Source organism: Pleurodeles waltl, chromosome 1_2, assembly GCF_031143425.1.
Source record: "Pleurodeles waltl isolate 20211129_DDA chromosome 1_2, aPleWal1.hap1.20221129, whole genome shotgun sequence".
In the NCBI taxonomy this organism is placed as follows: Eukaryota; Metazoa; Chordata; class Amphibia; order Caudata; family Salamandridae; genus Pleurodeles; species Pleurodeles waltl.
The window spans coordinates 118,473,083-119,626,515 of record NC_090437.1 but is presented as its reverse complement, the minus strand read 5'-3'; the positions used below and the strand labels follow the sequence as shown (position 1 = coordinate 119,626,515).

Sequence of the window (1,153,433 nt, the reverse complement as noted above, 5' to 3'; positions counted from 1 at the left end):
TGAATCCAGCAACTCTGTCCAAGTGACTCCCACAGTCCAGTGACTCTTCAGTCCAAGTTTGGTGCAGGTAAGCCCTTCCCTCCCCACGCCAGACTGCATTGCTGGGAACCGCGACTTTTGCAGCTACTCCGGCCTCTGTGCACTTCCGGCGGAAATCCTTTGTGCACAGCCAAGCCTGGGTCCACGGCACTCTAACCTGCATTGCACGACTTTCTAAGTTGTCCTCCGGCGGCGTGGGACTCCTTTGTGCAACTTCGGGTGAGCACCGTTTCACTCCTCTTCGTAGTGCCTGTTCCGGCACTTCTGCGGGTGCTGCCTGCTTCTGAGAGGGCTCCTTGTCTTGCTCGACGCCCCCTCTGTCCCCAGACGCAATTGGCTACATCCTGGTCCCTCCTGGGCCACAGCAGCATCCAAAAACCCTAACCGAACGATTTGCAGCTAGCAAGGCTTGTTGGCAGTCTTTCGGCGGGAAAACACTTCTGCACAACTCTCCACGGCGTGGGGGATCCATCCTCCAAAGGGGAAGTCTCTAGACCTTGTCGTTCCTACAGAATCCTCAGCTTCTACTGTCCAGTAGCAGCTTCTTTGCACCCACAGCTGGCATTTCCTGGGCATCTGCCCATCTCCGACTTGCTTGTGACTTTTGGACTGGGTCCCCTTGTTCCACAGGTACCCTCGACTGGAAATCCATCGTTGTTGCATTCCTGGTTTGTGTCTTTCCTGCAGAATTCCCCTATCACGACTTCTATGTCCTTTGGGGAACTTTAGAGCACTTTGCACACACTTTTCAGGGTCTTGGGGTGGGCTATTTTTCTAACCCTTACTATTTTCTAATAGTCCAAGCGACCCTCTACAAGGTCACATAGGTTTGGGGTCCATTCGTGGTTCGCATTCCACTTTTGGAGTATATGGTTTGCGTTGCCCCTATCCCTATGTGTCCCCATTGCATCCTATTGTAACTATACATTGTTTGCACTGTTTTCTAAGACTATACTGCATATTTTTGGTATTGTGTACATATATCTTGTGTATATTTGCTATCCTCATACTGAGGGTACACTCTGAGATACTTTGGCATATTGTCATAAAAATAAAGTACCTTTATTTTTAGTATATCTGTGTATTGTGTTTTCTTATGATATTGTTACATGTCTAAGATCATGGAATTGTCACCCCAATACCATTTGGGTATTGGGGGGACAATTCCATGATCCCCCAGGTCTCTAGCACTGAACCCGGGTACTGCCAAACTGCCTTTCTTGGGTTTCCACTGCAGCTGCTGCTGTTGCCAACCCCTCAGACAGGTTTCTGCCCTCCTGGGGTCCCGGCAGCCCTGACCCAGAAAGGCAGAACAAAGGATTTCCTCTGAGAGAGGGTGTTACACCCTCTCCCTTTGGAAATAGGTGTGAAGGGCTGGGGAGGAGTAGCCTCCCCCAGCCTCTGGAAATGCTTTGATGGACACAGATGGTGCCCATCTCTGCACAAGCCAGTCTACACCGGTTCAGGGATCCCCCAGCCCTGCTCTGGCGTGAAGCTGGACAAAGGAAAGTTGAGTGACCACTCCCCTGACTAGTACCTCCCAGGGTAGGTTCCCAGAGCTCCTCCAGTGTGTCCCAGACCTCTGCCATCTTGGAAACAGAGTTGTTGGGGGCATACTAGACTGCTCTGAGTGGCCAGTGCCAGCAGGTGACGTCAGAGGCTCCTACTGATAGGCTCTTACCTCTCTTGATAGCCAATCCTCCTATCTTGGTAGCCAAACCTCCTTTTCTGGCAATTTAGGGTCTCTGCTTTGGGGAATTCTTCAGATAACGAATGCAAGAGCTCACCAGAGTTCCTCTGTGTAGGAAAGTACCATCTTGCCTGGCATGTTACCCCCATTGTTCACTGTATATATGTTGTTTTAGTTGTATGTGTCACTGGGACCCTGCCAGCCAGGGCCCCAGTGCTCATAAGTGTGCCTGACTGTGTTACCTGTGTTATGATTAACTGTCTCACTGAGGCTCTGCTATCCAGAACCTCAGTGGTTATGCTCTCTCATTTCTTTCAAATTGTCACTAACAGGCTAGTGACCAATTTTACCAATTTACATTGGCTTACTGGAACACCCTTATAATTCCCTAGTATATGGTACTGAGGTACCCAGGGTATTGGGGTTCCAGGAGATCCCTATGGGCTGCAGCATTGTTTTTGCCACCCATAGGGAGCTCTGACAATTCTTACACAGGCCTGCCACTGCAGCCTGAGTGAAATAACGTCCACGTTATTTCACAGCCATTTACCACTGCACTTAAGTAACTTATAAGTCACCTATATGTCTAACCTTTACCTGGTAAAGGTTAGGTGCAAAGTTACTTAGTGTGAGGGCACCCTGGCACTAGCCAAGGTGCCCCCACATTGTTTAGGGCAAATTCCCCAGACTTTGTGAGTGCGGGACACCATTACACGCGTGCACTACATATAGGTCACTACCTATATGTAGCTTCACAATGGTAACTCCGAATATGGCCATGTAACATGTCTATGATCATGGAATTGCCCCCTCTATACCATCCTCGCATAGTTGGCACAATCCCATGATCCCAGTGGTCTGTAGCACAGACCCTGGTACTGCCAAACTGCCTTTTCAGGGGTTTCACTGCAGCTGCTGCTGCTGCCAACCCCTCAGACAGGTTTCTGCCCTCCTGGGGTCAAGCCAGGCTTGTCCCAGGATGGCAGAACAAAGGACTTCCTCTGAGAGAGGGTGTTACACCCTCTCCCTTTGGAAAATGGTGTGAAGGCAGGGGAGGAGTAGCCTCCCCCAGCCTCTGGAAATACTTTCATGGGCACAGATGGTGTCCATTTCTGCATAAGCCAGTCTACACTGGTTCAGGGACCCCTCAGCCCTGCTCTGGCGTGAAACTGGACAAAGGAAAGGGGAGTGACCACTCCCCTGACCTGCACCTCCCCTGGGAGGTGCCCAGAGCTCCTCCAGTGTGCTCCAGACCTCTGCCATCTTGAAAACAGAGGTGCTGCTGGCACACTGGACTGCTCTGAGTGGCCATGGCCAGCAGGTGACGTCAGAGACTCCTTCTGATAGGCTCCTTCAGGTGTTGCTAGCCTATCCTCTCTCCTAAGTAGCCAAACCCTCTTTTCTGGCTATTTAGGGTCTCTGCTTTGGGGAATTCCTTAGATAACGAATGCAAGAGCTCATGAGAGTTCCTCTGCATCTCTCTCTTCACCTTCTGCCAAGGAATCGACTGCTGACTGCGCTGGAAGCCTGCAAAACTGCAACAAAGTAGCTAAGACGACTACTGCATCTCTGTAACGCTGATCCTGCCGCCTTCTCGGCTGTTTTCCTGGTGGTGCATGCTGTGGGGGTAGTCTGCCACCTCTCTGCACTAGAAGCTCCGAAGAAATCTCCTGTGGGTCGACGGAATCTTCTCCCTGCTACCGCAGGCACCAAAGAACTGCATCATCGGTCCCCTGGGTCTCCTCTCAGCACGACGAGCGAGGTCCCTTGAATCCAGCAACTATGTCCAAGTGACTCCCACAGTGCAGTGACTCTTCAGTCCAAGTTTGGTGGAGGTAAGTCCTTGCCTCCCCACGCCAGACAGCATTGCTGGGAACCGCGACTTTTGCAGCTACTCCGGCCTCTGTGCACTTCCGGCGGAAATCCTTTGTGCACAGCCAAGCCTGTGTCCACGGCACTCTAACCTGCATTGCACGACTTTCTAAGTGGCCCTCCGGCGACGTGTGACTCCTTTGTGCAACTTCGGGTGAGCACCGTTTCACTCCTCTTCGTAGTGCCTGTTCCGGCACTTCTGCGGGTGCTGCCTGCTTCTGAGAGGGCTCCTTGTCTTGCTCGATGCCCCCTCTGTCTGCAGACACAATTGGCAATATCCTGGTCCCTCCTGGGCCACAGCAGCATCCAAAAACCCTAACCGCATGATTTGCAGCTAGCAAGGCTTGTTGGCGGTCTTTCGGCAGGAAAACACTTCTGCACGACTCTCCACGGCGTGGGGGATCCATCCTCCGAAGGGGAAGTCTCTAGCCCTTGTCGTTCCTGCAGAATCCTCAGCTTCTACTGTCCAGTAGCAGCTTCTTTGCAGCCACAGCTGGCATTTCCTGGGCATCTGCCCATCTCCGACTTGCTTGTGACTTTTGGACTTGGTCCCCTTGTTCCACAGGTACCCTCGACTGGAAATCCATTGTTGTTGCATTGCTGGTTTGTGTCTTTCCTGCAGAATTCCCCTATCACGACTTTTATGTCCCTTGGGGAACTTTAGTGCACTTTGCACTCACTTTTCAGGGTCTTGGGGTGGGCTATTTTTCTAACCCTTACTATTTTCTAATAGTCCCAGCGACCCTCTACAAGGTCACATAGGTTTGGGGTCCATTCGTAGTTCGCATTCCAGTTTTGGAGTATATGGTTTGTGTTGCCCCTATCCCTATGTGTCCCCATTGCATCCTATTGTAACCATACATTGTTTGCACTGTTTTCTAAGACTATACTGCATATTTTTGGTATTGTGTACATATACCTTGTGTATATTTGCTATCCTCATACTGAGGGTACACTCTGAGATACTTTGGCATATTGACATAAAAATTAAGTACCTTTATTTTTAGTATATCTGTGTATTCTGTTTTCTTATGATATTGTGCAAGTGACACTAGTGGTACTTTAGGAGCTTCACTCGTCTCCTAGTTCAGCCTAAGCTGCTCTGCTAAGCTACCATTATCTATCAGCCTATGCTGCTAGACACCCTATACACTAATAAGGGATACCTGGGCCTGGTGCAAGGTGTAAGTACCCCTTGGTACTCACTACAAGCCAGGCCAGCCTCCTACATTGGTTGTGCAGCAGTGGGATAAGTGCTTTGAGACTACTTACCACTTTTGTCATTGTACTTTTCATAAGAGAAAAATATACAAAACAAAGTCAGTGTATGTACACCTAACCAAAAAGTTTTGCATTTCCTCTTTTCACTCTTTTCTAAGTGCTGAAAAGTACCTCTAAACTTTCTAAAAGTTCTTAAAAAGTTTTAAAAGTTTTTTTCTGTCTTTCTAAAAGTTCTGAAAAACTTTTGTTTCTTCACTTTTTCTATTACTTAAACTCTTTCTAAAATGTCTGGCACAGGCCAAACTGTTGATCTGTCCAAACTTGCATATGATCACCTTAGCTGGAAAGGAGCAAGGAGTCTCTGCATAGAGAGAGCTTTGAGTGTAGGGAAGAATCCTTCTTTGGAATTATTGCTTAACATGCTTAAAGAACAAGATAAGGCCAGAAGGGCCCCATCTGTTGAAAAAGTAGCTAATGGTTCCCAATCTGATCCAGGGACTCCCCTAGGAAAAGATTCAGGAAAGAAACTTCCTAGCCTGCCCGTTACTAGACAGCCTAGCATAGTTGGTACTGATGTAGAGTCACACCATACAGATAGTGTTGTCTCACATCATAGCAAGAGTATTTCTTCTCACCACAGTAGAAGTAATGTTTCTGTTAACCAAGCTGTTAGGGTGCCTTCTGTAAGGGATAGGTCTCCTTCTGTCCATTCTCACCCTACTTCTGTTTCAAGGCATGTCCCACCCACCCACCCTGATGACAGATTGTTAGAAAGGGAGCTCAATAGATTGAGAGTGGAACAAACCAGACTGAAGCTCAAGAAGCAACAGCTGGATTTGGATAGACAGACCTTAGAAGTAGAGAAGGAGAGACAGAAATTGTGTTTAGAAACCCATGGTGGCAGCAGCAGTATTCCCCATAGTCATCCTGCAAAAGAGCATGATTCCAGGAATCTGCACAAGATAGTTCCCCCTTATAAGGAGGGGGATGACATTAACAAGTGGTTTGCTGCACTTAAGAGGGCCTGTGCTGTACAGGATGTCCCTCAAAGGCAGTGGGCTGCTATCCTATGGCTATCATTTAGTGGAAAGGGTAGGGATAGGCTCCTTACTGTGAAAGAAAGTGAAGCCACTGATTACAAAGCTCTTAAGAATGCACTCCTGGATGGTTATGGCTTAACTACTGAACAGTACAGGATAAAGTTCAGAGAGACCAAAAAGGAGTCTTCACAAGACTGGGTTGATTTCATTGACCATTCAGTGAAGGCCTTGGAGGGGTGGTTACATGGCAGTAAAGTTACTGATTATGAAAGCCTGTATAACTTGATCCTGAGAGAGCATATTCTTAATAATTGTGTGTCTGATTTGTTGCACCAGTACTTGGTGGACTCTGATCTGACCTCTCCCCAAGAATTGGGAAAGAAGGCAGACAAATGGGTCAGAACAAGGGTGAACAGAAAGGTTCATACAGGGGGTGACAAAGATGGCAACAAGAAGAAGGATGGTAAGTCTTCTGACAAGGGTGGGGACAAATCTAAAAATGAGTCTTCATCAGGCCCACAAAAACACTCTGGTGGGGGTGGTGGGCCCAAATCCTCTTCTAATCAAAACAAAGAAAAGAAACCATGGTGCTATTTATGTAAAATAAAAGGCCATTGGACAACAGATCCCAGTTGTCCAAAGAAAAGCACCAAGCCTCCTACCACTACAACCCCTACTGCTACACCTAGTGTCCCTACTAATAGCAGTGGTGGTGGGAGCAAACCTACTAATAGCCAATCTAAGGGAGTAGCTGTGCTCACCTTTGGTAACTTAGTTGGGGTTGGTCTGATTATGGAGACCACAGAGGCTGTGTTAGTCTCTGAGGGGGCTCTTGATTTAGCCACCTTGGTTGCTTGTCCCCTTAACATGGATAAGTACAAGCAACTACCCCTAATAAATGGTGTTGAGGTTCAGGCCTACAGGGACACAGGTGTCAGTGTCACAATGGTGATAGAAAAACTGGTCCACCCTGAACAACATCTACTTGGTCACCAGTACCAAGTAACCGATGCTCACAACAACACACTTAGCCACCCCATGGCTATTGTAAATCTCAACTGGGGGAGGGTTACTGGCCCAAAGAAAGTTGTGGTAGCCTCAGATTTACCTGTAGACTGTCTACTAGGAAATTATTTGGAGACATCAGCTTGGTCAGATGTGGAGTTGGAGGCCCATGCAGCAATGTTGGGCATCCCAGGGCATATTTTTGCTTTAACCAGGGCTCAGGCCAAAAAGCAAAAAGGACAGGGAAACTTGGATCCTGGAACAATGGACCGAGTGCTTCCTAAAGCTAGGGCTAGTAGAAGTAAGGCACTACCTACTATCCCTCCATCTACAGTGGATTCTTGTTCTGAGGAAGAAGAATTTCAACCCTGTGCAGAACCTACACCAGAGGAGCTGGAAGCAGACACTGCTGAGCTTTTGGGTGAAGGGGGGCCTGCCAGGGAGGAGCTGAGTGTGGCACAGCAGACCTGTCCCACACTAGAGGGTCTAAGACAGCAAGCTGTCAAACAAGCAAATGGGGATGTCAGTGACTCTCACAGAGTTTACTGGGAGGACAACCTCTTGTACACTGAAGCAAGGGATCCAAAACCTGGAGCTGCCAGGAGATTGGTGATTCCTCAGGAGTACAGAAAGTTCCTCCTAACTCTTGCTCACGACATTCCTCTTGCTGGACATTTGGGGCAAATGAAAACTTGGGACAGGCTTGTTCCCTTGTTTCATTGGCCTAGAATGTCTGAGGACACAAAAGATTTTTGTAAGTCCTGTGAAACCTGTCAAGCCAGTGGCAAGACAGGTGGCACTCCAAAGGCACCCCTTATTCCACTACCTGTGGTTGGGGTTCCCTTTGAAAGGGTAGGGGTTGACATAGTTGGCCCCCTTGACCCTCCTACTGCTTCAGGCAATAGGTTTATCTTGGTGGTAGTGGACCATGCCACAAGATATCCTGAAGCAATTCCTCAAAGGACCACTACAGCACCTGCAGTGGCAAAGGCCCTCCTGGGAATATTTTCCAGGGTGGGCTTCCCAAAAGAGGTGGTATCAGACAGGGGAAGCCATTTCATGTCTGCTTACTTAAAGGCCATGTGGAAGGAGTGTGGTGTGACTTACAAGTTCACTACACCCTATCATCCACAAACAAATGGACTGGTGGAGAGATTTAACAAAACTCTCAAAGGCATGATTATGGGACTCCCTGAAAAACTCCGCAGGAGATGGGATATCCTTTTACCATGCCTCCTTTTTGCCTAGAGGGAGGTACCCCAGAAAGGAGTGGGCTTCAGCCCCTTTGAACTCCTCTTTGGACACCCTGTGAGGGGTCCACTAACACTTGTCAAGGAGGGTTGGGAACAACCTTTAAAAGCTCCAAAGCAAGATATAGTGGATTATGTACTTGGCCTAAGATCAAGAATGGCTGAGTACATGAAAAAGGCCAGTAAAAACCTTCAGGCCAGCCAAGAGCTCCAAAAGCAGTGGCATGACCAGAAGGCTGTTTTGGTTCAGTACCAACCAGGGCAGAAAGTGTGGGTCTTGGAGCCTGTGGCCCCAAGAGCACTCCAAGATAAATGGAGTGGTCCCCACACAATTGTTGAAAAGAAGGGTGATGTCACCTATTTAGTTGACTTAGGCACTGCCAGGAGTCCCCTTAGGGTGCTCCATGTCAACCGCCTGAAACCCTACTATGACAGGGCTGATCTCACCCTGCTCATGGCAACTGATGAAGGACAGGAAGAAGACAGTGATCCTCTACCTGATCTCTTCTCTTCCACAGAACAAGATGCTCTAGTGGAAGGTGTAGTTTTGGCTGATTGTCTTACTGCTGAGCAGAAAGACCATTGCATAAATCTCCTGGGTCAGTTTTCTGAACTCTTCTCTACTGTGCCAGGTACCACTTCTTGGTGTGAGCACACTATAGATACTGGAGACAGCTTGCCTGTCAAAAGTAAGATCTATAGGCAGCCTGACCATGTCAGGGACTGCATAAAGCAAGAGGTGCAGAAAATGTTAGAACTGGGAGTGGTTGAGCACTCTGAAAGTCCATGGGCCTCTCCTGTGGTACTTGTACCAAAACCTCATTCCAAGGATGGAAAAAAGGAAATGCGGTTTTGTGTAGACTACAGAGGTCTCAACCAGGTAACCAAAACTGATGCTCACCCTATACCCAGGGCAGATGAGCTCATAGATACACTGGCATCTGCCAAGTATCTAAGCACTTTTGATTTGACTGCAGGGTATTGGCAGATCAGATTATCAGAATATGCTAAACCTAAAACTGCATTTTCAACCATTGGAGGCCATTACCAATTCACAGTAATGCCTTTTGGATTGAAAAATGCACCTGCCACTTTTCAGAGGTTGGTGAACACAGTCCTGCAAGGGCTGGAAGCTTTTAGTGCAGCATATTTGGACGATATAGCTGTCTTTAGCTCCAGCTGGGATGATCACCTGGTCCACCTATGGAAAGTTTTGGAGGCCCTGCAAAAGGCAGGCCTCACTATCAAGGCTTCAAAGTGCCAGATAGGGCAGGGAAAGGTGGTTTATCTGGGACACCTTGTTGGTGGGGAACAGATTGCACCACTTCAGGGGAAAATCCAAACTATTATTGATTGGGTTCCCTCTACTACTCAGACTCAGGTGAGAGCCTTCCTAGGCCTCACTGGGTATTACAGGAGGTTCATTAAGAACTATGGCTCCATAGCAGCCCCTCTTAATGACCTCACATCCAAGAAAATGCCTAAAAAGGTATTATGGACAGCAAACTGTCAGAAAGCTTTTGAGGAGCTGAAGCAGGCCATGTGCTCTGCACCTGTCCTGAAAAGCCCTTGTTACTCTAAAAAAATCTATGTCCAAACTGATGCATCTGAATTAGGAGTAGGGGCAGTCCTATCACAACTTAATTCTGAGGGCCAGGATCAACCTGTTGCTTTTATTAGTAGGAGGTTGACCCCTAGAGAAAAGCGTTGGTCTGCCATTGAAAGGGAGGCCTTTGCTGTGGTCTGGGCACTGAAGAAGTTGAGGCCATACCTGTTTGGCACTCACTTCATTGTTCAGACAGACCACAAACCTCTACTTTGGCTAAAACAAATGAAAGGTGAAAATCCTAAATTGTTGAGGTGGTCCATATCCCTACAGGGAATGGACTATACAGTGGAACATAGACCTGGGAGTAGCCACTCCAATGCAGATGGACTCTCCAGATATTTCCACTTAGACAATGAAGACCCATCAGGGAATGACTAGTCTTATTGTCCTTCGTTTGGGGGGGGGGGTTGTGTAGGAAAGTACCATCTTGCCTGGCATGTTACCCCCATTTTTCACTGTATATATGTTGTTTTAGTTGTATGTGTCACTGGGACCCTGCCAGCCAGGGCCCCAGTGCTCATAAATGTGCCTGACTGTGTTACCTGTGTTATGACTAACTGTCTCACTGAGGCTCTGCTATCCAGAACCTCAGTGGTTATGATCTCTCATTTCTTTCAAATTGTCACTAATAGGCTAGTGACCAATTTTACCAATTTACATTGGCTTACTGGAACACCCTTATAATTCCCTAGTATATGATACTGAGGTACCTAGGGTATTAGGGTTCCAGGAGATCCCTATGGGCTGCAGCATTTCTTTTGCCACCCATAGGGAGCTCTGACAATTCTTACACAGGCCTGCCACTGCAGCCTGAGTGAAATAACGTCCGCGTTATTTCACAGCCATTTACCACTGCACTCAAGTAACTTATAAGTCACCTATATGTCTAACCTTTACCTGGTAAAGGTTAGGTGCAAAGTTACTTAGTGTGAGGGCACCCTGGCACTAGCCAAGGTGCCCCCACATTGTTCAGGGCAAATTCCCCGGACTTTGTGAGTGCGGGGACACCATTACACGCGTGCACTACATAAAGGTCACTACCTATATGTAGCTTCACAATGGTAACTCCGAATATGGCCATGTAACATGTCTATGATCATGGAATGGCCCCCTCTATACCATCCTGGCATAGTTGGCACAATCCCATGATCCCAGTGGTCTGTAGCACAGACCCTGGTACTGCCAAACTGCCTTTTCAGGGGTTTCACTGCAGCTGCTGCTGCTGCCAACCCCTCAGACAGGTTTCTGCCCTCCTGGGGTCCAGCCAGGCTTGTCCCAGGATGGCAGAACAAAGGACTTCCTCTGAGAGAGGGTGTTACACCCTCTCCCTTTGGAAAATGGTGTGAAGGCAGGGGAGGAGTAGCCTTCCCCAGCCTCTGGAAATGCTTTCATGGGCAAAGATGGTGCCCATTTCTGCATAAGCCAGTCTACACCGGTTCAGGGACCCCTCAGCCCTGCTCTGGCGCGAAACTGGACAAAGGAAAGGGGAATGACCACTCCCCTGACCTGCACCTCCCCTGGGAGGTGCCCAGAGCTCCTCCAGTGTGCTCCAGACCTCTGCCATCTTGGAAACAGAGGTGCTGCTGGCACACTGGACTGCTCTGAGTGGCCAGGGCCAGCAGGTGACGTCAGAGACTCATTCTGATAGGCTCCTTCAGGTGTTGCTAGCCTATCCTCTCTCCTAAGTAGCCAAACCCTCTTTTCTGGCTATTTAGGGTCTCTGCTTTGGGGAATTCCTTAGATAACGAATGCAAGAGCTCATCTGCATCTCTCTCTTCACCTTCTGCCAAGGAATTGACTGCTGACCGCGCTGGAAGCCTGCAAAACTGCAACAAAGTAGCTAAGACGACTACTGCAACTCTGTAACGCTGATCCTGCCGCCTTCTCGACTGTTTTCCTGGTGGTGCATGCTGTGGGGGTAGTCTGCCTCCTCTCTGCACTAGAAGCTCCGAAGAAATCTCCTGTGGGTCGACGGAATCTTCCCCCTGCTACCGCAGGCACCAAAGAACAGCATCACCGGTCCCCTGGGTCTCCTCTCAGCACGACAAGCGAGGTCCCTTGAATCCAGCAACTGTGTCCAAGTGACTCCCACAGTCCAGTGACTCTTCAGTCCAAGTTTGGTGGAGGTAAGTCCTTGCCTCCCCATGCCAGACTGCATTGGTGGGAACCGCGTCTTTTGCAGCTACTCCGGCCTCTGTGCACTTCCGGCGGAAATCCTTTGTGCACAGCCAAGCCTGGGTCCACAGCACTCTAACCTGCATTGCACGACTTTCTAAGTGGCCCTCCGGCGACGTGGGACTCCTTTGTGCAACTTCGGGTGAGCACCGTTTCACTCCTCTTTGTAGTGCCTGTTCCGGCACTTCTGCGGGTGCTGGCTGCTTCTGAGAGGGCTCCTTGTCTTGATCGACGCCCCCTCTGTCCCCAGACGCAATTGGCAACATCCTGGTCCCTCCTGGGCCACAGCAGCATCCAAAAACCCTAACCACACGATTTGCAGCTAGCAAGGCTTGTTGGCAGTCTTTCGGCGAGAAAACACTTCTGCACAACTATCCACAGCGTGGGGGATCCATCCTCCAAAGGGGAAGTCTCTAGCTTTTGTCGTTCCTGCAGAATCCTCAGCTTCTACTGTCCAGTAGCAGCTTCTTTGCACCCACAGCTGGCATTTCCTGGGCATCTGCCCATCTCCGACTTGCTTGTGACTTTTGGACTTGGTCCCCTTGTTCCACAGGTACCCTCGACTGGAAATCCATCGTTGTTGCATTGCTGGTTTGTGTCTTTCCTGCAAAATTCCCCTATCACGACTTCTATGTCCTTTGGGGAACTTTAGTGCACTTTGCACTCACTTTTCAGGGTCTTGGGGTGGGCTATTTTTCTAACCCTTACTATTTTATAATAGTCCCAGCGACCCTCTACAAGGTCACATAGGTTTCGGATCCATTCGTGGTTCGCATTCCACTTTTGGAGTATATAGTTTGTGTTGCCCCTATCCCTATGTGTCCCCATTGCATCCTATTGTAACTATACATTGTTTGCACTGTTTTCTAAGACTATACTGCATATTTTTGGTATTGTGTACATATAACTTGTGTATATTTGCTATCCTCATACTGAGGGTACACTCTGAGATACTTTGGCATATTGTCATAAAAATAAAGTACCTTTATTTTTAGTATATCTGTGTATTGTGTTTTCTTATGATATTGTGCAAGTGACACTAGTGGTACTGTAGGAGCTTCACTCGTCTCCTAGTTCAGCCTAAGCTGCTAGACACCCTATACACTAATAAGGGATACCTGGGCCTGGTGCAAGGTGTAAGTACCCGTTGGTACTCACTACAAGACAGTCCAGCCTCCTACACTCTGCATCTCCCTCTTCGCCTTCTACCAAGGATCGACTGCTGACTGCTCCAGGACGCCTGCAAACCCGAAACAAAGTAGCAAGACGACTACCAGCAACATTGTAGCGCCTAATCCTGCCAGTTTTCTCAACTGTTTTCAGGTGGTGCATGCTCTTGGGGTAGCCTGCCTTCACCCTGCACCAGAAGCTCAGAAGAAATCTCCCGTGGGTCGTCGGAATCTTCCCCCTGCTAACGCAGGAACCAAAAGACTGCATCACCGGTCCTCTGGTTCCCCTCTGATCCTGACGAGCGTGGTCCCTGGAACACAGCAACTCTGTCCAAGTGACTCCTACAGTCCAGTGACTGTTCAGTCCAAGTTTGGTGGAGGTAAGTCCTTGCCTCCCCACTCCAGACTGCAAAGCTGTGTACTGCGTGATTTGCAGCTGCTCCGGCTCCTGTGCACTCTTCCAGGATTTACTTCGTGCACAGCCTAGCCTGGGTCCCCAGCACTCCGTCCTGTAGTGCACAACCCTCTGAGTTGGCCTCCGACATCGTGGGACCCCCCTTTTGTAACTTCATGTGGACTCCGGTTCACTTTTATTCTAAGTGCCTGTTGGGGTACTTCTGCAGGTGCTGCCTGCTTCTGTGAGGCTCTCTGAGTTGCTGAGCGCCCCCTCTGTCTCCTCCTCCAAAAGGCAACATCCTGGTCCTTCCAGGTCCTCAGCAGCACCCAAAAACTCTACCACGACCCTTGCAGCTAGCAAGGCTTGTTTGCGGTATTTCTGAGTGGGAACACCTCTGCAAGCTTCATCGTGACGTGGGACAGCTTCCATCCAAAGGAGATATTCCTAGTCCTCGTCTTTCTTGTAGAACTCCAAGCTTCTTCCATCCGGAGACAGCTTCCTTGCTCCTTCATCCGGGGTTTTCTGGGCTCCTGCTCCCCCGGACACTGTCGCGACTATTGGACTTGGTCCTCTTGCCTTGCAGGTCCTCAGGTCTGGAAATCCGTTGTCAGTGCATGGCTGGTGTTTGTTGTCCTTGCAGAAACCCCCTATCACGACTATTGTGCTCTTTTGGGGTAGTAGGTGTACTTTTCTCCTACTTTTCAGGGTCTTGGGGTGGGGTATCTTGGACACCCTGACTGTTTTCTTACAGTCCCAGCAACCCTCTACAAGCTCACATAGGTCTGGGGTCCATTCGTGATTCGCATTCCACTTTTGTAGTATATGGTTTGTGTTGCCCCTAGACCTATGTTTGCCTATTGCAACCTATTGTAGATCTACACTGTTTGCATTACTTTTCTTGCTCTTACTGACCTGATTTTGGTTTGTGTACATATAACTTGTGTATATTACTTACCTTCTTACTGAGGGTACTCACTGAGATACTTGTGGCATATTGTCATAAAAATAAAGTACCTGTATTTTTAGTAATTCTGTGTATTGTGTTTTCTTATGATATTGTGCAAATGATATAAGTGGTATAGTAGGAGCTTTGCATGTCTCCTAGTTCAGCCTAAGCTGCTTTGCCATAGGTACCTTCTATCAGTCTAAGCTGCTAGAAACACCTCTATTCTACTAATAAGGGATAACTGGACCTGGCACAAGGTGTAAGTACCTTTGGTACCCACTACAACACAGGCCAGCCTCCTACAGCATGGAGTTAGTTATTGAGTGTGTGCCTCCTGGACTGTGTGTGTACAACAAATGCTTAACACTACTCTCTGATATACCTAATTGCTCGACCACACTGGCACCAAAGAAAGCATTAGTATAATCTACTTTAGCCTCTGTAAAGCCTCTGGGGAACCCCTGGACTCTGTGGACACTATACTTCACTTTGGTATAGTATATTCAGAGCCAACTTCATGCAAGTCTTTTCTGTCTGCAAAGGCTACATCTTTGTTTTCGTTTTTGTTTGCAATAAGGTCATTCAAGAAATCTTTTAATAAGAGACCACTTTTAGAGCTGAACCATGAGTCATGGATTTATGTGTTAAGAAAAAAGTTATTTTTTAAAAATGTTGTGAGCAATGAAGTCATCCAGTACAGGTTTTGGGCCAAACAAACCCCAAAAGGTCTCCTCTCTTGTAGTTTTAAAAATAACCATGGACTTAGTTATAATCCTTGCTGTTTAAAAAAGGCCTAATTCACTGTATGTTAAAACTTGTTACATTCTTTTACATTTCTTGCACAATTTTAAAAATAGCCCTGAGTTAATTTCAATTTCTCACACACTTTAAAAAAGTGTTACACTTTTCTGCTTGTTGCACTGTTACAGAAAACATCATGGTTAGTATTTTTTTTCAAGGCACTATAAAAGAGCCTGTTGATATACGTAATGCTACCCAGACAGATGGCGACAGACACGTACTATATGCAAATTCAAATAAACTAACATACATAAGCCCTGGCTCAGGCGTGCGCACACACACACACACACACACACACACATTCCTTCATATTCGCATTTCTCTTTCCTTTGGAAAATACCAATGAACTCTCATGGTTACCAGCTATGTGATTTCTGGTGCATTGCTTTGTGGAATACGTTTTGAGCAATGTCACTTCGAGGGTGTGGGTTCCTGGGCGCTTCAAGGGTTAGGGTGCACAGGTGACATCTCTATCTGGTCCCATGAGCCAGAAGTGACGTCTTTCTGACTTAATTTCCGGTGGAGGGACTTCCGGGTTATGGGTCACAAGTGTCAGCCCCACCTGGTCACATGAGCCGCAAGTGATATTTCAATTACTTCATTTCTGGAGGAGGGACTTCCGCATTAAGGGTCACAGCTGACATCCCTACTTGGTCACAAGAACCGGAAGTGACGTCACCTCCAGTTTAGGGGTCACCGGCGACATCACCACCTGGTCATATGGGACTGAAGTGATGACACTTTTGGTTATGGGTTCACTGGTGACATCATTGCTGGGTCACATGAGCCGGAAGTGATGTCACTTTCGGTGAGGGACTTCTGGGGCGTAACCACTCATCACATATTCAAACCACTCCTTTTGAGTTCGATTAAAGGTATCCCATTTACTACTGATACTTTCAAATATGCATTTGTAATGTGTAAATTGCTTCTTATCCCAAAAAAGGAATATTGGTGTTTACTTTTCTTTCTTGAGTGCAAACTGAGAGGAGTTTTTATACTAAACTATGTGACAGTCATGCTAGGGTACAAGAAGCATGAAAGGAAAGTGTTGGTTGACAGTTTTTTCTAACACAACAAAATTTAAATAACTGTAAATTAACAGTACATATTCAAAATACTTCAGCTGCAAGGAAAGCATAACTGAGGTGCATTGTTAATTCTGAAGTGTGATGGAAACAAATATTTTAATAAGATTCAAACAAATCAAGACACTACTTGGTGGTGAGCAAATTACAAATATTATCTGAAACCTGTTTTCTACACATCACTTGTGAGCTACATAGTCTGTGTCTGTGCAAACGTAGTGAAAATGGTGCTGTCTTAAACAACATTGCCCTACTGCACATAATGCTTTAGTGATATGTTTGTGAGTGTGCACACAAAATGTATCACTGGTCACATATCACACTCTTACCACTCTTCTGCTGAATAGGCATTGTTCGTTTGCTACTCTTGTTGCTTTAGTGGCACTTGAACTTTTCACAGACCTGTGACTTCTGTATTGTAACATTGATGGCAGCAGTCCCTCTCTTAGAAATGTTTCAGCATCACTGACGAGGGGGGGCCCATCGTCTTGGAAAATATGCTCCAAACTATTGACCAACTGCATGGGTTCTGGTTGATGCAATAGGATGTTGGCAGCATACCAAGAACATGTTATACCCTGTATGGGAATCCCAGCCTTTTAGCAAGGAAATCCGACCCGACCAACCAAGCCAGCAGCTAAAATGACAAGGCAAACAGAAGGGGGTGGGGAGATCCCCTGCTGAGTTTCTCATTTTAATTTAAGAGTGGAAGACAATACCTGACAGACGTCTACGATTAAGATATGATGATTACAGCAATACCTCTGTTTCTTATTTTCAGTTGATCCCACTGCTGCAAAGGTAGGGGGATCGAGGTCACTTAAGTTCTGTGCTATTGGATTAATATGAAGTTGCTTTGATTCCTCGGATTCAAGAATAAAGTTGATCAGAAAGGCTTTTGGACATTCGAGTATTCTGCTAAGTTGTACAATCATCTCTTGACCTCGAATTTTTGTCTCAGAGATAATAGGTTCATTATACTGTTTTTCACATAATTGTGGACTGCAGAGGTAATGAAAGTCAGCCATCTTGCTACAAATCCTGATTTACTGCTTCCCTCTCGCATTTAGGAGTGCTTTACTGCTTGACACTTGCGTACTAGAAGAACATATTCCTTATGACAGATGCACTTGAATCAACAAGGCAAAGACTGAAAGATTCAACTACCTAATTACAAGCGCTGTAGGATTTTTTGCTAGAGCTCCAATGACTACATTTTATTGCTGCACCATTAAATTGCTCAAACCTTCCCTCCTATATTTCTTCAATCATTATTTTGACAAAAAGGTGCATCCCTCTAGAATGATGGGGTTCTCATTGGAGTAATACTCGATAAATTTGGGGAAGGGTTCAGATAAAGCATTGTGAGAAAGTAGCCTCTTTCTAGCCTTGTTACCCCCACTTTAGGCCTGTTTGTGAGTGTATGTCAGGGTGTTTTCACTGTCTCACTGGGATCCTGCCTGCCAGGGCCCAGTGCTCATAGTGAAAACCCTATGTTTTCAGTATGTTTGTTATGTGTCACTGGGACCCTGCTAGTCAGGACCCCAGTGCTCATAAGTTTGTGGCCTATATGTATGTGTTCCCTGTGTGGTGCCTAACTGTCTCACTGAGGCTCTGCTAACCAGAACCTCAGTGGTTATGCTCTCTCATTTATTTCAAATTGTCACTAACAGGCTAGTGACCAATTTTACCAATTTACATTGGCTTACTGGAACACCCTTATAAATCACTAGTATATGGTACTAAGGTACCCAGGGTATTGGGGTTCCAGGAGATCCATATGGGCTGCAGCATTTCTTTTGCCACCCATAGGGAGCTCTGACAATTCTTACACAGGCCTGCCACTGCAGCCTGAGTGAAATAACGTCCACGTTATTTCACAGCCATTTTACACTGCACTTAAGTAACTTATAAGTCACCTATATGTCTAACCTTTACCTGGTAAAGGTTAGGTGCAAAGTTACTTAGTGTGAGGGCACCCTGGCACTAGCCAAGGTGCCCCCACATTGTTCAGGGCCAATTTCCCTGACTTTGTGAGTGCGGGGACACCATTACACATGTGCACTACATATAGGTCACTACCTATATGTAGCTTCACAATGGTAACTCCGAATATGGCCATGTAACATGTCTATGATCATGGAATTGCCCCCTCTATGCCATCCTGGCATAGTTGGCACAATCCCATGATCCCAGTGGTCTGTAGCACAGACCCTGGTACTGCCAAACTGCCTTTCCTGGGGTTTCACTGCAGCTGCTGCTGCTGCCAACCCCTCAGACAGGTTTCTGCCCCCCTGGGGTCAAGCCAGGCTTGTCCCAGGATGGCAGAACAAAGGACTTCCTCTGAGAGAGGGTGTTACACCCTCTCCCTTTGGAAAATGGTGTGAAGGCAGGGGAGGAGTAGCCTCCCCCAGCCTCTGGAAATGCTTTCTTGGGCACAGATGTGCCCAATTCTGCATAAGCCAGTCTACACCGGTTCAGGGGACCCCTTAGCCCTGCTCTGGCGCGAAACTGGACAAAGGAAAGGGGAGTGACCACTCCCCTGACCTGCACCTCCCCTGGGAGGTGTCCAGAGCTCCTCCAGTGTGCTCCAGACCTCTGCCATCTTGGAAACAGAGGTGCTGCTGGCACACTGGACTGCTCTGAGTGGCCAGTGCCACCAGGTGACGTCAGAGACTCCTTGTGATAGGCTCCTTCAGGTGTTGCTAGCCTATCCTCTCTCCTAAGTAGCCAAACCCTCTTTTCTGGCTATTTAGGGTCTCTGTCTCTGGGGAAACTTTAGATAACGAATGCAAGAGCTCATCCGAGTTCCTCTGCATCTCTCTCTTCACCTTCTGCCAAGGAATCGACTGCTGACCGCGCTGGAAGCCTGCAAACCTGCAACATAGTAGCAAAGACGACTACTGCAGCTCTGTAACGCTGATCCTGCCGCCTTCTCGACTGTTTTCCTGGTGGTGCATGTTGTGGGGGTAGTCTGCCTCCTCTCTGCACTAGAAGCTCCGAAGAAATCTCCCGTGGGTCGACGGAATCTTCCCCCTGCAACCGCAGACACCAAAAAGCTGCATTACTGGTCCCTTGGGTCTCCTCTCAGCACGACGAGCGAGGTCCCTCGAATCCAGCAACTCTGTCCAAGTGACTCCCACAGTCCAGTGACTCTTCAGTCCAAGTTTAGTGGAGGTAAGTCCTTGCCTCACCTCGCTAGACTGCATTGCTGGGAACCGCGACTTTTGCAGCTACTCCGGCCCCTGTGCACTTCCGGCGGAAATCCTTTGTGCACAGCCAAGCCTGGGTCCACGGCACTCTAACCTGCATTGCACGACTTTCTAAGTTGGTCTCCGGCGACGTGGGACTCCTTTGTGTAACTTCGGGTGAGCACCGTTTCACGCATCCTCGTAGTGCCTGTTTCTGGCACTTCTCCGGGTGCTACCTGCTGCTGAGAGGACTCCTTGTCTTGCTCGACGTCCCCTCTCTCTCCTGGTCCAATTTGCGACCTCCTGGTCCCTCCAGGGCCACAGCAGCGTCCAAAAACGCTAACCGCATGATTCGCAGCTAGCAAGGCTTGTTGGCGTTCTTTCGGCGGGAAAACACTTCTGCACGACTCTCCACGGCGAGTGGGATCCGTCCACCAAAGGGGAAGTCTCTAGCACTTTTCGTTCCTGCAGAAACCTCAGCTTCTTCTGTCCAGTAGAAGCTTCTTTGCATCCACAGCTGGCATTTCCTGGGCATATGCCCATCTCCGACTTGCTTGTGACTTTTGGACTTGGTCCCTTTGTTCCACAGGTACCCTAGATTGGAAATCCATCGTTGTTGCATTGTTGGTTTGTGTCTTTCCTGCATTATTCCTCTAACACGACTTCTTTGTCCTTATGGGAACTTTAGTGCAATTTGCACTCACTTTTCAGGGTCTTGGGGAGGGCTATTTTTCTAACTCTCACTATTTTCTAATAGTCCCAGCGACCCTCTACAAGGTCACATAGGTTTGGGGTCCATTCGTGGTTCGCATTCCACTTTTGGAGTATATGGTTTGTGTTGCCCCTATCCCTATGTGTCCCCATTGCATCCTATTGTAACTATACATTGTTTGCACTGTTTTCTAAGACTATACTGCATATTTTTGCTATTGTGTATATATATCTTGTGTATATTTCCTATCCTCTCACTGAGGGTACACTCTAAGATACTTTGGCATATTGTCATAAAAATAAAGTACCTTTATTTTTAGTATAACTGTGTATTGTGTTTTCTTATGATATTGTGCAAGTGACACTTGTGGTACTGTAGTAGCTTCACACGTCTCCTAGTTCAGCCTAAGCTGCTCTGCTAAGCTACCATTATCTATCAGCCTAAGCTGCTAGACACCCTATACACTAATAAGGGATAACTGGGCCTGGTGCAAGGTGCAAGTACCCCTAGGTACTCACTACAAGCCAGTCCAGCCTCCTACAAGCATGTCAGACCCTTAGAGCTATGGTGCTTTCTAAAACATAGAGGATGTGCAAGTCTGGCATAGCCATGTTAGCACTCATCATTTCAGTGTAAAAAAGAGTGGTTTGTCAGGACCTATAATTGTTGTCAGGGGTACATGGAGTGCTTAATTTGTAAATAAAAACGTGCTGGTGTCCAAAGCTCTCCTCTGAAACACGCAGCTGCTGCAATTAAATGTGCGAGCACGGAATACTGAGTCAGCGTAATCCTGAAGCCATCTCGGGGCTCTTTAATCCGTTTACAGTAACTCCCTGCCCCTTCAGGTCACTCCTGCAGCTTTCTGCTTTTTCGCTTTGTGATACTTTTTCGTTGTTCTCTTCCTCCGTCTTTTCCATGTGTGTCTTTTGCTCGCAGTAAATGCCTGATACAGAAAAATAAGTGCCAGCCCTCAAAAGTAAGTTCTGGTGCCCCGCACCGGAAACCATCAGCTCAGATTCAGCACTGGGGACATGCAAGTGTAAGTATGACACTTTTTCTGAGTTTGTCTAGAGGATGTCCTTGCCTGTATAGTTTTACAAAACGCATATTTCCCTTGAAAATTATGAAAATAGATCAGCAGCTTTGTAAAAATCTAACCTTTGTCCACTTGCTTTCTTTTTGGCTCATTTATAATCCACTTTTGACATGCTGCACCTTCCTTTATTTCTCTTGCTCAGGAAGACACGTGTTGAAAAACTGCACAGTAGTGAAAAGGATTGGGAAGGGGAATGATGCCACAATTATTTATGAAAAAATCACAAAATGTGCAGCAGGGCTGGCTGACAAGACTCTGAACAAGTGCTTGTGCAACGTTCCAGATAAACAGGAAAACCAAGACTCGACACGTGTGAGCACAAAGTTCGTTGGCACAGAGAAAAAGCAAAGATCACAAAGGACTTCAAAAACGGCCTTAATCAATGCGATTGGTGATTCCTGTGTCTCATATGAACCTTCTTTTCATGACATTATGCACAGAAGAGATACGTTTTCATCTAAAGAAAGTGTCCACCTGAATACTTTGGGATGTGTTACAGGGAACGAAAGCAGCCAATTAACAAACCAGACCCCATTAAATCCGCATTCGATAGTCAGCAATGGCCTCCAGTCAACTCTGATCGCCTCAAAACTACTCAGTGATCCACGCCTTTTGAAAAGGAGTTTGGCTACTTTTAATGAGAAGATTGAGATGTCTTTAGTAGGGAGTCTGCCATCTGAGCACATCCCAAAAGTTAAAAACGTGGCGAAACAAAACCTCCCAGACACATGGAATGTTTTTTCTGAAAATGTAAATGCACATAATGAAGCAAAGAAGGATGCAAATAAGACAGATCAGACGACAAACACACTAGCCCAAGGGCTACTCCTGCATGAAGCAGAAGAAGAGGTTAGCACGTATGTAGGCTGTTCTGCTGGTGGCACATTAGAAGGTGGAAGAGTCCAAAATGATCTAAAAAATGGCATGCTTCTTTGTACCAAAATGAAAGGTACCAATCAACCAGAGGTACATTTTCCGGATAACCAGTTGTCACCATATGTCAAAAAAGGATTGTTTTCGGAAGAACTAAAAATACACGAGAGTCCGTTGAAGCTGAAACTAATGAAACATTCATCACTTTCAAATGTATCCCATCAGTGCAGGAAGGCAAAACATGATTCTATGAACACTCCGTCCAAAAAAGAAAAGAAACAACTTTTCCAAAGGATTAAACGTTATGAAAGATATTTGAAAATACATAAAAAAGATATAGGAATGTGTGATGGTAAAACGAGATCACAGTCATGTAAAAGTTTGAGGGGAAAAAATAGTAGGTCTTCTAAATGTGTAGATAATATGCCAAAGGCAACGAAAATATCTGTTAACACCATGTCTCACTATAGTTCTGCCTGCCAAGCCAGCACTGGATCTGTGTCAGATGGATCTTCTGCAAGGAGTAAATATTTATGTTCTCAGTTCAGAACATCTTCAGTTTCTCTAGTGAAATGCTCTCATGACGACACGTTTTCACCAATCGCCAAAACTGCAAAAACACACAGAACATCAGCCAATATCCCTTCAGGAGAACAAAGGGAAGAAGAAACCATAATAGACACAGGTTGTGGTAATACAAGTTTAGTGAACTGGTACAGAGACATGAGGAGTAAAAATCGTAAACGCTCTACTCCGAAGAGCTTGTGCATGCGGTTGCCTGGGGAAGACAATGGGGTGCAGACAGCAGCCCCAGGAGAATTAGTTTGTCCTGACAATGGGTTAGGACAGTCAGCATGTAAAAAATACACTGGGTCTGTTTTAAAAGGACATCCTGAAATAGTTCTGAAAAAAAATAAAAGATGCTTCGAAGAACTCAAATGTATACCAAAAAATAATAAAGTTCCCTTACATTCCACAATGGAAAGAAATACGACTGAAAAAAATAGCAGCCCTGTAAAAGAGGATTGTAGCATCTTTGATAGTGTCATCAGTTAATCAGATTTTATTTTAGCATTGCAGAGTGAAGAAAATAAAGGTAACATGATAAACTCTGCTGAAAATACCATCACTCCATCAGGAGTTACTGTCTTTCTTAAAAAAAAACGTATTTATACTTTTTTTGCGCCGCATTTGCGTCGTTTTTTGACGCAAAAACGGCGCAAACTTGCAAAATACCATTGTGGCCCATATTTACAGTTTAGCGTCAAAAAATTTTGCGCCGTCTAACGCCATTCTGAAGCGCCATGCGGGCGCCGTATTTATGGAATGGCGTTAGACGGCGCAATCAGACCGGCGCTGCCTGGTTTGCGTGGGAAAAAACCACGTAGACCAGACAGCGCCGGCGTAGGGGGAAAATGGCGTATGGGCGTCTTAAAATGGGGCAAGTCAGGTTACGTCGAAAAAATCGTCGTAACCCGACTTGCGCCATTTTTTTTCGACGCCCATCCCCCATCAACATGACTCCTATCATTGTAAAGATAGGAGTCATGCCCCCTTGCCCAATGGCCATGCCCAGGGGACTTCTGTCCCCTGGGCATGGTCATTGGGCATAGTGGCATGTAGGGGGGCACAAATCAGGCCCCCCTATGCCACAAAAAATAAAAAATAAAATACTTACCTGAACTTACCTTAATGTCCATGGGATGGGTCCCTCCGTCCTTGGGTGTCCTCCTGGGGTGGGCAAGGGTGGCAGGGGGGGTCCCTGGGGGCAGGGGAGGGCACTCTGGGCTCATTTTGAGCCCACTTGTCCCTTAACGCCATGCCTGACCCAGGCGTTAAAAAGCGGCGCAAATGCAGCGTTTTTAGCCACGCCCACTCCCGGGCGTCTCTTTTGCCCGGGAGTATAAATACCACGTAAAGGCCTGGGAGTCATTTTTTAAGACGGGAACGCCTCCCTTGCATATCATTAACGCAAGGAAGGGGTTCACGCTAAAAAATGACGCACATTCCGGGAACTTTGGCGCTAGACGCCTCTAACGCCATAGTATAAATATGGCGTTAGTTGGCGTTAGTTTAGCGTCGAATTTGCGTCGAAAAAAACGACGCAAATTCGGCGCAAACGGAGTATAAATACGGGCCTGTATTTTGTAGGTTTGCGCCGTTTTGCGTCAAAAAGCGGCGCAAATGCGGCGCTAAAAAAAGTATAAATACGGCCCTTATTAAATTCTCCTTTAAAGACAGTGGTGAAGAAGGCTTCATAAAATCCAGAAAACCCTATTTCTATGGAAGACGTTTCTTTTAGGATGAACCATACTACTCTTAAAACTGGGAACAAGGCTGAGGGGGACCAAAAAAATCTCGCAGGCTTTCTGAGTTGTGCTGAAGTTGTAAAAAATAATGATTATGCAAAAGCCCAGATAACTAGCCAAGATAAATGAAAAGAGGCCTTTCACATTCCCCAAGTTCAAGAAAGAAATGAAGATATGGTATTTTTGGCTACTGACTTAAGCAATAAAAATAAGCTTTTACTGGTCAAAAAGGAAAATATTGACACAACCTTGAAAAAAAAACATCGGCCAGATGGCCCACCTGTTTCATTTTCCGTGGGTGCATTAGAAGGTGGAGGGGAAAAATTTACCAAGGTCATGCACGATAATCACAACATATTACAGCGCTCAACTGTGGCAGACAAAACGAATATGTTGATGAATAATGAATTGAATTCAAAGGAAATACACATTTATTGTAAAGAAGAGTTCAGCTGGTTAGCTGGTATCTGGAAGTGTACAAACAAAAATGCAGACATTCCAGCAGTACCATCAACCGAAAAATCCATAGTTTACAAGGACACAAAGAACAATAAAACTAATCTTAATCTGGAAAAGTCATTAAAGTCAAAAGAATCTAGTAGCCCCATGACACTTTCAGAAAATGATACAAGTGGAGTTGAAAACAGTTGCAACATATTTTCTAATATACCTTCTTTTACTGGCGACACTAACTGTAAGGAGATTCAGGCTGTTGAACTCACAAAAACAAATATCATTGGTTTAATTCTAGAAAACATACAAAAGAATCAGAAAAAATGTTGTGTTTAAAAGAAGGATTTTGCAGACGATTGTTTCTTCAGAATTTGGATGTGGAAGCTATTATTGAAATCTCATCAGTAAGTTGGAAGGACATCCAGCAGCCATGCCAGAGTACAGAGTACCAATCATTAAAAATGTTAACAAATCGTATAAATTGGAAGAGTCTGTTTGGAAGTACAGAAGAATATTTATTTACAAATGCCACCAATTTGTACAAAATAATACAACAAAATTATGTGAAACCCACTGGTATGAGAGTTTTCCCCGATATGCAAGTTTTATTGAGAAATTAAGAGGAATCTTCTTTATTTCCCACACAACAAACCATGCTTTATTTAAGAGATGAATTTACCTGCCCAGGTACACACAAAGTGTTTAACACAAAGCAGATAGGTGAGAGGTATGCAGATGTGTCTTTGACGTATGATACACGAAACTTTAAAAAAATGCAGTAACCACCTGGGAAAGCAATAGATCCAAATAGCAAGGTTTGATGAGCATGCAGCAGAAAAAGCATGCCAAAAGATGATCATCAAAGAAAATATGGAGAAAATCGGTGGTGGTGCAAATTCTCAAATAATCAATTACCCTGTTGCCGGCACCCACATTTTGGGATTGGATTTGATTTGTGTGCCTGAAAAAAATACTCACACTTGTGGTGCTGGGATACATTTTTTGATGAAGCACATTAGAAAGTAACTTTTCTAATGAAGGAACAACGGATCTCACCCAAGGCCCACACTGCCCTATAACAAAATCTTTAAAAAGAAAGCCCTCATCAATTGTCGTTTCTCACAGTAACACACACCCCAAAACACAAGAACAAGACAACTTGCCCGAGGACACTCAGAACACTGCAAGATATCAAAAAGACCATATAACCCACCAACTAAAATGGTTGGATTTTTTTCTGCAGTGACAATGAAAACATTTTCAGTGTCTGAAAAACACATTACAATGTTCTTGATACTGTTTGTGATGAAATGTCTTTGTGTAAAAGTGAGGGTTTTTCAAAGAAAATGGACAGAATTATAATTCAGCTTAGAAAAACTCGAAAGAGGGTTAAGCAATCTTTACAGCTAGTAGCAAAAATGGCCATGCTTCGAAGAGACCAATTGACAAGATCTTACAAAGTAGCATTTATAAATGTATTGGAATCATATGACCTTGAAAACAAAATACAGAATCTAGGATAATTTGCTTGGTTGTGAAAAACAGTTTATATTCTTCATTTAAATGTGAAACACTTTCCAAAATAAAGGATAAAGTGAAAAGCATAATATATCAAACCACACTCCCCACACAACAGCCCCCCGTTTGCTAACTGGCATTCCAGGTTCTGTTGCTAAGTAGAAATCTAGGATAATTGAACCAATGCCTTCCGTTTTTCCAGTGGTGCAAAACAAGATGTTTATCTCTAGTGGAAAGGATGGTGACATTTGTAGTAGAGCTCAGCCAGTATACCAAAATACTTTTCTTCTGTCCCTGAAATCCCGGTCTTTGCAAGCCCTACTCATTTAGATGACTTAGATTTGCCTGATAAGGAAATATACAGCTTTGAATGTTATTCACTAGAAAGCAGTTATGAAAAACAGAGTGGAAATGACACAAATATAGCAAACAATGAAAGGGTAAATACAGAACATGTTTCCTGTCTTGGTTTTTCAGACAGAATGACTCCATTAGACAAAAAAGATGCATGTGCCAACGAAAATACCAAATTGCTGATTTCTGTGTCTAAGAGGAAAGAATGCAATGAAAACCACCCTTCCTTGCTAAGTGGTCTTACCCCTTTCTCCTTTGGTGTCAGTGACAGTGGACCAATAACATATTCAGAAATAAGAAGAACCTCAAAAAGAGTAACTCAACAAGAAATTCTGAGCAAACTTCATTTTCTGTTCAAGTCAACAGTGAACCACTGAGCAAATCTGCTTATCTTATTAGTGAGATATCACATATTTTGCAAAAGGCAGATTAATCTGCATTCTTGGCAGCTTTGCGGGAACAAATTATAACTTGTGAATCCATTCTCCACCATTTTATCAAGACTTTTAAGGAAACACAAGCGTGCCCATGCAAAGATGTCTTGCTATATCGCAAGTTTTTGAATAGAGTTAATTTAAGGCCTAGTTTTAAGACAAAGCTGAAACCTAAAGCTGTAGGCTCATTTGTAGATCTCAAAGTGATAATGGAAACAATTCCGTTTATTGAGAATAGAATCTCCTATTTAGTAGGGGATCCAACTTTCCACAGCATGCTGTGGCATGATGGCTCTCTTTACTCTCAATTACTTAGAGGGCAAACAGGCTACCAGTAGCAGTCTAATTTCTATTCTACTTTCCAGGAATGGTTAAAGTACCATGCAGTAACAGAATAACAGAAACACTATAGTCAGCTGTATGAGTTCTTAGATGGAATAAATGAGAGGCATAGTTCTTACTATGAGCTTTTGAAATACAGGCGAGAGGCCAAAGAGTGTAAAGCAGTACTTAATGATCGTGACAATTGATTGGATGTTCGTCTTTCAGTGCCATTTACTTGTGGTGTAAACTTTTGAGATAGTTTAGAATCTTTAGAAAAAGTACGTAGTAGTGGAGTGGAGCTGACAAAAACTTACATTGGCCTTCCGAGAGTTAAATGTGATCGTGGAAAGCATGTATGGATTCTCTTGGAGCATATATCTGCAAAAATAGACAGCATAAAAATGTGAATCTGTAAATAACTTATTACTTTGCGGTCTTGAGCATCTATTCTTTGATGCTGCTAAGGAGCTTGTGTGGCAAGATAGTAAACAGTCTTTAAGGAAAAAACACACAAGATTCTAGAAAACAGTTACTCTGTAAACTAAATCATTGTGCACTATTGAAAACTGATGAAGTGTTTGGGTGTCTGGACAATGGCAGCAAAGAAGCTAACTTTAAAAATGCTGTTGAACCAAATTATCTATTAAAGAATTGCAACGGTGTGTTTAATCCCTATACCAAAATGTTAAATATTGGCGAGATTTTAGATGCAGCACCATTTGCAGATCTGGAGACATTACAGCTGTTCATGTTAAGATGTAAAAAACATCTGGAAACCCTTGAAACCCTTAAAATTTCGGATACGGCAGGAGATTGATGTTGACCTCATTCTAATCACACATGAGAATGTGATACAGTGTGGTGAAGGCAATGGTGAAGCTGCATGTATTCTTTTAAAGCCTGAGACCTACATATAGATAGGAACAATTTATAAAACAATCTACTTTTTTTTAAATTCCAAACTGGTTCGCTGACAAGAAAAATATGTTTTTTATTTTGTGAACAATAATCCAGAGTGTAGTACATTCAAAACAATTGATACAGCTCTTGCAGCGCTCAAAGTTGAATTGGAGATTATTTCAGAATATAGCGAAGCAGTAAATTGCCCATATTCCTTCCTGTTCCTTCCTTCCTGAGTATTTCCTTGTTCCTAACGCTACAAATAATGGAAAATGAGACCAAAAGCAGACACACTTCACACAATTTCCTAACCCAGATATCCAAAATTGGAGATCGTGTCATAAAACAAGCCTTTTAAATAGAGATTTTGAAACTTCAGAAAATACATTGGAAGGACTGGAGCCTTCCAGCTTCTCAGAAGAAAGTGTGCTTATGATTCTGGGGGTGGTTCCATTGGAGGATGGCCTCGCTACCAGTTATTGTAGTGGCACAGAAAACTAGGTAAAACATGTTTATATTAACGTGCACTAAATAAATACATCAGAATACATATATTTGGAATGACCCCTTCTTAGCAAATGTATTATATCATGGTTACGGACCTTTAAAAATTACTTCATCTATTAAAGAATTCCAGACAGAGCTTACTGCTAACATAATGTGTATTTGTAAAGCACACATTCATCCATGTATATCTTGGCACTGAAAAAATATGTTTATTGTTACACAACTCTGTGGTACTTACTGTATCATAATATACCTGAAATAAGGTCATATAAATGATTGATTTAGTTAAATAGAAATCATTTGTGTAAACTTGTTGTAGTATGTAGCATGCTTGCAATGTTGTGAATGTTGTGCTTCACCCTTCCCGCCCCTCCCCTGACCGATTATGAAAGTGCACTTGGTAAGTATGTTGTTTTCAATGATGAGAGGGTTTGGCTAAGATTTACATCAAAACATAACAGTAAATTGATAGTACAGGCCGTACAGATAGTTTTGTAAACCCAGACACCAAGTAACATCTTGCACAGAATATTACATATTCTACATATCTTGATAGCGCGCAAAATGTTGTGATACAATTTACCCATGTTTAATATTCGCACACCCTTTATAGGGCAGTTCCCACAGTTGAGGAATATTTGCATACGAGATAATCAAGCAAACTGCAAACTGCTTGGAGGCCGTGCAGACCACTACATAAGAGAAGATCACAACTAACACCCACCATGAAGCTGATTACTATAATCTTCTTTAACACATGATTCAATCCAGGTTAAGAGGAAATCAATTTTATGATGATTACATATGAAAGAAGTAGATATTGAACTCCTTCAGAATGCACATTTGTTGACTACGGACTCATGACATCTACGTTCATCTTGCTTTCCTGTACCATTTCACACCACACGAAATAAGACAAAAGGAGTGGCAATCATAATTTGACCTAAGCTACTATTCCAGTTAGAAGAAGACAACACAGATAAAGAAGGCCATTACATCGCAATCAGATGCATACTGGTAGTGTAGGAGACTGGCCTGGCTTATAGTGGGTACCTTGTGGTACTTACACCCTGTGCCAGGTCCAGTTATGCCTTATTAGTAGAATAGAGGTGTTTCTAGCAGCTTAGGCTGATAGAAGGTAGCTATGGCAAAGAAGCTTAGACTGAACTAGGAGACATGCAAAGCTCCTACTATACCACTTATATCATATAGCACAATATCTCAAGAAAACAAAATACTCAGGGGTACATTATTTTAGTGACAATATGCCAAAAGTATCTCAGAGGATACCCTCACTTAGGAGGTAAGTAATATACACAAATTATACGTACACATACCCAAAACAGGTAAGTAACAGTAAGAAAAGTAGTGCAAACAATGTAGAATCACAATAGAATGCAATAGGTAGACATAGGTCTAGGGGCAAGACAGACCATATACTCCAAAAGTGGAGTGCGAATCACGAATGGACCGTAAGAAACCAGTAAGGGTGTCCTAGATACCCCACCCCAAGACCCTGAAAAGTAGGAGTAAAGTGACCCTACTACCCCAGAAAGACAGAATAGTCGTGATAGGGGATTCTGCAAGAATCACAAGCACCAGCAAAACACTGAAGACGGATTCCTGGACCTGAGGACCTGTAAAGGAAGGGGACCAAGTCCAAGAGTCACAAAAGTGTCCAGGGGGGGCAGGAGCCCACAAAACCCCGGATGAAGCTGCAAAAGTGCTGCCGTTGGGTGGAAGAAGCCGAAGATTCTGCAACAACGAAAAGGCCTAGGAACTTCTCCTTTGGGTGGAAGATGTCCCACGGCGTGCTGGAGGTTGCAGAAGTGTTTCCAGGCAGAAATACCACAAACATGCCTTGCTAGCTGCAAGAGTCATGGTTGAGGATTTGGGGTGCTGCTGGGGCCCAGGAAGGACCAGGATGTCACCCCTTGGAGGAGGAGACAGAGGGGGCGCTCAGCAACTCAGAGACCCTCGTAGAAGCAGGCAGCACCCGCAGAAGTACCGGAGCAGGCACTTGGAAAATCTGAGGACAGCAGTCGACTCAGAGTCACAAAGGAGGGTCCGACGACGGCGGAGTCCAACTCAGCGAGTTGGGCAATCCAGGACGGAGTGCTGGAGACCCAGGCTAGGCTGTGCACAAAGGAAGTCCTGGAAAAGTGCACAGAAGCCAGAGCAGCTGCAAATCATGCAGTACACAGGTTTGCTGTCTGGCGTGGGGAGGCAAGGACTTACTGTAGGAGGCTGGACTGGCTTGTAGTGAGTCCCCAAGGGGTACTTGCACCTTGCACCAGGCCCAGTTATCCCTTATTAGTGTATAGGGTGTCTAGCAGCTTAGGCTGATAGATAATGGTAGCTTAGCAGAGCAGCTTAGGCTGAACTAGGAGACATGTGAAGCTACTACAGTACCACTTAGTGTCATATGCACAATATCATAAGAAAACACAATACACAGTTATACTAAAAATAAAGGTACTTTATTTTTATGACAATATGCCAAAGTATCTTAGAGTGTACCCTCAGTGAGAGGATAGGAAATATACACAAGATATATATACACAATAGCAAAAATATGCAGTATAGTCTTAGAAAACAGTGCAAACAATGTATAGTTACAATAGGATGCAATGGGGAAACATAGGGATAGGGGCAACACAAACCATATACTCCAAAAGTGGAATGCGAACCACAAATGGACCCCAACCCTATGTGACCTTGTAGAGGGTCGCTGGGACTATTAGAAAATAGTGAGAGTTAGCAAAATAACCCTCCCCAAGACCCTGAAAAGTGAGTGCAAAGTGCACTAAAGTTCCCCTAAGGACAAAGAAGTCGTGTTAGAGGAATAATGCAGGAAAGACACAAACCAGCAATGCAACAACTGTGGATTTCCAATCTAGGGTACCTGTGGAACAAGGGGACCAAGTCCAAAAGTCACAAGCAAGTCGGAGATGGGCAGATGCCCAGGAAATGCCAGCTGCGGGTGCAAAGAAGCTTCTACTGGACAGAAGAAGCTGAGGTTTCTGCAGGAACGAAAAGGGCTAGAGACTTCCCCTTTGGTGGACGGATCCCTCTCGCCGTGGAGAGTCGTGCAGAAGTGTTTTCCCGCCGAAAGAACGCCAACAAGCCTTGCTAGCCGCAAATCGTGCGTTTGGCGTTTTTGGACGCTGCTGGGGCCCAGGAGGGACCAGGAGGTCGCAAATTGGACCTGAAGATAGAGGGGACGTCGAGCAAGACAAAGAGCCCTCACTGAAGCAGGTAGCACCCGGAGAAGTGCCAGAAACAGGCACTACGAGGATGCGTGAAACGGTGCTCGCCGAAGTTGCACAAAGGAGTCCCACGTCGCCGGAGACCAACTTAGAAAGTCGTGCAATGCACGTTAGAGTGCCGTGGTCCCAGGCTTGGGTGTGCACAAAGGATTTCCGCCGGAAGTGCACAGGGGCCGGAGTAGCTGCAAAGTCGCGGTTCCCAGCAATGCAGCCCAGCGAGGTGAGGCAAGGACTTACCTCCACCAAACTTGGGCTGAAGAGTCACTGGACTGTGGGGGTCACTTGGACAGAGTCGCTGGATTCGAGGGACCTCGCTCGTCGTGCTGAGAGGAGACCCAAGGGACCGGTAATGCAGCTTTTTGGTGCCTGCGGTTGCAGGGGGAAGATTCCGTCGACCCACGGGAGATTTCTTCGGAGCTTCTGGTGCAGAGAGGAGGCAGACTACCCCCACAGCATGCACAAGCAGGAAAACAGTCGAGAAGGCGGCAGGATCAGCGTTACAGAGTTGCAGTAGTCGTCTTTGCTACTATGTTGCAGGTTTGCAGGCTTCCAGCGCGGTCAGCAGTCGGTTCCTTATCAGAAGGTGAAGAGAGAGATGCAGAGGAACCCGGAGGAGCTCTTGCATTCGTTATCTAAAGTTTCCCCAGAGACAGAGACCCTAAATAGCCAGAGAAGAGGGTTTGGCTACCTAGGAGAGAGGATAGGCTAGCAACACCTGAAGGAGCCTATCACAAGGAGTCTCTGACGTCACCTGGTGGCACTGGCCACTCAGAGCAGTCCAGTGTGCCAGCAGCACCTCTGTTTCCAAGATGGCAGAGGTCTGGAGCACACTGGAGGAGCTCTGGACACCTCCCAGGGGAGGTGCAGGTCAGGGGAGTGGTCACTCCCCTTTCCTTTGTCCAGTTTCGCGCCAGAGCAGGGGCTAAGGGGTCCCTGAACCGGTGTAGACTGGCTTATGCAGAATTGGGCACATCTGTGCCCAACAAAGCATTTCCAGAGGCTGGGGGAGGCTACTCCTCCCCTGCCTTCACACCATTTTCCAAAGTGAGAGGGTGTCACACCCTCTCTCAGAGGAAGTTCTTTGTTCTGCCATCCTGGGCCAGGCCTGGCTGGACCCCAGGAGGGCAGCTGCCGGTCTGAGGGGTTGGCAGCAGCAGCAGCTGCAGTGAAACCCCAGGAAGGGCAGTTTGGCAGTACCAGGGTCTGTGCTACAGACCACTGGGATCATGGGATTGTGTCAACTATGCCAGGATGGCATAGAGGGGGCAATTCCATGATCATAGACATGTTACATGGCCATATTCGGAGTTACCATTGTGAAGCTACATATAGGTAGTGACCTATATGTAGTGCACGCGTGTAATGGTGTCCCCGCACTCACAAAGTTCAGGGAATTGGCTCTGAACAATGTGGGGGCACCTTGGCTAGTGCCAGGGTGCCCTCACACTAAGTAACTTTGCACCTAACCTTTACCAGGTAAAGGTTAGACATATAGGTGACTTATAAGTTACTTAAGTGCAGTGTAAAATGGCTGTGAAATAACGTGGACGTTATTTCACTCAGGCTGCAGTGGCAGGCCTGTGTAAGAATTGTCAGAGCTCCCTATGGGTGGCAAAAGAAATGCTGCAGCCCATAGGGATCTCCTGGAACCCCAATACCCTGGGTACCTTAGTACCATATACTAGGGAATTATAAGGGTGTTCCAGTAAGCCAATGTAAATTGGTAAAAATGGTCACTAGCCTGTCAGTGACAATTTGGAAAGAAATGAGAGAGCATAACCACTGAGGTTCTGATTAGCAGAGCCTCAGTGAGACAGTTAGTCACTACACAGGTAACACATTCAGGCACACTTATGAGCACTGGGGCCCTGGGTTACCAGGGTCCCAGTGTCACATACAACTAAAACAACATATATACAGTGAAAAATGGGGGTAACATGCCAGGCAAGATGGTACTTTCCTGCACAACCCCCCCCCAAACGAAGGACAATAAGACTAGCCATGACCTGATGAGTCTTCATTGTCTAAGTGGAAATATCTGGAGAGTCCATCTGCATTGGAGTGGCTACTCCCAGGTCTATGTTCCACTGTATAGTCCATTCCCTGTAGGGATATGGACCACCTCAACAATTTTGGATTTTCACCTTTCATTTGATTTAGCCAAAGTAGAGGTTTGTGGTCTGTCTGAACAATGAAGTGAGTGCCAAACAGGTATGGCCTCAACTTCTTCAGAGCCCAGACCACAGCAAAGGCCTCCCTCTCAATGGCAGACCAACGCTTTTCTCTAGGGGTCAACCTCCTACTAATAAAAGCAACAGGTTGATCCTGGCCCTCAGAATTAAGTTGTGATAGGACTGCCCCTACTCCTAATTCAGATGCATCAGTTTGGACATAGAATTTTTTAGAGTAACAAGGGCTTTTCAGGACAGGTGCAGAGCACATGGCCTGCTTCAGCTCCTCAAAAGCTTTCTGACAGTTTGCTGTCCATAATACCTTTTTAGGCATTTTCTTGGATGTGAGGTCATTAAGAGGGGCTGCAATGGAGCCATAGTTCTTAATGAACCTCCTGTAATACCCAGTGAGGCCTAGGAAGGCTCTCACCTGAGTCTGAGTGGTAGGGGGAACCCAATCAATAATAGTTTGGATTTTCCCCTGAAGTGGTGCAATCTGTTCCCCACCAACAAGGTGTCCCAGATAAACCACCTTACCCTGCCCTAGCTGGCACTTTGAAGCCTTGATAGTGAGGCCTGCCTTTTGCAGAGCCTCCAAAACTTTCCATAGGTGGACCAGGTGATCATCCCAGCTGGAGCTAAAGACAGCTATATCGTCCAAATATGCTGCACTGAAAGCTTCCAGACCTTGCAGGACTGTGTTCACCAACCTCTGAAAAGTGGCAGGTGCATTTTTCAAACCAAAAGGCATTACAGTAAACTGGTAATGTCCTCCAATGGTAGAAAATGCAGTCTTAGGTTTAGCATCTTCTGACAATTTGATCTGCCAATACCCTGGCAGATGCCAGTGTATCTATGAGCTCATCTGCCCTGGGTATAGGGTGAGCATCAGTTTTGGTTACCAAGTTGGGACCTCTATAGTCTACACAAAACCGCATTTCCTTCTTTCCATCTTTAGAATTGGGTTTTGGTACCAGTACCACAGGAGAAGCCCATGGACTGTCAGAGTGCTCAACCACTCCTAGTTCCAACATTTTCTGAACTTCTTGCTTTATGCAGTCCCTGACATGGTCAGGCTGCCTATAGATCTTACTTTTGACAGGTAAACTGTCTCCAGTATCTATAGTGTGCTCACACCAAGAAGTGGTGCCTGGCACAGTAGAGAAGAGTTCTGAAAATTGTCCTAGGAGATTTATGCAATTATCTTTCTGCTCAGCAGTAAGACAATCAGCCAAAACTACACCTTCCACAAGAGCATCTTGTTCTGTGGAAAAGAAGAGATCAGGTAGAGGATCACTGTCTTCTTCCTGTCCCTCATCAGTTGCCATGAGCAGGGTGAGATCAGCCCTGTCATAGTAGGGTTTCAGGCGGTTGACATGGAGCACCCTAAGGGGACTCCTGGCAGTGCCTAAGTCAACCAAGTAGGTGACTTCACCCTTCTTTTCAACAATTGTGTGGGGTCCACTCCATTTATCTTGGAGTGCTCTTGGGGCCACAGGCTCCAAGACCCACACTTTCTGCCCTGGTTGGTACTGAACCAAAACAGCCTTCTGATCATGCCATTGCTTCTGGAGCTCTTGGCTGGCCTGAAGGTTTTTACTGGCCTTTTTCATGTACTCAGCCATCCTTGATCTGAGGCCAAGTACACAATCCACAATATCCTGCTTAGGAGCTTTTAAAGGTTGTTCCCAACCCTCCTTTACAAGTGTGAGTGGACCCCTAACAGGGTGTCCAAAAAGAAGTTCAAAGGGGCTGAAGCCCACTCCTTTCTGGGGTACCTCCCTGTAGGCAAAAAGGAGGCATGGTAGAAGGATATCCCATCTCCTGCGGAGTTTTTCAGGGAGACCCATAATCATGCCTTTGAGAGTTTTATTAAATCTCTCCACCAGTCCATTTGTTTGTGGATGATAGGGTGTTGTGAACTTGTACGTTACACCACACTCCTTCCACATGGCCTTTAAGTATGCAGACATGAAATTGCTTCCCCTGTCTGATACCACTTCCTTTGGGAAGCCCACCCTGGAAAATATTCCCAGGAGGGCCTTTGCCACTGCAGGTGCTGTAGTGGTCCTTAAAGGAATAGCTTCAGGATATCTTGTGGCATGGTCCACTACCACCAAGATAAACCTATTGCCTGAAGCAGTAGGAGGGTCAAGGGGGCCAACTATGTCAACCCCTACCCTCTCAAAGGGAACCCCAACCACAGGCAGTGGGATAAGGGGTGCCTTTGGGGTGCCACCTGTCTTGCCACTGGCTTGACAGGTTTCACAGGACTTGCAAAATTCTTTTGTGTCCTCAGACATCCTAGGCCAATGAAACAGGGGAACAAGCCTGTCCCAAGTTTTCATTTGTCCTAGATGCCCAGCTAAGGGAATGTCATGTGCCAGTGTTAGGAGGAACTTTCTGTACTCCTGAGGAATCACTAATCTCCTGGCAGCTCCAGGTTTAGGATCCCTATGCTCAGTGTACAAGAGGTTGTCCTCCCAGTAAACTCTGTGAGAGTCACTGACATCCCCATTAGCCTGTTTGACAGCTTGCTGTCTGAGACCCTCTAATGTGGGACAGGTTTGCTGTGCCACACTCAGCTCCTCTCTGGCAGGCCCCCCTTCACCCAAAAGCTCAGCAGTGTCTGCTTCCAGCTCCTCTGGTGTAGGTTCTGCACAGGGAGGGAATTCTTCTTCCTCAGAAGTTGAATCCACTGTAGAGGGAGGGATAGTAGGAAGTGGTTTGCTTCTACTAGCCCTAGCTTTAAGGAGCACTTGGTCCATTGTTCCAGGATCCAAGCTTCCCTGTCCTTTTTGCTTTTTGGCCTGAGCCCTTGTCAAAGCAAAAATATGCCCTGGGATGCCCAGCATTGCTGCATGGGCCTCCAACTCCACATCTGACCAAGCTGATGTCTCCAAATCATTCCCTAATAGACAGTCTACAGGTAAATCTGAAGCTACCACAACTTTCTTTGGACCAGTTACCCCCCCCCAGTTGAGATTTACAACAGCCATGGGGTGGCTTTGTGTTATGTTGTGAGCATCGGTTACTTGGTACTGGTGTCCAAGTATGTGTTGTTCAGGGTGCACCAGTTTCTCAATCACCATTGTGACACTGGCACCTGTGTCCCTGTAGGCCTGGACCTCAACACCATTTATTAGGGTTAGTTGCTTGTACTTCTCCAAGTTATGGGGGCAAGCAACCAAAAGTGGCTAAATCAATAGCCCCTTCAGAGACTAAAGTAGCCTCTGTGGTCTCCCTAATCAGACCAACCCCAACTAAATTACCAAAAGTGAGCCCAGCTACTCCCTTGGATTGGCTATTAGTAGGTTTGCTCCCACCACCACTGCTATTAGTAGGGACACGAGGTGTAGCAGTAGGGGTTGTAGTGGTAGGAGCTGTGGTGCCTTTCTTTGGACAACTGGGATCTGTTGTCCAATGGCCTTTTATTTTACATAAATAGCACCATGGTTTCTTTTCCTTGTTCTGATTAAAGGAGGATTTGGACCCACCACCCCCACCAGAGTGTTTTTGTGGGCCTGATGAAGACTCATTTTTAGATTTGTCCCCACCCTTGTCAGAAGACTTACCATCCTTCTTTTTGTTGCCATCTTTGTCACCCCCTGTATGAACTTTTCTGTTCACTCTTGTTCTGACCCATTTGTCTGCCTTCTTTCCCAATTCTTGGGGAGAGGTCAGATCAGAGTCCACCAAGTATTGGTGCAACAAATCAGACACACAATTATTAAGAATATGCTCTCTCAGGATCAAGTTATACAGGCTGTCATAATCAGTAACTTTACTGCCATGTAACCACCCCTCCAAGGCCTTCACTGAATGGTCAATAAAATCAACCCAGTCTTGTGAAGACTCCTTTTTGGTCTCTCTGAACTTTATCCTGTACTGTTCAGTGGTTAAGCCATAACCATCCAGGAGTGCATTCTTAAGAACTTGGAAATTATTAGCATCATTTTCTTTCACAGTAAGGAGCCTATCCCTACCTTTTCCACTAAATGATAGCCATAGGATAGCAGCCCACTGCCTTTGAGGGACATCCTGTACAACACAGGCCCTCTCAAGTGCAGCAAACCACTTGTTAATGTCATCCCCCTCCTTATAAGGGGGGACTATCTTGTGCAGATTCCTGGAATCATGCTCTTTTGCAGGATGACTATGGGGAATACTGCTGCTGCCACCATGGGTATCTAAACCCAACTTCTGTCTTTCCTTCTCTAAATCAAAAGACTGTCTATCCAAATCCAGCTGTTGCTTTTTAAGCTTCAGTCTGGTTTGTTCCACCCTCAACTTATTGAGTTCCCTCTCTAACATTCTGTCATCAGGGTTGGTGGGAGGGACATTTCTAGAAACAGAGCTATGATGGGAATGAACAGAAGGAGACCTGTCCCTTACAGAAGGCACCCTAACAGCTTGGTTTACAGAAACATTACTACCAGTATGGTGAGAATAAATGCTTTTGCTATGATGTGAGACAACACTATTTATTTGGTGTGGCTCATCATCATTACCATCTATGCTAGATTGTCTAGTAATGGGCAGGCTAGGAAGTTTCTTTCCTGAATCTTTTCCTGGGGGAGTCCCTGAATCAGATTGGGAACTATTAGGTACTTTTTCAACAGATGGGGCACCTATGGCCTTATCCTGTTCTCTAAGCATGTTAAGTAACAGTTCCAAGGAAGGATTCTTCCCTACACTCAAACCTCTCTCTATACAGAGACTCCTTGCTCTTTTCCAGCTAAGTTTGTCATATGCAAGTTTGGACAGATCAACACTTTGGCCTGTGTCAGACATTTTTTAGAGAGAGTTAAAGTGATAGACAAAGAAAAAAAGTTTTCAGAACTTTTTGGAAAGACAGAAAAAAACTTTTTAAACTTTTAAGAACTTTTTGAAAGTTTAGGAGTACTTTTCAGCACTTAGAAAAGAGTGAAAAGAGGAAATGCAAAACTTTTTGGCTATGTGTATATACACTGACCTTGTTTTGTATATTTTTCTCTTATGAAAAGTACAATGACAAGAGTGGTAAGTAGTCTCAAGCACTTATCCCACCACTGCACAACCAATGCAGGAGGCTGGACTGGCTTGTAGTGAGTACCAAGGGGTACTTGCACCTTGCACCAGGCCCAGTTATCCCTTATTAGTGTATAGGGTGTCTAGCAGCTTAGGCTGATAGATAATGGTAGCTTAGCAGAGCAGCTTAGGCTGAACTAGGAGACGTGTGAAGCTACTACAGTACCACTTAGTGTCATATGCACAATATCATAAGAAAACACAATACACAGTTATACTAAAAATAAAGGTACTTTATTTTTATGACAATATGCCAAAGTATCTTAGAGTGTACCCTCAGTGAGAGGATAGGAAATATACACAAGATATATATACACAATAGCAAAAATATGCAGTATAGTCTTAGAAAACAGTGCAAACAATGTATAGTTACAATAGGATGCAATGGGGAAACATAGGGATAGGGGCAACACAAACCATATACTCCAAAAGTGGAATGCGAACCACGAATGGACCCCAACCCTATGTGACCTTGTAGAGGGTCGCTGGGACTATTAGAAAATAGTGAGAGTTAGCAAAATAACCCTCCCCAAGACCCTGAAAAGTGAGTGCAAAGTGCACTAAAGTTCCCCTAAGGACAAAGAAGTCGTGTTAGAGGAATAATGCAGGAAAGACACAAACCAGCAATGCAACAATGTGGATTTCCAATCTAGGGTACCTGTGGAACAAGGGGACCAAGTCCAAAAGTCACAAGCAAGTCGGAGATGGGCAGATGCCCAGGAAATGCCAGCTGCGGGTGCAAAGAAGCTTCTACTGGACAGAAGAAGCTGAGGTTTCTGCAGGAACGAAAAGGGCTAGAGACTTCCCCTTTGGTGGACGGATCCCTCTCGCCGTGGAGAGTCGTGCAGAAGTGTTTTCCCGCCGAAAGAACGCCAACAAGCCTTGCTAGCCGCAAATCGTGCGTTTGGCGTTTTTGGACGCTGCTTGGACCTGAAGAGAGAGGGGACGTCGTGCAAGACAAAGAGCCCTCACTGAAGCAGGTAGCACCCGGAGAAGTGCCAGAAACAGGCACTACGAGGATGCGTGAAACGGTGCTCGCCGAAGTTGCACAAAGGAGTCCCACGTCGCCGGAGACCAACTTAGAAAGTCGTGCAATGCAGGTTAGAGTGCTGTGGACCCAGGCTTGGCTGTGCACAAAGGATTTCCGCCGGAAGTGCACAGGGGCCGGAGTAGCTGCAAAGTCGCGGTTCCCAGCAATGCAGCCCAGCGAGGTGAGGCAAGGACTTACCTCCACCAAACTTGGGCTGAAGAGTCACTGGACTGTGGGGGTCACTTGGACAGAGTCGCTGGATTCGAGGGACCTCGCTCGTCGTGCTGAGAGGAGACCCAAGGGACCGGTAATGCAGCTTTTTGGTGCCTGCGGTTGCAGGGGGAAGATTCCGTCGACCCACGGGAGATTTCTTCGGAGCTTCTGGTGCAGAGAGGAGGCAGACTACCCCCACAGCATGCACAAGCAGGAAAACAGTCGAGAAGGCGGCAGGATCAGCGTTACAGAGTTGCAGTAGTCGTCTTTGCTACTATGTTGCAGGTTTGCAGGCTTCCAGCGCGGTCAGCAGTCGGTTCCTTATCAGAAGGTGAAGAGAGAGATGCAGAGGAACCCGGATGAGCTCTTGCATTCGTTATCTAAAGTTTCCCCAGAGACAGAGACCCTAAATAGCCAGAAAAGAGGGTTTGGCTACCTAGGAGAGAGGATAGGCTAGCAACACCTGAAGGAGCCTATCACAAGGAGTCTCTGACGTCACCTGGTGGCACTGGCCACTCAGAGCAGTCCAGTGTGCCAGCAGCACCTCTGTTTCCAAGATGGCAGAGGTCTGGAGCACACCGGAGGAGCTCTGGACACCTCCCAGGGGAGGTGCAGGTCAGGGGAGTGGTCACTCCCCTTTCCTTTGTCCAGTTTCGCGCCAGAGCAGGGGCTAAGGGGTCCCTGAACCGGTGTAGACTGGCTTATGCAGAATTGGTCACATCTGTGCCCAACAAAGCATTTCCAGAGGCTGGGGGAGGCTACTCCTCCCCTGCCTTCACACCATTTTCCAAAGGGAGAGGGTGTCACACCCTCTCTCAGAGGAAGTTCTTTGTTCTGCCATCCTGGGCCAGGCCTGGCTGGACCCCAGGAGGGCAGCTGCCTGTCTGAGGGGTTGGCAGCAGCAGCAGCTGCAGTGAAACCCCAGGAAGGGCAGTTTGGCAGTACCAGGGTCTGTGCTACAGACCACTGGGATCATGGGATTGTGTCAACTATGCCAGGATGGCATAGAGGGGGCAATTCCATGATCATAGACATGTTACATGGCCATATTCGGAGTTACCATTGTGAAGCTACATATAGGTAGTGACCTATATGTAGTGCACGCGTGTAATGGTGTCCCCGCACTCACAAAGTTCAGGGAATTGGCTCTGAACAATGTGGGGGCACCTTGGCTAGTGCCAGGGTGCCCTCACACTAAGTAACTTTGCACCTAACCTTTACCAGGTAAAGGTTAGACATATAGGTGACTTATAAGTTACTTAAGTGCAGTGTAAAATGGCTGTGAAATAACGTGGACGTTATTTCACTCAGGCTGCAGTGGCAGGCCTGTGTAAGAATTGTCAGAGCTCCCTATGGGTGGCAAAAGAAATGCTGCAGCCCATAGGGATCTCCTGGAACCCCAATACCCTGGGTACCTTAGTACCATATACTAGGGAATTATAAGGGTGTTCCAGTAAGCCAATGTAAATTGGTAAAAATGGTCACTAGCCTGTCAGTGACAATTTGGAAAGAAATGAGAGAGCATAACCACTGAGGTTCTGATTAGCAGAGCCTCAGTGAGACAGTTAGTCACTACACAGGTAACACATTCAGGCACACTTATGAGCACTGGGGCCCTGGGTTACCAGGGTCCCAGTGACACATACAACTAAAACAACATATATACAGTGAAAAATGGGGGTAACATGCCAGGCAAGATGGTACTTTCCTACACTTACCTCCACCAAATTTGGACAGAAGGGACACTGGACTGTCGGAGACACTTGGACCCAGCTCCTGTGTTCCAGGGACCACATTCATCAGGATGAGAGGGGACCCAGAGGACCGAAGATGCAGTTATTTGGTGCCTGTGTTAGCAGGGGGAAGATTCAGTCGACCCATGGGAGATTTCTTCTTGGCTTCCTGTGCAGGGTGAAGGCAGACAGCCCTCAGAGCATGCATCCACCAGGAAACAATCGAGAAAGCTGTCAGGATGAGGCGCTACAATGTTGCTTGTAGTCGTCTTGCTACTTTGTTGCGGTTTTGCAGGCGTCCTGGAGCAGTCAGCAGTCGATCTTTGGCAGAAGTCGAAGAGGGAAGTGCAGAGGAACTCTGGTGAGCTCTTACATTCGTTATCTGAGGAATAGCCAAGATGAGAGACCCTAAATAGCCAGAAAAGGAGGTTTGGCTACTAAGAAAGGAGGCTTGGCTACTGAAAGAGGTAAGCACCTATCAGGAGGGGTCTCTGACGTCACCTGCTGGCACTGGCCACTCAGAGCAGTCCAGTGTGCCCCCAACACCTCTGAATCCAAGATGGCAGAGGTCTGGGATATACTGGAGGAGCTCCGGGCACCTCCCCTGGGAGGTGCAGGACAGGGGAGTGGTCACTCCCCTTTCCTTTGTCCAGTTTCACACCAGAGCAGGGCTGGGGGATCCCTGAACCGGTGTAGACTGGCTTATGCAGAGACGGGCAGCATCTGTGCCCATCAAAACATTTCCATAGGCTGGGGGAGGCTACTTCTTCCCAGCCCTTCACACCTATTTCCAAAGGGAGAGGGTGTTACTCCCTCTCTCAGAAGAAATCCTTTGTTCTGCCTTCCTGGGACTGGGCTGCCTAGACCCCAGGAGAGAAGAATCCTGTCTGAGGGGTTGGCAGCAGCAGCAGCTGCAGTGGAAACCCCGGAAAGGCAGTTTGGCAGTACCCGGGTTCTGTTCTAGAGACCCGGAGGATCATGGAATTGTCTCCCCAATATCAGAATGGTATTGGGGTGACAATTTAATGATCTTAGACATGTTACATGGCCATGTTCGGAGTTACCAATGTCGAGCGTGGGCAGATGCCCAGGAAATGCCAGCTGAGGGTGCAAAGAAGCTGCCACCGGATGGAAGAAGCTTTGGTTTCTGCAAGAACGAAGAGGACTAGGAACTTCTCCTTTGGAGGATGGATGTCCCACGTCACGGTGAAGCTCGCAGAGGTATTCCCACGCAGCAAGACCGCAAACAAGCCTTGCTAGCTTGAAGAGTCGCGGTTAGGGTTTTTGGATGCTGCTGTGGCCCAGGAGGGACCAGGAAGTCGCCACTTGGATGAGAAGACAGAGGGGGCGCCCAGCAAGTCAAGGAGCCCTCACAGAAGCAGGCAGCACCCACAGAAGTACCGTAACAGGCACTTAGAAGAGGAGTGAACCGGAGTCCACCCGAAGTTAGAAAAGGGAGTCCCACGACGCCGGAGAACAACTCAGAAGGTTGTGTACTGCAGGTTAGAGTGTCGGGGACCCAGGCTTGGCTGTGCACGAAGGAAATCTTGGAAGAGTGCACAGGAGCCGGAGCAGCTGCAAATCACGCGGTACCCAGCAATGCAGTCTAGCATAGGGAGGCAAGGACTTACCTCCACCAAACTTGGACTGAAGAGTCACTGGACTGTGGGAGTCACTTGGACAGAGCTGCTGAGTTCCAGGGACCACGCTCGTCGTGCTGAGAGGGTACCCAGAGGACTGGTGATGCAGTCTTTTGTTGCCTGGGGTTGCATGGGGAAGATTTTGTCGACCCACAGGAGATTTCTTCAGAGCTCCTGGAGCAAGAAGAAGGCAGGCTACCCCCAGAGCATGCACTACCAGGAAACAGGCGAGAAAGCCAGCAGGATGAAGCGATACAAGGTTGCAGTAGTCGTCTTTGCTACTTTGTTGCGGTTTTTCAGGCGTCATGAGCAGTCAGCGGTCGATCCTTTGGTAGAAGGTGAAGAGAGAGATGCAGAGGAACTCTGATGAGTACTTGCATTCGTTATCTGAAGAATTCCCCAAAGCAGAGACCCTAAATAGCCAGAACAGGAGGTTTGGCTACTTAGGAGAGAGGATATGCTAGCAACACCTGAAGGAGCCTATCAGAAGGAGTCTCTGTCGTCACCTGCTGGCACTGGCCACTCAGAGCAGTTCAGTGTGCCCCCAACACCTCTGTTTCCAAGATGGCAGAGGTCTGGGACACAATGAGGAGCTCTGCGCACCTCCCCTGGGAGGTGCAGGTCAGAGGAGTGATTACTCCCCTTTCCTTTGTCCAGTCTCGCGCCAGAGCAGGGCTGGGGGATCCAGGAACCAGTGTAGACCGGCTTATGGAGAGATGGGCACCATCTGTGCTCATCAAAGCATTTCCAGACGCTGGGGAAGGCTACTCCTCCCCAGCCCTCACACCTATTTCCAAAGGGAGAGGGTTTTACACCCTCTCTCAGAGGAAGTCCTTTGTTCTGCCTTCCTGGGCCAGGGCTGCCTGGACCCCAGGAGGGCAGAAACCTGGCTGAGGGGTTGGCAGCAGCTGCAGTGGAGACCCCGGAAAGGCAGTTTGGCAGTACCCGGGTACTATGCTAGAGACCCGGGGGATCATGGAATTGTCCCCCCAATGCCAGAATGGCATTGGGGGGACAATTCCATGATCTTAGACATGTTACATGGCCATGTTCGGAGTTATCATTATGACGCTGTACATAGGTAATGACCTATGTACAGTGCACACGTGTAATGGTGTCCCCGCACTCACAAAGTCCGGGGAATTTGCCCTGAACGATGTGGGGGCACCTTGGCTAGTGCCAGGGTGCCCACACACTAAGTAACTTTGCACCCAACCTTCACCAGGTGAAGGTTAGACATATAGGTGACTTAAAAGTTACTTATGTGCAGTGGTAAATGGCTGTGAAATAACGTGGACGTTATTTCACGCAGGCTGCAGTGAAAGGCCTGTGTAAGAATTGTCAAAGCTCCCTATGGGTGGCAAAATAAATGCTGCAGCCCATAGGGATCTCCTGGAACCCCAATACCCTGGGTACCTCAGTACCATATACTAGGGAATTATATGGGTGTACCAGTATGCCAATGTGAATTGGTAAATTTAGTCACTAGCCTGTTAGTGACAAATTTGGAAAGCAGAGAAAGCATAACCACTGAGGTTCTGGTTAGCAGAGCCCCAGTGAGACAGCTAGGCATCACACAGGGAACACATACAAGGCACATACTTATGAGCACAGGGGTCCTGCCTGGCAAGGTCCCAGTGACACATAGACTAAATCAACATATATACAGTGAAATATGGGGGTAACATGCCAGGCAAGATGGTACTTTCCTACACAAGGGCTCAGACCAAGAAGCGAAAAGGACAGGGAAACTTGGACCCTGAACAATGGACCAAGTGCTCCCAAAAGCTAGGGGTAGAAAGGGTAAATCCCTGCCCACTATCCCTCCCTCTACAGAAGATCCCCCTGTTGAGAAAGAGGAATCCTCTCCCTGTGCAGAATCTTCACCGGAGGAGCTGGCAGCAGACACTGCTGAGCTTTTGGGTGCAGGGGGCCTGCCAGGGAAGAGCTGAGTGTGGCACAGCAAACCTGTCCCACATTAGAGGGTTTAAGACAGCAAGCTGTCAAACAGCAGAATGGGGATGTGAGTGATAGCCATAGGGTGTACTGGGAAGATAACCTCTTGTACACAGAATCAAGGGACCCAAAACCTGGAGCTGCCAGGAGCTTGGTCATTCCCCTGCAGAACAGAGAGTTTCTTCTCACCCTAGCCATGACATTCCTTTGGCTGGGCATTTGGGCCAGATGAGAACTTGGGAAAGACTTGTCCCCTTGTTTCACTGGCTTCATATGTCAGAGGACACAAAAGACTTTTGTAAATCTTGTGTGACCTGCCAAGCCAGTGGCAAGACTGGTGGCACTCCAAAGGCCCCTCTAATTCCGCTTCCAGTGGTTGGGGTGCCCTTTGAAAGGGTAGGGGTTGACATATTTGGCTCCCTTGACCCTCCAACAGCTTCAGGCAATAGATTATCTTAGTGGTAGTGGACCATGCCACAAGATATCATGAAGCCATACCCTTAAGGACCACTACAGCTCCTGCAGTGGCAGAGGCCCTCCTGGGAATCTTTTCCAGGGTGGGGTTTCCTAAGGGAGTGGTGTCAGACAGAGGTAGCAACTTCATGTGTGCATACCTAAAAGCAATATGGAAGGAGTGTGGTGAAACCTACAAGTTCACCACCCCTTACCATCCACAAACAAATGGTCTGGTTGAGAGGTTTAATAAAACTCTCAAAGGTATGATAATGGGACTCCCTGAAAAACTAAGAAGGAGATGGGATGTCCTGTTACCTTGCCTCCTTTTTGCTTACAGGGACGCACCTCAAAAAGGAGTGGGCATCAGCCCCTTTGAACTCCTCTTTGGGCACCCCCCTGTAAGAGGTCCACTTGCTCTTGTGAAGGAGGGTTGGGAACAACCTTTAAAAGCTCCTAAACAGGACGTAGTAGACTATGTATTTGGCCTTAGATCCAGAATGGCTGAGTATATGAAAAAGGCCAGTAAACACCTTTAGGCCAGCCAGGAGCTGCAAAAGCAATGGCACGACCAGAAGGCTGTCCTGACTCAGTACCACCCAGGACAGAAGGTGTGGGTATTGGAGCCTGTGGCACCAACAGCACTCCAGGACAAATGGAGTGGACCCCATCTTATTGTTGAAAAGAAGGGTGAGGTGACCTACTTGGTAGACCTGGGCACTGCCAGGAGTCCCCTTAGGGTGATTCATGTCAACCGCCTAAAACCCTACTATGACAGGGCTGATCTCACCCTACTCATGGCTACAGATGAGGGACAGGAAGAAAAGAGTGGCCCTCTCCCTGATCTCTTTTCCAGCACTGAAGCTGATGGCTTAGTGGAAGGAGTAGTCTTAGCAGACTGTCTGACTGCAGAAGAGAAAGACAACTGCATCAATCTCTTAAGCCAGTTTTCAGATCTCTTTTCACTTATACCAGGTACAACATCCTGGTGTGAACATACAATTGATACTGGAGACAGCCTGCCTGTCAAAAGTTACATTTATAGGCAGCCTGACCATGTCAGGAACTGCATTAAACAGGAGGTGCAGAAAATGTTGGATTTAGGGGCGACTGAACCTTCTGAAAGCCCATGGGCTAGCCCAGTTGTGCTTGAACCAAAACCTCACACCAAAGATAGAAAAAGCAAGATGAAGTTTTGTGTAGCTTACAGAGGGCTCACTCAGGTAACCAAAACCCTATACCCAGGGTAGATGAGCTCATTGATACACTGGCTTCTGCCAAGTATCTTAGCACTTTTGATCTAACTGCAGGGTATTGGCAGATTAGATTATCAGAAGATGCTAAACCCAAGACTGCATTTTCTACCATTGGAGGGCACTACCAATTCACAGTACTGCCCTTTGGTTTGAAAAATGCACCTGCCACTTTTCAGAGGTTGGTGAACACAGTCCTGCAAGGGTTGGAAGCTTTCAGTGCAGCATATCTAGATGATATTTCTGTCTTTAGCTCAACCTGGGATGATCACCTGGTCCACCTATGGAAAGTTTTAGAGGCCCTGCAAAAGGCAGGCCTCACTGTCAAGGCCTCAAAGTGCCAGATAGGGCAGGGGAAAGTCGTTTATCTGGGCCATCTGGTTGGTGGAGAACAGATTGCACCACTACAGAGGAAAATCCAAAGTATCATGGATTGGGTTCCCCCTACAACTCAAACCCAGGTGAGAGCCTTTTTAGGCCTCACAGGGTACTATAGGAGATTCATAAAGAATTATGGCTCCATAGCAGCCCCTCTTAATGATCTCACTAGCAAGAAAATGCCTAAGAAGGTATTATGGACAGCCAGCTGTCAGAAAGCTTTTGAGGAGCTCAAACAGGCCATGTGCTCTCCACCTGTCCTAAAAAGCCCTTGTTACTCCAAGAAATTCATTGTTCAAATGGATGCATCTGAATTAGGGGTAGGGGCAGTCTTATCACAACTGAATTTTGAGGGCCAGGATCAACCAGTTGCTTTTATCAGCAGAAGGTTGACCCCTAGAGAAAAGCGTTGGTCTGCCATAGAGAGGGAGGCCTTTGCTGTGGTCTGGGCACTGAAAATGTTGAGACCATACCTGTTTGGTACTCACTTTATTGTTCAAACAGACCACAAACCCTAAATTGTTGAGTTGGTCCATATCCCTACAGGGAATGGACTATACAGTGGAACATAGACCTGGGAGTACCCACTCCAATGCAGATGGACTCTCCAGATATTTCCACTTAGACAATGAAGACTCATCTGGGCAAGGTTAGCCTTATTGTCCTTCGTTTGTGGGGGAGGGGGTTGTGTAGGAAAGTATCATCTTGCCTGGCATGTTACCCCCAATTTCACTGTATGTATGTTTGTTTTTGCCCATGTGTCACTGGGATCCTGCTATGCAGGAGCCCAGTGCTCATAATGTATACCCTGCATGTGTTCCCTGTGTGGTACCTAACTGTATCACTGAGGCTCTGCTAACCAGAACCTCAGTGTTTATGCTATCTCTGCTTTCTAAAATTGTCACTGCAGGCTAGTGACTAATTTTTACCAATTCTCATTGGCACACTGAAACACCCATATAATTCCCTTGTATATGGTACCTAGGTACCCAGGGTATTGGGGTTCCAGGAGATCCCTATGGGCTGCAGCATTTCTTTTGCCACCCATAGGGAGCTCAGACAATTCTTACACAGGCCTGCCACTGCAGACTAAGTGAAATAACGTCTACGTTATTTCACAGCCATTTACCACTGCACATAAGTAACATATTTAAGTCACCTATATGTCTAACCCTCACTTGGTGAAGGTTAAGTTCCATGCTACTTAGTGTGTGGACATCCTGGCACTAGCCAAGGTACCCCCACATTGTTCAGGGCAAATTCCCCGAACTTTGTGAGTGCAGGGAAACCATTACATGCGTGCACTGCACATAGGTCACTACCTATGTGTAGCGTCACAATGGTAACTCCGAATATGGCCATGTAACATGTCTAAGATCATGGAATTGCCCCCTCTATGCCATCCTGGCATTGTTGGCACAATCCCATGATCCCACGGGTCTCTAGCACAGACACGGGTACTGCCAAACTGCCTTTTCAGGGGTTTCACTGCAGCTGCTGCCAACCCCTCAGACAGGTTTCTGCCCTCCTGGGGTCCAGCCAGGCTTGGCCCAGGAAGGCAGAACAAAGGACTTCCTCAGAGAGAGGGTATTACACCCTCTCCCTTTGGAAAAAAGGTGTTAAGGCAGGGGAGGAGTAGCCTCCCCCAGCCTCTGGAAATGCTTTCATGGGCACAGATGTGCCCATTTCTGCATAAGCCAGTCTACACCGGTTCAGGGACCCCTCATCCCTGCTCTGGCGCGAAACTGGACAAAGGAAAGGGGAGTGACCACTCCCCTGACCTGCACCTCCCCTGGGAGGTGCCCAGAGCTCCTCCAGTGTGCTCCAGACCTCTGCAATCTTGGAAACAGAGGTGCTGCTGGCACACTGGACTGCTCTAAGTGGCCAGGGCCAGCAGGTGACGTCAGAGACTCCTTCTGATAGGCTCCTTCAGGTGTTGCTAGCCTATCCTCTCTCCTAAGTAGCCAAACCCTCTTTTCTGTCTATTTAGGGTCTCTGCTTTGGGGAATTCCTTAGATAACGAATGCAAGAGCTCATCAGAGTTCCTCTGCATCTCTCTCTTCACCTTCTGCCAAGGAATCGACAGCTGACCGCGCTGGAAGCCTGCAAAACTGCAACAAAGTAGCGAAGACAACTACTGCAACACTGTAACGCTGATCCTGCCGCCTTCTCGACTGTTTTCCTGGTGGTGCATGCTGTAGGGGTAGTCTGCCTCCTCTTTGCACTAGAAGCTCTGAAGAAATCTTCAGTGGGTCGATGGAATCGTCCCCCTGCAACTGAAGGCACCAAAGAACTGGATCACCAGTTCCCTGGGTCTCCTCTCAGCACGACGAGCGAGGTCCCTTGAATCCAGCAACTCTGTCCAAGTGACTCCCACAGCCCAGTGACTCTTCAGTCCAAGTTTGGTGGAGGTAAGTCCTTGCCTCCCACGCCAGACTGCATTGCTGGGAACCACGTCTTTTGCAGCTACTCCGGCTCCTGTGCACTTTTCCAGGATTTCCTTTGTGCACAGCCAAACCTGGGTCCACAGCACTCTAACCTGCATTGCACGACCTCCTGAGTTGTCCTCCGGCGGCGTGGGACTCTCTTGTGCAACTTCGGGTGAGCACCGTTTCACTCCACTTCGTAGTGCCTGTTTCGGCACTTCTCCGGGTGCTGTTTGCTTCTGACAGGGCTCCTTCTCTTACTGGACGCCCCCTCTGTCGCCTCACGCAATTGGTGACATCCTGGTCCCTCCTGGGCCACAGCAGCATCCAAAAACCCTAACCGCACGATTTGAAGCTAGCAAGGCTTGTTGGCGGTCTTTTGGCAGGAAAACACTTCTGCACGACTCTTCACGACGTGGGACAACCATCCTCCAAAGGGGAAGTTTCTAGCCGTTGTCGTTCCTGCAGAATCCTCAGCTTCTACTGCCTAGTAGCAGCTTCTTTGCACCCACAGCTGGCATTTCCTGGGCATCTGCCCACTCTTGACTTGATCGTGACTTTTGGACTTGGTCCCCTTGTTCCACAGGTACTCTAGTCTGGAAATTCATTGTTGTTGCATTGCTGGTGTTGGTCTTTCCTGCAGAATTCCCCTATCACGACTTCTGTGCTCTTTGGGGAACTTTAGTGCACTTTGCACTCACTTTTCAGGGTCTTGGGGTGGGCTATTTTTCTAACCCTCACTGTTTTCTTACAGTCCCAGCGATCCTCTACAAGGTCACATAGGTTTGGGGTCCATTCGTGGTTTGCATTCCACTTTTGGAGTATATGGTTTGTGTTGCCCCTATCCCTATATGCTCCCATTGCATCCTATTGTAACTATACATTGTTTGCACTGTTTGTCGCCAAATGTCGCCAATTGTGTCAGGGGACAGAGGGGGCGCCCAGCAAGACAAGGAGCTCTCTCAGAAGTAGGCAGCACCCGCAGAAGTGCCGGAACAGGCACTACGAAGAGGAGTGAAACGGTGCTCACCCGAAGTTGCACAAAGGAGTCCCACGCCACCGGAGGACAACTTAGAAAGTCGTGCAATGCAGGTTAGAGTGCCGTGGACCCAGGCTTGGCTGTGCACAAAGGATTTCCGCCGGAAGTGCACAGAGGCCGGAGTAGGTGCAAAAGACACGGTTCCCAGCAATGCAGTCTGGCGTGGGGAGGCAAGGACTTACCTCCACCAAACTTGGACTGAAGAGTCACTGGACTGTGGGAGTCACTTGGACAGAGTTGCTGGATTCAAGGGACCTCGCTCGTCGTGCTGAAAGGAGACCAGGGGACCGGTGATGCAGTTCTTTGGTGCCTGCGGTTGCAGGGGGACGATTCCGTCGACCCACGACAGATTTCTTCGGAGCTTCTAGGGCAGAGAGGAGGCAGACTACCCCCACAGCATGAACCACCAGGAAAACAGTCGAGAAGGCGGCAGGATCAGCGTTACAGAGTTGCAGTAGTCGTCTTTGCTACTTTGTTGCAGTTTTGCAGGCTTCCAGCGCGGTCAGCAGTCGATTCCTTGGCAGAAGGTGAAGAGAGAGATGCAGAGTACCTCTGATGAGCTCTTGCATTCTTTATCTAAGGAATTCCCCAAAGCAGAGACCCTAAATAGCCAGAAAAGAGGGTTTGGCTACTTAGGAGACAGGATAGGCTAGCAACACCTGAAGGAGCCTATCAGAAGGAGTCTCTGACGTCACCTGCTGGCCCTGGCTACTCAGAGCAGTCCAGTGTGCCAGCAGCACCTCTGTTTCCAAGATGGCAGAGGTCTGGAGCACACTGGAGGAGCTCTGGACACCTCCCAGGGGAGGTGCAGGTTAGGGGAGTGGTCACTCCCCTTTCCTTTGTCCAGTTTCGCACCAGAGCAGGGCTTAGGGGTCCCTGAACCGGTGTAGACTGGCTTATGCAGAAATGGGCACCATCTGTGCCCATGAAAGCATTTCCAGAGGCTGGGGGAGGCTACTCCTTCCCTGCCTTCACACCATTTTCCAAAGGGAGAGGGTGTAACACCCTTTCTCAGAGGAAGTCCTTTGTTCTGCCATCCTGGGCCAGGCCTGGCTGGACCCCAGGAGGGCAGAAATCTGTCTGAGGGGTTAGCAGCAGCAGCAGCTGCAGTGAAACCCCTGAAAAGGCAGTTTGGCAGTACCAGGGTCTGTGCTACAGACCACTGGGATCATGGGATTTTGCCAACTATTCCAGGATGGCATAGAGGAGGCAATTCCATGATCATAGACATGTTACATGGCCATATTCGGAGTTACCATTGTGAAGCTACACATAGGAAGTGACCTATGTGTAGTGCACGCATGTAATGGTGTCCCCGCACTCACAAAGTCCGGGGAATTTGCCCTGAACTATGTGGGGGCACCTTGGCTAGTGCCAGGGTGCCCACACACTAAGTAACTTTGCACCTAACCTTTACCAGGTAAAGGTTAGACATATAGGTGGCTTATAAGTTACTTAAGTGCAGTGGTAAATGGCTGTGAAATAACGTGGACGTTATTTCACTCAGGCTGCAGTGGCAGGCCTGTGTAAGAATTGTCAGAGCTCCCCTATGGGTGGCAAAAGAAATGCTGCAGCCCATAGGGATCTCCTGGAACCCCAATACCCTGGGTACCTCAGTACCATATACTAGGGAATTATAAGGGTGTTCCAGTGAGCCAATGTAAATTGGTAAAATTGGTCACTAGCCTGTTAGTGACAATTTGAAAGAAATGAGAGAGCATAACCACTGAGGTTCTGGATAGCAGAGCCTCAGTGAGACAGTTAGTCATAACACAGGTAACACAGTCAGGCACACTTATGAGCACTGGGGCCCTGGCTGGCAGGGTCCCAGTGACACATACAACTAAAACAACATATATACAGTGAAAAATGGGGGTAACATGCCAGGCAAGATGGTACTTTCCTACACAACCCCCCCCAAACGAAGGACAATAAGACTAGTCATTCCCTGATGGGTCTTCATTGTCTAAGTGGAAATATCTGGAGAGTCCATCTGCATTGGAGTGGGTACTCCCAGGTCTATGTTCCACTGTATAGTCCATTCCCTGTAGGGATATGGACCACCTCAACAATTTAGGATTTTCACCTTTCATTTGTTTTAGCCAAAGTAGAGGTTTGTGGTCTGTCTGAACAATGAAGTGAGTGCCAAACAGGTATGGCCTCAACTTCTTCAGTGCCCAGACCACAGCAAAGGCCTCCCTCTCAATGGCAGACCAACGCTTTTCTCTAGGGGTCAACCTCCTACTAATAAAAGCAACAGGTTGATCCTGGCCCTCAGAATTAAGTTGTGATAGGACTGCCCCTACTCCTAATTCAGATGCATCAGTTTGGACATAGAATTTTTTAGAGTAACAAGGGCTTTTCAGGACAGGTGCAGAGCACATGGCCTGCTTGAGCTCCTCAAAAGCTTTCTGACAGTTTGCTGTCCATAATACCTTTTTAGGCATTTTCTTGGATGTGAGGTCATTAAGAGGGGCTGCAATGGAGCCATAGTTCTTAATGAACCTCCTGTAGTACCCAGTGAGGCCTAAGAAGGCTCTCACTTGAGTCTGGGTAGTAGGGGGAACCCAATCAATAATTGTTTGGATTTTCCCCTGAAGTGGTGCAATCTGTTCCCCACCAACCAGGTGTCCCAGATAAACCACCTTCCCCTGCCCTATCTGGCACTTTGAAGCCTTGATAGTGAGGCCTGCCTTTTGCAGGGCCTCTAAAACTTTCCATAGGTGGACCAGGTGATCATCCCAGCTGGAGCTAAAGACAGCTATATCGTCCAAATATGCTGCACTAAAAGCTTCCAGCCCTTGCAGGACTGTGTTCACCAGCCTCTGAAAAGTGGCAGGTGCATTTTTCAACCCAAAAGGCATTACTGTGAATTGGTAATGTCCTCCAATGGTTGAAAATGCAGTTTTAGGTTTAGCATCTTCTGATAATTTGATCTGCCAATACCCTGCAGTCAAATCAAAAGTGCTTAGATACTTGGCAGATGCCAGTGTATCTATGAGCTCATCTGCCCTGGGTATAGGGTGAGCATCAGTTTTGGTTACCTGGTTGAGACCTCTGTAGTCTACACAAAACTGCAATTCTTTCTTTCCATCTTTGGAATGAGGTTTTGGTACAAGTACCACAGGAGAAGCCCATGGACTTTCAGAGTGTTCAACCACTCCCAGTTCTAACATTTTCTGCACCTCTTGCTTTATGTAGTCTCTGACATGGTCAGGCTGCCTATAGATCTTACTTTTGACACGCAAGCTGTCTCCAGTATCTATAGTGTGCTCACACCAAGAAGTGGTACCTGGCACAGTAGAGAAGAGTTCAGAAAACTGACCCAGGAGATTTATGCAATGGTCTTTCTGCTCAGCAGTAAGACAGTCAGCCAAAACTACCCCCTCCACCAGAGCATCTTGTTCTGTGGAAGAGAAGAGATCAGGAAGAGGATCACTGTCTTCTTCGTGTCCCTCATCAGTTGCCATGAGCAGGGTGAGATCAGCCCTGTCATAGTAGGGTTTCAGGCGATTGACATGGAGCACCCTAAGGGGACTCCTGGCAGTGCCTAAGACAACTAAGTAGGTGACTTCCCCCTTTTTCTCAACAATTGTGTGGGGTCCACTCCATTTATCTTGGAGTGCTCTTGGGGCCACAGGCTCCAAGACCCACACTTTCTGCCCTGGTTGGTACTGAACCAAAACAGCCTTCTTGTCATGCCATTGCTTCTGGAGCTCTTGGCTGGCCTGAAGGTTTTTACTGGCCTTTTTCATGTACTCAGCCATCCTTGATCTGAGGCCAAGTATATAATCCACAATATCTTGTTTTGGAGCTTTTAAAGGTTGTTCCCAACCCTCCTTGACAAGTGTTAGTGGACCCCTAACAGGGTGTCCAAAGAGGAGTTCAAATGGGCTGAAGCCCACTCCTTTCTGGGGTACCTCCCTGTAGGCAAAAAGGAGGCATGGTAACAGGATATCCCATCTCCTGCGGAGTTTTTCAGGGAGACCCATAATCATGCCTTTGAGAGTTTTGTTAAATCCCTCCACCAGTCAATTTGTTTGTGGATGATAGGGTGTGGTGAACTTGTATGTCACCCCACACTCCTTCCACATGGACTTTAAGTAAGCAGACATGAAATTGCTTCCTCTGTCTGAAACTACCTCTTTTGGGAAGCCCACCCTGGAAAAGATTCCCAGGAGGGCCTTTGCCACTGCAGGACCTGTAGTGGTCCTCAGAGGAATTGCTTCAGGATATCTGGTGGCATGGTCCACTACCACCAAGATAAACCTATTGCCTGAAGCAGTAGGAGGGTCAAGGGGGCCAACTATGTCAACCCCTACCCTTTCAAAGGGAACCCCAACCACAGGCAGTGGAATGAGGGGTGCCTTTGGGGTGCCACCTGTCTTGCCACTGGCTTGACAGGTTTCACAGGACTTACAAAAATATTTTGTGTCCTCAGACATTCTAGGCCAATGAAACAAGGGAACAAGCCTGTCCCAAGTTTTCATTTGCCCCAAATGTCCAGCTAGGGGAATGTCGTGAGCAAGAGTTAGGAGGAACTTTCTGTACTCCTGAGGAATCACTAATCTCCTGGCAGCTCCAGGTTTAGGATCCCTTGCCTCAGTGTACAAGAGGTTGTCCTCCCAGTAAACTCTGTGAGAGTCACTGACATCCCCATTAGCTTGTTTGACAGCTTGCTGTCTTAGACCCTCTAGTGTGGGACAGGTCTGCTGTGCCACACTCAGCTCCTCCCTGGCAGGCCCCCCTTCACCCAAAAGCTCAGCAGTGTCTGCTTCCAGCTCCTCTGGTGTAGGTTCTGCACAGGGTGGAAATTCTTCTTTCTCAGAAGTAGAATCCACTGTAGAGGGAGGGATAGTAGGTAGTGCTTTACTTCTACTAGCCCTAGCTTTAGGGAGCACTTGGTCCATTGTTCCAGGATCCAAGTTTCCCTGTCCTTTTTGCTTTTTGGCCTGAGCCCTGGTTAAAGCAAAAATATGCCCTGGGATGCCCAGCATTGCTGCATGAGCCTCCAACTCCACTTCTGACCAAGCTGATGTCTCCAAATCATTTCCTAGTAGACAGTCTACAGGTAAATCTGAGGCTACCACAACTTTCTTTGGACCAGTAACCCCCCCCAGTTGAGATTTACAACAGCCATTGGGTGGCTAAGTGTGTTGTTGTGAGCATCGGTTACTTGGTACTGGTGACCAAGTAGGTGTTGTTCAGGGTGGACCAGTTTCTCTATCACCATTGTGACACTGGCACCTGTGTCCCTGTAGGCCTGAACCTCAACACCATTTATTAGGGGTAGTTGCTTGTACTTATCCATGTTAAGGGGACAAGCAACCAAGGTGGCTAAATCAATAGCCCCCTCAGAGACTAACACAGCCTCTGTGGTCTCCCTAATCAGACCAACCCCAACTAAGTTACCAAAGGTGAGCCCAGTTACTCCCTTGGATTGGCTATTAGTAGGTTTGCTCCCACCACCACTGCTATTAGTAGGGACACTAGGTGTAGCAGTAGGGGTTGTAGTGGTAGGAGGCTTGGTGCTTTTCTTTGGACAACTGGGATCTGTTGTCCAATGGCCTTTTATTTTACATAAATAGCACCATGGTTTCTTTTTCTTGTTCTGATTAGAAGAGGATTTGGGCCCACCACCCCCACCAGAGTGTTTTTGTGGGCCTGATGAAGACTCATTTTTAGATTTGTCCCCACCCTTGTTAGAAGACTTACCATCCTTCTTCTTATTGCCATCTTTGTCACCCCCTGTATTAACTTTTCTGTTCACCCTTGTTCTGACCCATTTGTCTGCCTTCTTTCCCAATTCTTGGGGAGAGGTCAGATCAGAGTCCACCAAGTACTGGTGCAACAAGTCAGACACACAATTTTTAAGAATATGCTCTCTCAGGATCAAGTTATACAGGCTTTCATAATCAGTAACTTTACTGCCATGTAACCACCCCTCCAAGGCCTTCACTGAATGGTCAATGAAATCAACCCAGTCTTGTGAAGACTCCTTTTTGGTCTCTCTGAACTTTATCCTGTATTGTTCAGTGGTTAAGCCATAACCATCCAGGAGTGCATTCTTAAGAACTTTGTAATCATTGGCTTCATTTTCTTTTACAGTAAGGAGCCTATCCCTACCTTTTCCACTAAATGATAGCCATAGGATAGCAGCCCACTGCCTTTGAGGGACATCCTGTACAGCACAGGCCCTCTCAAGTGCAGCAAACCACTTGTTAATGTCATCCCCCTCCTTATAAGGGGGAACTATCTTGTGCAGATTCCTGGAATCATGCTCTTTTGCAGGATGACTATGGGGAATACTGCTGCTGCCACCATGGGTTTCTAAACCCAATTTCTGTCTCTCCTTCTCTACTTCTAAGGTCTGTCTATCCAAATCCAGCTGTTGCTTCTTGCGCTTCAGTCTGGTTTGTTCCACTCTCAATCTATTGAGCTCCCTTTCTAACATTCTGTCATCAGGGTGGGTGAGAGGGACATGCCTTGAAACAGAAGTATGGTGAGAATGGACAGAAGGAGACCTGTCCCTTACAGAAGGCACCCTAACAGCTTGGTTAACAGAAACATCACTTCTACTGTGGTGAGAAGGAATACTCTTGCTATGATGTGAGACAACACTATCTGTATGGTGTGACTCTACATCAGTACCAACTATGCTAGGCTGTCTAGTAATGGGCAGGCTAGGAAGTTTCTTTCCTGAATCTTTTCCTAGGGGAGTCCCTGGATCAGATTGGGAACCATTAGCTACTTTTTCAACAGATGGGGCCCTTCTGGCCTTATCTTGTTCTTTAAGCATGTTAAGCAATAATTCCAAAGAAGGATTCTTCCCTACACTCAAACCTCTTTCTATGCAGAGACTCCTTGCTCCTTTCCAGCAAAGGTGATCATATGCAAGTTTGGACAGATCCACAGTTTGGCCTGTGCCAGACATTTTAGAAAGAGTTTAACTGACAGAAAAAGTGAGAAAAAGTTTTTCAGAACTTTTAGAAAGACAGAAAAACAACTTTTTAAACTTTTTAAGAACTTTTAGAAAGTTTAGAGGTACTTTTCAGCACTTAGAAAAGAGTGAAAAGAGGAAATGCAAAACTTTTTAGTTATGTGTACACACACTGAACTTGTTTTGTATATTTTTCTCTTATGAAAAGTACAATGACAAGAGTGGTAAGTAGTCTCAAAGCACTTATCCCACCGCTGCACAACCAATGCAGGAGGCTGGACTGGCTTGTAGTGAGTACCAAGGGGTACTTACACCTTGCACCAGGCCCAGTTATCCCTTATTAGTGTATAGGGTGTCTAGCAGCTTAGGCTGATAGATAATGGTAGCTTAGCAGAGCAGCTTAGGCTGAACTAGGAGACGAGTGAAGCTCCTACAGTACCACTAGTGTCACTTGCACAATATCATAAGAAAACACAATACACAGATATACTAAAAATAAAGGTACTTTATTTTTATGACAATATGCCAAAGTATCTCAGAGTGTACCCTCAGTATGAGGATAGCAAATATACACAAGATATATGTACACAATACCAAAAATATGCAGTATAGTCTTAGAAAACAGTGCAAACAATGTATAGTTACAATAGGATGCAATGGGGACACATAGGGATAGGGGCAACACAAACCATATACTCCAAAAGTGGAATGCGAACCACGAATGGGCCCCAAACCTATGTGACCTTGTAGAGGGTCGCTGGGACTATTAGAAAATAGTGAGGGTTAGAAAAATAGCCCACCCCAAGACCCTGAAAAGTGAGTGCAAAGTGCACTAAAGTTCCCCAAAGGACATAGAAGTCGTGATAGGGGAATTCTGCAGGAAAGACACAAACCAGCAATGCAACAACAATGGATTTCCAGTCGAGCGTACCTGTGGAACAAGGGGATCAAGTCCAAAAGTCACAAGCAAGTCGGAGAAGGGCAGATGCCCAGGAAATGCCAGCTGTGGGTGCAAAGAAGCTGCTACTGGACAGTAGAAGCTGAGGATTCTGCAGGAACGACAAGGGCTAGAGACTTCCCCTTTGGAGGATGGATCCCCCACGCCGTGGTACCCCTTGGTACTCACTACAAGCCAGTCCAGCCTCCTACATTGGTTGTGCAGCTGTGGGATAAGTGCTTTGAGACTACTTACGACTCTTGTCATTGTACTTTTCATAAGAGAAAAATATACAAAACAAGTTCAGTGTGTGTACACATAACTAAAAAGTTTTGCATTTCCTCTTTTCACTCTTTTCTAAGTGCTGAAAAGTACTTCTAAACTTGCTAAAAAGTTCTAAAAAGTTTAAAAAGTTTTGTCTGTCTTTCTACAAGTTCTGAAAACTTTTTTCTCTTTTTCTATCACTTTAACTCTCTCTAAAAATGTCTGGCACAGGCCAAAATGTTGATCTGTCCAAAATTGCATATGATCACCTTAGCTGGAAAGGAGCAAGGAGTCTCTGCATAGAGAGAGGTTTGAGTGTAGAGAAGAATCCTTCCTTGGAATTGTTACTTAACATGCTTAGAGAACAAGATAAGGCCAAAAGGGCCCCATCTGTTGAAAAAGTAGCTAATGGTTCCCAATCTGATCCAGGGACTCCCCTAGGAAAAGATTCAGGAAATAAACTTCATAGCCTGCCCATTACTAGACAGTCTAGCATAGTTGGTACTGAGGTTGAGTCACACCATACAGATAGTGTTGTCTCACATCATAGCAAGAGCATTCATTCTCACCACAGTAGAAGTGATGTTTCTGTTAACCAAGCTTTTAGGGTGCCTTCTGTAAGGGATAGGTCTCCTTCTGTCCATTCTCACCATACTTCTGTTTCAAGGCATGTCCCTCCCACCCACCCAGATGACAGATTGTTAGAAAGGGAGCTCAATAGATTGAGAGTGGAACAAACCAGACTGAAGCTCAAGAAGCAACAGCTGGATTTGGATAGACAGACCTTAGAAGTATAGAAGGAGAGACAGAAACTGGGTTTAGAAACCCATGGTGGCAGCAGCAGTATTCCCCATAGTCATCCTGCAAAAGAGCATGATTCCAGGAATCTGCACAAGATAGTTCCCCCTTATAAGGAGGGGGATGACATTAACAAGTGGTTTGCTGCACTTGAGAGGGCCTGTGCTGTACAGGATGTCCCTCAAAGGCAGTGGGCTGCTATCCTATGGCTATCATTTAGTGGAAAAGGTAGGGATAGGCTCCTTACTGTGAAAGAAAGTGAAGCCAATGATTACAAAGTTCTTAAGAATGCACTCCTGGATGGTTATGGCTTAACCACTGAACAATGCAGGATAGAGTTCAGAGAAACCAAAAAGGAGTCTTCACAAGACTGGGTTGATTTCATTGACCATTCAGTGAAGGCCTTGAAGGGGTGGTTACATGGCAGTAAAGTTACTGATTATGACAGCCTGTATAACTTGATCCTGAGAGAGCATATTCTTAATAATTGTGTGTCTGATTTGTTGAACCAGTACTTGGTGGACTCTGATCTGACCTCTCCCCAAGAATTGGGAAAGAAGGCAGACAAATGGGTCAGAACAAGGGTGAACAGAAAAGTTCATACAGGGGGTGACAAAGATGGCAACAAGAAGAAGGATGGTAAGTCTTCTGACAAGGGTGGGGACAAATCTAAAAATGAGTCTTCATCAGGCCCACAAAAACACTCTGGTGGGGGTGGTGGGCCCAAATCCTCTTCTAATCAGAACAAGGAAAAGAAACCATGGTGCTATTTATGTAAAATAAAAGGCCATTGGACAACAGATCCCAGTTGTCCAAAGAAAAGCACCAAGCCTCCTACCACTACAACCCCTACTGCTACACCTAGTGTCCCTACTAATAGCAGTGGGGGTGGGAGCAAACCTACTAATAGCCAATCCAAGGGAGTAGCTGGGCTCACTTTTGGTAACTTAGTTGGGGTTGGTCTTGTTAGGGAGACCACAGAGGCTGTGTTAGTCTCTGAGGGGGCTATTGATTTAGCCACCTTAGTTGCTTGTCCCCTAAATATGGATAAGTACAAGCAGCTACCCCTAATAAATGGTGTTGAGGTTCAGGCCTACAGGGACACTGGTGCCAGTGTGACTATGGTCATAGAGAAACTGGTCCACCCTGAAGAACACCTACATGGTCACCAGTACCAAGTAACCGATGCTCACAACAACACACTTAGCCACCCCATGGCTGTTGTAAATCTCAACTGGGGGGGGTTACTGGTCCAAAGAAAGTTGTGGTAGCCACAGATTTACCTGTAGACTGTCTACTAGGAAATGATTTGGAGACATCAGCTTGGTCAGATGTGGAGTTGGAGGCCCATGCAGCAATGCTGGGCATCCCAGGGCATATTTTTGCTTTAACCAGGGCTCAGGCCAAAAAGCAAAAAGGACAGGGAAACTTGGATCCTGGAACAATGGACCAAGTGCTCCCTAAAGCTAGGGCTAGTAGAAGTAAAGCACTTCCTACTATCCCTCCCTCTACAGTGGAATCTACTTCTGAGGAAGAAGAATTTCCACCCTGTGCAGAACCTTCACCAGAGGAGCTGGAAGCAGACACTGCTGAGCTTTTGGGTGAAGGGGGGCCTGCCAGGGAGGAGCTGAGTGTGGCACAGCAAACCAGTCCCACACTAGAGGGTCTAAGACAGCAAGCTGTCAAACAGGCTAATGGGGATGTCAGTGACTCTCACAGAGTTTCCTGGGAGGACAACCTCTTGTACACTGAAGCAAGGGATCCTAAACCTGGAACTGCCAGGAGGTTAGTGATTCCTCAGGAGTACAGAAAGTTCCTCCTAACTCTAGCCCACGACATTCCACTAGCTGGACATCTGGGACAAATGAAAACATGGGACAGACTTGTTCCCTTGTTTCATTGGCCTAGGATGTCTGAGGACACAAAAGAATTTTGTAAGTCCTGTGAAACCTGTCAAGCCAGTGGCAAGACAGGTGGCACCCCAAAGGCACCCCTTATTCCACTGCCTGTGGTTGGGGTTCCCTTTGAAAGGGTAGGGGTTTACCTAGTTGGCCCCCTTGACCCTCCTACTGCTTCAGGCAATAGGTTTATCTTGGTGGTAGTGGACCATGCCACAAGATATCCTGAAGCTATTCCTTTAAGGACCACTACAGCACCTGCAGTGGCAAAGGCCCTCCTGGGAATATTTTCCAGGGTGGGCTTCCCAAAGGAAGTAGTATCAGACAGGGGAAGCAATTTCATGTCTGCATACTTAAAGGCCATGTGGAAGGAGTGTGGTGTGACTTACAAGTTCACTACACCCTATCATCCACAAACAAATGGACTGGTGGAGAGATTTAACAAAACTCTCAAAGGCATGATTATGGGTCTCCCTGAAAAACTCCGCAGGAGATGGGATATCCTGTTACCATGCCTCCTTTTTGCCTACAGGGAGGTACCCCAGAAAGGAGTGGGCTTCAGCCCCTTTGAACTCCTCTTTGGACACCCTGTTAGGGGTCCACTAACACTTGTCAAGGAGGGTTGGGAACAACCTTTAAAAGCTCCAAAGCAAGATATTGTGGATTATGTACTTGGCCTCAGATCAAGGATGGCTGAGTATATGAAAAAGGCCAGTAAAAACCTTCAGGCCAGCCAAGAGCTCCAGAAGCAATGGCATGACCAGAAGGCTGTTTTGGTTCAGTACCAACCAGGGCAGAAAGTGTGGGTATTGAAGCCTGTGACCCCAAGAGCACTCCAAGATAAATGGAGTGGACCCCACACAATTGTTGAGAAAAAGGGTGAAGTCACCTACTTAGTTGACTTAGGCACTGCCAGGAGTCCCCTTAGGGTGCTCCATGTCAATCCCCTGAAACCCTACTATGACAGGGCTGATCTCACCCTGCTCATGGCAACTGATGAGGGACAGGAAGAAGACAGTGATCCTCTACCTGATCTCTTCTCTTCCACAGAACAAGATGCTGTAGTGGAAGGTGTAGTTTCGGCAGATTGTCTTACTGCTGAGCAGAAAGACCATTGCATAAATCTCCTGGGTCCGTTTTCTGAACTCTTCTCTACTGTGCCAGGTACCACTTCTTGGTGTGAGCACACTATAGATACTGGAGACAGCTTGCCTGTCAAAAGTAAGATCTATAGGCAGCCTGACCATGTCAGAGACTGCATAAAGCAAGAGGTGCAGAAAATGTTAGAACTGGGAGTGGTTGAGCACTCTGAAAGTCCATGGGCTTCTCCTGTGGTACTTGTACCAAAACCCCATTCCAAAGATGGAAAGAAGGAAATGCGGTTTTGTGTAGACTACAGAGGTCTCAACCAGGTAACCAAAACTGATGCTCACCCTATACCCAGGGCAGATGAGCTCATAGATACACTGGCATCTGCCAAGTATCTAAGCACTTTTGATTTGACTGCAGGGTATTGGCAGATCAAATTATCAGAAGATGCTAAACCTAAAACTGCATTTTCAACCATTGGAGGACATTACCAATTCACAGTAATGCCTTTTGGATTGAAAAATGCACCTGCCACTTTTCAGAGGTTGGTGAACACAGTCCTGCAAGGGCTGGAAGCTTTCAGTGCAGCATATCTGGACGATATAGCTGTCTTTAGCTCCAGCTGGGATGATCACCTGGTCCACCTATGGAAAGTTTTGGAGGCCCTGCAAAATGCAGGCCTCACTATCAAGGCTTCAAAGTGCCAGATAGGGCAGGGTAAGGTGGTTTATCTGGGACACCTTGTTGGTGGGGAACCGATTGCACCACTACAGGGGAAAATCCAAACAATTATTGATTGGGTTCCCCCTACTACTCAGAGTCAGGTGAGAGCCTTCCTAGGCCTCACTGGGTATTACAGGAGGTTCATTAAGAACTATGGCTCCATTGCAGCCCCTCTTAATGACCTCACATCCAAGAAAATGCCTAAAAAGGTATTATGGACAGCAAACTGTCAGAAAGCTTTTGAGGAGCTGAAGCAGGCCATGTGCTCTGCACCTGTCCTGAAAAGCCCTTGTTACTCTAAAAAATTCTATGTCCAAGCTGATGCATCTGAATTAGGAGTAGGGGCTGTCCTATCACAACTTAATTCTGAGGGCCAGGATCAACCTGTTGCTTTTATTAGTAGGAGGTTGACCCCTAGAGAAAAGCGTTGGTCTGCCATAGAGAGGGAGGCCTTTGCTGTGGTCTGGGCACTGAAGAAGTTGAGGCCATACCTGTTTGGCACTCACTTCATTGTTCAGACAGACCACAAACCTCTACTTTGGCTAAAACAAATGAAAGGTGAAAATCCTAAATTGTAGAGGTGGTCCATATCCCTACAGGGAATGGACTATACAGTGGAACATAGACCTGGGAGTAGCCACTCCAATGCAGATGGACTCTCCAGATATTTCCACTTAGACAATGAAGACTCATCAGGTCATGGCTAGTCTTATTGTCCTTCGTTTGGGGGGGGGGTTGTGTAGGAAAGTACCACCTTGCCTGGCATGTTACCCGCATTTTTCACTGTATATATGTTGTTTTAGTTGTATGTGTCACTGGGACCCTGTCAGCCAGGGCCCCAGTGCTCATAAGTGTGCCTGAATGTGTTACCTGTGTAGTGACTAACTGTCTCACTGAGGCTCTGCTAATCAGAACCTCAGTGGTTATGCTCTCTCATTTCTTTCAAATTGTCACTAACAGGCTAGTGACCAATTTTACCAATTTACATTGGCTTACTGGAACACCCTTATAATTCCCTAGTATATGGTACTGAGGTACCCAGGGTATTGGGGTTCCAGGAGATCCCTATGGGCTGCAGCATTTCTTTTGCCACCCATAGGGAGCTCTGACAATTCTTACACAGGCCTGCCACTGCAGCCTGAGTGAAATAACGTCCACGTTATTTCACAGCCATTTACCACTGCACTTAAGTAACTTATAAGTCACCTATATGTCTAACCTTTACCTGGTAAAGGTTAGGTGCAAAGTTACTTAGTGTGAGGGCACCCTGGCACTAGCCAAGGTGCCCCCACATTGTTCAGGGCCGATTCCCCGGACTTTGTGAGTGCGGGGACACCATTACACGCATGCACTACATATAGGTCACTACCTATAAGTAGCTTCACAATGGTAACTCCGAATATGGCCATGTAACATGTCTATGATCATGGAATTGCCCCCTCTATGCCATCCTGGCATAGTTGGCACAATCCCATGATCCCAGTGGTCTGTAGCACAGACCCTGGTACTGCCAAACTGCCTTTTCAGGGGTTTCACTGCAGCTGCTGCCAACCCCTCAGACAGGTTTCTGCCCTCCTGGGATCCAGCCAGGCTTGTCCCAGGATGGCAGAACAAAGGACTTCCTCTGAGAGAGGGTGTTACACCCTCTCCCTTTGGAAAATGGTGTGAAGGCAGGGGAGGAGTAGCCTCCCCCAGCCTCTGGAAATGCTTTCATGGGCACATTTGGTGCCCATTTCTGCATAAGCCAGTCTACACCGGTTCAGGGACCCCTTAGCCCTGCTCTGGCGCGAAACTGGACAAAGGAAAGGGGAGTGACCACTCCCCTGACCTGCACCTCCCCTGGGAGGTGTCCAGAGCTCCTCCAGTGTGCTCCAGACCTCTGCCATCTTGGAAACAGAGGTGCTGCTGGCACACTGGACTGCTCTGAGTGGCCAGTGCCACCAGGTGACATCAGAGACTCCTTCTGATAGGCTCCTTCAGGTGTTGCTAGCCTATCCTCTCTCCTAGGTAGCCAAACCCTCTTTTCTGGCTATTTAGGGTCTCTGTCTCTGGGGATTCTTTAGATAACGAATGCAAGAGCTCATCCGAGTTCCTCTGCATCTCTCTCTTCACCTTCTGCCGAGGAATCGACTGCTGACCGCGCTGGACGCCTGCAAAACTGCAACATAGTAGCAAAGACGACTACTGCAACTCTGTAACGCTGATCCTGCCGCCTTCTCGACTGTTTTCCTGGTGGTGCATGCTGTGGGGGTAGTCTGCCTCCTCTCTGCACTAGAAGCTCCAAAGAAATCTCCCATGGGTCGACGGAATCTTCCCCCTGCAACCGCAGGCACCAAAGAACTGCATTACCGGTCCCTTGGGTCTCCTCTCAGCACGACGAGCGAGGTCCCTTGAATCCAGCAACTGTGTCCAAGTGACTCCAACTGTCCAGTGACTCTTCAGTCCAAGTTTGGTGGAGGTTAGTCCTTGCCTCTCCACGCCAGACTGCATTGCTGGGAACCGCAACTTTTGCAGCTACTCCGGTCTCCGTGCACTTCCGGCAGAAATCCTTTGTGCACAGCCAAGCCTGGGTCCATGGCACTCTAACCTGCATTGCATGACTTTCTAAGTTGGTCTCCGGCGACGTGGGACTCCTTTGTGCGACTTCGGGTAAGCACTGTTTCACGCATCCTCGTAGTGTCTGTTTCTGGCACTTCTCCGGGTGCTGCCTGCTGCTGAGAGGGCTCCTTGTCTTGCTCGACGACCCCTCTGTCCCCTGACGCAATTGGCGACATGCTGGTCCCTCCTCGGCCACAGCAGCATTTAAAAACACTAACCGCACGATTTGCAGCTAGCAAGGCTTGTTGGCGGTCTTTCGGCGGGAACACACTTCTGCACGACTCTCCACGGCGTAAGGGATCCGTCCTCCAAAGGGGAAGTCTCTAGCCCTTGTCGTTCCTGCAGAAACCTAAGCTTCTGCTGTCCAGTAGCAGCTTCTTTGCACCCACAGCTGGCATTTCCTGGGCATCTGCCCATCTCCGACTTGCTTGTGACTTTTGGACTTGGTCCTCTTGTCCCACAGGTACCCTCAACTGGAAATCCATCATTGTTGCATTGCTGGTTTGTGTCTTTCCTGCAGAATTCCCCTATCACGACTTCTATGTCCTTTGGGGAACTTTAGTGCACTTTGCACTCACTTTTCAGGGTCTTGGGGTGGGCTATTTTTCTAACCTTCACTATTTTCTAATAGTCCCAGCGACCCTCTACAAGGTCACATAGGTTTGGGGTCCATTCGTGGTTCGCATTCCACTTTTGGAGTATATGGTTTGTGTTGCCCCTATCCCTATGTGTCCCCATTGCATCCTATTGTAACTATACATTGTTTGCACTGTTTTCTAAGACTATACTGCATATTTTTGGTATTGTGTACATATATCTTGTGTATATTTGCTATCCTCATACTGAGGGTACACTCTGAGATACTTTGGCATATTGTCATAAAAATAAAGTACCTTTATTTTTAGTATATCTGTGTATTGTGTTTTCTTATGATATTGTGCAAGTGACACTAGTGGTACTGTAGGAGCTTCACTCGTCTCCTAGTTAAGCCTAAACTGCTCTGCTAAGCTACCATTATCTATCAGCCTATGCCTAACGTGGACAGTATTTCACTCAGGCTGCAGTGGCAGGCCTGTGTAAGAATTGTCAGAGCTCCCTATGGGTGGCAAAAGAAATGCTGCAGCCCTTAGGGATCTCCTGGAACCCCAATACCCTGGGTACCTCAGTACCATATACTAGGGAATTATAAGGGTGTTCCAGTGAGCCAATGTAAATTGGTAAGATTGGTCACTAGCCTGTTAGTGACAATTTGAAAGAAATGAGAGAGCATAACCACTGAGGTTCTGGATAGCAGAGCCTCAGTGAGACAGTTAGTCATTGTAGGAGGCTGGACTGGCTTGTAGTGAGTACCTAGGGGTACTTGCACCTTGCACCAGGCCCAGTTATCCCTTATTAGTGTATAGGGTGTCTAGCAGCTTAGGCTGATAGATAATGGTAGCTTAGCAGAGCAGCTTAGGCTGAACTAGGAGACGTGTGAAGCTACTACAGTACCACAAGTGTCACTTGCACAATAGCATAAGAAAACACAATACACAGTTATACTAAAAATAAAGGTACTTTATTTTTATGACAATATGCCAACGTATCTTAGAGTGTACCTTCAGTGAGAGGATAGGAAATATACACAAGATATATATACACAATAGCAAAAATATGCAGTATAGTCTTAGAAAACAGTGCAAACAATGTATAGTTACAATAGGATGCAATGGGGACACATAGGGATAGGGGCAACACAAACCATATACTCCAAAAGTGGAATGTAACCACGAATGGACCCCAAACCTATGTGACCTTGTAGAGGGTCGCTGGGACTATTAGAAAATAGTGAGAGTTAGAAAAATAACCCTCCCCAAGACCCTGAAAAGTGAGTGCAAAGTGCACTAAAGTTCCCCTAAGGACAAAGAAGTCGTGTTAGAGGAATAATGCAGGAAAGACACAAACCAACAATGCAACAACGATGGATTTCCAATCTAGAGTACCTGTGGAACAAGGGGACCAAGTCCAAAAGTCACAAGCAAGTCGGAGATGGGCATATGCCCAGGAAATGCCAGCTGTGGGTGCAAAGAAGCTTCTACTGGACAGAAGAAGCTGAGGTTTCTGCAGGAACGAAAAGGGCTAGAGACTTCCCCATTGGTGGACGAATCCCTCTCGACGTGGAGAGTCGTGCAGAAGTGTTTTCCCGCCGAAAGAATGCCAACAAGCCTTGCTAGCTGCAAATCGTGCGGTTAGCATTTTTGGACGCTGCTGTGGCCCAGGAGGGACCAGGAGGTCGCAAATTGGACCAGGAGGTAGAGGGGACGTCGAGCAAGACAAGGAGCCCTCTCACCAGCAGGTAGCACCCGGAGAAGTGCCAGAAACAGGCACTACGAGGATGCGTGAAACGGTGCTCATCCAAAGTTACACAAAGGAGTCCCACGTCGCCGGAGACCAACTTAGAAAGTCGTGCAATGCAGGTTAGAGTGCCGTGGATCCAGGCTTGGCTGTGCACAAAGGATTTCCGCCGGAAGTGCACAGGGGCCGGAGTAGCTGCAAAAGTCGCTGTTCCCAGCAATGCAGTCTAGCGAGGTGAGGCAAGGACTTACCTCCACCAAACTTCGACTGAAGAGTCACTGGACTGTGGGAGTCACTTGGACAGAGTTGCTGGATTCGAGGGACCTCGCTCGTCGTGCTGAGAGGAGACCCAAGGGACCGGTAATGCAGCTTTTTGGTGCCTGCGGTTGCAGGGGGAAGATTCCGTCGACCCACAGGAGATTTCTTCGGAGCTTCTAGTGCAGAGAGGAGGCAGACTACCCCCACAGCATGCACCACCAGGAAAACAGTCGAGAAGGCGGCAGGATCAGCGTTACAGAGTTGCAGTAGTCGTCTTTGCTACTATGTTGCAGGTTTGCAGGCTTCCAGCGCGGTCAGCAGTCGATTCCTTGGCAGAAGGTGAAGAGAGAGATGCAGAGGAACTCGGATGAGCTCTTGCATTCGTTATCTAAAGTTTCCCCAGAGACAGAGACCCTAAATAGCCAGAAAAGAGGGTTTGGCTACCTAGGAGAGAGGATAGGCTAGCAACACCTGAAGGAGCCTATCAGAAGGAGTCTCTGACGTCACCTTGTGGCACTGGCCACTCAGAGCAGTCCAGTGTGCCAGCAGCACCTCTGTTTCCAAGATGGCAGAGGTCTGGAGCACACAGGAGGAGCTCTGGACACCTCTCAGGGGAGGTGCAGGTCAGGGGAGTGGTCACTCCCCTTTCCTTTGTCCAGTTTCGCGCCAGAGCCGGGCTAAGGGGTCCCCTGAACCGGTGTAGACTGGCTTATGCAGAATTGGGCACATCTGTGCCCAAGAAAGCATTTCCAGAGGCTGGGGGAGGCTACTCCTCCCCTGCCTTCACACCATTTTCCAAAGGGAGAGGGTGTAACACCCTCTCTCAGAGGAAGTCCTTTGTTCTGCCATCCTGGGACAAGCCTGGCTTGACCCCAGGGGGGCAGAAACCTGTCTGAGGGGTTGGCAGCAGCTGCAGTGAAACCCCAGGAAAGGCAGTTTGGCAGTACCAGGGTCTGTGCTACAGACACTGGGATCATGGGATTGTGCCAACTATGCCAGGATGGCATAGAGGGGGCAATTCCATGATCATAGACATGTTACATGGCCATATTCGGAGTTACCATTGTGAAGCTACATATAGGTAGTGACCTATATGTAGTGTAGCGTGTAATGGTGTCCCCGCACTCACAAAGTCCGGGGAATTGGCCCTGGACAATGTGGGGGCACCTTGGCTAGTGCCAGGGTGCCCTCACACTAAGTAACTTTGCACCTAACCTTTACCAGGTAAAGGTTAGACATATAGGTGACTTATAAGTTACTTAAGTGCAGTGTAAAATGGCTGTGAAATAACGTGGACGTTATTTCACTCAGGCTGCAGTGGCAGGCCTGTGTAAGAATTGTCAGAGCTCCCTATGGGTGGCAAAAGAAATGCTGCAGCCCATAGGGATCTCCTGGAACCCCAATACCCTGGGTACCTCAGTACCATATACTAGGGAATTATAACGGTGTTCCAGTAAGCCAATGTAAATTGGTAAAATTGGTCACTAGCCTGTTAGTGACAATTTGGAAAGAAATGAGAGAGCATTACCACTGAGGTTCTGGTTAGCAGAGCCTCAGTGAGACAGTTATGCACCACACAGGGAACACATACATATAGGCCACAAACTTATGAGCACTGGGGTCCTGACTAGCAGGGTCCCAGTGACACATAACAAACATACTGAAAACATAGGGTTTTCACTATGAGCACTGGGCCCTGGCTAGCATGATCCCAGTGAGACAGTGAAAACACCCTGACATACACTCACAAACAGGCCAAAAGTGGGGGTAGCAAGGCTAGAAAGAGGCTACTTTCTCACAGTCATAACACAGGTAACACAGTCAGGCACACTTATGAGCACTGGGGCCCTGGCTGGCAGGGTCCCAGTGACACATACAACTAAAACAACATATATACAGTGAAAAATGGGGGTAACATGCCAGGCAAGATGGTACTTTCCTACACAACCCCCACCCCAAACGAAGGACAATAAGACTAGTCATTCCCTGATGGGTCTTCATTGTCTAAGTGGAAATATCTGGAGAGTCCATCTGCATTGGAGTGGGTACTCCCAGGTCTATGTTCCACTGTATAGTCCATTCCCTGTAGGGATATGGACCACCTCAACAATTTAGGATTTTCACCTTTCATTTGTTTTAGCCAAAGTAGAGGTTTGTTGTCTGTCTGAACAATGAAGTGAGTGCCAAACAGGTATGGCCTCAACTTCTTCAGTGCCCAGACCACAGCAAAGGCTTCCCTGTCAATGGCAGATCAACGCTTTTCTCTAGGGGTCAACCTCCTGCTAATAAAAGCAACAGGTTGATCCTGGCCCTCAGAATTAAGTTGTGATAGGAGTACCCCTACTCCTAATTCAGATGCATCAGTCTGGACATAGAATTTTTTAGAGTAACAAGGGCTTTTCAGGACAGGTGCAGAGCACATGGCCTGCTTGAGCTCCTCAAAAGCTTTCTGACAGTTTGCTGTCCATAATACCTTTTTAGGCATTTTCTTGGATGTGAGGTCATTAAGAGGGGCTGCAATGGAGCCATAGTTCTTAATGAACCTCCTGTAGTACCCAGTGAGGCCTAAGAAGGCTCTCACTTGAGTCTGGGTAGTAGGGGGAACCCAATCAATAATTGTTTGGATTTTCCCCTGAAGTGGTGCAATCTGTTCCCCACCAACCAGGTGTCCCAGATAAACCACCTTCCCCTGCCCTATCTGGCACTTTGAAGCCTTGATAGTGAGGCCTGCCTTTTGCAGGGCCTCCAAAACTTTCCATAGGTGGACCAGGTGATCATCCCAGCTGGAGCTAAAGACAGATATATCGTCCAAATATGCTGCACTAAAAGCTTCCAGCCCTTGCAGGACTGTGTTCACCAACCTCTGAAAAGTGGCAGGTGCATTTTTCAATCCAAAAGGCATTACTGTGAATTGGTAATGTCCTCCAATGGTTGAAAATGCAGTTTTAGGTTTAGCATCTTCTGATAATTTGATCTGCCAATACCCTGCAGTCAAATCAAAAGTGCTTAGATACTTGGCAGATGCCAGTGTATCTATGAGCTCATCCGCCCTGGGTATAGGGTGAGCATCAGTTTTGGTTACCTGGTTGAGACCTCTGTAGTCTACACAAAACCACATTTCTTTCTTTCCATCTTTGGAATGAGGTTTTGGTACAAGTACCATAGGAGAAGCCCATGGACTTTCAGAGTGCTCAACCACTCCCAGTTCTAACATTTTCTGCACCTCTTGCTTTATGCAGTCTCTGACATGGTCAGGCTGCCTATAGATCTTACTTTTGACAGGCAAGCTGTCTCCAGTATCTATAGTGTGCTCACACCAAGAAGTGGTACCTGGCACAGTAGAGAAGAGTTCAGAAAACTGACCCAGGAGATTTATCCAATGGTCTTTCTGCTCAGCAGTAAGACAATCAGCCAAAACTACCCCTCCACAAGAGCATCTTGTTCTGTGGAAGAGAAGAGATCAGGAAGAGGATCACTGTCTTCTTCCTGTCCCTCATCAGTTGCCATGAGCAGGGTGAGATCAGCCCTGTCATAGTAGGGTTTCAGGCGATTGACATGGAGCACCCTAAGGGGACTCCTGGCAGTGCCTAAGTCAACTAAGTAGGTGACTTCACCCTTTTTCTCAACAATTGTGTGGGGTCCACTCCATTTATCTTGGAGTGCTCTTGGGGCCACAGGCTCCAAGACCCACACTTTCTGCCCTGGTTGGTACTGAACCAAAACAGCCTTCTGGTCATGCCATTGCTTCTGGAGCTCTTGGCTGGCCTGAAGGTTTTTACTGGCCTTTTTCATGTACTCAGCCATCCTTGATCTGAGGCCAAGTACATATTCCACAATATCTTGTTTTGGAGCTTTTAAAGGTTGTTCCCAACCCTCCTTGACAAGTGTTAGTGGACCCCTAACAGGGTGTCCAAAGAGGAGTTTAAATGGGCTGAAGCCCACTCCTTTCTGGGGTACCTCCCTGTAGGCAAAAAGGAGGCATGGTAACAGGATATCCCATCTCCTGCAGAGTTTTTCAGGGAGACCCATAATCATGCCTTTGAGAGTTTTGTTAAATCTCTCCACCAGTCCATTTGTTTGTGGATGATAGGGTGTGGTGAACTTGTATGTCACCCCACACTCCTTCCACATGGCCTTTAAGTAAGCAGACATGAAATTGCTTCCTCTGTCTGAAACTACCTCTTTTGGGAAGCCCACCCTGGAAAAGATTCCCAGGAGGGCCTTTGCCACTGCAGGAGCTGTAGTGGTCCTTAGAGGAATTGCTTCAGGATATCTGGTGGCATGGTCCACTACCACCAAGATAAACCTATTGCCTGAAGCAGTAGGAGGGTCAAGGGGGCCAACTATGTCAACCCCTACCCTTTCAAAGGGAACCCCAACGACAGGCAGTGGAATAAGGGGTGCGTTTGGGGTGCCACCTGTCTTGCCACTGGCTTGACAGGTTTCACAGGACTTACAAAAATCTTTTGTGTCCTCAGACATTCTAGGCCACTGAAACAGGGGAACAAGCCTGTCCCAAGTTTTCATTTGCCCCAAATGTCCAGCTAGGGGAATGTCGTGAGCAAGAGTTAGGAGGACTTTCTGTACTCCTGAGGAATCACTAATCTCCTGGCAGCTCCAGGTTTAGGATCCCTTGCCTCAGTGTACAAGAGGTTGTCTTCCCAGTAAACTCTGTGAGAGTCACTGACATCCCCATTAGCTTGTTTGACAGCTTGCTGTCTTAGACCCTCTAGTGTGGGACAGGTCTGCTGTGCCACACTCAGCTCCTCCCTGGCAGGCCCCCCATCACCCAAAAGCTCAGCAGTGTCTGCTTCCAGCTCCTCTGGTGTAGGTTCTGCACAGGGTGGAAATTCTTCTTCCTCAGAAGTAGAATCCACTGTAGAGGGAGGGATAGTAGGTAGTGCTTTACCTCTACTAGCCCTAGCTTTAGGGAGCACTTGGTCCACTGTTCCAGGATCCAAGTTTCCCTTTCCTTTTTGCTTTTTGGCCTGAGCCCTGGTTAAAGCAAAAATATGCCCTGGGATGCCCAGCATTGCTGCATGAGGCTCCAACTCCACTTCTGACCAAGCTGATGTCTCCAAATAATTTCCTAGTAGACAGTCTACAGGTAAATCTGAGGCTACCACAACTTTCTTTGGACCAGTAACCCCCCCCCAGTTGAGATTTACAACAGCCATGGGGTGGCTAAGTGTGTTGTTGTGAGCATCGGTTACTTGGTACTGGTGACCAAGTAGGTGTTGTTCAGGGTGGACCAGTTTCTCTATCACCATTGTGACACTGGCACCTGTGTCCATGTAGGCCTGAACCTCAACACCATTTATTAGGGGTAGTTGCTTGTACTTATCCATGTTAAGGGGACAAGCAACCAAGGTGGCTAAATCAATAGCCCCCTCAGAGACTAACACAGCCTCTGTGGTCTCCCTAATCAGACCAACCCCAACTAAGTTACCAAAGGTGAGCCCAGCTACTCCCTTAGATTGGCTATTAGTAGGTTTGCTCCCACCACCACTGCTATTAGTAGGGACACTAGGTGTAGCAGTAGGGGTTGTAGTGGTAGGAGGCTTGGTGCTTTTCTTTGGACAACTGGGATCTGTTGTCCAATGGCCTTTTATTTTACATAAATAGCACCATGGTTTCTTTTCTTTGTTTTGATTTGAAGAGGATTTTGGCCCACCACCCCCACCAGAGTGTTTTTGTGGGCCTGATGAAGACTCATTTTTAGATTTGTCCCCACCCTTGTCAGAAGACTTACCATCCTTCTTCTTATTGCCATCTTTGTCACCCCCTGTATGAACTTTTCTGTTCACCCTTGTTCTGACCCATTTGTCTGCCTTCTTTCCCAATTCTTGGGGAGAGGTCAGATCAGAGTCCACCAAGTACTGGTGCAACAAATCAGACACACAATTATTAAGAATATGCTCTCTCAGGATCAAGTTATACAGGCTTTCATAATCAGTAACTTTACTGCCATGTAACCACCCCTCCAAGGCCTTCACTGAATGGTCAATGAAATCAACCCAGTCTTGTGAAGACTCCTTTTTGGTCTCTCTGAACTTTATCCTGTATTGTTCAGTGGTTAAGCCATAACCATCCAGAAGTGCATTCTTAAGAACTTTGTAATCATTGGCTTCATTTTCTTTTACAGGAAGGAGCCTATCCCTACCTTTTCCACTAAATGATAGCCATAGGATAGCAGCCCACTGCCTTTGAGGGACATCCTGTACAGCACAGGCCCTCTCAAGTGCAGCAAACCACTTGTTAATGTCATCCCCCTCCTTATAAAGGGGAACTATCTTGTGCAGATTCCTGGAATCATGCTCTTTTGCAGGATGACTATGGGGAATACTGCTGCTGCCACCATGGGTTTCTAAACCCAATTTCTGTCTCTCCTTCTCTACTTCTAAGGTCTGTCTATCCAAATCCAGCTGTTGCTTCTTGAGCTTCAGTCTGGTTTGTTCCACTCTCAATCTATTGAGCTCCCTTTCTAACATTCTGTCATCAGGGTGGGTGGGAGGGACATGCCTTGAAACAGACGTATGGTGAGAATGGACAGAAGGAGACCTCTCCCTTACAGAAGGCACCCTAACAGCTTGGTTAACAGAAACATCACTTCTACTGTGGTGAGAAGGAATACTCTTGCTATGATGTAAGACAACACCACCTGTATGGTGTGACTCTACATCAGTACCAACTATGCTAGACTGTCTAGTAATGGGCAGGCTAGGAAGTTTCTTTCCTGAATCTTTTCCTAGGGGAGTCCCTGGATCAGATTGGGAACCATTAGCTACTTTTTCAACAGATGGGGCCCTTTTGGCCTTATCTTGTTCTCTAAGCATGTTAAGCAACAATTCCAAGGAATGATTCTTCCCTACACTCAAACCTCTTTCTATGCAGAGACTCCTTGCTCCTTTCCAGCTAAGGTGATCATATGCACATTTGGACAGATCAACAGTTTGGCCTGTGCCAGACATTTTAGAAAGAGTTTAAGTGATAGAAAAAGTGAAGAAAAAGTTTTTCAGAACTTTTAGAAAGAAAAAAAATAACTTTTTAAACATTTTGAAAGTTTTTGAAGTACTTTTCAGCACTTTAGGAAAGAAGTGAGAAAAGAAATGCAAAACTTTTTGGTTAGGTGTACATACACTGAACTTGTTTTGTATATTTTTCTCTTATGAAAAGTACAATGACAAGAGTGGTAAATAGTCTCAAAGCACATATCCCACCGCTGCACAACCAATGTAGGAGGCTGGACTGGCTTGTAGTGAGTACCAAGGGGGCACTTGCACCTTGCACCAGGCCCAGTTATCCCTTATTAGTGTATAGGGTGTCTAGCAGCATAGGCTGATAGATAATGGTAGCTTAGCAGAGCAACTTAGGCTGAACTAGGAGACGAGTGAAGCTCCTACAGTACCACTAGTGTCACTTGCACAATATCATAAGAAAACACAATACACAGATATACTAAAAATAAAGGTACTTTATTTTTATGACAATATGCCAAAGTATCTCAGAGTGTACCCTCAGTATGAGGATAGCAAATATACACAAGATATATGTACACAATACCAAAAATATGCAGTATAGTCTTAGAAAACAGTGCAAACAATGTATAGTTACAATAGGATGCAATGGGGACACATAGGGATAGGGGCAACACAAACCATATACTCCAAAAGTGGAATGCGAACCACGAATGGGCCCCAAACATATGTGACCTTGTAGAGGGTCGCTGGGACTATTAGAAAATAGTGAGGATTAGAAAAATAGCCCACCCCAAGACCCTGAAAAGTGAGTGCAAAGTGCACTAAAGTTCCCCAAAGGACATAGAAGTCGTGATAGGGGAATTCTGCAGGAAAGACACAAACCAGCAATGCAACAACAATGGATTTCCAGTCGAGGGTACCTGTGGAACAAGGGGACCAAGTCCAAAAGTCACAAGCAAGTCGGAGATGGGCAGATGCCCAGGAAATGCCACCTGTGGGTGCAAAGAAGCTACTACTGGACAGTAGAAGCTGAGGATTCTGCAGGAACGACAAGGGCTAGAGACTTCCCCTTTGGAGGATGGATCCCCCACACCGTGGAGAGTCGTGCAGAAGTTCCCGCCGAAAGACCGCCAACAAGCCTTGCTAGCTGCAAATCGTGCGGTTAGGGTTTTTGGATGCTGCTGTGGCCCAGGAGGGACCAGGATGTCCGTGCTTCCCATGCCACTGGATTCAAGCTAGCCTGGCTGATGAGGGGTGAAACCCCGAAACCGGTTCCAGGATGCTTGTTTCCAGTCCAGGAAAGACCTGGCCAAGCAGTTCGGGCTGGACTGTTCCCATGGGGAACAGGGTCAAGACTGATTTGCATATGGCTGGGTCCAAACTGGAATGGCATGGGCAGCAAAAAAACGATGGATTAAACCCAGATCTGTGACTGGGGGTGAATGTTTGACAATGTTCAGCATTCCGTCCATCACTTGTTGTTTTTGCATTTGTCGCCCTAAGTGGGAAGGGTATGCCCAGACGTGGGTCCCGTGCTTCCCATGCCACTGGATTCAAGCTAGCCTGGCTGATGAGGGGTGAAACCCCGAAACCGGTCCCAGGATGCTTGTTTCCAGTCCAGGAAAGACCTGGCCAAGCAGTTCGGGCTGGACTGTTCCCATGGGGAACAGGGTCAAGACTGATTTGCATATGGCTGGGTCCAAACTGGAATGGCATGGGCAGCAAAAAAACGATGGATTAAACCCAGATCTGTGACTGGGGGTGAATGTTTGACAATGTTCAGCATTCCGTCCATCACTTGTTGTTTTTGCATTTGTCGCCCTAAGTGGGAAGGGTATGCCCAGACGTGGGTCCCGTGCTTCCCATGCCACTGGATTCAAGCTAGCCTGGCTGATGAGGGGTGAAACCCCGAAACCGGTCCCAGGATGCTTGTTTCCAGTCCAGGAAAGACCTGGCCAAGCAGTTCGGGCTGGACTGTTCCCATGGGGAACAGGGTCAAGACTGATTTGCATATGGCTGGGTCCAAACTGGAATGGCATGGGCAGCAAAAAAACGATGGATTAAACCCAGATCTGTGACTGGGGGTGAATGTTTGACAATGTTCAGCATTCCGTCCATCACTTGTTGTTTTTGCATTTGTCGCCCTAAGTGGGAAGGGTATGCCCAGACGTGGGTCCCGTGCTTCCCATGTCACTGGATTCAAGCTAGCCTGGCTGATGAGGGGTGAAACCCCGAAACCGGTCCCAGGATGCTTGTTTCCAGTCCAGGAAAGACCTGGCCAAGCAGTTCGGGCTGGACTGTTCCCATGGGGAACAGGGTCAAGACTGATTTGCATATGGCTGGGTCCAAACTGGAATGGCATGGGCAGCAAAAAAACGATGGATTAAACCCAGATCTGTGACTGGGGGTGAATGTTTGACAATGTTCAGCATTCCGTCCATCACTTGTTGTTTTTGCAACGGGACCAGGATGTCGCCAATTGCGTCTGGGGACAGAGGGGGCGTCGAGCAAGACGAGGAGTCCTCTCAGAAGCAGGCAGCACCCGCAGAAGTGCCGGAACAGGCACTACGAAGAAGAGTGAAACGGTGCTCACCCGAAGCTGCACAAAGGAGTCCCACGTCACCGGAGACCAACTTAGAAAGTCGTGCAATGCATGTTAGAGTTCCGTGGAACCAGGCTTGGCTGTGCATGAAGGATTTCCACTGGAAGTGCACAGAGGCCGGAGTAGCTGCAAAGGTTGCAGTTCCCAGCAATGCAGTCTGGCGTGGGGAGGCAAGGACTTACCTCCACCAAACTTGGACTGAAGAGTCACTGGACTGTGGGAGTCACTTGGACACAGTTGCTGGATTCAAGGGACCTCGCTCGTTGTGCTGAGAGGAGACCCAGGGTACCGGTAATGCAGTTCCTTGGTGCCTGCGGTTGCAGGGGGACGATTCCGTCGGCCCACAGGAGATTTCTTCGGAGCTTCTAGTGCAGAGAGGAGGCAGACTACCCCCACAGCATGCACCACCAGGAAAACAGTCAAGAAGGCGGCAGGATCAGCGTTACAGAGTTGCAGTAGTCGTCTTAGCTACTTTGTTGCAGTTTTGCAGGCTTCCAGCGCGGTCAGCAGTCGATTCCTTGGCAGAAGGTGAAGAGAGAGATGTAGAGGAACTCTGATGAGCTCTTGCATTCGTTATCTAAGGAATTCCCCAAAGCAGAGACCCTAAATAGCCAGAAAAGAGGGTTTGGCTACTTAGGAGAGAGGATAGGCTAGCAACACCTGAAGGAGCCTATCAGAAGGAGTCTCTGACGTCACCTGCTGGCCCTGGCCACTCAGAGCAGTCCAGTGTGCCAGCAGCACCTCTGTTTCCAAGATGGCAGAGGTCTGGAGCACACTGGAGGAGCTCTGGACACCTCCCAGGGGAGGTGCAGGTCAGGGGAGTGGTTACTCCCCTTTCCTTTGTCCAGTTTCGCGCCAGAGCAGGGCTAAGGGGTCCCTGAACCGGTGTAGACTGGCTTATGCAGAAATGGGCACCATCTGTGCCCATGAAAGCATTTCCAGAGGCTGGGAGAGGCTGGGGGAGGCTACTCCTCCCCTGCCTTCACACCATTTTCCAAAGGGAGAGGGTGTAACACCCTTTCTCAGAGGAAGTCCTTTGTTATGCCATCCTGGGCCAGGCCTGGCTGGACCCCAGGAGGGCAGAAATCTGTCTGAGGGGTTGGCAGCAGCTGCAGTGAAACCCCTGAAAAGGCAGTTTGGCAGTACCAGGGTCTGTGCTACAGACCATTGGGATCATGGGATTGTGCCAACTATGCCAGGATGGCATAGAGGGGGCAATTCCATGATCATAGACATGTTACATGGCCATATTCGGAGTTACCATTGTGAAGCTACACCTATGTGTAGTGCACGCGTGTAATGGTTTCCCTGCACTCACTAAGTCCGGGAAATTTGCCCTGAACAATGTGGGGGCACCTTGGCTAGTGCCAGGGTGCCCACACACTAAGTAACTTTGCACCTAACCTTTACCAGGTAAAGGTTAGACATATAGGTGACTTATAAGTTACTTAAGTGCAGTGGTAAATGGCTGTGAAATAACGTGGACATTATTTCACTCAGGCTGCAGTCGCAGGCCTGTGTAAGAATTGTCAGAGCTCCCTAAGGGTGGCAAAAGAAATGCTGCAGCCCATAGGGATCTCCTGGAACCCCAATACCCTGGGTACCTCAGTACCATATACTTGGGAATTATAAGGGTGTTCCAGTGAGCCAATGTAAATTGGTAAAATTGGTCACTAGCCTGTTAGTGACAATTTGAAAGAAATGAGAGAGCATAACCACTGAGGTTCTGGATAGCAGAGCCTCAGTGAGACAGTTAGTCATAACACAGGTAACACAGTCAGGCACACTTATGAGCACTGGGGGCCTGGCTGGCAGGGTCCCAGTGACACATACAACTAAAACAACATATATACAGTGAAAAATGGGGGTAACATGCCAGGCAAGATGGTACTTTCCTACAGATAAGCAATACAAGGTTGCAGTAGTCGTCTTTGCTACTTTGTTGCGGTTTTGCAGGTGTCCTGAGCAGTCAGCGGTCGATCCTTTGGCAGAAGGTGAAGAGAGAGATGCAGAGGAACTCTGGTGAGCTCTTGCATTTGGTATCTGAAGAATTCCCCAAAGCAGGGACCCTAAATAGCCAGAAAAGGAGGTTTGGCTACGTAGGAAGGAGGATAGGCTAGTAAGAAAGGTAAGAGCCTATCAGAAGGAGTCTCTGACACCACCTGTTGGCACTGGCCACTCAGAGCAGTCCAGTGTGCCAGCAGCACATCTGTTTCCAAGATGGCAGAGGTCTGGAGCACACTGGAGGAGCTCTGGGCACCTCCCAGGGAAGGTGCAGGTCAGGGGAATGGTCACTCCCCTTTCCTTTGTCCAGTTTCGTGCCAGAGCAGGGCTGGGGGATCCCTGAACCGGTGTAGACTGGCTTATGCAGAGATGGGCACCATCTGTGCCCATGAAAGCATTTCCAGAGGCTGGGGGAGGCTACTCCTCCCCAGCCCTGACACCTTTTTCCAAAGGGAGAGGGTGTAACACCCTCCCTCTGAGGAAGTCATTTGTTCTGCCTTCCTGGGCCAAGCCTGGCTGGACCCCAGGAGGGCAGAAACCTGTCTGAGGGGTTGGCAGCAGCAGCAGCTGCAGTGAAACCCCGGGAAAGGTAGTTTGGCAGTACCCGGGTCTGTGCTAGAGACTCGGGGGATCATGGAATTGTCTCCCCAATGCCACAGGGGTGACAATTCCATGATCTTAGACATGTTACATGGCCATGTTCGGAGTTACCATTGTGACGCTATACATAGGTAGTGACCTATGTATAGTGCACGCGTGTAATGGTGTCCGGGGAATTTGCCCTGAACGATGTGGGGGCACCTTGGCTAGTGCCAGGGTGCCCACACACTAAGGGGGTCATTCCAACCCTGGCGGTCGGTGTTAAAGCGGCGGCCAACCCGCCAACAGGCAGGCGGTAAAAAAAATGGAATTCTGACCCTGGCGGGAACCGCCAGCACCTCCACTTTAAAACTCCGACCGCCACGGCGGGACAAACAAACAGCGCAGCGTTCACCGCCAACAGGCAGGCGGCAGACATTGTACCGCCCACCCTATCACAACTCACCAATCCGCCACCTTTTCCGGGGCGGGAGCCCCGCCGATAAAAACACGGCAGAAACAGACATTTCAAACGGAAAACGCTCATCTCTACACACTCCACGAGGAATCTGGACAGCATGGAACCCGAATTAAACATCCTACCAGCTATTGTCTACCTGCTCCTCTACCAGGAGCACGAACGCCGGCGCAGAAGACAACGGTGAGTACTGCACCTACGACACATGGGAGGGGGGAGGAGAAAAGGTTACGGGCACACACATACGCGACACACCCACCCCTGCACCCCCCCCCCAACTACCTACACACCAATGCAGAGCAACAAGTCAGAGTGACACCCCCCAAACCCCACGGAAGAATGCAAAGACAAAATAAAATGATCATTAAAATTGAAGTATATTATAGCATATTTGAAGTTAAGTGAAATATGAAATACATAAATAAAATATATTACAACATGAACAATATATACATAGCTCTAAAGTCCGGCCCATATTGGCTATCATCCATTGTTCGTGGGCCAATGGGCCTAAACACATGGGCAAAGCCCACACACGAGACCCGATTCCATTGGAGAGAACACTGCAGGGGCATCAGATAGTAAAACTACAGGCACCTCAGGGGGAAGGGACGGGGGGACACCTCAGCCACATGAGTCCACGATGCCAGATCCACGAGGGGCCTCCATGGCCACTGTTACATCCTGGGGAGTGCAAAGCCACAGTCTCACAAGTCTCTACAGTGGGTGGCTTGCCCACTGTACCATCCTGGGGAGTGCAAAGCCACAGTCTCTCAAGTCTCTACAGTGGGTGGGTTGCCCACTGTTACATCCTGGGGAGTGCAAAGCCACAGTCTCACAAGTTTCTACAGTGGGTGGCTTGCCCACTGTACCATCCTGGGGAGTGCAAAGCCACAGTCTCTCAAGTCTCTACAGTGGGTGGGTTGCCCACTGTACCATCCTGGGGAGTGCAAAGCCACAGTCTCACAAGTCTCTACAGTGGGTGGATTGCCCACTGTACCATCCTGCGGAGTGCAAAGCCACAGTCTCTCAAGTCTATACAGTGGGTGGATTGCCCACTGATCCGTCCTGGGGAGTGCAAAGCCACAGTCCATCAAGTGGATTACAGACTCCACTGGTTCTGGAGGAGGCATGGTGCCCAGAGTGCTTTGTGAAGCCCTGGCCGACACAGATCCGGCCCTGCCAATGGCCCAGCGGTGCTTGAGATGAAGGGCCAAGCGGAGCGGTGCTTGAGAGGAAGGGCCCAGCGGAGCGGTGCTTGACAGGAAGGGCCCAGCGGAGCAGGTCAGAGAGGGCGGTGCCCAGCGGAGCGGTGCTTGACAGGAAGGGCCCAGCAGAGCAGTTCAGAGACGGCGATGCCCAGCGGAGCGGTGCTTGACAGGAAGGGTCCAGCGGAGCAGTTCAGAGACGGCGGTGCCCATCGGAGCGGTGCTTGACAGGAAGGGCCCAGCGGAGCAGTTCAGAGACGGCAGTGCCCAGCGGAGCGGTGCTTGACAGGAAGGGCCCAGCGGAGCGGTGCTTGAGATGAAGGGCCCAGCGGAGCGGTGCTTGACAGGAAAGGCCCAGCGGAGCGGTGCTTGAGATGAAGGGCCCAGCGGAGCGGTGCTTGACAGGAAGGGCCCAGCGGAGCAGTTCAGAGACGGCGGTGCCCAGCGGAGCGGTGCTTGACAGGAAGGGCCCAGCGGAGCAGTTCAGAGACGGCGGTGCCCAGCGGAGCGGTGCTTGACAGGAAGGGCCCAGCGGAGCAGTTCAGAGACGGCGGTGCCCAGCGGAGCGGTGCTTGAGATGAAGGGCCCAGCGGAGCGGTGCTTGAGAGGAAGGGCCCAGCGGAGCGGTGCTTGACAGGAAGGGCCCAGTGGAGCAGTTCAGAGAGGGCGGTGCCCAGCGAACCGGTGCTTGAGATGAAGGGCCCAGCGGAGCGGTGCTTGAGAGGAAGGGCCCAGCGGAGCGGTGCTTGAGATGAAGGGCCCAGCAGAGCGGTGCTTGACAGGAAGGGCCCAGCGGAGCAGTTCAGAGACGGCAGTGCCCAGCAGAGCGGTGCTTGACAGGAAGGGCCCAGCGGAGCAGTTCAGAGACGGCGGTGCCCAGTGGAGCCGTGCTTGACAGGAAGGGCCCAGCGGAGCAGTTCTGAGACGGCGGTGCCCAGCGGAGCGGTGCTTGAGATGAAGGGCCCAGCGGAGCGGTGCTTGAGAGGAAGGGCCCAGCGGAGCGGTGCTTGACAGGAAGGGCCCAGCGGAGCAGTTTAGAGACGGCGGTGCCCAGCGGAGCGGTGCTTGACAGGAAGGGCCCAGCAGAGCAGTTCAGAGACGGCGGTGCCCATCGGAGCGGTGCTTGACAGGAAGGGCCCAGCGGAGCGGTGCTTGAGATGAAGGGCCCAGCGGAGCGGTGCTTGACAGGAAGGGCCCAGCGGAGCAGTTCAGAGACGGCGGTGCCCAGCGGAGCGGTGCTTGAGATGAAGGGCCCAGCGGAGCGGTGCTTGAGAGGAAGGGCCCAGCGGAGCGGTGCTTGACAGGAAGGGCCCAGTGGAGCAGTTCAGAGAGGGCGGTGCCCAGCGAACCGGTGCTTGAGATGAAGGGCCCAGCGGAGCGGTGCTTGAGAGGAAGGGCCCAGCGGAGCGGTGCTTGAGATGAAGGGCCCAGCAGAGCGGTGCTTGACAGGAAGGGCCCAGCGGAGCAGTTCAGAGACGGCAGTGCCCAGCAGAGCGGTGCTTGACAGGAAGGGCCCAGCGGAGCAGTTCAGAGACGGCGGTGCCCAGTGGAGCCGTGCTTGACAGGAAGGGCCCAGCGGAGCAGTTCTGAGACGGCGGTGCCCAGCGGAGCGGTGCTTGAGATGAAGGGCCCAGCGGAGCGGTGCTTGAGAGGAAGGGCCCAGCGGAGCGGTGCTTGACAGGAAGGGCCCAGCGGAGCAGTTTAGAGACGGCGGTGCCCAGCGGAGCGGTGCTTGAGATGAAGGGCCCAGTAGAGCGGTGCTTGAGAGGAAGAGCCCAGCGGAGTGGTGTTTGAGATGAAGGGCCCAGTGGAGCGGTGCTTGAGAGGAAGGGCCCAGCGGAGCGGTGTTTGACAGGAAGGGCCCAGCGGAGCGGTGCTTGAGAGGAAGGGCCCTGTTCAGCGGTGCTTGTCATGGCGTTGCCCTGTTCAGCGGTGCTTGTCTTGAAGGGCCCAGTTCAGCGGTGCTTGTCACGGCGGTGCCCTGTTCAGCGGTGCTTGTCTTGAAGGGCCCAGTTCAGCGGTGCTTGTCACGGCGGTGCCCTGTTCAACTGTGCTTGTCTTGAAGGGCCCAGTTCAGCGGTGCTTGTCACGGCGGGGCCCTGTTCCGCGGTGCTTGTCTTGAAGGGCCCAGTTCAGCGGTGCTTGTCACCGCGGGGCCCTGTTCAGCGGTGCTTGTCTTGAAGGGCCCAGTTCAGCGGTGCTTGTCACGGCGGGGCCCTGTTCAGCGGTGCTTGTCACGGTGGTGCCCTGTTCAGCGGTGCTTGTCTTGAAGGGCCCAGTTCAGCGGTGCTTGTCACGGCGGGGCCCTGTTCAGCGGTGCTTGTCACGGCGGTGCCCTGTTCAGCAGTGCTTGTCTTGAAGGGCCCAGTTCAGCGGTGATTGTCACGGCGGTGCCCTGTTCAGCGGTGCTTGTCTTGAAGAGCCCAGTTCAGCGGTGCTTGTCACGGCGGTGCCCTGTTCAGCGGTGCTTGACATGTGGTCCCAGGGAACCAGATCGGGCCAATATTTCCCGCTCAGTCACCATCCGACCTTTCACTTGCGGGGCCCTCCTGTGCTGGAGTCCTTCACACCCGAAATGGGGCTGGTGGGGCCCTCCTGGGCAGCTCGCCTGCTGCCGGACTTGTCCGCCCTGCTGCCCTTGCCCTCCTTCGCCGATTCTCTGGGGCCCTTGCCTCCCTTTGTGGATGTGCCAGGTGACAGTGCCAGGGTAGTGTCTTTGGGGGCTGCCGTCTCAGGCCTCTCGCGCCGGCCCTTCCCTTTTTTAGTTCTTTTCCCAGGGGGTGGGCTGGCTGTCCCCTTGCTGCTGGCCGATGTTGCTGCCCTAGGAGCTGGTGGACTCCAATAGCCCTGGACTATGGTCCTTGTAGGTGCAGGGCTTGTGGTGGCTGAGCTGCTGTTTGGACTCTTACGAGATGGAGGGGGTGGGTCAGGTGATGCAAAGAGGTTAATTTTGGAGAGGAAAAACTTTTTAGGAGCAGTGGGAAGGGTAGGTGCAGTGGGTATGGGAGTGGAGGAAGAGGATGTGGTTGTAGGAGAGTCAAGTGTGCTGTCTTTGGGTGCAGGTGCTTGTGACGGAGGCTGTCGTGAGGTGGATGGCTGTTGGGTGGGTGGCTGCCTGCGTTTGTGTGGTTTGGAAGAGGGGGTGACAGACACAGTGGGATAGGACACAGGGGACGTGTAAATGGCCGTGGGGGTGGTGACTGCATGTGTGCGGAGTGTTCTGGTGGGTGTGCTGGTGATGGACGTACTAGCTGATGGTGGTGTGCATGCAGGTGTGAGTGGAGACGTCACAGGGAGGGAGGAGGGAGACGAGGAGGAGGGGGACACAGAGGAGGCAGTGGCTGTTGGCATGTCTGCATGTGGATGTTGCTTGTGTGAATGCTTGTGGGATGTGTGGTGCTTATATCTGGATGAGCTGCCCTTGGGTGTTGATGTGTGTGCAGGCTGGTCTGTAGGTGTGGCTGGGATAGGCAGAGGAACAGGGGAGTGGGACTGGGATGAGGAAATTGGAGGGGGGAGGCAGGAGACAGGGACAATGGCTGCTGTCAGTGCTGAGGCCAGAGCGTTGAACGATCGCTGATGGGCAGCCTGACCCGAATGAATGCCCTCCAGGTATGCATTGCTCCGATGCACCTCCCTTTCTACCCCCTGGATGGTATTCAAAAGGGTAGACTGCCCAACAATGAGCGTCTGGAGGTGGTCAATGATCTCCGCACTGAGGGCAGCAGGGGTAACTGGGGCAGGGCCTGAGGTGCCTGGGGTGAAGGAGATGCCCGCCTTCCTGGCCGAGCGGGCACGGGGCGAACGCTGAGGGGCTGCTTGGAGGGCGGAGCTGGTGCGCTGGGTGGCGGCTGTACCTGTTGTAGCGGTGGGCACGGATGTTGCCGCCACCACAAGGGAGCTCCCTTCCGAGGACGTGTCTGTGTCGCTGACGTCTCCACGGGTCCCCGTTGTGGAGCTCCCCTCGTCCTCCGTCTCACTGGTGGACTCGGAGTCGGTTGCATGGCCCTCCGGGGCCATGTGAGATGCAGCTCCCTCGTGCTCCGATGCCACTTCTCCTCCGCCTGATGATGCTAATGCACACATGAACAGGAAGACCACAACAAAAGGGGGGGGGGGGAGAAAGAAAGACATGTTGAGTGCATGCATTGGCGACACCGTTGGCGGAGAGGACAGACACAGAAGCCCCCTGCACTACGCCGCGCGCTCGGTGTGCACTACTCAATTATTGTGACTTGGCCTACAAGCCTATGGACGACAAATGCACACATAGGTGACCCAGGGCCATGGATAGCTGTACTTAGCACCCTACAGAAGGGGGGGGCGGGGCACAGGGCCATGCCGTATGGAGGGGCCTAGCCTACAGAAATCGCCCTGGCCTAGAGATAGCCACAGCCCTCCTCCCCCACCCAGACACATCCACTGTGCGCTAATATAGCAGAATTTGCTGATACTCACCCCCTTGTGTCTGCTGTGATGTCCTCACGCGCCCATCCAAATCGGGGTAGGCCACCGCCAGGATCCAGGACATCAGGGGGGTCAATTGCCGTGTGGCACCCCTCCTAGGTTGGGAGGCCATCCCCAGCAGAGCCTCTGCGGTCTTTCTGCTCCCGCGGCAGATGTCCTCCCACCTCTTTCGGCAGTGGGTGCCCCGTCTGTTGTGGACCCCCAGGGCCCGGACGTCCTTGGCGATGGCACGCCAAATGTCGATCTTCTGATGGGCGCTGACCTATGTGACATGTACAGGGTGGGAAAAGAAATATCATCACTTTTCTGCATGGTCGATGTGAGTGGCCCCCCCTCCCCAACCTTGTCATATGGCACATGCTCTCATCTGTCGTGCGATGCATGCCTCATTCGCTCCCCTCCCCACCATCTTTCATTCACCCCACTCAACCCAGGTATTGGCCACAAAACATGGTCCCAGTGTACTTACCTGTTGGTCTGGAGGACCGTAGAGTAGCGCATACTGGGGGAGGACCCCATCCACGAGTGTCTCCAACTCTTCTGAAGTGAAGGCAGGGGCCCTTTCCCCAGTCGCAGCAGCCATTGTCTCTTCCAGACCGAGGTCACAGCAGCACTTGCAGTATAGGTCCTCTCCTGTGGATGATCAAGTCTCGAGTGATTAAGCAGATAGAAAATGGCGGTCACGGCCACGGCGGTGCGTACCGCGGCGGTGCGTACCGCGACCGCCGGCGCACTTCCTCATTGGCTCCTGAAACCCATAGGGTTCAATGTTAACCAATGCGGCTTAGCACCGCGGTCTTCGACCGCCTACCGCCACGGTGTGCCACGCCAGCGCATTGACCTCACATCCCATTGTCACACTTCACAGGTCAGGCAGCCGCCATTTCAAGGGCCCACATGGCTTAATTTCTACTGCGTCACATAGGCCTAGGCCTTGCATTGCCACTCATACTAGCCATTTAATGCATAGATAATCGTGTACTGTGCAAGCTGTGTGAACGTACCTGTGGGTTGATTGACTCTGTGCTCCATATTGTCCTTCCTAGGCACCGTCCGCTGGGACTTGCGAGGAGATGGAGGACTGTTCCCGTGTACAGACCGCTGGTGGACCTGTCGACAATGGAAGAACGACATGTCATACTCACATACAGACTTGACAGAGCCACCATTAATGAACTGTGTGCCCAGCTGGAGCCAGACCTGATATCACCCATCCGCCAACCCACAGGGATTCCCCCTCTAGTGCAGGTTCTGTCAGTACTCCATTTTTTGGCAAGTGGATCATTCCAAACAACAGTGGCCATTTAATCTGGGATGTCTCAGCCTATGTTTTCTAAGGTTTTGTCCAGAGTGTTGTCTGCCCTGATGAAATACATGCGGAGCTACATTGTTTTCCCTGAGGTGGGCAATTTGGCTACAGTGAAGGGTGATTTCTATGCCCTTGGACATATTCCCAACATCATTGGTGCCATTGATGGGACCCATGTGGCTTTGGTACCCCCAGAGAAAGTGAACAGGTGTACAGGAACCGAAAAGGTTATCATTCGATGAATGTCCAGGTGGTCTGTTTGGCAGACCAGTACATCTCCCATGTAAATGCCAAGTTCCCTGGGTCAGTGCATGATGCGTACATCATGCGAAATAGCAGCATCCCTTATGTGATGGAACAGCTACAGAGACACTGTGTGTGGCTAATTGGTGACTCTGGTTACCCCAACCTGTCCTGGCTACTGACCCCAGTAAGGAATCCCAGGACAAGGGCAGAGGAACGGTACAATGAGGCCCATGGGCGTACTAGGAGGGTGATCGAGCGGACCTTCGGCCTCCTGAAGGCCAGGTTTAGGTGCCTGCATATGACAGGTGGATCCCTAATGTACTCACCAAAGAAGGTGTGTCATATCATCGTGGCCTGCTGTATGCTTCACAACCTGGCTTTGCGACGCCAGGTGCCTTTCCTACAGGAGGATGGTCCAGATGGTGGTGTTGTGGCAGCGGTGGAACCTGTGGAGAGTGAAGAGGAGGAAGACGACGGGGACGACACAGACAACAGGGACAGAGTGATAACTACAGTATTTTCAATAACACACAGGTAAAATTCAACACCGGCATTTTACAATTACTTACAGTCTCCTGCCTCTGTACTGTCTGTCCTATTCCCCCAGTGTATGTTAACTGAGTTGTGACTTTCCCATCAAATTTCAGAGATGTGGCCCCCACTGCGTGACCTCTGCTTTGTTTACCCATGGACTACAGCTGTGTGACAGTGGTATGTTCTCATCACTGTGTAACTGGACATTTTGGCAGCGTTATGCTTAATACATTTGTTCACAATACAGGCAGACTCCAGATTGTTTTTGTGCAATAAGTGTTTTTATTAAAGTGCTGAATTTAGGGACATGGATGGAAAATCGGTGATGGGTGATGGTGGAGGAATGTCCATGGCAGAGTCCAGCTTTTCAGTCTCACAGGTGCATTGTCCATATGCCTGTGGAAGGTGGAGCTGGGGCAGTTTCAGGTTGGACAGGGTGACAATGTGGGACAGTGGGATGACATCAGGGGGTATCCTTTGCTGGCAGGGGTCTTGACATCCTACTCTGTCTTCTTACGAGATCTCAGGCCCCGCTTGCGGGGTGGTTCTTCTTCTGCAGGAGGTGGGGTTCTGGTGGCCTGTTGTTGTGTGGGGGCCTCCTGTCCACTAGCGCCAGCGGAGGTGGTTGCCTGTTCTTGGTCCATGCTACTGACAGGGGCCCTTTGTGGTGCCACATGGTCCCGCAATGTGGTGACAATCTGGTTGAGTGCCCCTACGATGGTGCCCATTGCGGAACTGATGCTTCGAAGTTCTTCCCTGAACCCCATGTACTGTTGCTCCTGCATGACCTGGATCTCCTGGAACCTGGCCAGTACCGTCGCCATCGTCTCCTGGGAGTGGTGGTATGCTCCCATGATGGAGGAGAGGGCCTCGTGGAGAGTGGGTTCCCTGGGCCTGTCCCCCCCCTGTCGCACAGCAGCCCTCCCAGTTCCCCTGTTTCCCTGGGCCTCTGTCCCCTGGACCGTGTGCCCACTACCACTGCCCCCAGGTCCCTGTTGTTGTTGGGGTGGTGGGTTAACCTGGGTGCCCTGTAGTGGTGGACACACCGCTGATTGACGTGTCCTGGAGACAGAGGCATGGGCCCGCTGGGTGGGAGCTGTGCTGGTGTTCCCAGAGGGGGTTGGGTCTGCTGTGGCCAGTGGCTGTGTGAGGGGAACCGACTGTCCCGAGGTCCCCGATGGTCCGGGCTGGTCATCTGGGTCCAAAGAGACAGAGCTGCTGTCATCACTGGTGGCCTCTTCTGGGAGTGGGATGGACATTTCTGGACCCTCCTGGGCGGTGTGGTGGCGTTCGGGTCCTGCAGGGGTATAGAGGTATGGTTATTGCTTCAGTGTGTGCCATATCTGTCAATGGGTGGGTGCCCGTGTACCCCAGGGCTGGCATTCCTGTGTGGGGGCTTTTGTGAGGGTGGCTTGTGGGGGAGATTTGTATGTGCAGTAGGCATGCTTTGGTGATGGGTGTCCATGCTTTGTGGACGCATGCAGGGCTAGGTGTTGGGATGGGTGGGTTGTGATGGTGAGACATTTGCAGGGAGTAGGTGTGATGGGGGTGGGGGTGAGGGTGGGGGTATGATTTGGAATGCAGGTGGGGTGGGGGTGGGAAGAAGTAGTTAAGATTTGACTTACCAGAGTCCATTCCTCCAGATACTCCTGCGAGGCCTTCAGGATGCAGGATGTGCAAGACTTCCTCCTCCCATGCTGTAAATTCTGGGGGAGTAGGTGGGGGTCCGCCGCTGTCTTCTGCACCGCGATGTTGTGCCTTGATACCATGGAACGCACCTTCCCCCGAAGGTCGTTCCACCGCTTCCTGATGTCATCCCGATTTCGTGGATGCTGTCCCACAGCGTTGACCCTGTCGACTATCCTTTGCCATAGCTCCATCTTCCTGGCAATGGTGGTGTGCTGCACCTGTGTCCCGAAGAGCTGGGGCTCTACCCGAACTATTTCCTCCACCATGACCCGGAGTTCGGTGTCTGAGAACCGGGGGTGTCTTTGGGGTGCCATAGGGTGGTGTGGATGAGGTGTGGGGTGGTGTATGTGTTGTAGAGTGTGGTGAGTGTGGTGATGTGTGGTGTTTTGTGCATGGATATTGTGTGGTTTGCCTCTGTGTGATGGTGTTATCTAAGCAGTGCTGTCTGTCTCTGGCTTTCTGTCAGTTTTTTTGGTCGTAGGGGTTTGTGGGTGATGTGGGTGTGTGTTTTATATTGTATTGGGTGTGTGGGAGTGTTGTTTGTATGTGTATCAGGTGTGTGTATTTCGAATTGTCCAATGTGGTTGTGTTTTGTACGTGTGTATTTCGACCGCGGCGGTGTGTACCGCCAATGGAATACCGCGGTTGAAAGACCGCTGCGTGGATTCGTGGGTCGGAATGGCATGGGTGTATTTCTGTTGGCGTGACGGTGGAGGTTTGGTCATCGCCAGTTTCCCGCTGGCCGTTGGTGTGGCGGACTTTTGTTGATGTCGGATTTTTGGCGGTTTGCCAGTTGTGGGTCAGAATGACCGTGGCGGTTTACCGCGGCCGCGGCGGTGTTATGGCGGTCTTCTGACCAGCGGTAAGCGCCTTTTACCGCCGAGGTCAGAATGACCACCTAACTAACTTAGCACCCAACCTTTACCAGGTAAAGGTTAGACATATAGGTGACTTATAAGTTACTTAAGTGCAGTGGTAAATGGCTGTGAAATAACGTGGACGTTATTTCACTCAGGCTGCAGTGGCAGGCCTGTGTAAGAATTGTCAGAGCTCCCTATGGGTGGCAAAAGAAATGCTGCAGCCCATAGGGATCTCCTGGAACCCCAATATCCTGGGTACCTCAGTACCATATCCTAGGGAATTATAAGGGTGTTCCAGTATGCCAATGTGAATTGGTGAAATTGGTCACTAGCCTGTTAGTGACAATTTGGAAAGAAATGAGAGAGCATAACCACTGAGGTTCTGGTTAGCAGAGCCTCAGTGAGACAGTTAGTCATCACACAGGGAACACATACAGGGCACACTTATGAGCACTGATGCCCTGGCTGGCAGGGTCCCAGTGACACATACAACTAAAACAACATATATACAGTGAAATATGGGGGTAACATGCCAGGGAAGATGGTACTTTCCTACACAACCCCCCCCCCCAAATGAAGGACAATAAGACTAGCCATGACCTGATGAGTCTTCATTGTATAAGTGGAAATATCTGGAGCGTCCATCTGCATTGGAGTGGGTACTCCCAGGTCTATGTTCCACTGTATAGTCCATTCCCTGTAGAGATATGGACCACCTCAACAATTTAGGGTTTTCACCTTTCATTTGTTCTAGCCAAAGTAGAGGTTTGTGGTCTGTCTGAACAGTGAAGTGAGTGCCAAACAGGTATGGCCTCAACTTCTTCAGTGCCCAGACCACAGCAAAGGCCTCCCTCTCTATGGCAGACCAATGCTTTTCTCTAGGAGTCAACCTCCTGCTGATAAAAGCAACAGGTTGATCCTGGCCCTCAGAATTAAGTTGTGATAAGACTGCCCCTACCCCTAATTCAGATGCATCAGTTTGGACAATGATTTTTTTGGAGTAACAGGGGCTTTTCAGGACAGGTGCAGAGCACGTGGCCTGCTCCAGCTCCTCAAAAGCTTTCTGACAGTTAGCTGTCCATAATACCTTTTTAGGCACTTTCTTTGAAGTGAGGTCATTAAGAGGGGCTGCTGCTATGGAGCCATAGTTCTTTATGAACCTCCTGTAGTACCCAGTGAGGCCTAAGAAGGCTCTCACTTGAGTCTGAGGTGTAGGTGGAACCCAATCTATAATAGTTTGGATTTCCCCCTGAAGTGGTGCAATCTGTTCTCCACCTACCAGGTGTCCCAGATAAACCACTTTCCCCTGCCCTATTTGGCACTTTGAAGCCTTGATAGTGAGGCCTGCCTTTTGCAGGGCCTCAAAAACTTTCCACAGGTGGACAAGGTGATCATCCCAGCTGGAGCTAAAGACAGCTATATCATCTAGATATGCTGCACTAAAAGCCTCTAACCCTTGCAGGACTGTATTCACCAACCTCTGAAAAGTGGCAGGTGCATTTTTCAAACCAAAGGGCATTATTGTGAATTGGTAGTGCCCTCCAATGGTGGAAAATGCAGTTTTTGCTTTAGCATCCTCTGATAACTTGATCTGCCAATACCCTGCAGTCAAATCAAAGGTGCTTAGATACATGGCAGATGCCAGTGTATCTATTAGCTCATCTGCCCTGGGTATAGGGTGAGCATCAGTTTTAGTTACCTGGTTGAGACCTCTGTAGTCTACACAAAATCTCATTTCCCTTTTCCCATCTTTGGAATGAGGCTTTGGAACAAGTACCACAGGAGAGGCCCATGGACTTTCAGAGTGCTCAACCACTACCAGTTCAAGCATTTTCTGAACCTCTTGTTTTATGCAGTCTCTGACATGGTCAGGCTGCCTATAGATTTTACTTTTGACAGGCAAACTGTCTCCAGTATCTATAGTGTGCTCACACCAAGAAGTGGTGCCTGGCACAGTAGAAAAGAGTTCAGAAAACTGACCCAGGATATTTATGCAGTGATCTTTCTGCTCAGCAGTAAGACAATCTGCTAGAACTACACCTTCCACTAGAGCATCTTGTTCTGTGGAAGAGGAGAGATCAGGGAGAGGGTCCCTCTCTTCTTCCTGTCCTTCATCTGTTGCCATGAGCAGGGTGATATCAGCCCTGTCATAGTAGGGTTTCAGGCGATTGACATGGAGCACCCCAAGGGGACTCCTGGCAGTGCCTAAGTCAACCAAGTAGGCGACTTCTCCCTTTTTCTCAACAATAATGTGGGGACCACTCCATTTGTCTTGGAGTACTCTTGGGGCCACAGGCTCCAAGACCCACACTTTCTGCCTTGGTTGGTACTGAATCAGAACAGCCTTCTGGTCATGCCATTGCTTCTGGAGCTCTTGGCTGGCCTGAAGGTTTTTACTGGCCTTTTTCATGTACTAAGCCATTCTGGATCTTAGGCCAAGTACATAGTCCACTATGTCTTGCTTAGGAGCTTTTAAAGGTTGTTCCCAACCCTCCTTCACAATTGTTAGGGGACCTCTTACAGGGTGTCCAAATAGGAGTTCAAAGGGGCTGAAGCCCACTCCTTTTGGGGGTACCTCCCTGTAAGCAAAAAGGAGGCTAGGTAACAGGACATCCCATCTCCTCCGGAGTTTCTCAGGGAGTCCCATTATCATTCCTTTGAGAGTTTTATTAAACCTCTCAACCAGTCCATTTGTTTGTGGATGATAGGGTGTGGTGAACTTGTATGTCACACCACATTCCTTCCACATGGCCTTTAACTAAGCAGACATGAAGTTGCTACCCTTGTCTGATACCACCTCTTTTGGGAAGCCCACCCTGGAAAAGATTCCCAGGAGGGCCTTTGCCACTGCAGGAGCTGTAGTGGTCCTTAGAGGAATTGCTTCAGGATATCTGGTGGCATGGTCCACTACCACCAAGATAAACCTATTGCCTGAAGCAGTAGGACGGTCAAGGGGGCCAACTATGTCAACCCCTACCCTTTCAAAGGGAACCGCAACCACAGGCAGTGGAATAAGGGGTGCCTTTGGGGTGCCACCTGTTTTGCCACTGGCTTGACAGGTGACACAGGACTTACAAAATTCCTTTGTGTCCTCTGACATTCTAGGCCAATGAAACAAGGGAACAAGCCTGTCCAAAGTTTTAATTTGTCCCAAATGTCCAGCCAAGGGAATGTCGTCGGCTAGAGTTAGGAGGAACTCTCTGCATTGCAAGGGAATGACCAATCTCCTGGCTGCTCCAGGATTAGGGTCCCTTGCCTCAGTATACAAGAGGTTGTCCTCCCAGTAAACTCTGTGAGAGTCACTGACATTCCCATTTTGCTGTTTGACAGCTTGCTGTCTTAGACCCTCTAGAGTGGGACAGATCTGCCGTGCCACACTCAGCTCCTCCCTGGCAGGCCCCCCTCCACCCAAAAGCTCAGCAGTGTCTGCTTCCAGCTCCTCTGGTGTAGGTTCTGCACAGGGTGGAAATTCTTCTTCCTCAGAAGTTGAATCCACTGTAGAGGGAGGGATAGTAGGTAGTGTTTTACCTTTACTAACCCTAGCTTTAGGGAGCACTTGGTCCATTGTTCCAGGATCCAAGTCACCCTGTCCTTTTTGCTTTTTGGCCTGAGCCCTTGTCAAAGCAAAAATATACCCAGGAATGCCCAGCATTGCTGCATAAGCCTCCACTCCACTTCTGCCCAAGCTGATGTCTCTAAATCGTTCCCTAGTAGACAGTCTACAGGTAAATCTGAGGCAACCACAACTTTCTTTGGACCAGTAACCCACCCCCCAGTTGAGATTCACAACAGCCATGGGGTGGCTAAGAGTGTTGTTATGAGCATCAGTCACTTGATACTGGTGACCAAGTAGGTGTTGTTCAGGGTGGACCAGTTTCTCTATTACCATGGTAACACTGGCACCCGTGTCCCTGTAGGCCTGAACCTCAACACCATTTATTGGGGGAAGTTGCTTGTACTTATCCATATTAAGGGGACAATCAACCAAGGTGGCCAAATCAATGGCACCTTCAGAGACTAACACAGCCTTTGTGGTCTCCCTAGCAAGACCAACCCCAACTAAATTACCAAAAGTGAGCCCACCTACTTCCTTGGTTTGGCTATTAGTAGGTTTGCTCCCACCACCACTGCTATTACTAGGGGCACTAGGTGTAGCAGTAGGGGTTGTGGTAGTGGGAGGCTTGGTGCTTTTCTTTGGACAACTGGGATCAGTTGTCCAATGGCCTTTTACTTTACATAAATAGCACCATGGTTTCTTTACTTGATTTGAAGAGGATTTGGGCCCACCACCCCCACCAGAGTGTTTTTGTGGGCCTGATTGTAGGAGGCTGGACTGGCTTGTAGTGAGTACCAAGGGGTACTTGCACCTTGCACCAGGCCCAGTTATCCCTTATTAGTGTATAGGGTGTCTAGCAGCATAGGCTGATAGATAATGGTAGCTTAGCAGAGCAGCTTAGGCTGAACTAGGAGACGAGTGAAGCTCCTACAGTACCACTAGTGTCACTTGCACAATATCATAAGAAAACACAATACACAGATATACTAAAAATAAAGGTACTTTATTTTTATGACAATATACCAAAGTATCTCAGAGTGTACCCTCAGTATGAGGATAGCAAATATACACAAGATATATGTACACAATACCAAAAATATGCAGTATAGTCTTAGAAAACAGTGCAAACAATGTATAGTTACAATAGGATGCAATGGGGACACATAGGGATAGGGGCAACACAAACCATATACTCCAAAAGTGGAATGCGAACCACGAATGGACCCCAAACCTATGTGACCTTGTAGAGGGTCGCTGGCACTATTAGAAAATAGTAAGGGTTAGAAAAATAGCCCACCCCAAGACCCTGAAAAGTGAATGCAAAGTGCACTAAAGTTCCCCAAAGGACATAGAAGTCGTGATAGGGGAATTCTGCAGGAAAGACACAAACCAGCAATGCAACAACGATGGATTTCTAGTCGAGGGTACCTGTGGGACAAGGGGACCAAGTCCAAAAGTCACAAGCAAGTCGGAGATGGGAAGATGCCCAGGAAATGCCAGCTGTGGGTGCAAAGAAGCTGCTACTGGACAGCAGAAGCTTAGGTTTCTGCAGCAACGACAAGGGCTAGAGACTTCCCCTTTGGCGGACGGATCCCTCACGCCGTGGAGAGTCGTGCAGAAGTGTTTTCCCGCCGAAAGACCGCCAACAAGCCTTGCTAGCTGCAAATTGTGTGGTTAGTGTTTTTGGATGCTGCTGTGGCCCAGGAGGGACCAGGATGTCGCCAATTGCGTCAGGGGACAGAGGGGGCGTCGAGCAAGACAAGGAGCCCTCTCAGCAGCAGGCAGCACCCGGAGAAGTGCCAGAAACAGGCACTACGAGGATGCAGGAAACGTTGCTCACCCGAAGTCGCACAAAGGAGTCCCACGTCGCCGGAGACCAACTTAGAAAATCGTGCAATGCAGGTTAGAGTGCCGTGGACCCAGGCTTGGCTGTGCACGAAGGATTTCCACCGGAAGTGCACAGAGGCCGGAGTAGCGGCAACAGTCGCGGTTCCCAGCAATGCATTCTGGCGTGGGGAGGCAAGGACTTACCTCCACCAAACTTGGACTGAAGAGTCACTGGACTGTGGGAGTCACTTGGACACAGTTGCTGGATTCAAGGGACCTCGCTCGTCATGCTGAGAGAAGACCCGGGGACAGGTGATGCAGTTCTTTGGTGCCTGCGGTAGCAGGGGGACGATTCCGTCGACCCACGGGAGATTTCTTCGGAGCTTCTAGTGCAGAGAGGAGGCAGACTACCCCCACAGCATGCACCACCAGGAAAACAGTCGAGAAGGCGGCAGGATCAGCGTTACAGAGTTGCAGTAGTCGTCTTTGCTACTTTGTTGCAGTTTTGCAGGCTTCCAGCGCGGTCAGCAGTCGATTCCTTGGCAGAAGGTGAAGAGAGAGATGCAGAGGAACTCTGATGAGCTCTTGCATTTGTTATCTAAGGAAATCCCCAAAGCAGAGACCCTAAATAGCCAGAAAAGAGGGGCAATTCCATGATCATAGACATGTTACATGGCCATATTCGGAGTTACCATTGTGAAGCTACATATAGGTAGTGACCTATATGTAGTGCACGCGTGTAATGGTGTCCCCGCACTCACAAAGCCCGGGGAATTTGCCCTGAACAATGTGGGGGCACCTTGGCTAGTGCCAGGGTGCCCTCACACTAAGTAACTTTGCACCTAACCTTTACCAGGTAAAGGTTAGACATATAGGTGACTTATAAGTTACTTAAGTGCAGTGGTAAATGGCTGTGAAATAACGTGGACGTTATTTCACTCAGGCTGCAGTGGCAGGCCTGTGTAAGAATTGTCAGAGCTCCCTATGGGTGGCAAAAGAAATGCTGCAGCCCATAGGGATCTCCTGGAACCCCAATACCCTGGGTACCTCAGTACCATATACTAGGGAATTATAAGGGTGGTCCAGTAAGCCAATGTAAATTGGTAATATTGGTCACTAGCCTGTTAGTGACAATTTGAAAGAAATGAGAGATCATAACCACTGAGGTTCTGGATAGCAGAGCCTCAGTGAGACAGTTAGTCATAACACAGGTAACACAGTCAGGCACACTTATGAGCACTGGGGCCCTGGCTGGCAGGGTCCCAGTGACACATACAACTAAAACAACATATATACAGTGAAAAAATGGGGGTAACATGCCAGGCAAGATGGTACTTTCCTACAAGTAAGAGGAGAAAAGCAAAACTTTTTGGTTAGGTGTACATACACTGAACTTGTTTTATATATTTTTCTCTTATGAAAAGTACAAAATGACAAAGTGGTAAGTAGTAGCAAGTACTTATCCCACCGCTTCACAACCAATGTAGGAGGCTGGCCTGGTTTGTAGTGGTACCAAGGGGTACTTACACTCTGCACCAGGTCCAGTTATCCCTTATTAGTGTAGAAGAGGTGTCTAGCAGCTTAGGCTGATAGAAAAGGGTAGCTTAGCAGAGCAGCTTAGGCTGAACTAGGAGACATGCAAAGCTCCCACTATACCACTGGTGTCATATGCACAATATCATAAGAAAACACAATACACAGATATACTAAAAATAAAGGTACTTTATTTTTATGACAATATGCCAAAAGTATCTCAGTGAGTACCCTCAGTATGAGGATAGCAAATATACACAAGATATATGTACACAATACCAAAAATATGCAGTAATAGCAATAGAAAGCAATGCAAGCAATGTACAGTCACAATAGATTGCAATGAGAGCACATAGGTATCGGGGCAACACAAACCATATACTCTTGGAGTGGAATGCGAACCACGAATGGACCCCAAACCTATGTGAGCTTGTAGAGGGTCGCTGGGACTGTAAGAAAACAGTGAGGGTTAGAAAAATAGCCCACCCCAAGACCCTGAAATGTGGGTGCAAAGTGCACCTAAGTTCCCCAGAGAGCACAGAAGTCGGGATAGGGGAATTCTGCAAGGAAGACCAACACCAGCAATGCAACAATGATGGATTTCTGGACGAGAGTACCTGTGGAACAAGGGGACCAAGTCCAAGAGTCACACTCAAGTCGGGAGTGGGCAGATGCCCAAGTAATGCCAGCTCTAGGTGCAAAGAAGCTGCCACCGGATGGTAGAAGCTGTGGATTCTGCAAGAATGAAGCAGACTAGGAACTTCCCCTTTGGAGGATGGATGTCCCACGTTGTGAAGAACCTTGCAGAGGTGTTTCCGTGCAGAAAGACCGCAAACAAGCCTTGCTAGCTGCAAGGGTTGCGGTTAGGGTTTTTGGATGCTGCTGTGGCCCAGGAGGGACCAGGATGTCGCCAACTGCGTGAGGAGACAGAGGGGGCTTCCAGCAAGACAAGGAGCCAACTCAGAAGCAAACAGCACCCGCAGAAGTGCCGGAACAGGCACTACTAAGAAGAGTGAACCGGAGCTCACCCGAAGTCACAAAGGAAGGTCCCACGACGCCGGAGGACAACTCAGGAGGGCGTGCACTGCAGGTTAGAGTGTCAGGGACCCAGGATTGGCTGTGCACAAAGGAAATCCTGGAAGAGTGCACAGGAGTCGGAGCAGTTGCAAATCACGCGGTACCCAGCAATGCAGTCTAGCGTGGGGAGGCAAGGACTTACCTCCACCAAACTTGGACTGAAGAGTCACTGGACTGTGGGAGTCACTTGGACAGAGTTGCTGAGTTCCAGGGACCACGCTCGTCGTGCTGGGAGGGGAACTAGAGGACCGGTGATGCAGTCTTTTGTTGCCTGCGGTTGCAGGGGGAAGATTCCGTTGACCCACGGGAGATTTCTTCAGAGCTCCTGGTGCAAGAAGGAGGCAAGCTACCCCCAGAGCATTCACCACCAGGAAACAGGTGAGAAAGCCGGCAGGATGAAGCGATACAAGGTTGCAGTAGTCGTCTTTGCTACTTTGTTGCGGTTTTGGAGGTGTCCTGAGCAGTCAGCGGTCGATCCCTTGGTAGAAGGTGAAGAGGGAGATGCAGAGGAACTCTGATGAGCTCTTGCATTTGGTATCTGAAGAATTCCCCAAAGTAGAGACCCTAAATAGCCAGAAAAGGAGGTTTGGCTACGTTGGAAGGAGGATAGGCTAGTAAGAAAGGTAAGAGCCTATCAGAAGGAGTCTCTGACGTCACCTGCTGGCCCTGGCCACTCAGAGCAGTCCAGTGTGCCAGCAGCACCTCTGTTTCCAAGATGGCAGAGGTCTGGAGCACACTGGAGGAGCTCTGGGTACCTCCCAGGGGAGGTGCAGGTCAGGGGAGTGGTCACTCCCCTTTCCTTTGTCCAGTTTCGCGCCAGAGCAGGGCTGAGGGGTCCCTAAACCGGTGTAGACTGGCTTATGCAGAAATGGGCACCATCTGTGCCCATGAAAGCATTTCCAGAGGCTGGGGGAGGCTACTCCTCCCCTGCCTTAACACCTTTTTCCAAAGGGAGAGGGTGTAACACCCTCTCTCTGAGGAAGTCCTTTGTTCTGCCTTCCTGGGCCAAGCCTGGCTGGACCCCAGGAGGGCAGAAACCTGTCTGAGGGGTTGGCAGCAGCAGCAGCTGCAGTGAAACCCCTAAAAAGGCAGTTTGGCAGTACCCGGGTCTGTGCTAGAGACCCGTGGGATAATGGGATTGTGCCAACAATGCCAGGATGGCATAGAGGGGGCAATTCCATGATCTTAGACATGTTACATGGCCATATTCGGAGTTACCATTGTGAAGCTACACATAGGTAGTGACCTATGTGTAGTGCACGCGTGTAATGGTGTCCCTGCACTCACAAAGTCCGGGGAATTTGCCCTGAACCATGTGGGGGCAACTTGGCTAGTGCCAGGGTGCCCACACACTAAGTAACAGCACCCAACCTTTACTAGGTAAAGGTTAGACATTTAGGTGACTTATAAGTTACTTAAGTGCAGTGAAAAATGGCTGTGAAATAATGTGTGCATTATTTCACTCAGGCTGCAGTGGCAGGCCTGTGTAAGAATTGTCGGAGCTCCCTATGGGTGGCAAAAGAAATGCTGCAGCCCATAGGGATCTCCTGGAACCCCAATACCCTGGGTACCTCAGTACCATATACTAGGGGATTATAAGGGTGTTCCAGTGTGCCAATGTAAATTGGTGAAATTGGTCACCAGCCTGTTAGTGACAATTTGGAAAGAAATGAGAGAACATAACCACTGAGGTTCTGGATAGCAGAGCCTCAGTGAGACAGTTAGTCATAACACAGGTAACACATACAGGGCACACTTATGAGCACTGGGGCCCTGGCTGGCAGGGTCCCAGTGACACATACAACTAAAACAACATATATACAGTGAAAAATGGGGGTAACATGCCAGGCAAGATGGTACTTTCCTACACAACCCCCCCCCCCAAACGAAGGACAATAAGACTAGCCGTGACCTGATGAGTCTTCATTGTCTAAGTGGAAATATCTGGAGAGTCCATCTGCATTGGAGTGGGTAATCCCAGGTCTATGTTCCACTGTATAGTCCATTCCCTGTAGGGATATGGACCACCTCAACAATTTAGGATTTTCACCTTTCATTTGTTTTAGCCAAAGTAGAGGTTTGTGGTCTGTCTGAACAATGAAGTGAGTGCCAAACAGGTATGGCCTGAACTTCTTCAGTGCCCAGACCACAGCAAAGGCCTCCCTCTCTATGGCAGACCAACGCTTTTCTCTAGGGGTCACCCTCCTGCTGATAAAAGCAACAGGTTGATCCTGGCCCTCAGAATTAAGTTGTGATAAGACTGCCCCTACCCCTAATTCAGATGCATCAGTTTGGACAATGAATTTCTTGGAGTAACAGGGGCTTTTCAGGACAGGTGCAGAGCACATGGCCTGCTTCAGCTCCTCAAAAGCTTTCTGACAGTTTGCTGTCCATAATACCTTCTTAGGCATTTTCTTAGATGTGAGGTCATTAAGAGGGGCTGCAATGGAGCCATAGTTCTTTATGAACCTCCTATAGTACCCAGTGAGGCCTAAAAAGGCTCTCACTTGAGTTTGAGTAGTAGGGGGAACCCAATCTATAATAGTTTGGATTTTCCCATGAAGTGGTGCAATCTGTTCTCCACCTACCAGGTGTCCCAGATAAACCACCTTCCCCTGCCCTATCTGGCACTTTGAAGCCTTGATAGTGAGGCTTGCCTTTTGCAGGGCCTCCAAAACTTTCCATAGGTGGACCAGGTGATCATCTCAGCTGGAGCTAAAGACAGCTATATCATCTAGATATGCTGCACTAAAAGCCTCCAGCCCTTGCAGGACTGTATTCACCAACCTCTGAAAAGTGGCAGGTGCATTTTTCAATCCAAAAGGCATTACTGTGAATTGGTAATGGCCTCCAATGGTTGAAAATGCAGTTTTTGCTTTTGCATCTTCTGATCATTTGATCTGCCAATACCCTGCAGTCAAATCAAAAGTGCTTAGATACTTGGCAGATGCCAGTGTATCTATTAGCTCATCTGCCCTGGGTATAGGGTGAGCATCAGTGTTGGTTACCTGGTTGAGACCTCTGTAGTCAACACAAAACCGCATATCCTTCTTTCCATCTTTGGAATGAGGTTTTGGTACAAGTACCACAGGAGAGGCCCATGGACTTTCAGAGTTCTCAACCACTCCCAGTTCAAGCATTTTCTGCACTTCTTGCTTTATGCAGTCTCTGACATGGTCAGGCTGCCTATAGGTCTTACTTTTGACAGGCAAGCTGTCTCCAGTATCTATAGTGTGCTCACACCAAGAAGTGGTACCTGGCACAATAGAGAAGAGTTCAGAAAACTGACCCAGGTGATTTATGCAGTGGTCTTTCTGCTCAGCAGTAAGACAATCTGCCAAAACTACACCTTCCACTAGAGCATCTTGTTCTGTGGAAGAGAAGAGATCAGGGAGAGGGTCACTCTCTTCTTCCTGTCCCTCATCAGTTGCCATGAGCAGGGTGAGATCAGCCCTGTCATAGTAGGGTTTCAGGCCAGAGCTTACCTAGCAATGTGAGAAACTGGAACAAAAAAGGTTTGACTGCATTTCAGGACATGCGTGACAATCTCAGCTATTGCGGTAATGCGGAGAAATGACTGGAAATTAGTTATACGAACATGAGATACGTGGTACTTGGCAAGGCTGAATTTGGGGTAGTTCAAGCTTAGGTACCCATAACTTTTTGTCCACATAAGCTATCCACACCAAATTTGTGTCCTTTTTTTCAACATTTTGGGGAATTCTAATGGTATCCAGGGTTTGTGGATTCCCCTTAAAAGGACCCAGAAATTTGCCTATGTACAGTTACATTTTGTATTTTTTGGGGACAAACTGCGAAAAATGCTGCAGAAGAAAGCATCTGTTTCCCCCCTCAAATAACATTAACAAAGGTGAAGGAGATCAATTATTTTTTACTATAGCAATGACATAGACGTCAGCATATAGTGACTTAGTATCTACATTTAAAAAGCCTAACAGAGATCAATTAACTTGAGATGTAAAAATGTGCACATTGGAAATATGGCAGACATTGTGCTCTCCTTTGTTTGGGCATCACATTTTTACCATGGCAGACGTTATGCATTTGTATTTAGTAAAACATTAAACTAATTTGCTAATAAAAAAGAATATTTTAGAAATTAAAAGTATATTATGAATAGTAGTGTCGTAGTTTGGACTCTTGCTCTAGGTAAGACTGCTGGTTTAAGGATGACAGTGCTTATGTTTGTAGGCGACTATGCCTATCCTACAACAAGTCGCAGCTGTCGTCCCAACCCTTCCAGCTCACTAGCAGCACCTCACCAGAAATCCAAATAGTAAAAGGTGATTTGTGGCAGCCTTTATGCATGGACTCAAGAGTATGACATCTCAGGGAGTGTTGTGGTTAAACGGAGATTACCCCTTTCTCACAGATACATCATGTCTCAACCAAACACAGGCAATAATGAAGATGCAGTAGTTTCAATAGTTTTTATTTAACACAACTGCAATCTGCGATTAGTTGCATGGGCTGCAATGATTAGGATAATGAACAGTGCAAAAAACAGAATTGTAAAGACAAGAGTCATTATTACAAAGACCCCCATCATCTTACAATAATACGAAAAGACATAAGGTGTGTAGTATGTCCTAATACACTATCATGATAGGCCTAACCTCCTACCTAAAGGAGAACTGGGTTTGTTAAACCTAATCTGCCATTGCCACGTCCATGAGAGGAGCCCCCAACCCTCGTTACCTTGGAATGAGGTCTCTGTCTCAGACTCCGCTGGGACACGAAGACTCGGTCAGCGTCAAGACGATGTGCAGCATCGATATCAGCGATGGTGGTGATGTCCTCTGGTCGGAATCCCTCTGATTATCTGTCTAAAGTGTGATGTATCTATGCAGATCTACTTGGACCCCTGACGTAGGTGTGTTCCCAAACAATAGATAACAGGCATGCTCGGGGCGGCAATTAATATAAACAATTCCCTCGAAAGCATAGCAAGGGAAAGTCCCTAAGAGTGAACACCTACTGTTTGTTTGTCTTTGTCACTTGATCTTGACACCTTAATGCGGTGGCACTGATAATGCAAAGCATAACAAGTGGCCTAACTATAAACAAGACAGCCATCTTAAAGAAATTATATAATTAAATGGACTAAGACAGAGCAAGCGAAGTAGGTTAAAAGTCACTAGGTGACGGGGGCACGAGACTGCAAGCCGAAGGCTAAGCTAACTCCTGTTATCCCATTAAAACAAACTAGGATTCACTACAGTAGATGAATATGATTTAAAGGTATCTATGTTGATTTATATGTTTTATTAAAGTGGAAATATATTTGTGCAGAAAAATAAATGCACATCCTAGTCATATCTAATGTGATGCATTAATAATGATTGCTATTAAATGATTTTGCTTTGCATATGTGATTTAAATTGTAAGGTCTGCAACAGAATGTATGTTTATTAATTCTTATTAATAATGTTTAGGGTTCTTTAGCCACACTAAGCCTGAAATTCATTTTGCAGCAACAGACGAGAAGTGCTGCCTCATCTTGTCCCCATTGACCTGAATTCTTTCCTAGATTTCTTATGTGTTAAAGAATGTCCTATTGTATTAGAGACAGAGACAGTGGTCCTATTGACCTTGAACGCTACCAAATTTATTCCAGCTACCAGATTAACCACAAGCATTATTAATTCACATGATAACTGTTGGAATCATCCTGTGTGTGACCCATGGAAAGAAACCACAATGTTTCAAATGTTGTATAAATTGTCATTTTTCAACAGAACTGAATGATTTAATCACAATGACTTTGCACCTTCCCTGAGAAAATCCGAATAGTTGCTGATGGGAGTCTATAATTTCTATTGGATACTGATCAACTTGCATCTGGTGGGCCCACTCTGTGGACCAATCAGCAAGCTAAGAGCATTTCTAGTTAGAGAAAGGCTTTTGAAACTTTTAGTTAGCCTTCTTCTGGCCTTTAACCCTGCGAGTCTCCTCTTGACCATCATCCTATGGGTTTCCCTCAAGCCTTTCACGCCATAAGTTCATGTTTAGCTCTATTTGCCCCATTTATCTTTTCTGTTCGGTATTAATATGCCCACATTATTCTGAACTGCTCTCTTGCCCAATGTGCAGCCCGTTACTTGTAGGAAAGTACCATCTTGCCTGGCATGTTACTCCCATATTTCACTGTATATATGTTGTTTTAGTCCTTGTGTCACTGAGACCCTGCCAGGAAGGGCCCCAGTGCTCATAGTATGTGTCCTGTATGTGTTCCTTGTGTGGTGCCTAACTGTATCACTGAGGCTCTGCTAACCAGAACCTCAGTGTTTATGCTCTCTCTGCTTTCCAAATTTGTCACTAACAGGCTAGTGACTAAAGTTACCAATTCACATTGGCATACTGGTACACCCATATAATTCCAGTGTATATGGTACTGAGGTACCCAGGGTATTGGGTTCCAGGAGATCCCTATGGGCTGCAGCATCTTTTATGCCACCCATAGGTAGCTCTGACAATTCTTGCACAGGCCTGCCACTGCAGCCTGAGTGAAATAACGTTCACAGCCATTTACCATTGCACATAAGTAATTTATAAGTCACCTATATGTCTAACCTTCACTTAGTGAAGGTTGGGTGCCACGTTACTTTGTGTGGGCACCCTGGCACTAGCCAAGGTGCCCCCACATCGTCCAGGGCAAATTCCCCGGACTTTGTGAGTGTGGGGACACCATTACACGCGTGCACTATACATAGGTCACTACCTATGTATAGCGTCACAATGGTAACTCCGAACATGGCCATATAACATGTGTAAGATCATGGAATTGTCCCCCCAATACCATTCTGGTAGTGGGGGGACAATTCCATGATCCCCCGGGTCTCTAACACAGACCCCGGGTACTGCCAAACTGCCTTTCCAGGGTTTCCACTGCAGCTGCTGTGGCTGCCAACCCCTCGGACAGGTTTCCGCCCTCCTGTGGTCCACGCAGCTCTGATCCAGGAAGGCAGAACAAAGGATTTCCTCTGATAGAGGGTGTTACACCCTCTCCCTTTGGAAATAGGTGTGAAGGGAAAGGGAGGAGAAGCCTCCCCCAGCCTCTGGAAATGCTTTGATTGGCACAGATGGTGCCCATCTCTGTATAAGCCAGTCTACACCAGTTCAGGGATCCCCCAGCCCTGCTCTGGTGCGAAACTGGACAAAGGAAAGGGGAGTGACCACTCCCCTGACCAGTACTGTAGGAAAGTACCATCTTGCCTGGCATGTTACCCCCATTTTTCACTGTATATATGTTGTTTTAGTTGTATGTGTCACTGGGACCCTGGTAACCCAGGGCCCCAGTGCTCATAAGTGTGCCTGAATGTGTTACCTGTGTAGTGACTAACTGTCTCACTGAGGCTCTGCTAATCAGAACCTCAGTGGTTATGCTCTCTAATTTCTTTCCAAATTGTCACTAACAGGCTAGTGACCATTTTTACCAATTTACATTAGCTTACTGGAACACCCTTATAATTCCCTAGTATATGGTACTGAGGTACCCAGGGTATTGGGGTTCCAGGAGATCCCTATAGGCTACAGCATTTCTTTTGCCACCCATAGGGAGCTCTGACAATTCTTACACAGGCCTGCCACTGCAGCCTGAGTGAAATAACGTCCACGTTATTTCACAGCCATTTTACACTGCACTTAAGTAACTTATAAGTCCCCTATATGTCTAACCTTTACCTGGTAAAGGTTAGGTGCAAAGTTACTTAGTGTGAGGGCACCCTGGCACTAGCCAAGGTGCCCCCACATTGTTCAGAGCCAATTCCCTGAACTTTGTGAGTGCGGGGACACCATTACACGCGTGCACTACATATAGGTCACTACCTATATGTAGCTTCACAATGGTAACTCCGAATATGGCCATGTAACATGTCTATGATCATGGAATTGCCCCCTCTATGCCATCCTGGCATAGTTGGCACAGTCCCATAATCCCAGTGGTCTGTAGCACAGACCCTGGTACTGCCAAACTGCCCTTCCTGGGGTTTCACTGCAGCTACTGCTGCTGCCAACCCCTCAGACAGGCATCTGCCCTCCTGGGGTCCAGCCAGGCCTGGCCCAGGATGGCAGAACAAAGAACTTCCTCTGAGAGAGGGTGTGACACCCTCTCCCTTTGGAAAATGGTGTGAAGGCAGGGGAGGAGTAGCCTCCCCCAGCCTCTGGAAATGCTTTCTTGGGCACAGAGGTGCCCAATTCTGCATAAGCCAGTCTACACCGGTTCAGGGACCCCTTAGCCCTGCTCTGGCGCGAAACTGGACAAAGGAAAGGGGAGTGACCACTCCCCTGACCTGCACCTCCCCTGGGAGGTGTCCAGAGCTCCTCCAGTGTGCTCCAGACCTCTGCCATCTTGGAAACAGAGGTGCTGCTGGCACACTGGACTGCTCTGAGTGGCCAGTGCCACCAGGTGACGTCAGAGACTCCTTGTGATAGGCTCCTTCAGGTGTTGCTAGCCTATCCTCTCTCCTAGGTAGCCAAACCCTCTTTTCTGGCTATTTAGGGTCTCTGTCTCTGGGGAAACTTTAGATAACGAATGCAAGAGCTCATCCGAGTTCCTCTGCATCTCTCTCTTCACCTTCTGATAAGGAATCGACTGCTGACCGCGCTGGAAGCCTGCAAACCTGCAACATAGTAGCAAAGACGACTACTGCAACTCTGTAACGCTGATCCTGCCGCCTTCTCGACTGTTTTCCTGCTTGTGCATGCTGTGGGGGTAGCCTGCCTCCTCTCTGCACCAGAAGCTCCGAAGAAATCTCCTGTGGGTCGACGGAATCTTCCCCCTGCAACCGCAGGCACCAAAAAGCTGCATTACCGGTCCCTTGGGTCTCCTCTCAGCACGACGAGCGAGGTCCCTCGAATCCAGCAACTCTGTCCAAGTGACCCCCACAGTCCAGTGACTCTTCAGTCCAAGTTTGGTGGAGGTAAGTCCTTGCCTCACCTCGCTGGGCTGCATTGCTGGGAACCGCGAATTTGCAGCTACTCCGGCCCCTGTGCACTTCCGGCGGAAATCCTTCGTGCACAGCCAAGCCTGGCTCCACGGCACTCTAACCTGCATTGCACGACTTTCTAAGTTGGTCTCCGGCGACGTGGGACTCCTTTGTGCAACTTCGGCGAGCACCGTTTCACGCATCCTCGTAGTGCCTGTTTCTGGCACTTCTCTGGGTGCTACCTGCTTCAGTGAGGGCTCCTTGTCTTGCTCGACGTCCCCTCTCTCTTCAGGTCCAATTTGCGACCTCCTGGTCCCTCCTGGGCCCCGGCAGCGTCCAAAAACGCCAAACGCACGATTTGCGACTAGCAAGGCTTGTTGGCGTCCTTCCGGCGGGAAAACACATCTGCACGACTCTCCAAGGCGAGAGAGATCCGTCCACCAAAGGGGAAGTCTCTAGCCCTTTTCGTTCCTGCAGAAACCTCAGCTTCTTCTGTCCAGTAGAAGCTTCTTTGCACCCGCAGCTGGCATTTCCTGGGCATCTGCCCATCTCCGACTTGCTTGTGACTTTTGGATTTGGTCCCCTTGTTCCACAGGTACCCGAGATTGGAAATCCACAGTTGTTGCATTGCTGGTTTGTGTCTTTCCTGCATTATTCCTCTTACACGACTTATTTGTCTTTAGGGGAACTTTAGTGCAATTTGCACTCACTTTTCAGGGTCTTGGGGAGGGTTATTTTGCTAACTCTCACTATTTTCTAATAGTCCCAGCGACCCTCTACAAGGTCACATAGGTTTGGGGTCCATTCGTGGTTCGCATTCCACTTTGGGAGTATATGGTTTGTGTTACCCCTATCCCTATGTTTCCCCATTGCATCCTATTGTAACTATACATTGTTTGCACTGTTTTCTAAGACTATACTGCATATTTTTGCTATTGTGTATATATATCTTGTGTATATTTCCTATCCTCTCACTGAGGGTACACTCTAAGATACTTTGGCATATTGTCATAAAAATAAAGTCCCTTTATTTTTAGTATAATTGTGTATTGTGTTTTCTTATGATATTGTGCATATGACACTAAGTGGTACTGTGGTAGCTTCACACGTCTCCTAGTTCAGCCTAAGCTGCTCTGCTAAGCTACCATTATCTATCAGCCTAAGCTGCTAGACACCCTATACACTAATAAGGGATAACTGGGCCTGGTGCAAGGTGCAAGTACCCCTTGGTACTCACTACAAGCCAGTCCAGCCTCCTACATTGGTTGTGCAGTGGTGGGATAAGTGCTTGAGACTACTGACCACTCTTGTCATTGTACTTTTCATAAGAGAAAAATATACAAAACAAGGTCAGTGTATATACACATAGCCAAAAAGTTTTGCATTTCCTCTTTTCACTCTTTTCTAAGTGCTGAAAAGTACTTCTAAACTTTCAAAAAGTTCTTAAAAGTTTAAAAAGTTTTTTTCTGTCTTTCCAAAAAGTTCTGAAAACTTTTTTCTCTTTTTCTATCACTTTAACTCTCTCTAAAAATGTCTGGCACAGGCCAAAATGTTGATCTGTCCAAACTTGCATATGACAACCTTAGCTGGAAAAGAGCAAGGAGTCTCTGTGTAGAGAGAGGTTTGAGTGTAGGGAAGAATCCTTCCTTGGAACTGTTACTTAATATGCTTAGAGAACAGGATAAGGCCATAGGTGCCTCATCTGTTGAAAAAGTACCTAATAGTTCTCAATCTGATTCAGGGACTCCCCCAGGAAAAGATTCAGGAAAGAAACTTCCTAGCCTGCCCATTACTAGACAGTCTAGCATAGTTGGTAATGATGATGAGCCACACCATATAAATAGTGTTGTCTCACATCATAGCAAAAGCATTTATTCTCACCATACTGGTAGTAATGTTTCTGTTAACCAAGCTGTTAGGGTGGCTTCTGTAAGGGACAGGTCTCCTTCTGTTCATTCCCATCATAGCTCTGTTTCTAGGAATGTCCCTCCCACCAACCCTGATGACAGAATGTTAGAGAGGGAACTCAATAAGTTGAGGGTGGAACAAACCAGACTGAAGCTTAAAAAGCAACAGCTGGATTTGGATAGACAGTCTTTTGAATTAGAGAAGGAAAGACAGAAGTTGGGTTTAGATACCCATGGTGGCAGCAGCAGTATTCCCCATAGTCATCCTGCAAAAGAGCATGATTCCAGGAATCTGCACAAGATAGTTCCCCCTTATAAGGAGGGGGATGACATTAACAAGTGATTTGCTGCACTTGAGAGGGCCTGTGTTGTACAGGATGTCCCTCAAAGGCAGTGGGCTGCTATCCTATGGCTATCATTTAGTGGAAAAGGTAGGGATAGGCTCCTTACTGTGAAAGAAAATGATGCTAATAATTTCCAAGTTCTTAAGAATGCACTCCTGGATGGTTATGGCTTAACCACTGAACAGTACAGGATAAAGTTCAGAGAGACCAAAAAGGAGTCTTCACAAGACTGGGTTGATTTCATTGACCATTCAGTGAAGGCCTTGGAGGGGTGGTTAAATGGCAGTAAAGTTACTGATTATGACAGCCTGTATAACTTGATCCTGAGAGAGCATATTCTTAATAATTGTGTGTCTGATTTGTTGCACCAGTGCTTGGTGGACTCTGATCTGACCTCTCCCCAAGAATTGGGAAAGAAGGCAGACAAATGGGTCAGAACAAGGGTGAACAGAAAAGTTCATACAGGGGGTGACAAAGATGGCAACAAAAAGAAGGATGGTAAGTCTTCTGACAAGGGTGGGGACAAATCTAAAAATGAGTCTTCATCAGGCCCACAAAAACACTCTGCTGGGGGTGGTGGGCCCAAATCCTCTTTTAATCAGAACAAGGAAAAGAAACCATGGTGCTATTTATGTAAAATAAAAGGCCATTGGACAACAGATCCCAGTTGTCCAAAGAAAGGCACCACTGCTCCTACCACTACAACCCCTACTGCTACACCTAGTGTCCCTACTAATAGCAGTGGTGGTGGGAGCAAACCTACTAATAGCCAATCCAAGGGAGTAGCTGGGCTCACTTTTGGTAATTTAGTTGGGGTTGGCCTTGTTAGGGAGGTCACAGAGGCTGTGTTAGTCTCTGAGGGGGCTATTGATCTAGCCACCTTAGTTGCTTGTCCCCTTAATATGGATAAGTACAAGCAGCTACCCCTAATAAATGGTGTTGAGGTTCAGGCCTACAGGGACACAGGTGCAAGTGTCACAATGGTGATTGAGAAACTGGTGCACCCTGAACAACACATACTTGGACACCAGTACCAAGTAACCGATGCTCACAACATAACACAAAGCCACCCCATGGCTGTTGTAAATCTCAACTGGGGGGGGGTAACTGGTCCAAAGAAAGTTGTGGTAGCCACAGATTTACCTGTAGACTGTCTACTAGGGAATGATTTGGAGACATCAGCTTGGTCAGATGTGGAGTTGGAGGCCCATGCAGCAATGCTGGGCATCCCAGGGCATATTTTTGCTTTGACAAGGGCTCAGGCCAAAAAGCAAAAAGGACAGGGAAGCTTGGATCCTGGAACAATGGACCAAGTGCTCCCTAAAGCTAGGGCTGGTAGAAGCAAACCACTTCCTACTATCCCTCCCTCTACAGTGGATTCTACTTCTGAGGAAGAAGAATTCCCTCCCTGTGCAGAACCTACACCAGAGGAGCTGGAAGCAGACACTGCTGAGCTTTTGGGTGAAGGGGGGCCTGCCAGAGAGGAGCTGAGTGTGGCACAGCAAACCTGTCCCACATTAGAGGGTCTCAGACAGCAAGCTGTCAAACAGGCTAATGGGGATGTCAGTGACTCTCACAGAGTTTACTGGGAGGACAACCTCTTGTACACTGAGCATAGGGATCCTAAACCTGGAGCTGCCAGGAGATTAGTGATTCCTCAGGAGTACAGAAAGTTCCTCCTAACACTGGCACATGACATTCCCCTAGCTGGGCTCCTGGGTCAAATGAAAACTTGGGACAGATTGGTTCCATTGTTTCATTGGCCTAGGATGTCTGAGGACACAAAGGAATTTTGTAAGTCCTGTGAAACCTGTCAAGCCAGTGGCAAGACAGGTGGCACTCCAAAGGCACCCCTTATCCCACTGCCTGTGGTTGGGGTTCCCTTTGAAAGGGTAGGGGTTGACATAGTTGGCCCCCTTGACCCTCCTACTGCTTCAGACAATAGGTTTATCTTGGTGGTAGTGGACCATGCCACAAGATATCCTGAAGCTATTCCTTTAAGGACCACTACAGCTCCTGCAGTGGCAAAGGCCCTCCTGGGAATATTTTCCAGGGTGGGCTTCCCAAAGGAAGTAGTATCAGACAGGGGAAGCAATTTCATGTCTGCATACTTAAAGGCCATGTTAAAGGAGTGTGGTGTAACGTACAAGTTCACAACACCCTATCATCCACAAACAAATGGACTGGTGGAGAGATTTAATAAAACTCTCAAAGGCATGATTATGGGTCTCCCTGAAAAACTCCGCAGGAGATGGGATATCCTTCTACCATGCCTCCTTTTTGCCTACAGGGAGGTACCCCAGAAAGGAGTGGGCTTCAGCCCCTTTGAACTTCTTTTTGGACACCCTGTTAGGGGTCCACTCACACTTGTAAAGGAGGGTTGGGAACAACCTTTAAAAGCTCCTAAGCAGGATATTGTGGATTATGTACTTGGCCTCAGATCAAGGATGGCTGAGTACATGAAAAAGGCCAGTAAAAACCTTCAGGCCAGCCAAGAGCTCCAGAAGCAATGGCATGATCAGAAGGCTGTTTTGGTTCAGTACCAACCAGGGCAGAAAGTGTGGGTCTTGGAGCCTGTGGCCCCAAGAGCACTCCAAGATAAATGGAGTGGACCCCACACAATTGTTGAAAAGAAGGGTGAAGTCACCTACTTGGTTGACTTAGGCACTGCCAGGAGTCCCCTTAGGGTGCTCCATGTCAACCGCCTGAAACCCTACTATGACAGGGCTGATCTCACCCTGCTCATGGCAACTGATGAGGGACAGGAAGAAGACAGTGATCCTCTACCTGATCTCTTCTCTTCCACAGAACAAGATGCTCTTGTGGAAGGTGTAGTTTTGGCAGATTGTCTTACTGCTGAGCAGAAAGACCATTGCATAAATCTCCTAGGACAATTTTCAGAACTCTTCTCTACTGTGCCAGGCACCACTTCTTGGTGTGAGCACACTATAGATACTGGAGACAGTTTACCTGTCAAAAGTAAGATCTATAGGCAGCCTGACCATGTCAGGGACTGCATAAAGCAAGAAGTTCAGAAAATGTTGGAACTAGGAGTGGTTGAGCACTCTGACAGTCCATGGGCTTCTCCTGTTGTACTGGTACCAAAACCCAATTCTAAAGATGGAAAGAAGGAAATGCGGTTTTGTGTAGACTATAGAGGTCTCAACTTGGTAACCAAAACTGATGCTCATCCTATACCCAGGGCAGATGAGCTCATAGATACACTGGCATCTGCCAAGTATCTAAGCACTTTTGATTTGACTGCAGGGTATTGGCAGATCAAATTATCAGAAGATGCTAAACCTAAGACTGCATTTTCTACCATTGGAGGACATTACCAGTTTACTGTAATGCCTTTTGGTTTGTAAAATGCACCTGCCCCTTTTCAGAGGTTGGTGAACACAGTCCTACAAGGGCTGGAAGCTTTCAGTGCAGCATATTTGGACGATATAGCTGTCTTTAGCTCCAGCTGGGATGATCACCTGGTCCACCTATGGAAAGTTTTGGAGGCCCTGCAAAAGGCAGGCCTCACTATCAAGGCTTCAAAGTGCCAGATAGGGCAGGGTAAGGTGGTTTTTCTGGGACACCTTGTTGGTGGGGAACAGATTGCACCACTGCAGGGGAAAATCCAAACAATTATTGATTGGGTTCCCCCTACCACTCAGACTCAGGTGAGAGCCTTCCTAGGCCTCACTGGGTATTACAGGAGGTTCATTAAGAACTATGGCTCCATTGCAGCCCCTCTTAATGACCTCACATCCAAGAAAATGCCTAAAAAGGTATTATGGACAGCAAACTGTCAGAAAGCTTTTGAGGAGCTGAAGCAGGCCATGTGCTCTGCACCTGTCCTGAAAAGCCCTTGTTACTCTAAAAAATTCTATGTCCAGACTGATGCATCTGAATTAGGAGTAGGGGCAGTCCTATCACAACTTAATTCTGAGGGCCAGGATCAACCTGTTGCTTTTATTAGTAGGAGGTTGACCCCTAGAGAAAAGCGTTGGTCTGCCATTGAGAGGGAGGCCTTTGCTGTGGTCTGGGCTCTGAAGAAGTTGAGGCCATACCTGTTTGGCACTCACTTCATTGTTCAGACAGACCACAAACCTCTACTTTGGCTAAAACAAATGAAAGGTGAAAATCCTAAATTGTTGAGGTGGTCCATATCCCTACAGGGAATGGACTATACAGTGGAACATAGACCTGGGAGTAGCCACTCCAATGCAGATGGACTCTCCAGATATTTCCACTTAGACAATGAAGACTCATCAGGTCATGGCTAGTCTTATTGTCCTTCGTTTGGGGGGGGGTTGTGTAGGAAAGTACCATCTTGCCTGGCATGTTACCCCCATTTTTCACTGTATATATGTTGTTTTAGTTGTATGTGTCACTGGGACCCTGGTAACCCAGGGCCCCAGTGCTCATAAGTGTGCCTGAATGTGTTACCTGTGTAGTGACTAACTGTCTCACTGAGGCTCTGCTAATCAGAACCTCAGTGGTTATGCTCTCTCATTTCTTTCCAAATTGTCACTAACAGGCTAGTGACCATTTTTACCAATTTACATTGGCTTACTGGAACACCCTTATAATTCCCTAGTATATGGTACTGAGGTACCCAGGGTATTGGGGTTCCAGGAGATCCCTATGGGCTGCAGCATTTCTTTTGCCACCCATAGGGAGCTCTGACAATTCTTACACAGGCCTGCCACTGCAGCCTGAGTGAAATAACGTCCACGTTATTTCACAGCCATTTTACACTGCACTTAAGTAACTTATAAGTCACCTACATGTCTAACCTTTACCTGGTAAAGGTTAGGTGCAAAGTTACTTAGTGTGAGGGCACCCTGGCACTAGCCAAGGTGCCCCCACATTGTTCAGAGCCAATTCCCTGAACTTTGTGAGTGCGGGGACACCATTACACGCGTGCACTACATATAGGTCACTACCTATATGTAGCTTCACAATGGTAACTCCGAATATGGCCATGTAACATGTCTATGATCATGGAATTGCCCCCTCTATGCCATCCTGGCATAGTTGGCACAGTCCCATGATCCCAGTGGTCTGTAGCACAGACCCTGGTACTGCCAAACTGCCCTTCCTGGGGTTTCACTGCAGCTACTGCTGCTGCCAACCCCTCAGACAGGCATCTGCCCTCCTGGGGTCCAGCCAGGCCTGGCCCAGGATGGCAGAACAAAGAACTTCCTCTGAGAGAGGGTGTGACACCCTCTCCCTTTGGAAAATGGTGTGAAGGCAGGGGAGGAGTAGCCTCCCCCAGCCTCTGGAAATGCTTTCTTGGGCACAGAGGTGCCCAATTCTGCATAAGCCAGTCTACACCGGTTCAGGGACCCCTTAGCCCTGCTCTGGCGCGAAACTGGACAAAGGAAAGGGGAGTGACCACTCCCCTGACCTGCACCTCCCCTGGGAGGTGTCCAGAGCTCCTCCAGTGTGCTCCAGACCTCTGCCATCTTGGAAACAGAGGTGCTGCTGGCACACTGGACTGCTCTGAGTGGCCAGTGCCACCAGGTGACGTCAGAGACTCCTTGTGATAGGCTCCTTCAGGTGTTGCTAGCCTATCCTCTCTCCTAGGTAGCCAAACCCTCTTTTCTGGCTATTTAGGGTCTCTGTCTCTGGGGAAACTTTAGATAACGAATGCAAGAGCTCATCCGAGTTCCTCTGCATCTCTCTCTTCACCTTCTGATAAGGAATCGACTGCTGACCGCGCTGGAAGCCTGCAAACCTGCAACATAGTAGCAAAGACGACTACTGCAACTCTGTAACGCTGATCCTGCCGCCTTCTCGACTGTTTTCCTGCTTGTGCATGCTGTGGGGGTAGCCTGCCTCCTCTCTGCACCAGAAGCTCCAAAGAAATCTCCCGTGGGTCGACGGAATCTTCCCCCTGCAACCGCAGGCACCAAAAAGCTGCATTACCGGTCCCTTGGGTCTCCTCTCAGCACGACGAGCGAGGTCCCTCGAATCCAGCAACTCTGTCCAAGTGACCCCCACAGTCCAGTGACTCTTCAGTCCAAGTTTGGTGGAGGTAAGTCCTTGCCTCACCTCGCTGGGCTGCATTGCTGGGAACCGCGTCTTTGCAGCTACTCCGGCCCCTGTGCACTTCCGGCAGAAATCCTTCGTGCACAGCCAAGCCTGGGTCCACGGCACTCTAACCTGCATTGCACGACTTTCTAAGTTGGTCTCCGGCGACGTGGGACTCCTTTGTGCAACTTCAGCGAGCACCGTTTCACGCATCCTCGTAGTGCCTGTTTCTGGCACTTCTCTGGGTGCTACCTGCTTCAGTGAGGGCTCCGTGTCTTGCTCGACATCCCCTCTCTCTTCAGGTCCAATTTGCGACCTCCTGGTCCCTCCTGGGCCCCGGCAGCGTCCAAAAACGCCAAACGTACGATTTGCGACTAGCAAGGCTTGTTGGCGTCCTTCTGGCGGGAAAACACTTCTGCACGACTCTCCAAGGCTAGTGGGATCCGTCCACCAAAGGGGAAGTCTCTAGCCCTTTTCGTTCCTGCAGAAACCTCAGCTTCTTCTGTCCAGTAGAAGCTTCTTTGCACCCGCAGCTGGCATTTCCTGGGCATCTGCCCATCTCCGACTTGCTTGTGACTTTTGGACTTGGTCCCCTTGTTCCACAGGTACCCGAGATTGGAAATCCACAGTTGTTGCATTGCTGGTTTGTGTCTTTCCTGCATTATTCCTCTAACACGACTTCTTTGTCTTTAGGGGAACTTTAGTGCACTTTGCACTCACTTTTCACGGTCTTGGGGAGGGTTATTTTGCTAACTCTCACTATTTTCTAATAGTCCCAGCGACCCTCTACAAGGTCACATAGGTTTGGGGTCCATTCGTGGTTCGCATTCCACTTTGGGAGTATATGGTTTGTGTTACCCCTATCCCTATGTTTCCCCATTGCATCCTATTGTAACTATACATTGTTTGCACTGTTTTCTAAGACTATACTGCATATTTTTGCTATTGTGTATATATATCTTGTGTATATTTCCTATCCTCTCACTGAGGGTACACTCTAAGATACTTTGGCATATTGTCATAAAAATAAAGTCCCTTTATTTTTAGTATAACTGTGTATTGTGTTTTCTTATGATATTGTGCATATGACACTAAGTGGTACTGTGGTAGCTTCACACGTCTCCTAGTTCAGCCTAAGCTGCTCTGCTAAGCTACCATTATCTATCAGCCTAAGCTGCTAGACACCCTATACACTAATAATGACCACTCCCCTGACCAGTACCTCCCAGGGGAGGTGCCCAGAGCTCCTCCAGTGTGTCCCAGACCTCTGCCATCTTGGAAACAGAGGTGTTGGGTGCACACTGAACTGCTCTGAGTGGCCAGTGCCAGCAGGTGACGTCAGAGACCCCCTCTGATAGGCTCTTACCTCTCTTGGTAGCCAATCCTCCTTTCTTGGTAGCCAAACCTCCTTTTCTGGCTATTTAGGGTCTCTGCTTTGGGGAATTCTTCAGATAACCAGAGTTCCTCTGCATCTCCCTTTTCGACTTCTACCAAAGATTGACCGCTGACTGCTCCAGGACGCCTGCAAAACCACAACAAAGTAGCAAGACGACTATCAGCAACATTGTAGCACCTCATCCTGCCGGCTTTCTCGACTGTTTCCTGGTGGTGCATGCTCTGAGGGTCACCTGCCTTCAACCTGCACCAGAAGCTCCGAAGAAATCTCCTGTGGGTCTACAGAATCTTCCCCCTGCTAACGCAGGCACCAAAAGACTGCATCACTGGTCTTCTGGGTCCCCTCTCATCCGGACGAGTGTGGTCCATGTAACACAGGAACCCTATCCAAGGGACTCCCACAGTCCAGTGACTCTTCAGTCCAAGTTTGGGGGAGGTAAATCCTTGCCTCCCCACGCTAGACTGCAAACCTGTGTACTGCGTGATTTGCAGCTGCTCCAGCTTCTGTGCACTCTTCCAGGGTTTCCTTCGTGCCCAGCCTAGCCTGGGTCCCCAGCACTGCGTCCTGCAGTGCACAACCCGCTGAGTTGGCCTCCGACATCGTGGGACCCTCCTTTGTAACTTCGCATGGACTCTGGTTCACAAATCTTCTAAGTGCCTGTTGGGGTACTTTTGCAGGTGCTGCCTGCTTCTGTGAGGGCTCTCAGAGTTGCTGAGTGCCCCCTCTGTCTCCTCCTCCAAGAGGCGACATACTGGTCCTTCCTAGTCCTCAGCAGCACCCAAAAACCTCTACTGCGACCCTTGCAGCTAGCAAGGCTTGTTTGCGGTATTTCTGCGTGGGAACACCTCTGCAAGCTTCATCACGACGTGGTACATCTTCCATCCGAAGGAGAAGTTCCTAGTCCTCTTCTTTCTTGCAGAACTCCAAGCTTCTTCCATCTGGTGGCAGCTTCCTTGCACCTTCATCCGGGGTTTTCTGGGCTCCTGCCCTCCCTGCACACTGTCGTGACTATTGGACTTGGTCCCCTTGCTTTGCAGGTCCTCAGGTCCAGGAATCCGTTTTCAGTGCACTGTTGGTGTTTGTTGTTCTTGCAGAATCCCCCTATCACGACTATTGTGCTCTTTTGGGATAGTAGGTATACTTTACTCCTACTTTTCAGGGTCTTGGGGAGGGGTATCTTGGACACCCTGACTGTTTCCTTACAGTCCCAGAGACCCTCTACAAGCACCCATAGGTCTGGGGTCCATTAGTGATTCACATTCCACTTTTGGAGTATATGGTTTGTGTTGCCCCAAGACCAATGTTTGCCTATTGCAACCTATTATAATTCTACACTGTTTGCATTACTTTTCTTACTCTTACTTACCTGTTTTGGGTTTGTGTACATATATCTTGTGTATATTACTTACCTTCTTACTGGTACTCACTGAGACACTTGTGGCATATTGTCATAAAAATAAAAGTAACTTTATTTTTAGTAACTCTGAGTATTGTGTTTTCTTATGATATTGTGCATGTGATATAAGTGGTATAGTAGGAGCTTTGCATGTCTCCTAGTTCAGCCTAAGCTGCTTTGCCATAGCTACCTTCTATCAGCCTAAGCTGCTAGAAACACCTCTTCTACACTAATAAGGGACAACTGGACCTCGTACAGAGTGTAAGTACCCCTTGGTACCCACTACAAGCCAGGCCAGCCTCCTACATGACTGCACTGGCCTGATGATGACTCCTGTTGATGCTGTGAAAGCTGCTTGTGCTCTGGACTGACAAATCCATCCTGTCTGCTGTCTCATTAGAAGTATAAATGATCTGCAATGTAATATTTCTTGTTTTCCTTTTCAGCTTAGATGAGTGACACCAGTGTTATTTTATAGTCCGCTTTACTAGTTAGGTGATTTTCTAAATTATTTTTGTCTTTTGCTTTTGCCCACCTCTTAGAGATATCAAAAAGTATTAATATATTAGTAGAATAAAAGTTAGCATATGGTGACAAATTAACCTACACTTAAAAGCCTAACAGAGGAAATAACATGAGTTGTAAAATGTGCACGTTTTAATTATGGTGGACCATGTGGCCGCCATTAGTATTAAAGCACTATGGGGGTCATTATGACCCTGGCGGTATTATGACCGCCAGGGCCAAAACGACAGGACCACAACAGGCTGGCGGTGCCTCCCTGTGTATTTGGACCGCGGCGGTAGAGCCGCGGTCGCACCGCCGGAGCCGGCGGTATACCGCCATTTTAGCCCCGGCGGTGCTAATCCGCCAGGGCAGCGCAGCAAGCAGCGCTGCCCTGGGGATTATGACTCCCCTACCGCCAGCCTGTTTCTGGCGGTTTGGACTGCCAGGAAGAGGCTGGCGGTAAGGGGACTCATGGGGCCCCTGCACTTGGCATGGGCAGTGCAGGGGCCCCCAGGCAGAGCCCCGTCGCGCATTTCATTGCCCGAATTTCGGGCAGTGAAATGACTGACGGGTGCTACTGCACCCGCTGCACATCAGCATTGCCGCCGGGCCAGTGGACGGTGTAGGAAAGTACCATCTTGCCTGGCATGTTACCCCCATATTTCACTGTATATATGTTGTTTTAGTTGTATGTGTCACTGGGACCCTGCCAGCCAGGGCCCCAGTGCTCATAAGTGTGCCCTGTATGTGATACCTGTGGTATGACTAACTGTCTCACTGAGGCTCTGCTATCCAGAACCTCAGTGGTTATGCTCTCTCATTTCTTTCCAAATTGTCACTAACAGGCTAGTGACCAATTTCACCAATTACATTGGCATACTGGAACACCCTTATAATTCCCTAGTATATGGTACTGAGGTACCCAGGGTATTGGGGTTCCAGGAGATCCCTATGGGCTGCAGCATTTCTTGTGCCACCCATAGGGAGATCTGACAATTCTTACACAGGCCTGCCAGTGCAGCCTGAGTGAAATAACGTCCACGTTATTTCACAGCCATTTACCACTGCACTTAAGTAACTTATAAGTCACCTATATGTCTAACCTTTACCTGGTAAAGGTTGGGTGCTAAGTTACTTAGTGTGTGGGAACCCTGGCACTAGCCAAGGTGCTCCCACATTGTTCAGGGCAAATTCCCCGGACTTTGTGAGTGCGGGGACACCATTACACGTGTGCACTATACATATGTCACGACATATGTATAGTGTCACAATGGTAACTCCGAACATGGCCATGTAACATGTCTAAGATCATGGAATTGTCACCCCGATGCCGTTCTGGCATTGGGGAGACAATTCCATGATCCCCCGAGTCTCTAGCTCAGACCTGGGTACTGCCAAACTACCTTTCCCGGGGTTTCACTGCAGCTGCTGCTGCTGCCAACCCCTCAGACAGGTTTCTGCCCTCCTGGGGTCCAGCCAGGCTTGGCCCAGGAAGGCAGAACAAAGGACTTCCTCAGAGAGAGGGTGTTACACCCTCTCCCTTTGGAAAAAGGTGTCAGGGCTGGGGAGGAGTAGCCTCCCCCAGCCTCTGGAAATGCTTTGATGGGCACAAATGGTGCCCATCTCTGCATAAGCCAGTCTGCACCGATTCAGGGATCCCTCAGCCCTGCTCTGGCGCGAAACTGGACAAAGGAAAGGGGAGTGACCATTCCCCTGACCTGCACCTCCCCTGGGAGGTGCCCAGAGCTCCTCCAGTGTGCTCCAGACCTCTGCCATCTTGGAAACAGAGGTGCTGCTGGCACACTGGACTGCTCAGAATTGCCAATGCCAGCAGGTGACGTCAGAGACTCCTTCTGATAGGCTCCTTCAGGTGTTGCTAGCCTATCCACTCTCCTAAGTAGCCAAACCTCCTTTACTGGCTATTTAGGGTCTCTGCTTTGGGGAATTCCTTAGATAACGAATGCAAGAGCTCATCAGAGTTCCTCTGCATCTCTCTCTTCACCTTCTGCCAAGGAATCGACTGCTGACCGCGCTGGAAGCCTGCAAAACTATAACAAAGTAGCAAAGACGACTACTGCGACCTTGTAACGCTGATCCTGCCGCCTTCTCGACTGTTTTCCTGGTGGTGCATGCTGGGGGGGTAGTCTGCCTCCTCTCTGCACTAAAAGCTCCGAAGAAATCTCCAGTGGGTCGACGGAATCTTCCCCCTGCAACCGCAGGCACCCAAGAACTGTATCACCGGTCCTCTGGGTCTCCTCTCAGCACAACGAGCGAGGTCCCTTGAACTCAGCAACGCTGTCCAAGTGACTCCCACAGTCCAGTGACTCTTCAGTCCAAGTTTGGTGGAGGTAAGTCCTTGCCTCCCCACGCTAGACTGCATTGCTGGGAACCGCGTGTTTTGCAGCTACTCCGGCTCCTGTGCACTCTCCGAAGATTTCCTTTGTGCACAGCCAAACCTGGGTCCCCGGCACTCTAACCTGCATTGCACAACCTCCTGAGTTGTCCTCCGGCGTGGTGGGTCTCTCTTGTGCAACTTCGGGTGTGCACAGATTCACTCCACTTCGTAGTGCCTGTTCCAGCACTTCTGCGGGTGCTGCTTGCTTCTGAGTGGGCTCTTTGTCTTGCTGGACGCCCCCTCTGTCTCCTCACGCAGTTGGCGACATCCTGGTCCCTCCTGGGCCACACCAGCATCCAAAAACCCTAACCGCGACCCTTGCAGCTAGCAAGGCTTGTTTGCGGTCTTTCTGCGGGGAAAACACTTCTGCACGACTCTTCACGACGTGGGACATCCATCCTCCAAAGAGGAAGTTTCTAGCCCTTGTCGTTCTTGCAAAATCCAGAGCTTCTACCATCCAGTGGCAGCTTCTTTGTACCCACAGCTGGCATTTCCTGGGCATCTGCCCACTCCCGACTTGATCGTGATTTTTGGACTTGGTCCCCTTGTTCCACAGGTACTCTCGTCTGGAAATCCATTGTTGTTGCATTGCTGGTGTTGGTCTTTCCTGCAGAATTCCCCTATCACGACTTCTGTGCTCTTTGGGGAACTTAGGTGCAGTTTGCACCCACTTTTCAGGGTCTTGGGGTGGGCTATTTTTCTAACCCTCACTGTTTCCTTACAGTCCCAGCGACCCTCTACAAGGTCACATAGGTTTGGGGTCCATTTGTGGTTCGCATTCCACTTCTAGAGTATATGGTTTGTGTTGCCCCTATCCCTATGTGCCCCCATTGCATTCTATTGTGACTATACATTGTTTGCACTGTTTTCTATTGCTATTACTGCATATTTTGGTATTGTGTACATATATCTTGTGTATATTTGCTATCCTCATACTGAGGGTACTCACTGAGATACTTTGGCATATTGTCATAAAAATAAAGTACTTTATTTTTAGTATATCTGTGTATTGTGTTTTCTTATGATATTGTGCAAGTGACACTAGTGGTACTGTAGGAGCTTCACTCGTCTCCTAGTTCAGCCTAAGCTGCTCTGCTAAACTACCTTTTCTATCAGCCTAAGCTGCTAGACACCCCTCTACACTAATAAGGGATACCTGGGCCTGGTGCAAGGTGTAAGTACCCCTTGGTACTCACTACAAGCCAGTCCAGCCTCCTACATTGGTTGTGCAGCGGTGGGATAAGTACTTTGCAACTACTTACCACTTTTGTCATATTGTACTTTTCATAAGAGAAAAATATAGAAAACAAGTTCAGTGTATGTACACATAACCAAAACGTTTTGCTTTTCTTCTCTCACTTCTTTGCTAAAGTGCTGAAAAGTACCTCTAAACTTTGAAAAAGTTCTTAAAAAGTTTAAAAAGTTTTTTTTCTGTCCTTTAAAAACTTCTGAAAACTTTTTTCTCACTTTTTCTGTCCCTTAAACACTTTCTATCATGTCTGGTACAGGCCAAACTCTTGATCTGTCCAACATAGCTTATGACAACCTTAGCTGGAAGGAAGCAAGGAGTCTCTGCATAGATAGAGGTTTAGGGGTAGGGAAGAATCCCTCAAGACAACTGTTAGTTAATATGCTCATTGAACAAGATAAGACCTTAGGTGGCACTTCTGGTGAGAAATTAGCTGATGGTTCCCAATCTGATCCTAGGGCACCCCTAGCAAAAGATTTGGGAGGGAGTCTTTCCAACCTGTCCCTTAGCAAGCCACCTAGCATAGCTAGTACTGATCTGAATTCACATCACATTAATAGTGTTGTTTCTCATCACAGTAGAAGTGTTACTTCTGTAGGCCAGAATGTTAGAGCGCCATCTGTTAGGGCCAGGTCTCCTTCTGTTCATTCTCACCATACTTCTGTTTCAAGACATGCCTCACCCACCCACCCTGATGACAGAGTGTTAGAAAGGGAGCGCAATAGATTGAGAGTGGAACAATCCAGGCTGAAGATCAAGAAGCAACAGCTGGATTTAGATAGGCAGTCCTTGGAGATAGAAAGAGAAAGACAGAAATTGGGGGTAGAACCCCATGGTGGCAGCAGCAGTATTCCAAATAGTCATCCTGCAAAAGAGCATGATTCTAGGAATCTGCACAAGATAGTTCCCCCTTACAAGTAGGGGGAAGACATTAACAAGTGGTTTGCTGCACTTAAGAGGGCCTGTGTTGTACAGGAGGTCCCTCAACGACAGTGGGCTGCTATCCTATGGCTATCTTTCAGTGGAAAGGGTAGGGATAGGCTCCTTACTGTGAAGGAAAGTGATGCCAATAATTTTACAGTTCTTAAGAATGCACTCCTAGATGGTTATGGCTTAACCACTGAACAGTACAGGATGAAGTTCAGAGAAACCAAAAAGGAGTCTTCACAAGACTGGGTAGACTTTGTTGACCATTCAGTGAAGGCCTTGGAGGGGTGGTTACATGGCAGTAAAGGTTCTGGCTATGAAAGCCTGTATAACTTAATCCTGAGAGAGCATATTCTTAATAATTGTGTGTCTGATTTGTTACACCAGTACCTGGTAGACTCTGATCTGACCTCTCCCCAAGAATTGGGAAAGAAGGCAGACAAATGGGTCAGAACAAGGGTGAACAGAAAAGTTCATACAGGGGGTGACAAAGATGGCAAGAAGAAGGATGGTAAGTCTTCTGACAAGGGTGGGGACAAATCTAAAAATGAGTCTTCATCAGGCCCACAAAAACACTCTGGTGGGGGTGGTGGGCTCAAATCCTCTTCAAATCAAAACAAAGAAAAGAAACCATGGTGCTATATATGTCAAATAAAAGGCCATTGGACAACTGATCCCAGTTGCCCAAAGAAAAGCACCAAGCCTCCTACCACTACAACCCCTGCTGCTACACCTAGTGCCCCTAGTAATAGCAGTGGTGGTGGGAGCAAACCTACTAATAGCCAATCCAAGGGAGTAGCTGGGCTCACTTTTGGTAACTTAGTTGGGGTTTGTCTTGTTAGGGAGACCACAGAGGCTGTGTTAGTCTCTGAGGGGGTGTAGCGGGCTGGACTGGCTTGTAGTGAGTACCTAGGGGTACTTACACCTTGCACCAGGCCCAGTTATCCCTTATTAGTGTATAGGGTGTCTAGCAGCATAGGCTGATAGATAATGGTAGCTTAGCAGAGCAGCTTAGGCTGAACTAGGAGACGAGTGAAGCTCCTACAGTACCACTAGTGTCACTTGCACAATATCATAAGAAAACACAATACACAGATATACTAAAAATAAAGGTACTTTATTTTTATGACAATATGCCAAAGTATCTCAGAGTGTACCCTCAGTATGAGGATAGCAAATATACACAAGATATATGTACACAATACCAAAAATATGCAGTATAGTCTTAGAAAACAGTGCAAACAATGTATAGTTACAATAGGATGCAATGGGGACACATAGGGATAGGGGCAACACAAACCATATACTCCAAAAGTGGAATGCGAACCACGAATGGACCCCAAACCTATGTGACCTTGTAGAGGGTCGCTGGGACTATTAGAAAATAGTAAGGGTTAGAAAAATAGCCCACCCCAAGACCCTGAAAAGTGAGTGCAAAGTGCACTAAAGTTCCCCAAAGGACATAGAAGTTGTGATAGGGGAATTCTGCAGGAAAGACACAAACCAGCAATGCAACAACAATGGATTTCCAGTCGAGGGTACCTGTGGAACAAGGGGACAAAGTCCAAAAGTCACAAGCAAGTCGGAGATGGGCAGATGCCCAGGAAATGCCAGCTGTGGGTGCAAAGAAGCTGCTACTGGACAGTAGAAGCTGAGGATTCTGCAGGAACGACAAGGGCTAGAGACTTCCCCTTTGGAGGATGGATCCCCCACGCCGTGGAGAGTCGTGCAGAAGTGTTTTCCTGCCGAAAGACCGCAAACAAGCCTTGCTAGCTGCAAATCGTGCGGTTAGGGTTTTTGGACGCTGCTGTGGCCCAGGAGGGATCAGGATGTCGCCAATTGCGTCTGGGGACAGAGGGGGCGTCGAGCAAGAGAAGGAGCCCTCTCAGAAGCAGGCAGCACCCGCAGAAGTGCCGGAACAGGCACTACAAAGAAGAGTGAAACGGTGCTCACCCGAAGTTGCACAAAGGAGTCCCACGCCGCCGGAGGACAACTTAGAAAGTCGTGCGATGCAGGTTAGAGTGCCGTGGACCCAGGCTTGGCTGTGCACAAAGGATTTCCGCCGGAAGTGCACAGAGGCCGGAGTAGCTGCAAAAGTCGCGGTTCTTAGCAATGCAGTCTGGCGTGGGGAGGCAAGGGCTTACCTCCATCAAACTTGGACTGAAGAGTCACTAGACTGTGGGAGTCACTTGGACACAGTTGCTGCATTCAAGGGACCTTGCTCGTCGTGCTGAGAGGAGACCCAGGGTGCCAGTAATGCAGTTCTTTGGTGCCTGCGGTTGCAGGGGGACGATTCCGTCGGCCCACGGGAGATTTCTTCGGAGCTTCTAGTGCAGAGAGGAGGCAGACTACCCCCACAGCATGCACCACCAGGAAAACAGTCGAGAAGGCGGCAGGATCAGCGTTACAGAGTTGCAGTAGTCGTCTTCGCTACTTTGTTGCAGTTTTGCAGGCTTCCAGCGCGGTCAGCAGTCGATTCCTTGGCAGAAGGTGAAGAGAGAGATGCAGAGGAACTCTGATGAGCTCTTGCATTCGTTATCTAAGGAATTCCCCAAAGCAGAGACCCTAAATAGCCAGAAAAGAGGGTTTGGCTACTTAGGAGAGAGGATAGGCTAGCAACACCTGAAGGAGCCTATCAGAAGGAGTCTTTGACGTCACCTGCTGGCCCTGGCCACTCAGAGCAGTCCAGTGTGCCAGCAGCACCTCTGTTTCCAAGATGGCAGAGGTCTGGAGCACACTGGAGGAGCTCTGGGCACCTCCCAGGGGAGGTGCAGGTCATGGGAGTGGTCACTCCCCTTTCCTTTGTCCAGTTTCGCACCAGAGCAGGGCTGAGGGGTCCCTGAACTGGTGTAGACTGGCTTATGCTGAAATGGGCACCATCTGTGCCCATGAAAGCATTTCCAGAGGCTGGGGGAGGCTACTCCTCCCTTGCCTTAACACCTTTTTCCAAAGGGAGAGGGTGTAACACCCTCTCTCTGAGGAAGTCCTTTGTTCTGCCATACTGGGCCAAGCCTGGCTGGACCCCAGGAGGGCAGAAACCTGTCTGAGGGGTTGGCAGCAGCAGCAGCTGCAGTGAAACCCCTGAAAAGGTAGTTTGGCAGTACCAGGGTCTGTGCTACAGACCACTGGGATCATGGGATTGTGCCAACTATGCCAGGATGGCATAGAGGGGGCAATTCCATGATCATAGACATGTTACATGGCCATATTCGGAGTTACTATTGTGAAGCTACACATAGGTAGTGACCTATGTGTAGTGCACGCGTGTAATGGTGTCCCCGCACTCACAAAGTCCGGGGAATTTGCCCTGAACAATGTGGGGGCACCTTGGCTAGTGCCAGGGTGCCCTCACACTAAGTAACTTTGCACCTAACCTTTACCAGGTAAAGGTTAGACATATAGGTGACTTATAAGTTACTTAAGTGCAGTGGTAAATGGCTGTGAAATAACGTGGACGTTATTTCACTCAGGCTGCAGTGGCAGGCCTGTGTAAGAATTGTCAGAGCTCCCTATGGGTGGCAAAAGAAATGCTGCAGCCCATAGGGATCTCCTGGAACCCCAATACCCTGGTACCTCAGTACCATTTAATAGGGAATTATAAGGGTGTTCCAGTAAGCCAATGTGAATTGGTAAAATTGGTCACTAGCCTGTTAGTGACAATTTGAAAGAAATGAGAGCGCATAACCACTGAGGTTCTGGATAGCAGAGCCTCAGTGAGACAGTTAGTCATAACACAGGTAACACATTCAGGCACACTTATGAGCACTGGGGCCCTGGCTGGCAGGGTCCCAGTGTCACATATAACTAAAACAACATATATACAGTGAAAATGGGGGTACCATGCCAGGCAAGATGGTACTTTCCTACACAACCCCCCCCCCCAAACGAAGGACAATAAGACTAGTCATTCCCTGATGGGTCTTCATTGTCTAAGTGGAAATATCTGTAGAGTCCATCTGCATTGGAGTGGCTACTCCCAGGTCTATGTTCCACTGTATAGTCCATTCCCTGTAGGGATATGGACCACCTCAACAATTTAGGATTTTCACCTTTCATTTGTTTTAGCCAAAGTAGAGGTTTGTGGTCTGTCTGAACAATGAAGTGAGTGCCAAACAGGTATGGTCTCAACTTCTTCAGTGCCCAGACCACAGCAAAGGCCTCCCTCTCTATGGCAGACCAACGCTTTTCTCTAGGGGTCAACCTCCTACTAATAAAAGCAACAGGTTGATCCTGGCCCTCAGAATTAAGTTTTGATAGGACTGCTCCTACTCCTAATGCAGATGCATCAGTTTGGACATAGAATTTTTTAGAGTAACAAGGGCTTTTCAGGACAGGTGCAGAGCACATGGCCTGCTTCAGCTCCTCAAAAGCTTTCTGACAGTTTGCTGTCCATAATCCCTTCTTAGGCATTTTCTTTGAAGTGAGGTCATTAAGAGGGGCTGCAATGGAGCCATAGTTCTTTATGAACCTCCTATAGTACCCAGTGAGGCCTAAAAAGGCTCTCACCTGAGTCTGAGTAGTAGGGGGAACCCAATCTATGATAGTTTGGATTTTCCCCTGAAGTGGTGCAATCTGTTCCCCACCAACCAGGTGTCCCAGATAAACCACCTCTCCCTGCCCTATCTGGCACTTTGAAGCCTTGATAGTGAGGCCTGCCTTTTGCAGGGCTTCCAAAACTTTCCATAGGTGGACCAGGTGATCATCCCAGCTGGAGCTGAGGACAGCTATATCGTCCAAATATGCTGCACTGAAAGCTTCCAGCCCTTGCAGGACTGTGTTCACCAACCTCTGAAAAGTGGCAGGTGCATTTTTCAATCCGAAAGGCATTACTGTGAACTGGTAATGGACTCCAATGGTTGAAAATGCAGTTTTAGCTTTAGCATCTTCTGATAATTTGATCTGCCAATACCCTGCAGTCAAATCAAAAGTGCTTAGATACTTGGCAGATGCCAGTGTATCTATGAGCTCATCTGCCCTGGGTATAGGGTGAGCATCAGTTTTGGTTACCTGGTTGAGACCTCTGTAGTCTACACAAAACCGCATTTCCTTCTTTCCATCTTTGGAATGAGGTTTTGGTACAAGTACCACAGGAGAGGCCCATGGACTTTCAGAGTGCTCAACCACTCCCAGTTCTAACATTTTCTGCACCTCTTGCTTTATGCAGTCTCTGACATGGTCAGGCTGCCTATAGATCTTACTTTTGACAGGCAAGCTGTCTCCAGTATCTATAGTGTGCTCACACCAAGAAGTGGTACCTGGCACAGTAGACAAGAGTTCAGAAAACTGACCCAGGAGATTTATGCAATGGTCTTTCTGCTCAGCAGTAAGACAATCAGCCAAAACTACACCTTCCACTAGAGCTTCTTGTTCTGTGGAAGAGAAGAGATCACGGAGAGGATCACTGTCTTCTTCCTGTCCCTCATCAGTTGCCATGAGCAGGGTGAGATCAGCCCTGTCAGAGTAGGGTTTCAGGCGATTGACATGGAGCACCCTAAGGGGACTACTGGCAGTGCCTAAGTCAACTAAGTAGGTGACTTCACCCTTTTTCTCAACAATTGTGTGGGGTCCACTCCATTTATCTTGGAGTGCTCTTGGGGCCGCAGGAAAACTGACCCAGCCATCCTTGATCTGAGGCCAAGTACATAATCCACAATATCTTGTTTTGGAGCTTTTAAAGGTTGTTCCCAACCCTCCTTGACAAGTGTTAGTGGACCCCTAACAGGGTGTCCAAAGAGGAGTTCAAAGGGGCTGAAGCCCACTCCTTTCTGGGGTACCTCCCTGCAGGCAAAAAGGAGGCATGGTAAAAGGATATCCCATCTCCTGCAGAGTTTTTCAGGGAGTCCCATAATCATGCCTTTGAGAGTTTTGTTAAATCTCTCCACCAGTCCATTTGTTTGTGGATGATAGGGTGTGGTGAACTTGTATGTCACCCCACACTCCTTCCACATGGCCTTTAAGTAAGCAGACATGAAATTGCTTCCCCAGTCTGATACCACCTCTTTTGGGAAGCCCACCCTGGAAAAGATTCCTAGGAGGGCCTTTGCCACTGCAGGAGCTGTAGTGGTCCTTAGAGGAATTGCTTTAGGATATCTGGTGGCATGGTCCACTACCACCAAGATAAACCTATTGCCTGAAGCAGTAGGAGGGTCAAGGGGGCCAACTATGTCAACCCCTACCCTTTCAAAGGGAACCCCAACCACAGGTAGTGGAATAAGGGGTGCCTTTGGCGTGCCACTTGTCTTGCCACTGGCTTGACAGGTTTCACAGGACTTACAAAAATCTTTTGTGTCCTCAGACATTCTAGGCCAATGAAACAAGGGAACAAGCCTGTCCCAAGTTTTCATTTGCCCCAAATGTCCAGCAAGGGGAATGTCGTGAGCAAGAGTTAGGAGGAACTTTCTGTACTCCTGAGGAATCGCCAATCTCCTGGCAGCTCCAGGTTTTGGATCCCTTGCTTCAGTGTACAAGAGGTTGTCCTCCCAGTAAACTCTGTGAGAGTCACTGACATCCCCATTTGCTTGTTTGACAGCTTGCTGTCTTAGACCCTCTAGTGTGGGACAGGTCTGCTGTGCCACACTCAGCTCCTCTCTGGCAGGCCCCCCTTCACACAAAAGCTCAGCAGTGTCTGCTTCCAGCTCCTCTGGTGTAGGTTCTGCACAGGGTGGAAATTCTTCTTCCTCAGAAGTTGAATCCACTGTAGAGGGAGGGATAGTAGGTAGTGCTTTACCTTTACTAACCCTAGCTTTAGGGAGCACTTGGTCCATTCTTCCAGGATCCAAGTCACCCTGTCCTTTTTGCTTTTTGGCCTGAGCCCTTGTCAAAGCAAAAATATGCCCTGGAAGGCCCAGCATTGCTGCATGAGCCTCCAACTCCACTTCTGCCCAAGCTGATGTCTCTAAATCGTTCCCTAGTAGACAGTATACAGGTAAATCTGAGGCAACCACAACTTTCTTTGGATCAGTAACTCCCCCCCCCCCCCCCACCACCCCAGTTGAGATTCACAACAGCCATGGGGTGGCTAAGAGTGTTGTTATGATCATCGGTTACTTGGTACTGGTGACCAAGTAGGTGTTGTTCAGGGTGGACCAGTTTCTCTATTACCATTGTAACACTGGCACCTGTGTCCCTGTAGGCCTGAACCTCAACACCATTTATTAGGAGCAGTTGCTTGTACTTATCCATATTAAGGGGACAAGCAACCAAGGTGGCTAAATCAATAGCCCCCTCAGACACTAACACAGCCTCTGTGGTCTCCCTAACAAGACCAACCCCAACTAAATTACCAAAAGTGAGCCCAGCTACTCCCTTGGATTGGCTATTAGTAGGTTTGCTCCCACCACCACTGCTATTACTAGGGGCACTAGGTGTAGCAGCAGGGGTTGTAGTGGTAGGAGGCTTGGTGCTTTTCTTTGGACAACTGGGATCTGTTGTCCAATGGCCTTTTATTTTACATAAATAACACCATGGTTTCTTTTCTTTGTTTTGATTTGAAGAGGATTTGGGCCCACCACCCCCACCAGAGTATTTTTGTGGGCCTGATGAAGACTCAATTTTAGATTTGTCCCCACCCTTGTCAGAAGACTTACCATCCTTCTTCTTGCCATCCTTGTCACCCCCTGTATGAACTTTTCTGTTCACCCTTGTTCTGACCCATTTGTCTGCCTTCTTTCCCAATTCTTGGGGAGAGCTCAGATCAGAGTCTACCAGGTATTGGTGTAAAAAATCAGACACACTATTATTAAGAATATGCTCTCTCAGGATTAAGTTATACAGGCTTTCATAGTCCGAAACTTTACTGCCATGTAACCACCCCTCCAAGGCCTTCACTGAATGGTCAACAAAGTCTACCCAATCTTGTGAAGACTCCTTTTTGTTTTCTCTGAACTTCATCCTGTACTGTTCAGTGGTTAAGCCATAACCATCTAGGAGTGTATTCTTAAGAACTGTAAAATTATTGGCATCACTTTCTTTAACAGTAAGGCGCCTATCCCTACCCTTTCCACTGAAAGATAGCCATAGGATAGCAGCCCACTGCCTTTGAGGGACCTCCTGTACAACATAGGCCCTCTCAAGTGCAGCAAACCACTTGTTAATGTCTTTCCCCTCCTTGTAAGGGGGAACTATCTTGTGCAGATTCCTAGAATCATGCTCTTTTGCAGGATGACTTTTTGGAATACTGCTGCTGCCACCAATGTAGGAGGCTGGACTGGCTTGTAGTGAGTACCAAGGGGTACTTACACCTTGCACCAGGCCCAGGTATCCCTTATTAGTGTAGAGGGGTGTCTAGCAGCTTAGGCTGATAGAAAAGGTAGCTTAGCAGAGCAGCTTAGGCTTAACTAGGAGACGAGTGAAGCTCCTACAGTACCACTAGTGTCACTTGCACAATATCATAAGAAAACACAATACACAGATATACTAAAAATAAAGGTACTTTATTTTTATGACAATATGCCAAAGTATCTCAGTGAGTACCCTCAGTATGAGGATAGCAAATATACACAAGATATATGTACACAATACGAAAATATGCAGTAATAGCAATAGAAAACAGTGCAAACAATGTGTAGTCACAATAGAATGCAATGGGGGCACATAGGGATAGGGGCAACACAAACCATATACTCTAGAAGTGGAATGCGAACCACGAATGGACCCCAAACCTATGTGACCTTATAGAGGGTCGCTGGGACTGTAAGAAAACAGTGAGGGTTAGGAAAATAGCCCACCCCAAGACCCTGAAAAGTGGGTGTAAAGTGCACCTAAGCTCCCCAGAGAGCACAGAAGTCGTGATAGGGGAATTCTGCAAGGAAGACCAACACCAGCAATGCAACAACAATGGATTTCCTGACAAGAGTACCTGTGGAACAAGGGGACCAAGTCCAAAAGTCACGATCAAGTCGGGAAGTGGGCAGATGCCCAGCAAATGCCAGCTGTGGGTGCAAAGAAGCTGCCACCGGATGGTAGAAGCTGTGGATTCTGCAAGAACGACAAGGTCTAGAAACTTTTCCTTTGGAGGATGGATGTCCCACGTCGTGAAGAGTCGTGCAGAGGTCTTTCCGTGCAGAAAGACCGCAAACAAGCCTTGCTAGCTGCAATGGTCGGGGTTAGGGTTTTTGGATGCTGCTGTGGCCCAGGAGGGACCAGGATGTCGCCAATTGCGTGAGGAGACAGAGAGGGCGTCCAGCAAGACAAAGAGCCCACTCAGAAGCAAGCAGCACCCGCAGAAGTGCCGGAACAGGCACTACGAAGTGGAGTGAACCGGAGCTCACCCGAAGTTGCACAAGAGGGTCCCACGAAGCCAGAGGACAACTCAGGAGGTCGTGCAATGTAGGTTAGACTGCCGGGGACAAAGGCTTGGCTGTGCACAAAGGAAATCCTGGAAGAGCGCACAGGAGCCGGAGTAGCTGCAAAACTCGCGGTTCCCAGCAATGCAGTCTAGCGTGGGGAGGCAAGGACTTACCTCCACCAAACTTGGACTGAAGAGTCACTGGACTGTGGGAGTCACTTGGACAGAGTTGCTGGATTCAAGGGACCTCGCTCGTCGTGCTGAGAGGAGACCCAGGGTACCGGTAATGCAGTTCTTTGGTGCCTGCGGTTGCAGGGGGACGATTCCGTCGGCCGACGGGACATTTCTTCGGAGCTTCTAGTGCAGAGAGGAGGCAGACTACCCCCACAGCATGCACCACCAGGAAAACAGTCGAGAAGGCGGCAGGATCAGCGTTACAGAGTTGCAGTAGTCGTCTTCGCTACTTTGTTGCAGTTTTGCAGGCTTCCAGCGCGGTCAGCAGTCTATCCCTTGGCAGAAGGTGAATAGAGAGATGCAGAGGAACTCTGATGAGCTCTTGCATTCGTTATCTAAGGAATTCCCCAAAGCAGAGACCCTAAATAGCCAGAAAAGAGGGTTTGGCTACCTAGGAGAGAGGATAGGCTAGCAACACCTGAAGGAGCCTATCAGAAGGAGTCTCTGACGTCACCTGCTGGCCCTGGCCACTCAGAGCAGTCCAGTGTGCCAGCAGCACCTCTGTTTCCAAGATGGCAGAGGTCTGGAGCACACTGGAGGAGCTCTGGGCACCTCCCAGGGGAGGTGCAGGTCAGGGGAGTGGTCACTCCCCTTTCCTTTGTCCAGTTTTGCGCCAGAGCAGGGCTGAGGGGTCCCTGAACCGGTGTAGTCTGGCTTATGCAGAAATGGGCACCATCTGTGCCCATGAAAGCATTTCCAGAGGCTGGGGGAGGCTACTCCTTCCCTGCCTTCACACCATTTTCCAAAGGGAGAGGGTGTAACACCCTTTCTCAGAGGAAGTCCTTTGTTCTGCCATCCTGGGCCAAGCCTGGCTGGACCCCAGGAGGGCAGAAACCTGTCTGAGGGGTTGGCAGCAGCAGCAGCTGCAGTGAAACCCCTGAAAAGGCAGTTTGGCAGTACCAGGGTCTGTGCTACAGACCACTTAGATCATGGGATTGTGCCAACTATGCCAGGATGGCATAGAGGGGGCAATTCCATGATCATAGACATGTTACATGGCCATATTCGGAGTTACCATTGTGAAGCTACACATAGGTAGTGGCCTATGTGTAGTGCACGCGTGTAATGGTGTCCCCGCACTCACAAAGTCCGGGGAATTTGCCCTGAACAATGTGGGGGCACCTTGGCTAGTACCAGGGTGCCCTCACACTAAGTAACTTTGCACCTAACCTTTACCAGGTAAAGGTTAGACATATAGGTGACTTATAAGTTACTTAAGTGCAGTGGTAAATGGCTATGAAATAACGTGGACGTTATTTCACTCAGGCTGCAGTGGCAGGCCTGTGTAAGAATTGTCAGAGCTCCCTATGGGTGGCAAAAGAAATGCTGCAGCCCATAGGAATCTCCTGGAACCCCAATACCCTGGGTACCTCAGTACCATATACTAGGGAATTATAAGGGTGTTCCAGTAAGCCAATGTAAATTGGTAAAATTGGTCACTTGCCTGTTAGTGACAATTTGAAAGAAATGAGAGAGCATAACCACTGAGGTTCTAGATAGCAGAGCCTCAGTGAGACAGTTAGTCATAACACAGGTAACACAGTCAGGCACACTTATGAGCACTGGGGCTCTGGCTGGCAGGGTCCCAGTGACACATACAACTAAAACAACATATATACAGTGAAAAATGGGAGTAACATGCCAGGCAAGATGGTACTTTTCTACACAACCCCCCCCTCCCCCCCCAAACGAAGGACAATAAGACTAGTCATTCCCTGATGGGTCTTCATTGTCTAAGTGGAAATATCTGGAGAGTCCATCTGCATTGGAGTGGGTACTCCCAGGTCTATGTTCCACTGTATAGTCCATTCCCTGTAGGGATATGGACCACCTCAACAATTTAGGATTTTCACCTTTCATTTGTTTTAGCCAAAGTAGAGGTTTGTGGTCTGTCTGAACAATGAAGTGAGTGCCAAACAGGTATGGCCTCAACTTCTTCAGTGCCCAGACCACAGCAAAGGCCTCCCTCTCAATTGCAGACCAACGCTTTTCTCTAGGGGTCAACCTTCTATTTAATAAAAGCAACAGGTTGATCCTGGCCCTCGGAATTAAGTTGTGATAGGACTGCCCCTACTCCTAATTCAGATGCATCAGTTTGGAGATAGAATTTTTTAGAGTAACAAGGGCTTTTCAGGACAGGTGCAGAGCACATGGCCTGCTTCAGCTCCTCAAAAGCTTTCTGACAGTTTGCTGTCCATAATAACTTCTTAGGCATTTTCTTGGATGTGAGGTCATTAAGAGGGGCTGCAATGGAGCCATAGTTCTTTATGAACCTCCTATAGTACCCAGTGAGGCCTAAAAAGGCTCTCACCTGAGTTTGAGTAGTAGGGGGAACCCAATCAATAATTGTTTGGATTTTCCCCTGAAGTGGTGCAATCTGTTCCCCACCAACATGGTGTCCCAGATAAACCACCTTTCCCTTCCCTATCTGGCACTTTGAAGCCTTGATAGTGAGGCATGCCTTTTGCAGGGCCTCTAAAACTTTCCATAGGTGGACCAGGTGATCATCCCAGCTGGAGCTAAAGACAGCTATATCGTCCAGATATGCTGCACTAAAAGCTTCCAGCCCTTGCAGGACTGTGTTCACCAACCTCTGAAAAGTGGCAGGTGCATTTTTCAATCCAAAAGGCATTACTGTGAATTGGTAATGGCCTCCAATGGTTGAAAATGCAGTTTTAGCTTTAGCATCTTCTGATAATTTGACTACCCTGCAGTCAAATCAAAAGTGCTTAGATACTTGGCAGATGCCAGTGTATCTATGAGCTCATCTGCCCTGGGTATAGGGTGAGCATCAGTTTTGGTTACCTGGTTGAGACCTCTGTAGTCTACACAAAACCGCATTTCCTTCTTTCCATCCTTGGAATGAGGTTTTGGTACAAGTACCACAGGAGAGGCCCATGGACTTTCAGAGTGCTCAAACACTCCTAGTTCAAGCATTTTCTGCACCTCTTGCTTTATGCAGTCTCTGACATGGTCAGGCTGCCTATAGATCTTACTTTTGACAGGCAAGCTGTCTCTAGTATCTATAGGGTGCTCAAACCAAGAAGTGGTACCTGGCACAGTAGACAAGAGTTCAGAAAACTGACCCAGGAGATTTATGCAATGGTCTTTCTGCTCAGCAGTAAGACAATCAGCCAAAACTACACCTTCCACTAGAGCTTCTTGTTCTGTGGAAGAGAAGAGATCACGGAGAGGATCACTGTCTTCTTCCTGTCCCTCATCAGTTGCCATGAGCAGGGTGAGATCAGCCCTGTCAGAGTAGGGTTTCAGGCGATTGACATGGAGCACCCTAAGGGGACTACTGGCAGTGCCTAAGTCAACTAAGTAGGTGACTTCACCCTTTTTCTCAACAATTGTGTGGGGTCCACTCCATTTATCTTGGAGTGCTCTTGGGGCCACAGGCTTCAAGACCCACACTTTCTGCCCTGGTTGGTACTGAACCAAAACAGCCTTCTGGTCATGCCATTGCTTCTGGAGCTCTTGGCTGGCCTGAAGGTTTTTACTGGCCTTTTTCATGTACTCAGCCATCCTTGATCTGAGGCCAAGTACATAATCCACAATATCTTGCTTTGGAGCTTTTAAAGGTTGTTCCCAACCCTCCTTGACAAGTGTTAGTGGACCCCTAACAGGGTGTCCAAAGAGGAGTTCAAAGGGGCTGAAGCCCACTCCTTTCTGGGGTACCTCCCTGTAGGCAAAAAGGAGGCATGGTAACAGGATAACCCATCTCCTGCGGAGTTTTTCAGGGAGACACATAATCATGCCTTTGAGAGTTTTGTTAAATCTCTCCACCAGTCCATTTGTTTGTGGATGATAGGGTGTGGTGAACTTGTATGTCACCCCACACTCCTTCCACATGGCCTTTAAGTAAGCAGACATGAAATTGCTTCCCCTGTGTGATACCACCTCTTTTGGGAAGCTGTACTGCCATTTGATGAATTTTGTTTTGACCAATGACTTTGTGTTTCACCACTGCGCATATTAGTTGCTCAATGTTCACCAGTAGCACATTGTATGTTTTGTTCAGTTTAGCCGCCTATTGGCTTTGACATGGCATTAGCCATTACTTTCTGTATCCAGTTTCGCCGCCTATTGGCTTTGACATTGAATTACCATTCCATTCTGTATTCTGCCTATTGACTTTGACATGCTATTAGATATTCTGCCTATTGGCTTTGACATGATATCATATATTACATTTTGTATTCAGCTTAGCTGCCTATTGGCTTTGACATGATATTATACATTGCATTTTATATTCAGCTCCGCTGCCTATTGGCTTTGACATGATATTAGACATTGCATTTTATATTCAGCTCAGCTGCCTATTGGCTTTGACATGATATTAGACATTGCATTTTGTATTCAGTTCAGATGCCTAATGGCTTTGACATGACAGTAGACATTGCATTTGATATCTAGGTTAGCTGCCTATTGCCTTTAACGTGGAGTTAGATCTTGCACTTGAGAATCCAAGCTGTATTTTTCCAAGCTGTGTTTTTGCACAAGATGAACCAAGATGTTTTTTCTCACAGTAGACTAGACATGATAAGAGAGGGTACACTGGTTGTTTTTCTCTCCGCTTGAGCTTGGGAAGAGGAGCAGTCTCGGAGACCTGGCCAGTCTCCAAAGGCTTGCGTAGTTTTCCCGAATCTGAGAGGAGGGGGCACACCTTTGTAACGAATGTCACAGGCTGCAGAGATTCAGATTCGAATCTGCCTGACCTCGTGCTGGAACGAGGCGCCCGTTGCCAGTATCCCGTGTGGGTAGATGAATCTCTTTCTCGCGGCTGACAGGGGGTCATCAGCTTGCAGACCTTAGAAAGATGAAGCTGTAAATAGTTTCCCACACGGTGAAGTATTTGTTTTGCTTTGCATTCAATATCTTATAAATATAACCTGCTGTGTATATTGCAAACTGATATATTTTGTTTGATTAACGCGGGCTTGAAAGCTACTAATTCGTCATTCATAAAAAGTGTGGTTGGGGAAGAATTAACAACAATAAAAGTCTTCTTTGAACTCAGAAGTGCATTTCTGGTGTGTTATGTTAGTGCTTAGAAACTAGATAAGAGGCAAGCACTACATTTGGGACCAGAAGTGGGGTCGATCATTAAGAGTTGATTAAGGGGTTTGACGAATTAGTAGATTTCTAAGTGCACACTTTAAAAGTGTAATTGTTTTTGTTGTTTGGAGAATTACAGGAATTGTTTTTTGTTGTTTGGAGAATCACAGAAGCACGCAGACCATGTCTGAGAATGCATGTGTTGTTAAACTGCCCGATGGTGCTATGAAAAACTGTGAATTGTTTTCTCTTTGGGGAATTACAGAAGCACGGCAGACCATGTTTGAAAATGCATGTGTAGCTAAACTGCCTGATAGTGCTTTGAGAAATAATTTCTGTTGTACATATGTAGAAAATGTGTCTTTTGGAAGTAATGATGACAGAAAGGTCTGGATACCTTTATCTGCTTATAGAGAAATGCAGGAGAAATGTAGGCAGTTGGAGCATGAAAATAGGAATTTACGTGAGCAAATTAGCCAGATTGAAAGTTATAAAAATGTTGTTTTAGAAGAATCTTTCTTTTCCCATTCCAGTAATGAGGGGTTTAAGACAGCTCCGAGCTGCTTTGAGCCGTGTGAGCCAGGGTTTTTGGCAGCCAAAATGCATTCCTTAACTGATAACACGGAGAGAGCCCAGAATGTGATTTACGAGTTACCGTTGCAAAATGCACAAGTAAAGAGAAAGATTTTAGAGTTGTTTACACCGAGTTTCATTAGCTTGTTTGATTTTTGGAAACAGAATAGCCCTCATTTGAGTGAAATCCTAACACTTTTGTATATGGTCACTGTGAAAAATAATATGCAGTTGCGCGCTTGTGATTTGGCAAATGAAATATTTCAGACTTTAGGTTTTTGCGCAGTGCAAGAGGTAAAAACTGATGTACATGTAATTCAAGAACAAGGAAAGAAAATAGTGCCCCTAGCTAGAATCATACAATGGATCTGGTACTTGCAAGACAGGGCTAGAGTACCACAGATAAAAGAGTCACCAGTGAAATGGAGTGCACCATTTGAATTCGTGTCCACTGAAGATAAAAAGCATGTTTGTTTTACTAATGATTCATTGACTGAAATGTTGTTTTCTGGCACAGTAGAAGGAACAGCGCTGTATAATCTGTGCCAGATTTTAAAGCAAGAGCTACATGAGATGTGTCATTTTTACGCTGATTTTTGGTTCTTTGCTAATGTTTTAGCTGTTTGTTTTTCCATATGGCTTGTACCTAACTGGTTCAATTACCTTGCAGATGTTAATGAGAAAAATTCAGAGAGAGAAGTGTACACCCAGAATTCTGCCTTAGTGGGGATGGCTAAGTGGGTGCCCCAGAAATGTGAACAGCTGAGAGAAAAAGCCACTTACAGGCGGGCAGAGATGAGAGGGATGCACATTCCCCTAGATTTGATAAAAACTGTGCAGCACGCACAAAAGCAATCTGTCATGCAAGCAGTCACAGAGCAGTTGGGGAGAGGAAAGTTACCAGGACAGAAATGGCAAATTGATCAGGTTTTAGGGAGAGTGATTGCTGCAAATTACCAAGGAAAAATCGAAATTATGCTGATAACTAGAAAAGCATCTGATTCATTCATACAAATTGGAGACAGAATGGCCCAAATTGACAAAAGTGCAGTGAATGGAGGTTTGGTAAAGAATGAGTCTGCCCTAGCCCTTCTGACAGTGAAAGAAAAGGGAAGCTGTGGCGCAGCAGATAAAAACCTCAGTGCCGATGTGTGGGCTGAAGCCCCAAGTGACCCTCCAGAATCTGCAGAAATCATAACAAAGGGCCCCAAAAACGTCCTGCTGATTATAAAACAGGGAAAGAAAGAGAATGGGTGCAGTTTAAATGAAAAATGTTATTTGCAAGAAAAGTCATACTTGTTTCTTTTGCAGATCCTACCACGTTTTGCCACTGTCCCTGAGTGTGCTGTGTGGTCCCCCTTCCGGTGTGTGCGTGTGGGGTCGGGGAAGGGTCCGAACCCCCAACCTGAACCTGGCTGAGTAAAGTGCCAGCACCATGGATCCATTTTGCGCAAACTGCGCCTTCAGTTCAAGTTCAACTTGTTTGATTGCATTCTTCCACTGGAACTAAGCTGTGGTTTTTTTTTTTCCCCTTCTCGTATGGAACTCTGACTTTTGCTTATCTTCCAGCAAACCTTTCAGGTGGACCGTGCATCTTTACTTGAGTAGAACTCATGCCACATCAAATTGCTAACACTGTTGAATTAGAGACTCATTCAGAGTACAAATTGCTCAGTCTTTTCTATGTAGATGTATCTGATGTGAAAGGTTATGATATCTTTATGTTAATTAACTTCTATTGCTTTACAGGGATTGCTTTGATCATTCAAATCTGATTTGCTGATAATGTTTTTTTTTGTGCTGATGTTTTTTTGGTTTTTGTTTGAAACAAGAGATATGTGAAACAAAAATTCATTGGTCAAAGGGCGGAATGTATTGCCATTTGATGAATTTTGTTTTGACCAATGACTTTGTGTTTCACCACTGCGCATATTAGTTGCTCAATGTTCACCAGTAGCACATTGTATGTTTTGTTCAGTTTAGCCGCCTATTGGCTTTGACATGGCATTAGCCATTACTTTCTGTATCCAGTTTCGCCGCCTATTGGCTTTGACATTGCATTAGCCATTCCATTCTGTATTCTGCCTATTGACTTTGACATGCTATTAGATATTCTGCCTATTGGCTTTGACATGATATCATATATTACATTTTGTATTCAGCTTAGCTGCCTATTGGCTTTGACATGATATTATACATTGCATTTTATATTCAACTCCGCTGCCTATTGGCTTTGACATGATATTAGACATTGCATTTTATATTCAGCCCGGCTGCCTATTGGCTTTGACATGATATTAGACATTGCATTTTGTATTCAGTTCAGATGCCTATTGGCTTTGACATGACACTAGACATTGCATTTGATATCTAGGTTAGCTGCCTATTGCCTTTAACGTGGAGTTAGATCTTGCAGTTGAGAATCCAAGCTGTATTTTTCCAAGCTGTGTTTTTGCACAAGATGAACCAAGATGTTTTTCTCACAGTAGACTAGACATGATAAGAGAGGGTACACTGGTTGTTTTTCTCTCCGCTTGAGCTTGGGAAGAGGAGCAGTCTCGGAGACCTGGCCAGTCTCCAAAGGCTTGCGTAGTTTTCCCGAGTCTGAGAGGAGGGGGCACACCTTTGTAACGAATGTCACAGGCTGCAGAGATTCAGATTCGAATCTGCCTGACCTCGTGCTGGAACGAGGTGCCCGTTGCCAGTATCCCGTGTGGGTAAATGAATCTCTTTCTCGCGGCTGACAGGGGGTCATCAGCTTGCAGACCTTAGAAAGATGAAGCTGTAAATAGTTTCCCACACGGTGAAGTATTTGTTTTGCTTTGCATTCAATATCTTATAAATATAACCTGCTGTGTATATTGCAAACTGATATATTTTGTTTGATTAACGCAGGCTTGAAAGCTACTAATTGGTCATTCATAAAAAGTGTGGTTGGGGAAGAATTAACAACAATAAAAGCCTTCTTTGAACTCAGAAGTGCATTTCTGGTGTGTTATGTTAGTGCTTAGAAACTAGATAAGAGGAAAGCACTACAGAAGCCCACCCTGGAAAAGATTCCTAGGAGGGCCTTTGCCACTGCAGGAGCTGTAGTGGTCCTTAGAGGAATTGCTTCAGGATATCTGGTGGCATGGTCCACTACCACCAAGATAAACCTATTGCCTGAAGCAGTAGGAGGGTCAAGGGGGCCAACTATGTCAACCCCTACCCTTTCAAAGGGAACCCCAACCACAGGTAGTGGAATAAGGGGTGCCTTTGGCGTGCCACCTGTCTTGCCACTGGCTTGACAGGTTTCACAGGACTTACAAAAATCTTTTGTGTCCTCAGACATTCTAGGCCTATGAAACAAGGGAACAAGCCTGTCCCAAGTTTTCATTTGCCCCAAATGTCCAGCAAGGGGAATGTTGTGAGCAAGAGTTAGGAGGAACTTTCTGTACTCCTGAGGAATCACCAATCTCCTGGCAGCTCCAGGTTTTGGATCCCTTGCTTCAGTGTACAAGAGGTTGTCCTGCCAGTAAACTCTGTGAGAGTCACTGACATCCCCCATTTGCTTGTTTGACAGCTTGCTGTCTTAGACCCTCTAGTGTGGGACAGGTCTGCTGTGCCACACTCAGCTCCGCCCTGGCAGGCCCCCCTTCACACAAAAGCTCAGCAGTGTCTGCTTCCAGCTCCTCTGGTGTAGGTTCTGCACAGGGTGGAAATTCTTCTTCCTCAGAAGTTGAATCCACTGTAGAGGGAGGGATAGTAGGTAGTGCTTTACTTCTACTAGCCCTAGCTTTAACACTTCTGCACGACTCTCCACGGCGTGGGGGATCCATCCTCCAAAGGGGAAGTCTCTAGCCCTTGTCGTTCCTGCAGAATCCTCAGCTTCTACTGTCCAGTAGCAGCTTCTTTGCACCCACAGCTGGCATTTCCTGGGCATCTGCCCATCTCCGACTTGCTTGTGACTTTTGGACTTGGTCCCCTTGTTCCACAGGTACCCTCGACTGGAAATCCATCGTTGTTGCATTGCTGGTTTGTGTCTTTCCTGCAGAATTCCCCTATCACGACTTCTTTGTCCTTTGGGGAACTTTAGTGCACTTTGCACTCACTTTTCAGGGTTTTGGGGTGGGCTATTTTTCTAACCCTTACTATTTTCTAATAGTCCCAGCGACCCTCTACAAGGTCACATAGGTTTGGGGTCCATTCGTGGTTCGTATTCCACTTTTGGAGTATATGGTTTGTGTTGCCTCTATCCCTATGTGTCCCCATTGCATCCTATTGTAACTATACATTGTTTGCACTGTTTTCTAAGACTATACTGCATATTTTTGGCATTGTGTACATATATCTTGTGTATATTTGCTATCCTCATACTGAGGGTACACTCTGAGATACTTTGGCATATTGTCATAAAAATAAAGTACCCTTATTTTTAGTATATCTGTGTATTGTGTTTTCTTATGATATTGTGCAAGTGACACTAGTGGTACTGTAGGAGCTTCACTCGTCTCCTAGTTCAGCCTAAGCTGCTCTGCTAAGCTACCATTATCTATCAGCCTATGCTGCTAGACACCCTATACACTAATAAGGGATAACTGGGCCTGAGGTTTAAGTGTAAGGAAGAATCCTTCTAGAGAACTGTTAGTGAATATGCTTATTGAACAGGATGAGGCCACAGCTGGCACTCCTGTTGAAAAGTTAGCTGATGGTTCCCACTCTGATTCTGGGGCACCCCTAGCAAAAGAGGTGGGAGGGAAACTTCCAAACCTGCCCCCTAGCAGACAACCTAGCATAGTTGGAACTGATGTTGAGTCACATCATACAGATAGTGTGGTCTCACATCTCAGTAAGAGTATTCCTTCTCACCATAGTAGAAGTGCTGTTTCTGTAAGCCAAGCTGTTAGGGTGCCTTCTGTTAGGGACCTTCTGGTCTCCTTCTGTCCTTTCACATCATACTTCTGTTTCTAGACATGTCCCTCCCACCCACCCTGATGACAGATTGTTAGAAAGGGAGCTCAATAAATTGAGAGTGGAACAAACCAGACTGAAGCTCAAGAAGCAACAGCTGGATTTGGATAGGCAGTCCTTAGAACTAGAGAAAGAAAGACAGAAGTTGGGTTTAGAAACCCATGGTGGCAGCAGCAGTATTCCCCATAGTCATCCTGCAAAAGAGCATGATTCCAGGAATCTGCACAAGATAGTTCCCCCTTATAAGGAGGGGGGTGACATTAACAAGTGGTTTGCTGCACTTGAGTTGGCCTGTGTTGTACAGGATGTCCCTCAAAGGCAGTGGGCTGCTATCCTATGGCTATCATTTAGTGGAAAAGGTAGGGATAGGCTCCTTACTGTGAAAGAAAGTGATGCCAATAATTTTACAGTTCTTAAGAATGCACTCCTGGATGGTTATGGCTTAACCACTGAACAGTACAGGATGAAGTTCAGAGAGACCAAAAAGGAGTCTTCCCAAGACTGGGTTGATTTCATTGACCATTCAGTGAAGGCCTTGGATGGGTGGTTACATGGCAGTCAAGTTACTGATTATGAAAGCCTGTATAACTTGATCCTGAGAGAGCATATTCTTAATAATTGTGTGTCTGATGTGTTGCACCAGTACTTGGTGGACTCTGATCTGACCTCTCCCCAAGAATTCGGAAAGAAGGCAGACAAATGGGTCAGAACAAGGGTGAACAGAAAAGTTCATACAGGGGGTGACAAAGATGGCAATAAGAAGAAGGATGGTAAGTCTTCTGACAAGGGTGGGGACAAATCTAAAAATGAGTCTTCATCAGGCCCACAAAAACACTCTGGTGTGGGTGGTGGGTCCAAATCCTCTTCAAATCAAAACAAAGAAAAGAAACCATGGTGCTATTTATGTAAAATAAAAGGCCATTGGACAACAGATCCCAGTTGTCCAAAGAAAAGCACCAAGCCTCCTACCACTACAACCCCTACTGCTACACCTAGTGTCCCTACTAATAGCAGTGGTGGTGGGAGCAAACCTACTAATAGCCAATCTAAGGGAGTAGCTGGGCTCACCTTTGGTAACTTAGTTGGGGTTGGTCTGATTAGGGAGACCACAGAGGCTGTGTTAGTCTCTGAGGGGGCTATTGATTTAGCCACCTTGGTTGCTTGTCCCCTTAACATGGATAAGTACAAGCAACTACCCCTAATAAATGGTGTTGAGGTTCAGGCCTACAGGGACACAGGTGCCAGTGTCACAATGGTGATAGAGAAACTGGTCCACCCTGAACAACACCTACTTGGTCACCAGTACCAAGTAACCGATGCTCACAACACCCTTAGCCACCCCATGGCTGTTGTAAATCTCAACTGGGGGGGGGGTTACTGGCCCAAAGAAAGTTGTGGTTGCCTCAGATTTACCTGTAGACTGTGTATTAGGGAATGATTTAGAGACATCAGCTTGGGCAGAAGTGGAGTTGGAGGCTCATGCAGCAATGCTGGGCATTCCAGGGCATATTTTTGCTTTGACAAGGGCTCAGGCCAAAAGGCAAAAAGGACAGGGTGACTTGGATCCTGGAAGAATGGACCACGTGCTCCCTAAAGCTAGGGTCAGTAAAGGTAAAACACTACCTACTATCCCTCCCTCTACAGTGGATTCAACTTCTGAGGAAGAAGAATTTCCACCCTGTGAAGAACCTACACCAGAGGAGCTGGAAGCAAACACAGCTGAGCTTTTGGGTGAAGGGGGGCCTGCCAGGGAGGAGCTGAGTGTGGCACAGCATACCTGTCTCACACTAGAGGGTCTAAGGCAGCAAGCTGTCAAACAAGCAAATGGGGATGTCAGTGACTCTCACAGAGTTTACTGGGAGGACAACCTCTTGTACACTGAAGCAAGGGATCCAAAACCAGGAGCTGACAGGAGATTGGTGATTCCTCAGGAGTACAGAAAGATCCTCCTAACTCTAGCCCACGACATTCCCTTAGCTGGACATTTGGGGCAAATGAAAACTTGGGACAGGCTTCTTCCCTTGTTTCATTGGCCTAGAATGTCAGAGGACACAAAGGAATTTTGTAAGTCCTGTGAAACCTGTCAAGCCAGTGGCAAGGCAGGTGGCACTCCAAAGGCACCCCTTATTCCACTGCCTGTGGTTGGGGTTTCCATTGAAAGGGTAGGGGTTGACATAGTTGCCCCCCTTGACCTTCCTACTGCTTCAGGCAATAGGCGTATCTTGGTGGTAGTGGACCATGCCACCACATATCCTGAAGCAATTCCTCTAAGGACCACTACAGCTCCTGCAGTGGCAAAGGCCCTCCTGGGAATCTTTTCCAGGGTGGGCTTCCCAAAAGAGGTGGTATCAGACAATGGAAGCAATTTCATGTCTGCTTACTTAAAGGCCACGTGGAAGGAATGTGGTGTGACATACAAGTTCACCACACCCTATCATCCACAAACAAATGGACTGGTGGAGAGATTTAATAAAACTCTCAAAGGTATGATAATGGGAATCCCTGAAAAACTCTTCAGGAGATGGGATATCCTGTTACCTTGCCTCCTTTTTGCTTACAGGGAGGAACCCAAAAAGGAGTGGGCTTCAGCCCCTTTGAACTGCTATTTGGACACCCTGTAAGAGGTCCTCTAACACTTGTTAAGGATGGTTGGGAACAACCTTTAAAAGCTCCAAAACAAGACATAGTGGACTATGTACTTGGCCTAAGTTCTAGGATGGCTGAGTACATGAAAAAGGCCAGTAAAAACCTTCAGGCCAGCCAAGAGCTCCAAAAGCAATGGCATGACCAGAAGGCTGTTTTGGTTCAGTACCAACCAGGGCAGAAAGTGTGGGTCTTGGAGCCTGTGGCCCCAAGAGCACTCCAAGATAAATGGAGTGGACCCCACATAATTGTTGAAAAGAAGGGAGAAATCACCTACTTGGTTGACTTAGGCACTGCCAGGAGTCCCCTTAGGTTGCTCCATGTCAATCGCCTGAAACCCTACTATGACAGGGCTGATCTCACCTTGCTCATGGCAACAGATGAGGGACAGGAAGAAGAGAGTGACCCTGTCTCTGATCTCTTCTCTTCCACAGAACAAGATGCTCTAGTGGAAGGTGTAGTACTGGCAGAATGTCTTACTGCTGAGCAGAAAGACCACTGCATAAATCTCCTGGGTCAGTTTTCTGAACTCTTCTCTACTGTGCCAGGCACCACTTCTTGGTGTGAGCACACTATAGATACTGGAGACAGCTTGCCTGTCAAAAGTAAGATCTATAGGCAGCCTGACCATGTCAGAGACTGCATAATGCAAGAGGTGCAGAAAATGCTTGAACTGGGAGTGGTTGAGCACTCTGAAAGTCCATGGGCCTCTCCTGTGGTACTTGTACCAAAACCTCATTCCAAAGATGGTAAAAGGGAAATGAGATTTTGTGTTGACTACAGAGGTCTCAACCAGGTAACCAAAACTGATGCTCACCCTATACCCAGGGCAGATGAGCTAATAGATACACTGGCATCTGCCAAGTTACACATTAAAGTGACTGCACCAAAAGTACCAAAGCACAAACTACTTTAAGATAGAAATACTAACTAAGCAGTGGTATGGAATAATAACAGATGAGCTACAGAGAAACAAAGACCTCGTGCTCATCTAATGGTGCCTAAACATAGACTGCTTTGGGATAGAATTACTGACTAAGCAGTGATGCAGATCAGTTAAGAATATGCAGCTGTCACAAATACTACATGCTCACCATTAGAAATGGGGTCTCTAGTTGGCAGTCGGTTTGCACCCTGTCCAAGTAGGGACCCTCACTCTAGTCAGGATAAGGGAGATACCCAGCTCAGATAACCCTGCTCACCCCCTTAGTAGCTTGGCACGAGCAGTCAGGCTTATCTCAGAAGCAATGTGTAAAGCATTTGCACAAAGCACACAGTTATACAGTGAATACACTACAAAAGGACATCATACCAGTTTTAGAAAATGTGCCAATATTTATCTGTGTAAAACGTGACCAAAACTAGAAAAATCCAACATACAGTAATAAAGATATGCATTTTGCAAGAATTAACTTAAAAAGACAGTTCCTTGAAGTCAATAGCTCCACCTGGGGCTATCACGGCATCGTGATCAACAAAACCAACAATTCAGGCCAGCTGCAGCATTGCAGGCCAGCTATGGTGTCGGGAAAACCTACAAACAGTACCTTTGGAATTACAGGGCATCGTGATCCTCGCAATGAGATGCGGAGAGCGGCGTCACGGTGTTGGTTCCAGAGGTCAGTGAGGGGTCGTCAGGCCCTTGAAGTAACTCGTGGTGCAACTCCGGGCTGATGAAATTAGGAGCGCCAGCGTGGATGGCAGTGGGGCTGCGGTGCGAAGCGGGATGATGCAATATGCAGTGCCTACAGGTCACTATGCAGGCAGCGGCTTGATGATGGCATCCAGGGGCGTTGGTGAGACCAGGGCTGCGGTGTGAAGAAGGCCGGTGCGACGTGCAGTGTCACCTGGTCACAGAGCAGTTAGCGGCGTCGTTGTTGCTGAAGCACTGTTGTCGGTAGGCCCAATTTTGCAGTGCAGTGCAGGACAGGCTCCCTGCGGCATCCACTGGTTGCGGTAATGACAGGGACGCCTGGTGATGACACTGGAGTCAATGGTGCTGGCATCGGTGGACCGGGGCTGCCGTGCTTGACGGGGCAGTGCTTCATGTACCTTACAAGCAGTGTCCACAGGCCACGGTGCAGGTAGCGGCGTGGGTGTCAACAGGAACATCATCATCGGGGATGCCCAGGCTGCGGTGGGAGCAAGGCGATGCTGGAGTGCAGGGCCCATAGGTCACGGTGAAGGAGTGGCTCGTGCCGGCGTCAGATGGCGGCAGTGGTGATACCAGGGTTGCGGAGTGAAGCAGTGCGGTGCGGCTCTGTGCTTCGTTGGCAGGTCACGGTGCAGGCCAATGGCGTCTTTGGCAGCATCACATTGGTTTTCTTCCTGAACAACACAAAACACACAATTCCTGGCAGCTCCAGGTTTTGGATCCCTTGCTTCAGTATACAAAAGGTTATTCTCCGAGTAAACTCTGTGAGACTCACTGACATCCCCATTTGCTTGTTTGACAGCTTGCGGCCTTAGACCCTCTAGTGTGGGACAGGTATGCTGTGCCACACTCAGCTCCTCCCTGGCAGGCCCCCCTTCACCCAAAAGCTCAGCAGTGTCTGCTTCCAGCTCTTCTGGTGTAGGTTCTGCACCAGGTGGAAATTCTTCTTCCTCAGAAGTTGAATCCACTGTAGAGGGAGGGATAGTGGGTAGTGTTTTACCTTTACTAACCCTAGCTTTAGGGAGCACTTGGTCCATTCTTCCAGGATCCAAGTCACCCTGTCCTTTTTGCTTTTTGGCCTGAGCCCTTGTCAAAGCAAAAATATGCCCTGGAATGCCCAGCATGGCTGCATGAGCCTCCAACTCCACTTCTGCCCAAGCTGATGTCTCTAAATCGTTCCCTGGTAGACAGTATACAGGTAAATCTGAGGCAACCACAACTTTCTTTGGACCAGTAAAGGTTGAGATTCACAACAGCCATGGGGTGGCTAAGAGTGTTGTTATGAGCATCGGTTACTTGGTACTGGTGACCAAGTAGGTGTTGATCAGGGTGGACCAGTTTCTCTATTACCATTGTAACACTGGCATCTGTGTCCCTGTAGGCCTGAACCTCAACACCATTTATTAGGAGCAGTTGCTTGTACTTATCCATATTAAGGGGACAAGCAACCAAGGTGGCTAAATCAATAGCCCCCTCAGAGACTAACACAGCCTCTGTGGTCTCCGTAACAAGACCAACCCCAACTAAATTACCAAAAGTGAGCCCAGCTACTCCCTTGGATTGGCTATTAGTAGGTTTGCTCCCACCACCACTGCTATTACTAGGGGCACTAGGTGTAGCAGCAGGGGTTGTAGTGGTAGGAGGCTTGGTGCTTTTCTTTGGACAACTGGGATCTGTTGTCCAATGGCCTTTTATTTTACATAAATAGCACCATGGTTTATTTTCTTTGTTTTGATTTGAAGAGGAGTTTGGCCCACCACCCCCACCAGAGTATTTTTGTGGGCCTGATGAAGACTCAATTTTAGATTTGTCCCCACCCTTGTCAGAAGACTTACCATCCTTCTTCTTGCCATCCTTGTCACCCCCTGTATGAACTGTTCTGTTCACCCTTGTTCTGACCCATTTGTCTGCCTTCTTTCCCAATTCTTGGGGAGAGCTCAGATCAGAGTCTACCAGGTACTGGTGTAACAAATCAGACACACTATTATTAAGAATATGCTCTCTCAGGATTAATTTATACAGGCTTTCATAGTCCGAAACTTTACTGCCATGTAACCACCCCTCCAAGGCCTTCACTGAATGGTCAACAAAGTCTACCCAGTCTTGTGAAGACTCCTTTTTGGTTTCTCTGAACTTCATCCTGTACAGTTCAGTGGTTAAGCCATAACCATCTAGGAGTGTATTCTTAAGAACTGTAAAATTATTGGCATCACTTTCTTTAACAGTAAGGAGCCTATCCCTACCCTTTCCACTGAAAGATAGCCATAGGATAGCAGCCCACTGCCTTTGAGGGACCTCCTGTACAACACAGGCCCTCTCAAGTGCAGCAAACCACTTGTTAAGGTCATCCCCCCTCCTTGTAAGGGGGAACTATCTTGTGCAGATTCCTAGAATCATGCTCTTTTGCAGGATGACTATTTGGAATACTGCTGCTGCCACCAATGTAGGAGGCTGGACTGGCTTGTAGTGAGTACCAAGGGGTACTTACACCTTGCACCAGGCCCAGGTATCCCTTATTAGTGTAGAGGGGTGTCTAGCAGCTTAGGCTGATAGAAAAGGTAGCTTAGCAGAGCAGCTTAGGCTTAACTAGGAGACGAGTGAAGCTCCTACAGTACCACTAGTGTCACTTGCACAATATCATAAGAAAACACAATACACAGATATACTAAAAATAAAGGTACTTTATTTTTATGACAATATGCCAAAGTATCTCAGTGAGTACCCTCAGTATGAGGATAGCAAATATACACAAGATATATGTACACAATACCAAAATATGCAGTAATAGCAATAGAAAACAGTGCAAACAATGTATAGTCACAATAGAATGCAATGGGGGCACATAGGGATAGGGGCAACACAAACCATATACTCTAGAAGTGCAATGCAAACCACGAATGGACCCCAAACCTATGTGACCTTGTAGAGGGTCGCTGGGACTGTAAGAAAACAGTGAGGGTTAGGAAAATAGCCCACCCCAAGACCCTGAAAATTGGGTGCAAAGTGCACATTAGTTACCCAAAGAGCACAGAAGTCGTGATAGGGGAATTATGCAAGGAAGACCAACACCAGCAATGCAACAACAATGGATTTCCTGACAAGAGTACCTGTGGAACAAGGGGACCAAGTCCAAAAGTCACGATCAAGTCGGGAAGTGGGCAGATGCCCAGCAAATGCCAGCTGTGGGTGCAAAGAAGCTGCCACCGGATGGTAGAAGCTGTGGATTCTGCAAGAACGACAAGGGCTAGAAACTTCTCCTTTGGAGGATGGATGTCCCACGTCGAGAAGAGTCGTGCAGAGGTGTTTCCGTGCAGAAAGACCGCAAACAAGCCTTGCTAGCTGCAAGGGTTGGGGTTAGGGTTTTTGGATGCTGCTGTGGCCCAGGAGGGACCAGGATGTCGCCAATTGCGTGAGGAGACAGAGGGGGTGTCCAGCAACACAAAGAGCGCACTCAGAAGCAAGCAGCACCCGCAGACGTGCTGGAACAGGCACTACGAAGTGGAGTGAACCAGAGCTCACCCGAAGTTGCACAAGAGGGTCCCTCAAAGCCAGAGGACAACTCAGGAGGTCGTGCAATGCAGGTTAGACTGCCGGGGACCCAGGCTTGGCTGTGCACAAAGGAAATCCTGGAAGAGCGCACAGGAGCCGGAGTAGCTGCAAAACACGCGATTCCCAGCAATGCAGTCTAGCGTGGGGAGGCAAGGACTTACCTCCACCAAACTTGGACTGAAGAGTCACTGGACTGTGGGAGTCACTTGGACAGAGTTGCTGGATTCAAGGGACCTCGCTCGTCGTACTGAGAGGAGACCCAGGGTACCGGTAATGCAGTTCTTTGGTGCCTGCGGTTGCAGGGGGACGATTCCGTCGGCCCACGGGAGATTTCTTCGGAGCTTCTAGTGCAGAGAGGAGGCAGACTACCCCCACAGCATGCACCACCAGGAAAACAGTTGAGAAGGCGGCAGGATCAGCATTACAGAGTTGCAGTAGTCGTCTTCGCTACTTTGTTGCAGTTTTGCAGGCTTCCAGCGCGGTCAGCAGTCGATCCCTTGGCAGAAGGTGAAGAGAGAGATGCAGAGGAACTCTGATGAGCTCTTGCATTCGTTATCTAAGGAATTCCCCAAAGCAGAGACCCTAAATAGCCAGAAAAGAGGGTTTGGCTACCTAGGAGAGAGGATAGGCTAGCAACACCTGAAGGAACCTATCAGAAGGAGTCTTTGACGTCACCTGCTGGCCCTGGCCACTCAGAGCAGTCCAGTGTGCCAGCAGCACCTCTGTTTCCAAGATGGCAGAGGTCTGGAGCACACTGGAGGAGCTCTGGGCACCTCCCAGGGGAGGTGCAGGTCAGGGGAGTGGTCACTCCCCTTTCCTTTGTCCAGTTTCGCGCCAGAGCAGGGCTGAGGGGTCCCTGAACCGGTGTAGTCTGGCTTATGCAGAAATGGGCACCATCTGTGCCCAAGAAAGCATTTCCAGAGGCTGGGGGAGGCTACTCCTCCCCTGCCTTCACACCATTTTCCAAAGGGAGAGGGTGTAACACCCTCTCTCAGAGGAAGTCCTTTGTTCTGCCATCCTGGGCCAAGCCTGGCTGGACCCCAGGAGGGCAGAAACCTGTCTGAGGTGTTGGCGGCAGCAGCAGCTGCAGTGAAACCCCTGAAAAGGCAGTTTGGCAGTACCAGGGTCTGTGCTACAGACCACTGGGATCATGGGATTGTGCCAACTATGCCAGGATGGCATAGAGGGGGCAATTCCATGATCATAGACATGTTACATGGCCATATTCGGAGTTACCATTGTGAAGCTACACATAAGTAGTGACCTATGTGTAGTGCACGCGTGTAATGGTGTCCCCGCACTCACAAAGTCTGGGGAATTTGCCCTGAACAATGTGGGGGCACCATGGCTAGTGCCAGGGTGCTCTCACACTAAGTAACTTTGCACCTAACCTTTACCAGGTAAAGGTTAGACATATAGGTGACTTATAAGTTACTTAAGTGCAGTGGTAAATGGCTGTGAAATAACGTGGACGTTATTTCACTCAGGCTGCAGTGGCAGGCCTGTGTAAGAATTGTCAGAGCTCCCTATGGGTGGCAAAAGAAATGCTGCAGCCCATAGGAATCTCCTGGAACCCCAATACCCTGGGTACCTCAGTACCATATACTAGGGAATTATAAGGGTGTTCCAGTAAGCCAATGTAAATTGGTAAAATTGGTCACTAGCCTGTTAGTGACAATTTGAAAGAAATGAGAGAGCATAACCACTGAGGTTCTGGATAGTGGAGCCTCAGTGAGACAGTTAGTCATAACACAGGTAACACATTCAGGCACACTTATGAGCACTGGGGTCCTGGCTGGCAGGGTCCCAGTGACACATACAACTAAAACAATATATATACAGTGAAAAATGGGGGTAACATGCCAGGCAAGATGGTACTTTCCTACACAACCCCCCCCCCTCCCCAAACGAAGGACAATAAGACTAGTCATTCCCTGATGGGACTTCATTGTCTAAGTGGAAATATCTGGAGAGTCCATCTGCATTGGAGTGGGTACTCCCAGGTCTATGTTCCACTGTATAGTCCATTCCCTGTAGGGATATGGACCACCTCAACAATTTAGGATTTTCACCTTTCATTTGTTTTAGCCAAAGTAGAGGTTTGTGGTCTGCCTGAACAATGAAGTGAGTGCCAAACAGGTATGGCCTCAACTTCTTCAGTGCCCAAACCACAGCAAAGGCCTCCCTCTCAATGGCAGACCAACGCTTTTCTCTAGGGGTCAACATTCTATTTAATAAAAGCAACAGGTTGATCCTGGCCCTCAGAATTAAGTTGTGATAGGACTGCCCCTACTCCTAATTCAGATGCATCAGTTTGGACATAGCATTTTTTAGAGTAACAAGGGCTTTTCAGGACAGGTGCAGAGCACATGGCCTGCTTCAGCTCCTCAAAAGCTTTCTAACAGTTTGCTGTCCATAATACCTTCTTAGGCATTTTCTTGGATGTGAGGTCATTAAGAGGGGCTGCAATGGAGCCATAGTTCTTTATGAACCTCCTATAGTACCCAGTGAGGCCTAAAAAGGCTCTCACCTGAATTTGAGTAGTAGGGGGAACCCAATCAATAATTGTTTGGATTTTCCCCTGAAGTGGTGCAATCTGTTCCCCACCAACAAGGTGTCCCAGATAAACCACCTTTCCCTGCCCTATCTGGCACTTTGAAGCCTTGATAGTGAGGCCTGCCTTTTGCAGGGCCTCTAAAACTTTCCATAGGTGGACCAGGTGATCATCCCAGCTGGAGCTAAAGACAGCTATATCGTCCAGATATGCTGCACTAAAAGCTTCCAGCCCTTGCAGGACTGTGTTCACCAACCTCTGAAAAGTGGCAGGTGCATTTTTCAATCCAAAAGGCATTACTGTGAATTGGTAATGGCCTCCAATGGTTGAAAATGCAGTTTTAGCTTTAGCATCTTCTGATAATTTGCTCTGCCAATACCCTGCAGTCAAATCAAAAGTGCTTAGATACTTGGCAGATGCCAGTGTATCTATGAGCTCATCTGCCCTGGGTATAGGGTGAGCATCAGTTTTGGTTACCTGGTTGAGACCTCTGTAGTCTACACAAAACCGCATTTCCTTCTTTCCATCCTTGGAATGAGGTTTTGGTACAAGTACCACAGGAGAGGCCCATGGACTTTCAGAGTGCTCAACCACTCCCAGTTCTAATATTTTCTGCACCTCTTGCTTTATGCAGTCTCTGACATATTCAGGCTGCCTATAGATCTTACTTTTGACAGGCAAGCTGTCTCTAGTATCTATAGTTTGCTCACACCAATAAGTGGTACCTGGCACAGTAGACAAGAGTTCAGAAAACTGACCCAGGAGATTTATGCAATGGTCTTTCTGCTCAGCAGTAAGACATTCAGCCAAAACTACACCTTCCACTAGAGTATCTTGTTCTGTGGAAGAGAAGAGATCAGGGAGAGGATCACTGTCTTCTTCCTGTCCCTCATCAGTTGCCATGAGCAGGGTGAGATCAGCCCTGTCATAGTAGGGTTTCAGGCGATTGACATGGAGCACCCTAAGGGGACTCCTGGCAGTGCCTAAGTCAACTAAGTAGGTGACTTCACCCTTTTTCTCAACAATTGTGTGGGGGCGACTCCATTTATCTTGGAGTGTTCTTGGGGCCACAGGCTCCAAGACCCACACTTTCTGCCCTGGTTGGTACTGAACCAAAACAGCCTTCTGGTCATGCCATTGCTTCTGGAGCTCTTGGCTGGCCTGAAGGTTTTTACTGGCCTTTTTTATGTACTCAGCCATCCTTGATCTGAGGCCAAGTACATAATCCACAATATCTTGCTTTGGAGCTTTTAAAGGTTGTTCCCAACCCTCCTTGACAAGTGTTAGTGGACCCCTAACAGGGTGTCCAAAGAGGAGTTCAAAGGGGCTGAAGCCCACTCCTTTCTGGGGTACCTCCCTGTAGGCAAAAAGGAGGCATGGTAACAGGATATCCCATCGCCTGCGGAGTTTTTCAGGCAGACCCATAATCATGCCTTTGAGAGTTTTGTTAAATCTCTCCACCAGTCCATTTGTTTGTGGATGATAGGGTGTGGTGAACTTGTATGTCACCCCACACTCCTTCCACATGGCCTTTAAGTAAGCAGACATGAAATTGCTTCCCCTTTCTGATACCACCTCTTTTGGGAAGCCCACCCTGGAAAAGATTCCCAGGAGGGCCTTTGCCACTGCAGGAGCTGTAGTGGTCCTTAGAGGAATTGCTTCAGGATATCTTGTGGCATGGTCCACTACCACCAAGATAAACCTATTGCCTGAAGCAGTAGGAGGGTCAAGGGGGCCAACTATGTCAACCCCTACCCTTTCAAAGGGAACCCCAACCACAGGTAGTGGAATAAGGGGTGCCTTTGGGGTGCCACCTGTCTTGCCACTGGCTTGACAGGTTTCACAGGACTTACAAAAATCTTTTGTGTCCTCAGACATTCTAGGCCAATGAAACAAGGGAACAAGCCTGTCCCAAGTTTTCATTTGCCCTAAATGTCCAGCAAGGGGAATGTCGTGAGCAAGAGTTAGGAGGAACTTTCTGTACTCCTGAGGAATCACCAATCTCCTGGCAGCTCCAGGTTTTGGATCCCTTGCTTCAGTGTACAAGAGGTTGTCCTCCCAGTAAACTCTGTGAGAGTCACTGACATCCCCATTTGCTTGTTTGACAGCTTGCTGCCTTAGACCCTCTAGTGTGGGACAGGTCTGCTGTGCCACACTCAGCTCCTCCCTGGCAGGCCCCCCTTCACCCAAAAGCTCAGCAGTGTCTGCTTCCAGCTCCTCTGGTGTAGGTTCTGCACAGGGTGGAAATTCTTCTTCCTCAGAACAAGAATCCACTGTAGAGGGAGGGATAGTAGGTAGTGCTTTACTTCTACTAGCCCTAGCTTTAGGGAGTACTTGTGCCCTTGTTCCAGGATCCAAGTTTCCCTGTCCTTTTTGCTTTTTGGCCTGAGCCCTGGTTAAAGCAAAAATATGCCCTGGAATGCCCAGCATTGCTGCATGAGCCTCCAACTCCACTTCTGCCCAAGCTGATGTCTCTAAATCATTCCCTAATAGACAGTCTACAGGTAAATCTGAGGCAACCACAACTTTCTTTGGGCCAGTAAACCCCCCCCCCCCAGTTGAGATTTACAACAGCCCTGGGGTGGCTAAGGGTGTTGTTGTGAGCATTGGTTACTTGGTACTGGTGACCAAGTAGGTGTTGTTCAGGGTGGACCAGTTTCTCTATCACCATTGTGACACTGGCACCTGTGTCCCTGTAGGCCTGAACCTCAACACCAGTTATTAGGGGTAGTTGCTTATACATATCCATGTTAAGGGGACAAGCAACCAAGGTGGCTAAATCAATAGCCCCCTCAGAGACTAACACAGCCTCTGTGGTCTCCCTAATTAGACCAACACCAACTAAATTACCAAAGGTGAGCCCAGCTACTCCCTTAGATTGGCTATTAGTAGGTTTGCTCCCACCACCACTGCTATTAGTAGGGACACTAGGTGTAGCAGTAGGGGTTGTAGTGGTAGGAGGCTTGGTGCTTTTCTTTGGACAACTGGGATCTGTTGTCCAATGGCCTTTTATTTTACATAAATAGCACCATGGTTTCTTTTCTTTGTTTTGATCGGAAGAGGATTTGGACCCACCACCCCCAACAGAGTGTTTTTGTGGGACTGATGAAGACTCATTTTCAGATTTGTCCCCACCCTTGTCAGAAGACTTACCATCCTTCTTCTTATTACCATCTTTGTCACCCCCTGTATGAACTTTCCTGTTCACCCTTGTTCTGACCCATTTGTCTGCCTTCTTTCCCAATTCTTGGGGAGAGGTCAGATCAGAGTCCACCAAGTACTGGTGCAACAAATCAGACACACAATTATTAAGAATATGCTCTCTCAGGATCAAGTTATACAGGCTTTCATAATCAGTAACTTTACTGCCATGTAACCACCCCTCCAAGGCCTTCACTGAATGGTCAACAAAAGTAACCCAGTCTTGTGAAGACTCCTTTTTGGTCTCTCTGAACTTTATCCTGTACTGTTCAGTGATTACGCCATAACCATCCAGGAGTGCATTCTTAAGAACTGTAAAATTATTGGCATCACTTTCTTTCACAGTAAGGAGCCTATCCCTACCCTTTCCACTAAATGATAGCCATAGGATAGCAGCCCACTGCCTTTGAGGGACATCCTGTACAACACAGCCCCTCTCAAGTGCAGCAAACCACTTGTTAATGTCATCCCCCTCCTTATAAGGGGGAACTATCTTATGCAGATTCCTGGAATCATGCTCTTTTGCAGGATGACTATGGGGAATACTGCTGCTGCCACCATGGGTTTCTAAACCCAACTTCTGTCTTTCCTTCTCTAGTTCTAAAGACTGTCTATCCAAATCCAGCTGTTGCTTTTTAAGCTTCAGTCTGGTTTGTTCCACTCTCAACTTATTGAGTTCCCTTTCTAACAATCTGTCATCAGGGTGGGTGGGAGGGACATGCCTTGAAACAGAGGTATGGTGAGAATTAACAGAAGGAGACCTATCCCTAAACCCAACTTCTGTCTTTCTTTCTATAGTTCTAAGGACTGTCTATCCAAATCCAGCTGTTGCTTCTTAAGCTTCAGTCTGGTTTGTTCCACTCTCAATTTATTGAGCTCCCTTTCTAACAATCTGTCATCAGGGTGGGTGGGAGGGACATGCCTTGAAACAGAGGTATGGTGAGAATTAACAGAAGGAGACCTATCCCTTACAGAAGGCATCCTAACAGCTTGGTTAGCAGAAACATCACTTCTACTGTGGTGAGAAGGAATACTCTTGCTATGATGTGAGACAACACTATCTGTATGGTGTGACTCTACATCAGTACCAACTATGCTAGGCTGTCTAGTAATGTGCAGGCTAGGAAGTTTCTTTCCTGAATCTTTTTCTAGGGGGGTCCCTGGATCAGATTGGGAACCATTAGCTACTTTTTCAACAGATGGGGCCCTTCTGGCCTTATCTTGTTTTTTAAGCATGTTAACCAATAATTCCAAAGAAGGATTCTTCCCTACACTCAAACCTCTCTCTATGCAGAGACTCCTTGCTCCTTTCCAGGTAAGGTGATCATATGCAAGTTTGGACAGATCAACAGTTTGGCCTGTGCCAGACATTTTAAAAAGAGTTTAAGTGACAGAAAAAGAGAGAAAAAGTTTTTCAGAACTTTTAGAAAGACAGAAAAAAACTTTTTTAACTTTTTAAGAACTTTTAGAAAGTTTAGAAGTACTTTTCAGCACTTAGAAAAGAGTGAAAAGAGGAAATGCAAAACTTTTTGGTTAGGTGTACATACACTGAACTTGTTTTGTATATTTTTCTCTTATGAAAAGTACAATGACAAAAGTGGTAAGTAGTTACAAAGCACTTATCCCACCACTGCACAACCAATGTAGGAGGCTGGACTGGCTTGTAGTGAGTACCAAGGGGTACTTACACCTTGCACCAGGCCCAGTTATCCCTTATTAGTGTATAGGGTGTCTAGCAGCATAGGCTGATAGATAATGGTAGCTTAGCAGAGCAGCTTAGGCTGAACTAGGAGACGAGTGAAGCTCCTACAGTACCACTAGTGTCACTTGCACAATATCATAAGAAAACACAATACACAGATATACTAAAAATAAAGGTAACTTCATTTTTATGACTGTGAGAAAGTAGCCTCTTTCTAGCCTTGTTACCCCCACTTTGGGCCTGTTTGTGAGTGTATGTCAGGGTGTTTTCACTGTCTCACTGGTATCCTGCTTGCCAGGGCCCAGTGCTCATAGTGAAAACCCTATGTTTTCAGTATGTTTGTTATGTGTCACTGGGTCCCTGCTAGTCAGGACCCCAGTGCTCATAAGTTTGTGGCCTATATGTATGTGTTCCCTGTGTGGTGCCTAACTGTCTCACTGAGGCTCTGCTAACCAGAACCTCAGTGGTTATGCTCTCTCATTTCTTTCCAAATTGTCACTAACAGACTAGTGACCATTTTTACCAATTTACATTGGCTTACTGGAACACCCTTATAATTCCCTAGTATATGGTACTGAGGTACCCAGGGTATTGGGGTTCCAGGAGATCCCTATGGGCTGCAGCATTTCTTTTGCCACCCATAGGGAGCTCTGACAATTCTTACACAGGCCTGCCACTGCAGCCTGAGTGAAATAACGTCCACGTTATTTCACAGCCATTTTACACTGCACTTAAGTAACTTATAAGTCACCTTTATGTCTAACCTTTACCTGGTAAAGGTTAGGTGCAAAGTTACTTAGTGTGAGGGCACCCTGGCACTAGCCAAGGTGCCCCCACATTGTTCAGAGCCAATTCCCTGAACTTTGTGAGTGCGGGGACACCATTACACGCGTGCACTACATATAGGTCACTACCTATATGTGGCTTCACAATGGTAACTCCGAATATGGCCATGTAACATGTCTATGATCATGGAATTGCCCCCTCTATGCCATCCTGGCATAGTTGGCACAATCCCATGATCCCAGTGGTCTGTAGCACAGACCCTGATACTGCCAAACTGCCCTTCCTGGGGTTTCACTGCAGCTGCTGCTGCTGCCAACCCCTCAGACAGGCATCTGCCCTCCTGGGGTCCAGCCAGGCCTGGCCCAGGATGGCAGAACAAAGAACTTCCTCTGAGAGAGGGTGTGACACCCTCTCCCTTTGGAAAATGGTGTGAAGGCAGGGGAGGAGTAGCCTCCCCCAGCCTCTGGAAATGCTTTGTTGGGCACAGAGGTGCCCAATTCTGCATAAGCCAGTCTACACCGGTTCAGGGGACCCCTTTGCCCTGCTCTGGCGCGAAACTGGACAAAGGAAAGGGGAGTGACCACTCCCCTGACCTGCACCTCCCCTGGGAGGTGTCCAGAGCTCCTCCAGTGTGCTCCAGACCTCTGCCATCTTGGAAACAGAGGTGCTGCTGGCACACTGGACTGCTCTGAGTGGCCAGTGCCACCAGGTGACGTCACAGACTCCTTCTGATAGGCTCCTTCAGGTGTTGCTAGCCTATCCTCTCTCCTAGGTAGCCAAACCCTCTTTTCTGGCTATTTAGGGTCTCTGTCTCTGGGGAAACTTTAGATAACAAATGCAAGAGCTCATCCGAGTTCCTCTGCATCTCTCTCTTCACCTTCTGATAAGGAATCGACTGCTGACCGCGCTGGAAGCCTGCAAAACTGCAACAAAGCAGCTAAGATGACTACTGCAACTCTGTAACGCTGATCCTGCCGCCTTCTCGACTGTTTTCCTGTTTGTGCATGCTGTGGGGGTAGTCTGCCTCCTCTCTGCACCAGAAGCTCCGAAGAAATCTCCCGTGGGTCGACGGAATCTTCCCCCTGCAACCGCAGGCACCAAAAAGCTGCATTACCGGTCCCTTGGGTCTCCTCTCAGCACGACGAGCGAGGTCCCTCGAATACAGCAACTCTGTCCAAGTGGCCCCCACAGTCCAGTGACTCTTCAGTCCAAGTTTGGTGGAGGTAAGTCCTTGCCTCACCTCGCTAGACTGCATTGCTGGGAACCGCGACTTTTGCAGCTACTCCGGCCTCCGTGCACTTCCGGCGGAAATCCTTTGTGCACAGTCCAGCCTGGGTCCACGGCACTCTAACCTGCATTGCACGACCTCCTAAGTTGTTCTCCGGCGACGTGGGACTTCTTTGTGCGACTTCGGGTGAGCACCGTTTCACGCATCCTCGTAGTGCCTGTTTCTGGCACTTCTCCGGGTGCTACCTGCTGCTGAGAGGGCTCCTTGTCTTGCTCGACGTCCCCTCTCTCTCCTGGTCCAATTTGCGACCTCCTGGTCCCTCCAGGGACACAGCAGCGTCCAAAAACGTTAACCGCACGATTTGCAGCTAGCAAGGCTTGTTGGCGTTCTTTCGGAGGGAAAACACTTCTGCACGACTCTCCACGGCGAGAGAGATCCGTCCACCAAAGGGGAAGTCTCTAGCCCTTTTCGTTCCTGCAGAAACCTCAGCTTCTTCTGTCCAGTAGAAGCTTCTTTGCACCCGCAGCTGGCATTTCCTGGGCATTTGCCCATCTCCGACTTGCTTGTGACTTTTGGACTTGGTCCCCTTGTTCCACAGGTACCCTAGATTGGAAATCCACAGTTGTTGCATTGTTGGTTTGTGTCTTTCCTGCATTATTCCTCTAACACGACTTCTTTGTCCTTAGGGGAACTTTAGTGCACTTTGCACTCACTTTTCAGGGTCTTGGGGAGGGTTATTTTTCTAACTCTCACTATTTTCTAATAGTCCCAGCGACCCTCTACAAGGTCACATAGGTTTGGGGTCCATTCGTGGTTCGCATTCCACTTTTGGAGTATATGGTTTGTGTTGCCCCTATCCCTATGTTTCCCCATTGCATCCTATTGTAACTATACATTGTTTGCACTGTTTTCTAAGACTATACTGCATATTTTTGCTATTGTGTATATATATCTTGTGTATATTTCCTATCCTCTCACTGAGGGTACACTCTAAAATATTTTGGCATATTGTCATAAAAATAAAGTACCTTTATTTTTAGTATAACTGTGTATTGTGTTTTCTTATGATATTGTGCATATGACACTAAGTGGTACTGTAGTAGCTTCACACGTCTCCTAGTTCAGCCTAAGCTGCTCTGCTAAGCTACCATTATCTATCAGCCTAAGCTGCTAGACACCCTATACACTAATAAGGGATAACTGGGCCTGGTGCAAGGTGCAAGTACCCCTTGGTACTCACTACAAGCCAGTCCAGCCTCCTACAATGACAATATGCCAAAGTATCTCAGTGAGTACCCTCCGTATGAGGATAGCAAATATACACAAGATATATGTACACAATACCAAAAAATATGCAGTATAGTCTTAGAAAACAGTGCAAACAATGTATAGTTACAATAGGATGCAATGGGGACACATAGGGATAGGGGCAACACAAACCATATACTCCAAAAGTGGAATGCGAACCACGAATAGACTCCAAACCTATGTGACCTTGTAGAGGGTCGCTGGGACTATTAGAAAATAGTAAGGGTTAGAAAAATAGCCCACCCCAAGACCCTGAAAAGTGAGTGCAAAGTGCACTAAAGTTCCCCAAAGGACAAAGAAGTCGTGATAGGGGAATTCTGCAGGAAAGACACAAACCAGCAATGCAACAACGATGGATTTCCAGTCGAGGGTACCTGTGGAACAAGGGGACCAAGTCCAAAAGTCACAAGCAAGTCGGAGATGGGCAGATGCCCAGGAAATGGCAGCTGTGGGTGCAAAGAAGCTGCTACTGGACATTAGAAGCTGAGGATTCAGCAGGAACGACAAGGGCTAGATACTTCCCCTTTGGAGGATGGATCCCCCACACCGTGGAGAGTCGTGCAGAAGTGTTTTCCCGCCGAAAGACCGCCAACAAGCCTTGCTAGCTGCAAATCGTGCTGTTAGGGTTTTTGGATGCTGCCGTGGCCCAGGAGGGACCTGGATGTCGCCAATTGCATCTGGGGCAGAGGGGGCATCGAGCAAGACAAGGAGCCCTCTCAGAAGCAGGCAGCACCCGCAGAAGTGCTGGAACAGGCACTACGAAGAAGAGTGAAATGGTGCTCACCCGAAGTTGCACAAAGGAGTCCCACGCTGCCGGAGGACAACTTAGAAAGTCGTGCAATGCAGGTTAGAGTGCCGTGGACCCAGGCTTGGCTGTGCACAAAGGAATTCCGCCGGAAGTGTACAGAGGCCGGAGTAGCTGCAAAAGTTGTGGTTCCCAGCAATGCAGTCTGGCGTGGGGAGGCAAGGACTTACCTCCACCAAACTTGGACTGAAGAGTCACTGGACTGTGGGAGTCACTTGGACAGAGTTGCTGGATTCAAGGGACCTCGCTCGTCGTGCTGAGAGGAGACCCAGGGTACCGGTAATGCACTTCTTTGGTGCCTGCGGTTGCAGGGGGACGATTCCGTCGGCCCACGGGAGATTTCTTCGGAGCTTCTAGTGCAGAGAGGAGGCAGACTACCCCCACAGCATGCACCACCAGGAAAACAGTCGAGAAGGCGGCAGGATCAGCGTTACAGAGTTGCAGTAGTCGTCTTTGCTACTTTGTTGCAGTTTTGCAGGCTTCCAGCGCGGTCAGCAGTCGAATCCTTGGCAGAAGGTGAAGAGAGAGATGCAGAGGAACTCTGATGAGCTCTTGCATTCGTTATCTAAGGAATTCCCCAAAGCAGAGACCCTAAATAGCCAGAAAAGAGGGTTTGGCTACCTAGGAGAGAGGATAGGCTAGCAACACCTGAAGGAGCCTATCAGAAGGAGTCTCTGACGTCACCTGCTGGCCCTGGCCACTCAGAGCAGTCCAGTGTGCCAGCAGCACCTCTGTTTCCAAGATGGCAGAGGTCTGGAGCACACTGGAGGAGCTCTGGGCACCTCCCAGGGGAGGTGCAGGTCAGGGGAGTGGTCACTCCCCTTTCCTTTGTCCAGTTTCGTGCCAGAGTAGGGCTGAGGGGTCCCTGAACCGGTGTAGACTGGCTTATGCAGAAATGGGCACCATCTGTGCCCATGAAAGCATTTCCAGAGGCTGGGGGAGGCTACTCCTCCCCTGCCTTCACACCATTTTCCAAAGGGAGAGGGTGTATCACCCTCTCTCAGAGGAAGTCCTTTGTTCTGCCATCCTGGGCCAAGCCTGGCTGGACCCCAGGAGGGCAGAAACCTGTCTGAGGGGTTGGCAGCAACAGCAGCTGCAGTGAAACCCCTGAAAAGGTAGTTTGGCAGTACCAGGGTCTGTGCTACAGACCACTGGGATCATGGGATTGTGCCAACTATGCCAGGATGGCATAGAAGGGGCAATTCCATGATCATAGACATGTTACATGGCCATATTCGGAGTTACCATTGTGAAGCTACACATAGGTAGTGACCTATGTGTAGTGCACGCGTGTAATGGTGTCCCCGCACTCACAAAGTCCGGGGAATTTGCCCTGAACAATGTGGGGGCACCTTGGCTAGTGCCACGGTGCCCTCACACTAAGTAACTTTGCACCTAACCTTTACCAGGTAAAGGTTAGACATATAGGTGACTTATAAGTTACTTAAGTGCAGTGGTAAATGGCTGTGAAATAACGTGGACATTATTTCACTCAGGCTGCAGTGGCAGGCCTGTGTAAGAATTGTCAGAGCTCCCTATGGGTGGCAAAAGAAATGCTGCAGCCCATAGGGATCTCCTGGAACCCCTATACCCTGGGTACCTCAGTACCATATACTAGGGAATTATAAGGGTGTTCCAGTAAGCCAATGTAAATTTGTAAAATTGGTCACTAGCCTGTTAGTGACAATTTGAAAGAAATGAGAGAGCATAACCACTGAGGTTCTGGATAGCAGAGCCTCAGTGAGACAGTTAGTCATAACACAGGTAACACATTCAGGCACACTTGTGAGCACTGGTGCCCTGGCTGGCAGGGTCCCAGTGACACATACAACTAAAACAACATATATACAGTGAAAAATGGGGGTAACATGCCAGGCCAGATGGTACTTTCCTACAGGTATCTTGGACACCCTGACAGTTTTCTTACAGTCCCAGCGACCCTCTTCAATCTCCCATAGGTCTGGGGTCCATTCGAGATTCGCATTCCACTTTTGGAGTATATGGTTTGTGTTGCCCCTAGACCTATGTTTACCTATTGCATCCTATTGTGATTCTACATTGTTTTCACTACCTTTCCTACCTGTTTTGGGTTTGTGTACATATAATTTGTGTCTATTACTTACCTCCTAAGTGAGGGTATCCTCTGAGATACTTTTGGCATATTGTCACTAAAATAAAGTACCTTTATTTTTAGTAACTCTGAGTATTGTGTTTTCTTATGATATTGTGTTATATGATATAAGTGGTATAGTAGGAACTTTGCATGTCTCCTAGTTCAACATAAACTGCTTTGCCATAGCTGGCTCTATCAGCCTAAGCTGCTAGAAACACCTATATTCTACTAATAAGGGATAACTGGACCTGGCACAAGATGTAAGTACCACGAGGTACCCACTATAAGGCAGGCAAGCCTCCTACACCCACTTCAATCAAAAATAGTCTGCCGCACTCCAATCTGCCCTGCTCCAATCCAAAATAATCTGCCCCACTCCAATCCACCTCACCACAATCCAATCCACCCCATACCAATTCACCACAGTCCCATCCAATCAACTCCACACCAACCCAATCCACCCCACTCTAATCCACCCTAATACAATCTGCCCCACTCAATCCAAAACAATCTGCCCACTCCAATTCAGCCCTTTCCAATCTGCCCCGTTCCAATCCATATTAATCTGTCCGACTACAATCTGCCTCACTCTAATCGAAAACAATCTACCCAACTCCAATCCAAAATAATCTGTCCTATTTCATTCTGCTCCCCTTCAATTCAAAACACCCTGTTCCACTCCAATCCATTTAAACCTGCCTCATTCCAATCTGGCCCATTCCAATCTGTCCCCCTTTAATCCAAAACAACCTTCCCCACTACAATGCCAAACAACCCATTCCAATCCAAAAAATCTGCCCTACTCCAGTCCGTTCCACCTCACCCCAATCCAACCCACTCCATCCCAATTCACCCCACTCCAATCTACCCCACCGCTACCCAGTCCACCCCACACCAATCCAATACACCCCAGTCCAATCTACCCACTCCAATCCAATACATCTCACCCCAATCCACCACACCCCAGTCCACCCCACTCCAGTCTATTCCACCCTACTGCAGTCTAATCCACCCCACTCCAATCCATTCCACCCTAGTCCAAGCCGACCCACCTGTCTCAAATCCAAACCACCCCACTCAAGTCAACTGCTACCCAATCCACCTCACTCCAATACAGTCCATCCTACTCTAATACAATCTACTTTAATCCACCACACTCAGTCCAATCTAGTCCACATTAATCCATCCTACTCCAGTTGAAGCCACCCCACTCCAAACCACCTTAATCTTTCCCATTTCAATCCAGTACACCACTCTCCAATCCACCACACTCCGATTCAATCCACCCCAGTGCAATCCACCCTACCCAATCCAATATACCCCACCCCAATCCAGTATACTCCACCCCTATCCATTCATGCCCAGTCCAATCCACCACACTCAATCCAATCCACCCCATCATAGCCTAATCCACCCACTCAGTCCAATCCGCCTCATCCCACTCCAGTCCACCCCACCCCATGTCAATTCAATCTGCCTTATCTCAGTCCAATCCATTCCAGTCCACCCGTCCCCAATCCAATCCGCCTCCTCCAGTCCATCCCAATGAACTCCACTCCAATACACCTCACTCCACCACAATATAGCCCACCCCATCCCAGTTCAGTCCACCGCACTTCAATCCAATCCGTCCAGCCTACCCCACTCCAGCCCACCCCGGTCCAACACAATCCACTCCAATACACCCCACTACAATACACCCCAGCCCAATCCCAGTTCAATCCAATCCATCTACCCCAATACATTCCAATTCACCCTACCTACATGCAATACACCCCAGCCCAATCCCAGTTAAATCCAATCCATCTACCCCAATGCATTCCAATTCACCCTACCTACATGCAATACACCCCAGTCCAATCCACCATAACCCAATCTAACACACCCCACCACAATACAATCTACCCTGCCCCAATCTAATCCACCCAGTCCCAATCCCGTCCACCCCATTCCAGTCCTATCACTCCAATCTAAACCACCCACCCAATCCAGTCTAATCCACGCCACTCTAATCCACGTCACCCATTTCGATCCACCCCACCACACTCCAATCCACCCCACTCAAGCCACCCCAATCCAATCTACACCACTACCTCAATCCACTCTAACCCACTCCAACCTAGTCCACACCACTCCACTCTAAAACACTTTCTGCCACTAAATCCTGCTTCCCTCTTCTCAGGTCTACCACACTCCAATCCTTTTACTCCACTGTACAACTTTCAGACAAATCCACTCTACTCCCCAACTCCACGCCACTAACCTGTAGCCTTGCTGAACAGGAGCCGCACTGGTGTCCAACATGGCAGAACAAAGCCAATAGATCTTGTATAGGCGAGACCTATTTGCTTTGCTAATGCTTGTTAACTTAAAGCACTGTCCCAGAATCACAGAATGTTAAGCCTCCGGCGAGATACAAGCCTGGTTCTCCAGCAATGAAGTCGGCAGCTCTGGTTGTTACCAATTCCTCCATTTACTACACAAGCAACTAGTGTTTTAAAATGAAACTCCATTCTAAGATGGACACCCCCCTTAGCAACTGCCGCTTGTAGGAGGCTGGACTGGCTTGTAGTGAGTACCTAGGGGTACTTGCACCTTGCACCAGGCCCAGTTATCCCTTATTAGTGTATAGGGTGTCTAGCAGCATAGGCTGATAGATAATGGTAGCTTAGCAGAGCAGCTTAGGCTGAACTAGGAGACGAGTGAAGCTCCTACAGTACCACAAGTGTCACTTGCACAATATCATAAGAAAACACAATACACAGTTATACTAAAAATAAAGGTACTTTATTTTTATGACAATATGCCAAAGTATCTCAGAGTGTACCCTCAGTGAGAGGATAGGAAATATACACAAGATATATGTACACAATACCAAAAATATGCAGTATAGTCTTAGAAAACAGTGCAAACAATGTATAGTTACAATAGGATGCAATGGGGACACATAGGGATAGGGGCAACACAAACCATATACTCCAAAAGTGGAATGCGAACCACGAATGGACCCCAAACCTATGTGACCTTGTAGAGGGTCGCTGGGGCTATTAGAAAATAGTGAGAGTTAGAAAAATAACCCTCCCCAAGACCCTGAAAAGTGAGTGCAAAGTGCACTAAAGTTCCCCCAAGGACATAGAAGTCGTGATAGAGGAATAATGCAGGAAAGACACAAACCAACAATGCAACAACGATGGATTTCCAATCTAGGGTACCTGTGGAGCAAGGGGACCAAGTCCAAAAGTCACAAGCAAGTCGGAGATGGGCAGATGCCCAGGAAATGCCAGCTGTGGGTGCAAAGAAGCTTCTACTGGACAGAAGAAGCTGAGGTTTCTGCAGGAACGAAAAGGGCTAGAGACTTCCCCTTTGGTGGACGGATCCCTCTCGCCGTGGAGAGTCGTGCAGAAGTGTTTTCCCGCCGAAAGAACGCCAACAAGCCTTGCTAGCTGCAAATCGTGCGGTTAGCGTTTTTGGATGCTGCTGTGGCCCAGGAGGGACCAGGAGGTCGCAAATTGGACCAGGAGGTAGAGGGGACGTCGAGCAAGACAAGGAGCCCTCTTAGCAGCAGGTAGCACCCGGAGAAGTGCCAGAAACAGGCACTACGAGGATGCGTGAAACGGTGCTCACCCGAAGTTGCACAAAGGAGTCCCACGTCGCCGGAGACCAACTTAGAAAGTCGTGCAATGCAGGTTAGAGTGCCGTGGACCCAGGCTTGGCTGTGCACAAAGGATTTCCGCCGGAAGTGCACAGGGGCCGGAGTAGCTGCAAAAGTCGCGGCTACCAGCAATGCAGTCTGGCGTGGGGAGGCAAGGACTTACCTCCACCAAACTTGGACTGAAGAGTCACTGGACTGTGGGAGTCACTTGGACAGAGTTGCTGGATTCAAGGGACCTCGCTCGTCGTGCTGAGAGGAGACCCAAGGGACCGGCAATGCAGCTTTTTGGTGCCTGCGGTTGCAGGGGGAAGATTCCGTCGACCCACGGGAGATTTCTTCGGAGCTTCTAGTGCAGAGAGGAGGCAGACTACCCCCACAGCATGCACCACCAGGAAAACAGTCAAGAAGGCGGCAGGATCAGCGTTACAGAGTTGCAGTAGTCGTCTTTGCTACTATGTTGCAGTTTTGCAGGCTTCCAGCGCGGTCAGCAGTCGATTCCTTGGCAGAAGGTGAAGAGAGAGATGCAGAGGAACTCTGATGAACTCTTGCATTCGTTATCTAAAGTTTCCCCAGAGACAGAGACCCTAAATAGCCAGAAAAGAGGGTATGGCTACCTAGGAGAGAGGATAGGCTAGCAACACCTGAAGGAGCCTATCAGAAGGAGTCTCTGACGTCACCTGGTGGCACTGGCCACTCAGAGAAGTCCAGTGTGCCAGCAGCACCTCTGTTTCCAAGATGGCAGAGGTCTGGAGCACACTGGAGGAGCTCTGGACACCTCCCAGGGGAGGTGCAGGTCAGGGGAGTGGTCACTCCCCTTTCCTTTGTCCAGTTTCACGACAGAGCAGGGCTAAGGGGTCCCTGAACCGGTGTAGACTGGCTTATGCAGAATTGGGCACATCTGTGCCCAAGAAAGCATTTCCAGAGGCTGGGGGAGGCTACTCCTCCCCTGCCTTCACACCATTTTCCAAAGGGAGAGGGTGTAACACCCTCTCTCAGAGGAAGTCCTTTGTTCTGCCATCCTGGGACAAGCCTGGCTTGACCCCAGGGGGGCAGAAACCTGTCTGAGGGGTTGGCAGCAGCAGCAGCTGCAGTGAAACCCCAGGAAAGGCAGTTTGGCAGTACCAGGGTCTGTGCTACAGACCACTGGGATCATGGGATTGTGCCAACTATGCAAGGATGGCATAGAGGGGGCAATTCCATGATCATAGACATGTTACATGGCCATATTCGGAGTTACCATTGTGAAGCTACATATAGGTAGTGACCTATATGTATTGCACGCGTGTAATGGTGTCCCCGCACTCACAAAGTCCGGGGAATTGGCCCTGAACAATGTGGGGGCACCTTGGCTAGTGCCAGGGTGCCCTCACACTAAGTAACTTTGCACCTTAACCTTTACCAGGTAAAGGTTAGACATATAGGTGACTTATAAGTTACTTAAGTGCAGTGTAAAATGGCTGTGAAATAACGTGGACGTTATTTCACTCAGGCTGCAGTGGCAGGCCTGTGTAAGAATTGTCAGAGCTCCCTATGGGTGGCAAAAGAAATGCTGCAGCCCATAGGGATCTCCTGGAACCCCAATACCCTGGGTACCTCAGTACCATATACTAGGGAATTATAAGGGTGTTCCAGTAAGCCAATGTTAATTGGTAAAATTGGTCACTAGCCTGTTAGTGACAATTTGAAAGAGATGAGAGAGCATAACCACTGAGGTTCTGATTAGCAGAGCCTCAGTGAGACAGTTAGGCACCACACAGGGAACACATACATATAGGCCACAAACTTATGAGCACTGGGGTCCTGACTAGCAGGGTCCCAGTGACACATAACAAACATACTGAAAACATAGGGTTTTCACTATGAGCACTGGGCCCTGGCTAGCAGGATCCCAGTGAGACAGTGAAAACACCCTGACATACACTCACAAACAGGCCACAAGTGGGGGTAACAAGGCTAGAAAGAGGCTACTTTCTCACACAACCCCCCCACCCCCCAAAACGAAGGACAATAAGGCTAACCTTGGCCAGTTGACACTTTATTGTCTAAGTGGTGATAAGTAGAGAGTAGCTCTGCAATAGACTGGTTACTCCCTTTATCATCCACTATATGGTTACTTCCCTGTGGGGATGTAAACCACCCTGTTTGAAGTTTTTTAGCTAGGCAACAATGTGAAGATGTATTTTCAGAGTTTCTATCAGTAAGTTTTAGTTTAGAGCAGTGGGAATTGTCCACTGAACCTATTTGTAGTGATGGAAATGCCAGACAGGGATGCTGTCTCAGAAAAGCCATAGCTGGGCAAAAACTTTGTCCATATGGCTGGAAGAGAGAACAGGGATGCTGTTTCTCTTGAGTTGGAGCAGGACCGGGATGCTGTCCTATAAGCTCCACACTAGGGCAGGGATGCTGTCTTAAGTGTTGTGAGGCAGTGCAGGGTTTCTGCACTAAAGTTTCTCTGGGAGGGTTGGAGGGATGCTCCATGTTCACTAAAATGGGGCTCTTTTTGTCACCAATGTTAGTTATCCCACAGAGAGGTACTTCTACCTCAGGGAGTCCAGCTTTGCCAGCTGATAATTCCCTTGGAACAGGTGCCACCCCAGGAGAGGTTTCTCCCACCACAGGAATGGTATCCTGAATGGTACGGTGGTTAGGGGATACTGTGATACCCTTTTTACCTGTTGATGGAGAGGGATCCTGAGTTTTCAGGCCTTCTCTCCTTTGCTTTTTCATTTCAGTAGAAATTAGAGGGAACAATTCCTCAGGGATGCCCACCATGGCTGCATGGGCATAAAACTCTACATCAGCCCAACCTGAGGCCTCTAGGTCATTACCTAAGAGACAGTCTACAGGTAAGCTAGGTGATACCACCACCTGCTTAGGGCCAGTAACTCCACCCCAACTAAACTGAATTATAGCTAAGGGAAGAAACTTAGTGGAGTTATGGACATCAATAATTTTATACTGTTGTCCAATGATGTGTTGTTCAGGAGCCACTAGGTTTTCAGTCACGAAAGTGATACTGGCACCTGTGTCCCTGTAGGCCAAGGCCTCAACACCATTTATTGAAACTGTCTGCCTGTACTTATCCATTGTAAGGGGACAAGCAGCCAGTGTGGCAAGGCCAATGCCACTAGGGGTGACAGAAACTGTCTTGGGACTGACTACCCCAGTTTCTACTATGGACCCATAAGTGAACCCAACTACACCCTTAACTTGACTGTTGCCAGCAGTCCCACCACTAGTACCACTACTGCTAGGGGCACTAGAGCTTGATGTATTAGTGGTGGTAGGCTCAGGGGGTTTACCTGGACAGGACTTATCCCCTGGCCTATGGCCTCTATTTTTACACACAAAGCACCAAGGCTTTTTAAATTGTGTAGGTTGAGAAGAAGAGGAAGAATTTGTTTTATCCCCACCCCTGAAGAGTGTTTAAGATTTGAAGTGGGATCTTTGGTTTTACCCTTATCCCCATGCTTATCTTGAGATTTTTCACCATCTTTCTTCTTATTGTTCTCTTTGTCACCACCTGTATGAACCTTTCTGTTCACCCTTGTTCTGACCCATTTGTCTGCCTTCTTTCCCAATTATTGGGGAGAGGTCAGATCAGAGTCCACCAAGTACTGCTGTAACAAATCAGACACACAATTATTAAGAATATGCTCTCTCAGGATCAAGTTATACCGGCTGTCATAATCAGTAACTTTACTGCCACGTAACCACCCCTCCAAGGCCTTCACTGAATGGTCAATGAAATCAACCCAGTCTTGTGAAGACTCCTTTTTGGTCTCTCTGAACTTTATCCTGTATTGTTCAGTGGTTAAGCCATAACCATCCAGGAGTGCATTCTTAAGAACTGTAAAATTATTGGCATCACTTTCTTTCACAGTAAGGAGCCTATCCCTACCTTTTCCACTAAATGATAGCCATAGGATAGCAGCCCACTGCCTTTGAGGGACATCCTGTACAACACAGGCTCTCTCAAGTGCAGCAAACCACTTGTTAATGTCATCCCCCTCCTTATAAGGGGGAACTATCTTATGCAGATTCCTGGAATCGTGCTCTTTTGCAGGATGACTATGGGGAATACTGCTGCTGCCACCATGGGTTTTTAAACCCAACTTCTGTCTTTCCTTCTCTAGTTCTAAAGACTGTCTATCCAAATCCAGCTGTTGCTTTTTAAGCTTCAGTCTGGTTTGTTCCACCCTCAACTTATTGAGTTCCCTTTCTAACAATCTGTCATCAGGGTTAGTGGGAGGGACATTCCTAGATACAGAGGTATGATGGGAATGAACAGAAGGAGACCTGTCCCTTACAGAGGGCACCCTAACAGCTTGTCTGACAGTGTAATGTGAGAGCACATCATCTGGATGATGTGACTCCACCTCAGTACCAACTATGCTAGACTGTCTAGTAATGGGCAGGCTAAGAAGTTTCTTTCCTGAACCTTTTCCTGGGGGAGTCCCTGGATCAGATTGGGAACCATTAGCTACTTTTTCAACAGATGGGGCACTTTTAGCCTTATCTTGTTCTCTCAGCATGTTAAGCAATAATTCCAAGGAAGGATTCTTCCCTACACTCAAACCTCTCTCTATGCAGAGACTCCTTGCTCCTTTCCAGCTAAGGTGATCATATGCAATTTTGGACAGATCAACATTTTGGCCTGTGCCAGACATTTGTAGAGAGAGTTAAAGTGATAGAAAAAGAGAAAAAAGTTTGTCAGAACTTTTTATAAAGACAGAAAAAAACTTTTTAAACTTTTAAGAACTTTTAGAAAGTTTATAAGTACTTTTCAGCACTTTAGAAAAGAGTGAAAAGAGGAAATGCAAAACTTTTTAGCTATGTGTACACACACTGAACTTGTTTTGTATATTTTTCTCTTATGAAAAGTACAATGACAAGAGTGGTAAGTAGTCTCAAAGCACTTATCCCACCGCTGCACAACCAATGTAGGAGGCTGGACTGGCTTGTAGTGAGTACCAAGGGGTACTTGCACCTTGCACCAGGCCCAGTTATCCCTTATTAGTGTATAGGGTGTCTAGCAGCATAGGCTGATAGATAATGGTAGCTTAGCAGAGCAGCTTAGGCTGAACTAGGAGACGAGTGAAGCTCCTACAGTACCACAAGTGTCACTTGCACAATATCATAAGAAAACACAATACACAGTTATACTAAAAATAAAGGTACTTTATTTTTATGACAATATGCCAAAGTATCTCAGAGTGTACCCTCAGTGAGAGGATAGGAAATATACACAAGATATATGTACACAATACCAAAAATATGCAGTATAGTCTTAGAAAACAGTGCAAACAATGTATAGTTACAATAGGATGCAATGGGGACACATAGGGATAGGGGCAACACAAACCATATACTCCAAAAGTGGAATGCGAACCACGAATGGACCCCAAACCTATGTGACCTTGTAGAGGGTCGCTGGGGCTATTAGAAAATAGTGAGAGTTAGAAAAATAACCCTCCCCAAGACCCTGAAAAGTGAGTGCAAAGTGCACTAAAGTTCCCCCAAGGACATAGAAGTCGTGATAGAGGAATAATGCAGGAAAGACACAAACCAACAATGCAACAACGATGGATTTCCAATCTACGGTACCTGTGGAACAAGGGGACCAAGTCCAAAAGTCACAAGCAAGTCGGAGATGGGCAGATGCCCAGGAAATGCCAGCTGTGGGTGCAAAGAAGCTTCTACTGGACAGAAGAAGCTGAGGTTTCTGCAGGAACGAAAAGGGCTAGAGACTTCCCCTTTGGTGGACAGATCCCTCTCGCCTTGGAGAGTCGTGCAGAAGTGTTTTCCCGCCGAAAGAACGCCAACAAGCCTTGCTAGCTGCAAATCGTGCGGTTAGCGTTTTTGGATGCTGCTGTGGCCCAGGAGGGACCAGGAGGTCGCAAATTGGACCAGGAGGTAGAGGGGACGTCGAGCAAGACAAGGAGCCCTCTTAGCAGCAGGTAGCACCCGGAGAAGTGCCAGAAACAGGCACTACGAGGATGCGTGAAACGGTGCTCACCCGAAGTTGCACAAAGGAGTCCCACGTCGCCGGAGACCAACTTAGAAAGTCGTGCAATGCAGGTTAGAGTGCCGTGGACCCAGGCTTGGCTGTGCACAAAGGATTTCCGCCGGAAGTGCACAGGGGCCGGAGTAGCTGCAAAAGTCGCGGTTACCAGCAATGCAGTCTGGCGTGGGGAGGCAAGGACTTACCTCCACCAAACTTGGACTGAAGAGTCACTGGACTGGGGGAGTCACTTGGACAGAGTTGCTGGATTCAAGGGACCTCGCTCGTCGTGCTGAGAGGAGACCCAAGGGACCGGCAATGCAGCTTTTTGGTGCCTGCGGTTGCAGGGGGAAGATTCCGTCGACCCACGGGAGATTTCTTCGGAGCTTCTAGTGCAGAGAGGAGGCAGACTACCCCCACAGCATGCACCACCAGGAAAACAGTTGAGAAGGCGGCAGGATCAGCGTTACAGAGTTGCAGTAGTCGTCTTTGCTACTATGTTGCAGGTTTGCAGGCTTCCAGCGCGGTCAGCAGTCGATTCCTTGGCAGAAGGTGAAGAGAGAGATGCAGAGGAACTCTGATGAGCTCTTGCATTCGTTATCTAAAGTTTCCCCAGAGACAGAGACCCTAAATAGCCAGAAAAGAGGGTTTGGCTACTTAGGAGAGAGGATAGGCTAGCAACACCTGAAGGAGCCTATCACAAGGAGTCTCTGACGTCACCTGGTGGCACTGGCCACTCAGAGCAGTCCAGTGTGCCAGCAGCACCTCTGTTTCCAAGATGGCAGAGGTCTGGAGCACACTGGAGGAGCTCTGGACACCTCCCAGGGGAGGTGCAGGTCAGGGGAGTGGTCACTCCCCTTTCCTTTGTCCAGTTTCGCGCCAGAGCAGGGGCTAAGGGGTCCCTGAACCGGTGTAGACTGGCTTATGCAGAATTGGGCACATCTGTGCCCAACAAAGCATTTCCAGAGGCTGGGGGAGGCTACTCCTCCCCTGCCTTCACACCATTTTCCAAAGGGAGAGGGTGTCACACCCTCTCTCAGAGGAAGTTCTTTGTTCTGCCATCCTGGGCCAGGCCTGGCTGGACCCCAGGAGGGCAGATGCCTGTCTGAGGGGTTGGCAGCAGCAGCAGCTGCAGTGAAACCCCAGGAAGGGCAGTTTGGCAGTACCAGGGTCTGTGCTGCAGACCACTGGGATCATGGAATTGTACCAACAATGCCAGGATGGCATAGAGGGGGCAATTCCGCTTATTCACACATGCTATTGTTTTGTCTATGCTTTTTGTGCTTGATACACAGCAAGTATATCTGATGGCTTGACGTTTTGTGCGTTTTTATTATTTTTTATTTGTTTTTTGCATGTTTGTTGCTGCTTTTGATACTATTACAAGCTCCCCTGTGTTGTGAGGGGATGGTCATGATGATGTCCATCGCTACGCAACAGTTGGTTGAACTTGTTCTGGTTACTAAATTCCACAGATAATGATATTTCATGCTGTGAACATAAAAGACAACACTTCACCAGTGAATGTCTATTTGGCTATAATGGTATTGAAGGAAAATAAAAAGAGATATACAGGATCAAAGTGTGTCACCTGCAGTTAGTCACGTTACTGCCCCTTCCCTTAAAGGAACAGGCAGCCCTACATTTATGTATCCTTGATTGGACCTAAGGATGAAATTATAGATCTGTGACTCAAGGTGGCCTAATTTCTATATTACATTAGTTAACGATGTTGTGTTTCCTAAGTAGCATATGGCTTTCGTTCCTTAAAAGAAAACCAGGTTTTAATTTTTTCCTGAAGAAGGAACTGAAACATTAGCTAGGAGTACCGTATATGTTGTAGTCGCCAACGGTAGAGTTAAAATTTGTGTAACTTTGGCCTTTGTGTATCACCCGTACTCTCGGTGTTGTGTCACATGCCTGACTATCACCCAAATAATTTTTTTTTGTTCTTCCTATAGATTTTTTCTTTTGTTACTTCCCCTGACCAATGTCGCATCATGCTTAGTTATTGAGATTTTAGCTATGTCCTAGTCCCATTTCTCTTTTTCGAATTCCTTTCACCAGTCAGCCCTTTTATTATTATTGATGTATTGTTCAGGTTCACATTTCCAGACTGCAGTGATATACCAGGGACCCCCATGTTATGTATAATTCCCTTTGGTATGACCAGACTGGTTTTCAAGAATTTGCCTTAGGCCTGCTTCAATGTTTTCCAGCCTGACTGTCAGGGTAGCAATAGACTGGTTAACTGACTCAATATTATAGTAAGTCAAGTTTTCCATCTCAATAGGAGATATCTTATGTTTACCTTTTTGAACATGACGAATTTTCAATGTCTATTTTAATTTGGTTTTCGGTTCCCTTCTGTTCCTGCTACTTTAATTTTTGGTGGGATCAGATGTGTCCTAATCATGCAAATATCAGGACCCTCTAGTTCTTGTCTTTTTGTTTGCACATTTGACTATTAGCCTGTGTATTGCATAGTGCACCTGATGCACAGTTTTTAAAGGAAGGTTTCTACATGTCCCTGATAATCGGTATCATGTGATTTCTCTATTGAGATGTTCTAAGGTAAGGAGGAACACCTAGACTTAATCATTGAGGCAAATATGTGTTTACCCCATTAGACAATGCCACTGTGTGAGGAAATCCATTCAGATAAAATTCTCATGTAGCTATAGATGGCAGAGAATAATGGAGAGAACCCAATTAAAGATGCTAGAGACCCTGTTTTGCCCTTCTGCCTTTGTATTTTATGCCCATGGTGTATGGCTACTCCTTTGAAGATTGCAGACCACCTGCTTGCAGTCCCCTTGTTAAAAACCATGAACTGTTTTTGTACTAAATTGAAGGAAACTAACAGCTGTGGCACACTTCCTACGTCACTAGATTCTGCAGGTATCAAGTCATAATAACCTGCAGGACATTGATTTAAGCCTAATTCCCATCAGTGACAGCTACAGATGAAAGACGGACGTCTTGGCCCTACAGTCTCAGCACCCAGAAAGTAGCAAAGCTGGACAGCGATCGCCAGCGCATGGTATCGTACTTGCTCCATCAGACGGCGTTGGACATCACAAAACCAAAGTTTCAGTGTAAAAGAGCTAAAGAGAAGGATTCCTGTTGTTGATGGCAGAGCTGTTTTGAGGTTTCATTTCTCTACCTGTCATGTGCTGGTAACCTCTGACAGTGTGCAATCCCTTGAGCCCCTTGGCCTGAGTTTTGGCCACACACCCCCTTTTCTTTGCTCCAACGGAAGAAGGGCAGTGCACCGGAGATTTCAAGTTTGGAAAAAGGCACTATATTTTGGTGCCCATGAAAGAGCAGCTTGAGCGTCCTCTGACACTAAATAATGAGTGTTGGAGTCTGAAAGTGCTGCTGAGCTTGAGCTATTTCCCAATTAATGGTGCTTGGGTCTGCACGAGATGATTTGTGCCCTTGATCAATGAAGAGCACATTGTTTGTAGTATCTGCCACAGAGGAGAGACACTGGTGCATTGCTTTAAGACATTGAGACTTTCGAGTGAGCTGAGGGTGTTTGCCAGGAGGGCACTCCAACTAAGCAGTACTTTTCTCACGAAGAGGCCTGAATTGAGAGGCCCATGCGAAAGAAAACAACAAAAGAGAATTTGATGGACAATAGAAGCCTGCCAGAGAGGCTTTTTGAACGGACTCTGGGCATAGTTGGTTTCACAAGAGGTTTCCGTGTGATTGTATAGACTAGGTGTTAGGAGACTGATTGTTTTGCTGGCATTGTTTTAAAGTACTATTCTGTTTAGTAAAAGCAGAATAAAGTCCATTTTCTGTGGAAAGAGTACCCCCTTTTCACCTTAGAGCATTGATGAGAGTCACCACTGTTCCACCTGAACATACAAAAATTACTGAAATGCAGAGGAGCCCTAAAAATGTTACTAGATAATTTTAGGATTTGCTTTTTGGTTAGGGTTGTGAAAAATTATTATTTCATAGTGGTCACTACTTTCTCCCGTTGTCTATATGTTCTTAATAACGTGTTTTCTAGTGTCTTTTAAACATGACGTTGTCATTTATGGGTAGGATTGTTTTTCTCTACTCAATTGACTTCTGCACCCACTTCCCAACCTATGTCTTTTCCTACTATTGTTTCTTTGCACTCTTTTCACCCTTTTCCTGAACATGAGCAGGTTAGAAGATCAGAATTCGTAAGCAATTCTTTTGTACAGCTTCTGCATCAACACTAGTTAGTAGTGAACATCACTAATTGTTGGCTGTGTGATCTTATGCCACCTACTGCAGATAGAGGTATTCCTTATTTTGTCCTGCCATATGTGGCCTTTTGTGCTACTTCATGTTCAAGGAGACCTGTCCAGAGAGAGTTACCAAGTACTAGAATTTTGCTCCAGCAACATCTCCATGGCCTTATAAACATAGACCTGGACTCAGATTAGCATGAGAATAGGTTTATTGCCTATGTAAGGGCAAAAGGAGGGTTTGTGGTTCTAAAAATTCTGGACCCATGTAATTTACTTTGCCACAGCAGTACGATTTTAGTATCAAAAGACCGATAATGACTAGTACACTAAGCATGAGCATTTTCGCTCAATTCCAGCAGCGTTTTCACCTCGAAATCGCCATTTTCGCCCTGCACTCGTGGCTCCCATTTTATACACGGCAGCCATTTTTAAAAGTTGCCCTCACATAGGCTTATAATACAGTCAGATTTGATTCCAAGGACACGTACACCTTGATTGACTTTTCTCTGACCTGGGCAAGCTGGAACCATTGCCTCAGGCCAAACCTGTTTGGTCAGTCCCTCTCCCAGTGGCCGAATCAGATAGCATCAAGGCACACCAGGCCATAAAACCCTTATTATCGCTCACACACCCTGCCTAACTTGCTCACACATGCACCTGCTCTTTTCTTCTTCTTACTTTACGAGGGGGAGGTGCCCGTTTTTATTGGGGGTCCACACTTATCTGATGTGAAATTCTAGGCCTTGCCGGGTAATTTATTATGGGCTGGATGACATGAAATATGAGGTTTCATCATGACACTGGTTTTTCCTTTGTAGTGAAAACATGTGAATGACCAACCAAAATGTCAAGAATGTTTGCCTGAAGCTTAAAAAACTGTATATAAGGAAACCTGATTTTGCATTGACACACAGTCTCCTGAGAACATACAAATCGTGCTGTTGTACTTCTAGGACACTTGTCAATTGGTTGCAGCCAATAAATTCGATCTTTGACTTCACCTAGAAGACTCTGAGTTTCTGTAGTCTGAATCAGGAAAGTACCCGAAGTCTTTGGGTGTACCCTGGCACCGCTGGGTTACCGGATCAGTACCGGTTCTGAAAAACCCAGTACCTCATTCCATGATCATAGACATGTTACATGGCCATATTCGGAGTTACCATTGTGAAGCTACATATAGGTAGTGACCTATATGTAGTGCACGCGTGTAATGGTGTCCCCGCACTCACAAAGTTCAGGGAATTGGCTCTGAACAATGTGGGGGCACCTTGGCTAGTGCCAGGGTGCCCTCACACTAAGTAACTTTGCACCTAACCTTTACCAGGTAAAGGTTAGACATATAGGTGACTTATAAGTTACTTAAGTGCAGTGTAAAATGGCTGTGAAATAACGTGGACGTTATTTCACTCAGGCTGCAGTGGCAGGCCTGTGTAAGAATTGTCAGAGCTCCCTATGGGTGGCAAAAGAAATGCTGCAGCCCATAGGGATCTCCTGGAACCCCAATACCCTGGGTACCTCAGTACCATATACTAGGGAATTATAAGGGTGTTCCAGTAAGCCAATGTAAATTGGTAAAAATGGTCACTAGCCTGTTAGTGACAATTTGGAAAGAAATGAGAGAGCATAACCAGAGGTTCTGATTAGCAGAGCCTCAGTGAGACAGTTAGTCACTACACAGGTAACACATTCAGGTACACTTATGAGCACTGGGGCCCTGGGTTACCAGGGTCCCAGTGACACATACAACTAAAACAACATATATACAGTGAAAAATGGGGGTAACATGCCAGGCAAGATGGTACTTTCCTACATGGGGCTAAAAGGAACCATTGTCCTGCTGTAGATTTGCTGTTGCCAAGAGGTTGCAGTCAGCCACTACACAATTTACGTGAATCTTTGAATTGAAAAATCGGAGAGGACAGAAGTTTCCTGTTCTTGGCTAAGGAGGAAGAAACTTTGACTGGGAAAAACAAATGCTTGAAACAACTGGTCCACGGTATTATACACAGGTATTTCTACATAAATTGCAAAGATTAAATTATTTGTAGTTATTCGGTAAATTCCCTGGGTTTTTTGTTTGTCGTTGGTTGTGTTTTAAATAGACATGTTACGGCAAAGTCGGGAGTAAGCGGAGTTGAATGGCTTTAATTTCCGCTTGAAACTAGCAGCAAACCGGTTCACCTTCCCGCCGCCGCCCAGGTTCCTCACAAACATGTCCGGATGTACTGGTGATATAGAGAGTTAGTCCTTCCGCTTCCTTTGTACATCTTCTTGTGGTTTTTTTAAACATTTTTTTGTTGTGCGTTACGCTGGGGCGTTACGTCCCTCAACGTGGTCTCCTTTTTCGCTGTTGCCTTTTGCACTGCCCTTTTTCCGGCTGGGTTCATTTTCACTGAGTGACACACGCCTGGGTTCCGGTCGCTCCGAGGATTTGCCAATATGGCGACTCTCATCCGAAATGTAAGAGGTGAGTGTCAACTCTGGCCGTTCAGCATTTTTTTTTTATTACAGACCTAATGTTACGGGTGAGTATATATACGAGGGTGCTCGAGAAACGTGTCCTAGCTGAGAACAATGTGAAAGGGACTTTCAATTAGAGGAAGGCTCCAGAGTGCAGGCAAGCATTGGCAAAGCCCATAGGTTTTACTTTAGAGACAATTTTTCTTTTCCAATATCCTTTCTGAAGTAGATACTGTATAGCATGGGCAGTGTGTGTGTGTCAGTGGCGGCAGGCAGCTTTAGGAAGGCGGGGGAGGGCGGGAAGCACGCACACACACGCTCACTAACTCATTCTTTCACACACAGACACGCACGCACATCCATTAACAACATTCATAACATTCAAACGTGCATGCACCAAACATTCATTTTAAAACATCACACACACACTCATTCTTTCACACACACACGCACGCACATCCATTAACACTCATAACATTCAAACATGCACGTACGCACCAAACATTCATTTAAAAAAATCATACACACACACACACACGTACCTTCAGCCTCCAGGTCCCAGGAGGGTTGGGACTGCTGCCCTCCCTCACTGGCTGACCTTACGGGCAGCAGTCCCAGCCTCCTCACAGAGTGGGATGGGGTCAGTGAGACTGCTGACCCCACCCCACTCTGTGACAACGTGTCACTGATTGACACTCACCCTGGGCGCTTCAGGGCTTCAACCTGAAGTGCCCAGGTCGAAGTCAATGGGTGACGCTTTCCTCGTCACCCAGGAGAGGGCCTCGAGGCACCTTTGCTGAGCCAAGGAGGTCACGCCCATAGGAGCTGTGACCTCCTCAGCCCAGCAAAGTTCAACTCAGGCAGCCAGGAGTCTGCGCAAATCGCGCATGTCTCACTCCTGGCTGTCTGAGCTGAAAATGAAGAGTGCCTGTCAGGCTAACCTTTGTTCAGCCTGACAGACACTCTTCATGAGTGGCAAAAGGTGGGGGAGCGTGGCGCCTCCGCCCTAAAGGACTGGCTGCGCCTGATGTGCGTGTGTGTGTATATATATATATAGAGAGAGAGAGGTGTGTGCATGTTGCTTTACACGCACGCACCTACAAAATGGTGCACCCTCTTCAGTGGTGTTTTAATTATTTTTATACTGTTAATAGAGAAGCAGGGTCTGGCAAGGGGAAACAGTGGGGAGGAGGGGTGTGGGTGACAGAAGCACAGGGTGCAGACTGAGGGGAGTGTGAGTTAGAGGCACATGAAAGACTGAAAGTTAAGAGCATGTGGAGAGTGCAGAAGCTCGTGGGCAATCGAGTGCAATATGAGCATTAGTGGAGGGTAGAACTAAGAGTCAGAAGGATGTGGTGGCACAGAAGCTCACAGGCTAGAGAGGGCAACACAAGTGCAGCTGAGAGGGAGTGAGGCAAGGATTGCTTGAGGAAAGAGGCACATGAGCGGCACAGGCACTCCCATAGAATGCTTAAAAAATAGCTCCCAAACGTGAGCAGTGGAAAGATATAAGTACTTTGGACATACTCCGAGAAAGGGGCACACACAAGAAAAGTACTGGCAAATCCAGTAGGTTGCGCCTGCCCAAGAGCTATTGGCTTTACCAATATGTTTTAGCCATGTTGGTCATCAGCATGGCTAAAAGTTAGTGGCGTACAGGAGAGTGGTGCAAAGTGTTATGGATTGGCGTGGAATGGCATAGAGTGGCGTGGAGTGTACAGAGTGTTGCAAAGAGTAGAGTGGAGTAGATTGTCATAGAGTAGTCACGTGGAATGGCAGACGTGTGTAGTTCTTCTAGTCAGGTTTCTGTTTTGTATCACTTTATAAAAATAAAACTACAAGTCCCAGAATGCAAAGCTGAAACATAAACTAAATGAGCGAATCGTGCATCGAACTTGGGACCTAGACAACTCTACGAATACTACTCCAAGGGCTGGTTTCCAGCTTGTATCGCATTATAAAAATAAAACTACAAGTCCCAGGATGAATATGTGTGCTGCAAAGAACGTGTACTAAGCAGATCAGAGTGCATATAATGTAAAAATATAATAATAGCTCTGGCGATTAATGTTCTTTTTGGAGAGAGAACGTACTTTTGTCTAGTGGAAGTTTAGACTCATTATAAGGTAGCGTAGAGGGTTAATGTTCTTTCTGGAGAGAGAATATACTCTTGTCTAATGGAAGCTTGGACTCATTATAAAGTGGCACAGAGGGTTAATGTACCTGCTGCAATGAACGTGTGCTAGGCAAAACACAAAGTGCATAGAATATAAAAATGTCAAAATAACTTTGGTGATATTTGTTCGTACTTTTGTTTAGTGGAAGCTTGGAGTACTCAAAAAGAAGCGCAAAGGGTTAGTATGCCTTCTGCAAAGAACGTGTACTAAGCAGATCAGAGTGTATATAATGTAAAAAGGATACCGCTAATCGAGTTCGTGCTCTGAGCGCCATGGTTGCCAAAAAACATACTTTTGTCTAGTAGAAGCTTGGAGTCATCATAAGGTAGCACACAGGGTTAATATGCCCGCTGCAAAGAACGTGTACTAGGCAAATCAAAAAGTGCATGTAATGTAAAAATGTTAAAAATAACTCTGAATTAAGTTCTTTCTGGAGAGAGAACGTATTTTTGTCTAGTGGAAGCTTTGAGTCACCGTAAGGTAGTGCTCAGGGTTAATATGCCTGCTGCAGATCGTGTTCTAAGCAGATCAGAGTGCATATAATGTAAAAACGATACAGCCGATTGAGTTTGCGCTCTGTGCAACATGGCAGCCACGGAGCGCAAAGAAAAGAAAGAAGTAGTTCTCCTACACTGAAGTATATCGGCAATCATGCAATTATCCCTGTAACAGGGTCGGTGTCCAAGGCGGTAACCATTCGCCTGAAGGCGGGACAAACGTGTAAAGCATTTACCAATGACATCAAGAGATTTTTGAAAGGCAAGCCCATGAATGAATGAAAGTGATGCCCGTGAGGTGGGTGTGGTTAAAAGCCCACAATACTTAGAACAGGTCAGAGTGCTTGCACGAGCAATCCAAAAAGTATGTGAACTTTGATGATCTAGGCAGAGGAGATGGGGTGAGTGAGCGTAGGGATGGGGCCAAAGTTGTGGCTAAAAAAATTAAATAAGCCACAGCTTAAATGGAAAATAAATGCAACTTAATATAGAAGCTTCTGACTGTAACCAGAGAGCCATATAATTGAATACTGGTTTATGCAGTGGAGAATACTGCCTTCTGTATGTTTAGTGCGACACCGTCCTGTTCTGTGACAGAAAGGGCTGTGAATATGTAAGTCTTTTTTTTTAACTTGCACTACACACAGTATAAGACAGGCTGCTACAGAGTGCGCTAAAAGGTTTAAGATAAAAAAAAGTGCTTCAGAATATCGATTTTTTTTTTTTTTTTAAGTAATACCCAGATGGTACATAGTGCAGTTATGTTTAGAACCGTCCTTTAAAGTCTCACACTTCACATCTCAGCTGTAACTCCCTTGCAGTACCACTCAAAAAGAATAAGCATCAAGCATAATATAAGCATATTATATTTAGCTGATTACTGCACTGGGATGTCCATTCTAGATGTTTTTTGTTTAAAGTTTATAGTTCTGAGCAGGCATATGTACGGGGAAACATGCGAGATCTGTAGGGATGGACTTTGGTTATATCATCCCTTATTTTATTGTCATTGTTAGATGTAAACAAACAGTTATACAGGCCTCAAAATCATAAAGATATTACTAGACCGATAGGTCTAGTGACTTAAATAATCTACTCAGCCTAAAAGTAATACGCTTGACCCATAAACTCGTCCAAATTGTACGATCATAGGTAAAAAATTTATTTAATCGAGTCAGTCAGTCAAAGTTCTTTATTCGGAGATATGCCATAAAAGTACAGATACATTTATATCTAAAAATTTTAAATAATTAAAACGCAATGCAAATAGATTAAAACAATAATATCGAAAAAAATTCACAAACAGGATTACAGAACTATTTACAGTACCTTTTATCAATATTTCCATCAGCCCAAATATGTGAAATGCAGTAATTTACATATCATAAATATCTCAGTATCAAGATAAAATTGTATACTTCCAGGTTGTATTAATATACAGCTACTTCCACCAGTTTGTATCAATTCCTAATGGCAATAGCAGATCTAATAAAATTTAGAACACAATGACACATTTGTATTGATTAAAGTCTTTGGACGCTTATCAGTGCTTCCTTGTGAGAAGTGGTTTGCAATTTGTGCAAGACTGGCAGTATAAAAACATGTCTGGGAGCAGAGTAAAGTGAACAGAATAAGAGAAAGTGACCTGTGCTTTGCTTGGAAAAATTGTCACAAGGACAGTGCAAGAGCGTTTTCTGCCAGGTACATTTCTTTGGGAAAGCCACTCTAAAATGTATCAGATTTAATCTGAATAAGGCAAGAAGGGAATATGATGAAGCACTCGGGAACCAGGTTAGATATAGTTCAGTTGAAATTGGAACATAAGAATTGAATGTTTTCAGTTTTACTGCCCCCGATATCTAAGTTCCGAGGTCTGCTCCATATATCGAGTTTTAACCAATTCCTTAGTATTAGTAGGCAGGGACCCCGGGTTGGTGAATATATTCTCCAGCCCTAAGTTCCAAAAGGAATTTTGCAAACATATAAGCCATGGAATTCTATTAAAATTAGCTTATTGAATACAGTTGGTCAAGCAGTCTTGTACCAAACTAGCCGCAGGATTTGACCAGACTTTTAGCCACAACAAAAGTGGGGCGACACCAATCAAGTCCTTAATGTGCCGTACTCCCAATTCCTCATGTCAGATAATGTTTGCTACATTCTTGGGTACCAGTAATAACCTATGCAGAAATATATTCAAAGCAAATTGTAGGAGAATGGATTTGGTATAGCCCCACAAGCCAGCCCCGTAGGTGGCTGCTGTTACACATTTAGACTTATTAAGCGTGATGATCTGATGGACTGGTCTATGTCCCAATTTACAGGCGAAACGAAAAATCACTTCCAGGTTTCTCACCATTTGTTGAGTCTTAAAGCTGAGATGGGAGTTCCATGACAAGGAAGAGCTTAAATGCAAACCTAAATAGCAGAAATCTTTCACTTTGTTTAAGATATTTCCGCCCATAGTGAGATGTTTAGTTCGTGTATTTCGGGGGCCACAAGTCATAACATACGTCTTTGTAAAATTAACTTTCAAGTCTAGTTCCTGCATAAAAGGTAAAAAAAAAAAAAAGAAAAGATCCAGTAAGTTTTGAAGGCCACTAGCTGTACGAGCGATCAAAACCGCATCATCGGCATACAGGAGAACTCGAAGCTGTCTTAATCCCATCCTGGGGAAATCGTTACCATTTTTTACTAAAAATCCATAAAGGCCATTGATATATAGCAAAAATAAAAATGGTGCTAGGATACAACCCTGTCTATTTCCTCACATAAATGGAAAGGGAGAGGACCTCTCACCATACTGGCCATACTGAACTGAAATCGTAAAATCTGTATACAAACGTTGAATTAAATCAAGCAGGTTCTGATCAACCCTCAATGATTCCATAATTCACCAGAGCTTCTCTCTATTCACCAAGTCAAAAGCACTAGATAAATCGATAAAAGCTAGGTGAATAGATTCTCTCCTGGCGGTAACATATTTACTAAGGATGAGGTGCAAGTTTAAAGCTTGGTCCACTGTACCTAAGCCAGGTCTAAAACCATATTGGATTGGGGAAAGAATTTTGGTCTTTCCCACCCAGTCCGCAAGCCGTGTCAAAATTTCACTCCCCAGGATCTTAGCCGTAGAGTCTATGAGGGAAATTGGCCTATAGTAGGTTGGATCATGCCTGTTACCCTTTTTAAAAATAGGAACAATTATTTCTGTTTTCCTTGAAGAAGGAATATTACTTTTTACTACGCTTCTCAATACATTTGTAACTAATGGGCCCCAGAGGTCCGGCATAGATTTGAAAAGATCAACCGGGACCCCATCGGGGACAAGTGCTTTCCCTGATCTCAGTTGTTTAATATCTGTAATTACCTCATGTATCTCAAAGGATAAGTCAAGCATATTCAGATTAGGCGCTACAGAATTCAAATTACTGCTGTCCCCCCTTTGTAAATGTAAATTAGCACTTGTATAGCGCACTACTCACCCGTTAGGGTCTCAAGGCGCTGTACTCATACCGCTATGGAACCCCTCCTGGCTTTTCCCTGTGAGGCGCCCACTCCGGAGCACCCCCAGGGTGAAGCCAGGCATCCAAGCGCTGTTGGGGCCGTTGTGGAGATTAAGCAAGCTATTGCCCAGAGTTGCAGAGTGGGACACATGAATTAGATTAGGCACCGAGGCGAGAATTATCTGGTCAAGGGGAATTGAGCCCAAGACCTGCCGAAGCGGGACTTGAACCCTGGTCTTGAGCCAGATCTCTGCTTCAGGGTCTGCCGCTCTAACCATTGAGCCACACTTCTCCACTTCAGGTTGGGGATCATTTCCAGGCTGGAAAACCATTGTAAAATGTTTCACCCAAACCACTTCAGGTATCAGACAGTCATCCTCTTTATTGACAAGTTCCAAAAAATAGGGGTGGTTTACTACTTTCCAGAATTGTGTAGAGCCCTTCAGCTCAGTAGCTGCCAGAAGTTCTTCCCGTGCTCTAGTTCTAATCTCAGTTCTTCTTCCCGCCAGAGCTGCCTTCTATTGACCCTATTGCCAGTCTGACTGATTCCCGACGAAACGGGGTGGCTAATTTTAAATCTTTGTGGGCTGCTGTACAAGTAGAATTGAACCCTCGATGGGGCTTAGGTCCCTGAATAGACCTGCTACTCACCAATGCCTCAGAAATAGCATGACTTAAATGTTCAAATTCATATACAAGATGAGCATAAGTTGGCTGTGGCGACAAACATGATGATCCAATCAAATTTTGTTCAATAATTTCCTTATGAAAAGTTTTTGAATCTACCCTTTCCCATTTTAATGCAGAGGCCAAAATTCTTATTGAAAACAGATTTAACCCTACATTCTCTGCTAGTTGGAACCGAGCTATTGTTAAAAGCTAAATTAATACATAAGGGGTTATGATCACTAGCACAAGGTGGTATTATCTTAAAATCCGAAATTAAGTAGAAATCTGAAAAACGAATGTAGATAAAATCAATAATGCTTCCTTTGGAGTTCCCCGTATAGGTAGGTATCTTTTGAATATATGTGGCAGCCCTCTCCCTTGCATACACAAGATCAAATTTGTAAATAAGAGTATTTAAAGCTTCGCCTTGGTTTGTATGAATAAAATAAGTAGACATCACCCTCTATAAAAACACCACACACATGTGAATCTTCCTGGTTGCATAATGACACATTAAAGTCTCCTACCCAAATCATGGCTAACTCACTGTCCTGGAGCTTTTCAAGAGAATAAAGGAAATCTGTTAACTCCTCAAGACTTCCCTTCAAGAGATCACATGGAGTATTATTGTAAAAATGTATTAGCAAGAGAGCCTTGTTCCCCTCAGACCATTAAATATGCAGAAGACCAGATCAAGGACGCCTCCACTTTAGGAAGTTGCAGTGAGACGAGAACCATAAGTCCCCCGCTTGACCTAACCGCTAAAGAGGGGGTTGCTTGTTGGAATGCGGAGTAATACCCATCCAGATGGAATGAGTCCTTAGATCAGGTTTCCTGTAAACAAATAACATCATAGGTGGATATAAATTCCAACCATTTTGTATTTTTAGCCTTTGACCGAAGCCCCGCGATGTTCCAGCTGATCAGTGTTAAAGGTTTGTAATATGACCCTACCACTGTCTCCATATCAGTAACAGCGTCTTCCAAGACATGGGGAGGGGTGTCTATCTCATCAGGCCCTTTCTGTAATAGAAGGGTCTCATGCCCATCACCCTCCACTGCTCCAATTGGGACTCCTCTTGTAAACCTATCCTTGTCCGCCTGTCAATCATTCTCGTCTAAAGGGGTCGGGTCCTGACAGCAGTTTGAGGTAAGGGTATGTACTTGAACATGTGTTATAGGCAGCCCTGCATTAAAATTACAATGTGTCACTGTGGGACGGGCAGATAAAACTGTTAAGTCATAAAAAAAAACGTAATGGGTGAATTTTAATCCCTTCTTCTTTACTGACACAACATAACGAATCAGCCTACAAGCATTTAACCAAGCAAGGATTAGCAAAGTTGATCACAACACAATCACCATCATATGCTTTCTTTGGGGAGCCTACCCAATTCACTCTAAGTGCCATAATTATCTTATTATTTAAACCATCTTGATAGCTGAGCTTAAACCTCAGCCAATCAGCACATTTCCTCATTAATGCCTGGATGTCTTCCGTATGGCAAGGATCAAGGGGGGGGCACATATGCGAAGACCAAAACATATGGCATACAGTCAGGTGGAAGTTGCAAATGTCTTTTTTCGAGAAATAATGGAGTTAGTCTGAGGAGCAGGTAGACATCCTAAAGGGGCTCCCATTCTATTTCCCAAGGGGGGGAGGGTTAGACTCCATAGATAAAGTTTCATGTCTAGTTTCATGATCCAGAGGTGGACCATTGTCGGTTGGTGGATGGGTTTGCGGTGCTTCTTTAATTGCAGGCACTGCCTCCTGCATATAAAAATTACCCATTTTTGGTGAGCTGGAGAATGTTTGAGTAATCAACTTAATCGTGTTAGTATGAAATTGTTCAAGTTTTATGGTTATCAGTGTGATGTCCCACGTCGTGAAGACTCTTGCAGAGGTGTTTCCATGCAGAAAGACTGCAAACAAGCCTTGGTAGCTGCAAGGGTCGCGGTTAGGGTTCTTGGATGCTGCTGTGGTCCAGGAGGGATCAGGATGTCGCCAATTACGTGAGGAGATAGAGGGGGCGTCCAGCAAGACAAAGAGCCCACTCAGAAGCAAGCAGCACCCGCAGAAGTGCCGGAACAGGCACTACGAAGTGGAGTGAACCGGAGCTCACCTGAAGTCACAAAGGAGGGTCCCACGAAGCCGGAGGACAACTCAGGAGGTCGTGCACTGCAGGTTAGAGTGCCGGGGACCCAGGCTTGGCTGTGCACAAAGGAAATCCTGGAAGGGTGCACAGGAGCCAGAGTAGCTGCAAAACACGCGGTTCCCAGCAATGCAGTCTAGCGTGGGGAGGCAAGGACTTAACTCCACCAAACTTGGACCGAAGAGTCACTGGACTGTGGGAGTGACTTGGACAGAGTTGCTGAGTTCAAGGGACCTCGCTCGTCGTGCTGAGAGGAGACCCAGAGGACCGGTGATGCAGTTCTTTGGTGCCTGCGGTTGCAGGGGGAAGATTCCGTCGGCCCACGGGAGGTTTCTTCGGAGCTTCTAGTGCAGGGAGGAGGCAGACTACCCCCACAGCATGCACCACCAGGAAAACAGTCGAGAAGGCGGCAGGATCAGCGTTACAAGGTCGCAGTAGTTGTCTTTGCTACTTTGTTGCAGTTTTTCAGGCTTCCAGCGCGGTCAGCAGTCGATTCCTTGGCAGAAGGTGAAGAGAGAGATGCAGAGGAACTCCTGATGAGCTCTTGCATTTGTTATCTAAGGAATTCCCCAAAGCAGAGACCCTAAATAGCCAGAAAAGGAGGTTTGGCTAATTAGGAGAGAGGATAGGCTAGCAACACCTGAAGGAGCCTATCAGAAGGAGTCTCTGACGTCACCTGGTGGCACTGGCCACTCAGAGCAGTCCAGTGTGCCAGCAGCACCTCTGTTTCCAAGATGGCAGAGGTCCGGAGCACACTGGAGGAGCTCTGGGCACCTCCCAGGGGAGGTGCAGGTCAGGGGAGTGGTCACTCCCCTTTCCTTTGTCCAGTTTCGTGCCAGAGCAGGGCTGGGGGATCCCTGAACCGGTGTAGACTGGCTTATGCAGAAATGGGCACTATCTCTGCCCATGAAAGCATTTCCAGAGGCTGGGGGAGGCTACTCCTCCCCAGCCCTAACACCTTTTTCCAAAGGGAGAGGGTGTAACACCCTCTCTCTGAGGAAGTCCTTTGTTCTGCCTTCCTGGGCCAAGCCTGGCTGGACCCCAGGAGGGTAGAAACCTGTCTGAGGGGTTGGCAGCAGCAGCTGCAGTGAAACCCCTGCAAAGGTAGTTTGGCAGTACCCGGGTCTGGGCTAGAGACTCAGGGGATCATGGAATTGTCTCCCCAATACCAGAATGGCATTGGGGTGACAATTCCATGATCTTAGACGTGTTACATGGCCATGTTCGGAGTTACCATTGTGACGCCATACATATGTCGTGACATATGTATAGTGTACGCATGTAATGGTATCCCCGCACTCACAAAGTCCGGGTAATTTGCCCTGAACAATGTGGGAGCACCTTGGCTAGTGCCAAGGTGCCCACACACTAAGTAACTTAGCACCCAACCTTTAACAGGTAAAGGTTAGACATATAGGTGACTTATAAGTTACTTAAGTGCAGTGGTAAATGGCTGTGAAATAACGTGGATGTTATTTCACTCAGGCTACAAAGGCAGGCCTGTGTAAGAATTGTCAGATCTCCCTATGGGTGGCGCAAGAAATGCTGCAGCCCATAGGGATCTCCTGGAACCCCAATACCCTGGGTACCTCTGTACCATATACTAGGGAATTATAAGGGTGTTCCATTATGCCAATGTAAATTGGTGAAATTGGTCACTAGCCTGTTAGTGACAATTTGGAAAGAAATGAGAGAGCATAACTACTGAGGTTCTGGATAGCAGAGCCTCAGTGAGACAGTTAGTCATAACACAGGTAACACATACAGGGCACACTTATGAGCACTGGGGCCCTGGCTGGCAGGGTCCCAGTGACACATACAACTAAAACAACATATATACAGTGAAATATGGGGGTAACATTCCAGGCAAGATGGTACTTTCCTACAGCATGGCTGTAATATTTTTTCCCACACGCATTTTGTCAGAAACGCCACTCTAAAATGGATCAAGTTAAATCTAAAAAGTGCAAGTAAAGAATTTAAAGAAGGGATCGGGAACCAAACAAAGTAAGGTTCTAATGAATCTGAAAATGAAATTTGTACATATGAATTAAAAGAACTCAATTTCTCTGTCACTTGATATCTAAGGTTCATAACGTGCTCTTTGTATCGAAGTTTAACAATTTATTTCGCATTGGCGGGCAAGAGCTCTGGTTTAAAATACATAAACTCCAAATCCAAGTTTCGAAAGCTATTGTGAACAGAATTTAACCATGGAATTTTGTTAGTTTGCTAACGAAATACAGTCTTTTATACAATCATGTGTTAGAATAGTCGCCGGATTTAACCATACATTTATCCATAACAGAAGTGGGGCAATATCTATCAAGTCTGTAATGTAACAGATTCCCAACTCCTCATGGCATATAATATTTGCTACGTTCTTGGGCACCATGAGTAGCCGATGGAGAAATTTATTCTCTGCCAGTTGTAGTACACTTGAACTGGTATATCCCCAGAGGCCACTCTCATAAGTCGCCGCTGAAACACATTTGGATTTATAGAGCATGATGATCTGATGAACCGGTCCATGCCCTAATCTACGGGCAAAGCAGAAGATTGCTTCAACATTTCTTTCCAGTTGTTGGAGCTTAAAATTCTAATGAAATTTCCATGACAGAGTGGTACTTAAGTACAGACCTAGATAACAAAAATCTTTTACCTTTTGTTAAAACGTTTCCCCCCATTATAAAACATTTAGTATGTTTGTTTTTAGGGCCGCAAACCATAACATGTGACTTTTTAAAATTAACTTTCAAATCAAGCTCTTGTGTATGCGTTAGAAAAAGATCCAAAAGAGTCTGTAGGCCATTGGCCGTGCGAGCAATTAAAACGGCGTCATCCGGATATATTAAAATCGGCAATTGTCTAAAACTCATCCTTGGGAAATCCTTACCATTTTGGGCTAAATAACTATATAAGCCATTTATGTACAACAGAAATAAAAAAAGGTGCCAAAGTGCAGCCCTGTCTAACACCCCGATTGGATGCAAGGGGATGGGATCTTTCGCCATGTTGTCCAAACTGAATTATAATAGTAAGGTCAGAGTATAAACGTTTAATCAAATCCAACAGATCTTGCTCGACCCCCATTGTGTCCATTATTTCCCACAATTTTGCTCTGTTCACCATATCAAATGCACTGGACAGATCTATAAAGGCTAAGTGGATAGATTCCCTTTTTGCAATAACATATTTGCTAAGAATAAGATGTAAATTTATCCCTGTATCCCTGTATAGGTGGGTATTTCCCTTGTCCGACTGTATGTCATATCCCTTGCAAAAGTGAGATCAAATTTATAAATAAGGGTATTCAAGGCATTACCTGAATTAGAGTGGATAAAATGAGTGAGTGACTCTCTGCCTTCTGAGGAGACACCACACAGATGGGGTAATTCATGATTGCACAATTGAACATTAAAATCTTCAACCCAAATCATATCAAATTCCCTGTCCTGGAGTTTCCCAGCAGAGTCTAACAAATCTGTAAGCTCTTCGAGGCTTCCTGGTAGGGCGGTACTAAAAATATTATTATAAAAATGTAAGAGTAAGATGTCTTTCCGACCGGTCATTGATAATAAAACCACCAAGAAAAAAGCAGAGGACCAGATCAAGGAAACCTCGATTTTTGGAAGTAATAATGACACAAGAACCAGGAGCCTGCAACTTGCTCTGCCCGCTGTAGATGGAAGAGCTAGCTGGGACATAGTAGCCATCTAAATAAAAGGGTGCCATATGCCAAGTTTCTTGAAGACAAATGATCTCAAATGTGGATACAAACTCCAACTATTCTAAGTTTTCAGCTTTAGAACGTAGCCCAGCAATGTTCCAACTAATTAAGGATAAAAGTTCATTACTTTGCTGGGACATTATCCCAGGGCCCTTAATTATGGCCGTATCTGTTATATTCTGTAATAAGCTAACTGGCTCATCAGACCCTGTAGGCAATTCCAAAAGTGTATGCCCTTCAACCAACTCGTTTTCCTGTATAGTATCATTTAGAAACCCCAACCCCTCCATTTGTCAATCAATTGCGTCAAGGGAGGACTGATTTTGGTTGCCCTCCGGATCGACGGTGGGGTTCCATGAAGGTACCTTTGGCAGAACTATATTTTGGCCATGGTAAACCTTCATAAAAGGAAGTGATAGAGTGGTCGGCCCATAAAAAAAGTTTAATGAATACATTTTGATCCCACCATCCCCTTTCGCGCACAATGGTAGAGTCGCCAGCAAAATTGATCACTATACAATAACCTTCATGTACTTTTTTTAGACAAACCTACCCACTTCACCCTTCTTGCCATAATTATTCTATTATTTAGATCATCTTGATATCTAAGTTTTCGGCTCATCCGGTGTGCACACTTCCTTATTAGAGCGTGAGTATCTTCCTTCTGGGTACGATCAAGAGGGGGCACGTTAGCTAGAACTAAAACATAAGGCAAGCTATCCGGTGGAAGCTGTAAAACCTCCTTTGTGCTGGAAAAAGATCTAGGCTTGAAAAACTGTATCAGGCTTCAATAAGGCAGTCACACCACTAGTCAAAGTGGGCAAGGGATCGATTAATGGATCATCATGAGAGCCACAAGTGGATATGCAGTAAGACGAGAATTGATTACGATTCGTTGAGCAATTAGCCTGCTGTGAGGGTTTGGGATCCGACGCCAATTTCCGAGTAGAAGAAGTGGAATTTGTACCAGTTTTTATAGTAGACTGCTGAGACAAAAATTTGGAAACAGATTCTTGTAGCTGCTCAAATTTAGAATTGATTAGTAATGTTAATTTCTCCTCTAAAGCCACAAAAAGGGGTTTGAGGATTGAGTCCAAATTAGTTAAATGGTTATCTCTTAAATTCCTACAATCTGAGCCAAATTCACCAAATGATAGATTTGTCTTAGAAAGAAGTTCAGCCGGAGCGACCAATGATGGAGAAATAAGTCCCTTAGCCTTCGATGATTGTTTTAGCAACTTAGTACATTTGCGGTGTCCCACAGCTTTCCTTTTTTTGGGGGAAGGGGGAATGTCAGCTAAATGATCAGTGTTAACTACATTAGAGGACTGTAAGGAGTGCAAGACATTAACATTGTCTTCAGACAGAAGCGAATCAGAATTATGGGGGGTAATTAAAGAGTTTACAGACTGTGTATGAGTCGTAGGTTCTAAAAAGGCTCTTTAAGTCAAATTATTAGCCACCCCAATCCTTTCTTCTACTTGAACAATTTCAGTTTCAATGGCCCCAATAACGGAGGATAAATAGCTAGTTAGTGATGATTGAACGGGTGCAGCATGTGTTCCTTCAGCCTCAAGTGTGGTGTTCTTCCTTTTACCCATCGCCTTTCGAATAATAGTGGGCAAAGCGACAACATTTGGCCCAATCCAATCCAATGAGAGTAGTGCACAAACAGAGTATGGCAGTATAAGCTATATAAATAAAAAAAACTGCTCGATTAGCAAGTCTTACTTGGGTGCCGGTTACTCGGGGACCTCCTGAACCGTGGAACTCAGAGGGGGGGCGGCGGCGAGCGGGAGTGCGAAAGTCTCCTGTGGCAGCCCCTCCTCCTGCTGCCCGGCTCCGGTCACGGCTGCCCCACAGTATCTTCAGGCAACCAGACGCCTATGGGTTGCCTAATCCAAAGTCTATAGAGGGATATCGGGGGGGGGGGCCCTGCCCTGCCTCTTCCTGGCAAGGACGGGCCCGCCCTTGGCCTGGGCTTCGCCCGCGTGCGGGAGCGCAGTTGTAAAATTTAAAGGGCTCCCAGCCCTGGGTCAGCCCCTCCTCCTCTCCAGCAACGGCAGCAGCGTCGTGCACGTCCCGCGAGCGCAGTTGTAAAATTTAAAGGGCTCCCGGCCCTGGGTCAGCCCCTCCTCCTCTCCAGCAACGGCAGCAGCGTTGTGCGCGTCCCGCGAGCGGGAGCGCAGTTGTAAAATTTAAAGGGCTCCCGGCCCTGGGTCAGCCCCTCCTCCTCTCCAGCAACGGCAGCAGCGTCATGTTAGATCAATAAAAGCCATATGGATGGACTCTTTTTTAAAAATTTTTTTCATTTTTATTTTTTTTTCACTGTCACGTATTTACTAAGTATCAGATGTAGATTTAAAACTTGCTCAACTGTATCTACACCGGGTCTAAAACCAAATTGAATAGGGGATGAAATCTGTGCCTCGGTCACCCAATCTTGTAACCGGGATAAAATCACACTTCCTTAAATCTTTGCCGTCAAATCGATAAGAGAAATTGGTCTGTAACAGGAAGGATCTTGTCTGTTTCCTTTTTTGAAGATGGGAACAATAATAGGCGATTTCCATGAAATGGGTACGTTACTATTTACCGCGCTATTCAACACATTTGTAACTAACGGACCCCAAAGGTCGATTTCAGATTTGAAAAGATCAGCGGGAACCCCGTCAGGGCCAGGAGCCTTTCCCTGCCTTGATCTATTGATGGCACTTAGGACCTCATGGAGATCAAAGGTAATATCTAAGGCCTTAACATTAGGGTCTAAAGTAGAATATGCAGTAGGATTATCTTCTATATGCAGGTTCTCGTTGTTTCCTGGACAAAAAACTTTCCTAAAATGAGTTACCCAGACGTCATCTGCAATAAGTCAGTCATTGGCCTTAGTATTATTATCTGAGAAGTAAGAGTGATTTATCACCTTCCAAAAATTTAGAAGTATCCTTCAGCTCCGAGGCAGCCAAAAGTTCGTCCCAGGCCTTAGACCTAATTTCTGATTTCCTTTTTTTAAGGGCGGCCTTGTAATCGGCTCTAGCTAGTTTAACTAGTTGGCGGGAGAGGGGAACTGCTTTAAGAGCAACTTTAACTTTTTTTTATGGGCAGATGAGCACACAGAGTCAAACCATCTGTGGGCCACTGGCCCTTTCAAGGGCCTGTCCACCACCAAGGCTCGCGAGATATCAGTACTTAAAGATTCAAATTCACGAACTATGCATTCAGGATCTAGCTGCTGGGACAAACACATATGAATAGAGTCAGACCTACTTCTTACAATTTCGTGGTTAAAAATTTTAGGATTTATTTTGTCCCATTTGAAGCGTAAACCACAATTTGAATTATAGTCTCAGACTTTTATTCTTAGGAGCCTGGTTAATTTTTAAATCCAAATTAATGCTAAGGGGATTATGGTCACTAGCACAGTGAGGCGTGATCTTAAATTCTTGAATTAAATGATAATCAGAGGAGCCAATAAGTATGTAATCAATAATGCTCCCCTTCAGATTCCCTGTGAAGGTTTGTATATTACACGCGTCAGCAGCCAATTTCTCTGTAACGTGTACCAGATCAAACTTACAAATAAAAAAGTTTAGGGCATCTCCTTCAGTAGTTTGATTGAAATGGATTAATGACTCTCTGCCCTCAGCAGGGAAGGCACACAGTTCCATGTGTTCCTTGCTACACAGAGGAGTGTTGAAATCGCCCACCCATAGGGTAATTAGGTCACTTATCTGCAAGACATTTGATGAGTCTATGAGGTCTGTTACCTCCTCCAAGTGACCCATAAGGAGGCCCGAGGGATATTTTTATAACATTTTTAAATCAAGATATCTTTTTGTCCGCTAATAGAAACTAAAACAACCATAAAATAAGGGGAAGACCAGATTAATTATCCCTGGAGTGGTAAACAGGACAAGGAGCTGCCCAGGTACCAGACCTAATGTTAATCGCACATTGTGCTGCCTTTGATGTGAGGCTAGCTGAATATAACCATAAGGCTGGATCCAGGCAAAGCAGTTTACCTCTCTTCTCCCCAAAATGCAGTAGTCAGGGGGAGGGCCCAGTCTGGCCTCTTCCGGTCGCTGACGGGCGAAGGACGGGCCCGCCCTGCGGCGCGGGGTCCCAACAGCTCCTTAGAGCGTGCAGGGGATGTCTGGCCTCGTTCCCTGGCCTCCTCGTGAGTTTTCTGGGGCCTGGAGTCCCCGGCAGTAGAGTCCTGTGCGTCCCACGGCGCAGGTTTCCAACAGCGCTTTAGAGCGCGCAGGGGAATGCCTGGCCCCGCCCCCGGCCTCTTCAGTAGTTTTCTGGGACCTGGAGTCCCCAGCAGCAGCGTCCCGTGCATCCCGCGGCCTGGGCTTCCAGTAGTGCTTTAGAGCGCGCAGGGGAATGCTTGGCCCCGCCCCCTGGCCTCCTCGTGAGTTTTCAGGGACCTGGAGTCCCCGGCAGCAGCATCCTGTGGGTCACTTTTTCTGCATTATTAAATATGAGAGCACCTTCAAAAATGTGAGTTCAGCATAGCTGCTGTAAAAAGAAACAAAAAACTCTTATTTTTGCATTGGTAGGCTAAACATTTGCACCATGTATAATAGAAATCTATCCCACAATAGTTACACTTTACCCCTCACTTGCCTCTTGGTTAATCAACAGTATTGTCATCAGGACGGGGGCAGGAATGTTAAAGTTCATCTTTTAAAATACTCACTTTTAGTAGATACATTACAATAGAACAGTGGTCTCCAAACTTTTTTATGCTGCAGCCCCCCCCCCCCCCCCCCCCATTGGGCCACCCTCTCAGAATTTTTCACAATTATTTTATAAAGATAGTAATGTTTAAATATGTCTAGAGCTATTTAAACTTTGCAGTTAAGTACTGTTACATTTCGAAAAATGCAATAACATGATTCTGCTTAAAACAAAGGCTTGTTATCTGTATAATGCTTCTCTTGGCCTGAGCCTGGTACCCCCCCATGATCACTTGAGGCTCCCTTAGAACGTACTTTTGTCTAGTGGAAGCTTAGAGTACTCAAAAAGAAGCGCAGAGGGTTAGCATGCCTTCTGCAAGGAACGTGTACTAAGCAGATCAGAGTGTATATAATGTAAAAAGGATACCGCTGATCGAGTTTGTGCTCTGAGCGCCATGGCTGCCAAAAGAACCTCTGCTAAAGAATGATGTGACTGCACTGTCATTTACAGAAGGCACAGGTCCATTGAAATGCCCACACACCTTCCCACTTTACTACTAAAACTGCAAAGTGTACAAACAATAATAAGGAAATTGCGTTTCAGCAAATGTTTATCATTTGCATATCACCAAGTAAAGTTTGCTGATCTGTTTTGATCCTATTAAAATATTTGTTTTCATCACGCATTAGAATTAAAAAGTATTTTCGCAACTACTGAGATATATTTTGAAACATTCGTACACTTCATTTGCAATGTATTTAAATGTTTTTCAGAAACAAAAGTGACGTCCTAAAGCCTTTCATGGTACATAGAATGATTGTCAGGCTGTTAACTTTACTTTTACTTCTCTGACTTCAAAGTTAGAGGATTTTGTAAACACGATCTACAGGATAAAATAAGGAAAGTCTGTAAGAAGACATAAGCTGACATCTGACCTCCGCCTTTGAAAACGCAACAAATGTAACAATATTTAAAGGCATTTTTATTGTTTTTTCACATTACTAATTATAAGAACTCTGTTCTTTGTCAGTTAGAGACTTGCCAGCCTATTAACATCTGATTCGCTATGGCAAGTGGGCGAGTACGTTTCTCTAGGTCTGTCATAGTATGCAACTTTTTGGAAGCAGCAATGGCAGACTAAATAAAAGCCCGTTGTTGGCTAGCATATGACTGAGCTAGTCAATTATTCCTTGGCTTTTCGGGTGGTGATGGGTTGTTTATTGCATTGGACTTGTACAGAACAGGATGCTGGACATAACCTGTAGCAGCTTGTCTTACATGAGTGTCAAGCTGTATAAGGAAACCATTAGGCAGTCTACAATTGACTGCCCGACTGCAGAGTGTTACGCAATTAGTATTGGTGTGGGCCTGGAGTATTCTATATTGTAATATAGTTGCATTTATATGGTGGTTACTACCCCAATGAGGCATTGAAGCATTTTAAGCTGGGCAGCATGCTGCTCCGGAACCAAAGGTTAGTGTTTTTTTCAGTGGTTATTGGTGTTGTGTTCTTTAGGAAACCATTCCATGGATGTACTCCAGTTTCTCTTGGGTAAATTACATAAATGGGAGTTTGGTGTAATCTTTCGTCAGAGATGCGGGGGATATACAAAATCATGCAAATTGTTAGAGATATTAAAAGGTGGGTTGCAGAAAGTTAAGTATTGTTTGGGGGGGGCTATGCATTTTAAAGGAGAGGCTGTGATCTTTGAGATGAGGTGTGGGCAACTTCAAGAAATACAATAATAGGGATTGACTCGAACATGCGACTTATAGTGGGCTGTGCTCAAAAGAGGCATGCAGGCGATTAAATGTAAGAGTAGGGTCATTTAAAAGCAAAAGGAGAGTTGACATTCATAAGTTTCAGGGTATTTAGGAATATAATGGATGCTTTTTAGGATGGCATGCAAAACTGTAGAGGGAAACTACATTATTTGCATGCACAATAGTGCTACTTGAGGTACTTTATAGGCACTAATATATGGTGAACAGACTTTCCACTGCTGGGTTACCGCTGTGAACTTGACCAAGGACAGCTGATCTGCTTTGAGGTTGGAAGTGTGAGGTAATAGCTGAATGTATGTGTATATATGTGTGTGTGTGTGTGTGTGTGTGTGTGTGTGTATGTATATATGTATATATGTATATATATATATATATATATATATATACACACAATTCAAGATCTTTAGTCTGCGTTCAAGGGAGCAGTAACTTTATAATTGTATCAGCATGCGATTATATACAGGTTAATTAAAACAACTTAAAAATGATATTATGCACATGTTAGAGTGAATGAATATTTTGTGATGTTTATCCTTGAAGTTTGGGTCCCAGTATTAATTAGAAAACAGATTGGGGTTTATTATGGATGTGCCTGCTTCAGCATGGCAGAGGACGGATGTGACGACAGCCTCCCCAGACAGAAGTGTATTGTCTGCATTCCTGTGGCTTGTGGATGGAGATCAGACACTGAAGTGAGAAAGGATGGAAGTTGGAGATCCCCTTTATAAATCTGATAACAGTCTTGTTAGGAAGCAACTACTGGTTCTTTGTTTTTCCTGGACACTGCAGGTTTGGTGCATGGTAAGTGTGAGAGGTGGGAATGCAGTTTCTCTGGTCCAGGTGAGGACGTTTCTGTGCAGGGTTTTTACTTTGGTATCTCTGATTACTGCTACAGGAAGGCTGAATGATATCCAGGTGCATGACCTCACACTTCATTGTCCCTATGTTGTGGGTGTTCCAGATTGAAGACAGCCTCCGTGCCACCCACCCTGGGAATCATTAATTTATTATTTATTTATTTTTATTATTGGACATTTGGACATATTCTGTGACGTCGACAAATATTACCCTCCTTAGCCCTGTGGTAGTAATATTTTTATGTTCATGAACAGTGGAAAAATGTGGAGGTGCAGACCTTGGTTCAGTGGGTTTAACTTTCCCTTCGTAATAGCTTTTCTCCCATATTCATGACATTCCTCATTATAGTACTTACTCTGCATTTGACAAACACCTATGTACCTCAGATTTCGTTTACAGTGCCTCCTGAGGGCATTATTTGTACTGGGCCTGACCTTATGTAAGGACCTAAATGTATTACATTACCATAAAATACTGCCCCACGCATTGTGCTAGGATGCAGAATCGTCAGCATTCTGGTGATTTTGCTTCCTTCCTTCCAGTTTTCTGATTGGAAGAGGGCACTTGGTGTGAGTAATTTGCACTGTAAATAATTGGATGAAGGGGATCAGCCCGGACAGGTCCAAGATAGCCACAAGCATGGACAGCTCCTAATTGAGCCTCCATTTGGCTACCCACTTGTTCATTCCTCATGGCTAGAATTCCTCCCTCAATGAATAACTAATAAAAGGCCAGGTGCCCAGATGGGCAATGTGAGTGAGTTGCTGTGCCTCAGATTGACCCTCTGACCGATCAACATGCATAATGCCTGCTCAGGTGTTGGCAACTCCATGTTGAAAGTTAACTTTGTGTGGACAATCATATCTTAGGCCAGAGCAAGGCAGTCGGGAGGGATTTGCCCCTGTGTTACTGTGGCTTAACTAGATCAGCACCTTGACCGCATTGGTCCTGGGGATGGTGGGATAGATGGTGAGCATGCCGGAGAGACAACTGAGTCCTTGGGATGGTGAGTCAGAGCTCCAATACTATTGGAGTGCCAGGTTGTATGTAGCAACTAGGGAGCAAGCCCTAACAGAGTTTACTTTCTCATGATACTGAAATCCCCTCCCTAGTGCAGTCTTTGTCAGCAGAGCTGGTGCGGTGATCCCACATAGAAATGTGGGAACATTTTTATTTTTTATTTTTGTAGCTAAATTTGAGGTTTGCTGAAGATTCTGGGTAAGAAAACACTGGGAGATCCACACAGGTCACACCTCCCTGAGTTTTCAGAAATGGTTAGGTTTGGTAGGTTTCCCTAGGTGGCTGCTGAGCCCACGACCAAAAACGCAGGTGCCCCCGTAAAAACAGGTAGTTTTGTATTTGAAAATTCTGATGTGTCCACATGGTGTTTTGGGGCATTTCCTGTCGCTGGTACTAGGCCTACCCACACAAGTGAGGTACCATTTCTATCAGGAGATCTGGGGGAACGCTGGGTAGAAGGAGGTTTGTGGCTCCCCTCAGATTCAAGAACTTTGCAGCACCAAAATGTGAGGAAAAGGTTTTTTTTTTTTTTTGTCCAATTTTGAGGTTTCCAAAGGATTCTGGGTAACAGAACCTGTTGAGAGAGCCACAAGTTGGCCCATCCTGGGTTCCCCTAGGTGTCTAGTTTTCAGAAATGTCCAGGTTTGCTAGGTTTTCCGAGGTACCGGATGAGCTAGAGGCCAAAATCCACAGTTAGGCACTTTGCAAAAAACAGGTCAGTTTTCTTTGGGAAAATTTGATGTGTCCACATTGTGTTTTGGGGCATGCCCTGTCATGGGCACCAGGCCTACCCACACAAGTGAGGTACCATTTTTATTGTGAGACTTGGGGGGGAATGCAGGATGGAAGGTAATTTGTGGCTCCTCTCAGATTCCAGAACTTTCTTTCACCGAAATGTGAGAAAAAAGTGTGTTTTATGGCCAAATTTTGAGATTTGCAAAGGATTCTGGGTAAGAGGAACCTGGGGAGAGCCCCACAAGTCACCCCATTCTGGATTTCCCAAGGTGCCTAGTTTTAAAAAAATGCACAGGTTTGGTAGGTTTCCCTAGGTGCTGGCTGAGCTAGAGGCCAAAATACACAGCTAGGCACTTTGCAAAAAAACACGTCAGATTTCTATGTAAAAATGTGATGTGACCATGTTGCATTTCCTGTCACGGGCACTATGTCTACTCACACAAGTGAGGTACCATTTTTACTGGGAGACTTAGGGGAACACAGAATAGCAGAACAAGTGTTATTGCCCCTTGTCTTTCTCTACATGTTTTCCTTCCAAATGTAAGACGGTGTGTAAAAAAGACGTCTATTTGAGAAATGCCCTGTAATGCTAGTATGGGCACCCCAGAATTCAGAGATGTGCAAATAACCTCTGAGTCCCAACACCTTATCTTGTGCCCATTTTGGAAATACAAAGGTTTCCTTGATCCCAATTTTTCTCTCTATATTTCACCAAATGAATTGCTGTATACCTGGTATACAATATGAACCCATTGCAAGGTGCAGCTCCTTTATTGGCTCTGGGTACCTAGGGTTCTTGATGAACCTACAAGCCCTATATATCCCCTCAACCAGAAGAGTCCAGCAGACGTAACAGTATATTGCTTTAGAAATTCTGACTTTGCAAGAAAAAGTAACAGAGGAAAACGTTTAGAAAAATGGCTGTTTTTTTCACCTCATTTTCAATATTTTTTATTTCAGCTGTTATTTTCTGTAGGAAAACCTTGTAGGGTCAACACAAATGACCCCTTGCTGAATTCAGAATTTTGTCTACAGAAATGTTTAGCTGTCCGGAATCCAGCATTGGTTTCACACCCATTTTTGTCACTAACTGGAAGGAGGCTAAAAGCACAAAAAATAGTAAAAATGGGGTATGTCCCAGTAAAATGCCAAAATTGTGATGGAAAATGTGGTTTCTAATTCAAGTCTGCCTGTTCCTGAAAGCTGGGAAGATGAAGATTTTAGCACCACAAACCCTTGGTTGATGCCATTTTCAGGTAAAAAAAAAACAAGCTTTCTTCTGCAGCCCTTTTGTCCCATTTTCTTTTTTTTTTTAAACAAAATTTGTGCTGTATTTTGGCTAATGTCTTGGTCTCCTCCAGGTGAACCCACCAACTCTGGGTACCTCTAGAATCCTTAGGATGTTGGGGGGTGGGGGAAAAGGGCGCACATTTGGCATGGATAGCTTATGTGGACAAAACATTATGAGGGCCTAAGCGTAAACTGCCCCAAATAACCAAAAAAAGGCCTGGGAGCGAAGGGTTTAATGACCAGGGAGAGACATACCCCCTCACCCTCCTCCCCTCCCTTCTTTTAAGCCAACAAGCAGGAGGTTGAGCAGTCCACTTTAGATAACTGTGCTAATACCAAGGCATCAAGTAATACCCCTTCCACTGAGCATTATAGTCTGTCAAAATCATTATTAATGTATGTCAACTACATTCTGATATTTCTATTTACCATCCACATTCTCGAGGATGAAGGAAAGACATTGTCAACACAACTCTATGATGTACTGTCTTTTTAATGCATGTTGTGTTACATTGTAAAGAATGTGAGAATCGTATACTCTGCATTCTGAAATTATGTACATATATTTTAATGCAATGTAAATAGTGATAACTATGCCTTCATTGTACTTAAATGGTTGCACATGACCTGTAAAATTTTTGGGATACATGTATATAACGTGATGCTTGACTCGGCAGCAATACAACTACCTTGTATATCTGCCATTGCCTCGTATATCTACACTCAAACAAGTAGAATCAGGCACAGCCAACAGTAGTTAGGCGGCTGCATTGATGGCATGCACCACAAGTCCCACAAATTGTTTGAGAGCCATCACTGCCTGTTACTGCACAGATTATGCATCGTGCTTCCATGCTGCAGTTTGTGGAACCAGCTTCCCTTGAACCACATGTTAAACGATTCTCTGATGGAGCAGCAACTGCCTTTAACAGCGCTTGTGCACCACGGCAATCAGGCTACACACAGGATTGCTGTAAGACATGGAATTGGTGAACGTTAACTAAACTAAGGTGACCCCCGTCGAAACCCGGATTTTGATTCTATATTCATGAAACTGCAGTTAAGTATCTCCTGGTTGTCTGCCACACAGTTTCGGGAGCTGCAGCACACGCTATCTCTGGAGGTGTGCTTAAAATGTTATGACCCTTGATGCGGTACATTAGTGCTTTTTTTTTTTTTTTTGGTGTCTCATTTGCTGGTGATAGCGTCTGAGTGCAGCCTTGTAGGTAGTTCTGTTAGTTTTGTCGGTACTGTTGTGGCTGGCTCTATATTTCTATTTTAGCTGTTTAAGGCGTTGTCTGTCGTCTCAGATACGTTCTGTGAACCAGCTGGCCTGCTTGTGCCTGCTTGTATGTTCTGCGATGTTTGATGGGTTTGAGGGAGTCCCCGCAATTCTTCATTCAGTTGTTGAAGTTGTTGATGTCCTTGAGGTTGTCTCTGGGGCTAGGTTGATCTGTGCTTAGGGCGCTGAGCCAGTCTGTGATTTTGTCCCAGCTGAACTTGGAAGGGGAGTTGGCTTGAGATGTGTTGATTTGGAAGTGGATGATGGAGTGGTCAGTCCATATGAGTGGTGTGGTGAAGTTGTATTTGATGCTGTTGCTTGTGTTAAAAATATGGTCTAGTGTGTGTCCTGCAGAGTGTGTTGGTTTTGGAATGAGCAGGGTGAGTCCAAGATTGCATAAGTTTTCGAGGAAAGCTGTGGAGCAGCAGTTGTTTTGGTCTTCCAGGTGAAAGTTGAGGTAACCAAGGAGAATGTAGATTCTGAAGTCGATGGTGAGCAGAGCAACAAAGTTGGTGATGAGATTGGTAAAGGTGGCTCAGGGTCGGTAGGCAAGAGTCCATTTCAGGGTGAAGTTTTCTGAAATTTGCAGCTTTAAGTGCAGGGGTTCCATGAATGGGGTAACGTTCTCTAAGGATGCTGCCCATTTGAAGGATTTCTTGTAGATGATAGCAAGTCCCCCTCCCATCTTGTGACTGTGGTCCTGTCAAGCAGTTTTGTAGCCCATTGGGATTGCCGTGGTGATGTCGGGAGCCGATGAGGGGCTGAACCAGGATCTCTGTGATAAAGGGAATGTCAGGCATTTCGCTACTCATCAGGTCTCATATTTCCGTTGTGTGTTTGCTGAGCGATTGTGTGTTCATGCATGCATGGGTGTTGATCTGCAGGTTTGCTCTGGTGTAGGGTAGAGGTGAGGGCGCTGGTCCTTGTGTGGCGTGTTTGTTGGGAAGTGAGTTGTTAGTATTTGCGTGGGGGTGTGCTTATGTGGCTGATGGAGAACCAGCAGTGGGTGGAGGTGAAAGCTCCTACCATGGTGTGAGGTACAGCACAGCAGCAGTTGGGGGAACGCCATCTGGGGTCTAGCGACCTAAGGAATGCTGCAGAGTATTGTAGGGTTCCTGCCCTGGTCGCAGTCCAGGCGCAGATGGGCTTGCCTTTGGCAGGCCAGCGGCGTGCCTGCTGCGTGCGTCCACTGTGCGTCTGTGTTGCTGCTGCCATTTAGTAGGTCCTGGAGTGCGGAGGACAGGATGGAGTGATGTAATTTCCTAGCTGATGAGTGATGGGAAATGAAATCCTCTTGCTTGACTTATTATTTTTAGTCACTTCCTGTCGAGGTGTATGATGGGAAAATCAGTGATGTCTCTTCCTGTGTAGGTGGATGATGGGAGATCCAGTGATAGCATTTCCAATCAGCACAGGAACTGATATCACCTGCCTTCACGTGTCATAAAAAAATGAATAAATATCCCCTCAATTACTCTTTGTGCTCCTCAACATCTTTTCTTCTAGTTCAACCTTTCTGTAGAAAATGTTGTTAAGGTGGGAAACCTTTCTCTTTTAGGCCCCTCCACTGAAACTCACTTCCTGGATATTTGAAATGCATTTCTTGGCCCAGTATTTCCTGGATAACAAAACTTAAAACTTTCCTCTTCTCTTCATTTCTTTGTATCACTGTTCAAAATTTCAGTTTATTGTCAAGAGAACATATGGTGTACCTGCACTTTACAATGCACATTAAAATAACATACCATAACAAGCACATTAATCTCCCATCCTAAAGGTAGTGCAACTACCCAGCCCTCAAAATCTTTAAACAGTTTCTTGACCGCTGTCTCACTTCTTTCTCCTTAGTAATACTAATGACTCTAGAATTTTATGTATTGTGATATTTCTGAAACCCGTCAAAGGACCCTCAGCAATCCCTCAATAGTCTGGAACATTTTACTTTTCAACCATGTGATCTCCAACATTACAGCTCCCTGTGTAGTGACTGCAGATTAACAAAACACACTTTCATCCTATTGCTTTGCCCTTGAGAAGGAATGTATTTTTGATGATGCGTGTGTGTTTTTTTTTTTTTTTGGCCTGTAACTTTGGTGCCGCTTGACGAATCTTCAAGAAACTTTCAAAAGTAATACAACAAACGGTAGGTTCAGGTTTTGTGTTGTACGTTTTTGGGTAATCAGTCAAGCGAGAGCCGAGTAAAAGGAAGGGGGGGAGGTTTGTCCTAAAATGCGTTTTCTCCATGCATTCTCCTGTAGGGACTTTGGACACGCCTACAGCCCAAACCGCTGAACGGAATTACACTACATTTGACAGGAAGCTAGATCTTGGTGCCCAGATTGTGCCTTTGTGATGTGGTGTAAATCCATTAATTAGTTCTTGAGATAGTAAAGGTTAAATAATATAGATATATAGCGATACAGAGGTTCCAGGTTTCCTACTGTCCCCGGGCTGATCTTTGATTGGCTGCCAACATTTTAACCAGGAAGTGTTGGCAACCATTTTGGGACTCTGCTTCAGCCGAGTCCCCCGCCCCCCCCCCCCCAAAAAAAAGCCTAAAAAAAGAAAAGGGGCCAGGGTAGAAATAGCCTGAGCCCCTCGCTTTGGTCCAAGGGCCCTCCTGGGGCCCTGCCAGGGCTAAAAAGTCTCTATTTAAAATTTTGGTGAAAAAAAATTGCAGATGGATCTGCAGATCTTTTTTTTTTTTTTAATTAAAAAATGCAGTCTCCTGCGTTTTTAATTAATTTTGCCCTCTGGTGTGCAAGGTCCCAGGGCTTGCAGAAAGTTGGAATGGAGGAGGGGGGCTCATGGCACCCCCACAGGACGTTTGGAAGCCCCGGAGACCACCGCATTCACAGGACTATAATGAATTAATAAACAGGTGGGCTGGCCGGATCCCCGCCCCGGGAACCGCCACTTCCCTGGGACTGTTTGGGATGTGGGGCGCGTACCCTAGGAGACCATTGGATTAACGTGTAGTAATTAAATTACTTTATGTAAAAAAATTAAAAAATAAAATAATTTAAAAAAAATAATCTGAAAACACCAATGGTTACAGGGACATTATAGTTGGGAAATAGAATTTTAAAAAACCATAGAAATTTACTTAAAAAACCAAAGGTTACAGGTACAATATAGTTAGGGTCTGAATTTACTTGCACAAAACCATAGAAATACAGCAGTTATAGTTATGGTTATCTCACGTAAATATAATTTGTGCCCTAAGGTAACTATGACTCGCTCCCTCACCCTGCACTGCTAATTACCCCACATATAACAACACCCATGGCATCTTTGACAACATCGGTGATAATATCAATGTAATATTTGCAGTAAAATTTATTGAGAATAAAACTGTGAACATTCCAATGGTGCTGGCCAGGGGGGCCCCTGTACTGCCTATGCCAAGTGCATGGGCAGTGCAAGGGCCCCCCTGGGGCTCCCTGCACCCGTTCCCCGTCAGCCTTTTCATGGTGGTGCTACTGCCATGAAATTGCTGGCAGAAAATGATGTCATAATCCCTAGGGTAGCGCTGCCCTTGTGGATTAGGACCGCTGCAATCGCCAGACTGTCAGAATCTCTGATCCTGGCGGTCCTGTTGGTTCCAATGCAGTCCGTCTGCCACAGCTAAAATACGGCGATGGTCCTAGTGCCTTCCACGAACCTGGAGGTCATGAGACCACTAGGTTTGTAAACACACACCCTTGATGTTAGAGTCAACAAATGAGCACTTCACAAATAAATCAATAAAAGATTTCTAAATTTTTTAAACAAATGTTAACTTTTCAGATTGTGTAAAAGTGACAAAAATGTGATGTTGATTTCAGGTGTTTTCTGTCTTTTTTTAATTTTTATTTTTTATTTTTGTCATGCAGTTCTGTCACAATGTCAGACAGCGGTTTTCCCAAGGATGAACTCGAATTTGCAAGTCCTCAGCAGACATTATGTTTCTTGTGCTGCAAAGTAAGTGCTTTTTTAAGCTAGTTTTGGAAAACATATTTTTGCTGTTAAATAATTAACCTACATCCTGGTATAGGGTTCTGCCTTAAAAGTTCTGCAGTAGTCCGCATCACTAGCAGGAGATATATTTGTGCTAGTCTGCTTCAGACTGATTGGCACAGAACGAATAAAAAAAAAAAAAAAAGAAAAGCATTCTGATTATTATTTACAGCTGGAGATATGCTGCAAGCAGGTGACTTCAATGCTAATGCCCCCGATGCAGTATTTACTACTGTGCTATATAACTGCAACCCCATCAAAACTCCGTGAACTGTTGGATTTTCCTTTTACATTTTGTAAACACTATACGGAAATCTTTTTGAGGTGTCAGAGAATGTGCCTGTCTCTTACTGAAAGGCTAACTAGCAACAGGCTAGGGAGTGACCCATGAGTCCTGCGTTTGGCAAAGCTGATACAGGGGTAGAAAAGGATAATATGAAACTGATCCTAGTGAATGTGGTTACATTTCTTTGATTCCCCAGTGCAAGGACACAACCTTTGTAAATGTAGGTCAGCAGTTGATGTAGGTACTCTGACGGTGCAGTGTCTAAAACTTTGTCTGCATTGTGTACCACTACTTTTTTGTTGATAGTATGTCAGGATACATAAAGGTAATGTCTCCAAAGTATTGGTATGCGATTTATCTAGTGCTTTGGGGGAGTGCTGTCTGCAGCCTAAGACAATTAAGCATGCAGCTCACCCAATCATACCCTTTTGAATTGGTGGCACAGATCACTTTGGTCCACACAGACTGCTCCCTCCCTCAGAACACAAGTCACCTAAAATACAACGTTAAACAGGTGCTTGAAAATTGGGGCGAGTACCCAGCCCATTCTTCCTCTTTTTTTTTTTTTTTAATAAAGATATTTTTTATTGTTTTCCAAAAAGAGATTTACATGAACATTTCCAAGCCAAGTGATACACGTTATTGCATAGCGCCCTACTGTGCGCATAAAACTTACTTCGGATATGAAAGGATCACTTGAGATGGGTACAACAATACAGAAGAAACAAACCCAAAAGAAAAGGGTGAGAGTTGAATAAAGGGAAAAGGGTGGAGAGGGTGTCTCCTGTCCACGGGTGATTCGTGATGTGGGTTGTAAACTTTGGAGGCATTTTTGGTGCCTTACGGCCCGCTTCGATCGTGAGTTTATCCTCCGTTAATCAAATCCACTAAGTTATGTGGTGTAGGGTTTCCCTGGCTCCAGAACGAGATTGAACAGGAGGTCCAGGTCTGCAAGTATTTGGACCTGTCAAAGGATTTGGTTTTTCAAATTTAAATGTGAGTTGGGGTCCTGTGTAACTTAGTCATCTCCTAAGGCCTCCCAACCCCCCAAATCTTATCGTATTTGCCCGGACATCCCCTGGCCTCGTACACCACTTTTTCTTGCTGAGCACACTAGTCCATCCCCCGTTTACATTTATTTAGAGATGGGGCTCCCTCTGTCATCCATTTGGTCATGATATCCCTTTTGGCAACCAGACATGCTATTCCCACAAAGGATCTCTTCATTCTTCCCAAATCTGTGTCTCCCGCTACCCCCAGTAGGAACAGGAGTGGTTCGGGGGATAGGTCTGTTTGCAGGGCCTCAGAGATTTGCGCTTCAATCTCTTTCCAGTATTCCTCTATGATCGGGCATAACCATATCATGTGGTAGAAATCCGCTCCCGGCTGGGAGCATCTAGGGCAGGCAGCCGTGGAGCGGAGGCCTGCCTCGCATAGTCTCTTGGGTGTCATGTATACGGCATGTAGAAAATAGGATTGTATCAGTCGGAGCCTGGAGGATATCGTTAGGGTTTCAAAGGGCTGCCAAGGCATCCTTCCAGTCCCCTTCCTCCATTTTTTCCCACCCACCCCTCACACTTGTTGCGGAGTCTGGTCATTGGACTAAGGGTGTTGGAGATCAGTGAGCGGTATATTTGTGAGATTCCTCCCTTGCCCAAGTTGCCCATTAGTACTTTTGCCTCCATTGGTGAGTGGTCTGGTGTGGGCGTGTCAGTACGCATGTGTGTCATCAGAGCATGACGGATCTGAAGGTATCTATAGAACTGCGACCTGTTCATGGAGAAGGTGCTCTGGAGGCCCTCAAAAGATTTCATGTGTGAACCCTCCCAGACATCTCCGAGTGTGGAGATTCCGATTTCGTCCCATTTCTGGAATCCCTGCAGTTTCTTGACCTCTGTCAGGAGATTACCTTTCCATAACGGGGTTTGGCCGGTGAAACGTTTCCACCAACCGGTCATCCTCTAGGCCTCTCTCCATCCCAGGAGCGTCACCCTAGTTACCTCCGGGGTGGAGTTGGGAATTGGACATCCATAAAGGACGTCGAATACTCCTGCGTATTTCAGCTTTCCAAGCTCAATTCTATAGGCCGGATCTGACCAACCTCCACCAATCCAGGCGTTCACCACAATAAGTTGCGTCGCAAGGTGGTAGTAGTATAAGTTTGACATCGCGAGACCCCTCTTGCACAGGCCCCGTTGGCATGTTGCGAGTGCCAGCTGCGGGCGGGCATTTTTCCATGGAAATTGGCAGATCATTGAATCCAGGTTTTTAAACCATTTCTTAGGGATTCGGAATGGGAAATTCTGCAGCAGATAGAGAAATTTGGGGAGGACCATCATTTTGAAGAGAGCGACTCGCCCAAGTAGGTTAATGGGCAGGGTTTGCCAACGCAGAAGGTCTGTCTTAGCTTTAGCTACGAGGGGTGCCACATTGAGCTCCTACGCCAACTCTGGTACGAGGGAGACTGAGATCCCCAGGTACTTAAAACTATTTCGTCGAGTGGGGATGGTTTGCTGCCAATCAATGCAATCCCTTGCCGGGTGTAACAGAATAAGTAGGGACTTACGGTGGTTCAAAGTGAGGCCTGATGCCTCCATAAAAAGATCAAGTATCTGCAGGATACGCGGACCGCTCGTGGCTGGGTTTGTGATGTATACGAGAGGGTCCACTCTGAGCAGTTTGGCAAGAGGTTCTATCACTAGCGCGAAAAGGAGTGGGGATAGGGGGCAACCCTGGCGCGTGCCTCTTCCTATGTAAAAACGGTCCGACACCTGCACTCTGGCCGTCGGTTGTGAGTACAAGAGTTTCACGAGTCCCCTAAATCTGGGGCCAATCCCGTTGCCCTTCAGGACCTGATGCAGGTATGACCAATCCACTGTGTCAAACGCCTTCTCGAAATCGAGGAGGAGAAGCGCTTTCGATGAGTCGGCTAGGGTATCACGATGCGCCAGGGCCAGGTGCAGGTGTCTAATGCAGTGCCTGGTGCTCCTGGTTGGCATGAAGCCACATTGGTCCGGGTGGATCAGCGCTGAGAGGGCAGGTTTTAGCTTTGCTGCGAGGATCGAAGAGAGTATCTTAACTTCAACGTTTAAATGGGAGATAGGGCGATAGTCCGCACAGTTCCGCGAGGGTGGCTGGGTTTTAGGAATCACAGTAATTGTGGCTTGGTCAATACTTAGTGGAAAATGGCCCTTGCTCTCAGCCTCCTCATACATTTTTATATAGCTCTACTGGTAAGCCGTCTGGGCCGGGGGTCTTACCCGAAGCTAGTGCGATTATTGCGGTTGTCACTTCCTTCAGGGTTAGTGGCTCTTCAAGCGCATCCTTGACTGTGGGTGACACCTTGGGAAGGGTAATTTTGTCGAGAAGGGGAGAGTCCCTCTCTGTTTGTGACCGTGGGTGCTCTTTGTACAAGTGGGCGTAGTAAACTGCGAAGCTCTGTGCAATGTCCCTGGGGGCTCTGGAGAGCCCTCCGGACCTGTCCGATATCTCGGGTATAATTGTATTGGCCAGCGGACGTGTGGCCAGCCAGTGTAGGAGTTTACCACTTTTGTCCCCCCACCCATATACTCGGGCGGTGGAGGCCCTCCACATGAGCTTGGCTGATTCTAGGGTGAGGACCTTGACCTCTTCGCGCATTTTCAGGAGCTGGTGAAGGCCCTGGGCCGAGGGAGAGGCCAGATGCCTGCGTTCGTGGTGCATTGTCTGTGATTCTAGCTCGGCTATTTGGGAGATACGAGCTCGTTCCCTCACTCGGATAAGGTGTTTGGCGTGGCCTCTAATTGTTGCCTTGCAAGCTGCCCAGACCGTGCCCGGCGACTGCACTGAGCCCACATTATCTTCAAAATACTGTACTAATTCGGTTCTCACTGCCTCTTTATAATCCTCCTCCTGTAGGTACCAATCATTCAGTCTCCAAGTGGGACTGTTTGCCGGGTCGGCACTGCCTAAGCGCACCTGCACAGGTGCGTGGTCGGAGACCCCGTGTGGAAGGATCTCTGCTCCCGTGACGTTAACTATATCTAGTGCTGGGGCGAATAGAAGGTCTATTCTGGCATGTGACCCATGTGCAGCTGACGTGTGTGTGTATTGCCTAGTTTTGGGGTGCCAGGTTCGCCATATGTCACACAGGCCTAGACTATCCGCCCAATCCCTGAGCGTCGACGCTCTAGAAGAGCGGCCGGCTGTTTTGTTTCCTGATACATCCAGCTCAGGGTGTAATACTGCATTGAAGTCCCCTCCTATTAATGTGGTACCCTGGGGGAGGTCGGCTATAATCTGTTTGAGGGAGGCCAGGAAGGTCTCTAGTCCCACCGAAGGGTCGTATACACTCACTAGGTTTATGGGTCTCCCATGTATCAGCCCCACCATCATTATGTATCTATCTTGTGTGTCGGTAGGCGTGGCTGTTATTGTGATTGGAAGAGAGCGGTGAAGCAGAATAGCCACACCCCTGGAGCCTCTAGAGAAGCCCGCATGATGGACCCTGTCATATCCCCCTCTGGCAAGTATGGGGCATTTGGTCCCGAGGAGATGCGTCTCTTGTAGCATAATCGCCGCGGGGCATGCCTGCACAGGGTACTATATACCGCTGATCTCTTAATTTTGTCCAGGAGGCCATTTACATTCCAGGACAGAATTTTAATCATTGGATGTGGCATATGAGTGGGGCTGGGCCGTGCCAAAGGGGTGCCTCTCCATGTGTTATGCGACGTGGGACAGGAAAGAAGGGGAAAGAAAGGAAAAGGGAAAAAAGGGAACTCTCACGGGTCAAGAAACCGAAGTGTACATTAAATTGTAACTGTGGTGTGAACATAACTCCTCCCAACTCCCCCCCCACCCCATACTTCCACCTCAGTAGCATCTGTCGCCCTAACACCCATTCTAACCAAGTTTATCTACTAAACCTGGCTTTGGTGTGGAGTGATGGACCCCTCCTGAAACACGGATCTCTTGCAATGTTTGTTTAGAAGGTTAGCCAAAGTGCCCCATTCGGGCATCAGAGCTTAGTCTCGTAGCAAATATTCAGTTTGGTGGGCCCCCGTCGAGTGCCCCTCCAGCAGGGCCCCGCAGATCGACCTTAACCAAACAGGCTCCTCAGCCCAGTGCCTAGGACAGGCCTGGGTCGTCGCCGCCATGCCCCTGGCTGGTGTCTCTCTTTTCCGATGAGATTTCCGTTGCTGCCTCTGCATTAGATTCTGGTGTGACCTCCCGATCTTCACTCGTCCGGGTCGCAGTTTCTGTTCCGCCTCGGCCTCCACGACTTCGGCTTCTCTTCCTCTCCCTTCGGGGGAGCGAAGGGTCCCTGGCCGAAGCTTCTGCCTTCTCCCTAGGCTCCTTGCTCGGCCTCGGAGCCTCTTCCGTCAGCCATGTCCATGCCTCCTCAGGTGAGTCGAAGAAGTGAGCTTTTCCGTTTAGGATGACCTTCAAGCGTGCGGGGAACAACAGCATATAAGAAAGCTGCATGGCTCTTAGTTTCTGCTTGACCCGCTCGTAGGACCGGCGTCTGTTCTGTATCTCGCAGATGTAGTCCAGGAATACCAGGATTTTGTGATTGTCCCATAGGAGATCAGTCACTTGTCTGGCTTCTACGAGAACTCTGTTGCGGTCTCTAAAGTTAATAAAGCGTGCTATCATCGGCCGACGCGGGCCCCCGGGGGGGCTGCCGGGGGGCCAGCGACCTGTGTGCCCTTTCAATCGAGAACCACGGCGACAGCGACCGGTCCGGCATCCAGGATTTGATCCAGCTCTCCAAGAACTCGACTGCTTTGTTCTCTTCCACTCCCTCCGGAAATCCCAGAAAATGCAGGTTGTTCCTCCTAGATCGATTTTCATCGTCCTCAGCCCTTCGATGGAGTTCGCCAGTGCGGGATTGCAGTTGGTCCACTTTAATTTTAAGTTCAGCAAGGTCGTCCTCTGTCTGTGAGACCCTAGTTTCAACCTCTGTTATGCGGCCCACAGCATTCCTGAGGTCTTGCCTAATGAGGCCCATGTCCACACGGACCTCTCCTATCTTGGACTCTACTGCCAGTTGTGAGGACTGAATAGCCATTAGGATTGCATTTACTCCGTCTGGTGTGGGGGTTCCTGATAACGTCGTGGTCTCCCCATGGGGGGGTGCCGGGATGGTATATTGCTCAATTTTCTGTTGTGAGGCCGGGGGCTGCCTGGTAGGCCTGTCCTTTCCCATTTTGTCTCTAGCTCTCTCCCGGTCTGGGGGCAGGCCACTCTGGGGGTATCGGAGGTCTCGCCGCAAGGGGAGGACGGAGAGATGGTCCCCACCTCAGCCCGCCTCCAGCACGCACTGCCCCCTCACCGAGTCCGCGGCCCACCTCACCTCAGCACTGGCAGGGTCGCCATGTCGGGGTCCCGCTCAGTGCCCCCTTCGCGGCTGTAACAGGATTCTCACTAGAGTCAGTAGGATCCCGGCTCCAACCCGGGTTCATCAGGTACCCGTTCCCTACCAGATAGGGAGTTCATTTCTCAGGTCCCGGACCTCTCTCTCTTATGACCCTTGTGGGTGGGCCTCACTTCTCCAGGCGTCTCCCCCGCTGGACCGGGCTCTCTTTAATGTCCCCACGGGGACCGGTTGCTCACCTTCCTCAGGGGCAAAGGACCCATCCGCAGCCCATGACATGTGTGGTACTCGTGGCAGGTCTACTCACCAACCTCTCCAATACAGGGGGGCCCAGGATCCTCTCTCTTCCGTGGCCCCAGGCCCGGGCCCGGCCCCGCAGAGTCCTCCACGCCGTCCTGGGGGCGGCCTGAGCCCACGCCAGGGGCCCTCCCCAGCCGCAGGGCCCAGTCGCCCACGCGGCCCACCAGCGGCCGGGAGCGCCCAACTCCTCTCCTCCGGTCCCTCGCTCAGGTGCGGCGCGGTGTCCCTCTGCGCGGGGCGTGCAGCACCTCCCTCGGCCCCAGCAGCCCCAGGCCCGGCCGCCGCCTGGCCCCATGGGGCCGCCTCGAGCCGCGCTGACTCCGCTCCTCTCCCGCCTCCGGGCCCGACCCTCTCCAGGGCACTTTCCAGTGTCGGATTTCTTCCGATTTTTCAGCCTCAGGTCCTGCGGCACCCAGGGACCCACCAGGGGTCTCTCCGGTTTTCGCTACTAGTGCGGCATGGCTTGGTCTTCCGGGCGGATGACGGAGGGGTCAAAGCACTCTTAGAGTGCGACCGCCATCTTGACGCCCTTGGACACCCCATTCTTCCTCTTAAAAGTAAAATCTGGCAAGACAATATATGAAATTCTCCAGGAAACTTTTCGCCTGTCATGAGCCCTGTTTGTCTCAATCATTCAACAGTCATTAAACTCTAAAAGTGGTGTGGTCTTATGTTTTTTTTGTTTTTTTTTTGTGTTTTTTTTTTTTAAGTATGACTTTAATAAACCCAGATCAGCTAGCTGGTAAGTTCTGGGATTGAAATAAGATGTGATAAGCAAAAGATAAAAGTAACCCAAGTGCATGAGACATCATTCAGTTAACTGGATTATTAACTTTGGGGAAGCCAGGACTGTATATTTGACAACTGTTCGTGAGATCCAAGGTATAAGAGTTTTTAAAGACATTATATTAGGATAAGTTAAGCAATACCATGCTTAACTAGTGTTTAGTTCTGGGTAGCAATAGCTTTAGTTTTGCAAAGGTCATGTGAACACCAGAAAAAGCTTTAAAGAGAAGTATTGAGAGAGGGGCTTTACTCTACCCGTATGTGGATCTTCTGGATAAGCATTTGAATGTTCAGTTGTTTAATTCCACCTATGAAGTAATTTGAAGACTGACATACATTGCTAACACAACCCATTTCCCTAATATAATCGGGAGGTACTTTGCAGGGTGTAACATATACTGTTGAAAGGGATTTTGGTCTGTAAATGTTATGACAAACACCATAGCAAGAGGTTGGTATCGCAGATCAGGATTCGGAATGTGGGATTCGTCCATGGTCTTATTGTCTACTCAAGATACAGAGTATTTTTTTAAAAATGAAGGCATAGCCCACAGAGTGAGATTGCTTAGAAGAGGACTAGGATTACAGTTGAGTATCTGTTCCTTCTCTTTCACGGGAGCCTCATCACTAGTCATAAGCATTCAACAGAATAGCAAGCCCATCCCATATATAAACATACAAGAAGTAGAGAACAGTGCCAGCAATAACCCACAAATGTTTCTTAAAGAAGCCTGCTGTACTTTACTTTCTGCCCTAGAGGCTGAATCTAGACAATATTGTCTAGTGAAAGTATGAACCGATGCCCAAGTAACAGCTTCAAAGGTTTCTGAAATGGGAATATTTCTCAAAAGGGCTATAGTAGCAGCCTTTCCCAGTGTGTAATGTGCTTTAGGCCTACCATGTAGGGGCTTCCTAACCAGCTGGTATGAAAGTAGTATACCTGAAACTATCCATGTAGAAATTGACTGCTTTGAAGGTAAGCCTGTTCTCCCTGGACCATGATCTCTGAAAATTCAATTCAGGGGACTCCAACCTTTTCTGTAGTAAAAGCTACTTATGTTTACTGAAAATAGATACTAATATTATTAGAATTGTATGTACTGACCACATCAGACAACTTTACGTGTTTGTTTTAGATATACGTTTTCAGTTTTTATAGGCTGGGCTGCACACAGGAGAGGTATTTATGGGTAGCTCAAGAGCTACTAGTAGCTCACGAGCTACTTATTGGAGACACCTTAAATCTTTAGTTTTGTCTAGAAAAAATTTCAGAACTCTTTTTACATCCAGAGAATTCAAAGAGCGCTCTGCTGGAGTTGACAGATTAGGAAAAAATGTAGGCAAAGAGATGGTTTGGTTAAGGGGAAAATCTAAAACCACTTTACGAATAAAAATGATCTCATTAGCGCTCTGTTACTATGGAATACTGTGTACGGTTGAGAAATGCCTAAAGCATGAATGTCATTGACTTTACGTGCAGAGGTAACAGCAACTAAGAAAGCTGCTTTTCAGGTAAGATGTTCTAAAGTGGCTTTGTGGATGGTTTTAAGGGTGGAGTACCATTAGTTTAGATATAACAATGTTGAGCTCCGACTGAGGAGAAGGAGATGTACCTGGAGGAAGTACCTTTCTAATACCCTCTTAAGAAATCTTTATAGCTTTTCTTAAAAAAAAAAAAAAAAAAAAAGAGGAGGCTTGTGATGGTGAATTCCTGTTGGCTATTATTGCTGTGAGGTATACTTTACTAAAAGATATTTGTAAACCAGGCGTTGCCAGATGAAGTATTTAAGGTAGTACCACATCTTCTTGACACTAGGATCAATTGTGAATGTTCTGAATACACCAAAATGCAAAACCTCTTCCACTTAAAGGCATACATGTTTCTAGCAGAAGGCCATTTAGCTTCTTCTAGAATGTTCATACAGTCTTGTAAAAGACCTAGATAACCATATTGCAATAATTCAGGAGCCAGGCCACTAAGATCAGTGATGGAAGTTTGGATTGTAGGAACTGGCCTCCAAACATGTACTTGAGATCCTATCTGCACGGCAGTCTCTTGTGTGGTCTCTGAAAGGTGAAGGAGTTCAGTGAACTTACATTGGCAGGCCATTCAATTACTGCCATTATCATTCTGGTCTTGGATTAGTTGAACCTAATCAGAACTCTGTATGAGTGGGGATGGAGGAAATGTGTAAAGAAATGTATTTGACCAATCCATCAAAAGGGCATTCCCCTTCAACTCTGATTAGTAGAACATTGATGCTTCGTCTTGGCATTTTCTGTTTCTTGGGTCGGCAAACACATCTGTTTGTGAATAACACCAGTCTTGACATTTTGTTTGCAAGACCTTCTCCTTTAGAACTCAGTCATCGTTTTCGTGAAATACTCTGCTTAGTGAGTCTACTTGTATGTTCTGAACACCTGGAAAATTCCTCCCTGTTAACCATTTCCATTTCTTTAGGTTCGAGGGATAGTGGCCACGATTGAGTTCCTCCCTGTGTGTTCAGATATTATACATTGCTGTTGTATAGTCTATATGAACAAGAAGGGATTTGTTGTTATTGATGGTAGAAAACACTTAAAAACCCAAGGATTATAATTTCACAAGGAAAGGACCAACCATATCAGCCTACTTGAATTTACAGCTGTTTATCTGGCTTTTAAGTGTCCCTTGTGAACTCCTTATTCTTGGTGAGATGTGTCTGCGACTAGAGTTGTTTGAAATGGATCATCCTTCGGGAACGATACCCCTTACAGTAAATTTCCACCATGGTCTGAGAACTGGTTCTTCTGGTCCTCTTGGCATTGTTGTAAAGGCCTCATGTGAAGTGTAGCATGCAGAAGCAGAAAAATGCAAGAGACTATAGATTCCAAGTAGGAATGATATATGTTGTGCTGTTGGATAGAGAATTTGAAAGAGATTGTGACACTTTACATGGATTTGTGATCATCTTTTCTCTAAAGGAAATACTTTTGTGGACTGGGTATCTCCAAATTATTGTATTTGTTGCTCTGGGTCTGTTGTAGATTTCCAGAGGCTCACCTGAAGACCCAAGGTTTTAAGGCATATTTGGAAATGTTTATTTTATTAGCCTTTCTAAGTAAGGAGAAAAGAAGATCCTTTGTTTCCCTTAGAAGATCTGTGATGACTGCCACACATTTTGCAAATGTTTGAGGAGCTAATTTTAGTCAGAAAGGTAGGACTTTGTGCTGAAAATGTTTAGGGCCTACTATAAATCGAAGAAATATTTGATGCTTTATTATGAGAATGTTGAAGTAAGCATCTTGAAGATCAGTTGCACACACCCAGTCTCCTTTATGCTGCTGAGGATAGATTTGGTGTAATGTCAAAATCTTGATTTTTTACACTTGAAGACTGAGAGTGGTTTCAAGTTCTTCTTTTGGTCCTTTTTTCTTTTTTCAAGCACAAAGTATCAGGGACAAATTCCCAATCGCCTTTGATGGTGTGGAACCTCATCCACCTCATTTTCCTGCAGTAAACTTTTTGACTCCTTCTGCAGCACATCTTCTCATAAACCATTCTGAACAATGTTTGACCCATCAGTCTGCTGTTAAGAAACACCACTCTTCCAGAAGCTTGACAGTACTTCCCCCCCTAACCCCCCCACCACTAGAGTGACTGACAACTGAGAAGGGGGATGAAGTGAATCGTTGTTTGGCAGGAGGCTTTCCTGCAGTCGCAGACTGTTGTTGTTGCTGCCTTCCTCTACCTCTGGAGGATTTACAGGGGAGAAAAGGCTGTCTTGGTTGTTGTTCATGATGAGAGATTTGAGGGGGGGTGGGGGGGAGGAGTTTAACCCTCTGAGAAAAACATCTCCTATCAAAAGGCTTGTACCTCCTATAGTATTCTTTTCTCTAGACCAACAGCTTTTAAAGGGTCCATTTCAGTTTACATGCAAGACATTCAGTTGTCCGTAGGAGATCCAAGGAGAATGTTCCTGAAAATGTCAAATTCAGAAGTTAATGTTGTGCTTCTGGATGGAGCACAGTCAGTCTGAACCAATAATTTCTCCTTGCACATATTCCACAACAATAGACATGAGAAGGTAGGTTTGATGTGTCAGCTCCTGCACTTATTATTTGATTTGATACCAGGCCGCCCTCATGAACAATTTCTTTGACATCTTATTTGTCCTTTTTTGCGAGTTTTTCAGTAAATCTTTTTAAAGAATCCCAAAGCGAGGTGTCATATCTCCCCAAAAAGGTGACCGCACTGACAGCTTTTTGTTAAAGATGCCAATGTTCCACACATCTTTTTCCCCAGAGAATCTATCTGGTTACTCTCTTTATCTGGTGGCACGGAAGAGTAAGGAGGGATAGTATGTGACTTCCTTCACCAAATCTGGAGGAGGGTCTTTTCTAAGAAACAGAGGGATCTAGTCAATTGGATAATATTTTTTGAGAAGTCTAGATGGAGCAGACCTTACTGATGCAGAAGTGAGCAATATCTTAATCGCAGGCTCTAGTAGACAAGGGACAAGAGGAAGTAAATATCTTGCTGGTGCTCTGTGATGTAGGATTAAAAAAAACAAAGGTTGATTTAGTAGTTGCTCCTCTTACCAACACATAATTAAAGGTGAGTAGATCCTCTGCTGGTGAGACTCTTGTTGGAGGTTTATCTTTCAGAGTAGGAGAATAATTTTTGACCGTTTAGCTAGTAGAGGAAGGCCAGGTTGGAGATTGCCTTCTGTGTCCAGATTGTGATCTCCTACTTGATCTTATGGATGACTGGATGATTACCTGTTTTTGGAAGTTTTCCTAGCTCTAGTTCTAGGTCTTTATGATGGCACCTTATCGGACTTCTAGATCTTTGAGGAGATCCAGGTGGAGAACTAGTCGGTTGTGTGCTGCTCGGGGTCTTGTAGAAACAGTAGGAGTTTGTGGTGTTGTATTATTTGGTGTGACTGGAGAGAAATGAGTAGATGTTGATCTCTTAGGTGAAGGTGTGCTTGAAATCTGGATCTCTGGTGTGACCTGCAGTGGAGAATAGGTGTGGTAATAATGTGAATCTGATGTGTGTGGCAAACCTTTTTGTTGCAAACTTTGAAGCCATTGTGGTGAAATGTTCAAGGTAGATTGTGATCTAACTCTTGATTATGAGTGAGGTTTAGAATCTGTGTTTGAAAGAGTCTTTAATGATAATGTCAACGTTGAACTATGCTTTGATATTGAGATGTGCTTTGACAGTGAACGCAGGGTCTTTCGACATCAGTGTGGTATTTTATGTTGATGTGCTTTAAACAGACTTTCGAATGTGACTTTGACCTTGATGGGTGGTATGGTGAGGAATGTTGAAAATGCCTCGCCGTCAAGTGGTGTCTCAGCGGTGTACCGGTCGACGGTGAACACATGAGTAGCTTTTCCTTTCTCAATTCCATGATTCTCAAAATTGAACGGGAGAGACACATCTTCCTCTGATGGGGTTTCTCCCTGGATCTCCCTCTATGGGAGTCCTTGGAGTGGAAGGAGGACTCTAAGGACGAAGGATTAAGGTCTCTTGTTGACCCAGCTGCTGTTTCTTGCCTTCGTTCCTGGAGCCCATGCAGCCTAATCTTTGGGGTCCATCTGGAGAGTTTTTGACAGTGTCTACAGGTCTCTAGATGATGGTCATCTGGAAGGCAAACAATGCGGAAAGAGTGTGGATCTGTCTGGGCCATTATTTTCCCACAGCCCGGGCACTTTACAAAAATTGAAGGCATTTTGACAAGAAAATATTTTATTCTCTGTCAAAAAATGTGTAACTATACTCTTGGTATTGAAGGATGTCAAGTGAATACGAAAAAGAACGCTTTGGGAGACATTTTACCAACACTTTGAGCCACAAAGGCAGACCTCGGTGCCCTAGGGTCTTGTTTCCATGAATCAGAAAAATGAACTGACCTGCCACCTGTGGGTAATGAATGGATGTACAGTAGATTGTGAGGTTCTTAAAGGCACAGTGCCTGTTTTTCTCACCTGTGGTCTGCAGTGCAGCTTTTTGGCTAACAATGCCACTCATGTGATTTCTTTTTCCTTTTGAAAATGATTTGTGAAAAAGTTTCTAGGGTCACTTTTCTGTCGGTGACTAATTTTTATGTGGTTGCCATCTTTTAAAAAAAATGAAAGTTTAATGAAATTTGGTCATTTTTAGACTTTTCTTTAGGCTGCAAACTTATGTGTAGTGTAGTGTTATACCACTTTATATATACATATATATAGAATTTTAGAAGTCCTCCTGAATCCCAAACAACCCCCCCACCCCAGTGTGGACAGCAATATTCGGTGTTTATGACTTTTAATGAGGATCCTCTAGAAACACATTAAAGCATCACAACCCAAGAGTCCAACATAAACCTGATTTAACGAGATGGAGCATCTGAAACGGGAAAGATTCAAGCTTTTTGGTTTTGATTTTTTTTCAGTAGATCTGACAGATCCTGATACATCTGAAAAATTAGGAATAAACGTCATATATTAAAGCATGGCCTCTCCTCGCCTTTTTTTTGTAATGGGTTGGTGAATGTTTACAGAGCCTGCACCTTCTCAATTTTTCCATGTTGAATGATTTGGTCATCTAGGTATGCTGCAGCAGTTTTTGGTGTGGCTTCAAAATGGAGTACATTAAACTTTGAAATACATGTCACGGCCTGTATAGGCCAAAAGAAATGAATGTTATTTGGTACAAGCCAGAATAGATTGTGAATGTTATTTTTTCTTTGCTTGCTAGTGCAAAAATGAACTGCTAGTAATGCCCTTTCCTAAAGTCTATGGTAGACAGATATTTGGTGTGCTTCAACCAGTCTATGACCCCTTCTAGCCTTGGCATGAACTGTGATAAATTGTGCTACAACTTTGACCCATCGGAAGTCAGTGCAAATCCTGGATACGTAGACTGGAGCGTGCCAAGTGCTTCTGGAAGGTTAGATTATGTGATCTTGCAACCAATGTTCCACCTATTTTTCTATAGCTCGACACCTAATGTTTGGGTTTTGTTACGGTCTCTTTTGGACTGTTGAGGGGGTGGCGTGCATAAGGATATTACTCAATATCAAACCTAATAATCTCTCTAAGTCCTCTTTTTCTCATATTCTCCTATTGGGATTGCTGCTGACTTAATGGAGCTGGAAGGGGTAAGCTCTATAACCAGAAGAGAGGAATTGGTAACTAAATAGGAAGTTAAGAATCGGTTAGTATGCCAAAGAAGGTCTTCTCATGTGTTTAGAAGATTTACATAGTAGATCTTTCATGTTCATGAGTATGCAGCAGAATATTTTGTATGTCGGAGAGCGTGATTTGTTGTATGACTCTCAAAGGACCTTATTATATGGCCAAGAGCTATATGGCCCATGATAAAACAATCAAACCTTTGGGCCAGATGTACTGAACCGTTTAAGCAGCTCAGTTTCCTTATATGAGTGAGGCTGCTGACGTTTTTATTTTTTTTATTTTTTTATTTGTAAAGCACCAGTGATATTTGGTAGTGGTGTACTTGATCACTGTCCAATGCCACCAATACTTTTGACACTGATTCTCAAAGAGGAATAGGTTCAAAAAGGGCACCTCCCTTTTTGTGAATAGGTTACGGACTCAGCTTTAAAGTCGGGAACCTTCCAGTTGTTTGTGTTTCAAATTCAGGGGCATGGGTGTGGCGGTTTAAGGCATCAAATATTAATTTTCAGTACTTTTTCCAATTTAGAAGAAGTGGATTCCGGTACAGGGATGTATGGGTTTCGCATCATATGTATTGAGACAGTAGTGCGCTCCTCTTCACCCATTACTTAACTGGCTATCATAAAGGTCTTCCATGGCAAACCTAAATGGTCATTTGTAGAGATTGGATGTAAAGGTAAAAAAATGGGATTCCATTATCAAAGTGTGTCAACTCAGGGGTGTGGTATTCATATAGCCTGATGCCCAGGACATATTGTATGGGGTCAAGGACAACAAGGTTTATTTTGTCCTTGGGATAAGAAGGCAGAACCCCTTGCAGCACAAGCCTTTTGGCTGCCAGTTTGCAGGGAAGGTAACTGTCTGCAATTGAGGTAATATTTGTGTCCATCTGTTAATGCTGTTCAAACCTGTATTTATGGTTCATTATTTCAAAGCCTTTATTATTCGGCTGAGCAATCTAAATAAGTGTTGTAAGGTCACAATGCACTACTGACAGTGGTTCCAGTAAAAAAAAAACTGTGTGTACACGTTTGAACGGTTTCATAATATGAGGCTATGTAGAATGTTCACAGAATGCTCTCCGACTAGAGGCAAATGTTTGCAGAAGCTTGAAAGCAAGATTGTTGATTCTTTGCTTTCAAAATAAAATGTTCAGAAAAAAATGCTAGTAGGAAAAACAAAAGAAATGACTGTGAAATTTTAGGTATCATTTCATTGAAGCATCATTTAGTAAATAGTGTTGATGCATTGTAGTATTTCCAGAAAACATAATGAAAAATCAGTGTAACCATTTTCTATTTTTTTTTTTTTTCTTTTTTCTTTTTTTTAAATGTATTTTAGTTTTCTGAAACCAACACACCAAGGCAATACCGTCACTCTCTGTATGCATCATTATCAATCTGTAGTTTGTATTAAAGCTCCGTATTCCAATGGATTGATTATGATATTCCATAAAACATACAGGAGTGGCACATAGTGAAAATGTTGTCACATGAGTAGTAATAATGAGGACCAACTTTGTGGGGACTACTTCCTACTGTGGGGTCCGATTCAATGTCATATTTGTGTCTCCCTCCATGGACTCCATCCCATAGTAAGTTCTCCACCACCCCCAAATATTATAGAACTTACAAGGGCAACCTTTAATACTATATGTCACTTTCCCCAATGCCATGTAGAGGTCCATTCCAGCATGAAGGGCCCTATCAACTCTCCTCAGTATCGGACTACATCTTTCCTGGCCACTTTCAAGGCTATGGAACAAAAGAGTAGCTTGAACCGCTGTATATCCACGTCGTTTGGCATTCCCAACAAGACAAACTGTGGTTCAAGTGGTAGGGGAACCTCCAGAATGGCTGAAAGTTCCCAAAGGATTGTGGTGCAGTATTTACTATGATTGCAATAAGCTACACACAATGGGGAGGGCAGCTAATTCAAACTCCCTACGCCGCGGAGATGCAGTAGGGACCTTGAGCCACACGATCTGGGACTGCCCATATATTAAAACATATATGGGCAGTCCCAGATCGTGTGGCTCAAGGTCCCTACTGCATCTCCGCGGCGTAGGGAGTTTGAATTAGCTGCCCTCCCCATTGTGTGTAGCTTATTGCAATCATAGTAAATCATGTGTAGGATTTTAAACTGTATTAGGTGGAGATGTGATTTGATTTCCACTTAACGAGGATGCATCAATGCTACCTCCCAGTCTGTCCTCAGATTCTCCCACATCTCTTTGCCACCTTTGCCTAGTGTATTTGGCATATTGTTAATTGTTCTCTATGTGGCGGATATTGTCCTCTTGCCTAATTCATCCAGTAGTATCTGTAGGAGGCTGGCCTGGCTTATAGTGGGTACCTTGTGGTACTTACACTTTGTGTCAGGTCCAGTTATCCCTTATTAGTAGAATAGAGGTGTTTCTAGCAGCTTAGACTGATAGAAGGCAGCTATGGCAAAGCAGCTTAGGCTGAACTAGGAGACATGCAAAGCTCCTACTATACCACTTATATCATATGCACGATATCATAAGAAAACACAATACTCAGAGTTACTAAAAAATAAAGGTACTTTATTTTTATGACAATATGCCACAAGTATCTCAGAGAATACCCTCACTTAGTAGGTAAGTAACATACACAAGTTATATGTACACAAACCCAAAACAGGTAAGTAACAGTAAGAAAAGTAGTGCAAACAAATTAGAATCACAATAGGATGCAATAGGTAAACATAGGTCTGGGGCAACACAAACCATATACTCCAAAAGTGGAATGTGAATCACGAATGGACCCCAGACCCATGGGAGATTGTAGAGGGTCGCTGGGACTGTAAGAAAACAGTCAGGGTGTCCAAAATACCCCACCCCAAGACCCTAGAAAGTTGGAGTAAAGTTACCCTACTACCGCAGAAAGACACAATAGTCGTGATAGGGGGATTCTGCAAGAACAACAAACACCAGCAGTGCACTGAAAACGGATTCCTGGACCTGAGGACCTGCAAAGCAAGAGGACCAAGTCCAATAGTCGTGACCGTGTCCGGGGGGGGGGGGGCAGGAGCCCAGAAAACCCCTGATGAAGGTGCAAGGAAGCTGCCTCCGGATGGAAGAAGCTTGGAGTTCTGCAAGAAAGAAGAGGACTAGGAACTTCTCTTTTGGATGGAAGATGTCCCACGTCGCGATGAAGCTTGTAGAGGTGTTCCCACGCAGAAATACCGCAAGCAAGCCTTGCTAGCTGCAAGGGTCGTGGTAGAGGTTTTTGGGTGCTGCTGGGGACCAGGAAGGACCAGGATGTCGACTCTTGGAGGAGGAGACAGAGGGGGCGCTCAGCAACTCAGAGACACCTCACAGAAGCAGGCAGCACCCGCAGAAGTACCCCAACAGGCACTTAGAAGATTAGTGAACCGGAGTCCACACGAAATTACAAAGGAGGGTTCCACGACGTCGGAGGCCAACTCAGAAGGTTGAGCACTGCAGGAAGGAGTGCATGGGTTCCAGGCTAGGCTGTGTACGAAGGAAATCCTGGAAGAGTGCACAGGAGCCGGAGCAGCTGCAAATCACGCACTACACAGGTTTGCAGTCTAGCGTGGGGAGGCAAGGACTTACCTCCACCAAACTTGGACTGAAGAATCACTGGACTGTGGGAGCCACTTGGATAGAATTCCTGTGTTCCAGGGACCACGCTCGACCGGATGAGAGGGGACCCAGAGGACCAGTGATGCAGTCTTTTGGTGCCTGCGTTAGCAGGGGGAAGATTCCGTCGACCCACAGGAGATTTCTTCTGTGCTTCTGGTGCAGGGTGAAGGCAGGCGACCCCCAGAGCATGCACTACCAGGAAACAGTTGAGAAAGCCGACAGGATTAGGTGCTACAATGTTGCTGGTAGTCGTCTTGCTACTTTTGTTGCGGTTTTGAAGGCGTCCTGGAGCAGTCAGCAGACGATCCTTGGTAAAAGTTGAAGAGGGAGATGCAGAGGAACTCTGGTGAGCTCTTGCATTCGTTATCAGAAGAATTCCCCAAAGCAGAGACCCTAAATAGTCAGAAAAGGAGGTTTGGCTACCGAGAAAGGAGGATTGCCTACCAAGAAAGGTAAGAGCCTATCAGAGGGGGGTCTCTGACGTCACCTGCTGGCACTGGCTCCTCAGAGCAGTCCAGTGTGCCCCCAACACCTCTGTTTCCAAGATGGCAGAGGTCTGTGACACACTGGAAGAGCTCTGGGCACCTCCCCTGGGAGGTACTGGTCAGGAGAGTGGTCAATCCCCTTTCCTTTGTCCTGTTTCGTGCCAGAGCAGGGCTGGGGGATCCCTGAACCGGTGTAGACTGGCTTATGCAGAGATGGCCACCATCTGTGCCCATCAAAACATTTGCAGAGGTTGGGGGAGGCTACTCCTCCCCAGCCCTTCACACCTATTTCCAATGGGAGAGGGTGTAACACCCTCTCTCAGAGGAAATCCTTTGTTCTGCCTTCCTGGGCCAGGGCTGCCTGGACCCCAGGAGGGCAGAATCCTGTCTGAGGGGTTGGCAGCAGCTGCGGTGGAAACCCCAGAAAGGCAGTTTGGCAGTACCCGGGTTCTGTGCTAGAGACCCGGGGGATCATGGAATTGTCCCCCCAATACCATAATGGTATTGGGATGACAATTCTATGATCTTAGACATGTTACATGGCCATGTTCGGAGTTACAATTGTGACGCTATTCATAGGTAGTGACCTATGTACAGTGCACGCGTGTAATGGTGTCCCCGCACTCACAAGTCCGGGGAATTTGCCCTGAACGATGTGGGGGCACCTTGGCTAGTGCCAGGGTGCCCACACACTCAGTAACTTGGCACCCAAACTTCACTAAGTGAAGGTTAGACGTATAGGTTACTTATAAGTTACTTATTTCACAGACATTTACCACTGCACATAACGTGGACGTTATTTCACTCAGGCTGCAGTGGCAGGTCTGTGGAAGAATTGTCAGAGCTCCCTATGGGTGGCAAAAGAAATGCTGCAGCCCATAGGGATCTCCTGGAACCCCAATACCCTGGGTACCTCAGTACCATATACAAGGGAATTGTATGGGTGTACCAGTATGCCAATGTGAATTGGTAAATTTAGTCACTAGCCTGTTAGTGACAAATTTGGAAAGCAGAGAGCGCCTAAACACTGAGGTTCTGGTTAGCAGAGCCTCACTGATACAGTTAGGCACCACACAGGGAACACATGCTGTTTCTTACTTTGAGGTGGTGCATACAGAGCCAACTTCCTACAATTGGGTACAAATGTACCTGTGATTTTATGTTGAATATCTGTTGTCCTGTCTTCTTTGTTGATGGCGAGCAGGTTGGTGCTGAAGCCTGAAAGTTGACCAGAAAGACCAGACCAGAAAGTTAACGGCAATGTTTTTTCCTCCTCCTCCCTCTATGGCAGTCTTCATTACAAGAGGGTCTGGTTTCAAGTTCACTTCTGAGGCAAATGGCATCACAGTTCTTAACTGTGTGACAGATTTCTAATTGTATATATATCTTACTACCCCTGATGAGCCATTGAAGCAATTTGTGGCGAGTGGCACACTACTGCAGAACCCAAGAGGAATTAGTGGTGGATTAGTATAGGGAAATGTGAGTACAGTAATATTATGAGTAAATTTGAGCAGAGGATATGTGAGTTTGTTTGTTGGATTGGCTAGAGTAATTGAGGGATAGAGGAGGGAAGAATCCAGAAGTGTTAATTGGGAGTTTATAGTAATAGGATGAGGCTTAGGAAGAGTAAAGGGGAGATAGAGAAAACAAGAATCCAGCCTTATAATGAAATTTGACACTGTTGAAATAAATGAGATCTCATAAATTCTGAATATCCCATAATTTCCCAACAAATATGACCAGATATACTTTGCATCTTTAGTGGCTACTCTGGTTATGCCAGGGCTACTACTAGGGCTTGAATAATTGCAATTTCAATCCCTACTATAGCAATTTCAGTATTTTGCCACCTTTCCACAGAGCTACGTGCTGGGGCTGGAGGAAGCAGTGGGCAGTGGTTCGAGGGCGGGAATGCCATTTGGTCTGCAAGCCTAGCTTGCATGTTTTGTGGATTTTCGCCATCTCTTCACCAGTCTTTTTTTCCATACCCTGGAAGAACTTCAACTGTTGCTAGGAGTAGATTTCCAACCTTTCTAATTATGGGAGAGGAGTTTGAGGGGAGAGTGAACTTGTGGACGCTCAGTGGATTTTCACATGGGCGGGTCTACACATGCATATTTGCTCATGCTGGGATGCGGTTTACGGATATTTTGTAGGAGTATGATTGCCTGATGTTCTTGCGAACTCATGAAAGTCACAAATTTGAATTCAAAGACCTATACCATGAGTGCACGTTTGTGAATTTAAGAATTGGGCCCCTAATTAGGTCTGACATTTTATTTTTATTAAACTTCTGTTTCGCTCTCTATCTGTTGGCTGACTTTACTGTGAGTGATCGAATTTTGCTCTTTGGCAAGGAGCATATTGGCACACAAGGTAGGTTTGTTCAGTGCCAGGAACTACTGTGACAATCAGTGGCCTAACGAAACAGGAGGTCCTGCAAAGAACCCTGGAGGCTCCCACCTCCAGTCTTCCTCAGCGCATGTGCTGTGCTGAGTGGGCCCCCTGGAGGGGAGCTGTGGGAACTTTGTTATGGCACTGGCAATGTGTGCTTTTTGAGACCCAACATTTTCTTTTTTGCTTTTTGCCCATGTTTGTTACGGTGGTGGGGGCCTGGAGGCTCCCACAATAATGGGTTACAGGAGACATGTCAAAACAAGACACGCATTGACGAAACCAAGAGACTCACAAAAAATGTTGGATTGGTTGGCTTTGTCAGTAGTGCAGTGTGCCCATAAAATGTTTATTTTTAGCGCTCGTCCTAATAATTAAGGTTTTTCATTAATGAACCATAAATACAAGTTTGAACAGCATTAACATATGGACAAACATTACCTCAACTGCAGACAGTTCCCTTCTTTGTAAACTGGCAGCCAGGGGGGTTGTGCTGGGGGGGTTGGGCCTACTTGTCCTGGGGACAGGATAGACATGGGGGCCTGTTGCCCTTGACCCCAAGCAATATGTTCTGGGCGTCGGGTGATAGGAATTCCACATCTCTGCCACAAACAGATGCTTACTGTGTAAGTAAATTTTTCTTTCACAGCCTCTTGTGGATGCACTTCATCGGTCCCCTTCTCCCGAGGAGACCCCAGAAGCACAGTGTGTTGAAACACATCAACACACACGAAAAGCGGGGACTCCAACCAGTGTTCTGTGGGAGACTCATTCAACTAAGAATTAAGAATGTTTCTCCTCTGGCTGAGGGTTTGCATTGCTCTTTCTTTTATATTATTTTTCGGATTAAGAGTGTACCTTTTTGGAAGGGATGGTACACTAGATTTGTGTTTATATATAAAGAAAGCTTAACTGGTGTGTGTGTATATGTATAAAATATATATCTCACACACACACATGTACGTACAGTTACCACAATTTATTTTTATTATAAAACTGTTGTAGTAGGTGAATGCCCAACAGGAGATATCACACCACCAGCAAAAAAAGATCACCAGTTCACCGAGGACACGAAATGCTCATTTAAAGGCTGCCAGCAACATTACTGTTCGAGCTGGATTTGTTTATTTTTACCCATGTGCTAGCCAAACATGCTGCATTTCTGGCATGACTACCAAGCCCCAGGGCAATTATTCCCGATTCTGCGAACAATAATAACTTCTCCCATTCAGTCAACTCATTTTCTTTGCTTTTCTCTTTTGTTTGAGCACCTTCAAGCTGATAGTGTGCTTCTTCCCATTTCAGTGTTGAGATGAATGCATTTATAAACACAGTGAGTCAAAACAGGGCACTCCCTGAACATCAGTGAAACACGCAGGCCACGTCTGAGGACAGAGATCTCAAGTGGTGTCCTGTCAAGTTTGGATTAGTTTCCCCCAGGACTGTTTCCTTTTACATTCGGGCACATGTGGTTGTGTATATACACCATAGAGAAATGCATTCTTTCGAACTTGATGACAGCATCAACTTCAAGAAGAGGGGCTCCCTTGTCTGGGGCTTCCAGCCTGACTCCAGCATCACCATTTCTCAGAAACAGCTAACGGAAGATGAGAGAAACACTCTTAGAGTAAGTATGTGTGTCTTACTGCAGCTTAGCGCAGTGATCACTCTCAGTCCCTAATAGGCTGCCTGGTACCACCTGGATATGCCACTACCCCAAAGGATAGACAACATCAATGTGGTAGGTGTCACTATCATCTACACAGTCAGTTGCTCCCATGCCTTTTCCTTACCCAAATTCCTCAACAAAGCCATATCTGCTTCTCCATCACAAACTCACTGTATACATATCATCTACCCCCAGTCAACCTAAAGGCCCCATTAGACTTGGGGTCTCCAGTTGGCAGTGGTTTGCACTCTGTCAAAGTAGGGACCCTCACTCTAGTTCGGATAAAGGAGACAAACAGCTAAGATAACCACTGCTTACCCCCATGTTAGCCTGGCACAATCAGTCAGGCTTATCTCAGTGACAGTGTGAAACGTATTTGTACACACACACACAGCAAAAACAATGCAAAAGTACTCCCCAGGAGTTTAGAAAAAAAATAAATATTTGATTAGAACAAGACCAAAACAACAAACTCCAACATACACAAGCAAAGATATGAATTTTCAAAGATTAAATCTTAGTAAAGTGCTTAGAAACACAGTAGCTCCAACTGTGGCTATCACAAAGTCTTGACGGAGTAGTCTCCAACAGTACAACGCCACTTGCGAGGTAGTGCTGGCCAATCACGGAGTCACACGGACCTCAGGTATAGTACTTTTGAAAACAATAAGGAAACAAAGAAGCTGCACAGAGTGGGGAAGGTGAGGCGTTGCTGGAGCAGGTGCAGCATCAATTCCTTGCTCAACCGGGGAGGTGAGACGTCTGTTCTTTCTAGCTATAGGGGAGGAGATGAGGAGTTGGTGGCCAGGCATCCGTTCCTTATAACAAAGCGGGGTCGATGAATCCAGCAGCTCAAGACATGATATGTCGACTTTGTGGTTTCGCAGTCACACCGCAGAGCCACGGATGTCAGTGACACCGTACTCTGGACTCATGCTCTGGTGGGAATTTGGAGGTGCTGTGGTGGCATTGAGCCTGCGCTGTAGGTCGCAGTCGTTGCACTCAGCGGGGACCACGGCTGCAGTACAGGCAGCGGCGTGGGGTCAGAGAGTGGCGCCGTTTCTGAAGTCATTCTGGAAGTCAATGCACTGGTTTCTTCCTTGTTGCACCAGAACAAACTCACAAGGACCCTGCCTTTCTCTGCCCTGGCTTCAGTCACACACCAGAGGGTTGGAGACTGCTTTGTGTGAGGACAGCGCAGCCCTATTCAAGTGCAAGTGTCATCTCCTCCCACCACTCTAGCTCAGGAAGACCCATTAGCTGGGCCATCAGGATATGAAGGGCGCACCTCAGCTCCCTTTGTGTGACTGTCTAGAGTATATACTCAAACAGACCAACTGTTATTCTTACCCAGGTGTATATTCAGCAGACAGGCAGAGGCATAGACTGGTTCAGCAAGAAAATGCCCACTTTCTAAAAGTGGCATTTTCAAACTTACAATTAAAAAAACAACTTCACTAAAAGATGTAATTTTAAATTGTGAGTTCAGAGACCGCAAACTCCATATTTCCATTTGCTCCCAATGGGGAAATTACACTTAAAAGCTATTTCAAGGCAATCCCCCATTGTAGGAGGCTGGACTGGCTTGTAGTGAGTACCAAGGGGTACTTGCACCTTGCACCAGGCCCAGTTATCCCTTATTAGTGTATAGGGTGTCTAGCAGCTTAGGCTGATAGATAATGGTAGCTTAGCAGAGCAGCTTAGGCTGAACTAGGAGACGTGTGAAGCTACCACAGTACCACAAGTGTCACTTGCACAATATCATAAGAAAACACAATACACAGTTATACTAAAAATAAAGGTACTTTATTTTTATGACAATATGCCAAAGTATCTTAGAGTGTACCCTCAGTGAGAGGATAGGAAATATACACAAGTTATATATACACAATAGCAAAAATATGCAGTATAGTCTTAGAAAACAGTGCAAACAATGTATAGTTACAATAGGATGCAATGGGGACACATAGGGATAGGGGCAACACAAACCATATACTCCAAAAGTGGAATGCGAACCACGAATGGACCCCAAACCTATGTGACCTTGTAGAGGGTCGCTGGGACTATTAGAAAATAGTGAGAGTTAGAAAAATAACCCTCCCCAAGACCCTGAAAAGTGAGTGCAAAGTGCACTAAAGTTCCCCTAAGGACAAAGAAGTCGTGTTAGAGGAATAATGCAGGAAAGACACAAACCAACAATGCAACAACAATGGATTTCCAATCTAGGGTACCTGTGGAACAAGGGGACCAAGTCCAAAAGTCACAAGCAAGTCGGAGATGGGCATATGCCCAGGAAATGCCAGCTGTGAGTGCAAAGAAGCTTCTACTGGACAGAAGAAGCTGAGGTTTCTGCAGGAACGAAAAGGGCTAGAGACTTCCCCTTTGGTGGATGGATCCCTCTCGCCGTGGAGAGTCGTGCAGAAGTGTTTTCCCGCCGAAAGAACGCCAACAAGCCTTGCTAGCTGCAAATCTTGCGGTTAGTGTTTTTGGACGCTGCTGTGGCCCTGGAGGGACCAGGAGGTCGCAAATTGGACCAGGAGAGAGAGGGGACGTCGAGCAAGACAAGGAGCCCTCTCAGCAGCAGGTAGCACCCGGAGAAGTGCCAGGAACAGGCACTACGAGGATGCGTGAAACGGTGCTCACCCGAAGTTACACAAAGGAGTCCCACGTCGCCGGAGACCAACTTAGAAAGTCGTGCAATGCAGGTTAGAGTGCTGTGGACCCAGGCTTGGCTGTGCACAAAGGATTTCCGCCGGAAGTGCACAGGGGCCGGAGTAGCTGCAAAAGTCGCGGTTCCCAGCAATGCAGTCTAGCGAGGTGAGGCAAGGACTTACCTCCACCAAACTTGGACTGAAGAGTCACTGGACTGTGGGGGTCACTTGGACAGAGTTGCTGGATTCGAGGGACCTCGCTCGTCGTGCTGAGAGGAGACCCAAGGGACCGGTAATGCAGCTTTTTGGTGCCTGCGGTTGCAGGGGGAAGATTCCGTCGACCCACGGGAGATATCTTCGTAGCTTCTAGTGCAGAGAGGAGGCAGACTACCCCCACAGCATGCACCACCAGGAAAACAGTCGAGAAGGCGGCAGGATCAGCGTTACAGAGTTGCAGTAGTCGTCTTAGCTACTTTGTTGCAGGTTTGCAGGCTTCCAGCGCGGTCAGCAGTCGATTCCTTGGCAGAAGGTGAAGAGAGAGATGCAGAGGAACCCGGATGAGCTCTTGCATTCGTTATCTAAAGTTTCCCCAGAGACAGAGACCCTAAATAGCCAGAAAAGAGGGTTTGGCTACTTAGGAGAGAGGATAGGCTACTAACACCTGAAGGAGCCTATCAGAAGGAGTCTCTGACGTCACCTGGTGGCACTGGCCACTCAGAGCAGTCCAGTGTGCCAGCAGCACCTCTGTTTCCAAGATGGCAGAGGTCTGGAGCACACTGGAGGAGCTCTGGACACCTCCCAGGGGAGGTGCAGGTCAGGGTAGTGGTCACTCCCCTTTCCTTTGTCCAGTTTCGCGCCAGAGCAGGGCTAAGGGGTCCCCTGAACCGGTGTAGACTGGCTTATGCAGAATTGGGCACATCTGTGCCCAAGAAAGCATTTCCAGAGGCTGGGGGAGGCTACTCCTCCCCTGCCTTCATACCATTTTCCAAAGGGAGAGGGTGTAACACCCTCTCTCAGAGGAAGTCCTTTGTTCTGCCATCCTGGGACAAGCCTGGCTTGGCCCCAGGAGGGCAGAAACCTGTCTGAGGGGTTGGCAGCAGCAGCAGCTGCAGTGAAACCCCAGGAAAGGCAGTTTGGCAGTACCAGGGTCTGTGCTACAGACCACTGGGATCATGGGATTGTGCCAACTATGGCAGGATGGCATAGAGGGGGCAATTCCATGATCGTAGACATGTTACATGGCCATATTCGGAGTTACCATTGTGAAGCTACATATAGGTAGTGACCTATATGTAGTGCACGCGTGTAATGGTGTCCCCGCACTCACAAAGTTCAGGGAATTGGATCTGAACAATGTGGGGGCACCTTGGCTAGTGCCAGGGTGCCCTCACACGAAGTAACTTTGCACCTAACCTTTACCAGGTAAAGGTTAGACATATAGGTGACTTATAAGTTACTTAAGTGCAGTGTAAAATGGCTGTGAAATAACGTGGACGTTATTTCACTCAGGCTGCAGTGGCAGGCCTGTGTAAGAATTGTCAGAGCTCCCTATGGGTGGCAAAAGAAATGCTGCAGCCCATAGGGATCTCCTGGAACCCCAATACCATGGGCACCTCAGTACCATATACTAGGGAATTATAAGGGTGTTCCAGTAAGCCAATGTAAATTGGTAAAATTGGTCACTAGCCTGTTAGTGACAATTTGAAAGAAATGAGAGAGCATAACCACTGAGGTTCTGGTTAGCAGAGCCTCAGTGAGACAGTTAGGCACCACACAGGGAACACATACATATAGGCCACAAACTTATGAGCACTGGGGTCCTGACTAGCAGGGTCCCAGTGACACATAACAAACATACTGAAAACATAGGGCTTTCACTATGAGCACTGGGCCCTGGCTAGCAGGATCCCAGTGAGACAGCGAAAACACCCTGACATACACTCACAAACAGGCCAAAAGTGGGGGTAACAAGGCTAGAAAGAGGCTACTTTCTCACACCCATGTTACCCTATGGGAGAGATAAGCCTTGCAATAGTGAAAGCCGAATTTAGCAGTATTTCACTATCAGGACATGTAAAACAGACCAGTAGATGTCCTACCTTTAAATACGCTGCACCCTGCCCATGGGGCTGCCTTAGGCTTACCTTAGGGGTGACCTACATGTAGTAAAAGGAAAGGTTTGGGCCGAGTAAGTGCGTGCACTTGCCTCATCGAAATGGCAGTTTAAAACTGCACACACAGATCTTGCAGTGACAGGTCTGTGACACATTTACAGGACTACTCATGTGGATGGCGCAATTAGTGATGCAAGCCCACTAGTAGAGTTTGAATTACAGTCCCTGGGCGCACACACTGCACTTTTCTAGGAACCTACTAGTAAATCATATATGCCAAACATGGCAAAACAAATCACCAATACATTTTAGACAGAGAATAAATGCAGTTTAGCACTGGTTAGCAGTGGCAGAGTCCTTAAGCCAACAAAAACAGGTCAGTAAAAATAGGAGGAAGAAGGCAAAACGTTTGGGGATAACCTTGCAAAAAAGGGCCAGGTCTAACAGATCGAATTTTAATCTCAATTCGCCGAATACCTGTCCTCCACCCTCCTGCTATCCCAGAGTAAACTTAACTCGCCACAGACTTTTTCAGTTCCCTGAACACTCTTACTTGAGCTTCCCCAGCATTCCTTATGCTAAACTCACACAGAGGGACACATACTGTTTGACTAAGTATATTTTACCCATGGTTCTAATTATGTATTGTATGTGCATATGTGTGTGTATTTATGTGTATCTATGTGTGTGTATATATATATATGTGTGTTGTTTCTGTGCTTGGCATGTTCGTGGGTCATTGCATGGCTCCTGGGTGGGTTGTTATACTAGATATCTATGAATTCCTACTATCATCTTATCACACTTATCTACCCATCATCATATGTCATGTCTCTATCAAACTATCCTCCATTCTCACTCTGACTCATCCCAAATCCTTTCTATTACTTTCTTCTCCGAAATAACTCTGCCTAAGCTCTTCCCTCCGCTTCCACATCTTACTCACCAAACCTCTCTACTACTGTGACCTCCCACACAACCCTACTAAATTCTCCCGCATTTATCTCACCCTGCTACTATGCTCTCCCTAACCCTTCCACATACTCTTTCCTCCTCCGTCCCCCTTTACTCATCCCAAGCCTTTGGGTTGAGTAAATTAAGGATATACTCCCAATTAACACTTCTGGATTTCTTTCCTCCTCCACCCCTCCATTACTCCAGTCAATCTAACTAACAAACTCTCATATCCGCGGCTCAAATTAACTTCTAATAATACTAAAACTGTACTCATTATTTCCCGATACTAATCCATCACTAATTCTTGTTGGGTTCCAGAGTAGCGTGCTACTCACCGAAAATCGCTTTGACGCCTCGTCAGGGCTAGTAAGCGCTATATAAATACGATTACAATACAATACAATACAATACAATACAATACATACAGGGCACATACTATGAGCACTGGGGCCCTGCCTGGCAGGGTCCCAGTGACAACAAGGACTAAAACAACATATATATAGAGTGAAATATGGGGGTAACATGCCAGGCAAGATGGTACTTTCCTAGAGCCACCACACAGGGAACACATACAGGGCATACATTATGAGCACTGGGGTCCTGCCTAGCAGGATTCCAGTGACACAAGGGCAAAAACAAACATACACACAGTGAAAATGGGGGTAACATGCTAGGCAAGATGGTACTTTCCTACAGTATCTGCCCCTCTAGCAGGGCATAGTTGGCCATTTCTATTCCTATTATCCCTTCAGCTTGCCAGGCATGTCTTAGTTGTGTATATTTTAGAAACTGGGTCGGGTGCATCTTTTTTGCATTGTGGAAAAGGGCATAATATCCCCTTGTTCCAGGATGTCCCCTATCTTGGAGATACCAATGGTATCCCATAATAATTTAAATCCTCTCAATTTTGCAAACTTTCGGAGCCAGGTCCCTTTCTAAAGGGGTGATTCTCTAGTGATTTTGTGATCCCAGCCTAGCATTTGTGGCTTTTCTCCATGCGCCTAATGCTATTCGTGTCATCGGAGGCAATGTCTGGGTGCCCTTTCCTCCGTACAAGGAATGCAGGTGTATTTTGCGTTCCAGCAGGGCACGTTTGAGTCGAAACATTGGGTGGTCTTGCAGGGCGTAAACCTAACTGTTGATATTAATCAGGTGGGCCTCCTAGTAGCAGCCTTCAATGTCTGGGAGACCGAGCCACCCCCCCATAATATGGATTATTCTTGCAGTGTTTTAGTGAGATCCTCGGGTGGCCTCCATCCCATAGCAGATTCCTCAATTCTCCGTTTATTTTGGTGAATAGTGTCTGGGACACCAGATAGTAGGTGTTCTGTAGCACGTAGAGAAATTTGGGGAGTGTGATCATTTTATATAGGGCTGCCCTCCCCATCTAGGTGAGCGGCAGCCACTTCCACTGCGTTGCATTGGCTTGAAAATCAGAAAGAATCTTCTCTACATTGTTTTGCGCACAGTTCTTTACGTCATGTGATGAACATCCCCAAAGATTGAAAACCATCTTCGCCCACCCGAAGCCCATGTGGTAGCAACAGTTGGGCCCAAAGTCCGTTCAGTACCTACAGCACCGAATTATCCTACTTGATCCTATAGCCAGAATGGGCTCCATATTCGCTTAATAGTTGGAAGAGCGTTCGGCTGGTGAGCTCAGGGTTAGTGACATACAAGGGGACATCAGCAGCGTATAGCAAGATTTTGTCCTCTGTTTATTCAGTAGTGCCACCCTGTTAGAAATGGGGTCTCTAGTTGGCACAGTCCTTTCAGGTGTGAACGACCACTCCACCTTCCTCTCTAGCTCAGATGGTTCATCAGGATATGCAGGCTACACCCCTGCCCCCCTTTGTGTGACTGTCTACTATCTAGAGAGGTGCAAAACAGTCCAACTGTCAAACTGACTGTAGGAAAGTACCATCTTGCCTGGCATGTTACCCCCATTTTTCACTGTATATATGTTGTTTTAGTTGAGTTGTATGTGTCACTGGGACCCTGCCAGCCAGGGCCCCAGTGCTCATAAGTGTGCCCTGTATGCGTTACCTGTGTTATGACTAACAGTCTCACTGAGGCTCTGCTATCCAGAACCTCAGTGGTTATGCTCTCTCATTTCTTTCCAAATTGTCACTAACAGGCTAGTGACCAATTTCACCAATTCACATTGGCATACTGGAACACCCTTATAATTCCCTAGTATATGGTACTGAGGTACCCAGGGTATTGGGGTTCCAGGAGATCCCTATGGGCTGCAGCATTTCTTTTGCCACCCATAGGGAGCTCTGACAATTCTTACACAGGCCTGCCACTGCAGCCTGAGTGAAATAACGTCCACGTTATTTCACAGCCATTTACCACTGCACTTAAGTAACTTATAAGTCATCTATATGTCTAACCTTTACCTGGTAAAGGTTGGGTGCTAAGTTACTTAGTGTGTGGGCACCCTGGCACTAGCCAAGGTGCCCCCACATTGTTCAGGGCAAATTCCCCGGACTTTGTGAGTGCGGGATTCCATTACACGCGTGCACTATACATAGGTCACTACCTATGTATAGCTTCACAATGGTAACTCCGAATATGGCCATGTAACATGTCTATGATCATGGAATTGCCCAGTCAATGCCATCCTGGCATTGTTGGCACAATCCCATGATCCCACGGGTCTCTAGCACAGACCCGGGTACTGCCAAACTGCCTTTTCAGGGGTTTCACTGCAGCTGCTGCCAACCCCTCAGACAGGTTTCTGCCCTCCTGGGGTCCAGCCAGGCTTGGCCCAGGAAGGCAGAACAAAGGACTTCCTCAGAGAGAGGGTGTTACACCCTCTCCCTTTGGAAAAAGGTGTTAAGGCAGGGGAGGAGTAGCCTCCCCCAGCCGCTGGAAATGCTTTCATGGGCACAGATGGTGCCCATTTCTGCATAAGCCAGTCTACACCGGTTCAGGGACCCCTCAGCCCTGCTCTGGCGCAAAACTGGACAAAGGAAAGGGGAGAGACCACTCCCCTGACCTGCACCTCCCCTGGGAGGTGCCCAGAGCTCCTCCAGTGTGCTCCAGACCTCTGCCATCTTGGAAACAGAGGTGCTGCTGGCACACTGGACTGCTCTGAGTGGCCAGGGCCAGCAGGTGACGTCAGAGACACCTTCTGATAGGCTCCTTCAGGGGTTGCTAGCCTATCCTCTCTCCTAAGTAGCCAAACTCTCTTTTCTGGCTATTTAGGGTCTCTGCTTTGGGGAATTCCTTAGATAACGAATGCAAGAGCTCATCAGAGTTCCTCTGCATCTCTCTCTTCACCTTCTGCCAAGGAATCGACTGCTGACCGCGCTGGAAGCCTGCAAAACTGCAACAAAGTAGCAAAGACGACTACTGCGACCTTGTAACGCTGATCCTGCCGCCTTCTTGACTGTTTTCCTGGTGGTGCATGCTGTGGGGGTAGTCTGCCTCCTGTCTGCACTAGAAGCTCCGAAGAAATCTCCCGTGGGTCGACGGAATCTTCCCCCTGCAACCGCAGGCACCAAAGAACTGCTTCACCGGTCCTCTGGGTCTCCTCTCAGCACGACGAGCGAGGTCCCTTGAACTCAGCAACTCTGTCCAAGTGACTCCCACAGTCCAGTGACTCTTCAGTCCACGTTTGGTGGAGGTAAGTTCTTGCCTCCCCACGCTAGACTGCATTGCTGGGAACCGCGTGTTTTGCAGCTACTCCGGCTCCTGTGCACTTTTCCAGGATTTCCTTTGTGCACGGCACTCTAACCTGCATTGCATGACCTCCTGAGTTGTCCTCCGGCAGCGTGGGACTCTCTTGTGCAACTTCGGGTGAGCACCGTTTCACTCCACTTTGTAGTGCCTGTTCCGGCACTTCTCTGGGTGCTGCTTGCTTCTGAGAGGGCTCCTAGTCTTGCTGGACGCCCCCTCTGTCGACTCACGCAATTGGTGACATCCTGGTCCCTCCTGGGCCACAGCAGCATCCAAAAACCCTAACCGCGAGTTTTGCAGCTAGCAAGGCTTGTTTGCGGTCTTTCTGCGGGAAAACACTCCTGCACGACTCTTCACGACGTGGGACATCCATCCTCCAAAGGGGAAGTTTCTAGCCCTTGTCGTTCTTGCACAATCCTCAGCTTCTACCATCCGGTGGCAGCTTCTTTGCACCCACAGCTGGCATTTCCTGGGCATCTGCCCACTCTCGACTTGATTGTGACTTTTGGACTTGGTCCCCTTGTTCCACAGGTACTCTCGTCTGGAAATCCATTGTTGTTGCATTGCTGGTGTTGGTCTTTCCTGCAGAATTCCCCTATCACGACTTCTGTGCTCTTTGGGGAACTTCAGTGCACTTTGCACTCACTTTTCAGGGTCTTGGGGTGGGCTATTTTTCTAACCCTCACTGTTTTCTTACATTCGTGGTTTGCATTCCACTTCTAGTGTATATGGTTTGTGTTGCCCCTATCCCTATGTGTCCCCATTGCATTCTATTGTGACTATACATTGTTTGCACTGTTTTCTATTGCTATTACTGCATATTTTGGTATTGTGTACATATATCTTGTGTATATTTGCTATCCTCATACTGAGGGTACTCACTGAGATACTTTGGCATATTGTCATAAAAATAAAGTATCTTTATTTTTAGTATATCTGTGTATTGTGTTTTCTTATGATATTGTGCAAGTGACACTAGTGGTACTGTAGGAGCTTCACTCGTCTCCTAGTTCAGCCTAAGCTGCTCTGCTAAGCTACCATTATCTATCAGCCTAAGCTGCTAGACACCCTATACACTAATAAGGGATACCTGGGCCTGGTGCAAGGTGTAAGTACCCCTTGGTACTCACTACAAGCCAGTCCAGCCTCCTACATTGGTTGTGCAGCGGTGGGATAAGTACTTTGCAACTACTTACCACTTTTGTCATTGTACTTTTCATAAGAGAAAAATATACAAAACAAGTTCAGTGTATGTACACCTAACCAAAAAGTTTTGCTTTTCTTCTCTCACTTCTTTGCTAAGTGCTGAAAAGTACCTCTAAACTCTCTAAAAAGTTCTGAAAAAGTTTTTTTTTTTCTGTCCTTTTAAAAGTTCTGAAAACTTTTTTCTCACTTTTTCTATCCCTTAAACACTTTCTAAAATGTCTGGCACAGGCCAAACTGTTGATCTGTCCAAACTTGCTTATGATCACCTTAGCTGGGAAGGAGCAAGGAGTCTCTGCACTGAAAGAGGTTTAGGGATTGGGAAGAATCCCTCTAGAGAACTGTTGGTTAATATGCTCATTGAACAAGATAAGACCAGAGTTGGCACTTCTGTTGAGAAATTAGCTGATGGTTCCCAATCTGACCCTGGGGCACCCCTAGCAAAAGATTTAGAAGGGAAACTTCCTAGCCTGCCCATTAGCAGACCACCTAGCATAGCTGGTACTGATGTGGAGTCACACCACAGTAATAGTGTGGCCTCACATCACAGTAAGAGTGTTCCTTCTCATCATAGTAGAAGTGCTATTTCTGTTAGCCAGGTTGTTAGAGTGCCATCTGTTAGGGACAGGTCTCCTTCTGTTCATTCTTACCATACTTCTATTTCAAGGCATGCCCCATCCACCCACCCTGATGACAGTGTTAGAAAGGGAGTTCAATAGATTGAGAGTGGAAGAATCCAGACTGAAGCTCAAGAAGCAACAGCTGGATTTAGATAGGCAGTCCTTAGAGATAGAAAGAGAAAGACAGAAAATTGGGTTAGAAACTCATGGTGGCAGCAGCAGTATTCCCCATAGTCATCCTGCAAGAGAGCATGATTCTAGGAATCTGCACAAGATAGTTCCCCCTTATAAGGAGGGGGATGACATTAACAAGTGGTTTGCTGCACTTGAGAGGGCCTGTGTTGTACAGGATGTCCCTCAAAGGCAGTGGGCTGCTATCCTATGGGTATCATTTAGTGGAAAGGGTAGGGATAGGCTCCTTACTGTGAAAGAAAGTGATGCCAATAATTTTGCAGTTCTTAAGAATGCACTCCTAGATGGTTATGGCTTAACCACTGAACAGTACAGGATGAAGTTCAGAGAAACCAAAAAGGAGTCTTCACAAGACTGGGTAGACTTTGTTGACCATTCAGTGAAGGCCTTGGAGGGGTGGTTACATGGCAGTAAAGTTACTGATTATGAAAGCCTGTATAACTTAATCCTGAGAGAGCATATTCTTAATAATTGTGTGTCTGATTTGTTGCACCAGTACCAGGTGGACTCTGATCTGACCTCTCCCCAAGAATTGGGAAAGAAGGCAGACAAATGGGTCAGAACAAGGGTGAACAGAAAAGTTCATACAGGGGGTGACAAAGATGGCAACAAGAAGAAGGATGGTAAGTCTTCTGACAAGGGTGGGGACAAATCTAAAAATGAGTCTTCATCAGGCCCACAAAAACACTCTGGTGGGGGTGGTGGGCCCAAATCCTCTTCAAATCAAAACAAAGAAAAGAAACTATGGTGCTATTTATGTAAAATAAAAGGCCATTGGACAACAGATCCCAGTTGTCCAAAGAAAAGCACCAAGCCTCCTACCACTACAACCCCTGCTGCTACACCTAGTGCCCCTAGTAATAGCAGTGGTGGTGGGAGCAAACCTACTAATAGCCAATCCAAGGGAGTAGCTGGGCTCACTTTTGGGAATTTAGTTTGGGTTGGTCTGATTAGGGAGACCACAGAGGCTGTGTTAGTCTCTGAGGGGGCTATTGATTTAGCCACCTTGGTTGCTTGTCCCCTTAACATGGATAAGTACACGCAACTACCCCTAATAAATGGTGTTGAGGTTCAGGCCTACAGGGACACAGGTGCCAGTGTTACAATGGTAATAGAGAAACTGGTCCACCCTGAACAACACCTACTTGGTCACCAGTACCAAGTAACCGATGCTCATAACACCCTTAGCCACCCTATGGCTGTTGTGAATCTCAACTGGGGGTGGGTTACTGGCCCAAAGAAAGTTGTGGTTGCCTCAGATTTACCTGTAGACTGTCTATTAGGGAATGATTTAGAGACATCAGCTTGGGCAGAAGTGGAGTTGGAGGCTCATGCAGCAATGCTGGGCATTCCAGGGCATATTTTTGCTTTGACCAGGGCTCAGGCCAAAAAGCAAAAAGGACAGGGTGACTTGGATCCTGGAAGAATGGACCAAGTGCTTCCTAAAGCTAGGGTTAGTAAAGGAAAAACACTACCTACTATCCCTCCCTCTACAGTGGATTATAATTCTGAGGAAGAAGAATTTCCACCCTGTGCAGAACCTACACCAGAGGAGCTGGAAGCAGACACTGCTGAGCCTTTGGGTGAAGGGGGGCCTGCCAGGGAGCATACCTGTCCCACACTAGAGGGTCTAAGGCAGCAAGCTGTCAACCAAGAAAATGGGGATGTCAGTGACTCTCACAGAGTTTACTGGGAGGACAACCTCTTGTACACTGAAGCAAGGGATCCAAAACCTGGAGCTGCCAGGAGATTGGTGATTCCTCAGGAGTACAGAAAGTTCCTCCTAACTCTAGCCCACGACATTCCCTTAGCTGGACATTTGGGGCAAATGAAAAATTGGGACAGGCTTGTTCCCTTGTTTCATTGGCCTAGAATGTCTGAGGACACAAAGGAATTTTCTAAGTCCTGTGAAACCTGTCAAGCCAGTGGCAAGACAGGTGGCACTCCAAAGGCACCCCTTATTCCACTGCCTGTGGTCCCCTTTGAAAGGGTAGGTGTGGACATAGTTGGCCCCCTCAACCCTCCTACTGCTTCAGGCAATAGGTTTATCTTGGTGGTAGTGGACCATGCCAACAGATATCCTGAAGCAATTCCTCTAAGGACCACTACAGCTCCTGCAGTGGCTAAGGCCCTCCTGGGAATATTTTCCAGGGTGGGTTTCCCAAAAGAGGTGGTATCAGACAGGGGAAGCAATTTCATGTCTGCTTACTTTTAAAGGCCATGTGGAAGGAATGTGGTGTGACATACAAGTTCGTTACACCCTATCATCCACAAACAAATGGACTGGTGGAGAGATTTAACAAAACTCCCAAAGATATGATAATGGGACTCCCTGAAAAACTCTGCAGGAGATGGGATATCCTGTTACCTTGCCTCCTTTTTGCTTACAGGGAGGTACCCCAAAAAGGAGTGGGCTTCAGCCCCTTTGAACTCCTATTTGGTCACCCTGTGAGAGGTCCTCTAACACTTGTTAAGGAGGGTTGGGAACAACCTTTAAAAGCTCCAAAGCAAGACATAGTGGACTATGTACTTGGCCTAAGATCTAGGATAGCTGAGTACATAAAAAAGGCCAGGAAAAACCTTCAGGCCAGCCAAGAGCTCCAAAAGCAATGGCATGACCAGAAGGCTGTTTTGGTTCAGTACCAACCAGGGCAGAAAGTGTGGGTCTTGGAGCCTGTGGCCCTAAGAGCACTCCAAGATAAATGGAGTGGACCCCACATAATTGTTGAAAAGAAGGGTGAAGTCACCTACTTAGTTGACTTGGGCACTGCCAGGAGTCCCCTTAGGGTGCTCCATGTCAATCGCCTGAAACCCTACTATGACAGGGCTGATCTCACCCTGCTCATGGCAACTGATGAGGGACAGGAAGAAGAGAGTGACCCTCTCCCTGATCTCTTCTCTTCCACAGAACAAGATGCTCTAGTGGAAGGTGTAGTACTGACAGATTGTCTTACTGCTGAGCAGAAAGACCATTGCATACATCTCCTGGGTCAGTTTTCTGAACTCTTCTCTACTGTGCCAGGCACCACTTCTTGGTGTGAGCACACTATAGATACTGGAGACAGCTTGCCTGTCAAAAGTAAGATCTATAGGCAGCCTGACCATGTCAGAGACTGCATAAAGCAAGAGGTACAGAAAATGCTTGAACTGGGAGTGGTTGAGCACTCTGAAAGTCCATGGGCCTCTCCTGTTGTACTTGTACCAAAACCTCATTCCAAGGATGGAAAGAAGGAAATGCGGTTTTGTGTAGACTACAGAGGTCTTAACCAGGTAACCAAAACTGATGCTCATCCTATACCCAGGGCAGATGAGCTAATAGATACCCTGGCATCTGCCAAGTATCTAAGCACTTTTGATTTGACTGCAGGGTATTGGCAGATCAAATTATCAGAAGATGCAAAAGCAAAAACTGCATTTTCAACCATTGGAGGCCATTACCAATTCACAGTAATGCCTTTTGGATTGAAAAATGCACTTGCCACTTTTCAAAGGTTGGTGAATACAGTCCTGCAAGGGCTGGAAGCCTTTAGTGCAGCATATCATCTAGATATGCTGCACTAAAGGCTTCCAGCCCTTGCAGGACTGTATTCACCAACCTTTGAAAAGGTCTGTCTTTTTAGCTTCACCTGGGATGATCACCTGGTCCACCTATGGAAAGTTTTGGAGGCCTTGCAGAAGGCAGGCCTCACTATCAAGGCTTCAAAGTGCCAGATAGGGCAGGGAAAGGTGGTTTATCTGGGACACCTGGTAGGTGGAGAACAGATTGCACCACTTCAGGGGAAAATCCAAACTATTATAGATTGGGTTCCCCCTACTACTCAGACTCAGGTGAGAGCCTTTTTAGGCCTCACTGGGTACTATAGGAGGTTCATAAAGAACTATGGCTCCATTGCAGCCCCTCTTAATGACCTCACATCTAAGAGAATGCCTAAGAAGGTATTATGGACAGCAAGCTGTCAGAAAGCTTTTGAGGAGCTAAAGCAGGCCATGTGCTCTGCACCTGTCCTGAAAAGCCCCTGTTACTCCAAAAAATTCATTGTCTAAACTGATGCATCTGAATTAGGGGTAGGGGCAGTCTTATCACAACTTAATTCTGAGGGCCAGGATCAACCTGTTGCTTTTATCAGCAGGAGGTTGACCCCTAGAGAAAAGCGTTGGTCTGCCATAGAGAGGGAGGCCTTTGCTGTGGTCTGGGCACTGAAGAAGTTGAGGCCATACCTGTTTGGCACTCACTTCATGGTTCAGACAGACTACAAACCTCTACTTTGGCTAAAACAAATGAAAGGTGAAAATCCTAAATTGTTGAGGTGGTCCATATCCCTACAGGGAATGGACTATACAGTGGAACATAGACCTGGGAGTACCCACTCCAATGCAGATGGACTCTCCAGATATTTCCACTTAGACAATGAAGACTCATCAGGTCATGGCTAGTCTTATTGTCGTTCGTTTGGTGGGGTTGTGTAGGAAAGTACCATCTTGCCTGGCATGTTACCCCCATTTCTCACTGTATATATGTTGTTTTAGTTGTATGTGTCACTGGGACCCTGCCAGCCAGGGCCCCAGTGCTCATAAGTGTGCCCTGTATGTGTTACCTGTGTTATGACTAACTGTCTCACTGAGGCTCTGCTATCCAGAACCTCAGTGGTTATGCTCTCTCATTTCTTTCCAAATTGTCACTAACAGGCTAGTGACCAATTTCACCAATTCACATTGGCATACTGGAACATCCTTATAATTCCCTAGTATATGGTACTGAGGTACCCAGGGAATTGGGGTTCCAGGAGATCCCTATGGGCTGCAGCATTTCTTTTTCCACCCATAGGGAGCTCTGACAATTCTTACACAGGCCTGCCACTGCAGCCTGATTGAAATAACGTCCACGTTATTTCACAGCCATTTACTACTGCACTTAAGTAACTTATAAGTCACCTATATGTCTAACCTTTACCTGGTAAAGGTTGGGTGCTAAGTTACTTAGTGTGTGGGCACCCTGGCACTAGCCAAGGTGCCCCCACATTGTTCAGGGCACATTCCCCGGAGTTTGTGAGTGCGGGGACACCATTACACGTGTGCACTATACATAGGTCACTACCTTTGTATAGCTTCACAATGATAACTCCGAATATGGCCATGTAACATGTCTATGATCATGGAATTGCCCCCTCAATGCCATCCTGGCATTGTTGGCACAATCCCATGATCCCACGGGTCTCTAGCACAGACCCGGGTACTGCCAAACTGCCTTTTCAGGGGTTTCACTGCAGCTGCTGCTGTTGCCAACCCCTTAGACAGGTTTCTGCCCTCCTGGGGTCCAGCCAGGCTTGGCCCAGGAAGGCAGAACAAAGGACTTCCTCAGAGAGAGGGTGTTACACCCTCTCCCTTTGGAAAACAGTGTAAAAGGCAGGGGAGGAGTAGCCTCCCCCAGCCTCTGGAAATGCTTTCATGGGCACAGATGGTGCCCATTTCTGCATAAGCCAGTCTACACTGGTTCAGGGACCCCTCAGCCCTGCTCTGGCGCGAAACTGGACAAAGGAAAGGGGAGTGACCACTCCCCTGACCTGCACCTCCCCTGGGAGGTGCCCGAGCTCCTCCAGTGTGCTCCAGACCTCTGCCATCTTGGAAACAGAGGTGCTGCTGGCACACTGGACTGCTCTGAGTGGCCAGGGCCAGCAGGTGACGTCAGAGACTCCTTCTGATAGGCTCCTTCAGGTGTTGCTAGCCTATCCTCTCTCCTAAGTAGCCAAACCCTCTTTTCTGGCTATTTAGGGTCTCTGCTTTGGGGAATTCCTTAGATAACGAATGCAAGAGCTCATCAGAGTTCCTCTGCATCTCTCTCTTCACCTTCTGCCTAGGAATCGACTGCTGACCGCGCTGGAAGCCTGCAAAACTGCAACAAAGTAGCAAAGACGTCTGCTGCGACCTTGTAACGCTGATCCTGCCGCCTTCTCGACTGTTTTCCTGGTGGTGCATGCTGTGGGGGTAGTCTGCCTCCTCTCTGCATTAGAAGCTCCGAAGAAATCTCCCGTAGGTCGACGGAATCTTCCCCCTGCAACCGCAGGCACCAAAGAACTGCTTCGCCGGTCCTCTGGGTCTCCTCTCAGCACGACGAGCGAGGTCCCTTGAACTCAGCAACTCTGTCCAAGTGACTCCCACAGTCCAGTGACTCTTCAGTCCAAGTTTGGTGGAGGTAAGTCCTTACCTCCCCACGCTAGACTGCATTGCTTGGAACCCCGTGTTTTGCAGCTACTCTGGCTCCTGTGCACTTTTGCAGGATTTCCTTTGTGACCAGCCAAGCCTGGGTCCACAGCACTCTAACCTGCATTGCACGACCTCCTGAGTTGTCCTCCGGCGGCGTGGGACTCTCTTGTGCAACTTCGGGTGAGCACCGTTTCACTCCACTTCGTAGTGCCTGTTCCGGCACTTCTCTGGGTGCTGCTTGCTTCTGAGAGGGCTCCTTGTCTTGCTGGACGTCCCCTCTGTCCCCTCACGCAATTGGTGACATCCTGGTCCCTCCTGGGCCACAGCAGCATCCAAAAACCCTAACCGCGAATTTGCGGTCTTTCTGCGGGAAAACACTTCTGCACGACCCTTCACGACGTGGGACATCCATCCTCCAAAGGGGAAGTTTCTAGCCTTTGTGGTTCTTGCAGAATCCTCAGTGGCAGCTTCTTTGCACCCACAGCTGGCATTTCCTGGGCATCTGCCCACTCTCGACTTGATTGTGACTTTTGGACTTGGTCCCCTTGTTCCACAGGTACTCTCGTCTGGAAATCCATTGTTGTTGCATTGCTGGTTTGTGTCTTTCCTGCAGAATTCCCCTATCACGACTTCTGTGCTCTTTGGGGAACTTCAGTGCACTTTGCACTCACTTTTCAGGGTCTTGGGGTGGGCTATTTTTCTAACCCTCACTGTTTTCTTACAGTCCCAGTGACCCTCTACAAGGTCACATAGGTTTGGGGTCCATTCGTGGTTCGCATTCCACTTCTAGAGTATATGGTTTGTGTTGCCCCTATCCCTATGTGTCCCCATTGCATTCTATTGTGACTATACATTGTTTGCACTGTTTTCTATTGCTATTACTGCATATTTTGGTATTGTGTACATATATCTTGTGTATATTTGCTATCCTCATACTGAGGGTACTCACTGAGATACTTTGGCATATTGTCATAAAAATAAAGTACCTTTATTTTTAGTATATCTGTGTATTGTGTTTTCTTATGATATTGTGCAAGTGACACTAGTGGTACTGTAGGAGCTTCACTCGTCTCCTAGTTCAGCCTAAACTGCTCTGCTAAGCTACCATTATCTATCAGCCTAAGCTGCTAGACACCCTATACACTAATAAGGGATACCTGGGCCTGGTGCAAGGTGTAAGTACCCCTTGGTACTCACTACAAGCCAGTCCAGCCTCCTACACTGACCCAGACAGACAATCCACAAACAGGCAGAGTCACAGAATGGTATAAGCAAGAAAATGTCTGCTTTCTAAAAGTGTCATTTCCAAAGAGACATTTTAAAAACCAACTTCACTAAAAGATGTATTTTTAAATTGTGAGTTCGGAGACCCTAAACTCCACATTTGTATCTGCTGTCAAAGGAAATTTGTGCTTTAAGGATATTTAAAGGCAGCCCCCATGTTAACCTATGAGAGAGATGTTAACCTATGAGAGAGATAGGCCTTGCACGGTGAAAACCGAATTTGGCAGTATTTCACAGTTAGGACAAATAAAACACACTAGTATATGTCCTACCTTAAACATACACTGCACCCTGCCCCTGGGGCTACCTAGAGCCTACCTTAGGGAAGCCTGATACGTAGTAGAAGGGAATGTTTTTGCCAAGTTGAATTGACAGTTTAAAACTGCACACACAGACACTGCAGTGGCAGGGCTGAGCCGTGTTTACAGGGTACTAATGTGGCTGGCACAACCAGTGCTGCAGGCCCACTAGTAGCATTTGATTTACAGTCCCTGGGCTCCTCTAGTGCACTTTACTAGGGACTCACCAGTAAATGAAATATGCCAATCATAGATAAACCAATCAACAGTACACTTTACACAGAGAGCATATGCACTTTAGCACTGGTTAGCAGTGGTAAAGTGTCCAGAGTCCTAAAGCCAACAAAAACGGGTCAGAAAAAATAGGAGGAATGAGGCAAAAAGACTGGGGATGACCCTGCGAAAAGGGCCATTTCCAACACACCCATTGCTAGAATTGAGGACAAAATCTAAATTCCAGTAGCATTTGCTCCAAGAAGGGCCAGTGGATCGCAGCAAACGCTTTTTCAGCTTCCAGGGATAGGAAGACATGTGTGGTTGAACGTGACTGGACTGTAGTTAGCCAATTGTGTGCATGTTGCAGATTGTGGCGGGTGGATCTATTGGGTATAAATACGGATTGGTCCCGGTGTACCAGGGAGGTGATTACTTTTAACAATCGTGTAGCGAGGACTGTGGCCATCAGTTTAGCCTCGAAAAAGCTACTCGCCCACTTGCTATGGTGAGACAGACTTTACCTGGGTGAGCTCTTTTTATGGCCTACTGGCCTGTTCTGTCGCGAGAACTTGACCTGGCAAAGAACAGGTGTTGTATTCATTCACAGAGTGTATGACCAATAAAGTTGCCTTTAAATCTTGTTTTATCTTGTCACATATATCTTCAGAGACAGAGATTATATGTCCGCTTATGTCTTCTTACAAATTGCAGGTAATTTTTTCATTGAGATTGGTGTTTACTTTCCAAGAGATTGGTGTTTATTTATTTACATTTAAATAGATCTCTCTTGTGAAACTGCTCTCTGTCCTGCACTGCCATGGTGGGACTCGCTATCCCCGGGCCCTTTGTGTGGGGTGCATCCAGGCCAAGAGCGTGCCCGTTTGTGTCTGTCAGAGCCCAGCCCCCCCCAGTGGTTTTGCGTTCCAGTGCCTGCTTGAACTTTCCTAGCGACTTTTGGAGGGTTTTTACTGCAGCATCCTAGCCTGGGGACCGACAACCAGATGGGTAAGAGGAAGGCAGTTTCTTTGGACACTATCAGTTTGTGTGCCAAGGGGATGCACTAAGGGATGTTGCTAGGATTGGAATTTCTAGATCTTCTATTCTTCTTTCTTACTTAACCGCAGTGGTTGGGGCGATTAATGATGAAATCACCACTTGTGAGGAGAAGTTGGGTATCCATTTCACTTCTACCTCCCCTGGTGACATTGTGGGTTCTACTGTGTCAGTTTTGGATGCTGTCCTTTTGTTGAGCCCCAGCAGTGAGAAGGCTAGAGGGGGCCCGGTCGTAACTGCCACAAGTTCAACCTTTACGACCACCGTTGATGTGCATCAATCCTTCACACATGAGGGGGTCTGGGGTTCACCTACCGTTTGTGTCTCACTTGCCTCTAAGCGAAAGAAAGGCAGTGAACCGGATCTACGATCCTCCTGTCCCGGGACCAGAAATAAGGGGAAGTCAGACCTTTTTGTGTCAATGATGCCTGCAAAGACCAATACCGATAATTATAAATTGCCTTGACAGATGTTTCCACTAATGACCTTGTTTCTATTGTCAACAAATGTATAGCAAAATGTATGGCTAAATTGTCGGCTATTGAGGACAGTTTAAACAACTTACTACCCTTTTGTAAAGTTAATGCGACTGTTAACGCGTCCCTTTATGTCAATTTTATACACATTAGGACTCGTTTTAGGCCGATCAATCTTTTGACCCAGTGGAGAGACACCGTAGAACGAGATAACTGATCAATTTGTCAAGCAATATGTCAATGACGTTGTCAACATATATCACCACAATATACCTTACTTTGGATAAAGACATTTATTAACTGTTCAGCGCAACCATGACCTTTCAGCCATGAATAACCACACCTTTATTGGAGTTTTGTGAATTTTATTCCCTATTGATTACAATCTAATAATAATAGTGTCAATTCAAACCAAGAAGCATGTGAGCAAAGTCACATCACGACAGTTATGATAAGGCTTCAATAATACAAAGATCACAGACATAAGAGAACCAAGTTAAGATATACATAGATCAGAGTGCATAGAATGTCATATACATCTCAGTTCAGCAGAGCACAATGTCAGTCAGGTCTATTTGTGTCAGTCAGAGTGATCACCTAGCCTAACCACTAATTAGCATCAGCATGTTGGACTTCATGCAAAATAATTTTGAACATGAATTTGGAAAACATCTGACTAAGGACTCTATCCAAAAATACAGCATTTGGTACCTAGAAAGCAAAAGCAAACAGACAAATTACAATAGCATTGTCATAATTACCCTCCTCGGAATAAGTCAGCATACAGGATCAGTCTTCGTCTTCAGGACATCAGTTAGATCGCCAACAGTTTATTTCATCTAAGGGACAGGGGACACTTCCCTCATAAGGAGGAGAAGTGTAAAGGGGCAGTCTATGGATGATGACGGTTTTGTCTAAGTCTCAAATCACCAAACAGAGTGACAGAGTTTCTGGATGCAATCAATATAATTCCCTACCTAATTCTCCCGACTGTTCTGTGTCATGAGTTTTTATCCCTTTTTCACAATACATTCCCCCAAAATTCTATTGGATAATCGCTATACCCCACTATCTTTAGCCTATCAAATTATACATTAGGTAATCCAAATTGTCACCCCACGATAATTTATAACGTTTTGATTGGTCTTCATAATTGACGTCTTTGTAGGTGGCACATCCGGAGGATGCCATCTCCTGGCACGTTCTTCAGGTCAAAAGTTCTCTTTTCCATGGTCGAATGTCCATGAATGTTTCTTCATTTGTTGCAAAACGTATAAAAACTTATACTAAGGCAGCTAGCATGCGGATGGGAACAGGGCATAGCTTGCAACATAAAACAAAGGAAAAGAACACATGCTGGGTCATGGCCTTTTACGAGTCAGCACACTGGAAAACAGAAAAATATGCTTTAATATGAGAGCTACACGGCTAAACTTCAACTCACGCTAATTTAAGGCCTATGGGTTCTAATGCAATTCTTCGTAGATGTTAACATATTCAATTAATCATAATGCAAGCAATTATTTCTTACAGTCGACATTAGTTTATGTGCACAGTAGTAACTTCACACTTATAATCATGTTAAGAATACATTTAAGCAAATAATATTTTATGATCGTTTCTATATGCAGCATTGTTAGATAGTTATATGAGCATTTCACATCTAATATATGTAATATTTAAACTACGCTCTCTCAGTCCCTCCTCTGATGACGCTCGTCATCACACAAATCTTTCCCTTTGACCTTTCACTTTTAATTTTTCACCTTGCGCATGATACGCATTTCAACATCTTGCCCTTTAGGTGAACTCTCCCAAATTTCATTGAACATTTTCTCTCTTTCACTTTCTTCGTTTCTCTTTGTTCTTTTAGTCCAATTTCTCTTTATTTTGTCATTGATTTTGCATGCCCCCCATAATCCTAATAGACAGACCAGAACAATCAATAGACCCATTAATATTTTTGCAAGTACCCCATTCCAAATGTTGGTAAACCAGCTCCCAACTCTGGCAATTCCCTTTCCAAATTTTTCCCAAACACTGAGTTCTTTCAAATCCTTCAAATCTGTACTATCTCTAGTAAGGTTAGTAAGCATACTTCTGATCTTCTTATTGTTATCTGGTATGAATGAACAACAATGACGCTCATTGAGCATCTTGCAGACCCCTCCACTCTTAGCTAAAAGAATGTCTAAAGCAAGCCGATTTTGAAGAGTCATAGCTCTTTCTGCAGCGAGGTCAGTATCCATCAGGAGTATAGCCCCTGTAAAATTTGTCAGCATGTTATCCACTATAGTAGACAACTTTTGAATCTTCATAGAATTCAAGATAACCCCTACTGATGGGATTATAGCTCCAAATATATCACCAATGACAGCTGCCACTGATTCTCGTTTCTGTCTGGGATGTTGTAATTCAGACGTCTTAGGTATTTGCTTTAGGTCATCAATTTGGTAAATCTTTGGGAATACTATCCCCAAATAACATGTCCCATACCATCCCTTAGGGAGACGGTAATAAGCATTTAGCCCACAGATGGAATAGATTTCAGGAATTGCTGGATCTTGTCCATTTAGCATAAAGGTCCATTTTCTCTGAAACAAAAACACATGCCTACATTCACTCGTTCCCACAAACAAATTATCCTGTTCAGATTTTGGCCTATATGTACAAAGCCTACCTACATGTAATGCATCTATAGCTAATTTGCCTTGTGTCTTAATTGCAGTGTAAGCATAATCATTTGCATATGTGCGTTTCTCTAATCCTTTTTCTAATCTTTCTTTTTTTATGCTTTGCGTCTATCATCTGTGTGTTCTAAGAAGCTTTTCTCTACAGGCGATAATAAGCAAGTCAAATTATTGCAGTGTGCATAGGCAGTTCCAAATGTAAGCGTTGGCTCAAAGAATCCCCTAACTATTTTTATATCATGTTCCTTAGCTAATTTATTCAAAAATTCAATCACAGGCACAAAAGAAAACACAACATCCAAATTTGAATAAAAATATTGCACATGCTCTTGATTATAGAATCTTGTTAATAGCAAGCTACAACTAATCCCATAGGTTAAAGGGAGGCTATGATAAGTAACTCCCTCCTGCACAGATGAAGGAATTTTTGTACATACATAACAATCTTTCGCATCCATAGTTTCCACATACTCGTTTAGTAAGCGATAGAAGAAATTAGTAGAAAGTTCCCCTTTTGCATTAGTTCCCTCATGCATGTGTCTTGCATCTTGCTCAAATCTCTCCCACGGTGTTAGTGTGGTAGTTTCAGGTTTTGAAGTAGCGTTAATAGTTTCTTTCTCTATCCGGGGCATTCCTACAATCACTCCCACAATTATTACTGCACACACAACACCTATTATAAGACCTAACCAACCACACACCTTACTTCCCTTGCTACTATTTCTATTGTAAGCCATGTTTGTATAGAATCAGAATAGCAGATCAACAATCAACTTGAGGATAAAAACTCTCTCTTTTTTTCTGCGTATATTTACAGCTTCTTCACTCACTCCAGGACCTCTTTTGTCAAATCAGGTTAGCAGCTTGTTGTAATCAGGTTTATAGTCAATCCAGTTTTAGTGTCACTTCCGGTAGTTTATAATGTCTCTTTTCAGTTTCAAAAATTTCCAGAATTTTAACCAAGCTTCTCTCTGATTCATTCAGGTACCATAGTATTGGCCTGGTACTTCTCGATCAAAGCAGAATGCTAGAAATTCTTGTTGCCATTCAGAAGTTGTAGCATATGCCCATTCAGGACCTGTATATCTTCTATTTGCGATTCTTTTTCTCTTTAACCTTCGCTCACCCTGTTGTTCTCCTTCACTTAGATCATCCACTCTAGATGTATTGTTCTCTTCAGCTATTGTGTCATTTGATACATCTCTTATCTTGAAGAGTAGCTTATCTGATCAATTGTCGCCTCTCTGGGTCTTTTCTCGATGTTTCCTTTCAGGACGTTGGACAGTACCCTCCTCTTGTGATATGGTGTTTTCTCTTGATGGACCTGCAACTGGTTCAGGAGGTTCTGATTCGTTCTGATTCCTTTCTGCAATTTCTCCTTCTTCTTCTTCTTCTTCTGGTTCTGTGCCAGGTTCGAACTCTAACCCGTATCTGTCTGCTTCTGGGAGAACCTCTCCTTGACTTAGTTCTCCTGTTGCTTCTTCTGAGATAGGCACTCTGTCACCTCTCTCGAACTCATTAACTGTTTGAGGGACAAGGCTGTTCTCAGTGGGCTCTCCGGAAGTCTCAGTTTCTTCTTGACTGTTCTCTGTCTCTGAGACTTCTCTTTCTATAGTTGTTGTGCCGGAAACTTCAAGTTCCTCTTCAACAGGACACGTTACCCTTTTTGTATGACTGGCATGTATCCAGTTGGGAACCCCAGCACACTTTATGGCAGTAGTAGTCGTCAATATTACTTGATACGGCCCTTTCCCGCGTGCTTCTTGACAACCACCCAGTCACCGGCTTGAAGAGAGTGGCCTGGATCTCCGATCGGTGGCAAAGTGTTAGCTTCCACCTGGTGAGAGAAAGAGCGAATCACATCAGCCAAACCTTTGCAGTAATCCAACACCATATCACCTGTAATATTCACTAGTGCATTTGCAGGTACTGCTGGTAATCTCATAGCTCTGCCCATGAGGATTTCATGGGGGGGATAGTCCTGTTTTCTTGTCTGGGGTATTTCTCATTGACATCAGCACTAGAGGTAAGGCCTCTGGCCATTTCATATTAGTTGCTGCACACATTTTTGCCATTCTCGATTTCAAAGTACCGTTCATTTGCTCTACAAGTCCTGATGCTTCGGGGCGATAGCTACAATGCAGCTTTTGTTCAATGTTGAGTGCGGCACACAGAAGTTTAATCACCTCATTGTTGAAGTGTCTACCCCTATCTGATTCTATAGAAAACGGAATCCCGAACCTTGGTAACTGTTCCCTAAGTAGTAGTTTGGCTACTGTAAGGCTGTCATTTCTACGTTTGGGATATGCCTCAATCCAATGACTGAAAACACATACAATCACCAACACATACTTCAGTCCTCCACAAACAGGCATTTCAATGAAATCCATTTGCATTTTGTTAAATGGACCTCCAGCTCTTCCAATATGGCTCAAAGTTACCATGGTTCCTTTTCCTGTATTCATCTGTTGACAGATGATGCATCTGTGACAAGTAATTTCTGCGGCATGTCTGAATTTTGGTTTAAACTAATCAATTTTAAATTACCTGATCATGGCGTCTCTTCCAAGGTGTGCTTGCCCATGGTAGAGCCTGGCAAACTGGGATAGAAGACTGTTTGGCAAAACTAATTTTCCTTCCTCTGAAACCCATAAATCATCAGCTCTCTGTACACATTGCATTCTTTGCCAAGAGCGTTTTTCTTCCTTACTTGCACAGCTTTGTAGTGTTTTTAGTTTATCTAGGGTGTCAACCACTCGCAATGCTAGGTTTAAACATGTGTCATTCTCAGTTTGTGGTAACAATTCCCATTGCTCCTTGAACGATATACAGTTCAATGCGCAGAATCTTGCGACTTGATCTGCATAGCCGTTTCCCATGGACACAAAGTCTTGTGATCTAATATGAGCACTGCATTTCACCACGACAATTTCAAGAGGTAACTGAATCGCATGCAACAAATCCTTTATTTGTTCACCATTTTTCACAAGAGAACCAAATGAGGTCATAAACCCCTCTGCAACCAAAGTTGGCCAAAATCATGTACGATTCCGAATCCGTATCTGCTGTCAGTATAGATAGTGACTTTCAAATTTACAGCTGCGTGGCATGCCTTAGTAAGGGTGATTAGTTCTGCCATTTGTGCGGAAAACACTCTCTCGAGCCAGGAGGCTTCGACGATGCCAGTTATAGTACATACCGCATAACCAGCTCTCAGTGTTCCGGCAGAGTCTCTAAGACAGGACCCATCAACAAACATGATGCAGTCATTTTCTTTCAATTGAGTGTCCTGAATATCTGGACGAGGTTTGGTGCACAGTTCAGTCACCTCGAGACAATCATGTTCAAATTCTTCCCCATCTTTGATTTCAGTGTTTTCATTTGGAAGTAAAGTTGCCGGGTTCAGTACAGTGCATCTCCTAAGCGTGACATTCGGTGACCCCAGTATGATCGTCTCATATCTAGTAAGACGTGCATTTGCCATGTGCTGAGTCTTAGTTCGAGTTAACAGAATTTTGACTGAATGTGGAACCATTACTGTTACAGGGTATCCCATGACTATGCCTTCGCATTGTAAAAGGCTCTGGCCAACTGCTGCAACTGCACGCAAACAACCCGGTAAGGCTGCTGCAACAGGGTCCAAGGTAGCTGAAAAATATGCTACAGGGCGATTTGCATCTCCGTGGACCTGTGTTAAGACAGACAAAAAGAACAAGCATTACGTTCATGACAAAACAACAGAAATGGTTTCTCGTAGTCTGGCATTCCCAATGCTGGTGCCCTGCACATGCATTCTCTCAATTCCATAAATGATTCGAGCTCTTCTTTCGACAACGTTATAGTATAGGGTGCATCCTTGATTTCCTTTCCTGTCAGTTTTATTAATGGCTTTGAAATGATTGAGTAGTTGGGTATCCACTGACAACAGTAGCCCACCATTCCCAAAAACATCCTGACATCTCTTTTTGTTGTTGGGGGGTTCATTTGCAAGACAGCTGTGATTCTTTCTTTTGATATTCTCCTGGAACCCTTCTCAATCAAATGTGCCAAATATTTCACCTCCTTCTGACAGTATTGTAGTTTTCTGGGTGACACCTTATGTCCATTCTTCCCCAGATGATTCAGTAATGCAATGGTATCATACTTGCAACTGTCCCTTGTTTTGGACGCGATTAGCAAATCATCAATGTACTGCACAAGAGTTGAATTAAAAGTAGCACCAGTGGCTCCAAATCCTTCTTCACTATCTGATTGAAGATGGATGGTGACTCAGAAAACCCTTGAGGAATTCTGCACCAACTGTACACCTTATCCAGGAATTTGAAACTGAACAAAAATTGACTGTCCTCATGAAGAGGTATTGAAAAGAAAGCTTGTGACAGGTCTACTACGGTAAACCATTCAGCATCACAGGGGACCTAAAACATGATTACTGCTGGGTTGGGCACCACAGGGCAACACTTGATCACAATTTCATTTATTTTTCTCAGATCCTGCACAATTCAAACTTTTCCACAAGGCTTCTTTAACCCCATTATGGGAGAGTTACATGGACTGCTCAAAACCTCTTTCAAAACTCCCTGTCTGAGAAAATCTGCAATTATTTGTGACACTTCAATGAGAACATCTTGGGTCATGTGATATTGTGGTACTTGTGGGAACTCTGCATTTGGTTTTATCTGAACTTTAACTGGTTCTGCTCCTTTTATCAATCCTACTTCTTTCCCAGTTAAGTCCCACACCTTTTCTGTTACTGTTCCTTGTAGTTCGACAGGTAAGTCGATTAAGGTATGCATTGGGTATAAAGTAATCAGAGGATAGTCCTCATTTGTTCCTGCTTCTTCCTCAAAAATTTGACTTTCATCTCCTTCATCGTCCCTATTTGTCTGTACCTCAATTCCATCATTGGAACTGGTAATTGAGCATTTTGTCTTGCACAGTAAGTCTCTTCCCAGTAGGGATACCGGACTTGAATCACATACTACAAACCTTTGTAGTCCCTGGAAGTTGCCAATCTCAACCTGCACTGGATCTGTAATCGGATTGGTCAGATACTGATTTGCTACTCCAACCACTCGTATGGTACGCCCTGACAGTGGCAATCTTGGAACTTCTGCACTTCTGACTGTACAGCGTGTGACTCCTGTGTCAACCAGTAATGAAACCTTATACCCCATCACCTTTCCCTCGACGTATGGGCCTCTCTGATCTACCGCTAAGGATGCTGCAAGGCTGCACTCTTCACTGTCTGAGCTGTCATCTGACCAATCTTCATTCATGCCATTTTCACCTCGTAATGGGAACTGTTGTACAGTATTGTTTTGATTTGTTACCTGGCCTGTGACCTGCTGAGGAAGCATCACCTGTTGCTGTCCCATCGGAGCCATTGGTACTTGCATTTGCTGTCTAGGCACTATAAGAATCTGCTGCTGCACTGGTTGCATTTGTATTGACTGAAAACGCTGCATTTGCATCTGTTGCATGGGCTGTACTCCTTGCATTTGTACCAAATTGTTTTGAAAATTTGGGTTCTGATGTCTTATTTTTGGGCCTCGTGAATTTTGTAATGCACCAACATTAGTGCTCATCTGAACTGCACCATCCTGTACCATATTCGGGCACTCCCGTTTCCAGTGCCCCACGCCCCCGCACGCGTGACATGGTGACATCTTTTTCGCCCCTTGAACATCATTTTGAATAACAACCGTATTCAAATCTGAACCGCGGTTTACGAACCCCCGACCTCGACCCCTCGGTTGAGTCTGAAACACACCATTCATTTGCGGTTGCTGCTGTATCATCTGTTGAACTCCATTTCCCTGTATTCCTGCCTGTGCAGCACTTATCTGCATCGCCATCACCTTTTCCTTCAGTTTTTTCTGCTTTAACTCAATCTCATCACTACAGTACTTTGCATACTGCAACACTTCATCAATCGGTTTAGCTTGCCAACAAATCAAATGATTTTTAATCATTTGGCTAACTTCTGGCCTCAATCCTTCGACGAATCTGAACACAAGGTGGTTCATGTCCTTTGGTTCAATAGTCTCAGTACCACTGTAGTGCTTAAACGCCTTTAACAATCTCTCCTAATAAGCATGTATTGACTCTTTAACCTCTTGAGAGGTCCCTGTTGATTTTCTGCCAGTCAGTCACTTTCGGCGAAACCTTTTGTTTCAAAAACTCAATCACTTTATGATAATACTTCATCACCTCTTCAGAAGGTGCTCCAGTCACCTTATCCCTTGCTGGTTCTTTTGTCGGCCAATCAACGCCTCTCTTGCACTCGAGCCACAAATCAGGTGGAACAATGATCTCAAACAAGGTATTCAAGTCTTCCCAGAGACACTTTGCAAGTTTAACAAACCTATCTGTTTGTTGATACCACTCGATCAGCTTCTCTCTCAATCTGGGATAATCGTTAGTAAAGGATAGAATATCTCCTCTAGTCCAAGGCACATTAACTAAAACACCACCAGCTGTTTCTCTCTTAGGTAATATTTTTACTGATTACAAATCAGGTGAGGTCTTGGCTTGATTAGACCCTGGACTGTCGCCTTTTCCCTTATCTCTTTTCTTTGCCTATCTGCCTTCCCATTTTTACAGTGCACCCCAAATTTGTGCGCTTTGCAACAGTTCTCTCAAATGTGCCTTCATTCCTGCAGACCTCATAATCTCAAAGTCTTTTGAATCAAAATCTAATCTGTAACTTCTTTTCAAAAGCTTAGTGTTCCCGATATCGATATTGTATTTGTCTGCTAAATTCGCTAATCTCTAATGTACTTTGCCTACCTCCTTGGTAATCTTGGGGCATAAGTATCTCAATTCTGCCTCTGTGTAGGACTCCAATCTATTTACTCCCATTGTCCCTTCTACCAACTCGGCAGCTTCCACCCCTAATTGTACAAAGTTCAAGTATTCATCTTGTTTTTCTTTCTCTGGTTCAACTGTAACCACTGCGGTTTTCTGTGAAGTATACGTTTTTTCTAACCATTCATTTAACTGTTGAACTGTAAAACCTTGCAGTGAGATGTTCCCTACATGCATCATTGGGGAGTGTGAGGTATTTGTACTCATGGTTTGTGGAGTTAGAACTCCCAAACCCGCTTGACGCATTGCTTCGAGAGGTGCTCCTACTGGACTAAGGTCCATTCAGGGCCTAGGCTGTTCAATTACTTGTTCCCCAGGGACCATTATCTGTGGAGTTCCTATGGACCCTCCTCTTATCGCCTCTTGAGTCATTACTCCCTGATCACACGCGCCCGTTTTACCCTGTGCATATAATGGCACAGGAGGACCGACAGTAATGGGTAATGATATAGCGGCAGGTGTCTGACCCGGACCCAGACTTCTTGGAGCAGCAACTCCATAGGTCTGTTCCAAAGTACCCGGAACCGGCACTAATGGTGGACCTGCTACAGGATTGTACCCTGGTATCAGCTGTGGTTGTGGTTGAGATATTAATTTCGGAGTTGATTCAATCTGTGTTAGCTTTGGCTTCGTATATATCGGGTCTGGCGGCACTATCAAATTCGTAGTTGTCTCAAGCACTGGGACATCAGGATAGATTCTCTGTATCTGCGTTGGAGGCTGCAACTGTATCGGTATGTCTGGTGCAGTTGGTACACTGACACCATTCTGTATCAAAGCTGTATCGCTAGTCTGTGCCGTATCAGCAACTCCCTTTTCCTGCATCTGGTTCACAGGATCCAAGCTGGTACTTGGAGCATTGTCGCTCACCGCATATGGTGGCAGACGATCATGTAACAATCTGTCCATAAATTCCTCATCATCTGAATCGTCTTCCTCTTCCCAAGATCTTTTATTCTCTTTAGATTTCCCTGAATCTTTGTCGGTTTTACAGGAGGCTTTCTTTCCCTGCGTCTCTTCTCCCTGTGTTATTGCTGGGAATGATTTCAATCCGTCTACAATTCCCCGTCTCCACATTTTGTTCTCATTATCCCACCTAGCCTCTGCATAAGATTTCTCTGCCCTTCTCAGACTTCTCTGAAACCTTTCTTGTCTGTTTAAGAGCTATCAAGTCCCAAATTGCCAAAGCCTCATACTGAGCTGGTCTCGGAGGTGGTTTCTGCGTACTTAACATCCACCTCAAATTTTCTAGTACCTTTGGATTAAACGTCCCATGTTCTGGAAACGCTAAACATCCCTTGTAGGAAGTTGGCTCTGTATGTGCTATTTCAAAGTAAGGAATAGGATGCACAGAGTCCAAGGGTTCCCCTTAGAGGTAAAATAGTGGTAAAAAGAGATAATACTAATGCTCTATTTTGTGGTAGTGTGGTCGAGCAGTAGGCTTATCCAAGGAGTAGTGTTAAGCATTTGTTGTACATACACATAGACAATAAATGAGGTACACACACTCAGAGACAAATCCAGCCAATAGGTTTTTGTATAGAAAAATATCTTTTCTTAGTTTATTTTAAGAACCACAGGTTCAAATTCTACATGTAATATCTCATTCGAAAGGTATTGCAGGTAAGTACTTTAGGAACTTTAAAGCATAAAAATTGCATGTATACTTTACAAGTTATTGACAAATAGCTGTTTTAAAAGTGGACACTTAGTGCAATTTTCACAGTTCCTAGGGGAGGTAAGTATTTGTTAGGTTAACCAGGTAAGTAAGACACTTACAGGGCTTAGTTCTTGGTCCACGGTAGCCCACCGTTGGGGGTTCAGAGCAACCCCAAAGTCACCACACCAGCAGCTCAGGGCCGGTCAGGTGCAGAGTTCAAAGTGGTGCCCAAAACACATAGGCTAGAATGGAGAGAAGGGGGTGCCCCGGTTCCGGTCTGCTTGCAGGTAAGTACCCGCGTCTTCGGAGGGCAGACCAGGGGGGTTTTGTAGGGCACCGGGGGGGACACAAGCCCACACAGAAATTTCACCCTCAGCAGCGCGGGGGCGGCCGGGTGCAGTGTAGAAACAGGCGTCGGGTTCGCAATGTTAGTCTATGAGAGATCTCGGGATCTCTTCAGCGCTGCAGGCAGGCAAGGGGGGGGTTCCTCGGGGAAACCTCCACTTGGACAAGGGAGAGGGACTCCTGGGGGTCACTTCTCCAGTGAAAGTCCGGTCCTTCAGGTCCTGGGGGCTGCGGGTGCAGGGTCTCTCCCAGGCGTCGGGACTTTAGGTTCAAAGAGTCGCGGTCAGGGGAAGCCTCGGGATTCCCTCTGCAGGCGGCGCTGTGGGGGCTCAGGGGGGACAGGTTTTGGTACTCACAGTATCAGAGTAGTCCTGGGGTCCCTCCTGAGGTGTCGGATCTCCACCAGCCGAGTCGGGGTCGCCGGGTGCAGTGTTGCAAGTCTCACGCTTCTTGCGGGGAGCTTGCAGGGATCTTTAAAGCTGCTGGAAACAAAGTTGCAGCTTTTCTTGGAGCAGGTCCGCTGTCCTCGGGAGTTTCTTGTCTTTTCGAAGCAGGGGCAGTCCTCAGAGGATGTCGAGGTCGCTGGTCCCTTTGGAAGGCGTCGCTGGAGCAGGATCTTTGGAAGGCAGGAGACAGGCCGGTGAGTTTCTGGAGCCAAGGCAGTTGTCGTCTTCTGGTCTTCCGCTGCAGGGGTTTTCAGCTAGGCAGTCCTTCTTCTTGTAGTTGCAGGAATCTAATTTTCTAGGGTTCAGGGTAGCCCTTAAATACTAAATTTAAGGGCGTGTTTAGGTCTGGGGGGTTAGTAGCCAATGGCTACTAGCCCTGAGGGTGGGTACACCCTCTTTGTGCCTCCTCCCAAGGGGAGGGGGTCACAATCCTAACCCTATTGGGGGAATCCTCCATCTGCAAGATGGAGGATTTCTAAAAGTTAGAGTCACTTCAGCTCAGGACACCTTAGGGCTGTCCTGACTGGCCAGTGACTCCTCCTTGTTGCTTTCTTTGTTCCCTCCAGCCTTGCCGCCAAAAGTGGGGGCCGTGGCCGGAGGGGGCGGGCAACTCCACTAAGCTGGAGTGCCCTGCTGGGCTGTGACAAAGGGGTGAGCCTTTGAGGCTCACCGCCAGGTGTGTCAGCTCCTGCCTGGGGGAGGTGTTAGCATCTCCACCCAGTGCAGGCTTTGTTACTGGCCTCAGAGTGACAAAGGCACTCTCCCCATGGGGCCAGCAACATGTCTCTAGTGTGGCAGGCTGCTGGAACCAGTCAGCCTACACAGATAGTTGGTTAAGTTTCAGGGGGCACCTCTAAGGTGCCCTCTGTGGTGTATTTTACAATAAAATGTACACTGGCATCAGTGTGCATTTATTGTGCTGAGAAGTTTGATACCAAACTTCCCAGTTTTCAATGTAGCCATTATGGTGCTGTGGAGTTCGTGTAAAACAGACTCCCAGACCATATACTCTTATGGCTACCCTGCACTTACAATGTCTAAGGTTTTGCTTAGACACTGTAGGGGCACAGTGCTCAAGCACTGGTACCCTCACCTATGGTATAGTGCACCCTGCCTTAGGGCTGTAAGGCCTGCTAGAGGGGTGTCTTACCTATACTGCATAGGCAGTGAGAGGCTGGCATGGCACCCTGAGGGGAGTGCCATGTCGACTTACTCGTTTTGTCCTCACTAGCACACACAAGCTGGCAAGCAGTGTGTCTGTGCTGAGTGAGAGGTCTCCAGGGTGGCATAAGACATGCTGCAGCCCTTAGAGACCTTCCTTGGCATCAGGGCCCTTGGTACTAGAAGTACCAGTTACAAGGGACTTATCTGGATGCCAGGGTCTGCCAATTGTGGATACAAAAGTACATTTTAGGTGAAGGAACACTGGTGCTGGGGCCTGGTTAGCAGGGTCCCAGCACTCTTCTCAGTCAAGTCAGCATCAGTATCAGGCAAAAAGTGGGGGGGGACTGCAACAGGGAGCCATTTCTTTACACAAGCCCCCCCCAGCCCACAGGCCAGGAGACTCAGCCCAAGCTGGGAGAGTCTTCCTAGTCTGTCAGGCGAGGAAGAGTAGGAGAAATAGGCTGGTTAGTTGCAGGGCCTACTCTGCCTTACATCCTTCTGTTCAGGTCATTCCCTTTGGGGAACTGACCTACTTCCACAGTGATAGGACCTAGTCTGAATTGCCTCTTGTCTGCCTCTTCAATGTCTCCACCCATTCTTTCTATTTTGGTCTTAGAGGTATCCACCTCTGCTAACTTTATCTTGGCCAGGGTTACCCCTAGCTTACCCAGAGAGGTTACCCAGAGCTGGAGTAACCCCACCATGACCAATAGGGTCAGGGGGCCTAACTTGCTATTTGGCATGGGGTCAGACCACCATGCTAAGGATAGTGCAGCCATAAAGGCTAACACCCAGCAGAGGCCACTGACAGCTGTCAGTGCCCAGAACCACACCTTTAGCTCTTCACCTAAAGGGGAAGGGGCTAAGTTACAGGCCTCTTTGGGTTCAGGTTGCCTGTCTGCTGTATTAGAGTGGGGGGTTACCACATCTTGTAGTAAACACCCTTCTTCCACTCTTTCTTCTGTTAGCTGAGGAGCCACCCACTCAGGTTTAACAGTTGCCTGACTAGCCAGGACTTCTTGTGGGTCAGGTTGGACTTTATCAGGGCCATTTTTGGAGTTCTCCCCTACTGGAGCAGACTCTCCTTGGCTTGCTGTAACCTTGGCTAAAGGTTGTCCACCCTTCCTACTCTGTTTTCTTTTCTTCTTCTTCTGGGGCCTGCTTGCATTTACTGCAGAGGCAGGACTTCCAGAATCCTTGGGAGAGGACTGGCACTGGACCAGTTCCTCTCTTGGGCTCTGACTAACCTCTGGGTAGTCATTTCCAAGGAGACAATCAAGGGGGAGGTCTGTACTGACTACTACCCTTCTCCAGCTAAAAGTGCCACCCACTTCTATGGGCACTAAAGCCACAGGCCTCTTAGTGACCCTGTCTAGGCTAACTCTTACCCTGGCAGTCTCACCTGGGATGTACTGGTTTGAGAGCACCAGCCTGTCATGCACAATAGTGTGACTGGCACAAGTGTCTCTCAGGGCAGTGGTTGGGATTCCATTCACCAGTAGGTGGTGGAAGTGTCTACTTCCCTCCGGAATCTCCAACTCACCTGTTGGGCCCTGTTTCCAGTTGAAGGCTATGAAGACCTCCTCATCTGAGGAGTCATCTCCCATGGCTACACTGGTTACCCCTGGAATTTTGTTCTGGGGTTTGTTTTTGGGACAAGAAGTGTCCTTGGTGTGGTGCCCAGACTGTTTACAGTTGTGGCACCATGCCTTAGTGGCATCCCAGTTCTTACCCTGGTACCCACCTTTGTTTTGGGTTGTGTCTTGGGGCCCACCCACCTGTTCTGGTTTTTGGGGGCCTACAGAGGACTCTTTTTCTTTGTTTCTAGTGTCACCCACTTTCTCCTGGGGAGTTTTTGTAACCCCTTTCTTTTGGTCACCCCCAGTGGAAGTTTTGGTTACCCTAGTCTTGACCCAGTGGTCTGCCTTCTTTCCCAATTCTTGGGGAGAAATTGGACCTAGGTCTACCAGATACTGATGCAACTTTTCATTGAAGCAGTTACTTAAAATGTGTTCTTTCATAAACAAATTATAAAGCCCAACATAGTCACACACTTCATTTCCAGTTAACCAACCATCTAGTGTTTTTACTGAGTAGTCTACAAAATCAACCCAGGTCTGGCTCGAGGATTTTTGAGCCCCCCTGAATCTAATTCTATACTCCTCAGTGGAGAATCCAAAGCTCTCAATCAGGGTACCCTTCATGAGGTCATAAGATTCTGCATCTTTTCCAGAGAGTGTGAGGAGTCTATCCCTACACTTTCCAGTGAACATTTCCCAAAGGAGAGCACCCCAGTGAGATCTGTTTATTTTTCTGGTTACACAAGCCCTCTCAAAAGCTGTGAACCATTTGGTGATGTCATCAGCATCTTCATATTTTGTTACAATCCCTTTGGGGATTTTTAGGATTTCAGGAGAATCTCTGACCCTATTTAAGTTGCTGCCACCATTGATGGGACTTAGGCCCATCTCTTTTCTTTCCCTTTCTATGGCTAGGAGCTGCTTTTCCAAAGCCAATCTTTTGACCATCCTGGCTAACAGGGGGTCATCTTCACTGGAGTTATCCTCAGTGATTTCAGAGGTGTTGGTCTCTCCTGTGAGGGAACCAGCATCTCTGACTATTATTTTTGGAGTCAGGGTTTGAGGGACCCTGTTCTCCCTAGATAGGACTGGTAGGGGGGAATTTTCCTCCAAGTCACTATCCTCTTACTCTGAGTTGCCACCCTCAGAGGGGTTGGCCTTTTCAAACTCTGCCAAAAGCTCCTGGAGCTGTATTTTGGTAGGTTTGGGGCCCATTGTTATTTTCTTTATTTTACAGAGTGACCTTAGCTCCCTCATCTTAAGATGGAGGTAAGGTGTGGTGTCGAGTTCCACCACAGTCACATCTGTGCTAGACATTTTGCTTCTAAAAGTTGGAATACTTTTTAAGAATCTACAACTGGTTCTAGAATCTAATTCAAACTTTTACAAACTTTTAAACTCTAAAAGAAATGCTAAACAGGATCTAACACAAGGCCCTAGCAGGTCTTTTAAGAATTTAGAAAACTTTTCAAATTGCAAAAATCAATTTCTAATGACAATTTTGGAATTTGTCGTGTGATCAGGTATTGGCTGAGTAGTCCAGCAAATGCAAAGTCTTGTACCCCACCGCTGATCCACCAATGTAGGAAGTTGGCTCTGTATGTGCTATTTCAAAGTAAGGAATAGCATGCACAGAGTCCAAGGGTTCCCCTTAGAGGTAAAATAGTGGTGAAAAGAGATAATACTAATGCTCTATTTTGTGGTAGTGTGGTCGAGCAGTAGGCTTATCCAAGGAGTAGTGTTAAGCATTTGTTGTACATACACATAGACAATAAATGAGGTACACACACTCAGAGACAAATCCAGCCAATAGGTTTTTGTATAGAAAAATATCTTTTCTTAGTTTATTTTAAGAACCACAGGTTCAAATTCTACATGTAATATCTCATTCGAAAGGTATTGCAGGTAAGTACTTTAGGAACTTTAAAGCATAAAAATTGCATGTATACTTTACAAGTTATTGACAAATAGCTGTTTTAAAAGTGGACACTTAGTGCAATTTTCACAGTTCCTAGGGGAGGTAAGTATTTGTTAGGTTAACCAGGTAAGTAAGACACTTACAGGGCTTAGTTCTTGGTCCACGGTAGCCCACCGTTGGGGGTTCAGAGCAACCCCAAAGTCACCACACCAGCAGCCAGGGCCGGTCAGGTGCAGAGTTCAAAGTGGTGCCCAAAACACATAGGCTAGAATGGAGAGAAGGGGGTGCCCCGGTTCCGGTCTGCTTGCAGGTAAGTACCCGCGTCTTCGGAGGGCAGACCAGGGGGGTTTTGTAGGGCACCGGGGGGGACACAAGCCCACACAGAAATTTCACCCTCAGCAGCGCGGGGGCGGCCGGGTGCAGTGTAGAAACAGGCGTCGGGTTCGCAATGTTAGTCTATGAGAGATCTCGGGATCTCTTCAGCGCTGCAGGCAGGCAAGGGGGGGGTTCCTCGGGGAAACCTCCACTTGGACAAGGGAGAGGGACTCCTGGGGGTCACTTCTCCAGTGAAAGTCCGGTCCTTCAGGTCCTGGGGGCTGCGGGTGCAGGGTCTCTCCCAGGCGTCGGGACTTTAGGTTCAAAGAGTCGCGGTCAGGGGAAGCCTCGGGATTCCCTCTGCAGGCGGCGCTGTGGGGGCTCAGGGGGGACAGGTTTTGGTACTCACAGTATCAGAGTAGTCCTGGGGTCCCTCCTGAGGTGTCGGATCTCCACCAGCCGAGTCGGGGTCGCCGGGTGCAGTGTTGCAAGTCTCACGCTTCTTGCGGGGAGCTTGCAGGGATCTTTAAAGCTGCTGGAAACAAAGTTGCAGCTTTTCTTGGAGCAGGTCCGCTGTCCTCGGGAGTTTCTTGTCTTTTCGAAGCAGGGGCAGTCCTCAGAGGATGTCGAGGTCGCTGGTCCCTTTGGAAGGCGTCGCTGGAGCAGGATCTTTGGAAGGCAGGAGACAGGCCGGTGAGTTTCTGGAGCCAAGGCAGTTGTCGTCTTCTGGTCTTCCGCTGCAGGGGTTTTCAGCTAGGCAGTCCTTCTTCTTGTAGTTGCAGGAATCTAATTTTCTAGGGTTCAGGGTAGCCCTTAAATACTAAATTTAAGGGCGTGTTTAGGTCTGGGGGGTTAGTAGCCAATGGCTACTAGCCCTGAGGGTGGGTACACCCTCTTTGTGCCTCCTCCCAAGGGGAGGGGGTCACAATCCTAACCCTATTGGGGGAATCCTCCATCTGCAAGATGGAGGATTTCTAAAAGTTAGAGTCACTTCAGCTCAGGACACCTTAGGGCTGTCCTGACTGGCCAGTGACTCCTCCTTGTTGCTTTCTTTGTTCCCTCCAGCCTTGCCGGCAAAAGTGGGGGCCGTGGCCGGAGGGGGCGGGCAACTCCACTAAGCTGGAGTGCCCTGCTGGGCTGTGACAAAGGGGTGAGCCTTTGAGGCTCACCGCCAGGTGTCACAGCTCCTGCCTGGGGGAGGTGTTAGCATCTCCACCCAGTGCAGGCTTTGTTACTGGCCTCAGAGTGACAAAGGCACTCTCCCCATGGGGCCAGCAACATGTCTCTAGTGTGGCAGGCTGCTGGAACCAGTCAGCCTACACAGATAGTTGGTTAAGTTTCAGGGGGCACCTCTAAGGTGCCCTCTGTGGTGTATTTTACAATAAAATGTACACTGGCATCAGTGTGCATTTATTGTGCTGAGAAGTTTGATACCAAACTTCCCAGTTTTCAGTGTAGCCATTATGGTGCTGTGGAGTTCGTGTAAAACAGACTCCCAGACCATATACTCCTGCACTTACAATGTCTAAGGTTTTGCTTAGACACTGTAGGGGCACAGTGCTCAAGCACTGGTACCCTCACCTATGGTATAGTGCACCCTGCCTTAGGGCTGTAAGGCCTGCTAGAGGGGTGTCTTACCTATACTGCATAGGCAGTGAGAGGCTGGCATGGCACCCTGAGGGGAGTGCCATGTCGACTTACTCGTTTTGTCCTCACTAGCACACACAAGCTGGCAAGCAGTGTGTCTATGCTGAGTGAGAGGTCTCCAGGGTGGCATAAGACATGCTGCAGCCCTTAGAGACCTTCCTTGGCATCAGGGCCCTTGGTACTAGAAGTACCAGTTACAAGGGACTTATCTGGATGCCAGGGTCTGCCAATTGTGGATACAAAAGTACATTTTAGGTGAAGGAACACTGGTGCTGGGGCCTGGTTAGCAGGGTCCCAGCACTCTTCTCAGTCAAGTCAGCATCAGTATCAGGCAAAAAGTGTGGGGGGACTGCAACAGGGAGCCATTTCTTTACATCCCTCCATCTCTGTTATGGGTCACTACCTATGGTAACTCCGAACATGGCCATGTAACATGTCTAAGATCATGGAATTGTCACTCCAATGCCATTCTGGCATTGGGGAGACAATTCCATGATCCCCTGAGTCTCTAGCACAGACCCAGGTACTGCCAAACTACCTTTCCCGGGGTTTCACTGCCGCTGCTGCTGCTGCCAACCCCTCAGACAGGTTTCTGCCCTCCTGGGGTCCAGCCAGGCCTGGCCCAGGAAGGCAGAACAAAGGACTTCCTCAGAGAGAGGGTGTTACACCCTCTCCCTTTGGAAAAAGGTGTCAGGGCTGGGGAGGAGTAGCCTCCCCCAGTCTCTGGAAATTCTGTGATGGGCACAGATGGAGCCCATCTCTGCAAAAGCCAGTCTACACCGTTTCTGGGATCCCCCAGCACTGCTCTGGCGCAAAACTGGACAAAGGAAAGGGGAGTGACCACTCCCCTGACCTGCACCTCCCAGGGGAGGTGCCCAGAGCTCCTCCAGCGTGCCCCAGACCTCTGCCATCTTGGATTTAGAGGTGTACTGGCACACTGGACTGCTTTGAGTGGCCAGGGCCAGCAGGTGACGTCAGAGACTCCTTCTGATAGGCTCTTACCTTTCTTACTAGCCTACCCTCCTTCCTAGGTAGCCTACCCTCCTTCCTAGGTAGCCAAACCTCCTTTTCTGGCTATTTAGGGTCTCTGCTTTGGGGAATTCTTCAGATACCGAATGCAAGAGCTCACCAAAGTTCCTCTGCATTTCCCGCTTCACCTTCTGCCAAAGGATCGACCGCTGACTGTTCAGGACGCCTGCAAAACCGCAACAAAGTAGCAAAGACGACTACTGCAAACTTGTATCGCTTCATCCTGCCGGCTTTCTCGTCTGTTTCATGGTGGTGCATGCTCTGGGGGTCGCCTGCCTCCTTCTTGCACCAGGAGCTCTGAAGAAATCTCCTGTGGGTCGACGGAATCTTCCCCCTGCAACCGCAGGCAACAAAAGACTGCATCACCGGTCCTCTGGGTCCCCTCTCAGCACGAGCGTGGTCCCTGGAGCTCAGCAACTCTGTCCAAGTGACTCCCACAGTCCAGTGACTCTTCAGTCCAAGTTTGGTGGAGGTAAGTCCTTGCCTCCCCACGCTAGACTGCATTGCTGGGTACCGCATGATTTGCAGCTGCTACGGCTTCTGTGCACTCTTCCAGGATTTCCTTTGTGCACAGCCAAGCCTGGGTCCCGACACTCTAACCTGCAGTGCACAACCTTCTGAGTTGTCCTCCGGTGTCGTGGGACTCCCTTTTCTGACTTCAGGTGGACTCCGGTTCACTCCTCTTCTAAGTGCCTGTTCCGGTACTTCTGCGGGTGCTGCCTGCTTCTGTGAGGGCTCCCTGACTTGCTGGGTGCCCCCTCTGTCTCTTCATCCAAGTGGCGACATCCTGGTCCCTCCTGGGCCACAGCAGCATCCAAAAAACCTAACTGCGACCCTTGCAGCTAGCAAGGCTTGTTTGCGGTCTTTCTGCGTGGGAACACCTCTGCAAACTTCTTCTCGACGTGGGACATCCATCCTCCACAGGGTAAGTTCCTAGTCCTCTTCGTTCTTGCAGAACACAAAGCTTCTTCCATCCGGTGGCAGCTTCCTTGCACCCTCAGCTGGCATTTCTTGGGCATCTGCCCACTCTTGACACTGTTGCGACTCTTGGACTTGGTCCCCTTGTCTTACAGGTACTCAGGTCCGGAGAGATACACTGTTGTTGCATTGCTTGTGTTGGTCTTCCTTGCAGAATCCCCCTATCATGACTTCTGTGCTCTCTGGGGTTTGTAGGTGCACTTTACACCTACCTTACAGGGTCTTGGGGTGGGCTATTTTTCTAACCCTCACTGTTTTCTTACAGTCCCAGCGACCCTCTACAAGCTCACATAGGTTTGGGGTCCATTTGTGGTTTGCATTCCACTTTTGGAGTATATGGTTTGTGTTGCCCCTGTACCTTTGTGCTCCTATTGCAATCTACTGTAACTTTACATTGCTTGCATTATTTCCTTTTGCTATTACTGCATATTTTTGGTATTGTGTACACATATCTTGTGTATATTTGGCATCCTCGTACTGAGGGTACTCACTGAGATACTTTTGGCATATTGTCATAAAAATAAAGTACCTTTATTTTTAGTATATCTGTGTATTGTGTTTTCTTATGATATTGTGCATATGACACCAGTGGTATAGTAGGAGCTTTGCATGTCTCCTAGTTCAGCCTAAACTGCTCTGCTATAGCTACCTTCTATCAGCCTAAGCTGCTAGAAACACCTCTTCTACACTAATAAGGGATAACTGGACCTGGTACAGAGTGTAAGTACCCCTTGGTACCCACTACAAGCCAGGCCAGCCTCCTACATTGGTTGTGCAGCGGTGGGATAAGTACTTGCAAATACTTACCACTTTGTCATTGTGTACTTTTCATAAGAGAATAATATACAAAACAAGTTCAGTGTATGTACACCTAACCAAAACGTTTTGCTTCTCTTCTCTTACACTATCTGCTAAGTGCTGAAAAGTACCTCTAAACTTTCTAAAAGTTTCTAAAAGTTTCAAAAAGTTTTTTTCTGTTCTTTAAAAGGTCCTGAAACTTTTTCTCTCTTCTGTCTGTCCCTAAACCTTCTTCTATCATGTCTGATGTAGGAACTTCTCTTAAAATGGTCAATACAACATTTGACAATCTTAACTTTAAGAGCCTAAGGAGTCTCTGCATTGATAGAGGTTTAGTGATAGGAAAGAACCCTACTAGAGAATTTCTGTCTAATATGGTTGTTGAGAATGATAAGGCCCAGGGTGGCACCTCATCTGAAAGGTTAGTAGACAGCTCACACTCTGACTTAGGGGAGCCCCTTGAGGGAGTGGTACAGGGTTCTCTTCCTAATCTGCCCCTTAGCAGACCACCTAGCATTACTGGTAGTAATAGAAGCTCCCATCACAGTAGGGATGTTTTTGTTTCTGAAGGCCAGGTTGCTAGAGTGCAAGCTGTTAGAGGCAGGTCTCCCTCTGTTGAATCCAATATTTCTTCTGTGTCCAAGCATTCCCAACCTACCCAGCCTCAAGACAAATTGTTAGAAAGGGAACTCAATAAGTTGAGAGTGGAAGAGACCAGGCTGAAGCTTAAACAGCAACAGCTGGCTCTAGACAGGGAATCCCTATAGTTAGAGAAGGAGAGACAAAGGTTGGGGTTTGGACCCCATGGTGGCAGCAGCAGTATTCCTGATAGTAATCCTGTGAGAGAGCATGATTCCAGGAATCTGCACAAGATAGTTCCCCCTTACAAGGAGGGGGATGACATTAACTAGTGGTCTGTTGCACTTGAGAGGGCCTGTATGGTACAGGGGGTCCCTGAAAGGCAGTGGGCTGCTGTCCTATGGCTATCTTTCAATGGAAAGGCAAGGGATTGGCTCCTTACTGTTAGAGAAAGTGATGCCAATAATTTTGCAGTTTTGAAGGATGCACTCTTGGATGGATTTGGCTTAACCACTGAACAATACAGGATGAAGTTCAGAGAAACCAGAAAAGAGTCCTCACAAGACTGGGTAGATTATGTTGACTATTCAGTGAAGGCCTTGGAGGGGTGGTTACATGGCAGTAAAGTTTCTGACTATGAAAGCCTGTACAATCTAATCCTGAGAGAGCATATTCTGAATAACTGTGTGTCTGATTTGTTAAACCAATATCTAGTGGACTCAGATCTGACCTCTCCCCAAGAATTGGGAAAGAAGGCAGACAAATGGGTCAGAACAAGAGTGAACAGAAAAGTTCATACGGGGGTGACAAGGATGGGAAGAAGAAGGACAGTAAGTCTTCAGACAAGGGTGGGGACAAATCTACAAATGAGTCTTCATCAGGCCCACATAAACACTCTAGTGGGGGTGGTGGGTCCAAATCCTCTTCTAATCAAGTAAAAAAGCCTTGGTGCTATTTATGTAAAGTAAACGGCCATTGGACAACTGATGCCAGTTGTCCAAAGAAAAGCACTAAACCTCCCACTACCACAACCTCTAGTGCCCCTAGTAATAGCAGTGGTGGTGGGAGCAAACCTACTAATAGCCAATCCAAGGGAGTAGCTGGGCTCACTTTTGGTAATTTAGTTGGGGTTGGTCTTGTTAGGGAGACCACAGAGGCTGTGCTAGTCTCTGAAGGTGCCATTGATTTGGGCACCTTGGTTGCTTGTCCCCTTAATATGGATAAGTACAAGCAACTTCCCCTAATCAATGGTGTTGAGGTTCAGGCCTACAGGGACACAGGTGCCAGTGTTATCATGGTAATAGAGAAACTGGTACACCCTGAACAACACCTACTTGGTCACCAGTACCAAATGACAGACGCTCATAACAACACTCTTAGCCACCCCATGGCTGTTGTGAATCTCAACTGGGGGGGGTTACTGGTCCAAAGAAAGTTGTGGTTGCCTCAGATTTACCTGTAGACTGTCTACTAGGGAATGATTTAGAGACATCTGCTTGGGCAGAAGTGGAGTTGGAGGCTCATGCAGCAATGCTGGGCATTCCTGGGCATATTTTTGCTTTGACAAGGGCTCAGGTCAAAAAGCAAAAAAGACAGGGTGACTTGGATCCTGGAACAATGGACCAAGTGCTCCCTAAAGCTAGGGTTAGTATGGGTAAATCCCTACCCCCTATCCCTCCCTCTACAGATGATTCAACTTCTGAGGAAGAAGAATTTCCCCCCTGTGCAGAACCTTCACCAGAGGAGCTGGCAGCAGACACTGCTGAGCTTTTGAGTGGAGGGGGGCCTGCCAGGGAGGAGCTGAGTGTGGCACAGCAATCCTGTCCCACATTAGAGGGTCTCAGACAGCAAGCTGTCAAACAGCAAAATGGGGATGTCAGTGACTCACATAGAGTTTACTGGGAGGACAACCTCTTGTACACAGAGGCAAGGGACCCAAAACCTGGAGCAGCCAGGAGATTGGTCATTCCCCTGCAATACAGAGAGTTCCTCCTATCTCTGGCACACAACATTCCCTTGGCTGGACATTTGGGCCAGATTAAAACATGGGAAAGGCTTGTCCCCCTGTTTCACTGGCCTAGGATGTCAGAGGACACAAAAGATTTTTGTAAGTCTTGCGTGACCTGCCAAGCCAGTGGCAAGACTGGTGGCACTCCAAAGGCTCCCCTTATTCCACTGCCTGTGGTTGGGGTTCCCTTTGAAAGGGTAGGGGTTGACATAGTTGGCCCCCTTGACCCTCCTACTGCTTCAGGCAATAGGTTTATCTTGGTGGTAGTGGACCATGCCACAAGATATCCTGAAGCTATTCCTCTAAGGACCACTACAGCACCTGCAGTGGCAAAAGCCCTCCTGGGAATCTTTTCCAGGGTGGGTTTCCCAAAAGAGGTCGTATCAGACAGGGGTAGCAACTTTATGTCTGCATGCTTGAAGGCCATGTGGAAGGAATGTGGTGTAACATACAAATTCACCACACCTTATCCTCAAACAAATGGACTGGTAGAGAGGTTTAATAAAACTCTCAAAGGAATGATGGGACTCCCTGAAAAACCCAGGGGGAGATGGGATGTCCTGTTACCTTGCCTCCTTTTTGCTTACAGGGAGGTACCCCAGAAAGGAGTGGGCTTCAGCCCCTTTGAACTCCTCTTTGGGCACCCTGTAGGAGGTCCTCTAACACTTGTGAAGTAGGGTTGGGAACAACGTTTAAAATCTCCTAAGCAAGGTATAGTGGACTATGTACTTGGCCTAAGATCCAGAATGGCGGAGTACATGAAAAAGGTCAGTAAAAACCTTCAGGCCAGCCAAGAGCTCCAAAAGCAATGGCATGACCAGAAGGCTGTTCTGATTCAGTACCAACCAGGACAGAAGGTGTGGTTATTGGAGCCTGTGGCCCCAAGAGCACTCCTAGACAAATGGAGTGGATCCCATCTCATTGTTGAAAAGAAGGGAGAGGTCACCTATTTGGTTGACCTGGTGTAGGAAAGTACCATCTTGCCTTTCATGTTACCCCTATTTTTCACTGTATATCTGTTGTTTTAGTTGTATGTGTCACTGGGACCCTGCCAGCCAGGGCCCCAGTGCTCATAAGTGTGCCTCAATGTGTTACCTGTGTTATGACTGTCTCACTGAGGCTCTGCTATCCAGAACCTCAGTGGTAATGCTCTCTCATTTCTTTCCAAATTGTCACTAACAGTCTAGTGACCAATTTCACCAATTCACATTGGCATACTGGAACACCCTTATAATTCCCTAGTATATGGTACTAAGGTACCCAGGGTATTGGGGTTCCAGGAGATCCCTATGGGCTGCAGCATTTCTTTTGCCACCCATAGGGAGCTCTGACAATTCTTACACAGGCCTGCCACTGCAGCCTGAGTGAAATAACGTCCACATTATTTCACAGCCATTTACCACTGCACTTAAGTAACTTATAAGTCACCTATATGTCTAACCTTTACCTGGTAAAGGTTCGGTGCAAACTTACTTAGTGTGTGGGCACTCTGGCACTAGCCAAGGTGCTCCCACATTGTTCAGGGCAAATTCCCCGGACTTTGTGAGTGCGGGGACACCATTACACGTGTGCACTACACATAGGTCACTACCTATGTATTGCGTCACAATGGTAACTCCGAACATGGCCATTTAACATGTCTAAGATCATGGAATTGTCACCCCAATGCCATGATCCCCCAAGTCTCTAGCACAGACCCGGGTACTGCCAAACTACCTTTCCCGGGGTTTCACTGCAGCTGCTGCCAACCCCTCAGACAGGTTTCTGCCCTCCTGGGGTCCAGCCAGGCTTGGCCCAGGAAGACAGAACAAAGGACTTCCTCGGAGAGAGGGTGTTACACCCTCTCCCTTTGGAAAAAGGTGTCAGGGCTGGGGAGGAGTAGCCTCCCCCAGCCTCTGGAAATGCTTTAATGGGCACAGATGGTGCCCATCTCTGCATAAGCTAGTCTACACCGGTTCAGGGATCCCCCAGCCCTGCTCTGGCGCGAAACTGGACAAAGGAAAGGGGAGTGACCACTCCCCTGACCTGCACCTCCCAGGGGAGGTGCCCAGAGCTCCTCCAGCGTGCTCCAGACCTCGGCCATCTTGGATTCAGAGGTGTGCTGGCACACTGGACTGCTCTGAGTGGCCAGGGCCAGCAGGTGACGTCAGAGACTCCTTCTGATTTGCTCTTACCTGTGTTACTAGCCTATCCTCCTTCCTAGGTAGCCAAACCTCCTTTTCTGGCTATTTAGGGGCTCTGCTTTGGGACGCCTGCAAAACCGCAACAAAGTAGCAAAGACGACTACTGCAACCTTGTATCGCTTCATCCTGCTGGCTTTCTCGCCTGTTTCCTGGTGGTGCATGCTCTGGGGGTAGCCTGCCTCCTTCTTGCACCAGGAGCTCTGAAGAAATCTCCCGTGGGTCGACGGAATCTTTCCCCTACAACCGCAGGCAACAAAAGACTGCATCACCAGTCCTCTGGGTCCCCTCTCAGCACGACGAGCGTGGTCCCTGGATCTCCGCAACCCTTTCCAAGTTACTCCCACAGTCCAGTGACTCTTCAGTCCAAGTTTGGTGGAGGTAAGTCCTTGCCTCCCCACGCTAGACTGCATTGCTTGGTACTGCATGATTTGCAGCTGCTCCGGCTCCTGTGCACTCTTCCAGGATTTCCTTCGTGCACAGCCAAGCCTGGGTCCCCGACTCTCTAACCTGCAGTGCACAACCTTCTGAGTTGTCCTCCGGCATCGTGGAACTCCCTTTTGTGACTTCAGGTGGACTCCGGTTTAAGCTCACATAGTTTTGGGGTCCATTTGTGGGTCTCATTCCACTTTTGGAGTATATGGTTTGTGTTGCCCCTATACCTATGTGCTCCTATTGCAATCTAGTGTAACTTTACATTGCTTGGATTACTTCCTTTTGCTATTACTGCATATTTTTGGTATTGTGTACATATTTCTTGGGTATATTTGGCATCCTCATACTGAGGGTACTCACTGAGATACTTTTGGCATATTGTCATAAAAATAAAGTACCTTTATTTTTAGTATCTCTGTGTATTGTGTTTTCTTATGATATTGTGCATATAATACCAGTGGTATAGTAGGATCTTTGCATGTTCTCCTAGTTCAGCCTAAGCTGGTCTGCTATAGCTACCTTCTATCAGCCTAAGCTGCTAGAAACACCTCTTCTACACTAATAAGGGATAACTGGACCTGGTACAGAGTGTAAGTACCCCTTGGTACCCACTACAAGCCAGGCCTGCCTCCTACAGCGCCCAAATTATCCCCAATAATCAATCCATTCTCACTGGCCCTTCTAATAATATTAGTAATAACAACCCTGTAATGTTAGCATCTATTAGGGATATAAAGGCTGTAAAGGATAGTGGAGTGGGTTGGACCCTCCCCTAAAACCCGTTCCGGGGATTGTATTGTGATCAGTTTCGCTAGTCGGGACATTGTCCTAGAGGTTTTAAACCCCATCCCTCGAATTGGCTGCACATCTTACATCCAGTCATTACCTTTAGGCTTTTTTATAGGCCAGTTCTTGCCTCAATTGCTCCTGAGTCGGCTGGGTAACTGGTCCAAGGTCTAATGAGGGATATAAGTTTGTGCCAGTGACTATTAACAGATCTTACACACTGTGGTTAGATAGTGTGGATTGACTCCTCTCTACCCGGGCCTGTATTACACCCCGTGTAGGCCAACCTGTGTCAATCTCTGACATTCCTTTAATTGAGCAATCTAAGCCCAGGTATCTCTTTCCAGAAGCTGATTTTGTTTGGGCCTCAGGGATTATGGTGTTTAGTGATGCCTTCCTTGTGCACGAGGATTCCTCTGGTGTCCAGGGGTCAATTTCACCCCAGGTCTCTGTAGATACTTCTATGGCTTTGTCACCTACTACTGATGAGAGGGGCCTTAAGCTGGCCTCCTGGAATGTGGCTGGGGTGAGAGGGAAAAGGGATACCCCATACTGGCTAGAGAACCTCAAATCCTTTTAGCTAATTTGTTTCCAGGAGACTTGGGATACAGAGGGCACCTTTTATCTGGATGGGTATAAGTCTCTTTTTCAGTAAAGCGGTACTGTCTTCTAGGGGGAGGCCAAAAGGTGGTCTTTAAACACTGGTTTCCTTGTCATTGAGCTGTAAGATTAGACAAGTGCCTACAACCTCACCCAATATGCAGTCTTTTGTTTTTTTTGCTACCAGTGTGGGTACTTTTGTACTACTGAATTTTTATAATGCGAGAAACAACCCCTCCTTTTGTGGTTCACTTAAGACACTTTGGCCTTTTATATTGGATATTAGACATAAGGAGAGTGCAAGCATAGGTTGTATTATAGTGGGAGATTTTAATTTACACCCCTGCACTCGTTCATTTTCATCATGTGACTATATTTATGGCAATAGTACTCTGCATCTTGAACATAGCCTGGTGGGTAATTGTCTCAACAACATAATGTCTGCGTTTAACTTGGTTTGTGCTATTACCCAGTTACATCTGGATTCAAAGATTAACTTCCTGCCACCTTTTATAGGTCATTGTGCTAAATCTACACTAGACTATAATTTTTGCACTGCCTCACTTCAGGATTGGCTTGCCTCGTTCAATATAAGTCACTCTGGTTTTAGTGACAACTTTTGTATCTTCATCAATATTGGTAGTTTATTGGATCTTACGTCCTTGAAAAATACCTTACGCAAGTTGGATTCCAAAATGACAGATCAGGGAAGGAGACTTAAATGGGTGAAGATGATTTCTTGAAAAACCTTGTTGTTCTAAAAAGAAAGGCGTTTGAAATTTGCCTAGGGGATCAAACTGATGATGTGGCTTTTTGTAGAGCTTTCCAGGCTATAACCAAGGAGGTATGCTTCTGTTTAACTCTCCTTCCCAAACAAATTATTAACACAAAACCTAAAAATAGTTCTATTTGTCACAAGCTACTATTGCATGCTCTTAAGGCTACTCCCATTGACCACTGCCTTATCTCAACCAGACACAATGCCTACAAACAAGCAATTGAGAGGAAGAGATAACTGAGAGGCAGCGTGGCAGGATTTGTTGGAGGCATCCAATAACGCTGATAATGGTAATTTTTTGGAGGTAGTTAATCACCCCGTATAAAGGTGACAGCGCTCAAGACATTTCTTCTCACATTGTCCCAAAAGCTTGGGTTGAGGATTTCCATGGTATTTATGGGGGAGTGAGGAACTATGGATTAGTTGTTCTCCCTGTACTGTCTAATGTACCTGTTGATAACCGTCCAATTTTTGAAGTCAAAGAGGTTGAATGAGCAATAGAGAGACTGATGAGGCACAAAGTACCTGGCCCTGATGGTATACCAGCCGACTTGTCTAAGTCCAAGCCTGTTTTATGGGCCCCAGTTTTAACCAGTTTTTAATTTAGCAGTTCAAATGGGTTTTCCGCTTTCTTGGTCTGAATCTATTATAATCCCTATCCATAAAAAGGGCTTGAGGGATCTTCCTGGTTGTTATAGGCACATGTCTTTGATTGACTGTGTTGTAAAAGTGAAGAGCAGGATGATCCTCGAGAGGACCATGATCTGGGCTGAGGAGGGGTCGATTATGTCAGATTATAGTATGGATTTCTGCCTGTCCTTGGCACTTGTGATCAGCGCCTCAATTTTTATATGCTAGTCAATAAATATATAGGGTTTCAAAATCAGGGTCACTTTTTATTGCATATATGGACCTTTATTCTGTCTTTGATAAAGTTAATGGATCAAATCCATGGCAAATCCTGTTGGACAAAGGCTTAGACCAAGTCATTGTTGATTTGTTGGTTGATCTGCATAAGGACATGAGCCCGACAATGCAACATAATACCGGTGGTGCTTGTAATAGGTTTTTTAACCTTCAGTCCGGAGCGTGGCAAGGTTGTATACTGGCCCTATTTTTGATTACACTGTGTGAACGATCTAGGGTCCAGGTTACTTGATATGTCTGTAGACTGCCCGTGTATTGGTACATGGTTGATTCCTGCACTTCTGTATACAGATGTGTGAGAAAGTAGCCTCTTTCTAGCATGGTTACCCCCATTTTTGGCCAGTTTGTTAGTGTTTGTAAGTGTGTTTTTACTATCTCACTGAAATCCTGCTAGCCAGTACTCCAGTGCTCATAGTTTGTGGCCTTTACTGTTTTGTCAGTATGCTTGACTGTGTCACTGGAGTCCTGCTTACCAGAACTCCAGAGCCTATGCTTTCTCTGATTCAATTTGTACTTAAACACTGGTAACCCAGTATTCCACTCCAAATTGGCATACTGGACCCCCCCTTATAAGTCCCTATTTTATGGTACCTAGGTACCCACGTGTAGGAGGCTGGCCTGGCTTATAGTGGGTACCTTGTGGTACTTAAACCCTGTGCCAGGTTCAGTTATCCCTTATTAGTAGAATAGAGGTGTTTCTAGCAGCTTAGGCTGATAGAAGGTAGCTATGGCAAAGCAACTTAGGCTGAACTAGGAGACATGCAAAGCTCTTACTATACCACTTATATCATATAGCATAATATCATAAGAAAACCCAATACACAGATATACTAAAAATAAAGGTACTTTATTTTTATCAATCACTGGATTTATAAAGCGCTCTATGTACCCGTGAGGGTTTCAAGGCGCGGGGGCGCTACCGATTGAAGAGCCAGGTCTTGAGGAGTCTTCTGAAGGTGAGCAGGTCCTGGGTCTGTCGTAGGTTGGTGGGGAGAGTGTTCCAAGTTTTGGCGCGACGTATGAGAAGGATCTGCCGCCGGAGGTCTTTCTTCGGATGCGGGGAACGACGGCGAGGGCGAGGTTTGCGGAACGGAGCCGACGGGTGGGGGTGTAGAAGCTGAGTCTGTTGTTCAGGTGGGCTGGTCCGGTGTCATGGAGTGCTTTGTGGGTGTGGGTAAGAAGTTTGAAAGTGATCCTCTTGTCCACGGGGAGCCAGTGAAGGTTTCTCAGGTGGCGGGGTACATTGAGGATCAGTCGGGCGGAGGCGTTTTGGATGCGTTGGAGGCGTAGTAGGTCTTTTGCTGGGATACCTGTGTAGAGTGCGTTGCCGTAGTCCAGTCTGCTGCTGACGAGGGCCTGTGTCACGGTTCTTCTGGTTTCTGACGGGATCCACTTGTAGATTCTACAGAGCATGCGGAGTGTGTTGTAGCAGGAGGAGGAAACTGCGTTGATCTGTTTAGACAAGGTGAGGGAGGAGTCGAGGATGAAGCCCAGGTTGCGAGTGTGGTCAGTCGGTGTTGGTGGGGTTCCTAGGGCGGTGGGCCACCAGGAGTCGTCCCAGGCGGAGGGGGTGGGTCCAAGGATGAGGACCTCCGTCTTGTCAGAGTTCAGTTTCAGACGGCTGTATCTCATCCATTCGGCGATGGATTTCATTCCCTCGTGGAGGTTGGTTTTTGCGGTGCGTGGGTCTTTGGTGAGTGAAAGGATGAGCTGGGTGTCGTCGGCGTAGGAGAGAATGTTGAGGTTGTGCTGTCGGGCCACTTGTGCGAGGGGGGCCATGTAGATGTTGAACAGCGTCAGGCTGAGGGATGAGCCTTGGGGGACGCCGCAGATGATGTTGGTGGCTTCGGAGCGGAAGGGGGGAGGCAGACTCTGGGTTCTGCCGGAGAGGAATGAGATGATCCAGTCTAGGGCTTTTCCTTGAATTCCGATTTCTTGGAGGCGTGATTTCAGGGTGCGTTGGCAGACTGTGTCGAAGGCAGCAGATAAGTCCAGGAGGATGAGGGCTGATGTTTCGCCATTGTCCATTTGGCGTCTGATGTCTGTGGCGGCGAGAAGGGCGGTCTCAGTGCTGTGTTTTCGTCTGAAGCCGGACTGGGAGGGGTCCAGGATGTTGTTGTCTTCGAGGTGGCTGGTTAGTTGTGTTGACGATTTTTTCAATCGCTTTTGCTGGGAAAGGGAGTTGGGAGATGGGTCGGAAGTTCTTGAGGTCGTTGGGGTCTGCTTTGGGCTTCTTGAGGAGGGCGCGGATTTCGGCGTGTTTCCATTTTTCCGGGAATGTCCCTCCTTCGAAGGAGATGTTGATGACCTTCCGTAGTTGGGGGGGCGATGGTGGAGCCGGCTTTATTATATACGTGGTGGGGGCAGGGGTCTAAAAGAGATCCTGAGTGGATGGAATTCATGATCTTGCGTGTCTCTGTGTCGTTGACGTTGGTCCAGGACGTCAGGTGGTTTGTGCAGGTGGGGTGTTCGGGGGTGGGGCCTGGCGAGGGAGTGGCGTTGAAGCTGTCATGGATGTCGGTGATCTTCCGGTGGAAAAAGGTGGACAGTGCGTTGCAGAGTTCTTGGGATGGAGAGATGTCATTGATGTTGGCGCTGGGGTTGGAGAGTTCTTTGACGATGCTGAAGAGCTCTTTACTGTCTTGTGTGTTGTTGTCCAGGCGGTCTTTGAAGTGGGATCGTTTGGCTTGTCGGATGAGTTGGTGGTGATTGCGGGTGGTGTCCTTGTGGGCTGTGAGTCTGTCGGGTGTGCGTTTGAGGAGCCATTCCTTTTTTAGCTTCCGGCAGTAGCGTTTGGAGTTTAGGAGCTCGTCGGTGAACCAGGTGGCTTTTTTTCTGGTTTGGTTGTCGGTGTATTTCTTGAATGGTGCAAGGGTGTTGGCGCAATCGTTGATCCACAGGGTGAGGTTGTGGGCGGCGGTGTCTGGGTCGGTGGGATCGGGGGTGGGTTCTGGGCGAGGGTGTTGGTAAGCTTGTCTTGGCTGTTGGGTGCGATGGTGCTCGGTGTGTTTCTTGTAAGTGAAATGGATGCAGTGGTGGTGGGTCCAGTGGAGTGGGATGGTATGGTTGAAGGTGACGTGAGCGTTTGAGGAGAAGATGGGGTCAAGCGTGTGGCCAGCGATGAGGGTTGGTGTGTTGATGAGTTGTCTTAGACCGTGGTTGGTGAGGTTGTCGATCAGGGTGGTGGAGTTTGTGTCGTCGTTGTTCTCCAGGTGGAAATTTAGGTCCCCGAGGAGGATGTAATCCGGTGAGGTGGGTGCTGGTGAGGTCGGCAAGGGATTCGCTAAAGGGTACTCGTGGTCTGGGAGGGGTCTGTAGATGAGCGTTCCTCTGAGAGTTGTGTTGGGGTCGGTGTGGATGCGGAAGTGTAGGTGTTAGGCGGTTTTAAGGGAGTCGTCAGTGTGGGTGTTGACCTTGAGGGTGGATTTGTGGGCAATGGCTATTTGTAGGAGGCTGGCCTCGCTTGTAGTGGGTACCAAGGGGTACTTAAACTCTGTACCAGGTCCAGTAATCCCATATTAGTGTAGAAGAGGTGTTTCTAGCAGCTTAGGCTGATAGAAGGTAGCTATAGCAGAGCAGCTTAGGCTGAACTAGGAGACATGCAAAGCTCCTACTATACCACTGGTGTCATATGCACAATATCATAAGAAAACACAATACACAGATATACTAAAAATAAAGGTACTTTATTTTTATGACAATATGCCAAAAATATCTCAGTGAGTACCCTCAGTATGAGGATGCCAAATATACACAAGATATATGTACACAATACCAAAAATATGCAGTAATAGCGAAAGGAAGTAATGCAAGCAATGTAAAGTTACAGTAGATTGCAATAGGAGCACATAGGTATAGGGGCAACACAAACCATATACTCCAAAAGTGGAATGCGAACCACGAATGGACCCCAAACCTATGTGAGCTTGTAGAGGGTTGCTGGGACTGTAAGAAAACCGTGAGGGTTAGAAAAATAGCCCACCCCAAGACCCTGAAAAGTAGGTGTAAAGTGCACCTATAACCCCCAGAGAGCACAGAAGTCGTGAAAGGGGGTTTCTGCAGGGAAGACCAACACCAGCAAAACAACAACAGTGGATTTCCGGACCTGAATACCTGTGAAACAAGGGGACCAAGTCCAAGAGTCGCGACAATGTCGAGAGTGGGCAGATGCCCAGGAAATGCCAGCTGAGGGTGCAAAGAAGCTGCCACCGGATGGTAGGAGCTGTGGATTCTGCAAGAACGAAGAGGACTAGAAACTTCCCCTTTGGAGGATGGATGTCCCACGTCGTGAAGAAGCTTGCAGAGGTGTTCCCACGCAGAAAGACCGCAAACAAGCCTTGCTAGCTCCAAGGGTTGCGGTTAGGGTTTTTGGGTGCTGCTGTGGCCCAGGAGGGACCAGGGTGTCGTCACTTGGATGAGGAGACAGAGGGGGCGCCCAGCAGGTCAGGGAGCCCTCACAGAAGCAGGCAGCACCCGCAGAAGTACCAGAACAGGCACTTGAAAGAGGAGTGAACCGGAGTCCACCCAAAGACAAAAAAGTGAGTCCCACGACGCCGGAGGACAACTCAGAAGGTTGTGCACTGCAGGTTAGAGTGTCGGGGACCCCGGCTTGGCTGTGCACGAAGGAAATCCTGGAAGAGTGCACAGGAGCCGTAGCAGCTGCAAATCACTCGGTACCCAGCAATGCAGTCTAGCGTGGGGAGGCAAGGACTTACCTCCACCAAACTTGGACTGAAGAGTCACTGGACTGTGGGAGTCACTTGGACAGGGTTGCTGAGTTCCAGGGACCACGCTCGTCGTGCTGAGAGGGGACGCAGAGGACCGGTGATGCAGTCTTTTGTTGCCTGCGGTTGTAGGGGGAAGATTCCGTCGACCCACGGGAGATTTCTTCAGAGCTCCTGGTGCAAGGAGGAGGCAGGCTACCCCCAGAGCATGCACCACCAGGAAACAGGCGAGAAAGCCAGCAGGATGAAGCGATACAAGGTTGCAGTAGTCGTCTTTGCTACTTTGTTGCGGTTTTGCAGGTGTCCTGAGCAGTCGGCGGTCGATCCTTTGGCAGAAGGTGAAGAGGGAGATGCAGAGGAACTCTGGTGAGCTCTTGCATTCGGTATCTGAAGAATTCCCCAAAGCAGAGCCCCTAAATAGCCAGAAAAGGAGATTTGGCTACCTAGGAAGGAGGATAGGCTAGTAACACAGGTAAGAGCCTATCAGAAGGAGTCTCTGACGTCACCTGCTAGCACTGGCCACTCAGAGCAGTCCAGTGTGCCAGCAACACCTCTGTTTCCAAGATGGCAGAGATCTGGAGCACACTGGAGGAGCTCTGGGCACCTCCCCTGGGAGGTGCAGGTCAGGGGAGTGTTCACTCCCCTTTCCTTTGTCCAGTTTCGCGCCAGAGCAGGGCTGGGGGATCCCTGAACCGGTGTAGACTGGCTTATGCAGAGATGGGCACCATTTGTGCCCATCAAAGCATTTGCAGAGGCTGGGGGAGGCTACTCCTCCCCAGCCCTGACACCTTTTTCCAAAGGGAGAGCATGTAACACCCTCTCTCTGAGGAAGTCCTTTGTCCTGCCTTCCTGGGCCAGGCCTGGCTGGACCCCAGGAGGGCAGAAATCCGTCTGAGGGGTTGGCAGCAGCAGCAGCTGCAGTGAAACCCCGGGAAAGGCAGTTTGGCAGTACCCGGGTCTGTGCTAGATACGCGAGGGATCATGGAATTGTCTCCCCAATGCCAGAATAGCCTTGGGGTGACAATTCCATGATCTTAGACATGTTACATGGCCATGTTCGGACTTACCATTGTGACGCTATACATAGGTAGTGACCTACGTATAGTGCACGCGTGAAATGGTGTCCCCGTACTCGCAAAGTCCGGGGAATTTGCCCTGAACGAAGTGGGGGCACCTTGGCTAGTGCCAGGGTGCCCACACACTAAGTAACTTTGAACCCAACCTTCACCAGGTGAAGGTTAGACATATAGGTGACTTATAAGTCACTTAAGTGCAGTGGTAAGTGGCTGTGAAATAACGTGGACGTTATTTCACTCAGGCTGCAATGGCAGGCCTGTGTAAGAATTGTCAGAGCTCCCTATGGGTGGCAAAAGAAATGCTGCAGCCCATAGGGATCTCCTGGAACCCCAATACCCTGGGTACCTCAGTACCATATACTAGGGAATTATATGGGTGTTCCAGTATGCCAATGTGAATTGGTGAAATTGGTCACTAGCCTGTTAGTGACAATTTAGAAAGCAGAGAGAGCATAACCACTGAGGTTCTGATTAGCAGAGCCTCAGTGAGACAGTTAGTCATCACACAGGGAACGCATACAGGGCACACTTATGAGCACTGGGGCCCTGGCTGGCAGGGCCCCAGTGACACATACACTGAAATAACATACATAAAGTGAAATATGGGGGTAACATGCCAGGCAAGATGGTACTTTCCTACACAACCCCCCCCCCCCCAAAAACAAAGGACAATAATACTAGCCATGACCTGATGAGTCTTCATTGTCTAAGTGGAAATGGCTGGTGAGTCCATCTGCATTGGAGTGGGTACTCCCAGGTCTATGTTCCACTGTATACTCCATTCCCTGTAGAGATATGGACCACCTCAACAATTTAGGGTTTTCACCTTTCATTTGTTTTAGCCAAAGTAGAGGTTTGTGGTCTGTCTGAACAATGAAGTGAGTACCAAACAGGTATGGCCTCAAGTTCTTCAGTGCCCAGACCACAGCAAAGGCCTCCCTCTCTATGGCAGACCAACGCTTTTCTCTAGGGGTCAACCTCCTGCTGATCCTGGCCCTCAGAATTAAGTTGTGATAAGACTGCCCCTACCCCTAATTCAGATGCATCAGTTTGAACAATGAATTTCTTGGAGTAACATGGGCTTTTTAGGACAGGTGCAGTGCACATGGCCTGTTTCAGCTCCTCAAAAGCTTTTTGACAGCTAGCTGTCCACAATACCTTTTTAGGCATTTTCTTGGAAGTGAGGTCATTAAGAGGGGCTGCTATGGAGCCATAGTTCTTTATGAACCTCCTGTAATACCCAGTGAGGCCTAAGAAGGCTCTCACCTGGGTCTGAGTTGTAGGGGGAACCCAATCTATGATAGTTTGGATTTTCCCCTGAAGTGGTGCAATCTGTTCTCCACCTACAAGGTATCCCAGATAAACCACTTTCCCCTGCCCTATCTGGCACTTTGAAGCCTTGATAGTGAGGCCTGCCTTCTGCAGGGCCTCTAAAACTTTCCACAGGTGGACCAGGTGATCATCCCAGGTGGAGCTAAAGACAGCTATATCGTCCAGATATGCTGCACTAAAAGCCTCCAACCCCGGCTGGACTGTATTCACCAACCTCTGAAAAGTGGCAGGTGCATTTTTCAAACCAAAGGGCATTACTGTGAATTGGTAGTGCCCTCCAATAGTCGAAAATGCAGTTCTTGCTTTAGCATCCTCTGATAACTTGATCTGCCAATACCCTGCAGTCAAATCAAAGGTGCTTAGATACTTGGCAGATGCCAGTGTATCTATGAGCTCATCTTCCCTGGGTATAGGGTGAGCATCAGTTTTAGTTACCTGGTAGAGACCTCTGTAATCTACACAAAACCTCATCTCTCTTTTCCCATCTTTTGAGTGAGGCTTTGGTACAAGCACCACAGGAGAAGCCCATGGACTTTCAGAATGTTCAACCACTCCTAGTTCAAGCATTTTCTGAACTTCTTGTTTTATGCAGTCTCTGACATGGTCAGGGTGCCTATAGATCTTACTTTTGACAGGCATGCTGTCTTCATTATCTATAGTGTGCTCACACCAAGAGGTGGTGCCTGGCACAGTAGAAAAGAGTTCAGAAAACTGACCTAGGAGATTTATGCAGTTGTCTTTTTGCTCAGAAGTAAGACAATCTGCCAAAACTACACCTTCCACTAGAACATCTTGTTCTGTGGAAGAGAAGAGATCAGGGAGAGGGTCACTTTCTTCTTCCTGTCCTTCATCTGTTGCCATGAGGAGGGTGAGATCAGCCCTGTCATAGTAGGGTTTTAGGCGATTGACATGGAGCACCCTAAGGGGACTCCTGGCAGTGCCCAGGTCAACCAAGTAGGTGACCTTGCCCTTCTTTTCAACAATGATATGGGGTCCACTCCATTTGTCTTGGAGTGCTCTTGGGGCCACAGGCTCCAATACCCACACCTTCTGTCCTGGTTGGTACTGAATCAGAACAGCCTTCTGGTCATACCATTGCTTTTGGAGCTCTTGGCTGGCCTGAAGGTTTTTACTGGCCTTTTTCATGTACTCAGCCATTCTGGATCTTAGGCCGAGTATATAGTCCACTATGTCTTGCTTAGGAGCTTTTAAAGGTTGTTCCCAACCCTCCTTGACAAATGTTAGAGGACCTCTTACAGGGTGCCCAAATAGGAGTTCAAAGGGGCTGAAGCCCACTCATTTCTGGGGTAGCTCCCTGCAAGCAAAAAGGAGGCAATGTAACAGGACATCCCATCTCCTCCTGAGTTTTTCAGGGAGTCCCATTATCATTCCTTTGAGAGTTTTATTAAACCTCTCTACCAGTCCATTTGTTTGTGGACGATAAGGTGTGGTGAATTTGTATGTTAAACCACATTCCTTCCACATGGCCTTCAAGTATGCAGACATAAAGTTGCTACCCCTGTCTGATACCACCTCTTTTGGGAAACCCATCCTGGAAAAGATTCCCTGGAGGGCTTTTGCCACTGCAGGTGCTGTAGTGGTCCTTAGAGGAATAGCTTCAGGATATCTTGTGGCATGGTCCACTACCACCAAGATAAACCTATTGCCTGAAGCAGTAGGAGGGTCAAGGGGGCCAACTATGTCAACCCCTACCCTTTGAAAGGGAACCCCAACCACAGGCAGTGGAATAAGGGGAGCCTTTGGAGTGCCACCAGTCTTACCACTGGCTTGGCAGGTCACACAGGACTTACAAAAGTATTTTGTGTCCTCTGACATCCTAGGCCAGTGAAACAGGGGGACAAGCCTTTCCCATGTTTTAATCTTACCCAAATGTCCAGCCAAGGGAATGTTGTGTGCCAGAGTTAGGAGGAACTCTCTGTACTGCAGGTGAATGACCAATCTCCTGGCTGCTCCAGGTTTTGGGTCCCTTGCCTCTGTGTACAAGAGGTTGTCCTCCCAGTAAACTGCTGTTTGACAGCTTGCTGTCTTAAACCCTCTAGTGTGGGACAGGTCTGATGTGCCACACTCAGCTCCTCCCTGGTAGGCCCCCCTCCACCCAAAAGCTCAGCAGTGTCTGCTGCCAGCTCCTCTGGTGAAGGTTCTGCACAGGGGGGAAATTCTTCTTCCTCATACGTAGAATCATCTGTAGAGGGAGGGATAGTGGGTAGGGATTTACCCTTACTAACCCTAGCTTTAGGGAGCACTTGGTCCATTGTTCCAGGATCTAAGTCACCCTGTCCTTTTTGCTTTTTGGCCTGAGCCCTTGTCAAAGCACAAATATGCTGAGGAATGCCCAGCATTGCTGCATGAGCCTCCAACTCCACTTCTGCCCAAGCTGATGTCTCTAAATTGTTCCCTAGTAGACAGTCTACAGGTAAATCTGAGGCAACCACAACTTTCTTTGGACCAGTAACCCACCCCCCCAGTTGAGATTCACAACAGCCATGGGGTGGCTAAGAGTGTTGTTATGAGCGTCTGTCACTTGGTACTGGTGACCAAGTAGGTGTTGGTCAGGGTGTACCAGTTTCTCTATCACCATGGTAACACTGGCACCTGTGTCCCTACAGGCCTGAACCTCAACACCATTTATTAGGGGAAGTTGCTTGTACTTATCCATATTAAGGGGACAAGCAACCAAGGTGGCCAAATCAATGGCACCTTCAGAGACTAACACAGCCTCTGTGGTCTCCCTAACAAGACCAACCCCCAGCTAAATTACCAAAAGTGAGCCCAGCTACTCCCTTGGATTGGCTATTAGTAGGTTTGCTCCAACCACCACTGCTATTACTAGGGGCACTAGAGGTTGCAGTAGGGGTTGTGGTAGTGGGAGTCTTGGTGCTTTTCTTTGGACAACTTGTGTCAGTTGTCCAATGGCCTTTTACTTCACATAAATAGCACCATGGTTTCTTTACTTGATTAGAAGAGGATTTGGACCCACCACCCCCACCAGAGTTTTTTTGTGGGCCTGATGAAGACTCATTTTTAGATTTGTCCCTACCCTTGTCTGAAGACTTACCTTCCTTCCTTCTTGCCATCCTTGTCACCCCCTGTATGAACTTTTCTGTTCACTCTTGTTCTGACCCATTTGTCTGCCTTCTATCAGAGAGGTCAGATCTGAGTCCACTAGATATTGGTGTAACAAATCAGACACACAGTTATTCAGAATATGCTCTCTCAGGATTAGATTGTACAGGCTTTCATAGTCATAAACTTTACTGCCATGTAACCACCCCTCCAAGGCCTTCACTGAATAGTCAACAAAGTCTACCCAGTCTTGTGAGGACTCTTTTTCTGGTTTCTCTGAACTTAATCCTGTATTGTTCAGTGGTTAAGCCAAATCCATCCAAGAGTGCATTCTTCAAAACTGTAAAATTATTGGCATCACTTTCTTTATCAGTAAGGAGCCTATCCCTACCCTTTCCACTGAAAGATAGCCATAGGATAGCAGGTCACTGCCTTTGATGGACTCCCTGTACCATACTGGCCCTCTCAAGTGCAGCAAACCACTTGTTAATGTCATCCCCCTCCTTGTAAGGGGGAACTATATTATGCAGATTCCTAGAATCATGCTCTCTCACAGGATTGCTATCATGAATACTGCTGCTGCCACCATGGGGTCCAAACCCCAACCTCTGTCTCTCTTTTTCTACGTCTAGGGATTCCCTGTCTAGAGCCAGCTGTTGCTGTTTAAGCTTCAGCCTGGTCTCTTCCACTCTCAACTTATTGAGTTCCCTTTCTAACATTTTGTCATCAGGATGTGTGGGTTGGGAATGTTTTGACACAGAAAAAAAATTTGAATGAGCAGAGGGAGACCTAACCAGAACCTAAGTGGTTATCCTCTCTCTGCTTTCCAAATTTGTCACTAACAGGCTAGTGACTAAATTTACCAATTCACATTGGCATACTGGTACACCCATATAATTCCCTTGTATATGGTACTGAGGTACCCAGGGTATTGGGGTTCCAGGAGATCCCTATGGGCTGCAGCATTTCTTTTGCCACCCATAGGGAGCTCTGACCATTCCTACACAGGCCTGCCACTGAAGTCTGAGTGAAATAACGTCCACGTTATTTCACAGCCATTTACCACTGCACATGAGTAACTTATAAGTCACCTATATGTCTAACCTTCACCTGGTGAAGGTTGGGTGCCACCTTTCTTAGTGTGTGGGCACCCTGGCACTAGCCAAGGTGCCCCCACGTCGTTCAGGGCAAATTCCCCGAACTTTGTGAGTGCGGGGGTCACCATAACACGCGTGCACTGTACATAGGTCACTACCTATGTATAGCGGCACAATGGTAACTCCGAGCATGGCCATGTAACATGTCTAAGATCATGGAATTGTCACCCCAATACCATTCTGGTATTAAGGGGGACAAGTCCATGATCCCCCGGGTCTCTAGCATAGAACCCGGGTGCTACCAAACTGCCTTTTTGGGATCTCCACATCAGCTGCTGCTGCCAACCCCTCAGAGAGGTTTCTGCCCTCCTGGGGTCCAGGCAGCCCTGGCCCAGGAAGGTGGAACAAAGGATTTCCTTTGAGAGAGGTTGTTACACCCTCTCCCTTTGGAAATAGGTGTGAAGGGCTGGGGAGGAGTAGCCTCCCCCAGCCTCTGGAAATGCTTTGATGGGCACAGATGGTGCCCATCTCGACATAAGCCAGTCTACACCGGTTCAGGGATCCCCCCAGCCGTGCTCTGTTGCGAAACTGGACAAATTAAAGGGGAGTGACTACTCCCCTGACCAGTACCCCCCAGGGGAGGTGCCCAGAGCTCCTCCAGTGTGTCCCAGACCTCTGCCATCTTGGAAACAGAGGTGTTTGGGGCACACTGGACTGCTCTGAGTGGCCAGTGCCAGCAGGTGATGTCAGAGGCTCCTTCTGATAGGCTCTTACCTCTCTTGGTAGCCAATCCTCCTTCCTTGGTAGCCATACCTCCTTTTCTGGCTATTTAGGATCTCTGCTTTGGGGAATTCTTCAGATAATGAATGCAAGAGCTCACCAGAGTTCCTGTGCATCTCCCTCTTCGCCTTCTACCAAGGATCGACCGCTGACTGCTCCAGGACGCCTGCAAAACCGCAACAAAGTAGCAAGACGACTACCAGGAACATTGTAGCGCCTCATCCTGCCGGCTTTCTCGCCAGTTTCCAGGTGATGCATGCTCTGGGGGTAGCCTGCCTTAACCGTGCACCAGAAGCTCAGAAGAAATCTCCAGTGGGTCGACGGAATCTTCCCTCTGCTAACGCAGCCACCAAAAGAACTGCATCACCGGTCCTCTGGGTCCCCTCTCATCCTGACGAGCGTGGTCCTTGGAACACAGCAACTCTGTCCAAGTGACTCCCACAGTCCAGTGATCCTTCAGTCCAAGTTTGGTGGAGGTAAGTCCTTGCCTCCCCACGCTAGACTGCAAAGCTGTGTACTGCATGATTTGCAGCTGCTACGGCTCCTGTGCACTCTTCCAGGATTTCCTTCGTGCACAGCCTAGCCTGGGTCCCTAGCACTCGGTCCTGCAGTGCACAACCCGCTGAGTTGGCCTCCGACGTCGTGGGACCCTCTTTTGTAACTTTGCGTAGACTCCGGTTCACTCTTCTTCTAAGTGCCTTTTGGGGTACTTCTGTGGGTGCTGGCTGCTTCTGTGAGGGCTCTCTGAGTTGCTGAGTGCCCCCTCTGTCTCCTCCTCCAACTGGCGACATCCTGGTCCTTCCTGGTCTTCAGCAGCACCCAAAAACCTCTACCACGACTCTTGCAGCTAGGAAGGCTTGTTTGCGGTATTTCTGCGTGGGAACACTTCTTCTACTTCATTGCGACATGGGACATCTGTCTTCTAAAGGAGAAGTTCCTAGTCCTCTTCTTTCTTGCAGAACTCCAAGCTTCTTCCATCCGGAGGCAGCTTCCTTGCACCTTCATCCGGGATTTCCTGGGCTCCTGCTCCCCCTGGACACTGTTGCGACTATTGGACTTGGTCCCCTTGCCTTGCAGGCCCTCAGGTCCGGAAATCCGTTGTCAGTGCACTTCTGGTGTTTGTTGTTCTTGCAGAATCCCCCTATCACGACTTCTGTGCTCTCTGTGGGTTGTAGGTGCACTTTACACCTACCTTTCAGGGTCTTGGGGTGGGCTATTTTTCTAACCCTGACTGTTTCCTTACAGTCCCAGCAACCCTCTACAAGCTCACATAGATCTGGGGTCCATTCGTGATCCGCATTCCACTTTTGGAGTATATGGTTTGTGTTGCCCCTATAACCTATGCTTGCCTATTGCAACCTATTGTAATTCTACACTGTTTGCATTACTTTTCTGACTCGAACTTACCTGATTTTGGTTTGTGTACATATAACTTGTGTATATTACTTACCTTCTTACTGAGGGTACTCACTGAGATACTTGTGGCATATTGTCATAAAAATAAAGTACCTTTATTTTTAGTAACTCTGTGTATTGTGTTTTCTTATGATATTGTGCATATGATATAAGTGGTATAGTAGGAGCTTTGCATGTCTCCTAGTTCAGCCTAGGCTGCTTTGCCGTAGCTACCTTCTATCAGTCTAAGCTGCTAGAAACACCTCTATTCTACTAACAAGGGATAACTGGACCTGGCACAAGGTGTAAGTACCTTTGGTACCCACTACAAGCCAGGCCAGCCTCCTACAGCGGTGTGTACCGCCAATGGATTACCACGGTTGAAAGACCGCCGCGTTGATTCGTGGGTCGTGATAGTGTGGGCGTATTCTTGTTGGCGTGATGGTGTCTGTTTTGGTATCGCCAGTTTATCACTGACCTTTGGTGTGGCGGACTTGTGTGGGTGTCTGTATTGTGGCGAATTCTGAGATGTGGATCGTAATACCTGTAGCGGTATTCCGCCGCCGAACTGTCTTCAGCACGGCGGAAAGCAGGATTTTACAGCCAGTAATGAGGGCCTAAGTGCCGCGGTGAGCTCAACTGTAGCAGTGCATGGAATGCGCGCAAACGGGTTGGCTCCATGGGGAAGGAGGGCGAAAGAGCCTGACAGAGCGCCGGAGGTGAAGATACAAGAAAGTCTCCAGCGGGGGGAGCGCTTCATCCGGAGAGAAAGCATCCCGCTCCCGATACCGTGAGGTCGTTTAGAGATTTCCCCATGTGCGAATGTTGAGCCTAGTGAGCAGCCTCGCACCTGCAGTCTCACACGCCATTGAGATCACCTTGCACCCCAGAAGAGGCATATCCGGTGAGTATAGCAGACTGCTTCCTACTCAGGTGGCTATTTTTTTCAAGGCTAGCTGCGCACATTTCACTGTCGAGATGCGAGGGCCAGTGAGAGCAAGGTCCAGACTCAGTTAACTGGAGCTGGGGACAGGCGCCATGTATCCCCCCTCCACCGCCAAGTGTGCCATGTACGGCGTGGGCAGTACCAATAGTACGCAAACTGTGCCTGAGCGCAATGATGATATAGTTCAAAATCCGGAGCTTCAAAGCCCCTGCGCTCGAAGGGCTGCGTCATGACCTCCCATTTGAGGCGCGGCTGTTTGCCAGCCCAGGCCAGTCTAATCATCTGTGTTCTCAGTGCTTTAAAAAAAGGTCAGGCTGGGGGGAAGGGTATATTAAAAAAATAGATAGAGGAGTTTAGGGAGTATGATCATTTTCATTACTGATATGCGCCTGTGTAGGAAGTTGGCTCTGTATGTACTATTTCAAAGTAAGAAATAGCATGCACAGAGTCCAAGGGTTCCCCTTCGAGGTAAGATAGTGGCAAAAAGAGATAATTCTAATGCTCTATTTTGTGGTAGTGTGGTCGAGCAGTAGGCTTATCAGAGGGTAGTGTCAAGCATTTGTTGTACACACACAGGCAATAAATGAGGAACACACACTCAAAGACTTACTCCAGGCCAATAGGTTTTTGTATAGAAAAATAACTTTTCTTACTTTATTTTAAGAACCACAGGTTCAAGATTTACAAGTAATACTTCAAATGAAAGGTATTTCACTTAGGTAACTTAGGAACTTTGAATCAGCAAAATAGCATGTACAGTTTTCACAAAAATGGCAATAAGCTATTTTAAAACTAGACAGTGCAATTTTCAGCAGTTCGTGGGGGAGGCAAGTGTTTGTTAGTTTTGCAGGTAAGTAAACCACTTACAGGGTTCAAAGTTGGGTCCAAGGTAGCCCACCTTTGGGGGTTCAGGGCAACCCCAAAGTTACCACACCAGCAGCTCAGGGCCAGTCAGGTGCAGAGGTCAAAGTGGTGCCCAAAACACTTAGGCTTCAATGGCGAAGGGGGTTCCCCGGTTCCAGTTTGCCAGCAGGTAAGTACCCACGTCTTCGGAGGGCAGACCAGGGGGGTTTTGTAGGGCAATGGTGGGGGACACAAGTCAGCACAAAAAGTACACCCTCTGCGGCACAGGGGCGGCCGGGTGCAGAGTGAAAACAGGCGTCGGGTTTGCAATGGAGTTCAATGCGAGACCCAGGGGTCTCTTCAGCGATGCAGGCAAGGGGGGGGGTTCCTCGGGGTAGCCACCACCTGGGCAAGGGAGAGGGCCACCTGGGGGTCGCTTCTGCACTGGAGGTTGGATCCTTCAAGTCCTGGGGGCTGCAGGTGCAGGGTCTTTACCTGGCGTTGGGTTCTTAGAAGCAGGCAGTCACAGTCAGGGGGAGCCTCTGGATTCCCTCTGCAGGCGTCGCTGGGGGGTTCAGGGGGTCAACTCTGGCTACTCATAGGGTCGCAGTCGCCGGGGAGTCCTCCCTGTAGTGTTGTTTCTCCGCAGGTCGAGCCGGGGGCGTCTGGTGCAGAGTGCAAAGTCTCTAACTTCCGGCGGGAAACGTGGAGTCCGTTTAAAGTTGTTTCTTTGTTGCAAAGTTGTTTCTTCTTTGGAGCAGAGCCGCTGTCCTCGGGAGTTCTTGGTCCTTTTAGATGCAGGGTAGTGCTCTGAGGCTTCAGAGGTCGCTGGACCCTGTGGAACGCGTCGCTGTTGCAGTTTTTCTTGAAGTGGGGAGACAGGCCGTTAGGGCTGGGGCCAAAGCAGTTGGTGTCTCAGTCTTCTCTGCAGGGCTTTCAAGTCAGCAGTCCTTCTTCGTCTTCAGGTTGCAGGAATCTATCTTGCTAGGTTCTGGGAGCCCCTAAATACTCAATTTAGGGGTGTGTTTAGGTCTGGGGGGGTTAGTAGCCAATGGCTACTAGCCCTGAGTGTAGCTACACCCTCTTTGTGCCTCCTCCCTGAGGGGAGGGGGGCACATCCCTAATCATATTGGGGGAATCCTCCATCTGCAAGATGGAGGATTTCTAAAAGTCAGAGTCACCTCAGCTCAGGACACCTTAGGGGCTGTCCTGACTGGCCATTGACTCCTCCTTGTTTTTCTCTTTATCTCCTCCGACCTTGCCGCCAAAAGTGGGGCCGTGGCCGGAAGGGGCAGGCATCTCCACTAGCTGGAGTGCCCTGGGGTGCTGTAACAAAGGGGGTGAACCTTTGAGGCTCACCGCCTGGTGTTACAGGTCCTGCAGGGGAGGTGAGAAGCACCTTCACCCAGTACAGGTGTTGTTACTAGCCACAGAGTGACAAAGGCACTCTCCCCATGTGGCCAGCAACATGTCTGGTGTGTGGCAGGCTGGTAAAACCAGTCAGCCCACACTGGAAGTCGGCTATGTTTTCAGGGGGTATCTCTAAGATGCCCTCTGGGGTGTATTTCACAATACAATGTACACTGGCATCAGTATGCATTTATTGTGCTGAGAAGTTTGATACCAAACTTCCCAGTTTTCAGTGTAGCCATTATGGTGCTGTGGAGTTCGTGCATGACAGACCCCCAGACCATATTCTCTTATGGCTACCCTGCAGTTACAATGTCTAAGGTTTTGCTTAGACACTGTAGGGGCATAGTGCTCATGCACCTATGCCCTCACCTATGGTATAGTGCACCCTGCCTTAGGCCTGTAAGGCCTGCTAGAGGGGTGACTTATCTATGCCATTGGCAGTGTGAGGTTGGCATGGCACCCTGAGGGGAGTGCCATGTTGACGTATTCATTTTCTCCCCACCAGCACACACAAGTTGGCAAGCAGTGTGTCTGTGCTGAGTGAGGGGTCCCCAGGGTGGCATAAGACATGCTGCAGCCCTTAGAGACCTTCCCTGGCATCAGGGCCCTTGGTACCAGGGGTACCAGTTACAAGGGACTTACCTGGATGCCAGGGTGTGCCAATTGTGGAAACCATGATACAGTTTTAGTGAAAGAACACTGGTGCTGGGGCCGGGTTAGCAGGCCTCAGCACACTTTCAAATCATAACTTGGCATCAGCAAAGGCAAAAAGTCAGGGGGTAACCATGCCAAGGAGGCATTTCCTTACAGCCCGCTATGGACAGGGGCAGAGCGATCCACCGTGTGACCATCGCCTGTATGTTGTCTAGCAGTACCCCATAATTCAGGCGCATCAGTTCGTGTCTATCTCGGGTAATCTCTATACCTAGGTAGCGGAGGGAGTTGTTGGACCACTGGAGGCGGAAGTCCGAGCAATATCGTGCTATGCAAGTAGTCAGGGGATGTACCTGTGACTTCCCCCAGTTAACCCGGACTCCTGACATGTAACCAAATTTAGTAAATTCCCCTATTACAGGGTTTAGACTCTCCTCTGGGTGTCTCAGATATAAGGTGACATAATCCATGTATAGCAAAATTAGAATATGTCTGGAGGGGGCACGAATCGCATACTGAGTATAATGCTGCCGGAGCATTGCCGCCAAGGGCTCCATAGCCAAGATGAAAAGCAGTTGTGAGAGCGGGCATCCCTGTCTCGTGCCCCTCTCAATACGAACTGACATGGATCGATGGCCATTAACCTGCACAGTGGCCAATGGTCCCGTGTATAGCAGGGTAATCCAAGAAAGGTATATATGGGGGAAGCCCATACGCTTCAAGATTGCCATTAATCCATGCCTTGGTGGCATCTTGAAAAACAGCGACCGCCGGAATCTCGGGATCCATACTTTGTTGGACATCGAATAAGGTGCGCAAATTATGTGTGGTAGACCTGCCCGGTATGAATCCGGCCTAATCAAGAATGTCATCAGAAGACTCTGGCGTTTAGCAAGTGTCTTCGCCAGAATCTTAATGTCGCAGTTTATAAGGGATAGGGGACGATAGGAATCACAACTGGTAGCAGGCTTATTTGGTTTTAATATGGTAACTAAGAAAGCCTCCCTCATAGTGGGGGGGAGGGCTCCCTCCTGTCGTGCCTCGCGATAGACCTCACCCACCCACGGAACAAGTATGTCCACATATGTTTTAGAAATTCGACTGGTATATCATCAGGCGCTGGGGCCTTACCAGCCTGGAGCTGCATCACGGACTCCCTGATCTCCTTGTGTTCGAGCTCGGCTGCCAAAAAGTCTTAATGCGCATCACTAAGCCAGGCCAGTGCTACCTCAGTCAAATAACCATTAACATCTGGGGGGGCTGTTCTGGTAGAGGAGTATAGGTGTTGGTAGTGGTCGGCAAAGACTTTAAGCATTTCAGGGGTATCCTAAGTAGGCGGACGGAAGCATTGGAGATTTCGAGTATAGTGTTCTCTGGTCGGACTGCACAAAGTGTGTGGGCCAGTGACTTGCCCGGCCTTTCACTCTCCCCATAGGATCGGGCATGGGCATATTTGCCTCTTAATTGGACTTCTCGTTCTGCAGTTTCCTGAAATTCAATTAAAGTTTTTCACAAGTGGCGCGCAACATCGGCAGAAGATGCCTCAGCCCGCTCAGACTCAAGTCTTTTAAGTTGCAGTTCCAGCCGATTGAGTGTGGATCGTAAGTCTCGTAAAATGCCCATGCCCTTGGCCAAACAGACTCCCCTTAGGGTGACTTTAAAAGCTTCCCAAATTACCGCAAAGCTATCCACAGTACCCTTGTTTCTATCAAAGAAATCCGCTATCTCAATTCTCAGTTCGCTATGGAAAGCATTGTCCACCTGCATAGTAGGGGACAGGTGCCACGATGCGAGGGGGGCAATGCAACAGGGAACTGCAGCTCGACCGGGGAGTGGTCTGACTATGTGCGGGCCATGTGTGTGACCCCCCGCAAGCCAGGGCATCATGGAGCAGGAAATGAACCAATAGTCGAGCCTCAAGCAGTCTGAGTTTACCATGGAATAAAATGTACCCTCTCTGTCTTAGGGGTGCAGCCAGTGCCACCCGTCCACCACATCCTGCGCTATAATGTCTGCCCTAAGTCTTTCTGTTACCTTGTGTCGATGGGGATCTGCCCCTGTCTCACTATCCTCCTGAGGGTCCAGTGCCAAATTGAAGTCCCCACCCCATGCTAAATATTTCGAGCCGATCTCCACAATACAGCTCCATATGGAGTCAAAGAAAGTAGAGTCATCTGTATTTGGCTCGTAGCAGTTGATAATGGTAATGGAATGTTGCAGCACCCGCCCCCACATAACGGTAGATCTGCCCTGTGTGTCGTTCCTAGTTCCCAGCGGAACATAGGGGGTGCCCCTGCATATGAGGATGGAGGTGCTCCTCGAGTACGAGGAATAGGCGGCATGTTGACTGTAAGAAGACCAGCGATCTGCAAATGTTTTGTTTCCCAGGTGGAAGTGCGTCTCTTGTAGGAGTGCAATGTGTATTCTGTGTCTTTCCAGGTACACTATGTTATATGCCGTCGCTTACGAGGATCTCCCAACCCCCTGACGTTCCACGCCAGGCTTCGCAAGGCGTGCCCATCACTAGTGCCCCGAGCCGCAGCCCCAAGCCCCGTCATAAGTAAAGGCTAGTGTAATCGCCATGGCCTTTAGAGTGTGCACCGCATAAACAGGGCCAGTAGAGTGCCAGGTGCCCAAGGAATATGTGTCGGTGTGGCTTGGAACAAACAGTTAACTCCCCTTAACGCCCTCCCGCACACCTCGGCGGCCCAATCGCGCCCGGAAGAACCCTCCGTTTGAAAATAACGAACAGAAACACAAACTGACAATTCTGCATCTCAAAGAGTAGATGGGGATTTCCCAGTAGAAGGCTGTCCAGAGAGCCTCCGTAGAGCCCCCCAAGTGTCAGGGGAGGTGCCCGGACAAGTATAAGGTGCCCACAATTGACCCTAGCGGGCAGCCCATCAAGAGGCACGCGCCGGTACCAGGTGCAGAGTCACATTCGAAGGGGCCGTTTGTTTATAATGTACTGGGTTCTCCCCCAGGAGGGGAGTCCGCCCCAGAGAGTAAAGCCACTTCAGTCCTGATCAGACAGAGTGGAAGAGCTGTCCAGGCCCCCACCGGCAGTATTTTCCGGGGTCTCTCCCCCGTGGGTTCATTTTAAAAAGTCATTTGTCTGCTGCGGGGTGGTAAATATCATATTTCTACCCTTATGGGTAATTCTCAGTCGCACCGGGTATAACATTGCGTATGTTATGTTTGCTTGCCGCAATTTCTGCTTCACAGCTGTGAATTGTTTCCGAGCCGCCTGTACCGCCATGGTGAAGTCTGGATACAGTGCATTACCCTCAAACTGCAGGGCATGCTTTTCTCGACTCAGTCTTAATGCAGCAACCCTGTCCCTGTAGTTCAGGAGGCTAGCGAAAATTGGTCTGGACAGGGCACCAGGCGGTGGCTTGGCAGTCAGTATTCTGTGCATCCTCTCCACCACTAGAATCCGTGAAAAAGCCTCTTTGCCAAAGAGGCTGAGAAGCAGGCGCTCCACATATTGCTCCATACGGCCAGTGTTTGTGGATTCTGGAATTCCCACTATGCGCAGGCTATTGCGTCTGGATCTGGCTTCCAAATCTTCATTTTTGAGCACTATGACTTTGAGGAGTTTATCCATCTGCAGAAGTTGCTCACTCCTTTTCTGCATGGTGTCTTCAACGTGCAAAATTCGCTGTTCAGCTCCTGTTATCCACCCTGTTTGTTTTTCCAGCCTATTAGTGAGCTGGTCCAACCTGGTAGTCATCATATCCATTTTGCTGTCTATCGAAGTTAGGCTGGATTGCATGGTGAGTAAGAGTGCTTTCATTTCGCTCATTTCCGACTGCCCACCTGGGTGGGGGGGCGGGGGTGCATCACTTTCCATGCTCTCTGTCAGCACCCTGGTTGACTTTTTGGCTCCAAACTGAAATTTTTGCTGTCTAGCATCAGATCACCCCATTTCAACCAGGCGTAGGACCAGGGCTTTAGGAGGGCCACTCTCCAATGTTAGTTGCCAAAGGGTGTGACCAGTCAGACCACCCCCCGTGCAGCAGTGTAGGGGTAAGCAGTCAACAGCTACAAGGTGTGTCGCCTAGGGGCAACAGCTGAGCCTATATCCAGGAGTGGCTCCCAGACGCTCTGGGTCATCTCTGCCCCGACTCCAGCAGCGCCTCCCCGGGCCCCAGGGGTCCTCGCACTCCTCGCCTTCACTTATCTTGATGCCTAACTGTAGGAGGCTGGCCTGGCTTGTAGTGGGTACCAGAGGTACTTATACCTTGTGCCAGGTCCACTTATCCCTTATTAGTGTAGAAGAGGTGTTTCTAGCAGCTAAGGCTGATAGAAGGTATCTATGGCAAAGCAGCTTAGGCTGAACTAGGAGACATGTAAAGCTCCTACTATACCACTGGTGTCATATGCACAATATCATAAGAAAACACAATACACAGATATACTAAAAATAAAGGTACTTTATTTTTATGACACTATGCCAAAAGTATCTCAGTGAGTACCCTCAGTATGAGGATGAGAAATATACACAAGATATATGTACACAAACCAAAATTGTGCAGATAATAGCAAAAGGAAGTAATGCAAGCAATGTAAAATTACAGTAGATTGCAATAGGAGCACATAGGTATAGGGGCAACACAAACCATATACTCCAAAAGTGGAATGCGAACCACGAATGGACCCCAAACCTATGTGAGCTTGTAGAGGGTCGCTGGGACTGTAAGAGAACAGTGAGGGTTAGAAAAATAGCCCACCCCAAAACCCTGAAATGTAGGTGTAAAGTGCACCTACTACCCCCAGAGAGCACAGAAATCGTGATGGGGGGTTTCTGCAGGAGGAAGAACAAACACCAGCAATGCAACAACAGTGGATTTCTGGACCTGAGTACCTATAAGACAAGGGGACCAAGTCCACCAGTCGCAACAGTGTTGAGAGTGGGCAGGAGCCCACGAAATGCCAGCTGAGGGTGCAAGGAAGCTGCCACCTGTTGGAAGAAGCTTGGTGTTCTGCAAGAACGAAGAGGACTAGGAACTTCCCCTTTGGAGGATGAATGTCCCACGTCGTGAAGAAGCTTGCAGAGATTTTCCCATGCAGAAAGACCACAAACAAGCCTTGTTAGTTGCAAGGGTCGCGGTTAGGGTTTTTGGATGCTGCTGTGGCCCAGGAGGGACCAGGATGTCGCCACTTGGATGAGGAGACAGAGGGGGCGCCCCGCAAGTCAGCGAGCCCTCACAGAAGCAGGCAGCACCCGCAGAAGTACCTGAACAGGCACTTAGAAGAAAAGTGAACTGGAGTCCACCCGAAGTCACAAAAGGGAGTCCCACGACGCCGGAGGACAACTCAGAAGGTTGTGCACTGCAGGTTAGAGTGTTGGGGACCCAGGCTTGGCTGTGCACGAAGGAAATCCAGGAAGAGTGCACAGGAGCCGGAGCAGCTGCAAATCATGCGGTACCCAGCAATGCAGTCTAGCGTGGGGAGGCAAGGACTTAACTCCACCAAACATGGACTGAAGAGTCACTGGACTGTGGGAGTCACTTGGACAGAGTTGCTGAGTTCCAGGGACCACGCTCGTCGTGCTGAGAGAGGACCCAGAGGAGCGGTGATGCAGTCTTTTGGTGCCTGCGGTTGCAGGGTGAAGATTCCGTCGACCCACGGGAGATTTCTTCAGAGCTCCTGGTACAGAGAGGAGGCAGGCTACCCCCAGAGCATGCACCACCTGGAAACAGTCGAGAAAGCCGGCAGGATGAAGCGATACAAGGTTGCTAGTAGTCGTCTTGCTACTTTGTTGCGGTTTTGCAGGCGTCCTGAGCAGTCAGCGGTCGATCCTTTGGCAGAAGGTGAAGAGGGAGATGCAGAGGAACTCTGGTGAGCTCTTGCATTCGTTATCTGGTGAGATCCCCAAAGCAGAGACCCTAAATTGCCAGAAAAGGAGGTTTGGCTACCTAGGAAGGAGGATTGGCTACCAAGAGAGGTAAGAGCCTATCAGAAGGAGCCTCTGACGTCACTTGCTGGCACTGGCCACTCAGAGCAGTCCAGTGTGCCACACACACCTCTGTTTCCAAGATGGCAGAGGTCTGGGAAACACTGGAGGAGCTCTGGGCACCTCCCCTGGGAGGTGCAGGTCAGGGGAGTGGTCACTCCCCTTTCCTTTGTCCAGTTTCGCCAGAGCAGGGCTGGGGGATCCCTGAACCGGTGAAGACTGGCTTATGCAGAGATGGGCACCATCTGTGCCCATCAAAGCATTTCCAGAGGCTGGGGGAGGCTACTCCTCCCCAGCCTTCACACCTATTTCCAAATGGAGAGGGTGTTACACCCTCTCTCAGAGGAAGTCCTTTGTTCTGCCTTCCTGGGCCAGGGCTGCCTGGACCCCAGGAGGGCAGAAACCTGTCTGAGGGGTTGGCTGCAGCTGCAGTGGAGACCCCGGAAAGGCAGTTTGGTAGTACCCGGGTTCTGTGCTAGAGACCTGGGGGATCATGGAATTGTCCCCCCAATGCCAGAATGGCATTGGGGTGACAATTCCATGATCTTAGACATGTTACATGGCCATGTTCTGAGTTACCATTGTGACGCTGTACATAGGTAGTGACCTATGTACAGTGCACGCTTGTAATGGTGTCCCCGCACTCACAAAGTCCGGGGAATTTGCCCTGAACGATGTGGTGACACCTTGGCTAGTGCCAGGGTGCCCACACACTAAGTAACTTAGCACCCAACCGTCACCGGGTGAAGGTTAGACATAGAGGTGACTTAAAAGTTACTTAAGTGCAGTGGTAAATGGCTGTGAAATAACGTGGACTTTATTTCACTCAGGCTGCCCTGGCAGGCCTGTGTACGAATTGTCAGAGCTCCCTATGGGTGGCAAAATAAATGCTGCAGCCCATAAGGATCTCCTGGGACCCCAATACCCTGGGTACCTCAGTACCATATACTACGGAATTATATGGGTGTACCAGTATGCCAATGTGAATTGGTAAATTTAGTCACTAGCCTGTTAGTGACAAATTTGGAAAGCAGAGAGCGCATAACCACGGAGGTTCTGGTTAGCAGAGCCTCAGTGAGACAGTTAGGCATCACACAGGGAACACATACAGGGCACATACTTATGAGCACTGGGGCCCTGCCTGGCAGGGTCCCAGTGACACATAGACTAAAACAACATATTTACAGTGAAATATGGGGGTAACATGCCAGGCAAGATGGTACTTTCCTACACCTCCGCAGAGGGTTCTCCGCAGGCGCCACCTCAGTGGGCTGGCCAGTACAATCCAGAAAGGTCTCAGTGCCGCTCCCGGACTCTGATCATCAGCATCTCAGGCCGCAAGTGACTCCACAGCAGGTCAGGCCCATTCCCTCCAGTGTGCTCTTGCAGGAGGCCAATCCCCCGGCACGCAGCCCGCGTCCCGGGCAGGGCCCCCGCATCCCGGGCAGGGCCCCCGCATTCTTTCCGCGACACGTCACTGCAGCGGAGCTGCACGCGTTCACCCCAAGCCTCAGGCCCCATCCTCAGAGGCCCGGGAGCAGGGGACGCGTCAGTAGGCACAGCCTGCTCCCATAACAAGCGTGCAGCTATCCAGCGGTGCTCCTCCTCACTCAGCTGTCAAATAGGTGCTCCCGGCCACCAGCACACGATCCCCCGCTAGGCCGCCAGTTTCCGCACAGCATTTCCGGCAGGATAATGATGATTAAACGATCCGGGCCGCGGGAGCCTCACCGAAGTGCGGCCGTCTTGCGCGGCTGCTCTCTAGCCATGATTGATCTAATCTAAATGAGATATTAACTATTGATTTTCTTTGTTCTATAAATAAAATTAACTGATGACCATCTTTTCTTCTACCCGTTATCTGATTGCAGATCTGGGCGTCTTTGAATCTCTTGGCTTTCAATCTGTGTATTTTCTTAAGAACATTTCTCACTCTCTCAATTTATTTTCTGCTGTTTAATGTTTAAACCTGCAAGAGAAGAATTGTTATTCAAGCCAGTTATATGATGCTTTGGAAATGCGGGGATAACACAGTGTTACACTTCGAGATCTAGACATCAGGGGCAAATTATTATTATGTGAAATAATTAGGCTTTCTTGACTGAATTTTATTTTTCTCTCACAGAAGAATCCCAAAGAAGGAATCAAATAATGTGAAGGCTGTGAAGGCCAGGCTGTCTGAAGAAGAACTGGAGATGAAACGACAAGATGGAAACCAGCACAAGCCATTTGGCCTGACAGCATGGGAACCCACTGATGATGTGTATGTCAATAAATACTATCGATGGCCGATCTATGAACTAGAAAATGCTGTTAAAATGTTGAAAACGTTTCAACAATTGGACTTCACTTACCCAAAGCAGCATGTGTATGTTGATCTGAAACTGGACACAAGCCTCAACAGAAAGGTGGGTTCATATTGATTGAACAAGCAGATTAAAGTAATGCATTTGTTGATTGATTAGATACAACCATAACATTGTGGATGTCTTGTGACTCCTTCCTTTTTTGTCAACTCTACTGATGGACGTGCACTGTTCACTGTTTCTTTGTGATTCTCTTGGCTGCTGCAAAGTATTAATTCTCTGGCTGTGGGAGACTCCAGTCAGTAGCCCACTCTGCTTCATGAGGTCCAAATCATAAAAAGGGCTAGCTAGCAAGCCCATCAATGAAATATGTTTTAACTGTCTTAACCAATGTATAATGTTTTTGAACATCTACACAATTAAAGCCAAACTCAATTAAGGAACACATGGACGACCATTGTTATTGGTGAACCAGGCTCCTTTAGAGCTAATTTTGGGAAAGTCGTTAAATCTGATAAACAGTATAAGTTGCTAACATTTCTCTTTTTTCCTCGTGAGGTGTCCATAATATGCAGACTGTTACATACACGTTCCGGAGTCAACACTGTGTCTAGGAACTTAAGTCATAATTTTCCCCTTGATGTATGGGTTAATTTCTCAACTGCCAGAAATATCAGCTTGATTCATTAATTGATGATTTTGTGACTGTTGTCTTGTGGTAAATGCTGCGTACATTTGCTGGAGAAAAATGTTAAATTCTGATTTTCTGCTAACCTGCTCTGAAGAGATTAGGGGCATGCTGGTTATGCAGTACAAATTCAAGCACGGGTCAGTTTGTGAAGTGTGCAACAAGAATGTGTGTATTAAGATGTGCACTGTAAATGCCAGTAAAATGTGATGGGGAGGCGAATAGGGAAGGCAGGTTACAAAGTGTTTTGCATTTGATATAAAAACTGTTATTATAAGAGAAATGGCAAAAAATTATTCTCCCTAATAAAAATGCAAGAATAAAGAATTCCCAGGGACGTGGCCAAGATAGCGATGGCGTTGTATGCTCTGAGTGAGCTCTGCGCACTGCCCTGAATTAATCTTACAAAATTCTTGACAACTACCTCTGCCGCTGCCCTGATCTGCACATTTGTGCCCTCTCGTGCCACAGGCGATCTTGAAGGAAGCAGGAAACGGCAGTCCTGGAATGGGGGGCACAGTGATACATAGCTGCTAAGGTCTCAGATTGCCGTGTGCAACATTTTCATAATTTCAGTGTAATTGAGTGACTTTTAAACTACTATGAGTGACACTTTAAAGCAATGAAGATGAGGGAACCATATAACTATAATAATATATAGAAAATACTATACCTCCCGTTGTACACCCGTGCCAATCAATCAAAAAATGTATTAAGCGCGCTACTCACCTGGTAGGGTCTCAAGGCGCTGTGGAGGGGGGAAAAAACTGGGGTGAGGGGATGCCGGTTTACTGTTCAAAAAGCCATGTCTTGAGGTGTTTTCTGAACGTCAGGAGGTCCTGGATCTTGCGTAGGTTGGTGGGGAGGGAGTTCCAGGTCTTGGAGGCAAGGTAGGAGAAGGATCTGCCTCCGGAGGTAGTGCGTTGGATGCGGGGGACTGTGGCGAGGACGAGGTCAGCAGAGTGGAGGAGACGAGTGGGAGTGTGGAAGTTCACTCTTTCGTTGAGGTAGGCTGGTCCAGTGTTGTGAAGGGATTTTTGGGTGTGGATGAGGACTTTGAAGATGATCCTTTTGCTGATGGGTAGCCAGTGAAGGGATCTGAGGTGGGCGGAGATGTGTTCATGGCGTGGGAGGTTCAGAATGAGACTTGCAGCGGCGTTCTGGATCTGCTGGAGTTTCTGCTGAAGCTTGACTGTGGTACCACCTTGTGGCCTTTCTTAAACACTACTCATAGCTTACTAGCAAAGTGAGAAACTGGAACAAAAAGGTTTTACTGAACTTCAGGACTTCCGTGACAAGGTCAGGCATTGTGGTAATGCAGGAAAATGACCAGAAATGCATTATACCAACACTTGATGCGTGGCATGGGTGGTGATATTGGGAGAGGCCACACCTTCATTGAGATGCCATCGGCCATAGTTGGGCGGGCGGTCGGTCCATGGAGCCTACCCCCGTGTTTTGCGGAGTGCCTGAAACAGGCAATGAGGGACTTGGGGAGGGGGATCAGGGGCCTGGAAGTGCGCAGGTGCCACTCACTTGATCCCCGTGAAGGGGCCTGCAAGAGTTAAGGCACGACTGGGCCATCAATGGGGCAGCATTGGCAGCGAGTGGGAGCGCCCTGGGCGATGCACCCTTCTCTGATACTGCCTGAGAGGCCTGGACCTGCAATGCAGTGGACTGGGGCATACGTGTGCACCCACCGCAATCCCCCCCCCCCCCCCCCCCCCCCCCCCCCCCCCCCTCCCATGCTGTGGAGGAGATACGGCCCTCACAGCCTGGGGCACTCATAGGGTAACATCATCAATTTCAGAAAATGGAGTAAAATCTCAGGAAATGACTTCATGGAAACCCTTGTCAAATATCAAGTACAAGATTTTTGCAGCCCATGATCTCTAGCAGAGAATTTTGACTATTAGGTATTGTCAGCTGTTAAGGAGCTTGCTCCTGTCAGAATTAAAAACAACGGAAAGAGGAAAACCTCAGCCCTGTGGTTTTCTGAAGGTCTTAAAGACCTCCAAAGGCAATATCAAGGCAGGAATGAAGATGGAGATTGGCTCACAGTTTGGAAAAGAAGTTAATCCGAAAGTATAAAAGTACCATTAGTGAGGCTAAATAGTTATTTTTCCCAGAAGATAAGATTGGCTATTAATACATCGAAGAAGTTACTTAAGATGGTTAGTAATCTCATGACATTCCCCCCCCCCCAAAAAAAAAAAAAAACTCAACAGGCGCTGGAGGATTCCCAAGATTTTTGCAACAGGGTGGCTGTGTTCTTTAGGAATAATATTGTGAAGATTTTTGTAGAATTTTAAGAGCAGAATAACGGGCCACCTAGGGTGCTTCTATTGACCCCATATGTAATCGCAGAATCCTTGGACAAAGTTTATTCTCAGGTTCGTTAGTCTGGAGTGTAACCTCGGTGCTGAAAGGAGGCAATAGTGATTCTTCTTAAGAAAAAGCCTAATGGAGATTCAGGAGATTTCAAACGTCTCAGTCTGATTTCCTTTTTGCCTGCCCCAGCTAAAAACTTGGCGAAACATATCAATTGAGAATTAGCGCAGTTTCTGAGTGATCACGAACTCCTTAACCCCTCTCAAAATGGATTTAGGAGCAACCACAGTACGCCATCTGCTCTGCTTGCGGCAGCTGATTAAATTCACAGTCAAGTCGATTAAGATAGGGCAACTATTTTGTTTATGCTTGATTTGTTCACAGACTTCTGACACCTTATCTCCAACTCTTTTGTTTCAAAGGCAGCAACAAGCATTTTTAATTTGCTAAGTCAAAATGGATCTCTAAATTTCAAACAAAAATAGGTAGTGTGAAAGAGCTCTTTTAGAGCTTAGCACACCATAATTGGATGAGCAGGAGCGGGTTGGGGTATGAGTGGGGAGCGAAGCAACACAGTAGGTCGGAGGAGTGAAGAAACATTGCTGGCAGCAGATGTTGGAGGGAGAAGCTGATGCATCACCGTGGGTGGGGCGGCGGAGAGGGAACATGAGGGAGAGAACTCTGGCAAAAGAGCAGCGCAGGGCACAGGAACTGTAAAGCATATAGATTAGAGAGACCAATACAAGTATGGGTGTGAAGGCGACAAGCACACAAAGCTGATTAACTCTCAGAGGGTGCTTAAACAAAGAGAAAAAAATAGCTCCATACAAGCGAGCAGAGGAGCATCGAAGCCAGCCAATCAAAGAGACAGTAAATAGGCTATGTTTCATGAAGTGGACAAACACAAGATGGACATATGAAACAGGGAAAGCCATCCAGTAGAAGCAAGTATATAGGAGTGACAGTAAAGCCAACCAATGATAAACAATACACAGACTGGAAGCTCCTGTACATTCTTTGTGAGCCCACAACATGTATTTTAAAATCAGAGAGTTTGATCTGTCTGGTGGGCTTGACCTAAAAATATTGAAAGCAACACTATTTTGGTATGTCCAAGGTTAGTAACAACCAAACTAATTGTCCTTCCACGCTCCAACCACCCTTAAAGCTCTCACAGCTCTTATTACAAGCTATCTCCGAATCCTAAGGTGGAAGTCCCACTTTCCTATCTTCATGAGCTTCACCTCTGATGTCGCCTGATATTTTTACTGAAACGACTTTCCCCTCAGTACAGTATATGCAGGTTTACATTAATGTTATGAGGCAGTTTCTTATGAGGGGATATACTCTGGTTTTACCTGCATATATACATTTTCACTATGCTAAAGGTTTTAGAAAATGATTTCTGTAATAAGATTTCAAATTGTAAAAAAAATATATATTTATTTAGTTTTTCAAATGCGAGCAACAAGGAAGGGCACAAACTCACACCCATAACTATTATACAACTACAGAGGGAAATCGGCACCATCATGTTCATACATGTCATATAGCGGCAGTTCACAGGTTAGATTCACCATGAAGTTTGTTTAAATACAAAAGGACATCACAGCATAAACAGCAGACCTATCAGTGTGCAGGCGCGATCTCTCCATCAACCAGGTCCTAGACATAAGAAGTTACCCAGTTTCCCCAGACTTTATAAAATTTACTTGGGCACCCTCTGCTCTTATAAGTGACTGTAGGAAAGTAGCCTCTTTCTAGCCTTGTTACACCCACTTGAGGCCTGTTTGTGAGTATATGTCAGGGTGTTTTCACTGTCTCACTGGGATCCTGCTAGCCAGGGCCCAGTGCTCATAGTGAATACCCTATGTTGTCAGTGTGTTTATGTGTCACTGGGATCCTGCTAGCCAGGACCCCAGTGCTCTACGTTTGTTGCCTATATGTGTTCCCTGTGTGGTGCCTAACTGTCTCACTGAGGCTCTGCTAACCAGAACCTTAGTGGTTATGCTTTCTCTGCTTTCCAAATTTGTCACTAACAGGCTAGTGACTAAATTTACCAATTCACGTTGGCATACTGGTACACCCATATAATTCCCTTGTATATGGTACTGAGGTACCCAGGGTATTGGGGTTCCAGGAGATCCCTATGGGCTGCAGCATTTCTTTTGCCACCCATAGGGAGCTCTGACAATTCTTACACAGGCCTGCCAGTGCAGCCTGCATTAAATAACGTCCACGTTATTTCACAGTCATTTACCACTGCACTTAAGTAACTTATAAGTCACCTATGTCTAACCTTCACCTGGTGAAGGTTGTGTGCAAAGTTACTTAGTGTGTGGGCACCCTGGCTCTAGCAAAGGTGCTCCCACATTGTTCAGGGCAAATTCCCCTGACTTTGTGAGTGCAGGGACACCATTACACGCGTGCACTATACATAGGTCACTACCTGTGTATAGCGTCACAATGGTAACTCTGAACATGGCCATGTAACATGTCTAAGATCATGGAATTGTCACCCCAATACCATTCTGGTATTGGGGTGGACAATTCCGTGATCCCCCGGGTCTCTAGCATAGAACCCGGGTACTGCCAAACTGCTTTTCCGGGGTCTCCGCTGCTGCTGCCAACCCCTCAGACAGGTTTCTGCCCTCCTGGGGTCCAGGCAGCCCTGGCCCAGGAAGGCAGAACAAAGAATTTCCTCTGAGAGAGAGGGTGTTACACCCTCTCCCTTTGGAAGTAGGTGTGAAGGGCTGGGGAGGAGTAGCCTCCCCCAGCCTCTGGAAATGCTTTGATGGGCACAGATGGTGCCCAACTCTGCATAAGCCAGTCTCCACCAGTTTGGGGATCCCCCAGCCCTGCTCTGGCGCGAAACTGGACAAAAGAAAGGGGAGTGACCATTCCCCTGACCAGTACCTCCCAGGGGAGGTGCCCAGAGATCCTCCAGTGTGTCCCAGACCTCTGCCATCTTGGACACAGAGGTGTTGGGGGCACACTGGACTGCTCTGAGTGGCCTGTGCCAGCAGGTGACGTTAGAGGCTCCTTCTGATAGGCTCTTACCTCTCTTGGTAGCCAGTCCTCCTATCTTGGCAGCCAAACCTCCTTTTCTGGCTATTTAGGGTCACTGCTTTGGGGAATTCTTCAGATAGCGAATGCAAGAGCTCACCAGAGTTCCTCTGCATCTCCCTCTTCACCTTCTACCAAAGGATCGACCGCTGACTGCTCCAGGACGCCTGCAGAACCTCAACAAAGTAGCAAGACGACTACCAGCAACATTGTAGTGCCTAATTTTGCCGGCTTGCTCGACTGTTTCCAGGTGGTGCATGCTCTGGGGGTAGCCTGCCTTCACCCTGCACCAGAAGCTCCGAAGAAATCTCCCGTGGATCGACAGAATCTTCCCCCTGCTAACGCAGGCACCAAAAGACTGCAACACTGGTCCTCTGGGTCCCCTCTCATCCTGACGAGCATGGTCCCTGGAACACAGCAACTCTGTCCAAGTGACTCCCACAGTCCAGTGACTCTTCAGTCCAAGTTTGGTGGAGGTAAGTCCTTGCCTCCCCACGGTAGACTGCAAAGCTGTGCACCACATGATTTGCAGCTGCTCTGGCTCCTGTGCACTCTTCCAGGATTTCCTTCGTGCACAGCCAAGCTTGGGTCCCCAGCACTCCGTCCTGCAGTGCACAACCTGAGTTGTCCTCCGGCGTCGTGGGACTCCCTTTTGTGACTTTGCGTGGACTCCGGTTCACTTTTCTTCTAAGTGGCTGTTGGGGTACTTCTGCGGGTGCTGCCTACTTCTGTGAGGGCTCTCTGAGTTGCTGAGCGCCCCCTCTGTCTCCTCCTGCAAAAGGCGACATCCTGGTCCCTCCTGGGCCACAGCAGCACCCAAAAACCTCTACCGCGACCCTTGCAGCTAGCAAGGCTTGTTCGCGGTCTTTCTGCATGGGAACACCTCTGCAAACTTCATCACGACGTGGGACATCTGTCTTCCAAAGGAGAAGTTCCTAGTCCTCTTCTTTTTTTCAGAACTCCAAGCTTCTTCCTACCAATGGCAGCTTCCTTGCACCTTCAGCTGGGGTTTCCTGGGCTCCTGCCCCCCCCAGACACTGTTGCAACTATTGGACTTGGTCCCCTTGTCTTACAGGTACACGGGTCCAGAAATCCATTGTCAGTGCACTGCTAGTGTTTGTTCTTCTGTAGAATCCCCCTATCACGACTTCTGTGCTCTCTGGGGGTAGTAGGTGTACTTTTACTCCTACTTTTCAGGGTCTTGGGGTGGGGTATTTTTCTAACCCTCACTGTTTTCTTACATTCCCAGCGACCCTCCACAAGCTCACATAGGTCTGGGGTCCATTTGTGGTTCGCATTCCACTTTTGGAGTATATGGTTTGTGTTGCCCCTATACCTACGTGCTCCTATTGCAATCTATTGTAATTCTACACTGTTTGCATTACTTTTCTTGCTATTACTTACCTAATTTTGGTTTGTGTACATATAACTTGTGTATAGTACTTACCTTCTTACTGAGGGTACTCACTGAGATACTTGTGGCATATTTTCATAAAAATAAATTACCTTTATTTTTAGTAACTCTGTGGATTGTGTTTTCTTATGATATTGTGCATATGATATAAGTAGTATAGTAGGAGCTTTACATGTCTCCTAGTTCAGCCTAAGCTGCTTTGCCATAGCTACCTTCTATCAGTCTAAGCTGCTAGAAACACCTCTTCTACACTAATAAGGGATAACTGGAACTGGCACAAGGCGTAAGTACCTCTGGTACCCACTACAAGCCAGGCCAGCCTCCTACAGTGACCTTTTCCACCGCCATGTACATATCCATCCCTGCCCTTCACTTGTGCAACATCAGGATCTCTGGGACACCCCAGTGCTTGGCCACATTCCTCTTCACCACCACAAAACCCAAATTGCAAAAGAGGAGCTTGGTCCACAGGACGTCTACCACTGTCGGTACACCAAAGAGGACATGCTCGGGCACTAGTGGAGTCAGTGCTCATGACATTGAAGAGTTCCCGCACTACTTTCATCCGCTGGGACTGTATTATGACAGGGCAACCCCAGAGTGTGTGCACAAATTTTCTTCTGGCCCCACAGCATCACAGACAGTCTAGACACACTGCCCTCCCCATTTTGTGTAAGTGATCTAGCTCGTTAGTAGACTTGATGCAGAATTTTAAGTAGTATAAGTTGCCGTCTGTAGGAAGCTAGCTGGCCTGGTGTGTGATGAGCACCTATGATGTTATCACCTTATACCAGGTCCAGTTTTCCCCTATTAGTGAGGTGTAGTCAGTGTCTAGGAAGCCAGGCGCTCTAGAGGTAGTTGTGGATTAGCAGCCAAGACTTATCTAGGAGACATGCAAAGCTTATACAATATCACTGTAGTCACACAGCACTTACACACATAAAAGAGCCACACAGTGTTACAAAAATAAAGATACTTTGTTTTAGTGACACAAATACTATAAAGGCAATACCCCAACTGGAGATAAGTAAACGCGCTATATGTTCAGTAGCAGTCAGGAATTTGTATATAATGCAATAGGAAACAGTGAAAGCAATCAACAATACTGAAGGCCTAGGAGGGGACTACACCATATACTAAGAAAGTGGAATGTGAAAGTCTGCACCCCTTTCCCCCCCAAAAAAGAAGAATCGATAGAGGGGAGGTGGAGGAACTAGGAAACCCATAAGGTAAGCACCAGACTGTCCACCAGCGACCAGGAGGAAAGAGGTAAGTACCTGTTTCTCCCCAAACCCACCAAAAGGACTTCAGAAGAAGATAATGCAAGACCCAGACAAGACTGCAAGAAACCAAAGGTGGATCCTGGAAGAGGAAGACCTGGAAAAGTAGGGGACCAAGTCCAGTTCATGTTGGAGTGTCCGGTTGTGGCAGGAGCCACTACCCGCTCGTCTGTCGATGCAGGACCAGGTCGATGGTGGACGAAGACAGTCAGCAGTGCAGCACTAGAGCAGCTGAAGAGTTCTTGAAGTGATGCAGTCAACGTCCCACGCTGGAAGGATTGCATTCAGTCAGTGGTATGAAAAAACACCCTCAAGCCTTGGCAAAGGCAAATGTCGGTTGAGAAGAAATGCTGAGCTGCCGGGTACCAGCAGGACTCAACCCATGGAGGGGAGTCCCGGGTTGCCCTCAGCAGTGAGGAGAGTCACAGGAACAGGAGGCAACCCCCACAGGCGACCTCAGGCAGCAAGCACAGGAGTTGCAGAGAAGCCCACACAGCACACCTAGAAAGGAGTCCCACGTCGCTGGAGAAGCACGCAGAAGGCTGAGCATCTCAGGTAAGAGTGCTGGGGGCTGTGGCTACACGGAGCCTGAAGATCCCTTAGAGGAGATGCCAACAAGCCTTGGTAGCTGTAAGAGTCAAAGTGCATGGGGATACTGTCTTGTGTAGAGAGGCAAGGGCTTACCGTTTCCCAAGTTGGACAGCTGGTACAGAGGACCAAGGAGACCACTCCAGACATCACCTGTGATGCAGGGTCCACGCAGCCGGTCGTCATTGCAGTCGGTAGCTGCGGATGCAGGGGAGGACTCTTTCACCTTAAGGAGATTCCTTCTTGCTTCATGTGCAGGCTGAAGACTCGTGACCCTCAGAGGATGCACAGCCGTGGAAATGTTGCAGTTGCTCGAAGGAGCCGGATAAACAATGTTGCAGAGCAAAGTTGTCGCTGTAACTGCAGATTGTGGGTTCTTGTGAAGCCCAGTTGCTGTTCCACTGGCCAGAAGTGGAAGTAAATGTTGCAGAGGAGTCTTGCTGGAGTCTTGCACGTCGAATCTGAGGACCCACCCAAGAGGGAGACCCTAAATAGCCCTGGAAGCGGGATTGGTCACCTAGCAAGGTGACTACCTATCAGGAGGGAGCTGTGATGTCACCTGCTTGACCTGGCCACTCAGATGCTCCCAGAGGTCTCTGCCCACCTTGAATTCAAGATGGCAGAATCATGCGGCCACCTGGAGGAGTTCTGGGCACCACTCCTGGGGTGGTGATGGGCAGGGGAGTGGTTACTCCCCTTTCCATTGTCTAGATTTGCTTCAGAGCAGGGACCGGGAGTCCCTGCACTGGTGCAGACCAGTTTATACAAGGAGGGCACCAAATGTTCCCTTCTGAGCATACCTGTGGCTTAGGAAGGCTGGAAACACCTATTTCCAAAGGGAGAGGGTGTTGCTTCCCTCTCCCAAAGGAAATAATTTGTTCTGCCTTCCTTGGAGTGAGCTGTACAAGCAGCAGAAGGGCAGAAACCTGCCTGCAAGATGGCAGCAACGCAGGCTGCCCTGGAAAACTCTGCAACCTGGTAGGAGCAAAGATGAGGGTCTTCTAAGGAGCCCCCCAGAGTGCATGCAATCATACAACCAATACCGGCAACAGTATTGGGGTATTATTCTGACATGTTTGATACCAAACATGCCCAGGTTTGAAGTTAACATTATGTAGCTGTGCCCAGTACACGGGTAAAATGGCTCCCCGCACTCATGAGGTCCAGGAAAATGGAGCCGGAGTACTTGGGGCACCTCTGCTTATACAAGGATGCCCTCACACACAGGTACCTACACCCTGCCCTCTGGGCTAGGATGGCCTACCATAGGGGTGACTTGCAGTGACCTGAAGTGAAAGGGTACAGGCACCTTTTCACACACAATGCAATAGCAGGCCTGCAGATACATTTTACATGGGCTCCCATGGGAAGCATAATACGTGCTGAAGCCCATGGGGACCCCTGGTGCCCCAGTGCCCTGGGAACAATACACTAGGGACTTATATGGGGGCACCAGTATGCCAAATGTGGGGTGTGTGAAGTCCCAGCAACCAAATTTAGAGGGAGAGAGCACAGTCACTGGGGTCCTGTTTAGCAGGATCTCAGTGAACACAGTCAAAACATACTGACATCAGGCAAAAAGTGGGGGTAACCATGCCAAAAAGAGGGTAGTATCCTGTAAAGTCTGGATTTAATAGCCACCGCTTGTGGGTGCATTAGGGGCTGCCCCCCAGTCTGTATAGTTCATCTTGCCCACATCCCTCTCCCTCCTTTCTCTCAACTTTGTTAATGTGTCGGGCATATTATTGTTAAGCACTTTGCAGGTGAGGGAGACCTCCTTTTCCTCTATCTCCCCCCATAAGTATTCTACGCTGTAGGGGACATACTAGGGTAGTTCTGGGGACATACTAGGGTAGTTCGGTCACCTCCAGCCCCTCAGCCTGCCATGTGTGTCACAGCTGTGCGTACTTTAAATACTTATTATTGTGCAGCTGGTATTCCCTCTGAATGGATTGAAAGGGAATACGGTCTCTATCATCTAGCAGGTCACCATTCCTGGAAATCCTCATCGTGTCCCATGCTCCAAAGCCTCTAAGTTTCCCCATCTCCCTGGCGGACGGGGCTTGACGTTGGACAGACTGAGCGTGCAGAAGTGCAGTACTGGTGTCGGGTCGGATCAAAGTCACAGCCTTGCAGAGCCTCGGAGGTACAGCAGAGGCGCAGAAAGTCAGCTTTGCAGAGGCTTGCGAGGCACAGCAGGGCAAGCAGAGCTCCGGAGCTTCAGATCCTCGGAGCAGGGGCCAGACCTCCCCACAGAACGTCTGGAGAATGCGTGCTTCCCTAAGGGGCTAAGGAAGCACGCGTCCAGTTGCGTCCAATTGTCAAAACGCCGACATAGCCCCACACAGCCTCCAAAGCCCAGAGCCCAAAGCCCCCTCTGCCATACGGATCTTTGGAGGGCAGGAGGGCAGAAGAAGTGACATTTGTCATTGCCCCCCTCATAACCCTCAGCCAACAAGGCCCTTACGGCAAACACATTGAAGGGAGTGGAGGACAGGAGGGCAGGAGAAGGAGAGGAGCGGAGGCCGGGGGCAGGTAGAGGCTGCTCGAGTTCTGTTCGAGTTCTGGAGTTTGTGTCATAGCCTGTGACTAGACAGCTACCATGAAGCGCCCATGAAGCTGCGGTAGGATTTTAATTATAGATATAAACATATATATATATATATATATATATATATATATATATATATATAAATATAGAATTGTTGGGCTACCGTCGAAGGAAGGCTAGAACCAAAGGACAGATTGGAGGTGCTCAAGGGCATTTGTGTATGGAGCGAGGCTTGGCTTGGAGCCGGAGCTTGGCTTGGAGCTTATTGGGGGTCATGGTGTGGAGCTGGTGTTGATGTGGTGGTCTCGGTCTTGCCTCTGAGTAAGGCGATTCTGTGTGTTTCTGCGCTCTCTGTTCCTCTCTGTTCCTCTCTGTTCTAACTAGCAGCAAGTTGCTGAAGGACCTTGTGGAGATCAGGCTACAGCAGACTCTGTGAAGTTTGGAAAAAAAATTCCCCCAGAAAGTGACCAGCTATAATTAGACAAATAGATCTCGGTGTAATCTATCCCTGTGCCTTTTTGAGGTTTTGTGTGGGGAGTATCGCCCTAACGAGGGATATATATTTATATAATGCCGGCGAGTAAGGCAAAATCATGTGGTGGCGGTGGAAAAAGGGGACCAAAACCACGCCCTAAGGCAAGGGAGTCCATGGAGGAATACCCGTCGCTAGGTTCACCGCCGTGTGGAGATCAAGCAGGAGGAGGGGAGCAAGCAATTCAGCTATCTGGATCAGGACAGGAGGAGGCCTCGAGAATTAGTAGAGCGGATAGAGCTGTCAGGTATAATCATGAAAGATCCTCAGGAACTCCACTTGGAACATCTATTAGAGATTTTGTGGGGCGATATTATTTTAAAAAACACCACACATCACAGCTATCAAAGGGGAGTAATATGGTCGAGGCCAATCAGAGTGTAAGGGAGCATTCTGAGTTTTCTGTGAAGAATGAGTTCCCGATTTCAGACTTATTGCAAACAGAGGACTTGTTATTATTGAGGAGGAGGATGGCGGGTGTGAGGGGTTGATGGAACCCAGGCAGTCGTCATCCCCCTGAATCTCACCCCAAGAAAGGGATAGTATAAACTTTGAGGAGATGATACCACTGGATTTGGAGAGGGGGAGGTTTTTGGAGGGGGGTTGGGGGGAGGCACTGCAGAAGGAAGTAAAAAGTTGGATATATTATCATCGTCACCTATTTTGGGTAAACATTCCACATCTGCATCTGTCTTTGATACTACTGCTGTACCAGCTGAATCAATATTGGAGGTAATGTTCCTAATGCAGAAGACTTTGCAAGCGACCTTGGAAGTACTGACTGTAAACAATAGTTTAAAGAAAGTACATAAAAATCAACTGCAAGGGATAACAGTAGAATTTAAATGTATTAATAGCAGTATGCCAACCCTAGTATGCCCAGTGCTAGAAAAAAGAGATCAAGAAACAGATACTCTTGATATCCATGATACCCCAGAGGCCAGTAATGAAGGAGGGGAAATAAATAAAATATAGATCTTAGACCAAGCGTCAGTATATGTCCCAAAACAACCAATGCTGGTGATAAAGAGGAATCATAGAAGGGGGAGGAAGGGTTATGGGTTTAATAGTTGTTACTATAAACTTTGCTGTACGAGGCAAAGTAGGCAGAGTAAACAAAGGAATGTTGGGAGGAAAACTTCTGCAGGGAGCGAGGGAAAGATAGACCAGGCCAATACCCCAAGGATAGAACAAGGACAAGGGTGGAAAGTTGCAGCCCTAGAGCAAGGGGCCACGCTTCAAAAAGTACCTATCGTACCATACAAAGAAGTAAGAGAAGTTAGCCAGCAAGAAAAAAAGAAGGCTGTTACTCATAGAACAGCTGTGGGGATGGAGATGGAGATGGAAATAATGGAATCTAAGGGCCTCGAGGAAAAGAGGGAGTGGGAGATCCCTAGCAGAAATAAATGTAGGTGGATCTATCTAGCACCATGGGGAAGAGAGATTGGGAGGAAAAGGCGTAGAAAACTAAAACCTTTGAATCATGCCCGTCTCCTAGAAGTTATGGCCCGGTGTCCAAGTCTATGTGAAATTGAGTCAGATGACATAAAGCAAATTGGATTCATATTAAGCACGGAGGGGGAAGAGGTGACTAAAGCACTCTTCTACTCTGAATGCATTAGACATTTAGTACTGCAAGCAGAGGCAGAATTAGGGAAGGAGGGTGTAAGATTAGTACAACAAAGAGTTACGGTGCGAGATTCAAGAAGGGAGGGTCCTTTTATGTGATGCAGGATTGTTCCCTAACCAAGTGCAATGTAACGTGTTATACAATAACAACCGAAGAAGGTGTGTGGATGGAAACAACGGTAGGCTAAGTGTAACTGTTGCTACTCGAAATGATGACCCACAGTGGAGTAATTGTCCTAAGCCCTCTGTATACCCTCATGATAATTATAGGAGGGGTGAATTAAGTGTCATAGACTAGGAATTAGGCTTGCCGCACAGCCATTTGATCTTTTCCTGGAACCTGGGAGGTTATAAAAAGCATTTAAAACAAGACCTATTTAAAAAAGAGCTTGGAAAGTATGATATAGTGTGTTTCCAGGAAACTTGGCTGTGCGACGAACCCAATCCAGTCAATGGTTTCATGAGACTCTTCAGGGGCGCAACACGGCAAGGGTTAGGACGTCCATCAGGTGGTCTAATAACCTCAACAAGAATAGCAAATAAGTTTATAGAGATAGAGACTAAATGCCGGTGGTTACTGGCAGGCCAGGTGGAACTCTATAATGCAATTGGAGGAGACGTCCGGTTAATAATAATTAATGTATATATACACATCTGGGGAAAATGTATGATTATGATATTCAGCGGGGTCTGTTTGAGGAAGATCTGGAACTATTAAGTGTTGGTAAACTAGGATACCTGACCCTAATGTTGGGAGATTTTAATCACAAACCTAACCCCAATAGTATTGATAAATTGTATTAGGAATTATTGATAGTTGCACAAATTCCTAATAGCATCTTCCCAAAAGTAGAATGCTCTGCACGTGATTTATTCCTAAAAAGAACCTTAGGGTCCCAAGGTATGTTCTGTTTAAATGGGCAAATGAAGGAGGACCTCCCGGCAAAACAGACTTTTCGATTAAGCAATCAGATTTGCCCCATTGATTATGCTTTTGTAAACGCGTGGTACTTTGGAGAAGTGCAGGATTTCGAAGTTGAGCTTTTAGAGGGCAGTGATCACTGGCACCTTCAATTAACAATACGATCAACTGATAAAAATCAAAGAGAAAAGGCAGTTATAGCACTAATTGAGTACCCTCGTAGAATAATAATGACTTGTTTGACAGAAAGCAGTCTAGAAGTACTTAATGAATTGATAGTCAACTATCCAAACTTTCCATTGGAGGAAGATCCAAGAGATGCGTTTAAAGGTTATAAAAAGGCCATTGCGTTAATGGTGGATTGCCTAAGAACAAAATTTAAAAAAACAGCAAGTGGGAAAGATGAAGGAAGATCAATATAAGATTAAAAATAGTAAAGCATGGTTTGATTGGGAATGTAGGAGTAAAAAGCAAAAGATTAGAAGATTAGAGAGGGAATTAAGGAAAAGACCTACTACCGACATAGAAGTGCAGCTCTGTCAGGCAAAATTGACATAAACAAAAGAAACGGGAATATATTAAAAGAAAATTGGGACACAATGATTGAAATGATAAGAACAAAGAATATTAGGGGTTTCTGGCAGTTGGTTAGGGAGGGGAAAGTATCAGGAACCATGCGGTGTTTGGTTGGGGAAGAGGATTAGTGTAAATATCTGTCTATCGTACATGATGGTATTGGCACCGATAAAGGACATGGTGTCATTAGGAAGATGGGTAAGAATATGAGATTAGCTTTTGCCCCACAAAAAATAAAAGAAACTATTCCAGTACAAAAAAAAAAAAACGTGTACACACATGTTTAAGAAGTTTAGGCTATGAGGCTAAGTATAATGCTCCCAGAATGCTCTCTAATTAGTTGCAAATGTTTGCAGAAGCTTGTAAGCAAGAGAGAAGAGTCTTTGCTTTTAAAATAAAATGTTCAGAAAAAATGAAAGTAGGGAAAAAGTTTCGCTACCATGACATTTTAGGTGCTATTTCTTTGAAGTGTCATTTAGTAAAATGTGTTGATGCATGCTAGTATTTCCCAAAAATATTTCTGATTTAAAATCAGTGTAACCATTTTCAACACGATTATGGGAAGCATGAAAATAAACAAACACTGTAAAAAGTCAACTGATCCGACATATTTTTATAAGTCTTTTAGTTTCATCAATGCATGTCTTGTTTTGACATGGCTTTTGTAACACTTTATTGTTGTGGGAGCTACCAGGCCCTCAACATTGTAACAAACACTGGCAACCACCCCCCCCACCTCCCCCTCAAAAAAATTGTTTTAACTCTAAAAGCACACGTTGCCACCAGTGGCATAACAAAGGCCCCACAGCCGCCCTCCAGGGGACCCCTTCAGCACAGCACCTGCCCTGAGTGAGTCTGAAGAGGGGGCTCCTCCATGTTCTTTGCAAAGGGGCACCCTCCAGTTTCGTTACGTCATTGATTGCCACTGTAGTTCCTGACACTGAACAAAACTACTTTGTGTGCCAATATGCTCCTTGTGGAAGAGTAGAATGCGATCACTCACAGTAAAGCCAGCCGATAGAGAGAGAAATAGAAGTTTAATGAAAACAAAATGTCTAACACCAGACCTAATTAGGGACCAATACCCACATGTAGGTAGCTTTTAGCATGTTGCAAACAGCGATTTTCGCTGTTTGCGACGTGCAAAAAGCACATCGTGATGCACAAACCCAGTTTTGCGATTCGGTAACCTGGTTACTGAATCGCAAAACGGGTTTGCGACTCGCAATTAGGAAGGGGTGTTCCCTTCCTAATTGTGACTCGCAGTGCAATGTAGGACTGTTTTGTGACCACGGGCGCAAACCAATCGCAGTTTGCACCCATTTCAAATGGGTGCTAAGCCATTCGCAAAAGGGAAGGGGTCCCCCATGGGACCCCTTCCCCATTGGGAATGTCATTGTAAACATTTTTTCAGAGCACGCAGTGGTCCTGTGGACCACTGCCTGCTCTGAAAAAAATGAAACAAAAACATTTAATTTTTTGTTTTTGTAATGCATCTCGTTTTCAAGGAAAACGGGCTGCATTACAAAAAAAAAAAAAAACTGCTTTATTGAAAAGCAGTCACAGACATGGTGATCTGCTGTCTCCCGCAGGCCACCATCCCTGTGAGGGCCGCCATTTGCAAGGGGGTCGCAAATTGCAACCCACCTCGTGATTATTCATGAGGTGGGCATTTGCGACCCCTTGCGAATCGCAGATGGTGTCAGGAACACCATCCTACATTCGGATTTGCGACTCGCAAATTGCGACTCGCAAATCTGAACCTACCTACATGTGGCCCCAAATTCTTAAAGAAAGTCACAAAAGTGCACCCATGGTATATGTCTTTGAATTAGTGGCTTTCAAGAGAAGTATACCAGGAAATCGTACCCCTATAAAATATTTGTGAACTGTTTTTTAGCATGGGTAAATACGCATGTGTAGATTTGCTCATGTGAAAATCTATTGAGCATTTGCAAGTTCATTTTCCCTCCAGCCACTTTCTTCCCAACCCTGGAAGAAGTTCTAATTCTACCATTGTCAGGAGTAAATTTCCAACCTTTCTTATTATGGGAAAATATTAGAGAGAAGCTGGTGAAAATCTTTAAAACATGCAGGTTAGTAGGTTTGCAGACTCCAAGGCATTCCAGCCCTGGAACTATTGCTTACTGCTTCCTCCAGCCCCAGTATGCAGATCTGCAGAAAGGTGGCAAAATAAGGAAATTGCTACAGTAGGGATTGAAACTGCAAGTATTCAAGCCCTACTATGGTAGTAGCCCTGGCATAATCAGAGAGGCTATTATCAGAGCTCTTACATAATGAGACTGCTGTCATAATTTGTCGCCACACTACATGGCACCAGAGGGACAAGTAGATCTTTTTACAGGACAAGTAGATTTGAGAAGCAACCGGTCCCCTGGACAAGTAGATATTTTAATAAATTCCTGTAGGAGGCTGGGCTGGCTTGTAGTGAGTACCAAGGGGTACTTACACCTTGCACCAGGCCCAGGTATCCCTTATTAGTGTATAGGGTGTCTAGCAGCTTAGGCTGATAGATAATGGTAGCTTAGCAGAGCAGCTTAGGCTGAACTAGGAGACGAGTGAAGCTCCTACAGTACCACTAGTGTCACTTGCACAATATCATAAGAAAACACAATACACAGATATACTAAAAATAAAGGTACTTTATTTTTATGACAATATGCCAAAGTATCTCAGTGAGTACCCTCAGTATGAGGATAGCAAATATACACAAGATATATGTACACAATACCAAACATATGCAGTATAGTATTAGAAAACAGTGCAAACAATGTATAGTTACAATAGGATGCAATGGGGACACATAGGGATAGGGGCAACACAAACCATATACTCCAAAAGTGGAATGCGAACCACGAATGGACCCCAAACCTATGTGACCTTGTAGAGGGTCGCTGGGACTGTAAGAAAACAGTGAGGGTTAGAAAAATAGCCCACCCAAAGACCCTTAAAAGTGAGTGCAAAGTGCACTAAAGTTCCCCAAAGAGCACAGAAGTCGTGATAGGGGAATTCTGCAGGAAAGACCAACACCAGCAATGCAACAACAATGGATTTCCAGACTAGGGTACCTGTGGAACAAGGGGACCAAGTCCAAAAGTCACGATCAAGTCGAGAGTGGGCAGATGCCCAGGAAATGCCAGCTGTGGGTGCAAAGAAGCTGCTACTAGGCAGTAGAAGCTGAGGATTCTGCAAGAACGACAAGGGCTAGAAACTTCCCCTTTGGAGGATGGATGTCCCACGTCCTGAAGAGTCGTGCAGAAGTGTTTTCCTGAAGAAAGACCGCAAACAAGCCTTGCTAGCTGCAAATCGTGCGGTTAGGGTTTTTGGATGCTGCTGTGGCCAGGAGGGACCAGGATGTCGCCAATTGCGTCAGGGGACAGAGGGGGCGCCCAGCAGGACAAGGAGACCTCTCAGAAGCAAGCAGCACCCGGAGAAGTGCCAGAACAAGCACTACGAAGTGGAGTGAAACGGTGCTCACCCGAAGTTGCACAAGAGAGTCCCACGCCGCCGGACAACTCAGGAGGTCGTGCAATGCAGGTTAGAGTGCCGTGGACCCAGGCTTGGCTGTGCACAAAGGATTTCCGCCGGAAGTGCACAGAGGCCGGAGTAGCTGCAAAAGACGCGGTTCCCAGCAATGCAGTCTGGCGTGGGGAGGCAAGGACTTACCTCCACCAAACTTGGACTGAAGAGTCACTGGACTGTGGGAGTCACTTGGACAGAGTTGCTGGATTCAAGGGACCTCGCTCGTCGTGCTGAGAGGAGACCCAGGGGACCGGTGATGCAGTTCTTTGGTGCCTGCGGTTGCAGGGGGACGATTCCGTCGACCCACGGGAGATTTCTTCGGAGCTTCTAGTGCAGAGAGGAGGCAGACTACCCCCACAGCATGCACCACCAGGAAAACAGTCGAGAAGGCGGCAGGATCAGCGTTACAGTGTTGCAGTAGTCATCTTTGCTACTTTGTTGCAGTTTTGCAGGCTTCCAGCGCGGTCAGCAGTCGATTCCTTGGCAGAAGGTGAAGAGAGATGCAGAGGAACTCTGATGAGCTCTTGCATTCGTTATCTAAGGAATTCCCCAAAGCAGAGACCCTAAATAGCCAGAAAAGAGGGTTTGGCTACTTAGGAGAGAGGCTAGGCTAGCAACACCTGAAGGAGCCTATCAGAAGCAGTCTCTGACGTCACCTGCTGGCCCTGGCCACTCAGAGCAGTCCAGTGTGCCAGCAGCACCTCTGTTTCCAAGATGGCAGAGGTCTGGAGCACACTGGAGGAGCTCTGGGCACCTCCCAGGGGAGTTGCAGGTCAGGGGAGTTGTCACTCCCCTTTCCTTTGTCCAGTTTCGCGCCAGAGCAGGGCTGAGGGGTCCCTGAACTGGTGTAGACTGGCTTATGCAGAAATGGGCACCATCTGTGCCCATGAAAGCATTTCCAGAGGCTGGGGGAGGCTACTCCTCCCCTGCCTTAACACCTTTTTCCAAAGGGAGAGGGTGTGAAACCCTCTCTCAGAGGAAGTCATTTGTTCTGCCATCCTGGGCCAAGCCTGGCTGGACCCCAGGAGGGCAGAAACCTGTCTGAGGGGTTGGCAGCAGCTGCAGTGAAACCCCTGAAAATGCAGCTTGGCAGTACCCGGGTCTGTGCTAGAGACCCGTGGGATCATGGGATTGTTCCAACAATGCCAGGATGGCATAGAGGGGGCAATTCCATGATCTTAGACATGTTACATGGCCATATTCGGAGTTACCATTGTGAAGCTACACATAGGTAGTGACCTATGTGTAGTGCACGCGTGTAATGGTGTCCCCGCACTCACAAAGTCCGAGGAATTTGCCCTGAACCATGTGGGAGCACCTTGGCTAGTGCCAGGGTGCCCACACACTAAGTAACTTAGCACCCAACCTTTACTAGGTAAAGGTTAGACATATAGGTGACTTATAAGTTAATTAAGTGCAGTGAAAAATGGCTGTGAAATAATGTGTGCATTATTTCACTCAGGCTGCAGTGGCAGGCCTGTGTAAGAATTGTCAGAGCTCCCTATGGGTGGAAAAAGAAATGCTGCAGCCCATAGGGGTCTCCTGGAACCCCAATACCCTGGGTACCTCAGTACCATATACTTGGGAATTATAAGGGTGTTCCAGTATGCCAATGTAAATATGTGAAATTGGTCACTAGCCTGTTAGTGACAATTTGGAAAGAAATGAGAGAGCATAACCACTGAGGTTCTGGATAGCAGAGCCTCAGTGAGACAGTTAGTCATAACACAGGTAACACATACAGGGCGCACTTATGAGCACTGGGGCCCTGGCTGGCAGGGTCCCAGTGACACATACAACTAAAACAACATATATACAGTGAAAAATGGGGGTAACATGCCAGGCAAGATGGTGTTAAGGCAGGGGAGGAGTAGCCTCCCCCAGCCTCTGGAAATGCTTTCATGGGCACAGATGGTGCCCATTTCTGCATAAGCCAGTCTACACCGGTTCAGGGACCCCTCAGCCCTGCTCTGGAGCGAAACTGGACAAAGGAAAGGGGAGTGACCACTCCCCTGACCTGCACCTCCCCTGGGAGGTGCCCAGAGCTCCTCCAGTGTGCTTCAGACCTCTGCCATCTTGGAAACAGAGGTGCTGCTGGCACACTGGACTGCTCTGAGTGGCCAGGGCCAGCAGGTGACATCAGAGATTCCTTCTGATAGGCTCCTTCAGGTGTTGCTAGCCTATCCTCTCTCCTATGTAGCCAAACCCTCTTTTCTGGCTATTTAGGGACTCTGCTTTGGGGAATGCCTTAGATAACGAATGCAAGAGCTCATCAGAGTTCCTCTGCATCTTTCTCTTCACCTTCTGCCAAGGAATCGACTGCTGACCGCGCTGGAAGCCTGCAAAACTGCAACAAAGTAGCAAAGACGACTACTGCGACCTTGTAACGCTGATCCTGCCGCCTTCTCGACTGTTTTCCTGGTGGTGCATGCTGTGGGGGTAGTCTGCCTCCTCTCTGCACTAGAAGCTCCGAAGAAATCTTCCGTGGGTCGACGGAATCTTCCCCCTGCAACCGCAGGCACCAAAGAACTGCATCACCGGTCCTCTGGGTCTCCTCTCAGCACGACGAGCGAGGTCCATTGAACTCAGCAACTCTGTCCAAGTGACTCCCACAGTCCAAGTTTGGTGGAGGTAAGTCCTTGCCTCCCCACGCTAGACTGCATTGCTGGGAACCGCGTGTTTTGCAGCTACTCCAGCTCCTGTTCACTCTTGGAGGATTTCCTTTGTGCACAGCCAAGCCTGGGTCCACGGCACTCTAACCTGCATTGCACAACCTCCTGAGTTGTCCTCCGGCGTCGTGGGACTCTCTTGTGCATCTTCGGGTGAGCACCGATTCACTCTACTTCGTAGTGCCTGTTCCGGCACTTCTGCGGGTGCTGCCTGCTTCTGAGTGGGCTCTTTGTCTTGCTGGGCGCCCCCTCTGTCTCCTCACGCAATTGGCGACATCCTGGTCCCTCCTGGGCCACAGCAGCATCCAAAAACCCTAACCGCGAGCTTTGCAGCTAGCAAGGCTTGTTTGCGATCTTTCTGCGGGAAAACACTTCTGCACGACTCTTCACGACGTGGGACATCCATCCTCCAAAGGGGAAGTTTCTAGCCCTTGTAGTTCTTGCAGAATCCTCAGCTTCTACCATCCGGTTGCAGCTTCTTTGCACCCACAGCTGGCATTTCCTGGGCATCTGCCCACTCCAGACTTGATCGTGACTTTTGGACTTGGTCCCCTTGTTCCACAGGTACTCTCGTTGGGAAATCCATCATTGTTGCATTGCTGGTGTTGGTCTTTCTTGCAGAATTCCCCTGTCACGACTTCTGTGCTCTTTGGGGAACTTTAGTGCACTTTGCACTCACTTTTCAGGGTCTTGGGGTAGGCTATTTTTCTAACCCTCACTGTTTTCTTACAGTCCCAGCGACCCTCTACAAGGTCACATAGGTTTGGGGTTTATTCGTGGTTCGCATTCCACTTTTGGAGTATATGGTTTGTGTTGCCCCTATTCCTATGTGCTCCCATTGCATCCTATTGTAACTATACATTGTTTGCACTGTTTTCTATTACTATACTGCATATTTTTGGTATTGTGTACATATATCTTGTGTATATTTGCTATCCTCATACTGAGGGTACTCACTGAGATACTTTGGCATATTGTCATAAAAATAAAGTACCTTTATTTTTAGTATATCTGTGTATTGTGTTTTCTTATGATATTGTGCAAGTGATACTAGTGGGACTGTAGGAGCTTCACTCGTCTCCTAGTTCAGCCTAAGCTGCTCTGCTAAGCTACCATTATCTATCAGCCTAAACTGCTAGACACCCTATACACTAATAAGGGATACCTGGGCCTGGTGCACGGTGTAAGTACCCCTTGGTACTCACTACAAGCCAGTCCAGCCTCCTACAACAGCTCATTTGGGATTCTATAGTATGTAATCTGAAGGACCTACATGAATTTCAGAAGAGTGATCATTTTATATATAGACACTGTCCAGTATTGTTAAAGGTAATGTGTGCCAGTGGTGTGCATCTCAGTGAAAGTTCGACCCCCCCACCCGTCCCAGGTTTCTATCAAGGCATCTCTCCTTCCAGGGAGTCCTATACATTCAGAGATATTGAAACCCCTGTGCGTCTATTTGTAGCCTCCCAGGGAGGTTAACGGATCAAGGGAACCATGTGGGTGGCACAGCATTGATTTACCCCAGCTTATGTTGTACTCAAAGTGAACGCCTTATACTTCCTAGACCTGCAGTACAACCGGGATTGTTGTAGCCTGCCGAGTGATGTATAGGACGATGCCATCTGCGTAGAGCAAAATCTTTTCTTCCTCTATGTTAGGTTCAGATACCCGGAACCCCAGGATCTCAGGGTGAACTCAGAACTGGCAGGCTAAGGGCTCCATGGTGAGTATGAACAGAAGAGGGGGAACAAGGCATATTCCAGTCTGGTCCTCCTCCAAAGCAGGAACACCGGCGAGGATACCGTTGACCCTTACCGCTGCCATTTGGGCCTGATATAGCAACGATATCCTCTTTATGGATTTGGGGCCAAAGCCAAACCTTTTTAAAGTTTGTTGAAGGAAAGGTCAATGTATGGCATCAAAGGCCTTCTAAGCGTCCAAGGAAAGGAACACCTGATGTTCACACTGTAACCGGGTTATGAGTTCCCCGGTTACTGAGGCTGACCCCAGCCCTATCTTCCAGTGCCCCGGGGGCTCTGGTGAGCGCAGCGACCCACAGGAAAACAACTCGATCCCGGATATCCAGGAGTTAAACTCCTCAAAAGGGGAGTTTCTGAGGCGTGCCGGGCAGAACACGGTAGAAACCGTAAAAGCTGAAGGAGAGAGACGCCAAACACCGCAAGAAGGAACCGAAGACGTCGGAGCCCAAACCCCGGCAATGCGGATCCTGCTGCAACAGACGGACACACTTTCCCGCCACGTCCCTGGAGGGACGTGGCTGTTGCAGGTACGTTCCTGCCTTTGTGTCTACTGCAATGCTCTACTCGGTAGAGGCGTGGGGGAGGGGTCGGTGGCGAACGGGGCACCTGGAAATCTTGATGAAAGGCCTCTAACAGAACAGGCACTTTCAGGAAGACTCTAGAGAGTTGTGTGTTTTTTTTTTTTTGTGTCTTCCAACCACTTATGTGTGTAAACCGCCGATCATCACACTAACCGCACAGAGAGGGACTGTGAAGTTAACAGTCCTGCAGAGCACACCAATAAGGTTCTCTTAAGGTAGAATCTAGAACCCATTACACAAGCTGGTGATCGCTTGGGAGTTAATAAAAGGGAACCCCTGTATCCTCACCCACCACGCTGTACTACCTTACTAATCGTAACCCACAGGTCCCAGAACCCACACTTACCTTGTCTTTTGCGTTCGTTTCCTGCGCTTCCCAACGTCCAAAACAGCTCTGGGCCTACTCGAACTGCAGAGACAAATGTCACCGGACGTAAGACAACTAAAGGAAGGAGAGAATAACAAGTTGTAATTATAGGGAAGAATAACAGACAGGAAATAATAACACCAACAGAACATCCAAAGGACAGAAATACAAGAGACAATAAAAGAGACTCTCACCCAGGGAAGGGGAAAAGGGGCTAAATCCTGCAAAGAAAATAAAATAACCACGTTGAAGCACCATAACTTTGTCTTGGAGCAATTATTTTTTTTTACCCCTACCAAGCGCTATAACCCCACCTCCAACACACACCTAAGGCACACCTCTGCCATCCAGTTGTGGAGCCTATGTAGGTTGAGTCTGGTGGACTTACCAGACAATAGGATTGATCCCTATATATTAGGGGAGCTATGACCTTGAGGAGCCTGGCGGTCAGTTCATGGCCAGTATTTTGGTTTCAATGCTCAACAATTAAATCAGGCTGTATGACTCACAGCAAGTTCTGGTTTGTCTTTCTTATGTAGCATCATGATTGTGGCATGATGTAGGTCGGGTGGTAGTGCACCCTTATCTCGACCCCCCCCCCCCCCCCCCCCCCAAGGACTAGATTTAAGATATATGGCCCCAGAATCCCAGCATACCTCTTAAAGAACTTGGCCGGAATGCAGGGAGTTCCCCCCTTTTTTCGTTTCTAAATGGTCACCAGCTCCTCCAGGAGTCTGATATCGTCTTGAAGGGCTGCACAATTCTCTATTGAGAGTACCTGGTTGTCTACTGAGTCATGGTCTGATCTGCTGGGTGTCTAACACTGGCAAGCCTTATAGAGGGCTTTGTAACACCAGATGAATTCCCCTGCTACGATCGTGTTTGTCGTGTACTCCCTCTGGATTGATCTATGATACACTTCACCCAGTGGGCCTCTGCCTCCCTTCTACTCAACAATGCTAATAATTTGCCTGCTTTATCCAGTTTCATACAGGCTATGTTTTGCAGCCAGCATTTGGTTGTCAGCCTCCCTCTGTGCCAACTTGCAGCATTCAGTGCGCAACACCTCAATCCTCCTAAATAGCTGTGGATCCATCAGAGGCACAGGGGCCCCTCAAGTGTGTTTACTGCCATTCAATGTAATCTATTTCCTTACTAGCCATTCACACTATTATATTTTGTGCCCTGTTCCGAAGGACCTCTATGTATGCCTCTGAGAGAGCTATTGCAGAGTCCACTGACCCTTTGTTTTCAGTAAAGTATAGCTTTATAGTTTATCTGCAACTCCCGGGACACTACCTCATCTTGCAGTTACCAGGCATTTAACTTCTAGCCCTCTGTCCCTGAAAAGTGCGAGTAACCACTGCCCTCTGGATGACTGCTTTGCCAGAGGCCTGAAAGACCCAGCGTGGCTGCAAAACGGGACAGTGGCATATCTCCAGAAGAGCCCACATTAGAACCAGACTGGTCCAACCATTTAAGTGTCCCCCTATATTATATAAGGCTGAATCTGTTTCCAGGAGTATGGTAGCCACCTGCTCCAGTGCTGGTTGTGGTAGCTGGGAAAGGGGTGGTAGTGGGTGGGTGGGGAATGCATATACACTCATGAGAGTGACACCCTTGAACTCTAGCGTCGTCCCATTTTGATCTATCCATGTCCGCAGCTCCTAACAAGGCAGGTTCCGCCTGATTAATATAGCCCCCTCCCCACCCCCCAGAAACCCGAGGTGAACCCTGCCTCTGCTAAGGTAAAACCTCCTTGATCCAGGAAGTGATACTGAGTCCCCAACAGGTGGGTCTAGAGGGTTTTAGGCACCGTAAATATCACGTCTCCAGGCCACCTTGTTAGCCAGCCCGTTAACATTTCAGGTCACTTTCGAATGTCGAGTATCCTCTGAAACGATAACATGTGTCATTGATAAGATCTATGGTAGTAGGCCAGGACCTGTCCACCCTTCTTTTGGCCGAACCATATCTGCATATGTTTCCCTTCTTCAATAACTTTACAAACACACACACTGAAAACACCTGTGTCCCTCTCACCTCCCCCCCACCACCTCCTGCGAGTGAAAAACCACATACCTAAGACAAAACCGCTTTGCAGGTCAGGCCTGAGAGCTCTATTGCCCACCCCACTCTTCCAAACCCAACAATTACTTCAATGTAGCAACCAAGGGTGCAAGTCTCCAAGATGTCATCCACATTGCAGAGCACAGAATGGAAGGGGTATAGGAAAACACTTGGTAAAATGTCACGTACAATGTCCAAACATTCCACCTCTGGGATTCCACGCGTAAGTTGCAAATGATGAAAGAGTTCATTAAGTCACAATGGGCTTTGCCCACTGCTTCAGGTTCCACTATATCTCTGTCTGATCTGTCCTTGTACTTCTTCTGGCTTGTGTTGTATGTCAGCTGCTCTGCAGCCATTCAGGTGGATCCGGTGCAGCTGGTGTGGAGCCTCCACGTTCAAATCAGACAAACCTTCACCCCTGCCAGGAGCAAGTCTCTGCTTTGGTGTATCTCCCTCCTCCAGACCCCATGCCCGGGTGAACCTCCTTTTTACGGCGCTTTGGAGTTTAAGGTGAGCCCCCAGGCCCCCAACTTAGCGGTCTCCCAGGCTCCCTCCTGACCTGTCCTCAGCAGTGGTTGTTCCTCCAACCACCAAGCCTCTTCTTGGGTACTAAAGATGAAGGACTTTTCCTGGTATAGCACTTTTGTTTTCAATGGAAATAGTAGCATATTTCTATGGTGTCTAAGGTCCTCCTTTGATTCTGCACTTTCCTGGAGTAACCCAGAAAGATCATGATGGTGGAGCCTTTGTATTTGATGATCGACATCTGTCTAGTCTTTCTAAGCCTCGTATTGTGGTCTTGAAAGTTAAGAAAGTGTTCAATGACAGCCCATGGGAGAGCACTGGGTTTGGGGGGACTTCCCACCATTCTTTCGGCCTGCTTCATTATTGAAAAAGCACACAATATGTCGGCCAGGAAGGTAGAACAGAGCCAGCAGTCTAAAAACTCCATCATGCAACCTTTTTTAACACCCTCTGGGAAAACCATGAAACACAGATTGTTCCTCCTTGCCCTGTTTTTAGTATTGTCTACTCTCCAGTCAAGGTCTTGTAGTTGATCAGACTTCAGAGGCCCCTTATTAGATGGTGCGGACGTATCTTCCAGCTCTGATAGTTTACCCTCCACTGTAGTTACTCTCTCAACTACATTTTTTAAGTCTTGTCGGTTGAGTGACACTTCAGAACACACCTCACCTATCTTATACTCCTGGACAACTCAGGAAGTTTTAATTGCTGCTAGCAGCGCTGCGTTACTCAGCAGTTCTGGGGCATCTCCCTGTCTCCCCGAAGGAAGAGGCTCCACCGCTCTGGTACAGGGGTCTATTTTGCCCTGTTGGGGTGTTGTGGGTCTTATATTTAGGCATCTGAGCCAGTCGTCCATGACGCCCCCTCCTCCCCCCAGCACTCACCAGTCTTGTCCCTCTGCAACCTTGGTGGGGGGCGGGGTGCCTCTGGTGAGCCCAGCCATTGCCACCTTTGTGCTGGAGCACTGCGGAACAAAGCAGTCCACACTCCTGAGCAGCTTTCAGGATGAGCACTCCTTGCTCCAGCACCTCCTCTGCGTGAGCACTCCTTACTGTATGACTGTGGCAATCCACTTTGAACAAAGCTGGCCAGGCAGTCTCCAAAATATGGGGAATAAGAAGTTTGTTCTCTTAGCCAAGGTGGAAGATGGAGGTCAGCTGTGGAGCCCAGGAGCTGTCCCACATCGGGGCACAGACGGATCAGTGGTCAGGAGGACCACCAACAAGCCTTGGCAAGTGCAAATCCAGGCAGAAAACGATTTGCAGAGCTGAAGAGGACCAACAAAGTCCAGGGAACTGGAGGGTAGTCCGGGCTTACCTTCAGCAGTCATGAGAGCCAGCAGAAGCTTTTGTAACCCCCACAGGCATCCCACTGGTAGCAAGCATAGTAAATTGCAGTGAGGCCCAGTCAGCACACCTGAAGAGGAATCCCATGTTGCTGGAGCAGCAGAGAGGAGACTGTCCTTGCAAGGATGCAGTGCTGGAGGATGGAGCTACTTGGAGGCTGAAGATCTCTCAGAGCAGGTGTCAAGCAGGAGTCAACAAGCCTTGGTTGCTGCAAGAGTCGCGGTGCACAGGCATCTTATCCTGCAACGGGAGGCAAGGGCTCACCGTCTCCCAAGTTGAACAGAAGGCAGAGAGGACTAAGAGACCACTCAGAACCACCACCTGTGTTGGAGGATCCACGCAGTTCCAGCGAAGAGCAGATCCCAGCAGCCAGATGTTGTTGCCTTAGGTGCCTGCGGATGCAGAAGAGTGACTTCTTCACTCAAAGGAAGATTCCTTCTTGCTTCTTTGGTGTAGCTGAAGTGTTGCTGACCCCAGAGGCTGCACAGCCGTGGAAATGTTGCAATTGCTGGAAGGTGCCGAAGAAACAATGTTGCAAGGTGGGTTTGCCTCGGGTGTTACAGGATTGTTTGGTTTCTGAGAAGTCCAGTAGCGGTTCTAGTAGCCAGGAGCAGAAAAGGACAATGCTAAGGATTTTTGGTGGAGTCTTGCACCCTGAATCTTGGGACCCACCCACAAGCGAGTCCCTAAATAGCCCTGACAGGGGGCTTGGTCACTCTGCACCTATCAGAGGGGGTCACTGACATTGGTTACCTGTCCTGACCAACCAGATGCTCCAGGGGTCTCCGCACATCTTGTTTCCAAGATGCAAATCAAGTGGCCACCTGGAGGAGCTCTGGGTACCACCCCTGGGATGTTGATACACAGGGAAGTGGTCATTCCCTTTTCCTTTGTGCAGTTTCGCACCAGAGCTGGGACTGGGGGTCCCTGGACTGGTCAAACTAGATAATGCAAGGAGGGCACCAAATGTGCCCTTCAAAGTAGTGTGGTGGCAGGGGGAGTCTACCCCTCCCCAGCCCAGTAACACCTATTTCCAAGGGTGAGGGTGTTGCATCCCCTCTCCCAGAATGAAATCCTTTGTTCTGCCAAGCAGAAGGAGGGCATGAACCTGTCTGAGGGACTGCAGCAGCGTGGGCTGCGTGCAAACCCTGGAAGACTGGTAGGAGCAATACTGGGGGGGGTGGTCCTCAAAGGAGCCCCTAGAGTGCATAGAATCATGCCACCAATATTGGCATTAGTATTGGGGTACGATTTCGACATGTTTAATACCAAACATGCCTAGGTTCTGAGTTAAAATTATGTAGCTAGGCCACAGTGACCTTTGGTAGGATGGCTTCCCCGCACTTAAAAAGTCCAGTGCATTGGAATTAGAGTTTATAGGGGCACCTCTGCCCATGCAGGGGTGCCCTCACACATAGGAACCTGCACCCTGCCCTTTGGGCTGAAAGCCTCTACCATAGGGGTGACTTACAGTGACCTGGTGTAATGACTAGTAGTGAAAGGGTGCATGCACCTTTTCATGCAGGCTGAAATGGCAGGCCTGCAGACACATTTTGCATGGGCTCCCATAGGTGGCATTATACATGCTGTAGCCCATGAGAGACCCCTGGTGTCCCAATGCCCTGGATACTGATGTACCATATGCTAGGGACTTATTTGGATGCACTAGTATGCCAATAGTGGGGTGTACAAAGTACTAAGGCAACCAAATTTGGAGGGAGAGAGCACATTCACTGGGGTCCTGTTTAGGAGGATCCCAGTGAAAACAGTCTAAGCACACTGATAGCCAGCAAAATGTGGGGGTAATCATGCCAAAAAGAGTGACTTTCCTACACCCTGCCTATCCTGATGGACCATCACCAGGCTGATGGTTCTTCCTGAGCTAGAGTGGTGGGAGGAACTAACACTTGCATCTGAATAGGGCTGTGCCTGTCCTCACACAAAGCAGTCTCCAACCCCTGGAGTGAGTCTGGGGCCAGGAAAGGGAAAGACAGGGTCCTGTGCACTAAAAAGACTTCTCTTTGACATTTGTCTACTTTAAAGGCAGAAATAGGTATAAGTTCTGGACCTCTGACACCACAAAGTTAGAACACTTCTGGATTGAGGACATTCTGCCAGGAAGTAGAGATAGATGCTGTAGGGGGGACTTCCTTTCTGCCTGTTGCTTTTTTGTGCTGTTCTGCTGTTTGCTGCTTCTGTCCTGGGAGTGGAAAGACTGGACTTTGCTTTCTACAGCCTGCTTTCCAAGGTCTTGAACTGAGCTTGCCTCCTGTTAAGAAGTCTCAGGGACTTCAAATACTTCACCTGCCAGCGCCTGGGCTCTCTTGCTGAGAGTCCTGACTTGCTAAGTGGTACCAAATCCAGTCCTTGGGCCTTTGGAAGTGAGCTCTGGTGCATCTCAAATTAAACCAGCACATCGACTCCAAAGCGACTTTGGAACTGGCACCGCTGTCCGCACCGGAGCTATAGTCCCCATTGAGTGCACCGACAGCCACCTGCAACACAGGCCCAACACTCCCCTGGCACCTCCGAAGCCCCGCCACAGCATGAGTCTCGAGTGCTGTGTCACCCACATCTGTGACATCTGACTTTGCCGCAACACCTGAGGGCTCTGTAGTGTGATCGTGGCACCGGAAATTCAACGCCTCTCATGTTGACCTGCTGGATTAATCGACCCTGCCAGGTCGTAAGGAACCAACACTTCGCCACTGATGCCCCTTCACCTCCCCTGCAGCCGTAAGGAACCAACAACTAAACTATCTGATAGCAGTAGGGAACTGGTGCTGCACGGGCTCCAGCAACGCCTCACCGCTCTGATTCCGTGCAGTATCTTTGTTACCTAATCGTTTTCAGAGGTACTGTGCCTAGGGTCTATGCGACTCCATGACCAGCCCACACTCCCTCGTGAGTGGCGTTGGACTGTTGGGAACAAATCCGTCAAGATGCAATGATAGCCCCAGTCAGAGCCATTGTGTTTCTGAGCGCTTTACTAAGATTTAATCTTTGAAAATTCATGTCTTTACAAGTGTATGTTGGATAATAGTTGTTTTGGTCTTGTTTTACTCAGATAACTATTGGCTATTTTTGTAAACTGGTATGAAGTACTTTTTTGGTGTTTTCTGTGTGTGTGTGTTTTACATATTGCCTCTGAGATAAGCCTGACTGCTCGTGCCAAGCTACCAAGGGGTGAGCAGGGGTTATCTTAGCTGTGAGTGTCCCTACTTGGACAGGGTGCAAACCACTGCCAATTAGAGACCTCATCGCTAACAATAAGTATAACTACAACTGCTGAATTTATGTGGTTTTGCAGCGTGGAACTTTTCTGGGTTTACATGCTGTACATTGTTTCGCCATCTAGTGGTTGGATCCGGAATTTCTACTACTACCAAAAACAAAGGTTTTGTCCATCTGCCGTTTCACCCTTTGTTGGTGGGCGTCAATGGAGCTTCCATTTGGTGTCTTCTTGTGATGTTGTTGTACTTCCTCCGGATAGTCTCAGCTTAGGTCTCCGTCTTCAGATTCTTTTTTTCTGCCATTGGGTCTGGATGTTTTTGCAGAGGCGTCTCTAGCTTGTAGGAAACAATCGAAGATTTGCTGAAAAACTTTATTGAAAAGTTTGTTAAAGCCTCAGAAGATCGACGGACAGTGGACGGCGAACGAAGTAAGAGCAAGCGCGCAAATGTTACCTAACTTTGACAGAGGGCTGAGAATGCCTGACAGGGGGCTTCCCCTTGTGGCATGATGGAGATAACACCATTCCAATTCTGCAGGTATTGCCGTCACAAATCTGCTCAGAAGGACAAGCATATACAGGGTGTAATCTGTGTCTCCCACTCGACCACAAGAGTGAATTTTGTAACGCCTGCGCTGTGTTTGATTCAAAGACTGAGGGTGAGAACGAACCAAGAATGGCCCACCACTTAATGAAAGGCAAAAAATCCAAATCATTCCTTAAAGATCTGGGACTTTCTAGTGACGATGAGGAAAATGTTGCTGAAGGAGCAGAAGGAAAAATCTTCGAGGTTCGTCAGTAGATCATAGAAGTCGAGGAAGAGACGCTGAAGAAGAGCAGAAAGGAGGTAAGAGAGTTAGCCACCTCCGTAAAGCCACCCAAATCAAAGAATTCAGACTCTGGGGCCCAAAGGGGAGTTTAACGTCCAAACACTCGCCGTTCACAGGCCCGCCTCATGGAAAAGAACCACACGCAGCCCTTGAGGGGGTCTGAAGTGGAGATAACTCAGAAAAAACATACATCATTAAAAGATGAAAAGGTGAAGGAAACATAGCCAAAAGGCCTTGAACCTCAAATGGTTAGCTGAAGCTCCAATTCTGAACAATCGTCAAAGAAGGTTTCCGCATCGAAGAGGAAACACTCCACCATCAATTCCAAAGACAGAGCCCTCAAGATTGAAAATAAAAGGAAGAGGCTCGAGGCTAAAATTGCCACTTTGATTAGGAAGAAATATGAATTTGACGTAAGACTAAGAGTTTTCTGAATTTCACAAAAAGCTTTGAGGACAAAGGAAGTTCCAGAGACAGAACTCGAGGAGATTCGCCCCCTCTCAAACCAGAGCCACAAGAAGAGGAAGGTGAATATGTGGAAATGCAGTGGGACGATTTAGTGGGGGATTCACAAGAGGAGGAAGTGGAAACTTATCCATCTAAACCCTCACCTCCTGAAGATATTGGCATTTATAACATGGTCATTACAAATTCAGCAGGAAAATGTAATGTTCAACTAGAGGAGGATAAACCCCAGTCATGATTCTTTTTAGAGACACTGCTGCCACGGCGGGCAACGAACCAGTATCTGCCCATGCTACGATGTAGTCTCAATCAAGGCAGAAAAGCTTTTAAGGAATCAACCACCTGCAGAGCAATCACCCCAAGGGCAGAGAAAAAGTTCAAGTTTTCCTATATTGAGGGTACTGTTCAAGCTTATTCTGCTATAACCTCTACAGCAAGAAAGAACATCGCATTGGCATCGGGTCGTCCCCTGTTAAAGAAAGTAAAAGGATGGAACGTAAGAGCCACAGGATGGGGAGGAGTGCAGCAAACCAGTGACGCATTGCATTTTCCAACTTTTTGCTTAACAGACACACACATCAGCTTTGGGAGGAGATAGGAGAACTAATGAAGCATCTCCTAGAACAGTACAGAAAGAGGGCTGCTTATTTGTGAGAGAGCAGAAAAACGTAGTAAACACTTGCATGAAATCTGTATTAGATGCAGCGGACACATCTAGTTGCCAATTGATGAAAAGGGTCACTTTAAGGCGTCATTCATGGCTAAGAATTTCTAGATTCAAGCCAGAAGTTCAAGCAAGCATAATAAATACCCCTTTTAGCGGACAACAATTGTTCCGGAATATGGTTGATGAAAATCTCAATCAACTAACAAAGGACAATGAAACAGCTAGGTCCATGGGTGCATTGCAGTTTCGGGGAGGAATCCAAAAGGGGTCTTTCGCACCTAGAAGACCAGCCTCTAGAGGCACATTTCAGGCGAGTAGCTCTCATCAGGCCTTCCACATTGGTAGTCAGACCTCTGCATCACAACAAAGTTGGCAGTACCAATAGCAAGGAAGGAATTCCTTTTGAGGAAGAGGAAGAGGACAGTCAGCTAGAGGAGGTACAACTCCCACTAATTAATGAATGCACTGAATCAACAACAACGTTTACCAATCCTTCAGTGATGGGAAACAGCAAATACTCAGATTACATTCACAACTCACCAGTAGGTGAAAGATTACAGAACTTTCTCCAGGAGTGGAGGAAAATCACTTCAAACAAATGGATACTAAACTGAATATAATACGGGTATTACATAGAACTAGCCAAATTCCCTCCAACAAGAGGTCCAAAGAAAAAAGCCATTCGAAGGAGGAAACAGATGGACTTCTCAAGGATGTCAAAGAATTGTTAAACATGCAATAGAACAGGTCCCATATCAAGAAATCAGCAAAGGAAAATACTCAACATATTTTCTAATTCCAAAGTTAGACCGATCCCTGCGTCCGATTCTAGACTGTTGGTTCATCAACAAGTTTATACAAACACTAACGTTCAAAATGACAAATTTACAGGAAATTATTACACAGTTGCAAGAAGGAGATTATATAGCAACAATAGATTGAAGGATGCTTACTTGCACCTACCAATGAATGCAAAGCTCAAAAAACACCTAAGCTTTGCGGTAAACAGAAAACATTATCAATTCAAGGTATTAGACTTCAGAATAAAGTCAGCTCCTAGAATATTCACAAAATGCCTAGCTGCAGGAGAAGGTTTTCTTGGGAGCAAGATTAAATTCAATTCAGGGGGAAGCGTTCCCCAGCGATAAGAGGACGCAGCCTCTTCTGGAGGGCGTTCTATGTTACCTGAAGGGACAAGCTCTGACACAGAGGGCTGTGAGGAGATGATTGGGAAAGATGGCATCATGCATTCCCTTGATCCCATATGTGAGACTTCATATGAGACCAATCCAAGAGTGACTTCAAAATCGATGGTTGCAGACGACCGGGAGTGGGGAAGATTTAGTGGTTGTCACAGTGAAGGTGCAGGAAGAAATTGCATGGTTCAGCAGAGAAAACATTACACAAGGAAGACCATTTCAGCAACCATCTCATTCAGTAACAATAACCACAGATGCCTCACATATTGGATGGGGAGCTCATGCGGGCCCTCTGAAGATCCAAGGAATCTGGAGGGAGCAAGATGCAGTACAACACATGAACCTCTTGAAATTAAAGACTATTTTTCTATCATTAAAAGCTTTCCAGAAGCACTTTCAGGGAAATACAATATTCAGACAGCCCAACAACGTTTTACATCAACAAACAGGGGGAAACTAAGTCTCCACCCCTCTCTAGACTAGCTCAGCAACTCTGGAAATGGGCAATTCAGAGGAACATGGAGATTCTGTCAATACATCTGCCAGGAAAGGACAATTGCAAGGCAGGGAAACTGTGCAGACAGGCCTCAAGCTCCCATGAGTGGGAGCTCAATCAGAAAGTGATGGAGAAGATTTTCAAAATGTGGGGCACACCAACAATAGATTTGTTTGCAACTCCTTGCAACGCAAAATGCAGAAACTTTGCCTCCAGGCAGCCATGCCCTCAGTCTCAGGGAAATGCCTTTTCGATAAACATTCGAACATTTGCATATACTTTCTCCCAATTCCATTGCTACACAGGGTATCAGCAAATGGAAAATGTGTCACATGACCTTGATTTTAATTGCTTCACAATTGGCAAGACAAACGTGGTACTCGGAATTGTACAGTTAGCTCAAGGAACTTTTCTGACACTACCAAAATAACTGGATCTGCTGTCAGTGGAAAACTGGAAAGTGCCATACTCCGAACCTGAACATTTCCAACTGACGGCATGGGTCTTGAAGACTTAGAATTTGGTCCCATGACGTTACCAGAAAATATAATGGCAGTATTAAGAGAAGCTAGGAACCCTGTAACTAGGAAATGTTGTGTGGTAAAATGGAAAAGATTTTCACTTTGATGACTTAAAAATAAGTTGAACAAGAAGATCACAAGGGAAAAGACAGTATTAAATATCTGACCTACCTTTTACAAAAAGGTCTAACATAGGCACCCTTAAAGGTCCAACTGGCTGCAATTGTGGCCTGTACAAGAGGTCAAATGGAAAGACGTTTCTTCACAGCACCAGCGGGTAAAAAAATTCTTAGAGGATGCAAAAAGAATAGCACCACCAAGAAGGATACCAGCACCCACATGAACCTAAATTTAGTTCTTACACAACTCAGTAAGAAACCATTGGAGCCGCTACAGATGGCTACTTTACAAATGCTAACTCTGAAACTGCTTTCTTAGTAGTCATTAATTCCCGACGCAGGGTTAGTTAGCTACAAGCACTCACAATTCAAGAAACCTATTTTCCAATTCACAAGGACAGAATTGTCATGAGAACAGATCCCTAATTATTATTTTTTTTGTTGTTGTTATTTTTTTTTTTTTACCAAAGATGGTTTCACCTTTCAGGAAAACACAGAAGATTATTTGTATCTTTCTCAAAGAGCTACTTGGGAAAACTGGTAACCAAGATCACAATAGCAAGATGGATTGCACAAATAATTCAGCTATGTCACACCAATGTGGGCAAAGCATTAACAATAGCTCCAGGAGGTCACTCAGCAAGGACAAAGTGTGCAACTATTGCTTTTATGTCAAATACTCCATTACAAGAAATTTGAATGGCAGCAACTTGGCCAAGAGTGCACATGTTTACGAAACATTATTGCATTGACATTCAGATGAACAAGGAAGCTCAAGTAGGACAGAAGGTGCTAAAGCATTTATTTAAAAGCCAATGCCCATCTTCAACCCAACCACCACAGTAGTTAAAATTACTTTAAAATCAGTGCACAGCATGTGAATTCAGAAAAGATTCATGCTGTAAAATGTGAAGTTTCTTACCTCCTAGGTGTAGTTTTGCAGCTCAACGATTTTTCTGGATTCACAAGCGACCCAACCACCTCCACCAAGAAGAAGGGGGAAAAGGAAAAAAAAAAGCGACCTAAGGTGGGAACACCCAGAGAAAGTACTACGACTTCACTAGGAGACACCAAGTGATGGTTTCGTTCACGCCCACCAACAAACAAAGGAAAGGAAGGCTGACAAAAAGTTAGTTTTTTGTGAAGTGGTCGAAATTCCAGACCCAACCACTAGATGGTCGGAAAAATGCACAGCATGTGAATCCAGAAAATCCTTCAAGCTGCAAAACTACACCTACAGGTAAGAAACTTTACATTTTGTATGGGTAAAACGTCAGCCTAACTAGAACATCCCTGTAACTTTAGTATTTTTTCAGTGAATTTTTATCCATATATGTGTGTGTGTGTGTGTGTGTTGGATGGCATGGGTAGCTATAGATACACCTGCTTTGCATAAGTCTGCCTCTAGTGTTGGGCTCGGATCGTTGCAAGTTATTAGAAGAATACGCACAGGAAGAAGTTTGACAAGGGGCAACATTTTCCATCCAAGACTCTGACCAGCACTCGGATGATGATAGCCACAACATACCTTCAGCACAGAAACTGCCCCATCGCACCACACAAAAATATTAAAAATGACTCCAGCACTAGTCGGTCCTCCACTGCTTTCGGGCCGTGGCCGGGTCTGAAAACTAAGTCCAGATGACCAACCTTCAGGTCCGGCAACGAGATTAAAGTCTAAAGTGTATTTGGCATCGACCAAACAGACTACAACAACAGTCTCGGAATTGAGCCGAAATCAAAAGGCACACCTTTGGAGCTGAGAAAATCAGCACCACCTTTGGAGCTGATGCTTTCGCTTCGAACAAAACACAAACCTTCAGAGTCGAAAGACACGGGCAGTAAGCAAACTACTTCTACACATAAATCCTTGGTCATTCAACCTATTTTAGAGGTGATGGACGTTAAACAGTGAAAAATACACTTTCAAAAGAACACAAGAAAAATAATTGCCTCCCCTCCAATGTCTTTTAAAAGGAAATTAACTTTTAATGACACTTTAAAGGATGTACCTCCATCAAAAAAAGTCTCCAAGGATAAACAGCAGGAAGAGGCTACAAAACATAAACAGCCTTCACCACCACATTCTCCTGTTATTCCTTCCATGCCACCACCACCATCACCCACATGTGAAGCACAGTTGTCACCACACACATCCTCATTATAACCACACAGGGATGATTTTAGTGATTACCAGCAGGATAAAGATCCATGACATACATATGACCCTGATCCCATTCTACCAAATATATCCTGCTAGACCCTCACCACTGGAAGACACTACTGCATACAATCAAGTAGTGGCTAGAGTTTCTACCTATCATAATATGAAGATGCATACAGACCAGATAGAACAAGATTTCCTCTTTGACACACCAGCATCTACACGTAAACAATATCACTGTCTTCCAGTGCTTCCAGGAATGATCAGGCATGCTTCTGATATTTTCCAGGAACCTGTTACAGCCAGAATTATCATTCCTAGAGTAGATACAAAATATAAACCTGCACCCATCGGACCCAGTGTTTATAAGAAGTAGCTGGCGCAGCAAGAAAAAGGGCCAACAGTCAGTCCAGATGAGATGCCCCTCCTCCAGACAAATAGAGTAAGAAAATAGATGCAGCGGTTAAAAGAGTAGCGTCACTGGCTGCAAATCATTGGATGGTCGCCAATTCGCAAGCACTTTTGGCTAGATGTGATAGGGTAAACTGGGATGAAATGGAAGAACTATTATAGTACCTCCTTCCAGAACATCAAAAGAGGGGAAAACAAATGTAAATGAAGGGCATGCAATATCTAATAATGCTGTTACATCTGCTATGGATGCAGCTGATACAGCAGCTAGATCAATCAACACCAGCGTACTTATTAGAAGACATGCCTGGTTAAGATGTTCAAGGTTCAAACCTGAAATACAACCGGTAGTATTAAACATGCCCTTCGACAAACAGCATCTATTTGGCCCTGAGGTTGACACAACCATAGATAAACTTAAAAAAGATTGTAAGACAGACAAAGCGATGGGCGTGTTGTATACCACACCCACCAGGGATACTTTTCGTAGACCACAATTTAGAGGGGGTTTCAAAACATCAACTTCCCAACAAAAAACAATCCTCACAATTCTACACCAGAGGCTCATTTAGAGGCTCCTATAGAGCATCCACCAATAGAGGAAGAGGTCAGCCGTCCACCTTCAGGGGTTCCTCTCAATCAAATAAACAGTGACTTTCTCACCATCCCCACAGAGCACACATCTCCTTTGGGAGGAAGACTGGTAAAATTCTATCCACAGTGGCGCAACATCACTACAGATCAGTGGGTTCTCTCAATTATCCAACATGGCTTTTACCTTGAACTAATTTCCACGCCACCAAACATTCCTCCTTGTTCACAAAAACAAACTCAAGAGCATCTCATTCTATTAAAACAAGAGGTACAGTCACTATTGCTCAAAGGAGCCATAGAAACCGTAGATATCCCCCAGCAAGGATCCGGAGTATACTCACTGTACTACCTCATACCAAAGAAAGATGGCACTCTCAGACCAACCTTGGATCTCAAGCCCCTAAATCTTTACAGACTGTCACAACACTTCCATATGGTAACTTTACAGGACGTAATTCCCCTACTATAAAAACAGGATTACATGAGAGCATTAGACCTCAAGGATGCTTATTTCCACATCCCCCGTACAACCAGCACATCGAAAGTATCTAAGATTAGTTGTAGCAGGAAAGCACTACCAGTTCAAAGTGCTACCGTTTGGGGGTAACAACAGCACCAAGAGTGTTCACCAGTGATAGTCAGCATACTTCAATTTTGTCAACAACATATTCAATTTACCATACAGATCCTACACGATCTAGGATTCACAATCCATTACCGAAAATCTCACCTGCAACCATCGCAGATACAACCGTATTTAGGAGCAATTCTAAACACTCAATCTGCATTGGCATACCCAAACCCAGTCAGGATTCAAGCATTTCACAGTCTCAAACAGTGAAGTTGGTGATGAAACTATTGGGTATGATGGCTTCATGCACAGCAGTAGTACCCAATGCCAGGCTCCAAATGAGATCATTACAACAATGTCTCTCTCAACAATGGTCTCAGGCATACGGTCAGATTCAGGATCTAGTGTTGTTGGACCGCCAAACTCACCGCTTTCTGCAATGATGGAATTCCATCAAGCTATCAAAAGAGCGTCCCTTTCAGAACCCTGTGCCTCAGATCATAATCACAACAGATGTATCAATGATAGGCTGAGGAGTTCATCTCAACAACCTCACTATACAAATGGGACTCAATCCAACAAACGTATCACATAAACCACGTGGAATTAATAGCAGTATTCATAGTACTCCAAGCTTTTCAAACACAAATTACACACAAAATAGTATTGATAAGGACAGACAATATGACCACAATGTATTATCTGCAAAAACAGGGAGGGACACATTCATCACAATTGTCCCTTCTATCACAGACAATTTGAAAATGGGCAATTCACAATCACATTGAGTTAATAACAGAGGACATCCTAGGGATACACAGTCAACTGGCAGACCTCTTAAGCAGGACTTAACAGCAAATACACGAATGGGAGATTCACTCACAGGTGATTCAACAATACTTCATGTGGGGATCACCAGAAATAGACCTTTTCGCTACAAAAGAAAACGCAAAATGACAAAGCTGGGCATTCAGGTACCTACACCCTCAATCCAAGGGCAGGGCTCTATGGATGAATTGGTCAGGGATATTTGCTTACCCTTTTCCAACTCTCCCACTAATTCCATTTCTGATCAAAAAGATGAAACGAACCTCATTCACCATGATACTCATAGCTCCCACATGGGCACGTCAACATTGGTACACAACGCTATTAGACCTGTCTGTAGTACCACATCAAAAACTACCAAACAGACCAAACCTTTTGACCCAAAGGAGAGGTCAAATCACTCATCCAAATCCTAGTATACTCAACCTGGCGATTTGGCATCTGAAGTCATAGTTTGCCTACTTACAACTTGCATCAGAATGTATGGATATTACAAAAGAATTACGCTAACCCACAACTAGACAATGATATGTAGCAAAATGGAAACGTTTTGTCTACTATTGTCAACCTAAAAACATGTAGCCACTTCAAGCATCAGTACAAGATATTGTTTGCTATTTGTTACATTTACAAAAAGCAAATCTTGCTTATTCGTCTATTAGAATCCATTTAATAGCAATAGCTGCTTACCTCCAAAACAGACAACATACTTCCCTCTTTAGGTTTCCTGTTATAAAGGCTTTTGTGTAGGGTTTTAAAAGGGTTATTCCACCTAGAGCTCCACCAGCCCCTGTGTGGAATCTTAATATTGTACTCACCAGACTTATGGGGCCACCTTTGAACCCATGCATTCTTGCTCTCTTCAGTTTTTATCATAGAAGGTTGCTTTTTTTTGGTAACAATCACTTCTTTAAGGAGCGTTAGTGAAATCCAAGTGTTCACTTTGGAGGAACCTTTCTTTCAAATTCACAAAAATAAAACAGTTCTTTGGACAAACCCAAAATTCCTACCAAAAGTGGTTTCACCTTTTCATTTCAATCAATCAGTAGAATTGCCAGTCTTCTTTCCACAGCCAGATTCAGTTGCTGAAAGAGCTCCTCATACCCTTAATGTTAAAAGAACTCTCATATATATACTATATAAACAGAACTAAAGATTTCAGAAAATCCAAACAACTCTTTGTAGCTTTTCAACAACCTCACAAAGGTAATCCCATTTAAAAAAAATTGATTAGCACGATGGATAATCAAATATGTACAAACTTGCTATCTTAAAGCTAAAAGACAGTTACCAGTAACTCCTAAAACTCACTCCAATAGGAAGAAAAGGGCTTCAATGGCATTTTTAGGCAATATACCAATGGTAGACATATGTAAAGCAGCCACATGGTGTACACCACACACATTTACTAAACACTACTGTGTGGATGTATTATCTCAAAAAAAGCAAATGTTGGACAGGCAGTGCTTAGAACACTATTTCAAACTACTACAACTCCTACAGGCTAACCACTGTTTCTTTTTAGGACTGGACTGCGTTCAGCCTATGCGAAGCATGTGTATCTACAGCTACACATGCCATCGAACGGAAAATTTTACTTACCCAGTAGACATCTGTTCGTGGCATGTAGTGCTGTAGATTTACATGCAAACTCCCTCCTCCCCGAAAGCTTGTGGCCGTTGTAGTACTATATGTTGTAAATATGTATATACATTGCATGGACATCTCATTTAATTACTGTATATGTAGATATACAATTGTACACACTTGTAAACTCTTAGCTTCACCCTCCTGCGGGAAAACAATCTAACAAAGGACTCGATGCCCATGCGCACTGTCACCGAGAGGAGTCGTCACTCGATCTTGTGACTCGAAAACCTTCTTCGAAGAAAGACAACTTGTAACACTCTGAGCCCAACTCTAGCTGGCGGATCTACAGCACTACATGCCACAAACTGATGTCTACTGGGTAAGTAACATTTTTCCTATATATATATAAATATTACCTACTGGCGGTTGCCAGTGGGTAGTTATAGTTAGGACCTAGTTTCCATTGGAAAAACGTTTTCTGAGCCTATATCTTTGGATCCGCTTGACCAGCCTTCACAAACTTTTCCTCAAAAAAGTGCCCTGTAGGTTTGTTGTGCATGGAAAGTTTTGGGGTGATCTGTCAAGCGTGGGCCAAGAAAGACGGGAGGTTTGGGGTGGGAGGGTAGGGGGGAGGTATAAAAAAAAAAAAAAAGTACATTTCCCATGTTAATTCCCGTAGACACTTTAGGCACACCTGCAGCCCTCACCCCTGGATGGAATTACACCAAATGTGGCAGAAAGATAACCGGTGGTATGCAGATGAGCCTTTTTGTTATTTGGTGTAAACCCGTTTAGTCATTTAGAAGAAATTAAAGGAAATCCAAATTTGTATATCTAGGGTTGTGAAGAATTCACGACAGATGTGACTAGTTGCAAATGCGCATGCAAATAGAAGCACAGTGATTGGCTGGCTGCAAGCTGAACAGAAAGTTGAGGCCACCATTTAAAATTATGGGCACAGTTCCCGGGGCTTGAAAAGAAAAATGTGGAAAACTGAATAAGGGATCAGGTTTGATGTAACCTGACCCCATGTTTTGACTATAGGGTTGTTTATTTGCAACAGAATGTGCGTGAATTCGTCTTGATGCTCAGAGCGGACACTGGCGTAATTTTGCTACAAATTTGTGAATATCTCAAAAAAATAATCATACACTCACTCCCACTGAGGCAGTCATGCACCCACCCACTCAGACACTTGTGCACCCACTCACAGATCCACTCATACACCCACTCAGACATACTCACATACCCACTAAGACACTCATGCACCCACTCAGAGATCCACACACTCATGCACCCACTCACAGACCTAGTAATGCACCCCCTCACAGACCCACTCAGACACTAATCCACCCACTCACCAACCTACTCAGACACTTGTGTGGCCAGTCACAAACCTGCGCCAACCCACAGACCCACTAAAACACACGCACCCATTCAGAGATCCAAGTAGACACTCATGCACCCAATCACAGACCCACTCACACTCATGCACCCACTCAGACCCTCATGCCCTCACTTTCAGACCCACTCACACACCCACTCAGAAACCCACTAAGACACTTATGCACACACTGACCCACTCAGACACTCGTGCACACACTCACTGACCCACTCAGACACTCATGCAGCCATTCACAAACCTTCTAAGACAGTCATGCACCCACTCAGCGATCCATGTACCTACACACTGACCCACTCACACTTATATATCCACTCAGTCATAGCCAGACACTTATACATGCACTTACAAGCCCACTAAGACCCTCATGCTCCCACTTAGACCCACCCAGACACTCATGCACCCTCTCACAGACCCACCCGGACACTCATGCACCCGCTCAAAGACCCACTCACACTAATGCAACCCCACACAAACCCCCCTAAGACACGAATGCGCCAACTCAGAGATCCACGCAGACACTCACACCCAGAGTCACACTCTCACACCCAGAGAGAGAGGCTCTGCGGCCAACCCCCGCTGCCCACGGCCAAAGACCGCCCATGTTGCAGGGTGTGGTGGTTATAAGGGGTTTGAGTTATCTCTTACCCTTGCCATGCACTGCTAATTACCCCAGAAATTTCAGCACTCATGACAACTTTCATAACGTCAATAAAAAATATCAATGAAACATTAGCAGTCATATTATTGAAGAAAAATCTGTGCACAGTGGGGACACGAGTTGTATTTAATTGAAATAACTTTAAGTAGAACTGCTGAATTTCTATGGTTTTGTGCGTGTAAATTCAGAACCTAACTATAATGTCCCTTTACACCATACTCTGCTGCAGAAGGGGCTTTTCAAATTTGCTAAAATCACTGATATCAGCACCAAGATTTTTTCCTACATCTTGTAATCGTAATGGGCAGATGCCACAGACCAGTACCCAGCTCTAAAAAGTTGTCCAGCTCCAGACTGCAGTGCTTTTCACCATAGGCAGGCAAAGATTTTGAACACAGCCCGATTTTGAAGGGCATGGTCAAGGTGGTGATGTTTACAAATAATTGCTGCTGTTAAATTTTAAAAAAACTACCCTGCCTTATATCCATTCAAGCTAGGTGGGTCACAGTCATTTTATTTGTCATTCTAAAACTTGGATGGCATTTCTAAAACATTTGGGAAGCAGTGAGATAACAGATAATCGGGGAACATATCTCTTGAGATATGTCAAGGTTTCCAGCTGTGCTTACTTCAAAACAAAATGTATCTAAGTGCAGTAATGGGTAGTGGCAGCCTAAGCTATACTACCAGTTGTAGAGCTTCATGTTAGCATTGTATCCTGGAATGTGGCTAGTTGGCTTGGGCTGCCGAATGATCCAGTTATAAGTTATGTGGCCTCTGGCTTTGCAGAGGTTTCTATTCTGTGAAGAAACACTAAAAGTATATTGTTATAAAATGGAAGACCCGAAGGCTGTAATATCAATCTCAAGTGCGACTGGTAATCTTTAATCCACGTTGTAGTACATATAAGTGAACGTTTGAGCAAAGTAAGAGTGTTGCCCAGTAAATATTGTTACAATTGTAGGAAAGTGTGCTCTTTCTTGGCATGGTTACCCCCATTTTCTGCCTGTTGTCAGTGTGTTTGACGGTTTCTACTGGGATCCTGCTAACCAGGACCCCAGTAGTTTTGCTCTCCTATGAACTGTACCTTTTTCTTCCCATAATTGGCATACTGGTCCACCCCATGTAAGTCCCTAGTATGTGTTGTAGGAAAGTACCATCTTGCCTGGCATGTTACCCCCATTTTCATTGTGTGTATGTTTGTTTTTGCCATTGGATCCCAGTGCTCATAATGTATGCTCTATATGTGTTCCCTTTGTGGTGCCTAACTGTATCACTGAGGGTCTGCTAACCAGAACCTCAGTGTTTCTTCTCTCTCTGCTTTCTAAAATTGTCACTGCAGGCTGACTAAATTTACCAATTCACATTGGCATACCGGTACACCCATATAATTCCCTTGTATATGGTACTTAGGTACACAGGTTATTGGGGTTCCAGGAGATCCCTTTGGGCTGCAGCATTTCTTTTGCCACCCATAGGGAGCTCAGGCAATTCTTACACAGGCCAGCCACTGCAGCCTGATTGAAATAATGTCCACATTATTTCACAGCCATTTTTTACTGCACATAAGTAACTTATAAGTCACCTATATGTCTAACCCTCACTTAGTGAAGGTTGCATACCACATTACTTATTGTGTGGGCACCCTGGCACTAGCCAAGGTGCCCCCACATCGTTCATGGCAAATTCCCTGAACTTTGTGAGTGCGGGGACACAATTACACGTGTGCACTACACATAGGTCACTACCTATGTGTAGCGTCACAATGGTAACTCCGAACATGGCCATGTAACATGTCTAAGATCATGGAATTGTCACCCCAAAACCATTCTGGTATTGGGGGGACAATTCCATGAACCCACTGGTCTCTAGCACAGAACCCGGGTACTGCCAAACTGCCCTTCCTGGGTTTCCACTGCAGCTGCTGCTGCTGCCAACCCCTCAGACAGGATTCTGCCCTCCTGGGGTCTTGACATCCAGCACGCCGTGGGACATCTTCCATCCACAGGAGAAGTTCCTAGCCCTTTTCGTTTTTGCAGAATCTTCGGCTTCTTCCACCCAGAGGCAGCCTTCTTGCACCTTCATCCGGGGTTTCCTGGGCTCCTGCCCCCCCCAGACACTATCGCTACTCTTGACCTGGTCCCCTTGCCTTGCAGGTCCTCAGGTCCAGGAATCCGTCTTCAGTGCTTTGCTGGTGTTTGTGGTTCTTGCAGAATCCCCCTATCACGACTATTGTGTCCTTTTGGGGTAGTAGGGGAACTTTACTCCTACTTTTCAGGGTCTTGGGGTGGGGTATTTTGGACACCCTGACTGTTTTCTTACAGTCCCAGTGACCCTTTACAAGCTCCCATAGGTCTGGGGTCCATTCGTGATTTGCATTCCACTTTTGGAGTATATGGTATGTGTTGACCCTAGACCTATGTTCACCTATTGCATCCTATTGTAATTCTACACTGTTTGCATTACTTTTCTTACTATTACTTACCTGTTTTGGGTTTGTGTACATATAACATGTGTATATTACTTACCTTCTAAGTGAGGGTACTCTCTGAGATACTTTTGGAATATTGTCATAAAAATAACGTACCTTTATTTTTAGTAACTCTGAGTATTGTGTTTTCTTATCATATTGTGCTATATGCTATAAGTGGTATGGTAGGAGCTTTGCATGTCTCCTAGTTCAGTCTAAGCTTTGCCATAGCTACCTTCTATCAGCCTAAGCTGCTAGAAACACCTCTATTCTACTAATAAGGGATAACTGGACCTGGCACAGGGTGTAAATACCACATGGTACCCACTATAAGCCAGGCCAGCCTCCTACGTATGGTACCCAGGGCATTAGGGTACCAGAGAATCCCTATGTGCTGTAGCAGTTATTCTGCCCCCTATAGGGAGCCCATGCAAAGGGTTCTGCAGACTTGCCATTGAAGTCTGCGTGAAACGGGTGCATGCACCTGTTTTTCTACAGGTCACTGCACCAGGTCACTGTAAGTCACCCTTGTGGCAGGCCCTCTCAGCCTAGAAGTCAGAGTGCAGGTACCTGTGTGTGGTGGCACCCCTGCACTAGCAGAGGTGCTGCCACAAACTCCAGATCCATTTTGCTGGACTTTGTGAGTGCCGGGTCGCCATTTTATGCGTGTACTGGACATAGGTCACTACATATGTCCAGCTACATAATGGTATCTCCGAACCTCGGCATGTTTGGTATCAAACATGTCAGAATCATACCCCAATACTGTTGCAAGTATTGGAAGTATGATTCCATGCACTCTGGTGGCTCCTTAGAGGACCCCCAGCATTGCTACCGCCAGTCTTACAGGGTTTCCTGGCAGCCGAAGCTGCTGCCATCACTGAGACAGGTTTCAGCCCTCCTGCTGCTTGATCTGATCAAGCCCAGGGAAGGCAGAAGAAAGGATTTCCTTTGGGAGAGGGAGGTAACACCCTTTTCCTTTGGAAATAGGTGTGACTGGCTTGGGAGGGGTAGCCTCCCCAAGCAACTGGTTTGCTTTGAAGGACACATTTGGTGCCCTTCATGCATAAACACGTCCACACCGGTTCAAGGAGCTCCAGTCCCTGCTCTGGAGCGAAAATGGGTAATGGAAAGGGGAGTGACCACTACCCTGCCCATCACCACCGCCAGGGTCATGCTCAGAGCTCTTCCAGAAGGTCCCTGGGTTCTGCCATCTTGTTTCCAAGGTTGGCAGGGAACTCTGGGAGCATCAGAGTGGCAGTCTGGGCAGGTGTAGTCCAAGCCCCCTCCTGGTAGGTGCTTACCTGGTTAGGTGACTAATCCCCCCTTTCAGGGCTATTTAGGGTCTCTCTCTTGGGTGGGGTCCTCAGATTCGGCTTGCAAGACTTGTGAGAAAGTAGCCTCTTTCTAGCATGGTTACCCCCACTTCTGGTCTGTTTGCGAGTGTGTGTCAGTGTGTTTTTATTGTGTCACTGGGATCCTGCTAGCCAGAACCCCAGTGCTCATAGTCAAAACCGTATTTGTCAGTGTGTTTTGCCTGTCTCACTGGGATCTTGGTAGCCAGGACCCCAGTGCTCTTGGTTTTGGTCCCAATGTGTGTATTGTCTGTAGTGCTTAACTGTGTCACTGAAGTTCTGCTAATCAGAACGTCAGTACTTATGCTCTCTCTGCTTCCAAATTAGTCACTATAGCTTAGTGAATTCATTTACCAATTCCAATTGGCACACTGGACCCCCCTTATAAGTCCCTAGTATATGGTACCTAGGTACCAAGGGCATTGGGGTTCCAGGAGATCCTTGTGGGCTGCAGCATTTCTTTTGCCACCCATAATGATCTCAGACAAACCCTTTCACTGGACTGCCATTGCAGCCTGCGTGAAATAGTGCACACACTATTTCACAGCCATTTTCACTGCGCTTAAGTAACTTATAAGTCACCTATATGTCTAGCCTTCATTTACTGAAGGCTAGGTGCAAAGTTACTAAGTGTGAGGGCACCCTTGCACTATCAAAGGTGTCCCCACGCTGTCCTTGGCCAATTCTCTGGACTTTGTGAGTGCGGGGATACCATTACAGGCGTGCACTACATATAGGTCAAAAGGTGTAGCTTCACAATGGTAACTCCGAATATGTCCATGTAAGGTGTCTAAGATCAGGGAATTATCCCCCATTCCAAATCTGGTATTGGGGTGCCAATCCCATGCATCCTGAGGGCTCCACCATGGACCCCCACTACTGCCAAACCAGCTCTCTGAGGCTTGCACTGCAGCTACAGCTTCTGCCACCTCACAGATAGGGTTCTGCCCTCCTTGGGTCTGAGCAGCTCAGTCCCAGGAAGGCAGAACAAAGCATTTCCTTTGAGAGGAGGGTGTTACACCCTCTCCCTTTGGAAATAGGTGTTACAAGCTTGGGAGGAATGCAGTCTACACCTGCTCAGGGACCCCCAGTCTTCCTCTGGCGTGAAACTGGACAAAGGAAAGGGGAGTGACCAATCCCCTGTCCATCACCACCCCAGGGGTGGTGCCCAGAGCTCCTCCAGTGTGTCCATGGCGTTAGCCGTCTTGTTTTCCAAGGTGTGGGACCACTCTCGAGGCTTCTGAGAGGCCAGTGCCAGCATGTAACGTCTGAGACCCCTCCTAAAAGGTGCATACCTGGTTAGGTAGCCAATCCCCTTCTCAGGGCTATTTAGGGTCTCTCCTGTGGGTTCCTCTTTAGACTTGGCTTGCAAGTTTCCTCCAGGAATCCTCTACAACTCCTGCTTCATCCTCTGACCTTGGATCATCCGCAGACTGCTCCAGGAACCGCTGTAACAGCAACAAAGTATCCAGAAGGGCTACTTTTCCTCTGCAACTTCAGCTCCAGCCAGCAACTGCAACAGTTTCCACGGTGTGCACGCTCTGGGGACTCCCTGTCTTCACCCTGCACCAGAAGGACCGAAGAAATCTTGTGTGGAGTGACGGAGTCACTTCCCTGCTCCAGCAGGCACCTTCTAAGACGATGACCGGTTCTCTTGGACTCCTCTCCTGGCGACGAGCATGCTTCTTGGCATACAGGCGGTGGACCCCTTCGACACAGACTGTCCTAAGGTCCAGCTGTCCAAATTTGAAGGTCGTAAGAGCTTGCCTTCCAAGTTTGCAACAGTAACCCTGTGCACAGTGTCATCTTCACCTCCTGAGGCCTCTGTGCACTATTTGCAAGAATCCTTCGCTCAACTTGCTCCGGCGGCATGAGACCTTCTTTTGTAGTGCTGCAGCAACTGCAATTTGCACCTTCTTTGTCCCCATGTCCTGGGACCTTCGTTGGTGGCGCCTGGTCATCTGTGGGTTCCCTCCTGTGCTGGGAGCCCCCCCTGCCTCCTCAGTTCGAGTTGAGGCCCCCAGGTACCTCCTGGGCCCAGGCAGTGCCATTTTGACGCAATCCGCGACATTGCTTGAACCAAGGCTTGTTGGACGAATCCAGAGCTGCAACTCGCCTGCATCCAACATCTTCGCATGGGACATCCTTTGCATCACACAGGAACCCGCAGCCAACTTCTTTGGTGCTCTTCTGCAGACTTCTTCCAACCGGAGAATCCTCTTTTGCACCATCTTCTAGGTTGGCAGGGGCACCTGTCCTTCCTTGAATCTTCTGCGACTTCTGTACTTGGTCTCCTCTCTTCACAGGACTTCAGGTCCAGGAATCCACCATTTGTTGCTTGCTGTCTTGCTGTCTTGCTTGGTTCTTGCAATAACTCTAATCACGACTTGTAGTGTGTCCTAAGGAAACTTTCAGTACTTTACTCCTACTTTCCTGGGCTCTGGGGTGGGGTATTTTACTTACATTTGGTGTTTTGTTACACTCCCAGCGATCCTCTACACATTACCCTTGCCTAGGGGGGAATTTGTGATTCGCGATTCGCATTCCACTTTCTTAGTATATGGTTTGTGTTGCCTCAGGCCTATTTCTTCCTATTGCATTCTATGGTATTTTCTATTGTTTGCACTATCCTATGACTATTTACTTACCTGATTATGTTGTCTAGTGTATATATTGTGTATAATACTTACCTCCAGAAGATATTTTTCGCCTTTTGTCACCCAAATAAACTACCTTTATATTTGGTAACAATGAGTATTGTCTTTACTTGTGTTTAAGTACTGTGTAACTAGAAGTGGTATTGCAGGAGCTTTGCATGTCTCCTAGTTCAGCCTAAGCTGCTCTGTGACAGCTACCTCAATCAGCCTAAGCTGCTAGAACACTACTACATTTCACTAATAAGGGATAACTGGACCTGGTGTAAGCAACCAAGGTACCCACTACAAACCGAGCCAGCCTCCTACAAGACTCCAGCAGGATTCCTCTACAACCTCCACTTTGACTTCTGGCCCCTGGAACTGCGACTGGACCCTCCAAGAACTGACCGCTGCAAACAACGAAGGCTCTTAGGCAACTTTGTTTTCACGTCTCCTGACAGCTTTACAACATTTCCCCGGCCGTGCATCCTCAGAAGAGAGCAACTCTTCAGCCTGCACAAGAAGAAGGAATCTCGCTTGATATGAAGGAGTCACTCCCCTGCAATCGCAGGCACCTAGAGCAAGCAACGACAGGCTGCGTGGATCTTCCCTCATCTTGAGCTGCAAGGATCCTGCATCACAGGTGGTGGTCCAGAGTAGTCCTCTTGGTCCTCTCTGCCAGCTGTCCAACTTTGGTGGAGGTAAGCCTTTGCCTTACTATGCAGGACAGTACTCCCATGCACTGCATCTTTTGCTTGTTGGCATCTCCTCCAAAGGATCTTCAGATGACGTGCAGCTCCAGCCCCCAGCACTCCTTCCTGCAAAGCACAGCCTCCTGCATGGTTCTCTGGCAGAGTGGAATCATCTTTTGTAGTGCTGCGCGGGCTCCTTCTGCGACTCCGGTGTCCCCGTCTTGTGGGACTCCTGTGGGTGCTGTCTCTGCTTCTGTGCATTCTCGGTGCAGAGGGTCCCCTGTGACTCCCCCTCCTAGGTTAAGTACTCCTGGCCCTTGCTGGTCCCCGGCAGCACTGCTTTTTCACTAACCGTGCGTTTGCCTTTGCCAAGGCTTGTTGGTGGAATTCCTGCACCGACACCCGTCTGCAGTCTTCACTCCAGCGTGGGACATCATCTGCATTCATGAGGAACTCTTCTCTGGCTCCAGGGCTGCAGTGCTGACCTGTTCTTCATCACTGTCGACCAACTCCTGCAAGTACAGCTAGGTGGGTATTCTACTGTGACTCTTGGACTTGGTCCCCTATCTCCACAGGCCTTCTGTCTTCAGGAATCCGCAGCTGGTTTTCTTGCAGTCTTGTCTGGGTGTCTTCTTTTCTTCTTTCTCCTTTTGGGTGGTTTGGGGGAAAATCCAGTGATTTACTCCTGCTTTCCTGGTCGCTGGGGGGGGGGGGGGGCGGGGGGGCATTGTGTTACTTAACCTAGTAGTTTTCTAGTATCCCTAGCTCCCCTCTACACATTCCACTTACCTAGGTGGGGATCGTGTGTTTGCATTCCATTTTTTTAGTATCTGGTTTGTGCCCCACTAGGGTCACTATCGGTTATTGCTATTTGCACTGTTTTCTATCCTTTTCTATGCCCATTTCTGATTACTAGTGTATACATTTAGTGTACTACTTAACTCTTATTGGAGGATTGCCCTTCTAGTATTTTGTGGTCATTTGTTAAAACAAATAATGTAGCCTTATTTTTGTACAGCTGAGTGTTTTCTTTCATGTGTGTAAGTGCTGTGTGAACATAGTGGTATTTCATGAGCTTTGCATGTCTCCTAGATACGCCTTGGCTGCTCATCCACAGTTACCTCTAGCCTGGCTTCTAGACACTGCCTACACTTCACTAAGAGGGGATACCTGGATCTGGCATAAGGTGTAAGTACCTTAGGTACCCACCACACACCAGGCCAGCTTCCTACAACAGTGGTCCTCTCAGTACATGTGATTTGATATTAATTTAAATGTAGCCAGTGTAATGATTGGTGAACCTGTACTTAAAGCACTGGATAGATTTAGAGTGATCCCATAGATTTTCAATGCACAGCAAATGTTGGTCCATGTTACTGATCATTCGCTGTATAGCCTAATCTTTGTATACTTAATGGATGTAATTTCAATTGGCTCTGAATATTAACTATACTTTTCTCAGCTTCAGGGCACACAGTTTAAGGACACACTAGTTGTCTGTTACTCGTTTTAATGTTTGTTTATTCTTTGAGATTTTGTCAAAGTTAACAGTGATCTCCTTACAGAGGTGACCACTCTGAGCCCCATTATCAATACATCAGATAACCTAACTGAATTATTTATTGTTGCAGATTTACAATGGTATACGTGCATACAATGGGATAGAATATCTTATTGTGGGTTAAAGTAATGGCATGGAGAGCTGAGAAGTGAAGTTTTTGTAGTGTGTTTTATCACATTCTGGTTGTGATTCTGGTCTCTTGATTTGGACAGGTTCATACAGTCGCTCACACATCCCTTGTGCGCCATCTGTTGCAGCAGGAGGTATACCTTATTCATCAGAAAGTTAAAGGCAGGCATGTAAAAGAGCCTGAAAATTTTGTCCAGACAGCCAGCTGATGCCTCTGTATCTATAGATATCAGCAGTATCCAGAAGAGGTATAAGACAGCAGTGCGGGAGACTAAGATAATATGCCAATGGCAGTGGGTTAACATCCATGAAATGTTAAGAGTCGGAAATGGGTGGAAAGTTTGCCCCTTTACCAATGCTCTGAACAATTTCCGTGAACCTTTTCAAGAGAATGTCACTGGAGAGCTATGCATTAATCACAAAAAACTACTTTTTTTAATACATATTTATTGTAATTTAGCAAATTAGGAGTGATACAGGAAATAGTAGTTCAGAATACTTTGCGGTTGTCAGAACCCCTTTCAGAGGGCCACAGGGGAAGCAATGGCTTCTGGCCCCAACTTTGCTGGGTTAGGCCTTCTGCTACTGATGTCCTGGATCCCGACCCACTAAGTATCTTTAAAAAACTGGCAAGTACCCCTTCTGCACTTGACTGACAGTGGTAGCTTGTTCGAGCATTCCAAGGCTCCCTTTGGGGGTGTGGGGGGTACAGTGTTGTGAACATGAGCTCAATAATTATTTGTTTGGCCAAATACTCACTTTTATTAAAAAAGAGAAGTATTTTATTTTTGTTTCTACAAAAGGAAAAATGACATTCACAAACAACTACACAATCCCCTGAGGTTGGAACTCTGTTTTTTCTTTGGCAGTTCCTTGCGCCAGTTACTACTCGCTCTAGCAATAGTGGTCATTCCCTGTTCACTTTTGGCAAGATCCAGTGTATGCCACATTAGTAGTTGGGAGTCTCAAGAATCCACTCTGACTCTGTTCTAAAGTCAAAGATGTTCCAGTGCTGACACCCTATCTAGCCAGCAAGTTCCCCAGAGGCTGACTCGCCTGAATTAAATCTTGCCCACAACTACTGTCTCGAATGCTCTGGAGTCCCCCCCGTGAGTGTCAGAGCAGCAGTGACTGGTATCGATGAGTTCACTGTACGCGCCCCATGCAGGTTGCACTGACTGATCTGCTCAGAAGCGGTCATGTATCTGCAGCAACCAGAGATTTCTTGCAGCCTCTTGTGACAGGTAAGTCTTTTGGTCTCTCCCGCAACAGAAGGAAGATAATACGTTCTTGGTGCTGATACCTTGTCTGGGGGTAGACAAGTGGGGCGGGAGGGGGGGGGGGTCCGTTCTCATGGTGGCATCACTCGGACAATGCTCTGGGTCAATACACACTTCTGGCCACCCCTATGGCACACAGGGTCACCGCACCCCTACTGTACATGGGCACCTAGCCACGCAACACAGAAGATGTCTGCCCGGCAGCCTCTTGTGGCATATGGTGTTGCAGATTCATAGTTGTCACCAATCTGTAATTTACAGGGGGCAGATGTAAGAGTAAGAGTATGTTTGTCATGGACCGTAGTGTGAAATCCAATAGAATTGGAATGGCATAAACACTCACAAACACCCAGAGCTGTCTGTGCACGTGTTTTATTGCCATCACATATCTATCTAGGTTGTCCTCAAGAGAGCCATCAACTATCAGCGACTAGAAGCAACCTTTGCAGCATAATCTCCACCGAGAGCCTAATGAGAAGTCCACATGGTAGACTGCCAGAGCCATAGGGGCCTACCCGATAGAGACTTCTAGTTGCAGATTCATTACCTTTGAATTTCCCCCAGGCATCAGACTGGATCCAGAGAATTTTGTGAGCAGTACCCCTGCGTGCTGTCGGATGGCATCAATCGTCCCTGCGCTCATAGTCATCCATGCTGGATATTAGGTCACTGGTCGTATGTAGGTGCCACCCTGGGGCTCTGACAACATTTATTTTCTTTCCAGCAAACGCTGATCAGAAGAGAACTACCACTCAGTCATTTGACTGGCCTTTTTTGACTGTTTGTCAAAGATTTCTTAGAGTTTTCAACTGGTGCATCGAGGATGTCATATAGGAAGATTAGTTCAAGCCCTTCAGTTCTCTTCATTGGGTGATGTGTATGACAGATTCGCATCTTGTGTGTTTTTGGTGCCTGAGTGTCGGGCTATGCATCCAAACGCATTGAGGAAGTAGTCCCTGAAGCTGATGCCAGCTCGATGCTAGACTCCCCGCAAGTCAAGATCTTGGTCGAGAGGAAGGTCCCGGGATCAGTCACGGAGAGCTTCGTTGTTGTCGTCACACTCCAAGTCCTCTGGGCAATCGGGTATATTGAGCTACAAAAGTAAATCTAACAAGTTGAAGCATTCTTTGACTTCTCCTCGTTTGTTGGCTAACAAGACAAGGGAGCGTCCTAGGCCTTGCTCTGCGGAGCCTGTACCTGGGCTGATTCTGCGCCTCCCTGAGTTTCCGGAAGCCGGAGCGACCCCTGCCCAACTCAGCTTAATGGGGCCACGCGCCTCATTTTTGGGCAGTTCGACACCACTAGGATGCCTTAGGGCCCTGAAGTTTGGAAGGGGCCCCTTCTGGCTTGTGCCTTTGGCCTCAGCGCCCAGGGGCACCCAAGAATCCAGTCCAGCCTTCACCGACGCTCCTGGCACCGTCCGCACCCTCGGGCGGCGCCATCTCCATTGTAATCTCCGACATGGAGCCGGATGGGCATCATTCAGCACTGACTTTGAGACCGGTAGGTGCTTTGCCTCCTATGTCGGATCCTGAACCCCTTTCTTATGGGTTAGATTACGAAGATGAATGGGAGGGGTCGCTGGACACTTTATAATACCAGCTCCAGGAAGAACAATCTTTGGGTTGGTGTGCAGACTTGGGTGAATTCAGCGAACTGGATACCTCTCCAGATACTGGCATGATTTCTCCCCCTACTGTAGTTACGGAGGAGAGAGTTTCCTATTCTGTGGTGGTGAGGAGGGCAGTTGAGGTCCTCAACCTTGAACTGCCCTCTGTGGTCATCAGGACTAACCTCCTGACAGAGGTGCTGCAACGTGAGCTTCTACGTCAGAGCTCATGCTGCCGTTTAATGAGGCCCTCACTGATATCTTACTCAGTACCTGGTCCAAACCCAGAACAGGACAATTGATCTCAGCCATCACCCAGCCCCAGGGGACCCAAGTTTTCTGATCCAATTCCCCCACCCCTTAGAACTTGGTTATCCAAGTCTGTACCTCTCAGGGCGCATTCCCTTCCACGCCCGGGATATGGAATCCAAAAGATTGGACACAATTGGGAAGATGTCTTCTTCCACAAGCTTTGCAGTCCGTGAACTCGGCATGCCTTTTGGGTCAATGTTCCCTTACACTGTGGGAAACGTTTGCGCAAGTGCTGCCACATGTCCTGGAGCCTGATTTTCTCAGGCTGTTGCTGATGAGGGAGACGCTGTAAAGTTCACATTACATTGCGGACTGGGCACAACCATCTTGCTGGGCAGAGCGGTTTCCTTGACAGTGGCCTTGAGGTGCCATGCCTGGCGGAGGACGCCTGGCATCTCAGGGGATGTCCAAGCTACCCTGACAGAGATGGGATCCAGCTCTTCGGAGACAAGTCATACTCTGCGATCAAGTGCTTCAAGTATTCTTGGGCAAGGGCCAGGTTTTTGGGCCTTGTGCGGCCCCTCATCCTCTCCAGTCTTAATTTCTCTCCTTTTGTGGTTACAGAAGGGGGTCTCCAACCATGTCCATTCCTGGCCAGCCACTGTGTTGCGCATGCTGCCCAGCTTCTGCGTGGCTAAGGGTGCAGGATTCACCGACCTGCTAGATCAGGTGGCCAGCGGTCTGGACAGTCGCCCCCCCCCCCCCCCCCCCCCCCCCAATTGCAGAAGCCTCTAAGCCTTCGTAATCTGACTCTGACTCTTCCCCACTTAGGGCCAGTTGGTGGCAGGATTCGCCATCACCTACTCTGCAGGCAATCCATCACATCAGAAAGTTGTGTTTTGCAGATAATCTGAATGGGCTACACATTCCGTTTCGAGACTACCCCTCCATCCATGCCACCTTCTCCGCAAGGAATTATAGACTTTCTTGGCTGAGGTAGCCACAGAGAGGTTTCCCATGCCAGAAGTAGGTTGTAGTTGCTATTCCCACTACTTTTTGGTAACCAGAGAGGACAAGGGCCTCTGCCCTATCCTAAATTTTCAGCCCTGTAATCTCTTCCTCATGATAGATAAGTTCAAAATGCTGACTCTGGCTAAGGGTCTTTCTGTCTTGGACCCAGGAGACGGGACGGTAGCATTGAACCTGCAAGACGCTTATTTCCATATTCCCATCCTTGCTGCCTACAGATGTTACTTACAGTTCACGGCACGCCACAAGCACTTTCGGTTCAATGTGCTCCCTTTTGGCCTTACCAGCGCCCCTCAGATGTTCACCAAGGTGATGGTGGCCGCAGCTCATCTGCACAGGTCAGGGGTTTCAGTCTTCCCCTATTTAGATGACTGGCTGTTGAAGGCGGGCTCTCCCCAGGCTGTCCTCTCCCACCTCCAGACTACAGCAGACCTCTTTCATTAGCTGGGGTTCACCATAAACGTGTTGAATTCATACCTGAGTTTCAGGCGCTTCCTTTCATGGAAGTTGTTCTGGACACATTGCACTTCTTGGCTTATCCTGGATTTCGGTGAGCATGACTGAGGCTGCTGGGCCTCATGGTCTCCTGCATTCTGCTGGTGACACATTCCAGATGGTATATGCCGGCTCAGCAGTGGGACCTGAAATTTCAGTGGGCAAAGCATCAAGGGAATCTCTCCAACAAGGTTCTGATCTCAGAGAGAACTGCGGAAGAGCCGAAGTGATGATTAACGAACCACAGTTAGGTCACAGGCAGATCCCTCTCCCTTCAACATCCAGATCTGACAGTAGTGACTGATGCATCACTCCTGGGATGGATGGCCATTTAGGAGAGGTGGGGGATCAGAGGCAGCTGGCCTCTGGAGAAATCCGGACTGCACATCAACCTGGTAGAGCTCTGTGCAATCCGGCTAACATTGAAGGCATTTCTTTCCTCTATCAAGGGTAAGATGGTGCAGGTTTTCACAGACAACACCACTGCCATGTAGTACTGCAAGAAGAAAGGCCAAGTGGGATCGGGGGCTCTTTGTGAATATACTCTGCTGTTGGAAGAAATTTGTGGTATGGTGCACAAGTCTTGTGACCCCCCTTTTTGCCACTCTCTCTGAGGTTCTGTTGTTTATCCTTTCCTTGGCCCAGCAGGGTTCTTCTGTGGGTACTTTCAAAGGTTGTGTATTTCCTCTTTTTTGGGGGTTACCTGATCAACCTTTATCATCTAAGTTGCCCTACCATACCATCTTTTTGGGCAAAGTGGTGCTTCACTCTAGGGCCTTCTTTCTGCCAAAAGTGGTTACATCCTTTAATTTAGGCCAATCCATTACCTTTCCTACTATTTATGCATCCCTCACGTACTTCTAAGGAAGAGGAGAGACTCCAACGTCTGGACCCATGAAGAGCGTTGGTGTTTTACCTTGAATGTACAAAAGAGTTCCGGACGGAGGATCGACTCTGTCTGTTAGGTGGGTGCGGAGAAAGTTTGGGCAGTGCAGAAGCAGACCATCTCCACATGGGTCGTTCTCTGTATTAAGTTCTGATACGTACTGGTCAAGAGGCAATCCCCTGAGGGTTTGCATGCTCATCTTCCTGAGCTAAAGCTGTCACCGATGTGCCATCACTACACAACGGATCCCGGGACCTTCCTCTCAACCAGGATCTTGACTTGTGGAGAGTCGAGCATCGGCCAGGCGTCCCCTTCAGGACCAATCCCTCAAAACCTTCAAATGTATGGCCCAACACTCTCTGGTTGTGGTAGCGCTCCAGGCACCAAAGACAAAGGAGGTGCAAATCTGGCTAAGTTCCAGTCCTTAACATGTCAGGCAGCAACGTGGGCATCTTTGCACACGTTTACCAAACACTTCTGTCTGGATAGTCTGGTCCCGCCACCAGGGGATGCACAACACTACCTGACAGCGTACAGGGGTACTGCTTACAAAATTTTCCAGATCCAATCAGACACCATTCAAATTCATAAGTAAGTCATGTGCAGCTAGATATTTTTTCTCCCAGTTAAGGTGTTACTGAAGATAATTAACTTGTTCAACAGTTTACACTTTGTGCCCATTAACTGCGTCTTCTGAAGGAGAAGAAGGTGGGGGCATGGTGTCTGGTATATTGGCACACTGCTCCTGTTTCTATCTTATTACATTCCCCAAAATAGCTTTTTATGTATTGGGATTCAGTGTTGTCTTTTTCCTATCCATTCAAGTAGTACTAGTAAAACATCACTGATGAAACTCTTGCCATGTATTGCTGAAACAATGAACTGTGATAAGTAACACCCCATTCCCTTACCGAAAGGCCACTACACATTTTCTGCCAGAAGTATATGTCGCCCAAAAATACACACAACTGCAAGAAAAGTTGCATTAGGTGAAAAGGAACATTATGAGTTTCTGTCTGCTTCCATTGGCCTAAGGTGGAGATTCAGTCTGCATAGTGAAGAAGGGGGGGTCACTGTGTAAGCAGCTTCCCGGAAACCCTGTTCGAACCTCTGAGAGCCCTCACAAAGCTGGACGCCATGTTGGAGTGGACCAAGTGCACCAACGAAGCCTTCCGATGGGTCAAATACGCGCTGGTGATGAATGCATAATGTGACTTGCATCTTAGCATAGAACTACTCATCGCTGCCAGCCCCGTGGGGCTAGGAGAAGTCCTCATGCAAGAAACAGCTCATAAAGCGAGGGACCCAATATTGTAGGACAGCAGGGCCCTCACCGCCACCGAGTCCTGGTATGTCCAGATCAAAAGGTAGTCCCTGGCCATCTGATAGGGTTGTCATAATTTCCATCGGTACCTCTGTGGACGTCGCTTCACAGTAGTCCGGGATCACTAAAAACTCATTCCCATATTTGCTGGTATATCCAGGAACCCACCACCAAGGAGAGAGAGGTGGGCAGTCCAGCTCCGGCTGTATGACTTCACTGTGTCACACCGGCCCACAACCCAGCCGACTTCCTCTCACGGCACCCGCCGATGGGACTGATTGAAGCCAGGTTTAAGATGAATAGGGTGAGGACTTTTTCACCCTGGTCATTCAAAGTACCTGCCCAGTGACAATGACGTTGGAGGACATCAGGGAGGCTGCCAAGGCCCTTCACAGCCTGAGAGGCCCTTCAGAGTTACCAACAGAGCTGATTCCTAGAGGGAGCCAAGAGATAGAATGCCCAGGATGCAGCCGTTCTCACCCAGGTGTGGTGTGTTTGCCACCAGCTCAGCTAGACCGTTGATGGGTTCCTGTTGAGAGGGCCCCGGATTGTAACACCACTTAGCCTGGGGGCCTCGTGATCAGCATGCCTCATCAAGGTCATTGTTAGATCTGACAGGCTTAGGGTAGTCTGCCTCCCAAATTTTTGCCTACCTCCTCCCCTTTTCTGACCTAGTTTTTGCTGGGATTAGGACTCTGTGCACTTTACTACTGCTGTCCAGTTTTAAAGTGCTTGTGCTCTCTCCCCTAAACATGGTAATATTAGTCTATCCCTAACTTGCATATTTCATTTACTTATTAGGCCCTGTACCTGAAAATGAAATACTACTAGTGTGCCTGCAACACAGATTGTGTCACCCACTTGAGTAGACCTTTATCAATGCCTCAGGCCTGCCGTTGTAGAGCCTGCTCGTGCAGTTTTACACTACCATGTTGACCTACTAAAATGTCCCTTTTGCCAGGCCCAAACCTTTCTTTTATATGCATATGTCACCCTGACAGGCCATGTAGGCCCTAGACAACCCAGAGGGCAGGATGCAGTGTATGTAAAAGACAGGACATATATTTAAAGTTTTACATGTCCTGGTAGTGAAAAGCTCCCAAAGTCGTTTTCATTGCTGCAAGGCTTATCTTTCCACTTATCTTTCCTCTAGCATAACATGGGGAATTCCTTATTACATATTATAAGTGTAATTCACAATCTGGAAGAGATAAACTTTTCGAGTTTGGTTTTTATGGAATCACAATTTTAAATCACAAATTATGGTGGTCATATTTTAAATTGCAATTCTGAAAATGCCACTTTTAGAACTTTCTCAGCAAAGGAGCGGTTGGGCCCATTTAAAGTCAGCAAGGCTAGGGCTCAATAGAAATCAAAACGACAAATAATGTGCCAGTACTGACTAAACATTCAACGTTCAGAGAAAGACCACATAAATAAATAACTGTGGTCGTAATTCATTCTTGGAACACGTTTATCTAGATTTTGGATGAAAGTCATGTGCAGATGAAACGTACAGCCATAAATCATTAAATGCTAACAATAATGAAGCCCCAACTACAATAACAGTTCACAAACATTCTCAAATAACAACAAAACACATAAAAATAATACTAAGTCGCAGTTCTGAAAATTATGTGCCCATTCAGGGCTTACTTATTGTTCAGTCTAATGCCCCTGGTGAACGGGACAAGACAAAAGGGTGCAGTCGAACTAATAATATATGATAGGCAAAACACAGGAGTGCACAGATGAAGAAAGCCCTCCTTGGTGTACCTTGAAAGCTTACATACATGCTTAAGAGTCGTCTTCTCCTTCCGGCCAAGATATTTCAGTGGGCATGAGCAGAGAACCTCCTGGGAGGTTGGGAGGGAGGAGCTCACATCTGAATAGAATGTCCTGGCCCCACACAAAGGGCCGCATAACCCCAAGTAGTGAGTCTGGAGCCAAGGCAGGTAGGGCAGGGCCTCTTTGCACTTCTAAGATCTGTCTTTGAAGTCTCCCCACTTTAAAGGGCCAACTGGGTCTAAGTATTGAACCTTTGAAACCACCATTTCATTACACCTCTTGACCTGTGAAGTCTCTGCTAAAAAAAAAGAACTGCCATGCTGCTGTAGGACTACCACTCTGCCAGACTACTGCTTTGCTTTGTTGTGCTGCTCTGCTGCTCCTATGCCTGGGTGAGAAGAACTGGACCTGCATCACTTGAACCCAGAGTGACTCCAAGGGCTAGCTGGCTTACCTCCTGATGTGAAGTCTCAGGGACATAAGACTTCCATCTACCCTGCTTCTGCACCTGGACCCACCCTTCGGTGAGTCTGCCTTGCCAAGTAGTGCAACTCCAGTCCTTGACACATGGTAGTGGGACGAAGGTGTTTTCACCAGCAAACCTGGTGCATCCTCTACTGAACAGCACATTTCTGAGTTGAACTGACGCAGCTCTTCGGCAGAACTGCACATCCTCAAGCAGGACCAATGCATTGCTGCTGCTGCCTGGATTGAACCGAACGCAAAAGACTTGCATTGCTGCTGCATCCCGCGACTTGTGACTAACACATCGCTTTTGGAACCACCACTGAGGGCCACATTCCCCAGCGCAAGGTCCGTGCATCCCCGTCAGCGGCAGCCTCCACAACAGTGATAAACTCCACATTGGAGTTTCACTGCTTATCGGACCTGACACATTGCCTTGACTGCACAACACATCCACTACACTGGTCTTAACAACGCAAGCCCTGTAGACAAGATTCTCAACATCTACGCACCGGGAGCTCGTACCGCAACCTCGCCACATCTCCGAACCGGCACATCTCCTCTCCAATGCATCTTCAACCTGAATCCACGAAATGCTCCGCAACCTTGGATTAAGGTACTTGGGCTCAGTGGGCCTAACTCGGACCCTGTAACTGGCCCACGCTCCATTGCAGTCAGCCTGAATTTTTCACTTTGTTCAAATAACCACTTTTAGAGCTTTACATTTATTTTTTAAACTTTAAACTATTAAAAATCAATATCTCGAGTTCTACATATTGGACGTTTGTCGTTTTGTTTTATTTATTCAATTCAAATCTATTTTTCTAACCTTGTGTGGAATCTTTTTGTGTGGTGTTTTCATTGTTTTATTGTTTGAAGTGTTGCACAAATACTTTACACATTGCCTCCAAGTTAAGCCTGACTGCTCTGCCAAGCTACCAGAGGATGATTATTTAGGTTTAGCTTGTGCCTTACCCTGACTAGGATTATGGTTGCTGTTTTACCCAGACTTATTCCCCAGTCCACTAGCAACCCAATTTCTAAAAGTCACCAAGGCAAAACCAAGACGAAAGCATGACCGAGGAGGAAAGTCTGGTTCCCGATGATGGATGAGCTTTTTGATGACATGGTTGTCAATTGCGTACCCTGCCAAATTACAGGTGGGGAAGCAAGCAGCCCCAGTGTCGGTTGCCACAAAGGACATCACCCAGCAGCTATGGATGCACCTATGCATGCACTTTGGAAGCTTCCCCAAAGGGGGAGCCATAGTCGTCCTTGTGGATGACCACTCCAAGCACATGGTCGTGGAGGTGACCCAATCTACAGCGTTCAAATGTTACAACCTATATTAGAAGAGACGTGCACACTTGTTGGGTTACCAGAAGTTATCTGGATGGATAACAGACCCCCATGCCAAAGCTAAGACTTTCGAAAGGTACCTCCAGGATGTCGGGGTAAAGCACAGAAAAGTGACCCCCACCAAGCCAATAGAAAAGTTGAACGATTTGCGGACTCTCAACAAAACGCTATAAATCAGTTTCAATTTGGGGGAAGACCTTGAAGCTGGATTACAACAGTTCCTTATAGCGTACCAACACTTTGCACAGCACTATGGAATGTGCCCCTCTGGACCTTCTCCATAATCGACCGTTGGGAGAGGGGGATACCATCCCCGCCAGCTGCCAGTGGAGACTTGAATCCATGGATGAGAAGGCAGAGCAGGGAAAGCTTTGCGAAACCAATGCCAAGGCCAGCCATTGGAGGGGCGCACATTAACCAACCCTACAAGCAGGGGGATATGGTGTTCATCACAGACATTAAAACTCCATATTCGACGTGAAAATAAAACTCCATATTCGATGTGAAAAAATCATGTTGCAGCTAGTCCTGTAATGTAAAACAAAGGCCCTTCCAATAGCATTGCCTCATCTGTGTCACCCAAATATGCAGCCACAGCCAGGGTCGGACTGGCCAGTAGGACAATCAGGCAGTGCCCACAGGGCTGATCTGATAAGACAATGTGTGGGCCTATTTTATGGTCTAGTGGGAGTGTTTTATAGTTGATTTTCCTTATGTTACCACAAACATCGCCTGTAGCAAGCACAAATGCATTCAGTGTCCCATGCTTCGAAGAACATCGATACAACATGTCTTTACAAGTTCAGAACTTCCCTATTTTCAAATGTGGGCCACTTTTTAGGGTAGAGCCTGTAGTAGCATGCTCTAACGAGACACTGTTGTAATTAGAAAAAGGCTTGAGGCCCATCTGTGGCTTGCCATTTTTGTGACTTGCGTGCCACTCTTCTTTACATCCTTGTAGTTTGTCACTGGAGCCGATATCATAATTTCCCTTCCCTTCTGTGGAGCAGGGACCAAGCGCTGATTGATTCAACTTAATCAGTACCTTCTGTTGCTCCATACGTAATTGAGGGACTATTTTCTTCTTTAAACTTCTAGTGTCCTGCAAACAGAAGGAGCGTGACTAGCAAAAACATGCTCAGCGGGATAAACTAAATTGTGAAGTTATATTTTTTATAGTTTACTTATTTTTAAATTTTGCCAAGACTTCTTTTCTCACTTTGCACTTATGTATTGTTTTTGCTTGTGGGTGCTGTTTTTAAAAAGATGACTATTGTTTTGTTCTAAATATTACAAAACAACATTGTTTCTTATGTGTAATTTTCAAAATTATACTTCAAGACATAATCGTTCAGTAACTCCAGTCCACCCTACCTGAATCCGCCCATTGAAATCCACACCACTCACACCAATTTACTTCAGTCTACCTCACTCCAATCCTCTCAAACCACTCCACTCCAATCTGTCCCACTCCAATCCAAAACAATCTGTCCCACCCCAAGCCAAAAAAACTGCCCCTCTGCAGTATAGCAATCCAAGACAATCTGCCCCAGTCCAATCCAAAATAATCTACCCCACTCCAATCTGCCTCGCTCCAGTCCAAAGCAATGTGCCCTATTGCAATTCAAAACAATCTGCCCCGCTCCAATCTACCCCGCTCCAATCCAAAACAATCCGCCCACTCCAAGCCAAAACAATGTGCCCCACTCCAATACAAAATAACTTGCCCAAATCCAACCTGCCCCACTCCAGTCCAAAGCCGTCTGCCCCACTCCAGTCCAAAGCCGTCTGCCCCACTCCAGTCCAAAGCCATCTGCCTCACTCCATTCCAAAACAATCTGCCTCACTGCAGAACAATTTGCATCACTCCAGTCCATTCCACCACGTTTCAGTACTCCCAACCCAGCCACTCCAGTCTGCCTCTCCAATCCCCAAAAAAATATGCCTTACTGCAATATAGCAATCCAAAACAATCTGCACCACTCCAGTGCAAACCAGTCTGTCCTACTCCAATCTAAAACAATATGCCTCACTCCAATCCAAAACAATCTGCCCCACTCCAATCCCCCCACTCATGTATAATCTGCCCCACTTCAATCTGCCCCACTTAAATCCACCCCACTACAATCCAGTTCACCTTGCCACGATCCACCCCACTCCAATCTGCCCCACCCCAGTCCAAAATAATCTGTCCTACTGCAATCCAAAACAATCTATTTCACACCAGTCTAAAACTATCTGCTCCGCTCCAGTCCAAAACCATCTTCCTCACTCAATCCGAAACCATCTGCCCCACTTCAATACAAAATACACTGCCACCACTACAGTCCAAAACAGTCAGGCCCACTCCTGTCTAAAACAATCAGCCCCACTCCAATCCAAAACAAACAGCACCACTCCACTCTGCCCCCTCCAAAACAATCTGTCCCACTGCAGTCCAATCCACCCCACTTCATTCCAGGCCGCCTCATTCTAATCCAGTTCACCTTGCCACGATCCACCCCACTCCAATGTGCCCCAAACCAATCCAAAATAATCGATCCTACTCCAATCCAAAACAATCTATTTCACACCAGTCTAAAACTATCTGCTCTACTCCAGTCCAAAACCATCATCCTCACTCCAATCCAAAACCATCTGCCCCACTTAAATACACAGCCCCACTCCAGTCCAAAACAAACAGCGCCACTCCACTCTGCCCCCTCCAAAATAATCTATCCCACTCCAGTCCAATCCACCTCACTCCATTCCAGTACACCTTACTACAATCTGCCCCACTCCATTCTGTCCCAATCCATTCCAAAACAATTTGCCCTACTCCATTCCAAAACAATCTGCCCTACTCCATTCCAAAACAGCCTTTCCCACTTCAATCCAAAGCCATCTATTCCACTTCATTCCAAAGCCATCTGCCCCTTTCCAATCCAAAGCCATCTGCCCCATTCCAATCCAAAGCCATCTGCCCCATTCCAGTCCAAAGCCATCTGCCTCATTCCAGTCCAAAGCCATCTGCCCCATTCCAGTCCAAAGCCATCTGCCCCATTCCAGTCCAAAGCCATCTGCCCCATTCCCGTCCAAAGCCATCTGCCCCATTCCCGTCCAAAGCCATCTGCCCCATTCCCGTCCAAAGCCATCTGCCCCATTCCCGTCCAAAGCCATCTGCCCCATTCCCGTCCAAAGCCATCTGCCCCATTCCCGTCCAAAGCCATCTGCCCCATTCCCGTCCAAAGCCATCTGCCCCATTCCCGTCCAAAGCCATCTGCCCCATTCCCGTCCAAAGCCATCTGCCCCATTCCCGTCCAAAGCCATCTGCCCCATTCCCGTCCAAGGCCATCTGCCCCATTCCCGTCCAAGGCCATCTGCCCCATTCCCGTCCAAGGCCATCTGCCCCAATCCAAGGCCATCTGCCCCACTCCAATCCAAGGCCATCTGCCCCACTCCAATCCAAGGCCATCTGCCCCACTCCAATCCAAGGCCATCTGCCCCACTCCAATCCAAGGCCATCTGCCCCACTCCAATCCAAGGCCATCTGCCCCACTCCAATCCAAGGCCATCTGCCCCACTCCAATCCAAGGCCATCTGCCCCACTCCAATCCAAGGCCATCTGCCCCACTCCAATCCAAGGCCATCTGCCCCACTCCAATCCAAGGCCATCTGCCCCACTCCAATCCAAGGCCATCTGCCCCACTCCAATCCAAGGCCATCTGCCCCACTCCAATCCAAGGCCATCTGCCCCACTCCAATCCAAAGCCATCTGCCCCACTCCAATCCAAAGCCATCTGCCCCACTCCAATCCAAAACCATGTGCCCCACTCCAATCCAAAACCATCTGCCCCACTCCAGTTCAAAACAATATACCCCATTCAAGTCTGACCCACTCCAAGTCAAAATACACTGCTCTACTCCAGTCCAAAACAATCGGCCCCACTTCAATCCAAAACAATCTGCCCACTCCAATCCAAAACAACTTGCCCCAGTCCAACCTGCCCCACTCAGTCCAAAACAATTTGAAGCACTCCAATACAAAATAGTCTGTCCCACTCAAATCTGCCCCACTCCAGTCAAAAACAATCTGCCCCACTCCAATTCAAAGCAATCTGCCCCACTGCAGTCTGGCCACCCCAATCTGAAACACTCTGTCCCACTCCAATCTGAAACAATCTGCTCCACTCCAGTTCCCCCACTCCAGTCCAATTCACCCCACTCCAGCCTAGTCCATCTCACCCCAATCCGCCCCACATCAATCACCCCCACTCCAATTGAAAATAATCTGTACTACTCCAGTCCAAAGCAATCTGCCCCACTCCAGTCCAAAGCAATCTGCCCCACTACAATCCAAAACAATCTTCCCCACTCCAGTCCAAAACAATATACCCCATTCCAGTCTGCCCCACTCCAAATCAAAATACACTGCCCCACTCCAGTCCAAAAAGTCGGCCCACTTCGATCTAAAACAATCTGCCCACTCCAATCCAAAACAATTTGCCCCAATCTAACCTGCCCCACTCAGTCCAAAACAATTTGAACCACTCCTATACAAAATAATCTGTCCCACTCAAATGTGCCCCAATCAAGTCCAAAACAATCTGACCCACTCCAATTCAAAGCAATCTGCCCCACTCCAGTCTGGCCACTCCAATCTGAAACAATCTGCCCCACTCCAATTCCCCCACTCCACACCAGTCCAATCCACCCCACTCCAATCAAGTCCATCTCACCCCAATCCGCCCCACGGCAATCTGCCCCACTCCAGTCCAAAGCAATCTGCCCCACTCCAGTCCAAAGCAATCTTCCCCACTACAATCTGTTTGAGTACAAACCAGAACAATCCACCCCACTGCAATCCAAAACAATCTGCCCGCTCCAGTCCAAAACAATTTGCCCCAATCCAACCTGCCCCACTCAATCCAGAACAATTTGAACCACTTGAATACAAACTAATCTGTCCCACTCAAATCTGCCCCACTCCAGTCCAAAACAATCTGACCCACTCCAGTCCAAAACAATCTACCCCACTCTAATCTAAAACAATCTGCCCTACTCCAGTCTGGCCCACTTCAATTCGAAACAGTCTGGCCCACTCCAGTCCAATCCACCCCACTCCAGTCAAGTCCATCTCACCCCAGTACGCCCCACATCAATCTCCCGCACTCCAATCCCAAATAATCTGTCCTACTCCATTGCAAAACAGTCTGTCCCACTTCAATCCAAAGCCATCTGCCCCACTCCAGTCTAAAAGAGCATGTCCCTCTCCAGTCCATAATAATCTGCCCGACTCCAGTCCAACAAAGCATGGTCCTGAAGGGGGAAGTATAAGCCTAGACTTCCATTGTACTAATTTCAAATACCCCTCCAATCGGTAGAGTATTGATAAACCACAATGTCTTAGTTATTCAAGACTATTTTGACCTAAATTCACATTACTTCTATCACATATCAGTAATATTATACATGGGTAGGTGCTCCCAAGAGTGTTGTGGCGCAATGCAAGTGATTGAGACAAAAGTGTGCAAGTGTTACATAAAACCCAAATGTATAGAAGTGTCTGGTATCAACAAATAGGACCCAAACAAACAATACTCTCAATAAAGAAAATGTTGGAGTCCTATTGGTTAGATTTCCTCTAGAACCAGTTCATTATACCAAATTATTGATGATTCTACCCCATAAAATCACTTAAGTAAGGGTCATCATCAGGACTATCAAAATCAAATGGAGGCACCAACCAAGGTAGGTGATCAATATTTCTCAGCCTGCAATTTTGTAATTAAGATGGGGAAGTCTCCAGTGGCCTGAGACTGCAGCATCTTGCATATAGCGTAGTGGCTGGAGGGAGAATGCATCATAAAGCTCCTTCTCAGGATGTCTCCAGGCCCTTGAAGAAGGATGCAAAGCGAAATACTTGTGTGCACCCAGGTGAAACAATGAATGATAGAGCACCAGCAGCCTGCTGAGCGGGATCAGAGGCCCATGCTGCACTCATAGAAGACTCCAATCCCAAATAATCTGCCCCAAACCAATCTACACCCACTCCAATCCAAAACAGTCTGTCCCACTCCAATCTACAACAATCTGCTACTTTCCAATCCAAAACAATCTGCTGTCACGAACTACTCGTCTGTCTGTGGCCCACTAGAAATGCGGCGAGGTATTGGTTCCTATAAGTTCTGCCTTGAGCCAAGTAGGTGCAACCCTTTCTTGTACCCACGGTGCTGCAGATGGAGAGAACGCCAATAAATCAATCAATCAATCAAAAAAATGTATAAAGCGCGCTACTCATCCGTTAGGGTCTCAAGGCACTTGGAGGTGGTCAAGGGGGGGCAGGAGGGTCACTGTTCGAACAACCATGTCTTGAGGTTCTATCTGAAGAGCAGGAGGTCTTTGGTTTTGCGAAGGTTGGTGGGGAGGGAGTTCCAGGTTTTGGGGGCGAGGTAGGAGAAGGACCTGCCTCCTGTGGTGGTGCGTTGGATGCGGGGGACTGTGGCTAGGGCGAGGTTGGCTGATCGGAGGTTGCGGGTGGGAGTGTGGAAGTTCACTCTTCCGTTGAGGTAGGTTGAGCCGGTGTTGTGGAGGGATTTGTGTGCGTGGATGAGGATCTTGAATGTGATTCTCTTGTTTATGGGGAGCCAGTGAAGGGTTTTGAGGTGTGGTGAGATTCGTTCGTGGCAGGGAGGCCAAGGACGAGGCGTGCAGCAGTGTTCTGGATTCTCTGGAGTTTGAGTTTGAGTGTGGTGCCGGCGTAGACGGCGTTACCGTAGTCTAGTCTGCTGCTGATGAGTGTATGGGGGACTGTCTTCCTGGTCTCTTGGGGAATCCATTTGAAGGATTTTTTTTTAGAGTGCGGAGTGTGTGGAAGCAGGAGGCGGTTAGAGCATTAATTTGCTGTGTCATGGAGAGGGAGGGGTCCAGGATGATGCCGAGGTTGCGTACGTGGTTTGCGGGGCCTAGGGCGGTGGTGTAGGAAACTACCATCTTGCCTGGCATGTTACCCCCATATCTCACTGTATATATGTTGTTTTAGTCTATGTGTCACCGGGACCCTGCCAGGCAGGGCCCCAGTGCTCATAAGTATGTGCCCTGTATGTGTTCCCTGTGTGATGACTAACTGTCTCACTGAGGCTCTGCTAACCAGAACCTCAGTGGTTATGCTCTCTCTGCTTTCCAAATTGTCACTAACAGGCTAGTGACCAATTTCACCAATTCACATTGGCATACTGGAACACCCTTCTAATTCCCTAGTATATGGTACTGAGGTATCCAGGGTATTGGGGTTCCAGGAGATCTCTATGGGCTGCAGCATTTCTTTTGCCACCCATAGGGGAGCTCTGACAATTCTTACACAGGCCTGCCAGTGCAGCCTGAGTGAAATAACGTCCACGTTATTTCACAGCCATTTACCACTGCACATGAGTAACTTATAAGTCACCTATAGGTCTAACCTTCACCTGGTGAAGGTTGGGTGCAAAGTTACTTAGTGTGTGGGCACCCTGGCACTAGCCAAGGTGCCCCCACATTGTTCAGGGCAAATTCCCCAGACTTTGTGAGTGCGGGGACACCATTACACGCGTTCACTATACATAGGTCACTACCTATGTATAGTGTCACAATGGTAACTCCGAACATGGCCATGTAACATGTCTAAGATCATGGAGACAATTCCATGATCCCCTGGGTATCTAGCACAGAACCCGGGTACTGCCAAACTGCCTTTCCGGGGTCTCCACTGCAGCTGCTGCTGCTGCCAACCCCTCAGAAAGGTTTCTGCCCTCCTGGGGTCCATGCAGCCCTGACCCAGGAAGGCAGAACAAAGGATTTCCTCTGAGAGAGGGTGTTACACCCTCTCCCTTTGGAAATAGGTGTGAAGGCTAGGGAGGAGTAGCCTCCCCCAGCCTCTGGAAATGCTTTGATGGGCACAGATGCTGCCCATCTCTGCATAAGCCAGTCTACACCGGTTCAGGGATCCCTCAGCCCTGCTCTGGCGCAAAACTGGACAAAGGAAAGGGGAGTGACCACTCCCCTGACCTGCATCTCCCAGGGGAGGTGCCCAGAGCTCCTCCAGTGTGCCCCAGACCTCTGCCATCTTGGAAACCGAGGTGTTGCTGGCACACTGGACTACTCTGAGTGGCCAGTGCCAGCAGGTGACGTCAGAGACTCCTTCTGATAGGCTCTTTCCTTTCTTACTAGCCTATCCTCCTTCCTAGGCAGCCAAACCTCCTTTTCTGGCTATTTAGGGTCTCTGCTTTGGGGAATTCTTCAGATAACGAATGCAAGAGCTCACCAGAGTTCCTCTGCATCTCCCTCTTCACCTTCTGCCAAAGGATCGACCGCTGACTGCTCAGAACGCCTGCAAAACAACAAAGTAGCAAAGACTACTGCAACCTTGTATCGCTTCATCCTGCCGGCTTTCTTGACTGTTTCCTGGTGGTGCATGCTCTGGGGGTAGCCTGCCTCCTTCTTGCACCAGGAGCTCTGAAGAAATTTCCTGTGGGTCGACGGAATCTTCCCCCTGCAAACGCAGGCAACAAAAGACTGCATCACCGGTCCTCTGGGTCCCCTCTCAGCACGACGAGCATGGTCCCTGGAACTCAGCAACTCTGTCCAAGTGACTCCCACATTCCAGTGACTCTTCAGTCCAAGTTTGGTGGAGGTAAGTCCTTGCCTCCCCACGCTAGACTGCATCGCTGGGTACCGCGTGATTTGCAGCTGCTCCGGCTCCTGTGCACTCTTCCAGGATTTCCTTTGTGCACAGCCAAGCTTGGGTCCCCGACACTCTAAACTGCAGTGCACAACCTTCTGAGTTGTCCTCCAGTGTTGTCGGACTCCCTTTTCTGACTTCGAGCGGACTCCGGTTCACTCCTCTTCTAAGTGCCTGATCCGGTACTTCTGCGGTGCTGCCTGCTTCTGTGAGGGCTCCCTGACTTGCTGGGCGCTCCCTCTGTCTCCTCATCCAAGTGGTGACATCCTGGTCCCTCCTGGGCCACAGCAGCATCCAAAAACCCTAACCGGGACCCTTGCAGCTAGCAAGGCTTGTTTGCGGTCTTTCTGCGTGGGAAGCTTCTTCACTACGTGGGACATCCATCCTCCAAAGGGGAAGTTCCTCGTCCTCTTCGTTCTTGCAAAACACCAAGCTTCTTCCATCCGGTGGCAGCTTCCTTGCACCCTCAGCTGGCATTTCCGGGGCTCCTGCCCACTCTCAACACTGTCACGACTCTTGGACTTGGTCCCCTTGTCTTACAGGTACTCAGGTCCGGAAATCCACTGTTGTTGCATTGCTGGTGTTGGTTTTCCTTGCAGAATCCCCTTATCACGACTTCTGTGCTCTCTGGGGGTTGTAGGTGCACTTTACACCTACCTTACAGGGTCTTGGGGTGGGCTATTTTTCTAACCCTCACTGTTTTATTACAGTCCCAGCGACCCTCTACAAGCTCACATAGGTTTGGGGTCCATTTGTGGTTGGCATTCCACTTTTGGAGTATATGGTTTGTGTTGCCCATATACCTATGTGCTCCTATTGCAATCGATTGTAACTTTACACTGCTTGCATTACTTCTTTTTGCTATTACTGCATAATTTTGGTATTGTGTACATATATTTTGTGTATATTTGGCATCCTCATACTGAGGGTACTCACTGAGATACTTTTGGCATATTGTCATAAAAATAAAGTACCTTTATTTTTAGTATATCAGTGTATTGTGTTTTCTTATGATATTGTGCATATGACACCAGTGGTATAGTAGGAGCTTTGCATGTCTCTTAGTTCAGCCTAAGCTGCTTTGCCATAGCTACCTTCTATCAGCCTAACCTGCTAGAAACACCTCTTCTACACTAATAAGGGATAACTGGACCTGGCACAAGGTGTAAGTACCGCTGGTACCCACTAGTAACACAGGTAAGAGCCTATTAGAAGGAGTCTCTGACGTCACCTGCTGGCCCTGGCCACTCAGAGCAGTCCAGTGTGCCAGCACACCTCTGAATCCAAGATGGCAGAGGTCTGGGGCACGCTGGAGGAGCTCTGGGCACCTCCCCTGGGAGGTGCAGGCCAGGGGAGTGGTCACTCCCCTTTCCTTTGTCCAGTTTCGTGCCAGAGCAGGGCTGGGTGATCCCTGAACCGGTGTTCTGCCTTCCTGGGCCAGGCCTGGCTGGACCCCAGGAAGGCAGAAACCTGTCTGAGGGGTTGGCGGCAGCAGCAGCAGCAGCTGCAGTGAAACCCTGGGAAAGGCAGTTTGGCAGTACCCGGGTTCTGTGCTAGAGACCCAGGGGAATCATGTTACATGGCCATGTTCGGACTTACCATTGTGACGCCATACATAGGTAGTGACCTATGGATAGTGCACGCATGTAATGGTGTCCCTGCACTCACAAAGTCCGGGGAATTTGCCTTGAACGATGTGGAGGCCCCTTGGCTAGTGCCAGGGTGCCCACACACTAAGTAACTTTGCACCCACCCTTCAGCAAGTGAAGGTTAGACATATAGGTGACTTATAAGTTACTTATGTGCAGTGTTAAATGGCTGTGAAATAATGTGGGCAGGCCTGTGTAAGAATTGTCAGAGCTCCCTATGGGTGGCAAAAGAAAGGCTGCAGCCCATAGGGATCTCCTGGAACCCCAATACTCTGGGTACCTCAGTAGCATATACTAGGGAATTAGAAGGGTGTTCCAGTATGCCAATGTGAATTGGTAAAATTGGTCACTAGCCTGTTACTGACAATTTAGAAAGCGGAGAGAGCATAACCACTGAGGTTCTGGTTAGCAGAGCCTCAGTGAGACAGTTAGGCATCACACGGGGAACACATACATATAGGCCACAAACTTATGAGCACTGGGGTCCCTGCTAGCAGGGTCCCAGTGACACATAACAAACATACTGAAACCTAGGGTTTTCACTATGAGCACTGGGCCCTTGCTAGCAGGATCCCAGTGAGACAGTGAAAACACCCTGACATATACTCACAAACGGCCAAAAGTGGGGGTAACAAGGCTTGAAAGAGGCTACTTTCTCACAGTGGGGCTGAGGGAGGACCCTTGGGGGACTCCGCAGATGATCTTGGTATTGGTGGAGTGGAATGGTGGGAGGCGGACTCTCTGGGTTCGGTCAGTGAGGAAGGAGGTGAGCCAGTCTAAGGCTTTGTTGCGATTTCCTATGTTGTGGATTCGTGTGCGGAGTGTGTGGTGGCAGACAGTGTCAAAGGCTGCGGAGAGGTCTGGGAGGATGAGTGTGACGGTCTCGCCTTTGTCAGCTTTGGTCCTAATGTCGTCAGTGCATTCGATGAGGGCGGTTTCTGTGCTGTGGTTCTTGTGGAACCCGGATTGTAAGGGGTCAAGAGTGTTGTTTTCTTCGAGGAAGTGAGATAGGCGGGTGTTGACTAGTTTCTCGGCGACCTTGGCGGGGAAAGGGAGGAGGGAGATGGGGCGATAGTTGGAGAGGATCTCCGGGTCGGCTTTGATTTTTTTTTTTAGGAGAGCAGTGATTTCTGCGTGCTTCCAGGAGTCTGGGTAGGTGGCGGAGTCGAAGGAGGAGTTGATTATGTTGTGGAGTATGGGGGCGATGGTTGGGCTGACTTTGTTGTAGATGCGATGTAGACAGGGGTCGGAGGGGGATCCGGAGTTGATGGAGTTCATGGTTTTTCGGTTTCTTCTTGTGTGTTGGGGGCCCAGGTGGTGAGTGTGGTGGGGGGGATCATGAGTGGGGTTTGAGTTGGGTGAGTGAGGGGTGTGTTTGGTGGGTGTGTGTCGTATGAAGCTGTTGTGGATGTCCAGGATTTTGTGGTGGGGTCTATGTTGCTGGATTTGGGTTTGGCTAGTTCATTAATGATGGTGAAGAGTTCTTTGCTGTTTTGAGAGTTGTTGTCAAGGCGTGTCTTGTAGTGATATCTTTTGGCGGTGCGTATGAGTTGGTGATGGGTGCGAATGGTGGCTTTGAGGGTGGAGAAGTTGGTTGTAGAGGGTTCTTGGAGTCTTGGAGTTCGGAGTTGAACCATGGGGCGTTCTTGATGTTGCAGGTTAGTGTGGTTTCTGAGGGGGGGCTAGTGTGTCAAAGGCAGTCCGTGCCCTCCTGAAGGAGTCCCAGAGGGAAAAAACCCAAAAAGGGAAAAAACCTCAAAGCAGGAAATCCTGGAACAAAAACAAAAAGTAAAAAAGTTAATCTGAACAAAAGACAAAATGACAATGAAAAAAGCTGGAACAGGCTATGAAAAAATAAAACTGACACAGAAGAAACAGGAGCAAAGATCACCACCCAAAGGAAGTGTTGCAGCGCAAAGAGAACTGGAATCACACACCTTATTTACCCAAAGAACAGGAAGTAAGACATCACATTGGTTTGGGAACATAGCATAGAAACCTATAGAAAAGTCACCATGTTAAATAAGGTTCCAATTGCATGCAGTGAGAAGGAAGGCATGCTGGGAAAGAGAGATGGTCATGGCAACTACAGAAGGGCATAAATACAGGGAGAAACGAGGAAAGCAGAAAAGAAGAAAGAAAAAAGAAGCATAAACTAAGTGGGGGTGAGTTGTGTGTGGAGGGAGGCAAGAACTTGCAGGGGTTCGCTGCGCCCGTAACTGGTTGAGGCCCCATGCCCAATTTGGGGCCTCGATGAAAATATAGAATGGCAGGGGCGCGGCACGTCTTCTTGCCGCGGATCGTGGCCGCGTCCCGAGCCGAATGTTCCCACTCCAATCCTAAACTATCTGCCCCACTCCAATCCAAAACAATTTACTGTACTCCAGTCCCCCTCACTCCTGACTGCCTTGCTCCAATCCAATCAGCCTCACCCGAAAAGAATCAGCCCCACCCCAGTTCGCCCCACTCCAATCCTCTACAATCTACCCCACACCAATCCACAGCAATCCAGACCAATCCAATCTACCCCACTCCACCACAATCCAACCCACCCCACTACAGTCCAACCCACCATACTCCAGTCGAAACCACCCCCTCTAGTCCAACCCATCCCACGCCAAACCACCACATTCCAATCCAACCCATCCCACCCTGATCCAATCCAACCCACTCCAATTCAACACATTTCAATCCAACCCATTCCAGTCAGACCCTACCCACTCCAGCCCACCCCAGTCCAATCAGACCCAATCCACCCACTTCACCCTAGTCCATCCTATCCCAATCCAATCTACCTTAATCCACCCCAGTTCAATCAGTTCATCTTAATCCAACTCGCTCCAGTCCATCCCACACTCTTGATCCAGCACACACCACACCAATCCCACTCACAATCCAATTTATCCCACTCCAGTCCAAGCCACCTCAGTTAAATCCAACCCACCCAACTCAAATCCAATCCACCCCACTCTCTCACCCCACACCAATCCAATCCACCCCATCCCAATGCATTCCACCCCACCCCACCTCAGTGCATTCCACCTCACCACAATCCACCTTACCACACCCCAACCCAGTACAACCCACTCCATCACATCCAGTCCACCCCATTTCATTCAGCCCCATTCCAATCAGCTCTACTCCATCCACTCCACCACATTCCAGTCCACCTCACCCCACTATGATCTAGTCCTACCCACTCTACTTCAGTCCACCCCACTCTGCACCAGTCCACCCCACCCTACTCCAAACCACCCCACTCTACTCCAGTCCACCCTTTTTTCTCAGTCGAATCCACACCACCCCAGTTCAGTCACTCCTCTCCAGTCCAGTCCAGTCCATTTCACCTAACCCACCCTCCTCCATCCTATACAGTCTACCTTAATCCACTCCACTCCTGTCTAAACCACCCCAATCGAAACCACTTTAATCCACCCCTCCCCAGTCCACACCAGTCCACTTCACCCCACTCAGTCTAATACAGTTAATCCCTTTCGTTCCAATCCACCCCATTCCAGTCCACCCACTCCTTTACCCCCCCTCCAGTGGTTCCCAACCTTTTGGCTTTTGTGGACCCCCCCTTTATTATTATTCGTGGAACCCAGGGACCCCCACTGAATCATTATTGGAATATGGGGACCCTCCACTGAGTAAATACTGAATGCTAGGGACCTAATTTGTTAATTGTATTTAATTTTCTAAGCAGTCACAGACCACCTGAGAAGGCTTCAGGGACCGCCAGGGGTCTCCAGACCACAGGTTGGGAACCACTGCCCCTCTCCAATCCAATTCAACCCACTCCTGTCCACCCCAACCCAGTCCAATCTACCACAATCCACCCTACTCAAATCCAGTCTAGTCCACTCCAATCCACCCCACTTAAAAAAGCCTCTCCACCCTACCACACCCCACTCCAATCCACCCCACCCAACTCCAGTCCACCCCACACTAATTCACCTCACTCCGATTCACCCCAATCCAATCCACCCCAATCTAACCCACCCTACTCAATCTAACCCTCCCTACTCAATCTAACCCTCCCTACTCAATCTAACCCACCCTACTCAATCTAACCCACCCTACTCAATCTAACCCACCCTACTCAATCCAATCCACCCCACTCAATCCAATCCATCCCACTGCATTCCAACCCACCTCTCTTAATCTAATCCATCCCACTCCATTCCAACCCACTAAATTCGATTCCACTACAGTCCAATCCACCCCACCCACCCCAATCCACTCCCTCTACCCCAGTTCACTTCACTCCAATCCACCCCACTCCATTCTCATCCACTACAATACACCCCAAACAAGTCTACCCACCCCAGTTCAATCCAGTCAATCCCACTCCAATCCACTCCACTTCAACCCAGTCGATCCACTCAACTCCACCCCGCTCCAGTCTACCCCACTCAAAGCCACTAAATCCCGTCCACCCCATTTCCGTCCAGGCTTCTCAAATCCTCTCCCCTCCAGTCTAGTCTAATCACCACCCTACTCGAATTCACCCCACTCAAAACCACCCAAATCCGATCCACCCCACCGTTGTCCAACACTCTACTCCCCTACTCCACCGTACGCCACTCCACGCCACTAGCTTTTAGCCATGCTGAACAGCAGCCACACTGATGTACAACGTGGCAAATACACATTGCCAAAGCCAATAGCTTGTATAGACCAGACCTATTGGCTTTGCTATTCCTTGTTTAGGTATCTGATTGGTTTATGGGGACCACTATTTGGTGACTGGACCTATTTTCTGCCTGAGTCCGAACCTGGCCACAGCTCAGCTTAGGTGGTTATAAAAGCAGAAAATATTATAATAGAATCTCTCAGAGCCGAAGATGTTTTTGACAGTGGTAGCCATGGTACTGTGTACTTGGGGGTGTTTGGTTGTGGGGGTGGGGAGGGGGGAGACTTGTATATGTCAAATGAAATCTGTATTTCAGTATTGTCTGTTAGTTAAGGAAGAGATTTGTTTTGACTCATTGACGAGTTTTTCCGTTGATGTTCTGCAGAAAAAAGTGGAGCCTTTCGTCAGCATCCTACAGTTGCCCTACCGTTTCACTGCTGAGGCAAACAAGGTCATCGTGTTTACCGAGGTGAGTGCAAAACTAGATATCTGTTATTTTTACCTATCAAATACTACTGCAACTGAAAGATGGAGAACTATCCAGACAATTATTACAATTCTAGTCATTAGCAATCTAAGGAGAACTGCTTTGGAAAGCCTAATTACCCACACTTCAGTATTTTGATTTATGGGTCTTCAGCTCAAGCTGTTGCTCTTTATACATTGCTGGTTCTCCTACCTGCTGTTTTTTGGTTGTGGGTATCACGATCCAAGCCTGAATGTTTAGGTGATTGGGATGGTCATGCAACAATTCCCAGATTGTGTTTAAGTGGAGAAATTAAAACTTGTCATCTTTGTTGATTAGGTGCACTGTGCTTGTCCTTTTCCTAGGATCCCATAGAGGTGCTCTCACCGTCCTTATTAAAGTTAGGTTGAGTGCACGTGATTTTGTCTGGCAGTGGATGATCGGTCCATTTTTGCCTGACAGGTTCACTACTGAAGACAAACTGTCCAAGGTTAAACAACCCAGACATGCTAGGTCCTTCTTGCAAATTCTTCCTGCAAACATCACCAAGGAGAATTTCCACCACTTCGAAGCAGCTTGGTGCTCACTGATTAACACCTTGTTCACCAGTGGAATCTTTCCAAGACTGCTGAAATCTAGTTAGATGCACTGCAATATGAAAAAGGTCATAACCTCCTGTCCGATTTTAGACTGGTTTCCAATTTACATTGGCTTGGGAAATCAATTAAGGTGTATTTCAAATCAAAATAAATTCCAGTATCAGTGAAGTACATCTGTTAGTGGGCTATCACTATAATTTCTGCTATGCCAGTGTCATCGAAAATGATCTTTCCTAGAATAATGTTCATTGTGCACTGCATGTGAGATAAGGAGTCATCTTGTACTCTTGATCTCGCAGCAGCCTTTGACTCATTTGAAATTTGCAGGCAAATATCTCCCTTGGGACACTGAAGAAGCTTTTCATGCCAAGTTCTGAGTTAGTTCTTTACTTTTAAAACGTATAGAGAAGACTGAATCGTGAGTCATTGAGTTTACTTTGGGAAGGGGATAAAAGTGCCCATTCAGAAGTGCACGGAGGGCACTGACCTGTGGCCAAAACATCATCCATCAGCAGTCACTTTCTGCTCAAACCTTGTGAAGCGTCAACAACTCTCACTGCCAGAAGGCTTCCTCCTGCTCATCTCTTTTGATCACCTCCTCCAAATACAGAAATGCATTTGACTCTCTACTTCGTGATAGACTCAAGGTAGAAGACTTATTTCTTACCTACCTCAGTGAAGTTGGTGGATTTTGCACTTAAGTAAACTCTCTCTCATCCAACACAACAGCATGTTAAGAATAATAGCAGCATTCACCTCGACCCCTTTAAAATATCTGTCTACTCTCCCATGCCCAGCTGAAATGAAGGCCAGACCATAGTCATTTCTAGCTTGAGATTTTGCAACACCATACAAGCTGGTGCCCCTACATCCTTAATTGCTCGTCTTAATGCTTTTGTTAATTCCAGTGCCAAGTTGAACACTATAATTTGAACAAATCTGGTTCTCCGAGATATACAATGGCTGCCTATTTAAGGGTCACATTGTAAATGTGCTGCCTCATACACAAAGCTATTCATAGAAATAAAGCACACCCTAACAGACGTACTTGCCACTGCATGTGTAAATAGTGGCCTCGGAGCAAGAATTGCTAACATCAAAAATCTTCCAGACCCAAAACCAGACATTCATTAGTGCTGCTGCAGACCTCTGCAACTTTTACCAGTCCACCTAAGAACTCTTCCTGCTATTTTCAATTTCATAAAGCTTTAAAAGAAAATCATCTTCTTATTGTGAGTTCCTACATTATCTTGTAGTTCCAGTGTGCCTGGCCTTAGCTGAGAAGTGAAGAAAATGTGGGTATGTTAGATGTACTGATTTCCAGAAATCACACAGAGGTTTATCAATGGGTACGGTGGTATCAGGATGTATTATGCTTTATAATATTTTATGTTTAATTACAGCCCTGACGAAGTCTGTGGGAGATTTCCCTGACGAAACACGTGTTGGCATGATTGCTGGGTGATAATATCAGAACTCTGTTGAAAGCCATGCTATGAAGAGATGAGCATCACGCAATAAAATTGGAGATGGACTACGAATCGTGATGGACTATTAATTGACATTGGTTGGATGTGTGCCTGAGTTTATAGTACCTGGCCTTAGCTCCCTGCTTTTATTATTGTTCATTGCTCTATCAGTATCGTATTATCTGTCGTGCTTTTAAAACACTTTAGTGCAGCTACACTTTATAAAAGCATGAAATAATAACTTCCAAATTTAGAATGTCTTCAATTTTCATCAGCCGCATTTTGACTTTGAGTCCTGTCTGTCAGCGTTTAATGACTTAGGCTCTGTCTGCCGTGGCTTTGAAAATTATCAAAGAGAAGCCTTATTGTGAGTGTCCGTCTTCCCCGCATCGCTTCATGAACTTGAATCGTGTCATCCTTATAATTCTGGTGGCATTTACATCAATTTGCATTATCCAAATCCATGTTGACTTCTAAACTAATTCATGTCACCCTCCAAATATAAGTAGGCATCTCACCCTCTTAAGTGTTTTGAGAGCTTTGAGCATCAACATAATTGATGCAAGGACATAGTGTGGCATCTGCCTCTCAACCTTGTCATTTTTTTGTCAGGGATTCAGAGGTGGCAGAACAGATGCTGTAAACTGTGGACATTTACTGCTCCTAATTTGGCAAACGAAGTCTACCACGAACCTTGTCCATCAGGCAGCTTGCTTATCGTTATAAGTTAAATTCAGCTGTACTTAAGCATAGCATTAAATATGTGAAATACACCAGGCACCTGGAATGGTTTATTTAAATACATGTTTAGCTGTTTTTATTTATTGAAAATATGCATAAAGTGAAATCCGAAAAGTAAGTTCATTGCAACAGGCTCACTAAAGTAAAATATCACACATCTGTGGTAGGAACGCGTACACATCTATCCCACTCAATCTAAATATAACAAAAGCATCAGCATTAACGACAAGGAATGGAAAAAAATGTGAAGACTTTTGAGGATTTGTTTAATACATTATTGCATCAGGCATAAAATGTAGACAGATATAGAAGTTGGAAAATATGGATCCATTCTATTCACAAGGCCTGCCCTAAAAATTGCAGGCTGTTAACTAGGAAATGGGTACAGAAGTGAATCTTTCCAGTTATTTTTATTGCGTTGTGATGCTCCCAGGTCGTCTACCAGACCATGTCCTGCCTCCAGTCACACACATGTATAGATTTACTGCTTGTGCTGTCACCCCTTCCCAGCTTTGGGCCTGGCCCTGCACATGTTCCATACTTGATTTCACTTGTCGTACTTCACTGTTGCATGGAGAGCTTTGTTTGGCTTCAAGACTGTATAAAAGCCGGGAGCTCGAGGGCACTGGTCTCTCTATGGTTTACTGCATCTCAGCAGAAGACTTAGGCCCTCATTACAACCCTGGCGGTCGGTGGAGAAGTGGTGGTAATACAGCCAACAGGACGCAGTAAAAAAAAATGACATTACAAGCATGGCGGTGACCGCCATGCCAAACGCCACTTTTCCACTCCGACCGCGAGGGGGGTAACGACTGCTGGGCTGAAGACTTCGGTCTCCAGCCCGGTGGCTGTCACTACACCGCCAGCGGTATCACGACCCCGCATACCGCCAGGGATTTCATGGTGTTCTGTACCGCCACGAAATCCATGGCGGTAGGCACTATCAGTGCCAGGGAATTCGTTCCCTGGCACCGATAGGGGTCTCCCCCACCCCCTTTCCAGAGTCCTCCCCCCACACCCACTACCCCCCACCAACCCCCAAAGGATGCAGGACCCTTCTCCCCAACCCCTCCACATTGACATACACACCCCGCCCCCCTACATGCACACTCACACCAACTACACAAACACACTGACATACACGCACACATACACACAGACATATGCACACACATTTCCCATACACACAACACCCCCGCATGCATCTACGCACTCACACGCACACCCCCATGCACGCACACAACACCCACCCACCCCTCTCTCCTAACGGACGATCACCTTACCTGGTCCTGTGATCCTCTGGGAGGGAACAGGATCCATGGGGGCTGCTCGGCCGCCAGCTCCCTGTCACCAGAACACCGCCACACTGAATCTTGGGTTGTGATTCAGTGGGCGGTGTTCTGATGACGTGGCGGTGGAGGTGGAGCAGCCTCCACTTGACCGCCAGTATGGCTGCTGGCGGTGCTCCGTCCAGAAAAGGGCAGTCATAATACGCTGTGTGGAAAACCGCCTGCACTGGCGGTCTTCAGTACGGTGGTACCTCGGCGGTCTTGTAAAAAGATCGCCGAGGTCGAAATGAGGCCCTTAGAGTCAAGGTGAGAAGGAGTGGGTGGGACCTTAAAGTTTTGTCCTTCCAGAGGGTCTCTGGCATCACCTTTCCCAGCATTATGTGAATTAATTCCACAGGGAGGATTATCAAGAGAAACAGGGAGACAGAAAGACGGAAATGTGGTGGCAGGAGGGCCTTATATCAGGGATACAGAAACACAGTGGGTCAGTACTGCAGTCACTATGACAGGAGTCGAAGGTGGAAAAGGAAGGTGGGGAACACTCCGAACAGTTCTTTGTGAGGATGTGAATTTTGCATGAGTTAGAAAAAGGTAGAGTGCAGAGGTGCATATCGTGATCTGCCAGTTGGACAGCTGTACCTGAGCATATTAAAGTAACCCTTCCCTTGGAGATGTAGGCTAATATCATTAGAAAAACAATTAGTTTGCATTGTCATTAATATTTTTTTCAGAAAGACTCCTTTACATATCCGAAGAATAAATAAGTCTGTTTGTTATATCTAGTTGGTGTCATATGTATGCCAATTGATACCCAACAGATGTTCTGTGATATAGTCTGTGTGCTTATATACAAATACATCAGAACCCGTTGACTCAGTTGGACCTACAAGCGCTGCAAGTCCATGGTGCTACATGAGTCATAATGTTGGAAAAGGAGCTAGATAAGTCGCAATACATGAAAAGCAGGAAGAAGCTTTACTACATTTGACAGATGATATTGGGTCGTGTCCTGTCCAGTCCTTCCAAATATGTAAAGGTACATGCTCCTGCAGTCCACACCTGGTATTTATATGCCGCATGAAGCAGCAAAACTAACAGTGAATACCAACTATATGGATGTAAAGGTGGCCTCCTTTGAAAGAATGGGCTTTGGTGAAGGCACATGAATACTTACAGAGCCTTTAAATTGAAATCCAAGGAAACTTTCCACCCCGTTTATTCCAATAGATGAAGGGCAAAGGGGACAAGCGCCTACATCTGTCTATTAGAATAACATCTGTCTTGAGCAGTTTATAAGCTCATTAAGATCAGTACAAAATGACTGTGAGCACCACTGACTTAAGTTGACTAAAATACATCAACAAAGTCTTGTCATACCAAGAGCTGAGATCTTGAGAGACAGACCCCAGCCTAGAACTGAAGGAAATCCCTTCCCGTCTGGACCTGGGAACGCATGGCAGGGTTCAAAGGTTTCACAACACCACATAACTTCTCGAATAAGCTAGAGTAGCCAAGCAATAGAGAAAACCCACAGCAAATATTGCTTAAGCTTTTTGTCCTGTCTAGCTATCTATCCTAATGTCTAATAGTACTGTCAGCTGCCTCTCCCCCATCTGTAACAATCCATGCCATAAATCAAAGAACCTTTTCAAAGCAGAGGAATATACATAATTCGGCCTTTGGTCCTGTCCATTCAAGGATTTCAACAGATTGGTAGTGGAAAAAATCCCAATGAAACAAAAAAGCTCACTTTGAACTGGTGCTGTGCAACCCCTTGTCAGTATCCTCTTTGCCTAGTGTATATCAACAATAGCGAAATCATGAGGGGCATTGTTTCTGTAATTCATTCACATTAATCTTTATTAAAAAAAATTGCTGAGTCTGGCCAACAGGTGGTTTATGACACTCATCACTTCTTCAGGGCCACACCTAATAGCCGTGTTATTCTGAAAACAAAACATAACATTCTTGATAAATTCATAAAAAGCAATCAGTTCTCTGACTGAATTTGCATCAACTTTAATTGACTCAACCAATACAAATTGCATTTTACTTCTTGTTGTTGGGACAGGATTGCCTGCATGCCTGAACTGCATATAGCTTTAATACTGGTTTATGGGTTTTTGTTCATGCCACACGCTAATCCTGTGTTAGCACTTTTACTTGAGCCCCGTGTTTGAAAATGGTTGGTTCAAGACGTTGTCCTAAACCAAAAAGCGTGCACCTAGCGTACCCTCATAGTGACAGTGGAATACTGTCCCTGTCACAGGTTTTATGCATGGAGCCCGGTGTTGCAGCATACAATGTTGAGTGGATTATAGGAACAGGCCTTTTTACTTTTGAGACATGTATGCGTGCCTACATGCCTTTCCTCTGCTTACAGTGACCCTGGATCCTGTATGCCGACATCCCGTGCATTCTGTATGTGCATGTGTGTTAGTATTGATAGTGTGCTGTGCACAAGTAATAGAGACCTGCCAATTTCCATTATTGAAGGTCACAGCTTGGTCCCTGAATGCATGGTAGAGGAAAGGCTTCCTGTTTCAGGCATGATGAATGTATTGCGCACATCTCCTGAAGGGAGGGGGGACACCAGACACTATGGTGAGAAAAGAGGACACAGGCTTTATATAGGAATGCCAGGGCTTTTCGTGATACATTGGTCTGTAAGTGACTCGGACTGCATTAGATGTTGCTTAGATGGGAGGGAAATTGATCCTTTGAAGAGGCATATATTCTTGTCTCTTTTTCTGCTCTCTGTGAGGAGGGGTCATAAATTGCTGGGTGTAGCCTGCTTGCAACTCTCTGTACTTCTTTGTACTCCTCCTGGAGATGGTACTGCAAGGCAGAGGAGCATCGTAGATAAAGGCCAGGCCTGGAACGTTCTAAGGAAGCAAACTTGGAATACACATCTTCCCTCTGCGAAATAGGTATTCACATGATAGCCCAAGTCTCATAGCTATTCATTGTTGTGATCTCTTCTACTGAGGTGGGGGTACTCCACAGAGTACTCTGGGACTACTGTGCAGCCAATGGTTGGTCTCACACTGAGAGCCATCTCCCCAGAGGCTAGGGAACACCGCCTGGAGTCCGATGTGGTGGAGGTATTACTGGACTGCGCTGAGTCTCAAGACATCCTGCTTGAGTGCAAGGGAGAGAAGCAGCAACCCTGCAGGAGGTGCTGTGTGTGGGATAGACTGCTGTAATTGACCCTGGCGTAGGGTCAATTCAACAGAAACTCTCTAAGCAAGGCCATTAAAGGAATTGTAGTAATGCTGGACTGGAAAGTGCGATATTTGTCACTCATCTCCATAGTTGCTACCAAGGCACCTGAAGCAGTGTGCCTCACTGGTAGGCCCTACTGAAGCTGGGTTAAGTGCCTCCCGCAGCCCGTACGCCCTACAGTTGAACTGGGTGATTGCAACGGTGCCCAAGTATGCCTTTTGGGTTGTGACTAGTCCAGAAGACCCAGTGACCAGAGAGCTTCTCCTGGGGTGCCTCCTGAAGAATTAAGTAATTGTCTCCAGGCACTGAGATTCGAAGATACTACCTGATATTTGCTGTGCTGAAGGATCATCACCCGCAGGTGTGTGGCTATCGTGCTCAAGAAGAAGTGTCAAGCACTCATCTAAGTGTCAGAGTGAGCCACACTGTAAGTCAAGTACCCACTGGAGTGTCAGAGTGAGCCGCCCTGTGAGTCAGGCACCCACCGGAAAGTTGGATAGGCATTACACAAACGTGTAGAGAAGTTAAAAGTATTGACTTACGATAGTGTCACCAATGTTCAATACCTTCTTAGGAATCCTAAAGTTATATGGAGATAGTTCAAACAGCGAAAACTTTAGGTGGTGACCAGCTTGAGTAGCATTTTACAAATAGGGAAGCCATTATAGGTATAGTGTTTTTTTAATGAAGGAAATAGATGCTGGACACTTGTAGGAAAGTACCATCTTGCCTGGCATGTTACCCCCATATTTCACTGTATGTATGTTGTTTTAGTCCTTGTCACTGGGACCTTGCCAGGCAGGGCCCCACTGCTCATAGTATGTGCACTGTATGTGTTCCCTGTGTGATGCCTAACTGTCTCACTGAGGGTCTGCTAACGAGAACCTCAGTGGTTATGCTCTCTCTGCTTTCCAAATTTGCCACTAACAGGCTAGTGACTAAATTTACCAATTCACATTGGCATACTGGTACACCCATATAATTCCCTTGTATATGGTACTGAGGTACCCAGGGTATTGGGGTTCCAAGAGATCCCTATGAGCTGCAGCATTTCTTTTGCCACCCATAGGGAGCTCTGACAATTCTTACACAGGCCTGCCAGTGCAGCCTGCGTGAAATAACGTCCACGTTATTGCACAGCCATTTACCACTGCACATAAGTAACTTATAAGTCACCTATATGTCTAACCTTCACCTGGTGAAGGTTGGGTGCAAAGTTACTTAGTGTGTGGGCACCCTGTCACTAGCCAAGGTGCCCCCACATCGTTCAGGGCAAATTCCCCGTACTTTGTGAGTGCGGGGACACCATTACACGTGTGCACTATACATAGGTCACTACCTAATCTATAGTGTGACAATGGTAACTCTGAACATGGCCATGTAACATGTCTAAGATCATGGAATTGTCACCCCAATGCCATTCTGGTATTGGGGGGGACAATTCCATGATCCCCTGGGTCTCTAGCACAGAACCCGGGTACTGACAACTGCCTTTCCGGGGTCTCCACTGCTGCTGCTGCCAACCCCTCAGACAGGTTTCTGCCCTCCTGGGGTCCAGGCAGCCCTGGCCCAGAAAGGCAGAACAAAGGATTTCCTCTGAGAGAGGTTGTTACACCCTCTCCCTTTGGAAATAGGTGTGAAGGGCTGGGGAGGAGTAGCCTCCCTCAGCCTCTGGAAATGCTTTGATGGGCACGGATGGTGTCCATCTCTGCATAAGCCAGTCTACACCGGTTCATGGATCCCCCAGCCCTGCTCTGGCGCAAAACTGGACAAAGGAAAGGGGAGTGACCACTCCCCTGACCAGTACCTCCCAGGGGAGGTGCCCAGAGCTCCTCCAGTGTGTCCCAGGCCTCTGCCATCTTGGAAACAGAGGTGTTGGGGGCACACTGGACTGCTCTGAGTGGCCAGTGCCAGCAGGTGAAGTCAGAGGCTCCTTCTGATAGGCTTTTACCTCTCTTGGTAGCCAATCCTCCTTCCTTAGTAGCCAAACCTCCTTTTCTGGCTATTTAGGGTCTTTGCTTTGGGGAATTCTTCAGATAATGAATGCACAAGCTCACCAGAGTACTCTGCATCTCCCTCTTCACCTTCTACCAAGGATCGACCGCTGACTGCTCCAGGGCGCCTGCAAAACCACAACAAAGTAGCACGACGACTGTAGGAAAGTACCATCTTGCCTGGCATGTTACCCCCATTTTTCACTGTATATATGTTGTTTTAGTTGTATGTGTCACTGGGACCCTGCCAGCCAGGGCCCCAGTGCTCATAAGTGTGCCTGAATGTGTTACCTGTGTTATGACTAACTGTCTCACTGAGGCTCTGCTATCCAGAACCTCAGTGGTTATGCGCTCTCATTTCTTTCCAAATTGTCACTAACAGGCTAGTGACCAATTTCACCAATTCACATTGGCATACTGGAACACCCTTATAATTCCCTAGTATATAGTACTAAGGTACCCAGGGTATTGGGGTTCCAGGGGATCCCTATGGGCTGCAGCATTTCTTTTGCCACCCATAGGGAGCTCTGACAATTCTTACACAGGCCTGCCACTGCAGCCTGAGTGAAATAATGCACACATTATTTCACAGCCATTTTCACTGCACTTAAGTAACTTATAAGTCACCTATATGTCTAACCTTTACCTGGTAAAGGTTAGGTGCAAAGTTACTTAGTGTGTTGGCACCCTGGCACTAGCCAAGGTGCCCCCACATGGTTCAGGGCAAATTCCCCAGACTTTGTGAGTGCGGGGACACCATTACACGCGTGCACTACACATAGGTCACTACCTATGTGTAGCTTCACAATGGTAACTCCGAATATGGCCATGTAACATGTCTAAGATCATGGAATTGCCCCCTCTATGCCATCCTGGCATTGTTGGCACAATCCCATGATCCCACGGGTCTGTAGCACAGACCCGGGTACTGCCAAACTGCCTTTTCAGGGGTTTCACTGCAGCTGCTGCTGTTGCCAATCCCTCAGACAGGTTTCTGCCCTCCTGGGGTCCAGCCAGGCTTGGCCCAGGAAGGCAGAACAAAGGACTTCCTCTGAGAGAGGGTGTTACACCCTCTCCCTTTGGAAAAAGGTGTTAAGGCAGGGGAGGAGTAGCCTCCCCCAGCCTCTGGAAATGCTTTCATGGGCACAGATGGTGCCCATTTCTGCATAAGCCAGTCTACACCGGTTCAGGGACCCCTCAGCCCTGCTCTGGCGCGAAACTAGACAAAGGAAAGGGGTGTGACCACTTCCCTGACCTGCACTTCCCCTGGGAGGTGCCCAGAGCTCCTCCAGTGTGCTCCAGACCTCTGCCATCTTGGAAACAGAGGTGCTGCTGGCACACTGAACTGCTCTGAGTGGCCAGGGCCAGCAGGTGACGTCAGAGACTCCTTCTGATAGGCTCCTTCAGGTGTTGCTAGCCTATCCTCTCTCCTAAGTAGCCAAACCCTCTTTTCTGGCTATTTAGGGTCTCTGCTTTGGGGAATTCCTTAGATAACGAATGCAAGAGCTCATCAGAGTTCCTCTGCATCTCTCTCTTCACCTTCTGCCAAGGAATTGACTGCTGACCGCGCTGGAAACCTGCAAAACTGCAACAAAGTAGCAAAGACGACTACTGCAACTCTGTAACGCTGATCCTGCCGCCTTCTCGACTGTTTTCCTGGTGGTGCATGCTGTGGGGGTAGTCTGCCTCCTCTCTGCACTAGAAGCTCCGAAGAAATCTCCCGTGGGTCGACGGAATCTTCCCCCGGCTACCACAGGCACCAAAGAACTGCATCACCGGTCCCCTGGGTCTCCTCTCAGCACGACAAGCGAGGTCCCTTGAATCCAGCAACTGTGTCCAAGTGACTCCCACAGTCCAGTGACTCTTCAGTCCAAGTTTGGTGGAGGTAAGTCCTTGCCTTCCCACGCCAGACTGCATTGCTGGGAACCGCGTCTTTTGCAGCTACTCCGGCCTCTGTGCACTTCCGGCGGAAACCCTTTGTGCACAGCCAAGCCTGGGTCCACGGCACTCTAACCTGCATTGCACGACCTCCTAAGTTGTCCTCCGGCGGCGTGGGACTCCTTTGTGCAACTTCGGGTGAGCACCATTTCACTCCTCTTCGTAGTGCCTGTTCCGGCACTTCTGCGGGTGCTGCCTGCTTCTGAGAGGGCTCCTTGTCTTGCTGGGTCCCCTCTGTCCCCTGACGCAATTGGCGACATCCTGGTCCCTCCTGGGCCACAGCAGCATCCAAAAACCCTAACCGCACGGTTTGCAGCTAGCAAGGCTTGTTTGCGGTCTTTCTTCAGGAAAACACTTCTGCACGACTCTTCACGACGTGGGACATCCATCCTCCAAAGGGTAAGTTTCTAGCCCTTGTCGTTCTTGCAGAATCCTCAGCTTCTACTGCCTAGTAGCAGCTTATTTGCACCCACAGCTGGCATTTCCTGGGCATCTGCCCACTCTCGACTTGATCGTGACTTTTGGACTTGGTCCCCTTGTTCCACAGGTACTCTAGTCTGGAAATCCATCGTTGTTGCATTGCTGGTGTTGGTCTTTCCTGCAGAATTCCCCTATCACGACTTCTGTGCTCTTTGGGGAACTTTAGTGCACTTTGCACTCACTTTTCAGGGGCTTGGGGTGGGCTATTTTTCTAACCATCACTGTTCTCTTACAGTTCCAGCGACACTCTACAAGGTCACATAGGTTTGGGGTCCATTCGTGGTTCGCATTCCACTTTTGGAGTATATGGTTTGTGTTGCCCCTATCCCTATGTGTCCCCATTGCATCCTATTGTAACTATACATTGTTTGCACTTTTTTCTAAGACTATACTGCATGTTTTTGGTATTGTGTACATATATCTTGTGTATATTTGCTATCCTCATACTGAAGTTACTCACTGAGATACTTTGGCATATTGTCATAAAAATAAAGTACCTTTATTTTTAGTATATCTGTGTATTGTGTTTTCTTATGATATTGTGCAAGTGACACTAGTGGTACTGTAGGAGCTTCACTCGTCTCCTAGTTCAGCCTAAGCTGCTCTGCTAAGCTACCATTATCTATCAGCCTAGACACCCTATACACTAATAAGGGATACCTGGGCCTGGTGCAAGGTGTAAGTACCCCTTGGTACTCACTACAACCCAGTCCAGCCTCCTACATTGGTTGTGCAGCGGTGGGATAAGTGCTTTGTAACTACTTACCACTTTTGTCATTGTACTTTTCATAAGAGAAAAATATACAAAACAAGTTCAGTGTATGTACACCTAACCAAAAAGTTTTGCATTTCCTCTTTTCACTGTTTTCTAAGTGCTGAAAAGTACCTCTAAACTTTCTAAAAGTTCTTAAAAAGTTTTAAGAGTTTTTTTCTGTCTTTCCAAAAGTTCTGAAAAACTTTTTCTCACTTTTTCTATCACTTAAACACTTTCTAAAATGTCTGGCACAGGCCAAACTGTTGATCTGTCCAAACTTGCCTATGATCACCTTAGCTGGAAAGAAGCAAGGAGTCTCTGCATAGAAAGAGGTTTAAGTGTAGGGAAGAATCCCCCTAGAGAACTGTTGGTTAACATGCTTGTTGAACAGGATAAGGCCAGAGGTGGCACTTCTGTTAAAAAGTTAGCTGATGGTTCCCAATCTGATCCTGGGGCACCCCTAGCAAAAGGTTTAGAAGGGAAACTTCCTAGCCTGCCCATTAGCAGACAACCTAGCATAGCTGGCACTGATGTAGAGTCACATCATACAGATAGTGTGGTCTCACATCACAGTAAGCGTATTCCTTCTCATCATAGTAGAAGTGCTGTTTCTGTTAGTCAAGCCGTTAGGGTGCCATCTGTTAGGGACAGGTCTCCTTCTGTTCATTCTCACCATACTTCTGTTTCTAGGCATGTCGCTCCCACCCACCCTGATGACAGAGTGTTAGAAAGGGAGCTCAATAGATTGAGAGTGGAGGAATCCAGGCTGAAGCTCAAGAAGGAACAGCTGGATTTAGATAGGCAGTCCTTAGAGATAGAAAAAGAAAGACAGAAAATTGGGTTGGAAACCCATGGTGGCAGCTGCAGTATTCCCCATAGTCATCCTGCAAGAGAGCATGATTCTAGGAATCTGCACAAGATAGTTCCCCCTTATAAGGAGGGGGATGACATTAAGAAGTGGTTTGCTGCACTTGAGAGGGCCTGTGTTGTACAGGATGTCCCTCAAAGGCAGTGGGCTGCAATCCTATGGCTATCATTTAGTGGAAAGGGTAGGGATAGGCTCCTTACTGTGAAAGAAAGTGATGCCAATAATTTTACAGTTCTTAAGAATGCACTCCTGGATGGTTATGGCTTAACCACTGAACAGTACAGGATGAAGTTCAGAAAGACCAAAAAGGAGTCTTCACAAGACTGGGTAGACTTTGTTGACCATTCAGTGAAGGCCTTGGAGGGGTGGTTACATGGCAGTAAAGTTACTGATTATGAAAGCCTGTATAACTTAATCCTGAGAGAGCATATTCTTAATAATTGTGTGTCTGATTTGTTGCACCAGTACTTGGTGGACTCTGATCTGACCTCTCCCCAAGAATTGGGAAAGAAGGCAGACAAATGGGTCAGAACAAGGGGTGAACAGAAAAGTTCATACAGGGGGTGACAAAGATGGCAATAAGAAGAAGGATGGTAAGTCTTCTGACAAGGGTGGGGACAAATCTAAAAATTAGTCTTCATCAGGCCCACAAAAACACTCTGGTGGGGGGTGGGCCCAAATCTTCTTCTAATCAAAGCAAAGAAAAGAAACCATGGTGCTATTTATGTAAAGTAAAAGGCCATTGGACAACAGATCCCAGTTGTCCAAAGAAAAGCACCAAGCCTCCTACCACTACATCCCCTACTGCTACACCTAGTGTCCCTACTAATAGCAGTGGTGGTGGGAGCAAACCTACTAATAGCCAATCCAATGGAGTAGCTGGGCTCACTATTGGTAACTTAGTTGGGGTTGGTCTGATTAGGGAGACCACAGAGGCTGTGTTAGTCTCTGAGGGGGCTATTGATTTAGCCACCTTGGTTGCTTGTCCCCTTAACATGGATAAGTACAAGCAACTACCCCTAATAAACGGTGTTGAGGTTCAGGCCTACAGGGACACAGGTGCCAGTGTTACAATGGTAATAGAGAAACTGGTCCACCCTGAACAACACCTACTTGGTCACCAGTACCAAGTAACCAATGCTCATAACAACACCCTTAGCCACCCCATGGCTGTTGTGAATCTCAACTGGGGGGGGGGGGGGGGCTTACTGGCCCAAAGAAAGTTGTGGTTGCCTCAGATTTACCTGTAGACAGTCTATTAGGGAATGATTTAGAGACATCAGCTTGGGCAGAAGTGGAGTTGGAGGCTCATGCAGCAATGCTGGGCATTCCAGGGCATATTTTTGCTTTGACCAGGGCTCAGGCCAAAAAGCAAAAAGGACAGGGTGACTTGGATCCTGGAAGAATGGACCAAGTGCTCCCTAAGGCTAGGGTTAGAGTAAATCACTACCTACTATCCCTTCCTCTACAGTGGATTCAACTTCTGAGGAAGAAGAATTTCCACCCTGTGCAGAACCTATACCAGAGGAGCTGGAAGCAGACACTGCTGAGCTTTTGGGTGAAGGGGGGCCTGCCAGGGAGGAGCTGAGTGTGGCACAGCAGACCTGTCCCACACTAGAGGGTCTAAGACCGCAAGCTGTCAAACAAGCAAATGGGGATGTCAGTGACTCTCACAGAGTTTACTGGGAGGACAACCTCTTGTACACTGAAGCAAGGGATCCAAAACCTGGAGCTGCCAGGAGATTGGTGATTCCTCAGGAGTACAGAAAGTTCCTCCTAACTGTTGCCCACAACATTCCCTTAGCTGGACATTTGGGGCAAATGAAAACTTGGGACAGGCTTGTTCCCTTGTTTCATTGGCCTAGAATGTCAGAGGACACAAAGGAATTTTGTAAGTCCTGTGAAACCTGTCAAGCCAGTGGCAAGACAGGTGGCACTCCAAAGGCACCCCTTATTCCACTGCCTGTGGTTGGGGTTCCCTTTTTAAATGGTAGGGGTTGACATAGGTGGCCCCCTTGACCTCCCTACTGCTTCAGGCAATAGGTTTATCTTGGTGGTAGTGGACCATGCCACCAGATATCCTGAAGCAATTCCCCTAAGGACCACTACAGCTCCTGCAGTGGCAAAGGCCCTCCTGGGAATCTTTTCCAGGGTGGGCTTCCCAAAAGAGGTGGTATCAGACAGGGGAAGCAATTTCATGTCTGCTTACTTAAAGGCCATGTGGAAGGAGTGTGGTGTTACATACAAGTTCACCACACCCTATCATCCACAAACAAATGGACTGGTGGAGAGATTTAACAATACTCTCAAAGGCATGATTATGGGACTCCCTGAAAAACTCCGCAAGAGATGGGATATCCTTTTACCATGCCTCCTTTTTGCTTACAGGGAGGTACCCCAGAAAGGAGTGGGCTTCAGCCCCTTTGAACTCCTATTTGGTCACCCTGTGAGAGGTCCTCTAACACTTGTTAAGGAGGGTTGGGAACAACCTTTAAAAGCTCCAAAGCAAGACATAGTGGACTATGTACTTGGCCTCAGATCAAGGATGGCTGAGTACATGAAAAAGGCCAGTAAAAACCTTCAGGCCAGCCAAGGGCTCCAAAAGCAATGGCATGATCAGAAGGCTGTTTTGGTTCAGTACCAACCAGGGCAGAAAGTGTGGGTCTTGGAGCCTGTGGCCCCAAGAGCACTCCAAGATAAATGGAGTGGACCCCACATAATTGTTGAAAAGAAGGGTGAAGTCACCTACTTAGTTGACTTAGGCACTGCCAGGAGTCCCCTTAGGGTGCTCCATGTCAATCGCCTGAAACCCTACTATGACAGGGCTGATCTCACCCTGCTCATGGCAACTGATGAGGGACAGGAAGAAGAGAGTGACCCTCTCCCTGATCTCTTCTCTTCCACAGAACAAGATGCTCTAGTGGAAGGGGTTGTACTGGCAAATTGTCTTACTGCTGAGCAGAAAGACCACTGCATAAATCTCCTGGGTCAGTTTTCGGAACTCTTGTCTACTGTGCCAGGTACCACTTCTAGGTGTGAGCACACTATAGATACTGGAGACAGCTTGCCTGTCAAAAGTAAAATCTATAGGCAGCCTGAACATGTCAGAGACTGCATAAAGTAAGAGGTGCAGAAAATGCTTGAACTGGGAGTGGTTGAGCACTCTGAAAGTCCATGGGCTTCTCCTGTGGTACTTGTACCAAAACCTCATTCCAAGGATGGAAAGAAGGAAATGCGGTTTTGTGTTGACTACAGAGGTCTCAACCAGGTAACCAAAACTGATTCTCACCCTATACCCAGGGCAGATGAGCTCATAGATACACTGGTATCTGCCAAGTATCTAAGCACTTTGGATTTGACTGCAGGGTATTGGCAGATCAAATTATCAGAAGATGCAAATGCAAAAACTGCATTTTCAACCATTGGAGGCCATTACCAATTCACAGTAATGCCTTTTGGATTGAAAAATGCACCTGCCACTTTTCAGAGGTTGGTGAACACAGTCCTGCAAGGGCTGGAAGCTTTTAGTGCAGCATATCTAGATGATATAGCTGTCTTTAGCTCCAGCTGGAATGATCACCTGGTCCACCTATGGAACGTTTTGGAGGCCCTGCAAAAGGCAGGCCTCACTATCAAGGCTTCAAAGTGCCAGATAGGGCAGGGGAAGGTGGTTTATCTGGGACACCTGGTTGGTGGAGAACAGATTGCACCACTTCAGGGGAAAATCCAAACTATTATAGATTGGATTCCCCCTACTACTCAGACTCAGGTGAGAGCCTTTTTAGGCCTCACTGGGTACTATAGGAGGTTCATAAAGAACTATGGCTCCATTGCAGCCCCTCTTAATGACCTCACTTCAAAGAAAATGCCTAAGAAGGTATTATGGACAGCAAACTGTCAGAAAGCTTTAGAGGAGCTGAAGCAGGCCATGTGCTCTGCACCTGTCCTGAAAAGCCCCTGTTACTCCAAGAAATTCATTGTCCAAACTGATGCATCTGAATTAGGGGTAGGGGCAGTCTTATCACAACTTAATTCTGAGGGCCAGGATCAACCTGTTGCTTTTATCAGGAGGAGGTTGACCCCTAGAGAAAAGCGTTGGTCTGCCATAGAGAGGGAGGCCTTTGCTGTGGTCTGGGCACTGAAGAAGTTGAAGCCATACCTGTTTGGCACTCACTTCATTGTTCAGACAGACCACAAACCTCTACTTTGGCTAAAACAAATGAAAGGTGAAAATCCTAAATTGTTGACGTGGTTCATATCCCTACAGGGAATGGACTATACAGTGGAACATAGACCTGGGAGTACCCACTCCAATGCAAATGGACTCTCCAGATATTTCCACTTAGACAATGAAGACCCATCAGGGAATGACTAGTCTTATTGTCCTTCGTTTGGGGGGGTGGGGGGGGGGTTGTGTAGGAAAGTACCATCTTGCCTGGCATGTTACCCCCATTTTTCACTGTATATATGTTGTTTTAGTTGTATGTGTCACTGGGACCCTGCCAGCCAGGGCCCCAGTGCTCATAAGTGTGCCTGAATGTGTTACCTGTGTTCTGACTAACTGTCTCACTGAGGCTCTGCTATCCAGAACCTCAGTGTTTATGCTCTCTCATTTCTTTCCAAATTGTCACTAACAGGCTAGTGACCAATTTCACCAATTCACATTGGCATACTGGAACACGCTTATAATTCCCTAGTATATGGTACTAAGGTACCCAGGGTATTGGGGTTCCAGGAGATCCCTATGGGCTGCAGCATTTCTTTTGCCACCCATAGGGAGCTCTGACCATTCTTACACAGGTCTGCCACTGCAGCCTGAGTGAAATAATGCACACATTATTTCACAGCCATTTTCACTGCACTTAAGTAACTTATAAGTCACCTATATGTCTAACCTTTACCTGGTAAAGGTTAGGTGCAAAGTTACTTAGTGTGTGGGCACCCTGGCACTAGCCAAGGTGCCCCCACATGGTTCAGGGCAAGTTCCCCGGACTTTGTGAGTGCGGGGACACCATTACACGCATGCACTACACATAGGTCACTACCTATGTGTAGCTTCACAATGGTAACTCCGAATATTGCCATGTAACATGTCTAAGATCATGGAATTTGCCCCCTCTATGCCATCCTGGCATTGTTGGCACAATCCCATGATCCCACGGGTCTGTAGCACAGACCCGGGTACTGCCAAACTGTCTTTTCAGGGGTTTCACTGCAGCTGCTGCCAACCCCTCAGACAGGTTTCTGCTCTCCTGGGGTCCAGCCAGGCTTGGCCCAGGAAGGCAGAACAAAGGACTTCCTCAGAGAGAGGGTGTTACACCCTCTCCCTTTGGAAAAAGGTGTTAAGGCAGGGGAGGAGTAGCCTCCCCCAGCCTCTGGAAATGCTTTCATGGGCACAGATGGTGCCCATTTCTGCATAAGCCAGTCTACACCGGTTCAGGGACCCCTCAGCCCTGCTCTGGCGCAAAACTGGACAAAGGAAAGGGGAGTGACCACTCCCCTGACCTGCACCTCCCCTGGGAGGTGCCCAGAGCTCCTCCAGTGTGCTCCAGACCTCTGCCATCTTGGAAACAGAGGGGCTGCTGGCACACTGGACTGCTGTGAGTGGCCAGGGCCAGCAGGTGACGTCAGAGACTCCTTCTGATAGGCTCCTTCAGGTGTTGCTAGCCTATCCTCTCTCCTAAGTAGCCAAACCCTCTTTTCTGGCTATTTAGGGTCTCTGCTTTGGGGAATTCCTTAGATAACGAATGCAAGAGCTCATCAGAGTTCCTTTGCATCTCTCTCTTCACCTTCTGCCAAGGAATCGACTGCTGACCGCGCTGGAAGCCTGCAAAACTGCAACAAAGTAGCGAAGACGACTACTGCAACTCTGTAACGCTGATCCTGCCGCCTTCTCGACTGTTTTCCTGGTGGTGCATGCTGTGGGGGTAGTCTGCCTCCTCTCTGCACTAGAAGCTCCGAAGAAATCTCCCGTGGGTCGACGGAATCTTCCCCCTGCAACCGCAGGCACCAAAGAACTGCATCACCGGTCCTCTGGGTCTCCTCTCAGCACGACGAGCGAGGTCCCTTGAACTCAGCAACTCTGTCCAAGTGACTCCCACAGTCCAGTGACTTTTCAGTCCAAGTTTGGTGGAGGTTAGTCCTTGCCTCCCCAAGCCAGATTGCATTGCTGGGAACCGCGTTTTTTGCAGCTACTCCGGCCTCTGTGCACTTCCGGCGGAAATCCTTTGTGCACAGCCAAGCCTGGGTCCACGGCGCACTAACCTGCATTGCACGACCTCCTAAGTTGTCCTCCGGTGGCATGGGACTCCTTTGTGCAACTTCGGGTGAGCACCGTTTCACTCCTCTTCGTAGTGCCTGTTCCGGCACTTCTGCGGGTGCTGCCTGCTTCTGAGAGGGCTCCTTGTCTTGCTCGACGCCCCCTCTGTCCCCTGACGCAGTTGGCGACATCCTGGTCCCTTCTGGGCCACAGCAGCATCCAAAAACCCTAACCGCACGATTTGCAGCTAGCAAGGCTTGTTTGCGGTCTTTCTTCAGGAAACCACTTCTGCACGACTCTTCACGACGTGGGACATCCATCCTCCAAAGGGGAAGTTTCTAGCCCTTGTCGTTCCTGCAGAATCCTCAGCTTCTACTGCCTAGTAGCAGCTTCTTTGCACCCACAGCTGGCATTTCCTGGGCATCTGCCCACTCTCGACTTGATTGTGACTTTTGGACTTGGTTCCCTTGTTCCACAGGTACTCTAGTCTGGAAATCCATTGTTGTTGCATTTCTGGTGTTGGTCTTTCCTGCAGAATTCCCCTATCACAACTTCTGTGCTCTTTGGGGAACTTTAGTGCACTTTGCACTCACTTTTCAGGGTCTTGGGGTAGGCTATTTTTCTAACCCTCACTGTTTTCTTACAGTCCCAGCGACCCTTTACAAGGTCACATAGGTTTGGGGTCCATTCGTGGTTCGTATTCCACTTTTGGAGTATATGGTTTGTGTTGCCCCTATCCCTATGTGTCCCCATTGCATCCTATTGTAACTATACATTGTTTGCACTGTTTTCTAAGACTATACTGCATGTTTTTGGTATTGTGTACATATATCTTGTGTATATTTGCTATCCTCATACTGAGGGTACTCACTGAGATACTTTGGCATATTGTCATAAAAATAAAGTACCTTTATTTTTAGTATATCTGTGTATTGTGTTTTCTTATGATATTGTGCAAGTGACACTAGTGGTACTGTAGGACCTTCACTCGTCTCCTAGTTCAGCCTAAGCTGCTCTGCTAAGCTACCATTATCTATCAGCCTAAGCTGCTAGACACCCTATACACTAATAAGGGATACCTGGGCCTGGTGTAAGGTGTAAGTACCCCTTGTTATCACTACAAGCCAGTCCAGCCTCCTACAACGACTACCAGCAACATGGTAGCACCTGATCCTGCCGGCTTTCTCGACTGTTTCCAGCGGGTGCATGCTCTGGAGGAAGCCTGCCTTCACCCTGCACCAGAAGCTCCGAAGAAATCTCCCGTGGGTTGAGGTAATCTTCCCCCTGCTAACGTAGACACCAAAAGACTGCATCACCGGTCCTCTGGGTCCCCTCTCATCCCGCCGAGCGTGGTCCCTGGAACACAGCAACTCTGTCCAAGTGACTCCCACAGTCCAGTGACTCTTCAGTCCAAGTTTGGTGGAGGTAAGTCCTTGCCTCCCCACGCTAGACTGCAAAGCTGTGTACTGCGTGATCTGCAGCTGCTTCGGCTCCTGTGCACTCTTCCAGGATTTTCTTCGTGCACAGCCTAGCCTGGATCCCAGCACTCTGTCCTGCAGTGCACAACCCTCTGAGTTGGCCTCTGACGTCGTGGGACCCTCTTTTGTAACTTAGCGTGGACTCCGGTTCACTCTTCTTCTAAGTGCCTGTTGGGGTACTTCTGCGGGTGCTGCCTGCTTCTGCGAGGGCTCTCCGAGTTGCTGAGCGCCCCCTCTGTCTCATCCTCCAAAAGGCGACATCTGGTCCTCAGCAGCACCCAAAAATCTCTACTGCGACCCTTGCAGCTAGCCAGACTTGTTTGCGGTATTTCTGCGTGGGAACACCTCTGCAAGCTTCATCGCGACGTGGGACATCTGTCTTCCAAAGGAGAAGTTCCTAGTCTGCTTCTTTCTTGCAGAACCCCAAGCTTCTTCTATCTGGAGGCAGCTTCCTTGCACCTTCATCCGGGGTTTCCTGGGCTCCTGCCCCCCCCTGGACACTGTCGCGACTATTGGACTTGGTCCCCTTGCCTTGCAGATTCTCAGGTCCGGAAATCCGTTGTCAGTGCACTGCTGGTGTTTGTTGTTCTTGCAGAATCCCCCTATCACGACTATTGTGCTCTTTTGGGGTAGTAGGTGTACTTTGCTCCTACTTTTCAGGGTCTTGGGGTGGGGTATCTTGGACACCCTGACTTTTCTTACAGCCCCAGCGACCCTCTACAAGCTCACATAGGTTTGGGGTCCATTTGTGATTAGCATTCCACTTTTGGAGTATATGGTTTGTGTTGCCCTTATACCTATGTTCTCCTATTGCAACCTATTGTAATTCTACACTGTTTGCATTACTTTTCTTGTTCTTACTTACCTGATTTTGGTTTGTGTACATATAACTTGTGTATATTACTTACCTTCTTACTGAGGGTACTCACTGAGATACTTTTGGCATATCGTCATAAAAATAAAGTACCTTTATTTTTAGTAACTCTGTGTATTGTGTTTTCTTATGATATTGTGCATATGATATAAGTGGTATAGTAGCTTTGCGTGTCTCCTAGTTCAGGCTAAGCTGCTTTGCCATAGCTACCTTCTATCAGCCTAAGCTGCTAGAAACACCTCTTCTCTACTAATAAGGGATAACTGGACCTGGCACATGGTGTAAGTACCTTTGGTACCCACTACAAGCCAGGCCAGCCTCCTACAACACTATTTAAGAAAGTTACTTGAAAGGGGAGAAAAAGTTGAATCCTGAATATGTGTTTAAAGAGTTAGAATGGCCATTTCATATTTCACTTTGGAGATTAAAATAGTAAACTGACTTTCTTGCATGTTTGTATTTTACAATAATTTCTGAATGCTTCGTGTTAATTATATGCTAGACAGTAACATCTTTTGAGGGCCGTTTCTAGGTACATTGATTGATTTTCATGTGACATTTGAGTTAACTCAAAGATCAGAGTGGTAGTTCTTGATAATTAAACTAGTAATAAGGAGGTATCTTTGTGAACTAAACTTTCCTAAGAATAATAATAATAATAATCCAGGATTTGTAAAGCACAGCAAATCACCGGTGAGGATCTCAAGGAGCTGCATTGTAGACACGGGGAGATAAAGTAATTTGTCCAGAATCACAGGATGCTGAGTCGACGCAGACACTCAAACCTGGTTCCTCCAGCTCCGAAGTCGGACACTCAGGCCATTACATCACATGTATAGAGAGAAAATTTGTAGATTAGCAATTGTGCAGGATTTGGAAAAGCCAGACCTTCTTGTGAAATTGATTTTAAGAATAGATTGTGTGTGTTTTTTAAAGATAATTGGCAATGGTGCCACTTAATATGAAAGTAAAAGACGTTTGAGAGTGAATTTCAGTTATGAACCCTCCTTAAAGTTTTCTTTACAGATGTTAGGTTTCTACTAAGAATAACTGAGGAATAATGAAATTAGAAAAAAATGTAAATGAACTATAAGAGAAATAACAATTCTTATACTTATTGAATGTAAGCGATCACCATCAGAAAATAGGGGTATTATGGAAAAATAAATTACATTGGTACCTTGAATGATATGTAGTTGAAGTCGGAAGATACAATGAAATAGCACAATCTTCATTATGTAAGACGGTAAATGATGTAAGATAGTATTATCAAACCCAAGTATTTCATTATAAAGCTGTGGTATATCCAAGAACAGTGATTCTGCTTGGAACATGGAGCATTAGTATTGTGTAGTTCCTATAGATGTAACTTTACACATAATGAAATGCAATTTCTAAGTCAACTAATGTTAATGCACATTTAGAGAACCTGAAAGTTATTTAATGTACTGATAAATAATTTTATGTTTTGTTTTTAGAATAACTGTGAAATGTGTGGCCCTAAAGAAGCAACAAGTGTTGCAAAACACATTGGCCAGTTTTAGCAATTTTTGATCAAAATCTATGTGATGAATTAAAGAAACTGGGCCCCCCATCATTTTGATTTTATAGATTAGCATTAGTAGTTTGTCACAGGCTGCACAGATATATTTCCCATAACAGGTACATTCCTGGTCCAAATATATGATGTGCTTATTTTCTGCAAAGTAATAATAAAAATGAAATGATACCTAATCAAGTCACCTTAAATCTCAATGCAAGAATCAGGTTTTAGATATGTTGTAAACTAAGCACCTCAAAACATTAGTATACTGCCACCAGACGTATGTCTGGATGTAGTGGTCCAGTAGACATGTTCAGGATAACCAATAAGTAGACGCCGAGATATGAGTTTTGAAAGAATACCTGCAAATCTAGTGCTTAGAAACTTAAAGCGCCAACCAGGGCCATCTGGTTGCACTAGACCGAGGAACACCCAAAAGTTCAGACTGACCGCGATATGTCGGAAAGAAAGATTTCGAACAGTAGTGAGACAAAAGAAAATGGAAACGTTTAGTTTGATGCTGCCAACCCAAATGTATTGACCCCATTAAAGCTACCGTTCAAGACATTGTTTATTTTCTCCATTTACAAAAAGTAAATTTAGTTTACAGTTCCATCTGCCTTCATCTCGCAGCTATAGCTGCATATCTACAGAACAGACAACGTTTTTCTTTGTTCAGAATCATGGTCATTAAAGCTTTCATAGAAAGCCTTAAAAGGGTAATTCCACCCAAGGTGCCTTTTGCCACATCCTGGATCCTCAATATTCTGCTTAGCAGGCTCATGGGCCCTACTTTTGAGCCACTTGATTAATTCCCTCTTCAATACCTTTCTTGTAAGGTGGATTTCTTAGTTGCCTTCACGTCACTCCGATGTGTCAGTGAGCTCCAGGCCCTAAGCTTGGAAGAACCTTTCTTCCAAGTTCATAGAGAAAGAGTGGTCCTTCGCACAAACCCGAAGTTCCTTCTTAAAGTAGTCTCTCAATTCCATATAAACCAATCCGTTGAGCTACCAGTCTTCTTTCCGCAGCCTGACTCTATTGCAGAAAGAGCTCTCCACACTCTAGCTGTTAAGAGCACTCATGTTTTACATTGACAGAAACTAAAGAGTGTAGGAAAACTAAACCGCTCTTTATAGCCCTTTCACTACCTCACAAGGGCAGTCCAGTATTCGAAAACGGCATAGCTAGATGGATAGTAAAGTTTATACAGACTTGCTACGCTAAAGTAAAGAGACAGTTACCTGTTACTCCTAGAGCACATTCTACTGGGAAAAAAGGTGCAACTATGGCTTTCCTTGGAAACATCCCTATAGCTGACCTTTGTAAGGCAGCTACATGGTCTACACAAAACAATGTGTGGCTGTAGTAGCAAGCCAGCAAGCCACCGTAGGTCAAGCTGTGCTGCAAACACTTATCCAGTCAACTGCAACTCCCATAGGCTAGCCACTGCATTTATTGAGAGGCTGATTTACAGCCTATGCAGAGCATGTGTATTTACAGCCACATATGCTATCAAACGGAAAATGTTACTTACCCAGTAAGCATCTGTTTGTGGCAGGTAGTGTTGTAGATTCACATGCATGCACCCAACCTCCTTCCTGGATGCCTGTGGCTATTCAAGTTACATTATATTTGTACATATGTAGTTACATGTGCATGAACATCTCTTTCTCTATACTTCTTAGACAGTCCTTTTCTCACCCGTCTGCGGGAAAACAATCTAACAAAGGACTTGATGCCTATGCGCAGTATCACTTCAAAGGAGGAGTCATTCGATCCCATTACTCGGGAGGGAGGGGAAGCTTCTTTGAAGAAAAAAACTTGCAACACTCTGGACCCAACATCAGATGACAGGGGAATGCAGAGCATGTGTATTTACGACCACACATGCCACAAACAGATGCTTACTGGGTAAGAAACATTTTCCTTCTAAAAGTGGCATTTTCAGAATTACAAATTCAAATCCTACTTCACCCTAAGTTGTGATTTTAAATTGCGATGCCAGAGACACCAAATTGGACCCTGAGAGATACATCATCAGATCCTCAAACCAGTGGGGTTGGTCAATGAGGCTTCTTTAGCAGAATAGGGAGAACTTGTCTTAGAAACTTCAGCCCTCCATGAGACTTTATTAGTCTCATTGAGGAATGACAAAAAATAAGGTCTAACTTGGATTTTGATCTGCTCAATAGGTTATTTTGGGGAAAAAACTAGGATTGCATCTTACAAGTGATGCTTTTTTAACTGTAAAAATACCTTTTCATAACTAAGGATTTATAAAAGGCTGACATGCGCTGTCTTGTGCATATGTGCCGCTGAAAGTACTTTATGATTGTGGTGAAAGGGAAACCTTGACTGTTCAGAATTTTAGTGAGAATCTGGCAATTTGACATACTTGCGATAGACTCTGTGATTGTAACCCTAATTCTCCTACCAATCCTTCTCAAACAAGCATAGCATAAATAGGGGCTTAGATTCTTCTAGTTTGGCCAAAATAGTCTAGGCAAATGTTTCTTCATTACTTCTGTGGTACTTGCTGATATTCCTATCACTTAAGATAGCTAAATACATCTGTGGTACTTGCTGTTATACCTATCACTTAAGATAGCTAAATGTACCTCGTTAATGATTGTCACTCCTAAGACATTAATGTTGAAAGATCTGGAGGTATTTTCAATACGATACTTTCATTTTCTGATGATGGCACATGATCGTGGAATTTAATAAAATATTTACTTGTCCATGGGACAGGTTACTTCTTAAATCTACTTGTCCTGCAAAAAAATCTACTTGTTCTTCTGGTGCCATGTAGTGCGGCGACAAATTATGACCGCAATCTCTTTATGTAAGAGCTCTGATAATAGCCTCTCTGATTATGCAAAGGCTACTACTATAATAGGGCTTGAATACTTGAAATTTCAATCACTACTCTAGCAATTTTCTTATTTTGCCAACTATCCGCAGCTATACATAGTGGGGCTAGAGGAAGCAGTAAGCAATAGTTCCAGGGCTGGAATGCCTTTAGGTCTGCAAATCTACTAACTTGCATGTTTTAAGGATTTTCACCAGCTCTTCTCTAGTCTTTTCCCATAATGAGCAAGATTGGAAATTTACTCCTGACAATGGCAGAAGTAGAAGTTCTTTCAGGGTTGGGAAAAAGTGGTTGGAGGGAAAGTGAACTTTTAAACGCTCAACAGATTTTCATATGAGCAAATCTACACAATGATATTTGCTACTGCTAAAATATACTTAACAGATATTTTCTAGGAGTCCTATTTCCTGGTCTACTTCTATAAGTTCTTGTGAATTAATGCAAGCAACTTATTCAAAGAAATATACCATGGGTGCACTTTTGTGACTTTCTTTACGAATAGGGTCCCTAATTAGGTCTTGCGGTAACAAAGACATTTTGTTTGTATTAAACGTCTATTTCTCTATCTGTCATCTGGCTTTACTGTGAGGGATCATATTCGCTCTTCCTCAAAGAGCATATTGGCACACAAAGTAGTTTTGTTCAGTGCCAGGAACTACTGTGGCAATCAGTGGTGCAAAAAACTTGGAGGGGGGCCCCTTGCAAAGAACATGGAGGCCCCCCACCCCCTCCCCCCACCAGACTCACTCAGGGTAGGTGCTGTGCTCAGGGGGCCCCTTTGAGGAAGACTGCGGGGTCCTTTGTTACACAGCTGGTGGCAATGTGTGCTTTTTGAGACCAAAAACGTATTTTTCTTTGCCAGTGTTTGTTACAATGGTGTGGGCCTGGCAGCTCCCACAACAATAAAGTGTTACAAAAGCCATGTCAAAGCAAGAAACGCATTGACGAAACCAAAAGACTCACAAAAAAATGTTGGATCGGTTGGCTTTGCCAGTGCTTGTTTATTTTCATGCTTCCCATAATCTTGTTGAAAATGGTTACACTGATTTTTCCATTACGGATATTTTTTGGAAATACTGGCATGCATCAACACATTTAACTAAGTGACACTTCAAAGAAATAGCACCTAAAATTTCATACTTGCATTTTTTTCTGAACATTTTATTTTGAAAACAAAGAATCATAACTGTTGCTTACAAGCTTCTGCAAACATTTGCATATAATCAGAGAGCATTCTGGGAGCATTATACTTAGCTTCATGTTAAACTTTTCTAATGTGTGTACATTTTTTTTTTTTTTTTTTTTACTGGAATCACTGTAGGAAAGTACCATCTTGCCTGGCATGTTACCCCCATTTTTCACTGTATATATGTTGTTTTAGTTGTATGTGTCACTGGGACCCTGCCAGCCAGGGCCCCAGTGCTCATAGGTGTGCCTGAATGTGTTACCTGTGTAGTGACTAAATGTCTCACTGAGGCTCTGCTATCCAGAACCTCAGTGGTTATGCTCTCTCATTTCTTTCAAATCGTCACTAACAGGCTAGTGACCAATTTTACCAATTTACATTGGCTTACTGGAACACCCTTATAATTCCCTAGTATATGGTACTGAGGTACCCATGGTATTGGGGTTCCAGGAGATCCCTATGGGCTGCAGCATTTCTTTTGCCACACATAGGGAGCTCTGACAATTCTTACACAGGTCTGCCACTGCAGCCTGAGTGAAATAACGTCCACGTTATTTCACAGCCATTTTACACTGCACTTAAGTAACTTATAAGTCACCTATATGTCTAACCTTTACCTGGTAAAGGTTAGGTGCAAAGTTACTTAGTGTGAGGGCACCCTGGCACTAGCCAAGGTGCCCCCACATTGTTCAGGGCCAATTCCCCGGACTTTGTGAGTGCGGGGACACCATTACACGCGTGCACTACATATAGGTCACTACCTATATGTAGCGTCACAATGGTAACTCCGAATATGGCCATGTAACATGTCTATGATCATGGAATTGCCCCCTCTATGCCATCCTGGCATAGTTGGCACAATCCCATGATCCCAGTGGTCTGTAGCACAGACCCTGGTACTGCCAAACTGCCTCTCCTGGGGTTTCACTGCAGCTGCTGCTGCTGCCAACCCCTCAGACAGGTTTCTGCCCTCCTGGGGTCAAGCCAGGTTTGTCCCAGGATGGCAGAACAAAGGACTTCCTCTGAGAGAGGGTGTTACACCCTCTCCCTTTGGAAAATGGTGTGAAGGCAGGGGAGGAGTAGCCTCCCCCAGCCTCTGGAAAAGCTTTCATGGGCACATTTGGTACCCATTTCTGCATTAGCCAGTCTACACCGGTTCAGGGACCCCTTAGCCCTGCTCTGGCACGAAACTGGACAAAGGAAAGGGGAGTGACCACTCCCCTGACCTGCACCTCCCCTGGGAGGTGTCCAGAGCTCCTCCAGTGTGCTCCAGACCTCTGCCATCTTGGAAACAGAGGTGCTGCTGGCACACTGGACTGCTCTGAGTGGCCAGTGCCACCAGGTGACGTCAGAGACTCCTTCTGATAGGCTCCTTCAGGTGTTGCTAGCCTATCCTCTCTCCTAGGTAGCCAAACCCTCTTTTCTGGCTATTTAGGGTCTCTGTCTCTGGGGAAACTTTAGATAATGAATGCAAGAGCTCATCCGAGTTCCTCTGCATCTCTCTTCACCTTCTGCCAAGGAATCGACTGCTGACCGCGCTGGAAGCCTGCAAAACTGCAACAAAGTAGCTAAGACGACTACTGCAACTCTGTAACGCTGATCCTGCCGCCTTCTCGGCTGTTTTCCTGGTGGTGCATGCTGTGGGGGTAGTCTGCCTCCTCTCTGCACTAGAAGCTCCGAAGAAATCTCCCGTGGGTCGACGGAATCTTCCCCCTGCAACCGCAGGCACCAAAGAACTGCATTACCGGTCCCTGGGGTCTCCTCTCAGCACGACGAGCGAGGTCCCTTGAATCCAGCAACTCTGTCCAAGTGACTCCCACAGTCCAGTGACTCTTCAGTCCAAGTTTGGTGGAGGTAAGTCCTTGCCTCCCCACGCCAGACTGCATTGCTGGGAACCGCGACTTTTGCAGCTACTCCGGCCCCTGTGCACTTCCGGCGGAAATCCTTTGTGCACAGCCAAGCCTGGGTCCACGGCACTCTAACCTGCATTGCACGACTTTCTAAGTTGGTCTCCGGCGACGTGGGACTCCTTTGTGTAACTTCGGGTGAGCACCGTTTCACGCATCTTCGTAGTGCCTGTTTCTGGCACTTCTCCGGGTGCTACCTGCTGCTGAGAGGGCTCCTTGTCTTGCTCGACGTCCCCTCTGTCTCCTGACGCAATTTGCGACATCCTGGTCCCTCCTGGGCCACAGCAGCATCCAAAAACGCTAACTGCACGATTTGCAGCTAGCAAGGCTTGTTGGCGGTCTTTCGGCGGGAAAACACTTCTGCACGACTCTCCACGGCGTGAGGGATCCGTCCTCCAAAGGGGAAGTCTCTAGCCCTTGTCGTTCCTGCAGAAACCTAAGCTTCTTCTGTCCAATAGAAGCTTCTTTGCACCCACAGCTGGCATTTCCTGGGCATCTGCCCATCTCCGACTTGCTTGTGACTTTTGGACTTGGTCCCCTTGTTCCACAGGTACCCTCGACTGGAAATCCATCGTTGTTGCATTGCTGGTTTGTGTCTTTCCTGCAGAATTCCCCTATCACGACTTCTTTGTCCTTTGGGGAACTTTAGTGCACTTTGCACTCACTTTTCAGGGTCTTGGGGTGGGCTATTTTTCTAACCCTCACTATTTTCTAATAGTCCCAGCGACCCTCTACAAGGTCACATAGGTTTGGGGTCCATTCGTGGTTCGCATTCCACTTTTGGAGTATATGGTTTGTGTTGCCCCTATCCCTATGTGTCCCCATTGCATCCTATTGTAACTATACATTGTTTGCACTGTTTTCTAAGACTATACTGCATATTTTTGGTATTGTGTACATATATCTTGTGTATATTTGCTATCCTCATACTGAGGGTACACTCTGAGATACTTTGGCATATTGTCATAAAAATAAAGTACCTTTATTTTTAGTATAACTGTGTATTGTGTTTTCTTATGATATTGTGCAAGTGACATTTGTGGTACTATAGGAGCTTCACTCGTCTCCTAGTTCAGCCTAGGCTGCTCTGCTAAGCTACCATTATCTATCAGCCTATGCTGCTAGACACCCTATACACTAATAAGGGATAACTGGGCCTGGTGCAAGGTGTAAGTACCCCTTGGTACTCACTACAAGCCAGTCCAGCCTCCTACAATCACTTCCAGTAGTGAAGTGTGACCTTAAAACGTGTATTTACAGTGCTCACCCTAATAATGAGCATAAATACAAGATCGATCAGCATTAACAAATGGACACAAATTACCTCAGTTGCACACAGTTCCCTTCTCTGTAAACTGGCAGCCGAAGGGTTTGTTGGTTGGGCCTACTTGTACCAAGGACAAAATAAACATGAAAACTTGTTGCCCTTGACCCCAAACAATAAATATGTCCTGGGTTTCAGGCGATAGGAATTCCACATTCCTATGGCGCATTAATGCAGTCTTAAATATTCAGTATCAGAAGACCTTCGTTTTATCCAGCTGTTGCATGCAGCCTAGGGTCCTTCATAAGTTTCTCCAGTCAGCAGTCTTGAGAGCTGATTTGGAAAACTACCTGGTATTCGTTGCTTATTCCTTCCTCCTTCCTTGGCTGCAACAAATGTCAGTGAGTATGTGTTCTGATATATGCTGAGTGCACGCATCTGATGTATACTCAGGCTAAGGTGCAGCTGTACATTGCAGAAAATTCTCACAGGTAATCAGGAAGAGGTCTGAGTAGCCACAGGGGGGTATTTATTGCCAGTCCTCAGTGTTGCTCTACAGGAGTGCTTTTCATTTACAGAATGTTTTTTTTTTCACTATTACAATTTTGCACTGTTAATTCTGATACATTCTCCTCCTTCTCCTAACAGAGTGCCAATGAAGCTAAATTAGCTCTGGAGAATGGTGCATGTTGTGCGGGAGGGATTGAACTTGTCCAACAGGTGATTTTTTTTCTTCTTCTAAATATGCTTTTAATTCAAATCTAAGTTTGTTTCTTACCTGTATTTTGATGCCTGAGACCTATCTCGATGCATTTTAAATGATAGATTTTTTTTTTAATTTTTAAGAAAATGCTCAATTGGTTAACCTCCATGAGTATTTTTTATATATTTTTTTAAATGTCTATATTAACATTTTAGACAGTCAACAAAGACAACACATATGGCAATGACATATAGCACCTCCATATTCCGTATACAATGATTACTGCAGATAATATATTATGTAGTGTAATGGTAGTAATTGTGTGTATATATATATATATATATATATATATATATATATATATATATATAGTGTAATAATCATGGAGCTGCGCTACCTGTAATATAAACAGTGTGCCCGCCGGTACTCTACGCCCACGCATCAGGAGCTTTGGAGATGGGTCGAAGGTACCAAACCCACTAGTAGCTTTTTTCCCCAGTCTGATTCTTTCTCACATCACAATGCCACGTACTGAAGTAGCCACGCAAGGTAATACATCTAGAAATCGGGTAGACCAAGACCTTCATGCTCTTGATTCAATTTCAGAATTTCATGTTTTACCCTGCTACGTTTATTGGCCCAGACCAAACCACCAACAGGCCATCCAGATGTTGAAACAGATCACCAGTGATGTCTCTCCACCATAACAGCCAGGCTTGACCGACCACCTCCTGTATGCAGTCTCTGCCGATGGTCCCTTCTCACATGTCGGTCCAGCCTGTCCTATTTCTCTGCCACTCATCTGTGGGTGGCTGTGAGGTCCACCCAATCCTCCTCTCCACCCCTTGTCCGTTGCTGCAGTAGGGTCAACTGGGACACTCATTCCCACAGTTCCCTCTCAAGCTTTCTCCTCGTGCAACATATCTTCCTGAGGCACTCCTTTTGGGTCACTACTTTTCATGCACCCCATGTGCCATACGTCTCTGCAGCAGTCCAGTTGAACTCAGAATAGCCCTTTGTGGCCTGCTGCATGTCTACCTTAAACTCTGCGCCCCCCAGTGACTCCGTTTAAGTCTCCACAGTGATACCCAAGGGAATATCTTCTCATATCGCATTCCAGGAGCAGAGGGCTTGATCAGAGAGGAACCGTACCTGCTAGCTCACCCCATGATGTTTAGTGTAGTGGTGAGGAACCGGTTCAGTCTGCTGTGAGCACGATGTGTGGAGGAGAAATGGGAGAACTCTGTTGCCATCCGGTAAAGTTCCCTCCATAAATCCCTACATTGGAGTCTGTACATGGTCTCCATCAGGCTGGCCGTCATGGTGGGTTTGATACCTAATCATGGTGGGTGTCTGTCCAGCATACCGCCAAACACGCAGTTAGTGTCCCCCCCCTCCCCCCCAATATGATGGGCAGATCCACGTAACATAAAAGTTCAGACTCGAAGGCCGGGGAAAAGTCTGTCATCTATGTTGAGGGCGTGTACTTCAAGTAGGCGTAATTCAACACCATCAAGCCTGCCATGTACTAGACTATATCTCTCCTTGAAATCAGTTATGTGACGAAGCTGCTGGAAGGGACGCCCCATATGGAGACCTCCCTGGCATATGAAGAGTAAATCAATGAGTACAGCTGACCTTTCCACTTTTACTGTAATTTCTGGGCTTCCCCCTCCGTCACATTTTTCTCCTGAAGTATTGCTATATGGATTCCTGTACGTTTCAAGCACATGTGAGTCCTGTAACGGTTTCTAAATGTACCCAGGCCTCTCACGTTCCATGTGAGAAGACAAGTGAAGTCACACATCCGATGTTAACGGTATGGATATTTTACCCCCGTGCCCTCTTCCCCCAAGCAGTGTACCACTGTCACTACCTTCAACAATACTTTACCTAAATAATACAACTCTCCCGCCTCCCTCCCTGGGTAAACACACTATTTCTTAACTTGTGTCTCTCCATTTGTGTATCGCCATTTGTTTCGCGCCCCAACTGCCCACTGGGCTTCAACAAGAACTTGTGTGCCGAATATGAATCAATCCCTCTCTACAAACTGTGTTATCTCCCAAGGGCAAAGTCTTGACCTGGGCCAGCTACTGTCGCCATCAGCTACAGGTAAGCCATTATTGTGTTCCTACCCCTAACACACTTGCATACATACAAACTCACATTCCTTCAGCAGCACTACTCACCACAGCTCTTACACTCAAGAGATGAGGGGCAATACTCCACCCCCTGAGTAATCCCTTCCCTTGGCTCCGAGACCTGTTGCTTTCATTGCACCTTAAGCTATCCCGCTTCCTGCAGTACAGTCACACTGCTGTGGCCTTGACATTCATGCCGGGCATTTATAATAAAACTGAGCTGCATCTAGTGTCTCATTAGGGCGGCGGCCATCATTTATAACGGCTAAAGGTCCAATGGGAAACTTCTACCCAACACTCCCAGGCAAGAAACCCACTTCAATTAGACCTTAAAGTCACTTGTTCCAGCATCAGTGGGTGGCAAATCTTGCAGTCTTTCTGAGCCGACCCAACGGATTCAGCACCGACTCCACCAAGGCCCTGGCTTGTTCATGTTCCTGTCTCTGCTGTTATAAATCCAGTGTACCAACTCTGCGCACCACCACTTGAGCCCTAAATCCAGAACTTTGCTGTGTGGCTGCCTCCTGGTCTGCCCCGGTCACCTCCCCATCTCCTCATGCTTAATCACCCATCATTGTGTATCTCCAGCCAGTCCCAAACATCTTCCGGCTATGTGACAAAATGTGGGCAACTGTGTTCCACTTTAAGTTTAGCTGGATAAAACAGCATATATTGAAGTCCCATCGTCCTCAGCTTCTGTTTAACCCCACTGAATGATTGCCGTTGTTGCTGCTCAGACCTGGTGTAGTCTTGGAATATCCGGATCACAATGTTTTCAAAATTGGGATCTCCCCTTCTGCACACCCCCTAAAGTATAGTCTTGCAAACCCTGTAATCGAGTATCTTCTCAACAATGGTTCTGGGATTACCTTCGATGGCAACGTTCTGTAGGCTCTTTCCACTATAAACAATTGGGACAAAACCAATGTCTGGGAGCTGCACCCTAATCCATTCCATTGAGTAGAACCTTGCCTGCTCAGTCAAAGTGCATCTGTAGAGCAGGCGTGCCGCCGGTGCGCCAAAGTCAAGCCTGTCTTTACCTGGACCGCGCCCAGCACCAGGAACCCCGACTCTCTCATTACCTGTCGTTACTCCGCCACAGAGCTCTGAACCCTGGCTCCCAGGACCACAGACAACAACTGCTCCCTCACCTTCCCACAGACCATGGTCGGACCCTTTGCCTCCCTACAATGCCACTTCACCTACAGGCCCGAGATCCACCAAGCTGCCCACCAACCCCAAGAATCAAGTACAGTGTCTGCTGCTCAACTAATGATTGCTCTGCAAACACACTGTGTAAATATGGGACACCCTCGGGCTGGTCCTGCTATTCATCACTGAGACCTGGCTCACACCCGCATCAGGTCCCTGACATCACCTGCACCACCCTGCAAGGCTACAAACTTATCCCAAAGACTGCCACAACAAGCATGGGGAGGCATCGCCATCATGCAAAAGGACAACCTCTTGTGTCACACCTTTGAGGAGGAATCGTCTCACCTCATGGAGCATCTCAACTTCCTCATGCGAACCAACGCTAAGACCAGCTTCAGGGGAACCTTGGCTTAAAGACCCCCAAGACCCTGCCCCACCTTTTGCGAGAGCATCACCAACTACATCACCTCCCTTGCCATCAACTCAACAGATTACATGTTCCTTGGTGACCTCAATTTCTATCTAGACAACACCCATGAGCAAAACTTCACCAACCTTCTGTATAGCCTAAACAATATTGGACTCAAACAGCTAGTCGCCAGCCCAGCTCATACTGCGGGACACATCCTAGACCCAGTCTTCACAGCCACTATAATATCAAGTCCCCCCACCCTTCCCCGCCACCCCCCTCCCCCCACCAAGATGGGGAAAAATCAGAGGCCCAGTGGACCACCGCCCTCCAAGCCAGAAAACCTCTAGTCTCCAACAACCTTAAACAGGGTGCCTGTAGTTTATCCAACTGGATCCCCGGCTGCGCCAACAAGATCACCCCGCAAAGTATTCCACCTCCAGTAGAACTGTAGGAAATTAACATCGTGCCTGGCATGTTACCCCCATTTTTACTCTATGTATGTTTGTTTTTGCCTATGTGTCACTGGGATCCTGCTAGTCAGGACCCCAGTGCTCATAATGTATGCCCTGTAGGTGTTCCCTGTGTGGTGCCTAACTGTATCACTGAGGCTCTGTTAACCAGAACCTCAGTGTTTTGCCACTGCAGGCTAGTGACTAATTTTACCAATTCTCATTGGCACACTGGAACACCCTTATAATTCCCTTGCATATGGTACCTAGGTACTAAGGGTATTGGGGTTCCAGGAGATCCCTATGGGCTACAGTATTTCCTTTGCCACCCATAGGGAGCTCTGACAATTCTTACACAAGACTGCCACTGCAGCCTGAGTGAAATAACGTCCACATTATTTCACAGCCATTTTTCACTGCACATAAGTAACTTATAAGTCACCTATATGTCTAACCCTCACTTGGTGAAGGTTATGTGCAAAGTTACTTAGTGTGTCGGCACCCTGGCACTACCCAAGGTGCTCCCACATTGTTCAGGGGAAATTCCCTGGACTTTGTGAGTGCGGGACACCATTACACGCGTGCACTACATATAGGTCCATACCTATATGTAGCGTCACAATGGTAACTCTGAACATGGCCATGTAACATGTCTAGGATAATGGTATTGTCACCCCAATACCATTCTGGTATTGGGGGGACAAATCCATGCATCCCCAGGTCTCTAGCACAGAGCCCGGGTACTGCCAAGCTTGCTTTCTGGGGTCTCCACTGCAACTACTGCTGCTGCCAACCCCTCAGACAGGTTTCTGGCCCCCTGGGGTCTGGGCAGCCTGGTCCCAGAAAGGCAGAACAAAGGATTTCCTCTGAGAGAGGGTGTTACACCCTCTCCCTTTGGAAATAGGTGTGAAGGGCTGGGGAGGAGTAGCCTCCCCCAGCCTCTGGAAATGCTTTGGTGGGCACAGATGGTGCCCTCTCTGCATAAGCCAGTCTACACCGGTTCAGGGACCCCCCCAGCCCTGCTCTGGCACGAAACTGAACAAAGGAAAGGAGAGTGACCACTCCCCTGACCAGCACCTCCCAGGGGAGGTGCCCAGAGTTCCACCAGTGAGCCCCAGACCTCTGCCGTCTTGGATGCAGAGGTGTGAAGGCACAATGGACAGCTCTGAGCGGCCAGTGCCAGCAGGTGACGTCAGAGACCCCTCCTGATAGGTGCTTACCTTTCTCAGTAGCCAATCCTCCTCTGTGGGCTACTTAGGGTCTCTCCTCTGAGCTATTCCTCAGGTAACGAACACAAGAGCTCACCAGAGTTCCTCTGCACTTCCCTCCTCGACTTCTGCCAAGGATCGACCGCTGACTGCTCCAGGACGCCTGCATAGCCGCAACAAAGTAGCAAGAAGACTACCAGCAACATTGTAGCGCCTCATCCTGACGGCTTTCTCGATTGTTTCCTAGTGGTGCATGCTCTGAGGGCTGTCTTCCTTCACCCTGCACTGGAAGCCAAGAATAAATCTCCTGCGGGTCGACGGAATCTTCCCCCTACTAACGCAGGCACCAAACTTCTGCATCACCGGTCCTCTGGGTCCCCTCTCATCCTGACGAGCGTGGTCCCTGGAACACAGGACCTGGGTCCAAGTGTCTCCCACAGTCCAGTGGCCCTTCTGTCCAAATTTGGTGGAGGTAAGTCCTTGCCTCCACACGCCACACAGTGATCCTGTGAACTGCAGTTGCGCCGGCTTCTGTGCACTTTTGCAAGACTTCCTTCGTGCACAGCCTAGCCCAGGTCCCCAGCACTCCGTCCTGCCTTGCCCAACTCGCTGAGTTGGACTTCGACGTCGTGGGACCCCCCCTTGGTGACTCTGAGTCGACCGATGTTCTCAGATCTTTTAAGTGCCTGTTCAGGTACTTCTATGGGTGCTGCCTACTTCTGCAGGGGCTCTCGGAGTTGCTGAGCACCCCCTCTGTCTTCTCCTCCAAGGGGCGATCTCCTGGTCCTTCCTGGGCCCCAGCAGCACCCAAAATCCTCAACCGCGACTCTTGCAGCTAGCACGGCTTGTTCGTGGTCTTTCTGCATGGAAACAACTCTGCATCCTCCAGCACGCCCTGGGACATCTTCTGACCAAAGGAGAAGTTCCTGGCACCTTCCATTGTTGCTGAATCTTCGGCTTCTTCCACCCGGAGGCAGCCCTTTGGCACCTTCATCCGGGGTTTAGTGGGCTCCTGCCCCCCTGCCCCCCGGACACTTACGTGACTCTTGGGCTTGGTGCCCTTCCTTTACAGGTCCTCAGGTCCAGGAATCCGTCTTCAGTGTTTTGCTGGCAGTTGTTGTCCTTGCAGAATCCCCTATCTCGACTATACTGTCTTTCTGGGGTAGTAGGGTAACTTTACTCCTACTTTTCAGGGTCTTGGGGTGGGGTATCTTGGACACCCTTAGTGCTTTCTAACAGCCCCAGCGACCCTCTACAACCTACACTAGGCCTGCGGTCCATTTGTGGTTCGCATTCCACTTTTGGAGTATATGGTTTGTGTTGCCCCTAGGCCTATTTCTCCCTATTGCATTCTATTGTGATTCTACATTGTTTGCACTACTTTTCTAACTGTTACTTACCTGCTTTTCGTTTGTGTACATATAATTTGTGTATATTACTTAACCTCCTAAGGGACTATGGGGGTCATTCTGACCCTGGCGGCCGGTGGCCGCCAGGGCCACCGACCACGGGAGCACCGCCAACAGGCTGGCGGTGCTCCCACGAGCATTCTGACCGCGGCGGTTCAGCCGCGGTCAGAAGCGGCAAGTCGGCGGGCTCCCGCCGACTTACCGCTGCTCGGGGGAATCCTTCATGGTGGCGGAGCGCGCTCCGCCGCCATGAGGATTCTGACAGCCCCTACCGCCATCCTGTTCATGGCGGGAAACCCGCCATGAACAGGATGGCGGTAGGGGGTGCCGCGGGGCCCCTGGGGGCCCCTGCCGTGCCCATGCCAATGGCATGGGCACGGCAGGGGCCCCCGTAAGAGGGCCCCGCAAAGTATTTCAGTGTCTGCCATGCAGACACTGAAATACGCGACGGGTGCAAACTGCACCCGTCGCACCCCTGCAACTACGCCGGCTCAATTCTGAGCCGGCGTCCTCGTTGCAGGGGCATTTCCTCTGGGCCGGCGGGCGCTCTTTTGGAGAGCGCCCGCCGGCCCAGAGGAAATGTTAGAATGGCCGCCGCGGTCTTGTGACCGCGGTGCGGTCATTTGGCGGCGGAACCTTGGCGGACGGCCTCCGCCGTCCGCCAAGGTTAAAATCAGGCCCTATATCCTCTGAGATACTTTTGGCATGTTGTCACTGTCTTATTTAGGTGACTGGATGACACCTGTTCGGTATAAGTCAATAAGGACGCTCAATGAAGGACCACTCGCCAATTATAAATACAATTTAGCTTTACTAGAATTGCAGGTAAATGTAGGCATTTAGCACATTAACAATAGTAGAATAAGAATAGCAATGAAAAGCATCTATTTATATACAAGTACACTACAAAGAGCATCTATACATATATATATATATAAGCAAAGAGTTCATTGACAGATATAAGTTTTGATTAACTGTATACCAAAATGCATTACACTACGATATTCAGGAAGCAGAATATAAATGAGTTGAATACTTCAGATAAGCTTTGATTTACTGCACACCAAAATGCATGTTTCAATTACTGCAGCAGGCTCTCACTACGATGTTCAGGAGGCAAAATATAAACAAACTGAATACTGCAGATAAGCTTTGATTTACTGCACACCAAAATGCATGTTTCAGTTATTTTAGCAGATTCACACTACGAGGTTTAGAAAGCAAAATATAAACGAGCTGAATACTTCAGGTTATAAACACAGTGCAAGCATAAATAATCAGTCATAATAGTAGAGCAGAGAAACAAAGGCCTTTCATCCCTGTGTGGAACTTAACTTAGTCCACGAAATGCTGGGAAGCCCTCTACTGCCTGCTTGTACCTCTCTCCCCCCTCAAGCATCACGGTCAGCAAACAGGGAGGCAGCGCTGGGCCATGGCAGCTTTCACAACTCCATCTGCGAGCTTCAAATCCCCCACCCACACTTAAGTGCTTAAATAACTCGAAGCTTGGATTCTATCTCATTGTGGCATTTTCTAGCTATGTTATCAGTACTTGGCTTCTCTGCCATTCTCCAGCCTTTGTTTCCATCTTCTCTGTGTACTCTCGTTCTCAAGGTTGAGATGGAGTCTTCTACACAAACAAGCTTGAAAATAATATCATGAACTTTTCCACGATGTTTAGGCGGGGTGGGGTTCAACAGGCATTACACTCCTCTACACTGCTCAAACTAATTAACCCTTCGCGTCACAATGTCTTCCGCATCTTTCCCTATACTGATCACTCCACCCCTTAGATCAGCGTGATGCATGTTGAAACGGATATAATTTACTTTGACATTCTGCTAGCTAGGTTGCTACTAATACTGGTCAGCGTTATTCTAAGCGCCTGCATCTTTAGTATGAAGCTGTTTTGTGTATACATATAGTCTACATAGTATAGTCATTAGCGTAACACAAACCATCAATAACCAAATTAGCTGTTGTAACACTATATTTAGCGTCTTCATAGCTCCTAGTGCCCAGCCTCAGCCTAACTGATGCTCAGTTATTTGCTGGATGCATGAAGCAGTGTGCATAAGCTGTTTAGCGTTTATGGTCATCAGTATGGCTGTATCCTTGGTGTATTTAGCTGCCGTATCAAATTTAGCAAAGGTAACTTGTGCGTAGTGCCTGATTGCCTCTAATCTGGGTAGCTTACCAACAAGCGAGATGTTCCACTCTAACTGCGCACGCATTTGCGTCTGTAATGTGGTTATGGTGTACTTAGTCGATCGGTACAAGATGTGAGTGCTTATGTGAATAATGCTGGTAATATTGTGCATACACATTACTTGCTCTCCGGTGGTTTGTATAAATCAGTTAATAAGTAAGGGATGATTAATGACATAACATCTACTCTCTGTCCCTATCTGATATAAGTCTGTGCCATTAATAGGATAAGGTAACCATTCACATTCTCCTGGTATTGTGTGGAGACATGGATCTAGCACCCGTCCAGCGTGGGTACATACCCACCCCTTAGACCAAGCTGCACATCTAGTGGGATCTACAGTGTGATTTGTTGAATCAATCTACTTTTTGTCAGTGTGAGGTATCCACTATTCTTTTACTTATCACTACGGGGAGCAATATAAAGGGGCACTATATGTCAGGAGGAAAATCACTTCTTACTATATCAAAAAGAGCATAACACATTTCTTTCTCACCTTGAAACTGTATGGGCTTTACCCATATTTCTTCAGGCAACTGCAATTGTTGTCTCCAATATTCACCCTGAGGCTGTCCCCATTCTGCGTTAAAGTCAGCATACTGTAGATTACCAATGCTTTGCCGTAGTATGCACTGGATGCCCTTGGACGCTGCTTGTCGGTTTTAAAAGCTTTTTTATTTTTTCGAATTGTTCATAAGTGGAATTATGCCATTGCCAATCGCGATACAACCCACGCAGGACTTTCCATACTTCTTGTGAGTGTGTGGGCCCCCATTGAGAAATTACTTTTATGGCCTCCCCTGTACTATATCCTGTAGAAGATAGCTTATTCCTAATGGCTTCAACATCAAAAGAATTCAGGGCCCCTACCCCGATTCCGGTGGCCCCAGCTATCAAGGACCCTAGATCTCTTCTGTGGCGTAAGTTTGGCAAGGGCCATAACTGTGGTGTCCATGGTGCACATAATGGATCATACTTTGAGACATTCCCCTTGGCAATATTTATCTGTAACACAATACGATTAATTATGCTTGCATGCAGAACTTGCTTACATCCTATTCTATATCGCACTATAGAAACGTTGCTTAAGTTGTTAACCATGCGTCTTTCAGTTACATAAAACATGAAGGCTGGTGTTCTATTGTTCATTGTAACAACCACCATGTGTCCTGGTATCACAATATTTACATATCATGTTTAGCATATAACTCAAAGCCTGTACTCTTGCTGGCGTCCCCTTCACCTTGTTCAGTCCATTGGCATGTCGGATTTGCTGTCCTGTTACCTTCCAGGTCACAGCTTTGGCAGCCATCCACTTGCCTCCAGGTACCTCCACGTTGCAAAGTGAAACATTTCCCTGGTCATCAGTTACGTTAGCGGCTCGAGGTGCACAAGTGACATGAAGGTCCGTAACGGCATTCTCTGCTATAATCAATGCAGATGTCATTGTTTATGACCGTGGGGTAAGTCTCACTGCAGGTACAAATACAGGTACATTAGAGTTCTTTAAAAGTACAATATACTTCTCTTCCAGGGGATCCTCATCAATAGTCATAAACATTGAATATTCCCGCCCTTGTGCGGGGACCCCGGAGCATATATATATATAAAATACATACATATTATCATGTGTAAAACAGCAATGCAGGCTATAATCATAAATAGGCTAAAATGCTTTATTTCTATGCAAGTTTTTTTTTTTTTTTTTTTTTTATATTATAAAATCACAATAGATCATAAATATCTACCTAAGCCCCAAAAACTGGACTTAGGGAAGTAAACAGCAGTAAATAGCAGAGAAAAATAGAAAAAACCACATTGAAAAACAATGAAGCATTCTTAGCCAATAGGCTGCATGCAGGTTAACACAGGAGAACCATAAAAACTTTGGCACCGTGCCTTTAAGACCCTGAGCACCTCCAGTATCCCACCATGCCTCAGGGGTGAAGGGAAGGTGACAGTTGGTTCACAGTTAGGTCAGTTATTTTTTCCGGCTTCTTCTGAGAGGATCCTGGAGCATTGAGCTCTCAGTTTTTCTGAGTTTTTCTTCAGAAAAATCCCTAAAAATAGTGTTTTTCCTGTTTACTCGACAGATAACATCTTTTGTCTGAGTTTGGCAGTCTTTTCTGACAGAAAATGCCATCTCTTTTTGTAAAATGTCCTTCTTGTGGGAAGAAGAAAGCCCAGTCAGACCCACACTCTCTGTGTATTGTCTGCCTGCCACAGAGTCACTGTCCTGACACCTGCAAGTATTGTAAGAAGATGTCAAGGAGGACTCTCAAAGACAGAGAGAAAATCAGGCTGCATGGGCTTCAGGAGAGGAAAAAGTCAACATCGTCTTCACTTCCCAGGCCTCCAACAGAAGGAATGGCCAGATCGACGTCGACAGGTAGGATTGTGCCTGTTTGTTCTCCATCGACATCATCGTTGCCACCGTCTCACCGGCATAGATCGCCGTCGACGGTGTCCAGACCGACGTCGAGGGACAAAGCGTCGAAGCATGGACAGCACAGGGGTACATCTCCGTCGACGGCAGGCCGCCGTTCGGCGTCGAGCCATCTCCGGCGCTCCCGTTCGCCGTCGAGAACGTCTCGCCCCTTGGCGTCGAAGGATAAGACGTCAAAATCGCCACGACGGCATGAACATCTGCCGTCGACCACTCGCCACTCAACGTCGAGGCACACGACGGCGAGTAGGTCCAGATCCCGCGATCGACGCTCGGCGTCGAGACATTCAACGTCGAAGCTTTCGACATCAAGGCCTTCGACGTCGAGAACAGCCGACCCATCGCATCTTTCGACGTCGAGGATGCAATCGACGTCGACACAACCTTCAGCTGTGTCACAGGCAGTAGAGCCAGCGGATAAAGCTCCCTCACCGGTGGTCTCTATACGGAGTGCATCATCCCATTCCAGAGCGGGCTCATCGGGGCATGTTTCTCCCATCACTCTATCACCTAGATGGTTAGAGAGCCTGAATAGACCGGCAGCATCCCCGGATTCCCAATACTCTAGGATGTATTCTCCTACTGCCTCATTACCTAGAACGCCATCGCCTACAGCTAGAGCAGGACGGGCTCGTTCTGCTCCTCGTCAGCCGACCACAAGACCTGCACACTCTGCTACAGCTTCTCGTAGCAGGTCTCGTTCCCGAAGGAGAACCAGGTCGCGAACACCACACAGAAGATCACCCTCTTGGTCTTCTTCAGGATCGTCTGTTGGGCGCTACTCCCCCACACTGACAGATTCTCCACCTGCTAGGATCTCACCGGTGGATGATATCACCACTTTTAATGAGGTTCTTTTAAGGGGAGCGCAGAAACTAAATATTGAGGTACCGGAGCCGGCCACCTCATCCTCAGTTATCTTTGAGACTCTACAACACAGATCAGTCTCGAGAAAACTGCTGCCACTAGTACCGGGTTTGCTGCAACCTACTATGGACACCTTTCTGACTCCAGCCACTCTCAAGTCTGCCCCGGCTAGGATTCAAAAGAAGTACAAAGCTCCGGAGCAAGATCCTTTATTCCTGCGGAAGGATCCGCCACCGGACTCTGTTATCTTAGCCGCAGCCAGAAAAACACACTCTGTGGCATCATCTTCCACAGTCCCCCCCGGATAAGGAGAGCAGACACCTAGACTCCCTGGGGAGAAAGATGTGCGGTACGGCGGCATCTGCTACGAAGGTCTCCAGCGCCTCAGCACTTCTGGGCAGATATGACCGCTCTCTGTGGGACTCACTCCACAGGTTTACAGAGAAGTTGCCCAGGGAAGATAGACAGGACTTCCAGGAAATCTTGCAGGAAGGGGGCCTAGTATCTAACCAGGTCATCAGCGCGGCGGCGGACGGGGCGGATTTGGCTGCGCATGGGTATGTGCATGGAATCTGCGCTAGGAGGTCTTCCTGGCTACGGCTCACTGGTCTGAAACAGGAAGCACAACAACGTATTTTAAACCTCCCATTCAGCGGGAATTCGTTGTTCGGTACCCACGCGGATGAAGAGATGGCCCGAATGAAAACAGAGGTGGACACTATGAGGGCAGTGGGCCTGGAACGTAAGAAAGACTTCAGGCGGAGGTACAGGCCGTACGACAGACGCCCATTCCAGCAGAGGGTTCAAACCCCTCACTGGTCTCAGAGGCCACAGCAACGACAGGGGCGTCCCCTGTTTCAGGCGCGTAGACCCACAAGAGACCGAGGGGCAAGTAGACCTCAACAGTCTACAGCAAAGACACCAACAAAGCAATGAAGCATTGCTTCCCTCAGCACTGTGCACCACTCCGGTGGGGGGAAGTATTACGCATCATCTTCACGAGTGGCACTCCATCACAAAAGACAAATGGGTGCTCAATATTGTCGAACATGGCTATTCTCTTCTTTTCACAAAACCTCCTCCACACTTGCCACCAGCAAGATGTTTTCCTTCTCATCTCAGCCTGCTACGCAAGGAAGTTCTTGCACTCCTACAAAAGAAAGCTGTAGAAAATGTTCCACCGGCACAAAGAGGAAAAGGGGTGTACTCCCGTTACTTTCTGGTGGCGAAAAAGGGTCAACAGGGCATCTTCAGGCCAATTCTGGACTTACGGCTCCTGAACAAGTACATAAGAAAACAGAAGTTCAGGATGCTAGCCCTTCACCAGATTGTTCCGCAACTGCATCAGGGAGACTGGATGTGCTCCATCGACCTACAGGATGCATATTTTCACATCCCAATAGCATCCAAACATCGGAAATTCTTACGTTTCCAAATAGCGTCACAGCACTACCAATTCAGAGTCCTACCATTCGGCCTGAAGTCTGCACCCAGAGTCTTTTCAAAATGTGTAGCAGTGGTAGCGGCACATCTTCGAAGACAAAAAATATTCGTCTACCCCTACCTGGACGACTGGTTATTGAAGGCTTCCTCTCCGGATCAGGCGAGAAAACATCAAGACATTGTACTAAGAACTTTCGAGTCTCTAGGTCTTCAAATCAACCACAACAAGTCAACCTTGATTCCAACACAAAACCTCCACTACCTGGGAGCTATACTAAACACAGAGCTCCAAAGAGTGTATCCTTCGGAGGAACGACTTTTATCGATCCACAGGAAGTGTCAACAACTATTAAAAGCTGATGCACTTACTGCTCGTCAGGTGACATCGCTTCTGGGCTCCATGGCTTCATGCATCTTCATTGTCCCGAACGCCAGGCTACACATGAGGCCCCTTCAGGAGGCATTAGAGAACAACTGGAGCCAAAAGACTGGTCGCTGGGACGACAGAGTACGACTACCAGCAGCGGCTTTTCAATCACTACAATGGTGGATGCACAGACCTCACCTGTCGATAGGTTCTCCGTTTCACCAGACAATTCCAGCCGACACTCTGGTAACGGATGCGTCTCTTCAGGGTTGGGGTGCTCATCTGGGTTCCTTCCAAGCTCAGGGTCTGTGGTCCGACAAGGAAAAGAACTATCACATAAATCTACTGGAGCTCAGAGCGGTCCATCTGGCTCTCAAATCTTTCTCTCCATTGGTTCAGGGGAAATCTCTCCTAATTCAGACAGACAATACAACCACAATGTATTATCTGAACAAACAGGGGGGAACAAGATCACTACCTCTATCTCGAGAGTCCCAAACGATATGGCATTGGCTCCTGGCCAGGGGAATGTCTATCACAGCGGTACACCTGCCAGGTCAGCAAAACGTAGAGGCAGATTTCCTGAGAAGACATCTAGAAGACGCGCACGACTGGGTCCTACACGACGAAGTCGCCGAGGACATCTTCGGTCAATGGGGTCGACCCCAGTTGGATCTCTTTGCAGACGAAGTAAACAAAAAATGCCCAGACTTCGCATCCAGGTTCTGCCGTCCGGGATCTCAAGGGAATGCCCTGTTGATCAACTGGTCAGGCATATTTCTCTACGCCTTTCCACCGATTCCCCTCATACCGGCAGTAATCAACAAACTTTACAACTCCAGAACCAGAATGATTCTGATAGCGCCACAATGGCCCCGCCAATTCTGGTACACGGATCTACTCAACTTATCGGAAAAACCTCACAGGAGGTTGCCGTGCAGACCGGATCTCCTGAGCAGAATGGAAGGCAGAATCCTACATCCCAACCTTCCCTCTCTGAGCTTGACAGCATGGCTCCTGAATTCCTGCAGTATGGGCACCTAGGGCTCTCACAGGAGTGCATGAACATCTTGAAAGAGTCAAAACGACCTTCCACGCGGCGTTCTTACGCTTTTAAGTGGAAGAGATTTTACATCTGGTGCTCTCAACATGGTATAAACCCCATACGAGCTCAGGAGGATGTCATACTGTCCTATTTGCTTCATCTGGCGAAGTCTGGTCTGCAGGTATCATCTATTAAGGTACATTTGTCGGCAATTACAGCTTATCGTAAGTCGCCTTCTCAGGAATCCTTCTTTACGATACCTGTAGTCAAGGATTTCTTAGAAGGCTTGAAAAAGGTTTTTCCTCCCATTCGGAGACCTTCTCCTCCATGGGAACTGAATGTAGTCCTGTCAAAACTTATGGGCCCTCCCTTTGAACCTATCCACAAGGCCTCTTTACAGCACCTTACGTGGAAGACGGCTTTTTTGGTGGCCATTACTTCAGCGAGGAGGGTCAGCGAAATTCAGGCTCTATCTTGCAGAGAACCGTACACGGTTTTTCACGATAATAGAGTGGTTCTGCGAACTCACCCATCTTTCCTTCCGAAGGTGGTGTCAGAATTCCATATCAATCAGACTATATCTTTACCGACTTTCTTTCCCAATCCGGAGACTCCGGCTGAGAAAGCATTGCATTCTTTAGACTTGAAAAGAGTGCTGAAATTCTATTTGGACAAAACAAAACCGATTAGACATTCTAACCATTTGTTTCTGAATTATGGTCATTTAAGAACAGGAGAGGCAGCGTCTAAACGAACGATATCAAGATGGATTGTGTCTTGTATTGTTAACACTTACCAGCTGGCTAATAAGCAATTACTGGCTAGGCCAAAAGCGCATTCCACAAGGGGAAAAGCGGCTACTGCTGCCCTCCTTAACAATGTACCAATTTCCGAGATTTGTAAGGCTGCTACATGGAAGTCTGTGCATACCTTTACCAAGCATTACTGTTTAGACTCGGATGCAAGAGCGGATGCCCAGGTGGGGCAGGCCTCTCTTAGAAATCTATTTGCATGAATATGTATTCTTTCCTGCACTTCTTTCAGACAGTCCGCAGAGTCTAGGGATGGGCTTGCTAATCTATTCAATGTTTATGACTATTGATGAGGATCCCCTGGAAGAGAAGGATAAGTTACTTACCTGTAAATCCTAGTTCTCTTCCAGGGGTATCCTCATCAAAGTCATAAACAACCCACCCTCCTCCCCGGACTCAAGTCTCCTAGAAGTGCAGGACAGATTATCTTTCTGATCAGTTACACAGATTGTCACCGTAAAAAAGTACTGACCTAACTGTGAACCAACTGTCACCTTCCCTTCACCCCTGAGGCATGGTGGGATACTGGAGGTGCTCAGGGTCTTAAAGGCACGGTGCCAAAGTTTTTATGGTTCTCCTGTGTTAACCTGCATGCAGCCTATTGGCTAAGAATGCTTCATTGTTTTTCAATGTGGTTTTTTCTATTTTTCTCTGCTATTTACTGCTGTTTACTTCCCTAAGTCCAGTTTTTGGGGCTTAGGTAGATATTTATGATCTATTGTGATTTTATAATATAAAAAAAAAAAAAAAAAAAAAAAACTTGCATAGAAATAAAGCATTTTAGCCTATTTATGATTATAGCCTGCATTGCTGTTTTACACATGATAATATGTATGTATTTTATATATATATGCTCCGGGGTCCCCGCACAAGGGCGGGAATATTCAATGTTTATGACTTTGATGAGGATACCCCTGGAAGAGAACTAGGATTTACAGGTAAGTAACTTATCCGTACTCCCCACCCCTTGACTCAATGTCTCTACTGCCTCTGGCTTTTTCCCTGGATGATGCACCCATACTCTTCTTCCTGTGCTTCCAAATCCTCCCTCACCTCTCTAGGTGTTATCGGGGGGGCAGATCTTTCTTCAATGTGGGGGTATACGCTTGTTCACAAATCAATTGAGCAAGTCTGTCATGTGCTTGATACGATACAGTAGCATCTCGTTGGTTCAGTAATACTACTTTAACCTCTCCTCTAAAATCTGGGTCTATGACTCCCCCTAGCACCGACACTCCCTTGATGGCTAGGCTGGATTGAGGGGCAATTCTACCATATGTTCCAGGTGGTACTCTTACTCCTGTTCCTAGGGGAACAGTTTTCACCTGTCCTACGAGTATTTCTCCATCCTCTGGAGCAAACAGGTCCAGTCCTATACTGCCAGAAGTAGCCTGTAAAGGTAATCGAGCTCGAGGGTCTGTTTTCCAGACAATCGTGTGGGTGATCTCTTTATCATGCCCTGTCATCCGAATGAAAGGAGTCTGCTGTCCAACTGGTCTATTGTTCAATTCGAACAAGGCTTTGTCTAAATTACTACTGCATCCTTTTAGAGTCTGATGTGATGATAACTTTGTTAGCTGTTCTTTCAACAATCCGTTATATCTCTCAATCATGCCTGCAGCTTGTGGATAATAACTAAGGTGTAAAATCCACCGAATTCCCTGTTCCTACGCCCAATCCTGCACTGTTTTATCTGAAAAGTGTGTGCTCCTATCTGTTTGGATTTCATCAGGTACCCCATAATGTTTTATCAGGTAGTTTAGCCCTCGCAAAGTGGACTTTTGGTCTGCAGACTTTCAGGGCATACTCAACATAAGGACAGAGTAGGTGTCCACCATGGTCAATACGTAGTTGTTTCCTCCTTCCTTTGGTAGCGGCCCGATATAGTCCAATTGCCACACTGTAGCAGATGCGGTTCCTCTTCTGATATGGCCGCTAGGCTCCTTTTGCAGTGGTATTTGTCTTATCTGGTTGCATGTGGGGCACTCTGTTACTGCTTGTTGTACCTGTTATTTAGTAACTGGAATCTGTTGTTGCTGTGCCCATGCATAAGTGCCATTCTCTCCTAGATGTCCAGATGTTGCATGGGCCCAGTTTGCTAGAGCAGCTTCAGCCTCCTCATTGATGACCACTGTTCGTGTTTTGGCCATCTGATCTGCGGTGTTGTCGAATAGAGATGCAAGTGAGGTGTCCGATGGGCAATGGGCATCCACATGTCCCACATAGATTTTACATTTTTGCCCTTACTCCCACATCTCTTCCCATAGCTGCTCGCCTCCCAAAATGGGGGTGCCTTTAATTTTCCATCCATCCTTGCGCCAAGTCGGGGCCCAGCTTACTAGTCCTTGGTAAGTGGCCCGACTGTCAGTGTATACAAATGTTTTCTCTCCGATGGGGGCTTGTTCGACCCCCTGCAGTTCTGCAAGCTGGCTTGATTCATTATCCCCTCCTCACAGCCACATCGTTTCTGTAGCAGGCTGGAATGCAACTGTTTGCCATTGTCTTTTTCCTTGATAGTACCGGGTGGTACCATCTGTGAACCATGCATTTTGCCGTTCTTCTTTGGTGAGTTGTTCAAAAGGCGGGGCTGTCTTAAATGGTGAGGATTCCATTTCAGAGGGCTCTAGCACAGGGGCCATTGCCTGCAAGTCCACTGCCCCTAGCTTATCTTCTTGTAACTTCGACACTCCTGCTGGTCCCGGTTTTGCCCTCTGCTGCAGATACCATTTCCACTTCACGATGGCAAACTCCTGCGCTCTGCCTACTTTGCCAACCCCTCCTTCTCTTGTCCAACCTAGTAAGGGGACCCATGTTTTTAAATTGACCGGCCGGTCATCAGTTATGCGTTATATTTCCACTAAGGCCCAATCTTGTGGCACCCTCTTTTTTCCCTGCCTCTGCCATAGGCTCCACATCACTACATCATCCTGTACTATCATGTCCAGCTCAAACGGGTCTCCTTCTGTGATGGGACCTAACGTAAAAGGATTCTGTAATGCATCTTTTGCTCCAGTGTCCCACGATCTCACCAACCATTTAAACAAAGGATTTGCAGGCATCTGCCTAAACATACAGATAATTTCCAACAACTCACTCTGCGTATAATCTCTTACCAAACGAGAATTCTGTATTTGCCCACCATTCACTCCCTTTTCACCTTCAATTTCACCTACACGTCCTTCTCCACTTTCAACTCCACCTAGAACTGTTACACGTACTTCCACCTCATCCTCCCAATTCCAGTCATCATTATCTGAGACTGTTCCATCCCAAGTATATGGATCCCAATTTTCTTTGCGTTCCAATGCCCTCACTTGTACAGTTGAGGGTATTTTAGGCTTCTGCCTACTCTTCTGTTTGCGTATCAGTGCCCTCACTTGCACAGTTGAGGGAATTTTAGGCTTCTGCCTACTCTTCTGTTTGCGTATCAGTGCCCTCACTTGCACAGTTGAGGGCATTTTAGGCTTCTGCCTACTCTTCTGTTTTGCTACTCGTACTGCTAATGCGGTGCACCTTGCCTCTGTTTGAACACCCCGAGTCACTGCACTTTCTATGGTCTCTTTCATAAGTAACTGCCTTTCCTGCAAGGCTGCAACCTCATCCCGCAGTTTTCTTATCTCTGCATCTTGTGTTAATGTTTTCCTCTATACCGTACGGAGCGCAGACAGGAAAAGCCATCCCACTTGCCCTGCTGCTTTCAGCTCCAACTTCGCCCCTCTTAGCTTCACACTCTCAATCGCATTTTCCACTAAGAGAGGAGTCACTTTCTCATCTAATGCCTCCCATAACACCGGTTCAGGAGTCCTGCCACACCAGAGAACGGGTCAGTTGCTAACCACCCGGGAATAGATCTGGCTTCTGCCCCATGCTGCCTTCCGCTCTCTGCCTCACTTTTCTTACGTCCCCAAATTGGCATTATTGACTTATCCTGGTACCAAATGTCTTATCCAGGTGACTGGTTGACATCTGTTAGGTATAAGTCAATAAGGACGCTCAATGAAGGACCACACGCCAATTATAAATACAATTTAGCTTTACTAGAATTGCAGGTAAATGTAGGCATTTAGCACATTAACAATAGTAGGATAAGAATAGCAATGAAAGCATCTATTTATATATAAGTACACTACAAAGAGCATCTATGCATATATATATATATATATATATATATATATATATATATAAGCAGAGTTTGACTGATAAAAGTTTTGATTAACTGTATACCAAAATGCATCACACTACGATATTCAGGAAGCAAAATATAAATGAGTTGAATACTTCAGATAAGCTTTGATTTACTGCACACCAAAATGAAAGTTTCAATTACTGCAGCAGGCTCTCACTAAGATGTTCAGGAGGCAAAATATAAACGAACTGAATACTTCAGATAAGCTTTGATTTACTGCACACCAAAATGCATGTTTCAGTTATTATAGCAGATTCACACTACGAGGTTTAGAAAGCAAAATATAAATGAGCTGAATACTTCAGGTTATAAACACAGTGCAAGCATAAATAATCAGTCATAATAATAGAGCAGAGAAACAAAGGCCTTTCATCCCTGTGTGGAACTTAACTTAGTCCACGAAATGCTGGGAAGCCCTCTACTGCCTGCTTGGACCTCTCTCCCCCTCAAGCATCACGGTCAGCAAACAGGGAGGCAGCGCTGGGCCATGGCAGCTTTCACAACTCCATCTGCGAGCTTCAAATCCCCCACCCACACTTCAGTGCTTAACATAGCTAGAAAATGCCAGAATGAGATAGAATCCAAGCTTCAAGTTATTTATCAGTACTTGGCTGCTCTGCCCTTCTCCAGCCTTTGTTTTCATTCCATCTTCTCCTTGTATTCTCGTTCTCAAGGTTGAGACGGAGTCTTCTACACAAACAAGCTTGAAAATAATATCATGAACTTTTCCACGATGTTTAGGGGGGGATTTCAACAGGCATTACACTCATCTACACTGCTCAAGCTAATTAACCCTTCGCGTCACAATGTCTTCCGCACCTTTCCCTATACTGATCAGTCCCTAAAATAAAGTACCTTTATTTTTAGTAACTCGGAGTATTGTGTTTTCTTATGATATAGTGCTATATGATATACGTGGTATAGTAGGAGCTTTGCTTGTCTCCTAGTTCAGCCTAAGCTGCTCTGCTATAGCTACCTCTATCAGCCTAAGCTGCTAGAACACCTTTAATCTACTAATAAGAGATAACTCAACATGGCACAAGGTGTAAGTACCACAAGGTACCCGTAGGAAAGTACCATCTTGCCTGGCATGTTACCCCCATATTTCACTGTATATATTTTGTTTTAGTGTATGTGTCACTGGGACCCTGCCAGCCAGGGCCCCAGTGCTCATAAGTGTGCCCTGTATGTGTTCCCTGTGTGATGACTAACTGTCTCACTGAGGCTCTGCTAACCAGAACCTCAGTGGTTATGCTCTCTCTGCTTTCTAAATTGTCACTAACAGGCTAGTGACCAATTTCACCAATTCACATTGGCATACTGAAACACCCTTATAATTCCCTTGTATATGGTACTGAGGTACCCAGGGTATTGGGGTTCCAGGAGATCCCTGTAGGCTGCAGCATTTCTTTTACCACCCATAGGGAGCTCTGACAATTCTTACACAGGCCTGCCACTGCAGCCTGAGTGAAATAACGTCCACGTTATTTCACAGCCATTTACCACTGCACTTAAGTAACTTATAAGACTAACTTATATGTCTAACCTTTACCTGGTAAAGGTTGGATGCTAAGTTACTTAGTGTGTGGGCACCCTGGCACTAGCCAAGGTGCCCCCACATCATTCAGGGCAAATTCCCCAGACTTTGTGAGTGCGGGGACACCATTACACGCGTGCACTGGACATAGGTCACTACTTATGTACAGCGTCACAATGGTAACTCCGAACATGGCCATGTAACATGTCTAAGATCATGGAATTGTCACCCCAGTGCCATCCTGTCATTGGGGAGATAATTCCATAATCCCCCGAGTCTCTAGCACAGACCCGGGTACTGCCAAACTACCTTTCCCGGGGTTTCACTGCAGCTGCTGCTGCCAACCCCTCAGACAGGTTTCTGACCTGCTGGGGTCCAGCCAGGCCTGGCCCAGGAAGGCAGAACAAAGGACTTCCTCAGAGAGAGGGTGTTACACCCTGTTCCCTTTGGAAAAAGGTGTCAGGGCTGGGGAGGAGTAGCCTCCCCCAGCCTCTGGAAATGCTTTGATGGGCACAGATGGTGCCCATCTCTGCATAAGCCAGTCTACACCGGTTCAGGGATCCCCCAGCCCTGCTCTGGCGTGAAACTGGACAAAGGAAAGGGGAGTGACCACTCCCCTGACCTGCACCTCCCAGGGGAGGTGCCCAGAGCTCCTCCAGTGTGCTCCAGACCTCTGCCATCTTGGAAACAGAGGTGCTGCTGGCACACTGGACTGCTCTGAGTGGCCAGCAGGTGACGTCAGAGACTCCTCCTGATAGGCTCTTACCTGTGTTGGTAGCCTATCCTCCTTCCTAGGTAGCCAAACCTCCTTTTCTGGCTATTTAGGGTCTCTGCTTTGGGGAATTCTTTAGATAACGAATGCAAGTGCTCATCCGAGTTGCTCTGCATCTCTCTCTTCACCTTCTGCCAAAGGATCGACCGCTGACTGCCCAGGAACCCTGCAAAACTGCAACAAAGTAGCAAAGACGACTACTGCAACCTTGTATCGCTGATCCTGCCGCCTTCTCAACTGTTTTCCTGGTGGTGCATGCTGTGGGGGTAGCCTGCCTCCTCTCTGCACTAGCAGCTCTGAAGAAATCTCCCGTGGGTCGACAGAATATTCCCCCTGCAACCGCAGACAACAAAAGACTGCATCACCGGTCCTCTGGGTCCCCTCTCAGCACGACGAGCGGGGTCCCTGGAACTCAGCAACTCTGTCCAAGTGACTCCCACAGTCCAGTGACTCTTCAGTCCAAGTTTGGTGGAGGTAAGTCCTTGCCTCCCCATTCGTGGTTCGCATTCCACTTTTGGAGTATATGGTTTGTGTTGCCCCTATACCTTTGTGCTTCTATTGCAATCTACTGTAATTCTGCATTGCTTGCATTACTTCCTTTTGCTATTACTGCATATTTTTGGTATTGTGTACTTATATCTTGTGTATATTTGGCATTCTCATACTGAGGGTACTCACTGAGATACTTTTGGCATATTGTCATAAAAATAAAGTACCTTTATTTCTAGTATATCTGTGTATTGTGTTTTCTTATGATATTGTGCATATGACACCAGTGGTATAGTAGGAGCTTTGCATGTCTCCTAGTTCAGCCTAAGCTGCTCTGCTATAGCTACCTTCTATCATCTGGTTTCTGTTCCATCTACAGCACAGAGATCGCCTGCATCGCAGCAACAGACATGAGGTCCCTTCTCGACCATGGAGAGAAGGTGGCATTGACCCTCCTCTACCTCTCCGCCGCACTCAACACCCTCAACTCAAGACTCCACCTCATTGGTATCCGAAAGAACACCCTCAAATGGATCCAGGCCTTCATCACGTGACCGACCCAGAGTTTCCACCTCCCACCTTTTATGTCGGAACCAAAGAGCACCATATGCGGTGTACCCCAGAGATCCCCACGCAGTTCCACCCTTTTTAACACATATGTGATGCCCCTAGCAGAGACTGTGCATTCCTATGGACTCAACATCATCTCTTACGCCGACGACACTCAACGTACTCTGTCCCCCTCCGAGAACCACACTTCGCCTAGAGACAACTTCTTCAACGCCATGACCTACGTCACCGACTGAATGAAATCAAACTGCCTTGAGCTGAACACTGACAAGACACAGGTGATCATCATGGAAACACCACCTCCCCCTGGTATTACTCCTGGTGGCCAGACCGACCACGCCCGCAATGTCACCATTATCATAGACAGCAAGCTCTCCTTCAAACGACAGATAAGCGCAGTGGCAGCCACCAGCTTCCACAACCTCTGCATGATCCAGAAGATTTTCAGATGGATCCCCAGCACAACCAGAAAAACAGTAACCCAAACGATCATCATCAGCACGCTAGATTACCAAAAAGCCCTCTATGTTGGACTCCCCACCCAACTCCTCCACCGCCTCCAGACCATCCAGAAAGTGGCTGCAAGACTCAACCTGGACCTTCCCAGGTGGACCCACATCACGCTACAACTCAGGAATCTAGTGGCTGCCCGTGCACAAGAGATGCAAATTCAAGGTCCTAACCATTGCATACGAAGCCCTCCACAACATCCGACCCAGCCTCATCAACTGTAGACTCTCCTTCCACCAGCCCACAATCAGCATCCCTCGCCCAAGTCTCGAGAGTTTGACACAGCTGCAGTGGATGATGCGCCTTTTCCCATCTCGCTGCCATGATCTAGAACAACCCCCACCTGCTGACCATGTACACCCTCATTGACTTCAGGAGAAAGTTCAAAACCTGGCTCTTTGAGGAATAGCTACCAACTGCAGCAACAGTTCCCGAGTGCCTCGATACCTCCCCAGAAGTTATAAGCCACGCTTTAGAAAACAATTGATTCCTCCAGAAGCAGTTCCGGCTTGGGGTCCTCTGCCTTTTTATTGAATCCCACGAATCATAGGTTGCATCTACAGGACCTCCATTCTATGTCTTCTGCCCTTAGTAAAAGCTTCCAGTTCTGGGTCTTTAGCACCGTCACTGGCTTTGAGGGTCTTCATTTCTGCTTGTAGTACACCGTCTTGCTGCTTGGTTTCGATTTACCTTTCCATTACTTTCCCGACATCTGCTCGTAGGAGATTGATGTCGAGTGACACCACATCGTTTTTTTCTTTTGTTTTGTTTGTGGGTTTTTTTGCGTTGCCGCACTGACTGCTTCGATCTCTCAAGGTAGTGTGCAGAATAAACTTAATGGGCTTCTGATTATTCACCTCGTCTGCAGCTCCAAAGACTTGGGGGTGTGTCACAACCCCCAGGTCTCAGCTGTTCATCCAAAGATCACACAGGGCCCACAGGGGAGGGGCAGAAAAATGTCTTAAGTGAGGTCCAGCCACGGGGTTCCCAGCGCTGACCATGATAGTCAGAAGTTTCACAGTGCTTCACCTCAGGCCAATGATCCATCTGAGCCTTCTTGGACTCACAGACAAATCTGTCCTGAGTCAAAGGAGAAAGCACCACTCCTGTGATGCCTCAACTGTTCATCCCCCTACCTCGGTGGCCAGTGTGTCCAAGGTAGTATCGCAGCTGGGGGAGAGGGGCCACCAATTCTAGGCCAACTTTTCCAGTCACCACTGCAGGCCCAGTCCACAGCTCACCCGGGGCCCAGAGCTCGGCGCACCAGTCACTTCCAGGTGCTACCTCAATCTTCATCAGGTTCCCGGCAGACCCACCGGCCTTATCAGGGGCCCAGCAAGCACACTGCTTCCTACCGGCTGTCAATTTGGGGCTGTGGCGAGTGCAGCATGTTCAGTGGCGGCTACCGTTCACATCAGCCGAGCCAGGCTGGAAATCACTAGCTCGGCCGGACGGGCCTCACCTCCTTCACAATGCTTCATTCGGGGATGGAGGGCTGCCGAACAAGGCCGACCATGGATGTCATTGCTGCAGGCCCAGGTTAGTAAGCTGCAGTAGCCCGATGCACGCAACGTGGCTGGCTGGTCACACCGGCGCCGCGGGACCCAACGGTGGATTCTGGATGAAGGACGTGTAAAAGAAGGGGACAGTCAAGTCCACAAAGTATTGTCCAAGTGGGGCAGGAGGCAATGCCCACCCTTCTGCGGGTGAAGATCAAGGTCAACACTGAAAGAAGAAGCCCAGCTGCAGAATCCAGGAGCTGCAGAGGAGTCCCTGAAGGCATCTAGGAGCCGTCCCTCTCCTCTCGCTGGATTGCAGATGGGTCAGTGGTCAGGAGGACCACCAACAAGCACAAGCAAATGCAACTGGAGCTGTTGGAGATTTGCAGAGCTGAAGAGGACCAGTAAGGTCCTGGGCACTTGACCCTTGGAGGGGAGTCCAGGCTGACCCTGATAAGACAGGAGAGCCAGCAGAAGCAGTCGAAACCCCCACAAGCAATCCACTGGCAGCAGGTTCAGTAAGTCGCAGTGAGGCCCAGGCAGTACACCTAAAGGAGTCCCACATTGCTGGAGCAGCAGAGAGGAGATTGTCATTGCAGAGGTAGAATGCTGGGGCTACTTGGAGCCTAAAGATCCAGCGGAACAGGTGTCAACAAGCCTTGGCTGCTGCAACAGTCACGGTGCACAATGGTTCTGTCTTGGAGGAAGAGGCAGGGGCTCACCATCTCCCAAATTGGGCAGGAGGAGAGGACTCAGAGGACCCCTCAGAACCACCACCTGTGTTGGAGAAACTTCACAAGTCCAGAGGACAGCAGATCCCGGCAGCCGGACATCGTTGGCTTAAGTGCCTGCTGATGCAGGGAAGTGACTCCATCACTCCAAAGGAGATTCATTCTTGCTTCTTTGGTACAGCTTAAGTCTTGCCGACCCCAGAGAATGCACAACCATAGAAATGTTGCAGGTTGCTGACAGGAGCCGCTGAAACAATGTTGCAAGGAGAGGTCTTCTCAGGTTGGCAGTCTTGTTCGGTTTCTTTGTAATCCAGCCACGGCTCCGGTGGCCAGGAGCAGAAGAGGTCTTTGCAGAGGAGTCCTAATGAAATCTTGCCTGACAAATCTGGGGAACCACCCGCAAGGGAGTTCCTAAATAACCCGAAAAGGGGCTTTTGTCATTCTGAAAGGTAATCAACTATCGGAGGGGGTCACGGATGTCAGCTACCTACCCTGACCAGTCATATGTTCCAAGCGACCTCTGCACATCTTGATTGCAAGATGGAAGAACCAAGTGCCCACCTGAAGGAGCTCTGGGCACCACCCATGGGGGTGGCGATGGACAGGGGAGTGGTCACTCACCTGGACTGGTGCAAACCGGATTATGCAACGAGGGCACCAAATCTGCCCTTCAAAGCAAACTGGTGGAGTGGGGAGGCTACCCCTTCCCCAGCCCAGTAACACCATATATCCAAAAGAAAAGAAGGTTGCACCCCTCCCCCACAGGAAATCCTTTGTTCTGCCTTCTCTTGTTGAGCTGGTTCAGCAACAGAAGGGCAGAATCCTGTCTAAGGTGCAGCAGCAGCATGGGCTACTCGAAAACCCTGAAAGACTGGTAGGAGCAAAACCACAGTGATGTGTTATTCGTCTGGATGCATATTAAATCAAGCACTTGGTCAAGCACATTGCCATCTCCTATAATTTCAGCAAGAAGCAATAGTTTCTGCAAAATCATCTAACCACATGTTAACAAAATGTGATTGAAGTGCATATGTTATTGATGCATTTTATACTAGGCTTCTCTGAGTAGCCTGTGAGCTACCAGTAGCTCTCCTGTTCCCTGTGAGTAGCTCACCTGTGTGCAGCCCAGCGTATTACTATAGCTGCTTTTGCTATGTTGAATTATTTTATGTATGCCAAAATTAAAAAGCATATTTCTGATGGATCCACCTACCTGTGGATTCCTCATCTAAAGAATTCTCCCCTCGCGCCAGCCTGGACAAAAATGTATTTAAATCTATTATTTGAGCTGGAGAGATTTATTATTCACATTACTCTGGTACCAGGGGTGTACAGCTATGGCTGTTATGTATTACCTATTAGAGGCATTCAGCCCTGCCTAATGCTCTGACATGATCAATGCTGGCAATCCTGGATGGGGTGGTCACTACTTGATCACTAACATTAGAAGCTTGTGATGTTTTTTATTGAAAATAAGTAACTCTTGTTACAGAAAAGGTTAGAGACCCCTGTTTTATACGTACTCAGAACCACAGTGTACTTCACGGTCTTAGGCTTTAAATCATATTAGTACTTCCCTCCCTACGTGTCTGGTGTGCTGCAATATCTAACCACATGCTTATCTTGTTCCTTTGTGTCAGCTTTCATCTAAATGTTTTCTCAGAGACGTGTCGTTGCACTGCGTGCCTTTGGTGCAGGCTTTGACCTTCCATTTTTGCTGTGTTTACTGATTATATTTCTCTATCTTCTAGAACTCATGCCCGGCTTCCCTCCAGGACCCCACCGTTTTCTTGCTGTCTATTGTGAGATAGTAAATAGCTTGGGCCTGTTTTTTTCCTTCACCGCACACATTTCTATACTTCTTTCTGCTGATGCTTGCATTTGCACAAGAGAGAGCCCTCTCTGTTTTTTGCATTCACTATAACATAGGCAAAGTGCCTGCTCAGTATCAGCGTCCATGAGCTGAAGGCCATCCGCTTGGTGTTAAAAGCCTTGTTTCCAGCCATCAAAGGGAGGCTGAAAGCGGTGCTTACAGACAATGCCCAGGTTTTGCAACAAGCTGGGGAGATTGGGGTCCTGGGCTCTCTGCCTGGAGGCACAAGAATTATCCTGATGGTAAATCACCTGACAGGCTCTTTGAATGCCAGGGTGAGCTGTCATCACCTATTGGATCACGAGTGGAAGTTATGCCCGGAGGTGGTGCAGGCTCTCTTCTGCAAATGGGGAGAGCCTTGGCTTGATCATTTGCCACCATCAACAATGCGATATGTCGGCAATTCTGTGTGTTGGAGTTTCCAAGCTGTCTCTCGCTTGGAGACATGTTCTGCCTAGAGTGGAACTCTGGACTCCTGCATGGTTTGCCGCTGGCACTGCTTCTGCCCCAGGTTCTGAAAGAGTTCAGGACTGACTGGGTCTAGGTCATCCTTGTGGCCCGGGATTGGACACAGAGGGTATGGTATCCTGAGCTCCTTGGCTTGCACATCTGTTCTCTGACCAGGGTGCCTATCTAGGAGGATCTGCTGTTGCAGCAACAGGGCAGTGTTCAGCACCCGGGCATTCGCAGTCTCTACCTTCATGCTTGGAGATAGAGAAGTGATGAATACCTTCGACCTTCCTCCAGAGGTGGCTGATGTAATATTGGCAGCATGGTATCCCTTGACAAAAACTGTATACGCATGTTGTTGGTACAAGTTTGTGGATTAGTGTGGCACACACAAGATGGACTCCCTCCAGGCAAGTTAGCTGACATTCTGTTTGTTTTGATTTTACCCGCAAAGACTTTGCTTTAAGCACGCTTAAACGGTATCGCTCTGCTCATTTGTCCTTTTTATGTTTGCCGGACCAACCCTCTCCATTAAAATCACAGGTTTTTTATTTATTTTTATTTATTAAAGGTCTCTCTCCCTTTGTCATGCTAAAGTGGGACCGTAACTTGCTCCTCACATATTGATGTGTACTCCATTTGAGCCTCTTCACAACTGTCCTTTACAACTTCTAACTCTTGAGACATTGTTCCTTTTCATCATAAAATTGTCATAAAATTGTCATGGCAAGTGAGTGAGCTTCAGGCTCTTTACTTCACTGTTCATCACCTTCTTCCCACACAAACGTGTTATGTGCATGCAAGAATCGTTCTTGCTGAAAATTGTGAGACCCTTCCACGTCAGTCAAACAAAAGCCCTGCTGGCATTCTGTGCTCTGCCTTGATCCTCTAAGGTTAAAGAGGAGATTCCATCACTTTAACCACCAAAAGAGCACTTTTACATCGATCGTATCAGAGGGCACCGGGTGAGCAATCACTTCTTTGTGGGGTTCGCAGGAGCGAAAAAAGGCAAGGCCATGCAGAACAGCACCATCTTCCGCTGCATTCTGCTCTGCATTAAGATCTTTGGTGCCTGGCTTAAAAAGCAGCCTCCAGAACAACTGTAAGCTCATTACAGCAGGGCCAAAGCAGCTACTGCTGTGTTGGAATGTAGAGCTTCTGTTCTGGATGTCTGCTAGATAGCTACAAGAGCGTCACTCCAAACGTTCACAAAGCATTATTGTCTGGACAGCCAGGTTCGGCCAGCTGGGCATTATGCTCGCTTGGTCCCTAAAGAACTTTTTGATTTGAGCCAATTCACAGTCTCACCTCCAAATAGGTATTGCTCTGCTATCTATTCAAAAGATGAGGAATCTGTGGTTAAAAGTCTCTGTCAGAAGAACATGTTACTTACTTATGGTTGCACTCTTTCTGGTAGAGACTTTATTTAACCACTGATTCCTCACCACCCCTTCTATTCTCCCTGTTTTGTGAATTGGACTGTATTTATTAATAAGTCTAGGAATCTGCACACTGGTCAAAGCCATATTGCTGTTGGGGCTCTGTGTCTTGGGGCATGGATAGCTTCAAAAACAAGTAACGTCGGCATGCAGGAGTGGTAATACTCTATGCCAATGCACTCCACACCAGTCTACTCTACTGTGTGCCTCTTGAGTGTATGCCACTCCTCATGACGCCACTCCAGTATGTGTCATTTTCTGCCACTCCACAACACTCTACGATACACCACACGACTCTCCTCTACGCCACTAACTTTTAGCCATCCTGAACATCAGCCACCCTGGTGTAAAATATGGCTAAAATACATTGGCAAAGCCAATAGCTCTTGCATAGATGAGACCTATTGACTTGGCCAGTGCTTTTTAGGATTTGTAGAGTAGTGTGCTTTGAGAACGAATAGCAGGGATTCCAACAACGCTGGAAGGAGACTGAATAAGCACACCGCTGATTTACACAGACTGTTGTAGCTTTCCTACAGAACAATGGGCTACATGTATGAAACTTCTTTGCATTCGCAAATCGCTCGATTCACAGAATTAGGCCGTTTGTATATGCAAAAAGGCATTTTCATATGTAACAAGTCCAAATTGCAGTTCAGTAAACTGTTACTGAATTGCAGTTTGTGATTGAGAATCAGTATTTGGAAGTGGAGTGTTTAGGGAGTCCTTTCCTAATACTGTTTCACATTGGTATGAATGTTTTGCGTCTGAAATGCAGTTGCAAAACACTTGCGTTTTACCACCAACCTGAAGTTGGTGGTAACTCATTTGCAAATGGGAAGGGGTCTTCTTGGGGTCCCTTCCGCATTGAGAATTGTTGAAAAAGTATTTAAGAGCAGAGACCTACTGCCTACTCTTAAAAATTGGCAATAAAGCTTTTAATTTTTCTTTTGAAAGGCATTTAGTTTTCCTTTCAGGAAAACGGGCTGCATTTAATTTAAAAAAAAAGCTTTATTTAAACGGAATTTGACATGTTGGTCTATTGACCCAAGCAGGCCACCATCCCTGTGATTTTTTTTTATTCCCATTGTGTCGCAGGCTGAGACCTACATTTTCTTTATTCATATTCACGAGGTGGGTCAATTTGCAACCCACTAGAAATAGAAAAATGTCTAAAACAGACTTTAGTACATTAGTGTTTGCGATTACCGAATAGCAAATCAGAAAAATTTGCTATTTGGTAATATTAAACACTAATGTTAATACTTTTGGCTCATAATCTATAAATTATAGGCTCGCTGGTGCTGTTATAAAAGGGGATTTAGTTAATGAGCACATGGCATGACTCCATTGGTTAGTCATGGAATGTAGTGCTTCTGTTCTTATCTCGTTTTCAGCACTTACATAACATATCAAGAATGCACTTCTGAGTTCAAAGAAGACTTTTATTGTTGTTAATTCTTCCCCAACCGCAATTTTGTAAGAGGTGAATTAGTAGATTTCAAGCACACTTTCAATGAAAACACAGTTTGCAATATACACAGCAGGTTATATTTATAAGATATTGAATGCAAAGCAAAACAAATACTTCACCGTGTGGGAAACTATTTACAGCTTCATCTTTCTAGGGTCTGCAAGCTGATGACTCCTGTCAGCTGCGAGAAAGAGATTTATCTACCCACACGGGATGCTGGCAACTGGTGCCAAGTTCCAGCACGAAGTCAGGCAGATTCTAATCTAATTCTCTGAAGCCTGTGACATCCGTTACAAAGGTGTGCCCCCTCCTCTCAGACTCGGGAAAACTACGCAAGCCTTTGGAGACTGGCCAGATCTCCTAGACTGCTCCTCTTCCCAAGCTCAAGCAGAGAGAAAAACACCCAGTGTACCCTCTCTTATCAGGTCTAGTCTACTGTGAGAAGAAAACATCTTGGTTCATCTTGTGCAAAAAAACAGCTTGGAAAAATACAGCTTGGATTCTCAACTGCAATGTCTAACTCCACGTTAAAGGCAATAGGCAGCTAACCTAAATATCAAATGCAATGTCTAATGTCATATCAAAGCCAATAGGCAGCTGAGCTGAATACAAAATGTAATATATAATATCATGTCAAAGCCAATAGGCAGCTGAACTAAATACAGCATGTAATATCTAATAGCATGTCAAAGCCAATAGGCAGAATACAGAATGTAATGGCTAATGCAATGTCAAAGCCAATAGGCGGCTAAACTGAATCCAGAAAGTAATGGCTAATGCCATGTCAAAGCCAATAGGCGGCTCAACTGAACAAAACATACAATGTGCTACTGGTGAACATTGAGCAACTAATATGCGCAGTGGTGAAACACAAAGTCATTGGTCAAACTCCATTAATGGCATAATATGGAACCACTTGTAATTGCTCCGTGTTAATCAGTGGTGCGCCTAATAATTTCTTTGACCATTGATTCTCTGAATCAGTTGATTTATAGGCGACCTTGGAGTGGCAGTTCATGTTTTTGCCTCTACTGACGTTCATGAGAGGCAGCTGTCCCTTATTACCCCCTAAATATGGCTATTTGTATCACCTTTCAAGGACACAAGAGGCTAAGGGCCTGACGTTAAGTTTGGCATACAGGTTTCTCCATTACGAATGGGATGGCTATCCTGGCTGCCTAATTACAATTGCATTAGGTTATAATATACTTGTAATTAGGCGGATGGGATTGTTCTGCTTAGCTTTAAACTAAGAGGGTACAAGGCTAAATAATACAGCACTCTTAGTGTGAGTAATGAATTTATGAAGGCACTTTCCAGGTCTCAACTGAAAGTATACAAAAATATTAACGTGAGCATTTAACTTGAATGCAGCAAAACATGTGGAGATACTAAAATAATCGCAACAGTTGAATAATAATAGGCAGAAAAAGTACAATATATCAACAATATGTATGCAGTGATATATATATACACATATATGTGTGTTCGGTAGCATATGTAGCTGCATATACACATGCTGTGCATTATCCTGCCATCTAGTGTTGGGCTCGGAGTGTTACAAGTTGTTTTTCTTCGCAGAAGTCTTTTCGAGTCACGAGACCGAGTGACTCCTCCCTTTCGGCTCCATTGTGCATGGGCGTCGACTCCATCTTAGATTGTTTTCTTTCCGCCATCGGGTTCGGACGTGTTCCTCTTCGCTCCGTATTTCGAATCGGGAAAGTTTAGCTAAATTATCGAAAATTCAACGGTATTGTTATCGTTCGGTACCGGGTTAGTGTTAGTGTATCGGCACCGACATCAAGGGCGTTCCGGCGGCCCTTCGGGGCTTCCGTTCTTCACCGAGGCCTGGTCGGCCCGACCACACCTGTCGTCCCAGACTAATGGACCGAACCCCCCTCCGCTTCTGTCCTAAGTGTCATTCGAAGTATCCTTATACCGACCAGCACCGGGTCTGTAATCTGTGTTTATTACCTGAACACAGGGAGGATACTTGTGAGGCTTGTCGAGCGTTTCGATCGAAAAAGACCTTAAGAGATCGACGAGCAAGAAGACTGCAAATGGCGTAGACACCGAAAGAACAACTCGACGTCGTAGAGGAGGAAAGCATTTCCATCCAGGGGACGGACTCGGACGAATCCGAAAGTGACCGAACCTCGACGGTGCAGCAAACAGTGAGTAAACCTGCCCCGTCCAAAACTCACACAAAGACATTTAAGGCCATGGGGACGCCACCGCCAGCAGGCCATGGCTTAACCCACCGAAAAGAAGGTGACCAAACATCGGCACCAAAAAAGGCCCGAGAATTGCCGAAGACTTCCGACTCGGTCGAGATTCCGGCACCGAACGATCTCGACACCGAGAGTTCGATTCACCCAAAGTGAGGAAAATATCTTCGGAACCGAAAAAGACTATACCTGAAACCTCAGTACTGAAAAAAGCGGCTTCGGAGCAGAAAAAAAGCTCTTACAAAGAAGAGCAAGGACTTTCCAGCCAAATGAAGGAAAGACATAGATTTGAGCAGGAACCAGACCATACACAAAGGAAGTTACATATCCAGAAAGAGACTGGAAAAATACAAACTTTACCTCCACTCAAATCTAAAAGGAAAGTTGTATTTCAGGAGACAGAAATGCAACCTAAGGCAAAGGTGGTTAGAGACAAATCCCCACCACCAAGGGTATCACCACAACCGTCCCCACCGCACTCACCCCAACTGTCACGAGTGGGAACACCTACAATGCAGTCACCCACACATACCGGGATGACACAGGATGATGCTGATGCATGGGACTTATATGATGCACCAGTATTGGATAACAGTCCGGATTGTTATCCAACAAAGCCATCACCTCCAGAAGACAGTACTGCATATACGCAGGTACTATCCAGAGCAGCTACTTTCCACAACGTAGCAATGCACACAGAGCCATTGGAGGATGATTTCCTGTTTAACACCTTGGCATCCACCCATGCTTCCTATCAGAGTCTGCCAGTGCTCGCGGGCATGCTCAAACACGCGAAACAGGTCTTCCAGGAGCCTGTAAAGGGAAGGGCTATCACGCCGAGAGTTGAGAAGAAATACAAACCTCCCCCAACAGATCCGGTGTTCATAACACAACAGCTTACACCGGACTCAGTGGTTGTAGGAGCGGCAAGAAAGAGAGCAAACTCTGAATCGTCGGGGGACGCTCTACCGCCTGACAAAGAAAGCAGAAAGTTTGACGCAGCGGGCAAACGAGTCGCAGCACAAGCAGCCAATCAGTGGCGGATTGCAAATTTGCAAGCCCTACTTGCTCGCTACGACAGGGCACACTGGGACGAGATGCAACAAATCATACAGCACTTGCCCAAGGAACACCAGAAACGTGGCCAACAGGTTGTGGAAGAAGGACAGGCCATATCTAACAACCAGATAAGGTCCGCACTAGACTCGGCAGACACGGCAGCACGAACAGTCAACACGGCGGTAACCATTCGCAGGCATGCATGGTTAAGAAGGTCTGGATTCAAGCCAGAGATTCAACAAGCGGTGTTGAACATGCCGTTTAATCAAGAACAGTTGCTTGGGCCGGAAGTTGACACAGCTTTTGAGAAGCTTAAAAAAGACACGGACACGACCAAAGCCATGGGCGCGCTCTATTCCCCACAAGTCAGAGGCACCTTTAGGAAACCACAATTCAGAGGGGGTTTTCAGCAGCAAACATCAGAGCCTTCCACTTCTCAAACCAGACCCACCTATCAGGCACAATACCAAAGGGGAGGGTTTTGTGGTTCCTATAGAGGACAATTCCCAAGAGGAAGGGGAAAGTTCCAAGCAACCAAACCAAGCCAGACCAAACAGTGACTTCAGTGTCGCAAAACCCCAACACTTGTCACCAGTGAGGGGGGGAGGCTAAACACATATTATCAAAACTGGACACATATTACCACAGACGCATGGGTCCTATCAATTATCCAGCATGGTTATTGCATAGAATTCACAAAATTCACGCCAGATGTACCACCAAGAACGCACAATCTGTCCCAACAACACTTAGACCTATTACAAATAGAGGTCCAAGCACTACTACAAAAACAAGCAATAGAGATCGTACCCAATCATCAGAAAGGAACAGGCGTCTACTCACTATATTTCCTAATTCCAAAAAATGACAAAACGTTAAGACCTATTTTAGATCTCAGAACATTGAATCTCTTCATCAAATCAGACCACTTCCACATGGTAACACTTCAAGACGTGGTTCCCTTATTAAAAAAGGAGGAATACATGACAACATTGGATCTCAAGGATGCGTATTTCCACATACCCATCCATCCTTCTCACAGAAAATACTTAAGGTTTGTAATGCACGGCGTACACTATCAATTCAAAGTACTACCGTTCGGAATAACAACAGCCCCAAGGATATTCACAAAATGCCTAGCAGTAGTAGCCGTTAACATAAGGAGACAGCACATGCACGTATTCCCATATTTAGACGACTGGCTAATAAAAACCAACACTCAACAGTGTCTTCTCCACACGCAATACGTTATAGAAACTCTACACAAACTGGGGTTCTCTATAAATTACCAGAAATCACATCTGCAACCATCCCAAATACAACAATATTTGGGAGCAACACTCAACACACAAAGGGCAATTGCCACTCCAAGTCCACAAAGGGTCCAAGCGTTCCAAAATGTAAGATCAAGCATACAGTCAAACCAACACTACCCAGTAAGGTTTGTAATGAAACTTCTAGGCATGATGTCTTCATGCATAGCCATTGTCCCAAATGCAAGATAACACATGCAGCCCTTACAACAGTGCCTAGCAAAACAATGGACACAAGCACAGGGTCAACTTCAAGATCTAGTGTTGATAGACCGCCAAACACACTCCTCGCTTAAATGGTGGAACCCTATAAATTTAAACAAAGGGTGGCCATTCCAAGACCCAATGCCTCAAGCCGTTATCACAACCGATGCTTCCATGATGGGGTGGGGAGCACACCTCAACAAGCACAGCATACAGGGTCAATGGGACAATCAACAAAAAAACTTCACATAAATCATTTGGAACTGCTAGCGGTGTTTCTAGCATTAAAAGCATTTCAACCACTAGTAGCCCACAAACACATCCTTGTCAAAACCAACAACAATGTATTATCTCAACAAACAAGGGGGGACACACTCGTCACAACTGTGTCTCTTAGCACAAAAGATTTGGCATTGGGCAATTCACAATCACATTCGCCTAATAGCACAATACATACCAGGCTTTCAGAATCAGATAGCTGACATTCTCAGTCGAGATCACCAGCAAACTCACGAATGGGAAATTCAATCCCAGATCCTACAGGATCACTTCCTCCGCTGGGGAACACCAAACATATACCTATTCGCAACAAAAGAAAACGCAAAATGCCAAAACTTTGCGTCCAGGTACCCACACCCTCAATCCAAGGGCAATGCACTGTGGATCAGTTGGTCAGGGATATTTGCTTACGCTTTTCCCCCTCTCCCACTCATTCCTTATCTGATCAATAAACTAAGTCAAAACAAACTCACACTAATACTCATAGCACCAATCTTGGCTCGCCAACCGTGGTACACAACACTGTTGGACTTATCATTAGTACCCCACATCAAATTACCAAACATACCAGATCTGTTAACACAACACAAACAACAGATCAGGCACCCGAATCCAGCATCGCTCAATCTAGCAATCTGGCTTCTGAGGTCTTAGAATTCGGACATTTAAATCTTACACAAGAGTGTATGGAGTTCATTAAACAAGCGAGAAAACCTACAACTAGACATTGTTATGCAAACAAATGGAAAATATTTGTTTGCTACTGCCACACTAATCAGATTCAACCACTACATGCCTCCACAAAAGACATTGTAATCTACTTATTACACTTACGAAAGTCTAATCTAGCATTCTCTTCTATTAAAATCCATCTCACTGCAATATCTGCCTATCTGCAGATTACACATACAACATCACTTGTTAAAATCCCAGTCATTAAAGCATTTATGGAGGGACTAAAAAGAATCATACCCCCAAGGACAACACTAGTTCCCTCATGGAACCTCAATATTGTATTAACACGACTCATGGGTCCACCATTTGAACCCATGCATTCTTGTGAAATGGAATATCTGACTTGGAAAGTAGCCTTTCTAATTGCTATCACATCACTTTGAAGAGTAGGTGAGATACAAGCATTTACTATTCAAGAACCCTTTATACAAATACATAAACATAAAGTGGTTCTATGTACAAATCCACAATTCTTACCAAAGGTCATATCACCATTCCATCTAAACCAAACTGTGGAACTCCCAGTTTTTTTTCCACAACCAGACTCAGTAGCTGAAAGAGCCTTGAATACATTAGATATAAAAAGAGCACTAATGTATTAAATTGACAGAACGAAACAATTTCGTAAAACAAAACAATTGTTTGTAGCCTTCCAAAAACCTCATGCAGGTAATCCTATATCCAAACAAGGCATCGCCAGATGGATAGTTAAATGTATTAAAACTTGCTATATTAAAGCAAAGAGAGAATTACCTCTTACACCAAGGGCACATTCCACTAGGAAAAAAGGCGCCACAATGGCAGACATTTGTAAGGCAGCCACCTAGTCTATGCCTCATACATTTACTAAGCATTACTGTGTAGATGTCTTAGCAACGCAACAAGCTACAGTAGGACAGGCTGTATTAAGAACATTATTTCAGACAGCTTCAACTCCTACAGGCTAAACCACTGCTTTTTGGGGAGATTACTGCTTGGTAGTCTATGCACAGCATGTGTATGTGCAGCTACACATGCCACCGAACGGAAAATGCCACTTACCCAGTGTACAGCTGTTCGTGACATGAGACGCTGCAGATTCACATGCGCCCTCCCACCTCCCCGGTAGCCTGTAGCCATTTCTAGTTGAATGAAAATTGTAAATATGTAAATAATAACCTTTTAATACACATTAAGTTCATACGTAACTACTCCATTGCATGGGCACCTCTACTATACTCACAACTCCTACCTCACCCTCTGCGGGGAAAACAATCTAAGATGGAGTCGACGCCCATGCGGAGTGGAGCCAAAAGGGAGGAGTCACTCGGTCTCGTGACTCCAAAAGACTTCTGTGAAGAAAAACAACTTGTAAAACTCCGAGCCCAACACTAGATGGCAGGATAATGCACAGCATGTGACTCTGCAGCGTCTCATGCCACGAACAGATGTACACTGGGTAAGTGACATTTTCAATATATATTGTGATCGGGCGAACCCGATCACGGTGACAGCAGACGGAGGAAATGACGTGTCGGGCGAACCCGATACGTCATTTCCGCGTCCCCATGTAACCATGGGGACGCGCAACTCGCCACAGCTGCGTTTCCCCGTTTCCGGGAAAACGCTCGTACACTAAACGGCCGCGGATCGGCCACAGGAGAGGACCAACGACGAAGAGCGGGACGGCGGCAGTAAGAGGAGGACGGAGACCAGTGAGGACGCGCAGGATCCGAACACCAAGCCTAAGGAGCCGAAGATTCCCCAAGAGGAGGACAACCAGACGAAGGAGCCGAAGATTCCCCAAGAGGAGGACAACCAGACGAAGGAGCCTAGCCACGACCCTGGAGGGTCGTGGCTCACCAAGGTACGGTCCCTCCTAGGGGCAAGGGGCAGGAACCCTAAAACTTCACTAGGAAAAGGGAGTGGGGAGGGATAACAGGGGTAAGAGGGGAGAGGGAGAAAGAAAAGGGCACAGTCTAATTAAAACAAACAAAAACCTCTCAGGTGCACCTTATGACTTTTCTGAAACACAGAAGGAATTATGCTTTAGCACACTTCCCGGGTGAATGCACTTTGCCTTCTATTCCCCTACTTATCCACTCCCCCTTTGCTCTCCACTAGTAAGAGCCCCAGTACATACCTCTATACTTACCCAAGTCTTCTTTTGTTTTCTTGTCGGTACCTCCCTGGACCCTTGCCAAACCACTCGAGAAACCTGACAAAGGAAGAAAAGAGAGAGAAAGAAGACCAAGTTGAAGAAGAGACTTGTTTACTGGGCCCTGCCACATTTAATGATATAAACTTGAATTAACAAACCTTAACGTCTTTACAATAAATCTTTACTTACCAGAATATCGGATTTCTGTCTGGTGTATACTGTTCAGCCTGCCACAGTGGTGTCAGAAGGGGGATTAGGGTATCCCGGCGGCTGAGGAACGGTATAACCATGAGTGAACATCCGAGCCTTGAGGACATGATAAAACAACTGGCGGAAGGCCAGCGACATTTTCAGCTGGTCTGGGAGGCTCACCAGCGTGAGGCCAAAGAAGATAGGGAAGCATTACAGTCCGCTCTAAAGAGCCAAGCCACTATATTAGCAAATAATCAGCTGGTTCACGAGACGGCCCTGAAAAAGTTAACTGAGACCATAGCTGCTAGTAAAGTGCACCCTAATGTCCCCAGTTCAGTTCTTCAACGGTATCAGGAAGGGGAAGATCCTGATTCGTTCTTTACGAACTTTGAGCGGGTCGCCTCTTCGGCTCAGTGGCCCGAAGACCGATGGGGACAATATATCGCACCCTTACTCACTGGGCTTATCCAGGCAGCCTATCAGGCGGCCAACCCTGATGGAACTACACCTTATAAAGACATTAAAAAGAGCATTTTGGAACGGATTGGTCACGACACTGAATATTACCGAGTACGATTCTGTAAGGTTAGATGGAGTCAAAATGAGGACCCTCGAACCTTTTACTTTAGGGTTAAGGATTTGGCCCTCAAATGGCTAGGTCCTATAGGCAATAGTCGAGAGGATGTTATTAAAACGGTTATCCTCGAACAATATTTGGACTCACTACCCACCGGTTCAAAAAGCTGGATACGACAACATCCTAACGTGGATACAGACATGGCTATAGATTTGGCCTGTGCATATCACAGGTCCACGGACGTAAGATCAACTTCACCGCGGCCTAATCCCAAAACCCTTCCCCCTCCAACACGGCACCTCCAGAGATACCCCGTAGAAGACCCTATGTCACGTAAACAAGGGGAGACCCATGCGATGTCCGGACCACAGTGTTTTAACTGTGGAGAATGGGGACATATTGCTCGCCTATGTCCCAGGAAAACAGAGGGGACGGAACCTATGGAAATAGGAGTCACCCGACGCCGAGTCTTATGGACAGGAACAGGGGATAGCAAGTTTAAACAGACACTCCGAATTAATGGGCATCTCCTCTCAGCCCTTATAGACTCAGGTTGTACACAGTCCGTAATACAACAAGATTTAATAGATCCAGTAGATGAAAACACCTGCCAAAGAGTAACAATTTGCTGTATACACGGTGATAAGGCCCAATATCCTCTCTCCACAGTACAACTGGAATGGGGAAATCACAGAGACTTTCTTCCCATGGGGGTCATGGAACAACTAATAGAGGAATGTATTGTGGGAACAGATTACGTCTATTTCCAACAATTACTAAATAGTACCCACATGGAGAACTTCGAATGGTGGGCAGAGGCTCCTTTCCCTAATAGCGAAATTGACTGTCCCCCATATCGTAGAAAACTATCTCGCCGGGAAAAGAGGGAAGGCAAGGCCAGTTTCGAGAAACAAATAACCAATCTCCAACCATACGAGTTATAGCGGAGAATCACAGGGACAACATCAGTTTCCGACAGCATCAGAGGGAGGACCCTACTCTCACTCATGCTTGGGGAACAGCAAAAACAGAAGAAACTGACGAGGTGGGTCCCTATTTTTTTGTACAACGCAATCTTTTGTATAGGGTGACCACTACCAGGGAAGGGGAACGAAAATTCCAATTAGTAGTCCCCGAGACCTATAGAGACCAAGTACTTTTTCTAGCCCACAATCAACCGGGTGGGGGCCATTTTGGCAGAGACAAAACGGAAGAATATCTCCTCCGACGATTCTACTGGCCAGGGGTGTTCGCGCACATTCGAAAATATTGCTCACAATGTACTAGGTGTCAGCTCACCGAACCAGGCCGACCCCGGAAAGCACCTCTCTTACCTCTTCCCATCATTGATATTCCATTTAGTAGGGTGGGAATGGATTTAATTGGACCCCTACTTCATTCAACTAAGGGACATACATATATACTAGTGATAGTAGACTACGCCACCCGGTATCCCGAAGCCATACCTCTTTCCAGTATGACGACGAAAACGGTAGCCCAGGCAATGATAACAGTATTCACGCGGACCGGGTTTCCCCGAGAAATTCTTATGGACCAGGGTACACCCTTCATGTCCAACCTTATGAAGCAAATCTGTAAAACACTGGGCATTACTCAGATTAAAACTTCAGTGTACCATCCACAGACAGACGGACTGGTAGAACGATACAATAGGACTATAAAAACTCTCTTAAAGAAAATAGTAGATGAGACTGGGAGAGATTGGGATCAGAAACTGCCCTTAGTGTTGTACGCTATTCGCACCCACGAACAGTCCTCTACAGGGCATAGTCCATTTGAGCTGGTCTTCGGAAGACAACCTCGCTCCCTCTTAGATATGGCAGTCGAAACCTGGGAGGAGGAAGAGGAAGAGGAGGGGAGACCCGTGTTAGTATATGTACAGAAATTGAAATCACATTTACAGGACTTATGGGAGAATGTAAGACAACATATGGAAAAGGCCCAAGAAGCGCAGAAACGCTATTATGACAAGGGTAGTAAACTACGTACGTTCCTTCCCAATGACCAGGTATTGATTATGAGACCCACATCTGATCAAAAATTGCTAGCTAGATGGCAAGGGCCATATAGGATTGTTAGAGCAATCTCCCCTGTCACCTATCTCATCGAGCTAAGCGTCAATCCCCATAAGACACAAATTTATCATGTGAATCTTCTCAAGAAATGGGAAGAGGAACCAGAAGTCAGTGAGAGAGTAGCAGCGAGTTGTCTTGTATCCCCCGTTAAGGAAGTAGGAATAGAGTTGTTTCCCTCGGGGAGTTCCCAGGAGGTAAACTTGCCCATTATCAACATCTTGTTGACAAAAGCACAGAAGGATCAATTAGCTGACTTGTTAGCGCAACACTCAGGTGTATTCTCTGATACACCAGGCAGAACATCCCTCATCCAGCACAAAATAAGAACAGCCCCAGGGCAGATTATTCGATCACGGCCCTATCGTATTCCCGAGGCTAGGAAACATACCATCGAAACCGAAATAGAAAAAATGATACACATGGGAGTTATTGAGCCTTCGGTCAGCCCATGGTGCTCACCCGTAGTTCTGGTTCCCAAACCTGACGGAACAGTTCGTTTTTGTATTGACTTCCGCCAACTCAATGCCATCTCTGAATTTGACTCATATCCTATTCCCCGGGTGGATGATGTTCTCGAGAAGCTAGGAACAGCTAAATACATGTCCACTTTAGACCTCACTAAAGGATACTGGCAAATACCCCTTTTCCCCGAAGATAAAGAAAAAACAGCCTTCTCGACTCAATCTGGATTATATCAATTCACCGTGTTACCTTTTGGTCTCCATGGGGCGCCGGCAACCTTTCAAAGGTTGATGGATAGATTGTTGAAACCCTTTCATTCCTTCTCTGCCGCTTATCTTGATGACGTTGTTATCTTTAGCAATACGTGGCTTGACCATCTGTACCATCTGCACCAAATTTTAAATACTCTCACAGACGCCGGGTTGACTGCTAATCCCAAGAAATGTGTTTTGGGGAAGACTGACATCTCGTATCTCGGCTATAAGATAGGCAGTGGTATGCTAAAGCCTCAAATGTCTAAAGTAGAAGCTATTCAAAATGCCCCAACCCCCAAGACAAAAAGAGATTTGCGTTCCTTCCTTGGGCTCGTGGGTTACTATCGTAGGTTTATCCCGGGGTATTCCACGGTGGCGGCGCCACTGACTGATCTTTTGTCAAAAAAACACCCCAACAAATTGGTCCCTTTTTCAGACACTCAGAGACACAGTTTTGAACAGTTAAAATCTGCCCTTACCTCAGAACCGGTTTTACGGTGTCCGGATTTCGCCCGACCTTTTCATGTGTACACAGATGCTTCGAATGTGGGCATTGGGGCAGTGCTCGCTCAACCGGAGGTGGGTGGTGGAGATCACCCGATTGTCTTTATTAGCCGGAAGTTGTTTCCCAGAGAATGCCATTACCCCACGATTGAGAAGGAGTGTTTGGCCATTAAATGGGCTGTGGAGACTTTGCAGTATTATCTTCTGGGTCGACCGTTTGTACTGTATACTGATCATGCTCCGCTTACCTGGCTTGCTGCCCATAAGGATTCCAACTCTAGAATTCTCCGATGGTTTCTTGAGCTTCAGCCTTTTTCCTTTCAGGTTTGTCATGTTCCTGGTACACAACAAGGTCCTGCGGATTACCTCTCCCGGTTTCCTTGCCCTACTCCGGTCCTCGACCAGGACCGTTCTTGGGAAGGGGTATGTGATCGGGCGAACCCGATCACGGTGACAGCAGACGGAGGAAATGACGTGTCGGGCGAACCCGATACGTCATTTCCGCGTCCCCATGTAACCATGGGGACGCGCAACTCGCCACAGCTGCGTTTCCCCGTTTCCGGGGAAACGCTCGTACACAAAACGGCCGCGGATCGGCCACAGGAGAGGACCAACGACGAAGAGCGGGACGGCGGCAGTAAGAGGAGGACGGAGACCAGTGAGGACGCGCAGGATCCGAACACCAAGCCTAAGGAGCCGAAGATTCCCCAAGAGGAGGACAACCAGACGAAGGAGCCTAGCCACGACCCTGGATGGTCGTGGCTCACCAAGGTACGGTCCCTCCTAGGGGCAAGGGGCAGGAACCCTAAAACTTCGCTAGGAAAAGGGAGTGGGGAGGGATAACAGGGGTAAGAGGGGAGAGGGAGAAAGAAAAGGGCACAGTCTAATTAAAACAAACAAAAACCTCTCGGGTGCACCTTATGACTTTTCTGAAACACAGAAGGAATTATGCTTTAGCACACTTCCCGGGTGAATGCACTTTGCCTTCTATTCCCCTACTTATCCACTCCCCCTTTGCTCTCCACTAGTAAGAGCCCCAGTACATACCTCTATACTTACCCAAGTCTTCTTTTGTTTTCTTGTCGGTACCTCCCTGGACCCTTGCCAAACCACTCGAGAAACCTGACAAAGGAAGAAAAGAGAGAGAAAGAAGACCAAGTTGAAGAAGAGACTTGTTTACTGGGCCCTGCCACATTTAATGATATAAACTTGAATTAACAAACCTTAACGTCTTTACAATAAATCTTTACTTACCAGAATATCGGATTTCTGTCTGGTGTATACTGTTCAGCCTGCCACAGATATATATATATATATATATATATATATATATATATATATATGAAAGCATGCACACAGCAAAGCTAGATAATTCAGAAATAAAAATGCATCACCATGGGGATCGAATCCAACATCATCTTTGTCCTTGCCAACGTCAAGCTGTGGAACCCTGGACAGCTGAGACAGGAGAAATTTTCCCCAGTGTGACTCTGATTTTATGAGCAATGCGTCCAACCTCAGAAATGAGTTCCTTCTGCCTCAGGGCCAAGTTTCCCCACTTTATATATCTTAAACAAACTCAAGAGGAAGGTTCTGGTAACCTCCCCCTCCCTTCAAGTAAGTTGTGAAATTCAAGCGCTGGCTGTACTTGGTCAGGGTTGAAAACACACAAAAGGATTGGCCAGATCCCAAAGTGCATTTCCAATACAGAGTCGTACCTTTGTCTGCTATGAACATTCTCATCCTTATGCACTCATCATCAGTGAATCCCCCATGTTATGTTCCCCTCTCTGGTGAGAAGAGCGAAAACACATTCAATGTAGAGAACAAGCTGTGCTCAGAAAAATACCTGTGCCACCAATGTGACGGCATTTGAAGCTAAGCCAAGCACAAAATGGAGTCAGTGGTCAAGAAGGAATCAGTGGTTAAATACAGATAGCATTACACTCCACCCTTTGACCAGTGACTCTCATAAAATACTGGTCTAAAAGTAACCCTTTTTGGGTTAAACATTGTAAGTAGATTAGGTATGCATTGTACACAGCAATATAGCATTATTGTAGTACAAATAACTATAAGAATCCTGCCCAAAATATTGCTTAATTGCCCAAAATCGGGTAACTAGTTACATCTTGTCTTGAGTTGTGAGGGTTCCTCAGCTTGAAGCTGGAAGATGAACGGATGATGTTGATGTCAAGCTCCATGGTGATGCATTTTTAATTCTTATTTCTAGCTTTGCGTAGTGCGTGCATGAATACATTGAATACGTAATCAAAATATATACATATATATATGTTCGATGGAATGTGTAGCTGCAGATACACATGCTGTGCACTGTTCCTGCCATCTGGTGTTGGGCTCGGAGTGTTACAAGTTGTTTTTCTTTGAAGAAGTCTTTTCGAGTCACGGGACCGAGTGACTCCTCCCTTTCGGCTCCATTGCGCATGGGCATCGAATCCATCTTAGATTGTTTTCTTTCCGCCATCAGGTTCGGACGTGTTCCTCTTCGCTCCGTAGTTCGAATCGGGAAAATTTACAAAAACATCGAAATCCGTTGGTATTGTTGCGTTTGGGACCCGTTTAATATAGATACATCAGCACCGACGAGACAACCGCTTTGGCGGCCCTTCGGGGTTTCCGCACTCAACCGAGGCCTGGTCAGCCCGACCAACCCCGTCGTCGAAGACTCATGGACCGGACTCCCTTCCGTTTCTGTCCGACATGTCACGCCAAGTATCCTTATACAGACCAGCATCGGGTCTGTAATCTGTGTTTGTCGCCAGAACACAGAGAGGATACCTGTGAGGCCTGCAAGGCTTTTCGGTCCAAGAAGACCTTAAGAGATCGATGAGCAAGGTGTTTTCAGATGGCATCGAAGTTGACACAACACCTCAACGTCGAGGAGGAAGAGATGGCTATCTCGATCCAGGGTTTGGAATCGGATGACTCCGACGGAGACCGGCCACCGACGGCAGGACAAAAAGTGAGTACACCTGCCCCAACTCAGCCCCAAAGTCAGGTGAAAAAACAGAAGGCCTCGGGGACGCCACTGCCAGAAGGCCATGGCTCGACCCACAAGAAAAGCAGTGACCAAATAACATCTTCAGCACCGAAAAAGGCTAAGATCCTGCCGAAGTCTTCCGACTCGGGTCAAGAAACCGGCATCGAAAAGAGTCGACATCGATGGGTCGAATCGAATAAGTGTCGAAAGAGCCTCTCGGAGCCGAGGCCGACCGTATCCAGGGGTGTTTCGGTACCGAAAAAAACAGCTTCGGAGCCGAAAAATACTTCTTACACAGAAGAACATGGGCTCTCCCAACAACTTAAAGAGAGGCACAGGTTTGAGCAGGAGCTGGATTTGGAAGAGCTTGGCCAAACTCAACCAAGGTTACAAATCCAAAAGGAAACAGGAAAATTACAAACCATCCCTCCACTCAAGTTTAAAAGAAAATTAGCTTTTCATGCAGAAACTGAAACTGAGCAGCCAAGAGCAAAGGTGGTTAGAGAAAGGTCACCAATCCCACATTTCTCGCCACAAATGTTGCCACCTCACTCGCCACAACGGAGAAGGTCACCAGTTGGCACACCAACGGCACAGTCACCAACACATACTGTGCAGACGCAGGACGATGCAGACCCCTGGGACCTATACGACTCACCAGTTTCAGACAACAGTCCTGAGTGTTATCCTTCAAAGCCTTCTCCTGCAGAGGATAGCACATCCTACACACAAGTACTGGCTAGAGCAGCGACATTCCATAATTTCACTATGCATTCAGAACCAGTGGAGGATAACTTTCTTTTTAATACACTGGCATCCACGCATGCTTCATATCAAAGCCTGCCAATGTTACCAGGCATGCTTAAGCATGCACAACAGGTCTTTCAGGAACCGGTCAAAGGAAGGGCCATTACACAGAGGGTAGAGAAAAAATATAAACCTCCCCCGTCAGACCCTGTGTTTATTACACAGCAGCTCCCTCCGGACTCTGTTGTAGTAGGAGCTGCGAGAAAGCGCGCAAATTCTCAATCATCAGGGGATGCGCCACCCCCTGATAAAGAAAGCCGTAAATTCGACACAGCAGGAAAATGAGTGGCGTCGCAAGCGGCCAACCAGTGGCGAATCGCCAATTCACAGGCCCTCCTCGCCCGTTACGACAGAGCACATTGGGACGAAATGCAGGATATTATTGAGCATTTGCCAAAAGAGCATCAAAAACGGGCTCAACAGGTGGTGGAGGAGGGACAGGCCATCTCCAACAACCAAATCTGTTCTGCACTGGACTCTGCCGATACAGCAGCACAAACTGTCAATACAGCAGTTACCATCAGAAGGCATGCATGGCTACGCAGATCTGGTTTTAAGCCAGAAATACAGCAGGCGGTATTAAATATGCTGTTCAACCAACAGCAACTGTTTGGGCCGGAGGTGGACACTGCAATATAATTTTTTTTTTTAAAGGACACAGTCAAGGTCATGGCCGTGCGCTACTCTTCCCAGTATAGGGGAGCATTTAGGAAGCCACAGTCTAGGGGAGGGTTTAGACAGCAACCCTCCGAGCCATCCACCTCCCAAACAAAACCCACTTACCAGTCTCAGTACCAAAGAGGGGGGGTTTTGTGGTTCATACAGGGGACAGTACCCAAGAGCAAGGGGAAAATTTCAGCCTGCCAAGCAGTCCCCTAGTAACAAGCAGTGACTTCAATGTCGCACTTCCCCAACTCACATCACCAGTGGGGGGGGGGGGAAGATACCACAAAACTTGGTCAGACATTACCACGGATACATGGGTTCTGTCAATTATCCAACATGGTTACTGCATAGAGTTCACACATTTCCCTCCAGATGTTCCCCCAACGACACACAAACTGTCAGCACAACATCTAGACCTACAACATATAGAGGTGCAAGCACTATTAGCAAAACAAGCCATAGAACTAGTAGCACACCATCAAAAAGGATCAGGGGTTTACTCCCTATATTTCCTCATTCCCAAAAAAGACAAAACACTAAGACCAATTCTAGATCTCAGGACGTTAAACCTCTTCATCAAATCAGATCATTTTCACATGGTCACTCCACAAGACATAGTTCCCTTGCTAAAACAGGGAGAATACATGGCAACACTGGATCTAAAGGATGCGTATTTCCACATACCCATTTATCCATCTCACAGGAAATACCTCAGATTTGTAATACAGGGCAACCATTACCAATTCAAAGTATTGCCCTTTGGGATAACAACAGCACCCAGAATATTCACAAAATGCCTAGCTGTAGTAGCAGCTCATGTAAGAAGACATCACATGCACGTATTCCCATACCTAGACGTTTGGCTAATAAAAGCGAACACTCAACACCGGTGTCAAAGTCACACGCAATATGTAATACTCTACACAAACTAGGGTTTTCTATAAGTTACCAAAAATCTCACTTCAAACCATCCCAAATACAACAATACTTGGGAGCCACACACAAAAAGCAATTGCCACTCCAAGTCCACAAAGAGTTAAATCGTTTCAAAATATAGTGTCAAGCATACAACCAAACCAACAGTACACAGTCAGGTTTGTAATGAAACTACTAGGCATGATGTCCTCATGCATCGCTATTGTCCCAAACGCACGGCTACACATGCGGCCCTTACAACAGTGCCTAGCAAAACAATTGACGCGGGCACAGGGTCAGCTTCAAGATCTAGTGTTGATAGACCGCCAAACACACTCTTCGCTTCAATGGTGGAACCCTGTAAATTTAAACAAAGGGCGGCCATTTCAAGACCCAGTGCCTCACGCCATTATGACAGCAGACGCTTCCATGATTGGGTGGGGAGCACACCTCAACAATCACAATATACAAGGTCAATGGGACAATCAACAAAAACAACTTCACATAAATCTTTTAGAACTACTAGCAGTCTTTTTAGCACTAAAAGCTTTTAAACCCCTTCTAGTCCACAAACACATTCTTGTCAAAACAGACAATATGACAACAATGTACTATCTAAACAAACGGGGGGACACACTCGTCACAACTGTGCCTCCTAGCACAAAAAATTTGGCATTGGGCAATTCACAACAACATTCGCTTGATAGCACAATATATACCAGGCATTCACAATCAGTTAGCCGACAATCTCAGTCGAGATCACCAGCAAACTCACGAGTGGGAAATACATCCCCAGATACTACAAGATTACTTCTACCGCTGGGGGACACCAGACATAGATCTGTTTGCAACAAAATGCCAAAACTTCACATCCAGGTACCCACACCCTCAGTCCAAGGGCAATGCTCTATGGATCAGTTGGTGAGGGATATTTGCTCACGCTTTTCCCCCCTCTCCCACTCATTCCTTTCCTAGTCAACAAACTGAGTCAAAACAAAATTCAAACTAATACTCATAGCACCAACGTGGGCTCGCCAACCGTGGTACACCACACTGTTGGACTTCTCAGTAGTACCTCACATCAAACTCCCAAACAGACCAGATCTGTTAACACAACACAAACAACAGATCAGACACCCCAATCCAGCATCGCTCAATTTACCAATCTGGCTCCTGAAGTCTTAGAATTTGGCTATCTAAACCTTTCAAATGAGTGTATGGAAGTCATTAAACAGGCAAGAAAACCGACAACAAGGCATTGCTATGCTAATAAATGGAAAATGTTTGTTTTCTACTGCCAAGCAAACCAAATCACACCATTAGAGGCCTCCATACAAAACATTGTGAGTTACTTACTACACCTACAAAAAGCTAACCTAGCTTTTTCTTCCATAAAAATTCATCTCACCGCAATCTCTGCCTTCCTGCAGATTAAACATACAAAGTCACTTTTTAGAATCTCAGTTATTAAAGCCTTCATAGAAGGACTAAAAAGGATCATACCGCCAAGAATCCCACCAGTTCTCTCGTGGAATCTTAATATTGTACTTACACGCCTCATGGGATCACCTTTTGAACCCATACATTCTTGCCAAATCCAATTCTTAACTTGGAAGGTAGCTTTTCTAATAGCCATCACTTCACTACGAAGAGTTAGCAAAATACAGGCGTTTACTTTAGAAGAACCCTTTATACAAATACACAAACATAAGGTGGTTCTCCGCACAAATCCAAAAGTTTTACCAGAAGTCATTTCACTGTTTCATCTAAACCAAACAGTAGAGCTCCCAGTCTTCTTCCCTCAACCAGACACGGTAGCAGAAAGAGCACTACATACATTAGACATTAAAAGAGCGCTAATGTATTACATAGACAGAACAAAATCATTTTGTAAAACTAAGCAATTGTTTGTTGCTTTCCAAAAACCCCATGCTGGTAACCCTATATCCAAACAGGTCATAGCCAGATGGATAGTCAAATGCATTCAGACCTGTTACCTCAAAGCTAAAAGGGACTTACCCATTACACCAAGGGCACACTCCACTAGAAAGAAAGGAGCAACAGTGGCCTTTTTAGGTAATATACCAATGACACAGATTTGTAAAGCAGCCACTTGGTCTACACCTTTACTAAATATTACTCTGTAGTTGTGTTAGCAACACAACAAGCCACAGTAGGACAGGCTGTATTAAGAACATTATTTCAAACAGCTTCAACTCCTACAGGCTGACCACCGCTTTTGGGAGGATTACTGCTTTGTAGTCTATTCACAGCATGTGTATCTGCAGCAACACATGCCATCGAACGGAAAATGTCACTTACCCAGTGTACATCTGTTAGTGGCATGTTGCGCTGCAGATTCACATGCGCCCTCCCACCTCCCCGGGAGCCTGTAGCCATTTAAGTTGCATTTAAATTGTATATATGTAAATAAATATTCCTTTACCACGAATTATGTACACACCTATCTATTCCATTGCATGGACATCTTTAGTATCCTCATTCTACCACTCCTACCTCACCCTATGCCGGGAAAACAATCTAAGGAGTCCCGTGACTCGAAAAGACTTCTTCGAAGAAAAACAACTTGTAACACTCCGAGCCCAACACTAGATGGCAGGAACAGTGCACAGCATGTGAATCTGCAGCGCAACATGCCACAAACAGATGTACACTGGGTAAGTGACATTTTCCATATATATATATATATATATATATATATACATGTTCAATTGCATGTGTAGATGCAGATACACATGCTATACATAGTCTGCCATCTAGTGTTGGGCTCGGAGTGTTAAAAGTTGTGTTTCGAGTCATGGGATTGAGTGAATCCTCCTCTTCGGCTCCATTGCGCATGGGCATCGACTCCATATTAGTTTTCTTTCCGCCATCAGCTTCGGACGTGTTTCTTTTCGCTCCGATAGTTAGAGTCAGAAAAGTTTTTAAACTCACTAATTCTCGTTGGTATTGTTTCGATCGCGTACCATCTTCCATCGACACTTCGGTACCGTCTGGTCAAACATCTTTACTTGCCCTTCGGGGCGCCCGTGCCCAACTCGGCCCTGGTCGGGCTGACCGCATGGAAGCCTCATGGACCGGACCCCATTCCACTTTTGTCCTCGGTGTCACGCAAAATTCCCCTACACAAACCAACATCTCGTCTGTAATCTCTTTCTTTCCCCAGACCATTGGGAAGAGAATTGCGAGGCCTACAGATCCTTCCGTTTGAAAAAAACGCTCCGAGACAGAAGAGCATGGAGACTCGAGATGGCATCCAAGAGCACCGAACGTCTCAACGTCAAGAAGGAGGAGATCATGCACACGGCAGTCTCCATCCGTGGGTCCGACTCCGAACAGGAGTCCAAGGAGGACAGACTGGTCACGGCAGGACAGCACATGAGTATGCCTGCCACTGCCCCAGCCAAGCACAAACATATAAGGCCTTTGGAACGACATTGCCAGAAGGCCATGGCTCGACCCGTAAAAAGACCTTTAGTGACCAGCTACGCCACCTAAGCCTTCGGACTCTAGCCGAAGCTCTTTCTCCGAGACTACCAAGCATCAATCCTTTGAGTCGAAACCTCAAAAATCATTTTCAGAGCCAAGGCCATCATCCACTTCTAGCCTTTCGATACCGAAAAAAACAGCTTCGGAGCCGAAAATGCCAATTTATACGGAGGAACAGGGACTTTCGCAAGCTTAAAGAAAGCCATAAAATCACTGAGGAACATTCACAAATGGAGGCTATAGATGAAAGGCAAGTAAGGATTCACATCCACAAGGACACTGGAAGAATTATAACAGCACCTCCTCTAAAGACTAAGAGGAAATTAGCCTTTCAAGAAGAATTGGACACTGATCAGCCACTAGCTAAACTGCCAAAGTCTAAAGAGAAGCCTCCGCCTCCTCAATTTTCTCCACCTCATTTGATTATCTCTCCCCCTATTAGTCCCACACCTGTGCAATCTCCTGTACATTAATTTGATTCACAGCACAACAATGTGGATCCATGGGATCTTTATGATCCAGATCCCATTCCAGATAACAACCCAGACTGCTATCCCTCTAAGCAATCTCCACCAGAGGATAGTACAGGATATAGTCAGGTCATAGCTAGGGTGGCATTCTATCACAATGTCGCCATGCACACTGAGCCGTTAGAGGATGACTTCCTTTTTAACACACTCTCCTCTACACATACCACCCATCAGTCGCTTTCCATGCTCCCAGGCATGTTAAAGCATGCAGATCAAATATTCCAGGAACCGGTGAAAGCCAGAATAATTACTCCTAGAGTGGAGAAAAAGTATAAGCCACCACCCTTTGATCCTGCCTTTATCACACAACAGTTGCCTCCGGACTCTGTAATGGTAAGCGCAGCTAGGAAAAGAGCAAACTCGCAGTCACCAGGGGATGCACCCCCACCGGACAAAGAGAGCAGGAAGTTTGATGCTGCGGGCAAAATGGTGGCATCTCAGGCAGCCAACCAGTGGAGGATAGCCAACTCCCAGGCATTGTTGGCTAGGTATGATAGAGCCCACTGGGATGAGATGAAAGCTATAATACAACATCTCCCCAAAGACCAACAAAAAAGGGTGCAACAAATAGTTGAGGAAGGGCAGGCTATCACAAACAATCAGATCAGATCAGGTCAGTCCTAGACTCTGCAGACACGGCAGCTAGAACAATCAACACTGCTGTTCCCATACGTAGACACGCATGGCTTAGGTCTTCAGGATTTAAGCCTGAAATTCAACAGGCGGTACTCAATATGCCGTTTAACCAAAAACAGCTTTTTGGCCCCGAGGTAGACACGGCTAGTGAAAAAATGAAAAAAGATTCGGACACAGCTAAAGCCATGGATGCTTTGTATGTAACGCAATACAGGAGTTCCTTTCGTAAGCTCCAATACAGAGGTGGATTTAGAACCCAAACACCTGAGGCATCCACCTCACAAAAAAAGTCGGCCTACCAACCTCAATTTCAAAGAGGTGGGTTCAAAAGCACTTACAGAGGCCAGTACCCCAGAGGCAGGGGAAAATATCAGTCAACAAAGCAAGCCTCACAACAGCCAAAGCAGTGACTTAATCCATCCCTTCCCAACTCACACCTCACCTGTGGGGGGAAGACTGCAAAGGTTCCACACCAATTGGCTACCCATCACAACAGACAGCTGGGTATTATCAATCATCCGCAATGGCTATTGCATAGAATTGGCACAAACTCCACCAAATATTCCACCAAAACCACACAACCTCTCCACACAACATATCGCCCTGTTGCAAAAGGAAGTAAAATCTCTATTACTCAAGCAAGCAATAGAGCCAGTGCCACAAAATCAACTAGGAACAGGAGTTTACTCACTGTATTTCCTCATTCCCAAAAAGGACGGAACCTTAAGGCCAATATTAGATCCCAGAACCCTCAATCTTTACATCCTGTCCGAACACTTTCACATGGTAACACTACAGGATGTTGTCCCACTACTTCAACAGCACGATTTCATGGCAACATTAGACCTCAAAGATGCGTATTTTCACATACCCATCCATCCAGCGCACAGAAAATATCTCAGGTTTGTAATTCAGGGAAAGCATTATCAGTTCAAAGTGTTAGCCTTCGGAATAACAACAGCTCCCAGAGTATTCACAAAATGCCTGGCGGTAATTGCAGCCTACCTAAGAAGGCAACACATTCATGTCTTCCCATATCTCGACGATCCCCCCTTTCGGCTCCATTACGCATGGGCGTCGACTCCATCTTAGATTGTTTTCTTTCCGCCATCGGGTTTGGACGTGTTCCTCTTCGCTCCGTATTTCGGTTCGGAAAAGTTAGTTAGTTATCGGAAAATTCGACATTATTGTTTGCGCTCGGTACCGGGTTAGTGCTAGCACATCGACACCGAAGAAAGAAGCGCTCCGGCCGCCCTTCGGGGCTTCCACTCCTCAGCGGGGCCTCATCGGCCCGACCGTGTCCATCTTCAGACCTCATGGACCGGATCCCCTTCCACTTCTGCCCCAACTGCCACGCAAAGTATCCTTATACAGACCAACACTTGGTCTGTAATCTGTGTTTGTCTCCTGAACACAAAGAGGATACTTGCAAGGCCTGTCGGGCATTTTGATCCAAGAAAACACTGCGGGATCGAAGAGCTCGAAGACTCCAGATGGCGTTGACACCAGCCGGGCACATAGACGTCGAAGAAGAGGAGAGATTCTCCATTCCAGATTCGGACTCGGACGAGTCCGAGAGTGAGCAGCCGAAGGCGCAGCAAACCGTGAGTAAACCAGCAAAAACTCACTCAAAAATAATGAAGGCCAAGGGGACGCCACCGCCAACAGGCCATGGCTTAACCCGAAAACACGGTGACCAAACATCGGCACTGAAAAAGGCCTCCCAGCAGCCGAAGACATCCAACTCCAGTCGAGATACCGTCTCCGAACAAACTCAACACCAAGACTTCGGCACCCCGAAAGTCAAGAAGCTTTCCTCGGAGCCGAAAAAGACTGTCAAAAAAACTTTGGTGCCGATACATGCGGCCTCGGAGCCGAAAACAGGCTCCTATACAGAAGAACGAGGCCTTTCAACTCAATTACAAGGACACAGATTTGAACAAGAACTGGGCATGGGAGAGCCTGACCATACCCAGAGGAGGTTGCATATACAAAAAGACACGGGGAGAATCCGAACTCTTCCTCCAATAAAGATGAAGTGCAAGCTCGCATTCCAAGAAACTGAAATGCAGCCAAAAGCGAAAGTGGCTAAAGAAAAGACACCACCACGGTTCTCGCCACAACAATTGCCATCACATTCGCCACATCTGTCTCCGGTAGCAACACCCCCAATGATGCAGTCACTGACACACACGGGGATGACCCAAGATGACCCGGATGCATGGGATTTGTATGATGCACCTGTCTCAGACAATAGTCCTGATTGCTACCCGGCAAGGCCTTCACCACCTGAGGACAGCACTGCATACATGCAGTTGGTTTCAAGGGCAGCTACATTCCATAATGTAGCATTGCATGCAGAGCCCATAGAGGACGACTTTTTGTTCAACACCCTGTCATCTACTCACAGCCAATACCAAAGCTTGCCAATGCTGCCAGGCATGTTAAAACACGCCAAACAAGTGTTTCAGGACCCAGTAAAAGGCAGAGCCATCACGCCTAGGGTGGAGAAGAAATATAAATCTCCCCCTATTGACCCTGTATATATCACACAACAATTAACTCCTGATTCGGTGGTAGTGGGAGCAGCCCGGAAAAGGGCAAACTCCCAAACCTCAGGAGACGCACCACCGCCCGACAAGGAAAGTCGGAAATTCGATGCAGCAGGCAAGAGGGTGGCAGCCAATCAATGGCGGATTGCCAATTCTCAAGCTCTACTGGCTCGATATGACAGGGCACTTTGGGATGAAATGCAACATCTCATTCAACACCTTCCCAAAGAGTTCCAGAAACGTGCCCAACATGTTGTTGAGGAGGGCCAAACTATCTCTAACAACCAAATAAGGTCGGCTATGGACTCAGCAGACACGGCGGTAAGGACAGTGAACACAGCAGTAACCATTCATAGACACGCATGGTTACGGACCTCCGGATTTAAGCCAGAAATCCAGCAGGCTGTGCTGAATATGCCTTTCACCGAACAACAATTGTTTGGGCCGGCAATAGAAAAACTGAACAAAGACACGGACATGGCCAAAGCCATGGGCACGCTATACTCCCCACAGAGCAGAGGAACTTTTAGGAAGCCGCACTTTAGAGGGGGGTTTCGTGCCCAAACCACAGTGCCTTCCACCTTGCAAGTCAGACCCACATATCAGGGCCAGTATCAAAGAGGAGGGTTTCGGGGACGATATAGAGGTGGACAGTTCCCTAAAGCAAGAGGTAAATTCCAGAGCCCAAAAAACCCACAAACCAAACAGTGACTTCTATGTCACAAACCCCCACCACACTACACCAGTAGGGGGGAGACTTACCACATATTACCACAACTGGGAACACATAACAACAGTCGCATGGGTCCTAACCATTATCCAACATGGTTATTGCATAGAATTCCTACAATTGCCACCAGATGTGCCTCAAAGACCACACAATATGTCCAAACAACATTTAGACCTGTTACAACTAGAAGTCCAAGCATTGTTACAAAAAGAAGCAATAGAACTAGTACCCAACCATCAAAAAGGAACAGGTGTCTACTCCCTGTATTTTCTAATTCCAAAAAAGGACAAAACACTGAGACCCATATTAGACCTCAGAACACTTAATCTTTACATCAAATCAGATCATTTTCACATGGTGACACTTCATGACGTGATTCCCTTGCTCAAACAACAGGACTACATGTCAACATTAGATCTCAAGGATGCTTATTTCCACATACCCATACATCCTTCACACAGGAAATACTTAAGGTTTGTAATCCAAGGCGTGCATTACCAATTCAAAGTATTACCATTCGGCATAACAACAGCCCCAAGGGTAATTACAAAATGCCTTGCAGTAGTAGCTGCTCACATCAGGCGACAACATATGCACGTATTCCCTTACTTAGACGACTGGTTAATAAAAACCAGCACTCAGCAACGGTGTCTTCTGCACACACAATACGTCATAGAAACACTACACAAACTAGGGTTCTCCCTAAACTACCAGAAGTCACATCTACAACCGTGCCAAATACAAAAATACTTAGGAGCAACAATCAACACACAAAAGGGGATTGCCACTCCAAGTCCACAAAGGGTACAAGCCTTCCAAAATGTAATTTTAAACATGTACCCAAACCAACACTATCAAGTGAGGTTTGTAATGAAACTCCTATGCATGATGTCTTCATGGATAGCCATTGTCTCAAACGCAAGACTACACACGCGGCCCTTACAACAGTGCCTAGCAACACAATGGACACAAGCACAGGATCAACTTCAAGATCTAGTGTTGATAGACCGCCAGACACACTTCTCGCTTCAATGGTGGAATCTTATAAATTTAAACCAAGGGCGGCCATTCCAAGACCCAGTGCCACAATACGTGATCACAACAGCTGCTTCCATGATGGGGGTGGGGAGCACACCTCAACCAGTACAGTATACAGGGACAATGGGACGTTCACCAAAAACAACTGCACATAAATCAGTTAGAACTGTTAGCAGTGTTTCTAGCATTGAAAGCATTTGAACCACTGATAGCCCACAAACGCATTCTTGTCAAAACAGACAACATGACAACAATGTATTACCTAAACAAACAAGGAAGGACACACTCATCACAGCGGTGTCTCTTAGCACCAAAGATTCGGCAATGGGCGATTCACGATCACATTCGCCTAATAGCACAGTATATCCCAGGGATTCAAAACCAGTTAGCCGACAATCTCAGTCGAGATCACCAACAAACACACGCATGGGAGATTCATCCCCAGGTACTACAAAACTACTTTCTACGCTGGGAAACACCAGAAATAGACCTATTCGCAACAAAAGAAAACGCAAAATGCCAAGACTTCGCGTCCAGGTATCCACACCCTCCGTCCAAGGGCAATGCGTTATGGATGAGTTGGTCAGGGATATTTGCTTACGCTTTTCCCCCTCTCCCACTCCTTCCTTATCTTTTAAACAAATTGAGTCAAAACAGGCTCAAACTAATACTAATAGCACCAACCTGGGCTCGCCAACCGTGGTACACAACACTACTGGACCTGTCAGTAGTACCTCATATCAAACTACCAAACAGACCAGATCTGTTAACTCAACACAAACAGCAGATCAGACACCCGAATCCAGCATTGCTCATTCTAGCAATATGGCTCCTGAAGTCTTAGAATTTGGACATTTAGACCTTACACAAGAATGTATGGAGGTCATTAAGCAAGCTAGAAAAACTACTACAAGACATTGTTACGCAAACAAATGGAAAAGATTTGTTTCTTACTGCCATAATAATCAAATTCAACCACTACATGCTTCCGCAAAAAACATTGTAAGCTATTTATTACACTTCCAAAAATGTAAACTAGCATTTTCTTCTATCAAAATACATCTCACAGCAATATCTGCCTATCTGCAGATTACACATTCAACATCACTTTTTAGAATCCCAGTCATCAAAGCATTTATGGAGGGTTTAAAAAGAATCATACCCCCGAGAACACCACCAGTCCCCTCGTGGAACCTCAATATTGTATTGACATGACTCATGGGTCTACCATTTGAACCCATGCACTCCTGTGAGATACAGTACTTAACCTGGAAAGTAGCCTTCCTAATAGCTATCACATCTCTTAGAAGAGTAAGTGAAATACAAGCATTTACTATACAAGAACCCTTTATACAAATACATAAACATAAAGTGGTTCTCCGTACAAATCCCAAATTCTTACCAAAAGTTATATCACTGTTCCACGTAAACCAAACAGTGGAACTCAGTCTTTTTTCCACAACCAGACTCAGTAGCTAAAAGAGCCTTACATACGTCAGCCATTAAAAGAGCACTAATGTATTACATTGATAGAACAAAACAATTTCGCAAAACAAAACAATTGTTTGTAGCCTTCCAAAAACCTCATGCAGGAAATCCAATATCCAAACAAGGCATTGCCAGATGGATAGTGAAATGTATTCAGACCTGCTATATTAAAGCAAAAAGAGATCTACCTATTACACCAAAAGCGCACTCCACTAGGAAGAAAGGAGCCACAATGGCCTTTCTAGGAAATATACCTATGACCGAAATCTGTAAGGCAGCCACATGGTCTACGCCTCATACATTCACAAAACATTACTGTATAGATGTGTTAACAACACAACAAGCCAGAGTAGGACAGGCTGTATTACGAACATTATTTCAAACAAATTCAATTCCTACAGGCTAAGCCACCGCTTTGGGGGAGATAACTGCTTAATAGTCTATGCACAGCATGTGTATCTGCAGCTACACATGCCATTGAACGGAAAATGTCACTTACCCAGTGTACATCTGTTCGTGGCATGAGACGCTGCAGATTCACATGCGACCTCCCACCTCCCCGGGAGCCTGTAGCCGTTAAAAGTTGATGAAACTTGTACATTTGTAAATTTGTAGATATATACTATTTTTTATACACATTATGTACATACATACTCTCTCCATTGCATGGGCACCTTTACTATATACACAACTCCTACCTCACCCTCTGCGGGGAAAACAATCTAAGATGGAGTCGACCCCCATGCGCAATGGAGCCGAAAGGGAGGAGTCCTTCGGTCTCGTGACTCGAAAAGACTTCTTCGAAGAAAAAACAACTTGTAACACTCAGAGCCCAACACTAGATGGCAGGATAATGCACAGCATGTGAATCTGCAGCGTCTCATGCCACGAACAGATGTACACTGGGTAAGTGACATTTTCCATATAATTATATGTTCAATGGCATGTGTAGCTGCAGATATACATGCTGTGCACATCCCGCCATCTGGTGTTGGGCTCGGAGTGTTACAAGTTGTTTTTCTTCGAAGAAGTCTTTTCGAGTCACGAGATCGAGGGACTCCTCCCATTTCGACTCCATTGCGCATGGGCGTCGACTCCATCTTAGATTGTTTTTTTTCCGCCATCGGGTTCGGACATGTTCCTTTTCGCTCCGTGTTTCGGGTCAGAAAGTTAGTTAGAATCTCGGAAAAATCGTCGGTATTGTTTGCGTTCGGTATCGGGTTAGTTACAACAGATCAACACCGACTTTTGAAGAGCTCCGGTGGCCCTTCAGGGTTTTTTCGATCCCCCGTCGGGGCCTGGTCGGCCCGGCCACGTGTCTCTTCAAGGCTGATGGAACAGACCCCATTCCGCTTCTGCCCAAAATGCCATAACAAGTATCCATATACAGATCAGCATCTGGTCTGTAACTTGTGTCTGTCTCCAGAGCACAAGGAGGATACCTGTGAATCCTGTCGAGCGTTTCGGTCAAGGAAGACACTAAGAGACCGAAGAGCAAGAAGACTGCAAATGGCGTCGGTGCCGACAGGACAAGGGCGTTTCGAAGAGGAGGAAGAAACCTTCTCCATCCAGGAATCGGACTCGGAGGAGATCTATCCCGAAGAAACACCGAAAACCGTGAGTAAGACGTCGAAACACAAAACTCACGAAAAGACCGCAAAAGCCCAGGGGACGCCACCGCCAACAGGCCATGGCTTAACCCGAAAAATAGGTGACCGATCATCGGCACCGAAAAAGGGCACGCTGGTGTCGAAGTCATCCGACTCCAGTCGAGATACCGGCACACAGCAATCTCGGGCCCGAGATAGCGGCTCCGAGCAAGTTCGGCACCGAGAAATGAGTCGGCACCGAGAAACAACGACACCGAAAGCAAAAAAGGTTTCGTCGGAACCGAAAAAAGTAGCCAAAAAGGTTTCGATACTGAAACATCCGGCCTCGGAACCGAAAACAAGTTCCTACACAGAGGAACAAGGACTGTCCTCACAAATGAAAATACATAGATTTGGACAGGAATTGGAGACAATGGAGCCAGACTACACCCAAAGAAGGCTCCACATCCAAAAAGAAATGGGGAAGATCAGCACTCTCCCTCCTATTAGAATGAAACGCAAACTTGCATTCCAGGAGAAAGACAAGCAGCCACAGGCAAAGGTGGCTAAACAAGTAACCCCGCCACCGTCTCCACAACGCTCGCCGCAAACATCACCGGTAGCTACTCCACCTATGATGCAATCCCCGACCCATACAGGGTGGGACCTTTATGACTCACCAGTGTCAGATAATAGTCCAGACTGTTATCCAGCTAGACCTCCGCCACCAGAGGATAGTACAGCCTACGCACAGTTGGTGTCCAGAGCAGCGGCATTTCATAATGTCAGACTGCATGCAGAGCCCATTGAAGACGACTTTTTATTTAACACACTGTCGTCCACACACAGCCAGTACCAGAGTCTTCCCATGCTACCTGGAATGCTAAAACACTCCAAACAAGTGTTTGAGGAGCCTTTAAAAGGAAGGGCCATTACTCCAAGAGTGGAGAAAAAATATAAACCGCCACCAACAGACCCCGTGTACATCACACAACAGCTAACACCGGACTCAGCTGTAGTAGGGGCAGCTCGCAAGAGAGCGAACTCGCATACTTCAGGAGATGCACAACCTCCAGATAAAGAAAGTAGAAAATTTGACGCAGCAGGCAAAAGGGTGGCGGCACAGGCAGCAAACCAGTGGCGTATTGCAAATTCACAGGCTTTGTTGGCCAGATACGATAGGGCTCATTGGGACGAAATGCAACACTTTATAGAACATTTGCCCAAGGAGTTCCAAAAGAGAGCACAGCAGGTAGTAGAAGAAGGACAAAGTATCTCCAACAATCAGATACGGTCAGAAATGGATGCTGCAGACACAGCTGCTAGAACTGTCAACACAGCAGTGACAATAAGGAGATATGCATGGCTGCGTACATCAGGATTTAAACCAGAAATACAGCAAGCTGTGCTAAATATGCCATTTAACGGACAGCAGTTGTTTGGGCCGGAGGTGGACACTGCTATCGAGAAACTTAAAAAATACACTGACACAGCAAAAGCCATGGGCGCACTCTACTCCCCACAGAGCAGAGGCACATTTCGAAAAACACAGTTTCGAGGGGGGTTTCGAGGGCAAAGCACAGAACCGACAACCTCACAAACAAGGCCCACTTATCAGAGCCAATATCTGCGGGGAAGTTTTCGGGGACAATATAGAGGGGGACAGTTCCAAAAAAGTAGAGGGAAGTTCCAAAGTCCCAAAACTCCTCAAAATAAGCAGTGACTTCCAAGTCACACATCCCCAACACATAACACCTGTGGGGGGGAGACTAAGCAAATTTTACAAACATTGGGAGGAGATAACAACAGACACTTGGGTACTGGCAATTATCCAGCATGGTTATTGCATAGAATTTCTCAAATTCCCTCCTAACGTCCCACCGAAAACACACAATATGTCAAAACAACATATAGATCTTCTAGGACTAGAAGTTCAAGCACTGATACAGAAAAAGGCAATAGAATTAGTACCAAATCAACAGAAAGGGACAGGAGTTTACTCTTTGTACTTTCTCATACCCAAAAAAGACAAGAGTCTGAGACATATACTAGATCTCAGAACATTAAATACCTACATCAAATCAGATCACTTTCACATGGTGACATTGCAGGACGTAATCCCACTGCTCAAACAACAGGACTACATGACAACACTAGACCTAAATGATGCATATTTCCATATACTGAAATATCCTTCACACAGAAAGTACTTAAGGTTTGTATTCCAAGGAGTACATTACCAATTCAAGGTGTTGCCATTCGGAATAACAACTGCGCCAAGAGTTTTTACAAAATGCCTGGCAGTCGTAGCTGCACATATCAGAAGGCAGCAAATACATGTATTCCCATACCTAGACGATTGGTTAATCAAAACCAACACACTAGAACGGTGTTCACAACACACAAATTAGGTCATAGAAACCCTCCACAAACTAGGTTTCTCAATCAACTACACAAAGTCACACCTTCTGCTGTGTCAAACACAGCAATATTTAGGGGTGACAATCAACACAGCAAAAGGGATTGCCACTCCAAGCCCACAAAGAGTTCAGGCATTTCACAATGTAATACAGGCCATGTATCCAAAACAAAAGATACAAGTCAAAATGGTGATGAAACTCCTAGGCATGATGTCCTCATGCATAGCCATTGTCCCAAACGCAAGGTTACACATGCGGCCCTTACAACAGTGCCTAGTATCACAATGGTCACAGTCACAGGGTCAACTTCTAGATCTGGTGTTGGTAGACCGCCAAACATACATCTCGCTTCAATGGTGGAACAGTATAAATTTAAACCATGGGCGGCCTTTCCAAGACCCAGTGCCACAATATGTAATAACAACAGATGCCTCCATGATAGGGTGGGGAGCACACCTCAATCAACACAGCATCCAAAGACAATGGGACACTCAGCAAAAGCAGTTTCACATAAATCACTTGGAACTATTGGCAGTATTTCTAGCGCTAAAAGCTTTTCAACCCATAATAAGCCACAAACACATTCTTGTCAAAACAGACAACATGACAACGATGTATTACCTAAACAAACAGGGAGGGACACACTCAACACAGTTGTGTCTCCTAGCACAAAGAATTTGGCATTGGGCGATTCACAACCACATTCGCCTAATAGCACAATTTATTCCAGGAATTTAGAATCAGTTAGCAGACAATCTCTCTCGGGATCAGCAACAGATCCACGAATGGGAGATTCACCCCCAAATCCTGAACACTTACTTCTACAATTGGGAACACCTCAAATAGATCTATTTGCAACAAAGGAAAACGCAAAATGCCTAAACTTCGCATCCAGGTACCCACAAGATCAGTCTCAGGGCAATGCGTTATGGATGAGTTGGTCAGGGATATTTGCTTACGCTTTTCCCCCTCTCCCACTCTTTCCATATCTGGTAAACAAGTTGAGTCAAAACAAACTCAAACTCATACTTATAGCGCCAACATGGGCAAGACAACCTTGGTACACAACACTACTAGACCTCTCAGTAGTGCCTCATGTGAAACTACCAAACAGACCAGATCTGTTAACGCAACACAGACAACAGATCAGACATCCAAATCCAGTATCGCTGAATCTAGCAATTTGGCTCCTGAAGTCCTAGAATTCGGACACTTAGACCTTAAACAGGAATGTATGGAGGTCTTAAAACAAGCTAGAAAACCTACCACTAGACATTGCTATACAAATAAGTGGAAAAGATTTGTTTATTACTGCCATAATAATCAAATTCAACCCTTACACGCATCTGCCAAAGACATCGTAAGATACTTATTACATTTGCAAAAGTCAAAGCTAGCTTTTTCTTCCATTAAGATACATCTTACTGCAATTTCAGCTTACCTGCAAATTAAGCACTCAACTTCATTATTTAGGATACCAGTCATAAAAGCGTTTATGGAAGGCCTAAAGAGAATTATACCACCAAGAACACCACCAGTTCCTTCATGGAACCTCAACATTGTCTTAACACGACTCATGGGCCCCCCTTTTGAGCCCATGCACTCTTGTGAAATGCAATACTTAACATGGAAAGTTGCATGTTTAATTGCCATCACATCTCTAAGAAGAGTAAGTGAGATTCAAGCATTCACCATACAAGAACCATTTATTCAGATACACAAGTATAAAGTAGTTCTACGAACAAATCCTAAATTTTTGCCAAAAGTCATATCACCGTTCCACTTGAATCAAACAGTAGAATTACCAGTGTTCTTCCGACAGCCAGATTCGGTAGCTGAAAGAGCACTACATACATTAGACGCCAAAAGAGCGTTAATGTACTACATTGACAGAACAAAACTAATTCGAAAAACAAAACAATTATTTATTGCTTTCCAAAAATCTCATACAGGAAATCCAATTTTTAAACAAGGCATTGCTAGATGGATAGGTAAATGCATTCAAACCTGTTATCTTAAAGCAAAAAGATAACTGCCTATTACACCAAGGGCACACTCAACTAGAAAGAAAGGTGTTAACATGGCCTTTCTAGGAAATATTCCAATGACTGAAATATGTAAGGCAGCTACATGGTCCACGCCTCATACATTTACCAAACACTACTGTGTAGATGTGTTAACAGCACAACAAGCCACAGTAGGTCAAGCAGTACTACGAACTTTGTTTCAAACAACTTCAACTCCTACAGGCTGAACCACCGCTTTTGGGGAGATAACTGCTTACTAGTCTATGCATACCATGTGTATCTGCAGCTACACATGCCATCGAACGGAAAATGTCACTTACCCAGTGTACATCTGTTCGTGGCATTAGTCGCTGCAGATTCACATTCGCCCACCCGCCTCCCCGGGAGCCTGTAGCCATTTAGAAGTTGATCTTGAACATTTGTAAAGTTGTAAATAGATTACTTTAAACTACATAATGTACATACGTATTCACTCCATTGCATGAGCACTATTACTAGCATACACAACTCCTACCTCACCCTCTGCGGGGAAAACAATCTAAGATGGAGTCGACGCCCACGCGCAATGGAGTCGAAATGGGAGGAGTCCCTCGATCTCGTGACTCGAAAAGACTTCTTCGAAGAAAAACAACTTGTAACACGCCGAGCCCAACACCAGATGGCGGGATGTGCAGAGCATGTGAATCTGCAGCGACTAATGCCACGAACAGATGTACACTGGGTAAGTGACATTTTCCATATATATATATATATATATATAATGATAATAATAAGTGTTTTTGAGTCACGGGAACGAGTGACTTCTCCCTTTCGGCTCCATTGCGCATGGGTGTTGACTCCATCTTAGATTGTTTTCTTTCCGCCATCGGGTTCGGACGTGTTCCTCTTCGGTCCGTATTTCGAATCGGGAAAGTTAGCTAAAGTATAGAAAAATTTGACGGTATTGTTATCGCTCGGTACCGGGTTAGTGTTAGTGTATCGTCACCGACATCAAGACCGCATCGGCGGCCCTTCGGGGCTTCCACTCTTCACCGAGGCCTGGTCGGCCCGACCACACCCGTCGTCCCAGACTAATGGACCGGACCCCCTTCTGTTTCTGTCCTAAGTGTCACTCAAAGTATCATTATACAGACCTGCACCGGGTCTGTAATCTGGGTTTGTCACCCTAACACAGAGAGGATACTTGTGAAGCTTGCCGTGCGTTTTGATCAAAGAAGACCTTGAGGGATCGACGAGCAAGAAGACTGCAAATGGCGTCGAAACCGAAAGAACAGCTTGACGTCGAGGAGGAGGAAAGAATCTCCATCCAAGAGACGGAATTGGATTAATCCGACAGTGAACGACCCTCGACGGTGCAACAAACCGTGAGTAAACCTGCCCCGTCCCAAACTCACGGTCACACTAAAAAACTTAAGGCCATGGGGACGCCACCGCCAGCAGGCCATGGCTCAACCCACCGAAAGGAAGGTGACCAAACATCAGCACTGAAAAAGGTCAAGGAGTTGCCGAGGACTTCCGACTCCGGTCGAGAATCCGGCACCGAACGATTTCAACACCGAGTGATCGAATCGACCAAACCCCAAAAAATCTCCTCGGAACCGAAAATGACTATAACAGCAGAAACTTTGGTACCGAAAAAAGCTGCCTCGGAGCCAAAAAGAAGCTCTTATACAGAAGAGCAAGGACTTTCCATGCAACTCAAGGAAAGACATCGATTTGAGCAAGAGTTAGGTATGGAAGAACCTGACCATACACAACAGAGGTTACATATCCAAAAAGAGACTGGCAAGATTCAGACTTTACCTTCACTCAAATCGAAAAGGAAACTTGCATTTCAGGAAACAGAAATGCAGCCAAAGGCCAAATTGGTTAGAGACAAATCACGACCACCAATGGTCTCACCGCAACCATCCCCACTGTACTCAAAAAATTGTCACCAGTGGGAACACCTATAATGCAGTCACCCACACATACTGGGATGACCCAAGATGATGCTGATGCATGGGATTTATATGATCCACCAGTATCGGATAACAGCCCAGAATGTTATCCAACCAAGCCGTCACCACCAGAAGACAGTACTGCATATATGCAGGTACTATCCAGGGCAGCTACGTTCCACAACGTAGCAATGCACACAGAGCCAGTGGAGGATGACTTCCTTTTTAACACTCTGGCATCCACCCACTCATCCTGTCAAAGTCTGCCAATGCTCCCGTGCACGCTCAAGTATGCGCAACAGGTCTTCCAGGAGCCTGTAAAGGGAAGAGCTATCACGCCTAGAGTTGAAAAAAAAAGTACAAACCACCCCCAACAGATTCAGTGTTCATAACACAGCAGCCCACACCGGACTCAGTGGTTGTAGGGGCAGCAAGGAAAAGAGCAAACTCTCAATCGTCAGTAGATGCTCCACCGCCTGACAAAGAAAGTCGGAAATTCGACGCTGCAGGCAAGCGGGTGGCATCACAAGCAGCCAATCAATGGCGAATCGAAAATTCACAAGCCCTACTTGCACGCTACGACAGGGCACACTGGGACGAGATGCAAGACATCATATAGCACTTGCCCAAGGAACACCAAAAACGTGCCCAGCAAGTAGTGGAAGAGGGACAGGCCATATCTAACAACCAGATAAGGTCCGCACTAGACTCGGCAGACACAGCAGCACGGACTGTCAACACGGCTGTAACCATTCTCAGGCATGCATGGCTGCGACGTTCTGGATTCAAGCCAGAGATTCAACAAGCGGTGTTAAATACGCCGTTTAATCAACAATAGTTGTTTGGGCCGGAAGTCGATACAGCCATTGAAAAAATGAAAAAAGACACGGACACTGCCAAAGCCATGGGCGCGCTCTATTCCCCACAAGTCAGAGGCACCTTTAGGAAACCACAGTTCAGAGGGGGTTTTCGGCATCAAACATCTGAACCTTTCACCTCTCAAACCAGACCCACCAATCAATCACAATACCAAAGGGGAGGGTTTTGTGGTTCCTATAGAGGACAATTCCCAAAAGGAAGGGGAAAATTCCAACCAGCCAAACCAAGCCAGACCAAGCAGTGACTTCAGTGTCACAACACCCCAACACTTGTCACCAGTGGGGGGGAGGCTAACCACATACTATCAAAACTGGACACACATTACCACAGACACATGGGTCCTATCAATTATCCAACATGGTTATTGCATAGAATTCACAACATTCCCTCCAGATGTGCCACCAAAAACGCACAGACTGTCTCAACAACACTTAGACCTATTAGAAATAGAGGTCCAAGCACTGCTACAAAAACAAGCAATAGAGCTCGTACCCAATCACCAAAAAGGAAAAGGCGAATACTCACTATATTTCCTGATTCCAAAAAAGGACAAAACATTAAGACCTATCTTAGATCTCAGAACACTAAATATCTTCATCAAATCAGATCATTTCCACATGGTAACACTTCAAAACGTAGTTCCCTTACTAAAAAAGGAGGAATACATGACAACATTGGTTCTCAAGGATGCGTATTTCCACATACCCATCCATCCGTCTCACAGAAAAAACCTAAGGTTTGTAATGCAAGGCAAACACTATCAATTCAAATTGCTACAGTTGGGAATAACAACAGCCCCCAGTGTATTCACAAAATGTCTAGCAGTAGTAGCCGCTCACATAAGGAGACAGCACATGCATTTATTCCCATATTTGGACTACTGGCTAATAAAAGCCAACACTCAACAAAGTCAATTTCACTCGCAATACGTCATAGAAACTCTACAGAAACTAGGGTTCTCTATAAATTACCAAAAATCACATCTGCAACCATCCCAAATACAACAATACTTGGGAGCAACACTCAACACACAAAGGGCAATTGCCTCTCCAAGTCCACAAAGAGTCCAATCGTTCCAAAATGTAAGATCAAGCATACAACCAAACCAACACTACACAGTAAAGTTTGTAATGAAACTACTATGCATGATGTCCTCATGCATAGCCATTGTCCCAAGCGAAAGATTACATATGCGGCCCTTACAGCAGTGCCTAGCAAAACAATGGACACAAGCAAAGGGTCAACTTCAAGATCTAGTGTTGATAGACCGCCAAACACACTCTTCGCTTCAATGGTGGAACCCTATAAATGTAAACAAAGGGCGGCCATTCCAAGATCCAGTGCCTCAAGCTATTATCACGACCGATGCTTCCATGGTTGGGTGGGGAGCACACCTCAACAATCACAGCATACAGGGTCAATGGGACAATCAACAAAAACTACTTCACATAAATCACTTGGAACTGCTAGCGGTATTTCTAGCATTAAAAGCGTTTCAACCACTAATAGCCCACAAACACATACTTGTCAAGACAGACAACATGACAACAATGTACTATCTCAACAAACAAGGGGGGACACACTCGTCACAACTGTGTCTCTTAGCACAAAAGATTTGGCATTGGGCAATTCACAACCACATTCGCCTAATAGCACAATACATACCAGGCATTCAGAATCAGTTAGCCGACAATCTCAGTCGAGATCACCAGCAAACTCACGGATGGGAAATTCATCCCCAGATCCTACAGGATCACTTCCTCCGCTGGGGAACACCAAACATAGACCTATTCGCAACAAAAGAAAACGTAAAATGCCAAAACTTCGCGTTCAGGTAACCACACCCTCAGTCCAAGGGCAATGTTCTATGGATCAGCTGGTCTGGGATATTTGCTTACGCTTTTCCCCCTTCCCACTCATTCCTTATCTGGTCAACAAACTGAGTCAAAACAAACTCAAACTAATACTCATAGCACCAACCTGGGCTCGCCAACCGTGGTACACAACACTGTTGGACTTATCAGTAGTACCCCACATCAAACTACCAAACAGACCAGATCTGTTAACACAACACAAACAACAGATCAGACACCCAAATCCAGCATCGCTCAATCTAGCAATCTGGCTCCTGAAGTCTTAGAATTCAGACATTTAAATCTTCCACAAGAGTGTATGGAGGTCATTAAACAAGCGAGAAAACCTACAACAATACATTGTTATGCAAACAAATGGAAAAGATTTGTTTGCTACTGCCACACTAATCAAATTCAACCACTACATGCCTCCACAAAGGACATTGTAAGCTATTTATTACACCTTCAAAAGTCTAATCTAGCATTCTCTTCCATTAAAATCCATCTCACTGCAATATCTGCCTGTCTGCAGATTACACATACAACATCACTTTTTAGAATCCCAGTCATTAAAGCACTTATGGAAGGACTAAAAAGAATCATACCCCCAAGGACGCCACCAGTACCTTCGTGGAACCTTAATATTGTATTAACACGACTCCTGGGCCCACCATTCGAAACCATGCATTCTTGTCAAATCCAATATCTGACTTGGAAAGTAGCCTTTCTAATAGCTATCACTGCACTTAGAAGAATGAGTGAAATACAAGCATTTACTATTCAAGAACCCTTTATACAAATACATAAACATAAATTGGTTCTCCGTACAAATCCAAAATTCTTACCAAAGGTCATATCACCATTCCATCTAAACCATACTGTGGAACTCCCAGTCTTCTTTCCACAACCAGACTCAGTAGCTGAAATGGCCTTGCATACATTAGACATAAAGAGAGCACTAATGTATTACATTGGCAGAACGAAACAATTTCGTAAAACAAAACTGTTTGTAGCTTTCCAAAAACCTCATGAAGGCAACCCTATATCCAAACAAGGCATTGCCAGATGGATAGTTAAATGCATTCAAACCTGTTACCTTAAAGCAAAAAGAGAAATACCCATTACACCAAGAGCACATTCTACTAGAAAAAAGGGCGCCACAATGGCTTTTCTTGGAAATATACCAATGACAGAAATTTGTAAGGCAGCCACCTGGTCTACGCCTCATACATTTACTAAGCATTACTGTGTAGACGTGTTAGCAACCCAACAAGCCACAGTAGGACAGGCTGTATTAAGAACATTATTTCAGACAACTTCAACTCCTACAGGCTAACCACCGCTTTTTGGGGAGATTACTGCTTTGTAGTGTATGCACAGCATGTGTATCTGCAGCTACACATGCCACCAAACGGAAAATGTCACTTACCCAGTGTACATCTGTTTGTGGCATGAGATGCTGCAGATTCACATGCGCCCTCCCACCTCCCTGGGAGCCTGTAGCTGTTTTTAGTTGCATGAATTGTAAATATGTAAATAAATATTATTTTAATACACACTATGTACATACATTACTACTCCATTGCATGGGCACCTCTAGTATACTCACAACTCCTACCTCACCCTTTGCGGGGAAAACAATCTAAGATGGAGTCGACGCCCATGCGCAATGGAGCCGAAAGGGAAGAGTCACTTGGTCCCGTGACTCGAAAAGACTTCTTCGAAGAAAAACAACTTGTAACGCTCCGAGCCCAACACTAGATGGCAGGATAATGCACAGCATGTGAATCTGCAGCGTCTCATGACACGAACAGATGTACACTGGGTAAGTGACATTTTCTATATATATATATATTCCATTTGCATGGACATCTTTTTTCTTTATACTCTATCACTCCTACCTTACCCTCTGCGAGAAAACAATCTAATATGGAGTCGATGCCCATTCGCAATGGAGCCGAAAGGGAAGAGTCACTTGGTCCCGTGACTCGAAAAGACTTTTCGAAGAAAAACAACTTGTAACGCTCCGAGCCCAACACTAGATGGCAGGATAATGCACAGCATGTGAATCTGCAGCGTCTCATGACACGAACAGACGTACACTGGGTAAGTGACATTTTATATATATATATATATATATATATATATATATATATATATATATATATATATTCCATTTGCATGGACATCTTTTTTCTTTATACTCTATCCCTCCTACCTTACCCTCTGCGAGAAAACAATCTAATATGGAGTCGATGCCCATGCGCAATGGAGCCGAAGAGGAGTCGTCACTCGATCCCGTGACACGAAACACTTCTTAAAAGAAAAACAACTTGTAACACTCCGAGCCCAACACTAGATGGCAGACTATGCATAGCATGTCAATGCATGCCACGAACAGATGTACACTGGGTAAGTGACATTTTCCAGATAGATATTTACAGATATATATGTATATATAATAACCATTGTTGAATTGTGTGATCAGTATTATTTCACTGCTGTGATCATTTTCAGAATTTCACAAGTGTTTTAGCATCTGAAATAAAAGCTCATGTTATTCTGCATGAGACTTGGGAAAGTGTCTTAATACATTCATTACTCAGACTAAGAGTGCTGCATTCTTGGCATTCTTTTTATTGAGTCTCCTCTCAGTCTGCAGTAGAGCAGAACAATCAGTCATGCCTCGAGCAACTAGTCAATTGCTGCACTGTTTTGCAGTGCAACTTTTCTAGTGTCTTGTATATCAGGAAGTAGGTATTTCCACAAGAGAACAACCACCCCACTGGTAGTTTGACAGGCTTGATGTGGCTAGCAGCAGTCACAATATGTTGGCAAAACATGCTATTGTCCACATTCTTACATGTTTTGTTGTTTCTATGCTGACACAGTACTAGTTGTTCCCACTGGGTCTCTTGAGGGGACCCCATTGCTGTCTCCAGGTGCATTTGAGCACATTTTCTGATTTTGGCAGAGTCACAAGTTAAGTTGTAGCAGAAATCACCAGTAGTAATATTGTAAGTAATCACATGGGTTAGGTTATCCCATTTCTCATCCGTTACCTCTTAGCAAAACCTGCAGTATTCATACAAGGAGGTGTGTGACAACACGTCACTTTCTTGAAGTGCTCCATGTTTGTAGGTGGCATTAAAGATTTGCATGAAAATACTGGCAGGAGTGGCATGGCGACCAGGCAGGTTGATATAACATCAACAGTACTTTTTATGTTGGATAGGCAAAAATTTGATCTGTTGGGCACGACCTGTGCCAGATGAGTTGAAACATTATCGGTCAGGTGCAGTAAAGGTGTGGATCGGCGTGGTCAGTAATTCATTTCAGAGCTGGGGGCTTTCGGTCCCTCCTGACCCCACACACAAACATCCGAAGGGAGACCACATAGAACAGCTACCAAAAAGGACAGCTCATAGTATGATCTGTAAAAGAGACAAGTATGATCATTCTCGCAAATAACATTTATCCGCTGGTACATATTCCCATGCCTTGTGTCCTGGTTTCATGACTAACAGGACATTGTCTTTGCCCTTTGCTATGATTTCTGCTGGTTGAAGGAGGATGATTTGGGGACTCTACCAACACCTTATCACCAGGGTTTTTGTCAGTTGAGCCAAAACATCCTTCCCCACTGTAAGAAGGGCTAGGGCAGTCCCCTTTTTCACTATTCGTCCATACACTGGGATCATTACAATTTGTTCAATTCTATCTCCAGGTTGTATAATCAAGTCAGTGTCTCCACTATTTAGATGAATAGTTTTTAATTCTTCTTGTTAGTCTGCATCGATCACTCCCCCCATGACCTGAACACCTTTGAGTGCTAACCCAGATCTGTATCCATTGCCTATTTAAAAAAGTGCCATGTCTCATGGTTTCTATCGGTCGGTTTTTAAGGCATGTAAATCAAGACCTGCAGATTCTGGTGTGGCTCGGTAAGGAGTTAAGGCTCCTAGTTTTTCATTTCCCAATACAGGATGCTGTTGGTTGCCACATGGGGTTGTATCTGTAACGCTGAGGTCAACATTCGCATTAAAGGGGTCTCTTCATTTGTCAATAGTCTGTTATTCAAAATTTGGAGGGATTCATTTAAATGCTCTCTCCAGTTTCTTAAAGTTCCATTTGTTAATTTTTGTAATTGGGCTTTCAGCAAGCCGTTCATTCTCTCAATCAGTCCTGCAGCTTGTGGATAGTATGGAATATGATAAATCCATTCAGTGTTCTATTGGGAGCAATAATCTTGCACCAATATTCCTTTGAAATCTGACCTGCTGTCACTCTGGACTTGGAGTGGACTCCGTAATACAACATTAACAAGTCCAGAGTTTTAAAGGTATTAAACTGAGTGGCATGTTTGCAGGGGGTGGCTATCAGGTAACCAGAATAAGTGTTGACTACTGTGCAAGTGTATTGACAGCTACGACTAGTTGGTAGTGGCCCAGTGTAATCAATCCGCCATATCTGCCCCGGCAGCTTCCCTCCCCCCAACTGACCTTTGACAGTTTGCGGGACAGATCTCTGTTGTGTGTGTTGACAAAGATGGCACTGCATGATCACTTTTCTTTTTTAACAGATCTAGGGGAATGTGCATCCCTCTAATCTCTGCTTGCCTTTTAGTGCCCTTCTCTCCCAGATGTCCTCAGTTTTGGTGCGCCCACTTAGCCAGTCCCACCAAATCAGAATCCTTTGACACTACTTCTGCCTCTGAGACTTTGGCTTTGCCGTCTGCAAGAGAATTAAACCATCGTTCTAGTAAGTAGTTGGCACAGTGGGCAGCTACATGAAACACAGTACGGTACTTTGCTCTGGCATTGCCCAAATTTCTTGTCATAGTTCCTTGCCCCATACCTCCTTAGAATGTATTTACCAGTCATGTGCATGCCATGTGGGAAGTCAGGTGGCTAACCCATTGGCGGTAGACCAAGAATCAATACAAATGTGACCAGTCCCAGGCAATTCTTGTTTCAGTGACTGATATACAATATACAATTCTGCATATTAACTATTCTTACCTTCTCCTGTAGTGGATAGCAACTTCTTGGTGACTGTGTTATATGACACCTCCTTCCAATGTCTTTTGGCCCCCACATACTTAGCTGAACCATCGGTAAACCATACCTGCTTCCTATCCTCAGGGGACAAGGATTCAAATGGCTCACGCCACCTCACTAGTGACTCTTTTATCTCTGGTACCTCCTGCACCCTCATCATCCTGTTCAGGGGGCTGTGCCACCTGTTCATGCAGGGCTGCTGTCCCTGCTGGTCCTCATTGGGGCCCTGTCCTGTATGTACCACTTCCACCAAACTATACTGACCTCTTGTGCATCTCCTATTCAGTGAGTTTTGGGTGAACTCATCACCCACTGCATTTTTGGAATCTCAGGTTTCAGAATCATATTATGACCTATAGTCAGTTGTTCATTATCCACTAGAGCCCAGTTGCATGCAGGTAACTTTTTCTCAAAGGGAATATATCGATCTCTAGCATCTGGGAGCTTTTTGGTCCAGAAACCCAGGGACACCCTCTTTCTCCCCCGTTTTTGCCACATGCTCCAATTTGCATATTGCCCCTGAACGGTTACATATAACTCAATGTCTCCTTCCTGTACTGATCATAAGTCTAAAGCCTGCTGAATTGCCTCCTTTGCCAAGTCAAACGCACACTGCTGCTGCTGTACCCATTCAAACTTGTGTTTCTTTCTTGTGACTTTGTACAAAGGGGCCAAAATCTTACCCAAGTGAGGGATATGGGAGTGGCAAATTCTAATATCTTTTGTTTTGCCTGTGACACCCCTGGAATGACAGATACTTTATCTAGGTGTTGTAGGAGGCTGGACTGGCTTGTAGTGAGTACCAAGGGGTACTTGCACCTTGCACCAGACCCAGTTATCCCTTATTAGTGTATAGGGTGTCTAGCAGCTTAGGCTGATAGATAATGGTAGCTTAGCAGAGCAGCTTAGGCTGAACTAGGAGACGGGTGAAGCTACTACAGAACCACTTAGTGTCATATGCACAATATCATAAGAAAACACAATACACAGTTATACTAAAAATAAAGGTACTTTATTTTTATGACAATATGCCAAAGTATCTTAGAGTGTACCCTCAGTGAGAGGATAGCAAATATACACAAGATATATATACACAATAGCAAAAATATGCAGTATAGTCTTAGAAAACAGTGCAAACAATGTATGGTTACAATAGGATGCAATGGGGAAACATAGGGATAGGGGCAACACAAACCATATACTCCAAAAGTGGAATGCGAACCACGAATGGACCCCAAACCTATGTGACCTTGTAGAGGGTCGCTGGGACTATTAGAAAATAGTGAGAGTTAGAAAAATAACCCTCCCCAAGACCCTGAAAAGTGAGTGCAAAGTGCACTAAAGTTCCCCTAAGGACAAAGAAGTCGTGTTAGAGGAATAATGCAGGAAAGACAGAAACCAACAATGCAACAACTGTGGATTTCCAATCTAGGGTACCTGTGGAACAAGGGGACCAAGTCCAAAAGTCACGAGTAAGTCGGAGATGGGCATATGCCCAGGAAATGCCAGCTGTGGATGCAAAGAAGCTTCTACTGGACAGAAGAAGCTGAGGTTTCTGCAGGAACGAAAAGGGCTAGAGACTTCCCCTTTGGTGGACGGATCCCTCTCGCCGTGGAGAGTCGTGCAGAAGTGTTTTACCGCCGAAAGAACGCCAACAAGCCTTGCTAGCTGCAAATCGTGCGGTTAGCGTTTTTGGACGCTGCTGTGGCCCTGGAGGGACCAGGAGGTCGCAAATTGGACCAGGAGAGAGAGGGGACGTGGAGCAAGACAAGGAGCCCTCTCAGCAGCAGGTAACACCCGGAGAAGTGCCAGAAACAGGCACTACGAGGATGCGTGAAACGGTGCTCACCCGAAGTCGCACAAAGGAGTCCCACGTCGCCGGAGACCAACTTAGAAAGTCGTGCAATGCAGGTTAGAGTGCCGTGGACCCAGGCTTGGCTGTGCACAAAGGATTTCCGCCGGAAGTGCACAGGGGCCGGAGTAGCTGCAAAAGTCGCAGTTCCCAGCAATGCAGTCCAGCGAGGTGAGGCAAGGACTTACCTCCACCAAACTTGGACTGAAGAGTCACTGGACTGTGGGGGTCACTTGGACAGAGTCGCTGGATTCGAGGGACCTCGCTCGTCGTGCTGAGAGGAGACCCAAGGGACCGGTAATGCAGCTTTTTGGTGCCTGCGGTTGCAGGGGGAAGATTCTGTCGACCCACGGGAGATTTCTTCGGAGCTTCTGGTGCAGAGAGGAGGCAGACTACCCCCACAGCATGCACAAGCAGGAAAACAGTCGAGAAGGCGGCAGGATCAGCGTTACAGAGTTGCAGTAGTCGTCTTTGCTACTATGTTGCAGGTTTGCAGGCTTCCAGCGCGGTCAGCAGTCGATTCCTTGGCAGAAGGTGAAGAGAGAGATGCAGAGGAACTCGGATGAGCTCTTGCATTCGATATCTAACGTTTCCCCAGAGACCCTAAATAGCCAGAAAAGAGGGTTTGGCTACTTAGGAGAGAGGATAGGCTACTAACACCTGAAGGAGCCTATCAGCAGGAGTCTCTGACGTCACCTGGTGGCACTGGCCACTCAGAGCAGTCCAGTGTGCCAGCAGCACCTCTGTTTCCAAGATGGCAGAGGTCTGGAGCACACTGGAAGAGCTCTGGACACCTCCCAGGGGAGGTGCAGGTCAGGGGAGTGGTCACTCCCCTTTCCTTTGTCCAGTTTCACGCCAGAGCAGGGCTAAGGGGTCCCCTGAACCGGTGTAGACTGGCTTATGCAGAATTGGGCACATCTGTGCCCAACACAGCATTTCCAGAGGCTGGGGGAGGCTACTCCTCCCCTGCCTTCACACCATTTTCCAAAGGGAGAGGGTGTAACACCCTCTCTCAGAGGAAGTCCTTTGTTCTGCCATCCTGGGCCAGGCCTGGCTGGACCCCAGGAGGGCAGATGCCTGTCTGAGGGGTTGGCAGCAGCAGCAGCTGCAGTGAAACCCCAGGAAGGGCAGTTTGGCAGTACCAGGGTCTGTGCTACAGACCACTGGGATCGTGCCAACTATGCCAGGATGGCATAGAGGGGGCAATTCCATGATCATAGACATGTTACATGGCCATATTTGGAGTTACCATTGTGAAGCTACATATAGGTAGTGACCTATGTATAGTGCACGCGTGAAATGGTGTCCCCGCACTCGCAAAGTCTGGGAAGTTTGCCCTGAACGATGTGGGGGCACCTTGGTTAGTGCCAGGGTGCCCACACACTAAGTAACTTTGCACCCAACCTTCACCAGGTGAAGGTTAGACATATAGGTGACTTATAAGTTACTTATGTGCAGTGTAAAATGGCTGTGAAATAATGTGGACGTTATTTCACTCAGGCTGCAGTGGCAGGCCTGTGTAAGAATTGTCAGAGCTCCCTATGGGTGGCAAAAGAAATGCTGCAGCACATAGGGATCTCCTGGAACCCCAATACCCTGGGTACCTCAGTACCACATTCTAGGGAATTATAAGGGTGTTCCAGTATGCCAATGTGAATTGGTAAAATTGGTCACTAGCCTGTTAGTGACAATTTGTAAAGCAGAGAGAGCATAACCACTGAGGTTCTGATTAGCAGAGCCTCAGTGAGACATTTAGGCATCACACAGGGAACACATACATATAGGCCACAAACTTATGAGCACTGGGGTCCTGGCTAGCAGGGTCCCAGTGACACATAACAAACATACTGACAACATGGGGTTTTCACTATGAGCACTGGGCCCTGGCTAGCAGGATCCCAGTGAGACAGTGAAAACACCCTGACACATACTAACAAACAGGCCAAAAGTGGGGGTAACCAGGCTAGAAACAGGCTACTTTCTTACAATAACCCCTAAACTGCTCCTGTATTATGGGGTCAGTGCTAAGAGTACAAAACCTAGGAGTGTCTCCTATGCCTAACATTACTCCAGAGGCTCCTGTGTCAAATAATAACACCATCCATTTAAGTAAGTTTTTCCCCAGATCTGTGCTTGAATCGGTTTATGATATCATTGACTTCCTATTGTGCATAATCTGGGGAGTGCATCTCAACCCCCATGCCCAAAGTTTTGTGGGGTTCCCTGTATTTTCTGTCTAAATATAAGCTGTGCATGAACCACTTTCTGTTCTTCTGGTTCAAGCTGGTCCCCACCTTTTTTTTACTGACTCATCACTGAAATCGGAAAAATCGGTAGGTCCCAGATGTTAGCATCCCAGATTTCTGGATCCCAATTTAACCCTGCTTTAGCAATAGCTACAGGAACTTTCTTTTGATTGACTCTACCCCTACATTTCGATACCTGTATTGGTCATTGCAGACAGCTGCCTTTTTTTGACAGATTTATAAGTATGCACTTTATCTTGCAGTAACTTATTCTGACAAGACAGCATGGTTATAATATTTTTTAGCTTCAACTAGCTGTCTCTCTAATTGCTGGTTTTCTTGTTCCAACTGCACATAACTTTCATGCATTTTTCTAGAAGCAGATATCAGTATCTAGCACATCTGTCTAAAATAGATAAATTGCATCCCCCTTCTACTGGCACTTTCTGTAAAAAGATTAAAACTCTTTTGGGCTCAGCATTGCTAAGACATCTATCCCAATTCTCACATAATCCTACTCCACAAGACCATTCATTCGCACCCTGGTATGTCATTTGGAACCTAGGAAACCGCCTTTGATGGCAGGACCTATGCATAGCATGTGAATCTGCAGCAGAACATGCCACGAACAGATGTACACTGGGTAAGTGACATTTTCCATATGTATGTATATATATATATATATACACATGCTGTACATATGCTGCCATCTAGTGTTGGGCTCGGAGTGTTACAAGTTGTTTTTCTTCGAAGAAGTCTTTTTTCGAATTACATGACCGAATGACTCCTCCTCTCAGTGATTGGGCGCATGGGGATCTACTCTTTTGTTAGATTGTTTTCTTTCTGCCGTCTGGTTCGGACGTATTTCCTCTTGCTCCGAGACTTTCGATTCAGAAACTTTATATTCGCTTTATTATACTGTCTGTAGTGTTTCGACCACGTTTACATCTGCAATCGATCGGATAGTACCATCAGGATTAAGAAAACGCCCTTTTGGGCGCTTGCGCCCTTCTTGGGAATGTTCAGGCCTACCACGCCATAGCCTGATGGATCGGATTCCATTTGGATTCTGTCCTCGATGTCACGCGAAATTCTCTTACACTGAGCAGCACGTGGTATGTAATCTTTGCTTTTCTCCTGAACATCGAGAGGAAGATTGTGAAGCCTGTCGGTTGTTAAAAAGACGCTGTGCGACCAGAGAGCAAGAAGACTCGAAATGGCATAGAAATATACAGTACCCACCGACACCTTACAGGAGGAGCAGGCACAGATGGCTGTTTCGATTCAGGATTTCGACTCCAAACTAGGATCAGAAGAAGACCACCAACCTATCACAGCGGCTCAGCATGTGAGTGCACCTGCCCCTATGCCCACTTCCAAAAAATCTACTAAGGTCTTGGGTGCATCACTGCTGGAAAGCCATGGTCCCACCAGAAAGAATCTTGTCGGCGACCGGCCCTCGGGTTTGGCGCCGAAAAAGGGCAAGTTATCCCATCAACGGTCAACGCCTGTTTCGGTGCGGGAGCTGAGCAAAAACATAAGAAGCCCCACCTCCGAGCCGCTGCCTACATTCTTCAGAGTCAAAAATACAGCGTCCAGCTTCGGAGCCGAAACCTCGGCTCATTTCTTCAGGACTGCAAAAACTTGCCACCGTTTCAGAGCCAAAAACATCCTTCTACACAGAAAAGACAGGACTTTCGATCCGTTTAAAGCATATGCCTAAGACAACTAGTGAACAATTCTCTAAGGGAACAAAAACATCAGAATACCAAACAGAGGATTCTGATATCCAACCGATTTTGGAGGTCATGGACAGTAAACAGAGGAGAATACATATCCATAAAGAAACAGGGAAAATTATTGTTTCTCTACCGCCACAAACCAAAAGGAAGCTGGCATTTCAAGAGACTCTTGACACTGCTCTGCCACCAGCAAAAATTTTTAAAAGAAAGGAGAAGGCACTACCTCTCCATCTTTCTCCACCGCATTCACCACAGCTTTCCTTTTTGCCACCACCTACTACCCCACCACCACTACCTTCAGCATAACACTCTCACACTTACTCACAGAGAGATACAGTGGACCCTCGGGACTTGTATGACTTGGACCCTATACCTTCCAATGATCCAGATGTTTATCCTACAAACCTTCACCTCCAGAGGATAGTACAGTATACACACAGGTCATATCTAGGGCAGCTGCATACCATAGGGTTCAAATGCATGCAAAACCCTTGGAAGAGGTTTTTATTTTTAATACATTATCCTCTACCCATACACACTACCAGTGCTTACCAATGCTGCCTGGTATGCTTAGACATGCAGACGATATATTTAATGAACCGGTCAAAGCTAGGGTTTTAACCACAAGAATTGATTAAAAAAATATATAAGCCTGCACCAACAAACCCTGTCTACGTTACCCAACAAGAGCCACTGGATTCCATTGTGGTCAGTGCAGCTAGGGAAAGAGCTAATAGCCAGTCTTCGGGGGATACCCCACCCCCTGACAAGGAAAGTAGAAAGTTTGATGCTGCAGGTAAAAGGGTAGCTACACAAGCAGCTAACCAATGGTGTATTGCCAATTCCCAAGCCCTGTTAGCAAGGTATGACAGGACACACTGGGATGAAATGCAAGAATTGTTGCAGTATCTACCCAAGGAGCACCAGAAGAGAGCACAGCAAATTGTTGGAGAGGGACAGGCTATCACTAATAACCAGATTAGATCTGCCCTAGACGCAGCTGACACTGCAGCTAGAAGTATCAATACTAGCGTGACAATTCGATGACCTGCATGGCTAAGGTCCTCCGGGTTTAAACCTGAAATACAGCAGGCAGTGCTTAACATGCCTTTTGATAAACAGCATCTATTCGGACCGGAAGTAGATAGTACTATTGAGAAACTCCGAAAGGATTCTGACACTGCAAAAGCCATTGGAGCCCTATATACCACACCTTTTCAGGGTTCCTTTTGAAAACAATAGTTTAGGGGAGGCTTCAAATCCCAAACTACAGAGGCTTCCACCTCCCATCCCAAACAAACGCAACAATATTATGCAAGAGGGTCACTTAGAGGCTCTTACAGAGGCCAAAACTTTAGAGCCAGAGGAAAGTTTAATGCCTCAAAAAGTGCTACCACTCCCACAAAACAATGACTTCTTCAACATCCCACAATCCCACACGTCTCCTGTGGGAGGAAGACTGCAACAATTCCACTCTCACTGGCAAAACATCACCACAGATCAGTGGGTACTTTCAAACATCTGCTATGGTTATTGCCTAGAACTCATTTCTACTCCACCAAATATTCCCCCTCGTTCTCACAGGCTCTCTCCAGGACACACTGTTCTGCTAAAACAAGAGGTACAATCTCTATTACTAAAAGGAGCAATAGAAATGGTTCCAATATCACAACAAGCAACAGGAGTATATTCACTATATTTCCTTATACCAAAAAAAGAATGGTACTCTCAGACCCATCCTAGATCTCAGACCTCTAAATCTATACATCCTATCAGAACATGTTCTACAGGATGTAATTCCACTACTATAAAAACACAATTGCTTTACTGATTTAGACCTCAAGGACGCCTACTTTCATATTCCCATACATCCAGCTCACCTCAAATACTTACGATTCGTAATATCAGGCAAACACTACCAATTCAAAGTGCTTCTCTTCGGCACAACAACAGCTCCAAGGGTTTTCACAATGTCTAGCCGTAGTAGCAGCAGCTCACCTCAGAAGACAGCACGTACATGTCTTCCCTTATCTAGACGATTGGCTAATAAAATCCAGCAATATTCTACAGTGTAAACAACACACTCAATGCACAATAGATACCCTACACACATTAGAGTTTACAATCAATTACCAAAAATCTCATCTTCAACCAGCACAGGTTCAACCTTACCTAGGCGCAATTCTCAATACTCAAAAAGCATTAGCCTACCCAAAGCCACAGAGGATACAGGCTTTTCAATACCTCATCACAAATACAGGTCAATCAAAATTACACAGTAAGGTTTATCATGAAACTATTGGGAATGATGGCATCATGCATAGCAATAGTACCTCATGCAAGACTAAACTCAAGACCACAGTAACAGTGTCTCTTACAACAATGGACTCAGGCACAGGGTCAGTTACAGGATCTAGTGTTAGACCATCAAATTTACAAATCTCTGCAATGGTGGAATCACAACAACTTAATAAAAGGGCGGTCATTTCAGGACCCAGTGCCACAGACCACAATCACAACAGATGTTTCAATGACAGGTTGAGGAGCTCATCTCAACAACCTAACCATACAAGGGGAATGGAACTGAATGCAGTTAACTTATCACATAAATCATTTAGAACTGTTAGCTGTGTTATTGGCCCTAAAAACATTTTAACCTCAATTCACACACAAGACAGTCTTAACCCCTTCTGTGCCCAGGACGTAATGGTTACGTCCTGAGGCACAGTGCTGCTGTGCCCAGGACGTAACCATTACGTCCTGTGCACAGAGCCCAGAGGGAGCGCTCTCGCTCCCTCTGTGGGGTTCCCCCCCAAGTCAGGGATGGAAGGGGAAGCCCTTCCCCTCCCACCCCCCCCGTGACGTCAGCGCGCGCTGATTAGTCACAGGGTCTCCCCCATCGCGCTGGAAGCAGAGCTTCCAGCGCGATTGAAAAAGAAATGCTTTTGCATTTCTTTTTCAATCCCATGGGGGAGGCCCCGAGAGGCTTCAAAGGGAAGGAAATGTATTTCCTTCCCTTTGAAGTCTCTCACAGGTTTCAAAAGCCGGATTGCTTGCAATTCGGCTTTTGAAACCCCACTAGACACCAGGGATTTTTTTTTTTTTCAGTGAAATTGGCAAAAGGGAGCGACCCCTTGGGCAAGGGTCGCTCCCGGGGGGGCATTTTTTTAGGAAGGCCTTTTCTGCCCCCCCTGGGGGCAGATTGGCCTATTATTAGGCCGATCTGCCCCCGGGGGGGGCAGAAACATCTAGGCACCAGGGACCTTTTTTTTTTTTTTTTTTTTTTTTTGTGATTTCTTTTTTTTTAGGTGAGGAGCGATCCCTTAGGCAAGGGTCGCTCCCCTACGGGGCAATATATATTTAGGCCATTTCTGCCCCCCTTGGGGGCAGATTGGCCTATTTTGATGAGGCCAATCTGCCCCCAAGAGGGGGCAGAAACCATCAGACACCAGGGAGTTTGTTTTTGCGCGCGAATTTCACGCAACAGGAGCGACCCCTTTGGCAAGGGTCGCTCCCAGGGGGGGCATTTTTTTGGGAAGGCCTTTTCTGCCCCCCCTGGGGACAGATCGGCCTATTATTAGGCCGATCTGCCCCCAGGGGGGGCAGAAACCTCTAGGCACCAGGGATCTTTTTTTTTTTTTTTTCTTTTTGTTATGTTTTCTTTTTTTTTTTAGGTGGGGAGCGACCCCTTAGGCAAGGGTCGCTCCCCTAGGGGGCAAATTATATTTAGGCCATTTCTGCCCCCTTTGGGGGCAGATTGGCCTATTTTGATGAGGCCAATCTGCCCCCAAGGGGGGCAGAAACCATTAGACACCAGGGAGTTTTTTTTTGGCGTGAATTTCACGCAAGGGGAGCGACCCCCTTAGGCAAGGGTCGCTCCCTGGGGGGGGGGGGGGGGATTATTTTAGACCATTTCTGCCCCCCTGGGGGGGGTAGATCAGCCTATTTTGATTCGGCTGATCTGCCCCCAAGGGGGGCAGAAACCACTAGGCACCAGGGATCTTTTTTTTGCGCCGTCACACAAGGGGAGCGACCTTGTAGTCAAGGGTCGCTCCCCGGGGGGGTGGGGGGGGCCAAATTATTTTAGGCCATCTCTGCCCCCCCTGGGGGCAGATCTCCCTATTGGTATTAGGCCGATCTACCCCCAGGGGGGGCAGAAACCTCTAGGCGCCAGGGCAACATTTTTTTTTGTTTTTTTTTTTTTTTGGTTTGGTTTTTTTTTTTTTTAGAGATGGGCAGCGACCGATCAGGCAAGGGTCGCTCCCCTGGGGGGCAAATTGTATTTAGACCATTTCTGCCCCCCTTGGGGGCAGATTGGTCGATTTTAGGTCAATCTGCCCCAAGGGGGCAGAAACCACTAGGCACCGGGGATTTGTTTTTTGGCGCCAATGTCACGCAAGGGGAGCGACCCCGTAGGCAAGGGTCGCTCCGGGGGGGGGGTGTTCGGGGGCAAATTTATTTTAGGCCATTTCTGCCCCCCCTGGGGGCAGATCGGCCTATTATTAGGCCGATCTGCCTCCAGGGGGGGGGCAGAAACCTGTAGGCGCCAGGGCAATTTTTTTTTTTTGTTTGTTTTTTTAGAGATGGGGAGCGACCCATCAGACAAGGGTCGCTCCCCTGGGGGGCAAACTGTGTTTAGACCATTTCTGCCCCCCTTGGGGGCAGATTGGACGATTTTAGGTCAATCTGCCCCAAGGGGGCAGAAACCACTAGGCACCGGGATTTGTTTTTTGGCGCCAATGTCACGCAGGGGGAGCGACCCCGTAGGCAATGGTCGCTCCGGGGGGGGGGGGGGGCAAATTTATTTTAGGCCATTTCTGCCCCCCCTGGGGGCAGTTCGGCCTATTATTAGGCTGAGCTGCCCCCAGGGGGGGCAGAAACCTCTTGTTGCCAGAGCAAATTTCTTTTTTTGTGTTTTTTTTTTTGTTTGTTTGGTTTTTTTTAGAGATGGGGAGCGACCCATCAGGCAAGGGTTGCTCCGCTGGGGGGCAAATTGAGTTTAGACCATTTCTGCCCCCCTTGGTGGCAGATTGGTCGATTTTAGGTCAATCTGCAACCACTAGGCACCGGGGATTCGTTTTTTGGCGCCAATGTCACGCAGGGGGAGAGACCCAGTAGGCAAGGGTCGCTCCGAGGTGGGGGGGTGGGGGGGTTTGGGGGGGCAAATTTATTTTAGGCCATTTCTGCCCCCCCCTGGGGGCAGATCGGCCTATTATTAGGCCGATCTGCCCCCAGGGGGGGCAGAAACCTCTAGGCGCCAGGGCAAATGTTTTTTTGTTTTTTTTTGTTTTTTGTTTGTTTGTTTTTTTAGAGATGGGGAGCGACCCATCAGACAAGGGTCGCTTCCCTGGGGGGCAAACTGTATTTAGAGCATTTCTGCTCCCTTTGGGGGCAGATTGGTCGATTTTAGGTCAATCTGCCCCCAAGGGGGCAGAAACCACTAGGCACTGGGAATTTGTTTTTTGGCGCCAATGTCACGCAGGGGTAGCGACCCCGTAGGCAAGGGTCGCACCTGGGCAGGGGGGGCTTGGGGGGGTGGGGGGGTCAAATTTATTTTAGGGCATTTCCCCCCCCCCCCCCCCCCCCCCGGGGCCGGCTGAGCTAGAGGCCAAAATCCACATGTAGGCACTTTGCAAAAAACACCTCTGTTTTCTGTGAAAAAATATGTTGTGTCCACGTTGTGTTTTGGGCCATTTCCTTTCGTGGGCGCTAGGCCTACCCACACATGTGAGGTACCATTTTTATGGAGAGACTTAGGGGAACGCTGGGTGGAAGGAAATTTGTGGCTCCTCTCAGATTCCAGAACTTTCTGTCACCGAAATGAGAGGAAAAAGTGTTTTTTGGCCAGATTTTGATGTTTGCAAAGGATTCTGCGTAACAGAACCTGGTCAGAGCCCCGCAAATCACCCCATCTTGGATTCCCCTAGGTCTCTAGTTTTCAAAAATGCACTGGTTTGCTAGGTTTCCCCAGGTGCCGGCTGAGCTAGAGGCCAAAATCCACACGTAGGCACTGATTTCTATGAAAAAATGTGATGTGTCCACGTTGTGTTTTGGGCCATTTCCTGTCGCGAGCGCTAGGCCTACCCACACAAGTGAGGTATCATTTTTATCGGGAGACGCAGGGGAACACTGGGTGGAAGGAAATTTGTGGCTCCTCTCAGATTCCAGAACTTTCTGCCACAGAAATGTGAGGAACATGTGTTTTTTTTAGCCAAATTTTGAGGTTTGCAAAGGATTCTGGGTAACAGAACCTGGTCCCAGCCACACAAGTCACCCCATCTTGGATTCCCCTAGGTCTCTAGTTTTCAGAAATGCACAGGTTTGGTAGGTTTCCCTAGGTGGCGGCTGAGCTAGAGGCCAAAATCTACAGGTAGGCACTTTGCTAAAAACAGGTCTATTTTCTGTGATGTGTCCACGTTGCGCTTTGGGGCGTTTCCTGTCGCGGGCGCTAGGCCTACCCACACAAGTGAGGTATCATTTTTATCGGGAGACATGGGGGAACGCTGGGTGGAAGGAAATTTGTGGCTCCTCTCAGATTTTAGAACTTTCTGCCACAGAAATGTGAGGAACATGTGTTTTTTTTAGCCAAATTTTGAGGTTTGCAAAGGATTCTGGATAACAGAACCTGGTCCGAGCCACACAAGTCACCCCATCTTAGATTCCCCTAGGTCTCTAGTTTTCAGAAATGCACAGGTTTGGTAGGTTTCCCTAGGTGGCGGCTGAGCTACAGGCCAAAATCTACAGGTAGGCACTTTGCAAAAAACACCTCTGTTTTCCTTCAAAAATTTGGTTGTGTCTACGTTGCGCTTTGGGGCGTTTCCTGTCGTGGGCGCTAGGCCTACCCACACAAGTGAGGTATCATTTTTATCGGGAGACGTGGGGGAACGCTGGGTGGAAGGAAATTTGTGGCTCCTCTCAGATTCCAGAACTTTCTGCCACAGAAATGTGAGGAACATGTGTTTTTTTAGCCAAATTTTGAGGTTTGCAAAGGATTCTGGGTAACAGAACCTGGTCCCAGCCACACAAGTCACCCCATTTTGGATTCCCCTAGGTCTCTAGTTTTCAGAAATGCACAGGTTTGGTAGGTTTCCCTAGGTGGCGGCTGAGCTACAGGCCAAAATCCACAGGTAGGCACTTTGCTAAAAACAGGTCTATTTTCTGTGATGTGTCCACGTTGCGCTTTGGGGCGTTTCCTGTCGCGGGCGCTAGGCCTACCCACACAAGTGAGGTATCATTTTTATCGGGAGACGTGGGGGAACGCTGGGTGGAAGGAAATTTGTGGCTCCTCTCAGATTCCAGAACTTTCTGCCACAGAAATGTGAGGAACATGTGTTTTTTTAGCCACATTTTGAGGTTTGCAAAGGATTCTGGGTAACAGAACCTGGTCCCAGACACACAAGTCACCCCATCTTGGATTCCCCCAGGTCTCTAGTTTTCAGAAATGCACAGGTTTGGTAGGTTTCCCTAGGTGGCAGCTGAGCTACAGGCCAAAATCTACAGGTAGGCACTTTGCAAAAAACACCTCTGTTTTCCTTCAAAAATTTGGTTGTGTCCACGTTGCGCTTTGGGGCGTTTCCTGTCGTGGGCGCTAGGCCTACCCACACAAGTGAGGTATCATTTTTATCGGGAGACGTGGGGGAACGCTGGGTGGAAGGAAATTTGTGGCTCCTCTCAGATTCCAGAACTTTCTGCCACAGAAATGTGAGGAACATGTGTTTTTTTAGCCAAATTTTGAGGTTTGCAAAGGATTCTGGGTAACAGAACCTGGTCCCAGCCACACAAGTCACCCCATCTTGGATTCCCCTAGGTCTCTAGTTTTCAGAAATGCACAGGTTTGGTAGGTTTCCCTAGGTGGCGGCTGAGCTACAGGCCAAAATCTACAGGTAGGCACTTTGCTAAAAACAGGTCTGTTTTCTGTGATGTGTCCATGTTGCACTTTGGGGCGTTTCCTGTCGCGGGCGCTAGGCCTACCCACACAAGTGAGGTATCATTTTTATCGGGAGACGTGGGGGAACGCTGGGTGGAAGGAAATGTGTGGCTCCTCTCAGATTCCAGAACTTTCTGCCACAGAAATGTGAGGAACATGTGTTTTTTTAGCCAAATTTTGAGGTTTGCAAAGGATTCTGGGTAACAGAACCTGGTCCCAGCCACACAAGTCACCCCATTTTGGATTCCCCTAGGTCTCTAGTTTTCAGAAATGCACAGGTTTGGTAGGTTTCTCTAGGTGGCGGCTGAGCTACAGGCCAAAATCTACAGGTAGGCACTTTGCTAAAAACAGGTCTGTTTTCTGCGATGTGTCCACGTTGTGTTTTGGGGCGTATCCTGTCGCGGGCGCTAGGCCTACCCACACAAGTGAGGTATCATTTTTATCGGGAGACTTGGGGGAACATAGAATAGCAAAACAAGTGTTATTGCCCCTTGTCTTTCTCTACATTTTTCCCTTCCAAATGTAAGACAGTGTGTAAAAAAGACATCTATTTGAGAAATGCCCTGTAATTCACATGCTAGTATGGGCACCCTGGAATTCAGAGATGTGCAAATAACCACTGCTTCTCAACACCTTATCTTGTGCCCATTTTGGAAATACAAAGGTTTTCTTGATAGCTATTTTTTACTCTTTATATTTCAGCAAATGAATTGCTGTATACCCGGCATAGAATGAAAACACACTGCAGGGTGCAGGTCATTTATTGGCTCTGGGTACCTAGAGTTCTTGATGAACCTACAAGCCCTATATATCCCCGCAACCAGAAGAGTCCAGCAGACGTAACGGTATATTGCTTTCGAAAATCTGACATTGCAGGAAAAAATTAGAGTAAAACTTAGAGAAAAATGGATGTTTTTTTCACCTCAATTTCAATATTTTTCTTTTTCAGTTGTGATTTTCTGTAGGAAACCCTTGTAGGATCTACACAAATTACCCCTTGCTGAATTCAGAATTTTGTCTACTTTTCAGAAATGTTGCGGTTTCTGGGATCCAGCATTGGTTTCATGCCCATTTCTGTCACTGACTGGAAGGAGGCTGAAAGCACAAAAAATCGTAAAAATGGGGTATGTCCCAGTAAAATGCCAAAATTGTGTTGAAAAATTGGGTTTTCTGATTCAAGTCTGCCTGTTCCTGAAAGCTGGGAAGCTGGTGATTTTATCACCGCAAACCCTTTGTTGATGCCCTTTTCAGGGAAAAAACCACAAGCCTTCTTCTGCAGCCCATTTTTCAAATTTTTTAAAAAAAAACAAAATCTTCACTGTTTTTTGGCTAATTTCTTGGCCTCCTTCTGGGGAACCCACAAAGTCTGGGTACCTCTAGAATCCCTAGGATGTTGGGAAAAAAAGGACGCAAATTTGGCGTGGGTAGCTTATGTGAACAAAAAGTTATGAGGGCCTAAGCGCGAACTGCTCCAAATAGCCAAAAAAAGGCTCGGCACAGGAGGGGGAAAAGGCCTGGCAGCGAAGGGGTTAATAAGAACAGACAACATAACAACAATGTATTATCTGAAAAAACAAGGGGGGGGACACATTCATCCCAATTTTCCGTTCTAGCCCAAACAATCTAGAAATGGTCTATTCACAGTCAGATTTACTTACTAGCGGAATACCTCCTGGGGATACACAATCAGTTAGCAGACCTACTAAGCAGGACGCAGCAACAAATACACTAGTGGGAGATTTACCTACCGGTACTTCAACATTACTTTCAAATGTGGGGAACACCAAACATAGACCTTTTTGCAGCAAGCGAAAACGCAAAATGCCAAAACTTTGCATCCAGACACCCACTCCCTCTGTCTTAGGTCAACGCTCTGTGGATCTACTGGTCAGAGATATTTGCTTATGGTTTTCCCCCCTCTCCTGTTAAATAAATTTCTGGTCATCAAAATGCGTCACACCTCTCTCACCATGATACGCATAGCTCCCACATGGGCACGCCAACACTGGTACACAACACTCCCGGATCTGTCAGTAGTGTCCCATCACAAACTTCAAAACAGACCAGATCTGTTAACACAGAACAAAGGTCAAATCAGGCATCCCAATCCCAGTGTACTCAACTTAGTGATTTGGCTCCTGAAGTCAGAGTGTGGATATTTACACCTTCCATTAGAATGTATGGAAGTTCTAAAACAAGCATGCAAACCAACAACCAGGCAGTGCTATGGAAACAAGTGGAAATGGTTTGTTTACTACTGCCAACCTAAAAATATACATCCACTTAAAGCATCAGTACAAGATATTCTGTGCTACTTGCTTTATTTACAAAAAGCAAACTTATCTTTTTCCTCTATTAAAATGAATCTAACAGCTATATCAGCATACCTACAAACCATACAACATACTTCTCTTTAGAGTTCGTGTCATAAAAACTTTTATGAAAGGACTTAAACGTATTATTCCACCCAGAACTCCACCAGTTCCTGCATGGAATCTTAATGTTGTACTCACAAGGCTATTGGGACCACCATTCGAGCCCATGCGCTCATGTGAAATTCAATTTCTCACATGGAAAGTTGCTTTCTTAGTAGCAATTACTTCATTAAGAAGAGTGAATGAAATTCAGGCATTTACTCTAGAGGAACTGTTTTTCCAAGTACACAAACATAAAGTTGTACTTAGAACAAACCCAACATTTTTACCAAAAGTAGTTTCACCTTTTCACATTAATCAGTCAGTCGAATTGCCAGTCTTCTTTCCACAGCCAGACTCAACTGCTGAAAGAGCTCTACACACTTGTGACCTTAAAAGAGCTCTAATGTACTACGTTGACAGAACAAAAGGTTTTAGGAAAACTAAACAGCTTTTTTTTGCTTTCCAACAACCACCTAAAGGTAATCCCATTTCAAAACAAAGATGAGCTAGATGGATTGTGAGATGTATTCAAGCATGTTACAATAAAGCAAAAAGGCAACTTTTGATAACTCCTAAAGCACGTTCCACTGGGAAACAGATGCCTCTATGGCATTGTCAGGGAACATACCAATGGCAGACATATGCAAGGCTGCCACATGGGCCACACCACATACATTCACAAAGCATTACTGTGTGGATGTTTTATCAAAACAACAAGCCAGTGTTGGACAAGCAGTGCTAAAAAAACTATTTCAGACCACTTCAACCCCTACAGGCTATCCACCGCTTTATTGGGAATAGAACTGCTTTTTAGTCTATGCACAGCATTTGTATCTGCAGCTACACATGCCACTGAATGGAAAATGTCACTTAACCAGTGTACATCTGTTCGTGGTATGTAGTGCTGCAGATTCACATGGACCCTGGGAGCCTGTAGTCCTTGCAGTACTCATTATAACATGTCTATATATATTTATATTTGCATGGACATCTTATTTACCTATTATATGTAGTTGTACATTTACATTCTTTCACTCTATCACTCCTTCCTTTACTGTTCTGCGGGAAAACAATCTAACAAAGAAGTCGATGCCCATGCGCGCACTCACTGAGAGGAGGAGTCATTCGATCCTGTGACACAAAAAAAGACTTCTTTGAAGAAAAACAACTTGTAGCTCTCCGAGACCAACACTAGATGGCAGGTTACGCACAGCATGTGCATCTGCAGCACTACATGCCACGAGCACATGTACACTGGGTAAGTGACATTTTCCATATAGATATATACATATATTTATATATGTATGTGTGTGTGTGTGTATATATATATATATATATATATATATATATATATATATATATATATATATATATATATATACACACATACATACATGCAAACAGCAAAGCTAGATAATGAAGAATTAAAAATGCATCACCATGGGGATCAACTACAGCATCATCCTTGCCAGTTTCAATCTGTGGAACCCTGGACAGCTGAGACAGGGGAAATTTTCCCCAATGGAACTCTGACTTTCTGAGCAATGTGTCCACCCGCAGAAATGAGTTCCTTCTGCCTCAGTGCCATGTTTCCCCATCTTATATACCTTAAACTCAAGAGGAAGGTTCTGGTAACCTCCCCCCTCCCTTTGAGTAAGTTGTGAAATTCGAGCGCTCGCTGTACTTGGTCAGTGTTGAAAAAACACAAAAGTATTGGCCAGATCCCAATGTGCATTTCCAAGTCAGAGCTGTACCCTTCTCTGCTGTAAATAGTCTCATCCTTGTACACTCACATCATCCCATGTTATTTTCCCTCCTCTGGTGAGAAAAGCGAAAACACGTTCAATGTAGAGAACAAGCTGTGAAAGGAAAAATATCTGTGCCACTGATGTGATGGCATTTGAAGCTAAGCTAAGCACAAAATGGAGTCGGTGGTTAAGAGGGAATAAGTGGTTAAATACAAATAGCATTGCAGGGATATCCTGCATGTTTGTGACAGACTACCTGTCCACCAGACTCTAAATAATGGCCTTTTACAGAATATATCACTGTGTTTTTTGCTTTTTTTCATCTCAGTTCATTCTTTAAACATAAACAAATTGAGATGTCTAGAATATTGAGTGGGGCCTCAGAATGGTATTGTCTGCAAACAATAAAATGTTGCAGTGTACTTTTTTAAAATGTGCTGTTGAAAGAGAGAACTGAAAATTATTTTAATTTTTAAGATGCTAGGGTAATGCCCGCAATTAAATGAAACAAGTGAACATAGATTTCTGTCAAAATTTCTTTGACAGCACATATCCGTTATTCCTTAAAATCCCTTGGGCACTGTGACTCCCTTGTTTACAGTATACTTAATTTCACATATGGACCTTCAAGTGAGAAACAAAAATTAACAAAGAACAGAGTTTTCAAGCATTTATTTTAAAATGTGATGTGCAGTCTAATCAGATCATTCACATTTCTTATTTTAGTAAATGTTACAGGCCAAAGTTAATGTCATGGCCAAATTCCTTGTTAAATCTCTAGTAAGAATTCCTAACTTGCAACAGTATTGCTGTGCACCAGTGACTGGGTTACCAGATTGTATCTCAAAGATGCAGAATTTATGAGATAAAGTGCTTGCTTTGTAGTAAATGTATTTCTGTTATGGTTTTGTCAGACCACCTATTTACACTGCATTGACATGACCGAGGAGCTATCAGTCTGCTTTACTGAACAACTGTGATTTCCTGCTTTTGCATAGGAGACCTTGTATTATTTGCTCAGTCACAAATCTATGAGTATAAGAAAAGATTACTTATTGAATGTCTTGGCAATGTAATCCGACCCTCTGATATACCTCCGCAAAAAAATTGATGTCCAGATATTTTCATTTTTGATTTGTGTTTTTGGATCATTAGAGAAGTACTTTAGTTTGTGTAGACATTGCTGTTTCGGGCCAAATCTAGACAACTTTTTTAAAAAAATGACAGATGTGTTCCTTTGATGTAATATTTTGGGAACCATGAGACCTATATAGTTGATTGTGGTGTCAAAACATAGGTTTTGGCGGTCAATGAGTCTTATAGAGACAGAAAATAACTCCTCAGAGCAACCCTTCCGCAATTTTCCAAAATGGCGGCTATAATGGAGGAAGAAGAGACATATATCGAAATGAAACAGATAATAAAGGTTTTTCATCTTTTTATGTGTACACCAAACAATGTTTATGATCTGAATATGAAAAAAATTTTATCACTCCTGTTCTAGACATATTTTCATAGTTCACTTTACTTGTTTCGGCAATCGCTAATGGTACATTTGCAGAATGTTGAACATTTGAGAAGTGCCTATCGACAGGGACATCTTTTTGTAGCACAGTTAATGCAAGTACATGTATGTGTAAGTTCTGTGGGTAAAGGCTTTAGAAATTTCACAGGTTTTAGCACTCTATTAGTATCTTCCCAATTAAATTCACATAGATTTTTCTCTAGGAATGCGTAATCCAAAACATTTACACATCTTCTGATCAAGTGTAACGCTTTTTTAATGTGTCCATGCACAGAATATGATGTTGTGAGCGCTCATTTAGCGGGACTGATCTCTTGAACTCACTGTACCAACGATTGTCAAATGTGTGTCAGAACTTGTTTTCCACACATGCACAAGGAATTTTTCTACGTCTTTAAAGTCACATTCTTCTTCTGTCTTTTAGAAACTTCACAGATTCAGCAGTTAAAGCTCCAAGCTTTGCTCCAATTTTGCTCGTAGTGTCATCACCCGTTAGAAAATGTGCCTTAATAAAAACACTGGGCATCTGAGTCAAGTTTCTTGTACAGAATATGAAGCGGGAATAAGTGTCTTTTCTCGCCTGTTCCATAATGTATCCACAACTCTGACAATCCTTGACTTATGAATATTGCAACAAATCTAAGTAGCACAATAATATCTGTCATTTGAGTACAGTGACTCAATGAACCATTTCGAACAGCCCATTCAACATGTGGCTCAACACGAAGGTCAGCTTCCTCTAATTCGCTGTCAAGTTCTTGAACATTATGGCCCGTACCTTTTGGATATGAGGTACTGGGTTTTTCAGAACCGGTACTGATCCGGTAACCCAGTGGTGCCAGGGTACACCCAAAGACCTCGGGTACTTTCCTGATTCAGACCACAGAAACTCAGAGTCTTCTAGGTGAAGTCAAAGATCAAATTTATTGGCTGCAACCAAGTAACAAGCGTCCTAGAAGTACAACAGCACGGTTTGTATGTTCTCAGGAGACTGTGTTTAAATGCAAAGTCAGGTTTCCTTATATACAGTTTTTTAAGCTTCAGGCAAACATTCTTGACATTTTGGTTGGTCATTCACATGTTTTCACTACAAAGGAAAAAACAGTGTCGTGATGAAACCTCATATTTCATGTCATCCAACCCATAATAAATTACCCGGCAAGGCCTAGTATTTTACATCAGATAAGTGTGGACCCCCAATAAAAACGGGCACCTCCCCCTCGTAAAGTAAGAAGAAGAAAAGAGCAGGTGCAGGTGTGAGCAAGATTAGGCAGGGTGTGTGAGCGATAATAAGGGTTTTATGGCATGGTGTGCCTTGATGTTATCTGATTCGGCCACTGGGAGAGGGACTGACCAAACAGGTTTGGCCTGAGGCAATGGTTCCAGCTTGCCCAGGTCAGAGAAAAGTCAATCAAGGTGTACGTGTCCTTGGAATCAAATCTGACTGTATTATAAGCCTATGTGAGGGCAACTTTTAAAAATGGCTGCCGTGTATAAAATGGGAGCCACGAGTGCAGGAAGAAAATGGCGATTTCGAGGTGAAAACGCTGCTGGAATTGAGCGAAAATGCTCATGCTTAGTGTACTAGTTATTATTGGTCTTTTGATACTAAAATCGTACTGCTGTGGCAAAGTAAATTACATGGGTCCAGAATTTTTAGAACCACAGATATATCCCTTCGGTCATCAACTCCTTATTGATAGTCATTCCACTTGCAATAATTGGAAATTCAGTGTTCATTGAAGCATCAGCAATGTTTTGGTGAGTTAACATCTCCAAGTTCATCTTGTTTGATGTTTATGACCAGAATTTATCAAGTTACACAGGTATAGTTATCAAATTTTTGATGTAGGCCCCCCTGTAGACATTCATCTGATTCGCTCACATTCTTTGATTAATAGTTCAAGATAACTGTCAAGGACAATGTGCAGTTCTTGCAACACTGACTTTGATATCTGTAGAACAGACTGAACTACCTCTCCTAATTTGTGCCTGGATGAAATCTTGACCATTCGCAATTGTGACATATAGTCTACAACAACAGCCGTTTTCAATGACATTCTTTCTTTCAAATTGACATTCTTCAGGTGAAAGTTTTTTTTTTTTTTTTAAGCTCTTGTACGAGTTTGTGCTTCACTGATTTAGTTGGCGCATCTCCATCATTTGTTGGAAGAAGATCATGCAATAGAATGTCCTTGATAAATTCACTCCTTTCTTTTGCTACATCCATCTCTCTGTGTGCTTGCGAAAGTTGTTTTTTTTGTAACCTGTGTTGTAGTGATGAAACCCTTAGTATGGCAATTAAAGGGTGAAAGTTTAGCTTTAGTGAATATGTTCAACAGCTTTTTTTACTTTCAGTACAAACCTCCTGCTTCAGTTCTGTGCATAGTTCAGATCCATGTTCCAGGACATTTAGTAGACGTGTCTTTAGATTGTTATCCACATATTGTTTGGTCACAAAGTTGTGTAGTTGCACAGGGTTAGTCATTTCAAAGGTGTTTCCTTGCTGCTGCATGAAATGAAGAAGGGTGTCCGCATGCTTATTAAAATGTTCCCCTCTTTTCCCACAAGTTCGTGGTGAGGAACAGCTGCACAATAGTCCATTAAGATTGAATTTTTCATGTCTCTAAAAGTGTTGCAAATAGAAAGGACTTCATGGTAAACTAGCTATCTTTGCATGAATTTTCTATAGAGGTATGTTTTTTCCACCTTAGCTTCTTCACTCTTTCCAAATACCAGGACCCATATCTCAGGTAGTATATGCAATCAAATTCACAAAACACAGTAATCAGTAACTCCACAGTTTTCACATGCAGCTAGCTCCCAAACACCTTCCTGATCATCATGTACCAAGTTTTTCACTAGAGCTATTGAGCGTAAAACATTTTCCCAGTACTTGCAAAGTTTTTCTTCACCTTCTTTGACAAACTCTACAAACTTGTTTTTCTAATTTTGAACTGAGTGTATTAAACATTGCCTGGCTTTGCATAATGTCTTTTCAAAGAAGTGCATCCCGTGCCTTGTTTACTTCTGAGATAAGATATGCAAAGCCTAATTTGTCATTTTTGTTCCAGAAAGCATTTCTATAGCCTCAGATATGATGTGCATACCTTGTAATGAACAAACATAATTATTTCCGCTCAATACTGAATGTACAGTTTTTCTTCCAAAGATTTCAGCCTCAGTAAGTGCATCGTCTATGCCACATCCACTGAGATAACTTCCTGCACATCGCAACGCAACATTTGTGACGTGGAAAATGCCCATCATTGGATAAAGATCGTTAAATTCGACTGGATTGCTCATAAAAATGTCAGTTACAATACGGAGAACACCTTAATAACAGAAAATTGGCAGGATAGGCTGGTCTTCAAGCTGAGCTTGCACATTTTGGAAGTTTTTTTAGAGCTTTGTATACTGATGCGTAGTTTGTGACTGGACATGGTATTACTTGTAAAAACCCATCCTTCTTCAGTGGGACGGTATCCTGGGAGATCAGAGGATGAATTCCAGCCTACGGAGGAACTGACTTTTCTTCGTCCTTCAGTCCATATAAGAAAATTATAAATTCTGCTAAATTAGCTTTGCGGACAGCAGCATAAGGTAGAAGAAGATCCATGTCCTCAGCCACTTTGAAACTTTCCTGTAGACTGGGACGTGTTGATGGCTTGTAGTGATTTTGCACATGCTGGCAAGGCAGTTGGATCATAAGCTTCATTTGCTTATACCAAAAGCTGACATAGCTTGTTTTCCAGCTGCTACTTCATTGGTACAGTCTCGAAAAAGCACCTTGGCAGTATCATGCGTACGGGAATGTTCCAGACAAAGAATAGTTGTCTTCAAAATCTAAATTATCTAGAGCATCAATTGTCAATCCTTTCCTGATAAAGTGACTTGGAAGTGGAGTGCTGTCGTATTCACAGTATTTTACAGAATGTGCTGCTAACATGTTCCTGCTCCATACTATGTAATTATAATTTGTTTAAACACCAATCCTATTAATTGAAGTGATTAGCTCTCTACTTTTGCGCTTGTCATAGATTATGTGGGCAGTCATCATTTGTAGCAGACTTTTCTTTTTGTCATGATGTAATTCATAAAACATGATTTGGAAAAGACAGTACATTTTCACAGCAGAAGCCTGTTGGTTCATGGGATTGTCTTTCACTTCTTCGCTTATATCTGCAAAGCCATCATCATTATTGTCGGCTTCTGTTCCAAACTTGAGTTTGTAACAGTTTTGCTTTGCTGATATCAAACAATGATGTAAAAAATGTTAAGACAACATCAGGCTTTTATGTTGACTCCCATGAGACCTGGAGCATCACAAAATGTGTTAAAGTCCAAATCTAAATTTTTCAGGACATTTCTTAAAATGGCTCCTGCTGATTTACTGCATCCTGTGATTTTATTTTGGCAGCAAGAACGTCAGGAGTCAAATTAGCTGAGAGCACCATAAGTGTCTCATTTGTTTTGTTAGACTGACTTAAACGAATTCTGTCATTGTACATTCTCACCAGCAAAATCTTAATTTTATTATGGATCACTACAGTTTCATCAATGCTGACCATTATTACTCTGATTTCCTTGATTGTGAACCCAGCCCTCGAGTGGTTTTAAAACTTAATTTGCTTTTTCAAGGAGTGCACACTTAATGAAAGCTGGCGGTTACTTTCCTGTTGGGAGCTCATTGTACATTCATATTTTCAAGTATATGCAGGCATGCAGTTCGGGGTGGGCATACAAATCTGCGGCAAATACATTCACCTCACTGTTCAGATCAGCTACTCGGCTAAAAACTTCATTTTGGAAGAAACTAGCTGCAGATAAAAACATGTTTGCCCTTTGAGACTCACATACTCTGAACTTTGTTATTTCGTCAGTCCCTTTGGCACTTGTTCTGGCTAAACCACAGATAACACATTGAAGATCCTCTACTTTCTGATCAGTTGTTGGAGGTGGATGAGGGTTTGCCATCGGTTTTCTAAGTTGATGGGCATTGGGATTGGTTGTCATTGCTTTCTCAGAAGACTCTGATTCTTGCTGTGATTTACTGGTTTCTGCAGTTTTTTCCCAGTTTCCCCCAACGACCCCCCAGGCTTTTTTCCATTGTATACGATTAGTAGCACTTGTTGTACAATTATAAAATATTTGATCCTCTTCACCCATCAGTTTCAATCTTTTGTGAACTTTGTCTTGCCGTATTTCTGCAGCATCTTGAACTCTCTTCTGTCCAGCCACAGTTGATGTTGGTTTTTCATTCGGATTAGTTTGGCATATGACACGTTTTTCCTTGTTGAAGGAGTCCTCAGATTTTTTATTTTGCAACACTCTGTCAGGAGGTAAAGGTCTTCTGCTGCCACCTGCTTTGCTCATATTTGTGATTTTAATTAACGGAAAACATGAAGCAAAAATAATATTAAAGTAAATTACCAATATGATGGCTAAAACACATCATTATAGAGCCACCATTTTGGAAAATGGCAGAAGTGTTCCTCTGAGGAGTTATTTTTTGTCTCTTTAAGACTATTTGATACCCAAAACCTATGTTTTGACACCAAAATTAAGTATATAGGCCTTATGGTTCCTGAAATATGAGATCATCACTGCAACAGATCCTATATTTTTAAAAATGTCATCCAGAAAAAATCAGCCCGGATTAGCAATGTCTACCTAAGCTAAATTACTTCTCTAATGATCTAAAAACACACATCAAAAATGAAATTCTCTGGACAACATTTTTTTATGAAGGTATATCAAGGGGCCAGGACTAATGTAGATGTAGGTTAAAGTTTATATTGCTGATTATGGTATATTTTGTAAATTTACAACTGTATATTTATTAATTCCCTTTCTCAAAAATGTGCTGCACTCCCAGAGGTCCTGTATAGCCATATTTATTTGATGAAGTAAACTTCTTGTGGCAGGTTACTTTTAAAGCATGCAATCAGGTCCCACTACGCGTTTCAACTTACGCCTTCCTCAGGTGATTCTGATTGATAGTTACACGTTGTTGCAATTAACCTGCCTTTTAAACATATAGAGGCAACCTGGTACTTGTAGTATTTTCGTGGGAGTCATTGATTAATACTGTTTTTTCGGCAATGATGTTAATTGTGAATCCTGCGCTGAATGTGCTTTTCTCCAGAAATCATTGCTGCGTGTTTATTTCAAAAGAATAATGTTCCCACTGTCACACGATAACAAACTCACCACGTTGCCATTCCTGTGCTGCTCCTCACAATGACTGCAAAATATGTCAGCAAAACCTCTGGACTCGAATCCTGAGTCGCATCTGTATGAATGAAGGCATATGAAAACAGAGTGGCACAGGCGCGTAGGAAGTCAGTTCCTTTACCTCGTCTTCCATGGATATCGTACCAAACGCCAGAGATAAGTATCCCCTGGCCATCTCCCAATTCTGCTGTCTTCACAGAAATACCGGGTGCTCTTGTTCAATTAATAATCCAAACAAAGCTGGTCTTTGTGAACGGAGCACTCTATCTGCTGGTGCCCGCGCTGGATGAAGACCAACCACCCAAAAAACACTTTCCCAAAAATGCGCTACACTCCCAGAGGTCCTATATAGCCATATTTATTTGATGAAGAAAACTTCTTGTGGCAGGTTACTTTTAAAGCATGCAATCAGGTCCCACTTTGCGTTTCAACTTACGCCTTCCTCAGGTGATTCTGATTGGTAGTTACACGTTGTTGCAATTAACCTGCCTTTTAAACATATGGAGGCATCCTGGTACTTGTAGTATTTTCGTGGGAGTCATTGATTAATACTGTTTTTTCGGCAATGATGATATTAATTCCCTTATGAAAATAATTTTCTTGTTTAATGTAGTGGTCTTAAGAGGTCGCCTACATGAGCTCTTAAAGTGGGTGAGAAAAAAGAAAAGATGAGTGTGCTGTTTAGAGTGACAGATGGAATTTTTGTATGAACTTTTGTACTTTGGCATACAGGAGAAATGTGTTCATTGATGTGTTTTTTTAAATCTTTTTATTTTTTGAGTTTATTTTTTGAAAAGATAATTGGCCTTAATACATGAAAACTTTAAAAAGCTATATTTGGTGCCCCTATAACCCTCATTGTCAACTGAATGTTCAATGCATACATACTGTTGAGAACTGAATCTATTGAATGTCTGGTGTCCCTGCAACCCTTTGAACTGTTGCCATTTATTGATTGGTGCCCCTGAAAACTGTCTTACCGAATCATAACTAGAAAATGGCAATTTCCAATGTAAGAACATTTAAAACACTTAAATAGCAATTCCTAGTAGCCTGCAATTCAATGTACCTCGTGAATATTAATGAGGTAGGTCATAGTTTGTGACCCACTAGAAATCATAGCTATCACAGGGATTGAGACCTGTTGGGGTCAAGAGGCTACCTTGCCTGTGATTGCTTTTAAATAAATCATTTTATTTTAGAGATGCACCTCGTTTTCCTTTAAGGAAAATGGGATGTGTGGGAAACTGGCCCCTTGTTTGTAGTACCCCTCCCACCCACACACACACACACACACACACTTTTTACCTGATATCCGATGCTAACTTGACTGAGTGTGTGCTGGGATCCTTATAACCAGGCCCCAGCACTAGAGTTCTTTCCCTAGTCTGTACCATTGTTCCCACAATTGGCACACCCCTGGCACACAACTAAGTCCCTTGTAAAAGGCACCAGTGGTACCAAGGGCTCTGTAGGGGCTTATTGCTCATGCAGCTATGCCCTCACCTGTGGTACAGTGCACCCTGCCTTAGGGCTGTAAGGCCTGCTGGAGGAGTGACTTTACTATGCCACAGGAAGTGGTTTGTGGGTATGGCACCATGGAAGGGATGTCATATCGACTATCTTTTTCTTCCCATCAGCACACACAATCTGCAATGGCAGAGTGCCTGTGTTTGGTGAGGGGTCCGTTAGGGTGGCACAATTCATGCTGCAGCACTTTGGGACCCAGAGCTGAAGTGACCCCCCCCCTTGCAGAATTCTCCATCTTGTGTTGGGGAGAGGGACTAATAGAGATAGGAATGTGCCACTCCCCAAAGGGAGTGGGCACAGGAAGGGTGTGGCCACCCTCAGGGATAGTAGCCATTTGCTACTGCCCTCTGATCCCTGTAACGCCCCTAAATCTAGTATTTAGGGGCATCCCTGAACCTTGCTCACCAGATTCCTGGCGATCTCAAGAAGATGAAAGAAGGACTGCTAAGCTGATCCCAGCACTGAAGACTCTAGACAACAACTGACTTGGCTCCGGCCCTACCGGCCTGTCTGCAGCTTCAAGACTCCTGCTCCCAAAAGGCAATGCATCCTCTCGGACCAGCAACCTCTGCGAACCCCCCGGAGGACTCCCTGCCGAGCAGAGGACCAGGCTCTCCAGAGGTCAACAGCCCTGTCCAGACGAAACCTTCCAAAAGGACTCCAGAACCACCCCAGACACATGAGCCGTGTCCAGTCTGCACCCGACGCCCACGGCCTGAGTCCAGGTGGCCCACCAGTCCCGAGAAGGTCCCCAGGTGATTCCAACCTCGAGTTCACACTAGGTTGATTCCTCCTGGCCAGCACAACAATGCTTGCAGCCTGAATCTAAAGAGTCCCCTGACTGAGACAGGATCCAATGAAGATTGCCGATTCCCAAAGCGGGCACCTCTCCTTCCTGTCCAGCCTTTGGTTTTCCGGAACCGACCCCTCCTGGACCCAGCCTGCAGCATCTTTGTGACTCCCGGGATTTACTCATTGAAAAGCATTGAGCGCCCAATGCTGAGTTTGTACCCTGCACCCGGCTGCCCCCTATGCCGCTGAGGGTGTGTGTTTGGTGCTGACCTGTGCTCTCCCCAGGCCTGTGTTCTGAAACTGCAAGTTCTTAATGCAGTCCGCCCCCCCATCCCCCCTATGGAAAACTGCACTGTAAGCTTTTGAAATTGAAAAGTGTCAGTTGTAAACTGCTTTATCTGCAAAACCCAAACAAAGTAAATTTGATACATATGATTGATACTTACTTACAACTGTACTTACCTGCAACAAAGATCTTTTTGTTTTAGTAAAAAACTAAAATATATTTTTGCTGTACAAAAAAATTGGCTTGGAGTTAGTCATTGAGTGTGTGCCTCATTTCTGTGTGCCACACAAATGCTTTGCACTTCCCTCTGATGAGCCTAACTGCTCGACCACACTACCACAAAAGAGAGCATTAGAGGAAGGTGTCCCACAAGGATCCCTTCCTATTTGTAAATGGATTACCACTTCCTTCGAGGTGAAGGTAAAATATTAATGTTTTGTGACTGGAATTCATTCTCAAAAGAGTAATACAATCTATTCAGGTTTGGTATTTGGAAGGAACTCCCTAAACGCGTCCCTTCCAAATACCGATTAGGTGCTTATTGAGGTTCTAAATTGTGATTCGATAACATGGTGACCTCCAACAAGTTATCTGTGCCCTTCAGTGAAATGTTGACGACAATCAATCAATCAATCAGTGCTTATAAAGAGCGGCTACTCACCCGTGAGGGAATCAAGGTGCTGGGGGGGTCGGGCAGGCGGACCTCAACCTAAAGCCACCAGGGTTCCTGGCGCTGGGCACAGGCCACCATTAAGAAGGGAATGGGGCAGTGGGAGCAGTAAGCTGGGACGCAGGATGGTGGGAAAGGTGCTTCACGGGGGCAGAGGAAGAGGGTAGAAAGGAAAAAGCACTAGGGAAATACGAGGGGTGATAGAAGAAAAAGGCAGAAAATGCATTAGTGAAAGAGACAAAGAGAAGAAAAGGCAAATGAGAGACGAGAAAGGCAGAAAATGCAAGAGTGAAAGAGCGACAGAAGAAAAGAGAAGGAAAATACTTACTTGTGATGGCCACCAGACCACCAGGGATGAGGTGCAGGGGCGAGCCTGCGGGTAGAGGAGGACCTTGAACTGAGAGTCAGGAGACTCTCAGTTCGTCCCAGGCAAGAGGCAGAGGCAGCAGCCAGAGGAGCTGGGGAGGGCAGCAGACACCTACCAGGAGGGAAAGAGTGGTGCAGACTGAAGCCTCCATCAACAAACTTAGTTAAGAATGCGAGACCTTCATCATTGGATCCTCCAACTCGAAAATCAACATATCCTCCTGCAGAAGAAATGCGCAAACGTTGAAATCTGGTTTCACTGCAACAGTATTGGAGTCTGGGGAATACCAATCAATGTCACATATGCTGAGCCAAGCCAACTCAATACTCTTGGCTAGAGCTGACAGGGTCACCCCCTCCACAGAGCCTGGAAATGCACACCAGATGTTCTTACCCAAATCTGCCGCCTTACAGGCAAGAAAATGATTATGGCCAAGGCAGGAAAGGGGGCCCCCATCACCTTCAGCAGTGCTAACATCCTTCTCATGACGCATCTTCAAACAAGGCACATGCTTTTTTTGTTGCTCACAGTACCAAAGGCTAGTGGGCACACCCATTTCACATCATCTTCTCCTAGAATGGCTAAATGCACTCCAAGCCCTCGCTCGTGGAGGCAAAACAAATCCTGGGCCTGCCTGTGGAAGATGGACAGTCTGGAACCCTCAAAGGGTGGAAGGCAGCTTCCTTATTGCCAAATGACAGACAGACTCCAGATGGCCGAAGCAACACCGGCCCAATCTCCCCAAAATCAAAACCAGCAAACAAAATCAGCAAAAGACAACTCTTGGAACTTCTACGTTGACCCACCAATTACACCTCACAGATCTGTGAATATGCATAGAACCTTTCCAACATCACCCCCTCCTTTTCTGCCATGGATTCACTCACTGCTCAACTGGCCTTACCTCAGCCCCTTTTTCTCTTTTACCTCCGGTACTGGACAGAGTACCCAGGGATAGACCAATATCTCCACGGCCAAAAATTCCTTCTCAAGTTTCTCCAGTGTAGCAGACGCACTGACCTGTAGTTAGTGGATCTCACTGTTTGACAGTTCGTTTTCTTCCCTTTTATGATTGTTTTTATAATTCAATGTGTTACTAGTTGAGAGGTTGAGGCGGGATAGAGTGGGTACAGCCCGGTGTAGGTCCCCACTCCTGCGGTCCAAAATGAAGGAATTGCAGCACACCACATTAATTACCACTAATTCTCTAATGATAAAAGTTGTCACATACAACGTCTGGGGTCTCGGTAATCCCTCCAAAAGCCTTGCTATTCTGGGAGAATTTAAAACGATGGGCACTATAATTTGCCTACTCCAGGAGACGCATCTCCTAAAAGCTGATACCAGCAGGCTCAGATCCTGCATATTTTCCACTGAACAACGTCTCCCCTTGGTCCAGAAAGTCAGGAGTGGTGATTTTTGTTTTTTTTGCCTAATCTACACTACACACTCCACTGAACACAGTCACGAATAAGTTAAAAGGGTCAGATAGGTGGCAGTGTTTCCTGGGTCGGCCAGTCTATTTGCATCACCTCAAGTCTAGATTCCTTTTTGAGGGATACAGTTCAGACCACTACGGTTTTTGCAGAGGACCCCCGGGTAACTGGTCGCAGTTTTAACATGGTCCTTAGTGCATATCAGAATAAATGACAGCAGGCGCCATTGGGGCACCCTAACACTATCCCTAGAGGGTCAAACATGGCTGACAAAGGTAGATCTTGTTGATGCATGGCATGCACAACACCTCATAACAATCAATCCCATCACTCAGCGCATATGCCAGGATGAACCCTATTCTCCGGTATTGGTTCTTTCATACATTCACATGCTTGACTCATCATTCCCTGTCGTCAAAGTAGGAGTCCCACTGTACCATAGAAAAGCAGGAAAGGAAAATCTACATTGAAGTTAGTGCAAAAGACATTCATTTTAATGGCTTATCACTGTTATTAAAAATGACCCAAAGTCCAGCTGATGAGGCTAAAGCATCCTTCAGAATCTTCACTACAGAGGCTCCAGTCTCTCAGATTTTCTGCCACACATTGTGTGATGGGAGTCTCCCTGAGCTCTGCTTAGTTGTCTGCTTTTCTAATATTATTGAGAGGATTTATCTTCAGGATAGCTTTTATTTTTTTGTACTGCCCTTTGTTCTGTCTAAACCACCATGTCTGCTGCAGCCAAGAAAGGATTATTTTGACTTTACGGCACCTGTGGGAAAATTAGGCTTCACTCAGATTACCAACAAAAGAACTGCATCCACTGCCTTCATCCTGCTAAAACGGTGAGAGACTGTAAACTTTGCGACACTTTTTCACAAAAGGCTTTACGTGATAGGCTAGACTTCGGTTATGACTTCAGAAGCCTAAAACTAAAGAGGGCCCTTTATCTGAGAAGGATAGTGATGGCTCCTCAAAAACTTTAGGATCAAGGATGAGGGAAAGATCTGCTGAAAGATTATGCCCAAGTTCACAGAAGGCAGTGAAAAAAGCCCATCTTTCATCAGCTGGGCATTCTGAGAGAGTGGAATGTCCTTCTACTTTAAAAAGGAACAAGCTTCCTCCAAAAAGGTTCATTCTGAGCCCTCCACACCTCCCACCGAACAGGTCCAGGTCAAAAAGCCATCAACATGTTTACCAGTGTCGTCGAAATCCGAAGTGTTCACTCCTGCAGCAAAATGAGTTTTCTGTTGAGGACACGGATTAGTACTACAGCAACGTGGACTTTCGCTACCGCAGCTTCGCCCATGATTATTTTGTTGTCACCATTATCTTCAACGATGATTACATCAGTTAGGATCCTTGCAAAACCAAAGGTTCTCTCGACGGCGTCTTCACCGCCCACGTCGTCACACCAACGAAGAAACAGTTGAAACAGTAAGAGACCCGTTGACATCAGCCACTCCGTCGGCACCACAGCACCTGAGAGCAGCACTGTTGACGACGGCACTGTCGATGAGAAACTAATTGGCACCAGGAGATCTGTCAACAAGACCTTTGACGAGAGACCCATCGCTGATGGGTGATACCATTAAACCTTAGACCCTCCACAGAGACAATATTGACATCTCACACCTTGCTCAGTAAGGTTTCTATGTTCCCTCAGCTCATCTCCTAGATGATTACAATGATGAGGAGGAGTACTCTGATGATGAAGGCCCATTATGAGTGGCTGATAGCCCATCCGAGCTGCACCTGAAATGCCAGTATGAGTTCGGTGAAGAAGAACAGTACTATGAAGAGCATTTTATTGCATGTACATATGAGCACCAGGAACAACTATCCAGTTATAGTGAACCGGCGACAGCATGAACCTGCAATACAGATGCCAGCATCACTGGTCACCAATTTTCAACACATCCTGAAGGACTACTACTGCACATTTCTGGATTCAGGAAACTGCCAGTCTGTTACCACAAACACCCCACCTCCTCTAACCCACCCTCCCATAGTGCATTCTTCACCGTTCTTCACTGCACCTGCAACACCATTACCAACACTGGCCACTATCTTTATTGAGCCTCCAGTAAATGACTTCTCTTCCACCAATGACAACAGGGAGGAAAGTGAGATCAAGGACATTTGGTCCCCAACAAATGGGATGATTATCTCATCCACACCTCATCCCTTTCCACACCTCCACCAGTGGATTACCCACCAGAGGACATCGGCGGATTTTACAACCTTATGGAACAGGACACTACTTGATTTCAGTTACCGATAGTCTGCAAACAATCGGCTGCTTTCTATAGATTTTAAAGAACCCATCCGAAAGACTGTGTTGTGTAGCTTTTTTAGCTATAGTTTTATACATGTTATTTTAGCAAACTAGGCCTGCCGCTGTGCACTTTAACCAAGATATTTTTTGTATTTAGCTTTATTACATTATTTTAACAAATAGCTGCGTTTGCGGTCTTGTTTTATTTTCTCTATTTAGCTGTTCTTCACCTCGGTCAGCACTGCATTCCTAAACAAGACATTTCGTTCACTCTGTGCTTTCTCAAGGCTGCAGTGAGATAGGTTGCTGGCAAAAGTGGTACGCATTGCGTAGGAAAATGCCACTGTCCCTCACTTTTTGCCTAGTGTTGATGCCAGCTTTGATTGGAAGTGTGCTGGGATCCTGCTAACCAGGCCCCAGCACCAGTGTTATTTCCCCAAAACTGTTCCTTTGTTACACAATTGGCACAGCCCTGGCACACAGTTAAGTCCCTTGTAAAAGGTATCCCTGGTACCAAGTGCTCTGTGAGCCAGGGAAGGTCCCTAAAAGGGCTGCTGCATGTATTATGCCACGCTAAGGGACCCCCCACTCAGTACATGCACACTTCCCTGCAGCTTGTGTGTGCTAGTGGGGAGAAAAGACAAAGTCAACATGGCACTCCCCTCAGAGTGCCATGCCCACAAACCACTGCCTGTGGCATAGGCAAGAAACCCCTGTAGCAGGCCTTACAGCCCTAAGGCAGGGTGCACTAAACCACAGGTGAGGGCATAGCTGCATGAGCACTATGCCCCTACAGTGTCTAAGTCCATTCTTAGACATTGTAAGTGCAGGGTAGCCATACTGAGTAAATGGTCTGGGAGTTCATCATTACGAACTCCACAGCACCCTAATGGCTACACTGAATACTTGGAAGTTTGGTATCAATCTTCTCAGCACAGATAACCCACACTGATTCCAGTGTGGGATTTATTGAAAGATGCACCCAGAGGGCATCTTAGAGATGCCCCCCCTGTAAGTCCGCCAGCCTTGTAGTGTAGGACTGACCGGTCTGTGCCAGGCTACCATTTCCAGAGGAGTTTCTGACCACATGGGGCGAGTGCCTTTGTGCACTCTGTGGTCAGAAACAAAGCCTGTCCTGGGTGGAGGTGCTTCACACCTCCCCCTGCAGGAACTGTAACACCTGGCATTGAGCCTCAAAGGCTCAAGCCTGGTGTTACAGCGCCCAAAGGGACTCCAGCTAGTGGAGATGCCCGCCCCCTGGACAAGCCCCCACTTTTGGTAGCAAGTCCAGAGGGATAATGAGGAAAACAAGGAGGAGTCACCCCCTCAGCCAGGACCACCCCTAAGGTGTCCCGAGCTCAAGTGAACCCCCTCCTTGAGAAATCCTTCATCCTGCTTTGAAGGAGTAGGACCAATAGGGATAGAGATGTGCCCCCCTCCCCAGAGGGAGTGGGCACAAGGAGGGTGTAGCCACCCTCAGGGACAGTAGCCTTCGGCTACTGCCCCCTGACCCAAACCCACTCCTAAAATTAGTATTTACTGGTGACCCTAAACCCAGCTCCTCAGATTCCTGATGACCTCAAGAAAAAAGGACTACTGAGCTGAAAACCCCGCAGAGAATCGAAGGAGACAACAGCTGACTCTGCCCCAGCCCTACCGGCCTGTCTCCTGCTTCAAAGACCCTGCAAAAGAAAAGCGACGTGTTCTACAGGACCAGCGACCCCTGAAAAGCCTCCAGGGGACTGCCTGCATTACAGAGGACCAAGAAACTCCAGTGGACCTGTTCAACAAGAAGAAAAATAAACCATCTTTAAAGGGACTACCACCTCACTCCAGAAGTCGAAACTACTCTGCACCCGATGCCCCTGGCCCATGTCTAGAAGAACCAACTGGCCAGAGAGGATCCCCAGGCGATTCCGACCAAGTGTCCAACCTGGGAAGACCTCTCCACCCCTCCAAGACCACTCCTGCAGAGGGAATCCCAAGGATCCCCCTGACTGCGACTGCCCGGGACGAAGATATCCGATGCCTGGAGAAACACTGCACATGCAGCCCCCAGACTCGAAAGAAACCGACCACCAATGCGCAGTGACCAGCAGGCGGCCCTCCTCCCTGACCAGTCGGTGGCTTGCCTTAGAAGCCCCCCTGTGCCCTGCCTGGGGTGCCTAAGTGACCACCAGGCCCACCCTTTAAGTTCCATTAGGAACTCGACTCACTGTTTGCATCCTGTACCTGGCCGACCCAGTGCCGCTGAGGGTGTGTGTTTGGTGCCTACTTGGGGCCCTTCTAGTGCTCTTCTAAGCCCCCCTGGTCTGCCCTCTGACAATGCGGGTACTTACCTGCAAGCAGCCCGGAACCGACGTACCCCCTGTCTCTGTTGGGGCCCACATTATTTTGGCTCCTGTTTGACCTCTGCACCTACCTGGCTCTGTGTTGTGGTGCTTGGTGTTTGGGGTTATCTTGGACCCCCAGCGGTGGGCTACCTATGCCCCAGAGACTGAACCCGTAATTTTGTTACTTACCTCAAAAACTACTTCACTTACCTGCCCCAGGAACTGTTGAAAATTGCAGTGTCCACTTTTAAAATAGCATTTTGCTGTTTTAATGAAAATTGTGTACATTGTTGTTTCCATTCAAAATTCTAAGTATTACTATGCAAAGTACCTTTCACTTAATGTACTTACCTGCTAAATGAATCTTGTGGTTCTAGAAATAAATTAACAAAATATATTTTATTTATATAAAAACCTATTGGTCTGGAGTTAAGTCATTGAGTGTGTATTTTCACTTACTGCTTGTGTGTGTACAACAAATGCTTAACATGACCCTCTGATAAGCCTAACTGCTCGACCACACTACCACAAATAGAGCATTTGTATTATTTAATATTGCCTCTGTCAAGCCTCTTGGAGAACCCCTGGACTTTGTGCACACTACTGCAGTGCCGCCCCCTCTGCAGCTGTAAGGTGGGCCTCTTGTAATAACGCTATGTGCACCCTTCTTCTACATAAGTATGAATGAACTTTGTAGCGTTTGGTCATAGTATGCATACCCCTTACATTCCAGGAAATCATCCTATAGTCTTGGTGGTCACCCATTGAGATAATGCTGAAACTAATTGTCTCTGTGCCCCCTTGAAAGGTGGTGGAGCCGTAGGGGGACGGGGGTGGATGAGTGTCTCTTCTCATCGTCAGGCACAGGGCAGGGACCCCAAACTTTAAACACAACAAAAACTTTCCCAACTCTCCAGTCCCAGGACAGGTGTCCATACAATCTCACATCCAAACTCGCTCAAAACTGAGTCAATGCCTGTGGGGTAGTGAAACAAAAAGTTCAAAGCCCTCGATCGGTTGGGTCCTCTGGTCCCAGGGGCCCCCATTCTGATATTATAGACCTTACCAGTTTGTCGTGCCAGGGTGTGAAAGGGTCATTCCCCAGAGCCTTTATTCGTGTTCTTGTGATTTAAGTCCTGAGGTGTGTTCAGATGATGTCCTCAGAGGTACCCGGTGTCACCACTGGCATCTCAGTGCTCGGGCCGCCGAGTCCTCTGAGCCCGCGTCGGTGTCGGACCCTCGGTTCTCACTGCACGGTTCCATGGGTCTTGGGCTTGACTCTCCTCCTCTCAGGGCTGCAACTGCCACTGTTGCTCTCTGCCTTTCCGCTCTGATCTCCTCCGCTGTGGGTGCCGTTTTCCTTCGCCTCGGTCTCCGGGGCTGTCCAGTTCCGTGCCCTGCTCCCCGGTGGGCCCAGTTGCGTGTCCGGCCCTCTCGGACATCCAGACAGTTCCTGGCTCCTGGGGCATCCGGAAGAATTTAGTTCCTCCGTCCTCCGCTTCCCTGAAGCGTGGAAGGGAATAGCATTGCGTACTGGATGTCTAAGGTGAGTATCTGTCTTTTGATTTCCATGTAGGATGCCCTTTGACGCTGGACCTCACATGAGAAATCCAGGAATATTCAGACCTGTGCATTCTCTATTTTCAGTTTTCCAGCTTTCCTGGCTTGGGCTAATATATGGTCACGATTTTTAAAGTGTAATAGCCTGGCTACTATCGGTCTAGGAGGTGTTCCCGGAGGGGGTTTTCTCGCCGGCACTCTGTGAGCTCTTTCAAACGTGTAGAATCTTGTGAGGCCCTCCGGAGCTACTTCCTCCCGGATCCACTTTTCCAGATATTCCAATAGGTTTTGCTGTTCGATTGATTCAGGAAGCCCAACTATCCGGATGTTATTTCTCCGGGATCTGTTTTCCACATCTTCGGCGCAGGCCACTAGGGTGTCCACTTGTTTTTCGAGGGCCGCCACTCGGTCATCGGTTAGCTTCAACTCTGGTCTTATTTCTGCGACAGTTTTTTCAGTTGTTGTGACTCTTTCAGCGAGGCGACGTTGGTCCTCCCGGAGGGGATTCCGCCCCCAGCTCTCACCTCTCGAACCCTGCCACCGGGGGTCCCTCAGCAGGCGGCCTCCAAGGTCCTATGATTCAGGGCCTCGTTGCTCAAGTTGCGGCCGCCATTTTGGAGTCAGACGGCTCGCACCGAGTTTTTCCGGGGGTCTGCTCTGGGGTCTCGGGGTGGCCCACCGGTCCCAGCCAGGCTGCTCTAAGCCTCTCAACCCCCTATCTTAGGGGGGAGACACCAGGGGGGTCGGTCCGACTCCTCAGGATAGTTGAGGACAGAGGCCCCCGATCGGAGCGCTTCTTCGGCACGGCTTACTCTACGAGCCCGTGGCCACACCCCCCCATCAACTCTGTGCACACTATATATCATTTTGATATAGTATATACAGAGCCAGCTTCCTACACCTTATCTCCAGTGTTCACAGAAAAATACACACTCTTACGTGGGGATCCTTTCTTGGAACATCAGCTGTTTTATTATAAAAACACTACTTTGACCCATGTTTTTTAGAGGGAGATTCCAGCCAGATGACCATGACTGTATGCTGATTGCTTCGCTGCAGCTGCTTATGTAGACTACAGGCCTCTTGCCCAGGTATGAGGGATGATGTCTTCCCAGGAGAAACCTGAAGGGCAGAATTGGAGCTTAACATGCTGTGCTCTAACCTAGCCTAAGTAGGAACTATCATTAACAATTTCAGTGACACTATGGTAGTGCTTTTTACTCTCCTTGTCACAGTCTTAATTTTATTGTGTTTCATCGTCCTAGTCATTGCAATACATGCCTTATTATCTAAGATGCAGTTAATTAATTAAAACTTTATTGAGCCATATTTCGCCTCTGATTGTCCTTGCATGCGTGAGACTAATGTAACTGAGAGAAACAGATGAGATCGGAGTTACCACGATTCTCTTGAGGAGTCATTAAGGCCATGTGCCCAGTCATCCCTGCTCTTGGGTGGAGATGAGGCACTGCTAGTTTGCCAGAACACACCCGGATGAGGCCGACAGGTGTCACAAGGTGTGGGATCAGACTCAGTCCCCCGCAGTACAGGTGATTCTGTCGCCCAAATCCAGTAGTCTCCTTAGGATAATGAGAACCTACGTGAGAACTATATGAGCAATTCCTGTTGTAGATTTCATATGGGAAGAAAGCCTTAAAGTTATGAAAACTCGAGAAACAATACCTGCAGTCCTCCCACAACTGGACAAGAAATATAAGGCACAGGAGGATTCCCCAGCTTATCTAATTGGCCAACCAAAACCGGAGTCCGTTATCTCACAGTCGGGCTCAACATCGCTCAAAGACTCAGTCTACCCCTCTGTCCACTCCATCAGACAGAAATGGCAGGTATCTGGATACTATTGGGAAGAGGTTCTCTACCATGGCAGGCACTACCGTCAGAGCATGAAATTCCCATGCTATTCTCAGACAATAGGACCTTCAAATGTGGTGAGACATCTCCACATACATGGATCTCTTGCTTTAAAAAAAAATCAATTCTTGAGGCATGGAAAATTCTGCAGGAAGGAGAGAAGAATTCAGCAGAAGTAATAGATTGCGCCAATGATGTATCGTCCACAGGCTTTAGACACCTGGCGGGTGAAGCTGTCCACCCAGTTTGGTAACATTATATGGCATAGATGCTACTTTCAGCTAGGCCGCTAGAACTCTACAGTCAATAGGCCACCTTTTACTCTGGCCCTCTAGCACCCCCAACCTAAAGTCCGTTTTGGATGCCAGGATACTTTTTGTGGTTAAAAAACAAAATTGTGCAAAAATCACAAGTGGCACAAGCAACAGCCCATCATGTTCTGGCCATTCGCTGATTACCAGACGTGTGCTGTAAAATTTTACTGTAAAAAGCACATAATTAAACATGACTTCGTGGCATTTTGGGGGGAATTTTGCGTAACACAGAATTTCTTGATATTACGTGAATTACACTGGTGAAATTATCACCAAGGCTTAATAACAACTAAAAATCAGTTTTACACAGACCACCGGTAGTCTATTGCATTCCTGTTATCATAAGGGTAAAAAAAGAGGAAAACGTCAAATAGTGGAAGAGAGGTCTGCATAGAAAACATTAGGGCGATTTAAAAAATAAACAAAACACCCATGACTCTCAGCAGTACTTGACAATCGTCCCTAAAATGTCTACTACACAACTGTATATCACCTGTCAAACATAACTTGGAAATTCCATTGTAATCCCCTCTTAATGATTTGGGCCTAGTCTACTTGACAGAAACATAGCTTAATAAACTCAATACCAGGACTAGACCTACATGTCCCCAATGGCTACTCATTTGTTCACTTGGACAGAATAGGAAAAACAGGAGGCGGAGTTGCAGTGTTTCACAAAAGCTTTGTTAAATGAAAAAGAATAAGAAAGTGCATTATACATATTTACAGATGTAACTTATACCCTAGTATTTATCATGTTCTATTGCGGTTATATCCTTGCTGTTCTATACCCCCTTTAACCTGGTATGATAATTTTACTTGTGATTTAGATTCTGTAAATATATTATTCTTTTATGTAGTCTACCCTTTAATATGCCATTTGTTGAAACATTTCCATTGGAGCAGCGCTCTGTCACCCATTGAGTCTTGTTTGCGCTGTGTAAACTCTCCATTAAATAAAGAAATAACTAACACCCTGGCAACAGGCCGCCCCCGCCCAATCCTTCAGGATCAACTCCACCACTTCAAGGGACTTGTGAACTGCGTAGTGTCACATAGCCATGACAATTCCCAGGAATGGGAAAGCAAACCCGTGGCATAACGTCAAAGTAACAATTTTTGGTTAAAATGCAGGTTAACCAACATATAGTCATTATAATACTTTGTTAAATGAATCCTGGAAAGTTCGGTGAATATCTTATTTAATGTGTAATAGTACAGAAAAAAAAGATATGAGCAAAACGTTAAGGCAGCAGAACATGAAACGCACAAGGCTTTTAATCAACAGTTATAAAAAGTAATTTTAAAGCAAGCAATTTCCACTTTACAATGATAACATGCCCAGCACTCACAAAAATTCCATAATCTTGTAACCGAGTACAGTGACAGGGATATGATTGTTCAAACTGAAAGTCTTAATTTTAGTTACTTTAACTGAAACTCTTAACTTTAGTTAATTTAGCGGAGCTCTTCACAGTTAGTTCAGTCCCTAGTCTGTTAGTTTGTTAATGTCTCTATTTGGCCTTTCCTGTGCCATTTTATTAGCGTGAGCACAGTTCTGGGAAAGCGTTTGTGATCTCCAGTCTGTGCATTTGTCTCTGTTACATGGGAAATAGGCCCTAGATGCAGTACCTGCCCCCCACTGTAAAATAGACCTTGGCTCAGTTGTGACAACTATATAATTTATAGAATAAATGGCCTTTTAGAAGAATTAGAAGAGATCTTAGATTCCCCCTAGGAACTGAGTTCAGTGGCTTCGCTCAAACTACAGCCCTGCATAGAAAAAAGGGGCAAAGAAGAGAGTCCCAGGCATGTTCATGAAGAAGAAATAGCTGAGCCCAGCTTCCAGTATATCCTCTCTGAGGTTAAACTAGTTTTATGTTACTATGGGTCAGCATTCATTGGACAATATAGTGCCTCAGGGTAAACCCAGATGTAATATGTAAAAATAGGTTTGCTGTTCTATGCCGACAGGGTGGTGGGGTGGAAGATAGTGAAATGATAGTTTTGGATGCACACACAGCAAGACTGTTGAATGCAATAGAAGGGCTCAGGGAGGAGGTCTGGGAGTTGAAAGTAATTATAAAATCGTTAGAAGGGATAACTGTTGAGATCAAGCCAGCAACCGTGATTCCAAGGATTGCTAACCCTGTTGTGATTCAGGAGTGGGGGGTTCAAGTTCAAGTGCAATTTCTCCAGCTCCCCATCGCACCTTGGCAGCCCAGGTGCATGTAGCCCCAGTCCCCCAAATAGCTCTTGTAATTCAAGGCCATTTGCTAGGGCTAGCCATGCCCCGCTTCCATGGGTACACTGGGAGAACCATTGAATTTGCCGTCACATGGACATGGAGGGAGGGGAAGATGGACAACGGATATTTGTAATATGGGCTGAGGTTCTTCTAAGAATCGGACACAGGGGTGGCCTGAAGGGGAGGGTAACATTGATAATGGTGACCATTGGTACCATGACCGCTGTTAAAAGTGGGCTTTCTGTTTGGGTAGGGCATGCACCTCAGCCAGACAGAAACCACCACTGTAGTCAGGGCGAGTAAGTTACACACCAAAGATAACTTGTGCTCAGCCCCGGTAGCTTGGCACAGAGCGTTCAGGCCCCACAGGTCATGTGTAAAGCGTTTGTGCAACACACTCACACTAGTGACACAGTAAATACACAACAAAACAGTCTTCACTTGGTATTATATCAAAATATAGTATATTCTAGGTAACATAAGTCAGAACAACAATACTTATGACTACAGAGCATACTCTGACACTCCCGAGTTAGTATTCACTATCTTGGCTAGGCAAGAATAAAGGGTTTGCACATCCTAACATCAGGGTGTGAAATGTACGGATGGTAAGGTAAAGGCACATAAGTCATTACTACTGTAATGCCACTTGTTATCTTGCAATGCATGCACTAAACATCATATATGTTTTTGTGCCTAGTATGCAGTAATCACAATAGAGCTGATAACCCAACATGTAAGGCAAAAACAACATAGGATATGGCTTTCAGGCATGAACTACCATGACCACACATTAACTACTCGGTGTCCCCACAAAACATGAACCCACCCACACCCCTGGGGATATTTTCCCTTTCATCCCATATGAAGGAGTGACTTAGAAGCAGACCTGAATCATAACACGACGGTCAACAATAAAACCACCTAGGCACGCAATACAAAAATGTGGCCTATAACATCTTGTAGCGGCACTCATACACCGTGGGGCACTCCTCTGTAATAAAGTATTCAGGCATTTTAGTGCAATTACAGACTGGTAAGTGGGTGATCTTGGTCCTGGGACCTTGATCATGATGGTGATAACCGGAGTGCTGTACACGGGCACCTCCTCAGAGGTTTCTCTACTCTCGTGGTTGACAAGAAAGACAAATCACCCCACTGCTCCTGTGGTCTGTCTTAAGTTAATGAGTAGAAACACAATCTACGGCACTATGTGGGAAGACCTTGTCCTGGTTCCTTCCCTCAGCGTGGTGTGGCAGCCCCGACAACAGTACCTTTTTGGCGTTGTTGGGGTCCTCCTGACATGAGGCAGGCTGACGGCCTCAGGGCAGGACTGGTACCACTGGTCTCGGAGTGCACTGGGCCAGGCGGGACTTCATATCCTCGGTCAGTGTGCTTCTAGAGGAGGATCATGCTGGGAAGTTGCTGTGTCCGGCTGATGGGGCCATCTGGGATTGAGGGGTTGCAGGAGGGAATCCTTGAGGTGAGACCACAGGGAGCTGGCTGGACCCGCCCACATTCTCGTTTGGCGAGAAGGGCCGAGCAGAGGGGGGGTTCCTCAATGAGAGTGCTCTCCCCAGACCAGAGCACACGCAGCCCTGGGGGGCTAATACCGCACTCCCCATGCCAACACAAACCCCTGCACCGGCAGAAAACTTGCTGAGGAGATATTAAGGCACTTCAACATGTTCTAGTTAAGTCAAAGGAGACAGACAAATGATGTGGAAATCACAACGCTCCCCATGTGCTATTTTACAGCAGATTGGAGTTGTCACTTTCAGTTCCCCGTAATGGTCCCTCTGGTGTGGAAGCTCTGAGGGGGCAGGGGTCGTCCATTCATTTCCTGGAGAACACTTGTTGGGGGCAAAGCAGGCAGGCCAGCACATCAGTGAAATCATGACGATTCCGCTTGACAATCCCCCAGGATCTGGTGCCTCACAGTCATGAATAGCTGGCAGCAGGGCAACATGCAGAAACGCAATCCAGGCGATTCCTTTGTGCCGCACAACCGATGCCAGACAGCAAGTCAACTACAGGAGAGCAGTCCATAAGAGTCCTTTGAGCAGTCCTTCCGGCACAGGTTCAGTCCCAGTCCCAAAAGTGCTCTCCAAATCAGGGGGCTTCAGCCCTGCTACTTATACTCAAAATGCTCAGCTTATAGAAGGTTCCAGCCAGATCTGACCAGTTCTAGGAATTCCCCTTCGCCTCTAGCCTGGCTGCGGACATCAGTGGGGGGTAAATGAGCCCTTTGTGTGAGTGCAGGATACAGCCTATTCAGGTGTAAAGAGCGCCTGCCTCGCTCTCTCCCAGCCCAAGAAAACCATCAGTATGCAGATGTAACCCTTTCACACCTAGCCCTCCCTGATGGTTAGATGGCTGGGGAGTAAGCACAAAGTGGAGCTGTCACCCTGCCCTAGCTGTGGATTTTAGCCATGCTGCAAAGCACCAGAGGTATGAGCACAGAGAAATGCCTGCTGTCTAAAAGTGGCGTTTCTAAAATAGTGATGTAAAATCTACCTATATCAGTAAGCACAATTTTTCACTACCATTCCAAACATACCAAATATGTCCCCGATATTCCTTATAGATCAGAAATTACCACTTAACCATAAAGAAGGGAATATCTAATGCAAACTTATGAGAGGAGCAGCACTGGCAGTAGTGAGAGACTAAATAGGCTGTTTGTCACTACTAGGACATGTAACCCAAAAATAAATATGTCCTACCTTTTACATACACAGCACCCTCCCCATAGAGGAGTCTAGGCCTTGGCAAGTAGTTTGACTTGCCAAGTCTGTGTGACAGTAGCTGTGAATGCAAGCTCTGCAGTGGCAGGCCTGAGACATGTTTGAAAGGCTACTTCTGTGGGTGGCACAATCTGTGCTGCAGGTCCACTAGTAGCATTTATATTACAGGCCCTGGGTATAGGGTATACTATTTTACAAGGGACTTACAGGTAAATTAAACAAGCCAAACAGGCGTAAGCCAATTACACCAAGTTTTAGGGGTGCAAGCACATGCACTTTAGTACTGATTAGCAGTAGTAAAGTGCCCAGACTCCTAAAGCCAACAAAAAAGGAGGGCCAGAAAAATAGGAGGAGAAAGGCAAGCAGTTGGGGGATAACCCTGCAGAAAGAGCTGTTTCTAACAACCACTCTCGCTACGTAATTCACTAGCATCACCACCAAGGGACAGGCTCAGGGGGCATGGGGCAGATTTTTTTGCTGTCCCATGTCCCTAAAGTGACCCAAAGATGCTGGAAAGACCAGGACTCACTGTGTAACAAAGTCATTCACTGGTTTAGGAATGTGAAGGGGTGTTATTTGATTATCAGGAGCGACATACAATGAGCATTGCGTTTTGAGACCCCTGGTCAACCCTATGATGTAGTATGAGTGCTTTTGAAGGACCAGGGTCTGGTTAAGGGCCTGCTTTCAGTGGATAATTGCAGGATTTGTGGAGCCACTACTCAAATCCAGATTAAGTATAGGGTTAAGCATGAAGTGCAGAATGCTACTAGAACCATTGCCCAGGAGCTCTGCTGGGTACAGCAGGCTAGGATCGACTGACTTAAAATCACCCCCACTAGGGAAACAACTGTAAGCAGTCACCAGGCCAGCTATGGATGTAGTGTACTTGATCTTTGGGTAACTGCCACCATGAGGAACAGCGGGGGGAGGAGCCTTGGACAGTTTGTAATAGTTCGACAGTACTCAGTGTTCTGGGGGCTGGACATAGCCTGGGTAGTCTGGTAGCAATGCTCGAGCATGCTAACAAACCATTAAAAATGTCATGGAACGTGGCAAGGATAGGTGCAAAATTGGGGGATGTAGACTGAGTGCAACTTATAGATAACTATGATACATGTCTCTTTCAGGAGACATGGACCACCTCTCCTGTTAATAGGAATGGGTATACTTTGTTCTGCACACATGCAGTCCAGTCACTTAGGGGCAGGCCATCCGGGGTCCACACAACGTGGGTTCAGACAGATCTGCAGTGGTCAATGAATGTATTACCTGTTAATTCTCTAGATGTGTTGGCTGCAAGGATGGATTTCAGCAGTGGTAATTACTTGGTACTGATTAATGTGCGCAGTAGGGTCAATGGGAGGAAGGAAGAAATCCAGGCAATAAGCATACTAGGGGGTTTATCTGAACACTGGTGAAATGGAGAGCCTACTGTTGCAGGCGACTTGAACTCCCCTTTTGAATCCCTTTTCTCACTTGATGTAAATATATTGGCTGAGCAGGATGTAAAATGGTGAATCTCCCCTCTACATCTCCCTACTGATAATTGGTCTTGGAGGGCTGCATAACTATTTGCACTGCCTTTAACTTTCGACCTTAGAGCACCTGATTAGCAAACTAAATCTAACACTGAAGAGAGACACTTTCAACAGGCCAGGTCATACTAACCTTATTGTTTATCTTTTAATTTGGTTGAAGGGCTGGGCGTATGTTCAGAACATGGTGGTCCTTGAGAGGATGAATAGCGACCATAACATCCTTACACTGTCACTATCAGGTACTTTTGCCAATGTCCTGCCAAAACAGGGCTGTGCACCTGTGGGAGGTATAGAACTTTCTAACAATGGAAGACTATTAAGTGAGGATAGGTTGAAAAGCACCCAGAGGTCATGGAGTTAGTGAATGCCAAGGTTAAGGAGCAGGTAGGGCTATTGGATAACCTTATCCCAAAGAATAGAGGTTTGTATTTGGGAGAGACCAATGAGCTCCTTTTTGCTAATATAAGGGAGACTATTGTGCAAGTTATCAAGCGCATCTGCACCAGTCAACAAAGCATGTACACTATCCAAAACACAATCACCGCGGGCATTTAAGGCTAGGGTCAGGTCTTATCTGCTGTTGGGCAGGGCAAAATATAAAAAAAGAAATTGAGAGTGCTAAGAGGGACTGGGAGGACTCACTGTGGGGTGAGCTTAACCATGTCTTGATGGCGAAAAACAATGACAGGTTCTGGGCTAACCTAGCTACTAGATCTAGTGATGACAAGAAGACTGGAGTACTTTGTGCAACCACAGGATTGGGTATCCCAGTTTAGTGATTTAGCCACCCACAATGAGCAGAGTACTAAAATAGAGCAGTTCTTAATAATTTTTAATAGTTCGATGGCATCTGTCGCTGTAGATACACATGGTATGCATGAGCTCGCCATCTGGTGTTGGGTCGGAGTGTTACAAGTTGTTTTTCTTCGAAGAAGTGTTTTCGAGTCACGGGACCGAGTGACTCCACCTTCTGTGCTCATTGCGCATGGGCGTCGACTCCATCTTCGATTGTTTTCTTTCCGCCATCGGGTTCGGACGTGTTCCTGTCGCTCCGAGTTTCGGAACGGAAAGATAGCTGAAGACGGAAGATTTTCGACGGTATCGTTGCGATCCGGTTAGAGATAGACACATACGACGACGCGTTGAACATCGAAGCGCCTCGGTGCCCTTCGGGGTAGATTTCGGCACCCCGTCGGGGCCTAGTCGGCCCGACCGCGTGGAGGACAACGCCGATGGATCGGACCCCGTTTCGATTCTGCCCCGAATGCCACAACAAATATCCTTATACGGACCTACACTCGGTCTGTAATCTGTGCCTGTCACCCGAGCACAGCGAAGAATCCTGTGAGGCCTGTCGGGCGTTCCGGTCCCGAAAAACTCTGCGCGACCGTCGAGCGAGAAGACTCCAGATGGCGTCCACGCCAAAAGAGCGTCCACAGTTCGAGACAGAAGAGGAACAGGAGGAATCCTTTTCCATCCAGGACTCAGACTCCGACGAGCTACACTCTACAAGAACTGTGAGTAAGACGTCGAGATCAAACCTTAAAAAAGGAAAGAAGGCCCAGGGGACGCCACTGCCAACCGGCCATGGCTCCACCCAAATTCTCGGTGACCAACAATCGGCACCGAAAAAGGCCCATTCAGTGTCGAGATCGTCCGACTTCGGTCGAGACACCGGCACGCAGCCTCCTCGGGACCGAGAGAGTGCTAAACAGAAGCATCGACACCGAGAGTTCGGTGTCGACACGGATCGACGCCGAGACAGTGGCGCCGAAGACCATAGAGGCCAGGAATTTTCGGCACAGAAAAAGAGGAAGGTTACCTCGGAGCCGAAAAAACAATCGACTGGGTTTTCGGAGCCGAAAAAAGCGACATCAGACCCTGTTTCTGGCTCCTACACTGAAGAGCATTCTATGTCTTCTCAAATGAAGAAACATAGATTTGAACAAGAACTGCAATCCACTGACGTGGATCACACGCAAAAGCGTATCTTTATTCAGCAGGGGACTGGGAAGATCAGTACCCTTCCACCTGTCAAACGAAAGAGAACGCTTCAGTTTACTCCTCAGCAACAAACAGCACAAAAGGTAACACCTCCTCCCTCGCCTCCACCTGTAACTCCGGCTTCGCCAACTTACACCCCGTCACATTCGCCAGCTCACACCGCCATGAGCCACGATGACCAAGATCAGGATGCGTGGGACTTGTATGACGCACCAGTGTCTGATAACAGCCCAGACACATACCCAACTAGGCCATCACCACCGGAAGACAGCACAGCCTACTCACAAGTGGTGGCTAGAGCAGCATTATTCCATAATGTGGAACTACACTCGGAACAAGTAGAGGATGATTTTTTATTTAACACCCTCTCCTCAACCCACAGCTCCTACCAAAGCCTGCCGATGCTCCCAGGCATGCTACGCCATGCAAAGGACATTTTCAAGGAGCCAGTTAAAAGTAGGGCAGTGACGCCTAGGGTGGACAAAAAGTATAAGGCGCCTCCTACGGACCCTGTATTCATCACCTCTCAGCTGCCACCAGACTCTGTGGTGGTAGGGGCTGCCAGAAAACGGGCAAACTCACACACTTCTGGGGATGCACCTCCCCCAGATAAAGAAAGTAGGAAGTTCGATGCAGCCGGGAAGAGGGTTGCTGTCCAAGCAGCAAACCAGTGGCGCATCGCAAATTCACAAGCGCTGCTAGCGCGATACGACAGAGCCCACTGGGATGAGATGCAGCATCTCATTGAACATCTCCCAAAAGATCTGCAAAAAAGAGCAAAACAGGTTGTTGAGGAGGGTCAAAACATTTCCAACAATCAAATACGCTCCTCCATGGATGCAGCAGACACGGCCGCAAGAACCATTAATACGTCGGTTACCATCCGTAGGCACGCATGGCTCAGAACGTCTGGATTCAAGCCAGAAATTCAGCAGGCAGTGCTTAACATGCCAGTAAACGAGAAACTTCTGTTCGGTCCGGAGGTCGACACAGCCATAGAAAAGCTCAAGAAGGACACTGACACTGCCAAGGCCATGGGCGCACTCTACTCCCCGCAGAGCAGAGGATCTTATAACACCTTCCGCAAAACACCTTTTAGAGGAGGGTTTCGGGGTCAGGCCACACAAGCTAGCACCTCACAGTCCGCACCGCCCACCTACCAGGGACAGTACAGGGGAGGTTTTCGGGGCCAGTATAGAGGGGGGCAATTTCCTAGAAATAGAGGAAGATTTCAAAGCCCCAAAACCACTACCAACAAGCAGTGACTCACACGTCACTCACCCCTCCCACACAACACCAGTGGGGGGGAGGATACATCAATATTACGAAGCATGGGACAAAATAACTACAGACACATGGGTCCTAGCAATTATCCAACATGGTTATTGCATAGAATTCATGCAATTCCCTCCAGACATACCACCAAAATCACAAAATTTATCAAAATACCATTCACAGCTTCTAGAGATAGAAGTTCAAGCACTACTGCAAAAAAATGCAATAGAATTAGTACCAAGCACACAAATAAACACAGGAGTTTATTCACTGTACTTCTTGATACCAAAAAAGGACGAAACACTGAGACCAATTCTAGACCTCAGGGTAGTAAACACATTCATCAAATCAGACCACTTTCACATGGTCACACTACAAGAAGTGTTACCATTGCTCAGAAAACACGACTACATGACAACCCTAGACCTCAAGGACGCATATTTCCATATACCAATACATCAATCACACAGGAAATATCTAAGGTTTGTATTCAAAGGAATACATTACCAATTCAAAGTATTGCCTTTTGGTTTAACAACCGCTCCAAGAGTATTCACAAAATGCCTAGCAGTAGTCGCTGCACACATCAGAAGGCAGCAAATACATGTGTTCCCGTATCTAGACGACTGGCTAATCAAAACCAGTTCGCTCACACAATGCTCAAACCACACAAATCAAGTCATACAAACCCTCTACAATCTAGGGTTCACCGTCAACTTTGCAAAATCAAACATTCTGCCAAGCAAAGTACAGCAATATCTAGGAGCCATAATAGACACGACAAAAGGAGTAGCAACGCCAACTCCACAAAGGATCCACAATTTCAACAGGGTCATTCAACACATGTCTCCAAACCAAACAATACAAGCAAGAACAATACTACAGCTCCTAGGCATGATGTCCTCATGCATAGCCATTGTCCCAAACGCAAGACTGCACATGAGGCCCTTACAACAGTGCCTAGCCTCACAGTGGTCTCAAGCACAGGGTCACCTTCTAGATCTGGTGTTGCTAGACCGCCAAACTTACCTATCGCTTCTATGGTGGAACAGTATAAATTTAAACAGAGGGCGGCCTTTCCAAGACCCAGTGCCACAGTACGTAATAACAACAGATGCTTCCATGACAGGGTGGGGAGCACATCTCAATCAACACAACATAAGAGGACAATGGAACATACATCAAACAAAACTGCATATAAATCATCTAGAATTATTAGCAGTTTTTCAAGCACTAAAAGCTTTCCAACCAATCATAACCCACAAATACATCCTTGTCAAAACAGACAACATGACAACGATGTATTATCTAAACAAACAAGGAGGAACACATTCAACGCAGTTAAGCTTGTTAGCTCAAAAAATATGGAAGTGGGCAATCCACCATCAAATTGGTCTAATAGCACAGTTTATTCCGGGGATCCAGAATCAGCTGGCAGACAATCTCTCTCGAGATCACCAGCAAGTCCACGAATGGGAAATCCACCCACAAATTCTGAACACCTACTTCACACTCTGGGGAACACCACAAATAGACTTATTTGCAACAAAAGAGAACGCAAAATGCCAAAACTTCGCGTCCAGATACCCACACAAGCAATCCCAAGGCAATGCCCTATGGATGAACTGGTCAGGAATATTTGCTTACGCTTTTCCTCCTCTCCCTCTCCTTCCTTACCTAGTAAACAAATTGAGTCAAAACAAACTCAAACTCATTTTAATAGCACCAACGTGGGCAAGACAACCCTGGTACACAACACTGCTAGATCTGTCTGTAGTACCACACATCAAACTGCCCAACAAACCAGATCTGTTAACGCAACACAACCAACAGATCAGACACCCGGACCCAGCATCGCTGAATCTAGCAATCTGGCTCCTGAAATCCTAGAATTCGGACACTTACAACTTAGCCAAGAGTGTATGGAAGTCATAAAGCAGGCCAGAAGGCCATCCACTAGACACTGCTACGCAAGTAAGTGGAAAAGATTTGTTTGGTACTGCCATCATAATCAGATACAACCACTAGAGGCAACTCCAAAACATATAGTAAATTACTTGCTCCATTTACAAAAAGCAAAGCTAGCCTTCTCTTCTATTAAAATACACCTTGCAGCAATATCTGCATACCTGCAAACTACATATTCAACTTCCTTGTATAGGATACCAGTTATCAAAGCATTCATAGAAGGGCTTAAAAGAATTATACCACCAAGAACACCACCTGTTCCTTCATGGAACCTAAACGTGGTTCTAACAAGACTCATGGGCCCACCTTTCGAACCCATGCACTCTTGCGGAATACAATTCCTCACCTGGAAAGTTGCCTTTCTCATCGCCATTACATCTCTAAGAAGAGTAAGTGAAATTCAAGCGTTCACAACACAAGAACCTTTTATACAAATACATAAAAATAAGGTCGTCCTACGACCTAATCCAAAATTTTTACCAAAAGTTATTTCTCCATTCCATCTAAATCAAACGGTAGAACTACCAGTATTCTTCCCACAGCCAGATTCTGTGGCTGAAAGAGCACTACATACATTAGATGTCAAAAGAGCATTAATGTACTACATTGACAGAACGAAGAACATCAGAAAAACTAAACAGCTATTTATTGCATTCCAAAAACCTCATGCAGGTAACCCAATATCAAAACAAGGTATAGCCAGATGGATAGTTAAATGCATCCAAATCTGCTACCTTAAAGCAAAAAGACAACTGCCCATTACTCCCAGGGCACATTCAACAAGGAAAAAAGGTGCTTCAATGGCCTTTTTAGGAAACATCCCAATGCAAGAAATTTGTAAGGCAGCCACTTGGTCTACGCCTCACACATTCACCAAACACTACTGTATAGATGTGCTATCCGCACAACAAGCTACAGTAGGTCAAGCTGTATTAAGAACTCTATTTCAGACAACTTCTACTCCTACAGGCTAAACCACCGCTTATGGGGAACTAACTGCTTACTAGTCTATGCATACCATGTGTATCTACAGCGACAGATGCCATCGAACTGAAAATGTCACTTACCCAGTGTACATCTGTTCGTGGCATCAGTCGCTGAGATTCACATGGACCCACCCACCTCCCCGGAAGCCTGTAGCAGTTCAGAAGTTACCTTCAATTTTGTACATTTGTATATATATTACTTAATCCTTTAATAGGTACATACTTACATTTTTCATTGCGCGGGCACTATTACTATAGTACAACTCCTACCTCACCCTCTGCGGGGAAAACAATCGAAGATGGAGTCGACGCCCATGCGCAATGAGCACAGAAGGTGGAGTCACTCGGTCCCGTGACTCGAAAACACTTCTTCGAAGAAAAACAACTTGTAACACTCCGACCCAACACCAGATGGCGAGCTCATGCATACCATGTGAATCTCAGCGACTGATGCCACGAACAGATGTACACTGGGTAAGTGACATTTTCAATTTCTTACGTTTGTTGTATTCAGACCAGGTAAAAAATAGAATGCCAAATTGTTCCAATAAGTGGCGGCAAGATAAGAGGAGGCTCTTCCACCACACCTACACCGTCTGATATGGAGAATTGACAGTAACGCTTTATACTTTTGTCACAGAATTCCTGGTGAGATAATAGCGTTTAAGCTTCTGATGTAAATAATTCAGACCTTTCCCCAGCAATGCTTTATGGGTAGGGCAACATATTTTAAATATAATGTTTTTCTTAACCAGCAACCAGTGTAGTGATCTTAAAAGTGGATCATAGGCTGTTTTTGGAGAAAGATTGCAGATAAACTGTGCTGCTGTGTTTTGCACAACCTGTAATTTGGACAGTAATGTCTTGACAGCAGAAGCCAATAGTGCATTACCATAGTCCAGCCTGCTAACAGTAAGTGCCTGTACCAAAGTTTTTCTAGCTGATAGTGTGAGAAACTGAAGAGCTTTCTTCAGTAAGCATAGCATGTAGAAACAGGTACCTTTTATGGATAGCACTTGCTCTTTTATTGTGAGCTCCTGATCTAACCTGATACCAAGATTTATTATGACCTTGTTGGGAATAGGGGCCTTGCCTAATTCTGAAGGCCACCATTCAAGTGTCCAGAGTTGTTGAGCTTTCCCAAAAAGTATAATCTCTGTTTTTCCTGGTTTTGGTTGGAGAAAGTTGTAAGGTATTTACACTCCAAATGCTTTCATCCAACTGGAAAAGTGATCCTTCACTTTGTCGATATCCATATTGAGAGAATTGACTAGTGGAGTGTCATCAGCATAGGACAAAATTTCAAACCCAAAAGATTTGGGGACTTTGGCCAGGGATATCACATAAATATTAAATAGAGTGGGACTCGAACATGAACGCTGAGGGACCCCTTTGTCAACCAGCATGGTCCTAGACTTGAAAGCACCCAGCAAGATGACTTGCAGTCTATCTTCTAAAGAGGCCTGGAACCAAACTAAAGCTGTCCCCAAAATCCCAGTCTCACTCAGTCTTTGAATTAGCTTGGTATGTGACACTGTGTCCAAAATTCCGGATAGGTCTGAAAGCACAAATGAACTAGGTATCAGCATCCAGCGAGCACTTGATGGAATTTGTCACGGCAACCAGGGCCGTCTTGGTGCTGTTCTCCACTCTGAGGCTCAATTGTGATGGATCCAAAATATTATTTTTTTCAAGCTAATCTGTCAACTGTTTATTAATTAGACCTTTCAGCAGCTTATCCAGGATTGGAAGCAGTGAGATGGGTTTGTAATTCGAGAGAATAGATGGGTCCTTATTAGCATTCTGAATAGGTATAATATGTGCTGATTTCCAGGGTAGGAGGATATTCCCTGTTTCTGTAGGTAGAATAAAAAGCGATTTAATTGCTGTGGCAATAGCGCTGCGATCCTAGGTGGACAAGGATCCAACAGAGCCAGATTTGGCTTTTTCTAGAACTTGCTGTATTTGTTTGTGAAAAAGTCTTGAACTTTGCCATCCTGTAACCACTGTTGTCAGGAGGAAAACTGAGTTTCAACTCCGAAATGGACTGATAAGGCTGACTGACAAAATTGTTGGTAGATTAGCTTGATCTGATAACCAAAAAGGTCCAAATAGAAACATCAAAGACGGTAGAGAAGGAACCAGGAGAGACACAATGCCATTTACTTGTAACTCCTTTGGTAACTATTTTTACCTGTTCAGACTTCTCCTGATTGGAGATCTGAAAACAGATCAAGTGTTGGTCTGTCTAAGGAAGGGGTAGAGGTGACACACAAATAAAAGCATTGGAATTGGTAAAAAATTAAATCCCTGGTATGACCAGCCAAATGAGTGGAGGGCCTATATTTTTTTGATGTAGGCCCAAATTTATAATCTTGCAATGATGCCTCACAGCGGATGGATATTGATCCTCTTTTGGCGGCCAAACTCAATAACCAAAATACCCTATTGCTAGACCCCAGGGAGACTGAGGAGGCAATTTAAGCCGCGCTATTGTGAAAAGCACAGGGCCCCAATCCGATTCCAAATGAACTTTTCAAATTAAACCTGGGAGCTTGTGGTCCTTACATGAATCACCTTGCAAATGCCATTTTGAAGGGTATGCAGATTCTGCATCTTGGTGCTCAGCAGAAATTATCCCAATTTGCAAAATGGGCAGTCATAACGTTCCGAGCAAGATGTCTCCCAGAAGATCTTCTGTAAGCAGGTCCTTAACCCCTTCGCTGCCAGGCCTTTTCCCACTCCTGTGCCAAGCCTTTTTTTGGCTGTTTGGGGCAGTTCGCGCTTAGGCCCTCATAACTTTTTGTTCACATAAGCTACCCACGCCAAATTTGTGTCCTTTTTTCCAGCATCCTAGGGATTCTAGAAGTACCCAGACTTTGTGTGTTCCCCAGAAGGAGGCCAAGAAATTAGCCAAAATACAGTGAACATTTTGTTTTTTGCAAAAAAAATTGGAAAAAGGGGCTGCAGAAGAAGGCTTGTGGTTTTTTCCCTGAAAAGGGCATCAACAAAGGGTTTGCGGTGGTAAAATCACCAGCTTCCCAGCTTTCAGGAACAGGCAGACTTAAATCAGAAAACCCAATTTTTCAACACAATTTTGGCATTTTACTGGGACATACCCCATTTTTACGATTTTTTCCGCTTTCCGCCTCCTTCCAGTCAGTGACCGAAATGGGCATGAAACCGATGCTGGATCCCAGGAACCGCAACATTTCTGAAAAGTAGACAAAATTCTGAATTCAGCAAGGGGTAATTTGTGTAGATCCTACAAGGGTTTCCTACAGAAAATAACAAATGAAAAAGAAAAATATTGAAATTGAGGTGAAAAAAACATCAATTTTTCTTTACGTTTTACTCTGTACCTTTTTCCTGCAATGTCAGATTTTCGAAAGCAATATACCGTTACGTCTGCTGGACTCCTCTGATTGCGGGTATATATAGGGCTTGTAGGTTCATCAAGAACCCTAGGTACCCAGAGCCAATAAATGAGCTGCACCCTGCAGTCCGTTTTCATTCTATACCGGGTATACAGCAATTCATTTGCTGAAATATAAAGAGTGAAAAATAGCTATCAAGGAAACCTTTGTATTTCCAAAAAGGGCACAAGATAAGGTGTTGAGGAGCAGTTGTTATTTGCACATCTCTGAATTCCGGGGTGACCATACTAGCATGTGAATTACAGGGCATTTCTCAAATAGATCTCTTTTTTACACACTCTCTTATATTTGGAAGGAAAAAATGTAGAGAAAGACAAGGGGCAATAACACTTGTTTTGCTAATCTATGTTCCCCCAAGTCTCCCGATAAAAATGATACCTCACTTGTGTGGGTAGGCCTAGCGCCCGCAACAGGAAATGCCCCACAGCACAACGTGGACACATCCCATTTTTTGACAGAAAACAGAGCTGTTTTTTGTAAAGTTCCTACCTGTAGATTTTGTCCTCTAGCTCAGCCGGCATCTAGGAAAACCTACCAAACCTGTGCATTTCTGAAAACTAGAAAACTAGGGGAATCCAAGATGGGGTGACTTGTGGGGCTCTGACCAGGTTCTGTTACCCAGAATCCTTTGCAAACCTCAAAATTTGGCTAAAAAAACACATTTTCCTCACATTTCGGTGACAGAAAGTTCTGGAATCTGAGAGGAGCCACAAATTTCCTTCCACCCAGCGTTCCCCCAAGTCTGCCGATAAAAATGATACCTCACTTGTGTGGGTGGGCCAGGTGCCTGCAACAGAATAAGGCCCAAAACTTGTAGAGATAGAGGGGATAGCACAGCGAGTTTATAAGGACATATTCTTCTTTTATACATCTTTAGGCTGACTCTGCTTTGGAGACCCACATAAGTGAGTGTCATTTTACTTGGGAGACTGAGGGGAACACTGGGGAGTAGGAATTTTATGCTGGAGCGGTGATCCTACTAAGAAAAGTCAGGAAAATATGCTTTTTTAAGCAAATTTTGAGGTTTACAGAGGAGTCTGTGTAAGAAAATGTTGGGGGATCCACGCAAGCCACACCTCCCTGGACTCCTTGGGGTGTCTAGTTTTTAAAAAATGTCTGGGTTTGGTAGGTTTCCCTAGATGAAGGCCGCACACAGGACCAAAAACATAGGTGCCCCCTCCCCCCCCCAAACACAGGTAGTTTTGTAATATATCATTTTGATGTGTCCACATACGTCTGTAATGTGCCAAACACTAAAATTGTGAAAAGAAACGCACTTAGGTTATGTGAAAAAGACCCCTCACCCACCAACCAAGTTGGTGGCATGCTTCATCATCGGGGTCCTACCCGAGGCACCTAGCGTGTCACAGGTGTGCTGCGACGCCTGATTACAGCGGAGCAGGTTTTGTCATTTTTCCCACACATACTGGTTGGATTTGGCACGAGGGTGAGTGATGGTTCAGTGGATAAAATTTTATTAACAAGAGATTTCACAAAAATGAAATGCACGGTTAATAACTGAAAGGCAAAAAACTGAAACAATGACTCACAGCTCGTGAGCTGTAAAGCCGCGACAAGGCACCAACCGCTTTACAGTCCATTCACACACTTTTCATACATGACACGCACAAGACCATTCACACCGCCAACATCGGGCCCAGCACATTACAACACTCACATCGCCAGACTGCGCCACTCAAGGGCCCATCATTTACATAAGCCCACATGCCTGATACAATAATCACAGCAGCTGATGGGAGTGTGTGGACTGGTGTTTGGCTGGCAGCGTGTTGCAGTAGCCAACAGCAAGTCAATATGTATACTCTCAGCCAAGCCCAACTCCACACACAATGGCATCATTTTTTTTTTTTTTTTTTTAAACAGAGGAACCCTAACTAAGTAGAAAGAATTACAAAACTACAAACACAAAAGCTCTAAGTACATGACAGAAATGCTAACCATGAAACTGAACACATGAAAATACAAAACAGACATGAGTTTACACTCATGGTTGTTCCCAGAAATTCTTCTGGATGTGGTAATTCTTAAAACAACCACCCACACACAGCCCAGGCTTTGAAGGATAATCTAGGCAGTACATTCGAGTCTCCCTCCGGATACCTCTTCTAAAACACACTCTACATTTCTTAGCTGGAAAGTCTTTTTTGGGTGTGGGAGGAATGTGCTCAGCAAAGTGGCGATCTTTCAATCTAGCCACATCCTCCACCACTGCTTCTCTAGGAACTCTGGCCTGTTCCACCACAATAAGGCTCCCTATCACTGACTCCTGAAATTTCACAAATGTCATCTTTGACTCTGGAGACCTATCCCTAAACACAATAAAAGCATTAAAGGTTGCTAAGTGGAAGAGGTGAATTGCTAACTTCTTATACCAAACGTAGGACTTGCGAATAGCAGTATAAGGTTCCAACCTCTGATCAACTCTATCTACACCTCCCATGTGCTTATTATATTCTAAAATGCACACAGGTTTGCGCACTTCAGCAACCTGGCCCCAAACAGTCACGGGGGCAGTACTCTCATCATGGATAGTATTTAGCATGTAGACATCCCTCTTGTCTGAAAATTTCAAAGCTAGCAGCTCATCATTCCGCAAGGCACAGCACTGTCCACTCTCAAGTTTTTTACAAACAAGCTCCCTTGGATAGCCTTTCCGGTTACAACGAATTGTGCCACAAGCAACAGTGTCCACTTTAAACAATTCCTTGAACAAGTGCACTCCAGTGTAGAAGGTATCTACATACAAATACATACAAATGGTGACCTTTGTTGAACAGTCGTCTACCAAGATCCCACACAATTTTCTCAGTAACTCCAAAAGTGGGAGGACAACCAGGGGGGTCAATATTGGAATCCCTACCAGTGTAGACACGGAAACTATACACATATCCTTTACTACTTTCAGACAGCATATACAATTTAATTCCATATCGTGCCCTTTTGCTAGGAATGTACTGCCTAAAAACCAAACGACCCTTGAAGAGGACCAAAAACTCGTCCACACTTATCTCTTTGCCTGGAACATAGAACTCCAAAAACCGATCTACAAAATGATCAAGGACAGGCCTAATCTTAAAAAGACGGTCAGAATCTGGGTGATCTCGTGGCAAGGCTGATGCATTGTCAACAAAATGCAGCATCCTAAGAAGAAGCAAATACCGATTACGACTCATGGTCACAGGAAATATAGCTGTTGCCATCAAGGGACTAGTAGACCAATAAGAAGCCAGTGACGGCTTCCTTATCAACCCCATCAAAAAAGTCAAACCCCAAAACTTTTTTTATCTCCTCCAAATTTGTGGGAATCCACTTGGCAGCTCTAGAGTGTGTCCTAAGTCTAGCAGTGTTGTCCCTCAAATGCTGCTCTGCATACAAATTAGTCTGCTCAACAATCTCTTCTAAAAACACATCATCCATGAATAACTCAAAGAAATTGACAGGCAAAAAGTTCTCTGTATTGTCGCTACACCCCGGGAGACCAGTAAAGGTAGGCAACTCTGGCTGCTCCATTTTTGGGGCAACCCAGAGATCAGGTCTTATAACGGGAAACCTTTCAGCCCCAGGTTGCTGCACTAATGGCACATCAGTGTCCTCTAAAACAGGCCCTTCACCTGCACTGAGTGTGGCTTCCTCATCAGAAGATTCCCCTCCAACAGAAACATCACTGCCAGAATCTCTCACTTCCTCCTCTGCCTCAGATGCAGAGTCTGTCTCATAATCATGATCAGACAATGACTCAAAAAGCATACCAACCACCTGCTGAGAGGTCATCCTGCGGCTAGCCATGATCTTTCCTACTAAAATTAACTGGACAAATTCACCACCAACAACCAGGATCGTGTAAGATAAGTAACAAAGTGTAGCTTTGTTAGTAAGAGTTATAAACTCAAAAACTATACCGCTCACTTGCCTGAAAAAGCTTGATTCACCAGCAACTACTCTGCACAGACACAGCAATCACCAATGATATCCCACTAAAAAGAAAGAAAGAAAGAAAAGCAAATTAGAAATAAGACAAAACAAATATCATTGTGCACAAATCTAAGGACAATTTCACACACAATCCTGCATTTAGTACACCCCCTACAAACATGTCATTCATCCATGGCAACAATACTCCTTTGGAGTAAATTGTTTTTACTTACCTAAAACATGCAACTGTGAAAACCGCAGGTCAACCACCGCCAAAACCGCAAGGAGCCACAGCAAATAAAGCAAAAGCTTTGAACTAGAACAAAAAGGAGGAAAACATTTTTTATCACAAATGCAAATACTTCATCAGTTGACAAACACCCCACCATCAAACATTTAGAAATTGGTGCCTAAGTGGATTCTGCAATAGGGGCAGATGGGCCTACTAAAAGAATAGGCCTATCTGCCCCAAGGAGGGCAGAAAATACCTTTAGTAGTGTGTCCCCATGGGGAGCGACCCTTGCCCAAGAGGACAGCCCCCAAACAAAAAAAACACACACAACACTATCCCTGGTGCCTAAGTGGTTTCTGCCCCCCTTGGGGCAGATGGGCCTAAAAATAATAGGCCGATCTGTCCCCAAGGGGTGCAGAAATGGCCTTGGTACATGTGCCCCCAAAGGGGGGATGACCCTTGCCTAAGGCCGCCCCCCCCCCCATCCACTAACACACATGCACACTATCCCTGGTGTCTAAGTGGCTTCTGCCCCCCTTGGGGGCAGATGGGCCTAAAAAAAAAGGTCAAAGCCCCCCTTGGGGGGGGCACCCCGTGCCTAAGGGGATGCCCCCCCACAAAAATAAACAAATACAAATAATCCCTGGCGTTCTAGTGGTTTCAGTCAAAAATTATAGGCCGATCTGTCTCCAAGGGGTGCAGAAATGGCCTTGGTATTGCCCCCAAGGGCCTCCCCATCCACTAACACACACACACACACTATCCCTGGTGTCTAAGTGGCTTCTGCCCCTCTTGGGGGCAGGTTGGCCTAAAAAAATAGGCCCATCTGCACCCAAGGGGGGCAGAAATGGGCAACAAGTCAATGCCCCGCTTGGGGGGGGCGACCCGTGCCCAAGGTGACGCCCCCCCACAAAAATAAACAAATACAAAAAAATCCCTTGCGTTCTAGTGGTTTCTGCCTAAAAATAATAGGCTGATCTGCCCCCAAGGGGGTCAGAAATGGCCCTAAAAGACATGCCCCCCCCCAAAGGGGAGCGACCCTTGCCCAAGGGGCCGCCCCCCCAATCCACTAAACACACAATCCCTGGTGCCTAAGTGGCTTCTGCCCCCCCTTGGGGGCAGATGGACCTAAAGAAAATAAGTCGATCTGCCCCCAAGGGGGGCAGAAAAGGCCAACAATTCTATGCCCCCTTGGGGGGGGCGCCCCCTTCCCAAGGGGGCACCCCCCACATAAATAAACAAAAATAAAAACATCCCTGGCGTTCCAGTGGTTTCTGCCCCCCTTGGGGGCAGATCAGCCTAAAATAGTAGGCCAAAATGGCCGTTTATAATGTGCCCCCAAAAGGGGAGCGACCCTTGCCCAAGGGGCCGCTCCCCGACACTCAGAAAACACATGAGAACAAACAAAATAAAAATCCCTGGCGTCTAGTGGGCATTCCTGCTGCCCGATCGCAATGCGATCGGGCAGCAGGAATGCTCAAAGAGACACCGGGGGAAAGGAAAACCCTTTCCTTTCCCTCGGTGCCTCTTTTTACAAACCCCCCCCACCCACCCACCGGGAAGAGAAACTCACCTCTTCCTCTCTCGCCTTACAGGAAGCAAATGGCTTCCTGTGCGACGGGGACCATGTAATGAAGTCACCGCTCGATCACGCGCTGACGTCATTATGGGGGGATGGCGAGGGTGGAAGGGGAAGGGCTTCCCCTTTCATCCCTGCCTTTAGGGGTGTTGGGGGAAGCACACAGAGGGAGCGAGAGCGCTCCCTCTGGGCTGTGTGCCGAGGACGTAATGGTTACGTCCTCGGCACAGCAGCACTGTGCCGCAGGACGTAACCATTAGGTCTGCGGCACAGAACCGGTTAAACACCTCTGGGACTGGATTGCGGAGAATAATGTACTATCGGAATTTCAGGTGGGGTTTAGAACTGGGACCAGTATAATAGATCAGATATTCCAAAATAAACAATTAAAATGGAAGTTGTAGCAGTCAGTGGGAGGTGACATTTTGTTGCTTTTGTTGACCTACACATCGCTTTTGATCTACTTCCTAGGGCCTTGCTTTAGTCAATATATGATAGGTTGGGCATTCCACCCAACATACTGGCAATATTGGTATGGTTGCACAAAGAGAATTACGCAAAAGTCAGATGGGGGAGCAGGGGCAGCTTATCTCTCCATTGACTATCTTGCGTGGGTTCGGGCAGGGCAGTGTACTAGCCCCACCTTGTTTTCTCTCTATATCAGTTAAGCTGTGTAATGCGTGTATAGGGATGGTTGTGATGCTCCCAGGGTGGGGGGCAGGAAAGTGCCTGTGTTGATTTTTGTGGATGACACTCTTCTGCTCTCCAATTTCTAAAAGAACCTCAACATCCTTTTGCTGATTTTAACACTTTTTGCATCAACGGAGGGCTAGAACATAATAGTCTAAAAACAAAATGTATGATTTTTAACTCTGTAAGCAGCAAAAAGCTCAACTGTATGTAAATGCAGACCAGATAGAGCAGGTCTCCAATTTTGATTGCTTAGGGATACGATAGACAGCTAATCTAGACTGATCTATGCAGATTAAGAAATCAGACTGCTCGCTAGTTCACTATTCGTGAAAATTGCTGAAGACCTTTAATAAAACTTACTCCAAGAAAGCTGCCACAGCCATTGGGATTTACAATATAAAGGCATGGGAAGAGCTGTCCTTTATGGAGCCGAGATGTGGGGCTAGGCAAACTGTAATATGTTGCTTTCTATAGAAAGTAGATTTATCAGACTCCTATTTGACCTTCCAAAGAGCATGCCCTTGGCTCCATTATTCATTGATTAGGCATGTGGGAAAATATTTTGGAAAGTCCGACTCAGGCCATTATTCGGTTTATAAAAGATATGGTATATGCCAGTTCTAGAACCATATAGGGACAACCTTAAGGATATCTTGGCTCTATCTAGTGTCCAGGATATACCAAGGTTTATTCACGTTAGGTCTATGCTCAGAAAGCTGAGGGTGGAAAAATTCTGGGCAGCTCCAGAGGATCTTACCTAAATTTCTAAAATGGACATTGTTAGCCTATGTGCTGTATACTAGGGTAAAACCCTTGTGTCCTAGTAGGAATACCCTGACTTTGGAGTTTCAGAATTTTTAAATAGTACCCAGCTATGAGGGGTCGATTGATGAGGTTGCTCCCCCCTCTAGCCCGGAATTTGTTTCTACAATTTAGATATCATACTTTCCCTGTCAGGGCCTTCTGTGCTGAATGGGCCAAAGCGAAAAGCAAAACCACTGAGTGCCCGGCATATAGGGAGACGTCTGCATGCATACCCCATCTTCTATTTTTTGTGCAGCCTATAGTTCCCAGTGGAGAAAATGGCTATTGTCCCTGTGAAGGACACTGGGCACAAGGAGGTACCTGGTTACCCTTCGGATTTTAATGACTGACTCCTCCAGGCGGGTGGTGTTCGCTGTTGCAAGATACCTACAGGCAGCTTAGATTTGGTGTTCAAAATGCATCTGTGCTTATGATGTTAAGGATGCCCAAGGCAAGTAATGGGGGGGTGGGGAATCACTATGTTCCCATTACTCCATGATGCAACAAATCCATGCTGGAAGTTTTTTATCCTTAATTTGTAATTGGGTTTTATCTCTTGTGTATTTTAAATGATGGTTTATGGTTTATCATGTTGTTTTAATTTTCTTCTTTCTCTCCTACAATAATGCACTGACACTTTATATGGCCACAGGTCATTTTGGCTATCCCCGTGGGGGGGGGGGGGGGAGGGGGGGAACACCCCGCCATCACATTCCTCAGGTCACAATTAAACGATTTAAGGGATTGTATAGAAGATTGTATCTTACACCAGAGGCCTGGGATGGTCTCTAAAAGCAAGGCAAAATTCAGTGCTGTTGTTCAGAGTCGTTTAGGGAAGCACATAATGAGATGTTGAATGTAAATTTAAAAATATGGATTAAAAGCAATTGCTTTTATGGCGATACAGCAAGACAAAATTCACTGACTGTACAACATTGACCAGATTGGTCGATTGTGACCGTGTAGACATGCATCCAACCATACACTGTGGTGAAGTCATGACCAAGGCATTGTGTGCGCTGTCCATTTTAACACCAGTATATCTATGCCATTGGGGCCACTGTGGTTCCTCTAAATAGATGGCAGAACCCCATAATTGGGACCAAATTCTGGGCCCCCTAGAACGGTCCAGTCATTGTGTCTCAGATTCATGTATCTCAAATTGCGGAACTAATGGTACCTTCAACAAAGGGCAACACACATTTTTCCCCATTTGAGAAAGGAGACCTAGTCTCTTGAGATGCAAACGGAGAACGGAAACAAAATGTACCTGTCCTGGGGTCTTTCCCTGCAACATAACCAGCACAATGATGGACAATTAAGTTTATCACCTCTGACACAAGTCTGACCTTTATGCCTCCTTGTTGCTGGACTGTTCTCATAAATCTTTTATGCTCATTTTGGGTAAGGGGGTTGTGGAGCGAAGACTACTCATGTCCAGAGATCTTTCTGACGTGGACACCAGGACTACCTATATACTGATCTGGTTTAAAACAAATTGTTGTCACTGAATTCCTTGCATGTAGATTTTGGAGCCACGAGTAACAAGATCATCAGCCTCACCTTTCATGTGACATCTTATACAGTCCCATGAGAAATTAAACACTCCAGCAGTACAAGGTGGCCACAGTCATGGTTAGTGTTATTAGCCAGACAACTTAATTTTTTCCTGCCAGCAAAGACCTTCCAGTTGTTCAAGACTTGGAGCTTATTTTAATCCATATTCCCATCTGAATCACATTTTTCCTAGGGAATCAGGTAGGTGAAGAGGAGACACGCTTGAGGGAAAACAAGGGCCCCTCCCAAAGGTCCAGTGACTTTCCAGTTGACCTTTTTTTTTTTTTTGCACCACCTAAGACCTTCTCCATGCCACGGAGAGAAAGGCTTTCCCTCCACTACCACAGTTGAACTCAAGTTATCAAAGATGTCTGCACCCTTTTTTTTGGTAAAGAGTTTTTTCAGTTCCTTGACTGATGTTATATTTCCACAGTACAGGACAGTCCCAGCCAAACTGCTAAATACCAACCAAGAAGTACAGGCCAGACCGGCTCCATTTACTTGCCTCTGAAGGCCTTTTGGTCTTCTGAGGCTAGGGAGTCCTTGAGTCTAAGACCCCAGCTGAAACTGGTTTTCCCAGGAAACAGGCTGGAGAAGAGAATTTGCTTGAGTGGGAACAGCCCTGCAGCTTAAGCCTCAACTAAGGATAGATGTTGCAGTGTCTCCCTTTGACTAGATGCCTTCCTCAACACTATCTCAGAAAGCCCAGCTATAGGCAGTTAGAGGAAGGCATTTGTTCTACAGCTGGACGTTTATAACAAAGATGCATTGGCCCTCACTAGGGAGGAATGGTCATGCTCCACAACTACTCAGCCTAAAGTTGAAATGTGCAGCATGACTTATTACGTGTACTCGAGTAGAGTGGAATGGCGTATTGTAAATTAAAGTTGTGGAGTAGAGTGGTGTGTCGTAAAATGGAGTGGTTGGTTGTAGAGAGTCTGACAGTGTCATAGAGCGTAGTACGGTAGAGTGCCACAGAGTGGATGAAAGTGTTATGCAGTGGACAGGCAAGGACCAGAGTAGACTGCGGTAGAGTATGGTACTGTGGAGTAGGATTGACTGTTGTACAGTTGAGTGGCATATGGTAGCATACAGTGGAATGATGTAGAGTGCAGTTGCGAAGTACAGTGGAGTAGCTTTCCAGAGTACAGCATATTAACTAGGGTGGAGTTGTAATCATAGAGTGGAGTACAGAGTTGTAAATTGCTTCAGCGTAAAGTAGAGTGATGTACAATAGTATTGACAGGATAACATTGTTTTACAGTGTAGTGCTATACAGTGGAATATAGTGGGGGAGCGTGGACTTGTTGAGTGGAGTATAGTGTTGAGCAGAGCACAGTGGAGTGTTGCAGAGTGTAGTTGAGTGGTGTGGCATAGAATGGAGTAGTATTCAGTGCAGTTGGGTAAAGTGGAGTGGCATATAGTGAAGTGGTAGAGAGTGGAATAGCCAGGAATGTTAAAGCAAGAGTGGAGTGGTATTAAGTGGAGTTACATACAGTAGACGTGCATACAGTGTGTGGAGTTCAGTGGGGTACAGTGTAGTGCGGTACAGTGTAGTGGCATACAGTAGAGTAGCATAAAGAGGAGTAGCATAGTGCGTTACAGCATACAGTGGAGGTGTGTAGAGCAGAATAGCGTGAAGTGCGTAGTGAAGAGTGGAATTGCATATAGTGGAGTGGAATGGTGTCGAGTGGAATAGCGTAGAATGGAGTGACATATGATGAAATAGTGTAGAGTGGAGTGGTGTGGAGTGACGTACAGAGGAATAGCATATAGAAGAGCGGAGTGGAGTGTCGTACAGAGGAGTTGCGTACAGTGGAGTAGTACAAAGTGGGCTGGCGTACAGTGGAGTGGCTTAGACTGGAGTGTCATACAGTTGAGTATGTACAATGCAGCGGCGTACAGTGGAGTATATTAAAGTGAACTAGCATATAGTGGAATGGTGTGGAGTGGTGTAGAGTGGAAGAACATAGAGTGATGTAAGGTACTGTGTAGTGTCATACAGTCAAATAGTGTAGAGTGGAATGACATAGTCGAATAGCGTACAATGGAGTGGGGTAAAGTGGAGCACTGTACAGTGGCGCAGCATACAGTGGAATAGCATACTGTTCAGTGGCGTTTAGTGGGCTGGCGTACAGTGGAATATTGTATAGTAAAGTGACAATGGAGTGGGATACTGTAGAATTGAGTGGAGTGTCATACAGTGTAATAGCATAGAGTGTAGTGGCATAGAATAGAATGTAGTGGTGTATAGTGTAATAGCGTCCAGTGGATTGTCGTGGGGGTCTTACAGTGGAGTGGAATAGACTGAAGTATCATAGAATGGAGTGGTGTAGAGTGTAATAGTGTACAGTAGGGTGGCATAGGGTTGAGTGGAGTAGAGGGTGTACAGGTGTGTGGTATACAGTGGTGTGGAGTGGCATACAGTGGAATAGCATAGTGTAAACCAGAATGCACTGAAATAGTCTACAGCGGAGTAGCTTAGAGTGGAGTGTCATACAGTGGAGTGGCATAGATTGTAAAAGCCTAGTGTGCAATGGAGTGGAGTAGCGTATAGTGGAGTGGGATACAGTGGAGTGTCGTAGAGTTAAATGGCGTAGAGCACCGGTCTTCAAACTAGGGGGCGGCCCACAAAGAGTGGCCTCAGGTGATCCAGGGGGTGGAGGGGGTGCGTGTGCGTCAGGCTCTGGTCAAAAGAAGCATTATACAGATAACAGGGCTTTGTTTTAAGCCGAAACATGTTATTGCATTTTTAAAAAGGTAACAGTACTTAACTGCAATGTTTACATAAGTCTAGACTTATTTCAACATTGCCATCTTTATATAATAATTGTGAAAAATTCTGAAAGGGGGGCAGTGATTTTTATTTTTCAACTGAGGGGGATGCGGCATTAAACAGTTTGGAGTCCACTGGCGTAGAGTGTAGTTGCATACAGTGGAATAGTGTATAGTGCAGTCTGCTACATTGGAGTGGGATGCAGTGGAGTGTTGTGGACTGGCGTACATTGGAGTGTTGGAGTGGTGTACAGTAGAACAGCGAAGAAAAGAGTGTGGTTGAGTGTAATAGCGTACAGTGCAGTGGCGGAAAGTGGAGTTAGGTATAGTGTAGGGGCATTCGGTAGAATAGCGTACAGTGGACTGGCATGGAGTAGACTGTCGTACAGTGGAATAGCATTTAGTAAAGTGATGTAGAGTGGAGCAGCATGTAGTGTAATAGCATAGAGTGGAGTGGCACAGAAAAGGCTGGGCAACAAAATTGCATACAGTGGATTGTAGAGTGGAATGGGTGTGCCGTGGATTAGCATAGACTGGGGTGTCATACAATGGAGTGGCGTAGAGTGTGATAACATACAGTGGTGTAAAGTGGACTGGAGTATAGTGAAGTGGCGTACAGCGAATTAGTGTGGAGTGTAATATTGTACTATGGATTAACGTAGAATGGGGTGCCATTGAGTGGAGTCTGGTAATTGAAGCACACATAGTGTGAAAGTGTGTGAACAGATGTAGAGGTAAAGTGGCAGAAATGTACATTAAGAGGTGTAAGTAGCAATTTTTGGTAGTATGTGTGAATAGTTAAGTAGTGTTAAAATTATAAGTTAATAAAAATGAATTCTATATTGTGCTGTTGTATGCCATGGTGCATGCCGATGAGAAGGCAGTATGTGATTTGCTAATGACACTGTTTACCAAACGTAAAAGGCAGCCATATAGTTTTTAGCACATTTTGACTGCGTTCTTCATTTAGCTATGTTCTGGGTTGACGTCTTTGATGTAGGTAAGTAGTAGGTTTTATTGTTGTTTCCTACTTATTACCACTTTATTAAAGTGGTAGTAGGTACAGCAATATATTTTTAATTGTCTATATATTTTTACAGCAGATTAGGGAGAACTGCACATTTTCTAATAATTTTTTTGAAGTAGCACAGTCATTTGTAAGCATTATCGCAGTACTCCATAGAGTTTTTTGCACAGGATTAAATATATGAAAAGTAGAAAATAAACTGTAGTACACTTTAGTTGTAAAATATAGTGTAGTACAGTGTATTCTGTTTTTTTTTAACATATTTATATATATATATATATATATATTTATTTTTTTAAATACTGTGGTTCTCCCGAGTCAGTACCATGGTCCTCAGTACATTTTTTAAAAAAATATGTAGAAACTTACAAGTATTTTTCCATACCTATTACCACTTTATCAAACTGGTAATAGGTAGGGGAAAAAGATCAAACCTAATACTTAACTATATCTAAAGGCGTAATGCACAAAAGTAACATGGCTGCCATGACAACAGATAGCACGAAGTGAAAATGTCATATAACAAAAAAAAAAAACGTACCTGTAGTACGCAAAATGATCATCTGCCCACCATAATATGTAATCCTGCCAAATTTCATGGGAATCAATTAAGCCATTTTCACACTACACACAACAGAAAGTCTATGGAAAATGCATTGGTGAAAAAAAAACATTTTGGATCCCCCACCCCACCTCCTTTATCTTTGCACCCCCTTGACCAGTCAACATTAAATTTTCCATCCTCTGCCAATTAGAAAAAACTGCTGGTCTGGAAAGTTTTGTAGGGACATTATCCAACTTGCTGAGGGGTGCTCAGCCCCCACGGACTGCTCCTAGTAGCAGGGACTCCATTCCCTGAAATCACAGCCAGCCTGTGGTAAACCTTCCTCCTGCCCTTATGTAGCAATATTGTCAGGAGTCTTCCTTTGCATGAGGATCAGAGAGAGTTGAATGAAGGACTTACCAATAAAACAATAAACTGCCTTGCACGGTACCTTTCCCTTCTCCCTGGCTGATTATATCTTACTGACTCGTAGGCTGGGATGCGTTGGCCCAGGGCCAGCGAACCACTTAGGTAATTGTGTCATCATTAATTTTAAGTCCCCATTGTTAATGCAGAGCCTGCTTTTCAGCCACTTAAGCAGATAGCCAGGACCAACTTTGATTTACTGATGCTAGACTACTTTTATAAACCAAGTTACCATTTCCGGCTGGCCCCTACTCTGCAGAAACAAGGAGCGAGCTTAGTGCCAGTGCCTGATTGTGATCTCCATACCTCCATGTGTAACATCAATGCTTACACAGTTCTAACTACCAAAGCTTTGATGTTTTAGCAGACATGGACTAACTTGTTAATCCATACTGTCTGCTCCACCTAATGTTAGTTCAACTGAGAGTGGCACTGGAGGCATAATCCTTAAAGGCACTAGGAGGGTGCCGCAGACTATTTTGACTATTGTGATTCCAAAGCAAGGCATGGTTATATTGGGCGTCAGTCTGGGTATGAAGCTGTCACCACTCATGGCCCAGCAGAAACAGGAATATCGGCTAATAATCCTTCTCTAACCTCGCTTGATTATGACCATAAGCAGTTAGCATAGCTACGTTCTGGTCTCACCAATAATCTGGGACCTAGTTCTTAGAGGGAGAGCATCAGCCCAACATTCTCAATTAAAGTAACCGAGAATGGTGGTGCACCTCTCTGCCCAGGTAACAATTGAGACTAAGTCACAAGCCACATACTAAGCTTGTCTTATGGAACACAGCAGGGATATCATCCAAATTAATTTGTCCAGAATGGGGCCAGTTTTGTTGACAATCATGACCTCGGTCTCTTTCAAGAGACCTGGTCTTTGAAGCCTGAGTTCCGCACAGGCTTTGTCAGCTTCACCCAGGAAGCTATAATAGTTGAAAGGGCAGGCCTTCAGGGGGACTTACAGTTTGGGTTAGTACCACTCTTACCTGTGTTGCCAAAAAGATTAGGTTGGGCTCTCCTGATATACTGTGCATTAGTTTGACATTCTTGCAGAATGAAATCTATAACATGTATTGTAGACCTGTGGGAAACAAAATTGAGTCCCTGGTAATAGAGCTTTTGTATTCTCCCTTGACGACATTACCCATTGGGGTAAGAAAAATTGTGTTGGAGAGGGAGACTTTAATTGCTAATTTGGACCACTCAGTGTCAACAGTGAGGCCCTCACTCTTGAAGATAGTGCACAGTCAATACCAGGGCTTGCATGCAAATTACTAGCCTTATTGACTACATACTGTTGGATGTAAGGATGTGGCCCTACCTAATCGATATGACTAACACCCTGGCAAGATAGTGATCATAATGCTGTCCTCGTTCTTAGGATCCCACTTCATACTGGCCAAACTAACTGTGTCGAGCCATTTAAAAGAAGGCTGAGAATGACCAGCAGTCGTCACAGAGTCAAATGGCATGTTATGACTCAGTCCAAAGAGTTAGTTAGGGCACTATATAATCGAGTAGCCAACAGCATTTTGGAGATTACCCCACCTAGTTCTGTTGCTGGACCAAGGGGAGAACCTGGATAAGATTAATATTATACACATTGAGCTGTTCCTGAGTCAAAAGAAAGACTTGTACTTCAAGCAGGTAGTAGGAAGGAACAATCCACCCTCCTGGTATAATAAACAGTGTATAAACACCAGGGTAGCGCTAACTGATGCCATAAAGAAAAAAGATAGAACACTGATCCAAGCCATGAGGAGGGCATATATAGGTATTGTCACAGAAGTTTAAATAGCCTGGGACATGGGAAGGTTTGCCAGCTGCAGCCAGAGATAGGGATTGTCAGTCCTTTTGGAACATTGAGTCCACAGGAAGCCTTGACGGCTTGTGCCTGATTGAAAATCACATTTCTGCACCTACATGTGTTGCACCCTTCTCTAGCCTGTATTCTATGCCATGGGAACCTGTGGTTTCCCAAAGTGACCTAGTAAGCCTATCTGCAGCCAGACTGCCCTGCATAGATAGTTGAAGGGGTTTCTTGTCTGGAGGAGCAGTTACAATGAGGCGCGTGAATGTGCAAAGATCCCCCATATTTCATCCATGGAAATTACAGAGGCTATTAAGAAAATTGTTCCCAACAAAGTACCAGGGTCAGATAAGATCTCGGGGGATCTTTACCTAGGTGAGTTTGACATCTGGAGCCCATTCTTCACACTGGTCTTTACCGCCATTATGAAAGGTACTCCATCCCTCCTACCTGGGCAGGGGAAGAAATAATACCAATTTATAAAATGTGCACCTAGTCCCTTCTGATTAATTATAGACCCCTAAGCTTTATTAACAGCTCTCAAAAGCTGTTAAGCAGAATCATCCTGCACAGGTTACAGGAATGGCTAACCACAAATGAGATTTGGACCCCTCTGCAAGCTGGCTTTCAAGAACACACTAGCACTATATAGATCAAGTGTTCCGACTTCTAGAAAACAGTTGTCCTGGGTGGGGCCTGTATTTATGTGGTATTATTAGACCTACGGTCTCTATTTGATTTAGTGCCTAGATCCTCCCTCTGAGTGGGTACTAGCTGAAGTAGGAGTCTCCCAGTACCTTTTGAACTTCATTATTAGGCTTCATGACCCACAATTATGCACAAGTTAGATGTGGCCACTTGGGTGAATTGAACAATCCACACCCCGTTAACAGAGGGGTTAGACAGGGCTATGTCCTCTTCCCCACTTTATTCACATTATACACTAATATCTTGATAGCCCACCTGGAACAATGTGAAAATGATGCAGTTAGCTTGGCAAATACTAGAATTCCCACTCTCATGTTTGCAGATGACATGCTTTTGCTCTCTAAATCAGCAATGGGGTTGCAAAAACATATCAGATAATTTTGACTGCTTCTGCAGAAAAAAGGGGTTTGGAGACCAACATAGGGAAAACAAAGTATATGGTTCTAAATCCCTGACATTCTACAAGATCTAATCCCACGTTAAGCAGGGAGCCCTTTGGAGCCTGAGCATGCAATTGATTAGCTAGGGATCACACTAACATAGCAGTTTGATTGGCACACTCACATAACACAGCGGAGGCTCAAATTGGAGCAATCTACTGGGGGCACAGTAAAAATGCATCAAGGCACTCAATTTCGCCCTATCTCTCTGGCACTTAACCATCGGGCCTTAGGAGCAACTCTATACAGTGCAGAGCTGTGGGGCCGCAAGGATGTGACTTCCTTGGTGGCAGTCGAAAATCCTTGCATGAGCCAACTGATGGATCTCCTCATCAGTACCCCGTTGTTCCCTCTCAGGCAGGATATGGGCTTCAGATCAATTGCTGAGGGGATAAGATTGAGACCAATCCTGTATTGGAGAAGGATCTTGGCCATTGCAGAGTTATGTTCTTATCAACAGGGTGTAGAAGACATTCTTTGCGCTATAGGGTCAGGTAACATACCCAGGATTGGTATGTAAAAAGACCCTCATGATGATGGGGAATGAAAGATTATGGTTTGCCCTAAGGGAGGCCTGTGTGATCACCAAATGATCAATTAAGACCAATTACCGGCAATATGAAATGAGAATCCTGCAGGAGTAGTTCACACTAGGCTCTCTAACAGATGCCTTCTTCATGATGAAGGGCGAATTTGAAAAAAAGTAGTTTCTGGATGAGATTGAGCCTGTAGCTACCATGAAGCGTTTAATATAATTCCGGTGCAGGACCCTCCAGCTCTTTTCCTTCATTGCCACATGGGCAAGTAATCCCAGTCCTGTAGACTAGCTGTGCCCCTCCTATGGAGAGTCTAAAGAAACAGTAGAACATGCCTTATTCTTCCTCCAAGCCTACCAGTGTGGCAGGTGAAAATGGATTACACCACTGTGCCAGAACTTGGGTGTTAAGGAACACAGATGCATTAAGAGTACTGATTTCAGATGCTAGACAATGCATAGTCTTTGCAGTATTCTGTTATTTGTTGTTGATGTGGAGAACTAGGCAGAAGTTGAGCACTCTGCCAGTAATTCATGACACCATTGATGTAACACTTGCGTAGTAAATGTCTTATTCTATCACAGATTACAGTATTTTATTGAGCAAGGGTATAATCTATGACTCTTATAGGCCTACTAAGTTTTCTTGTGTAGACTCTGTAACTGCCAATAAAGTTAAATTCTTAATGCTTGTATTTTGTGGTTTTATAATCTCTGTAAATTTGTTTGAATTCTCTGTACTGGTTTTATTATTGTATGGCTGTGTTTTTACCATGCACTCTTATGGCAAATTGCCAAAATAAAGATTTTGACTTGCAAAGTTTTGTGGAGATTTGTGATAATGGAGACAGTTTTTAGCAACCAATATTCTGAGGAATTCCTATTCCTATAACTTCGGAGTGGCTATATGTACATACACACACATCTTGTTTTTATAATTGAGTGTTACTTTATTTGGGTGTTTAGTTTGCATGAGCTCGTAACCATAAGCACTTGCGACCCTGTTTGATGACAGCTGAATGGGGAATTTGCTAAAACCAGCATGCACACGATGAAGAGAGTGTAAAGTATTATTTGAAATGTTTGAGTACTAACTGGTGTGTCTGGGGAACAATTTCATCCACGGGTCATTCTCTATTTTTTTTTAATGTTTTTATTTCATAATCAGTTGCCATTCAGTGAAAGTGTCATTATCAGTAATGTACTTATTGGATTGCCATGATGTTCTTTTGCTTCACGTTGGATATGTACAGAATTTGAACATGTCAGGCATTTTGTTCTGATATTGCCACTACAAGTTTGCACACACAATCTAACGTTTAGGTACACACCCACGTCAGGATGTCTGCATGAACAGTAACATTATTTTACTATTTTATTTTTATAAAAACACCTTGTGAGAAGAAAACCATTAGAGGGGGTTCCACTCAGGATATTCCATATATAGTGCACGTCACTTTACAGTTGACTTCCGCCTCTGTCTCTACGAAGCCTGATCTAGAGGCCAACCTTGTTCTAAGGTAATGGGGGTTGGGGTGCTTCTCATGGACATGGCTTGGGTTGATTAGGTTTATCACGCCTTGCTCTCCTTAGCGTAGAAAATATACTTAGGAAGGAATTTGCATATTCAAATTTATTGCAATATGTTGGGATTGTTCATATTTACATTGCTCATTTTCACAATCCTGATTTTGTCTCTTATCATTATCCTAATCATTGTAGCTCATGCATTTTAATGTAGATTGCAGTCTTTTCAATAAATGTATTGCAAAATATCCTGCATCTTGCCTGCGTGTGTAGGAGACTCCTTGTTAACAAGAGAAAAGGATACTTGTTCCACTGTGATTTCCGTGAGAAGTTTTCAGAGTCCATGCGTTAGGCTACCAGAAATCACCTTTACTATTTGGGTTTTGGTGAGCTGCTGCTCGAGGTCCAGAAGGATTGGGCCAACAGTTGTCAACTGGTGTCGGAGTAACTCAGTCACCTACAATCAGTGTGTGCCGCCCCTAATCTAGCAGTCTCGTAGAGATATGAGAGTCCTTACAACATGGCACCACCAACGATGGTGTAGGCTCTAACTTCCGAGTCTCTTTGAGTATCTCTGTCTCACACATACTAAGATACCCTAAAGTACCATTATACAGAGATGTCCGTGGTCTTAGGGACAGTTCTCCTCACCCTTAATAGAGAGGGCCTATCTAGACTGTAGGTTTTTGAACCTTAAAAAGGATCTATTTCCCCCATTGGTGTTCCCAACTCTGATACCTCCTACTTAACATAGCAAATGCCATAAACATCCCAGACAAGCCCTTACACAGTTTATTCTAGCCAGTGGCTTAACAGAGAAGATTGGGGAAATCACATTTGTTGTGGAAGCTCAGGAAGCCTAACAAACAAACATTTTGTTCTTGGGTCACTTTTCTTGAAGTAAATGACAATTCAAAAATACATTTCACAGCTACAGAAAAGCAAACGTGCCTTAACAGTATCGAGCTTACCAGAACTTTCTTATCAGGACCACCAAAACTGGTTCATGGCATCCTCCCACATGTAATACAACCCATGGGATTAGGGGCCAGATGTAGCAAACGTTTGCGACTCGCAAACGGGCCGAATCGCAATTTGCGACAGTGCAAAATCGGAAATGGGATGCAAAAAGCTCATTTCCGACTCGCAAAAAGCGATGTGCCCCGTTTGCGAGTCGCACCCGTTGCGACCCCCTTTTGCGACCCGCAATGTGCGAGTCGCTATTTGCGAGTCGCAACCCATATGCAATTGCAACTCGCAAATTGCGACTAGTCGCAAAAAACCCAGTTTGCAAGTCGCATTTACCACTAACTCAGAGCAGGTGGTAACCATTACCAAAGTATAAAAGGAGACCCAGAAGGCATCTGGGTCACTCAAGATGGCGGACATATACCTGATAGCAATGAGGAGGAGAGTCTACGCAGCCCAGCAGAGGAGGAGGAGGGGCCACAGACAGGAGAAGATATATAGAACAAGGCAGACCCTTTTCCAGCAAACTGAAGAGGAGATCTATGATAAATACCGCCTTAGCAGCGCTGCCATTCTAGAATTAATAGATTTACTAAAACCACAGCTAGAACACAAGACTCTGCGTGGCTGCGCCATCCCTACGCATGTGCAAGTACTATGCGCACTGCACCGCTTGGCCTCAGGGAGCTATCAGGGGGTCATTGCCGTGGCAGGTGGGGTATCCCAAAGTGCAGTGTCAAGGTTCCTCAGGGCATTCCTAGATGCCTTAGTAGCGCACAGGTCTCAGTTCATATACTTACCAAGGAATGAGGCAGAAATTAACAGCACGAAGCTGGACTTTTACCGCATTGCCCACTTCCCCCATGTCATTGGATGTGTAGATGGGACACACATTCAAATATGCCCCCCGCTAATCTGGAACATATTTTCCGCAACAGAAAGTGTACCCACTCACTCAACATACAGGTTGTTTGTGATGCCCATTACGTCATCACGGACATCGTAGCTAAGTTTCCAGGCAGTACCCATGACTCATACATTTTTAGACATAGTGGGATACATCAACGCCTGGAACGTGGGGAGTTTGGAGACGGATACCTCCTAGGTAGAGCTGCATACACCTTGCAGACATACACACAGGTCACTGTGCACGACTATCTGGACTTACTAACAGTGTACTTTTGTGCCCAACAGGTGACCGTGCATATGCTCTAAGGCCATGGATCATGACTCCATTTTTAACACCCAGCAATGATTCAGAGAGGCAATACAACAGTGTGCATAAGAGGACCAGGAACCTCATAGAGCGCACCTTCGGACTCCTGAAGGCAAGATTCCGATGCCTCCACCGCAGCGGAGGCGCCCTCCAATACACCCCCATTACCGCCTTCAAAATTGTGGTCGCATGCGCCATCCTCCACAACATAGCCACCAGACGTGGGCTACCTCTCACCCCTGCAGACCCAGATCCTGATGAGGAAGAGCAAGAACAACCACACCGCCATCGTGGGGATAGGAGTCTAGCTAATCAAGGCAGACTGAGACGGGAACACATTGCAACGCAATATTTTGGACGGTACTTGTAAACTCCCACCATACTCACCCATTAACCAAACACTCCTTTTGTTAAGTGGAAGAAAACTACCTGTTTTAATAATGTAATGCATGAACTATATACAAGATGAAATTGTCCATGGGCAGGGAAATGCCAACCACTCATGTGGCACATTAAAGCCATGTGCCACATTTGTTTGTCCGGGCTGTTGGCTAACTTCTCCTGCCCCTCCTGCCAGCCTGGCTGGTCCCAGCCGCATCTATGGTGCTCTGCCTCCCACTCCTTAGCACCCTACTGTCAGTGGCAGATACACTGCTCACTGTGGAGCCCTCTTCACTATCTTGGGGTGTTTCCCCGGTGGCCCTCGACATCTCACGTGTCTCCATTAGTTCTATGATATGTGTGAGACGTCCCAGGCCCCTGGCAACATCCCCAGCAAAATGGCCCATCTCAATTTGCTGGCCAACTGTCCTCCTCGACAGGCCTGTTGTGTTGATGGCTAGCCTGCCGATTGATGTGGCCATCCTGTCCAGTCTTAACATAATCTGCCGATCCCTGCGCCGCCCAGCCTCTGCCTGACCCAGCAGTCCGGCCGCCAGTTCCCTGATGGCAGAGGCAATGTCCCCAGTGTTCTGGCACATCAGGTCCATCCGCCTGTTGAGGTGCCGCATGCTTGCATGGTTTTGTCTTTCAATGCGGTGCAACACCCCACTGATCCTGCCCAATATTGTGTTCTGCAGGCGCTGACCCCGCAGCAGATGTGCCTCACTGCTGGTTGGAGGATGAATCCGGAAATCACACGCTCTTGCCCTGCGACGCCTGCGCAGTGGTGGCTGCCCTGTCCTCGCACCTGTATCCTCCCTGGCTGTTGCTGGGGCAGCTCCTGGAGTTGCTGTTGCAGCAGGCGTTACAACTGCAGGAATGCTGCTGACTGTGCATGTGGGGGTGCTGGAGGGTCCTGGGGTGTCCTCCTGGGCCTGGGTGCTTGGGGTGTAGGGGGTGTCTTGCTGGAGACCTGTGGGACATGGGGAACACACTGTCAGTGTCTAGTATCTTTTGCACAATTCCTAATAAACATTTGCCTATGCACTGCCTATTGGACTACATTTCCCATAATGCATCATTCAGGCTTTTTCTACCCTGAAATGGAGCTAATTTGGTTGTGCATGCACATGTGTACATGGTGGGTGGGGTATGACATTGATAGGGGTACAGGCTTATCACATGGTACTCACCGGTTGATGTGCTGGGCTCTGAAGTGTCCAGGTCCCCAAATCCACACACTGCCTCCGGCTCAAAGGTTTGCTCAATCCTGTCTTCAAGGGGTGTGGGTGGTGGCACAGATGATGGTCCCCCTCCAGTGCCTCTCATCTCCCGGAGCCTTTCTGCCACCCTCTCCTTGGTCCGGGAGCGGAGGTCATACCACCTCTTCCTTATGTCCTCAATTGTCCTGTGGCTCACCCCCAGGGCATTGATTTTCTCTTGCATTTCCTGCCAGATTTTCTTTTTGGTGGCCTCTGGAACAGTGAGGGCAGCTCTCCCAAAGAGCTCATCATGGTGCTGACAACATTCTTCGGTCAGCACCTCAAGCTCCCTCTCAGAGAATTTAATTTTCCTTTTTCGGGGGGTTCCCTCCATGGCTGCTGCAGCTAGCTCAGTGTGCAGACTGGCAGTTGTAAAAGGGTGTGGTCCAGCCTCCTCCCAGGTGTATTTGTTAGCTTCCTGGCTGTGATGTCATCATCATGTGCCAGGAAGTGTTTCCAGAGTGTTTTGGTGTGCTTTCTGGAGTGTTCTGCTGCACCTGCAAGCAATTTTGAGGGAACTCGCAATTTGCGACACCAACTCGCTAATTGCGAGTTAGTTTTTTGCACACTCGCAAACAGCGACCTCGCAAACTGCGGACTCGCACACAGCGTTGCGAGTCCGGATGCGAGTCGCTAAATCGGACCGGTTTATTTCCTGGCATACCAAATTGCGAGTCGCATTTTGCGAGTCGCATTGACTCGCAAAATGCGACTCGCAATTTTTATTTTTCCTACATCTGGCCCTAGGTCCTTTAAGTAATGATGGACCAACATGGCCCACGTTTGCCATGGACACACTGCATCCTGATGTGCAGGCTATGCAAGTAGCTGATGTACGCACACTTTACAATGAGCTAGAAGCGATATACAGACAACTAATACAGTTCGTAATGCAGACTTTGAACACCACCCCAACGAGGGCTGCTCCAGCTGTTCATCAGTTAGCTGTTTCCGTAATTAATCCTCAGACAGTACACTCAATAATGGGCAAAGCACCCACAGAACAGGAGAAGATTCAGTTCTGGATACAAATACGCTGGAAGCAGTGTTTCCCCATATAGGACAGCAAGTTAAAAATATAGACTTCTCACAATATGTTTGCCATTCAGAATGGTTCTCTCAATAGAGGACTGTGTCACTTGGGGTACAGTCTTCTCCGCAGTTTACACAACCACACAATGAACACAGGGCAGCCTCAGCCCTGGACTTGATGCCTAATTTCAACACACACAAAGTTATCTTATGCAGTGTTAAAGAGCAAGCAGCAATGGCCATTCGCCATCGGCTCCAGAAGATTCCTCAACAGAACTAGGAGTGCAAGCTGCCAAAGATTGTCTCCAAAACTTATACAGGTCGGGATAGTGTGGTGGCCAGACTAACTAAACCAGAAATTCTGAATACCACCCATAAGGAAGGTACTAAACAAGCAAAAGAGGGTTCTAAAAAATACTGAGATAAACAAAGACAAAAGAAGTCAGAGAGCAGATTCTGTGCATCCAGAGACCTTTGAAAGAAGATACAATCTCCGAAATAGAGAAAATTTTAAAACTCCTGATAGATGACGATATACTGATGCAAGTCCCTCTCTGTTCTTTCACGACACGCCGGATACACGGAGTAAGAAAGTGGGCCGGGCAGAACACCGCACTGACTATGCAAAGCCGAAGAAGACCACAACATTTTATTCAGAAGCTTACGTTAAAAAGGAGGAAAAATCTCCCCAACAAAAACACCAATTTAAAAAGAAAAAGGTTGCAGCAATTTCTTTTAAACATGCCAGCCATGTTGAGAACATTGCTAAAGGACAGGACGTGGGCAGCAACTCTGCTCTTCTGCGCTGCAGAAGTCACGATTTGTCGGCAGAGTCTAATAGATCATCTGGATGTGACAGCAACTAATTACTTTCTTGTTACAGGGTTTATGAATTCATATCCAAATTGAGGGGGGACATAGAGTGCACTATTGAAGTTATCTTTTGGGAAGCACTTAACTATGATATTCTTTTGGCAGAAAAAGACCGGTCACCTGAGTTCGTCCACAAGCTCCCACATGGGGAAGATGTTGTTTGCCTTCTTTCTCAGTCCTAGTTCCAGACATGGTAAAGGAAACCTATGCTGCTGATTGGGCCCTGGAACAGGCTCCAGAGCTGTACCGCAACCATGTGGGACGGGATAAAGAATCCACCTACCATGTCATACCAATTAGGCCCACACCCTATCATCAACCAAGAAGATTCCTGAGCAGGTTCAGACTGTTGATGGTATGCCTTTGGTTTCTGGACCAGTTAAAGAAATGACCGCTCCATTAAAGCTGACTTTTGGAAAACACAATGAAAATGCTTTGCTTTATGTCATTGCTTCCTCAAACCATATAACCATCTTAGGAATGCCATGGCTGTTTCTTCATACTCCATACATCAACTGGGAAACAACAGTGAAATCCCTGTCCTCTCAATTATGTCACCAGTTTTGTTATTCTTCAGAGGATTATTGGACCCCCAAGTAGATGGCTATGGTGCCCATGGAAGATCCTGGTTGAATCAATTTACTACAGGCCATACAAGAGCAATATCAGGATTTTTCTGATATTTTTGAGAAACCCAAAAGCTCTCCCTACCACCACATTGAGTTTGATTGTGCCATTCCCTTAGAACCTGGATCAGTGGTTCCTTTCAGCAGAATATATTTTCTCTCGGAGGCTGAGGAAGAAGCTCTCAAGCTATATTTGGATGAAAACTTACAGAACGGACTAATCACCTGATTTTCTTATTCTTCTCCTCCGTAGGGGTTTCTGTTCTTCATCCCTAAGAAATCAAGCAGACGCAGACCCTGCATTGACTTTTGAGGCTTGAATAAGTTTGCCTTCAAAGATAGGTATCCTTTACCTCTAATTAGGTATTTATTGTAATCAGTCAGGGATGTTGAAATCTTTACTAAAATAGATCTTTATGGAGCCTAATATCTGTTGCCCATCAGCAATGGATATGAATGGAAGACGGTGCTTAGGACTCTTTGAATATCGCATAATGTTCTTTGGATTAAGTAATGCTCCAGCGTTTTATGGATCACATTTTCTCTGACATGCTAAATTAATTTATTGTGGTCTATCTTGATGACATCTTGATATATTTTTTAAAAAAACTTATATATCACAAACATGTCAGTGAAGTATCATACAGATTACGCCAAAATCAGTTGTACTGTAAACTTGAAAAATGCATATTCAATCAACTTGAATATTCATCCCCTTACAGTACCTCCCAAACCCTGGCATGCCATCTCTGTCGTCTGTATTGTAGCATGTGCAGCCCTCTGAGGGTGATCAAGTCATTATGGTAACACTTGACGACTCCTCCAAGATGGTTCATTTTACAGGCTTAAAGAAATTGCCTTCCTCGAAAGACATGGGGAAAATCTTTCTAAGGGAAAATGTTCGTACCCATGAGCTTCCTTGGGCTAATTGTAGCTGAGTGAGGGCCTCGGTTTATGTCTGTTTTTGGAAATCAGTTCGCAAAGTCCATCAAATTGAGATTGTCCTGACCTCAGGGTTCCAGCCTCAGCCCAAGACAGGATCTGTTTGTTTGCTATTCTATACAGAGCAATTATTTTTATTTTTTGCATCTAGAAAGTTTTACTATAACAATACTGTGCACAGTGCCACTAAATCATCCCCCTTCTTTTACCTTCAAGGGTTACATCCTAGGGCCTTTCATTCTGCTCTTTTAGGTCCTGCCCTTGCCCCTGCTGCTATTAGTTTCTTTAGGCAGTTACAGGCTATAAGATTTAGGGTAGCTGTTAGTCTCTTTGATGCTAAGGTTATGATGAAATCCTTGCTGACCATCATCTCGTCCCTTCTCCGGCATATAATGTTGGGGATAAAGTATGGCTCTCCTCAAAGTTTCTTCCTACTCACCTTCCCTTTAATAAATGTGAGCCTCTATTCTGTGTCCCTTTTAAGACTGTCCAGGTCATCAATCCTGAAAGATCCATCCTGTGTTTCACTCGTCCCAATTGCAACCTTATGGATCCCTACCATTGTCTTTTTCCAGACCTTCTCTGGTTTTAGTGAATAATGTTCCTGAATACAGGGTGAAAGACATTTGTGATTCTCAATTATTTCTAAAGAAACTGCAATTCTTGATTCTTTGGAAAGGGTACCCTCCTAGCCAAAGCTTGTGGGAAGATGCTTCCTCTGTTCGTTTTCCAGATCTGGTCAGGTGGTTTTTTTCCCCAGTAAGCCTGGGGCCCTTGGGAGGGTGCATACTCTTGTGCCGTCTTGCCCAGTGCCAGTTACCTGGGTGCGCTGCATACAGAGGCTAGGAGAGGTACAGGGAATGCTGACAGGCTGCTTCATTCCTCTCAGACACCTGGCCACGGCTGGCCCACCAGTATATGTCACTGCATCTTTTCTATTGTCCTGAAGGCATAGTGGTTATGAGGCGCATCGTGGGTCCTCATTATCAGAATCAATCTTTTTCCCAGAATCCAGTGAGGGTTCCTGGGCTATAGCTTCCCTATCCAAGCAGGCGCCACCCTATAGACTATCATGAAGTTTTCCCAATCCATAACGGCACCAATCTTTGTGATGTCATTTCCTGGGGTCTGAGATATAAAAGGATCTCAGAATTCGTTTTTCCTTGCATTACAATGCTACAGCTGTTTTGTTGTAGCCTTTGCACACCCAACGTGTTTTCAGTTAGTCCTGGTTTTTGTTTGATATTCTTCTTCCTGGTATTCCTGGGAGCTTATCAGTCTGCTCCATATTGCTGGCCTGTTCCCTGAGTTTTTTTGCCTGCTCCTGGAACCTAAAGTTCGCTTCTGCTCTTCTGTGCTATCCTTGGAGGGGTTTTCCCCCACTAAGTTTTTCCCTCCAACAGAGACTTGTTCTGGCTGGCAGTATCTGCATTGGCGCTGTGTTCTGCCAGCGACATCATGGCTACTAAAGGGGGTTTACCCGGACCTCTCGATCCAGCCGCCACCGAGGAACTACAGCTAGGCCCAGTCTTCAAAGGACAACACTCCTGCAAGTCAGGAGTCATCGAGGGGAGACTGCAAGAAGGAAGCTGGGGCAAACTGAGCTAATTCAAGGAGAAGAAGTTGATCACTCAAGCGCCGAGGACCTCCCTGGGTACCAGCAGACTCCTCTGACAGACAGAGGCTGCTCAGAGATTAAACATGACGATCCCATCCTTCCCTGGGTGGGCCCCACGAATGGCAGTTCCAGACTGGCCAATCAGAATTGTTGGGGACTACCAAGATCTGTATTGGACCTAGCGCTGAAATCTGTCTTTCATAGAGAATAATTAAGGAAACCCGCCTACCCACAAATTCAGACATCTCATCTGAATAGTTATTGTATGAAATAATTTAAATGAGTTGTCTGTCTTTATTGTGTATGTTTTCTTCTCTTATAATATGCTGTGTTGCAGGTTGGTTTTCCCTCAACAGTCTAGCTAGGAAAAGCTTGGTGACAATGACAACTATGGTGATAGGGTGCAGTGGAGGTGGGGGTGAGAACAAATGCAGCAAGGACAGTAGCACCACCCTAGTGATGCCACTCCTGCTTCCTCCTTACCGTGAATACCTTTTGATTATCCTGAAGCCTAGGGTCAATTGGTCCTTCTTCTAAGCCTTTTTCATGGCACTTAAAAGGATGCTTGTGAACATGCTGCTAGACTGTTCTATAGGTACTTGGGGTGACATTCCAAATTGATAATGTTTGCGATTTTAACCCCTGACAATCGAGTTCTACAGATATTTATGCTATTAACCACAATATATTTGGCCAATTTTGTTTACTTTTGAGAAATCGGTGGACTGATTCATGTGTCAAACATGACCCTTTTATTTCTTAAGGCAAGGTTACTGGATGGTTCTGTCACAAAGCATGCAGCTCTTATGTCCTGGTATTTTTAACAACCTAATGCATTCTAGGTGTTGTAGTTCAGGCTTGTTTCACTTGATCCAATTGAATCTGAAACATAATGGTTTATAAAAGACTGAAAGTTCGATCCTTGGTATTGGTATTGCTGTAATGTGGGCTATAGTTTCTAAGTCAGATTGCTGACTTGTGTTTCAGAGGCAGTGGGTATTTTAACTGTTCTCTCCCCAGGAACTGGGCAGAAATTAAATGTGATCAGTGAATGGTGACTCACACATACCATTTTTTTTCCTGCAGATTTTAGATGATGAGATTCAAGCCGATTTTTACGTTGCAGTTCCCAGCATTCTCCCCAAGTTGTCTCCTTTAAAGAACAAACTTAGAAAGCAGTTTCCAAAGAATAAAAGAGGTAGGCCTGTTGAGTTGTATTTAAAACATTACCAAAGTGTTTACTTTTTTGTTTTAATTTCATTTCCCACCTTCTTTGTTACGCAATTTTAGGGCTGCCACCCTAAAGATTAGCCTTACAACAGCAACTAAAGGTGCAGTGCTGCACTTCATAGTATAAATTGGTGCACATTTAAGACGATATTTCTGCCTAAAATAGTTAACAAATTATATTACCTATTTTGCAGCACTTTTTTGTCTTTGTTGGTTTCTTGGTTGGTGTCAAATCTGTATCTCATGCAAACGAGTGAACCGAGTCCAGTTGCTCCACTGGTAACAGACGTTGATGGTTACCAAAGTCCCCCTGATATTGTTAATGAAACGTTTTTTACTATTTTAGTGGAAAGTTTAAATTCTATTTAGGAAACAGAGGCAAGGGCAACACTGTCTTTCTTCGCCTTATTTCAATACAGCAGGCAAAACTTCATTACATTTCTAACCAAAAACTATCTTTCACATGAACATTCGGAAAAAAGTAACCAAGGCTCAATCCAATCACAGAGTAGATCTTGTTTAATAGTCCTTTCTCCTTTGCCATTCCTGCTCTTTCGTTTTGTGACGTTTAACACTTCATCCCCGGGGATCACTTATGCTTGGATAATTCATTCCCTGTGAGCAAATTATATCAATTACCCAAAGTAACTGCTCTATTTGTCACTCAGGAATACGTAGTCAAGTATTATAAGAATACATTGGTAAAACACCAACATTTCGATAGTGGCCAACTATCACCAAAATACAATAATCCATACCTACTTTGTACGACATCTAATGATATTTGTGTACAACCTCTGAACTTCCTAGGGGGTAAGGACAGATCCACGATCCATGGATGAGATAATCCTTACCTCTGTGTCCTTAATAGAATTTTAACTTTCCATTACATTAGCTGGTAATTTCTTTTTTTCTACGTCAGGACTGGAGGTGAGGATTACGCTACTTTAAAGCTTACTCGTCACCAGAGAGGCCACATACATAACAGGCTTAAAGTAGTAAAGTGTCTAGCTCCTAGCATAAAAGCTTTAGAAGCCATTACCCTCCTTACAGAATTGTCCCCAAAAATGTTTGTTAGTGTCTGTCTCTTGTATCACCCATCTGACCCATCTGGCAGCGATAGGAGGCTTGGCCACCTTGAAAAGCTTCTTGATGAAAATAAGCAATTGTCTGTCCTCTGGGGGACACAGTGCCTCCGTCATCTCCTTGTGCGCTTTGATGCATCTCATCACGTACAATTTTTGATTGCCATCAGAAGAGGGGTAAGAATCATTTGAGAATTAGCTTTCAGCCCTCTAGAAATATGAAACATAGCCCCTACTGGGTCCAAGACCCTGACACCCAAGACCATTCTACGGGAGAGTAAGGAAAACAGCATAGCTTACTTACTTGATGACCCCTTTCCGAGCAAGGTATCTGCTGTTTGCCACAAAAGGAATAAGTTAAGAACCTGATTAACCGCCCATAGGGAAGAGTATCTAGGTTCCTGAGGTACTGACAAATACCTGTTATTATCTTACTTACCAGTGGGTGTTCTTGCACAGTACTACCATCAATGGACATGTGAGCTGCTGAGATAGCTGATCTGAAAGAATTTACTGACCTTTAAGCCCATCCCCTGTGACGTCTTTTCTGTGAGGAAATTTAGAACCTGTGCATCGTCCGCACAAGATGTATGTTCCTTTGCAAGCCCCAACCCAACCATCTTGTCCAGGCAGATTTATATCCCCTGATCATGGAACATGCCCACGCTTTAGAAAGGACCTCCTCAGCATGTTCCAACAGCCTTGGGACTTGCCATCTTTTCCAGTAATCTGCCATACTATAGGTTGTAGAGTGCCCTCCAACACCAGCTTGTGGTGGTTATCTGACGTATCTCGTAGGAGATCCTGAAGTAAGGGTAGACTGATTTGAGAATCCCCAAAAAGTTCCATCAGAATTGGATATTAAGCTTAAAATTTCCATGTTGGCGTCACTTAGACTAGGTCCGCCTGTTGACCTTGACTATATAAGGGTTATCATTGAGAATGGGGGAAATTCATATGCTGTCTCTGCACTCCAGGCCTATAGGAAGGCGTCCATTGCTGCCACTCGCAGAGCCGGCCTTCAACTGAAGAACCCATCTTTTTTTTATGGGACATCCTAAAGGCAAACCGGTCCACCAAGAAAAGGCCCCATCTGTATGCCAAGGCTTGAAATAACAGGGGGTTCAGCTTCCACATGCTGATGTCCTGCAAATGCCAGGAGTGTCAGTCTGCCACTTCGTTAGGGACATTGGGAAGATATTCATCTGTCACCAGTATTTGGTTATCTAGATACATTCCTTAAAACCACTTTCTAGATCTGATAAGGTTTTAGACAGTGTTCCGCCCAAGCGGTTGACATAACAAACTACTGAAACGTTCATCTTTATGAGCACACAGCGCGCACTGTCTTTGGTTCAGCATCAAACCACAAAACAGTTGGTCAGAAACTCCAGAGAGTTTACATGGAGTCTTTGTTCTTGAGGTGACCAACCTCCTATGAACAGCTCTCCACAACTGCACCCCATCCAGTTCTGCTGGCATTGAATTCAATAGCCAAATCCACACTGAATCAGAAGATGGCTCTCTGGTTCCATGGGTCCCTTTGGGTGAACCACTAAGTCATCTCTTCCTTGGCTTCTTGTGAGAGTGCAAATAATTCTGAAAATGTGAGGCCTCTCTGAAGGTGATTACCTTTCAGACGTTGCACACTATGTATTGTAATGGGCCCGGGAATATGACCTGTATAGAGGAGGAAAGAAGACAGACTAACTTCTCAATCTGGCGCAGGAATGTCTTCTATCTTGAGAGAGTCTTCTGCAAGGATTGTCTGATCTTTTCTACTTTCCTCGATGGAAAACTCATGGTGGCATCCTTGGAGTCTAAAACTAAACCCAGCAACCTGAGACTCTGGATAGGCATTGGTTGGTACATTTTGTTGTTGATAAAAAATAATTGAGACTCCAGGTGAAGACCCGCTGACTACAGATGTCAGGCACTGGTCCATCAGGAGAGTGTCATCTAGGTAGACATGAGACAGCTGGCCCAGGCCATGAGGTATTTCTTTGCCAGTTTCAGCACGAGGGTGCTGACGACAGACTGAAGGAGAGAGATTTGAACTTGAACACCTGGTGCCTCCACTTAAACTGTAGTAATCTGTAGTGAGGTTTGTAAACTGGGATCCAGAGAGAGGCATTCTTGAAGTCCAGTGTGCAGTCATACTATCCAGTCTTGGGAATGCCATAGATTCCTCAAGATGTGTATACCTTCCATTTTGAAGGGGCAAAACACAAACTACTTGTTGAACTCATTCAGCTTGATGTCGGGGCATTGGCCCAGTCTCGCTTTTTGACCAGAAACAAGCTGCTGATAAAGCTCCTGGTGTGTATCCCTGATAGAGATACAGCACCTTTCCCTATAAAAACTGCCACCTACCTCTGTTTTTGAGGGACGCATTGTGTTCTGAAAAAGTTAAGGGGCAGGGCTGCCTGATCTGGTGGGGAGAGCTGTGAAGCTCTATCCGGAAGCCCTGCACTTCTGTAGTACCCACATTTTAGGTGTGGCATGTGCCAATTGTGTACAAAGAGTGCCAGGTGTAACAAGTAGCATTAGAGGTTCCTTGCGCTATCCCTCCAATGCTGCCTCTGGAACCATGCTGACATGGCCATTCCCTGGAAAGGAAGAAGCCTCTGAATTGCGCTATATACTGCCTGTGACACCGCCTGGAGCCTTGACCTCTTGAAGGGGCCTGGGAGGCGAATTGGCAAACTGAGCGCCACCTACAATGACAGTTCCCTGTGAACTTCTGTGGCAAACACTCTTTTAATGGAGGCTGGCCTCTTATCAAGAGAAGTAAAGGTAGCCACAAACTTCCCCAGCTCCTTTATGAATGATTTCCCAAACAAGCTACCTTGTGCTACTGCTCCTGATTTCAGAGTGGTCATGTCCCCCAACTTGGGGTCTAGTTTAATAAGAAGGGACCTGCATTGCTCTTGGACAGTGCACAGTTTGCATTGGCTTGTAGGATGATGGGCCTTTGGGCCCAGCCTGAGGCAAAATCAGGGGATAACAGGGACTCGTATTCCTTTGCTTTTTTAACCATATCCATGATATCAGTCAGGGGTCTCAGAACATAAGTATTTTATCCTGCCACGGCGACCAGGAGTTGTCAATACTTTTTTTTGGGTCCCAGATCTACTTGGCCAAAAAGTAGTCATTTTGGTATTGATTTTGAGTGTGAGGGCAACCTTCCCGTTCAGTGAGAGGCAAGGCCATTCTGCTTGCAGAGGTTTTCTGAGGCATCCTACCAAATATGGAGCCACCTTTCCTGCCTTGAACCATTTCAACAAGTAGTATGGAGAATATCTACTGGATCCATCATGTCTATTGTCAGAGAGCTAGTTTTAAAGTTTGGGTAGGGTAGTGGGTCGAAGAAATGTCTTGGGAGAGGTGCCAGGATCTGGTGAGGCCTGTGGCCCCATCCGAATCCCCGTGGGAGTTACTAGGATTGTCTGGGTCAAGAGTGAGTGAAAGAAAAGGGTCAGTGTCGCATGCACCTACTTCTTGTCTCTCTGAGGAGGAAGGGAGAGGGGAGGTGGCAACACAGGGGCTGTACTGCGGGAAAAGAAAGCCCTTTTCAATCTTTCATAAGTGTCAAAGTCTAAACCTTGATAATGTTTCATTTTCACCTTTGCCTTTTGAGGGCCTTGCCTCTGGTTACTTCCGAGGTTGAGGGACCAAACGTCTTCCCTAGAACAGAGGGATTCATTACAGTCTTTCAGCAGCTGTTGGAGGGAGATATCGTAGAGAGCCAGGGTGTGGAAGATTGCTTTATGGATAGATTCATCCACAGCCTCGCAGAAGACATCACAGAAAGGAAAGTGCTGAATGGCCACCTCTTTGAGGAATGAATTATCTGATGCCTGCATGGTGCAACTATTCTGTCACAGGTAAGACCAGCGAGGCCCTTTTTGTGGGTTTAGCACCTGGTGACACTATAGCACCCTTGGTAAATAGAACAGATGATCCCCCTTGGGTCGTGTCCCTCAGATGGTCAATGGGGCTTGGTATCACAGTACAGACCCCCGTGGGGGTATCCGATTCCAGTCGGTGCAGGGGTCAAGGCTCCGTGATCTGGTGCTCTGCTCTGAATTTGGTGAATTACGGCCAAACATGCCGATCATGGAGAAAGAACGGAGCTTGACTGTGAAGACCGCCTGGAAATATCATGTACTGCTGGTTGCCATCAATACCTAATAGAAATCGTGTTTGGGCTGTGTAAGAAGCATGTTAAGAGCTCAGTTTTCATTTGTTCTTTTGAAAGATAATGTGCAGTGTTTTTTGGTGAAACAACCTACTGCCAATTAAACCACTGTGTAGAAAGGAGTGCACTTTTGAAATGTAGTTTTTAACGAAGCAGTGGGTTCACAAATGAATGTCCAGAACTGCAGTGTTGCAACCATAGTGTAGGAATGGATCTAAGAGTTAAAATACTATTTCTTTCGCAGATATCCCCTGCACAGATCCACATTAGAATGCATTCCACTCTGGAAAATCCCCTTATCTAACTGTTTATCCCATTCTTAGAGAGATGAATGAGCGCTTCCATAGTTCATATATTTATTGCCAATGTGATTGGTGGCTAAGGAGCAGTCAAGGCAATTGGACACTTAAATAGCAAATAGAATTATCCCAATATGTGTGTTTCTCTAGGTTTCGACTGAGCCATGGTCCAAATTCCGTAGCTACCCACATCGAAAAATGCGTTCGATTAGCAAGGCAAATAAATAGATGTCTCTACTTTTTGGGCCCTTTCCTGTTGTGGGCAATAGGCCCAGCCATACAAGTCAGGGTACTGTTCTTATCGAGAGAAGTGTGGAAATACAGGATAGAACATTTGTTTCTATGATAGTAAGGGTAACCCCTCATGCAGTGTGGCACAAGTAGTTATGATTCCTAAACTCAGTATCATTGGTACATTTAAAAAAGCATGGGGTTCCTTCATACTCCTCTTTCATTCATTAGATTTTACCATACAAAATGCTGCATGGTTAATGAAGTGATTATACACGCCAGCTCAGTTATTAGCTCTGGGTATTGAGTCCTTATATAAGATCTCTGGACGAACTAGCTACTGAGGTACGTGGCTGCTGGTAAAGGTACAGGGATAATCTTCTGTCGGGTGACCTTGGACCATGGGATCTTATCATTCAAAGCATGACAATTTGTCTTCAGTCAATAGATTCAATGCTGTTCCTTTTGTATCAGATTTCTATCAACGTTGAAGTCCACATAGTCCTAGGATTCCAATACGACCCACTTCAGGCATTTTATCGTGAATGCTGTATGCTCACCCTGATAGAAAACTATTTTGAATATGAGGGTATGCCTTTTTTTTTTTTTTTTTATTTATTATTTTTTTTAATTAAAGTCCACTGAAGTTTTTTTGGGCAGTACTTTTACCCCAAATATGGTGGGCCTCTGTCAGCAAGGACCTAAATATCTAGTTCTTCTAGAGATCTTATATTCCCAGAACATTGGGCTTATTTAATTATTGACTCTAGTTAACAACAAGGCTCTCTCTTCACCTAGCTAAATACCAGTGGCCAGATACAGGGACAGTTGATGTAACTGTTTCCAGCACAGTTACCCTAGTTACCATCTGGGCTCTTTCTTCATCTTGTTAAATGCCAGAGCCCAGAAACATGTATAGTTGATCTAACTGTTCAGCAAAATCTAGACACCCACATGCAGTTACATTATAGAGAAGAATGATTCATCAGGCAGTCTGACTACTAATTATTACCAATGTACACTGATCATGTAAAGTCACCGCTTACAGTACTGGTATGTAGATGAAATATGCAGTACCCTCACAAGACATGCCCTCTTATGTTAGCATCAGCAGGTTGAAAGTACACACATTTTCCACTGAGGAATTTCTGACTAGGTCATACTCTACTGACTATAGGCAGTCTTATTCCATCATTTATTCCAGTTAACATTGGGGGCCCTTTTTCCTAATTCTGTGTATCAATTTTATGTGTTTTTATTGTGTACAAGTGCAATGGTTTTCATTAACTAGGTGCACTGATAATAAAACTTGATTAATTGATGCTGTGTAACAATGCCCGGATACAGAGATGGAAGACTAGATTCAGTCCAGTCACTCCTGTGCTGCCATTACCTGTTACCTTACACATAAGAATGGCTACTTGTGGTAGCTGTAGTAGTTTACACCAGTGTACAGTGATTATGTAAGGTTGCCCCTTATTGCAGCAATAGCCTCACTATCTTGTCCCTTATATAATGACATTTAGGTAGGAAGTACGTGGATTTCGTACATTCCATTGATTAATTTTGTATTTGTTTTCCTTGTTAGTTGTTAATTTTATTTTTTTTATTTTTTTTATTTCATATGGTGTAGCTACTAAAAGTCAACAAAGTAGGGCCTGTTATTATTGGACATAAAATTGGGCGGATACTCTAGTTTTCTCAGCAGCTTGTGCCTTAGCTATCTAGTTGAACAACACCAGGTGTGGTCCTCTATTTTTATAACCAGCTACATGCAATATATGGGCAGGCGCCCCCTTCTCCTACCAGGTCTGCCGTGTTTCTTCCAACTGGAGTCCTCCAATAGTTGATACCTAACAGTTTAACCCCTTCTGTGCCGCGGACGTAATGGTTACGTCCTGCGGCACAGTGCTGCTGTGCCCAGGACGTAACCATTACATCCTGGGCACACAGCCCAGAGGGAGCGCTAGCGCTCCCTCTGTGGGGTTCCCTCCCACCCCCTCCCAAGTCAGGGATGGAAGGGGAAGCCCTTACCGTTTCACCCCCGATTCCCCAGCCCCCACCCCTTGGGCAAGGGTCGCTCCCAGGGGGGCAGAAACCACTAGACACCAGGGAGTTTTTTTTTTGTTCGTGAATTTCACGTAAGGGGAGCGACCTCTTAGGCAAGGGTCGTTCCCCTGGGGGCAAATTTATTTTAGGCCATTTCTGCCCCCCAGGGGGGCAGATCAGCCTATTTTAATTAGACCGATCTGCCGCCAAGGGGGGCAGAAAACAATAGGCACCGGGGATTTTTTTTGTTGTTGTTTTACAGATGGGAAGTGACCCCTTAGGCAAGGGTCACTCCCCTGGAGGGGCAAGTTGTATTTAGGCCATTTCTGCCCACTTTGATGGCAGATCGGCCGATTTTAGGTCAATGTGCTCCCAAGGGGGGCAGAAACCACTAGGCACCAGGGGATCTTTTCTTTTTGCGCCGTCACCCAAGGAGAGCGACCTTGTAGGCAAGGGTTGCTCCCCGGGGGGTGGGGAGGCAAATTTATTTTAGGCCATTTCTGCCCCCAGGTGCGGCAGAAACTTCTAGGCGCCAGGGCAATTTTTTATTTTTTATTTTTTTGTTTGTTTGTTTTTTTAGAGATGGGGAGCGACCCCTTAGGCAAGGGTCGCTCCCATGGAGGGGCAAATTGTATTTAGGCCATTTCTGTCCGCTTTGGGGGCCGATTGGCCGATTTTAGGTCAATCTGCCCCCAAGGGGGGCAGAAACCACTAGGCACCAGGGATCTTTTTTTTTTGTGCCGTCACGCAAGGGGAGTGACCCCGTAGGCAAGGGTCGCTCCCCGGGGTGGGGGGGAGGTGTAGCAAATTTATTTTAGGCCATTTCTGCCCCCCCTGGGGCCGGCTGAGCTAGAGGCCAAAATCCACAGGTAGGCACTGTTTTCTGTGAAAAAATGTGATGTGTCCATGTTGTGTTTTGGGCCATTTCCTTTCGTGGGCGCTAGGCCTACCCACACAAGTAAGGTACTATTTTTATCGGGAGACTTGGGGGAACGCTGGGTGGAAGGAAATTTGTGGCTCCTCTCGGATTCCACAACTTTCTGTCACCGAAATGTGAGGAAAATGTGTTTTTTTTTAGCCATATTTTGAGGTTCGCAAAGGAGTCTGGGTAACAGAACCTGGTCAGAGCCCCACAAGTCACCCCATCTTGGATTCCCCTAGGTCTCTAGTTTTAAAAAATGCACAGGTTTGGTAGGTTTCCCTAGGTGCCGGCTGACCTAGAGGCCAAAATCTACAGGTAGCCACTTCGCAAAAAACACCCCTGTTTTCTGGCAAAAAATGGGATGTGTCCACATTGTGTTTTGGGGCATTTCCTGTCACGGGTGCTAGGCCTACCCACACAAGTGAGGTATCATTTTTATCGGGAGACTTGGGGGAACATAGAATAGCAAAACAAGTGTTATTGCCCCTTGTCTTTCTCTACATTTTTTCCTTCCAAATATAAGAGAGTGTGTAAAAAAGACGTCTATTTGAGAAATGCCCTGTAATTCACATGCTAGTATGGACACCCCGGAATTCAGAGATGTGCAAATAACCACTGCTCCTCAACACCTTATCTTGTGCCCATTTTGGAAATACAAAGGTTTTCTTGATAGCTATTTTTTACTCTTTATATTTCAGCAAATGAATTGGGTGCAGGTCATTTATTGGCTCTGGGTACCTAGAGTTCTTGATGAACCTACAAGCCCTATATATCCCCGCAACCAGAAGAGTCCAGCAGACGTAACGGTATATGGCTTTAAAAAATCTTACATTGCAGGAAAAAGTTACAGAGTAAAACGTACAGGAAAATTGCAGATTTTTTCACCCCAATTTCAATATTTTTTTTTTTTCAGTTGTTATTTTCTGTAGGAAACCCTTGTAAGATATACACAAATTACCCCTTGCTGAATCCAGAATTTTGTCTACTTTTCAGAAATGTTTAGGTTTCTGGGATCCAGCATTGGTTTCATGCCCATTTCTGTCACTGACTGGAAGGAGGCTGAAGGCACAAAAAATGTTAAAAATGGGGTATGTCCCAGTAAAATGGCAAAATTGTGTTGAAAAATTGGGTTTTCTGATTCGAGTCTGCCTGTTGCTGAAAGCTGGGAATTTGGTGATTTTAGCACCGCAAACCCTTTGTTGATGCCATTTTCAGGGAAAAAACCACAAGCCTTCTTCTGCAGCCCCTTTTCCCATTTTTTTTAAAAAACACGACATTTTCACTGTATTTTGGCTAATTTCTTGGCCTCCTTCTGGGAAACCCACAAAGTCTGGGTATCTCTAGAATCCCTAGGATGTTGGGGAAAAAAAAAGGACGCAAATTTGGCGTTGGTAGCTTATGTGAACAAAAAGTTATGAGGGCCTAAGCGCGAACTGCCCCAAATAGCCAAAAAAAGGCTCGACACAGGAGGGGGGAAAGGCCTGGCAGCGAAGGGATTAATAGATGTGAAAGCCATCCATCTTTTTTCACACGTGCACATTTGAGCACGCTGAGATCACTGCTGTCCTTAATTAAAAGCAGGATTAAGGTCAACAATCAGTCGTACCTAGGTTTTAATAAGCAAGAGAGTTATATTGTTTGTCCGGTATTTTTCTTTTTCTTTTGTATGGGAAACAGATGGGATTCTCACACCCTGAGGGTGCAGTATTTCCCCCCTTTTACTACAACAGTTTTGAGGCTGGAACAGGTAGTAAACTACCTGTTTCCAATTAGCATCAAGTCTAGGGGTACAAAAACAGCCTTCACGCCCACTCCCAGTGATCATCCAGGGCGGGGAGGACGCCTCGAACAGGGTGCCTGCAATTGGCTTTCCGAGTAAATGCTTGATCTGGAGCCATGCTGTTTACAACTTTTAATTTAAAAATTATGTGTGGCTTTGCTTTTACGCCAGGTTCACGGCAAGCTTAATGCTCTGGAGATTACTGTTACAAGTATGAGCACATTGATCGCCTCTTTCCTGATAACATTTAGGATAGGTGGGACCTGAGGTTTTGAAAGTCTGGGTTTCACGGTTAGATGTGTTCATTGACGCGCCCTCCTGACATTCGCACAGCTCTGTTTTAGTATTTAAAAGGTATACCTTTGCAGATGTTTGAACATCTTTGTAAATTACCATATGCTAATGCGATATAAATTTATCAATTGACCGCTTATTTTCTCCTTTTTCGAGTTATAGAGGTACAGATATTTCTGAGCATGTTTTCAGCACACCAATTACGGGACTGACATTGTACAGCAGCAGCGGCTCCTCCGTTAGGGCGGAGGAGCGTTACCCAACCCCACCTGCAGCAGAAGCTGCAAAGTCTTTCACAACTAAAGGATAATAAACTGTGTTTTTTATCCTTTCGTTGTGAAAGGGGCAGGGCAATGTGGATGACTAGCAGTGATGGAAGTAACCTGTGCACTCCGGCCAAACACACATGCGCAGTGTGCTTTCTCCAGCCCGGCACTGTGTTGCCGGGCTGGAGAGAGCAGGTATATGCCCCCAATCTGCCTGGGAGCACCCTGGCTGGGTGCTCCCAGCCAATTCTGACACTGCTGTGAGCAGGGTCAGGATTGGCTGCTGTGCAGGCTGAGCGTCAAGATTAGCCTCAGGGCAGGCAGGCTGGAGAGAGCAGGTATATGCCCCCGATCTGCCTGGGAGCACCCTGGCTGGGTGCTCCCAGCCAATTCTGACACTGCTGTGAGCAGGGTCAGGATTGGATGCTGTGCAGGCTGAGCGTCAAGATTAGCCTCAGGGCAGGCGGGCTGGAGAGAGCAGGTATATGCCCCCAATCTGCCTGGGAGCACCCTGGCTGGGTGCTCCCAGCCAATTCTGACACTGCTGTGAGCAGGGTCAGGATTGGCTGCTGTGCAGGCTGAGCGTCAAGATTAGCCGCAGGGCAGGCTGGGGAGCCTGTGTCTGCAGCAATGGGAGAAAGTGGAGCGGTGGCGCAGCAGATTAGGTAAGATTTTTATTTTTTATTAAATTTTAATTCCTCCCAACCCCAAGCCCTCCCACCACTGGGTACTGCACCCGCCCCACCCAGAGTATGCTAGTTAGTCGAGCAATTTTCCGACGAGTTGGTATATATCTGGGCTTTTTTCTGATGTGTTGGTATGTATCTGGGCTTTTAACCACGGCCACTGCACGCCCATCACTATCACTTGCTCTTGGTTTTCAAAAAACCTTCATCATCATTGGTAAATGCTTTACATTTGTCCCTCCTTGAGATGTTTTTGTTACCTGCTTAGCCACCGACCCTGTTACATGGATAATTGTACTTTTGCCGATAACTTTGACTGCGAGCAAACTTTTTTTTTTTTTTCTGTGTCTCCTTCAGGCTCACGCTCATGGCGGCTGTGGCATTTTGAATTGGCTCGGTCAAGTCAACTGTTTTACTTTTTATTTTCAGTTTGTGTGGCAAGAAAAGTCCAGTTAGGAATTTGCAACGCTAATAGCTCTTACTAGATCAAACGCGAGACCCATTGCATTGCAAATGCTTGATTTTACAGTTAGTTTTGTTTTCCATGACAGACCATCCGGAAAAAACACTCGCCTTGATGGGGCCATTACTTCCCCAGTTAGAGGTGTGTGATATTTGATTGTCTGCACTGGCAGGCTTACTAGTTGGTCAGAAAAAACGAATAGAAGGCAGCTTGGTGGCAACCTCGCACTCAGTATACTACCTAAGAGAGGCCACGTCTGATTATTATTATGCATAATTTTGTAGTTTTGTTTAGAGCTTCAGGACGATGTAATCTCTTTTGAAAACTTTAATGAAGGATTGTTTTTTCATACTTTTGTTTTTGTACTCTTTTTGATCTCTTGTATAAATCAGTGTAGATATTCAAAACAACCATTCAGCTGTTTTTTTAAGCCTTTTTGAAATTAATTATTTCTTTATTTTTATCATCTAGATGTCACTAACCACCAGTGATATTATAGGAATGTTCCTTTGGAACACTACTGTTTTCCTTATCACACTTAGGTAGTGTGGCAAATTGTGCACCCATAGCAATATACAAGCTATATAAAATTATGATATTGATATATTTTGATTGTTAGACTGCAAGCTCTTGCTGTGGTTTCCACTGTCTTTTTAGCTTCTGACCTCCTGTTTTTATTCCTGTGCTGAATTTCGTTTTTGGTGGTTATAGGACTCTTTGCACTTTACCACTGCTGACTCGTGCTAAAGTGCAAGTGCTCTTTGTCTAAATTGTGTTGGTAATTGGCTTAACCATGATTGGCATATTTAATTTACTAGTAAGTCCCTAGTAAGGTTCACTATGTGTGTCCACAGTCTGTACATTGAATAATACTAGTGGGTTTGCAGCACTGATCGTGCTACCCACATGAATAGCCCTCTAAACATGTATCAGATGTGCACTGCAGTGTCTGTGTGGGAAGTTTTAAACCACTATTTCGACCTAGCAAGTGCACCCACTTGCCAGGCCCAAACCCCTCCTTTTTTTTTTTTTTTAAATCAACTTTATTTCTGTTAAAAAGTAGCATAACAAAGCCAGTGAGCTCATATCTGCCAAATTAGTAAAAGCATGCAAATACACATGATGATAATCACACTCCTCCCCAACATAAATTCATTTCGCTCAGCAGATCTAACCATGGTAGGCCTGCCATTTCCCCAAAATGTTCTCATATTTCCGAAGAAATCCCCTGGAGTGATATATCGGGTTTTCCATTTGGGAGCACCAGTCAACCCCGCTCGCTATTTAGACATCAATGGTGCTACAGGGTTTCTCCACAGTTGAGCAATGTCTCTTTTAGCCACTTGGCATGCAACCCCCACAAAGGTTCGGTCCACCATTGGTCCACCCAATTTCTCCAGAAACCCCAACAGCGCCAACTTAACAGTCAGCTCACTTGAATGCTCCAGGACCCCAGAGATCTCACGCCCCACCTCCTCCCAGAAGGGACACACGCCCGGGCACTCACCGACCACATGCGGAAGTTGTGCCTCCAATTGACCACATTTCACACAACCAGAAGGCTTCGTCGGACACATGCGGTGTAGGCGTGTTGGGGATAGATACGTCATTTGGATGTAAATGATTTTTACAGTCCACCCGCGTGTGGATAGGGCCAGTTCTTCCTCTCAGTTGTCCTCATCCAGTTCGCCCACCCCGACTGTCCACTTGTCTGGTAATGTGGCCAGGCCTTCAGGGGCATTAGTAAGCAAAGAGCGATGAATCTGGGTAATGGCTCCCTTTCCCAGGGCCCATAAGCAGTTTAGCTACAAGAGGAATGTGGTCTGGAAGGGGTTAATCGGGCTGCTGGTGAGTTCGGAAGGCATGGTGTAGCTGGAAGAAGCAGAAAAACTGTCTGTTGGTCAGGGCGATTGGTTCTTCAGCTGCTGGAAGGACATCAGATATGTCGCCTAGGTAGGTAATCCCTATGTAGTCCCACTGTGTGAATCCCTCCAGCTTAGTCAACTGTTGCAGCCATGTGCCCCGCCATAAAGGCATCAGTTTGGTAAGGCGCTGATCCCAACCTGTCAGACGCAGGGCAGCCCTCCAACACCACACCGCCACCCATTTATAGTCAGGATCAGTCCGCGAGAGTTGACTGCCATACAGAAGACCCAATAGGCCTTCAAATCCCATTTGATAGAGTGCCAGTCGAATAGCTGGGTCATCCCACCTGCCAGTGAACCATTCATTGACCGGTACTAATTGGACAGCCAGATAATATATGTAGATGTCTGGTATCCCCAGTACACCTTTATTGGGAGATTTTACCAGAGAGGAATTCTGCACAGCGCAGAATGAGTGCCCCACTCTTGAAGGCCTTCGGAAACAGGCCTGGGACGCCTCTGATTTTTACCTGGTGTAATAGGAGAATGATCTCCTGTATAGTGAGCCTAAGATGGCTGAGCCTGGGGCAGCCCGTGTCCTGGTGGTAACCCAGTGTTTCAGAGCCTTCCTACTGGGTATGGCTCATGATGTGTCACTAGCAGGTCATTTGGGGCAGGAAAACACCTTTGACAGGCTTGTCACCCACTTCTGTTGGCCCCAAATGAGGAAGGCCTCTGATGCATTCTGCAGGACCTGTCAAAACTGCCAGGCGAGTGGCAAATCTGGGAAGAGGTGCAAGGCTCCTCTCCAACCGTTTCCTATTGTGAGCACCCCTTTTGAGCGGGTAGGCCTTGACATTGTCCCCAAGACAGCCATGGTTAACCTTTTTACTCTGGTCTTGGTGGACCATGCACCGGGTATCTGAAGCTATCCCTCTCAGGAGAGTGACTGCACCCACCATGGCCAGGGCACTTATGGGGATCTTTACCGATATAGGCTTCCCAAGGAGGTGGTATCTGTATGAAAGTACCATCTTTCTTGTCATGTTACCCCCATTTTTATCTGTATGTCAGTATGTTTTTGCCTGTCTCACTGGGATCCTGCTGGTCAGGACCCCAGTGCTCATAGTTAGTGGCCTAATGTGTGTGTTGTCAGTAGTGCTTAAATGTGTCACTGAGGCTCTGCTAACCAGAACCTCAGTGCTTATGCTTTCTCTGCTTTTAAATTTGTCACTATAGGCTAGTGACTTAATTTACCAATTTCAATTGGCTCTCTAGACCCCCCCTTATAAGTCCCTAGTATATGGTACCTAGGTACCCAGGGCATTGGGGTTCTAGGAGATCCTTATGGGCTGCAGCATTTCTTTTGCCTCCCATAAGTAGCTCAGACAAACCCTTTCACAGGACTGCCACTGCAGCCTTCGTGAAATAGTGCACACAGTATTTCACAGCCATTTTCACTGCACTTAAGTAACTTAAAACTCACATATATGTCTAACCTTCATTTACTGAAGGCTAGGTGCAAAGTTACTAAGTGTGCCCACACGCAGTCCAGGGCCAATTTCTCCCACTTTGTGAGTGCGGGGACGTCATTACACGCGCGCACTACATATAGGTCAATACCGATATGTAGATTCACATTGGCAACTCCGAATATGGTCATGTGAGGTGCCTAAGATCATGGTATTGTCCCCCATTCCAAATCTGGTATTGGGGAGCCAATTCCATGCATCCTGGGGGCTCCACCATGGACACCCAGTACTGCCAAACCAGCTCTCTGAGGCTTGTACTGCAGCTACAGCTGCAGCCACCTCACAGACAGGGTTCTGTCCTCTTGGGGTCTGAGCAGCTCAGTCCCAGGAAGGCAGAACAAAGCATTTCCTTTGGGAGGAGGGTGTTGCACCCTCTCCCTTTGGAAATAGGTGTTACAGGCTTGGGAGGGGTGGCCCCCCAGAGTCTCTGGAAATGCTTTGAAGGGCACAGATGGTACCCTCCTTGCACAAACCAGTTTACACCAGTTCAGGGACCCCAGTCCCTGCTCTGGCACAAAACTGGACCAAGGAAAGGGGACTGACCACTCCCCTGTCCATCACCACCCCAGGGGTGGTGCCCAGAGCTGCTCCAGTGTGTCCCAGACCTCTGCCATCTTGAATGCAGAGGTGTGAGGGCACAATGGAGACCTCTGAGTGGCCAGTGCCAGCAGGTGACGTCAGAGACCCCTCCTGATAGGTCCATACCTCATAAGGTAGCCAATCCCCCTCTTGAGGCTATTTAGGGTCTCTCCTGTGGCTTTCTCTGCAGATTCTGTTTGCAAGTTTCCTTCAGGAATCCTCTGCAACTACTACTTCATCCTCTGACCTCGGATCGACCGCAGACTGCTCCAGGAACCACTGTAACAGCAAAAAAGTATCCAGAAGGGCTACTTTTCCTCTGCAACTTCAGCTCTAGCCAGCAACTGCAACAGTTTCCACAGTGTGCAGGCGCTGGGGACTCCCTGTCTTCACCGTGCACCAGAAGGACCAAAGAAATTTCCCGTGTATTGACGGAGTCACTTCCCTGCTCCTGTATGTACCTTCTAAGACAACGACCGGTTCTCTTGGACTCCTCTCCTGGTGACGAACATGCTCCTTGGAACACAGAGGGTGGACCCCTTAGACACAGACTGTCCTAAGGTCCTGCTGTCCAACTTTGAAGGCGGTAAGAGCTTGCCTTCCCCGATTGCCACAGTACCCCTGTGTAGTGCGTCATCTTCACCTCCTGAGGCCTCTGTGCACTGTTTGCAAGAATGCTTCGTGCACAGCCTGGCCCAGGTCCCCAGCATTCTATTCTGTGACGCTCAACTTGCGAAGTTGTTCTCCAGTAGCGTGGGACCTTCTTTTGTAGCGCTGCAAAAGAATGAGTTACTTACCTTCGGTAACGCTTTTTCTGGTGGATACACTGACTACCTGTGGATTCCTCACCTTATGAATTAGATCCTTGCGCCAGCATCCGACGGAAAGTCTTCTTCCTAGCTGTCTACGTCGACGAGGACGTCATAATGGCACGGCTCCGCGTGACTCCGTCTGACGTCAACGTGCCAATAAGAGGTCCCCGTCAGCGTACTAACGTCAGTTTCACCTCACTTTTTTCGTGCCTTTAAAGCAAATAGGAGTAAACCGACCATGAAAATTGATAAATATAGAAAGATATACACACACAAAAACCTTGATCATTTAAACAATCCATTCTTATTGAGAGCTGGAATACATAAATATACAAAATAAATAGAGAAATATCACTATATACATATAAATATACATATATATGCGCTTTTATATATATAAATATAAGAATAAATATTAATCTAAATACTGCAAGATAAGAGTGTAACCAGGCAGGCAACGGGGAGGCGGGAGGGACCGTGAGGAATCCACAGGTAGTCAGTGTATCCACCAGAAAAAGCGTTACCGAAGGTAAGTAACTTGTTCTTCTGATGGATACAACTACCTGTGGATTCCTCACCTTATGAATAGAGTCCCAAGCAGTACTGCATTCGGTGGTGGGTGCCCACCTGATTACACTAACAAATCTTGCAATACCGAGCGAGCAAAGTGACCGTCCCTCCTCATCAGAGTCTAAACAATAATGTTTCACAAAAGTATGGAGGGACGCCCAAGTTGCCGCTTTACATATATCCATCAATGGAACTCCCCTCGCCAAAGCGGAGGATGCGGATTTAGCCCTAGTAGAGTGGGCCCTGATACCTTCAGGAGGGACCTTTTTTGCCAAAGTGTAACAGATCTTTATACACAAGATGACCCACCTGGAGAGTGTCCTTTTCTGTACAGATCTGCCCTTTTGTTGACCAGCATATCCAACAAACAGTTGCTCATCCAAATGAAAGTCTTTAGTTCTTTCGAGATAAAAACTCAGGGCCCTCTTAGGGTCCAACCTATGGAGTCTCTCTTCTTCTTTAGACGGGTGGGGAGGAGGGTAAAAAGCAGGAAGAGTGATATTCTGCCCTAAATGAAAAGGGGTGACAACTTTCGGGAGAAAAGCAGCCCTGGGTTTTAGAACCACTTTATCAGGGAAAAACACAGTGAAAGGAGGCTTAACGGAGAGCGCCTGAAGCTCTCCAATCCTCCTAGCAGAAGTAATTGCGATCAAGAAAACAGTCTTGAAGGCTAAATATCTCAATGGACATGAATGCATGGGCTCGAATGTTAAAACAAGATTTAAGTCCCACTGAGGCATGTGAAAAGGAGTAGGAGGAAAGCTATTCACCAAACCCTTAAGGAACCTATGTACAATGGGTGACTTGAATAAAGACGGCTGATCCGGAAGGCAAAGAAATGCCGACAGAGCTGCCAAATAACCCTTAACTGTAGCTATAGCACAGCCTTTCTTCGCCAAACTGAGAACAAACAAAAGTACATCTGAAAGATGGGCCTTTAAAGGATCTTTTTGGTTCTCTCCACACCACAACACAAATTTTGCCCACCTTCCGGCATAAATAGACTTAGTGGAGTGTCGCCTGGACGATGGTATAACATCCACTACATCCGGTGGGAGAGAAAAAGAACTCAGGTTGCCCCGTTCAATCTCTAGGCATGAAGGTGCAGGCTCTGGAGGTGGGGGTGTAGAACCTGCCCCTGCGATTGAGAGAGGAGATCTGCCCTGAGCTGGAGATGGAGTGGAGGGCACTGAGAGAGTTGAAGTAGGTCTGTATACCATACCCTTCTTGGCCAGTCTGGTTCTACCAATATGACTTGGGCCAGGTCTTGACGAACCTTCCTCAAAACCCGAGGAATCAAGGGTATGGGGGGAAACGTGTAAAGCAACTGGCCGTTCCAGGACATCTGAAACGCGTCCCCCAACGCCCCTTGCATCGGATACTGGAGGCTGCCGAATAACGGGCAATGCGCGTTCTCCCGAGTGGCAAATAAATCCACCTGAGGAGTACCCCACATCTCGAAGATGTGGAGGACTAGATCCGGATTAGGACGCCACTCGTGATCTAATGAGAAGTGACGACTGAGAACGTCCGCACGTACATTCAACACTCCGGCCAAATGATTTGCCATCAAGCAAATCTGATGGTCCTGAGCCCAGGACCAGAGTCGTAGGGCTTCTCGGCAAAGAAGATACGACCCCACTCCTCCCTGCTTGTTTATATACCACATCGCAGTAGTGTTGTCCGTCAGGATCTAAACTGACTGACCGCGAAGGGAAGGGAGGAAGGCCTTGAGCGCCAAACGTACAGCCTGCAATTCCAACAGATTGATATGCAACATCTGTTCCTCTGGAGACCAACGACCCTTGATCTCCAGGTCCCCCAGATGAGCTCCCCACCCTAGAGTGGAAGCATCCGATATCACTGTGGCCACCGGAGGTGGTAGTGAAAACGGTTTTCCTTGGGAAAGGTTGCCGTCCACTGTCCACCAATGAAGATCCGCGACAGCGTCCCTGGAGATCTTTATTGAATCCCTGAGATCCCCCTTGTGCTGGAACCACTGTCTGCGGAGACACCACTGAAGAGCCCTCATATGCCAGCGAGCATGAGTGACCAACAGAATGCAAGAAGCAAACAGACCTAGCAGGCGTAAGACTTTGAGGAGTGGAACTGCCGCTCCTCCTTGAAACAAAGGAAGCAGCACCTGAATGTCCCGTACCCGCTGAGGCGGGGGTAGGCCCAAAACCTTGTCGTGTCCAATACTGCCCCTATGAACAGGAGACGTTGAGAGGGCTCCAGGCGAGATTTGGGTACGTTCACCGAAAAGCCCAGATCGAAGAACAACTGCGTTGTCATTCGCAGATGAGACAACACAATCTCTGGAGACTTGGCTTTGATCAACCAATCGTCCAGGTAGGGAAAAAACGCTACCTCCCTCTTTCTGACATGTGCTGCAACAACTGCCATCACCTTTGTGAAGACCCGGGGTGCTGAAGTAAGACCAAACGGGAGGACCGCAAATTGGTAATGTTGCGATCCGACCACAAAACGGAGATACTTCCTGTGCGACTTGATTATGGGAACATGAAAGTACGCGTCCTGCAAGTCGACAGACACCATCCAGTCTCCTTCGTTCAACGCCAACAGCACCTGCGCTAGAGTCAGCATTTTGAATTTTTCCTGCTTGAGGAACAAATTCAAAATCCTCAAGTCTAGGATCGGCCTTAGACGACCGTCCACTTTGGGAATCAGGAAATATCTTGAATAACACCCCTTTCCTGCAACGGTACCAACTCTATAGCACCCTTTGCCAACATGACTACAACCTCCTGTTGCAACAACAGAAGATGTTCTTCTGAACAAAAGGAGGGACAGGGAGGGAAGGGAGGAGGAAACTCCTGAAAGGGGAGAGCATAGCCCTTTTCCACAATTCCTAGCACCCACGAGTCTGTTGTAATTGACCTCCATTGCTGCAGAAAAGACTCAATCTTCCCCCTACAGGAGAAGTGTGACTGATAAAGTGGGGGAAACTAGGGCTGCTTCTGCTGTTGTCCACCAGAGGAGGATGAAGAAGAAGAGAGCTGCTGGGCTGGACCTCTAGCCCTACCCCTACCTCGCCCTCTGAAGGTACGATAGGGCGGGTTGGCAGGTTGTTGGGCATAAGATTGAGACCTACGAAAGGCAGAACCTCTAGCAAATCCTCGAAACCTACGAAAAGGCCTGTACAGTGTAGCAGAAGGGGTCTGCAAACCCAGGGACTTAGCTGTAGCCCGACAGTCCTTAAACCGTTCAAGGGCAGAGTCTGCCTTGTCCCCAAACATCTTTTCCCCATCAAATGGAAGGTCCATTAAAGTGGATTGTCCATCCGACGAGAAGCCCGAAGACCTTAGCCAGGCATGCCTTCTCGTAGCCACCGATGTTCCCATGGCCCTGGCAATAGAATCCGTAGTATCCAGGCCAGATTGAATAATCTGCTGTGCAGCAGCTTGCACATCCAAGAAAAGGGCCCCAAAAGATTTTTGCACTTCCTGTGGCAGATCTTTTGCCATCTCCTTAGCAGAGTCCATTAGGGCGTGAATGTATCTGCCTAGCACACAAGTGGAATTGGTAGCTTTCAGGGCCATGCTGCAAGAGGAGAAAATTTTCTTCGAGGATTGCTCCATCCTCTTGGATTCTCTGTCTGTTGGAACACCAGGGAATGTACCAGGGGCAGATTTTGCAGAACATGATGCCTGAACCACCAAACTCTACGGAGTCGGGTGACGAGATAGAAAAACTGGATCTCCTGGGGCACTCCTATGCCTTCTCGCCACTGCCCTGTTCACCGCAGGAGATGTCACCGGCTTTTTCCACAGGTCCATAATAGGCTCAGTCATAGCCTCATTAAAAGGCAACAAAGGGTCAGCACTGGAGGAAGAAGGATGAAGAACCTCTGTGAGCAGGTTAGTCTTAACTTCTGCCGTGGACGAAGGCAAATCCAGATAGTCAGCTGCCTTCCTCACCACAGCATGGAAAGAGGAGGCCTCCTCAGTAAACTCCCCCGGAGAAGCAATGTCCCACTCCGGGGAAGTATCCAAACCACTTGCAGTGGCAAGTCCCTGGAAATCATCAGAAGGCTCTATCTCACCTTCCTCAAGCCTTCTGTATTCCTCTTCCTCCAGAAGCCTCAACGCCTTCCTTCGAGATCTTAAATGCGTCTCCAGAGCTGGCGTCGACAATGACTCCATCGACGCCGATGATCTCAGACCTTGAACTGGTTCCGGAAGGCTCCCGGATCCAGCCGGCGCCGGCCCGAAGTCGGCAGATGACCTCCTCGACACCGAATGTACAGAAGGAGATGGAGCCGGTCTGGATGAGGCCACCAATGACGCCGGATGGCGCGGAGAAGGAGTCGGACGAGAAGCCGACGGATCCACGGTCCCAGGCGAAGGACTCCTGCCAGGGGAAACCCCCGGCGCAGAACCACCAGGCTCTGTAGGGCAGAACGCCATGAATGGAGCAGCCCTGTACGACGCCGGCGAGCCCAAATTGAATGGCAATGGCCCCGTGGGACCCGCCGGTGCACCAGCAGGGGCCATGGATTGAAAAACAGCATACATCGCATTCAAAAATGCGGCCGGATCCGTCCCTGGAGTCGGGAAAGCCGGGTACTGCTGTGTAGACATCTGGGGAACATCAGGATCCCTCAGCGCCGGTGAGAAGCGAGGACTACCTTGAGTGACCGCAGTGACGAACGAGATCTCGACCTCGAACGACTCCTCGATCGGCTCCGCTCCGAACGGCGCCGAGAGTCATGACGGCGTCTAGAGTCATGATGACGCCGCTTCTTATGTTTTTTGGGAGAAGCATGGGAAGAAACCTTCTTGTGTTCCTTCTTATTTGCCTTGGCCAAGAAGAGCTTCGCTTCACGTTCCTTCAGAGCTTTCGGATTCATGCTCTGGCACGAAGAACACCCTTCCACATCATGCTCGGAGCTTAAACACCAAATACAATCCGAATGGGGGTCGGTCACTGACATCCGACCCCCGCATTCCCTACATGGCTTAAACCCAGACTTCTTCGAAGGCGACATTGTAACTTCAAGAGATCGCTACAGTAACCAATGGGCCAGGAAGAAAAAACCGTTGGAGTCGAATGCACGGAAAAAGGAAAAACTGACGTTAGTACGCCGACGGGGACCTCTTATTGGCACGTTGACGTCAGATTGAGTCACGCGGAGCCGTGCCATTATGACGTCCTCGTCGACGTAGACAGCTAGGAAGAAGAATTTCCGTCGTATGCTGGCGCAAGGATCGAATTCATAAGGTGAGGAATCCACAGGTAGTTGTATCCATCAGAAACCACAATTTGCACCTTCTTTGTCCCCGTGTCTTGGGACCTCCGTGGGTGCTGCCTGGTCATCTGTGGGTTCCCTCCAGTGTTGGGAGCCCCCTCTGCCTTCTCAGTCAGAGTTGAGGCCCCCACATCCCTCCTAGGTCCTGGCAGCGTCACTTTGACACAATCTGCGACTTTGCTTGAACCAAGGCTTGTTGGACGAATCCAGTGCCAAAACTCGTCTGCATCCTACAATTCCACGTGGGACATCCATTGCATCACGCAGTAACCCGCAGCTATCTTCCTTTGGTGCATTTCTGCAGTCTTCGTCCAACCGGGGGCTCTTCTTTTGCACCCTCTTCTAGGTTGGCATGGGCTCCTGTCCTTCCTGGAAGCTTCTCAGGCTTCTGGACTTGGTCTCCTCTCTTTGCAGGTCTTCAGGTCCAGGAATCCACCACTTGTTGTTTGCAGTCTTGCTTGGTTCTTGCAATAACTCTAATTACGACTTGTAGTGTGTCCTAAGGAAACTTGCAGTACTTTACTCTTACTTTCCTGGGCTCTGGGATGGGGTATTTTACTCACCTTTGTGGTTTTCCTACACTCCCAGTGATTCTCTACACACTACACTTGTCTAGGGGGGGAATTAGTGATTCGCATTCCACTTTCTTAGTATATGGTTTGTGTTGCCCCTAGACCTATTTTCTCACATTGCATTCTATTCATTTCCTATTATTTTCACTATCGTATGACTATTTACTTGTCTAATTTTGGTGTCTAGTGTATATATTGTGTATAATACTTACCTTCAGAAGGAGTTTTGTCTCCAAGATATTTTTGATACTGTGTCACCCAAATAAACTACCTTTATTTTTGGTAACACAGAGCATTGTCTTTGCTTGTGTATAAGTACTATGTAACTATAAGTGGTATTGCATGTCTCGTAGTTCAGCCTAAGCTGCTCTGCTATAAGCAACCTCTCATCAACCTAAGTTGCTAGAACACTACTACATTACACTAATAAGGGATAACTGGACCTGGTATAAGGTGTAAGTACCCAAGGTTCCCACTACAAACCAGGCCAGCCTCCTACAGTATCTGATCGATGTACCAGTTTCATGTCGTACATGAAGGCCATGTGGAAGGTGTGTGGTGTTACATACAAGTTCACCATGCCTTGCCACCCTCAAAGCAATGGGTTGGCTGAAAGGTTCAACCATAACCTGAAGGGCATAATTATGGGTCTTGCAGAACCCATGAGACCTAAGTGGAACATCCTGTTACCATGCCTGCTGTTTACCGACAGGGAGGTACCACAGAATGGGGTTGGCTTCAGCCCTTTTGAGCTTCTGTTTGGGCACCCTGTGAGAGGGCCTCTCAGTATGGTGACGGAGGGCTGGGAGCAAGCTCCCAAGAAACCCCCTCAGGATGTATTCAGTTACATGCCAGCCTTCAGGAACCAGAAGGCCCACTTTGGGAAGCTCCCCTTAGAGAATCTGGAAGCTAGCCAGGAGGATAGGAAACGCTGGTACGATCAGAATACCACTCTGGTTGAGTTTCAACCTGGCCAGAAGGAGTGGGTGGTGGCCCCGGTAGAGGCCTGTGCTCTCCAAGACCTTTGGCCTGGGCCATTTGAGGTAGAGGAGGTTCACAGTAATGTCACCTTACCTGGTGGACATACAGACTCCTAGGAACCCTTTTGAAGGTCCTGCACGTGAATGGCCTCAAGCTGCACTTCGAGAGGTCTGAGTTAACCATGCTCTTAGTCATGGATGATGAGGTGGAAGAGGAGAGTGAACCTCTCCTGGGCCTCCTGTCTTCCAAAAAGCAGGATGGTCAGTAGAGGGTTTGAACCTCTCCCCTACTCTGACCGTAGAGCAGCAGAGGGAGTGTTGCCAGTTACTGGGACAGTTCACCGGTATGTTCTCACTCACCCCAGGAGTCACCCAGTGGTGTCCTCATGACATTGAATCTGACACTGGGGGCAGCCTATCTGTTAGGCACAAGTCTTACAGGGTGACTGATCGAGACTTCCCCCCTTGATGCTGTTTCTCACTCTAAGATGCTGGAGTTAGGGGTGATTGAGCACTCCAAAAGTCCATGGTCCATCCCAGTGGTTCTGGTCCCCAAGATTGCTCTATCCATTGTCACACCTGAACTGAGGTTCTCTGTTGACTACCGGGGGCTCAATGCTGTCGCTAAGACCAACACGCACCATATTCCCCGAGCTGATCGACTGGTTGGGAGCTGCCAAGTTGCTCAGTACGTTTGGTATAACGTCTGGGTATTGGCAGGTTGCCTTAACCGAGGGGGCCAAGGCGAGGTCAGTGTTCTCAACGCCAGAGGGGCATTGCCAGTTCTGTATTAGGCCCTTTGGGTTGAAGAACGTCCCTGCCACCTTACAGGGGCTTGTCAACCATGGCCTGGCTGCATTGGGGAACTTCAGTGCCTCCTACCTGGACAACATTGCTGTCTTGAGCTCTAGATGGGAGGACCACTTGTACTAGCTCCAGGATGTGTTGATAGCTCTGCAGAGTGCAGACCTCAGTGTCAAGGGCAGTAAGTGCCCAACAAGGCAGGGTTCTGTGGTGTATTTGGGACACCAGGTAAGTAGCAGCCAGGTAGCGCCCCCTACAAGCCAAAATTGACACTGTTTTGGCTTGGGCTACCCCCAAGACCCAGACAGAGGTGAGAATCGTTTTAGGTATTACCAGGTACTACAGGAGATTTGTCAAGGGGTATGACACCATTGTTGCCCCCTTGACAGAGATGACTTACAGAAAGCAGCCCTGTCAGGTGAACTGGACAGAGGCGTGTCAGACTGCTTTGACACCCTGAAGGAGGCCATATGCACAGCACCCGTTCAGTTTTAAACTGCCATTTCGATCTGGCAAGAGCACACACTTGCCAGGCCCCAACCTTTCCTTTTACTACATGTAAGGCACCCCTAAGGTAAGCTGCAGACAGGCAGTGTATTTAAAAGGTGTGGCATGTACTGGTGTGTTTTACATGTCCTGATAATGAAATACAGCTAAATTTGGGTTTCACTATTGCAGGGACTATCTCTCTCATAGGGTAACATGGAGATTGCCTTGAACTATCTTTTAAGTATAATTTCCCACTGGGAGCAGATAGATATTGGGGTCTCTGGACTCACAATTTAAAAATACAACTTTTGGTGGAGATGTTTTTTGAATTGTAAGTTTGAAAATGCTATTTTTTTAAGTAAGCATTTTCTTGCTTAACTATTCAGTGCCTCTTCCTGGCTGTGGAATATACGTCTCGGTCAGGATGACAGTTGGGCTGTTTGTGAAATCACTCTAAACATTCACACAAAGGGAGGTGAGGTGTGCCCTGCATATCCTGATGGGAATTCCTGGGCTAGAGTGGTGGGAGGAGCTGACACTTGCACTTGAGTAGGTCTGTGCCTGTCCTTGCACAAAATATTCCCCGACTCCCTGGATTGTGTCTTGGGTCAGGGCAGGAAAGGCAGGGTCTTGTGCACTACAAAGTCTTTCGTTTTGAAGTTTACCTACTTCAAAGGCAGAAAGGTATATAAGTATTGGACCTCTGAGACCACAATTTTAGAACACTGCTGGACTGAGGACATTTTGCCTGGAAAAAGAGATAGATGCCATAGGAGGGACTGCCACTCTACCTGTTGCTTTGTTGTGCTGGCCCACTGCTTGCTGCTTCTGTCCTGGGAGTGAAAGGACTGGAGTTTGTTTTCCACATCCCGCTTTCCAGGTTTCTCCAAGGGCTTGAACTGAGCTTGCCTCCTGTTGTGAAGTCTCAGGGATATCAAAGACTTTATCTGCCAGTGCCTGGGCTCTTCTGCTCAGAGTCCTGACTTGCCAAGAGGTGTCAACTCCAGTCCCTGGGCCCTTGGAAGTGACAGCTTGTGACCTGAAGAAGAAAATACATGCACAACCATTGATTCATATAGATTAAGACTCATTTAAACCTTTAAAAAGTGATATCTTTACTTGTGTATTTTGGGGGGGAAGGTCTGTGTGTTACTATCCTTGTGGGGACTTGGGTGTGATAACACACTCACGCTGTGGGCACTTGATTGCACTGTGGGGACCTGAAACCAAGTCCCCACACGGCAATGTCTTCCAAATAATAAAAAATTACTTTAGGAAAATCTGTGCCAATTTTTACAAATGTTTTTAAAAATTGCCTTGTGGGGACCTATGTTTAATTGTGTTTACGTTTTTGCTCAGCTCTGCCCCTGTAGACAGGAGGTGGTACTGCACCCTTAAACACACAGCTTTTGAACACACTTTGCTCATCAGAAACACACACTAGCAGCAGAAAGCACATACATTTCAAAGTAAAAACTGCATAGCCCTATGTTTATCACAGTATGTTTCATTGAAATTGGCCTTTTCTGTATTTTTTACAACAAAACTCTATTGACATGAAGACCTTTTAGTTCTAAACATTAGTGGTTTCCTAAACATTGCTAAAAGCAACTTGGTCAGTTTTGAATCCTAGGATACTTCACTATTTAATGTGATACAATATGAACTGATTTGATCACTTTTGTAAGTAACCTAGAGGCATCAATGCCTGTTGTTAAATTTTAATGCTTATACCATAAATACTGAGTATATACTTTGCTTTTGTTTAATCTGCACCATAAAAGACGTTCTTTTGGATGATGGGTGTTGTAGGAGGCTGGACTGGCTTGTAGTGAGTACCAAGGGGTACTTGCATCTTGCACCAGGCCCGGTTATCCCTTATTAGTGTATAGGGTGTCTAGCAGCTTAGGCTGATAGATAATGGTAGCTTAGCAGAGCAGCTTAGGCTGAACTAGGAGACATGTGAAGCCACTACAGTACCACAAGTGTCATATGCACAATATCATAAGAAAACACAATACACAGATATACTAAAAATAAAGGTACTTTATTTTTATGACAATATGCCAAAAGTATCTCAGTGAGTACCCTCAGTATGAGGATAGCAAATATACACAAGATATATGTACACAATACCAAAGATATGCAGTATAGTCTTAGAAAACAGTGCAAACAATGTATAGTTACAATAGGATGCAATGGGAACACATAGGGATAGGGGCAACACAAACCATATACTGCAAAAGTGGAATGCGAACCACGAATGGACCCCAAACCTATGTGACCTTGTAGAGGGTCGCTGGGACTAATAGAAAATAGTAAGGGTTAGAAAAATAGCCCACCCCAAGACCCTGAAAAGTGAGTGCAAAGAGCACTAAAGTTCCCCAAAGGACAAAGAAGTCGTGATAGGGGAATTCTGCAGGAAAGACACAAACCAACAATGCAACAACGATGGATTTCCAGTCGAGGGTACCTGTGGAACAAGGGGACCAAGTCCAAAAGTCACAAGCAAGTCGGAGATGGGCAAATGCCCAGGAAATGCCAGCTGTGGGTGCAAAGGAGCTTCTACTGGACAGAAGAAGCTTAGGTTTCTGCAGGAACGACAAGGGCTAGAGAATTCCCCTTTGGAGGACGGATCCCTCACGCCGTGGAGAGTCGTGCAGAAGTGTTTTCCCGCTGAAAGAACGCCAACAAGCCTTGCTAGCTGCAAATCGTGCGGTTAGCGTTTTTGGATGCTGCTGTGGCCCAGGAGGGACCAGGATGTCGCAAATTGCGCCAGGAGACAGAGGGGACGTCGAGGAAGACAAGGAGCCCTCTCAGCAGCAGGTAGCACCCGGAGAAGTGCCAGAAACAGGCACTACGAGGATGCGTGAAACAGTGCTCACCCGAAGTTACACAAAGGAGTCCCACGTCGCCGGAGACCAACTTAGAAAGTCGTGCAATGCAGGTTAGAGTGCCGTGGACCCAGGCTTGGCTGTGCACAAAGGATTTCCGCCGGAAGTGCACAGGGGCCGGAGTAGCTGCAAAAGTCGCGATTACCAGCAATGTAGTCTGGCGTGGGGAGGCAAGGACTTACCTCCACCAAACTTGGACTGAAGAGTCACTGGACTGTGGGAGTCACTTGGACAGAGTTGCTGGATTCAAGGGACCTTGCTCGTCGTGCTGAGAGTAGACCCAAGGGACCGGTAAGGCAGCTTTTTGGTGCCTGCGGTTGCAGGGGGAAGATTCCGTCGACCCACGGGAGATTTCTTCGGAGCTTCTACTGCAGAGAGGAGGTAGACTACCCCCACAGCATACACCACCAGGAAAACAGTTGAGAAGGCGGCAGGATCAGCGTTACAGAGTTGCAGTAGTCGTCTTAGCTACTTTGTTGCAGTTTTGCAGGCTTCCAGCGCGGTCAGCAGTCGATTCCTTGGCAAAAGGTGAAGAGAGAGATGCAGAGGAACTCTGATGAGCTCTTGCATTCGTTATCTAAAGTTTCCCCAGAGACAGAGACCCTAAATAGCCAGAAAAGAGGGTTTGGCTACCTAGGATAGAGGATAGGCTAGCAACACCTGAAGGAGCCTATCAGAAGGAGTCTCTGACGTCACCTGGTGGCACTGGCCACTCAGAGCAGTCCAGTGTGCCAGCAGCACCTCTGTTTCCAAGATGGCAGAGGTCTGGAGCACACTGGAGGAGCTCTGGACACCTCCCAGGGGAGGTGCAGGTCAGGAGAGTGGTCACTCCCCTTTCCTTTGTCCAGTTTCGCGCCAGAGCAGGGCTAAGGGGTCCCTGAACCAGTGTAGACTGGCTTATGCAGAAATGGGCACCAAATGTGCCCATGAAAGCATTTCCAGAGGCTGGGGGAGGCTACTCCTCCCCTGCCTTCACACCATTTTCCAAAGGGAGAGGGTGTAACACCCTCTCTCAGAGGAAGTCCTTTGTTCTGCCATCCTGGGACAAGCCTGGCTTGACCCCAGGAGGGCAGAAACCTGTCTGAGGGGTTGGCAGCAGCTGCAGTGAAACCCCAGGAAAGGCAGTTTGGCAGTACCAGGGTCTGTGCTACAGACCACTGGGATCATGGGATTGTGCCAACTATGCCAGGATGGCATAGAGGGGGCAATTCCATGATCATAGACATGTTACATGGCCATACTCGGAGTTACCATTGTGAAGCTACATATAGGTAGTGACCTATATGTAGTGCACGTGTGTAATGGTGTCCCCGCACTCACAAAGTCCGGGGAATTGGCCCTGAACAATGTGGGGGCACCTTGGCTAGTGCCAGGGTGCCCTCACACTAAGTAACTTTGCACCTAACCTTTACCAGGTAAAGGTTAGACATATAGGTGACTTATAAGTTACTTAAGTGCAGTGGTAAATGGCTGTGAAATAACGTGGACGTTATTTCACTCAGGCTGCAGTGGCAGGCCTGTGTAAGAATTGTCAGAGCTCCCTATGGGTGGCAAAAGAAATGCTGCAGCCCATAGGGATCTCCTGGAACCCCAATACCCTGGGTACCTCAGTACCATATACTAGGGAATTATAAGGGTGTTCCAGCAAGCCAATGTAAATTGGTAAAATTGGTCACTAGCCTGTTAGTGACAATTTGAAAGAAATGAGAGAGCATAACCACTGAGGTTCTGGTTAGCAGAGCCTCAGTGAGACAGTTAGTCACTACACAGGTAACACATTCAGGCACACTTATGAGCACTGGGGCCCTGGATACCAGGGTCCCAGTGACACATACAACTAAAACAACATATATACAGTGAAAAATGGGGGTAACATGCCAGGCAAGATGGTACTTTCCTACACAAACCCCCCCCCCCAAAAAAAAACGAAGGACAATAAGACTAGCCATGACCTGATGAGTCTTCATTGTCTAAGTGGAAATATCTGGAGAGTCCATCTGCATTGGAGTGACTACTCCCAGGTCTATGTTCCACTGTATAGTCCATTCCCTGTAGGGATATGGACCACCTCAACAATTTAGGATGTTCACCTTTCATTTGTTTTAGCCAAAGTAGAGGTTTGTGGTCTCTCTGAACAATGAAGTGAGTGCCAAACAGGTATGGCCTCAACTTCTTCAGTGCCCAGACCACAGCAAAGGCCTCCCTCTCTATGGCAGACCAACGCTTTTCTCTAGGGGTCAACCTCCTACTAATAAAAGCAACAGGTTGATCCTGGCCCTCAGAATTAAGTTGTGATAGGACTGCCCCTACTCCTAATTCAGATGCATCAGTCTGGACATAGAATTGTTTAGAGTAACAAGGGCTTTTCAGGACAGGTGCAGAGCACATGGCCTGCTTCAGCTCCTCAAAAGCTTTCTGACATTTTGCTGTCCATAATACCTTTTTAGGCATCTTCTTGGAAGTGAGGTCATTAAGAGGGGCTGCAATGGAGCCATAGTTCTTAATGAACCTCCTGTAATACCCAGTGAGGCCTAGGAAGGCTCTCACCTGAGTTTGTGTAGTAGGGGGAACCCAATCAATAATTGTTTGGATTTTCCCCTGTAGTGGTGCAATCTGTTCCCCACCAACAAGGTGTCCCAGATAAACCACCTTACCCTGCCCTATCTGGCACTTTGAAGCCTTGATAGTGAGGCCTGCCTTTTGCAGGGCCTCCAAAACTTTCCATAGGTGGACCAGGTGATCATCCCAGCTGGAGCTAAAGACAGCTATATCATCCAAATATGCTGCACTGAAAGCTTCCAGCCCTTGCAGGACTGTGTTTACCAACCTCTGAAAAGTGGCAGGTGTGCATTCTTCAATCCAAAAGGCATTACAGTGAACTGGTAATGTCCTCCAATGGTTGAAAATGCAGTTTTAGGTTTAGCATCTTCTGATAATTTGATCTGCCAATACCCTGCAGTCAAATCAAAAGTGCTTAGATACTTGGCAGATGCCAGTGTATCTATGAGCTCATCTGCCCTGGGTATAGCGTGAGCATCAGTTTTGGTTACCAGGTTGAGACCTCTGTAGTGTACATAAAACCGCATTTCCTTCTTTCCATCTTTGGAATGGGGTTTTGGTACAAGTACCACAGGAGAAGCCCATGGACTTTCAGAGTGCTCAACCACTCCCAGTTCTAACATTTTCTGCACCTCTTGCTTTATGCAGTCCCTGACATGGTCAGGCTGCCTATAGATTTTACTTTTGACAGGCAAGCTGTCTCCAGTATCTATAGTGTGCTCACACCAAGAAGTGGTACCTGGCACAGTAGAGAAGAGTTCAGAGAATTGATCTAGGAGATTTATGCAATGGTCTTTCTGCTCAGCAGTAAGACAATCAGCCAAAACTACACCTTCCACTAGAGCATCTTGTTCTGTGGAAGAGAAGAGATCAGGTAGAGGATCACTGTCTTCTTCCTGTCCCTCATCAGTTGCCATGAGCAGGGTGAGATCAGCCCTGTCATAGTAGGGTTTCAGGCGGTTGACATGGAGCACCCTAAGGGGACTCCTGGCAGTGCCTAAGTCAACTAAATAAGTGACTTCACCCTTTTTCTCAACAATTGTGTGGGGTCCACTCCATTTATCTTGGAGTGCTCTTGGGGCCACAGGCTCCAAGACCCACACTTTCTGCCCTGGTTGGTACTGAACCAAAACAGCCTTCTGATCATGCCATTGCTTCTGGAGCTCTTGGCTGGCCTGAAGGTTCTTACTGGCCTTTTTCATATACTCAGCCATCCTTGATCTGAGGCCAAGTACATAATCCACAATATCTTGTTTTGGAGCCTTTAAAGGTTGTTCCCAACCCTCCTTGACAAGTGTTAGTGGACCCCTAACAGGGTGTCCAAAAAGAAGTTCAAAGGGGCTAAAGCTCACTCCTTTCTGGGGTACCTCCCTGTAGGCAAAAAGGAGGCATGGTAACAGGATATCCCATCTCCTGCGGAGTTTTTCAGGGAGACCCATAATCATGCCTTAGAGAGTTTTATTAAATCTCTCCACCAGTCCATTTGTTTGTGGATGATAGGGTGTAGTGAACTTGTAAGTCACACCACACTCCTTCCACATGGCCTTTAAGTATGCAGACATGAAATTGCGTCCTCTGTCTGATACTACTTCCTTTGGGAAGCCCACCCTGGAAAATATTCCCAGGAGGGCCTTTGCCACTGCAGGAGCTGTAGTGGTCCTTAAAGGAATAGCTTCAGGGTATCTTGTGGCATGGTCCACTACCACCAAGATAAACCTATTGCCTGAAGCAGTATGAGGGTCAAGGGGGCCAACTATGTCAACCCCTACCCTTTCAAAGGGAACCCCAACCACAGGCAGTGGAATAAGGGGTGCCTTTGGTGTGCCACCTGTCTTGCCACTGGCTTGACAGGTTTCACAGGACTTACAAAACTCTTTTGTGTCCTCAGACATCCTAGGCCAATGAAACAAGGGAACAAGTCTGTCCCAAGTTTTCATTTGTCCCAGATGTCCTGCTAGGGGAATGTCGTGAGCAAGAGTTAGGAGGAACTTTCTGTACTCCTGAGGGATCACTAATCTCCTGGCAGCTCCAGGTTTAGGATCCCTTGCCTCCGTGTACAAGAGATTGTCCTCCCAGTAAACTCTGTGAGAGTAACTGACATCCCCATTAGCCTGTTTGACAGCTTGCTGTCTCAGACCCTCTAATGTGGGACAGGTTTGCTGTGCCACACTCAGCTCCTCCCTGGCAGGCCCCCCTTCACCCAAAAGCTCAGCAGTGTCTGCTTCCAGCTCCTCTGGTGTAGGTTCTGCACAGGGAGGGAATTCTTCTTCCTCAGAAGTAGAATCCACTGTAGAGGGAGGGATAGTAGGAAGTGGTTTACTTCTACTAGCCCTAGCTTTAGGGAGCACTTGGTCCATTGTTCCAGGATCCAAGCTTCCCTGTCCTTTTTGCTTTTTGGCCTGAGCCCTGGTTAAAGCAAAAATATGCCCTGGGATGCCCAGCATTGCTGCATGGGCCTCCAACTCCACATCTGACCAAGCTGATGTCTCCAAATCATTTCCTAGTAGACAGTCTACAGGTAAATCTGTGGCTACCACAACTTTCTTTGGACCAGTAACCCCCCCCCCCCCCAGTTGAGATTTACAACAGCCATGGGGTGGCTAAGTGTGTTGTTGTGAGCATCAGTTACTTGGTACTGGTGACCAAGTAGGTGTTGTTCAGGGTGGACCAGTTTTTCTATGACCATAGTCACACTGGCACCAGTGTCCCTGTAGGCCTGAACCTCAACACCATTTATTAGGGATAGCTGCTTGTACTTATCCATATTAAGGGGACAAGCAACTAAGGTGGCTAAATCAATAGCCCCCTCAGAGACTAACACAGCCTCTGTGGCCTCCCTAACAAGACCAACCCCAACTAAGTTACCAATAGTGAGCCCAGCTACTTCCTTGGATTGGCTATTAGTAGGTTTGCTCCCACCACCATTGCTATTAGTAGGGACACTAGGTGTAGCAGTAGGGGTTGTAGTGGTAGGAGGCTTGGTGCTTTTCTTTGGACAACTGGGATCTGTTGTCCAATGGCCTTTTATTTTACATAAATAGCACCATGGTTTCTTTTCCTTGTTTTGATTAGAAGAGGATTTGGGCCCACCACCCCAACCAGAGTGTTTTTGTGGGCCTGATGAAGACTCATTTTTAGATTTGTCCCCACCCTTGTCAGAAGACTTACCATCCTTCTTTTTGTTGCCATCTTTGTCACCCCCTGTATGAACTTTTCTGTTCCCCCTTGTTCTGACCCATTTGTCTGCCTTCTTTCCCAATTCTTGGGGAGAGGTCAGATCAGAGTCCACCAAGTACTGGTGCAACAAATCAGACACACAATTATTAAGAATATGCTCTCTCAGGATCAAGTTATACAGGCTTTCATAATCAGTAACTTTACTGCCATGTAACCACCCCTCCAAGGCCTTCACTGAATGGTCAATGAAATCAACCCAGTCTTGTGAAGACTCCTTTTTGGTCTCTCTGAACTTTATCCTGTATTGTTCAGTGGTTAAGCCATAACCATCCAGGAGTGCATTCTTAAGAACTGTAAAATTATTGGCATCACTTTCTTTCACAGTAAGGAGCCTATCCCACTAAATGATAGCCATAGGATAGCAGCCCACTGCCTTTGAGGGACATCCTGTACAACACAGGCCCTCTCAAGTGCAGCAAACCACTTGTTAATGTCATCCCCCTCCTTATAAGGGGGAACTATCTTGTGCAGATTCCTGGAATCATGCTCTTTTGCAGGATGACTATGGGGAATACTGCTGCTGCCACCATGGGTTTCTAAACCCAACTTCTGTCTTTCCTTCTCTAGTTCTAAAGACTGTCTATCCAAATCCAGCTGTTGCTTTTTAAGCTTCAGTCTGGTTTGTTCCACCCTCGACTTATTGAGTTCCCTTTCTAACAATCTGTCATCAGGGTTGGTGGGAGGGACATTCCTAGACACAGAAGTATGATGGGAATGAACAGAAGGAGACCTGTCCCTTACAGAGGGCACCCTAACAGCTTGGCTGACAGTGTAATGTGAGAGCACACCATCTGTATGATGTGACTCCACCTCAGTACCAACTATGCTAGACTGTCTAGTAATGGGCAGGCTAAGAAGTTTCTTTCCTGAATCTTTTCCTGGGGGAGTCCCTGGATCAGATTGGGAACCATTTGCTACTTTTTCAACAGATGTGGCCCCTTTGGCCTTATCTTGTTCTCTAAGCATGTTAAGCAATAATTCCAAGGAAGGATTCTTCCCTACACTCAAACCTCTCTCTCTGCAGAGACTCCTTGCTCCTTTCCAGCTAAGGTGATCATATGCAATTTTGGACAGATCAACATTTTGGCCTGTGCCAGACATTTTTAGAGAGAGTTAAAGTGATAGAAAAAGAGAAAAAAGTTTTCAGAACTTTTTAGAAAGACAGAAAAAAAACTTTTTAAACTTTTAAGAACTTTTTGAAAGTTTAGAAGTACTTTTCAGCACTTTAGAAAAGAGTGAAAAGAGGAAATGCAAAACTTTTTAGCTATGTGTACACACACTGAACTTGTTTTGTATATTTTTCTCTTATGAAAAGTACAATGACAAGAGTGGTAAGTAGTCTCAAAGCACTTATCCCACCACTGCACAACCAATGTAGGAGGCTGGACTGGCTTGTAGTGAGTACCAAGGGGTACTTGCACCTTGCACCAGGCCCAGGTATCCCTTATTAGTGTATAGGGTGTCTAGCAGCTTAGGCTGATAGATAAGGGTAGCTTAGCAGAGCAGCTTAGGCTGAACTAGGAGACATGTGAAGCCACTACAGTACCACTAGTGTCACTTGCACAATATCATAAGAAAACACAATACACAGTTATACTAAAAATAAAGGTACTTTATTTTTATGACAATATGCCAAAAGTATCTCAGTGAGTACCCTCAGTATGAGGATAGCAAATATACACAAGATATATGTACACAATACCAAAAATATGCAGTATAGTCTTAGAAAACAGTGCAAACAATGTATAGATGCAATGGGAACACATAGGGATAGGGGCAACACAAACCATATACTCCAAAAGTGGAATACGAACCACGAATGGACCCCAAACCTATGTGACCTTGTAGAGGGTCGCTGGGACTATTAGAAAATAGTAAGGGTTAGAAAAATTAGCCACCCCAAGACCCTGAAAAGTGAGTGCAAAGTGCACTAAAGTTCCCCAAAGGACAAAGAAGTCGTGATAGGGGAATTCTGCAGGAAAGACACAAACCAACAATGCAACAACAATGGATTTCCAGTCGAGGGTACCTGTGGAACAAGGGGACCAAGTCCAAAAGTCACAAGCAAGTCGGAGATGGGCAAATGCCCAGGAAATGCCAGCTGTGGGTGCAAAGGAGCTTCTACTGGACAGAAGAAGCTTAGGTTTCTGCAGGAACGACAAGGGCTAGGGACTTCCCCTTTGGAGGACGGATCCCTCACGCCGTGGAGAGTCGTGCAGAAGTGTTTTCCCGCCGAAAGAACGCCAACAAGCCTTGCTAGCTGCAAATCATGCGGTTAGCGTTTTTGGATACTGCTGTGGCCCAGGAGGGACCAGGATGTCGCAAATTGCGCCAGGAGACAGAGGGGACGTCGAGGAAGACAAGGAGCCCTCTCAGCAGCAGGTAGCACCCGGAGAAGTGCCAGAAACAGGCACTACGAGGATGCGTGAAACGGTGCCCACCCGAAGTTACACATAGGAGTCCCACGTCGCCGGAGGCCAACTTAGAAAGTCGTGCAATGCAGGTTAGAGTGCCGTGGACCCAGGCTTGGCTGTGCACAAAGGATTTCCGCTGGAAGTGCACAGGGGCCGGAGTAGCTGCAAAAGTCGCGATTACCAGCAATGCAGTCTGGGGTGGGGAGGCAAGGACTTACCTCCACCAAACTTGGACTGAAGAGTCACTGGACTGTGGGAGTCACTTGGACAGAGTTGCTGGATTCAAGGGACCTCGCTCGTCGTGCTGAGAGTAGACCCAAGGGACCGGTAAGGCAGCTTTTTGGTGCCTGCGGTTGCAGGGGGAAGATTCCGTCGACCCACGGGAGATTTCTTCAGAGCTTCTAGTGCAGAGAGGAGGCAGACTACCCCCACAGCATGCACCACCAGGAAAACAGTCTAGAAAGCTGGCAGGATGAGGCGCTACAATGTTGCTGGTAGTCGTCTTGCTACTTTGTTGCGGTTTTGCAGGCGTTCTGGAGCAGTCAGCGGTCGATCCTTGGCAGAAGTCGAAGAGGGAAGTGCAGAGGAACTTTGGTGAGCTCTTGCATTCGTTATCTGAGGAATAGCCCAGAGGAGAGACCCTAAATAGCCAGAAAAGGAGGTTTGTCTACTAAGAAAGGAGGCTTGGCACCTATCAGGAGGGGTCTCTGACATCACCTGCTGGCACTGGCCACTCAGAGCAGTCCATTGTGCCCCAACACCTCTGAATCCAAGATGGCAGAGGTTTGGGACACACTGGAGGAGCTCTGGGCAACTCCCCTTTCCTTTGTCCAGTTTGGCGCCAGACGAGGGCTGGGGGATCCCTGAACCGGTGGAGACTGGCTTATGCAGAGATGGGCACCATCTGTGCCCATCAAAGCATTTCCAGAGGCTGGGGGAGGCTACTCCTCCCCAGCCTTCATACCTATTTCCAAAGGGAAAGGGTGTAACACCCTCTCTCAGAGGAAATCCTTTGTTCTGCCTTCCTGGGACTGGGCTGCCCATGCCCCAGGGGGGCAGAAACCTGTCTGAGGGGTTGGCGGCAACAGCAGCAGCTGCAGTGGAAACCCAAGAAAGGCAGTTTGGCAGTACCCGGGTTTCATGATCCTAGACATGTTACATGGCCATGTTCGGAGTTACAGTTTTGACGCTACACATAGGTAGTGACCTATGTGTAGTGCACGATTGTAATGGTGTCCCCGCACTCACAAAGTTCGGGGAATTTGCCCTGAACAATGTGGGGGCACCTTGGCTAGTGCCAGGGTGCCCACACACTAAGTAACTTGGCACCTAACCTTCACCAAGTGGGGGTTGGACATATAGGTGACTTATAAGTTACTTATGCGCAGTAAAAAATGGCTGTGAAATAACGTGGACGTTATTTCACTCAGGCTGCAGTGGCAGTCCTGTGTAAGAATTGTCTGAGCTCCCTATGGGTGGCAAAAGAAATGCTGCAGCCCATAGGGATCTCCTGGAACCACAATATCCTGGGTACTTAGGTACCATATACTAGGGAATTATATGGGTGTTCCAGTATGCCAATGAGAATTGGTGAAGATAGTCACTAGCCTGCAGTCACAATTGTGAAAGCAGAGAGAGCATTAACACTGAGGTTCTGGTTAGCAGAGCCTCAGTTATACAGTTAGGCACTACACAAGGAACACATACAGGGCATACATTATGAGCACTGGGGTCCTGCCTGGCAGGATCCCAGTAACACATGCGCAAAAACAAACATACAGACAGTGAAAATGGGGGTAACATGGCCGGCAAGATGGTACTTTCCTATAGAGTGTAGTGTCAAAGAGCGGTTTAGAGTGGAGTGTCCTAGAGTAGAGAGTCTTAGAGTGGCATAGATTGTCATAGAGTGGAGTGTCGCTGTGGAGTACAGTGGTGTGAAGTGTAGTAGAGTGAGTGGCATAGTGGCATGTGTTAGAGTGGAGTGTCATAGAAGGGAGTAGAGTGACTTAGAGTAAAGTGGCATAGTGTCATATAGCAGACTTGCACAGAGTAGCCTAGAGTGTCATAGAGTGTTTTAGAGTGGAGTGGGATACTGAAAAGTGTCATAGAGTGGTGGAGAGTGGAGTGACATAGAGTAGAGTGTCGTAGAGTGAAGTGGTATAGAGTGTTGTAGAGTGTCACAGAGTAGAGCTTCATAGAGTGGAGTAGAGTAGTGTGGCATAGAGTGGAGTGGCATAGATTCGGGTGGCATGAAATACAGCATCATAGAGTGGAGTAGAATGGAGGAAAGTGACAGAGTGGAGTACAGTAGAATGGTGTACAGTGGAGTGCCGTGCAGTGGACTATGCATGGTGGTGTAGTGCACTGTCATTACAGACATTTTCAATTGAAATGACCATTACATTTGCATAGGGTGTAACTGATAACATTCTAGAGTGTACAAACAATATTATGGGGGAGTGGCATCACCTAGTGTATTGATTTGATTGTATTAAACTATTTGTTTCTGTAACTTCAGAATAACAAAAAATATGCTTCATTTGTGCTTTCCTAATTCAACTATATTCTGAAATATTTGTACCGATCATTTACAGAAATTCAAATGTTGTTGTGTGCTAGAATAAAGCCTTTCCTTTCAGACCCCCAGATTATCATATAAACCCTTTCAGTTTGAAGTAAGAGAAAAAAATAAACACCAAGCTCCCTCAGAAGACCGAGCCTGACATTTTACCTCCTCTCTATGAATGCACACCAAATGTGACAGGATAAAAACAACATTTAACGGCCTGTTTACAGGGCGAGCACTCATGTAAGAATACAGTAAATAGCCTATGTTCCTCTGGAGGGACGAAGACATGCCGGACAGCCTAAAACAAATAAAGCCAGAAAATAGGAAGAAAGCAAATGTGAGTTACAAACCACAAGCACAATGGGAAGCAATAGGTGGAATGTATTGTTAGTTCAGCTTTCAGAATGTCCCCAAGAAGTCTCTGGCAACCAGATAGCTCCAACTTAAAAAACACCAGCCAAGGAGAACGGCAAAATTGCTATTTTAGATTAATATAATTTATAAGGGACTAAAACCTGTTGGACATTATTCAAATATATATATATATTTTATTTTTGTAAGAACAGTGCATGGTCGCAGTTGAGATTAAAATTAAAACAGAGGTTTCTTTTTTCCATTTAATATAAAACACTGTCAAAAAAGAGAAACAATTGATCATTCGCACGTAACGTTACTTTATACACATTTAGGTTGTCAAAATCTAGTATCCAAATTCCTACTGTATCACGTTTTTCGGGGATTCTTCGGAGATTTGCCTCCTTTTTCAGTCCTCTCCTTTGGGCCCAGATTGTTCGCCTTCACACTTCCCGTGTCTACATGACTTTCATCCCTCGCCCCCAATTTGGTGGCTCTGTACAGCTCTATCTCTGCATCCAACTCCAAAGGAGAAAACATCAGCTGCCCCACACAGCTTTGATCTTTCTCTGTTATTTCACTAGACACTGCCTGAACCCTTCTTTGGACTTCAGGAGCTTGGTAGCCCACTAGAGGTGAAGCTACTGGTGGGCTACACACCCACGGAAAAAATTGTTTTTCAACTGGTTTCCCCGCTCTGTTCCTGCCACCAACCCCTCTCCCTAAATGAAAGCGCAGCCCTATTCGAGTGTGATCACAATTTGCCCACAAAAGGCGGCTTCCCTTTTGAAGTAGTAAGCCTCTATTGTTTCTGAGCCTGGGAATCACTTAAACCACCCCTCAGCAGGGTAGAAGACTGTCTAGTGGTCAGCAACTGTGAATGGCCGCATGATAAACTGAGCAACAAAGCGGCATCTTTCTAAATTTTGCTTTTCCTTAAAAGTGACATTAAATTTGACGTGGGCATTAAGTCGGGTTTAATACCACAGTTAATTTTGATACCTTGAAGTACCCATTTCAGTAGTCCCATTCCGAAGGTATCAGTGCTGAGATGTCAGTCTGGAACTCTGTACTGGCCAATAGGGCTAATAGCTTTTCCATAGTAAAACGACAATTTGGATATTTTAATGTTAGGACATATAAAGTACATGTCCTACTTAATGATATATTGCTTCCTTCCTTAGGGGTTGACAGCTTTCCTTAGTGGAGACTCATATATATTGTTAAGGGACCTGGGGACTTTGTCATTGGTTTATATGGCAAATTAGAACTAGCAGTTTTTGTACCTTGTCACATTCAGGGTGGCACAATCAGTGCAGCAGCCCTGGGTGGACTCTAACTTACATGCCTTGGGTACCCCGGTACCGTATGCCAGGCACTTAGAAGTAAGTTAGCTATACCATTTGGAGATAGCCAGTTAACATTCATTTTTGTAAGGGGTTAGAACACTGGCAGTGAGGTTTGGTTAGCAGGCCTCAGTTCACTCTCAGAGTCAAAAAACAGCAGCATCAGTCCAAATAACTGGGGGTAATAATGCAAAAAGGGTATTTTCTTTTTAGGCAATGGTTTCCTTGTGTCTAGGCGGCAGCTGTACAGTGAAAAGGCACTCAGCGAAAGAGATATATGTATCTCAGAGACTGTTTTCTTTCCCCAACCATAAACTGCAAATATAGTTACCACTATTTCACGACTCTATCAGATTGTTAAGCATCCCATTTCGGCCATCAAGCTTTTCTCTGTTGAGTCATTTTAATAGGATGTTGGCTGCAAAACAAAATTGTACTGTGCGCTGTATTTACTCTAAAATAATATGACATTAGGTAATGGCTGCACGTGTTTCCAGGGAACAGCGAAATGTTAGATTTATTTATTTTTGCTTTACAAATGCAAATGATGTCTAAGCACCTCCTATGATACTTCATGTCCAAAAAGGAACTCATCAAGCAGGGCAACATTAGACAGGACTGCTTACTGAATCAATGACCATATGTGAGAAAGTAGCCTCTTTCTAGCCTTGTTACCCCCACTTTTGGCCTGTTTGTGAGTATATGTCTGGGTGTTTTCACTGTCTCACTGGGATCCTGCTAGCCAGGGCCCAGTGCTCATAGTGAAGACCCTATGTTGTCAGTATGTTTGTCATGTGTCACTGGTACCCTGCTAGCCAGGACCCCAGTGCTCATAAGTTTGTGGCCTATATATGTTCCCTGTGTGATGCCTAACTGTCTCACTGAGGCTCTGCTAACCAGAACCTCAGTGGTTATGCTCTCTCTGCTTTCCAAATTTGTCACTAACAGGCTAGTGACTAAATTTACCAATTCACATTTGCATACTGGTACACCCATATAATTTCCTAGTATATGGTACTGAGGTACCCAGGGCTGCAGCATTTCTTTTGCCACCCATAGGGAGCTCTGACAATTCTTACACAGGCCTGCCAGTGCAGCCTGAGTGAAATAACGTCCACGTTATTCCGCAGCCATTTACCACTGCACATAAGTAACTTATAAGTCACCTATATGTCTAACCTTCACCTGCTGAAGGTTGGGTGCAAAGTTACTTAGTGTGTGGGCACCCTGGCACTAGCCAAGGTGCCCCCACATCGTTCAAGGCAAATTCCCCGGACTTTGTGAGTGCGGGGACACCATTACACGCGTGCACTGTACATAGGTCACTACCTATGTACAGCGTCACAATGGTAACTCCGAACATGACCATGTAACATGTCTAAGATCATGGAATTGTCACCCCAATGCCATTTTGGCATTGGGGGGACAATTCCATGTTCCCCCGGGTCTCTAGCACAGAACCCGGGTACTGCCAAACTGCCTTTTCAGGGTTTGCACTGCAGCTGCTGCCAACCCCTCAGACAGGTTTCTGACCCCCTGGGGTCCAGGCAGCCCTGGCCCAGGAAGGCAGAACAAAGGATTTCCTCTGAGAGAGGGTGTTACACCCTCTCCCTTTGGAAATAGGTGTGCGGGCTGAAGAGGAGTAGCCTCCCCCAGCCTCTGAAAATGCTTTGATGGGCACAGATGGTGCCCATCTCTGCGCAAGCCAGTCTACACCAGTTCAGGGATCCCCCAGCACTGCTCTGGCACGAAACTGGACAAAGGAAAGGGGAGCGACCACTCCCCCGACCTGCACCTCCCAGGGGAGGTGCCCAGAGCTCGTCCAGTGTGTCCCAGACCTCTGCCATCTTGGAAACAGAGGTGTCTGTGGTACACTGGACTGCTCTGAGTGGCCAGGGCCAGCAGGTGACGTCAGAGGCTCCTTCTGATAGGCTCTTAACTCTCTTGGTAGCCAATCCTCCTTCCTAGGTAGCCAAACCTCCTTTTCTGGCTATTTAGGGTCTCTGCTTTGGGGATCTCACCAGATAATGAATGCAAGAGCTCACCAGAGTTCCTCTGCATCTCCCTCTTCACCTTCTGCCAAAGGATCGACCACTGACTGCTCAGGACTCCTGCAAAACCTCAACAAAGTAGCAAGACGACTACTAGCAACCTTGTATCGCTTCATCCTGACGGCTTTCTCGACTGTTTCCAGGTGGTTCATGCTCTGGGTGTAGCCTGCCTCCTCTCTGCACCAGGAGCTCTGAAGAAATCTCCCGTGGGTCGAAGGAATCTTTCCCCTGCAACCGCAGGCAACAAAAGACTGCATCACCGGTCCTCTGGGTCCCCTCTGAGCATGACAAGCGTGGTCCCTGGAACTCAGCAACTCTGTCCAAGTGACTTCCACAGTCCAGTGACTCTTCAGTCCAAGTTTGGTGGAGGTAAGTCCTTGCCTCCCCTTGCTAGACTGCATTGCTGGGTACAGCGTGATTTGCAGCTGCTCCGGCTCCTGTGCACTCTTCCAGGATTTCCTTCGTGCACAGCCAAGCCTGGGTCCCCAACACTCTAACCTGCAGTGCACAACCTTCTGAGTTGTCCTCCGGCATCTTGGGACTCCCTTTTGTGACTTCGGGTGGACTCCAGTTCACTTTTCTTCTAAGTGCCTGTTCAGGTACTTCTGCGGGTGCTGCCTGCTTCTGTGAGGGCTCCCTACGTTGCTGGGCGCCCCCTCTGTCTCCTCATCCAAGTGGCGACATCCTGGTCCCTCCTGGGCCACAGCAGCATCCAAAAACCCTAACCGTGACCCTTGCAGCTAGCAAGGCTTGTTTGCGGTCTTTCTGCGTGGGACACCTCTGCAAGCTTCTTCACGACGTGGGACATCCATCCTCCAAAGGGGAGGTTCCTAGTCCTCTTCGTTCTTGCAGAACACTAAGCTTCTTCCAACAGGTGGCAGCTTTCTTGCACCCTCAGCTGGCATTTCTTGGGCTCCTGCCCACTGTCGACACTGTCGCGACTCATGGACTTGGTCCCTTGTCTTACAGGTACTCAGGTCCGGAAATCCACTGTTGTTGAATTGCTGGTGTTTGTTCTCCTTGCAGAATCCCCCTATCACGACTTCTGTGCTCTCTGGGGGTAGTAGGTGCACTTTACACCTTCCTTTCAGGGTCTTGGGGTGGGCTATTTTTCTAACCCTCACTGTTTTCTTACAGTCCCAGAGACCCTCTACAAGCTCACATAGGTTTTAGGTCCATTTGTGGTTCGCTTTCCACTTTTGGAGTATATGGTTTGTGTTGCCCCTATACCTATGTGCTCCTATTGCAATCTACTGTAACTTTACATTGCTTGCATTACTTCCTTTTGCTATTACCTGCATAATTTTGGTTTGTGTACGTATATCTTGTGTATATATCTTATTCTCATACTGAGGGTACTCACTGAGATACTTTTGGCATATTGTCATAAAAATAAAGTACGTTTATTTTTAGTACTTCTGTGTATTGTGTTTTCTTATGATATTGTGCATATGATACCAGCGGTATAGTAGGAGCTCTACATGTCTCCTAGTTCAGCCTAAGCTGCTTTGCCATAGCTACCTTCTATCAGTCTAAGCTGCTAGAAACACCTCTTCTACACTAATAAGGGATAACTGGACCTGGCACAAGGTGTAAGTACTTCTGGTACCCACTACAAGCCAGGCCAGTCTCCTACACCATAGTGGAAAGAACATGCAATCAGGGCCACTGGAGTGCAGTGGAGGAAAAAGAAAATTAGAGTGCCATTGAAAAGGCAAAGAAAACAAAAGTGACATATTATGAAACATGGCAACTTGCAATATTTACTAGCAATTTTGCCTTTGTGACACAGATTACAATGCTTATAGAAAATGCACAGGTTGTTTTAAGAAATATTCAACATATTCTGTTCAAAATATTAATCTGCAAAATAATGGGTTTTCTTGCTTGGAGGAACACGAAGACCATATTCTTAATGGTGTTCTTTCTACCTCCCAGAGTAAAACAATTTGCGCAAAACAAATATATTGCACTCTATAGAAAATATAAATATACTTGTAATAAAATGTGTGCTTATGTTATTCTACACATCTCATTTATGTTTTAAAACGTGTCTTCAGTGTTGGGCTTAACCTGTGTTCACATTTCACACCATCGAGCTTGTGGGCCAGCATTTTTTCATTAAGACACGTTTTCTTTTTTTTACAAGCTTTTAAATAGGAGGAACCTTGCCTCGGAAGCAGTAAATCTTGAAAAGAAACAGATGCGATATGTTAAGTATTATTTCAAAATACATGCGCGCTCTTAAACTAGTTATCAATTTATTAAGCGTGTGTAAATAAACCCTTGCTGTTAAAATAATTAATGTAATATAAACCAAAACGCACATCACTATGAAACACAGAATTTTCATGACAAGAAGAAATCATCTTTCACCTCGCATTTCAAGCCGTTTTCTTTACTCCATCATGTAGACAAAGCCCGTCCCTCTGTCCACCAATGGAGATGTTAATATTGTCTGCTTTGAAAGGAAGTTCAAGGCAGGACTTCGGGATGGGCAGCTACCTCAGTGCAAGTACCCGTATGCGCATAACAAAAGGGCCATTAACATATGAAGAGGCCAGTGTGCCTGAAACTCCTGACGTCATTTCACGCTGAAGACTGGGGGATGGGCCCTGCTGCCAAAAAAGCACCTTTCAGCATCAAGGAGAGCATCAGATGTCACTGATTTAAGACTCAGAAGGCAGCAAGGATAGGGGCTAAGGCATTCGCAAAAAGGATGACTGATCGTAGCCTCCAACTCAGCTATTTGTATTAAACTAAATAAAGCAACATGTCTAAGTTTAAAGTGCATAGGAAATTTGAATGTATCAGTGTTCCTTGATTACATGTACATTCGTAAAGAATTTCTTATCTCCACGTCTACAGCTGCCTCAGGCATTTATACTCAGTAAAAGGGACATGTGCCTCTCAGATACCTTAGAAAGCTGAACACCGACCTAGCGTCCTCATAAGGTTCTCATACTAAAGGTAATGTTCGTTGGAGATGGACAGATGTGGAGAAGAGCAGAATGGAAGGGGTGGAGACTGGGACATAGGGTGAGAAGGACCGATCTGCAGAAACAGGGCATGCAATGTTTGGAATTCGAAGGCGAAATTAAAAAGAGCTGCAGTAGAAACCGGAGAAAGGAGGTAATTAGAGAAAGTAAAAATGATGAGATCTAGTGTGATAAGGGAGGGAAGGGGATGAATTACATCCAACATTTGTACAACAGAAAAAAATATTTGCGGTTTAAGAGGTTGAAGTGTTTATTGTACCCAGGGGTGCAAGGATAGAAGGCAGTAATAAAAAAGACTTCTGCACTGCTGATAAGGACTACACTAGACATTGCAACCATCATTCAGAACAGCCAAGCCTAATCAAGGATTTTCATACCTAAAGCATTTCAGTTTGCAAACCAAGCTGTATATAGTCGTATAGACAGAGAGAGTTTTTATATATATATATATATATATATATATATATATATATATATATATATATATATAGATATATATATATGTGTATATGTTGCACATCCCGCCATCTAGTGTTGGGCTCGGAGTGTTACAAGTTGTTTTTCTTCAAAGAAGTCTTTTCGAGTCACAAGATCGAGGGACTCCTCCCCTTTCGGCTCCATTGCGCATGGGTGTCGACTCCATCTTAGATTGTTTTCTTTCCGCCATTGGGTTCGGACGTGTTCCTTTTCGCTCCGCGCTTCGGTTTGGAAAGTTAGTGAAAAACTCAGAAAATTTGACGGTATTGTTTGCGTTCGGTATCGGGTTAGTTACAACAGATCGACACCGAATTTTGAAGAGCTCCGGCAGCCCTTCGGGGTTTTCGATTCCCCGGCGGGGCCAAGTCGGCCCGACCGCGTGCGTCTTCAAGACTAATGGAACGGACCCCATTCCGCTTCTGCCCCGAATGTCACAACAAGTATCCTTATACAGATCAGCATTTGGTCTGTAATTTGTGTTTGTCGGCAGAACACAAAGAGGATACCTGTGAGGCCTGTCGAGCATTTCGGTCCAGAAAGACTTTAAGGGACCGAAGAGCAAGAAGACTACAGATGGCATCGGTGCCGACAGGACAAAAACACATGGAAGAAGTAGAGGAAACCTTCTCCATCGAGGATTCGGACTCGGAAGAGGTCGATCCTGAACAGACGCCGAAAACCGTGAGTAAGACGTCGATACACAAGACTCACGTAAAGACCAGTAAAGCCCAGGGGACGCCACTGCCAACAGGCCATGGCTTAACCCGAAAAATAGGTGAGCGGGCATCGGCACCGAAAAAGGGCATGCATGTGTCGAAGTCTTCCGACTCCGGTCGAGATACCGGCACAGAGCACACTCGACCCCGAGACACCGGGTCAGAGCAGACTCGGCTCCGAGACACCGGGTCAGAGCAATCTCGGCACCGAGAGAGCGGCACCGAACCTAGTCGGCACCGAGAAATCAGTACGCCAAAAAGCAAAACAGTATCGTCGGAACCGAAAAAGGCAGCCGAAAAGGTTTCGATACCGAAACATCCGGCCTCGGAACCGAAATCAAGTTCCTACACAGAGGAACAAGGCCTGTCCTCACAAATGCAAACACACAGATTTTGACAGGAACTGGAGACAATGGAGCCAGACTACACCCAAAGAAGGCTCCAAATCCAAAAAGAAACAGAGAAGATCAGTACTCTCCCTCCGATTCGAATGAAACGAAAACTTGCCTTCCAAGATAAAGACAAGCAGCCACAGGCGGAGGTGGCTAAACAAGTAACCCCGCCACCATCTCCACAACGCTCTCCGCAACCATCACCGGTAGCCACTCCACCAATGATGCAATCCCCAACCCATACAGGGATGAGTCAGGATGATCCAGACGCGTGGGATCTTTATGATGCGCCAGTGTCAGATAACAGTCCTGACTGTTATCCAGCTAGACCGTCACCACCAGAAGATAGTACAGCTTACGCACAGGTGGTGTCAAGGGCAGTGGCGTTTCATAATGTCAGCCTGCATGCTGAGCCAATTGAAGACGACTTTCTATTTAATACACTGTCGTCCACACACAGCCAGTACCCCATGCTACCTGCAATGCTAAAACACTCCAAACAAGTGTTTGAGGAGCCTGTGAAAGGAAGGGCCATTACTCGAAGGGTGGAGAAAAAATATAAACCGCCACCAACAGACCCCGTGTACATCACACAACAGTTAACACCGGACTCAGTGGTAGTAGGGGCAGCTCGCAAAAGGGCAAACTCACACACTTCAGGAGATGCACCACCTCCAGACAAAGAGAGTCGTAAGTTCGACGCGGCAGGGAAAAGGGTGGCGGCACAGGCAGCAAACTAGTGGCATATTGCCAACTCACAGGCTTTGTTGGCCAGATATGATAGAGCTCATTGGGACGAAATGCAACACTTTATAGAACATTTGCCCAAGGAGTTCCAAAAGAGAGCACAGCAAGTAGTGGAAGAAGGACAGAGTATCTCGAACAATCAGATACGGTCAGCAATGGATGCGGCAGACACAGCTGCTAGAACTGTAAACACAGCAGTGACAATAAGGAGACATGCATGGCTGCGTACATCAGGATTCAAGCCGGAAATACAACAAGCCGTGCTGAATATGCCATTTAACGGACAGCAGTTGTTTGGGCCGGAGGTGGACACTGCTATCGAAAAACTTAAAAAGGACACTGATACGGCCAAAGCCATGGGCGCACTCTACTCCCCACAGAGCAGAGGCACATTTCGCAAAACACAGTTTCGAGGACAAAGCACGGAACCCACAACCTCACAAACAAGGCCCACTTATCAGACCCAATATCAGTGGGGAAGTTTTCGGGGACAATATAGAGGGGGACAATTCCAAAAAAGTAGAGAAGTTCCAAAGTCCCAAAACTCCACAAAATAAGCAGTGGCTTCAGCGTAACAAATCCCCAACACATAACACCTGTGGGGGGGAGGCTAACCAAGTTCTAGAAACAATGGGAGGAAATAACAACAGACACTTGGGTCCTAGCAATTATCCAGCATGGTTATTGCATAGAATTTCTCAAATACCCTCCAAATGTCCCGCCGAAAACACACAATATGTCAAAACAACATATGGATCTTCTACAACTGGAGGTCCAAGCGTTGTTACAAAAAGATGCAATAGAAATAGTACCAATTCATCAGAGAGGAACAGGAGTTTACTCGCTGTACTTTCTCATACCCAAAAAGGACAAAACACTAAGACCTATATTAGATCTCAGAACATTAAATATCTACATAAAATCAGATCACTTTCACATGGTGACATTACAGGACGTAATCCCATTGCTCAAACAACAAGACTTCATGACAACACTAGACCTAAAGGATGCATACTTCCATATACCGATACATCCTTCACACAGAAAGTACTTAAGGTTTGTATTCCAAGGGGTACATTACCAATTCAAAGTGTTGCCATTCGGAATAACAACTGCGCCAAGAGTTTTTACAAAATGCCTGGCAGTAGTAGCTGCTCATATCAGAAGGCAGCAAATACAGGTTCCCGTACCTAGACGATTGGTTAATCAAAACCAACACGCAAGAACGGTGTTCACAACACACAAATTATGTCATAGAAACCCTCCACAAACTAGGTTTCTCACTCAACTACACAAAGTCACACCTTCAGCCGTGTCAAACACAGCAATACTTAGGGGCAACAATCAACACAACAAAAGGGATTGCCACTCGAAGTCCACAAAGAGTACAGGCATTTCACAATGTAATACAGGCCATGTATCCAAAACAAAAGATACAAGTCAAGATGGTGATGAAACTACTAGGCATGATGTCCTCATGCATAGCCATTGTCCCAAACACAAGATTGCACATGTGGCCCTTACAACAGTGCCTAGCATCACAATGGTCACAAGCACAGGGTCAACTTCTAGATCTAGTGTTGATAGACCGCCAAACATACACCTCGCTTCAATGGTGGAACAATATAAATTTAAACCAAGGGCGGCCTTTCCAAGACCCAGTGCCTCAATACGTAATAATGACAGATGCCTCCATGATAGGGTGGGGAGCACACCTCAACCAACACAGCAACCAACGGCAATGGGACACTCAGCAGAGACAGTTTCACATAAATCACTTAGAACTACTGACAGTATTTCTAGCGTTGAAAGCATTTCAACCCATAATAAGCCACAAACACATTCTTGTCAAAACAGACAACATGACAACGATGTATTATCTGAACAAACAGGGAGGAACACACTCGACACAGTTGTGTCTCCTGGCACAGAAAATATGGCATTGGGCGATCCACAACCACATTTGCCTAATAGCACAGTTTATTCCAGGGATTCAGAATCAGTTAGCAGACAATCTCTCTCGGGATCACCAACAGATCCACGAATGGGAGATTAACCCCCAAATACTAAACACTTACTTCCAAAGATGGGGGACACCACAAATAGACCTATTTGCAACAAAAGAAAACGCAAACTGCCAAACCTTCGCATCCAGATACCCACAGGATCAGTCTCAGGGCAATGTGTTATGGATGAGTTGGTCATGGATATTTGCATACGCTTTTCCCCCTCTCCCACTCCTTCCATATCTGGTACCTTGGTACAAAACACTACTAGACCTATCAGTAGTGCCTCATGTCAAACTACCAAACAGACCAGATCTGTTAACTCAACACAAACAACAGATCAGACACCCAAATCCAGCATCGCTGAATCTAGCAATTTGGCTCCTGAAGTCTTGGAATTCGGACATCTGGACCTCACACCGGAATGTATGGAGGTCATAAGACAAGCTAGGAAACGAACCACAAGACATTGAAATGCAAATAAGTGGAAAAGATTTGTTTATTACTGCCATAATGAACAAATACAGCCCTTACACGCGTATGCTAGAGACATCGTCAGCTACCTACTTCACTTACAAAAGTCAAAGCTAGCTTTTTCATCCATTAAAATACATCTCACCGCAATTTCAGCTTATCTGCAAATTACGCACTCAACATCACTATTTAGGATCCCAGTCATAAAGGCTTTTATGGAGGGTCTGAAGAGAATTATCCCACCAAGGACGCCACCAGTTCCTTCGTGGAACCTTAACATTGTTTTAACACGGCTCATAGGTCCACTGTTTGAACCCATGCACTCATGTGAGATACAATACTGAACATGGAAAGTAGCATTTCTAATTGCCATCACACCTCTAAGAAGAGTAAGTGAGATACAAGCATTTACCATACAAGAACCCTTTATTCAGATACACAAGCATAAAGTAGTTTTACGAACAAATCCTAAGTTCTTACCAAAAGTCATATCACCGTTCCACTTGAATCAAACAGTAGAACTACCAGTGTTCTTTCCAGAGCCAGATTCCGTAGCTGAAAGAGCACTACATACATTAGACATCAAAAGAGCGTTAATGTACTACATTGACAGAACAAAACAAATTCGAAAAACAAAACAATTGTTTGTTGCTTTCCAAAGACCTCATACAGGGAACCCAATATCCAAACAAGGCATTGCTAGATGGATAGTTAAATGCATTCAAACCTGTTATTTCAAAGCAAAAAGAGAACTGCCTAGAACACCAAAGGCACACTCAACTAGAAAGAAAGGTGCTACCATGGCCTTTCTAGGAAACATTCCAATGACTGAAATATATAAGGCAGCCACATGGTCTACGCCTCATACATTTACCAAGCACTACTGCGTAGATGTGTTAACAGCACAACAAGCCACAGTAGGACAAGCAGTACTGCAAACTTTGCTTCAAACAACTTCAACTCCTACAGGCTGAACCACCGCTTTTGGGGAGATAACTGCTTACTAGTCTATGCAAAGCATGTGTATCTGCAGCTACACATGCCATCGAACGGAAAATGTCACTTACCCAGTGTACATCTGTTTGTGGCATGAGACGCTGCAGATTCACATGCGCCCGCCCGCCTCCCCGGGAGCCTGTAGCCGTTTGAAGTTGATCTTGAACATTTGTAAATTTGTAAATATGTTGCTTTAAACCACATTATGTACATACATATTGACTCCATTGCATGGGCACTATTACTATAATACACAACTCCTACCTCACCCTCTGCGAGGAAAACAATCTCAGATGGAGTCGACGCCCATGCGCAATGGAGCTGAAAGGGGAGGAGTCCCTCGATCTCGTGACTCGAAAAGACTTCTTCGAAGAAAAACAACTCGTAACACTCCGAGCCCAACACTAGATGGCGGGATGTGCAAAGCATGTGAATCTGCAGCGTCTCATGCCACGAACAGATGTACACTGGGTAAGTGACATTTTCCATATATATATACACAGTTGTATAGCTAGATAAATAGATACACCAATAGATATATAGATGGATAGGTTTGCATAGAGTTTTACAGCTAGAGTTATATAGAAAGATAAAGTTGTATAGATAGAACAGATAGAGTTGTAAAGATAAATGGATGAACAATTTTAGATAGGTGTATAGAGTTGTAGAGATAGAGCTGTACAGAGTTGTACAGATAGTTATATAGAAAGAGAGTTGTATAGATGGAATTGTAAAGATAGATAGGTAAAGGTGTACAGGTAAATTGTATCATTAGAAAGAGTTGTACAGGAAAAGTTGTTTAGATAGTGTTGTACAGATAGTTGCATATATAGAGTTGCATAGACAGAGTTGCATAGATAAATATAAAGAGTTGTATAGATAGATTATGTTTTATAGATATATGGCTAGGCAGGATAGATAGATAGATAGACAGACAGATGAACCAGCACCCCCCAAACTAGTGTGTAAGTGCAAACCCGGCTGCACACAGCCTTTAGCCATGCGCAACCAGGGTTAGCCTTAGGGACTGGCCTTCAGGCAGGCAGTGCATCTTGTCCCCGCATATGCTTACATCTTCAGCCATGTGGTGCCTAGGATACCCAGCAGACTTGGCATTCAGCTGTGTCCTGCACCAATTCTTCTACAAACTTCCAACCCACATTCTCATTCTTATCTTTAAATTTTACCGTGTCACAAGTGATGTAATATGTGAAGTCCTAAGCAGTGCATGATGGGGACGCAATTTATAGTCAATGACCTAAATTATAACTTATGTATTTCATTGTTTTTTGGGGGTTTAACGTTAGCTCATGTCTCATTCGAACATCAGACTATAGCATCGCTATAACCTTTGTTTTTTTCCAGTAAATTTCAGTTTTTTTAATGTAAGTTAAGGTCTTAGAACCTATCTGTTGGAAATTGGGTTTCTGGTTGACCAAGGTATGCACCCTGATCAAACAGGAACGACAATCCTAGTCTGGGTAAGGCTCAAGCGAACCCCAAATTCACCTGTGCTCCTCCTCTGGTTGCTTGGCACAGAGCAGTCAGGCTAAATTTAGAGGCAATGTGTAAAGCATTTGTGCAACGCTTAAAACAGTAAAAACACCATACAAAAAGATTCCACACCTAGTTAGAAAAATAGGTCCAAAATTAATAAATAAAACAAGACCATAACAAAAAACATCCAATAAGTAGAACTTTAATTATTAATTTTTAATGAGTAAACTATAAAATAGCGCTTACAAGCCACAAGCACCAATCAGGGATATCTTGGTAGTGTTGGGCCAGGACAAAGTCAAGAGCTCATGCTGACTGCAATGGAGCTCTGGCCTGATACAGGGACACTGTTGGGCCCACTGAACCAAAGTACTTTAAATCCTGGTTGTGGAGTGTTGCATTGTTTCTGAACTGCACAGTCCGGGTGATACGTGGACTTTCCCTAGCAGTAGAGGCAATGCATCGATGTTCTCCATACAGTGATGGTGATACGTCGGTGTCGAGATGCACTGGAGTTCGGGTGCAGGTTCCGTCTGCGTCTCAGTAATGTGTTGATTCCGATGGCTGCGGAGACTGTGGTATGGAGCGTCACATTGCATTGAGGCTGTTGTTGACAGGGATGCAGGGACCATGAGCCAAAGAAAGCACTGCACTGTTGGTTCCGAAGGTGATGCGCCAGTTCTGTTCCAAGCAACAGCGGGGATTGTGCGATTATCTCCACGCAGCAGAGGATGCATCTATCCTACTGGAGTAAACACCTTAGGTCTGTTTCCATGGGCCCAGTACCTTTTGGCAAGACAGACTCCTAGACCGCAGAGTCCAGGTGTAGAAGTAGGCTGATGGGAAGAAGTTTATGTCCCTGAGACTTCACACCAGGAAGTTAGCCTGCTAGCCCTTGTATATACTCGGGATTCAAGTGATGCAGGTCTAGTCCTTCTCACCCAGGCAGGGGAACAGCAAGCAGTAGGCAGCACAGCAAGGCGGGACTCCAGCAGTGTGTCAGTCCTTCAACAGCAAAGCAGTCAGTCCTTCTTCCTGGTAGAGGCATCACAGTTCCAAGTTTACTAAGCTGGTGGTGTCAGAGGTCCTGGTCTTGTACCCAGTTGGGCCTTTGAAGTGCCCAGAGGCCTGCCCTTTCTGAGCTAGGCTCACTAAAGGGGGGGGGGCATGCAGCCATATGTGTGGGGACAGGACACAGCCTATTCAGGTGTAAGTGGGACTGAGTCCAGCTTCTCCCTCCCATCCTCCCAGGATGGCCCATCAAGTCACACCCAAACTGTCATTATGTGTGGCTATCTGGGGGAATACACAAAGCCCAGGTGTCACCCACCCCAGACAAGTGTTTAAAGACCGGCAGCAGGCACCAAATGGCTAAAGTAAGAAAATGTCAACATTTTAAAAGTGGAGGTTTCAGACTTGCAATTTAAAATCTGACTTTACTATAAGTTCAGTATTTTAAATTGGGATTCCAGAAACACCAGACTTGAAGGTTTTATCTTTTCCCGATTGAAAATTACATTTATAAAGTATACTAAGGTAATCCCAATGTTATCCTATCGGCGGTATAGGCTCTGCAGTAGTGAAAACAAATTTGGGTGTTTTTCACTACCAGGACATGCTAAACTTAATTGTACATGTCCAACTTTTTATGCACATTTTACCCTGCCCTCTGGGCTGTCCAGGGTGTACTGTAGGGGTGACATATATATATGTAAAGGAAGGTTTGGGCCTGGCAAAAAGTTTATTTTGCTAGGTGGAAATGAAAGTTTAAACCTGCACACACAGACTCTGCAATAGTAGGTTTGAGACATGGTTAAGGGGCTACTTAAGTGGGTAGCACAATCAGTGTTGCAGACCCACTGGTAGCATTTTACTTACAGGCCCTGGGCACATGTAGTGCACTCTACTAAGGACCTATACATAAATTAAATATACTGATTGGGTATAAGCCAATTTTACCATGTTTTATGGAGAGATCACATGCTCTTTAGCACTGGTTAGTAGTGGTAAAATGCTCAATGTCCCAAAGCCTGCAAAATCAAGGTCAGAAAAAGTGGAGAAGAAACACAAGAAGTTTGGGGATGACCCTGCAGATAGGACCTTTTTCCAACATGACCCCACCTCAAGCCTATGGATAGGCTAGACTAATCAATCCTTTGATGGACTTCTCTGCTTAGGCAATAGTTTGTGGACAATGGTCCTCTACTCTAGGGGCACTAGCTAGTTTTACACCTTTCTGAACTCAGCTGGAACCCTCTCTTTATACCCTCCTGAGCCTTTTAACTGATGCATGGAGAACCCTTCCCCCTCATCTGTGGACCCCGTATATGCAGCACCTAACCTTAACTTCCTCACAAATGCATCCCAGTAGGCAGATACTATCACCATGGCCAACAAAGTGATGTGCCCCATTCTGCCCCTTGGATCAGACTTCTGCTCCCAACCCAAGGAAATCTGTGTCCGTAAGAACAGTAACCAACAGGCTCCAGGCCATTCACTGCTATGTTAAAGCCCAGTGTGGCCACTGGGTAAATTTCTATTCTAGTCTCAGGGCTGACAAGGAGTTCCCTATGGGATCCAGAGGTTTCTCTGACCTCTGAGGTGTCTCATAGTGGGGATAATAGCCCCAAGTGCTTTCCACACTACCTTCACTCTACCCCCAACCATTTCAGGGGTGGTATCCTGAAAATGATCACTCAGCCCAGGGTCTATACCCTAAGGCTACACAGGGGTCAATGGTGAGTCCTCCTTCACCTCGCCCCTACATCTGGATTCCCGTTACCCTCCTCTTGTGAGTGGTACTCCCAGAAAACTGAACGGTCAGAGCATCTTATGTGGCTGCCCCTTCAGTTCTCCTGACACTGTGGAGAACTCATTCCCGAGAAGGCAGTCTGTGGGAATGTGTGCACTAGCTATGACCCCTCCTCTGTGTCACCCCACCCCACTGAAGGGATACCAGGGCCATAGGGCAAAAGAAGCTGTGCCCATGGGCCTGGGTCACCCTACGTTGCCCTACACACCTAACCGGTATTCTGTTCCGGGGACACTAGATTTTCCATTACCCAACAAAACAAATCTGCAAAATACCCCTCTCATTTACTTTCTTGAGAAATTATGCTGGGGGTACAATATTGAGGCACCCAACTGGAGGACTCAGTTAGTTGAACGTTCATTGCTAAAACGTGCTGTTATGGGCAGATCACAGTTTGAATCCCAGCAAGGATGGCTCAGCCCTCTGTCCTTCTTAGGTGCGTAAAAAGAGTGACATTAAATTGGGTCATGATAGTAACTGATTAGAAATAACAAATGTGTGTTGTGCTGCGTCATCTGCCCATACTCAGTATGCCATATCTGTCCCTTACCTCACATTCAACTCTCTCCCCTACATCACCTTCACTTCTTCATCCCTCTCTTCTCCTCTCACAACTACTCCTACCCACCAACTATCTATACCTGGTTCTGAATTCCCCATCTTTTCTCTCCTATGTCATCATTACCTCTTCAGTCCACATCGCTTCTCTCACTCACCTTAATCTCCCTGCAGCACCTATCTACGCTCGCCCTCCCACAACTCAGCATATCAGGAGAGGACATCACAACGTATCACGTCATTACATCTAAGAACATGCAATACCATTGCTTATAAGTGCACCACTTTTTCTCCTATACCGTAATGATGTACTTACGCACTTGGATGATAAATACTAGACTACACCAGTTGTTCAACACTATAATACCACTAAAACACAAGAAACCACCCACTGACTACCTAGACCCAGACCTATATCTCTTTCCATGTTACCTTATATTATTACAGTATTGTAATCTGTCAAAGCAACAGCATATAATAACACACCTTGTATAGCACCTCCAGACTTTGCACCTTGTCACCTCACACAACCATGCATGAAACCCCCTGAACATCTAAAAATCCTTCACATCATACTCCCCTATTCCAAACTCTCATATATTAAATTACTCTAAAGCACCAATCACACATCATACTACCATGATACTCATACCATATCTTACTTCAACACAACAGACCAACTATATCTCCTCACCAGTACCAAGCCTAACCATACAACACCAATACAGCAAAAACAACTACACACACAGTTCCATCTTATCTCCACATTCCCCTCCTCATAGTTTGTCTCTCCACACCACACTGCTGAGCCAGGATATGTTACTGCTAGAGCCATCCACCTCACCCCAGCACAGCCTTACTCTCTAAACCAATATTCAACCAATCAACCAAAACAGTTCCACACAGGAATGTATTTGACCTACATTCACAGTGAAATTCACATGCACTATTCATGTGCCTGTATACTAAATAACCCAGTGCTACTCCTTAGCTCAGCAGCTTGCTTCCTCGCCCCCAACTCAAATTTTCACTTTGTCACAACAGTAGAGTAAAAGAATGCCTATCTTAGGAAATCAACTATTGTGAGGACAAGCAGAGTGTCTAACTATATGGCCATTAAACCTTTTCACCATATGTTGCACTAGACAACTTCCTGTGGGACTCTCTACCAGTCTCCTGACTATCTGCAACGCTAAACTCATAATACAGAAAAAACATACGCACCCAAAACACCATTGTCATTCTCTCGGGACACAAGCAGAGGCTCTGTGGGAAAGAAAAGGCTGGGGATAGGTAAACACAGGAACATGGGCCAAGGAACAGGGCACAACTTCTTTAGGTCAACACCAAAAACGCAGGATCTCAAGTACGTATCGAAATAACTAACCCTCAGATGTAGGGACATCTGCACTATAACCAAATCCATCACCAGTATCATTATTCTAAGAGTGGAACCATTAATAGGTGCACCATATTACAGCCATTCCCTCTAGCCGTTTATAGCCATTAGAGGAATACAAGCCCCCCATTCACAAGAGATCAATCAGAATCCCATTTGCATCAGCCAAACAATAGCTGGCATGGGTCTGGTGAAGGAGTAAAAGAGTTGATCCACCATTGCAAACCACCATGCATAATCCATTATGTATTAGACATTTACTTGGGTTAGGTTGGAAAGTCACATGACCAAGCCTGCCTTATGAAACATCTCAATAAGGATAGCCTATGCATTTCAAACTACCAGTATCAATCTGTGATGCAAAGAGGAATCCTGCAGTGCAGAAGTCACATTGGATGAACTGCAACTGCAGGCTCTTCTGTACAAAGCGAAAAGAGGTTAAGTTACTAGCACACTCTGCACTATACAAATGCCCAGTAATGTTACAATAACATATCCATTCACCATTACCTCCCCTCCCTACTAGTTTAGTGTTCCATGCATTTTCATACTGAAACAATAGGCAAAGCCTAGAGACAGGAAAAATGGCAAACACAACTATACAAAAATAATTTTCATACGGTATCACTGTATCATGAGATTGGTTCTACAGAACACAAAATAATAGTGACTGGTTCTGCAGCTAATCCTCTCAGGTTATAGTGTTGGATTCTGCAACACAATGCAAAGGCAATGAGGAAAGGGGTCATGTGGTCAAGGATACTGCAAGAGCTCAACACCAGGCTGAAAACAGCCACAGAAAGGACAAAAGATGAGAAACCAAGAATTATGGGGTTAAGTGAGGACAACCTTCTCCCAATTACCTGGAGAAAGGGACCATGTAGTTAGGTCAACATCAACTCTATCACAACCTAGCTTAACAATTAAAGCATCAGGCAAGAATTAGACACCATAAGACAAGGACTCTGATATGTTCCCTTACACATAACAGGAAAAGTGAAGGACAGTTTGTCCATGTAGTGATCCATCAACAGCATTATAAGAAATAGGGAATAAATTAACCCCTGTCGTACATTATAAGGAAACAGCAAATCACAGAGGAGTTCCTTGACCATATAGAAGAATGAGGCAGAAAGTTTGGATGCTTTATAAGGTCTTACAACTCCGAGAAGCTTTGCAAAATGCTTATCATGTGGAGGAGAGGTATTTTATACTTTATAATACATGGTCACACCGACACCCTTCCCACAAACTACTTAAAACCTTGGTGTCTTGCTATTTTGTATGAAAGTGGTAATATGGTGGAGACATGAAGAAAAAGGGAAGAATCTAGTGTGCAATCAAAAACATCAAAAGTTGATAGTAGTGTATTGCAAAAAGATATTAGAATTAATTTAATGTAGGTCAGACTTAAAAAGTATTGAGGCTCAGAATGTGTAAAAAAAAAAAAAAAAAAAAAAAAAGCAGACGTTTCCTGTAATGACCATTAGTGTGCATAAAATAAACATATTGTCAGAAATATCTCCTTTTTGCTCATCACTGTATGTTTTAAACATCACAGATCATAAGAATGAAAAGCTGCTCCGGTTGCAGTCATGCCTGTGACCTGCCTTTCACTTTAGTGTCTGGCTCTGGCAGAAGACATTATGACATCTTAACTCAACTGTAATAATTTCAGTTGAGCTTCTACTTCACTTGTTATTACAGGCAGCTAGATATGTTGCATGTCACCTGTAGTAAGAAAGTTAGAGAGGGGCTTTTGTACAGGGATTGCTGCCTCCCATGTGTTATAAACAGATAGCACCCATACAGTCAACACAGGCTAGGTGCTGGCCCGGAAGATTCATACCCTTCCTTCAAATGTAGCACCTCATGGAGAGAGCACATGACAACATTAAAACTCTAACAGCTATTGTTGACTGATTGCAATATCCACTCCTTCATCCTTAGTCCTTGAAGTACTACCATAAGGAAACCCTTGTTATACAAACCACTTAACCCACACTCACACCCACGCTTGCACAAGCCAAAAGAAGATGGCAAGAAATTCTACCCCCTTGTGTAGCAACCGCCCACTGTGAAGACCCACATTCACAGACAGCATTCTGCTTTATACTTTAAGAGGCCCCAAGAAGCAATGTAGTGAGTAAATACTGTGCAATAAAAATGTGTAGCAACACAGAAAACCTAGGCTAACAACATTATTTAATTACATTTTGAACTGCATTATCTGTGAAAGAGAGTAGTCTTAGTGCATCTAGCATATTATTTAGTGTGTGCTATATGTTTGTGTTTATTGTAGCTTGTAGATAAACATTGATCTGTGTGCCCTATTTATTATATTGATTGCATATAGTGTGCTCTTTTAAATTGGTGACCTCTGGTGTTAGAGTGCAGTATTAGTTATGTGTCTCTTGTGGTTGAAGGTGTTGCATGGTTAGATACTATCTTATTGGTCTGTTAGGTTTATTGGTGTTAGCAAGTTAATTGGGCCCCATGTTTGCATCTGTGCATTGATACTGTTGAAGAACAACACAGTGAGACCTCTGGGGCTTTAGAGCTGTATTGATTCTGTAAGAGGTGTCTGTGTGTATCTCTGTTGACAGAGTTCAGAAATTATATATATTTAAAGTTGAATTACCACCTTGTTGATAGTGTTCATTTGCATACTTTGTGCTCAGGATTCATTATGTTTTGGAGCATCCGATGCCACTTAACTCTGTTGGGTATCAAATGTATCTTGTTGTGTTGGTTTCTCCTTGTGCTAACGTTTTCATCACTCCTAGGAATTTCCTTGTTCAACTGCACAGAATAATCAGGTGATGGCTTTCATAATTTGCTATGTTTGTTTTTCTTGGATGCACTTGAGGTGAGGTAGTTTTCGTTCTCAAGGGTGACTAAATTCTTATTGTCTGTCATATGTGAATGATGTCTTGGCATGTCCCGAGTATTCCTTGAGTTCTTCATGTTATATGCATTACATGATATGATTCATTAGATTGGATCATGTTGCACATCTTGATATTAAGGTCACATTTAGTGTTGTGCTATTAGGCTCAGTGTGATAGTGTTCTACTCTATGTGCCCATTAGCATGATGTTACCTTTGGTGTGGCCTTTGACTTAGTGTTCACAGTATGATTGAGTGCCCCAAACATTTTGTTTATTCATTATGAACATAAGTATCAGGTCACACTTGGGTTACACTTGCTACATCAGTATATATTAGTAAGTAACTAGTGCAAACAACTTGTCTTGATTCAGCTTACTTATTTGATTAACTGTGGGCAATGTGTGCCTCTATGGCAGAAGATTACCTTTGAGATAGTTCCAACTAACCATTTGCCACCAATTATTATATAGCTTCATGCCATAAGCAGGTGTAATGGTCATGGGTCCAATAAAAGCACAATAACTGGTGCAGCAAGGGTCACAAGCTGATGAGAGGCATAGGGCATAGCATGATGCACACTGGGTCATCATGGGCTATTGCACCTCAGAGGGGTACAGTGCAAAGTACCTTACACAAGCAATTAGTAGTGCATTTCATTGGAGTTCTCGGTACTATACATGAGTAAAGCACTTGATCAGGGTATCATTGGATGATATATGAATGAAAGACACAAGGCTGGGGGTGAATTGGGGATATGTGGGGACTCCGGTGGTGTGTAGCCTTGGGCACAAATTATGTACAATGTAGAAACATGGTGATGCACAATATGGAAAACATCAGGAAATGCAGTAAGTGGACAGTGGATGATGTTTGAGAGATTTGAAATGATCCCATATCATGCATGAGCAGCTTGACACGGCCATGTTTCCTCTTTACATTCTGGTACATATATTCCACAACATGGAGGGAGGGGATGTGGGGTGACAAAATAGGCAACAAATGGGGGTGGGGGGGCGGCAAAAGGGCTAAGATACAGTCAGTGCTACCTGTGACATAGTGCTTTGTTTTGCTTATTGCTGGATGGGAGTAAGGACAGAGGCATCAAAGGGGGGTGGGTGGTTAAGTTCGGGCAACACGTACAACAGGTGGGACAGCACAGTTTGGAGTGAGCACACAGACATAGGTGGAGGGAGTTGGGGCAACCATCAACACGGGCAACATGGTGTTGATTTAGCAAAGTGACTATAACATCACTGAGAGAGGGGTCAAATAAAATATATAGGGGAAATGGGGTTTCAATGTGTCTCTTCTTGGTATGTGTTCAACTCTGCATGCAACAGTGGCGTAGCAAGGTTGCCATGGGCTTTAATGCGAACTAGGAAAATCAGCCCATATCCTTTGACTTGCTAGTACAAAAAAACTATATTTTTGGGCTCCAATTATGGGTAAAGTGGGACCTTCAAATCTTTGGTCCATTGTCCCACTGCGCCTGTTGGCAAGGTCATAAAACTCGTACTGTGTGTGTGTTGGAGAGCGGTATATTTAGTAGTCATGCTCTGCTGCTGAAATTTCCCCCACTGCACAGCGTGTGAATTAAACACGTTTTAGTTAAACATATAATGGTTTTACAGATTTGATATTCTGTTGCCTTACTGTAGGAGGCTGGCCTAGCTTGTAGTGGGTACCAAGGGGTACTTACACTCTGTACCAGGTCCAGTTATCCCTTATTAGTGTAGAAGAGGTGTTTCTAGCAGCTTAGGCTGATAGAAGGTAGCTATAGCAGAGCAGCTTAGGCTGAACTACGAGACATGCAAAGCTTCTACTATACCACTTGTGTCATATGCACAATATCATAAGAAAACACAGTACACAGATATACTAAAAATAAAGGTACTTTATTTTTATGACAATATGCCAAAAGTATCTCAGTGCGTACCCTCAGTATGAGGATGCCAAATATACACAAGATATATGTACACAATACCAAAAATAGGCAGTAATAGCAAAAGGAAGTAATGCAAGCAGTGTAAAGTTACAATAGATTGCAATAGGAGCACATAGGTATAGGGGCAACACAAACCATATACTCCAAAAGTGGAATGCGAACCACAAATGGACCCCAAACCTATGTGAGCTTGTAGAGGGTCGCTGGAACTGTAAGAAAACAGTGAGGGTTAGAACAATAGCCCACCCCAAGACCCAGTAAGGTAGGTGTAAAGTGCACCTACAACCCCCAGAGAGCACAGAAGTCGTGATAGGGGGATTCTGCAAGGAAAACCAACATCAGCAAAGCAACATCAGTGGATTTCTGGACCTGAGTACCTGTAAGACAAGGGGACCAAGTCCAAGAGTCGCGACAGTGTCGAGAGTGGGCAGATGCCCAGGAAATGCCAGCTGAGGATGCAAGGAAGCTGCCACCGGATGGAAGAAGCTTGGTGTTTTGCAAGAAAGAAGAAGACTAGGAACTTCCCCTTTGGAGGATGGATGTCCGACGTCATGAAGAAGCTTGCAGAAGTGTTCCCACGCAGAAAGACCGCAAACAAACCTTGCTATCTGCAAGGGTCGCGGTTAGGGTTTTTGGATGCTGCTGTGGCCGAGGAGGGACCAGGATGTCGCCACTTGGATGAGGAGACAGAGGGGGCGCCCAGCAAGTCAGGGAGCCCTCACAGAAGCAGGCAGCACCCGCAGAAGTACCGGAACAGGCACTTAGAAGAGGAGTGAACCGGAGTCAACCCAAAGTCAGAAAAGGGAGTCCCACGACGCCGGAGGACAACTCAGAAGGTTGTGCACTGCAGGTTAGAGTGTCGGGGACCCAGGCTTGGCTGTGCACAAAGGAAATACTGGAAGAGTGCACAGGAGCCGGAGCAGCTGCAAATTACGCAGTACCCAGCAATGCAGTCTAGCGTGAGGAGGCAAGGACTTACCTCCACCAAACTTGGACTGAAGAGTCACTGGACTGTGGGAGTCACTTGGACAGAGTTGCTGAGTTCCAGGGACCACGCTCGTCGTGCTGAGAGGGGACCCAGAGGACCGTTGATGCAGTCTTTTGTTACCTGCGGTTGCAGGGGGAAGATTCCGTCGACCCACGGGAGATTTCTTCAGAGCTCCTGGTGCAAGAAGGAGGCAGGCTAACCCCAGAGCATGCACCACCAGGAAACAGGCGAGAAAGCCGTCCGGATGAAGCGATACAAGGTTGCAGTAGACGTCTTTGCTACTTTGTTGCGGTTTTGCAGGCGTCCTAAGCAGTCAGCGGTCGATCCTTTGGCAGAAGGAGAAGAGGGAGATGCAGAGGAACTCTGGTGAGCTCTTGCATTTGGTATCTGAAGATTTCCCCAAAGCAGAGGCCCTAAATAGCCAGAACAGGAGGTTTAGCTACCTAGGAAGGAGGATAGGCTGGTAAGAAAGGTAAGAGCCTATCAGAAGGAGTCTCTGACGTCACCTGCTGGCCCTGGCCACTCAGAGCAGTCCAGTGTGCCAGCACACCTCTGAATCAAAGATGGCAGGGGTCTGGAGCACGCTGGAGGAGCTCTGGGGACCTCCCCTGGGAGGTGCAGGTCAGGGGAGTGGTCACTCCCCTTTCCTTTGTCCAGTTTCGTGCCAGAGCAGGACTGAGGGATCTCTGAACCTGTGTAGACTGGCTTATGCAGAGATGGGCACCATCTGTGCCCATCAAAGCATTTCCAGAGGCTGAGGGAGGCTACTCCTCCCCAGCCCTGACACCTATTTCCAAAGGGAGAGGGTGTAACACCCTCTCTCTGAGGATGTCCTTTGTTCTGCCTTCCTGGGCCAGGCCTGGCTGGACGCCAGGAGGGCAGAAACCTGTCTGAGGGGTTAGCAGCAGCAGCTGCAGTGAAACCCCCGGAACGGCAGTTTGGCAGTACCCGGGTTCTGTGCTAGAGACCCGGGGGATCATGGAATTGTCTCCCCAATACCAGAATGGCATTGGGGTGACAATTCCATGATCTTAGACATGTTACATGGCCATGTTCGGAGTTACCATTGTGACGCTATACATAGGTAGTGACCTATGTATAGTGCATTCGTGAAATGGTGTCCCCGCACTCACAAAGTCCGGGGAATTTGCCCTGAACGATGTGGGGGCACCTTGGCTAGTGCCAGGGTGCCCACATACTAAGTAACTTTGCACCCAACCTTCACCAGGTGAAGGTTAGACATATAGGTGACTTATAAGTTACTTATGTGCAGTGTAAAATGGCTGTGAAATAATGTGGCCATTATTTCACTCAGGCTGCAGTGGCAGGCCTGTGTACGAATTGTCAGAGCTCCCTATGGGTGGCAAAAGAAATGCTGCAGCCCATAGGGATCTCCTGGAACCCCAATACCCTGGGTACCTCAGTACCATATACTAGGAAATTATAAGGGTGTTCCAGTATGCCAATGTGAATTGGTGAAATTGGTCACTAGCCTGTTAGTGACAATTTGGAAAGCAGAGAGAGCATAACCACTGAGGTTCTGGTTAGCAGAGCCTCAGTGAGACAGTCATCACACAGGGAACACATACAGGGCACACTTATGAGCACTGGGGCCCTGGCTGGCAGGGTCCCAGTGACACATAGACTAAAACAAATATATACAGTGAAATATGGGGGTAACATGCCAGGCAAGATGGTACTTTCCTACACTTACGCCTGGCCAATCAGAGCATTAAAAATAGGTAAAAATGCTTTACCATAGATTTTTTAATAAAGCCCTCCGCTCCACAATCACCTGGAGTTAAACAGGACTGCTCACTCATGATGGGAAAAGTCCACCCCTTTTCTAAGGCCAAAAATATCAAATAACAGGTGCTAGATGGTTGAGAAGTTGTGCGCTTTGCATACATCCTTTTTTTTCCAAATTAATGTATTTTTGGCGGAACCAGTAAACTCTACTGAGAATGATTATCAACAATGTCAAACTTAAGCAACATTGTGTAAGAACAAGTGGTACTTAATGGGAAAATAAAGTGTTTCCAATCATAAAATTGTACTGTATTTATTTAGAACGGCCTTCATGAGGCCTGCAAACTGTGCCATCTCACAAATGCAAACATTGTTAACAATGATCTTAACAGCTTCAGCAACATACGCTTTGTGGAGGAGCTTTTGTGTGTATTTCCTGAATTTAATCCAGAATATAATTACAAACCCATACTTTATTTAGATCTAGCTCCTCATATAAAGAATCTGAGCAAACTGAACTTTTAGACGAGACAGTACGAGGGGAAAGATGGCTTCTGGGAGGAAGTCTGTTCTGAACAAATTAAGCATACTAGGTTTTTTTGTAAAAACAAAAAAAATGAAGTATACAGCAAAGATGACAGTTGTATTAATCAAAAAGATAGATTCTCTCCCTGTTCAAACATTGAGAACATGGGTTGAAAAATGCCTGACAGGAGCTGGAAAAATCAAGGTTTTTGTCATGTAGAGCTGAGGCAAGCTCTCCGTCACACCTCTTCCACGGGTTGACAATAGAGGTGGAATTGCCTTGCAGAGTCCCAACCCGGCACACCCATGAGGACGGAAGGGCTGCCATGAAGGACAGGTAATGGAAGGACTTTTTCAGAGGAAGGAGAAGAATAAAATCGACAAAGGTACCCAAAAGGAATCCGTTACCTTCGTCAGTGGCACATTCATTGCGTGTTATCCAGTTAAGAGTGAAAATGCGAATGGAAACTCCATTCTGAGATCTGTAAAAACGTGCATTTCTGCACCTTTGATGCACTGGCTAGGAATTCAGTCTGAAAATGTACCAGGTACTATACACCAATTTAGGTAAACAGTTAAATGCATGACTGGAGGGCCACAAAATGCCTCATTTTAAATTTGCAAATAGCTTTTTGCATTCGTGCATTAGAGAGTGGAGTGTTTTGAACTGCACACACTGTGAGATGTTTTTTTATTTGCTTGTGATTATTCCCTTAGTTGAATTGTATAGGTAGAATGGCTGACTTTGTATACAAATGTTCCATTATGTGCAGCATGACGTCTTGGCAGTAAGTTCTCCCAAGCCCCTTCTTGATTAATTAGGAATATTAGCATATACAAACTGAGCTCTCTCAGAGTAGTTAATCAAATTCTCCTTGTAAAGTTTGCATTTTGGAACCTAATTTTTCATCATTCTATATGAGAATGATAACTGTTAACTACAAAAATAGAAAAGACCGGGTGTAATGTCTGATATTCCCGGTAATCATTTTTTAAAGAAAAGTATAAAGTTCCACAAAGACAGGCCTAGAACTATACCTTTGCACCAACCCAGGGCACCAGAATGGGTTAAATGGCAGTGCACACCAAAGTAGAAAACACGCACAAGGATGCACTCGGAGAAATCAATACAACTTTTACACAGTACAGTCTGTGTTAACAAAATAGTTATTGACTGTGGCACCTTACTAATTCTGCACTATAACACATGCAGTCTTACTTTCATCTGTGTTCAGGACTTTCGCTGAAAACCGGGACAGGTCCTAAATTAACTTAAATTTAAAACCAGGACAATCCCAACAAATCAAGATGTTTGGTTACCCTATCAATATTGGATAACTTGATCTGCGGAACTAACATGCTCACTTGGCTAAATCATGGACTTTAGTAGGCATAGCAAATGTAAAGCTGCATTTGTCACTGGAAAGAGTTCCCCGTGGTGAGCTTGGAGTAGCTATTACAGTACAATATAACCAAGACCTCTGGATTTAAACTGCAGCGGAGGACCGAATCATGCAGCATGGTTAGTTAAATTATGTGGCAAGAAAATGCAACTCATGCAGCCTTATGGGGCACATTTTGCAACAGTAGTACTACATTATTTTGGCAATTTCACATGTTAACACTATCTGGGAAAAGGTTTCACCTCATTAGTACCAGTTTTATTTTAGTAACTTTTGATACGTTTGAGCTAAAAACAATTTATTTTCTTAAAATCTTCAGATTATGCTTGGTGGTTATGTGATAAATGTGACAAATCCATGAGTATGGAGAAAATGCCATAGCTTTAAAATTGCCTAATTCTCGTGGCCCTGACTATAATGCATGTCACTATTCCATGCACTCCCACTGATCTAGGAATCCATCACGAATTAAACAGCGTTTCATTGACTTTTGTTTTCTTAGTTCACAGACAGGAGAAAGCCACATTCTCGCAGTTTGACTTTTGCTGTAATGAAGGAAAAAGGCGGGATGCCTGATCTTTCTTTAATATAGGCAGCAAGGAATAAACATAGAATCTAACTAAGTATAGCGTTCCCTACAATCCAGCTTTAAAGGCCACACTTGTTTCAGACTGAACTGAGCCACTTCTTCCTAGCCAATCGAATACATTTATCAGTGTGCAAACTTGTGTGAGAAATGGATGACTATGATGAATGCAAACATCAGGATCAAGTAAAGCAGCAGCATTTTACTTAGTCATTTTGCCTACCTGCACCTTCTTTCAGCTCTGAATGAGTAGAGCTGGCCCTTCATGCTGCTGGAGGGCTTCTTCTCTGGCACTGCCCTTGCTGACATTGGCTCAGATTGCTGCCCCTGTTCCTGATGACTGAGAGGAGGTGCACCACAACTTGTCCCTGGGTGCTGTGTGGGCTTCACCCTGGTCAGGACTGACACGCCCAGTGCCCTGGTACATGGGACAGCCATAGTCAGATGTCCAGGAGACTTTATTTTCGAGGACCATTGTGCTTCCTCTTATACCTGATATGTGTCACTGGAGTTGCTGCTGACTGTGGGCCTAAGGCCAAGCCTGCACTGCTGATCTTAAAGGCGCATGAGGCCCTGGGTGCATTGAGTTTGTTCACGGTGTTCCCCTGGGACCTCCTGGATCTGCAGCCTGAAAGGAGCTTCACACAGCTGTGTGCCTTCTCGACGAGATCCCACTGAATCAGATTTGCTGCTGTGGAAAAACCCGAATCTTTGACCTAGTAGCAATGCACCTTCCTTGGATTGGCGTGGCAGGTTGGTCCTGGTCTTTCAAGCCAAAAAGCTTGAGTCCCAGGTTTCAGGATTTTTTAGGATGAGAACACTTTGACACCAGCCAAGGGACGAGGACCTTGAAGGCAACACTTGGGTGTGAAGACTCAAGCAGAGTCCAGCAGCAGGGTCCAGGGCAAGTCCAGTGGTAACTGGTGAACTCAGAAATTGCAGGAAGGCCCACTGTAGCTTATTGTGTCCCTGTAGCTGGAACAGTCTTCCTCGTTGTCTTGAGTACAAGAGAAAGAGCAGGTCCAACCTTCTTGGCTCTTCTCAGATCACAGACAGCAGGTCCGTTCCGCTTCTGTTCTTCCATAGGTCCATTAAGTGTTCAGAGGAAAGTACTGTGGGTGCCACATTTATGCCTGGCATGAGCTCTCCTTATGAACTCAGGGGCTTATTTACAAGCGGCCTGCACTGCCGGTGCATCACTTTTTGTGCCAGACTGGTGGCACAGGGTGCTAACTCATATCTACAAGGCCACGCAAAGCTACTTTGCTTGGCATTTCATGGCCTTGTAGATCTGAAGTAAGGCCTCGAAGAGCAAGTCGCTGCGTTGCCTTATTTTGCACCAGGGAGTCATTTCCATGGGTGTTCCTTGGCTGTTTCCACGCAACATCCATGGATTTTGTTGCATTCCCAGATCTACAAGGTTGTAAATCTGAGAATGCGTCAAAAGCCTATGCCACTTCAGGGGTGGCGTAAGGGTGATGCAACAGGGAGAAATACATCTATTTCTTCCTATTTTTTGTTCGTTCTGTGTGTGCTGCATTTTGCAGCACACATGGAAAGAGGAAAATGCCTCTTGTGATTGTTTTTGTGCAGGAAGGTGTCCCTTCCTGCACAAAAACAATAATCCCTGCAACACAAGCACCCTTGCACCATGATGCAAGATTGCCTGCATGGCAGCAATTTGTGAGCCAGTGCAGGGGAAAAGGGCAGGAATGTGCGATGTCTTGTAGATATGACGCATTCATGCCTGTTTGTTTTGATGGAGGGCTGCACAGCAAGAAGGCTTGCGGCGCTGTCCTGCAGCAAAATGTTATAAATTAAGCCCTCAGTTCTCAGTGACGGGCATGTAAGCCATGAAGTAGTGACTCTGTGGCAAGTTTGCTCCCTTGCATTATCCACTGAACAAAATACCTGTTCAGCACCTTACCTAAAACATGTAGGAAACTCTGGGCCCATGAGATAGGGCAGTGATTCTCCATATATGGACTAGAGGTTGCATGTGGCTCTCCTGACTTACATGCGGCCAACAGCAGCACTGGGCTGGTGTTTAATCGACTCAGAACTAACATTACAAAGTTGTTAAATAAACAAGCATACATTTATTTAACGGTGAATTGAAGTTAAAGAAAGACAGTGACTAGGGAGTCTTGCACCACTTTACTTAGAGGACACTTTTATTGTTAAAGGTATCTTGCAGCAAAAGTGTAAAAATGTGATACCCTCTTCAAAGTTCAAAAAGTGTATTTCATAAACATGCAGACCGTTTCACCTTAGTACATCGGATTCTATACGCACATTGAGAAGTCTTTTTTTTAAAGTGTTATTTTTCAAACTTGAATTTAGAAACATCAGTCCTTCCCCCTACCCCGACAACAAGGTCAATAGTGAACTACGACACAAGTCAGTTGCTATGTGCACTCTTTGGGTCACCTGTACATGAACAAAATTATAAATGAATAAATCAGACGCAGGACAAGATTTTGTTGAGCACACAACCTCAAGTCATGTCTTTCAAGGTCCTGTTATATGGGATAATGAACACAAAAGAGGGAAAGTGAAATAAAACAATTGCCTAGGGTCACACAATTTGGTAACATGGGGAAGCTGGAATTAGTCACTGGTTTTCTGGTTTCTCATTATGCGATTCAGCCACTTGATGTACATGCTTTGCTTCCCTCAAACTTACCCTACCACCAACTCCGCTTAGGGGTTATTCTGAGCAGAGGACATGTGGTAATGGACCATCTTGCAATATGGCCACCATTTGTATGATTGAAAATGCTTAATGTAACACGCGTATAACTGTTGTTGAGGTTCAGTGTTCTTGTGTTGTCTCTGAGCATATGATTGTCTTGAAGGCTTCGCGTTCTTTCATTCTCGGCAGTCTCGGTGGGTGATTGATAAGCGAAATAAAGTGTTGTCAAAGTACATGCATATATCATATATTTTGTATACTACAAAATGTCTGTTATATTAAGCGGAGCGGGATATATGAATGAATTGATAGAGAAATACTACACAATCTTTGCTTGTTCCAATTTGGCCACCATTTGTACAATTGAAAACGCTTAACGCAACGTGTGTATAACTGTTGTTGAGGTTCCGTGTTCTTATGTCTTCGGTAGTTACAGGGATTGATTGACATGTAAAATAAATGGCTTCTAAATATGTTACATCTACATGTATTGTATAAAACGCTCATATTCAATTTTTTTTATTAACTAACTAAAAAACGAATAGATTGATAATTATTATACGACTCTTGCATGTTACAACATGGCCACCATATCTATGATTTGATAAGGCTTGCTTTTAGCATTGAAGTGAGAATGTATAAACTGTGCCCTGATTGTACACTTTGGCCCTCATTACAACCCTGGCGGTCGGTGGAGAAGTGGCGATAATACCGCCAACAGGCCAGCGATAAAAAAAAAAAAATGACATTACAAGCATGCCGGTGACCGCCATGCCAAACCGCCACTTCTCCACTCCGACCGCCAGGGTGGTAAAGACAGCTGGGCTGGAGACTTCGGTCTCTAGCCCGGCGGCCATCACTACACCGCCGGCGGTATCACGACCCCACATACCACCATGGATTTTGTGCGGTTCTGTACTGCCACGAAATCCATGGCGGTAGGCACTATCAGTGCCAGGGAATTCGTTCCATGGCACTGACGGAGGTCTCCCCCACCTCCTCCCCCTCCCCAGAGTCCTCCCCCCACACCCACGACCCCCCTACCACCTCCCAAAGGTGGCACGAACCCCTCCCCAACACCCCCCACATTGAAATACACACCCTCCACCCCACTACACGCACACTCACACACCAACTACACAAACATGCTGACATACACGCACACATACACACAGAAATATGCACACACATTTCCCATACACACAACACACCTGCTGCATGCATCCACACACTCACACAACCCCTCTACACACGCACACCCCCCATACACGCACACAACGCCCCCCCACCCCCCTCCCCTAGCGGACGATCACCTTACCTGGTGTGGTGATCCTCCTGGAGGGAATGGGATCCATGGGGGCTGCTCCGCCGCCAGCTTTCCGTCACCAGAACACCGCCACACCGAATTCTGGATTGGGATTCGGTGGGCGGTGTTCTGATGACGTGGCAGTAGTGATGGAGCCGCCTCCACTTCACTGCCGACCTCCAGTATGGCTGCTGGCGGCTCTCCATCCGGAAAAGGGCGGGGGGCTGCCAGCAGTCATAATACGCTGTGCGGAAAACCGCCTGCACTGGCGGTCTTCAGCATGGCAGTACCTCGGCGGTCTTGTAAAAAGACAGCCGAGGTCGAAATGAGGCCCTTTGTCCTTTAAAAGGACGTGCCATTTCGGACTTAGGTTTGCCCAAAGGTATGGTGAATGCAGGGTGGAGTCAACAACAGAGGCCAGGAAATACCGGTAACAGCGCCCGAAAGCGCTTAAATTTTTAACTGAAAAATGTTGGTTCAAGGCTTGGTTTACGTATATGTGATGAATGGGGTTGTGGTGCTTATTATCCAATAAGTAATAATACGCTGTGCGGAAAACCGCCTGCACTGGCGGTCTTCAGCATGGCAGTACCTCGGCGGTCTTGTAAAAAGACAGCTGAGGTCGAAATGATGCCCTTTGTCCTTTAAAAGGACGTGCCATTTCGGACTTAGGTTTGCCCAAAGGTATGGTGAATGCAGGGTGGAGTCAACAACAGAGGCCAGGAAATACCGGTAACAGCGCCCGAAAGCGCTTAAATTTTTAACTGAAAAATGTTGGTTCAAGGCTTGGTTTACGTATATGTGATGACTGGGGTTGTGGTGCTTATTATCCAATCTTACCAGGAGATGAGTATGAATGGTTTGATATTTATGACCAGTTCTTGGTTTTATGAGATGGGGTTGACACATTGAATACTCTGTCTCACTAGTGGAAGTTGGATAGTTGAGGTGTGGTTTCCTATATAGATAATGTGATTATTGGTATGAATACAGCTATAGAGATTGAGAAACACTGCAGGTATAGGATGTAATGGAAATATAGATATGATATGACACGTGAAAATCATGTAAATTTCGTGTCTGGAGATATTTAATTTTGACTGGATGATTTAATATTTGCTATATTTGGTTTGGTTGATTAATAAATTGACTTATTGGAAACAAAAACATTGACATCTTTTTAGTACTGATAATGGATTATAATATATTTTTTTAATGTTTATCTTGTCTAGATGCGTGTCGGTAAAACACCTTTAGTGCAGATTGCCTCTAAATTTTGGAGACTCTGCTATGGACATGTAGAATTGGATTTGTGCTATTTTGGATCCTGTTATAACAAATTTGGAGAAAACCTTGAGGTTAGTGCATCAGTGGTTTGTGGTCGCTTGTTGGATAATACATCAAATTGATAATATGCGGTTTCCTGTTTCTTTGACCAATTGTGTCATTCTTTTTCCTAGTCTTATGTTCTTTGAAATTATGATGTGCATTGGAATGGAATTGAGGTACATTCAATCTATAGGACTTGTACTGATGGTGATTTTAGGGTCTCTCTACTACTGTATGTTTTACTCTTTTATAGTTAACTATGGTTTTGGATTATGGATATCACTGGGTCTTTTCCTTACAGCACCATTCTTATATCCTGCATGGGTGCTGGATGTTTGGAGCACACTTTTTTGTTTACACTTCTGTGACACAAAGGTTGGAAAAACGAAGCCTTGTGGAGTATCAGGTGTTTGTTTTTTTAGAGAATTTGATTTGTCACTTTGATGTTTTAGTGTTGGGATTGTTTGTAATTATTGGTGATTTAACGAATACATATTTAAAATTGTATAACACAATTCCTTTATGTTACCATTCTATCAGCCTTGAGAAAGTCATGAGATAGGACGAAACACGTGTCAGCTGAAGTTTACTTCTATTGGCTGAGAATTTACAAAGCTTGAACTTCTGAGATTTACAATCATTTCGGATTGGAATTGGTTATAAATTGTTATGTATCTTTATATTAAAAAAATATTTTTGTATTTGTATTAGACTATGGCCCTCATTATGAACATGGTACAATAACCGCTCTGCCTGCGGTTGCGGTAACTACAGCCAACAGTCTGGCGGTCCAGACCACCAAATAATGAAGCACCTGAGAAACAGCCAGCGGCCCATCCACACACCTCCAACATTGGAGTGCCGACAACGATAGAAGAGGCCACCCACAGGCCCCACCTGCCCAAAAAAATAATGAAGCACCAGACTGCCGTCAGTTCTGGGACAGGAACCACCGCCATGCAAAGCTTGGCGGAAACAAACCAAATAAAAGGAAACACTTGAAGCAGTCATGGAGAGACAGTTGGAAATAATGCCAGTCCTGCTCCTTGCAATATACCTCCACGACTGTGACCGCAGATGAAGATGACGACGATGACGGTAAGTACCGCAACCTAGTAAACAAGGGATGAAAGGGCACACTTAAACACCCACCCACCTCACCCACCCCGTAAATCACCCCCAACCCCTCACACCATCACAAGCTATACACACCAGAATAAGAGGTACTTACCTGACACAATGCAAATAAAACCTCCCTAAAGTACACACATGTGCACACCACAATGAAACGATGAACCACGTCTCAATATCGTGCCAACAGCACCACTGGGCACAAAAACTTTAATATAACAAAATATCTTAAATGTCCAAATAAGGCAATTGGCCAGTCCATGAGAAGTAGCCAGAAGGGCCTAAATGGGTGAACTTGACTCCCACATGTGCACAGGGTACTCCACCGTAAAGGGACATCAGTGGGGGCAGCCAGGCACCTCAGGGAACAGGGGCAGGGGTGGAGACTTAATTCTGGGGGGTGTGGGGGGAATTGGCCCTAGGTTTGGGAGGTGGGGGGGTTTGGGTTTGCCCTTGGAAGGTGGGGGAACTGGCTTGGACCGGGGGTGTCAGATGGACCTGGGGCAGTACATGGCTTCTTCCTCTCTGGGGAAGGTGGGGGAAGGAGCACAGGAATGGGAAGAGCGAACTGTGGCGGACTTAGACGAGGAAGGAGTGAACAGGGCAAGGAGATGAGCACGTTTAGGGACGGGCTGGGCCAGTGGGTTTGAAAAGGTCAACACAGGACTGGAAACTTTTTTTCGGGGCAGTTGGGGTCGATTTGGAGGAAGGTGTGGGAGTGGAGGTAGAGGGAGTGCTTGTAACAGGTGTAGGTGTGCTGGACGTGGATGCAGGTGCCTATTTGTATGCTGATGTGTGGTGGATGTGTGTCGAGTGGGTGTCTGTGAGCGTTTGAGTGTTTTGGGAGGGGGGGTGGACACAGTGGGACAAGACAGGCTGCAAGTGTAAATCAATGTTGTCTGGGTGTCTGCAGGTCTGGTGAGTGTGCTGCATGTGTCAGTCAGTGTTGTTGTGGTGAGTGCAGGTGTAGTGTCTGGGGTAGATGACTGGATATCAGATGTTGTGGTGACTGCAAGAATGGGGGCAGCAGCAGTGACAGAGTGCAGTGCTTGTGGGTGTGCATGTCGAGGTGACAGACAGGGAGGCGGGAGAGGTGGACACACTGGGGTAAGTGGATGTTGTCTTGTGTGCCTTTGTATGTTGGCTGTGTGTATGACTGTGGTGGGAAGTGTGTTTCTTGTGTTTCTCTATGTGCTTCTTGTGCGTTGAGGTGTGTGCATGGCTGTCTGAACTTGTGCTTGGGATGGGTGATGGGAGTGGGTGCTGGAAGGGGTAGAGGTGGTTGAAGGGGGGGCAGCAAGACCATTGACACTGGCTGCCGTCAAAGAGGAGCCCAGAGCCTCAAAAGATCTCTGTAGGCCATACATGGCACCGTGAATGCCTTCCAAGTAGGCATTGCATTGCTACATCTGGAATACTAGCCCCTGGATGGCATTCACGGCGGTTGGCTGCCCTACAGAGATGGTCCTTAAGAGGTTAATATCCTCCTCCGTGAGAGCAGCAGGGCTGACTGGGGCAGGGGATGAGGTGCCTCAGGCGATGGAGACACCCACCCTCCTTGGTGAGCGGGCACGGGCAATGGGGTGGGGAGCTACTGGGAGGGCAGTGAGGATATGGGGGTGGCAGAAGATGACACAGAATGGGTGGGCCCACTAGGGTCCGCCACCACCAGGGAGCTCCCATCGGGGGAGGTATCAGTCACTACCTCCAGTGGTAGTTGCCTCCCCCGTGGTACTCCCCTCGCCTCCCAACCCACTGGTCCCCTTGGTGTCAGTCGACTCTGCCTCCTTGGAACCGTGGGTCGCTGCATCCCCACTCGCCGGTGCCACTGCTCCCTCGCCAATGATGCTGATGTACACAAAGAACACAAGAGCACGGGTGGGGAGACAAAACATGAGAGAAACTGTAAATGCCAGAATGGAATGACATACTTGGTGCACACACACCCATCCAGCTTACACACCTACACGCAGCACCTACAACTAGAGTCTTGACTATGGCCCTGACTAGTGGCCACTGTCCCAGCATAAAACTCAATTCCCACATGACACACGGACCTGATGAACTGTATGGACTACACACATGGGGGACCATGGCCATCTAATGCACCCACTAGTCCATGTGGCCACAAAGAACCCTACAGTACAGGAAGATAAATCCCCAAGGGCCTATTGTGACTGTTTAGACCTGCACCTAATCATTTCCGTGCCCATGGGGGGCAAGACTACTGGAAGGCACCTGCCAGAATGCCTGGCACTAGACAGCATACATAACACAACACCCAAACACATCCCTCAAAGTGGTATGAAACAGTGTTGATACTCACCCTCTTGTGTCTGCTATGCTGCCTCCGCCATAATGCAGGCCATTAGGTGGGGGTCAGGGTCAGACGGGCACCCCTTTCTCGTTGGGAGGCCTTTCCCAGCTGGGTCTCGCAGGACTTCCTGATCCAGCGTCGCAGATCCTCCCACCGCTTCCTGCAGTGGTTGGTCTGCCAGTTGTTGACCCCCAGGGTCTGCACCTCCCTGGCAATGGCCTGCCAGAGCCCCGTCTTTTGATGGGTGCTGACCTGTATGGGACACACAGAGAAGAAAAACAGACGTCAGTATATGCCCTTCTGATACAACTGACATGTCGTCCCCAATATGACGTATACTTCACAGGATCATTTTACCACCTCACAGTACTTGCCACACATTCTACGCCTGTGCAGTTACAAATCGACCACACATGCATACAGGCATCTGCCACCATCACACACATCCATGTAAGACAACCGCCAATTCACCTGCTCCTCTGGTCGCCCATATAACTTGGTATACAGGGATAGGACCCCGTCCACCAGCTTCTCCAGCTCCTGCGTGGTGAAGGCCGGGGCCCTTTCCCCTGTGACACGTGCCATTGGAGTAACCAGAGTCAGGACACAGCAGCACACTCAGTGGAGTACTTGCATGCACGGAATTCGGGAGTCAAGTGAAATTGGGGTGACAACATGACGTAAGCTCCGCGACGGTGTGCACTGCTGATCATGATAGCCCAGTTTCCCCATCAACAACCATGTAAACCAATGAATGGGTGCACGGCGGTGAACAACGCCTTCTGCCATGACAACTACCGCCAGCGGAATGATGTCACTTCCATATTTGGATGGCAGGAGGCTGTCATTTTGCTAGCACCACGTGCATATTTTCTGGTCATGGGCCCCATTCAGGGCCTTCAGATCCCAGTCCCTAGTTGCGTGCCCACATGAGTGTCTGTTTCTCACGTCAGTTCAGAGGTATCACTGCATACATGTCCCTAAAGTTGTACATCATACATTGCTTGTGTGTGTAACTACATATTGTACATCAGTTATTCATACACAACATTTTGCATGTGTATGTGTGTTCCTCATATATGTTCTTTACTCCCCCGTAGGTACAGACCCATGTGGCGAGGGAGGGCCCCATCTGTGTACCGAGCTCTTGTTGATTTGGATACCATGGTGGAACGTCACATCATTGTCACCTACGGACTCAATCGTACAACAATCCAGGACCTATGTGCTTTACTGGATCCTGTACTGAGACCGGGTAATCGGAATCAGCATGAAATCCCTACTGCAGTGTACTCCATTTCTTGACTACAGGCTCATTTCAGGTGACAGTGGGCATGGGTGCAGGGTTCTAACAGCCAGTGTTTTGCATCAACCTGTCCAAATTCTTGGATGCATTTGTACAACACATGCAGACATACGTCTAGTTTCCCCAAAGGGCTGAATACCCTGCCATCAAGTCTGAATTTTATGCCTTTGCTAACATTCCCCATGTGATAGGTGCCAGAGATGGCACCCACATAGTTCTCATCCCCACAATGAACAGGTGTACAGGAACAGAAAGAACTTCCACTCAATGAATATACAATTGGTGTGTACTGCTGACCAGTATATCTCACATGTAAATGACAGATTTCCAGGATCAATTCATAATTTTTTTGTCCTGAGGAACAGCAGTGTGCCGCACATCATGGAACAACTACAAGGGGACAGGGGATGGTTCATAGGTGAGTGTGTATGACACTGGATCAGTACATAGCTGACAGCCAGGCTGTATGCAAGTAATGGCAGTTTGATACAGTACTGTTTCAACCAGTTTTGATGGTGATTCTGGCTACCCCAACTTGCAGTGGCTCCTGACACCTGTGAGAAATCCCAGGACAGATGCAGAGAGGAATTATAATGAGGCCCACGGACGTACTAGGAAGGTGATTGAGTGTACTATAGGTTTCCTGAAGGCTAGATTTTGTTGCCGCCATCTCTCGGGGGGGATCCCTGTGCTATGGCCCTGACAAGGTGTGTAGAATAGTGGTGGTCTGCTGCATGCTGCACAGCATGGCTGTGAGGAGAGCTATCCCCCTACTAGAGGAGGAGGGTGCTGTACATCCAGACCTGCTACCTCCGAGAGGGGATGAGTGATGGTGAGGGTGAAGAGGGGGCAAGATGTCCACTCCAGGAACCAGCTGACCCAACTACTTCAAGTGACTATGAGGTACTGTTCACTGATGCTGTTGTCTGCACTGCATAATGTTGGTCTGACTCATTTGTTTGGGGATGTGGTGTCTGTAGTCAATTACACTGTTACCTGAAAACTAAGGTTACATGTGCCGTGGAAACAAACATAGTGTACATTTTGGTTTACTCCAGACGTTATTTTGCATGGGGTACCATTCCTGCATTAAAGGTATGAATATGGAATTGACTGGCAAATACATTCACACTTACATTTGAATTTTCATAATTACAGGGGACATAAGAATTGGTGTAAATGTGTTTCATTACCTGTCACAATTGCATAGGTGCGCTGTACAGTGAAAGGGAGTGGGCTCATGGTGGATGTCCATACCAGGTACATGGGCTCAGCGATTGGTTGCAGTGGGTATTGGTCCATATGTCCCTTGCAAGTTGTTATGTTGCTATTGGCGGGTGAGGATGGTTGCACAGTGGCACACTTGGGAGACAGTTCAGGTTAAATTCACTTTTTTGTGGGGGCCTTGGTCTTGGCAGGTGTTCCAGTGCCATATCTGGGTCTGAGGGCATGTTTGAGTGTCTGGTGCTGGGCTGCACGGGTAGGGGTGCTGGGCTCTTGTGTGTCCTCTGCCAGTGCCACCAGTCCAGTTGCTGCTGCAGATGTAGAGGGCAGGTCTGTCTCCTGGGCAGTGGTAGGGACTTCCAGGTTTGTGGGGGTCTCAGGCTGGCTTGGGTAGTGGTGCTGCACCACCCCTGCAATAGTAGGCATGGTGGCATTGAGTTGTTTCCACTGCTCCATGGTCTCTTGGTGTTGGTCTATCTGCAGCTTTTGACTCTGCTCCTGGGTGGCCAGGATCTGGCCCATCCTGTCTTGGGTATGGTGGTATGCTCTCAGGACTTCAGAGATCACCTCCTGGGCTGCAGCATCCATCCTTTGGCCACCCCCTGGGCCTCTGATTCCCTCCCACTGGGCCTAGCCCCCTGTGCGTGTGTCCCCTGCATAGGTCTGGCAGTCCCACTTGCACTGGGGCCATCATCATCCTGCCTGATAGTTGGTGGTGACTCTGGCCTCTCTACATGTGATCCGCCAGTCTGTGGCCTGGAGACACTGCTGTGGGGTCGTTTGGCCTGAGCTGATGGTGGTGGCTGGGTGGTAGGGGTGTCAGTGTTATCATGGGTGGGGCTGCTGGAGGGTGACAGTCCAGGACTGTGTGACAGGCCAGGGTAATCCTCACTGTCCATACATCCCTCTCCAGTCTCCTGAGTGAGGCCTCTTTCTCCTTGTGGGGCACTGGCACTCCTTGGCCTTTCAATCAGGGTGGCATGGGCGGTGGTGCCTGTGGGGGGGGGGAGGGATGGACATGTATGTTACATGTACTAATTCGAATAAGGATGCCCAGCTCTGCCCTATTTTGTGCTGTTTATTCCCCTGTCTGGCCATGCCTATTGTGGGGTTGTCCTTACATTTTGCATGGGATGTGGAGGTGCATTGTGGGTGCCGTAGTGCCATTGTGATTCCTTGCAGGTGTAGGTGGCTGTGCATAGGGGGAGGGATGTGGGCCTGTTAGTGGATTTGTGGGCATGCAGGGTGACTGGATGTAGTGATTGTGGCCTGAGTGGGGCAGTGGTCCTGGTGTTAGTTGGAGGGGTGGGGTGGTACACGCGTTACGGGTGTGGTGGATATGAAGAAATTGTAGATGACTTACCCGAGTCCAGTCCTCCAGTGAGGCCCTCAGGGCGCAGGATAGCCAGTACTTTCTCCTCTCAGTCGGTATAGTCTGGGTGTTGTGCCTGGATGCCATTGACCATACCTTCCTGTGCAGGTCGTTCCATCTCTTGCAGATGTCATCCCTTGTGCGTGGATGGTTCCCACTGCGTTGACCTTGTTTACAATCGTCTGCCATAACTCCATCTTCCTGGCGAGGGGTGTGTGCTGGACCTGTGCCCGAAGATTTGTGTCTCGACCTTCAGTATTTAGTTCATCATTGTCCTTAGCTCCCTATCTGTGAAGCGGGAGTGCTTAGGGGTGCCATGGTGTGTGTTGTTGGTGGTGTGTTGTAGGATTATCGGTGAGGGTGCTGGTGTGTGGTTGGGTGTGTAACTTGTGTGATGTTGAGTTCAGTGTATGCGTGTTGTGTTGTCAATATCTGTCGTGCTATTGGCGTTGCAAAGGATTGTTGGGGTGTGTATGCGAGTGTTTTATAGTATTGTGGGTGGGTGTCAGGTGTGTGGGTTTCAAATTTGCCAGTGTGTGCATTTCTTGCTGTTGGGTCCCATTGCTGGCCATGGCGGTCTGTACCGCCAATGGTCGTTCGACATCCACTATCCGCCACAGTGATTTGTGCATCATTATTTGGAGGGCAGACAATTTGTCTGTTTGTTGGTGGCGGGGTGGGGTGTAGAGCCTTTCCGCCATCAAGGGCCCTGGCGGTGGCTGGAGGTAGCAGAACTTTTGGAGGTTTCTGTTTATGCCATCATTATATGGCGGTGTGCTGTTCACTGCCAATGGCGGTCTTCTATTCACTGTTACCACGGCGGTGTTTCCCGCCATGTTCATAATGACCACCTACGTATTCATGAACTCTTGAACGTACAAATAGGATTGATATTTATATGTTATGACTGCTTATTCCAATTAGTGAAGACAACAAGCACTTACAAAATATACACCCTTTAGTTTGTTACTGATTTTCTATTGCATTCCCTTGTATAGCCATGTATTTTATATAGTGATTATTTGACATCTTTTGGCTACAGTCAGATGTTTAATAATTGAGGCATGGTGTGCTCCACTTTAACTCTGGGAATATGTCTGATTCCTACACCACCTCAGGGGTGGCATAACAGTGACACAACGGGGAGAAATATCTTTATTTCTCGCCTTTTATCCTCTACATTTTGCAGCACACATAAAGAGAGGAAAACAGCTCTTTTAATTGTTTTTGTGCAGGAAGGTATCTTGTAGATATGTCTCACTTCTGCCCTTTCCCGGTTGCTCAATGCTCCGCCCTATGCCATGGGCCTCATCAATGAGGCCCTAAGGGCCATATTTACAAGAAAGTGGGGCATCACTACTGATGCGCTACTTTTCTTGCGGGCCTCTTGCATCCCCTAACGCCACCATGGTAGCACTGTATTTACAATACGGCGCACCATAGCGCATGTTAGAGGCAATAGCGTCATTTTTTTTATTCTATTGTAACGATATACTAGATGCTAATTCACTATAGTGTTAAGAGGCCCATTGAAATAAATGGGAGGCTCATTTTAACGACTGCTTCAAGCAGGTGTTACAAATGATACCAGAAATGGTGCAATGGAATCTTTTAGATTCCATTGCGCCACTTATAGTGAAAATCAAATGAGGGAACGCCCCCTTTGCATACATCATGCATACACTATGTATGATATGGCGCAAAGGGTTTACAAGGTGGCGCAAAACTAGTTTGTGCCACCTTGTAAATACGGCGCTATGGTAGTGGCCTGTTAGCATCACATTTGCGGCAAAATTGTTGCCACAATTGTGGCGCTAAGTTTCCCTTAGTGTATAAAAAGATCTCTCAAACAGCTCCAAGGATGTCAAGCCCATCCACGCAACCAGTATCTGGGTTCTGTAGAGGAACAACCCAATAATGAAGCATGTCATCTAGTTTGGCGGGTCAGAGCTTGTGCATTTTTATTGTTTTTAAAAGAAAAATGGTTGGTTAATAGAGATAAAAGCAGGCAAAAAAGATGATGAATGGAATGCGGAACCATGCACACATTCACCTCAGTCACAAAGATCTGGGTTTAATCCATTGGTTTTTTTACCCCCACCACACCGTCCCAGTTTGGACCCAACCATATGCAAATCAGTCTTGACCCTGTTCCCCATGGGAACAGTCCAGCCCGAACTGCCAAGCCAGGTCCTCCCTGGACCAGAAACAAGCATCCTGGGACCGGTTTCAGGGTATCACCCTTCATCAGCCAGGCTAGCTTGAATCCAGTGGCATAGTGAGCACGGTACCTGCACCTGGGCATACCCTTCCCACTTATGGTGACAAAAGCAAAAAGAACAGATGATGGACAGAATGCTGAACAATGCAAACATTCACCCCCAGTCACAAAGATCTGGGTATAACAGAGATAGTCTGTCCCACTTTATGTAGTTTTCAACTTTGGCACTAATTTATAAGTCTGAAATATTTTTGATGAGCTTGTTAGTAGCAAATTGGCTGATTCATTTTTTGGGCAGCCCAACACTTTCATCTTCCCAGTTGAATATTACATTATTATACTCACATGCTATCTCTCTGGGGACTTGAGCACAACTATTGTAACACACTACCTCTGTAAGGACTTAAGCAGGACTGTCATAACATGCTATCAATGGAGGAATTTCAATATTATTAACATCACACACTATATTTGAGGCGAGTTGAACATGACTGTAATCACACACTATCTCTGTGGGGACCTGAGAATCACTATAATCACACACTATCTTTGTCCGGGCCGGAGCTTCACTATAATCATACAATCCTTTTGTGAGGCCACGAGCATTCGTTTCCCTGCAAGGATTTATCATCACAAACTACCTCTGATGGAACTTGAACACGACTATAATCACACACTATATCTGTGGGGACTTGAGCGTCACTATTATCACACACTATCTCTGTGGGGACCTCAGTATCTCTATAATCACATTTTACCTCAGTGGGGACTTCAGAATCACTATAACTACACACTAGCTCTGTGGGCCCATGGGCACTACTATAAATACACACTACCTCTCAAGGATTTCAAAATGACTGTAATTACACACTATCGCTGTGGGGACCTGAGCATCACTATAATTACACACTATCCCTGAGGAGACTTTGGCATTGCTGTAATCACCCACAATCTCTGCAGTGATTTCAACATGATTATCATTATAAACTAACTCTGAAGAGACTTGACCTTGACAATAATTTCAGGCTACCTCTACAGGGACCTGGCCATCACTATATTCACACCCTATGTGGGACCATGGGCATTACTATCAGTGCATGTTATCTCTGCAAGGATTTCAACACAATTATCATCACATACTGGCCCATATTTATGGATTTTGATGAAAGACTACATTAGCGTAGTTTTGCGTCAAAATCCAAAGTGCCTGCTAATCAGCCTAGCGTCATTTCCTGACGCACTACCACCCAAGCATGAGCCCTGTCTAAGTAAAGACAGGAGTCATGCCCACCACCCCAATGGCCAGCCCAGGGGGCCAGTGTCCCATGGGCCTGGCCATCATACACAGTGCCAGGCAGGGGGCCCCAGCAAAGAAAATTTACTTATCTCTACTTACCCAGGATGGGGTCCCCCATCCTATGGCATCCATCGGGTGGGGGTGTTCCTGGGGCTTGGTATGGGCCCTTGTGGGAGCACTCCAGGGTGTTTATCCATGGAAATGGGTCCACAGATCCCCTTTTCGCCTGGTCAGACCCAGGCGTTAAATAATGGTGCAAAGCAGGCTTAGCAGCTTTATTTGGGTCCGCCTACTCTGTGTGCGTAATTTGTGCGCTGGAGTATAAATAAGGTGTTGGGGGTTAGCATGATATTGTGGACAGGAATGCCTACCTTGCATCTAATTAGCACAAGGTCGTTTGTCACATCCACAATATGGCGCTAAGCCCTATATTTTGACGCTGGATGGGTCTAGTGTCAAAATATAAATATGGAGTTAACTTTGCACCGCTTTAGCGTAAAAAGAATTGACGCTAAAATGGCACAAAGCAAGTATAAGTATGCCCCACTATCTTTTAGGGGATTTGAATACAACCATAATCACACACTATCTCTGTGGAGTCCTGGGCATCACTATAACCACAGGTTATCTCTGGGAGTAAATGGGAATCACTATAATCATGCACTATCTCTGTGGGGCCATGGGCATTACTTTAAATACACACTATTTCTGCAAGAATTTCAACATTTGAATACAACTATAATCACACACTATCTCTGTAGGGGACTTGGGAATCACCATAATCACACACTATCTGTCAGGACCTGGGCATCACTATAATAACATACTATCTTTGTAGGGACTTGGGCAAGGCTGTAATCACCTACTAGCTCTGCACAGTTTTCAACATGATTATCATTATACCCTATATCTGAGGAGATGTGAGTATGACTATAATCACACCCTATCACTGTGGGGGGTGCTTTTTGTCACTATAATCACACACTGTCTCTGTGGTGACACGTGTGTCAATATAATCACACAGTATCTCAGAGGGAACCTGAACATCACTATGATCACACACCATCTCTGTGGGGGGCCTGGGCATCACTATAGTCATACACTATATCTGTGGGGCTCTCAGTATCACTACAATCACACATTACCTCTTGGGGAACATCGGCATCACTTTAATCACACGCTATCTCTGTGGCGGGACCAGGGCATTATTATAATCACACACTATCTATGTGTGGGCTATAGGCATTAATATAAACATGCACTATGCACTATGTCAACAGTGGAACTTGAGTATAATTGCACATTATCTCTGTGGAGACCTGAGCTTCACTATCATCACACATTATCCTTGTGGGGGCCTGGGCACCCACTATATGTGCAAGTATGTCATCATGATGATCATTATACACTATGGGGGTTATTACAACTTTGGAGGAGGTGTTAATCCGTCCCAAATGTGACGGATATACCACCAGCCATATTATGAGTTCCATAGGATATAATGGATTCGTGATACGGCTGGTGGTATATCCGTCACTTTACCGTCACTTTTGGGGCGGATTAACACCTCCTCCAAAGTTGTAATAACCCCTTATATCGGAAGGGATTTGAGCGTGACTATAATTGCACACTATCCCTGTGGGAACCCGGGCATCACTATAATCACATACCATGTGGGGCCATGGGCATAACTATCAATGCACAGTACCTGTGAAAGGATTTCAACATGATTATCATCACACACTATGTCTTAGGGGACTTGAATACGACTATTGTCACACTATCTCTATGAGGACCTGGAAATCACTATAATCACACTGTCATTGTGGGGACTTGGGCTTTACTGTAATCACACACTATCTTTGTGGGGGCCTGTGAATCACTTTAATCACACACTACGTATGTGGGGACAATGGGCTTCCCTATAATCACACACTTTCTCTGCGGGTACTTGGGCATTACACACACCAGCTCTAGGGACTAGAGCATCTTTATAATAAACAGTGTCTCTGAGATGCCTTGAATATGGGTATCATCACACACTATTTCAGATTGGACTTAATCATTGAGAAGAATCCCAGGCCATCTGTGTGGGGACCTATCCATGAGTATAATCACATTCTGTACTTTTTAGTTATTAAACATTACTGTACTCGCATGCTATCATTAGTCATGCAAAGATGACAACATCTCAGGGTGAATTTTTGGAAAATGAAAGCAGGTAATTTGACCCAGACACTCTCACCTGATCACACTGTATGATTTTTGGCTTGCCAATTAGTTTACTTAAGTATTATTTCAATTTTTCTTACCATCTGTCTCCTTGTTTCTCTCTTAAAATGTGATAAATATAATATATGTGAGTCTCATTACATGGACTTACTCGGCTACGTAATTCTGGTGACCAATGCGTAATCTTTAAAATCTGTCTTAAATGGGCTGAATGACATAAGCAGATATTCTTATATAAATTATCTATCATATAATTTAAGTACTGTACTGAAAAAACACACTAAACCATTTCCCCATGAATGTATTCAATCACAAACGACAGTTTTGGAGTAATTCCTCACAAGGTTAGTAACACATGTTCAGGTCCCCACAATGATGGTTCTGTGTGCATGATTAAATGAATCTATATTTGCACATTTGAAGCAGGATCCTGTATTATGATTGTTTCTTAACATTTTTCTGCAATTCGTATATCTTAAAAACTTTGGGAAAGGTTAGTCCCCACATGGTAGGTATCCACATATAGTCCCCACAAGGATGGTAACGTGTGTGTGCTTCCGATACACACTTCATTGCGGTAAACAGCCGGTCCTCATAATTATAGATGTTATGTGTGTGTGCACACAAAAACTTTACACATTGCCTCTGAGAAGTCTGACTGCACGTGCCAAGCTCCCAGGGGGGTGAGCATGGGTTATCTTAGCTGTGTGACTCCCTTACCCTGACTAGAGTGAGGGTCCCTACTTGGGCAGGGTTCAAACCACCGCCAACTAGAGGCCCCATTACAAACATGGACCTACTTGGTTCTGGTTTTGCAGGGTTCTAATTTGCTCTTTATACCTAACAGATGGCTGAGAGCATTATAACCGGTTTCTAGGTTACACTAGTTCAGTGAATGGCAATTACATGTTGTCTTACCTTTATGACTGAGAGCCAAGGTATTTGAAGTCACTGAGCTCATAAGTATAAGGTTCCATGGGATAATATACATCTCAGTTTTTTGGGATCTGTAATGAAAGGGTCCTGAAGGAATCCAACAACATATTTAGGCTTAAATGGGCTGAAACAAATGACCAGACCATTGATGTGTAGGACAAGTAATTTGTTCCTACCACATCACACTCTTTTTATTATTTCCATAATCCATTTATGATAAACTGGCAATTTATCTGGGTATAGAGGTAATTTTAACTCAATTTTTACTTTTACTGCACTTTCTTACAGATCCCAACATGTCTCCATGAACTGTGGTGACAGTCCTTCTTGGTTAAAGGTATAAAAATGATGATGCTATTCGTACACCAGAGAAAAAAACATCACTTAAAATCAGCTCGGAGCAACACTGGGGAATATATATGGAGAGGTTTCACTTTTGTTGTTGTTTGACATTTTGATTGGAAGCCGACTGAAAACCTTGTTTATCTTCTGTCCCCCCCGCTGATTTTTGTGAAGTCGAAGTTGTAAACCTGTTCTCTGAGATCTTTATTGACAAGCAGCTCACGCTTTGTTCTTGCTTATTGCGTTTTTGCACTATTAAGCTCCAAATCATGCTCCATACAAAAATTGATAAAATCATCCAGAAGCTGATGTAGTCTTTTAAGTGATTTTGAACAACAGTGTATCATCTGCGAAAAGCAGGGCGGGTACAAACTGGTCTGAAACATTGGGGGGGGAGTCTAAGCCTTCCCTCTCCAGCCAATTCACTACATCATCTAGGTACAGTGAAAATAAGGGGACCAAGACAGAGCCCTGCCTCACCCCCACAATATCCTTATGGGGTCGGTGAGTTGATCCTACTTCCCCCGCGTAGCCCGTGCATAATTTTCTTTGTGTAATTGCATGATAATTGCCAATAAATTAGAGGGGATGCCCATCTTATCTAGGGCTCCCCACAGCAATGCTCTTGGTACTAAATCAAAGGGAGCACAGAGATCTATGAAGGTGACAAAAAGACGAGCCCCGTTGATTGTTACAGCCTTCTAAAAGATACAATTAAAATGGAAGATCTGATCAGCCGTGCTAATGCCGCATCTAAACCCCACCTGGAACCCAAAGAGTATGTTGTTCTCCTTGGTCCAGTCCAAAAGACACATTAGTACTTGCCAGCATAAAATCTTCTGCAAGTCATCTATTAGAGTAATTGGCCTGTAGTTGCTTGGGACGCTATGTTGGCCTTTCTTTTAAATTGGGATAATCTCTGCAGTGTGCCGGGTTGGGCAAATCTTCATACCGTGTAAAATCAAATTTGAGAGATAATTCATATAGGGACCCCAGATCTCCAAGTGGGCTTTAAAGAGCTTATTTGAGATCCTAGCTGGGCTTGGTGCTTTCTCTTGAAGTGTTGACCTAATGTCCTCTGTCATTTCTGTGACCTCAAACTTCATGGTGTTATGATTCTCAATTTTTGCTGGCAATGCTGGATCAGTGCCCACCAATGCGGGGTCTTTACTGCAGGAGTACAAATTATTAAAGTGCACTACCCAGTCCTGGGATTGTACAGAGTATTCCACTGGTTTTCTGCTGTCATTTCCTGTCAGTGTCAAAGTATTTCAAAACCTTCTGTTGTTCTTAGAGGACATGGCAAAGATTAGCTTTTCCCATGGCACATGTACCCAGTCCCTCTTGGACTTGCCTACTTCTCTTTTACAAATCGCCCTACATTATATAAGTTGGGAGTTATTTTTAGCTTTAGGCGCTAACAGAAGCTCTGTCCTGGCAACCCTACAGGATTTAGCATACCACGGGGCTTCCTTCTGGGGTTTGGGTGTATGCTTATTGCCGTGTGTAGGAGGCTGGCCTGGCTTATAGTGGGTACCTTGGGGTACTTACACCTTGTGCCAGGTCCAGTTATTATTACTACTTATTAGTAGAATAGAGGTGTTCTAGCAGCTTAGGCTGATAGAGGTAGCTATAGCAGAGCAGCTTAGGCTGAATTAGGAGACATGCAAAGCTCCTACTATACCACTGTCCTGCTATTTGATTAAGTTTGACCAATGAGTTTGTGTTTCACCACTGCGCATATTAGTTGCTCAATGTTCACCAGTAGCACGTTATATGTTTTGTTCAGCCTAGCCGCCTATTGGCTTTGACATGGCATTAGCCATTACTTTCTGTATCCAGTTTAGCCGCCTATTGGCTTTGACATTGCATTAGCCATTACATTCTGTATTCTGCCTATTGGCTTTGACATGCTGTATTCAGTCTAGCTGCCTATTGGCTTTGACATGCTATTAGATATTACATGCTGTATTCAGTTCAGCTGCCTATTGGCTTTGACATGATATTAGACATTGCATTTTGTATTCAGCTTGGCTGCCTATTGGCTTTGACATGATATTAGACATTGCATTTTGTATTCAGTTTAGCTGCCTATTGGCTTTGACATGATATTAGACATTGCATTTTGTATTCAGTTTAGCTGCCTATTGGCTTTGACATGACATTAGACATTGCATTTGATATTTAGGTTAGCTGCCTATTGCCTTTAACGTGGAGTTAGACATTGCAGTTGAGAATCCAAGCTGTATTTTTCCAAGCTGTGTTTTTGCACAAGATGAACCAAGCTGTTTTCTTCTCACAGTAGACTAGACCTGATAAGAGAGGGTACATTGAGTGTTTTTCTCTCTGCTCGAGCTTGGGAAGAGGAGCAGTCTAGGAGATCTGGCCAGTCTCCAAAGGCTTGCGTAGTTTTCCCCGAGTCTGAGAGGAGGGGGCACACCTTTGTAACGGATGTCTCAGGGCTTCAGAGAATTAGATTCGAATCTGCCTGACTTCGGACTGGAACTTGGCGCCAGTTGCCAGTATCCCGTGTGGGTAGATAAATCTCTTTCTCGCAGTTGACCAGGAGTCATCAACTTGCAGACCCTAGAAAGATGAAGCTGTAAATAGTTTCTCACACGGTGAAGTATTTGTTTTGCTTTGCATTCAATATCTTATAAATATAACCTGCTGTGTACATTGCAACTGTGTTTTCATTGAACGTGTGCTTGAAATCTAATAATTCGTCTCTTACGAACTTGCGGTTGGGGAAGAATTAACAACAATAAAAGTCTTCTTTGAACCCAGAAGTGCATTCTTGACATGTTCTGTAAGCTCTGAAAACGAGATAAGTAGTGAAGCACTACAACCACTTATATCATATAGCACTATATCACAAGAAAACACAATACTCGGAGTTACTAAAAATAAAGATACTTTATTTTAGTGACAGAATGCCAAAAGTATCTCAGAGAATACACTCCCTTAGGAGGTAAGTAATATACACACATTATATGCACACAAACCAAAATCAGGTAAGTAACAGTTAGAAAAGTAGTGCAAACAATGTAGAACACAATAGAATGCAATAGGGAGGAATAGGCCTAGGGGCAACACAAACCATATACTCCAAAAGTGGAATGCGAACCACGAATGGACCCCAGGCCTAGTGTAGTGTGTAGAGGGTCGCTGGGAGTGTAAGAAAACACTGAGGGTGTCCAAGATACCCCACCCCAAGACCCTGAAAAGTAGGAGTAAGGTTACCCTACTACCCCAGAAAGACAAAGTCGAGATAGGGGATTCTGCAAGGACAACAACTGACTGCAAAACACTGCAGACGGATTCCTGGACCTGAGGACCTGTAAAGGAGGGGGACCATGTCCAAAAGTCACGCAAGTGTCCGGGGGGGCAGGAGCCCACTAAACCCCGGATGGAAGAAGCCGAAGATTCTGCAACAACGGAAGGTGCCAGGAACTTCTCCTTTGGTCAGAAGATGTCCCACGGCGTGCTAGAGGATGCAGGGTTGTTTCCACGTAGAAAGACCACAAACAAGCCTTGCTAGTTGCAAGAGTCGCGATTGAGGATTTTGGGTGCTGCTGGGGCCCAGGAAGGACAAGAAGGTCGCCCCTTGAAGGAGGAGACAGAGGGGGCGCTCAGCAACTCAGAGAGCCCCCACAGAAGCAGGCAGCACCCGCAGAAGCACCTGAACAGGCACTTAGAAGATCTGAGGACAGCGGTCGACTCGGAGTCACAAAGGAGGGTCCCACGACGTCGGAGTCCATCTCAGCGAGTTGGGCGATGCGGAACGGAGTGCTGGGGACCTGGGCTAGGCTGTGCACGAAGGAAGTATTGCAAAAGTTCACAGAAGCCCGAGCAGCTGCAGTTCATGCAGTACACAGGATTACTGTCTGGCATGGGGAGGCAAGGACTTACCTCCACCAAATTTGGACAGAAGGGCCACTGGACTGTGGGAGACACTTGGACCAAGCTCCTGTGTTCCAGGGACCATGCTTGTCAGGATGAGAGGGGACCCAGAGGACCGGTGATGCAGAAAATTGGTGCCTGCGTTAGCAGGGGGAAGATCCTGTCGACCTACAGGAGATTTCTTCTTGGCTTCCAGTTTGGGGGAGGGGGGAGGCAGACAGCCCTCAAAGCATGCACCACCAGGAAACAGTCGAGAAAGCCGTCAGGATGAGGCGCTACAATGTTGCTGGTAGTCTTCTTGCTACTTTGTTGCGGTTATGCAGGCGTCCTGGAGCAGTCAGCGGTCGATCCTTGGCAGAAGTCAAAGAAGGAAGTGCAGAGGAACTCTGGTGAGCTCTTGCATTCGTTATGTGGTGAGATGCCCACAGGAGAGACCCTAAATAGCCCACAGAGGAGGATTGGCTACTGAGAAAGGTAAACACCTATCAGGAGGGGTCTCTGACGTCACCTGCTGGCACTGGCCACTCACAGCTGTCCATTGTGCCCTCACACTTCTGCATTCAAGATGGCAGAGGTCTGGGGCACACTGGAGGAGCTCTGGGCACCTCCCCTGGGAGGTGCGGGTCAGGGGAGTAGTCACTCCCCTTTCCTTTGTCCAGTTTCGCGCCAGAGCAGGGCTGGGGGATCCCTGAACCGGTGTTGACTGGCTTATGTAGAGATGGCCACCATCTGTGCCCATCAAAGCATTTCCAGAGGCTGGGGGGGGGCTACTCCTCCCCAGCCCTTCACACCTATTTCCAAAGAAAGAGGGTGTAACACCCTCTCTCAGAGGAAATCCTTTGTTCTGCCTTCCTGGGACCGGGCTGCCCAAGCCCCAGGGGGGCAGAAACCTGTCTGAGGGTTTTGCAGCTGCAGTGGAGACCCCGGAAAGTTAGTTTGGCAGTACCCGGGCTCTGTGCTGGAGACCCGGGGATGCATGGAATTGTTCCCCCAATACCAGAATGGTATTGGGGTGATGTAGGAAGTTGGCTCTGTATGCACTATTTCAAAGTAAGGAATAGTATGCACAGAGTCCAAGGGTTCCCCTTAGAGGTAAGATAGTGGCAAAAAGAGATAATACTAATGCTCTATTTTGTGGTAGTGTGGTCGAGCAGTAAGCTTATCAAAGGAGTAGTGTTAAGCATTTGTTGTACCTACACAAGCAATAAATGAGGAACACACACTCAAAGACAATTCCAGGCCAATAGGTTTTTGTATAGAAAAATATATTTTCTTAGTTTATTTTAAGAACCACAGGTTCAAGATTTACATGTAATACTTCAAATTAAAGGTATTGCAGGTAGGTACTTTAGGAACTTTGAATTAGCAAAATAGCATATACAGTTTTCACATAATCACATATAGCTATTTTAAAACTAAACACATAGTGCAATTTTCAACAGTTCCTGGGGGGAGTAAGAGTTTGTTAGTTTTTGCAGGTAAGTAAACCACCTACGGGGTTCAAGTTTGGGTCCAGGGTAGCCCACCGTTGGGGGTTCAGAGCAACCCCAAAGTTACCACACCAGCAGCTCAGGGCCGGTCAGGTGCAGAGGTCAAAGTGGTGCCCAAAATGCATAGGCTTCAATGGAGAAGGGGGTGCCCCGGTTCCAGTCTGCCAGCAGGTAAGTACCCGCGTCTTTGGAGGGCAGACCTGGGGGGGTTTTGTAGGGCACCGGGGGGGACATAAGTCCACACAGAAAATACACCCTCAGCAGCACGGGGGCGGCCGGGTGCAGTGTGCAAACACGCGTCGGGTTTTCAATAGGTTTCAATGGGAGACCAAGGGGTCTCTTCAGCGATGCAGGCAGGAAAAGGGGGGGGGGGGGCTCCTCGGGGTAGCCACCACCTGGGCAAGGGAGAGGGCCACCTGGGGGTCGCTCCTGCACTGGAGGTCGGATCCTTCAGGTCCTGGGGGCTGCGGGTGCAGTGTCCCTACCAGGCGTCGGGTTCTTAGAAGCAGGCAGTCGCGGTCAGGGGGAGCCTCGGGATTCCCTCTGCAGGTGTCGCTGTGGAGGCTCAAGGGGGGCAACTCTGGCTACTTACGGTCTCGCAGTCGCCGGGGAGTCCTCCCTGAAGTGATTGTTCTCCACAAGTCGAGCCAGGGGCGTCGGGTGCAGAGTGTCGTCTCACGCTTCCGGCGGGAAACGCAAGTTGTTTCAAAGTTGCTTCTTTGTAGCAAAGTTGCAGTCTTGGGTGAACAGAGCCGCTGTCCTCTGGAGTTCTTGTTCCTTCTAGAAGCAGGGCAGTCCTCTGAGGCTTCAGAGGTCGCTGGTCCCTGAGGAGAGCGTCGCTGGAGCAGTGTCTTTAGAAGTGGGGAGACAGGCCGGTAGAGCTGGGGCCAAAGCAGTTGGTGTCTCCGTCTTCTCTGCAGGGTTTTTCAGCTTAGCAGTCCTCTTCTTCTTAGGTTGCAGGAATCTACTTTCCTAGGTTCTGGGGAGCTCTAAATACAGAATTTAGGGGTGTGTTTAGGTCTGGGAGGGCAGTAGCCAGTGGCTACTGTCCTTGAGGGTGGCTACACCATCTTTGTGCCTCCTCCCTGAGGGGAGGTGGGCACATCCCTATTCCTATTGGGGGAATCTTCCAAAATCAAGATGGAGGATTTCTAAAGGCAGGGATCACCTCAGCTCAGGACACCTTAGGGGCTGTCCTGACTGGTGGGTGACTCCTCCTTGTTTTTAACATTATCTCTCCTGGACTTGCCGCCAAAAGTGGGGTCTGTGTCCAGGGGGCGGGCATCTCCACTAGCTGGAGTGCCCTGGGGCATTGTAACACGAAGCCTGAGCCTTTGAGGCTCACTGCTAGGTGTTACAGTTCCTGCAGGGGGGAGGTGTGAAGCACCTCCACTCAGAGCAGGCTTTTGTTTCTGTCCTCAGAGAGCACAAAGGCCCTCACCACATGGGGTCAGAAACTCGTCTCTCAGCAGCAGGCTGGCACAGACCAGTCAGTCCTGCACTGAACAATTTGGTAAAATACAGGGGGCATCTCTAAGATGCCCTCTGTGTGCATTTTATAATAAATCCAACACTGGCATCAGTGTGGGCTTATTATTCTGAGAAGTTTGATACCAAACTTCCCAGTATTCAGTGTAGCCATTATGGAGCTGTGGAGTTCGTTTTTGACAGACTCCCAGACCATATACTCTTATGGCTACCCTGCGCTTACAATGTCTAAGGTTTTGTTTAGACACTGTAGGGGCATAGTGCTCATGCACCTATGCCCTCACCTGTGGTATAGTGCACCCTGCCTTTGGGCTGTAAGGCCTGCTAGAGGGGTGGCTTACCTATGCCAATGGCAGTGTGAGGTTGGCATGGCACCCTGAGGGGAGTGCCATGTCGACTTAGTCATTTTCTCCCCACCAGCGCACACAAGCTGGCAAGCAGTGTGTCTGTGCTGAGTGAGGGGTCCCTAGGGTGGCATAAGACATGCTGCAGCCCTTAGAGACCTTCCCTGGCATCAGGGCCCTTGGTACCAGGGGTACCAGTTACAAGGGACTTACCTGGGTGCCAGGGTTGTGCCAATTGTGGAGACAATGGTACATTTTAGGTGGCAGAACACTGGTGCTGGGGCCTGGTTAGCAGGGTCCCAGCACACTTCTCAGTCAAGTCAGCATCAGTATCAGGCAAAAAGTGGGGGGTAACTGCAACAGGGAGCCATTTCCTTACACAGCCCCCCCCAGCCCACAGGCCAGGAGACTCAGCCAAAGCTGGGAGAGTCTTCCTAGTCTGTCAGGCGAGGAAGAGTAGAGGAAATAGGCTGGTTTGTTGCAGGGCCTACTCTGCCTTACATCCTCCTGTTCAGGTCATTCCCTCTGGGGAACTGACCCACTTGCACAGTGATAGGACCTAGTCTAAATTGCCTCTTGTCTGTGCTTTTAATGTCTTCACCCATTCTCTCTATTTTGGGGTTAGAGGTATCCACCTCTGCTAATCTTATCTTAGCCAGGGTCACCCCTAGCTTACCCAAAGAGGTTACCCAGAGCTGGAGTAACCCCACCATGACCAACAGGGTCAGGGGGCCTAACTTACTATTTGGCATGGGGTCAGACCACCACGCCAAGGATAGTGCAGCCATAAAGGCTAACACCCAGCAGAGGCCACTGCCAGCTGTCAGTGCCCAGAACCACACCTTTAGCTCTTCACCTGCAAGGGAAAGAGCTAAGTTACAGGCTTCTTTGGGTTCAGGGTGCCTGTCTGCTGTGTAAAAGTGGGGGGTTACTACATCTTATAGTAAACACCCTTCTTCCACTCTTTCTTCTGTTAACTGAGGAGTCACCCACTCAGGTTTAACAGTTTTCTGACTAGCCAGGACTTCTTGTGGGTCAGGTTGGACTTTACCAGTGCCACTTTTGGAGTTCTCCCCTACTGGAGCAGAATCTCCTTGGCTTGCTGGAACCTTGTCTAAAGGTTGTCCACCTTTCCTACTCTGTTTTCTTTTCTTTTTCTTCTGGGGCCTACTTGCAGTTACTGCAGGGGTAGCACCTCCAGAATCCTTGGGAGAGGACTGGCACTGGACCAGTTCCTCTCTTGGGCTCTGACTAACCTCTGGGTAGTCATTTCCAAGGAGACAATCAACGGGGAGGTCTGTACTGACTACCACCCTTCTCCAGCTAAAAGTCCCACCCACTTCTATGGGCACAAAAGCCACAGGCCTATCAGTGACCCTGTCGGGCTAACTCTTACACTGGCAGTCTCACCTGGGATGTACTGGTTTGAGAACACCAGCCTGTCATGCACAATAGTGTAACTGGCACAAGTGTCTCTCAGGGCAGTGGCTGGGATTCCATTCACCAGTAGGTGGTGGAAGTGTCTACTTCCCTCTGGAATCTCCAACTCACCTGTTGGGCCCTTTTTCCAGTTGAAGGCTATGAAGACCTCCTCATCTGAGGAGTCATCCCCAATGGCTACACTGGTCACCCCTGTGATTTTGCTAGGGGGTTTGTTTTTGGGACAAGAAGTGTCCTTGGTGCGGTGCCCTGTCTGTCTACAGTTGTGGCACCGTGCCTTAGTGGCATCCCAGTTCTTACCCTGGTACCCACCTTTGTTTTGGGTTGTGTCTTGGGACCCACCCACCTGGTCTGGTTTTTGGGGGCCTACAGAAGACTCTTTTTCTTTATTTCTGGTGTCACCCACTTTCTCCTGGGGAGGCTTTGTAACCCCTTTCTTTTGGTCACCCCCAGTGGAAGTTTTGGTTACCCTAGTCTTGACCCAGTGGTCTGCCTTCTTTCCCAATTCTTGGGGAGAAATTGGACCTAGGTCTACCAGATACTGATGCAACTTTTCATTGAAGCAGTTACTTAAAATGTGTTCTTTCATAAACAAATTATAAAGCCCAACATAGTCATGCACTTCATTTCCAGTTACCCAACCATCCAGTGTTTTCACTGAGTAGTCTACAAAATCAACCCAGGTCTCGCTCGAGGATTTTTTAGCCCCCCTGAACCTAATCCTGTACTCCTCAGTGGAGAATCCAAAGCCCTCAATCAGGGTAGCCTTCATGAGGTCATAAGATTCTGCATCTTTACCAGAGAGAGTGAGGAGTCTATCCCTACACTTTCCAGTGAACATTTCCCAAAGGAGAGCACCCCAGTGAGATCTGTTTACTTTTCTGGTTGGACAAGCCCTCTCAAAAGCTGTGAACCATTTGGTGATGTCATCACCATCTTCATATTTAGTTACAATCCCTTTTGGGATTTCGACATGTCAGGAGAATCTCTGACCCTATTTATGTTGCTGCTTCCATTGATGGGACCAAAACCCATCTCTTGTCTTTCCCTTTCTATGGCTAGGAGCTGTCTCTCTAAAGCCAATCTTTTGACCATCCTGGCTAACAGTAGGTCATCTTCACTGAGGCTATCCTCAGTGATTCCAGAGGTGCTGGACCCTCCTGTGAGAAAAGCAGCATCTCTGACTATCACATTTGGAGTCAGGGTTTGAGGGACCCTGTTCTCCCTAACTAGGACTGGAGAGGGGAAATTCTCCTCCACATCACTAGCTTCCCTCTCTGTGAGGGGATCATTAGAGGGGTTGTTTTTAGCAAACTCTGCCAAGAGCTCCTGGAGCTGTACTTTCATAGGGTTTGATCCAGTTTTTATTTTTTTTGATTCTGCAGAGAGTCCTTAACTCTGACATCCTAAGACGCAGGTAAGGTGTGAGGTTGAGCTCCACCACTGTCTCTTCTGCAGTAGACATTTTGTTTCCAAAAGTTGGAATACTTTTTAAGAATCTAAAACTATCTCTAGAACTTAATTCAAACTTTTACAAAACTTTTAAACTCTAAAAGAAATGCTAACAGGGACTAACACAAGGCCCTAGCAGGAATTTTAAAAATTTAGAAAAATAGCTCAAATTGCAAAAATCAGTTTCTAATGACAATTTTTGGAATTTAGTCGTGTGATCAGGTATTGGCTGAGTAGTCCAGCAAATGCAAAGTCTTGTACCCCACCGCTGATCCACCAATGTAGGAAGTTGGCTCTGTATGCACTATTTCAAAGTAAGGAATAGTATGCACAGAGTCCAAGGGTTCCTCTTAGAGGTAAGATAGTGGCAAAAAGAGATAATACTAATGCTCTATTTTGTGGTAGTGTGGTCGAGTAGTAGGCTTATCAAAGGAATAGTGTTAAGCATTTGTTGTACCTACACAAGCAATAAATGAGGAACACACACTAAAAGACAATTCCAGGCCAATAGGTTTTTGTATAGAAAAATATATTTTCTTAGTTTATTTTAAGAACCACAGGTTCAAGATTTACATGTAATAGGCAAATGAAAGGTATTGCAGGTAGGTACTTTAGGAACTTTGAATTAGCAAAATAGCATATACAGTTTTCACATAAATCACATATAGCTATTTAAAAACTAGACAGTGCAATTTTCAACAGTTCCTGGGGGGAGTAAGAGTTTGTTAGTTTTTGCAGGTAAGTAAACCACCTACGGGGTTCAATTTTGGGTCCAAGGTAGCCCACTGTTGGGGGATCAGAGCAACCCCAAAGTTACCACACCAGCAGCTCAGGGCCGGTCAGGTGCAGAGGTCAAAGTGGTGCCCAAAATGTATAGGCTTCAATGGAGAAGGGGGTGCCCCGGTTCCAGTCTGCCAGCAGGTAAGTACCCGCGTCTTCGGAGGGCAGACCAGGGGGGTTTTGTAGGGCACCGGGGGGGGGGACACAAGTCCACACAGAAAGTACACCCTCAGCAGCACGGGCCGGCTGGATGCAGTGTGCAAACACACTTCAGGTTTTTAATAGGTTTCAATGGGAGACCAAGGGGTCTCTTCAGTGATGCAAGCAGGCAAGGGGGGCCTCCTTGGGGTAGCCACCACCTGGGCAAGAGAGAGGGCCACCTGGGGGTCGCTCCTGCACTGAAGGTCGGATCCTTCAGGTCCTGGGGGCTGCGGGTGCAGTGTCCCTACCAGGCGTCGGGTTCTTAGAAGCAGGCAGTCGCGGTCCGGGGAGCCTCGAGATTCCCTCTACAGGCATCGCTGTGGGGGCTCAGGGGGGGCAACTCTGGCTACTCACGGTCTCGCAGTCGCCGGGGAGTCCTCCCTGAAGTGATTGTTCTCCACAAGTCGAGCCGGGGGCGTCGGGTGCAGAGTGTCGTCTCACGCTTCCGGCGGGAAACGCAAGTTGTTTCAAAGTTGCTTCTTTGTAGCAAAGTCGCAGTCTTGGGTGAACAGAGCCGCTGTCCTCTGGAGTTCTTGTTCCTTCTAGATGCAGGGCAGTCCTCTGAGGGTTCAGAGGTCGCTGGTCCCTGGGGAGAGCGTCGCTGGAGCAGTGTCTTTTGAAGTGGGGAGACAGGTTCGGTAGAGCTGGGGCCAAAGCAGTTGGTGTCTCCGTCTTCTCTGCAGGGTTTTTCAGCTTAGCAGTCTTCTTCTTAGGTTGCAGGAATCTACTTTCCTAGGTTCTGGGGAGCCCCTAAATACTGAATTTAGGGGTGTGTTTAGGTCTGGGAGGGCAGTAGCCAGTGACTACTGTCCTTGAGGGTGGCTACACCCTCTTTGTGCCTCCTCCCTGAGGGGAGGGGGGCACATCCCTATTCCTATTGGGGAAATCCTCCAAAATCAAGATGGAGGATTTCTAAAGGCAGGGATCACCTCAGCTCAGGATACCTTAGGGGCTGTCCTGACTGGTGGGTGACTCCTCCTTGTTTTTCTCATTATCTCTCCTGGACTTGCCGCCAAAAGTGGGGGCTGTGTCCAGGTGGCGGGCATCTCCACTAGCTGGAGTGCCCTGGGGCATTGTAACACGAAGCCTGAGCCTTTGAGGCTCACTGCTAGGTGTTATAGTTCCTGTAGGGGGGAGGTGTGAAGCACCTCCACCCAGAGCAGGCTTTTGTTTCTGTCCTCAGAGAGCACAAAGGCCCTCACCACATGGGGTCAGAAACTCGTCTCTCAGCAGCAGGCTGGCACAGACCAGTCAGTCCTGCACTGAACAATTGGGTAAAATACAGGGGGCATCTCTAAGATGCCCTCTGTGTGCATTTTATAATAAATCCAACACTGGCATCAGTGTGGGTTTATTATTCTGAGAAGTTTGATACCAAACTTCCCAGTATTCAGTGTAGCCATTATGGAGCTGTGGAGCTCGTTTTTGACAGACTCCCAGACCATATACTCTTATGGCTACCCTGCACTTACAATGTCTAAGGTTTTGTTTAGACACTGTAGGGGCATAGTGCTCATGCACCTATGCCCTCACCTGTGGTATAGTGCACCCTGCCATGTTCGGAGTTACCATGGTGACGCTACATATAGGTATTGACCTATATGTAGTGCACACGTGTAATGGTGTCCCCGCACTCCAAAAGTCTGGGGAATTTGCCCTGAACAATGTGGGGGCACCTTGGCTAGTGCCAGGGTGCCCACACACTAAGTAACTTTGCACCTAACCTTCACCAAGTGAGGGTTAGACATATAGGTGTCTTATGAGTTACTTAAGCGCAGTGTAAAATGGCTATGAAATAACGTGGACGTTATTTCACTCAGGCTGCAGTGGCAGTCCTGTGTAAGAATTGTCTGAGCTCCCTATGGGTGGCAAAAGAAATGCTGGAGCCCATAGGGATCTCCTGGAACCTCAATACCCTGAGTACCTAAGTACCATATACAAGGGAATTATAAGGGTGTTCCAGTGTGCCAATGAGAATTGGTAAAATTAGTCACTAGCCTGCAGTGACAATTTTAAAAGCAGAGAGAGCATAAACACTGAGGTTCTGGTTAGCAGAGCCTCAGTGATACAGTTAGGGACCACACAGGGAACACTTATAGGCCACAAACCTATGAGCACTGGGGTCCTGGCTAGCAGGATCCCAGTGACACATATCAAACACACTGACAACATAGGGTTTTCACTATGAGCACTGGGCCCTGGCTAGCAGGATCCCAGTGAGACAGTAAAAACACCCTGACATATACTCACAAACAGGCCAAAAGTGGGGGTAACAAGGCTAGAAAGAGGCTACCTTCCTACACCGTGAATCAATATTTCTCACCAGTGGTCCTTCCAATATCAGTAGCTGTTCTTTGGCCATGTTAACCACTTCCTCCAAGGCATCTTGGTGTTTTTCAACCATCCTTTCCTAATAGCCTGTCCATTATTAGAAAGCACAACATCCCTTCTTGGATGTGGCCTTTGCTATTTGGGGCTTGAGCTAGCGAGCCCAACATTGACATACTAATGGCATTATAATTGCTATTGATCAGTTCGACTACTACCATATCATGGATGAATGGCCACCCAGTCCGACTTAAGAAATAGTCAGTCCGGCTAGAGTGGCCAGCTCGGTTGTATGTGTCTTTGCCCTTACCTAGACCTGCCATTTACATCCCTGAGGTGAATTTTTAAAGAGCGTGCCAGTAGCTCTGCAGCCCTGGGGGTCCATTTCACTATTTCAGATTGTACACATTGAAGAAAAGTAATAAAATGCCACAATGCAAGTCCACCCGCACTGCTTGCACATCCCAGGACTTAAGTGGTAGTTCCCTTACTACTCATTGAAGGTCTGCCCTCACCCATATTGCTAAACCACCTGACGGTCTTCCCCTGGGTGACTGGATAGCATCAATACAGAAAGAGGAGTACCCATTCCCAACTACCAGGGTTGTGCTCCAGGTCTTCTGGACCTATAAACCACCCCCACTTAGAATCACCCAGCTTAGTCCCAATACCAGCCAAATTCCAAGAAAGCAATTTTGACAAGTTGGAGGTGGTAGCTATGGAAGCTTCCTGCCCACCCAGAGCGCTAGCAATCTCCTGGGTGCAATCTCTAACCAACCCATCAGTGGCCATATGAAGACTTGCCCCTCACTGTCAGTTGACCAGACACACTTGCTGTGGTTGTTTTGCAGTTTCCTTCAGGTGCATAGGGTGTGTGAGGTCTCAAGCCATCCGTGGACTCTAGATCTCGCACCCCACTCCCTATGAAAGAATGATAGTCAACAGACTTAAACTCGATATCAGTGGTGCCCTGTCAATCACTTTCACCCAACCTACTCTGATGATGGAACTTTGTCGTCAAATCTTGATACATATGGGCAATCTGTACCTTCCCTGTATTTAATCTTTATTTGGGAGCCAGCAGTGCAGATTCTTCGGGCATCCACAGTTAGGAGACCATCAACCAGTAGTTGTTCCTTCTGGGTCCCTCTCACCAGATGACAGGGATTCAGAGGGAACACAATCTGCTCAACTCTCAAGATGTCGCTCCTAATTAGCAAGTGGGACTTTTTGACATTCCAGAACCAATGGATCACTTTATTGATTAGGAAATGACCAATTTCAAATCCTGTTCCACTTCCTTCAGCCCCACAATCATCTCCAACAATTTGTTGGCATCAGTAATTGACCTAGGCATAATTTGCTGACCAAGGGTAGCCCTCCCCTGCCTTCTAGACTCCTCACCCCCTAGAGAGCTTAGTACATAAAATCTATTTTCACGTACATCCCTATTGACCAGAGTCTGTGAAGTTCCCCCAATGCTCAGGTCATCAATAGCTGAGGTCCGGCAGTTTTTAACAGGAGTAAAGTCAAGGGTCTTCCTGTTAGTAAACATGTCCAACACCTTCTTCCTTAATTTGATTTTTTTTTTTTTTAAATTAATTTTATTTTATTGGACAGGGGTTGAAGGTACCACTGGTAAAGGTGGATTTGTGGGTGCAGTGGCAGGGTTTAGTATCTCCTCAACTTTTTCCAATAGGTCATCGATTCTGTTTATTACAGAGTCCCCCCCGCTGATTTTAAACCCTTGTTTGTCATTGGAGAGCTAAAGGCAACAGCCACACCCTTCCTTTTGCCCATTATCTGCTTTCCACTGTACTATATGAGCTCTCTGTGAAAAGAAAATGTAGGCCCAGCAGCAAGTGGTCACCAAACATTAGTGCACCCCTTAAGTGGAACAGCAGAGCCAGAAGGAAAGAAAACTGGGGGAAAGTTAATAACAGTACATTTTGTACTTTAAGTTAGAGGCGTGGCCCAGCCTCTGACAGGAGTGGACAGGCCCACCCTTTGGCCCTAGTAAAGGTGAACTAAATGCTGATAAATTAAACATGTAAAGCTGGGCTCAGTCAGTGGTCTATCACTTATGCCACTACTGTAATGCTGATTTAGACTGAGTAAAACAAATGCTAGACGAGGCATAGTTTATAAAGAAAAGTCATGACCCTCTATCATTGTAGTTTAATGATCATAAAGTAACCCTCGTACACTGTGCACGTCTGCCCCGCCTCCTCACGAGCATGAAGCGCATTAATGACCGAGTGATGTTGTGAAGGTGTTTCGTGGTTGTTATTGGATATGAGAGATATTTCACTGACAATTGGAGACATTGTGGGGCGGGGGGGTTGTTGGTAAATTTACACATACTTATCTCTTCCACAATATAATACTCAACACAAAAACAAACTACATGTGCATGACTCACCTAACAGCCAGAAATAAGAATGAACAGAAGCATAAAAGCCACAGGCATGCGTTGGGAACAGTGCCCGGTTAAAAGTCCTAAATTGGATGATACGTAGATTAATTAACCTCAAGAAAGGAAGGTGGCTAGTGTTAGCTTACTTAGATAGACATCAGTTTGATACCACTGTGATCTGAGAGACATATCTTCATGTTAGAGGTAACAAAACCTTTGCCGGCAGTTGGGGCATTTGTGTATTTCTCATCAAATACATCATTTTCAAAAGGGGTGGTGATCATACTTAGTCATTCATTTTTATTCTCCACAAGTGGTTCATTGACAGACATAAGAACGGGCAGATTATTTAGGGACTCATTTGCCTTTCTCAGTTTTAATGGCTCTAAAACAGCTTTTCTTTAGCAAAATTTAAATGTCTTGCACTTTCCACAACGCACATAATTTGGGAAGACGACTTGAGTACTGTTTTATGTCTTAAACTTGGTAGATACAGCCACACATATAGGCCACCATTCCAATCCTCACTTGTCATAGGCCATATAATTGAAATATGTGACTTAAAAATATTTAGAGACTACAACATCCCATTAACTTTCAATAAACATACTTCACATCTGTTCATGAATTAACTTCCAAAATTGACATTTGGTTGTTATACAGTAGTTTAGTGTCATGGTAAGGAACACTATGACACTTCTGAGGAGCCCTCCGATTCCTTTTTGAATTCAGCACTGCTAATCCCAGTACCTAAAGGAGAAATTAAGGAACACAAAAACAGATTGCCCCGTAATTGGCCGAAGCTGAAACCAATCACCACCTTTTATGCTTGCTCCAAATTGGAGGCGCAGCATTGCCTATACGAATCGCACACACGACGTGCGGCGGCTTCATGTTACGCAATACATTGTGTACGCTCTGAGCAATCTTCAAATTATTTTGGACGAAGGTCCCGATTGCACAACGAACGTCTGCTAGATGGTTGTGACACCAGTAATAAGTAGGACACTCGGTGTGGGTTTATTATTTATCCCTTTTTCGCCTTGATGACCGCCCTCACTTTGCATTCAGCCCTCCTGTGTTATAGATACCCTGAGCCTCCGATGATTCCGGCACTCCTGGTAATTTGACCAGCAAGTAATCCTGGGACCAACATTATATCCGTAAGTGCATATAAGTTTCCTTATAGACAGATCGCATTATCCCTACTCAGAGATTTATTGAATACTTTCCCATGCTTTCAGACCACTTGAGCCCTATATACTATTGGCGCTCCATGGTACTGTGACCCTCCACGGGATAAGTTTAGACCTCCTGACCCTGGGACATCCACAATTTCTGTAGATGACATTTACCACCAGATGGTGTTTCGCACACTGGATTCTAGGTGAGTTTTGTTCCCTAAACCACCGATTTTTCTGTTACACAAAGATTAATCAATCCCCAACTAATTTAGTGATTCATACTACCCTTAGGTGCTACCAATAAAAATTTGTTGTCCTGATGATGACCCCTCCTTGATTTACCTCCAATTCGGGGTCGAAACGTCGACATAACCTAAAGAGTGGATTATACGAATACAAAAAATTATTTGTGACTTCCGGGCTTCCTGGACCACAGGAGCCACTGCAATTCCATAATTTACTTCTGACCACTTCTTGCACATACTGTATATATCACCTTCACTCACTTGCACCTCAGCACCTTCACTGGTTTTAAATAGTAGCACCTATCTAGATGAATGCAATTTGGATATACAGAATGACATGTTTAAAAGAAATTTACATGCAGATTTCCGGAATAACGTGTTAAAAGAAATATATGATGTAATAAATTTCTTTTGATGTTACATTATTTGTACACGGAGATTTCTTAAGTTATCTATTTTACTGTGGAAGTCTAGGTTACTTACCCCTTTTTTTGACCTTTCATTCTACACACATTTGATTGATTACAAGCATGGTGGGTTAACCCGACCCAATTTCTATTATTTAACACTACTAACATGGCGCTCAAACTCAGGGACCACTAGTCCTTTTTCTACCGCTAGTCCTCTTTCTATCTCGGGCCGCCGGGATTTAACTCTGGTTTTTTTCGAATCGGGAGATTCAGTTTTCACGTACACGCTGTTCGGGAGTGATAGGAGAACTCCTGTTTTCCATTTCTGATCTGTTTTACTTCACGGTGGGTCATATATGATGATTGGGTAACTTTAGGTATATGCCCTGCTTGTTCTAACAGTAGCTTTGTTGGTTTATGCCATGTTTTTTTACCCATGCAGATGATTGAATTGGAATCTCGTGCCTAGTTTGTATTTTTAGCCTCATGACATACTTTGACTATAATAATAACGGTAATGATCTTAGAGATATACATTATGGTGTTTTGGGCTCTGGCTTAATGGTGACATTCTTTCAAACAACTTGGTGATACTTTAGGGTTATGATATACATGTTTTCATCTAACTTTTCTGATGAAACTGCTTTGACTTTGCGGGTGTGAGGGGCAGCATGTCACATAGGGGATGTCTTTCTTCATTTTCCAACATTATCAGTATTAAATTATATTATTTGGACAAATGATCTTCTCACTATTTCACTGATTGTGGGTTAAAATTGTATTGGGATGCTTAGGTGGGCTATTTTCAAGCCGTGGGATACCAATCACTCTAAACTTTGGGTACACCCATTTGAGTTATTATTGCTTGTTATAAATAGGAGCACAGTTTTCATGATGGTGATGGGTTAATTTGTTACAATCCTGCCAATTCGCAGATAATTGGAATTTATATGTGTAAATATGGACCATTGTATTGTTTACCGCCCTGAGGAAGTTATTGCGAACAAATTCTCACACAAAGAAACATCTGTTGGCTGTTTGCTTTAGACTGTTGGAACAATCCTGAATTAAAAAGAAGACTGGATATACTTTAAGGACATGGACACTATTTCTTTATTTACACGTGTGCCTTGGATTTTTTGATTGTCAACTTTCAAGGCGGAAGAGGAGATTTGTTTTGGAGTACTTCTGAAATGACAAAAAACATACAATGGATGAGCAGAAAGTGTATTTTAAAAACCTAGTGTTGTAGCAAATTAGCTTTGAAGGTGGTTATACATGTTTGGAAAAAGAACATAGTTCAGCCTTGTAGCAAGCCTGTGGACCTTTAAAGCAGACTGATATATTTTGACCAACACAGTATTTGTTTACAGGTATCAAGTGCAAACGATGATAAATAAAGTGCAGCTACTGGTTTAAGTGAAACCTGCATGATTGCAGAGGTATGGTACCTCAAGCATATTAGAACAGTTAAGAAGATGCACATATATGCTTAAAAATGTGTTAAGATCTAGTATTATAATGTGCACCACAATGTAATAATGTTCATCATTTACAGTGTGTACCTATGACAGCCGTTAATATTGCTGATTTGGTTTTACTAGGTATGAATACCATATGCATGCACAATATTTGTGTCTAGAAAGCGAAAACTACCCATAGTGCTTGTTGTTCGATATATATTGATCTCGTTAATTTTTACAATTGAACAATCAGGACAAATGGCGATGGGGCAACTCATGGGAGCTGGGCAGGTGTGCATTGTAGACAAATCGTATGTTTAGCATCCTGCCTGGATATCAGACCTCCCAGGTAAGTAATCTGAAGAAGGCTACGTTTAAAACTGCTAAATTCAACCAACTGTTCTTCGTATATTTTTTTTAACTGATTTGTATTGCTTTATTTAAACAAGGTTCAAACATTTGGCATGAAACAGTTAAATTCTAAACAGTTGAGTACTTCGCATTTTTAGGTGGGAAGGCGGGTATACGCTCCTTTCCACATAGCAACAAGTAAAATCTGTGCAATAGCATTGCTGCGCGATGTTTTGTGAGTGTGTACTAAATAATGTGGGAGTGCACGTCGAGGTATGAACAATATGCATGCCTCAAGGGTCACAGAACTAGTTGGGAGTAAGGGAAACGGATGTTAACTGGTCATGGACATACAGGGCAAAGTCAGCACCTCATCGCAGGTTGTAGGTTTTCATTATGATGTGTGCAGGAGTGTGGGTGGGGGGCACATTAGCTAGGGGTGCTAGCATCAATCAGAGCAGAAGCGGGAGGTCCCCTAAAGGATATGGGGGTCTGCTTCTCTTATTGCGTAGCGGTAATATTTGGATGCCACTAAGACTAGCAATGTGTCCTGTCCCTATAGATATCACAGCTTATGGAGGTCTGGTATCATCACAGGAGTGATGCCTGAAATGGGCGAGAATCGTCACCCAATATTGTGAGATGGGGTGGCGACGGAGGCCCCACACCTCGTCTTCATGCCTCCACCACTCCCCATTTAATCATGGCCCCCATCCAGGCCTCCACTAGAGGCGGTACAGGTGATTGCCAATGTAGAATGATCTTGCGGACTGCCAGCAAGGAGGGTCAACGCAACGAAGCGAGACCGCACTTAGTGTTTTCTTCCATTTGAAAATGCTTAGGGTCCTGGCCTCCCATTTGTTCAAGTCAGGTAGTTCCAATAGTCCCTGTCAGGGTAATGTGTATTGTGGACCAATAAGGATGAAGTGTCGGGCAATCCTAAAGCATGTGGTGAAGATCTGCCTCTTCTTGGGGACAGTGTGGGCATGTGAGATGTGCCGTGGGATACTACTTATTGAGATGGGCGGGGTAAGGTATGCTCTGTGTAGGAGATAAAACTGTATATTCTGAAAACAAGTTGCAGGAGACTTTCTTAGGACGGGACAGTGCGGTTTCCCATTCCCTACCTCTTAGTTTCCTGCTGTGGTTCGTCTCCTGTCGACGTCTGAGTGGGTCTATTGTTACACAGTGAACGTCAAGTATGGCTCTTTATAGACAGGTAATGAGGTAGCGACCAGGACCCATGGTGTATATTGTTTGTATGATGGGGTGTTGCTGTGGTTCAGTCTCCGCTTGTCCCCAGAGTGTCCGTATAGTAGTGCATAGTTGTCGATGGGTGAAAAATTGCCCTGGTGATATATATTATTATTCTCCATGAGCTGGTCAAATGTGAGTAAGCGGCCATCAAGCTATGGGTCTCCCATTGTTGTAATGTCATTTGCTGTCCACTTTGCTAAGTGGTGCGCTGTGTAGTGGCCTGGGGGCCGGAGCAGTCCCACCAATGGAACATTAGGTGCATATCCTGGTTGGTCTTGGGAGAGTCTATATATTAGTAGCATGCAGGCACAGGCCACTGAGATCTGCAGCGGCCAGGAGGTGGTGGGTGTCAGCCTGGGGAACAAGAGGCTGCGAATGGTGATTGTGTTAAGAGGGCCCTGGGGACTGGCAGCCTCGCCCATATAGCGGCCAGCTGTCCACCGTGACAGCCATTGGAGCTGCACAGCTAGAAAGTAAGCCTCAAACATCGGGGCTTCCAGCTCGCCTCGGTCTCGGGGAGTTGCAGCTTCGAACTTGCCACTCCATGTCGCTGTCTGCCCCAGATTAGAGTTCCCATCAACATATCCAGCTCTCTGAAGAAGGCACGGTGGGGGACAACTGGGAGGTTCTCAAAGAAATATAACAATCTAGGGAGGATAAGCATTTTCGTGAGGGCTATCCTTCCAGTGGGGTTAGGGGGATGGTCTGTCAGATTGCCATCTGTGCTCTGATGCCTGAAATTGCTCGAAGTAGATCCCCCTCATATAGGTCCTCCGGGGTTTCATATAGGCGGATGCCGATCTATTGAACCACCATTGTGGCCCCCACAGAAGCTAGGCAAAGCCTAGCTGAAGACAGGGCGTGGGGTCTTTGGATGGAAAGGGTAGATCACTGACTTGGCCCAATTGATTCGCAAGCCCAAGGCGGCAGCACATTCCTCCAATGTGTTGTATAGTGGGCTGAGGGGCATATTGACATTCCGGCAGTACACCAGTATATCATCTGCATACAAGAGGTCACATGCACCCGGTCAACCAGTGGAATGCCCCAGCGGCCTCCCTCCTGTCACAGTCGGATCGCCACAGGCTCCATCAACAGTGCAACCAGGAGGGGGATAATGGGCAACCTTGGTGGGTTCCTCACTCAACTAGGAACGAATTGGAGACTAAAGGACCCAACCGGACCCAGGAGGAAGGTGCATTGAAGAGGAGGCAGGTATATGCCAACAGGCGTTCTCCCACACCCATGCGAGTCAACACCTGGAAGAAGTAATCCCATGATAGCGTATCAAATGCCTTCTCCACATTTAAAATGAGTGCTACTGCATGTGGGAAGGAATCGAAGAGCTGATCCTATATGTGAAAAGGTGGCGGAGATTATGTGAGGTATTTCACCCCGGGACAAATCCATTTTGGTCTTCATGTACTAGGGTGGGGATTATTTGTGTGAAACGACTTGCCTAATATTTTGTAGTCTGCCCCCAGAATGACTATCAGCCTGTAGGAACTCAAGGAAGTCAGGTATCTATGAGGCTTGAGGCTAGAGGTAAGGAGCAATTCCTGGAGCGTTCCAGGCAGGGTGCCCTTTATAATGCTTCATTATTGACCGCCACAAGCCGCAGGGCTAGTTTAGTTGCAAATGTGGAGTAAAACTCCAGCAGCAGACCATCTAAGCCTGGGGATTTATTTCTGGCCAAGTCTGATTGCTTGAAAGACCTCTAGTTCCATAATTGCAGTAACTACATCACTCCTGGTAGCTGCAGGGATACATGGGATGGTCATTTGTGACAGGAAGTCAGTGACGGCCTGGGTAGGTGCTGCAGTTGGGGCTCATATATTTGTGCATAGTATTGCGCAAATTCTTGCTAGATCGAGTCCTGGTTTTCTTAATATCTCCCCTGACTGATAGTGTATTTCTGTAATTCTAGGTTGTGTTTGTATCTTGCCGTCCCAGCCAGGCCAGTAGTCATCTGTCCTTGTCCCACTCCTGATGTACCCTCTCTGCTCGGGCTGTAAATTTGATGCGTTGTAAGTGCTCCATTTGAGTGGCAAGCCCTTCACTTGCCCGAATTCGCTGCATGATGATGTCCGTTTGAAGGTCAGGGTACCTGTACAGTTCAGCCAGGCGTGCCTCCGACTCTCCCAAATCATGTTCTAGTGTTCTGCGGACATCCATGACTTCTTTGATGCATACACCTAATGTGAAAAAAGGAGTCCCTTCTATAGCATTACTCCCCACAATGTTGGCGCCAGAGGGGGGCAAGGTTTGCGGGTCAACCAGTGCAGGTACACCACATGGACGGAATGGTCCACTGTGATTCTATCTTGGAAGTCTGCATGCATTGCCAGGGGAAGTATAGCATGAGAGATCAGGAAGCGGTCCAACCGGATATAAAGGTGGTGGGGTATGGAATAGAAGAAGTAAAGTTTATCAGCTGGGTGCAACATGCGCCAGATATCTGAAGGGCCACTGCTCAGCCCAGGCTGTGAGGTGTGCTGCTTGATGACAGGGTAGTGTGTGGGGCAGGGGTAGTTGGGACCTGTCCAGGGAGGTTTCCAGGACAATGTTGAAGTCAACCCCCCAAGAGTCATAGGAGATGTTTCTAATGGACATGGTGCGTCGTCAGGCGGCCCTGGAGGAGTTGCTGATCTGTGTTGGCATATATACTGCCTATTAAGAGTGGTTTTCTGTTTAGTCAGCTCTCTAACAATGCAAAGCTACCCTTGGTATCGATTGTGACCCCTAGTACTTGAAATGGGAAGTCTGGCCGCACCCAGATCATGGCCCCACGCGCAAATGCAGAATAGGTGGTAACATGGAGAATTCCGTGCCAGCGGTGGCGGAGCCTTGATGCCTCCTCCACAGTGATGTGTGTCTTTTGTATTAATATTTTGTTGGTGCTCTGGCGCCGGATATAGGAGTAGACTGTGTAGCTCTTCCACGCGGTCTGCATGTCCCTTACGTTCAGAGTGAGGAAGTGGACTACTGTAGGTGTGTTCATCGGGCTGATGTGGATTTGCTCAAGGGGGGGTAAAATGGGGAGCCCTCCTGTGTGCCCCCACTCTTGTTTCTGACTGCTTGCACAAGGTTGTGTGCTCCAACCTCGCAAATGACTCCGTAGGTTTCCGTCTGGATGAGGAAGGGTCACATATCTTAAGAGAGGAGGGTAGTAAGGGAATGTCAAACTGGGTGAAACCTTCGCAGCGGGCGAGGCATCCAAACAGGGAATTCATGATGTCAACTATTGGACTAGGGGTGCAGTGGCCATTGCTGCAGGTGTGGGCTGCATGTGGTCCATATATATTTCTATATGTGGTACCTTCCATAGCGCTGGGACAGCTGGGATATTGGGTAATTCTGCTGGCAATGCAGTGCGTCCTCAGGTCAAGCAGTTCAGTTGTGTATTCTATAATGGATCACTCCATCTGGTGCTAAGTGTCATTGGGAGGGGGGAGCCTCAGTGTAATATGCGCTATTTTGTAGCAGTCCTTATAAATGTCAAATCCTTCCACTTAGTATCCATATGTGTGGCTCTGCCCATGCCGCCCCCTGGGAAGGGCTGCTTTGGGAAAGTGCCCCTTTTGGCCTGGTTCCCCCCCCCCCCCCCCCCCACACACACTTTTTGCCTGATAATTGATGCTGACTTGACTGAGAGTGCTGTGAGACCCTGCTAACCAGGCCCCAGCACCAGTGTTCTTTCCCTACAAATGTACCATTGCTTCCACTTTTGGCACACCCTAGCACACAACTAAATCCCCTGCTACAAAAAGGCCAAGCATCCTTCTCGACCAGTGACTTCTCCAAAGTCCCAGAGGACTGCCTGCCCACCATAGGGCCAAGAACTCTGGAGAACAGCAGGCCTGTCCAGAAGAAACACCACAAGGGACTCCAAAACTGCCCTGGATCTGCGGGTACTGCCCACTCTGCACCTGACGCCCATGGCCAGAGTCCAGGTGGCCCACCAGTCCAGAGCAGGTCCCCAGGCGATGCAGACCTTGTCTCCACCCTGGGTTTGACCCCTCCTGGCCAAATCGACGCCTGCAGCCTAAATCCAGAGAACCCCCCCTGACCGCGAGAGAACCAGACGAAAATTTCCGACGCTTGAAGGTACCCGTACAGTCGCAGCCCCCAGGCCTTGGGAAATCCGATCGAAGGTCCAGCAACTTGCAGCAAGTGGTCTTCCTCCTTGTCCAGCCTGTGGTGTTCCGGAACTGATCCCCCTGGACCCAGCCTGCAGCATCTTTGTGACCCCTGGGTTCCCCTTATGGAAAAGCATTGGGAACTTGATGCTCTGTTTGCACCCTGCTGCCCCAGTGCCGCTGAGGGTGTGTGTTTGGTGCTGACCTGTATCCCCCCTGGTGCTCACCTAAACCCTCCTGGTCTGCCCTCTGAAGTCACGGGTACTTACCTGCCAGCGGATTTGTTTCCGAGTGCTCCCAGTCCCTATAGGATCCCATTCTAAATCCAGCCCCAAATTTGACCTCTGCACCCAGCCGGCCCCGTGTTGCTGGTGGTATATGTTTGGGGGTCATCTTGAACTGTGACCAGTGGACATCCTAACCCCCGGAGACTGGAACTGTAAGTTGTGCAGTTACCTGTTTTCTGTGCTAATACTTCCACCACTCAGGACTCTGTGGACCCCTATGGAAAATTGCAGTGTCAACTTATAAAATAAAAAAATGCTACTTACCTGTAAACTGCTTTATCTGCTAAAATCAAACCACAGCAATATAATTTGATACATATGCCTGATACCTACTTACAACTTACTGCAAAAAAGTTCTTCTGGTTCGAGTAATAAAGTAACAAAATATATTTTTGCTATATAAAAACAATTGAGTTAGTCATTGAGTGTGTGCCTCATTTGTTGGCTGTGTGTGTTCAACAAATGCTTTGCACTACACTCTGATAAACCTAACTGCTCAACCACACTACCACAAAAGAGAGCATTAGTATTATCTACTTTAGCATCTGTTAAGCCTCTGGGGAACTTCTGGACTCTGTGCACACTATATCTAATTTTGATATAGTATATACAGAGCCAGCCTCCTGCAGCTGCTGATTAGGGGCGCGGAGCCCCAGTCACTTGGATCAGGCCATCCACCAACTGTGGTATGGGTGAGGCTCAGGCGTGATGGTTGAGTCCATGAACTCCTCATCTATTGAAGAGGTGAGGACCCGTGTCATCTTCAGTCAAGGGGGGTCACCGCTCCCAGGGTGGCCCGGTAATCAGCACCACCTTTCTCTCCTTAAAGACCTGTTCCAAATCTGGGGAGGCAGCCGGGACTTCCTAGTATGCTGCCATCTTACGCGGCCTTGCCACCTGACTCCTCCTCCGACGAGGAGACCGGTGCGCTCCTCCACCCCAAGTACCACGTACCAAGGTGTCATCCTCTCTGCGGTCCAACCATTCCATCACTCCTGATGGGTCTGTAAAGAAGTGCGTCTTGTTGCCTGCAGTGATCTGTAGACGGGCCGCAAAGAGTAGAGAGTATTGTAGTCCCAATTGCCGGAGGCAGCGTTTGACTGCCAGAAATGTGGAGTGCCACTGCTGAACCTGTTTGGTGTAGTCTGGGAACAGCATCAGCGTTTTATCTTCAAGCCGCAGCAGCACTGCCTTTCTAGCTGCTCGCAAGATGGCGTCTCTGTCCCGGTAGTGTAGAGGTTTTACAAGCATGGGACGTGGCGGCGACCCAGTTGGTAACTGGCAGTTGGGGACTCTCTGTGCCCTTTCTAGTGTGTAGAATGGTGTGATGTGCAGGTTCGGTGTAAAAGAGCAGAACCAGGTTTCTAGCCCTTTCAGGCGTCCCAATGATTCTGATATTGTTCCTACGGGAGTGGCCTTCTGCGTCATCTGCTCGCATCTCCAGGTACTGAACCTGTGTGAAGGTCCCACAGCTCTGCCTGGTGTTCCATTACCTGTTGTCCCAATTCGGTAAGTGTCTTTTCCCCACCAGAGAGTTTGTCTACCAGCTTTCGGTGGTCGTCTCATAGAAAGCCAAGTTCCATTGCCAGTGTTCCCAGCTTGATTGCCATAGATTGCTTGCCTTGCGCTATGGCTGCAAGCACTTGATCCAGCTTATCCAACATCGTTGGCATCTGCGTTGCATTAGGCAAGGGACACTGCACCCGCAGGCTCAGGGGGTTGGGATGCTGAGGTCTGTGGGGCCGGTGGAGGGGGACGCTGTCCGCCCATTTTGGTTATGAGTCCTGGCTACGTCCTTCTCCCGCTTCCCCTGATGCCAGAAATGTGCCACTCCCAGCGTTGCTGGCGTGGACCAAGTTTGATGCAACCCTCCAGGGGACCTGTTCTGTGATTAACTTAAGCTCCAGGGACGTAAGCTCCACAAGCCTTCAAAGAGGTATTGTGGTGGTATTTGATTGGTCAGGGACTCTCCACTACAATTCAGTCCACCAGAGCCTTTCTCCTCTGCTCCCATAGGGAGCGCAATCAGTAAGGACCGTCTAGATGTCGACCGAGATACAAGGGGCCCCAGGGGTACCCTGTTAGCTGCCAGACGGGACGGGGAGGGGGCTTTTCCCAACCATATCCCGGGCCCGGCCTCCTGCTCTCTCTCTGGGGGCCCTCTCAACTCTTACCAGGGCAGTTGCTGTTTGTCTCAGGTCTTGTCATTTAGGTCATGGGCGCCACTCAGTCTCCACCAGGTGCTTCCTGGTTTTAGGCCTCGTGCCGATCGTCCCTCGCTGAGCCTGGTGCCACACCTCGATCAGGCCGGGAATCACAGGGGGCCTCCGTCTTTGGCCGCACCGTCCCTGGGTTCACACATCAGGCGGTCCCTCTCACCTTCTGACTGTATGGTGTGTGGATCACGGCTGGTTCTGAAGTAGTTCAGGGTGGGCAGCGGCTCAAGGGCCTGCCCACACCTGGTTGCCTCCTCAGTCAGCATACCCCTGCTGGTGGTCAGGCCCAGGACGCAGCAGTGGTGGGCTGCTGCCACCATGTGTACCGCTCCGAGCCGCGCCTCTCGGCCACCCAGTTCCTGCTGTCAGGTGTCCTGATGCTAATGCTCACTTCTGAGGGTTTTGCGCCGCTGACTCCAAAGGAGGTGGGTCATGACTGCTGATCTCAGTATCGCAGCCCGGCGACCTCGGCCAGGTGGGCTGCCTCTGGGTGCCGCTGCATGCACAGGTAGGCTGCACCTGCCAGGCAGCCCCGTAGGGTCGCAGCCACCATTCCTCTGGCTAGGGCCAGCCCCCGTCCTCCCGGGGGCCCTGCGCGTGGCTATTTGATGGATGCTGTCACGGTGCCCGGAATATCTACTGGCACGTTGGCTGCCCGTGGCGGAGGTGCACTAAGATGCGTCCAACATGTTGGCTTGCTTGAGCATGCCTTCAACAGTTCTCCATAATTAGCACTTTTAACACATTATATGATTAGTATAAAAGAAGTAGTCTAAATCCAAGCACTCAGCTGCAACATTTTACACTTTTAGACTTATAAAGGTGCACACCTCTCTTAAGAAGTTCTTCCTTCTACTAACACAAAACTTCCCCATCACTAACTGTTAATGTCTGTAAGTGACATAGTTATTATAAAGGTCTCTTGTTAACGGCAGATCAGGGGTCTCAAACCTTTTCTTCATGACAAGCTACTTATAATCAGTGAGCACCTGCTGTTTACTGTGGTTTGAAAAGTAGGTACTGGTGTACCAAATTATATGTAAGAAACAAATTATCATTGTTATGCAACAAACTGTTACCAGAATTCTGTAGCTGCACTGATTGATTTATCATGCTATCAATTAAACTCTAAATTTCAGAGTCAAAAACACACAGTTTCAGATAAAAGTATGTATTTTGCCTCCCTGCCCTAATATTTTCGATTTATATCTGAGAATGTGTGTCAATTTGTCTTCTGAGGTGTCTAATCTTTAATCATAATTTCTAGGAATAGGAGTGACCAAGATGTAATAGTTCTGTCATCACAGATCGAGACCATACTATACAAACCAGTGGAGCATTACCAGATAGGCAAAGTAGGCACCTGCCTATGGGCCCGCTCCTTTTAGGGCCCCACAGCAACGGATCAAAATAAGACTGATTTGATCTTGAAAGAAAATTTACAATTAATCTTTCTTAAATTGTTTCCAATAGAAAGAAAAAAATGAAAAAACTCAAAAGAAACTAAAATATTTGGTGCAAACTAGGTATGTGTAATGTTGTGCTTTATGTAATAAAATTGGTTTATTAAAATTGTTGGTTGGTAAAATTAACAATGTATTAGGAGATAATATGGAGGGGGGTCCTGAAATTTCGACTGCCTAGTGGCCTCCACAGTGTTTAATTTGCCACCGGTAGGAACTGCATTACTTGAAGTACCTGAACCAAAATAATCAAGAACACTTACAGGTGCCCCAAGGGCATTTCAGTTATTGAATGGGTAAGCAGAGCTTTCAAATTCTCTTTTTATGTTTTTTGGTTTTAGGTTCTGTGGGCATAGACATTCCAAAAATGCTTCAGATTTTTAAGCAAGGACACGAGTATTCGGTAGACAACGACTGTGTACAGACCAAGATAGCATCAGTAAGTTTTACAAAGAATTTAAGTATTGTGTTTTAATGGAAAGTTATTGATTTTCTGAAAATACACACTGTATAGTTTGGCTTTTTTTCATTTTTTTCTGTACTATGTTAGGCAGGGACGGACTGGGAAGCAAATTCGTCCCTCGCAAATTTTGCCAGACCACTGTCCCCATAGTGCATGTAGCAAGCGTGTGAACCTGACGGCTACAACATACGTTTTTTTGGGGGTGGGGTGTCTACCTCCAATACATTTTTGGAAAAAAATACATATATGGTGTGTAGGAAGCTGGCTCTGTATATACTATCTCAAAGTGAGAGATTGTGTGTCAAGATAGTGGGTGACGAACTCCCAGACCATATACTCTTTATGGCTACCCTGCACTTACAATGTCTAAGAAATGGCTTAGACACTGTAGGGGCATAGTTCTCATGCAGCTATACCCTCACCTGTGGTACAGTGCACCCTGCCTTAGGGCTGTAAGGACTGCTAGAGGGGTGACTTACCTATGCCACAGGCAGTGGGTTGTGAGCATGGCACTCTGAGGGGAGGGCCATGTCGACTTAGTCTTTTTTTCCCCACCAGAACACAAGGTGTGAGGCAGTGTGCATGTGCTGAGTGAGGGGTCCCCAGGGTGGCATAATACATGCTACAGCCCTTAGAGACCTTCCCTGGCCACAGGGCCCTTGGTACCAGGGGTACCATTTACAAGGGACTTATCTGTGTGCCAGGGCTGTGCAAATTGTGGAGACAAAGGTACAGTTTTGGGAAAAGAACACTGGTGCTGGGACCTGGTTAGCAGGGTCCCAGCACACTCTCAACCAAAGCTGGCTTCAGCAAACAGTTAGGGGGTAACCATGCCAACAATGGCATTTTCCTATGTGGTGCATTTTACAAAACAGTTTTCATTGTTGAATGTTATCCAGTTATTCAATAAATGGATGGAGACTGGAGAGATGGCTACATGCCTCAATAAATGAATAGTTGGAAGGTGAGGTGAATGGGTGGATGAACACATACAAGAATGCATGACCATGAATAAAGAATTTTAGCTGTATGACAATGTGCAGTGTAAGAAATGGAGTTCCTGATTGGGAAGTGGGGGTTGAAATCCCTACTCAAGCAGCAACTGTAATTCTTGTTAGGGTGAAGTCACTGGCAAACCCCAATTTAAACTGTGCTCAACCCTTAAGAAGCTTTGCACAGAGCAGTGAGGCTTAACCTAGAGGCAATGTGTAAAGTACTTATGCAGCACTGTAGACAGAAATAAAGGGATAACTCAACACAAGACATATCCCACACCAATTTAGAAAAATAGAGTACATTTTAATCAATAAAACAAGCAAAACAACAAAAATTCAATAGTTAGATCCGGGGATATGCAATTTTAAAAGTTTCACTGATTGTAGCACCAAAGAGCACAAAGTGCCATCTGTGGTTTATCTGATTGCGCGGGACCCAGACAAAGTCACATTTCAGGCCTACTATGATGGGGCACAGGCCGGCTTTAGAGACCACGTTAGGCCTATTGAACAAGAGCACCATAAATCCAGGGGCCCATACTGCCAGCCCACTGAAAAAAATGACAGTAGTGCCAGTGTGGACCTGATGTTTGGGATGGTGTACGTCATCTGTGGCATTGTCACAGGTTATAATTTTAATGTATGAGTAGTAAACCTGCAATATGTCTATGAAATTGTCACATGCCCAGTGTAATTTTGGTTTCTTTGTCTGAACGTACCTTTTTCATGCATGTATTAAGTGTGTCCCGTAAACTTTTATTTCACAACATTTGCTTAACCTGTCTTTTTTAAATTTACATACTTATTTTCATATATGATCACTATGCTCACATTAAATACAGAGAGAACACATCTAGCACCCACTAGACAGTGGAAGTTTTGTAACCAATGGCCAAAGACAAATCAGAAATATTGTGACAAAGTGTGCACAATCTATTAGCAGTTAATTGTCTTCTGAAATGTTCTTTAAACTAGTGTTAATCTACTGAAATTATTCATGTTGAGCTCTGTTAAAAAAACAAATCAGAAGTTTACTTACTTAGGCTAATGCATAGGTTTTGTGTAAATTTCTGAGAGCTGGAAATCTGTGAACGCTGAATAAATGTAGGAAATCTGACTTTCTGCAAGCAGAAAAAATGTAGAAGTGTTTTTGCAAGTGTAAAATGTTTCCTATAGAGTAGCCCCTTCCCTCACACCCTCACAATTTTTGGGGGATGTTCCCTCTCCAAAGCTTTCTGGATACAAACGTTCCAGCCCTTGACAGTAGTAAATAATCAACCTCATATAGGGTTACATGCCTACCAAACTTTGTGAATACCCATAAATTCAACTTCTTGTGTGATCTACTAATCTGGCTAGTTACGGTTGCCCTGGAATATCCACAAACTACCCCTTTGAGAAGATTTAGTTGCACTTAAAACGTTGCTATACTGCTAGTACTTCAGAAGTACAAATTCACTTTTTATGATGTAGACATGAAGTTGCACGGAAAAATTGGGAATTGGGTCAGTTATTCTAACTCATAATATGAGCTGTTTGTAAGTGTGATCTACTGAATGGAAAGCAAATTATTTAATCACACAATAAAATAATCCTTTTGATGGATGGATGAGTTGATCCTCAGTCTTGCTCAGTAGGGGTATTCGAACAAATAATGTCAGGAAATACTTAAAACTGGCTTTTCCTTAGCATATGGGAAAGGAAGAAATTTCTGCTTGAATTCTTTTTATCTGACAGAGACTTCTAGTTCCAGATTCCTTAACTTAGAATTTTCCCCCAGGTGTCAGACTGCATCTGGAGATTTTTTCTTCGAGCAATACCCTTGCGCGTTGTTAGGTGGTGTCGGTCGACTCCGTGGGTGTCATTGGTGTCGTAGTCGCCGTGATGACGTCTGGAGTAGTACATAAACTCTGCATCAGTGCAGTGTCACGATCTGATCACGCAAGAGCTACCCTAGTTTAGTTTTTGACGGACTTCGACACTTTTGTCGAGTTTTTTGGTGACGTTTTTGGTGTATCGAGGATGTCCCCGAAGACCGGCTTCAAACCTTGCGAGGATTGTCGGTGACGGATCTGCATTGAGTCTGTTTGTGGTGCCTGGATCACAACCACGACCCGAAGTCGTTCTCCAAGTGCCGGGCCATGCAGCCAAAGGCCTTGATGGAGCGGTCCCTCAAGCTTATGGCGGCCCGGCACTCGAGTTCGCAACAGTCTCGGTCCACTTGAGAGGAAGGTCTTGAGGCAGTCCGCGGAACCACCACCACTCGTCCTGCTCAAAGTCTTTGGGCTAAGGTAAGAAGTCGAAGAAATCTCTTCATCCTTCGACTTCACACTGTCGCTCGGCTGATGCGACGAGGGAGGAGCGTCGATGCTCTAGGCCACTGTCCTCTGAGCCTGCTTTTGGGTCCGCTCCGCGCCTCTGCGAGTTTCAGGGAGCCGGGGCGACCCCTGCCCAATTAAAGGAATTCTGTGAGGCCATGTGCCTCATTTTTGGGCAGTCCTACTCTGCTACGGTGCTTTTGGGCCCAGGGTTTCGGTTGGAGGGCCTTCAGGTTCTGTGCCGGCGGCTCCGGCTCTAGCCACCAAGTCCTCTCCCGGTCTGCTCTTGGATCCGTACCGATACCGGTCATACCATCGAGACCTTCCCCAGCACTGGTTCGAATGTCGACGCTCCCGACGTCGGTGGTACCCACTATCGGCATTGACCCGATCCTGATCCCCAACAACTCTGAGTCGGAAAGGTGCCGGCCGACGCCACCTCCTTCTTCAATTGGGCCTATTCACCCCAGGTTGGATTCTGACCCTTGTTCTTATGGGTTTGAATTCTGGGAAGGATTGGAGGGGTGCCTGAACCCTTATGAATACTAGGATGATCCTAACATGGGCTGGGCACAGGACTTGGGCAAGGCTAGTGGTCTGGATACCTCTCCAGACGCTGGCATGCTGTCTTCTCCTACTGTGGCTACGGCAGAGGGAGCTTGTTATTCCATGGTGGTCAGTAGGGTGGCTGAGGTCCTCAGCCTTGAGCTGTCTACTGTTCAGGTCAAGCCTAATGTCCTGACGGAGGTGCTTTTACCAGGGGCTTCCACCTCTGTGCCTCTTCTTCCATTCAGTGAAGCCCTCACCGATGTTCTTTTGGGTACTTGCTCCAGACCCAACACAGGGGCTCCTGTGAACAGGACAATCGCACACCGCCATAGGCCCACCCCGAACAACCCTAAATTCTTGTCCCAACACCCCACTTCTGAGAGCCTTGTTATCCAGGCATCCTCATCCTCTGGAGCATTCTCTTCCGCACCTCTGGATACAGAAACAAAAAGGCTGGAGCAATTTGGGAAGAAGATGCCTTCTTCCTCCAGTATAGTGCTGCAGTCAGTGAACACTGCATACGTTTTGGGACGTTATACTCGCTCTCTGTGGGATAAGGTCACACAAGTCTTGCCACAGATACGGGAGGAGGCCCATACTATGATCTCCCATGCTGCTACCGATGGGAGGGACGGAAATGTTCACTATCCGATGTAGGCTGGACACAACCAACTCTCTGGGTAGATCGGTTGCGATGACGGTGGCATTGAGGCGCCACGCCTGGTTACAAACACCTGGTTTCTCAGGGGATGTCCAACAGACCCTTATGGACATGCCCTTTTATGGCTCCCGTCTCTATGGAGACAAGGCGGACCCAGCCCTGGATAGGTTCAAGGACTCCCAGGCTATGGCTCAGTCCCTTGGCCTTTCCACTGTCCCTCGTCCCCAACAGTCCACCTTTTGCCCCTTTTGTGGCCACGGAAGGGGCTCCCGGTCACGTCCATTTCCCAGCCACAGTGCCTCCCATGCTGCTAAGCCGATGCATGGCCGGGGATGCGGAATCCCATGTCCCCTCGCTCTGGTCCAGTTGGTGTCAGGATTCGCCATCACCTGCCCCACTGGGAATCCATCACTGTGGACAGGTGGGTTTTGCAGATCGTTCGGAGAGGCTACTCCCTCCCCTTTGAGTCTGACCCACCAGCCATGCCTCCATCATTCAGCCGTATATCGGATGATCATTTGGCACTTATCCCCCAGGAAGTCGTGGCTCTCTTGCCATGGGAGCCATAGAGAGTGTCCCTGCGCCAGAAGTAGGTTATAGTTGTTATTCCTGCTACATTCTGGTACCCAAAAAAGACAAGGACTTAAGTTATATCCTAGACCTTTGGGCTCTCAATCTCCTTCTCAAGAAGGAGAAATTCAAAATGCTCAACATGTCTACCTTAGACCCAGGAGACTGGATGGTAGCGTTGGACTTGCAGGACGCTTATTTCCATATTCCCATCCTGCTTGCCCACAGATGTTGCCTATGATTTGTGGTAGGTCACAAGCACTTTCAATTTACCGTGCTCCCCTTCGGCCCTACCAGCGCCTCTCAGTTGTTCACGAAAGTGATGGCAGTGGATGCAGCTCATCTGTGCAAGTTGGGGGTTTCAGTCTTCCCCTACCTCATCAACTGGCTGTTGAAGGCGGACTCGCCCCAGAAAGTCATCCCCCACCTTCAGACTACGGTAAACCTGCATGCGCTGTAAATGTGCTGAAGTCACACCTGACTCCCTCTCAGATGCTCCCTTTCATCTGAGCTGTTCTAGACACAGTGCAGTTTCAGGCCTATCCTCCCGAGTCCAGGATATTCAGGCTATGATGCCAACCTTTCAGCTTCTATCTTGGGTTTTGGTGAGACTGACTCTGAGGCTACTGGGCCTCATGGCCTTTTGCATACTGATAGTGACACATGCCAGATGGCATATGTAGGAGGCTGACCTGGTTTGTGGTGGGGAACCTGGGTACTTACACCTTGTGCCAGGTCCAGTTATCCCTTATTAGTGAAATGTAGTAGTGTTCTAGCAGCTTAGGCCGATAGAGATAGCTATAGCAGAGCAGCTTAGGCTGAACTTGGAGACATGCAAAGCTGCTGCTATACCACTTATAGTTACACAGTACTTATAGACTGTTGCAGTTGCTGGCTGGAGCTGAAGTTGCAGAGGAAAAGTAGCCCTTCTGGATACTTTGTTGCTATTACAGCGGTTCCTGGAGCAGTCTGCGGTTGATCCGAGGTCAGAGGATGAAGTAGTAGTTGCAGAGGCTTCCTGCTGGAAACTTACAAGTAGAATCTAAAGAGAATCCACAGGAGAGACCCTAAATAGCCCTGAGAGGGGGAATTGGCTAACGTATCAGGTATGGACCTATTAGGGGAGGGGTCTCTGATGTCACCTGCTGGCACTGGCCACTCGGAGGCCTCCAGAGTGTCCCCACACCTTGCAATGCAAGATGGCTGAAGTCTGGCACACACTGGAGGAGCTCTGGGCACCACCCCTGCGGAGGTGATGGACAGGGGAGTGGTCACTCCTCTTTCCTTTGTCCAGTTTCGCACCAGAGCAGGGTCAAGGGGTTCTTTAACCAGTGTAGACAGCCTTATGCAAAGAGGGCACCATCTGTGCCCTTCAAAGCATTTCCAGAGGCTGGGGGAGGCTACCCGCCCCAGCCCTCACACCTATTTCCAAATGGAGAGGTTGCAACACCCTTCTCCCAAAGGAAATGCTTTGTTCTGCCTTCCTGGGACTGAGCTGTTCAGACTCCAGGAGGGCAGAACCCTGTCTGTGAGGTGGCAGCAGCTGTAGCTGCATTGCAAGCCTCAGAGAGCTGGTTTGGCAGTACTGGGGGTCCATGGTGGAGCCCCCAGGATGCATGGAATGGAATTGGCTCCCCAATACCAGATTTGGAATGGGGGGACAGTTCCATGATCTTAGACATGTTATATGGCCATATTCGGGGTTACCTTTGTGAAGCTACAAATAGGTATTGACCTTTATGTAGTGCACGCGTGTAATGGCGTCCCCGCACTCACAAAGTTCCGGGCATTGGCCCTGAGCTATGTGGGGGCACATTTGCTAGTGCAAGGATGCCCTCACACCTAGTAACTTTGCACCTAGCCTTCATTAAATGAAGGTTAGACATATAGGTGACTTATAGGTGGCAAAAGAAATGCTACAGCCCATAAGGATCTACTGGAACCCCAATGCCCTGGGTTCCTAGGTACCATATACTAGGGACTTATAAGGGGGGGTCCAGTGTGCCAATTGAAATTGGTAAATGAAGTCAATATCCTATAGTGACGAATTTAAAAGTGAAGAGGGCATAAGCACTGATGTTCTGATTAGCAGAGCCTCAGTGACACAGTTAAGCACTATGCACACACACACGCACGCACGCACACACACACACACACACATTAGGCCATAAACTATGAGCACTGAGGTCCTGACCAGCAAGATCCCAGTGAGACAGGCAAAAACATACTGACATACAGGCAAAAATGGGGGTAACTTGCCAAGAAAGATGGTACTTTCCTACAGAATATGCATGCTCTGCAGAGGGACTTGAAGTTCCAGTGGGCGTAGCATCCGGGAAATCCCTCCGACATGGTCAAGATCTCAGAGGGGATTGTGAAAGACCTGCATTGGCGGCTTTTGAATCGGCATTCGGTCAACTGCAGATCCCGCTCCCTTCCCCAACCAGATCTATCCATAGTGACTGACGCGTCACTTCTGGGATGGGGTGCCCACATGGGAGAGGCAGAGATCAGAGGCCTATGGTCTCCGGCAGAGTCTGGGCTCCATATCAATCTTCTGGAGCTCCGGGCGATCAGGCTTGCGTTGAAAGCATTTCTTCCCTCGCTCAAAGGGAAAGTGGTGCAATTGTTCACGGACAACACTACCTGCAAGTGGTACTGCAGCAAACAGGGCGGATGGGTGCTGGACCCTTTGTCAGGAGGTGCTGCACCTCTGAAAATGGCTGGCACATCAGGACATCACCCTGGCGGTTCAAAATCTCCTGGACTCTCTGAACGCCAAAGCAGACAAACTCAGCCATTGATGCATAGTCAATCACGAATGGCGTCTCCATCCAGAGGTGTCGTGAGGTCTCATTCAGCAGTGGGGAGAGCCTTGGCTAGATCTGTTAGCCTCCGCAGAGAACGCGCAATATCAGCTGTTTTGTGAGTTGGAGTTTCCAAGGCAGCACTCGCTTGCAGACGCTTTTCATCTTGAGTGGAACTCCAGCCTCCTTTACTCCTATACCACTTCTGGCCAGAATTCTCAAGAAGATCAACAATGGCTGGGCTCAAGTAATCCTGGTGGTTCCGGACTGGGCACGGAGAGTATGGTATCCAGGGCTACTGAGCATGGCCACCGATCCTCCACCCAGACTGCCACCGTTAGGAGGATCTTCTGTCGCAGCAGCAGGGGACGGTTCTCCACCCGAACCTGTCCAATCACCACGTTCATGTGTTGAGATTGAGCGGCGGCAGTTGACAGCTTTTGATCTTCCACCTGAAGTCTGTGATGTAATCTTGGCAGCCAGGCGTCCCTCCACCAAAACGGTATACGTCTGTCGCTGGCATAAATTTGTGGCGTGGTGTACCAACAAATCTGTTGATCCCCTCTCTACTCCTCTTTCTGAGGTTCTTTTGTCCATTCTTTCTGTGGAACAACAGAGCTCTGCTTTGGGCACCCTCAAAGGCCATTTATTGGCTTTCTCAGCCTTTCTTAGGTTGCCTGATCAGCCTTCACTCTTTAAGTCTCCTATTGTTCGTAGATTCCTTAAGGGCCTCACCCATTTGTTTACTCCCACTCCATTTATCATGCCTCAGTGGGACCTCAATTTTGTCCTTTCTTACTTAATGTGCACTCCCTTTGAGCCGATGCACAATTGTCCATTACTGCTCCTTACTGTCAAAACTGTTTTTCTTGTTGCCATCACTTCTGCTCGCAGAGTGAGTTAGCTTCAGGCTCTATCTTCTGGGCAACCTGACAAAGTGTTGTTACGCACTAAGACTTCCTTCCTTCCCAAAGTTGATACACCTTTTCATGTAGGCCAGTTCATCACTTTGGCTACTTTTTACCACCTCCACATCCTTCTCATAAGAAGGAGAGACTCCACCGCCTGGATCCAAAAAGAGCGTTAGCATTCTATCTCAATTGTACTAAAGAATTCCGGGTGGACGATCAACTCCTTGTTTGATATGTGGGTGCGAAGAAAGGGAAAGCTGTGCCATCTTGCGATGGGTCCTTCTTTGCATCAAGATGTGCTACGCTTTGGCAAAGATGCAACCCCCTGAGGGCTTGCACGCTCATTCCACCAGAACAACTACTGCTTCCACAGAGTTAGCATGCAGAGTTCCTGTCCTGGATATCTGCCAGGCAGCAAAGTGTGCATCCCTGCACACTTCTACTAAACATTACTGGCTGGACAGGCAGGTCAGTAGGGATGGCTACTTTTGTCATTCGGTCCTGCAAGACTTTCTAGTTTGATCTTGGTTCGCAGCCCACCTCCGAGGAGCACATTGCTTGGGTATCTATTTTAAGGTAGGGAATCTGCAACTAGAAGTCTCTATCAGATGTACAAGTTACTTGCCTTCGGTAATGATAGATCTGGTAGCATCTGGTAGCTATACTCTAATCGCAGATTCCTTACCGACCAACTCATCCTCCCCACTTGCGAAGTGATTTCTAGGGCCAGGGCTTCCCCATTCAGGGCCTTAGCTCTGGTGCACTAATTTCAGTGTTCTTTGCAGCTCTGCGCTTTGGTGTGGAAAGTCGTGAAAAACAAAACTGACATCACTGCGCTGAGGCGCTGTCTATGTACTACTCCCGACGTCATCACATCTACTACGACTCCAACGACACCCGCAGAGTCAACAGATGCCACCTAACAATGCGCAAGGGTATTGCTCGAAGGAAAATTCTCTGGATCCAATCTGATGCCTGGGGGAAAATTCTAAGGTAAGGTATCTACAACTAGAATATGTCTCTACCAGATATATTGTTACTGAAGTTAAGTAACTTGTACATTAAAAAGAAATGACACAAAAACATTGCATGACTAGTCATTGGAAGCAAAGAGTGTAGTCATAAATATACATCTAGGAAGCCAACATTATTTAATTGCATATAGAGACTGTCAACAGCACATAGAGAAGGCATCCAGTAGCAGGTAAAAAATATGACCCACATCTTCACTCTGAACGCAGGCTAGGAACATGAAATACAACATTGTCAAGACAACCTTTCAAAAAGTACAGGTCGATGCATTTCGCTAGGGTCCCCAAGAAGCATTTACCCGGTACCAGTGTGTGTATTCCGGAAGCCAATAGGTCACCAGAACCTCTGAAAAGGGGAAGGAGGAGTGCCACGTATCAGCTGGGGATCAGTGTAAGTTAGCAGGGAAGGGCTCCGGAGCGGCATGGTGGATGTGTGAACAGTCTAATCAAGGAAAGGGTGAAGTGAAATGGTGGTGTATAGCATGTGAATTCAATGCGGGATACGTATTGTATTAGTGGGCGCCAGATTGCCTTGAACTTTCTATCAATGCCAGCTAGATTGTGCAAGAGTTGTTCATGGCAAGAACATGCCACTGTTCTGTAGATGGTGGTGTTACTTGCTTCCATGACAAGGCGATTAACTGGCTGCTTGCAACATGCAGCTGATCAATATTCAGTCAGCTCGGCTTATAGCCATTAGAGATGCAGGACACATTTCCAATATTACTATGAGATATGAAGGGAGGGGGTACCCTACTTTATCTTTGATGAAGAAAACATCTCCTTCCAAAATGTAGAGATAAGGGCACAGGACCACCATGTGTGTTCAAAGTCTCCTCACTCATTTGGACAATGCCAGCACCGGTCAGGAAACCTAGAATAGATGGCGGACAGGTGAGCGGGCGTATAATACCACTGAAATACCAGTTAGTAAACAATCTCTCGGAGAGAAAGACTGCGATAAGTTTTGGGAATGTTCCGCCATAAAGTATCCCACTGTGCAGGCGTGACCTCTGCAGTGCTGGCTGTAGCCCAGCGGTTTTGATGTGCATGTGTGGCCGTGGGTGCAGAGTGATGAAGTGTATTGTATGTATTGGAAATCAGTCTTCTTGCACTGTCGTAAGCTCTAACCAGTTTTTCAAATTGGGTGTAAGGTCGGAGAATCGCAGGATACACAGAAGGGTGAATAGCCCAGTGCTTCATTTGTATGTACTGAAGTCTGGCGGTGTCAGCCAGATTATAGTCTAGCTTGAATTGGTCAAAGGATTTGAAATCCATCCCTACAAATAAGTCTCGCAGGGTCCTGCAGTCTCCATTGGTCCACTCACTGAAGGCTTTAGGAGACAACACAGGAGGGAATGCAGGATTGCGTGCGGTGGGGGTGTTGGGCGAGGAGTATGTAATCAGTCCCTTCTTTAACACTAATTTCGAACAGTTCTTGTTGGGGTTGCAAGTGTGGCACTGCGTGGGAGGGCACGTGGAGGCAGCCATGCCAGGTCCCATAGAGGTCTGCAGACTGTGGAACCAATGGGACTTGCTCTCCTGTGCTACCCAAACCGATATAAACCGCAAGTGTGCTGCTTAATAATACTCCAAGAGGTTAAGGCAGGTCAGCCCTCCCCTATCACGAGGCTACATCAAAAGTGCATAAGAGACTCTTGCTCTCATTACAACCCTGGTGGTAAATCTCGCTTTCCGCTGTGCTGAAGACCACCAACATACAGTTGCGGCGGCAGAATTACGCTACAGGTATTACGGCCCACATCTCAGAATCCGCCACAATACGGACACCCACACAAGTCTGCCACACCAAAGGTCAGTGATAAACTGGCGATACCAAAACCGAATCCGTCACGCCAACAAGAATACGCCCACACCATCACAACCCACTAATTAACACAGCAGTCTTTCAACCGTGGTAATCCATTGGCGGTACACACCGCCGCGCTCAAAATACACACACACTTACAAAACACAACCACATTGGACAATTCAAAATACACACACCTGATACACATACACACACCACACCCGCACACTCACAACACTATAAAACACACACCCACATTACCCACAAACCCTTACAACGTAAAATTTGGAAGAAGTCCAGAGAGAGAGATTAGCAAACACAACACCAACATCCACAGACACATAACACCATCACTTGTACAACATCCATGCACCTCAGACAACACACATCAACACATCCAACAGACAGCACCTCACACATCAGCCACAGCATGGCACCTCAAAGACACCCCAGGTTTTCTGAGGAGGAGCTCAGGGTCATGGTGGAGGAAATCATCCGGGTAGAACCACAGCTATTTGGATCACAGGTGCAGCACACCTCCATTGCGAGGAAGATGGAGCTATGGTGGAGAATCGTTGACAGGGTCAACGCAGTGGAACAGCATCCAAGAACACGGGATGACATCAGGAAGAGGTGGAACGACCTACGGGGGGAAGTTGCGTTCCGTGGTATACAGACACCAGATTGCTGTACAGAGGACTGGCGGTGGACCCCCACTTCCTCCCCCACAACTAACAACATGGGAGGAGAAAGTCTTGGCAATACTGCATCCAGAGGGCCCACAGGAGTAGCAGGAGGACTGGACTCTGGTAAATCATATCTTTACAATTATATCCCCCACACCCTACCTGCATGCCATCACATGCCCCCACCCTTACCCTCACTCCTATCACTCCATCATCTCACATATGTCCCACTATCACAACCCACATATCTCAATACCAAGGTCCTGCATGCAACACCTATGCATGGACCACCATCATCAAAGCATGTCCAGTACAGATACACACACAGACCCCAAACCAACTATCACAAAGGGCAAACACAAATATGCAAGCACGGGAGTAGAGGGTACCTCACCCAATGCACAAGATGGCACACACAGATACTAAAACTATGCATTTACACCCCAACAGGACCCATACCCAACGTCACCGGACAGGAGGTGCCAGACATATCCAGTCCCCCCACAGAAGAGGCCCACAGTGATGACAGCAGTTCTGCACGCCTGGATCAAGATGACCAGCCCGGCCCATCAGGGGCCTCGGGACAGTCGGTTCCCCTGACACAGTCCCAAACCACCACTGAACCTCCCCCCTCAGGAAACACCACCACAGCACCCACCCAGCGGGCCCATCCCTCTGTCCCCAGGACACGTCAATCAGCAGTGTGTCCACCACTGCAGGGAACCCAGGAAAACCCAAGAAAATCAGGGACCTGCGGTCAGTGGCAGTGGGCACACGGTTCAGGACACAGAGGCACAGGATAACAGGGAAGCTGGGAGGACTGCTGTGCGACAGGGGGAGGACAGGCCCAGGGAACCGACACTCCACAAGGCACTCTCCAACATCATGGGAGCTTACCACCATTCCCAGGAGACCATGGGCACGGTACTGGTCAAGTTTCAGGAGACCCAGCGACTGCAGGAGGAACACTACCTTGGGATCAGGGAGGACTTGAAGTCCATTAACACCACCCTGGTCACCATTGCAGGGGTGCTGGCAGATCTTGTCAACACCATGAGTGACACAGTGGCACACTAACAGTCCCCGGACACTATCCTGGATGATGAACAGCCCTCCAACTCCGCCAGCGCTAGTGGACTGGAGGCACCACCACAGGACCAACAGGCCACCAGCACCCCACCGCCTGCAGAAGGAGAACCACCCCGCAAACGGTTCCTGAGATCCAGGAACTAGACAGAGAACATTGCCAAGACCCCCGCCAGGAAATAAGACCCTCCTCAATGTCACCCTTCTGTCCCACTTTGTCACCCTGACCACCTTAAACTGCCATAGCTCCGCTTCCTATTCCCCATTGGACAAGGCACCTGTGAGACCAAGAGACTGGACTCTGCCACGGACAGTCCTCCACCATCACCGCAGCCCATTTCACACACCCCCTCCATTTATTTGCACAGAAATAAACACCCTTGAATCACCAAAAAATCCTGAGTCAGTCTGTGCTTTCACAAATGTGTAATTGCAAAATCTCTGGAAATAGCAATGTCAATTTACTTGTTCACATACCAATGTTACACAGCTGTAGGCCAGGAGTAAACATAGCAGAGGGCACAAATTGGGACCCAGATCTGTGAAATGGAAAGCCAAAGTGACAAGTCAGGGTCCATACACAGAGGTAAAAAGGCAGACTTATGCTAAGTCCTACTGTAGTATGAGATGTGGGAAGCAGTTCCTTCTTCTTACCTGTGTCTCACTGGAAGTATTGCATGATGATGTTGTTTCGGTTGTCTACATCTTCTTCTTCTGCCTCCTCTTCTTCACTGTCCACAGCTGCCACGAGACCAGCATCAGGCCCATCCTCCTGCAGAAAATGCACCTGGTGTTGCAAAGCCAGGTTGTGCAACATACAGCAGGCCACGATGATCTGGCACACCTTCTTCGGTAAGTAGTATAGGGAGCCACCTGTCAAATGGAGGCACCAGAATCTGGCCTTCAGGAGTCCGAGGGTGCGCTCGATTATCCCCCTAGTTCGCTCATTGTAGTGTTCCTCTGCCCTTGTCCTGGGATTCCTCACTGGGGTCAGTAGCCATGACAGGTTGGGGTAACCAGAGTCACCTGCAAATATCGAGGGACAACTGTTAGACATCCTCCAAACATTAGGGAATCTCTCATACCCAGACAGCAAATGAAACTGTGTGGGGAATTTAGGCTCACCTATTAGCCACACACGGTGCCTCTGTAGTTGCCCCATCACATAAGGGATGCTGCTATTCCTCAAAATGTAAGCGTCATGCACTGAGCCAGGATACTTGGCATTCACATGGGAGATGTACTGGTCTGCCAAACATACCATCTGCACATTCATAGAATGGTAGCTCTTCCGGTTTCTGTACATCTGTTCATTCCTGCAGGAGGGGGGGGGGGACAAACGCCACATGTGTACCATCAATGGCACCAGTGATGTTGGGGATATGTCCCAGGGCATAGAAGTCAGCTTTCACTGTGGGAAAATCCTTCACTTGAGGGGAAACGATGTAGCTGCGCATGTGTTGCAGCAGTGTGGTTCTAACCAGTACCTCAGCAGGGCAGACAACACTCTGGACAACACGTTAGAGAACATTGGCTGGGACATCCCTGATGCCATGGCTACTGTTGTTAGAAAAAGACCTACTGGCCAGGAAATGGAGTACAGACAGGACCTGCACTAGAGGGGGTATTCCTGTGGGGTGGCGGATAGCTGACATCAGGTCTGGCTCCAACTGGGCACACAGTTCCTGGATTAATGCACGATCAAGTCTGTAAGTGATAATGATGTGTCTGTCTTCCATTGTCGACGGGTCCACCAGGGGTCTGTACACCGGAGGATGCCGCCATCTCATCACCTGCCCCAGCGGACGTGCCTTATGGAGGAGAACGGTGAGCAGAGGGTCATACAACACTTAGGTATCACAAGGCTGTTTTGCAAAAACGTTAGATTTTCTCTATGTGCCTTTGTCTGTCCGTATTCCTGGGCTAAATAGGTGTGACGCAGTTATTTGGCCTGCCATGTGGCCCCCTGAAATGCCAGCTACCTGACCTGTAAGGTGGGACAAGGGGAAATGAGGTAACTGCGCTGGCATTGTACACTGTCGCTGTAGGCGGTCGAAGACCGCGGCGCAATTCAGCATTGGTTAACATTGGGTCCTTTGGGTTCCAGGAGCCAATGACGATGTACGCTGGCAGTGACGGTACGCACCGCTGCGGACGTGACCGCCATTTTCTATCTGTTACCTCACTTGATACCTGACCTTCAATAGGAGAGGACCTACACTGCAAGTGCTGCTGTGACCTGTGCCTGGAAGCGACAATGGCTACAGTGTCTGGGGAAAGGGCCCCTGCCTTCACTTCGAAGGAGTTGGAGAAACTAGTGGGTGGGGTCCTCCCCCAGTACACACAACTGTACGGGCCTCCAGTCAAACAGGTGAGTACACTGTGAGCATGGTGGATGGCACATGATTGTATGGAGTGTCGTGGATAGAAGTGGGGCGGACAGGCCAGCATGTGAGGATAGTGTGTGTATGTATGTCTGGGCCAGGGTGGGACGTTTTTAGGCAATGTGTGAGAAGAACTGTACGGGAGAGTAACATCCATTATAACTTCACTTTTCCTCTATGTCAGCGCCCACCAGAAGAAGGGTGTTTGGTGTGCCATCACCAAGGGAGTGTGGACCCTGGGGGTCGACCATAGACGGAGCACCCACTGCTGGAAAAGGAGGGAAAACCTGCGCCGCTGGAGCAAGAAGACGGCGGCGGGCCAGTTGGGATGGCCTCCCAACGTGGAAGGGGTGCCCGTCGCACCATAACCCCCTGATGTACCGGATCCTGGCGGTGGCATATTCGGAGTTGGATGGGCGCTTGAGGGCATCACAGCAGCCACAAGGGTGTGAGTACACTGTAATTCAGCTGACTCTGCACGCTTGACGAGGTGCCTGGGTGGGGGTGGTGGCCTGTGGATTCCCCTAGGCCAGGGGAGACACGCAAAGGTAGATCCATTGTTTGCAGCCTCATTCCCACTCCAACCACAAAGGTGGTATTTGCCCTCTACACCTAGTCAGGCTCCCATGGGTTCTAGCTGTGCATGCAATGGGTCTAGACAGAGTCCCCCTTGGGCATGTACTTGTCCCCTGCACTGTTAGTGCATGGCTTAGTGCATAGGGCTGCTCCCTGTGTGTTGTGTCTCCCAACGGTAGTGGTGGTGCATGCACTGACCATGTCTCTTCTGTCTTCCCACCCCCTTTTTGTTTTGTCACCCTGTTCTTGCGTGCATTATCATCATCTGGCGGAGGATCAGTGGCACCGGAGCAGGGGGGAGCTGCATCCCACATGGCCCTGGAGGGTGAAGTAACGGATTCTGAAGGCACCAGTGGGACAGAGGGCGAGGGAAGCTCCACAACGGGGACAGGAGCATACACCAGCGACAGCGGCGACTCCTCTGATCAGAGCTCCCTTGCGGTGGCTGGCACCTCTGTGCCCACCGCATCAACAGGTACAGCTGCCACCCCCCCTACCAGCACCACCCTCCCAGCAGCCTTTCAGCATGTTTCCCGTGCCCGCTCACCCAGGAGGGTGGGCATCTCCTTCGCCCCAGGCACCTCAGCCCCCGCCCCAGTCAGCCCTGCTGGCCTCAGTGAGGAGGCTATTGACCTCCTGAGATCCCTCACTGTTGGGCAATCTACCATTTTGAATGCTATCCAGGGTGTTGAGAGGCATGTGCAGCAAACATATGCATTCCTGGAGGGCATTCATTCTGGCCTGGCAACCCAACAGAGAGCGTTTCAGGCTCTGGCCTCAGCACTGATGGCAGCCATTGTCCCTGTGTCCAGCCTCCCCCTCCAACTTCCTCCACCCAGACCCAATGCCCTGTACCTCAGCCTATCCCAAGAACACCATCTGACCAGCATGCACACATCAACACACAAGAGTTGACATGGGAAACATAAGCACCACGCATCCCACAGGCACTCTCACAAGCACCATCCCCATGCAGACACAGCAACATCCACTGCCTCCACTGTGTCCCCCTCCTCCACGTCCTCCTCCTCCCTCCCTGTCTTGTCTCCACTCACACCTACATGCACTCCATCCTCAGCCACTACCTCCATCACCAGCACGCCCATCACCACACACCGCTCACGTGCTCTCACCACCCCCACTACCATTCACACATCCCATGTGTCGTCTCCCAGTGTGTCTGTGAGCCCTCCTCCCAAACTACACAAACGCAGGCACACACCCACCCAACAGCCATCCACCTCACAACAGCCTCTGGCCCATGCACCTTCACACAAATTCAGCAGACGTACACCTCCTACAACCGCTACCTCTTCCTCCACTCCCAAACCCCCTCTATCTTCCCATCCCAGTGTGTCTAAGAAACTTTTCCTGGCTAACATTGACCTCTTCCCTACACCTCCCACGCCCCTGCCACCTCCCTATACCCCCCATCCTCCCTCCCCGTGCTTCCCCTTGGGCCAGGCTGTCCAGGTCCCAGCCCAGCCCAGCACCTCAGCCACGAAATCCTCAAGCATAGTGGTCCCAGCAAGTACGGTCACATCGCAAGCACCACCCATCAGGGCTGCCAGTGTGCCACCTTGAGGACAAGAAGCAGGCCATTCTGCCACCTGCCAAGGTGAAGAAGGTGCCCACATGCTGGAGAGAGAAGCCGCAGCTACCGGCAAGCAAGGGCTCCTCCACACCAAAAGGGGACAGTGGCAAGACACCAGCAGCAACATCAAAGGTGGGGAAGGGACACAAGCCGAAGAGCAGGTCAGGACAGGGCACGGTGGCTCCGGCTGAGGGACCAGAGTTACCCCTTCTGTCAAACACAACATCAACCTGTACGGCAGTCGACACCGCCACCTGCACCGCCACCAGCACCGCCACCTGCACATCTGCTGCCTCAGCAACAGTCCCCAGCATCATCCCCAGTGGGCCGCCGTCCAAGGCTGCAGGAGACGTCCTGCTGTGTCCCTCAACAGGTGCAGACACATGCACCACCGCCTGCACCTCCTCCACAGACACCGCAGCAACCACCACCACCACCAGCCCTGCGACGTGCTCAGACAGTGCCACCACAGCTGACATGGCAATCATCCCCAGTGGGTAGCCATCCAAGGCTGCAGGAGACGTCCTGGACCCTGCCCAGCATCCATGAGGCTTGACTCCCAGCACTGTTTTTACCTGCAGGTGGCAGGCGAAGTCGCAGCAGGGTGGAGTGTGTCTCTGCCTCCATGGCGTATCATGCTACCTGTTCCCAGGCAATCTCATGGCACACACACCCAGGTGAGGGAATGGGACCTGCCACACTGCATGTGAAGCACTCTGGGCACCAAGCCCCCTCCAGAACCAGTGGAGATTCACATCCACTACCTCAGTCCTTGGCAGGATGAAGCACTCTGGGCACAAAGCCCCCTCCAGAACCAGTGGAAATTTATATTCACTACCTCAGTCCTTGGCAGGATGAAGCACTCTGGGCACTAAGCCCCTCCAGAACCAGTGGAAATTCACATCCACTACCTCAGTTCTTGGCAGGATGAAGCACTCTGGGCACCAAGCCCCCTCCAGAACCAGTGGAGACTGTTATCCACTTGGGAGACTGTGGCTTTGCACTCCCCAGGATACAGCAGTGGGCAAACCACCCACTTGAAAGACTTGAGAGACTGTGGCTTTGCACTCCCCAGGATACAGCAGTGGGCAAACCACCCACTGGAGAGACTTGAGAGATTGTGGCTTTGCACTCCCCAGGACTAATCAGCAGGCATGGAGCCCCCTCGTGGAGCAGTGGCGTCGTCCGTTCATCCGGCTGAGGTGCCCCCACCTCCCCCTGAGGTGCCTGTTTATTTTCCATCTGATGCCCCTGCAGTGTTCTCTCCGTTTCGAGTCAGGTGTCTTATGTGGGCTTCGCCCATGCATTTTGGGACACTGATCCACGAACAATGATTTGCTTAATATCCGGACTTGTATAATTGGTGTACATATTTGTATATACTGATTTTTTTAAATTGCCCTATCTGATTTTTATTGAGTACACTTGTTACAATCATTTCCTCTTGTCCTTGCGTTCTTCCAGGGGGTGAGGGGGTGTATGTAATGTTGCTGCATGTATTTGTGTGTATGATGTGAGTGGGGGTGGGGGTGTTGCATGTGTGTTACTCTCTTTTCCCTCCCCCCACCCTGTGTTGTAGGTGCAGTACTCACCTTGGTCGTTGGTGGCGTCTTTCCTGCTCCTGATACAAGAGGAGGAAGACCAACATGAGCAGGACCTGTAGTTCGGGCTCCATGGGGTCCAGGTTCCTCGTTGGGTGTCGAGAGGTTAGTGGTTTCCCTTCCAAGTCCTGTGTCTGCCATGCTTTTGATAGCGTTGGTACCGCCCCGGAAAAGGTGGCGGATAGGCGTGTTGTAATACAGTGGCAGAACCTTGTGTTCCGCCTGTCTGTTGGCGGTTGCCGCCGCAGTGTTTGTTTCTATCGCCGTGGCGGTCGGAGTGTTAAAGTGGCTGTCTATGTTGGCAGTTTCCGACCATGGTCGTGATTCAATTTTTTTTGTTCCGCCGGCCTGTTGGCGGTATTACCCCTGGTTTATCACCGACCGCCAGGGTTGTAATGAGGGCCTCTGTGTCTACTCCCGCCCCAGATAAACACCCTTATATTGCCTTGTAGCTGCGTGATGTTCTGTTGTGGAATAACCCTGGGAAGGATTTGGAACAGGAAGGGCATTCGTGGTAGGATGTTCATTTTAGCCTCATTTATCTGTCCCAGCCACAATATGGGAAGGTGTCTCCACCGACCGAGATCCTTCCTTAATAGCACAACTGAGAAGGGGCCAATTCGCTTTAGGCCATGAGTCCAGAGCTGGTGTAAGAAATATGCCCAGGTATTTGATCTTGTCCAAGCACCACTGAAAAGTCGCCAGTGTTTGCAGTTGTGGTATGTCCGTTGCCTTTATCGTGAGTGTAGGAAGATGGCTCTGTATATACTATATTAAAATTAGATATAGTGTGCACAGAGTCCAGGGGCTCCCCAGAGGCTTAACAGAGGCTAAAGTTGATAATACTAATGCTCTCTCTGTGGTAGTGTGGTCGAGCAGTTCGGCTTATCAGAGGGTAGTGCAAAGCATTTTTTGTACACACAGAGATAATAGAAGAGCACACACTCAATGATTTAACTCCAGACCAATGGTTTTATATAGCAAACTTATCTTTTCTTAATTTATTTCTAGAACCACAAGATTCAAGTTGCAGGTACTTAAATAGATTTGTATTTCACGCATATATCAATAGCACTTTGTTTGAAATCAATAAGTTATACAGTTTTTGAAATAGTGGCAATTATCTGTTTTAAAAGTTGACACTGCAATTTTCAGAAACAGTTACTGGGGAGGAGGGGTAAGAAAAGTTAGCACGATTTGCAGGTAAGTACTTGACCTATAGTTCTAGTCTTTGGGGGTTAGAAAGTCTATAGGTTGGGGTTAAAGGTAACCCCAAACACCCACTACCAGCAACAGTGGGCCAGCCAGGTGCAGAGGTCAATGTCGAGTCAAAATTAACATGGACTCCTATAGAGGCTGTGGGCACTTGGTTTCTGATCTGCAGGCAGGTAAGTACCCGCATCTTCGGAGGGCAGACCTGAGGGATTTAGAGGAGCACTGGGAGGGCCACAGGTAAGCAAACATAAACCCTCAGCGGTACTGGGGTGGCCAGGTGCAGGATGCAAACAAGGCGTCGGGTTTCCAATGATTCTATATGAGGGAACCCCAGGGGTCACTCAGGTGCTGTAGGCGAGTTCCATTGGGTCGACTCAGGTAAACGACAGGCTGGACAGGGAGGAGGGCCGCCTGCTGAACATAGCTACACTGGAGGTCGGGTTCTCCAAGGCCTGGGGGCAGCGGGTGAAGTGTTTCTTTAGGTGTCGGATATCGTCCGGAGCTTTTGCGGTTAGGGGTGGTCCTCGGGATTTACTCTGTGGGCATCGTCGTGGAAGGGTTGAGAGGTCAACCCAGGGTGGGCACTTGCTCAGAATCGCCTAGGGATCCTCTCTAGCTGGTTGGGCCACCAGACACTGGTCGGGGGCAGAGTGGTCAGGACATGCGCATTCGGAGCGAGACTGGAGTCTTTGGTTGTAGCTTCTTCTCGGACAGGGCTGCTGTCCATGGGAGTTCTTGGTCCTTTTGGGTGCACGGCAGTCCTCTAAGCTTGGAAGAGATCACTGGTCCTGCTGGATGCGTCGCTGTTTTTGTGCACATTCTTTGAAGCAGGAGACAGGCCAGTAGGGCTGGGGCCAAGTCAGTTGTCTTCCTTCTTCGCTGCTGGGGTTTCAGCTATGCAGTCTTTCTTCTTCTTGTCAGGTCACCAGGAATCTGGTGAGCTGGGTTCAGGGAGGCACTTAAATTCTGGATTTAGGGGCATTTCTGGGGTCAGAACACAGTAGCCAATGGCTACTGTCTCTGAGGATGGCTTCACCCTCCTTGTACTCACCCTCTTTGGTAGGGGGGCACAAACCTAATCCTGTTGGTTCCTGTCATGCAAACAAAGATGGAGGATTCTGCAGGGAGGAGGTCACCTCCGCTCTGGACACCTTGGGGGTGGTCACTCTTCCCTGTTTTCCCTAATTTTCGGGCCGGACTTGCCACCAAAAGTGGGACTTTGCCTGGGGGGGGGGGGTGGGAAACTCCTCTAGCTGGAGTGCCCTGGGCACTGTAATCCGAGGCTTGAGCCTTTGAGGCTCACCGCCAGGTGTTACAGTTCTTGTTGGGGGGAGGTGTGAAGCACCTCCCTTCAGGACAGGCTTTGTTTCTGACCACAGAGAGCACAAAGGCTCTCACCCAATGTGGTCAGAAACTTGTCTGAAAGTGCCAGGATGGCACATACCGGTCTGTTCTGCACTAGCAGTTTGGCTAACATACAGGGGGCATCTCTGAGATGCCCTCTGGGTGCATTTTTCAATAAATCCCACACTAGCATCAGTGGGGTTTTATTATGCTGAGAAGTTTGATATCCACACCCCCAGTCCCCTCTGCCCCCCTTTACTCAACAGAGCACATAGGGTGCGCTCAGACCCGAACTGTCCTGACATGGGTCGGGACATTCTGACACAGGTTCACTATTTGGCAGAGAAAGAGGCAATCCTCCAGGCTGCAAGAAAGAAGCCAAACCTGGGGCATCAGGGCCAAGCCGTTAAGCTATTCCAGGACCTCTCCCCTACAACTCTCCGGCACAGAAGAGATTTTAAACAGATTACAGACCACTTAAGAGTGGAACGTCCCCTACCAATGGGGCCACCCTTTTGTCCTGCTCTTCACGTGGGAGGGCAAGCGCAGAACTGTGCGATCTCTAGGAGAGGCCCGCCGATTCCTAGGTATGTCACCCCTGGAGGGGGGATGGTCCATCATCCCCATCGCAGGACGCTCCCAGAGGGGCACTGAAACCTGTATAGACTACCGTCCCACCTCATCGCCCTGATAAACACCCTGAAAAGACGGCCACAGGGGACACAAAAGAAGATATTATCCAGCACCTATGCAATATGGACAGAGGGTCGACTCCGGCGCCTTCTGTCTTTGACTTTCCCTAGGAGGTCACCCGGGATACTCATGTCCCAGCTGGTTGCTTCCTCTGGATAGACAACTAGTGTTAACGATGGGGATGGTTTGGTGGGGACTGGGCCGGTTCTCCCTGCTTTGGACTACTCATAGATACTGAACAATAGACCCGCCACTGGTGTCCATCACTCCAAGAGGGTGACTCCTCTAGTGAGTTGCAGGCACTTTGGTTCAGATCTCTGTGGGTAATTGATGCAAGAGTTCAACCCTGTTGATCCGTAGAAGTTTTTCATGAGTTTTTAACCTTTTTGTTTTTCAGATCACCAAATGGAGATGGGTACGGAGGGGCATCTGAGCGACGAAGGAGAGAACTGCTTCTGTTCTGCACTTCATGTGAGGGAGGCAAGTGTGGCCATATTAAGTACATGGGCTGGGAGTTTGTCATTACCAACTCCACAGCTCCATGATGGCTTCACTGAAGGCTGGGAAGTTTGGTATCAAACTTCTCAGCACAGTAAACCCACACTGATGCCAGTGTTGGATTTATAGTACAATGCAGCCAGAGGGCATTTTAGAGATGCCCCCTGTATTTTACCTAACCCTTTCATGCAGGACTGACCAGTCTGTGCCAGCCTCCCACTAACAGACCTGTTTCTGACCCCGTAGTGGGGAGACCCTTTATGCTCTCTGGGGTCAGAAACAAAGCCTGCTCTGGATGGAGGTGCTTCACCCTCCCCACGGCAGGAACTGTAACACTTGGTGGTGAGCCTCAAAGGCTCAAGCCTCCTATTACAGTGCCCCAGGGCATTCCAGCTAGTGGAGCTGCCTGCCCCCCTTGCCCACCAACCACTCCCCCTCGCCAGACCAAGACCCACTTTTGGAGGCAGGCCAGGCAGGAAAATTAGGTAAAGCAGGGAGGAATGACTCCTTCAGCTAGTAACACCCCTAAGGTCTGCAGCCTTAATCCAGATGACCCCCTTGACCGCGACCGGATCTGGCAAGATTCCGGACGCCCAAGGAGAGACTTCTGCAGCTCCCTAGCCTTGGGGAATTCGACCAACGATCCAGCAACGTCCAGCAGACACCTTTCCTACTTGTCCAGCCTTTGCTTTCCCAGAACCGACCGCTTAGGCCCAACCTGCAGCATCTTTTGTGACCACTGCAGTCCCCCTAGTATTGGGCACCCAGTTCGGTGTTTGCACCCGGCCGCCCTTGTACTGCTAAGGGTATGAATTTGGTGTGATCTTGTGGCCCTCCCCAGTGCTGACCTAAACCCCCCCCAGGCCTGTGTTCTGGAACCACAGGTACTTACCTGCAATCTGCTTTTTACCTACTCCGGTCCTCATAGTATTCCATTACAAACCTGACGCCGACTTAGACCTCTGCACCCAGTGTTGCTGGTGGTGCACTTTTTGGGTCAGCCTGAACTTTGACCTGTGGACATCCTAAATCCCGAAGACTGGAATCGTAAGTCATGTACCTACCTGTTTTCTGCGCTAACACTTTTTCCACCCTAGGACTCTCTGGCCTCCTATAGAAAATGTAGACTTATTTATAAACTGCTTTATTTACAAAAAACAAAGTACATTTGAACATAGGCTTGATACCTAATGACAACTGTACTTATAACTGCATCAAAGATCGTTCTAGTAATGAAGTAACAAAATATATTTTTGCTACATAAAAACCATTGACCTGGAGTTAGTCATTGAGTGTGTGCCTCATTTCTTGACTGTGTGCGTACAACAACTGTTTTGCACTACCCCCTGATAAGCCTAACTGCTCAACCACACTACCACAAAAGAGAGCATTAGGATTATCTAATTTAGCCTCTGTTAAGCTTCTGGGGAACCCCTGGACTTTGTGCACCATAAACCTCATTTTGGTATAGTGTATAGATGGCCAACTTCCTACAATGAGGACCTGAAGAGAGGTGTCCATTGAGGATTTTTGCAACATTTCCACCTTTTCAGACTCTGCTGGGGCTGTCCTGCTCCAGACAGATGTCACTGAAGTTTCTTTTGTGGCTTTAGAGCGGGGGAATGACCAAAGGACCCTCCACAGGGTGCAGGGGGACCGAGGCACCCACAAGCACTCCGGCGCTACCCCCAGTCTATTGCCTGTGTTGGTTCTTTCTATGTCGTCTTGCCAGCAAACCACCAGAGCGCTTCCCTCAGATTACAATTGTGAGATTCCAAAAGGTGCCCCGGGCTGCCACGCCCAGGGTCGGGTAGGCTTCTTAAAGTATGCCTACGCTGCAGATACAGCCCTTCGCCGGCCAGTTAGGCCTGTCATAGCTCCCCCTGGATATGAGCAGGCCTACAGCAGAGTCAATCAGGCACTCTAGGGACAGTTCCAAATGCAGAAGTCCCCTAGATTTGCCCAGGCAAGGAACAGCAAGAATGATGCTCCCACCAGGCTTGAGCGGGTCACTGACCAAAGATGTGATATTTGCTGGACCAATGTGGGGGGCGCAAGGCTGCAACTTTACCTTTGCCGCGTACTATGGTTCCACAACTCTCCACTGTGGTCCCAGTCCATGTTTCCAGACAGCGGTGGCAGCCGGCTGGCCGATGTACTAGCCCTCCTGGTCATCAACCGCTGGGCCAGGGGGGGTCCGCCGATCGCCTCGTCCTCCGGCTGACTGGCAGGGAGGCCTGCCCAGCTGCATATCAGGTCTCTGAGCTAGGCCACGGTGTCACATCCTAACTCCTGACCTCCTTGCTGTATTCCCCAGTCCAGTGGGGGAGGCCTTGTGTACACCAGCGCGTGTCGCCTTGGTGTGTCCCCTCCCTAGGCGGGTCTCTTCAAGGGTTGTAGATGGCAGCAGGGTCAGTAGGCCGCCACCGCAGTAATCCACCAGGCCCATGTCACTGGGGCAGTCCATCCGCCTCCTCCCATTGGACAGCCAGCTGAACCGAGTGCTCCTGTGCATCTGGCCCGCCTGATGCAGTTGGCCACCGCTCCTCTCTCCCCAGTTGCAACGCATGTCACAGCAGGCCTGTAGTAGCGGGCAAAGGGTGAGCCAGCCGGCAAGATGGTGGGCACCAGCGGGCCAGTCCATCTATCAGGATCGCTTTGTTTAGGCTCCGATGGGAGGCTCCCTCTGCACCTGAATGTGCCAGTTACGTTCAAAACTGCCTGTGCCACCACTGCACGCTATTTGTCGGTCCCAGTGCTTTGAATGGGGCCGGATTAGCTGCAGGGAACCAGAGCTCCACTGATCCACGCTTTACTCCATTGTGAGTCAGGCTACTCCCCTTAAATTTCCTAAATATATTAAGATTTAATAGTCTCAAAGCTAGTCAGACATTTTCCTACTTGTCTCCCCAGTTGATGGCATACAACATGCAAATCAATTTTTGTTGGGTATATACAATTGTAATTTCTGACTATCTTTTAGTTACTTATGATTTCATTACTCATTTGCAATTTGCGGTTTATAATTCTTTACTGTGATTGGTTACATTTTCTGGCATTTGTGTGACAACTGCCACTATTGTGTCATTGTAGCATTCCAGCTATCAGGAGTAATTTCAGGTTGATCTGCATGTTTGGTTGGAGGGAGGCACAGTTGTATTAGTATTAGTACCTATGTAGGAAGACACAGGTGAGGTGTGTGAGGCCCTGCCATAGGGTTTGCTCATGTTGTTATGATAATAATGTTTCTGGTATGCCTGTAAATGTTTATAGAGCTATGTGACAGAAATAGGGCTTACTCCCTTCCAAATTTATTATCCATACCTGAACAAAAAATGTTAACTTGGTGAGTATGCTCTGCCCAACTTCCTAGTGTGATGGAATGACCCAGGGAATGAATAGCACCAGAATAGATACGTTAATTGGATTCACCCAGAAGGTAAAGGTGCAATCCAAGAAAATCCTAAATCACCAGTAGATGGCTTTATGGAATCCACCCAGAACGGATAAATTTGCCACCCAAGCAAATTCACAAACACTTCAGTAAAGGGTTTAAGGTGGAAATGGTGAAGAATAAAGGTGACAATATTTTGTTTATCTGCATTATCCTGTTAGTTTATCAAAAATCGCAAGAACTGTGATTGATATATTTGCGAGAAGCACTTATTCGGTAATTAGGTTTTTGAAAAATAAGAATATCCTTTATGTAAATACTGATTTCGGAATACAGTGTTATGGAGCTGAATCAGCCAATTCAAGTGTGGAGTTGGAAATGACCATCTTTTGTGTGCTGTTCCCCTATATTTTTGTTTTTATCTGTTTTTTGTTGGCCATAGAACTGTGTAAACTTTACCTCTTCTATCCAGTAGCAAAATGCTTGTGTTCCCCTTTTGAACATGTAAAAAGTGTGATACCCTTAATGGGTACGTCTAATTCACCTATAGGTCCATAGTTTATAGTAGAGAGTGTACCCAAGGCTTGTAATTTAAATATCCCCATTGAGTTGCTACACTCATTGGGTCACCCACTACAGTGACACAGCAAAGCGACCCCGGCCTACCACTTTAGCCTGTCATTTTGACTTGTCAAAATAAACCCTTTTGACAGGCCTAAACCTTAATATAGAATACTAATTGGTCACTCCTAAGGTAGGCCTTAATGTCTATAAAGTCATGGTGCCTGGTATTCAAAAGTAGGTCATGTAAAAGTTTATCGTTCAACATGTCCTTACAGTCAAGCCCCTTCTCTCTGCTCCAGCCTGCTGCCTTGTCCGGATTGAAGTCCATAAAATGTTCTAAGCTGGAAGGTAACTTTTTGACTGGGAATGAACCTGGTGCATGTATCAAATCTGCTCCATTATGGCCAGCATTAACTTTCATCTTAGTTCTGGATGAGTGCAACCAGATGACTGCAGTTCATGTTTAACGCATTTTGGTAATATTTTTTCATTCAAATGTAAAAATTCATATCTCTGGTTCCCTATAATGGATTTTAGTTATTGTGCTGTCATCCTATTTATGAATATATTTGGTTTTCCTTAATTAGTATTGGGTTTTTCTTCTTTTGTTTTTTGACCTTATTACTGTTAAAATACTGCATACTTTACACATTGCCTCTAAAGTTATGCCTGTCTGCTGTGTGCCATAGCTACCAAGGGGTTGAGCTCAGATTAATTTAGTGACTTTTGTGGCTCACTCTTACAAAGGTTGTGATTATTATTTGAGGTGGGTTCCTCCTCCCCAAACTAATACCCCAATTTCTTACATGTCCACATTCTAGGCCTTGCTCCGCAGTGGAACTTATGCCAGGGTCCACTCCACCCTTCCCAAAGTTTCCGGAGCCAAAGCGACCATCCCCCCAACTCAGCGGGTTTTATGAATCTGTGCATATTTTGGTCGCCCCACCCCTTTGGAGGGCAGACCCCACAGGTTAAGGAGGGGCCCCTACTGGTTCTCCATCGATGGAACTGCTCTCAGCGCCAGTTGTGCCCCTTGGATGCGGTGCTGGATCTGGAGCGGCACCGCCCATGAGGCTGCAACCTTCCTCTGTCTGCTCCAGTGCTGTTGTTCCTGGTACTGCTGTTTGCCCATAACCCCCATCCCCCTAGTGGCACAGGCCTCATTGTCATACCCGACACACATCTGGATTGGCGGTGTCCGATCAGTACCATGCCTACCTAGCTAGACCCAGTGCCCTTTTCCTTCGACAGGCCTGAAGAGGGTGATGATTGGGAGGTGTCAGAGGACTCTTATGGCTATCACCATCCCCTTGAAGTCACAGGAGATAACTGGGACTAGGAAGTGGCAGATGCCAGTGGATTAGACATCTCACCGGGGACTGGCGTGATCACTCCTCTTACCATGACTGCAGAGGAGGGTGCCTAATTTGCAGTGGTGGTGTAGAGGGCAGTTGAGGTCTTGGCACTTCAATTGCCCAAAGTGGCAGTCAAGACAAATGTCTTGACAGAGGTGCTTCAGACGGGAGTCCCTCATTTTGAACCTTTACTCCCATTCATTGCAGCCTTTACAGATGTCCTCCTTGGGGTCTTGTCCAAGCCCTGCTTCTGTGCACAAATAATTGCCATCCGCCATCGCTCCGCTCTGAGGGACCCCAGTTTCCTTACACTGCACCCCTTCCTGGAGAGATTGGTGGCCCATGCCTCCACTTCGGTTATCAATCCCGACATTTTCCCTTTCACTCCACTGCATAGGGAATTCAAAAGGCTAGATACCTTTGGTAAGGGGATTTTCTCTTCTGCCACAAGTGCTGTCAATTGTGTTCGAGGAGGCCTGAGCCATACTCTCCCAAGCTATGCTGAGGGACAAGATGCAACAAAGTTCACATATTTAGATGTGGACTTGACTGACTTGCTGGGCAGAGCAATTTCATAGTCTTTGGCACTGAGATGCCACACCTGGCTTCTGGGGGGTGTCCAAGCTTTGCTCATGGACATGCCCTTGCCTCTTTAGTGAGAAGGTGGACTCAACGCGTGAGCACTTTAAGGACAGCAGAGCTACAACCAGATCCTTAGGTTTTTTTCATGGCCCTTTGCCAACTGCAGTCCTCCTTTTGCCCTTCCATCGCTATCAATAATGCCTTTCCATGGCTAGCAATCATGCCCTTCCAGGGGCTACCAATCATGTCTTTTCTGCACAGCAACCAAAACCAACAGGCTTACCAGCATTTATATGGCCATGAACATAGTCCCCACAGATCACGTGGGACCACCAGCCAAAGATTGAGTCAGTCCTCCACCCCACCAGCAGTCCCACTCTCCAAACACCTTTAGTTTGCCCTCATACCAGCAATGGCATCCAGTGGGGGGGCAAGATTCACCATCACCTGCCTCATTGGAAGTCTGTACCATTAGAAAGGTTGGTTTTGCAAATCATCCAGAGGGGCTGCTCCATCTCTTCTCTGGAAATCCCTCTACTCATGCCACCCATTTAAAGCTGGCTGACGGAGCACCATCTCTCCTTGCTCCTTCAGGAAATGTTGACTCTTTTGGTCATGGAAGCTATCTAGAGGGTGTCGGTAATAGAAGTAGGTTGTTGCTTTACCCGCTACTTTCTGGTGCTCAAAAAGAACAGAGGCCTTCATACTTTCTTAGACCTGCACCGCCTTAACTTCTTCATGAAAAAGCAGAAGTTCAAGATGTTCACCTTTGTTTGGTGCTCAGGTCCCGTCTGCTGTGGACCCTGGAGACTGTATGGTAGTGTTGGATTGGTAGGATGCATATTTGCACATCCCCTTCCTCATTGTCCAAAGGGGCTACTTGTGGTTCACGGCAGACCAAGAGCACTTTTATTTTGCTGTGCTCTCCTTTTGGCCTCACCAGCACCCCTCACAAAAGAGAATTGTGGTCAGTCACTAGTCAGGGACACATTTATAGTGTAAATGGTTGAAATGTATTAAACATGTATTGAGGATTGATGGACCGGCCAATATGTTTTTCGTCCATGTGTTGAGCGCAGGTCTAGGGCTTTTTTAAGGCTGTATAATATTGGCATGATCCTGTACATACAATAATTAATCTAAACAAATAAAGCAGAGGTACAGTAAAAGTTGTAAACCATAATATAATAGTCATTAAAGGTAGACAAGGAGAAAAACACAGACAAAGAAAAAACAAACAAGCTTGCCATTATTATAAAGTATTACATTGTACATCATTATTTTGTGCTTTACACTCTGTGAGGGTTACCCTGCAATCTGTGCCACTCGAATGAATATGGTAAAAGCAGGTCTTAACTAATATCTATAGGTGGGTGAGGGTTGCCCGTGTCTGTGCTAGTGAGAGGCTAGGTCTAAAGAGGCAGTGTACTAAGGTATTGTTTTCAAAGCGCAAAGAAGTAGTGTAGGTCACAAGGTACTTGTAGCTGAAAAAAAATCTGAGTGAGACTTCCAGTTGCAAATTCCTTTACTTAGAATTACCTTAGGTGTCAGACTGGATCCCAAAGATTTCTCGTGAGCAGTACCCTTGCACGCCACTAGGTGGCGATGTTCGGCTCTACATGTGTCATCGACATTGTCTGCACCGGAAGTGACATCTGCAGCAGCTATATAGGCGCCACCCAGGCTTGCTGATGTCAGGTCTTTTTTTTCTGCGCCAGCCAGTGCAGATCCGTGAAAAGCTATCCCTTGAGTCACTTTTTGACTGTACTTTTTGGATGTTTTGTCAAGGCTTTTTTGAGGTTGTAGGATGTCATCAAAGAAGGCTGACTTTAACCCCTGCAGCGCGTGTCACCGGCTGATGTCGGTGAAGGACCTGCACCTTTTTTGCCTGTGGTGCCTCAGCCTGACCACAACCTGAAGTCGTGCTCCGACTGCCGCACAGTGAATCCCAAGGCTTCGAGGGAGTGCTCCCTCAAGCTGATAGTGGCCCATTGTTCAACCCCACACCAGTTGAGGTCCCCGTCAAGATGGAGGTGCTAGGATTAGTCGTGGAGCCTGAGGTAGTTGTCTTATTCAAAATCTTTGGGACATTCGTGCAAGTCCCAGCACGTAAAGGAGAATAAGTAAAGACAGCCGACGAGCCATGGGAGTGTCTGCATTCTAGGCTTTGCTCTGCGGCGCGCCTGGGCCGACTCCGTGATTCCCTGAGTTTCTGGGAGCCGGAGCAACCCCTGCCCAACTTGAAGAACTTTATGACTCCATGTACCACATATTTGGGTGGGCCAAACCCCCTGGCTCTGCTTTGGGCTCTGTCAGGTTGGCAGGGGCCCCTTCTGGTTCTAAACTGGTGGCTCCAGCCCCGGTGTCAGTGGGGTCCTATTGATCCATTCCTGGATCTGAATCGATGCCGGTCGTACAACCTCGACCTTCCCTGGTGCTGGTCCCAAAGCTGATGCTCCTGACGACTCCATCCCCATTCTAAACCCTTACTCGGATACGGATTCGGAGGGCTGTATTTGGCGCCATTGGGAGCCTTGCCTCCCAGGTCAGATCCTGAGCCCTATTCCTATGGGCTTGGTCTCTGGGAGGAATGGGAGTGGTCATTGGACCCTGAAGAAGTCCAGTCTTATGACCAAGATATGGACTGGTGTGAGGAACTGGGTGAAGCTAGTGGCCTGGATACTGCTTCAGATCCTGGCATACTTTCTTCCCCTACTATGGCTACGGAGACGGGAGCATCTTTGGCAGTCATGGTGAGGAAGGCTGTGAAGGTTTTCGATCTTCAATTGCCCTAGGTGGCGGTCAGCACCGATGCCTTGACAGAAGTCCTTCAGCTGGGAGTTTCCCAATCTGAGCCACTCTGCCCATTTAATGAGGGACTTACAGATGTCCTAATGGGTACCTGCTTCAAGCTCAACACAGGGGCTCCTTTGAATAGGACAGTCGCCCGTCCCACCCCAGGGGACCCACGTTTCCTCTCTCAACACCCCACCCCTAAGAGTTTGGTGGTCCAGGCTTCCACCTCTTCTAAGGGAGTCTAAGACGCTGAAGACAATTAGGGAGAAGATGTTTTCTTCCTCCAGCCTGGCATCATGGTCTTTGAGCACCGCATGTCTTTTGGACTGCTACTCCAATGCTCTATGGGACACGATTGCCCAGCTGCTGTCTGCGATCCCGGAGGAGGGCCGGTCCGTCCTCTGCTAAGCTGTGGCAGATGGGAGAGATGGAGCAAAGTTCACATTTACTGTGTACACAACACAGCCAACTTGCGACTGGCTACAAACTACTGGCTTTTCTAGGAATGTCAATTCTTCTTTGATGGACATGCCCTTCAGTGGGTCCCATCTCTTCAGAGACAAAACGGACTCGGGCCTCGACATATTTAAGGGCAGTCGGGCTATGGACCCGTTCCCTGGGCTTATCTTCAGCTCCGCGCCAACCCCAGTCTGATTTTCGCCTCTTTCGTGGCTATCGAAGGAGCCACCAACCACACCAATACCCACCAAGCCACCATGCTGCACATACTCCCCAGCCCCTCCAAGGGCACGGTATCCACAAACCATGCCCCCTGCAGCTCCAGCCACCAAATCCTTCTAATCTTTCCTTACAACATCACAGGCTTCCGGCTGGTCGCAAGATTTGCCATCACCTGCCCCACTGGCAGCCTATAACAATCGAACAAGTGCGTTTTGTAGATAGTCAAAAGGGGCTAGTCTCTCCTCTTCATGGCCACTCCTTCCACCCATGCCACCATCTCAAGACAGGCTAATGCAGGATCATCTTTGCCTTCTCTGCAAGGAAGTTGCAGCTCTCTTGGCCAAAGGAGACATAGAGAAGGTCCTGATGCCAGAAGTAGTTTGTGGTTGTTATTCCTGCTACTTTTTGGTGCTGAAGAAGGATGGAGGCCTTTGTTCTATCCTAGACGTACGGCCCCTCAAATACTTCAAGAAAGAGAAATTCACAATGGCTCAGGTTCTATCTGCCCTAGACCAGGGAGACTGGATGGTACCATTGAACTTAAAGGATGCATATTTTCACATCCTTATCCTGCCTGCCCACAGGCATTACCTGTGGTTCACGGCTGGCTACAAACATTTCCAGTTTGTCGTGCTCCCCTTTAGCCTCATCAGCACCCCTTTAGTGTTCACTAAGGTGATTAAGCTAGTTGCAGCTCATCTGCGGAGATCAGGGGTGTCAGACTTCTCCTATCTTGATGACTAGCTGTTGAAGGCAGGCTCGCCCAAGGCTGTCGTCTCCCACTTCCAGACTACGGCGGACCTCCTGTACTCGCTGAGATTCACTATAAGCGTGCCATAGTTGCACCTGACTCCCTTTAAGATGCTCCCTATCATCAGAGCTGTTCTGGACACAGTGGAGTTTCGGGCTTTCCCTCCCAAGCGGTGAGACTGGGATATTCACGCTATGATACCAATTTTTCTGCCTCTATCCTGGGTTTCATTTAGACAGACTGAGGCTTCTGGAGCTCATGACTTCCTGTATCCTGCTGTTAACAAATGCTCGCTGGCATATGCGTGCACTATAGTGGAACCTGAAGTTCTGATGGGCACAGCATCAAGGGAATTTCTCTGACAAGTCCCGCACTCGGAGGGAACTACAGAAAATCTGCAGCAGTGGCTAATGAACCATGAATGGGTCAGCAGCAGATTCCTCTCCCTTCTTCAATTAGATCTCACAGTAGTGACAGATGCATCACTTCTGGGATGGAGCTGCCATCTGGGAGAGTTGGATTTTAGAGGACTCATCTCTAGCGGAATTAGGAGTCCTCATCAACTTACTGTTACTCACAGTGACCCGATTGACATTGAAAGCTTTTCTACCCTCCATCATGGGAAGGCTGGTCCAAGTGTTCATGGACAGCACCACCGCCATGTAGTACTGCAACAGACAGGGCGGGGTGGGGTCGTGGACCCTTTGTCAAGAGGTTCTCAATCTCTAGACTTTGGTGGAACATCAGGGCATATTCCTCGTGGATCAACACCTGGTGGGTTCTCTGAATGCAAGGGCAGACAAACTCAGTTGAAGACGCCTAGCAGATCACAAATGGTATCTCCATCTGGACGTAGTGCAGGGTCTCTTTCAGCAGTGGGGAGGGATTTGGTTAGATCTGTTTGCCACTGCCGAGAATATGCAATGTCAGAAGTTTGTTGCACTGGAGTTTCCAAGGCTGGTCTCTCTCAGACTTTTTTCATCTTGAGTGGAGTTCAGGCCTTCTGTATGCCTTTCTCCCCATACCACTTCTGCCCTGAATTCTCAAGAAGATCAAGAACAATCTGCCCCAAGTTATTCTTGTGGTTCCGGACTGGGTACGGAGAGTCTGGTGTCCCGGTCTACTGAGCATGGCCATCGATCCTCCGATCAGGCTGCCCCTTTGGGAGGATCTTCTTTTGCAGCAGCATAAGAGGGTTCACCACATGAACCTGTCCAGTCTCTGCCTTCTCGCCTGGAGATTGAATGGTGGCAGTTGACAGTCTTTGACCTTCCTCCTGAAGTCTGTGATGTTATTTTGGCGGCCAGCCTTCCTCCACCAAGACTGTATAGCCTGGTGTTGGAAGAAACTTGTGGCATGATGTTGCTACAAATGTTGATCCCCTTTCTGCTCTTGTTTCTCAGGTTATTCTCTTTATTCTATCTCTTGCCAAGAAGGGCTTTGCCCTAGGCGCTCTTAAGGGTTATCTGTCTGCTATCTCTGCATTCCTCAGATTGCCTGATGAACCCTTTCTCTTCAAATCTCCTATTGTACATAGATTCTTGAAAGGTTTGGTTCATCTTTTCCCTCCTCCTTTTATCATGGTTCAGTGGAACTTGAATCTGGTTCTAATATTCTTGATCTGCGCTCCTTATGAGCCAATTCATAATTATCCCCGGCAGCCACCCACCATCAAAACAGCTTTCCTCGGGCCATCTTATCTGTCCAATGAGTTAGTGAGCCCCAGGCCTTATCCTTAAGCCATCCTATTTATCCATCCTTCCTTACAAATTGGTGCTTTGCACGCTGGCCTCCTTTCTTCCAAAGGTGGTCAGGCCCTTTCATGTAGGTCAGTCCATCACCTTACCTACTTTCTATGCTGCACTTCACCCTTCCAAGGAAAAGGAGCGTCTTCACTGTCTAGACCCCCTTGACCACACACGGGAGTTCCGGATGGACAATCAAATCTTCCTGGGGTATGTTTGAGCTAAAAAGGGTTGTGCTGTGCAGAAAAGGACCATCTCCGAATGACTCGTACTCTGCATTAAACTCTGCTATGGATTGGCCAAGACGCATCCTCCTGAGGTTTTGCACACACATTCCACCAGAGCCAGAGCTGTGACCACTGCGTTAGCACGTTGAGATCCAGTCCTGTATATCTGACAGGCAGCAATGTGGGCCTCCCTGCACATGTTTAATAAACATTACTGCCTGGACAGTGAGGTCCGTTGTGATTGGTCGCAGGACCCACCTCCTCGGATGGTATTGCTTGGTTATCTATTCTAAGGTAAGGAATCGGCAGCTATAAGTCTCTATCAGATTAACAAATTACTTATTTTCGGTAACTCCTTTTCTGGTAAAGATTATATCCAGCTGCAGATCCCTTACCGACCCACTGATCCTCCCCGCTCTGCGAACAGATTTCTAGGGACAGGGATGTATCCCTTTTAGAGCCCTAATTGTCTACACCAGTGATCCGTGTTCTTAGGCTCCGCACTTCTGGCCTGGAATGTTGTGAAATAAACTAACGTCAGCGCGCTTGGATGGAGGCTATATTGGTGCAGCGGATGTCACTTCCAGCACGGACGACGCTGAAGGCGCACACCACTTACTGGTGTGAAGGGGTAATGCTTACACAAAATCATCCAGATCCAGTGTGACACCTGGGATAATTGTATGGTAAGGAATCTACAGCTACGTATAGTCTCTAACAGATAAGGCGTTACCAAAGGTAAGTAACTTAGTTAACTGTAATGTACAGGTGGACATACCTAATGTATGTCGTAGTTTAGGCAATCCAGTTGTGTATCCATAAAGATGATGAATGTAAGCTAAACAGTCCAACTGTGGGGGCAGAGGAAGCAGATCAGTAATAGGGAGATAGGTTTGACAGAAAAAGTGTTGACACACAAAATTTGCAAGTACTAGAAACCATACCTGAGATACTGTATGACATTCAGGCATGTGTTGGTCAATGGCCGTCTTGCTGTTACATGATGAGAGATAAGACAGCACTAAGTGAATGATAATAGTATCAAAATGGCCGGTAGCAAAAGAGGTATGCATGAGTGGGTGCTTACTGGAGAGAAGTGGTGAATTAGGTCTCTGCTGTCCAGAGTTGGGAAAGAACTTTAAGTTTGGTCACTGCAGAATAAGGTCTCTGTGACCCGGAATTCGGAAATAAATTTTGCTCTGTGGTTACTTTGTGTGACGGGGAAGTGAGTGCTTAAGGAGCTAGCAGCAAATGTTCATAGGGTCAGAGTTTCTGGATAATGTCACATGGCAGTGAGGGAATGAGGTGGCCATATTGGAATAGTATACAGAAGGGAACGAGTAACACTGCAATTTATTATTGTCCTAAGACAATGAGATTAATGTGGGGTGGGCTGAAATTAGAAATATGGTGATTTAATGTGTATCTTTTCAAGCACTTCTTGATTTTTATTTGCTTTGAAGAAATATTTGCCTAATACATGGTTGTATTATTAAGTGGGGTTCTGGATATGATCCCATAACAGTTTTAGAAGTTTGAAATAGATAAGGGGTCACAGTCTTAATAATATGCCTAACAAAGATATCTGGTGTTTGAAAGGACAGAATGTCATTATGGTATATTGTTATATAGTTCAGTGGGAACCTTTTGGCAAGAACCTACCCCATTATTGCTTTAATAGTAACAGGGCTAATTGCAGGAACAGCTAACTGCGCTTGGACAGCTTCAACAGTCCTAGCTGGGACAGTTGTTATTCACATAGCAAATTGAGTCAAAGTCTATATAATCCTACAATGTTATTGTATAAAGGATGGAGTTAATTAGCAGTTAATCCTGCCGTTTTAGGATATGGTGTGTAACCAGCTAGTAAGTACTGGCTAGGTTGCCCCATTTTTATTGAATGAACCTGCTACTTGGGTACGTAACAATGACTCGAGAGCAATGCTCCCTGTAAGGTGCGTGCACCCCCTTTCTTCCCCCACTGCGCAGGCCTCTTTGCCAAGCGCGCACTTTTCTGCCACATCACTGCCTGTATCACGCAAGAGAGTGAAACCGTACATCAGCGCTGCGTTTAAAAAACAAAACAAGGTCACTCTCTTCGTGGCAGAGCAGAACAAGGTGGCACCAAGCACTTCTTGGAAGCAAGGTGGCAGGTATGTGTATGAGGTGAGTGTGGTAGGGTATTGTGTGAGTGATTCGGCAGAGGGCACGTGTGAAAACGCCAAGGTGGGTCCCTCTGTCCACGGCCATCATCCGATGGACGCTCCCAAGTTTCAAAGCCTCGCTTACACAGCTTGAAGTCTCTTTTGTACGCTGCCTGAAAACTCAACCCCTCATGACAGAAGGTCACAAGACTGGTGAGACTACAAACCGGCAGAGCGCATCCACCCACAAGAGGCAGGAAAAACATGCAGGAACTTAAAGGGCGAAGACATGTCTGAGAAGAAACTAACGGAAAGGGAAGGAAAGTACAGGAGAGTTTCAGAGTGTGCAACTGCCAGAGTTAGGGGATATGGGACAATGGTACCTGGTGGGGGATCTGTAATGGGACCACAATATCACAAGTCCCGCAGCCACGGTCTCCCAATATCCCCAAAGTATTTACACAAATCGGGGCCGTGCAACCCGTCCAGGTAGGCCCCCTTCTGATTGAAACAAGCGCTGGTCTTGCCTCGCAGTCTGCAGGGGAGCTCAACTGGCCCAAGTGTGCCTCCCCCTCCGGAGCAGCACCCACAACACTCCCCCCAGCTCCATAGAGGATGCGCAGTGTGGCTGCCGATAACCAAGAGGGAAGTGCTGCTCTTGCTGTACTGCTGGTGCCCGAGTCACTCAGCCGACTCTTCTTGGAAGCATCGTGTGGAGGGACGTAGCTGCAGGACGAGCCCGGCGCTGGCTGGCTGACTGCTGCCGATAGATGCTGCTGGTTCCTCCACCGCAGCCGATTCCCCTGCCTCCTCTCCTCCTCTCTCCTGTCTCACACACTCCAGGACTGCACAACTCTCCTCGTCCAGCGTTGGAGAAATTCTCTGCTCCACTCGAGTGAGAAAAGGGGGTGGCTCCGGCAGCCCTGAGGAGTTTAATAAAACAAACTGTCTCGCGCCATCCTTTCCTCCACAGCCCCAGTAAGATTGATAACTATCATGAGTACTGAGAAAATTGTGTAGCATAATTTTGCATTCTTAGGAAGAAGAAGGCTAAAGTTAAAGCTGGCTGCCAGTCCAAAGTGACTCTCAAGACAGGAGAGACATATTTTAAGACTATGGGATTACGTTACATTCAGTGTCACAATCCAATAAGAATATTCAAAACTTAGCAGGCTTCATGAACTTTTAAAGTTAACTGACAACATTCTAGTTCTTAATTTAAAAACATTTCAGTACCTGCCAAGTGTTATTATTCAGGCTAGGCCATCCCCACTGTCACATTACTACCCTAATCGTGCAAGGGCGATACCATTTTAAGCAGCGGTTAGAGGGACTGAATTGTATTCAGAAAGCTCCAGAACAGGCTGTGAAACTAAAGAGCAAAAGAAAAGTAGAATCTTTACCAGGGCAGAAGTAATTATCTATACATGTCACAAAAGGTTCCTGAATTGATTTTTGCATTGCGGTTAATCAACCTTATTGCCGTTCCAAGTTGTAACCAAAGTTGTCTCCCATGTGCAGGGATCTTAGTTGTAAATAATACCTACTTTTTCCATGGTTTTACTTTTGGTTCAGAATTGGTTGGAGTTACAGGGTAATTTTGTTACTTCTAAGGGAAAAATAAGTTGTAAAAATAGTTTGATTACATCACCCAAGAAAAAATAAAGTAAAGCATTTACCCATCAGAGTGAAGATAAGTAAAATGTTTCATTGACTTATTTAACTAACCAGGCTATTCATCAAGATTTTTCACCCAAATCACATAAAACGGGGTTGTTGGATAGTATGTGCAATTAAATCCCCTTTAGTAATTGAAATGGCTACATTAAAATGATATGTGCTAGCAAGATTGAGGAATAGTAGTTACACCACATGTTTTCAGAGGTGGAAAATTGCATCTTGTTTCTGTGGTCTCATAGTTTTATCTTTGTTGGTTAGTGCTTCTTTCACTGGACTAAACAAAATTTCTGTTAAATGAAATCAATTTGTTTTTAAGTGCCGTAGAGTATGCCATGAAATTACTCTATGCGCTATCATTGTGTCAGAATGATGAGATAGCGATAGGGAGATGTTTCTATCTTTGTGCTTGGGTAGATTGCCCATTATTCTGTAGGACTACTGGCTTGCTTGTAAGATGCATTCCTTGGCCTTTAAGCTGCACCACCATATGTTATCTCTGCCTATTCCTACACTACCTACCAAGCAAACAAGCAAATATAATAAATGTATGCTTTATTATCATGACATAAGTTATAACTAGTGCTGCAGTTGGGTTGTTTTCCCCTCGCCCCAGATATGCCATCTAGCAATTCAGGATGACAGGCTGCCTGTCCCAGGCATACCATTGACTTATCCATGACATATTATGGGCCTTCAGAGCGAATTTCTGGAGGTCTCCCTGGACTCCTCGTGCCTGACCTTTGACATACTGAGATTGATGGAAATTAAACACTGACGTTTGCGGATCAAACATGTATTTGCAAAGAAAAAATAATAATTACTGATCATTTACAAAAAATAACAGGGTTCTATGTATACTGCATTTCAAGTTCATAAATCCTTATTTTCAGGAACTTGCAAGATGATGTTTTGGGCTAAATTACTACATTTTTTAAATACACTTAAAGCTAACATTAAAGAGAAAATTGATGTCGGGGTCAGTAGACAGTCCATTGTTTCTGGCTTGCCTTTTATATCTTTGGGCACATATTGTTATCACTATTATTTCATAACTTGCTTGGAAGCATTTCATAGTTTAAATAAATAATGGTTTGACATAATTTCTATTGATAACCGAGTTCTTAGAAAGTAATATTGGTGTGACTGTCCTATAGTCTTCGTGTGTCTCTGACAACTGAATAGACTTCAGCAGTTACAATTTGACTATTAATAGGGCCAGCTAATTTCCTTCCAACAATAAGTGAAAGATCTTCAACTTTCTGTAGTAACACAAAATGTGATATCTGTACAACTAACATAAAACCATCCAGTCATTGTGTGCTTTTGGCTTCCAAGAACTGAAGAACGTCCAGCATTTACAACTATAATAATATTCAAGACCATAATAAGCCTTGGAGCAACTAAAAACTGGCTTCACTTTTACTCGGCAGTTAAAATACAGGACATTGAAAAGTTGCACATGGATGGGCTTAATCACTAGAGTGCTTTGCTTCTCTGAATCTAACCACTGTTAAAGTGCTTGTGCCAGTGGCGTAACAGAACTTGAGGGGGCACCTTGCAGAGTACATGGAGGTTACCCCTTCCACCCCCGGTGCTGGCTGTGCTAAGGGAGGGTCCTGGAGCTGGACTCCCACCCCACCCCTCCACCCCCACTGCAGGTGTTGTGGGTGCTAATGCTACACCACTGGCTTGTGCTCTCTTCCCAAAACATGGTTAAACTTGCTCATACTTAATTAGCATATTTTAATTTACTTGTACTTGTATAGTTGTATACCATAGACATAGGGTCTATAAATTAAATGCTACCAGTGAGCCTGCAGAACTGATTGTGCCACCCCCATAAGTAGTCCCTTAACCACGTCTCACGCCTGCCACTGCAAGGCCTGTGTGTGCAGATTCACTGCCACTTCAACTAGGCATTTAAAAGTACTTGCCAAGCCTTAAACTCCCCTTTTTTCTACCCATGTCACCCCTAAGGTCTTTTTTTTTTTTACGCTAATTCGCTGCAACCTTAACTCCATATTTATACGTCTAGCGCCAAAGTTTCGGCGTTAGCGTCATTTTTTGCTTGAAGAAAAATACCTTGCATCAGTCAGATGCAAGGTAGGTGTTCCCGGGCAACAAATAATGCAAAGCACCTTGTACCATACTTGCAAGACAAAAACAAGATTTAAAGGCACCTCCATTGCTCATTCACTGTCTGAAAGAACAGAACACTTTTTTTTTTTTGTCAGCTGGCCAGAACGGGTCAGTTGGTCTAAAAATGCTTATAAAATCCGATTAGTCATGGCGAGTGGGCGAGCAGATAACTTGAGGCCTGTAAAGGCTGCATCATCGAAGGTCTAACGCATGATGTAGGTTTCGAAACGGACGATAATATGGAACCAGAGTTCGGCTAAACTGAAACCCCAGGTAACTATTCAATTGCTCTGGAACTGTCATGCATAATGTTTTTGTAACTCCTATAATCCATGGTAAATATCTTCTTTCCAATTACAGATGGTCGACATTTGGATTTGAACAGGCAGGCGTGAGTACCAAGGAAGACCAGGTAATTCTGTAGACGTTCCAGGTGGGATTAAGGGTCTCTAGATAAATCGCGTTCATGACCCACACCTTTGCTTTTATTATAGGTTTGTCGGACCGAGCAAGTTATAGATTTGAATGGACCAACATGCGTAGAAGCATAAGGACCAGGTAATTATTTGGTAGGTACCCCATCTGGGTCACCTGGCACATTATAATATGACAACATGCTGTAACCATCTGTTAACCATCTTTTCTTTTGTTGCAGGCATCTCAGACAGTTTTGCTCATAGATGAGGACGGGCAGACCGGAGTAGCAGCAAAAAGAGCAGGTTATTATTTGCTAGGTTTCCTTGTGGTGCATCTGAGACATTGAAATGATCAGGTGCTTTAATAATTTTTCTTTCTTTTACAGGTATCTTAGACCCTGCTACACAGAAATTTGAAGAGGCACACGTGAGTAGAAGCAGAAAGACAAGGTAATAATTTAGCAGATTTTCATTATGGTGCACCTAGTATAATGGAATATGACAACCTACTTTAATCACCTTTACATCTGTTGCAGGCATCTCCGACAGCACTAATCATAGATTACAAAAGGCACGTGTGTAGAAGCAGAAAGACAAGGTAATTAATTGGTTGATTTCACTTGTGATGCACCTAGTACATTATAACTAACAATATTCGGCAACCTTTTTTTTTTTTGTTAGATCTACAGGCAGGTGTGAGAACAAACAGAAAGGCCCAGGTAATTATTTGCTACATTTACCAAGAGATAGCTTAGACTTGTCTGGTAGATTGCATTGAATAGCATAAGAACCAACTTTAAATAATGTTCCTCACTTTAAATAATGTTCCTCTTTTTTGTTTTTTTTGCAGGCTTTGCGGCATAGTAGGCTCAGACTGATTGCCACCAAAATGTTCAAGCGCAAAGCTGTGATTTCTGCAGAGAGAAGTGCTTTGCCACAAAGGTGAAATGCTGTCTTGTATTCAACGAAGAATGGTTGAAAGAAATTGTGGAGACTGAGACACAGAAGTCACGGAGCAAGGTTCGCGTACAACTGGGAGAGCTATTTCTATACAATCCAGAAGTAGGCCTGATTTGCAAAGTATGTGCAGAAGCAAAGATTGCAGGGGACTTTTCTACTGGGAAGAAATGGAGTGATGGCCGGAAGCTGGTCTACTTGAAACGCCATCTATGTAGCAAAATTCATGAATCTGCTTTGGTGACCCTAAGAAATAAAAGTGCTGCTGCCAGGCTGGGTTTTGGAGTGCACACCATGCTGACGGAACCCGCCAGTGACAGAGCAAACAGACTAGAAGTGGTTGAATGGCAAAGATCCATGCCTGAGGAGATAAAGATTCTCATCAGCAATGTGTTGCAAGCAGTCAAAATGAACATGTCAATGTTATCTGTTCAAGACATCCATGACCACGTTGCATGTATGTGAGATACCAGACAGGTGGAGGAGCAAGAACTATGCCATTTGAGTTTTTGGAGGTCATCAACAGCGTGACACGCTCTGACTTCATGGCAGAACTTCGCAGTGCTTGTTATCACACATTGATAATTGATGCGAGCAGTTACAAAAATGCTCATCCTCTATTTCAAGTTCTTATCTGTAACATCAACAGAGCACAAAACAGTGTTTGGGGAATTGTAACTCTGAGTACATGCAATGCGGAGGATATCCCTATAGCTGTAAAAGATTTCTACACTGCCAATAAACTGGATCTTATGAAAATGGTCATGTTCACATCAGATGGTGCATCAGTGATGCTGGGAAAGAACAATGGTGTTGCTACCCGCCTCAAGCAATCCGTTCCCCATCTAGTTGAGCAGCACTGTGTTGCGCACAGAGAAGGTGTGGGAGTTGATGAAGGCTGGAAAAAAGTGCAGATGATCAGGGAAATGGAAACATTACTGAGTACTGTCTACACTGTGTTCTCCCGCTCACCTGCAAGGAAGTCCAAGCTGGACGAAATTGCTTTGGTCACTGAATGTGAAGCGGTCTTCTTTCGGCAACTCAATGAGGTGCGGTGGCTTTCAAGGCATTTTGCTGTTGGTGCACTCTTGCATAATTATGAGGTTGCTCTCAAATACTTTGATCATGAAAGAGTTGAGGAGAATGACCCAATTGCTAAATATTGCTACAAAAACCTATCTGACTCAAACTACCATATTTCCTTTGCAGCACTAAAGGACATTCTGAGTGAACTTGCATCTTTGTGCAAGTTGTTTCAGAAAAGCTCTTTGACCACAGTTGAAGCTGTACAGTATGCAAGAGCAAAAAGTGCCCAAATAAAGGAACAGTACTTGGGCGACACTGTCTTTTGGAGGAACACAGTAAGAGATCTGATGGCTTTGTGCAGAGAGGACTGAGAGTATGATGGTGAGCTGTTGTAATCTTTCATTAAACTTCTTTGTGAGCATATGAAAAGAAGGTTCCCAGAAGATGAATTGAAGGAATGGACAAGCTTTAATTTCTATGCAGTAACAACACGATCACACTTTGATTTTGGGACTGAGAATGTTCAAAGACTTGTTGAAAAGTATAAGAAGGTCTTGGTCCTGGGTGATTGTGACGCCTCTAATGATGATGTTCGGCAATACAGAGATTATAAATATGTGGTGGCAGCGCATATAAAAAGCAGATTGTTTAGGACCTTTCAAGACCTGGTGAATTTCACTCTGGGGAATGTTGCACAGCATAGTGTTGTATCTCAGCTTGTTGACGCCTGTGCAACTTTCCAGGCTTTAAGTGCAAACTGCGAATGAGGATTCAGCCTCCTGAACTCAATCAAGTCCAAATTAAGAAATAGACTAGAGGAAAGTCACCTAGATATGCTGATGAGGACAAAAGCTTACTTCTCAAATGGGAAAGTTGACTTAGACTGAGTTTATCAGCACTGGTAGAATGGCAAGGACCAGCGAGAAAAACAAACATATCACACATCTAATGTTGGCACCTGACTTGTCTAAACTCTAATGCGGCTCATCCTACAGTCCATGTGTGGGTGGGGTAGGAACATCTCTCAGCCTGTGTCTTTGCAAGGGCATCATGGCATTTATCAGTAGTGTGTTCATCAAATTGTAAATGTTAACTAATTGTACAGCTGGTTGTATTTGATGTGCATGGCCTTCTGCAGCACTCTGAGAGTATTCATTAAAGTTTCATAATGGTTCAACCTCCTGACTTCTGTTTTCTCTAACTGGGGTGCAGGTGGCACTTAACAGGTCATGTCCTTGAGGTGTGCAACCAGCTCACAAAACTGCCTTAATGCTCTATTACATGGAGCAATGTTTATACAAATATCCCTTTTTTGCTTTAGTGGTAAAACAAAGCTATGGAGAGGCTAATGCCAAAGATCTTGGTAGCTATGCGCTGCGCTCGCATGAATGGTCAATTTCTTGCCACATGCATCCTTGGCTGCGGCACACAGAGACCTCACACTGCTGCGCACAGTGAAAATAAATTAGAGGGAACATTGCTCAGGAGGCCCATTAAATAAGTACCTGACATAAACATTGGTAACGCCATGTTATACAGTTCCTACGAATAAAGGAGGACTGTGTATAAACGTCAGGGTTTAGGTACTCAGTCCACATATACAATAGGAAATATTGACACGATTCCTAGCTAGCTCACAGTACCCTTTCTGAACCCCTAAACACCAGCGTATCAGATGGGTTCCGCAACCTCAAACATAACTACTGAGATTTCCAAGGAAATCCTGGAAACAGATCTACCATTTTGCTGTCATTTAGAGTACCCAAGATTAGACACAAGAAAAAAATGTGAAAATGTTGTTTAGAGCATTTATTGCAGTAATCCTATTCTTGAAAAAAAACATGAGCTGCTATTATTAGGAAAACGAGACAGAGCATGGCAACCAGCATTACAAAGATGGTGAAAAATATAAACAATGATGGTATTAGTATACTCCTATCTGTAACTACCTACATTGCTGAGAGCATAGTGGGAACACCCTCTGCCAGATCTATTGGGTAAACCAGAGACACCATACTTAGGTTAAATGTACCAGAATGTCAGGAATCTGGTCTTGTGCAATACAGGCTTTTGGTCCTCTGAAGAGTAGAGGTTGGATTCAGGGTCCGCATTAGAGTCAGTCAAGCTGCATCTTGGGCACCATGTGCACTGTTCCAGGATAAGCCCACTGGAAGTGCTCCTCTGTTGCTTGTGGCGCAAAGTCAATTTTTATAATACAAGGACCATCTGTGTCACACTGTGACAGACGTGCAAGGTCGACACTGTGATAGGTCTACAAACGCAGAGCTGTGTCTACCAACAGTCAGAATGTTGTATGCATTGTGTTCTGTGTGCTCAGCCTTATACAGATTGTACAGCCTAGATGGCAACAGTGCTTACTAAGAACAAGCAACATGTACAATGATTTTTCAGTACTTTAGCACATAAATGGAAGCCATGTAAAAGAAATGGTAGGTTACAAAATGTGCATTTAAAAATGGAAGCCCTAAGCATGATCTTTTGCCCTTCACTCCAGTATGTAATTAAAACTGGATAATTTGTAATAGCATGTATCTTATCAAGAATATACATCATGCATCTTTGAACATGTAGTCAAATACAGTATCAGATAAGTCATAGTAAGATATCAAATGAAACCTCAGTGATGAGTATTAATAGATGGGTAGAACGTAGCTTTTCCAGCAGATATTGCTAATGAAGCCTAATAATTTGGCAGCCATAATAAAGGAAAGTAAAGAGCATTTGTAGTCACAATGCCTTCATGAGTCATGTTCTGGTTGGTGGTTATCTGATATGCAGGTGTTGCAGTCTGCAAAAAAAGTGGATAACCATCCATGTCCAACAGCTCATTATTCTGAGGAACAGAAATGTTCATCTCTAATGTTTATATTTTGGTGTTATAAAGATATTCATTCATTATTAAAAGATTCTCATAGTGAACTAGTCCATAGATATGGATGTATATAATGGTGTATGGTTAGTATTTTGTTTCCCATCTCTGAAGTCCTAATAGAGGAGAGCTAAAAATACAATGGCATATCTAGTCCAATGTCTCTGTTACTATAACATTGGACAGGTATAAGGCCAGATTGAAGGTAATATATAAATAGGTTGTTCAGGCTTAGAATAATTTTGAAAGAAAAAAACGGTTCAGGTTTCTTGTAGCCATTACTGCATCCCAACGTCTTTATTTAGTCTTTTGGTGGTGGTTTCCAGTTTTAAGGACATTTCACTATCTCTTATCCTCATTCGTATTCCCGATTTCCACCTCATAAGTGTACTTTGAAGGGTTCCAACCCAAAAATCGAAATGTTCTATCATGGGGATGGAAGTGGTTGAAATACTCAGTCAATGGAGGGCCTAGTTTGGATTTGTTAATATTTCTGTAGTGTTCTTGGATGTGTGTTCAGAGTGGTCTGATGATGCTACCCTACATATCGTTTGGAGCAGTGGCACTCAATGATGTGTTTTATACAGATGCTGTAGCAACTGATGCAGTCCTTCACCAGTAGCTTGATTCATAGTTCTGGTTTGAATTCCTTGGTTTTATTGGTGCCTAATTTGCATATATTGCCGTCGTGGCACATTTAGAAGCCCACTGGTTTGTCAAAGAAAGTGGCATGTTTTTTCTCTTGTCGATGAATTCAGATTTGCGTAAAAGCTGTTTTAAATTTTTGGCTTAACAAAAACCCATTTCGGGATAAATCTAGATACCTTTCTTGATGGACTGATTATTAGTCAACAGGTGCCAGTGTTGCTTAAGAAGCTTTCTGATTATGTAATGAACATTATGAAGGTCTATTAAGAATCATAAAGTTTTAAGTTTCCATTAGTTTATCGATTTTTTTTTGTAGTAACTTCTCATGGCCATTTGGCAAGAGACCTTTGTTGAAACACTTAATTGTAGCAGGCGATTTCAACAAACCTTTCGAACCTCTAGGTAGGGACAATGTGAGCTTTGTTTCTAAAGCTCTGGGCCATACCTCGGCTGGTCTTACCCCCAATAAAAAAGTGAAGGCCTTTGCGTTAGAGTGTGGCCTTTGGGCAGTCATTGGTAAATCTAAATCCGATATACACAGGGCTAACGTGTAGTACAGCAAACAGTGCAAGCCACATTGATTATGTACTAATCGATCTCGGAATGTGGCACACTGTTGAGGATATGGTAGTCAGGGAGACACTTGGGAGCAACCACAATCCCCTGTGGCTTACTTTGCGATCTTCGTGTGAACATTGGGCGAATGACATAAGTCAGTGTTTACCAGACACCCTTTCTCTGCTAAACACTGAATAACAAGCCACCCTTTCTCTTGCCCACTTCCTGCATCTACTGACACAGAAGTGGATGACGCTTCTTCTCTCTATGCAGTAAAAACCTGGAACAGCCTCCCCATGCACCTCTGGACCATCACCTCACTTCTGGAATTCCGAATGAGCTACCGGCACCTGCAAGCGCTGGGATACCCTATCGGGCGATTAGCTGTGCTTTATAAATCTTGATTGATTGATTGACAAGCAGCTACAACTATGCTAGAGGAGGCTCTTGAGAAGGAGGGAGAGTCAAATGAGGTTGTTAATAATCATTCCTGTCTGTTTCAGGGTATTGCACAGCACTTTACTATCTCAGCTGTAAAGCCGAATCAGAAGAACTGCGAGTCCCACCAGTGGTTCAATAAAGAATGTGAACAGGTTGGGTCTCACCTGGCTCAGGCTATAAGCAAAGGGATTTGGTTGCATTAAGCACACAGAGGAAAATTTATAAGCAAGCACAAAAAAAGGGCTAAAAAGGATTGGGAAGAAAAAAGGTGGTGGGACATTAAAGATGCCTGGGAGGGGAAAGATTCTTATAAATTCTGGGCCTAAGTCACCAGGGGGTGTAATAAGAAAGCTTCACGACCTGATAATTCTATTACACCACTTGTTTGGGTCACCCAATTTAAAAGGCTCTATACAGAATACTGAGTTACAGCACCAATAATTCCCATTCATTACTGATCCCATAAGGCAGCAACATTTGTTAGATCTGGGTGAAATCGATGGCTCCATAGAGGTTATAGTATGTGGGAAAGCACCTGGCCACGATGGTATTCCTGGTGACATCTTTAAGCATGAAAAATAAATATATGGCCAATTATATTTTAGCATTGGCAAATTCAATAGAAAAGGGTACGCCAATCCCTGGTTCCTGAAAATGGGTGGATGTGGTACCAGTGTTCAAAATGGGTGATAGGGATTCCCCTTCCACTTACAGGCCGATTAGCCTTATAGATGTCATTCAGAAAGTTTTTTGGGCGTGCTGTCCTGGCTAAGGTCCAAGACTGGATAGATTCAGAGGGAATCTTAACACCATAATCATGCTGTTTTTAGAGCTAAAATTAGCACCATAGACCACGTCTTCCGTTTCGTGCTATTAGCATGGAAAACTGTTTCAATCGGCAAAGACAGCCTTTACGTTGGTTTTATCTATTTGAAATCAGTGATTGACCTGATACCGCGGCATAAAGTGTGGTGCACCTTGTGCGATATGGGGATACTGCTGGAGATTCTTTACATAATTGTCAGTTTGCATGAGAGTAACTTTGCGACAAACCGTTGGGGTGAACAGGGCCCGCAGACAGATCCTATTGTAATAAACAAATGGGGCCCCTAAGGATGTGTATTAGCCCCCACTTTATTTTATTTTCCCTTTATTTGACTGAGGTCGTGCACTTTCTCTCTGCTCACCCTGTGGATGCCCCATCGATAGGGAAGTGTAAAATAATAAAATACACTACTGTTTGCAGATGACACTTTGCTGTTGGCTAAAACTCCAGGAGGACTACAACTACTACTTAACCATTTTGAAGACTTTTGTAGGTTCCCAGGGTTGGTGGTTAATTCCTCTAAAATTAAACACATGGTGATGAATCTGCATAAGTCATATAAAGAGAAGTTACTCTTAGTGTGTGTGAGGTCCTTGAGAGGGTTGATACGTTTGAGTATATATGGGTCAAAGTCTCAACCTAAAGGGCATGGCAGCCTCATGTTGACAAAAAGGTGTGTAAAGCACAGGCAAATAGGTGGGGCTCTGCTGAAAGAGCATAGGGCATCTACTAGTAAGCCAGTGGCCACAGTGCTGCACATTCATGACTTGAAGGCTCTAGGGACGGCTCTTTGGCAGGCTGACTTATGAGGTTTTACAGGTACGGTAGAGCTTTCCAGGTCAGAACATAAGTTCCTAAGAAACTTAGGCACCTACTGCCTAGCACTAACCTTTGTCCTCTTAAACTTGATATAAGGAGAAAATCCATTGAAGATCTAGTTAGGCTTCGCCCATTACTATGTTGGAGGAGGTTGATGTCTACTGAAGAATTGGCACCCTGTGCTGTGGCGTTTCAGAGAGTAGTCAAAGCTGACACTTTTCATAAAATTGCCTGGTTTACTAATGTTAAGACGTTGCTAGTATCTTTGGGCTTTCTAACAATGTGGAGCACACCACTCCCAGTGCTCATTCCTTCAAAGACCCTATTGAAGAAGTGTTACTGGGCTTGGCTTTTGATGAATGAGCAATCATCTCCTTTTTGGTGGGTCCCCGGCTAGCATGTTCTTAGAGTTTAAAATTACCAGTGCATTGCAGCCCTACCTGGATCTCATTACGATCTCCAGTGACAGGAAACCTTTTATGCAGTTTAGGTTTGGCTCACTTCCTCTGAATACATTCTCATCCTAGTGGCTGTCAAGCAGAATTGCATCAACTGTGTTCCCTGGTTGTAAATCTGCGAACTAAACTGTGGCTCATGTCCACGTTCAACGTGGTTAAAAACAGTGTGCAGGCGATTGGGTACTCGTTTACCTGCATTGAGGATACTAAAAACGGACTGTAATCTGTTATACGCATGCTTAGTTGCTAAATCTTTAGGGTGCATGTGGATCATTAGAGGCAAGGCATTCAAGAATTGATACTGGATTTTTTAATCACACTCCAAAGAGTCTCAAATGTATTACCTTTTTTAGCTATGGTCCTGAATACAGAAGGAGAGGAGAAAACTGTGTAGCCAAATTGTATATATTTCCTCTTGATTGTATCTTTTTATACCATGGTTATACCATGGTTTTACTTTAAGTTTTTGTCTTTACAAATTTTTGTACACTTTTATGGCACTCGTTGCCAAAATAAAGTATTATTGACTGACTGAGATTTGTATTTGTGCTTGTGTTCTGTTAGGGTGCTGCCCACCTCTTGGTTATGACAGTTCCAAATAAAACTGTATTCATTTGCGGGTAACGTAGCCTCTGAATATTACGACTTCCTTCCTGCTTTGTGGGGCAATTGATGAATCAAACAGATAATTGAAAATATCGAGTTTTCACGGTGCCTTGATCAGTAAGTAGTCCTTTGCAAGTCCTTTGAAAACAGCAGCAGTTATGTATTCATGGGTTGGGCATTTATATTCCCCGATGCCTGATCCATTTCGATTTTCACTGGGGTAGAGAAGTGTTAATGTCCAGTTATGGACTACTAATAATTACATTTAGGTAAAAAGGCAAAGCTGTGGCACCCTTGTGCTCACATGGATTCAGTATTCTTTTAAAATATCCCATTAGAGGGAGAAATGTATGTAGGCCTGTGATTTGATGACTATACACTAGACTAGGATTGGCTAGGATAGCCCCGAGACAATATCCTTGAAAATACAGCCTCAGAGGTTTGTGGCCGCAGTGATGTGTTTTATAGTGCGGTAGACTGTGAAATCTGAGATTCTGCGTGTAGGACTGTCAGGATTTTTTGCTTTTCCTTAGAGGGAAGTCGACACACTGAAACACAAGAATCTTGGAGCTATTGTAACTGTGATAATGCAGCTCCCTACACTATGTGGTAGAGGCTAGAGGGTTGGGAAGTGAAGCATCCATGCCACTCATTGTCTTGCCCTAAGCTTTTTGTCCCTCCAAGGACCTTGTGTCTGCTCGCTCGCCCCATCACTTGGCTCAATGTTCATCGCTGTAATGTTATGCCTGTCCTTGAGGCCTCTTATATGGCTATTACTCTCCACTCGTCTCTGGCCCTTGCGCTACTGCCCTGTATGCCTCATTCACAGGGGACCCCCACACCTCCCTCAAGAAGCACTCCCCTGTCATCTGTGCTGGGCTTTCATGGTGATCTCTCCATGTCTCCTAGGGACCACTTGGTACAATTCTCTTTTTGTGCTGGCTGAGAGGAGTTGTGGGGAAGAGATCAGAGAGAATGAGGTGAAGAAAGAGAGAAAATCTTCATGCATAACTGCCTGACGGGTCTACCTCTGTGTTGTCGCATGCAATGAGACTGCCTGGCTTGGTCATTTACTGTCGGTGTAGGACCCCTCCCTCTTTTGCAGAGACTATCCACGTGATGATAATCTACTCCACCCTATGTGAGATCGCTGTTGCTTCATTTACTTAATTTCCCCGTCTGATGTTGCCATAGTCTTTTCTTAAACCTTTTTTAGTAGATATGATAACGATAAAATCCCTTTCATTTATTTCTGTAATCTGCTTTATTGCATCATGTTTATTTAATTCCTCAAGATCCTGTTCTAAGAATGTTACTTCATGTGCTGTAACATGTTAAATTATTTTTATTGTATGTCGCTCCACTAGGTTTAGTGCTCCAAGTTGAATTTATCGTCTCATTTGCATGTATGTTTGTCTTCACAAAATATTTACATCCTGCATCACACATTACATTTAATCATTTGTAAACACTTCCAAAGTTAAATTGTGCCCGCGGCAGTCCGTCTTTAGCCGCAGGTGGTTTGTCGACGGCTCTTATACTAGTGGCAGCGAGCGCACGGCACCTAGACCCACACAGTTGGGTTGTCGGGTTGGACGGCTACCTGTCACCAGATGAAGCACACAAAACGGAAACAAAAACAGTTTGTCACTTTGTATACCCAGTTATATCGCACACAACAGTATGTCCTTTATGTAAGGCTTCATAGCACATTTTTTGCTGTTTGAAATCACTGTAAATAAAAATGTACGTGTCCGCTATTTATTTACCTTGGAAGGCTGGAAAAGCCACATCAGCCTTGCCATGGTTGAACTTGGAACCTGGTGATCCCTGCATGTTTCAGCAACGAGCATTCAGCTGAGCGAGCCATGTTCTCAGCTAACTTAACACTACAAAGGTAGGCGAGGTGGTTCGTGCACATGGGATTAGTATACAATCTACGGCCACTGGTTTAGATCATAACAAAAGTTCTGTGGTTAATGTTCCAGTTGCAGAGCTCTGCTTTTAACGTGTAAGTTACAATTTTAATTTTATGTAAAGTAGCTCAGTGGACTAATATAGCTGTAGACATCTCTGTGGTTATTGGTGTTAATTGCATAAGTAAATTGCGGCTCTCAAATTACAATCCTGGTAAAGTACTTAAGTGAATTGTGTGTCTGTTGCAGACAACTGCATTTAACCTGCAAAGCATATCAGTCTTTCGTTATCCTAAGACTGGTAAATGGGTCTGGTGGTTGAGATTAACACTTTTTACTTCCCTAGATTTGCTGGATACATATAGATGTGTAATTACTGGTAGAATGCAGGCTATTTGTTTAATTCCAGGAGGACAGAAATGTATGCAAATCATAGACGTATAACTGCGATTGTGGAATCTTAGCTTTCCACTAAACTGAGAGTCCCATATGTGATACATAGGGTAAATATTTACTTTTGAGGTTTTGTATAGAGTGGTAAGCTGTTTTCTGAACATAAAAAACATCCTTATCGCTATGGGCAGTTAACCCCGATGCTTTGTGTCCAGGCTGCTTGTTTTTCAAGGACCCGCTGTTAACATTATGGATGGTCTGCGGTGCTTGGACGGGAGTCTGCCAGGCAGCGCAGATACGGGACTCTTAAAAAGTGCTCATTTCACATTAGTCTTCCAAACTGGCCTACAGGCAGATACAGCAACCTCTTGCCTCTCTGGTTTGGTAGGTGAGCACCATACATTCAATGATCTGTGGTCTTGATTCTGAGCATATTTAGCCGCGAAGGATCACCCGTTTTCACTGATTTATATCTGTGAGGAGAAGTGATGGGTGCTCCTAGTTGGGGAGAGGTTGTTATCCTCTAAAATCTTAAGTGACCAACAATGTATTTGTATTGCTTTAAAACAAGTTTTGTCATAACGGTAAAGAAGCTAATTGAATTCATATCCCATGCACGCCCTGCATCTACCTAGCAATAATTAAACATTTGTCTAGAATCTGTGCTGCTGTTTGTTTTTCAACCTCACATGTGCCTCTGGTCATGGGTGGCTGTATGCAAGTCTGGAACACAGTGGGATCCAGCTTCATTCCGCAGTGGCAGTTATTCATGAACCGGACCCCGTCTGGTTCCCGTCAGGACCCAGCAATTCTTCACAACTGTGGATTGATGGAGTGTGCAGACAGACACCGGGCCACAGCGGGGGCTGTAATATACACATGTGACATTCAATGGCCCTGAGGATACAGGCACATTATACACATTACATCGAGTAGAGGGCGCACTTCGTAATGGCTCCAGGCAATCTGTTTTACTGGTCCAAAAGAGCACTGTTATCAGTTGAAATAATCCCCTTATAGTTAGTCCAAGAACGCACTGTTGTTAATAGTGAATGCAAGTATGATCTAATGCGAACAAGCAAACGTCTTGTAAATAATTGCGAATGTTGATTGTTATGGGCAAACAATGTGAGTTGTCAGGCAGTTTTAAGCAGCTCTTAAGAAACTTGCTATTTTTTTTGTTATTTTCTTGTTTAGCCTGGTTTCAATTAATTAATTATTTAATCTAAAAGAGTAAATTAGGCCGGAACAGCTGCTGGAACAGAACCTTGAAGCAGGCGGTGTGGTCCATTCGCAGCAAACATGCCGTCTTAAACACAGATGTACACGTACAGCCATTACTACACAGGCACAAAAACGTACTTGTGTGCAAACGTATGCCTTGTTAGTTCAAATGCACATTGTTGCAGATGTGCCACAAATGCAGGTCCTCTGCATTGCACAGATGACAATGCCCCGGTGTGTAGAAGTTGCTCTTCCTCTCTGAGGGTGTCTCTGATGCATTATTACCGGTGGCGAGGTTGCAGCACTGTCACAGGCTCGGCTCCATTACATCCAGGCCTCGCTGGCTCGCACTGCTTCCTGCTGATGGTGAGACAAGGTCCCTTATCAAAGAGGATTAAATTACAGCTGAGCTTTTCCATTGCTCTTAGCACAGACGAGTCTTTAAAGAACAAATAAGTGATGCCTTTTGCGTCCATGACCAGGACTTATGAGATAGTTCTCTTACCTACTGCAAGTAGCATCTCCGACCCCAAGGACAGCAAAATCTAAATAAATGTGTATACAAAGTTTAGAGCTCCATGAAGGAAATTCCAGGTGATGGCTTCCAAATGTTTTTAACTGAATCCATTTGTGGCATGCGACTTTTGAATAGTGAACTAAAATGTCTATTGAAAAAATCCAGAAGGGAAATCCAATAGGTTAAGGATACATCCTTGCTGCAGCCAGTAAGCACTTACAGCCAATTACAAGAGGCAAGCGGATTCTTCCAAATAGCAGTTTATTTCTTGTCTCAGTCCTGTGTGCTATCACACGGTCCAGGTGAAAACATTTGTGAATGCTAAACTGTAACATGCACGGACTGTAAACCTTATTAGCCCTGGACACGGTGTTTAAACCTTTCTCAAATTTGCTTGAAAATGCACCATTTGTTCATTGTTTTTTTCCCCCCAAAATGTTCTCAGGGTGATTGGGGGGGGGGTGGACTCCCCACCTCCCCCAGACTACCCCAGTGATGGTCAGTCTTTCTTGCTCGCCACAGTGAACTCATCCAGAACTTTTACACCCTACCACTTTCAAATGTCACCAGCTGCCCCTGGATTATATGTCTGCAGGGCAGCTGTGCTTCTTTCCAGGAGGGTATTTATCTGTGATGGATTCATTGATGTAGATACTATTGGTGGTGCCTGGTGGTGTGACATTGGGTGGAAGTAAGGTGCTTACTGCTCATAGAACTGTCTTTTAGTACCCCACTAAGTAGCAATGGGACACACTTACCTTGTTTGCATAGTGCTTATTGCATTCACGCTATGCCACTGGATGAGTGGGTAGGTGTATGTGTTTGTGAATGTGCAGGTCATGTATCTATGGGTTTCTGGCTGGAAACTGTCAGATGGGAACTCAAGCAAGTTGGATGACTGTTTGGGTTAAGGCGATTTTTCTTCAGGATTGTGCCTGTCATAGAGGATGGATGCGTGCCTGTTTGGGGTATTTTCTATCTTTGCCGAGTGTCTCTGCATGAATTGTGCATGTGACTAAAGAGAGTATGTGTTGTATCTGCAGAAGTGAATGGGGCTTATTTGTGGTTTTCTTGTCCTTTGCCATCTGTGGAGACTACGTTCGTGAGCCAAAAAGTTCTGAGATCTGTAAAGATGATTCTGCTCTGATACAGTTGTCATCAACAATAGTACACACACCATGCATGCAAAAATAAACAGGGGTGTGAGAGGGGGGGAGTAAGGGATAGAAAAAGATAGGAACAGCACAAAGTAATAAGATGAAAAATAAGAGAAGGAATGAAAGAAAATTAAGGAGAGATCATATTTATTATTTATGCATGTTCATATTGCGTGGACATTACCCAGAGGCATCAAAGCTCTTTATAATAGAATGAAAGAAGGTTACATGAGAAATTTAGAGTAAATATGGTAGGAAGTGACAATACGTATAGCTACTACGGTTACTCATGGTGAGAGTTATGTATTTACAAATTACATATTGGAAAAGTTAAAGTGATTAGGGTTACATAAATATATATGACATATTTATAGAGTTGGAGCGAAACATAAAAAAGTAAAAAAAAAAAAAAAAAAAAAAAAGCTCAAACTGTGAGGTAGGAAAAAAAAGAATGAATGCGGTTTGAAAGCAGGTAATATAAACTGTAGTCTATAGTTAAAATGTGGTAACGATGTTGCATAGATTGTGCCCATTATTGAAATCCAGGTGTATTCTCTGCAGGCTCCAGTTTTTGTGAGATAGTTGAGTGAGTTGCTATCAAATTGCAAAGTTTGGTATGTCACAGGGTCTAACTACAAATAACAAACATACGGGTAAATGCGCCCACAGCAGAGATGTATTCAACTACAGGACAAATATTCTTTGCACAGTGAAATAATTAAGGTAATTAGTTCCCCTATCGTTGTGATTTTTTTTTTATAACTGGTGTACCTGCAGTAAATAGAAGCATATATACTTTATATAGTAGATTTCAATTCTATTGAGATAGCTTCCTTCTTTTAGTAACTGACAGTTTTTCTCCTTCAGGGTGAGGGTCCTATGGTTAAAATCATTAAAACTAGAAAAGCAAATTGTTCCTAAGATGCACCTAGATTGCACCCAAGAGCACCCAGAGCTCCTGACACTGCTAAAGTTTTGGCAGTGAAAAGTAAAATTAATTTTACTTTAGCATTAGTACAAAGCAGTCATTCTGTGAGGCACATTCAATAAATCATGAATTTAAAAAAGTAATGTATACATTATGACCATATAATTGGTTCAGGGATTAGTCAGGACAAAGTTTATTTCTTAACAGGACAAAATAGATTTCAGAAGTATTTTGCCCACTTGACAAGTAGATAAAAAAAAATACTGTATCAACTAATGCTTTGATGTAGAGGGTCCTCTGTCAGGCATATACCCAGCTTAAGGAAGTAAAGGCAAACTGCCACATTGAGACTGTCGCATAGGTTCTCGTTATCCTAATGAGACTACTGGATTTGGGTGGCAGGATCACCTGAATTGTGGGATATTGAGTAAAACCCCCACACCATGTGACACCTGTCGGCCTAATCCAGGTTTTCTGCCCAACTAGCAGTGCCTCATCTTCCCCCAAGAGCAGGGATGATTGTGGCGACCGGGCGCATGACAGAGAGGAATCCTCAGGGGAATCATGGTTGATCAGATCTCATCCCTTTCTCTCAGTTACATTAGTCTCACACAGGCAAAGACAAACAGAAGCCGAGTTCAAGAAAGCCTGTTGTCTAGAAAGATAACGTCTCCATATAGGCCAGGAATTCTAAGCAGGCAGCTGTAGCCAAGACATTCGGCAATCAGCATGCAGTCGTGGTCATCTGGCTGAAATCTCTCTCTAACGTGTATGAGACAGAGAAGTGTTTTATAATAAAACAACTGATGTTCTAAGAAAAGGTCCCCACGTTAAGGATATGTATGTTTCTGTGAATGTCAGAGACCCAACGTACCACTTTTGCTGGCAACCCTATCTAACTGCAGCCTTGAGGAAAGCACAAAGTGAAAAGAATGCTGTGCTAAGAATTTAATGCTTTCCTAGGCGAAAGAACAAACAGATGGAGAAAATAAAACAACACAGCAGAAGTGGCTAATGCTAGAAATATAAAGCGATGCTGAATAAAATGTAACTGGGCTAAAATGCATAACGGCAGGCCTAGTTTGCTAAAATAACGTGTTTAAAACATGGCAAAATTAGCTATACAACACCCTCCCCTTCCCGGTTCAAAGCCCAAACATAAAATAAAAAGCTACTGAAATCTATTCATAAAAGCATATAAACGAGAATGTCAATAATGACAAGTTAAAAGACACTTGAGCATGGAGTAAAAAAGGCAATTTAAAATATCAACAGTGGCGCCAAAAAAAACAAATTTAAAAGTCAATGTAATTTTTAAAATTATATTCAGGACAATTGAAGCCAGGAAATGTTCCACTTTGGCAGGTGGTGAAATATCCAAATCGTTTCCAAGAATGTTGAAGCCTCCTTCAGAGTAGGAACAAAACCAGAGACCAGCCAGCCCTTAGAGTATAAAGAAAGAACATTTATTTAGGTGCATTGACACTGTTGGCTTGAGAGGGCAAGTCCAACCAGTCCAAATTGCGGAACTCCAATACAGTCTTTTATGCTTGAAAACCACAAAAATATATCATCCAATCAGAACAACAGAGAGGTAATTTCTTCATCAGGTTCACGGTGTGATGTTGATCAGGTGACACATGGTGTTACACATATATTAGGCATCTATCCAGTCACAGTAGAACAACATTACATGATGGCAGTGTGATACAAGATGACCACAAGTGTGACCTTCACATTTCTCAGATGGTTGGGACTTTCCAATGCATCACCAAACCAGTTTCTTCATAACCTTTCCTCAGACCTATGTGGGCATCCAGATGTCTGTGTTGCTGGGCGAATGAAGCAATGCATGTCGCGTGAGGTGTCTCTTTGAAGCAAGCCTTGCATCACAAGCTGTCTGTCAGGGTTAATTTAGTAAAGGTCATCCAACCTTTTGCATACGTTTTTCAGTCCTGTTCAGCATTGAATATCACAGGATGAAGTCAGGCTTGGAGAAATAATAAAATGGATTCTTTATCCAATTTCCACAGGAAAACCACTCATGTTCCAAAGCCTGAGCTCCAGCTGAGGCAACAGCATTCTGTGTTGTGCCCATTGTTGAGTTAAGAGCTGCATTATCCATGAAGGGCAACTCATAGACAGCTTCCCATAGCAAACACACTCTCAACGCGCATGTCTGGTAATGAGCCCTCAGCGAGAAAATCAACAGATCAGCATCCAATGAAAGTAAGCGCTGCATAGAAAGACAAACGTTCAGTGCACATTCGAAAAGGCACCGAAACACGGGCTGCTCACAATCCAAAACTGGTCTAAATTACAAGTACCAGTCGTACTCCAGTTCTTCCAGGAGTGGTTCTCCGAAATACTTCATCATGCGTTTATAACACAGTTGCGCTGGTGGAAGTGCTTTCAGTCTTCCTTGTTGTGAAGGGACAGCCATTGCGCAGAAAAAATAGCAACAGCAGAATGCCACCTGTTATAGCCAAAGTAATCGGAAATCCCCTGAAAACATTAAAAAATATTTAGTGTATGGTTGAAGGTATTAAGCCAGATATAGAGGAAAAGGTGTGAACGAAACCAGAACCAACAGCCTTAAAGAAATGCGCAATTCCAGTAGTACCAGACACATTAAATATTCGTCCCACGAGTTCAACAAAGTGTCTCTGAAAGTTTGTACTTAAAAGGGACTGAATCTCTGCAGATGACCTCGCAACTTGAAGCGCATAGGTCTTGCGCGCAGATGTAAGCGCCGCATGTTTTTAAACAATAAGGCCTTGAGTCTGCTCAACTTGTCAAAATTCACATCTGAAGTAGCAATATGAGGCCAACTCTCTGTTACTTCCCTTTGTTGTGTAGGGGGAAAAAGGGCATTGCCGCAATTGGGGACAGTTTGGGAGACCGAAATGACATAAGCTATTCCGGTTTGCATTCCACAACAACTGTCACTGTTAAGGAGCACATAGCTTCCATTTGAGGGTACCTGGAAAGCAGGTCTAATCAAGGGGACTGGAACTCCCTTCAGATAGCAAGCCAAGTTCGCTGCCGAGGCATTACACGCCTGTGCAAGGACAGCTGCTTACAAATGGCTGACAGAAGTCTTGCATTCACTGCTGCTAAGAAAGACCTCTTTCATGCCATTGAAACATTTGTACAAAAAGGGAAGCTCCTACATCTTGTGTATATAACTGTCTTCCCAGCCTTTCATATCTCCCTACTGGAATGTGTCTCAAGCAGGATGTGAAATGAAGTGTTGAAATAGGCAGATTAATAACCCCGTGTATTAACCATTCAGCAGATGGTATTTCAGTCACAGTAAAATCCAACTTTTCTAATTTCTCAATGTTTAGCATGACATAAGTCTCTTCCTTCTTAGCCATTATTTGTTGTTGCCGTATTAAATTAAATGTTGAAAATATATCCCTTGCGCTAACGTGTTGCCAGGGAATGCTACATACTTTAAAAGTTTGTAGTGTCCAACCTAACTGCATAATGAACCTTAGTTGACTCTGTCCATGGTGTAAAGATGACATGTCACTCTGTACTATGTCTGTTGCAGAAGAGACAATGTTGTTTAAAGTGTATTTTCGGTCAGATAAGGTATTAAACCCATTACCTACAATGACTAATGCTTTCTGTAAATTTTCCTGATCTATTTGCCTTAAACGGGCAGCAGCTTCTTGTTGGGAAAGTTTCCAAATCTCAATATATACTTCATATAAGAAGGACTTTCAGCGTTGTCTTCTGGGGCCTAACAGGAAATCCTGCAAATCTATATTTTGAGACAGGAGACTGAGGTATTCTTTAACAGCATCAAGTGAGGAACTTTTCAACCATTACTGCCATAATTTTCCGACACTATGGGGGTGATTCCTACCCTGGCGGTCATAGACCGCCAGGGTAGGGGACGGAGGAAGCACCGCCAACAGGCTGGCGGTGCTTCTGGGGCAATTCTGACCGCAGCGGTAAAGCCGCGGTCAGATAAGGGAAACTGGCGGTTTCCCGCCGGTTTCCCGCTGCCCCAGGGAATCCTTCCACGGCGGCGCTACAAGCAGCGCCGCCATGGGGATTCCGACCCCCTTCCCGCCATCCTGTTTCTGGCGGTTTTCACCGCCAGAAACAGGATGGCGGGAACGGGTGTCGTGGGGCCCCCTAACAGGGCCCCATTGAGATTTTCAGTGTCTGCTTGGCAGACACTGAAAATCGCGACGGGTGCAACTGCACCCGTCGCACACCAGCAACTCCGCCGGCTTCATTCGGAGCCGGCTTCCTCGTTGCTGGTGCTTTCCCGCTGGGCGGGCCGGCGGCCTTTTGGCGGTCGCCCGCCAGCCCAGCGGGAAAGTCAGAATGACCGCTGCGGTCTTTTGACTGCGGTACGGTCTTCTGGCGGTTCCCGCCAGGCGGGCGGCTTCTGCCGCCGGCGGGGGTCAGAATGACCCCCAATATGTTGTCACTACACCCAGGTGTTCCAATGACATATAGTGAGGGTCTAGCCTATTTGTTCTAAAACCCCTTGTGTAGTTTACAAAACGTGTATGACACACATTGGTGTCTACTGACCAACATAACTACCCACCAGGACGTGAAAGTGATGTGTTAATTGTTCCATTCTGGACCCACTCATCAAGCTGATCTTCAGTTACATTTATTACTTTTGCCATTTGCAAAATTTTGGAGGGGCAGGAATACTGGGCGCATTCAAATCCTTAATTTTTGCCAAACCTAAGCAACTTGTCTGCTGTGCAGTTTCATTTAAAAATATCATTTGAACAGGTATCCGCATGCTCAAAATAAAGCTTCTTTTCCCCTTATTTGCCAATTTTTAGTTCCCCATGCACTTTTTAAATCTATCAACTTCAACCAGTATTCATAGCCTTCTATAGCTAACCGGGAAACAAAGGAATCAGAATAAATCAATTTTGTATCCGTTAATAAAATGTGTTGACTTTCCATTACAGGCAATTTAAAATAATATTACTCAGGGTTTTTAACATTGTGCCCAGTGAAATATGCAAACTTCTCAGCATATGTTTTGGAACTCCCCACTGGCGGAGTTGGACAGTGTTCCCACTGAGTAAAATTAAAAATAAGTCTTTGGGGTACTTGCTCTGTAAAAGAAATGATATCCATAAGATTTAAAACAGAACATATCTCCATATTTTTCTTGGACTGATAAACATCCTCACTTTCAAATACAGTGAAATATTACAATTCAGACATCATAGAATCAACTGTTTTCACATCCCAATCATGAGAAACTACTCCGGGTGTTGTAACATCCTTCATGGAAAGTTTAAATACATATGGAATTTGGATGACCTCCGCCAGGCTGTCGCATAGGTTGTCATTATCCTAATGAGACTACTGGATTTGGATAGCAGAATCACTTGTAGTGCGGGAGACCGAGTCTAATCCTGCACCACGTGACACCTGTCGGCCTAATCTGGGTTTTGTTCCGGCTAGCTAGCAGTGCCTCATCTCCACCCAAGAGCGGGGATGATTGGGCAATCGAGCACATGACATGAATGACTCCTTAGGGGAATCGTGGTCACTCAGATCTCATCCGTCTCTCTCAGTTACATTAGTCTCACATATGCAAGGACAATCAGAGGCAGAGTATAGTTCAATAAGGTTTTTATTGAAGTAACTGCATCTTAGATAATGAAGCATGTATTGCAATAACTAGGACGATGAAGCACAATAGGATTAAAATTGTGACAAGGAGAGTAAAACACAAAAATAATGCTACCATGTTGTTACAACGGTGGTTAAGAATAGTTCCTACCTAGGCTATGTTAGAGCACAGCATGTTAAGCTCTAATTCTGCCCTTCAGGTTCCCCCTGGGAAGACATCATCCCTCATACCTGAGCAAGAGGCCTGTAGTCTATAGCAAAGCACTCAGCAATGAGCATACAGTCCTCGTCATCTGGCTGGAATCTGCCTCTAACATACATGGGTCAAAGTAGTGCTTTTATAATAAAACAGCTGATGTTCCAAGAAAGGATCCCCACATAAGAGTGTGTATGTTTCTGTGAACATTGGAGACAAAGCGTACCAGTTTTGCCAGCAGCCTATCTTACTGCAGCCTTGAGAAAAGCACATAGTGAAAGAAATGTCGTGTTTAAGAACGCAGTGCTGACCAAGGCTAAGAACAGCTAGATAGAAAAAATAAATAACGACTGCAATTGTAGTTATTGTTGAAATAATATGCCGAAGCTAGAATAAAACATATCTAGGTTAAAGAGCACAGCGGCAGGCCTAGTTTTGCTAAATTAACATGTATAAAACTATAGCTAAAATGGCTACACAACAGGGCCATATATATCAAATTATACTTTATCCCAAACAATTCCATTAGGAATTGGTATAGTGGAAATATACACTAGGGATAAGTCCCTGCGGACTTTTGAGCGAAAGAATTTGGTTTTAGGACCTCATCCACCCGTTCAACTGTAGAGCTTTCAGGAAGGTAATGACCATGTATCATTAAAAAGGAAACCATGTCAAACCCAATCAAAAGGAGGAAGGCAAGTACAGTTAATAAAAGCCATGGATAGTTCCATTGAAGAATACAATATGTACTTTTGAGCCAAATTATCACCTTATATGCTCTTGACAGTTCTGTTGCAGTAGAGGCAGATGAGTCGGAGGAAGGGTGATTGATGTCAGCAAAATATCCAGAAGCAGTTTGTGCAAAAACTGGAGCAATGAAGAGGAGAGCAGGCAGAAGAATCTTGCGGTTGTTACTATAGTAAACTATACCATCCGTTTGTGTAGAATTTGAGTAAAATCGCTCAATGTTGTTGGCATTACTCGTTTCAGAAGAAGTTAATGGAACTAATTAAAGTTTATGTTCCACCCTCCCCAAGCTCGGAGAGGTGTCAGCGTTGCTGCTGCTGCTTAAAACCTGTAGAGGAACATCCTGGTCTGTAGTGAGAAGGATTTGGGTTCTACCCAGTGTAGGAAAGTACCATCTTGCCTGGCATGTTACCCCCATATTTCACTGTATATATGTTGTTTTAGTTGTATGTGTCACTGGGACCCTGCCAGCCAGGGCCCCAGTGCTCATAAGTGTGCCCTGTATGTTTTACCTGTGTTATGACTAACTGTCTCACTGAGGCTCTGCTATCCAGAACCTCAGTGGTTATGCTCTCTCATTTCTTTCCAAATCGTCACTAACAGGCTAGTGACCAATTTCACCAATTTACATTGGCATACTGGAACACCCTTATAATTCCCTAGTATATGGTACTGAGGTACCCAGGGTATTGGGGTTCCAGGAGATCCCTATGGGCTGCAGCATTTCTTGTGCCACCCATAGGGAGATCTGACAATTCTTACACAGGCCTGCCAGTGCAGCCTGAGTGAAATAACGTCCACGTTATTTCACAGCCATTTACCACTGCACTTAAGTAACTTATAAGTCACCTATATGTCTAACCTTTACCTGGTAAAGGTTGTGTGCTAAGTTACTTAGTGTGTGGGCACCCTGGCACTAGCCAAGGTGCTCCCACATTGTTCAGGGCAAATTCCCCGGACTTTGTGAGTGCGGGGACACCATTACACGCGTGCACTATACATATGTCACGACATATATATGGCGTCACAATGGTAACTCCGAACATGGCCATGTAACAAGTCTAAGATCATGGAATTGTCACCCCAATGCCATGATCCCCCGAGTCTCTAGCTCAGACCCGGGTACTGCCAAACTACCTTTCCCGGGGTTTCACTGCAGCTGCTGCTGCTGCCAACCCCTCAGACAGGTTTCTGCCCTCCTGGGGTCCAGCCAGGCTTGGCCCAGGAAGGCAGAACAAAGGACTTCCTCAGAGAGAGGGTGTTACACCCTCTCCCTTTGGAAAAAGGTGTCAGGGCTGGGGAGGAGTAGCCTCCCCCAGCCTCTGGAAATGCTTTGATGGGCACAGATGGTGCCCATCTCTTGTGGTACTGAAAATTCTGGACCCGTGTTACCAAAATCGTTGTGATACGACGATGTTTATATCAGCAGACCGAGAATGGTTAGAATAGTATGCACAAGCATTGTATTCATATTCAGGTGACGAAATCACCCGAATATCCGAGTTTCCGTCCTGAAACTCTGAGGTTCCATTTAAACGACAGCCATTTTGTGATTGCCCTCACATAGGCCAATGACTAATGCTGAAAACGAGTCTGAAGGACACGTACATCTTTGCTGACTCCTCTGTGACCTGGGCAAGCTGACTCCACTGCCTGAAGCCAAACCTGTTCGGCCAGTTTCTTTCCCAGTGGCCGAATGAGATTAGTATCAAGGCACAACACATCATAAAACCTTTCATCACACACAAACCATGCCTAATCTTACACGCACCTGTCCCTGTTTCTTTCTTTATGACTTGCTTTACAAGGAGGAGGTGCCTGTTTATATTGGGGGTCCGTCGATATCTGATGAAAGTACTGAGCCTTGCCGGGTAATTGATTGAGGGCTGGACAAACTGAAATATGGGCTTGTCATCATAACCCTGCTATTTCTTTGTAGTGAAAATATGTGAATGGTCAACTGTAAAATAAGGAATGTTTGCCTAAAGCATAATATTTTGTATAAAAGAGAAGGTTAGCTTTGCAAGGGGAGCAGTCTCCTGAGAATATACACCGTGTTGTACTTCTAGGATACCTGTTACTGGCTGCAGCCAATAAACAAGATCTTTGACTTCACCAAGAAGACTCTGTGTTTCTGTAGTCTGAAACAGGAAGGACTCGAAGTCTTAGGGTGTGTTCCCTGGCACCACTGGGTTCTGAAAAACCCAGTACCTCAGTTGGCGCCCAACGTGGGGCGATTTCAGCTGTACCAGTCCAAGCCAGAGGTTCGTGAGGAGCTTCGTGTGAAAATTCTGGAGGAAGGCCGCCACTTCATCGACCCCTGTATGTCGACGTGGTCCGAAAGTCTTTGCTGCGAGGTTCCCCGCTTCCCGACGGCTACGAAGGACTGCTGCCCTGACTATCGCCCTGTTTTGGACCCTTGATGACTTGGTAGAGCGAAACGATAAACAAGTCTTCTGGTGACGTCATCGATACCTCAGTTAAGTATAAGTGGAGCGTCTCCCAGTCCTTAGTTTAGTTCTTAGTTTGGTATCCCCTTGGGATCTTTGATTTGGAACTTGCAAGTACCAAAGCCGAGGGATTCGTGTATTCACAAGACTATCGTATTCGATAATCCTTTGAAGTTTGAAGCTAGACTGAAGAGCGAAGATGCCTGGTCTTAGCAGACATGGAAATTTGTTTTGTCTTGGTTATAATAGGGATTCCCGATTGGAGGACTCGTGTCCGGTTCCTCCGATTGGAACTCCAACCTATGAACTATATGTGAAACATGGCATAGGCCCCCTCACATATAATGAAGTATGGATCCGATACACCAGGAAAGATGGTGTTTTAAAATGGCCCCAATATGGTAGTTTTGACACAGAGATTCTGGATAATCTGAAGGTTAAACTTTTTAAGAAGAAAGCCCGGCCGGCGATGTTTGACTCTTTCCGCCTATGGCGTAAGGAAGCCAAACAGAAGGAAATTAAATTAGCAAAGAGAAATAAGAGGGAAGAGGGTATCTCGATAATGCAAGCTGCCATACAGTTTAAAGATGATGAAGAAGAACAGATAAATGAACAGTTGCACAGGCAACGTAAAATGGTGACCGATAAATATTATCCAGTTTTTCCGCTTCTTCAGCAAGATGCAGCAAAAGAACTTGAGAAAGATCCTTTAATGTCACACTTGTTGAGTTCGCCACCTCCTTATGCGCAGAATGCTACAGCACCCCCGCAACCTTTAGCTGTGCAACCTCCGGTTATTGTGCCTCAGGTTCTTCCACAGCCGCCAGCTCCTCTTCAGTTGGCTCCTACTACTATGGCGCAGCCCCTTCAAGGGCCGCCGACTTCGCTACCTGCTCCATCTGTACCTCCTACAACTTTATGTACTACATCGACTGCCTCTTCTGGTGTTCTTCCTGATACTGCCTCTGCGTCTGCTTCTGCGTCTGCCTTGCCTCCCTCTGTTTTTCCTCCTGTTCTTTCATCAACTTCTCCTTCTGTCCGACAGAGAATGACAGATACTGTTGCCAGCCTTATATTTCCTCTCTTTGGGTCGTCTGGTGTGACCCCAGATTCAGAGCGTAAGCAGTCGCATAGTCAACTGCCTAATTCTCGAGAGAGAGAAATGTTTGACCGTATGGCGCGTAAATGGCTTGTTTACCCTTTAAGATACGATGTAGAGTCTGTTATGGATGTCTTCCGTCAATGGGAAGCACTGAAACAAAGATACGTTTTTGAGAAAATGTCTGCTTTCCTTTGTGAGGAATTGGAGGATAATGATTTGGAAACAAATCTGCCTGATTTGTGCCGTGTACGGTTTGAGTTTGAAAAGGGCACGATTGTGGGTTCCGATGTTGAGAAAGCAGTTGCGACGGTGTTGTCCTTTAGGAATAAGGATCCTTCTCAGTCATTGTTCGAACATGACTCCTCTGTTAAAAAAAAGGTGCGACAGTACCCAATGAGAGAAGTCCCTCCGGTATGGAAGGATGCCGTTGCGGCTGATGTTGCTAATCAAATTGATGCTGTCCCAGCTCATTTTCAGTGTGTTTGGGTACATGTTCCGTGGAAGCGAGCTGAAGTTTTAGCCCTTAAGCAGACTTTGCCTGATCCCCGTAAAAACCCTGCAGGGTATTATAAGGAATTATCACAGACTGCAGACTCATGCATTATGAATTTAGCCGACATAGACATGTTATTTGGGAATGTTGTTCCACAGCCTTTGTGGGGATTGATTCGCCATACAGATCATGCACAAGAGTTAGGTGACTCATGGGCTAATATTAGTGCTGCAAATGATAGACAAGTTGGTGGTGCCAAGCCTGAACCTTTGGTAGCAGAACTGCCTGCTAGGATCATTACTTACAAGAAGACTTTAATGCCTGCGATGCGTGTGAATTGGGATAAATTGTCTGCGTGTAAGCAGAAGAAAGATGAAACAGTGTCTGATTTCTTCACCAGGTTTGAGGAAACGTTTATCGACCACAGTGGTCAAGATATGAGTACAGAAGGTGGTCAACGGTTGTTCGTCGACAAGTTTGTGCACAATTTGCTTGCCGAGCTGTGTAAGAAATTGAAGGATTCAGTTCTTGGGCCGTTTCCTCTTCAGCACAAATATTGGCTACTGCACAGTACTACGAAAATAGGGATAAAGATGAGAAGGATAGAGCAGACAAGAAAACTAAAGAATTAAAGACGAAGGTTCTTTTACAACAGGCGTATCCGCCACGTGGTGGTCAGAGTAACTATCAGCAACCTCAACAGTTCCAGAGAAACTCGCAAAGGTTCGAGTTTTCTCAACCACGTGTTCCTGTAGGTCCCAATCAGTGTTCATATTGTAAAGAAGAGGGTCATTTCAAGTATAGTTGTCCTATTTTGTTACAGCGTACGAATGATGCTTCTGGCACAAGAGGTCGAGGTGTTCAACAAGCTCCTAGAGGTAGAGGACGTGGAAGTTTCCCCAAGAACACGCGTTCCTTTCCGTCTCAAAACTCAATGAATAATTTTGACCAGCAACATAACACATCTGGTAGGACGGCTCAGTACTATGCTGACGACTACTATGCAGAAGATGAGAACCTGGAAGGTAATAATTTCTAGGACAGCCATAGACGAAGAGAGGGAGTTTTTTTAGTTCCAGTAGATCAGAATGGACCTTATGTTAAGGTGATTACATCAGGTGTGTCGGAGCCTTTTTTGTTGGATACTGGTGCTACAAAGAGTTCTATTATGCACTCAAAACTCCCTGGCGCACCTTTGTCTGGCGAGATGAATGTTTCAGTAGGTTTTTCTGGCGCCCCGGTTAGGAACCCGATTTCTAGTCCTATGTCCCTTTCTGTTGGACCTTGTGAATTGGAAGCACCCCTTATTCTTACGACAGGTTGTGGTGAAAACTTGTTAGGATTGGATTTGTTGCAAAGATTGTATGCAACATTATATTGTTCTCCTTCGGGAGTACAACTTACACTGGGTAGGAAAATGGTCTCTCCAATGTATTTGTCGAAGGATAAACTTCCGACCGAATTGTCGTTTCTTCCTGATACCATTTGGGCTACTGGTCCTAATGATGTGGGTCTTTTGGAAATACCGCCTTATGTTGTGACATTGAAAGCCAATGTTAAATTACCACGCATTCAACAATACAAGATCTCTAGTGAAGGTGAAAAGGCGTTGCTAGCGATCATTTATGATTTAATTGAAAAAAGATGTAATTGAAGAGACAAGAGGCAACGTTTGTAATAGTCCTGTTCTGCCTGTTTTGAAACGTACTGACCCCTCTAAGCCACCTGTTTACAGGTTTGTGATTGATCTTAGAGAGGTAAATAAAATAGTTGTGCCACAGTTTCCAGTTGTTCCTGATATCACTGCCATATTAACTATGATTCCAGCTTCCGCCACCTGGTTCTCAGTGATTGACTTAAAGAATGCTTTCTTCAGCATCCCGATTGCCGAGGAGAGCAGGGATATTTTTGGCTTCAGTTTAGGAGGCCGAAGTTTCCGCTTCAAACGTGCTCCACAAGGCTACTGTGAAAAGTCCATCAATATATAGTCATGCTTTAAAAACACAGCTTGATGCAATTGTTTTACCTGACGGCGCTACCCTTATTCAGTACGTCGATGATTTGCTAGTCGCTACAGATACTGAAGAGATTTGTAAAGAAGCCACCTTGTCGTTGTTGCGTCATTTATCTGATTTACATCATAAAGTGTCCCTTTCAAAACTGCAATATTGTCGACAAGAAGTGACCTACTTAGGTCATCTCTTATCGAAGGAGGGAAGGAAACTGACCTCAGAAAGAATTCAGGCAATTGCAAAATTGAGTGTGCCAAGGACACAGAGAGAAGTACGTGCTTTCTTGGGCATTACATCATACTGCAGACAATGGATACCGAATTTTTCTTTGCTGGCCAAACCTTTGGTAGCATTGACCTATAAAGATACACCGAATCCCGTTCCGTGGTCTGAAGATTGTCAGAAAAGTTTTTCCGAATTGCGTAATGCATTGTGTTTGGCTCCTGTGTTGGGTACCCCCGACTACAGTAAGCCCTTTACACTGTATGTCCATGAGAGAGAGGGTTGTGCATTGTCAGTGCTGACACAGTCTTTTGGAGACAAGCAGCGCCCATGCACATATTTTTCGTCGACTTTGGATCCGGTAGCTAAAGCATTGCGGAGTTGCTTGAGAGCCACAGCGTCAGCAGCTGTTTCTATTCAACAGTCTGCTGGGTTAGTGATGAATAATATGTTGATTGTGATGGTTCCACATGCAGTGGACACGTTGTTAAACAGGACCAAGACACGCATTTAACTAGTGCTCGATTGTCAGGTTACGAGTTGACACTGTTAGCGAGTCATGTGCACATAAAGAGGTGCAATACGTTGAATCCAGCCACGTTATTGCCGATTTCAGTAGAAACAGATGATGTTGAACAACATGATTGTTTTCTTAGGACAGAAGAAGAAACGAAAGGGAGAGTAGATCTTAAAGATACTCCTCTTGTAAAGTGTGATGGTACCTTATGGGTGGATGGTTCATGCTTCAAGCTTCCGAATGGTGATACAACTGCAGCATATGCTGTCACAACTTTGCATACGATTGTTGAAGCTGCACGTATACCACATAATTCAGCTCAAGCAGCAGAGCTGATTGCACTTACGAGAGCGTGTGTGTTATCGAAAGGAATGAAAGTGACCATATATACCGGCAGCCAGTATGCGTTTGGTGTGGCCCATAGTTTTGGACGATTGTGGAAAGAACGTGGGTTCCTGACTTCGCATGGGACTAAAATTCAGCATGGTCAGTTGGTGAATGAGCTTCTTGAGTCACTGACCTTGCCATTACAAGTTGCGATTGTGAAATGAAGTGCACACAAGAAGGCTACTGATGATGTCGGTCGTGGCACTGCATTTGCTGACGAAATCGCAAAAGAAACAGCAAAAGATGTGATGAATCGAATGTATGTTGCAGGCCCCGCAAGATGGGTTGGTGACGTTGGAATGTGTAAAGATACGATGGAGGGTGTGAAGTCTCTTCAAGCTGAAGCTTCAGAGAAAGAGTTGAATGTGTGGAAAGAAAGTACGGGTAAATTGGATGAAAATGGTTGTTGGGTTGACTTGTCAGAACATCAGCGATGGTTGTTACCCGATGCGTATGTGCTTGCAGTGGTGACAATGGCTCATGGAATGGCCCATATCAGTGTGAAAGGGATTTGTAAGTTGTTGGCTCCAGTATGGCAAAATGCTGGAATTCCTAAATGTGCAGAGAATGTGGTCAAGAATTGCATGGTGTGTCTGAAATACAATCCTGGTAGGGGAACCCCAACTCCAGCTGGTCATTTTGCGCCTCCAACGTATCCGTTCAAGGTTTTGCAGCTAGATTTCATCCACATGGAAAGGTGCAACAATCTGAAATACGTACTCGTTGTTGTTTGTGCCTTTTCAAGATGGGTAGAAGCATATCCCTTAAAAGACAACACTGCCTTATCCACAGCTAAAGCCCTTGCCAAAGAATTCTTCCCTAGGTTTGGAATGCCGAGAATGGTCTGGAGTGATAATGGGAGTGAATTTGTGGGTCGAATGATGAAAAAAGTATGTGAGGGGCTAGGTATCCAGCAAAAATTCCACGCTGCAAATCACCCCCAATCAGCTGGACTAGTAGAGTGCTATAATGGCACGCTAAAACTGAAGTTGGCAAAGATACAAGCGAGCTCTGGTCTTAAATGGCCTGACGCTCTGCCTTTAGCACTCCTATCAACAAGAATGACTGTGCATTCGCGAGTGGGACTTAGTCCCTATGAAACTGTGTTCGGCCGCCCGGCCAACATATGGGGAGTGCCAAGACCAACAAAATTCAGTGAGATCGAACACCCTGTACTGCTTGATTATTTGTATGAATTGACGGCTAAATTGCGTGTTCTACACCAACAGGTTCACGATACTCTGCCTCAGGTCTCTGAAGCTCCAGGACATCTTATCGATCCTGGATCATGGGTGCTGGTCAAGAACTTCCAGCGGACAAAAAATGACCAACCCTGTTGGACCGGCCCCCACCTTGTCCTTCTCTCAACAAGATCAGCTGTTCGAGTGGAAGGGAAAAAGAACAGGATCCACGGCGTACACTGCAAGAGGGTCCCTTTTCCTCTACCGTACGACCGGTGGGTCCAGGAGGGGATCGCTGACTCTGAGACTGATACTGTGCCTCGTTTTTTGCCATTTAGCGATGCACGTGTAAAAGGAACAATTTCTGAACAAGAAAGTGACAATAATTTGCAAGAAGCTGTGCCACCGTCAATTCGATTGAACACTACAGAGCCTGAACTCTTGTTCCAGAACCAGACAGTACCTGGAAAAAGCCGTTATAATTTGAGACCAAGAACTAAGGACAAATAATTTTTTTCCCGTTCCTTTGCTATTTTTTTTAAAAGTGCGGCTCTCTCATCTGAAAAACTTTCTTATTTTTGTTTTTTTCTTTTTGAACTGGCATCCGGGTTCAGCTGTAGGGTCGTGGTTGCCCAAGTCTTTGGAGTGCAGCTGAAGACGTTAGGTCGACAGTTCTGTTCGGTCTAAGGGAGTTGCCCTGGACTGACAGAAGCATTCCCTAGCATAGAACACCCTACCACCGCGAGCAGCAATTAGAGAGGATGGAGTTTTTCAAGAATGAGAGACCTGCCAAACAGATGGATTTTAAAGCCAGAATGTGTATAATAATGACAAAGAAACGATTTTTGATATTATGTATTTTCATGTTGCTTAGTCTAATGACGTTTTTAATAGGATATGTTTTATTCTCTTTTCAAGTGACATTTGCACCCTTTACACAGCCCATACCTCCTTCTACTGTTTCCTCGCATTCTTTTCACCCCCTGCCTGAACACGAGTCTGCCAGAAGATTAGAATTTGTCAACAATTCATTCATTCAGCTTCTACACCAACACCAATTAGTAGTGAACACAACTAACTGTTGTGTGTGTGGTCTTATGCCTAATACTACTGATAAAGGTATCCCTTATCTGGTCCTGCCTTTCAGCCATAATGGTTCTGTATGGGCATAGAGAACGGTGTTCATATACGCGTATGAAGCCAACCCCCTACGTTCTGTGAAAGATAATCCTAAGAATAGTGCTCTAGCTAAGGGTATAGTAGATATGATTAGGGAAGATATTTCCTATGAGACTATCCCGAGAGATGAGACACTAGCATATATTGGATGGAACATAACAGGATATGGAGTTACTCTGAGTGGCAACCAGCGAGCAAAGAGATCCTCCCCGATATGGATTGTACCCCATCAGGGTCACCTATGTCTGCAAGGTAATGGCAAGAATCCCAGAGCTCAGTTAGGGAAAAGTATCTGCACTGAAACATATGTGTTTGCGTCTCAGACTTCGCCTTCGTTCTTAGCAGCTAAGGGTACCTATTTCATCTGCCATAATAGAGCCTATACATGGTTGCCCCCTGACTTCTCAGGCACATGTTTTGTTTCGTTCCTGTTACCTCCCACCTACACGGCCGCAGCAGATTACCATAAGACAAGGATAGTTAGAGGTGTCATAAGTAAAGAAGACACTACAGGACAAGAATTTGGAGATTTCGTAAAGGGTTTTCTGCCGTTTTGGGGTCCTATGGTTAACAGCAGGAACATAAGGCAATTGACAAAGGTGGTTGAATCCACGGTAGTTGAAACCGCCGGTGCCCTTAGTAATTTGACTGCTGAGCTCCAGTCGGATCGCCTTATGACTCTTCAGAACAGGTTCGCATTAGACGTCATACTTGCAGACCGAGGGGGGGTATGTAAAGTGATCCAATCAAGTTGTTGTGTTTTCATCCCAGATAACGCTCCAACAGTCTACCAGGCCATTTCCAAACCGCATAAGATCTCCGAATCTATTCACGTGGATAAAGGAGATTGGTCATTGATGGGGTGGTTCTGGGAGCTGATATCCGCCTGGGGATGGAAGACTCTGGTAGTCATTGGGATGATCTTAGCCATTCTTTTCCTGTCCTGTTTGTGTGTACAGTTTGCTCCTGCAATATGTGGCCTCTGTGCTACATCGTGTGTAAGGAAACCTGTATCAAAAGACAAGCTAAGTAATAGGATGATGCTACAGCAACATCTCAACGACTTTATGAATATAGACCTGGACTCAGATTAGCGTGAGTATGGGTTATTGCCTATGTAAGGGCAAAAGGAGGGTCTGTGGTACTGAAAATTCTGGACCCGTGTTATAAACATCGTCGTATCACAACGATTTTGGTATCAGCAGACCGAGAATGGTTAGAATAGTATGCACAAGCATTGTATTCATATTCAGGTGACAAAATCACCCGAATATCAGAGTTTCCGTCCTGAAACTCTGAGGTTCCATTTAAACGACAGCCATTTTGTGATTGCCCTCACATAGGCCAATGACTAATGCTGAAAACGAGTCTGAAGGACACGTACATCTTTGCTGACTCCTCTGTGACCTGGGCAAGCTGACTCCACTGCCTGGAGCCAAACCTGTTCGGCCAGTTTCATTCCCAGTGGCCGAATTAGATTAGTATCAAGGCACAACACATCATAAAACCTTTCATCACACATACAAACCATGCCTAATCTTACACGCACCTGTCCCTGTTTCTTTCTTTATGACTTGCTTTACAAGGAGGAGGTGCCTGTTTATATTGGGGGTCCGTCGATATCTGATGAAAGTACTGAGCCTTGCCGGGTAATTGATTGAGGGCTGGACAAACTGAAATATGGGCTTGTCATCATAACCCTGCTATTTCTTTGTAGTGAAAATATGTGAATGGTCAACTGTAAAATAAGGAATGTTTGCTTAAAGCATAATATTTTGTATAAAAGAGAAGGTTAGCTTTGCAAGGGGAGCAGTGAGAATATACACCGTGTTGTACTTCTAGGATACCTGTTACTGGCTGCAGCCAATAAACAAGATCTTTGACTTCACCAAGAAGACTCTGTGTTTCTGTAGTCTGAAACAGGAAGGGCTCGAAGTCTTAGGGTGTGTTCCCTGGCACCACTGGGTTCTGAAAAACCCAGTACTTCACTCTGAATAAGCCAGTCTGTACCGGTTCAGGGGTCCCTTCAGCCCTGCTCTGGCGCGAAACTGGACAAAGGAAAGGGGAGTGACCACTCCCCTGCACCTCCCCTGGGAGGTGCCCAGAGCTCCTCCAGTGTACTCCAGACCTCTGCCATCTTGGAAACAGAGGTGCTGCTGGCACACTGGACTGCTCTGATTGCCAGTAGGTGACGTCAGAGACTCCTTCTGATAGGCTCCTTCAGGTGTTGCTAGCCTATCCTCTCTCCGAAGTAGCCAAACCTCCTTTTCTGGCTATTTAGGGTCTCTGCTTTGGCGAATTCCTTAGATAACGAATGCAAGAGCTCATCAGAGTTCCTCTGCATCTCTCTCTTCACCTTCTGCCAAGGAATCGACTGCTGACCGCGCTGGAAGCCTGCAAAACTGCAACAAAGTAGCAAAGACGACTACTGCTACCTTGTAACGCTGATCCTGCCATTTTCTCGACTGTTTTCCTGGTGGTGCATGCTGTGGGGGTAGTCTGCCTCCTCTCTGCACTAGAAGCTCCGAAGAAATCTCCTGTAGGTCGACGGAATCTTCCCCCTGCAACTGCAGGCACCAAAGAACTGCATCACCGGTCCTCTGGGTCTCCTCTCAGCACGACGAGCAAGGTCCCTTGAACTCAGCAACTCTGTCCAAGTGACTCCCACAATCCAGTGACTCTTCAGTCCAAGTTTGGTGGAGGTAAGTCCTTGCCTCCCCACGCTAGACTGCATTGCTGGGAACCGCGTGTTTTGCAGCTACTCCGGCTCCTGTGCACTCTTCGAGGATTTCCTTTGTGCACAGCCAAGCCTGGGTCCCTGGCACTCTAACCTGCATTGCACGACCTCCTGAGTTGTCCTCCGGCTTCGTGGGACCCTCTTGTGCAACTTCGGGTGAGCTCTGGTTCACTCCACTTCGTAGTGCCTGTTCCGGCACTTCTGCGGGTGCTGCTTGCTTCTGAGTGGGCTCTTTGTCTTGCTGGACGCCCCCTCTGTCTCCTCACGCAATTGGCGACATCCTGGTCCCTCCTGGGCCACAGCAGCATCCAAAAACCCTAACCGCGACCTTTGCAGCTAGCAAGGCTTGTTGGCTGTCTTTCTGCACGAAAACACTTCTGCACGACTGTTCACGACGTGCGACATCCATCCTCCAAAGGGGAAGTTTCTTGCCCTTGTCGTTCTTGAAGAATCCATAGCTTCTACCATCCGGTGGCAGCTTCTTTGCATCCACAGCTGGCATTTCCTGGGCATCTGCCCACTCCCGACTTGATCGTGACTTTTGGACTTGGTCCCCTTGTTCCACAGGTACTCTCGTCTGGAAATCCATTGTTGTTGCATTGCTGGTGTTGGTCTTTCCTGCAGAATTCCCCTATCACGACTTCTGGGCTCTTTGGGGAACTTAGGTGCACTTTGCACCCACTTTTCAGGGTCTTGGGGTAGGCTATTTTTCTAACCCTCACTGTTTTCTTACAGTCCCAGCGACCCTCTACAAGGTCACATAGGTTTGGGGTCCATTCGTGGTTCGCATTCCACTTCTAGAGTATATGGTTTGTGTTGCCCTTATCCCTATGTGCCCCCATTGCATTCTATTGTGACTATACATTGTTTGCACTGTTTTCTATTGCTATTACTGCATATTTTGGTATTGTGTACATATATCTTGTGTATATTTGCTATCCTCATACTGAGGGTACTCACTGAGATACTTTGGCATATTGTCATAAAAATAAAGTACCTTTATTTTTAGTATATCTGTGTATTGTGTGTTCTTATGATATTGTGCATATGACACTAGTGGTACTGTAGGAGCTTCACTCGTCTCCTAGTTCAGCCTAAGCTGCTCTGCTAAGCTACCTTTTCTATCAGCCTAAGCTGCTAGACACCCCTCTACACTAATAAGGGATACCTGGACCTGGTGCAAGGTGTAAGTACCCCTTGGTACCCACTACAAGCCCGGCCAGCCTCCTACACCCAGGGGTCCAGTAGGTGTGCTGTGCAGGATCGGCCATATGGTGTAGCTTGACATTGTCGATGGAGACATAGCGATTTTCTTTAGAACCAGGCAGCGGTGGTAGAGTGACAGTTCTGGTGCCGTGTATTCCCAGGACTGGAACCGGTGTACGATAGGAAGGACCGAACTCCTTTTTCTCAGCAGTCTTTTCACGCACTAGATCCCTAACTTTTGAAATTCAGCCTGTATATGTAATCGGTCCATCTCCTGTTCCCAAGAAGGCGGCACTGGCAGATGCGTTGTCGTCATTGAACTGTTGTAAGTCCTGCAAGACAGTGACATGTTCTTTTATGTCAAAAGGTGTATCTGCCGCCCCCACGCCAGTACCATCAAGATCTGAAACATATATTTGTGTTCAAACAGGCATTTGTACGATGTACGCCCCCCCAAGGGACCTTCAGGCAGATTAATAGGTGCCCTCTGGAGTCCATACAGGTGAGTAGGCCAACTTCAACCCGTGCCTAGTACTCTGGCTGTTAAGATTTGCTTTAAATCACAGTTTCTTGGCTCCACAGCACTATTTCCCTCAGGATGAAATGGAGATGAATAATGCAGATGGACCCCCTAGCCATGGCGTCCCTGAATGCCCCTGAGGTGAAGGCAGGGTCCTGGTCCGAGTGGAAAGTCACAACAGCATATGTGCAGATAAAGACGTGCAAATCTTTAATAACAGTTTGAGGGTCAGCCGAGCTTTGTGGCCTAACCCGTAGAAATCTGGAGAATGACTCAACAGCGACTAAAATGGATTTGTATGCACTGTCAGGTGTCGGGACCACAATGGTCTAAGTACACACATTGTAACGTTTTGTTAGAAATTAGTAGGGGTGTCTGCGGTGCGTGTTTCACGGTGGACCCCTTTATTTGCTGACCGATGTCACCACAAAGGTCATACTGCTTGGTCTCTTTGGACCTGGCCACCAGTAACGTGCTTGTAACAATTATATTGTAGGCGCCACACCAGCATGTGCAGAAGCAATTCCCTCATGGGCTGCTTTGATCAATTCTGGTCTTTGATCTTTGTTGGGAATCACACAATTATCCTCCCCTAGTATTGATACTAGGGCTGCATTGAGGCATGATATGTGGTAGGAATAATTGGCAGGATATGCCTTTGGCATGGGTGTGCCGTCAGCCAAAGCTTTCACAGCAGCCAGTGTTTCATCATCCAATTTTGTTCTAGAATGAGTTACTGCAGCAACATAAGCCATAGCTTCTCCAGATTTGGCTGCTTCATCAGCCAAGTTATTGCCAGCAATGTGTATTCCAACATGTTGCTGTCCTAGTGTATGTACAACGTGGCATTAGGCTAGCATTTCCTTCATGTCCACTACTTCCCCCACGGAAGTCTGTGTTTAATGGTGGTACCTTTTGAATCTCTGAACCCATTCTGGCACCAGTAATGCAGATATTCATTGAAGGACTGGACAAAATAGTATGCACCACAATCAGGGTCATTTTTTCAGCATCCGCATGTTTCAGTGCCATCACCAGAGCTTTAAGCTCAGCCAGTTGTGCAGTGCAGTCCCCTAAGGTCTGTGTATAAGTATGCTGTGGATGAAACTCACCATCCTTCATGTAGCCACTCATGACTGTGCAAGTATTGATGTTTTGTGCCTAAAGCTGGTTGGGATCAGCCATCAGTGTACACAATTGTTTGATGTTGTTCAATAGGCAATGTGTTTGCTGGAACTGGGTATTCGAGTTCGATTTGCAAAAATTCTTGAGTTTGTAATTTTGAGTCAAAAATATAGTCAGCATCAGTGGCCACCAGAGACGTTGCCCATTGAATCCAACATGGATGTAGTGCTTTAGCATTGGGAATGCTAGCCTCAAGGGCCGGGATTGGAGATACTACAATGATAGGTTTCCCCTGAGCCAGAGGCCTCTCTTTGATGACAGCCAGCTGAACAGCAGTGAGAATTTTCTCAGTGGGAGAAAAGCGTTATTCTGCTGTAGAGTACAAATGAGGTTTGTATGCAATTGGGACGGTCTCACCCTCATTGAAAATTACATAGGTGAAACCAATGGCACCAGCAATCACTCTGATGACCAAGTGTTTTTTGTTGTCCCTTGTATGTAAGTGTTTTGCTGCAAGCTTTTCTTGTTATAATGCTCTGAGAATGTGTGTGTGTTCGACTGTCCAGTATTTACTGGAGAAGTCAGGATTTATCAAGTCATATAAAGGTTTAATGCTTTGTGCATAATCTGGAAAGCATGTTCTGCCAACATTTAAAAAGCCCAGCAGAGACTGGAGCTTTTTGATGTTATTTGGAGGTTGAAGTTGTGCAAATTTTTCTAAACAATTGGGGCGCTGGGCTCTTGCCTTCATCTGATAATTCGTATCCCAAAAATAGGAGACTAAGGAAGGCTATTTTTTTTTTTTTTATTGAATTTGTAGCCTAATTTGGCAAATCCCACAATGATGCGGGCTTCCCGTCTTATATGTTGCATGAGTTCATCGTCTGTGAGGTAGATGTCATCTACGTAGGACAACGACTCGGGGTCAATGTCGTGTAAAATAAATGCGACAAGCTGAAAACAGTCCTGGTGTGTTCTTGTCCCCATGTGCGAGTCAGCAATTATTCTTCTGAGAGACTAAAGTGCTAAAACTTGTTAAGTCCCTACTTTCAGGTGCTATATTTTGGCAGAAAAATGAGTTGAAAATATCTAAGATTGTTTTATATTTTTTTGCACACTATATTGTTCATAAGTGCTGTGCTGTGTGCATTTTGTATAGCAGATGTGCATGCATGACTGTTTAGATGTATGTAGTCTAAGACAATTCTTTATGAATGGTCTGGTTTAGCTACGGGGAACAATGGATTGTTCATTGGTGAGACACAGGGTTCAGTTACACCCTGGTACTCTTACTGTGTGAGGATTTTACTCACGGGTCCCTTAGCTTCATGCTTAATTGGATATTGGGGTTGTAGTTGAGTTTGGGATTTAATGAGTATTACATGATAGGAGTAATTTTTATCCCACTTTACGTGGTTGTTATATAAAGCAAGTGCTTGGGCCAGTGCCCAACCAGTGGTGTGAATTTCTACAAGCTTTCTGGGAACAAGGGGCTGAAGGAGACTGAAGACCTGCTGACTTTCAGGAAGAGGCTCAAAACCTGGCTATTTGAGCAGTAGCAGCACCCCCCCCCCCCCTCCTCTCCTCAGCGCCTTGAGACCCTCTTGGGTGGTAGTGCGCTCTACAAATAGACTGATTGATTGATTGAAGGGGCTAGAAAGACTGTTCAATAATCTCTTCCCGATAGCGGAGATTGTGGACAAATTCTGGTGGCCAATCCTTCTTGGCGAACAAAATATAGATGGTAACGACGCAATCCCAAAAGATGACAGCGATTGTGCGTTCAATGTCTCTTTCTAACTATATAGTTAATTTATACACCCTATCAGGCGTGGAGACACACATGTCTGCAGTCTCAACTTGTAAGAAGTCATCAGTTGCTTTCCCTCCAGATGCTCCTAAAGATCCCGGCGAACTATTGTGACCTCTGCAACACTGTCTAGCAGTGCTAGTGCCCACTTCCTGTTCTTCAGTAAAGCCCTCTCCCTGAGGGGCATGTCGTATTGCAACTGCTCCCACTTTTGTCTTTTTGAATTGGGGTTTTTGTTGGGGAAGTTTCTCTTCTTTCTTAACAGAAACTTCAGAAATTTCTCGGTTTTACGTACTCTGTTTGCTGCTCTGACCACCCACCTCTTTCACTTTGTTTTTCCGTTGAGTCCTGAAAGGATCAAGATTGGCGTGTATCAGTATATTGATATCTGTCAGGCATTTTTATACTATCTCTATTTCTAAGAATATATATCGGTTTTGAGGGGTCTCTGAATGTGGAGATTCTCCCCTTTCTTTTTTAGGTGTTTGTTGTTTTTAATCCCAGCGTTTTTTACAACCTTCAGGTGCTTGCTTGGTTGAATCCTTATTAGATCTACCTCGTAAATGTTGTTTAATGGGTCTTTCCCCCAGAATATCTCGACCAATACTAGAGTAGGTCTCAGTGATAATCTTTGGCAGCTCACGTTCTTGATCCAGTGCAGGAATGTCCTGGAGCTGCATACGCACCACTAGGGCAACTGCCTCCCCTTTGAGATCACTCAATATTATTGAGGGCACCATGACCAAATTGCCCATCAATTGCATCCCCAAATCTAGGGCCGGGGCTGCCCCGTATTCATCCTGAATTTGTTTTAACTCCTACTGAAGATTGGCAAGTGTTGGTGTACCATGTGTGGTAGTATAGAGCATGGCAAATACCGTGCCCCAAGTATTGCAGTTATCTACTGTGGGAACCATCCCAAATGGCAAGCACAAAGTGTGTATTCTATGTTTATCCTAAGGACCCATATGGGGAAAAACTGCTTCCAGCGCATTCATTTGTTGAGCTAACCAAAACGGAATTTCCTCCCTCTTGGCAGGTACTTTACCCATGATCGAATGTACAGTCGCAGGATTAATGCCTGTCGTAACTGCATATGGTTGCGCTCGGGCAGCACGTGCTGGGTTAGTATTTAATGTTTGCGTTACAAATTGTACTAACAGTCTGTATATTGCCGTGAGCTCTGTATATAAGTGGCGAACCTCAGCTACCGCCAAGGCTGCTGAATCAGGTTACGGTATGTATGTGGCCAATAAAGGCCAGGTAGGACCATCATTGCTCAGAGGACCTAACCTAACGTGTAAGTTGTATGTGGTAGGGCGCCATCAAGGCAATTAATATGGTCTTGATAAGATGGAGGCATCTCTAAGTATGCATAAGCTCTCTATTGTGCAGGTATGTTAGCAGGTGTGTAGTAATTAAATGTGTTAGTGTTCCCATCAACTGCTGGAAAAGTGACTGAACAATAAAATGTTTTGGTTCTGTAGGCTCGATGAGCCTCAACATCAAATGTGACGTGAGCCCCCTGGCCTGTAAGGCCATTTGCAGATAAATGTGCTGTGAGGGTGTGGTTGTATGTTTACTGCAATTGCTACCTGTTGCGGGTTCGCCATGATAAAGGTAAAGGTATTTGTTAAGCGATAAGGACACCAAATGGGGATTGATCCTTTTAAGGCAGCTTGAACAACCTACTGTGTTAGTTAGGTACTACCTAGTTAGCCGAGGAGGAAATCCTCAATACTACGGACGTCTCCGTATACAATATTGAGGTGCCTTTTTAGCACGTAGTGAGACAGAGGATCCTAAAATAGTGCCTGACCAAACGCTTGGAGCGCCATGTCGCGTAGGTTCACATTATCCTAATGAGACTACTGGATTTGGGCGGGAGAATCACCTGAATTGTGGGGTTCTGAGTACAGTCCCACACCATGTGACACCTATCGGCCTAATTTGGGTTTTCCGGCCAACTAGCAGTGCCTCATCTCCACCCAAGAGCAGGGATGATTGTGGCAACAGGGCACATGACAGAGAGGACTCCTCAGGGGAATCATGTTTGATCAGATCTCATCCCTTTTTTCAGTTACATTAGTCTCACACAGGCAAAGACAAACAAAAGCAAAGTGTAGTTCAATAAGGTTTATTGAAGTAACTGCATTTTAGATAAATTGGCATGTATTGCAAAAATTAAAATGATAAAACACGCTAAAAGCTAAATTGTGACAAGGAGAGTGAAACCCCAAAACAGTCCCATCACACTGTCACTAGGAATAATATATATATTTCCTACCTCAGCTATGTTAGAGGACAGCGTGATAAGCCCTAATCTGCCCTTCAGATTTCCCTCCTAGGAGGAAGACATCCCCCATACCTAACAAGGAAGCCTGCTGTCTAGAAAGACACTGTCCCCATATAGGCCAGGGATTCAGCAGTCTAAGCAAGCAGCTGTAGCGAAGACATTCAGCAATCAGCATGCAGTCGTGGTCATCTGGCTGGAATCTCCCTCTAACATGTATGGGACAGAGAACTGTTTTATAATAAAACTATTGATGTTCAAAGAAAGGTCCCCACTTAAGGATATGCATGTTTTGCCGGCAACCCTATCTGACTGCAGCTTTGAGGAAAGCTAAAAGTGAAATGAATGCAGTGCTAAGAACGTAATGCTTTCCTAGGCAAAAGAACAACCAGATAGAGAAAATAAAACAACACTGCAAATGTGGCTAATGCTAGAAAAATAAAGCAATGCTGAATAAAATGTAACTGGGCTAAAGTGCACAACGGCAGGCCTAGTTATCTAAAACAACATGTCTAAAATATGGCTAAAATAGCTATACAACATGACATTCTTGAGGAGCCTCCTAGAATCCTCAACAGGTGAGTGGGTGTATTTGTTAAAACACCCATATTGGACAGGCAATAATGACGGGAAACTAAACTATGTAGGAACTAATAGGTCACTGTTGGTTTCTATAAGGAGGATGGACTGTCTGGGTAAAACACATTCCCAACCGGGTGAATGGCTACTGATTAAAAAAAAGCGTTAAGGAGACTGATGGGAGCAATAAACACCCCCATTACTTTGCCTCGTTCGAGTCCTGACAAGGATCATTGGATATGTGATGTTCATGGTTCAGGCACCTGGTTAACAGTTAATTGTCAATAGACGCAGGCATAGATGAACCACCAAAGAATGGGGATGCCTTTGCTGAGCAGCTGTGTTTCTCACAAGAGGCATGGGGGAGCTGAAGGCTGGGGTGGAACTAGAATCCTTTAGAAAGTCAGTTTCTCTTTATAGGTGAGGTGTTCTTTCTGAGTAAACTTACGTATGACCATGTACTCATTTGTTTTTAAATATATCTTCATGTACATCATTTCTTAGAAGTTTGTGTCAAAGTAGTTTTAGTTAGTGAAGACACTGGTCTGCCAAATATCTAACTTACTTTTTTCTTTTTTATTTTATTTTTAAAAATAAAAAACAGTTAAGCCAAATCAAAGACAGTATCTCAAACTTGTATATCATGCCTGCTAGATTTACATTTGTATGCATACATTTCAAATGTGAACCCTACCCAAAATCTATGGCTCAAGATGATTCTAATCTGCTAACCCCCTGTAATCCATTCACACTTTGCAAATCATCTGGTGTTTGTGTGGATGACAACAGACCTCATATATTTGGCATCTCCATGATCTTGCAGCGGTCTGTTCCTCTCTCCCATTTCGATTGGCTTGGTGCTTCAGACACCCACCATAACTGTGTAGTGTCACATTTCACAAATACTACACATTGGCCTCAAAACTATGCATATGCCTGCCAAAATGAATGTCATTTTGGACATTTAACAGAATAATTGCTGTCCCCATTACCTCTGAGAGGGTTAATGCAATCCTTTCCTAGTATCTCTCGATAACACTGCACCCCCATGCTGTGTGTCTGAGGTCTTCCTCCTCAGTCGTGCACAACAGAAAGATTGGACATGAATCTCTTTGGAAATGCTAGAGACAATGTCTAAAGTATTTTACATTCTTCATTTCACAGCAATGACTCACCAGCATCACCTGGCAGCTTCACACAAGTCTTTCTCCAAATGTGATATGCTAGTGTGAGTTCCTGTTTTTCTGTGTCTCATTGATGCAGCATGAGTTCTCTTCTTGTATCACAAACCATTTCCTCAGTCTTGACAGTGACTAGATTTTTTATCACCACAAACGGTCTTAGGCTTCAAGCCTTGAAGAAGGTGCCACAAGAAGATGTCACTTTCAAGTCTCCATGGTGATTGTATGACTTTGAAAATGCCATGACTGTATGGAATTGTCTGGGGTCAGAACATGATGGCATGGTTTGCGACTCCTCAGTCTCCATGCACCTGAATGCCATCAGGAAGCGGGAGGCCAAACTATCCTTGTCTAAGGCCCACAGAGAACCCCTGTTTGGTCTCCCTCTCCCGGAGGTAGGTCACCGTCCTGGAAACCTTCTCCAAAGAGGTATTCTTACAAAAGACATTAAGGAGAGAGAAGTACTCTTCTTCCTTGAGGAAACTGTATTATTTTGGGACCGTTCAGAGTCTTCATGCTATTCCAACATCAGACTTTAACACGTTTTTGGGCAAGAACCTGGTGGCAAAAAAGAAGAGCCTGAAGTTTCTGATCCATTGACTATCTCCACACAGGTTGAGGCTTTCCTGAGAGTGATGCTTGATCTCTTCAGGACAAATGGAGGAACCGTAAGTGCAGATGTTACCTATGATCGCAAAAAGCAATCTAACAACTCGAGGAAAAAAAACTCAAAAGATATGATTGAGTTTGATAGATACGATTCATTTGGAATGAAGGTAAGGTACATTGTGCCAAACTTTTTGAAAAAGTAGAATACTCAATTAAGGCCTTAGTACTCCTGTTTTAGAAAAAAATTAAAACCCTGGATGACAAACTAATCCTACAAATGAAAGTAATTGAACAAGGTATCACTAAGCCTCTAGAGAGTGGGCTTGCCCATTTTAAGGGCATAGAGAGCTGTGGCTCTTCTGTGAGAAGTGTCCAGGAATCTTGAACATGTCCGATCAACCCATATTCATTACCATCTGGATGCGAGAAAAACAATACTATCAAGAAACATGATGAGTCAATAGTTTATGTCCATACAATCATCCATGAGAAAAAACTAGTTACCTGTCCGCCCTGCATGTAAGGATTACCTTGAGCTGCCTCCAGATAGCACTCCTTAGGGCATTGTACTGCAGAAAGTCCCCATGTTAGCCCCATCCAAGAGAGAGGATCGGTTCCCCTTAAACGATAAGGCAGCCCACTGGCTGAAAAAGTACTCAAGGGTGGAATCAGCATAGTTCTGCAGAAATTGTAACTGTGAGAAGGATTGCATGGGTTGGTAATAGACCAAAGAAAGACAATGGTGATACAATTCAAAAATCCATTTGTAGTAAAGAAAAATGTAATTCTTCACCTGCATTACTTGGTCATCAAAACCTGCACTATCCTTTAAGTTATTTTTATAGACCAACTGACATGCTCACAGAATTGCACCCTGTTCTAAATTCTAAGAAAGAGGGCAACACTACAGGTCTGTGTAATAATGAAACAAATAACACTTATTTATCCCTCTACTGTAGGAAAGTACCATCTTGCCTGGCATGTTACCCCCATGTTTCACTGTATATATGTTGTTTTAGTTGTATGTGTCACTGGGACCCTGCCAGCCAGGGCCCCAGTGCTCATAAGTGTGCCCTGTATGTGTTACCTGTGTGATGACTAACTGTCTCACTGAGGCTCTGCTAATCAGAACCTCAATGGTTATGCTCTCTCATTTCTTTCCAAATTGTCACTAACAGGCTAGTGACCAATTTCACCAATTTACATACTGGAACACCCTTATAATTCCCTAGTATATGGTACTGAGGTACCCAGGGTATTGGGGTTCCAGGAGATCCCTATGGGCTGCAGCATTTCTTTTGCCACCCATAGGGAGCTCTGACAATTCGTACACAGGCCTGCCATTGCAGCCTGAGTGAAATAACGTCCACGTTATTTCACAGCCATTTACCACTGCACTTAAGTAACTTATAAGTCACCTATATGTCTAACCTTTACCTGGTAAAGGTTGGGTGCTAAGTTACTTAGTGCGTGGGCACCCTGGCACTAGCCAAGGTGCCCCCACATTGTTCAGGGCAAATTCCCCGGACTTTGTGAGTGCGGGGACACCATTACACGCGTGCACTATACATATGTCACTACATATGTATAGCGTCACAATGGTAACTCCAAACATGGCCATGTAACATGTCTAAGATCATGGAATTGTCACCCCAATGCCATTCTGTCATTGGGGAGACAATTCCATGATCCCCCTAGTCTCTAGCACAGAACTGGGTACTGCCAAACTACCTTTCCTGGGGTTTCACTGCAGCTGCTGCTGCTGCCACCCCTCAGACAGGTTTCTGCCCTCCTGGGGTCCAGCCAGGCTTGGCCCAGGAAGGCAGAACAAAGGACTTCCTCAGAGAGAGGGTGTTATACCCTCTCCCTTTGGAAAAAGGTGTCAGGGCTGGGGAGGAGTAGCCTCCCCCACCTCTGGAAATGCTTTGATGGGCACAGATGGTGCCCATCTCTGCATAAGCCAGTCCACACCGGTTCAGGGATCCCCCAGCCCTGCTCTGGCGCGAAACTGGACAAAGGAAAGGGGAGTGACCACTCCCCTGACCTGCACCTCCCCTGGGAGGTGCCCAGAACTCCTCCAGTGTGCTCCAGACCTCTGCCATCTTGGAAACAGAGGTGCTGCTGGCACACTGGACTGCTCTGAGTGGCCAGTGCCAGCAGGTGACGTCAGAGACTCCTTCTGATAGGCTCTTACCTGTGTTGCTAGCCTATCCTCCTTCCTAAGTAGCCAAACCTCCTTTTCTGGCTATTTAGGGTCTCTGCTTTGGGGAATTCTTTAGATAACGAATGCAAGAGCTCATCAGAGTTCCTCTGCATCTCTCTCTTCATCTTCTGCCAAGGAATCGACCGCTGACTGCTCTGGACGCCTGCAAAACTGCAACAAAGTAGCTAAGACGACTACTGCAACCTTGTATCGCTGATCCGGCCGCCTTCTCAACTGTTTTCCTGGTGGTGCATGCTGTGGGGGGTAGTCTGCCTCCTCTCTGCACTAGAAGCTCCGAAGAAATCTCCCGTGGGTCGACGGAATCTTCCCCGCAGGCACCAAAAGACTGCATCACCGGTCCTCTGGGTCCCCTTTCAGCACGACGAGCGTGATCCCTGGAACTCAGCAACTCTGTCCAAGTGACTCCCACAGTCCAGTGACTCTTCAGTCCAAGTTTGGTGGAGGTAAATCCTTGCCTCCCCACGCTAGACTGCATTGCTGGGTACTGCGTGATTTGCAGCTGCTCCGGCTCCTGTGCACTCTTCCAGGATTTCCTTTGTGCACAGCCAAGCCTGGGTCCCCGACACTCTAACCTGCAGTGCACGACCTCCTGAGTTGTCCTCCGGCGTCGTGGGACCTTCTTTTGTGACTTCGGGTGAGCTCCGGTTCACTCTTCTTTGTAGTGCCTGTTCCGGCACTTCTGCGGGTGCTGCTTGCTTCTGAGTGGGCTCTTTGTCTTGCTGACCGCCCCCTCTATCTCCTCACGCAATTGGCGACATCATGGTCCCTCCTGGGCCACAGCAGCATCCAAAAACCCTAACCGCGGCCCTTGCCGCTAGCAAGGCTTGTTTGCTGTCTTTCTGCACGGGAACACCTCTGCAAGCTTCTTCACGACGTGGGACATCAATCCTCCAAAGGGGGAAGTTCCTAGTCCTCTTCGTTCTTGCAGAATCCACAGCTTCTACCATCCGGTGGCAGCTTCTTTGCAACCTCAGCTGGCATTTCTTGGGCATCTGCCCACTCCTGACTTGAGTGTGACTCTTGGACTTGGTCCCCTTGTTCCACAGCTACTCTCGTCTGGAAATCCATCGTTGTTGCATTGCTGGTGTTGGTCTTCCTTGCAGAATTCCCCTATCACGACTTCTGTGCTCTCTGGGGAACTTAGGTGCACTTTACACCTACTTTTCAGGGTCTTGGGGTGGGCTATTTTTCTAACCCTCACTGTTTTCTTACAGTCCCAGCGACCCTCTACAAGCTCACATAGGTTTGGGGTCCATTGGTGGTTCGCATTCCACTTCTAGAGTATATGGTTTGTGTTGCCCCTATACCTATGTGCTCTCATTGCAATCTATTGTGACTGTACATTGCTTGCATTGCTTTCTATTGCTATTACTGCATAATTTTGGTATTGTATTGTATTGTAATTGTATTGTAATCGTATTTATATAGCGCTTACTACCCCTGACGAGGCGTCGAAGCGCTTTTCGATGAGTAGCATGCTACTCCGGTACCCAACAAGAATTAGTGATGGATTAGTATAATTTAATAATGAGTGCAGTTTTAGTATTATTATGAGTTAATTTGAGTTGCGGATATGAGAGTTTGTTAGTTAGATTAACTGGAGTAATGGAGGGGTGGAGGAGGAAAGAAATCCAGAAGTGTTAATTGGGAGTTTATCCTTCATTTACTCAATCCAAAGGCTTGGGATGAATAAAAGGGGGGCGGAGGGGAAAGAGGATGTGGAAGGGTTAGGGAGAGCATAGTAGCAGGGTGAGATGAATGCAGGAGAATTTAGTAGGGTTGTGTGGGAGGTCACAGAGGTAGAGTGAGGTTTGGTGAGTTAGATGTGGAGGTGGAGTGAAGAGCTTAGGCAGAGATATTTAGGAGATGAAAGTGGTCGAAGGGATTTGGGATGAGTCAGAGTGAGAATGGAGGATAGTTTGATAGAGACATGACATAAGAGTGATGAGTAGATAAGTGTGATAAAAAGAGAGCAGAAATTCATAGATATCTAGTATAATAACCCAGAAAAACCAGGAGCCATGCAATGATCCACAAACATGCCAGGCACAGAAACAACATATACACATACACACATATATATATATGTATTTATATACACACACACACACACATGAATACACACACATATGCACATACAATACATAATTAGAATCATGGGTAAAAAATACTTAGTCAGACAGGTTTAAAAGAGTGTGTGTGTATTTTATTGTTATGACAGTAGCAATACATATTTTCCAAAGAAACTATAAATAAATAGAAATATACATATAATCTGAAAAAAATAATTATCCACATAGGCATATGCAGTTCATAGTTGTTTGAAAAAGGTGGTTATGAAGGAAAGAGCCAACTCTTGAGTAGTTTCCTGAAAACAAGAAAGTTATCTGTGGCTCTTATAGTTGGGGGTAATGAATTCCATAGTTTGGCTGCTTGGACGGAGAAGGATGTACCACCTACAGTCTTTTTCTTGTATGGTGGTGTTCTAAGGCGGGGTGCCAGTCTTGAGCGGAGGGTTCTTTGTTGGATGTATTTGGTAATTTTCTTTCTGATAAAAAGCGGTCCTGTTCCATGTATAGCTTTGTGGGTGATACAAAGCTGCTTGAAAGTGCATCTTCTGGCAACGGGTAACCAGTGTAGTGCTCTCAAGGCAGGGGAGATGTGGGCTTGCGGCTTTATATGTAGTAGTAGCCTGGCTGCGGAATTCTGGATACGTTGTAGTTTTTTCATAACAGATAGAGATGATCCATGGTAGAGGCTATTGGCATAATCCAGTTTGGATAATACAAGTGAGATAGTAGCTTGCACCTTGTGTGGAAATCCGAGGTGGGGGAAAATGCGTCGTAAAGTCTTTAAGGTGATGAAGCTTGTGCGTGCTAATTTGTCTCCTCGGGCATTCATAGTTAGTTTGGAATCCATGGTGATTCCTAGGTTTTTCACTTCCTTGGATAATTGAGGAGGTGGTCCGAGATCGTCAGGCCAGACGCACAGAGGGTCATAATGTTTCCAGTCACCACATATGAGTATTTCAGTTTTGGAGGTATTTAGTTTGAGATGGCTCCAGGTCATCCACTGATCAATGGCTCTGAGGCAACTGAAGATTTGTGAGTTTTCAATGTTTTTGGGGTCTTCTAATTGAAGTAGTATTTGTGTGTCATCTGCATAGTTGTAGCATGTGAGATGGAAATCATTGATCAGTTCTGGTAAAGATATCATGTAGATGTTAAAAAGCAAAGGTGAGATGATTGACCCTTGGGGGACCCCTGTTTTTGTGAGGTAGGGTTCGGATGAGAAGGGGGGTGAGTGGATGATATTTGCTCTTTTTTGGAGATAGGAAGTAATCCAGTCGAGAGCAATCCCTTGTATGCCGGCTTCGTGGAGTCTTTGAGTTAGGGTGTCATGGTCAACCGTATCAAAGGCAGCTGAGAGGTCCAAGAGAAGTAGTGCAGCAACTCCATTTCGGTCAACTGTGTTTTTAAGATCGTCCCAGATTGCCATGAGTGCCGATTCAGTGCTTCTTCCTGGGCGGAATCCAGTTTGGAAGTCTGAAAGTATAGAATTGTCTTCAATGAATTGTGACATCTGGGCGAATGCTGCTCTTTCTATCAATTTGCCCAGGAAAGGTCCATTTGTGATAGGTCTGTAGTTGTTGGGGTCTTGCGGGTCTAGATTTGTTTTCTTTAATAACGGTCGTATGTATGCCTTTTTCAGGTCTGTAGGAAAAGTTCCTGAAGTTAAAGAGTTGTTGATGATTCTTCTTACAGGTGTGGCAGCAGAAGTAGATAGCAGGATGTTCTTGAAGATTTGTGGTGGGCAAGGGTCAGAAGGGCAACCAGAAGGTCTGCTTGCTTTGACCAAATCCATAAATTCATCCTGGGATATTTGTTTGAAGGACTGTAGAGGTTGGGATGGTTTATTCTTAAAGGGTATTTTAGTAAAGGGGTTGGTGCTGATGGTTTTCTTCTGTTTTAAATAGGAGTCCAATGTGTCTGCCTTGGTTGTGTAGTGAGTTGCCAATTTGTTAGTGAAATCTTGAGTGGTGGGATGACTTCCTTCCATGCATGTGGGTTTTCGAAATTCATTGAGAATTTTGTAAAATTCCTTGGTTGTAGATTGAGCATTTAGAATTCTGTCTGAGTAGTATCTTTTTTTAGCTTTTTTGATTGATGATTTGTATATCCTGTTAAGTTTGTGTAGCTGCAGTTTGTCTTGACTGTTTGTTTTGAGCCAGGTCCGCTGCAACTTTCTGATTTGTTGCTTTATCTTTTTAAGTTCTGTGTTTCTCCAAGGTGTTGGTTTTCTTTTGTCATGTTTAGTTTTTCTGAGTGGTATTAGGACATCAAAAGCTTCCTGTAGCCACTCATAAAGTTTTGGTACAGAATTGATTGTATCTAGATCTGTGTTTGCTGTTAGTTGTGTTTCTAAGTGATCCAAATTGAGTTTGCTCCATGGTCGATAGGTGTATGTATGTAAGTGGTTGTGGGGTGTGTTGATTTGTGGAGTTGTCTGTCGGAAAGTTATCAGATGGTGGTCTGACCAGGTGGTTGGTGTGATGCTATGAATAGTAACGAGTTCAGGCTTAGCAAAAATGACATCTAGGATGTGACCAGCGATGTGTGTGGGATTGTGTACAATCTGATGTAGATTCAATGCGAGTAGGCCAGTGGTGATAGCTTTTGGATGGGGCATATTGGGTTTGTCAAACCAAATGTTTAGATCCCCAAGAATGCATAGATTGGAGTATAGTGTAATAAGGTTCGAGACTATGTCAAGAAAGGCATCTGGGAAAGTGGAGTTGTTAGGTGGAGGTCTGTAAAGGAGGAGAAAGTTACAGGTGGAAGTTGGAGTAGGGTGGCATCTGGTAAGGAGGGCTTCACAACCTTGTATGGAGATGTTGTCTGTTTTACTGAGGTTTATTGCCTGTTTGAATATAATAGCTAGTCCACCTCCTCTCTTGCCTATACGGTTTTGTGTGATGGTTTGATAGCCCGGAGGAAGGGCTTCGTGCAATACTGGTGCCATGTCATCTCCCAACCAGGATTCCGTAATGAATAGTAAGTCAGGTTGTGTGTCTGTGAGCAGGTCGTAGATGTGGTGCTTGTTTTTTGAGAGTGATCGAGCATTTATGAGCTGGCAGTTTAGATAGGGTGTGTTAGTGGTAGTGTTGTTTTGTTTAGTAGAAGGGTAAGTAGTATAATGTGAGCTTGAAGCAGGAGTGTTGCTAGTTGTGTTAACTGTTTGAGGCTCACAATAGTCTTGCTTTTCAACATAGTGTTCCTCTTCCAGCAGGTTAAGGAGGCATTTTGTTGGGTCTGTGTGTGTGTGTGGTGGACTTGGTGGCTGAGAGAGCCATGAGGAGTGTAGTGTTGTTTGTAGGGTAGTTTTATTATGAAACAAACAAGGGGATGCGAGGTTGCTATGAGTGGCATGTTTTTTATTTTGTTTGCGTTTGTTTAGTGTGGATGGAGTATGGGTTAGGGGTGGTGGAGGAGCATGTGGATCATGATGTAAGGCTCTAAATTGTGCAATGGAGGAGAGGCGAGTGAATGAAGGTTGCTGGGATGGGGTGCTTGTGGTAGGTGTTTGTGAAGAGTGGGGGTTAGGGGTGGAGATAGGGTGGAATTTGTATCCTTTGTGTAGTCCTGGGGGTGGGAGTGGGTATGACGATGAGTGTAATGTAAGATTGTGTTGCTTTGATGTGCTGATGTTTGTGGTCGGTATTGTTTTTGTGGAAGAATGAGAGGGGCTATTGGTGTAGTTGTTTTTGGTGAGGGACTTGTATGTGAGTTAGTGCTGTTAAGTGGAATTTGAGTGTTAGATGGGGTGTTGATGTGTTTTGGAGATGAATGTATGAGGTGTGTAAGAGGTGATGGGTGTGTGTCAGGGAGATAAGTATTAGTTGAGATGACTGGAAGAGGTAATATGTGTGGTGGAGTGAAATGTGGGGATTGTATGGTTGTGTGTAATTGGTGAGCAGAGGGGAAGTTTACATATATCTTGTGTATATTTGCTATCCTCATACTGAGGGTACTCACTGAGATACTTTTGCCATATTGTACCTTTATTTTTAGTATATCTGTGTATTGTGTTTTCTTATGATATTGTGCATATGACACTAGTGGTATAGTGGGAGCTTTCCATGTCTCCTAGTTCAGCCTAAGCTGCTCTGCTAAGCTACCCTTTTCTATCAGCCAAAGCTGCTAGACACCTCTTATACACTAATAAGGGATACCTGGACCTGGTGCAGAGTGTAAGTACCCCTTGGTACATTTGGCATACTGGTAACCCCATGTAAGTCCCTAGTAAATGATACATAGGTAACCAGGGCATTGGGGTACCACGGGATCCCTATGGGCTGCAGCATGTATTATGCCACCCATAGGGAGTCTATGCAAAGTGTTCCGCAGGCCTGCCATTGCATTGCAGTCTGCATGAAAGGGTGCATGCACCCCTTCACTATAGGTCACTGTAAGTCACCCCTAAGGCAGGCCGTCCTAGGCCAGAGGGCAGGGTGCAAGTACCTGTGTGTGAGGGCACCCCTGCACTAGCAAAGGTGCCCTCACGAACTCCAGTTCCATTTTCTTGCATTCCGTGCGTGCGGGGACGCCATTTTACACGTGTACTGGACATAGGTCACTACCTATGTCCAGCTACATAATGTTAACTCCAAACCTGGGCATGTTTGGTATCAAACATATTGGAATCATACCCCCAATACTGTTGCAAGTATTGGAAGTATGATTCCATGCACCTTGGGGGCTCCTTAGAGGGCCCCCAGCATTGCTACCACCAGTCTTACAGAGTTTTCCAGGCATCCTAGGCTGCTGCCACCCCTCAGATAGGTTTCTGCCCTCCTGCTGCTTGATCTAATCAAGCCCAGGAAGGCAGAAGAAAGGATTTACTTTGGGAGAGGGCGGTAACAACCTCTCCCTTTAGGAATAGGTGTGACTGGCTTGGGAGGGGTAGCCTCCCCCATCACTGGTGTGCTTTGAATGGCACAATTGGTGCCCTCCGTGCATAAACCAGTCCACACTGGTTCAGGGACCCCAAGTCCCTGCTATGGTGCGATACTGGACAATGGAAAGGGGAGTGACCACTCCCCTGTCCATCACCACCCCAGGGGTGGTGCTCAGAGGTCCTCCAGAGGGTCCCTGTGTTCTGCCATCTTGTTTCCAAGGTTGGCAGGGAACTCTGGGAGCAACTGAGAGGCCAGGAAGGTGATGTCCGAGCCGCCTTCTGATAGGTGCTTACCTGGCTAGGTGACCAATCCCCCTTTCAGGGCTATTTAGGGTCTCTCTCTTGGATGGGTCCCCTGAATTGGCTTGCAAAATTCCAGCAGGATTCCTCTGCAACCTCCACTTCGACTTCTGCCCACTGGAACTATGACTGGACCCTCCAGGAACCGACAACGCTGCAATCCATGAAGAAGACTCTTCTGCAACTTTGTTTCCACAGCTCCGTGCCAGCTTTGCAACATTTCCCAGGCTGGGCATCCTCAGAAGACAGCAACTCTTCAGCCTGCACAAGAAGAAGAAGGAACCTCCCTTGGAGTGAAGGAGACACTCCCCTGCATCCGCAGGCATCTGCTGCAACGACGATCGGCTACATGGATCTCCTTTCATCCTGAGCTGGGTGGATCCTGCATCACGGGTGGTTGTCCGGAGTAGTCCTTTTGGTCCTCTCTGCCAGCTGTCCAACTTTGGTGGAGGTAAGCCCCTCCACGCCTGACAGCACCCCTGTGCACTGTCTCTCTTGCAGCTGCCAAGGCTTGTTTGCATCTCCTCCAAGGGATATTCAGGCGACTTGTAGCTCCAGTCCCCAACAGTCCTTCCTGCGACCCACAGCCCTCTGCGTGGTTCTCCTGCGGTGAGAGATCCCTTTCTGTAGTGCTGCGTGGGCTCCTTCTGCAACTTCTCTGTTCCCTCCCGTGGGACTCCTGTGGGTGCTGCCTCTGCTCCTGTGGACTCTCTGTGATGCTGAGGGTCTCTTGTGACTCCCCCTCGTGCGTTGAGTCCTCCTGGGCTTTGCTGGTCCCTGGCAGCACCTCTTTTCCACTAGCCGTGAGTTTGACTTTGTCAAGGCTTGTTGGTAGCATTCCTGCACCAACACCCATCTTCAATCTTCATTCTAGCGTGGGACATCTTCTGCATCCTTCACAAACTCTTCTCCGGCTCCAGGGTTGCAATGCTGACCTGTTCTTCCTCACCGTCGACCAACTCCAGCAAGTACAGCTGGGTGGGTAGTAGCTCTTACTCTTCCTGGACTCCACTGGTCTTCTCCAGGAACCCACCGCTAGTTTCTTGTAGTCTTGTGTGGGCGCCTTCTTTTACTTCCTTTTGGGTGGTTTGGGTAAATTCCAGCGATTTGTACTCCTGCTTTCCTGGTCACTGGGGGTTACTGTGTTACTTACCTCTGTGGTTTCCTAGTATTCCCAACTCCCCACTACACATTCCACTTACCCAGGTGGGAGTCCTGTGTTCTTATTCCATTGTTTTAGTATATGGTTTGTGCTCCCCCTTTGGTCACTACTGCTTATTGCTGTTTGCACTGTTTTCTAACCTTTCATATGCCTATTACTGATTACTAGTTTACTTATTTAGTGTGTTTACTTACCTCCTAAGGGAGTACTGCCTTTTTAGTAGTTTTGGTATTGTCACTAAAATAAAGTACCTTTATTTTTGTAAAACTGTATCGTTTCTTTCATGTGTGTAAGTGCTGTGTGACTACAGTGGCATTGCATGAGCTTTGCATGTCTCCTAGATAACCCTTGGCTGCTCATCCACAGCTACTTCTAGAGAGCCTGGCTTCTAGACACTTCTCTAAGAGGGATACCTGGACCTGTTATAAGGTGTAAGTACCCTAGGTACCCACCACACACCAGGCCAGCTTCCTATAGTATGCAAATGGAAAAGGTGCACAAAGTGGAGCTGTCACTCTGGCCCAGACGTGGATTGGAGTCCTGCTGCAAAAACACTCAAGTTATAAGCATAGAGAAAAGTGGCATTGCTACAGTGGTAAAAAAAAAAAATCCACCTACACCAATAAACAGGATTTCTCACTACCATTTCAACATGTCCTCGCTATTCCTCATAGATCAGAAGATACCACTTAGACATATGTCAGGGCATTTCCAATGCAATCCTATGAGAGGAGCAGCACTCACAGTAGTGAGATGCTAAATAGGCTCTTTGTTACTACTCGGACATGTAGTGCATAAAGACATATGTCCTACCTTTTACATACACAGCACCCTGCCCATAGGACTATCTAGGGCCTACCTTAGGGTTGACTTGGGTGTAGTAAAATGGGAGTTTAGACCTTGAGATGGTACTTTCCTACACTTGGCAAGTAGTTTGACTTGCTAAGTCAGTGTGGCAGAAAACAGCACACTCAGGCCATGCAGTGGCAGGCCTGAGACATGTTTGAAAGGCTATTTCAGTGGGTGGCACAATCTGCTCTGCAGGCTCAATATTAGCATTTGATTTACACGCCCTGGGTATATGTTCTATCACTTTACAAGGGAGTTACAGGTAAATTAAATATGCCAAACTGGTGTAAGCCTCTTATACCAAGGTGTAGGGGAGAGGGAGCACATGCACTTTAGCACTGATTAGCAGTGGGAAAGTGCCCGGAGTCTTAAAGCCAACAAAAAGAGGCTCAGAAATTTAGTTCCAAGGGAGGGTTGAGACGACTCACTTTAGACATGTGTTATATGGTGATTGGTTGAATAGGCTCTTAGTGACCAAGAACTTGGCTTTTGCTAGTGACATTAAACTCGGCAGTGAGAATTTAGCCCCCTCGCATGAGTGCAATGGAAAGTGCAATGCAATGTGCAATGCAATAGTTTTATTCTTGTCATCATGATTGTGCCATTGCTGGCAAAGTTTAATGTTATGCGAGCTGCATAGTTACCATATTCCCCTCACTCTACTAATAAATCAAAACATGAAGGGTGATAGGAACTAGAAGTGGCAGGGAAATTAAAAGACAGCATGGCTGTCTGGAAAGTAGTAAACCTTCAATTCGTCACTGATTTTTAAAGGTCAAAGGTTGATTTTATAATCCCTGCTAATAGTTGGGTTGAGAATTTTACTGAAATCTTTGACTCAGGTCATATTGAGACAGATTCTCCTGACCAGGGAGATGTCATGTATGATCAGGCCACTGGTCTAGCTTTGAGACATCCATTTGATATAAAAGATGTTACCCTAGCAATGAATAAGAGCCCTATTGCGGAAATCCCGACGCCCAACAGAGTTCCCTTGGACATTTTTTAAATGGGCACCACCTTCTGGGTCCTATTATTAAAAAATAAAATAAATTAAAGGAGCAGCCATAGTAGTCCCAATGGCAGCATCCTGGAAGGAGGCAGTCATTGTGCCAGTTTTTAAGAATGGGAGAGGATCCTGGGTATAGTACTTCATTCGAGGTTGGAGGTGTTGGCTAAGAAAAATTAACATTCCGTTTGAAGTGCAGTTTGTCTCCTGCCCAGGCATGGGAACATTGAGCAGTGTCTCAACTTATACCTCCTAATATGGAAATATGTCAAAGCTAAACAAGGTTCCATAAATGGGCCGCTCTTGTGCTTTTGACATGGTGCATTGATCTGAACTGTGGAGCATTATTGAGAGGATGGGAGATGAAAAAGCCCTGATCAAGCTGCTAGGGCAACTATGTTAGACCTGACAGCCTTAGGGTGGTCATCCCCCAACTTTTTGCCTTCCTCCCTCAGTTTTTCTGACCTTGTTTTTGCTCGGTTTAGGACTCTGCGCACTTTACCACTGCTGTCCAGTGCTAGAGTGCTTATGCTCTCTCCCCTAAACATGGTGACATTTGTTCCTACCCAGTTGGCATATTTAATTTACCTGCAAGTCCCTAGTAAAATGCACTACAGGTGCCCAGGGCCTGTAAATTAAATGCTACTAGAGGGCTTCTAGCACTTTTTGTGCCACCCACATAAGTAGCCCTTTAACCACGTCTCAGGCCTCCCATTGCAAGATCTGTTTGTGCAGTTTCATAGCCACTTCGACTTGGCGTTTAAAATGACTTGTCAAGCCTTAAACTCCCCTTTTTCTACATATGCCTCCCCTAAGGTTAGGCCCTAGGTCACCCATACAGCAGGGTGCTATGTAGGTAAAAAGCAGGACATGTACTTATGTGTTTTACATGTCCTGGTAGTGAAAACTCATAAATTTGTTTTCTACTACTGTGAGGCTCGCTCCTCTCGTACACTAGCATTAGAACTGCCCTCATATGACTTTAAGTGGTAGATTCTGATCTGGAAGGAGTAGCCCTGTCATATTTAGTATTGCCAGAATGGTAATAGAAAGTCCTGCTTACTGGTGAAGTTGGATTTAATATTATTATTTTGGAAATCCCACTTTTAAAAAGTGGGAATGTCTCTGCACTTACTGCCATCTGTGCCTTACAGCCTGTCTCCAATCCACATCTGGGCTGTGCTGGTTGACAGCTCTCCTTGTGCATTCCACCCAGACAAGCACAAACACAGGACACTCAGTCACATCTGCATACTGAATGGGTCTTCCTGGGCAGGAAGGGTGGAGGGGCTCACACTTACATTTCAAAGGCCAGTGGCCAGCCCCCACACAAAGGACTGATAACCCCCCCAAAGGGGCCCTTGCAAACAGGACTGGACTGAAAGGGGAACTTGCGCACTGCAAAACCACTCTTTGAAGTTTCCCCCAGTTCAAAGGAATGTTTGGGTCTAAACAGACACTTCTGGACCCACACCTGAACTCTGACAGCGGAACTGCCTGGCTGCCGAAAGGACCCATCTGGATTGCTTTGCTGAGAAGGACTGCTGCCCTGCTGTTGCCCTGCTACCTGCTGGCCTCTGACTGCTGGAAGGACTCTGCCTTCCTCCTAAAGTGGACTCTAAGGGATTAGTTTGAGCTTGCCTCCTGTTTCTGAAGTCTCAGGGCCAACAAAGACTTCACCTCTTCAAGAAATCTCGTCCGTCAGAAAATCAACACAATGCCTGCAGAAATTGACGTAACGCCTGCATCGCGGCTGGCAAATCACTGCACCGCTGATCGGAATGATGCAGCACCAGGTTCCTGAATGAAAATCGATGCAGCTCCTGCCTCGCGGCGAAGAATTGGCCACATCGCCTACCGGATGATGCAGTCCCTGCCCCTTCTACCAGCGCGGCAAGGATTTTTTATGCATTGTCCCTGGGCGTCACAATATCACTGCATTGCAGTGAGGAACCAAGACTGCACTCCTGAAAGTCACAACGCATCACCTTGTAGCTTGGAAACAAACAGCACACAGTCTGTGCCGCACCGAACATTCTGTTGCAACACCCTATTTTTCCACGCATCTCCTCTGTGGTCCCCATGTGTCGTATTTTTGACGCAACTCTGGTACTGTGTATCATAAGGATACAATCACTGTTTCTTAAAAACTGAGACTCTTTGAAACCTTTAAAAAGTGATATTTCAACTTGTGCGTATTGGATGTTTGTCATTTTTCCCTTATTTTATTCATTCAGATAAATATTACCTATTTTTCAGAATCTGTGTGGTGTACTTTTGTGGTGTTTTCACTGTGTTACTCTGAGATATTGCACAAATACTTTACACATTGCCTTCTAAGGTAAGCCTGACTGCTCAGTGCCACGCTACCAGAGGGTGGGCACAGGTTAATTTGGATTATTTTGTGACTAACCCGGACTATGATTGTCGTCCCTGCTTGGACAAGGGTGTACACCTCTGCCAACTAGAGAGCCGATTTCCAGCAAACTACACTTGGCTAGGGTCCAGAATGGGTCCAGTGGCAAACTTTCTTCCTCATTTCGCTCCTAATACAGGGTACACCAAGAATGCCGTTTTCGTTTTTGATCTACATTAACAGCTTGGAGAATTATCTGTGCTCTGCTGAAAAAGACATGCCACAATCAGGGAAACTACCAGTGCCTCTTATTTTATATGTGGATGACTCGGTCCCCATCACAAGAAACGCAAACGGGCTACAAATCCTCCTGGATGCCTTTACAAACTTAATGAATGACCTAGACCTAATAACAAATTTAACAAAATCATTTATTATGAGAAGCGGACCCAAAAACAATAAATAAAGGATACATCTCATAAATTGGATTCCAAGGTGCTCAAATCGAAAATTTCACATATGTTGGCATCCCGTTTAATTCAGCTCAAACCTTTTTTTCAATTTACTTAACGAAAGAGTACAGCAATTTTAAAGGTCTATTGCGCTTGCCTTTTGCTTCTCATCCAAGTTGTGCCATAAGCCTGTGAAAGAGATACCATAAATCTACAGGCGTAAATGTGTCTCAGTGCAGCAAAATGGCACAGGTGTGTGGGGGTACATTAACTTCGAAATCCTGTAAATGGCTTTGTACTTTGATTGCTAGCTGTCCCACAGTCTTCAGCCACATTCATCTGCCTCTCCTAAGTGGGACTGGGTTATCTGGAAGATGTCATCAAAATAATCACATTGCTTTTATGGCTGAGAATCGGAGGGAAGCTAAAAGCAACCTTTCCATGGTTTTAATTAGTGATTGTTTATCCTTAGATAACATGCTAGTGATTTCTTGGCTTGCATATGTAAAGTGAGTCCTTCACATCTTGTGGGACCCCTGAGTTTTCTTTACTAAACCTCAGAATGTTGGAATAGAAGGAAAATACCTTGTTAAGTCTATTTGTTAGGATTGAGCCTGCGTTGCATGCGCTTGCGGATGCGTTTCGCTAAGGGAGAGACGCTTTAGTAATTAAAAAGGGCTCGGAGCCCTGTCCACGTCATGTCATTGGCTTGTGGGCTTGCCTATTAGATCTGCTTGATTTCATTAGTGGAAGGCATGCATCCGTCATGCCTTTTCCGGTGGATAGCCCTCCTCGAGCGCATCGACCAAGTATAGAAAACATGCGAGGCTCGCTGTTTTCTGTCCGGCTCGTGGACTACTTTTTCTCTATTTCCCCAGCGCGATCTCACTTGGCAGAAGTCGAGCGCTTGTTACACAGTTAAATGCACTTTTTCCGGTTAGTACATAAATGCACTTTTGCCGATAGGTTTAATTACCAGTGAAAAGTCGGGTTAGGAGTTTACAACGCTATCAGCTCTAACACGAGCAAACGCGAATCCCGTTGCATTGCAAATGCTTGTTTTTTTTTACTTTGTGTGACACATTTGCTTCATATTCTATTTTGAACTTGTCATCTTGTCTGGAGCCATTTCTGAACTTAATTTCGAGCTCTCAGTATAGATTTTATCTTGGAAAGGGTTAAGTTGGCAGTGACAGCTCCTTACTGCTCCTGGTGCTGGCTACAGCGTGACGGCCAGCACGCCATATATCCAAAAAGCAATTCTACAATAAAGACTACAGCGGCACACCAAGCATGTGTGTTTCAGCTTTTTTTTATTTTTGCCGATGCCAACCAACACATTTCAGTCCACAGGGTACCAAGATCTGGAGTGGACCTAAACAAGTTGATTGGCATCAACAAAATGTTTTTAAAAAGCTGAAGCACACATGCTGAGTGCCGCTCTCTTCTTCATTGCAAAAGGGTTTTTTGGATAGATTTAATCTTATGCACCTTTGTTTTAATACTCTCTATAATTTGGTTGTTTTTGCCACTCAGGGAACTTGATTCCCAATTTTTCCAAAATGTTTTTGTGACAATGTTACAGATCAAAGCACTACTCACTTCATACCTTTTGGCAAATTCAAGGAAAATAAGCCTTATTTTGAGTATGCATAATATCGAAATAAGTAATTTGTTCAATAGCATGTGTGGCTGTAGATCCATGATCTGCATACTCCTGCCATTTAGTGGTGGGTCAGGAGTGGTGCAAGTTGTTTTTCTTCAAAGAAGTGTCCGAGTCACAAGATCGAGTGACTCCTCTCAGTGATTTTGCACATGGGCATCGACTCCTTTGTTAGATTGTTTTCTCTTCACCATCAAGTTCGGACATGTGTGTCTTCACTCTGTTTATCAACTTGCTTTGTTTTTTTCCCATCTTGTCTCGCTTCAACAGTATTGTCCTTGCTTGTGAGTCCTTTATCTTAATGCCCTCCTCGTTTCGTCAGGTTGGGCACCAATTGACTGCTTTTTGGGGCATCAGTGCCCACTTCAGACCTACCTTATACGCAGCACCAACAGAAATACTTCCCTGATGGAATGGACTCCATTATGCTTCTGTTCTCCGTGCCACGCCAAATTTCCTCACACAGACCAGCATCTTGTGTGCAACCTATGCATCTTCCTGAACCATTGTGAGGCTGACTGAAATGCCTGTTGTAGGAAGCTGGCCTGGTGGATGTTTGGTACCTAAGGTAATTAAACCTTATACCAGGTATCCCCTCTTAGTGGACAGTGTCTAGAAGCCAGACTCTCTAGAGGTAACTGTGAATGAGCAGCCAGGGCTTATCTAGGAGACATGCAAAGCTCATGCAATACCACTCCAGTCACACAGCACTTAAACACATGAAAGAAAACACTCAGTTGTACAAAAATAAAGGTGTGGGATAAATCACCACAAAATACTAGAAGGGTAACCCACCATTAGGCGGTAAGTAATACACTAAATATATACACTAGCAATCAGAAGTAGACATAGAAAAGGTTAGAAAACAGTGCAAATAGCAATAACCAATAGTGACCCTAGGGAGAGCACAAACCATATACTAAAAAAATGGAATGTGAATAAGGTACCCCCACCTAGTTAAGTAAAATGTGTAGAGGAGAGCTGGGAATACTAGAAAACCACAGAGGTAAGTAGCACAGTAACCCCCCAGCTACCAGGAATGCAGGAGTAAATCACTGGTTTTTCCCCAAACCACCCAAAAGGAGGAAAAGAATCAAAAAAGACACGCAGACAAGACTGCAAGAAAACCAGCAGTGGATTCCCAAAGAAAGCAGACCTGTTGAGAGAGGGGATTCATTCCAAGAGTCACAGTGGAGTCCAGGAGGAGTAGGAGTTACTACCCACCCAGCTGTAGTTGAAGGAGCTGGTCGACAGTAAAGAAGAACAGGTTAGCCCTGGAGCCGGAGAAGAGTTCCTGATGGTTGCAAATGATGTCCCACGCTGGAAGGAAGATTGCAGATGGGTGTTGGTGCAGGAATTCCACCAACAAGCCTTGAGAAAGGCAAACCTGCGGTTAGTGTGAAAGTGGTGCTGCCTGTGGGATCAGCAAGGCCCAGGACGACTCAACCTAGGAGGGGGAGTCACAGGGAACCTCAGCATCGTGAGAGAGTCCATAGGAGCAGAGGCAGCACCTGCAGGGGTCCCACAGGACGGGGACACAGTAGTCGCAGAAGAAGCCCATGTAGCACTACAAAAGAGGACCCCTCTCCGCCGGAGAACTACGCAAGAGGCTGTGCTTTCCTGGAAGGAGTGTTGGGGGCTGGAACTACACGTCACCTGAAGATCCCTTGGAGGAGATGCAAACAAGCCTTGGCAGCTGCAAGGGACGCAGTGCACAGTGGTACTGTTCTGCGTGGGAAGGCAACAGCTTACCTTCACCAAAGTTGGACAGCTGGCAGAGAGGACCAAGAGGACTACAACGGACCACCATCTGTGAAGCAGGATCCATGCAGCTCAAGATGAGGAGAGATCCATGCAGCCGGTCGTTGCGTGCTGTAGGTGCCTGAGGTTGCAGGGGAGTGACTCCTTCACTCCAAAGGAGATTCCTTCTTCTTCTTTTGCAGGTGAAGAGTTGCAGTCTTCTGAGGATGTATGTCTGGGGAAATGTTGCAGAGCTGGCAGGAGACGTGGAAACAAAGTTGCAGAAGAGACTTCTTTGTTGTAGTCACGTTCGTCTGTTCCTGGAGGGTCCAGTCATGGTTCCAGTGGCCAGAAGTCAAAGTGGAGATTGTAGAGGAGTCACGCTGGAATCTTGTAAGCCGAATTTGAGGACCCACCCAAGAGAGATACCCTAAATAACCCAGAAAGGGGGATTGGTCACCTAACCAGGTAAGCACCTATCTAAGGTGGGGGCTCGGTTGTCACGTCCCGGGCCTGGCCACTCAGATGCTGCCAGAGTTACCTGCCAACCTTGGAAACAAGATGGCAGAACCCAGGGACCCTCTGGAGGAGCTCTGGCCCCACCCCTGGGGTGGTGATTGACAGGGGAGTGGTCACTCCCCTTTCCATTGTCCAGGTTTACTCCAGAGCAGGGACTGGGGGTCACTGAACTGGTGTGGACTGGTTTATGCATGGAGGGCACCAAATGTGCCCTTCAAAGCAAACCAGTGGCTTCGGGAGGCTACCCCTCCCCAAGCCAGTAACACCTATTTCCAAAGGGAGATGGTGTTACCTCCCTCTCACAAAGGAAATCCTTTCTTCTGCCTTCCTGGGCTTGATCAGATCAAGCAGCAGAAGGGCAGAAACCTGTTGGAGGGGTGGCAGCAGCTGGGCTTCCCGGAAACCCCTTTAAGACTGGTGGTAGCAATGCTTTGGGGTCCTCTAAGGAGCCCCCAGAGTGCATGGGATCATACTTCCAATACTTGCAACAGTATTGGGGTATGATTCTGACATGTTTGATACCAAACATGCCCAGGTTCAGAGTTACCATTATGTAGCTGGACATATGTAATGGCCTAAGTCTAGTACATGCATAAAATGGCGTCACCACACTCACAAAGTCCTGGAAAATGGATCTGGATTTTGTGGGGGCACCTCTGCTAGTGCAGAGGTGCCCTCATACACAGGTAGCTGCACCCTGCCCTCTGGGCTGAGAGGGCCTACCATCAGGTTGACTTTTAGTGACCTGGTGTAGTGAACTTTAGTGAAGACGGGTGCACGCACCCGTTTCACTCAGACTGCAATGGCAGGCTTGCAGAACCCTTTTCATTGGCTCCCTATGCTTGATAGTGTAACTGCTGCAGCCCATAGGGATCCCTTAGAGCCCCAATGCCCTGGGTACCTAGGTACCATATACTAGGGACTTACATGGGGGGACTAGTATGCCAATTGTGGGAAGAAAAGGATACAATTTAGAGGCGAAAGCAGAACTTCTGAGGTCTTGGTTAGCAGGATCCCAGTAGACACAGTCAAACATACTGTGAACAGGCAGAAAATGGGGGTAATAATGCCAAGAAAGAGGGTACTTTCCTACACCTGTAAATCCGTCCACTCCAAGAAAACTGTTCGGGCCGAAGAGCTCATCGGCTGGAGATGGCCCAGAAGACGCCAGATGATACCCTGGACATCTTCGGAGATGAGTATGCTCAGGAGGAAGCTGTGCAGGAGGCGGAAGCCCTTTCTGTTTAGGACAGCTCGGACCTCCAATCTGACATCGAAAGCCATGAAATCACTTCTGCCTAGTGTGTAAGTACTGTGGCCCCACCTGCCCAACATAAGACTTTAAAAGAGACTTTCCAATCACTCATTGAGGCCGCCCAGCCGCCACTGCCGTGAGGCTATGGCCAGTAGCGAGTGACTGTTTCGGATGCACAGCCCAATCTCAGCACCGAAAACAAGCACTAAGACCAAGGTCATGTCCTCGGTATTGACCTCCATTTCCTTAGACCAAGAGATCGTTTCGGATTAGATCTGAACCTCTGGACTGAGGTGACAGCCTTCAGCCTTGACTTAGGTGCCAACACCACACAGACTGAAACCTTTAGTGCTGATATCTTCAGAGACGAAAACTTCAGAGGCTAACAACTCGGCCAGTCTTCTACCAGCCCTTCTCCGGTCGAGCCAATTTTGGAAACGGTGGACGCTCGTTGGTGCAAATTGTAAGTACAAGAAGGCACAGGCCGGATCATTGCCACTCCTTCCTCTCCTGAGCTCTCCAGAGGAAAGTATATTTCCAGGAGGCTTTGGATGTCCCTGTCCCTTCTAAGAGGAAAACCAAAGACAAGGCTACCAGCCCTCCACGTAGGTCTTCTCCACCACATCCTCCTCCTCTTCCTCCACCTCCATCTTCACCTTCGCCCCCTTCCCCCACTTCACCCTTACTGGGGGATTACACACTTCAGGGCTCTCCACTGTTTTCCACTGGGGATTTATGGGAATTCGGGATGATTCAGATTCTTGGGAAGCTTATGATCCTGACTCTGTTCCCGCCATCAACCTTGACCTCTACCCCACATGCTCCTCACTACCTGAAAACACTACCTCTTACCAATAGGTAATAGCTAGAACTGCTGCATTCCACAACGTAGAGCTGCATAAGGATCCCATTGAGCAGGACTTCCTGTGCTACCACTCACAGGCACAAACAATATCTCCCCATGCTCCCCGGCATGCTTCAACATTTGCAGGATATTTTCAAAAAGCCTGTTCTCTATAGATTAATCATGCCAAGGGTGGACAAAAAGTATGAGGCAGCTCCTTCTGACTCGTTCTACATCAGGTCATAGGTTCCTCCAGACTCTACTGTGGCTCATAAGTGAATAAACAGTCAGGCCACTGGGAACTCTCCTCCCCCTGACAAGGAGAGCAAGAAAATAGATGATCTCTGAGGGATCTCCATCGCACCCTAGACGGTCTCACTCCACCTACACTAGAGGATTTTACAGGGGCTCATACAGAGGTACCAGCAACAAAAGGAGTGGAAAGAGCACCGTCACATGCGTGTCCTCCTCCACTGCCAAGCAGTGACTACCTCTACCTTTTCCCCGCTAATTCTACACCTATTGGGGGAAGACTCCAACATTTCTGTCCAATATGCATCACCATTACCACGGACCAATGGGTCTTTGCCATTATCCAACATGGTTATTTTCTGGAGCATCTGATAGAGACTTCTAGCTGCAGATACCTTACCTCAGAATTTCCTGTTGTCTGCTTGGATTCCAGAATTTTTTGTTGAGCAGTAGCCTGAGCTCGCCGTCGGGTGGCATTGTTCGGATCCGCGTGCGTCGTTTGACTCTGCATGGCGTCGTCAGCATTGTCTGTGACATCATGGTCACCTGTAAAGGCACCACCCCGGCCTGCGTACATCAGTTCTTTTCTTTCTGTACTGGTTAAGCACAGGTCTGGGATCGAGCTACCCTTTGCTTTTTTTTTTACCTTTTTCTTGAGCTTTTTCGAAGTTTGTGCGAGATGTCATCGAGGAAGAGGGGGTTCAAGCCGTGTGGTGCATGCCATTGCGCCATATTGGTAAAAGACCCCCACCAGGTATGTCTCTGGTGCCTTGACAGAGACCACGACTCGGTCGTGCTCCGACTGCTGAAGCACACCCCTAAAAGCTTTGAGGGAGCCGTCTCTGAAGATCATGGCGGCACCGCAGTCGACTTTGGTTGGTTGACTCCCAGGAGGTCACGGTCCCGCTTGAGGAGGAGGTCGTGGGACCGCTCTAGGAGCCCCAAGTCCTCTTCTTCGCAATCAAGGTCCTCAGGACGCTCTGGGAAGAGGCACAAAAAGAAGAAGTCGTTCACGAGGACTTTGCCTCTGCCGACGAGGTGATTTGGGAACGTCGACGTTATATAGAACCGATGCCAGGGCCGACTTTGCGTTTCCCCCCCTATCCTGGACCCTGAGCGAGCACTGCTCAATTTAAATAATTTTACAAAGCCATCCGCCTCATATTTGAGCTGGCTGCCCCCACTGGTGAGCCCTTGAGCCCACAGGGTTGTGAGGGGCCCCATTGAATTTCACATCGGCAGCTTAGTCCCCGACGCCGTTGGGGACTCCAGCATCCGATATCTGATCCAAAACAATGCCGGATGCACACAGTCGACCTCCAGCGTCCGTCCCAACTTCGACGTTCCCCCTCCACCTCCGGCGCTCAATGTTGTTGCGAGCCCCATCCTCATTCTGAATGATCTGGGGCTGGAACGATGTCGTACGACACCGATTCTGACTTCGACGCACCAACAGGGCCCAGATCAGTGCCTGAGGCTTATTTCGAACAGCCAGGCACAGGTGAGGAATTGGAGGGGTCTGAGGACCCTTTAGAATTTAGATTGGAGCATGTGGACTGATATGAGGATCTAGGGAAAGCCAGTGGACTGGATACTTCTCCAAATACTGGCATGCTCTCACCTCCTTCTGTGGCTACGGAGGCGGGAGCTTCATATGCCATGGTGGTGCATAGAGCGGCTGAGGTATTGGACTTAGAGTTGCCTATGGTGCATCCTGACAGAGGTGCTTCAGCCGGGGGTTTCCACATCAGAACCAATGTTATCCTTCAACGAAGCCCTCACTGATGTCCTGCTGAGGGCGTAGTGCAAACCCAGTACAGGGGCTCCTGTAAACAGGACAATCGGCCGCCGCCATCGGCCAGCTCCTACTGACCCTAGTTTCCTCACCCAACATCCCGGAGAGCTTAGTGATCCAGGCCTCCACTTCCGATGGTGCCTTCCCTTCCGCTTCCCTGGATAGGGAATCACCGAGGCTGGATCAGCTTGGTAAGAAAATGTTTTCTTCCCCCATTGAGGTCTGTAAACATCTCATGCATATTGGGCAGTTTTTCCCATACTTCATGGGATACGGTAGCACACGTGCTGCCCCAGGTCCCGGAGGGCATATGGGACACACTCACTCAAGCCATCAAAGATGGGAGAGACGCAGCCAAGTTTACTATTCGGTGTGATTTGGACACAACCGACTCACTGAGCAGGGCGATTTCATCGACAGTGGCCCTTTGACGCCACTCCTGGCTTTGTACTTCTGGCTTTGCGGGGGATATCCAGACAAACCTTATGGACCTGGCCTTCAATGACTCACGCCTTTTTGGAGAAAAGGCAGACTCGGTGCTTGAGCGGGTCAAGGACTTTCGGGCCACAGCCAGATCCTTGGGCCTCTCGATGCCAGCTCGCCAGCAGTCTGCTTTTCGCCCATTTCGAGGCTGCGGAAGAGGTGGGGTACCACGGCTTCCTCAAATCAGCCACTGTCCTCCATCATCTCAGAATCCAGTGCGAGGACGAAGTTGTGGTATCTAAAGACCCAGAGGGTCTAGCCAGAGGTCGGCCACCACCCAGCCTCCCACCTCCACAGCATCCAAGTCCTCCTAGTGTGGTTCTGCAAGACCACATTCGTCCTGTTGGTGGTAGGGTTCAATTTCATCTCCCTCATTGGCGGTCCATAACATCGGACAAATAGGTCTTGCAGCTCATGCAGAAGGGCTATTCCCTTCCCTTCCAGTCTTTTCCTCCTTCTATGCTTCCATTAAAAGAATGGCTGATGGAGGATCACTTAATTTTACTCTACGAGGCAGTTATGGCTCTCTTGGCCAAGGAGCTATAGAAAGGGTCCAAATGTCAGAAGTAGGCAGTTGTTGTTATTCCCGCTACTTTCTGATTCCTGAAAAGAACAAGGGTCTTCGCCCCATTCTGGATTTGCGGGACGTCAATCTCTTCCTCAAAAAGGAGAAATTAAAGATGCTCACTCTTGCTCAGGTCTTGTCTGCCCTAGACCAAGGAGACTGGATGGGTAGCGTTTGACCGACAGGATGCATATTTTCACATCCCCATCCTGCCTGCCCACAGGCACGCTACCTGCGGTTCAAGATGGGCCACGAACACTTTCAGTATACCATGCTTCTGTTCGCGTCCAACAGTGCCCCTTGGGTGTTCACCAAAGTAATGGTGGTGGTAGCAGCTCATCTGCGCAGGTTAGGGGGTGTCAGTCTTCCCCTACCTTGACTCGTCACCCACCTTTAGACTACAGCAGACCTCCTGCATTCGCTGGGGTTCACTATAAACGTGCCTATGTCACACCTGACTCCGTCTCAGAAGCTCCCTTTCATTGGAGCTGTTCTGGACACAGTGCTGTTTAGGGCTTACCCTCCTGAGCACTCATGGCCTCCTGCTTCCTGTTGGTCAAGCATGCCAGATGGCATATGAGGGCTCTGCAGTGGGACCTGAAGTTCCAGTGGGCGCAGAATCATGAGAATCTCACCAACACATTCAGATCTCTGAGGGAACTGCAAAAGATCTGCAGTGGGGGTTAGTGAACTGCGATTGGGTCAGGGGCAGACTCCTCTCCCTTCTCCAGCCATATCTCACAGTAGTGACAGAGTCATCACTTCTGGGATGGGACGGCCATCTGGGAGAGGTGAAGATCAGAGACCGAGATTCCATATCAATTTACTGAAGCTCCGGGCGATCTGACTGCCATTGAAAGCATCCCTTCCTGTTGTAAAAGGAAAAATAGTGCAGGTGTTCACAGACAACACCACCACAATGTGGTACTGCAACAAGCAGGGCGGTGTGAGGTTGTGGACCTTTTGTCAAGAAGCCCTGCATCTCTAGATATGGCTGGAACAGCAGGGCATAACCCTGATTGTTCAACACCTGGCAGGTTCTCTGAACGCCAGGGCGGATGTACTCAGCCATCGGTGCCTAGCAGATCACGAATGGTATCTCCACCCGGAGGTGGTGCAAGGACTCTTTCAGCAGTTGGGAGAGCCTTGGTTAAATCTATTCGCCACCGCAGAGAACGTGCAATGTCAGCAGTATTGCGCTTTTCGTCGCAAGTGGAATTCAGACCTCCTGTACGCCTTTCCGCCCATACAACTTCTACCCAGAGTTCTTAAGAAGATAAATGACGGGACCCAAGTAATCCTAGGGGCTCCAGACTGGTCACGGAGAGTCTGGTATCCCAAACTTCTGAAAATGAGCATCGAACCTCCGATCCAGCTGCCCCTTCAGGAGGATCTTCTGTCGCAGATGCAGGGGAAGGTTCTCCACCCGAACTTGTTAACTCTGCGCCTTTATGTGTGGAGATTGAGCAGCGGCAGCCATGTTTCCCTCCACTAAAATGGTGGACACCTGCCGTTGGAAACACTTTGTATATTATTTTACAGAAAGGTCTAATGATACTCTTTCTGCTTCTCTTTCTGATTTATACTATCCCTTGCCCAGCAGGGTTCTGCCTTGGATACTCTCAAGGACTATCTTTCTGCCTTATCGGCATTTCTTTCGTTACCTGATGAGCCTTCACTTTTCAAATCTCCCATTGTACATAGATTCCTCAAAGGGCTTGCACATATGTTTCCCCCTACGCCCTTTGTTATGCCCCAATGGGGCTTAAATGTGGTCCTCACATTTCTTGTGTGCTCATTTTGAGCCCTTACAGAACTGTTCCCCCGGCTGCTTACCATCAAGACAGCCTTCTTAGTGGCAACTGCCAAGAGGGTGAGTGAGATGCAGGTTTTTTCATCCAAGCCACCGTATCTCATTGTTTTCAGACAAGGTGGTTCTCAGGACTCGTGCCACTTTCCTCCCCAGGGTGGTTACTCCATATCATCTGGGTCAGAACATTGCCCTGCCCACCTTCTTTGCTCCACTGCATCCCACTAAAGAAGAGGAGCAATTCCACTGGCTGGACCCAAAAAAAGTGATGTCTTTCTACCGTGACCGCACAAAAGAGTTCCGGATGGATGACCAACTCTTTGTGCGGTACGTGGGAGCAAAGAAGGGTCGAGCACTGCAGAAACAAACCATTTTGTGCTGGGTCATTCCCTGTATTGAAATCTGCCACACAGTGGCCAGAAAGCAGCCTCCTGAGGGCTTGAGGGCTCATTCTGCCAGGGGCAAAGTTGCTACCAGTGCGCTAGCTTGAGCGTTCCAGTCCTGGATATCTGTCAGGCATCCTTGCACATGTTTGCAACACATTACTGCCTGGACAATCGAGTACGGAGAGACGGACGCTTTGCCCGTTCGGTCCTACAGGACTTTTTAATGTAAGTAGAGGTATCTGCAGCCCACTGCCAGGGGGTTATGGCTTGAGTATCTATTCTAAGGTAAGGAATCTGCAGCTAGAAGTCTCTATCAGATGAACAAGTTACTTACCTTTGGTAACGCATTATCTGATAGACACACTATCTAGCTGCAGATTCCTTACACCCACCCATGCCTCTGCGATCTACTGATATGGTCTAGTAGGGTTAGGGTTTATCGCTTTTAGGGCCCTAGTTTTGCACAGATGAACTGTTGGTTCTATCCATGACTCTGCGCTTCTGGTATGGAAGTTTGTGGGTAAGAGAACTGCCGTACGCACGCCAGGGTTGTGCCTTTATAGGCGACTGACGTCACAGATGGCTCCAATGACGCCACGCGGAGCCGAACGGCACACATGGATCTGAACGACGCCACCCGACGGTGCGCGCAGGGTACTGCTCAGCAAAAAATTCCAGATTCCAAGCTGACACCAGGAAATTCTAAGGTAAGGAATCTGCAGCTAGATGAAGTCTCTACCAGATAATGTGTTACCGAAGGTAAGTAACTTGTTTTTAATTAACAATGGTCTAAATCCAAAGCACCCAAGTGTCTTGGAACCAATGTGCACTGCATGGGGTGAAACATCACAAAGTTTGAACATAAATCGATTCCAATTCATTTATTTGCAACATGATGATTGCAAAAATCATTCTGAATTTAATTGATAAATAAAAGTGAAAAATTATATTGTTCACAATGCGTTGTATACAAACTCAACAGTGTATACATAGATTCTGGAGTTAATTTCACATCTGTAATTGACGACAATCCAATGCATTTCTGGATCACGTTGTCCCTTCTTCAGGGGTAACTGTGAACAGGACAACGGAAACAAAATACTGAAAACTAAGAGGGAACATTAATTATGTTAGAAATAACATATTGTTTTACTGTAATGATTAGCAGCTTTTAGAGCCAGGTGAACTATGGTGATGTTATCTGCATTACACATAGCTAACATACTCTAAACTAATAGCCCTTGAACATGTGAAAGACCATTAAAACTCTGAAGCACATACCGTACCATGCAATGTGATATGCCAAACTTACGTTAATTAGAACTTGAAAGTGCCAGTGTGATTTTGTGTGCTGACGTCTGGAAAGCTCAAAGAGATCATCAAAGTTGAAGGTAGTCGAAATGCATAGCCACAACCTAAAGGCAAGATGAAAAATCCAATAATGCTCTCCTCAAATGTAATGTATTGAAACGTTACAGATGAACTGCCATTGATAACCGTCAAGGTGATGTTAGAGTTCATCGTCAGAATATTATGATAAAATGAATGTGCCTGTGATGACTAAGTCGATGGTGCCCACACTACATACCCCGTATCCGTGAACGGATACTTGTAAACTAAACAAGACTTACTGGTGAATAAATTCCAGCGTATAAGACTGGATAATAGCAAGAAAACACTGAAACATTTCCCGTCCTTTTTAACGATCAGCCCAGCACCAAGCCACGTCGCCCACTTTTCTATTTTTTTTTTTTTTTTTAAACGATCAGCCCAGCGGCAAGCAAGCCACCTGATCCAATGATCCAGAAACCAAACATACCATCTGGAAAATCGATTGAGGAAAAAGACAAAGATCGAAGAATGAATTTGAGAAGTCACAAAGCTTGGTAAATAATATTTAATCTGTAACATTAACAGCTCAAAAACTAGCTGTTTTGAGGGACACTACAATGACAACTTTTCTTTGATAATGTAACACCACCCTCTTATGACTGGAATACTTGCATGACTCCAGTATCTCATAAGACCCTTGACTTGTTTGAAACATTGGTATTCTGCTGGGCTGCAATATCCTGTCTTTCACATTCAGCATTGTTGTGTCACCTGCATCACTCGTGGGTGGGAAAGCAAATCTTGTAGAACTACACTATACTATATACAACAAGGACTATAGTGATTTTTTGTTTAAAAAAACTAAAACAAAAAGAGGAATTGTATTGTTTAGATCTGCAGGTCCATTGCTGTTGAAAGCTCTGTTAAACAATGAACATTCTTTAATATGTACTGAGCAGGAGCTTAATGAAAAGGTTAATACGAAAAAAAAACAGGAGACAATCCAGCAGTACTGAAGAACTATTGTCCCATCTCTTCATTGCCTCATTTTTCAAAACTCTTGAAAGGGCATGTGCCATAAAAGATTAGCATTGGTCTGCATAATTCCAGTTATTTGGACACTTTACAACCGGGTAGTTTGTCCGAGTCAGAATACAGACTGGGTGAGATTATATGTGTAGGAAAGTACCATCTTGCCTGGCATGTTAACCCCATTTTTCACTGTATATATGTTGTTTTAGTTGTATGTGTCACTGGGACCCTGCCAGCCAGGGCCCCAGTGCTCATAAGTGTGCCCTGAATGTGTTACCTGTGTTATGACTAACTGTCTCACTGAGGCTCTGCTATCCAGAACCTCAGTGGTTATGCTCTCTCATTTCTTTCCAAATTGTCACTAACAGGCTAGTGACCATTTTTACCAATTTACATTGGCATACTGGAACACCCTTATAATTCCCTAGTATATGGTACGGAGGTACCCAGGGTATTGGGGTTCCAGGAGATCCCTATGGGCTGCAGCATTTCTTTTGCCACCCATAGGGAGCTCTGACAATTCTTACACAGGCCTGCCACTGCAGCCTAAGTGAAATAATGCACACATTATTTCACAGCCATTTTTCACTGCACTTAAGTAACTTATAAGTCACCTATATGTCTAACCTTTACCTGGTAAAGGTTAGGTGCTAAGTTACTTAGTGTGTGGGCACCCTGGCACTAGCCAAGGTGCCCCCACATTGTTCAGGGCAAATTCCCCGGACCTTGTGAGTGCGGGGACACCATTACACGCGTGCACTACACATAGGTCACTACCTATGTGTAGCTTCACAATGGTAACTCCGAATATGGCCATGTAACATGTCTAAGATCATGGAATTGCCCCCTCTATGCCATCCTGGCATTGTTGGCACAATCCCATGATCCCACGGGTCTCTAGCACAGACCCGGGTACTGCCAAACTGCCTTTTCAGGGGTTTCACTGCAGCTGCTGCCAACCCCTCAGACAGGTTTCTGCCCTCCTGGGGTCCAGCCAGGCTTGGCCCAGGAAGGCAGAACAAAGGACTTCCTCAGAGAGAGGGTGTTACACCCTCTCCCTTTGGAAAAAGGTGTTAAGGCAGGGGAGGAGTAGCCTCCCCCAGCCTCTGGAAATGCTTTCATGGGCACAGATGGTGCCCATTTCTGCATAAGCCAGTCTACACCGTTTCAGGGACCCCTCAGCCCTGCTCTGGCGCGAAACTGAACAAAGGAAAGGGGAGTGACCACTCCCCTGACCTGCACCTCCCCTGGGAGGTGCCCAGAGCTCCTCCAATGTGCTCCAGACCTCTGCCATCTTGGAAACAGAGGTGCTGCTGGCACACTGGACTGCTCTGAGTGGCCAGAGCCAGCAGGTGACGTCAGAGACGCCTTCTGATAGGCTCCTTCAGGTATTGCTAGCCTATCCTCTCTCCTAAGTAGCCAAACCCTCTTTTCTGGCTATTTAGGGTCTCTGCTTTGGTGAATTCCTTAGATAACGAATGCAAGAGCTCATCAGAGTTCCTCTGCATCTCTCTCTTCACCTTCTGCCAAGGAATCGACTGCTGACCGCGCTGGAAGCCTGCAAAACTGCAACAAAGTAGCAAAGACGACTACTGCGACACTGTAACGCTGATCCTGCCGCCTTCTCAACTGTTTTCCTGGTGGTGCATGCTGTGGGGGTAGTCTGCCTCCTCTCTGCACTATAAGCTCCGAAGAAATCTCCCGTGGGTCGACGGAATCGTCCCCCTGCAACCGCAGGCACCAAAGAACTGCATCACCGGTCCCCTGGGTCTCCTCTCAGCACGACGAGCGAGGTCCCTTGAATCCAGCAACTCTGTCCAAGTGACTCCCACAGTCCAGTGACTCTTCAGTCCAAGTTTGGTGGAGGTAAGTCCTTGCCTCCCCACGCCAGACTGCATTGCTGGGAACCGCGTGTTTTGCAGCTACTCCGGCTCCTGTGCACTTTTCCAGGATTTCCTTTGTGCACAGCCAAGCCTGGGTCCCGGCACTCTAACCTGCATTGCACGACCTCCTGAGTTGTCCTCCGGCGGCGTGGGACTCTCTTGTGCAACTTCGGGTGAGCACTGTTTCACTCCACTTCGTAGTGCCTGTTCCGGCACTTCTCAGGGTGCTGCTTGCTTCTGAGAGGGCTCCTTGTCCTGCTGGGCGCCCCCTCTGTCCCCTGACGCAATTGGCGACATCCTGGTCCCTCCTGGGCCACAGCAGCATCCAAAAACCCTAAACCGCGAGCTTGCAGCTAACAAGGCTTGTTTACGGTCTTTCCACAGGAAAACACTTCTGCACGACTCTTCACGACGTGGGACATCCATCCTCCAAAGGGGAAGTTTCTAGCCCTTGTCGTTCTTGCATAATCCTCAGCTTCTACTGTCCAGTAGCAGCTTCTTTGCACCCACAGCTGGCATTTCCTGGGCATCTGCCCACTCTCGACTTGATCGTGACTTTTGGACTTGGTCCCCTTGTTCCACAGGTACTCTCGTCTGGAAATCCATCGTTGTTGCATTGCTGGTGTTGGGCTTTCCTGCAGAATTCCCCTATCACGACTTCTGTGCTCTTTGGGGAACTTTAGTTCACTTTGCACTCACTTTTCAGGGTCTTGGGTTGGGCTATTTTTCTAACCCTCACTGTTTTCTTACAGTCCCAGCGACCCTCTACAAGGTCACATAGGTTTGGGGTCCATTCGTGGTTCGCATTCCACTTTTGGAGTATATGGTTTGTGTTGCCCCTATCCCTATGTGTCCCCATTGCATCCTATTGTAACTATACATTGTTTGCACTGTTTTCTAATACTATACTGCATATTTTTGGTATTGTGTACATATATCTTGTGTATATTTGCTATCCTCATACTGAGGGTACTCACTGAGATACTTTGGCATATTGTCATAAAAATAAAGTACCTTTATTTTTAGTATATCTGTGTATTGTGTTTTCTTATGATATTGTGCAAGTGACACTAGTGGTACTGTAGGAGCTTCACTCGACTCCTAGTTCAGCCTAAGCTGCTCTGCTAAGCTACCATTATCTATCAGCCTAAGCTGCTAGACACCCTATACACTAATAAGGGATACCTGGGCCTGGTGCAAGGTGTAAATACCCCTTGGTACTCACTACAAGCCAGTCCAGCCTCCTACAATATGTTATTGAGAATCTTCGAGTAAACCTTGACAAAAGCTTAACCTCTGCCCTGGCACTGTTAGACTTATCTGCAGCCCTTGACTTTGTAGAGCCTAAATCCTGCAATAGTGTGCCCAGGATGCTTGTATTATGGACACCCCATATGGCTGTTTAGTATCTTACCAGAGGGGCAGATCACATGCAATCTAGCTTTCTCTGTTTCTTGCACAGAATGTTAGAGTGAAATGTGGGGTACTGCAGAGTTCTACGCTATCAAATTTATTTAACATCTCCATTAGCCCTCTAATAAGTGAGAGCTGGCTAAGATAAGATCCTGACTTAACAACTATGCGGATGGCTTCCAGAATTTGCTTTGCCTAATGATAATGCATACTCACATCAAAGTTTCAAGATACTATGCGTTTCATCTGAGGCTGGTGAGGAATAACCACTTAAAAGTAAATGCTGAAAAAGCGAACTAGTGGTCATAAATTAGAGACTCACTCTCTGGACCCAGTGGTACTGGCGTATGGCCTCTCTCCAATCCTCAGCGCGCTGTGAAAAGTCTGGGGATTCTAGTTAATCATCACTTACCACTGAGACCACATATTAACACAGTGGTATCAAAATGCACTTGTATTTTATGGATCACTTGGAAAAATCTCGCTTATTTCTTTGCAGAGGTGCTAAACGTCATGTCAGCAGTTATTGGCTCCCGGTCAGATTATGTTAATGTGATCTAACTCAGAATTCCCAAAGTTAATTTAAGCAGGCTACAGACACTACAAAATGCAGCAGCTAGGCTTATTATTGAAGCCTCACAAAAAACTTGTATTACACCTCTTCTGAAACACCGTGGCTGGCTGCTTGTTATACAACAAATTCAATTTAAAACTTGCTGTCTGGTTTTTAAAGCAGCACATGCCCCTCAATTTCTGTCCAAATTAATTTCCAGATCTACTTCATCAAGGACAATTAATTCATCAACAGCATATTTGCTGTACTGAGATTTTGCAGACTTAAATATGGGGGACAGATGCTCTCTGCTTTAGCCCTAGCGGAATGGAATTCTCAACCATCCAATATCAGCTCTCAACCTGACATTGTGTCCTTTTGGAATTCAATTAATATTTTAGGTTGAGCGCAAGCACTTTGACCTGTTGTGAGTATTGTGGGCTTTTAACCACGCCCACCTCGTGCCCATCACTTTCATTCGTTCGTGGACTTACCTTTCAAAGATCACTTGATGCCATTGGTAAATGCTTTGTTTGTCCCACCTTGGGGCGGTTTGGTTGCCGCCTTGGACGCGACCCTCTTTCAGGGACAATTGCAAGATTGCATATATTTCAGCTTGAGGGGACTACCTTTTTCTTTTGTCTGCACTTCGTGGCTGCTATGGTGCTCACAGTGCAAACTCGATCGGCTGTATTGTTTTAACATTATATGCACTCTGATCTGCTTAGTAGACGTTCTTTACAGCAGACATATTATCACTGTGCGCTATTCTATGATGACTCCAAGCTTCCACTAGACAAAAGAAAGTTTTCTTGGCTGCCATTGCACTCACAGCGCTCACATCGTAAACTCGATCAGCAGTATAATTTTTACACTATGTGCACTCTTATCTGCTTAGTACACGTTCTTTGCAGCAGGCATATTAAACTGGTGCGCTACCTTATAATGATTCCAAGCTTCCACTAGACAAAAGTATGTGCTCTTGTCTGCCATGGCGCTCACAGCGCGAACTCGATCAGCAGTATAGTTTTTACATTATATGCACTCTGATCTGCTTAGTACATGTTCTTTCCAGCAGGCATATTAACCCTGTGCGCTACCTTATGATGACTTCAAGCTTCCACTAGACAAAAGTACGTTCTCTCTCCCGAAATCAAATTAATTTCAAGGGCTATTTTGACATTCTTACATTATATGCACTCTGATATGCTTAGTACACTTTCTTTGTAGCACACATATTCATTCTGAGGCTTGTAGTTTTATTTTTATAACCAGACCTTTGAGTAGTATTCGTAGACTTGTTCAGTTCCCTAGTTTGATGTGCGATTCGTTCATTTAGTTTGTTTCAGCTTTGCATTCTGGGACTTGTGGTTTTATTTTTATAACGTGATACAAACGATGAATACGAAGCGGAAACCTGACTAGATGAACTACACACGTTTGAGTCTGTGAAACTTGAGCTGTGTGTGCGTTTATTTATAAAGCCAACCTCGATGAGAGCTTAGTTGATTATGCTGTACAGTGGTCAATATTTTATAACTAATATTTCAGTTCAAGACTGACTGAGGATCATTAATATCATGTGATGTGCCTTTCCTCAAGAGTGTAAAAAATCATAGGTATTTTGTTCGACTCCCCAAACTGTAGTAAATGTACAGTGATTCAGGAAGCACGTATTCTTGGAGTGCAATTATATATTCATTTCCCCGTGGGCAATGTCACCTGTACCAACTTCCAAGCAAATATGTTTTGCACCTGGAAGTAGTTTATGTTTTAAGGACCTTGTTTAAAAATGTGTTTCAGTAGGCCTGCTAGCCCTTTAGTTATATACAGGTTCACTGGAATTATGTGGCAGAAAGGACCACAATATACAGCAGGGTTGACCAATTAATGTGTCAAAAAAGTCAAGTTCTGCATTTACAATGCCAATAGCTCCAACGCAAGTAAATGCGAGACCTATTACATTGCAAATGCTTGTTCTTTCTGTAGTACCCTTTTCACTCACACTTACACATGCCTCAACACCATGAAATTACTGGGGTACGTGCTTTTTATAAATACAACATTAACATCTTGTTAGGCCAATAAAACCTAGTAAAAAATAAAAAGTAGAGGAGGCATTATTTTGGACTTCACTTAAATATAAGGGAGTTGACTTTCTAGTTGAATTTATCTGATAGAGATTTCTAGTTGCAGATTCCTTACCTTAGAATTTCCCCCAGGCGTCAGACTGGATCCAGAGATTTTTCATCGAGCAGTATCCTTGTGAGCCGTCAGGGGGCGTTGGTTGGGTCAGTTGTTGGCGTTGTGGTTGCCGTGATGACGTTAGGGTCGTATGTAGGCACCACCCTGGCAACCTGACATCAGTTAATTTCTTTCTGAGCTACCCTCAGTCGCTTTTTGATTAACTTTTCAACCTTTTTGTCGAAGATTTGACTCTTGGTGTGTCGAGATGTCTTCCCCTAAGACCGGTTTCAAGACGTGCAACACTTTTCGGTGATAAATCTGCAACTCGTTTGCTTGTACTGCCTGGAGCGCAATCATGACCTGAAGTCGTGCTCCGAGAGCCAGGACATGAACTCAAAGGCTTTGAGGGAGTTGTCCCTAAAGCTCATGGCGGCCCAGCGCTCGGCTTTGCGTCGCTCCCGGTCTTGTTCAAGAGGAAGGTCACAAGACCTCTTGCAGAGCCGCCACCACTCTTCTTCATCCCACTCCAAGTCCTCAGGACATTCGAGCCACAAGAAGAAGTCAAAGAAGGACAGACGTTCTTCAACTTCACCCTTTTGCTCGGACGATGCAACATGAGAGGAGCTTTGACGCTCCAGGCCTCTGTCCTCAGAGCCTGCTTGTGGGTCGGCTCCACGCCTCCATGGGTTTGGAGGACTTGGGTTTGGAGGACTCCCCAGAATCAGTCATCAGATCCATGCCAACCCTACCCGGCGTTGGCAATGTCGTTAATGCTTCCGACGTTGTTCGGGCCCGCGATCAATGTCGGCCCCATTCTCATTCCTGACTCCAACTCAGATCAATGTCGCTCAGCGCCAATTCAGTCTTTGACGGGGCCTGTGTTCCCCAGATTGGATCCTGTCCCTTATACTTATGGGTATAAATACGGGTACAAGGAGAGTGTAGAGGGGTCGTTGGACCTTATAGAATTCCAGCTGGAAGATCCTGAAATGGACCCCGCTCCGGAATTGGGCAAATCCAGTGCTCTAGACACCTCTCCTGGCACTGGCATGCTTTCTCCCCCTACCGTGGCTATGGAGTGAGCTGCGTGAGAAGAGCAGCTGTGATCCTGGGCCTCGAGCTGCCTTCTGTGGCAGTTAGCACTAACTCATTGAAATCCAGCTGGGGATGTGGTCCAAACCCAGCACAGGGACTCCTGTCAACATAACAATTGCCCAATGCCATAGGCCTGCACTTAACAACCCTAGATTCCTGCCCCAACTCCCTATGCCTGAGAGCTTAGTCCTCCAGGCTTCTTCCTCATCTGGCGCATTCCTATCTGCTCCCCCAGATTGAGAATCAAATAGACTGGCCCAACTTGGGAAGAAGTTGTTCTCTTACTCCAGTCTGACACTGCATGCCTTTTCGGCCGCCATTCCTATACTTAATGGGATACGGTCACGCAGGTGCTGCCACAGGTCCCGGAGGAGGCCTCGGGCCGTTCTCTCACAAGCCGTTGCTGATGGGAGAGATGCAGCCAAGTTCACAATATATTGTGGGCTGGACACTCATTAGGCAAATCGGTTGTGTCAACAGTTTCCTTGAGGCGCATGCTTGGTTGAGGATGTCAGATTTTTTGGGGATGTTCAGCAATCACTCATGGACATACCCTTCAATGGCAACCGTCTCTTCGGAGACAAAGTGGACTTAGCACTTCTTGCCCCCCTCAGTCCGCTTTTCGCCCCTTTCGTGGCTATGGAAAGGGCGCACAACCCCATCCATTTCCCTCCAGCCACCATGCCGCGCATGCTACCCAGCCTCTGTGTGGCTGCGTACATGGGATCCAACGGGCCTGTGGAACAAGTAGTCAGTGGTCGGGTAGGCCACCATCACCCTAGCTGCAGCCTCCAAACCTTCCTAGACCATTGCTCCATCCTGCACCAGATGGCTACTCCCTCCACTTCGACACTACCCCACCGGCCATGCCACCATCCTACAATTGGATGACAGAGGAACACTTGACACTTCTCTGTGAGAAAGTTAAGGTTCTCTTGGTCAAGGGAGCCACAGAGAGAGTCCCTGTGCCAGAAATATTTTGTAATTGTTATTCCCGCTACTTACTGGTCCCCTAAAACAACAAGGGCCTTCGCCTTATCCTAGACCTCTGGTCCCTCAATCTCTTCCTCAGAAAGGAGAACTTCAAAATGCTCACTGTGGCTCAGGTTCTATCTGCTCTGGACTCTGAAGATGGGATGGTAGCTTTGCACTTGCAGGACACATACTTCCACATTCCCGTCCTACCTGCCCACAGGTGTTACTTACAGTTCGTGGTAAGCCACAAGCACTTTCAGTTCACTGTGCTCTCACTTGGCCTTACCAGCGCCTCTCGGATGTTCACAAAAGTGAGGGCAGTGGTTTCAGCTCATCTGTGCAGACTAGGGATTTCAGTCTTCCCCTACCTTGACGACTGGCTGTTAAAGGCAGGCTCGCCCCAGGCTGTCTTCTCCAACCTCCAGGTTACAGCGAACCTCCTGCATTCACTGGGGTTCACTATAAGTGTGCCAAAGTCACGCCTGACTCCCTTTGAGGCGCGCCATTTCATCAAAGCTGTTCTGGACACAGTGCAGTTTCTGGCCTATCCTCACGAGAAGCGAGTCCATGATATTTAGGCTATGATACTGATGTTTCCGTCTGTCCTGAGTTTCGGTGACAATGACTCTGAGGCTGCTGCACCTCATGGCCTCCTGCATCCTGCTAGTGACACATGCCAGATATGTAGGCTCTGCAGTGGGACCTGAAGTACCAGTGGGTGCAGCATCAGGGGAATCTCTCTGAGATGGTCCAGATCTCAGAGACAACCTCGCAAATCTGCAGTTGTGGCTTTCGAATCGTGATTGGGTCAGAGGCAGATCGCCCTCACTTCCCCAACCAGATCTCACAATAGTGACAAACGCATCACTCCTGGGATATGGGACGGCCACATGGGGAGGTGGAGATCCGAGGTGTCTGGTCTCTAGTGGAGTCCAGGCACACATCAGTCTTCTGGAGCTCAGGGTGATCAGGCATGCATTGAAAGCCTTCCTTCCATGTCTCAAAGAGAAAATGGTGCAGGTGTTCACAGACAACACCACTGCCATAGGGTAGTGCAACAAGCAGGGTGGAGTGCGGTTGTGGACCCTTTGTTAGGAGGCTCTACACCTCTGGACACATCTGGAACGTCAGGACATATCCCTGGTGGTTCAACATGTGGCAGGCTCTCTGAACGCCAGAGCAGACTAACTCAGCCATCAGTGCGTGGTCGGTCATGAATGGCTTCTCCATCCGGAGCTGGCGCAAGCTCTTTCAGCAGTAGGGAGAGCCTTGGTTAGATTGGTTCGCCTCTGCAGAGAACACACAATGTCAGCTGTTTGCGTGCTGGAGTTTCCAAGGTGGCACTCGCTTGGCGACGCTTTTGGTCTTGAATGAAACTCAAGCCTCTCCTATACGTCTTCCCGCCAATACCACTTCTGTCCAGAGTTCTCAAGAAGATCAAGAATGACAGGGCCCAAGTCATCCTTGTGGCTCTGGAACTGGGCAGGAAAAGTATGGTATCCCGAGCTTCTGAGCATGGCCATCGATCCTCCATTCAGACTGCCTCTTTGGGAGGATCTTCTGTTGCAGCAGCAAGGAACGGTTCTCCACTGAACCTGTCCAGTCTCTGTCTACTTGCATAGACATTGAGTGGCGCATTGTTATCTTTTTCCCTTCTTCAAAAGAGTAAATGCCTGTCATTGGAACAAGTTTGTGGCATTGTGTACCAACATGTCTGTTGATCCCCTTTCTGCACCTTTGTCTGAGGTTCTTGTGTAGGTACTCTCTCTTGCCCAGAAGAACTTTGCTTTGTGCACCATTAAAGGTTACCTGTCTGCCATCTCTGCTTTCTTCAGACTACCAGATCAACCCTCCTTGTTTAAATCTCCTATTGTTGGAAGGTTTCTCAAGGGGCTTACCCACATGTTTTCTCCTACCCTATGTAGGAAGCTGGCCTGGTGTGTGGTGAGTACCTATGGTGTTATCCCCTTATACTATGTCCAGGTATCCTATTTTAGTCCTATTAGTGAAGTGTAGGCAGTGTGTATGAATCCAGGGCTCCCTAGAGGTAGCTGTGGATGAGCAGCCAAGATTATCTAGGAGACATGCAAAGCTTATGCAATACCATTATAGTCACACATCACTTACACACATGAAAGAACACAGTGTTATAAAAATAAAGGCACTTTATTACTGTAACACAAATACTAGAATACTGAATAGGCAATCCCCCAACTAGAGGTAAGTAAACACACTATTATATATAAATTTGCAATCGGTAAATAGCATAGAAAGCAATAGGCATTGGTAAAAGCAGTAGCAAATAATGAGGGCCCTACGTGAGGTCCAAACCATATACAAAAAAAAAAGTAGATTGTGAAAGGCAGTCCCCCACCCAAGGAAGTGGAATAAGTAGAAGGGAGCTGGAGGAACTAGGAATCCCAAGAGATGAGTACCAGAGTGACCCCAACGACCAGGAAAGCAGAGGTAACTACCTGGTATTCTCCAAAAACCAATAGGAGGACTTTGGAAAAGGACCGACAGAAGAGGACCTGCAAAGGAAGGGGACCAATTACACTTCGTGATGGAGTGTCCCGTTGTGGCAGGAGCCACTACCTACTGTTCTGTGGCTGCAGGACCTAGTCGACAGTGGACAAAGAAGGCCAGCAGTGTAGCACAGGAGCTGAAGAGGAGTCCCAGAAGTTATACAAGTGATGTCCCATGTCAGCGGTCGTGATGCAGTCGGTTAGTGGTGCTGGAAAACCACCAACAAGCCTTGGAAAATGCAAGAGACGGAGCAGAAGGTTTGCAAGGCTGAAGAGGACCAGCAGGGTCCAGGGGACTCGACCCCAGGAGGGAAGTCCGGGGTGACCCTCAGCAGCTGGGAGAGTCAGAAGAAGAGGAGACAGCCCCCACAGGCAATTCACCGCCAGCAGGCACAGGAGTCGCAGTGAGGTCCACTCAGCACACCTGAAGAGGAGTCCCATATCGCTGGAGCAGCAGGCAGGAGACACTGCTTTGCAGGAGGGTGTGCTGGGGGTCGGGGCTGCACAGAGCCTCAAGATCCTTTGGAGGAGGAACAAACAAGCCTTTGTAGCTGCAAGAGTCGCGGTGCTCAGGGGTACTGTCCTGCAAGGAGAGGCAAGGGCTTACCGTCTCCGTAGTTGGACAGCAGGTAGAGAGGACAAAGGGGACCACTCCAGACCACCACCTGTAATGCAGGATCCACGCAGCTCCGGAGGAGAGAACATCCATGCAGCTGGTTGTTGTTGCAGTTGGTGCCTGCGGATGCAGGGGAGTGGCTCCTTCACTCCAAGGGAGATTCCTTCTTACTTCTTGTTCAGGATGAAGACTCATCGCCCTCAGAGTTTGCACAGCTGGGGAAATGTTGCAGTTGCTGGAAGGAGCCGGAGAAACAATTTTGCACAGCTGAGTCATCGCTGAAGTTGCAGATTGTCTGTTCCTTGTGGGTCCAGTGCAATTTCAGTGGCCATAAGATGAAGTATACAATGCAGAGGAGTCCTGCTGGAATCTTGCACATCGAATCTGAGGACCCACCCAAGAGGGAGACCTTAAATAGCCCAGGCAGGGGGGTTGGTTACCTAGCAGGGTGACCACCTATCAGGAGGGGGCTGTGACATCACCTACCTGACCTGGCCACTCAGAAGCTCCCAGGGGCCTCTGCCCACCTTGGATTCAAGATGGCAGAATCAAGTGGCCACCTGGAGGAGTTCTGGGCACCACCCCTAGGGTGGTGATGGACAGGGGATTGTCCAGTTTTGCGCAAGAGCAGGGACCGAGGGTCCCTGGAATGATGCAAACTGTTTTATGCAAGGAGGGCACCAAATGTGCTTTTCAAAGCATACCGTTGGCTTGGGGAGGCTACCCCCTCCCAAGCCATGTAACACGTGTTACCTCCCTCTCCCACAGGAAATCCTTTTTTCGGCCTTGTTCCCCCTGAGCTGGTCAAGCAGCAGCAGGGCAGAAACCTGTCTTGGTGGTGGCAGCAGTGCCAGCTGCCCGGAAAACCCCAGAAGACTGGTAGGAGCAATGCTGGGGATCCTCTAAGGAGCCCCTAGAGTGCATGGAATCATACAATCAATACTGGCAACTGTATTGGGGTCTGATTTTATACCACACATGCCCAGGTTCGGAGTTGCCATTATGTAGCTGTGACCTGTGTCCAGTACACGGGTATAATGGCTTCCCCGCACTTACGAAATCCAGTGTAATGGAGCTGGAGTTCATAGGGTATCTCTGCTCATGCAGAGGTGCCCTCACACACAGGTACCTGCACCCTGCTCTCTGGGCTAGGAGAGCCTACCATAGGGGTGACTTACAGTGACCTCTTGCAGTGACCTGTAGTCGAAGGGTGCATGCACCTTTTCAAGCAGGCTGCAATAGGAGGCCTGCAGACATATTTTGCATGGGCGTCCATGGGTGGCACAATACATGTTGCAGCTCATGGGGAACTCCTGGTGCCCCAATGCCTGGGGTACCTAAGTACCATATACTAGGGACTTATATGGGGGCACCTGTATGCACATTTTGGGGTGTACCAAGTCCTAAGCAACCAAATTTAGAGGAAGAGAGCACAATCATTGGGGTTCTGGTTAGCAGGATCCTAGTGAAAACCATCAAAACATACTGACAGCAGGCAAAAGGTGGGGGTGACTATGCCAAAAAGAGGGTGTTTTCCTACACCCAGTTCATAATGTTGCAGTGGGATCTGAACCTGGTACTCACCTACCTTATGTGTGCTCCCTTTGAGCCCCTTAATAATTGTCCTTTGTGGCTTCTCAATGTAAAGATCGCTTTTCTTATTACCATCACCTCTGCGACCTTTCTCTCTGTCCATCCCAATAAAGTGGTACTTCGTACCAGGGCCTCTTTCCTTCCTAAAGTGGTCTCACCCTTTCATGTAAGTCACCTTGCCTACTTTTTATGCACCCCCACATCCTTCTCATGGAGAGAAGAGACTCCACTGTCTGGATACAAAAAGAACATTGGCGTTCAACCTCAATCATAACAAAGACTTCTGGGCAGACAATCAACTCTTTGTTGGTTACGTGGGTGCAAAGAAAGGAAGGTGATGCAGAAATGGACCATCTCTCGATGGGTTGTTCTCTGCATCAAATTATGCTACGCTTTGGCTAAGAAGCAAACCCCTGAGGGTTTGCATGCTCACTCCACCAGAGCACCTGCTGCAACCACTGTGTTAGCACGCAGTTTTCCAGTCCTGGACATCTGCCAGGCAGCAATGTGGGCATCCCTGCACATGTTCACCAAACACTACTACCTGGACAGTCAGGTCCGCACAGATGGCTACTTTGGCCGTTCGGTCCTGCAGGACTTCTTAGTATGATCTTCGTTTGCAGGGCCACCTCCGGGGACGGTATTGCTTGGGTATCTATTCTTAGGTAAGGAATCTGCAACTAGAAGTCTCTATCAGATGCACAAGTTACTTACCATTGGTAACAAATTATCTGGTAGACATATCTTCTAGTTGCAGTTACCGACCCACCCATCCTCCCTGCTCTGCAGACTGATTTCTAGGGACAGGGACTTCCCTTTCAGGGCTCAAGTTTTGGCGCACCAGTCTCAGTGTTCTTCATGGCTCTGCGCTTCTGGCGTGGAAAGTCGTGAAAATAAACTGAGATCAGCACGTTTGGGTGGCGCATGTATATGACCGTAATGTCATCACAGCAACCACGATGCCATCGACGGACACGGAGTCGACAGACACCACTGGACCGCGCACAAGGGTACTGCCCGAAGAAAAATCTCTGTATCTAGTCTGACGCCAAGGGGAAATTCTAATGTAAAGAATGTGCAACTAGAATATGTCTCTACCAGCTAACCTGTTACCAAGGGTAAGTAACTTGTTCGATAGTGCCTTTATAATTACCTGAAAAATTATTCTCAAAGACACTCTTTCAGAAAAGCACTTTTCAGGTTTTACACAAAGATAAAAGTGCATCAGAAATTTTAAGTTTTGAGATGAGTAAATACAGAATGGTTTGAGAAGCAAATAAATATGTTCACCCAATAAATTATTCTGGAGTGCTCTCACACCCACAGTATACTTAATTAAGAGTTTCTGGAAAAATCGAACCTATCCAAATGAAGAATTTATCCATGGAGTTGAGCTGATCTCAGTGCAAGAATCCTCTTTTTATACAGTTTAGTTTGTTATTGTAATGTATTAGTTAATTAAAACCATAAACAAGCACAAATAAAAAATCTAAAAGCATACCTTCAATAAAAATTAAAATGTCTTTGATTCGGCGTGGATGATTGAAATCGTAACATCAAGGTTTAGCAAAGCTGTGAGACCCAGCATTCATTATCCATCTGCTGCAACCTGGTCACTTTGCAAAAAACATTGTATAACTAAATAAAATAAAAATTATAAATGGCCCCTCACGGTTTAATGATACATGATGGTATTAAAAGTGCGGAATGCATTATACTGTGGTTGCCTCTAAGGCAGTCATAACCAATTGTGCATAAAGTGCTTATTATAAACAGTAGGTGCATGAGTAAATTGTACAGTATTAGGGATTACCTCTGAGGCAAGCATAACCAATCATTCATAAAATGCTTGGTACAAACAATAAATGCAGGGCTGTTTTACTATCAACTGTTTTTAAATAAACCTGAAAACCCCCAAAGGTAGTTTCCAAGACCCCTGGGTTTGGTTACCTGGATAGCGCACAATAACTTGATAGCGCATTATACAAAGTATGCCTCTTACAAGCATTGCCTTTCATGCATAGAATGGATTAATGCCTGGGGGAGAGTATGAGTCTGATTCCTCTCACAACCTATCCTTAATAGGGCCCCTGACAGTTTCATCTTACTATTAAAAATGGCTCAGAACTGCACCAGTCGCACATTCAGCATGGGGTTTTGTGGGTTGAGGTGTAGTGTAGCCATTTTTAATGTAGCTTTTTGTGTGTTAGCTTAAGGTATTAGGCCTCTGTGCACTTTGCCCTAGATGCATTTTATTCAACCTCGCACTGTTATTTTACAATAACCAGTTTCACGGTCTTGTTTTGATTTCATTCTATCACACTGTTTAGCTTACTTCAGCACTGTGTTCTCAAACAAATACATTCTTGCTCGCTCTGTGCTTCAGTCAAGGATACAGTCTGGGACATTGCCGATAGGCGTGGTAGAAGTTTAGTCTTTAGGGTTCGTAGAAAGTACACATCCTTACGTAGAGATGTTTCTTAGAACATCGGCGTGTTAGTTATAAAAACACTTTCTAGTCCTTCTACAAGTCAGAGGGAGATTCCGACCAGGAACCCACAACTAGACGCTGACTGCCCCGTTGCAGATGCTGATGCAGATTACAGGCCTTTGCTCAGGTATGAAGGTTGATGTCCTCCCGGGGGAACCTGAAAGGCAGGCTTAGAGCTTCACAGGCTGTGCTCAACATATAACTTAGAGAGAACATAATCTAGTTGCACTATGATAGCTTTATTCTTGTGCTTCACTCTCCTCGTTACTATTTCAATCCTATTGTGTTGTATAGTTCTGGTTATTGCAGCTCACGCTTTGTTATCTAAAATGCAGTTGTTTTATTAAACCAATCTTTAAAACTCAAACGGCCTTTGCCAGTTATATACGAGACCGCACTGTGTACGAGAGAACCCGTTGTGACCTGAGTGACCACGACTTCCCTGCGAAGTACCAAGATGTCATGCACTCGGCTGCCCAATTGTCTCTTCCCTTCGGGAGAGATGAGGCACTGCTAGTTAGCCGGAGCAAAAAACGGGTTTGGGGTGACAAGGTTCCTTCACCGTGGGTCAGACTTAGTCCCCCACACTGTGAACAATCTTGCCACCCAAAAATCCAGTAGTCTCATTAGGATAATGAGAGCCTACGCGACATGGCACCGCCAACGTTTGGTTTGGCTCTAATTTTCGGGTCCACCGGTTTTTCTCTGTCTCATATAATATAATGATCCCTCAGTTCCTTTAGCGGAGATGTCCGTGGCACTGAGGATTTCCACCACCGCCGTATAGGTAACCCTATTTACAGCGGGTGATTGTTCAAGCTTGAACCTTAAAAGGATAAAAAAAACATCTTGGTGTGCCTTCTCTGAACTCTGGGCTTTTTTATAATGGCGAATCCCCAGGTTGTACAAATAGCTCTTAACATGAGACAACCGCTCACGGCATATTTGCTGGCAGACGGCCTCACGGCCCAGGGTGGTCCAGTCACGTTTGTGGTGGATGCCCACGCAGCATATAGAACAGAACTATTTTACTCTTGGGTCATACTTCCAGCAGTTGATGGGAACACAAATACATTTCATACATATACAGTTGCGAACGCGCCTGGGCAGTACAGGGCGTACACTTACTTAGAGATACCTTTATCTTATCAAGAACATAATAATTGGCTTGACGGCGCCCTACCCCATACAATATTACCAGTAAGGTTAGGTCCACTAAGCAATGATGGTCCTACCTGGCCTTTATTGCCCACATATACACCACATCCTGCGGCTGCTAATATGGCGGTGGCTGAGGTTCGACGCTTATATACTGAACTAATAGCAATATATAGACAATTAGTACAATTTGTGATGCAGACACTAAATACAAACCCAGCGCGTGCTGCTCCAGCACAACCACATGCAGTAACACCAGGTATAAACCCGGTGACTGTACACTCTATTATGGGTAAAGTACCAGCAAAACGGGAGGAGACTCCATTTTGGCTAGCGCAGAAAATGAATACGCTGGAAGCAGTATTTCCCCATACTGGACCTCAGGACAAACATAGAATACTAACTATGTGTTTACCCTTTGGGATGGTTCCCACAGTGGAACATTGTAATACATGGGGCACAGTATTTGCCGCGCTCTATACAACGGCACACGGTACACCGACATTAGCCAACCTACCGGAAGTGCTTAAACAAATTCAAGATGAATATGGGGCTGCCCCAGCCTTAGATTTGGGAATGCAACTGATGAGCAACTTTGCCACGGTTTCTTCAATAATCCTAAACAATCTTAAAGGGGAAGCAGTTGCACTTGCAGTGTGCATGCGTCTTCGTGACGTCCCGCAACAAGATCAGGAGCAGGAACTGCCTAAAATAATAGCGGAAACATACTCCAGTATCGGTCGAGATAGCCTAGGGGCTAGACTACAAAAACCCCAATTTCAGGGAAAAGTTAATAAAGATAATACTAAACAGCAACCTGAGGGTAATAAGAAGCGCTGGGAGAAAAAACAGCAAACACCGAAAAAAGAAAGGGGAGAATCTCCACGGACGGAGACCCCACAGAATGGGTACAATCTCAGAAATAGAGCTAATATAAAACGGCTGATAGATATCAATATACTGATGCACGCCATTCTCGTTCCTTTCAGGACTCATCGGGGGAAAAAAATGAGAGAGATGGGCGGTCAGAGCGGAGAACAGAGTACGTGAAACCGAGACAGGAATCACAACGCTCTTCGGAGGTTTCTGTCAAGAAGGAAGAGAAACCGATACAACAAAAACAGCAGTTTAAAAAGAAAAAGGTGGTGTCATGCTCAGTTAGACATGCTACACAGGAAGAGAGTTCTCTTGAAGAACAAGACATGGGCTCTAGCACTGCCAGACAGCGCGGCAGAGGTCACAATAGTTCGCCGGAATCTTCTAGAGCATCTGGAGGTGAAAGCAACTGATGACTTCATACACGTAGAAACAGCAGATATGCGTGTCTCCGAACCCGATAGGGTGTATGCAGTGACTTTATATTTGGTAGGAGACATTGAGCGCACTATATACGCAATCTTTTGGGATCGTGTAGTTAAGATATATGACATCTTGCTGGCCGAACAAGATTGGCCGCCTGATTTTGTCTGCACCTGCCCAGCAGGGGAGGAGGTTATTAAACCTTCCTTCTCACCCCTTGTTCCAGAGGAACTCTCGGAGTCTTATTCGATTAAATGGGCTCTTGCACAAGCACCTGCCTTATATAGAAATCACGTAGGGTGGGGCAGGGATTCTCCATATCATGTAATTCCCATTAAAGGTGATCCTCAGCCACAACCGCAGTATCCAATAAAACATGAAGCAAGGGCACCGGTGAGAGAAATACTTATACAATTGGAATACCAGGGGGTAATTGAACCCTGTGTCTCACCAATGAATAATACCTTATTCCCTGTAGCTAAACCGGACCATTCATATAGAATAGTCTTAGACTACAGACATTTGAACGGACATACCTGTACATATGCTATACAGAACTCGCATAGCGCAGCACTAATGAGCAACATTGTGTGAAAAAAATATAAAACAACTTTAGATATCTCGAATGGGTTCTTCTGCCAGAATATTGCTCCTGAAAGCCGAGATTTAACAAGCTTTAGTGCACTAGGCTCCCAGAAAAAATTCTGTTGTTTGCCTCAAGGGTATAAGAACAGCCCGGAACTGTTTGCGGCTTGTGTGACGGCTATTTTACACGAGTTACACCCTGAAGCGTTGTCATATGTGGATGATATATATCTCACGGATGACGAGTTACTACAACATTTAAGACGGGTAGCCCGCATTGTTGTGGGGTTTGCCGAAGTCGGCTACAAATTTAACTATAAAAAAAAAAAAAATTGCCTTCCTCAGCGTCATATTCGTGGGATATGAGCTGTCAAATGAAGGTAAGAGCCTAGCGCCACAATTCTTAGAAAAGTGTGCACAATTGCAACCACCAAACACGATTAAGAAACTTCAATCGTTGTTGGGCTTTCTAAATTTTGGCAGAACATACATTCCTGATTATGCTACACGCATAAAACCTTTATATGAATTAATACGTCCTGATTTTTCAAGGAAATTCTGGACAATTGAACACACACACATACCCTTCGGGAGTTACAAGCAGATCTGCTAGCAGCGAAACATTTACACACACGGGACAATAAGACACATTTGGTCATCAGGGTAATAGCTGGGGCCATTGGGTTTACATATGTCACATTTAACGAGGGTGAGACAGTCCCGATAGGATACAAGTCACACTTGTATTCTGCTGCTGTGCAACGTTTTGCACCCACAGAGAAAATTCTCACTGCTGTACAAATGGCTGTCATTAAGGAAAGACCTCTTGCCCAGGGGAAACGCATTGTCATTTCTCCTATTCCGGCCCTCGAGGCTGTTACAAAAGCTAGTGTCCCAAACGCGAAAGCACTTTACCCGCATTGGATACAATGGGCTACGTCTTTAACAGCCATTGACGTAGATTACATTTTTGACCCAAAGTTACAAACTCAGGAATTTCTGCAATATGAAGTTGAATATCCAGTTCCCGCCAACACGTTGCGATTGATCAATATCAAGTAGTTATGTACACCGATGGCTCTGCGCATCCGGCGATTGGAACAAAACACCAATATTCTGCTACATGTACGGTAGTGAGCGACTATATGGAGGGGGAGAAATTCTGCCCCCAACATACCTATACGCAAACTCTAGGGGATTGTACACCACAATTGGCAGAGCTAAAGGCTCTACTGATGGCACTAGAACATACGGATCCGACGTAGTTCATTCTGATTGTTTGTGATTCTTATTATTGCGTCCAGTCTTTTAATGAATATCTACATTACTGGCGCTTGAATTGGTTCAGAGATTCAAAAGGCAACACCATAAAACAAAGACTACTGTGGGGGAAGGTAGCAGACCTGAAAGACGCTACCCAAAGTTCATGTTGTGCATACATTTGGACACCAGCGCATTGGAATACATGTTGCTGGAAATACTTTGGCTGATAAAGCCGCAAAATTGGCAGTGGCAGTTGCCACTGTAGCTGCAGTGACTCGTTCGAGTTCCAAATCAGACACAGAGATTATGGCTGCCATAAAGGCTACGGTTGATGGCACACCTTATCCAAAAGGATTTCCAAATAAATATCAATACTTCATGGGAAGTATGCTGAACACTGAAGTTAAAATTCCTAGCGTAGGCATGCGCGACATCCCGAATAAAGATGTACGATCACAATTTATTAAAGCAGCGCATGAGGGAGTGGCATCAGCACATGCTGGCGTGGCAGCTACAATATCGTTATTGCAGGCCCGTTACTGGTGGCCTGGTCTCTATAAAGAGACTAAGCAGCACGTCCTTTGTTGTGATATCTGTCAACAAATGAAAGTTTCTACAGCTAAGCGCCCGCCGCAGACACCCCTCTTAATATCTAACAGACCATTACAATGTGTGTACTTGGATCATTGCGGTCCACTAACACCAGATAGTGCATACAAATATATACTAGTCGTTGTAGATTATTGCTCCAGATTTGTGTGGGTGTGGCCACAGCGCTCGGCTGATGCTCGGACTGTTATTAAAGATTTGCGAGTCTTTGTCGGTACATATGCAGTTGCGGCATTCCGTTCGGACCAGGCCCTGCTTTTGCCTCAAGGGCATTCAGGGACACCTTGGCTTCGTTGGGGGTCCAGCTTCAGTACTCGTCTCCATTTCATCCCGAGGGAAATTCTGTTGTGGAGCGATTAAACTGCGATTTAAAGCAGTCCTTAACAGCCAGAGTCTTAGGTACGGGTCATAGTTGGCTAACCCACCTGTATGGAGTTCAGAGAGCACTAAATAACCTGCCTAGAAGTTCCCTTGGGGGTCGTACTTCATATGAGTGCCTGTTCGGAACACGAATGTTTGTTCCGGATCTTGATGGTCCTGGTGTGGAGGCGTCGGAAACACCTTTTGACATAAATGATTGTGTCACTGTTTTACAGGAATAACAACAGTTCCATGAAGATAATTCTTCTAAAAGTGCTGCCTCCACAGGAATTAAGGATACACCACTAACTCCTACCGGCTGGATTCCCAGGGTTGGGGATCTTGTGCGTGAAAAGGTTGCAGTGAAAAAATAATTTGGTCCTTCTTATCGTGCATCAGTCCCTGTGTTGGGGATACACGGAACGAGAACTGTTATTCTACCCCCGTTGCCAGGTGCCAAAGAAAATCGCTTTGTTTCTATTGACAATGTCAGGTTACATGTGGCCGATTCTACACAGCCGACCAAGAGGAATGTCCAGTAGTTCCCAAATCCCTCTCACTACTGGAGAAGAAGTTCTGCTTCAAGTCATCTATACTAACACTGTTGCCTCTCCTAGCTTGGGGAGGGTGGATGATGATCTAGCATTAGTTCCACTAACAACGTCTAATTTAGAAACATTTGATCAAGTCACTATGACTACAGACGTGACGGATGGTGCTATCTACAGTGTACCACCGCGAGAAACACCAACTCCTCCATTGATTGCGGCGACACCTTTTGCGCGAACTGCCTCTGGTTACTTTGCCGACAACAACAATGGTCTATCGGACTTGTTTGCCTATTCGACTACTGACCAGTCAGGTCCACGTAAGCTAATGTGTTGGCTTAAAGATACGTATTTTGTTTTTCCATGGAACTAACTGTGGCTCAATTGACTATGACAGCATTTTTTCTTTGGGTTGGGTTTATCACCTTTTTTCTATTGATACATGGTCATTTTCTTCCTGACAGATCAGCGGTTGAACAGGTGGAGGAGGTGTTGAAACCACATTTTTCATCACATAGGGTTCGAAGGGACATATCCTTTGTGAACATATCTGCAGTACCAATTCCGGATGGGATTGTGTGGGATAGAGTAATGTTTGATATATACGGTCCCACTTACATAATTCAAATACCATATGTACTAAAATTGTCTATGAATGATATAGTAATACCAGGCATTGTATCTGATGATTGGGATGTGCAGACTGTTGATTCAATGATGACTGAATTACAATATTATACTGTCTATGAAAATGAAGACGTTTACCAGTTTAAAGAGAATTATGATGACATGTTTTGCTATAATTATTATGGGCACCCCTTCATACATAGAGCAAGTAGTCCAAAAACGATATTTGACTATACGCAATGGGAACATTGCCCAACTCCCCCGCAAGGGAGTTCCAAAACTTATTTTGATAAATTTACGTATTTTTCTGGGCATCATCAAAAGAATGCTAAGTCATATTATTTTAGGTTAACTCCAACCAAAGATAAACAAATGTTGTTGACCAACACAAAATTCATATATTCGGATTCCTTTGTTTTCCGATTGTCAATTGAAGGTTATGAATATTGGTCAAAAAATGTTGGTTTGAAAAGTGGGGAACAAAAAATTGGCAAACAAAGGGTAGAGAAACATTGTTTAGAGCATGTCTCATTCCCATCCAAATTATTTTTTTTAAATGACAGTAAAACAGACTAGCTGTTTAGGCTTAGCTACAATCAGAGAATTGAACATGCCTAGTATACCTCCCCCTGCAAAAATTAATAATTGGCAGAAATACATAAATGCCACCTTTAGTGAGCTTACTGAATGGGCCCAGAATGGTACATTTAATGCTTCAGACACGTCCAGGCAGGTGGTTATTGTGGCCAATAGATACCAATGGGTGTCATCAGCGTTTTGTCACCTCCTCGGGGGGTTTCCGAACGAGTAGGTCAGACCCTCGCTATATATCACCAGAACATGCTGAAATAATTACTACATATAGTGTGGAACAATTGTGCCAGCAATGGTTAAAATCATCCTCACTAGATGCAGTCAAGACACATCTCACTCTCCTGTCTAATGACACTGACTTACAAGATTTTTTTTGTCAGGCCACGTAGGAAGCGTTTCTTGTATGAAGTATACAATGAAATATGGAAACTTTCCCAACAAGAGGCTGCAGCCCAGTTAAGGCAGATAGATCAGGAAAATCTGAAAAAAAGCATTAGCTGTTGTGGATAATGGAATTCACACCATGTCCGACCAGATATATACAATTAACAGCATTGTTTCAAGCAGTGACCACGACTTCCCTGGGAAGTACCAAGATGTCATGCGCTCGGCTGCCCAATTGTCTCTTTCCTTCGGGAGAGATGAGGCACTGCTAGTTAGCCGGAGCAAAAAACGGGTTTGGGGTGACAAGGGTCCTTCACCGTGGGTCAGACTTAGTCCCCCACACTGTGAACAAACTTGTCACCCAAAAATCCAGTAGTCTCATTAGGATAATGAGAGCCTACGTGACAGAGGGTCGCAACTACCGCTGCTGTACAGGACCATACTCCCAGGGCCATAAATTCTTTATGCAGCAGGACCCTACGTTCTGCTGATAACTTTGGGCACAAACATACAATGTGCGTAAGTGTTTCATTTGTCTGGTAACACAGGTAGCACAGAGTAGTCATCAATTGCCCCTTTTTCTGCAACTCGTGTGTGAACCCAAGCGTTGGAAGGAGGCCAAAACGCAATTTCATCAGCTCCTTCTTGATGGTTATTGATAAGGTGAGGTCAAACAATGGTTGTTTCTTGCGAGTTTCGTATGAGTTCATCACCGACCACCCGTGTGCTTGCTTTGCAAGTAACTCTTTATCCTCTAGACCGCTTTTCTGCTGGGTGCAAGTGTTCCAAATTTTCTTAAAGCTGGAATCACTGATGGTCTGTTCCCATACATTAGAGAGACTCAAATTATCTAAGCTATCCTTCAAGTAGGTGGCAAAGCGTTGTTTCCCCCGTTCAAGATTAATTTCAGGCCATGCATGATGTGCAAGGGTGTCTTTGGGAGCATTCCTCAGGTGGTGAAAACATCTTAGAAATGCGCTTTGCCTAGCTAATGTTTGCTATGGCAGAGAGAACTCTAAGCCTACTCGGGCTAGGGAAGCAGACTTTGACAGCTGAAACACCCATTTGTATGTTTGCAACATTAATGTTGCCATGATATCAGCGTCCTTCCCTAGCATGATCTCCCCTCCATACGACAAAGTTGGGACCAGTTTTGATCTCACCACCATAAGTAAGGCCTTAAGAGTGTGATTTCGCAGATGCCTCCTTATATTTGAGAAGGCAAAGTTCAGTGCATCCGCTTTTTGATGAGATGTCCCTCTTTTATGTGACAAATGACCCCCTCGAGTCCAGTTTAAACCCTAAGTATATGTATGTTGGAGATGGAGATACTGTAGGAAAGTACCATCTTGCCTGGCATGTTACCCCCATTTTTCACTGTATATATGTTGTTTTAGTTGTATGTGTCACTGGGACCCTGTCAGCCAGGGCCCCAGTGCTCATAAGTGTGCCTGAATGTGTTACCTGTGTAGTGACTGTCTCACTCAGGCTCTGCTAATCAGAACCTCAGTGGTTATGCTCTCTCATTTCTTTCAAATTGTCACTAACAGGCTAGTGACCAATTTTACCAATTTACATTGGCTTACTGGAACACCCTTATAATTCCCTAGTATATGGTACTGAGGTACCCAGGGTATTGGGGTTCCAGGAGATCCCTATGGCTGCAGCATTTCTTTTGCCACCAATAGGGAGCTCTGACAATTCTTACACAGGCCTGCCACTGCAGCCTGAGTGAAATAACGTCCACGTTATTTCACAGCCATTTTACACTGCACTTAAGTAACTTATAAGTCACATATATGTCTAACCTTTACCTGGTAAAGGTTAGGTGCAGAGTTACTTAGTGTGAGGGCACCCTGGCACTAGCCAAGGTGCCCCCACATTGTTCAGGGACAATTCTCCGGACTTTGTGAGTGCGGGGACACCATTACACGCGTGCAGTACATATAGGTCACTACCTATATGTAGCTTCACAATGGTAACTCCGAATATGGCCATGTAACATGTCTATGATCATGGAATTGCCCCCTCTATGCCATCCTGGCATAGTTGGCACAATCCCATGATCCCAGTGGTCTGTAGCACAGACCCTGGTACTGCCAAACTGCCTTTTCAGGGGTTTCACTGCAGCTGCTGCTGCTGCCAACCCCTCAGACAGGTTTCTGCCCTCCTGGGGTCCAGCCAGGCTTGTCCCAGGATGGCAGAACAAAGGACTTCCTCTGAGAGAGGGTGTTACACCCTCTCCCTTTGGAAAATGGTGTGAAGGCAGGGGAGGAGTAGCCTCCCCCAGCCTCTGGAAATGCTTTCATGGGCACATTTGGTGCCCATTTCTGCATAAGCCAGTCTACACCGGTTCAGGGACCCCTTAGCCCTGCTCTGGCGCGAAACTGGACAAAGGAAAGGGGAGTGACCACTCCCCTGACCTGCACCTCCCCTGGGAGGTGTCCAGAGCTCCTCCAGTGTGCTCCAGACCTCTGCCATCTTGGGAACAGAGGTGCTGCTGGCACACTGGACTGCTCTGAGTGGCCAGTGCCACCAGGTGACGTCAGAGACTCCTTCTGATAGGCTCCTTCAGGTGTTGCTAGCCTATCCTCTCTCCTAGGTAGCCAAACCCTCTTTTCTGGCTATTTAGGGTCTCTGTCTCTGGGGATTCTCTAGATAACGAATGCAAGAGCTCATCCGAGTTCCTCTGCATCTCTCTCTTCACCTTCTGCCAAGGAATCGACTGCTGACCGCGCTGGAAGCCTGCAAAACTGCAACAAAGTAGCTAAGACGACTACTGCAACTCTGTAACGCTGATCCTGCCGCCTTCTCGACTGTTTTCCTGGTGGTGCATGCTGTGGGGGTAGTCTGCCTCCTCTCTGCACTAGAAGCTCAGAAGAAATCTCCCGTGGGTCGACGGAATCTTCCCCCTGCAACCGCAGGCACCAAAGAACTGCATTACCGGTCCCTTGGGTCTCCTCTCAGCACGACAAGCGAGGTCCCTTGAATCCAGCAACTCTGTCCAAGTGACTCCCATAGTCCAGTGACTCTTCAGTCCAAGTTTGGTGGAGGTAAGTCCTTGCCTCCCCACGCCAGACTGCATTGCTGGGAACCGCGACTTTTGCAGCTACTCCGGCCCCTGTTCACTTCCGGCGGAAATCCTTTGTGCACAGCCAAGCCTGGGTCCACGGCACTCTAACCTGCATTGCACGACTTTCTAAGTTGGTCTCCGGCGACGTGGGACTCCTTTGTGCGACTTCGGGTGAGCACCGTTTCACGCATCCTCGTAGTGCCTGTTTCTGGCACTTCTCCGGGTGCTGCCTGCTGCTGAGAGGGCTCCTTGTCTTGCTCGACGCCCCCTCTGTCCCCTGACGCAATTGGCGACATCCTGGTCCCTCCTGGGCCACAGCAGCATCCAAAAGCCCTAACTGCATGATTTGCAGCTAGCAAGGCTTGTTGGCGGTCTTTCGGCGGGAAAACACTTCTGCACGACTCTCCATGGCGTGGGGGATCCATCCTCCAAAGGGGAAGTCTCTAGCCCTTGTCGTTCCTGCAGAAACCTCAGCTTCTACTGTCCAGTAGCAGCTTCTTTGCACCCACAGCTGGCATTTCCTGGGCATCTGCCCATCTCCGACTTGCTTGTGACTTTTGGACTTGGTCCCTTTGTTCCACAGGTACCCTCGACTGGAAATCCATTGTTGTTGCATTGCTGGTTTGTGTCTTTCCTGCAGAATTCCCCTATCACGACTTCTATGTCCTTTGGGGAACTTTAGTGCACTTTGCACTCACTTTTCAGGGTCTTGGGGTGGGCTATTTTTCTAACCGTCACTATTTTCTAATAGTCCCAGCGACCCTCTACAAGGTCACATAGGTTTGGGGTCCATTCGTGGTTTGCATTCCACTTTTGGAGTATATGGTTTGTGTTGCCCCTATCCCTATGTGTCCCCATTGCATCCTATTGTAACTATACATTGTTTGCACTGTTTTCTAAGACTATACTGCATATTTTTGGTATTGTGTACATCTATCTTGTGTATATTTGCTATCCTCATACTGAGGGTACACTCTGAGATACTTTGGCATATTGTCATAAAAATAAAGTACCTTTATTTTTAGTATATCTGTGTATTGTGTTTTCTTATGATATTGTGCAAGTGACACTAGTGGTACTGTAGGAGCTTCACTCGTCTCCTAGTTCAGCCTAAGCTGCTCTGCTAAGCTACCATTATCTATCAGCCTAAGCTGCTAGACACCCTATACACTAATAAGGGATAACTGGGCCTGGTGCAAGGTGTAAGTACCCCTTGGTACTCACTACAAGCCAGTCCAGCCTCCTACAGATACCATTTCCTGGATTTCGAAATTTGGCATTTTAAAGGCATAACTTTGTTTATTTTCAAGCTGATTTTCAGCTTTTTTCACAGAATACTCTGCTAACCTATTAATTAGTTGTTGGAGACCTTTTATTGTGTTGCTTAGCATTAGCAGATCATCTGCATTTAAGATATTACACAGCTTTTTGCCACCATGGCTCTGTGCGTGTGACCCCACTCCGTCCAGAAACGGTGATAGGTCGGAGATGAGCAGATTGAACAATAGAGGGGCTAGTACACAGCCTTGTTTTAACCCTACAGGTGTTCTTACTTCTCTGGACAAGTGGTGGCCGTCCCCAACCTTGATCTTTACCCATGTTCCAGAGTACACCAGTTGGATTGCTCGCAGTAATTTCCTGGGGGATAACACAGCGCTGTAATTTCTTCCACAGCAGCTCCTGGGAGACGGAGTAAAGGCCACCTTGAAGTCCACAAAACACACAAACAGAGGGGTGCTGGTGTCGATCCCTCTTCTCATTATAAGACCCACAGCTGTAAGATTAGATAGTGTCCCCTGCTTCTTGGAGACCCCGTTTGGTTCATTGGCACCAGTTTTGCATCGATTACCCATTCAGTAAGATCTTGCAGCAATAAATGGGGTGAATAACTGACCCTTTCCAACTTCTAGGGATGTTTCCAGTCAATAATATATGGTTAAATATTGAAAATCAGGAAACCTGCCCATGTCTTTAGGTTTTCCTTCAGGAGGGCTGGCAGGATTCCAATAGGGCGTGGTGCGCATTTATTACGTGAGCGGGCAATGATTTTCTCCAGATCCACAATCTCATATTCTAAGGTGTCCAATATTATACAGGAGTGCGGCCCTGGGGTAGTGACGAAATCTGTGCTTTCTTTGTAGACGACCTCTCCTTGCAACATTGTTTCTGCGCCTCCTGTCAGCAACTTGCAACATTTCCACGGCTGTGCATCCTCTGTGGTCAGTAAGACTTCAGCTGTACCAAAGAAGCAAGAAGGATTCTCCCTTGGAATGAAGGAGTCACCCCCCACATCTGCAGGCACCTAAGGCAACGATGTCTGGCTGCTGGGATCTGCTCTTCTCTGGTCCTACAAAGATTCTCCAACACAGGTGGTGGTTCTGAGGGGTCATCTGGGTCCTCTCTTCCTTCTGTCTAGATTGGAAGATGGTGAGCCCTTGCCTCTTCCTCCAAGACAGAACCCCGTGCACCACAACTGTTGCAACAACCAAGGCTTGTTGACTTCTGCTTAGAGGGATCTTCAGGCTCCAAGTAGCCACGGCCCCCAGCACTCTACCTCTGCAAGGACAGTCTCCTCTCTGGTGCTCCAGGGATGTGGGACTCCTCTTCAGGTGTGCTGCCTGAGCCTCACTGTGACTTACTGTGCCTGCTGCCAGTGGGCTGCTCGTGGGAGCTCTGACTGCTTCTGCTGGCTCACCGGTCTTCCGGGGGTCAGCCCGGACCCCCCTCCAAGGGTCGATTCCCCAGGACCTTGCTGGTCCTCTTCAGCTCTGCAAATCTGCCACCGCTTCAGTTGCATCTGCTTGTGCTTGTTAGTGGTCACTGGGCCATCTACAGTCCGGCTACCATTCAGGGACAGCTCCTAGGTTGACTTCAGGGACTCCTCTGTAGCTCCTGGACTTCACAGCTGAACTTCATCCACCACCATCGACCTGGATCTTCACACACTGGTGGGTGGGCATGGTCTCCTGCCCCACCTGGACAATCCTGAGTGGACTGGACACTCTCCCCTTTTTTTGCAGGTCCTCCTAATCTTGAATCCACCATTGGGTTCCACCGTCCTGGTCCTGTTCTTGCCTCCTGGGTTTCCACTCTCCCAGCCCTTGGCTAACTACTCCATATCCTCTGGTGGGGGGCTCATTCTCACATTCCTCTTTTTTGCAACCCCCCCCCCCCCCCCCCCCCAAATATGGCCCTTTCTATTTTTTTTGCAATTTCCTAACCCCAGTTTTTTTTATTTTGTGTGTGCTTACCTCCTAGAAGGGTGTTTGCCTACAGTAATATAGTTTGGTGTTCCTGTAAAAAAAAAAAAAAAAAAACTTACTTTTTGCAACACTGCAACTGGTTCCTTTCATGTGTGAGAAGTTGCTGTGTTACTACTGTAGTATTGCAAGTGTGTCACACTCCTTTTAGATAAGTCTTGGCTGCTAAACACAGCTACGACTAGAGAGCCCTTGCTACCTAGACACTGTAACACTATCTAATAAGGGTTGGACCCAGTATAAGGTGTAACACCACAGGTGTCTACCGCACACTGGGCCAGCCTCCTACGTTCTACTTATGGGTTGCCGCAGTTATTTCAAGCCCCTCTGCTGCGATAGTTAGGGCTGTGTCAGCTTTGGTATTACAGGGGGCTGCATCTGAGATCCCGGGGCAACCGGCGTCCCTTGCTCCAGGTGATGGTTCCTGCTCGTGGTCCCAGGCTCCCTTGATACCATGATGCACTGTGTCCACTTTGTTTTGCAGGGTACCTACCAATATGGGTGCTTTCGTTCCATCTGCGATTTCTGCCTTAGGTATTCTCGCTAAGTTGATCCAGTTTCTACCATTTCTTGCATGCTTCCTTTCCCGCTTCATCATGGAAGGGATGTGCTAGAGCCTTAATAGGCTCACCGTGGGGTTTGGCCCATTCTCTTGGAGGTTCCATTCCAGAGCGACCTATATGTCCCCTTGCTTGCTCCCCTCTATTTGAGGTGCTGTTCTTTATCCTTCATTTGTAGTTATACTAATCAGTACCTCCTCTTGGATACTCCTCTGCGCTTGACATGCGCTGTTGCTGCTGGCACTTTTTGGACCCTCGGTCCGATTACAGCGAGTGATTCCTTACCGATTTTTTTGATTTATAGGTGACATTTCTAATTTCCCTAACCATCTCCTCTAGGAGGACTGGGAGTTGGACCAGATTGTCAATCACCTCTTTGCAAGAACACACTATTATATTGTTGTCATTCCTAACTTGGACTCTTTGAATATTGGCATTTAAATTCTCTAACTTTCCATCAGTTCCGGACACAAAGACTGCAATCATGTTGAGCAGGTGAACTTGAATGTCCATTTTGTTGGAGTGGTGATTTAGTTGCCTCAAGTGTAGCTTGCTTTGTGTTTAGTTCTGCATTCCAGAGCCCAAAAGGGCCCTTGATAAGGTCATGTAGGACTTTAGCACCCCCTCCACACTTGTGGTCTCTGCCATTGGGGGACTTAATGGAGGTGCCTTGATTTTGGTGGTCTTTATTGGCCCTGATTTCCTCCAGCTGTCTAACCATCGGCCCCCCCAAGGAGGCTAATGGATGCACCAGTGAGGTTGTGGGTGCATCCATGTAAGCTGTAAATGAGTCAAATGTTGAGTTGAAGCTTGCATCTTCTGCTTTGGCCATTGCTCCGTATGGCAGGGACTCCAACTCCCAACATTGCCACTCTACATTTGGCAGGTTGGAAACCATTCCCACTGGTGACATGGGCAATTGTAACTCTCTAGTAGAAGGAAACGGTGTTTGCTGCGTTGGCTGATGCTGTCCCCCAACCATGATCATATCCTCTCTCCGCTGGTGCCCACCCCCTGCTCAGGTGAATGGGCAGTACCCTGGCTAAGGGGTAGGCATTCGGTGAAACCCGTAGGGGCATGCCATTCCCCCTCCTCAACAAGCTGGAGAAAAAAATCAAAAATATCTAATGATTTGAAACTTTTGAGGCCTTCACCCCTTAACCCGAGTTCCCTGGTTCCAGGGGATATCAGAGGGTCATCCATCTTTGCCTTGGTTAGCCCAATGTGTTCATCTTCCACAGGCAGGCTTAGCTTGGAGGCAGTGTGTAAAGTATTTATGCAGTGCTTCAAACAGTAATAAAATGAAAACACCGCACAAGAATAAACCCACACCATTTGAGAACAACAGAGTGTAATGTAATAAATTATTCGAGCTCAAAGCAACAAAAATCGTATCAGTAGAACAAGGAATATGCAGTTCGAGTTTTAAATAAAAATAGTGCCTAGAACCACAAAGCGCCAACTGTTGGTATCTGGTCATGCTGGACCAGGACAAAGTCATAGGTTCAGGCTCACCGACCCCAACTAAAACCAGTGGTTGAGATTAATTCAAGCATTCCATCTATCACTTTTTGTATAATGCAGGTATGCCCAGACATGGATCTTGTGCACAATGTCACTGGAACCAAGCAATACCTGTCTGATTAGCCCATAACAAGGGCAAAACCAGTTCTGGGTTGCTTGTGTTTCGGTTCTGGGAGGACCTGGCTTGGTAGTGTGGTTTGGGCTGTTCCCATTGGACAGAGCCAAGACTAATTTGCATATAGCTGGGTCCAAACTGAGGAGGCATGGTGTGTAAAATAACAATAGCTCGGAATGCTTGCCAGAGTAATTACCATATTCTGAGATTAATTCAGGCATTCCCTCCATCAATTTTTTGTATAATTTAACTTTCTAAATGTGCCATTTTCAGAATTGTGACTTAAAATGCGACTTTAACAGTAAAGAAAATTTTAAATTGCAATTCTTTAGATACCAAACTCGAGATTCCTACCTGCTACCAATTGCAAGTTATCACTTATTTAATCTAATTCACTGAAAAGGGCATGGCCAAGCCAGCTAACATGGCGGACGTGCTTTAGGCCAGCTCAGCCGCAGGCCACCACAACATCCAGTGATACCCTGGCAGCGGGGACAGCACCTACCCACCAACGCTACACAAGGGCTCCCATGTTAGGAGGGAGCGGGCCTGATTTGAGAGAAAGGTGGTTGTGCTCCCACGGGGCGCTCAGCAAGTGCGTCTTACCTGCCTACAATGGTGCGGCCAGCGGTGGCTTGCTTGGACAGATGCGCCCCAGCTGCACAATCAGCAGAGCCATAGCTATCATCCCAAAGCCATAGTCATTTACATAGGCCCCAGGAACCAGACAGAAGATGCACTCATCTGCTGCTGCCCGACGAGGGAGCGTAGATTGCTGGGCGGTGAGGTCGAGAGTGGCCTGCTTGATTGCGGCCCACCTGCTTCTGCAGCATCTCACGCCCGGCCGGCAGCGAAGGAGCACAACTAGGGGCCGCAGTCAGGTGCGACCTGCCGGATCAGGAGCTACCGGCCGGCACCATCAGATAGCAGCCCAGCCCTGATCTCCACGCCAGAGTCACAAAGCAGGGCCCACCCCGGGGCGTGGGCCAAAGGAGCAAGCAACGGCTGAGACCATGAGACCCAACCTATATTACTGAAAAGGCTGGGGTGCACAGTCAGACCTACTGATTTTGCTCCCCTCGGTGGCGGCAGAGATCGCCCAGGAAGACTGTACCAACTCTTGTACACTCAGAGCAGTGATTAACCCCAGAGGGACACTTAGGGCGGCCACTCACCTAACGACATCCGTCCGAAAGCTCCGTAGGGGCCCCTGTAGAACCACCACCTGGGGGAGATTCCCAGCTTATGGCACTCCCAGGGGTGAGGGATTGAGACTAGAATGCGCTGTATGGTTCGTATCCCCAAAGATGGCACATTGTGGCTTCCATTACAACTATGCAAGTTGCAGATTTGTAACACATGCACCTCCGAGCCCCAATCCCAGTAGGGGCCTGCCTGTTGGGGAGTCTGTGCTGGACAGAGTCCCTGCAAGAACTACTAAAAGTGACAGACACTTGGCGCCCAGGACAGTGCCAGAGGAGAGCAGAGAGGACCTGCAAGCAACCGCACCCCCACCCACCCCCAAAGAACCACGCAGGCCCTAGCAACAAATACTTTTTGGCTTGCAAGTACAGCATCCTTCACCCAGATTGGCGCAGACACTCCCTCGATGTCAGACAAGCTGGAGCAGGTATTTGCAGCCATCGCACAAGTTAGGCAGTCCATTGAGACCCATTGGGAGCTGTGGCCACAGAGACCACCGTAAACTGGTAGACAAAGTCTATGAAGGGGGGAAAAAACACTCACCGAAATGCAACCACAAGTGATGAGCACCAAACGGAGATGCGAGACGTCCGCAGCCATGTCCAGCACCTGGAGATGTGCGCAGCTGATGCCGAGGGACTCTCCTGCAGGAGCAACAACAGGAGTTTTGGGATGCGCAGCGGGACTGGACTCCCTGACCTTTCTTGAAAACTGGTTCTGCTTTTTTACTCCTAGCTCAGATCTCACACCCTTCTACACGCTGGAGAAGGCGCACAGGGTCCTTGCCCATCATAGGCCCCCCGGGTTGCCACCACGCCCCATGCTTATCAAGCACCTGCCCTATCGGGACAGAGATGCTATCCTCTGGGCGGCTTGAAGATAAAACAGTAATGCTGTTTCCCGACTACACCAAACAGGTCCAACACCAGTGCTCTACATTTCCGGCAGTCAAATGCTGCCTTTGGCAACTGGGACTCCAGTACTAATTACTGTTACCAGCCCGTCTATGGATCAAGACCCACTTCTTCACAGATCCTGTAGAGGTGATGCAAGGCTCAACAGTTGAGACGGTAATACCTCAGTGCGCAATACCAAGGGCTTCCACGGGTCCCCTTGCCAGAGGCGGAGTCGAGTGGCCCGACCCAGTAAATGGGCGGCCTCCTGAGGGGTTCTGGCTGCCTCCCGGGACCTGAAACAGATCATAAAAGAGAGAAAGGTGGCGCTGACTGCTGTAGCCACTCTAGGGGCACAATCCCCTCAGTGGACGGCAACAGATGAGGACACAATGGACTCCACCATCACACCCTAAGATTCACCCATACTACTGGTTATCAAGCCCCAGATGGCATATGGACTGATCTGCGGACTCTGGATTAGTGCCTTCGATAATCCTTCCCCCACCTGAGCAGCATGTTTGGACCCGTGACTACAGAGGCCGGGAGGAGTCCGCTCGACCTGCATTAAGGTGGCAATGATTAGTGCCTTCGATAATCCTTCCCCCACCTGAGCAGCATGTTTGGACCCGTGACTACAGAGGCCGGGAGGAGGCCGCTCGATCTGCATAAAGTCTGCAGTGGACATATCAAATGTGCTAGATTGAGAACCTCCCCCCCCCCCCCACCCACGTTGTCTGGTGCCTCATGAGGCACCCTGCCATCAACTACGCAATTGAACAGAATAGCTCAAAGACCCAATGCAGGGCTAGATGGATTTCTCTGGAACCCTGGCTGTCCCCGCGCTGCAGAAGTCAACCCACACAGATAAGCAAGCTGCCCACGTGCAGCCTACACCCACAGTTTTACCCACATCACCCCATTACTGAGATAGTTGACATTATATACTTCCAGTTTGGGTGCCTCGTCTGTTGCGAGGGGCTTCCCCTGTTCAACACCCCTTAAGCGTCGTCCTTTCATTGAAATGTATAACCCTTCCCCACCAAGACGGCAACACACTGAGCCTTCCACAAGATGACACCACATGACTTCACAGATGCAGTTAGCCACGAGGGTGAGGTCATGTTAGAGCACCTCTTGCACCCTGCATACAGGCATGTATCACCCAAATGTCCCCACCAAAGACAGTTTGTTTCCTTAAGCTTAATTGAAGGGGCCAGCACACCACACGGAAACGTTACACAGTCTACTCCTATATCTGATGCCAGAACCCCAACATTGTATTATTGCAAGAGACACACACTTACGTAGAAGAATTGCCAGGGCTCCGTTGCCGCTGGCGCATAATTATCTATGCCACCACCTACTCAGCATATGCATGTGGGGGACTAATCTGGGTGCAGCCTGGCCTCCCATTCCAAGAAACAAGAGTCACTGTTGACAAAGAGGGTCACTTCGTACTACTAGAGGGCAGACTAAACGGGAAACCACTGTTGATAGGCAGCATATATGCCCCCAATGTAGACCAACATGTCCTATGGGATCGCCTGTCTGAGCACTTGGCACATAAGAGACCCCTCCTGTGGCTCCTGGGGGCGACTGCAACAGTGTTCTGGATACCTCATTGGACAGGTCCCACCCACCCTTGTCTTGCACCCTACCGTACCGCCAGGTGATGTACCTTAATGCATGGGCTGAGCACTGGTATCTCAGAGATGTCTAACATGCATTGCACCCTGCCGACAGACTCTACTCCTTATATTCCGCATCTCACCACCGGCCGGGTTATATAGAGGGACACATTCAGGGCTGTCACACAAGGCGTATATGTTAAAGGGATCACAGATGTTTGCAGAACGCTGGAGCGTGATTTGAGCGAAGCAGAGGTACAACAAGCAGCACTAGACGGGAATCCTCACACCCAGACCAATACCATTCCATATCGTATCCAGGCACGCTAAACAATCACCAAGCAACTGGAACCCCTTTGACGTTTCATCTTAATGGCACATGCGGCAAGAATACATCAGGAAGGTGACAAAGCCGGACGATTGCATGCCTGGTTAGCACAACAAGACATAAGCACTCCAGCAATCACAGAAATATGCTCCCAATCAGGGGCGATACTCTGGGACCAAGAATCCATCCTGCAAGAATTTGAACACTACTGTGAACAATTATACAATGCCCCGGCCACAACCCCTACACGAGCCTTCGCCAACTTTGTCACAAATCAACATCCCATGTATCCCCGCAACTACCAGGAGGGACCTGGATGCTTCAGTAACAGACCAAGAGGTTTGTTAGGCAATTAAAGACCTAGCCTGTAATAAACCCCCAGGCTTAGATGGTCTACCATTGGAGTTTTGCTCCACATTTGCATGTGAATTGGTTCCGCGATTAGTATCTCTCTATGATGAAGCATTGCAGCTGGATATTCTACCCGGAAACCTCTGGGAATCCCTTCTCACCTCTATTCCTAAACCTGATCGAGACCCAGCCTCCCTGGGTTCCTACCGACCGATAGCCATATTAAGAGTCGCCTGGAAAATATTAGGTAAAGTACTAGCAAGCCGGTTCTCTCAAATAGTCCCCACCCTAGTCAATGAGGACCAAAATGGATTTGTTACAGGGCAGAACATCTCACAAAAACTCTGCTGCCTGTTTCACATCCAGGATCAGCTCTGCAACTCCTTCCCACATGCCGTAGCCCTCATTTTAAATGTGGAGAAAGCATTCAATATGCTATCATGGGACTGCTTATTTCAGGTACTGACCCACATGGGTGTTGTGGAATGCTTATTAGCATACACTCGCCTCCTCTACAATAATCCCTCCTCCTGAGTTAGATTGGGCCACTTGGTCTCTAACTCATTCCCTGTACACCAGGGTACACGCCAAGAGCTGCCCACTGTCTCCCCTTCTGCTTGCCCTGGCAATGGAGCCAGTGGTAATCCACTTGCGGCACGAGGGCAGCCATTAAGGTAGCCCATTAACTGACCGGGTACACGTACCTCATTGTGGATTATTGTGGGGGTACCCTCACTCCACTTTATAACACACTGGAGGTATTTGCACCTTGTCGGGCCTTCAAATTAACTGGGCTAAGTCTGTGACATACCCTTTCCACCCAGAAAATCCATGCCTTGGTGTACAGCTAGGCCCGGCACACCTCCGGTGGACCCCACATGCTGTCTGATATATTTGAATCCGCCTATATCACACCCTGGTGGACCTCTACAAAGGAAACCATCGCCGGGTTTTAGCAGGTATTACCCCCCTCCCCCCACCCCATAGGAAGGACAGAATTCACTAAAATGCTCATCCTCCCTAGGCTGTTATATTTCTTCGTGAACCTCAGGGTTGTCTCCCACCACTTCTCCCCCGTGCCTTCTGTAAGGAACTGGATTCATTAATGGGGGCTATTGTAGGAGGCTGGCCTGGTTTGTAGTGGGTACCTTGGGTACTAACACCTTATACCAGGTCCAGTTATCCCTTATTAGTGAAATTTAGTAGTGTTCTAGCAGCTTAGGCTAATAGAGGTAGCTATAGCAGAGCAGCTTAGACTGAACTAGGAGACATGCAAAGCTCCTACTATACCACTTATAGTTACACAGTACTTATACAAAAGTAAAGACAATTCTCAGTGTTACCAAAAAAAAGGTATTTATTTTGGTGACACAGTACCAAAAATATCTTAGAGACAATACAGGTAGGTATTATACACAATATATACAATAGACACCAAAATTAGACCAGTAAATAGTCAAAGAACAACGCAGGCAATAGGAAATGCTATAGATTGCAATGGGAGAAAATAGGTCTAGGGGCAACACAAACCATATACTAAGAAAGTGGAATGCGAATCACGAATTCCCCCCTAGACCAGTGTAGTGTGTGCAGATTCGCTGGGATAGTAAGAATACAGTAAAGGTAAGTAAATTACCCCACCTCAGAGCCCAGGAAAGCAGGAGTAAAGTACTGCAAGTTTCCTTAGGACACGCTACACCTTATGATTGGGATTTTGCAGCAGCCAACCAAGTCTACAAATAACAACTGCTGGATTCCTGGACCTGAAGACCTGCAAAGGAAGGGTACCAAGTCCAGAAGTAAGTCGAAAGAAGTTCCAGGAAGGACAAGAGCCCCTGCCAACACGGGGTGCAAAAGAAGAGTCCACGGTAAGTCGAAGACTGCAGAAATGCACCCTAGGAAGATGCCGGCGAGTTCCTGCGTGATGCAAAGGATGTCCCATGATGTGAAGATCATTGCAGACGTGATTTCGTGTTGGAAGTCACCAACAAGCCTTGGCTACGACAAAAGTGCGTTTTGCGTCAAACTGGCGTAGATGGACCCACGAGGGACCTGGGGACCTCAACTCTTTGTGAGGAGGAAGAGGGGGCTCTCAGCACTTTAGAGAGCCCTCAGGTTCAGCCAGCACCCCCAGAGGTCCCAGGACACAGGGACAAAGGAGGTGCAAAACGCAGTTGATGCAGCACAACAAAGGAAGGTCCCACGCCGCCGGAGGACAACTCAGCGAGTTGAGCGTTGCAGGATGGAGTGCTAGGGACCTGGGAGCAGGCTGTGCACGAAGGAATTGTGCAAATAGTGCACAGAGGCCTCAGGAGGTGAAGAAGACGCAGTACACAGGGGTACCGTCGCTCTCTGGGAAGGTAAGGCCTTACCTCCTTTAAATTGCGTCAGCAGGACCTCAGGACAGCCTGTCGATGTACACCCTCTGTGTCCTTAGGAGCACACTCGTCGCTGTGAGAGGAGTCCAAGGGTACCAGCTGTCGTCTTGGAAGGTGCCTGCTTGGAGCAGGGGAGTGAGTCTGTCACTCCACAGGAGATTTCTTAGGTCCTTATGGTGCAGGATGAAGACAGGGAGTCCTCAGAGCATGCACACCGTGGAAACAGTTGCAGTTGCTGACTTGGAGCTGAGGTTGCTGAAGAAAGGTAGCTCTGGTGGATACTTTGTTGCCATTACAGCATTTCTTGGAGCAGGCTGCGGTTGATCCGAGGTCTGAGGAAGCTGAAGTTGTTGCAGAGGATTCCTGAAGGAAACTTGCAAGCAGAATCTGAATAGAACCCACAGGAGAGACCCAAAATAGCCCTGAGAGGGGGATTGGCTACCTTCTCAGGTATGGACCCATCAGGAGGGGTCTCTGATGTCACCTGCTGGCACTGGCCACTCAGAGGCCTCCAAAGTGCTCCTACACCTTGCAAAGCAACATGGCTGAAGTCTGGGACTACCACTGGAGGAGCACTGGGCACCACCCCTGGGGTGGTGATGGACAGGGGAGTGGTCACTCCCCTTTCCTTTGTCCAGTTTCGCGCCAGAGCAGGGGAGAAGGGGTCCCTGAACAGGTGTAGACTGGTTTATGCAAGGAGGGCACCATCTGTGCCCTTCAAAGCATTTCCAGAGGCTGGGAGAGGCTACCCCTCCCCAGCCTGTAACACCTATTTCCAAAGGGAGAGGGTGTAACACCCTGCTCTCAGAGGAAATGGTTTGTTCTGCCTTCCGGGACTGGGCTGCCCAGACCCCATGAGGGCAGAACCCTGTCTGTGAGGTGGCAGCAGCTGTAGCTGCAGTGCAAGCCTTGGAGAGTTGGTTTGGCAGTACTGCGGGTCCATGGTGGAGCCCCCAGGATGCATGGAATTGGCTCCCCAATACCAGATTTGGAATGGGGGGACAATTCCATTATCTTAGACATGTTACATGGCCATATTCGGAGTTACCATTGTGAAGCTACATATAGGTATTGACCTATATGTAGTGCACGCGTGTAATGGCGTCCCCGCACTCTCAAAGTCTGGGGAAATAGCCCAGAACTATGTGGGGGCACCTTTGCTAGTGCCTCGCACTTAGTAACTTTGCACCCAATCTTCACCAGGTGAAGGTTAGACATATAGGTGACTTATAAGTTACTTAAGTGCAGTGAAAATGGCCGTGAAATAGTATGTGCACTATTTCACGCAGGCTGCAATGGCAGTCCTGTGTAAGGGTTTGAGGCTCACGTACAATACGCATGAATAGAGAGTGGAGCTAGTCCACTCTCTTTCTAATGATGGAGGATATTTAAATGTTGAAAGATAGAACAGACTCTCTTTGACGGAACCTAGCGTATTCGCGGAAGGATCGGAGTTAAAGACAGGTATGTGAAAACGTGTGATACATTTTGAGAGACGGGTTGAGATAATGTTCCCAAATTAAAAGATTTCAATAGCTACAATTTAATATTGCAGGATGCGCTTTCAAATTGATCTTATGGGGGCATCCTAGACTGAAGAAAGATACACTTTTACTATAAAATGCCAGGTAAGCGGCATGAAGTAGGAAGTTGTGTGCTAATACATTATGAAAGCAAAGGATAAACATAAGAATCAACAAACTTCGAATCCATGTTAACAGATATGAAGATGTGAATTATTATATCCTATAACGTGATTAATTAAAACGATGGATGGAATTTATGAAAGTGACTTTAGGAATAATACAGGTACAGTTCTCTTTTTTGAAAATGGAGACAGATTATATAATTAAACACCATTTCACAAGAAGAACAAGGTCTTTCTTAACGTTTTTTTTCTGAACACTTTTTTTCTTTACACTTTTAAGATATTCACTTAGGTTTTTAATAATGAACATTGGCGAAGCCTTTCGAGAAATCACGATTGGTGGTGAATATTTTCGTTGGTAGGACGGTTTTCACTTTTTGACATTGGGATCATATGGTTATATTACATGAACATGAGAAATGGAAAATATTGAGAACAATTTATGTATATTTATTATGTATTTGTTGAATATTGTTTGTTATGGAAAGTCCTGAGGAAGTCGAGGGGTAATCCCCAGACAAAACACGTGTTGACTGAAAAACTGAAAGTGGAGCAAATTTTGGATTGGAATTTGTCAGGAGGAATAAAGAACAACTTAAGTGAAAATTTTGACTTTGATGTATATGGGGATTTCGGAATATTTTGCCATACTAATTACTATTGGTTATGAAATACGACGAGTGCTGATTGTTTTATTTGTTTGGATAACAAATGTTATCCTTGCTAAGTTTTGAATGGGGGGTTTTCTTAGTTTTAGCACCATCTGAATATATTAAGGTATCACTGTCAAATTTAAAGGAGAGCGCCATTACAGCTTTAAAACCACCCATTAGTAGCTATTGCCTGGGTAAGGGTTTGTCTGAGCTCCTTATGGGTGACAAAAGAAATGCTGCAGCCCATATGGATCGCCTGGAACCCCAATGCCCTAGGTACCTAGATACCATATACTAGGGACTTATAAGGGGGGTCCAGTGTGCCAATTGAAATTGGTAAATGAAGTCACTAGCCTACAGTGACAAATTCAAAAGCAGAGACCCTAAGCACAGAGGTTCTGGTTAGCAGAGCCTCAGTGACACAGTCAAGCACTGCACAGGCATACACATTAGGCCACAAACTATGAGCACTGGGGTCCTGGCTAGCAGGATCCCAGTGAGACAGGCAAAACACACTGACATATAGGTTTTTATCTATGAGCACTGGGGTCCTCGCTAGCACCTACACTGACATACACTCACAAACAGGCCAGAAGTGGGGTTAACCATGCTAGAAAGACGCTACTTTCTCACAGTTATGATCTAGGCCATACAGCGCCAGAGGGTGGCCATTGCAAAGTTGCAGCTCCTCCTAAACCGGGGTGGGTTGTGAGCCCCTGTCTTTGAAGCTTACTTCCTGGCGACACATCTCCAATGGTTATCACGCTGGACAGTGGGCTGCTATATGGGTGAGGCTACTGGCCCCCAAGGCCCTTTGGACATAATCACTATACGTAGCTTCCTATTCCCGAAGCTGACTCCCGCCTCCCCCTGGCATCTGCAGATATCGCTAGCCTGTCCCTGTATGCTATGAGTTCGAGTGTCCCGAGACCCTGTTATGCACCTAATATCCCACTGGTGGTCTTCCCCCGCCCCTAGGCCACTATACATCGTGTCGATTGGCGGAGTGGACAGCAAATTACATCAGTATAGTGGGATAACCTATATCTAGATGACCAATTACTTACGTTTGACCAATTCACTGTGAATAATAATATACCGCTAGCGCAGTTCCTCACTCATAGACAACTGCGTGTCACAATGCTGACACTTTGGCGACCAGTGGAGATTGAGGCACAGCACCACCCTGTTATACAAACAATATATACCATGGGCCCTGGCCGCCACTTTATAACCTGGCTATGTAGCACCATACTTGACACTAGCAAAAACAACAGATGATGGCTGGGTGCAAACTGGGGTGGCATGGTGAGCAAAAGAATTGGTGGATTTAACCCAGATCTCTGACAGGGGTGAATGTTTGATTAGTTCCGCATTCCTCCCATCATTTGTGTTTGTTTGCTTTTGTCGCCATAAGTGCACCGGGTATGCCCAGACATGGGTCCCGGGCTCACTATGCCACTGGATTCAAGCTAGCCTGCCTGATGAAGGTTGATACCCTGAAACCGGTCCCAGGATGCTTGTTTCTGGTCTAGGGAGGACCTGGCTTGGCAGTTCGGACTGGACTGTTCCCATGGGGAACACGGTCAAGACTGATTTGCATATGGCTGGGTGCAAACTGGGGTGGCATGGTGAGCAAAAGAATTGATGGATTTAACCCACATCTGTGACTAGGGGTGAATGTTTGATTAGTTATGCATTCCGTCCATCATTTGTGTTTGTTTACTTAACACTATATGCACTACCCTAGTCCCCCTCAGATGCTGATGGGAGTTACAGAGAAAGGGAGATGGTGTTGTCCTACCCCAGGAAAGTCTCCTGTAATTCCTGTTTCAAGAATATTCAATTGTATATCTTGCCCAGAGCGTACCTCACACTGGTGTGTCTGAACAAGTATCACACTACAGCACACCTCACATGCCCATGCTGCCCACTAGAGGAGGCTGACCTCCAACACATGCTCTGAGCCTGCCCAACACTTCACTCTTAATGGCCCACAGTTCACGATACCCTGAATTGTTGGAACTGACTGACCTCAATACCTGAGAGGCCAGTGCCCTTGGCATTTTCCGACATTAAAAACACAAAGTACAATCCCGCTTCGCAGGTCTAGCACTCCTGCTAGCAGTTCGCACAATAACTCTACACTGTTGATCACCTGTCCCCAATGGCAGCCTGGAGCGGGGCCATGACTGAATGAAGGGCAGCAGAGGGGGAGGCTGTAGGAAAGTTCCACTGTTGGTGTGTCCCCCCCGACCCAACACACACACTTTTTGCCTAATGTTGATGCCAACTTTAATTGAAAGTGTGCTGGGATCCTGCTAACCAGGCCCCAGCACCAGTGTTCTTTCCCAAAATCTGTACCTTTGTTTCCACAGTTGGCACACATATAAGTCCCTTGTAAAAGGTACCAATGGTACCAAGGGCCCTTTGGCCAGGGAAAGTCCCCAAGGGCTGCAGCATGTATTATGCCACCCTGGGGGACGCCTCACCAAGCAGATTTACACTGCCTTTGCAGCTTGTGTGTGCTGGTGGGGAGAAAAAGGCAAAGTCGACATGGCACCCCTCTCAGGGTGCCATGCCCACAAACCAATGCCTTTGGCATAGGTAAGACACCCCCTCTAGCAGGCCTTACAGCCCTAAGGCAAGGTGCACTATACCCCAGGTGAGGGCATAGCTGCATGTGCCCCTCCAGTGTCTAAGTCCCTTCTTAGACATTGTAAGTGCAGTGTAGCCATATTGAGTATATGGTCTGGGAGTTTGTCATTACGAACTCCACAATGGCTTCACTTAATACTGGGAAGTTTAGTATCATACTCTCAGCATAATAGACCCCCACTGATGCCAGTGTGGGATGTATTGAAAAATTCACCCAGAGGGCACCTTACAGATGCCCCCTTTATGTTAGCCAAACTGCTAGTGCAGGACTGACCAGTCTGTGCCAGCCTGGTACTTTCAGAAAAGTTGCTGACCAGATGGGGTGAGAGCCTTTGTGCTCTCTATGGTCAGAAATAAAGCCTCTCTTGGGTGGAGGTGCCTCATACATCACCCCTGCAGGAACTGTAACACCTGGCAGTGAAGCTCAAAGGCTCAAGCCCCTGGTTACAGTGCCCCAGGGCACTGCAGCTAGTGGAGTTGCCCGCCCCCCTGGACAAAGACCCACTTTTGGTGGCCAGTCCGGCAGGACAATTGGAGAAAACAGGGAGGAGTGCCCAGCACAGCCAGGACCACCCCTAAGGAGTCCAGAGCTCAGGGGACCCCCCCCTCCCTTCAGAATCCCAATAGGATTAGGTTTATGACCCCCTCCCCAAAGGGAGTGGGCACAAGGAGGGTGTAGCCAACCTCAGGGACAGTAGCCATTGGCTACTGCCCTCTGACCCCTGAAATGCCCCTAAATCTATGATTTAAGGGCCTCCCTGCACCCAGCTCACCAGATTCCTGGTGACCTAACAAGAAGGAGGACTGCATAGCTGAACCCCCAGCAGCGAAGAAGGAAGACAACAGCTGACTTGGTCCCAGCCCTCCCGGCCTGTCTCCTGCTTAAAAAAACCTGCACAAGAACAGAGACGCATCCAGTGGGACCAGCGACCTCGGCCAAGCTCCAGAGGGTTGCCCTGCACCTGAAAGGACCAAGAACTCCCCTTTGACAGCGGCTCTGTCCTAGAAGAAACAACAGCCAAAGACTCCAGCCTCACTCCGAAGGTGAGAGTCCTGACCATTCTGCACCCAACGCCCACAGCCCGTGACCAGGTGTCCAGACCAGCTAGAGAGGTTCTCCAGGTGATTCTGAGCAAGTGCCCGTCCTGGGTTGACCTCTCTACGACGAGGCCTGCAGAGGGAATCCCGAGGACCCTCCTGACCGCGAAAGCTCCGGATGAAGATATCCAATACCTAAAGACACACTGCACCCGCAGACCCCAGGCCTTGGGGAACCCAACTTCCTGTGCAGCAACGTTCAGCAGACTGCCCTCCTTCCTGTCCAGCCTGTTGTTTACCCACGTTGACCCCCCTGGACCCCACCTGCAGCATATGAGTGACCCCGGGGTCCCCTCATAGATAATTATTGGAGACACAACGCTTTGTTTGCACCCTGCATCCGGCCACCCCAGTGCTGCTGAGGGAGTATGTTTGGTGCCTACTTGTGCCCCCCCAGTGCTCCTCTAAAACCCCTGGTCTGCCCTCCAAAAGACGCGGGTACTTACCTGCTTGCAGATCTGAAGCCAAGTGCCCCAGTCTCCACAGGAGCCCATGTTAATTTTGCCAACACTTTGTCCTCTGGTGGTGGGTGTTTGGGGTTAACTTGAACCCTGACCTGTTGACTTCCTAACCCCCGGAGACTGGAACTGTAAGTGTTGTGCTTACCTGCAAATCGATCTAACTTTTCTTCCCGCCAAGAACTATTTCTGAAAATTGCACTATGTCAACTTTTAAAACAGATAATTGCCAATATTTCAAAGACTGTATAATTTATCGTGTTCAAACAAAGTACTATTGATATATGTGTGAAAAACAAATCTATTGAAGTACTTGCCTGCAACTTGAATGTTGTGGTTCTTAAAAAAATATATATATTTTCGCTGTAAAAACCATTGGTCTGGAGTTGTTATTGAGTGTGTGCTTCTTCTATTTTCCTATGTGTGTGTGTACAACAAATGCTTTGCTCTACCCTCTGATAAGCCTAACTGCTCCACCACACTACCAGAAAAGAGAGCATTAGTATTATCTTCTTGAGCCTCTGTTAAGCCTCTGCACAATATATTTCATTTTTATGTAATATACACAGAGACAGCTTCCTACATTGGTGGATCAGCAGTTGGGTCTACGACTTTGCATTTGCTGGACTAATCAGCCAATACTGAATACTAAATTCCAAAATTGCCTTTAGAAAACTGATTTTTAAATTTGGCAAAATGTTCTAACTGTTTAAAGTTCTGCTAGGGTCCTGGTTAAGGCCCACTTAGCATTTATTTTTAGATTTAAAAGTTAAGGGTTAGTTACTAGAAGTAGTTTTTAGTTTCTTAAAAAGCAATCCCAACTTTAGAACCTAATGAGTAGCTCAGGGGAAATGGTTGTGGAACTCAATCTCACCCCTTACCTCCATCTAGGGATGGCAGAGTTAAGGTCCCTTTGTAAGCTGAAAAAGATTAGAACAGGTTTTAACCCTACCAAGGTCAAGCTCCAGGACCTCTTAGCAGAGTATGTGAGGGACCACCCTGCTGAGGAAAAAGACCTCCACTCAGGCAGAGAACATGTTAGAGATGAGGAGGATGACCTCCATCCTCCTCACCTAACTAGGGAGATCAGGGCCCTAAGATCCTGATCTCCAAGGATAGTGCTCACACGATCTGGATCTTCCACAGGGGAGGCCAGCTCCTCTGGGAACATTGAGGGCAGCCTCAATGAAGAGTACATCCTTTTATCAAGGATGGCCAAAAGATTAGCTATGGAGCAACAACTCCTAGGTATACAAAGGGAGAGATCAGAAATGGGCTTAGCACCTATTAATGGTGGCAGCAACATAAATAGGGTCATAGGGAACACTGATGTCCTAAAAATCCCCAAAGGGATTGTCTCAAAATATGAATAGGGTGATATCATCACCAAGTGGTTCACAGCCTTTGAGAGGGCTTGTGCAACCAGAAGGTTAAACAGATCTCACTGGGGAGCTCTCCTTTGGGAACTGTTTACTGGTAAGTGTAGGGATAGACCCCTCACACTCAATGGTGCAGATGCTGAATTCTATGACCACATAAAGGCTACCCTGATTGAGGGCTTTGGATTCACCACTGAGGAGTATAGAATTAGGTTCAGGGGGGGTTCACAAAACATTGAGCCAGTCCTGGATTGATTTTGTAGACCACTCAGTGAAAACAGTAGATGGTTGGATAAGTGGCAGTGGAGTGCATGACTATGATGGGCTTTATAATTTGTTTATGAAGGAACACCTGTTAATTATCTGCTTCAATGACAAGTTGTATCAACATCTGGTAGACCTAGGTCCAATTTCTCCCCCAGAATTGGGAAAGAAAACAGACCATTGGTACAAGACTAGGGTGACCAAGACTTCCACAGGGGCAGACCAAAAGAAAGGGGAAGGGTGATGAGACAACCAAGGACAAAAATAAAGAGTCTTCACAAGGGCCCCAAAAACCTGCTCAGGAGAGAGGGCCAGAGCCTCTTCACAGTCCACAAGAGGGTAAAAGGGTAAAAACGTTGATCCCAAGAAGGCCTGATGTCCCAACTGTAAACTGCATGGACACCAAACTGGAGACATGGCCTCTCCCAAAATGAATCCCCCTAGCACTACTCCAGTTAGTACTGGAATAGCCAGTCTCAAGGTGAGATCACCAGTATGCGCAGAGCAAACCAGGGTTCACACTGAAGCTAGTCTCAGAGGGTGGGGTGGATATAGCAACACTGGCAGCCTGGCCGTCTAACATGCAAAATACAGGCAGCACCTCTTAATTAATGGGTCAAAGGTAGAAGCCCTGAGGGATTCAGGTGCCAGTGTCACCATGGTGACAGAGAAACTGGTTTCTCTAGGACAGTATTTGGCTGGACAATGCGACTAAAGTCCATCCCAAGGCTATGGTGACTATGGAATGGGGAGGGATTACTGGTCTAAAACAGGTAGTGGACTCTTCTGCAATCCCAGTAGAATGTTTGCTAGGGAATGATCTGGAGTCCTCAGCTTTGGCTGAGGTAGAGCTCGAAACCCAAGCAGCCATGCTGGGAATTCCTGAACTGGTGTGTATGTGTGTGTGAAAACTAGAGCACGAAGCAGAACACAGGGTGAAAAAGAAGTGTTGGAATCTGGTATAATGGCCCAACCTTCCAAGAGAAAAGGTAAGAGGACTGGGGGACCCGCCTCTGAACAGCACAAGAAACAAGACCTCTCTTCCCAGGAAGATGTTGCTTATCCCCTGAGGGAACTGGGTCCATGGAGCTGGAGCCTTATCAGGTAGAGCTATTAGACCCAGGGGGACCCTCAAGGGTACAGCTGTGCCAGGGACAGCAGACCTGTCTCACTCTTGAAGGCCTGAGGCAGGTAGCAGCTACACAAGAGAAGGGAGATTTCAGTGACTCCCACAGGGTCTATTGGGAGGATGGGCTCCTTTACAATGAGGCCAGAGACCCCAAACGTGATGCAAGGAGAATTGTAGTGCCTCAGGGGTTTAGAGAGTTTATCCTAACTTTGGCCCATGGCACCCCCCTAGCTGGGCATCTGGGGCAAACCAAAATGTGGAGCAGACTTTTCAACCACTTTTATTGGCCCAATATGCCCCAGAAAGTGAAGGAGTTTTGTAGCTCCTGTGTCACCTGTCAAGCCAGTGGCAAGACAGGTGGCCCCCCAAAGGCCTGTATCATTCCACTTCCTGTGGTGTAGGTTCCCTTTGAAAGGGCTGGTGTGGACATTGTGGGTCCACTTGAGCTACCCACAGCCTCAGGGAACCAGTACATACTGGTCGTAGTGGATCACGCTAGCAGATACCCTGAAGCAATTCCTCTTAGGTCTACTACAGCACCTGCAGTAGCCAAGGCACTAAATGGTATTTTACCTGAGTGGGTTTTCCTAAGGAGGTGGTTTCTGACAAAGCTACAAACTTCATGTCAGCTTACCTGAAACATGTGGAATGAGTGTGGGGTGACTTATAAATTCACCACACCATACCATCCACAAACCAATGGACTTGTTGAAAGATTCAACAAAACATCGAAGGGCATGATCATGGGGCTTCCTGAAAAACTCAAAAGGAGATGGGATGTCTTCCTGCCATGCTTGCTTTTCACCCACAGATAGGTGCTTCAGAGGGGAGTAGGGCTTTCCCCCTTTGAGTTTCTGTTTGGCTATCCTGTAAGGGGACCACTGGCACTTGTTAAAGAAGGCTTGGAGAGACCTCTCCAATAGCCTAAACAAGATGTGGTGGACTATGTGCTTGGCCTCCACTCTAGGATGGAAAAGTCATCCAAAAATCTTGAGGCCTGCCAATAACTCCAGAAGTAGTGGTCTGACCAAAAGGCTGCACTGGTAGAATTCCAACCAGAGCAGAAAGTTTGGGATCTAGAGCCTGTGGCTCAAAGGGCACTTCAGGACAGATGGAATGGCTCTTACCCAATCCTGGAAAAGAAGAGTTAGGTTACCTACTTGGTGGACCTGGGCATTAGCAGGATTTCCAAGAGAGTGATCCATGTTAATCGCCTGAAACTCTACAATGATAGGGCAGACATAACCATGCTGATGGTTATTGATGAGGATCAGGAAGCAGAGAGTGAACCTCTCCCTGACCTCCTCTCATGGAGTTGTCTATTCAGACACCTTCCTTGCCCATCAGCAAGCTGACTGCAGGCAAGTCCTATAGCAGTATGCTGAGCTCTTCTCTTTGACCCCTGGTCAGACACACTTGTGTACCCATGATGTGGACACAGGAGACAGTTTACCTCTCAAAACAAAAATATACAGACAGTCTGAGCAAGTCAAAGAAAGCGTCAAAGTAGAAGTCCACAAGATGCTGGAGTTAGGGGTAATTGAGCACTCTGAAAGTTCCACGGCTAGCCTAGTGGTCTTAGTCCCAAACCTCATACCAAAGATGGCAAGAGAGAAATGAGGTTCTGCATGGACTACAGAGGTCTCAACTCTTTCACTAAGACAGATGCACACCCTCAACCCAGAGTAGATGAACTAATTGACAAGTTAGGTGCAGCCACATTTTTAAGTACCTTTGATTTAACTGCAGGGTACTGGCAAATTAGAATGGCAGCTGGAGCAAGGGAAAAGACAGCATTCTCTACACCTGAAGGCATTATCAGTTTACTGTTATGACCTTTGGCTTAAAGAATGCTCCTGCCACCGTCCAAAGGTTGGTGATTGAAGTCCTTGTTGGCTTGGAGTCCTTTTGTGTAGCATATTTAGATGACATTTCTGTCTCTAGTTCCAGCAGGCAGGATCACCTGATCCACCTGGAGAAGGTTTTGCAGGCCTTGCAATCAGCAGGCCTCATAATTAAAACATCAACGTGACAAATAGGGCAGGGCAGAATTGTATACTTGGGCCACCTTGTAGGTGGAGGCCAAGTGCAACCCTTACAACCCAAGATCCACACAATTCTGGACTGGGAAGCTCCAAAATCCCAGAGTAAAATCAGGGCATTCCTTGGCTTAACTGGTTATTACAGGAGGTTTGTGAAGAGTTTTGGGTCCATTGTGACTCCCCTCACAGAACTGACCTCCAAGAAGATGCCCAAAAATGTAAACTGGACTCTTGACTGTCAGAATGCCTTTACCGCCCTGAAGGAAGCAATGTGCTTAGCACCAGTTCTAAAAGCTCCAGATTATTCTAGGCAGGTCATTGTGCAGACAGATGCCTCTGAACATGTGTTAGGAGAAGTCCTGTCCTAAACCAATGATGATGGCCTTGACCAGCCTGTTGCTTTCATCAGCAGGAGGTTACTCTCCAGGGAGCAGCGTTGGAGTGCTGTTGAGAGGGAGGACTTTGCTGTGGTTTGGTCCTTGAAAAAGCTGAGACCATACTTATTTGGTACTCACTTTACTGTTCAAACTGACCACAGACCGCTCAGATGGATAATGCAAATAAAAAAGTGATAACCCTAAACTTTTGAGGTGATCCATATCCCTACAGGAAATGTACAGTGAAACACAGACCTGGGACTGCCCATGCCACTGCAGATGGACTTCCCAGGTTCTTCCACTTAGAAAATGAAGACTCTCTTAAGAAAGGTTAGTCTCATCCTCTTTTGTTTGAGGGGGCTGTGTAGGAAAGTGCCACTGTTGACATGGTAAACATCCCCCCCCCCCCTCCCCCACACGGTTTGCCTTATGTTGATGCCATCGCTGATTGAAAGTGTGCTGGGATCCTGCTAGCCAGGCCTCAGCACCAGTGTTCTTTTCCAAAAATCTGTACCTTTGTTTTCACAGTTGGCACACCCATGGCTCTCAGTAAGATCCCTTATAAAAGGAACCCATGGTGCCAAGGGCCATGTGGCAAGGAAAGGTCCCCAAGGGCTGCAGCATGTATTACGCCGCTGTGGGGGTACCCTCACCAAGCACATGCCCACTACCTTTACAGCTTTTGTGTGCTGGTGGGGAGAAGAGGCAAAGTCGCCATGGCACCCCCCTCAGGGTGCCATGCCCACAAACCACTGCCTGTGGCATAGGTAAGTCACCCCTCTAACAGGCCTTAGAGCCCTAAGTGTGCTCTCTGTGGCCAGAAACAAACCATGTCCTGGTTGGAGGTGCTTCACACCTGACCCCTGCAGGAACTGTAACACCAGGCGTTGAGCTTCAAAGGCTCAAGCCTCAGGTTACAGTGCCCTAGGGCACTCTAGCTAGTGGAGTTGCCCCCCTCCAACGAAGCCCCACTTTTGGTGGCAAGTCCGGCAGGAAAGCAGGGAGGAGTGACAACCTCAACTAGGACCACCCCTAAGGTGTCCAGACCTGAGGTAACCCCCTCTCTGCAGAATCCTCCATCTTGGTTTGGAGGACATGGACCATTAGGGTTAGGTTTGTGTCCCCCTCCCCAAAGAGAGTGGACACAAGAAGGATGCAGCCACCTTCAGGGACAGTAGCCATTGGCTACCGCCCCTGACCCCTGCAACGCCCCTAAATCTAGGATTTAAGGGTCTCCCTGAACCCAGCTCACCAGATTCCTGGCGACCTAACAAGAAGCATGACTGCTAAGCTGAACCCCCAGCAGAGAAGAAGGAAGACGCAAATTGACTGCCTCAGCCCTACCCGCCTGTCTCCTGCTTCAAAAAACCTGCAAAAAGAAAGCGACGCATCCAGCGGGACCTGCGAGCTCTGCCAAGCTCAAGAGGACTGCCCTGCACCCCAAAGCACTAAGAACTCCCGTGGACAGTGGCTCTGTCCAAGAAGAAACAACACCCAAGGACTCTAGCACCACTCTGGATGCGTGAGTCCTGACCACTCTGCACCCGACGCCCGTTTCCAGGTGGCCCAACCAACTAGAGAGGATCCTCAGGCATTTCCGAGCAAGTACCCACCATGGGCTGACCTCTCCTGTCCCCCACGACGATGCCTGCAGTGTTATTCCAGAGGACTCCCCTGACTGTGAAAGCTCTGGATGAAGAAATCTGTCACCTAAAGGTTCCCTTCACCTGCAGCCCCCTGGCCCTGGGGAACCCGACCTCAGGTGCAGCAACGTTCAGCAGGCGGCCCTTCTAGTTGTCCAGCTTGTGGTTTGTCCAAGCCGACCCCCTGAACCTCGCCTGCAACGTCTGAGTGACCCCTGGGGTCCCCTCATAGCAAAGCATTGGAAACCTGACGCCTTGTTTGCACCCGGCCACCCTAGTGCCGCTGAGGGTGGTATGTTGGGTGCCTACGTGTGGCGCCCTCAATGCTCCTCTAAACCCCCAGGTCTGCCTCCGAAGTTGCGGGTACTTACCTGCAGGCAGGCCTGATTCAGAGTGCCCCCAGTCTCCATAGAAACCCATGTTAATTTTGCCTCCACTTTGACCTCTGCACCCGACCGGCCCCATGTTGCTGGTGGTTGGTGTTTTGGGTTAACTTGAACCCCAACCTGTGGACATCCTAACCCCCGGAGACTGGAACGGTAGGTCAAGTACTTACCTGTAAACCATACTAACTTTTCTTCCCACCAGGAACTGTTTCTGAAAATTGCACCATCAACTTTTAAACCAGATAATTGCCAATATTTCAAAAACTGTAAGACTTACCGATTTCAAAGTACTATTGATACATGTGTGAAATACGAACCTATTGAAATACTTACCTGTAACTTGAATCTTGTGGTTCTAAAAATAAATTATAAAAATATATTTTTGCTATATAAAAACCATTGGTCTGGAGTTAAGTCATTGAGTGTGTCCTTCTTCTATTTTCTGTGTGTGTACAACAAGTGCTTTGAATTACCCTCTGATAAGCCTCAAGAGCGCATTAGTATTATCTACTTTAGCCTCTATTAAGCCTCTGGGGAACCCCTGGACTCTGTGCACACTATATCTCATTTTGCAATAGTATATACAGAGTCAGCTTCCTACACTTGTTAACCGAATAAAAAATGTTTAAAAAAAAATTACTGAAAAAACCAAAGGTCATAGTAACGTTATAGTTAGGTTCTGAAAGATTTACTCGTACAAAACCATAGAAATTCAGTAGTTCTAGTTCTTTCAAGTAACTATAACTCGCACCCTAAGATAACTATAACTCATGCTCTTGCCATGCGCAGTTTTCTCATAAATAATTTTATTGTAAATGTCAGAAATGCTATACAAGATCTTATCAATGTTATAATATGTGGAGTAATTAGCTGTGCATGGCGAATGTGGGAGTTATAGTTACCTTAGGGTGCGTTTTTTCAGTGAATTTATATGTTTTTTAACGTAAAGTAATTTAAATTACTATACTTATTCCAACTCCCACTGTGCATGGCTCATCCTTTGGCTGTGCATAGGGTAGGTTGTCCATATGACCTGTCTCTGTCAGTGGATCTGTGAGCAGGTATGTGAGTCTGAGTGGGGAGCATGAGTGTCTGAGTGGGTGTGTGAGTGGGCGCGTGCATCTCTGAATGCATGTATGAGTGTATGAATGAGTCTATGGTTTTTGTTCCAAATGTTTTCATATTTGCGAATATTTTGCAAATAATTCCTAAAAATTTGCAAATATTCACGAAGATCACGCATGATGACAAGAAGTTATTTTAAAACAATAATTTGCCCCTGAAACATACCTATATCACATCCTTTGGGATCAAGGTACCTTTATCCTGACCCCTCATGCCACTTTCAATTAGGATTTTCACTCCTTGGGACTGTGTCCCGTGAAATAAAAATGCAGCTGCAACTTTCTAGTCAGGTTTCGGTCCGCTGATTACAGTACTTCTTTTCGCATGCTCATTCGTGAAAATTTGCAAATTTTCTAGAAATAATCGTGAATGCACGCGGCCCAATATCTAAATCTATTTTCCCTTTAGTATATCCGAAACTACTGAAAGAATTTACACCGAAAGCACAATTTACCTACGGAAAGCTAGATTTCTGCCAAATTTGGTGTAATTCCGTCCAGCTGTTCAGGCTGTAGTTGTGTCTAAAGGTCCTATTGGAATTGAAATGGAAAATGCACTTTTTTTACCCCTCCCCCCCCCCCCCCCCCCCCCTCCTTTTTCTCGGCTCCTGCTTGACAGTCACCCCAAAACTATCCGTGAACAACAAGGATCTCCGGGGCCCTTATCTTGGAAAATTTTGTGAAGATTCATCAAATGGCACCAAGGATATAGGCAAGTCAAAAAGCACTTTTTCTATGGAAACATGGTCCTAACTATAACTACCTAGTGACAACCTCCACTAGGTAATAAGGTAGGTGTAGGAGGCTGGCCTGGTGTGTGGTGGACACCTATGGTGTTACACCTTATACAATGTCCAGGCAATCCTTATTAGTTAGTGTTACAGTGTCTAGGAAGCCAGGGCTCTCTAGTGGTAGCTGTGGTGAGCACCCAGCCAAGACTTATCTAGGAGGTGTGTGAAGCACTTGCAATACCACAGTAGTCACTTATCACACCTGAAAGGAACCACACAGGGTTGCAAAAATAAAGGTACTTTAATACAGTAACACTGAACTAGATTACTATATGCAATCCCCTTTATGTAGGTAAGTACACACAAAATATATACAGATAAGTACTAGGAATTAGCATAAAACATTAGAAATGGCAAGGGCCATATGGGGGGCCAGACCATATACTAAAATAGTGGAATGCGAGAATGGATTCCCCATCGAGGATATGGAATAGTTAGCCAAGGGCTGTGAGAATATGGAACCCTAAGAGGTGAGTATCTAGAAGTCCCCCAACGACCAGGAAAGCTGAGGTATGTTACCTGGTCGTCCCATAGGCTAACATGGAAACTTGAAATTCGATCAATGCAAGAACAGGACCAGGCGGGTGGACCACAATGGTGGATTCCGGATGAAGAGGGCGTGTAAAAGAAGGGGACCGAGTCCAGTCTACCCAGGAGTGTCCAGGTGGAGCAGGAAGCAATGCCCACCCGTCTATGGGTGAAGATCCGGGTCGACGGTGGTGGATGAAGTCCAGCTGCGGAGTCCAGGAGCTACAGAGGAGTCCATGAAGTCGCCTAGGAGCTGTCCTCAGACAGTCGCTGGATTGCAGACGGGTCCATGGTCAGGAGGACCCGAAGAAGGCAAGAGAGCCAGCAGAAGCAGTCGGAGCCCCCACGAGTAACCCACTGGCAGCAGGCACAGTAAGTCGCAGTGAGGCCCGGGAGGCACACCTGAAGAGGAGTTCCACTTCGCTGGAGCAGCAGAGAGGAGACTTTCCTTGCAGAGGTAGAGTACTGGGGGCTGGGGCTGCTTGGAGCCTGAAGATCCCTCTGAGCAGGAGTCAACAAGCCTTGGTTGCTGCAACAGTCGCTGTACACAGGGATTCGGTCTTTGAAGAAGAGGCAAGGACTCACCGTCTCCCAAGTTGGACAGAAGGCAGAGAGGACCCCTCAGAACCACCACCTGTGTTGGAGAATCTTTGCAGGTCCAGAGGACAGAAGATCTCAGCAGCTAGACATTGTTGCCTTTGGTGCCTGCAGATGCAGGTAAGGGACTCCTTCACTCCAAGAGAGAATCCTTCTTACTTCTTTGGTGTAGCTGAAGTCTTTCCGACCCCAGAGGATGCACAACCATGGAAATGTTGCAAGTTTCTGACAGGAGCCCCGGAAACAATGTTGCAAGGAGATGCATCTCGGTGTTGCAGTCTTGTTTGGTTCCTGTGAAGTCCAGCAGTGGTTTCGGTGAACAGGAGCAGAAGAGGTCATTGCAGAGGAGTCCTGGTGGAGTCTTGCATGCCAAATCTAGAGACTCACCCGCAAGGGAGTCCCTAAATAGCCTAAAAAGGGAATTGGTCACTTTGGAAGGTGGCCACCTATCAGAGTGGGTCACTGACATCTACCTAACCTGACTAGTCAGATGCTTCTTGGGGCCTCTGCCCATCTTGATTTCAAGATGCCAGAATCAAGTGGCCACCTGGAGGAGCTCTGGGCACCACCCTGGCGTGGTGATGGACAGGGGAGTGGTCACTCTCCTTTCCTTTGTGCAGTTTTGCTCCAGAGCACGGACAGGGGGTCCCTGAACTGTTGCAAACCATATTTTGCAAGGAGGGTACCAAATGTGCCGTTCAAAGAAAGCTGGCGCCCCCCCCCCCCCGCAGGCCCCCCTGCAGCTGTGTGACACCTATTTCCAAGGAAGAGGAGGTTGCACCCCTCTCCCACAGGAAATCCTTTGTTCTGCCTTCCCCTGCTTGAGCTGGTCAAGCGGCAGAAAGACAGAATCCGGTCCCAGGTGCTGCAGCCATGTGGGCTGCCCGCAGACCCTGGAAGACTGATAGGAGCAGTACTGGGGGTCCTGTAAGAAGCCCCCAAAGTGTATGGGATTATGCCACCAATACTGGCATCAGTATTGCGGTATGATTCCAACATGTTTGATACGAAACATGCCAAGGTTCGGAGTTACCATTATGTAGCTGGACCATAGGCCAGTATATAGCTAAAATTGCTTCCCTGCACTTACGAAGTCCAGAGAATTGGGGCTTGAGTTCATAGGGGCACCTTGCAGGGGTGCCCACGCACACAGGGACCTGCACCCTGCCATTAGGTCTGGAAGGTCCTACCATAGGGGGAGACTTACAGTGACCTGGTGTAGTGCCCAGCAGTGAACAGGTGCATGCACCTTTTCACGCAGGCTGCAAATGGCAGGCCTGCAGACACAGTTTGCATGGGCTCCCAAGGGGTGGTATAATACATGCTACAGCCCCTGGTGTACCAATGCCCTGGGTTCCTTAGTACCATATACTAGGGACTCACTGGGGTACAAAGTATGCCACTTGTAACCAAATTGAGAAGGGAGAGAGCACAGTCACTTGGATCCTGATTGGGAGGATCCCAGTGAAAACAGTCTAAGCACATTGACAACAGGCAAAAAATGGGGCTAACCATGGCAAAACGAGAGATTTTCCTACAGTCTCAGGGATGTGGAATTCCCATTGCCCGATGCCCGGGAGATATTGTTTGGGGTCAAGGGCAACCAGTTTTCATGTTTATTTTGTCCCTGGGACAAGTAGGCACAGCCCCCTGCAGCACAAACCCTTTGGCTGCCAGTTTACAGAGAAGGGAACAGTCTGAAGCTGAGGTAACTTCTGTGTCCATTTGTTAATGCTGTTCAAACTTGTATTTATGGTTTATTAGCCTTCATTATTAGAGTGAGCTCTGTAAATATTTTAAGGTCACACTGCACTACTAGCAGTGATTTCAGTTAAAAAAAAAAAAAAAAGTGTACACACGTTTGAAAAGTTTAAAAACATGACGCTAAGTATAATGCTCCCACAATGCTCTCTGATTAGATGCAGGTTTTTGCAGAGGCTTGCAAGCAAGAGTTATGATGCTTTGCCTTCAAAATAAAATGTTCAGAAAAAATGCAAGTAGGAAATTTTAGGTGCTATTTCTTTGAGCGTCACTTAGTTAAATGTGTTGATGCATGCTAGTATTTCCAAAATATATTCATAATGAAAGTCAGTGTAACCATTTTCAACAAGATTATGGGAAGCATAAAAATAAACGAGCACTGACAAAGCCAACCAATCCAACATTTTTTTGTAAGTATTTTGGTTTTGTCAATGCGTTTCTTGTTTTGACATGGCTTTTGTAACACTATTGTTGTGAGAGCTGCCAGGCCCGCACCATTGTAACAAACAGTGGCAAAAAAAAAAGTTTTTGGTCTCAAAAAGCACACATTGCCACCATTGGCATAACAAAGGCCCTGCAGCCTCCATCGAGGGGGGCCCCCCCTCAGCACAGCAAATGCCCTGAATGAGTCTGGAGGGGGGGGCCCTCTATGTTCTTTGCAGGGAACCCCCTCCAGGTTTGTTAAGCCACTGATTCCCACAGTAGTTCCTGGCACTGAACAAAACTATTTTGTGTGCCAGTATGTTCCTTGTGGAAGAGCGAATGTGATCCCTCACAGTAAAGACAGACGATAGATAGAGAAATAGAAGTTTAATAAAAACAAAATGTCTTTGTTAATGCCAGACCTAATTAGGGACCCTATTCGTAAAGAAAGTCACAAAAGTGCACCCATGGTATATTTCTTTGAATTAGTGGCTTTCATGAATTCACAAGAACGTATAGAAGTAGACCACAAAATAGCACTCATAGAAAATATTTGTGAAGTATATTTTAGCACTAGCAAATATCCATGTGTAGATTTGCTCTTTTAAAAATCTGTTGAGAGTTTACAAGTTCACTTTCCCGCCAACCACTTTTTTCCCAGCCCTGAAAGAACTTCTACTTATGCCATTGTCAGGAGTACATTTCCAACCTTTCTCATTATGGGAAAAGGTTATAGAAGAGCTGGTGAAAATCCTTAAAACATGCAATTTAGTAGGTTTGCAGACTTAGACGTTCCAGTCCTGGAACTATTGCTTACTGCTTCCTCCAGCCTTGCTATGTAGATCTGCGGAAAGGTGGCAAAATAAGAAAATTGCTATAGTAGGGATTGAAATTGCAAGTATTCAAGCTCTATTATAGTAGTAGCTCTTGCATAATCAAAGAGGCTATAATCAGAGCTCTTACATAAAGAGATTGGGGTCATAATTTGTCGTCGCACTACATGGCACCAAAGGGACAAGTAGATTTTTTTGGAGGACAAGTAGATTTAAGAAGCAACCTGTCCCATGGACAAGTAGATATTTGATTAAATTCCACACCCCTGCTGATTGTGCCAAACCATCAGTGTAAATGAGAGTATATCTGTCAAGTGGCAAGATGTTAAGAGGTGAAGGGTACTCCTATTCGTATTGGAGAAATTCTTGTGTTTGAAGTTTTGTGTCAAAGATGTAGTCTACATCAGTGACAGTCAGGGAAGTTGCCCATTGAATCCAGCGTGGATGTAATGGTTTAGAATTAGAAATGCTTACTTTGGTTACAGCCTCTAAGGCTGACACCAGGGTAACAACAGTGATGCATTTCCCTTGGGCAAGTGGACTCTCCTTGACGACAGCCAGTTGTACAGCAGTCAGAATATTTTCTGTGGGTGCAAAGCGTTGTTCTGTGTTTGAGTATAAATGTGATTTATATGCTATGGACACCTTGTCTCCTTCATTAAAGGTGACATAGGTGAATCAAATGGCACCAGCAATTATTGTGATGACCGAGTTGGTTTCGTTTTCACATGTGTGTAAGTGTTTTGCTTATTGTATGTCTTGCTGCAGTCCTCTGAGGATGCGTGCGTGTTCAACTGTCCAGTGTCTGCTTAAGAAATCGGGGTGAATTAAATCACATGGCTTGATGCATTGTGCATAGTTTGAAATGTATTTTCTGCCAAAGTTAAAGAAGCCAAGTAAACACTGCAATTTCTTAAGTGTTTACTGGTTTCAATTGAGCACATTTTTCTAAAAAGTGTGGGCCAGGTGTAGGAAAGTACCATCTTGCCTGGCATGTTACCCCCATTTTTCACTGTATATATGTTGTTTTAGTTGTATGTGTCACTGGGACCCTGTTCACCAGGGGCCCCAGTGCTCATAAGTGTGCCTGAATGTGTTACCTGTGTAGTGACTAACTGTCTCACCGAGGCTCTGCTAATCAGAACCTCCGTGGTTATGCTCTCTCATTACATTCAAATTGTCACTAACAGGCTAGTGACCAATTTTACCAATTTACATTGGCTTACTGGAACACCCTTATAATTCTCTAGTATATGGTACTGAGGTACCCAGGGTATTGGGGTTCCAGGAGATCCCTATGGGCTGCAGCATTTCTTTTACCACCCATAGGGAGCTCTGACAATTCTTACACAGGCCTGCCACTGCAGCCTGAGTGAAATAACGTCCACGGTATTTCACAGCCATTTTACACTGCACTTAAGTAACTTATAAGTCACCTATATGTCTAACCTTTACCTGGTAAAGGTTAGGTGCAAAGTTACTTAGTGTGAGGGCACCCTGGCACTAGCCAAGGTGCCCCCACATTGTTCAGGGCCAGTTCCCCGGACTTTGTGAGTGCGGGGACACCATTACACGCGTGCACTACATATAGGTCACTACCTATATGTAGCTTCACAATGGTAACTCCGAATATGGATATGTAACATGTCTATGATCATGGAATTGCCCCCTCTATACCATCCTGGCATAGTTGGCACAATTCCATGATCCCAGTGGTCTGTAGCACAGACCCTGGTACTGCCAAACTGCCCATCCTGGGGTTTCACTGCAGCTGCTGCCAACCCCTCAGACAGGCATCTGCCCTCCTGGGGTCCAGCCAGGCCTGGCCCAGGATGGCAGAACAAAGGACTTCCTCTGAGAGAGGGTGTTACACCCTCTCCCTTTGGAAAATGGTGTGAAGGCAGGGGAGGAGTAGCCTCCCCCAGCCTCTGGAAATGCTTTCTTGGGCACAGATGTGCCCAATTCTGCATAAGCCAGTCTACACCGGTTCAGGGGACCCCTTAGCCCTGCTCTGGCGCGAAACTGGACAAAGGAAAGGGGAGTGACCACTCCCCTGACCTGCACCTCCCCTGGGAGGTGTCCAGAGCTCCTCCAGTGTGCTCCAGACCTCTGCCATCTTGGAAACAGAGGTGCTGCTGGCACACTGGACTGCTCTGAGTGGCCAGTGCCACCAGGTGACGTCAGAGACTCCTTCTGATAGGCTCCTTCAGGTGTTGCTAGCCTATCCTCTCTCCTAGGTAGCCAAACCCTCTTTTCTGGCTATTTAGGGTCTCTGTTGTAGGAGGCTGGACTGGCTTGTAGTGAGTACCAAGGGGTACTTGCACCTTGCACCAGGCCCAGTTATCCCTTATTAGTGTATAGGGTGTCTAGCAGCTTAGGCTGATAGATAATGGTAGCTTAGCAGAGCAGCTCAGGCTGAACTAGGAGACGTGTGAAGCTACTACAGTACCACTTAGTGTCATATGCACAATATCATAAGAAAACACAATACACAGTTATACTAAAAATAAAGGTACTTTATTTTTATGACAATATGCCAAAGTATCTTAGAGTGTACCATCAGTGAGAGGATAGGAAATATACACAAGATATATATACACAATAGCAAAAATATGCAGTATAGTCTTAGAAAACAGTGCAAACAATGTATAGTTACAATAGGATGCAATGGGGAAACATAGGGATAGGGGCAACACAAACCATATACTCCAGAAGTGGAATGCGAACCACGAATGGACCCCAAACCTATGTGACCTTGTAGAGGGTCGCTGGGACTATTAGAAAATAGTGAGAGTTAGAAAAATAACCCTCCCCAAGACCCTGAAAAGTGAGTGCAAAGTGCACCAAAGTTCCCCTAAGGACAAAAGAGTCGTGTTAGAGGAATAATGCAGGAAAGACACAAACCAGCAATGCAACAACTGTGGATTTCCAATCTAGGGTACCTGTGGAACAAGGGGACCAAGTCCAAAAGTCACAAGCAAGTCGGAGATGGGCAGATGCCCAGGAAATGCCAGCTGTGGGTGCAAAGAAGCTTCGACTGGACAGAAGAAGCTGAGGTTTCTGCAGAAACGAAAAGGGCTAGAGACTTCCCCTTTGGTGGACGGATCCCTCTCGCCTTGGAGAGTCGTGCAGAAGTGTTTTCCCGCCGGAAAGACGCCAACAAGCCTTGCTACACGCAAATCGTGCGTTTGGCGTTTTTGGACGCTGCTGGGGCCCAGGAGGGACCAGGAGGTCGCAAATTGGACCTGCAGAGAGAGGGGACGTCGAGCAAGACAAAGAGCCCTCACTGAAGCAGGTAGCACCCGGAGAAGTGCCAGAAACAGGCACTACGAAGATGCGTGAAACGGTGCTCGCCGAAGTTGCACAAAGGAGTCCCACGTCGCTGGAGACCAACTTAGAAAGTCGTGCAATGCAGGTTAGAGTGCCGTGGACCCAGGCTTGGCTGTGCACAAAGGATTTCCGCCGGAAGTGCACAGGGGCCGGAGTAGCTGCAAAGTCGCGGTTCCCAGGAATGCAGCCCAGCGAGGTGAGGCAAGGACTTACCTCCACCAAACTTGGGCTGAAGAGTCACTGGACTGTGGGGGTCACTTGGACAGCGTCGCTGGATTCGAGGGACCTCGCTCGTCGTGCTGAGAGGAGACCCACGGGACCGGTAATGCAGCTTTTTGGTGCCTGCGGTTGCAGGGGGAAGATTCCGTCGACCCACGGGAGATTTCTTCGGAGCTTCTGGTGCAGAGAGGAGGCAGACTACCCCCACAGCATGCACAAGCAGGAAAACAGTCGAGAAGGCGGCAGGATCAGCGTTACAGAGTTGCAGTAGTCGTCTTTGCTACTATGTTGCAGGTTTGCAGGCTTCCAGCGCGGTCAGCGGTCGATTCCTTATCAGAAGGTGAAGAGGGAGATGCAGAGGAACTCGGCTGAGCTCATGCATTCGTTATCTAAAGTTTCCCCAGAGACAGAGACCCTAAATAGCCAGAAAAGAGGGTTTGGCTACCTAGGAGAGAGGAAAGGCTACTAACACCTGAAGGAGCCTATCAGCAGGAGTCTCTGACGTCACCTGGTGGCACTGGCCACTCAGAGCAGCCAGTGTGCCAGCAGCACCTCTGTTTCCAAGATGGCAGAGGTCTGGAGCACACTGGAGGAGCTCTGGACACCTACCAGGGGAGGTGCAGGTCAGGGGAGTGGTCACTCCCCTTTCCTTTGTCCAGTTTCGCGCCAGAGCAGGGGCTAAGGGGTCCCTGAACCGGTGTAGACTGGCTTATGCAGAATTGGGCACATCTGTGCCCAACAAAGCATTTCCAGAGGCTGGGGGAGGCTACTCCTCCCCTGCCTTCACACCATTTTCCAAAGGGAGAGGGTGTCACACCCTCTCTCAGAGGAAGTTCTTTGTTCTGCCATCCTGGGCCAGGCCTGGCTGGACCCCAGGAGGGCAGCTGCCTGTCTGAGGGGTTGGCAGCAGCAGCAGCTGCAGTGAAACCCCAGGAAGGGCAGTCTGGCAGTACCAGGGTCTGTGCTACAGACCACTGGGATCATGGAATTGTACCAACAATGCCAGGATGGCAAAGAGGGGGCAATTCCATGATCATAGACATGTTACATGGCCATATTCGGAGTTACCATGGTGAAGCTACATATAGGTAGTGACCTATATGTAGTGCACGCGTGTAATGGTGTCCCCGCACTCACAAAGTTCAGTGAATTGGCTCTGAACCATGTGGGGGCACCTTGGCTAGTGCCAGGGTGCCCTCACACTAAGTAACTTTGCACCCAACCTTTACCAGGTAAAGGTTAGACATATAGGTGACTTATAAGTTACTTAAGTGCAGTGTAAAATGGCTGTGAAATAACGTGGACGTTATTTCACTCAGGCTGCAGTGGCAGGCCTGTGTAAGAATTGTCAGAGCTCCCTATGGGTGGCAAAAGAAATGCTGCAGCCCATAGGGATCTCCTGGAACCCCAATACCCTGGGTACCTCAGTACCATATACTAGGGAATTATAAGGGTGTTCCAGTAAGCCAATGTAAATTGCTAAAAATAGTCACTAGCCTGTTAGTGACAATTTGAAAGTAATGAGAGAGCATAACCACTGAGGTTCTGGTTAGCAGAGCCTCAGTGAGACAGTTAGGCACCACACAGGGAACATATACATGCACACCTATGAGCACTGGGGCCCTGTGTGACAGGGTCCCAGTGACACATACATATAGGCCACAAACCTATGAGCACTGGGGTCCTGACCAGCAGGATCCCAGTGACACATAACAAACATACTGAAAACATAGTGTTTTCACTATGAGCACTGAGGCCTGGCTATCAGGATCCCAGTGAGACAGTGAAAACAGTGACAAACACCCTGACATACACTCACAAACAGGCCAAAAGTGGGGTAACAAGGCTAGAAAGAGGCTACCTTCTCACATCTGTCTCTGGGGAAACTTTAGATAACGAATGCAAGAGCTCAGCCGAGTTCCTCTGCATCTCTCTCTTCACCTTCTGCCAAGGAATCGACTGCTGACCGCGCTGGAAGCGCAAAACTGCAACATAGTAGCAAAGACGACTACTGCAACTCTAACGCTGATCCTGCCGCCTTCTCGACTGTTTTCCTGGTGGTGCATGCTGTGGGGGTAGTCTGCCTCCTCTCTGCACTAGAAGCTCCGGAGAAATCTCCCGTGGGTCGACGGAATCTTCCCCCTGCAACCGCAGGCACCAAAAAGCTGCATTACCGGTCCCTTGGGTCTCCTCTCAGCACGACGAGCGAGGTCCCTCGAATCCAGCAACTCTGTCCAAGTGACCCCCACAGTCCAGTGACTCTTCAGTCCAAGTTTGGTGGAGGTAAGTCCTGGCCTCACCTCGCTAGACTGCATTGCTGGGAACCGCGACTTTTACAGCTACTCCGGCCCCTGTGCACTTCCGGCGGAAATTCTTTGTGCACAGCCAAGCCTGGGTCCACGGCACTCTAACCTGCATTGCACGACTTTCTAAGATGGTCTCCGGCGACGTGGGACTCCTTTGTGTAACTTCGGGTGAGCACCGTTTCACGCATCCTCGTAGGGCCTGTTTCTGGCACTTCTCGGGGTGTTACCTGCTGCTAAGAGGGCTCCTTGTCTTGCTCGACGTCCCCTCTACCTCCTGGTCCAATTTGCGACCTCCTGGTCCCTCCTGGGCCACAGCAGCGTCCAAAAACGCTAACTGCACGATTTGCAGCTAGCAAGGCTTGTTGGCGTTCTTTCGGCGGGAAAACACTTCTGCACGACTCTCCACGCGAGAGGGATCCGTCCACCAAAGGGGAAGTCTCTAGCCCTTTTCGTTCCTGCAGAAACCTCTGCTTCTTCTGTCCAGTAGAAGCTTCTTTGCATCCACAGCTGGCATTTCCTGGGCATATGCCCATCTCCGACTTGCTTGTGACTTTTGGACTTGGTCCCCTTGTTCCACAGGTACCCTAGATTGGAAATCCATCGTTGTTGCATTGTTGGTTTGTGTCTTTCCTGCATTATTCCTCTAACACGACTTCTTTGTCCTTAGGGGAACTTTAGTGCACTTTGCACTCACTTTTCAGGGTCTTGGGGAGGGTTATTTTTCTAACTCTCACTATTTTCTAATAGTCCCAGCGACCCTCTACAAGGTCACATAGGTTTGGGGTCCATTCGTGATTCGCATTCCACTTTTGGAATATATGGTTTGTGTTGCCCCTATCCCTATGTGTCCCCATTGCATCCTATTGTAACTATACATTGTTTGCACTGTTTTCTAAGACTATACTGCATATTTTTGCTATTGTGTATATATATCTTGTGTATATTTCCTATCCTCTCACTGAGGGTACACTCTGAGATACTTTGGCATAGTGTCATAAAAATAAAGTACCTTTATTTTTAGTATAACTGTGTATTGTGTTTTCTTATGATATTGTGCATATGACACTAAGTGGTACTGTAGTAGCTTCACACGTCTCCTAGTTCAGCCTAAGCTGCTCTGCTAAGCTACCATTATCTATCAGCCTAAGCTGCTAGACACCCTATACACTAATAAGGGATAACTGGGCCTGGTGCAAGGTGCAAGTACCCCTTGGTACTCACTACAAGCCAGTCGAGCCTCCTACACCAGGCTATTGGCCTCATTTGATAGGTCGTATCCCTGAAGAATACACTGCGAAAGGCTAATTTAGTTTTCTTGAAATTGAATTTGTTGCCAAGGGCTGCAAATCCTAGAACGATCCGATCGACCCTAGCAAGATAAATGTTGAGATAGTCATCTGTGAGGTAGATGTAATCTACAAAGGACAATACTTCAGGATCAATATCATGAAGTATTGATGTTACATGGGCTGAGAATAACCTTTGACTGTTCTTATAGCCGTAGGGCAAATGGCAGAAACGTTTTTGCGAGCCAAATGAGAATGCACATAGGTCCCGACTTTCAGGTACTAAGTTTTGGCAGAAAAAAAAACATTGGAAGTATCCAAGATTGTTTTGTGTTTTTTTTTTTTTTTTTACGCAGTATGTTGTTAATTAATGCGGTGCTGTGTGCATTTTGTATTGTGTATGTGTGTGTATAGTTCTTTAGGTGTCTATAGGCTGTTCTATATGAATGGTCTGGTTTCGCAACGGGGAATAACAGGTTATTCCTTACAGAGGCACAGGGCTCTATTACTCCCTGGTACTCAAGCTGAGTGAAGATATCTTTCACTGGACATTTAGCTTCGTGCTTAGCTAGGTATTGGCGCTGAGGCTGGGGTGTAGACCTGATAGGTATTACATGGAAAGTGGAATCTCTATCCCACCCTACGTGGTTTCAGTATAGTGCAGGTGTCTGTGCCAAAGCCCAGTAGACAGCATAGGCTTCTTTTACTGCTTCCTGAACAAGATCTGAGAAAGAAAGAATAATTACAAATTCCCCATTTGGGAGCTTACAGAAGTGTTCGGGTGGCCAGTCTCTTTCTGCCAATAGGCTTTCACAATTAAGTTCATACCAAAACATTACATTAATGGTGCGCTCTATGTCTCCCTAAATCTGGATATTTAAATCATAAACACTGTCGGTGGAAAAATGCACCCGTCAGCAGTCTCGACGGCAAAAAAGTCTTTAGTTACCTCATCCGGATGATCTTTCAGACTCTGGTGACATATTGTGACTTCTGCTGCGCTGTCTAGCAGGGCCAGTACACATTTCTTGTTCTTCAGCAACGTTCTCAAGTTTGGTGGCATGTTTAATTGAAATTGTTGCCACATTTTCCTTTTTAATTGTGTTTTTTTTGTGGGAATTTGTATCTTTCTTGTCTGAAGACTCCGGTAAGTCTTTCTTCTGTTTCATGTAGTCAGGACATTGCTCTTACTGGCCCCACTCTCTCACTACATCTATCCGGTGTGTCATGAAAGGAGCAAGAGGGATGTGAATCAGTATATCTGTTAGGAGCTTTTATATTTATCTATTTCTGAGATTAAATCTCCTTTTGGAGTTCTCTGGATGTGGAGATTCTGCTCTCTGACTTAGTCTGTCTTTATTTTGTTTTTGTTTATCCCAGATTTTTTTTTAGAATCCTCTTGTGCGTGTTTAGTACAGTCCTTAGGGGTGGTACTCTGAATTTCGGACTTCTTCGGCTTGACTCCTAAACTTTCCCATCCTATACTAGTATAGGTATCGGAAATAATTTTCGGTAGTTGACGCTCCTTTTCCAGTTGTAGAATCTCTCGGAGCCGCTGGTGTATGGCCAACGTTACTGTTTCCCCTTTAATGTTACTGAGTATTATTGAAGAGACTGTGTTGAAGTCGTGCATCAGTTTCATCCCCAAATCTAGGTTTGGAGCATCCCGTGCTCATTTTGAATTTCTTTTAACACTTCTTGTAAAATGGCAAATATCGGGGTACCATATGTGGTAGTGTAAATTGCAGCAAAGACTGTACCCCATTTGGTGCAGTCATCCACTGAGGGAACCATTCTGAATGGCAAGCACATTGTGAGAATTCGATAGTTTTTTGGGGTCCAGTATGGGGAAACACTGCTTCCGGGTGGTTAGTTTTTTGTGCTATCCAGAATGGAATATGTTTACGTTCTGCAGATGCTTTGCCCATGATAGAATGTGTTGTTGGTGACCAGCTGGTGCAGCTCGTGCTGGGGCGGTGTTCAAGGTCCGCATAGCGAATTGTACTAATAGTCTGTAAAGTTGTACTAGCTCACTATAAAGTGCATGTACGTCAGCTTCTTGCAAAGCATGTACGCCAGGATGTGGTGTGTATGTGGCAAACAAAGGCCACGTTGGTTCATCATTATTTAAAGGACCTAATCTCATTGGTTGTTTTACATGTGATAGGGCGCCATTGAATCAGTTTTGATGTTCTCGGTAGGAAAGGGGTATTTCTATATACTGATGTACTGATGTGCTCTGTACCACTGTGGTACGTTTGCAATTTGGTATGTGTGTGTTGTAGTGTGTTTCTCAGGAAAGGTAACCCAGGAATAGAATGTTTTTGTTTGCCTCATGAGCTTCCACGATAACTGTGACATCCCCACACTCGTCTTTTAAGCCATGGGCTACTAGATGTTGTGTTAATCTGTGTCTGACATTTTCTGAAATGTCTGTGGCGTTATCTGGAGAGCATACATCTCTCTGGCCGATGTCAAACCCACTTGTTTTTGGGACAGTAGTGCCTTTAGTCTGCTCAGCCTGTCATAATTTGCATTAGTAGTATCAATGTGAGGCCACAATTCTGCTACTCTTATCTCTTGTGTGGGGGGTGGAATAGAACATGTCCACAAGTTACAATTTGAGAGACTGAAATTACGTAGGCAATTTGTCTCGTACTGCAACATCTCTGTTCATTCAGTACCACATAACTTCCATTCGAAAGTATATGAATTGCTGGGCGAATCAAAGGTACACGAGTACCCTTCAGAAAAGAGGCCCACATTGCAAAGGCGTGAAGGGACACCTGCTAGCAGATCATTGACTGACAGTAGTGTCACATTTGCTTCTGCTCAGAAAGACCTGTTTCGCCGTTCAGACATTTGAACTCGAGTGGCAACTTCCACTCTTCTTTTATATAGCTATCTCTGAATCGCTCGAATCTGCCCACAGAAAAATGTTTCAAACATTTTGTGAAACGAATGATGGAATTTGGCAGATTTATAATACCATGTACAAGCCATACTGTTGATGGAATTTCTGCTACAGTGAAAGGCAGCTTTTCTAACTTTTCATTGTTGAGCCTGGTGTAACTTGCTTCCTTTTTGCCATTGTCTGTTGTTCCCTGCATAAATTAATAGCAGAGAACAAGTCACTACTATTAAAGTATTTCCATGGCATGCAGCCATTTTTCAGAATCTGTAAGTCCAACCTAACTGAATGATGGAGCGCAGCTGACTTAGCCCATGTTGTAGAAGAGACATGCCATTGTGAGTGATATCAATTGCAGAAGACATCATGGTGGTCATTACAACCCTGGCGGACGGTGTTAAAGCGGCAGTAAGACCGCCAACAGGCCGGCGGAAAAGAATTTGCAATTACGACCGTGGCGGAAACCGCCAACAAATACAGCCACTTTAACACTCCGACCGCCACGGCGGTACAAACAACGCGGCGGTCACCGCCAACAGACAGGCGGAAGACAGTGTACCGCCCACACTATTATGACAGGCCAAACCGCCACCTTTTCCGGGGCGGATTCACCGCGGATAAAAACACGGCGGAAATAGGAATTTCGAAGGGAAAACGCTCACCTCTACACACCATGGACCCGGAACTCCAAATCCTACCTGCGATAGTCTTCCTGCTCCTGTACCAGGAGCACGAACGCCGGCGGCGAAGACCACAGTGAGCACTGCACCTACGACACAGGGGAGGGGGGATGAAAAAAACAGGGACACACACACGCAACACCCCCAACCCCACCCTCACCCACTACAACACACACACACTAATACTCACCTATACATTATAGTTACACCCCCCCAACCCCCCCGGAAGAATGCAAATACAAAAGAAAATGAGTGTAACCATTGTAATCTATTAAAATGCAGTACGCAAAAATATACATATATACACTATTACAAAAAAATACACACCGAGAATAGTAGTCCAGGTATTGCACCATTTATAGTCCGTTGACCACTGGGCCCAAAATGCATGGGCGAGGCCCACACTCGATACTAGATCAAAACAGAGAGAACACTGCAGGGGCATCAGATAGAAATACAACAGGCACCTCAGGGGGAAGGGAAGGGGGGGGGCACCTCAGCCGGATGAGTGCACGACGCCAGATCCACGAGGGGCTCAATGCCCACTGTTCAATCCTGGGGAGTGCAAAGCCACAGTCTTTCAAGTCTCTACAGTGGGTGGCTTGCCCACTGTTCAATCCTGGGGAGTGCAAAGCCACAGTCTCGCAAGTCTCTACAGTTGGTGGTTTGCCCACTGTTCAATCCTGGGGAGTGCAAAGCCACAGTCTCTCCATTGGATGGTTTGCCCACTGCTGCATCCTGGGGAGTGCAAAGCCACAGTCTCTCCAGTGGGTGGTTTGCCCACTGTATTATCCTGGGGAGTGCAAAGCCACAGTCTCCCAAGTCTCTCCAGTGGGTGGTTTGCCCACTATTATCCTGGGGAGTGCAAAGCCACAGTCTCTCAAGTCTCTCCAGTGGGTGGTTTGCCCACTGCATTATCCTGGGGAGTGCAAAGCCACAGTCTCTCAAGTCTCTCCAGTGGGTGGTTTGCCCACTGCATTATCCTGGGGAGTGCAAAGCCACAGTCTCTCAAGTCTCTACATTGGGTGGCTTGCCCACTGCATTATCCTGGGGAGTGCAAAGCCATAGTCTCTCAAGTGGATAACAGTCTCCATTGGTTCTGGAGGGGGACTGGTGCCCAGAGTGCTTCATTCTGTGAAGGACAGAGGTAGTGGATGCATGTCTCACTGGTTCTGGAGGGGGACTGGTGCCCAGAGTGCTTCATCCTGTGAAGGACAGAGGTAGTGGATGCATGTCTCCACTGGTTCTGGAGGGGGACTGGTGCCCAGAGTGCTTCATCCTGTGAAGGACAGAGGTAGTGGATGCATGTCTCCACTGTTTCTGGAGGGGAACTGGTGCCCAGAGTGCATCACTCACCCGTGACGGTCCCAGTTGCGTCAGTGCCCCTGCCGCTCATGGCCTACTGGTGCTTGAGTAGCGGTGCCCTGTTCAGCGGTGCTTGAGTTGGCGGTGCCCTGTTCAGCGGTCCTTGCCCTGTTCAGCAGTCCTTGCCCTGTTCAGCGGTGCTTGAGTTGCCGGTGCCCGGTTCAGCGGTGTTTGCCCTGTTCAGCAGTGCTTTATTTGGCGGTGCCCTGTTCAGCGGTGCTTCAGTTGGCAGTGCCCTGTTCAGAGGTGCTTGAGTTGGCGGGCCCTGTTCAGCGGTGCTTGCCCTGTTCAGCGGTGCTTGATTTGGCGGGGCCCTGTTCAGCGGTGCTTGAGTTGCTGGTGCCCTGTTAAGCCGTGCTTGATTTGGTGGTGCCCTGTTCAGCGGTGCTTGAGTTGGCGGTCCTTCATGGCCCAGCGGGTCTTGTGCTGGCGGTCCTTCATGGCCCAGCGGGCTTGTGCTGGCGGTCCTTCATGGCCCAGCGGGTCTTGTGCTGGCGGTCCTTCATGGCCCAGCGGGTCTTGTGCTGGCGGTCCTTCATGGCCCAGCTGGGATGGGGCTGGCGGGGCCCTCCTGGGCAGCTGGGATGGGGCTGGCAGGGCCCTCCTGGGCAGCTGGGATGGGGCTGGCGGGGCCCTCCTGGGCAGCTGGGATGGGGCTGGCGGGACCCTCCTGGGCAGCGGGGATGATGTCGGTCTTCTCCGCCGTGCTGCTCTTCCCAGACTTGCCGGGTTTCTTGTGGCCCTTCCCCACCTTGGGAGGTGTCACAGCTGAGTCCACACTCCCCCCGGGACCCCTGGGAGTGGCTTGGGTGGCTGGAGTCTTCCCCCTCTCCCGCCAGGCACTGGCCAACTTCTGATGCATCACGGGGGGGAATGGCTGTGCTGTGGCTCCGTGCCTGTGACTACAGGCACCACTGGTCCCGGAGATGTTGTGGCTGAGGTGCTAGTTTGGGACCTATGAGATGGACGGGGTGGGGGAGGTGTGGGAAAAAGGTCAAGGCTAGAAAGAAAAAGTTTTTGGGACACACTGGGACGGGTAGTTGGAGGGGGTTTGGGAGTGGAGGAAGAGGTGGTGGTAGTAGGAGGTGTAGGTTTGGTGACTTTGGGTGCAGGTGCATGCGCTGGAGGCTGTCGTGAGGTGGATGGCTGTTGGGTGGGTGTGTGCCTGCGTTTGTGTATCTTGGGAGGGGGCGTCACAGACACACTGGGAGAGGACACGGGGGACGTGTGAATGGTAGTGGGGGTGGTGACTGCACGTAAGCGGGGTGTGCTGGTGAGGGACGCAGTGGCTGTAGAGGTAGTGCATGCAGGTGTGTGTGTAGACGAGACTGAGAGGGAGAAGGGAGACGACGAGGAGGAGGACACAGTGGAGGCAGTGGATGTTGATGTGTCTGATGCTTGCGTGAGTGCCTGTGGGATGTGTGGTGCTTATGTTTGCCTGAGCTTCCCTTGTGTGGTGAGGTGTGTGCAGGCTGGTCTGATGGTGTGCTTGGGATAGGCAGAGGTACAGGGGATTGGGTCTGGGTGGAGGAAGTTGGAGGGGGGAGGCTAGAGACGGGGACAATGGCTGCCATCAGTGCTGAGGCCAGAGTTTGAAAGGCTCGGTGAAGGGCCGCCTGACCAGAATGAATGCCCTCCTGGAATGCATTTGTTTGTTGCAACTGCCTTTCTACACCCTGGATGGCATTAAAAATGGTAGATTGCCCAACAGTGAGGGACCTGAGGAGGTCAATGGCCTCCTCACTGAGGGCAGCAGGGTTGACTGGGGCAGGGCCTGAGGTGCCTGGGGCGAAGGTGATGCCCACCTTCCTGGGTGAGCGGGCACATGGCGAAGGCTGAGGGGCTGCTGAGAGGCAGTGCTGGTAGAGGGGGTGGCGGCTGTACCTGTAGAAGCGGGGGCACAGATGTTGCTGCCACCACAAGGGAGCTCCCATCAGAGGACGAGTCCGTGTCGCTGGTGTCAGCTCCTGTCCCCGCCGTGGAGCTCCCCTCACCCTCCGTCCTATTGGGGAATTCTGAGTCCGTAGTGTAGCCCTCCATGGCCATGTGGGATGCAGCTCCCTCGTGCTCCGGTGCCACTGCTCCTCCGCCTGATGATACAAAAAGGGGGAGGGGGGACAGAATAAACACATGTTGAGTGCATGGATTACCGCTACCATTGGCGGACAAGACAGACACAGAAGCCCCCTGCACTACGTCGCGCTCTTGGGCTCTACAGTGCAATTCCTGGGAAATGGCCTACAAGGCTATGGACGACATCTGCACACATATATGACACAGGGGCATGAATAACTGCTTGGCACTCTACAGAGGTGGGGGGCCACAGGGCCATGCCTTACGGAGGGGCCTAGCCTACAGAACTCGCCCTGGCCTAGGGAAACCCACAGCCCTCCTCCCCCACCCAGACAACTCCACTGCACGCAAAGTCAGCTGAATGAGAGTGTACTCACCCCCTTGTGTCTGCTGTGATGCCCTGAAGCGCCCATCCAACTCTGGGTAGGCCACCGCCAGGATCCTGAACATCAGGGGGGTCATGGTTCGACGGGCACCCCTCCCACGTTGGGAGGCCATCCCCAGCTGAGCCTCTGCCGTCTTCTTGCTCCAGCGGCGAATGTCCTCCCATCTTTTCTAGCAGTGGGTGCTCCGTCTGTGGTAGACCCCCAGGGTCCGGACGTCCTTGGCGATGGCACGCTAAATATCTTTCTTCTGGTGGGCGCTGACCTACATGAAATGTACAGGGGAAGAAGACAAGTCATTAACAACTGCACTGTAAAAGTGAGTGGCCCCCATTCCTACCCTTGCCATGTGGCACATGCACCCACCGTCTTTCATGCACGAAGAACTCTGCCCTCTTCATTCTTACATCCAGCCCTCTCCACACAGGCATAGCCCATACAACATTCACCCTGTGTACTTACCTGTTTGTCTGGAGGACCGTAGAGTAGCGTGTCCTGGGGGAGGACCCCCAACGTGCTTCTCCAACTCCTCCGATGTGAAGGCAGGGGCCCTTTCCCCAGATGCACGAGCCATTGTCTCTTCCAGACCGAGGTCACAGCAGCACTTGCAGTGTAGGTCCTTTCCTGTCGAAGATCAGGTATCGAGTGATTGAACAGATAGAAAATGGCGGTCACGTCCGCGGCGGTGTGTACCATCACCACCGGTGTACATCGTCATTGGCTCCTGGGACCCATAGGGTCCAATGTTAACCAGTGGAGCATTGCGCCGCGGTCTCCGACCACCTACCGTGACGGTGTACAACGCCAGCGCAGTTACCTCACATCCCATTGTCCCACTTTAGAGGTCAGGCAGCCGCCATTTCAGGGGCCCACATGGCCTAATTTCCAACTGCGTCACACATACCTAGGCCTGGTCTCAACACACATACAGGCCACCTATTGTGTATGATTAGTGTTCTGGGTAAACTGTGGGTACGTACCTCTGAGTTGTTTGACTCTGTGGTCGCTGTTGTCCTTCATAGGCACCGTCTGCTGGGACATGTGAGGAGATGGCGGAATCCTCCGGTGTACCGACCGCTGGTGGACCTGTTGACAATGGAGGAAAGACATTTGATAATCACCTACAGGTTTGACGTGCCACCATCCAGGATCTGTGTACCCAGTTGGATCCAGACCTGATGTCAGCAATCCGCCATCCCACAGGAATCCCCCCCTCAAGTGCAGGTGCTATCAGTGCTCCATTTCCTTGCAAGCGGGTCTTTTTCAAACAACTGTGGCCATGGCATCAGGAATGTCCCAGCCTATGTTTTCCAACGTATTGTCCAGAGTGTTGTCTGCCCTGCTGAAACACATGAGGAGCTACATTGTTTTCCCTCAGGTGGATGATTTGCCTACAGTGAAAGGTGACTTCAGTGCCCTTGGACATATCCCCAACATCATAGGTGCCATTGATGGGACCCATGTGGCTTTGGTTGCCCCCCCCCACACACACACACAGGAGTGAACAGGTGTACAGAAACCGGAAGAGTTATCATTCCATGAATGTACAGATGGTATGTTTGGCAGACCAGTACATCTCCCATGTGAATGCCATGTTCCCTGGCTCAGTGCATGATGCCTACATCCTGCGGAATAGCAGCATCCCTTATGTGATGGGTCAACTCCAGAGGCACCGTGTGTGGCTATTAGGTGAGCGCCTGGAAGCAAGACAGTGGGAATGGTTGTCTGGGGTTATCCCTACAGGTTAGTGTGTGTCTAACAGTTGTCCCTCTCCATTGGCAGGTGACTCTGGGTACCCCAACCTGTCATGGCTACTGACCCCAGTGAGGAATCCCAGGACCAGGGCAGAGGAACGCTACAATGAGGCCCATGAGCGAACTAGGAGGGTGATCGAGCGGACCTTCGGCCTCCTGAAGGCCAGGTTCAGGTGCCTGCATATGACAGGTGGATCCCTATTCTACTCACCAAAGAAGGTGTGCCAGGTCATCGCGGCCTGCTGTATGCTTTACAACTTGGCTTTGCGACGACTGGTGCCTTTTCTGCAGGAGGATTGTCCAGATGGCGGTGTTGTGGCAGCTGTGGAGCCTGTGGATAGTGATGAGGATGAAGCAGAGGAAGAAGACATGCAGAATAGGGACTCAGTGATCCAGCAATATTTCCAGTGAAACACAGGTGAGAAAACATTCCTGCCTACTACATGTACTTTTACACTACTACCTCTCTACTGTCTGTCGTTTTCACCCAGTGTATGGTCACTGAATTGTCACTTTCCCTTACGGTTTCACAGATGTGGGTCCCAACGTGTGCCATCTGCTTAGATTCCTCATGGACTAGAGCTGTGTGACATAGGTATGTTGACATTACTATTTCAAGAACATTTTGTCACTGTAATTGCAAATACACTATTTCGAAATCACAGACAGACTCCATATCATTTTGTGCTTTAGGTATGTTTATTTAAATGCAAAATATTGGAGGGGGAAGTTAAATGGTGAGGGGTGATGGCGGAGGAGTGTCCATGGCAGAGTCCAATCTATTAGTCTCACAGGTGCATTGCCCATATGGGCATAGGAAGTGGAGCTGGGGCAGTTTAATTATGGACAGGGTGACAAAGTGGGACAGTGGGATGACAATCAGGGTGGTCTCATTTCTTGGCGGGGGTCTTGGCATCGTGCTCTGTCTTGTTCCTGGATCTCAGGGACCGTTTGCGGGGTGGTTCTCCCTCTGCAAGGGGTGGGGTGCTGGTGTGGTGGTCCTGTGGCGGGGAGTCCTGTCCACTAGCGCCGGCAGAGGTGTTGGGCAATTCATCGTCCATGCTAGTGTCAGGGGCCCCTTGTAGTGCCACAGTGTCCCTCCTGGTGTTCACAAGTTCCTTCAGCACCCCTACGATGGTGCCCAGGGTGGAGCTGATGGTTCTGAGTTCCTCCCTGAAGCCCATATACTGTTCCTCCTGCAAGCGCTGGGTCTCCTGAAACTTGGCCAGTACCGTTGCCATCGTCTCCTGGGAGTGGTGGTATGCTCCCATGATGGAGGAGAGGGCCTCGTGGAGAGTGGGTTCCCTTGGCCTGTCCGCCCCCTGTCGCACAGCAGTCCTCCCAGTTCCTCTGTGTTCCTGGGCCTCCGTCCCCTGGACCGTGTGCCCACTGCCACTGCCCCCAGTTCCCTGTTGTTGGGGTGGTGGGTTATCCTGGGTTCCCTGTAGTGGTGGACACACAGCTGATGGACGTGTCCTGGGGACGGAGGTATGGGCCCGCTGGGTGGGTGCTGTGCTGGTGTTTCCAGAGGGGGGAAGGTCTGTGGTGGCCTGAGGGGAACCAACTGTCCTGAGGCCCTCAATGGTCCGGGCTGGTCATCTAGATCCAGTTGGACAGAGGTGCTGTCATCACTGTGGGCCTCTTCTGTGGGTGGAGTGGACATGTCTGGACCCTCCTGTCTGGTGACGTTGGGTAGTGGTCCTGCAGTGCAGGGGTGGATAGGCATGATTATTGCATCTGTGTGTGGCATGGTGTGCAATGGGTGGGTGACCGTGTACCCCAGTGCTCGCATTCCTGTGTGGGAGCTTATGGGATGATGGCTTAGGGGGGTGTATGGGTATGTGCAGTGGGCATGCTTTAGTGATGGGTGTCCATGCTTTGTTCTTGCATGCAGGGCTTGGTGTTGGGATGTGTGGTTTGTGATATTGGTACATTTGTGTGGAGTTGGAGTGATGGGGTGAGGGCGAGGGTGGGGGTATGTGATAGCATGCAGGTAGGGTGGCGGGATGTAATAGTTAAGATTTGACTTACCAGAGTCCATTCCTCCACCAACTCCTGCGAGGCCCTCAGGATGCAGAATCGCCAAGACCTGCTCCTCCCATGTTGTTAGTTGTGGGTGAGGAGGTGGGTGTCCGCCGCCAGTCCGCTGAACCGCCAGGTGGTATCTTGAGACCACGGAACGCACCTTCCCCCGTAGGTCGTTCCACCTTTTCCTGATGTCTTCCCGATTTCTTGGGTGTTGTCCCACTGCGTTGACCCTGTCCACTATTCTTCGCCATAGCTCCATCTTCCTTGCAATTGAGGTGTGCTGCACCTGTGATCCAAATAGCTGTGGCTCTACCCGATGATTTCCTCCACCATAACCCTGAGCTCCTCCTCCGAGAACCTGGCCTGTCTTTGCCGTGCCATAGGGTGGTATAGGTGATGTGTGGGGTGGTGTGTGTGGTGATAAGTGTGGTGATATGTAGTGGTGTGTTGTGTGAGATGCGTGGACGTTGTGTGGGTGATGGTGTTATGTGCTTGTGGATGCTGTTGTACTTGCTGGTGGTGTCTCTCTCTGTGCTTCGTTCTCAACTTTTAGTAGTAGGGGTTTGTGGGTGATGTGGGTGTGTGTTTTATATTGTATTGGGTGTGTGGGAGTGGTGTGTGTATGTGTATCAGGTATGTGTATTTTGAATTGTCCAATGTGGCTGTGTTTTGTAAGAGTGTGTGTATTTTGAGTGCGGCGGTGTGTACCGCCAATGGAATACCGTGGTTGAAAGACCGCCACGTGGATTCGTGTGTCGTGATAGCGTGGGCGTATTTCTGTTGGCGTGACGGTGGAGGTTTTGTTTTCACCAGTTTATTACTGACCTTTGGTGTGGCGGACTTGAGTGGGTGTCTGAATTTTGGCGGGTTCCGAGATGTGGGTCATAATAGCTGTGGCGGAATTCCGCAGCCGCGGCGTTGTTGGCGGTCTTCTGCACGGCAGTAAGCGGCTTTTACCGCCAATGTTGTAATGACCCCCTATATTATTAAGGGTGTATACTCTGTTGGACAGAGTATTCATGCCATTATCGACAACAGCCAAAGCTTTTTCCAAATTTTCCTTCTCTATCTGCCTTAAATGTACAGTGACTTCCATTTGCGAAACCTTCCAGATATCATTGTATATGGCATACAGGAATCGTTTAGAGCGGAGTTTTCTTGGACCTATCAAGAAATCCTGCAAGTCTACTTCCTCTGATAGGAGACTAAGGTGCTCTTTAGCTGCTGCTAAGGTGTCAGTGCATAACCATTGTTGGCACAGTTTACCCACACTGTATGTGGTAACTATACTCAAGTGTTGACCCGAGACAAAGCAAGTGTCCGGCCGGCTAATCATAAAACCCCCTGAGGAATTTACAAAACACTTCTGACACTCATTCTTGTCTAGTGGCCCCAATAACCACCCACCGGAACTTGAAAGTGCTGAATTATAGGTACTATCCTGAACCGTAGTATTTAATTATTCCTCTGTGACATTTAGGAAAGATTGCCAATCTGTGAATTTGGCTGGTGTGGGGATACTGGGCGCATTCATTTATTTTATTTTTGCTAACCCTAGGCAGGGTGTCTGTTGAACTGTGTAATTTAAAAAAATCATTTGAACAGGAATACGCCTGCTCTGGAGCCAAAAAGAACAAAGTGGTACATAAAAGCATCTTCTCCTGATGGATTTTATTATTAATAAAAATATGGGCTAGCTAAGAAGCAACCCCCAGAAGGCTTGCATGCTCATTTCACCACCAGAGCAAAGACTGCTACTGCTGTTCTGGCGCGGTGTGCCAGTCTTGGACGTCTGTTAGGCTGCTTTGTGTACATCCCTCCATATGTTCACAAAATACTATTGTCTGGACAGCTACATTTGGCAGGGCTGGTGCTTTGTCCGATTTGTCCTGCAGGTTGTCAGGTCTGTGTCATTCCACAGATACACCATCTAGGATGTATTGTTTTGGTACCAATTCACAAGAGGATAATCTTCAATAGAAGTCTCTACCAGAAGAACATATTATTTTTGGTAACGTCTTCTCATAGAGCCTCTATCTAACATTTCTGACCGACCCACCCACTTTCCCATTCTGTAGAATGGATTCGTACAGTCTGCTAATAAGATCCCAATCTATAGATCTGCTCACTGGCACACTTTAATTTCTAGGGGTTCCGCATCTGACCGCATGGACAGAAAGAAACAGATGTTGGCATATGGAAGTAGTGCAGATAGTGGCTGTGGTATCACATCAAAGGCAGGACAGATCCGGCATGGAGCTACACAATGCCATTAACCGATGTACAGAGGAATTACTATTGAAATTTATCTGGCTCCAGCTTGGGGATATTCACAATGTGCGGAATCTGCTATTAGTCTCTACCACAAAAGGTGGTATCAAAGGTAAGTAACTTGTTCTTCAAGACTGTCATTTCTCAATGCTCTTTCCTTAATATGACCCATTATAGATGGAGAGCCTTGTGCTCCAAAGAAATCTACCAAAAATTAGACACATGGAATAAAGACTTCTCTGACTCCTCCTAAGCCAATCTGCTTAGCATCTTTAAAAATGTGCAGTGCCAACCCAAAGCCACATAGGCAGAAAGATTGAAAAACACACATCTTTGATGCAAAAATCCTTTCCTAGAAATTTTAAGGGCTATACAGGATCTTTCTAATCCAAGCAATTGTCATCCTTCAACTCCTGTTGCATAATTAGGGTCACCGTTTGACCCTTGACACCCCCTAGAAATCTTAAACTAGCGTCTACCATGGTCACCCCATTTCAGAGAAAACTCTAACTGTTCCCTAAGCTTTGCTGCTACACCTCATGCTTGGAAGCTGACTTTTGAATAAACCCTAAAGCTGACCCATCCAAAAAGCATAATAATTTCTTGCTCATTCTCCTGTCTGAACCTAAATTGAGCTCAGCCAGCACAGCCTTTTGGATGCTGCTGAGACTAGCTTGTGCCCTTGCCACAAAACTGAATCTTTGCTTTTAGCTGCCCTCATTGACAACCAGATTTAACTTAATGAAAGGGACAGCATGGTGATCGTTTACTGGAAGTCTCCAACACTTCCCCACTGTCTCTTATTCTCCTCTTCAAGGTAGCGGTAAAGGGCAGTGCCCGACCACGGTTCCTCTCCCTTCTCTCTGCTATTTGTACCCCACAGTTTCTCTCTGGCCACAAGCCTTTTCTTTGTGTGGGTTCTCGGGGCATTGCACTCAGCCTCACACTTTAATTGTGTATGTAAATCCTCTTGTTGCACTTGCCCGCTCCTTCAGTTTCAAAATTTTCAGTTGTGTTAAACATACCTGCGTTCTTGTTAGATTAGACATGGAAGTGTCTGAAATTCGGATTCAGCTACATTACTGTGTCTTTCATTGCTTATTGATGAACCTTGACCCTTGAGAGATTGAACTGTGAAAAAATAGATTTTTATCTTGGGAGCAGGTATTGTTCCACGGGGAACCTCTTTCGCAGTATATCACTGTTAAGAACGTATTTGAACCTTTGTGGCTCCTGTCACACTCAAGCCTAAAATTAGGAAGATAAGCTCCTCTTGCTTCCTGCTTTGAGAACTCCTAACCTCTACATCCTACAGACAACTTAAAAACATTTGCCCTTGCTCTCATTAATCCCATATTCATTATGGGAACGCCGAAATAGGGCTTACCCAATAAAACGTTGGCATGGCTACAGACCATTCAAAAGACTGCTGTTTGCCTTCTCTTAGGACAACTTCCTCGACCTTTGTTTTTCTAGTACATGATCCCTTACACCCTGTACCCTTACACCTGCTGAGAATCCTGGTCATTCAGTGCTCCAAAATAGGTGACAGATCTTTTTAATTCTTAAATTCCTGAAACTCTCTATCCCCTGCTCTCTGGTCGACCCAATCGTGTATCCTTGAGGAGATACCCTAAAACTTTGTTGTTCTTTGCCTCTGTCCATTTTAATTGACTCTCTGTGAAGTTAGAGGTTCCCAGTGCTGGGATGACTTACCCACTGTTCATGGTTTATATATCTCATTCATTCTTTCCTTCATATTGTGACAATTCTTAGGCAAATCAGGTTACAAAATTCCCTGGAATTGCCAGGAAGTCTAATTTATTCTGCAGTGTTATGCTGTGAGTTTGATTATTCCTATTATAGACGTTTGTTTGCACATAGTCACAGCAATGAAAGCCTTAAGAAACTTTGAATTTAATTCACCTCTTGGTGTTCTCTATCTAGCGTCACATTACAATGCTTTTTCTAAATATTGTGTTGTAGATGCCGGCTTTGGTAGTTGTTAAAAAGATAAAAAATCTTTTAGATCTTCTCATCATTGTGGAACGAGAGCCTTGGTAAGAATCATGCTCTTTGTACTCATTCCTGTCTCCAGATAACATGTCCCTCAGCCATAAAGTTAAAAGGCACAGAGGTATGGAAAGCCAGATTTCTCAAAGTCAACTATAACGCAGGACTAACCTGACTTATTTCTGTGTTCTACCCACTGTCAAATGGTAGCTCTCCCTTGTTCTCTCATTACCTGTTCTGTAGCATGAACCCAATGAACAATCGAACATTTTCTAGTATTCATGACAAGAATTTTCAATTCTGTTAAGGACACAGGGGCAAAAATGATGCATTCTCTTCTTTGTTTTTATAAACATACCAGCCATGTAAACAAACAGAAAAACTGGGGATTCGGATTATGAAAGTTTTAAAACTTGTCTACCACCAAAGAAAAAGGATTACTTACTGGTTTATGATGAAATTCTTTAAACATGGAATCTGAGACCAGTCCGCCATGCTTATAATTTCCTCTAACCTAGCTCCAGCAGCAAAGTACCTGGAGGCCATAGCTCCTCAAACAGAATGATCTCCAATGATAGAAGTATCTATTCTGGCTTCGGAAAGGAGCCTACTCACCCAGTGTGCTAGAGTGGGACAAGACACAGGTGTATGAGGGTGCACTAAAAAATCAGTAACAGACCAGAAGGAGAATTTCTTATCAGGGCAGTAATCATCTCATAGCCTTGCAAGCACTGAACTACACAAAGCTTCCTGTCTGTTGGCAGAGTGAAAGAAAACACCTGTCTGGTTGCTGATTTGGTTCGTTTGGATATCAGAAAGAAAAACCCTTCAGTGGTAAACGATCTACCTGCAAGATCCAGAGCTCAAACATCCGAGACCCGCTTGCAGGAGACAGGGCACAACAAGAGCGTCAACTTCTGTGGCAACTATTTGCTATTTAAAAGAAGATTATCAGGCCAAGATTAGATACCTAACAACAATGGAAACATCCCAAAGTGATTAATATTTAGGTTAGGGAGGCACAGTAAAATGTACTCCTCTGAGAAGCCTTGATACTAGCGGGTGTTCTCCCACCCGTTTATTGGCTAGTGAAAGATGTCCAGTGGAAATTACTGATTGATAGGCATTGACAGTACAGTAAGAGCATTCAAGAGATGCCAGAAAATTGACATGATTCACATACACTGCTACGGGATCCAAACCCTGTTCCATACACCAGCTAGACCATCACCTCCAGGCTGCCTGGTATAATTTATGGATAGACTTTGACCACGCCTTGTCAATGAGATTAAGAGTCTGTTCTGAACATCCTGGCACCTGCCGGTGTCGTGGGAAAGTCTCCAGGCTACTAATTGGAGTTTAAGTGACTCGACTAAAGGGTGCAGATTCCCAAGAGGGTCCAGGGTCACTCTCAACACCATACAAAAGGGGGAGAAAGGCATAATTGAGACACGTCAGGCATGTGTTGCCAGAGCTAATGGATCCGATCTCCAACTGGAAAAGGATGGTAATTGGAGCATTAGGCAGGAAGCAGACAGGGCTGTCTGACATGGACCCCACCTCTGCATGATTTTGGAGAGCAGAATCGGATTCAACTCCCAATTGTTGGAATCTTTGAGGTGCCAAAGTCCACCACTAGGTTCTGGGATCCTGGGAGATGCATCACAATGACTGAGATCTGATGCTGAAGGCAACAATGCCAGAAGCTCTTTCATATCTCTGGCAGGATATGAGAACATGTGCCTCCTAAACGATTGATGTATTGGACTGCTGATAAATTGTCCACCTTCAGGAGGATACAACAGTGAGTGATGGGGCAAAAAGGAGTAAATCTCAAAGGAACTGGCCAGCAATGTTAGACAGTTCATGTGTGAAGAAAGTTCTGCTTTGGACCAACATCTCCCTGTGGAAAGGATGCCACAGAGGGCTCCGCAACCCCAACAGCTGGCATCTCACTCCATCACCATATCTAGAACGAGACCAAAAATGTCCCTCCCATTCCAGGCCTCCATGTGTTCGAGCAACCACTGTAATTCTTGACACACTTCTAAGTTAGAGCACTCAGATGTGAATAGGACAATCCTTTATGCAAATGAGGGGCCTGATAATGGAGAGGGCCCAGAAATATGGCTTTGATAGAGGATGCCAAGAGACCCACCTGTCGAGTCAACCAATGTAGAGAGGCAGGCCAGCGACTTGAGAATCTCCATCTTTATTGCTCTGTCTGGAGTTGAATTACCAGGGAGGCTTGAGACATAATTGTTGAAAAAAAAACAGAAAAGTTATCTGCTGTGCAGTGACTAGATCAGACTTGTCGTAATTGATGACAAAACCCAGAGACTCCAGCAAGGAAATTGTGAGACTCAATTGTTTCTTGAGTACCCGGTGGTCGTGAGACATCAGAAGGACATCATCTACATATATAATCATGCAAATAACTCTTTCTCTCAAGAAGTCCACCACTGGTTTGAGTAATTTGGTAAAACACCAAGGGGCTGATGGAACCCCAAAATACATCACCAAAAACTTGTAAGAAATTTCTTGCCATTGAAATTGCAAAAATCTATGATGACATAAAATTTGTACTGTGAGGTAGATAATGTAGTCACCTTCTCTCAACAATTCCCTCAACAAGTGAATTCCTTCTGCTTTGAAGTACCGGTAAATAATCTGAGAGTTGAACTGTTTGAGGTTGAAGACCAGGTGAAAGCCTCTTCCTTTTTGCCCACAAGGAAAATGTGGCTTAAGAAACCCATAGGATGGGGTTGACATGGGGCGATAGCTCTTTTTTTATAAGAGGAAAGCCGCCTCCCACTCTATGAAGAGCCTCTTGTGGGCTGGAAAAAAGAGTGGACGAGGAGTGGACTTCTGAACTGTTGTCTCGTTAAAATCTAGGTGAAAACCTTGAACTGTTTTAGGAATCCACGCATTCTGGGTTATGTATGACCATGAAAAAAAGGATGAATCCTGCCTCCTAGTTCTATATGGGAAAAAAGGTGAGGACTTGCCTTAGAAAGAGGTATTGGAAGCTGATCCACGACCATTCCCCTGATGAAATCGCCCTCGGAAGCCTCGTGGTCGGGCAGGGTAGAAGGCAGTTCCTCTCTGCCAGTAATTCCAGCCTGAGGAGCTTCGCCTGCTCTGGTCTCTGAAGGAGGAGCCTGGATATTGTGAGTGACCGGTAGAGTATCTCCTGCCTCAACCGACCGTTGGGCCCAGCCAGCCAAAATATTAGGGTCGATAGGGTTACCAGTGTCATTTGCTAGGAAAACCAAATCTAAAATGTATGCCAAGGGACAGACATATCCAACAGCTTATCCTGGCAAGCTTTCCAGGAATGATTGATTTTCTTCTTGTGATCCTTAACCCTTAGCTGCTGAGCCTTTTCCCCCTCCTGTGTTAAGCAATTTTTTTTTAGCTATTTGAGGTATTTTGCATGTAGGCCCCATAACATTTTGTCCATATAAGCTTTCCATGCCATATTTTTGTCCTTTTTTCCAACATCCTGGGGATTCTAAAGGAATCTAGGGTTTGTGGATTCCCCGGGAGGGGACAGAGAAATGAGCCAAAATGTAGCTAAAAGTTGGATTTTTTACAGAAGAAAGCATCTGCCATTTTCCCTGCAAAAGGCATCATCGACGGAATTGTGGTGCTAAAATCACCATCTTTCCAGCTTTCAGGAACAGGCAGACTAGAGTCAGAAAACTAACGTTTTTTAACAGCTTTAGCATTATATTGGGACACATCCCATTTTTCCTATTTTTTGTGCTTTCAGCCTTCTTCCAGTTAGTGACAGAAATGGGTTTGAAACCAATGGTGGATCCCGGAAAACCATACATTTCTGAAAAGTAGGCAAAAGTCTGAATTCAGCAAGGGGTCATTTGTGTAGATCCTTCAAGTCTTTCCTATAGAAAGTAACACTTGAAATTTAAAAAAACTATTGAAATTGAGTTGAAGAATAAAAGCAATTTCTGTCTACGTTTTCATTCGTAACTTTTTCCAACCATGGCAGATTTTCAAAGGCAATTTACAGTTACGTCTGCTGGACCCTTTTAATTGCAGGATATATAGCCCTTGTAGGTTTACCAAGAACCCAGGGTACCCAGAGCCAATAAATGAGCTGCACCTCGCAATGGGTTTTCATTGTGTACCATGTATACAGCATTTCATTTGGTAAAATATAAAAAGTGAAAAATAGGTATCAAGGAAACCTATGTATTTCCGCAAGAGGCACAAGATTTGGTGTTTAGAAGCAGTGGTTATTTGCACATCTCTGAATTTTGGGGTACCCTTACTAGAATGTGAATTACAGTGCATTTCTCAAAATGACATATTTCTTACACACTGTCTTACATTTGGAAACAGCAAATGCAGAAAAAGACAATTGTTAATAACACTTGCTCTTCTATTCTGTATTCCCCCTAGTCTCCCGATACAAATGGTTTTTCACTGGGTGGGCCTAGTGCCCGCAACAGGAAAAGCCCTCAAAACACGTGGACAGAACATTTTTCCACTCAAAACTGACACATTTTTTGCAAAGTGTCTAGCTTGTGGATTTTGGGCTCTAGCTCAGCCGGCAGCTAGAGAAACCTAGCAAGCCTGTACATGTTTTAAAACTAGACACCTAGGGGAATCCAGGATGGGCTGACTTGTGTAGCTCCTACCTCATTTTTCTACCATGAATCCTTTGCAAACCTCAAAATGTGTCTAAAAAAACTAATTTTCCTCACATTTCTGTGACGCAAAGTTCTGAAATCTGAAGGGAGCCACAAAGTTCCTTCCACCCAGCATTCTCCTAAGTCTCCCGATAAAAATGCTACCTCACTTGTGTGGGTAGTCCTAGTGCCCGCAACAGGAAATGCCCCCAGAACCCAGCATGGACACATCACATTTTTCCACTGAAAACCAACATGTTTTTTTGCAAGGTGCCTAGCTGTGGATTTTGGGTTCTAGCTCAGCCGGCAATTAGGGAAACCTAGCAAACCTGTACATTTTTTTAAAATAGATGCCCAGGACAATTCAGGACAGGGTGACCTGTGTGGCTCTAACCAGGTTCTGATAACCAGAATCCCTTGCAATCAAAATGTGTCTAAAACACACATTTTCCTCATATTTCTGTGAGGCAAAGTGCTGGAATCTGAGAGGAGCCACAAGATTCCGTCCACCCAGTATTTCCCCAAGTCTTCTGATATAACTGGTACCTCACTTGTGTGGATAGGCCTGCTGCCCGCGACAGGGAGGGGCCCAAAACGTATTGTGGAGACATCAAAATTATTTATCACAAAATGACCTGTTTTTGCAAGAGGGGACCTGTGTTTTTGGTCCTGGGCTCGGCAGCCATCCTGGGAAACTTACCAAACCCATACAGTTCTGAAAACTAGACACGCAAGGGAGTCCAGGGAGGTGTGGCTTGCGTGGATCCCCCAGAATTCCCTACAAACCTCAAATTTAGCAGAAAAATATCACATTTTCCTCGCATTTCTGTGGGGGATCACAGCACTAGCACAAACAAATTACCTACCACCCAGCGTCCCCTCGGTCTCCTGATAAAAATGATACCTCACTTGTGTAGGGTGGGCCAAGTGCCTGTGACAGTGAAGGGCCACAAATGTGTAGAAATTGAGGGGGGGCCAAAGTGGTTTAGAAGGGCAGTTTTTTTTCCAAATGTTTTTAGGCTGACTGTTTTAAGCATCCACACTAGTGGGGCAGATTGTTTTCATCCGTACAGATGGGGCAATGCTGGGTGGTATACATTTTCCATCACAGAAATGTAGGGAAAATGCATGATTTCAGGCAAAGATGGAGGTTGGCATGGCATTGTGTGTAAGAAAATGGTGTGGGGTGCATGTGAAGCAACAACCCTGGACTCCCCCAGATGTTTAGTTTTCAGATGTGTCTGGGTCAGGTATGTTTTTCCAGGTGGCAACATACCCAAGTCCAAGGAGTGCAACTGCTCATAATTGTGGACGATATTGGGAGTTAGCCAAGCTCTCTTAGCCCATATATGAAAGCAGTAGAATGTTACGCCCTTTAGTTTGTGTGGGGGGCATAACCATGCCTATGGTGGTGGGCAGCCCACACCTCTATTTTTTTGAGTTTTAATTCCCTGGTGTCTAGTGGTCTTTCTGCTTCCTTGGGGAGTGGGGAGGGGCGTGCAAATCAGTGGTAATTCCCCTATCCCCCACTAGAGGGGCTGAAAGACTTTGTCCCCATTTATTTGGGGTGTGGCCATGGCCATGCCCCCACCCCTTCTTTAAAAAAAAAAAAAAAAAAAAAGAAAATCTTCCCTGGGTTCTAGTGGGCTTTCTGCCCCCCGCCCCCCTGGGGTAGAATAGGGGTATAGTCCCCCTTTCTCTCCCCCCACCAGGAGGGTGTTTGCAGATAGACTGTTTACATGTTTGGGGTGGGGGCATTGGCTAGCCCATTTGGACAGTCCCCCACCCCAAAGTTTGAAAGAAAAATAATCACTGGTGCCTAGAGGGCTTTCTGCCTCTCTCATATTTGGAGGTGGGTGGGGGGCACTGACATGCCCATTTTGGGCAGCCCCCCTCACCTATACATAATTTTTTTTTTAAAGTCCCTGTCGCCTAGTGCGCTTTCTGCCCCCCAGGTAGGGCAGAAGGAATGAATTGTTGGGATCATCACCAGACATAATTTTATAAATGTTTCCTGCATGTGATGCATGGTGTGGCAGCACATTTGTATTATATTTTTGACATAACGCAAAATTCAATCTATTTTTTTTTATTTTTTCTCTCTTAACCTTTTATCTTTTCTCCTTTTTGTTTCTTCCCTTGCTTTTAACAGGTCTTGGTTATATAGTCAGTGACTACTTATGTGGATGTTAGGCATAATTTTTATGTCCTGATGATAATCCCATCAATCACAAAAGGGATCGAAATGTTGTCAATGTTTAGTACTTGGACTCTGTACAATAATATTTGTTTTGACATGAGCAAGAGTACTGTAAAATTGTAAATTTAACAATGCTTTCCGTCCTATAGGCTATGCCTGAGCAATTATGATTTATGGTTTGCTAGACGTTTTTATTTTCCCACTATACTGTTTTCTTACTTTCGTTTGGAATATATATACTGGTTAATTGCATGTTTTCCATAAACTTCATTGTGATTCTATGTGGTATTTAAATATATAGTCCTTTTTTCTAAAGCACACTTGTTTCTTTATAAAATACATGTCCCTGGTCCCTTAGTACCTCTGGGTTGTCCCTTGTGTGTTTTAAAACGATTAAAGATATAGCAGCATGCTAAGCCCTGCTGTGGGCCACAATGGGGAAAGGTGACTCAAAGCAATGCAAACTGTCCTGTGACATGAGATCAACTCCATGTTGCACTGATCCCATGCTTGACGAGTACAGAGCACCACATTTGAAGACATCAGACCCCAACTATATCACAGCTACCATGTTATTAGAACTGAGGTCCAGCCTCCAGTCCATCGTTGCTAAAATAGACTGTGGCAAACTGATTGTATACCCGTAGGGGAGATAGAGCTGTGCTATACAAATGCTGATTGATTGACTACAAGGTATAGGATTCACGTCATCCATACTGGTAGGCATTTTGTGTTGGATATACAAGGCGCTCTGCAGTTCTTTTAAAAATGCTGCATTGCTACATCACCTCTTGCCCCCCACCCCCCCAACAAAAGTATCCCAGCCCCCCACCACTCTTCCAGCCTCCAAGAGAAACGCCCAATTCCCGGTCCAGCCAGTCCAGCTTTGTATCAATCTCAGTTTCTTTAAGGTTTCCATAGCACAGCCTCCAACTGTGCAGCACTGCCAGTCCATGCGCAGGCACTCTGCCTCTGCAGATTTGGTCTGCTGGTGTGGAAAGTCACAAGAACTTGGCGATGGTGGAGTTTCCTCACATATTAAGAAACATTTTGCTTGGGGTGGGTCAAGAGAAAGCTAAAGAAAAACATCTAAAGAAAAGTTTCATAAAAATATTATTTACGTTTAAATATAGATGTGCATAAATAACCTTAACGTCCCATCCTCTCTCCCACTGCACTCAGAAAAAGTTAATTGTTAATTACGTTTCCGTTTCGTCACTACATTTGAATGTTTGTGAATAAGATATCCTTGAGCATGATAACTGTGGACAAGTTGTGAACGTCTGGTAATGTATGTTTTTGAGCTGTAATCAAGAGTACTGATAAGCACTTGCCACACACGCCTAATTGTATATTAAGTATTGTTTGCATTATGTATTTCAGTTGCATATGCCTTGTGAACAGATAGTTGCCAATGTGGACGCACTTATCAAGGATGTCTGTCACCACAAGCCACTTAATCTTGGTAAATACATTTTCCATCTATGTTGCATAAGCATATTTATTTCTAAGAAATGTAGGAGAAACCTCAATTCTGAAAAGTGTTTTTTTTGTTGCACTTTAGTAGAGGATGCTTTTACTTTGTAAAAATATATTTAAAATAAAGACGTCCCGGGATTAAATTTAAGTATAGTCCTTTATGGATTATTTAATTCATCAGGCAAGCACCATCAGTAAAAATGTAATAAATCTGAAAATAATAATAAATGAAGGTACAGACACACTACTAAGGCTTAATTTCAAAAGGAAAAGCACACTTCGGTGTATATTTGTTCACAAATATTCCTAGTATGAACCTTAACCACCAGACGCCAGACTGAATGTGGAATGTTTTTTAGATAGTACCATTATACCGGCATCAGTAGGTGCTGCTGATCTCAGTACTGATGTAGAGAAAACCAAAAATTATATCAGGAGTCTTATATATGGCTCTTTAGGGCCTTCTGAAATCTGTTAATTTTTGTCTGCCTCTCAGCACAACATGTGATCAAGTGTTCCTTTTAGATTTCCTGTTCTTCTTTTTTCAGGTCCTAGTAAAGGACCACTAAAATGTCAAGAGGTTATTAGTAATAGACCACTAAAATGTCGAGGCTATTCAGGTCACTAAAGAAGGAGTTTCTATCATATGAGGAATCATGTGTCAGTGTGCCAGTCACATTTTCACACATCGATCCTCAAGGTTAAAGAACTACTCAAGAGGGGGCTTGGCCAGGCAACATGGCTGAGAGGATCAGCCCACCGTCCACAGTAATCCTCCTTAATACTACAAAATCCTGCATTTAGATTAAAAAAGAATGTCGTCATAGGGCCCTAGCAGCAAAAGGCATTGACACCCAGATGGCTGAAGTGAGAGGCAGTTGCAATCTGCCGAGGGCAATGAGGGCCGCACGAAAGACCCGACAGAGACCTACATTGCACCATGCGGCTGAAAACCACGCCTGCCCGCGGCCAGTGGGGATTGGGCAATTAACTCCCCCGGCTGGTAGAAGTAACTGTGTGCCGCCTTTGCAACCACTGACACACCTGGGGTCCGCTCAGGGGCACAGGATCTGTGGCTGGAGAAGAGTAGAGGCCCTAGGGGAGGTGAAATCAAGGGAAGAGGCCACAGGTCTTGCCTGCTTTGGAGCTCTGGCCCTGGGACTCCCCCCAGACACAGTGCCTCAACAGGAGCAGAGATAACCTGGTGGATCCTGGGCAATACAGTGCAGACCTTCCCTGAGTGGCTGGCGGCGCTGCCTCTCGGCCTGGGAGAGTCGCCGGAGAGGGGCAAGGCACTGTTTGAAGCGGAAAACTGCCATTGTGATGAAGCTGCTAGGTCTCCTCAGTACGCACAATGGCAAGCAAGCCACCACACACTGAGGAGGAGCAGTGGGTGTCTTCCCCACCCCCAAGCCACATAAGTGAACCAGCGCAAGGGGTCTATACAGGACTAGACGGCTGTAGGAGGCTGGCCTGGCTTGTAGTGGGTACCAAAGGTACTTACACCTTGTGCCAGGTCCAGTTATCCCTTATTAGTAGAGAACAGGTGTTTCTAGCAGTTTAGACTGATAGAAGGTAGCTATGGCAAAGCAGCTTAGGCTGAACTAGGAGACATGCAAAGCTCCTACTATACCACTTATATCATATGCACAATATCATAAGAAAACACAATACACAGAATTACTAAAAATAAAGGTACTTTATTTTTATGACAATATGCCAAAAGTATCTCAGTGAGTACCCTCAGTAAGAAGGTAAGTACTATACACAAGTTATATGTACACAAACCAAAATTAGGTAAGTAAGATCAAGAAAAGTAATGCTAACAGTGTAGAATTACAATAGGTTGCAATAGGCAAGCATAGGCAAAGGGGCAACACAAACCATATACTCCAAAAGTGGAATGCGAATCACGAATGGACCCCAGACCTATGTGAGCTTGTAGAGGGTCGCTGTGAGTTTAAGAAAACAGTCAGGGTGTCCAAGATAACCCACCACAAGACCCTGAAAAGTAGGAGTAAAAGTGCACCTACTACCCCAAAAGAGCACAATAGTCGTGATAGGGATATTCTGCAAGAAGAATAAACACCAGCAGTGCACTGATAACGGATTTCCGGACCTGAGGACCTGCAAAGCAAGGGGACCAAGTCCAATAGTCGCGAAAGTGTCCGGGGGGGGGGCAGGAGCCCAGGAAACCCCGGATGAAGGTGCAAGGAAGCTGCCTCCTGTTGGAAGAAGCTTGGAGTTCTGCTAGAAAAAAGAGGACTAGGGACTTCTCCTTTGGAAGACAGATGTCCCATGTTGCGATGAAGCATGCAGAGGTGTTCCCACACAGAAATACTGCAAACAACCTTGCTAGCTGCAAGGGTCGCAGTAGAGGTTTTTGGGTGCTGCTGAGGACCAGGAAGGACCAGGATGTCGCCTTTTGGAGGAGGAGACAGAGGGGGCGCTCAGCAACTCAGAGAGCCCTCACAGAAGCAGGCAGCACCCGCAGAAGTACCCCAACAGGCACTTAGAAGAAGAGTGAACTGGAGTCCACATGAAGTTACAAAAGGGGGTCCCACGACGTCGGAGGCCAACTCAGAGGGTTGTGCACTGCAGGACGGAGTGCTGGGGACCCAGGCTAGGCTGTGCACAAAGGAAATCCTGGAAGAGTGCACAGAAGCAGGAGCAGCTGCAAATCACGCTGTACACAGCTTTGCAGTCTGGCGTGGGGAGGCAAGGACTTACCGCCACCAAACTTGGACTGAAGAGTCACTGGATTGTGGGAGTCACTTGGACAAAGTTGCTGTGTTCCAGGGACCATGCTCGTCAGGATGAGAGGGGACCCAGATGACTAGTGTTGCAGTCTTTTGGTGCCTGCGTTAGCAGGGGGAAGATTCCATCGACCCATGGGAGATTTCTTTGGAGCTTCTGGTGCAGGGTGAAGGCAGGCTACCCCCAGAGCATGCACCACCAGGAAACAGTTGAGAAAGCCGGTAGGATTAGGCGCTACAATGTTGCTGGTAGTCGTCTTGCTACTTTGTTGTGGTTTTGCAGGCGTCCTGGAGCAGTCAGCGGTCAATCCTTGGTAGAAGGTGAAGAGGGAGATACAGAGGAACTCTGGTGAGCTCTTGCATTCATTATCTGAAGAATTCCCCAAAGCAGAGACCCTAAATAGCCAGAAAAGGAGGTTTGGCTACCAAGGAAGAAGGATTGGCTACAAAGAGAGGTAAGAGCCTATCAGAAGGAGCCTCTGACGTCACCTGCTGGCACTGGCCACTCAGAGCAGTCCAGTGTGCCCCAACACCTCTGTTTCCAAGATGGCAGAGGTCTGGGGGACACTGGAGGAGCTCTGGGCACCTCCCAGGGGAGGTGCAGGTCAGGGGAGTGGTCACTCCCCTTTCCTTTGTCCAGTTTCGCGCCAGAGCAGGGCTGGGGGATCCCTGAACCGGTGTAGACTGGCTTATGCAGAGATGGGCACCATCTGTGCCCATCAAAGCATTTCCAGAGGCTGGGGGAGGCTACTCCTCCCCAGCCCTTCACACCTATTTCCAAAGGGAGAGGGTGTAACACCTTCTCTCAGAGGAAATCCTTTGTTCTGCCTTCCTGGGCCAGGGCTTCCTGGACCCCAGAAGGGCAGAAACCTGTCTGAGGGGCAGGCAGCAGCAGCAGCTGCAGTGGAAACCCCGGAAAGGCAGTTTGGCAGTACCCGGGTTCTGTGCTAGAGACCCGGGGGATCATGGGATTGTGCCAACTATGCCAGGATGGCATAGAGGGGGCAATTCCATGATCATAGACATGTTACATGGCCATATTCGGAGTTACCATTGTGAAGCTACATATAGGTAGTGACCTATATGTAGTGCACGTGTGTAATGGTGTCCCCGCACTCACAAAGTCAGGGAAATTGGCCCTGAACAATGTGGGGGCACCTTGGCTAGTGCCAGGGTGCCCTCACACTAAGTAACTTTGCACCTAACCTTTACCAGGTAAAGGTTAGACATATAGGTGACTTATAAGTTACTTAAGTGCAGTGTAAAATGGCTGTGAAATAACGTGGACGTTATTTCACTCAGGCTGCAGTGGCAGGCCTGTGTAAGAATTGTCAGAGCTCCCTATGGGTGGCAAAAGAAATGCTGCAGCCCATAGGGATCTCCTGGAATCCCAATACCCTGGGTACCTCAGTACCATATACAAGGGAATTATATGGGTGTACCAGTATGCCAATGTGAATTGGTAAATTTAGTCACTAGCCTGTTAGTGACAATTTGGAAAGAAATGAGAGAGCATAACCACTGAGGTTCTGATTAGCAGAGCCTCAGTGAGACAGTTAGTCACTACACATGTAACACATTCAGGCACACTTATGAGCACTGGGGCCCTGGTGAACAGGGTCCCAGTGACAGATACAACTAAAACAACATATATACAGTGAAAAATGGGGGTAACATGCCAGGCAAGATGGTACTTTCCTACAGCACTCGTCTCCATAGATCTAGAAAAGGTCTTCGACACAGTGGACTGGGGCTACCTCCTCAAAGTGCTTAGGGTTATGGGAATTGGTCACTAGTATCGGGAATGGGTATAGCTGCTTTACGTCAGCCCCAATGTGAGAGTGCCAGTGGGTCGAACCCAATCAGAAGCATGTCCCCCCCTTCTGTTTGCAATAGCCATAGAGTCGATGGCAATATGGGCATGCCTCAAACTTCAAGACTGGGGCATCTGATTGGGTACCACTCGCCATATAATATACCGGTAGGCAGGCGATGCGTTATTTTCTGTTACCTCTCTTCGAGTGGCACTACCCATACTCTTGCAACTCCTAGAGGAGTTTGCGGACGTCTGGACTCTGCCTCAACCGTAATAAATCTCTGCTGTTTCCCCTGGCTGCCGTTGCGGGTACATCGCTGGATCACCTCCCACCCCAGGACTAATTTCGGAAATGGCACACTTTCAATACCTAGGGATGTAGGTGGACCACGCCGAGATGCAGCGGCTACGTCTCCACATAGAACAGACCATACATGCTCTACAGAAGTCAGTAGCCTTCTGGAACACATTGCCGCTATCATTGATTGGTAGGCTGGCTATAGCAAAAATGGTTTTGATGCTTAGATGTCTGTACACATTACAGAACACGATTTGCCCCATCCCCAAGCAGGTCTTTAAACAGATGAGTTTCATGCTTAGTCGCTGTCGTACAGTGGCCTTGTCAACATGACCAGAGAGTACGAAGACGGAGGCTTAGAGATGCTGAGATTAGATCTATATCATTGTGCCGCTCACTTGCAGCAGGCAACAAAATGGTTTGATGATGGGTACAACTGGGAGAAGCGACTCTTGGCAGGTTTGATCGCTGCAGACCAACTGCCAACCATGCTAATGGAAAGAGCAGGTGTAGACAGGGACCGGCCATATGTAGTCCGTCAGACAGTGAAAATTTGGCACTGCTTTGTTGAAGCGACTCAGAAGAGAGTCACGTTTCAAAGAGAACTCCCAATTTGGATGCTGAGGGTGATACGTAATATGATGGACAATATGGGCTTTCAGGCATGGAGGGAAGGCGGCTGCGCCCTGTTGGACCAGGGAACTACTTGCACTATACAGGGCTCACAGAGGTGGCCAAAGTGACTTGGCCTAGCTATCTTGACACGCCACGAACCACGCACACATTGGATGACTTCCTGAATTGCGGGTAATAACACTCATGTACAGTAAAATGAGAAACCGTGCAACAGGCCCTCTGACCTATGCGCACCGCGTGGAAATCGGATCTAGCGTTTCCACTGGAAGAGACAGAGTGAAGTCTGCAGACTTATACACACAGTGTCTAGTAAAGTACTCTTTAAGCTGGTACACTACAACTTCTTCCATAGGACATACCTGACCCACAAGAACCTGCAATGCATGACACCCACACAGCAGTATAGTTGTCTGCGCTGCTATGCCAATGGTGCGAACTTCATGCACTTAGCCTGGCTATGTCGGGCTGTGCAGGACTACTGGGAAAAGGTAGTGACTGATTTAAAGAGGACTACACATATACAAATAGACTGCACACTGTTGCACTGCCTACTAGCCCATAATAAGAAACCAAAGGGCTGCAAGATGGTCCATAAATTCCTACAGTTTGCATTCAAAGTACTCACGATAGCGACTGTTGGAAACGGCCCTTTATCCTCAAACCTTTTGCCTTCTTCCTACTATTTTTTTTTAATTCGTTTTTGCTGGTTTTAGGACTCTGGGCACTTTACCACTGCTGACCAGTGCTAAAGTGCACGTGCTCTCTGTCTAAAGTGGATTGATGATTGGTTTATCTATGATTGACCTATTTGATTTAGTGGCAAATACCTAGTAAACTGCACTGTGTGTGCCCAGGGGCTATAAATCAAATTCTACTAGTGGACCTGACACACTAATTGTACCACCTACATAAGTAGCCCTGTAAACCTGTCTCAGACCTGCCACTGCAGTGTCTGTGTATGCAGTTTTGTGTTGCAAACCTTCTCTTTTACTTAATGTCAGTCACCCCTAAGGAAGGCCTAAAGCAGCCCTGTGGGCAGGGACAGTGTATTTAAAAGATAGGCCATGTACTGGGGTGTTTTGTGTCCTGGTGGTGAAATACTGCTAAATTTGTTTTTTCACTATTGCAAGGCCCCCATCTCTCCCATAGGATAACATAGGGATTGCCTTGAGATGTCTTTTAAGTGCAGTTTCCCAATGGGAGCAGATAGAGATGGGGAGTTTTGTGTTTTTAAATTGTAAGTTTGAAAATGCCACTTTTAGAAAGTGTGTATTTTCTTGCTTAACATTTATGTGCCACTGCCTGGCTGTGGAATACACGTCTGGGTCAGGCTGTTCGTGAATTCCCTCTAGAAAGTCACACAAAGGGAGCTGAGGTGTGTCCTGCATATCCTGATGAGTCTTCCTGGGGTAGAGTGGAGGGAAGAGCTGACATTTGCACATGAATAGGGCTCTGCCTGTGCTTACACAAAGCAGTTTCCAGTTCCCTAGAGTGTCTGGAGCCAGGACTGGTAGAGGCAGGGTCTTGTGCTCTACAGAGAACTTCCTTTGAAGTTTTCCTATGTCAAATGAGTGTAGGAGGCTGGCCTGGCTTGTAGTGGGTACCAAGGGGTACTTACACTCTGTACCAGGTCCAGTTATCCCTTATTAGTGTAGAAGAGGTGTTTCTAGCAGCTTAGGCTGATAGAAGGTAGCTATAGCAGAGCAGCTTAGGCTGAACTAGGAGACATGCAAAGCTCCTACTATACCACTGGTGTCATATGCACAATATCATAAGAAAACACAATACACAGATATACTAAAAATAAAGGTACTTTATTTTTATGACAATATGCCAAAAGTATCTCAGTGAGTACCCTCAGTATGAGGATGCCAAATATACACAAGATATATGTACACAATACTAAAAATATGCAGTAATAGCAAAAGGAAGTAATGCAAGCAATGTAAAGTTACAGTAGATTGCAATAGGAGCACATAGGTATAGGGGCAACACAAACCATATACTCCAAAAGTGGAATGCGAACCACGAATGGACCCCAAATCTATGTGAGCTTGTAGAGGGTCGCTGGGACTGTAAGACAACAGTGAGGGTTAGAAAAATATCCCACCCCAAGACCCTGAAAAGTAGGCGTAAAATGCACCTATAACCCCCAGAGAGCACAGAAGTCGTGATAGGGGGATTCTGCAAGGAAGACCAACACCAGCAAAGCAACAACAGTGGATTTCCGGACCTGAGTACCTGTGAAACAAGGGGACCAAGTCCAAGAGTCGCAACAATGTCGAGAGTGGGCAGATGCCCAGGAAATGCCAGCTGAGGGTGCAAAGAAGTTGCCACCGGATGGTAGAAGCTGTGAAGTCTGCAAGAACGAAGAGGGCTAGAAACTTCCCCTTTGGAGGATGGATGTCCCACGTCGTGAAGAAGCTTGCACAGGTGTTCCCATGCAGAAAGACCGCAAACAAGCCTTGCTAGCTGCAAGGGTCACGGTTAGGGTTTTTGGATGCTACTGTAGCCCAGGAGGGACCAGGATGTTGCCACTTGGATGAGGAGACAGAGGGGGCGCCCAGCAAGTCAGGGAGCCCTCACAGAAGCAGGCAGCACCCGCAGAAGTACCGGAACAGGCACTTGGAAGAGGAGAGAACCGGATTCCACCCGAAGACACAAAAGGGAGTCCCACGACGCCGGAGGACAACTCAGAAGGTTGTGCACTACAGGTTAGAGTGTCGGGGACCCAGGCTTGGCTGTGCATGAAGGAAATCCTGGAAGAGTGCACAGGAGCCGGAGCAGCTGCAACTCACGCGGTACCCAGCAATGCAGTCTAGCGTGGGGAGGCAAGGACTTACCTCCACCAAACTTGGACTGAAGAGTCACTGGACTGTGGGAGTCACTTGGACAGAGTTGCTGAGTTCCAGGGACCACTCTCGTCATTCTGGTAGGGGACCCAGAGGACCGGTGATGCAGTCTTTTGTTGCCTGCGGTTGCAGGGGGAAGATTCCGTCGACCCACGGGAGAGTTCTTCAGAGCTCCTGGTGTAAGAAGGAGGCAGGCTACCCCCAGAGCATGCACCACCAGGAAACAGTCGAGAAGGCAGCAGGATAAGCGATACAAGGTTGCAGTAGTCGTCTTTGCTACTTTGTTGCGGTTTTGCAGGCGTCCTGAGCAGTCAGCGGTCGATCCTTTGGCAGAAGGTGAAGAGGGAGATGCAGAGGAACTCTGGTGAGCTCTTGCATTCGGTAAGAATTCCCCAAAGCAGAGACCCTAAATAGCCAGAAAAGGAGGTTTGGCTACCTAGGTAGGGAGGATAGGCTAGTAACAAAGGTAAGAGCCTATCAGAAGGAGTCTCTGATGTCACCTGCTGGCCCTGGCCACTCAGAGCAGTCCAGTGTGCCAGCACACCTCTGAATCCAAGATGGCAGAGGTCTGGGGCACGCTGGAGGAGCTCTGGACACCTCCCCTGGGAGGTGTAGGTCAGGGGAGTGGTCACTCCCCTTTCCTTTGTCCAGTTTCGCACCAGAGCAGGGCTGGGGGATCCCTGAACCTGTGTAGACTGGCTTATGCAGAGATGGGCACCATCTGTGCCCATAAAAGCATTTCCAGAGGACTGGGGGGGGCTAATCCTTCCCAGCCTTCACACCTATTTCCAAAGGGAGAGGGTGCTACACCCTCTCTCAGAGGAAGTCCTTTGTTCTGCCTGGACCCCAGGAGGGCAGAAACCTGTCTGAGGGGTTGGCAGCAGCAGCAGCTGCAGTGGAGACCCCGGAAAGGCAGTTTGGCAGTACCCGGGTTCTGTGCTAGAGACCCGGGGGATCATGGAATTGTCCCCCCAATACCAGAATGGCATTGGGGTGACAATTCCATGATCTTAGACATGTTACATGGCCATGTTCGGAGTTACCATTGTGACGCCATACATAGGTAGTGACCTATGTATAGTGCACGCGTGTAATGGTGTCCCCGCACTCACAAAGTCCGGGGAATTTGCCCTGAACAATGTGGGGGCACTTTGGCTAGTGCCAGGGTGCCCACACACTAAGTAACTTTGCACCCAACCTTCACCAGGTGAAGGTTAGACATATAGGTGACTTATAAGTTACTTAAGTGCAGTGGTAAATGGCTGTGAAATAACGTGGACGTTATTTCACTCAGGCTGCACTGGCAGGCCTGTGTAAGAATAGTCTGATCTCCCTATGGGTGGCAAAAGAAATGCTGCAGCCCATAGGGATCTCCTGGATCCCCAATACCCTGGGTACCTCAGTACCATATACAAGGGAATTATATGGGTGTACCAGTATGCCAATGTGAATTGGTGAAATTGGTCACTAGCCTGTTAGTGACAATTTGTAAAGAAGAGAGAGCATAACCACTGAGGTTCTGGTTAGCAGAGCCTCAGTGAGACAGTTAGGCATCACACGGGGAACATATACATATAGGCCACAAACTTATGAGCACTGGGGTCCTGGCTTGCAGGGTCCCAGTGACACATAACAAACATACTGACAACCTAGGGTTTTCACTATGAGCACTGGGCCCTGGCTAGCAGGATCCCAGTGAGACAGTGAAAACACCCTGACATATACTCACAAACAGGCCAAAAGTGGGGGTAACAAGGCTAGAAAGAGGCTACTTTCTCATAATGAGTATAAGTATTGGACTGCCGACCGCACAACTTTAGAATTGTTTGAGGACATTCTGCCAGGAGAAGAGCTGGATGCTTGTGGAGGACCTGCCACTCTCCCTGTTGCTTTGCTGTGCTGGCCTACTGCTGCTTATACCTTGGAAGTGAAAGGACTGGACTTTGTTGTCTACATCCTGCTCAAGGTTCTTCAAGGGCTTGAACTGAGCTTGCCTAGTGTTGTGAAGTCTCAGGGACATCAAAGACTTCATCTGCCAGTGCCTGGGCTCTTCTGTTGGGAGTCCTGACTTGCTAAATGGTGCCAAATCCAGTCCTTGGGCCCTTAAAAGTGGAAGCTGGTAACCTGTGATGGGAAATCAACGCACTGCTGTGTGCGCATCAAAAGAATCAATGTAGCACCTGTCCAGTGGCTGAAAATTCGACGGAGCACCAGGAGAATCGACGCAATGCATGTTCTCTATGCAGATCCTTCGCACAGCACGTTAGAGTTTTTCATGCATCGACCCTGGGCATCAAAACTTTAAAATAACTGCTCAGATCTGAGGCTTGCCTGTCCGGAAATTGCGCATCCCTTCCCTGCGAGGAAAGAATCTATGCAACGCTTACCCGGTGAGGAAAGAATCAACGCACTGCCTCACTTTTGCGTGGGGAATGGACGCATCGCTTTCTTTTCTGACACATCACCTCCACTGTGTTTTTATTTTTGACGCATACCAGGTACTTTGTACTAAAACAACACATTGATTTCTATGGATTAAGACTCTGTTTTTACTTAAAAAGTTGATATCTTTACTTGTGTATGTTGGATTTATGTCGTTTTGGTCTTGTTTGATTTAGATTGGCTATTTTTCTAAACTGGTGTGGAGGATTTTTGTGGTATTTTCTCTTTGTTATTGTGTGTGTTTGCACAAATACTTTACACATTGCCCGTGGGATAAGCCTGACTGCTTGTGCCAAGCTAACAAGGCAGTGAGTAGGGGTTATCTAAGCTGTGTATCTCCCTTATTCTGACTAGAGTGAGGGTTCCTTCTTGGACAGGGTGTAAACTGACTGCCAACTAGAGACCCCATTTCTAGCAGCGACTTGAAAACGACTTGGCCTTCTGCTATGACACTCGAGTTTTGCACTTTAGTCAAGTTAGCACTGGGAGCAACCAGAAAGTAACTTGACCTCCTGCCTCAGAAGTAGAACACTTGCAGTTTATTTTACTTGGCTGAACTATGGGTCATGTAGGGCATGTATGCGTATTTGAGTTGTGGTTTGTGAGCCATTGTCGCTACATCCTGCCATATGTGGAGACTGCTGTATATTTTCATAACACTTAACACTTATGACCTATGAGTTTTATTTTGCATTCAAGCAAGTCCACCAATTAATTTTACTGCTGTACCTTTTCTTGTCTTAATTGTTTATATATGGCCTGCAGTTATACTTAATATAATTATTTTTATTATTATCATATTTATGAACTCCCCCTTTAGACATGGCAGACCATCTTACGTTTTTGTCTATGGTATGTGCTTGTGTATTCTTTCTGTGTAATCAGGCCAGTAGTGGAGTATTTTGTGCAATATTTTTATATAGATTGCTGCATGTTTTTTTGTGAGTTAATGTATGTGTTTCATTTTTTTTTTATTCTGTTACTTCATTTTGGCCGTAGGCCATTAAAGTATCTTAGGGTACTACTCAGTATAATGCTACACAAAGAGCAGACTTTGGACAGTCTTTTTGCATGTTGCCTTAGGACAACAGAAGAGTCCTCAGAGACCTTACTTCCTTTCAATTATATTTTCTTGGGCGCTGTCAGAACCCCATTCAGTGGGCTCTGGGGCACACAGGGGTTGCTGGGTCCACCTGTGATGTTTGAGGCTTCTTAATCCTGATATCCCTGGCCCGGCCGACTATACCTCCTGCTCAACTGGACCTAGTACCCCTGCTGCAATTGACTCTCAGTGGTAGTTGTGGGCACACAGTTAAGGCTCCCTCAGGAGGATGTGGATATAGGTAAGTGAACATAACACACAAAATGCAACCAGTGTGAAGAATAAATCAATGTCCAGCTAAATACTTGCTTTTAGAAGAAAAAGTATTATTTTAATTCTAACTCTGCACATGCAGAGGAAACCAACATTCAGACACTCTTGAGATGGGGGCTCTAGTAGTTGTCAGATAAATAACTCTCCCACTCTCCTTCGTGTAACGTGTTCAGCATTATTCCCTATTAGCTGGTAGCCACATCACAGAATGTAAACTATTGGACTGTACTAAACAGTTCTTTTTTGACCCTTCAGGATTTCAGTCAAAAGTGTCTATGGTGCTGAAGCACCTTCAGAAGCAGTGTATCTCCTGGAAGCCTTAAAGGCCCAATGTCAGACTTACCCACTCCGGCGGTGTGACAGTGTTCGGTGGTAAACGGTGAAGTGAATGTCCTTTCCTTGGACTCTCACAAATCTGGATCTCATACAGTGAAGTTAGGCCACTCACAATGGACTCAGAACCACCCAGCAATGCTGGCTCTTTTGTCGAGCAGCGCTGGCTGTTGGTTTTCAGTGATCGGAGCTGCTCCTGCTCGGCAGACCCAAAAGGTAAATTGCGCTTTATAGAAAAAACAGTAGGGGAATTTCTCCAGCTCCCAATTGGAGCCTTGGTGAGGATGCAGCCTCCTTAGCAGCATCCTGGTTTTCTTGGGGAACAGTCAGGTGCAGACAGTGGGCTAGACCTCACCCAGCAGGGAAACTAGTAGGCTTTTGTCCCCCTAGTCCATTTCCCAGGCAGAAGTCTTGTAGAACTTCCCCTCCTCACACATCCCATCTGGCTGCTTCACAGATGAATCATTTTTGGGGACTAAATCGCCCCTTCGTATGGTCCTTTTCGAGACACCAAACATAATTTAGAGTCTGGGTCATTGAAGTTTTATTTTGGAGTTCTGCTTCTTTAGAAGTGGGTATTTCTCCTTTTTGTCTTCCTTCATGAAAGAGGGACAGAGTATACACCTGCATGTCAGCTGCATTGATATGTGCATGAAAGTGTTAATTCCAGCCCACAGGCCTACTCTTTATGATTCCCTTATCAGCAACATGTCCCTTTCTGAGATGCGTCCAGGCCCCTTCCTTGTGATCTATTGTAGGACGCTGGCCTGGTGTGTAGTGGGTACCTATGGTACTTACACCTTATACCAGGTTGAGTTATCCCTTATTAGTGTAGTGTAGGCAGTGTCTAGAAGCCAGGCTCTCGAGGTAGCTGTGGATGAGCAGCCAAGGCTTATCTAGGAGACATGCAAAGCTCATGCAATACCACTGTAGTCACACAGTACTCACACACATGAAAGAAAATACTCAGTGTTATAAAATAAAGGTACTTTATTTTGGTGACACAAATACCAAAAATACCATAAAGACTATACTCCCTTAGGAGGTAAGTAATACCCAAATTATATACACAAGCATGCAGAACTAGGCATAAAACCAGTTAGAAAACAGTGCAATTAGTGAGAATCACAACAGTTAGAAATGGACCTGGGGGAGCACAAACCATATACTAAGAAAGTGGAATGCGAAAGTCGGTCCCCCACCTAGGCAGGTGTAGTGTGTAGAGGGGAGCTGGGAGTTCTAGAAAAGCCCAAAGGTAAGTACCACAAACCCACCCCAGTGACCAAGAAAGCAGGATTAAATCATAGTAACTTTCCTAGAACACACACAGAAACGAGAAGAAGACTTACGCAAAACCCAGAAGAGACTGCAAGACACCAACAGTGGATTCCTGGACAAGAAGACCTGTGGCGGAATGGGACCAAGTCCAAGAATGACAGAAGAGTCCAGGAATAGCAGGTGCCCCAGCTAACGCGGATGAAGTTGCAAAAGGTGAATCACCGGTGAAGAAGAAAAGTCAGCACGAAGTTTGGTTCCTGGAGGGTGCAAGTGATGTCCCTCCCCAGATGAAGGATTGCAGTCGGGTTTGCGTCGTTGGAGTCTGCCAACAAGCCTTGGCACATGCAAGGCCCGCGGTTAGCAGAAAATTGCGCTGACCAGGACCAGGTGGACTCTACACAGGAGGGGGAGTCAGCGGGCCCTCAGCAACTCGGAGAGCCTACAGAAGACCAGGCAGGGCACACCGGAGTCCCACAGCACGGGGACAAGAAAGTTGCAAAAGTGGCCCACGCAGCACTACGACAAAGGCTCCTACTCTGCTGAAGAACCACTCAGGAAGCTGTGGGTCGCAGGATAGAGTGCTTGGAACCGAAGCTACAAGATGCACTAAGGACTTGGAGAAAGGGTAGCAACAAGCCTAGGCAGCTGCAAAAGGCTCGTATACGGGGTACTGTCTTGCTTGGGGAGGCTAGGTCTTACCTCCACCAAAGTGGGACAGCTGCAAGAGCGGACCTTCGTGACCACTTCAGTCCTCAACCCGTGATGCAGGAGAGGGGATCCACACAGCCTGTCATCGTTGCACTTGGTGCCTGCAGAAGCAGGGGAGTGACTCCTTCACCCCAAGGGAGATTCCTTCGCTCTTCTGATGCAGACTGAAGCCGGGCGGTCCTCAGAGGATGCACAACCGGGAAACTGTTGCAGTTGCTGGCAGGAGCCCGGAGATACAAGGTTGCAGAAGGCGTCTTGCTTCTTTGTTGCAGCTTGTAGAGTTCCTGGAGGGTCCAGATGCAGTTTCTTAAGTGAGAAGTCGAATTGGAGGATGCAGAGGATTCCTCCTGGAGTCTTGCAGTCCGAATCTGAGGAACCACCCAAAGGAGAGACCCTAAAGAGCCCTGAAAGGGGGATTGGTCACCTAAGCAGGTAAGCACCTATCAAGGGAGGGCTCTGATGTCACCTGCTGGCACTGGCCACTCAGATGCTCCCAGCATTGCCTGCTAATCTTGAATACAAGATGGCAAAACCCAGGGACCCTCTGGACGACCTCAGTGCACCACCTCTGGGGTGGTGATGGACAGCGGAGTGGTCACTCCCCTTTGCCCAATTTCGCGCCAGAGCAAAGACTGGGGTTCCCTGAACCAATGTAGACTGGTTTATGCAAGGAGGGCACCAAATGTGCCCTTAAAAGCATTTCCAGTGGCTTGGAGCGGCTACCCCTCCCAAGCCTCTAACACCTATTTCGAAAGGAAGAGGGTGTAACACCCCTCTCGCAAAGGAAAACCTTTGTTCTGCCTTCCTGGGCTTGTGCTTTTCAAGCAACAGGAGGACATAAACCGGTCTGTGAGGTGGCAGCAGCTGGGGCTGCCTGGAAAACCTCAGAAGGCTGAAATGGCAATACTGGGAGCCCAGGAGTGCATAGGACCATACAACCAATGCTTGCAAACAAAATCCTTGGAGTATGATTCCAACTTGTTTGGTACCAAACATGTTCAGAGTTACCATTATGTAGCTGGACATCGGTAGTGACCTATGTCCAGTACAAGCATAAAATGGCATCCCCGCACTCACAAAGTCTGGGAAAATGGGCCTGGAGTTCGTGGACACACCTCTGCTAGTGTAGGGGTGCCCTCTCACACAGGTATTTTGCACCCTGCCCTCAGGGCTGGAGGGCCTGCCTTAGGGGTGACTTATAAGTGACCTGGTGCACTGCAAATGGCAGTGAAAGGGTGCTTGCACCTTTTTACTCAGGCTGCAGTGGCAGTCCTGCAGAAGCCTTTGCATGGGCTCCTTAAGGGTGGCAAAATATATGCTACAGCCCATAGGGATCCCTTGGAATCCCAATGCCTGGGTACCTAGGTACCATATACTAGGGTCTCATAAGAGGGCACTAGTATGCCAGTTGTGGGTGAAATACAGAGTTTTGGGAGAGAGAGCATAATCACTGGGGTTCTGGTTAGCTGGGTCCCAGTGAACACAGTCAAGCACACTGAGATCAGGCAGAAAATGGTGGTAACCATGCAAGAAAGAGGGTACTAACCTACATCTATCACTGAACCAAAGAGCATTCTTTTGAAAAGCAAAGGGAGCCTTGGCCTTTTCCCTCCAGTGTGTCCCCACCCAGCTCACAGGAATGCAGCAAGCCACAAATGTGGCTATGGGGATTCCTTTTCTCGTGTCTTTAACAGACAGTCCTGAGCTTTTTAAAATAGAACCTGAATAGTCCGTACTATAAGAGGCACATTTACACAGTGTACACTCCCAGCACACTTACTGCCCTGCACTAATACCTCTGTGTATTGCACCTTTACCTGTACACATGCATTCAGTATGCACACACAATCTGTGCATACAGTTGCGTACAGAAGCTTTGCTATATTCAAACAGGGTATGCCTATTGTAAACCGCACACACTGTCAGCATGCCCATTATGTGTGCACTGTACAACTCTTCACAAGTCTTGGTGGGGTAGTTACACACTTTGGCCACTAGGGAATCAAAATGTATCTATGGCCCTGATTGTGACCTTGCCGGATGGGAGGCTCTGTCACAAACGTGACGGATATCCTGAACGCCATTTTATAAGTTCCTTAGGATATAATGGAACTTGTAATACAGCAGACGGGATATCCGTCAGGTTTGTGACGGAGTATCCCATCTCCCAAGGTCGTAATCAGGCCCTATATCTGGAGAATTGTTAGTGAAAGGCTTTTCCCTGGTATAGGTGTGGCAGCCCTAAGAAATTACTATTAACCTTTTGCAAAAGCGGGGATTCTGAATAAACATATGTTTTTGATCTTTGCTTCTAAAGTGGACATAGACATTGAAGCCCTGAAGACTTTTCTGCCACAAGATGGATTTTGAAATGATTGACAGATGTTGATGTTCTTCTCTCAAGAGTCAATCTAAGTAGTCACTTCATTCTGGCTGATGGCCTCTTGTAATTATATTTTTTTTTACTGCTGCCAGAACAACTCTGATTGCAGTGCCTTCATTGGTTTCGCAACAACAGTGGAACCACTTTTCAGGCAACCTAAAAAAAAAATGTACCTGCCTTTCTTGGTTTCTGATTTGGACTCTTGATTGATGAATTTCTCCAGAGAATATTTTTAAGGAAGAACTTTTCTTTACTCCATGGACTCATATGCCATTGACAACAAATACTTTCTTTCTAGGGGTGGTTTGTTAGACCCAAAAGGGTATCCTGTTTTCCGTAAAACAATCTAAGTATAACAGGCAAGCCAAAATATAATGATTCTCTGATTTATCACTTGTATCTAATTTATTCTTATGAATAAAGGGTAAAGGGTTTGTAATATAAGCTGCAATGCATTATGTAGGCTCAGATGTAAAGCCGATACCCTAAAACTGAACTGGGAGTGAGTGTTTGAAAAGTTTCAGCACTCTGTCTATCATCCTTTTGTAGTGCTAAAGCTAAAGGGACCAGGGTATGCCCAAATGTGGCTTCCTTGCTCACTGTGCCAATGGATTCAAGCTAGCCTGGCTGATGAGAGGTGATACCTCAAAACCGATCCCAGGATGCTTGTTTCCGGTTGAGGGAGGACCTGGCCTGGCCTTTCGGGCTGGACTGTTCCCATGGAGAGCAGACTCTAGACTAATTTGCAGGGGGTGTGGTCTGGTGCCGCGCAAGATGGCCGCATAGTCGAGAGGCTCCATAGTAGTGCCTTACAGGCCCAATAAAATCTGCTATCCTGACCAGAGGCAGGGGAAAGGCGTGCCAGCAAATGAGAGCCTCTCGAGAACGGAAAAAAAGCGAAACGGGAAGCATCAGACGGAGATCTGTGCCTAGGACCACAAAGCAACCAGCCGCCAGGTGGAAACAAAATGGCGGCTGGGAGAAAATAAACAAGGCCGGGAGCGGAGCATTTGAGGTGTGTGCCCCTCTCGCCCCCCCACCGATTCACAGCAGTTACAGGGAAAGTCAAGTGAGATAGGGAGGGGGGGCGTCCTGGACCTAGGAAGGGGCTGGAGTGGGGGGGATCCAGACCTGCAGCCCCGCAGGCAGCCTGCACAACAGGAGTGAAACCACATAGAAGTGCTACGGGGCACGGAGGGCACCAAGTCAGCGGGACAAGCGGGGGAACCTGGGCCGTGCCCCTGGTGGGCCTGGGTACCCACAGTGGCCGGGTGGAAGCAGCAGTGGAAGGGAGACTGGCGCTGAGAAAGAGGCTGCCGAGAGAGACTCATCAGGCCTATGATCAGCACAGAGGCACGGCAGCCCCCAATGGAAACAGGAGTGGCCCAGGGAGATGAGATCCACGACACCAGTGGCAAAACGGACTGAAAGACACCACCATGAACATAAGGAGCAGAGCTCCCAACAGTTAACACCCCATTTGCGACAACCATAAGCCATGGGGTAGACTATAGATCACTGTGGGCGATCACACTGGGCCGAGGACATTGAGCGTTGCCTAGACTGGACTGCGAACTGGCCTGAAAGAGGGTAGGCACTTTTAGCTATCCAGGGGGAGGCGCATAGAACTTGTCCCACGTTGCACAACGTAACGACTCGCCTCACAGTGACCAGGAGAGCACCCCTGCAAGGGGCTTGCAAAAATGGGGCGCAACCGAGGTCCACAAGCAACGCAAACAAATAGTCTGGATAAGTACACAGTGCAGCTTGCGTCAAAAGGATCGGTGAGAACCGCACCAGATCCTACATGGGGAAACCTAGAAAGTGGAGACCCTTTGCTGTGAGAAATCATGGATGCCATACAAGCGCTAAGGAACAACATCGAGCCAAAAATTGATGCAGTGACTCTAGATATTGAAATTATTGTGCGCGGACATTCACAAGGACACTGATACGGTCACCACAGCAGAGGGTCAGATCAACGGGCTTCACGCTGTAAACAAATGACTAGAAAAGCACATATGAGACCTAACAAAGAAGCAGACTGAGATGGAGGCGAAGTTGGAGGACAAAGAGGGCAGGGCCCATCGCAACAACATAAGGGTCACTGGACTCTCAGTAGGGGCAGAAGTACACTGCACAGAACTATTCATAGAGGACATTATCCTAAACAAACTGGGGCCCAAACGTCTGTCAAACTACTTCACCATCAAAAGAGCACATAGAGTGCCAGCATGTCCCCTTCCCCCCCCCCCCCCCCAAAACAATCATCGCTAGAGTGTTCAACATCAGAGACCGCAATGCAATTCTGCAGACAGCCAGAGCAAGGGGTGATCTGAAATGGGAAAATGCACTGGTATGTTTCTTCTCGGACTAAACCCTTCAGGTCCAGAGGCAGAAACGCCAGTTTGAGGAGGTCAAACAGGCCCTTCGGACCAAGGACATCAAATCTATGATGATCTTCCTGGCCAAACCAAAATTAGTGCAAGATGGCAAGTCCTGGTTCCAGTCTTCGGAGGAAACATGGGACATGTAGAGGGCTGGCGCACGACGGAGAGGTGTGGCCATGGGGCCCGTGAGCAGCAAGAGAGAGAGGGACTCCCGAGACGCGCCCAGACACGTCCCATCCGGTCTGGAGCAGAACCTCAGGACAGTCCGAATCCACGGAGAGGACTGCGGGGCCAATCTACGCCTAGCCCGGAGGGTGCATCAGACCAGGGGGGTCTGGACTTGAGCCAAGCAACAGGAGGAGAGATGGGTTGCGCCTGAGGGGGGAATCGGAACATCAGCCCAGGACCTCGTACAAAATTAAGTGTTGACCCCTGCCATCAGTCTGGTTATATAGCAATTAATGAACAGGGTCAGGTAGGAGCTGGTGACTTATGGCTCGCCGTCTGCAATGGTTCGCAAACCACACCCACAAATTGGTTTGAAGGGGTTGGGGCGACAGTCACTCTGCTAAGTTTTGAAGCAGGGTGTTGGGGTCCCGTAGGGCAGGGCAGCAGAAATGGAGGGGGGTTTGTTGGGTGGAGGGAAGTTCAACAGAGGCAGCATACAAGTTTAAATGTAAGGCGTGTACATACACAAGTTGAGATCGAGGGGACTGGGCTAACAGAGGGCACCCAACCGCAGAGGCAGAGAGCTAATGACTGGGAGGAGCAAGATATAGCGTCCAACCCAACTGCATAAGATGGCTAGTTGTCTGTATAATGGACTGAGCATCATGTCCTGGAATGTTAATGGGCTGGTGAGTAAAATTAAGAGGACAATAGTTTTACAGCACCTCAGGCGTATGGCTCCAGACTTAGTCCTGGTGCAGGAGACCCACCTGCACTAAACCGATTCCGTACATGTGGGATACTCCTCAGATGCCCAGGGGGTGGGCATCCTTCTTAGGAAAACACTTCCCTTCATACTAATATGTTTCTGTGCAGATCCCATGGGTTGATTTGTCACAATCACGGGACAATGGAAGGGGCTATCGTTAAATATATGCCTTGGCGCACATCCCGCCGCACCTGCACAGGGTGGCTTTGCCGGCCACTGGAACTCAGATGCTGGATCTGCCGGCTGGGATCCTCATCTTAGGGTGAGACATGAATGCGATGACAGACACAGAGGTGGACTGGCAGACTAAATCTCCCACCCCTTATTGGGGGGGTGAACCACTGAAATTGTTTGTAGAGGCGATGGCACTGGTAGACATCTGGAGGGCGTTGCACCCACAGGAGAGGGCAGACACGTACTGCTCCGCCCCACATAGCAGTTTTTCCAGGATAGACCACATATACACACATAGGCGATAGATAGGTCACTTTGGGGAGGCCAGGCATGGGGCGCGAGGAATTTCGGACCACTCGCCAATGGTGATAACTCTAAAAGGACGGAAGTGTGACTATGCCACCATACCCAGAATAGATCCATGGTACTTGAGGGGCCAGGTCATTGGGGGAACAGTTACGGGAGGGGACGGACCTCTTCTTTAAAGAAAATGTGGGGTTGGTGTCCTCCAGATGCATATTATGGGAGGCATTTAAGGCGGTCCTTCGTGGACAGGCCCAGGCCCTAATAGGGGGAAAGAAAAAGAACAACCTCCAAATCGAAGCCCTGGAGAGAGAAGTAGGAGCATTAGAGGCCCAACTGCCAGGTGACAGATCAGAAGAATTCCACCGGCGTTTAATAGCGAAGCAAACTGAATTACGTGAGGACGAGGCTAGGAAGTACGCCTCGGCGACACAAAGAAGGTTATATGACATTGGGGACAAGGCAAGTAAACTGTTAGTGTGGCTAGACCACAGAGACCAAAAACAAAGAGGGGTAAGCGAGATAATGGACGAATCGGGTGGGTCCAGAAGATCGAGCCCAGAAATAGCTGAGGTTTTCACCTGCTACTATGAGAAGCTATACTCCACAAAGACTCGTATGACAGATGAGGACTGTGACGACCTGCTCAAAGACGTGGCCCTGGTGTCCCCCACCGAGGTAGAAAAGGAGTCACTTGAGGCAGAGCTGACGGCTGAGGAGATAGGGAAGGCAATTGGTGCCCTACAGGTGGGTAAGGCAGTAGGCCAGAACGGGCTCCCAGTGGAGCTCTACAAGGGGCTGAAAAGGGGGGTAGTCCGATATCTAACACAAATGTACCTCAAGGCACTAAATGCGCAGCAACTGCCAGAAGATCAAAGGACAGCAACTATAGTGGTCATTCCTAAGGAGGGGAAGCCGGCAGTGCAATGCGCATCATATAGGCTCATATCTCTATTGAATGTGGAAGAGAAAGTACTGGCCAAGGTGCTGGTCACCCGGCTGTAATTGTTGATCACCTCCATTGTACAACCTGATCAATCAGGGTTTATGCCTCGGAGAAGCACTCTGCTCGACATTAGTCGACTGTACAGGATGCTTCATATGACGCAGTCGCTGGAGTGCACCCAGGCAGCATTGTTGGCCCTGGACACAAGGAAAGCATTCGACAGTCTGGAGTGGGGATATATGTTCGCAACACTTCATAGGCTGAAACTGGGTCTGCGGTTCTCTGCCTGGGTTAAGCTGCTTTACCAGAAACCACTGGCAAGGGTGAGAGTAAATGGTGTGAACTCCCACACCTTTGAACTACAGAGGGGTACGAGGCAGGGATGCCCGCTTTCCCCTATGCTGTTTGCACTGGCCGTGGAGCCGCTGGCAGACTGGATCTGACAGGACCCTTGGGTCCGGGGAATCCCGGTGGGGAGGGGTAGGAGGAGCGTATCTCTATCCGCAGATGACATACTACTATACATCACAGATCCAGCTTGCTCCATTGTCAGGCTACTACAGATTTTCCACACCTTCGGAGATAACTCCAAGTATACTATTAGCTGGGACAAATCCCTACTGTACCCCCTGGCGGGGGAGACAGCCCCGATGCCCCTCCAAGAAGACATTCCTGTGGCACCTGATGGTTTCAAATACTTGGGGATATACATTACCAGAGACCCGCAAGAATGCCTCCGAGTGAACCTGTCCCACAGGTGGACAGGCTGGAAAGTGATGTAGAACATTGGCAGCAACTACCATTGACACTAATGGGTAGGGCAGCCTTGTACAAGATGACACTGCCCGACTGCTCTACATGTTTCGGAACACCCCGGTGGATTTTCGAAAAATCAATCAGGCCCTTAGATCACCCGTATAGCGCTAAGGAAGCTTCAGATGTGGGGTCTATGGTGGAGGACTGGCTATTCCCAACGCGCGGATGTACTACTGGGCGACCCACCTGGTGGTGATCATTGAATGGGATTTTGCAGGACCTGAGGAGCCAGCTTATAGGGTCAATAGGGCAGCGATGGGTGCCTCGGGTTATGAGAAGGTCCTATACTGCCGGCGGAGGGCCCAGGACTTACTGACTCACACCCTGACTGTGGTGCAGGCATGGAGAGAGGCAAATCCCCTTGGGAAGGAGGGTGTGGTGTTGGCTCGTGCCCTACTCTGGACTGGTGACTACCTGAAGGAAGTGAGTGCGCTACAGGGGTTCTCTAGGTGGGCCTTGATTGGGATAGAACACCTGGGAGACGTTTTGAGGGACAATGCTATGATATCTTTTGAGGACCTGCACATGGAATTTGCCTTACAGGAGGCAGAAAGATACAAATACTTGCGACTGCGTCACGCGCTGCGTAGCCACATACACATTGGGGAGCAAATCCAGGACACTACACTACTTGAGGACAGGATCCTTGCTGAGCCGCTACAGAAACAGGCAATTTCAATAATTTATAGGAAGCTACCCAATAACTCCCCTAATCCAAATGAATGACTGCAGGTGGCATGGGAGGAGGACGTAGGCCCCTTGGATGAGGATGAATGGGCCAACGCGTTGAAAAGCGCTAGAGAAACTACAATTCAAACCTGCTTTAGATTGGTTAAGCTTCGGATACTGCACAGGGTCTATCTTTCCAGGATGCGACTCCAGCGGATGGGCCGCTCCCAATCAGATCTCTGTGTGAGAGGGTGTGAGATGCCAGGGACATTCTATCACATCCTATGGTCCTGCCCTTGGATTCAGTTGTTGTGGAAAGAAGTGGTTTAGGAGATGTCCCAATGGTGGGAGGCCCAATCCTGATTGGCCCTAGGTGGCTAGTCTTGTCGATCCCTCAAGAAATGGGGTGGAAAAAAACTCAAATGGTATGGTTGAGGCTGGCCACAGGAGTGGCTAAGAGGAATGTGGCCAGGGTATGGGGTGCTCCCCACCGACCGAGGGGGGGGGGGGGGGGGGGGGGTAGCCTGGGTGGCAGACATAGACTGGTGCTGCGGGTCCAAGAGAGTGGTCTATAAAAGCAGAGGGTGCCAGCAAAACGGGACAGGATATGGGGACAATGGAATGCAACCCAATGCACATGAGCAGGAGGAGGGTGCCGGGAAAAGGGAAATAGCCACAAGGGAGGTAGAGATTGTATTTCTTAATCTTGGTGGGAGGAGAGAAGGTAGAAGCGAACTAGAAGGGATCCGTGGGCAAAAGGTCCTGAAAAGACTTTGGACTCCGTCACACCCGTTCACTACCTATCATGTCAAGTTTCCTTTGTTTGCATGTATTGTATGCCACGTGGTGTTAAATAAAAAGATTTACAAAAAAAAAAGACTAATTGGCATATGGCTGGGTCCAAACTGGGGTGGCATGTGGAGCAAAGGAACAACGGATTTAACCCAGATCTGTGACTGGGGGTGAGTGTTTCAAAAGTTTCAGCACTCCGTCCATCAACCTTTTGTGTTGCCTCTCAGGCTGCCCCTTGTATAGTAAACTGAACAGTACAAAAAAGTTAACCAGTAAATTTATCAATTACATACTTGTTGGAAAATCACAGCACTGGTGACCCTTAATCTTTAACCTATTTCTTACACATTCTTTATTGCAGTGCTTAACAAACTAACCATTCACTACTCTTGAATGCTTGTTTATTTGTGTGTGTGCTTTATCATTCTTCTCCCAAGATTTCCTATTAGCTTTTGCGTACCATAGGTTAATTCAGTCTCCTGCTCCTATTCTTCAGTCACGTTTTTAACTTACTGAGACAACAGAATGCATGCCTGGTGCTTAAAACTATAAGTTCCTTAACGCTTACAAACACATGTTGCTTTAACTACAACTTTGCTGGTCATGCATTCTGTTTTCAAGTGAACTCTTCACCTCCCTGGCATCAACACAAAGTTTAGGCCTACACTGCTCTTTCACCATATATGATTTTATAATATTTTCCACAGATGTCTGATGTAGCGTAATTTCTTAATATTTCATTTCCTCTCCAATAAGGATGACTCAATTTTCTTGCATGTATTGGGATTTGAGTGTTTCAATACGCCTGACATGAAGCTTGAACAAATTGGATTTCTTTCAGGCCACCTAATCATAAATGCTTACATACATTGTGACTTTTCTTCACAAAATATAAGACCATGGTTTAAAAGTGCAACAACAGTATTAAATTAAAGCTGCTGTGCCATAAAATACATGTACTGTAACATGACCAGCTGTGAGTGTGTTCTTAACAACTGCTGTAACAGAGAATAATTTTCCTTGAAAAGATACTTTTTCTTACCATTTTGAAGAACAGTTTATTTTTCAATCATGTCACTTACTGGAATGTCACCAGAGATAAAGAGCATGTGAAGTCATGGGTTTAGGGCAATATGTGTGATGTCACTTCTGCCACCCTTGGCATTTTAGTGAATCCGTGTCCATACTCACTTCTCTCTGAATCACTCCCCTTCAGGGGTCGCCCTTGCACTTTACGGCTGTAATTAAGGGGCATTCCTTACTCTCTACCCGATCTTTCCCTAGTCCTTGTACACTAGCTCCATTTTTTCACTGGAACATTAGTTCATCCTCTGATTACCTCCAGGTGTCTCTGTTTCTATTCTTTGTTGTTCAACCTCATTGAGCCAGTCCTTCTCTCAGTCTCGCTTGGATCTATCCCTCTCATAGACTTTTATCTGAATGTTCTTTTATCTAGAAAGCATTTTATAATGTTCTAGAAAGAAACAGGACATAATATTGCAAGGAGAGTCTGTGTACTAATGGGCTTAGGGCCTGACCGTCCGTCGTTACCTGCGACTCTAATGGCACATCATCAGCCACCTTAAGACTTTCCAATATATCAATGCTATTAAACTCTGAATTCACTAAAATTCAAGATTGCAGAATGATGAGTGGTGGGGATAAGACGTTTTTCTCACACATCACAATAGAATTCTCATGCATTCCAACACATAAACACTTTTTGCTTGTTGGCTGCTCCTTTATGGCACTAAAGTCAATTTCAGCCATGGGAGTGCCCCATTCAAGTGCCTTGGCAGTATTAGTGATAAAATGTGTTTACTTTCTCACATATGGTACCTACTGAGAAAGACACAGCCACTTGCTGTTGGTATTCAAATTCCAGGCAGGCTCCTTTGGTTCATAGGACAGAATGGTAAATATTGTTCTCTCAGTCAAATAAAGCAATCACCATTATCTATATAAAACAATATAATTGTACCTAAAATTGGGCAGTGCTATTGGCCCATCTTCCTTGGGCCTGTTGGCGACCGGCTTATCGTGCTACCAGCTCTGAAGCATCACAGGCACTCCCTACCGGTTCTGGGGGGATTTCAACAGATGTGGAGGAGTACGAGGAGCAGTCAGTCATTCTGGATGAAAGGTCCGACATGCAGGTCAGAGTTCTAAAGTTAATAAAATATATATATTTATTATACAAGTCTCCTTAACAATAAGTAGACACAACTCATAAAAATACAACAATGCCTCCACAATCAAGGTTTAAAATTGTTTAAAGGCATTTAAAATTTAGTCAGTGCACAAGTGACATCCATGTTTCATTGCTACCAATCTTGAACTTACAATATGTGTTAAAAAGATAGGTTTTAAAACTTCTCATCACTAGTTTAAAAAGTGAAGATAGTCTAATACAATATGAACTGTTGTACATTCCTTTTTCAAACTTCAAGAACACAGCCAATCCGAATTCTTAAAATAAATTGCACCGGTGGGATGTGTGTAAAGAGGATGTAGCCCTATTCTAAATTTTAATATTGTACAACATATCCACAGGTTTCAGAGACAATGTAAATATAGAAAAGAAGAAGAGTTTATTTCCCAAGACACCCACAAATCTGCAGTTCAAGACTTAGGTCGTAACTACCAGAGATCTTTCTCTCAAGACTGTCTAATTTAACTCAGTCATTTCTCTCTTGGATACGGCTAATGGTTGATATAAAATTATTAACCTTTAATACAGTTGACATATCCAACAGCTGCTTTCTTACCTTCATTGCCCAGCAAAAATCGCTTATGTTAATTTTGTCTTTACATAACGTGGCATTTTTGGATTTATCTTACGTTAACAATTTGTTCCAAAATCTCAGCGTTCTATAATAAAATGATGGAGGACCAGGATTGCAAATCGGACTCATTCTAATGGCTGAGGCCATGGCACATTTCACAAGGGATAACAAGTTCGTTAGACAGCAGCCTTCCACCTTTCCTCAGTCTAAATACCCATCTGGGCCTAAAAATTCTAACCCATATAAGAATTGCATGGGGGCCTTGGCTTTATTAGCTGCAATTACAGGAAAAAACAAAGGTGCTCCATAATCACGTTTAAATATTCCTAATCCTCCAATGGATGAAAGTGCTTTCGAGTTTAAAGTGTTGATGTGCGAAGTCCAAGTTGACGTTTTATTAAAGCATACCCAGATACCTAAACTCTTAAACGTCCTCTGGTCCGGTCTGCTTGCTTGACCATATATGCCTTTATTCATTTCTATCAAGGCCATCATTTTAGTCCTATCCAGGCTAAATATGACTTTATTAATTAGCCCAATTCTTATCATACTTTGCCAGTTTTCTTTCAAGGCTATTTGGGGTCCTATCCATTATTGCGAGGTCTTCTGCATAAATAAGGCAGGGGACATGGGAATCCCCCATTTGGATGAGAATGAATCAGAGTAATAGGATTTTAGGGTGGTCTGCTAAAAATAATGCAAATAATGTTGGTGCCAACACACAGTCTTGATACAAACCATTCTAAATATTTGTCTTCTAGAAGAGGCTGCCACTATAAACCAACACAATCCTTGACCAGTTATTCTCGTGCAGTTACTTCAGTATTACAAGATCACTGGTTGAAATCTTCAAAGTTTGTAGTTTGTACTCCAAGATTTTCCAATTTGCCAAGATAAACTTGGCATAGAGATCCTCAAAAAGGATGAACAAAGAGCCACCAGTTTCTATGGACTTACTTGCTATTGCCCAAAGACTAAAACAAAGTTTGATAGTGGAGTTCCCTTCTTGAAGCCACCCTGTTCTGCTGGAATCAGATTAGCCTACTGAATCCATTGTTAAAGTGCTTGTTGTAATATTTTTGCATATACATTTGCCCCTACATTTATTAGTCTGATAAATCTATAATATTTCAGATCCAATGGGTCACCCTTTATATTTTTATTTTTATATATATATATATATATATATATATATATATATATATATATATATATATATATATATATATATATATATATATATATAAATATATATATAAATAGGTTTTATGATGGCAGCTTTACAATTTGCAGGGTCTACACCTGTTGAAAAAACTTGCTCACGGTTCTAGATTTGATTAATCTATAATTACCAGAAGATTATCTGACCCCCTGCTCTTGTCAATTTAATGGGAGAAATGGTATATGTTACTGTAGCTACTGAGAACAGGGAGAGTCTCCTTATCAACTGAAAAAAAATCTAATGGACCATCATCATTTTTACCTTTGTAGATTAACAATAAATGCTTCACCAAGACTTCTAGTAACTGCTAGTATCTTTGACATATAAACCTAGTCTTTTTATTTATGATTGTCTTTGGATGAAATTCCTCCCAGATGTCCTTATATTATTGCCCATTGTTATGTTTTTTTTTTTAACCTTGCCTTACATTGTTTTTGTATGTCTCAGCAGAGTTTAACATCGGTATACGGATCATTTAAAGGTTTCAACTTTCTTACTTTCCTATTCAGATCCTGCTATGTTATCAGACTGTTTAATTCTATATTTCTCTGTAGACCTTCAGATAACTTTAAATGATGGTCGCTTAATCTCTTAGTGATACGGTTTTGATATTCAGAATCCGGTGACATAAATGTATCTGTTTGTGACATTTTCAGTATACATTTAGCTCTTAAGGGAAGATGATCACTTATACTAAAATGAATATTTGAAAACCCGAAATTAGTGGAAAATGCCAATGCTTGAACAAAAGTGTAATCAGAAGGGGCATTTAGGGCTACCCTGCCTAAATGTCTGCCTAGCCAGGGTGTCTGAATGGAATCAGCCATTTGAACACACAAAGCTCCAGTTCTCCAAGCATTTTAGCATTATTCCCACTAACTTGGATCTTGAAAACTGAGAAATAATTGCCATAGTTATCTTCTATGTTGTCAAGAGTTCTCCGAAGTGTATTTCTTCCTAGGAAGGTTTCAGATTGCACAGTGAAGTCAGTCTAAATTATTATCATGGTATTAGAAACAATGTACAAATGTTACCTAAATCCCCATCAAAAACCAAGAATTAATTTGCATTGTATTAATTTTCTCTTAAATTTGTGCAAACATTTACAATTATTATGCTTCCTGTGACTTCCCTATTATTATAAAGATCAACCTATCGGCATCAAGCCAGTCGCTTTTTGTTTGAAGATGAGTGACCCTTTTTATGCTTTGTGTAGATATGAGGGTTTAATAGGCCCCCAGAAATACATACAGAGCTATTTGGTGTTGCTTCTGAATAGATTTGGATGAAACCCGGCAACGCAGGTTTTTCCCCCAATAACCAAGTTTCTTGTAAACATATCATATTATTCTTTCCAAGAAACGTTTTTTTATTGAAGCAGATTACATCAGGCTTCTCGGCCCATGTACATTCAATACAAGAAGAGATTGGCTATCAGGAGTTATGTCCTAATCTATATCACTGTCTACTAAACTCCTGCCTTAATTGCCCTTCTGGATTTATGCTCTTTATCATTCACTGCAAAAGACATTATTAAATTACCTCTGTTATGCCCAACTGTTCATTGTTGATGGTTTGTGTTCTTTTCTTCCTGAGAGACATTTGATTGTCTTGTACCTAGCACAGCATGACAGTGTTACATTTGTTATGTCTTTGGGAGGTAAACCCCTCGATAAAACCCATTTGTTATAAAATCACTTGAGGATATATCCTTGTTGTTCCATGTCCCTAAAAGGTTTGATGTATTCAAGGTGTTGCATAGCGATTTTAGTAATGTTTCTAGGCACGTTATTTTAGCAACTAGGCCCTGCCACTTGTGCCTTTTAGCCCAATTACAGTTTATTCTGCTTCATTTTTATTATTTCAGAATCATCCACATTCATGGTGCTGTTTTATTTTCTTTATCTTATTGTTCTTTGCCTAGGAAAGCATTGTGTTGCTTAGCAAGACATTCTTTTCACTTTGTGCTTTCCTCAAGGCTGCAGCAGTATAGCGTTGCCAGTATAATGGTACACTGCATCACCAACATTCACAGAAACATGCACATCCTTACGTGGGGACATTTTCTCTGAACATCAGCTGTTTTATTATAAAAACACTTCTGTGTCCCATGCAAGTTAGAGGGATGTTCCAGCCAGATGACCACGACCGTATGCTGATTGACTTTGCTACAGCTGCTTTCTGAGACCACCTGTTCCCTGGCCTACATGGGGATGGTGTCTCTCTAGACAACAGGCTTCCTTGCTCAGGAAGTGGGGGTGATGTCTTCCCAGGGGAGGATTAGGGCTTATCATGCTGTGCTCTAACATAGCTTCAGTAGGAACCACATATAGTACGCAAAGTGACAGTATGGTGATACTTTTTCTGTGTTTCACTTTTCTTGTGACTATTTTGCTTCAAGTGTGTTTCATAATTGTAATTATTGCACTTCATGCCATTTTATCTAAGACGCAGCTGCTTAAATAAATCTTGCTGCACCACTTTCTGCCTCTGTTTGTATTTGCAGGTGTGAGATCAATGTAACTGAGAGAAAAGGATGAGATCTGATACACCACGATTTCCCTGAGAAGTCATTCTTGTCATGCTCCCGGTTGCCACAGATCATCCCTGCTCCTGGGCAGAGATGAGCTGCTGTTTATTGGCTGGAAACTGATTAGGCTGACAGTTGTCACATGGTGTCGGATTGGACTCAGTTCCCCACAATTCAGGTGATACTGCTGCCCGAATCCAGCAGCCTCATTAGGATAATGAGAGCCCCTGTGACATGGCGCCACCAGCGTTTGGTCAGGCACTGATTTTTGGATCCTCCTAAGTATCTCTGTCTTACTATGTGCTAAAGGCACCTCAATACTAGATCAGAGAAGTCCTTCTTCCTCAGCTATGTGGGTAGTACCTATCCAGCAATATAGGTTGTTCAACCTTGATCTTAAAAAGGATCTATCCCCATTTGGTGTCCTTATCTCTGAACAGGTATGTCCACCAAGGCGAACCTACAACGGGTAGCATTTGCAGTAACTGTTTTAGAAATGGGGTCTCCGGTTGGCAGTCAGTTTGCAATCTGTCTATGTAGGAACCCTCACTCTAGTCAGGGCAATGGAGATACACTTAAGATAACCCCTGCTCACCCCCTTAGTAGTTTGGCACAAGCAATCCGGCTTATCTCAAAGGCAATTTGTAAAGTATTTGTACCAAACACACAGTAATACAGTGAAAACACTACAAAATGGACACCACACCAGTTTAGAAAAATAGGCATTTTTTATCTAAATCAAACAAGACCAAAACGACAAAAATACAACGTACAGAAGTCAAGATAAGAATTTTCAAAAAAATAAGAGCCTTACTCCATAGAAAACAAGGCAAACGTTGTTACACAAAGTACCTGGTTGCATAAAAAATAAACCCGCACGGGCGAGCGTGTGTGTCGGAGAAGTCAGCGATGCGTGAATTCTTACTCGCAAGTGAATACCGTGCTTCATTTCTTCTCCAGTCGGGTCGGCGATGGGTCGTTTTTCTCTCCCGCAAGAGAGAGATACATCCATTTCTGGACGGGCATCTCGGATCCGCGCAGGCTTGCGTTGATTTTTGACGCCCAGCAATGATGCATGATAAATCCAATCGCACGTTGTCAGAAACCTGCGCTGCATGGGGTTTGTGTCGTTATCATCAGCCGCAAGCGAGTGTTGCATCATTTCTTCAGCGCGATGTGTTGATCTCCCAGCCGCAATGCAGGTGGAGCGTCTATTTTAGCCACAAAGTGGATGGTGCAGTCGTTCAGCCGCGTTGCAGGTGGTGCATCAAAATTTTCCACGCACTGCGTCCTATGCGTGGATGTCAGTCTTTGTTTTACCAGCTTCACCTTTCAAGGGACTGGATGGACATCACTTGACATGGCAGGAGTGTAGGAGGCTGGCCTAGCTTGTAGTGGGTACCAGAGGTACTTACACCTTGTGCCAGGTCCAGTTATCCCTTTTTAGTGTAGAAGAGGTGTTTCTAGCAGCTTAGGCTGATAGAAGGTAGCTATGGCAAAGCAGCTTAGGCTGAACTAGGAGACATGTAAAGCTCCTACTATACCACTGGTGTCATATGCACAATATCATAGGAAAACACAATACACAGATATACTAAAAATAAAGGTACTTTATTTTTATGACAATATGCCAAAAATATCTCAGTGAGTACCCTCAGTATGAGGATGCCAAATATACACAAGATATATGTACGCAATAACAAAAATATGCAGTAATAGCAAAAGGAAGTAATGCAAGCAGTGTAAAGTTACAATAGATTGCAATAGGAGCAAATAGGTATAGGGGCAACACAAACCATATACTCCAAAAGTGGAATGCGAACCACGAATGGACCCCAAACCTATGTGAGCTTGTAGAGGGTCGCTGGGACTGTAAGAAAACAGTGAGGGTTAGAAAAATAGCCCACCCTAAGACCGTGTAAGGTAGGTGTAAAGTGCACCTACGACCCCCAGAGAGCACAGAAGTCGTGATAGGTGGATTCTGCAAGGAAAGCCAACACCAGCAATGCAACAACATTGGATTTCCGGACCGGAGTACCTGTAAGACAAGGGGACCAAGTCCAAGAGTCGCGACAGTGTCGAGAGTGGGCAGGAGCCCAGGAAATGCCAGCTGAGGGTGCAAGGAAGCTGCCACCTGATGGAAGAAGCTTGGTGTTTTGCAAGAACGAAGAGGACTACGAATTTCCCCTTTGGATGATGGATGTCTCACGTCGTGAAGAAACTTGCAGAGGTGTTCCCACGCAGAAAGACCGCAAACAAGTCTTGCTAGCTGCATGGGTCGCGGTTAGGGTTTTTGGATGCTGCTGTGGCCCAGGAGGGACCAGGATGTCGACCACTTGGATGAGGAAACAGAGGGGGCACCCAGCAAGTCAGGGAGCCCTCACACAAGCAGGCAGCACCCGCAGAAGTACCAGAACAGGCACTTAGAAGAGGAGTGAACCGGAGTCCACCCGAAGTCACAAAAGGGAGTCCCACGACGCCGGAGGACAACTCAAAAGGTTGTGCACTGCAGGTTAGAGTGTCGGGGACCCAGGCTTGGCTGTGCACGAAGGAAATCCTGGAAGAGTGCACAGGAGCCGGAGCAGCTGCAAATCACGCAGTACCCAGCAATGCAGTCTAGCGTGGGGAGGCAAGGACTTACCTCCACCAAACTTGGACTGAAGAGTCACTGGACTGTGGGAGTCACTTGGACAGAGCTGCTGAGTTCCAGAGACCACGCTCGTCGTGCTGAGAGAGGACCCAGAGGACCGGTGATGCAGTCTTTTGTTGCCTGTGGTTGTAGGGGGAAGATTCAGTCGACCCACGGGAGATTACTTCAGAGCTCCTGGTGCAGAAAGGAGGCAGGCTACCCCCAGAGCATGCACCACCTGGAAACAGTTGAGAAAGCCGGTAGGATGAAGCGATACAAGGTTGCTAGTAGTCGTCAGGCTACTTTGTTGCGGTTTTGCAGGCGTCCTGAGCAGTCAGCGGTCGATCCTTTGGCAGAAGGTGAAGAGGGAGATGCAGAGGAACTGTGGTGAGCTCTTGCATTCGGTATCTGAAGAATTCCCCAAAGCAGAGACCCTAAATAGCCAGAAAAGGAGGTTTGGCTACCTAGGAAGGAGGATTGGCTACTAAGAGAGGTAAGAGCCTATCAGAAGGAGTCTCTGACGTCACCTGCTGGCACTGGCCACTCAGAGCAGTCCAGTGTGCCAGCAACACCTCAGTTTACAAGATGGCAGAGGTCTGGGGCACACTGGAGGAGCTCTGGGCACCTCCCCTGGGAGGTGCAGGTCAGGGGAGTGGTCACTCCCCTTTCCTTTGTCCAGTTTCGCCCCAGAGCAGGGCTGGGGGATCCCTGAACCGGTGTAGACTGGCTTATGCAGAGATGGGCAGCATCTGTGCCCATCAAAGCATTTCCAGAGGCTGGGGGAGGCTACTCCTCTCCAGCCCTGACACCTTTTTCCAAAGGGAGAGGGTGTAACACCCTCTCTCAGAGGAAATCCTTTGTTCTGCCTTCCTGGGCCAGGGCCGCCTGGACCCCAGGAGGGCAGAAAGCTGTCTGAGGGGTTGGCAGCAGCAGCTGCAGTGGAGACCCCGGAAAGGCAGTTTGGCAGTACCCGGGTTATGTGCTAGAGACCCGGGGGATCATGGAATTGTCTCCCCAATGCCAGAATGGCATTGGGGTGACAATTCCATGATCTTAGACATGTTACATGGCCATGTTCGGAGTTACCATTGTGACGCTATACATAGGTAGTGACCTATGTATAGTGCACACGTGTAATGGTGTCCCCGCACTCTCAAAGTCCGCGGAATTTGCCCTGAACGATGTGGGGGCACCTTGGCTAGTGCCAGGGTGCCCACACACTAAGTAACTTTGCGCCCAACCTTCACCAGGTGAAGGTTAGACATATAGGTGACTTATAAGTTACTTAAGTGCAGTGGTAAATGGCTGTGAAATAACGTGGACGTTATTTCACTCAGGCTGCACTGGCAGGCCTGTGTAAGAATTGTCAGATCTCCCTATGGGTGGCAAAAGAAATGCTGCGGCCCATAGGGATCTCCTGGAACCCCAATACCCTGGGTACCTCAGTACCATATACTAGGGAATTATAAGGGTGTTCCAGTATGCCAATGTGAATTGGTGAAATTGGTCACTAGCCTGTTAGTGACAATTTGGAGAGCAGAGAGAGCATAACCACTGAGGTTCTGGTTAGCAGAGCCTCAGTGAGACAGTTAGTCATCACACAGGGAACACATACAGGGCACATACTTATGCCTGGCAGGGTCCCAGTGACACATAGACTAAAACAACATATATACAGTGAAATATGAGGGTAACATGCCAGGCAAGATGGTACTTTACTACACAACCCCCCCAAACGAAGGACATTAAGACTAGCCATGACCTGATGATTCTTCATTGTCTAAGTGGAAATATCTGGAGAGTCCATCTGCATTGGACTGGGTACTCCCAGGTCTATGTTCCACTGTATAGTGCATTCCCTGTAGGGATATTGACCACCTCAACAATTTAGGGTTTTCACCTTTCATTTGTTTTAGCCAAAGTAGATGTTTGTGGTCTGTCTGAACAGTGAAGTGAGTGCCAAACAGGTATGGCCTCAACTTCTTCAGTGCCCAGACCACAGCAAAGGCCTCCCTCTCTATGGCAGACCAATGCTTTTCTCTAGGGGTCAACCTCCTGCTCATAAAAGCAACTGGTGGATCCTGGACTTCAGAATTGAGTTGTGATAAGACTGCCCCTACCCCTAATTCAGATGCATCAGTTTGAACAATGAATTTCTTGGAGTAACATGGGCTTTTTAGGACAGGTGCAGTGCACATGGCCTGTTTGAGCTCCTCAAAAGCTTTCTGACAGCTAGCTGTCCACAATACCTTTTTAGGTATCTTCTTGCTAGTGAGATCATTAAGTGGGGCTGCAATGGAGCCATAGTTTTGAATGAATCTCCTGTAATACCCAGTGAGGCCAAGGAAGGCTCTCACCTGGGTCTGAGGTGTAGGGGGAACCCAATCTATGATTGCCTGGATTTTCCCCTGAAGTGGTGCAATCTGTTCTCCACCTACCAGGTGTCCCAGATAAACCACTTTCCCCTGCCCTATCTGGCACTTTGAAGCCTTGATAGTGAGGCCTGCCTTTTGCAGGGCCTCCAAAACTTTCAGCAGGTTGACCAGGTGATCATCCCAGGTGGCGCTAAAGACAGCTATATCATCTAGATATGCTGCACTAAAAGCCTCCAACCCTTGCATGACTGTATTCACCATCCTCTGAAAAGTGGCAGGTGCATTTTTCAACCCAAAGGGCATCACTGTAAATTGGTAGTGCCCTCCTATAGTTGAAAATGCAGTTTTCGCTTTAGCATCCTCTGCCGATTTGATCTGCCAATACCCTGCAGTCAAATCAAAGGTGCTTAAATACTTGGCAGATGCCAGTGTATCTATGAGCTCATCTGCCCTGGGTATAGGGTGAGCATCAGTTTTTGTTACCTGGTTGAGACCTCTGTAGTCTACACAAAACCTCATCTCCCTTTTTCCGTCTTTTGAGTGAGGCTTTGGTACAAGCACCACAGGAGAGACCCATGGGCTTTCAGAATGTTCAACCCCTCCTAGATCAAGCATTTTCTGAACTTCTTGCTTTATGCAGTCTCTGACATGGTCAGGCTGCCTATAGATTTTACTTTTGACAGGCAAGCTGTCTCCAGTATCAATTGTGTGTTCACACCAAGATGTGGTTCCTGGCACAGTTGAAAAGAGTTCAGAAAACTGTCCAAGGAGATTTATGCAGTTGTCTTTCTGCTCAGCAATAAGACAGTCTGCCAAAACTACACCTTCCACTAAAGCATCATCTTCAGAAGAAGAGAAGAGAAGAGATCAGGGAGAGGGTCACTCTCTTCTTCCTGTCCTTCATCTGTTGCCATTAGCAGGGTGAAATCAGCCCTGTCATAGTAGGGTTTTAGGCGGTTGACATGGAGCACCCTAAGGGGACTCCTGGCAGTGCCCAGGTCAACCAAGTAGGTGACCTCGCCCTTCTTTTCAACAATTAGATGGGGTCCACTCCATTTGTCTTGGAGTGCTCTTGGGGCCACAGGCTCCAAAACCCACACCTTCTGTCCTGGTTGGTACGGAATCAGAACAGCCTTCTGGTCATGCCATTGCTTCTGGAGCTCTTGGCTGGCCTGAAGGTTTTTACTGGCCTTTTTCATGTACTCCACCATTCTGGATCTTAGGCCAAGTACATAGTCCACTATGTCCTGTTTAGGAGCTTTTAAACGTTGTTCCCAACCCTCCTTCACAAGTGTTAGTGGACCTTTGACAGGGTGCCCAAATAGGAGTTCAAAGGGGCTGAAGCCCACTCCTTTCTGGGGTACCTTCCTGTAAATAAAAAGGAGGCAAGGTAACAGGACATCCCGTCTCCTCCTGAATTTTTCAGGGAGTCCCATTATCGTTCCTTTGAGAGTTTTATTAAACCTCTCTACCAGTGCATTTGTTTGTGGATGATAAGGTGTGGTGAATTTGTATGTTACACCACATTCCTTCCACATAGCCTTCAAGTATGCAGACATACATTTGCTACACCTGTCTGATACAACCTCTTTTGGGAAACCCACCCTGGAAAAGATTCCCAGGAGGACTTTTGCCACTGCAGGTGCTGTAGTGGTCCTTAGAGGAATTGCTTCAGGATATCTTGTTGCATGGTCCGCTACCACCAAGATAAACCCATTGCCTGAAGCAGTAGGAGGGTCAAGGGGGCCAACTATGTCAACCCCTACCTTTTCAAAGGGAACCCCAACCACAGGTAGTGGAATAAGGGGAGCCTTTGGTGTGCTACCAGTCTTGCCACTGGCTTGGCAGGTCACGCAAGACTTGCAAAAATCGTTTGTGTCCTCTGACATCCTAGGCCAGTGAAACAGGGGGACAAGCCTTTCCCATGTTTTAATCTGGCCCAAATGCCCAGCCAAAGGAATGTCATGTGCCAGAGTTAGGAGGAACTCTCTGTACTGCAGGGGAATGACCAATCTCCTGGTTGCTCCAGGTTTTGGGTCCCTTGCCTCTGTGTACAAGAGGTTGTCCTCCCAGTAAACTCTATGTGAGTCACTGACATCCCCATTTTGCTGCTGACAGCTTGCTGTCTGAGACCCTCTAATGTGGGACAGGATTGCTGTGCCACACTCAGCTCGTCCCTGGCAGGCCCCCCTCCACCCAAATGCTCAGCAGTGTCTGCTGCCAGCTCATCTGGTGAAGGTTCTGCACAGGGAGGACATTCTTCTTCCTCAGAAGGAGAATCCTCTGTAGAGGGAGGGGTAGTGGGTAGGGATTTACCCTTGCTACCCCTAGCTTTAGGGAGCACTTGGTCCATTGTTCCAGGATCCAAGTCACCCTGTCCTTTTTGCTTTTTGGCCTGAGCCCTTGTCAAAGCAAAAATATGCCCAGGAATGCCCAGCATTGCTGCATGAGCCTCCAACTCCACTTCTGCCCAAACTGGTGTCTCCAAATAATTTCCTAGTAGACAGTCTACAGGTAAATCTGAAGCAACCACAACTTTCTTTGGACCAGTAACCCCCCCCCCCCGGTTGAGATTCACAACAGCCATAGGGTGGCTAAGAGTGTTGTTATGAGCGTCTGTCACTTGGTACTGTTGACCAAGTAGATGTTGCTCAGGGTGTACCAGTTTCTCTATTACCATGGTAACACTGGCACCTGTGTCCCTGTAGGCCTGAACCTCAACACCATTGATTAGGGGAAGTTGCTTGTACTTATCCATATTAAGCGGACAAGCAACCAAGGTGGCCAAATCAATGGCACCTTCAGAGACTAACACAGCCTCTGTGGTCTCCCTAACAAGACCAACCCCAACTAAATTACCAAAAGTGAGCCCAGCTACTCCATTGGATTGGCTATTAGTAGGTTTGCTCCCACCACCACTGCCATTACTAGGGGCACTAGAGTTTGCAGTAGGGGTTGTGCTAGTGGGAGGTTTGGTGTTTTTCTTTGGACAACTGGCATCAGTTGTCTAATGGCCTTTTATTTTACATAAATAACACCAAGGCTTTTTTGCTTGATTTGAAGAGGATTTGGACCCACCACCCCCACCAGAGTGTTGTTGTGGGTCTGATGAAGACTCAGTTTTACTTTTGTGCCCACCCTTGTCAAAAGATATACCATCCTTCTTCTTGCCATCCTTGTCACCCCCTGTATGAACTTTTCTGTTCACTCTTGTTCTGACCCATTTGTCTGCCTTCTTTCCCAATTCTTAGGGAGAGGTCAGATCTGAGTCCACTAGATATTGGTGTAACAAGTCAGACACACAGTTATTCAGAATATGCTCTCTCAGAATAAGATTATACAGGCTTTCATAGTCAGAAACCTTACTGCCATGTAACCACCCCTCCAAGGCCTTCACTGAACAGTCAACAAAGTCTATCCAGTCTTGTTAGGACTCTTTTCTGGTGTCTCTCAACTTAATCCTGTATTGTTCAGTGGTTAAGCCAAATCCATCCAAGAGTGCATCCTTCAAAACTGCAAAATTATTGGCATCACTTTCTCTAACAGTAAGGAGCCTATCCCTACCCTTTCCATTGAAAGATTGCCACAATATAGCAGCCCGCTGCCTTTGAGGGACCCCTGTACCATACAGGCCCTCTCAAGTGCAGCAAACCACTTGTTAATGTCATCCCCCTCCTTGTAAGGGGGAACTATCTTGTGCAGATTCCTGGAATCATGCTCTCTCACAGGATTACTATCAGAAATACTGCTGCTGCCACCATGGGGTCCAAACCCCAATCTCTGTCTCTCCTTCTCCAGGTCTAGGGATCCCTGTCTAGAGCCAGCTGTTGCTGTTTAAGCTTCAGCCTGGTCTCTTCCACTCTCAACTTTTTGAGTTCCCTTTCTAACATGTTGTCTTCAGGGTGGGTGGGTTGGGAATGCTTGGACACTGAGGATATATTGGAGCCAACAGAGGGAGAACTGTCCCTAACAGCTTGGACTCTAACAACCTGGCCTCCAGGAACATAAACATCCCTACTATGATGGGAGCTTCTGTTACTACCAGCATTGCGCTGTGGTCTGCTAAGGGACAGATTTGGAATAGAACCCTCCACACCTCCCTCAAGGGGTTCCCCTGAGTCAGAGTGTGAGCTATCTACTAACTTCTCAATTGAAGTGCCAGCTAGGGACTTATCATTCACAATGAGCAGGTTAAATAGAAATTCTCTTGAAGGATTCTTTCCTATCACTAAACCTCTATCAATGCAGAGACTCCTTAGGCTCTTAAAGTTTAAATTGTCATAAGTTGTATTGAACATTTTAAGAGCAGTTCCTACATCAGACATGAAAGAAGGTTTAGAGACAGTGAGAAGAGAGAAAAAGTTTCAAAACTTTTTAAAGAACAGGAAAAAAACTTTTAAAAACCTTTTAGAACTTTAGAAGTACTTTTCAGCACTTAGCAGAAAGTGTCAGAGAAGAAAAGCAAAACTTTTTGGTTAGGTGTATATACACTGAACTTGTTTTGTATATTATTCTCTTATGAAAAGTACAAAATGACAAAGTGGTAAGTAGTTACAAGTACTTATCCCACCGCTGCACAACCAATGTAGGAGGCTGGCCTGGTTTGTAGTGGGTACCAGAGGTACTTACACCTTGTGCCAGGTCCAGTTACCCCTTATAAGTGTAGAAGAGGTGTTTCTAGCAGCTTAGGCTGATAGAAGGTAGCTATGGGAAAGCAGCTTAGGCTGAACTAGGAGACATGTAAAGCTCCTACTATACCACTGGTGTCATATGCACAATATCATAAGAAAACACAATACACAGATATACTAAAAATAAAGGTACTTTATTTTTATGACAACATGCCAAAAGTATCTCAGTGAGTACCCTCAGTAAGAAGGTAAGTAATATACACAAGTTATATGTACACAAACCAAAATTAGGTAAGTAAGAGCAAGAAAAGTAATGCCAACAGTGTCGAATTACAATAGGTTGCAATAGGAGCACATAGGTATAGGGGCAACACAAACCATAGATTCCAAAAGTGGAATGCGAACCACGACTGGACCCCAGACCTATGTGAGCTTATAGGGGGTCACTGGGACTGTAAGAAAACAGCGAGGGTTAGAAAAATACCCCACCCCAAGACCCTGAAAAGTAGGAGTAAAGTGCACCTACTACCTCCAGAGAGCGCAATAGTCGTGATAGGGGGATTCTGCAAGAAGAACAAACACCAGCAGTGTACTGTCAACGGATTTCCGGACCTGAGGGCCTGCAAGGCAAGGGGATCAAGACCAATAGTCGCGACAGTGTCCAGGGGGGGCAGGAGCCCAGGAAATCCCAGATGAAGGTGCAAGGAAGCTGTCTCTGGATGGAGGAAGCTTGGAGTTCTGTAAGAAAGAAGAGGGCTAGGGACTTCTCCTTTGGAAGACAGATGTCCCACGTCGTGATGAGGCTTGCAGAGGTGTTCCCACGCAGAAATACCATAAACAATCCTTGCTAGCTGTAAGGGTTGTGGTAGAGGTTTTTGGGTGCTGCTGAGGACCAGGAAGGACCAGGATGTCCTCCCTTGGAGGAGGAGACAGAGGGGGCGCTCAGTAACTCAGAGAGCCCTCACAGAAGCAGGCAGCACCCGCAGAAGTACCCCAACAGGCACTTAGAAGAAGAGTGAACCGGAGTCCACACAAAGTTACAAAAGGGGGTCCCACGACGTCGGGGGACAACTCAGAAGGTTGTGCACTGCAGGACGGAAATCCTGGAAGAGTGCACAGGAGCCGGTGCAGCTGCAAATCACGCAGTACACAGCTTTGCAGTCTGGCGTGGGGAGGCAAGGACTTACCTCCACCAAACTTGGACTGAAGGATCACTGGACTGTGGGAGTCACTTGTACAGAGTTGCTGTGTTCCAGGGACCACGCTCGTCAGGATGAGAGGGGGCCCAGAGGACCAGTGATGCAGTCTTTTGGTACCTGCATTAGCAGGGGGAAGATTCCGTCGACCCACAGTAGATTTCTTCGGAGCTTCTGGTGCAGGGTGAAGGCAGGCTACCCCCAGAGCATGCACCACCTGGAAACAGTCGAGAAAGCCGGCAGGATTAGGCGCTACAATGTTGCTGGTAGTCATCTTTCTACTTTGTTGCGGTTTTGCAGGCGTCCTGGAGCAGTCAGCGGTTGATCCTTGGTAGAAGGTGAAGAGGGAGATGCAGAGGAGCTCTGGTGAGCTCTTGCATTCGTTATCTGAAGAATTCCCCAAAGCAGAGACCCTTAATAGCCAGAAAAGGAGGTTTGGCTACCGAGGAAGGAGGATTGGCTACCAAGAGAGGTAAGAGCCTATCAGAAGGAGCCTCTGACGTCACCTGCTGGCACTGGCCACTCAGAGCAGTCCAGTGTGCCCCCAACACCTCTGTTTCCAAGATGGCAGAGGTCTGTGACACACTGGAGGAGCTCTGGGCACCTCCCCTGGGAGGTACTGGTCAGGGGAGTGGTCACTCCCCTTTCCTTTGTCCAGTTTTGCGCCAGACGAGGGCTGGGGGATCCCTGAACTGGTGTAGACTGGCTTATGCAGAGATGGGCAGCATCTGTGCCCATCAAAGCATTTCCAGAGGCTGGGGGAGGCTACTCCTCCCCAGCCCTTCACACCTATTTCCAAAGGGAGAGGGTGTAACGCCCTCTCTCAGAGGAAATCCTTTGTTCTGCCTTCCTGGGCCAGGGCTGCCTGGACCCCAGGAGGGCAGAAACCTGTCTGAGGGGTTGGCAGCAGCAGCTGCAGTGGAGACCCCGGAAAGGCAGTTTGGTAGTAGCCGGATCTGTGCTAGAGACCCGGGGGATCATGGAATTGTCCCCCCAATACCAGAATGGTATTGGGGTGAAAATTCCATGATCTTAGACATGTTACATGGCCATGTTCAGAGGTACCATTGTGACGCTATACATAGGTAGTGACCTATGTATAGTGCACATGTGTAATGGTGTCCCCGCACTCACAAAGTCCGGGGAAGTTTCCCTGAACAATGTGGGGGCACCTTGGCTAGTGCCAGGGTGCCCACACACTAAGTAACTTGGCACCCAACCTTCACCAGGTGAAGGTTAGACATATAGGTGACTTATAAGTTAATTATGTGTAGTGGTAAATGGCTGTGAAATTCACGCAGGCCGCAGTGGCAGGCCTGTGTAAGAATTGTCAGAGCTCCCTATGGGTTGCAAAAGAAATGCTGTAGCCCATAGGGATCTGCTGGAACCCCAATACCCTGGGTACCTCAGTACCATATACAACGGAATTATATGGGTGTACCAGTATGCCAATGTGAATTGGTAAATTTAGTCACTAGCCTGTTAGTGACAAATTTGAAAAGCAGAGATAGCATAACCACTAAGGTTCTGGTTAGCAGAGCCTCAGTGAGACAGTTAGGCACCACATAGGGAACACATACAGGGCGCATACTATGAGCACTGGGGCCCTGCCTGGGAGGGTGCCAGTGAGACAAGGACTAAAACAACATAGATACAGTGAAATATGGGGTAACATGCGAGGCAAGATGGTACTTTCCTACACTCATGCTCCAGATTTCTATGGGTATGGCCACAACGCTCGGCTGACACTCAAATTGTTATTAAAGATTTGCAAGTCTTTATTGGCACATGCAGTTGCGTTGTTCCACTCCGACCAGAGCCTTTCTTTCACCTCAAGGGCATTCAGGGACACCATTGGCTTAGTTAGGGGTCCAACTGTATTATTCATCTCCATTTCATCCCGAGGGAAATAGGGTTGTGAAACAAACAAATCAGGATTTGAAGCAATCTTGAACAGCCAGAGTACTAGGCACGGGTTGTTGTTGGCTTAATCACCTGTATGGAGTCCAGAGAGCACTTAATAATCTGCCCACAAGGTCCCGGGGGCGTACCTCATATGAATGCCTGTTCGTAACACAAATGTATATTCCAGTTCTTGATGGTCCTGATGCACCTTTTGATATAAATGAACCTGTCACTATTTTGCAGAACTTGAAACAGTTCCGTGATGACAAGGCATCTGCCAGTGCTGCCTCCTTGGGAATAGGGGATGCACCAATAACACCTAACAGCTGGATTCCTAAAGTTGTGGATCTAGCGCGTGAAAAAATGCTGTGAAAATGGAGTTTGGTCCTTACTATTGTGCACCAGTTCCAGTTCTGGCAATACACAGTACCAGAACTCTCATTCTACCACCACCGCCTGGTGTAAAGAAAATCGCTTTGTCTCCATCGAAATGTCAAGCAGCACAGCAGACCTAGAGGACTCCTGGGTATTGCCCGAATCCCTCTTAATACAGACCAGGATGTTCCTCTACAGGTTTTAAGCAGCAATGCTGACACCTCTCCCAGCTCAGGGAGGATTAAAAATGATCTTTCATTAGTCTCACTAACTTCTTCTGCAACAAGTAACATCAACAATGTTGAGCAATTCTTCTCAAATTCTACATAAACGGATGAAATAATCTACTATGAACCACCGAGGGAGTCTTCTGCCAGCTCTCTCCATCCAAACACGGCTCCAGTTTTTGCATAAACGGCTTCTGGATACTTTGCTGACGTCAATGACACTTTGACTGACTCATCTGCCTTTTCTGCAACAAGACTGTCAAGAGCATATAAGCTAATAATTTGCCTCAAAATTAACTATTTCATTCTTCCATGGAACTATCTGTGGCTACTATCAACTCTACATGCCTTCCATCCTTGGATTGAGTTTGTCATTGTCTTGTTCTTGTTAAAACATGGTCATTACTCTCCTGGACGCTCTATTGTTGAACTGGTGGAAGAGGTCCTAAAACCACATTTTTCCTTCAATAAGATCCGCACAGACTTGTCCCTAGTGAACATTTTAGCCATACTAATTCCTGAAGGGATTGTTTGGGTATAAAGTGCCCTTTGATATATACGGCCCGACGGAGGTTATTCAAATATATTTAAACTGTCAGTGAATGATGTTATAACACCTGGAATTGTTTCTGATGATTGGGAAGTAAAAACAGTTGATTCTGTGCTATCTGAATTCGAATATTTTACTGTATTTGAAAGTGAAGATGTTTATCAATCAAAAGAAAATTATGGAGATATGTTTTGTTATAATTATTAAGGACATGATTACAGTCACAGAGTAAGTACCCCAAAGACTATTTTGAATTGCACACAATGAGAAGATTCTCCAACTCCGCCAGTGGGGAGTTTCAAAACATGTTCTGAAAAGTTTGCATATTTTTCTGGTAACAATGTTAAAAATGCTGAGTCGTATTATTATAAATTGCCAGTGATGGAAATGCAACTTATCTTATTAACTGATACCAAATAAATGTATTCTGATTCCTTTGTTTCCTCGTTGGCTATGGAAGGCTATGAATATTGGCTGAAGTCAATTGACTTAAAAAGTGTATGGGGAACTAAAATTTAGCAAATAAGGGGAAAGGAAGCTTTAGAGCATGCCTGTACCTGTTCATATGTTTAGGCTTGGCCAAAATGAAGGACTTGCATGCGCCCAGTATTCCTGCTAGATTTTACAAATGGCAAAAATACATTAATGCAACTGAAGATCAGCATGATGAGTGGGTCCAAAATGGAACATCTAACATCATGGCCGGTAGACCCAAATGGTTGTCATGCACATTTTGTAAACTCTACAGAGGTTTTAAGAACAAATAGGCCAGACCCTCGCTAAGTGTCGAGTATAGTAAGAACATAGAGTGTAGAGAAATTATGCCAGCAGTGGTTAAAAAGTTCCTCACTAGATGCTTTTAAGGAACACCTCAGTCTCCTGTTTAACAACACAGATTTGCAGGATTTCCTGTTAAGCCCTGGAAGACAACGTAAAAAGCGCTTCTTATCTGCTGTTTGTAATGAAATTTGGAAACTTTCCCAACAAGAAGCTGCTGCCCAGTTCAGGCAAATAGATCAGGAAAATTTACAGAAAGCATTAGCCGTTGTAGATAATGGAGTTAAAACCTTGCCCGACGGCATATACACTTGAAGTAACATTGTCACTTTGTACAATGTCTATTGAAAAAAAAACAGTGTCATTTTACAACATGGAAAGAGCCAGCTAAGGTCCATTATGCAGTTGGGTTGGACACTACAAACGCTGAAATCAGGTTGCATTCCTAAGCAACACGTTAGCGAGAGGGATATATTTTCAACATTTAATTCAAAGCTACAGCAACAAATAATGGCTAAGAAGGAAGCGACCTATGTTATGCTAAACATCGACAAATTAGAAAAGTTGACTTTTACTGTGGCTGAAATACCATCTGCTAAATGGTTAATACACTGGGTTATTAATCTATTTCAACACTTTAATTCACTTCCTGCTTGAAACCTATTCCAGTAGGCAGCTTTGAAAGGCTAGGAGATAGCTACATCCATGAGGTGTGGGAGCTTCCCTTTTCACATGAATGCTTTAATGGCTTGAAAGCGGTCTTTCTTAGCGGCAGTGAATGCAAGACTTCTGTGAACCATTTAGTGGTTTGTAAGCCGCTGTCTTTGCACGGGGCGTGTAACGCTTAAGCAGCGAATTTAGCATGCTGTCTGAAAGGAGTTCTAGTACCCTTGATTAGACCTGCTTGCCAGTTGCTCTCTATTGGAAGCCATGAGCTTCATGAAAGTGAGAGTTGTTGCGGAATGCAGGCCAGAATAGCTTACATCGTTTTGGTCTCCCAAATTGTCACCTGTTACGGGAATGTGCTTTTTCCTCCTACACAACTGACTAAAGTAGCAGATATTTGGCCTCACATTGCTACTTCAAATGTGAATTTTGACAAGTTTCAAACACACATGGCACTGACATCTGCGAATGAGAACCATGCACTTCAAGTTCCAAGGTCATCTGCAGAAACGCAGTCCTGTTGAAATGTTTGTGAATTCATGGGGCAAATTTTTTATACGTCCATTACTACTGGGATTGTACATTTCTTTAAGGCTGTTGGTTCTTGTTTCATTCACACCTTCTCCTCTATATCTGACTTAATACCTTTGGCCATACACTTGATATTATCGAGTATTTTCGGGTGATTTCCGCTTACTTTGGGTATAATAGGTGGCATTTTGCTGTTGCTATTTTGTCTTCGCAGTGGCTGTCCCATCACAGCAAGGAGGACTGAAAGCGCTTCCACCAGTGCAACTGTGTTGTAGACGCATGCTGCAGTATTTCGTAGCACCACTCCTGGAAGAACTGGAGTGCAACTGTTCTCTGTCATTCAGGCCGGTTTTGGATTGTGTTCAATGCCCCCGGCGCCTTTTCGAATGTTTGTCTTTCTACACAGCGCTTACTTTCATTGATGTTGATGTTCTCGCTGAGGGCTTATTACCAGACATGCTCATTGAGGGTGCGTTTGCTACAGGAAGCGGTCTTTGAGTTGCCCTTCATGAATCATGCAGCTCTAAACTCAACATTGGGAACAACACGGAATTTGGCTGCCTCAGCTGGTGCTCAGGCTTTGGAGCATGAGTGCTCTATGGTTTTCCTTGGCAAGTACTTGGTTACCTTACAACCTGCCGAAGTGGAAATTTTAAGTGCTTCAATTGTCCCTGGAATAATTGGAGACTTTTAAAATGATATTGCGTTTTAAATTTGTTTTTATCAGCGTCACTGCTATTATTTTAAATTGACCTCTTCCAATATTTTACATGCTTACATGTGTTTTTACTTGTCATTATTGACATTTATGGATATAGGTTTTTAGAGAAGAGCTTTTTAATTATTGTTATATTTTTTATGTTAGGCTTGTTTTTTTACCACCTTTGAACCGGCAAGTGGATGGTCTTGGATAGCCATTTTAGTAAAGTTTCTAGGCACGTTATTTTAGCAACTAGCCCTGCCGCTTGTGCCCTTTAGCCCAGTTACATTTTATTCCGCTTCATTTTTATTATTTCAGGATTAGTCACATTTGTGGTGGTGTTTTATTTTCTTTATCTAGTTGTTCTTTTGCATAGGAAAGCATTGTGTTTCTTAGGAAGACATTTTTTTCACGTTGTGCTTTCCTCAAGGCTGCAGCAAGATAGGGTTGCCGGCAAAGTTGTACACTTTGTCTCCAACATTCACAGAAACATACACATCCTTACAAGGGGGCATTTTCTCAGAAAATAAACTGTTTTATTATAAAAACACTTCTCTGTCCCATGCACGATAAAGGGAGATTCCAGCCAGATGACCATGACCATATGCTGATTGACTTTGTTACAGCTGCTTGCTGAGACGACCGATTCCCTGGACTACATGGGGATTGTGACTCTCTAGACAACAGGCTTCCTTGCTCAGGTATGAGGGATGATGTCTTCCCAGGGGGAAATTCTGAAGGGCAGATTAGGGCTTATCACGCTGTGCTTAGGTGGGAACCACTTATAATACGCATAGTAACAACATGGTGGGACTTTTCCTGTGTTTCACTTTTCTTGTCACCATTTTGCTTTTAGCGTGTTTCTTCATTCTAATTTTTGCACTTCATGACATTTTATCTAAGACGCAGCTGATCAATAAATCCTATCGAACCATTTTCTACCTCTCTTTGTCTTTGCATGTGTGCGACCAATGTAACTGAGAGAAAAGGATGAGATCTGATACACCGCTCTTGGGCAGAGATGAGGCACTGCTAGTTGGCCGGAAATGGATTAGACCAGCAGTTGTCACATGGTGTGGAACTGGTCTCAACTTCTTCTCTTTCTTCCCTTCCTTTATTATATCAGAATATATAACTTGTGGATCTGCATGTACTTCAGATCCTGATTGAAGCTTAGCCTCATTACTTATATATTTTTATTTTGTTTGCAAACAGATCTGCCTTTCCTTGACCTTGAACGGCCTGTTTCTTTACTCTCTGACTGTGTTTGTCACCTTTGGGCTATACTTAGAGGAACCACATTTAGAAGCATAATTACATTGCTGACGGAGTGATTTCCCTTTTTTACCCATGGCTCATGACAGCTTCAGGGTACTTCTTGGCATCTTCCCACATTTGGATGCTAGGCATCTGTTTATTCTTTCCAGTACTTATTCTTCTCATATTTAAGAGATTACATGCATGCATTTATCACATTTAACTCCTCTGATATACCCTTCAATAGCACAGTTTGTTTTCTTTAGTAGTGTTTTTTAAATTCAGCATTATTTAAAAATCATTGATTCAAAAATCCTATGTAGGGGTTTCTGCATAAGCAGTGAAATGTCCAGCGTAAAAAGCCCAGAGGTAGCAGCGGTATCCAGGTTGGAGTAAAAAAGCTGATCGGATTGGTTTTAATGCAAAATGATCTTTAGAATTGGAATTGTCACTGATATTACTGTTCCTTACGACAATACTATTAATTAACCTTACATAGCCTGAAGCTGTGACTCTCCCAGGCCCATTGACTCCTCATTTTCTGTGCGCTGGCCTGGAAATTTTAAGGACCTGATTCAGGGTGAAGAGTATAACAGAGGCTCTAGTCGGGCCAGTAGGTTGCTTCTCTGTTTGAGAAAAGTGAACATCTGTCCAAGCTAAAAATTCAATTTGTTGCAGACTCCTTGCTCTTACTTCCGAGCATTAATGGTGGACTAGATATGGAATAATGTGTGAATTTTTTCTTAAAGTTCTTCCCAACAAAGTCTCTTATCTATGACACCAACTGGATAACTTCTGGTGTTACAGGGATAACTGCCTTCCACAAAAGTTCTTGAGTAGATATACTGGGGGTACTGATAACACCAGGAACTCCCATCTCTGACTGGGCAAACATTAGAGGATTTTTAGGTTTTGGCCTCCCAGTCTCTTTTTTTTCTTTTGGCAATGGCAGTTTTATATATTGTTTTTTTTTTTTTTACTCCAGGCATCACAGCTCTTCACAGAGCTAAAACAAGTGCTTCAGCATTTTTAATTGTTTTACAGCAAATTCATCGGCTCTTACTCACTGCTCAACTGGCTTGTTGGCGGCAGCTGGCTTTTCTTTCTGGTAGAGTTCCACGATTCTCACCAAAGGGGTGTGATGTCTGCCTTTAGCCAACACACTTAATACTATGGCATTAGTTCACTCTGAAAGGCCCCTGGGTAGCCCCACACTGAGGGTAACCCTAGGTGCCAAGCACACCTGGTAGAACACAAAACACTCTGGTCCCGGATCCCTGAGATCTCAGTAGAGGCGCCAGTGGCTGTGGAATGGACACCCTGGAGCAGATTGTGAAGGGGTTCAAAGACTGTATTATGCTTCAATTGAAAATCGCCCACTTCATGGGTGGTGGAACTAAGCTTTCTTGGCCTTCTCCCAGCAGCATTTCCTGTGGTTTCCATCCAAATTCGAGGGTGACGGTCAGTTAAATACTGATCTAGGGCTAAGGCACAGACCCACACATCACTTCTGTTGTGCTCTAGGACTCTCTTACAATGCTCTGAGATCTCCTCTCCAAGATTTCCTTTTCATCATTTTACCTTGCAGTGCAGTTCAACTCTGGTGCGGTAGCTACAGTCCAATCCATCACGGGAAACTGATGGAGGATAATGGCCATCCCACTGCCAATTTGCCCTACCACTACTAATACAGCCGAAACACTACAGCCATAATCTAGTAATTCCAGACTTGCTTACAGACATAGATGAAGCAGTAAGTGGGCTGGCAAGCAAGAAAAATGCAGAGAAAACGCTGATTCTGAATTCTGGGAACGCTATAGCTGCAGCCAAACCAACACCACCAGAGAGGGAGAGACGAGCATATGCCAACCCGCCTTAGAACACCACCATACAAGAAAAAGACTATAGGTGGTACATCCTTCTCAGTTCAAGCAGCCAAACTATGGAATTCATTACCCCCAACTATAAGAGCCACAGATAACTTTCTTGTCTTCAGAAAACTACTCAAGAGTTGGCTCTTTCCTTCACAACCACCATATTCATACAACTATTGACTGCATATGCCTATGTTGATAAATATTTTTTCTGATTGTGTATATTTCTAGTTATGTATAGTTCTTTAGAAAATATGTATCGCTACTATGTCATAACAATAAAATACACACACACTCTTTAAACCTGTTTGACTAAGTATATTTACCCATGGTCCTAATTATGTATTGTATGTACATATATATGTGCTTGTGTGTGTGTGTGTGTATATATATATATGTGTATATGTATGTATATATGTATGTATATGTGTATGTTGTTTCTGTGCTTGGCATGTTCGTGGGTCATTGCATGGCACCTGGGTGGGTTGTTATACTAGATATCTAAGGATCCCTGCTCTCATCTTATCACACTTATCTACTGACCATCGTATGTCATGTCTCTATCAATCTATCCTCCATCCCCACTCTGACTCATCCCAAGTCCCTTCTACTGCTTTCATCTCCTAATTAACTCTGCCTAAGCTCTTCCCTCCTTTTCCACATCTAACTCACAAAACCTCACTCTACTACATGACCTCCCAAACAACCCTACTAAATTCACCCTCATTTATTTCACCCTGCTACTATGATCTCCCTAACCCTTCCACAGACTCTTCCCTCCTCCATCCCCCTTTACTCATCCCAAGCCGTTGGGATGAGTAAATGAGGGACATACTCTAAATTAACACTTCTGGATTTCTTTCCTCCTCCACCCCTCCATTACTCCTGTCAATCTAACTAACAAACTCTCATATTCATGGCTCAAATTAACTCATAAAAATACTAAAACTGTACTCATATTTCCCGATACTAATCCATCACTAATTCTTGTTGAGTTCCGGAGTAGCGTGCTACTCGCCGAAAACCGCTTCAACGCCTCGTCAGGGGTAGTAAGCGCTATATAAATACTATTACAATACAATACAACCATAGGAGGAGCTGGAGCAGCCCACTTTGAGGTTTATGGACCAGACTCACTCAGCTGCAGTTTCTCCACGAGGGCAGGGAAGCATAGCTCACTGCCACGAGTGAAAAACATAAACTAGCAATGAAATGATTTCATTGCCATTTTTTTTTGTTCCCAATGTGTGCCCTGCAGTGCTCCTGAGGCAAAAGACATGTGGGTTATGTCCTCTTCTGCCAGTTGGCAGCATACAGGACAGAAGCAGTGCCTGGCTGGATGCTCCAAAGTGTGCATGTCAGTTTGGCTGGTTGTCTTGTGACAGCCAGCCTCATATGCGCTCTTTGAAGCTCTCCATCTTGAGCTGTCTTAGACAGCTGGCTGGAGAGAAAGCACAGACCTCCAGGGGCTGAAGGAGCGTCCAGCTAGGCTGCTCCATCCGATCCAGGCACTTCTCTCATGCCGGTTAATAGCTTGAGAGCAGTGTCTGGATTGGTTAGGGTAGCTCCGCAGCACACTGCAGTTTGCAGAACACAGAGGAGAAAGTCCTGCAGTGGGTAAGTACCTTTTAATTTTATTAAAAAATAGTTTTATTTTGGGGTTTTGTAGGAAGGGTTGTTTTATTATGGGCTTTTGGAGGGGGGGGGGTATTCTATTTTGGGCTTTTGAGGGAGGGAGTGTTTATTAAGGGCTTTTGGAGGGAGGGGCTGTTTTATTTTGTTTTTTGGTAAGTGGTGGGGCACTTCACTCGCCCCAACACTTTTTAAGGTTACCAGCCGCCCCTTGACTCACTGTTACTGACCCCACCTGTTTAGAAACTGCTTCCCCCATCTCACACAAAGATTCATAGTGTAATTTGTTTGAAAGACAAAGTAATACGGTTAAAAATTTTGCAGCAGCAAAACAGCAAAAGCATATTTAGATAATAGCACGCATTGAGAGATATGAAGGATCATGGGTAAGGCTAGAAAGAGCAGGTAGCCAGCCCAGGCAGTGGGCTTGGCTTACATTCCAGTCTCCTTGGATTTAACTCTGCCCACTCAGGCACTGCCCCTACCACCTTACACAAGCATTATAGCTGGACTTGGTGAAGGTCGTAGTAATGTAGTTAAAAATACAGCACCAGCACCAGCAGCAGCGGTGGTATTCCTTTTGAGTTGATGTATATGAGTGCTGGCTTAGGTGTGACATTTAATCCGTTTCCATACGTATTACAAAATCAAAGGAGGAAATAAACTCTGGGTCCTGAACTCTGCTTTAACTATGTAAGTAGCTTCATCTATATTCTTTAAGCCTTAGTTATCTTTGTTGGCACATAGTAACAATTCCATGCCGGAGCACTTCTATAGCAAACCTAGGATTTCTCTTTTCTAGGCACTGTGCATGTATTGTTAATAATCAAAAGGAGAGGAATAGAAGTATTAGGGGTGTAACCACTCAACTTCAAGCATTGAACAAAAAATCAAAGGTTTCAGTCAGTGATTGACTTGCCCCTATCTAAAATCCCTTTTTGTTTTTAACCTTACACTAATTTTCAAAAAAGAATAAATCATATGGGTTATTTGAGGTAAATTTATACACGCAGATCTCACTGATAATTACACTTAGAAAGTGATCCCTCACCAGGGGAGTTAAGCCCACTCAGTCCCACCAGGTTTCTCGAGTGCTGATCCGATGATGAAGCATGCCATTAATGATGGTCTCTAAAAAAAAAAAAAAACAAGGGACTCCTGGTTAATAAGTCGTTTTGGGACTCCACTCTCTTTGATGTTTTGTTGTTTACTGTGCATGTATTGCCTTCAGTGGAAAAGGAAAGCAGTGTATGGAACACATGGCTTCCTTAGCACTTAAAGCAAATGTTTGATCGTGTTGTAGCAATCAGAACGTCGTAATTAATTACCCTGCGGTTGTGATTACTCTGCAGAAATTGACAAATTAAAAGCCAAAGAAAACTAATTGTTAGTTTCGCTGAGTCAGCTAATTGCTCAAGTACAATGTGGAAGTTTTAGGCCCAGCCAAAAGTGGGATCTAACACGGTTTTGGATCTGCCTCTGACTGTAAATATTTATAGTGTAATACAGTATACAAGAAAGAAAAGTGTACGTTTATGCTTGGGTATACTGTACTAACGCATGGCAACTTGATTTCTGCATCCTGCCCCCAGCTGGATAACTCACACCATCGTGTCTAACATAGTAGAATGGTGATTGATTTATGTTTGAAATACCGCAGCTAAAAGTACTTTTTTTAAGTTCTATGCTCCTCTTTAGCACTAAGCAAGCCGCAAGCCTTACATCAAATACGTTGACTAAAATATAGTACAAATATTGGATTGTAGATGAAGGAGAAATGCGGAGCACCACACTCTGTAGGGGCATTCCTGTCTCCTTAACTGGGCACGGTATAATTAATCAGGAGAAGTTATGATACCCGGGATGCAGGCCTCATAGATTCCAACAATTGACCTCAAGCAAAGATTAGATAACATTGTTACTAGTTTTGACTGAGTGCGCGCCAGTAGTATAACTCAAGTAACTTTATCTCCGTATCTTTATCCATTAGGACCGTTTGTGAAGCGTGGGCTTGTCAGCAGTGCAACAAGTGAAGCTTTGGGGTTTAATTTCGGACGATTTATTCCTCCTTTGGGAGAGGAGAAACCTGACAATGCAAATTAACTGAAATAATAGTTACACTTCTGAGATGTTAGATGTACGCTTTAAGTATAAAACAATGTATGCAGATTTTTGTGTAAACGTGTCTGATTTATTTTTCACTTTTTTAGGATTAGCTATGTTGTGTATTTTTTAAACTCCTAAATTATTTTTCACATAAAGTAAGTCTTGTTCACCCTCTTATTGTTTCGGTCATTAGTCTTCAGTGCACATTTCTTCTGCTACAGCAGGGCCTCGTAGGTGTTGGTGCTCTTTATCTCGCAAGTATTTTCCTTTTTTCCTCCTGAACCCAATTTTCGTGTGAAAATATTTAATGTTTCAGAAAAATGCTTTTCAGTTTAAATTAATTTTCTTTTATAAATGTTAACGATTGCGCTTACTAAATTGCACGTTTATATTGCTGCAATCTATTTTTAAAACGTATTTTTGTGTAAGATATGTCTGTAACCTGTAACACAAAGATGTTCACTTTTGTTAGTCTACAGGGATTTCATGCTGAACTTTCCAAGGATGAGTGTTATAAGAGTGCATCTAGTCCACTCTTTTGTTTTTTTGTTCCAAAGGCTTTATTAAGTTTCAGGTATTCGTAGCGTTATAGACACATGAGGTGTTATCACTCATACATATGTTTAAAGGTAAAGCATGATAACTTGTACATTATGTACAATGGACTGAGTCATATTCCATGGTTGTTACAGTGCAACATTTGTATGAAATGGCATCATTTAGTAAATGCAAAATACAGATTGTCATCCTTTGATATACAGTGATGATCCTTGAGACCACCTGGGATGTGATTCTTTGTCATTGTTGAGGGGGAAGACAAGAAAACAAGGAAGAGAAGAGGAAACTGGAAGGAGAGTAGTGCGGTTCAAGCCCTTTGGATCGTGGTAACGCTCTGCTTCATGGCTTCCCAGAGCCACACTTCTACCTCTTACACGCACCCTTCACACCCCAGCACTTCTCATTCAGGGCATGAAGAAATATGACAACATCATCCCCTTCCTGATGGAACTCAATTGATCCTACTTGTTGAATGCACCATCTTCAAAACAAGCTGCAACATTTACAAAGCCATCATGATCAGCTTCCTTGTTTATCGTGCAGAAAAGCTCCATATCTGGTGGTTCTTATCTGCAGTGAGGGCACCATCAGACAGCAGACTTGGAAGTGTAATTTTATTGTTTTAAAAAGCAACATACATTTTCCATTTTTGCACACAGGATCTAAAACAACCCTCTTATTGATCAAGGACACCCCAATGTTGCTCAAATTCAGCAGAGTTGAAGACACATCACTTTAAATAACATTACATCACCTGGGGTGTTTTCTCTGTTAGAGCTGATGGGCTGTGCCCCTTTGAAATTCCTGTGCATTCATATTAATATTATGAAATAGACCTATTTGTTTAGCAGTACAATCGTATTTTTAAACAAATTGATGCATTTAAGTCTGGGCTGTCTGTCCCAGGCTGCATGTCTCACCTCGCTTTGAAGCACGAGACAGAAGTCAGAGGGTAAATCAACTTTCTACACTGTGATGCATGACACGGCTGACTGCTTTAAAGCCCTTCATTTCCATTGTGGTCTATGGCACTATCCACTGTAGGCCAGTGACGCTTTCAGTGTCATCATTTTGGGTGTCTGAGTCTTCATCCCTGCGTGAGGGCAACCATCTGTCATTAACAGGTATAGATCCCCTCCCTTTCCCCATTCATCACGCAGTAGGAGTGGATGCAAGCACGTGTGATTTAGTGCCTTGGCTTTGGTAAGTGTTATAATGCTAATCATGTTATTTTTTTATTATACTGAGACCCCTTGTCCCTCTAACCTCCCTCATGGGACACCCTGGGCCTTGGCTGCAGATCACTGGCTCCTTTAGAAGTGGAGCTGCTGTATCTATTCCTTGTGAAATTGTTCTGACGACGAACAGGGTTCTTGCTCCTTTGCGAAATGGATCCAAATATCCGAGGCAAGGAGAGAAGTATGTGCTTACAGTAAAGGCAGTTATCTGCTGCATGGAGGTAAAACTGACCCTATCTTCATGTCCTTAACATTAATGCCACAAACATGAATTGATATGCGAACAATGAATGATAAAATGTGTTAATGTATTTCAACCATTTAGTTCCTCTTATTTCACATGTTTTACTTAATGTTGCATTCCCCACGAGAGTTAGCTGTTTCATCGTGCTGTGTTTCTGTGCATCGTATTACTCTTGCATAGTGCATACTTTGACTTGTGCCAGATGTTTATGGCTGAAGTGTAGGAAGGTAGCCTCTTTCTAGCCTTGTTACCCCCACTTTTGGCCTGTTTGTGAGTATATGTCAGGGTGTTTTTACTGTCTCCCTGGGATCCTGCTAGCCAGGGCCCAGTGCTCATAGTGAAAATCCTATGTTGTCAGTGTGTTTGATATGTGTCACTGGGATCCTGCTAGCCAGGACCCCGGTGCTCATACGTTTGTGGCCTATATGTGTTCCCTGTGTGGTGCCTAACTGTATCACTGAGGCTCTGCTAACCAGAACCTCAGTGTTTATGCTCTCTCTGCTTTTAAAATTGTCACTGCAGGCTAGTGACTAATTTTACCAATTCTGATTGGCACACTGGAACACCCTTAGAATTCCCTAGTATATGGTACCTAGGTACCCAGGGTATTGGGGTTACAGGAGATCCCTATGGGCTACAGCATTTCTTTTGCCACCCACCGGGAGCTCAGACAATTCTTACACAGGACTGCTACTGCAGCCTGAGTGAAATAACGTCCACGTTATTTCACAGCCATTTTACACTGCACATAAGTAACTTATAAGTCACGTATATGTCTAACCCTCACTTGGTGAAGGTTAGGTGCAAAGTCACTTAGTGTGTGGGCACCCTGGCACTAGCCAAACTGCCCCCACATTGTTCAGGGCAAATTCCCCGGACTTTGTGAGTGCGGGGACACCATTACACGTGTGCACTACATATAGGTCAATACCTATATGTAGCGTCACCATGGTAACTCCGAACATGGCCATGTAACATGTCTAGGATCATGGAATTGTCACCCCAATACCATTCTGGTATTGTGGGGACAATTCCATGCATCCCGGGTCTCCAGCACAGTGCCCGGGTACTGCCAAACTTGATTTCCGGGGTCTCCACTGCAGCTACTGCTGCTGCCAACCTCTCAGACAGGTTTGGGCCCCCCTGGGGCCTGGGCAGCTTGGTCCCAGGAAGGCAGAACAAAGGATTTCCTCTGAGAGAGGGTGTTACACCCTCTCCCTTTGGAAATGGGTGTGAAGGGCTGGGGAGGAGTAGCCTCCCCCAGCCTCTGGAAATGCTTTGAAGGGCATAGATGGTGCCCTCTCTGCATAAACCAGTCCACACCGGTTCAGGGATTCCCCCAGCCCTGCTCTGGCGCGAAACTGGCCAAAGGAAAGGGGAGTTACCACTCCCCTGACCAGCACCTCCCAGGGGAGGTGCCCAGAGCTCCTCCAGTGTGCCCCAGACCTCTGCCATCTTGAATGCAGAGGTGTGAGGGCACAATAGACAGCTCTGAGTGGCCAGTGCCAGCAGGTGACGTCAGAGACCCCTCCTGATATGTTCTTAGCGCTCTCAGTATCCAATCCTCCTCTGTGGGCTATTTAGGGCCTCTCCTGTGGGCATCTCACCAGATAACGAATGCAAGAGCTCACCAGAGTTCCTCTGCACTTCCCTCTTTGACTTCTGCCAAAGATTGACCGCTGACTGCTCCAGGACGCCTGCATAACTGCAACAAAGTAGCAAGAAGACTACCAGCAACATTGTAGCGCCTCATCCTGCCGGCATTCTCAACTGTTTCCTGGTGGTGCACGCTCTGAGGGCTGTCTGCCTTCACCCTGCACTGAAAGCCAAGAAGGAATCTCCTGTGGGTCGATGGAATCTTCCCCCTGCTAGCGCAGGCACCAAACTTCTGCATCACCGGTCCTTTGGGTCCCCTCTCATCCTGATGAGCGTGGTCCCTGGAACACAGGAGCTGGGTCCAAGTGTCTCCCACAGTCCAGTGGTCCTTCTGTCCAAATTTGGTGGAGGTAAGTCCGTGCCTCCCCACGCCAGACAGTAATCCTGTGTACTGCAGCTGCTCGGGTTTCTGTGCACTTTTGCAAGACTTCCTTCGTGCACAGCCTAGCCCAGGTCCCCAGCACTCCGTCCTTGCATTGCCCAACTCGCTGAGTTGGACTCCGACGTCGTGGGACCCTCCTTTGTGACTCTGAGTCGACCGCTTTCCTCAGATCTTCTAAGTGCCTGTTCAGGTACGTCTGCGGGTGCTGCCTGCTTCTGCGGGGGCTCTCTGAGTTGCTGAGCACCCCCTTTGTCTCCTCCTCCAAGGGCCGACCTCCTGGTCCTTCCTGGGCCCCAGCAGCACCCAAAATCCTCAACTGCAACTCTTGCAGCTAGCAAGGCTTGTTTGCGGTCTTTCTGCGTGGAAACAACTCTGCATCTTCCAGCACGCCGTGGGACATCTTCTGACCAAAGGAGAAGTTCCTGGCACCTTCCGTTGTTGCAGAATCTTCGGCTTCTTCCACCCAGAGGTAGCCCTTTTGCACCTTCATCCGGGGTTTAGTGGACTCCTGCCCCCTTGGACACTTGCGTGACTCTTGGACTTGGTCCCCTTCCTTTAAAGGTCCAGGAATCCATCTTCAGTGTTTTGCTGGCAGATGTTGTCCTTGCAGAATCCCCAATCTCGACTTTACTGTCTTTCTGGGGTAGTAGGGTAACTTTACTCCTACTTTTCAGGGTCTTGGGGTTGGGTATCTTGGACACCCTTAGTGTTTTCTAACAGTCCCAGCGACCCTCTACAACCTACACTAGGCGTGGGGTCCATTTGTGGTTCGCATTCCACTTTTGGAATATATGGTTTGTGTTGCCCCTAGGCCTATTTCTTCCTATTGCATTCTATTGTGTCCTCCATTGTTTGCACTACTTTTCTAACTGTTACTTACCTGATTTTGGTTTGTGTACATATAATTTGTGTATATTAGTTACCTCCTAAGGGAGTGTATCCTCTGAGATACTTTTGGCATATTGTAACTAAAATAAAGTACCTTTATTTTTAGTAACTCTGAGTATTGTGGTTTCTTATGATATAGTGCTATATGGTATAAGTGGTATAGTAGGAGCTTTGCTTGTCTCCTAGTTCAGCCTAAGCTGCTCTTCTATAGCTACCTCTATCAGCCTAAGCTGCTAGAACACCTCTATTCTACTAATAAGGGATAACTGGACCTGGCACAAGGTGTAAGTACCACAAGGTACCCACCATAAGCCTGGCCAGCCTCCTACATGAAGGCAAAACAAAGTGCCTGGTAGTGGGTTGGTCTCTCTTTAGAGCACACAGAACAATGGTCATGTATCAGAGTTGCAAATGAAATTCAGTGTAAGTGTGCATGAAGGGATGCGTAGAGTTCAAAATATTTAGAAGGCTGAAGCAAAATGAAAATAAATGCTTAAATGTGAATGAGTGCAGTGTATGGGGTGTTAAAATGAGGGAGATGCGACAGAGTGTATTCAGGAGAGAGGGAAAATAGTGCTGAAGGGGAAAGAGAGGAGGTTGAAAATGTGCAGATGAATAAGATGTGAAGAGAAAAACGGCGTACATATCTAATGTAAAGCACACATAACTGAAGGCCATACTCCTTCCATTGGCCTCAATAATATTTAATTCACATTCTTACAATTTCAGAATTGAAACATGGCCAATGTTCATTTATAATTAAACATTGTTGTTACTCATTTATCTTAAACAGCTAACAACCATTGGCAAAGCCAATAGTACTGACATGTGTTAGGTGTATGTCAGTTGTGTCATATTTCTTGATGCATTAACATCTCAGAGAGAAACAAAAATACAGGTTGGATGGCAAACTATGGGAATCACAGAAATTTATTTTACATGTTCCCTTTCAGAGAGCCACCACTGTTTTCATCCCACTTAAAGATCTGTCTACATATATTTATGTATGATTGATTGCAGCCAGCAGCTGTGGGTGCTTCCTGATGCCTGGTTTGAGCATTTTCTTCCAAAGTTGATACTGCATGCAATGCAAAACACTGGCTAACCACACACTTTAACCCCTTTGCTGCCAGGCCTTTTCCCACCTCCTGTGCCATGCCTTTTTTTGCCTATTTGGAATAGTTCTCGCTTAGGCCCTCATAACATTTTGTCCACATAAGCTACCCACGCCAAATTTGCGTCCTTTTTTCCAACATCCTAGAGATTCTAGGGGTACCCAGACTTTGTGGGTTCCCCTGAAGGAGGTCATGAAATTAGCCAAAATACAGTGAAAATGTTGGTTTTTAAAAAAAAAAATGGGAAAAAGGGGCTGCAGAAGAAGGCTTGTGGTTCTTTCCCTGAAAATGCCATCAACAAAGGGTTTGCAGTGCTAAAATCACCAGCTTCCCAACAGGCAGACTTGAATCAGAAAACCCAATTTTTCAACACAGTTCTGGCATTTTACTGGGACATACCCCATTTTTACAATTTTTTGTGCTTTCAGCCTCCTTCCAGGCAGTGACAGAAATGGGTGTGAAACCAATGCTGGATCCCAGAAACCTAAACATTTCTGAAAAGTAGACAAAAGTCTGAATTCAGCAAGGGGTAACTTGTGTAGATCCTACAAGGGTTTCCTACAGAAGATAACAACTGAAAAAAACAAATATTGAAATTGAGGTGAAAAAAACAGCAATTTTTCTCTACCTTTTACTCTGTAACCTTTTCCTGGAATGTCAGATTTTTTTAAAGCAGTATACCGCTACGTCTGCTGGACTCTTCTGGTTGCTGGGATATATAGGGCTTGTAAGTTCATCAAGAACCCTAGGTTCCCAGAACCAATAAACAAGCTGCACCCTGCAGTGGGTTTTCATTCTATACCGGGTATACAGCAATTCTGAAATATAAAGAGTGAAAAATAGCTATCAAGAAAACCTTTGTATTTCCAAAATGGGCACTAGATAAGGTGTTGAGGAGCAGTGGTTATTTGCACATATCTGAATTCCGGGGTGCCCATACTAGCATGTGAATTACCGGGCATTCCTCAAATTAACGTCTTTTTTTACACACTCTCTTATATTTGGAACGAAAAAATATAGAGAAAGACAAGGGGCAATAACACTTGTTTTACTATTCTGTGATCCCCCAAGTCTTTTGATAAAAATAATACCTCACTTGTGTGGGTAGGCCTAGTGCCCGCGACAGGAAATGCCCCAAAACACAACGTGGACACATCTGATTTTTTGACAGAAAACAGAGGTGTTTATTGCAAAGTGCCTACCTGTAGATTTTGGCCTCTAGCTCAGCCGGCACCTAGGGAAACCTACCAAACCTGTGCATTTTTTAAAACTAGAGACCTAGGGGAATCCAAGATGGGTTGACTTGTGGGGCTCTGACCAGGTTCTGTTACCCAGAATCCTTTGCAAACCTCAAAACTTGGCTAAAAAAACATGTTTTCCTCACATTTTGGTAACAGAAAGTTCTGGAATCTGAGAGGAGCCACAAATTTCCTTCCACCCAGCATTCCCCCAAGTCTCCCGATAAAAATGATACCTCACTTGTGTGGGTAGGCCTAGCGCCCGCGTCGGGAAAATGCACCAAAACACAACGTGGACACATCCCATTTTTTGACAGAAAACAGAGGTGTTTTTTGCAAAGTGCCTACCTGTAGATTTTGGCCTCTAGCTCAGCCGGCACCTAGGGAAACCTACCAAACCTGTGCATGTTTGAAAACTAGAGACCTAAGGGAGTCCAAGATGGGGTGACTTGTGGGGCTCTGACCAGGTTCTGTTACCCAGAATCCTTTGCAAACCTCAAAATTTGGTGAAAAAACACGTTTTCCTCACATTTCGGTGACAGAAAGTTCTGGAATCTGAGAGGAGACACAAATTTCCTTCCACCCAGCGTTCCCCCAAGTCTCCCGATACAAATTATACCTCACTTGGGTGGGTGGGTCAGGTGCCTGCAACAGAAAAAGGCCACAAACTTGTAGAGATTATGGGGATAGCACAGTGAGTTGATAAGCACATATTCTTCTTTTATACATCTTTAGGCTGACTCTGTTTTGGGGACCCACACAAGTGAGGTTTCATTTTACTTGGGAGACAGAGGAACGCTGGGGAGGAGGAATTTTGTGCTGGAGCGGTGATCGTACAAACGAAAGTCAGGAAAATATGCTTTTTTAAGCAAATTGTGAGGTTTGCAGAGGAGTCTGGGTAAGAAAATGTTGGGGGATCCACGCAAGCCACACCTCCCTGGACTCCTGTGGGTTTCTAGTTTTTAAAAATGTCTGGGTTTGGTAGGTTTCCCTAGATGAAGGCCGCACCCAGGACCAAAAACATAGGTGCCTCCTCCCCCCCCCCCCCCCCCCCCAACACAGGTAGTTTTGTAATCTATCATTTTGATGTGTCCACATACGTCTGTGATGTGCCAAACTCTAAAATTGTGAAAAGAAACGCACTTAGGTTATGTGAAAAAGACCCCTCACCCACCAACCAAGTTGGTGGCATGCTTTATCATCGGGGTCCCACCTGAGACACCTAGCTTGTCACAAGTGTGCTGCGACGCCTGATTACAGCAGAGCATGGTTTTTAAATTTTTTACCACAAGGGTGAGTGATGGTTCAGTAGATCAAATTTTATTAACAAGAGATTTCACAAAAGTGAAATGCACTGGTAATAACTGAAAGGCCAAAAAACTGAACTAATGACTCACAGCTCGTGAGCTGTAAAGCCACGGCAAGGCACCAACCACTTTACAGTCCATTCACACACCTTTCATACATGACATGCACAAGACCATTCACGCCGCCAGCCACGGGCCCAGCACATTACAACACTTGCATTGACAGACAGCGCCAGTCAAGGGCCCATCACTTTCATATGCCCACATGCCTGATACAGCAATCACACCAGCTGATGATTGTGTGGACTGGCGTTGGGCTGGCACCACAAGCCAAGCGCCACCCCACCCATACCGCCAGCCAAGCGCCACCCCACGCACACCGCCAGCTAAGCGCTACCCCAAGCACACCGCCAGCCAAGCGCCACCCCACCCATTCCGCCAGCCAAGCACCACCCCACGCACACCACCAGCCAAGCGCCACCCCACGCACACCGCCAGCCAAGCGCCACCCCACGCACACCGCCAGCCAAGCGCCACCCCACGCACACCGCCAGCCAAGCGCCACCCCACGCACACCGCCAGCCAAGCGCCACCCCACGCACACCGCCAGCCAATCGCCATCCCACCCATACTGCCAGCCAAGCGCCACCCCACGCACACCGCCAGCCAAGCGCCACCCCACGCACACCGCCAGCCAAGCGCCACCCCAAGCACACCTCCAGCCAAGCGCCACCCTACCCATACCGCCAGCCAAGCACCACCCCACGCACACCACCAGCCAAACACCACCCCAAGCACACCGCCAGCCAAGCGCCACACCACCCATACCGCCAGCCAAGCGCCACACCACCCATACCGCTAGCCAAGCGCCACCCCACGCACACCGCCAGTCAAGTGCCACCCCAAGCACACCGCCAGTCAAGCGCCACCCCAAGCACACCGCCAGTCAAGCGCCACCCCACGCACACCGCCAGCCAAGCGCCATCCCATAGCGCCTTGAGACCCGCACGGGTGAGTAGCGCGCTTTATAAATGCTAATGATTTGATTTGATTTGATCCCACCCATACCGCCAGCCAAGCGCCACCCCACACACACCGCCAGCCAAGCGCCACCCCAAGCACACCGCCAGCCAAGTGCCACCCCACGCACACCGCCATCACTTTTTGTTGTTGTTTGTAAACAACAAAGAAACCACTAACTAATTATAAAATAAGTACAAAACTACAAACACGAAAGCTCTAACTAAATACATGACAGTAATGCCAACCGTGAAACTGAACATATGAAAATATAAAACAGGCAGTTTACGCTCACGGTATTTCCCAAAAACATTTCCTAGTGTGGTAACTTCTAAAACAGCCGGGCACACACAGCCCTGGCTTTGAAGGGCATTTGGGGCAGTACATTTCTTTGTGGGCAAGTCTTTTTTGGGAGTGGTAGGAATGTGATCTGGAAAGTGGCGATCTTTCAATCTAGCCACTTCCTCCACCACTTCTACTCTAGTAACTCTTGCCTGTTCCACCACAATAAGGCTCTCTATCATTGACTCCTGAAATTGAACAAATGTCATCCTTGACTCAGGTGAACAATCCTTGAACACAATAAAAGCATTAAAAGTTGCCAAATGAAATAAATTTAGGGCCAATTTTTTATACCACACGTAAGACTTACGAAGAGCAGAGTAAGGTTCCAACCTCTGATCTACACTATCAACACCACCCATGTGCCTATTGTAGTCCAAAATGCACGCAGGTTTGTGCTCTTTCGCAACCTGACACCAAACAGTCACAGGGGAAGTACTCTCATCATGGATGGTAGATAGTATGTACACATCCCTCCTGTCTGAAAATTTCAGAGCTAGCAGCTCATTATTCCGCAAGGCACTGCACTGTCCCCTCTCAAGTTTTGTACAGACAAGCTCCCGTGGATAGCCTTTCCGGTTAGAACGGATTGTGCCACAAGCAACAGTGCCCACTCTAAACAACTCCTTGAACAACTGCACTCCAATGTAGAAATTATCTACGTACAAATGGTGGCCTTTGTCAAACAGTCGTCTACCAAGTTCCCACACAATTATTTCGCTAACTCCAAAAGTGGCCGGACAACCAGGAGGGTCAATACTGGAATCCCTACCAGTGTAGACCCGGAAATTATACACATATCCTGTACTGCTTTCTGACAGCATATACAATTTAATCCCATACCGTGCCCCCTTACTAGGAATGTACTGCTTAAAAACTAAACGCCCCTTGAAAAGGACCAAAGACTCGTCCACACGTATCTCTTTGCCTGGAACTTAGACCTCTGAAAAACGATCTACAAAATGATCAAGGACAGGCCTAATCTTAAAAAGATGGTCACAATCAGGGTGATCTCGTGGCAAGGCTAAAACATTGTCTACAAAATGCAGCATACGAGGAAGAAGCAAATAGCGATTACGTGTCATAGTTGCAGGAAATATAGCCGTTGCATCAAGGGACTAGTAGACCAATAAGAAGCCAGTGACGGCTTCCTAATCAACCTCATCAAAAAAGTCAAACCTAAAAACTTTTTCATCTCTTCCAGATATGTGGGAACCCACTGAGTAGCTCTAGACTGAGGCCCAAGTCTGGCAGCGATGTCCCTCAAATATTGCTCTGCATACAAATTAGTCTGCTCCACAATCTCTTCCAAAAATACATTGTCCATAAACAAGTTAAAGAAATGGACAGGCAAAAAGTTTTCTGTATTGACTCTACACCCTGGGAGACCAGTAAATGCAGGTAACTGGCTGCTCCATGTTTGGGGCAATCCAGGTGTCAGGTCTTCTAATGGGAAACCCTTCAGCCCCAAGCTGCTGCACTCTTTGCACATCAATGTCCTACTCTAAAACAGGCCCTTCATCTGCACTGAGAGTAGCTTCCTCATCAGAAGAATACTCTCGGACAGAAAACTCACTGCCAGAATCTCTCACTTCCTCCTCTGCCTCAGATGCAGAGTCAGTCTCGTAATCATGGTCTGAAGACAACTCAAAGAGCATGCCAAAAACCTGCTGAGCGGTCACTCAGTGGCTAGCCATGATCCTCACTATCAACAAATGGATTGCCAACAACAACTAGCACTAAAATAAGTAATAAACAAAGTGTAGCTTTAGCACAAAGAGTTATGTACTAAAAAACTATACCACTCACTTGCCTGAAAAAGCTACTCACCAGCAACTACTCTGCACAGACACAGCAATCACCAATGATATCCCACTAAAAAGAAAAAAGCAAATTAGACATATGACAACACAAATATCATTGTGCTCAAATCTAAGGACAATTTCACACACAATACTGCATTTAGTACACCACCTACAAACATGTCATTCATGCATGTCAACAATACTCCTTTGGAGTAAATTGCTTTCACTTACCTAAAACATGCAACTATGTAAGCCGCAGGACAACTACTGCCAAAACCGCAAGGATCCACAGCAGAACAAAAAGAAGAAATAAACTGTTATAATCACAAATACAAATACTTCGCCAGTTGACAAACACCCTGCCACCAAGAACTTAGAAATTGTCCCTGGTGCCTAAGTGGCTTCTGCCCCACTAGGAGGGAGATAGGCATAAAATAAATAGGCTGATCTGCCCCCAAGTGGCTCAGAAATGGCCAACAGCTCTGTACCCTGTTTTGGGGGGGGAGGGGGGGGCTTGCCAAAGGGGGCCAATTGGGGTGCCCCAGCACAAACAAAACAAAGGGAACCAAAAAAAAAAAAAAAAATCTGACATCTTGGGGGCCGAAATAGGAGAAAAAAAATTGCCCCCAATGGGAGCGACCCTTGCCCAAGGAGTCGCTCCCAAAAAACATGCCGAAAATAATTTCCCTGGTGTCCAGTGGTTTTTGACCCCTCCCGCTCCCCTCCGGGGTCAGATCGGCCAAAATATTGCCCGATATGCCCCCAGGGGGGGCCGAAATAGGAAAATAATAGCCCCCAATGGGAGCGACCCTTGCCCAAGGGTCACTCCCAAAACTAACACTAAAAAGAAATCCCTGGTGCCTAGTGGGGATTCGATCGTGGAGCAGGAATCCACTGAAAACAGGCACAGGGGGAAAGGAAAAACCCTTTCCTTTCCCCCGTGTCTGTTCCCCCCCAAACCCCCAAAAAGGGAAGGACTCACCTGTGAGTCCTCTCTCGCTGACACGCTGGAAGCAAATGGCTTCCAGCACGTCCCTCGGCAATACTTAATGACGTCGGCACGCTGTGAGCGCGCTGACGTCATCGAATTGCCGAGGATGGGGGGTTGGGTGGAGGGGGAAGGGATTCTGAAGGAAAGTACCATCTTGCCTGGCATGTTACCCCCATATTTCACTGTATATATGTTGTTTTAGTATATGTGTCACTGGGACCCTGCCAGCCAGGGCCTCAGTGCTCATAAGTGTGCCCTGTATGTGTTCCCTGTGTGATGACTAACTGTCTCACTGAGGCTCTGCTAACCAGAACCTCAGTGGTTATGTTCTCTCTGCTTTCTAAATTGTCACTAACAGGCTAGTGACCAATTTCACCAATTCACATTGGCATACTGGAACGCCCTTATAATTCCCTCGTACATGGTACTGAGGTACCCACGGTATTGGGGTTCCAGGAGATCCCTATGGGCTGCAGCATTTCTTTTGCCACCCATAGGGAGCTCTGACAATTCTTACACAGGCCTGCCACTGCAGCCTAAGTGAAATAACGTCCACGTTATGTCACAGCCATTTACCACTGCACTTAAGTAACTTATAAGTCACCTATATGTCTAACCTTTACCTGGTGAAGGTTGGGTGCTAAGTTACTTAGTGTGTGGAGACAATTCCATGATCCCCAGAGTCTCTAGCACAGACCCGGGTACTGCCAAACTGCCTTTCCCGGGGTTTCACTGCTGCTGCTGGGCCTAGTGCCAGGCCTGGCCCAGGAAGGCAGAACAAAGGACTTCCTCAGAGAGAGGGTGTTACACCCTCTCCCTTTGGAAAAAGTTGTCAGGGCTGGGGAGGAGTAGCCTCCCCCAGCCTCTGGAAATGCTTTGATGGGCACAGATGGTGCCCATCTCTGCATAAGCCAGTCTACATCGGTTCAGGGATCCCCCAGCCCTGCTCTGGCACGAAACTGGACAAAGGAAAGGGGAGTGACCACTCCCCTGACCTGCACCTCCCAGGGGAGGTGCCCAGAGCTCCTCCAGTGTGCTCCAGACCTCTGCCATCTTGGAAACAGAGGTGTTGCTGGCAAACTGGACTGCTCTGAGTGGCCAGTGCCATTAGGTGACGTCAGAGACTCTTTCTGATAGGCTCTTACCTGTGTTACTAGCCTATCCTTCTTCCTAGGTAGCCAAACCTCCTTTTCTGGCTATTTAGGGTCTCTGCTTTGGGGAATTCTTCAGATAACGAATGCAAGTGCTCATCCGAGTTCCTCTGCATCTCTCTCTTCACCTTCTGCCAAAGGATCGACCGCTGACTGCTCAGGACGCCTGCAAAACCGCAACAAAGTAGCAAAGACGACTACTGCAACCTTGCATCGCTTATCCTGCTGCTTTCTCGTCTGTTTCCTGATGGTGCATGCTTTGGGGGTAGCCTGCCTCCTCTCTGCACCAGGAGCTCTGAAGAAATCTCCCGTGGGACGACGGATTCCTCCCCCTGCAACCGCAGGCAACAAAAAACTGCATCACCTGTCCTCTGGGTCCCCTCTCAGCACGATGAGCGTGGTCCCTGGAACTCAGCAACTCTGTCCAAGTGACTCCCACAGTCCAGTGACTCTTCAGTCCAAGTTTGGTGGAGGTAAGTCCTTGCCTCCCCACGCTAGACTGCATTGCTGGGTACCGCGTGATTTGCAGCTGCTCCAGCTCCTGTGCACTCTTCCAGGATTTCCTTCGTGCACAGCCAAGCCTGGGTCCCCGACACTCTAACCTGCAGTGCACAACCTTCTGAGTTGTCCTCCGGCGTCGTGGGACTCCCTTTTCTGACTTCGGGTGGACTCCCGTTCACTCCTCCTCTAAGTGCCTGTTCCGGTACTTCTGCGGGTGCTGCCTGCTTCTGTGAGGGCTCCCTGACTTGCTGGGTACCCCCTCTGTCTCCTCATCCAAGTGGCGACATCCTGGTCTCTCCTGGGCCACAGCAGCATCCAAAAACCCTAACCGCGACCCTTGCAGCTAGCAAGGCTTGTTTGCAGTCTTTCTGCATGGGAACACCTCTGCAAGCTTCTTCACGACGTGGGACATTCATCCTCCAAAGGGGAAGTTTCTAGCCCTCTTCGTTCTTGCAGAATCCACAGCTTCTACCATCCGGTGGTAGCTTCTTTGCACCCTCAGCTGGCATTTCCTGGGCATCTGCCCACTCTCGACATTGTCGCGACTCTTGGACTTGGTCCCCTTGTTTCACAGGTCCTCAGGTCCGGAAATCCACTGTTGTTGCTTTGCTGGTGTTGGTCTTCCTTGCAGAAACCCCCTATCACGACTTCTGTGCTCTCTGGGGGTTATTGGTGCACTTTACACCTACTTTTCAGGGTCTTGGGGTGGGCTATTTTTCTAACCCTCACTGTTTTCTTACAGTCCCATCGACCCTCTACAAGCTCACATAGGTTTGGGGTCCATTTGTGGTTCGCATTCCACTTTTGGAGTATATGATTTGTGTTGCCCCTATACCTATGTGCTCCTATTGCAATCTATTGTAACTTTACATTGCTTGCATTACTTCCTTTTGCTATTACTGCATATTTTTGGTATTGTGTACATATATCTTGTGTATATTTGGCATCCTCATACTGAGGGTACTCACTGAGATACTTTTGGCATATTGTCGTAAAAATAAAGTACCTTTATTTTTAGTTTATCTGTGTATTGTGTTTTCCTATGATATTGTGCATATGACACCAGTGGTATAGTGGGAGCTTTGCATGTCTCCTAGTTAGCCTAACCTGCTCTGCTATAGCTACCTTCTATCAGCCTAAGCTGCTAGAAACACCTCTTCTATACTAATAAGGGATAACTGGACCTGGTACAGAGTGTAAGTACCCCTTGGTACCCACTACAAGCCAGGCCAGCCTCCTACAGATTCCCCTTCCATTCACGACCAGGGCTTGTGGGTGGGGGGGCCCACGGGGGTACTGCTAGCGCTCCCCCCGTGGACCCGGTGCAGGACGAGGTGATTTCGTCCAAGGCACCCGGGAACTGGTGCCTTGGACGAGATCATCTCGTCCAAGGCACCGTAGTGGTTAAAGGGGCCTGAAGTTGTTGTGTTGTAAAATTTGCACATGAAAGTAACTGGTGAACATATTAATGCATTATGATATTGGGCAGCTTTAATGTGTTTAGTATTTGAAGACTATACATTCCCACTGCTTTATAAACCTTGCTTTCTCACTAAATTAATTTGCTTTCAAATGCACCATTTGTCAATCTTTTTTCAATGTTTGCTTGGGAGGAGAGCTCACCTTGGACCCCATGTTTATCCATTAAGCTTGCTCGCTTCACTCGCTACATCAAAGTCATACCCAACTTTTACGCCCCACCACTTTCAGATGTCACGAGCCGCCACTGTACATCACAGTGCATTAACAGTCCATAAACCAGCTATCTCTCCTATTATTTGTTAACTTGATGCTTTTCTTTGATTCTGTAGCTTGCTCCGCTGCCTTATGGCTAGGTTTACGCCATAGAAACGCCTCACACATACATACAATATAGTGCTGAAACCAGCAATAATAAACTATGTGCTATTAATTTACTAACATTAAGCACTAATATAAGCCCAAGCTTTAAGTCCACAACTCCTGTTTTTTCAGCTAGTCGAACTTGTCCCAAGTAGAAGTGGTCGAAATTCTAGCATGGAAAATGAAATTCAACTTAATCTGCTGCTCCGTGGGTGAAAAAATAAATAAAAAAATAGCTGCTATTGAAGCACTGCAAGGGGCAGGGCAGTGTATTTACTATAATGATAACTGCATTAAGGTTGCATTGCCTGGACCCTTGACTGCACTTTTAAACAACTTCCCCATCAGGGAAGTGTGTAAGCAGGACCTGCCTACAGTCCTACAAAAATTCTACCAAGCTCACTTTCACTGTGGTCTTACCACCAAATGTACTTCCTATAAAATTAATTCCTTCTCTGAAAATGCTACCATTTGACAGCCCTCTCCTGCCCTCTAAGTAATGTTCTCTCGCCTCCAAGTCCACACATTTTGAGGTTTGATGATAGACGTTCATTTTCTTCACAGCTTCAGATCGTTCAGTTACATAGAATGCTTCTTCACTTCCTTTGTTCTTTGACACCAGGGTCGCAGTTAAATCTGCTTCTGTAGCCAACCAGACTCTCGTGTGAACGAGACTGCACACCAGTGCAGGAATGTACTTTGCTTTGAACCAAACAAGCATAACCAAACTGGTTCTCTCAGCAAAAACAGCACCCATTGGTTGTTATCAGACATCTTTGTGTTCATTGTTGCCAGTGCTACCTTATCAATTATATAATAAAGTGCCTCTTTTTGTATCACTCCCAGACCTTTGAGCTGATGTTGCTGGTTTTTTGAAACTGAAGTTAACTAGGCACCAGTGACCAGGCCTCAGTGCATGTGCCATAACCCCTCAAAATATATGTACAATTAGATAATACCTGATTAGCATTTTTAACTTACCTGTCCTTAGTATATGGTACAAAGTGTACCTAGAGCTAGTAATTTAAATGTCACTAATGCCTGCAGCACATATTGTGCCACTACTACAATGACAAAGTAAAAATATGGCTCTGATTCTGCCAGTACAGCCTAGTCAGGTAGCTTTTATGCTGCCAACCTTACGTGGAAACAAACACTTTTACAAGGTCAGTACCTTTCTTTTTAATGTTTGTGACTCCTAGGGAAGGCCATAGTAGTCCACAGGCAGAGTACTACATTTTAAAAAGGACATGTTTCATTTATACTTTATTTGTCCAAACATGGAGTCACACTAACCCAACCGCTAAGTGCTAACTTCCACTTGGGACCACCAAATATAGTACTCCTAGGTATCAAATTAATTGTAACATTAAACCAGACAGTGCTGAAGTCAGATTTTAAGACAACTTTTAATATAAAGGTGATTTTAGAAAGTGACCACTTTCTTCCTCCAAAGTTCTAGTAGACGTTTCTGATTAAGTGCAGCAGTTGTCACCTGATACAGCCTGCTGCCCTCCTGCTAGGAGGTGTGAAGCAGTCCCAGAAATGGAGAAATAAACAGTCTTATAGTCAGAGGAGGTGTGACCTCCAACTGAATGGGTAGAGGGCTGTGGCCACAGATAGTCCAGTTTAAAAAATGCTACCATCTCCTATAGGTACATGCGAGTCACACTGTAGCCTGCCCTTTACTTATGTAGGTAGTCAGGCTGGCACCTCTTTCATGAGGTGAGCAGCATATGCAGAACTGGTTTTCCAGGAGGGGGGGCTCATTATACTGGACACTCTTAAGAGGTGTGTCCATGGCTCTGAATCAGGAAAGAAGGGCCCCTTCATTTTTAGGATTTAGGAAAGAGATGTGCTGTGGAATTGTTTACCGCCATCCCCACAGAACCTTTTGTAATAGTTAATGGGCAGCGTTGCCCCATTGGATAGTGATTCCTCCCGACACACAAACTCGAAATTGGCATAAAGGTGGCACCCCTTCAGTACCAGCCTCATAATGTGGCTGGACTTGGTAAGGCAAGGAGGAAGGAGCACTGCACCTGCTGAATCTGTGGACCTCGGAAAGAAAAGCTGCACAAAGGAAGACTGTGCCTAGTGCACCTACTGAACCAAGGCAAGACTTCAGAAAGAGGTTGGATGCTACTACTCTTTAACCCCTGGTGAGAGGCCCCAAGGGCTCGACCTGCTGCCTTGTGTGACAAGGACCAATGTGTGGACTCCAAGGACTAATTGGATAGCCTCCTGTTAACCTTCAGGGACACACAAACTATGGAAGCCCTGCATCTGCACAGTGCCCAGCTGATCAATTCGCATCATAATTGCCTTGGACTCGGTTGGTGTAGCCATGAGATCAAGTCCTAGCCTCCAAGAGATGCCTCACCACACCACTGGACTTCTTCCGTCTGTTAATGGCAAACCTAACAAAGGACTCAAGATGCAGAGTACCTCTCCAACCTCACCATCAACAAGAAAAATAATCAGATACGTTTTTTTAAGTGCAAATGTAAAATCTTGACTGGGTGCCTGCATCTGACCCCAACTTCCATCTCAGTCTGCTTAAAACTTTAAGTACACAGAATACCTCTAAGAGTGAAAAGCAGCAATTTTCAAACTTTTTAGAACTTTTGAGTGAACAACATTGATTTGTGAAAATGCAAAAATCGTAACTCTTGTTCCTGTCATTTGACTGTTGTCATTTTGGTGTCAATTTAATTATAAAAAATATATACTATTTTAATAAAGTGGTGTTGGCATTTTATTGTCATGTTTCTTACCTGTTTTGGTACTGTTAAATGCTTTACACTTGTTTCCTTTGATATAAGCCTGGCTGCTCTGTTCCACAGCTACCCAGGACTGGCCTGAGGTTTAACTTGAAGTAACCTGACCAGATACACAATAGTGACATTATTACTTGGTGATATCTTACAACCACCCTGAACTAACAGCCCTCTTTTCTCATAGATTTCAAGAGTCACCTCCCTATTGCTCAGCTATTTATCCCACAACCTAACTGGCAGCACCACTATGAAAAATTCCAGGAAAAACATGCTTAATTGCGGCATCGCCCATTTCTCTAGCCATCTTTCTCCATATTGTGTTCTGTCCCAATAGAGGTTAAAACCTTATGTCCAAGTCCGGTCTTAAAATATATCATCCAAAAAAATAAGGGCTCTTGTAGCAACATTGTCACTCCACCCAGTCATTTAGTCATGTGTGCATCCTTCATTGCGCTCTCTCTGTTTTTTGTGATGTGATATAGCTCTACACTCCTCACAGCTAAGGCCCTTTGCATGCAAAACGCTGTCAGACTCCACCAATTTATAAGCAAAGTTCACACTTGCTATGTGCTACCTCTGATTCTAAGTGTGTTAGGTTTCTTTTCAATTTGTCAGCAGGTAACCGTGATACCATGGCATGTGAATCTAATTCAACTCTTAAAAATGTCAAATGTGTTGTGGAGCTTGCCGGCTTTTTGGGGACCAAAGAAACCCAAAATTAACCAGCTGTAGGAGACTGGCCTGGCTTATAGTGGGTACCTTGTGGAACTTACACCCTGTGCCACGTCCAGTTATCCTTTATTAGTAGAATAGAGGTGTTTCTAGCATCTTAGGCTGATAGAAGGTAGCTATGGCAAAGCTTAGGCTGAACTAGGAGACATGCAAAGCTCCTACCATACCACTTTTATCATATGCACAATATCATAAGAAAACACAATACTCAGAGTTACTCAAAATAAAGGTACTTTATTTTTATGACAATATGCCACAAGTATCTCAGTGAGTACCCTCAGTAAGAAGGTAATATACACATGTTATATGTACACAAACCCAAAACAGGTAAGTAAGAGTAACAAAAGTAATGCAAACAGTGTAGAATTACAGTAGGTTGCAATAGGCAAACATAGGTCTAGGGGCAACACAAACCATATACTCCAAAAGTGGAATGCGAATCACGAATGGACCCCAGACCTATGGGGGCTTGTAGAGGGTCACTGGGACTGTCAGAAAACAGTCAGGGTGTCCAAGATACCCAACCCCAAGAACCTGAAAAGTAGGAGTAAGGTACACCTACTACCCCAAAAGGACACAATAGTCGTGATAGGGGAATTCTGCAAGAACCACAAACACCAGCAAAGCACTGAAGACAGATTCCTGGACCTGAGGACCTGCAAGGCAAGGGGACCAAGTCCAAGAGTCGCGATAGTGTCCAGGGGGGGCACGAGCCCAGGAAACCCCAGATGAAGGTGCAAGGAAGCTGCCTCCGGATGGAAGAAGCTTAGGATTCTGCAACAAGGAAGAGAGCTAGGAACTTCTCCTTTGGATGTAAGATGTCCCACGGTTTGCTGAAGGTTGCAGAAGTGTTCCCACGCAGGAATACCGGAAACAAGCCTTGCTAGCTGCAAGGGTCGCGGTAGAGGTTTTTGGGTGCTGCTGGGGACCAGGAAGGACCAGGATGTCGCCCCTTGGAGGAGGAGACAGAAGGGGCGCTCAGCAACTCAGAGAGCCCCCACAGAAGGAGGCAGCACCCGCAGAAGTACCGGGGCAGGCACTTGTGAGATTTGTGAACCAGAGCTGGCTCAGAGTCACAAAGGAGGGTCCCACGATGTCAGAGGCCAACTCAGAGGGTTGAGCACTGCAGGATGGAGTGCTGGGGACCCAGGCTAGGCTGTGCACAAAGGAATCTTTGGAGGAGTGCACAGCAGCCGGAGCAGCTGCAAATCACGCAGTACACAGGTTTGCAGTCTAGCGTGGGGAGGCAAGGACTTACCCCCACCAAACATTCGGACTGAAGGATCACTGGACTGTGGGAGTCACTTGGATAGAGTTCCTGTGTTCCAGGGACCACGCTCGTCCGGATGAGAGGGGACCCAGAGGACCGGTGATGCAGCCTTTTGGTGCCTGCATTAGCAGGGGGAAGATTCCGTCAAACCACGGGAGATTTCTTTGGAGCTTCTGGTGCAGGGTGAAGGCAGATGACCCCCAGAGCATGCACCACCAGGAAACAGTTGAGAAAGCGGCAGGATGAGGCGCTACAATGTTGCTGGTAGTCGTCTTGCTACTTTGTTGCGGTTTTGCAGGCGTCCTGGAGCAGTCAGCGGTCGATCCTTGGCAGAAGTCGAAGAGGGAAGTGCAGAGGAACTCTGGTGAGCTCTTGCATTCGTTATCTGAAGAATTCCCCACAGGAGAGACCCTAAATAGCCAGAAAAGGAGGTTTGGCTACCAAGAAAGGAGGATTGGATACCAAGAGAGGTAACAGCCTATCAGAGGGGGTCTCTGGCATCACCTGCTGGCACTGGCCACTCAGAGCAGTCCAGTGTGCCCCCAACACCTCTGTTTCCAAGATGGCAGAGTTCTGGGACGCACTGGAGGAGCTCTGGGCACCTCCCCTGGGAGGTACTGGTCAGGGGAGTGGTCACTCCCCTTTCCTTTGTCCAGTTTCTCACCAGAGCAGGGCTGGGGGATCCCTGAACCGGTGTAGACTGGCTTATGCAGAGATGGGCACCATCTGTGCCCATCAAAGCATTTCCAGAGGCTACTCCACCCCAGCCCTTCACACCTATTTCCAAAGGGAGAGGGTGTAACACCGTCTCTCAGAGGAAATCCTTTGTTCTGCCTTCCTGGGCTGGGGTTGCCCAGACCCCAGGAGGGCAGAATCCTGTCTGAGGGGTTGGCAGCAGCTGCAGTGGAAACCCCGGAAAGGCAGTTTGGCAGCACCCGGGTTCTGTGCTAGAGACCCGGGAGATCATGGGGTTACAATTCCATGATCTTAGACATGTTACATGGCCATGTTCGGAGTTACCATTGTGACGCTATACATAGGTAGTGACCTATGTATAGTGCACGCATGTAATGGTGTCCCCGCACTCACAAAGTCCATGGAATTTGCCCTGAACGATGTGGGGGCACCTTGGCTAGTGCCAGGGTGCCCACACACTAAGTAACTAGGCACCCAACCTTCACCAAGTGAGGATTAGACATATAGGTGACTTATAAGTTACTTATGTGCAGTGAAAAATGGCTGTGAAATAACATGGACGTTATTTCACTCAGGCTGCAGTGGCAGGCCTGTGTAAGAATTGTCAGAGCTCCCTATGGGTGGCAAAAGAAATGCTGCAGCCCATAGGGATCTCCTGGAACCCCAATACCCTGGGTACCTAAGTACCATATACAAGGGAAATATATGGGTGTACCAGTGTGCCAATGAGAATTGGTAAATTTAGTCACTAGCCTGCAGGGACAAGTTTAGAAAGCAGAGAGAGCATGAACACTGAGGTTCTGGTAAGTGGACCTCAGTGATACAGTTAGGCACCACACAGGGAACACATACAGGGCACATACTATGAGCACTGGGGTCCTGCCTAGCAGTGACCTCTTTTCAGGCTATTTAGGGTGTCTGCTTTGGGGATCTCACTAGATAACGAATGCAAGAGCTCACCAGAGTTCCTCTGCATCCCCCTCTTCACCTTCTGCCGAATGATCGACCGCTGACTGCTCAGGACGCCTGCAAAACCGAAACAAAGTAGCAAGACGACTACTAGCAACCTTGTATCGCTTCATCCTGCCGGCTTTCTCGACTGTTTCCAGGTGGTGCATGCTCTGGGGGTAGCCTGCCTCCTTTCTGCACCAGGAGCTCTGAAGAAATCTCCCGTGGGTCGACGGAATCTTCCCCCTGCAACCGCAGGCAACAAAAGACTGCATCACTGGTCCTCTGGGTCCCCTCTCAGCACGACGAGTGTGGTCCCTGGAACTCAGCAACTCTGTCCAAGTGACTCCCACAGTCCAGTGACTCTTCAGTCCAAGTTTGGTGGAGGTAAGTCCTTGCCTCCCCACGCTGGACTGCATTGCTGGGTACCGCGTGATTTGCAGCTGCTCCGGGTCCTGTGCACTCTTCCAGGATTTCCTTCGTGCACAGCCAAGCCTGGGTCCCCGACACTCTAACCTGCAGTGCACAACCTTCTGAGTAGTCCTCCGGCGTCGTGGGACTCCTTTTTGTGACTTTGGGTGGACTCCGGTTCACTTTTCTTCTAAGTGCCTGTTCAGGTACTTCTGCAGGTGCTGCCTGCTTCTGAGAGGGCTCCCTGGCTTGCTGGGCACGCCCTCTGTCTCCTCATCCAAGTGGCGACATCCTGGTCCCTCCTGGGCCACAGCAGCACCCAAAAACCCTAACCGGAAATAGTGGACTATGTACTTAGCCTAAGATCCAGAATGGCTGAGCAATGGCATGACCAGAAGGCTGTTCTGATCCAGTACGAACCAGGACAGAAGGTGTAGGTATTAGAGCCTGTGGCCCCAAGAGCACTCCAAGACAAATGGAGTGGACCCCATCTCATGTTGAGAAAAAGGGCGAGGTCACCTACTTGGTTGACCTGTGAACTGCCAGGAGTCCCCTTAGGGTGATTCATGTCAACCGCCTAAAACCCTACTATGACAGGGCTGATCTCACCCTGCTCATGGCAACAGATGAAGGACAGGAAGAAGAGAGTGACCCTCTCCCTGATCTCTTCTCCTCCACTGAAGAGGATGCTCTAGTGGAGGGAGTAGTTTTGGCAGACTGTCTTACTGCAGAACAGAAAGACAACTGCATAAATCTCCTAGGACAGTTTTCTGAACTCTTTTCAACTGTGCCAGGCACCACATCTTGGTGTGAACACACAATTGATACTGGAGACAGCATGCCTGTCAAAAGTAAAATCTCTAGGCAGCCTGACCATGTCAGGGACTGCATAAAACAAGAGGTTCAGAAAATGTTTGATCTAGGAGTGGTTGAACCTTCTGAAAGCCCATGGGCGAGTCCTGTGGTGCTTGTACTAAAGCCTCTCTCAAAAGATGGAAAAAGGAAGGTGAGGTTTTGTGTTGATTACAGAGGTCTCAACCAGATAACAAAAACTGATGCTCACCCTTTACCAAGGGCAGATGAGCTCATAGATAAACTGGCATCTGCCAAGTATGTAAGCACCTTTGATTTGACTGCAGGGTATTGGCAGAACAAATTGGCTGAGGATGCTAAACCTAAAACTGCATTTTCAACTAGAGGAGGGCACTACCAATTTACAGCAATGCCCTTTGGTTTGAAAAATGCACCTGCCACTTTTCAGAGGTTGGTGAACACAGTCCTGCAAGGGTTGGAGGCTTTTAGTGCAGCATATCTTGATGATATAGCTGTCTTTAGCTCCACCTGGGATGAGCACCTGGTCCACCTTTGGAAAGTTTTGGAGGCCCTGCAAAAGGCAGGCTTCACTATCAAGGCCTCAAAGTGCCAGATAGGGCAGGGGAATGTGGTTTATCCGGGACACCTGGTAGGTGGAGAAGAGATTGCACCACTTCAGGGGAAAATCCAGACAATCATGGATTGGGTTCCCCCTACAACTCAGACCCAGGTGAGAGCCTTCCTTGACCTCACTGGGTATTACAGGAGATTCATTAAAAACTATGGCTCCATTGCAGCCCCACTTAATGATCTCACCAGTAAAAAGATGCCTAAAAAGGTATTGTGGACAGCCAGCTGTCAGAAAGCTTTTGAGGAGCTCAAACAGGCCATGTGCGCTGCACCTGTCCTAAAAAGCCCATGTTACTCCAAGAAATTAACTGTTCAAACTGATGCATCTGAATTAGGGGTAGGGGCAGTCTGATCACAACTGAATTCTGAGGGCCAGGATCAACCAGTTGCTTTTATCAGTAGAAGGTTGAGCCCTAGAGAAAAGCATTGGTCTGCCATTGAGAGGGAGGCCTTTGCTGTGGTCTGGGCACTATAAAAGTTGAGGCCATACAGGGAGTGCAGAATTATTAGGCAAATGAGTATTTTGACCACATCATCCTCTTTATGCATGTTGTCTTACTCCAAGCTGTATAGGCTCGAAAGCCTACTACCAATTAAGCATATTAGGTGATGTGCATCTCTGTAATGTGAAGGGGTGTGGTCTAATGACATCAACACCCTATATCAGGTGTGCATAATTATTAGGCAACTTCCTTTCCTTTGGCAAAATGGGTCAAAAGAAGGACTTGACAGGCTCAGAAAAGTCAAAAATAGTGAGATATCTTGCAGAGGGATGCAGCACTCTTAAAATTGCAAAGCTTCTGAAGCGTGATCATCGAACAATCAAGCGTTTCATTCAAAATAGTCAACAGGGTCGCAAGAAGCGTGTGGAAAAACCAAGGCGCAAAATAACTGCCCATGAACTGAGAAAAGTCAAGCGTGCAGCTGCCACGATGCCACTTGCCACCAGTTTGGCCATATTTCAGAGCTGCAACATCACTGGAGTGCCCAAAAGCACAAGGTGTGCAATACTCAGAGACATGGCCAAGGTAAGAAAGGCTGAAAGAGGACCACCACTGAACAAGACACACAAGCTGAAACGTCAAGACTGGGCCAAGAAATATCTCAAGACTGATTTTTCTAAGGTTTTATGGACTGATGAAATGAGAGTGAGTCTTGATGGGCCAGATGGATGGGCCCGTGGCTGGATTGGTAAAGGGCAGAGAGCTCCAGTCCGACTCAGACGCCAGCAAGGTGGAGGTGGAGTACTGGTTTGGGCTGGTATCATCAAAGATGAGCTTGTGGGGCCTTTTCGGGTTGAGGATGGAGTCAAGCTCAACTCCCAGTCCTACTGCCAGTTCCTGGAAGACACCTTCTTCAAGCAGTGGTACAGGAAGAAGTCTGCATCCTTCAAGAAAAACATGATTTTCATGCAGGACAATGCTCCATCACACGCGTCCAAGTACTCCACAGCGTGGCTGGCAAGAAAGGGTATAAAAGAAGGAAATCTAATGACATGGCCTCCTTGTTCACCTGATCTGAACCCCATTGAGAACCTGTGGTCCATCATCAAATGTGAGATTTACAAGGAGGGAAAACAGTACACCTCTCTGAACAGTGTCTGGGAGGCTGTGGTTGCTGCTGCACGCAATGTTGATGGTGAACAGATCAAAACACTGACAGAATCCATGGATGGCAGGCTTTTGAGTGTCCTTGCAAAGAAAGGTGGCTATATTGGTCACTGATTTGTTTTTGTTTTGTTTTTGAATGTCAGAAATGTATATTTGTGAATGTTGAGATGTTATATTGGTTTCACTGGTAATAATAAATAATTGAAATGGGTATATATTTTTTTTTGTTAAGTTGCCTAATAATTATGCACAGTAATAGTCACCTGCACACACAGATATCCCCCTAACATAGCTAAAACTAAAAACAAACTAAAAACTACTTCCAAAAATATTCAGCTTTGATATTAATGAGTTTTTTGGGTTCATTGAGAACATGGTTGTTGTTCAATAATAAAATTAATCCTCAAAAATACAACTTGCCTAATAATTCTGCACTCCCTGTATCTGTTTGGCACTCACTTTATTGTTCAGACAGACCACAAACCTCTACTTTGGCTGAAACAAATGAAAGGTGAAAATCCTAAATTGTTGAGGTGGTCCATATCTCTACAAGGAATGGACTATACAGTGGAACATAGACCTGGAAGTACCCACTCCAATGCAGATGGACTCTCCAGATATTTCCACTTAGACAATGAAGACTCATCAGGTCATGGCTAGTCTTATTGTCCTTCGTTTGGGGGGGTTGTGTGGGAAAGTACCATCTTGCCTGGCATGTTACCCCTATATTTCACTGCATATATATGTTGTTTTAGTCTATGTGTCACTGGGACCCTGCCAGGCAGGGCCCCAGTGCTCATAAGTATGTGCCCTGTATGTGTTCCCTGTGTGATGCCTAACTGTCTCACTGAGGTTCTGCTAACCAGAACCTCAGTGGTTATGCTCTCTCTGCTTTCCAAAATTGTCACTAACAGGCTAGTGACTAAATTTACCAATTCACATTGGCATACTGGTACACCCATATAATTCCCCAGTATATGGTACTGAGGTACCCAGGAAATTGGGGTTCCAGGAGATCCCTATGGGCTGCAGGGAGCTCTGACAATTTTTACACAGGCATGCCAGTGCAGCATGAGTGAAATAACGTCCACGTTATTTCACAGCCATTTACCACTGCACTTAAGTAACTTATAAGTCACCTATATGTCTAACCTTCACCTGGTGAAGGTTGGGTGCAAAGTTACTTAGTGTGTAGGCACCCTGGCACTAGCCAAGGTGCCCCCACATCGTTTAGGGCAAATTCCCCGGACTTTGTGAGTGCGGGGACACCATTACACGCGTGCACTGTTCATAGGTCACTACCTATGTACAGAGTCACAATGGTAACTCCGAACATGGCCATGTTACATGATCCCCCGGGTCTCTAGCACAGAACCCGGGTACTGCCAAACTGCCTTTCCAGGGTCTCCACTGCAGCTGCTGCTGCTGCCAACCCCTCAGACAGGTTTCTGCCCTCCTGGGGTCCAGGCAGAACAAAGGACTTCCTCTGAGAGAGGGTGTAGTACCCTCTCTCTTTGGAAATAGGTGTGAAGGCTGGGAAGGATTAGCCTCCCCCAGCCTCTGGAAATGCTTTTATGGGCACAGATGGTGCCCATCTCTGCATAAGCCAGTCTACACTGGTTCAGGGATCCCCCAGCCCTGCTCTTGTGCGATACTAGACAAAGGAAAGTGGAGTGACCACTCCCCTGACGTGCACCTCCCAGGGGAGGTTCCCAGAGCTCCTCCAGTATGCCCCAGACCTCTGCCATCTTGGAAACAGAGGTGTTTGTGGCACACTGGACTGCTCTGAGTGGCCAGTGCCATCAGGTGGCGTCAGAGGCTCCTTCTGATGGGCTCGTACCTCTCTTGGTAGCGAATCCTCCTTCCTAGGTAGCCAAACTTCCTTTTCGGGCTATTTAGTGTCTCTGCTTTGAGGATCTCACCAGATAACGAATGCAAGAGCTCACCAGAGTTCCTCTGCATCTCCCTCTTCACCTTCTGCCAAAGGATCGACCGCTGACTGCTCAGGACGCCTGCAAAACCGCAACAAAGTAGCAAGACGACTACTAGCGACCTTGTATCGCTTCATCCTGCCGACTTTCTCGACTGTTTCCAGGTGGTGCATGCTCTGGGGGTAGCCTGCCTCCTTTCTGCACCAGGAGCTCTGAAGAAATCTCCCGTGGGTCGACTGAGTCTTCCCCCTGCAACCGCAGGCAAGAAAAGACTGCATCACCGGTCCTCTGGGTTCCCTCTCAGCACGACGAGCGTGGTCCCTGGAACTCAGCAACTCTGTCCAAGTGACTCCCACAGTCCAGTGACTCTTCAGTCCAAGTTTGGTGGAGGTAAGTCCTTGCCTCCCCACGCTAGACTGCATTGCTGGGTACCACGTGATTTGCAGCTGCTCCGGCACCTGTGCACTCTTCCAGGATTTCCTTTGTGCACAGCCAAGCCTGGGTCCCCGACACTCTAACCTGCAGTGCACAACCTTCTGAGTTGTCCTCCGGCGTCGTGGGACTCCCTTTTGTGACTTCAGGTGGACTCTGGCTCACTTTTCTTCTAAGTGCCTGTTCAGGTACTTCTGCGGGTGCTGCCTGCTTCTGTGAGGGCTCCCTGACTTGCTGGGCACCCCCTCTGTCTCCTCATCCAAGTGGTGACATCCTGGTCCCTCCTGGGCCACAGCAGTATCCAAAAACCCTAAACGCGACCCTTGCAGCTAGCAAGGCTTGTTTGGGGTCCTTCTGCATGGGAACACTTCTGCAAGCTTCTTCGCGACGTGGGACATCCATCCTCCAAACGGGAAGTTCCTAGTCCTCTTCGTTCTTGCAGAACACCAAGCTTCTTCCAACAGGTGGGTGCTTCCTTGCACCCTCAGCTGGCGTTTCTTGGGCTCCTGCCCACTCTCAACACTGTTGTGACTCTTGGACTTGGTCCCCTTGTCTTACAGGTACTCAGGTCTGGAAATCCACTGTTGTTGCATTGCTGGTGTTCTTCCTGCAGAATCCCCCTATCACGACTTCTGTGCTTTCTGGGGGTAGTAGGTGCTCTTTACACCTACCTTTCAGGGTCTTGGGGTGGGCTATTTTTCTAACCCTCACTGTTTTCTTACAGTCCCAGCGACCCTCTACAAACTCACATAGGTTTGGGGCCCATTCGTGGTTCGCATTTCACTTTTGGAGTATATGTTTTGTGTTGCCCATATACCTATGTCCTCCGTTTGCAATCTACTGTAACTTTACATTGTTTGCATTACTTCCTTTTGCTATTATCTGCATAATTTTGGTTTGTGTACATATATCTTATGTATATAACTTATCCTCATACTGAGGGTACTCACTGAGATACTTTTGGCATATTGTCATAAAAATAAAGTACCTTTATTTTTAGTATATCTGTGTATTGTGTTTTCTTATGATATTGTGCATATGACACCAGTGGTATAGTAGGAGCTTTACATGTCTCCTAGTTCAGCCTAAGCTGCTTTGCCATAGCTACCTTCTATCAGTCTGAGCTGCTAGATACACCTCTTCTACACTAATAAGGGATAACTGGACCTGGCACAACGTGTAAGTACCTCTGGTACCCACTACAAGCCAGGCCAGCCTCCTACAACTCCCAATGAGGAAGGGTTGCCCGTCGGAACCTGACCCTCCTGATGGCCGCATACTGGCGGTGGCCTACCCAGAGACTGATGGGCGCTTGAGGGAATCACAGCAGCCACAAGGGGGTGAGTACAGTGGGTATCATTCTAACAATTGCAGGTGGGGTGGGGTCAGGGTGGTGGATGTGGGTTTGTGGGTGCCCCTAAGGCCAGGCCAGACCAGACATTGCAGTGTGGGTCAACTCTAGGGTAATGGGTGTATGGCAAATGCAGGTAACCTAGCTTTTTAGCATTCTGTTTCAGGCAGGGCTTTGTGGATACCAGGAGGAGTGTAGTTGGTGGGGCACCAGCGACAGAGGGAGCTGCATCCCACAGAACCCTGGAGGCAGAGTCCACTGATGCCTAGGGGACCAGTGGGACGTAGGGTGAGGGGAGCACCACAGCTCCTCCAATGGGAGCTCCTTGGTGGTGGCGGACACCTCTGTGACCATCCCAGCTGCAGGTACAGCTGCCACCCCTGTACCAGCACTGCTCTCCCAGTAGCCCCTCAGCGAGTTGCCCGTGCCTGCTCACCTAGGAGGGTGGGCATCTCCTTTGCCCCAGGCACCTCAGGCCCTGCCGTATTGAGCCCCGCTGCCCTGAGTGAGGAGACTATTCACCTCCTGAGATCAACCTCTGTAGGACAGTCCACAATTGTGAATGCCATCCAGGGTTTGGCTTCCCAGATGCAGCCATGCAATGCATTCCTGGAGGGCATCCACAGTTATTGGCAGCCCAACAGAGATCGATTCAGGCTCTGGCTTCCTCTTTGATGGCAGCTATTGTCCCTATTTCTACCATTCCCCCTCCAACTACCACTTCCCAGTCTCCTCAACCCCCAACCCATCCCATGCACACATACTGACAAGCACGCACACAAGACAACACCCACGAGTGACACAGGCACCACACTTCATCCCACAAGCACTCACGCAAACACCAGACAGTTGCAAACACAACCACATCCACTGTCTCCCTGCTCCTCCACCTCCCTCCAAGTCAGGTCCACACTCACACCTGCATGCACTGCACCAACATCCACCACCAGCATTACCACACCAAGTGTGTAATGGCGTCCCGCACTCACAAAGTCCGTGGAAATGGCCCTGATCTACGTGGGGGAACCTTTGCTAGTGCAAGGGTGCCCTCACACTTAGTAAATTTACACCTAACCTTCAGCAAGTGAAGGTTAGACATATAGGTGACTTATAAGTTACTTAAGTGCAGTGAAAAATGGCTGTGAAATAACGTGTGCGTTATTTCAGTCAGGCTGCAGTGGCAGTCCTGTGTAAGATTTGTCTGAGCTCCCTATGGGTGGCAAAAGAAATGCTGCAGCCCATAGGGATCTCCTGGAACCCCAATTCCCTGGGTACCTAGGTACCATATACTAGGGAATTATAAGGGTGTTTCAGTGTGCCAATTAGAATTGATAAAAATGGTCACTAGCCTATAGTGACAACTTTAAAGGCAGAGAGAGCATAAGCACTGAGGTTCTGATTAGCGGAGCCTCAGTGACACAGTTAGTCACTACACAGTTAGACACATTCACGGCGCAAACTATGAGCACTGGGTTCTTGGCTAGCAGAGTCCCAGTGAGACAGGCAAAAACAAACTTACATACATGTAAAAATGGGGGTAACATGCCAGGCAAGATGGTACTTTCCTACACCTGCCCACTTGCAAACTGGTGCCCCTGCAGAGTTCTATCCGGATGAAGTCAGGATTCGAGTTGGGCCTTGGACTGTGCCCTGTGGCCATTTGGGGCCTTTGACCATTGGACTGGGCAGTGTCCCTATGTGTACATTTGTACATATCTGTTTCACAGACAATTGGATTATTTATTAGCTGTTGATATTAATACATTCACCTTGGTGCATTCCTATTGTCCTTGCATTATTCTGTCGTGTATCGGCTGCAAATTGTTTTTCGTGCAGCTGGTTGTGTGTGTTGTGCGTGTGTTGTGCTTGTGTGTTTGTCACTCTCGTTTTCCTCCCTCCCTCCCTTGTGTGCTAGGCGGCTGTACTCACCATCATCATCTTCGTCAGCGTTGGTGTTCCAGGTGGAGCATAACGTAGAAGATCATCGGAAAAACTTGCAGTTCTGATTCCATGGAGGCGTTGTTCATCTCTGTGTCTCCGATGGTGAGTCTTTTCTCGTCTGTGATGCGTTTCTGCCAGGCTTTTGATGGCGTTGGTCCGCCCCAGAAAACTTGGCAGATTGTATGGTCTTAATATGGTGGGTGGTACTTTGTCTTCTGCCTGGCTCTTGACGGCTACCCCTGTGGTGAGTGGTGTGTCCGCCCTGGTGGTTGGTGTGGTACATTATCTATGGGAGTTACCACCGCCATGGTCATAATTTGGCAGTAGTTACTACCAGCCTGTTGGTGGTATTACCACCACTTTATCGCTCACTGCCAATGTCATAATGAGGGCCTAAGTTTGCATATGGAAGCTGTCGAGCCACCACTGCTTTCTGGCCATGGGAGACATTAAAAATGTTCTCAGATGCCCCACTTTCAGACTCTGTGTGAAAAAGGAGGGATAGGGAGAACTGTGGTCAGGTCCAGTTTGCGGTCTCCCTAAACATTAGTCTACAATCAAAATGAGCACACATTTCCTAAAAGGTAAACAAGATAGCATGGGCACTTCTAATTTAGAACCTTCCACATCACACTTGGTGTCCACCGCTTGGGTGCCGAAAAGACTGCCCATATCGGCACCAACATCGGCGGCATCCAAAATTAAAACCTCTTCGGTACTAAAAAAAGAAAGAAAGAAAAAGAAAACTCAATCAGAAACCTACTTCGGACCAGAAAAAAGTCCAGGAGCCGATTCTTCAGAAATTTAAGCAACAGCTCCAAGGGAAGCAGTCCCAACTACATATCCAGCCTCATACTGGAAGAGTGTTGGTAAAAACTCCTTCTCTTAAAAGAATGCTTACTTTTGAGGAAGCTTTGGACACAAATAAATCACCAAAATAAGAGTGAACAAGGAGCCACAGGAGATTCATCCACCTTTATCTGCATCCCCTCCACTCATTAGCTCTCCACCACCACAAACTCCATCTCCACAACACTCTATAGAAGACCCATTAGAAATGTCTCCACAAGGGTTTCCTCACTCAGATCAAGATATCCACGAGATTAGTGATGATATAACACATATCCAGGAGGACATAGATCCATGGTCACAGTATGATGTAGAAATCTCCCCAGTTAGGCCTTCACCACCTGAAGACACAACATCTTTTCAAGAATTAGTAGGGAGGGCTGCTACATATCATTAAGTACCCCTCCACAAAAATCCTATAGAAGATGACTTCCTTTTTGAGACACTAACAGCTTCTCATAAATCTGCACAATATCTCCCTATACTGAAGGGAATGCTCAAACATGCACATGATAGTTTCCAGGATCCAGCTAAGGCTTGCATTCTTACTCCAAGAGTAGAGAAAAAATACAAAGCCTCTCCGTCAGAACCCACATACATTAAGAGGCAAATACCAGCAGACGCTTTGGTGGTCTCTAATTATAGGAAAAGAGCTAATTCACAAGCCTCTCAGGATGCACCGCCTCCTGACGAAAGTAAACTTATTGATACATTTGGTAAGTGTGTTGCTGCTCAAGCAGCAAATAATTGGCGAATTGCCAATACATAGGGACTGCTAGCCGGATAGGACTGTGCCCACTAGGATGAAATGGAGCAGTTACTCTAATATCTCCCAGAGGAGCATAGGAAGAAGGAACAAGAAATTGTTAACGAGGGACAGCTTATTTCTAATAATGCTATTCGAAGTGACCGAGACTCTGCTGATACGGCAGCTAGGGGCATTAATACTCGTGGTTTACTACGCCGACATGCATGACTGTATCTTGGGGTTCAAGCAAGAAGTGCATCAGACATTATCAAATGTTCCATTCAACAAGGAACACCTTTTCAGGCCACAAGTAGATCAGGCCTTGGAAGAAATGAAAAAAGATAACGCAGTGGCTAAATCTATGGGAGCACTTCATCTCCCTTCCTCTTGTACTTTTCATAAACCACCCTCCAAACCTGCGGTAGGGGGAAACATCCCTCATATAATAAAGGACAATCACGTACATCCTCCAACAGAGGATTTTACAGATGATCTTAAGGGGGAATGGATTCCGAGGTAGAGGCAAAACATCTTCCCCTCGATCATCTGCCACTGTCCCCAAACAGAGACTCTCTGCAGCTTCCAACAGATCATTTAAAATCAGTGGGAGGATGACTTCAGTCTCACCTACACAATTGGCAAACAATTACAAAAGAACAATGGGTGTTGGATATTATCCAACATGATTATTGCCAGGAGTTCATTTCCACACTTCCAAACATAGACCTCTTCATCGTGCTCTCTCACAGAATCACATAGTTCTCCTACTGCAACAAGAGGTACAGTCTTTGCTTCTCAAAGGAGCAATAGAACCAATTCCCTTTCAACAGCAAGGAACAGGAGTGTACTCCCTTTATTTTCTCATCCCCCAAAAGGGATGGCTCTCTAAGCCCCAGATTAGATCTCAGACCCTTAAACCATCACATCCTGTCAGAACATTTTCATATTGTCACTTTACTGTATGTGCTACCTCTGATACAACAAGGCAACTTTCTATCCACACTAGATCTAAAGGATGCCTAGTTTCATATACCTAGAAATCCAGCGCATCACAAATACCTCAGATTTGTCATCCAGGGACAGCACATCTACGCAGTCAAAGCATTCATGTATACCCATACCTCAACGACTTGGTCATCAAAGCAAGCTCTAGTCTACAGTTTCCCAACCACATTCAAGCCACAATAGATCTGCTTCACTAGTTCGGGTTCACAATCAATTTCCAGAAGTCCCATCTCACCCCACTACAGGTTCAACCTTACCTCTGGGCTATTATTAATACCCGCATAGGAGTAGCTTATCCAAATGCAGCAAGGATATAGAACGTCCAAACACATATTCTTCACTTTCGCCCCAAACAGCAGGTTACAGTAAGGGTAGCTTTAAAACTTCTAGGAATGATGGCTTCTTGCATAGCAATTGTCCGACATTCACTACTACACATGCATCCGTTGCAGGAATGTCTCTAACGCCAATGGTCTCAAGCACATGGTCATTTGCAGGATTGTAGAGTTGGTAGACAGCCGCACCTCTTGCACTCTCCAGTGGTAGAAAAAAAACAATCTTTCCAAAGGGCATCCATTTCTAGACCCTGCTCCCCAAGTCATTCTCACAACAGACGCTTCACACAATGGATGGGGTGCTCATTTCCACAACCTCATAATTCAAGGTCTTTGGAGTCATGGACACAAAGTTTTGCACCTCAACTATCTGGAGATGCTAGCAGTTTACCTAGCTCTCAAAGCCTTTGTATTCATCTAAAAAACAAAGTAGTCCTCATACGCACAGACAACATGACAACCATGTTTTAACTGCAGAAACGGGAGGGGCACATTTATTATAGTTGTCTCTCCTTGCACAGACAATTTGGCACTGGACCAATCTACAAATTAGAGGAACACCTTCTGGGGACCAATCTACAAATTAGAGGAACACCTTCTGGGGATACACAACACTTTTGCTGACCTCAGAAGGACGCCACAACAAGTCCACGGGTAGAACTCCACCCCAGAGTCCTACTTCCAAAGATGGGGTGTCCGGGAATAGACCTACTTGCAACAAAAGAAAATGCAAAATGCACAAACTTTGTCTCCAGGTTTCCACTCCCTCAGTCCAAGGGCAATGCTCTATGGATGAATTGATCAGGGATATTTGCTTACGCTTTTCCACCTCCCTCTTCTACCATAGGTGGTTCGGAAACTCGGACAACCCTCTCTCACAATAGTACTGGTGGTACCCACGTGGGCAAGACAACCATGGTTCACCAGGCTACCAGACCTTTCAGTAGTACCGCATACGGACCTTCCTCTACACATTGACCTGTCCTTTGTTCTGAGTGAAAATGTCAGACACCCAAATCCCAAGGATTGAATCTTGCAATTTGGCTCCTGAAGTCATAGAATTTGGGTATTTAAATTTACCTCAAGAATGTATGGACTTTAAGGAAGCACGCAAACCAACCACTAGAGCTTGTTATGCAGCTAAGTGGGAGCGTTTTTCTCCTTACTGTATTTCTCAAAACTGGAATCCTTTTCAAGAATATACACAAAACATTATTTTGTACCTTCTCCATTTGCAAAAAGCAAATTTAGCATATAGATCTACAAGGTTACATTTAGCAGCTATAGCTGCTTATTTTCAAACAATGTTCTCTTTTGAAAATCCCTGTCACAAAGGCTTTTATGGAAGGAAGTAAAAGAGTAATACCACCAAGACTACCTCCAGTCCCTTCCTGGAACTTAAATATAGTACTCACCGGGCTTATGGGACCACCTTTGGAACCAATGCACTCATGCCTTCTGTATTTTCTATTGTGGAAGGTAGCCATTCTAGTTGCAGTTCCTTCCCTAGGATGTGTAAGTGTGCTTCTGTCATTAACATTACATGAACCATTTTTTCAGGTACACAAGGATAAAGTGGCTCTTCGTACTAATCCAACTTTTCTACCCAAGGTTGTGTCTCATTTTCATATAAATCAGACTATTGAATTACCAATTTGTTTTCCCAAAACCTGATTCAGTTGCAGAGAGAGCCTTACACACATTAGATGTGAAAAGAGAGTTTATATTCTATATTGATAGAACTAAAGATTTTAGAAAGACAAAAAACGTTATTGTTTCTACGCCACATAAAGGTAATCCTATAACTAAATCTACTATAGCAAGATGGATTGTTAAATGTATACAAACTTTTTATGCAAAAGCTAAAATGCCACTACCTACTAGAACACATTCAACACGTAAGAAAGGCGCATCTATGGCATTTATAGGCAACATACCTGTAACTGACATTTGTAAGGCAGCTACATGGCCAACACCCCACACTTTCACTAACCTTTATTGTGTGGATGTTTTAGCACACAAACAATTTAAAGTAGGAGAGGCAATGCCACATATTTTATTCCAAAATAGGGTCACACCCACAGGTTAGCTACCACATTTATGAAGGCACTGCTTTTCTTTTTAGTCTATGCAGAGCATGTATATCTATCTACAGCTACACTTGCCATCAAACAAAAAAGGTTTACTTACCCAGTACGCATCTGTTTGTGTCATGTAGTGCTATAGATCCACATCTGCCTCCCCAGAACATCACCTATGGCTGTTAAAGTACATAACATACGTTTTCATGCATGATCCTTTAGTTTATCTACCTTTTCATTACACTCCATTCATCACCAACTGCGAGAAAACAATCTGAAGATGGAGCTGAGGATCATGCGCATTGCAAACAAGAGGAGGGGTCACTATGTACATAACTCTGAACACTTTCGAACAAAAACAAGTTGCAACCTTCCGGATCCAACGCTAGATGGCGGAAGTATGCATAACGTGAATCTACAGCACTGCATGCTACAAACAGTTGCTTACTGGGTAAGCAACATTTTATTTTCCATTTCTGCTGTATTTCTGAACCGGTTCTATTGCATGTTCATTGTTCAAGTAAGTTACTGTGCATTCACTCTCAGTTGAGTTTACCACCTTTTCTTCTGGCCATGATAGATGATGGATAAATCTAAACTCTGCCTCTACTCTTTTTGGTGCAGTGCTTACAAATTAGTAAGACCTGAAAAAGGGAGTATTTAGAGGGGCCTCTCCTCTACCTCCATCCCTAATTTGTTCTAGACTGTCCACAATTCCTATGTATGAATCTAGGTTCTCCATCCACCTGCTGGTAATTGGCCCTTCACAGGGAATCCTAAAGCTGCGTCCAACAGTCTGACATTTTCATTGTCTGGGCACTTCCACAGCCACACCACCATCTTATCCAATTTAGCTGGCGTACAGGCCTTTTACCACAACTTCTTTCCTATCACCTCTATTTCTACTTTGTTGTCCCACACCTCTTTCTCTAAAAACTGGTGATTGAGTGTTTTGCCCCACATTTTGAGCCACTCTTTTCCGGGAACTTGTCCCCGAATTCCCAACATTTTTGGAATTGCACAAAACACACCTGCCATTCAATTCATTCTTTCAATAAGAACGATGATGATGCTCCCTACTTCCCTATGTAACTTCTCTGATCCTTGCAACTTTTATCCCATCAAGCTTTCACATTCCCACTTTCTGGTTCCTCTGTATTCCAGGTCACATCCTCTGATCTCCTAGGGCACGTGTCCCTTGTTACTGCTCTCTGCTGACCACTGCAAAGTTACCTGCCTCTTCTCTTTTACTGCTTCCGGTTCCCTCATATGCAGGCTGTAGCTCACACCTCTCCTCCGACCTGTCACTTCCATCTCTTTCTCAGAGCCTGTAAAACTCATGTCTTCCTTTGCAGCTCCATGACCTACTGTTCTGTTCCTGCCAACCCATCCCTCTTATTGGCTATGTCTCTCTCCCATGGTACTTTTCTGACTCAGCAGATTGCATCTTTCCAAGAACTCACTGGCCAATGACTCTTTTACCAGTCTCCTTAAGCTCACTCTTGTCCACCACTATACAGTCAGTACACTTTCACATGGTGTTTCTCCACGCAGTGGGCCCCTAGCCCTCTGCCCCAGGTCTCCCCCGGTCCAAATGTGTTATCTTACCTTTTTTCAAGAAAGGAGCAAGAGACAACCTGCTTTGCTATCGGCCTATATCCCTTATAGATTCTGCTGCAAAAATTATGGGCAGGGTTGTGTTAGGCAAACTATCGCTCTGGCTTGATAGTAAAAATATAGTCTCAGACATTCAGTATGGTTTTAGACATGGGAGGGGGACCCTGGATCAGTGTATTAACCTGCAGATGATCATTGGGAAATAGCCGGAGGGGTGTCTTTATATGGCCTTTATGAACCTCACCTCGGCTTTTGGCTGAGTGAATAGATCCAAGCTTTGGCCTTTACTTGTCAGATTTGGGGTAGAGGCAGAATTAGTGGCATTCCTACATAATTTACACTCTAACCTCCTGATAAGATACAATGTTGATGCCAGTCTGACAGCTCCATGGGCAGTATGTATGCAGCGGGTAACACAAGGGTACATTTTAGCACCCCTGCTATTTACACTCTACATTAATGTAGGAGGCTGGCCTGGTTTGTAGTGAGTACCAAGGGGTACTTACACCTTGCACCAGGTCCAGGTATCCCTTATTAGTGTAGAGAGGTGTCTAGCAGTTTAGGCTGATAGAAAAGGTAGCTTAGCAGAGCAGCTTAGGCTGAACTAGGAGACGTGTGAAGCTCCTCCTATACCACTGGTGTCATATGCACAATATTATAAGAAAACACAATACACAGATATACAACAAAAAAGGTACTTTATTTTTATGACAATATGCCAAAAGTATCTCAGTGAGTACCCTCAGTATGAGGATAGCAAATATACACAAGATATATGTACACAATACCAAAATATGCAGTAATAGCAATAAAAAACAGTGCAAGCAATGTATAGTCACAATAGAATACAATGGGAGCACATAGGTATAGGGGCAACACAAACCATATACTCTAGAAGTGGAATGCGAACCACGAATGGACCCCAAACCTATGTGACCTTGTAGAGGGTCGCTGGGACTGTAAGAAAACAGTGAGGGTTAGAAAAATAGCCCACCCCAAGACACTGAAAAGTGGGTGCAAAGTGCACCTAAGTTCCCCAGAGAGCACAGAAGTCGTGATAGGGGAATTCTGCAAGGAAGACCAACACCAGCAATGCAACAACAATGGATTTCCTGACGAGAGTACCTGTGGAACAAGGGGACCAAGTCCAAGAGCCACGATCAAGTCGGGAGAGGGCAGATGCCCAGGAAATGCCAGCTGTGGGTGCAAAGAAGCTGCCACCGGATGGTAGAAGCTGTGGATTCTGCAAGAATGAAGAGGGCTAGAAACTTCCCCTTTGGAGGATGGATGTCCCACATCATGAAGAAGCTTGCAGAGGTGTTTCCGTGCAGAAAGACCGCAAACAAGCCTTGCTAGCTGCAAGGGTCGCGGTTAGGGTTTTTGGATGCTGCTGTGGCCCAGGAGGGACCAGGATGTCGCCAATTGCGTGAGGAGACAGAGGGGGCGTCCAGCAAGACAAAGAGCCCACTCAGAAGCAAGCAGCACCCGCAGAAGTGCCGGAACAGGCACTACGAAGAAGAGTGAACCGGAGCTCACCCGAAGTCACAAAAGAAGGTCCCACGACGCCAGAGGACAACTCAGGAGGTCGTGCACTGCAGGTTAGAGTGTCGGGGACCCAGGCTTGGCTGTGCACAAAGGAAATCCTGGAAGAGTGCACAGGAGCCGGAGCAGCTGCAAATCACGCGTTACCCAGAAATGCAGTCTAGCGTGGGGAGGCAAGGACTTACCTCCACCAAACTTGGACTGAAGAGTCACTGGACTGTGGGAGTCACTTGGACAGAGTTGCTGAGTTCCAGGGACCACGCTCGTCGTGCTGAGAGGGGACCCAGAGGACCGGTGATGCAGTCTTTTGGTGCCTGCGGTTGCAGGGGGAAGATTCCGTCGACCCACAGGAGATTTCTTCAGAGCTGCTGGTGCAGAGAGGAGGCAGACTACCCCACAGCATGCACCACCAGGAAAACAGTCGAGAAGGCGGCCGGATCAGCGTTACAAGGTCGCAGTAGTCGTCTTTGCTACTTTGTTGCAGTTTTGCAGGCTTCCAGAGCAGTCAGCAGTTGATTCCTTGGCAGAAGGTGAAGAAAGAGATGCAGAGGAACTCTGATGAGCTCTTGCATTCGTTATCTAAAGAATTCCCCAAAGCAGAGACCCTAAATAGCCAGAAAAGGAGGTTTGGCTACCTAGGAGAGAGGATAGGCTAGCAACACCTGGAGGAGCCTATAAGAAGGAGTCTCTGACGTCACCTGCTGGCACTGGCCACTCAGAGCAGTCCAGTGTGCCAGCAGCACCTCCGTTTCCAAGATGGCAGAGGTCTTGAGCACACTGGAGGAGCTCTGGGCACCTCCCAGGGGAGGTGCAGGTAAGGGGAGTGGTCACTCCCCTTTCCTTTGTCCAGTTTCGCGCCAGAGCATGGCTGGGGGATCCCTGAACCGGTGTAGACTGGCTTATGCAGAAATGGGCACCATCTGTGCCCATGAAAGCATTTCCAGAGGCTGGGGGAGGCTACTCCTCCCCAGCCCTAACACCTTTTTCCAAAGGGAGAGGGTGTAACACCCTCTCTCTGAGGAAGTCCTTTGTTCTGCCTTCCTGGTCCAAGCCTGGCTGGACCCAGGAGGGCAGAAACCTGTCTGAGGGGTTGGCAGCAGCTGCAGTGAAACCCCGGGAAAGGTAGTTTGGCAGTACCCGGGTCTGTGCTAGAGGCTCGGGGGATCATGGAATTGTCTCTCCAATGCCAGAATGGCATTGGGGTGACAATTCCATGATCTTAGACATGTTACATGGCCATGTTCGGAGTTACCATTGTGATGCTGTACATATGTCGTGACATATGTATAGTGCACGCGTGTAATGGTGTCCCCGCACTCACAAAGTCCGGGAAATTTGCCCTGAACAATGTGGGAGCACCTTGGCTAGTGCCAGGGTGCCCACACACTAAGTAACTTAGCACCCAACCTTTACCAGGTAAAGGTTAGACATATAGGTGACTTATAAGTTACTTAAGTGCAGTGGTAAATGGCTGTGAAGTAACGTGGACGTTATTTCACTCAGGCTGCAGTGGCAGGCCTGTGTAAGAATTGTCAGAGCTCCCTATGGGTGGCACAAGAAATGCTGCAGCCCATAGGGATCTCCTGGATCCCCAATACCCTGGGTACCTCAGTACCATATACTAGGGAATTATAAGGGTGTTCCAGTATGCCAATGTAAATTGGTGAAATTGGTCACTAGCCTGTTAGTGACAATTTGGAAAGAAATGAGAGAGCATAACCACTGAGGTTCTGGTTAGCAGAGCCTCATTGAGACAGTTAGTCATAACACAGGTAACACATACAGGGCACACTTATGAGCACTGGGGCCCTGGCTGGCAGGGTCCCAGTGACACATACAACTAAAACAATATATATACAGTGAAATATGGGGGTAACATGCCAGGCAAGATGGTACTTTCCTACAATTAACCAACTGGATGAGGTTTTACCAATCCCCTATAGGGATGTTCCTATGGGTGGTACGAAGTTAATTTCCTCTTAATTGTATGCTGACAATGCAGTGTTGGTTGCTAGGATGCTGGTGGGTCTACAACGTCTTTTGGGCGCTTTTACCAACTTTATGGGCTCTCTGGACCTAGCAGCAAACTATACTACGTTGCATACAATGACGCTCGGCTGCCGCAAGTTAGTGGGGAAATCTTTTTTGGGTAATAGAACAAAACTAACTAAAGTAGTCACATTCCCATACTTGGAGGTTTTAATGATCGGGGGTCCTGGATCCCTCAGCTAGACCTAAAGATGAATATTCTTAGGAGAGCGGTGGCTGTGACAGTGGACTTTGCTAAGAGACTGGGGGCCTGATTCCGAGGCCGGCGGTCGCCACCCGCCTGGCGGGAACCGCCATATGGCCGCTCCGCGGTCGAAAGACCGCGGAGGCCATTCAGGCTTTCCCGCTGGGCTGGCGGGCGACCGCCAGGAGGCCGCCCGCCAGCCCAGCAGGAAACCCCTCCCCACGAGGAAGCCGGCTCCGAATGGAGCCGGCGGAGTGGGTATGTGCGACGGGTGCAGTTTGCACCCGTCGCGTATTTCAGTGTCTGCATTGCAGACACTGAAATACTTTGTGGGGCCCTCTTACGGGGGCCCCTGCAGTGCCCATGCCATAGGCATGGGCACTGCAGGGGCCCCGCGGCACCCCCTACCGCCATCCTGTTCCTGGCGGGAGACCCTCCAGGAACAGGATGGCGGTAGGGGGTGTCAGAATCCCCATGGCGGCGGAGCGCGCTCCGCCGCCATGGAGGATTCTGTAGGGCAGTGGTAAACCGGCAGGAGACCGCCGGTTTACCCTTTCTGGCCGCGGCTGAACCGCCGCTGTCAGAATGCCCTTGGGAGCACCGCCAGCCTGTTGGCGGTGCTCCCGTGGTCGGTGACCCTGGCGGTCACCGGCCGCCAGGGTCAGAATGACCCCCTGGGTGCCAAACCAGTGCAGGCTTTGGTTAAAGTTTACCGAGAGAAGAGTGTCCTGATGTCATATTATGGGTGTAATGTTTGAGGGCATACAGATGCTAGTGAGCTCCAAGTAGTAGAAAATATTTTTTTCGTAGGCTTCTGGTGGTTCCAGCTTGCACCCTGACCTTTGTAATACATGAGGAACTGGGACTAGGCTATCTCTCAGATCTCATTGCCCTGGCCCCGGTCATGCGCTGTTTTAAAATGTGGGCATATCCAGCCCTGTCGAATAATCAGCTAGTAATAGAGGATTGTTGCGCATTGGAAGGGCTGCGCCACATTCTCTGGCTTAGATATGTTAAAAACATGCTGGAGAGTGTATGTTGTGCAGAGCTTTTTACTAATCCCAAAAACTTTAGGAAAGGAGAACTGCTGGAGTTGAGAAATATGTTACTCTTACGTAGGATGGCAGATAGGGAGGAGAAGAAACTCTTGAAACCCATGGTAAAAGAATATATTTTGGTAATAACAAGCTCATCAGGAGAACCATATCTGGCATTTGTTAATAATCCCCTCCACCGTTTTTTATTAATGAGTTTCAGGTGAAACCTTATACACTGGCTTTTAGCTGTCCTAAAAAGGTTTTGTAATTCTGGGATGTGCCAACTCTGTGACAATTTCTCCCAGCAGGGCCCTGTGCATTTCATGTTTTTTTGTTATTTGTATCAGTCTCTAAGGTACCGCTTTAATGTCCCACTGCTAAGAGAATCTCATTTTGTAGAAGCAAAACCAGCTTTGTTGTTTCTTTAAATGCTTGCATCATCCAGGGTGTGCTTTGGGGTTGCAAGCTTTCTTGCCGGCGTTTTAAGACTCAGAAAACAGCTTTTTAAGGATTAGGGTGCCCTTTTTTTATGAATCTTTATATCCAATATACTGTGTTTTAACTTTTTATGTTTGGAATCTTGCTTTTTATGTATTTGCTGTGTACCTGTTTTTGTAGTTTCATGAACTTTTAAGCTATTGTTACCGAATAAAGTATTTATGACTGACTAACAATCGCTAGTGGAGGTTTTAGTGAGCACACAGCCACTCTGCACCTTCGTCTAGCTTGAACCATCTGAACTCTCCTTCTTTTAACAGATTGCCATGTTGAGTCAGGTGTCGCCCTCTCCCCTCATCCTCCACCAATCGACTGCCCAACCCCACTTCCAGGTACACCTATATCAAGTATTGTCCCCGGACACACTGGAATCCTTTAATGGAACCCGAGAAAATCTCATCCAGAGGTGCACGAATTTTCTCAGTGTTACCTCAGCTATCCATGGTCTGCCTACATATCTGGGTAGCAGTTCCGGCATCTGCCTGTGTTGGGGAAACCTTCGCCACTGCCTTTCTTTTAATAGCAAAGCTCTGAGACACTGCGATCTTCACTTTACTGGGGTATTGGACTCCATTCCAGGCACTAAACTCTGCTTGCAGAGGAGTCATATTCTGCATCATGACCAGCATGATTTTGATCATTTTGTCTGTTTCACTCACAGTCTCCATCTTCTATATCACACAGTCTCTTATCTTCTGTATCTTTCATCACGGGCTACCTTGTCCTTCTACCATATATTTATTTCAGGGGCAGCTCAAATGCCCCTGAACTCACCACACTCCTTTCCAGCCATGCGGGGGGGGGGGGCGGTGCAAGCCATTGATCCTTCCGGGACCTCAACAGACTCTGCCCTCTCAAGCCCACAATGCCAGGATCCTGTGGTCTTGTCACTGTGGGACCTCTCCTTTACTCATCTAGCTACTTGTCTTCCACTGGCAGGGTCACTAAGGAGGCCTCCACCTTGCACTTAGTGGGATGTCAACAAGCCACTTCAGACGCCTGGAGTAAAAATAATTCAGCAGTGTGGCTACCACATCACATCCCGCACCTACCCTGTTGCCTCTCCGTCCCAATGACCTTGGGTGGTAGGGGCAGTTCTCTTCCTTCTGCCTGGGGCCCATACTGAGATCAGTCACCTCTCTTGCCTTCAGCCTCCTCCCTGCTCCCTGGGTAGATTTACATGTCTGTGCTGTGCCATTCTTTAAAAAAGTAAATCACTGTTTCCATTTTTTTTTTCTGCTGAACTTGATTTTTATGTGTAAAAGTGTTGGATTTTGCTTCTGCCATATACATTTTCCTGCAGATTACTCATCATATAGTTATGGCATTCAGGCTTCAGACTGTCACAGAAAGACTTCCCCTGCAAAGTGTTGTCAGGTGGCCCCCTGTGGCCCAAGCCATGAGTCTGCTGTGGACATGAAATCATCAAGGTATATTAGATTCTAACCAGCAACTATTGGCACTCACTGATATGGCCTAGTGCTCTCTCGGTGTTTCACTGACAAATTCCTCAGCTTTAAACAGCAGCTAGGTCTAATCCTCCTAAAGGAACTTCTGGCTCCAATCCATACAGGTGGTTTTGCAAAAAGACACCTTTTTCGAAACCCTAGGATGATTGTATGTGGGGTCTTGGTCTGGGACAAAACACCACAGCCTGTGACTCTTGTGCCTTCATGCACCCAAAGCCCATCAGGGAGCGGGAGGTCAAACTGTTTTTTTGCCCTAAGGCCTGCAGTACACCTTCTCCCAAAGGTGTGAGTCACCTTCTGGGAATGTTCTTCAAAGAGATGTTCTCAACAAAAAGCACAGGCAGCTTCATAGAAAGAAGAAGTTATATTTTTCCTCGAGAATCAGTACTATTCTCTGTACCCTTCCTTGCCCTGATTTCATACCCTGAAGCCAGACTCTTCCTCAATAGAGGTTGAAACCCCATGCCTCACATGTCGTGCAAGTTTAGACCACCATCCTAGTGAAGCTGTACATTTTCAGGACTGCCATTCAACCCTAGGGTTACTTCCCAAGGAGAAATCTGTTCCTGTGGACTTGGTGACTACTCTGCCTCCCCATGAATCACCTCCACAGTATTGGTCCCATTATTGGTACCAGCCAGGATGCAATCTTCCAATCAATGGGCTCCTTATTGTCACTGATCTTGTAGATATATTGACAATGGCCTTGGAGGTGACACGCGCAACAGCCAAGAAATTGATTGAGGAAAACATTAATGAACCCTTATGTAAGCCTCTCCCCAGGACTCGATGTTTAGATTTGAATGTCTTGGCTAGGGAGGACAGGGCTGTTGCTGCACAGAGGATGATGACTCAGAAGCTGATCATCTGTCATCTTACAGTACTGACAATGTGATTTACTTCAGCTTACAAAAATGCAAGTGGCCTACATACTTCACCAGAAGGAAATATTTCCTACCCTCTGGTCTGTTTTTGAAGGATGTCTCCTCTTTCATAAGTTGTTAAGAAGGGGGCAGAGGCCTTGGAACTGACCTTGCCTTCTGTGGAAGTCAAGTCTAGCATTCTGACAGAAATCTTGCTGTTCACAGATTCTATGATGCCCTTGCTTTCATTCGGAGAGTCTCTTACAGACTCTATAATGGCTGCTAGTGCGAAACCCTTTTCATGCTCAGCAGTCCACAAGCAGAACCGTCAACATCATAGGGCTGCTCCAGGAGACCGGCACTTTTTGTCCTCATATCTGTCACCATAGAGTATGGTTGTTCAGACACAGCTGTCTATAATTAACCCAACACTTTCCCGAAGGTTCCCAAAGATGGGTAACCCAAGAAACTGGATGCCTTTAGTTGAAAAGTTGTTGCCTCTGGCAGTTTGTTTCTTCACATGCCTTGTGCCACTTGCCTTTTAGGCTGCTATGTACATGCATTATGGTAACTGGCAAAATGTATGTTAGTTTGCCAGAACAAGTGAAGCACCCATTACCTGACCTGGTGAGTGATGGTCCATATGTATCAAATAGAGGCTGAAGTGTGGCTTTGACCGCAGACACCTTTCCTTGGTCTGTGGATCTGGCTTTTGGGCTGTGTCAACATGCCTAAATGCATGCTACTAGATTTCTGGGTGAAGTCCAGCCTGCTCTCATGGACATTCCCTTTGAAGGTTGATACCTATTTGGTACATTTCAAGAACCCGGATGAATATGGTTCACACTGTGCCTGGTCTCCCCAGTATGTTAATCCTACCAGCAGTGTCAGACATTCTGTGATTATTCTTGGGCTGTGCAGTCCCATCAATGGCAGCCATCTCAGTGCATCCAAATGTCACAGCAAATGTACCACTTCTTTTCAGGCATTAAGGGATGTTGGAGGTGTCACCAACAGATCCAGTCCCTATCAGCCTGTGCAGGCTCTCTCTCATACCTCCATACTCCTCTGACGTTCTCTCCCTATGACATAACTTTCCAATGAGGGGGAGGGTCTCCCATTTTATAACTCAGCAGGAGGTGTTCACATCGGACTGCACGTTATTTCAGCTGTTCACCTGGAGCTACATTCTTCCCTTCTTAAAGTTCACATTTGACCACCCCATTCCATTAGTGTGCACTCACTGGCTCACGTCTAGATCCTTGAGGCAGAGGCCCTTGCCTTCCTAAGTAAAGAGGCCTTGAAAGTAATGCCTCTGGAATAGTCGGTAACAGGATTATATTCTCTTTATGTCTTGGTCCTGAAGAAGGGCATGATCCTGAGTCCTCTCACCAACCTCTACATTCATAACCTGTTCTTTTGGCAAAGCAAGTTCAGTGTGCTGTCTGAGTCAAGTGCTTTTGGTCTTAAACCTGGGAGATTGTTTGTTTGGTGCCCCAGACCTCCAGGACAGCTACTTTGATCTTCAAATTCCTTCGTCCATCCTCTTCCCACCTACAGGCGCTACTTGAGGTTCACACTGGGGTCCCATCTCTTTCAGTTTGCAGTCTTCCCATTTGGTCTGATGACTGCTCCATGCATCTTCACAGACTTGCTGGTGATCATGATAGTTTCTCTGCGAAGGTCGGGAGCCCACAATGCTGAGCACGGACATCTCCATCAGACTGTGCCTTTTGCCCACGACCAAAGCTTTACCATAAATACCCTAAAGTCTCACCTCACTTCCACAGAGGCTGACTGCTATAGGGATGGTTCTCAACAAGACTGGAGTATTTTTATGACAAGTCCAACATTGTCTATAACAAGGAGGAAGCCTCCAAACAGCACCAAATTTAAGTCTTATAATCAGACTGGAGAAAAGTGTTTCTCTTTTCTAAAGGAATTTCATCCAGCACATTTCTGTGTGGCATGCTTCATCATAGGGTCTTCGCCTGGTAGATATAAAGTCCTGGGCAGGCTCAAGGCCACTTTTAGAGGGCACTTAGATATTTTGGTGTGGACATGCTGGAATTGTTTCAAAAATTAATCTCTATTCAGTTATTACTTTTTAATCCTTAAGGTTTCCTTAGGCAGGTTAAAACAAAGGGGACTTACTGGCATCATTTACTAACTCTTACATCTGACTGGTCTACATGTTTTATCCGGAATTGTAATAGCCTTTTAGGTTAACCTGTTTTCTTCAGGACTAATATGATCCCTAATGGATTCATTTTTCAATAGTCCCTAATTATTAGAGGCTCAGACATGAATTTTTTTCATGCACACACCATAAGAGTTCCAACACCAAGTTCTTGGTAAATTCTTGTAATTGGTAATCGGGGATTTCCTGGTATCTTAATCTGTGCAAATAGGAAGAATATAAAAAATAACACTGTATACTAAATACTAAGGGCCTGATTACAACCTTGGTGGATGGGATGCTCCGTCACAATCATGACGGATATCCTGTCCACCGTATTATAAGTTCCAGTATATCCTATGGAACTTGTAAAATGGCAGGCGGGATATCTGTCACATTTGCGACAGAGTACCCCATCCGCCAAGGTCATAATCAGGCCTTAAGTGTGCTCACACGTGATACACTGCACTCTCTAGCATTGCCTATTTGTCATGTAAAGAGTGTATATAATATTGAAAGCAGACACTATGGGGGTCATTCTGACCCTGGCGGTCTTGGACCGCCAGGGCGCAGAATGACGGAAGCACCGCCAACAGGCTGGCGGTGCGTCAAAGCCCATTCTGACCGCGGCAGTAAAGCCGCAGTCAGAAAACCGGGGCCGGCGGTTTCCCGCCGTTTTTGCCCCGGCTGGGCGAATCCGGCAGGGCAGCGCTGCAAGCAGCGCTGCCCTGGGGATTCTGACCCCCTTACCGCCAGCCTGTTTCTGGCGGTTTTCACTGCCAGGAAGAGGCTGGCGGTAAGGGGTGTCCTGGGGCCCCTGGGGGCCTCTGCAATGCCCATGCCACTGGCATGGTCAGTGCAGGGGTCCCCTAACAGGGCCCCAGCCACCTTTTCACTGTCTGCCTAGCAGACAGTGAAAAGCGCGACGGGTGCAACTGCACCCGTCGCACGGCCGCAACACCGCCGGCTCCATCCGGAGCCGGCTTCTGTGTTGCGGCCTCATTCCTGCTGGGCCGGCGGGCGCTACCTTGGTTAGCGCCCGCCGGCCCAGCGGGAATGTTGGAATGCCGGCAGCGGTCTTTTGGCCGCATGGCGGCCGATTGGCGGTTCCCGGAATGACTGCCTATATCATCTAACTCTATTTTTAGCTGTGCATTCACACTTGTTTCAGTGATTCACACTTGAGCTCTCATGCTGCCTGCAGCTTTTATTTTGTATCCATACGTAAGCATACCCAATTTGCTTCACTCATAACAAGCTTAGCCTGCCAGTGTGTAGGCTTACTATTTGGAAGACAAACCTAGAGGCAGGCAGATCTTGGTTATTTTAATTAGTTAAATTGACCACTCGTGAACTTATGCATAAGATATCGGAACTGAGTAATTCGGTACCTACAATTTATATGGTTGCTATGTACCACATAAGTTGGTTACTGGTGGGTCCAGGCCTCAGTGTCACACTCCTGACTAGAATAAAAAAAAAATAGCCTTTTGCCAGAGTGATCAAAATAAATTCAGTTTCCATACAGTTATAAAATTAGCAAGGGGCAGGGGGCATGGCCAGTGCAGCCAAGATAGTGGAAGTGTTCTAGAAATACTTCCAGATCTCCTTAGAAATCCTGCATCATCCGGCAGTGCTGCTGCAGTTGTGTAAACTGACGATGCTCCAGGAAGCCTGCATGAGCGTCCGTCTTAGAGGCTTCTTTTCTCCACTGGGCGCAGTCTCCGTATGCCAGAGTAGAGCAGTGGTTGGCTCTGCAGGGAGAAAGTATGGGTTGAGGGGTGTTGGAGGGGAGATGGGTATGTTATGTTTCATCTCAATATTCAGTCTATCATCTTGGAACATAAGTTTGCTATCCCAAGCCATTATCCAGACAGTCATCTATGTTGCTCACTGTTGTATGATTGCCAGCTCCCCAGACTTTCTGCCTCTGGGTAGTGGGATCCCCTTGCTGTTATCGATCACTGTTCCCCAGCCCCCCCACCTCGATGACTGATTTGTCAGTCCTGTTTTGGAATGTTAATAGCCTATTGGACCATATTAAGAGAATGACTGCCCCTCAGTACACCAAGAAGAGGATGCAAATGGTTCTCAGGGCCCAAAAGACCCACTTGCAGAGCATAAGATGCCCCTTCGTAAGCTTCTATGGCTACAACAAAGTCTTTCACAGTGGTTCTCCACAGGCTCACAGGGGTGGCTATAATCCTTCATAAGGGCGTTGCCCTGATGGGCACAGCAACAACTTCTGAGTCCCAAGACCGGTATATTGTAGTTGATGGACTTCTGGTTGAAAGTCAGTACAATTTCTTTTGTGTCTATATCACACCTCGGTTAACCAGGCATGGCCTGGAGGTTTCTAGAATTGCCATACTAGGTTTCCCCGAGCGGTGTCAAGAACATGCTAGGCACCTATAAACTGTTGACCTTACTGGGTCTTTGCCATACGAAGAGGGTATGGTATCTATATGATGCAGAATATACTCACACATAAGCTGTACACAAGACACTCCCCAGCATTGATTCTCATGCTCCTTCCATTTTCAGATGTCCTGCGCCCATTGGCTGCAACCATCCTCCCACAGGGTATATCCGGCCACTTCTCAATCCTTGTTCATTTTGTTACTCCTGATGTTACCTGTCATGGCACCTTTATGCAGGGTTCCTGGTAGATTCCTAATATTCTGAATTCCCAGATGTAGGACTATTTCACTATCAACCACTCCTCAGTGCAACCAAATTTTTTCTTTGCCTCAGAGAACAAGGAAAGTGTACCCTAATGGCAGACTTAAAAACTCTGAACCTTGAATGTGGGCAACAGTATCTGACCGGGATGTCTCCCACCCTCCAGCATCGACTAGAGTAAGACAAGATGTCACTCCATCAAATGGTCGTTGATTGAGATGATGATGGAGACAAACCTAGCAAGCTACTGGCCGGCTACCAGAGACATAACCTCCAGGATAGTTCTTGATGTAATTGACCATACTGGGACAAGGCACTGTAAAGCCACAGACATTGCAGTAACATTCTTCAACTCCTATTGTGCCCTTTATGATCATTAACCGTGATCTCAAAGTGAGCAATACAGATCAATCCTTGCAGGCATCCTTTGCCCTCACTCCTCACCCCTGAGGAAAGACTTAGATCTACCCATTACATTAGAAGAAACAGGGGATGCTCTGGCAGAGATGAAAGCTGGTAAGACACACCACCAGGACGGTTTTCCTATCGAATATTATTGCAAATTTCGAGACACTCACCCCTCATCTGCTAGGCCTACACATGAAAGCTGAAGCTAAGGGATCATTCAGCTCAGAACTCAAGCTTACTATTATGGTGGCTATTCATAAAACAGGATGCCTATTGAAGCAGTGCTCCTCTTATAGGCCTATTCTACTGATTAACGCAAAAATTAAGATATTTGCCAAAGTCCTAGCCTGAAGGGCTCTTCAGGGTGCTCCCTTCTCTTGTTCACCTTCATTAATGTGGTTTTATGCTGGGCTGCAGTATGTGTCATTGCATTAGACTCCTACTGTTGGCGTTGGCATACCTTCCTTGCAGTCATCAGAGGGACCAGTCAAGGCTGTCCCCTCTTCACTTCACCCTAGCCATAGCACCCCTACCTCGAGTAATCATCTGTGATTTTTGGGTAAGGTGCTGAGGGTGGAGGAAAAGAAGAGTACTTTATGCCAGTGATGTTCTCTTATACTTGACTAGCCTCAAGAGACAGGGAAAGGCATACTGCAGATCCTTCCTCTTTATGAAGAAGCCTCATGACCCTTTACTAATTGGTCGAAAACATTGCTGATCCCTCTTAATGGAGACTCTAATACGACCACCTAGCAGGATCAACCCCAATAAAGTGGCTTAGCTTCCAATACCTGGAAAATGTTGTTTCCCTTGAACCTGTCGTGATCTGGAGTCTCAATCTTTACCCTCTCCTGTCCAACATGATGAGGCATTTTCAGCATTGGGCTCATCCTCCACTCCATATCCTTAGCAGAGTAGCATTATTTAAAATTATATTTCTTCCCTGCCATCTCGACATTATGCATTATTCCTGCTGACAATCCCAGCCTCTTGTTTCTGGAACCCTACAGCCATAGTCCGCTCTTTTCCCTGGGCCTGCCGTTCTCCCAGTATTGCCCTAGACCAGAGGTCTTCAACTTCTTGGGTGTGCCCCCGTGGGGGGCATTGGCTGCATTCCCAGGGGGGGCACAAATGGCTTTGCAAGTACTTGTAAATAAAGATGACCTGGAAGCGTGACTTGGTGTGTTTCCAGGCTGTCTTAGTCTACATGAAATCCTTGTAGAGATTAAAACAAAATACATGGGGAAACTCGTAATGTAAACAAATGTATTTCCATCCTATTAGCTTAACCTGCATTTATTTTTCGTTTAAGGTTTTTGTATTATTTTATATACAGCTAACTGAAACTTAAAAACAAGACAGTTACAGAATATTTTGTTCTTTTTAGCCATGTTTTTGACCCTGCCAAAACCGCATTCAGGTGGTGGCAGGGTCAAGAACATGGCTAAAAATAACAAAATACTCTTTAAGTGTTTTGTTTTTCGCTTTCAGCTAACTGTATGTAAAGTAGAAGCCTTAAATAAAAATAAATGCAAATTAAGCTAATCGGATGGAAATACATTATTTTATGTTATGAATTTTCTTTGGGTAACGTGACCACTGCTGAAGTGGGGAATAGTGACTTGTATATTGATAGTGCTATGAGGTCCCAGCTTCGTGCAGGAGGCACTGTGAATATGCAAGTCGTTATTTTAAAATTGTATTGTACACAGTACAAGGTAAGCTGCCGCAAAATGATTTGGTGTTTTAAGATGAAACAAGTAATTTCAATGTATATATTTTAATAATAGATTAACTATACCTAGTGCAAACATTTGTATGTTTAATAAAATACACTTTCTGGAACTGAGCTTATAACACCTTGACATTACGCCTCAAAATGAATAACTCATTGTCACCATGAAGCTTCAAGTGATTCCATCAATTAAATCCTATACTGGCTCCTAAACAGCCTTTAAGGTAGCAGGCACATTGGTGAGAAGGCCTGTTTCTTCCTTAGCTTTCTGTCCCTTCCTGAGCTTCACATCACAGAAAAACTCCTCCCCACCCCAACCCCGCCCTCCCTTCACTTCTACACAAAGGCAGTTTAAGGCCCACAAAAGCTGTTCAGGGAAGGTTGTTTTTTGGCAAAAACTATGGGAACTGTTTTTGTAAAATGAAAAAAGAATGAGGCATGTGATCCCCATACATCCCATCCACATTAACCTCGGTTTACATGAAGATGTCCTTCAAGGTGAGTCAAGCAGGTGCAGGGAGGAGGTGGGCAGGGTCATGTCTAGATGCAGAGCTCTGATTGCCTGGACCCCTGGGGCCTCAAAGTAACAGTCCAGGGAAAGAAGGAAAGTATGGTGCTCCTTAGACAGCATGAAAGAGATGGCACAGAGTAAGGTACACTATTTGGGAGATGTAATTCTTTAGCTTGCAAATGATAGGGACCGAATCCTCGGAAAGATGCCTAAAGGATGGTTGGGGAGTTAATGGGGTTCTTTTCTTAATGGCCTTTATTGCAGCAGTTGCATTGGTACCCAGGCGCACAACACCCCAACTATGGAGCCTTGTGTTTTGGTCAATTTATGTGTTGGTTTGATATAGTTGCACTTTTATAACTCTCACATATAGTTTGGATTATGAACTACAGAAAAATATCCCTTAAATGATTTCCCGTGCACCGTCCCGGAGCTCAGCCCTGCCCCTCCTGCTCTCCCTATTCTTGACATATATTTTTGGAGGGGGTCTGACTTCAAAACGTTGTGGTTAGCGGGGGCTTGGAGCAAAAATGTTTGAAGATCACTACCATAGACCCATTTTGCCAACCAGTGTATGAGGGGAGAATGGGATAGTGGACATTCAGTTATACTACAAGGCGGCATTGCTCCTGCTGATAAATGTGTGACTAAACGGTGTGTGGGGGGACCCGACATATTAGGCAGAACTGTCCCTGTTGGGCCTTGTTAGGAATATAACCATACTGTGTGGAGGGCATATCCCTGGTATCTCTCAGAACCTACCAGAGTGATGTTTCTGACCTGGTGCACTGTGCTACATGCGACTGGCTGGGGCAGGAACCCCAAGCATTATTTCTCACTTTGGAAAGGACAGTGGTTTCATCAGGTATTGCAGTAAGAGTGGTTCACTAAATTGGATAACATATTTTACACTTGCCTGGGAGATGTTGGGCAATGACATAACATGAAATATTTTCAAGATTTGCAATCCTAATTTGCTCTTTCCAAAACTCAGTTCCACAAACACTTAAACTTAATAAACACACTTGCATGCCACCAAGAGGAGATACTGGAACCCGCTGAATACAGTCTCTTTGAAGCCAAACACCCGATGGCTTCCCTGGGAAAGCTACCAAATTTAGAAATCATTATTAATTAACGCACTGGATAAATTTGTAGCCTTCAAACAGATATGGGAAGGCTGGATAGGTCCTCTGGACAATGCTGTTTGCAGAGATTCACGGTTGCCCCTGCTGAACTGAAGCTATCTCTTCCCATCGGAGACTCATCCAACTACAGTACTTGCATGCTACGTATCTCACACCTGTGCCTGTGGCGTGCCCACAAGCTTGCTGCTCCTGATTGCTTCCTGTGCTCTGCCCAAAATGCAGATTATAATCATAAATTGGACATATCCAGGCAACATTAAATACTTGTAGGCCATTAAAAGGGTACTGATGTGGGTTCTGGGGAACCAAGTGGAATTTCCCCCTAGAGCTCCACTACTGGGTATCCTGGACAGCTTGGGAGGGACCCATGGATAGCGCATAGTGACGGGTGTAGGAAGGTGGCTTTCTTCTAGCATTGTTAACCCCATTTCTGGCCTGTTTGTCAGTGTGTTTGTACTGTCTCACTGGGATCCTTCTAGTCAGGACCCCAGTGCTCATAGTTTGTGGTAGTATGTTTTACTCTTTTGTCCGTATGCTTGACTGTGTCACTGGAGTCCTGCTAACCAGAACTCCAGTGCTTATGCTCTCTCTGGTTCCAAATTTTTACTTACATACTGGTAACCCAGTATTCCACGCCGAATTGGCATACTGGGCCCCCCTTACAAGTCCCTGGTATAAGGTACCTAGGTACCCAGGGCATAGGGCTCCAGGAGATCTTTATGGGCTGCAGCATTTCCTTTGCCACCCATATAGAAACACTTCTTCAGGACTGCCACCGCCGCCTGAGTGAAATAGTGTAAGCACTATTTCACAGCCATTTTCACTACCCCAGGTAACTTGTAAGTCACCTATATGTCTATCCTTCACTTGCTGAAGGTCAGGTGCAAAGTTACTAAGTGTGAGGGCACCCTTGCACTAGCAAAGGTGCCCCCACATAGTTCAGGGCCATTTCCCCGGACTTTGTGAGTGCGGGGACGCCATTACACGCGTGCACTACAAATAGGTCAATAGCTATTTGTAGCTTCACAGCGGTAACTCCAAATATGGCCATGTGAGGTGTCTGGGAACCAGAAATTGTACCCCCAATCTGATTCTGGTCTTGGGGGGCCAATTCCATGTGCCCTGGGGGCTCCACCATGGACCCCCAGTACTGCCATACCAGTCTTCTTTAACTGCAGCCCCAACTGCTACCACCTCACAGTCTTCTTCCCTCCTGGGGCTTGGTCAGCCCAATCCCAGGAAGGCAGAACAATGCATATCCTTTGGGACAGAGGTGTTAGGCTCTCTTAGGAAATAGGTGTTACAGGCATGGGAGGGGTTTCCTCCCAGAGCCTCTGGAAGTGCTTTGAAGGGCACAGATGGTGCCCTCCTTGCATAATCCAGTCTACACCGGTCCAGGGACCCCCGGCCCGTGCTCTGGCACGAAACTGGACACAGGAAAGGGGAGTAACCACTCCCCTGTCCATCACCACCCCAGGGGTGGTGCCCAGAGCTCCTCCAGAGTGTCCCTGGGTTTTGCCATCTTGATTCCAAGATGATGGGATATTCTGGGAGCATCTGATTGGCCAGTGCTCGCAGGTGACGTCAGAGACCCCTCCTGATAGGTCCATACCGGGTTAGGTGACCAATCCCCCTCCAAGGACTACTTAGGGTGTCTCCTGTGGGTGTTTCCTCAGATTCAGTTTGCAAGACTCCACCAGGACTCCTCTGCATCATGTGCCTCAACTTTTGACTGTTGGATCAACCGCAGACTGCTCCAGGAACACTAACTGCAACAAAGTATCCAAGAAGGCTACTGTGACTCTGCAACTTCAGCTCCAGCCAGCAACTGCAACAGTTTCCAAGCTGTGCATGCTCTGAGGACTGTCTGTCTTCATCCTGCACCAGAAGGACCGAAGGAATCTCCAGTGGAGTGACAGTCACTTTCCTGCTTCAGCAGGCACCTCCCTGCAGCAACAAGTACCCTGGATCCCCTCTCCCGACGACAAGTGTGGATCCCGGAACACAGGTGGTGGACTAAAGTGACCCTGACTGTCCAAAGGTCCAGCTGTCCAAATTTGGTGGAGGTAAGAGCTTGCCTCCCCGTGCCAGACAGTATCTCTGTGTACTAAGTGTTTTGTAGATCCTAGGGCTTCTGTGCGCTTCTCCAAGAAATCCTTTGTGCACAGCGTAGCCCAGGTCTCCAGCACTCTATCCTGCAACGCTCAGCTCTGTGAGTTGTTCCCCGGCGCCGTGGGATCCCTTTGTGTAGGGCTGCAACAGCTGCCATTTGCAACTCCTTTGTCTCCGTGCTGTGGGACTCCTGTACGTGATGCCTGGTCTTCTGAGGGCTCTCTGAGTTGCTGAGAGCCCCCTCTGTCTCCCCTTCCTTGGTAGAGTTGATCTGGTCCTTCGTGGGCCCGGGCAGCGCCATTTTTCACGAAACACAATTTTTGTGTTTACCAAGGCTTGTTGGTGGAATTCTGTAACGCAAACCAGACTGCATTCATCCATCCGGCTTGGGACATCTTTTGCACCAACCAGGAACCCCTATCTGTCTTCTGTGGTGCAATACTGACTTTGTCTTCTCAATGGTGGTTCCTCTTTTGCACCTTCATCCGGGCTAACAGGGGCTCCTGTTCTCCCTGGACTCTTCAGTGCTTCTTGGACTTGGTCCCCGTCTTCCACAGGTCTTCAGGTCCAGGAACCCATCATTGGTGTCTTGCAATCTCTTCTGGTTCTTGCATTATCTTCTATCACAACTTCTAGTGTGTTTTAGAAAACTTGCTGTACTTTACTCCTGCTTTCCTTGGCTCTGGGGTGGGGTATTTTACTTACCTTTGGTATTTTCTTACACTCCCAGCACCCCTCTACACACTACACTTGCCTAGGTGGGAAACCGACATTCACATTCCACTATTTTAGTATATGGTTTGTGCTGCCCCTAGGCCCATTGAAACCTATTGTTATTTTCACTGTTTGCACTATTTGATGACTGTGTACTTACCTGCTTTTGGGTACTAGTGTGTATATAGTGTATAATACCTACCTTCAGTAGAAGTATTGCCTCTAAGATATTTTTGGCCTTGTGTCACTAAAATTAAGTACACTCAGTATTGTCTTTCTTGTGTGCAAGTACTGTGTGATTCCTTGCAAGAGCTTTGCATTTCTCCTAGTTCAACCTTGGCTGCTCTGCTAAAGCTACCCCTGGACAGCCTAAGCTGCTAGACACTGCCTACATGTCACTAATAAGGGACAACTGGACCTGGTATAAGGTGTAAGTACCTCTGGTACCCACTACAAACCAGGCCAGCCTCCTACAAGGGGTACAGCTAAAACCCTTCCGTGGACTAGTGCGTAAAGCTGAAGGAACCTATTTATCAGTCTAGAGGTTGTGCACATAAATATTAAAATATGGGGAGCTGGCGGGACTACTTTGGCTGGTCAACAAACACTGTAACATTCGGTATACTTTTGTGAACTGTTAGCTTTCTTTGTTTTAGCAATGATGCATGGAAGTGTCCAGGGATGATGATATTGGTACTTTGTTCTGTTGTGTAACTTTAAAACAAATAGAAATTTGTGATATCAAAATAGCATTCAATATGTGGGCAAGGGTCCTACTCAATACTCCTTGTCCACTGGTTTGATTATGATGGGTTCCTCATTTTTTTATGGAATCATTGGCCTCTGTTTCCAAGGTTAGGGCAATTTCCCTGCAGAACCTAGAGGATTAGAGAGAGGAATGCCTGAGTTTATTGAATGACCCGAGGAATTATAAAGTACTGACAAAGACACAACTGAAACCATGAGAGCAGAAATTGTTAATAAGGTAGAGGAAGCTGAAGAAGGCAAATACATTTCAAAAGGAGAATCTGGGTTCCTTGAAGCAGACAACCCAGTGAAGCCTTACTTTTATACACTGTCCAAAATTGACAAGAATAGAATTCCAACACTGATGAGACTTTTTGTATCAGGAATCAACTCAGTCCTTGGACTTCTATCACAATTCAGTGATTATTGTCTACAACCTCTGTTTGAAGTTATCCCTTTATATATAAATGAACCAAAAGACCTTTTGATATTATTGAGGGATATAGTATTTGACCCCAACAGAAACCTACTATTAGGTCTGGATGTAGAAACCCTAAATACAAGATCACCCCAAGAAGGTATTCTGAGAGCAATTCCGGATGCAAATAGGACACCACACAAATTTCAATCACTTTATGGGCACTGGACACCCACAGGATGACTTCACATGGACGGTTTTAGAGCTATAAGGCTACCCAAGACAAATAAGCAACCCTCCATGATCCTACTTGGGAAGCAACAGAGATGGATCTATAAACTATCTACCCATGCCAAAGAATTGAATGACAATATCCTGTGGTTGAGTTTGACTTAGTTGATGCTTAATATAATCTTATTTACGTAGGTCTAGCCCCTGAAATCTGAGCACATCTGGAGGAACGCCCCATTTGTCAAAAGTAATGTGATGACCAGGAGCATGCTAGTATTTCCCATGCATTTTCAGGAATCATAACTGATGTAGGAATGTGAGTAGCTTTTTATCCTAAAAAGTGATCTCACTGTACACTTGAGAAGATATCATTACGGAATATGATTAATTGGTTTTAAACAAGGACATGTCATTACAACTAACTCTGAGTGCTGTTTTTTCTAAACACATCACATTGACTTGTACGGGTCGAAGTAGCATCATAGCACAAAAAGGCAGATAAGCACAACAGTTGGCAAGTTGACGCACACGTCACTACCTGACCCACGCTGTGGCTAATCCATTTTAGTTCTTATTGGGACTCGGGAGTTTAGCTTAGCCTTTGGCTTGTAGGCCTGTGCCCGTCACCTAGTAACATTTAACCTACTTGGCTTGCTCTGTCCTAGTACATTTATTTTATTATTTCTTTTAAGATGGCTGCCATTGTTTATAGTTTATAGAATTTTTTTAAATTACATGATCAGTGCCACTCTGTGAAGGCGTCATTATCAGCGTCATGATCAGTGATGTACGTAGGTATTAACACCATGGCCCTTTCTCACGTGTGATAGGAACATAATGTACACTTATTGGGGATTGTTTATATACTTTTCGCCACAAATTTGCCTCCTTATCAGTTGTTCGGGAAACATACCTGTGTCCGTGTTCATACATGATCTATATAAATGAATCTCACAAGGACAAGGTCATTAGAGGCATTCCTTCCCGATGCCATCTACACTGCAAGTCACCTTGCTGCAGAACTCAGCCTGTGTGTCACCACGGAGTCTGACCTGGAGACCTCTTTCCAAGGTAACGAGGATTGGGCCGCGCTTCTCACTGGCATGGTACTGGCATATTAGGTTATCATTATGTTAGAGATTAGGTTCTCTTTGCTAGGAATTTCCATCTCATGTTTATTGCAAGATGGTGGTGGTTTTTGTGCTCACAACTCTCATCTTCACAATTATGCTTCTTTTACTGTTAATTATCCTAATCATTATAGCTCATGCATTTTATCGTAGATTGCAGCCTTTTCAATAAACCAATTGAAAACCCTCCTGCATGTCATTTATTGCCTGTGTGTGACTGAGACTTGTTGCTAACGTGAGAAAAGGATAACTTCCGTTCCACCACGGCTTCCCTGAGAAATCTTATCTAGAGTCCATGCCAGAAATCACCTTCTACTGTTACTGTTTTGGTTTTTGGTGAGGTACTGCTTGTGAGCCGGGAGGGTTGGGCAGGCAGTTGCGAGTTGTTGTATGAGTGACTCAGTTGCCTATAAACAAAAGTGCTGTCATCCCTAAACCAGCAATGTCGCCTAGGAGCCAGAGTCCATCTATGACAACGGTTTGTTGTCTTACATGGGTCACACGTTAGACTAAAAAAACTTTCCCGGTGAAGTAACTCCACTATGCAGGTGGTACAGGATCTGAATTGGTTGTAATCACCGGGTGTGCCTCGCGGAATATTGAGTAGGACACATTTCCACATATCAATCACTATTTTTATGACCATGTCTGAAAAGAATTTCGATCTAGCACTCTGACAAAAGGTTATATATTTCTTTCCAATCAGTGTGACGCTGAGGCTCGGCCCATCTGTAACCAACCTATAGGGACATACAACCATATCAATTGTAGGTACCAAATTATGATGCCCCATTTTCATTCATAAGTTCACGAGTGGTAAATTCAACTAAATTAAACAACCGGGGTCCATGCGCTTCTTAGCTTGTCCTCCTAATATTAAGCCTACACACAGGACCACATTGGATATGTTCATGTATGGATGCACAATACATTTTGCCGCCAACATGAGAGCTCAAGTGTGGTTTCTCTTAAACACAAGTGGAAGCAGTTAACAATAGATATAAATTATATGGTGTCTGTTTTCAATATTCTACATACTCGTAGTCGGGTACAATTTATTACACATTTATTGCTAGGGCTTGCAGTGTATCACATGTGAGTACCCTGAGTATTTAAAAAAATAAGTGTTTTTTTTATATTGTTTCTATTTTCACATGTTAAGATACTGGGAATTCCCTGATTACCAAGCACAAGGACATACTGAGAACCAGGTGTTGTAATTTGTGTGTATATGCTTGAAATTAATGCATTTCGGAGTCTTTAATATTAAGGGACTGTTATAAAAACGAATCCATTAGAGATCCTATTGGTCCTGGCGAAAACCGGTTAACCTAACACTCTAATCATTAAAAAATTCTAGCTGAAACATGTTGACCCTTCAGAAATAGGAGATAATGACCCCAATTACGTCCTCTTTGTTTTAAATCTGCCTGAGATTTTATAGTGACCGTAAGGATTAAAATGCTTGCATGCATTTTAACTTTGGAAAAAATATCAGCAAACCCATACCAAAAAACACCATCAATGCGTTCCCTCCAAAAGTGGGTTTCTGCTTGTCAGGAATGTTATATCTACTGGTTGAGGACTCTATGAGGAAGCATGTCACACAGAAATGTTGAGGGTGAGAGTCCGTTAAAAAAGGGAAACACTTATTACTTTTCTCTGATTTGGAAATAGGATTTAACAGACTCAGTTCTGTCTGATAGGTTTCTTCCTTGGTATTGGGCATTGACTTTCATGGGGCGATAAGGCAACCTTCCTCATGATAAAAAAAAAACCTTCTACCCCTTCTGGTTACACCATAATTATTCCAACATGTCTGACTCAAGCCTAGTTATGCAGTTCCTGTGCCTTCAGGCCTCATGGGTTTGTGACTCATGTTGGTGCTTCACGCCAGGTGGCAAATGAGGGCCCTCCATCGTTGCCCAGTTAGACAGTGGTTGCAACGCCAAAGAAGTCTCTCATCTCAAGTGCAGATTTTCCAGTAGGTGTGTCAGGTTCTGCACTGGTAAATGGACCTCCATCCTTCTGAGGACTCGCCCATTTGGTTTCTTGCACTTTCAGGCTACTGTGGTCATAAGTGCTTCTTTGCAGGATCGGGGTCGTTTTTGGGAGAGCAGCATCTGCACATGAATGTTTTAGAGCTGCAAGCAGTTCACCTTGCCAGAAAGGGATATCTGACTTCAATGTTAGGAACTGTCATTGATCTTCTGTCAGACACCATCCATTATATTAATAGTGTGGATTAATAGTATGGGGTCTGTAGCCATTATATTGGGAAGAAATTAATTTGTGGAAGAGGTCCCAGCATTGGAAAGTCTTCCAAGAAGAGACTCAACTTGCAGGCTCCCTCAGTGTGATGGCAAATATTGTCAGTTGCCTCTCACCGGAAAGCCCTGTTGGGAGCTACAATCTGGAACGAGGGTGGTAATATGAATCCAGATTGGTCTTTCCGTTCATGGATCTCTTTGCCATGACCCATAATGGGAATTGTTCTTGATTTTGTGCCATATGTTTCCCTCTTAATAATTCCCAAGGCAACTTTTTCAGGTTCAACGGATCTCTCAATCTACTTCATGCCTTTCTTCCAACCGTGATTCTATCCAACATGCTATGTAAGGTCAGGAGGTCTATGTACAGCTGGTTCTAATTATCTCAGACTAGACGAGAAGGGTCTGGTATGCCGATCTGTTGCCACTCAGCATTGGGTCACCACTTCCTCTCCCGAGGGGAGCAGATCCGTTTTGTAGCAGAATAGTTAGGTTTAGATCCCAATCCCTGAATGTAGCTACATGAATGGAGTTTCAGCGGAGGCCGTTAGATTCCTTTTGTCTTTTTGATCAGATAACAGATGTTATTGTAGCAGCCATGAAGTATACTACTAAATTCATTTGCACTAGCTACTGGACTAAGTTTGTTTAGTGGCACAAGTCAGAAGGCATCAACCCCTTAAATCTCACCTTTTCAATGTGTTGTGCCTCACTTAGCAATCCTTGGCAGTAGTCCGGAGCTTTGAAGCAGCTCTGTCTGGTTTTGTGTATCTGCCTGATAAATCTTCCCTGCTGCGCCATCTGAAAAGCTCATGTCACAAGGTTCTAGGTTTTTTTCTTCACATTCCCCGGGGTTTCCCATCACCAGGGCATCCTACGTTTTGGGGGCATTTGTGGTAAACAGCATCTCCACTGTTTGGCTCTGTTTGGGCCTGTAAAAGCCTTAAACCAGAAGCCCTGTTCTTCAAATGAAATACACACCTGTCCCTGAAAGAAATCTGGGAAACAATTTTAAAGACCTACAGTAGGCAAACAACACCTGTTCCTTGGAAAGGAGCTGCTAACAAACAACTCAATTTTAGCAACATTCATATGTGTGCTGTTATTGTTTATTTGTGCTTCTTTTTACTTTCTCCCATTTTGCTAGTGCTCACCATTTATTTGGTTATTCTTCTTTCTGGCCTTTTCCTCCCTTTTTTCTCTCCCTCCCTCTGCGTCTCTCCCTTTTCTATCCCCTTTTTCTTTTTTGTCTCATTTCCTCTTCCAGTCGCAGCCTTTACTTTCTTCTCTTGCTTCTGTTTCCCTTCCCAAACTACAAGCAGTCCTTCCTTCTGTGTAGTGTAGGACTTCCCCTCTCCCTTTTGACCATTCATTATACTTTCCTGTACTTACCTCCTTCTGCCTAAATAATCCCCTCGTTTGAGGATGTCCAGCCAGGGTGACCAAGTGGGGGTGGAAAGTTGAGGGCATCCTCTTGTGGCACCTTCATCATGTCACTGGTTGGGGCTTGGGGCATATCTCGTATCTCTGACTTTCTCCTGTCCTTCCCTTTAGCCCTCCCAACTTAATCCTGTGTGAGCACCATACACAGTTCATTAGATCGCTTAACAATCTCTTTAATGAGTTCCTTCCTGATTGCTCCTGGGTTGGCTCTTTATGATAGTCTTTGGTGGTTTTACCAGTGCCTCCATTTGATTGTTTCTCTATTTTACACCGATAGACTCCATATAATAATTTTTGGTAGCTTGATGGTACCTCCAATGGGCTGCCCCTCTGTCAATACTGGGCTCCTTGGTAGACTCCATATAATACTTCCTGGAGGGTTACCAGTGATTACAATTGTTTGGTTTTCTTTTGCTCCCGTCTTGCTGGTAGTTTGTGTAGAATACTTCATTATGATTCAACAGTGCCTCCAACTTGTTCCTTGTTTGTCTCTCGTAGGTAAACTCCATATAGTACTCCTTGGTGGCTTAACAGTGCCTCCAATGGGAAAGTTCTCTGTCACTCCTGGGTAAACTCCATATTTTAATCCTTGCTGGTTTAACTGCTTCCAACAGGTTGCTCCTCTGTCGTTCTTGACTACACTCCTTGTAAACACTGTTGGTATGTAGCAAGATCTAGCCTACAAAAATGATGGCATGATGAAATGTGCACAAATGTCATGACATGGCAACTAGATGACAGTCAGCCTGATAAATATTATATGGAGGATTGTATTTTTGCAGCATGAATCCTCTGGAATCACTTGCTGTGCATTATACTGCCATCTAGTGGTGGGGTCTGGAATTTTTCAACTTCTTACGTTTTCTTTAGTCCTTCCTTTTTGTTGTTGGGCGTCGACTGATCTGCCCATTTGGTGCTTCCTGTGACGCTGTATTTCCTCCTCCGGAAGCTCCCACCTTTTGTCGCCATCTTCAGATTCTTTTTTTTTGTGCCATTGGGTCTGGAAGCCTGCAGAACAAGCTCCAATGCAAGGAAGACTTTTTTTTTTTTTTTGGAAGAAATTCCCATCACCCACCATCAAAGTTCATCTGAGTTATTTCAATGAGGTACAGGGGTAATATTTGGAGAAAGGAGAGGATTTTGCTCCTTGAAGGGCCTAATTAGATAAGACATACTTACAGTTTTCTGCCACCTGCCACCACCACTTCTCCCAGAAGACAAGCACCCAGTCTGCAACCTCTGTCTTCCCATGAACCATCAGAGTGAGGACCGCAACACCTGCTCGTCTTCACGTTGAAGACACTGATGGTCAGAGAGAGGGAGAGAGACGAGGCGGGCCCATAACATCATGCAAAACCAGCAGGCAACACCATCCCTAAGGGATCTGGGCCACTACAACGAAGAGGAGGACAATGTCGACAAGGAAGCAGAGGGAGAAATGTTGGAAGTTGAAGGCAAGATCGTCGATGTTGAAGGTCATACGACAAAGAAACCAGAGGTAAAAGCCATCAACCTTGAAAAAACAGCCTGAGTCATGTATATTGGACTTACGGACGTCAAACGAAGCCTTGGCATAGAAGAGCTCACTGACCGTAGGCATGCCCCAACAAAAAGAGCCTCTGGGATCCCTCAAAGGAGATTTCGCAGGAGACTCAACAAATCCAAGCCATCGAAAGACGGTCGATGAAAAGATGCTTCGCCGTCAAAACCAGTCAGGCCGCAAGCGGAACGATGAAGTTTGACGACTGAGATGTATTCGAAGAACTCTTCGACGCCGAAGAGGAAGACACCAAGTTGGGACGCTGAAGACAAGGCGGCAGAGATAGAGCAAAAGAGAAGGCGTCTTGAGGCCGAAATGCCTGCCCTTATTCAGAAAAGGGGGGATTTTGACGAGAGCCTAAAGGGGTTCCACATACCCCAAAATACTTTGATGCCGAGAGAGAGCAGAAGGAGAAAGAGGTTGAGGAAATTGAACCTCCCCTTACTCCAGAGCCCCAAGAAGAGGAAGAAGACCTTTTCCATGAGGAAGAGGAGGAACATCTGGCTGAAACATATCAGGACTCAGAAGCTGAATATGTGGAGCAGTGGCAGGAGCTCGATACAGACTCCTCAGAAGAAGTGGTAACAGTTACTCCTCGGGGCCCTCTCCCCCAACAGTACAGGCATGTATAACCAGGTTATTAAACATACAACTGAGAAGTATGGAGTACATCTATGTAGGAGGCTGGCCTGGCTTGTAGTGGGTACCAGAGGTACTTACATCTTGTGCCAGGTCCAGTTATCTCTTATTAGTGTAGAAGAGGTGTTTCTAGCAGCTTAGGCTGAACTAGGAGACACGCAAAGCTCCTACTATACCACTGGTGTCATATGCACAATATCATAAGAAAACACAATACACAGAAGTACTAAAAATAAAGGTACTTTATTGTTATGACAATATGCCAAAAGTATCTCAGTGAGTACCCTCAGTATGAGGATAGGATATATACACAAGATATATGTACACAATGCCAAAATTATGCAGTAATAGCAAAAGGAAGTAATTCAAGCAGTGTAAAGTTACAATAGATTGCAATAGGAGCACATAGGTTTAGGGGCAACACAAACCATATACTCCAAAAGTGGAATGCGAACCACGAATGGACCCCAAACCTATGCGAGCTTGTACAGGGTCACTGGGACTGTAAGAAAACAATGAGGGTTAGAAAACTAGCCCACCCCAAGACCCTGTAAGGTAGGTGTAAAGTGCACCTACAACCCCCAGAGAGCACAGAAGTCGTGATAGGGGGATTCTGCAAGGAAAACCAACAGCAGCAATGCAACAACAGTGGATTTCCGGACCTGAGTACTTGTAAGACAAGGGGGCCAAGTCCAAGAGTCGCGACAGTGTCGAGAGTGGGCAGGAGCTCAGGAAATGCCAGCTGAGGGTGCAAGGAAGCTGCCACCGGATGGAAGAAGCTTGGTGTTTTGCCAGAACGAAGAGGACTAGGAACTTCCCCTTTGAAGGATGGATGTCCCATGTCGTGAAGAAGCTTGCAGAGGTGTTCCCACGCAGAAAGACCGCAAACAAGCCTTGCTAGCTGCAAGGGTCGCGGGTAGGGTTTTTGGATGCTGCTGTGGCCCAGGAGGGCTCACGATGTTGCCACTTGGTTGAGGAGACAGTGGGGGTGCCCAGCAAGTCAGGGAGCCCTCACAGAAGCAGACGGCACCTGCAGAAGTACCGCATCAAGCACTTAGAAGAGGAGTGAACCAGAGTCCACCTGAAGTCAGAAAAGGGAGTCCCACGACACCGGAGGACAACTCAGAAGGTTGTGCACTGCGGGTTAGAGTGTTGGGGTCCCAGGCTTGGCTGTGCAAGATGAAATCCTGGAAGAGTGCACAGGAGCCGGAGCAGTTGCAAATCACGCAGTACCCAGCAATGCAGTCTAGCGTGGGGAGGCAAGGACTTACCTCCACTAAACTTGAACTGAAGAGTCACTGGACTGTGGGAGTCACTTAGGCAGTGTTGCTGAGTTCCAGGGACCACGCTCATGCTGAGAGGGGACCCCGAGGACCGGTGATGCAGTCTTTTGTTGCCTGCGGTTGCAGGGGGAAGATTCCGTCGACCCACGGGAGATTTCTTCAGAGCTCCTGGTGCAGAGAGGAGGCAGGCTACCCCCAGCGCATGCACCACCAGGAAACAGTTGAGAAAGCGGGCAGGATGAAGCGATACAAGGTTGCTAGTAGTCGTCTTGCTACTTTGTTGCGCTTTTGCAGGCGTCCTGAGCAGTCAGCGGTCGATCCTTTGGCAGAAGGTGAAGAGGGGGATGCAGAGGAACTCTGATGAGCTCTTGCATTCGTTATCTGGTGAGATCCCCAAAGCAGAGACCCTAAATAGCCAGAAAAGGAGGTTTGGCTACCTAGGAAGGAGGATTGACTACCAAGAGAGGTAAGAGCCTATCACAAGGAGCCTCTGACGTCACCTGCTGGCACTGGCTACTCAGAGCAGTCCAGTGTGCCACAGACACCTCTGTTTCCAAGATGGCAGGGGTCTGAGACACACTGGAGGAGCTCTGGGCACCTCCCCTGGGAGGTGCAGGTCAGGGGAGTGGTCACTCCCCTTTCCTTTGTCCAGTTTCGCACCAGAGCAGGGCTGGGGGATCCCTTAACCGGTGTAGACTGGCTTATGCAGAGATGGGCAGCATCTGTGCCCTTCAAAGCATTTCCAGAGGCTGGGAGAGGCTACTCCTCCCCAGCCTTCACACCTATTTCCAAAGAGAGAGGGTGTTACACCCTCTCTCAGAGGAAGTTCTTTGTTCTGCTTTCCTGGGCCAGGGCTACCTGGACCCCAGGAGGGTAGAAACGTGTCTGAGGGGTTGGCAGCAGCTGCAGTGGAGACCCCGGAAAGACAGTTTGGCAGTACCCGGGTTCTGTGCAGGAGATCTGGGGGATCATGGAATTGTCCCCCCAATGCCAGAATGGCATTGGGGTGACAATTCCATGATCTTAGACATGTTACATGGCCATGTTCAAAGTTATCATTGTGACGCTGTACATAGGTAGTGACCTATGTACAGTGCACGCGTGTAATGGTGTCCCCGCACTCACAAAGTCCGTGCAATGTGCCCTGAACGATGTGGGGGTGTAGGAAAGTACCATCTTGCCTGGCATGTTACCCCCATTTTTCACTGTATATATGTTGTTTTAGTTGTATGTGTCACTGGGACCCTGCCAGCCAGGGCCCCAGTGCTCATAAGTGTGCCCTGTATGTGTTACCTGTGTTATGACTAACTGTCTCACTGAGGCTCTGCTATCCAGAACCTCAGTGGTTATGCTCTCTCATTTCTTTCCAAATTGTCACTAACAGGCTAGTAACCAATTTCACCAATTCACATTGGCATATTGGAACACCCTTATAATTCCCTAGTATATGGTACTGAGGTACCCAGGGTATTGGGGTTCCAGGAGATCCCTGTGGGCTACAGCATTTCTTTTGCCACCCATAGGGAGCTCTGGCAATTCTTACACAGGCATGCCACTGCAGCCTGAGTGAAATAACGTCCACGTTATTTGACAGCCATTTACCACTGCACTTAAGTAACTTATAAGTCACCTATATGTCTAACCTTTACCTGGTAAAGGTTAGGTGCAAAGTTACTTAGTGTGAGGGCACCCTGGCACTAGCCAAGGTGCTCCCACATTGTTCAGGGCAAATTCCCCGGACTTTGTGAGTGCGGGGACACCATTACACGCGTGCACTATACATAGGTCACTACCTATATATAGCTTCACAATTGTAACTCAGAATATGGCCATGTAACATGTCTATGATCATGGAATTGCCCCCTCTATGCCATCCTGGCATTGTTGGTACAATCCCATGATCCCACGGGTCTCTAGCACAGACCCGGGTACTGCCAAACTGCCTTTTCAGGGGTTTCACTGCAGCTGCTGCAGCTGCCAACCCCTCAGACAGGTTTCTGCCCTCCTGGGGTCCAGCCAGGCTTGTCCCAGGATGGCAGAACAAAGGACTTCCTCTGAGAGAGGGTGTTACACCCTCTCCCTTTGGAAAATGGTGTGAAGGCAGGGGAGGAGTAGCCTCCCCCAGCCTCTGGAAATGCTTTCATGGGCACAGATGTTGCCCATTTCTGCATAAGCCAGTCTACACCGGTTCAGGGACCCCTCAGCCCTACTCTTGCGCGAAACTGGACAAAGGAAAGGGGAGTGACCACTCCCCTGACCTGCACCTCCCCTGGGAGGTGCCCAGAGCTCCTCCAGTGTGCTCCAGACCTCTGCCATCTTGGAAACAGAGGTGCTGCTGGCACACTGGACTGCTCTGAGTGGCCAGGGCCAGCAGGTGACGTCAGAGACTCCTTCTGATAGGCTCCTTCAGGTGTTGCTAGCCTATCCTCTCTCCTAAGTAGCCAAACCCTCTTTTCTGGCTATTTAGGATCTCTGCTTTGGGGAATTCCTTAGATAACGAATGCAAGAGCTCATCAGAGTTCCTCTGCATCTCTCTCTTCACCTTCTGCCAAGGAATCGACTGCTGACCGCCATGGAAGCCCGCAAAACTGCAACAAAGTAGCAAAGACGACTACTGCCACACTGTAACGCTGATCCTGTCGCCTTCTCGACTGTTTTCCTGGTGGTGCATGCTGTGGGGGTAGTCTGCCTCCTCTCTGCACTAGAAGCTCCGAAGAAATCTCCCGTGGGTCGACGGAATCTTCCCCCTGCAACCGCAGGCACCAAAGAACTGCATCACCGGTCCTCTGGGTCTCCTCTCAGCACGACAAGCGAGATCCCTTGAACTCAGCAACTCTGTCCAAGTGACTCCCACAGTCCAGTGACTCTGCAGTCCAAGTTTGGTGGAGGTAAGTCCTTGCCTCCCCACACCAGACTGCATTGCTGGGAACCGTGTGTTTTGCAGCTACTCCGGCTCCTGTGCACTTTTCCAGGATTTCCTTTGTGCACAGCCAAGCCTGGGTCCACGGCACTCTAACCTGCATTGCACGACCTCCTGAGTTGTCCTCCGGCGGCATGGGACTCTCTTGTGCAACTTCGGGTGAGCACCGTTTCACTCCACTTCGTAGTGCCTGTTCCGGCACTTCTCCGGGTGCTGCTTGCTTCTGTCCCCTGACGCAATTGGTAACATCCTTGTCCCTCCTGGGCCACAGCAGCATCCAAAAACCCCAACCGCGAGCTTTGCAGCTAGCAAGGCTTGTTTACGGTCTTTCCGCAGGAAAACACTTCTGCACGACTCTTCACGACATGGGACATCCATCCTCCAAAGGGGAAGTTTCTAGCCCTTGTCGTTCTTGCAGAATCCTCAGCTTCTACTGTCCAGTAGCAGCTTCTTTGCAACCACAGCTGGCATTTCCTGGGCATCTGCCCACTCTCGACTTGATCGTGACTTTTGGACTTGGTCCCCTTGTTCCACAGGTACTCTAGTCTGGAAATCCATCGTTGTTGCATTGCTGGTGTTGGTCTTTCCTGCAGAATTCCCCTATCACGACTTCTGTGCTCTTTGGGGAACTTCAGTGCACTTTGCACTCACCTTTCAGGGTCTTGGGGTGGGCTATTTTTCTAACCCTCACTGTTTTCTTACAGTCCCAGCGACCCTCTACAAGGTCACATAGGTTTGGGGTCCATTCGTGGTTCGCATTCCACTTTTGGAGTATATGGTTTGTGTTGCCCCTATCCCTATGTGCCACCTTTGCATCCTATTGTAACTATACATTGTTTGCACTGTTTTCTATTACTATACTGCATATTTTTGGTATTGTGTACATATATCTTGTGTATATTTGCTATCCTCATACTGAGGGTACTCACTGAGATACTTTGGCATATTGTCATAAAAATAAAGTACCTTTATTTTTAGTATATCTGTGTATTGTGTTTTCTTATGATATTGTGCAAGTGACACTAGTGGTACTGTAGGAGCTTCACTCGTCTCCTAGTTCAGCCTAAGCTGCACTGCTAAGCTACCATTATCTATCAGCCACAGCTGCTAGACACCCTATACACTAATAAGGGATACCTGGGCCTGGTGCAAGGTGTAAGTACCCCTTGGTACTCACTACAAGCCAGTCCAGCCTCCTACAGGGGGCGCCTTGGCTAGTGCCAGGGTGCCCACACACTAAGTAACTTTGCACCCAACCCTCATCAGGTGAAGGTTAGACATATAGGTGACTGATAAGTTACTTAAGTGCAGTGGTAAATGGCTGTCAAATAACGTGGACGTTATTTCACACAGGCTGCACTTGCAGGCCTGTGTAAGAATTGTCAGAGCTCCCTATGGGTGGCAAAAGAAATGCTGCAGCCCATAGGGATCTCCTGGAACCCCAATACCCTGGGTACCTCAGTACCATATACTAGGGAATTATCTGGGTGTACCAGTATGCCAATGTGAATTGGTAAATTTAGTCACTAGCCTGTTAGTGACAAATTTGTAAAGCAGAGAGAGCATAACCACTGAGGTTCTGGTTAGCAGAGCCTCAGTGAGACAGTTAGGCATTACACAGGGAACACATTGTGAGAAGGTAGCCTCTTTCTAGCCTTGTTACCCCCACTTTTGGCCTGTTTGTGAGTGTATGTCGGGGTTTTGTCACTGTTTTCACTGTCTCACTGGGATCCTGATAGCCAGGCCTCAGTGCTCATAGTGAAAACACTATGTTTTCAGTATGTTTGTTATGTGTCACTGGGATCCTGCTGGTCAGGACCCCAGTGCTCATACGTTTGTGGCCTATATGTATGTGTCACTGGGACCCTGTCACACAGGGCCCCAGTGCTCATAGGTGTGCATGTATATGTTCCCTGTGTGGTGCCTAACTGTCTCACTGAGGCTCTGCTAACCAGAACCTCAGTGGTTATGCTCTCTCATTACTTCCAAATTGTCACTGACAGGCTAGTGACCATTTTTACCAATTTACATTGGCTTACTGGAACACCCTTATAATTCCCTAGTATATGGTACTGAGGTACCCAGGGTATTGGGGTTCCAGGAGATCCCTGTGGGCTGCAGCATTTCTTTTGCCACCCATAGGGAGCTCTGACAATTCTTACACAGGCCTGCCACTGCAGCCTGAGTGAAATAACGTCCACGTTATTTCACAGCCATTTTACACTGCACTTAAGTAACTTATAAGTCACCTATATGTCTAACCTTTACCTGGTAAAGGTTAGGTGCAAAGTTACTTAGTGTGAGGGCACCCTGGCACTAGCCAAGGTGCCCCCACATTGTTCAGAGCCAATTCCCTGAACTTTGTGAGTGCGGGGACACCATTACACGCGTGCACTACATATAGGTCACTACCTATATGTAGCTTCACCATGGTAACTCCGAATATGGCCATGTAACATGTCTATGATCATGGAATTGCCCCCTCTATGCCATCCTGGCATTGTTGGTACAATTCCATGATCCCAGTGGTCTGTAGCACAGACCCTGGTACTGCCAAACTGCCCTTCCTGGGGTTTCACTGCAGCTGCTGCTGCTGCCAACCCCTCAGACAGGCATCTGCCCTCCTGGGGTCCAGCCAGGCCTGGCCCAGGATGGCAGAACAAAGAACTTCCTCTGAGAGAGGGTGTGACACCCTCTCCCTTTGGAAAATGGTGTGAAGGCAGGGGAGGAGTAGCCTCCCCCAGCCTCTGGAAATGCTTTGTTGGGCACAGAGGTGCCCAATTCTGCATAAGCCAGTCTACACCGGTTCAGGGACCCCTTAGCCCCTGCTCTGGCGCGAAACTGGACAAAGGAAAGGGGAGTGACCACTCCCCTGACCTGCACCTCCCCTGGGAGGTGTCCAGAGCTCCTCCAGTGTGCTCCAGACCTCTGCCATCTTGGAAACAGAGGTGCTGCTGGCACACTGGACTGCTCTGAGTGGCCAGTGCCACCAGGTGACGTCAGAGACTCCTTGTGATAGGCTCCTTCAGGTGTTAGTAGCCTTTCCTCTCTCGTAGGTAGCCAAACCCTCTTTTCTGGCTATTTAGGGTCTCTGTCTCTGGGGAAACTTCAGATAACGAATGCATGAGCTCAGCCGAGTTCCTCTGCATCTCCCTCTTCACCTTCTGATAAGGAATCGACCGCTGACCGCGCTGGAAGCCTGCAAACCTGCAACATAGTAGCAAAGACGACTACTGCAACTCTGTAACGCTGATCCTGCCGCCTTCTCGACTGTTTTTCTGCTTGTGCATGCTGTGGGGGTAGTCTGCCTCCTCTCTGCACCAGAAGCTCCGAAGAAATCTCCCGTGGGTCGACGGAATCTTCCCCCTGCAACCGCAGGCACCAAAAAGCTGCATTACCGGTCCCTTGGGTCTCCTCTCAGCACGACGAGCAAGGTCCCTCGAATCCAGCGACACCGTCCAAGTGACCCCCACAGTCCAGTGACTCTTCAGCCCAAGTTTGGTGGAGGTAAGTCCTTGCCTCACCTCGCTGGGCTGCATTGCTGGGAACCGCGACTTTGCAAGCTACTCCGGCCCCTGTGCACTTCCGGCGGAAATCCTTCGTGCACAGCCAAGCCTGGGTCCACGGCACTCTAACCTGCATTGCACGACTTTCTAAGTTGGTCTCCGGCGACGTGGGACTCCTTTGTGCAACTTCGGCGAGCACCGTTTCACGCATCCTCGTAGTGCCTGTTTCTGGCACTTCTCCGGGTGCTACCTGCTTCAGTGAGGGCTCTTTGTCTTGCTCGACGTCCCCTCTCTCTGCAGGTCCAATTTGCGACCTCCTGGTCCCTCCTGGGCCCCAGCAGCGTCCAAAAACGTCAAACGCACGATTTGCGTGTAGCAAGGCTTGTTGGCGTCCATCCGGCGGGAAAACAATTCTGCACGACTCTCCAAGGCGTGGGGGATCCATCCTCCAAAGGGGAAGTCTCTAGCCCTTGTCGTTCCTGCAGTATTCACAGTTCTTCAGTCTAGTAAGAGCTTCTTTGCACCAACCGCTGGCATTTCTTGGGCATCTGCCCATCTCCGAGTTGCTTGTGTCTTTTGGACTTGGTCCCCTTGTTCCACAGGTACCCTCAGTCAGGAATCCATCGTTGTTGCATTGCTGATTTGTGTTTTCCTTGCATTTTCCCTCTAACACGACTATTTTGTCCTTAGGGGAACTTTAGTGCACTTTGCACTCACTTTTCAGGGTCTGGGGGAGGGTTATTTTTCTAACTCTCACTATTTTCTAATAGTCCCAGCGACCCTCTACAAGGTCACATAGGTTTGGGGTCCATTCGTGGTTCGCATTCCACTTTTGGAGTATATGGTTTGTGTTGCCCCTATCCCTATGTTTCCCCATTGCATCCTATTGTAACTATACATTGTTTGCACTGTTTTCTAAGACTATACTGCATATTTTTGCTATTGTGTATATATATCTTGTGTATATTTCCTATCCTCTCACTGAGGGTACACTCTAAGATACTTTGGCATATTGTCATAAAAATAAAGTACCTTTATTTTTAGTATAACTGTGTATTGTGTTTTCTTATGATATTGTGCATATGACACTAGGTGGTACTGTAGTAGCTTCACACGTCTCCTAGTTCAGCCTAAGCTGCTCTGCTAAGCTACCATTATCTATCAGCCTAAGCTGCTAGACACCCTATACACTAATAAGGGATAACTGGGCCTGGTGCAAGGTGCAAGTACCCCTTGGTACTCACTACAAGCCAGTCCAGCCTCCTACATTGGTTGTGCAGCGGTGGGATAAGTGCTTGAGACTACTTACCACTCTTGTCATTGTACTTTTCATAAGAGAAAAATATACAAAACAAGGTCAGTGTATATACACATAGCCAAAAAGTTTTGCATTTCCTCTTTTCACTCTTTTCTAAGTGCTGAAAAGTACTTCTAAACTTTCAAAAAGTTCTTAAAAGTTTAAAAAGTTTTTTTTCTGTCTTTCCAAAAAGTTCTGAAAACTTTTTTCTCTTTTTCTATCACTTTAACTCTCTCAAAAAAATGTCTGGCACAGGCCAAAATGTTGAACTGTCCAAACTTGCATATGATCACCTTAGCTGGAAAGGAGCAAGGAGTCTCTGCATAGAGAGAGGTTTGAGTGTAGGGAAGAATCCTTCCTTAGAACTGTTAATTAATATGCTTAGAGTACAGGATAAGGCCATAAGTGCCCAATCTGTAGAAAAAGTAGCTAATGGTTCTCAATCTGATCCAGGGACTCCCCCAGGAAAAGGTTCAGGAAAGAAACTTCTCAGCCTGCCCATTACTAGACAGTCTAGCATAGTTGGTACAGAGGTTGAATCACACCATACTAATGGTGTGCTCTCACATTATACTGGTAGCCAAGCTGTTAGGGTGCCCTCTGTAAGGGACAGGTCTCCTTCTGTTCATTCCCATCATACCTCTGTATCTAGAAATGTCCCTCCCACCCACCCTGATGACAGATTGTTAGAAAGGGAGCTCAATAGATTGAGAGTGGAACAAACCAGACTGAAGCTCAAGAAGCAACAGCTGGATTTGGATAGACAGTCTTTAGAATTAGAGAAGGAAAGACAGAAGTTGGGTTTAGATACCCATGGTGGCAGCAGCAGTATTCCCCATAGTCATCCTGCAAAAGAGCATGATTCCAGGAATCTGCACAAGATAGTTCCCCCTTACAAGGAGGGGGATGACATTAACAAGTGGTTTGCTGCAATTGAGAGGGCCTGTGCTGTACAGGATGTCCCTCAAAAGCAGTGGGCTGCTATCCTATGGCTATCATTTAGTGGAAAGGGTAGGGATAGACTCCTTACTGTGAAAGAAAGTGATGCCAATAATTTTACAGTTCTTAAGAATGCACTCCTGGATGGTTATGGCTTAACCACTGAACAGTACAGGATAAAGTTCAGAGATACCAAAAAGGAGTCTTCACAAGACTGGGTTGATTTCATTGACCAGGCAGTGAAGGCCTTGGAGGGGTGGTTACATGGCAGTAAAGTTACTGATTATGACAGCCTGTATAACTTGATCCTGAGAGAGCATATTCTTAATAATTGTGTGTCTGATTTGTTGCACCAGTACTTGGTGGACTCTGATCTGACCTCTCCCCAAGAATTGGGAAAGAAGGCAGACAAATGGGTCAGAACAAGAGTGAACAGAAAAGTTCATACAGGGGGTGACAAAGATGGCAATAAGAAGAAAGATGGTGAAAAATCTCAAGATAAGCATGGGGATAAGGGTAAAACCAAAGATCCCACTTCAAATCTTAAACACTCTTCAGAGGGTGGGGATAAAACAAATTCTTCCTCTTCTTCCCAACCTGCACACATTAAAAAGCCTTGGTGCTTTGTGTGTAAAAATAGAGGCCATACGCCAGGGGATAAGTCCTGTCCAGGTAAACCCCCTGAGCCTACCACCACTAATACATCAAGCTCTAGTGCCCCTAGCAGTAGTGGTACTAGTGGTGGGACTGCTGGCAACAGTCAAGCAAAGGGTGTAGTTGGGTTCACTTATGGGTCCATAGTGGAAACTGATGTAATCAGTCCCAAGACAGTTTCTGTCACACCTAGTGGCATTGGCCTTGCCACACTGGCTGCTTGTCCCCTTACAATGGATAAGTACAGGCAGACAGTTTCAATAAATGGTGTTGAGGCCTTGGCCTACAGGGACACAGGTGCCAGTTTCACTTTGGTGACTGAAAACCTAGTGCACCCTGATCAACACATCATTGGACAACAGTATAAGATTATTGATGTCCATAACTCCACTAAGTTTCTTCCCTTAGCTATAATTCAGTTTAGTTGGGGTGGAGTTACTGGCCCTAAGCAGGTGGTGGTATCACCTAGCTTACCTGTAGACTGTCTCTTAGGTAATGACCTAGAGGCCTCAGGTTGGGCTGATGTAGAGTTTTATGCCCATGCAGCCATGCTGGGCATCCCTGAGGAATTGTTCCCTCTCATTTCAAGTGAAATGAAAAAGCAAAGGAGAGAAGGCCTGAAAACTCAGGATCCCTCTCCATCAACAGGTAAAAAGGGTATCACAGTATCCCCTAACCACCCTACCATTCAGGATACCATTCCTGTGGTGGGAGAAACCTCTCCTGGGGTGGCACCTGTTCCAAGGGAATCATCAGTTGGCAAAACTGTACTCCCTGAGGTGGAAGTACCTCTCTGTGGGATAACTAACATTGGTGAGAAAAAGAGCACCATTTTAGTTAACATGGAGCATCCCTCCAACCCTCCCAGAGAAACTTTAGTGCAGAAACTCTGCACTGCCTCACAACACTTAGGACAGCATCCCTGCCCTAGTGTGGAGCTGATAGGACAGCATCCCTGCCCTGCCCTGCTCCAACCCAAGAGAAACAGCATCCCTGTTCTCTCTTCCAGCCATATGGACAAAGTTTTTGCCCAGCTATGGCTTTACTGAGACAGCATCCCTGTCTGGCATTTCCATCACTACAAATAGGTTCAGTGGATAATTCCCACTGCTCTAAACTAAAACTTACTGATAGAAACTCTGAAAATACATCTTCACATTGTTGCTTAGCTAAAAAACTTCAAACAGGGTGGTTTACATCCCCACAGGGAAGTAACCATATAGTGGATGATAAAGGGAGTAACCAGTCTATTGCAGAGCTACTCTCTACTTATCACCACTTAGACAATAAAGTCTCAACTGGCCAAGGTTAGCCTTATTGTCCTTTGTTTGGGGGGGGGTTGTGTGAGAAGGTAGCCTCTTTCTAGCCTTGTTACCCCCACTTTTGGCCTGTTTGTGAGTGTATGTCGGGGTTTTGTCACTGTTTTCACTGTCTCACTGGGATCCTGATAGCCAGGCCTCAGTGCTCATAGTGAAAACACTATGTTTTCAGTATGTTTGTTATGTGTCACTGGGATCCTGCTGGTCAGGACCCCAGTGCTCATACGTTTGTGGCCTATATGTATGTGTCACTGGGACCCTGTCACACAGGGCCCCAGTGCTCATAGGTGTGCATGTATATGTTCCCTGTGTGGTGCCTAACTGTCTCACTGAGGCTCTGCTAACCAGAACCTCAGTGGTTATGCTCTCTCATTACTTCCAAATTGTCACTGACAGGCTAGTGACCATTTTTACCAATTTACATTGGCTTACTGGAACACCCTTATAATTCCCTAGTATATGGTACTGAGGTACCCAGGGTATTGGGGTTCCAGGAGATCCCTGTGGGCTGCAGCATTTCTTTTGCCACCCATAGGGAGCTCTGACAATTCTTACACAGGCCTGCCACTGCAGCCTGAGTGAAATAACGTCCACGTTATTTCACAGCCATTTTACACTGCACTTAAGTAACTTATAAGTCACCTATATGTCTAACCTTTACCTGGTAAAGGTTAGGTGCAAAGTTACTTAGTGTGAGGGCACCCTGGCACTAGCCAAGGTGCCCCCACATTGTTCAGAGCCAATTCCCTGAACTTTGTGAGTGCGGGGACACCATTACACGCGTGCACTACATATAGGTCACTACCTATATGTAGCTTCACCATGGTAACTCCGAATATGGCCATGTAACATGTCTATGATCATGGAATTGCCCCCTCTATGCCATCCTGGCATTGTTGGTACAATTCCATGATCCCAGTGGTCTGTAGCACAGACCCTGGTACTGCCAAACTGCCCTTCCTGGGGTTTCACTGCAGCTGCTGCTGCTGCCAACCCCTCAGACAGGCATCTGCCCTCCTGGGGTCCAGCCAGGCCTGGCCCAGGATGGCAGAACAAAGAACTTCCTCTGAGAGAGGGTGTGACACCCTCTCCCTTTGGAAAATGGTGTGAAGGCAGGGGAGGAGTAGCCTCCCCCAGCCTCTGGAAATGCTTTGTTGGGCACAGAGGTGCCCAATTCTGCATAAGCCAGTCTACACCGGTTCAGGGACCCCTTAGCCCCTGCTCTGGCGCGAAACTGGACAAAGGAAAGGGGAGTGACCACTCCCCTGACCTGCACCTCCCCTGGGAGGTGTCCAGAGCTCCTCCAGTGTGCTCCAGACCTCTGCCATCTTGGAAACAGAGGTGCTGCTGGCACACTGGACTGCTCTGAGTGGCCAGTGCCACCAGGTGACGTCAGAGACTCCTTGTGATAGGCTCCTTCAGGTGTTAGTAGCCTTTCCTCTCTCCTAGGTAGCCAAACCCTCTTTTCTGGCTATTTAGGGTCTCTGTCTCTGGGGAAACTTCAGATAACGAATGCATGAGCTCAGCCGAGTTCCTCTGCATCTCCCTCTTCACCTTCTGATAAGGAATCGACCGCTGACCGCGCTGGAAGCCTGCAAACCTGCAACATAGTAGCAAAGACGACTACTGCAACTCTGTAACGCTGATCCTGCCGCCTTCTCGACTGTTTTCCTGCTTGTGCATGCTGTGGGGGTAGTCTGCCTCCTCTCTGCACCAGAAGCTCCGAAGAAATCTCCCGTGGGTCGACGGAATCTTCCCCCTGCAACCGCAGGCACCAAAAAGCTGCATTACCGGTCCCTTGGGTCTCCTCTCAGCACGACGAGCGAGGTCCCTCGAATCCAGCGACACCGTCCAAGTGACCCCCACAGTCCAGTGACTCTTCAGCCCAAGTTTGGTGGAGGTAAGTCCTTGCCTCACCTCGCTGGGCTGCATTGCTGGGAACCGCGACTTTGCAAGCTACTCCGGCCCCTGTGCACTTCCGGCGGAAATCCTTCGTGCACAGCCAAGCCTGGGTCCACGGCACTCTAACCTGCATTGCACGACTTTCTAAGTTGGTCTCCGGCGACGTGGGACTCCTTTGTGCAACTTCGGCGAGCACCGTTTCACGCATCCTCGTAGTGCCTTTTTCTGGCACTTCTCCGGGTGCTACCTGCTTCAGTGAGGGCTCTTTGTCTTGCTCGACGTCCCCTCTCTCTGCAGGTCCAATTTGCGACCTCCTGGTCCCTCCTGGGCCCCAGCAGCGTCCAAAAACGTCAAACGCACGATTTGCGTGTAGCAAGGCTTGTTGGCGTCCATCCGGCGGGAAAACACTTCTGCACGACTCTCCAAGGCGTGGGGGATCCATCCTCCAAAGGGGAAGTCTCTAGCCCTTGTCGTTCCTGCAGTATTCACAGTTCTTCAGTCTAGTAAGAGCTTCTTTGCACCAACCGCTGGCATTTCTTGGGCATCTGCCCATCTCCGAGTTGCTTGTGACTTTTGGACTTGGTCCCCTTGTTCCACAGGTACCCTCAGTCAGGAATCCATCGTTGTTGCATTGCTGATTTGTGTTTTCCTTGCATTTTCCCTCTAACACGACTATTTTGTCCTTAGGGGAACTTTAGTGCACTTTGCACTCACTTTTCAGGGTCTGGGGGAGGGTTATTTTTCTAACTCTCACTATTTTCTAATAGTCCCAGCGACCCTCTACAAGGTCACATAGGTTTGGGGTCCATTCGTGGTTCGCATTCCACTTTTGGAGTATATGGTTTGTGTTGCCCCTATCCCTATGTTTCCCCATTGCATCCTATTGTAACTATACATTGTTTGCACTGTTTTCTAAGACTATACTGCATATTTTTGCTATTGTGTATATATATCTTGTGTATATTTCCTATCCTCTCACTGAGGGTACACTCTAAGATACTTTGGCATATTGTCATAAAAATAAAGTACCTTTATTTTTAGTATAACTGTGTATTGTGTTTTCTTATGATATTGTGCATATGACACTAGGTGGTACTGTAGTAGCTTCACACGTCTCCTAGTTCAGCCTAAGCTGCTCTGCTAAGCTACCATTATCTATCAGCCTAAGCTGCTAGACACCCTATACACTAATAAGGGATAACTGGGCCTGGTGCAAGGTGCAAGTACCCCTTGGTACTCACTACAAGCCAGTCCAGCCTCCTACACACATACAGAGCACATACTTATGTTAATTTCTCCATTGCCAGGATGAACCAAAGCTTATGTAGCCAGGAGGTATAAGTCGGTAGCCGGTCCGAACCCCAGAGAGCTAGGATCGCCTGCAGCGCAGCATTAAGGGCCAGGGCCATCTGCCGCCCTCTCTGCGAGCAAAGAGGGAAGGTGAGAGGGTTGGGTAAACTCAAAATAACATATGACGGCAGTCTAGGGATCTCTGTCTGGAATACTCTAGCTATGTGTAGGAGGCAGGCCTGGCTTGTAGTGGGTACAAGAGGTACTTACACCTTGTGCCAGGTCCAGTTATCCCTTATTAGTGTAGAAGAGGTGTTTCTAGCAGCTTAGGCTAATAGAAGGTAGCTATAGCAGAGCAGCTTAGGCTGAACTAGGAGACATGCAAAGCTCCTACTATACCACTGGTGTCATATGCACAATATCATAAGAAAACACAATACACAGATATACTAAAAATAAAGGTACTTTATTTTTATGACAATATGCCAAAAGTATCTCAGTGAGTACCCTCAGTATAAGCCTGCGGATAAGATATGTGCACAAGATACATGTACATAATACCAAAATTATGCAGTAATAGCAAAAGGAAGTAATGCAAGCAGTGTAAAGTTACATAGATTGCAATAGGAGCACATAGGTTTAGGGGCAACACAAACCATATACTCCAAAAGTGGAATGCGAACCACGAATGGACCCCAAACCTATGTGAGCTTGTAGAGGGTCGCTGGGACTGTAAGAAAACAGTGAGGGTTAGAAAAATAGCCCACCTCAAGACCCTGTAAGGTAGGTGTAAAGTGCACCTACAACCCCCAGAGAGCACAGAAGTCGCGATAGGGGGATATTGCAAGGAAAACCAACAGCAGCAATGCAACAACAGTGGATTTCCAAACCTGAGTACTTGTAAGACAAGGGGGCCAAGTCCAAGAGTTGCGACAGTGTTGAGAGTGGGCAGGAGCCCAGGAAATGCCAGCTGAGGGTGCAAGGAAGCTGCCACCGGATGGAAGAAGCTTTGTGTTTTGCAAGAACGAAAAGGACTAGGAACTTCCCCTTTGGAGGATGGATGTCCCACGTCGTGAAGAAGCTTGCAGAGGTGTTCCCACGCAGAAAGACCGCAAACAAGCCTTGCTAGCTGCAAGGGTTGCGGTTAGGGTTTTTGGATGCTGCTGTGGCCCAGGAGGGCTCACGATGTCGCCACTTGGTTGAGGAGACAGTGGGGGTGCCCAGCAAGTCAGGGAGCCCTCACAGAAGCAGACGGCACCCGCAGAAGTACCGGATCAAGCACTTAGAAGAGGACTGAACTGGAGTCCACCCGAAGTCAGAAAAGGGAGTCCCTCGACACCGGAGGACAACTCAGAAGGTTGTGCACTGCGGGTTAGAGTGTTGGGGACCCAGGATTGGCTGTGCAAGAAGGAAATCCTGGAAGAGTGCACAGGAGCCGGAGCAGCTGCAAATCACGCAGTACCCAGCAATGCAGTCTAGCGTGGGGAGGCAAGGACTTACCTCCACCAAACTTGGACTGAAGAGTCACTGGACTGTGGGAGTCACTTGGGCAGTGTTGCTGAGTTCCAGGGACCACGCTCGTCGTGCTGAGAGGGGACCCAGAGGACCGGTGATGCAGTCTTTTGTTGCCTGCGGTTGCAAGGGGAAGATTCCGTCGACCCACAGGAGATTTCTTCAGAGCTCCTGGTGCAGAGAGGAGGCAGGCTACCCCCAGAGCATGCACCACCAGGAAACAGTCGAGAAAGCCGGCAGGATGAAGGTTGCTTGTAGTCGTCTTGCTACTTTGTTGCGCTTTTGCAGGCGTCCTGGGCAGTCAGCAGTCGATCCTTTGGCAGAAGGTGAAGAGGGGGATGCAGAGGAACTCTGATGAGCTCTTGCATTCGTTATCTAGTGAGATCCCCAAAGCAGAGACCCTAAATAGCCAGAAAAGGAGGTTTGGCTACCTAGGAAGGAGGATTGGGTACCAAGAGAGGTAAGAGCCTATCAGAAGGAGCCTCTGACGTCACCTGCTGGCACTGGCTACTCGGAGCAGTCCAGTGTGCCACAAACACCTCGGTTTTCCAAGATGCCAGAGGTCTGGGACACACTGGAGGAGCTCTGGGCACCTCCCCTGGGAGGAGCAGGTCAGGGGAGTGGTCACTACCCTTTCCTTTTTCCAGTTTCGCGCCACAGCAGGGCTGGGGGATCCCTGAACCTGTGTAGACTGGCTTATGCAGAGATGGGCAGCATCTGTGCCCATCAAAGCATTTCCAGAGGCTGGGGGAGGCTACTCCTCCCCAGCCTTCACACCTATTTCCAAAGAGAGAGGGTGTTACACCCTCTCTCAGAGGAAGTCCTTTGTTCTGCCTTCCTGGGCCAGGGCTGCCTGGACCCCAGGAGGGTAGAAACGTGTCTGAGGGGTTGGCAGCAGCTGCAGTGGAGACCCCGGAAAGGCAGTTTGGCAGTACCCGGGTTCTGTGCTAGAGACCCGGAGGATCATGGAATTGTCCCCCCATGGGGTGACAATTCCATGATCTTAGACATGTTACATGGCCATGTTCGAAGTTATCATTGTGACGCTGTACATAGGCAGTGACCTATGTACAGTGCACTCGTGTAATGGTGTCCCCGCAGTCACAAAGTCCGGGCAATGTGCCCTGAACAATGTGGGGGCGCCTTGGCTAGTGCCAGGGTGCCCACACACTAAGTAACTTTGCACACAACCCTCATCAGGTGAAGGTTAGACATATAGGTGACGTATAAGTTACTTAAGTGCAGTGGTAAATGGCTGTGAAATAACGTGGACGTTATTTCACACAGGCAGCACTGGCAGGCCTGTGTAAGAATTGTCAGAGCACCCTATGGGTGGCAAAAGAAATGCTGCAGCCCATAGGGATCCCCTGGAACCCCAATAGTCTGGGTACCTCAGTCCCATATACTAGGGAATTATCTGGGTGTACCAGTATGCCAATGTGAATTGGTAAATTTAGTCACTAGCCTGTTAGTGACAAATTTGGAAAGCAGAGGGAGCATAACCACTGGGTTCTGGTTAGCAGAGCCTCAGTGAGACAGTTAGGCATCACACAGGGCACATACTTAAGTTAATTTCTCCATTGCCAGTATAAACCAAAGCTTATGTAGCCAGGAGGTATAAGTCGGTAGCCTGTCCGAACCCCAGAGAGGTAGGATCGCCTGCAGCGCAGCATTAAGGGCCAGGGCCATCTGCCGCCCTCTCTGCGAGCAAAGAGGGAAGGTGAGAGGGTTGGGTAAACCCAAAATAACATATGACGGCAGTCTAGGGATCTCGGTCTGGAATACTCTAGCTATGTGTAGGAGGCTGGCTTGGCTTGTAGTGGGTACCAGAGGTACTTACACCTTGTGCCAGGTCCAGTTATCCCTTATTAGTGTAGAGGGGTGTCTAGCAGCTTAGGCTGATAGAAAAGGTAGCTTAGCAGAGCAGCTTAGGCTGAACTAGGAGACGAGTGAAGCTCCTACAGTACCACTAGTGTCATATGCACAATATTATAAGAAAACACAATACACAGATATACTAAAAATAAAGGTACTTTATTTTTATGACAATATGCCAAAAGTATCTCACTGAGTACCCTCAGTATAAGCCTGCGGATAAGATATATACACAAGATATATGTACACAATACCAAAATTATGCAGTAATAGCAAAAGGAAGTAATGCAAGCAGTGTAAAGTTACAATAGATTGCAATAGGAGCACATAGGTATAGGGGCAACACAAACCATATACTCCAAAAGTGGAATGCGAACCACAAATGGACCCCAAACCTATATGAGCTTGTAGAGGGTTGCTGGGGCTGTAAGAAAACAGTGAGGGTTAGAAAAATAGCCCACCCCAAGACCCTGTAAGGTAGGTGAAAAGTGCACCTACAACCCCAGAGAGCTCAGAAGTCGTGATAGGGGAAGTCTGCAAGTAAAACCAACACCAGCAATGCAACAACAGTGGATTTCCGGACCTGAGTACCTGTAAGACAAGGGGACCAAGTCCAAGAGTCGTGACAATGTTGAGAGTGGGCAGATGCCCAGGAAATGCCAGCTGAAGGTGCAATGAAGCTGCCACCGGATGGAATAAGCTTGGTGTTTTGCAAGAACGAAGAGGACTATGAACTTCCCCTTTGGAGGATGGATGTCCCACGTCGTGAAGAAGCTTGCAGAGGTATTCCCACGCAGAAAGACACCAAACAACCCTTGCTAGCTGCAAGGGTCGCGGTTAGGGTTTTTGGATGCTGCTGTGGCCCAGGAGGGACCAGGATGTCACCACTTGGATGAGGAGACAGAGGGGGTGCCCAGCAAGTGAGGGAGCCCTCACAGAAGCAGGCGGCACCCGCAGAAGTACCGGATCAGGCACTTACAATAGGAGTGAACTGGAGCCCACCCGAAGTCAGAAAAGGGAGTCCCACGACTCCAGAGGACAACTCAGAAGGTTGTGCACTGCAGGTTAGAGTGTTGGGGACGCAGGCTTGGCTGTGCATGAAGGAAATCCTGGAAGAGTGCACAGGAGCCGGAGCAGCTGCAAATCACGCAGTACCCAGCAATGCAGTCTAGCGTGGGGAGGCAATGACTTACCTCCACCAAACTTGGACTGAAGTGTCACTGGACTTTGGTAGTCACTTGGGGAGTGTTGCTGAGTTCCAGGGACCAAGCTCGTCGTGCTGAGAGGGGACCCAGAGGACCGGTGATGCAGTCTTTTGTTGCCTGCGGTTGCAGGGGGAAGATTCCGTCGACCCACTGGAGATTTCTTCAGAGCTCCTGGTGCAGAGAGGAGGCAGGCTACCCCCAGAGCATGCACCACCTGGAAACAGTCGAGAAAGCCGGCAGGATGAAGCGATACAAGGTTACTAGTAGTCATCTTTGCTACTTTGTTGCGGTTTTGCAGGCGTCCTGAGCAGTCAGCGGTCGATCCTTTGGCAGAAGGTGAAGAGGGAGATGCAGAGGAACTCTGGTGAGCTCTTGCATTCGTTATCTGAAGAATTCCCCAAAGCAGAGACCCTAAATAGCCAGAAAAGGAGGTTTGGCTACCTAGGAAGGAGGATAGGCTAGTAAGAAAGGTAAGAGCCTATCAGAAGGAGTCTCTGACATCACCTGATGGCACTGGCCACTCAGAGCAGTCCAGTGTGCCAGCAACACCTCTGTTTCTAAGATGGCAGAGGTCTGGGGCATGCTGGAGGAGCTCTGGGCACCCCCCCTGGGAGGTGCAGGTCAGGGGAGTGGTCACTCCCCTTTCCTTTGTCTAGTTTCACGCCAGAGCAGGGCTGGGGGAATCCCTAAACCGGTGTAGACTGGCTTATGTAGAGATGGGCAGCATCTGTGCCCATCAAAGCATTTCCAGAGGCTGGGGGAGGCTACTCCTCCCCAGCCATCACACCTATTTCCAAAGGGAGAGGGTGTCACACCCTCTCTCACAGGAAATCCTTTGTTCTGCCTTCCTGGGCCAGGGCTGCCTGGACCCCAGGAGGGTAGAAACCTGTCTGAGGGGTTGGCAGCAGCTGCAGTGGAGGCCCCGGAAAGGCAGTTTGGCAGTACCCGGTGTAGGAGGCTGGACTGGCTTGTAGTGAGTACCAAGGGGTACTTGCACCTTGCACCAGGCCCAGTTATCCCTTATTAGTGTATAGGGTGTCTAGCAGCTTAGGCTGATAGATAATGGTAGCTTAGCAGAGCAGCTTAGGCTGAACTAGGAGATGTGTGAAGCTACCACAGTACCACTTAGTGTCATATGCACAATATCATAAGAAAACACAATACACAGTTATACTAAAAATAAAGGTACTTTATTTTTATGACAATATGCCAAAGTATCTTAGAGTGTACCCTCAGTGAGAGGATAGGAAATATACACAAGATATATATACACAATAGCAAAAATATGCAGTATAGTCTTAGAAAACAGTGCAAACAATGTATAGTTACAATAGGATTCAATGGGGAAACATAGGGATAGGGGCAACACAAACCATATACTCCAGAAGTGGAATGCGAACCACGAATGGACCCCAAACCTATGTGACCTTGTAGAGGGTCGCTGGGACTATTAGAAAATAGTGAGAGTTAGAAAAATAACCCTCCCCAAGACCCTGAAAAGTGAGTGCAAAGTGCACCAAAGTTCCCCTAAGGACAAAAGAGTCGTGTTAGAGGAATAATGCAGGAAAGACACAAACCAGCAATGCAACAACTGTGGATTTCCAATCTAGGGTACCTGTGGAACAAGGGGACCAAGTCCAAAAGTCACAAACAAGTCGGAGATGGGCAGATGCCCAGGAAATGCCAGCTGCGGGTGCAAAGAAGCTTCGACTGGACAGAAGAAGCTGAGGTTTCTGCAGGAACGAAAAGGGCTAGAGACTTCCCCTTTGGTGGACGGATCCCTCTCGCCTTGGAGAGTCGTGCAGAAGTGTTTTCCCGCCGGAAGGACGCCAACAAGCCTTGCTACACGCAAATCGTGCGTTTGGCGTTTTTGGACGCTGCTGGGGCCCAGGAGGGACCAGGAGGTCGCAAATTGGACCGGCAGAGAGAGGGGACGTCGAGCAAGACAAAGAGCCCTCACTGAAGCAGGTAGCACCCGGAGAAGTGCCAGAAACAGGCACTACGAGGATGCGTGAAACGGTGCTCGCCGAAGTTGCACAAAGGAGTCCCACGTCGCCGGAGACCAACTTAGAAAGTCGTGCAATGCAGGTTAGAGTGCCGTGGACCCAGGCTTGGCTGTGCACGAAGGATTTCCGCCGGAAGTGCACAGGGGCCGGAGTAGCTGCAAAGTCGCGGTTCCCAGCAATGCAGCCCAGCGAGGTGAGGCAAGGACTTACCTCCACCAAACTTGGGCTGAAGAGTCACTGGACTGTGGGGGTCACTTGGACAGAGTCGCTGGATTCGAGGGACCTCGCTCGTCGTGCTGAGAGGAGACCCAAGGGACCGGTAATGCAGCTTTTTGGTGCCTGCGGTTGCAGGGGGAAGATTCCGTCGACCCACAGGAGATTTCTTCGGAGCTTCTGGTGCAGAGAGGAGGCAGGCTACCCCCACAGCATGCACAAGCAGGAAAACAGTCGAGAAGGCGGCAGGATCAGCGTTACAGAGTTGCAGTAGTCGTCTTTGCTACTATGTTGCAGGTTTGCAGGCTTCCAGCGCGGTCAGCGGTCGTTTCCTTATCAGAAGGTGAAGAGAGAGATGCAGAGGAACTCGGCTGAGCTCATGCATTCGTTATCTCAAGTTTCCCCAGAGACAGAGACCCTAAATAGCCAGAAAAGAGGGTTTGGCTACCTAGGAGAGAGGAAAGGCTACTAACACCTGAAGGAGCCTATCAGCAGGAGTCTCTGACGTCACCTGGTGGCACTGGCCACTCAGAGCAGTCCAGTGTGCCAGCAGCACCTCTGTTTCCAAGATGGCAGAGGTCTGGAGCACACTGGAGGAGCTCTGGACACCTCCCAGGGGAGGTGCAGGTCAGGGGAGTGGTCACTCCCCTTTCCTTTGTCCAGTTTCGCGCCAGAGCAGGGGCTAAGGGGTCCCTGAACCGGTGTAGACTGGCTTATGCAGAATTGGGCACATCTGTGCCCAACAAAGCATTTCCAGAGGCTGGGGGAGGCTACTCCTCCCCTGCCTTCACACCATTTTCCAAAGGGAGAGGGTGTCACACCCTCTCTCAGAGGAAGTTCTTTGTTCTGCCATCCTGGGCCAGGCCTGGCTGGACCCCAGGAGGGCAGCTGCCTGTCTGAGGGGTTGGCAGCAGCAGCAGCTGCAGTGAAACCCCAGGAAGGGCAGTCTGGCAGTACCAGGGTCTGTGCTACAGACCACTGGGATCATGGAATTGTACCAACAATGCCAGGATGGCATAGAGGGGGCAATTCCATGATCATAGACAAGTTACATGGCCATATTCGGAGTTACCATGGTGAAGCTACATATAGGTAGTGACCTATATGTAGTGCACGCGTGTAATGGTGTCCCCGCACTCACAAAGTTCAGTGAATTGTCTCTGAACAATGTGGGGGCACCTTGGCTAGTGCCAGGGTGCCCTCACACTAAGTAACTTTGCACCTAACCTTTACCAGGTAAAGGTTAGACATATAGGTGACTTATAGGTTACTTAAGTGCAGTGTAAAATGGCTGTGAAATAACGTGGACGTTATTTCACTCAGGCTGCAGTGGCAGGCCTGTGTAAGAATTGTCAGAGCTCCCTATGGGTGGCAAAAGAAATGCTGCAGCCCATAGGGATCTCCTGGAACCCCAATACCCTGGGTACCTCAGTACCATATACTAGGGAATTATAAGGGTGTTCCAGTAAGCCAATGTAAATTGGTAAAAATGGTCACTAGCCTGTTAGTGACAATTTGGAAAGAAATGAGAGAGCATAACCACTGAGGTTCTGATTAGCAGAGCCTCAGTGAGACAGTTAGTCACTACACAGGTAACACATTCAGGCACACTTATGAGCACTGGGGCCCTGGGTTACCAGGGTCCCAGTGACACATACAACTAAAACAACATATATACAGTGAAAAATGGGGGTAACATGCCAGGCAAGATGGTACTTTCCTACACAACCCCCCCCCAAACGAAGGACAATAAGACTAGCCATTACCTGATGAGTCTTCATTGTCTAAGTGGAAATATCTGGAGAGTCCATCTGCATTGGAGTGGCTACTCCCAGGTCTATGTTCCACTGTATAGTCCATTCCCTGTAGGGATATGGACCACCTTAACAATTTTGGATTTTCACCTTTCATTTGTTTTAGCCAAAGTAGAGGTTTGTGGTCTGTTTGAACAATGAAGTGAGTGCCAAACAGGTATGGCCTCAACTTCTTCAGAGCCCAGACCACAGCAAAGGCCTCCCTCTCAATGGCAGACCAACGCTTTTCTCTAGGGGTCAACCTCCTACTAATAAAAGCAACAGGTTGATCCTGGCCCTCAGAATTAAGTTGTGATAGGACTGCCCCTACTCCTAATTCAGATGCATCAGTTTGGACATAGAATTTTTTAGAGTAACAAGGGCTTTTCAGGACAGGTGCAGAGCACATGGCCTGCTTTAGCTCCTCAAAAGCTTTCTGACAGCTTGCTGTCCATAATACCTTTTTAGGCATTTTCTTGGATGTGAGGTCATTAAGAGGGGCTGCAATGGAGCCATAGTTCTTAATGAACCTCCTGTAATACCCAGTGAGGCCTAGGAAGGCTCTCACCTGAGTCTGAGTGGTAGGGGGAACCCAATCAATAATAGTTTGGATTTTCCCCTGAAGTGGTGCAATCTGTTCCCCACCAACAAGGTGTCCCAGATAAACCACCTTACCCTGCCCTATCTGGCACTTTGAAGCCTTGATAGTGAGGCCTGCCTTTTGCAGAGCCTCCAAAACTTTCCAAAGGTGGACCAGGTGATCATCCCAGCTGGAGCTAAAGACAGCTATATCGTCCAAATATGCTGCACTGAAAGCTTCCAGCCCTTGCAGGACTGTGTTCACCAACCTCTGAAAAGTGGCAGGTGCATTTTTCAAACCAAAAGGCATTACAGTAAACTGGTAATGTCCTCCAATGGTAGAAAATGCAGTCTTAGGTTTAGCATCTTCTGACAATTTGATCTGCCAATACCCTGCAGTCAAATCAAAAGTGCTTAGATACTTGGCAGATGCCAGTGTATCTATAAGCTCATCTGCCCTGGGTATAGGGTGAGCATCAGTTTTGGTTACTAAGTTGAGACCTCTATAGTCTACACAAAACCTCATTTCCTTCTTTCCATCTTTAGAATTGGGTTTTGGTACCAGTACCACAGGAGAAGCCCATGGACTGTCAGAGTGCTCAACCACTCCTAGTGACAACATTTTCTGAACTTCTTGCTTTATGCAGTCCCTGACATGGTCAGGCTGCCTATAGATCTTACTTTTGACAGGTAAACTGTCTCCAGTATCTATAGTGTGCTCACACCAAGAAGTGGTGCCTGGCACAGTGGAGAAGAGTTCTGAAAATTGTCCTAGGAGATTTATGCAATTGTCCTTCTGCTCAGCAGTAAGGCAGTCAGCCAAAACTACACCTTCCACAAGAGCATCTTGATCTGTGGAAGAGAAGAGATCAGGTAGAGGATCACTGTCTTCTTCCTGTCCCTCATCTGTTGCCATGAGCAGGGTGAGATCAGCCCTGTCATAGTAGGGTTTCAGGCGGTTGACATGGAGCACCCTAAGGGGACTCCTGGCAGTGCCTAAGTCAACCAAGTAGGTGACTTCACCCTTCTTTTCAACAATTGTGTGGGGTCCACTCCATTTATCTTGGAGTGCTCTTGGGGCCACAGGCTCCAAGACCCACACTTTCTGCCCTGGTTGGTACTGAACCAAAACAGCCTTCTGATCATGCCATTGCTTCTGGAGCTCTTGGCTGGCCTGAAGGTTTTTACTGGCCTTTTTCATGTACTCAGCCATCCTTGATCTGAGGCCAAGTACATAATCCACAATATCCTGCTTAGGAGCTTTTAAAGGTTGTTCCCAACCCTCCTTTACAAGTGTGAGTGGACCCCTAACAGGGTGTCCAAAAAGAAGTTCAAAGGGGCTGAAGCCCACTCCTTTCTGGGGTACCTCCCTGTAGGCAAAAAGGAGGCATGGTAGAAGGATATCCCATCTCCTGCGGAGTTTTTCAGGGAGTCCCATAATCATGCCTTTGAGAGTTTTATTAAATCTCTCCACCAGTCCATTTGTTTGTGGATGATAGGGTGTTGTGAACTTGTAAGTTACACCACACTCCTTCCACATGGCCTTTAAGTATGCAGACATGAAATTGCTTCCTCTGTCTGATACTACTTCCTTTGGGAAGCCCACCCTGGAAAATATTCCCAGGAGGGCCTTTGCCACTGCAGGAGCTGTAGTGGTCCTTAAAGGAATAGCTTCAGGATATCTTGTGGCATGGTCCACTACCACCAAGATAAACCTATTGCCTGAAGCAGTAGGAGGGTCAAGGGGGCCAACAATGTCAACCCCTACCCTTTCAAAGGGAACCCCAACCACAGGCAGTGGGATAAGGGGTGCCTTTGGAGTGCCACCTGTCTTGCCACTGGCTTGACAGGTTTCACAGGACTTACAAAATTCCTTTGTGTCCTCAGACATCCTAGGCCAATGAAATAATGGAACCAATCTGTCCCAAGTTTTCATTTGACCCAGGTGCCCAGCTAGGGGAATGTCATGTGCCAGTGTTAGGAGGAACTTTCTGTACTCCTGAGGAATCACTAATCTCCTGGCAGCTCCAGGTTTAGGATCCCTATGCTCAGTGTACAAGAGGTTGTCCTCCCAGTAAACTCTGTGAGAGTCACTGACATCCCCATTAGCCTGTTTGACAGCTTGCTGTCTGAGACCCTCTAATGTGGGACAGGTTTGCTGTGCCACACTCAGCTCCTCCCTGGCAGGCCCCCCTTCACCCAAAAGCTCAGCAGTGTCTGCTTCCAGCTCCTCTGGTGTAGGTTCTGCACAGGGAGGGAATTCTTCTTCCTCAGAAGTAGAATCCACTGTAGAGGGAGGGATAGTAGGAAGTGGTTTGCTTCTACTAGCCCTAGCTTTAGGGAGCACTTGGTCCATTGTTCCAGGATCCAAGCTTCCCTGTCCTTTTTGCTTTTTGGCCTGAGCCCTTGTCAAAGCAAAAATATGCCCTGGGATGCCCAGCATTGCTGCATGGGCCTCCAACTCCACATCTGATCAAGCTGATGTCTCCAAATCATTCCCTAATAGACAGTCTACAGGTAAATCTGAAGCTACCACAACTTTCTTTGGACCAGTTACCCCCCCCCAGTTGAGATTTACAACAGCCATGGGGTGGCTTTGTGTTATGTTGTGAGCATCGGTTACTTGGTACTGGTGTCCAAGTATGTTTTGTTCAGGGTGCACCAGTTTCTCAATCACCATTGTGACACTGGCACCTGTGTCCCTGTAGGCCTGGACCTCAACACCATTTATTAGGGTTAGTTGCTTGTACTTCTCCAAGTTATGGGGGCAAGCAACCAAAGTGGCTAAATCAATAGCCCCTTCAGAGACTAAAGTAGCCTCTGTGGTCTCCCTAATCAGACCAACCCCAACTAAATTACCAAAAGTGAGCCCAGCTACTCCCTTGGATTGGCTATTAGTAGGTTTGCTCCCACCACCACTGCTATTAGTAGGGACACTAGGTGTAGCAGTAGGGGTTGTAGTGGTAGGAGCTGTGGTGCCTTTCTTTGGACAACTGGGATCTGTTGTCCAATGGCCTTTTATTTTACATAAATAGCACCATGGTTTCTTTTCCTTGTTCTGATTAAAGGAGGATTTGGACCCACCACCCCCACCAGAGTGTTTTTGTGGGCCTGATGAAGACTCATTTTTAGATTTGTCCCCACCCTTGTCAGAAGGCTTACCATCCTTCTTTTTGTTGCCATCTTTGTCACCCCCTGTATGAACTTTTCTGTTCACTCTTGTTCTGACCCATTTGTCTGCCTTCTTTCCCAATTCTTGGGGAGAGGTCAGATCAGAGTCCACCAAGTACTGGTGCAACAAATCAGACACACAATTATTAAGAATATGCTCTCTCAGGATCAAGTTATACAGGCTGTCATAATCAGTAACTTTACTGCCATGTAACCACCCCTCTAAGGCCTTCACTGCCTGGTCAATGAAATCAACCCAGTCTTGTGAAGACTCCTTTTTGGTCTCTCTGAACTTTATCCTGTACTGTTCAGTGGTTAAGCCATAACCATCCAGGAGTGCATTCTTAAGAACTTGGAAATTATTAGCATCATTTTCTTTTACAGTAAGGAGCCTATCCCTACCTTTTCCACTAAATGATAGCCATAGGATAGCAGCCCACTGCTTTTGAGGGACATCCTGTACAGCACAGGCCCTCTCAAGTGCAGCAAACCACTTGTTAATGTCATCCCCCTCCTTATAAGGGGGAACTATCTTGTGCAGATTCCTGGAATCATGCTCTTTTGCAGGATGACTATGGGGAATACTGCTGCTGCCACCATGGGTATCTAAACCCAACTTCTGTCTTTCCTTCTCTAATTCTAAAGACTGTCTATCCAAATCCAGCTGTTGCTTCTTGAGCTTCAGTCTGGTTTGTTCCACTCTCAATCTATTGAGCTCCCTTTCTAACAATCTGTCATCAGGGTGGGTGGGAGGGACATTTCTAGATACAGAGGTATGATGGGAATGAACAGAAGGAGACCTGTCCCTTACAGAGGGCACCCTAACAGCTTGGCTACCAGTATAATGTGAGAGCACACCATCAGTATGGTGTGATTCAACCTCTGTACCAACTATGCTAGACTGTCTAGTAATGGGCAGGCTGAGAAGTTTCTTTCCTGAACCTTTTCCTGGGGGAGTCCCTGGATCAGATTGAGAACCATTAGCTACTTTTTCACCAGATTGGGCACTTATGGCCTTATCCTGTACTCTAAGCATATTAATTAACAGTTCTAAGGAAGGATTCTTCCCTACACTCAAACCTCTCTCTATGCAGAGACACCTTGCTCCTTTCCAGCTAAGGTGATCATATGCAAGTTTGGACAGTTCAACATTTTTTCCTGTGCCAGACATTTTTTAGAGAGAGTTAAAGTGATAGAAAAAGAGAAAAAAGTTTTCAGAACTTTTTGGAAAGACAGAAAAAACTTTTTAAACTTTTAAGAACTTTTTGAAAGTTTTAGAAGTACTTTTCAGCACTTAGAAAAGAGTGCAAAGAGGAAATGCAAAACTTTTTGGCTATGTGTATATACACTGACCTTGTTTTGTATATTTTTCTCTTATGAAAAGTACAATGACAAGAGTGGTAAGTAGTCTCAAGCACTTATCCCACCACTGCACAACCAATGTAGGAGGCTGGACTGGCTTGTAGTGAGTACCAAGGGGTACTTGCACCTTGCACCAGGCCCAGTTATCCCTTATTAGTGTATAGGGTGTCTAGCAGCTTAGGCTGATAGATAATGGTAGCTTAGCAGAGCAGCTTAGGCTGAACTAGGAGACGTGTGAAGCTACCACAGTACCACTTAGTGTCATATGCACAATATCATAAGAAAACACAATACACAGTTATACTAAAAATAAAGGTACTTTATTTTTATGACAATATGCCAAAGTATCTTAGAGTGTACCCTCAGTGAGAGGATAGGAAATATACACAAGATATATATACACAATAGCAAAAATATGCAGTATAGTCTTAGAAAACAGTGCAAACAATGTATAGTTACAATAGGATTCAATGGGGAAACATAGGGATAGGGGCAACACAAACCATATACTCCAGAAGTGGAATGCGAACCACGAATGGACCCCAAACCTATGTGACCTTGTAGAGGGTCGCTGGGACTATTAGAAAATAGTGAGAGTTAGAAAAATAACCCTCCCCAAGACCCTGAAAAGTGAGTGCAAAGTGCACCAAAGTTCCCCTAAGGACAAAAGAGTCGTGTTAGAGGAATAATGCAGGAAAGACACAAACCAGCAATGCAACAACTGTGGATTTCCAATCTAGGGTACCTGTGGAACAAGGGGACCAAGTCCAAAAGTCACAAGCAAGTCGGAGATGGGCAGATGCCCAGGAAATGCCAGCTGCGGGTGCAAAGAAGCTTCGACTGGACAGAAGAAGCTGAGGTTTCTGCAGGAACGAAAAGGGCTAGAGACTTCCCCTTTGGTGGACGGATCCCTCTCGCCTTGGAGAGTCGTGCAGAAGTGTTTTCCCGCCGGAAGGACGCCAACAAGCCTTGCTACACGCAAATCGTGCGTTTGGCGTTTTTGGACGCTGCTGGGGCCCAGGAGGGACCAGGAGGTCGCAAATTGGACCGGCAGAGAGAGGGGACGTCGAACAAGACAAAGAGCCCTCACTGAAGCAGGTAGCACCCGGAGAAGTGCCAGAAACAGGCACTACGAGGATGCGTGAAACGGTGCTCGCCGAAGTTGCACAAAGGAGTCCCACGTCGCCGGAGACCAACTTAGAAAGTCGTGCAATGCAGGTTAGAGTGCCGTGGACCCAGGCTTGGCTGTGCACGAAGGATTTCCGCCGGAAGTGCACAGGGGCCGGAGTAGCTGCAAAGTCGCGGTTCCCAGCAATGCAGCCCAGCGAGGTGAGGCAAGGACTTACCTCCACCAAACTTGGGCTGAAGAGTCACTGGACTGTGGGGGTCACTTGGACAGAGTCGCTGGATTCGAGGGACCTCGCTCGTCGTGCTGAGAGGAGACCCAAGGGACCGGTAATGCAGCTTTTTGGTGCCTGCGGTTGCAGGGGGAAGATTCCGTCGACCCACGGGAGATTTCTTCGGAGCTTCTGGTGCAGAGAGGAGGCAGGCTACCCCCACAGCATGCACAAGCAGGAAAACAGTCGAGAAGGCGGCAGGATCAGCGTTACAGAGTTGCAGTAGTCGTCTTTGCTACTATGTTGCAGGTTTGCAGGCTTCCAGCGCGGTCAGCGGTCGTTTCCTTATCAGAAGGTGAAGAGAGAGATGCAGAGGAACTCGGCTGAGCTCATGCATTCGTTATCTCAAGTTTCCCCAGAGACAGAGACCCTAAATAGCCAGAAAAGAGGGTTTGGCTACCTAGGAGAGAGGAAAGGCTACTAACACCTGAAGGAGCCTATCAGCAGGAGTCTCTGACGTCACCTGGTGGCACTGGCCACTCAGAGCAGTCCAGTGTGCCAGCAGCACCTCTGTTTCCAAGATGGCAGAGGTCTGGAGCACACTGGAGGAGCTCTGGACACCTCCCAGGGGAGGTGCAGGTCAGGGCAGTGGTCACTCCCCTTTCCTTTGTCCAGTTTCGCGCCAGAGCAGGGGCTAAGGGGTCCCTGAACCGGTGTAGACTGGCTTATGCAGAATTGGGCACATCTGTGCCCAACAAAGCATTTCCAGAGGCTGGGGGAGGCTACTCCTCCCCTGCCTTCACACCATTTTCCAAAGGGAGAGGGTGTCACACCCTCTCTCAGAGGAAGTTCTTTGTTCTGCCATCCTGGGCCAGGCCTGGCTGGACCCCAGGAGGGCAGCTGCCTGTCTGAGGGGTTGGCAGCAGCAGCAGCTGCAGTGAAACCCCAGGAAGGGCAGTCTGGCAGTACCAGGGTCTGTGCTACAGACCACTGGGATCATGGAATTGTACCAACAATTCCAGGATGGCATAGAGGGGGCAATTCCATGATCATAGACATGTTACATGGCCATATTCGGAGTTACCATGGTGAAGCTACATATAGGTAGTGACCTATATGTAGTGCACGCGTGTAATGGTGTCCCCGCACTCACAAAGTTCAGTGAATTGTCTCTGAACAATGTGGGGGCACCTTGGCTAGTGCCAGGGTGCCCTCACACTAAGTAACTTTTCACCTAACCTTTACCAGGTAAAGGTTAGACATATAGGTGACTTATAAGTTACTTAAGTGCAGTGTAAAATGGCTGTGAAATAACGTGGACGTTATTTCACTCAGGCTGCAGTGGCAGGCCTGTGTAAGAATTGTCAGAGCTCCCTATGGGTGGCAAAAGAAATGCTGCAGCCCATAGGGATCTCCTGGAACCCCAATACCCTGGGTACCTCAGTACCATATACTAGGGAATTATAAGGGTGTTCCAGTAAGCCAATGTAAATTGGTAAAAATGGTCACTAGCCTGTTAGTGACAATTTGGAAAGAAATGAGAGAGCATAACCACTGAGGTTCTGATTAGCAGAGCCTCAGTGAGACAGTTAGTCACTACACAGGTAACACATTCAGGCACACTTATGAGCACTGGGGCCCTGGGTTACCAGGGTCCCAGTGACACATACAACTAAAACAACATATATACAGTGAAAAATGGGGGTAACATGCCAGGCAAGATGGTACTTTCCTACACCCGGGTTCTGTGCTAGAGACCCGGGGGGGTCATGGAATTGTCTCCCCAATGCCAGAATGGCATTGTGGTGAGAATTCCATGATCTTAGACATGTTACATGGCCATGTTCGGAGTTACCATTGTGACACTATACATAGGTAGTGACCTATGTATGGTGCACGTGTGTAATGGTGTCCCCGCACTCACAAAGTCAGCGGAATTTGCCCTGAACAATGTGGGGGCACCTTGGCTAGTGCCAGGGTGCCCACACACTAAGTAACTTAGCACCCAACCTTCACCAGGTGAAGGTTAGACATATAGGTGACTTTTAAGTTACTTAAGTGCAGTGGTAAATGGCTGTGAAATAACATGGACGTTATTTCACTCAGGCTGCACTGGCAGGCCTGTGTAAGAATAGTCAGATCTCCCTATGGGTGGCAAAAGAAATGCTGCAGCCCATAGGGATCTCCTGGAACCCCAATACCCTGGGTACCTCAGTACCATATACTAGGGAATTATATGGGTGTTCCAGTATGCCAATGTGAATCAGTGAAATTGGTCACTAGCCTGTTAGTGACAATTTGGAAAGTAGAGAGAGCATAACCACTGAGGTTCTGGTTAATAGAGCCTCAGTGAGACAGTCAGGCATCACACAGGGAACACATACATATAGGCCACAAACATATGAGCACTGGGGTCCTGGCTAGCAGGGTCCCAGTGACACATAACAAACATACTGACAACCTAGGGTTTTCACTATGAGCACTGGGCCCTGGCTAGCAGGATCCCAGTGAGACAGTGAAAACACCCTGACATATACTCACAAACAGGCCAAAAGTGGGGGGTAACAAGGCTAGAAAGAGGCTACTTTCTCACACTATGTCATCTAGGATGCTCTTCCAGTATCTCTTTAACTTGGGGCAGTGCCAAAGTAGGTGTAAAAGCGTGCCTGTGTTGCCACACCCCCTCCAGCAAAGGCCCGACTTAGAGGGATCCCATGCATTCACCCTTGCTGGGGTATAGTACCAGTAGGAAGCCAGCTTATATGCCGTCTCTGTCCCTGACGTGTTGTAAGCAGTGTGATGCGCTCTATAATGGATACTTTCTTAGCGCTTTAGTGGGATTCAATCTTTAAAAATTCTTAACTTTGCTTGTGTACATTGGATTTTCATAATTTTTACCTTATTTTATTCAGATAAATATTATCTATTTCTCAAAACCTGTGTGGTGTATTTTTGTGGTGTTTCCACTGTGTTACTGTATGATTTATTGCACAAATACTTTACACATTGCCTTCTAAATTAATCCTGACTGCTCAGTGCCAAGTCAAATCAAATCAATCTTTATTCAGATTTTACTCCATAAAAGATAAACAATCTCTTTAAAACGATAAAAAATATACAGTAAAATACTTCAAGAAAACATTGCTGATAATAAATAAAATAAATAAAAAACCCTTGCTACTACAAATTGAGGAATTATTCGTTCTCATACCGAAGATTTTCTAAGTACGATAGCTTTTTCCTTTGTTCTATGGCATTTTGGATAAATTTTATCACTGCATCACATTTCTCATTAGTATCCAATTTACATAAGTAGTTAAAAGCTTCTCTACAATAAAATAGTTTGTCAATATTAAATAAAGGTTTTAAAAATTGCTTCCTAATATTGTGATAAAAGTTACAAGATATAATAAAGTGCATTGTGGATTGTGCAAATTGTCCCACACAGGTGCACTTCGGTAGGCTTTTACACCAAATCCTCACCTTTGGGAACGCTACCAAAAAGTGCAACATTCTAAAACGCATTCGAGTCAGATAAAATCCATCCTGGATGTTTACTACTTTCAGCAAATAATTTGGCATTACCTCATTATTTTCAGTGATATAAAGTGCTACTGTTGACTTCCTACATTCTCTATTTTCTCTATCACTAACCCTCCATGCTATAAGTTGATTTTTCAATTCTTTCTTACTAAATTGGAGAATAATGCCTGGATTGTCCAAATTTGGAACTAGATTTATACCTTTCAACAAGTTTTTTAAATCCATGAACCATGGAATTCTATCCCAATATTCTAGTATAAGGCAATCTTTAATAATCTTTTGGGTAAAATGCGTCCCTTCTTTAGACCATATACCATGCCAAGCCAACAGCGCATTGGTGTATATTAGATCTTCCACAAAAGGGCAACCCAACTGTAGGAGGCTGGACTGGCTTGTAGTGAGTACCAAGGGGTACTTACACCTTGCACCAGGCCCAGGTATCCCTTATTAGTGTATAGGGTGTCTAGCAGCTTAGGCTGATAGATAATGGTAGCTTAGCAGAGCAGCTTAGGCTGAACTAGGAGACGAGTGAAGCTCCTACAGTACCACTAGTGTCACTTGCACAATATCATAAGAAAACACAATACACAGATATACTAAAAATAAAGGTACTTTATTTTTATGACAATATGCCAAAGTATCTCAGAGTGTACCCTCAGTATGAGGATAGCAAATATACACAAGATATATGTACACAACACCAAAAATATGCAGTATAATCTTAGAAAACAATGCAAACAATGTATAGTTACAATAGGATGCAATGGGGACACATAGGGATAGGGGCAACACAAACCATATACTCCAAAAGTGGAATGCGAACCACGAATGGACCCCAAACCTATGTGACCTTGTAGAGGGTCGCTGGGACTATTAGAAAATAGTAAGGGTTAGAAAAATAGCCCACCCCAAGACCCTGAAAATTGAGTGCAAAGTGCACTAAAGTTCCCCAAAGGACCAAGAAGTCGTGATAGGGGAATTCTGCAGGAAAGACACAAACCAGCAATGCAACAACGATGGATTTCCAGTCGAGGGTACCTGTGGAACAAGGGGACCAAGTCCAAAAGTCACAAGCAAGTCGGAGATGGGCAGATGCCCAGGAAATGCCAGCTGTGGGTGCAAAGAAGCTGCTACTGGACAGTAGAAGCTGAGGATTCTGCAGGAACGACAAGGACTAGAGACTTCCCCTTTGGAGGATGGATCCCCCACGCCGTGGGGAGTCGTGCAGAAGTGTTTTCCCGCCGAAAGACCGCCAACAAGCCTTGCTAGCTGCAAATCATGCGGTTAGGGTTTTTGGATGCTGCTGTGGCCCAGGAGGGACCAGGATGTCGCCAATTGCGTCTGGGGACAGAGGGGGCGTCGAGCAAGACAAGGAGCCCTCTCAGAAGCAGACAGCTCCCGCAGAAGGGCCGGAACAGGCACTACGAAGAGGAGTGAAACGGTTCTCACCCGAAGTTGCACAAAGGAGTCCCACGCCGCCGGAGGACAACTTAGAAAGTCGTGCAATGCAGGTTAGAGTGGCGTGGAACCAGGCTTGGCTGTGCACAAAAGATTTCCGCCGGAAGTGCACAGAGGCCGGAGTAGCTGCAAAAGTCGCGGTTCCTAGCAATGCAGTCTGGCGTGGGGAGGCAAGGACTTACCTCCACCAAACTTGGACTGAAGACTCACTGGACTGTGGGAGTCACTTGGACAGAGTTGCTGGATTCAAGTGACCTCGCTCGTCGTGCTGAGAGGAGACCCAGGGTACCGGTAATGCAGTTCTTTGGTGCCTGCGGTTGCAGGGGGACGATTCCTTCGGCCCACGGGAGATTTCTTCGGAGCTTCTACTGCAGAGAGGAGGCAGACTACCCCCACAGCATGCACCACCAGGAAAACAGTCGAGAAGGCGGCAGGGTCAGCGTTACAGAGTTGCAGTAGTCGTCTTCGCTACTTTGTTGCAGTTTTGCAGGCTTCCAGCGCGGTCAGCAGTCGATTCCTTGGCAGAAGGTGAAGAGAGAGATGCAGAGGAACTCTGATGAGCTCTTGCATTCGTTATCTAAGGAATTCCCCAAAGCAGAGACCCTAAATAGCCAGAAAAGAGGGTTTGGCTACTTAGGAGAGAGGATAGGCTAGCAACACCTGAAGGAGTCTATGACGTCACCTGCTGGCCCTGGCCACTCAGAGCAGTCCAGTGTGCCAGCAGCACCTCTGTTTCCAAGATGGCAGAGGTCTGGAGCACACTGGAGGAGCTCTGGGCACCTCCCAGGGGAGGTGCAGGTCAGGGGAGTGGTCACTCCCCTTCCCTTTGTCCAGTTTCGCACCAGAGCAGGGCTAAGGGGTCCCTGAACCGGTGTAGACTGGCTTATGCAGAAATGGGCACCATCTGTGCCCATGAAAGCATTTCCAGAGGCTGGGTGAGGCTCCTCCTCCCCTGCCTTCACACCATTTGCCAAAGGGAGAGGGTGTAACACCCTCTCTCTGAGGAAGTCCTTTGTTCTGCCATCCTGGGCCAGGCCTGGCTGGACCCCAGGAGGGCAGATGCCTGTCTGAGGGGTTGGCAGCAGCAGCAGCTGCAGTGAAACCCCTGTAAAGGCAGTTTGGCAGTACCAGGGTCTGTGCTACAGACCACTGGGATTATGGGATTGTGCCAACTATGCCAGGATGGCATAGAGGCGGCAATTCCATGATCTTAGACATGTTACATGGCCATATTCGGAGTTACCATTGTGAAGCTACACATAGGTAGTGACCTATGTGTAGTGCACGCGTGCACTCACAAAGTCCGGGGAATTTGCCCTGAACAATGTGGGGCACCTTGGCTAGTGCCAGGGTGCCCACACACTAAGTAACTTTGCACCTAACCTTTACCAGGTAAAGGTTAGACATATAGGTGACTTATAAGTTACTTAAGTGCAGTGGTAAATGGCTGTGAAATAACGTGGACGTTATTTCACTCAGGCTGCAGTGGCAGGCCTGTGTAAGAATTGTCAGAGCTCCCTATGGGTGGCAAAAGAAATGCTGCAGCCCATAGGGATCTCCTGGAACCCCAATACCCTGGGTACCTCAGTACCATATACTAGGGAATTATAAGGGTGTTCCAGTATGCCAGTGTGAATTGGTGAAATTGGTCACTAGCCTGTTAGTGACAATTTGGAAAGAAATGAGAGAGCATAACCACTGAGGTTCTGGATAGCAGAGCCTCAGTGAGACAGTTAGTCATAACACAGGTAAGACTTTCAGGCACACTTATGAGCACTGGGGCCCTGGCTGGCAGGGTCCCAGTGACACATACAACTAAAACAACATATATACAGTGAAAAATGGGGGTAACATGCCAGGCAAGATGGTACTTTCCTACACCAACTCCTTGTGTACCATAAATGTGGAGGTGGTATTTGGAACTGCAAGTAGTCTGCAAAAGAATTTATTCTCTAGCACTTGTAAAGAACGGATCTCGGGCATCGAACCCCATAGGGCGGAACCATACGTAATGCTGTTAACTGATTTACTTTTGTAGATTTGCAGCATTTTCCTTAGGGGTTTATTGCCAATTTTTTTTGAGAATCTAAAAACGGCCACAGTTGTCCTAACATACTTCATCTTGATAATTTCTAGATGTTGTTTCCAATGACCCATATTAGAAAACTGTATACCCAGATCTGTAAATCCATTCACCTCTTCACATTTATGGCCTTTGATTAAAAAAGCTTTCTTCCTGACCTTTCCCTGTCCACAAGTCATTACAACAGTTTTATTCATATTCAACAACATATCTCTTTCCTCCATAAATTCCACAAAGCCCTCGATTAACCGCTGCAACCCATTTGCAGTTTGTGACAGCCGTACAGCATCATCTGCATATAAAAGGACTGGGATAGAGCATTCTCCTATTTTAGGGCTATCAATTTCCATATTTTTTAAATGGGCATCTACTCCATTTATATAAAGGGAGAATAGAAATGGCGCCAAACACAGCCTTGACGTATTCCTCTCCCTATCCTAAAACCTGGGGTACACTCGCCATTTCTTCCATATCTCACCCGCGCTGTTAGATGCTTATATAATTGCACCAAGAAACGTATTATATCCAAGGGTGCGCACATATCTGTTAAAACTTTCCACAGCTTAGCATGGTTCACCAAATCAAAAGCACTGCTAAGATCGGCAAAACAAAGGAACATATGACCCTTCCTTGCTATTGTATATTTGCTTATTATTAAATTAAGGTTTATACATTGTTCCAGAGTACCAACTGTAGGAGGCTGGACTGGCTTGTAGTGAGTACCAAGGGGTACTTGCACCTTGCACCAGGCCCAGTTATCCCTTATTAGTGTATAGGGTGTCTAGCAGCTTAGGCTGATAGATAATGGTAGCTTAGCAGAGCAGCTTAGGCTGAACTAGGAGACGTGTGAAGCTACTACAGTACCACTTAGTGTCATATGCACAATAGCATAAGAAAACACAATACACAGTTATACTAAACATAAAGGTACTTTATTTTTATGACAATATGCCAAAGTATCTTAGAGTGTACCCTCAGTGAGAGGATAGGAAATATACACAAGATATATATACACAATAGCAAAAATATGCAGTATAGTCTTAGAAAACAGTGCAAACAATGTATAGTTACAATAGGATGCAATGGGGAAACATAGGGATAGGGGCAACACAAACCATATACTCCAAAAGTGGAATGCGAACCACGAATGGACCCCAAACCTATGTGACCTTGTAGAGGGTCGCTGGGACTATTAGAAAATAGTGAGAGTTAGAAAAATAACCCTCCCCAAGACCCTGAAAAGTGAGTGCAAAGTGCACTAAAGTTCCCCTAAGGACAAAGAAGTCGTGTTAGAGGAATAATGCAGGAAAGACACAAACCAACAATGCAACAACGATGGATTTCCAATCTTGGGTACCTGTGGAACAAGGGGACCAAGCCTAAAAGTCACAAGCAAGTCGGAGATGGGCAGATGCCCAGGAAATGCCAGCTGGGGATGCAAAGAAGCTTCTACTGGACAGAAGAAGCTGAGGTTTCTGCAGGAATGAAAAGGGCTAGAGACTTCCCCTTTGGTGGACGGATCCCTCTTGCCGTGGAGAGTCGTGCAGAAGTGTTTTCCTGCCGAAGAACGCCAACAAGCCTTGCTAGCTGCAAATCGTGCGGTTAGCGTTTTTGGACGCTGCTGTGACCCAGGAGGGACCAGGAGGTCGCAAATTGGACCAGGAGGTAGAGGGGACATCGAGCAAGACAAGGAGCCCTCTTAGCAGCAGGTAGCACCCGGAGAAGTGCCAGAAACAGGCACTACGAGGATGCGTGAAACGGTGCTCACCCGAAGTTACACAAAGGAGTCCCACGTCGCCGGAGACCAACTTAGAAAGTCGTGCAATGCAGGTTAGAGTGCCGTGAACCCAGGCTTGGCTGTGCACAAAGGATTTCCGCCGGAAGTGCACAGGGGCCGGAGTAGCTGCAAAAGTCGCGGTTCCCAGCAATGCAGTCTAGCGAGGTGAGGCAAGGACTTACCTCCACCAAACTTGGACTGAAGAGTCACTGGACCGTGGGGGCCACTTGGACAGAGTTGCTGGATTCGAGGGACCTCACTCGTCTTGCTGACAGGAGACCCAAGGGACCGGTAATGCAGCTTTTTGGTGCCTGCGGTTGCAGGGGGAAGATTCCGTCGACCCACGGGAGATTTCTTCGGAGCTTCTAGTGCAGAGAGGAGGCAGACTACCCCCACAGCATGCATCACCAGGAAAACAGTCGAGAAGGCGGCAGGATCAGCGTTACAGAGTTGCAGTAGTCTTCTTTGCTACTATGTTGCAGTTTTGCAGGCTTCCAGCGCGGTCAGCAGTCGATTCCTTGGCAGAAGGTGAAGAGAGAGATGCAGAGGAACTCGGATGAGCTCTTGCATTCGTTATCTAAAGTTTCCCCAGAGACAGAGACCCTAAATAGCCAGAAAAGAGGGTTTGGCTACCTAGGAGAGAGGATAGGCTAGCAACACCTGAAGGAGCCTATCAGAAGGAGTCTCTGACGTCACCTGGTGGCACTGGCCACTCAGAGCAGTCCAGTGTGCCAGCAGCACCTCTGTTTCCAAGATGGCAGAGGTCTGGAGCACACTGGAGGAGCTCTGGACACCTCCCAGGGGAGGTGCAGGTCAGGGGAGTGGTCACTCCCCTTTCCTGTGTCCAGTTTCGCGCCAGAGCAGGGCTAAGGGGTCCCCTGAACCGGTGTAGACTGGCTTATGCAGAATTGGGCACATCTGTGCCCAAGAAAGCATTTCCAGAGGCTGGGGGAGGCTACTCCTCCCCTGCCTTCACTCCATTTTCCAAAGGGAGAGGGTGTAACACCCTCTCTCAGAGGAAGTCCTTTGTTCTGCCATCCTGGGCCAGGCCTGGCTGGACCCCAGGAGGGCAGATGCCTGTCTGAGGGGTTGGCAGCAGCAGCAGCTGCAGTGAAACCCCAGGAAGGGCAGTTTGGCAGTACCAGGGTCTGTGCTACAGACCACTGGGATCATGGGATTGTGCCAACTATGCCATGATGGCATAGAGGGGGCAATTCCATGATCATAGACATGTTACATGGCCATATTCGGAGTTACCATTGTGAAGCTACATATAGGTAGTGACCTATATGTAGTGCACGCGTGTAATGGTGTCCCCGCACTCACAAAGTCCGGGGAATTGGCCCTGAACATTGTGGGGGCACCTTGGCTAGTGCCAGGGTGCCCTCACACTAAGTAACTTTGCACCTAACCTTTACCAGGTAAAGGTTAGACATATAGGTGACTTATAAGTTACTTAAGTTCAGTGTAAAATGGCTGTGAAATAACGTGGATGTTATTTCACTCAGGCTGCAGTGGCAGGCCTGTGTAAGAATTGTCAGAGCTCCCTATGGGTGGCAAAAGAAATGCTGCAGCCCATAGGGATCTCCTGGAACCCCAATACCCTGGGTACCTCAGTACCATATACTAGGGAATTATAAGGGTGTTCCAGTAAGCCAATGTAAATTGGTAAAATTGGTCACTAGCCTGTTAGTGACAATTTTAAAGAAATGAGAGATCATAACCACTGAGGTTCTGGTTAGCAGAGCCTCAGTGAGACAGTTAGGCACCACACAGGGAACACATACATATAGGCCACAAACTTATGAGCACTGGGGTCCTGACTAGCAGGGTCCCAGTGACACATAAAAAACATACTGAAAACATAGGGTTTTCACTATGAGCACTGGGCCCTGGCTAGCAGGATCCCAGTGAGACAGTGAAAACACCCTGACATACACTCACAAACAGGCCAAAAGTGGGGGTAACAAGGCTAGAAAGAGGCTACTTTCTCACACCAACCCCAGGCCTAAATCCCAATTGAGCCTCTGTGAGTATATGGTTTTTGGTTGCCCATAATTCCAATCTTTCTAGGAGTACTCTTCCCAGCAATTTGACAGAGTTATCTAAAAGTGAGATTGGCCGATAGCATTTGGGGTCACCTCTAACTCCCTTTTTGAAAATAGGAACAATTATGCTTTCAGTCCAAGATGTTAAAATATATCCCTTTGTCACACTCAGAAAGACTTGAGTCAGAATAGGGCACCATAGATTGATATATGTCAAATAGGCATCTACTGGCACCCCGTCAGTGCCTGGTGCCTTCCCTTTCAAGCTTCTTCCCATTGCAGATTTCACTTCCCCTATACTAACTGGTTCCAAAAAAGGTGGCTTTATCTCAATTATCCCAATATTCGATGTGTGAGTGGTCAAATTATCTGGATTAAAAATTAAGCCAAAATGTGAAAGCCATTCTGATGATGGAACGTGTACTGTTATTTGGGGTACATTGTTGTTTTTTAGGAATGGTTGATTAATTGTTTTCCAGAATAAAGTACTATCTTTTAATGTTGTTGCTTGCTCAAGATTAGCCCATGCCCTGGCTCCCAGTTGTGCCTTCCTCGTCATTAGTGCATGTTTGTAGTAAGAGCGTTTAGTAATTACTTCTTCCCTCTTTCTTGGTTGAGCCTGCAGGGCTTGTTTTAATTCCTGGCTTGCTAGTTAACAATTATGATCAAACCACCCCACTTTTTCACTCTTTTTGTTCCCTAATGTTCTCACCAGGCTTCCTGCAATGGCATTTCTAAGCTGGTTAAAGGATTCTAAGATTTCATATGGGCTTTGGTTATATTCTGCACATGTAAGAATTTCTTGACAGTGTCGTATCACAACTTTTTTCATCACATCTATTTCATTCACCCCAGACCATTTAATTACAATACCTTTTTCCCTTCTTATGCCTATATTCATTGCCAATCATTCACCTATATTAAAGGGTTTAGCCAATCTCATAGTTAATAACAAGGGGTGATGATCACTATAGATGGTTGGCTCAATCTTCAGGGATTCGACCATATCCATATTACTCTTAGACATTAATATATGGTCAATTAATGAGAAATGTCCTCTTCCTATAAACAATGGGAGCTTCATTCCTTTAAGCCCGTCTTGTTCCATCAATTCTAAATCATATCTAAATAATATCTCATTCAGTGCCATTCCATAATTGTTATCCAAAAAGTGCGATTGTGCTTTCCCACCATCGTTGACAAATCCGCATGTCTTTCCTATAGTACTCTGGCATGTCCCAATGTTGAAATCTCCGACCCATATTATTGCATAGCTTGAAGTTATATCCTTTTGAAAAGTTTGTATTTCTTCCTGAAGAGTGGATGCCACTACTCTATTGGTGCCATCAAATTTATTATTGTAGTAGTTTATTAAAACAATCCCTAAAATTCCATCTAACCGAAAATAATAAAAACTGATAGTAAGGGGCTTCAAGGGAGGATCTCACCAATATATACGGTACCAATGTTGAGATCAGTATTGCTAATCCTCCCTTTGCCCTACCACTAGGTGAGGCAGAAGCTGGGGTGGAGAATATGGCATATCCTTCAATTAAAAAGGAACCCGTGTGCCATGTCTCTTGTAGGCAGATTATATGTGATGAGCTTATTATGGTCTGCCATTCCTTCTCAACCATTTTCGTTTTTACTCCAGCTATATTCCATGGCATGAGTATAATTAAGTCTCCTGCTAAGGACCTCCCATCTGACTCAGCATCACCATTACAGCTTGAAAATTTTGGGATGGGGGCTACAGTAATAGGTTGTAATTTGTCAGGTAGCAAGATCTCTTTTCTACTCATGTCCTCCTGCTGTCAATCCAAATCCTCCATGTTACTCAGGGGAACGAATCGATTGGACCACTCTGGTTTGTTATACCCCTCCAAATTACTGGGTGTTTTCCCTATGCCCCCCGTGTCTCTTGTGCCTGAAATATTCAACATTCTGTAAAAATATCCTAATGGAACGGCCATAATCTCTTTTCTCAGATTTTTACAAGTTTGATGTCTTATATCCAAGTCCGCTAGTATTTGATCCACATAGCGGGGATTACGAAAATTAACCACAATGCAATCTCCCTCTTCTTCCTCCAAATATCCCACCCAATCAACTCTTCTTGCATATAAGATTTCACAAAATAGTATATCTGGAGTACCTATATTCCCTGCCATCCAGTGTACTACTTTGTTCCGTAAATCTGCCCAGGTCTCAACGATGTTTGATCTCAATTTAGGAACATTTTTAAGAATGCTTGTATAAGGTGTAGCATCTGGCGGTAATTGTAATACCTCTTTCACAGGTCTATTTCTAGTCAAGGACTGGCATTTATGATTTCTATCCAATTGCTCCATATGATTGATCATGGGTTCCTTGGACAAGGGAATTTCTTTCTGTATGGGGTGCCGATATTCTATACTTCTTTTGTTAGCATCTGCTTTCCCTATCATTGCACTATTCCTTATATCTACAGCCGCTTCGCTCTCATTTGATATAGTGTCACAACCATGGGACAAAGTTTCCACTTTAGTCATTGAATTAACCCTTACTTCTATCTTAGTTATACGTTCTTTTATCTCTTTGAATTCTAACAATACTTTTGACTCTATCTGGTCTAGCTTGCCATGCAGTTTCTTGAAAAGAGTTTCCATGCGTTTTTGTAAGGGACCATCGTTGTCTGGTGATAGTGCTACTGTGTGACCCCCATGCATTTCAGTTATTATTTTGCTACCTTTAGAAGACTGTGAAGATGGTGGCATAAGCTTAGATTTAGCAGACTGGCTATTTCTTTTTTTCTTTGGTGGTGAAGGAATTTGGTCATCTGTACTGTTCAAGGAATCAATTTATTCTATTATGTCTATAGGTAATAAAGGACCTAAGGAAAATCTAGGATCCGTCCCAGTACATTTTTCCGTTGGGGATTTCAGTTCAGAAATTAAACCTACAGCCTCAGTGCTCACTTCAATGATAGCCTCATGTAAGAAATTTTTTGTTGCCACTAAACGTGCTTCAGCATTAATAATTTCTTCATTAATTTTCCCCATTGCATCTGTGAGATAATTAGTGATCGCATTATCGCTTCTCTGTTTTTTTTTATTGATACCGTTCCCTATTTGGTTTTACTTTCTTTTCCCCATTATGTATATTATGTATATGGGTTACTATATTAAACACTCTTATCTAGTCACGACAAAATATATGCAAGTCACTAAACCAGATATCATCAGAATGAGTTCAGCCCAACCTCCTGCGGGCTCTGGCAGGCGCGAGGCAGGAGCGCGAAAGAAGTCATTATGGGGCTCCTGCCCCTGTCCACAAAGCCGGCACCAGTGGTCCATACGAGGATCAGTCTGGGAAAGAGTACGTCCCTACAATATGTAGGTGCAAAGCCAGTAATTGCCAAAAAATAAAGATGTCAGGGGGGTGGCCCAGCCCAGCCTCTGTCAGGCGCTGATGGGATCAGGACGGGCCCGGCCTTGGCCCGGGCGCCGCCCACGTGCGTCCCGCGGGGCAGGAGCGCGAGTTTATTTTTAAAGGGCTCCTGCCCTCGGTGTTGCTGCCGCCGCCTCCTCCCTTTTGGACGCGCTTCCCGCAGGGCAGGAGCCTGAGTTTATTTTTAAAGGGCTCCTGCCCTCGGTGTTGCTGCCGCCGCCTCCTTCCTTTTGGACGCGCTTCCCCAGAGTCAAGTCACCAGAGGGTGAGCACAGGATAATTTGGGTTGTGTTGTGACTTACCCTGACTAGGATTGTGGTCCTTGCTTGGACAAGGGTGTATACCTCTGCCATCTAGAGACCCAATTTCTAACAGGCACCATCAAGGAACTATTGCTACATGCAACACCCATAAGGGGCAGAATAGAAAAAATCCTTCAGGAATGGAGGAAATTAGCATCAGACAAATGGATATTAAACTTAATCCAATTCGGATATTGCATCGAATTTCTAACATTCCATCCAGTAAGAGGGCCAAAGAAAAAGATTCACTCCAAAGAAGAAACAACACATCTCCTCAAGAAGAAACAACATGCCTCCTCAAGGAGGTGGAAGAATTGCTGGGGAAAAAAGCAATAGAGAGAGTTCCAAACAAAGAGGTCAAAAAAGGAAACTACTCAAATAATCTCAAAATAGACGTCTCTCTCTGAACTATTTTAAACCTCAGGTTCATAAACAAGTTAATAAAACCCCAAAATTCAAGATGATAAGATTGCAAGAGGTAATCCCTCAATTACAAATAGAAGATTACAAGGCAACAATAGACTTAAAGGGCGCCTACTTGCACATCCCAATGAAGGCGCATTACTAAAGATTCCTATGCATTGTGATAACCAAGATTCACTACCAGTTCTCAGTACTGTTATACAGGATAATATCAGCCCCAAGAGTGTTTACCAAATGCCTAGCAGCATCACAGCTGTGAAGTTAAGGCATACATGTTTTCCCATACCTAGAGGATTGGCTAGTAAGAGCAAATTCTTGCAAACAAATTGAAAGACGACACACAGAAGGTAATATAAACCTTATTCTCACTAGGGTTCTCAATAAACCAATAAACTATCCCTAATACTAGATCAGGAGAAGATATTTCTTGGAGCAAGTTATTAGGGAAAACAATATTACTCCAGACAGACAGCACTACAACAGTGTTTTACATCAACATACGGGAGGACTCAATCCCTTCAGTAATCAAAGCTAACCCAAGAACTCTAGAATTGGGCCTTACAAAGGAAGATAACATTAACAGCAATCCACCTTCAGGGGAAGGACAATACAGAGGCGGACAAGCTCAGCAGACAGGCGTCTTGCTCACACAAATGGGAACTAAATCAGAAAGTACTCAAAAGGATATTTCACAAGTAGGGAAGTCCAACAGTAGATCTTTTTGCAATGCCACGGAACCCAAAATGCCACTGCTTTGCATCCAGACAACCTCATCACCAGGCACTGGGGAATGCTCTGCTGATAAACTGGTCAGAGACATTTGCATACGTTTTTCCCCGATACAGGGTGATCAACAAATGCAAAAGAAGAAAAATGATTTTAATCTTAATTGCCCCCCAGTGGTCAAGACAGACATGGTTATCAGCACTAATACATATGGTAGTAGGTAGCATTCAAAAACTGCCAAAACAACAAGTCCTGCTTGCTATAGAGAAAGGGAACTTTTTTCACCCAGAACCGGAAGCCGAGAGCTTAGCTGACTGGCACCTGAAGACTTAGAGTTTGTACACCTAAAACTACCATAAAAGATTACGGCAGTAGTAGTGGTAGCAAAGACATTTTATTCAGTTTTCCAAAACCATCATAGCAAGTATCACAAACAACCATAAAAATATATTTTATAGAAAATCAAAGATAAATGCATCAATTTAAAATCTTAAAAAGATTTTTTTAAATGCTACAGTGAAAAATGCACATATACTCATTAAGAACTGTGGTTATGTATACCAAACATTCACTAAAAGTCTGCTCACAGAAAAGACAATTGGTTCCGTTGTGTTACTTTTCAAAATTCTTAGAGCTGATAAATGTTTGGATACTCCTAAGTACAAACAGATTGGGCGAATCCATCTTCTGCAAGGCCCCCAGTACTCAGGGCAAAAAAACATAACATGTGCTTCATTCTCATTCTCTAATCCACATGCAGGGCATACATTTAAGTCTGTGCTCTTGACCTATTTCATGGTTAAACATGTAAGCGGTAATGCACCAAGCCTAAAGTGAATGTATAGGCTTTTAGCTAAGGGATGAGTAATCGTATCAAAGAGCGATTCAAAAAATAGATAGAGTTTAAACTCCAAAAAGGTACTTGTTAAATGACCATTATCCCCATTTAGAACACACTGTCCATGAATGTATTCCTAATACCGGGTCTTTAACACACCAAGGTCGGTTTTACAAACTATATCAGGCACAGCCCAGAACCTACCTAAGCCCAAACTGTGCAACCAATCATGTACAAACTTCACCCAAATATGCATTGAGCATTGGCAACATTTCACACATCTGAGCGAATCCCTAAAATGACTCCATTAGTTGTCCAAAGCGAACCCTATACATTTCTTCTTCTTAATTCTTCTTAATTCAAGATCCAAAAAGAGAAGGTCTAAAGGAGTGCTCAGTGGCACAGAAAGCAACAAGCAACTTCCTGACAAATGTATTCTAGGCAGTAGCTAAGCAGTTCGCATTGCAGTAACCCCAGATTTCTGCACCAAATACTGCAGCACTTTGAGCCTTGGCATGATAAACAGCTAGGGCAGGTGAAACAGAGCAACAGACAGTACTCTTGTAAAATCTAACAATACTATTAGATCTGTGCTAAAAAATTAAAGAAGACTTGGTGAGCTTTGGCGACCATTTGAGGTCATTAGTTAGTTTAACCCCTAGATAATCAAAACTGTTCACTCTTTTCAAAGTTTTACCACCAACTCGAATTGCAATATTTTTGACTGTGCCCTGACCTACGACCATGTACTTGATCTTTCCAGCATTCAGTTCCAGTTCCTTGGATGAGCAAAAGTCTACAAATCTATCAATAAGGACCTGCGATCCCATCAGGGTTTTTTAAATAAGCAGCGAGTCATCTGCAAAAAGTAAGATGGGAATTTTTTATTGTTCACAGTGGGAGAATCTCTGCAATCAAGGAGTGCTTCCACCATATCAATCATATAAAGAGTGAATAATGTTGGTGCCAGCATACATCCTTGATGCACACCTTGTCTAATAGGGATTTGATCTGTCAGTTCTCCCTGCCTCCCCCGTGTACCTGGGAGTAGTTCTTAGAATAAAGCTTCATAATCAAACTAAGCAAGTTCATAGGAACACATATATTCGTTAATACTTGCCACAGAGAATTACGGGGAATAGGATCAACCGCTGCCTTAGATCAACGAAGGCTACATAAAGTTTTTGTTTAGATAATATTGTCGCGCAGCGTGGTGCGGTGCGAGCCGAATGTTCGGCACAAGCCGGGCGTTCGGCTGGGGCCGCACAGCGCGTTTCTAAAACGCGGCGCGCCCCCAGCCTTTCATGCACTTTTCGAGGCCCCAGGCATTGCATGGGGCCTCGCTCTGTCGTTTTCCACCGCCTTGCTGGGGTCTCCTGACCCCTCTTACCTGTTCTTCTTTCTTCTTTCTTGTCCTCTTTCTTTTCTTCTTTCTTGGGTCTTTTTGTTGTACTTTTTTTATGTCTTCTTCCCTTCCCAGGTTACCTTTCTCTTCCCAGCATTCATTGTTCCCTATTCTCTATGGTTTCTATTCTGTTTTGTTCTATGTACCTCTCCCTGTCTAATATGGTGTCCTTTTACTTCCTGTGGGTCACTTCCTGTCTTTTGGTATATAAGGGCTGTGTTTTCTTCATTTCCTTGCGCTGCAACACTTTCTGCTCAGATAGTGTCTTCGCTCCTGATTTCCTCGCCTTTTTGGTTCTGGATTTCATCGCTCTGTGTTTCCTGAATTTTGTTCTTTTTGATTCCTGCTTTTTGTTCTTGTTTTTCAGGAGTCTTCCTGTTTAGAGGTTTTTTTCCCCTTTTGTTCTAAGGGTTTTTTTTCCCTCTGGCGCTATTTTCTGAAGGCCACGGTCTGTTCTTGGCGTCTCCATCACCTACAGCACCGTGGCTACCAGAAAGAGTCGCCCCTTTTTGGGCCAAAGCCGAACATCGAAGATCCACGCCACTAGATCTGCAAATTCCAGGCGCAAGCAGCACGTGAGTCGTGACAGATTGCAGCGCCCAACCATTCCGACGTCCTCAAACACCATGGATAATACAGTGGCAGCTGCTGCAGATTCTGATCAATCTCTTTTGACCACGATTCAGCAACAAGCTCAGGAATTGCAACAACTACGCAATGAAAATGCTGCGTTACGACAGGCTTTGGCTCTCCGCACTAGTGATGTTCCGACTATCTCCGCTTCAACCCCTCGTTTCTCCGGCGAACCAACCAAGCTTCGTGAGTTCCTGGATGCATTAACGGTGTACTTCGCCTTCCGACCAACCCAATTCTCCCACGACAGGACCAAGGTGGGTTATCTCATCAGTGCCTTATCCGGTCCAGCCTTGGCCTGGGCAACCCCGATGGTGTCATCCAATGACCCAGTTTTGTCGGACTATTCCACCTTTGTGAGTCGCTTCAAACAAATGTTCAGTCGACCTGGATTGGAAGCCTCTGCAGAAGAAGCCTTATGCGACATTCACCAAGGCTCACAAGATGTCCTGCAATATATAACCCGTTTTCGTCAGCTAGCAGCAGAGACCACTTGGGTGGAACGTACTCTGGTAACGTTATTTCGCAGAGGACTCAAAGAAGAAATAAAGGATGAACTAGTACATTCTACCAGAGTGGAAGATCTTTGTGGCCTGATGGATCAAGCACTGTCCATCGAATATCGTCTTCAGGAACGGAGATCGGAGAAGAGAAGGAGTAGAGGGTTCTCCCAGCCAAGTACCTCACGAGCTGGTCTGCAGCGTTCTGAGGAACCTCGCCCTCCTGCTAGAGACGTCGAAGGGGAACCCATGCAGGTAGATACTACCCGAGGTCCGCTCTCCGCCAGCGAGCGAGAAGACAGACGCAAGAAAGGGTTGTGCCTGTACTGTGGTTCTGCTGGTCACATGATTCGAAACTGTCCAGTACGTCCGCCCAGGCCATCGGGAAACGCCACTTCCCGTCCTCTGTAAGAAGGGAGGGGACGGGATCTACAGCTATACCTTCCATCAGCTCCTTTAATGACAATACAACCTCCTTGTTCATTTTTCCTGTCTTGTTGCAACTTCCTGACGGTCGTCAAGAAAAGACTATGGCATTACTAGATTGTGGTGCTAGTGGAATATACATGGACCAGACGTGGGCTGCTACTCACCAAGTTCCTATACAATCTAAAGAAGTTCCCGAACAGGTGCACACCGTGGATGGATCCTTATTATCCTCTGGTCCAGTGGACTCCACTACCCTGATGTTAAGTTTACAGATCGGAAACCATCAAGAACACATCTCTTTTGATCTTATCACGTCCCCCAACCATACCATTATTCTTGGAATTCCGTGGTTCATCAGACATAATCCATATGTGAACTGGGTAACCCGGACAGTTTCCTTGTCTTCGCAATTTTGTCATGAAAACTGTTTTGCTTCCGACAAGTATTGGTCACCGAAAAGATCTATAGTCACTGAAAGTATTACTGGTTCTTCCATTAATACAGTCCAAGGAGTCCCTGAACACTATTTGGAGTTTCAAGATGTGTTCCAAAAACCATCCAAACCTGTGTTACCTCCACATCGAGACTACGATTGTGCTATTCCCTTAGAACCTGGCACAATCGTTCCTTTTGGGAGGATGTATTCCCTCACGGAACCTGAAAAAGAAGTTCTAAAAGAATATCTGGATGACAATGTCCAGAGTGGTCTTATAGTTCCCTCATCTTCTCCGGCCGGGGCTCCTCTCTTTTTTGTACCCAAGAAGACAAAGGATCTTCGTCCTTGCCTGGACTTTCGAGGTCTGAATAAGATAACCATTAAAGACCGTTATCCTTTGCCTCTCATCAGGGACATTCTAGAAGCAGTTAGAGGGGCTCAACGTTTTACTAAACTTGATCTGCGAGGAGCCTATCACCTTTTACGCATAAAAGAAGGAGATGAGTGGAAAACAGCTTTCAGGACCCCATTTGGTCACTTTGAATACAGAGTTATGCCGTTTGGTCTCACTAATGCCCCCGCAATCTTCCAGAGATTTATGGATTCGGTGTTTTCTGACCTTCTGAACCAGACAGTTGTCATTTACCTAGATGATATTCTGATTTATTCCAGAGATCCTGAACTCCATTCGTCCCATGTGAAACAAGTCCTTCAAAGACTCCGGGCACATCAACTATTTTGCAAACCAGAAAAATGTGAGTTCGACAAGACGGAGGTTAAATACCTGGGTTATCATTTAAGTTCCACCGGCATAGCTATGGACCAAGAAAAAGTACAAGCGATTCTAGACTGGCCTTCTCCTTCTTCTATTAAAGAAACACAATGTTTTTTAGGATTAGCAAACTTTTATCAGCAGTTTATATTGGACTTTGCAAAACAAACTAGCCACATAACACATACCTTAAAGAAGGAGAATTTAACGAAAGGGTTTATCTGGACTGAGGCGGCTGAAACAGCCTTTCAAGGTTTAAAGAAAGCTTTCACACAAGCTCCCATCTTACGGCATCCAGATACCAACAAACAATTTATTGTTGTTACCGACGCTTCTGAAAGAGCCATCGGAGCTGTCTTATTCCAACAACAAGAGGATGATGGTCTTGAACATCCTGTTTTCTATTTGTCTCATATCCTCTCTACAGCAGAACAACATTACTCTGTACTTGAAAGGGAATTATTGGCTTTGAAAACAGCCTGCCTAGAGTGGAGACAGTTTCTGATGGGTTCCAAAGAGCCTTTTGAGGTTAGAACAGACCACCGTAACCTACAATGTTTACGGAATTTTGTGTGCCAGAATAGTCGCCAGGCTCGTTGGGCCTTTTTCTTCAGTCAGTATGATTTTTACGTCACCTATATTCCTGGATCTCAAAACATTCTGGCTGATGCTCTGTCTCGTCGTTATCCAGATTGTACTCCTTCCCCATCTCAGTATCTACTGGAACCTAGTAAGATCATTGGAGTGGCTCAATCTTTTCTGGAGGAAGTACAACTGGAATACACCAAACTATCGGACCACGAAGTAGAGAACCTAAAACCTTTGTTGAATAAGAGACAAGGATTCCATTATTATCAGAACTTGATATTCCTCCCTACTGACAGAGTGAAAGAAAAAGCATTACAAATGTGCCATGATTCACCGGTGGCTGGTCATAGAGGCATCAAGGCCACACAAGAACTTCTCTCACGGTTTTTCTGGTGGCCTACCTGGAAGCAGGATGTTGAAAGATATGTTCAGGCTTGTCCTATTTGTGCTCAAGTCAAGATTCCCCGTACCAGACCTGCAGGATTGCTACAGCCCTTGCCTGTTCCGCCAGCTCCATGGCACACCATCTCTACCGATTTCATGTGTTCGCTCCCACCTTCAGCAGGAAACCGGGTTATCATGGTCACTGTGGATTCCTTTACTAAGATGGCTCATTTCACTGCCCTAAAAAGGCTGCCTACATCTCAAGAACTAAGCCAGATATTTATTGATCATATCTTCCGCCTTCATGGACTTCCACATACCATTATATCTGATAGAGGACCCGAGTACATTTCCCGGTTTTGGAGGTATTTCTGTAAGACACTCAATATCAACAGAGCCCTGTCATCGGGGTTCCATCCACAGACCAATGGACAGACCGAGCGTCTGAACCAAGGACTAGAGCAATACCTTCGCTGTTTTTGCAATTCAACCCAAAGCAACTGGAACACTTATCTCCCTATTGCTGAATTTTCCTACAATAATACTGTCCACAGTGCTTCCAAGGTCACTCCTTTTTTCTGCTCTTATGGTTTTCATCCTACCTCCTTTCCTACTTCTCCTCAATCCACCTCTCCTTTGCCCGCTATTACTTACCTCTCCAAACGACTTTTACAGATCCATAGACTAATTCGATCCAATCTGTTACAAACCAAAAGATATATGAAGAAGGCTGCAGACAAGAAACGTGGAACCACTCCAGACTATCACCCGCAAGATAAAGTCTGGCTCTCATCCAAATTCCTACCCTCACGTCTTTCTCTGAACAAGTTCACACCTCGTTACTACGGACCTTTCCGTATTCTTCAGCTGATCAATCCTGTCACTGTCCGTCTTCGCTTACCTCATACTTGGAAGATTCATCCCGTCTTTCATGTTTCCCAGCTCAAACCTTACGTACCTGACCCTTTCTCTCGTCAGTTTCCTTGTCCTCCTCCTGTGTTGGTGAACGATGTTCCTGAATATGAGGTACAGGAAATCTGTGACTCTCGTCTATTTCACAGACGGCTTCAATATCTGATTCATTGGAAGGGTTATCCTCTCAGTGAATGCTCTTGGGAAGATGCATCTTCTGTTCACGCTCCTCTCCTGATTCAACGCTTTCACCGTTTATTTCCTCTCAAACCTGGGCCTTCGGGAGGGGGACCTACTGTCGCGCCGCGTGGTGCGGCGCGAGCCGAATGTTCGGCACAAGCCGGGCGTTCGGCTGGGGCCGCACAGCGCGTTTCTAAAACGCGGCGCGCCCCCAGCCTTTCATGCACTTTTCGAGGCCCCAGGCATTGCATGGGGCCTCGCTCTGTCGTTTTCCACCGCCTTGCTGGGGTCTCCTGACCCCTCTTACCTGGTCTTCTTTCTTCTTTCTTGTCCTCTTTCTTTTCTTCTTTCTTGGGTCTTTTTGTTGTACTTTTTTTATGTCTTCTTCCCTTCCCAGGTTACCTTTCTCTTCCCAGCATTCATTGTTCCTTATTCTCTATGGTTTCTATTCTGTTTTGTTCTATGTACCTCTCCCTGTCTAATATGGTGTCCTTTTACTTCCTGTGGGTCACTTCCTTTCTTTTGGTATATAAGGGCTGTGTTTTCTTCATTTCCTTGCGCTGCAACACTTTCTGCTCAGATAGTGTCTTCGCTCCTGATTTCCTGGCCTTTTTGGTTCTGGATTTCATCGCTCTGTGTTTCCTGAATTTTGTTCTTTTTGATTCCTGCTTTTTGTTCTTGTTTTTCAGGAGTCTTCCTGTTTAGAGGTTTTTTCCCCTTTTGTTCTAAGGGTTTTTTTCCCTCTGGCGCTATTTTCTGAAGGCCACGGTCTGTTCTTGGCGTCTCCATCACCTACAGCACCGTGGCTACCAGAAAGAGTCGCCCCTTTTTGGGCCAAAGCCGAACATCGAAGATCCACGCCACTAGATCTGCAAATTTCAGGCGCAAGCAGCACGTGAGTCGTGACAAATATATCATATTTCCAGAGAAGACCAGCCAATCTCAAAACATGATCACAAGTACTCATTATGGGGAGAAAACCAGCCTGTAGGGGGGACAGATTTTTCTCAACCTCTACCCAGGCTAGTAATTTATCCAGTATTTGTCAATGAGAAGTATAGCTCTATGGTTAGAGGGAATACTAGCATCTCCTTTCTTGAAGATTGGAATTATCTATGCCCCCTCCATGTCTCTGGAACCTCTCCACCCTCTGATATATCATTTGATAACAGATTAATATAGCTAGTCCAAACTAATGGCTCTGTCTTATACAAGCCCCCTGGGATTTTATCAGGTCCTGGCACTTAGCACATTTCAAAGTATTGATTGCCCTAGCCGTATCATCAAGACTAAAAATTACCGGCCCTTCATGACTCACTCGTACAATCTAGTGAAATGAGAAACTCAACTGTCAGGGTGGACATGATGATGGTAGGAATTCTCATTTTCAGACCCTGCTTGGTATACAAGATTCCAAAATAGTCGACTATCCCTCCTTTTGTCAGCTTCCAGTATGTCCTGCCAGATCATAATGTCCCTCTGCTTCTTATCTCTAATAAGGGCTTGGTTGTAGTGTCACCTAGCTTCCACAATTCCCACTCTATTGCACTGTTTAATAACAGTTCTCAAATGATTTTGGCTGCTTTGCAATCCGTGTTAAACTATCTAAGGGGTTTAATCTTCCTCTGCTTGTTGCTAACCACCTTAGAAAATATTTCCTGCAATTTACTAAACAATTGGTTATGAATATCGTGGATAGGAATATCTGCAGTTGAACAGCCAACAAACCTGAAAAAGTAAGATACAAAAAGGCCATAGATCTCAGAATACAATTTTTGATTGGACAGTACTGATGGCCAGGAAACATATCGACAGTTGTTAGCCAGAATCGTTTCCGATACTATCGTACTGCAACCTCTAACTACTTTCTTCAGGGTTTCCCCTGTTAAAGATAAGACCAAAGAGTTATGGTCGCTATCCAAACGAGTATCCACTCTCATCTTTCCCAAAAGAGCCTATAATCTCACATCTAACAAGAAATAATCAGTAACACTGGAGTAACTCCCACATCTAAAGGTGGTAGCCCTCCCAAAATCAGAGAGTGTGCAACCATTACAAGGTCTTAAGCCCAGGGTAACAGGCAATGACACTATTTTAAGGGTAGAGACTGTGTAGTTGCAACAAGATTTCCCTGCCAAAATAGGTGATCTTCAGAATCTATAACCTCATTCAAAAATGGAGAGGGTTCCAACGAAGTGTTAAAATCACCACCTACTATAAGTTTACCATTTGTATGCACTGTATTGAGAACCCCTTCCAATATAGAGTAGGAGATTCCTTATTCACCGCAACCTGTCGGGCATAAATGTTAATAAAAGCAATGCGCAGTCCAGAAGGAAGTGTTAGAATGACACCCAGCATGTCTGGTAAATCTATCTGAATAACCCTGCATGTGGCAGGAAGTTCATTCTTCAAAAGGATCAACAAACCACCACTAGACATCCCAAACTTCTCAGGTAGTTTGGCCTCAGCGCTGTAAGTAGTGTAACCATATAGATGTATTTTCTCTGCCACCCAAGTTTCCTGGAACATGCAGATATCATATCCATTGTTATAAGACAGCCGTTCTGGGGCAATTAGTTTATACTTGAGCCCTGCTAAATTCCATGACATCAGATTTATACTTCCATGGGACTCCACAATTCCCTAGTGGAATGCATCTTTTTCACATGGTGGGTCACTTCCTGAGGGCACAACTGGAACCGCCCCACCAATACTAAGAGAATTATCAGTACTACTATATAGAGAACCTCCCTGTGGCTGGGGTCCTAAATCCACTTCACCCTTAAGACTATCTTCAGGAAAAGTGTCCCCAAATGGTAATACAAAATCAACTTCACTAATAACTAGTAGATCAACACGAGGGGTGTCATCACCACCCAATGTTGTAACCCCTTCTTTGTAACTAAAAACCAACATCTTCCCTCTATAGGAACAGAAATTAGAAGCATTACATGGATCCAATCAATCCACCTTACTGAGATTTGAAATCTCGTCCAATATCTCGTTCGGCCCACAATGTAAAGTATATGGGACATGCACCAAAGAACTCCCCCAATCGCCCAGCTGAACTAGCACCAGGAGTGTGCTACTCATCACAAAGTGCTTCAAGTCTTCGGTGGGGTAGTAGGAGCTTTCTTAGCTGTAGGTGTAATTTTGCAGCTTGAAGAAATTTGTGGACTCACATGCTGTGCATTATTCCGCCGTCTAGTGGTTGGGTTCTGAATTTTCCTACTTATTTGTTCTCTAGACCTTTCTTTATTTTTTGTTTTTGTTGTTGGGCGTTGACTGATCTGCCCACTTGGTGCTTCCTGTGACGCTGCATCTCCTCTTCTGGAAGCTCCCATCTTTGTCATTATCGTCAGATTCGTTAGAGGTATTTTTTCCATCTTCTGGGTGGAGATGGGTGGGTCACTTGTGAATCTACAAAATTCTTCAAGCTGTAAAACTATTCGTTTTGCAGTATGAATCTTTTATGGATTCAAATGCTGTGCATAGATTATATAGCGGTATGTTCGATTTGCAGTGGTTGGGCTGAAGACGGACTTGTATTTGAAAATATATGTTTTAGTACCTTTTGCCCCACCTGAGCTTTACTCATTTGAACATCTATGCAGTAGTGTTTTTTTCAAAGTGTGCATTGATGGCCATGTGGTTGCACACAAGTATCCTTTAATCGTGTGTTTGCTAAAAAGGCAATGGCTGATCCTTTCTTTCTTGTTGAGTGTCCCCCCCCCCCCCCACCCCTCCTCCCCCAGGTTCGAGCTCAATTTTCCCCCAGCATTTGTGTGGAATATTTGACTAGTTTCAGTGATCCATCGGGCCACTATACCTTTAATTACTGGTTTTCCCATGTTTTTGTTGGCAAAAGAGACAGCTGTTTTGTCTTCCTGCATAGTTTTGTTCTTTCAATGTAGTACATTATTGCATGCCTAGTGTCTAATGTATGTAAAGCTCTCTCTGCCTGATCTTTTGGGTTTTGGAAAAAAATGGTATTTGAATAATTGCTTTATATGGAATTGCTATACTATTTTTGGCAGAAACTGTGGATACATTCTCCTGACAATTCTGTCCTTGTGAATTTACATATATGTTTCCTGAAATTGTAAGAGCTTGTATTTCGCTCACTCTCCGGAGTGATGTTATAGCCACCAAAATGCTGTCTTTACTGTGAGTGTCTGTTGTGAGGCTTTGTGTAAGGACTCAAAGGGTGGCTTCATTAACTGAGTCAACACCAGTTTAAGGTTCCATGCAATTGCTGATACCTTCTTTAGTGGTGCAGTTCTTTTGGCTCCCTCTAGGAATCATTTTATTACTGGTGCAGTGAAAAAACATCTCCCTATGAGGACCCTTGTGTAAGCAACTAATGCTGCTAAATGTACCTTTCAGGAGGCAAATGTTAATATGCAATCTATCAGATGTGTTAAGTATTTATGCACAGTTGATTCCCTTGCATTTTTCCTTAATAACCCCCTTTAAGGCACCATAAGGAGTATATTTCCTATTCAGAGAAGTAACACCATCTTGTTGTTGCCTTTCTTGCTTCTCTAAGTACTGCCATTATCCAGAATGAGCAAGTTGAGGGCCAGAGCCTTCCACAGAAGTACAAAGTGGTAAATCCTAGAGAGGGCTACAATAACGATCTAATTGCATCAACTCAACCCTTTTCTTATGCAAAGATGGTTCCATCTGCCACTGGCCACTTGCCTGCTATGAGAGATTTTGGAAATCATCGAAGGAATCTCTCTCCAGGTAACTATTGTGCTCCAAGTCAGTAATGTAGATTCTAAGAAAATGATTTATTAAACACAGGTCACCAAACTGAAAGAAGGTTCTTCTGAAGACACCGAAGCTTTGATCAATTAAATCATGAATTGTTTGATTGTGAAGCACAAATTCCTTTCCGTGGTTAGGTCTGACATTGTTAATGCGGAAAGAAAATTAGTTGATTTGTCAGATTTTGACTATATTGCTGTCACGATGTGTTCCTATGCAATGGCTGACAACCAAATTAGCTTTGAATTGCACACTTGCAAACTTACGGAAGGACAAATGCCCACAATTAGGATCAAGCTAAGAGGTTAATAGTTAATATTTAGTAGGTTAGTAGATTTATTTTTGCTATGTGTATTAGTTGTGTTAGATTTGTCCTTTTAACTTCTTGTATGTTTAGTATATATATATATATATATATATATACCTATCTGTACATAGAAGCAGCGATTATGACATTGTCAGATATGCACGTTTCTTGTGGTGTAATATACCTGTTTTCTCCTTATATGACTGTATGTGCTTACAATAGGAAGCATAGTTCAGTGCGCAATGACACATGTATAGCAGCAACTTCATCTCTATACTGTGGTAAGCATAGTTGGTCATGTCTGATTATGCTGTGCTGGTACACAGTTGTATTGTGGGTATAGTTGCCATGTCGGTAAGAGTCAGCTCTTGAGTAGATCTTATGTATGTGAGTAGTGAATTCCACAGTATGACTGCTAGAACAGAGAAAGATGTTCTAACCATGTTTTTTTCTTGTATTTTGCATTATTAGGACAGGGAGCCATTCTAGAGTGTACATTCATTTGTTGTACATATTTGTTGATTTCCTTCCTGTTGAAGAGTGGTTCTTAGCCATGTGTTGCTTTGTATGTGAAACAAAGGAGCTTGAAGGTAGATTTTCTGGCAACTAGTTGCCAATGTAGGGCCCTGAAGGCAGGGAAGATGTCTGCTTGTGGCTTTGCATGTAGGAGTAGTCTGGTGGCACTGTTCTGAATTCTCTGTAATCTTCTCCTAGTTGACAGACGTGATCCGTGATACAGACCATTAGTGTAATCAAGTTTAGATAGGCCAAGCTAAATGGTAGCTTGAACCTTGTGAGGGAATCCTAGATGCAGGAAGATGCGCCACAGTGTTTTCAATATGAGAAAGCTTGATTTGGCTATCTTGTACACTTGTGCATTCATTGACAAATTGGTGTCCATGGTAATTCCAAGTTCCTTACCCCTTGTATATTTATGGTTTCCTAGATCACAGGCTCAGAGTGGTATATTGTATTTGGAGGCATTCAATTTGAGGTGGCTCATTGTCATCCTTTGCTCAATGGACTGGAAACAATTGAAGATTTGCTTTAGGTTTTCCAATTTCAGAAGTATCTGTGTGTGTGTCATCTGCGTAGTTATAGCAGGTGAAGTCAAATCAATTAATCAGATCTAGTAATGATTTCATATTGATATTGAAAAGAATGGGTTGGATGGTTGGGCCTTGAATAGGTACAATGTGATCCAAGCTAGAGCTGTTCCATCTATTTCAGCTTTCACAGGCCTTTGGATGTGTGTTATAATCCATTGTGTCAAAGCCTGCTGAAAAGTCCAAAAGAATAACGGCAGCAAGTCAGTTCTGGTCTGCCATGTGTTCATAGTCATCCCAGATTGGGATAAGGGCTGATTCTCTTCCTTTTCCCAGACATAATCCAGTTTAGATGCCAGAAGGTATGGATTTCTCTTCAATGAATTGTGACATCTGGGCAAAATCTACCCTTCCTATAAGTTTGCCCTGGAATGGTCTGTTTGCTGTGGGTCTATAGTTGTTGGGGGTCCTAATTGTCCAGGGTAGTTTGTTTTTTAATAAAGGGCGTATGTATGACTTTTTAAGTCTTCAAGGAAAACACCTATTGTTAAGGATTTATTGATGATTGTTCTGAGTAGGATGGCTGCAGAAGTTGATAGTATAATATTTTTGAAAAATTGGAAACATTTAAAGATTTTTGAAGATTGGCACGGGTCACAGTGGCAGCTTGCAGACTTGCTTGCTTTGACCAAATTCAGTCAGTGGTGGTTCTTTGAAGGCGCATAGAAGACTGTATGTGTCTCTCTCTGGTGGGTTTTGTAGGAAATGGGTTGTGGCTGTTGTATTTGTATGTAGTTTAACTACAAATCCAACAGATTTACTTTAGTTGTATATTGATTTCTCAGTTTGCTACAAAATATCTGTGCAGTTTGGCTTACAGAATTCTGTGAATATTTTCTGGAATTCTTTTTTAGCACACTTTGCACTGTGAATTCGGTTTTAATCTAGTGTTTTGCCTTTTATGGGAGACTTTTATATTCTGTTGTGTCTGTGTAGATATATCTTGTCTTGAGGGTTGTTTGTTTTGAGCCAGTTGCATTGAAGTTTAGCACTTATTTTTGCTGTGGATTATATAAATGGCTATAATGCTCAAAAACTCTATTTTGAATACTTTTACTATCTGTGACCTGATCTGCATCTACAAGTGTTTAATTGTATTTTTAACTACCTTTTCTCACGTCTGCTAGGCTAAAAAGCAGCTTGAGTATTCTCTCTCTTCATAGACCTGCTGCATACGAGCTCTATTTCTGTGAATAACCACTTCGAATAATAATCACACGTTTGTTTATTACCATGCTCCAAATGTTGGGGATTCAGCCTGTTTTTAGAAAGGATGTATCTGTCCAGGTTTGTCTTAATTGGTCCGCTAGATGCTTTCTCTAGTGCTTTAATATTCTCTTCCTTAAACTTAAATAGCTTTCTAAATGATATTGGCTCTTATAGTTGCCTAGAACGCAACCCATACTATAACTAGCTTTGCTGAACGCATATTCAGATAAACGTATTGGATAATTTTTCTCTGGATTTGAGTAATCCAGGGTTCTTCCTTTAAGTATGAGCTATTGAAACCCCGTCTGTGGCGGGGGGAGAAGGTTGTTGAATAGCTGCAATATGTTTTGGCTTGGAATGATCTGAAAACCCGTTTGGATGATGCATATATTTTTTAGGATAATGGTTGCTGAGACTAAGGAAAAGTCCAGTCTTGCGGCAGAATTAAATCTGTCTGAGAGACAAGAATTTTCACAATGACTCCGAAAATGTGCTCTCCAACGAAGCACCGAATGTAAACTCTGCTTATATTGTGCCAAAATCTTTGCGGTGTTGCGCTTATATTTTCCCGTGAGCTGCCACCAAAGAGTCTAAACTAGGGTCCTGGAAGAATTTAAAATTGCCTCCTAACTGATGCAGAAAATATCATGAAAGACTGAAAAAGACTCCTGGTGATCTTCTATTGGAGCCTAAATTGTGGCACATGTAAAATGCCATCCAGCTATAAAACCATTACCCCAAGCCCATCTACCGTTTTTATCCACCTACGAGGTTATAACCTCCATCTGTAAGCTCTTTTTCCCGAAGATAGCCACCCTTCTATATGTTGCCTGTGAACAAGACACAATTAAAAAGTCAGACCAAGTGGAGAACTTTGCTGAGTTATAATTATTTGTATGAGTTTCTTGTATGATTATATCAGGGCTGGGGGAGTGGCCAAGAAGTCGAAGATGGCTCACGTCTAATCCCCTCGCTCCGGAGGTGCCGGAACTTCTCCGTTTATCCTGTGCCATCCCTGGGGCAATTTGAACTGAAACCGGAACGGAGACCTGCGTGGGGGATCCGGGTGCATACGGAGCCCTGATCAAGCCCAGCCGAGCGTGTCTGTGACGTGCCTGAGGGCTCTTGGGCCTGCGGCCTGCCTTTCCGCTGGTGCCGGGGACCCGAGTAAGAGAGCGGTCCGACGTGAAGCCAGCCCTGCGGCAGCGCCCTTCAGGAGAGGAGTCGGACCGGTCGCGGTCGGAGGGACGAGGTGAAGCCCCTCCTGGCCGGGAGCCCAGTAGTGGGCGGGGGGGCTCCCGAGAGGCTGCTGACGGAGCGGACCGAGCCACCGGGAGCTAAGTAACATTGTGTTCCTGCGGTCCGCGGGAACTGAGGACGGCTGCGGGCCGGGCTGCAAACGGGCCCTCTACGCCCTACACTCCGAGGAGAGGTCGGAGGCGGGTGGGGCGCGGACGTGTGCTGCCCCGGACCTCGGGGCGAGGCTGGAGGCCTTTTGGGACAACAGACCAACGAGCAGGGCGAGGTGACTGGCAGAGCCCGGGGGACTCCTGGCGCGGCGGACACGCATCCTGTGCGGCACAAATGATTTGCGGTGTGGGACCTGACCCTTGAGGTGGCCCCCCGACGGAGGGGAAGGTCGGGGGCCCCAGCTGCACAGGACGGAGGGCCGGCAAGGAAGACCCCCTGGTGAGCGGCAAAGCCTGCGGTGGCCCTCCGCATAGGTGGTGCGGTGGCCTTGGGCCTGTTGTCTTGCCCGGTGGGCTCCGGGCCGGGGGGTGCCTGGGGTCGCCCAGCTGCCTCTGAAGAGGTGGGGGTCCCGGACTGGCCCTGACGGGGGTGCGCTCCTCGGGGAGCTGAGCATCAGTAGATGACCACTGGACTGAAAGTAAAGAGCAGCGACGCAGCGCTTCGCGGTGTCTCGCTGGGGGTGGATGGCCTGCCCGGCGGGGCCCGCCTGCTGAGATCGGATGGGAGCGGCCTGGGGTCCCCGCGTGGTGGCCTGTAAAGTGGTAATCTGTTGCTGGACCGGACCGGTTTCTGGAGCAGCGATTACCCTTGTTGGTTTCGTTGCTGTTCCTCCCGCCCCAGTGGAGCGCACCCTGAGCGTTTTGGAATCTGGCGGGAGCAGTCACAAGTCCCCGGATCTACTGGGAATCTACCTGGGAGCCCCTGTGGGCCCTGAATTGGGCTGGGGACGGAAGCCCTGGGTGGAGGAACCCCCGAACAAACACCCTGGACTCTGCTTCGTCCGGTGAGGGAGCGATCACCTGTGTACCCGATGTCCCCCAAGAAACGCCACAAGACCAGAGTCATGGATAGTACAGCACCCTCTGGGCATAAAGGGGGGACATGCAGGACCCTCAGCAGATCAAAGTACAGGACACCCTGGACAAAATATTAGGGGCGATCGAAGACACTAAGTTAACACTGCAGCACGACATCAATCAGGTCGCGGTCGAATTGGGCCTCCTGAGGGCTGACCACCACAAATTATCAGACAGAGTCAAAGAGACAGAAACCACATTGGCTGAAATTACACCAAAACAAAAAGATCTGCAGGCTGAAATGACGCACCTCAGGGACAGAGTGGCACGCCTAGAGCAAAGAGCAGAGGACGCAGAGAAGCCAGCGGAATAACGTACGGGTGGTGGGTCTCCCGGAGGGGGCAGAGGGATCGAATATGGTGGAATTCCTTGAAAAATGGCTGGACACAGTAGTGGCGCCAGGCCGCCTGACCCTCTTCTACACCCTAGAAAGAGCACATCTTGTGCCCTCGAGACCCCTGGCGCCGGGCAGGCCCCCCCGGGTGGTGATTGCAAGATTGCTACACTACAGAGACAGGGACATCTTGTTACAGAGGGCACGAGAAGAGGGCCCATTTAAGGTTGCAAATGGTGAAGTCACACTGTTCCCGGATTTCACGTTAGAGGTGCAGAGTAAGCGTGCCTCATACATGGCAGTCAAGAGGACCCTAAGGGAAGAAGGTATTCAATACTCATTGCTGTATCTGGCTAGACTGAAAGTAATACTAGACGGTAAAACAATATTTCTTCAATCCCCTTAGGAAGCATGGGATTGGTTGGAAGCCCGTGGGGTCCAGACGGGGCGGCACGGGAGAGAGGGTCCGGCTGGAGGCGGAGCGCCGGCTCCCTATAGGGCGACGTGCCTGGAGCCGCCCCCGCTTGGCGCCATCCCAGAATCAAAAAGAGAGAGGTAGGAGGGCGGCATTGGAAGCAGCAGCCCGTATGAGTGGAGAGGGGTCCCCCCCGGAGTGCTCTGGAGGAGAATCGGACGAGACCATGATGTCATCGGCTGGTGGCTTGGGCAGCTCGACACGGGCCCCAAGAGTAACCCCACGGACCGCAGACGACCTTTGATGGCCAGAGGCTGGCCGGACAACCCCGGGGCAAGGTGAAACTATTGAACGAGAGGCCCCTCTGTGCAGCGCCACCCCTGTATTGGAATCTCGCCCGTACAGGCTGACTGGCGAGAACTGCAACTAAAAGTTGGTATAAGCTGCACTGTTGCACAGTTTTTTGGGCAGCCTACTGTTCGAGAGGCGCCCTGGGGAGGGGGAGTTGGGATAGGCATTTACAAGTTAAGATGGCAATGGGTGAAGAATGTTCGGATTACAGCAGAATCCTACCAGTGTGCAGGGGGAAGCCGATAGCAAGGGAAGTAAAGGGTAGCTATTATAAATCTGAAACACCAACATGACAGAATACAATTTCTTAACATGGAACGTTAGGGGGATCGGGCCACCGACCAAACGGTACAAAATACTGACTTACTTAAAGAGGAGGAATATACAGGTGGCAATGCTACAGGAGACCCACCTGCCGGCTGGTGAACCTGAGAGGCTGAGACGCAGATGGAGGTGGCGGGTGTTCGCAACAGAGTACTCAGCATACACAAGGGGAGTAATGATCTGGGTCCGAGCAGGGGTCCCTGTGAGAAAGTAGCCTCTTTCTAGCCTTGTTACCCCCACTTTTGGCCTGTTTGTGAGTGTATGTCAGGGTGTTTTCACTGTCTCACTGGGATCCTGCTAGCCAGGGCCCAGTGCTCATAGTGAAAACCCTATGTTTTCAGTATGTTTGTTATGTGTCACTGGGACCCTGCTAGTCAGGACCCCAGTGCTCATAAGTTTGTGGCCTATATGTATGTGTTCCCTGTGTGGTGCCTAACTGTCTCACTGAGGCTCTGCTAACCAGAACCTCAGTGGTTATGCTCTCTCATTTATTTCAAATTGTCACTAACAGGCTAGTGACCAATTTTACCAATTTACATTGGCTTACTGGAACACCCTTATAATTCCCTAGTATATGGTACTGAGGTACCCAGGGTATTGGGGTTCCAGGAGATCCCTATGGGCTGCAGCATTTCTTTTGCCACCCATAGGGAGCTCTGACAATTCTTACACAGGCCTGCCACTGCAGGCTGAGTGAAATAACGTCCACGTTATTTCACAGCCATTTTACACTGCACTTAAGTAACTTATAAGTCACCTATATGTCTAACCTTTACCTGGTAAAGGTTAGGTGCAAAGTTACTTAGTGTGAGGGCACCCTGGCACTAGCCAAGGTGCCCCCACATTGTTCAGAGCCAATTCCCTGAACTTTGTGAGTGCGGGGACACCATTACACGCTTGCACTACATATAGGTCACTACCTATATGTAGCTTCACAATGGTAACTCCGAATATGGCCATGTAACATGTCTATGATCATGGAATTGCCCCCTCTATACCATCCTGGCATAGTTGGCACAATCCCATGATCCCAGTGGTCTGTAGCACAGACCCTGGTACTGCCAAACTGCCCTTCCTGGGGTTTCACTGCAGCTGCTGCTGCTGCCAACCCCTCAGACAGGCATCTGCCCTCCTGGGGTCCAGCCAGGTCTGGCCCAGGATGGCAGAACAAAGGACTTCCTCTGAGAGAGGGTGTTACACCCTCTCCCTTTGGAAAATGGTGTGAAGGCAGGGGAGGAGTAGCCTCCCCCAGCCTCTGGAAATGCTTTGTTGGGCACAGATGTGCCCAATTCTGCATAAGCCAGTCTACACCGGTTCAGGGGACCCCTTAGCCCTGCTCTGGCGCGAAACTGGACAAAGGAAAGGGGAGTGACCACTCCCCTGACCTGCACCTCCCCTGGGAGGTGTCCAGAGCTCCTCCAGTGTGCTCCAGACCTCTGCCATCTTGGAAACAGAGGTGCTGCTGGCACACTGGACTGCTCTGAGTGGCCAGTGCCACCAGGTGACGTCAGAGACTCCTGCTGATAGGCTCCTTCAGGTGTTAGTAGCCTATCCTCTCTCCTAAGTAGCCAAACCCTCTTTTCTGGCTATTTAGGGTCTCTGTCTCTGGGGAAACTTTAGATAACGAATGCAAGAGCTCATCCGAGTTCCTCTGCATCTCTCTCTTCACCTTCTGATAAGGAAACGACTGCTGACCGCGCTGGAAGCCTGCAAACCTGCAACATAGTAGCAAAGACGACTACTGCAACTCTGTAACGCTGATCCTGCCGCCTTCTCGACTGTTTTCCTGCTTGTGCATGCTGTGGGGGTAGCCTGCCTCCTCTCTGCACCAGAAGCTCCGAAGAAATCTCCCGTGGGTCGACGGAATCTTCCCCCTGCAACCGCAGGCACCAAAAAGCTGCATTACCGGTCCCTTGGGTCTCCCCTCAGCACGACGAGCGAGGTCCCTCGAATCCAGCGACTCTGTCCAAGTGACCCCCACAGTCCAGTGACTCTTCAGTCCAAGTTTGGTGGAGGTAAGTCCTTGCCTCACCTCGCTGGGCTGCATTGCTGGGAACCGCGACTTTGCAGCTACTCCAGCCCCTGTGCACTTCCGGCGGAAATCCTTTGTGCACAGCCAAGCCTGGGTCCACGGCACTCTAACCTGCATTGCACGACTTTCTAAGTTGGTCTCCGGCGACGTGGGACTCCTTTGTGCAACTTCGGCGAGCACCGTTTCACGCATCCTCGTAGTGCCTGTTTCTGGCACTTCTCCGGGTGCTACCTGCTTCAGTGAGGGCTCTTTGTCTTACTCGACGTCCCCTCTCTCTTCAGGTCCAATTTGCGACCTCCTGGTCCCTCCTGGGCCCCAGCAGCGTCCAAAAACGCCAAACGCACGATTTGCGTCTAGCAAGGCTTGTTGGCGTCCTTTCGGCGGGAAAACACTTCTGCACGACTCTCCAAGGCGAGAGGGATCCGTCCACCAAAGGGGAAGTCTCTAGCCCTTTTCGTTCCTGCAGAAACCTCAGCTTCTTCTGTCCAGTAGAAGCTTCTCTGCACCCGCAGCTGGCATTTCCTGGGCATTTGCCCATCTCCGACTTGCTTGTGACTTTTGGACTTGGTCCCCTTGTTCCACAGGTACCCTAGATTGGAAATCCACAGTTGTTGCATTGCTGGTTTGTGTCTTTCCTGCATTATTCCTCTAACACGACTTCTTTGTCCTTAGGGGAACTTTAGTGCACTTTGCACTCACTTTTCAGGTTCTTGGGGAGGGTTATTTTTCTAACTCTTACTATTTTCTAATAGTCCCAGCGACCCTCTACAAGGTCACATAGGTTTGGGGTCCATTCGTGGTTCGCATTCCACTTTTGGAGTATATGGTTTGTGTTGCCCCTATCCCTATGTTTCCCCATTGCATCCTATTGTAACTATACATTGTTTGCACTGTTTTCTAAGACTATACTGCATATTTTTGCTATTGTGTATATATATCTTGTGTATATTTCCTATCCTCTCACTGAGGGTACACTCTAAGATACTTTGGCATATTGTCATAAAAATAAAGTACCTTTATTTTTAGTATAACTGTGTATTGTGTTTTCTTATGATATTGTGCATATGACACTAATTGGTACTGTAGTAGCTTCACACGTCTCCTAGTTCAGCCTAAGCTGCTCTGCTAAGCTACCATTATCTATCAGCCTAAGCTGCTAGACACCCTATACACTAATAAGGGATAACTGGGCCTGGTGCAAGGTGCAAGTACCCCTTGGTACTCACTACAAGCCAGTCCAGCCTCCTACAGTCCCCCTCGAGATAGAAGCTTCCAACATAGACCGTGAGGGGAGGTTTGTGATTCTGGAGGGGAGATTGTACGGCACATCGATTATCCTGTGCTGCATGTATGCCCCCAAACAAGACCAGATCCCCTTTTTGACGCGACTGTTGAGCCACCTTACCCGCCAGAGGAGAGGGGAGCTCTTAGTTGGAGGTGACTTCAATAGTATATTAGACGTAGATTTGGATAGATCCACTCCGCCGCTACAGGGTGCAGTGACAAGCAAGCTAGCGAGGAAGCTTGGTGAATGGTTGAACTCTTGGGGGCTGGTGGATATCTGGCGGGAACAACACTTGCACGACAAAGACTATTCATACTATTCAGGCCTTCACTGGCTTCATACTAGAATTGACAGGGTGGTGTGCACAGCAGATCTTGCATGGGGAATAGTCCACTCAGAATATCTGGGACGTACACTGTCCGACCACAACCCCCTACTAGTAACATGGAGGGCGACGGAGGTTAGGCCCCCTATTCCGGCTTGGAGACTGGCCCCTGCGGCACTTGAGGACCCAGCATATAGGGACGCCCTGAGAAAGCACCTGACTGACCATATCCAATCCAATAGTGGATCCACCACTTCTAGATCAACGGAATGGGAGCCCTCAAAGTGGTGACAGAAGTTTTTTCTGGGACAATCGTCTGGAGTACGACGCACACTTGAAAGGGAACTGACTAAGCTAGAGAAGAAAATACATGAGGGGGAACTGAGACAGTGGGCGGACGCACAAGCAAACGAGGAATACAACCAGGAAAGGAGAGACCACTCCCAGATCGAAGAACAACTCAGATGCCACAATACGCAAAAATATTTTGCCTCCTTGCAGTCTGAGGAGGGTAGGTCTGGGAAAATGCTAGCCTGGTTAGTGAGGCCGGGTGGGGAGGCCGAGCCTATTACAAATGTGTTGGATAAGGAAGGGAAATGCAGAAGTAGGCCGGGCCCTATAAATGACGCATTCAAGGAATATTACACCTATCTATATGGGGAACCGGCTGAAATCAGTACGGAGGTCTTTGATAATTATTTACAACAGATACCTCTGACGAGCTTGATGACCGAAGACAGGGATGGACTGGGGGGCCCAGTGACGTTGGCAGAGGTCAGCAAAGCTATAGCACAATTAGCCCTTGGAAAGACCCCGGGAACCGATGGCCTCCCCATGGACTTTTACAAAAAATTTGAGAAACAGCTGGCCCCCCAGCTAGTAGGGATGTATACGGAAACACTACAAAATGGGATGATGCCGGGCACCATGAGGGAGGCGCTGGTGGTCCCGCTCCCTAAGACAAAATCCAGGCAGGCCTCGGTGACTGACTTCCGCCCCTTGTCAATGTTGAACAGTGATTTTAAAATACTCAGTAAGATCATGGCTAACCGTTTGCTTAACCACATACCTACTCTTGTACATGAGGACCAGAACGGTTTCGTCCCGAATCGTAGCACCTCCTTGAACCTGAGGCGTCTCTTTGCGGTCCTGAATATGCCCAATGATGCGAATCCCGCATCAGGGGTGTTGCTCGCGTGGACTTTGAGAAGGCGTTCGACTCGATCAGATGGGACTATTTGAGGGCAGTGATGCTTCGTATGGGAATGGGTGAAAGCTGGGTAAAATGGGTGGACTTACTATATGCGTCACCGCTGGCAAGAGTAAAGACAGGTAGGACGGTGTCCGACACCTACCCAATTCACAGGGGAACCAGACAAGGTTGCCCCTTGTCCCCACTATTATTTGCTCTGGCCATCGAGCCGCTGGCGTCCCAGATGCGACAAGATGGCGTGGGCAGAGGTGTGGAATGGGGACACCACAAACATGTAATTTCACTATACGCCGATGACATACTTATTTACCGTAGGGACGGGGAGAGGGGTCTCCCATGGGCATTAGGAAAGCTGGAAGACTATGGGAATATGTCGGGACTACGCCTCAACCGTGGTAAAACATGCGTGTTCCCCATGTTGCTGGGCTGTGATCGCCCAACAACATGCCCCGGGGATATGATTTGGGCCCCAAGAAACCTTCAAGTACTTGGGCATACAAGTATTTCATGACAGGACAGACCTGCACGAGGGTAACCTGGGTAGAGCACTACGTTCCCTGAAGTCCTCGGTTGGGTTCTGGCGTTCTCTGAAATTAACGATAAATGCCAGAATTGCATTATCTAAAATGGTCATGCTCCCTCGCCTCCTATAATACTTTGCTCATTTGCTCCTCCTGATAACAGCAGCATGGTTTCGTGAACTAAACACCCTCCTCAGGGAGCTTATATGGGATGATGGTCGGAGACGCACCTCTCTTTCAATGCTATGCAGGCCAGCCAGCCAGGGGGGCCTAGGTGCCCCAGATTTTGAAGCCTACTACTTGGCATCCCAGCTGCAATGGGTGGCCGGTTGGTTTACTGGTAAGAGTCAGCTAGATAGGTGCACCACCCATGTAGATGAGGATATAAATCGGTTCATCGCGCGAATGACAAATAGGAAGCTCACTCCCCACACGGACAGCCTGATGAGAAGAGTGGCGACGGCGTGTTGGAGGAGGTGCGCGAAAAGGGTTGGAGTGGGCCTCCCATACTCCCCGGCCTTGCCATTGGCGGTCCTTGCGATTGAAGCGGGAGGGAGGAGCCAGGGGGGCACGAGCCTTGGGCCATGGAAGAGAGCAGGAATAGAAACGGTTGGAGACCTGTTCCATGAGGGAGTGCTGAGATCCTTCACTGACCTTGTTAATGGTGGAGTCCCCCCAGGGCAGTTCCTTCTGTTTCGTAAACTGGTGCATACACTGAATGGATTACGGTCAATGCAGAGCCGGTCACCCACATGGTGTTGCATCTCCTATTGACATCAGGAGAGGAGACTCATCTAATCACTAAACTATATCGAGTTCAAATTGAGGATGCACTAGACTCCCTGCGGCCTCTGGGAGAGAGATGGGGAAGGATAGTCGGTAGGGAACTGTCTGATACGGAGTGGAACAGAGTTCTGGCTTTTCCTCGGACGGTTACACGGCCACAGCTGCGATACATACAATACAATTACCTTCACAGAACGTACCTCACCCCACACCGGCTAACATTAATTTATGGGGGAGCTCCCAGGACGTGTCCTAAATGTAAGAATGTAGACGCAGACTTCGACCACATGGTATGGAACTGTCCGGAGATCCAGCTGGGGTGGGTCGAGGTGATGTCTGACCTATCGAGATTTTTTGACATGAACCTGACTCCGACCCCTGACGTATGTTTACTGGGCCTTGGGGCTGGCCTGCCACGGGGTAGGGTGGAGGTCCGCTTCCTGGATCTGGCCCTGGTCCTGTATAGGAGACAGATTGCGAGGGGCTGGAAGGCGCAGGGTCGTCCCCCTCGGGTTAAGTGGAGACAAGACGTAACAACATGGGCCAGAGCCGAGCTGCAGGTTCTGAAGGGCGTGGAGGGGAAGGGACTGCGCCGCCACCCTATTGCACCAGAATGGGAAGTAGCAGTGGCAAGCTGGGACAATATGGCGAGGGGAGTGGGGACAGGTATGGACACGCCAACAGAAGTGGAACCTAGGTAGACAATGGGAAGGGAGGGATGCTACCACACCTACTAGGACGTGACTAAATTGGACAATAATGGGACCGGGATTAAACAAGGGGTGGGGTCAATAGTGGATGGTGCCTTGGGCATTGAGTAATAGACAGGTTGGATGCGGAAGGCACCCCATCCACCGGAAATCAGACAAAGTCTATGAATATCGTCGCCCCATACATTGGAAAAACTAGAGTGTGGCCTACCCATGAGTAAGCAACTACCACCCCCCACAATGCCATCATGTTCAAAGTTTAGTTTAATTATTGTTTGATACAAGTTAAATTTGTTGTACAGTACCAAGAATAACACAGCGATATAGCGCCCAGTAGGTGGAAGAGCCCGAACAAGAAGAATCAGCACACATGTTCTGTTCCTACATAAGTCTAAATTATATGCTTAATGAACAATGAGGTAAAACCACCAAGTGTAGACAGCTGTGATATTAACACTGTTAAGCATAAACAATATGTATACGCGATTACACTGTAACCAAGACACTGTCTGTAAATCAGCAAAATGTTAATAAAAAAAAATAATAATAAAAAAAAGAATATATCTGGCCTATACACTAGCATCCACTTTTCTACCACTCGTCTGTTACACTTGTTATTCAAACCATCAGTGTTAAATGAAAAAACCTTCAAATGCTCTTTCCCTACTAACATTGAAAAATATCTGAACCGTGTGGCATTGCTACAGCCCCTGTTTATCTGAGCATATTTGCAGCCCATCTGACCATATATCACTGAATAACTGAATACACATCTACCCTGCTTTCTTGTCCAGATTCCTTTTCTCATTTTGGATATCCTACTGAAAAGATGCGATCGTGCATTATTATTATAATTCACAACCCCCCCGCCCAGCAGTCTACAGCTGGTGCATACAGTACCCGGAAGCAAACTGCATCATACATCAAGTGCTTATGTGTCTGAATAAAGTGCATAAGTGCAAGAATAAAAAAGAATCTCATCCATCTTGTCTATACGAAGCAAGAGTACCACTATAGTTCTAGTTACACAAATTATTCTTCAAGCAGCGCATCTATCTGTAGATAAAGATTTCTCTATTTTTTACCACTGCAATTTTTCCCCCACCACAAACATCCAACCCTCCCTGTCCCACCCAATCTATCGGGCCTGTCAACCCTCTTTGTCCTTTCTACTCCGTCTTTACCCACCCTTCCCCCTGAGGCCCCGGGGGTATGATTCCTGCCTTCTCTCCCAGGGAGTAGGGACGGCTGCCTCCACCATTGGGTGCCATGGCACTGGACCCAGGGCTTCTCCCAGGGGAAAGGGTGGGCCTACCCCACTATCATTACAAACAAAACTCCTTTACCAGTGTGTATAAAATCAACCATAAATGTTCAATATTAACGGAAAGCCTTCTCATAGTTTAATAGTTTACCATACACTGAGCAAATGGGAAACATTGTGTCAGGTTTTGACACACTGTTCTCAGTCATTGTCAGAGCTATTATGTATTGACTTCAAAAACACTTGTGCTTGCTCGACAGAGGCAAAAAAAACGTAAATGGCCCTTATACAACACTTTCAGCTTAGACTGCTGCACTAACAAAGCGTGTGCACCAAAGACTTTAAAAGGGTCAACAGATTCCGAAGGTCTCTGGGCCTGATATAGATGTTGGCAGTATTATGGCCAAGCCGTGTCAGCGGCAGGTCCGAAAAGACTGACATGTCGGTGGTCTCCCATCCACCGAATTTAGATATTAGCAGTTAGGAAACAAACCGGTGGTTTCTCATTGCTGGCCAATTGGAATCCACGCCGTCTGGCTGGTGTTGTACCGCTGACTTGATTTAGATGTTGCTGTTGTACCGACAGGGTGACAGCGGCGGTTCAGTGACAGAGAGGGAGTGTCCCATTGGATATATATGTTGATATAGGCATTGCATACAATGTAAGTGACAAGCTATATCTACACATATTCCAACCCCAACAACAAAAATAAAAACATACTTACATGTATGTTGACGGTCTGGTCATGTTCGATGGGAAAGCGGCACTCCTTTGTGTACATGTCCCATGTACTGGCCACGTTTGTGTTTGGCGACGACAGGGTCGGTGTCCTTCATGCTTAAGTGTCAGTAGCATTGGCAGGGGTCCTCTAGTCGTGTCCCTGTGGAAAAGATAAAAGAAAACCGGGAGAAGGAGGGTTTTCACCCCTTTTCTCCCCTAATCCGCAAGCCTTGGGTTGGAGGTTTTCCCTCCACAGTCGGCCTGGTGGGAAGGCAGATCGGAATCTGCTCAGCAGGGACAGTGGCCGCAGTCTCCCTGCCTGTTACGACTCTGTCGTCCCATTTCTAGGGGGCGCTGTATGGGGACTGTCGGAAGCCTGGGAATCACCTTGAACACTTATCTAGAGTCCCTTGCTGACTCCTGTTTGTTTCTCTTTTCGCCATGGTATACTTGTGTAGTACTACATTTGCTTCCTGGGACTGCAAATCCCATAATGCACAGCCTGGTAGTCAGGAAAGCCCGGATTCTGTTTCCCATTGTCTTCTATGGGAGAAGTCCAGTTGCTCCTCTTCACTGGATCCTCTCCTCCAGGACTTGCAAGTGTCTGAAACTACACACACCCGAGACCTCTCCTGTGCAGCCCAGCTTGGAACTGCTTATAAGCAGCCGTTTCCTCAAGATCCCCGTCGTGCATTGGAGTTTGATTCCTTTGTGTTACAGACCCCTTATCGGATGGTGTTCCAGTTTTGTTCCTGTTCTGTTCCAGCTTGATCCTGTTTCCTGATTCTCTGCCCTGCTCCTGATTGTTCCAACCAGAATCTGCTCCCTATCTCTTTGCCTTGTACCTGTTTGTTTCATTCAGAGCCTGCTTCCTGTTTCTCTGTCCTGCTCCTGCCTTGTTTCAGCCTGAACCTGCTCTCTGTTTCCCAGTCCTGTTTTCTGCTTATTCCTACACCCTGTATTCCAGCCCTGTCCTTGCCTGTTCCAGCCAGAGCCTGCTCTCAGTTTCCCAGTCCTATCTGTTTGTTCCAGCCAGAAGTTTGCGCCCTGTTTTCAAGTCCTAGTCCTGCCTTTGCTTCAGCCTGAGCCTGTTCCCAGTTCTTGCCTAGGTCTCTTAGTTTGTTCCGTTCTGTTTCTTCTTGGTTATTTGTGTCTGGTAAGTGTTCTATCAGTCTTCACCAGTGTATAAGTGTCCTCCTTTGTTTTGGGTGTTGGCTCCTGGGGTCTAGTGTTATACGTTGTCTTTTGTGCCTAACAGTGACAGTGTGCTATTGCTGTTGTTCCAGGAATCGCCACTGTGTTTCCAGCTGGACCCACAAGAGCTTGTCATATGTATGTAAGTGCTATCCTTGTTTGTGCTTTAGGGTCCAGAGACAGAATCACTTCTGCTGCCTCCTTTCTATGGGGCTGGCAGGGTGACTATCTGTAAGAGCAAACTGCACAGAGGCATTGACATTCCCTGTCACTGTGGGAGGTTCTGCGCCCTATTCTGTGTACAACCCCAGCGTGTTTGTCCATTAGTAATCCGTTTCCTGTTTGTTCACACAAGGGTTGCTCTGCTTTTCCTTTCCTGTTTCCTGTGCTTGTCCTCTTCTGCCCCAGTACACTACCTCATTAGGATATTCGGTGACCTCAAGGGGTGTCCCAACCAGAGTCCTGATCAGACCCGCCCAAATCCGTGGCAGAATGCACGACCCATAAATGTCAAGCTCCCCAGGCAGCAAAGGCACACTCAGACCTAAAATGTTTTCCTGTAATGTTAAGACACCCCTTTCTAAACCTATACATTCTCTGAAGACCTCTAAAAATGGCCTTAGTTTGAAGGATAGACTTGTTAAAGAAAATCAAAGATTGCTAATTCAGTACTACATTGCGTGGCTTGCTGATCCATCAATGTTCAACTATTATCATGTCTGTGATTATGACCCCCAATCCCTGTCTGTAGAAGAATTACAGATAAATAATTAGTTTTTGGAGATTCTATTGCCTCAAACAGGGGAGAATGTTCCTAACAGTGAAAGCTCTTGCTACCTCTGCACAAGACACTTACTCTCAAGAAAAACTGGTTAATTTCTTGCCTCATGCTAGTGCATCCCTAGTTCACCTCCAGGACCCTGCCAAAACAAAGAACCCTGACACTGTTCAAGAGGCCACACTAGGGATTCCCTCGTTTTCTGTTGAGTGCGTCAGCCCATCTATGCCAGTTTCTCAGAATTCAAAGTGCAGTGCTGACTCTTATAAAGACCTACCAGCTCCTCAGAGCTTTCAAGTCAGCAGGATAGAACCTGTATCTAAGGGATCAGTAAAGACTGTGGGATTCCTTAATTCAACTCAAAAGGCTTGTGCTCTTCCCAAATTGGATGACAGTACACCCGTCTCAATCCCTAAAAGCTCTGCTAAACCCTTTTCTATTCTGAGTGGGTTTGATAACAATGTGGACATACACCCACTAAAAGAGCAGTTTTGGCAGATTAAAAGGCAGATATTGGACTTCTATGATGAATATGTTAATATGTTATAACATACACTAGAAATCGTGCCCGTGGGCTCTTTTCATCAGTGCATATTTCACTGTTGCCAGAACAAGACATTCTGTTTATCTGTAAGGTAGAAGAAATAACAGAGCAGCTGATGGAAATTACTGCAAGGCAATTTGAAAACCTGAAAAAAGAAAATGATCACCAGCTTTGGCTTAAAGAACTGTATGCTACCTAATGTGCCTCTCCAAAGACTGCTATAGAGCGGATTTTCCCTGCTATGAATGAATGTCAAAAGACTGCTCCAGTTATAAATATATCAGCCTCTTCTTCAGACTCTCTCAACTTGTAGTTTTCCAGAGAATATCCCTGTGCAGTTGACTGAATCTCTGACATCTCTAGGAGATTTGACACCTCTTGGTTCAAAAGATGAATCAGAGTCTTCCGAAGGAAGTGTCTCAGCCACTCTATCAGAACAAATAAAGTCAAAGGAAGAAGACAATGCTGTTACAGACTCCAATAGCTGCACCATAAGAAACCAAGATATGACTTTACTGGAGAGTAAGGGCAAGTTGTGCAACAGTGTTGAAGAATCTGAATCTAGTGATGACAGTGGTTCCTGCCCTGCGGTGAACAAACCTGCAGATAGCGCTGTTCAAATGACACACACACACCAGAATTTTCAGATTGTGGGGATACTCCTGCCCTTTCAAACAATATCATAGAATTTGCAGATAATGAAGAGACAGTTCCTGTTTCAAGTGAATTAATGGATTTTTCTGACCTTGAAGAAATACCCGCAGTTATTAAGAATGTAATGGACTTCTCAGAAAGTCAAAAAATCTCTTCTGTGTCAAAGCAAACTGTAGAGATTTCAGACAAGGAAGAAAGCCAGCAATCTGAAACTGAAAAGAATGTCATAAAAAAATGATAGCCTTCTCCTAGAACTGGACACAGTTGCAGCCTCAACCACTGATCCTGACCTGCTGATCCCTGCCAATGTGTATCCTGTTTCCAGCTTAATGGTTAGCGAAGAACAGATCTCTGATCTACCGGCATCTGATCTTGATGGAAAACCAGCCACACCAATGTCACCTGCTGTGTCCCTGAAATTAAAGACTCCTGAAAACCAGCAATCTGAAACCAAAGCTCCAGTACTGAAAGATGTAATATTTCCCACTAAAACTAAAGACTTGAATTTGAATCTTGTATTCGAAGATCTGATGATAAGTACTGTTCTTAGTGTTCTATTGCAAGAAACCCTCATCAATTCAAAGGCTAGAGCTGAAAATGTAGGTAAAAGTATAAAGGCGATTTCTGAAGAGACTTCAGTTCTATTTCTTTCCAAAGAACAACCTTTAAGTGTTAACAGAGTTGAAGATCAACTACCTGTAGTAGAAACGCTTTGCAAAGAAGCCATTTCTGATACCACGAATACACCACAGAGAACTTGCAATGAAGAAATCTCAGTCTTGTCTGAAGATCACCCTAAAGAATATGCTTGTGGAACTTCTACATTTTCAGTTGTTAATCCAGTTTCTAAAGACTTGAAAACTCTTGTTGCTCCTGAATTTGATACTCCGAAGTCATCCAAAACAAAAGAAAATTCTGACTTTTTCATGTTTACCTTGAGAACACCAGTTCCCCATGTCTCCCAAGTCTCTATGCTTTGCAAACCTCAGACCACAACCAATGCAAATACTGCTGCAGAAACAGACATATCCTGCTTGTCGGAAGGTGTTACAGACCTGACAGTTACTAATACACCAATTATCTCCTCCAAAAAAGAAAGTATTAAACAGGAAACTAATGTCTTAAAGAATACCGCCCATAATGCCATTCCAGATCTCCTTGCTCCTGAATCCACTTCACCAGAAACCAATTCCATGCACTCCTCCCATATCAATCGAACAATAAAGAGGAAAGACATCGGAGCCCATGTGGGTATTAATTCATGCTTTGCTCTTTGGAAGATTCACCTATGGCAGAACTGTAAACTTATCCACCAAGGTTGGTGTTGGATTTTGTTGCTGTGGCTTTTCCTCTTCAACTTTTATCAGCCAAAGGATCACCTTCTCTTCTTGAGCAGACTGGTGGGAGGGGATATACTGTTACGACTCTGTTGTCCCATTTCTCTGGGGTGCTGTAAGAGGACTGTCGGAAGCCTGGGAATCACCTTGAACACTTATCTAGAGTCCCTTACTGACTCCTGTTTGTTTCTCTTTTCGCCATGGTATACTTGTGTAGTACTACATTTGCTTCCTGGGACTGCAAATCCCATAATGCACAGCCTGGTAGTCAGGAAAGCCCGGATTCTGTTTCTTATTGTTTTTTATGGGAGAAGTCCAGTTGCTCCTTTTCACTGGATCCTCTCCTCCAGGACTTGCAAGTGTCTGAAACTACACACACCTGAGACCTCTCCTGTGCAGCCCAGCTTGGAACTGCTTATAAGCAGCCATTTCCTCAAGATCCCCGTTGTGCATTGGAGTTTGATTCCTTTGTGCTACAGACCCCTTATCGGATGGTGTTCCAGTTTTGTTCCTGTTCTGTTCCAGCTTGATCCTGTTTCCTGATTCTCTGCCCTGCTCCTGATTGTTCCAGCCAGAGTCTGCTCACTGTCTCTTAGCCTTGTAGCTGTTTGTTTCTTCCAGAGCCTGCTCCCTGTTTCTCTGTCCTGCTCCTGCCTTGTTTCAGCCTGAACCTGCTCTCTGTTTCCCAGTCCTGTTTTCTGCATATTCCTTCACCCTGTATTCCAGCCCTGTCCTTGCCTGTTCCAGCCAGAGCCTGCTCTCACTTTCCCAGTCCTATCTCTGTTTGTTCCAGCCAGACGTTTATGCCCGGTTTTCAAGTCCTAGTCCTGCCTTTGCTTCAGCCTGAGCCTGTTCACAGTTCTTGCCTCTGTCTCTTAGTTTGTTCCCTTCTGTTTCAGTTTCTTCTTGGTTATTTGTGTCTGGTAAGTGTTCTATCAGTCTTCACCAGTGTATAAGTGTCCTCCTTTGTACTGGGGTTGGCTCCTGGGGTCTGGGAGGCAATTACAGTCCCCATCCTTGTCTAGTGTTATACGTTGTCTTTCGTGCCTAACAGTGACAGTGTGCTATTTCTGTTGTTCCAGGAATCACCACTGTGTTTCCAGCTGGACCCACAAGAGCTTGTTGTGTGTATGTAAGTACTATCCTTGTTTGTGCTCTAGGGTCCAGAGACAGAATCACTTCTACTGCCTCCTTTCTGTGGGGCTGGAAGGGTGACTATCTGTAAGAGCAAACTGCACAGAGGCATTGACATTCCCTGTCACTGTGGGAGGTTTCCTGTTTGTTCACACAAGGGTTGCTCTGCTTTCACTTTCCTGTTTCCTGTGCTTGTCCTCTTCTGCCCCAGTACACTACCTCTTTAGGATATTCAGTGACCTCAAGGGGTGTCCCAACCAGAGTCCTAATCAGACCCGCCTGAAACCGTGACACTGCCAGCCACTGATTCCCATTACTCCGTCGACGCAGGATCCAAAGCCTGGAGGATTGGGCGGGACTGAGACGGTCTTTCGTCAATGGTCCCGCCAACATCTAAATAGGACTAGCGGACCGCCAAGACGGCGGGCGATAAATCAGACAAAAAAGTGACAGCGGGATGGTTACCACCAACATCTAAATCAAGCCCTTTGTGTCTCCTTGCTGCTGGCACTATAATGCATGGAAAAACCTGACAGGAAAATTCTTCTGTAGAACCAAATGATTTCTGTGGTCTTGCCTTCAACAAAATTCATTCTTTTATCCGGTAATCTGAAAAGTTCGCCAAAACTGTTTGTGGATATCTCGATTGGGCATTTCGAATTTGCCCTGGGACTCTGTGTGCTCTCATAATTGTAATGTCGGCCATAAAGTCAGGCAGGATATCCTTTTGAACCAATTTTTCTATTAATGGAATAATCATGTCCATGCCTTTGGCATTTTGCAGAATTCTAGTAAACCTTAAATTGGAACGACATGAATGATTCTTAGTCTCATTTATTTTCCTTTAAAACACTGATTTCTGTTGGGAAATGTGTTGATCTTTTCTATAACTGTGCTTGCTGATCTTCAAGATCCAATACACTCGGCTCAACCTCCTCGTTTGGGTAAGGAAAGTTTATTCTTGATAGTTGATTTTACAAATGTTGGAAAGTAGATTATTGGTAAGGGCAGGTAAGTACCTACACCTAGCAATAGGCTACTAACCTCCACTAGGTTCAGTTAGGTCACAATAAATTAATCCCAGCTCACCCTTTGGTAGCTTGGCAATGAGTGAAAGGGCTTAACTTAGGAGACAGAGTGTAAAGCATTCAATATCACAAAACAGTAATTAAATAAAACACAGGAAACAGATGAAAAATCCAAAACCAATATATAAAATAGGAAATATTTTAAGATTTAAAATGACACCAAAACAAATAAAAAGGGATATAGGGAACCAGAGAAATGTTTTTTTTTTTAAAGAATTTGTGTTTTTTAGTGCTTAGAAACAAATGGCGCCAATCTGATCCTTTGGTTGCACCTCGACTGGGGCAAAGTCAAAGTTTAAGGCCGACCGCGATGGAGCACTGCTCGACTACAGCAAGCGGGAAGCCTCAGCCAAAAGTTTACCTCAGGACTTAATCATTTTGTTGAAGATTTTCTTCAGCAGGACGAAGTCGCCCGTCCGATCCGACCTCCCTGGAGCCCTTCATCGGATACGCGTCGCAGGAGCCCTTTGGGAAGATTTCTACGTTCGGATTTAGATGATTTTACGAGATGAAAATCCTTTGACCGAGGAAAACCTGAATCTTGATCCGACGTCCCTGGAGCCCTCTTCGGATACCCTGTGAGGGAGGTCCCGGTCAACTTTCTATGTTCTGACTTAGCCACTTTTTCTGAGATTTTCTTCAGCAAAACAAACCTGCAAGTCAAGCCGGGTCACGGTTAAGGCAAGCCGATTAGAGTTGCCGCAGTGGGTCAGTCCCTTTACGGAGGTTTTTCCAAAAAGTTCTCCAAACTTCTGGATCTTCTTCCAGAAGGTCTTTTAGGAGTCCACAGCTCATCCCAAGGTTCCAGAAGCTCTGAGTTGCTCCTTGAGGGTGCAGACTACAACTCCCAGAATGCACCTGGCGCAAACTCCAAATTGGCCACTGGACAATGGTCAGCTTCTTTAGGAGTTGATGTAGGGGACGCTGGTTAGCAATTGTGTACCTGTAGCAAACAGGGAGTCCCTCCTTGAACCAGTTGAAGCCAGGCCAAGTCCTTCTTATGGTGAAGCCCAAGTGTGCAGCTGGTGCAGTCCTTCAGAGTGCAGTGTCCAGGTGCAGGGCAGAGGTCCAGCAGGGCAGTCCTTTTTCTGATGTTCTTCCTTGTAGGGATCTGAGGTGTGGGTCCAGCTCTGCCATATTTATCCTTGCTCCTGGGAGAAAAACAGAGGGGTCCTGGTTCTTCAATCAGATGCAGGGTCCTTCCCCCTGTGATGACCACTTCCTGGGAAGTGTGGCTAAAATCAATCCCAGGGGGCAGCATTCTTCAAACATCCATCATGGCTGAAACTGATTTTTGGAGGTTATATGTGGCTGAGCTTAGCCACTGATGTGGCTAAAAATCATAAACGCATCCCTCTCCTGCCCCCTCCTAATCTAATCAAGAGGGCACCTTAGAGAAAGTAGCCCCTTTCTAGCATGGTTACTCCCATTTTTTACCTGTTTCAGTGTGGTTTTCCTGTCTCACTGGGATCCTGCTAGCCAGGACCCCAGTGCTCAAAGCTTGTGGCCTATGTGTGTTGTCATTATGCTAAACTGCATCACTGGAGTTCTGCTAACCAGAACTCCAGTGCTTATGCTCTCTCTGTGTACCAAATTTGTCACTATAGTTTAGTGACTCCATATTCCAATCCTGATTGGCACACTGGACCCCCCTTGTAAGTCCCTAGTATATGGTACCTAGTTACCCAGAGCATTGGTGTTCCAGGAGATCCTTATGGGTTGCAGCATTTCTTTTGCCACCCGTAAGGAGCTCATACAATCCTTTCTTCAGGACTGCCACTGCAGCCTGAGTGAAATAGTGCACACACTATTTCACAACCATTTTTCACTGCACCTGGTAACTTATAAGTCACCTATATATGTCTAACCTTCACTTTCTGAAGGCTAGGTGCAAAGTTACTGTGTGTGAGGGCCCCTTTCCTAGTGCCCCCATGTTGTTCAGGGCCAATTCCCCGGACTTCGTGAGTGCGGGGACACCATTATAAGCGTGCACTACATATACGTCAAAATATATATGTAGCTTCACAATACTACTCTGAATATGACCATGTTGTAGGAGGCTGGACTGGCTTGTAGTGAGTACCAAGGGGTACTTACACCATGCACCAGGCCCAGGTATCCCTTATTAGTGAAGAGGGGTGTCTAGCAGCTTAGGCTGATAGAAAAGGTAGCTCAGCAGAGCAGCTTAGGCTGAACTAGGAGACGAGTGAAGCTCCTACAGTACCACTAGTGTCATATGCACAATATCATAGGAAAATACAATACACAGATATACTAAAAATAAAGGTACTTTATTTTTATGACAAAATGCCAAAGTATCTCAGTGAGTACCCTCAGTATGAGGATAGCAAATATACACAAGATATATGTACACAATACCAAAATATGCAGTAATAGCAATAGAAAACAGTGCAAACAACATATAGTCACAATAGAATGCAATGGGGGCACATAGGGATAGGGGCAACACAAACCGTATACTCTAGAAGTGGAATGCGAACCATGAATGGACCCCAAAACTATGTGACCTTGTAGAGGGTCGCTGGGACTGTAAGAAAACAGTGAGGGTTAGAAAAATAGCCCACCCCAAGACCCTGAAAAGTGGGTGCAAAGTGCACCTAAGTTCCCCAAAGAGCACAGAAGTCGTGATAGGGGAATTCTGCAGAAAAGACCAACACCAGCAATGCAACAACAATGGATTTCCAGACGAGAGTACCTGTGGAACAAGGGGACCAAGTCCAAAAGTCACGATCAAGTCGAGAGTGGGCAGATGCCCAGGAAATGCCAGATGTGGGTGCAAAGAAGCTGCCACCGGATGGTAGAAGCTGAGGATTCTGCAAGAACGACAAGGGCTAGAAACTCCCCTTTGGAGGATGGATGTCCGACGTCGTGAAGAGTCGTGCAGAAGTGTTTTCCCGCAGAAACACCGCCATCAAGCCTTGCTAGCTGCAAAGCTCGCGGTTAGGGTTTTTGGATGCTGCTGTGGCCCAGGAGGGACCAGGATGTCACCAATTGCGTGAGGGGACAGAGGGGGCGTCCAGCAAGACAAGGAGCCCTCTCAGAAGCAAGCAGCACCCGCAGAAGTGCCGGAACAGGCACTACGAAGTGGAGTGAAACAGTGCTCACCCGAAGTTACACAAGAGAGTCCCACGCCGCCGGAGGACAACTCAGGAGGTTGTTGTAGGAGGCTGGACTGGCTTGTAGTGAGTACCAAGGGGTACTTACACTTTGCACCAGGCCCAGGTATCCCTTATTAGTGTATAGGGTGTCTAGCAGCTTAGGCTGATAAAAAATGGTAGCTTAGCAGAGCAGCTTAGGCTGAACTAGGAGACGAGTGAAGCTCCTACAGTACCACTAGTGTCACTTGCACAATATCATAAGAAAACACAATACACAGATATACTAAAAATAAAGGTACTTTATTTTTATGACAATATGCCATAGTATCTCAGTGAGTACCCTCAGTATGAGGATAGCAAATATACACAAGATATATGTACACAATACCAAAATATGCAGTAATAGCAATAGAAAACAGTGCAAACAATGTATAGTCACAATAGAATGCAATGGGGGCCCATATGGATAGGGGCAACACAAACCATATACTCTAGAAGTGGAATGCGAACCACGAATGGACCCCAAACCTATGTGACCTTGTAGAAGGTCGCTGGGACTGTAAGAAAACAGTGAGGGTTAGAAAAATAGCCCACCCCAAGACCCTGAAAAGTGGGTGCAAAGTGCACCTAAGTTCCCCAAAGAGCACAGAAGTCGTGATAGGGGAATTCTGCAAGGAAGACCAGCACCAGCAATGCAACAACGATGGATTTCCTGACGAGAGTACCTGTGGAACAAGACGACCAAGTACAAAAGTCACGATCAAGTCGGGAGTGGGCAGATGCCCAGGAAATGCCAGCTGTGGGTGCAAAGAAGCTGCCACTGGATGGTAGAAGGTGTGGATTCTGCAAGAACGACAAGGGCTAGAAACTTCCCCTTTGGAGGATGGATGTCCCACGTCGTGAAGAGTCGTGCAGAGGTGTTTCCGTGCAAAAAGACCGCAAACAAGCCTTGCTAGCTGCAAGGGTTACGGTTAGGGTTTTTGGATGCTGCTGTGGCCCAGGAGGGACCAGGATGTCGCCAATTGCGTGAGGGGACAGAGGGGGCGTCCAGCAAGACAAAGAGCCCACTCAGAAGCAAGCAGCACCCGCAGAAGTGTTGAAACAGGCACTACGAAGTGGAGTGAACCGGAGCTCACCCGAAGTCACAAAAGAGGGTCCCACGCCGCCGGAGGACAACTCAGGAGGTCGTGCACTGCAGGTTAGAGTGCCTGGGACCCAGGCCTGGCTGTGCACAAAGGAAATCCTGGAAGAGTGCACAGGAGCCGGAGTATCTGCAAAACATGCGGTTCCCAGCAATGCAGTCTACCGTGGGGACGCAAGGACTTACCTCCACCAAACTTGGACTGAAGAGTCACTGGACTGTGGGAGTCACTTGGACAGAGTTGCTGAGTTCAAGGGACCTCGCTCGTTGTGCTGAGAGGAGACCCAGAAGACCGGTGATGCAGTTCTTTGGTGCCTGCGGTTGCAGGGGGAAGATTCCGTCGACCCACGGGAGATTTCTTCAGAGCTTCTAGTGCAGAGAGGAGGCAGACTACCCCCACAGCATGCACCACCAGGAAAACAGTCGATAAGGCGGTAGGATCATAGTAGTCGTCTTTGCTACTTTGTTGCAGTTTTGCAGGCTTCCAGCGCGGTCAGCAGTCGATCCCTTGGCAGAAGGTGAATAGAGAGATGCAGAGGAACTCTGATGAGCTCTTGCATTCGTTATCTAAGGAATTCCCCAAAGCAGAGACCCTAAATAGCCAGAAAAGGAGGTTTGGCTACTTAGGAGAGAGGATAGGCTAGCAGCACCTGAAGGAGCCTATCAGAAGGAGTCTCTGATGTCACCTGCTGGCCCTGGCCACTCAGAGCAGTCCAGTGTGCCAGCAGCACCTCTGTTTCCAAGATGGCAGAGGTCTGGAGCACACTGGAGGAGCTCTGGGCACCTCCCAGGGGAGGTGCAGGTCAGGGGAATGGTCACTCCCCTTTCCTTTGTCCAGTTTCGCACCAGAGCAGGGCTGAGGGGTCCCTGAACCGGTGTAGACTGGCTTATGCAGAAATGGGCACCATCTGTGCCCATGAAAGCATTTCCAGAGGCTGGGGGAGGCTACTCCTCCCCTGCCTTCACACCTTTTTCCAAAGGGAGAGGGTGTAACACCCTCTCTCTGAGGAAGTCCTTTGTTCTGCCTTCCTGGGCCAAGCCTGGCTGGACCCCAGGAGGGCAGAAACCTGTCTGAGGGGTTGGCAGCAGCAGCAGCTGCAGTGAAACCCCTGAAAAGGCAGTTTGGCAGTACCCGGGTCTGTGCTACAGACCCGTGGGATCATGGGATTGTGCCAACAATGCCAGGATGGCATAGAGGGGGCAATTCCATGATCTTAGACATGTTACATGGCCATATTCGGAGTTACCATTGTGAAGCTACACATAGATAGTGACCTATGTGTAGTGCACGCGTGTAATGGTGTCCCCGCACTCACAAAGTCCGGGAAATTTGCCCTGAACAATGTGGGGGCACCTTGGCTAGTGCCAGGGTGCCCACACACTAAGTAACTTTGCACCTAACCTTTACCAGGTAAAGGTTAGACATATAGGTGACTTATAAGTTACTTAAGTGCAGTGAAAAGGGCTGTGAAATAATGTGTGCATTATTTCACTCAGGCTGCAGTGGCAGGCCTGTGTAAGAATTGTTAGAGCTCCCTATGGGTGGCAAAAGAAATGCTGCAGCCCATAGGGATCTCCTGGAACCCCAATACCCTGGGTACCTTAGTACCATATACTAGGGAATTATAAGGGTGTTCCAGTATGCCAATGTGAATTGGTGAAATTGGTCACTAGCCTGTTTGGAAAGAAATGAGAGAGCATAACCACTGAGGTTCTGGATAGCAGAGCCTCAGTGAGACAGTTAGTCATAACACAGGTAACACAGTCAGGCACACTTATGAGCACTGGGGCCCTGGCTCGCAGGGTCCCAGTGACACATACAACTAAAACAACATATATACAGTGAAAAATGGGGGTAACATGCCAGGCAAGATGGTACTTTCCTACAGTTGTGCAATGCAGGTTAGAGTGCCGTGGACCCAGACTTGGCTGTGCACAAAGGAAATCTTCGTGGAGTGCACAGGAGCCGGAGTAGCTGCAAAACACGCGGTTCCCAGCAATGCAGTCTAGCGTGGGGAGGCAAGGACTTACCTCCACCAAACTTGGACTGAAGAGTCACTGGACTGTGGGAGTCACTTGGACAGAGTTGCTGAGTTCAAGGGACCTCGCTCGTCGTGCTGAGAGGACACCCAGAGGACCGGTGATGCAGTTCTTTGGTGCCTGCGGTTGCAGGGGGAAGATTCCGTCGACCCACGGGAGATTTCTTCGGAGCTTCTAGTGCAGAGAGGAGGCAGACTACCCCCACAGAATGCACCACCAGGAAAACAGTCGAGAAGGCGGCAGGATCAGCGTTACAAGGTCGCAGTAGTCGTCTTTGCTACTTTGTTGCAGTTTTGCAGGCTTCCAGCGCGGTCAGCAGTCGATTCCTTGGCAGAAGGTGAAGAGAGAGATGCAGAGGAACTCTGATGAGCTCTTGCATTAGTTATCTAAGGAATTCCCCAAAGCAGAGACCCTAAATAGCCAGAAAAGAGGGTTTGGCTACTTAGGAGAGAGGATAGGCTAGTAACACCTGAAGGAGCCTATCAGAAGGAGTCTCTGACGTCACCTGCTGGCACTGGCCACTCAGAGCAGTCCAATGTGCCATCAGCACCTCTGTCTCCAAGATGGCAGAGGTCTGGAGCACACTGGAGGAGCTCTGGACACCTCCCAGGGGAGGTGCAGGTCAGGGGAGTGGTCACTCCCCTTTCCTTTGTCCAGTTTCGCGCCAGAGCAGGGATGAGGGGTCCCTGAACCGGTGTAGACTGGCTTATGCAGAAATGGGCACCATCTGTGCCCATGAATGCATTTCCAGAGGCTGGGGGAGGCTACTCCTCCCCTGCCTTAACACCTTTTTCCAAAGGGAGAGGGTGTAACACCCTCTCTCTGAGGAAGTCCTTTGTTCTGCCTTCCTGGGCCAAGCCTGGCTGGACCCCAGGAGGGCAGAAACCTGTCTGAGGGGTTGGCAGCAGCAGCAGCTGCAGTGAAACCCCTGAAAAGGCAGTTTGGCAGTACCCGGGTCTGTGCTAGAGACCCGGGGAATCATGGGATTGTCTCCCCAATACCAGGATGGCATTGGGGGGGCAATCCCATGATCATAGACATGTTACATGGCCATGTTCGGAGTTACCATTGTGAAGCTACACATAGGTAGTGACCTATGTGTAGTGCACGTGTGTACTGGTGTCCCCGCACTCACAAAGTCTGGGGAATTTGCCCTGAACAATGTGGGAGCACCTTGGCTAGTGCCAGGGTGCCCACACACTAAGTAACTTAGCACCTAACCTTTACCAGGTAAAGGTTAGACATATAGGTGACTTATAAGTTACTTAAGTGCAGTGGTAAATGGCTATGAAATAACGTGGACGTTATTTCACTCAGGCTGCAGTGGCAGGCCTGTGTAAGAATTGTCAGAGCTCCCTATGGGTGGCAAAAGAAATGCTGCAGCCCATAGGGATCTCCTGGAACCCCAATACCCTGGGTACCTCAGTACCATATTCTAGGTGTTCCAGTATGCCAATGTCAATTGGTGAAATTGGTCACTAGCCTGTTAGTGACAATTTGGAAAGAAATGAGAGAGCATAACCACTGAGGTTCTGAATAGCAGAGCCTCAGTGAGACAGTTAGTCATAACATAGGTAACACATACAGGGCACACTTATGAGCACTGGGGCCCTGGCTGGCAGGGTCCCAGTGACACATACAACTAAAACAACATATATATAGTGAAATATGGGGGTAACATGCCAGGCAAGCTGGTACTTTCCTACACATGTGAGGTGTCTAAGATTATGGAACTGAACCCCCAATCCAGATCTGGTACTGGTACTGGGGGGCCTATTCCATGCACCCTGGGGGCTCCATCATGGACCTCCAGTACTGCGCTCCTTGCATAATCCAGTCTACACGGTTCAGGGACCCCCAGTCCCTGCTCTGACGCAAAACCAGAGAAAGGAAAGGGGAGTGGCCACTCCCCTGTCCATCACCATTCCAGTGGTGGTGCCCAGAGCTCACCCAGAGTGTCCCTGGCGTTAGCCATCTTGGATCCCAAGGTGTGGGGACCCTCTGGAGACCTCTGAGTGGCTAGTGCCAGCAGGTGACGTCAGAGACCCCTTTTGATAGGTGCATACTGTAGGAAAGTACCATCTTGCCTGGCATGTTACCCACATATTTCACTGTATATATATTTTAGTCTATGGGTCACTGGGACCCTGCCCGGCAGGGCCCCAGTGCTCATAAGTATGTGCCCTGTATGTGTTCCCTGTGTGATGACTAACTGTATCACTGAGGCTCTGCTAACCAGAACCTCAGTGGTTATGCTCCCCCAGCCTCTGGAAATGCTTTGATGGGCACAGAGTGACCACTCCCCTGATCTGCACCTCCCAGGGGAGGTGCCCAGAGCTCCTCCAGTGTGCCCCAGGCCTCTGCCATCTTGGAAACAGAGGTGTTGCTGGCACACTGGACTGCTCTGAGTGGCCAGTGCCAACAGGTGACGTCATTTCATATAGGGAGCTCTGACAAATCCTACACACGCCTGCCACTGCAGCCTGAGTGAAATAATGCACACATTATTTCACAGCCATTTTCACTGCACTTAAGTAACTTATAAGTCACCTATATGTCTAACCTTTACCTGGAAAACGTTAGGTGCAAAGTTACTTAGTGTGTGGGCACCCTGGCACTAGCCAAGGTGCTCCCACATAGTTCAGGGCAAATTCCCCGGACTTTGTGAATGCGGGGACACCATTACACTCGTGCACTACACATAGGTCAATACCTATGTGTAGCTTCACAATGGTAACTCCGAATATGGCCATGTAACATGTCTAAGATCATGGAATTGCCCCCTCTATGCCATCCTGGCATTGTTGGCACAATCCCATGATCCCACGGGTCTGTAGCTCAGACCCGGGTACTGCCAAACTGCCTTTTCAGGGGTTTCACTGCAGCTGCTGCTGCTGCCAACCCCTCAGACAGGTTTCTGCCCTCCTGGGGTCCAGTCAGGCTTGGCCCAGGATGGCAGAACAAAGGACTTCCTCAGAGAGAGGGTGTTACACCCTCTCCCTTTGGAAAAAGGTGTTAAGGCAGGGGAGGAGTAGCCTCCCCCAGCCTCTGGAAATGCTTTCATGGGCACAGATGGTGCTCATTTCTGCATAAGCCAGTCTACACCGGTTCAGGGACCCCTCAGCCCTGCTCTGGCGCGAAACTGGACAAAGGAAAGGGGAGTGACCACTCCCCTGACCTGCACCTCCCCTGGGAGGTGTCCAGAGCTCCTCCAGTGTGCTCCAGACCTCTGCCATCTTGGAAACAGAGGTGTTGCTGGCACACTGGACTGCTCTGAGTGGCCAGGGCCAGCAGGTGACGTCAGAGACCCCTTCTGATAGGCTCCTTCAGGTGTTGCTAGCCTATCCTCGCTCCTAAGTAGCCAAACCCTCTTTTCTGGCTATTTAGGGTCTCTGCTTTGGGGATTTCCTTAGATAACGAATGCAAGAGATCGTCAGAGTTCCTCTGCATCTCTCTCTTCACCTTCTGTCAAGGAATTGACTGCTGACCGCGCTGGAAGCCTGCAAAACTGCAACAAAGTAGCAAAGACGACTACTGCAACTCTGTAACACTGGTCCTGCCGCCTTCTCGACTGTTTTCCTGGTGGTGCATGCTGTGGGGGTAGTCTGCCTCCTCTCTGCACTAGAAGCTCCGACGAAATCTCCTGTGGGTCGACGGAATCGTCCCCCTGCAGCCGCAGGCACCAAAGAACTGCATCACCAGTCCCCTGGGTCTCCTCTCAGCACGACGAGCGAGGTCCCTTGAATCCAGCAACTGTGTCCAAGTGACTCCCACAGTCCAGTGACTCTTCAGTCCAAGTTTGGTGGAGGTAAGTCCTTGCCTCCCCACGCCAGACTGCATTGCTGGGAACCGTGACTTTTGCAGCTACTCCGGCCTCTGTGCACTTCCGGCGGAAATCCTTTGTGCACAGCCAAGCCTGGGTCCACGGCACTCTAACCTGCATTGCACGACTTTCTAAGTTGTCCTCCAGCGGTGTGGAACTCCTTTGTGCAACTTTGGGTGAGCACCGTTTCACTCTTCTTCGTAGTGCCTGTTCCGGCACTTCTGTGGGTGCTGCCTGCTTTTGAGAGGGCTCCTTGTCTTGCTCCACGTCCCCTCTGTCCCCAGACGCAATTGGCGACATCGTGGTCCCTCCTGGGCCACAGCAGCAGCCAAAAACCGTAACCCCACGATTTGCAGCTAGCAAGGCTTGTTGGCGATCATTCGGCGGGAAAACACTTCTGCACGACTCTCCACGGCGTGGGGGATCCATCCTCCAAAGGGGAAGTCTCTAGCCCTTGTCGTTCCTGCAGAATCCTCAGCTTCTACTGTCCAGTGGCAGCTTCTTTGCACCCACAGCTGGCATTTCCTGGGCATCTGCCCATCTCCGACTTGCTTGTGACTTTTGGACTTGGTCCCCTTGTTCCACAGGTACCCCGACTGGAAATCCATCGTTGTTGCATTGCTGGTTTGTGTCTTTCCTGCAGAATTCCCCTATCACGACTTCTATGTCCTTTGGGGAACCTTAGTGCACTTTGCACTCACTTTTCAGGGTCTTGGGGTGGGCTATTTTTCCAACCCTTACTATTTTCTAATAGTCCCAGCGACCCTCTACAAGGTCACATAGGTTTGGGGTCCATTCGTGGTTCGCATTCCACTTTTGGAGTATATGGTTTGTGTTGGCCCTATCCCTATGTGTCCCCATTGCATCCTATTGTAACTATACATTGTTTGCACTGTTTTCTAAGACTATACTGCATATTTTTGGTATTGTGTACATATATCTTGTGTATATTTGCTATCCTCATACTGAGGGTACACTCTGAGATACTTTGGCATATTGTCATAAAAATAAAGTACCTTTATTTTTAGTATATCTGTGTATTGTGTTTTCTTATGATAATGTGCAAGTGACACTAGTGGTGCTGTAGGAGCTTCACTTGTGCTGCTCTGCTAAGCTACCATTATCTATCAGTCTAAGCTGCTAGACACCCTTGTAGGAGGCTGGACTGGCTTGTAGTGAGTACCAAGGGGTACTTGCACCTTGCACCAGGCCCAGTTATCCCTTATTAGTGTATAGGGTGTCTAGCAGCTTAGGCTGATAGATAATGGTAGCTTACCAGAGCAGCTTAGGCTGAACTAGGAGACGTGTGAAGCTACTACAGTACCACTTAGTGTCATATGCACAATATCAATTAGAAAATTAGCCCTCCCCAAGACCCTGAAAAGTGAGTGCAAAGTGCACTAAAGTTCCCCTAAAGACAAAGAAGTTGTGTTAGAGGAATAGTGCAGGAAAGACACAAACCAACAATGCAACAACGCTGGATTTCCAATCTGGGGTACCTGTGGAACAAGGGGACCAAGTCCAAAAGTCACAAGCAAGTCGGAGATGGGCAGATGCCCAGGAAATGCCAGCTGCGGGTGCAAAGAAGCTTCTACTGGACGGAAGAAGCTGCGGTTTCTGCAGGAACGCAAAGGGCTAGAGACTTCCCCTTTGGAGGACGGACCCCTCTCGCCTTGTAGAGTCGTGCAGAAGTGTTTTCCCGCCGAAAGAATGCCAACAAGCCTTGCTAGCTGCAAATCTTGCGGTTAGCGTTTTTGGACGCTGCTGCGGCCCAGGAGGGACCAGGAGGTCGCAAATTGGACCAGGAGGTAGAGGGGACGTCGAGCAAGACGAGGAGTCCTCTTAGCAGCAGGTAGCACCCGGAGAAGTGCCAGAAACAGGCACTACGAGGATGCGTGAAACGGTGCTTACCCGAAGTCGCACAAAGGAGTCCCACGTCGCCGGAGACCAACTTAGAAAGTCGTGCAATGCAGGTTAGAGTGCCGTGGACCCAGGCTTGGCTGTGCACAAAGGATTTCCGCCACAAGTGCACAGGGGCCGGAGTAGCTGCAAAAGTCGCGGTTCCCAGCAATGCAGTCTAGCGAGGTGAGGCAAGGACTTACCTCCACCAAACTTGGACTGAAGAGTCACTGGACTGTGGGGGTCACTTGGACAGAGTTGCTGGATTCGAGGGACCTCGCTCGTCGTGCTGAGAGGAGACTCAAGGGACCGGTAATGCAGTTCTTTGGTGCCTGCGGTTGCAGGGGGAAGATTCCGTCGACCCACGGGAGATTTCTTCGGAGCTTCTAGTGCAGAGAGGAGGCAGACTACCCCCACAGCATGCACCACCAGGAAAACAGTTGAGAAGGCGGCAGGATCAGCGTTACAGAGTTGCAGTAGTCGTCTTTGCTACTATGTTGCAGTTTTGCAGGCTTCCAGCGCGGTCAGCAGTCGATTCCTTGGCAGAAGGTGAAGAGAGAGATGCAGAGGAACTCGGATGAGCTCTTGCATTCGTTATCTAAAGTTTCCCCAGAGACAGAGACCCTAAATAGCCAGAAAAGAGGGTTTGGCTACCTAGGAGAGAGGATAGGCTACTAACACCTGAAGGAGCCTATCAGAAGGAGTCTCTGACGTCACCTGGTGGCACTGGCCACTCAGAGCAGTCCAGTGTGCCAGCAGCACCTCTGTTTCCAAGATGGCAGAGGTCTGGAGCACACTGGAGGAGCTCTGGACACCTCCCAGGGGAGGTGCAGGTCAGGGGAGTGGTCACTCCCCTTTCCTTTGTCCAGTTTCGCGCCAGAGCAGGGCTAAGTGGTCCCCTGAACCGGTGTAGACTGGCTTATGCAGAATTGGGCACATCTGTGCCCAAGAAAGCATTTCCAGAGGCTGGGGGAGGCTACTCCTCCCCTGCCTTCACACCATTTTCCAAAGGGAGAGGGTGTAACACCCTCTCTCAGAGGAAGTCCTTTGTTCTGCCATCCTGGGCCAGGCCTGGCTGGACCCCAGGAGGGCAGATGCCTGTCTGAGGGGTTGGCAGCAGCTGCAGCTGCAGTGAAACCCCAGGAAGGGCAGTTTGGCAGTACCAGGGTCTGTGCTACAGACCACTGGGATCATGGGATTGTGCCAACTATGCCAGGATGGCATAGAGGGGGCAATTCCATGATCATAGACATGTTACATGGCCATATTCGGAGTTACCATTGTGAAGCTACATATAGGTAGTGACCTATATGTAGTGCACGCGTGTAATGGTGTCCCCGCACTCACAAAGTCGGGGGAATTGGCCCTGAACAATGTGGGGGCACCTTGGCTAGTGCCAGGGTGCCCTCACACTAGGTAACTTTGCACCTAACCTTTACCAGGTAAAGGTTAGACATATAGGTGACTTATAAGTTACTTAAGTGCAGTGTAAAATGGCTGTGAAATAACGTGGACGTTATTTCACTCAGGCTGCAGTGGCAGGCCTGTGTAAGAATTGTCAGAGCTCCCTATGGGTGGCAAAAGAAATGCTGCAGCCCATAGGGATCTCCTGGAACCCCAATACCCTGGGTACCTCAGTGCCATATACTAGGGAATTATAAGGGTGTTCCAGTAAGCCAATGTAAATTGGTAAAATTGGTCACTAGCCTGTTAGTGACAATTTGAAAGAGATGAGAGAGCATAACCACTGAGGTTCTGGTTAGCAGAGCCTCAGTGAGACAGTTAGGCACCACACAGGGAACACATACATATAGGCCACAAACTTATGAGCACTGGGGTCCTGACTAGCAGGGTCCCAGTGACACATAACAAACATACTGAAAACATAGGGTTTTCACTATGAGCACTGGACCCTGGCTAGCAGGATCCCAGTGAGACAGTGAAAACACCCTGACATACACTCACAAACAGGCCAAAAGTGGGGGTAACAAGGCTAGAAAGAGGCTACTTTCTCACACAACCCCCCCCCCCAAACGAAGGACAATAAGGCTAACCATGGCCAGTTGAGACTTTACTGTCTAAGTGGTGATAAGTAGAGAGTAGCTCTGCAATAGACTGGTTACTCCCTTTATCATCCACTATATGGTTACTTCCCTGTGGGGATGTAAACCACCCTGTTTGAAGTTTTTTAGCTAAGCAATAATGTGAAGATGTATTTTCAGGGTTTCTATCAGCAATTTTTAGTTTAGAGCAGTGGGAATTGTCCACTGAACCTATTTGTAGTGATGTAAATGCCAGACAGGGATGCTGTCTCAGAAAAGCCATAGCTGGGCAAAAACTTTGTCCATATGGCTGGAAGAGAGAACAGGGATGCTGTTTCTCTTGAGTTGGAGCAGGGCAGGGATGCTGTCCTATGAGCTCCACACTAGGGCAGGGATGCTGTCCTAAGTGTTGTGAGGCAGTGCAGGGTTTCTGCACTAAAGTTTCTCTGGGGGGGTTGGAGGAATGCTCCATGTTAACTAAAATGGTGCTCTTTTTCTCACCAATGTTAGTTATCCCACAGAGAGGTACTTCTACCTCAGGGAGTCCAGCTGTGCCAGCTGATGATTTCCTTGGAACAGGTGTCACCCCAGGAGAGGTTTCTCCCACCACAGGCATGGTATCCTGAATGGTAGAGTGGTTAGGGGATACTCTGATACCCTTTTTACCTGTTGATGGAGAGGGATCCTGAGTTTTCAGGCCTTCTCTCCTTTGCTTTTTCATTTCAGTAGAAATGAGAGGGAACAATTCCTCTGGGATGCCCAGCATGGCTGCATGGGCATAAAACTCTACATCAGCCCAACCTGAGGCCTCTAGGTCATTACCTAAGAGACAGTCTACAGGTAAGCTAGGTGATACCACCACCTGCTTAGGGCCAGTAACTCCACCCCAACTAAACTGAATTATAGCTAAGGGAAGAAACTTAGTGGAGTTATGGACATCAATAATCTTATACTGTTGTCCAATGATGTGTTGATCAGGGTGCACTAGGTTTTCAGTCACCAAAGTGATACTGGCACCTGTGTCCCTGTAGGCCAAGGCCTCAACACCATTTATTGAAACTGTCTGCCTGTACTTATCCATTGTAAGGGGACAAGCAGCCAGTGTGGCAAGGCCAATGCCACTAGGTGTGACAGAAACTGTCTTGGGACTGACTACCCCAGTTTCTACTATGGACCCATAAGTGAACCCAACTACACCCTTAACTTGACTGTTGCCAGCAGTCCCACCACTAGTACCACTACTGCTAGGGGCACTAGAGCTTGATGTATTAGTGGTGGTAGGCTCAGGGGGTTTACCTGGACAGGACTTATCCCCTGGCCTATGGCCTCTATTTTTACACACAAAGCACCAAGGCTTTTTAAATTGTGTAGGTTGAGAAGAAGAGGAAGAATTTGTTTTATCCCCACCCCCTGAAGAGTGTTTAAGATTTGAAGTGGGATCTTTGGTTTTACCCTTGTCCCCATGCTTATCTTGAGATTTTTCACCATCTTTCTTCTTATTGTTCTCTTTGTCACCCCCTGTATGAACTTTTCTGTTCACCCTTGTTCTGACCCATTTGTCTGCCTTCTTTCCCAATTCTTGGGGAGAGGTCAGATCAGAGTCCACCAAGTACTGGTGCAACAAATCAGACACACAATTATTAAGAATATGCTCTCTCAGGATCAAGTTATACAGGCTGTCATAATCAGTAACTTTACTGCCATGTAACCACCCCTCCAAGGCCTTCACTGAATGGTCAATGAAATCAACCCAGTCTTGTGAAGACTCCTTTTTGGTCTCTCTGAACTTTATCCTGTATTGTTCAGTGGTTAAGCCATAACCATCCAGGAGTGCATTCTTAAGTACTGTAAAATTATTGGCATCACTTTCTTTCACAGTAAGGAGCCTATCCCTACCTTTTCCACTAAATGATAGCCATAGGATAGCAGCCCACTGCCTTTGAGGGACATCCTGTACAACACAGGCCCTCTCAAGTGCAGCAAACCACTTGTTAATGTCATCCCCCTCCTTATAAGGGGGAACTATCTTTTGCAGATTCCTGGAATCATGCTCTTTTGCAGGATGACTATGGGGAATACTGCTGCTGCCACCATGGGTTTCTAAACCCAACTTCTGTCTTTCCTTCTCTAATTCTAAAGACTGTCTATCCAAATCCAGCTGTTGCTTTTTAAGCTTCAGTCTGGTTTGTTCCACCCTCAACTTATTGAGTTCCCTTTCTAACAATCTGTCATCAGGGTTGGTGGGAGGGACATTTCTAGATACAGAGGTATGATGGGAATGAACAGAAGGAGACCTGTCCCTTACAGAGGCCACCCTAACAGCTTGGCTAACAGAAACATCACTTCTACTGTGGTGTGAATAAATGCTCTTGCTATGATGTGAGACAACACTATTTGTATGGTGTGGCTCTTCATCATTACCAACTATGCTAGACTGTCTAGTAATGGGCAGGCTAGGAACTTTCTTTCCTGAATCTTTTCCTGGGGGAGTCCCTGGATCAGATTGGGAACCATTTGCTACTTTTTCAACAGATGTGGCCCCTATGGCCTTATCTTGTTCTCTAAGCATATTAAGCAACAATTCCAAGGAAGGATTCTTCCCTACACTCAAACCTCTCTCTACACAGAGACTCCTTGCTCCTTTCCAGCTAAGGTGGTCATATGCAAGTTTGGACAGATCAACATTTTGGCCTGTGCCAGACATTTTTAGAGAGAGTTAAAGTGATAGAAAAAGAGAAAAAAGTTTTCAGAACTTTTAGAAAGACAGAAAAAAACTTTTTAAACTTTTTAGAACTTTTTAGAAAGTTTAGAAGTACTTTTCAGCACTTAGAAAAGAGTGAAAAGAGGAAATGCAAAACTTTTTGGCTATGTGTATATACACTGACCTTGTTTTGTATATTTTTCTCTTATGAAAAGTACAATGACAAGAGTGGTAAGTAGTCTCAAGCACTTATCCCACCGCTGCACAACCAATGTAGGAGGCTGGACTGGCTTGTAGTGAGTACCAAGGGGTACTTGCACCTTGCACCAGGCCCAGTTATCCCTTATTAGTGTATAGGGTGTCTAGCAGCTTAGGCTGATAGATAATGGTAGCTTAGCAGAGCAGCTTAGGCTGAACTAGGAGACGTGTGAAGCTACTACAGTACCACTTAGTGTCATATGCACAATATCATAAGAAAACAGAATACACAGTTATACTAAAAATAAAGGTACTTTATTTTTATGACAATATGCCAAAGTATCTTAGAGTGTACCCTCAGTGAGAGGATAGGAAATATACACAAGATATATGTACACAATAGCAAAAATATGCAGTATAGTCTTAGAAAACAGTGCAAACAATGTATAGTTACAATAGGATGCAATGGGGAAACATAGGGATAGGGGCAACACAAACCATATACTCCAAAAGTGGAATGCGAACCACGAATGGACCCCAAACCTATGAGACCTTGTAGAGGGTAGCTGGGACTATTAGAAAATAGTGAGAGTTAGAAAATTAGCCCTCCCCAAGACCCTGAAAAGTGAGTGCAAAGTGCACTAAAGTTCCCCTAAAGACAAAGAAGTTGTGTTAGAGGAATAATGCAGGAAAGACACAAACCAACAATGCAACAACACTGGATTTCCAATCTGGGGTACCTGTGGAACAAGAGGACCAAGTCCAAAAGTCACAAGCAAGTCGGAGATGGGCAGATGCCCAGGAAATGCCAGCTGCGGGTGCAAAGAAGCTTCTACTGGACAGAAGAAGCTGCGGTTTCTGCAGGAACGCAAAGGGCTAGAGACTTCCCCTTTGGAGGACGGATCCCACTCGCCTTGTAGAGTCGTGCAGCAGTGTTTTCCTGCCGAAGAAACGCCAACAAGCCTTGCTAGCTGCAAATCGTGCAGTTAGCGTTTTTGGATGCTGCTGCGGCCCAGGATGGACCAGGAGGTCGCAAATTGGACCAGGAGGTAGAGGGGACGTCGAGCAAGACAAGGAGCCCTGTTAGCAGCAGGTAGCACCCGGAGAAGTGCCAGAAACAGGCACTACGAGGATGCGTGAAACGGTGCTCACCCGAAGTCGCACAAAGGAGTCCCACGTCGCCGGAGACCAACTTAGAAAGTCGTGCAATGCAGGTTAGAGTGCCGTGGACCCAGGCTTGGCTGTGCACAAAGGATTTCCGCCGGAAGTGCACAGGGGCCGGAGTAGCTGCAAAAGTCGCGGTTACCAGCAATGCAGTCTAGCGAGGTGAGGCAAGGACTTACCTCCACCAAACTTGGACTGAAGAGTCACTGGACTGTGGGGGTCACTTGGACAGAGTTGCTGGATTCGAGGGACCTCGCTCGTCGTGCTGAGAGGAGACCCAAGGGACCAGTAATGCAGCTTTTTGGTGCCTGCAGTTGCAGGGGGAAGATTCCGTCGACCCACGGGAGATTTCTTCGGAGCTTCTAGTGCAGAGAGGAGGCAGACTACCCCCACAGCATGCACCACCAGGAAAACAGTCGAGAAGGCGGCAGGATCAGCGTTACAGAGTTGCAGTAGTCGTCTTTGCTACTATGTTGCAGTTTTGCAGGCTTCCAGCGCGGTCAGCAGTCGATTCCTTGGCAGAAGGTGAAGAGAGAGATGCAGAGGAACTCGGATGAGCTCTTGCATTCGTTATCTAAAGTTTCCCCAGAGACAGAGACCCTAAATAGCCAGAAAAGAGGGTTTGGCTACCTAGGAGAGAGGATAGGCTACTAACACCTGAAGGAGCCTATCAGAAGGAGTCTCTGACGTCACCTGGTGGCACTGGCCACTCAGAGCAGTCCAGTGTGCCAGCAGCACCTCTGTTTCCAAGATGGCAGAGGTCTGGAGCACACTGGAGGAGCTCTGGACACCTCCCAGGGGAGGTGCAGGTCAGGGGAGTGGTCACTCCCCTTTCCTTTGTCCAGTTTCGCGCCAGAGCAGGGCTAAGGGGTCCCCTGAACCGGTGTAGACTGGCTTATGCAGAATTGGGCACATCTGTGCCCAAGAAAGCATTTCCAGAGGCTGGGGGAGGCTACTCCTCCCCTGCCTTCACACCATTTTCCAAAGGGAGAGGGTGTAACACCCTCTCTCAGAGGAAGTCCTTTGTTCTGCCATCCTGGGCCAGGCCTGGCTGGACCCCAGGAGGGCAGATGCCTGTCTGAGGGGTTGGCAGCAGCAGCAGCTGCAGTGAAACCCCAGGAAGGGCAGTTTGGCAGTACCAGGGTCTGTGCTACAGACCACTGGGATCATGGGATTGTGCCAACTATGCCAGGATGGCATAGAGGGGGCAATTCCATGATCATAGACATGTTACATGGCCATATTCGGAGTTACCATTGTGAAGCTACATATAGGTAGTGACCTATATGTAGTGCACGCGTGTAATGGTGTCCCCGCACTCACAAAGTCCGGGGAATTGGCCCTGAACAATGTGGGGGCACCTTGGCTAGTGCCAGGGTGCCCTCACACTAAGTAACTTTGCACCTAACCTTTACCAGGTAAAGGTTAGACATATAGGTGACTTATAAGTTACTTAAGTGCAGTGTAAAATGGCTGTGAAATAACGTGGACGTTATTTCACTCAGGCTGCAGTGGCAGGCCTGTGTAAGAATTGTCAGAGCTCCCTATGGGTGGCAAAAGAAATGCTGCAGCCCATAGGGATCTCCTGGAACCCCAATACCCTGGGTACCTCAGTACCATATACTAGGGAATTATAAGGGTGTTCCAGTAATCCAATGTAAATTGGTAAAATTGGTCACTAGCCTGTTATTGACAATTTGAAAGAAATGAGAGAGCATAACCACTGAGGTTCTGGTTAGCAGAGCCTCAGTGAGACAGTTAGGCACTACACAGGGAACACATACATATAGGCCACAAACCTATGAGCACTGGGGTCCTGACTAGCAGGGTCCCAGTGACACATAACAAACATACTGAAAACATAGGGTTTTCACTATGAGCACTGGGCCCTGGCTAGCAGGATCCCAGTGAGACAGTGAAAACACCCTGACATACACTCACAAACAGGCCAAAAGTGGGGGTAACAAGGCTAGAAAGAGGCTACTTTCTCACAACCCTATACACTAATAAGGGATACCTGGGCCTGGTGCAAGGTGTAAGTACCCCTTGGTACTCACTACAAGCCAGTCCAGCCTCCTACAAAGGAATCTCCCCTGGAGTGATGGATTCACTTCCCTGCTTCAGCAGACACCTGTTTGCAACGACAGCCAGTACTCTGGGAGTCCTCTCCTGTTGATGAGCATGATCCCTGGAACACAGGTGGTGGACCAAAGTGACCCAAACTGTCAAAAAGATCCAGCTATCAAAATTTGGTGGAGGTAAGAGCTTGCCTCCCCGTGCAGCAGCAGTTCCCCTGTGCACTGCGTCTTCTGCAGCTCCTGGGGCTTCAGTGCACTTCTTCCACATGTTCTTCGTGCGCAGCGGTGCCTAAGCCCCCAGCACTCCATCCTGCGATTCACAGCTCTCTGAGTTGTCCTCCGGCGCTGTGGAATCCTCCAGTGTAGTGCTGTAAAGACCGCACTTTGCAATTTCTTTGTCCCCGTGTTCTGGGCCTCCCGTGCACGCCGCCTGGTCTTATAAGGGCTCTTTGATGTGCTGAGAGCCTCCTCTGTCTCCTCATTGTGAGTCAAATCCCCCAGGTCCCGCCTGGGTCCAGGCAGCTCCTCTTTGATGCAAATCGCATATTTGCGTCAACCAAGGCTTGTTGGCGGAATCCAGCAACGCAAACAGCCTGAATATAACAACTCCACATGGGATATCTCTTGCATCAAGCAGGAACCCGCAACTATCTTCTTTTGTGCATTTCTGTACTTTTCTTCCAACCAGAGAATCCACTTTTGCACCTTCTTCCAGGTGGGCAAGGGCTCCTGTTCTTCCTGGACTCTTCTTTGACTTCTGGACTTGATCTCCTCTGTCCACAGGTCTTCATTTCCAGGAATCCATTGTTGGTTGCTCGCAGTCTTGCTTGGTTCTTGCATAATTCTTCATCACGACTTGTAGTGTGTTCTGAGGAAATTTACTGTACTTTACTCCTGCTTTCGTGGGCTCTGGGGTGGGCTACTTTACTTACCTTTGGTGGTTTCCTACACTCCCAGTGCCCCTCTACACACTACACTTGCCTAGGGGGGAATTCAACATTCGCATGCCACTATTTTAGTATATGGGTTGTGTTGCCCCTAGGCCGATTGCAATCTATTGTATTTTCTACTGTTTGCACTATTCAATGACTGTTTACTTACCTGATTTTGGTTACTAGTTTATATATTGTGTTTAATACTTAACTCCAGCCATGGTCATCCGCAGGTTCTCCGTTCAGCCCGCCAGGGCGGAGACGACCGCCGGGCTGGAGACCTGGGTCTCCAGCCCGGCCGCCATCACTATGCCGCCGGCGGTATTTTGACCCGGCTTACCGCCGTGGATTTCCAGCGGTTTGAACCGCCATGAAATCCATGGCAGTAAGCACTATCAGTGCCAGGGAATTCCATCCCTGGCACTGATAGGGGTCTCCCCACCCCTCATCCCCACCCCGATTCCCTCCCCTACCCCTCCCACCACCCCTGCCACCCCCTAAAGGTGGCAGGGCCCCCCTCCCCACCCCGGCCCCCAACTTCACATCACCCATACCCACACCACATGCACGCAGGCACCACCTACACACTTACACGCACACACGCCGACATACATGCCTACATCCACACACACAGTCAGACACGCACATCCACATACAAACATACATGCACACATCCATACAGACATACATGCACTCATTCCCATACACACTACACCGCCGCAAGCATACACGCACTTACACACCCCCTCTACATACACACACGCACACCCCCATGCACCCACATAACGCACAACACCCCCCTCCCCTCATGGACGATCAACTTACCTGGTCCGACGATCCTCCGGGAGGGGACGGGAGCCATGGGGGCAGCTCCACCGACAACACACTGCCAACAGAACACCGCCACGGCGAATCACAGGACGTGATTCGCTGGGCGGTGTTCTGTTGGCGTGGCGGTGGAGGTGGAGGTGAAGCAACCTCCACTTCCCCGCCTCCCGCCAGTTAGGCTGTTGGCGGCTCTCTGTCCGTAAAAGAACAGAGAGCTGCCAACGGTCATAATAGGCCGAGCGGCAAACCGCCACCACTGGCGGTGTTCCACACGGCGGTCCCTCGGCGGTCTTTACAAAAGATCGCCGAGGTCAAAATGACCCCCTATGTCTTATATAGAGGCTACCCCCAGGGTTGTCAAGACCACTTATGAAAATCATAACTTCAAAAGTCTGAGGGGTCTCTGTTTAGAAAGAAGACTAGGGATTGGGAAGAACCTCAATAAGGGTTTCCTCTTGAATCTCCTATTACAAGATGACCAGGAGCATCCTGATAGTCATGTACAACCAGAAGGGGATGTAGAGGGAGATTCTGACCAGGTAGATTCAGGAGAGGGCCCTGAAGATCCAAGGGAGGGTCCTTCCACAAATCTTTCCCTCAACAAATCACATAGTGTAGCTGTTAGTGGGAAGGGTTCTCACACAAGTAGGGCACCCTTCACACCCAGAGGCCAGGTCACTGGGCCTACACAAGTTAGGGAGAGATCTACTTCTGCTCATTCTCATATCACCTCAGTCTATGAAGGGTCTAACATATTGTAGGAAAGTACCATCTTGCCTGGCATGTTACCCCCATATTTCACTGTATATATGTTGTTTTAGTTGTATGTGTCACTGGGACCCTGCCAGCAGGGCCCCAGTGCTCATAAGTGTGCCCTGTATGTGTTACCTGTGTGATGACTAACTGTCTCACTGAGGCTCTGCTAACCAGAACCTCAGTGGTTATGCTCTCTCATTTCTTTCCAAATTGTCACTAACAGGCTAGTGACCAATTTCACCAATTTACATTGGCATACTGGAACACCCTTATAATTCCCTAGTATATGGTACTGAGGTACCCAGGGTATTGGGGTTCCAGGAGATCCCTATGGGCTGCAGCATTTCTTTAGCCACCCATAGGGAGCTCTGACAATTCTTACACAGGCCTGCCATTGCAGCCTGAGTGAAATAACGTCCACGTTATTTCACAGCCATTTACCACTGCACTTAAGTAACTTATAAGTCACCTATATGTCTAACCTTTACCTGGTAAAGGTTGGGTGCTAAGTTACTTAGTATGTGGGCACCCTAGCACTAGCCAAGGTGCCCCCACATTGTTCAGGGCAAATTACCGGGACTTTGTGAGTGCGGGGACACCATTACACGCGTGCACTATACATATGTCACTACATATGTATAGCGTCTCAATTGTAACTCCGAACATGGCCATGTAACATGTCTAAGATTATGGAATTGTCACCCCAATGCCATTCTGGCATTGGGGAGACAATTCCATGATCCCCCGAGTCTCTAGCACAGACCCGGGTACTGCCAAACTACCTTTCCCGGGGTTTCACTGCAGCTGCTGCCAACCCCTCAGACAGGTTTCCGCCCTCCTGGGGTCCAGCCAGGCTTGGCCCAGGAAGGCAGAACAAAGGACTTCCTCAGAGAGAGGGTGTTACACCCTCTCCCTTTGGAAAAAGGTGTCAGGGCTGGGGAGGAGTAGCCTCCCCCAGCCTCTGGAAATGCTTTGATGGGCACAGATGGTGCCCATCTCTGCACAAGCCAGTCTGATGCCACGAACAGATGTACACTGGGTAAGTGACATTTTCATTACGAGAGATGGTGGCCCCTGAGGGACTGTCACCCTTCTTTGAAATTGAAAGGGCCCACAGAGTCCCGGCGAAACCACCTGGGGTGCGGCAGTGTCCTGTGGTCGCCAAACTACTCCATTTCAAAGATAGGGATCACATCCTGACCTAGGCGAGGATGAAAGGAGAAATCTGGATTGGAGACCAGCAGATTATGATATTCCCGGACTTCACTAGAGAGATGGAAAAGCAACGGGCTTCCTTTAATGAGGCAAAGGAGAAACTCGGAGAGAAGGGAATCCAGGATGCCATGCTCTTCCCGGCTAAATTGCGTGTCAGTGTGAATAACAAAGTCCACCTGTTTGCCACTCCACAACAGGTGTGGGAATGGTTGGAGTCAAATGCCCTGCTCGCTCCGGACCCAATGGCGGGAACGCCCCCAACGCACATGACCGCACTGGAGACAGAATAGGCAGTGAATGACGGTGGCGCCTCCGCGCCACCAGGTACTTCAGGAGATGCGGTGGACATGGCGATGGCGTTGAACCGAGTGGACTGGGGCTCGCCCCGCCCCTCTGAGGCTGCCTCGGATCGGGAGTTCAACTTTGGCAGTGCCTCTATCATTGCAAGTGACCTCTGACATAACGCCAAGGTTAACCCGGCGACCTCTGACAAAATATTATGAGTCCAGCCATCATATAAAATGGTACACCTGTAGCTCACCCACGCAGGACAAAAGAGACACCTAGCTTGTTAATGCTGAGCGGAGAGATTGTGCTGATACACGTGTCGGGGCTCGGGAGTGGCCCACAACAAACTATAAACTAGCTTGATGCTGCTCCCCCCATCCTGTGGGGCTCCCACTGGTCCTACTGCCGTAGCACCTCTGTGCCTGGTTGGGTGGTGAGATTTTACTCTGATTGAACGGGCGTTAGATGGCTCGACGGGGAAGCTGGCTCTTGGTCATCGGTACCTCCCCCTGAGCAAATAATGGTAGTTGAACTAGTTAGTTTGGACAGGGATAGTTTTAGATGCTGTAGGAAAGTACCATCTTGCCTGGCATGTTACCCCCATTTTTCACTGTATATATGTTTTAGTTGTATGTGTCACTGGGACCCTGTTCACCAGGGCCCCAGTGCTCATAAGTGTGCCTGAATGTGTTACCTGTGTAGTGACTGTCTCACTGAGGCTCTGCTAATCAGAACCTCCGTGGTTATGCTCTCTCATTTCTTTCCAAATTGTCACTAACAGGCTAGTGACTAATTTTACCAATTTACATTGGCTTACTGGAACACCCTTATAATTCCCTAGTATATGGTACTGAGGTACCCAGGGTATTGGGGTTCCAGGAGATCCCTATGGGCTGCAGCATTTCTTTTGCCACCCATAGGGAGCTCTGACAATTCTTACACAGGCCTGCCACTGCAGCCTGAGTGAAATAACGTCCACGTTATTTCACAGCCATTTTACACTGCACTTAAGTAACTTATAAGTCACCTATATGTCTAACCTTTACCTGGTAAAGGTTAGGTGCAAAGTTACTTAGTGTGAGGGCACCCTGGCACTAGCCAAGGTGCCCCCACATTGTTCAGGGCCAATTCCCCGGACTTTGTGAGTGCGGGGACACCATTACACGCGTGCACTACATATAGGTCACTACCTATATGTAGCTTCACAATGGTATCTCCGAATATGGCCATGTAACATGTCTATGATCATGGAATTGCCCCCTCTATGCCATCCTGGCATAGTTGGCACAATCCCATGATCCCAGTGGTCTGTAGCACAGACCCTGGTACTGCCAAACTGCCCTTCCTGGGGTTTCACTGCAGCTGCTGCTGCTGCCAACCCCTCAGACAGGCATCTGCCCTCCTGGGGTCCAGCCAGGCCTGGCCCAGGATGGCAGCACAAAGGACTTCCTCTGAGAGAGGGTGTTACACCCTCTCCCTTTGGAAAATGGTGTGAAGGCAGGGGAGGAGTAGCCTCCCCCAGCCTCTGGAAATGCTTTCTTGGGCACAGATGTGCCCAATTCTGCATAAGCCAGTCTACACCGGTTCAGGGGACCCCTTAGCCCTGCTCTGGCGCGAAACTGGACAAAGGAAAGGGGAGTGACCACTCCCCTGACCTGCACCTCCCCTGGGAGGTGTCCAGAGCTCCTCCAGTGTGCTCCAGACCTCTGCCATCTTAGAAACAGAGGTGCTGCTGGCACACTGGACTGCTCTGAGTGGCCAGTGCCACCAGGTGACGTCAGAGACTCCTTCTGATAGGCTCCTTCAGGTGTTGCTAGCCTATCCTCTCTCCTAGGTAGCCAAACCCTCTTTTCTGGCTATTTAGGGTCTCTGTCTCTGGGGAAACTTTAGATAACGAATGCAAGAGCTCAGCCGAGTTCCTCTGCATCTCTCTCTTCACCTTCTGCCAAGGAATCGACTGCTGACCGCGCTGGAAGCCTGCAAAACTGCAACATAGTAGCAAAGACGACTACTGCAACTCTGTAACGCTGATCCTGCCGCCTTCTCGACTGTTTTCCTGGTGGTGCATGCTGTGGGGGTAGTCTGCCTCCTCTCTGCACTAGAAGCTCCGAAGAAATCTCCCGTGGGTCGACGGAATCTTCCCCCTGCAACCGCAGGCACCAAAAAGCTGCATTACCGGTCCCTTGGGTCTCCTCTCAGCACGACGAGCGAGGTCCCTCGAATCCAGCAACTCTGTCCAAGTGACCCCCACAGTCCAGTGACTCTTCAGTCCAAGTTTGGTGGAGGTAAGTCCTTGCCTCACCTCGCTAGACTGCATTGCTGGGAACCGCGACTTTTGCAGCTACTCCGGCCCCTGTGCACTTCCGGCGGAAATCCTTTGTGCACAGCCAAGCCTGGGTCCACGGCACTCAAACCTGCATTGCAAGACTTTCTAAGTTGGTCTCCGGCGACGTGGGACTCCTTTGTGTAACTTCGGGTGAGCACCGTTTCACGCATCCTCGTAGTGCCCGTTTCTGGCACTTCTCCGGGTGCTACCTGCTGCTAAGAGGGCTCCTTGTCTTGCTCGACGTCCCCTCTACTTCCTGGTCCAATTTGCGACCCCCTGGTCCCTCCTGGGCCCCAGCAGCGTCCAAAAACGCTAACCGCACGATTTGCAGCTAGCAAGGCTTGTTGGCATTCTTTCGGCGGGAAAACACTTCTGCACGACTCTCCACGGCGAGAGGGATCCGTCCACCAAAGGGGAAGTCTCTAGCCCTTTTTGTTCCTGCAGAAACCTGCTTCTTCTGTCCAGTAGAAGCTTCTTTGCACCCACAGCTGGCATTTCCTGGGCATATGCCCATCTCCGACTTGCTTGTGACTTTTGGACTTGGTCCCCTTGTTCCACAGGTACCCTAGATTGGAAATCCATCGTTGTTGCATTGTTGGTTTGTGTCTTTCCTGCATTATTCCTCTAACACGACTTCTTTGTCCTTAGGGGAACTTTAGTGCACTTTGCACTCACTTTTCAGGGTCTTGGGGAGGGTTATTTTTCTAACTCACTATTTTCTAATAGTCCCAGCGACCCTCTACAAGGTCACATAGGTTTGGGGTCCATTCGTGGTTCGCATTCCACTTTTGGAGTATATGGTTTGTGTTACCCCTATCCCTATGTGTCCCCATTGCATCCTATTGTAACTATACATTGTTTGCACTGTTTTCTAAGACTATACTGCATATTTTTGCTATTGTGTATATATATCTTGTGTATATTTCCTATCCTCTCACTGAGGGTACACTCTAAGATACTTTGGCATATTGTCATAAAAATAAAGTACCTTTATTTTGAGTATAACTGTGTATTGTGTTTTCTCATGATATTGTGCATATGACACTAAGTGGTACTGTAGTAGCTTCACACGTCTCCTAGTTCAGCCTAAGCTGCTCTGCTAAGCTACCATTATCTATCAGCCTAAGCTGCGAGACACCCTATACACTAATAAGGGATAACTGGGCCTGGTGCAAGGTGCAAGTACCCCTTGGTACTCACTACAAGCCAGTCCAGCCTCTTACAGATGCCAGTCCCGGGGAGAGGGGGTTTGTGTTTTAGGGTCAAGTTTTAATGTTTCTTAGTTTTGTTACCCTCAACAGTATAGTATCCATCACATTACTCACTGTCAAAGGCGCACTCCTAACAGCCCACCACCAAAAGATACAGGGGGTTAATCAAAGCCATACTTTACACACATACACTTAATGGAACCCCGTTTGACTCACAGATTACTTACCTGGAATGTAAGAGGACTGCACAGTATGAGCAAAAGGTATAAAGTCTGTAGTTAACTTAAAAGACGAGGGGTTCATATAGCCATAATTCAAGAGAGATGTCTGATAAAGCAAGAAGTCCGGGCCCTCACCAAGAGATGTTGAGGCCACATATACACTACGACCTACTCGACTTTTGCTAGAGGAGTACTGATATGGGTCTGGCCGGGGGTCCTGTTTAAAAAACAAAAAAAAACAAATGAGATCATAGATAGGGAAGGACTTTATGTCCTGGTGACTGGAAGATGGGAGGGCCGGGACATAGCGATTGCAGGAATCTATGCACCAAATCAAGAACCAGGTTCCTTCTTCTCTTGCTCTCCCACACTCTGGGGCCTCATCTCACTCAGGTAGCTATCATAGGCGAGGATTTTAATTGCATTCCTGACCCAGAACTAGACAGATCGCATCCTCCCCTGCTGCACTCCCAGACCCATAGAATGGCCAAATCGTTTTCCAGTTGGCAGTGACACTGGTGCTTCAGACTGCTGGAGACATCTCCACCCCGCAGAACAGGATTATTCTTTTTACTCCACTGGACGACCTTCACATCCGGTTAGATGCGTTTCTGGAGTCCCCGGAGGTAAATGGCGCAGTGGAGGCGGCGGAATATCTGTCGCACAGTTTCGGACCATAATCTCCTACTTATGCTGGCATAGCCAAGAGACTGACCACGTATAGCTAGCTGGTGTTTCAGAGCAGAGCCACTTGAGGATAGCGCCTTTAGACACTCCATTGCGACTGCAATACGCGAATACTTTCGACACAACACTGAAACTGCCTTGTCCCGCGTCATTCAGTGGGAGACTTTTAAGATGGTTATTAGGAGTAAATGCATAACCGAGGTGGTGGGAGTTTAAAAAAAAAAAAAACCAAACAAAAAAAAAACCCTAGAACACGACATCCAGACACATGAGAGAGACCTTAGAGACATTGAACGTCGAAGACCGACCACCCCAGATTTGTCTCCCTTCCTTATAGATGGTAGGGAAAAGGTTGCACCAGTTACAGAAAAATTTAGATGTTTTGACTACACCCAATATAGGGCCAGACAACATGCGGAGGGAGACCAACCAGGGTCGTTGCTGGCCTGGCTTGCGGGCCACCTGCCGCCCCAATCATTAATAATGGACATTGAGTACCCCATGGGAAGGAGACTTTACTGGCAGAGAGACATTAATGAAAGGTTCGCTCATTACTACTCTGTTGTATACCCCGCCCCAGGAGGCTCTGCACCCGGAGCAGCTACAGATATTGGAAGACCTTCAGCTCCCACAACTGTGGGGGGGGGGGGAAGAGAAAGGGGGGTGGGGAAGGCCGACAAACCCTTGAGGAAGCCGTGACTCCTGCGGACATCAAGGGGGCGGTGAAGTCCATGGCTAGGGTGCATATCTGGATATACTGGCCCCACCCCTCTGCACACTCTATTAGGAGGCGAAAGAAGAGGGCACGTTACCTCTGTCCACGAACAAGGCCATAGTAGTGCCCCTCTTGAAAACAGGCAGACTAGCGACAGATGTGGGCTCTTATCGTCCATAATCCATGCTCAATATGGATTATAAAATACTTAGCTGGATATTAGCGACCAGGCTCCTACCTCACCTGACCACTCTGATTCACTCAGACCAGTCCGGGTTTATCCCCCAGCGTAACACAGCTCTGAATATCAGACGACTGGTCTCGATCCTACACTCTAACTCCCCAAACATGCACGATACCGCATTAATAGCGGTAGATATCCAAAAAGCCTTTGATAGCATTCGGTGGGTCTTTTTAGAACAGGTGATTCTGCAAATGGGATTAGGGCAGGGCTTTATCCGGTGGATAAATCTACTCTACACGAACCCTACGGCATGCATTCGTACGGGTTGGACAGTGTCTGAGTCCTATCCCATCGGCAGGGGCACTAGACAGGGCTGTCCTTTTGTCGCCCCTGCTGTTCACTATTGCTGTGGAGCTGTTGGCACAGGCTGCGAGATCAGGCAACTGCTTTGCGGGACTTAGGACTGAGACACAAGAGCACCACATTGCGCTTTATGCAGACGATCTACTGCTTTTTCTGGGGGACGCTGAGACTGACCTGCCGGGAGCAATGGCCCTGCTGGGAACAATTCGTAGACTTTTCGGGGTTACAAATTAATTGGCGGAGATCTCCTATTTTCCCCCTACGGGAGAGTGCCCCGAGGGTGAGAAACAACTGGGGGCTCGAGTGGTCCCCCTCCACATTTCATTACCTGGTAATACAAATCTATCACAAACCTGAAGATTTATTAGAGGGTAATGTGCACCGGGCAGTTCAGAAGCTGCGATCAGATATTATATTTTGGAAAACATTGACGTTGTCAGTGACAGGGAGGGTGGCATTGATAAAAATGGTAGCATTGCCCAGACTCCTGTATTATTTTTCAACCCTTCCGTTGATCATTCCTTTCATATGGCTTGTAAGGAAATGCCTCCTTGGCATAGTTACCCCCTGACTTTCTGCCTTTTTCTGATGCCATTTATGATTGAAAGTGTGCTGGGACCCTGCTAACCAGGCACCAGCCACAGTGTTCTTTTCCTAAACTGTACCTTTGCTTCCACAATTGGCACAGCCCTGGCACCCAGATAAGTCCCTTGTAAATGGTACCCTTGGTACCAAGGGCTCTGATGCCAGGGAAGGTCTCTAAGGGCTGCAGCATGTCTTATGTCAGCATGTCTTATGCCACCCTGGAGACCCCTCACTCAGCACATGCACACTGCCTCACAGCTTGTGTGTGCTGGTGGGGAAAAATGACTAAGTCGACATTGCACTCCCCTCAGAGTGCCATGCCCACCTCGCACTGCCTGTGGCATAGGTAAGTCACCCTCTAGCAGGCCTTACAGCCCTAAGGCAGGGTGCACTATACCACAGGTGAGGACATAGCTGCATTAGCACTATACCCCTACAGTGTCTGAGCAAAACCTTAGACATTGTAAGTGCATGGTAGCCATAAAGAGTATATGGTCTGGGAGTTTGTCAGATACGAACTCCACAGTTCCATAATGGCTACACCTGAAATCTGGGAAGTTTGGTATCAAACTTCTCAGCACAATAAATGCACACTGATGCTAGTGTGGGATTTATTGTAAAATGCACCCATAGGGCATCTTAGAGATGCCCCCTGAATACCAATCCGACTCCTAGTGCTAGGCTGACTAGTTTCTGCCAGCCTGCCACAACCAGACGAGTTTCTGGCCACATTCGGAGAATGCCTTTGTCACTGTGGCCAGGAACAAAGCCTGTACTGGGTGGAGGTGCTTCTTACCTCCCCCTGCAGGAACTGTAACACCTGGCGGTGAGCCTCAAAGGCTCATGCCTTTTGTTACAGCACCCCAGGGCATCCCAGCTAGTGGAGATGCATGCCCCTCCGGCCACTGCCCCCACTTTTGACGGCAAGGCTGGAGGAGATAATGATGAAAACAAGGAGGAGTCACCCACCAGTCAGGACAGCCCCTAATGCAGAGGTCTTCAAACTGGGGGGGTAAGGTCTAGACCTATTTAAACATTGCCATCTTTATAAAATAATCGTGAAAAATTCTGAGGGGGGCCCAATGATTTTAATTTTTCCACTGGTGGGGGAGAGGGGTGCAGCATTAAAAAGTTTGGCGACCACTGCCCTAAGGTGTCCTGAGCTGAGGTGACCCCCTGCCTTTAGAAATCCTCCATCTTGAGATTGGAGGATTCCCCCAATAGGTTTAGTGATGTGCCCCCCCCCTCCCCTTAGGGAGGAGGCACAAAGAGGGTGTAACCACACTCCAGGACAGTAGCCATTGGCTACTGCCCTCCTGACCTAAACACACCCCTAAATCTAGTATTTAGGGGCGACCCAGAACCCAGGAAATAAGATTCCTGCAACCTACACAAAGAAGGACTGCTGACCTGAAAACCCTGCAGAGACAAATGCTTTGGCCCAGCCTGTCTCCAGACTCAAAGTACCTGCACAGCGACGCATCCGACAGGGACCAGTGACCTCTGAAGCCTCAGAGGACTGCCCTAAACCGAAGGACCAAGAAACTCCCGAGAACAGTGGCACTGTTCAACAACAGCAACATCTTTGCAACAAAGAAGCAACTTTTCAAGACCTCACTCGTCCCGCCGGAAGCGTGAGAATTCACACACTGCACTCAGTGCCCCCGGCTTGAGCTCCAGAGAACCAACACTGCAGAGAGGACTCCCAGGCGTCTACGACCTCGTGAGTAACCTGAAACGATCCCCCTGCACCTCCACAGCGACGCCTGCAGAGAGGATTCAGAGGCTCCCCCTTGACCACGACTGCCTGGAACAAAGAAACCGACGCCTGGACCAAGCACTACACCCACAGCCCCCAGGACCCAAAAGAACCGAACTCCAGTGCAGGAGTGACCATCAGGCGACCCTCTGCCTAGCCCAGTCTGTGGCTGGCCCGAGAAGCCACCCCTGTGCCCTGCCTGCACCGCTAGAGTGACCCCTGGGTCCCTCCATTGATTCCTATTGAAAATCCGACGCCTGCTAAGCACACTGCACCCTGCCGCCCCTGTGCCGCTGAGGGTATTTTGTGTACCTACTTGTGTCCCCTCTAAACTCCCCCCCCCCCCCCCCACACCAGTGCTCTACAAAAAAAACCTGGTCAGAGCCACCCCTGTTCTCCATAGGCGCCTGTGTGTTTTGGGGGGCCCTCCTTTGACCTCTGCACCTGACCGGCCCTGTGTTGCTGGTGCGGTGACTTTGGGGTTGCCTTGAAACCCCAACGGTGGGCTGCCTATGCCCAGAAACTTGAACTTGTAAGTGCCTTACTTACCTGAAAAACTAACCAATACTTACCTCCCCCAGGAACTGTTGATTTTTTTGCAGTGTCCACTTTTAAAATAGCTTATTGCCATTTTAACTAAAACTTTGTATGTTACTGCTCTGATTCAAAGTTCCTTACTTACCTGTGTGGAGTACCTTGCATTTTATGTATTTACTTGAAATCTTGAATCTTTTGATTCTAAAATAAATTAAGAAAATATATTTTTCTATTTAACAACTATTGGACTGGAGTAAGTCTTTGAGTGTGTGTTCCTCATTTATTGCCTGTGTGTGTGTACAACAAATGTTTAATACTACCCTCTGATAAGCCTACTGCTCGACCACACTACACATAATAGAGCTTTAGTATTATCTAATTTTGCCACTATCACCCTCTAAGGGGAACCCTTGGACTCTGTGCACACTATCTCTCACTTTGAGATAGTATATGCAGAGTCGAAGTTTCTACATGGCTCCATCATAAAAATCATACAACACTGGAAACTGGGAATACACGAAGCACCTATGCATGCTGGATGCCAGGCCGTTTGCACTCAAGGAGTGGAGAGGCAAGTGGTATCCACAGGGCATTACATAAAGACACAATTCTTCCACTGGACAGGCTGCGACTGGCATGGCAGACAGATATAGGGACCTCCATAGATGAGCAGAGATGGGCTAGAATCACAGCACACATAGACACAGTGTCTAGAAACGCTAGTTTCGAACTCATTAACCTCTATATTTATCACAGGGCTTACTTGACCCCCCCGCTATAAAATAGCGAAAATGTTTGCGACTGGGTGCGATAGATGCCCCCGTTGCTCAGAGCCGGAGGCAGGCCTAGACCACATGGTGTGTAGCTGTTCAAAACCTGAGCTTTATTGGGAAGGGGTATTTAAAAGCATAACTGCTGTCACGGACAGAAAACTCTCACTGTCTCCTTTAGTGGCCTTACTGGGGGACTTTCCCAGACCTAACGCTAAAAAAACAACTAACCAATACATAGACCTGGTATTGTTACTGGCCAGAAGAGAGATTAGGATGCACTGGAAGGGCCCTGGGGGCCCGCCTACAAAACTGGCAAGGTGAGTTAATACAATGGGCAGATGCGGATGGGAAAATATTGCACCGGGAGGCGGCTAGGGGTTATAGACCCAGAGACACAGCACAACAATGGGACTGCTTGCTTGATTGTCTTAGAAACCCACATGATCCAGTGTCCGATCAATCGCAATCAGCCGCTGGAACGGATGTAGACGAAGGCCTCAACTGAAACTCCCACACAGATATCAGTCCCTGATCAGGCTGGTCAGTAAGGGGGCCTGTGCTAAGGGAGGAGCGCCTATTGACTTTTTTTGTAAACATTTTTTTTTGGGGGAGTCGACATGGGGGTCAGTGGGGGAAGGGTAGTTTAAACCCTATTGTTGAACATGTATGTATCTGATACCCGCAAAATCACAAACAATATATATAAAAAAAAAAAAAATTGGAAACGGCAATGATTTCCTTCGATTAATGTGCAGTTCAGACAATGGCCCCGATGAAGCCCTGATGTAAAATAGTGTCATTTGCACATAGTGATAGGATGTGTCACGTGTCCCCCAAGCACAATGCCCCGGTCCCACAATTCCTTTCTGGCCCACACTGCCAGGGGCTCCATCGGAAGAGTGCAGGCAATGTACAGCCCTTTTGTGTTCCTCTGCCTAATAATACAATGTCTGACCGAATCTGTCCCACCCGCACTCTGTCCTTGGGCACCATGTAGAGCAGTCACATTCATCTCGGGAATTGAGGCCCTAATCCCATGACCCGCAATACCTTGAGTAGATAACCCCAGTCAAGTGCTGACATTCTTTTCCAAATCTATGGAGACCAGAGCCATCTCATCATTGTTGCCTTCCACCTCATATAGAATGTGTGTCAGTCACCTGAGGTCCATTCCCTTGCTATCATGCACCAGCAGTAGGACAAGTTAAAGAATCTGTCTCTGAGCCAGGTTTTGCTGGCTCTCAACACGGAAGTTAGCTGGCGTCCCGGATTCTCCGGGATACCCAGTTTAATCTGCCAATCCTCCCTGTTCAGAGATGCTATGTACTTTTTACTATTGAGTCTTAGTACTATCAAGTTACAGTTCTGCCATTTGGGCTGATAACTCCACCACAAGTATATTCCAAGGTGATGGCCACTGTAGCGGTGTCACTGTGGCGATTAGAACTCCATATAGTGTTGTTTTTGGGAAAATGGCTGATAAAGTTGGGGCCCCTACTCTGGTTATAGCATGTATTTAACACACACTGAACATTTTTCGTGACTTGGGGTTTATGACCAACACCTGGAAGCCCTGTGTTGTGCCTGCTCAGACGTTTACTAAGTTGTGAACCTGGTAGGCCATATGCCTAATGCATTTTACTGATGCCGCATGGCAGGTGGCAGTTGAGAGCACTCCGTATTGTGTAAAGGGCAGTGGCGCTAGCATTAGGAGAGACTCTTAGTTCAAGTGCAGATTTTAAGTTCTGTCCTGGATTGCCGCTGATGGATTTGTCCCTTGAGTTTGCTGGTGTGACGTCCCTTCAGACCTCCGGGTACAGGCTATGGTAGTTACAGCCATCTCATTCGACTAGGGTGCTCATTTGTGCATAAGATTTAAGGTCCACGTTGGAGCAGCATCTAAACATATATGTTGGAACAACGGGAGGTCAATCTTGAAATGAAGGATTTTTTCACTTCCATCTCCGTAAGTGACATTCTGATTATTTTGAGATAAGGCCACCCTTATCATCCATTACATCAGCTGCAGGGTGGTGTAGGAATCAAGGACCCTGGGTGAGAATGCTACTGGACTATGGCAGTAGACAGCAGTCAGCCATTTTCCTGGTAGCAACTTGCATTGCAGGCACCTATATCACTCCTTAAAGGACCAGAAGTGGAAACTTCATCTTGAAGTGGTGGAAATGATTTTCTCCAGCTTTGAATCTCCATGTTTGAATATATTCGTCTTGCAGAAGGTGCAGGAAGATTGAGGACAGCTATTGCATCCTCACCCTAGACTGAATGAGGAGGATTTGGTAGTACTGTTCTGTTGGAGTTCAGCACTTTGCCCCCTCGCTCCCTCTTGCTCAAAGGGTGATCCTGATCTAACAGCATGGTGACCAGGTCCTACATCTTAATGGATAAACACTGTGGCTGCATTGGTGGAGCTTTCTTTACTTGTTTCTATTTATTATTCCTCTATGGGATTTTAATCTCGTATTAACTTTCTTATTGGCATCCCATTTGGAGCTGATGATTTCTAGTTTGACTTCTGATCACTATTCCCATTTTCTAACCAGATAAACTGTTTCTTTACAGTTGCGCGTCTATCTTAGTGAAAATGGTATCTGTTTTTTTACATTGGACAGTATCATTCTTCCATTGTTTTTCTCAAACTTTTTTTATTGATTTTCTGTGCACAGAAATTATGCTTTACAGGATCACATGGCATGAGACCACATTCATTGCATAGATTTCAAAGTCCAGTACAATGTCGTACATAGAGGTCCGCCAATGTACACCTATATTAACAAGATGCCTGTTTACATCAGTTATAGCGCATATCACAATTGATCACATAAGAGCCCAGTAGAACCCCCACCCCCCAAAAGTCCCTAAATCAAGGGAACAATTGAACAAAACTCTGCATGTACAGAGTGGTTATAATTGAGGCTAACCTGTGATAAGTGGATGTGGTTTTGTAAGGAGAGCTTTTGGAGGGGCTTTTGGAGCCAGGATTTAGGGATGCCTTGGATTGTGTGGTGGATTGGGTTTGAAAGAGGTGGAGCGCTCTTGTGTGCGTGGGGCAGAAAAAGAGAAGAAGTCCAATGGACAGAAACCTCACCAAGGGACACCATATGTAGTTGAAGCTTTTCCAAGAGTCTGTAAGGACATACGTTATACGGTGAGACCCTGCCAGAGGTGGGCATTCCACTGTGACAGTGCAGGGACTGCAGGTTTCTTCCAGGCTGCCGCTAGTGCCATCTTAGCTGCTCCCAAGCTCAACCATACAATGGATTGATCTCCGGCCGTTTGAAGTTTAAGGGATGTGACACTCAGCCACAGGAGAACATACTCTGGCATGTGGGGCAGAGGGTAGCCAAGATATCTCTCATCTGCGCTTAAATTGCAGTCCAATAAGGTCTTATCGTGGGGCAATCCCACCATATGTGGCAGAAGTCACCCTAAAGCCCACGTCCTCTTCAACATCTGTCCGTTGTCCCTGGGTATATTTTGTGAAGTTTTCTGGGTGTAGGCCAATCGTAAAAGGTACTTGATAGTGAGCATCTCAAAGGCCCAATGATCAATTGAATCTAGGGATCTCATTCAAGAGTTTCCGCCATTGGTCCAGTGTGATAGATGTCGCTAAGATCTAGTCTCAGAGAGTCATGTGTAAAGGTATGGGAGTGCCAGAAGTGGAGGCCAGGCCAGGAGTGATTACATGAAGGATATACAACCCTCGAGCACCCCAGACAGGCAGTGTACAAATTTCTTCATGGGGAAGTAGATCCCTAGTGGCCCTTTGCCGAGCATCAGGTTGCATTACCCAGTGCTTTAGTTGGGAGTAGCGGTAAAGCTCTGTGGCCGGTCGGTTTAAGTTACGATTGCAGTTGTTGAACGTAAGGCTTTCCCACCAGTGGACGAGGTCTGATATGATAAGGCAGCCCTCCTCTTGCCAAAAATTGAAGAGTCCAGGGGTTAAAGCTGGGCTAAAAGCCTTTTTGTAGTGCATAAGGGTGTAGGATGAAGGAAAGGAAAGGCCATGTAAGCGAGTTGCCCCATCCGGGGTTTCAGAGTGGTTCTAGTTGAAGTGATTATTTAGACATTGGGCAGGTGATGTGACTTTAGTTTCCATTGGACATCCCAAATCGTTCTTCCTGTTACTGCCCGGTCTATATGTATTCAGTATTTGTTGGATTCCTTCAGAGACCATTACGTTATTACTCATAGTTGTGCCGCCTTGTAGTGAAGGGGAAAATTCTGAATAACCGTTCCCCTGCCTCTTTAGAAAGGGTCAATACTTCATGTAGTAGTCAGCCTGTACGATTTTGTAGTTAAAGGTGATAAGCATAGAAATTAGAGAAAAAATCCTGGTTCTCATCAATAGGGAGGCCTTGGAAGACATATACATTTTTCAGGTATACTGTCATATTTATAGCCGAGCGAGGCCCATTTCTCAAGGTCTTGCTTGAATTGTCCTAAGAGTGGAGGATAATTAGCTTTATAGAGGTCAACAACCCTTGGGAGAGGGGCATCTTTATGCCTAGCTAAGTGATTTCCTTTTTGACCCATTGAAAGGGCATGGAGGAGTCTATCACCTCCATCTCCCTTGCCGCAGCAGTAATGTTAAGTAAAAAGGATTTATGGATATTGACCTTGAAGCCTGCAATGGGCTCAAATGCCAGGAGTTCTACTACGTTTGGGGGAAGTAAGAGTTAAAAGGACTTCATCGAACATGGAGATCTTATGGTTTACTGATCTGAAAGGCAAACCTGGATGAGAGGGGATGCCCGTATTGTAGCCAGTAGGGGCTCCATGCTTACGCCAAATCAAAGAGGGGAAAGGGGACACCTCTGTTGTGTACCCTTTTTTTTAATGGGAAGTAGTCAGAAGCGGTACCATTTACTAAAATTCTAGAGAGGGGCTGAGTGTAGTGTGCCCATGTTGGACCTGACAGCCTTAGGATGGTCACCCCTCAACTTTCTGCCAGCCTCCCTCCACATTTCTGACACAGTTTTGGCTGGTTTTTAGAACTCTGTACACTTTACCACTGCTAACCAGTGCTAAAGTTCACATGCTGCATCCCTTAAATATGCAACATTGGTTCATCCCCAATTGGCATATTTGATTTACTTATAAGTCCCTAGTAAAGTGCGTTACATGTGCCCAGGGCCTGTAAATTAAATGCTACTAGTGGGCCTGCAGCACTGATTGTGCCACCCACATAAGTAGCCTCTTAACCATGTCTCACGCCTGCCATTGCAAGGCCTGTGTGTGCAGTTTCACGGTCACTTCAACTTGGCATTTAAAAGTTCTTCCCAAGCCTTAAACTCCCCCTTTTCTACATATGTCACACCTAAGGTGGTCTTTAGGTAACCCAGAGGGCAGGGTGCTGTGTGGGTAAAAGGCGGGACATGTACATATGTGTTTTATGTCCTGGAAAACTCCTAAATTAGTTTTCCATTACTGTGAGGCCTGCTCCTTTCATAGACTAGCATTGGGGCTACCCTCCTATACCTTTTGAGTGGTAGATCCTGATCTGAAAGTGGTAGATCCTGATGACATAACCAGGTCATGTTTATTGTGGCCAGAGAAGTAATAGAAAATCCTGCTTATTGGTGAGGTTGGATTTAATATTGTTGTTTTAGAAATGCCACTTTTAGAAAGTAAGCATTTCTCTGCACTTAAAACCATCTGTGCCTTACAGCCTGTCTCAAATCAGTGCCTTGTCTGTGCTGGTTGACTGCTCTCTTGTGCATTTCACCCAGACAACCACAAACACAGGACACTCAGTCACACCTGCATTCATCTGAAAATTGAATGGGTCTTCATGGGCTGGAAGGGTGGAGGGCCTGACACTTACATTTCAAAGGCAGGCCCGCACACAGTTCCCTGCTAAACCCTCTACTGGGACCCTGACAGACAGGACTACACTGAAAGGGGAACTTGTGCACCTAAAAAACACTCTTTGAAGTCTCCCCCACTTCAAAGGCATTTTTGGGTATATAAACTGGATCTCTGACCCCTCCAGCTCAGACACTTCTGAACCTACACCTGCACCCTGTAAGAAGAGCTGCATGGCTGCCCAAAGGACTTATCTGAACTGCTTTGCTGGAAAGGACTGCTGCCCTGCTGCCCTCTGACATTGCTAAAAAAAAAAAAAAAAAGGGACTCTGCTGCCCCCAAAAGTGCTCTCCAAGGGCTTGGATTAAGCTTGCCTACTGTTTTCTGAAGTCTCGGGGTCAAAAAGACTTAATCTCTTCAGAAAACCCCTTGTGCGTCAAAAATTGTTGCACTGACTGGCGAAATTGACGCCAAGCATGCATTGCGGGCGTGAAATAACCACACATCCGGCCGGAATGACGCAGCCTCGGCTTCCTGGCTGGAAATTTGATGCAGTGCCTGTATTGTAACGGAAAATTAGATGCATCGTCTACTGGATTGATGCAGCGCCCATGTCTTCTTCCAGCACCTCAATGATTTTCCCCACCTCATCCCTAGGCGTCAAAATATCCCGCACCGCAATGAGTAACCAAGACTGCGCACCGAAAAACACAAACCCCTTGCAGCGTGGAAAGAAACCATGCATCGTCTGTCGCGTTGGAAAATTTGATGCAACTTTGACATTTATTTTATTCAGATAAATATGATCTATTTTTCTAAACCTGTGTGGTGTATTTTTTTGTGGTATTTTCACTTTGTTACTGTATGATTTATTGCACAAATAAGTTACACTTTGCCTTCTAAGTTAAGCCTGACTGCTCAGTGACAAGTTACCAGAGTGTGGGCACAGGATAATTTGGATTGTGTGCGACTTAATACCTCTGCCAACTAGAGACCCCATTTCTAACAGCCCAGATCATCGCTATTAATTTGTCCCCGAAACAAAAGTGTTAATGTGTGAAAGAGAAAGTTCCAGTCCACTCAGTCAAAAGCTTTCTCAGGGTCAAGCGCCAATAGCACAGTCGGCATCTTTTTTTATTACTTTCTGTACCAGCTGGATTACCCTCCTTAGATTGTCAGGGGTCTGTCGTCCTTTAATGAAGCCACATTGATCCGGATTGATCAGTTCTGGCATGCCATCTTCCAAAGGATTAGCTAGTATTTTGGTGTACAGCGTTGCGTCCAGTTTCAAAGTGCAATTGGTCGATAAGACGTACATTTGGTAGGGTCTTTCCCAGGTTTTTGAACAACCGATATTAGGACTCCTCCCCCCCCCCCCCCCCAATCCCATTGAATGAGGTCACAGCATGTCTCAACAATATAGTTAATAAGGGTAGTCAGATGCGACATGAGGTCGGACCTGAATGTCTTGTAGAACTGAGCAGTGAACCTGTCCGGTCCAGGGTATTTGTGTATCTTGAGGGAATCTTATCACCCTTTGGACCTCCTCCTCACTAATGTGTTCCTCTAGAAGTTTGTGTTGGGTAGATGAGATTCTAGGTAGATTTCCTTCCACCTTCCAACAGATACGCTAGTTGTTTAGGGTAGTTTGCGATGTCTGATGTTTAGAGGGTTTTGTAAAACGTTTTGAAGACTATAGCATTCCCATCTTCCGTTTGGACCATTTTCCCATCAGCCCGTTGAATTGGACCTATATAGTCCTTTTCTTGTATGGCCTGAAGCTGCCAGGCTAGCTGAGTGCCCCACCGTGTTACCCCGTTCACATGTGGTTTGCTTGAGGCGCAGTAAAGTGAATCCTGCCCTGTTAGTGTATATGGTGTTGTTTCCCCCTGAGCGTTATCACTTTTCACTGAAGGATTACAGTGGAGTTGTCTTTATGGGTCTGTCTAACTTGAAGGAGCTTTTTCTCCATTTCCAATCGCTCCTTTTTTTTTTTTTTTTTTTGTGTGAGTGGTCATAAGCGACATACACTTCTCTCTCATTACTGCCTTAAAGGTTTCCCAGGTCATGGAGTAGTTAGTGTCTCTTGGGTCATTTGTCTGGCAGTAGTCCCTGATGTTTTTACAGAGTTTGTTACCAAATAGATGGTTGTGTGTAAAAAGGGTTGGAAAGAACCATCTGCAGAAGTATGGCTTCTGAGCTTGCCTGTCTAGGGTGACCTCAACCCGGACATGGTCTGAGATTGGGATGGGGTGAAATTTGCCACTTTGATGGCATGTTGTAAAGCTTGTTTCGTAGACCTTGTAAAAATGCCTGTGTGTGTTCTGTGAGGGGGAGTACTGTCTAGTCCGGGGTCCCAAATGAGAGTAAAGTCTCCCAGCACTATAACACCGCCCCCCCTCCCCCCCCCCCCCTCTCCCTCCACAAACCCCCAAGTTGGGAGAGGAAAGAAAGGAGGAAATCTGCTTGGCCCCAGTCTGGGGCATAAATTGTGGCCATTGTACTTTCACGTCCTTTGAGGGAGCCCTTCCTTATGAGACATAAAGTCCATAATTTAAAATATCATGGATGAGTGGAAATGCAAGGTCACCCTATTGTGTTTAGTTCTTGCTGATGATTTGTAGCTCAGTGGGTACGACTTGTTTCAACCTGTGGTCTTCAGTACGTTTAAGGTGAGTTTTCCGCAGCGATATTAAGTCAAAGCTTTGGTCTAGTACACATTTCTAGAATTTGTAGCATTTAGCAGGGAATTTAAGGCCCTCAATATTCAAGGAGAAAGTGTTCAAAACCGTGGGGACTAGATGTATGGCTACCTTGCCTGAGGCCCGGGGTTACCGAAGCTTCGATTGTGATTGCATTTCGGCCACCCTGATGTCATCAACCTCACTTTCGTGTGTCTCTGGACATGCAATAAAAATAACGTTAAACTATAAAACATGGGAGCCCAGGTTCCCAAAGGTAAACCAAGCTTATCTTAGACCACATAAGATATTGGATCTTTGGTCCGTGTCCGCTAGTATACTCTGCAGGATACTTTGAGCGGCCTAAGGTGTTGATGCCTTGCCGTAGATCAGTCTTTTATAAATGTGTCCAAAGGAGTATTCCCCCAAACATGTCTGGGTCGGTCAGTTCCTCGGTTGGCTGTTGTAGTGGATTTCAGGCCTATTTAACAGGAAAGCTCAGGGCGGCGTGTCTGGAGCAGAGTCCCGTAATATCTCTTCCACCCCCCTCCCTTCCTTCGTAGGACCCAGTAGGACATGGTCAAAAGTGTTTCATTTTGAAGTATGTCTCCCTTTACGTTGTGTCTGCCATTGTCTTCCAGTTTTGGTTTTTGTGCAGAATCCAGAGTTGTCTCCCATCTCACCCTTAGCTGCCTGGGGTGCCGCCACATGTAGGCCCAGCAGGTCTGCAGTGCCCTCTAAGTCCGTGAAGTGGTGCAGTTTATTCTTATGTTTAAAGACTATGTCAAAAGGGTAAGTCCAGCGGAATTTAACATGCTCCGTGCGCTGCTGATTGGTGACCAGTTTGAGTTTCAGATGTCTTGCTAGGGTGGCCGGGGTGATATCTTGGGAAAAGGGAGCATGTAGCTCTTTGTAATGCCACCAGATATTTTTTTCAGGCTGCCTGAAGAATATTCTCAAGTCTTGAAGGAGTGCAGCTTGGCAAGAACGTCTCTAGGATTTTTCCCTTCTGCATATGTCTGTGGACTGACCCGTGTGCTCTTTCCCAATCGTGCTTCATCTTGGTCTTCTCCCAGCAGTTTTGTGAGCATACCCACTACAAAGGCTTCCAGATACGGTCCTGCTGTGCCCTTTAACAGACCTTTAATTCGGATGTTGTCTCATACAGAGCGCTCTTCCAGGTCTTCGCATTTTAGGGGGTCTATCCGCAGTTGTGTTCATATATGTTCCGTCTCAGTCTTTAGGGGGGCCGATTACTGATCGAAGTCGCAACATTTTGTTTCAAGATCAGTGTTGGGCCCCCACTAAGTCCACCTCAGCCTTTAGCGAGGAAAGCCTGGAATTGATGTCTGCTCTAAGGGTTTCCTGGGAGGAGGTTAAATCTGGTCTCATTCGTCCCAAAGTTACTTCTTAAAGTCATGGAGAGAGGACAAAAGATCTTCTCTTATGAAATCCATGTTCATGCCATAGTTTAGAGCTATGTCTTTTGCTGCCGCCTGGGAGAAATGATTTGACACCCTGTTGGACTGCGTCATCTTAGGTGGCATATAAACTGTATAGTGCATGGCCCAGAGCACTGAGCAGGGTTCACCACCAGGGATTTAGGAAGCAGTCTGGCCGAGGGGCCTTTAAGGTGGAGAATGGGTGCAGCTCAAAGCAAATGGCCACGGGCATTGGGGTCCAGTCTATTGGTGTGGGTGATAGTCTGTTACAATCTTTTCTCATTCCCAGATTCTGTAATCCTTAAGAGGGGACAGAACTTTGGCTATCAGAAAGTGTGGGGGGGGTGGTTTCAGTCCAGCATTAGTGACCATGTGGCATGGCAATCCCGTTACTAGGATCACTCTCAAGGAGGAGTTTAGCATATACTGACAATCCTGTAGAATACAGGATCCTCCACATCCAGTTTGTGCTGAGATCGCGCTGGTTGAGGGCAAAAGCTTGCAGTGGCTGCACCTGCAGGCATCAGCGGGGTGGGGTATACTTTGATCTGGCCTTATTAGGAGAGCAGCTGGGGTTAGGTAACATATTCCAGGTTCAGTCTTTTAGGCCAAGATCAAGGAATGTTGAGTCCTCTGATGTGATGGGCCTCCGAGTGCTAGAGGAGCTTAGCATCCTTGCAGGTAGGGCGCCTGAGTCAATGTGCTTGAAAACAGTAGCTCACTTCGCTGTGCTCTGGGGGAGACGTCTGCACATGTAGGCTGCCGGTGTGTACGGGAGCCATCAGTCACCATGTTGAAGTCAGGCAGCGGTCTAATTGATGGGCCTGCAGAGTAAGAGGCAGAGCCTCTGTTGATCACGGCCATACCAGTTGGCCACCCAACTACCCCCCCCCCCCCCCCCCCCAATCATCCCCTTAGTTTTTTTTCCCTCCTCATCCCACCAAAAAGGAGAAGTAGTTGCATAGTTTGGGCCACACATCGTACATCTTGATAGGACAGGTCAAACTCTTCTGTGGCCCTCAACTTAATATCTAATCCAAGTTATTTGGGTCAGGCTCATTACACTGTTTATAATTAAAGATTTTTACATTTTCTGATGCTCTTTTTTTAGTTTGTTTTATAAGAGTAAGCATATAGCAGAAAGAGCAGTACTCTATCCATATAGAACTCTCAATGATTTTCTTTTTGTAAGCAGATTTTATTTGCATTTCGCAAACAGAACATATGCAGTAGTTTTCCGCAGCTAAACCAAGCGCTGTAATTACATTAGTCATCGCAAGCGAGTCACAGCCATCCAACCACTATATTAACCTCCACTTCACCCCTTCTGCGCATTCCAGCAGCATAATATCTTGAGACTTTAAGCCTGAAGTGGATAGGTGCTTTAGGACAAGGGGATGTAATCACTCTCATAGAGGGTACTAGTGTAGGGGAAGAAGGGTTTGTTCCAGAGTGCCCTGCGGCGAGGGTTCCAGCTGTGTTAAGCAACCTAATAATGTGTCTCATGCTCTGGCCATGTGTAGGAGGCTGGCCCTCTATCTAGTGTGCAAAAACTAGGCTCACTATGCAGGGGGTCCAGGCAACCACACGTTGGTTTCCAGAGGTAAAAATTAGACCACCTAATGCTCCAATTTGTAAGGTAGCTGGTCGAGCAGTTAGGCTAATCAATGAGATGCACTAAGTATTTGCTGTACTCACAAATCCAATCATGCACCACACACACTCAATGAATAACTCAAGGCTAGGTTTTATAAAAATGTTTCAGGCTTTTATATACATTTTAAGACCAAGATCTTTAAGATACGTTAAGTACTTTTTGAGTTATGACTTTTCAAAGTTTTGATAGCCTTTCTGTGCGTAACTACGCACCGTTGGAATCCATGCACAGCCATCTTTAAAAATGCATATAAAAATTGTACATTTGAGTTACCAGTTTATTCTTTTGCAGGATGGTCGCAGCAGTTGGTGGGCACCTTGTGCTAGTTGGTGAGCCTCAGGGGGCTCCCGGTTCCAGTGGGAGCAGTTTTGGAAGTTCTCTTGGCACAGGGCCTCTTGGAAAAGGAGTTGGTTTGCAGATTTAAAGATGGTGCCAGAGGGTCCCCTTGGGCTGTTGAGGTTGCAAGGGATTAGGGACCCGGGGCACGCAGCAGACCTGCGATGCAAGGCTCGGGGGGGCCAGGTGCAGGGCGTTTTGGAGGTCTTGGATGCTGTGGGCAAAGGGTCCCTTTGGAGCTGGAGGTAAGGCTTCTTCTTGGGGTCTTTCAGGACATCATGGGTGCTGTGGTGGGAGGTCTGGGGTGTCACTGAAGTCCCTCGACTGGGGCTTCCTCCTGGTCCAGTTGCAGCTCTGGTTGAGCTGTTTTTGGGGTTGTCCAACGTGCACTGACCAGTACTTGTCGTCTTCTCACAACTCGGCCACAAGAGGGCGCTGTGCCACCAAAGTTGGCACACTTGCAGGTCTCATCCGGGCTGTCGTTGCTGTGTCGTCTGGTCCGGCTGTGACTTTGGTTGAGGAGATATCCTCCGGTCGGTGAAGTGACCCTCACTGGTTTGTTGGTTCTTTGTGGTTTCTTTTGTGGTGCCTCCACTCAGGGGGGAGATCTCGGGCTATTTGTGAAGCCTGAAGGGCCTCGGGGTGTTTGAGTGGTCAGCTGCTCTGCAACGGCAATTGTCAGGACTCTGGTGCAGCAAGCAGGGGGTCTTGGAGCCTCTTCTGGTGCAGCAGGTCCTTTGTTCTTGTCCTGGCAGGTTGTTTGGTGTGGTCTTCTCTTCTTCCAGATAAATCTAAGTTCTTGGTCTAGAGGAGGCCACTAAATACTGAATTTAGTGAGAGTTTTAGGGGAATCTGGTAATGACCAATGGGACACTTACCCTTGGGTGGCTACACCCACTACAGTGACCACTTCCTATGGGAAGGGTCACTTCCCTAAACCTCATTGGCTATTTTCCTGCCATCCAACATGAAAGCAAATGAAATGGAGGGGTTAGTTTGCCTGCAAGCCCATAGGGGTCTTGCATGCTCAGTGAGGCTGCTCCTCCTACCCGGTTTCCCGCCTTTGCTCCTGTCAAAAGTCGGGATATGCGTACAGGGAATCCATTGGCTGCTAGCAGCAGGCCTGGGGGCTTGAGTTTCAGAGGCAGTAACCCATTGAAGCTCACCGCCAGGGTGTTGCACATTTCTGAGGGAGGGAGTGTTAGCGCCTCCACCCAGGAAGGGCATTGTTTTACAAATCAAAGAGCTATGGCTCTCCCCCCAGGTTTGTATAGTGGCTGTTTAGAAGTGGCACGCTGGATGGAACCAGTCAGCAACATTTGCAGGGGGCACCTCTAAGGTGACCCCTGGGTACATTTAGGGTTAAATCCATGACTTGTACCAGTTTAGATGTATCATTCTTAGTTGTTTGCTACCAAACAACCCAGGGTGCAGAGTGGCCATCATGTAGCTGGGGAACTCTTGTTTGACCAGTGTCCAGTACATGTACTTAAATGGCTGCTCTGTTCACTCACTATGTCCCAGGTTCGGCAAGGACACAGTTGGGGCATATTGCTAATGCAGCTATGCCCTCACATATGATATGGTGCACCCTGCCTTAGGGCTTTAAGGCCTACATGAGGGATGACTTATCATATGCAGTGTAGGGTGGACAGGGCACACGGAGTGTGCCATGTTGAGTTTGCCTTTTTAGGTTTGCCCCAGTACACTCAGCCTGCACTGGCAGTGCTGGGTGCATCTGGATGCAGGGGCCTAGAGTGTGGCACAATCAGTGCTGTTGCCCTCAGGGGCCTACTCATACTTTCCCATGCCCTGGGTACTGGGGTACCCATTTACTAGGGTTTTACAGTGATATGTAAGAGTGTATCCAATTGAGCCAAGCATCACAACAGTTTTAGGGAAAGAGCTCTGGCCCAGGGAACCTGGTCAACAGGGGCCCTGGGCACTACCAACTTCTAGGACACACCAACATCAGGCAAAAAGTGGTGGCTAGACAGTGAAGCAGACAGTATTGTGGAGTGCAAGAAACCTCCTGTTCAGTAATATCAGTCAATAATATCAGTCAGGATATTTGTGACCTGCTCCCAGAACAATGTCCGCCCCCACTTTCCCAGATCTAGGACAATGTGCATTGGTTATGTGGAATTGACGGTTGAGCTAACCGTACGTGAGGTATGCCCTGTGGAGCACATAGACGTGTATCAGTCAGAAGTGGGTGTTCCTTGAAGCCTTAGGTGGCCTCTCTAAAATAGCCTCCCAATCCTTATCCTGTATTGAGTCTTCCCCAAGCGACCTGCAAAGATGTGACTTCTTTTAACCGCCTTACAGGAGTGACAACATACTCACAAACTTTATGCAACCGCAGCTTAGCGAGCCCGGTCTTCCAGTGTTTTTTCATTGCAGTCATCAAAACTCTATGAAGCAGAAGGCGCCCGTCCAAAAGGTCCTAGTCATATCGAAAGTCTTCAAATGGGAGTAGGGTGTTGTCCCTATATGTCACCCAATTTCAGTGCTCCTGCTTTCGTCCATGCTGCTAACACCCTCCAGTCTCTCCCGTGTGGTAGCTTCAATAGGGCTCGCATTTTGGATATCTGGGGAATATAGAGTAACTGTGTGTGTTTTCTGTAGGCAGCATGCCCAGCAGCAGTGTAGTATCCTGAACTCCGTTTAGTCCCGACCACTCAGGCGTACTATTCACAATAAAATGTTTTTTTTAGCTCAGTGGTACTCGTGACCTCCATACTTGCCTCGCGTTCAGCGGACAGTCTACTTGCCACCAACTGTCATTCACTACAACTACGCTGCCAAGTAGTAATTCTCGAAGTCTGGAACTGCCAGCCCTTCGTCGCTGTTGGTCGCTTCAGGGTTGCTAAAGCCACTTGGCTGCGCCCTGTCCCCTAGAGAAGTATCACAGTGGAGTCCAGCTCTATGAATACAGTTCTGGGGATCCACATTGGGAGCACCCTAAAATAGTATAACAACGGCAAGAGCACCAACATCTTAGTAATGCAACTCTGCTTGCCACATGGAATAGTAACATGCTTCAAAATTCTGCGCAACTGTTTAGTTCCCTAGTTGCTCTCCCTATTTTCCTTCTGATAAGTCAGTAGTGTTTTGATATGTTTTAACCCAAAGATATTGTGAACAGTTGTGTTCCCATAATAACACCTGTAGGTTAAGTGAGCCTTGATGGCCCTGGAGAGTGGGGATTATTTGGGACTTGCGCCAGTTCACTCTCATGCCAGAATAGGTATTGAATCTTTCCAGTAGGGCCTGGGTGCCCGCTAGCGCTGATGTAGAGTTCTCAAGGAAAATCAGTAGGTAATCGGTGGAGAGCAGTGTGGTGAGTGGATCTGCTTTGTTCCAGTGTGAGAAAGTAGCCTCTTTCTAGCCTTGTTACCCCCACTTTTGGCCTGTTTGTGAGTATGTCAGGGTGATTTCACTGTCTCACTGGGATCCTGCTAGCCAGGGGCCAGTGCTCATAGTGAAAACCCTATGTTGTCAGTATGTTTGTGTCCCTGGGACCCTACTAGCCAGGAGCTCAGTGCTCATAAGTTTGTGGCCTATATGTATGTGTTCCTTGTGTTATGCCTATCTGTCTCACTGAGGCTCTGCTAACCAGAACCTCAGTGGTTATGCTCTCTCTGCTTTCCAAATTTGTCACTAACAGACTAATGACTAAATTTACCAATTCACATTGGCATACTGGTACACCCATATAATTCCCTATTAAATGGTACCGAGGTACCCAGGGTATTTGGGTTCCAGGAAATCCCTATAGGATGCAGCATTTCTTTTGCCACCCATAGGGAACTCTGACAATTCTTACACAGGCCTGCCAGTGCATCCTGAGTGAAATAACATTCACGTTATTTCACAGCCAATTACCACTGCACTTAAGTAACTTATAAGTCACCTATATGGCTAACCTTTACCTGGTGAAGGTTGGGTGCAAAGTTACTTAGTGTGTGGGCACCCTGGCACTAGCCAAGGTGCCCCCACATCATTCAGAGCAAATTCCTCTGACTGTGTGAGTGCGGGGACACCATTACATGTGTGCACTGTACATAGGTCACTACCTATGTACAGCGTCACAATGGTAACTCCGAACATGGCCGTGTAACATGTCTAAGATCATGGAATTGTCACCCCAGTGCCATTCTGGCATTGGGGGGGACAATTCCATGATCCCCCAGGTCTCTAGCACAGAACCCGGGTACTGCCAAACTGCCTTTTCAGGGTCTGCACTGCAGCTGCTGCCAACCCCTCAGACAGGTTTCTGCCCCCCTGGGGTCCAGGCAGCCCTGGCCCTGGCCCAGGAAGGCAGAACAAAGGACTTCCTCTGAGAGAGGGTGTAACACCCTCTCCCTTTTGAAATAGGTGTGAGGGCTGGGGAGGAGTAGCCTTCCCCAGCCTCTGGAAGTGCTTTGATGGGCACAGATGGTGCCCATCTCTACATAAGCCAGTCTAAACCGGTTCAGGGATCCCCCAGCCCTGCTCTGGGGCGAAACTGGACAAACGAAAGGGGAGTGACCACTCCCCTGACCTGCACCTTCCAGGGGAGGTGCCCAGAGCTCCTCCAGTGTGTCCCAGATCTCTGCCATCTTGGAAACAGGCGTGTTTGTGGCACACTGGACTTCTCTGAGTGGCCAGTGCCAGCAGGTGACTTCAGAGGCTCCTTCTGATAGGCTCTTACCTCTCTTGGTAGCCAATCCTCCTTCCTAGGTAGCCAAACCTCCTTTTCTGGCTATTTAGGGTCTTTGCTTTGGGGATCTCACCAGATAACGAATGCAAGAGCTCACAAGAGTTCCTCTGCATCTCCCTCTTCACCTTCTGCCAAAGGATTGACAGCTGACTGCTCAGGACGCCTGCAAAATCGCAACAAAGTAGCAAGATGACTAATAGCAACCTTGTATCGCTTCATCCTGCTGGCTTTCTCAACTGTTTCCAGGGGGTTGGGGGGGGGTTGGGGGGGGGTGAGGAGGGGGTGATGGGGCGGGGGGGAGGGTGGTGATGGAGGGGGCTGGATGAAGGTGTAAGGAAGCTGCCTCCGGATGGAAGAAGCTTTGAGTTCTGCAAGAAAGAAGAGGATTTGGAACTTCTCCTTTGGAAGACCGATGTCCAACGTCGCGATGAGGCTTGCAGAAGTGTTCCCACGCAGAAATACCACAAACAAGCCTTGCTATCTGCAAGGGTCGCGGTAGAGGTTTTTGGGTGCTGCTGAGGACCAGGAAGGACCAGGATGTCTCCTTTTGGAGGAAGAGACAGAGGGGGCGCTCAGCAACTCGGAGAGCCCTCACGTCACCTGCTGGCACTGGCCACTCAGAGTAGTCCAGTGTGCCCCCAACATCTCTGTTTCCAAGATTGCAGAGGTCTGGAGCACACTGGAGGAGCTCTGGGCACCTCCCCTGGGAGGTTCTTGTAGGAGGCTGGCCTGGCTTGTAGTGGGTACCAAGGGGTACTTACACTCTGTACCAGGACCAGGTATCCCTTATTAGTGGAGAAGAGGTGTTTCTAGCAGCTTAGGCTGATAGAATGTAGCTATGGAGAGCAGCATGCGACCCACGAATGGACCCCAAACCTATGTGAGCTTGTAGAGGGTCGCTGGGACTGTACAAAAATAGTGAGAGTTAGAAAAATAGCCCACCTCAAGACCCTGAAAAGTAGGTGTAAAGTGCACCTATATTCCCCAGAGAGCACAGAAGTCGTGATAGGGGAATTCTGCAAGGAAGACCAACACCAGCAGTGCAACAAAGGTGGATTTCCGGATGAGAGTACCTGTGGAACAAGGGGACCAAGTCCAAGAGTCGCGACAAAGTCGAGATTGGGCAGATGCCCAGGAAATGCCAGCTGAGGATGCAAAGAAGCTGCCACCGGATGGTAGAAGCTGTGGATTCTGCAAGAACGAAGAGGACTAGGAACTTCCCCTTTGGAGGATGGATGTCCCACGTCGTGAAGAAGCTTGCAGAGGTGTTCCCACGCAGAAAGACCGCAAACAAGCCTTGCTAGCTGCAAGGGTCGCGGTTAGGGTTTTTGGATGCTGCTGTGGCCCAGGAGGGACCAGGATGTCGCCAATTGCGTGAGGAGACAGTGGGGTGCCCAGCAAGATAGGGAGCCCTCACAGAAGCAGGCAGCACCTGCAGAAGTGCTGGAACAGGCACTACGAAGAAGAGTGAACCAGAGCTCACCCGAAGTCACAAAAGGAGATCCTACGCCGGAGGACAACTCAAGAGGTTGTGCACTGCAAGTTAGAGTGTCAGGGACCCAGGCTTGGCTGTGCACAAAGGAAATCCTGGAAGAGTGCACAGGAGCCAGAGCAGCTGCAAATCATGCGGTACCCAGCAATGCAGTCTAGCGTGGGGAGGCAAGGAGTTACCTCCACCAAACTTGGAATGAAGAGTCACTGGACTGTGGGAGTCACTTGGACAGAGTTGCTGAGTTCCAGGGACCACGCTCGTCGTGCTGAGAGGGGACCCAGAGGACCGGTGATGCAGTTCTTTTGGTGCCTGCGGTTGCAGGGGGAGGATTCCGTCCCACGGGAGATTTCTTCGGAGCTTCTAGTGCAGAGAGGAGGCAGACTACCCCCACAGCAGGCACCACCAGGAAAACAGTCGAGAAGGCGGCAGGATCAGCGATACAAGGTTGCAGTAGTCGTCTTTGCTACTTTGTTGTGGTTTTGCAGGCTTCCTGAGCAGTCAGCGGTCGATTCCGTGGCAGAAGGTGAAGAGAGATGCAGAGGAACTCTGAGCTCTTGCATTCGTTATCTAAAGAATTCCCAAAAGCAGAGACCCTAAATAGCCAGAAAAGGAGGTTTGGCTACTTAG

General features: G+C 46.8%; 1 protein-coding gene across 2 annotated transcripts; it reads left to right on the top strand.

Annotated features, from left to right (window-relative positions):
• Nucleotides 1-183,226: 183,226 nt before the first annotated feature.
• MRPL1 (mitochondrial ribosomal protein L1) lies at nucleotides 183,227-956,065 on the top strand. 2 transcript variants are annotated; one of them, XM_069236801.1, is made up of 9 exons: nucleotides 183,227-183,496; nucleotides 211,747-211,834; nucleotides 311,064-311,346; nucleotides 390,134-390,217; nucleotides 421,603-421,674; nucleotides 580,777-580,888; nucleotides 698,163-698,260; nucleotides 901,343-901,424; nucleotides 955,196-956,065. In XM_069236801.1, the coding sequence occupies exons 1-9, from the start codon at nucleotides 183,469-183,471 to the stop codon at nucleotides 955,306-955,308; spliced, it is 960 nt and encodes a 319-aa protein (XP_069092902.1). In that variant the 5' UTR covers nucleotides 183,227-183,468; the 3' UTR covers nucleotides 955,309-956,065. The 2 variants fall into 2 exon arrangements, with proteins under 2 accessions (XP_069092902.1, XP_069092903.1); XM_069236802.1 differs by lacking the exon at nucleotides 421,603-421,674 and having other exon boundaries at nucleotides 183,340-183,496.
• Nucleotides 956,066-1,153,433: the final 197,368 nt, after the last annotated feature.

What these genes read in the sequence shown, in the direction of transcription:
- MRPL1 (XM_069236801.1), top strand. Translation starts at nt 183,469, where the DNA reads ATGGCGACTCTCATCCGAAATGTAAGAG. An exon ending in GGATTGAACTTGTCCAACAG is followed by an intron (nt 421,675 to 580,776) that starts GTGATTTTTTTT and finishes TTTTTCCTGCAG; the next exon opens with ATTTTAGATGATGAGATTCA. An exon ending in TACAGACCAAGATAGCATCA is followed by an intron (nt 698,261 to 901,342) that starts GTAAGTTTTACA and finishes TATGTATTTCAG; the next exon opens with TTGCATATGCCTTGTGAACA.